At 39.0% G+C, this 1054677-nt stretch overlaps 6 protein-coding genes, 2 long non-coding RNA genes and 3 pseudogenes across 19 annotated transcripts; 7 read left to right on the top strand and 4 right to left on the bottom strand.

The window, feature by feature from the left end:
• Nucleotides 1-97738: 97738 nt before the first annotated feature.
• On the bottom strand, nt 97739-104164 carry DMRTA2 (DMRT like family A2). Of its 2 annotated transcripts, XM_067726078.1 has the most exons (3): nt 103477-104164; nt 101364-101932; nt 97739-99883 (listed from the first exon to the last, which is right to left on the bottom strand). In XM_067726078.1, the coding sequence occupies exons 2-3, from the start codon at nt 101917-101919 to the stop codon at nt 98832-98834; spliced, it is 1608 nt and encodes a 535-aa protein (XP_067582179.1). In that variant the 5' UTR covers nt 101920-101932; nt 103477-104164; the 3' UTR covers nt 97739-98831. The 2 variants fall into 2 exon arrangements, with proteins under 2 accessions (XP_067582179.1, XP_067582178.1); XM_067726077.1 differs by having other exon boundaries at nt 101364-104164.
• Nucleotides 104165-120575: 16411 nt separating this feature from the next.
• FAF1 (Fas associated factor 1) lies at nt 120576-613981 on the bottom strand. Its single transcript, XM_067726079.1, has 19 exons — nt 613510-613981; nt 513000-513068; nt 439940-439986; nt 427927-428138; nt 392107-392198; nt 378560-378651; nt 354336-354450; nt 306946-307032; nt 258461-258556; nt 248150-248276; nt 247144-247207; nt 246121-246202; nt 232343-232497; nt 211963-212099; nt 207246-207334; nt 166930-167010; nt 165783-165860; nt 161827-162042; nt 120576-120835 (listed from the first exon to the last, which is right to left on the bottom strand). Exons 1-19 carry the CDS (start codon nt 613552-613554, stop codon nt 120752-120754), a joined length of 1968 nt encoding a protein of 655 aa, XP_067582180.1. The 5' UTR covers nt 613555-613981; the 3' UTR covers nt 120576-120751.
• LOC137212448 (proline-rich protein 3 pseudogene) lies at nt 513147-514211 on the top strand (annotated as a pseudogene).
• Nucleotides 613982-618572: 4591 nt separating the features above from the next.
• On the bottom strand, nt 618573-620407 carry LOC137218717 (uncharacterized). Its single transcript, XR_010940832.1, has 2 exons — nt 619826-620407; nt 618573-619460 (listed from the first exon to the last, which is right to left on the bottom strand). It is a non-coding gene; the product is annotated as an uncharacterized lncRNA (long non-coding RNA).
• Nucleotides 620408-620518: 111 nt separating this feature from the next.
• On the top strand, nt 620519-626530 carry CDKN2C (cyclin dependent kinase inhibitor 2C). Its single transcript, XM_067726081.1, has 3 exons — nt 620519-621754; nt 622211-622350; nt 625783-626530. Exons 2-3 carry the CDS (start codon nt 622222-622224, stop codon nt 626158-626160), a joined length of 507 nt encoding a protein of 168 aa, XP_067582182.1. The 5' UTR covers nt 620519-621754; nt 622211-622221; the 3' UTR covers nt 626161-626530.
• A 2968-nt stretch (nt 626531-629498) lies between these two features.
• LOC137218719 (uncharacterized) lies at nt 629499-664855 on the top strand. The gene is made up of 2 exons (XR_010940833.1): nt 629499-629967; nt 658479-664855. It is a non-coding gene; the product is annotated as an uncharacterized lncRNA (long non-coding RNA).
• Nucleotides 664856-832209: 167354 nt separating this feature from the next.
• C2H1orf185 (chromosome 2 C1orf185 homolog) lies at nt 832210-864188 on the top strand. The gene is made up of 4 exons (XM_067712370.1): nt 832210-832225; nt 841109-841214; nt 852140-852269; nt 863962-864188. The coding sequence occupies exons 1-4, from the start codon at nt 832210-832212 to the stop codon at nt 864064-864066; spliced, it is 357 nt and encodes a 118-aa protein (XP_067568471.1). The 3' UTR covers nt 864067-864188.
• A 16124-nt stretch (nt 864189-880312) lies between these two features.
• LOC137208829 (ras-related protein R-Ras2 pseudogene) lies at nt 880313-880954 on the top strand (annotated as a pseudogene).
• A 52362-nt stretch (nt 880955-933316) lies between these two features.
• LOC137208832 (serine/threonine-protein phosphatase 1 regulatory subunit 10 pseudogene) lies at nt 933317-935811 on the top strand (annotated as a pseudogene).
• Nucleotides 935812-947287: 11476 nt separating this feature from the next.
• Nucleotides 947288-986444, top strand: RNF11 (ring finger protein 11). The gene is made up of 3 exons (XM_067726093.1): nt 947288-947890; nt 983035-983204; nt 984515-986444. The coding sequence occupies exons 1-3, from the start codon at nt 947768-947770 to the stop codon at nt 984684-984686; spliced, it is 465 nt and encodes a 154-aa protein (XP_067582194.1). The 5' UTR covers nt 947288-947767; the 3' UTR covers nt 984687-986444.
• Nucleotides 986445-995725: 9281 nt separating this feature from the next.
• On the bottom strand, nt 995726-1047568 carry TTC39A (tetratricopeptide repeat domain 39A). Of its 11 annotated transcripts, XM_067726084.1 has the most exons (19): nt 1034433-1034500; nt 1033891-1034037; nt 1027293-1027397; nt 1018906-1019037; nt 1017933-1018009; nt 1016589-1016656; nt 1014134-1014198; nt 1011989-1012088; nt 1010596-1010661; nt 1009143-1009251; nt 1008631-1008698; nt 1008490-1008549; nt 1007403-1007564; nt 1002550-1002641; nt 1000477-1000597; nt 998231-998342; nt 997696-997810; nt 996652-996768; nt 995726-996136 (listed from the first exon to the last, which is right to left on the bottom strand). In XM_067726084.1, exons 3-19 carry the CDS (start codon nt 1027355-1027357, stop codon nt 996013-996015), a joined length of 1653 nt encoding a protein of 550 aa, XP_067582185.1. In that variant the 5' UTR covers nt 1027358-1027397; nt 1033891-1034037; nt 1034433-1034500; the 3' UTR covers nt 995726-996012. The 11 variants fall into 11 exon arrangements, 10 of the variants coding, with proteins under 10 accessions (XP_067582185.1, XP_067582183.1, XP_067582184.1 ...); XM_067726082.1 differs by lacking the exons at nt 1033891-1034037; nt 1034433-1034500 and adding an exon at nt 1047432-1047568; XM_067726083.1 differs by lacking the exon at nt 1033891-1034037 and having other exon boundaries at nt 1034433-1034566.
• Between the last annotated feature and the right edge of the window lie 7109 nt (nt 1047569-1054677).

Consider the following 1054677-nt stretch of genomic DNA (forward strand, 5'->3'; position numbering starts at 1 on the left):
ATAAAGCAATACATGTATTAATGATTTACTGCACCCTCCAGGCTGCCAATGTCACTTTAGGGGCATGTTCTAACCAAGGTGGGTTTTGTGCTCAAGAAAGGGATGGATAATTATAATACTTCTTAAAATTAAAGTCCCTGGTAGAGAGGCCAGGAACCAGGCATGACCCTGTGATACCTTTTAGAACTCATTAGGCTGCAAGAAAGGACTGAGGGATATGGGACTCAAGACAGCCATCCAGAAGTATCCCAGGTCCTAGAGTCATCAGACCCGAGTTCAAATCCTACCTCTTCTTTGTCAGTTCCCATCTGATCTTTGGTTTCCTCATCTAGAGGATAATCCCACCATGAAGTGGTATTAAAAAGAAGGGAAACAAATTCTGTAAAATGCCTGGCATGTAGTGGATACTCAATAAACAGTAGTTAGGGGTGTTTGATTTTGTGAGGGGGAGTCATCAGCTTTCTTGAGGTATACCGACATACATACCATAAAATGCACCAATTTTAAGTGTATAATTCAATGAGTTTGGACAAATGTATCCAGTCATGTAATCACCACCACAGTCATGACATAGAACATTTCCATCACCCTTTCATCACACTTTGCCCCTTCTCCCTTTCAGTCAATACCATCCCCCTACTCATGGCCCCTAGAAACCACTGATCTGATGTCTGTCCTTATAGTTTTCCTTTTCTAGAATTTCATATAAATGGAATAACACGTTATGCCATCTTTCGTGTCTTCCTTTTTTCATTTAGCATAATACTTTTGAGATTCATTGATGTTGTTGAATGTATCAATAGTTCATTCCTTTTTATTGATGAGTAGTTTTCCATTGTATGGGTATACCACAATTTGCTTATTCTTTCCCCAGTTTGATGAACATTTGAGTTGTTTCTATATTTTGGCTCTTATTAATAACTGCTATAAACATTGTCTACAAAAGCCATGGTTATTATTTATTACGGAATCGCAGAAAATCAGAGCTGGACACGTCCTCAGAGATCACCAAGTCTAGTGCCTCAAAGATAAAGAAAATGAGGTTCAAAGGGGAAAGCTCATGCTTTAGCTCCTTACTACTCAAAGTGTGGTCCATGAATCAGAAGCATCAGTGTCACCTTAGAGCTCATTAGAAATGCAGAATCCCAGCCTCCATCCCAGACTTTCTGAATCAGAATCTGGATGTTAGCCAGATTTCCAGGTGCCTCCTAGGCACATTCAAGTTTGAGAGGTATGGACCGGCAAGCGATCCATACAGGACTAGTACTAAGTCATCTGACCCCCAGGCCAGAGCTGTTTTCCCCAAGTTACAATGATTGGGCAGTGGAGTTAGTGGGTCATGAGGGTCCAAGGCTTCAGGATCTGGAAACCCCTTTGAATCTGGGTCTGGCTGGTCTAGCTAAGGGCAGAACTGCAGCTGCCTCTGTAGCCTCATGGGGCCACAGGGCCTCTCGGTGTCTGGGTCAGCTTGGCTCCCAGAGGTCCTGGGCTCCTTAATTGAAAATCGTAATTATTTATTTAGGTAACACTGCTGTTAGCATGTAGAATTAATGACAGCCATGTGGCCTATGTTGAGGGAGGCAGAAGGCAAGGGCAAAGGAGTCCTGGGTGGGGCTTTCAGAGCCCAGAAGTGTTCAGTAAACTCATCTCCCACAGACACCCCTTAACTGTGTTGTGTCTATTAAACAGATACACGTGAACATAAGCACACTTTCCCCAAACAGCTAAGGAAAATAATAATATTCATTATTATTATTAAATTATATAATAACATTTTTTTTTTTTTTTCGGTACGTGGGCCTCTCACTGTTGTGGCCTCTTCCATTGTGGAGCATAGGCTCTGGACGCGCAGGCTCAGCGGCCATGGCTCACGGGCCCAGCCGCTCCATGGCATGTGGGATCTTCCCGGACCGGGGCACGAACCCGTGTCCCCTGCATCGGCAGGCAGACTCTCAACCACTGTGCCACTAGGGAAGCCCCATTTTATAGTATTTTTAAATAATAACTATGAACTGTTTCCAGTTTTAACAAATTATAAAAGCTCGTTCTCATTAATGGGTGATAATTTCAGGATGGTAAGTTTAGAAGTGAAAATAATATTGCTAATCATGAAATTTTCTTTTATGCTGTGATTGGCTATTACAGTATGTTTCCCAGCTAAGAAACAAGGAACAACCTGGTTCACCCCAAGATGGACAATCAGCTAGTAAACTCAGAGGCTTAGGGCCTCTCTAAGAGAGAGGGTACCACTGATCTTCAGACAACTGCTGAATGTCCATGATGTTCTGCTAACTGAAAGCAGCGGGTAGAGAGACGTGAAAGAATCCTTGCTCTTCAGGAGCTCACGGTCTAATGGGGGAGAGGGGAGCATAAATGTAAGACACAAGTAAATAACTATACAAGGCATTCTGCCCATGACCAGTGAGTAGTACAAAATGTCAGTGCCTCTGTGGCTCAGACGAAAACAAAATCTCTGTGGTTGGAGCAGTTATACAATACTTCCAGGAAGAACTAAGACTGAGCAAGGTCTCAAAAGGAAAAAAAGGAGGGAACGCACCAGAAAGGGAGAACAGCTTGAGCAGAGGGGTGGAGGTGGGAAACACACATGTTGCAGTCTTTGCATGGCTAGCATATGGCGTGGACGAGGACACGATGTGAGATGGTCTCATGGTGTGAGGTGAGTCCAGACACGGAATTGGGGGCCAGCACCCAGCCAGGCTAAGAAAGTACATCTTTATCCCCAAAACAATAGGAGTCACTGAAGAGTTTCACACAGGGGCCAATATGGTCAGATTTGTAACTTAATCTTAAGAAAATTATAGACCCACAATATATTAAATCTAGGAAGAACCAATTTGTTCACATGGAGTGTAGTCCATATGTCACAGTCACCTGGTTTCTTATTAGCAGTGCAGAATCCTGGGCCCCATTGCATGGCCAATTAATTAAAGTCTCTCGGGTGAGGCCTGAGAATCTGCTTGAGTTTAAGAATGCTCACTTTGTTTGAGAATATTGATTTTTAAGTCCCTCATTTTCCAGAAGAGGAAACTGAGGTTTAAATGGCAGATTAATTTTCTAAAGGTCATACAACAAGTAAGTGGCAGGGGCCAAGACTCCAGACTCCAAAGTCCTGGAATGGCCTGCCTCACCAAATTGATTTAGGTTTTATTTTATTTTATTTTAGTTTTATTTTATTTTATTCTATTCTATTCTATTCTAGTTTAGTTTAATTTAGTTTACAAACACTATACAGTACCGGACACTGTGTTCTGTAGACATATCTGGTAGCACTATCCTATCCATAACCTCCCCAAGAGGAAGCATTCTAGTACTGTCTGCTCATCCTTCTCCACTGGCTGCCCTCCAACCTCTCCTCCCACCCAGGCCACTCAATACAGACCAGCCAAGGCCGGTTTGGATCAGCCTTCAGAAGGCCTTCCTATTGCTGTATAGAACGCTAGTGCCTCTCAGCATCCTCTGGACGCAGGTGATGGGTGTCACAGGATCAGATTAAGGGTAGAGAATGGAGTCAATCTAATTGCATTTCATGTCACATAACACAGAGACTTCATTAAGGGTCAAATTTTGCAAAACCAGTTATAAATTCTCCTATGCAATCTTCCTTGCCTGCTCTGCCCTCCAGCCCCAGACACTTGGAAGTCATTCTCACAGCTAAACCTGGCGGAAGGGAGAAATAGAATCATAGTTTCTAATGTAGGTAGACATGTTTTACATAATGCAAAGGCCCAAAGTACCCAAAATAATAACATCCAACCTTTATACAGCACTTACTCCGTGCTAGGCATTGTTTGAAATGCTTTACATTTTTAACTCTTGTAACAACTTATGAGATAATTACCATTATTACTCCCACTTCACAGATGAGGAAATGAAGACCCACAGACATTAAGTGACTGGCCCTGGGTCTTCAGGCTAGTGAGTGGTCAAGCTGGGAATCAAACAACAGGCAGGCTGGCTCCAGAGCCCACACTCCTGATCACAATGCCAAACCCACCATGTTCCAAGCCCTGTGCTGGGAGATGAATACAAAGATGAACCAGCACCAGCAGCAGAGGAGCTCACAGTCTCGTGGAAGGAGAGAGTCACTAACTGTATAACCACACAGTGTGATAAGGGCTGGGACAGAGAGAAGCCCAGGGATCTGGGAGCCTGGAGAAGAACTGCCCCGATGCAGCCTGGAGGTCAGAGATGAATCCTGAAAGAAGGGGTGCCTGGGTTGTCCTTGAAAAATAATCATCTGTCAATAATTGTTCCCCAGGAGGCAGGCATTAGTGTTTCCTGTGCCTGGACCAGCTCTGGTCCTGATAATCCCTTCCCCTCCTAATTGGATCTGTATGCTTCACACCCAGATCCTGCCCTTGATGAGAGAAGACTCAGTAAAGCCCTACTTCCTGGATTCTCAATACTCAGGCCTCATAGGAGGCTCCAGCTTAAGTCTCCCAAAGTTCCATGGCCACAGTGTGAAAGAGATTTTTTGCAGTAAACCTTCTACCAAAACATAATTCAATTATGTCCCCAAAATCCCACAATAGAATAATTCTCCTCTTCTCCCTTCTTTAGGATCTTTATGGAGAAAGGAACACACATGGGGCCTGGCTTAATCCAGCCACTAGAAGGTTTCAGCAAAGGAGGAGCATGAACAGAGATGTAGACAATAACCCTTAGGTTCCTGCCTACATAATGGAGAGGACAGTCCTCAACTGAGATCAGGGACAAAGGAGAGCATGTCTTGGCTAAAACAGCCCAAGAAACTGAAAGCATACTAAGGAGTGTGCCAGCTGTGTCATTCTCCCATCTGGAATCTTTGAACAAAGAAAAAGGTACAGGTGACTTCATTTATTAGTTTGCAAGGGCACCCCATGCAGGTGAGACCTCTAACCAATTTCTGGGAAAGAGATTTTATCAAGCACCCCTAGGGCTAAAAGCTGGATGGGGGCAAAGACCAGTATTGCTCCCCAAGGCAAGGGAGAAGTCCAAAAAGACAAGACTTTGGCCTGTCTTACAAACTGACTTGCATGAAAGCAGAGTTCTGGGCACTAGGAAACTGGGGGTGGGCTGGAAAGGCAGGAGGGGAGGTGATGCTGAGGCTATACTGAGATTCAGCCTCCGGGCTCATTACTTCTGCTGAGTCTCAGTTTTCTCATCTGTGAGATGAGGCTAATAATCTGTGATAGGCTCATCCCTATAGGCTCATCTCACAGAGCTCTTAAGGGAATTGGATGGGATAATGTCTGTGAATGTTCTTTGAAAATGGATTCAAGGTACAAATGTAAGTTTACAGTAGCAATGCCCAGTTTGCTGTCTATTCAGTCACTGATCCCCATCCAGGAATATGGTCATACTTTTTGTTTGTTTACACCTATCATTTTATCATGGGTATTTTTCACTTTATACCATTTCTTTAAGGTAGTTGGGACAGGTATCATCTCATTCCATAGACAAGAAAGCAGGAGACCAGAGAGGTGACTCAACTATGAGAATTAGAAGAATTTTTTCTTCTGCATCAAGCTCTATACAGGAGGAATAATAACAATTAACATATATATTACTTTATCATATATCAAATGATATCAAATATTATATATTTATAATTAACTAAGCACTTACACTTAGGTATTTTCTATGATCATCCCACGACCTTGAAAGGCACAAAGTAGTCCCTCCCTCGATTTTATATTGAAACAACTCACGGTTCTAGAAGTGGAAGTAGCAAGTTCAACGCCACACAGCCAGAAAGAAACAGAACCAAAACTGGAACTCAGCCCTTCAGATTCCAGATTCAGTGTCTGCTTCTCTCCACTGTTCCAGCTTAAGCTACTCCTGGGAAGAAATTCCTTCTAGTCAGTGGTTGCAGAAGTTGGGAGATGGATTTTGGCATTTGCTACCTAACCTTGATTGACCTTGACTAGTTCATGTGAATTCCTTTGAACTTTGAGTGTGCTACTCTATGAGCGTGCTACTCTATGAGTACCCCTTCTTTGCAACTGCACAGGCCCCACATAAACTCTATCCTTACCTCAGTGACACCTGAATGTGCCTACTTGTTTCCATGTCCCTCCTTCTATTAGCCTGGGAACCTTCTGAGAGCATGGACTCTGTCTTACCTTCCCCATGACCCCAGTGTCTACACATAAAAAGCCTGCCTTAAATGACTTCATAATACTGAACAACTCCCTCAACTCTCTCGATTTCAGTTTCCCTGTCTATAAATGAGGGAGCAGGAAATGATCACCTCTAAGTTTCTTCCAGCATTAAAATTGCCTGATTTCACGCGAATGATGTTCTCTCTACCTATCACAATCACATTCACCCTCCAGTGCCAGTTTGGCTCCCACCCGCTCTCTGAGGACTTCTCCAATCTCCCACAGGAATTTGGAGACACTTCCTCTCCTGAAATCCTGGAGCAGTCATTCTCTACACTACTCACCAGCCCTTGGCTGTACTGCCTCATCCATTACCTGTTTCTTGAGTACCTGTACCTTGTTTCCACACATCAGATGGTGTAGATTATCTCCACGATTGGATTGTTTAATAGTTTTCAAGGAGCATCCATGTACCACCCTTCAGTTTTTGTTCCCCAATGTGCTAAGTGCAGCCCTGGGCTCATGACTAGGAGTCAGGAGAGTTGGATGCAACTCCCAGCTTCTTCACTGACTCTCTGTGTGACCTTGAATAAGCCACTAGACCTATGAGCCTCAGTTTCCTTAGTTATAAAATAGAACTAATATTATTGCCTCCAGAATTATTGTGATAATCAAAGTAGATAACAGATAAAAAAGCACTTTGTTAGCCATAATAACCTTACAAATATAAAGAATTATGTTAGTGTAATTGGTATTATGGTATGGTTGCTATTGAATGTATTTGACTAGGGAGGAATAGAAATAACATGCATGTATTCATTTGTTCAAAAAGTTTTCCAGACACTAAGATCAGTGAATAAGACATGGCCCCTGCCCTCAAAGGCCTCTCTGACTACAGGAACATCGTGGAATTTAGTGTCAGAGACTTGGGCTTGAATCTCAGTTCTGTCACTTAGAAGTTGTGTAACCTTGGGTCAAGTCATTTTAACTCTTTGAAGACCAATTTCCTTTATTTATAATGAGGAATTTGGGCCAGTCCATGCCTCCCAGATTTGAGAGTCTAAGATTCCATAAACATAAGAAAATTCACAACATCTTTTCAAACTCTGGAGGATCTGTGGGAGTGGGAAGAACACTGAGTGGCTGCTGTCAAGCATAAGAATAGGAAAATGCACCATGCCTAGAGTGGAAGATGCTGTCCTCAAAAAGTGCATCTCCTAAGCACTACTGGGCCCTGGCCTGCCTATGCTCTTTATCGAGGCCGTGAGGCAGCGGCTGTTTCAGCACCGTGGATAGCTCCATGGCTCTGCCCTCATGGCCTGGAGCCTAAACAGGCCTTTCCACCAACAACCAGATGTTCCTGCTTTCTCAGCCAGCTTAAGGCTAAAACAAACCTTTTCAACCAGGGTTTATCAGAGTTTCTAAATTACATACTGGGAAGAAATTTAATTGCTTTAATTAAGAAAGTTTATTTCATGGTAATTCAGTTTTGTTATGCTGCAAGACTTAATGTGTCCTCTGGTGGGAGAGTCTATTATAAATATTCATTGCCTCACTCAGATACCCTCTTCTGGCCCTAATCGCCTTCCCTTACCCCACAGAGTTTGAAAATGTGTCTGAAGAATATTGAGAAAAGTGAGGCCTTCCTGAGCAAGGACACCAGGCCAGGACAAGGTCAACTGAATTCAGTCAGGAAGACATAGAAGGTAAGACTTTTAGAATTTTTTTTTTTTTTTTTTTTTTTTTGCGGTACATGGGCCTCTCACTGTTGTGGCCTCTCCCGTTGCGGAGCACAGGCTCCGGACGCGCAGGCTCAGCGGCCATGGCTCACGGGCCCAGCCGCTCCGCAACATGTGGGATCTTCCCTGACCGGGGCACGAACCCATGTCCCCTGCATCGGCAGGCAGATTCTCAACCACTGCACCACCAGGGAAGCCCAGGTAAGACTTTTATAGTGTGTTACTCCTGCATTTTACAAATAAGGAAACTGAGGCCTGGAGGGGGAAGGGCAGGTCATATACTTAGCGAATGGAAGAGCTGAAACTATGGACAAAGTCTCCTGATTTCCAATCCATGGATCTCATCTCCCAATTTCTAAATTCAGGCTATTTTCATACTAACTCTAGAGATCGTCTGGTCAACTTTCTTACATACGAAGGGGGAATCCAAGTCCTAGACAGGGCTGACTTGCCCTAAGCCACAAATAGACCCATCTACCTCCCTCCCACTGCAGGATTCCGTAAGTCCTGAGAATCATGCAACTTCTGCTGGATTACCTCCAGTGAAAAACAGCTCAGTGTTACATTTGCACACCTATGCTATTTGTAGTAAGGAGATAAAATTGAGATTTGACATTGCCTTTCCTTGAAGGAGCTGACAGTCCAGTTGGGCAAAGGAAACAAAAAGAAAATAAGAAGCAAAATGGTAATAATGAACATTTGTTATGCATTGCAACACACTCCTCAAAGTTCCCCCTAATGTGCCCCATTATTTCATGCTTTCGTGCCTTTGTCCACAGAGATCCTTCCCCAATGCAGCTGCCTAGTCAACTCCCGTACATTCTTCAAGATACCAGAAAATCTTCCCAACCCCTCCCCTCCCCTCTCTCCTCCATGCCCCACTGCACTCTACCATCCTATCTCATAGCATTTATCACACTGAACAGTTCCTTTTTTACTTGTCTGTCTCCTCACCTTGGAATCACAGTGCCAAGAGCACTGTCTGGCAAAGACTAGAAGCTCAGCAAATCGTAGCTAAATGGATGAGTATGAAACAGATTTACTGTGGAGTTTCAGTTCATTGGGGTATAAACCTGGAATAGTTTTATTTTTTCCAATAACTGCTACCAACTGTGCTTGGATGAACCCTCCTTTTTCCCGCTGGGTAGCAGGCCGCCTAAACAAGCTCTCAATCTGAGGCCACAACTTTTCAGTCACTTTCGGTTATGAGAACAGTCTCATCTGGGTTCTTTAGCACTCAATCCTATTTATTTATTTATTTTTATTCTTATGTTGGGTTCAAATCCCTTCCTACCCAACCCCTGTCGTTCCCCGCCTGCCACCCCTACCATCCCTAACCCAGATCAAGCATCTGACTCTAACTGGGGGTGGGAGGGGCAGGGTCTGCTCTCACTCACCTCCTCCTCCCTCTTCTACTGCTCTGATATTGGGGTGCAAGGAGGGCAGGAAGAGGTAGTGGACTCCTAGTGTGACAGCTCACAGTGAGGGAGTGCTCTCCTAACTATGCCTTAGCCACTGACCTGGTATGTTGCCTCTGGGATCCCTGTGGGTGGTGGGGAGGCTCTCATACACTCAGTGGTGCGGGTCCTCCCTGAGCAGCTTCCTTATGCACTGGTGATCCCCACTGAGATTTGCCTCATCACTGGTTAACACCCTCACATCCTGTCCCACAACTCAGTTCCCTGATACCCCTCACTGTATGAGACCCTTAATCTCATCTAGTCTATGTGGCTCCCACTCAGAGGCCTGTGAGCATCTTTGAGAACTGAATGGGGCAGGGGGGCTGTCCTTGCCCCTTTTGTTAGACCAAACCACCACCTGTCTCTCCTTTGCTCTTCCACTGCTGTACCAGAGCCAGGCCAGCTAGTTACATGGAGAAGCAAAAAGTCAGTCTACCCTTTCCTTAGGGCCGTGTCTCAGGGAGGGAAAATCCTTTGTCTCCTCCAGGGCACCGGGATGGGAAAGTAACAGCTTTTCCCCCTCTCAATCCTCCCCTTCTAGAGAGAAGAGGTCAGAGTAGGACTGATTTTCTAAACCAGGAGACTCTCAGCCAGCAGTGGTCATCCTGACTCCTGGTCAGTCTCTTTAAAATGTAGAGACTTGGTGTCTTTTTTCTAAGCTGTAAACACTAGTTGTCAATTCCTGAGGAAGAAAGGATCCACTTTGCACCTCACTCTCTCCTTCACACTATTGCTGGAATTGAGGCTAGCACAAGAGAGGTTCAGAAAAGAGCGATTCCTGGGGGTAATCTGGGGAAACTTCCTGAAGGGAACAGTCTGAAGCTGAACCTTGAAAACTAGACAGCATTAGAATTTCTGGAGAAATAGTAGTCTAGCCATGTGGAAGAGGAAAAAGTGATTATGACATTTTACAGGAGATAGCACAGAGCTCAGCACGGTGTGGGCACTCAATAAATAACACAATTAAACTGATCCACCTGCAGCTGGAAGTTCTCTCTAGAAAAAAGTAAAATTGCAGGGACTGTGCAGCCAGATAGACTGAATTCAGATCACCACCCTCCCATTACTCTGGCATCTTCAATAAGTCATTTGACTTCTCTGAGTCTCTATTTCCTCCTCTGGAAAAAAAAAAGGATAATAAAACCATTTAGAGGATTGTTATAAGCATTAATAAGGTACATGGCCCACTGTTGCTAAGAAAGTGCCATGGGTCCACCAAACAGGTTTATTTTCTTCTTGGACACACAGCTTCATTTCATTTCCCAGTTCCCACAAGGAACCATGGGACTGAATTCTGGCCAATGGAATGTGGACAAAAGTGAGGTGTACCACCTCTAGGCTTGGCCCCAAATCCACCATGCACCTTCCATGCTTCTCTCACCCTTGTCAGTGAGGCTAAAAGGGAAAGACTCCAGGAAAATAAAGTTAGAAAAGAGCTGCTCCCAAGAGCCATCTGGCCAACCTCTGACTCTGAAGGGCAAGAAATAAACCTTTATTGTTTAGTCCACTGAGATTTGAAGGTTGTACGTTCCAGCAGCAAGCGTTAATACCTCAACTAACACACACATAGAAAGTGCTTGGTAAATGTTGGCCATTGTTATTAATAATATTTTTATATCACTCTTTAGTTTATAAGTAGCTGATCCTCACAGCACCCTTGTGAATGGGGTATGGAGAAAGATTACTGCTCAATTTTATAAATGAGGAATCTGAGATCAAAGCGTGCTGGTGAATGGAGGTACCCACTAACCACACACAAGCAAGGAAGTCACACAACCAAGACCAGAAGCATTATATGTGACTCAAGCCCCTCTTACCCTGCATGTGCCTGAATGCTTGTTCTGCTAGGCCACATAAAGCACTAGCCCCCCCTAGTATCCATCCAGGCCAGAGGGAGAGAGTAATCTTTGGGTCAGTGGCAGGACACAAAGGGTTAGTAATTCCTGACAAGCCTTGTACAAGGGCAGGTAGACAGATACTAGAGCCAGGTGAGTTGACATCATCATTGGTTCAGAAGCCCACATGCCACCACAGAAGGAACAAGGAGATGCGGATTCTAGTTCTGGCTCTGCCACCATCTTTCTGAGTGACTCTGGGCAAGTCACTGTGATCTCAGGACCACAGTTCTGAGTCAAAGTGTATAGGGTAACATCAGGACAGAGGGTGTAGCCTTCCCCCAGAAGTCTGGGGCCCCCATGGTTATAGGGTGGGCGGAGAGTTCCCCACCTCCAGGAGAGCTTGAGAATCCCCTTAGAGGCCCTCTGAGAGTGGGCCAGCTCCAGGCCCACCCCTACCCCGCACAGCTTCTCACGCTCCAAAACCCCAGTCAAAAGGCGTCTGTCACCAAAACAAGTGGCCCACCATTCTAGCAAGCAGCAAGAGCTGGAAACAAATGGTGTTTTGTCTAAATAATTGTTTCTAACAGCAATTCCCTTTCCAGGATGACTTTTATTATTTATTATTATTATCATTATCATTATTATTATTATTATGCTTGTTCACTAAGTGGGTTGAGACACATAAATATTTCCAATGTACAGATAACAAATGCCTCCATCTGAGGGAATCAGCTGCCCTCAGACTGCCAACACTGGTGAATTACCACCTGCCAGGGGAGGGACCTGAGAACCAGAGACTGCAACGTGAGATCCCAAGAGGGGAGGGCCTTGCAAAAGGTCACACATAGATCAGAGGCAGGGCCAAGATGAGAATGTAGGTTACCTTGACCCTGACAGCAGTGTCTAGCTGGTAACTGTTACTAATATTGATATTATCATATTGTCATTACCACTGTTATTATTTTAGAACAGATAGACCTAGGTTTAAATCCTGACTCTCCACTCACTAGCCACATGCCCCTCTTTAAGTCTTAGTTTTCTCATCTGCAAAATGGGTAATTTCCATCATCTCAGGAAGATCAAATAAAAAAAACATACTTAAAGTCCCTAGCCTGATCATTCTTAACTAACATTTAAGCATAAGTGGGAAAGGTCCCAGAAGAAAAAAATAGCATTGTGGTTAAGAGCACAGATGGAGAGCTGGATTGCCAGGGTTTGAGCCTAGCTCTACCATTTATTAGTGGTGTGCCCTTAGGCAAGCTACTTAACTCCTGGAGCCTTGGTTTCCTTCATCTTCCAAATGGGGAAGATGATGGTGGTAGTGGTAGTATATACAGTATAGAGTTACAGCTGCACACAGTAAGTACTATAAAAGTGCTACCAATCGCTATTTCCAATTTACCTCACTCCTGTTCAACTTTTAAAGAATTTTCACATTAACCTCTCTTTGTGGCCTGGAAGGTGGGAGGGCAAAAATTATTTTACCCATTTCACAGAAGAGACAAGGAGACTCAGAGAAGCCTAGAGACTTTCCCAGGTCACACAGGAGGTGGCAGAGCTAGGACTTGAATTCAGTGCTCCAGCTATGAGTCCTGAGATCGTCCTGGCCTCTGACAACAGCTGGCCTAGGCCATAGGGCAGAGCGAGGAGAGAGAGGCTCCTGCCCCTTTCTACCAACTCCAGCCCAGTTCTGTGCCAGGCACCCAGTGGTTGAAAGTGGACCTAGGGGACACATGAAGTGAGGAGATGAGTGAGAGCAGATAATGCTGCATGGCTAACTCCTAAAGTGGGCAGGGGGAAGGAGAAGGCAATAATTCTAACTGGATTGATTTCACTTGTAGAACCATGAACTTAATGCTTCCCACTTGGTTAGGAGCAAAGCCAAGTGCAGCTTCAGGTCCTTGCAGCCTGCTGCCTCTGCCCAGGTTAGATAGAAGAAAGGGGTCGCCACCAAGGAGGAGGCCAGACTGGGCTAGAACAAGGGTGAGACAAGAAAAGAGGCGCTCACCCTCAGGATTTTTCAAGTGCCTTCCTAAATTTGGCACCCTAAGCACCTCACTTACCTTACCCCACTCCTGACCCTGAGCAGAGAAAAGGCCCCACCCAGACTGGGGATGGGGACCCCTGATTCCAAGTCCTGACTCTGCTGCTCGCCAGACTATTAAACTAGGCAAATGGTTTTACCACTTCCCAGAAATGGGGGTGTGCATCCCTATAATGAAGGACTGAAGAGCGGCATTGAAGCCTAGACGGGAGAGTTCAGCTCTCACAGCGGATGGCAGCCTTTAGTTACTACCTGCTCTACAAACAAAGAGTCCTGCTCTTTGCTCCCTCCCAAGGTCAAGGCAGGTTGAGGTCACCATCCCCCTCCTTACCCACTCCCCTCCATTGCCCAGCCTGCATATTCACACTTAGTCCAGCCCCCACAACCTTGCCCAGGTTGCTCTCCCTCCTTGCCTTCACTCTAGGCCACTAAAACCCTACTCTTCTGGTCCCTGACCATCCCGGTCTTCTGTCTCTCCTCTAAACACCCCATCTTGCACCCTTTGGCTCCACAGGACACACAGGAGTGAGCATGCGTAGAGAGAAGGCCATGTGAGGGCACAGCAAGAACGTGGCCACCTACAAGCCAGGAAAAGAGGCCTCATCAGAAACCAACCTTGCCAGCACATTGACCTTGGACTTGCAGCCTCCAGAACTGTGCGAAAATAAATATCTGTTGTTTAAGCCACCCAGTCTGTGTGTTCTGTGACAGCCCTAGCAGACTGATATAGAGGGCCTGTGTCACAGTTCATTTGTGACCTTTGACGATCACTTCCCTTCTCCAGTGCTATCTCTACAGCTGATAAGAGAAGAAAGCTCTGCTGAGGGAAACTCAGGAATGTCTTCACAGAGAAGATGATAGTCAAAATGGAGTATGTACTGGCAGGAAGGGTGAAAGCCAGCAGAGGGAGGGTGCCCAGCAAAGCCATGGAGTCTTGAAACAGCCCATCCTGAACCACCAGGTGAGGTTTGGTCTGAAAGCCTCATGCTCAATGAAGCTGGAGCAGGCAGGGCTAGGCATGGGGAGCCCTGCTGAGCCATTACAAAGGGCCATGTTCTTTCTGCAGAGGGCAAAAGAAACCCATTGAATCTTGAGCAGGGCAGTGGCATGGTTTATGTTTTATTTTATTTTTTTTGTTTGTCTGTTTGTTTGTTTTGCGATACGCGGGCCTCTCACTGCTGTGGCCTCTCCCGTTGCGGAGCACAGGCTCCGGACGCGCAGGCTCAGCAGCCATGGCTCATGGGCCCAGCCGCTCCGCGGCATGTGGGATCCTCCCGGACCGGGGCACGAACCCGTGTCCCCTGCATTGGCAGGCGGACTCTCAACCACTGCGCCACCAGGGAAGCCCTGGTTTATGTTTTTTTATATATATATATATATAACATCTTTATTGGGGTATAATTGCTTTACAATGGTGTGTTAGTTTCTGCTTTATAACAAAGTGAATCATTATACATATACATATGTTCCCATATCTCTTCCCTCTTGTGTCTCCCTCCCTCCCACCCTCCCTATCCCACCCCTCCAGGTGGTCACAAAGTACCGAGCCGATATCCCTGTGCCATGCGGCTGCTTCTCACTAGCTATCTACCTTACATTTGGTAGTGTATATATGTCCATGCCTCTCTCTTGCCCTGTAACAGCTCACCCTTCCCCCTCCCCATATCCTCAAGTCCGTTCTCCAGTAGGTCTGTGTCTTTATTCCTGTCTTACCCCTAGGTTCTTCATGACAATTTTTTTCTTAAATTCCATATATATGTGTTAGCATACGGTATTTGTCTTTCTCTTTCTGACTTACTTCACTCTGTATGACAGACTCTAGGTCTATCCACCTCATTACAAATAGCTCAATTTCGTTTCTTTTTATGGCTGAGTAATATTCCATTGTATATATGTGCCACATCTTCTTTATCCATTCATCCAATGATGGGCACTTAGGCTGTTTCCATCTCCAGGCTATTGTAAATAGAGCTGCAATGAACATTTTGGTACATGACTCTTTTTGAATTTTGGTTTTCTCAGGGTATATGCCCAGTAGTGGGATTGCTGGGTCATATGGTAGTTCTATTTGTAGTTTTTTAAGGAACATCCATACTGTTCTCCATAGTGGCTGAACCAATTCACATTCCCACCAGCAGTGCAAGAGGTTTCCCTTTTCTCCACACCCTCTCCAGCATTTATTGTTTCTAGATTTTTTGATGATGGCCATTCTGACTGGTGTGAGATGATATCTCATTGTAGTTTTAATTTGCATTTCTCTAATGATTAATGATGTTGAGCATTCTTTCATGTGTTTGTTGGCAGTCTGTATATCTTCTTTGGAGAAATGTCTATTTAGGTCTTCTGCCCATTTTTGGATTGGGTTGTTTGTTTTTTTGTTATTGAGCTGCATGAGCTGCTTGTAAATTTTGGAGATTAATCCTTTGTCAGTTGCTTCGTTTGCAAATATTTTCTCCCATTCTGAGGGTTGTCTTTTGGTCTTGTTTATGGTTTCCTTTGCTGTGCAAAAGCTTTGAAGTTTCATTAGGTCCCATTTGTTTATTTTTGTTTTTATTTCCATTTCTCTAGAAGGTGGGTCAAAAAGGATCTTGCTGTGATTTATGTCATAGAGTGTTCTGCCTATGTTTTCCTCTAAGAGTTTGATAGTTTCTGGCCTTACATTTAGGTCTTTAATCCATTTTGAGCTTATTTTTGTGTATGGTGTTAGGGAGTGATCTAATCTCATACTTTTACATGTACCTGTCCAGTTTTCCCAGCACCACTTATTGAAGAGGCTGTCCTTTCTCCACTGTACATTCCTGCCTCCTTTAGCAAAGATAAGGTGACCATACGTGAGTGGGTTTATCTCTGGGTTTTCTACCCTGTTCCATTGATCTATCTTTCTGTTTTTGTGCCAGTACCGTACTGTCTTGATTACTGTAGCTTTGTAGTATAGTCTGAAGTCAGGGAGCCTGATTCCTCCAGCTCCATTTTTCGTTCTCAAGATTGCTTTGGCTATTCAGGGTCTTTTGTGTTTCCATACAAATTGTGAAATTTTTTGTTCTAGTTCTGTGAAAAATGCCAGTGGTAGTTTGATAGGGATTGCATTGAATCTATAGATTGCTTTGGGTAGTAGAGTCATTTTCACAATGTTGATTCTTCCAATCCAAGAACATGGTATATCTCTCCATCTATTTGTATCATCTTTAATTTCTTTCATCAGTGTCTTATAATTTTCTGCATACAGGTCTTTTGTCTCCTTAGGTAGATTTATTCCTAGATATTTTATTCTTTTTGTTGCAATGGTAAATGGGAGTGTTTTCTTGATTTCACTTTCATATTTTTCATCATTAGTGTATAGGAATGCCAGAGATTTCTGTGCATTAATTTTGTATCCTGCTACTTTACCTAATTCTGGTTTATGTTTTAAAAGTGTTGCTCTGGCTGATATGTGGAACCTGGATTGCATCTGCAGGTAGGAGGCTAATATGGGCTCCCTGACATGGGGTGGTGGTCTGGACTAGTGCAGCAGGAGGAGGAACAGGGTGAACGACAGCAGGAGAATGCCTGGACCACATATGGTGTTTATCTGGATGCAGAGGGATGCACTTCTCCACTTGGGCAGCTGCTGCATGGGACTGGCACAGGGTGGAGGGGAGCCTGTGGATGTGGAGGTGCTTTTACACATTGAGGGTGGGGCTGTTGTCCACCCCAGCACCAGCAAAAATAGGTACATGATGTGTGTTCAATAAATACTGGCTCAGGGCTTCCCTGGTGGCGCAGTGGTTGAGAGTCCGCCTGCCAATGCAGGGGACACGGGTTCGTGTCCCAGTCCGGGACTTATTTGCACTTCTCATTAATAATATTCATTCATTCATGGGGGAGAGGCCACAATGGTGAGAGGCCCGCGTACCGCAAACAAAAATAAATAAAATAATAATATTCATTCATCATATCACATCCAGGGCCCACTTATCCTCCCCGAAACGTATAATTAGAATAAAATTGGAATTTCAGAGTATCAGAACTTCCTCTGGCCTGACCCTTATGGTCCGATGGGGAAACTGAGGGGAAGGGACTGGCCCAGAGTCACACGGCCACTCAGAGGCAGAGCTGGGATTTGAACCCCAGTCTTCTGGCTCCACATTCAGTTTTCTTCCCACAGCCCTTGCATACTCTCAGTGAAGCCAGAAACCAGCAGGTCACTCTCGTGGGTCAGCTCACTGCCTCCTTTGAGACAGATTTTCTGTGGCTTGATTCCTGAGGTTCTGAGCTGTCCACTGAACTCTCCCCTTACTCGCTTCTGAAAAGAAGAACTATGCAGCAGAGCCACATGCTGACACCATGGTATGAAGAGCCCAAGGAACAAGAAAAGGTGAGTGGAAAGGGAGTTGGGGCAGCTGGAAAAAAAGGCAAGACCCAAAGATCAAAGAAACAAATGAACCCACATTTTTGAACATCTGCTCTTGCCAGGCACTGTGCTAGACAAGGTGCATTCATTTCCTCATTTAATCCTCATGTCAACCCTATGGGGTGAAGATTATTAATATCCCCATCTTAAAAATGAGGCACAGAGAGATTAAAGTAACTTGTCCAAGGTCACTGTGCTGCCAGTGGTGGAAAGGATCCCAACCTGTCTGACCCCAAGCCCAGTGCTCAGTCTACATACCTGGCTCTCCCGCAGGCACAGGATGAGTGGGTCCTCACCCTCTGTGGGCCTCGTGGCCCCATATGAAAATGAAACAGGTGTAGCGAGAGATCTAAGGGGAACAGAACAACAAGAGGAACAACCGCAAGGAAGCAAGGGAGCGCTGAGCCCCTCTGCCCACTGCTGCCATCAACAGAAAACTCTGCTACTCAGAGCAGAGCAGGATTTTGCACATTTCCACCTCCACCCCCTCCCCAACCTCCACTTGAACCTGTCTCAAGCCCTCCCAGATTGCTCTTTGGCTCTTTGGAATGTCCCTCCAAGAATGGGACCTCTGATGGGCTTCCCCTCCCCTGAACTTGGCCCCCAGAATTTTTAGGCCCTTGCTGCCAGGCCAGCAACAGACTCACAGCCTCTCTTCCTGCCAGGGAGGCCAGGAAAGGGAAGGAAAGGGGCTGGGAAGCCTGGGCCTCTCCCACACACCCTGTGAGCAGGGCCAAGTCACCACTATTCCAAGTACTACAATTTCACAGTCATTCACGTGTCTGTCCTGTGTGAGGCCCTGTGTAGGGACAGAAATGCACAAAGCTGCAAACAAAGAAAGTTAATCTAGTTGAGCCTGTTTCCTCAACTGTATAAAATGGGGACAAACCTCCTCATTTAATCTACACACAACCCCATGAAGTAAATATAATTGTTTACCCCATGGAAATTCTGCCCAGTTCATAGGAAATGCTCAGTAGACTAGAACTATTATAGTACACAAAAGCACAGTCCCTGCCCTCAAAGAGCTCCCAGCTTAGTGAGAGAGGCCCATATACCCAAGCAATAATATTTGCTACCATTCACTGAGCAACTTCTCTTTTCCAGGCACCATGTCTACAGTATCTCTAACTTTCACAGAATCCTACACGACAAGCCCTGGCATCCCCCCATTTGACACCCAAGGAAACTAAGAACCCCCAAAAAGAGAGACAACTTGCTAGGAATTTGACCCCAAGATTCCAAGTGTCTCCTCTCAGCTCACTCTGTTACAAAGCAGGCTTCAAGATGCTCTGGAGTTGAGATCCAAGCCAGAGGCTATGTCATCCATCACTAGCCCTTTTGGAGGACTGAGATTAAAGACAGGAAGAATCCAAGAGGAAACCCCAACTAGCCCCACTGAGGACTGACGCAGAACTCCTGAGCAATAGAGGCCCAGATGCAAGTGGTTGGCCCAAACAGAGTGTCTGGGAAATCACGTGGAGTTTTTAGAAGGAGCCATTGAGAAGAACCAGGCTTCCTCCCTGCATGAGCTCTGGGAAGGACAGGCAAGACCCAGAAGGAGGCTGGGCCACAGCCCAGGGGGCAGAGAATGAGGCCCCACCTGATGGCTGTGGAGATGGAGAGGAGGGGAGGGCCTGTCAGCAAGCATCCACAGGACACCATTTGCATCTTCATCCTTTGGGGGAACAAGGGAAATGTTTGAAGCCCTGCCCTCCTAGAGGCTTCACTCTCCTATGTGGGCAGAGGCCTAAACACTGGAGAAGGGAATAAATTCTTCATAACAACCCTGTAGGCCGAAGTTATCATCAGTCCTGATTGACAGATGAGGAAACAAAGCTCAAAGAGAGGAAGCAATTTGCCCCCAAGTCAATTTACCCCCAAGCTGAGCCCTTCTCTTGCCCCTGTGAGTCTTATGCCTTGGTCCCTCATCCAGTTTCTCTTGTCTTTAGAACAGGAGAGGAAGGAACACATGGGTCTCCACCACAGAGGCCTAGGGATTGACTGCATGAGATACACTTCTGAAGTTCTTGAAAATACTGATCCCCAGGTCCTGCCCCTAAAGATTCTGATTTGAATGGTTTGAGCAGGGACCCAGGACTCTATTTTTAAATAAATGCTGAAACTGATTCCAATTTGCAGTGGTGGCTAAAAGCGAGAGGACCCCTTTGAAATATCCATTGACTCCCACCTCCATCCCAAATCCCAGTGAGGAGTGTGGAAGTGTCACCCCCATGGTATGAGTTGGGAGGGCTTTAGGGAAAACAAGTGTTTTCCCTAAAGTCTGTGAGAATTCAGGTTTAATTATTCTTTAGCTCTAAGAGACTAAGATTCTATGATTCTGTGATTTTGCCCAGAGGTCTGGCTAAGCAGGGGATGGAGGTGGACTCTGCAGTTTCCTGCTAAGGAGTAAAGAGAAGGCAGGCAGAATGGGCTTGGGGGTAGTGAAACAGCCTTACCAATCTTTTATACCATTTGACTAGCAACTAGCTCAGTGGCTAACATAGCATAGGTGTTTAATAAATACTTGTTCAGTGAATAAAATATTTGTCAGGGTTACAAGTGTTGGAAACCCAGTTGAAATTTGCCAAGATAAAAAAGGGAAGGATACAGGGTATCCCTTATGACTGAGGTATAGTTGGGCCTCAGGAACCACAGGAGTCAGGGCCTCAAATGCTGCCAGGTCTCTCTGTCACCCATCTCATCCTCTCTCTGCATATCAGCTTCATTCCATCCAAGAAAGGCATGCTTTCCCCCATCTGGCATGAAATGTGACAACCTACACCTCCCAAGCCTCACAACCAACAACTCCCACTCTCACAAAGAACCTAAGATTCCCCTCCTTTCATTCCAGTTTGAAAAATCCCAGAGAAGCCCTCCAACTGGCCCAGCTGAGTTAGGGATGCATCTCTGACAAGGTGGGTGGGATTACATAGTACAGACACTATTCCTAGAAAAAGGAATTGCTATGAATCAGGCAGTTACTCCTACTGGTGACTATTACCAAAAAAAAAAAAAAAAATTATATGAGTGCTTTCCATTGTATAGCACAGTATAGTCAATTTTCCATTTTCACATTATCCTATTTGGTCTTCAAAACAGCCATGGGGACTTCCCTGGTGGAGCAGTGGTTAGGAATCTGCCTGCCAATGCAGGGGACACAGGTTCACACGCTGTGGAGCAACTAAGCATGTGCACCACAACTACTAAGCCTGCACTCTAGAGCCTACATGCCACAACTACTGAGCCTGCGTGCTGCAACTACTGAGCCTACTGAAGCCCGTGTGCCTAGAGCCCATGCTCTGCAAGAAGAGAAGCCACTGCAATGAGAAGCCCGCGCACCGTAACGAAGAGTAGCCCCCGCTCACCGCAACTAGAGAAAGCCCGCATGCAGCAACGAAGACCCAACACAGCCATAAATAAATAAATAAATTTATTCAAAAAAAACAACCATGATTGGATGATTGGGAGTGGTAAGAGGAAGCATCCTTTACTGTTTGACAGATAAAAACCCTGAGGCTCAAAGAGGTTAAGTGGGGCCCAAGGTCACACAGGTAGGTTCCAGGGCTGGGACTAGACATCATGTCTTCTGACTCCTAGTCACATATTGGATGAGCAAATGGATAAATAAAAAACAACAGTAATAGCTGTCATGTACTAAGTGCCAGGCCCTTTACATAAACTATTACATTTAACTCCAACTACCCTATAGGTATTATTTTCACTCCCATTTTATAGATGAGAAATTTGAAACTCAGAGTGATTATGTGACATGCTAAAAATTAGCTCAGAAAGGACAGAGCCAGGATTGGATCCATGCTGTCTCCAATGTGAAAACCTGAGCTCTTTCTCCTGCCACATGCTGCTAAAAGGTCATAATATCAGAACCATGTAATTTTGGAAATGCCAGAAATTTCCTCCTCTCCAACCCCTCTCCCCCATTTGCTAATTACAAATGTTCAGCGTTCCTACTACTGTAGAGCACAGGGAACTATATTCAGTAGCCTATGATAAACCATAATGGAAAAGAATATTGTAAATAGAATGTATAAAAAATAAATAAATAAATAAAAATTGCCCTATTAAAAAAAAGAATGTATATACATGTATAACTGAAGCACTTTGTTGTATAGCAGAAATTAACACAACATTGTAAATCAACTATACTTCAATAAAATAAAATAATAAATTCAAATTGAAGGGAAAAAAAAATGTTCAGCATTCCTTCCAATTAATATTATAATCCTTTGAGCCCAAGTCTGCTCCTGTTCAGGTGCATATATACCAGAAAGAGGGGTAACCACTCCAAGCCAGTGGTTCTCCAAGTATGGTCCCCGGACTGACATCACCTGGGAACTTGTTAGAAATGCACATTCTAGGGCCTCACCCCAGGCCTACTGTTATGGGTTGAATTGTGTCCCCCTCAATTTCACATGTTGAAGTCCTAACTCTTCAGTATCTAGAAAGTGATTATATTTGGAGATAGGTCTTTAAAGAGGTAATTGACGTTAAGTGAAGTCATTAGAGTGGACCCAGATCTGACATGCCTGGTGTCCTTAGAAGAGGAAATTAGGACACAGACACACACAAGGGGAGGACCACGTGAGGACACCAGAAGAAGATGGCCATCTATGAACAAAGGAGATAGGCTTTCAGAAGAAACCAACCCTGTCAACACCTTGATCTCACACTTCTAGCCTCCAGAAGTGTTAAATTTCTGTTGTTTAAGCTACCCCAGTCTGTGGTACTTTCTTATCTCAGCCCTAGCTAACTAATACACCTACTAAATCAGAAATTCTGGGACCTAGCAGTTTGTGTTTTAACAAGCCTTCTAGGTGATTCTGATGCACAGTAAGTGTGAGAGCCACTGCTCTAAGCCGTAATCAGACATGTACCTCATTGTTGCTAGGATGTGTGAATATAAGCCTGCACCTGGCTTCAGCTGTGGTTCTAGCCTGGTGGGGGCTACCTGTTTGAGAGAATGAAGTCAGAAGCAGAGGGAAGCAAAGATGAAAGATGGAAAGGGAGAGAGAGAGAGCAACAGTGAGCAGAGAAGGAAGAAGCAGATGACTGTTCAAGTCCATAGGAGGCCACTCTGGGATAAGTCTGGCCTGCTTACACCAAAGTTTTGACACTTAAAAGACATCTTTGTCAATTTTGTGTCTGTAAATAGAGTATAGGTTCCCAACAGATAAGGCCTGGTTCATTTCCCTTATATTCTCCATAGCTCTGAGCACTAGGATCATAGAATAACAGGTGTCTTCTAAGTAACAATTGCCTGGTGAACTCTTGCAGAGCCACCCCTCCTTCCCATCCCCTTGGCCATGGCTGAGTGCTGGCCTCATCGACTCCTGCCTAGATCCCTGCAACAGCCCCTAACTGGTCTTCTACATTGAACCTGTCCTCCTCAGCCTCCCACATCCTTCCACGTTGCAGTGGAGTGAGCCAAGTAATCCTCTGGCACTTTCTGACCACATTGCTGCCCTGATGACCTCCCTCCAATGGCTCCCCACTTTCTTCAACTCAAGCTCCATCTCACTGGCTCCTCACCTAAGTCCTCACCATTGACCCCTGCTCATCTGGGTGGGGTCACCTCTTAACACCCAGAACCTGGAGCAGAGACCAGATAGCAAGTCACCAAATCCATTTTGCCTTCCTTCTGGGAACACATCTAGACTATATTACTCAAACTCCCTTGCAGCTAGATGTGTCCGTGTGTTAAGTTCTAGCCAATGAAATGTAAGAGGAAGTGATGTGTGCCACTTCCAAGCTTGGCCCATAAAAACTTCCTGTATGATCCTCTACACACTTTTCCCCCACCTGCCAGCTGCGGGTAAATGCCCAGGGTGACCTTGGAAGCCACAGGGAAGATTGTAGAGCCTCAGGGAAAGTTGTTAGCCTGGATTAATAATGGTGAGGCTCAGAGTACCCTTACTCTCCCATTGTCACTGACTGAACTTTATGTGAGAAAGAAATTAATACCTATTATGTTAAGCCATTTACTTTTTTTTTAACATCTTTATTGGAGTATAATTGCTTTACAATGGTGTGTTAGTTTCTGCTGCATAACAAAGTGAATCAGCTATACACATACATACATCCCCATATCTCCTCCCTCTTGCCATTGACTTTTTAGAGTTTTGTCTGTTACCGCAGCTGGTGTTAGGCAGAAACCATGGCCTCGATCATTCCAGACTTGTTTGGGGGCCTCAGAAGAGCCTTGCTGTGTCTTTCTGTTCCCTCCGCCTTATCCTCCTGTCCAATCCCATTCACCCTTCAAGTCTAGCTCCAGTCTCCCCTCCTTCACAGCGACTTCCCTCACCCCCGATGCCCACACCCGGGTTCAGTGGACCCCCCACTCTCTGCACTATGAACTAGCTAACATTTATTGAGCACTCACTATGTGCGAGGCTCTGTGCTAAGGCTTCACAATCATTATCTCTTTGAATCCTCGTGACCACATGAAGTAGAAGCAACGATTCTCCCCATTTCAGAGATGAAGCACAGAGAACTAAGTGACTTGCCCAAGGTCACACAGCTCATAAGTGGCAAAGTTAGGATTTCAACTCACAAAGAATGGCTCCAGAGGCCCTACTCTTAATGGTGACATGACACTGCCTCTACATAGCCCCATCACTATTCTTACACAGGGTAAGAATGTCTCCTATGGTGAGATTTTTAAAATGCAAATTAAATATAATGTGATCCTTTAATTAGAGAGCACAATTTACACTGAGCAGATCACGGTTGGTTATAACACAGTGGAGAGGAAGAATCTGCTACAGGGGAAATAGTGGAGGAGGCGGGTGGGGGGATGGCAGTGCCCTGATGTCTCTAGGATGCTTCCTTAGAGGGGCTTGGCCCTTCGTTGCTCCAGCAGTGGATGGTCAAGGTAAAGGAAAGAGAGAGATATTTGCCCTAGGACAGTGCTGGGGTGTCAGAAAAAGAAAGGCTGTTCCTCTTAAGCAAAAGCATGGGGAATTTCTAAGGCTGGATTTGCTTGGTGATGTTCAGGTTTAACAGCCATACACTTATAGCTGTAAAAGCACCTTTATTATTGACATTTCTGAAGGAAAAATAACTTTGTTATGGCGAGTCTGAAACTACCTAGGCCTTAACCTCTTTCTCCCCATTGAAGCAATTGTCTCTGTAATTCCATTTTTTATAACACAAGATTTCTTTGGAATGCAACCTCTGCATCCTGATAGAACACAGCACACTACTGGTGTCTGTTGGGATGTATGTTCCCCTAGTTGAGTGCCCTGAGGGTGAGACCAAGTCAGCTCCATTGTTGGGACCTCAAAGGTTGTCCCAGAGCCTGGAATGGAGCAAGTGCCCAATGGCTATTGGCTGTGCATTGCCTCTGCCACCACCCAACATCCCTCTTGAGAACCCACTCTTCTTTACTCTTCTCTGTCATATCTTTTGGCAAATGAAACATCACCAGCTGGTCTGACCCACCCTGGTCTGTCTCCTGTACACAGCCTGGCTCATTGCAAACCAGTATTGCCCAGAGCCCATATTCATGTGAAATCACACCCCACGTTATCACACGCTGCACCATTACTATTACGAAACTCACAGCAGCCCAAACAGACCTGGGTTCAAACCCCAGCTCCACTACTTCCTAGATCAAAGATTTTGGGCAAGTCATGCAGACTCTCTAAGCCTCCGTTTCTTCATCTGTAAAATGGAGATAATAAAATACCTAGTGCTCAGGGTTGCTGTGAAGATTAAATGAGATAATGTATAGAGCCTGGCATAACACTTGACATATAGGCATCAAATGAATTGTTGTTTAGCACTGTTTCTTCCTCACAAAAGTCCTGAGAAAGCAGCAGAGTTGGTCCTGGTATTAGTTTTGGAAGAGGAAACTGAGGCACAGATGCCTAGGTGCTGAGCCCTGGATCACACAGGTCCTGCAGACTCTACTTCCTCCCTTCCTGCTTCAGTATCCAGTGGGCCCCAGAAGGCCACTCAAGGAAGCAGACAGGGGAGGGCAAGTAGTTTTGTGGTGGCTGAGGGTCTGGATGAGCCAGCTAAACCTATAAACTTTGGCCCTGTGAGCTGGACCTGCCCTTTGTCTCAATATCTCTCAAAAAGCCCAGGACCACGGGCTTCCCTGGTGGCGCAGTGGTTGAGAGTCCGCCTGCCAATGCAGGGGACACGGGTTCGTGCCCCGGTCCAGGAAGATCCCACATGCCGCAGAGCGGCTGGGCCCATGAGCCATGGCCGCTGAGCCTGCGCGTCCGGAGCCTATGCTCCGCAACGGGAGAGGCCACAGCAGTGAGAGGCCCGCGTACTGCAAAAAAAAAAAAAAAGCCCAGGACCACATGAGCCATGGGATAGTGACCCCCTGCTCTGGCCACTAGCAGGCCTGCACCAAGAGGAGGGAGCACTAGCTTCTACCTTCTACCCCACAAGGCAGCAGGTGTGTGACTTTAGGAAAGTCACTTCCCCACTCTAAGCCTCCATTTCCTGACCTATCTCTCTCCAGGAGTAATAATATCTGCTCTGTAAAGTTATGCAAAAATCCAGTAAACTATGGCACATAAGGTACCTAACAGGACACAAAGCCTGGTCCACACAGGCGTGCTCTGTAAGCAGAAGCTGTTTGACGATGGTGGTGGTGGTAATGGTGGTGCTGATGACGATGATACAAAATCTCTTCTCAGCAGAGTGGGACCAAGGCCTCAGAGAGATTTGGGGACCCCTGGATAAGCACCTAACATGTTTATCCTGCTGGGTCAGGGGACACTATTAGAAACCAGGGTGAATCCAAGTGCCACTGGCTATTACTGTGCCCAAACCCTGCCCTGCCTCCACCCATCTCCTACAAGTCCCTGAATGAAGAAAGAACCCAGACAACAGCTAGAAAAGGAATGGCTTTGTTACACTGATTTTTAAATGCAGACTTGGCCCCAAACCCAGTGCTGAGAACGGGTCTGGGCTATGGGAAGTCTCCTTCATGTGACTGAGCTGGAACAGGACCTAGGCAGGCCCCTGACTAGTTATTCCAGCCCATGACCAAACCCAAGTCCCAGCAAACAGCCCCTCTGTACCTGGGTAAACATGGGAGGAGACCAAGGGCGGAGGAGAGAGGCTGCCTGATACCCCGAGCAGTGTGGATGCCCTGGGGGAGAAAGCGAGCTGCCAAGGAACGAGGGAGCGAAGGAACTCCAAGATCAAGAGATGGAGGAGGACTGCAGCAGGGAAGAAAGTGCAGCTACACCCATGGGTTGACCTCGATCACCTCTGAAAACTCCAAAACTCCCCAGACCCAGAAAGGACCCCGCAGATCAGCTATCCTCTAAAGGCCGAGTTACCCCCATACTCCACCAGAGCCTCTGGGGATCCAGTCCTTTGCAGCTGGTGTGAGAGCTGCAATGCACCCCAGTTGTTGAGCCCACATTTCATCTCCTGCTGTCCCCAGGTCTCTGCTCCATCCAGGCCATCCCCTTGCCGGACAGACAACAGTGAGAACTGGTTCCAAGATGCACAGCTTCTGTGCATTGGAATCTGTCCCAAATCCTTTAGCCTTGTGCTCTAGGCCCACATCTCTCCTCCCCCCGGCCCCAGGCCCAGTGTGTCTCCACTTCACTCATCCACAGCCCCATCTTCCCAAGCCCACTCCAAGCCCTGCTGGCTCCAGGAAGCCCTCCCCGTCCACCCTAGGCCCCTCCCTCTTCTGAGCTCCCACAGCCCTTTCTCTCTGCTTCCTCATTTAATAGATTGGCCATAAAAAAAAAACAAAAACAAAAAAAAACACCTTAACAGAAAGCACCTTGTATTGTCAGCAAACAGACTTTTAGCACCTATTTTATGTTAGAGGTGCGGGGAATACAAAGACAAAAGTCCATGGTCTCTGACTTCAAGTCAGAGTGTGGGCAGCAAACACATTCACTCCTAACTAGAATCCGTGATGGCATGGTAAAAGGGTAAGAGACAGACAAGCCTGTGTGGCAGGGGTTCAGAAGAGAGAAGGATGTGGGCAGGCTTCTTGGGAGAAGCAGCATTTCAGCTATGTCATCAGAGATGATTGGATTCCAGCAGGCAGATGGAATAGAGAGAACATTCGAGGCAGAAGGATATTGTGGGCAAAAACTTGGAGGGGGAAATTTCCTATTTGAGAACAGCAAGTATTTCCATTTGCCTGGAATGTATGGTACTAGTAACGATGTAGAAGATTCAGCTGATTGAGTCAGCCTTTGGTGAAAGAGCCTTGAATAGAGGAATGATACACTTGTTCCTAGTTCTTCTGAGGAAAAAAACAAGAAAGAGAAGGAAAAGCCTTTGAAACATTTTGAGGAGGAACAAACATGACATGATCAAAATATCATCACAGAAATATTAATCCAGCAGTGTGAGGAGGATGGATTAAAATGAGAAGAAACCGGGCACAGATAAACCACAATGAAATACCATTTCACATTCATTAGATGGGTAAAAATAGAATGCCTGATAACATCAAGTGTTGGGGAAAATATGAATCTATGCAAATTCTCAGATGCTAGTGGTGGAAGTGTTCATGGTCACAACCATTTTGGAAAACAATCTGGCATTAATTTATACAGCTGAACATTTGCATACGTTCATATGCAACCCTATGACTCAGCAATTTCACTCTTAGACCAATATTCCCTAGAGCAGCAATTCTCAAAGTGTAGTCCAGGGACCCTGAGACTTTTTCAGGGGAATCCATGAGGTCAAAACCATTTTCATAATATATTTGAAAGACATTATTTGACTTTTTCTCTATTGTCTCACAAATATACAGAGGAGTTTTTGAGAGGCTGCATGATGTATGATACCACAACAGACAGGACACGGAAGACCCCACACATGATGTATGATATCACAACAGACTGAACACGGAGAATTCAGCTGTCTTCTATTAAGCCAGACACTAAAGAGATTGGCAAAAATTTAAACAATGCTACTCCTCTTACTTAATTTGTCTTAGAAAATGTAGTGATTTTTCATTTAAAATATATGACCAGGCTTCCCTGGTGGTGCAGTGGTTGAGAGTCTGCCTGCCGATGCAGGGGACACGGGTTCGTGCCCCGGTCCGGGAAGATCCCACATGCCGCAGAGCGGCTGGGCCCGTGAGCCATGGCCACTGAGCCTGTGCGTCCGGAGCCTGTGCTCCGCAACGGGAGAGGCCACAACAGTGAGAGGCCCATGTACCGCAAAAAAAATAAAATAAAATAAATAAAATAAAATAAAATATATGACCTATGCTAACATGTAATGAGTTTGTTATTGCCATTTTTAAATGAATTAATAAATAATACAGTTATATTTTTCTGTTTTAATTTCTAATATAGTAAAATCTATAGCTATAACTCACATAAACAAAAGTTCTTTGGGATACTGAAACTAAAATGTTTGATAACCACTGCCTTAGGCAAACTCTTGCCCACGTGTACCAGAGACATGAACAAGAATACCTGTAACAGCATTATCTTCACAAAATATTTGTAGTAGCAAAAACTGGAGACAACTGAAATGTCCACAAACAGGAGAATTGATAAAATTATTATGGTATAGTCACACAGTGGAATATTATACAACAATGAAAATAAATGAACTACAGCTAAAAAACCAACAGGATATTTCTCAGATTTATTCTGATTTACATTGAGTAAAATCAAAGCAGATCACAGAAGAACATACTTTGCAATATCATTCTTATAAAGTTCAAAAAATATCTATAAAATAAACATGCATATTTAAGGACACATACATATGTGATAAAACTTTTTTTAAGCAAGAGAATGACAAATACACAATCCACCCTCTTAGAGGGAAACTGAAGTCTAAGATAAAGGAGGGGGACCTACACAACGGACTGTTGTTGATAAGGTTCCATTTCCTAAAATGGGCAGTAGCTGATGAGTAGCCATTTTATTATGATGCTTCATAATTTTATATATGGTATATATCCTTTCTGTAGGTATCAAATATAATATTAAAAAATAATGTAACCCCTAGTACCCAGACTCTGGTCTCTAAATACCATTTCCCACAATAGGGAGACAATAGATAAGTAGCATTTTAAACTAGGAGCCTACTGAAGCCCCTTTTCACCCCAAGCCCTTGGAGAAATGGCTGATTGCAGGTGTGAGGCAGGAAATGCACAAAATGGAACATCTTGTCATTCTAGAAAGCAGGGAAGCTAGCAGAGACTACTGAGGTCAAAATCAAAAGGACCTGGGAGCCCAACTGAAGAGGTTCCCATTAACCAAAGATGGGACCGTTTGAGCATCAATAAAGATAAAAACTGAAATGGATTGAAACACATCACATTTATTTAAATCCATGAGTTCATAATGATACAATATCATCTCATTAGTCACCTTTGGATAATGCTAGGGAACTAACTCATTATTTTTAAAATTGAAAATAAATGGAAAGAATCAAGCACTTATCCTGCCTTTCCTATACGAACTGTACCTCAGGGTATCCAAATAGTTTGAGAGGATGTTACTCTTTAAACGAGTCCAGCTAAAGAGCAAAGGAAAAAACTGGCACTGTGGTGGTTATCATTCCCCTTGAGCCTATAAATACCTAGATGTCTAACATATCACTTGGCAATGCCTCTTAGGTTATCCACCTGTGCCCCCAAACTGCCCATAACCAAACTGAAACACCTCGTTGGTCAACTCCCCTGAATTTATATCATCGCGTTAGAGGGGTCCTACCAGAAGGCATTCATGATTCAGGATTCGCTTCCTTGGGCAGGTCCCTACTTCCCCGCTTAGGAGAGAGTGGGAATGAGGCTATAATCAGGAAACTCTCCTCAACTCGTGAAGATATTGCAAAATCCACTGCTAAAGCGATAGCTGCCAAACAAAAATCCTAAGCCTCTTTGGCCGCAGTTGTTCTTGATAATAGGCTAGTCCTTGATTACCTTTCAGCTGAGCGGGGAGGCTAATATTTCTGGGGAAGATGAAGGCTAATATTTCTGGGGAAGATGAAGCTCAGCTACTTAAGATTACTGACCAAGTCACTTGGCTTAAGAAAGCGATTCCTTCAACGGGGTCTCTCTTTGACTTATTTGATGTTGACTGGTTTGGTTCTTGGGGACTGTGGCTCTGAAGTGCACTCCAGATATTAGGAATTATCCTGTTTATAACAATCATAACAGTCTCCCTGGAGCACTATATTCTCTCAAGACCTTTAAACGCATGTTTGCAGCCACTAGCCACCAAGCAAATGATTTTCCTAAGACTGGAACATCAGAAAAAGAATGAAGAAAATGACCAAAAATATGAACTATGAATACCACAGAGATTCTGCAAAAAGACCTCATGACCTGTGAACCCCACACAAGATTAGCAAAAACAGCAAGAACTTCAGAGCAGTAGCAGGGAGTGGTGCTGAGGCCCTAAATTTTGATCAGATCTCTGTCAGGCTCTCTCAGTTAAGACAACCTCCCAAAATGGAGTCACTTACACTAAGCCCCACGTCACCAAACTAAGACTTAATTACAGTTTCAGCCTCTCCCAAGAATGGAATCTTCAACCAGTCAGTCAGGAACTACCTGGTCAGAACTAGTGAGGCAATCTGCCTGATAGACCCCTGCCATCCCCTAAAGGAAGGTGACCTTGCCAGAGCCAGTTCACTCCCTTCTGCCTGTAAATGCTTTCTGTTCTGTTCAGCTCTGCAGAGCTCCTTTCTATCTGCTAGATAAGATCCTGCCCAATTCATGAATTGTTGAATAATGCCAATAAGGTCCTCAAAAAACTATTTTATGATAGAATATCATTATTGTGCAAACGCTGACGAAATAATGGATCAATGGCAGCAAATAACAAAAAGAAACATGACAATTAGACAATTCTGTGCCTCATGATAAAAGTTCACCCCACCTCCTCTAAAGTATTCTTAAAATACTCAAAAATCAAATCTGATGAAGCCTCTAGATTGAACTAATAATATACAGGAAGCACAGGGGACAAATAAACATATCAAATGATACCATGGGATGCAATCAGCAAAGTCCAGATGTGGGAAACAGGATGAACAACCCAGTTTCTTCAACAAATATAGACCTGGGGATAAATAAGAGGGGGGTGTAACCTACAGATTAAAAAAGACTTAAAAGACACTATAACCCAATTGTAACATATAGAACTTATTTGGACTCTGAATCAAATAAAATTTAAAAGAAATAAAATTATGAATTAACTCAGGAAATTTGAACACTAACTGCATATTTGATGATATTAAGGATTTTTTTATTTTTAGGTATGGTAATGACTTCATATATTTTTTCCAATTTTTTATTGCAGTAAAATATACAAAATATAAAATTCACCATCTTAACTATTTTTAAAGTTCAGTGGTATTAAATATATTCATAACGTTGTGCTACCATCACCACCATCCATCTCCGTAACTCTCTTCATCTTGTAAAACTGAAACTCTGTACCCCCTAAACACTAACTCCCCATTCTCCCCTCCTGCCAGCCCCTGGCAACCACCATTCTACTTTCTGTCTCTATGATTCTGAGTACTCTAAGTACCTCCTATAAGTGGAATCATACAGTGTTTGTCTCTTTGTGACGGGTTAATGTCTACAGTTATGTATTTTAATGCATCCTTATATTTATAGGCATGATGATATGCTATCTAGTCTAGACTTTGCTTTAAAATAATCTGGGCGCATGGTAGGGTGGGGAGAGTGGGCAGGAGTAGATGAAACAAGGCAGGCCATGGATTGATAATTGTGAAGTTGGGTGACAGGGGTTCATTATTCTCTCTACTTTTGTATGAGTTTGGATTTTCCATAATAAATCTTTTTGTAAAGAGCAAAGGCAAAATAAAGATATTTCCAAGTGACAGCTGCAACAGAAGAAAGAATACGGAAGCAGGAGGGGATTACAATCATGCAGATGTAAGACAGTGAAGCCATCGAGAGAGGGAGAGAGAGAGAGAGAGAGAGAGGTTTGGGAGGAGCAGTGACTAGTTGGGTTTTGCACATGTTGACTCTTGCATTTAAGCATCCGAGCAGAAATCAATGCATCTTGGAAAGATCGTTTCCAGGTCATTTAAGGAAAATTTCAAAGCCATACAAGTTCCAACACCACCATGGAAGAAAGCTCAATCCTCTATGCTTCCTATCTGGGAAAGCAGTTGTTTATTTCTGCCCTGTGTTTCCTATCCATAAGCCAGTTCCGTATCCGTGACAAACAACTTCCGCAGTCCCATGGTGACTCAGATGTGATGCAGTAACGTTCGGTACCTTGGAAACCATGAAAGAAGGGAGGAAACATTGACAGGGGTCCAGGAGCGCTTCTCAGAGAAAAGACTTCACCTCACCTGACAGGGAAACTGAGGCTCAGAGAGCTGAAGTAGCCCACCAAGCACAGAGCTCATCCCTGGCAGAGCCACCAGCAGAGCTCAGGGCTCAGGGTTCTCAGCTGAGAGGGACTGGGACAAGGAGGCAAAAGAAAAGTGGCGGGCTTCCCTGGTGGCACAGTGATTGAGAGACCGCCTGCCGATGCAGGAGACACGGGTTCGTGCCCCGGTCCGGGAAGATCCCACATGCCGCAGAGCGGCTGGGCCCGTGAGCCATGGCTGCTGAGCCTGCACCTCCGGAGCCTGTGCTCCGCAACGGGAGAGGCCACAACAGTGAGAGGCCCCCGTACCACAAAAAAAAAAAAAGAAGAAGAAGAAAAGTGGCATTTTAAACTACAAATGGAGGACCCTTTTCATGCCAAGCCCTCTGGTCACCCTACAGACAACCCAGCACTCCCAGCAACACTGAAAAATTCAAGTTTACAGGGACTGAGACCCGCTGGACATCAGCAGTGGGGACTCCCCCCACCTCCCACGCCCTGCCCCTCAGCTCCTGCAAAATGGAGCCCCTCCTCCCAACGTCGTATCAGGGAGGCCCCACCATCCACCCAGGCACCCAGGCAGAAGCCAAAGGACCAAGCCTTATGTCATGTCCCAGTCCCTCACACCTCACAAGGATCCATCCATCCATCCTCCATCCATTATTATTTTCTGAGCACCTGCCATGTGCCAGATACGCTTTTATGGTTGACAATGTGTCAATGAACAAAACAGAGAAAAATCCCTGCCTCTGTGGAACTTACACTGCAGTGGAGGGAGACAGACAATAACCATAACAAGGAAGTTAATTACGCAGCACGTTTAAAAGTACGGAAAAGGAGCAGGGTAGTAGAGATTGGGGTTCGGGTGGACAGCGGTCAGTTACTGAGGACCCCCTCTGCACCCTCACTGCCCTGAACCAGGCCTCATCCTATCCATCTTGCAGTCAAGTTCATCTTGTTCAATCTCAGATCGGATCATGTCACTCCTTATGTAAAACCCTCTTAAGACTCCCCACTGACTGTAAATCCCTCCAGGACCTCCCCGCGTAGCACCTGCCTGCTCAGCTCATCGCCCACCACACACTCCACACACAGCCCTGCCCTCCAACCACACCAAGGAATGTGGCATCCCTGCCCCTCCTGTATGGACGTCAGCCCCTGCTGGATCCTGAGTTCTGCAACAACCACCCTCAGCCCAGCTTTCCTCACCCTGCTGATGAATCCTGCCCCAGTATAGCCTGGGAGCTCAGGATCTCCACTACCTGACAAGGCAGCAAAAAATCAAGGACCATGGCTTCTGCCTTACCTTGGGCTTCCTAGAAACAGACTCTCAAGTGAGGAGTCGTGTACAGAAAGGAGTCCTCTCTGGAGTCACACCTGTAACCGCGCAGAGGGACAGCTGACCCACAATGAATTGCAACTGATATCTCAGCAGATCCCACAACAAGCCCTGGAGCTGCGATGGCCCCTCAGAATTATCCCAAATGAGGGAAGAGGGCTGGGCTCTTATACCCCAACATGGGCCAGTTCCTGGCCACGGTGATCCCCTGAGGTGAGGCGCATGCAAGGGTGAGGCAGTTCCTACAGCCAAGGGCAATTTCCAGCAAGCCACCAGCAACCAATATCCCCAGCAGCTGGAGGATGGTGTGCTGACCCTGGAGAGGGTATCTGGCCAAAGCACCACAGTATCCACTACCGCCTCTGACAGATCTGAGTTTGAAACTTGCTTCTGTCACTTACAGCTGTGTGACGTTTTGTGGAGGTAATAATAGTCTCTGCCGCTCACTGGATGTTGGGAGTCTTAAATAAGAGAGAATTGTCTGGATAAAAATGGCAGCTTGAACTTCAATGCTTACCTTTTTTCCCTCTCTACACCCCCTCCCTTAAAATGACAATAAGGAAAAGAGAAGATATAAAACCAGAGGACAGGAAGAAAAGAAGAGGAGTCATAATGGTTGAGAAAGTTCAACAAATTTCTATAAGATTGAAAGCGGCTGAAGGAGTGAGTGGTACTTATTTTGCAGAGTGATGGAACCTAAGCTCTCACGCTCCACCACCGCTGAATGAGTGCTCTCAGAATAGCCACACTTGCCTTCTCTCTACAAACTCTAGGGGCTGAAAACCCCTGTCTGGTAGGATGTTCCTTAGAGCGCCTATATATATCTCTTCCAGTTAACTCATCTGCTTTCCCAGAAACAATTGCTTATTCCCAAACCTGTTTATGCCAGTTATACTTGCTTTTGTAATTATGTGATTCAATTTAATATTAATAAACCAATATGATTGTGAAAGGAAGTTGTTTTATGAAACTAAGTTGAATGCCTTGAAAAACTCAGTGAAGACAGATTGCTATTAAAAAAAAATGTTCAGATGAGTTACAGACAAGCCATTGTAACAGATTGGGAGGAAATTATATAAATCTAGAAGGAATCTGCGTTCAGATTGTTCCTTAAGTTCCTTTATGTTTAGCTGCACTATAAAGAAACAGACCAGGATCTGGTAGACAATGCTTTTAGCTCTGGAGTTTGTTCAAGAAAGACCTTACAGAGTTCCTGCGAACAGACCCATACTCAAATAAAAGGGAATAGGCATTTATATGTTTCAGGTTAAAATAAAATGTTTACAATGTGTGTTTCATTTTTTAATGATTTCTTGCTTGGAACAATTTTTTGATGAACTAAACGTGCACTAGTTTCTACTGAGTCAGATAAGACCTGCAGAAGGTATACCACTGAGAAGAAAGAAAGCCAACAGCTTTGCTGAGCCGGGAAGGGGGCAGGGAGTAGGAGATACGATTTTGAGACCAGAAAGGTCAGAAAACAGGAGGATTAGCTGAGGATCTGCCCAGGGGAACAGTCAGACGCCACAGCACTCTCCCCTACTCTGTAGAGAATGAGGCTGAGTGCAGTGACCCCAAAGACCCATCACTATGTACCAGGCTAATAGCTTTATGAACCCAACAAGCCATGGGGTAATATTCTTATTAGGTCTAATTTACAAATAGGAAACTGAGGCACAGGGAGATTAAGTGACGTGTCCGAAGTCACACAGCTAGTAAGTGGCAGAGCTGGGACTCAAACCCAGGTATTCTGGCTCCAGAATCCATACTTTTAACCACATCCATCCTGCCTTACAGAGCTGTCCCAGAGAAAAGAACTCCCCTTGCTGATATTTATCTCTCTCCTAACCAAAAGGCCAGGCCCTGCCTCGTCCACCTAAAGGGAAAGTGGTACAACTGCCTTCACAGGACATCCAATGCCAGTCAACTTCTTGGACCCTCATCCCAACTATGTACAAAAACCTAGGACCACTAAACATCTGAGCAATCTCCAACATGAGGAGGGACATGGAGCCAGAGAGAGACCACAATAAACCAAACAAAACAGGTAAACTAGAGGCAGAGAATAGGAGGGGGAAATCGTCAAGTAATACCCTCAGAGAGATAAAGAGGTTATATCTATTGTTTTATTTGGGGGGGGGGGGGTCATGGCAGGGGGAGAACAGGGAACAAATAAGAACTCTTGGAAATTAAAAATATAATAGCTGAAATTTAAAATTCAATAGAAGGATTAGGACAAAAATTTAAGGAAATAATCTAGAGAGTAGAGCAGAAAGACAAGGACAAGGGAAATAGGAGAAAAGAGACCTAGAAGATCAGGTCCAGGATCCAACTCATAGGAGTTCCAGAGAGGAAACAGGGAGAAGAAAATTATTAAAGAAAAAAATGTTTTAATTCCATGGAACTGAAGGACATGAGTCTCTAGATTGAAAAGGGCCACCCAAGGACCAGCACAATGAATGACAAAGTCACCAACATGTCACATGCATTGTGAAATTCCAGAATTCCAAGGATAAAGAGAAAAATCCTGAAAAAACAGAGAGGGGAAGGAAGAGAGAAAGAGAAAAGTTACACATAAAAAGGAATTGGAAAGCATGAAGCTTCTGAACAGTAATGCTAGGTGCAGAAGACAATGGAGCAGAGTGTGGAAATTCTGAAGGAGAATAATTTCCAACCCAGAGTTCTATGTTTAGCTAAATTATCGATCAAGTACAAGGGTAGAATATAGATTAAGACCACATATATGAAAATTTCCCACCCCTACCCAATTTCTTAGGAAGCAAATGGAGTTTCCAAAAGAAGGCAGTAAACCAACACAGACAGAGGACCAAGAAACAGGGACATGGGGAGAAAGCCTTGGGGAAGACAGCCCCTGCAGATGGCTGGACAGCGCAGTCTGGGAGGGAACATCCCTGGGAAAAGGAAGCCCAAGTCCGAATATGGAACGTGACAGAGCTTTTGTGACGGAAGATATGCGTTGATAGGTGGAAGGAAGTTCTGATAGAGCTTTTGGGGAAATGAAAAGCCACATTTTCTTAACAGGAATGTTGATCACCTAGTTACCTGAAAACAGTGTTCCAGATATACTGGGTAGATAGATGGGGTTGGAACACAGCTAATTCCTTATTTAGTCCAACAGGAAGACAATAGATAATGTCTGAAGTTGGTAAATGGAGAAACAGCAGTATAAGCATATTACTTCAAAATATATAGGTAAACAGTAGAAAACACAAGTTAAAAGGCCTCAAACAGCTGCTACCCCGGTGCGGAACTGGGTGAGCAGGGTATAGCTATTTTTCAATAAAAGCATCTGGCCCGGCCCTCAGATTTCCTAAAGCACTTTCACATGCAATATCTCATCGGCTTCTTAGAAACTCCCTGGCAGAGACAGGAAACCCAGGCTCAGACAGGGGCGGTGACCTCTCAAGGTCAAAGAGCGAGTGAAACCTGACCTCCCAGAGCTGGTTCGTTGCCCCCTGCCCCCACCCACACACCGAGCTCCAGAAACCGGCGGAGGGCCAGGGGGTGCGCCGGGTGGCTCGCCCCCAATCCCGACGCCCCGGACGGTGTCTCGGAACTACCGCAGCAGCAGCGTGGGCGCGGCAGGATTCAACCAGCCACTGCCCCTGCGCCGCCCGCCGCGTCCACACTGTCCTTGGGAAGACGCACGGGGAGCCGCGCACAGTGCGGCAGCGACCCCTACCGGACGCCGGGCGCTCCGCTCCCAACCAGCCCCGCGCTGTACTCCGGGAAAAGGGATGGGACCCCTACTCGCGTGGCACTCACGGGTAGGCTCAGGCCCCGGCTGGGCCGAGTCTGGACCGTCCATGGCCGAGGGATGCGGTAATGACAGAGGGACCCTCGCTAGAATTAGAGGACCCCTTCCTTGGACGGACACTGGACTGGAGAGGGTGACGACCTGCCCAAGGTCACACAGCATGCCCATGGTACAACTGGGACTAGGACCAAGACCTCCGGTGGAACCTTCCAGGGACCCAAACCTCCTGGTTTCCAGAGCCCCCTCGAACTGGCCTCTTGGGCTTTGGGGAAGAGCCAGGGATGAAGGGAGTTGAGGTCCCGCCCTCTTAGCACGGACTCCTGGGTGACCTTGGGCGGGACCTCCCCGCACCCGGGGGCCTCGGTGGGCGCATGACCTCTAAGGGTCTTTCCCGCGCCGAGCCGGGCTGTGTTCCGCGCTTGGCAGCCGCTCACCGCTCACCGGAGACGCCAACAGCGGCCGGGGCTGACCCCTGCTGGCTGAGGGAAGAGTCGCTGCACCGGGGACTGGCGGCGAGGCGACCCCCCCACTGACCGCGCCCGCTCAGAGTGGGTGGGACCCCTCCCGCCCAGCGTGAGCATCCGCAGGCAGGAGTACATCGGGCTGCGCTCACGGCGAGCAAACAGGCTCAGACACGGGCCTGGGCCGGCATAAGACGCCTTAACACCCTTCCCAGCTGCAGGTTTTAGATGAGGAGAGACCTCCACAGTGTTCCCACGAGGGAGCCAGGTCTTCAAATTCGTCTTCAGTAAGAGCAACACAATAAGGTGGTTAAGAGCCTTGACTCTAGAGCCCAAACAACTGGGTTTGAGTCATACCTTTTTCCCTTCTCAGCTGTGTGACCTTGGGCAAGTTACCAAAACTCCGTGTCTCAATTTTTGCCACCACAAAGTGAGGATAATATCTAATATGTAACACTTTACGTATGTGAACTCATTTAACCACATTGCAACCCTGTTGTGAAGTAGGTACAGTTATTATCCCCATTTAACAGTGAGGCACAGAAAGGTTAAGCAACTTAACTAAGGTCACACAGGAAATAAGTGGTAGAGTTAGAACAGAAACCCAGGTAATCCAGCTCCAGGATCACTGCTGGCAATCGTCATACGGGGATGATAACAGTACCCACATTATAGGATTGTTGTGAAGATTTTATGAACTGATAATATGTAAAGTGCTCAAAACAGTACGTGGCAGTAAGCATTGGGTCAGTGTTACTATGATTGTTCACTGAGCACCTACTGTGTGCCAGAAACTGTACTAAACCTCGGAGTCACTGCCCTTGTGAAGCTGACAGCCTAGAGAACAGACATCGAACAGGCCTGAGAAACATACAGGGTCCTCTGAGAGTCTGGATCCCAGACCAGAGAGAGGGTGGCCCAGACCCATACATGGCCAATGATCCAAGGGTGACTGAGAAAAGTGTAAAACAGATGCAGGAATCCAGTACAGAGAGGTCCCAGAGTAGGAAACAAATACAAGCTAGGGCCGAGGAAGGCACTCAAACAGGGTAGCTTCTGGGCTGAGCCAGGGAGGTGAGGTATTTGCCAGGCAGAGGTGAGACCAGGTAAGGGAGCCCTGTGGCAGCCGTCCTCTCCATCCCCACCTGGAAGTGCTCAAGTCCCCCATCTAAAGCTGGGAATCACCTGCAGGTTGGCGTGGATGCACAAGTTATCTTGGTTTAAAAAACCACCCCCATAACCCAGAGGAAATACCGGGCTGGCCAAAAAGTTCGTTTTGGGTTTTTCCGTAAGCTGTTATGGGAAAATCACAACGAACATTTTGGCCAACTCGATATTTGTTGTGTGAGAGCTGGGGGCCCAGCTTGAGGCCTGAGGGAGGGAAGCTCTAAACGCCTCCCTTTGGAAGCAAACAACTCAACCCCATCAGAGGTGAGCAAGAGGCTGGAAAGCCACCAGCGGGAGCTTGTGTGTGGAGAGGGTGATGGGACAGTCTGACTTTCCTGGTTCCTTCCACTGATAAAAAGGTTGCTCTTTTAAAATGTCCTTGTTGATGCCTCTCAAAGGGCTAAAGGGACGCCCATCCCTCTCCCCTAGTGCCAACCAGTTTAATCAGATTGCTTTCCTAGTGGCTCCTGATCGCAGCCAGAGCTTGTAGGAGGAGAGGCATGTTAACCAGGTAAGGAGTGGTTTTAGGACTTCAGGGCCCTCTTAGGGAGAACAGACAGGAGAACTTTCAGAGGGAAGGAAAAGGAGCAAACATTTGTTGAGCCCTCTTTTGTGCCAGCCCCTTAGTAGTTGCTTTACCTCTATGGTTGTTTTATTTTTAATCCTCATAGCAGTCATATGGAGGTTAGAGGTAGCATTTGTTATTCCCCATTTTATATGTAGTGGAACCAAGACTCCATTAGTGGCTTAACTTTCCCAAGGTCACAGAGCTGGAAAGCTGGAGGGGAAAGATTTGAACCCAAATCCAGGTGACGTTGGAATGGGAACCTTTCCCACCACATTCCATTGCTTTCTTAGAGAAGCCCAGTGGCAGGTAGGGACGATGGGGGACAGGAAGGAAGAAAGGATAGAAGAGGGGTTTTTGCCAGGTCAGCAAAGGCAGAGAAAGGCAGGTTAGAAGGAGTCAACATCTTCACCAAGGTCTTCATTTCCTTGCCGGGCCACATGAAATCAGCAAGGCTGGGGCCTCCTGCCTCTGCATGGTATTTTTTAAACGATCCACCTCTAAAACTCCTCTGTTCCCATGCTTTAAAGTTCCTCTGAAAAGTTGGAATAAATTTGCCTGTCTTTTCTCCCAAACAAATGCAGAGGAGGAAAACAAAAAGAGCACATATTTTATGATGGCAAATTTGGGACAGTGACACCTCCAATCATCATTTTACGGCACAATGATATACAGTAATTAGGTGTCAAGAGTAATCTATGGCCGTAAGAAGAGAGTCATCTCTGTGAGAGAAAAACCTTTTTTCTTCCCAGAAGGAAATCTGAGCATCAGGGAGAGGGAGAGGGTGGGAACCACAGCCTGCAGAAGGCAGGGCACAGCTGTCCATGGGGCACAGGGTAGCTCAGGTGGCGCCCATGAAGTAGAGAGGAGAGGGGTCACAAGGAAGACTGGATTTGAGTCCGGCCTCCTGGCTGCGATCTTTTGCAGGTGGTGATCCTGGGCAAAACTGTTTCCCTCTCTGGAAGGCGTTTCCTGGGTATGCCGGGGCCCGGAGCCCTCCTGGAGGGTTTCCTGAGGGGTGAAGGAGTGGAGCTAGAGACTGGCCCTGAGAGATGGGAGAATATGATTGTCCCAGTGAAGCAGGAAAGACTTCCAGACTGAGAAGCTGGCCCAGGCAAAGATGTGGAAGGGGGAAATCTGCCTTGGGGACCCTCTTAAGGGGAGAATTGTTTTTAAGGCTGCATCGTTCACAAGCATTGCCAGTGTAATCCTTCATGAGATAAAATTCTGGGCTTTTGCCTTTATTTTCTTCACAAAAACACCCCCCAAGGGCATTTTGTCCCTGATAACTTGGGCTCAGTTTGTCTCTACCACTTCCTCAAGTAAGTCGCCACTCAGCCTCAGTTTTCTGATCTATAACAGAGGGATATTGAATCTGAGGCTATTGTGAGGATTACATGAGATAATATAAACCCACGCATATAGTCATAATTTTCGAGAAAGGAGCTAAGAATAAACAATGGGCAAAGGACAGGCTCTTTAATAAAGGTGTTGGGAAAACTGGACAGCCACGTACAAAAGAATGAAACCAGACCACTATCTTATACCATACACAAAATCAACTCAAAATGGATTAAAAACTTGAATGTAAGACCTGAAGCCATAAAATTCCTAGAAGGAAACAGGGGGAAAGCTCCTTGACATTGGCAATGAGTTTTTGGATTTGACACCAAAAGCAAAGGTAACAAAAGCAAAAATAAACAAGTGGGACTACATCAAACTAAAAAGCTTATGCAGAGCAAAGGAAATGACCAACAAAATGAAAAGGAAACCTATAGAATAGGAGAAAATATCTGTAAACCACATATCTGATAAGGGGTTAATATCCAAAATATACAAGGAACTCATACAACTCAGTAGCAAAAAAAAAAACAAACAAAAAAAACCCAAATAACCAATTTTAAAATGGGCAAAGGATCTGAATAGACATTTTTCCAAAGAAGACATACAGATGGCCAACAGGTACATGAAAAAGTGCTCAACATCGCCAATCATCAGGGAAATGCAAGTCAAAACCACAATGAGATATCACCTCACAACTATTAGAAAGACTATTATCAAAAAAGATAAGAAATAACAAGTGTTGGCAAGGATGTGGAGAAAAGGAAACCCTTGTGCATTGTTGGTAGGAATGTAAATTGGTACAGCCACTATGGAAAACAACCAAGATTCCTCAAGAAATTAATAACAGAACTACCATATGATCCAGCAATCCCATTTCTCAGTATATATCCAAAGGATACAAATTATTATCTCAAAGAGATATCTGCACTCCCATGTTCACTGTAGCTTGGGCCTGTTATATATGATCTTTATTATGTTGAGGCCATTCCATCTATACCTAATTTGTTGATAGTTTTTATGAGATGATCATATGATTTTTGTTAATATGGTATATGACATTTATTGATTTGAGTATGTTGAACCATCCTTGCATTCCTGAAATAAATCCCATTTGATCATGGTGTATGATCCTTTTGATGTATTAATGAATTCAATCTGGCAATATTTTGTTGAGAATTTTTGCATCTATGCTCGTTAAGGATATTGGCCTGTAATTGTCTTCTTGTCTGGTTTTGGTATCAGGGTAATGCTAGCCTTGTAAAATGAGTTTGGAAGTGTTCCCTCCTGTTCAACTTCTGGAAGATTTTGAGAAGAATTGATACTAATTCTTCTTTAAATGTTTAGTAGTGAAGCTATCTAGTCCTAGCCCTTTCTTTGTTGGGAAATATTTGATTATTGATTTAACCTCCTTACTGGTAATCTGTTGAGATTTTGTTTCTTCATGATTCAGTCATGAGAGGTTGTACAATTCTAGGAATTTATCCATTTCTCCTAGATGATCTAATTTGTTGACATGTAGTTGTTCATAGTAGTTTCTTAAAATCCTTAGTATTTCTGTGTTATCAGTTCTGATGTATCCTATTTCATTTCTGATTTTATTTATTTGACTCTTCTCTCCTTTTTTCTTAGTCTAGCTAAAGGTTTGCCAATTTTGTTTTTCTTTTTAAAAAACCAGTGTTGGTTTCATTGATCTTTTCTGTTATCTTTCTAGTCTCTATTTATTTCAACTCTAATCTTTGTTATTTCCTTCCTTCTATTAACTCTGGGCTTAATTTGTTCTTTTTCTAGTCCCTTGAGGTGTAAAGTTAAGTTGTTCATTTGAGATTTTCATTTTTATAATATAGGAATTTGCTGCTATAAACGTCACTGTCAGAACTGCCTTTGCTGCATTCCAAAAGTTTTGGCATGTTGTGTTTCCATTTTCATTTGTCTTAAGATAATTCTTATTTCCCTTCTGATTTCTGCTTTGACTCATTGGTTCAGAAGCATGTTGTTTAATCTACAAATATTTGTGAATTCTCCACTTTTTCTCTTGTAATTGATTTTTACTTTTATACTAATATGGTTGGAAAAGATGCTTAATATGATTTCAATCTTTTTAAATTTATTAAGACTCATTTTTGTGGCCTAACATATGGTCTATCTTGGAGAATGTTCCATGTGCACTTGAGAAGAATGTGTATTCTGTTGCTTTTGGATGGAATGTTCTATATATGTTTGTAGGTCCATCTGGTCTAATATGTAGCTTAAATCCAATGTAACCTTATTGATTTTCTGTCTAGATGATCTATCCAATGTTGAAAGTGGGGCATATATGTATTGTTCCTTTTAGTGATCACAACAATTCGAAGAAGTAGGCATTATCTTCTTTTTTACAGTTGGGGGAAACTGAGGCTACAAGTCAGTAGAAAAACCTACACACAGAGCCTCACTTACTATCAGCATCCTGAGCCAGAGTGGTACATTTGTTACAATCAATGAACTTACATTGACACATCATTATTGTTCAAAGTCCATAGTTTACATTAGGGTTCACTCTTGGCGTTGTACTTTCTATGGATTTTGCTACTAATCCCTAGCAATCACTGACCCTTTTACTCTCTATATATTTTTGCCTTTTCCAGAATGTCATATATTGAAATTATGTGGTATGTAGCCTTTTCAGATAGGTTTCTTTCACTAGCAATATGCACTTAAGGTTTCTCCCTGTCTTTTTATGGCTTGATAGCTCATCTCATTTTCTTTTTAGTGCAGAGTAATACTCCATTGTCTGAATGTCCCACAGTTTATTTATCCATTCACCTACTGAAGGATATCTTGGTTGCTTCCAGGTTTTGACAATTGTGAATAAAGCTCCTACAAACATCCATGTACAGGTTTTGTGTGGATATAACTTTTCAGCTCATTTGGGTAAATAGCAAAGAGTGAAATTGCTGGATCATATGGTGAGAGTATGGTTAGTTTATTAAGAAACTGCCAAACTGTCTTCCACAGTGACTGTATCATTCTGCATTCCCACCAGCAATGAATGAGAGTTCCTGTTTATCCAAATCCTCGCCAGCATTTGATGTTGTCAGTGTTCTGGATTTAGGCCATTCTAATAGGTGTGCAGTGGTATCTAACCGTTGTTTTAATTTTCAATTCCCTAATAACAATAGGATGTTTATTATCTTTGCAGGATATTTGTATATCTTCTTTGATGTGGTGTCTGTTTAGGCCTTTTGCCCATTTTCGATTAGGTTGTTTGTTCATTTTCTTATTTTTGAGTTTAAAGAGTTATTTGTATATTTTGGATAACGGTCCTTTGTCAGATGTGAATTCTGCAAATATTTTCTCCCAGACTTGTCTTCTCATTCTCTTCACAGCATTTTTCGCTGGCAGAAATTTTTAATTTTAATAAAGTCCAGCTTATCAATTATTTCTTTTGTGGATCGTGCCTTTGATGTTGTATCTAAAAAATCATCACCAAACCCAAGGTCATCTAGATTTTCTCCTTTGTTTCCTTCTAGGAGTTTTATAGTTTTGCACTTTGCATTTAGGTGTATTAGCCATTTTGAGTTAATTTTTGTGAGGGGTATAAAGTCTGCATCTAGATTCTTTTTTTTTTTTTTTTTTGGTATGTGGAAGTCCAGTTGTTCCAGCACCATTTGTTGAAGAGACTATCTTTTCTCCATTGTAATGCCTTGGCTCCTTTGTCAAAGATCAATTGACTATATTTAAGTGAGTCTATTTTTGGACTCTCTATTCTATTTCATTTATCTATTTGTCTATTCTTTTGCCAATGCCATACTATTTGGATACTGTAACTTTATAATAAGTCATGAATTTGGGTAGTGTCAGTCCTCCAACTTTGTTCTTCTCCTTCAATATTTTGTTGGCTATTCAGGTTCTTTTTGCCTTTCCATATAAACTTTAGAATCAGTTTATTGGTATCTATAAAATAAATTGGCATATTCATTGAGATTGAATTGAATCTATAGATCAAGTTAGGAAGAACTGACAATATTGAGTCTTCCTATTCATGACTATGGAATATCTCTCCATTTAATAGTTTCCTCTTTGATTTCTTTTCAGAGGTTTATAGTTTTTCTCACATAGATCTTGTACATATTTTGTTATATTTATATCTGAGTATTTCATTTTGGGGATTGCTAATGTAAATGATAATGTGTTTTTAATTTCAAATTCCACTTGTTAATTACTGGTATATAGGAAAGTGATTGACTTTTGTATACTAACCTTGTATCCTGCAACCTTGCTAAAACTGCTTAGTTCCAAAAGCTTTTTTGTAGATTCTTTCAGATTTTCTACATAGATGATCATGTCATCTGTGAACAAAGACAGTTTTGTGTCTTCCTTCGAAAAATATGTTAACTTTTATTTCCTTTATTGTCTTATTGAATTAGTTAGGACTTCCACTGTGATGTTGAAGAGGAGTGGTGAGAGGGACATCGTTGCCTTGTTCCTGATCTTAGCAAGAAACGTAATAGTTTCTAACCATTATGTATGTTAGCTGTAGGTTTCTTGTAGATGTTCTTTATTGAGTTGAGGAAGTTCCCTCTATTCCTAGTTTGCTGAGATTTTTAAAAAATTTTATTGAAGTACAGTTGATTTACAATATATTAGTTTCAGGTGTACAACATAGTGATTCAATATTTTTATAGATTATATGCTTAGAGTTTTTATCATGAATGGGTTTTGGATTTTGTCAAATGATCTTTCTTTCTTTCTTTCTTCTTTCTTTCTTTCTTCCTTCCTTCCTCCCTCCCTCCCTCCCTCCCTCCCTTTCTTTCTTTCTTTCTTTCTTTCTTTCTTTCTTTCTTTCGGCCGCACCAGGTATTAGTTGTGGCACCAGGATCTTTGTTGCAGCATGCAGATTCCTTAGTTGCAGCATGCGGACCTCTCAGCCGTGGCATGTGGACTCTTAGCTGCAGACTCCTAGTTTTGGCATGCATGCAGCATCTAGTTCCCCGACCAGGGATCGAACCCGGGCCCCTTGCATTGGGAGCGTGGAGTCCCACCCACTGGACCACCAGGGAAGTCCCTGTCAAATGTTTTTTCTTCATCTGTTGATATGATCATGTGATTTTTCTTCTTTGGTCTGTTGATGTGATGGATTACATTAATTAATTTTCAAGTGTTGAATCAGCCTTGCATGCCTGGGACAAATACCACTTGGTCACAGCGTATACAAACCTCTCAATATTATAAAAACATTTTTACTGTGGACATTTTTTTAAATATACAGAAGTAGGGAGTATAGTAAACCTGCATGAACCCATGTCCCAGCTTCATCAGCTGTCAACCCCTGGCCTGTCTTGATTCATCTACATTTCTACCCACTCCCCCTCCCCACCAGCCCCTGGTTGTTGGTTTTTTTTTTAAATCAAATTCCATTCACTTCATCCCTAAACATTTCAACAGGTACCTAAAAAAATAAGAATTCTTTCTGTTTTAAAAAAATACCCTTAGCCTACCTTAAAATTTTAACAATTATTAGTATCATTAAAAATGCAATCAGCACACACAAATATTTTTAAGTAAACTGTTTTGTTGATGTATAAAATAGATACAGAAAGTGCACTAATCATAAGTACGCAGCTTGATGAATTTTCACAAAGCCCACTGCCTGTCTAACTAGCTCTCAGATCAAAATACAGAGCATGACAACACCCCAGAAGCCTCCCTTGCCACAGAGTAATTCCACTGTTCTTTAAACCCTAAGGTTTTCAGGGACACAGTCAAGCAAGAGTAGGCCCAGCCCTATGGCTCTACGACCCCAGCACTGAGAACAACGATTTCAGATAGAAGCAACACAACCAATATCTCAATTACTTCTCCTATCAGTCAGCTCTTTGAAGTTTTTAAAGATAGATTTTTTTTTTTATTTATTTTTTGTGTGTGTGGTACGCGGGCCTCTCACTGTTGTGGCCTCTCCCGTTGCGGAGCACAGGCTCCGGACGTGCAGGCTCAGCGGCCATGGTTCACGGGCCTAGCAGCTCCACGGCATGTGGTATCCTCCCGGACCGGGGCACGAACCCGTGTCCCCTGCATCGGCAGGCGGACTCTCAACCACTGCACCACCAGGGAAGCCCAAAGATAGATTTTTAAGTACTCCTTACGTCATTTCATCCTTGCACTGACCTAGTGAGGAAGGCACAAGAGGTTGTCCATTATTTCTCCCATTTTATCAAGAAATTGAGATTTGGAGAAGTGGCATGATATGCCCAGAGTCACACAAGTAGAGAGAAAGGAAGGAACTCATATGTGCCAGGTTATTTGTATAATTTATGTCATGTAAACCTCACAACAGCCCTAAAGGAAGCTGAGGTCCAGAGAGGTTTGGAATCTTGCCCAGGCCACACAGGTGGTAAGTGGTAGAAGCTGGGATTTGAATACAGGTTTACTAGAGTCTAAAACCCAGCGTCACCCACCCCACCCCCAGGGCGATCCCTCCTCTGGATTCTGAGACTGAGCCTCACCCACAGTTGCTGACCACCACCCCAGCCCCTTCCAGTGAATGCATCCATTCTGTTCACTTCAACACAGTCACTGAGCAGCTACAACTCTGCTCAGACCCACACATGTTGCCTCCTTGTGTCCAACACCAGGCCTTTCCCGGGGCACTGAGATTCGTGGACGCAAAGGACAATTCCCACCTTCTGAACCCCAGAGGCAGGCAGAAAGGCAGGGAGAAGAGGATCCCCAGAGCACCACCCATCTTACACCCTCCCTCAGCCCCTTCCTGCCTCCTCCCCAGCCCCTCCCGCCCCTTCCCTCCTCTTTCCCTTCTCCCTCCCCCCATTCCCCCTCCCCCCTTCCCTCCTCTTTCCCTTCTCCCTCCCCTGCCCCTCCCGCCCCTTCCCTCCTCTTTCCCTTCTCCCCCCCACCATTCCCTCCTCCCTTCCTGCTCAGTTCTCTCCTCTTGGGCTCCCCCACCTATTTCTTTCCCCTCCCTCCCCCTCCATTCCACAGCCACCACCCCCATCCACCACCACCCCTCCTGACAAACTTCCTGACCCCCAGTGCCTTCAACAAGCAAGGGGAAATGTTTTCATTCAGAGCTGAGCCTGAGAAGGGAAAGACCAAGGAGGAGGGGAATTAAAGCGGCTCTTGCACCTGGGTTGGTGCTGCCTCACGGAGCAGTGCCAGCAGGAGGCCACTCCGGACACTGCAATTCCCTCGGTTTCTCATCACCATCGACCTGTGACCAGCCCTTCTCAAAACCCAAGGGGGAAAGAAGGAAGAAAACCAGGTGTGGGAGTAGGTCTGTGGCATGTGAGTAATATCACTTAATTTTAGCCACCTCTAATTTTCCATCTTGTCATCACATGCGATTTCTTCTTCCGTCCCCATTCCCAGCTGAACAATGACTTCCAAATTAGTGGCTCATTCTGGCCTTATCATAGAACAAATCTGTGGGCCGACTCCAAATAAGGCAGTGCACTGAAATGAAGGATGGGGAGAGAGGGGCGCTTATCACCCATGGCTACCTGACCTTCAGTAAGTTATTTAGCCCCCGTGGCCATCAATTTCCTCATCTCTAAAGTGGGGATAGATAGCAGCTACCTCATAAACTTGATGGAGATTAAAGGAGTTAATATGTGTAAAGTACCTCCACTGCCAGGGACATACTCAGTGCTCAAATGCTAACAAATATCATGATGAGTCGCATCCCAAGCTGCAGCTCCGTGGGGGAACTCTGTCCACCTCTGAAGCACCGGCCGCCCCTGGGGGGTGCAGAGCTGCTATCTCAACACTCCTAGGTTCCACTTAGGTAAGGACTGCAGCTCACCTTTCATGCCTCTGGGTTTTTCATGTGCTATTTGCCTGGGCAATCTTTACCTCTTTCTCTTTTTTATTTTTATTTTTTTACATCTTTATTGGAGTATAATTGCTTTACATTTTGTGTTAGTTGATGCTGCATAACAAAGTGAATCAGCTACACGTATACATATATCCCCATATCCCCTCCCTCTTATGTCTCCCTCCCACCCTCCCTATCCCACCCTTCTAGGTGGTCACAAAGCACTGAGCTGATCTCCCTGTGCTATGCAGCTGCTTCCCACTAGCTATCTATTGGACATTTGGTAGTGTATATATATGTCAATGCCACTCTCTCACTTCGTCTCAGCTTACCCTTCCACCTCCCTGTGTCCTCAAGTCCATTCTCTACGTCTATGTCTTTATTCTTCTCCTGCCCCTAGGTTCTTCAGAACCTTTTTTATTTTTTTAAGATTCCATATATATGTGTTAGCATACGATATCTGTTTTTCTCTTTCTGACTTACTTCACTCTGTATGACAGACTCTAGGTCCATCCACCTCACTACAAATAACTCAATTTCATTTCTTTTTATAGCTAATATTCCACTTTATGTATGCGCCACATCTTCTTTGTTCATTCATCTGTCGATGGACACTTTGGTTGCTTCCATGTCCTGGCTATTGTAAATAGTGCTGCAATGAACATTGTGGTACATGACTCTTTTTGAATTATGGTTTTCTCAGTAGTGGGATTGCTGGGTCATATGGTAATTCTATTTTTAGTTTTTTAAGAAACCTCCATACTGTTCTCCATAGTGGCTGTATCAATTTACATTCCCACCAACAGTACAAGAGGGTTCCCTTTTCTCCACACCCTCTCCAGCATTCACTGCTTGCAGATTTTTTGATGATGGCCATTCTGACCAGTGTGAGGTGATACCTCCTTGTAGTTTTGACTTGCATTTCTCTAACGATTAGTGATGTTGAGCATGCTTTCATGTGTCTGTTGGCAATCTGTACATCCTCTTTGGAGAGATGTTTATTTAGGTCTTCTGCCCATTTTTGGATTGGGTTGTGTGTTTTTTTTGATATTGAGCTGCATGAGCTGCTTGTATATTTTGGAGACTAATCCTTTGTCAGTTGCTTCATTTGCAAATATTTTCTCCCATTCTGAGGGTTGTCTTTTCATCTTATGGTTTCCTTTGCTGTGCAAAAGCTTTTAAGTTTCATTAGGTCCCATTTTTGTTTTTATTTCCATTTCTCTAGGAGGTGGGTCAAAAAGGATCTTGCTGTGATTTATGTCATAGAGTGTTCTGCCTATGTTTTCCTCTAAGAGTTTTATAGTGTCTGGCCTTACATTTAGGTCTTTAATCCATTTTGAGTTTATTTTTGTATACGGTGTTAGGGAGTGCTCTAGTTTCATTCTTTTACATGTAGCTGTCCAGTTTTCCCAGCACCACTTATTGAAGAGGCTGTCTTTTCTCCATTGTATATTCTTGCCTCCTTTATCAAAGATAAGGTGACCATATGTGTGTGGGCTTATCTCTGGGCTTTCTATCCTGTTCCATTGATCTATATTTCTGTTTTTGTGCCAGTACCATACTGTCTTGATTACTGTAGCTTTGTAATATAGTCTGAAGTCAGGGAGCCTGATTCCTCCGTTTTTCTTTCTCAAGATTGCTTTGGCTATTCGGGGTCTTCTGTGTTTCCATACAAATTGTGAAATTTTTTGTTCTAGTTCTGTGAAAAATGCCATTGGTAGTTTGATAGGGATTGTATTGAATATGTAGATTGCTTTGGGTAGTTTAGTCATTTTCACAATGTTGATTCTTCCAATCCAAGAACACGGTATGTCTCTCCATCTGTTTGTATCATATTTAATTTCTTTCATCAGTGTCTTATAGTTTTCTGCATACTACCTCTTTCTCTTTTTGGAGAACTCCTGTGCATCTTCAAGACCCAGCTCATGTCACTTCCTCTATGAAGCCTTCCTGACTCCCCAGACCATTAGTGCCTCTCTGCTCAGTGTATCCCTGACATGCTGTGCAGAACCTCAGTTAAGGAAACTAAAGACCAATCCAAGTCCAAAGTGTTTTATAATAGTATCTGCTTGGCCTCTTCCAGGGCCTTGCGGTCAATACGTGTTTCCTGTGTGATATGACGTCCTGGAGGATGGGGCCTTGACTGTCAACATTCCATCCCAGATAGTTACTGAGGACCCGCTGTGAGCCAAGGACCACAGACTGAGTCTTTTAAGTTTTAATCTACAGCTGAGGAATTACTTATGACAAGAAATAATCTGTACCACAACATCCCAAACTTCGAAAATGTAAGATGTTTGGTAGAAAACAGGAGTCACAATATCTTCACCCCCAGCGTCTTTGTTCTGCTTAGCTCAGCTTCTATGTCAGTAGTACACAGAGAGAGAAAGAAAATAGAGAAATACAGCAAACCCAAACTAGAGCAAACCCAGCTGTCACCGGAGGGAATGGAAACCAGCACTGTCACACATCCATTGGTTGCTGGGACTTTACATTCCTTATTTCATGTCATCCCTGTAAGGTAGGAACTATTATCTACTCCCTGATAAGAAAACTGAAGCTCTGAGGGGTGAAGTGACTTTCCCAGCCTCACGGGCAAAAGTGGCAGATCTGAGACCGCAGCCCAGTGTGTCTCAGGGGAAAACATGATTGGGGCCATCCCATAATCTCCCCTCCCTGGGTTGACTTGCCTTCCCCCTGACTTCCTTCCCTGTTCTCAGGACACATCCCTCTTCTGAGGTTATTTATGAGCTCCCCATTAATCAGAGATCGATTTCCACATATCTTTTGACTTTGCAGCAACTACAAGGGAAACAAACAAACAAACCGGGCCTTCCATATACTCAAAGCTCTGTGTCACTTAGGGCACCTCTCACACACAGGTGATCGAGCGAATTGCCAGACATACTAGTCAGGGATTCGGTGAGATTCCGGAGAGGACTCCTGTGAACAGGAGAATTAAGTGTCTGCTGCGCATCACAGCAGCTGTGACTGGGCGCTGCCATAAGGTTAACAACATCTAATGGAAGATAGATACTACATTTCATCCCTATAAAACTCAGGTTAAAAAGGTGACATAAATATTTTAGCCTTTTATCTCTGGCTCAACCATTAGAGAATCACCACCTCTTTCAGCCTCTTTCCATTTTTTGAAATTATATCTAAACTGAAAAACTTCTCTCAAATCTCTAAGGCCTTCCCCTGTGTTCTAAAAATAACAGCTTGTAAAGTCCACCTCCGCCCAGCTCGCCGTCTGTCCCCTGCCACCCATCTGAAATGGGGAAGCTTTTATGCAGCTGCAAAGATGTTTGCTGTTTAGAAGGCAACTCAAGTAGAATCCATTAGTATCTAAACATCTTTCAGTTGGAAGCCTTCTGCTCCAAGGGACAGCGAAATTGCCCAGGGACTGCAGAGCTGCACGATGACAGAGCCTGCCTTTTTATTTCATTATTTACACAGGACAAATGCTCAGTGTACGTGGCCCTTGCAAACAAGCGCTAATCTGTAGGGAGCAGACATCACATGTAATGCTGCTGACTTCTCGGCCATGCCAGCTGGAGGGGAAGGCCATCCTGGGGACAGGGAATGATGAGTCCAGGAGGCCTCAGCCTCCGTCTGTTGGTCCCTGGGGAGGCTCATGATTTCTGTTTGGTGGCATCCAGAGCTTTCCAGCTGCCTGTACCAGCACTGCCATCTGGGAGTTCTCCACCCCTGCATCTGCTGCCCTCCTCCATGTAGGCCCTGCACCAAACTGAGGGAAAGACCTGGAGACTGCTGTTCCAACCCCAGCTCTGCCAGTTAATGGCTGTGTGACTTCGGGGAGGTAACTTACCCTCTCTGAACTTCAGCTTCTTTAGGTATAAACTGTCTGGGCCCAGTTTATAAAACCAGATTGCCCCAGTTCTCATTTCTGGATTTCCACTAAGCACCCTTGCCATTCCCTTTAGGAACCCAGGACTAGTGTTTGCTGGACAGCTGGCTTGGAAGCCACTTCAGGGTCCCTGCTCAGAAATGCTTCCCTCCACTGAAGAAAGACGGCTGACTGAGCCCAGCTGCTGCCTCTCCTGGACACCCTTCCCAGAGTCCCCTTTTCTTTGACTCAAGTCCTTAATATTAGTGTCTGCTAAAGTTTTCATTCCTGGTCTTTTTCCCAGAAAGTTAGTGCATCTCCACGAAGACTGGAATCCTAGCGAGCCACCCTGATACCAACACCAACACCCAACCCAAGAGCCACAGCTGATAGAATGGGATGCTCACTGAGATCAGGCCCAGGTCCGAGCATGTTATGTGTAGCATCTCACTAATCCTTAGTGTGCCCCTTTTACAGATGAGGCAACTGAGGCATAGAGGAAGGAGTGGCTAACTCTGGAGGAATGAAGGAAGGCATGCTGGAGGAGGTGGCTTGGGAGTTCTAGTTGCCAGATAGAGAAGAAAAGGAGGGTCTTCCATGTAGAAAAGACAGGGTTCCACTTGCCCCTCTCCCCTGACCTCCACTACCTTTGTAGCCTAGTGGTGAAGTTCATACAGTTATTTTTAAAGTTCGGATCCCAGGGTGTGAGCCACACCCTGGCAGAAGCAAAGGTTCTTATCCACGTGCCCATTTACTTGTCCAGCTAGTGCAAGCTGAAAACACAATCTCTCCCAGAGCAGTTGAAGCATAAATTACAAAAAGTTTCCTTCCACAAGGAACAGACTGTATTCCTCATTCTGTTGAAGTGATTTCTGCCCTCTCCTGAGGGCTGCCCTGGGTCCTCAGGCCCCAGTTCCAGCTGAGCTGGAGGCGACTTTATCCAAGAGGAAGAGGCAGCCTGTTCCACCTGGCAGGCACACTCAGAGTAGAGGGGGAGGGTCGTGCAGGTGCAGGCAACAGGGGAGATATAGAGGAGCACACAGGCAGGCACCCCACTCCCCGCCAACCCCCCTGCCAAGGGAAAGAGCTGGGCCCAGCTCATTCCAACAGAGAAAGAGAAGTGGGGAGAGGCCTGGGCCCACCCTCAGGATGGGGTCCTCAGCCCCACAGTCAGAGCAGTGACAACATCAACTCCAGCCAAGGTTTTCCTATTTGTTACAGGGTTTGAAAAGGCAGGGACTCAGCCACAGAGGTGTGACCATAGCAGACAGTCTTAAGCCCCTCCTGCCAAAAGCTGAGTTTGGGGCTCAGGATGGGGAGGGCCTGGACCTGCATGTTGGGGGCATCATGAGCCAGCTGCAGGGCTGTTGAAGGTGATGAGAGAGAAATGCCGAAGGTGGGAGATCATAGGGAAAGGATGGGAAGGAGGCTCTATCAGGAAAGTTTCCCATCTGCCTTCTCTTCTGCCCCAAATTACCAGCTGCCAAGTTAGATAAATCCTGAAATATCAGTGGCTTAACACAATAAAAGTTCAGTTCCTACTCACGTTCCTGGCTGGACAACCTTCCACATGCTCATCTAGGGACCTAGGCTCCTTCTATATTGTTGCTCTGCCCACTGATAGGTCCTTGGTATGCTCTCCATTCAGTCAAGAGATGGAAAAAAGCAAGGGCATGCAGGAGTCATGGGAGGTTCCTGGGGCAGGCCTGGCAGTGGCCACATCACTTCCACGCTCCTTCCTTGGCCAGAACTCAGCCCATGGTCACACCTAACTATGAGGGAGGCTGGAGAAACAGTCTGTGTGCTCAGGAGGAGAGGGAAACAGGTTTGGTGAACAACAAGCCAGTGTTTGTCACTTCAGATCACCTCTCAGCACTTTAGAATCACAGAACCTTAGAATCATAAACCCATAGAATGTTAGGGCCATGAATTTAGAGAATCTTAAAAATATGAAATCCTAGAACTTCCAAGTCCCTTAATCAAAGAATTTTGAAATAATAAAATCCTGAACTCTGAAGAGTTGGTTATAGATACATCCACCTCCTCCATCAGATTATAAGTTATGTGAGGGATGGGGTGTATCTCCCACAACGGCATATCTCCTCAGCAGCCACCACACTAATCACACAATAGGAAAGCTCATAGAGGCGGCAGGAAGGGACACAGTGCCTCCTATGTGCCTGGCACTATTCTAAGCACTTTGAATGTTTAAATTCATTTACTTCTCACAACAACCCGGGGGGGTGGGGGGGTTATTATTACCCCAATTAACAGATGAGAAAACTGAGGCAGAGAGGTTAAGGAATTACCCTGGAGTCAGACAGCTAGTAAGCATTCAATAAATATTATTGATGTGTAAATGTTGAACTAATACGAATGGCTATCCAAATGTGGATCGTTTTCCTTTCACTTTATCTCTCTATTGTAAAGGAGAAAGACAGTGACTTGTCAGGGAATAATTGAAATATAAAAGAGGCCCACCGATGGAGAACAGCTCATGTCGTTTTCTCCCCAAACTTCTGAAATGAATTCCCCATCACAATGGGAAAACTGGCTGGGCCTCATTAACTTCTGGGAGGGGGTTTGAAGCGGGAGCTATGGAAGGGCTTATCCACCCGCTTCCTGAGGTTCCATCTAATTAACAATAAACCAGACGCCAACGCAATCCACTTCTACATCTGTAACACGCTGACAGTCTAAAAATGCCAGCCTCCTCCTTGTGTGTCAGCTAAATGTCACTGGCGACATCTGATGCAATTCAGAGATGAAAGTAAATCCAATATTATCGCTGACTAAATAACCACAGGCCCAGTCGGGGGCCTCAGGCCCCAGAGCAGGAGGCAGTGCAGCAGGAACGAGGGGGAGATAGCTCCTTCCGAGATGAGCCAGCCCCCAGTTGGCCACCCGCAGGAAACTCCAACTTGCTGGCCCACTCTGCTTAGGAAGATCAGGACTTCAAACACCCAGAGCCACCTGGTTAGCCACAGGAGGTTGTTTCCCCTCTCCCAGCCTTAGTTTCTTCACCTGTTAAGGGAGCAGAGCAAAACACTGCCTCTAGGGAAAGGTTGACGCAGCTCTGCTGTTCAGCAATTCATTCAGTCAACCCCTGCTTACTATGTGACAGGCACTGGTCTAGATGCTGGGGACGCAGCAATCTTTTCATCAGTCATCCTCTCCGCTAGACTGTAAGCATCATGAAGGTAAGCACCAGCTCTCTCTTGCTCACCTTTGTAGCCCAGCCCCAGCCCACGTAGGTGCTCAGTAAATGTGTGTGGAATGAATGCATGAATAAATGAATGAATGCGTCTACTTGTTTCTCCACCCACTCGCCTGGGAGCTTCTTGGGAGGCTGTGTAGTCCTCAAGGGCAGGCATTAAGTTATCACTTGTCTCCTCATGCCCAGTTCCCAGCAGAGCGATGACCACCTTGATGCAAATTCCCAGTTCCCCCCACATGGGCCCCTTCTCGGTGGCATCCAGCATCAAAAGTTAACATCACCAATGATGGACATCGAGTGCCTCCTGATGTTACCCTGAGAAGGACACAACATCACATATGCAGTGTTCCAGCCACAGGGGTAGTACCTGAATCTAATCACAAGGAAACATCAGACAAACACAAAAGGAGAAACATTCCGTTGAAAAAGGAGCAGGGAGCGGGCAGACTGGATCTTCAAAAATGTCATTGTCATAAAACACAAAGAAGTGCTGAGGAACTGTTCCAAGTTATAGAAGACTAAAGAGATATGACAACTAAGCACAATGTGTGACCATAGACTACAGGGGGAAAGTGCTATAAGGCAGCAGTCTCCAATCTTTTGGGCCCCAGGGACCAATTTCGTGGAAGACAATTTTTCCATGGAAGGGAGTCGGGGGTCGGGGAATGGTTTGGGGATGATTCAAGCGCATTATTTTTTTTTTTTTTGCGGTACGCGGACCTCTCACTGTTGTGGCCTCTCCCGCTGCGGAGCACAGGCTCCGGACGTGCAGGCTCAGCGGCCATGGCTCATGGGCCCAGCCGTTCCGCGGCATGTGGGATCCTCCCAGGCCGGAGCACGAACCCGTGTCCCCTGCATCGGCAGGTGGACCCTCAACCACCGTGCCACCAGGGAAGCCCAAGCGCATTACATTTATCGTGCACTTTATTTCTATTATTATTACATTGTAATATATAATGAAATAATTATACAGCTCACCATAATGCAGACAGGAGGTGGAGCTCAGGTGGTAATACGAACAATGGGAAGCGGCAGTAAATACAGATGAAGCTTTGCTGGCTTGCCTGCCACTCAATTCCTGTTGTACGGCCCATTCCTAACAGGCCACGGACCAGTACTAGTCCGCGGCCCGGGGGTTGGGGACCCCTGCTATCAGGGACATTACAGGGTCAATTGACAAAATTGGAATACAGTCAGAATTGATGAAAGCATTAATATTAGTTTCTTTGCTGCCATAACAAATTATCACAAATTTAGTGGCTTAAAACAACACAAATTTATTTAGGACATGGACATCTTTGGGGGCCATTATTCTGCCAACTCAGTCAATAATTGATAAAAGGATGACATTGATGATAAATTTACTGAAGTTGATAACTTTTTATCAGTTATGTTTATGTAATAAGATATCCTTCTCCTTCAAAAATATACACTAAAATATTTAGAGGCAAAGGATCACGATGTATGCTACTGTCAAATGGTTCAGGAACAATAAATAACATACAGAGAGACAGGGGGAATAGGAAATGATAAAGCCAATGTGACAATTTACAACAGGTGATTCAAGATGAAAAGGATATGGTATTCTTTTGACTATATTGAAACTCTTCTGTAAATTTGAAATAATTTCCAGATTAAGTGTGTGTGCATGTGTGTGTGTGTGTGTGTGTATGTACTGGATTCTCAATGTGAGATCTCCAAAGAGCTGAGATAAGAGGTTTCCTGGGTCTTAGTTCCGTCTCACCAAGTAGATGGAGAACTCCTCAGGGGCTCCTCATTGTAGAGAGAAGAAAATCCTGTGTCCTCAACATGACATTCAGGCTCATTCCCTGACAATCACATCTTCCATCTCCCACCTATTCCTTTATCCACGCCCAATTACTCATCATCCCTCAAAACTGCATCATAATAATTTCTCCCTTTATTAAGAAACTAGTATGCACTTCGTCCAACCCCATGTCATTTCGTTTAATCCTCAAACAGCCCTTCAAGTTAGGTACCAGTATTTTTCTCTTACAGATGGCAAATCAAAGGCTCAGAGAGTCTAAGTAAGTTGTTTCAGGTCATATAGCTAGAGCCAGAGTTGAAATCATGTCTATCTGATTCTAAAGCCAGGCTCTTTCCCACATACTGCACTGTCCCACCCTTCAAGTACTGATTCAATAAACATTTCCTAAGCACCCACTCAGTGCTGGGCTCTGTGACAGGCACTGGGAGTACAGATGCAATCCACTCCACCCCCAACCTCCAGGAACGTATGATTTAACCAGGCAGACGGGGCCAGGGCTGAGACTGGGGTTAGGTAGGGTCAGGATCAGTCAGGTTTCCAGAGTTTGGCTCCCTGACCCTAGGAGCAGAGCCTCAGCCAGAAGGCTGTGCCTGGAACCGTGGTAGTCGTGCAAGTAGAGGGGGAATCCTTCTGCCCACCCTCAGGTCCCATGGTCAAGCCTGGCAGCAGGCTTCAGCCACTGGTCCCTGGGCGAAGGTTTTACTGACATTTTCCTTTTTAGCCAAGTCTCTGCTGCCCTCTAGTGGGAAATGTGGAGATGACAGGAGGAGAGGCTTCACCCGGAAGACAGGGAAAATCCATAGTAACTGGGCCTCTGCTCAGCCTGGGGTCTGCTAGGTGGTTCCCAGGCTTGTAAATGGAGAGGCCTGGGGTTGAGACTCCAGTCGTGCAGGGGTCAGTCTGCTGCACCAGCAGAAATGCTCAACTTTTCTCAGGTCATATGTCAAGCCCCAAAATTAACCCCAGATGGAGCCCTGCAATAGACTGGGCCACGATGAAGGTCACAGCCTAAGCCTGGCCTTATCCACAGACTGAGTTCTGACCTTAATTAGAGACTACAGCCACCCTCGGAGCCCACCAGACCCTGGCCTCCTCCCCAGTTGTTAAATACAGACATTATTAAAAACTAACTTCTACATATTTACAATTAAATAAGCTGTATAGAAAAACAAAGGTGATACATATTCAAAATGTATTACTGCTGAATTATTTTATTATATTTTACTCTTCTCCATGCTCTTGAGGATATTTAAATCTACTGTCTCTGTATGGCCCAAATACTGCAAAATGGTGAGCTGCCATGCTTCTCTCCCCATCTCTGTCTCCAGGGACATCACACTGGTAGCTTGAAATCACCATGATGAGAGTATTTACACCACAGAAATCAGTAAACACTACAAAGTCAGGCTTGAGTTATTGTTTTGTTGATTGTCTAGACCAAACCACAGCCAACATGCTATTTTTGTATGGTGACCTGAGAATGATTTTTACATGTTTAAAAATGCTAAAAGAACCATATCAAAAGGAGACTATGCAACAGAGACCATAGGAGGTTCACAAAGCCCTAAAATATTTACTCTCGGGCCCTTTACAGAAAGAATTTGCTGACCTCTGGTCCAGACGAAGAAAGTGATGGAGAAAATGCTAATACTGTGGATTATTCACATGTTGGGTCTATAGCTGTTACATCGTAAATCACACAAAATACTGAAGCAATATTTTTCCAGCATTTGAAAGCTATTATCTAATGCAGAAAAAAAAAGTCATTCACATCTTTCACAAACAGGTGAAATTCCAAAATGTATAGTACTGAAGCCAAAAGAGGTTTAAATTTAATGACTACCATTTGTATGAGGTTTAGGAAATGATTTCACAGCACATATATCTGATTTAATGACAATAAATTTATATGGAAAAAGAGCAGATTGGAATGCAACTCTGTCAAATTATGGTTGAATCACAACCATCAATTAGCTACAGGTGAAAGAATTGGGCAAAAATCAGTGAAAGTATTCTGTAAGAATCAGTCAGCTAGATAGAATTTACAACAAAGAATATTGTCTATTTTATTATTGTAAATTTTGTGTTACTCATATCAGTAAAATTTATAATAAACTTATGGATGCATACACATGCCCGCATTTTTGGAGAGCTGGCTGTTAAAAAAACTTTTCAGCACACCCCTACCCAACAACTCTCAAATACTGTACCTGAAAACTGCAGTTCTACCCCTCATTTGGTAAAAGACCAGGTTTGCCCATGTCTACCAACACACTGCCTCTCTTACCATGGACCTCAACACCATTTTCTCTCTTCTCTTTTTCTAGAACTCCTACCTTTCAGAATTTGGACCTCTGTTTTATTTTTGCTCATATATTTTCCATCTCTGTCTTTTTGCTTCCATTTTCGGATATCTCCTCATCTTTATCTCATAGCCCCTCAATTGAGGTTTTCACTTATGCTTTCAAATACTTAACATCCAATAGTTGTTTCTCCACTAATCACTCTTTTTATAGCATCCTGTTTTTCTTTACTGGATGCAATGGCTTCTCTTGATTCCTTGAAAATATTCATGATAGTGTGTTGAATATTTTTTAAGTGTTTATCTCCCTACATAACCTCTGTTTCTGCCAAGTAGCTTTTATCTGTTTGTGTTTGATTGATTGATTTTGTCTTGTCTCTATCTTTTCTACTAGACACTTTCCTTGGCTCTCTGGCAGTCCTTTGTTGTCTTCATCTGAAACATTACTAAAAGAATGAAGTCTCCTTGAAGAAACGTCTGATTCCTGAACTAGGGGAGAGAAAGTAGTAGATGAGGCCAGAATATGTTTGTGACAGATGTGCTCAAAGAATGACATCATGATGACATAAGAACCAGCTTGAAGGAGCTCTCACAGGATAAATCTGGAATAGAGTAGATATAGATGTAGACTGATAGACATCTCAATAGTAACAGACTATATAACTCATTGACTGAAATGAAATCCATGAGTCCACACTGATATAACTTTATAAATAAATATACGGGAAGAAGAGGAAGCTCTTCCTCATCCTAGAAAACCAACTAATAAATGTAAAAGGAATGGTGAAATTAGCAAATTATCACCAGATAACATCTGATAACAAGTGATTCAAACAAGAATCAGTGATGCTGAAACTAGTGAGTGATCAATACTTATTAATTATAAAGGGAAAAACAATAACAACACTGGAGAAATCTGACATACACCTCCTTAAACAGGTGATTGAAGTTAACATCACTGACAGTGGGATAAAGAGATGCCATGTGCCTCCTGAATGATATAACGAGAACACATTTCCGTGATGTTCATGCCAGCAGTGCATAAATCAGGAGGAAACAGCAGAGAAATCCAATCTGAGGGACATTCTGATAAATACCTGTCCTGAACTCTTGAAAAAAATGTCAGTGTCATGAAGGCAAAGAAATACTGAGGAACTGCTTCAGATGAAAAGACACTAAAGAGGCATGATAACTAAATGCAGCACACGATCTGGAATTTTCTGGTCTGAAGGATATTATTGGCACACTTGGTGAAATCTGAATAAGGTCTGTAGATAAGATGATAGTCCTGAATCAATGTTATTACCAATGGTAAAAAGAACAAAAGAACGTCCTTGATTTTGAGAAACACTCACTGAATTATTCAGGGATAAAGGGATAATGTTCAGTAAAAAAATAATAATAATAGTACATATTAGGGGAATTTGGTGAAGCGTAGACAGGAATTCTTGCGATTTTTCTCTGCCTGAAATTAGGCAGAAGAAAAAGAAACAGTTAAAAGAAAAAATTAAAAAGCTGACTGGGAATTGTGTGCACATCCGTGGGGCTTACTGACAGTCGGCAGCCCTGGGGTGGAGGCCGTGGGCTGCCCCTCTTCCTGGGATCAGATTCCAATCTCCTGTATCTATCAAGGTGTCTGCCTGGCTGCCAGGTGCCAGGAGCTGAGGCGAGCAGAGAAAGGGGTGTTATCGTGGGGACTCAACATTCAGCATGTAAACATTCACTGAATCTCCTGTTTTCCCACCTTCAAGTCTCCCCTCTCCCCAGGTCGGAAACCCTCTGTTTTACCTTTTCTAAAGAATAAACCTCTCATTTTCTGCCCACTTGGGGAGGGGCGTCATCTGGCCCCGGAGGAATGAATCAGGGAGGCTAACTGCTCTTTGTTTTCAGCCCACCTACTTCTAGAAGTGCCTGAGCCTTGGGAGGGTTCCCAGTGTAAATCCAGTTGCTTGTATAGACCCACTAGGGTGTAAGATGCAGCCTTCTGAAGTCTTGGGACTCAAACGTGCTCTCTCTGCTCCCAGCTTGCAAAATGCTGCTGCTGGCATCCCCTCTCCTGTTCTCTCTGTCCTTGTGGCTTTAAATATATTAATCAAATCTCCTTGCTGTCATTTTAGTGGAGTTTCAGGAAAGTGCTTAGGTTTCCAACCTGTCATCTTTAGTTAGCAGCCCTTTGCTGGGTTTTCTAATGTTTCTGCGACGACCACACATTGCTCGTGCAATTTTAAAATATATTTAAGCACTTGAGTTAAATGTTGTGAAACCATATAAAACAATTTAAGAAGAGGGTGTTCATCAGGTTTCCGACGGGAGAATACCTCAGCTTTGTGAAGGGTCTGGTTAGTGTAAGAAAAGTATTTATTTCGAGATGCCAGCGCTCTGAGTCCGTGCGCTGTCGCTCATTGGCCCTGTGCCACGAAGGCGAATAAATTCCTCTGCGTATGCACGGTGACCACTGTGACCTTCAGTTACGTCAGCAGCATTTAAAAGGGAGACCACTGGGTGTGGCGGGGAGAGCGGTCCTTGGGCGGAATGAGGCTAGCGAAAGACCATCATAGTTCCTGAGTTCAAATTTCACCGAATTCTAGAGGCGGCAGCACGCTCGCGCACCCAGGCCGAAGCCTTCCTTCAGGCTGAAGCTCAGGAAGGAGCCGGGCAGCGACCACAGCTGCTCCGGGTGGGGGGAATGGGAGAGACGGGGTTCACACAGAACCGAGGTTCGAGCCCGGCCTCTGGCCCCCGACCCTAGACGAGATCACATAGTTCCGCGGGTGAGCCAAGTCCAAGGCTGGGTTCCAAACCCACTCGCTCGTCCGAAGCGGGCAGACGGCGAGCTTCCAGCGCGGTTCCACATCTGGCTCCACCAGCGCTCGCCCCCAACTGCGTCCTCCGGAGCGCAGCGCCCTAGACGGGTGGGGTCCGCGAGGAGCGACATTTCCACCTTGGGCCACAAGAGGGCAGCAGAGGACCGGCGGAGAAAACTGAGAGGTTCTTGGGGATGGGGGTGGGAGAGGGTAGGAGACTGAGAAAGAAAAGACCTAGAGAGAGTTAGAAAATACACCAAAAAAAAAAAAAAGAATGAAAGTGAAGGCAGTAAAATGAAAGGAGGGGTGAATGAAAGGACAGACACTCAGTGAGGGCAAGCCTGGAAGCCCCAGGGGCATAGGGGGACCAAGCACTACTAAAGGTAACAGTGATCCCTCGAGGTGCTGTTGGTGCATGTTATTGAGTATTGTGAACCCATTTCATAGACGAAGAAACAGGAAGAGAGAGGACGTGGTCAGCTGTAAAGACACGGAATTGGCACTAGATCGTTTACTGGCTAGGTTATTTAACTTCTCTGCCTCGCTTTCCTTACCTACCTCACAGAGTTGTTATGAGGATTAAATGAAGTAACATATGTAAAGTGCGAGACTAGCCCTCAGTACATAGTAAGCACTCCATAAACACCAACTATTATTACTGTGGTTTTGTACGTTGTGCCAACAGGTTAGAACAGTAACTTATCCATTTAAAAACTTAATTATCTTTTTTTTTACTTTAAGTTTTTTCTGTGAAATAATTTTACGGACGTCTTCCTCTTCCCTTACCCCTTCTAACACTTACACATATCACAGAATCAACCAGACTGTTTGCCTACTCTGAAATCTGAATCCTAATTAGTGATAAAAATGTTAACATTGTTGGCACATCACATCTTAAAAGTATTTGTATTATTTTGTAACTTAATTTCTAAATATACCACATGAATTTATAATTTAATGTCTTAATTGTAATGCTCGAATAAAAAAACTAGAATGGTTCCTTTGAAAACTAAAAGTAGAACTACCATATGACCCAGCAATCCCACTACTGGGCACATACCGAGAAAACCATAATTCAAAAAGAGTCATGTACCACAATGTTCATTGCAGCTCTATCTACAATAGCCAGGACATGGAAGCAACCTAAGTGTCCATCAACAGATGAATGGATAAAGAAGATGTGGCACATGTATACAATGGAATATTACTCAGCCATAAAAAGAAACGAAATTGAGCTATTTGTAGTGAGGTGGATGGACCTAGAGTCTGTAATACAGAGTGAAGTAAGTCAGAAAGAGAAAAACAAATACCATATGCTAACACATATATATGGAATCTAAGGGGGAAAAAATGGTTCTGAAGAACCTAGGGGCAGGACAGACCTACTAGAGAATGGACTTGAGGATATGGGGAGGGGGAAGGGTAAGCTGGGACGAAGTGAGAGAGTGGCATGGACATATATACACTACCAAACGTAAGGTAGATAGCTAGTGGGAAGCAGCCACACAACACAGGGAGATTAGCTCGGTGCTATGTGACCACCTAGAGGGGTGGGATAGGGAGGGTGGGAGGGAGACGCAAGAGGGAGGAAATATGGGGATATGTGTATAGCTGATTCACTTTGTTATAAAGCAGAAACTAACACACCATGGTAAAGCAATTATACTCCAATAAAGGTGTTAAAAAAAAAAACTAGGATGAATTATAACATGAAGGGATTTTCATCTTAGTGTTTTTGCTGTATGAAAGATAATTTTTATATCACATTTTGGGAGTAATAACAGCTTTTTTGCACTATGTAAATACTAGTGGAGATTCTTCTGTAACTACCAAAACGATTATTGAAAAATAATCATCTCAAAACATGGAGCGGGGGCCTTGGTTTCCAGGTTTGCGCGGTGCTGCTGAAAATATTCCCTCCATCCTATAGATGGGGAAACTGAGGCTCAGAGGAATTCAGTGACTTTAGCATATGGATCTAGAGCCAGGACTTAAAATGAGGTCCTTTGACCTTTTCTTCCACAGCTGGCTGACTCAGCAGGGGACAGGAAGTGCCTGCTCAGCCCAAGTGGCTGAAATTTGGTTCCACCGTCTTGCTGAGCACAGCCTGACGCCAGGCCCCAGCTGGGCCTCCGCGGCGGCCAGCACGGTATTTTACTCTCAAGAGGCTTGCTGACAGGCTTGAAAGGACAGCGCTGGACAGCGGTGGGAAGTCTTTTGGACGTGCTCACCATCCCCGTCGGGGGCGAACGTCTGGACAGTGAACACACCGAACGGGTAGCATGGGAGGGGCACACGCTGGAGCAGAAGGAGGGCTGCACCTGGTCTCCAAAAGCTGGGCCCCGGGTGCAGCTGGGCGCCCGGGCTCAGGTACTTAAATTCCCTCCCCCGCCCTGCCCTCTTCATCTGCAACATGGGGTAACGATGATCTTTTCTTCCTCCACAGGGCAGGCAGGAGGGTGGAATGAGGTAAGGTGACAAATGCAAAGGGCCAACCTGGTGCACAGGATGCTCCAAGCAAGGAGTTCCATGATTATTCCTAAAAAAGGACTTGTAAACTCTCACAGGATTATTTCAAAGAGGAAAACAAATGAAGATGTTCCAGTGCCTCAGACACAGCAGATGCTCAGAGGAGTCTTCAGCTGCACCTGCCGCCATGCCTTGGAGCGCTGGAGACCCCCAGGGGGATGCACGCCTCCACACAGGTCAGTCTTTTCAGCCGACAGCTGTAACTTATGGACAGAGCCCCTGGCACCCCCCAACCAGGCACTTCAAGAAGAATGTGTGCACGGAACAGTGAGGCCTTTGTAGGAGAGTGAGCTTTGGGGCTCCCTCAAGGAGGCCCTGGTCAGCCCCTGCTGTGCCCACTGGTGGTAAATGGTGCTCTCTCCTTGTGCACCACCCTCACCCCCCAGCCCTCACTCTCAGCAGGTGACCCCAGACCCTGCCTCACAGTCAGCTGTGGCCCCAAACAGATGACCCCTCCCCAGCTCTCCCCTTCACCGGTTGTCAGCTTCCTCTGCCATCCTTGCCCCTGTCCTCCTGTCCCTCTGAAAATCAGGATCCTTCCTCCTGCCCAAAGCCACCCCGAAACCCCTGCACCCCTTCCAACAGCTCCTCCTTCTCTGGACACCTCCTCACCTGCATTTAAACCTGCCCCCCAACACCAGCAGGTGGCCCTCCCACACTCGTTGCTTCCTCTGCTGCAGCCCACATGTGCCTCTTTCTGCCCCCCCAGCTTCCATCCCCAGTCCACTCAACAAGAGTCCTTGTACCCTCCTGTCTCTGACCCTCTCTGAAAAGCTTTGTCAGTTTTTCAAACAAGCAAATGAAAGAAAACCTTCTTTCTATTTGCTAAAGCACCCCCTTGGCAGCCTGTGGCAGTGTTGACCTCCCTCCTTCAAGAAGGTCCCATGCCCCCTTGATGTGGTCACTCCAGTTTCCCTCCTACCTCTCTGGCTACAGTCCTTCCCTGCTGACAATTCCCAAAATCTCTGTCTCCAGCCCAGAGACCTCTCCTAAGCATGGACCCACATGCCCAGATGCCCCATCCGTCTCCACTTGCATGTCCCACAGAAACCTCCAACTCAAGAGGTTAAAACCTGAGCTGACTTCCACTCAAACTGCTTGTCCTCCCCACCTTGGACACTGCCGTCTCCACACCCTCTGTCAACCAAGCCCAAAACCTCAGCCTAACCCAGCACTTCCTTCTTTCACCCACCAGCAACCAATTCACCTTTGCCTCCTCAGTCAAGCGGGACACATTCCTCCAACCCACCGCCCCTGGGAAGCCTTCCCTGCTGCCCCAGGCACCACCAGCAGCTCCTCCTTAGCTCCCCTGCCCTCTGTCACAGCAGGTCCCAAAGCCAAGGGTGTAAACTGGCAACTCAGGGACCAGCCTCCAGAGGTGTTTTACCCCCTACCATGGGGGCAGCACAAAGCATTTAAAAATGAGTCACTGCCAACTGTATTAGTGTCCTAGGGCTGCCATAACAGAGTACTGCAGACTGGTTGGTTTGAAACAATAGCCCGGAGGTGGAAGCAACCTAAGTGCCCATCATCAGATGAATGGATAGAGAAGATGTGGCACATACATACAATGGAATATTACTCAGCCATAAAAAAGGAATGAAATTGAGTTGTTTGTAGTGAGGTGGGTGGACCTAGAGTCTGTCCTACAGAGTGAAGTAAGTCAGAAAGAGAAAGACAAATACCGTATGCTAACACATATATATGGAATTTAAGAAAAAAAATGTCATGAAGGACCTAGGGGTAAGACAGGAATAAAGACACAGACCTACTAGAGGATGGACTTGAGGATATGGGGAGGGGGAAGGGTAAACTGTGACAAAGTGAGAGGGTGGCACGGACATATATACACTCCCAAATGTAAAACAGATAGCTAATGGGAAGCAGCCGCATAGCACAGGGAGATCAGCTCGGTGGTTTGTGACCACCTAGAGGGGTGGGATAGGGAGGGTGGGAGGGAGGCTCAAGAGGGAGGGGATATGGGGATATATGTATACATATAGCTGATTCACTTTGTTATAAAGCAGAAACTAACACACCATTGTAAAGCAATTATACTCCAGTAAAACTGTTAAAAAAAAAAAAAAGACAGAAATTTATTCTCTCGCAGTTCTGGAGGCTAAAAGTTCAAAATCAAGGTGTCAGTAGGGCCTTCCCCTCCCCCAACCCCTGCCTAAGGCTCTAGGGAAGAATCCTCGCTGAATTCTTCTAGCTTCTGGTGGATGCAGCAATCCTTGGCACTCCCTGGCTTGAGGCAGCACAAGTCCAATCTCTGCCTCTGTCTTCACATGGCCATCTTCCCTCTGCATATCTAAGTCCCTGTTTTCTCTTCATATAAGGACACAGTCATTGGATTAGGGTCCACTCTAAACCATAGGACCCCATCTTACATCTGCAAAGACGCTATTTCCAAATAAGATCACGTTGCGAGGTTCCAGATGAACTTGAATCTGGGGGGTGGGGGTGGTGAGGACACTATTCAATCCAGTACATTTAAAATCAGGAGATTATACATAAATATCGAGATTACCACTTTTCTTTAAAAAACAAGAATCTGACCCCACATCATCTTGCAACCCAGACTCCCACGTGGTGACGAGTGGCTGGAGCAGAAAAGCCTTCTCATTCCCACTTATACTGGGCACACACTGTCCACCCATCACAGTCCCTGCCCCAAGGGGTCTAACAACTCTGACAGCAGCCCAGGATCAAAGACAGCCTCCACCCACATGCATCCTCCTTAAAACTAGCAGTGACTTTCTGTCAGAGTAAGAGGGACTGGCAAAGCAGAGGGTAGGCAACTTTTAAGAGGCAACTGCTCTCCACCCAAGCGTTTCTCTCTTTTACATCACCTATCTGGTCCTTGGAATTTTCACCTGGAGGCTGGCCGTACAGTGACGACATGTGCATGTGACTGCCACTGGCTGGATGTACAGTGATGACATGTATATGTGACTGTCACTGGCTGGATGTAGCAATCACTCTCCACTCTCCACCCACAGCCCTTGTCCTTACCACTCCACAGCCAGCATCTGCACTGCTTTCCCTAAGGGCCTCCTCTGGCTACCAGAGCCCGTTTTCCCCACCCTCGTGACCACCCTCAACCGCTGACTGTCAGAGTCCCTGTATAAACAGCCCAGCTCCCTCACCCTCAGCATGAGAGCTCTAAGGCATGTGTTCTGCACAGGAGTTCCCAGGGTTTCCCAGCGCGATGAACCTCCAGCTGCTCACTGTGGGGACGTGAGCTTCAATGACACAGCCTCAGGTGGCTCTCTGCCTGCCTGCCTCAGTTCCTCTCTGTCCTGGGAAAGTGCTTTCTGGGATCACCTCTCAGATAACCTATTTGCACAAGAGCCATTTTCTCAGGGTCAGCTGCCAGAGGACCCCAGATTTGAGGACAGAGACGTGGTATGTCTGCCTTGTTCATTTCCACAGCACACAGCACGTGAATGGGCACATCATGAAGAACGCTTATTAGTCATTCATTTATTCAGCTGTGTGTGTCGAGCTCCGCCATCTCCTCTTGGGCCAGGCCTGGCTTAGGTGCTGGGAGACAGTGATGAGAAGTCTACTATGTTTCCTGCCCTCCAGGAGCTTCCAATCCAGGCAAGAGAGCAGAGATGGCTGCCTCCCTAGAGGCCTACAGCTTGGCCTTGGAAAAACTTAGGAATGTGAAAAAGTAGGGAAACAGCGCAAGCTAGCAGAGTGAGAACTAAAATAAATGGGCTAATCCTTCATTCACCTGGCAAATATCCACTGAGTGTTCCTTCAGCTCTCCTGGCAGGGGCACAAACACGTAAACAGGCAAACAGAACACCAAGGGGGCAGTGGTCTGATAGAGAGCCCAGAGACTGTGGCAGCACCAAGGAGGGGCTAACTCGGCCTGGCAGGGCAGGAGGACTCCCTGGAGGAGGTGTCACCTAAGCTGAGTCTTGAAGGACAGGAAGGCATTTGTAAGATAGTGAAAGGAAAAAGCTTTTTAGACAAAGAAATCTGCACAGAGAAAAGTAGGAAGGTATGAAGATGGGTCTGTTTAGGGAACTGCAAGTGGCTTGGTATGGCTGAGACAAAGGAGAGGGCTCAGAGTGAGGAAGAGCAGGCAGGGGCAGCATTATGAAGGGTGTCTCTGTGCCAGTCAGAGGTATTCAAACCTCTTTGGGACTCAGTTTTCTCCTCAGTGGAATGAACATGATGAGGCTCTTATAAAGATAAAACGTACTAATGCAAGAGCAGACCTTTATACAACACCTGGCATTTCACTGGTCCTCAGGGAACTGCAGCTACTCCATCCTGAGAACCACAGGAAGTCATTGTAGGATTTGAAACAGCACAATGGCATGGTCAGCTTGGAGCCTTGGGACACACCACGGAGGAGGTTGTGGGATCAGAAAGGATATGTGGGTTGCCTGGAGCCCCACCCTACCCTGCGGAGTGCCAACAGCTTATGTCTCTGCCTGAGAACTTTCTCTAGTAGTGGAGTCTTCTCAGTCACATGCAGGGCCAGCCAGAAATGCTGAGGAGTTAATACCCCAGAAACAACCTAACCCAAGAAGAGCCTAGAGTTTGGTGGGTAAGACCTCCCACCTCCTAGCCCTTAGAGGGTCCCCAGTTGTACTGAGCTGCAGGTGATGTCAGAGGCAACCCACTCATTAGCATAAATTTTATTAGCTTTTCTCCATTTCCTACCTCATTTTTATACTCCCTCACTGTGCCTCCTAGAATCACCTTCCAAATAAACTACTCACACCCAAATTCTTGCCTCAAGATATACTTTCTGGGAAACCCAAACTGAGTAGCTGGTAACAGAAATGACCCTAGAAAGTAGATGTTAGGAGGAGATTCCAGAATTATATCACTAAACAGTAAGATGGCAAAAAGAATCCCATTTCTAGTGGGAAGTGGGATGATTTTGCAGCATTACAATTCATGGCTCTCACTTGCGATGGACTGGGCAGATATGTAAGTGGAAAGGGAATCAAAGGCTATGTAAAGCTCCAGCACTTGAAAGGTATGGAGGTAGTGACAGCTACAAGGATCATGGAGCTGGTTAGCTTTTGTTATCTGCCTCAGAAGCCTTGAAGACAGAGAATCTGACTGGCTCAGTAAAGTCCACCAGCAACTCAGGGCGCACTGTGAAAACCAGAAGGTCTCCATGGCACAATTTAAAGAGACATTTATCCTTTCCAGCTGGAGGACAGACTGTGCTAAAAATCAGCCCAAGACTTTATTGTAAGCATGGCCGCGTTACCAAAGAGACTGAATCCACAGCCCCAGGAAGTCCTGGGCTAAAGTTAGGGTCCACGGGGCAGAAGATACCCTGAGACTTGGGATCCAGTTTAAGAACTTCAGACCTCCACATTCTCCTGAACCCCGTATGTTGGCAAAAATGCCTCCCTTCTTCCCCTCACAGAGAAGAGAAGCCTCCCATTGCCAAGAGACCATGCAAAGTCCTCACCTAAGACAAATGCCTCCCAAGACAATGATTCTCCTCCTGCCTCCCCCCGCCCCCCACCCCCGCCAACTCCACCCCACTGCCCATAACATGTAGACCAAAAACTATGGTCTGATCTCAGCATGACTTGACGGAGCAGTACCGGCCTTTATATGGAAGATAACAGATTCTTGGGGCTTCCCTGGTGGTGCAGTGGTTGAGAATCTGCCTGCCAATGCAGGGGACACGGGTTCGAGCCCTGGTCTGGGAAGATCCCACATGCCGCAGAGCAACTGGGCCCGTGAGCCACAACTACTGAGCCTGCGCATCTGGAGCCTGTGCTCCGCAACAAGAGAGGCTGCGACAGTGAGAGGCCCGCATACCGCGATGAAGAGTGGCCCCCCCTCGCCGCAACTAGAGAAAGCCCTCGCACAGAAACGAAGACCCAACACAGCCAAATTAATTAATTAATTTTAAAAAAAGATAACAGATTCTTCACCATCAGAGCTACAGGAACTAACTAATAAATAGTTCCAGGAGGAACTGGAAGATTATACATGAGGGTGTTCGACCGTGGTGGAAGAAAACTATAAGGGTAGACAGGAGATAGTTTATTGAAGCGGGTGCTCCTGTCACTCAGGACTTCTCAGCCTGACAAGGATGTTCAAAGTCAACCTTAACACGTTGCTAGGATGGTTCCTTGAAACTTGGAGATGACAATGGCCTACAGTAAATGAGGTGGAAATACCATAGCTGCCTCGGCAGAGTATTGTGGAAGAGGTCAGAGGCTCAGAGCAGTGGGCATGCTAGAATGGATTTATGATGTAAGACCAGACAGCCACCAACTGACTAAGTTCTGTAGGAGGGCTAGAAGACACTCACTTTACTAAGTGGATGTGTGGAATAACAAGGGAGGTTCTAGAAGAAACTCAGTGGTGGCTTCCTCTGTAAGCCAAGTCGATGGTAAAGAGAGAGCTATGGGACTGGGCTACCCAGTGGCGGTAGGAATATAGAAATCTGAACTCTCAGAGGCCAGGTGGTAGCACTTAAAACATCAGAGGCAAGGTGGGTGTTATGGGCAACAAAACTGGAATGGTAACCAGAGACTCTGACGCATAAGTATGTGCGATGATGGCTAACAGACCAGTGTTTCCAGAGATGAGATAGATAGGCAGCCTTCTAGAGTGTAGACTTATAAACCAAAAAGTACCAAAGCATGGAAGCAGGAGACTGATAATCAGTTGCCACAGGGGAAAATGACGGTCCCTTGCCCAGTTTCTGGACTTGAGCCAGTTCTCAGATCCAGAGTCCATTAATTGAAGGAGAGGCCAGGTCCCCTTGAGGAAGGAGCTGGCAGTGTCATAGCAAATATATATAATACATATTACCCCCCTTTCCCCCAAAAGGCCTATAACCAGTTATAAGACTAATTCCATACTGGAGAAAGGGAAACACCCAAGTCCCTTGAGAGCTATTGAATAAAGTGCCTGAACTGGCACTCCTACCAAGAAACCCAATATGCCATCATGGCTCCCTTGCTGGACCGGGATTGTATGAAGGCCAGATGACACAGGGAGTCCTGGTCCAAGTCCATCTTACAGTAATATCACCCTGTGAGAAAAGGTCAAGTGAGAACCCCTGAAACTGTCCCCTGCCCTGCCCAAGAGAAGGAATCAGAAGCAGTGCTACATTGTGGATAGAACGGCAGGAATTAGTTCTACCCTCAGTGATTTAAAGGATGCAGGGGTGGTGATTTTTACCGTAACCCTCTCTAATTCACCATTATATCCCCTGCAAAAAACAGATCATGGTGAACAACAGTGGACTACCAGAAACTTAACCAACCGCAGCCATTGTGCCAGATGTGGTATCTCTGCTAGAATCAATCAGCACTTGGTACGGATCTACTGATTCACAAATGTATTCTTTGTAATCCCCGTCAAAAAGGAAGATCAGCAGTTCACAGTTCTCATTTCACCTTCACCCAGGATGCGCAGCAGTACACACTGACCTTCTTGCCCCAGGGCAACGATAATCCTCCTTTCTGTCTCAGTATAAGTCAAAGGAACATGGATCATCCTGACATTGCCACAGAATATCATCGTAGTGATCCACCGAGCTGATGATATCCTGTTAATCAGGTCTCATGAGCAGAAGTACTCTTGGAAAGAAACTTGTGTGCCAGAGAGCAGATTCACCCTACGTAGATTAAGGGGCCTGCCACATTAACAACACGTTAGTAGTCTAATGGCATAGGGCATCGGAGGACATCCCACCACCCCGAAGTAAAGGTTGTTATTGCACTTTAATCTCCTACAACTAAGAGTCACAGCCCTTAGCAGTCCAGCCTACACTTAGGCATACTGCTCTAATCCATTTTCTGGGTGACTTAAAAGGTTACCTACTTTGAGAGCTCTCTACAGCTGGTTCAGGTTGCTGTGAAAGCTGCCCCGACCCTGGGCTCTATGACCCAGTAGACCCAGTGATGTTAGAGGTGCCCATGGTAGACAAAAAACCATGCGGAATCTCTGACTAGCCTCAAAATAAGGGTTTCAGTGTAGGCTTCTGGGATTCTGGAAGAATGGTATTCATATTTCTACAGCAGAGAAGTCTTCACTCTTCAAAGACAAGTTCCTGGCATGTTACTGGACCTTAGGATATAAACCAAGCACCTGACCTAGAATATCAGATGACTATGAAATCAGAGATGCTTATCAAGAGATAGGTATTATCAGATACACCAGCAATTCTATGATATAATTTAAAGGGTACGCTTGGTACCAGGCTTGAGAAGGTGCAAATAGGACCCAAATTCCATGTCTCCTACCTCTATTGCATTGAGGCCTCTCCATCAGCTTGACCTACGGCTTCAGAGGAGGTTTGCAACAAGCAGCTGATGGGAAGGAGAAAAACCCAGGCCTGGTTCATGGATGGGTAGACTCAATGTATTTGTGCAAGCTGAAAATGGGCTTTTTACACCACAGACCATTCAGGGGTGGCTCCAAGAGAAAGGGGGGAACAGAGTGGAGAATATGCGTATTTTCAAATTGTGAATTTATACTAATATTACTAATTCAAGTTAACATTATAGGAGGTTTACTTAACTCCTTTGATTTCTTAATACTAACTGTATGGACTCATAATTTACATGCAAGAAATTTCACTTGTTTTAAGTATACAACTGTGTAACATCCAACACCCTAAAATATTCCCTCGTGCTCCTCTGCAACTGGTCCCACCTCTTGACCCTTAACCTCTGGCAACACTGATCTGCTTTCTGTCACTTTAGTTTTGCCTTTTGTAGAATTTTATGTAAACGGTATATGATATATAGTCTTTTTTGTTTGACCTCTTAGCATAATGTTTTCGAGATTCATCCATACTTTTGCGTATATTAATATTACATTCACTTTTACTGCTGAATTAGTAAGGATATACCACAATTTGTTTATCCACTCACCAGTTGATAGACATTTGGATTGTTTTCAGTTTGGGGCTATTATGAATAAAGTGGCTATAAACATTCCAGTACAAGTCTCAATGCAGACACGTTTTTATTTCTCTTGAATAAATACTTAAGGGTAGGATTTGGGGGAAATATGATAAGTGTGTGTTTATTAAACACTGCCAAACTGTTTTTCAAAGTAGTTTAGCTATTTTATATTCCCACCAGCAATGTATGAAAGTTTTGATTGTTCCACAAACCTGTCAATGCTTGATATTATCACTTTTTCACCTGAGTCATTCTAGTGGTTGGATAGTGGCATCTCATTATAGTTCTCATTTGCATTTCCCTGGTGATAGTGATATTGAGCATCTCTGCATGTAGAGATTCTCTGATTGTATCATTTTTTATTGCACTGATAATCTTGGTTGCTAACAGCTATTTGTCTGCATTGATGGAATCGTTTCTATCTTTTCCATTGCTCTCAGTGCTGGCTGTAAAATACAATAATTCATGGGAAGCAGAAAAGTGGGAAAGTGAGGGTTTTGGAGTTTGGCAGCCAAGTGGACCCTGAACCATCATTTTCAGGCTGAGTGATCTTGGGCAAGTCCATTAAACTCCCTGAGCTCCAGTCTTTTATTTTCAAAATGGGGATTGTCATCATCAACAACCAGTAATTATTATTATTAGCTACCATTTATCAGCACTTTCTATGTGCCAGAGTGTATTATTTATATACTAAGTATGTGTGCTTATATTATATAAAGTGCTTACAACAGTGCCTAGAACATAGGAAGCTCTACATTAGTATTATATATATATATATATATATTTTTTTTTTTTTTTTTTTTGCTGTACGCGGGCCTCTCACTGTTGTGGCCTCTCCCGTTGCGGAGCACAGGCTCTGGATGCGCAGGCCCAGCGGCCATGGCTCACGGGCCCAGCCGTTCCGCGGCATGTGGGATCTTCCCGGACCGGGGCACGAACCTGCGTCCCCTGCATTGGCAGGTGGACTCTCAACCACTGTGCCACCAGGGAAGCCCCAGTATTATATTTTTTTAATTTATTTTTATTGCAGTAAAATATGCATAAATGTTACCATTTTAACTATTCTTTTCTTTTTATAAATTTATTTATTTATTTATTGTCTGCGTTGGGTCTTCGTTGCTGCACATGGGCTTTTTCTACTTGCGGTGAGCAGGGGCTACTCTTCGTGGCTGTTACTCTTCGTGGCAGTGCACGGGCTTCTCATTGCAGTGGCTTCTCTTGTTGCGGAGCAGGGGCTCTAGGTGTGCAGGTTTCAGTAGTTGTGGTTCGTGGGCTCAGCAGTTGTGGCGGCTCAGCAGTTGTGGCTCATGGGCTCTAGAGCACAGGCTCAGTAGCTGTGGCACACGGGCTTAGTTGTTCCGCGGCATGTGGGATCCTCCCAGACCAGGGCTCAAACCCGTGTCCCCTGCATTGGCAGGCAGACTCTTAACCACTGCGCCACCAGGGAAGCCCCATTTTAAGTATTCTTAAGTGTACAACTCACTCACTCAGTGGCATTAATTACATTCGCATTGCAAACATCTCCATCATCCATCTCCAGGACTTTTTCATCATCCCAAACTGAAATTCTGTACCCATTAAACACTAACTCCCCATTCTCTCTTCCCCTCAGCCCCTGGTAACAACAGTTCTACTTTCTTTTGGTTGTTGTTGTTGTTATTTATTTATTTGGCTGCGTCAGGCCTTAGTTGCAGCACACAGGATCTTCGTTGAGGCACGTGGGATCTTTCGTTGCGGCGTGCAGGTTTTCTCTCTCTAGTTGTGGCGTGCAGGTTTTCTCTCTCTAGTTGTGGCCCGCGGGCTCCAGGGCGTTTGGGCTCTGTAGCTTGCAGCACGCAGGCTCTCTCGTTTAGGCACATGGGCTCAGTAGTTGTGGCCTGCAGGCTTAGTTGCCCCATGGCATGTGGGATCTTAGTTCCCCGACAGGGATCGAACCCACGTCCCCTGCGTTGGAAGCCAGATTCTTTACCACTGGACCACCAGGGAAGTCCCTGTTCTACTTTCTGTTTCTATAAATTTGGCTATTCTAGGTACTTTATATCAGTGGAATCATACAATATTCGTCCTTTCAGGACTGGCTTACTTCACTAAGTACAGTGTCTTCAGGCTTCATCCATGTTGTAGCATGTATCAGAATTTCATTCTTAAGTCTGCTTCCCTTATTTTCTGTCTGGTTTTTCCATCCATTATTGAAAGGGAGATACTGTAGTCTCCAACTATTATTGTAGAACTGTTTCTCCCTTTGATTCTGTCCATTTTTCCTTCAGACATTTTGAGGATCTGTTATTAGGTGCATAAACTTATTATTATTATTATGTCCTCACAGCAAATTCTGAGGTAAGACCACCATCATCCCCATTTTGCAGATGAGGTAAAGAAGGCTTACAGAATTTATCTTGGCTGAGGTCAACATATATCATAATGATCCTCTTTAAAAATGCATTTATCACCATTGGAGATAGCTCTTATACCCACTCCTAATTCTGAATTTTGGCAATTAATGGGAAAATATAAATCATGGAGCCTGCCTTTTCGACTCAAACTGCCTGTCAAATTGCATGTAACCAACCATCTTGGCTAATGAGGAAAGGTCTTTCCTTACAAAATAATTTCAACTAGAAAATATTGATAGAATGATGGAATTAGAAAAACACTTTTTTGCAAGCCCTCATGGAATAATGTTCTAGGTAATGATGATCAATGGATGCAAAACACATTCGATCAAAGTTTGGTGGATGAATTCATTTCCTATTGCTACTGTAACTACACATTTAGTGGCTTAAAGCAACATAAATTTATTATTTTACAGTTCTGGAGGTCAGGAGTCTGAAATGAGCCTCAATGGGCTAAAAATCAGGATGTCGTGAGGGCTGTGTTCCTTAGGAGGCCCTAGGAGAGAATCTGATTCCTGGCCTATCCTAGGTTCTAGAGGCCGCCTGCATTCCTTGCCTAGCTGCCTCCTTCTCCTTCTTCAAAGCCATCAGTGTAGCATCTTCAAATCTCTTTCTGACTTTGACCCCTCCCCCTATGCCTCTCTCTTTAAAGGACCCTCGTGCTTACACTGGGCTCACCTGGATAATCTAAAATAATCTCTTTATCTTAACATCAGTTGATTATCATCCTTAATTCCACCTGCAATCTTTATTCTCTCTTTCTAGGTAACATAACATATTCACAAATTCTGGAGATTAGGACACGGACTTCTTTGGGGGAAAGGTGATATTTTGCTTATCACAATAACGAACTAGAGGCTTGTAAGGTATCAGATTATCCATTTACAGATTACTAAGAGGTTATAAAGGGGGAAAATGCACCTTATCAATCAAGGAGTCAGACTGTCCCCAACTAAACCCACTGATCAATTTTAGCAACACTATTGGTGTGACAACAGATGGATGAAGTATGCATTCTGATGTTGTGTAGTATGAAATAAAAAGTGTGACCTATGAAATACTCTTAACAAGGATGTTTTACCTGACTTTAGATGACCTTTTATAACTAACTTCCAGTTTACCAGAAATACAGGGGGTGAAGAAAAGAATTAAATGACACCATGAAGAAACAGGAAAATTGCCTCAGTTTCTTTAGTAAATCACTGACATTAAAAAAGAAAAAGCCCAATGACTGTTCTAGATTAAATAGTAATGGTTCCCCCAGAAGAAGACTCTAATATACGGCTTTGAGTGTATTTGGGAGGTACTAGAATACCAGTAGGGAAGCAAGGAAGAGATGCAGGGAAGGAAAGGTGCTAATGCAGGGTTTACTGTTAAGCCAGCTACAACAGTGGGCAGCTGGATCTCAATCTCATGAGGAAACTCTTGGAAATGGCACAAAACATAAGACTCAGAATTACCCCCACCCAAAAAGCAAGGGAGCTGGAACAGTTATATACCAACTGGCAAAAATCATTTGTAGAGGACTGATCCCTGGGAGTGTTAATTCCTTGGCATGTGGCAAGCAGGTAAAGCAATCCTGTACAGTGGTATACCTAATATATTTGATACTTGCAATGGGTCATGTTTAACCCCTTTCACTATATGAAAAAATTATTTTCAATAATTAGTATGAAATAAAATGAAAAATAATCAGATAGAAAAGAAATATAGTGAAAAGTTTCTTTTGTTGAACTTTGTATGTATAATCATGCCATTAAAATTTAAAATAATAAAAAATAAAACAAGTATTATAATACCAAAAAGTAAAAAGGAAAGATAAATGATTTCTAAATACATCAATGTGGTTTTTAAAAAAGGGGGGAAACATACCCCCTATTCATCTATTGCAATAATGAATAATAACAATAAAATTTATTTTCAAGCTTTAACTTTTACAAATTTGCAAGTGACTTCATCAAAATTATATTCTTCACGTATGCATGTTAAATAGACAGTATAACCTATCAATCTGTCTTTACTCCTTTCTATCAGTTTCAATTTTGAAAAATCTCTTTTACATGAAGCAACCCATAAATACTTTGATGGAGATTCTTAAAAACCCATTTCACAACAAATTCCAGAAATCATAACGCTGCATATTACTTTGTTTTTGGAGGATGCATGCTAGTGGATTTCAGTTTGTCTCCAGAGTCCAAAATTTCCACTAGAGTATCTTCACCATTCTACTATGCCTGGTAAAAATCTCCATTTTTATTCGGCAAAATAAGATGAAATGGCTGAATGATAGCATATATTGACATTATTTGAGTCATTGCTTTAGAATGAGTGTCCAGTTCTTGGTAGAAATGATCAGAGTATTGAAACATTGCCTTTTTACTTCTTCTGGCACATTTTGTCATTTCTCCTGGAATTCTTCTTCAAAATTTGATTCTTTTTTTCCTTGTAAATGTTCATTCCTTTCATTTTCTGTTATATAGCCAATGACCTTCTCTATGATTTTTATGTGCCAAACTTCAAGCATGAATTTTACTATACATTGTTCAAGGTTGATTCTGGCCCTCTGCAAACATTTGTGTCTTACTAACGTCATCTAAAATTTCACACCAAATAATAAAATATAATTCAGAAAACAAATCACGTGGGGCAAAGGATAAAGTATGAGTTGATCCCCTTATGTCTATGCTTTCTTTTAGATTGCACAGTATTTCAAAAGCTAACATTAACTTTCAAACTTTGTTCTTATTGTGCACACAGTTTCATTTGCCTGGGATAGTCATTTCACTAATATACCTACATCCAGCAGCATTTTTAGTAGACAAGGTGATATTGAAAAGAAAGGATAATTTTTTCCCAAAGTTTAAAAAGAATCACACATTAAAAAGGACTTCCAAAAGTGTGAACTCCATAAAAGTTTGGAGAATATTGTAAAAGGCACAAATAAGGATTTGGAATTAATATCTTTGATTTTTACCTGAACTACAGCATGCTTACCAAACCAAAATATTGCACCTCAAATTTCACTTTGTTTTTCTGTTTTAAATTTCAAACACAAACAAAAATCTCCAAGAGGTCACATACAGTGACAAAATTAACTCAAGTTCTCATTCTTCATCTTTACACTCACTATGCTATTATCACTTATTTCAAATCTGCTGTTTAAACACAGGAATATGTAGTTCCACAGAGGTTGGAATAATGGCATCCTAAGAAAGCTCCAATGATTCCAAACCTTTACTAACTTATTTTTTAAACAAATGCAAGCAGCTGAGTCTGCATATGTTGGGGGCCGACTGTATACCTTGGATTGTCCTGAATTAACTTCCATGCGCTTGTTAAGGTATAAGTAATTAAAAGGTGATCATTTGGCTCTGGTTCCAGTTAAGATGGAGTAAGCACATTCCACCCTATCTCTGCCATTGTATGCAACCAAAAAATCCCAGAAAGAACACATGGAACAGTTATCTGAGGACTGAAAAGTAAAGAATAGCAAGAGGGCTGAGGAAGGAAACCAGAACTTGAAGAACCACTAATCCAGTGGTGAGTCTTCTTGTTTTACTCCTCTAGTATCTCCCAGCCTGGACTCAAAGCTTGCCTGAAACCCAGAACTAATATCATATTTAAGGGTGAAAGACTAAACCTTTCCCCCCTAAGATTAAGACATGGCAAGGATCTCTACTCTCATAACTCCCAATCAGCATTGTAGTGGAAGTAAAACTATCCCTACTTAAAGATGACATGATTATTTATGTAGAAAATCCCAAGGAATATACAAAAAAAAGCTCCTATAACTAGTAAGTGAATTTAGAAAAGTTACAAGATACAATGTCTGCTTATAAATATCAAATGTTATATCTATATAATAGTACTGAACAATTGGAAACCAAATGTTTAAAAGAGCACTTTCAGTGGTTCCCCCCAAAATGAAATAGTTAGGTATAAATCTAACACAAGAAGTTCAGAATCTGTGTGCTGAAAACTATGAAATGCTGATGAAAGAAATGAAAGAAGATCTACATGGAAGGAGAGCCATATCATGTTCATGGGTTGGAATACGCAATATAGTTAAAATTCAGTTCTTCCTTGAAACTGAAATTGAGCTATACATTCAACACAATTCTAATCAAAATCCCAGCAGGAATTTTTGCAGATACAGACAAACATATTTTAAAGTTTATAAGGAGAGCTAAAAGGAACTAGAATAATCAAAGCAAATTTGGAAAAAAAAGAATAAAGTTGGAGGATTCGTGGCACCCAATTTTTTTTTTTAACATCTTTATTGGGGTATAATTGCTTTACAATGGTGTGTTAGTTTCTGCTTTATAACAAAGTGAATCAGTTATACATATACATATGTTCCCATATCTCTTTCCTCTTGGTCTCCCTCCCTCCCACCCTCCCTATCCCACCCCTCCAGGCTGTCACAAAGCACCGAGCCAATATCCCTGTGCCATGCGGCTGCTTCCAACTAGCTATCTACCTTACTACGTTTGTTAGTGTGTATATGTCCATGACTCTCTCTCGCCCTGTCACAGCTCACCCTTCCCCCTCCGCATAACCTCAAGTCCGTTCTCTAGGAGGTCTGCGTCTTTATTCCTGCCTTACCCCTAGGTTCTTCATGACTTACCCCTAGGTTCTTCATGAGTGGCACCCAATTTTAATATTTACTATAAAGCTACAGTGATGAAGACAGTGTGGTATTAACAAAGGGATAGATACATAAATCAGTGGAACAAAATAGAATCCAGAAATAGATGCACACAGACATGGCCAATTATTCCTTCAACACAGGTGCAAAGACAATTCGATAGACAAAGGATAGTCTTTTTAACAAATAATGTTAGAACATTTGGTCATTCTTTTGGTATGCAAAAGAATGAATTTCAACCTAAACTTCATGCCTTATACAAAAATTAACTCAAAATGGAGCATAGGTCAAAACGTAAAATGTAAAGCTATTAAAATATTAAAAGACAGGAGAAAATCTTTATGACTCTGAGTTAAGCAAAGAGTTTGTAGATATGATATTAAAAACATAATTTTTTAAAATTGATAAATTGAACTTAATGAAAATTTAAAACTTTTGCTCTATGGAGGGTATTGTTAAGAGAGTGAGAAGATAAGCTATAGACTGAAAGAAAATGTTTGCAAATTACATATCCAACAAAGGACTTGTATCCAGAATATATAAAAACAAATGCTCAATATTCAATAATAAAAAGAATAAACCAAACCCAAGGAAAATAGATGAAGGAAATAATAAAGATTAGAGTGGAAATTAATGAAATAGAGCATAGAAAAACAATATGCAAAATAAAAAAATAAGGTTTTTTTCTTTAAAGATTAACAGAATTGACAAGTCTTTAGCTAGACTGACCAGGAAAAAAGACTAAAGACTGAGGAAAAAAGACTCAAATTACTAAAATCAGAAATGAAAGAGGGTAATGCCACTACTGGCCTTACAGAAAATTTTTTAAAGGATTATAAGGGAATATTGTAAAAACTATGTACCAACAAATTAGATAACTTCAATGAAATGGACAAATTCCTAGAATGATGTAAACTACTGAAATTGACACAAGAAGTATCAGAAAATTTGAACAGATTTTGAATAGATCAATTACAAGTTAAGAGATCAAATTAGTAATCAAAAAACTGCCCACAAAGAAAAATCCAGGCCCATATTGTTTCACTAGTGAATTCTACCAAACATTTAAGGAAGAATAAATACCAGTTCTTCACAAACTCTTCCCAAAAATAGAAGAGGTGATAATATTTTCCAACTTATTCTAAGAAACTGGTATTACCTTGATACGAAAATCAGACAAAGGCATCACAAGAAAACTACAAACCAATATTCCTTATGAATAGAGATGCAAAATTTCTCAACAAAATGGACTAAATCCATCAACATACAAAAAGTATTATACACCATGACCAAGTGGGATTTACCCCAGGAATATAAGGTTGGTTTAAAATCCAAAAATTGAGTAATATAATACATCATATCAACAGAATAAATGATAAAACCATATGATTATCTCGATGCATAAAAAGCATTTGACAAAATTCACACCCCTTCATGATAAAAACACCCAACAAACTAAGAATAGAAGGGAACATTCTCAACCTAATTAAGGCATCTACAAAAAATGCACAGCTAACATCATACCTAATGGTGAAAGACAGAATGATGCCACCCTAAGATCAGGAACAAAATAAGGATGTCCAGTCTTGTGGCTCTAACCAACATTTTATTGGAGATTCTAACCAGGGAAATTAGGCAACAAAGTGAAATGAAAGGCATCTAGATTAGAAATGAAGAAGTAAAACTAATATCTCTGTTTACAGATGATATAACCTTGTATAAAATACCCTAAGGAACCAACTACTAAAAACTATTAGAACTAATAAATGAGTCAACAAGGGTGCAGGTTAATATACAAAAATCGTATTTCTATACACTTGTAATGAACAATCCAAAAATAAAATTAAGACAGCAATTCTGGGACTTCCCTGGTGGCGCAGTGGTTAAGAATCCGCCTGCCAGTGCAGGGGACATGGGTTTAAGCTCTGGTCCGGGAAGATTCCACATGCCGCGGAGCAACTAAGCCCATGCTCCACGACTACTGAGCCTGTGCTCTAGAGCCTGCGAGCCACAACTACTGAGCCCACGTGCCACAACTACTGAAGCCCGCATGCCTAGAGCCCGTGCTCCACAACAAGAGAAGCCACTGCAATGAGAAGCCAGTGCACCACAACGAAGAGTAGCCCCCACTCAATGCAACTAGAGAAAGCCCGTGCATAGCAACGAAGACCCAATGCAGCCAAAAAATAAATAAATAAATAAATAAAAACAAACCGAAAAAAAAAGACAGCAATTCCATTTACAATAACATCAAAAAGAATAAAATACTTAGGAATACATTTAACAAAATAAGTACAAACTTATTCCTTAGAAACTACAAAACATTGTTGCAAGAAATTTTAAAAGACCCAAATAAACAGGACATCCCATGTTCATCAATCAGAAGACTTAATATTTTTATGATGGGAATGCTCAAATTAATCTACAGATTCAATATAATCCACATCAATTTTCTGACTTCTTTGTAGAAATTGACAAGTTAATCCTAAAATTTATATGGAAATTCAAGGGACACAAAATAGCCAAAACAATCTAGAAAAAGACAAACAAAACTGAAGGACTCACACTTTGCCATTTCAAAACTTAGTACGAAACTACAGTAATCAAGACAGTGTCGTACTGGCATAAAGATAGACATATATCAACAGAATAGAACTGAGAGTCCAAAGTAAGTCCTCACATTTCTGGTTAACTGAGTTTTGACAAGGGTGCCAAGATAATTCAATGGGGGAAAGAACAGTCTTTTCAACAAATGGTTCTGGGACAGTTAGATATCCAAATGCAAAAGAAAGAATTAGGACCATTACCTCACACATATACAAAAATTAACTCAAAATGGATCAAAGACTCAATTTAAGACTTAAAACTATAAAACTTTATTTTGAAGAAAATAGAGGTGTAAATCTTCGTGATCTTAGTTTAGGCACTATTTCTTAAATATAAAACCCAAAACACAAGCAACAAGGAAAAAACAAATGTATTGTTCCTTATCAAAATTTAAAACTTGTGCTGCAAAAGATGCCACCAAGAGTGGTTAAGAATCCGCCTGCCAATGCAGGGGACACGGGTTCGAGCCCTGGTCCGGGAAGATCCCACATGCCACAGAGCAACTAAGCCCGTGCGCCACAACTACTGAGCTTGTGCTCTAGAGCCCGCGAGCGACAACTACTGAGCCTGTGTGCTGCAACTACTGAAGCCGTGAGCCTAGAGTCCGTGCTCCACAACAAGAGAAGCCACCTCAATGAGAAGCCCGCGCACTGCAATGAAGAGTAGCCCCAGCTCGCCGCAACCAGAGAAAGCCTGCGCACAGCAACGAAGACCAAGTGCAGCCAAAAATTAATTAATTAAATTTTTTTTAATTTTTAAAAATTAAGAAAAAAAAGACACCACCAAGAAAGTGAAAAGATAACCCTAGAATGGGAGAAAATACTTGTAAATCATCCAGCTGATAAGGGGCTCTATCTGGGATATATAAAGAATTTTTACAACTCGGACAAATAATCGAATTTTAAAATGGGCAAAGGACTCAGCTTTGAGCAGGCTCTGGCCTCTGGGCCCCGCAGAGGGGAAGGGCTGGCCGATACATACCCAGGCTCTGAGGGCCCTGCAGAGCCGGTGCCCAGGCAGGGTGAGCTCTGGAGGAGAAGGCTTCCACAGTCCGCAACAGTCTCCGCATGGTGCCCCATCCGGTGCCAAACACCTGCCACCCACAGCGAGAAGTCCCAGCCGCTTGAAAGTCCAGAAGGGGTCGGGCTCTGGGGCCCTGCCCTTTGCCCTCGGGCCTGGTTTCTTCACAGGTTGGGCTTGCGTGCGCCCCCTACCCCACCCTGCCCCCCACCCCGCCCGCCCTTTCTCTGTGTACAATGGACATGTCACAAACGCCAGCCTGAGCTGTCCAGCGTCCAGTGTGTGCTAGACCTCGAGAGGAGTTAGAAGCTAGGGAGAAGCTCTCCCAGTTTCACACTCTATTCTGGGATTGCTTGACGCACAACTGGTTCTACACGGGCAATTTACTTTGTAAATTACGTACCTGGCTCCGCCGCTGCCGGCCCCGCCATGGGGCCCCGGTGGGCTGTCACCCGCTGGTTTTTCCCTCCCAGGAGGCTGCCACATCTGACCGGGACCACCCTGCTGCTCCAGCGCCTGCCTTCTGCCCTGGTCGCAGGCTGTCCCACCGGGATCGAGTGCCTTTATCGCCTGGCTTTTACATCGCGCCAAAAACGCAATATCCCATCCAGCAGGCCAGGTACTCCCGGCTGGGGCTGCTTCCCTTGGTGAGCTGGAGGGACGCGCCAAAGAAGCCCGTGCTGTCTGCTCGTAATTCCATGATGTTCGGCCACTCGAGAACCATCAATATTCCTCCACCGGGGCGCAAATTTACCCTCCTGCGTTCACCACCTGAGCAGGTAGTCAAGGTTAGGAAGCCGGTACATCCAGTCACCTCCCACTTCCTTGCCCAAAGGAGAGTGAGGTGAAGGTCCAAGAAGAGCCCTGAAGAGGCATAGCAAAGAAGGAGGATCACACAGAGACGGAAGGAAGGAGAGGACGATCAGAAGAGGGGCCACCATAGCAATGGGGATATACCATTGACATCTAGGCCCCAGGAGACCAGTGGAGTCCTCACTTTCCTCAAGTGCAATCCTGAGCCTCTGGACCTCCTTCCTGAGCACCCAGAAGACAGCTTGAGTGAGAACGCCCAGATATCTCCAGTGAGCTCCTCCTCAGAAAGCCATGTCATCCGCTCAGATGGAGATGCTGGAGATGTCCTGCCTCCTTGGAAGCCTGAATCCCATGCCATGGTGTTCTCTGCCCCAGCTGCACGCTGCTCCCTGCTGCTGGAGAGGCCAAGTGCTGGGTGAAGACCACCAGCCCAGCTCATCAGCTCACTGATGTCTGGGAAGGAGTTGCAGCGTGAAAAATGTTCAGACATCCCACCAAGAAGCTCCCCTTCCCTGGTATCTACCAGCAGTAGGCCCTGCAAGCGGAAGATTCCCCTGCCGCTTTTTCTGCCGCTGTCGGGGCTGAGGTCGCCCCCGCCACTGACATGGCATCGAGGTGATTTGCCCCTCCTCCTAAGCTTCCGTGCTTAGCTCTTGCCGAAAACCCAGGCACCTTGGAGAAGAACACTGAGCGTCAGTGGAACAAGATTCTGAATAATATAAGGAAGGTCAAGGAAGACTGCAGTGCCCCTCAGCCTGCCCCTTCTCTCTCCCTACCTGCCTCACAGACTGCAGACTCCCTGCCCCTGACCACTCACCCCTTGGAGGTCCCTGCTACTACCACTGACTTGGCCGACCTATATTCCGGGTCCCCCAACCTGTCTTTCCCTCCACCTTCCCCAATACCTAATATTGATCAGGAAACAAGATACACAGTTGCTAAGTCCCCTCCTCTTGCTATTGCTGCTGACTCTCTTCCTCCTTCAGCTTCCAATCCCATTTTGGGAATTCCACTTAAGAAGAATGAAGGCCCTTTTCATTCAGTCACGGCCACAAAACCTCTTATTTCTGACCTCCCCACACCTCCTAGCATCCCAGCTTTCTCCTTCCAGCCACCATCCCATGAAAAGGAACCCCCAACACCCATCTGTGTAGATTCTACCCCTCCTTTATACTTACCTACCCCTCTTACAGTCCCTACCATCAATCCCCCTATTTTAACTGGGCAGCCCATGACTCTATGGCAATCCCTTCCACTAGCATGGTCATGGTATCTGGAAGTTTGACCTTCCAGCCTACTGTAGATACCGATGTCACTGACATGGACACTACTGCCCCTTCCCAAGCTGTCATTTTTAGGTCTCCCCCAGGTTTCAGGATGGAGCAGAGGCCCCCTGCAGGGGTACCAGTGTCCATCACACGACCTGTGCCGATGGTCCCCTGCGCCACCCCAATTTTTAACCATCCCTTTGGCCCCAAAACCAACCCTCAGCCCATATTTGGGACCTCTGATGGGCAGCAGAGGCCTCTCTCCCTGGTGCTCCTGTTTTCCCCAGCCCCCCATTAATGGCTTCGGCCGTCATCGCTGCTTCAGTAGGCAGCACCTCTGACACCAAAGCTATGGACACCATACCTCCTTCTTAGGCTGTCATTTTCCAGTCTGCCCCTGTCTCCAGGTAGAACCACTACCCATTTCACATGGCTGTTCCTATTTCTGGGAACACACCACCCAGTGGTAGCAATGCCTCAGCCCATGTCTCAACTCATTTACCTGCAACGTCGGCCAACAGATAGACCAACACTTCAAGCTTCTCTTGGACCCAGGTCTCCTGTCTCAGGCTACATTTGGGGCTAACGATGGGCAGAGGCCTAATGATTATTTTCTATTGGGAAACCCAGCAGCCTCAGCACAAGATAAAGTCCTAGTTGCTCCTGCAGCCCAGCCACCGCGAGTCAGCATCATGCAGTCAGCTTTGCCAGCTCCCCTATTTGCCACCACCAGCAGCACGCAGCCGGCCTTTGGCGACAACCCAGGCATTCTCCCCAGGACTGTGTCCATTGCTACTGGCTTTGGAGTTGCCACCAGGATGCCCAGTACTGGGGACAGTAGCTGGCTGTTTGCCGATACCACACCGGGCCCACTGTTCATGGGACCTGCAGCCCCTATGGCTGGTGGGAGCCTTGGAGTCGGTGTGTCAGCCTCAGGCCTCGCTCATTCAGAGGCATCCAGACCACTTAACTTTGGGGCAGGACTAAGTGGGGCACCCAGCACCGCTTCTGTTCCTACTTTGGGCCAGACAACCTGCCATCTACCTGACCACAGCAAGGCTGCTGCAGTAGGAGGGTCAGGCACCATCCCAGCATTTGGGAACATACCTGATTCCACCTAAATCCAAATACCTGGGGCCTACCTAGGCTGAATACAGGTGGTACGGTGATGGCAGGGGAAAACACCATCCCCACGCTTGGAGGCCACTTTCATTCACTGCACACAGGGCCCATCTGGATGTAAAAAATCTATGTTTAAAAGTTCCATCACCAAGGAGACGAAATCTGTGTCAAGGGACGTGTCAGTTTCCACCTTCCATCAGAGCACACCACATCTGCTGGAGTCGCAAGCGTGGGTACCACCCGTGGGTTTCAACACACTTCTAGTTCTACCTCATTTCCAAACACAAGGGGCCCACCTGCTCACAATCCAGGTGGTGGTCGTCTAGGAGGGAACAACATCATTCCCATGATTGGAGGACCTGGTATTCCCACTTACAACTGGGACCCACCTGGCCAGTACACAGGTGGTGCGGATGGAGGGAACAGCATCTCACGGGTGCTGGGAGGCCCTGTGTATTAACTGCCATCAGACTTGGAACCCATCTGTGCAGAGAACGGGGGGGGGGCCATGGGGGACAGCACCACACCTGCTGTGACTGCATTCATACAAAGCACCTGGGTCCCCCCCGGCCAAAACCCAGGTGGCACCGTGGGGGACAGCCTGTGCTATGGATGTGCCTGTGCTCATAGGAGTCTGGCAGCCTCATAACCTGCCCAGGGCTTCACAGGAGCCATCAGCCAATACCTTTCTTCTGTGAAGAAACTCAACAAATGAAGAGCAGATCTTATTCTGCAAACTGTGTGTAACCATGAATGGACTTTGCCTCACTGGAAAGCGGTTCAGCCCCTTTAAGTGAAACTTAACCTCCTCTCTTCCTACAGCAAGCCGGAGGACCACACCTCAGGGGTGTGCAAGTGTGTGTGTGTGTGTGTGTGTGGTGTGTGTGTGTGTGTGGTGTGTGTGTGTGTGTGTGGTGTGTGTGCGCGCGTGTGTGTGTGTGTGTGTGTGTGTGTGTGTTGGAGGGTGTGGAGCATATGAGCCCACTTCAGAACTACACCAGACTTGAGAAGTTCCAGTTAGGAGAATGGAAGAGAGCTGCCTGTATCATCCACTGTGCCATCCCTGGCTTCACTGTTAACTTGGCCGACCAAAGCTCCCGGCCAGTTTTCCCTAGACTTGGAACTGGCAGGATGCCCACTGCTGTTTTCAGATGCTTTCTCTCCCCCTATGCATTTGCCTCAATGGGTCCTTCTCTTTCCCAGCTTTATGTACATATATATATATAACCTTGTTCATATTAAAATAAATAAATTAATTTAAAAAATAATAAAATTGGCAAAGGACTTGAAAAAACATATCTACAAAGGTGATATACAAATGGCCAAAATGCACATGAAAAGATGCTCAGTATCATTAGTCATCAGTGATATGAAAAACCACAATGTCATACCACTTTCACACACACTAGGATGGCTAGAATAAAAAAGACAGATAATAACAAGTATTGTCAAGGATGCGGAGAAACTGGAACCCTACTGCACTGCTGGTAGGACTGTAAAATGGTGCAGTTGCTGTGGAAAACATTTTGGCAGCTCCTCAAATGGTTAAATATAGGGTTATGATCCAGCAATGCCACTCCTAGGTATATAACCAAGAGAAATCAAAATGTATGTGCACAGAAAACCTTGTACACAAAATGTTCATAGCAGCATTATTCATAATAGCCACAAACTGGAAGCAACTCAAATGTCCATCAACAGATAAGTGGATAAACAAAATGTGGTATATCCATTTTACGGAATATTATTCAGCAATAAAAAGGAATGAAGTACTTATCCATGCTACAATGGATGGACCTCAAAAGCATTATGCTAACTGAAAGAAGCCAGACACAAAAGACTACATGTTTTATGAGTCCATTTACGTGAATTTTCCAGAACAGACAAATTGATAGACCGAAAGTAAATTAGTGGCTAGGTAGAGTTGGAGAGTCTGGGGCCAATGAGTAGTAACTGCTAATGGGCACAGAATTTCTTTTGGGGTGATGAAGATATTCTAAAATTGATTATGGTGATGGTTTCACAACTATGGGAATATATTAGAAACCACTGAATTGTACACTTTAAAAAGTGAATTGTACGGTATATGTATAATTTCTCAAAAAAGCTGTTATTTAAAAATATTCAAGTGTAAGACAACAAACAATTTAACTTTTTAAAAATTGGGCAAAATAGTTGAACAGACAATTCAGCAAAGAAGATATATGATAAAAAATAAATACATGAAAAGGTGCTTAAGGTCACTAGTCATTAAGGAAATGCAAATCAAAACCACCATAAGATACCACTGCACTACTATCAGAATGGCTTTAAAAAAATGCGCCAGACAAACCAGGAGTGATGAAGCAGCAACTCTCATATGTTGCTGGTGGGAATGAAAAATGGTATAACCCCTCTGGAAATATAAAGTTAAACATACACTTAACCATATGAACTGGCAATCATACTCCCAAGTATTTACCCTGGAAAAATGAAAACTTGTGATCACACAAAAGCCTGTTCATGGTTTATAGCAGTTTCATTCATCTATTCACAATCACCCAAAATGAAAACAATCCAAATGTCTTTCAACAGTGAATGGATTAGCAAACTGTGGTATAGCCATACAATTGAATACTATGCAGCAAAAAAGAGGAATGAACTATTGACACATGCAACAACTTGGTTGAATCTTAAAGGCGTTATTCTGAGTGAAAGAAGCCAATCTCAAGAGGCCACATGCTATATGATTCTATCTATATAACATTCTGGAAAAGAAAGAACTGTAAAGACAGAGAACAGATCAGTGGTTGCCAAGGGTTAGAGGTTGGGGAGAAGGTTTGATTATAAAGGAGCAGCAGGGGGAAGTTTTCTGGGGTGATGGAGTTGCTCTGAATTCTGATTTTGATGGTGGTTACGCACATCTATTTGTGTGTTCCAACATTTAGAAATGTACTACGAAACAAATATTTAAAAAATAAATAAAATTTTTAAAATTATAAATCAAAATTTAAAATATATGAATATATTTTACATATGTGTGTATCTATCTGTATACACACACAGTCACTGCAGGGACTGTTTAGAACTTTGACCACCAACAATTTTTTGGAGGTGAGTAATATTTTCTTTCTGAAATTTTTCAGAATTGCTGGGCTATGGTGATAATTTAAAGAGCTGACCAACTTGTAGTCAGTTTTATTATTGTTTTAAATTCTCTACAAGGGACTTCCCTGGTGGCTCAGTGGATAAGACTCTGCGTTCCCAATGCAGGGGGCCTGGGTTCGATCCCTGGTCAGGCAACTAGATCCCACACGCATGCCGCAACTAAGAGTTCAGATGCCACAACTAGGGAGCCCACGTGCTGCAACTAAGGAGCCAGCGAGCCGCAATTAAGAAGCCCGCCTGCCGCAATTAAGACCCAGTGGAACCAAATAAATAAATATTTTTTAAAAAATTCTCTACGAAAAATGCACCCTCTAATTTTCTACTCTGGGGAGCTGGCTCCCACTACCCCAACTCTGGTGTGCCACCTGCTTCTGTGGTTCTGAACTAAAAGACCTTAGACATAGAGAAACTGTTTCTGGAAGCTGGAAATCAGTGAACTAAAAGGTCCAAGGGTATGAGTGGGACTCTGACAGCATCTGCTATAGCTGACCAAATCCTGGTTCGAACAATAAATCGATAAGTTATATGTTATATGTATGTATGTATGTATAAAGAAACAAATAAGTCCATCCTCAGTGAGGGCAATTGGGTAAATCTTAACATGTATTGAGTATTAGATAATATAAAGGAATTATTTTTCCTATTTACAGTGTATTAATGATACTGTGGTTCTGTAAGAAAATGTCTCATGTTTTAGAAATGCATACTGAAGCATTTCACAGTGGAATTTCACTGTGTTGAATTTCACTGTGTTGATTATGTTGATAATTTATTTTTAAATACTTCAAAGAAAAATTTAGGCCAAACAAATATGGCAAATATTAGTAATTGTTAAGGTTATGTGATGAATATGTAAAGGTTTATCATACTCTTCTCTCCACTTTCTTATATGCTTGAAATCGTTCATAATAAAAGGTTTTCAAAATTTTAAAAATGCATTAGAAAATGCCAGAAATTTTGAGTCTCTTAGTGCCTGAGCCAATGAAACCTCATTCCAATAAGACCCCACAGTCCTATCATGATACATCCGAGATGAATTTGAATCAGAGAAAGTTTGGAGTATTTCACTGTCCCTTGAAAAAGAAAATGGAAAAGCATGTAGCATGTTTTATAAAGCTTCCACCCTAAAATGCTAAAACAAAGACTAGTAGGGCTAAAATGGGCAAACATTCAGCTGTCCTGAAAGCTTGGTTTTCCAGAGGCCCTATATCTTGCAGAAGCCTTGGTAACTGAGGACTAGCTTCTGGGAGGATATCAATTACCTCTTTTTAAGTCGGTGTGACTTGGGTGTCAGTCACTTGCGAATAGAAGAGTCTTGTTACATTCCTTGACCTATAAGGCTAGGTCATAAAGGGCCATGTAGCTTTCAGTTTGTTCACTGAATATCTGCCCCTGGAACCCCGACATGTAAGAGATCAGATACCCCGAGGCTACCATGATGAGGGGCTACATGTAGGTGCTCCAATCAATGGTCCAGCTGAGCCCAGCCTTCCTGCCATCTATACAAACGCACCAGACATGTGACTGAAGCTGTTACCCTCCAGACTAACACATCCACCAGCTGAATACCACCCAGAGATCTCCATCAGCACTATATGGAACAGAAGAATGATCCAGCCATGCCCTGTCCAAATTCCTGACCCATGAAATTATGAGATTAAAAAAATGGTTATTGTGTTAAGTCACTAAATTTGGGGCCATTTGCTATGCAGCAACAGTTAACAGAAACAGGAAGCCAGAAGGTGTGACCTATGCTGTGTAGTGGCAGATGCAGTTTTTAATGGAGCCTGAAACTTTTAAGAAAAAGAAGCCACTTGACCATGTGCACAAAATGAAAAGAACCTGTACAGGTGGGGAGTCCTGAAGTTTAAGTTTTAAGTTACATTGGTGTCACAATAGATACATGACTGATTGCCCAGTGTCCTGCCCCAGGACAATGACCTTTAAAGGGTGCAAAGTTTTAGGAGAATGATTTTAATAGGCATGAACAAAAATGATGAGAGGCAGAACTCCAATATCTGGGGTCTCAACACCCTTCCCTGGCCCATGGTCTCCACCAAGAGAGTCCTGTGTCCTATGGGGGGGAAGGGATGGGGCTGACCCATTTCATCCTCCCAAGGCCCTGCTGCCACCCACATGTTGACTCTTTCTACCATTTGGTGTCCATTCCTAGAGGCCCTATGAGCCCTTCTAAGTCTGTATTTTCTTTTCTTCTCTTTTTAAAAATATTTATTTATTTATTTGCCTGCGCCAGGTCTTAGTTGTGGCATGCGGGATCTAGTTCCCAGACTAGGGATCAAATCCAGGCCCCCTGCACTGAGAGCGCAGAGTCTTAACCACTGGGCCATGAGGGAAGTCCCCAACGTCTGTATTTCGAATACTGAGAATTCTTTCCTCACCCTCCAATCTTGCCTCTGTTCCAGGAGCACACGACTCTGAGTGTCGCCCTCAATGAGACATCCAGCCCAGACACCTGAAAATCAGCCATGAGTCCTCCCCCCAGCTTACTCCCCATATTGGATCAACGGTGGAGAGTCTGGCTCCCAGCAGTTCTTGAAGTCAACCTCTTCTCTCCCTGTCCCTACGCCCACTGGTCATTTTTTTGGTGCTGCCATCTCTCACGGCTCCCCCTCGGAGGGGTTCGGCCTTCCTCCTAACAATCTATCCAATCCAAATGCAAATCTCACCAGGCACTGCTATCAATGGCTCCCAGTACCCACACTCTGAAAGCCTTATTCTGGAGTTCAACAATCTCCATGATCTGACCTCTAACCTCTAACATCACAGCCTGCCCCCACCTCCTCCCTCTCCACCTGCTCCTTTAGAGGGACCCCTCACTCCCTCACCCATTTCCTGCCATGAATTGCAATGCTGCCCCTCATCAAGCCCCTCGGAACCCAGCTGCAGCCTCACCCCTTCTCAGAAGCATCTCCAGAACCCACACTCTCCAATGTGATGACCTTTCTCTATGGCCCCTTGCTCTGGGCAGGATGCCTCCCATAACTTGTGACACTTCAGAGGATTTATAAGCTGAACTTGCTCCGAGCTGTTCACTCCTCTGTGAAATGGGACAATATCCACACCAAAGAATCTGAGAATTATAATAATGGAAGCCTAGTGAGTAGGCACTGAGCTAAGAGCTCTTTGCACAATACCTCATTTAATCCTCACGACACTCAAAGTGGCATACACTACTATTAGCCGTATTTAACTGAGAAGGGAACTAAGGTGAAGCACCTTGCCTAACTTGCCTTTCCCTGGCAGACCTCCCTGACCTCCCTGGCAGACCTCCTTGGCCCTGATCAGTGCATCCTCCTTGCCTGTTTAGTTGCCTCCCCCCTCAACTCCCAACACATAGTTTTAATTGGGCAGGGGTGGCACCTGTCTTGTACTGGGTCTGGCATTCAGTAAGTACTTAGCAAATATTTGCTGACTTGAGTAATCTGTGAATGAATAAACCTAGCCAGCGACAGAGCCTGGATCCCAGCTCTTGCCTCTTTCTCACCCACTGAGCAGGATCCTGTGCAGGGAATGTGCTTAGTACAGGACCTGGCACACAGTAGGCACACAGTGCTGCTGTTGGAGGAGGAGGAAGAGGAGAAGATAATTTTAAAAGGACTACTATCTCGATTGAGTGTGTCTCCCCCAAGGCACAGGACTGGGTTGGCTCCAGCCGGCTTAGGGAGAGTTTGGAAATAAACACAGACAGTAGAGATCAGGAAGGGAACTCCTGTCCCATCTTCCCCTCCCAGGAGAAAAGAGGTGATGCTCCACCTTTGTCCTTTCCATCAGGGGTGAGGGCAACGCCCCAAGCAAGAACCCCAAGCTCCTGCCCAATACGGATCCCAGGGGAGCTCAGGCCCCAGCCCCCTCCCGCCCACTACGGAAGCTCCCTGAACCAAAGGTGCCTACTCTTCCGCCCCTGCCACTCCCACCGCTGCAACCTAGCAATCCGGCTTGAGCGTCCTGGGCTCTGATTCTCGCTCCTCAGAGCCTGGATGTGCGACCCTGGGCCGGTCACTGTCAACCTCTGAGCCTTAGTCTTCCTGGCTGCTCCGTGGGCAACGGAGTCCGGGGCCCCGAGGGTGCAGGACTTTGCCAGGCGCCAAGGCTGTGGCTGACCATCCTGGGTTTCTATCGTCGGGCCAGGGAGGGGAGGAACCTTGGAACCCCACTACTCCACCCCGTCTAACTTCCACCGCTGGAGAACCATTCTGAGTTCTACGGAAGACGACGCTTGAAGCCCAAAGCTGAGGCCGCGGCCTCTCTGGGCGCTGCTAGGAGCAAGCCGCCTCTCCTCTCTGGGCCGCACGTGTACACAGGAGGTGGGTTACGGCAGAGGCCCCGCCGTCGGCCAGCCGAGACCGCTTCACGAGAGGAGAGGGAGGAACAAGCCCACTGGGAGAATGGAAAGGAAAAGAGATTCAGGGTCCCCGGATGGTTGGACAAGTCCCTGAACCACTCTGGACCTCAGTTTCCTCCTCTGTAAAATGGAGACGATAATAAACAACTCACTGGATTTCCCCGGGTTTGCCGTGAGGATAAACTAAAATAATGACCTTGAAAGCTATTAAGCTCCAGGTGTTCTGGAGAGTGGGTAACGCGGGCCCACAGGCCGCCTCTCTCCGTCTGGCTTGAGCACCAGCAGGAACCGAGAACTTCAGATGACCCAATATAGATCCCTCCTGAAACCAAGAGACCAAGACAGATCTTAAGCTCACCTAGAGCGGGGAACAGGGCTGATCCCGAGGAGGGGGCAGCTGGAGCGCGGGTTGAGAGAGGATGCGAGGCCTCTGAAAACCTGGAGTGGGAGGAGGGAAAACCTGGAGTGGGAGGCTTGAGAGCGCGCAGCCTTGAAGCGCAAGAAAGTTCACACTTCTAGAAGCTCCCGCGCACTTTCTTCCGCCTTCCTCTCTACTTCCTAGGTAACTCTTCCCTCTTTTCTTTCTCGTCTCTCTCTTCGTTCCTCCCTATCTTCATTGCCTGTCTCGCCCCATCTCTCTGCTCTCGCCCCTTCTCCCCCCACTTCCAGCTCCTCATCACCCTCGCACTTTATAACCAAACAGCCAAACCCCTTTCCAATTAAAGTGGAATTAGGCAACTCAATCAAATTAGTTCCCTATTAAAGCCCTTCTTTATTAAACCGTTTTCTTGTCCCTGCTATTAAGTTTCACCGCCTGGCGGAACTCGAGCCGGCCCCAGAAGTTTACCTTGGGAAGTCGCCGGCCCAGCCTAGGGGAGGGGACACCCTGTTTCTCGGAGAGGGGGGAGTCACCCAGCCAGAAGCGGGAGGGACTTGGGAGGCCGGAGGCGGGTGTCGGCCCCGGAGCCGCCAATTTCTTCAGCTCCGCTTAAGGAGAGAAGGTCAAAAAGGGGCGCGGAGTGAGGTCGGGCTGGAAGGCGCGTCCTCACCGCCGCTCTCAGATTACACTGTCTAGGGCGAAGGCAGCGCCCCACCACCCCAAAAATAACTCCCAGGCCGCTGGCCTCTGTGAGAGAGCGGTCTTAGCCTTCCCTCCCCAGCCGCCGTCTCGGCTGCCGTTCCTTCCAAACCTGAAGAGGGAGGCGCGCGGCGGGCGCCCAAATCTGCGCCCCGGGGAGAACGGGAACCCGGCCAGCGGCCTCGCAGGACTCCGGGAACCGAGAGCACTGGCAAGGCGACCCCTCCGCAACCCGCGCGCCCGAGCGGGGAGTGGGAGGGACACCAGGTTCCACAAGCACGGCGGACGCTGCTCCTCCCGGAGTGCTGAGCGCGCGCCTCTCCCAGGCGCTGCAGGAAGTTTCCTCGCCCCGCACCCCCGAGGGTCGTAAGCACCCTCCGGACCTCGGGCAAGCTTCTCCCTGATACCGCGGCTCCGGCGAGGAATTAAGATTATCAACCCGGCCGCCCGAGAAGCGGGACGGGATTCGTTGCTGTTTTCTTAGAAAATAACATTTATTTCTAGCTCATGTCTAGGCAAAGGAAAGCACAAAGTGAGCCATTCTCTGCAGCAGCGTTTCCCGCTGCCGGCCCTTCGGCCGAGGTGCCTGGCGAGTCCCGCGAGGCGGGGATGGGCCCTCCGGCGGGCGGTTCCGGCTCAGTCACGGGTCACTCTGTTCCTGCTTCAGTGCGCACCTAGGCCGCTCCTTAGGGAGAGACAGGCCGCAGGCAAGAGGGGCGGGTGGGCAGGATTCATCTCGAGTTTACAATATATTTAATCTATAAACCTGATAAGTACAATGCACGCATAGTCTAATTTTTTTCCGTTTTGTCCTTTTTTTGCTTGTTTTTGAATATTTTTCACGTTAATACCGAGGTCACCTACAGATTAATAACTTAGAATTCCATTTTATAACATTATACACTGGCTTGTATATATATGTATAGTTTATATATAGATTTATACATATATAAAAACTCACACTGCACCAAGGAAACCCATGCTTATCGGCATAAGCAACAAAGAGAGCGACAAATACCGCAACGAGGAAAGTGCACCTTAGAACTTGTTTCCTTTTTTTCTTTTTTTACAATTTGATATCGATATATATGTGTGTCCCAAAGACTCGACTCAGTGCCAAGAGATTTATACATCCTAAATTTATATTTGTTAGAGCGAATATTAAAATTTTTTTAAGGGAGGGGGAGACACAGAAGACAGACTCTCGGACTATCCTGCCAACCATTTGGGAGCGCGGGCAGGTGTGACGAGCATAGCGACAGGAGAGGCAGGAGCTTGCGCAGCGGCTGCAGCCTCTGAATTCTCAAGAATTCCCGGCCTTCTGAAGGGATGGGGAGCCTTGATAGGGTCGCGGGACGAGGATGGGGGTCTCACATCCCCTCCGAGAACATCTGAAGCTGCTCCTCTTTGCTCAGCTCTCCCCACCCACCGTCCAAAACAAAACTGAAAACCACCTTGGAGCGAGAGGATCCCAGCCGGGGCGCAGAGAGCGCACCAGGCAAAGACGGGCCGGCAGCCCGCGGGGCAAGCCTGGGGTCGTGTTTGGGGGCCGCCCGACTGCCGGGCCGCTCGCCCTACTGCTTCTCAGGGGCGCCATTGACCATGGGCCCGTACAGGCCGCCGCCGTAGGTCGGCTCCTTGTGCACAGCAGCGGCGGCGGCCGAGCGGTCGCGCATGAGATCACTGAAGGCGTAGTCCATGGGCGGGCGGAAGCCGAGTGTGGGCACCAGGCCGGCGGTGGAGTAGGGAGCCATGAAGGCCAGGCCGCGACTGTGCGCCGCCGCCGCCGAGTAGGCCAGGCGCAGGGGGCTGAGGCCGAGCGGCGCGCCCAGCGGGTAGGCGCCCGCGTCGGCGCCGAAGTGACTGGCGTTGGGCTGCAGTGGCGAGAAGGCCGAGCGGCTGCTCAGCGAGCCCAGCGCCCCGGGCGCCATGGCGCCGGCCAGCAAAGGTCTGTGGTGCGGAGGTGCGGCTGGGCCCGCCTGCAGCGGCGCGGGCAGCCCCGGCCCCCCAGCGGCCGCGGCGTCGACGCGGCCAGGCCACGCGTCATCCGCTGCTACTACTGCCCCCACCGCGGCCTTATCGGGGGGCACGGCGGGGCCGAGGCCGGCCGCCAGGCCCCCGCGGTGGTGGTTCAGCACCTGCTCGATAGCCTGCACCACGTCGCCGCCGCAGCCCTGCAACACTAGCTCCAGGACACCCCGCCGGTGGCCCGGGAAGACGCGCGTCAAGATGTCTAGCGGCGTCCGCTGTCGTGGACCCGGGCCCCCGCCCAGCCCGGGCGCGGGAGCGGCCTCTGCCTCTTCTTTGTCGACCTCAGAACCGGATTCTGAACCCAGAGGGCTGGTGGATCCCGGGCTGTCCTCCTCGCCGCCGCCTCCGGGGCCAGCGCTGCCTGGGCAGCTGCCACCTGCCTCTTTGGAGGCCCGGGCCAGGGGCGACCCAGAAAAGGACTCGCCGTCGCCGTTCTCCGAGCCCGAGCCTGCTCGCACCTCTGGGGACGATGTCCCGGGACCAGAGTCCGCGCCGTCGGGTGATAAGGGCTTTCCCGGCGGCGGCTGCGGGCTGCCTGCGCGGCCTGCCTGAAGCAGCGTCTTGGGGAATACGTCAAACTTCTGTAACTTGGCCTCTAGGAGGGGAGAAAGGGGTATGTAAAGGAGCGGTTAGCAGGGAAGTGACCGCACCCCACAGCACCAGAGCCCTTTGGAGTCCAGCTTCCTTTCCCTCTGAGCCTCACAACCCTCATTCACTGGCTCCAAAACCCTTCTTTCTTTTTCTTCCAGCATTCCTTCCCCTCTGAGCCCCTACAGCCTGGCTCTTTCTCGGCTCCCAGAGCGCATTCTCTTTCTGTACCCAGAACCCCAACCACCTGTGCCCTGTAAACTCAGTGTCCAGTGACCCTCTTCCTACATCTGTGCCCAGTACCTTCACCCTTCCTAGTCTTGGCCTGCTCTGGAGAAGTGGCCTGACCCAGAGGTCAAACAGGAGCCAACACAACTTGCACCTGCACCGCACACTGTATAGAAGACCTCACTCCACCCCTGTGATTCCAAGAGCCAACCCAGCCCTGGGTGCTCTGTGGCCCTGGGCAGCACAGCCTGGAGGGGAATGCACCTTGGGCATTTACAAGATCCCAAGCCTCTCTACAGGCAAAAGTAGAGCCTCTATTTCTAATCCATCCTTTCCAAAATTAAGACCTAAGTGGGACTTCCCTGGCGGTCCAGTGGTTAAGACTTGATCCCTGGTTGGGAGCTAAGATCCCACGTGCCTCCCGCCAAAAAACCAAAACATAAAACAGAAGCAATATTGTAACAAATTCAATAAAAAGACTTTAAAAGTGGTCCACATCAAAAAAAATCTTAAAAAATAATTAAGCCCTAAGAAGTTCTTCCCTCCCAAGCTGGAAGCCTAATTCCGCACCCCCTCCCCCAAAAGCCTAGGGAGTCTCGAAGAAGAGGGTGCGGCCAGAGCAGAACAGGGAGTGCACTGGGAAGAGGAAAGGGGATTGAAAGAAGGGAGAGAGCGCGTACTCTGAGAAAAGGGAGACGAGCAGGGAAGGAAGCTAGAAAGAAGGAGCAGGGCGGTTGACCAGGGAACATTAGGAACGGGAGAAAAGGAATCCTGCGGGGGAGGGGGGGAGTGGGGTTGGGAAGGAATTCGGCGTCCTCAGTACCTAGAGAAAGCGAAGCGGGGCGGAGGAGGGGACTTGGAGAGGGTTGGATTGCTGAAGAGAGTTGGGAAGGAGCGGAGGGATCTGCGGCGTGTGGAGAAGCGCAGAACGAAAGAAAAGATAAGACGCGTGGGTTCTCGCGCTGGGGAGAAGACCCAGCGAAGTGAGCAAGAAAGCTGAGACATGGCTGCCTTTGGGTAGAGGCAATAAGATTAAAGCGTTTACATTTGGGCCTGCGGTGAGAGAAAGGAATAAAGTGCAAATGCTTCAGAAAGGGGAGAAAGGAAAGTTTGTGTGTTTATGCCTCAAATCAGGGGCTTGGTGCGCGGGCACCTCCACCAGGTGGGGCGTTTGGAGAACGGGATTCTACTCTTTCAGTACCGAGACAAGTCCCTGGGCTGCGCGCCCCTGAACCCCGTCCCTGCTCCCCTCTCCTCACCTGAGCTCCCCGCGCCCGCGGCGCCGCCTCCGGTGCCCGCGGGCGCTCCCGCTCCCGGCCCGCCGCCGTCGGCGGCGCACACAGAGCCGAAGACCTCGTAGGCAGGTCGCGGCGGGATGATGCCGTTGGCGGCGGCCAGCGCCAGGCCCTCGGCAGTGCCGTAGAGGAGCTGTAACTCGCGCGCCTCGTTCTCTTCCTGCGCCTGTTGCCTGCGCAGCGCCACCTGCGCCGCCATGACGCGCTGGCGCTCGGCGATGAGCGTGCACTTGGCGCACAGGCAGTCCTTCCAGCGGCAGTAGCGCTTGTGGCCCTTGAGCGCAGACACCACGCCGTGGTTGCGGCAGCGCGCGCACTTGGGGGTCCGCGGGTACTTCTCCGCAGCCCGCAACAACAGCGGCGGCGCTCGTAGCAAGCCGCCCGCCACGCTCACAGGTAGCGAAGCGGCCGCTGCCGCCGCCGCTGCCACCGACGCCACCGAAGCCACGGGCGGGCCCGTCGCTGTCGCAGCCGCCGTCGGCGCGCCGGGTACGCTGGGCAACTCGGAGCGCAGCTCCATGGCAGGACCTGGCGTGGAACACCGTGGGAAGAGGGGAGAAACTTGCGGTGAGGAGCGCATGGTGCGCTAAGCTAAAGCGCACCCTGGAGGAATCCAGGTTTAGAGAGGGGCATTTCGGCAGCGGGAGGTTTAGCTAGCAGTTACGGAATCGCTGGGAGGAGGTACCTTTGGAGTCCACTTGTAAATGCCCAACTCCCCGACCCCACTCCCACCAGAGTTCTTATAACTGATTTATGCACTGGGTGTAAGATTTCATCTGAATCAGTGGTTCCACTGGAAAAAATTAAAAGACATATAAAGTTTGAAAGTCATTGGTTCAGATGAATGTAACAAGGGTTTGAAAAAAAAAGATCCCCCAAAGTTTAGCAGAACTGAAGTTAGACAGGCAGAGAGAAATGTTTGTTTGGTGGGACTCGAATTAGAAAATTTTGACCCAACAGTTAGACTGATGCCAAGAGCAAAACAGGAAAACCCGAGGCGAAACGTTCAGTTTTATAGAAGGGTGAAGAGGAGGGTAATATCAAGGCATAGAGTTCAGCTGGTTGGGCTGGAAGATTTTTTTCTGGTGGGAGCAGGAGAGTTGGAGAGAAAACTCAGGGACGAAAAAAAAAGCTCTAGGAAGTGGAGTGAAGGCTAGGAAACAACTCAGGGGCAAAGTTAGGCCCAGGGGCCCAGGGGCCCAGGGACCCGTGGAAATGTGGGGGTCCAAGTTCCAAGGGGCGGGCCTCCAGGGGGGAAGAGAAAATGGTGTGGAGCTGAGTTCAGGAGGCCTGGGGAGGTGGATTACAGAGGAAATGCAGTGGAGGGATCTTTCTTTCGATAGGCAAACCCAGCCCGAGGATTAGCTTGAGGGGCGAGGAAAACAGCGAGAAACAGGTAATATGGGGGTCTGGGACCCAGGGTCCACGCGGGAGAGAGGGGTGTGCGTGAAAAAAAAAACCCTCAGGCATAGGCTGGGCTTGGAGATGGAGTAAACCTGTGGCACAGTTTTTAGCCTTGTAGTCTGGAGTAGTCGGGGAGGAAAAAGTATCTTGCAAAAGTTAAGCATTGCAGGAGGGAGAGCCTTTTAGCTGACCAACTCACCCGGCCTTCCCCTCCCCTCCCGGTTTAGGGATCCAGTCGTCAGACACGCCCTCTCCATTCTGGGGCACCGCGGGACCCCGCTCGGGAGCAGATTCCCAAATTCTGGTCTCGGAGTTGGGTTCCTGGGATTTGAATGGCCCAGCAGGCACCACCGAGGCGTGGGAGTCGCCTCTGGAACTGGGTCTGAGAGAACGCAGGAGTCCCCCCTGTGCCGTGGCCTCAGGAGGCCCAAGCGGGCCCAACTCTAAGCTTCCGCCGCGGCCTCCTCTGGGTCCCCGGTTCCACTCCTGAGCCCGAATCCTGGTGTCTCCGCCCAAGAATTCTGGACCCCGTCCCTTTGCGCACTGCCTTCTTCCCTCAGGCCCCTCGAGCCGCGCAGTCCCTGAGGCCAGAGTGGCCCGGGCTTCATCAACAGGGGCGGAAGGCCGGGACGCCTCCCCTGCCCTCCCTGCGGCCCTCAACTACCTGCCTTAGGCTCGGGGATCCTCCTCCGCGGGCGCTGCACGCGCCTCCCAGCTCCGCTCGCGACGCTGGCGCTCTCAGCCTCTTCCCCTTGCCCCCGGCCCCTTATCTGACCACGTCACCCTCCTTCAGTCACCATGTCCGAACTTCCGGACCCCCTCAGAACGCTGCGCAGTCCAACCCTTCCGTCGGAAATCGGAGCCGGGCAACCGTTTAGGGATCGACTGGCTGGAACCCACGACCCGGCCCTTTCCGCGCCGCGTCCCCTCGCGGAGCGCGCCGGACGCTGCACACAGTCTGGCCCCAGCTGCCCGGCGCTGCCAGACTCTCAATGAGCAGCTTCCCCGCTCTATTGTTGCTCCTTAGGGCTCCATTAGACAGAATTGGCCAACAATGTGGCGCCTGCCATTGGCCAGGGAGGCAGACGGCGCTCTGATTGGCCGGGCCCGCGCCCGGGGAGCCCCGCACTCTACAGTGTCCGAAAGATTCGAAACTGCAAAAGCTTGTCTGAGGGCCTCGGGGAGGGGAGGGGGCGCTCCAGGGAAGGAGTGGAAAAAAAAGTGGGCAAGGAGGAGCGTTGAAAATACCGTGACAAGTAGTTTCCGTGTGCCCGAGAGCGTGTGAATTGCGCCTAATTACCGTGTCGGGTGCGCCTCTACGTAGACGTGTGTAACCCCTCGGTTTCTGGGGCGCGGGCTCCGCTGCGCCGCTCTCACTGGCCGGGGGCGCTTGGCAAGGCCGACCTCCCCAAGTAGCCCTGGCGGCCCAGGGCGGGATGGGGGCAGGTGACAATTCAATTACCGCGGTCGGGGTGGGGGTGGAATGGGAGCGCGGGGGTGGAGAAGGGAGGGTGTTCATGGCATAAATGCCAGGAAGAGTTTTCCTCCCTCCATCCGGCTCTGTTTCGGCATGCTCCCAAGTCCAACGCGTTTGGGGTAGTGGAGGCTTTTTTTTTTTTTTTCCGCCCCTGCCGCCTTTAAAAGGCAGATCCTTTATTTTAAAAGTCCTGGTACGATAGGCATCACGGAGGGTAAGTGTGGCTTGAGGATTTTCGTTTTTAAGGAGCCGGGATAGGAGAAATGAGATAGCGCTTCCTGTCGGCGCCCGCCGGGGCAGTGCGCTCTGCGCCTTTCCTTTCCCAGCCCCTCTAACCCCGTCCTTCTGCCCATTTTTCTCTTTCCTTTCCTCACTTCTGCAGCATCTAGATATCTTTTCCGTGGTGGTGGGATTCTTTTCGTCGTTGTTTTAAGTTAACAGTTTGATTTTCTTTTTTAAACGAAAGTAAAAAGTGGCTTCTCTCTGTCTCCCCATATCCTCTTGGACGCAGGACGCACATCAGTCTGCCTGTTCTTCCGGTCCAGAGACAAGGTCGCCGCGGGCCCCAGTGAGTAGTTTTAACTTTCGCCTTACCCTCCCGTCCTGACGTCACGGCTCTGAGGAACAGCTCGGTGCGCAGAGGAGGTAACAGTTTCGGATTTTGTTTCCCTCTTGAACGGCAACATCTGGAATTAATGCCGCGGTCCTCGGGCGGGATCGCCTCGGGTTTCCCTCGCTGTGATTCTCTTTCCCTTTACTTTCTGTCTTTTTCCTCGTTCTAATGTTCTCTCACTCATTTTTCTTTTCTACTTTTCTCTCTGTCCTTCAGAGTAAAGAAAATTCGTTTAATTTATGAGAAAAAATGAGTTTTCCAGTCGTTCTCCCTCCACTCCCGACCAAGGGTTGCCGCGTTGCCCTTTCGAACTTCCAGGGCCCCCAGGCTCTGGCCCGCGCTAGCCGGGGCTCGGACGTACTGGGCGTGCAGACTCGGCCGGGGGCCTCGGAACGCAGAACCTTCCACTTGGCAGGTCTACTGCTGCCAGCCCGAACGCCTCTGACGCCGGGGGCTGGGGATTGGGGTAGGAAGGCGAGACGAGCGAGGCCCCACCGCCCAGCGCGGGACCTCGCGCAGGTTCCTCGGCGAAGCCAAACCGAGGACCGGGGCGGGGGAGGGGGTGGTGCGCGCAACAGCCAGGCAGGTTCGGACAGATTGCTTCCAGAAAGTTGACCAGGGCCGCGCGCAGCGTGCTCAGACCTTGACAGTCTGCGATAAGGCTAGAAACCCGGCTGTTCGCTCCTAGCAAATTCCACGCGCTGGAGCCTGAGAATGTGTTTGGGAAGGAGAAAGGGGTCAGCTCCCGCTGGGTCCCCCGCATGGACAGATGGTAAGGGAGTGAGTCTGGGATAAAAATCCTTTAGGAGCGAAGGACCCAGACCCCACCGTCCAACATCTTGAGGTTATGAGGTCAAGGAAATCTATGCGTCAACTGCACCCTGGCAGGGCGGTGGGTGGAGGAGAGACGACAGAATCCGGCGCCTCCTCCCAGAGCTACCTTGGATAAAGTTTTCGAGACATTATTTTAAACCCCAAACGAAATGAACAATAGAAATCTGCCTAGCTTCCGGGGAGGCGTTGGCCCAAACACCCCTCTTCGCACTTGAGGCCAGGCCACTGTGAGATTCCCCCAGTCCGGTCCCAGTGATCCTGCGGCAGCCAAGGGTCAAGCCACAGGATTTGGGATCCCCGCGTTTTCCCGCTGGCGTAGAAGGAATCTTATTTTCTTAAGTTGGGGAGAGGACACATTCTGGAACCCAGCCCAACCAGAGGGAACCTGCCCACCCCTAGAGCAGTCACCTCTCTCCTCGGGTTCACCGCCCAACAGGTCCGGGACCCACAGTCTTTCTTTTGATATCCCCGAGGTTCTGATGTCCCCCCTGCTCATGGGAGTGAATGTGTCATGGAAGGAGTCAGAGTAACCGTCCTTGGTCGAAGTCACTGCACTCACACCTCCATAAGCCACTCTGAGCTAGTCCTGATTTGGCCTGTGCTCTCAGAGGGGAGCAGACCAGAACGGGGTGGCTGGACAGAGCTGCCAGCGGTGGGGAGAGCATGCCCAGACTGAGGCATTAGGGGCTATGCCCCTGACGCACACCAGAGTGTGGCTTCACAGCTGGACACACAGTCTGCACGTGTGACCTCATTCTGCACAAGCCTTGGACACACCTCGTACCTGCACGGAGTGTCTGCGCAGAGGGTGCATGCATCTCTGACGCTGCTCTCCCATCTGAGAGGATCCCTTCGGAAAGTTTGATGGACTTCACAGCACTCTCATAAGCATGTCCTCATTCTGAGACATTCACTCGGTGAGTGACCTCTCATCCAGGTGTTCACAGATTCCCATCTCGGTGGCTGAACACCAGACCCGAGCATATGCTCGTGCACTTGCGCCATCGCTCGTCCACGGACCTAACCCTACCCGAGGGCCTTGCGGGCAGCTGGACCCTGAGCAGAGAAAGCCAGACCTCCGGGACAAATGAAGTGGCTGAGGGCAGAAAGCCCATCTTCACACAGTCACACACATACACACTCACTCATGCACGTCCTCCTGGCTCAAACTCATTTGCTTACGCCTCTGCCATGCCAGGGTGTGAGGGCCCCGGGGGAGCACTTTGAGCAACGAAAATCCACCTCCTTCATGTCTGAGACTGGTCCCCAACTCTCGTCCCTGCCCAGGCAGTGGTGGGGTACAAAGGGATAGCCCTGGTGGAGACCCAGGGTGAGGCCGGGGCTGGGGACTGAGGGTGTGGAGGGGGCTGGAGGCGCGGCGCAGTGGCGTAGAGTAGGAGCAGGGCCGGGGGCGCTGGTGGGGAACCCGGATGGCATTGACTTTTGCGCTGTTTGCCCGCGGCCTCGGAGCAAGCAGACGCCATCTGTTTGCCGGCTGCGGCGCGTCGCGTTTAATTACCCTCCCGGCAGCCTAATAGAGATGATATTAAACTAAATCTTTCTGACATTAAAAGTAATTATCCTCAAACCAGTGGCTCCAGGACGGAATTGCCCCTCCCATCCCTACCCCTCCCCTGGCCGCGCCAGATTCCGTTAGTTTGGCTGAAACTCCTTACCCGGAGGGGGGCGTGGAGAAAAGAGGGAAGGTGCCTTTGGGAGAAGGATTCTACGCGGGCCGCCCCAAGCACGCTGTTTCCTGCACAACCACGGACGCTCTTGTGCATACGACACGCGCGTAGATACTCACACACCTGTACACGCATAGACACACAACGACAACATTTTCCTCCGGATCAACTCCCGAGCCACGTTAAGACTGTCAGCCGCGTGCACCCCCAGATGGACAGTGAGAAGCGAAGCCTGGCTTGCAGTGCAGGTCCCCAGCCCGCTAAAACGGCTTTTGTGTGGTCAAGGCCACAGATCCGGCCTAGGCCAGGACCAAGGACCCAGGTACAACTCTGCAGCCAGAAAGACCCTCTGCCATCCTGGCGCTTGACTTCTCAGGCGCTCTTCCTGGGAGGGACCCTGCGCCTCGCCCTTCCTTCACAGTGTCTTAAGTCACACCAAGCTCTGTCTCTGAGAGGCAATTCCAGTTACGCCACTTGACAGGTGAGAAAACAGACTCAGAGAAGTGAGGCGACTTGACCCACATCTTACAATTAGTACAGGACAGAGCAGAATTCGAACCCAGGCGTACCAGGGGACGCCCCTACCCAAGGCCCAAGTTCTGCCAGGGTCTAGGCGAGGGCTCGGGCTGGATGCGGGGGACGGACGTCTGGCCTGAGGCCCCTCTCGGAACACTTACCTCGCGCCCGCAGGACCAGCCCCTTCCCGCCTCCCCAGGGAAGGAGTGGGCCGGGGCCCTAGCTGAGGGCGGGGGAGCCAGGGCATCCATGCGGGGAGCGCGGCCGGAGCCCCAACGCAGAGCCACAGCAGCAGCCCTCCTTTGGATCCAGCCCCGGTGTCTGCAGGTCACGCGCAGGGGAGGCGGCCGCCCAGTGTCGCCAGGCTTCCTGTCTCCACATCCTTCTCGTTGAGCGCATCTGAGCCTGGGACAAACGCGCAGAGTGGTGTTCATTGCTCAACTACTTGCTTCTAGTTTTGAGCGCCTACTGTGTACCACTACTCTGCTAAACGCTTGGTGTGTGCTGTCTTGCTTGGTAGGCAGTCCTTGGGGGAGGTGTGACTTTGCGCGTTTCAGGGTTGAGTCGGCGAGGTTCCAAGGTTCAGCGAGGCAACGTAACTTGCCGGGGTTGCAGTGCTGCTGAGCGTAGAGGAAGAGAGGCACCCAGATCCGACTCCCACTCTCAGGCATTTTTCTTCTCACCTTTAGTTCTGGGCAGGTAGGAGCAGGCCTGGGGGCTTTCAGCCGATTCGATTCCATTCAACTTGCTGATTATTCATGAAAACGTGAATACTGGTCATTCATTCATTCATTTCACTAATATTGAGCACCTAGTATGTGCCTGGCCCTGAGGACTGGAGATAAATCAATCGTGATGGGCCCTTAAAGAGCTCTTGTTGGCCAGTTGTGGACACAGTCATCTGTCAATGACCTCACAGTGAGAAAAGGGCTGCGGTGGGAGTGGGCAAAGAAGGGTCAAGGGACGCTTCTGAAGAAAGGGACCCCTGATGCAAGACGTCAGGTTTCCCAAATGGAAACATTATTATTGCCTGTTCTGATAAGTAAAACATTATAAAACATTTTACACATTTCAGCAAAGAATATCTGGAATATATATATTTCTGTGTGCCTACATTTACAAAAATATACTTTTTGTTACTTGCCTTGCTTTTTAATTTACAAATATAAGCATTTTTTCTTATCAGTCAATATATCTGCATAATCTTTTAAAAGAATTGCTATGAACTGTAGGTACATTGTATAAATGTACCCTAATTTATTTAGCCAATTCCCTATTAATAGGTATTTAAGTTTGTTTCCAACATTTGCTGTACTGAAAAAATGCTACAATGAACATCCCTTGTGAACTTGCCTAATTATTTTCTTAGGATAAATTCCTAGAAATAAGATTGATGGTCAGAGGGTCAGAGGCTTTTTTTTTTTTTTTTTTTTTTTTTAAGGTTTTGAAAGCTACCTGTCAGCCCTCAGGAAAAGTTGTATCAATGAACACACTCAACAGTAGTGCATCTGCTGATCTTTTTAATCTTTGCCAGTTCAAGCAGGAAAAATGTATCATATTGTCACTGTAATTTTCATTTCCTTAGTGATTCCTTAGTGATTCCTTAGTTTTTCCTATATGTGTTGGTCACTCATGTTTTTAAAAAATCTATGTATATCTTTGCTTATTTTTCTAACGTATAGTTTCTCTTTTTCTTAATTTGTAATAGCTGTTTATATAGTAAAGGCAGCAGTATCCTCTTATCTGGACATATGCTGCATTTCTCCATTTTTGTTTTTGTTGATCCTGTTTTGTTATACCAAAATTAAATTTTTTTATGTAGTCAAATCTGTCATTTTTTCTTTATAGAATCTATTTACAGGTCATACTTAACAAGGGTTTTTCAAATCCAACTTTCTAAAAGCATTCTTATATTTTATATTAGAGCTTTTAAAATTATTTACATTTATATCTTTATTTGAAATTAATTTTGGTGGAAGATGTGAAGTAAGTTTGTGATTTAATTCCGCCCCCCCCCCCAGCAATGATTTGCCAGTTATTACAGCACTACTTAATAACCCACTCTGTCCCCACTGACCAGATACCTACCTACACTGCATTCTCAGGTGAAATTAGGTCCTCTCAGTGCTTTCTCATTTAGGGAGCTATTTCCTTTTGCACTAGTATCACTCTTTTAATTATTGTAGTTCTGTAATACTTGGAAGGGCAAGTCACCTCCTGATTCCTGATTCTTTTTTTATTTTTTTCTCCAAAATTCTCATGGCTGTTTTGGAAAAACAGTCTTCTGAATAAATATTTTAGAATTTTTAAGTCTAGTTCCAGAAAGAAAGTGAAGTTTAAAAAGCCCTTTGGAAAGTTGGTTTAACTGCCTTTAGAAATTAATTTGAGGGAGATTATACATCTTCACAATGTGGTATTTTTCCATCTAGGACCCAGAATGACTTTCACTTATTCACAACTTTTATATCTCTTTGTAAATTTTGTCGTTTTGTTCCTATAGCATCTGTTCCTTAAGCATTCCTTGGCATTTTATGTGGCGATTGTGAATGGAGTCTTTTCACTCATTACGAAGTCTGTCTAACTGGTTATGACAGCAGAAGAAAGTTATGGATTACAGTATACTTATCTTGAAACCGGCCTTTCTGACCCCTCCCCCTTTTAAATTAGTTCTCACAGTTTCCTGGAGCTGAGTTTGGAAGGACCTGGAATTGACCAGGCCGAGGAAGGGAGGGAGAGAGAGGCAATTCTGCCCAGACAAAACGGTGCAAAGGCCCAAGTGATTTGCAGGTCCTCCTGGGACTTTGGGGACGGTGTGTACACGCAGGGTGGTCTTCTTTGGACCTTCCTTCTCCTGGCCTCCATCTCCCAAGAGGGCCTTGGGAAACAGCGATTCCGGGAATTAGCCCTGGGTCCGACCCGCCAACCAGACTCCCCGCCATCTGACTCGCGACTCGGGAGCCACCGCTGCTGTGACTCGCTCTGGGCTTGCCTCCCGGCCACACTGGAATCAGACTGCCTGGAGGATGGCAGCGGCCAGGCTACCGCATTTGGGGGGAAGAAAATGCGAAGAGGAAGGGCATTAGGGCTCGGCTCTCGGGCCGAATCAGCCGGGTTTGAGTCCTGACCCCGCTTCAGAAGTGGAGGGACCATCTGTCAGCAGCCTGTAATCCCCAGGTCACTGACCAAAATGAAGACATGAGAGAGGGGTGTGGCTTGGAGGGAGAGACCTAATCCATCCTCGCTGGCAGCCCCAGACTCCCCCCGCCCCCCGGGCCTATCTCCCTCAGATAAAAGAGCTCTCCTACTCTGACTTCCACCACCACTGCCCCACCTCCTATGCCCTCCACCCCTTCTTTTGCCCTGGGACTGCCCAGTCTTCTTCCATACTGTGTATGGTGGGTGAGTTCCAAGCTGCATGACTGGCTCAGGACCGGATACTGGTTGGCCTGGAGACCAACATGTTCACTCTCTTCCCTGGCCAGAGCGGTGGCAGGGTTGGGGTCGGGAAGCTGGCTCACAAGTAGACCCTTTTGCCCCAGTGGGTGGTTCAGACTCCAGGCTTGGGGTGGCAACGATGTACAGACGCCCCCTTCAGGTTCCCAGGCCCAGGCCAGTCAGTTACCTGGGAAACTCCTACTGGCTCTTTAGCACGCAGCCCCTTGGATGCCCCCTGTACTTGTCAGAGGTACCGTCCGCACAGGCTGACCCTGCAAGCTCTCCGAGTGCCTCTGCATTGCCCCCTCTCTCAAGCCACGCAGCCACCCATCTCCAATTCATACTGGAGGAAACTGAGAGAGGAAGTCACTTTCCCAGGGTCACACAGCTGGGGCGGGGGCAAGGACGAGAACTGTTCTTTGCATCTACAGAAGAGACTGGTTGGAGACTTGGAGGTGGAGTTGAGGCCACTTCCTTCACCCCCATTTCTCTGAACTGATCCCCTGGGGATGGGTAGAGGAGGGGTGGAGGAAGGTGTCTGGAGCCTCTTTTCTTGGGGGTTTCTTCACTCCCTTCTGTGCACCTAGAACCCCCCTTCGCCCCTCAGGAATGACCACACTGTGCCCTCACTGCCGGGCAAGAGTCTGGCACCACCCTTCATGCATCCCCAGTACCTCTGGTCACAGGGCCTGGCTGAGCAGGGCTGCCAGTGTGGGAGCAGACCTGGGCTGGAGTCCTGCATTTGTCACATTTCCTCCTACCTAAGATGGGAGTAAAAACAATGCTTTCATGGGATCATTGTGAGGCTTCAGTAACACAACTGATGTAAAGTCCTCAGTGTCTGACACGTAGCAAACACTCAGGTATATTGGGTATTATTATTTGTTAGCAGTTGTTGGATGAATGATTTCCTCTCTTTGCCTGCATTGAGGAAAACCGTTCCTTTCTCAGTACCTTTTTGCCTCCATTAGAAGGAAGACTGGTGTGCTGGGAGCTGGTGACAGGAAGTGCCTCTGCACTTGAACCATAATCTGAAAACTCCCTCCAGAATCAGAATTCTGATGGATTTGCATGGCTCAGAGATCCTCTGGCGGGCCCGGGGTATCTCCCTCCCTCCCCACTTCACTGAGCACCTTCTCCAGGGGCTCCATTAACCAGAACATGTTTGTCACAAAGCACAAAGTGGTACTGTGTCAGTAAGAAAGGAGCAGCCCAGCCCAGGGCCCACCCCCAGCCTCCGGAAGCATCCCCCACCCATCTCTTCTCTTCCACTATTTGAAGCACACCCTGGCAACTGCTGGTTCTTTGTGGGGCTCCCCAAAGGCAGGGGCTGGGCTCTGTGCCCCCGTGGCACAGTACCACTTTTATTCCAGAGAACCTGTTCTTCTCTCTGTGTTCATGAGCTCCCATAGCATATAAAAAACTTGTAAAATGCACCCCTTTTTTATATGAAGAAACTGAGGCATGTAGGTAACAGCTGTGCAAGCCAGCTCCCCACTGATGCTTGGTGTAGTTGAAGGCATGCCAGAAGGGAGGCCTTGGCCAAGTCACTTCGCTGCTCTGGTCCTCCATTTCTTCATCTGTAGAATGAGAAAAGGTAGACCTGCTGGACTTGGAAATGCTCTGAAATGAGAAAAGGACTATGCAGACCCAGCTAGGAAGAAGAAGACGGTTCCCATGTGGGATGCTCCATCCAGCTGAGGCCCTGGCATCCACCTCTGGAAATAGAGCAAAGTTCCTGGCCTCCACACCTGGTTTCCCTTGCATGTGCTTCCACCCAACTCCCAAAACACAGAAAAATTTCAGTAAGACTCTCTTTGTTGCCAACTCCTCAGGAAAGTCCTATGCAAATGTTACCAGTGTGTGCTCAAGCAAGGCAATAACATTTCCAGGGGCCCGGAGACCCGAGCACAGAGGGGCAGGCTCCAGTCTGATCTTGTAGGCTGCTTACCTTCTCTAACTCTGGGATCTGACTGTTGGGCTTGGGTGGCCCCATTCATTACAGAGCGGACTCTGGCCAGAGCTCCTAGATGGGCTTCACACCTCCCCAGAAGCCCTCTGACTGCCTGGACTAGGGGTCTCCTCTGGTTTCCCACAGCTCCTGGAACTCCTCTAGCATTGACCACACTGCCTTGAGGTTGGTGGTCCCACCCCAGCCTGGGAGTTCTGGGCCAAGGGTAGAGGCTGAGAATCAATTTTTAATGAAAAGCCTAAATGATGAATGGATGGATGAGTCAAAACTGACCCAATCTCCATACGGAAAAGGGAACTTAAAAGTACTTAAATTAAATGCTGGTCTGATGAAAATGCATGGTGGGAAAAAACATTTACCTTGGAGTTAGACAGGGTTATGTTATATAGTAGCTATGAGATTTGGGGCGAGTGATTTAACCTCTCTAAGGCTCAGTTTATTAATGTAAGAGACAGGGATCGTATGTTCCACCTCAGAGGGCAGTTCTGTAGTTCATTCACTCGTATAACATTTACTGTCTGTGCCCTGTTCCAGGCCCAGTGGGGACAGACCTGTCATGGTCTCCAGGGGAGACTTCTGTGCATATAATCACAGTAATGTCATAAGTGTGCTACTAGGGGTAAACACGGGGATTAGAAGGGGCCCTAACTTGTCTTGGGGATTCCATGAGGCTTCCTGGAGGAGAAGTAGTGGAGTGGAGTGATAACTGCCTGAGTTCTGGAGCCAAACTGCCTGTGTTGAATCTGACTTCTTGGTTTACTAGCTGTATGACCTTGGGCAAATTACCTACCTAATCTTTTGTGCCTCAGTTTGCTCACCAATAAAGCGGGGAGAGTAATAGTTCCTACTTCATGGGATTGTTGTGAGGAATAAATGAGTTCCGTAGACATGATATAAATGTTCACTCTCGTACCAACAGCCATTTATCAAGCACCTACACAGTGCCAGGCCCATGCTGAGGGATAAAACAACAAATCAGGCTGACATGGACTCTACCCTCATGGAGTTTATACTTTAGGTAAAATCTGAATTGAGTATCAAAGTACAAATTGCCTCTTATCTAAGGAAAGTTTGGAAGAGCAGAGAGCAGAGGAAGGAACTCAGAGGCTGCTGACATTTCACAGGCAAGCAGAACAGGAAAACTACAGAGGGGACAGAGGGGGAACTTTCAGAAAGGTGGGAGGAAAACTAGAGAAGTGTGGCATCCTGGAAGGCAGAGGGGAGTGTGTGGGAATGTTTATTATACTCTATCATCTGTGGGCTAGAAGTTACAGCTCCTGAAGCAGCTCAGGGAGGGAGCCTCACTGATGAGGGGAGACAGAGCCGGCATGAGGCTTGGGCTCAGATCCAGACTGGAAGGTCAGCTTCTCTCCCTACCACTGCATGTCTCTGGGACGGTGACATAATTGCTCGGAGCCTCAGTTTTGCTAACTGTAAAATGAGGACATTAACCGTAGTGACCTCACAGTGATTCTGAGGCAGCTGTGGGAGGACAGGGCATAAACCCCCAGCACAGTGCAGGGCTTACCTGGGTGCTCAACACCAATTCCCTTACTCTTTGTCTCTCCTCACCAGCTCCAGCTCCAAGCAATTAACCGCTTCAGTAACTACTGGGTGCACGACTGCTACGTGCCAGGCCCTGGGCTGGCTAGGGGAATAAACAGACGACTACGACCTGGCTCTGCCCTCACAATGTTCCCGGATAAGCCGGATGTTAGAGATGGAAGTGACCACCTTATTGGTACATGACCATCATTGTTTCTTTGTTTGAATTCAGTTAATAAGCACAAATTTACTCTGTGCTTACTATGTACTAGTCATTTCACTAGGCCTTAAGGATATGAAGTGACTCAGACTCTTTGGGGAGCTCACAGCCTGGGGGTCGGGGAGGGAGGACATGAGAGCTGAGAGTTATAGATCAGAGCGATCCAGTGCTTCAAGAAAGTCAATACAGGGCTGAAGACTCACAGCACAGGCACCTAACCTGGAGAGTGTGCAGCGGGTGTGGCAATGGTCGGGGAAGCCATCTTGGAGGAAGTGAAGTCTGAACTGAAAGTGAAGGCTGGATGGATGGTGGTAGGAGTCTAATGGTGATGGAAGAGCACTCAGGGCAGAGGGAATAACGTGCAAGGACAGAGGTGATAGAAAGCTGATGCCTTCAGGAAACTGTAAGGTAGTTCAGTATGTGTGTTGAGGGCATGGCTGGAAATACAGATGGGGAGGGAGGTAGGGAACAGATGACAGGAGTTTTAAATCCAAGCTGAGTTTGGATTTTATTTGGAGGGCAATGGGAAGCCTTTGAGGGGATCGAAGCAGGGGTGTAGCATGGTGAGGCAGCTGTTTTAGAAAGCTGTTTCTGACAGCTAAGTGGAGAATGGTCTAGAAGAGAAGGGACTGGAGAAAGGGAGATCAATTAGGATGTGGTTTTATAACCCAGGTGAGAAATGATAAAGGTCTGGAGGGAAGAAATGTCAGTGGGACAAAGGATGAAGGAGTAGGGAGTGGGGTTTGGAGATGTCAGAGGCAGAAGCTATGGGAACCTTCTTAAATCACTGCATGTACTTAAAAATAAAAGGCATTTCTTAAATTCTGGCTCTTGACACACTGGGGAATGAGTCATTTTTGGAAAGCTGAGTTTTCTATAAAACTGACTTTTTATCCCTTTTAGCATCCTCCAACATTTAAAAGATGTTGTTATTGTAATTACTATTTGAAATGCCTTAGTTATGTCATAATTTCCTTGAAGGTAGCACTGCATCGTCATAAACACAGCAGGAGCTTTGGAGTCAAAGGTCTGGGTCCCAGACTCTGCTCTGCTCGTTGCTAGCTGTGAACTTGGGCAAGTCACTTCACCTCTTTGGGCCTGTTGCCTCTTCAAAATGGGGTCAAGATCACCCACCCAGCAGGCTGTTGCGGGGTTACAGGAGGTAACATATGTAATGCCCCGAGCACGGTACAGGGCTTATCCAGAGTGCTCAGTAGGTTAGTCTTCCGCCCCCTTCCTCCTTCCCATGATGCCCCGGGATGATCCTTATGGACACCAGTAATGCAGTGACACTTTGTGCAGGGCTCTTTGACCTTCCCTGAAGGGCCCTAGAGCAGTGCTCCTGGACTTCTTGTAACTGCTTTTCATGTTTTCTGTGTCCTCCCCCATAAACTTCCACTTCTCACTGCTGTCATCACCCATTCTCTTTTCCTTTTGTAATCCCATGAGTTTGCAGACCAGATAGCAGTTGTTCTAACTGCTTTACATGTTAGCTAACAGTTAAGTGTTAATTCATGGAATCTCTACAACTTTATCAACCAGGTACTGTTATTATCCATTTTATAGCTAAAAAGCTGAGGCGCAGGAAGGTGAGGTGACTTCCCAAGGGCACACGAGTAAGTGGTGGGGTGGCTTGAACCCTGGCAATAAGGCCCCAGAGGCTATTCTCTTAACCACACGTTATGTCACCTCTCAAAACCGAGAACCACAACTAATAGACAGTGTGCAAGCTAAGAGTTAATGGACTGAAGACTGGAGAGCAAGTCTCTTTTTTGGTGTTTCCTTTCAGAGCACACTTTCAAAATGCAAGAGCTATATGGCCAGTTGGGCTTGTTAAGGGTTATCTTCCAAAGCAGATTATGTGAGACAAGGGAGGAGCACTAAATGTAGAGAGAGGTTCAAGGCAAGAAAGCCTAGTTGTTGCATCTCACCCTCTTTGTGGCTTTCAGATAAAAAAAAAAAAAAATGGCTTGATGAGAAGAAGAATGGACAAATTCAACTTCCCAAATGGTCTGATGTTGTTTGCATAATGTAAGTGGTGGCTGTTAAGTTTTGGCGGGTCAATTGAACCCACTGAGAATCTGAGAAATACAGACTCCCCTCCTAGAAAAGTACACATCTAACTTTTTGTATACAATTGTAGGGGGTTCTAAGATCCATTCTTGGACATGAAACTTAGAGGTTCTTTATAGTTGTGGCCCTGAAAGTCAGAGCCTGGGGCTTGAGTTCTGATTCTTCTACTGACATTGTGTGACTTCAGGCAAGTACCTACCCTCTGAGCCTCATGTACAAATATGGAATGATCATGCCTGCCCTGCTTCTCTCACTGCAGTGGACTGTGATGTGGGTGTGGAAGGTGTGGTAAACTGCAAAGTGCTGTGTGAATGTTATCAGGGCACTGAGGTTCAGAGAAGTTACTCACCTTAACGTCACACAGCTATTAAGTGGCAGAACCAAGTTTCAAACTGAAAGACACTGAGGTCTCTGGAGTGTGTGTGTGTGTGTGTGTGTGTGTGTGTGTGTGTGTGTGTGTAGATCTGCCTCCAAGAATTTTAAAAAGGATCAAATGGGCTAAGCATGTGGAAGGGTCACTTGGACTATAAAGTGCAGTGCCCATGTGAGTTACTCCTGGACTGAATTCAGGATTCCATGTTCCATCTGCCTGTGGGATCCAGGACTGGTTGGATGAGGGGCTGAGAGGAATGATGGAAGTGTGCCAATCAGAGATGCTTGCTTATGACAATTAAGACCCCTTCTCACAACCAAATGAACAACTTTCATGCTTTTGGGGAAATCTGCCAGAGCTCTGCAACCTCTTTAAAACCCATGTCATTGACCAGCACACTCAACTCAGCATGTCTACTTTGGGAGTAGCAATTTTAATGCAACCACAAACTTATTTTATGTTTTTAATGCCACCAATAAAATCCATAAAAGCCTGATTCCTATTCTCCTACACTGAAAAGGAAAGATTCCATAAAAGAACTCAGACTTCATTCAGATGCTTGCAATTCAAAGACGAACACCTGTATGTCCCATAAAACTAGTGGTGCCAGAGCACGACAACATAGCAGACCAGAAAACTCCTCCAAACGGCACCTTCTGAGAGGCAGTGGGAAATTGGCAATACTTCCTCAAACCTTCAAACTGATGCTCCAAACATACAAGTGATAATCCAAGAAACACAGAGGAGTGAACTGGAATGGGGCAGGGATGACAGCAGCCCTGGAACTTCATTCCAGACAGCTGGGCATAAGAACACAGAGCACACATTCTGATTGACACATTTCTGTGTCTGGAGGCTGGGATATAAAGCCCAAGGAAGTGTAAGGGTAGGAGGAAGAATTACAAAGGACTTTGCTATTTTTGTGGTGATAGAAAGGCACTTAATGCTTTTCTTGGATCCTAACTGTATATAAGTCATTTTAATGTTGTATTTGTAAGAAAGGGCATAAAATTGCTCTGGCCTTCTGTTCTGGAGCTCAGTAGAACAGAATGGTATGAGTGAACAGTGATAATTAGCTGAGGCCTTTCCTAGCAAAGGGGCCCATAGGATAGGATTTCATGGGACTGAGAAAGAACCTTCCAAGGCAGGGTTGAAAAAGGGTGTGTAAACTTCATGCACATTCAAGTAGCGTTTAATAACTTTTATGAAATTGGTTTCAGAGTAAAGTCTGTATTATTGGAATGCAGAAGCGAAGATGATGGGGGAAACAATATGATGACGTCAAACCCAAATTAGATGGAACAGGTTAAACATGAAAGTGAATTCAGAGTTGTGTCTCTCCAGTCCCCACCCACACATTGCTGCTGTTCCTGAGTATGGCCTGAGTTCGGGGTTGTGGCTTCTCTACGGCAGCTACAGAACACGGTCTCCCTGGAAAAAGAAAAGCTGGTGCCCTAGTGTATCCGTAGCATTGGAAATGACTGTCTCGTGGGGCCATTAGTTTAGGAAGGTGGGAGTGGAGCTGGACTGGAAGTGCTCAGGTTGAACTCCCCCACTTTGGGTCTCTTTTCCTTTCAGCCTCCCTGGAGAGACCCCTGGGGCCAGAGAAGGTCTGCACCCAGGCAGATGTAGCACTAGTCGGTTAGAAACACATTCTTTGAAGAGAGTGTTCAGGGGAGGTCCCTGGTTGTAGTGTCAGAGAAAAGACACAAGGTGGAATTTTCCTGGCCAATGTCTACTTCTGGGCAGATGGAAAATGACCAGGCATATCTCAGGCCATGGTTAGAGTCTTCTGAGAACCCCTTGGCTTGGGCCAGGGGGAAAAAGCCCAGCACTCAGACTCTTTTGGACAAGTACAAAATGTTAAATCAGGATCCCAAACCCTAGGATAGAGACCACAGGGGACACAAAAACAGATACGGAGAAACATTTCAAGACTGAAAAGAACTCATTGGCGGTGAAGGTATAAACAGTGCTTCCATGAACTAAACTCTGAAGCCCAAATCCATAGATTAACAAGAATCCACATTTACTAAATCATCCCAAATTATTATATGCAAGTTCAGGCAACACGTGTCTTCTGAGCTAAGCCCCTAAGTTTGCTCTCTTAAATATATGAAGTCAGAATTTTCAGCCATAGAATGAGATCCCTTTCATTTGAGATGGGAGTCTACCATCTAATACTGAAACATTACAAGGATGAAATAGTGGAACCAGTTCCTTATGACAGCTGGGCTGAGTCCATGGGGTGGCTGATCAGATTTTGGTGACAGTCAAGGTGCTTAAAGCACCCAGTGACAAGGTCCAAATGCGTGATGGGAGCAGAAAGCAGGAGAGAGCTGTGTTCAGTGTACACTGATGGACGAGCAACCTGGGAGCTGGTATCCATGAGGTTCTAACTGCCCAAATGCAAACCTAACAGCAGCTTTCTGCAGCTGGGCCAGATACTGAAGTCCTGGTACTGGTCCTCTTCACACTATCTCAACATTCACATTGCAAGCTTAAATAGTTTCTTACACTGTAATGGAACAGCATATACCTCCTGGATGGAACCTGGGGACCCAAGGCAGGAGCAGTAAATGAATATCTTGCATACATGTCAAATGCAGTCCTCAAACACAACCTTACGTCTTAGTAAAGAAGTCAGGAAGTATCAACAAAAATGATATCTTTTTTTCCTACAACAATGTTTAATCTCCATGCCAAGAAGTCCCATTTGACCTTTTCCTCCTGCCTCTTAAAATTAGGTGACAAAGTAGAAATTCAGTCATGAAAAGAAAAAGGCAGAGGTGTAGGAGCCCTGGCTCAATGAGACACATCAAATACAGAGCAGCTTGGTGTCACAGGTCAGACAGAACTGTCCCAGACACTGTGGGGAAGATGGGCACTGGAGAGGTAAAAATCCTACTTCATGATCACTCACACTTCAGCAGCGCATTAGTCACTGAACGAGGGCGAGGTGAAGGGGGTAAGAGAGGCAGAGCTATAGTTCTCTACAATGAGGGTTGGGAACATATACTCGTGGATGGGAAATGTTAAGTAGCTATGTTTATTATTACTTTTTTCCAGCAATCTTGCAAGAGGCAGAAGTGTGACACTGAATTGAGTGAGACGAGCGTGTAGGTGGCTTGGCGAGGTGCCCTTCTCCTGATGCAGGCCTCTGGCTTGTCAAGGAACGGCTGGTTCCACTGCTGGGCCATGTTTACTCTTTTGCTTCAAGGAAAAGGGTTTCTTGAGGGAACAACTTTACCTCCAATAATGATTTATTTGGGTCCAGCTGGGTTACCTAAAAAGAAAGAAAACACATACTCAAAAAGACTGGTAGAAGCACTATTTTCTCTCGTGGCATTCAGATCTTATCCTGCACATTGATTTTGAGCCTACTTTGCACAGGCACGAGCATTTTCACATCTCTTATCTCATTTGATCCTCAAAATAACCTGTGAGGTAGATGTTGTTACTCCCAGTTTTTTAGAAAAATCTTAATTTATATCTTTTTACTGTTTTTTAATAAGCTTTTAAAATTTTTATTTATTTATTTATTTATGGCCGCGTTGGGTCTTCGTTGCTGCACGCCGGCTTTCTCTAGTTGTGGCGAGTGGGGGCTACTCTTTGTTGTGGGGCGCGGGCTTCTCATTGTGGTGGCTTCTCTTGTTGTGGAGCACAGGCTCTAGGTGTGCGGGCTTCAGTAGTGTGGCACTCGGGCTCAGTAGTTGTGGCTCACAGGCTCTAGAGCGCAGGCTCAGTAGTTGTGGTACACAGGCTTAGTTGCTCCGCGGCATGTGGGGTCTTCCCAGACCAGGGCTCGAACCCGTGTCCCTTGCATTGGCAGGCGGATTCTTAACCACTGCGCCACCAAGTCCTGTTACTCTCATTTTATAACCGAGGAAACCAGGGCTCAGAGAGGTCAAGTCTCATAGTTTAGTGGAAGAACTAGCATTTGACCTCAGGGCAGGTGGAGGCCCACTGCTTCCTGTACAGCTCAGCTTGGCCAGCAGAACAGGAGGGTCTTAGGAAAGGGTACTGGTTACCAAACAACTCACTGGCATTGCTGGGGACCCGTGTTTGGTTAACTCCTGACAGCGGGGAGGGCCTTTTCTGCTTGGTGGGAAAGAGCTAAGCTTTGGGGGCTGATCTTCCACTAAACATACCTGTAGTAAACTAGAGAGTGCCCATCCCGCCGTGCCCAAAGATGAGTATCTCCCCTGCTGAGGAGAGGCTCCCTAGGGAGGCATATCACAGTCTCCTTGTTGATGGTGGTGAAGATATTTAGTTCCAAAAAATGAGTCAAGTTCATAATATGACTTTATATTTTAGAAATAGAAAAATGATTATTTTATAATATGAACTATAGAGAGAATAAAGCTAGACAAAATCTTCTTGGCTCATTTGGGATATGTTAATCATATAGGAACCCTACATTAGGTTTATGGCCTCCTAGGTCAGGGGCAAGGATGTGATGTGGAGGTTTTCTAAATCTGAGAGTGAGAGAAAAAAACCCAAAAATTTCCTAAAGGGAACACAAATTTTAAAAAGCTGAGAAATACTAGGACAACGGGCTTTGGAACCAGAAAGATTCTGGTTTAAATCACAGCTGTGCTGGCTATTAGCTTTGTGGCTTTGGAGTTGGTATCAACCTTGTAGGACTGATGTGAGGATTAAGTGAGAAAAAATAAATAATTAGCACAGGGTCTGGCACAGAGTAGGTGTTCAATGAGGGCGCCCGTGTATGTGAGCAACTGTAAGGATGGACAACAGACACACAGATAAATGGACAGCTCCAAGTGTGCATGATGGGAGGCCAGGCAGTCTGCTCTGTCAGACATGTACAGGAGCTCAGGGCCCCTGGGCAGAGACTATAGCACCTGAGATGGACAATCTTGTCCTCTGCTCAACTCAAGCCACACCTAATGAGATGGCTCCACTGTCTTCTCCAGGCGGATGGGGAGGGGCCTGAGTGTCACAGGCAGGCTGGCGAGCTGAAGGAGGAACACTATCTTTGACTGTATCCAGATGGAAACCTGGTATGCCCAGGAGGGTCATTAAGGAGATACATCTGCCTCCAGAAACCTCTGTGCTTATAAGGAACCCATAGCAAGGCTGCTCTCCTGGTATCTCTTGGGCTCTGGGCAGATGGGCAGGCAAGGTGGTGGGGAGGGCCTAGCCTGCTGTCTGTTTTCCAATGCACCCGGGGGCAAGCTGTTGGCAAATGTTTACCCACTTCCCCAATTAACATACAACACTCTGCTGGCTTCTGTCAACAAACAGAGCTACGCTGCCTCTGCTTCTGACTCATTGGCATTTTCTGCCCAGCTGCTTCTGCTATTGTTCTTAATTAACATGCCAGAGCTCTTCCGGCATCTTCTACTTTGTTATTTGTGGTTCGTAAATATGATGTTTGCTGGGAGAAACCAAAATCATACTGCCAGAGCTGTGCATACTGGCAAAAAGATATGATAGGAAGCAAAAGATGTTGGCAGGTTGGAGCCTTGTTGCCATGTTGTCAATATGCAAGGTTAGATGTTCAGAAAACACATCCAGTTTTCACTGTGTCTGAGAAAAGTTAAGTGATTTTCCCCAGTCACTTTAAGTGGGAGAGCTGGGACTTGAGAAGGAGAAAACTAGAATTTCTTGGACACCTATTACATGCCAGGTACTTTAAATATGTTATTTCATTTAATCCCTAAGCAACCATGCAACGTTGACAAAATTGAGGCTCAGCATGGTTGCCACTTGTTTAAGGCCACATAGTTAGTGAGGGTCTGTCTATAAGGTATAATACTGATAGTAAAAAAGAGTGAAGCAACTAAGATTTAAACTCTAGCTCTGTTACTTACTACCTATATGACCTTGATGAGGTAATACAACCTGAGAGCCTCAGTTTTCCCACCTGTAAGATGGGAATAATCAGTTTCTCTTTTAAAGGTTCTGCTAGTTAAATGGAATAATGTTGATGAAGGCTCTGGTACAGAGACTGAACCAGTAAGTGCTCAGCTGGTAGCAGCCATTACTGGCTGGAGTGTTGCCTTGGGCAGGGCCCTAGTCTGTCTAACTTCAGCTGGAGCTCTTTCCTTCCCCAAAGTCTCCGGGAGCCCAGGCCTGCACTAGGCTGTCTCTCCTATTTCCATCTTGCTGCTTAGCAGAAGGGCTCCCTTTTCCCCAATAGGGTAATGTCTCAGTATCTGGAGACCCCCTTCTATAGCTTCAGTGGGGCTGTGCCATCAATGGGCTGCTTCACATTAAAGATGGCTTTGTTGGGGCTGCTCCCTCTGGTGCCTCGTATCACAAGCAATTTTTTTCTTTGAAGGTCATTTCAGACAGAAATTTAAAGTGAACAAGGACAATTTTTGTTTCCATTCTCATCTGCCTGGAGTGAACAGAGAGACTGTAGGGAACCTAGGGAGATGCAGGACACTATATTGTGAGTGGCCATATTGTGAAACGATCCTGCAGTGTTCTGGGCCCCATTTAGGAAGGATGGGGAGTGTGCCAGGAGGGACCTCCTGTTAGGAGGTTAAAAACATGGTTAAAAACCATGTTTTCTAAGACACATCTGAAAAATGGGATATGTCTTCCTGAGAGAGGACACTGCTGCTATAGGGGCAGGGAGAGGGCTGTGTCAGTCCTCTTTGAATGTTTGAAGGGCTGGCAAGTAGGACAGGTAGGCCGAGTCCTGCAGTCCTCTACCTACTGCAGTTCCAGTGGGTAGAGCTGAGACTGGTGAGGTAAAATTGTAGGGGAGCAGAACTCAGCTGGTCAGAAAAAACGTTTTCACAAAGCAGCAGCTGCTGGTGTGGCTACTACTTCTCTTTCTTTTACCTTTCTTCCTTCCCCTCCTGTCTTGTATTTTCTTTTTGTTCTTCTTCGTCATCATCATCATGGTAGCAACCATCAATTACAGTTGACCCATGAACAACCTGGGGGTTAGGGGCACCACCCCTCCAAGCAATTGAAAATCACATATAACTTATAGTCAGCCCTCCATATATGCAGTTCCTCCAAATTGGTGGTTCCTCTGTACGTGGGGTTCCACATCCAAGATTCAACCAACTACGAATGGTGTAGTACTGTAGTATTTATTACTGAAAAAAATCCACATGTAAGCGGACCTGCATAGTTCAAATCCATGTTGTTCAAGGGCCAGTTGTATTTAGTGCCTCCGTGTAGCTGGAACCATGCTAAGTACTTTATATAAAATACCTTAACTAGTCCTCAAAACAGCCGAACAAAGTATGTATTATTGCCATTTTAAAGCTGAAGATACCATGGGTTATCTTGCTCAAGGTTGCAGATAGAATAAGGTTTAAAACTCAAGTCCATCTGATTCCAAAGCTCATGATAACCAGAATGCTTCTGGCCTACATGTTGACAGGCTACCTTGGGCAAATAAAGGGGTAGGGAGGGGAGAGGTGAGGGCACTCTCTGCTGTCCTTAGAAGCATTCAAATAGGGGCTTATTTGTGGAAGATCATGATGATAAAGCTAACATTTATTGAGAATTTAATTTGTACCAGGCATATTCCAAGCACTTAACATTTATAAAAGAATTTAATTTTCATAATAATCCTCTGATGTAGGTATAATTATTATTCCCATTTTATAGATGAGGAAACTGAACCACGGAACAAATTAAAAACTTGCTCAAGGTCTCAAAGTTGTTAAGTGTAGAGCCAGAATGTGAATCATAGCAATCTAGCTTTGGAATCCATGTTTAACTACTGGACTATTTTGCCAGAGGTGCTGCTAAGAGTAGAGTCCACACAGAGAAAGAAGTTGGATGAGATGACCCTGAGGCTGTTTTCTAAGCAAGCTTCTGCGACATAAGATCTTCACTTTAAGAATGGCAAAAGGTCAAGGGTCAAGGAAAAAATCCTGAAATGTTTATAAAATACGAATACAGAAACGCAATCTGAGCTTATGTTCTGCCATTTACTTGGGATTTTACTGAATTATTGACTTTCTAAATCAACAGAGAAACCCACCCTTTGGGACTCCCTGGTGGGGAGGAGGGGCATTCTCAGATAAGAGGTATGGCCTAACTTTGTCTATGTTAGAAAAGGAAAGTCAACCTTCTTGACATTTTATTCGTTATATGATACTTAGGAAACCTAAGTATTTTAGTAAATTGGCTTTGTGAAACTTGTCTGTGTTAACAAAAACGGGACATGTTCTTTGCCAAAGAGAGTTGTTCTTTTCTAGGTCCCTTTTCTCAGCAGTTCGAACTTTTCATGTACATCGTACTTCTATTATTTCCCTGGGCTTCAGTTTTGTTTTTTTCCCTGAAAAAGTATAACATTGCTGCTGAGAAAAATGTTAATCAATGTGACAGATTCTCATTCTTAGGCCACTCACTCTGAGTGAGTCCCAGAATGTTAGGGTGGGAAAGCTCCTTGAATCCCATATAGTCCAACCCCTTCATTTCACAAGTGGGCAACCTGAGGCTCAGAGAGGTCAAGTGACTTGGCCCTGATCACACAGTTGATAAGTTCAGTATTCTACCCGTTTCTGACTTCTGTTTTGGGGTTCCTTCTAGTCACACTATTCTGCTTCTCACTTAAAAAAAAATACCTGAGCATAAATATAACACTACTACTAGGCTGGGAGCTACTTGAGGGCAGGAGCTGAGTAATACTAAAAATAACAGTAGCAGCAATATATGAATAGTACTTTATAGTTCATATTTACACAAACATTAAATCAAAATCTTGTAGGGTCGGTATTATTATCAATCCTTTTTATTTTATTTAATTTTGCTAAGGTAAGCTTTTATTTTGAAATTGAATAAAGGAAAGTCTAGATCTAATATTTTCACATTTAGAAAAAATGCTAGGTTCAACAATTGATTTTGGAATTGAACATCTGCATGCAAAAAAATGAATCTAGATGCGCAGACCTTACAGCCTTCACAAAAATTAACTCGAAATGGATTGTAGACTTAAATGTAAAACACAAATCTATAAAATTCCTAGAAGATAACACAGGAGAAAATATAGATGACCTTGGGTAAGGTGATGGCTTTTTGGATACAACACCAAAGGCACAATTCATGAAAGAAATAATTGATAAGCTAAACTTCATTAAAATTAAAAACTTTGCCAAAGAAACTGTCAGGAGAATGAGAAGACAAGACACAGACCGGGGGAAAATATTTGCAAAAGACACACCTGATAAAGAGCTATTATCCAAAATATACAAAGGGACTTCCCTGGTGGCTCAGTGGTTAAGAATTCACCTGCCAATGCAGGAGACACGGGTTTGATCCCTGGTCTGGGAAGATCCCACATGCTGAGGAGCAACTAAGCCCGTGCGACACAACTACTGAGCCTGCGCTTTAGAGCCCGTGAGCCACAGCTACTGAGCCTATGCTCTAGAGCCCGTGAGCCACAACTACTGAAGCCCTTGTGCCACAACTACTGAAGCCTGCATACCTAGAGCCCATGCTCCGCAACAAGAGAAGCTACCAGAATGAGAAGCCTGCGCACCGCAATGAAGAGTAGCCCCTGCTCGCCACAACTGGAGAAAGCCTGCACGCAGCAACGAAGACCCAACACACCCAGAAATAAATAAATAAATAAATATTGAAAAAAGGAAAAAAATATATATATACACAAAGAACTCTAAAACTCAACAATAAGAAAATGAACAACCCAATTAAAAAATGGGCTGAAGACCTTAAAGACACCTCATTAAAGAGGATCTACAGATGGCAAATGAACATATGAAAAGATGCTCCTCCACATCATATGCCATCAGGGAAATGCAAATTGAAACAACAATGAGATACCACCACACACCTATAAGAATGGCCAAAATCCAGAACACTGACAACACCAAATGCTGACACTCATATATTGCTAGTGGGAATGCAAAATGGCATAGCCACTTTGGAAGACACTTTGGTGGTTTCTTACCAAATTAACCATAATTTTACTACATAATTTGGTAATCGCACTCCTTGGTATTCACCCAAAGAAGCTGAAAATCTAAGGTCCACAACAAAACCTGCACACAGATGTTTAATAAGCACCTTTATTCACAACTGCCAAAACTTGGAAGCGACCAAGATGTCCTGCAGTAAGTGAATGGATAAGTAAACTGGAACATCCAGACAATGAAATATTATTCAGTGCTAACAAGCTTTCAAAGTACTCTCACATATATTATCTAAACCTTAGAGCTATCCTAAGAGATTGGACTAATTGATCCTCATTTCTGCAGATGAGAACACCAAAACTCAAATAGGGCCATTAATCACACGTGGTCATACAGCTAGAAATTGGTGGAGCTCAGGTCTCCTCACTCAAATCCTGAGCTCCTTCTACTCTATGAGGCAGCACAAAGCCTGCATATGTAAATTCCCGTATTATAGTAAAGCTGAATATATCTGCCCTTGGTTTTGTTCAAAATTAGCATTTACTTTAAACTTGGGAGAACAACTAATCTTTTTGGTAAGCTATGAGTAACATATTTTGTTATAAAACATGCATATTAAATATTACAAGTTTAAAAAATAATTGTTAATGTCATCATTACCAAAAAAGTTGCCATTTGTTTGGAATTTTATAAGTGCCAGGAACTATACTAGTTGTTCTATATATTACCTAATTAAATGGTCACAAGAATCCTATGAGATAAGTACTCCTATTATTCTCTTTTTTTTTTTTTTTTTGGCGGTACGCGGGCCTCTTAGTGCTGTGGCCTCTCCCGTTGCGGAGCACAGGCTCCAGACGCGCAGGCTCAGCGGCCATGGCTCACGGGTCCAGCCGCTCCGCGGCATGTGGGATCTTCCCAGACCGGGGCACGAACCCGTGTCCCCTGCATCGGCAGGCGGACTCTCAACCACTGCGCCACCAGGGAAGCCCCTATTCTCATTTTATAGATGAATTTTCTGAGGTCAAAAATGGTTAAGGGACTTGCCCAAGTAGGTAGGTAGGAAAGATAATTCTGGAATTTGCACCCAGGTTTGTAGCGTTTAGCCTGTATCTGATGCACTGCCCTTCACTGCCTCTTAACCTCTGATCCTACTTCTAAACGGGGGACAGTTAATGTGACTAAAAGGCTTTCCCTTGGCCATAAAGAAAGCAGGCATTCTGTGGCTGTCCTGGCTCATGTCCCTGTTGTGGCACAGGATTTGCTGTTCCCCACAGGAACATAGGCTAATTTTCGTTACTGTCAACTTGGTTCTAATAGCTAATTGTCCATTTTCTTTAAACACCTTTTGATGAGCTGGGAATCCTTAAAGAGGGCAGTTACACCCACAAAGTATCAGAGGGAGAACTTAAGAGCCAACCTGCTGGTCGTGTGCTGATCAGGGTGTGAAAAGGCTATGGTAACTGTAAAGTCTTTTGCGAACATAAGGGATTGATCATCATCATTATCCACAACACCAGTTGTAGCTCCTACCAACTTCTCCTCTACATTTGCTTCAGGTGTAATGCAACCCCAAAAAGAACTTCCAATCTGGAAGGGTCCCATTATGGGACTACACTCTGGCTTATTTACATCCCAGCTTCTGGTGCAGTTTCTGGACCAATCTGCCTCATTGGATCACAGACAAGCAGTGGCACTGGGGTGAGGGTTTCCAGGAAACAGTGTCACATGCTATTCTTTCCATTATTGAAGTGTGGTAGAACAGCTAGGGTGCTAGAAAGTGAGGTTGGGTGGGTCTTCTGTGGCTGCAAAGCACAGGATGCCTCTACGACATTTTCTTTCCTTGACTTTTTAATTTTTTTTAATTTTAAAATTGAGTTTATTAATTTAATTAATTTATTTATTGACTGTGTTTGGTCTTCATTGCTGCACATAGGCTCTCTCTAGTTCTGGCGAGCGGGGGCTACTCTTCTTTGCGGTGCGCGGGGTGCTTCTCATGGAGGTGGCTTCTTGTTGCGGAGCTCAGGCTCTAGGTGTGCGGGCTTCAGTAGTTGTGGCTCGCAGGCTCAGTAGCTGTGGTGCATGGGCTTAGTTGCTCTGCAGCATGTGGGATCTTCCCGGACCAGGGATCGAACCCATGTCCCCTGCATTGGCAGGAGGATTCTTAACCACTGCGCCACCAGGAAAATCCCTTTCCTTGACTTTTTTAGTTGGGAAGAAGGGAGAATGAAAGAAAAGTTAAAGGAAGAACAAAGGGAGAGAAAACTAAGGCGTAGGCTGCCCTATCTGTTCTTTGTTTTATCATATTATAATAATGATAACAACAGTTAACATTTACTGGGGGGACTTCCTTGGTGGTCCAGTGGTAAAGAATCCGCCTTCCAATGCAGGGAATGTGGGTTTGATCCCTGGTCAGGGAAGTACGATCCCACACGTCGCGGGGCAACTAAGCCCGTGCGCCACAACTACTGAGCTCGCATGCCTCAATGAAGATCCCGTGTGCCGCAACTAAGACCCTATGCAGCCAGAAAAGTAAAGAAAAAAAAATTGTTACTTTAAAAAAGAACAAACCGACTTCCCTGGTGGTGCAGTGCTTAAGAATCTGCCTGCCAATGCAGGGGACACGGGTTCAAGCCCTGGTCCGGGAAGATCCCACATGCCACGGAGCAACTAAGCCTGTGTGCCAAAACTACTGAGCCTGTGCTCTAGAGCCCGTGAGCCACAACTACTGAGCCCACACACCACAACTACTGAAGTGCGCATACCTAGAGCCTGTGCTCCACAACAAGAGAAGCCACAGCAATGAGAAGCCTGAGCACCACAAAGAAGAGTAGCCCCCGCTCCCACAACTAGAGAAAGACTGCACGCAGCAACAAAGACCCAACACAGCCAAAAATAAATAATTTTTTTTAAAAAACCAAAACATTTATTAGGAGCTTACTAGGTGCTAACTGTTCCAAGTATTTTATAAGTACTACACAACCCTATGAGGGAGGTACTATTACCTCCACTTTAAAAATGAGGACTAGAAGCTCAGAGAGATTATATAACCTGCCTAAGATTGCACAGGCAGGAAGTGACAGAGCAAGGATTTAAAACTAGGTCTGGCTCCAAAGTCTGTTTTCTTAACCACCACACTAGATACTTTTAGTACTGTAGTCATACACTAGACTATTTATTCTAAGTCTCTTGCTTGGAAAGACTATCCCTTCATGTAACTGAAGCATATACCTCCCCACAACAAAGTATATTACTACCTCAGGCATTTGGGGAAATTTCACTCATCTAGCTCTTCAATTATCACAGACCTAGTGATTGTTAGAGCTAGAGGGGTCTTTAGAGGTCATCTCTGTAACAGATGGGGAAAGAAAAGCCCAGTGAGTGGAAAGAACTTACCCAATGTTTCTCAGCACTCATGGCAGATCTGGGACCAAATGTGGAGTCTTCATTCCCAGCCTGTGCCTTTAGATGGGCTGTTAAATGAGGATACCAATTCTAAAGTGTTGCTAATGTCACAATGGCCTCAAACTTGGCACATTGTCAGGGAGATCCTAGGCACCAAACAAAAAATGTGACGCTTTCCTTGCACTGGTATCCCTGATGGTGGTTTTGGTCACTATACGAGTTTTTTTTTTAAAGTGAAAGCAGGTTTATTGAGAGAGACACATATTCCAACGGTAGAATACAGTCCATCTCATAAGGCGAGAGCAGCCTGGTCACTATACTATTAAACTATGTTAGTGGGGAAGGCCCAGAGGGAACAGAGGGACTTCTACCAAGAAGGGTAGGGTCGGGCGGAAAGCCTCTTTAGTCTAGAAACACAAGAAGATCGAAGTCCTGTCCCTCTTGGGCTCTGGAAGACACAATTTCAAGTAACTAAGAGGAAGTCCTGCTTTGCAGAGTGGTTTGCAAGCTCACTGTTTCTGAAAGCTTAATAAACAGGTTATAGGCAAATCATGAGTGAGGATTCTGGAGTGTGGCAACAGAAATCTAGTGCAGATCAGCCCTAGTGGTGTGCCACTTACAGGTGTACCACGATACTGGTCTCATCCCTCAAAGCAGCCAGAATCCTCAGGGCTGAGCTGCCTCTGACCCTGAGCAACCTGGTATGATTACTCCAATGACGCACACAAACATTTTCAGTGTGTGTGATGATCTGACACAGGCTGGGAAGCAATGATCGAGGGGACATGCCTCACTTTCAGAGGCTGGTATCATGGAAGGTAGCTGGGCTCTTGTATAAAAGGCTCTGAGGACACCTCTGTTAAAAGATTGGTCCACAACACTAACCATTGTGTTTGGAACAGGACACTAAGAGACAAATGAAAGGAGAGAAACCTGTTAACCGGTCAGCTTAGAACTGCTACTTCAGCTTAAAAAGCCTCTGAGAAACCCTGATTATTGTTTGCCCCAGATCACCAGTAGACATGGATTAAATGCTAATTAGGGAGGCAGTAAGAAAAAGTTCTGGTGGATTTTGAATCTTGGCTCTGCATGAATACTCCTGAGCAAGTGATTCACCCTCCAGAAGACCCAAATTTCTCATCTGTAATGACAACATCATTCAACACCCAATAAGCTCTAACATCATTTCTCTCTGGGTCTCTCCTGCTACTCGAGAGAGAGTTGAACAAAGTATCTCAGCCTGCCTCTCTCCTACTTAAAACTCTGACATGATTCCTTACTACAACGGGATAATTCCTTTTTGCTTTGACCTCATTTCCCCCAATTTGTAAATGGGTGGTGTTTCTGGCTAGGCTCATAACACATCTGTAGTGGAAGACATGGCCAGAAAGACAGTTTGGAGAGAGATTGTGAAGGGCTAAAATGCCTTATTATGTTTAGTTTAAACTTCTGGAAACAACCTTTCTCCCTGGCTTCAGAGAGATCTGGAATGGCATACTAGATGTACTCTTCAGGCAGAGTAGCTGGGGAGAAAGTAAGCATTTTGAATGCATTTTAATACTCAAGCAGGGCCATGTGAGCTGGTGCGTGCGTAACTCTGAACGTAAACACCGCTCAAGAGCTGGAGCTTTGAACAGGAGTTAAAAGAGCTGAGTCCCTAACGACATACAAAAGACTTGCTGGTGTGATTTATTCTGATGTATTTACTTATCCAATTACCAAAACAGCAGGAGATCATTAAATTTTCTAGTTACCAGATGCAGCACGTTCAATATCTTAAATGTTACCAAGGCTCTCTCTGAGCTATTTTGATATTACATTTCACCCACCCAAAGCTTATGAAACTGGAAGGCAGGAATCATGAACAGAGCAGGTGTTTTCTTTGAAGGTTGGTCCAGTGGACGTCTGTACTATGACAAACTTATACCAGCTCCCAAACTCGTGGATTTAAGGAAAAGTACCGTGATAAGAAACAAAAGTATTTAGGAGGGAAGATGTTAAGAAAGTGGTACTTGAGGGTGGCTGGAGATATGCATTTTACCTGGCCAGAAATTTCTTCATGCTTGTTTCCTATCAGTTCAGTCCTGATGTCCACAGAAGGTCAAGCCTCAGAGTAGAGGAGGAGAGAAGGGAATAAGCACCCTCTGAGCGACCACACATCTGGCTCCTAACCCTAGCATACTATTTCTGACCAACTGTGTGATCATGAAAAAGTCACCTTTCCTCCTCTGAATTTCCTTGTCTGTTAAACAAGGATGTTGACATCTGATGCACCACCTTATTGGCCTGCAATGAGCATCATCACAGCCTGTCATCATGCAAACATCTCCTGGATAAGACTGAATAGCTTAAAGGCAGGACTGTTTCCTGTATCCCCAACATCCAGCAAAGAATCTGGTGCATTATATGCTCTCATAAGTGCTTGTTGAAAAAATGATCAAACCAGAGAATGTACATCATGGAACATCAAAAAATACAGAGCAAGCCTTTATTAACATTTTAGGAGTAAGTCACAAAATAGACATTTATTCTATTTTCTTTTGAAAAAAAAATCAAATAAGTAAAATCTGGGCCTAAACTTGAAAGGGTGGTGGTGGCTTGGCCCCAACATTCTTTACTATTGTGATCTCTAAATACTATCCCCTCAAAGACCTTATGCTCCAGTTGACCAGAGCAGTTTGCTATTCCCCATTTATGTCTTGTGCTTCTCTTCTCTGAACCTTTGCTTATGTTGTTTCCACCACTGGACTGTCCTTTCTGCCCAGTTCTACCTGTTGAAAACTTACACATCCTTCAAAGCTCAGCTCAACTGCTACTTCTCCCGTCAAACCAGGCCTAAGTGACAGAGCATCTTCTCTGATTCACTGGGCCATGGCTCCTGTGACAAAGGGGCCATACATGTTCACTGTGGTCTCTCCATCATATTCCTATTCCACTGCCCTGCATGTGGCCAATTCATATTTGCTTAACTAATACCTTTGCTTCCCCTTATGCTTCTCAGACAAGGTGGCTTAAAGGTCTGCTGGCAGACTCAAGGTCAGTGTTTAAACTGGAAAACAGGCACAGGCAATGCCAACTTTGTCCTTTGTTAAAATAATACTCCTATACTTTGACCAGGCAAGGCAACCCATTTCTGGGGACCTACCCCAAAGGATCAGCTACAGTCTCATACTGAGTTATCTGTCTGTTCTGTCTCTCATGTTATTTTGCAATTGTCTGAGTCTGTCTCTCCAGTTACACTGAATTCCGAGGGCATAAATGAGGTCTTATTGGCTATCTATCCCCAGGGCCTACTATACTGCTGGAAACAGTATGAATTCAACAAATGTTTGCTGAAAGACTGACCTACTGAATGACTGAGTGGAGGCTCCCCACTCCTCCCTAAAGCCTCCACCAACCCAAAGTCAAAAGAAGCCATATCCCCAGACCTCTTCCCGTAGCCTCACTCCTATGGCAGGCAGAGCCTGCCAGTGATACCATCAACACGTCACCCAGGCAAGTCTTCTAGCTCTGGACTCTCTCTGGCCCTTACCTCGGTCAGCCCTGCTGCACAGACATAGGGACTGAAAATAAGTTTGCATCAGTTGCCCTTTCAGAAGGGACAGATTTTTCCCTGTCTATTTAAACTGCTGTCGGAACTGGATAATTAGAAGGGTTTAAAAAATCTTTAATACTCTAAACAGAGAAAACTGGTTCTGAATTATTAAGCAACATTTTCAATGCATTTGAATAACCTTAAGTGACTTAACTGCCACCTGATCCTAAGCTCTGGCTCAGATAAATAAATGTGAAATATTATCAAAGCCCCAGCTTATAGGAGCTGCCAGCTACAGTAAATAAAAGCTTAAGTCCCCATAAACTGCCTGGGACAGAGACATTCTCATATAAAAGGAGTGAGAGAAGATGATCTTAAATAAAGCCAGTAGGACGGGGAAGCCAATGGTTTTGTTTTAGTTTTCAGAAGAGAGCTGTCAATGGAGCAGGTATTATCTATATCCAGGTCATTTAATTATAGAATCACATAGTATCAGAGCTGACAGAAGATTAAGAAAGCACTTATCTTAATCTCTTCATATTTCAGATGAGGAAAACAGGACCCAGAGAAGTATGTACCTTCCTTGAGATCACACAACAAATGGCTGGAAGAGTAAAAATTCTGTCCTAGGCTGCCTGGCTCCCAGCTTAGTCCCCTCTCCACTACATTCTTCTGAGAATGTCCTGCTGGAGATGTCAAAATAAGAGGCTGACAACTGGCTGTTAAGAAACACCTGAAATATCTTTTTCCATCCCCTCACTTTCAACCTATGTGCGTCCTTTGTCCTAAAGTGGGTCTCTTGTAGGCAGCATATTGGAGGCTCTTGTTGGAGGTTCCTTAAAAAGCTAAAAATAAGGTTACCATATGACCCAGCAATCCCACTCCTGAGCATGTATCTGGAAAAGACAAAAACTCTAATTCGAAAAGATACATGCACCCCAATGTTCATATAGCAGCACTATTTACAATAGCAAGACATGGAAGCAACTTAAGTGTCCACTGACAGATGAATGGATAAAGAAGCTGTGGTATACATATACAACAGACTATTACTCAGCCATAAAAAAGAATGAAATATTGCCATTTGCAGCAACATAGATGGACCTAGAGATTATCACACTAGGTGAAGTAAGATAGAGAGACAGTCACATATCATATGATATCACTTATTTGTGGAATCTAAAAAAATGATACAAATGAACTTATTTACAAAACAGAAATAGACTCACAGATGTAGAAAACAATCTTATTGTTACCAAAGGGGAAAGGGGGGCAGGAAGGATAAATCAGGAGTTTGGGACTAACAGATATACACTACTATATATAAAGTAGATAAACAAGAAGGACCTACTGTATAGCACAGGGAATTACATTCAATATCTTGTAATAATCTATAGTGGAAAAGAATCTGAAAAAGAATATATATACATATAGATATATGGTTGCCTTCCTCAACAATCAGGATACCATAAATTATATATGAGTTTCTGTCTGGTGAGATGAGAAATACAAAAACAGTAGATGCACGAATGGGTAGGAATATTTTATTTCTTCTCATTTATTTACTAGACAAATATTTCCTGAGTGTTTACTACAATGTCAGAAACTGTGCTGGGCACTGGGATATAATAGTGAACATGTCACTATCTCTGCCCTCAAGGAGTGTAGAGTCTAGAGCAGGACGCACAAGAAATTGGCCCACTGCAATTCAGAACAGTAAAGGGCTACAATATGGAAGAGGACAGCAGGGGAGCACAAGGAAGGTAAACACCTAACTTGCCCTAGTGTGTCAGTCAACTACATATTGCTCTTTCCTCCTTGTCTCATTCTAATATGCACAGCTGTTTCCTACAATCTAATTAACCATTTTACTGACATACTTTCATATACAATAAACCAGTATTAGTCGCTTAGTTATGTGCCAGGCACTGTACTAGGGAACATTCAGATGAATTAGACATAATCCCAAATAACTTCAGACTTCATGTGTACAATTCTTTTTTTTGTTTAAAAAATGTATATCTTACCCTCATTCTGTGACTATGTAAACTTGGGTCAACCATTTCTGCTTTTGGTGTCTTTGCTTTTTCTATGCCTTGATCAAGTTACTTTCTTTCTCTGCATCTTGGTTTTCTCATCTATAAAATAAGGGTCTTTTCTAGTTCTCACAGTCTAAAATGCGTGCATGGGGAAGGCCTGTTCACGCAAGGCTGTTTTAACCAGAGGACAGAAAGTGAAGTAAGTTTGGAAATATCAAAAGAATCTTCAGGTTTGGGATTCAGCCAAAGACACTAAACCTGAGTCCTTGAGGTCCTGGTTCTGGGTGAAGAGCAGGGTGTGGTCTGGGTGAAGTAGGCAGGGGCTGGAGCTGGAACTGGCATTGCAGTGAGGCCCGGGGGATCTGGCATCATGATGCACATGCTACTGCACTGGAACTCCAGCACTGGCTTTGAAAATTACAAGGAGTGTCTAGAAAACGTTAATCTGTGCATATACACATTTGCAGTTGTTTGTATTTAGAATGGGGTTATTATACAGACTTTAAGCGAGCAACACGTGTCTGCAGAAGCACCTGGAATACTGAGCACAGAACTAATGATTTTTTATTTATGGCCAGATGGAGCCAGATTGGATTGTATGTAGAGCCTTAAAAAGTTTATTTGATTTCGGATAGAGCAATTTCAAATGATACAGTGCTTTATAAGCCCCTTATAAAATTAAATTCTGGGGCAAAGTAAATGACTTTGGAAGGTTTAAATACATCAACATACCTATACACAATCCTAATAGTCACTCCATTTTATTTTCAGCATGGTGTAGGGAAAGAACCTGGGTTTTAGGAATCAAATACTGGTATTGATATTTGTTGTGCAACCTTGAAAATTTAAGCTCTCTAAGTTTCTGTGTCCTCATCTGTAAAATGGGGGTGATATCCATCTTTCAGAAAACTAATATACTTGATTGTGCATATAATAGGCATAAAATAAATGGCTTTAGTCATTGTTATAACCCCCCACTGTTCCAAGTACTTTGTAAATGAGTTAAAAAGGGGCAAAGGTAGATTTTATTAAGGCTCTGAATTCCACTCAGCTTCCATGAAATGCCTGCAATCACCTCAAACATATTTTAAAAACTCCTTTGTGTATTCCTTTGATCTGGTCAGGGGCATACAATGATGAGTTTTCTTATATAATATCACTGGTTCTCTCAATACCTTTGTGGGTTAGCAAGATCCTTTCCTCTCCTTACCATCAACTTCATCACGACGGCTTAGATATACCGAGCTTTTACTGTATACTAGTGCTTTACAAGTATCACTTCATTTTTACAGCAGCCCTGTGAAGTAGGTACTATCATTATCCTTTTCTTATAGATGAGGAAATTGAGCTACATAGAGGCTAAGTAATTTGCCCAAGATTAAAAAGCTAGGAAATGCAGAGTTGAGATTCAGCCTGGGACTCCACAACTCTGTCTTTTAACTACTGCCCTGTACTGTCTCTCTGTCCCTCATCTCCTTCAAATCTACTCCAGTTACTTCCAGGGGCCTTTTTTTTTTTGGTATTAAACTAGTCTCACAGTTTAAATCTCTTTATACTCTTTAGAAAGCACCACCTAGACTTTCTCCTGGCACCTCAGACTTAAGAAATCCAAAAATGAACCTGCGTCTTCATCTGTCTTCTTTGATTTCTGCACATGGTAACTAGCATGTTCCTAGTAATTCAGGCTGGGAACCTCTAAGCACCTTTGAAAACTCCTTCTTCCTACCCTACCCAGCACCCTGACATAGCCAGACAATCACCAGATCTCACTGATTCTTTCTTCTGCATGATTCTGTGCCTCCTCTTCATTCCCCATGCTGTCATCTCAGTTCTGACTCCCATAAGCCTGTTGTCTTGTCTACTTCAAGTCCTATCTGGTTTCCCTTTCCCAGGCTCTCACTACTCTAATCCTTTCTCATAAAAATAATCAACAGGTTTGAGAAAAAAACAGAAACGTGGCATCAAAAGACCTAGCTGGAGCTATTGCTCTGCAACTTATTAGCTACCCAATTTGTTAGACATTTGACAGCTCTAAGTCTAAATTCCTCATCTGTAATACAAGGCTCAACATCTACTTTAACTTAACTAGTTCAAATTTCCACTAGAATTGGTTTCATGAGGGCAAAAACTTTGTTTAGCCTATTCACTACTGTATCCCCAATGTCTTATGCATAAGTGGTACTCAAATATTTGTTGGATTAATGCAAAGAAAACTCTCCAGTATTTTTCATCTCCAATCTCATTTTCCTCCATGCCCAACTTCATATCCTAAATTCAGTCATAGCAAACTGTGTGCAATCCCCAGTCAGTGGCCCCTACGCATAGTGCTGAAGTGCTACCTAGTGTTCCTAAGTGTAAGAAGGCTGTGATGTGCCTTATGGAGACTGTGTGTGTGTTAGATAAGCTTCATTTAGGCATGAGTTGTAGTACTGTTGGCCATGAGTTCAATATTAATTAATCAACATTATATATTAAATAAAGCATCTTTAAATAGAAACACACATAAAATAAGGTTATGCATTGATTGATGAAAATGGAGGCTCATAGTAATTTAACGCTATGTTTCCCCTGAGGCAATGATTGAGTATTTACTAATTTAGTGTTTGTGACACTTTATACAACATAACTGCAGCAAATCACAAAAACTGACTGTAACACTCAGTTCTAAAACCAATAGCTCCCACAGCCTTCAGAATAAAATTGTAATTTCTTAGCTTCAGGTACATTGCCCACTACAATCTGCACCCCTGACACAGACCTTTTTGTTCAGCCAAATCTGTGTATGCTTCATGTCGTGCCTTGTTTGGTGATATGTGCCACTTGCCTGCTAGGGTGATCTCCTGCCTTATTTCCCCTACCAGACTTGGCCTTGTAGACCAAGGCCATGTTATAATTATCATCACATCCTCCACAGTGTGTGCCATCCACCCATCCTCCATCCACCCACAATTCAGGGAACCCCTACTCTGTGACAGGCCTGTGTGCTCCCTGTGTCAGAAACAGGGGGTGCAAAGGCAAATAAGACAGTATAGCTACTGCCCTAACTGAGTTTACAAAGAGCAAGTCCTAGAGGACCCTGACATAAATGAAGTAAGTCTCCATGAGGAAATAAGCCTGTCTTTGACCCTAGGAAAAATATCATAAACTAATTCAGGAATGTTTCCAACTATGAAAGAAATCTGCTGTCTTGGTAAAACAGAATGCAGATATTAAACTCTAGATATTTCTTCCTGAACACCCCCTCAACCTTTTGTTATTGGGCATGTAAGGCAGACTGATATCCTTCCTGCAAAAGCTGGTAGTTTCCAAACAGTTAACAGTGGATAAAGATTCCTTGTCTTCTTGAAACCAAAACACAAGAGAAAAAATAAGGATAGGAAAGATGGAGTGGGAGTGAAGAGAGAAATAATCACCATTACCATCATACCAATTACCATTATTAGATTCTTACTCTGTGTTAAATGCTATATATATTAAACATTTTACATTTATTCTTTCAGTTAATGCTCACAACAACCCTTTAAAGTAGATACTGTTAACTCTCATTTTACCAAGAGATTAAGTATTCACTCTAAGATCACTCAGTGAAAAGTTGATCTAGAATTCGAGGCCAGGTCCATTTGACTCCAGGCCCACGTATACTCTTGTTGCAGGCTACAATGCCTTTGAAATGTGATTGAAAAGAAGAGGTACTGTTAAATAAATCATTCTTACAGTGTTGATTTATATTTGCTTATAAGACAAGCAAGGAAAAATAAATACCAACAACTCCCCCTTTATTTTAAGTAGCCAGTTTGGATAAAGTATTATATCTCTGTGGTGAGGGAAAGTAGCTGCAGCTTCAAGAACAACTGCAGGAGCCCTGAGCAGACCACTACAGATTTGGGGGCAAGTTTACATTGAATATGTTGGTACCCTAGAAAGTAGGAGATGGCTGTCTCCAGGGACTGAGTTTCCCTTGGGTCCTCTTGAAAGTTTCCTTTGAAAATACAGGATTAACTGATGCCTGTTAGTATTCTGAAGCTACTTTTACCCTTCACTACAGTACTAAGTTCCGCTACAAGTGAAGATGAGAGGCAAAGTCAAATGCTTAGAAGCGTCCCAGTTTACAGAGTTCCACCTCCATATCCAGTAGTAAACCCCAGAAGTGAATCTGAGATGTGACTATCTTAAAAAATAAAACTATATGTGCATAGAAGAGGCCTGATGACTATTCTTTTGAAAGGCTTGCTTACAAGGTTGGCATCTGGGAACTTGGTTTTCAGGAGGATTCACACTATTCTGATAATAGTGGTTCACTGTGCCTAAACTGCTTGTGCAAACAACATAGTTTATGCTGAACACCTGCTTTTTTTTCTGGGACTCTGAGATTTTGGTATATACCAGGCAGAGGGTACCTACATGATCAGCCCCCAGTGAAACCCCTGGGCACTGAAGTCCCTAATAAGCTTCCTTGCTTGGCAATATTTCACATGTTGTCTCAAATCATTGCTGGGGAATTAAGTTCATCCTGTGTAATTCCACTGGGAGAGGACCCTTCGAAGCTTTGCCTGGTTTCTCCTAGACAACCCATGTGCCTTTTCTCTTTGCTGATTTTGCTTTGTATCCTTTTGCTGTAATAAATCACAGCTGTGAGTATGACTACATGCTGAGTTTTGCTATGGAATCATGGAACTCTGGAGTGGTCTTGGGACCCCTGCCCAACAGATGGTGTCAGAAGTGGGATTCAAAAGCCTAACCCGGCTCATCAAAATATGGTGGAAGCACTGTTTTTTTGGGGAAAAAAAGGATGAAGAAGCAGGGAATGATGAACCTTTGGTGCCTGGGTGGATACAGAGTCATCTGTCCACGGTATGAAACAGCAGCTTAGCTGATGGTCTGTTTTAAGAGGTAAAATTTACCTCACAGAATTTTAAAATGACAGATCCAATTCCAGGAGAGTTGGTTTATTGGCTCCCCTGACTGCTTTTTGGCTGTACTGGCTAACGTGAGGGGAAAAAGGTACAGCCTTGTAATGCCTTTGGTTTTTGTTCTCTTTTCCAGGTGGCAAGAGATTGGATGGGTCAAAAATGTTAAAAGTTTGTACTGTTCTCCCCTTTAAGTGGGAGGGAAAAAAAAAGTTAAATCAGTTCCCTGGACTGAAGCACAATTTTAGATAAACCAGCGGGAAAATTAAGGGAGAAAAATACTTCAGCCATTTCTTCAGTTGGCTGTTGTTACCCTTGCTGCAGCAGCCTAGTATGGCTCCGTTCCTGACTTCCCTTGCATTCCAGGAGGGATCTTCCCCCAGCAACTTTAATATCATCCTTCTAAATGCTAAATTTACTGCTGGAGGGTTAAGTAAATTTGCAATGAGGAAAAAAAGAGGGGATTAAAAAAATAATTGTTTTGTGGCTACTACATTTGGGTATATGGTAAAAATTGATATAAAACATTATACAGTACTAATTAATTTCATAAATGCTAAAGGAATCATCTCAATCAGGGAAAGCTGCAAAGAAAAAGTGTTAGTAGAACATGATTGCCTTGCTTTTTGCTGCTGGTGAATGGGTTAGAATTTAAACTCTTTGAATAACAGAACAAGTCTCCAGAACTAATGATTTTTGCTTATTGGAAGCTCTGGAAAAAGGGAGACAACACAGACAAGAGAGGCAATCTCCAGATAGAGATACATGTAGGGAGTTTTAAGAAGCAGTTTTTAGTTTGATAATGGTACTTATAAAATCAGATGTCTGATCTTTAGAGGCTAATGACCTTCCAGCATACTGTGCATATTTTTGAGTAGGTAAATTTGGACAAGACCAAAAGGGCTTAGGAAAGCCTGCTTGTCACTTGAACTTGTAACACAGCTGTCTGTCCCTATAGCATCTTGGCTTTGCTGCTGCTGAAGAAAAGTTGTTGACTTCTACTGGAATCCTAACTCCACAAATGCTAACTGTCCAGACCTGACTCTAAACTAAAACCTGATATTGACTGCTGTGAGTGGCTTCAGCATCAGAATGTACTGTGCTGAACTGCAAGCAAGCATAGGCTCAACGAACAAGACTTTGATGCTGGGACCACTGTAGATTTAGGATGCCTCTGGGTGGGGCCTGAAATTGTGAACACATCATGGATGTTGTCTGTATCTTCTGGGTCACATACAAATGCCAACAGGAAAGAGCTTGTTTTTTGATGGGACCATCTAAAATCAAGCTGCTGGGCTTCCCTGTTGGGGCAGTGGTTAAGAATCTGCCTGCTGGGGCTTCCCTGGTGGTGCAGTGGTTGAGAGTCCACCTGCTGATGCAGAGAACATGGGTTCGTGCCCCGGTCTGGGAGGATCCCACATGCCGTGGAGCGGCTGGGCCCATGAGCCATGGCCGCTGAGCCTGCGCGTCCGGAGCCTGTGCTTCGCAACGAGAGAGGCCACAATAGTGAGAGGCCCGCGTACCGCAAAAAAAAAAAAAAAAAAAAAGCATCTGCCTGCCAATGCAAGGGACATGGGTTCAAGCCCTGGTCCAGGAAGATCCCACTTGCCGTGGAGCAACAAAGCCCGTGAGCCACAACTACTGAGCCTGAGCTCTAGAGCCCGCAAGCCACAACTACTGAGCCCCTGTGCCACAACTACTGAAGTCTGCGCGCCTAGAGCCCATGCTCCGCAACGAATGAGACAATGAGAAGCCCGCGCACCGCAACGAAGAGTAGCCCCCGCTTGCCGCAACTAGAGAAAGCCCCCGCACAGCAACGAAGACCCAACACAGCCAAAAATAAAGAAATTTATTTTTAAAAATAAATAAATAAAATCAAGACGCTGACGGGTTTATATTTGATGCAGAGACTGAATGCATTCCTGCAAGTTGGGGGAGAGCATATCACAAGGAGTGTGACCTCCTTGCCCACTCTTGACAGAACGGACTTTCAACTTCCTTTGGGAGATGTCTCACTGCTCATGACTTGTGTTCAACTTCCCAGAATAGTTGCAGTTTCCAACAGTGGACTAATAAATAGCTTGACTCTACTCCTTTCACCTTTCTCTGGGAGCACACACCTTAGAAAGACAGTCTGATTATTAAATGCAACTGTTCTCAAAAAGAGATTGATCTTTTCTAGGCTGCTCACTGGATAAATGAACAGGACAAAAAGGATGGGAGGTTATATAAAGTTGTTTTGAAAATTTTTCATAATTAAGGATTTTGTACTAACCAATTCCTAAACATGATGTGCCTTTCTGGTTAAGCCGTATAAAAATGATTTTCTATAAAACTCTTTGGCCCTGTTGCATATACAGTCCTTCCTGAGGAAAGGTCTGGATGAAAGTAGGGGATAATCATAAAAAAAAAAAAAAGGTAAAATTATGACTGCGGAGACACAACGATTTTGTAAAGAAGAAAAAACAAAACAAATCAAAACCCTGGCCCCTGGCGGGGGAGCGGGGGTGCAAGGGAGGAAGAAAGTGTTAAAATCTTTGCTATTCCAAACTGTTCCTGGAAACGTTCCCCTCTTCCTGAAGGAAAACTCCCCATGCTGCCTTTCCAAGCTGCTGCAAGTGCTTTGAATTCAAACTGACTGCTGAGTCTACAATCACACATGACAGTGGTGACTATGAGACAGCAGGAGGTGGCCTCAGCTCCTTAACTTCCAAACAGAACACCTCCAGATGCCGTCCATATTCATGAGGTGAGTGAACTGGTGTCACGGATAAGCAAAACTGAGACTGCCTTAGGCAGTCCCTCTGAAACCAAGGGCTGAACTAAATTGCTGACTGAGAACCCAATGGTGGGAGGTATCACAGTGGCCCTGACTAATGTATGTCCTGCTTGGGGTGCTCTAACACTTGTAAACTTTGTTTCCAGGGGTACCACGAATGCCCTCTGTGATTGTACTTCTGGTGTGTACCCTGATATCATGACACTGCCTCAGTATTGGAAGACGTTCAGGTCAGCTTCATCTTGGCTAGAATTGTGCTGTACCTGAACCGATGCCTTGGGCAAGGTGAGAAAAAGGGTTAATATAGAAACTCAAAGAGGAAGCCATCTGGCTTTCTAAGACAGACTTTAATGGTTAATGGAATTTGTTTTAACTGGCTGAGTCCAGGATCCCTAAAAGGCATAAATAACTGAGATCAATACTATAGGTTTTTCTCTCTCTGTGTGTAGCTTCCTACTGATCATAATTTTTCTGTAAAGATGCCTCGGTCAAGAGCAAAAGGCATGATGTCTGCAGAAAAGAGTTAACATATAGCAGGCCTGACTGCTATTCTTTGAAAGGCTTGCTTACAAGGTCAGCCTTTGGCTGGTGTCTGGGAACTTGGCTTTTAGGAGGCTTCCCACTATTCTCAGAACCGGTAAGAGTAGCTCACTAACCTTAAATCGTTTGTGCAAACAATATAGTTATGCTGAACACCTGCTTTCCTTCTCGGATTCTGGAATTTGGTATGTACCAGGCAGAGGGTACTTATATAATCAGCCCCCAACTAAGCCCCTGGGCATTAAGTCCCTAAAAAGCTTCCTTGCTTGACAACATTTCGCATGTGTTGTCCCAAACCACTGCTGGGGGAATTAAGCTCATCCTGTGTGACTCCACTAGGAGAGGACCCTTGGAAGCTTTGCCTGGTTTTCCCTAGACTTGGCCCCGTGTGCCTTTTCTCTTTGCTGATTTTGCTTTGTATTCTTTTGCTGTAATAAATCACAGCTGTAAATATGACTGCTCAGTCCTGTGAGTCCTCCTAGAATATCACGGAACCTGGAGGTGGGTCTTGGGGACCCCCCAACACATTATATGAAAAAGTATCCCGTTTAGGATAAACAGCATAGGCTCTGGAGGTTTAAATCACAATTATGTCAGTTACTATGTACGCGACCCTGGAAATGGTACTTAATGTCTCTTAGCCTCAGTTATCTTATTTATAAAATGGGGCTACTATCTATGCTTTAGGGTTTGTATAAAGATTGAGAGAATACTTTCTAAAGCGTCTGGCACAGAGTGGCACATTAATAATTATTATTATCCTTGTCTGACTAAAAGCTGGAAAAGGCTGTGAGAAGCAAAGAGATCACCAAATCAGGCATAAAAATTTCAAAGAAAACTTTCACATCAGCAATCCACTCACTTTTGGAAGGCTTAGACCCAACTCGTCTTGAAACTAAGCAAAAAATTGTACCAACATATTTTACTGAAAACCTCTTTGGTGTTTAGTCACATTTCCATCCAATCCCAACTAAGAGGATTCTGCTTTTATGGAAACAGTGATGTGGAAGGAGGAGGAGAGAATATACTTCCTCACAGGAAAGTCTGACTGAAAGTGAGATGGTGTGGTTTCATCCTACACACAGTGCCCTGCCCAGGGGCATGAGCATGGTGAGCTGTGTTATTCCTTCCCAGCACAAGGTCTACATGTCTTAAAGCCTCACATATCCTGGGTACCTACTACATGTCATATCCTCACTCTCAAATCACCTCACTTAATTCTTACAACCACCCCATATGTGGCTATTATTATCTGCCTTTTTACAGGTGAACCATTTTATAGAGATTATGTGACACATCCAAGGTCCACCTGATAACTCGTTCTTTATACTATAGCATCATGCTCTCTCCCCGATCGTGACTGCCAATGCTCAGAACACATTTTTCCTGCACTAAAGGAACTACAATAAATAGTGGACTTTCTTCCAAGGAAGGGTGTTTTATAATCCAAGTGACAAAGAACAGGTCACCTCACATTAAGAATGAGGAATGTGTCTAAAAACTTATTTTTTAAAGGCAAGAGACAGGTCAAAAGCAGTGACTTCCTGGAGATGGATCAAAGAAACTCAGCATTACCAAATCAAATGGCATGGCCCTCTGCCATTTACCAAGTGTTTTCATTATCACTTTTGATCTTATCATCACAATATATCTGTGAGGATGCTTGATATTATCCTCACTTGAAAGATGAAGTAACTGAAATATAGAAAATAGAAATCATTTACTCAGTGTAACTCAGAAAGTGAACAGAAGTGCCAGCATTAGAATGAAGAGTCGTCTGACTCCAAGTATAGGGAGGGCAGGAAAAGCTATGGAACCATTTATCACAATACTTAGTCCAGGCGTTAGAGTTTACATACAACCATCTCTCTAATCTTCCCCTGCTTGGCTGCATTTTTGTCAGTCTTATTTTTTTTTTTTTTTTTTTGCGGTACGCGGGCCTCTCACTGCTGTGGCCTCTCCCGTTGCGGAGCACAGGCTCCGGACGCACAGGCCCAGCCGCTCCGCGGCACGTGGGATCCTCCCGGAGCGGGGCACGAACCCGCGTCCCCTGCATCAGCAGGCAGACTCTCAACCACTGCGCCACCAGGGAAGCCCTTGTCAGTCTTATTTTAAGTACTGCAACATCCCCCGACTATTCTGGCTTCAGTCTTTTTCCATGTCAATTCATCTTTCCAAACTACCAGTGAGATAGAACAGAAAAAGAATCAGCACCTTCATATTTAATTTCCAGCTCTGCTACTTCCTGGCTAGGTGACCTTGCTCAAAACCCTTAGAGTTTCACTTTCTGTATCTGTAAAATGGAGATAATATTTGCTTGGTATAATAGATTCTTGACCTGGGTTTTAAATCTGTTTTTTTGTGCCTTTAATTTTTTCAATTATGGAGTAAGGATAATACCAATCTCATAGGATTGTTGTAAGGATTCAATTAAATGATACCTGTCTAGTGCATAGCATAGCTGCCCAACACACAGTGGGAACTCACACAGTGGTAGGCAGCATTATTATTACTTCACAGGTTGTCTGCTTCATTCATTCATTCAACAGATATTTACTGATCATCGGTTAAGTTCCAGGTACAGTTCTAGGTGCCAGCTATATAGCAGTGAATAAGTAAAGTTCTCACCTTCAAAAAGCTTTTATTCTAGTAGGGTGTAGATAATAAACAAATATCTATTATTCCCTATGTCAGATGGTGATCAGTTCAGCATAGGGATTGCCAGTCTGGCAGGGTAGGGAAGGTGGCAACAGAGAAGAGGGAAGGAGGACTGCTTTTTTATATAGGTTGGTCAGAAAAGGCCTCAGTGGAAAGGCAATATTTGAGCAGAGCCCTAAAGGAAGTAAGGGCATGAGCAATATGGATATCTAGAGGAAGACAGTACAAGTACAAGGAGCCAAAGTGGGAAAACGTTTCATGGTTTTTAATAAACAACAAGGATGCCAGGGTGACTGAAAAAGATTGAGCGGGGTCAGAGAAATGCCAGGGAGTCACATCAGGGAGGGTCTTTCAAAAACTCAGAACTAGGTGGGGAGCCATGACAGGGTTTTGAGAAGAGAAATGACACGATCTGTTTTATATTAAAAAACCACAAAACTATTTTTTTTGTTTTTTTGTTTTTTTAGAAAAAAAGACTGAAAGGGGGAGGGTACGCAGGTGGAGGGAGGACACCATTACAATAATCTAGACAAGAAACCATAGTGGCTTGGACTAGGGTTTAGTTGTGCAGGCAGTGAGAAGTAGATTCTGGATATACATTTTGAAGGTAAAACCAACAGAATTTGCTTATGAGTTGGATAGAAAAAGAGAGAAAGAGGAGTCAAGGATAAATCAAAGGTTTCTGGCCTGAACAAGAATGAAGCTGTCATTTAATGAGGTGAGGATGACTACAAGAGGAGCAGATTTGGAGGAGGGTAGAAATCAGGAGTTCAGTTTTGACTATGTTTAACTTGAGATGCCAATCAGACGTAAAATGGAGATGTTGAGTAGGCAGTTGTATGTATAAATGTCTGGAGTTCAGGAGAAAGCTTGGGCTGGAGATATACACTTCAGAGCTGCAACTGTATATATGGTAATTGAAGCCACAAGATGAATGAGATCCCCTAGATATTAAGGGTAGAAAGAGATCAGAGAATTAACATTTACTGAGCACCTACTATGTGCCAGGCAATGTGAATTTGTACATTATGGAGTAGTGTAGGGCTAACTGTTCTTATGTTGAAGATAACCATGATGACCATGTCATTCCCTTCCTCAACAAACTACATGGAATAAAGCCAAGCTCCCTTTCCTGATATTCTAGGTTTTATACAATCCCCATTCAGCCTTTTCTCAGAACTTTATGATACAAACTCCATATTTCAATCAATCTGGTCTATGCTCCATTGTCTAGCCATGCCTTGAACTTTCCAACATTAGATTCTTTCTTTAAGCTGGCCCAAGGGCTGGAGAATGTTCTCCCCTATCAGCCCACCAGAAATCCTATCATCTCAAAATTTTGGTCATCTGCTACCTCCTTTACAAAGCTTTTCTTGGTCACACAGGCCAGCTCTGACTTCTTCTGCCCTTTTGGTCTGACTATTCTTAGGACCCACTGCGTGAACTGCACTATGAGGATTATTTATATGAGAGGCCAGAGCATTCTCAAAGGAAGGACTGTGCCTCATTCCTTAGTACTTAGCACAGTGCCTGGATAAACAGAGTATGAAATACAACTTTACCTACATCTGGCTGTGACTTAGGAATAAAAATTACAAGGACAATATAAAGAAATCAGAGATAATGCAATCTTTCCAAATGTATAGAACTGAGCTTCATTTACACATTTAAAGTATTTTTCTAGATGATAAACTACCTCACTAATTTATTCCTTACCTGGCTCAGGAGCATAATGGCATAGGGATTAAGAGCACAGACTCCAGAATCACACACACACAGGTTTGTATCTGGTTCTGATATATACTATGACATTGGGCAAGTTTTGTGCCTGAGTTTCCCCCTCTCAGTGCATACAGTATGAATACTGACCTTTAGAATAGTTTTTAGGATTAAATGAGATAATGCATACAGGACATAGTAAGCCCTCAATAAATACTATTAAAAATTTCTTTTATCCTGCACACTTGGCTATTGGAGAATCATCATGATCATCTTTACTTTTCATATTTGGACAGTATCTCACAGTTTACAAAGCACTCATATACACTGCCTTATTTGAGCCATGCTATGGTCCTGGGAGAAGCAGAATTTATTGCTTCTGTTTTATAGAAAAGAAAACTGGGATACAGAGAGAGGGTGTACCTTGTTGAAGGTTGCACAGCTAATAATCATGTGATTCTCAGTCCAAAGTTCCTTCCTCTATACCATTGTTTTCTCTCTATTCCCCTCTCCTCAATCACTCCAATGATAAAGTAGAGGCCCCCCAAAGCTATGAATTTTCAGATTGATTCTGCATGTAAGGCATTACTAAGGCACAGGATGCTTCATCTCATTATTTAAAAAAATTGAAACTTACAATTTAGAAAATAATAGATTTCTTAAAAAAAATGAATAACCTGAAGAAATATAAACCACCCTTGCTAGAAACAATATTTTTCCCTTTAATTAGACTGCTGTTATGCCAGATAAGAGTTTCATGTATAGACTTATTTAAGAAGCAGCTATATTACTCTTTTAAATCCCTTGCTATTTCGTTTCTTTTGTAAATATTATGTAAACAGTTTACCAAATGACTTCAACCTATAAACTCAAGCGTCCCGTGGTCAAAATACTCCAGGACCATTTTTCCTTACAAAGTTGCTTTTGGAAATAAAGCAATTGAGAAGCCTGGGCTGCAGTCCTGAGTGGTCATTAACTGAATGTGCAGCTCTCAAGCGAGTCGTTTCACCTCAGGCCTGCATATCTGTTGAATGGCACAGACTACCACCTATCTTGCTACTTCCCAAAGCTGGTAAGAAGAGGAGTGCGATAACTGTGAATGTATCTGCATCTTAGTAAGATCTCCTGGTTTCTTTCAGTCAAGAAGTTTATTGTGGCTAAATGGTGGGATGCATGTGGTAGAAAAGTAATGGAGGAAGTGAGAAGAACTGAGGGGTTGGGGAGGGGGGGAGGAGATGGTATGAGATTATGAAGGCTTTTGTATGCTTTGGAAGCAGTTTACAGTTTTTTCCTGTAGGGCATTAGAACCACTAGAGGCTTTTAAGCAGTAGAGAGATGAGATATCACCAAACGTATGTTTCAGAAAAATAACTTGAGAGACAGTAGGAAGGATTGATAGGAGGTGGGGTAGGCAAGATTGGAATCAGCGAGATGAATTAGGATGCTGCAAGGTTTAATCTGGGCCATGAAGATTTGGGCAGTGGTGTGGGGGCAAGGAAAAGAAAAAAACAGATTTGAGAGAAGTTTAGAGTTAGAATTAATATTGTGACCAACTAGATACTAATTGCATTCCATCCCACAATCATAGTTCTTATTCTCTGAATCTCGATTATTTAGGGATACTGGAAAATCTCAGATAATTAGATATGGTGATATACAATATCTGTGGGGAATGGAACAAGCTCAGCAGCAGTAACTTTAACATGTATTTCATTGATTACATGCTTCATCTTGCTTTATCTTGAAATCAAAGCTCTTAAGGTATAGGTAGTTCAATGGCATTAAAGTTTTTCCTTCTTGTTCTTCTTCTTTTTTTTTTTTTTAAATCAAACTCAGTCTAACATAAATTGGAAATCAGTTCCACTGCAATATTAGAGACATTAACATATCAAAGTCACTGAAGTACCGAATATTTTAAAATATTGGTGCTTGGAGCTGCAATTTATTGCATTTACTAGGTGGTCTCTAATGTTGATTTTTCTTTGGCTCTAATTTTAAGGTGAAACTCTATAATCTATTAACAGAGTTTTAAAAGGAGCCAATGATCTTAAACAGTAATGGCCATGAGAAAACTTGGGTTTTAGGGTCAGCTCTGCTATTGTAATTGACCATGTGACTTAAGGAAAGTGTATAATTTTACCATGCTTTGATTCTACCATCTGTAAAGTGACAGTTGGCTTTGATATCTCTGAGATTCTTTTCAAACATGAGATATTATGATTCCAAAGATACATTCTTTTGTCTGGTTTAGAGCATTTGGATATTTTAAATGGAAATATCCATCATTGCTCTAGTGGAAGAATTCACTGCTATCATGCTTTCTTTAGCTGTAAGCCTTTCCCACCTCTTCTGCCTCTCTCCACTTAGGACAATTATAGCAGATACTGTTTATTACATGGCAGGGACATAGTAGTTTACATTCACTTATTTAACTTTTATCACAACTCTCTGAGCTAGATATTATTCTCTTTTAAAGGTGAAGAACTAAAAGTTCAGCAGGGCCAAGTAAGTTGCCCAATGTCATAAAACAAGTATGTGATGAGGTGAGATTCAGATACAGGTCTAAGTACCACTGAAACTTTTACTTTTAACAAAGCTATTCTGTTTCCATTCACCCAACAGCGCTCTGTGAAAGGCTCAGGTCAAATTCATTTCCTTTATAATGTCTTATCACTGCAGGCTGAAATTACCTATCCTTCCAACTGTCGGTATGATATGTAATGCAATTTGCTTTACATGTGTGTTTTTACTAGAATGTGAACCCTTCAAGGCCAGTAACAATTCTTTTTATTTCTATATCATCAGTGTCTGGTATGGAGGTGGGCCATGTGGTTGCTCAGCAAATGTTTTATTCTATGAAAGAATGAATACCAGCATGACATGCAGATTAACCTATTTCTAATTCCTTATGGTGGCAAATAGGATATCCTTGTATTATCAATGAAGTCAAATGTCTTCCAGCAGTAGCTTCTGGAAACAGACTGTAAGTGTGACAAGGGTAATAACTATGTCATTGTTTTTCAACACTGCGTTCCCAGTGCTGAGCACAGTGCTTAGCTTGGTGCTTAGTGTAGCAAAAGTGGATGGGTGACTGAGGAAGGAATCTGTGTACCCTAACTTTGTAAGGCTTTTCTCCCAGTTCTTTCAAAGAAACATTTACTGAAGGTGTACTTTGTAAAAATTCCTGCTAGGAGTTTGTTTATACTCACTCTCCTGTTCCTCTTTGTTCTAGAATATAAAATTTCTGATAATGTATTTCTGCATGCATGTTTGCCTCTTTTGGGGGTTCACAGCTATAGATCTGGAGGAAGAGATGTTCTTGGGGCAAGAATGGGGGCTGTGTGATTATGTAAGTGACAAGGCACACAGGCCACCAGTCCTGAAGCTCACTGCCATCACCATCCATGTTTCCCAGTAGGCTGCACTCCTTTGATAAATAGAAAGACCTCATGTTCCAGTTGCAGGTGGAGCTTCTCTGAATGAGGTAGATATGAGTACAGAAAAGAAGGAAAAGAGAGGAGGCAGGAAGGAGAAGAGTTGTGGGATTAAAAAAACAAAGAAAAAAAAGGAGGGAAGAGTGGAAAGAAGGGGGAGAGGGTTAAAAGGGTGAAATAGAATTGGAAAGAAGATGGAGCGGTGGGAAAGCAAGGAGGAAAGAAAAGGGACGAGGAAGGCTGGGAGATATTGACAACTTCACACTGAGTGGTGCCAGACAGTTGCAGGTCTAGAGGGAAATTTGGGGCTGGAGGGGCCCCTTACTCTGACTCCAAGAAAGGGTAAATAGTAGGGTGGGGGGGTCAGCTTTTAGACTCAATTACCTCACTGCCAGGGCAATGCCGGAGTAAGGCAAATGGGCCAATGATGTTCACATGGCTCTAACATACCCACCAGGTAGGGCTTAATGACGGTAGCTCTGAAATGAATATTACTTCCCCTCTTAGTAACTGTTATTAGCAAAATGGAAAACAATATAACAAAACTAACAAATACCACAGTGCTCTCAGTATCTTGATAATCAGCTTCTCCCAGGAAGGCCTGTGTCTGCTGCTATTTTGGTTGTCCCACAGCGCTCAGTTCAGTGGTATACCCAGCAGACATTTAGTAAATAGTTGGACAGTTGGGAAATCTTAACATGAAGTACTGTTTTGATTTGGGGGTGGGGACACAGAAGAATGTTTAACAGGTCCTTTGGTGAGAAGCTAGTCTCTGCTTTGTGGAAAAAAGGCTAAAGACACAGTAAGACTCCTAGAGCTAAGTCTTATGTTATTTGTTATTAAAAAGGCAAGGTCTTAAGATGTGCTTTTTAACAGTCTTTAGTTTGGCTGTAATTTAAGATGACTTTTACAAATTAGATCCTAATCCCTGCAGACACAGATGGCTGTCACAGAATAGCCTTGCAAAAACACTAGTCATTAGACTTGGAAGAGCATTCAGAGAAGGATGAAGGGCCATTAACTCTCATCCCACCCCTAGGTCTAGGAGGTCTAATGAGTCCTGGGTGGGCTCTCTGGGTTTAGGCCTGGGTCTGGAATCTGGGTGGGCCTAGGGCACTGGTTCTCATTTGGAACAGCCTCTCTAGTTCACTCTGGAATCAGGGATTTAGGATCAGACCTGAGGTCATTAACACTTGACAACAGTAACTTGAATACTTATGTGTGAGGCACCATGATGGGAACTTCAGGGGAGATAGACATGAACATGATATGGACAGTCTCTGTAAATGATTACAGAAAAATAGGACAAGTCCTATAAGAGAGGAATGTATAAACTGCAATGGGTACATAGGTGAGGAGCTTGGGAGATGGGGAGGGCTTCCCAAAGGAGATGACATTTGACTGGGCATTAAAAGACAAGCTCAGGAGATTGGTTCAAGATGGTGGTGTAGAAGGACATGCACTCACTCCTTCTTGCGAGAGCAGCGGAATCACAACTAACTGCTGAACAATCATCAACAGGAAGACCCTGGAACTCACCAAAAAAGATACCCCACATCCAAAGACAAAGGAGAAGCCGCAGTGAGATGGTAGGAGGGATGCAATCACAATAAAATCAAATCCCATAACCGCTGTGTGTCTGACTCACAAACTGGAGAACAATTATACCACAGAAGTCCACCCACTGGTGTGAAGGTTCTGAGCCCCACGTCAGGCTTCCCAACCTGGGGGTCTGGCAACAGCAGGAGGAATTCCCAGAGAATCAGACTTTGAAGGCTAGCGGGATTTGATTGCAGAACTTTGACAGGACTGGGGAAAACAGAGACTCCACTCTTGGAGGGCACACACAAAGTAGTGTGCACATCAGGACCCAGAGGAAGGAGTAGTGACCCCACAGGAGACTGAACCAGACCTACCTGTTAGTGTTGGAGGGTCTCCTGTAGAGGTGGGGGTTGGCTGTGGTTCACCGCGGGGACAAGGACACTGGCAGCAGAAGTTCTGGGAAGTACTCCTTGGCGTGAGCCCTCCTGGAGTCCGCCATTAGCCCCACCAAAGAGCTGGTAGGCTCCAGTGTTGGGTCGCCTCAGGCCAAACAACCAACAGGGAGGGAACTCAGCCCCACCCATCAGCAGACAAGTGGATTAAAGTTTTACTGAGCTCTGCCCAACAGAGCACCACCCAACTCTACCCACCACCAGTCGCTCCCATCAGGAAGTTTGCACAAGCCTCTTAGATCGCCTCATCCACCAGAGGGCAGACAGCAGAAGCAAGAAGAACTACAATCCTCCAGCTTGTGGAATGAAAACCAAATTCACAGAAAGACAGACAAAATGAAAAGGCAGAGGACTATGTACCAAATGAAGAAACAAGACAAAACCCGAGAAAAACAACTAAATGAAGTGGAGATAGGCAACCTTCCAGAAAAAGAATTCAGAATAATGATATTGAGGATGAACCAGGACCTCAGAAAAAGAATGGAGCAAAGATCGAGAAGATGCAAGAAATGGGTAACAAAGACCTAGAAGAATTAAAGAAAAAACACCTAGAAGAATTAAAGAACAAACAAACAGAGATGAACATTACAATAACTGAAATGAAAATGACACTAGAAGGAATCAATGGCAGAATAACTGAGGCAGAAGAATGGATAAGTGACCTGGAAGACAGAATGGCGGAATTCACTGCTGTGGAACAGAATAAGAAAAAAGAATGAAAAGAAATGAAGACAGCCTACGAGACTTCTGGGACAACATTAAACACATCAACATTCACATTATAGGGGTCCCAGAAGGAGAAGAGAGAGAGAAAGGACCTGAGAAAATATGTGAAGAGATTATAGTCGAAAAGTTCCCTAACATGGTAAAGGAAATAGCCACCCAAGACCAGGAAGCACAGAGAGTGCCAGGCAGGATAAACTCAAGGAGAAACATGCTGAGACACATAGTAATCAAACTGACAAAAATTAAAGACGAAGAAAAATTATTAAAAGCAACAAGGGAAAAATGACAAATAACATACAAGGGAACTCCCATAAGGTTAACAGCTGATTTCTCAGCACAAACTCTACAAGCCAGAAGGGAGAGGCATGATATATTTAAAGTGATGAAGGGGAAGAAACTACAACCAAGATTACTCTACCTGGCAAGGATCTCATTCAGATTCGATGGAGAAATCAAAAACTTTACAGACAAGCAAAAGCTAAGAGAATTCAGCACCAACAAACCAGCTCTACAACAAATGCTAAAGGAAATTCTCTAAGTGGGAAGCACAAGAGAAGAAAACGACCTACAAAAACAAACCCAAAACAATTAAGAAAATGGTAATAGGAACATACATATCTATAATTACCTTAAATGTGAATGGATTAAATGCTCCAACCAAAAGACACAGGCTCGCTGAATGGATACAAAAACAAGACCCATATATATGCTGTCTACAAGAGACCCACTTCAGACCTAGGGGTACATACAGACTGAAAGTGAGGGGATGGAAAAAGATATTCCATGTAAATGGAAATCAAAAGAAAGGTGGAGTAGCAGTACTCATATCAGATAAAATAGACTTTAAAATAAAGACTGTTACAAGAGACAAGGAAGGACACTACATAATGATCAAGGGATCAATCCAAGAAGAAGATAAAACAGTTATAAATATATATGCACCCAACACAGAAGCACCTCAAACATAAGGCAAATGCTAATGGCTCTAAAAGAGGAAATTGACAGTAACACAACAATAGTTGGGGACTTAAACACCTCATTTACACCAATGGATAGATCATCCAGACAGAAAATTGACAAGGAAACACAAGCTTTAAATGACACAACAGACCAGATAGATTTAATTGATATTTATAGGACATTCCATCTGAAAACAGCATATTACACTTTCTTCTCAAGTGCACACGGAACATTCTCCAGGATAGATCACATCTTGGGTCTAAAATCAAGCCTTGGTAAATTTAAGAAAATTGAAGTCATATCAAGCATCTTTTTCGACCACAACACTATGAGATTAGAAACAAATTACAAGGAAAAAAATGTAAAAAACACAAACACATGGAGGCTAAACATAACATTACTAAATAACCAAGAGATTACTGAAGAAATCAAACAGGAAATCAAAAAATAACTAGAGACAAATCACAATGAAAACACGACGATCCAAAACAAAACCTATGGGATGCAGCAAAAGCAGTTTTAAGAGGGAAGTTTATAAAGATACAATCCTACCTCAGGAAAAAAGAAAAACCTCAAATAAACAATTTAACCTTACACCTAAAGGAACTAGAGAAAGAAGAACAAACAAAACCCAAAGTTGGTAGAAGGAAAGAAATCATAAAGATCAGAGAAGAAATAAATGAAATAGAAACAAAGAAAACAATAGCAAAGATCAATCACCTAAAAGCTGGTTCCTTGAGAAGATAAACAAAACTGAAAAACCTTTAGCCAGACTCATCAGGAAAAAGAGGGAGAGGACTCAAATCAATAAAATTAGAAATGAAAAAGAAGAAGTTACAACGGACACCACAGAAATACAAAGCATCATAAGAGACTACTACAAGCAACTCTATGCCAATAAAATGGACAACCTGGAAGAAATGGACAAATTCTTAGAGAGGTATAACCTTCCAAGACTGAACCAGGAAGAAACAGAACATGTAAACTGACCAATCACAAGTAATGAAATTGAAACTGTGATTAAAAATCTTCCCACAAACAAAAGTCCAGGACCAGATGGCTTCACAGGTGAATTCTATCAAACATTCAGAGAAGAGCTAACACCCATCCTTCTCAAACTCTTCCAAAAAAATTGCAGAGGAAGGAACACTCCCAAAGTCATTCTATGAGGCCACTATCACCCTGATACCAAAACCAGACAAAGATACTACAAAAAAAAGAAAATTACAGGCCAATATCACTCATGAATATAGATGCAAAAATCCTCAACAAAATACTAGCAACCAGAATCCAACAACACATTAAAGGATCATACACCATGATCAAGTGGGATTCATCCCAGGGATGCAAGGATTCTTTAATATATGCAAATCAATCAATGTGATACACCATATTAACAAACTGAAGAATAAAAACCATATGGTCATCTGAATAGATGCATAAAAAGCTTCTGACAGAATTCAAAACTATTTATGATAAAAACTCTACAGAAAGTGGACACAGAAGGAACCTACCTCAACATAATAAAGGCCATATACAACAAACCCACAGTAAACATCATTCTCAATGGTGAAAAACTGAAAGCATTTCCTCGAAGATCAGGAGCAAGGCAAGGATGTCCACTCTTGCCAGTATTATTCAACATAGTCTTGGAAGTCCTAGCCACAGCAATCAGAAGAAAAATAAATAAAAGGAATACAAATTGGAAAAGAAGAAGTAAAACTGTTTGCAGATGACATGATACTATACATAGATAATCCTAAAGATGCCACCAGAAGACTACTAGAGCTAATCAATAAATTTGGTAAAGTTGCATGATACAAAATTAATGCACAGAAATCTCTTGCATTCCTATACACTAACAATGAAAAATCAGAAAGAGAAATTAAGGAAACACTCCCATTTACCACTGCAACAAAAAAGAATTAAATACCTAGGAATAAACCTATGTAAGGAGGTAAAAGAACTCTACTCAGAAAAGTATAAGACACTGATGAAAGAAATCAAAGATGACACAGACGGATGGAGAGATATACCATGTTCTTGGATTGGAAGAGTCAATACTATGAAAATGACTATACTACCCAAAGCAATCTACAGATTCAGTGCAATCCGTATCAAATTACCAATGGTATTTTTTACAGAAATGATTTTTTATGAACCAAAAAATCTTAAAATTTGTATGGAGACACAAAAGACCCTGAATAGCTGAAGCAAACTTGAGGGAAAACAACGGAGCTGGAGAAATCAGACTCCCTGACTTCAGACTGTATTACAAAGCTACAGTCATCAAGACAATATGGTACTGGCACAAAAACAGAAATAGAGATCAATGGAACAGGATAGAAAGACCAGAGATAAACCCACGCACCTATGGTCAACTAATCTATGACAAAGGAGGCAAGGATATACAATGGAGAAAAGACAGTCTCTTCAATAAGTAGTGCTGGGAAAACTGGACAGCTACATGTAAAGGAACGAAATTAGAACACTCCCTAACACCATACCCAAAAATAAACTAAAAGTGGATTAAAGACCTAAATGTAAGACTGGACACTATAGAACTCTTAGAGGGGGGCTTCCCTGGTGGCACAGTGGTTAAGAATCCACCCGCCAGTGCAGGAGTCATGGGTCGAGCCCTGATATGGGAAGATCCCACATGCCGTGGAGCAACTAAGCCTGTGCGCCACAACTACTGAAGCCCGCGTGCCTAGAGCCAGTGCTCCCAACAAGAGAAGCCACCACAATGAGAAGCCTGCACACCACAACGAAGAGTAGCCCCTGCTCACTGCAACCAGAGAAAAGTCCGTGGGCAGCAATGAAGACCCAATGCAGCCAAAATAAAATAAGTTAAAAAAACAAAACAAAACAAAACTCTTAGAGGAAAACGTAAGAACTCTTTGACATAATTCACAGCAAGATAATTTTTGACCCACCTCTTAGAGTAATGAAAATAAAAACAAAAATAAACAAATGGGACCTAGTGAAACTTAAAAGCTTCTGCACAGTAAAGAAAACCATAAACAAGATGAAAAGACAAGCCTCAGAATGGGCAAAAATATGTGCAAATGAAGCAATTGACAAGGGATTAATCTCCAAAATATACAAACAGCTCATGAAGCTCAATATCAAAAAAACGAACAGCAGAATTAAATAAATGGGCAGAAGACCTAAATAGACATTTCTCCAAAGAAGACATACAGATGGCCAAGAGGCACATGAAAAGATGCTCAACATCACTAATTATTAGAGAAATGCAGATCAAAACTACAATGAAGTATCACCTCACACTGGTCAGAATGGCCATCATCAAAAAATCTACAAACAATAAATGCTGGAGAGGGTGGGGAGAAAGGGAACCCTCTCGCACTGTTGGTGGGGATGTAAATTGATACAGCCCTTATGGAGAACAGTATGGAGGGTTCTTAAAAAACTAAAAATAGAACTACAATACGACCCAGCAATCCCACTACTGGGCATATACCCTGAGAAAACCATAATTCAAAAAGACACATGCACCTCAATGTTCACTGCAGCACTGTTTACAATAGCCAGGACATGGAATCAACCTAAGTGTCCACTGACAGAGGAATGGATAAAGAAGATGTGGCACATATATACAATGGAATATTACTCAGCCATAAAAAGGAATGAAATTGAGTTATTTGTAGTGAGGTGGATGGATCTAGAGTCTGTCATACAGAGTGAAGTAAGTCAGAAAGAGAAAAACAAGTATCGTATATTAACGCATGTATGTGGAATCTAGACAAACGATATCGATGAACCTATTTGCACAGCAGGAATAAAGACAAAGACGTAGGGAGTGGATGTGTGGACATAGGGTGGGTGGGGGGGATGAACTGGGAGATTGGAATTGACATATGTGCACTGCCCTGTGTAAAACAGGTAGCTAGTGGGAACCTGCTATACAACACAGGGAGCCTGCTCGGTGCTCTGTGGTGACCTAGATGGATGGGTTGGGGATGGGGGTGGGAGGGAGGGGATATGTGTACACATGTAGCCGATTCACTTCATTGTACAACAGAAACTAACAGAACATTGTAAAGCAACTATATACCACCCCCCCCCCAAAAAAAATGTATCTTAGAGATAAGCTAGTCTAAGCCCCTTTTCATATAAAGTAGGAACATATAAAGTAGGAACTCCAGGAGTGACTCCTTCTCCCTATTTATCCATTACTATAAAAAAAGTGATAATTCAGTAGTGCTTCGTTATCTCCAAAAATAGAAAAATCACTACCTCACAACACAAAATATTCTTTTCTTAGAAAGTGGCTTTCTTACATTGGGCCAAATTTGCCTCCCAATAACTTTCAACTTATTGGTCCCACTTTATCATTGAAGCTGCACAAAATCAGATCCCTCTTTTTCACTGCAGGCTTTCAAGTAGCTGAAGACAAAAATCACATCTCCCATGGCCGTGCCTTCTCTAGAGGAAAATATTTCCCCAAATGATATGATTTCCACTTCCCTTCCCTTCCTTCCAGCCCTGTTCTAGATAAGCTCCTGTTGCTTTTTTTTTTTTTTGGCCATGCCATGCGGCATGTGGGATCTTAGTTCCCCGGCCAGGGATCGACCCTGTGCATCCTGAACTGGGAGCGTAGAGTCTTAACCACTGGATTGCCAGGGAACTCCCAATCTCCTGTTTCTTCAGGCGACAGCACCGAGTTTCAGCATGGAGTCTAAGGACTACTCAGGGGTCGTTTATCTTTGTAAACAGTTGACTACGACTTGTTATTCTCTTGTTGGGATTATACCTCTAAAAATGCAGCTGGCTTTTTGTTGGGAGTCACAACAGATTATTAATGTATATTCAGCTTAATTCAACCACAATAACCTCTACTAAAGCAGGATTCTTTCATCCCAAACTTGAGCAATTGGTTTTCTAAGCCTATGCAGGCATCTCTTTCTATGTCTATATATTTCTGTAAAATTTTTCTAGGTTCATTTTTGCCTATTATTTCACTATTTTAAGGCTTTCTTGAATCTTATTTTTCATAATCCATAAACCTGATAACGTCTTCATTTAAGTTGCCAATAAGTGTGATGAGTAATAAAGAATTAAATATAGAGCCTCTTGTTTCCCTCCAGGGAGAGGGCAGTCTCTTAGTCAACAGTTTCTGGACACATCCATTTAATCAGCAATGAATCTACCTGTCGATTTACATCTCTCTATTTTTCCCCAGAATACTATGAGAGACTATCAAAAGCCTTGCTGAAATACAGATACACAGTGAATATCGTTCACCCTCCCTGACTTCCCAGGCTAGTAAGAACTGTCAAATCACAAAATACTCTTGGTTTAACATGACTTGTTCACGAACGTATAATCATTGACCCTGATCTGACTGTTAAGCTGTTAAGCACATAATTCTCAGATCTACCCTAAGGTATACAGAGATGAAATCTTGGGAAAGCCTGTATGAGTGCTGGAATAGGGGAAACAACTAGGAAGGAAGACCTAGTACCTAATTTCTTACCTAGGCTACTAGGCACATGTCTGCTGGCCTGGGAAACCATACCTTCTCCAAAGGCTGAGGAGAGAAAGGTGTGCAGAACAAAGAAGGACTCCTGAGTGTGTGGTCTTGCGGTAAGTTGTGCCATGGCACTTTTCTTGGACTACTTTGTCCAGCCCTAATGATGGGCTATCTCCCATCTGGACACACTTCCCGAGATAGGCATGGGAACTTACATCTCTCCTAGGAAAGGTACTCAGTAACTTGAATTCATCCCATGGAAATCCTTTGGAAGCTACAAAATCAAAGACGATCTGGAGCTTATTGCTGGCCAGGAAACGCCGCTCGAGGAACTCGCCACTGGGTGTCCGGATCCGCAGTTTGCTCACAGGCTCAGCATTTTCTTCCTTTGGCTCTGGAGGCAGGGCCTGCTCTAAGGAGAGTCTGATGGCCTAAAGAGGGCAAAAATCAGGTGTTAAACTGTTGATGGATGGAATTGTGGGGGGTGGGGGAGGGAGAGATGAGAAAAAACCTGCTGCTTCCTAGAAACTCATCAAAAGCTATTGCCCATTTATTAACGAAGCCTGATGCTTGGACAACAGAATTATGTGTTTTTCATTTTCTTAATATTAGCCCAATAAGCAATTAATTAAAATAAATCCCACCTTGATGACACATTAAATTGATAGGTAACTACACAGAGAAGAAAGGTAATTTATTTTTTACTGAAGGGCTCAGGTATTTGTGATTCCTTTCTAGGGCATGAATTAAGGCTATTAGAAGCATTTGCAAAAGACGCGTGTGCACGCGAACACACACACACACAGATGGGGGTGGAGAAAGAGAGAGGGAGAGAGAGTGGGAGAGAGAGCGCGAGTGCACAAAAGAGAGAGAGAACATACATTTCCCAAGTAGAAATGACTGAAGATTTTGTAGAATTCTGGATAATATACTAACGACAAAATGGAGGAAAGACTCTGTTTGGGTTGATGAAAATGTTTGGAAATAATGGTCGTGGTTGCAAGACTGTGAATGTAATTCATGCCACTTAACTGTACTTAAGAAGGGTTAAAAAGGCAAATTTTTGTTATATATATTTTGCTACAATAAAAAAATGGAATGGAAAGAAATTAAAATATCAGGCTTATTGGGGGCAGGAGACTATGGTCCTAGTTCCAGCTTTGCCACTAAACTGCTGTGAGATTTGGCCAAGTCCACATTTCTGGACCTAGATGTGGCACAGACTCAAACAGGTGGGGTAAACTGTTGGGAGATCTCATGGCTAGAGTTGGGCTCTAGTTCTCAATCTAGCATTACGTTGTTTCACGTTCAAGATATTCCAGTGGAAGGAGTTTAAAGATCTCTGATGTCCCTGCCTGTGGCAGAAATTCACTAAAACCTTTTTGTTCCTAGAACTGTGGCAGGTTCCTTAGACATGTAAGCCTGGTATTAGCATGTGCAGCTTCACAGTTATATTGTGTTCCTGGTTACTTTCACATTTCCATGTTCCCAATTTTCATCAATAGGGAAAACAAAAATTTCCCCCAATTAACATGAGTGAGAGAAATTGGGATACATGTTCTCTAAAATCTCAACACAATTTTCAAAGTTGGTGTCACTCCCTTTGGAGAAAAAACAACAACAAAAACCCTATTAAACAACTCTCAGGTAAAAGGGGAAATATAATGAAAACTACAGAGTATCTAGAAAACAATTGTTGAAATTTCATATTCATATTGGAATCTCTGGGATTCATTTAAAGCAGTGCTCAGAGGAAATTCATAGCCTTAAAATTCTTATATCATTCAAAAGGAAAATAAAAATAAGTTAATTGGGTCTTCCCTGGTGGCGCAGTGGTTAAGAATCCACCTGCCAATGCAGGGGACACGGGTTTGAGCCCTGGTCCGGGAAGATCCCCCATGCTGCGGAGCAACTAAGCCCCTGCGCCACAACTAGTGAGCCTGCGCTTTAAAGCCCGAGCCACAACTACTGAAGCCCGTGCACCTAGAGCTTGTGCTCCACAACAAGAGAAGCCACAGCAATGAGAAGCCTGCGCACTGCAATGAAGAGTAGCCCCTGCCTGCTGCAACTAGAGAAAGCCCGTGCACAGCAACGAAGACCAAACACAGCCAAAAATAAATAAATAAAAATAATTAAAAAAAAAAAGAGAAATCTCTTCCCTTGTAGCTTGTTTTAATGGTCAATGAGTAAGCATAGGTAAAGCAGGTAGCAGAGTAGTTGATACACAGAAGACGTTCAACAAAATATTTTCTACCTTCCATTACTGAGAGTCCTCAGCATGGACAGATACTAGAGTTTGTCAGGCATAGTATTTCGTACTTGTGTGATAGGCACTTGATAAGTGTTTGAACATGAATAAACTCTGATTTCCAAACAGTGAAATCTTACACATCTCTCAAGACCTGGCTCAAATATCAGTTCTTCTGTAGTGTTGACTGAATTCCAAAAGCTGTGAAAGATTTTTACTTTGCCCCTGAACTCTAAGTATTTTGCTTTTATTTCTGTTATGTTATTTAGCACGTTTTTCCTTGATTTGCTGTTACTTGTAGACATGTTGTATCTTCCCTACAAGATGTAATCTCTCTTTGCAGGCAGAAAATGTCTTACTATCCTTTGTTTCTCTTTCAGTGCCTAGCATAGTTCTTGCTCAAAAATCATTTACTGATATTGGAGAGGGTGTAGAGAAAAGGGAACTCTCCTACACTGGGAGAGTGGGAATGTAAATTGGTGCAGCCATCATGGAGAACAGTATGGAGGTTTCTTAAAAAACTAAAACTAGAACTACCATATGATCTAGCAATCCTACTCCTGGGTATATATCTGGAAAAGACGAAAACTCTAATTTGAAAAGATACATGCACCCCAATGCTCATAGCAGCACTATTTACAACAGCCAAGTCATGGAAGCAACTTAAGTGTCCATCAACAGATGAATGGATAAAAAATATGTGCTACATATATACAATGGAATATTACTCAGCCATGAAAAAGAATGAAATATTGCCATTTGCAGCAACATGGATAGACCTAAAGATGATCATACTAAGTGAAGTAAGTCAGACCAAGAAAGACAAATATTATGGTTACCATAGGGGGTTAGAGGTGGGGAGGGATAAATTAGGAGTATGGGATTAACAGACATACCCTACTATGTATAAAATAAACAACAAGGATTTACTGTATAGCATATATATATATATTTAATATATATATAATATATATAAAATATATATATATATCTGAATAACTTTGCTGTACACCTGAAACTAGCACAACATTGTAAACCAACTATACTTTAATTAAAAAAATTTGTTGAATAAGTTACGAGGTGGCATCCTCTGACCAGGAGTGATGACTAATGGAGTTTTCATCAGCCCAAGTTAGGGCCCTCCAGGTCTTTCTATCACTTGTTAGATGGCTTCCTCTATTTATAAGTGAATTTTGCCATTAATCCTATATCTAGAAAAAAGTTCTAAAAGCCATTTTTTGTGAGTCATCCTAGGAAGTCATTTGACACCCTGTCTCTTTTTTCCCATTGCACTTTAGGTAAATCTCTATAATGACTTTTATATATAGTATGTAATTCTATTTTTACAAGACTATGAACTCCTGGAGCAGAGGGCCCACATCTGTATCCCTACTTCCTAACAGATTTTGGACACACACTAAGTAGTCAAAAAAATATTTGCCAAATGAGTGAATGAAAAAATTCTCTATATTGTCACAGACATGACCTGAACTCAGGGTGGAAAAAAATCAGCCAAGCTAAATGGATTTTTCACATATAGGGGCCCAGTGAAAGATGCTGCAGAAGTAACTCCCAGTGTCTTTTGGTGGGTAAAGTAAAGCCTGAGAAAAGGGGAGAAAATACAGTCTTTGTGTTTTTTGGGTGAGACAATATTTAGGAAGGATGGGAATATTTGTCAGGCAAGAAAGGGGAGAGGAATTGGAAAGAATAGAAAACCATGAATCTAGTACAAGTTTAAGTTTTCTAAGAGTTCAACACAATAGATTGGGAATGATTCTTCTAAAGAAAATTAGTCTTCCATATCAAAATGAATCTGGGAAAAGTGGAAAGAAGTAAGTTGTAGGAAATATTAACATCCTTAGTATCAAATGCAATGGAAATAGACCTAGCATTTGAATAACTTTTCTAAAAATTATGCTCTACCTCACGTTCCTCTTCTTGTTCTTTGCGAATCTGTTCCAAACGAAACTGTTCTGCCATCTCTCTCTCATGAGCTTCCCTCTGTTGATAAAAGAGAAAGGAATCCAACACTTAATAAACACTGGCCTACTTTTTTTTTAAAAAAGAAAAGAAATAAAAGAGAAAGAAAAAGAAAAGAAAAAAAGTTCATTTTCAGCATGGCCCAGAGGTACACTGTGGTAATGAAAGTGTTTCTCTCTGGAACAAGGATGGAAATAAAAGCAACAACAAAGCATACCTCTATGATCATGGTGGGTTCCTATTCAAACATTTAGGTAGCTCTGGGTAGTGTAGCATTCAAGATCCTTCAGACCTTTCTCTGGTCTTCCTTTCTGGTCTTTTCTGCCACCTCCCCTGTACCCAAATATCAAAACTCTATTCACATCAGCCTCTATCTTGAACCCATGCTTTCTGGCTCCTTGTTGCTAGCACACATTACTTCCTCTCCTACCCCCCTTTCTCTATCCAGTTCAAATATACAATCTCTTCTATGAAACCCTGCCTAGTACATTCCCATTTCTTGGCTCTCGAAAAAAGCTGGAAAAAACTTTCCACTGAAAATCCTGTTCATTGAACTCTCACAGAACTCAGTGCTTCCCTTACAACATTTAAGATCCTTGCCTAAGTGTTCCAGCTATCTATGCTCTTGACTGAATCTACTCTGCAGCACAATGTGAGCCTTATTTTGAAGGCAGAAAGAGTGGCTTATTCATTTTCCTCTCCTTCAATGCCCAGTACAGAAGCATTTAATGCTCAAGAAGCATTAAATAAGTCAGTGGTTCTCAACCCTGACTGCACATTAAAATCACCTGAAGAGCTTTTTAAACATTGCTAGATTTTACCACAGACTGATTAAAAACAAATGAAGTAAACACTAGGCCCATTTTTGTTTTCACTTCTCATGATTCCTGAAAAAATTTATCTTGTCAAAATGAACCATGCTTTAAGAACCTGAGGTAGAATTATATTCTTTCTGTTAATTGAAACTAGCTTTCTCCACTGCAAACCCAACTCTCTTAGGTTTCAAAATGATTAAAGGGCTGGCATTTAAATAATGAAAGACTATTTAGGATTGAGTTCTTTATCCCAGAAGTCCCCTGACCAAACCTACCTTTGCTCTGTCAGCCTCAAGTGAAAGGCGATAGGCCTCGTCTTGTTCTCTCTTCACATTTTCTCTGGCTTCTCGTTCGTCCTTAAAAGAAAGGAAAATATTCAAAGGCATTTTACCACATTACTGTTTTTAAAGAAAACAACAATAATAATCCCCTTGTCTTACTCCTGTGTAAATTTATTATAATTAAACAAGACACTTTTAAAGTGTACAATATAAATAAGCTAACAAATAATAAGGTGAGTAGCACAGTAGATAGTGAAAATAAGAATGTTTGAAGCCTAGTCTACCACTTACAAATTGTGTGACCTTGGGCAAGTTATTTAATCTCTTTAGGTCTCAGTTTCCTCAACTGTAAAAAAGAAATAACATTTGTCTCATAGGGTTGTGAGAATTGAATGCAATGATATATAAACTGTCTAGCAAAGTACCTGACATTTAGTTCATTTTCACTGATTAGTTCCCTTCTCCTTTACTCCTGATTTTTCTAAGATAAACTTGGAGATTATCAGCATTGGGACTAAGGACTGGGAGAGAGGAAAGGACTAGGAAGTAATCTGGTCAGCACAGAAAGAGGCTGAAAGCACAATACCCTGCTTAACTTTAGTCCATATCACACCACTAAAGCTTGGTTATCAAATAAGTATATCCCCACAACATTCACACTCATGAAGTGTGGATAATGTAAGTTATCTAAGTTGAAGATCTTTTAGAATATTTTTAGTGTCTGAAGTGATTATGCCATCTGTGTACATTTAAATTGTGATTTCATATAAAATTAAAAGTTAATTCAACTACCAGAATTTCTTATTTGTTAAATTCTGGAGGATAGCCAATATACATGTCCTTAAATTTAATAAATACCCACACCTGTTGACATTAGAGTATAGGTTCCCTCTCTGGTCATTTTTTTTTTTTTTTTTTTTTTTTTTTTTTGCGGTACGCGGGCCTCTCCCTCTTGTGGCCTCTCCCGTTGCGGAGCACAGGCTCCGGACGCACAGGCTCAGCGGCCATGGCTCACGGGCCCAGCCGCTCCGTGGCATGTGGGATCCTCCCGGACCGGGGCATGAACCCGTGTCCCCTGCATCGGCAGGCGGTCTCTCAACCACTGCGCCACCAAGGAAGCCCCCTTTCTGGTCATTTTGCACAGTAGGCTGAATCATACATAAGTTACCGATATCTGACTGGTTTTGACCTATAAAAATGGAAATTTCATATAGTTTAACTTAATTCTTTCTTTTTGTCTCCTCAGTTCAATATATGCTTGCTCAGGCTGAGTGTATGCTCAGCACTGTCTTAGGTACTCCCTCTGATATCTATTCAAGACTGGCCTTCTCCTTGAAGCCTCATACTCCTTTTGGTTTCAATGATTCCATTAAGTCCACAATCTCTGGTATAAATAGTAGCATTTCATTGATTCCTAATCTTTCAAATAAAAAATTAGGAAAAATTAGATGTTGTTGGCCTGAAGCTAATTGCTATACCATCTGTGATAAAAGAGTATGCCAGAGAAATTATATGTTGGGGCAAAATATCAGGAACAATGTTTAACCTGAGAGACCACTTAGGCTGCAAAGTAGTCAGGATAATTTACGTGTCATGTAGTATGACACATGAATAAAAACAGGTTTTAAAAACTCCTACTTGGAGACGTACTTAGCTATTAGTATTTTTATTTTAAAGCAACAGAAGCATCTTCCTTTAAAGATATTTTCACTGATTCCAACTGGGTATTTCCTACTTTGGTCTATATACTACAGTTTTACTATGACCAGATACAATCAGCCTGATAGGACATATTCTGTATGTTTTTCTTTATATTTGCATTTGCATTTACTCTGTAAGCACCTTTGCCCACTCAATATACAAGCTTGTACAGACTGGACACTTAATAGTTCATTTGGCCATGGCTGATCTATAGTTGATGTATAATGTCTTCATTTTTTTATGTCACCAAGGAGAGGTAATGAGGAGATTAGAAGACCTGTGTTCAACTCCTAGCCCTGCTAGTAGCAAGCTGTGTGTTCTTGGGTAAACACTGTCTCCCTTTTCAGTCATTTATTAAATTAAAGAATTGAATTTTTAAGGAAACTGTGCCTCTCTGAACAACTCTATCTTTCCAAATTTAGATATTCCTAATATTATCAACAACCTATGGGAGTAATCTTATCTTTTTACATTTCAAATAGGGAAATATTTAAGATGCTTAGGATTTTAATTGTAACATACTTTCATGACTCCACCTTTTCAAATTAGTTTAGATTTCTCTTGTAGCATTCTGTCCTTTCCCTTTAAAACGTTTATCACAATTGTATCAATTATCATATGATTATTTATTTAATGTGAGAGTCCCCCATGACACTGTAAGCACCATAAAGGCAGGGATCTTGTCTATATTACATACCTCTGTATTCCAAGTGTTTCACACAATGCCTAGCGTTTGGAAGGTATTTAATAAGCATCTGTTGAATAAATGAACCGTCTTTCCAGGCATAAAACATTCATTGTCTAGAGTAAAAATTAAGGAGGAAAATGATATAGCTCATTCATAAAGTGGCCCTATCTGAGTCAATGAAATTGACTGGCTGGGCAGAAATGACCCGTTATGACACTATGTACACACACAAAGGGACCTTCTAAAAGCTACCACAGCTGGAAGCCCTCTCTGAGCACAAATACAGTTTGTAATAAAAGCATTCTAAGTAAACAGCTCTGTTTTAAAACAGACTGTTGCAGATAGGAAAGGCCATTAAATACAGGGATCCCTGCCACAAAATGTGGCACCTGTTGTGAGAGGACTTCTTGAACCAGCTAACTTCCTTCCTTCCCTCCCCACTTCTCTCTCTTCTATTTCTCTTCCCTCCTTTCCTTCTCACAAATATTCAATAAGCACCAATTTTACTTCAGGCATCACACTAATAGTGGGGTTATAGAGGCAGGCCACAGTTTAATAGAGAGAGAGAGAGAGAGAGATGAGCTAATCTGAAAGAACAATATTGTGTAATCTGAGCTATTTGCTGTATTTTCTTTAACTTGTTTTTAAAAAGGCACTCATGCAAAAAATTGTAATGCAAATGTTAAATTATTCTTAAATGTAGCATTGTTAATATTGCTAGATGCTGGCTGCACAACATTGTGAATACACAGAATGTCACTGAATAATGCACATTATAATAATTAACTGTATGCTATGTGAATTCTGCTTCTATTAAAAAAAATTACTAGAATCAAAAAAAATTTGTAAAATTGCTGTATGTCCACACAACAGAGTACTACTCAGCAATTAAAAGGAATGAATTACTGATACATGCCACAGCACAGATTAACCTCAAAATAATTATGCTGAGTGAAAGAAGTCAGACTAAAGAGTATATACTGTATGATTCAATTTTTCATAAAACTTGAGAAAATGCAAATAAATCTATAGTGACAGAAAGATCAGTGGGTGCATGGGACTTGAATGGTTGGGAGGTAGAGGCAGAAGAAAGGGATTACAAGGTTCATGAGGAAACTTTTGAGAGTGATGGATATGTTCACTATTTTGATCGTGGTAAAGATTTTATTAGTGTATACGTATGTCAAAACTTTTTAAAATTGGACAGTTTATATAGGTACAGTTTATATAATTATACTTCAATATAACTTTAGAAAATAAGCGATTAATAATACTGAAAAAATTAATGTATGGATTAAACAGCAGCTTGGACACAGGTGAAGAGAGAATTAATAAAGTGGAAGTAATCTGAAGAAACTACCTAAATTGCAACATGGAGAGACACAGAGAAATAAGGTATAATAGAGAAGTTAAGTGGACATGGAGGATATAATCAGAGTGCCTAACGTGCATCTGCTAGGAACCCTAGAAGGGAATATAAAGAATGGAGCAATACTCAAAGAGATAATGTTTTTGAATTTTCCAGTATGGATGAAAGATAAGAATAAGCGGCCAAGGACCATTTCAAATGGTAACCTCTAGTTCTGTAGAAACTACCAAACTGAATAAACAAACAAATTGACTGAAGTCATCATAGTCAAACACAGCTTTGAATGCCACCTCACCTGAAGAAGACCAGCTCTTGATTCTGTGGATCCAGTGGTAAGACCTTGGATGACTGGGTTGTAATAACAGAAATAGTACTTAGAACCTTGCTAACAAAAGTGTGGTCCAAGAACAAGCAGCACTGAAATCAACTGGAAGCTTGTCAGAAATGTAGAATCTTAGGCTCCACCTGAGACTGACTGAATCAGAATATGAATTTTAATAAATTCTCCAGGTGATTCCTATGCACATTTAATTTAGCAAAGCACTGCTTAAGAAGCTTTGCTTAAAAGTAATGTATACTGCTTAAGTGACAAGTGGTTGGGATGTTATTTTTGCCTGCGGGAAAGCCATAAATGGGGAAAGTTCATCCACTCTGGTGCAGAAAAATAGTTAAATACTAGGACCAGGACCTACCTTTTTACATGGAAAGTCAAGCTAAATGCTCTGGAGATTTTTTTGGGATGTGTGTGTGTGTGTGTGTGTGTGTGTGTGTGTGTGTGTGTGTGTGTACACGCATGCAACAGAGATGATGTAATGGTGTTTGATAGAATCTAAATACTACATTCTGTGGCCACTTCTCCAGTCAGGATTCCTTCCTGAAGATAGACAGATAAGACAGGTGGAGGAAGCTTACTTTCAATCACAGGTCAGCAAACTGTGGTCTTTGGGCCAAAGCTGGCCTGTAGACTATTTTTGTAAATAAAGTTTTACTGGAATATAGCCATGCCTATTTGTTCATGAATTATCTATGGCTACTTCTGTGCCACAATGACATAGTTGAATAGTTGTGACAGAGAGTATATGGCTTCCAAAGTAGAAAGTATTTACTATCTGACACTTCACAGAAAATGTCTGCTGACCCTTTAAAATCATTATAAATGTTGGTTTCAGCCTTTTTAATTTTTAACTTTTAGCAAGTAGAGAATAAAATCCTAATGAGATTTTAAAGTTCATAAGCCTAGGGGGAGCTTCAGTAAAAGCTCAGATGGAAAGAGTAACTGATTTGTTTATTACATACAAAAAAATCAGAAGCCATAAACTAGCTCCGACATCAGTATGAAAGGTTTAAAGTCAAAGGTCTCGTGGCAGCATATTTCAAATTTTACATGGGCTAACAATAAGAGGTCTTGAAAGGGAGTTCATATCATAGATAAAAATAATTTGATTAAATGTAAGAATGCAAGAGAATTACATACTTGGACAGGTTTCCAGGTATCTAGGAAATGTGGAGGAATGATTTCTAACTCTAGACACATGTGAACTAATCATCTGTCTTAGAGGCTTAGGTATAGAACTTTTTGTTCTGCACCACTTGGTACCTTGGCTTAGTTTTAGGCAATGACTCTGTTGAACATCTACTGTGAGTAATCACTGGGCCAGATATTGTAGGAAAGACATATGTTAAACTAGTCCTACTTTAAAGTGTTTTAAATTTCATCTAAAAGAAAGGGACAAATGATTTGGGTGGGGCTATTTTTATGGAGATTTTGTAGTTATATCCTGCTGTTATCAAATTTCTATTGTTAAAAGCATAGTGTCAGGGCTCCCTGGTGGCGCAGTGGTTGAGAGTCCGCCTGCCGATGCAGGGGACACGGGTTTGTGCCCGGGTCTGGGAAGATCCCACATGCCGTGGAGCGGCTGGGCCCGTGAGCCATGGCCGCTGAGCCTGCGCGTCTGGAGGCTGTGCTCCTCAATGGGAGAGGCCACAACAGTGAGAGGCCCACGTACCGCAAAAAAAAAAAAAAAAAAAAAAAAAAGCATAGTGTCAGACTTATTACCTTTCTAAAATGAAAATCACATCATAACACTCCTCTTTCCTAACCTTCAATGATTTCCCCACACCTTCAGGATAAAGTCTAAATTTCCTAGCACAGGTGCCCTCAATTACTTTATCAGCTTCATTACCCACTTCCCCCTTCCATATACGCTATGCTCTAGCCATACAAGCCCTCTCACAGCTCCCTGAACAGACCAGCCTTTGCATGTTTCTCTGCCTTTGCATATCCTTTATCCTTTGCCTGGAAAATTCTTTACCACTCCTCCTTCGGCAAAATCACACTCATCTTTCAGGCTCAACTTAAGTGTCTAGGCATTCACAGGTACCTCACCCTGGGTTGAATGGTTTCACTTCTGTGTTCAATTCACACTGTATTATTTAATCATATATTTACATATTTCTCTCTCAGAGTAGACTGAGCACTGAGGGCAGGAATACTGTTTTATTAATTTTTGAATTTCCAGCATAAGTTAACACTACCAAGTTGGCACTTGATAGATAATAATAGCAGTTAACATTCAGTGAATGCTTCCTATATGCCAGGCATTCTTCTAACTACATTATTATCATATATAATCCTCAGATATATTGAGGGAAGGAGGAAAGAAAAGAGGTGACTATACATAAAAGAAAAAAGAAAGGGAAAGGGAGCTAAGGTATCTGCTCCAGGAACTGTCATGGACCTCAAAAAAGGCCAAAAGCCTTTGCAAGCTAAATGCTCTTGTTTTACTTCCCTCTTGCTACCATTACCCTAATTTGGGTTCTGAGATTTATAACATACCTAGAAGCCTTGAGAGAAATAATAATAGGCAGGACGGGAATAAGAAAATAGCTCTACTGAGGAAAATTATCCTCTTGTGTAGGGTGCTAGATTATTCCATGACTATCTTCTTTCTGTAACATCTGCAAGGGTGACAAATTTCAGGGGACTCTTCATGTGATGACTGGGCACAGTGCCTCGCACATAGTAGGTATTCTACAAATGTGGACTGAATTGAACTGGGAGGACAATTAACTGACTCTTCCTGAGTCACTAAAACAGATAAACCAATCCCTAGCAATTTTGTAGATTCAGTGATGTCAAAAAGAAAAAAGTAAAATAATTCAAATATTTGATCATTTAAAGCCAAGTTTTCAAAGCCTGCCTCTAAAGCTAAATTGATCATTTTATTTTCTAAGTAAATACCTGGTCAGTGTGAGAACAGAGGAAGCAGAGATTTTAGTTATTAAATTATTCTTAAGGGGCTAATTCATTAGGCACCAAAAAGATGTAAGACTGCCTCAATTTCTTCTTTAGTATTTGGGAGGTAAAAAGCACCCCCCCTTTTTTTTTCAAATCTCCACCTTATGGTCTAATTGGGACAGAAGTGGAGTTCAGATATTTAAGATCTTATTTTTGAAAATTCTCAGGCCACAAGATGTTCTGATAATCTTGTTTACAAAACATTTAAATAGTATCTCATATTTTAACGTATCAGAATTAGACACTTCTCCAAAGAAGATATACAAATGGCCAACAAGCACATGAAAAGATGCTCAACAACATTAGTCATTATTAGGGAAATGTAAATCAAAACCACAAGGAAATACCACCTTATCCACTGCGATGGCTATCATTTTTAAAAAGAGAAAAAATGAGTGTTGGCGAGGATGTGGAGAATCCTTGTAACCTGCAGATTGGAATGTAAATGGTACAGACGTTTTGAAAACTGTTCGGTGCTTCCTCAGAAAGTTAAACAGATTTGCCACATGACCCAGTGATCCACTTCTAGTTATATACCCAAAAGAACTGAAAACAGGGACTCAAATAGATACCTGTACACAAATGTTCATTCTATCATTATTCACAACAGCCGAAAAGTGGAAACAGTCCAAATGCCCATTAACAAATGCATGAACAAAATGTGATATATCCATACAATAGAATATATTTCAGTCATAAAAAGAATGAAGTAATGATATATGCTACAATGTGGAGGAACCTAAATGAAAAAACCAGACACAAAAGTCACATATTGTATGACTGCATTTGTATGAAATATCGAGAACAGGCAAATCCACAGAGACAGAAAGCACAGTGGTTGCTAGAGGCTGGTGGGGGGCAGAGGGGGTTGGGGGAGTGACTGCTTAATGGGTTTGGGGGTGATAAAAATATTTTGGAACTAGATAGAGGTAGTAGTTGCACAACACTGTGAATGTACAAAACACCACGTAATTGTAAAATGGTTCATTTTATGTTACCTGGATTTCGCCTAAAAATAAACCAAGTATCAAATTACAGAGCTAAGAACTAAATAAAAACAAAGCACTCTACAGTGTAAAAAGGGAGAAGAATATTTATACTTGAAGTATAAATGATAAGGGCACTGCTTGAAAAAATGTGTTAAATTGGCCTTCAAAAGAAGTACTGCCTGGTAGCATCGCCTCCATGGTGCACTGTGTCCAGGACATTCATCTTCCAGCCAAACAGCTTGGATTCTAGTCCTTGTTCCATCCTGATGGCAAAACAGTACAGGGAAAAAGTACAGCTTCAAACACAAACAACTCAACTTGGTCTGAATTCTAGGTCTGCCGCTTAATTTCTGTGCCCTTGGGCAACTTCTTTGAACTCTTTCAACACTGAACAATTTTATCTCCAAAACAGGAAAACTACCTCCTCGTTGGATTACTGGAAGGATGAAATGAAATGATGAATACATATCACCTAGCACAATGGGCATTTGATAAACGTTACCCTAATAATCATCACCATCATCATCATCCTAGTAATGTTAATCCTCTTCCTTGTAATAACTAGATGTGTAACCTCAGGCCGAACAGTTTAACTTCTCTGAATTTCTTCCAAGGATTGCCTGGGGAGGCCCTGGGGCAAATCATTCCTCATTAACAGCATCATTTTTTGATAGGTAAATTGGCAGTGGTAGAGGAGGGTAAACAGGGGAAGGTTCACGAATAATTATATGGACACGAGTCTCAGGTCTCTGAAGCATCTTCCCATTGTTCCGTAGCTGACTGCTGTACCCTATCAAGTCTATGTACCAGGGTTCTGACAGATGTCCCAGGGCCCAAAAAGAACATTAGAGGTCCTAAGCAGAGATTATGCACCATATGTAATTTAGAAGAAAAGCAATATTAAAGTGTATTCAGAAGTCTGACAAAATTCTAATTTTTCTTAAGACTCCTTTGATTTTTCTGAAATATTAAATTTCATAAAGGTATCTCTCTGTCTACATATATTTTTCCTGTCTATTTATTTGGTGAACCTACTTTGCTTATTCTATAAATGTTTGGTCTGCCTTTACGTAATCACATTCTAAGTTGCAGAGGAGAGAGGCTTTTTAGTATGAGGGCCCAGGACAAACCCTTAAGTTTGCTCTATTTTCGAGTGACCTGGGCTGTGAGAATTAAATAGAAGAACACATGGTGGGATAGTGCTCTGAAATGGACTAAGGTTCCAGACTGAAAGGAATGATCATTTTGTTAATAGAATCAGGAATGACTTAGAAGGCCTCATCTTCTCTGTGGTAAGAACGAATTCCTTGGCCCTAGGCCTAATTTATCACTGTGGTTTCCATGGTGTTAAAAGTGTTCTCACTTCCTTGTTAATCAAAGCTACCACTGGGCTTCCCTGGTGGTGCAGTGGTTAAGAATCTGCCTGCCAATGCAGGGGACATGGGTTCAAGCCCTGGTCTGGGAAGATCCCACATGCCGTGGAGCAACTAAGCCTGTGTGCCACAACTACTGAGCCTGCGCTCTAGAGCCCACAAGCCACAACTACTGAGCCTGCACAGCTACAGCCTGTGCTCCACAACAAGAGAAGCCACCGCAATGAGAAGCCCGCGCACCGCAACGAAGAGTAGCCCCCGCCCGCCGCAACTAGAGAAAGCTCATGTTTACAATGAAGACCCAACGCAGCCAAAAATAAATAAAGAAAAGAAAAATAAAATTTTTAAAAAGCTACCATTAACCAAGTATTTGCAAGAAAAATGTAGTAAGTATTAATGAATATCCTCCTGCCTATATCTTTATCTAAGACTTTTAATCCTTTAAAGTCTTATATTTCAAAGTTTACAAAGCACTTTCACATGTGATACTCACAATAATGAGGTTGGCCAGGAAGAGACTTTGATCCCCATTTAGAGATGAGGAAATTGCGACTGAGAAACTTCAAGTGGTTTTTCCAGGGTCACTCAGCTTGTTAAAATGTAGGCCACCAGTTACCTCATTTAGAGCTCTTTCTGCCATTTCACCTTTCTTCAACCTATACACTTACTGTGTTTCTCCCTCTCTAAATTTTCTTCCTTCCAAACACTGCAAATATAGTCCTTAAATCAGTGCAGGGAATAGTTATGGAATGATTTTCTTGGGACTAAACTGTTTTCACTTGCTGAATGAACTGAGTAGAAAAAACAGATACAGGGTTAGTTTATTTCATTACCAACGGACTCTCCACCTAGAAGAGCAAGATGGTATAGAATGGATAGGTACCTCCAGCTTTGCATTATCCTGTAGAGTTGTCATCATCTATTTACATGTCTGTTTCTCTCTTTAGACCCTAAGCAAATCGAAGAGACTTTTCCTTGTTTATCTCTGTATCCCTAGTTCCAATCCCAAGCAGTGCCTGGTACTTCCTAGATCCTTAAAAACAGAACAGTGAATGAGCATTTTGGCTCCACCAGACATCTGCATTATAAGTTTATATTTGTTAAACTGATTTGCCTGTAAAATCATTAATGACCTGCTAGTGTTCAAAAACGGTGAAATAAGGATTATGGCAAACCTGACACTTGATATTCTTTCAGGTTATATACCTGAAAGAATAGGTTTGATACCTGTTATATCAAGGACAGAGCCTAAATGTTAGACAAACTGGTTATTTTTAAAAATCTAGTTATCAAAAGTTTTAAACAGAGAAATTTCAAGATATTTGTATCTTGTTATCTATCACAGTCCTACTGCAGGACTATGAAAACAGAGAGATGAATTCACATGTAGCAAGTAACTTCCAAGTCCTAACTAAGACTGTCTTGCTTTGCTAGAATGTTAAGTCTCTGGAATTTCCGGTGCAGATGTTTAGAAAAGATTATTTTTCATCTGGATAGAAGTGGTATGTGGGAGTGAGTTGAAAAGCTGGATGTGAGACTGGTTTGCTAATTTCTTTAGTGGCAGGGTTTCAAATGATGAACTGTCATCTCAGTGTCTGCTTTAGAGGGAGTGGGCCAACTTGTGAGAGAGAGTTTATGTTAAGCTAAACCTATCCAGAGAGAATCTACCTATCTGCCTGGTAACGTAGGATGAAATCTGAACGTTTTTCAAGCATGATGTCTCAGTTCAGACCCTGGTCATCTCTCGCTTAGACTATGGCATTGGCCTCTTAGTAGGACTCCTAACTTCCAGTCCCTTCCTATAAAATCCATTCATCCATTCATTCACTTACACATTTACAAGACATTTATGCTCACCTACTATATACGTTAAGCTTTATGTTAGGGAATGGAAACAATGATTAAGAGGTTTGGATGATGGCCATTCTGACTGGTGTGAGGTGACACCTCACTGTGGTTTTGATTTGCATCTCTCTAATGATTAGTGATGTTGAGCATCCTTTCATGTGTTTGTTGGCAATCTGTATACCTTCTTTGGAGAAATGTCAATTTAGGTCTTCTGCCCATTTTTGGATTGGTTTGTTTGTTTTTTTGATATAGGACTGCGTGAGCTGTTTGTATATTTTGGAGATTAATCCTTTGTCAGTTGCTTCATCTGCAAATATTTTCTTCCATTCTGAGGGTTGTCTTTTTGTCTTATTTATGGTTTCCTTTGCTGTGCAAAAGCTTTTAAGTTTCATTAGGTCTCATTTGTTTATTTTTGTTTTTATTTCCATTTCTCTAGGAGGTGGGTCAAAAAGGATCTTGCTGTGATTTATGTCATAGAGTATTCTGCCTATGTTTTCCACAACAAATGCTGGAGAGGGTGTGGAGAAAAGGGAACCCTCTTGCACTGTTGGTGGGAATGTAAATTAATATAGCCACTATGGAGAACAGTATGGAGGTTCCTTAAAAAACTAAAATCAGAACTATCATATGACCCAGCAATCCCACTACTGGGCATATACCCTGAGAAAACCGTAATTCAAAAAAAAAAAATGGACTACAATGTTCACTGCAGCACTATTTACAATAGCTAGGACACGGAAGCAATCTAAGTGTCCATCAACAGATGAATAAAGAAGATGTGGTACATATATACAATGCAATATTACTCAGCCATAAAAAGAAAAGAAATTGAGTTATTTGTAGTGAAGTGGACGGACCTAGAGTCTGTCATACAGAGTGAAGTAGGTCAGAAAGAGAAAAAGAAATACTGTATGCTAACACATATATATGGAATCTAAAAAAAAGGTTCTGATGAACCTAGGGGCAGGACAGGAATAAAGAAGCAGATGTAGAGAATGGACTTGAGGACACGGGGAGGGGGCAGGGTAAGCTGGGACGAAGTGAGAGAGTAGCAATGACACATATACACTACCAAATGTAAAACAGATAGCTAGTGGGAAGCAGCTGCATAGCACAGGGAGATCAGCTCAGTGCTTTGTGACCACCTGGGAGGGGATAGGGGAGGGTGGGAGGGTGGGAGGGAGGTGCAAGAGGGAAGGGATATGGGGATATATGTATACATATAGCTGATTCACTTTGTTATACAACAGAAACTAACACAACATTGTAAAACAATTATACTCCAATAAAGATGTTAAAAAAAAAAGATAAGTAAGATGTGGTTTCCTTCTCTCACTAGTTGTAGGAGATAGATGTATAAAATTGGAAAGGAAGGCAATATGTATGAGGGCCTAATATGGGTTAGTTATTTTACAAGATGCTGTTTCTTTTTTTTTTTTTTGGTACGCGGGCCTCCCACTGTTGTGGCCTCTCCCGTTGCAGAGCACAGGCTCTGGACATGCATGCTCAGCGGCCATGGCTCACGGGCCCAGTCGCTCCGCGGCATGTGGGATCTTCACGGACCGGGGCACGAACCCGTGTCCCCTGCATCGGCAGGCGGACTCTCAACCACTGCGCCACCAGGGAAGCCCAAGATGCTGTTTCTTTTCATCCTCACAAACTGCAATTATTACTTCCACGTCACTAAGGGGAAACTGAGACTCGGACTGGCGACATAATTTGTCCATAGTGTGTAGCTTGTATGGGACTGAATCAGCTTTTATACTTAGGTCTATCTGTTTCTAAAACCTGTGTTCTTTCCACTAAACCAGCGGTTCTCAGATTTTAAAATACAAACGAGTCACTTGTTAGATAGGAGACTTGTGAAGACACAGATTCTCTGGCCCAACTGCAGAGATTCTGATTCAGTAGGTCTAGCAATGGAAGCTCAAAAGTCTGTACTTTTAACAAATATGTGCTCAATGGACCACACTTTGAAAAGCACTGTACCTCAAAAAGAAAAAATAACAGATGATTATACCACCAAAATAAGTACTATCATAAAGATATGAACAAAGTGATGAGCAAATAGCATAACCATCATAATTAGTTTCCTAAATTACAAATCTAATTATGTCAACTTCTTACTTAAAAGATGTGATGAATACTCACTGCCCACAGTCTAAAGTTCAAATTCTATAGCATAGCATAAAAGTACAGTGTGACCCTAATACACATTTTTAGCCTTTTCTCTCCTCCCTTTCTTCTACCAATACCTCTTTCTTGCCTTGCTGAATTACTTCTCATTTCCCACATGTCCCAAGCCATTTCACATCTCCAAGCTTATCACACTTCCACATTTTTTCAATGAACTTCTTCCTTAATCCAAATGATTATTTCCTACTCATTCTTCCAAACTCAGTTTATATGTTATTATTATAGAAAATATTTCGAAAGTACTTAATAGATGCCAAGTACCAATCTAAGCACTTTACATGTATCAACTGATTTAATCCTATCAAGTAACTACTAATTGAGGAAACTGAGGCACAAAGATATTAAGATAGTTTTCTCAAGGTTATAGAGCTGCTAAGTGGCAGAGGTAGGGTTTGAATTCAGGCTATATGGGACCTTGAGCTCTTAACCACTAACTTATAGTTGCCTCTTATGAGACAGCGAGCTATTCTCAAGCAAGGACTCTCTTCCAGATAACCAGGGCCTAACTCAAACTATATTTCTCTTCATGTTCCTCTAGCCCACTCTCATCTCTTAATCTTCTGAACTAACTTCCTTCCATTCCACTTGTGTGAACTATTTCTCCCTGGTTTGAACCTAATTATTCTCTAATTGCTTCATGTACTGAGGTTTCATTTTTAGAGATTAAGTGGCAAGCTCTCTGAGGGCAGAAACTGTCACCCAGTGTAGCTTGGCACATGTCAGGCACTGAAAGAATTATTGTTGGACTGAAAAGCAGAGCAAGCATTTTACCAGCTAAACTACGGTCACTGGTTAAAGAGAAAGCACATGAATGGGGAATGGGTAATTCCTCCAAAGTGGAATGAGGGAGTGAGTGGGCAGGTATTTCTTAGTTCCTTTCTTGACAGAAGGCTGTTATTTTGAAAAGCAAGTAAAAAAGGGCTCTTAAGCATATAAGGGATTGTTATCCATGGCTGGCTGGTCCTGACTTTCAAAGTGAAATTCTGGAGTTCGGACTCCTAGTAAATAGTAGTTAGATAGCTATAGCTATGCATTTAAATTGTTATTTGGATTTAAAAGCCTTATAGAAGCTATCACTTCCTTCCCAGAGAAGAGATGTTCACAAATACTTTGGGTTGGTTGCAAAGCTGAATCTTTCTACTGCTTTGCGTGAATAAACTAGTTCAGGGCTATAAAGTATATGTTCTTTGTCTTAGTCACACCTGCAATATATGCTGTGAACAGATTCCATAGGTTGTATTCTTTCCCTATACACACACACACACACCAGAATATTATTTAGCCATTAAAAATAAGAAAATCCCATCATTGCAACAATATGAATGGAACTTGAGGGCATTATGCTAATGAAATAAGTCAGAAAGAGAAAGACAAATACTGTATGATCTCACTTATATGCAGAATCTAAAACAACAAACAAACAAACTCCAAGCTCATAGATACAGAGAACAGACTGTTGGTTGCTAGAGGCAGCGGGTGGGGAGTGGGCAAACTGAGTGAGGAGAGTCAAAAGACATAAACTTCCAGTTGTAAAATAAATAGGTTATGGAGATACAATGTACAGCGTGGCAACTAATACTGTAGTACATCTGTGAAACTTGCTAAGAGAGTAAATCTTAAATGTTCTCATCAGAAGAAAAAAAATTCTTCAACTATATATAATGATGGACGTTAACCAGACTTATTGTGGGGATCATTTTGTAATATATACAAATACTGAATCATTATATTGTATACCTGAAACGAATATAATGTTGTATGTCAATTACACCTCAATGAAAAAAACAAAAAGGAAAATGTTATTTAAAAACAAAAGGCGAGAATTCACAATCATTTGAAAATACTTCCTCCCAACCCCCCCACACCTACTGGAGGTGCCATTACAAGGGAAATACTTAGTTTCAATTAAGAGAAAATAACACTAAAAGGAGAAACAACAACAAAAGGTCTGACTCAGTAAGTAATCTTGGGCAAATAACTTATATAGCTCTCAGTTTCCTCAACTGCAGAATGAAGTTAAGATTAAATGATCTCTAAAATTCCTTCTAGTTCAGCCTAGGGTAAAAGTAACAATAGATTATATTTATCTATATACTGCTTACTGAATCCTGGGCACTAGTGCATGCTTTATATGTATTATCTTATTTAACCTTCAAGACATGCATATCAAGGGAATTCCCTGGCGGTACAGTGGTTAAGACTCCAAGCTTCCACTGCAGGGGACACGGGTTTGAAGCTCGGACAGGGAACTAAGATCCTGCAGGCCACGTGGCATGGCCAAAAACAAACAAAACCACCACCAACAAAAACATGCATATCAAGTAGGTACTATTATTACCCCCATTTTATACAAGAGGAAACTGGAAACTGTCTCAATACATCAGAAGTCCTGGAACATGCATTTTAAACAAGTTACCCAGGTGATTGTGATGCAAATAGCCACTGCATCACATTTTTGAGTACTGATACTCCAAAGGTTGCATTCCATATTGGTAAAGTTAGTGCAATCCCAACTGCTATGTATAAAATAAGATTTTTTTTTCCCCAATTAGTATCTGACTTGGGAAAGTCATTTAATGCTCTGCCCTCGCCCGTAAAATGGGTATAATTACACCTGTCTTGAAGAATTTATACTAGAAATGTAAATGGCCCAGTCCTATGCCTAAGAGTAGGGATTCAATACATGGTAGCTACTATCACAGGCATCCAAAAAAGGTTAATACAACTAAAAGAGCAATAAAATTTCATTAAAGCCCATTTTATATTTTTTTAATTAAAAAAAATTTTTTTAATTGAAATATAGTTGAGTTACAATGTTGTGTTAATAAAGCCCATTTTAAAGTCAATTCTATGGACTGTTGATTTTCCTAGCTTTTAATCTTATTTTTTAATGTGAATATAAAGTAAAATGGATTATTTTTGATGTACATTTCTATATCTTTAACACATGTATAGATTCATGTAACCACCACCAAAATAGGATACAGAACAGTTTCATCATCTCCAAAATATCCCTGGTGCTATCGCTTTGTTGTCATCCTCTCCTGAATCCTAACTCTCAGCAACAACTGATTGTCTCCCTGTCCCTAGTTTTATCTTTGCAAAAATATGAAATAGAACTGTATAGTACATAACCTTTAGAAACTGACTTTTTTTTTAAAACAAGCATAATGCCTTTGTAATTTATCCAAGTTGCTGTACATATCAATAATGTCTTACTTTTTGATTTCTGAGGATATAATATAGTATATTTATTTATTCACTCACTGAAGGTGAATTGAAGAACAATGAAGGATATTTTTGTTCCAGCTTTGGCAATTATGAATAGAGCTTTTAGGAACGTTCATGTACACTTCTGGTGTTAACATAAATTTTCATTTTTCTAGATTTAATAAATACCTAGGAAAAAAATTGCTGGGTCATGTGTTAAGTGTATGTTTAACTTCCTGAGGAACTGTCAAACTATTTTTCTGAATGGCTGAACCATTTTGTATTCCCAGGAGCAATGAATGAGAGTTATCCTTCGTCAGACACCTTAGCGTTCTCCCTTCTAACTCATGGGTAATGAGCATCCCTAGTCCAAGTCCCCAAAGCTATGCAAAGCTGTGATGAGTATTTTAGCACACAAGCAGTAAATTGCTTCAATAAAACAATGTGCACAGGTGAGAATTCCAGAAGCAAATCCTCTATTAAAATGTTTCTGTGCGACTTCCTTGGTGGCGCAGTAGTTAAAATTGCACCTGCCAACGCAGGGGACATGGGTTCGAGCCCTGGTCCAGGAAGATCCCACATGCTGCGGAGCAACTAAACCTGCGAACCACAACTACTGAGCCAGACTGCCACAACTACTGAAGCCCCCGTGCCTAGAGCCAATGCTCCGCAACAGAGAAGCCACCACAACGAGGAGCCCATGCACCACAATGAAGAGTAGCCCCCGCACAGCAACAAAGACCCAATGCAGCCAAAAATAAATAAATAAATATATTAAAAAAATAATAAAAATAGTTTCTGCTAAGCTGCTGAAAAATTTTTTTAAGGATATTTTCCTGTATCTGGCCAGACATTAAAACACACACACACAGATAGCCTCATCCACCAGAGGGCAGACAGCAGAAGCAAGAAGAACTACAATCCGGCAGCCTGTGAAACAAAAACCACATTCCCAGAAAGATAGACAAGATGAAAAGGAAGAGGGCTATGTACCAGATGAAGGAACAAGATAAAACCCCAGAAAAACAACCAAATGAAATGGAGATAGGCAACCTTCCAGAAAAAGAATTCAGAATAATGATAGTAAAGATGATCCAGTACACTGGAAAAGGAATGCAGGCAAAGATTGAGAAGAGGCAAGAAATGTTTAACAAAGACCTAGAAGAATTAAAGAAAAACAGAGATAAACAATACAATAACTGAAATGAAAATGACACTAGAAGGAATCAATAGCAGAATAACTGAGGCAGAAGGACAGATAACTGACCTGGAAGACAGAATGGTGGAATTCACTGCTGCGGAACACAGTAAAGAAAAAAGAATGAAAAGAAATGAAGACAGCCTAAGAGACCTCTGGGACAATATTAAATGTAACAACATTTGCATTATAGGGGTCCCAGAAGGAGAAGAGAGAGAGAAAGGACCTGAGAAAATATTTGAAGAGATTATAGTCGAAAACTTCCCAAACATGGGAAAGGAAAGAGCCACCCAAGTCGAGGAAGCGCAGAGAGTCCCATACAGGATAAACCCAAGGAGAACACACTGAGACACATAGTAATCAAATTGGCAAAAATTAAAGACAAAGAAAAATTATTGAAAGCAGCAAGGGAAAACCAACAAATAACATACAAGGGAACTCCCATAAGGTTAACAGCTGATTTCTCAGCAGAAACTCTATAAGCCAGAAGGGAGTGGCATGATATATTTAAAGTGATGAAAGGGAAGAACCTACAACCAAGATTACTCTACCCAGCAAGGATCTCATTCAGATTCGATGGAGAAATCAAAAGCTTTACAGACAAGCAAAAGCTAAGAGAATTCAGCACCAACAAACCAGCTCTACAACAAATGCTAAAGGAACTTCTCTAAGTGGGAAACACAAGAGAAGAAAATGACCTACAAAAACAAACCCAAAACAATTAAGAAAATGGTAATAAGAGCATACATATCTATAATTACCTTAAATATGAATGGATTAAATTCTCCAACCAAAAGACACAGGCTTGCTGAATGGATACAAAAACAAGACCCATATATATGCTGTCTACAAGAGACCCACTTCAGACCTAGGGACACATACAGACTGAAAGTGAGGGGATGGAAAAAGATATTCCATGCAAATGGAAATCAAAAGAGAGCTGGAGTAGCAATACTCATATCAGATAAAATAGACTTTAAAATAAAGAATGTTACAAGAGACAAGGAAGGACACTACATAATGATCAAGGGATCAATTCACGAAGAAGATATAACAATTTTAAATATATATGCTCGCAACATAGGAGCACCTCAATACATATGGCAACTGCTAACAGCTATAAAAGAGGAAATCAACAGTAACACAATAATAGTGGGGGACTTTAACACCTCACTTAGACCAACGGACAGATCATCCAAACAGAAAATTACTAAGGAAACACAAGCTTTAAATGACACAATAGACCAGACAGATTTAATTGATATTTATAGGACATTCCATCCCAAAACAGCAGATTACACTTTCTTCTCAAGTGCGCATGGAATATTCTCCAGGACAGATCGCACCTTGGGTCACAAATCAAGCCTCAGTAAATTTAAGAAAACTGAAAGCATATCAAGCATCTTTTCTGACCACAACACTATGAAATTAGAAATCAATTATAGGGAAAAATATCACAAAAAAGGAGAACACACGGAGGCTAAACAATATGTTACTAAATAACCAAGAGATCACTGAAGAAATCAAAGAGGAAATCAAAAAATACCTAGAGACAGATGACAATGAAAACACAACGATCCAAAACCTATGGGATGCAGCAAAATCAGTTCTAAGAGGGAAGTTTATAGCAATACAAGCCTACCTCAAGAAACAAGAAAAATCTCAAATAAACAATCTAACCTTACACCTAAAGGAACTAGAGAAAGAAGAAGAAACAAAACCCAAAGTTAGTAGAAGCAAAGAAATCATAAAGATCAGAGCAGAAATAAACGAAATAGAAACAAAGAAAACAAGAGTAAAGATCAATAAAACTAAAAGCTGGCTCTTTGAGAAGATAAACAAAATTGATAAAACATTAGCCAGACTCATCAAGAAAAAGAGGAAGAGGACTCAAATCAATAAAATTAATGAAAAAGGAGAAGTTACAACAGACAGCGCAGAAGTACATAGCATCCTAAGAGACTACTACAAGCAACTCTATGCCAATAAAATGGACAACCTGGAAGAAATGGACAAATTCTTAGAAAGGCATAACCTTCCAAGACTGAAGCAGGAAGAAATAGAAAATATGAACAGACCAATCACAAGTAATGAAATTGAAACTGTGATTAAAAATCTTCCAACAAACAAAAGTCCAGGACCAGATGGCTTCACAGGTGAATTCTATCAAACATTCAGAGAAGAGCTAACACCCATCCTTCTCAAACTCTTCCAAAAAATTAGAGGAAGGAACACTCCCAAACCCATTCTATGAGGCCACCATCACCCTGATAGAAAAACCAGACAAAGATACTACAAAAAGGAAAATTACACACCAATATCACTGATGAATATAGATGCAAACATCCTCAACAAAATACTAGCAAACAGATTCCAACAACACATTACAAGGATCATACGCTATGATCAAGTGGGATTTATCCCAGGGATGCAAGGATTCTTCAATATACACAAATCAATCAAGGTGATAAACCATATTAACAAATTGAAGAAAAAATACCGTACCATCATCTCAATAGATGCAGAAAAAGTTTTTGACAAAATTCAACACCTATTTTTGATAAAAACTCTCCAGAAAGTGGCATAGAGGGAACATACCTCAACATAATAAAGGACATATACGACAAACCCACAGCAAACGTCATTCTCAATGGTGAAAACTGAAAGCATTTCCTCTAAGATCAGGAACAAGACAAGGATGTGCACTCTCACCACTATTATTCAACATAGCTTTGGAAGTCCTAGCCCGGCAATCAGAGAAGAAACAGAAATAAAAGGAATACAAATTGGAAAAGAAGAAGTAAAACTGTCACTGTTTGCAGATGACATGATACTATACATAGAGAATCCTAAAGATGCCACCAGAAGACTACTAGAGCTAATCAATGAATTTGGTAAAGTTGCAGGCTACAAAATTAATGCACAGAAATGCCTTACATTCCTATACACTAATGATGAAAAATCTGAAAGAGAAAGTAAGGAAACACTCTCATTTACCACTGCAACAAAAAGAATAAAATACCTAGGAATATACCTACCTAGGGAGACAAAAGACCTGTATGCAGAAAACTATAAGACAGATGGAGAGATATACCATGTTCTTGGACTGGAAGAATAAACATTGTGAAAATGACTATACTACCCCAAGCAATCTACAGATTCAATGCAATCCCTATCAAATTACCAATGGCATTTTTTTACAGAACTAGAACAAAAAAATCTTGAAATTTGTATGGAGACACAAAAGACCCAGACTAGCCAAAGCAGTCTTGAGGGAAAAAAAATGGAGCTGGAGGAATCAGACTCCCTAATTTCAGACTATACTACAAAGCTACATCAAGACAATATGGTACTGGCACAAAAACAGAGATATAGATCAACTGAACAGGATAGAAAGCCCAGAGATAAACCCACACACCTATAGTCAACTAATCTATGACAAAGGAGACAAGGATATACAATGGAGAAAAGACAGTCTCTTCAATAAGTGGTGCTGGGAAAACTGGACAGCTACATGTAAAAGAATGAAATTAGAACACTCCCTAACACCATACACAAAAATAAACTCAAAATGGATTAGAGACCTAAATGTAAGACTGGACACTGTAAAACTCTTAGAGGAAAATATAGGAAGAACCTTCTTTGACATAAATCACAGCAAGATCTTTTTTGATCCACCTCCTAGAGTAACGGAAATAAAAACAAAAATAAACAAATGGGACCTAATGAAGCTTAAAATCTTTGGCAAAGCAAAGGAAATGACAAACAAGACGAAAAGACAACCCTCAGGATGGGAGAAAATATTTGCAAACGAATCAACGGACAAAGGATTAATCTCCAAAATATATAAACAGCTCATGAAGCTCAATATCAAAAAAACAAAAACCCCAATCCAAAAATGGGCAGAAGACCTAAGTAGACATTTCTCCAAAGAAGATATACATATGGCCAAGAAGCACATGAGAAGCTGCTCAACATCACTAATTATTAGAGAAATGCAAGTCAAAACTACAATGAGGTATCACCTCACACCAGTTAGAATGGGCATCATCAGAAAAATCTATAAACAACAAATGCTGGAGAGGGTGTGGAGAAAAGGGAACCCTCTTGCACTGTTGGTGGGAATGTAAATTGATACAGCCACTATGGAGAACAGTATGGAGCATCCTTAAAAATCAAAAAATAGAATTACCATATGACCCAGAAACCCCGCTACTGGGCATATACCCAGAGAAAACCATAGTTCAAAAAGACATATGCACCCCAATGTTCATTGCAGCACTATTTACAATAGCCAGGTCATGGAAGCAACCTAAATGCCCATCGACAAACGAACGGATAAAAAGATGTGGTACGTATATACAATGGAATATTACTCAGCCATAAAAAGGAATGAAATTGGGTCATTTGTAGAGATGTGGAGGAATCTAGAGTCTGTCATACAGAGTGAAGTCAGTCAGAAAGAGAAAAACAAATATTGTATATTAACACATATATGTGGAACCTAGAAAAATGGAACAGATGAACCGGTTTGCCGCGCAGAAACGGAGACACAGATGTAGAGAACCAACGTATGGACACCAAGGGGGGAAAGCGGCCGGGGGGTGGTGGTGGTGCTGTGGTGAATTGGGAGATTAGGATTGACATGTATACACTGATGTGTATAAAATGGATAACTAATAGGAACCTGTTGTATAAAAAAATAAAATTCAAAACTCATACACACACACACAACCTCTAACAACAACAAAAATTTAGAAGTGTGGAGTGTGGAGAATCATTTCCTCTTCGCCTTGACTACCTTTAGTGTGCTTTATGGTAAAAATGGTCTGCAAAGAGATAGATGAGTATAATAGGATACGGGAGGTATATATGGCTATCATTGAAGTGAAATATCTAGTCTGAAATTAGAATATTTCTGCCCATTTAACCAAGTAGTCCTCATTTAATTATAATGTGTGTCTCTTCTGGCTGATGATGTAGTCTTCCAAACTAGCCATCTATTAGAAAGTACCTTTTTTTCTTCTGGAAGACACTTGCCTACAAGTCTACCTGCTACAATGTTGCTTTTTAGAAAAGTTTCAACTTAAAAGAAATTTCCCTGATAGGCAGATTTAACACCCTACATCTATCTCCATATTGGAATTACATTATTATACTGAGATCCTTTTGTGTGCATGTCACTGAATATCTAAAGGACTGTGTCATCCTTCTACCTACTAGTGCTTAGCAGAAATGAGGGCATATACCAGGTCCTTAATAAAAATGTGTTGATTTAGGGGCCAAAGAAATGAATTAATGGTGGTTTACTTGGTGAACATCTACATATCATGCTTTAATATTCAAATGTTTCCACCTCTAAGAATTCTTTGTGTCACCTCTGTACTTTGTACTTATTGCCATTGCTGTGTTTTCATACTATATTGCAATTACTGTTTGCTGGCATGATAAGTAACTGAATAGGGTAACTGGAATTAAGGTAAATTTGTAGCTGTAAGAATGGTGCCAAGGGATTCTCACGATCCCCCATGAGAGGCACAAAAATAAGAGAAAAGTAACTTCGTAAGGCAAAGGTGACTTGTTAAAAATACTAATGATAGGCAATTTAATTTCGCTTCCTTCTATTCTTTCTATACAAACTCTCTGTTTTATCTAAACTGGACCAACATGACTTCAACTTTTTTACACTATTCCTTTGGTCATACTTTCTCCACATTGTAATGCTCTCTCCTCTTACCTCTGCACATGCAAACTCTTCTGTTCTTTCCAGTACCAGATCCAATCTTACCTCTTCAGAAAAGTCTCTTCTGACTATTCAAAATGCACTCCTGAATTCTTCTAAGTCATATAACAAACGTCTATTTTTGTAAGGATGTGCTTTAGCTTTCAAAGTATAGATTAAGTTCCTTAAAGAAAAATACTGTCCCTCACACTTTTTTTTTTTAAAACCTCTCCGAAAACAACCAGAGGTAGGCCCTCAAACTGGTAGCATGAAAGTTCAAGGTAAAGGTAGAATGCACATGTACTTCCAGCTCCCAAATTCCTTCTCACTAAGATAGCCATATATTTCCCAGTGGGAAAGAAAAGTTCATCAAGGACATGACTGTCTCCAAAGACAGGAATTTAGGTAGCATTTAAGACATGAACAGTTTGCTCTGAATCTTTTTAAAGGATTTGCCTTAAGAGAGTTTCAGTTAACATTTTCTTTAGGTGCCTTTCAGGTTTATGACATTGGGAAAGTCTCAATAGCCACTTAAGAAGATTTTAGAAGTAGTAGAAGGCTTTAATTTTTTATTTGGAGAACACTAAGATAGCTACTTTTAAAACAATGGTACATAAAAGAAAATACAACTAGATATACTTCCCCCAAAGCTAGCTAAGATTGTATAACTAGAAAAATAAACATACTTTGTTAGACTCTACTGCTACTAAAAACAAAAAGTAGACAGGTTGGGCCAGCTGTTTAAAAATGAGTGCTTTTACAGTAATAAATTTTGACAGCTCAAATAAAAAAAGAATGCATTACTGAGATATCATCAACTGTGGGCTGTCAGTACAAGGCAGCTCCACCCAGTCTAAGCTTGTCAAAAAGTGTTACTGTAATCCATGAAGAAGTCTCCACCTCAGGCAAAGGAAGGAAAAATGGGAGGGCTGGCTCTGAACAGGTGTGTTGAATTGTAATGCCAATGTTGAGTCATAAATCTCTTTACATTAGCTTCACAAATGACAAATTATTAACTTCTACTCTGAGGTGTCAAGCATGAATGAACAGATCCATCAGCAGGCACTTTAAGAGCAACAAATGTAAATAAACAGGGTGTGGATATAATTTTTTAACAGTGAGCATTATTCCATGCTCAAGAGTAGACAGTTATGACAAACTTTTTTACTCTACTCAAGTGAATATGATATTTGGGAATCTGTGAGTGTCTGACCTACTCTTCAGGTCAGTCCACTGACTCTACCTAATCTTGATAAGAGTACTACTTCAGTTTATCCCATGAATCTTTAATGTAAATGTAACTCAGCTTTACAAGGGATGATGATGTATGAAAAGCACGTAAGTATGTATTCTGGTTTTGACACAGCTGTGTGACTCTGGGCAAATTATTTAACTTCTATAAGCCTCACTTTCCTCCTCAATAAAATGGGGATAATAAGTATCCCATAAGATTACCATGAAAGCTAAAAGACAGTATTTAGAGAAAGTAACTAGCATAATGCTTGGCACTAGCAGACACTCAAACACATGCTTGTTCCATTCTTTAAGGTACTTCAACTGACATCCTTGCTTCCCTAAGAGGTAGAAGTTTGGAATTTAATACAGAGTAATAAACTGCTCAGGATTAAAGCTCACGAAGGCAGAGCTGGAATCTTTTCCACTCTACGTCAGTCCCCAGTAGTGTCCAGCAAGTTCTGAGCTCAAGAATAAACAAGATTGCCAGCCCGCAGCAATCTCCCCATTCCCTGCACTCAAAAGTACCAAACACCCATGTGTATTGTGTTGTCCTTTAAAAAAAAATTATTATAGTAAGATATGTGTAGAATACAATTTACTATTTTAACTATACAACTTAGTGGCATTAATTACATTCACAATGTTGTGCAAACCATCACCACTATCTATTTCCATAACTTTCTCATCACCCTAAACAGAAACTCTATACCCATTAAGCAATAACTCCCCAACACACCCCATACCTCCAGTTCCTGGGCTCTAATCTATTTTCTGTTCTTATGAATTTGCCTATTCAAGACATATTAGTGGAATCATAAAATTTGGTCTTTTGTGTCTGGCAGTTTTCATTTCAAGGTTTACAAGGTTCATCCATGTTGCAGCATATATTAAATCTTTATTATGACTGAATAATAATCCATTGCATGCATATACCACCTTTTGTTTATCCATTCATCTGTTAGTAGACATTTGGATTGTTTACACATTTAGGCTATTGTGAATAATGCTGCAATGAACATTCGTGTACAAGTTCTGAGTCCCTGTTTTTGATTCCTAGAAATGGATTTCTGGGTAATGTGATAATTCTGTTTAACTTTCTGAAGAACTGCCAAACTGTTTTCCATATACCATTTTACATTCTAACCAGCAATGTACAAGGGTTCTAATTCTCCACATCCTTGTCAACACATGCTATTTTCCATTCTTTTAGATTAAAGCCATCCTAGTGGATGTGAGATGGTATCTTATTGTGGTTTTGATTTGCATTTCTCTAATGACTAATGATGTTGAGCATCTTTTCCTGTGCTTGTTGGCCATTTGTGTATCGTCTTTGGAGAAATGTCTATTCAAGTCCTTTGTCCATTTTGAATTGTGCTGTTTGGCTTTTTTGTTGTTAAGTTGTGCGAATTCTTTATATATTCTGGATATTAAATCCTGTTATATATGATTTATAAGTATTTTCTTCTATTCCGTAGGTTGTCTTTTCACTCTCTTGATAGTGTTCTTTGATGCACAAAAGTTTTAAATTTTTATGGACTCCAAACTTATCTATTTTTTCTTTTGTTTTCTGTGCTTTTTCATGTCATATTCAAGAAACCATTACCAAATCCAAAGTCATGGTGATTTCCCCCTATGTTTTATTCTAAGAGTTTTATAGTTTTAGGTCTTAAATTTAGGTCTTTGACCCATTTTGAGCTAATTTTTGTATATGCTGTTAGGTAAGGGTTCAACTTCATTCGTTTGCATTTAGGTATCCAGCTTTCCCAGAACCATTTGTTGAAGAGACTGTTCCTTCCCTATTCAATGGTCTTGGCGCCCTTGGTAAAAAACATTTGACCATACATATGAGGGAATATTTCTGGGTTCTCTTTTCTATTCTGTAGGTCCACATATCTATCCTGATGCTAGTGCCACACTGTTCTGATACTGTAGGTTTGTAGTGAGTTTTGAAATCAAGATTGTTTCAGTGATTTTGGGTTTCCTGAAATTCTGTATGAATTTTAGAATGGGTTTTTCTGTTTCTGCAAAAATCACCTTTGGGATTTTGATAAGGATTGCACTGTATCTGTAGATCACTTTGGAAAAGTGTTGTTATCTAAACAACATTAAGTCTTCCAATTCCATGATCAGGGGAGGTATTTCCATTTATCTAGGCCTTCTTAATTTCTTCCAGCAATATTTTTAGTTTTCAGAATACAGGGCATGGGCCTCCTTGGTTAAGTTTATTTCTAAGTATTTCATTATTCTTAATGTTATTGTAAATGGAATTCTTTTCTAAATTTCCTTTTCAGATTCTTCATTGTTAGTATAAATACAACTGATTTTTAATTTTATACCCTGCAACTTTGTCAGATTTGTTTATTAGCTCTAACAGTGTGTGTGTGTAATCTTTAGGGTTTTCTATATATTAGATCATGTCATCTGTGAACAGAGATAATTTTACTTCTTTCCAATTTGAATGCCTCCTATTTATTTTTCTTGCCTAACTGCTCTATATAGAACTTCCACTACTGAATAGCAGCAGTGAAAGTAAACATAGTTGTTTTGTTCCTGATCTTAGGGGAAAAGCTTTCCAGTGTTTAACAATTGGGTATGAATGTCAGCTGTGGTTTCTCAAATATGGCCTTTATCATGTTGAGGAAGTTCCCTTCTGTAACTATTGTTTTGTTTGTTTTCATCATGAAATGGTGTTTGATTTTGTCAAATACTTTTTCCTCATCAAATGAGTCTCATTAATACCAGATTTACAGATTATGCTGTATAATAGTATGAACACACAATATTTGTGAGCATATTCCCAGTTCAGTCTTCATGTTAATTTGTGTACCTCATAATTCATTGGCAAAGAAACAGACTTTAATTCCTTTAAAATAGTGAACTTAATGATACTGGCCCATGTGTAAACCATCAATTTTAGGAAAATTTCTAAGATCTTAATTTTTAGATAACAAAAATAAGCCATAATATATATATATATTTTTTGCGGTACGCGGACCCCTCACCGCTGTGGGCCCTCCTGCTGTGGAGCACAGGCTCCGGATGTGCAGGCCCAGTGCCCATGGCCCACGGGCCCAGCCGCTCCGCGGCATGCGGGATCCTCCCGGACCGGGGCACGAACCCACATCACCCGCATCAGCAGGCAGACTCCCAACCACTGCACCACCAGGGAAGCCCAGCCATGATATTTAATTAATACTAGTAATAGTTTATTATCTTTACCTTTTAACTAAAAGGTAATTGATATTGTTTACAATATTTCACCAAAGTTATTTATATCCAGTTTGATGACTCCTAGTTTCAGCTGTAGGGTAGCTTTCATATCCCATTTTTTTCTTTATTTCTAATAACTTAGAAAATTCCAATTAGAGATTATTAAGAATATAATCTAATGCTTGTTGGCTTTTTCAGTTGTATCTGAATATTTGGATCAAATAAGGACTCAAATTATAAAGACACTTCTCATACAGAGCTACTTTTTTTTTTTTGGCCACACAGAGAGACATGTGGGGTCTTAGTTCCTCAACCAGAGATCGAACCCACGCTCCCCTGCAGTGGAAGTGCGGAGTCTTAACCACTGGACCACCAGGAAAGTCCTCATACAGGGCTACTTTAAGCTATATCAGACTTAAGTCAATGAGTTTATCACACTCAAGAGACAAAGACTTGACCGTTTAACCTTGGGAGATAGTGGTAAGTAGATTCCTAATTCATTTTCGGGGTGCTCTTGCTCTAAAAAATATTTCTTCTTGAAGCCTTAAGGGATTGGAAACATCCTCTATTATATATAATCTATTTCTTTTACTGAGGAATGAAGAAGATTATCAAGTTTTTGGAAAGAATCAAACTCTTGATAATTAAAGCCATGTGCACCACAGTTCATTTTTTCCTAAGAAATCTTGAAATTTTATTCTCAAAATTAAAAACTATGGTATTTTTAGCCCCGAAAAACAGGGTTAGGATGCTCAAGAATATATTACTGAGATATAAAATTTGAACAAGGCCCTTGCATTTTTACCTTTATTATTAGAGTCATAAAAAGTTTTTATCACATGCCTCATTACAAAAACTTATGCTCATACATTTCCCTTAGGGAAGAGGACTGCAAACTTTATTGTGCAGCAGAATCAACTGGGGGGCTTGTTAAAACAGATTACTGGTTCCCACCCTCATAATTCTGATTCAGCAGGTCTGGGGCTGGGGCCTGAAAAATTGCATTTCTAACAAGTTCCCAGGTGACACTCTGAGATCTGACTTAGATAACCAGTATACTTGTTTGAGAAGGAACGCCTTAGACTCCTTTTGCATTATTTAAACGGTTTACCAGAAAGACGTCTACTTGAAGCTGCCGAAGATATTAGCAATTTTCATTATTTTCTTCAATACCATATCAAGATTTGAGGGGAGTATTATTAATTACTAGCTATTCATTTCAGTAAAGCAGTGTTTAGATTGACATTCAGGTGCAATCCTTTTCATCTGAATAGTCATAATCTTTCTTGCTGAACATATAGTTTGTTTTCTTTTTTAAACCAGCTTGATTGAGATATAATGCATTCATAACACACAATTCACATGGTTAAGGTGTACAAGTCAATCAACGGTTTAAAGTGTACATGTCATAGATATATGCAACCATCACCATAGTCAAATTTAGAACATATTCATCACCTCTAAAAGGAACCACACGAACCTCTGGCTATCACCCTCCTATATTCCAAAACCACTTACTCCCCACACCCAACTGTAAGCAAGCACAATTCTACTTTCTGTTTCTATAGAGTTTCCTACTCTGGACTTATTATATGAGTCCAGAACCATATAATATGTGGTCTTCTGTGATGAGCTCATTCCCTTAGCATAATGTTTTCAAAATTTATCTGATATTGTAGCATGTATCAGAATTTCATTCCTTTTTATGGCTGAATAATATTCCATTGTATGTATATACCACATTTTGCTAACTCATTCATACCTTGATGAATATTTGGGTTGTTTCTATCTTTTGGCTACAGTAATGTTGCTATAAACATTCATGTACAAATTTTTGTATGGACATATCTTTTCACTCCTCTTAGGTATATAACTAGAAGTGAAACTGCTGGATCATATGGTAACTATGTTTAATCAATTGAGGAAGTGCCAGACTATTTTCCAAAGCAGTTTCACCATCTTATAGTCCCACCAGCAGTCTACAGTATATAACTAGAAGTGAAACTGCTGGTTCATATGGTAACTATGTTTAATCAATTGAGGAAGTGCCAGACTATTTTCCAAAGCAGTTTCACCATCTTATAGTCCCACCAGCAGTCTACAAGGGTTCAACTTTCTCCATATCCTCACCAACACTTGTTATCTAACTTTTTGATTCTAGCCACTGTAGTTGGTGTGAAGTGGTATCTCACTGTGGTTTTGATTTGCATTTGCCTGATTATCAATGACATGGAACATCTTTTCATGTGCTTATTGGTCATTTGCTTATTTTCCTTGGAGAAATGTCTATTCAGATCCTTTGCACAATTTTTAATGGGAGTAATTTACCTTTTTATTATTGAGTTGTAAGTGGTCTTTATATATTCTAGATACAAGTCCCTTATCAAATATATGATTTGCAAAGATTTTCTCCCAATCTGTGGGTTGTTTTTGCATTTTCTGGATGGTGTTCTTTGAAGTAATTTTGTCATCAGTACTGATTCTACCTTATCTTTTAAAATCTAACTCAGAACTTGCAAAATAATCATTGTTAAAACTTCTCTGGTAATATACATTTCTCATTGATGAACAGAATGAAGAGATGATTCTACCTCATATATATATATACGTATAACAATATACCAAGAACCGATTCTCACTTCGCACACAGTAGTGGCTTTATCTAACCGAAAAGCAAGATAGTGAGCACAGTGTGGTCACTGCTCTTCCACAGACCATCCTATTGCCATTGCATGCCATCCAACAGTGCCATTTGATGAAGTACTTCCCTAGGAACTTATTCTCCTGTCTTGTTTGAGCTTTTTTTTTTTTCTACTGTTAACTTTGTAGTAGCTGGATTTACAAGTTTCTTGTCAGGAGTAATATTTGAATTCATTTTTACCTCAGAGTCCAATTTGTAAGCAATTTCTCCTGGTTTGGTTACTTCTCTGACTTAAGCAATAAAATTTAAAAAATTGTTTTAGTGGTAAGTATTCTTTTTTCTCTTGCTCTGAAAAAATCTATTGATTTAACAGAGAGGTAGGTCATTGGGCTTTACTTACAAATGAAACAAAAATTTTGAAGACCTCATGGTTTTATGATAAATTTTATAACAGAAACAGTGGCACTAAGGGTAAATAGATTGCTTTTCCTATGTAATCAATTTTCATATATTTACTTCTCAGTCAAAATTTTCTTTTATAGAAGCTAGTGTGAAATCATTAAAATCAGAGTCAGCTGCCTTGGCATTTCCTATACTAGCACTATAGTTCTCTGAATTATGTTTACACTGATGTTGAAGTAGTTCCAACTATCTGTACTGATTTACAGTATTTATTATAGTATTTTCATCACTGTTTTTATGCTTCAATGAACCACATGTAAGCCACGATCAATTCTGGTGAACTAAGAATATAATATAACTAATTTACCAAGGAAAAATGAATGTAAACTTAAGAATAACACATGAATGACATGAAAGTTCAGAAGCCAAATCAACTGCCCCAGTTAAATGAGTATTTGTCAAGACTAAGCAACCAATGCAATTCTTGTTGTACATGAGGAGTCTAATAAATTGTAAAAGATACAGTGAATGAAATAGGATTTGGAGGGATACCATAATTTATTTTACATTTCAAAATGTGAAATAAAAGTGAACAAAACTGATTATGTTGCTTGTTCACACCTAACTGCTTGGAATCCTTGATAGCTGAGTACACCAAAAGTCTAGGAAACACACTGAAAAACACTGCCTTAGAGATTAGAACTATACCTGATATATAGGAGGAACTTGAAGAATGACTACAATTATTATCTTATTTCTTACCTGTACTACCTGCCTCATAGCTTGCACTGGCAGAATGCAAGAGCCCTTCTGTGTTCCATGTCAAATTGCTTATATAGCATGTCTAGCTCACCCTAGCTGGGTGCTCCTGGGGCTTCATCAACTTGGAACTGCTGGGTTGTAAGTCCAAGGACCCTGTTTGTCTTGCTCACAACTGTGTTACTGGTGCCCTACATCTGGTGCATAGAAAAAGACCAATAAATATTTATGAAATGAATATATACAAGCAAGATGAGTGAAAACATCATCTTCTGTGATCTGGGCCTAACTATGGAGAAAAATCATTGGATGAAGAACCCTTTTAAAACATTTAGGGACTTCCCTGATGGTCCAGTGGGTAAGACTCCACGCTCTCAATGCAGGGGGCCCAGGTTTGATCCCTGGTTGGGGAGCTAGATCCCACATGCATGCCGCAACTAAGAGTCTGCATGCCACAACTAAACGTGCCACTATGAAGAGCCCACATGCTGCAAGTAAGACCCAGAGCAGCCAAAATGAATGAATGAATAAATATTTTTTTGAAATTAAAAAAAATTTATGCACCCAACATAGGAGCATCTAAATATATAAAATGAATATTAACAGACCTAAAGGAAGAAATAGATAGCAACACAATAATAGTGAGGACTTTAATACACCCCTTTCATAATGGATGGATCATCCAGACAAGAAACCTATAAGGAAACACTGGAGTTAAACAACATGTTAGACAAGATGGAGTTAACAGACATATATAGAACACTCCATCCACAAGCAACAGAATACACATTCTTCCTAAGTGTACATGAAATGTTCTCCAGGATGGATTATATATTAGGTCACAAAACAAGTCTTAACAAATTTAAGAAGAGTTAAATTGTATCAAGCATCTTTTCCAACCAAAGTAATGAAACTAGAAATCAATTACAAGGAGAAAACTGGAAAATTCACAAATATGTAAAGATTAAACAACATGCTAATGAACAACAAATGGGTCAAAGAAGAAATCGAAAGAGGAATCAAAAAAATACCTTGAGACAAATGAAAAGAAATACAACATAACAAAACTTACGGGATGCAGCAAAAGCAGTTCTAAGAGGGAATTTCATATCGACAAATGCCTACATCAAGAAACAAGAAAGGTTGTTGGAGAACAACCTAACTATATCTCAGGAAACTAGAAAAAGAAGAACAAAGTTGTTCTACTAACAAAGTTAGTAGAGGGAAGAAAAATAACAAAAATCAGAGTGGAAAGAAATGAAAGAGAATAAAAAGACCACAGAAAAGATCAATGAAATAAGAACTGGTTTTTTGGAAAGATAAACAAAATTGACAAACCTTCAGCTAGACTCACCAAGAAAAAAAGACAGGAGTCAAAATCAGAAAGAGTATACATTACAACTGATACCACTGAAATACAAAGGATCATAAGAGACTACTATGAACAATTATACACCAACATATTAGATCACCTAGAAGAAATGGATAAATGTATAGACACATACATAATGTACAGACTGAATCATGAAGAAACAGGAAATCTGAAAAGATCGATTTAAGGAGATTAAATCAGTAATCAAAAAATCTCTCAACAAACAAAAGTCCAGGACCAGATGGCTTCACAGGTGAATTCTACCAACATTTAAAGAATTATTAATTCCAATCCTTCTCAAACTCCTCCAAAATATAGAAGAGTAGGAAACACTGCCAAATGCATTTTATAAGGCCAGCATCACTCTGATACCAAAACTGGACAAGGGCACCACAGGATTGGAAAATTACAGGCCAATATTCCTGATGAACATAGATGCAAAAATCCTCAACAAAATATTTCCAAACTGAATTCAATGACACATTAAAAGGATATTACATCATGATCAAGTGGGATTTATTCCAGGGATGCAAGAGTGGATTAATATACGCAAATAACTCAATGTGATATATACCACATTAACAAAACAAAGGATAAAAAACATATGATCATCTCAATAGATGCAGAAGAAGCACTTGACAAAACTCAACATCCATTTGTGATAAAAACTCTCAACAAAGTGGGTATTGAGGGAATGTACCTCAACAAATTAAAGGCCATTTATGACAAGCCCATAGCTAACATCATACTCAACTGTGAAAAGCTAAAAGCTTTTCTTCTAAGATAAGGAACAAGACAAGGATGTTCTTTTCTTTTCATTTTCATTCAATGTAGTATCAGAAGTCCTAGCTAGAGCAATCAGGCAAGAAAAAAAAAAAAAAGCCATCAAAATTAGAAAGGAAGAAGTAAAACTGTCACTATTTGCAGATGTCATGGTATTATATATAGAAAACCCTAAAGGTGCCACCAAAAAACCGTTTTAGAACTAATAAATTCAGTAAAGTTGCAGGATACAAAATCAACATACAAAAATCTGTTATGTTTCTACATGCTAACAACAAACTATCAGAAAGAGAAAACAATCCAATGTACGACTGCATCAAAAAGAATAAAATACTTAGGAATAAAAATGTTCATACTACCCAAAGTAATCTACAGATCCAATGCAATCTCTATCAAAATTCTGAGGACATTTTTCACAAAAATAGAAGAAAGAATCCTAAAATTTGTATAAAACCACAAAAGATTCTGAATACCCAAGTAATCTTAAGAAGAAGAAGAAGAAGAAAAAAAAGTCAACAACAAAGATGGAGGCATCAGGCTTCCTTGATTTCAAACTATATTACAAGGCTATAGTAGTCAAAACAGTATGGTATTGGCATAAAAACAGACACATAGATCAATGGAACAGAACAGAAAGGCCAGAAATAAACCCATGTATAAATTGTCAATTATTTTACGACAAAGGAGCCAAGAATATACAAGGGGGAAAGAACAGTCTCTTCCAAAAATGGTGTTGGGAAAACTGTACAGCTACATGCAAAAGAAAGAAACTTGGCCACTATCTTACACCATACACAAAAATTAGCTAAAATTGGATTCAAGACTTGAATTAAGATCTGAAAGCATAAAACTCCTAGTAGAAAACATAGGTAGTAAGCTCCTTATCATCAGTCTTGGCAATGATTTTTTTGGATCTGACACCAAAAGCAAAGGCAGCAAAAGCAAAAATATACACACAGAAGAGTACATCAAATTAAAAGGCTGTTGCACAGCAAAGGGAACCATCAACAAAATGAAAAGGCAAGCTACTGAATGGGAGAAAATATTTGCAAATCATGTATCTGATAAGGGATTAATATTCAATATATAAATAACTCATACAACTCAATAGCAAAAGAAACAAACAATCTGATTAAAAAATGGGCAGGGATTCTGAATAGACATTTTCCCAAAGAACATACACAGGTGGCCAACAGGTACATGGAAAGGTACTCAACATTACTAAGTATCAGGAAAATGCAAATTAAAACCATGAAATATCACCTCACACCTGTTAGAATGGCTATTATCAAGAAAACAAAAAATAACAAGTGTTGACGAGGATGTGGAGAAAAGGGAACCTTTCTGCACTGTTGGTAGAAATGTAAATTGGTGCAGCCACTATGGAAAACAGTATAGAGCTTCCTCAGAAAAATTAAAAATGGAACTACCATATGATCCAGAGATTCCAATTCTGGGTACTTATCTGAAGGAAACAAAAACACTAACTTGAAAAGATATATGCACCTCCATGTTCACTGCAGTATGATTTATAACATCTCAGACATATAAGCAACCTAAATGTCCATCAGTGAATAAACGGATAAAGAAAATGTGGGGTGTGTGTGTGTGTGTGTGTGTGTGTGTGTGTGTGTGTGTGTGTAATGGAATCTTATTCATTCATAGAAAAGAAGAAAGTCTTGCCATTTCTGACAACATGATGGACCATTGAGAACATTATGCTAAGTGAAATAAGTCAGAGAAAAATACCACATAATCTTACTTATATGTGGAATCTAAAAAAAAAAAAGAAAATCAAGCTCATAGATACAGAGAAAAGATTGATGGTTGGCAGAGATCAGCGTGAGCGGGCTGGAGTGGCTGACTGAGAGGTGGGTAAAATGGATGAAGTTAGTTGAAAGGTACAGACTTCCTGTTATAAAATAATTAAGTCATGGGGGTGTAATGGACAGCATGGTGACTGCAGTTAATAATACTGTTTTGTATATTTGAAAGTTGCTAAGAGTAGATCTTAAAAATTCTCTTCACAAGAAAAAATTATAACTATGTGTGGTGATGGATGTTAACCAGACTTATTGTGGTGATCATTTTGTAATATATACAAATATCAGATCATTAACATTGTACACCTGGGACTAATACAATGTTATATGTCAATGATATCTCAAAAAACAAAACAAAACAAAAAAAAACCACCCTTTTGTGAGCAGAAAGCAACCAACTACAGAAAGCCATCTATGGTATTCTCAGCTATCCATTTAGTGCTCAAATCATTAACAGTTAACTCAATTAGCTCTTCTTCCTTAAAGTTACTTCTGGGTATTAGATCTTCTCTGACTTTTACACTTTCAGTGAAATTCTGATGTTTAAAAATACTGACTTTTGTTTTTGTTTTTAATCTCACATATAGATTTATACATAGCTATATCAGGGAAAACTCTCCTAACAAAACTATTGATACTATTCTTGCTAGCTTCAGGAAGTAGTCCAGATATATTTTTAAAGAAGTCTAATAGTGAAAGATCCTTTTAAAGGTTGGTCTGTTGTATATGTTTTGCTTTAGTTTTTGCACAAAGAAACTGTTTTTATTCTCTATCTTGTGATGACTTACTCCTGTTTTAAAGAAAACATCAACAGAAGCCAGAATCTGTATCCTGTTTATCATTGTTAGTTCTGGAAAGAGAATGGGTATGACAATGGTGAGATTTTAAACAGATGAAAGGAAAAGGAGTTCAGTGCTTCAAACAGTAAGATAAAGACAAAACTTAGGACAAAAAAGTTACACATTCCATGGGGCAAACAAAAAGCCAACAATTTCCTTTGGCAACACAAAAAGCTGCCTTGAGCCAATAAACCTACCCTCTCTGTGCTGTGGCAGTACTGTTTTTAAGTCTCAAATCAGAATCCTTAAAGGGTAAGCCTAAAAAGGCCCCTCTGGCATATGTTGCCCATGTTCCACTAGTATATTCTTACCATTACCAAAGAAATGAGAATGCTGTTCCTGACCTTGAAATCTGCCCTGATCTCCAACATTTGGGTTTTGACAATTACAGAGATATTGTTTAGATACAAATTAATCAGAGTGGTTAGGCTGGAAAGGGGTAATTCTTGCACCTACGATAGAGGATTCTAAGTAAATTAGTGTTGAATGGATGAACGAACAAATGAATGAAACCACAAATAAATCAAGAGCTAAGTATAATAAACTCTTGATAATCAGAGGTTTTGAGATTATTCACGGCTAAAAAAACTAGTGCATATGAAAAAACTGACTCCATTTACATGTTAGAAAGCATCTATTGTTTGGAACCAAGCTGTAATCAAAAACAGATGCTAAAATGTGGCCACTGTCATATAGTGATATTTGCTTTTCTCCTCATCCCTTCTTTGCAAATAGCCCCTCACTAGAGCAAAGCACCTCTCTGTCCCCAGGACCTAGCCCAGTGCTATATTCTTCATAGATGCTCAGTAAACACTTATAAAACCAAACTAATACCATTAATAAAAATGTCTATGAATAAATCTGTATGGAGATAGTTCTGTCAAAACAGAGGCTCATACATAATTTATACTTCCTAGTTAGAGACAGAACAATTAGCGATATAAAGGTTAGCCCATTCTGAGCCATTGAAGAATGACTCAGAGTATGAATATGCTTTGGGCTTGGTTTTATTTAATAAAAGCTTTATGTAATATAGGCATCTCTGGTTGCACTAATACAATGGTATCATTGAAATGACGGACGTAACTGAACCAAAGATAAGTTTAAATAAATTCAGGCCTAGGAAGCCATCCTTCAAACGTGTTCACAATTTAATTTTAACTGTATGCTTAAGTCTTATTTGAAATTTTTTATAAAGTAAAACCAAATTCACAATTACAAGGGACAGTGTTTCTTATCATTTACTCAGCAGATACCAAATCATGATCTGTGCATAGTCTAAAAGAAGTTTTTAAACTTAGAAAAGCTTTTCTTAGGAACTCTACTTATGACCTGAAAGATAACTTTCATAAGACACTCTAAAAACAAAAACAAAGAGAAATCTTTTATCTCTTGCAGTTAAATTTCAATAAAAAATTTCAATTATACGGAGTCTTAGATTTTTCCTGTAACCCTCATATTAAGTTTTGTGCTCAGTATTAAACGAATTAAAGTCAATTTCCTTACCAATGAATTATGAGGAACACAAATTAAAATTAAAGAATGAACTGGGAATATGCATGCAAATATTGTGCATTCATATTATTATACAGCATAATCTGTAAATCGAGAACTAATGAGACTCAAGATTTAAATGGCTGAAGAATGTGTTTAGTGAATTATTGTCAATCAATGCCTCTATTCCAGGATAAATGTAATCTTGAATGGCAACACACCTACTATTATAAATTCCTAACTAAGTACAGTACTTCATTATTTCAAAATGTCAGTGTCAATTTATAAAGTAACAGATAAACACCATTCTACCATATACCCGATTACCTTTCCCTCAGAGTAAATGAAACACTACTAAGAAAAATTACAAACAACATTTTTACAGCAATAAAAGGAATCTACTGAGTATTAAAACTCTAGGTATAGTGCTCAGAATTTTCATATTTGTTAATGTGGATACATCAGGTTTTATATCATTGTAATCAAGTATTATTTTTTCAAGTCATATTATTTCATGTAAATTCTTTCAACTATTCATTTATTCAATCACTTACAAACATTTTTTGAGTGCCTACGTTGTCCTAGGTACACTGTTAGAAGACAGAGTTACAAACATGAATACGATACAACCCTTGCTCTTTAACTCACAGTCTAGTAGAAGACAGAGACAAGTAAATAAAGTTAAGTACAACAGTACAAGGTTAAATGGAAATTGTTTATGTTTTTCCCATTTGTAATAGCTAAAGAGTATTGTATTGAAAACACTCATTATACGCGGAAACTTTTCATCATTGCTCAGAAATCAAACTCTCCTTTATTTGTTCTATGTAAATCTTTCTTTAAAAATTAAAAACAAAGAGAAAATTAAAAAGAATAATTTGATGGATATACAAACTTAGCATCTCAAATTAATAAATGATAAGATTTGTTTCATATTTTATCTTGAGACTGTTTTCCAAATCCAGAAATTTCTTGACTGATAAAGCACTAATAATTACTTGAGATTACTATAGATCCTACTAGCTGTGTGACCCTTGGGTAAATTAACTTAAACTTTTTGATCCTCAGTTTTCTCATCTGAAAAGTAGAGATGACAATACCAATCTGTGTTGGATTATGTTCCATTTGCCCCTCAGTATCCATGCTCTACCTAGCTTTTTGCCCAGGGAGGTTCACTTGCCTGCCTTTCAGTTTCTAGTTGGGTTAGGTCAATAGGAGGTACTAGCAGGAGATCAGAGTATAAAAGGAAAGGGAAGCTATTCCTTAGTTTCTTCCTTACCAGTTCACCAAGGGTTGGCTATAGCTCTCTAATAGAAGTGATCCTCTTCATATACCACCTTCTCCTAGGCCTTTAGGCCTAAGGGTAGTAATGGCTTCCTTTAGCCCTAGAGTGTACTATCCATTGTTGACTCCCATAAACTCTGCCCATATCTTCATAAATAGTTCCCTTATTAAACTCTTTTCAAACAACCCAGTTTGAAAGTGTCATCTGTTTCTAGCCAGAACTCTGACTCATATGCAGCCTCAAGGGATTGTTTTGAGGATCACATGAGATGATAAATGTAAAGTGCTTTGCGTAGTGCCTAGTACATTACAGATATTCAGTAAGTGTTGACTACTATTGTCATTATGAATATTGCTGTTATTATTCTATTTGAGGTTCCATGCTCATCTCATCTATACCATCTAAATATGTTCGGGAGACTGCTAAATTCAGAATTCTGGTGATCTTTTTACTAATTCTCACAGTGCTTCAAAAATATGTTCAAGTGTAAAATGTGTTTATTGCTAATCAATCTCAATACTTAAAAAGAGAAAGAGGACCTTAAAAGTGAGTGAAAAACCCATATAATAGATTGGATTTCCTGAACTGTAGTTTCTTCTGTAAACATGCTTCAGAATTCGTTTCCTGTAAATTGACCTCCTGCCATCAAATCTAGCAAAGTATAAATGTCCATAAAGTTAAACAAATTGTTGGGTCTTGGGTCATGAAAAGAATGGACTGAAAGGTAAATTCAGTGGCATAAAAACCCTTCGTTCATGTGGAAACACATCTTCATCAATGCCTTATTTATCCATCATGACATAGGCAAGCATCACCATTTGACAAATCATCTCAACAAAATCCTATTAAAGGTCTACTTAACCTTTCACCTTACCTCATCCTTTATATCTTCCTGTTGCTGGGCCGTGAAGATCTCCATTGCAGCCATGAGTCTCATCATTAACTCATCCACTGTTGTGTTACCTAGCAACACATGGAGATAGCCAAACTTCACATTAAAATCATTATAAAATGGAAAGTCATTCTAGAATTAATCAGTAAGGAATAACTACAGTCTAAAAAAATTACAGACTGGCATGCTAATAAAAACTTTCATGTTTTCACTGAAAAGTTTCATATTTTCAGAAAGAGAACACTGGCAATTAAAATTTCAGAATACTTAGATTTGAGGGAACAGTCTCTTACTTAATAAGAAGGACTTTCAGCACTACAAGAAGAATATCCAAGTCATGAGGATCAAAGTATCTTTCAAGTTAGGAAAACGTACCTACTTAATAAAGCTAGCAACAACTACCATTTGTTTATATGCCAAACAAATTACATTAAGTGATTAGGTTTATAGATATAAAATCTCATTTAATCTGTACAACAATTCTATGAAGGTGTTATTATGATTTTGAGTGTAACGAGAAGGAAAATGAGGCTTAGAGAGCTCAAGTAACCTGACTAACCAACGTCAAGTTGGTTAAGTTATAGGGCCAGGATTTGAAACCATATGAGTCTGACTCAGAAGCGTGTCTCCTTTGCCATCTTAGCATACTGTTTACTTAGAATTATCTCCTATCACTAAAAATTCTTTGGTGAAACAAGCAGTAATTCAATTTCTGAAAAAAAAAAAAATTTTTTTTCCCAACTGATATTTTTCCCTTTCAGCTGCTTTCAAATGACTATGCTATAAACTTTATGGAGAAGGTATTGTAATGTTTGATTTTCTTGAATGCTATTTTATCCCTGTCCAAGTTTGTAACAAACATATAGCAAATATATGCCATTTCTTGCATGCATTAAGTTCTGTTATTTGCTTTGGATGCATCTACAAGAGAGAAGGAAACTCATGAAGATACATAAAGATATAGCAATTTTTCTCTTCTTTCAAACCTACAGGCAAAAGAGCCTGTCTTCTCCAGGGCCTGAGAAGGTGTCTTCTTGTCCCGTTAATGGAATGGCCACCAACGAGACAACAAATAGTAAGCATCCTTGCTTGTATTCTTCCAGAGTAGGGTTTGACTAACATAATCTTTCAATGGTCCTTTCCCAGTTTCCTTTATGACCACTGGCAACATGCAGTTAGGGAGCAGCTGCGGTCCTTAGCCAAAGAAATAATCTAATTTGGTCACATCAGCACTACTCTCTCAATAAATGAGCTAGAGAACAAGTATTATCTTGGTGTGATATCATGTTACCAAGAAAGCAGAACTGGTTTTGTAGTCAGAGTTCTAACCCTAGTTCTGCTCCTTATAACTACATGATCTGGTACCTACAAATTGCCTAGCACATGACAAGGGCTTAATAAATATTCACTTAGTAAACAAATGAATAAGAGAAGAGGGAGTGACTTTAGCTCTCTAACGATCAATTTCCTTATCTGCAAAATGAAGATAACACTTCCTCTGTAGGGTTCTTAGAAGGATCAGAGATAATGTAAAGTGCCTGGTACATAGCACACACACAATCACTGACAGTTATTATTAACAGATATAACAAATGGCAAAAAGTTTAATAAGAGAAACTTCAACGTAGATTTTGTTACCAGGCAAATCTTTGGGTTTCCATTTCTTATTTGTAAACTGTAGTGACTAACAACGAGTATGGGGCATGAATACTTTGTGGAGGGTACTAGAATCATCAATGGGGAAATAGTATAATTTTACAGGTACTACACACTGGTCATTAATTTTCAGGCTTAAAGCCACTGCTTATCAACTATGCTTCAGCCCTAACTATACAGGCTCATTGCCAAACTGTACTTGAAGGTATTTTATACCTAAGCCCTTAATGATCCAAGGTGGAGAAAGGTTCCAGTTAATGCAGTTCAGGGAAAATTTATTTTTTATAGCCTATTGCAACAGAACCTCTTTATACTCTTAAAAACTATTGAGATCCCTGAGGAATTTTTATGTGGGTTATGGTTACCAACATTTACTGTGTTAGAAATTAAAACTGAAATTTCTAAAACATATTTATCAATTCATTTAAAAGTAACAATAATAAACCCATAATTTGGGGCTTCCCTGGTGGTGCAGTGGTTGAGAATCTGCCCGCTAATGCAGGGGACACGGGTTTGAGCCCTGGTCTGGGAGGATTCCATATGCCACGGAGTGGCTAGGCCCGTGAGCCACAACTACTGAGCCTGTGCATCTGGAGCCTGTGCTCTGCAACAAGAGAGGCCGCGATAGTGAGAGGACTGCGCACCGCGATGAAGAGTGGCCCCCGCTTGCCACAACTAGAGAAAGCCCTCGCACAGAAATGAAGACCCAACACAGCAAAAATAAATAAATAAATTACTAAACTCCTACCCCCAACATCAAAAAAAAAACCACCCATAATTTGTTAATATAAATATCACATTTATGAAAAATAACTATATGTTCCAAACGAAAAAGTTCAGTGAGAAGAATGTACTTTTTTTTAACATTTTTGCAAATTTCTTTAATGTCTGGTTTAATAAAATGCAACTGGATTCTCATATCTATATCTACATTAAACCAGCTATAATGTGTTGTCTTGGTTGAAATTTATGAAGCAATTATGGCCTCACACAGATATATAATTGGAAAAAGGAGGAGTATTTTAATAGATAATTGTAGATATTTTTCTTTAATACACCCAAACTGACAAGTGGAATTTTTTTCAAGGTTAGGTATGTGAGGAATTTGAAACCGTTATCAATGAACTTATTGTACTTTGTTATATTAAAATCCACTGGCCTATTTTGCCCTTTGAATGGATCTTTTACTCATGCATGAGTTTATAACATTATGCATTGGTCATTTGGAAAATATTGGTTCACGGAGTCATGCATTTCTTCTGAATGTTGACACATCTAATTTTATGATATCAAAAAAATCACATTTATTATCATCACCATTGACATCACCAGAAAAGTATTTAAGCTGTCAATCTTAAATGGAGGATATAACTTTTTGCTTAAAAACTCAAATTTTATCATTGGCAACAAATGTTGTCAGTTCTTTTTCTTGAAGTAACAGACTCACTTTGTTCATCCTGGAGAAATGTCTGCCCATTGCGTCACACAAACTGTAAAGACGGTTAAAAATTAATAAAATAATAATTTAAAAAAATGCACATACATGGAGGTGAAAAATATGACTACCAGTACAGTTCTGTGTCATGGCCTTGATTTGTGCTAAGATGCCAGCAGTTTTACACAGCACTGATTTTGTGCCACTTAGTACAAATGTCAATACAGTAAAAAAAAAGAGTCTATCAAAAATAGACCTTGTAGATTCCCTGAAAGGATCTAGGGGACCTCTAGGGCCCATGGACCATGCTTTGAGAACCACTACTGACTGTAATATTGCTGGAAATACTACAGCAAACAGGAATGAAATATTATCTTAATTAATATGAAATTAATTAATATGATTAATTAATATGAAAACAGGAATGAAATATTATCTTCATTATCTATTTACTCTATGCATTTTGTTCCTGCAGCAGGTCTTCTTTAACATTGTTTGTGAAAGTGAATGCTCTAGCTATAGAGAAAACATAAAATACCAGAGGTTTTGTTTTATTTGAGTTTTAAAGGCACTTGAATTTATACCCCTTCCTCCATTACATTATCTGCTAAAGAACTTGTGACTTAAATAGGGGCAGAAATTAAGTATCTCAGACACAAGCTTTAGCTTGGAGCATCTGAAACATCCTTTTCCCTGTGGCATAGAAAAGATACTGTTTTCAATGTAAGCTTTGCCATGTATAAAGGAATTTTTTATACTAATCCTTAGGATACATTAGTAACATAAAAAATATCACTCATTTTTTTGGTAAAGAATGTGTGCACTGTGATTAAATTGACAGGCATCCTATAGCTTCACACCTCAGGGTTGCATTCTAGACGTGGATTCACACAAATGAGGAGAAATGACTGCCACTGTGAACTATTCAATTCACAATATCCAGTCACTGGTTTTTCCAGATAACTAAAGATAAGGATTTCCTTCAACCAATCAACATTACAACAAGAAACATATATGTGTGTGTGTGTGTGTGTGTGTGTGTGTGTGTGTGTGTGTATGAATGAAATATCATATTTGATGACTGATTATGGCTTAATTTCTAGTTTAGAAAATTTAGCAATTCTGAATATTTAACATGATTATCCTATGTCCCAAGGGCTGTGCAGTTTTATTAAGATGTTTCTGTTGGATTTTCATGAAGCATATTTCATAGCACCTATACTTTTTTTTTTTTTTTTTTTTTTTTGCGGTACGAGGGCCTCTCACTGTCGCGGCCTCTCCCATTGCGGAGCACAGGCTCCGGACACGCAGGCCCAGAGGTCACGGCCCACGGCCCACGGGCCCAGCCGCTCCGCGGCACGCGGGATCCTCCCAGACCGGGGCACGAACGCGCGCCCCCTGCATCGGCGGGCGGACTCCCAACCACTGCGCCACCAGGGAAGCCCGCACCTATACTTTTTGAAGATATTCTTTTTCCGGGTGTTCTATATTTTAAAATGCAAAGATATTTACCAATACAGAGAATTACTTTCAGCTTTGATGGTAAATATTACAAGGTTATCACATACATAAGGAGACACTCTACTTCCCTTGTGATATGTACTTTACCTTGTATCACATTTAACACTTCATTAGATGATCGCTTTCCCATAATAATCAGAAAAAGTGGAAACTGATCTGTTTTTTGAGTCCGAATGGTTTGTGCAACAACGCTGCCAAAGTGTCTATTGCACATTGTCAGAAATCTAAAATGATACAAAATCCAAAGTTAGTTTCATTTCAGAGTTTAATAAATTTATCACTACGCTAAGAAAAAATTCATTGTGTTTTATTAGCTATATTAAAATTAGACAGTCTGATATCAATGTGTAAAATATTACTGTATTAAGTTTTCAACTACATCATAAATGGTATAGAAATGATTATCCTACAGAAAAGCAGGCCACACACCCTATATTACCCTAAACTATGAGAAAAACAAACAAAATGAATTTTAAGAGGAAAAATTTCTTAAAGAGGACAAATATCGGGTGGTAAAAGTTAAATTAACCGGCATCATCCTAGTCTAAACAGGATCTAGCAACATTTTCACAAGTCCTTAGAATCAAGAATTGTACTTTAGAATTGTGTTTTCTCCAGTAGTAGGAGGTCTTCTAGTTTCATACTTGGTATGGGATAAAAATAATAATTCTAAGCTTTTGACCAAAAAAAGCTCAGAGATATTAGCATACTGAAGTCTAGCATTAGTATTCTTAACACGATCTGGAATAAATGAAAAAACTGATAAAGCTTTTCTCTTCTATTAGAGGACTGTTTGAAATTAGCATTTCTTTCAAGAGAAAAGGGTAGCTTATGATATGTTTTCAGATCTGATGGTAAAAAGTAAATGTCATAATAATAATGAATTATGAAAGACCAAATGCAAATATAGAATGCTTTAATAAGATCCAATTTAATAAAGTCTGTAAAAATAATGGACTTTTAATAACACAGGTCACAAAAGGCAAAAGAGTGGAAATTCTGGGGACTAGCCACTGGTACTGGCTTATTAATTCTTAATTATGTTCATGAAAGGCAACTTAAATCGTGTGTTTTCTTATGCCTTATGATAATATTTTAGGTAACAACTCCTCTGAAATGTATGTTCTAGCTGATGAGCAAAGTCTTGTCATCACATGCATTAGAAAGCAAATCTATTTGAAAAGACAAACGGCATTAAAATGTCATGTGCTCAGATTCATTTGATATCCATATTCAAAACAGAATCAAACCTCTTAATTTTTAAAGCCAGTATATTTCTTGTCCATAGAAATTCATCCCAGAAGTTTAGGCTGAATCCTCCACAAAACCTGTGCGGTGACTACACACAGGGCCACTAGAACTGTTGGCAAGAGTGTCAAGACAAGTTAGCACCACTGCAATAAGTTCATTGGGAGGCAGGTTCATATACACATTTAGAGCAGCAATAACCGGACCCCATGGCAATCTGAAATGACAAGGCCTTTAAAAAAGCAATTGTTGGCCATGAAATATCAGTGCCCCCATGAAAATTCAGATCTTCACATTCCACAACTATTATGGGATAAAAGGTGCTCAAGCAGCCTAAGTCTTCATACCAAATTTCACACCCATATAGCTTTAATTCATCAATGGAGATGTGTAGATCAGGAGACTAGAAAGTTAGGATCTCATTTTTCTTTCTGCTTCTTACTAAAATATTTGAAGTCAGTCTCGACCCTGATCTGATCATTGGCAACCTCTAAAATTAAAGATGTCAAAAAACAGTTGGAATGCCATTTCCTACAAAAGGGAGAAAATAAGTCCTTGTTGCTTTCACATCAATGGATTAAGTGGATACCACACAGTAGATGGCCATCACAGCACTAGCCTCACAAGTGATATTAAATACTAGCCAAAGAGGAGACCCCCAAAAAAGGAAGGAAGGAAAGAAGTCAGGAAGGAAGGAAGAAAAGAAGGGAGGCAAGCAGGCAGGTTGGCTTAGTGGTTTTAAGAATTTGATTTCAAGACAATTTTGTCTGGCAACTGTGTACATCCCAAATCCCCTTTCTGTGAAAATGAGCTAGAAGAGAAAATAATTATGAAAATGTGGGTATCTTATTTGGTTTAAATTAATATATAACATAAATTTCAAAACTACACGAAACATATTCAAGGGAGGTACAGCTTTCAACATCACATTAACCATTAAGCCATTCAATTACTATAAAAAGCACAGTGATCAGTTTTCTACCAGGTATTAGCAAATCATTCTAATATTTAAGAAGCAGTTGAGAAATATAAAGGGATCACACAGCCGGCTGATGTTTTCTAGTGGCCTTAACTAACAATCTGTTCTAATCGAAGAGAGACTTTGTTAAAAGTTTAATTAATTTGATTAATCTCCTATGATCATGTTTACTTTGAGATTTTCAAATTGCAATCATCGACAGCCTGTAGGGCCAATGGACAGCCCCAAATTAAAAAATTCCTACTTGTCAGTTCCTTCCATTATAATTTACAAGACCTTCACAACACAAATATCAAATCTTTCTCATGGCTGGGAGGTTCTGCTTCTTCCTCTCAAGATCATTCACAACACAAAGTTACCATTCGCAGCACACTACCAGCAGCAAAAATCCAGTTCAAAACATTAGAGCAAAATCAAACATGGGAAAAACAAGTTGTTTTAAGAGAACAAATGTGGTTCTCATATTTGTGGTATTTCTTCCTTGTGAAGATATAAAAGTGTGCCAATGCATCTAGTGGCAGCACCAAACTTGTCAATCGAACTGCATATGGTGTTCATCAGAGTCAGGTGTCATTAAGGGAGAAATGATTTCCACAGCAATTGCATTCCTGCAACTCACTGGTCCCTGGAGGGGTGGGTGGGTAGGTTGTGGTGGAGGTGGTGGGGAGAAGGAGCGGGAAGCCTCACACTCTGGCTTTGGTAAAGAAACAAGATATAGGGAATTCCCTGGAGGTACAATGGTTAGGACGCTGTGTTGCCACTGAAGGGGGTGTGGGTTCAATCCCTGGTAGGGGAGCTAAGACTCTGCATGCCGTCCGGCGTGCCCAAAAGGAAAGAAAAGAAAAAACATAATTAGTAGCTAATATTCACCAATTCTTGCTATTAGAAGGCTAAAATTGGAAAGATAAGATAAAGTGGTTTTAATCTAAAGTTTGGGGAGAAAAATAAACAGAACATCTGATGGCTAGCGTATATTAATCATTAGTAAAATTTTCAGTCTCTGAAGCAGAGATCATTTCTATCTTGCTAATGGAAACGAGGATTACTAATAAATCAGATATACGAAAAAGTAATCTCATTTTAATTCAAAACAGGATATAGTTTAGTTCTTTCAATCAAACTCATAATTACATAAGTCAGTGACTTTTACTAAACTGTACTTCAACATAAAATACATACTAAAAGAAACACAGCAAGGGGCTTCCCTGGTGGCGCAGTGGTTGAGAGTCCGCCTGCCGATGCAGGGGACACGGGTTCGAGCCCTGGCCTGGGAGGATCCCCCATGCCGCGGAGCAACTAGGCCCGTGAGCCACAACTACTGAGCCTGCGTGTCTGGAGCCTGTGCTCCGCAACAAGAGAGGCCACGATGGTGAGAGGCCCGCGCACCGCGATGAAGAGTGGCCCCCCCCGCTTGCCACAACTAGAGAAAGCCCACAGAAACGAAGACGCAACACAGCAAAAATAAATAAATTAAATAATAAACTCCTACCCCCAACATCTTCTTTTTTAAAAAAAAAGAAACACAGCAATTTCGGGGGAGGGTGATGAAATTCCACAAACACTTACTGCCTACCTACTGTATACCAGGTAATGTAAAGAGGCACGTTTGATAAAAAATGGAGGCTACAAAACTGCTAAGCCTCTTAGTGTGAGGCTTCCTGATTATGCATTTCAATGTGACTTCCATAAGTTTAAAGGAACCTCATATATAAACTGGAAATAACACATCTTTAAAATACCTATATTCTTGTAAGTTACAGAAAGTACTCAGAATTGTGCTTAGAATATGGTAGGCCCTTAAAATTGGTAGCTATTTAATCATTATTAAATGCATCATGATATTTCACATTTTTATCATAATTATTTTCAGGATTAAAATGGTAACTTATACCTATGGGCCAACACTGAAAGATTTTTTGCATAGTAAGACATAGCATGAAAGAATTGTTGACTAGACAAATACAGTCATTGGTTTTATTTTCATTCAGAGAATGAAAGGGTAGGTATTGATATTTGAGAAATAAGTAAGTACAATTATAAATGCTGCAATTTATGTTTAGTAATGTTAACTAATTTAAAACCAAGAATCAGTATCACAATTCCTGGCTGCTTACCCTTGAATCATTAAGCACATTAAATGTCTTTCTGATAATGTGTGAACCATTTGTCCAAAACGAAAGGTCATTGAGCAGAAGAAATTCACATTCAACAGTACTATAGGACTTTTCCAATATGGGTTGCCAAGTGTTTTTTGGTTGTTGTTGTTTGTTTTTTATACTACTTCTTTTGAAGTCACTTTGATTTAAGGAGGCTCTTCTCTTTAAAGCAAACCAAGCTTGCAGTTTTTGCTATAGTAATAAGTCTCATTACTTATACATATTCATTCATGTGTTTAGGGTTGGTTCAAAAACATTTATGTACAACAGTAGAATAACCAGAACACAAAATAGAGAAAGGACCTTAGAGATCATACCTATCTAGCCAACACACAATTCTCCTTTCTTCTTCTTTTCCTTTTAATAGGGAAGTTAAAGCCAAGGTCCTTTAACGTGTGAAGTAAGACTTATCAAGGTGCTAGCATTGTCAAGCATACCAAAACCAGCCAAAGGCTTTTGTCTCCTTCCACAACATCATTTCCACAAGTCTGCATGCCTATCCATTGTTCAGCTCATTCCCTGAGATGATCTTCAGCACCACTGGCATATGTGCCTTTGTCCTTTAAGGGTGGCTTTGATTTTTTGAAATAGTCCTAAGTCTTTGGTTCAAAATGAGTTAGGTAAACAAGCTGGAAGACACTGACTATAATGGCAGTGATTTGCAACCTTTAATGGCCTAGGAATCACCTACGAAGTTTATTCAAAAGGCAAGTTCCTCAGCCCCATCCCCCAGAGATTCTGATTCAACAGATGTGGGGTAAGGCCCAGGAAACTGCCTTTTTAATAAGCTCCCAACCCCATGCAAGGTGATTCTGATATAAGTGGTTAATGGAACACACTTTGAGAAATACCGCTTTTAGGACGCAGGACTGCTTTCCTTGAAAGGCTTTAAGCTCTCTCTGAAGGTAGCTTTTAAAGAAGTTGTTCCCTAAATGTTTTGGGCAATGGCATATTCACTGGACCAAGTGTCTAGTCTCCTGAGGTGATGACCACATTGAAGATGATAATTCTCACTTGCTTCATTTGTATAGGTGAGCTGCAATTCGATGTGACACAAAATTACAGTCTGTGAGCTCCGGGTGATGGAGGAAAAACAAGGCCGGGTGGGGGGTGGTTTGCAATATTAAATAGAGAAGTCAGGTCTCACTGAGAAGTTGATATTTGATCAAGGATTCAAAAGAGGTGAAGGAGGAAGCGGAACACATGTCTCTAGGAAGAGAATTCCAGGCAGAGAGAACAGCAAAAACAAAGACCTTAAAGTTGGAGAGTATCTAGCATATTTGAAAGGTGACAAGAAGGTTAGTATAGCTGAAGCAGAGTAAAGCATAAAAGACACAATTGATAATTTCGACTATTTTCACACGGTAACAAACACCATAACTCGGCCAAAAGATAAATGATGAACAGGGGAAAAAATTCTGAATTTCGAACTACAGAAAAAGGGCTAATTTCCTTAATATATAAAGAACTCTTAACAAACAATTAGGAAAAGATCCACAAATAATATATAAAGACAGCTTCAAGAAATGGAAACAGTAATGGCTCATGAACATGTGAAAAAATACTCAAAATAGCTCATAATGAGTAAGTCCTAATTAAAGGTACACTAAGAAACCATTTTTCATCTGTCAGATTAGTAAAGACAAAAAAATTTTGGTAACACCTTGCATTGGCAAGGTTACAGGGAAACAGGCACTACTGTACACTGTTAGTAGGAGTGAAATTGGTACCAACTCCTTTGTGGGCAATTTGCCAGTGTCTATTAAAATTAAATATGCACAAACTCTTAATCTAGCACTCCTACAACTGGGAATTTAATCCACAGATGTAGTTTCAGATGGAAACATATGTGCATAGTTATTTACTGTAAGCTTGTAATAGCAGAATATTGGGCATAACCCAAATGTCAACCACTAGGATCTAGTTAAATAAATTATAGTACCTTATAGAATTCAAAGGAATACTATGTAGCCATAAAATAGAAAGGGTTCTTTATGAACTGATATGAACTATCTTTTAAGATATAATGTTAGTGGGAAAAGCAGGGTGTTAAATAGTGCTTACCATTTGTGTAAAACTGGGGAAAAATAATTATATATTTGTTTGCTTACATATAAAATAATCTCTGGATGGACAAATAAGAAACTTAAAACATTACCTCTAGAAAAGGTAACTTAGAAACAAGGATAAGTAGGAGACTTTTCATTACATACCTTTCTACAACTTTTGAGTTTTGATTAAAGTGAATGTATTGCCCAATCAATAAATAATTTGAAAGTAAGATAGTAACTCTCTTATAAAAATAAAGAAAAATTGCATGAAATCCCAAACTTTTAACACAATGTTAATCACATTTGTCTATTTCTTATCAGTCTTTTTGCTCAAATATATCTTTTCCTTTTTGTGGTAATCAGTGTTTAGTTGGATACAGTTTTTTAGCCTTCTATATGATAGTAATGAACCAGCATGTTAAATGGTTGAATAATATTCCATTGTGTAGATGTATAAGCTGTTATATTCATAGCTATTCACCTACAGCTACATTTTTCTTTCTAGTTTTTTTATCATTATAAAAAATACTTACATAAATTCTTAAAGTATTTCCTTAGGGAAAAAAGCCTGTCTGTGAAGTGGAATTATAGGGTAAAAAGGTATAGAATCATTTAATGATTAGTGGTTCATATTGCCAAATTGTTTTCTAAAAGGATAGTATAATGCCTCTCCGCGCAAATGCAAATATTGTATCCATGTTAGAGAACACAGCCAAACTAAAGGCAAATTTAAGAAAACACAGGATGACACTTTGGGAAGATTTAATCTGAAAAGCATCTCTCACCTGTCTGTGGTTTAAGACTACCCAGTAACAGTAAACTGCTAAATTGTCTTAATAGACTAGTAGTCAGAGTTAAAAAGAAAACACAAATATCTCCTTGTTGTCATCTATAAATCACTCTAGTGGAAAGGCTTTGAGGCACTGACAGTTTAATGACAGGGCTGTAACTAATCTATAGGGACTGATTTATACTAATTTTTTTGGAGGGACAATAATCATAAATAAATAGATAATTGGCTGCCTTCTCACCAAGAGTAAGAACATAAACATGTAAGTACCCCATTTTATTTTAAGTTGGGAGAGATAACAGAGAACATTGAACCCAATGTCAAATGCAGAAATTCTTTCTCTAGCAATGTAAAGAGAAGATTCATTTTCCACGGGCTATACAAGAGGGCAAATTTATGTTAAATGCCAGATAATATTTCTTCTGTGTTCTGCCTTTTACCAATTGATCGTTATTTATGAGGGCCTATGAAATATACAACAAGGTAAGACATGGTTTGTGTCCTTAAGACACTAAGAATATTTAGGGTTATAGCCTCAAACAGGAAACATAATCTGATATATAACTGGGGGCTAGATTTATTAGTTCAGATTAAGTGCTGGAAAAAATCAGAGAACGGAATGGGAGTTTAGAAATCAGGGAGAACTTTCTGTTCCAAGATAGTGCTCCTGGACTGCTATTAGGAGGATTATCTCTTATTCACCTCTGCATTCCTAGCACCTACTGCCAAACAGTATGTATGTGTTACATGAAAGGGCCAGTTCATGCTTTAGTAACCTTTATCTCCACCATGACAATGTTGACCATACAACCTTCCTTTTCCTCTTCCAACTACTTTGCTGAAATCAGTTTAACTAGGACAGTTAGTTGGTATGAATTATCATGGTCTCCCAGGCCTCTTTCACTGTGCTTCTACCTTGATAGGTCACTTGGTCCCATTTCAAAATAGCAGGTATTGTCCACAAGTTCATACTCTAAGCTCCCCTCCTGACTTTTAGCATACTGCAGTTTTTACATAATTTCATCTTGTCACCACCCACTGACTGAAAATGTGACTTAGAAGAGGTGTAAAGTATCCAAATATTAACATATTAGAGAAAGTAGGAATTACTGCAAGCAGCATAATATTGTGGGAAGAACAAAGACTTTGGAGTCAAATAAACCTGATTTTGTCACTTACTAGTTGTTTCTTTTTTTTTTCTTTTTTTTGCGGTACGCGGGCCTCTCACTGTTGTGGCCTCCCCCGTTGCGGAGCACAGGCTCCAGACGCGCAGGCTCAGTGGCCATGGCTCACGGGCCCAGCCGCTCCGTGGCATGTGGGATCTTCCCGGACCGGGGCACAACCCGTGTCCCCTGCATCGGCAGGCGGACTCTCAACCACTGCACCGCCAGGGAAGCCCACTAGTTGTTTCTTTGGATAACTTAATCTTTCTGAGCCTTAGTTTTCTCACATATAAAGTGAAGGTAATGAGGCCTACTTTTGGAATTGGTCTGTGGATTAATCAATACCTCTTCTTCCTTCCTTTTATATGCTTCAGAGTCAAAATTGGCTTTTCTTTTATCTCCCCTTCCCCCAAATTATGGATATGGCAAAATGTTTCCTAAAATAAGTTTTAACAGCAAATCTCAGACTCTTATCACTGAACAAATGTATTATATTGCTGTATAACTTCTACAGAATCATCATAAGATTATTCCCTACTCTAAGGTAGAGACTGAAGATATACACATATATTTTCATGCTATGTTCTCTGTTTTCCTCCTGCAAAATTTGGAGACATTGTGATTTTATTATTATATACAAATTGTTCAGCATTATTATACAAAAATTTTTCAGAGTTGGTTGGCTTCTCTTGAAACCCTGACATTTATACACAATTTCCTTATGTATTTGAAAAGAACTATTATTCTAATGGATAAAAGAAATGTGGGAGAGCATTAGTAGAAATCTTATACATAGGAGAAAAGTCTTTAAAACATAAATGACCAACAGCACAGAGTATTAGCACTTCAGTCACTTATCAAAGCTTTCAAGAAAGAATCAATTACAACCCAGCTCTTGACAAAGGCTCATTTGAGACAGCTGATGTCTGACAGAAAGAGCTGAATGAACAAGTTTACTACGTAGGCTTTTTCTCTAAGCTCTATACCTGTTATGAGTTAGATCACGAAAAAAAGGAATATCTAAGGGCCATATCACCTAAAGAGCTACCTTTACTGAAAAATGATTTAACATGGAGCTCTCTGTTTTTACAGGGGAGTGATATAAGAAACATCTATTTAAAGTGATCTATTTTACACAAAACAACAGTAGAAAAATAACTGTTTATTATATTTCCTAATGATTGTCAAATAAAAAATCATGCAATAAAATTCTTCCTTGAATTCAGTGCCAGGAAATTTTGAGATGAACTATTAGGCTTCCTTTTATCAGACAATGAGAATTTTAAATGGTAATCTGCAAACTCTAAGGCATAGTACCTGGTGCATAATAGAAACTCAATAAATATACATTGTATGGATAGATGAATGAATGAGGATATGCCTATCACATTTCCTTTTTCTCCTTTAGCTGCCAGAATTAGAGTTGAATTCAGTGTTTATATATAAAACTTAGCTTGTGTTTATTTTTTTTAAAAATCAGGTGGAGTGATCATCTCCAGCAATGTTCAACTGCCAGGCACAGGCAAAAGGAAGGTGAATAGTTGGGTTTAACAAATTGAATGCAATGGAGGAAGACAGAGATGAGGGAGTTTAAAGTATTACAAGGAAGTGATCATGATGGACCTTAAAATTTAATTAGGACAAGGAAGGAAATGAAGGTTGGACACAGGAAAGGGTGGATGGAGTGAAGTGGTATGGGTCAATAGGTTGAAGGGCATGATAAGACAAAAAAAATTTTAGCACTGGTGACACTGAGCAAGTGAGTAGAAAAGGAAGTGCTGGTCAGAGCCAGATGTTTGAAATCCAAATATATAAGGTGATACAGTTTCTATTTATGACCACACCTAAGTGTGGTGAATAAAGAGAAGAAAAAAGTTTCTCTGGAGTTGGACAGGTCTGGGAACTGAGAGAAGTATCAAGAATGATAACAGGAGTAGAGATGATAAGAAGTTCAGTTATTGTTTATGAGTGATAAAATTTGGGAGAGTTAATAGAATCCAAACTTCAAAAAATCTTGTCAATGGCAGAGATCTGGTTTAATAACAACTCAGACCCAGCCCATTCTGGACCATCCCATACCTGAAATACTGCTAGGGAATTTTAGTTGACTCCTTCAGTTCAATAGGAGCCAATAATAAAATTACAGACTAGAATTGAGCATAGCATCAGACAAATTTCCTCTGAAGCATTATGCTCGATTCTGGGCCCCTTTAGAATGGACTAGGTCTAGACACCCTACCATACGAGGAACAATGGAAGAAATAAATATATCTTGGTTGGAAAGGTAAGAAAATTAAGACAGACAAGATAGCTGTGGTTAAACTGATAAAAGACTATAATGAAGAAGAGAAGTTAGGCTTATTCCAGGTAATTCCAAGGCCAAAACTAGAACCAAAAGGGAGAAAGTTGCAGAAACTCTCTATGGGAAGAAGCACTATAGCAAAAACCTTTCCCGGCTTTTAGAGCAGCTCAAAGATACACTATCTTTTGAAGCTTTCATTTCTCTGTCCCTAGCAGTATTCAGGTAGAGACTGTAGTAATATCAGTTAGACATAATATAGGGAAAAATGCCTGCACAGTTGCAAACTGGATGTTAACTAAGAATGCTTCTAGCCCACAACTCTAAGATTTGGTGAATTCCATGTTTATTTGTTACCTGAGCAAAAGATCCATGTCTTATACTTCTCTTATATCTCCCACAGGGCTATGCACAGTTATTTAGTACAACTTTGCTGGTAATAATCCAGCTTGACAAGGTCATGGGACAAGAAGCATTATGTAGCAGAAAAGCACAGGTAGATCTGGGATTTATATCTGGTACAATCACTTGCATGACCTTGGGTAAGTTACAGAATTTCTCTGAGCCAAAAATAGTTTCCTCACATGTGAAATTGGACTTTGCCATTTACCTTGCAGAATTGTGGTTAAATGGGGTAATGTATATAGCGTGAGGATTAAATGAGCTCATATATATATATAGTGTCTGACACATAGCTGGGGCTTAATGATTGCAGTTATGTGTGTGTTTTTTTAAAGCAGTGGTGTTAATCTTGATCTTAGCTATTGACACTCTAGAAGCTCCCATCACAAATAGCAAGAGCTTGAAGGACAATTCTAAGGGTAAGGAAGATGCCTTTATTGGTGTAAGAGGTGGAAAATGACTGTGGCTTCCTTAGCTATAGCCCACTAAGGTCACTCTGACTAGATCACAAGCTGGTAAGGGCAGTATGCTACAATCTACTTACAAACTTTACTAACATTCATTTTTAATCTTGCTTATATTGAAAACTATGTGTTCAAGTCATCAGAAAGTCACAGAATTTTAGAGATAAAAAGTTCAAATAGGGTCACCCCTCCCCCATTTTCACAGAAGAAAAAAAATCTAGATATGTTATACCACTTGCCTAATAACCCCTTGTTTTTCATAATCCTAGACTGACTCTTACCTCTTAACTGCCCTACATTTTATGACTGACATATGACTGTCCACATGTAAACAGTGAAGAAACAGTTGTATTGAAAATCAGTCTTTTAAGAATAGCAACTGACATGTTTAAATGTGAATAGGTTTTGCTTTAGGAACTAATAAATAATACTTACATAGCTTTTGTAATGTCCAAATAATAAATTTTTGTTGCTGTGGCTGTTAATTAAGTAACTTATTTGGGAGCAGCTCAGAACCTCCAATACCTTATTTGAAAGTGGGACTGGGAAATATAATTTCTCATATTGAGATATAATAGTCATAGCATCTTTATTGTTCATATAAACTTGCCTCATCCCTTCCTTAGTTGAGATCTGTAGAGAAGTATGTTAAAGAGGACTTTCTTGGTGCTGATCACATATTGAGGAAAGGAAAGATACGCAGAAGACAACAATTTAGGAGGATTTAAAAAATTGTTGCTGTGGCTACAGACTGAGTCAGCCAACAGCAGATAAATTAATGGATGGCTGTTTAAAAATCCCTACAGTTAACTCTTTATTTGTAAATAATATAAAACTGTCACTTTATTACTAGAATGCAATCAAATACAAAGATACAAACATATGCTGAAGGAAAGGATACCAAACCTATTCCCTAACAAATTACCCAAACATGTAAGAAATAGGATTTCACCTCACTCTCCAATTCCAGACTAACAGTTATTTCCCCTTTCAATTTTTGGTGGTATATTTGGCAGATTTGATCATTAAGATTATTGGGCACTAAAACCTTTTTGCGCATCTATGTAGACTGACAGGCAAATACTGGAAAAATGTCAGAGGAACCAGTTTCCATAGGTGGTTTTACATGACTGAACTAACATGTTTCTTTTACAGCTTTCTCACTGTTTTACTACCAGTATTTATGAAAGAGAGAAATGTGCTACCAATTTAAATGGCATAGGTGACATGATGAGTAAAGATTCTTCAGAAACAATCATGAATATAAAAATTATCAACATTGACAAAGCAATTAAGAAAACAAATCTCTTTAGATCTTATCAATTTCAGATAAGAAGAAAAGCAAAAGACATGATGGGGTATATTACTTTAAAAAATATTTTATTTTGGAAATGTCTTATTTTTAGAATTTATTTCATTAGATAACTCATGTTTTGTAATCTATATATATAAACTGGATCGAGTACCTCTGGCAGTCATATTCATTTGAATCTGTATACCCTAAAATACGAGAATAACTAGCTACTGGAAGTGAATATTTGCACATAACTATACATGAGTACACTTCAGGGAGTCACAGAACAGGTAAGGGTTTGGCAACACAGCACAAAGGGGAGAAGTCTTGGTGTGAAGCTCAAACTTTATATATCTTGAAAAGGCAACGATTCTTTCAATTCTATCACTCTCAAAATCAAGATCCCTAGAATACTCAAAGCACAGAGTGTTTAGGAGAAAGGCCAAGAAGAACGCCAAGAGAGTAACAAGAAAAGTCTAGTGCATGAGGAAAATTGGATTTGATAAAAACTTAAATGTTCTTTTGGACTATCTTGTCAACAGTATCACCTTGTATTGTTCTTTCCTAACAACAGTTTTCATGTAGACTGTGAAAACAGACAACTCTATCTGAGTCAAATATATATTTCCCGAATAGCATTAATTCGATTAATGTCAAGGAAATAAATTTTTTTTACACAAATGCTTGATTCAGATACAATGCATGCACCACCAGGCAGTTATGATTATAGTATTAGGTAATAGTGTGGGAAGTATCCAAATCAGAGTTTAAAAAGCTTGTAAACTGGTAATTTAAAGTTATCTCAAAGAACACTTTTAAAAGGATAATTGTCTATTTTAAAAAGAGTAAAGAATATATTATAAACAGTTTAGCCATCATCTATATACAGACTGGCTTCTTCTCAATTGTAAGAGGCCATCACCTTTTATCCTTTCCCTCTTTTCCTTCCTTTCAGTACTATTAGGAAACTATTCACAAGTGCACCCTTGGACAATGCTGAGCAGTAATTATGACTTGCTGACAAAGAGATATGAACAATTACCGAGCCCATTTTGAAACCCTACACTAATAAAGTCATTAGATGCTGCCCTTGCCATGATCCTTCTAAAAGCTTCTGAAGTTACAAGAACACACGGCATTGTTTGCAGGGACAACTGCTGCTGGCAGAACGCAAACCTTGAGTTAAACCATGCTGCAAATTGATCTTGACATTCTGTTAAGACCGCCACTAAAAATCAAAAGCAGAGGAGAAAAGGAGAAAATGAGTGGGTAGGATGTAATCATGGAACAGGAGGGGTTCCTCCTCACCTTCTCTCCTCCCTCTTCACAAAACAAACCAGGGAGAAAATGACAAACTCTCCTAGTGTTTTAGAACCTTTATTTTAAAGCATTAATTAAGCCTTGACCTGGGATGTTTAGGATGGCAATACATTTCCTTTACAAGTATGGGAAGGAAAACGTGTCACAAAGGAAATAAAGAAGTTTGGGCAAAATTATATGGAAACCTGGCATGAAGGCTCTCTGGAAGTCTTAGTACTCTGACCACAACATGTCCATCTGTTTTATCTTTTATTACTTTTGCAGAATCCATATCTCTCCTAGGGTAGCAGCTGGATATTAACACTCCTTGTGTCTCCCATGCAGACCCCACACCTGGGCTATATTTGCTGGATCAAATGGAAGTGTAGGGCTAGAGTAACATGGTCAGCTAGCTTCAGCCAGGCATGAACCAGTGAGTAGTTTGGAATTAAGGGTAAGCCACTGTGATGGCTAGTGCAGGCAAAGACAACCTACTGATAAGAGATTTAAGCCAATTAACTCTTGCCAAAGATTAAGTAATGTGGAAAACTATCACTTGAATATTAAGGCTAACAAGTACCTGTCAGCATAGCAGCAGAAGTCTACAGTGACCTGATATACTGCACCCAAGTGCATTAAATTCAAAAGCTAATATTGATAGGCAATAGAATTCTGTCTTTGAACATCGGTACTGTGTATGCAAAACTTAATACAAAGCTATGTATGTTACATGCAACCTGTGTAACTCAGGCACTGTCAGCAATTCCTAGGGAACACTGCTTAGAAATAGTGTGCAATGCCTGATTTAACACTGTGTATAGCATGTACACTGATGTGCCACACACTTTCAACTCAGGAACTTACATATAAGCAACTTATTTTTCAGCACTCATAGCCAGCTAATTACCCAGTTGGCACTATCCTAGTCAAATTCAATGTTTAGATTTTCTAGAATTAGATAATCTAAAACAATGCCTATATTGGATGTACTAAGTAAGACATTTGCCATGTGGGCCTGTTCAGAACAAGTGATACCCATTAACCCACTTATTACTGGTTAATATTGGTGGTTTATTGTGCCACATATGTTATATGGCTTTCCTTCATGAAGCAGCTTCAGTCAAGAACCTGCAGTTCAGCACCAAGGGCACTCATGTGCCAATGTTCTCATTACCCAGTCCCAAACAGCTCTAATAGAGGTAAGCAAATCAATACTTATTGTGCTAGTTCTCTCTATATGTAATTCTGAAGGTGCCCAAATGGACCTTTGCCTACCTTCTTGGCACAGCTCATCATGAAGCCAGTCCAGTATTCCTATATATCCTACGGGCATATTTACTTTAATCAATGTCACCACCAGTGCAGAAGGCTCAGAGTACCATCTCAAATGGCCCCATTTGAGAGGCCAATTACTTTAGAGATATCATAGAGACTTGGTGAGTCTGGGGAAGAAACTTTGGAACCAATGGATAAACTTGTCTTGGTTGGAATTCAATCCTCTTTCCAGATGGTGGGTGCCTGGGGCACATGAGCATAGGCCACGATAGGCTGGGATGCTATAGTGCCAGCAGAAGACGAGGTACCCAGTCTGGACATTTTTAGTTCTGCAAGGAGAAGGCTTTTGAAGGCTTTGCTTTATTATTCCTATTAATGGCTGTGGGGGGAAAATTGCACAATTAGAGGGATATGGTAGCATTTCCAATGCTCTTTCTACTACCCCAACTGGTCTCTCTTATCCATTATGTTTCAATAAGCCTATGAGAGATTATTGGCTTATTTACCAATATAACACTTATTTTTTAAAAGGCACTTTAATGCATTGAGATTATAGACATAGCTCCCTTGGGGAGCTGACAACCTAGCAGGGAGATAGACAATAAACATTCAGTATAATGAGTGCCATCAATACAAGTTAGTACAGTGATATCATGGGAGCATATAGAATGTGCATTTTTACCCAGACTGAGGCAAGGGAAGAATGGGAAGATGCAAGGCTTGCTAGAAGTGATATGTGTTCTGAATTTTAAGAAATTATTCTTTCATAGACCAAGCATTCATTCACTACATTGTGCTAAAAATACTTTTCTGCTCCACTGTCCGCCTATAAGCATATGCCAGTACCAGGATGAATCATTAACAAAACAACTTTTTGGAATCTGTCCATCCCGGTTGGTTGGCCTTAATCCTCAGTTTGGTTCAGACCACACAGGATTACATTTTTTCTCTATTTTTTTCTCTCTTCCACAATTCAGATAGCTAATTATGAGGTTTAAAATACCAATATCCTTTTATAAGAATAGCAAATACCTGCAACCCAACAAACAAGGAATGCTGCTAATATTAAAAATCTCTGAAAGAGTGAAATTCTATTATCACCTTCTTGTGTCATCTCTTTCAAGTCCTTCCCTGGCTCACTCAGGTAGAGTCACTCAGTATGAAGTTCACCTATACTCCCAAAGCACCTTGTACATATTTCATGTTACATATTAGCTCTTATGTCTGTCTTACTTACTAGACCATGAGTGTTTTAAGCATTAGCACTGTGTCTTTTTCAACTTTTCATCCTCAGTGCATAGCACCAATCCTGGTTCATATTAAACATTCAGTAAATGTTTATTCAATGAATAAACATGGAGGAATATATACCTTTCTTAAGATATTTTAGCCACTTCCAGAAGTGATATGCAAGATCTCTTTGTTTACCATTATCTATCTGTTTTTAGCTTTTTCTTTACCGGCATATCCTACTGTTTCTATCAGGATTGTTGTTCAACTGGATATTTGGGAAATTATACCCTCTAGCACCTCTCAAGACTAACAAGGGCTTTCTGCCTACTGCTTTAAGAAAGAACGGCTCTGAAATGCAACTACACATGGCAGCCAGTAAGACTATAGAGAGTTTTCCAAGAAAGACATCTTATTTAGATATACAATACTGAAATTATAAGCAACATTCTTAAGTGGAATTAGAAGAATACATTCATTTGCCAAATTTTTATTGTTTCTTTCTCCCAGAATTTTGTAAAGTTCCTTGTTTAATGAGACAAATAAAATAAGTCCTTCCAGAAGATCACAATTTAGTGAGGGAGAAAACAGGCAAGTAATCACTACTGCTAAAGTCTGATGTCTCAGTTCACATTTGGAATGTTCCAAGATCAATCTAGAAGTTATTCTAATCCATTATACAGATATAGGTTGGTTAACTTAAGTATTCGACTTAGAAAGTTACTAGAATCATTTTGAAAGTGGGAAATCCAAATCATCAACACTACAGGGGTGTATACTAGTGACATTCTATAGTTCTTTTTTATTCTACTTTGTTAGCGAAATCAGGTATTCTGGTTTGTTAGCAAAATCAGGAAATTTGACTTATAACAGCAATTTACATTCATATTCTGGTAACTTTACCAAAGCATTCACTTAGTTCAATATCCTTCACTTGTCTTCTAGAAACAGGAGAGATTCACAGTAAATTATGGAGGACTAATGTTTCTGGAGGCTTAATCCAAGTATTTCTTAAGCAAAAATAAATCTGCTTGGCAAGTCCCTTCCTGTCTTGGGCATCAATGTCTCCAGCTATCATACCAGAGGACAGTCTCAGAAAACCACTAAGGAAGCATCCAGGCTAAATAGCTTATAGGCTTAGGACTCTTGAAACTTATATGATTAGCCTGAACTAGGATAACTAGATATGGGACCAGACAAGAAATACACCAGGAATTTATTTCTAAACTTTAACATTTGTCATAAAGAAATCACAGTTGAAAGGAAACCCACAGCAACAATCTTATTTGTGATGTCTAGACATCTCTTCTGTATTTCCACATATTAATTTGTCCCATTTTAACTACCTGGTAATAGCAAATGATGGCACAAAAACTTTTGTTATATAGACCACTGACCAATAAACAGTACAGCAGACTTCTATTGAATTGAGAGGGAAAGTTTTAGGTTTTGTTACTGTTAATCGCATCAAATGGATGATGCAATCAATTTTCATGACAAACACTTTTGAATAAATGTGATAAAGATCCAAGAAACATCACAGAGATGGAAACTCAAATAATTGTATTTAGATTAATCTATGGTAGATGGTAAGAAAATTGTGGCTAAAGCTAAACTCTTTTTGGGGGGCAAGAAATCAGCCTAACTTATAATTTTGTATATCAAAAGGTAATTGACTTTTACTCTCTCTTAGGAATATGTCATTCCAGTGAATTTTCATCTTGTGTTTGCAAAATGTGAATTTTACCATAGGCCTTAACTGTAATAATGAGGAGGTGTACATGAACAGTAGCTACATAATTTTACTTATTACTTTACAGAGAGAAATGTAATACCTTAACTTTAAATATCAATAGTTTTTAATTTCTAATATGAATAGAACTTGACTTTGAATAAGGACGTCAAGTATCTTAAATCCCAGAAATTATGTTCTCTTTCTCCCCACTGCCCTGTTTCTTGTTGCTATGTTTATTAAATTCCTAGATGTTTCTATTTAGTTTTTAATATCTTTTTGTTTTCATAACAGTAACCTAATAATGGGATGCCACATTTTAAAAAATGTAGATTGAAATATCCTATCATACTTCACAGTTGGTTTTGCAATTCACTGGGAAATAGCTCTAAAGCCTTAAACAAGGCCTTTATTTTGTGTTTTAAAAAAGTGTCATAAGGAGTTAATAGGACACAGCTGTACTGGTTCTTTCTAATAAGCAGCTTCTGTCGCTTTGGTCACCACAGGTGTCTCTGTAACCTGCAAACTCTTATTACTAGTGTATCAAAGTTGTGCTACTTAACAGACTTCTTTAGTAAAACATAACAAAGCAATTACATGGCTGTTGATTGCCAGTCAAAAAAAAAAACCCTCAAACACTACTTTTCAAAAGAAACTACACTGCAATTTTTTGTCATTGTAAAATAAAAGGAACTAAGGAATTAAATGGAGGATAGAACAAAATAACAGCAGGTAGCCCGCTGAACTTAGCCACTACAGATGGTTTAGAAATAGTGTTTCCTTCTCCATCAAGTTGTGGATAAAAGGAAAGGAGGAGATTCCTTACTGCCAGTGAATGGCAAAAGATTTAGCCAAGTCTCCAGCCTATGTATTTTGCCTCATGAAAGCCCTTCGATGCTGCATTTTTATCTGTTTTTGGCACTGCTTTTCATCACCTTTAACTGAGTGTGAATAATAACCTGATTTAATTTAAACAAATACAGGTGCTAAAGGTTCTTTATTTATGTATAACAGGGAACATTTCCAAGGCAGAACGAAGTCATCCTATGAAATTTCCTAACCATTTACTTAAAGAAATGAAGTATTAGATGAAGAAATTGCTTCAACATTCTTTTGCTTCACATTTAAGAGAAGAATCATCTTTCTTTTCAGATTCAGATTACATAAAACAAAGTCTGAATGATGAGCAAAAATTCAGTGAGCCATAAAATAATAAAAAGACAAACCAGATGATTTCTAATTGTTCTACAGTCATTTAAATTAGGTAACTACAATAGGATTGCCTTGAAATGAATGAATTTAATCTCCCTGTTCATAAACCAGCAGTCTGTGATGATGATTGTGTTAACACACCCAAAGTAGCATCACAGGATGTTACGGCCACATGTGTAATTAAACACGATGAAATGTATTTCAGATGGCAAACTCAAATAGGTAAAATATGAATAATTATTCATCACTTACAGATATTATGATTAACAAACTAAGTAAATTTATCCTGACAGCTAGGAAGGGGATTTTTTTTTGTTTTTCCCATTGAGAATATGGATGTAATGCTGGCTGTGTGCAAAAGAATGTGTGCAATAAAGCGATTACATCAATTAGCATATGCTAGAGTTAAGCTATTACCAACTCCAATGGACTGGTCCAGAATGTCCTGCCTTCATCACTGGAATTATTAAAAACTAAACTTACTAGTAGGATTATATATTAGATTTTCCTTGTCTTTTCTGAATATTATTAGAAACAGATTTTAATATTCAACAACATATTAGAACATAAGAACATACAGTACATAGGAAGGTACTATATTATTATTATTGCAAAAAGACAAGAACAATGTATTTTGGTTTTTGGTTTTCAGGTTATTCTTGAATTTAAGAAATCTTTTATTAGTTAAGGTATTTTTTCACAATTGAAAATAACTGCATGTTAACTACAACAAAGAGCTTTTATCTAATTAAATGTAATAATAGAAAATTTAATGCTGAGGATGAAAATGTTTATGATGATAAGAAACCAAATACAATGATGACTTTTAACAATAAAAAAGCCCAACTTATAACTTGTGAACAACAGTGTTACCTTGCTCTGTTGGCGTCCTTTGTCAGGTCCCAAGCCCAGGTTATAAAATTTTGACTCAGATAAGAGACGATAGATTCAGCACAAAGCATTTGTGAGCAGAACACGTTGGTTAATACACTTTCATCGTGGTGGAGGTAGACAGCAAGAAGCTTTCTCTGAAAAGAGGGGAAAAGACTGATGAATTAAAATATGCACTAATTAAGATTTCTTGAATTCTGGAAAGGCACAGTCAGTCAATATAAACAACAGTAAAAATTAAATGCTATTCCCTAAAAGAGTAACTGACACCTGGACATCTACTAATGTGAATACATTTTGTTTCCTTACACTCTAAAAAGGCTAGGATGATTGTATTGTTTTACAGACTGCTGTCGCAGATTCCTGTTAACATGTGCAAGCCTATCTCAAGTACAAATTGCAACACAATGGCATTTTCTTTAAATAAAATGGAATTACCATTCTTTGTATTTAACACATACTTTATATGTAAAGAGAAAATTAATTCTGAACTATGCAACTATACAGAGAAAAAAATACTGATGAAGATTGGATGCCAAAATCTCTTACATATTTTTTGATTTTAATCTGAGCACTAAATAGTCTCTTCTACTTGAAAGAAAAAGGTCTGAAATAAACTTGTTTTAGTTCCACAGGTAATTTCAAAGCCCTTAATGTGTTCCCATGTCAAAGTCCTTATTTAAGAGCATGTGACATCTAATTGCCGTTTGAAAGGATGATAGAAAAATGTTCACTCCACATGAATTCTTTCTAGTTTATATTTCAGAAGATGTCCAGTGAAGTTTTTCATATGGAAAATTATTCTTTCCCTTTTGCCTGATAAAACTTGCTTTCAAGAAATGACATCTGCTCTCTTAAAAGTATCCTCTGTAATAGTTGGATAATCAATAAAATAACTGAAACTAAAAACTGAAATTGAGCAACATAATTTGCAAATGTCAGCTTTAACCACAACAATGATGATTAAAGAACCTAAATTGTCCTTAACTTTTTGGTGCTACCTTGGAGAAGAGCTGAGTTAAAGAACAGTCAGTTACCAGGACATGGAAAGATAAAATTTTATGGTTAAGGACAATATACACATTTAATCTGTGAAATTCTGGTGAAGGAAAATTTCAAGGAAGCTGTAAGAATGTGATGATGAAGAAATTTGCTGTGTGGGATTCTAAACAAAAGAAGGACATTTACAGAAAAAGGGCTCATGTAGATGAAAGTCTGATGCTTGGAATTATCCTGATAAATAATCCAAATAATAATCCTAATAATCCTCATAATAATAATATTTTCTTCAAAGAGAAATTTTGCACTAGATGAGGGTAGCCAGAGGTACTTTAATCCCCAGAATAAACCTGTAAAATAGTATTCTTAACTTCATTAGCCTATGCGGAAATTGAGCTTTAGAAACCTGATTTACCCTAATTCTAAAGCTAGTAAGTAAGTGGTACATCTGGGATTGGAACCCAGACTGACTGACTCCAAGTCTAGTGTTCTTTATTTGGATACTGAAGCAGGGAACCTAACTGCACTATAGTCAAGACTTGGAGAGCTTGTAGAATATTAAGGCACCAGATGCTCATATATATCAGTGCTTCTGGGGCCTCAGAGACAGCATGTAATGGGAGTAAGGACAAAATGCTTCCATGTGTCCATTCATTCATTCATTCATTCAAGAAGTATTGGTTAAAATATTCCTCATGTCAGGCCCAGCAGGAAGCAGTGGTGATTAAATGCTGAACAAGAAAGATTTAGGGTTTTTTCATCTATGTTGATATATGCAGATACCAGTAGCTGGTATCTAGGAAGTTTGTAATCAGATACATTGTTGGAGAGATACTTATCTAGAAAATTCCTACTCATCCATTAAGGCTCAAAGCAAATGCCTCTGGGAAGCCTTCCCTGATTCCTTCAGGCAGCATTAAGAGTTTCCATTTCTGGGCCTCTATCTCTTCTATTTTAGTATTCCAATTGTTTACCAGTTTCCCCTCTAGACAAAGTTTCTCAAGGGTGAGGACCCGGTCTCTTTCTTTCAGTCTTCTTTGTATCCCTAAGTTAGCACAGGACTCAGCATGTTTGAGGAAAGAAACATGAATGCTGATATCAACCATAGCCCTCTGGCAAAAAAGACACCAAATGGTAGCTGCAATGCCAAATCACTCTTAGTAAACAAATCTAGAAATCTGCTGCTTTAGGGAAAGGAACATGAACCTGGCAGCACTAACAAATTCAGAGCTCCTCTTCTTAGAAGCTCTCTGGCCCAACAGACAGGGGGATGTCAACCTCTAATTCTGCTTGATCGTATCTCAGCAACTACCTTTAATGAGACACTGGGAACAAGAGAGCTGTCCACTTTTGAATCAGCATATTTCTAACCAAACAATAGCAATGGCTAAATCTTTAAAATGCCTATTTCTCTCAAGAACACTGCAATGGAATATTTAGACTTTGGGAAAGAGATTAGCGATTTACATTGCTATCTTACTGATTTAATTTAAATGCTCTTCCAAACCAAACACACATGTGCTGAAGAGGCTACTAGGAAACCCAACATGGAGAGTTCCCTATACGTGCAGCTGACAGTGTTGACTGAAACTAAACTTGGAAATCCAGGGCACTAATGCACAATATCAAGCAATAAAACAGCATCTCTTTGGCAATATTTAATTTAAAAAAGAAGAAAGAGGTGGGCGAAGATCAGGCACTGTTTTGGAGGATCAACCATTCTGCATTTCAAAGCATTGGTCCCTGCAATATCCAGGTTACTGTGCTAGAATCTCGACTATTATATCGCAGTTGTGAGAGGGAGGGCAAAGATGTGTTTACTCAGTGATTAGGCCCTTAGAATAAGCCTCTAGCTCCTAGAGAGACAGCTCACCACTTATTCATTTGGGCCAATTCACAAAGCCTAGGAAGATTAAACATCCATGCTGAGAAGACAAGCGAATGCAGACGGTGAAAAAGAAATAAAAATTCTTTAAAAACTCTGAGATGACTTCATTATTTTTCCACAAGGAAACTTTAGGAAAGTGTTTAGTTAGAGAAAAACCCACATTGACCTCTCTCTAAACCCTTAATCTTTCCTTTGTGGTGGCATTGCTTTGTGGTAAGCGACTGGCTCGCCTCACCCCTCTTTTCACTAGAAGCTGAGAGAAAAAAGGCTCTGGAGAAACAGTTTTCGTTCTAGGGACACAAACCCCTGACACTGTTAAACATGAGATGCCAGGAAAACACACTTAAAAAAAAATTCTCACTTTAAGCTCTAAACTGTGAGAAAGGAGATGATACAAAGATATCAGAAAAGGATCTTCAGGTTGGGGGTACTCCCACAGTAGCTTTCAAAAGAGAAACTGAATAGTCTTCAAATAATCTTTTCTCTCAAACACAGTAAGCTTTCAACAAAAATTTTTCTTCTGCTATTATGACAGTAAAAATAAGCAAAATATAAAGGCTCAATAATATGTAAATGCTACTAAATTTGGGCTACATAAATCTCTGATTAAATTATAGGCACACCTAAATGAACCCCAGACTCAGATTTCTGATTACTTTATTGAGCTCAACTAAACACAGTCCAAAACAGTGAGAACTGCATTCAGCATATCAGAAAATTGTTTTTGTGAAGAAACGGCATCTAGTACATAGAAAAAGCATAGGAAAATGTTTTGTTTTCCATTACTATAACCATTTTTCCCTTTGGCCCATTAATAATTTAGTTCAATAACATTTACAGAGTGCCTATGTGTTAGGCATTGAGAATACAAAGATGAATAAAACAAAGTTCCCTTGCTCTCTAAGAGTTGGGGGTGGGGAGGGGGTGGCGTATGGAGAAAGCAAAGAGTTAACTGCAGTATCATATGAGAAGCAGTAAGATTGGGGCATTAAAAAACCCTACATTTTATTTGTCCTTCCTAATTTGGCAGAGAGGTGTAAGTCTGGCTGACGACAAAGGCAAGCAGCCCAGCTATACTCTCCTCAGACTCCCTCTTTGTGATCTAGGTTTTGGTTAACAGTTAAAGGAAAGTCTCCAAGCATTAAAGTAACAGAAAGCTCTGTGCTAAACCCAGTTTTGCCACTCACCAGCTGTGTGACTGTGGGGGTTAGATGGGTGTTGTAACAATTGTGGATAAAGTAGGTAAAGTGCCTATTTACAATGCCTGGCCCATAGTAGGTGCCAAGTAAAATGCAGCTGTTAGGATCAAGATTCCGGAACTATCCATGCAAAATAAAGGATTTGAAAGCCATTTCAAGAGAAATGATAGCCATGAAAATGTATGAAAGATTATACAGCTCCTTCATTTCTCCTACTGGCCATAGTGTTTGGGATGCTTCATTGTGTCTGTGCCTTCAGGGCCTCACTAATCTTCACATTCAAACCCAGGAGCTAAGGTACTAAGTTGATGCTTAGGAAGTGCCAAGCTGACAGCAACCAGTGTGACTTGGCCTTGAGCTACAGTAGCTATTGTATTTAGACACTTAGCATCACAGAACCACAGAACATTAGAGCTGGAAGAAATGAGCTGGCTATGTCTCAAAATAAGCCAGGCACAGAGCAGACACTTAGAAAATATTTGCTGATGGACTGAAAAGGAAGTTGTCTAGTTTCATTTTAAGTACGAGAACATCCATAATCTGTGTGTTCAATGATTTTGAAGTTGATATGACAAACGATTTCTAGAAATGGTATTTCATAGTTTTTTCAGTATAAGAATTAAAATAAATTAAAAATAATTTCCTTTGTATAAATTGGGAGCTGATTTTATTTCTCCTCTTTCAGTTTCCCTTCTCCTTTTCTATCATCATTATCATCACCATAATAATCAGAATTATCGCTGTTCTTTTCTTTTAAGTTTGGGGGTGGTTTACTGACACAACCAACTGATATACTGATACAACAATAAACACTCTTTTATATTTTACCTAGATTTATCAATTATTAACATTTTGCCATATTTGCTCTATCATTCTTTTTATGCTTCTTTCCCTGAAACATTTAAAGTTGCACATATCATGACACCTCCACCCTACTTTAGTGTCTGTCTCCTAAGAAATAAGGACATTCCCTTACATAACCATAATTTCTTTAATCACACCTAAGACATTTAATATTGTTTACAATATTTACAAGTTAATATTGCTACAATCATCTAATACAGAGTCCATATTCAAAATTCCCCAGTACCTCAAAATGTCCTTTGTAGCTGTCTTACTTATTGTTTTAAATCCAGGCTCTAAATAGGATCATCCTAGTACACTGCCCATTTCCACAATCCTGTTCCTGTATATGGATATTCATAGGTCCAGCCCAGCACCCAACCATGACTCAAGATAAGCACACTGTAAGAATAGAGGCAGGGCAGCATGAAGCTACATTGTCTGGATTCAAATTCCTGCTTTGCCACCACTCAGCTGTGCAACCTTGGGAAAGCTATTCTCTTTTCTGTGCCTTGGGTGACACAGTTCTGGAAGTCCAACACTCTGTCTAGATGGGAGTGATGACATGACTGCTATAATAGAGGTGGTCCTAGGGTCTAGGCATGAACAACAGATTGGCTGCTTCTTTATGAAGGTGATACTTGAGCTGAATTCTAAATTTAGGTGGTAGTGAGGAAAAGAAGAGTGAAAAAGAGGAAAAGCAAAGAGAAAAGGTTGGGAAAGGCCCTGTGCTGTCAATGGCCTGATGTGTTCAAAGAACTCCAAGCTAGTAATTTTTGAAGAGTGAAGAACCAGAGTGCAGACGGATTTTGGAAAGAATTGTGACACTTTGCATTTTTTGTCTCCCAAAGCTGAGTTTAGGGACCAACAGGTAGCAACCAACTAGAGAGGTTCCAAAAGGAAACAGCCAGCTACTGAAGATGAGGAGATGCCAGGATGGTATCTTCTTCCTCTCACTTCCTGAAGCAGATGTTGGAATGGCACTCTTGAGGACACGGATGTACTTGAGTCTCACAAAGGGAGAACTCTCATATGAAAGTCACAGGTTAAACAAGCAAACGAACTGAAAAGCCTAAAGCAAAATCAAACTCTCTTCATAAAATAAGCTGACAAATGTTCATTGGGTATAGAGCTTTATCAGTTTTCATTGTTCAAATGGTAATACTCAGGTTATAAAATACCTTTGAGAAAGACAAACACGTCTAAAGTTTCTATGAATAAGGAAATTGGAAGCTCAAGTGACTGGCTGTTATAGCAAACTGTTTTTACTTTCCTTTTCTGTGAAATATTTACTTATATTGCTTGCCCGTATGGGGTTGTTGTCTTCTTTTTATTGATTTTTAGAGTTCTTCATAAATGTATATACTAGAGAAATTAAGTTTCCAATATCTCTAATAAAGATACTAGGCACTACTTAACATCAGAAATACTTTGATTTTCTTAATACAGTTATTTATAAATGATTGTAAATTACAAAGCAAATATAAAACCAACAGATTCTACTGAAATGCTTCACAGAGGAAAGAAAGGTCAGAACACATTACTGTAGGTCTATGACAAAAACAGTATTATTCTCTGTTTTGTTAGGTACTCCAAGAAGGGTGTGGGAGAAACAGGATACTAGAAGATACACATGTATAAAAAGGTATACAAAAGCTAACAGGCTGTGAAATGTAGGAGGCAAAAAGTTTGTAAACTACACTGTGCTATTATCATACTATGATTTTCTAATCATCGCCTGACACCTCACAATTACACATATACAAACGCACACAGTTGCTCAGTCTCTGCCACCAATTTCTCCCCTCCCAACCATCCTACAAATTGCCACCACATTACTTATTCCTCTGACAGTGTCACCCTCTTCTTCAGAACTTTCAAAAGCTAATCACTACCTAACAATAACAAAAGTCTTTAGCTGGCATTCAGGGATTTCCATGATGAAATCCCAATCTATTTCTCTATTTTAGCCCTATTTCCTGCTGCTCCTTTACATGTACCAATTATGCAGGCCCACTCATCTTCTCTAACATGTACACCTGAATAACTTGGTTACTGTTAAGGTAAGGAGTCATTATTCCAAGGTGGGTTAATTGCCAAGATATTTTAATCTCCATTTCAGAGAAAATAAAATGGAGGCTTATATAGCTAGTCAGTATCAGGGTCCAGTTTCAAATCCAAATCTGCCTGATTTATTCAATGTCCATCTATTATAAGCAAACAATCTTAAAGCTGTTTCACATACATTTTGAAGACATTTTACTTATATTAATTGCTTGTTAATCCTGTGAGGTATGTACTACAATACAAATTTTTAAATTGATGCTCAGAGAGATTGAGTAACCTAGTTTTAATAGCACACAGCAAGTAAATGGGGACTCAGAATTCAAATATAAGAATTCCGATTATTTCTCTTTCTACCATACCTTTTATCTTTAAGTGAAAATGTTTAAGATTAGATATGGAACAAACTTCTTGAATTTACAGATGGAATACTTAAGAGATCCAATTTAGCTTTTTATCCCTTAAAAATAGGTAATATGAATAATAAATACTTTCTAGGGACAGGGAGGGCTCTTTGAGAGAAATGATACAAATATGAATAAAGTCTACTAAAAAAAATCAGCCTTGCTTTTGATATTTTAATAAATTTTACCTATATTGCTTTTCAAATATGGTTATATGGTTCTCAAAAACATGGTGAATAGTAGTAAATTGAGAAGAATGTTTTACACAGCAGCATATCTTAAAACTAACTTAATTATTAACTAATTAAAAATAATTTTATTATAAACACTAAAGATTTTTACAATTTTAATTGGGTAGATCTGATTACTCAGCTGGAGAATTAGAGGCAAATTCTAAATATGATGCTAACAATATACTGTATAGTGGAAATATCTAACTACAGAACAGTATATTTGGTATGGTTGCACTTATATAAAACTTAGCAACTTTTTTACTGATATATATGTTTGGAGACTTTTTCAAAAAATCACATTTAAAAGTAAAAACATTTAATAGTGGTTATTTTCAGGTTTGGGATTATGAGGCAACGCATTTTTCTACTTTAAATGCATCTGTATTCTTTTCAACAAACATTTCATTTGTATAATGAAAACACATTTCAAAACATTATATTAGCATCATAGTTCTTATCTCACACATGTGCAGGATGCTGTCCTAGCTGTCATAAAAAATTACTCTAAAGACACTGTCTGCCTTTAAGGAATTTAAATTGAAAAGACAACAAAGACAAGATGAACAGACTGGGCATATTTTCCAAAGCACAAATAGGTTTGTTTGCCTGATTTTTCTGGATGATGGAGTGCTAGAAACTCAGCAACTGCAGTTGTGGCTTCCGATTTGTATAGAGCTTATTTTGCCTAACAAATATTGACCAGTGATAGTTATTTAGGTTTCTTTTAACCTGAGGAAGTAGAAATAGCACTACTTTAAAACGGGCTGATTTTTAAAAATGAATGTAATAAAACTTGATAATGAACAAGCACTGTTAAAAGCAAAGCATTCATCTTAGTGCTATAAATGCTTAAATGGGTTCTCAAAATTCCTCTGTGGAACTGTTCTTGGAGCTAGTTCATGAACAATCAGTTTTGTTACTTTATAACATTTCTCAAATTTGTCCAAAACTGTTTAAAAAGCACCTTAGCCATGATGCTGGGTGCATTTATTAATAGATCTCATTTACTCCTCAGAACCACCACATAAAGTAGATATGTATTATCATCTTTTTTTTCCCCTAGATTAGAAACAGGCTCATTACTTGTTTGGGAACAGAGTTACTAAGTGGGAAATCAAGACGTAAAGCACTGGTTTCCTTAATTTATGTATAATATTTGGAAACAGCACTGGGTGTGAAGTGAAGATCTAAGGAGGTGTAACAGGATTACTGATATCAAAGCCCATTCTTCCAAAGGGCTGCTGGGAAAGGAACAATCCTTCCCATGGGACATAAACCCTGGCACTGGGATTTTTATTGCTGTTGATTTTCAGTTACTACAAATGTCTAATCATTCTCTAGGGTACTTTTTGTTGTGAAGAGAACTCAGGGACAGCAGAACTGAGAGGTGGGGAGGCTCTAAGGAGAAAAAGAAACTTCTTTAAGAAAGTCCCAGGGAATCATGGTGTGGCCAGTGGTAACTCTTCTGCACATAATTAAGGAAGCTAACCACTGGCTCTTACTTATCTAAAGATAAAATATAAGCTTCATTCAACAAATATTTTTAAATGCCAGGTAATGCCAGGGCATCACAGGCCCCTCCATGCTCCTGTTGCTGTTCCCAGCCTCATCATACCACGCAATCCAACTCTCTGTCTTGCACTTTTTTGCTCTCTGTCTTAATTTTTTTGGTTTTAATTCCCTCAATTGTAATCTTCTGGACTTTGCTTTTGATCTTCCTTCTGTTTAGAATTCTGTTATTTGCCTAAGTTTCATTTATCTTCTAAGATTCAGGTCAGAGATACCTCCACAAGAAATCTCCCTGAATTCTAAGGCAGATGAAGTACCTCTCCTCTTTGCTCCCATAGCATGTTACACTATATGGATCTATTTATATTGTCTTATCTTCCCTACTAGACTGTGAACATGTCAAGGGCAGGAAACCTCTACATCCTAGGTCCTTAATACGCATATGATACATATTCATGGCCTTCAACTCAATGAACATCCCTAATAGTTAAGGGCAAGGGAGAAGATCATAAAACTGATCAACCCACTGTCAGAAGTCAAAACTCTGTCACAATATACTTAAACACAAGAACTTAGGATACCTGCTTCACTGAAGTTGGAGCTCTGCTTTGAACAGTATTGTAAATTCCTCATGAAAAAGGCAGAAAAAACTATGAGTACTCTCACCAAGTGCTCTCAAATGAAATCAGTCTGAAGCAGTTTTCATTAAGATGGATTGAATGTGGCATCGTGAGAAACACTTTATCAAATGTAGTGTTTTACTTAGTGATTAACTATATACCAGTTGATGAAGCTCCCCAAATCCTTTGTAATCCCACCACTCCAATAAACATTTAATGAGTATATAAGTTCAAAAAGCCTAGCAGAGGATTTAAACCTTCAATCTTGTTTTTATTTACTCATGGAACTCAATTTCTCACTTCAAGTGAAGAATGCTGGTGCTCAAGGCTCATCTGTTGCCCTGGTAAAATTAATGTGCCTCCCACAGTTTAAATTAAACATGCGATGTTTAAGATGAAAGAAATTTAGTAACAATGGCAGAGTATCGGTCATTCTTGCCTTAAAATATTTGAACATCAGCAAACTGTTTTCTTAAAAATGATTCATTCAGAAGTTTAAAAAATATATTGAAAACGATTTGTTTTCACTCTCAAATGTACAGTCTGAAAAGGAGAGATGAAGTTTGAGGATTGAATCCTGTAGTATAGCAGTTAGCACTGAAAAGCTTCTGGAAGTAAGGTGATAGTAAAACACACTTACATGTGTTGGAACACCTGTACTCTCATTTGGCCTCCACTACTTACCCTTGATTTGTCTTTGGTTAAGTCATGTAGCTTTTCTGAGCTTCCTCATCTCTACAATGAGAATATTGATATTATATATCCCCATCTCACCAGTTTGCTGTGGGGTTCAAATGAGATATGCATAGGAAGAAGCTTCATAAACCACAGAGCACAATATAAATCTAAAGTAGCAGTGCTATTTCTATTCTTTCTATACAATCCTCTCTAATTTTGAAAGGAGATGTATATAATTTGGTTGATGACTATAATAAATGTCCCTGCTTAGATCTAATTTTGAATAATTTACCCATTCTGTGGATGAATTTTACTTAAGTTTAGGGCAATGTAATAAATGATATATAAACTGCTGTTGATCTTTAACTTGGGAAAGAGAAAAAAGGAAAGAAAAAAGCCCTGGACAAGGGGAAAAAGATAAAGACAGTTTAGGAGTCCAAAGAGGTCAATGGATTTGGGTATCAATCTAATATGAAACAAAACACATGAACCAATGATTTCCAGTTGTTAAAATACCAACACAGTCATCAAAAGCAAACAATCAATTGTTTCATTAGAAATACCCAGAAGTTAATAAGAGTTTACGTTCCTCTGGGAATCATCAGTCTGAATATATCCAAATGCCAATCTACTATACAAAGACACTCAATAAAAAGTTCTTTCATCTATTATATACTGTATATTTAAACAATGTATCGTCACAAAGTTATAATGTTTACAGTAGCTTTTTAAATGGAATTTAAAAGATGTCTATGCTCATTTGGGAGCTATATTTAGGTTATAAAAGGCCCTCACATCTTCCAGTTACTTCAACTGCTTAGCAATCTTATTGGAAAAGCAGAGACAAATTAATCCCAAATACATTCTTATCCAGGAATGAACTGAAAAATAGATTATTTTAAAGCTATAATTACTCTTTCAAACATATTTATGTTCAACAATAAGTGATTGTTTAAATATAATAACATTGCTGTACAATGAGAGACTTAATAACCATTAGAAATCCTGTTATAATAAAGTATTCAGCATTACTTACAAAGCATTCTTGCAACAACAACAACAAAAAAAAATTGACCTGAATCTAACAAAGCTTTTAGACTTAACAGCCATTTCTCAGGAAATAAAGAGATAAAGGAACAAGTTAAATCATATCACAAGGAAACAATCACACAAATCCAGAATCTGGAACAATCTGTAAGTCATCCAGCATGATTTCTTCACAAAGCAAATGTCATAAAAAGGGGTGGGTGGGGGAAAAAAGCAGGTGTCTGCTTAAAAGGGTTTAAGAAATCTAACAACCAAATGTAATTTGTGATCCTTGAGTGGATCACGGTTTCCAAAAAAAGAGTCAACTGGTGAACTTTGAATATCCACTGGATACTAGATGACATTAGGAAATTATTGTTAGTATGTTACATGTGACAATGGTATTGTGATTCTGTAGGGGAATGTCATTATTTTTGGAAAGTGCATGCAGATGTTTTCAGGGGTAAAATATGATGTCTGTGATTCACTTTGAAATGGCTTAGCAAAAAATAATTAATATATAAGAGTATCCTAAATGTTTTATGCAGTTTAAGTTTTAATAATTTCAAAAGTTTAATTGCTAAAGCTCCATTAAAACTTCGGGATGCCCTGTATACAGAAGAAGCAAATATGGCAAAATTTTAGTAATTGTTAAATCTAGGTATAGGGGATTTAAGTGTTTATTGTACTACTCCTTTACTTTTTCTGTATTAAAAATTGTTTTAATAAAAGTTAAAATATTATAAAATATAATTAAGTAAATGATCATATAATATTAAAAGGTGAAGATAAGCTGTTTTAACAGGATTATAACATGACCAATTTTATATTAAATATGCATGTGTGCTGAATGAAATAAATATATGGAAAGAACATATAAAGTTAATCTGTGTTAGAATATATTCTTTTAGCTTTTCAGTATCTTCCATAAACCTGTACTTATGGAAACTATAAACCTGTATTACCATAAATATATATTTCTTCAAAAATAAAATCCATTTAATATAGATTTAATAGTAAAAAATAGATGTTTAAAATTGCCTTTACAACGGGCTATTCCACTATTCTTAGGGTAGAGAACAGTTTATGTTTCTTAATCTACTTCATTGAACTGTCAATGATAGATCTAAGCTTGATCACTAATTATTGTCTTGGAATTCAATTTTTAAAAACTGTTTAAAATGAATGTTTCTTTAGGTCAGAGTTTAACATAAGTAGAAACTAGAAATTTCAGAGGCATCCTTGCACTCTATTCTCAAAATTCTTTGTCCTCTTTAATTCCAATAACTTTCCCTCTAACTCCATCTACACCTTATTCCTTCTTTCTTCTCTCTTTTTTCCTTCATTCATTAAGCATACAGAGTATTTACTATGTGTAGGGATGTAAGGTACATTGTCACTGCCAAAAAGAAAATCAAATCTCTTGAGAAGACATATATATAAAAGAGAGAGAATGGATAATTAAAAGCAATGTGTTATCATTGCAAAGTACTAAAGGGTGGGTGTGGAAGAGTAGGAGTCAACCAGGTAAAGAGCAGGATGAAAGGTATTCCTGACAGTGGGGCAGCATGAAAAAAGAGTTAGATTATAGGGAAGTACAAATTGTACACTACTGCTAGATTTATTAAGTGTAAGGCAGGAAATGGGAAGAGCTGAAGTTGTACAGATAGGCAGGAGCCAGATAACTGGGGTCTCGACTACAGTGTCAACATATAAACAGAGCAACCACACAGAATCTTTGTGCTCAAAATGTAACTTCTGGTTTCTTGTTACATACTTGGATCTACTTGATTTCAAGATCACAAGATCTTGTGATCTACTTGATTTCAAGATCACAAGATCCATTTCTATATTTAAGGAAAAATCTTTTTGTTGTCTAAAATGACTTTTAGGAAAAAATACTACAGTTATAAGATATATACTATTAGATGGAATAATCATTTGGGGAAAAGACTGAAGGACAAATCATTTAGCAAGAAACTGTCGATCACATAACTGAAAAGAATACGAACACGTAGCCTGGTCCCTTCTAAGCATATCCACCCCTTGCTCCCCCTAAAAAAAAAACAAACCCCATTTCAGAGCTTGACAAAGACTTCTGCAGAAGCCAGCAGTACCCTATCATACTACTGCCCCTCTGAAATGGGCATCTTGGTGATGATTAGGTTGGTAGATGAACCAGAAACAAAATCAAGTCTTCAATCTGAAAAAAACAGAAAACATCAAGCATTGCCTCAGGCCTGGTGGTAAACCTATGGGATACACTTTTTAATCAGAAAAGGTGAGATTCCACTTACATCTCGGGCTTTCACATAGAAGGCCTCTTGAAAAGTTGCTTCTAATGAGCCAATAAAAAATACAGGATGGCAGTCACCATATCTATAGGAAAAATTGTGTCTATTAATTAAAATACATTTCAAATTTCACAAGTCTAACCAATGAGTTTTAAGTAAATGTTGGGGCTAATGTCTCTTAAGTATAGACAAAACATTAAAACATTTCTTTAAAGGGTTAGGAATGGGCTTCATTAGTTTTTTGAACTCTTCTTGGCCTATACCGATATATCAGAATACTGGAATTTTAAGTACATCTAGCAAATGGACTTAATGAGTGCTATGATACCATGCCATTTACAAGTAGCAATTGCTGGTTACCCACTTCCCTAAGATTTTCCTAGTTACAATAGCCTTAACTTTCCATTTTAGTTCATTTATTCTCTAACACAGAGGGAAAAAATGGTTCCTTGCTAAGTTTCCAAATTACATTACATCAGAAAATAGAACTAAAGAGAAATATTGTTTACATGAAAATTTAGGTTTAAATAGTTAAATCTTTTTAAACACCTCTAGGCGAATCTCAAATGCATAGAAAATTTTATATTACACTATTAAAAGAAGAAATGCTAAATGATTCCAAAACAAAAATTAAAAGAAAAAATTCACTTATATCTAAAATTTTTAAATTTTTTTTTATTCAATATTACTTTTAAAAGATTTTGTTTGTCCTAGGATATACTAAAACTTAGTATCCTATGACCTAGTCCTTTTGGAAATATAGTCAAGATATTAAATTAGTAATCCATTTATTATGCTTCTATAAAGATATAGAGATAAGATAAATACATCTCTGAAGTGGCACAGTCTACTAGTTATCTGACTTGAATACTCTGTATTCACCATTAGGACTATATATATTGATAAATGTATCCTTTGAATACTTTAAGAAGAAAGTGAAAACAATCTATGATTAAAGTTGCTCCAGAAAAATCACAGTAGCATTAAAAGAACATCAATTTTATATAGTTAATGTCCTAACCCTACCTTGAAGAAAACTCTGCTGTAAATTGTAATAAGGCATCTCCTTCATTTTCTGCGTTTTCTGGCACTAAAAAACAAACAAAAGAAAAAACAAAAACAAAAAAACAAAACAAATAGACACAAAAAACAAACCACATAACATCTAATCCCACATATAAGAAATATATTTAATCAATAAAGAGGAATTAAATTTTAGTTTCTGTGATACATCTGAGGAGACATTTTAACTCGACATACATTAGAAGATTTCATCAAACCTTAAAAAAGAACCTCAAAAAAATTTCAAGCTCATAAATTTTTGAAAACCAACTGATACAATCCTGCTAGGTGTTGAAAATATGTGCCAGTCATCAATTATGCTTGAAATGACATCTTGTGATTAAATTATATAAAAAGTTCTCAAATTATTCTAAAGATCTTATTAATCAGGAAAATAGTCATTTTATGTAAATATCACATCTATTTCTGCCCATGAATGTCGCCTAATTTCACAGAGTAAATGAGCCATTTATGGACTTATTTTAATAGTCATTTTGTATATAGCACCACTTATGATCTTGTCAGGTGCAAGTGAGGGAGATGGCACATTTAGTTTACTTCTTTCCTTCCAAAGATGGGTACCAGTGAATGGAAAAGTAATATAACTACTGATAAAACTGATATCTCCAATAAGATGTGTGGTGACAAGTACAGTCACAAAAAGTACAGCTATTTTGTTTATCAATTTCTGGGTTTAAAGTAAAGAGACAAACTCATAACTAATTATACATGTGAAACAAAAGTTACATTCCCTTGAGTTTTTAATGAATTTTACTAAAGTATTGGGAATGGTTGGGCTTAAGATCAAAATTCAAGAGGCTCTAGTTCCTATGAATAATGTCTACTTCTTATATTTTCTCTCTCCAAACCTGAAAGTCAGTAAGAGATTTTTAAGTTCATTGTTCCTCATAAGTTTCTGCACTAGGAGGGAGAATTACAATGCTGGACCCAAAGAGCTATTAATACTCACTCATTGGAGATTTCCTCAAGGCAGATGAAGCCATGCCGAATACTTCTCCATCATCCACCCCAAATTCGGAAGCATCTTCAAAGTCATCTCCATCACTATCACTAACCATATGAACATCGGTGCTTTGCTATTTAAGGAAAGTCCTATGATTAGTTTCATACTGACTTTAGGAAATCAAATTCCAAAATATAAATTATGTAATTACAATAGGACATTAGCATTATAAAAGTTTTATTAAATAAGAAGCTATTTGCTAGAGTGAAGCTTAATATTTCTCATTTTAAGGCTTACATATATTTCTAATCTTGCTGTGATATCCCTAGACTAAAGGCTAGAGCCTGAGTGAAAAAGAAGAATGCTTACAAACTCAATGAAGACTGGGATTTTTATCTGTTTTACCCCCAGCCTATGGTATACAATTAGGTGCTCAAGAAATATTCGCTCAATAAATGAAGAAATGGGTACAATCTAAGAGGTCAAAGATAAATAAGCTATACGAGTCTTTCAAAAAGCTCATGGTAGTCTAAACTTTTGGGCAGAAGTAATGGTAGCATTTAAAAATTTGCCTCTTCCCTACTGCAATGGTTCTCAAATTTCTCATTAGTGAAATATGGTACACTATCCCCATGTGTTATTGGAAGATAACATGAAATACACTATATACGAAAGCTCTTTGTAAACTGAAGGCCATTACATATGAGATGTAATAATGATGCTTCAATTCAATAAACATTTACTGAGAATTTACTACATGCTGGGCACTAATAAATATGCTCCGTTTATTTTGTTTTCAGCAACATCCGTTGAGATATAAGGTAGTACAATGAAAAACATCAGTTTCAAAATATGAACTTGGCTCCTGATCTCTAAGTTAGAATGGGATCTCAAAAATACTGAGATTTCAAACATTTGAACTGAGTTGTGAATACTGACCAATATTAATGTCTTGGATATGAAGGGGGTCCCAGCAAGGTAACTGGCTAAGTGCCTATCTGTACCACGTTTAATAAATAAAGTCTACAAAGACCATTGAATAAATGAAATTTCTATCTTTCAAAATATGTTGCTATGTACCTAAATTATGAAAATGCATTAAAAGAAACTCAGAATCAAAGACTCATGAAACTTGGCTAGAGGGGATGTTAGAGTTCAGTCAGTCATAGAATCATAGATTTTAAAGCTGGAAGGGATTTTAAAGATCTCTCACTAACGGTTTTCAAATTTCTTTTCACAGAGTTACCTCCCTCCCCTAGCACCAAGCAAAATATTATGTAAAATTATAGTGCCTACAATAGGTAAAAGTAAGGCCACTCTGGCTGATGTAGAGAGAGAGCAACAAGTAGCCTAATGCTCCTGGCCTTGGCCTTTTCTTCCTCACATCCCTTTGATAGCTGGGGTACCTCTGAAGGCTCTCAGGGCACTACGGAACAATTTTTAAAACTACTAATCTAGTGAGTCTAACAGCTCCAAATAAGGAAGGCAAGATATTTACTCCATATGACTCAGCAGGCTTAGCATTTCCTCCTTGGACATAACCAAGCATTAATGTCCATAATTGTTAACATTTTCCCTCTTACCTTAAAGACAGTTTTCCCAATGGTTTGAATAGAGAAGGAAATGTACATATACTTACTGGATGAATAAAAATGAATGGTCCTTGCCCTAAGCATCTATCTGCTATTCTGACTACACCACTATTTCTCACAGAAGCCTTGGTTCTACTTGTACTCCTAATGCTACTTTAGTGTTTTGCTTTATAGAGCCAAGACTTCCTCTTGATTTCAGCAATTCAACAGCATAAAAATTCAAAACCCTTTCTCATTTCAAAACAGTGAAGGAGCCTCCCCTTCAAAATAACACATTTACTAGGACTATAACTGTACTTGAATTCCATCTGTTTCAGGTAGGCAAATATCTGGAGCATGAACTTCCCTTGAATTCTTAAATGGGTAAAGGCTCAGGATCTAAAAGGTATACTACACATTCCTTTAGGGTACTTAGCCAGGTTTGCAGGCAAGTGGAAAGAAACAAAAGTCCAGTATGACAAACTTTCTCACATCTTCTGTCAGCTAGGCTATCATCTCAGCCTTCACTTAGTCTTGCCTAGTACTCACCCTCCCTTCAAGAGGCATTAGATTAAGAAGGAGGTTTGGAGGACACAGGGATGAAAAAGAAAGGAACTGTTCTATATATCATCTTTTTTTTCTCATTGCTTTTACCTTACTCCTCCACATCTATCCTCTTTCTTCTAATCCAGCTTTCAGTCAAATAATAGCCCCTTTCCATAATAAGAGGACTAGGACAGTGATTTTAATTTTGTGCCTATGTAATGCATTATTTTGTCTTCACAAAGTACAGAATTCCCAACTCTCTTAAGATCCCAGAAAACAAAATCCTACAACAATAACATCTTCAAAGGGAGGTATCTAAAAAGCCGATTTTGTTGAAAAAAGTATATTTTGAATATGAATTATTGAAGTATCTGCAAGAATGAGCTACTTAATTATGTATAAGGAACTCCCAATCTCTTTCTTATCAGCCATCTAACAGGTTAGGAAAATCTTTTTCTAAAAAATGAGATAAACAATCTTTTTTCATTAATGTTTGCTGATGAGAATAGATAATCTCTTGGTTCAGTCATGGTTGCTCTAAAATTCTTTGAAACCAGGGAAGCTATTTATTCAAAATTTTTTAAAAAGGTAAAAAAATTAGTGATTCTATTTTGGCTCTCTATTGCATTCATTTATTCCCTTTATCATTTACCATACATTCATAAACCCTACTAAATGCTACATTGCCTGGACTTGAGTGAAAGATATACAGTGTATGTTCTCTCAAGGAATACAATATATATATAGATAATTATAATACCTAACAATAAGTGTTATGACAGGTAAGTTCAGAGGACAGCACCTAAATTATTGGGAGTGGGAGGAATCAGGGCAAACTTCTTAGAAAAGGTGATAACCAAACTGCTTGAGACAAAAATTTAGAACTCATACATGCATAAGACAAGCTTATAATTGAAGCTGATATTTCTTTCACCAACTACTTACCATGTCAAAGAACCAGGTTAAAAGCTTGGGATACAGAGAGAAAACATGGTTCCAAATTTCAAGAAATTCCCATTTTAAAGGAAGCTATATTTAGTTGCAAATATGTCTTTTCCAGTGTGTTAAGAGATACAATAAAAGTATAAGCAAAGACTATTGGAGAATAAAGGAGAGAGTGATTAATTACTTTAGAAGACTGTGCAAGGCCTGACGCAAGTGCTAATATTTAACCCACATCTTTAAAAAAGATATCAGTGTTGTGGAGTGTATGTAATAGAAGATTGGTGGGGAGGGAGTTGTACTCTAGGCAGAGAAAAAACACAAGCAAGAAACTGGATATTTAAAAAATCAATAAAGAATTCCAAAAAACAAACTGAATCATCAGCTCTATGTATGGAAGAGGAATGTGGACTGGCTATAAGGCTAGAAAGTTTTCATGAAACTAGATTGTAGTAGTCCTTAAATTGGTACACTAAGGTATTTGGACTTTACTCTGATGGCAATAGGGAAATCACTAAAGGTTTTTAGGTGGAGGACTGTTCAAGGGAACAATTCTGATGTATGTGTGTGTGTGTGTGTGTGTGTGTGTGTGTGTGTGTGTATCTGCGTGTGCATGTGCACGCATGCGCGTGTGTTTGCAGTGGTTTGGCAGCATATGGCAGATTAGACTTGAAGACATGAGAAGGGATACTTATTTCAATGTTCCAAGTGAAAGAATTTGAGAGCCTATACTTTAGTAGTAGTGGGAATTCAATGAAGGGGACAGACTTAAAATATACTTCAGTAGAACTGATAGGGATTGTTGACCAATTAGATTTGAGGATGAAAAAAATGAAAGAGGCATATGAAACAAAAATTTCTAGTTTGGGTGACTGAGTGGTAGCGAAGGTCAGGTTTGGTGAGGAAGAATACTGAGGCCAGTTCTCAGATAGAATACATTTGAGGAAGCTGTAGGGCATCCAGGTAAAAACATCTAGTAGGCAACTGGAAAAAAAAAATCTTTTTAGGAGCTCAAGAAAGAGACCCAGAAAAGATTTAGATTTCGAAATAATCAACAGATAAATAATAGTAGAGGCTATAGAAATGAATAAGATCATTCAGTTAAAAATTAAAGGAAGAACAGTGATAAGGATAAAAGTTTACAGAATATATATTTCAACTGGTGGAGAAACAGTAAAAGAGATGGAAAGATAACTGTCAAAGATTAGAAAGGCAATTAAGAGGAAGAATCTGAGAAGTAAGGTGTGAGAAAAATCTCAGTGGAGACAAGCAATGTAAACAGATTCAGTAGGATGTGAATTAAGAAAGAGACAGTTATGGCACTATGACAAAAAAAAAACACAGCACAACAAAGAAACCTTGATTTATAATCAAAAGACCTAGTGTTAAAAAAAAAAAAAGACCTAGTGTTGAATACTTTGCCATTCTCTGTATGACTCTGGGCAAGCATCATTGCATCACCACTGTAGAAGGTGACATATTGACCCACAGAGTTGGCTGTGAAAGTGAAAAAAGGTGGCATAGCATGGTATTTTATAAAAACTATTTTCTCCTGTTCCATACTTCTTTTTACTGAAGTATAGTTGATGTACAATATTATATGTTACAGGTGTACAACATAGTGGTTCACAACTTTTAAAGGTTATATTCTATTTATAGTTATTATAAAATATTGCCTATATTCCCTGTGTTGTATAATATATCCTTGTAGCTTTATACATAGTAGTTTGTACCTCTTAATCCCCTACCTCTGTCTTGGCCCTCCCTTCCCTCTTCCCACTGGTAACCCCTAGCTTGTTCTCTATATCTGTGAGTCTGCTTCTTTTTTGTTATATTCAGTAGTTTGTTGTATTTTTTAGATTCCACACATAAGTGATATCATATAGTATTTGTCTTTCTCTGTGTTATTCCATTTAGCATAATACCTTCCAAGGCCATCCATGCTACTGCAAATGGTAAAATTCCATTCCTTTTTATGGCTGAGCAGTATTCCATTGGGCTGGAGAGCTCATCGTGGGGCTCAGAACTTACTCCTGTGGGAGAACCTCTGCAATGTAATTATTCTCCAGTTTGTGAGTCGCCCACCTGGGACTATGGGACTTGGCTATATCATGAGTCTGCCCCTCCTACCCATCTCATTGTAGTTTCTTCTTTATGTCTTTAGTTGGAGGAGATTTTTTCTGGTAGGTTCCAGTCTTCTTCATCGATGGTTATTCTGCAAATAGTTGTGATTCTGGTGTGCTTGTGAGAGAAGGTGAGCTCAGGGTCTTTCTACTCCGTCATCTTAGCCGATCTCCCCAAAACTATTATCTTTCTCTAAAAGTTAAATTCAACTTTAGTAACTCCGTAGAAAGAAGCCACGTTGTAGTGAGTTAAGTAAATAGACAATGAAGAAATAGAGTCAGCCGGTACAGATTACTCTAAGAAGCTTGGCTGTGAAAAAAAGAACAGATGAGCTAACGCTTGAAGGGGAGCTAAGTTTGAAGGAATATATACATATATATATATATATATATATATATATATATATATATATATTTAGGATGAGAAGATCTGAACATATTCTTAAGATGAAGAGAAGGAAACAACAGAGAAGGAGAGGATAAAAATGCAAGAGAGAGCCCTTAGCCCTCCCATGTTGTGGGAGAGGCTAGTGGGGGTAGGATCAAGATAATGGGCAGAACATAAAGTCTAATAGCAAACACCTCAACTAATAAATTAGGGTAAAAAATTTGATGCTGACATAAAAATATTCTAATTTGAACAGTCAAAAAGGAAAGGACCATAAAAATCTTGATATATCAGATCAGTTGGGACAGTTTCAAAGAACAGTAGGTCCCTCTATGACTGGAATGAACAGTTTTTGTCTTGGGTTGACAATGAGCATTAATAAGGGTGAGGAGATGGGTTTTGGGGGAGACATGGTAAGTTCAGTTTTATACAGAGTGAATCTGTAGTGGACATTCAGATGGAGATGCTCAGGAGGAACTGGGTTATTATTTAGCTTGTCTGCCTGTGGTGAGTATGTGGCATTGTACCCATTGGCAAACAAGTTAAATACTTGTCTCAACAAGTTTTAAAAACTGAAACACAGATTTTTGGCAACTATCTGCATTCAATTTCATTTTGATAGGTACAAGCTCCTTTACAGAAAGACTGTAAAGACTTTACAGAAAGGCTTTTTCCACAGCCATATTCCCAGCACTTATGCCAGTGTCAGGTGTACAGTAGGTATGTAATCAGAATTTATTTAATGACTACTGATTGAATCTTTTCTGTCATTTAAGCCAAAACCTACGTATCCTTATCTCCTCCCTCTTACTTCTCCCACAGATCCTATCAGTCACCAATCCTACTGATTTTCCCTCCAAAATATATCCTGATCCACTTCCTTCTCTCTTTTTTTAACTAGTGATGTTCTAGTTGAGGGTCTCATTATCTTCTGCCTGTACTAGCACAATAGATTCATATCTGATTTCTCTGTCTCCAGTCTTGCTTCCTTTACATCTAGCCTCTGCATAGCAAAGTGCTTTTCTCTAAAATGTCCATCTGGGAAAATAAAAAAATCATTCCCCACTTAAAAGCCTTCTGTGCCTGCCCAGAGTTCAAGTTCCCAACTTGACATACAAGACCTATTCACCATTGTCTCATCTTTTATCTTGCTTTGTCTTGCACTTTATTTTTATTTACAAAGTTCTTTTTTTTTTTTAAGTCTTTATTGAATTTGTTGCAATATTGCTTCTGTTTTTTTTTTTAATGTTTTGGTTTTTTGGCCCAGGGCATGTGGAATCTTAACTCCCTGACCAGGGACTGAACCTGCACCCCCTGCATTGGAAGGCGAAGTCTTAACCACTGGACCGCCAGGGAAGTCCCCTCCCACTTTATTTTGCATGAACAAACTGCACTCATGTCGCCCCATATACTACATTATATCATGCTATTTCCTCTGAATGGAATACTATTTCCATGTTTCTTCATTTGTCTGACTGTGACTCATTCTTTTAATTCGATTTGGATGTCAACTGCTGTAGTTCCCTCCTCCCCCCGCTCCTTCTTGTTTTTAAAAAATATTCATTCACAGTTATTTATTCTGTGGCTGGTGTATACCAGGCACTTTATTTCATTTTATTTTGCTTTTTATAAATTTATTTATTTCATTTATTTTATTTTTGGCTACATTGGGTCTTCGTTGCTGCACGAGGACTTTCTCTAGTCGTGGTGAGCGGGGGCTACTCTTCTTTGCGGTGCATGGGCTTCTCATTGTGGTGGCTTCTTTTGTTGTAGAGCATGAGCTCTAGGCACGTGGGCTTCAGTAGTTGTGGCACGCGGACCCAGTAGTTGTGGCTCGCAGACTCTAGAGCGCAGGCTCAGTAGTTGTGGCGCACGGGCTTAGCTGCTCTGCGGCATGTGGGATCTTCCCAGGCCAGGGCTTGAACCTGTGTCCCCTGCATTGGCAGGCATATTATTAAACACTGTGCCGCCAGGGAAGCCCCTCAGGCACTTTACTAGGTGTTAGGGCTACAGAGGTAGATGAGGCAGACAAGTCTTTTGCCTAAAAACATTCTTGAAGGTTATAGAACCCTTCCCCCATACATGTGCTCCCCTAGTATCTTATGCTTATCTCACTTTTCTCATTAGTTATATAATACGAAATTTTCAGTTTATATTCATTTGACTAGCACATAGTTAAGTATTCAATAGACATCTCTGTAACTGAAAATATAAATCAATAGTTTTAACATCAACTGTATTTTAAATTTCTTTTTTTGTTATTCTTGGAATACCCCTCCTGCTCCTCCACTATCAACTGAGGATTGGACGACTCCTAAGGAACCTGGGTCCAGGGGGCCCCTATACTGTCCCACCCAAGCATCCGTGATGCGGAGAGATAGGTACCTAGCTAGGTACCCAGAAATATGGGAAGGTCATTGAAAGGGGACTTAGGAGCAAGGGGAGGATGGGAAGAAAAGAGAAAATATTAAATTGTCATAAGGAAAATGTATTTGCAGGGCTAGAAGGATGTAAGAAACAAAATTCCCCCAGTTAAAGAACACATAACTACAATGCATAAAATTCAAAACCTGAATTTAACTGCCGGTCTCAAGTATCTTCTTCTTAACTCAAGGCTGAAGATAGTCAATGGCAAAATGGTAATTATCTTGAAATACACGAAGTCATATAAGAGAAGGGTTAAAACCAGAAGAAAGAAGCAGAACCACTGGGTGGAAGCTATAAGGTCACAGCTTCCAATTTAATATAAGGTTGATATCAACAGACAGAGATGCTCAACAATGGAACTGGTTGCCTCATGAGGACAGAACCCTGCCATTGGAGATAAAACACAGATACATTTTGAGTGAGCTTCTTTAGCACACAGACTGTGATCCTAATGTTTGGCATGTAGAAGACATTAGAAAAATGTTTAAGTGAATGAGGGAGGAATGGATGGGAGAGTGTAAATCAAATAAAAAAATCCCTTCCAGTTTTATAATTCTATGACAACATAAAAACCAAGTCACAGCTTCTTTCCCATTTCTCACCAGTCCCCTGGAGGAAGTGGTATTTACAGTTAGCCAGGGAAGGAAAAATAATGGACTCATCCCAGATAATCAGATTTAAAGATATTCCCAAGGGTGGCTGTTTTAGTTTTGCAAAGCTCCCTAACCCTATTCTACCTTCTTCCATAATTAATCTAAAGTGTATGCCAGCCTCAAAAACGCTAGTCCTCAATACATGGCATTAACTTCTTTCCACTGAAGGGATTGCCCATATAACACATATAATGGTGAGGGTGAAAAAAGGAAATAAAATGAAGTGAAACAGTTAACTGTCATCTCTCAGAGCATAGAATAATTAAGAATTTTGGGTGGAGCTAGTTGGCTCCCTTTTAATGTTAGCAGATTTATCCATTAAAGAGTTGACGCATAACGTACTTTAGTCATTAAAAATATACTCAAGCACTAGAAGGAAATATTTCAATAAATTATTTCTGGCAACTTCTGCCAAGCAATGAAACCCTATCATTTTTCCTTTCATGAGCAATTAGTGAGATAAAGTGCTGGAAAATACAGTGTGGGCTCTTTAAAGGAAATTATCATTTTTAGAGTCTCGAAGGAAACAGTACAGTAGTATTTGTAGTAGGGAGAAAACCTCCCTTCTTGGTGTATTTCCAAAAACCGAGTAGCAAATTATCATTTTCACAGGATGATCATAGACTAGAACTTCACTTATGCAGTCCCTTTTCTCTTTCACATATTTAAGCGATATAAGTACATATTCAGAGGATGGCTGCAGAAGTCCTGTGGCAGCTTCCATAATGAATGTCTAAAATATATAAGTTTAAATAAATATTTTGCAACCATATTTTGCATAGAATGTAAGTGGGAAAAAGGTTTTACTGGACGAGCTCAAGCTTTTGAATACTTGGATCAGGTACTAGACTAAAAAACACTGGTATAAATAAAGTTTTTTGTACTATTTATTTATGACCTCTGTTGCATGCACTTTTTAAGTCATGATGATGATTTTTCCTAGTACAGAGTAGCAGCTTAATAAATACTTTTAAAACATTTAAACTGTAATGTCCAGGCTCTCTTTCCCATTCCCTTATAACCAAAGTCATGGCTGGACACAGTGCTATTGTAGCCAAGGAAAAGATACTGTCTTTTAATATAGTTCAGACCCACAAAGACACATGCAGGCATATCACATACAGAAACATGTTCAATCTCCTTGCCCCTCTTTGTTTCTACAGCACCTTGTATGCACTGCCATCACTGCATTTATTACATTATGTCATTATTATTGGTTTACTAATTTATCACCTTTGAGCACCTTGATATAGGTACATTGTTATTCACCTTTGTCACCTAGTATTGAGGACAATGCCTGGCTCATAGAAGGTGCTCCAACTCAATGAGTTAAAGGACCTTCAGGATGAATCCTAATAAATGTACTCAACTATATGGTCAGCAGCAAAGAAAATTCCTTGGTTAACCTGACAGTTTTAAGTAAAAATTATTTCAACCAATCCACCCAAATTCTGTCTGTTTGAAACATGAAACTTACGGAACAAGAAGGAGCACATTAGCAATAATCTCGCATGGAAAGTTTCTGCCTTTAAGAATTTACTGAGACTTTATTCACGCTACATTAACTTTATCTATTCACTGCTGTGGCAGATAAAAAAGAATAGGAAGTGGGCATGTGAATGGAGGATAGGCCTTCTGTTCAATGAAAAGCAAGCAAACAGGCTTACCTCTTCGGATTGCTCCCGGGTCTGTGCAGGTGAAGATCTTCTTCCCACTGTAAGTCGATGGCACGGATATGAAAGCCCTGATTCAGCAAGACACATCTGCAAAAAGTAGAATCCATCATTTGTAAACAAAATGAAGTCATATTTCACAAAAAAATTTTACTTTTCAGGTATTTTCTATTTCTGAAGCAAGATTAGAAAGTTCACTCTAGTAGCCTAGGCATTACATTCAAAGGAAGGCTCTGAAAATTTGAAAATTTTTCCATATACGGATGTTACAACAGCAAGGCTATTTTTCATTAGACAATAGACTGGAGCTCCAGGAAACTGTAACAAGCTTAAAGTAAAGCTAATCATATACACCTCCCCACCCCAGCATGTCTGTTACTTTTCTGATTAGTAGAATAACACCTCTATTTCCCAATTCCCAGGGCAATACTTTATAAATCTATTTTGAAGGGTACTTGGAAGAGTGTTTGTCGAAGACATTTAAAAAAAACAAACACATTTCTATACATGGTAACAATGTCATTTATGCTCTACTCAATATTAATCCACAATTTCAGATCATTATAGCTGATGAGTCTATAATATATGTAAAGCTCCTAGCACAGTACCTGGCACACAGACATTCAGTTTTATTACCATTATGATCTAAAACGCTAACCAAATTTAGCCAAAACAATGAAAGTAATATATATTTATTTCTATTGAATTTTATTTTGGGTCTGATATTAAATATTTTGAGATTTAAATTAAATTTAGGAAAATATGAATGCATGTCACTTTTGTCTGCATAAAAGAATTAAAACAATATTAAATAGCCAAAGGATGGTATTTTTCTTTGGTGTTAGTAAAATGACACACATTTAATGTAATGATGATATACAGTGAAGTTCCTTTTATTCTTATTAGAAATAAAATAGGGTATCCACTAGCACACTGAAAGCATTCGTTGTAACTTTGGGGGAGGTGTGAATTAAATTGATATATGAGGAAACCCAAATCTCTGTAAATTCATAGGGACCAGACACAATAATGGGTCAGTCCTAACTACAATTCAAACGTGTTATAGTTAGGCTAATTATCTGAAGACAAATACTGGAATGGAAAATGCAAATGTCACCTAAATATCCAGGTATTTTCAATCGTGTATGGTATGTGCTGTCGTATAGATTCTACAGATAAAAATCATGTGTTTTTTTATTGTTATCTTTCCTTTAGTCTCATTAGAGGTTTTTGTTTGTTTGCTTTTGCACTTAGATATTTTGGCATTGTACTTTACAAATGCTAAAAAGCCTGATTAGTAAAATAAATAAATAAAAGCAAAACTGCAATGACTGTCATTTCTACTCAATTATATCCGTCAAAATAATTGTCATAATTAGCTCAATTTATTTCATTTCAGTACAAATAAAAGCAAAGCTAAGCTGGATAAGAAGCACAGGCAAAATTTCAAGACACGCTGCCTTCATTTTTTCATTTGAAAAAAGTTCTCCTCCCTCACTCTGAAATCCTCTGGTAATGAAATAGTAATGATGGTAAATGTCACTGACAATCAGAAGCAGTGTAGTGTAATGGAAAGAGAACTGGAAGAGCCAGAAAAATCTCAATTTAAGTACCACCTAGCTTCCTGATCTTGGAAAAGTCATTTCTCTGTTCTAAGCTAGAGTTTCCTCTTCTATTAATTGAGGTGAGTAATCCCTGCCCTAACTACCTCAATGGACTTTTGAAAGGGTTAAAAGAATAAAGTAAGAAAAGATGGCTTTGAAACTATACTGAAATAGGCAGAAGAGCTGTTATCACTCCAATGGTCATTATTTTTAGGACCTGGCGAAGAGGAATGGTGATTAACTTCCACTGTCACTACCTTTGCATACAGAGCAATCGTAAATTAAAAGAGGACATATTTTAGGAGGAGCTGGAGGAAGGCGCTCACTAAAAGTACATGGTACTACAAATGGGCTGGCACTTTAATGGGCTTGTCTCCACAGTTATCAATATTAACCTTCCCCATAGCTACTAAAATTCCTGAAGATAAGAGGACAGTGGCCAGCACTTTCTCCTTAGTCCATAGCTGAACAAGTAGGCCTCACTCTACACTGAGGAAATTAAAGGGTCAAGAATTTCTATGTGCCCGGCATTGATTAAATATAAGGCATAGTGTCTGTTTTAAGGGAACAGATATACCAGTCAGGGAGACAAGAGATACACATAGGAACAGAGACAGAAAAAGGAATACAAATGAGGCAAGCTGGGATTATATCACAGTCTCAGTAGAGCTGGGGAACCCTTGGAAGGGACAATAGTTACTTAGAGAGTGATTTCAAGAAGTTAGGGCTACAGTAAAGGTTTGCTGGGACTCATGACCAAAGCTGTAACAGATGTGAAGTCAGAAGGTGGAGGTTCCAGGCTGGCTAAAGCACTCAACGACAATGGGCAAAATCACTTAGAATTTCTGTACTTCAGTTTTCTTACTTAGAAAATGGTGTATTACAATTGTTCTATTTCTCTCACAGAGTTGGTATGAAGATCCAATAAGATAATGTATGTGAAATCAAATGGTTATGTAATTGTAAATAACCAATATTATTATCATTGGAGTATTTATTTTGCAAGAAATTAGAAAAAGAAATTTCTAGGTTTGTTTGACTAGAAATTTGCAGGTTTGTTTGACTTTATAGTTGAAAATTTACATTTAGATTTACATACATCATATTAGTTAATTAACCTCTATATAATGGTAATCTTTCAATCACAAGATTGCTTTAACCTACTTTTTCACTAACCTCTTCCAATCCTTAAGTGTCCAGAAGATTATACCCCTAGGTGTGCGGCAAGTATGTAGAATTAAACAGTAAAATAAAGGAATCTTGACTTTATCCTATACTGAATTTTTGAACCCATTTTGAATCTCTGCATCTGCCATGATGGGAAGTCAGAGAATTAAGTCTAATATAATATAGCCAGAAAAAAACTGAATAAAGAGTTGAAAATAGATTTTGAAATGAGTCACAGTCCTTCACTGTACTAGGTTAAAGCAGTTTTTCCCCAGAAAGTAACACTGTGAGTTATATGCTTTCGTTAACTACTTGAACTTGCATACTTAAACACATTGGTGGGGTGGAAAAATTTGTAAACTGGTAATCTCTAGGAACAGAAATACTCAATAAAGGCTTTCTATATAAAGAACAATGATCCCTACTTGAGCAAATGTCATAAATTTAAGCTTGAAATTATACTGGAAATAAACACAGATCTTGGCTATGTAATGAATAAGAATACAGATAATATTTGTAACTGAAAAGTGGAGAGGACAAAAAAACCTGTAAGTCTAGCTTAACACTGTAGAAGGTTCTATGAGGGCAAGAACGGGGCCTGTCTAGTTCTCTCCTAAGCTTATCATTAAGAAAATTGTTAACAATCCCTACAGTTGAGTGAAAAAAGAAAAATATCTCTGAGATTAAAATAAATGGCTCTAATGTACATGGAAATCAGATATGAGTATTATAAAACCTAAAAAATATAAATTGTAGGAGAGACACAGAATCAAAGAAATTCCATAAGACACTTATATACCTAAAATACCAAAATATAAGATTAGGTCTTATCTAAAATTCTTTCTCCGAAAACGTTGCCTTATATTTGTGTTTACAAAGGTTCTCATATTACAGAATGCTCCCTCAAATACTTTAATTTTAACTACAATAGACTGTTTGGGAAAAACAAATTAGCCTGAAATAACCCTTCCCCTCTCCTGTCAATGATGCTTCAGGTGCTTACAGAGCTCATCTGTCAGAATTGGTTAATAAAGGAGACAAGGATATTTAACACCAATTTCATGATTATTCTTAGAGGTATAATCTCACAACTGCAAGTGTTGGAAGTCCTTATAAATAAGCCTTTAAAAGATATTTTGGAAAATGTCTTGGGAAGATGATGAATATACACCTATAAGACAGATGAAACTAAACAAATAAAAAACAAAAAAACCATCGCTGCCCTAATGATACATAATAGAGATAGTATTAGACCAGTACTTTCTCACAGGGTTGGGATAAGCCTGAGCTAATATGTGTAAAGCATTAAGAACAATGCCTAGCCCACAGCAGATACTCAACAAACGCTCTTTTTGTTATTCTGTGAATGAGTACTTGTGGCTTGGGATAAAATGACCAGTGAGAACATAACACTGATTCAAAATAATGCTAAATTAATGAATTAATATGACAAGTATATATTCTACTACATTAACACAAAAAGCTTATATATTTTAAACTGTTCAACAAACTCCTCTTTACAAAAATAAGCGATTTTACGGTATTTACATTTTAAAAATAAGACCACATTTTAAAACATGATAGCCACTGTAGGCAAGAATTCAAGCTGATTCTTCTTGTCAGCTGATGACTGAAAGTGTAACAGGGAAGAACAAATGTGACTCCATACTGGATCTGTTTCTTTTACTTTAACCTCTGTATTCTAACTGCTTTTTCTACAAGTTAGGAATGTTGCCTATAGCCTGAAAATATACATGATAGCCCATTCTCAAGGCTCTGACCTTCAAAGGTATAAAACTTTTCCATTCATATACAGATAAAAAGCTGCAGAACAGAAAATAACATTTGTCTTGTTGGAGGTTTACAGGAACACTGTGACTGGACCTATCTATGTGGACAGCTGCAAGAACAAAGGATTCCGGCACTAAGAAGTCTGCAACAACCAACAACACCCCTCCCCTTTTAGTATAAAAGAAGTCTGAATTCTAACTCAGGTAAGATGGTTCTTTGGGACACTAGTACACCATCTTCTCGGTCTGCTGGCTTTCCAAATAAAGTCACTATTCCTTGCCTCAACAACTCGATTTATTGGCCTGTCATGTGGTGAGCAGTATGAGGTTGGACTCAGTACCATAAGGATGTCAAATTTGTTTTTAAATTAGACTTGAAGAGGGCTTCCCTGGTGGTGCAGTGGTTAAGAATCCGCCTGCCAATTCAGGGGACATGGGTTCGAGCCCTGGCCCGGGAAGATCCCACATGCCGCGGAGCAACTAAGCCCGTGCACCACAACTACTGAGCCTGAGCTCTAGAGCCCGCAGCCACAACTACTGAGCCCACGTGCCACAACTACTGAAGCCTGCGTGCCTAGAGCCTGTGCTCCGCAACAAGAGAAGCCACCGCAGTGAGAAGCCCACGCACTGCAACAAAGAGTAGCCTCCACTCGCTGCAACTAGAGAAAGCCCGTGTGCAGCAACAAAGACCCAACACAGCCAAAAATAAATAAATAAACAGATAAATTTATTAAAAAAAATTAGACTTGAAGAAAAATGACCAAAATCAAGTAAATCTGCAGTGTTAATAAATAATCTGAGGAAAATGCAGGCACTTAAAAAATTCTTGTGGATTGTTAAAAGCAACTCTTTCTATTTAATAACAGGAGACAGGTGAATGTAGCATGGACCTTTTGAATTAATAATACGTATTTAAAGTTCATCTATGTCTTTTCATGAATTGAGAGCTCATTTCTTTTTAGTGAGGAATAATATCCCATTGTCTGGATGTACCAGTTTATTTCTACATTCACCTACTGAAGGACATCTAGGTTGCTTCCAGGTTATGGTAATTATGAATAAAGCTTCTATAAACATCTGTGTATAGGTTTTTGTGTGGACATACGTTTTCGACTCCCTTGGGTGAATACCAAGGAGCACAATTGCTAGATCATATGGTAAGAGTATATTTATTTTTGTAAGAAACTGCCAAACTGTCTTCTAAGTGGCTGTACCATTTTGCATTCCCACCAGCAACAAATGAGAATTCCTGTTGCTCTACATCCTCACCAGCATTTGCTGTTGTCAGTGTGCTGGATTTTGGCCATTCTAATAAGTGTGTAGTGGTATATCACTGTTATTTTAATTTGCATTTCCTGATGACATGTGGTTTAGCATCTTTTCCTACGGTTTTTTGTCATTTGTGGATATTCTCTGGTGAGGTGTCTCCTAAGGTCTTTGGCCCATATTTTTAACTGAGTTGTTTGTTTTCTTGTTGAGTTTTAAGATTCCTTTGTATATTTTGGATAACAGTCCCTTATCAAATGTATCTTTTGTAGATGTTTTCCCCCAGTTTGTGGCTTGTCTTCTAATTCTATTGAAAGCAAGGACTTTTAAAGTCAGAGTGTCCTGAGTTCAAATTCACTTCTGCTAGTCACTGTTCTACTATTTACTCCAATCAATATTTTATATCTCAAAGCTCAGTTTCTTCATCTATAAAAATGGATAATATTACCTCTCCTAACAGGCTTTCTGTGAGAATGGCTTAAAGAAGAATACATTTGCCACACAGTAGATATTCCAACAGTTAGTGAATACTCTTAAAATCTACTTGAAATTCTTTTCTTTTCTTCTTATAGAAAGTATTTAGTATTTTCTTAGGAAGACATTATGCCAATGATTCTCGAAGTGTGGTCTACAAACACAAGGTTCTTAAGAACCTTTTAGGGGTCCCACAAAGTCAAAATAATTTTCTAAATAAATACTTATATAGTGTTTGACTTTTTCACTATGTTTTTTACACTGATGGTAAAAAAGCAATGGTGGGCAAAACTGCTGGTGCCTTAGCACAAACCAAAGTAGTGACACCATATTGTGTTGAAGTCTCCAGTGCCATGTACTCACTGTAAAAATGCCAATTTCACTTAAGAATGTCGCTGTTGAATGGGCAAAAATTATTACTTTTAATTAAGCTTGACTCTTGAGCACATGCCTTTTAATATTCTATGTGACAACTGGGAAGTATGCATAAAGCACTCACACTGCACAGCAGAGAATTAAGGTTGTGCTGAGGGAAAAGCACTTGTATAACTGAGTTGTGTTCTGAATCAGCTACTTTTTCCATGGAACACTATTATTACTTAAATGACTGGCAGACGAATTATGGTTATTCAGATTTAGGTATTTGACAGGATTCTCCTCCAAAATGAATGAAGCAAGCTTGTTATTTCAAGGAACAAGTCTGGAAGTATTAATTGCCAATGACAAAATTTGAGTTTTCAAAATTCAAAATTAAAATTTTGGAAAATCATCAGCCACCATGGACTCAATAGCTCCCTAATGCTTAAAGACTTTTCTAATGAGATCGGTGGTGATATTAGCAGAAGTGATTTTTTGATATTATATAATGAAATCTTTCAACATTAGAAAATCTGTATAACTCAGAGGACCAATACTCTCCAAATAACAATGAATTCATGACGTTGTAAAATCAGGTATGGATAAAGGATCTACTCAAAGTGCAAGACAGACCAAGGGATATTGCTGTAACAAAGTACAAAAAGTACATTGATATGGCTCCAGATTCCACATTGAAACCAGCCTTTAGAAAACTATCACTTGTCAGTTTTGTATCAAAGAAGAATATTCACAATTATCTGAAAAGACTATTAAAATACTCCTCCCTTTTCCAACTACAGATCAGTGTGAGGATAGAGTTTCTTCATATACGTCAACAAAAACAACATATCAGTACAGGCTGAATTCAGAAGATATGAGAATACAAATTGTCTTCAATTAAGCCGGACGTTAAGGAGATATGTAAAAGTGTAAAACATCACTCTACTCACTAATTTTATTTTTTGGAAAATACAATTACTTTCCATAAAAGAAATGCTATTTATATTAACATATAATCAATTTATTATTGTTATCTTAAACATTTAATTTTTCTCAATATTAATTTTGAATATGACAAATGTCAGTAGATATAATCTACATAAACCAAAGCTCTTTGGCATCTTGATGACTTTTTAAGAGTACAAAAGGATCCTGAGACCAAAAAGTTGTGAACTGCTGGAGTATGTAATGTGCGCAGATGAAACCAATTTTCATAAATAATAATGGCAATTATTTGAAACAATTGAGAAACCTCCAAAGCACATTCTTCTATGAAGTTTGAGAATCTTCTCAATGTTTTCTCTTACATAATTTCCTTATAAACAAATTAAAATGAAATACCAAAACAATGTACAAAAGACAACTCCTGTAAACCATCATAATTGATCACTGGCTATCTCTGACAAGTATTATTATTATTTTAGGCTTGGTCCTCAGGGTGTTTATTAGGCCCTTCTCAGTAATGCTTTCTTTAAACATATGGATTAGCTCTTAAAAGTATTTTTATTTTGTAGCCAAATTTTAGCCTTTTCCCAAATACACACTTGTAGCCTGTCTTTATTCCTCACTGTTAATGACACGTTAAGACATTTAAAAAGTATTGAACAAGAATTTAGGAGACCAGGTTATGGGACCTTGAGCCAGTCATCAGGAGAATTAACATTCTCTTTTGTAATATATGGGAGCAACCCACATGAATGACCTCTGAGATCCCTTCCAACTCTAATGGACTGTGATCTTAATAAGTCACTAAGAAAACTCAGTTCAGCCACCTGCAGGATCCTCACCCTGCATGTGACACACTTAGTAACACAAACTAACAGTTCTGAAAGTATAGCTTTACTATATGTATCTTTAAAAAATCAGTTTGTAAAATACAATTCCCTTGTGTTTCAAAAAGAACATTAATAAAAGAAAGTTTTTTTACAACCATGTTTTCAAGCTTGTCATCATCTTGACACCAGCGTCATTAATTCCATCCAGGTTTGGGAATGCTACTGGGCACCAGCATTAAATACAATCAACACAATATGAAGAATATATAGGGGCTTCCCTGGTGGCGCAGTGGTTAAGAATCTGCCTGCCAGTGCAGGGGACACGGGTTCGATCCCTGATCTGGGAAGATCCCACACGCTGCGGAGGAACTAAGCCTGCGTGCCACAACTACTGAAGCCCGTGTGCTTAGAGCCCGTGCTCCACAACAAGAGAAGACACTGCAATGAAAAGCTCCCGCACTGCAACGAAGAGCAGCCCCCGCTCGCCACAACTAGAGAAAGCCTGCGCACAGCAACAAAGACCCAACGCAGCCAATAAATAAATAAATAAATAATAAAAAAAGAAATAGTGTTTTTAAAAAAAGAATATATATATACATACCACATATACACACAAACACAAACACTAAGTATTGCTTTATTGAGGTATAATTGATCTACAATAACTACACATATTTTGAAGAGTATCATTTGACAAGTTTTGAAATACGTATTTACCCATGAAACCACTCCGTAGTTTTAAAAATATTTTTTAACTAATTGCTATTACTGAGAGTTTAATGTGTATTGGTATTGTGCAAATTGCTTTATATGCATTACTCCACTTAGTTCTCACAATAACCCTGCCAGATAGGTATTATTATAATCCCCTTTTTAAAGATGAGGATACTAAGCCTTACATAGATTAAGAAGCTTGGCCAAGGTCATACAGGTACTGAGTAGCAAACCAAAATTAAACTCAGGCAGTCTTATCTCAGAGCCATTTAAAAAGAATTCAATCAAACAACTATTAAGGCCCAACTATATGTTGTCTCATGGTCTGATAAACAATAATTACTTTCTTTGGCTTAATTAAGACAGCTACTCCTAGATACCGTCAATTTGCCAGGTACTATATATTAAGTGCTTAACATATGTCTACCCTACATGATGATCCTACAAATTAAAGACAATCATGATTGTATAAATCATAAAACAGCCTTAGAGAGGTAGCATAATTTATGTAAGATCAATCAACCACTAAGTGGCAAAGCAGATTTTACTCCAAAGGCCATGGAGTTTTCAACTACATCATGTTTCTGAGCAACACGAAGCCTTTTTACCGAGCCCCGAAGATGACTGCTGGATCAACCCTTTAAAATTTTCAGAAGCTCACTGCTTAGCTAGACAGATTATTAAGGTAGTTTTAAGCAAAACTGAATCATGAGGCTGAAGTTTCATTTACTGCCAACCAGAGTGCAAATCAAAAAAGCTTATTTATTCACAATCCAAGCCTTTTTTTTTTTTTTTTAAATCACTTATGTGCTAGAAAAGTCACAGAGCTTTTAATTTGTGGCAGGTTGAAGCAAGCATATTAAGAATGTTAGTTACCAAGTGCACCTCCACTTGTCTGGACTAGCCCACTGACACATTCTTGTAGCAGGGTTAAATAGCAGTTTAGTCACCTCATAAAAAAACACACTGTTAAAAAGGAAGTGACTAATAATAATCTGGAACCAATAGAATATCATTAGATGTATAAATCAAGATCAATTATCTACAAAACTCCTGTGTAAATAGCTAAAAAACTGTGTCCTCTGTCTGGCCTTGCTGTGTTATAGTGCCCAATTGATTTGGCAAGTTGGTAAGGTTTAATGAAATAAACCAACAGTAACAAATTCTGAGGTTTTTTTGTTATGTACGTAAACATGAATGTTATCATATAAGAAAGCAGAGCTGGAAGAAACAAGGATGGCTTCCTACAGATGGCTTCATTTTAGACTCATAAGATACTAGAATCAGAAGGGTCCTTAGAATTCATCAATTGTGGCATCCCAGGCAGGAGACCACAGATCTTGAAGCCTTAACTGAGTTAAGCATTGCTGCCATACCCTCCCTGTCAAGCATCCCCAGCTCCATTCCAAGCTAGCATTGAGAATCTCCAGAGGGAAAGGTATCAGCAGCCTGTTCTTAAACTTATTCTATCAGGAGTCCCATCATCCTCAACAGATTCCAAATGAAAGGCAGTTTCTTCTCACAAGATCTAGTCTAATCCTCACATTTAACAGGGAGAGAAACTGAGATGTAGAGAGGTAAAATTGTTTTCCCCAAGTCACATATCTGCTTAATGATAGCAAAAACATATTCTCTTGACTCGTATCCTACGTCTTTCTACTAACTAATGTTAACTGTGTTCTTCAGATGTTATAGTTAGTTGTAAAATAATAACTATCTTGATTTAATTACCTCAAATTTCTAAAAAATTTTAGAAAATATACATGAAAATAATCAGAAATGCTTCTGACTTGTTCTTTGTTTCTTTTAATCTGCCTGGGAGCTTCAGAACAAGGAGAATCACCTGATGCTACTTTTCCACATTATGATTGCCCACCTTCATGCTTCTCTGCACTTGGTCCAACATTACCTTGAGTTCTTTCTATCAAAAAAGGATGCTCAACACAAAAGTTTTTTTAAAAAAATCTTCTATTGCATCCTAGCCCCTAAAACCAGATTACACCATAGGGAGATAAAAAGTTGCCCATTGCAACAGAATTAGATGTATTTTTATAAACTAAATATATAGATAATAACAGCATCCTTGAATCCTACTATTTATTGATTCTAATGAGTACACTTAGAAGAGCATCTGACATACTTCAGAATACTAGAATACTACTGAAGAGCATTAAATTATGCAAGAAATACTGCCCTATTAGACCATCCTGATGCTGCCTAGTGGCATAGTCTTTCCCACACCTATTTAGCAAAAATGATCATGTTTACTTGCATAAAGATGGTAGTACAGGCAAGAAGACAAGTTGTTATTTGCAAGGCAACTTTAAACTGAAGAAGCTATTTCAACTGAATCAAGAGTTCTGTTTTAAAGTCAACCATTTTGCACAGAGGCCAATTATCCATGTTGCGAATTAAAATGGTACTGGTTTCTCAATTTCTGTCTCTACTGCTTTATGTTATTTAATTGCTTATGAGCACCCTCTGGTGGAGGGCAGAAGAGAGAAAATAAGATATTAAATATATTGCTTCTAACCCACAAGACTGGTGAGGGGGAGAAAGTAATCTGAAACATGTGCAGATTTCTCTTGACTTTGCCCTTCTTCTTCCCTATAATTACTTCATAATTTAGAGCTATTTGCTGAATAAGCTATACTAACCATATCGTTACTCAGAGTCTATAACTTAGTCATTCAATAAACATTTATTAAGTTCCTATTATATGCCAGGTACTTGGATGCAGATAACCTGGCTTAGGATCCTAGTTTTGATATTTAATGTCATTTCCCAGGTAAGTCGCTTAACCTCGTAAGATTTCAGTTTCGTCATATGAGAAATAAGAATAATATCTTGGTTGACAACATTAAAAGATGATAAATAAAAAGGTGCCTAGAATAGTGGACTTAGTTAATTTTGCAATTTGAAACACACACACACACACACAACTTAATCTTTGGCTCTTTGACAGAAGGAAGGAATATCATATAGGTGTTTCCAGATGCAATGCACAATTATTTGTCTTTTAAGAAATTTAAGCCTACTCACAGATATAGGAAACAAACTAGTGGTTACCAATGAGGAGGGGGAGGGGTGATTTAGGGGTGGGGGAGTGAGAGATACAAACTATTGGGTGTAAGATAGGCTCAAGGATGTACTGGACGATGCATGGAATATAGTCACTATTTTGTTTTGTAATAATTGTGAATGGAAAGTAACCTTTAAAATTGTATAAAAATTTAAAAAATATATTTTTTTAAAGAATTTAAGACTAGATGCCAATACTGGTATTGGTTAAGTGTTTATTGGTATAAGTTAAGTGTTTTATACCTTATTGGTATAATTTAAGTGTTTTACACCTTACGTCAACTACATTTAACTTAGTTAATATGTATTTTGAAACATACACAGAGCAACCAAATACATTACTTAATCTTTTCCACACCAAAAACATCCAGATGTTGACCAATACCTAGTAAAATATTATTTTCCTAGGTCAACAAAGTTTATTGAGATGTTTCTCATCTCTTCTCAAGAGTTTATATGACATTCTTATAAGTGCCACCCAGTGGAGAGTATGTTTATTTAGATATATTTTGGCTCTCAGTTTGTCTAAGAGCTCATCTGACATTCACTCTCTGCTTACCACTGGGATTTTTAAAAGTATATCTTATAAGTGATGTCCAAAAGTGGAACTTTCTACAAGTTTGCCATTTAACTCCTATGAGGTGAACTTAACCGAGACGGAGAGATAGGAAAACAGATTGTTGGGGATACAGAAAAGTCACTGCTGCAGTGATTTTAGGAGACCAGTTAAGCCTACTGAGAACTTTCAGCTTAAATACACTTAACGAGCCTATAAGCTACTTCTCTTCTGTCACCACCATTAAAGCAAAGCAAGTATTGTTCTTTTATGTCTTAAGGCTGCATGGTGCCTTTTTATGACTTTCTCCCATCAATGCTGCCTGTGATATTATTCCACGTGTTTAAAAATATTTGTGGCTAATATATGGAAAGAGCACTGTACATAGATAAAAGGACCTGGGTAAAAATCCTAAATCTGCCTCTTACTAAAGTGATTTCTGGACTTCCCTGGTGACACAGTGGTTAAGAATCCGCCTGCCAATGCTGGGGACATGGGTTCGATCCCTGGTCTGGGAAGATCCCACATGCGGCGGAGCAACTAAGCCCGTGCACCACAACTACTGAGACTGCACTCTAGAGCCCACAAGCCACGACTACTGAGCCCGCATGCCAAAACTACTGAAGCCTGCGCGCCTAGATCCTGTGATCCGCGACAAGAGAAGCCACTGCAGTGAGAAGCCTGCGCACCACAACGAAAAGTAGCCCCTGTTCACCACAACTAGAGAAAACCCGCGCACAGCAACGAAGACCCAATGTAGCCCAAAATAAGTAAATTAAAAAAATAAAGTGATCTCCAAATTCTTTTCTCTCACTCTGAACCAAATTTTCAAGGCTGTAACATGGCCTACCTTTCCAGCTGTTATCCTTCACTAGTTTTTATACTGTATACAGGTTTGTTTGTTCATTGATCCAAAAATATGCCTTGCACTTGTCTACTCCTAGGCTTTTGCTCATGCCACTACTCTCTCCTGGGTTCCTCTCCCCATTCTTCTCCACCCGTCCACATCATAGGTTTGTTAGGATTATTTGAGAAAAGTAAGTAAAAGCACTTCTTTAAAACTCAGCTCAATCTCCTCATGAAAACCTTCTATAACCTCCCCAACCTCAAAATAGTTTCTGTTCTCTAAAACACCTGGTGTCTTTTGGCAATCAGTCATACCTAGTGACACTTTGACAAATCTTCCACAAACAAACATCTTTCAGTCAGCTTGTGACTTGAGGGGCGTACCAGAATCACAGTGAGAGCTGGGTAAAAGGAGACAGTGGAGATCTTAGAGACAGAGGTCTTACATGGGTAGGTCAGGGCCTGGGTTGAAGGCACTGAAGCCTGGTTCAGGAATTGGACTCAACAGAGTGGAAAAGCCCAATATCTAGGGATCAAAACTCTGCCACTCTACATTGGTAGAAGTCTGCCCAGAGCATAGACCTGTGTGATATTTCTGTCACTGGGGAAGAGGTGGTCCCAAGAAAGGCAGTGACACTACTTCAGTGGGTATAATAGATCAGGGAACCTGCTGTTCTAGAAGGTGAGGGAGTAAGGGAATATCCTACTGAATAAGGAAGGAATCTCATCCCCAAAACGTACCCTATGTCTCCTGAATCATTTGTACAGGTGACAAGGAAATTTCTAGAAAAACGTGTGTCACTGTAAGGCGAATTCTTTGGTAATCAGGTGTCACTATACTTGCTTGGTGAGGTATATAAGCAGAGTGATTATGAACTTGACTCCAAAGCTACACTGCCAGTGTCTGAAATCCTAGCTCTGTATGACTCTGGATAACTCTCCTATCTTCTCAGTGCCTCAATTCCCTCCTCTGTAAAGTTTCTAAGTCAAAATACTGTTGTGAGACAAACTAGTGAATATAACAAAAAAAGAAGTAGACTCACAGATACAGAGAACCAGTGGTCACTCGTTGTGGGGGGCAGGGGGAGGAACAAACTATCAGGTGTAAGATGGGCTCAAGAATGTACTGTACAACATGGGGAATATAACCAATATTTTGTAATAACTGTAAATGGAAAGCAACCATGACAAATTATAAAAATTTAAAAATAAAAACATTTAAACAAAGTTGTGAGGATTATCATTTATATGTATATATTATATATATGTAGATAGGTATAGGTAAAGATATATATAGATATATGGTCGATGGTAAGGATTTTGCTATATAATTCTGAGGAAAAGACAAACAGATGGTACTAAATTTGTTTTAAGTAAAGTGCAAAATATACTATTCATTCACTTAAATAATCGTTTCTGAGCATCTACTATGTGTCAAGAACTCAGCTGAGCGCCAAGGACACTGCCAATAGTGAACAGAGTTTCTATTTTAATGAAGTTAATAGCTTTCTAGGCTACAGGTTTGTGAATGAATTGAAGACCATGTTAGCTCTATTCTATTCTGCTATACCTAATCCTTGTTATCCCCTAAATGAGAATGCACTTGGCCTAGTTTGCTACAGTCCCATTCTACAGGGAAGAAAAATGAAGCTCATATTTTCACACAAGATCTCAGAGCTAATAAACACAGCAGTCAGGACTAACATATGTTGACTCCTAGCTTTTTTAAAAAATGACATCACCTCCACCTTAAATGTGAGCCAACCTGGTGATCTTGTTAAGCCTCTGATACATTGGGTGGAGGATAATGGTAAAGGTGAATTATGAAAAAATTTTAAAAGTCTCTAGGTGGGGCTTCCCTGGTGGCGCAGTGGTTGAGAGTCCGCCTGCCGATGCAGGGGATGCGGGTTCGTGCCCCGGTCCGGGAAGATCCCACATGTCGCGGAGCGGCTGGGCCCGTGAGCCATGGCCGCTGAACCTGCGCGTCTGGAGCCTGTGCTCCGCAACGGGAGAGGCCACAACAGTGAGAGGCCCGCGTACAGCAAAAAAAAAAAAAAAAAGTTCTCTAGATGTCATTAGATCACCTGAAATCATAACTCTCGAAAGGCAATGAAAGAAAGATAGCAACTTATGCTGCAAAATCTCATCTGTTTCTTTGCACAGTTAGCTTCTATAGACTGGAAACTTATAAAGAAAAATCATACTATAACTTTTCTATACTTCTTAGGTTAGGTAAACACAGTCATTATGTCATTTGAATTATTTTTTAAGTAAACTGAAGTCTACTTTAAAAATACCACTGTCAAAAGAAATGACAATGGATGGTGCTTGAAGAACAGATTGAAAAAGATTTATCAAATCTTCCTTGGGTCCTACTCCACTCAAGAAGTATAGTGCTGTTATACCTCTCCAAGGAAGCATATGCAGCAGTGTGGATATGATGACTTGCATTTCATTCAGCTCATTCATATATATTAATCTGTTTTATATGGGCAAGTCCAATATACTGAACACCTCTCAAAGTATCTGAAAACCAAGCTTTCAAGCTTTTTTTGTGCTAATTGTGAAAGTATCCTTTCCCAGAAGATAATTTTCTATAGACAATTTGAGATTTCACACCATAATGGCTTACCAAGAAGCATGAAAATAAAAGGTTGTTACCAAAACTACCACTAAAAAAAAAAAACCGCAGAAAGAAACCATGTGTTAACCTAAAAAACAAATGCATGTCTTCCAGAAATTTATATTTCATGATAATAATTATTGTTATTGTTTAATTAGGCTCCATGAAAATACCTCTTGAAAGGTATTCAGCAGTTTATGTTAAATGGGTGAAAAATCTATCTTGGGTCCAGTGTGTTCAGGTTATAAAAGCACCAATGCTTATTTTATCTCCCCACAAAGTGTTGCTGAGATAATTACTGCTGACAGCTTTATTCAAGGTTCATTTCACTTTTTCTGCTATTTTTCTCTGGTTAGAAGTTCAACAGAGCCCATGGGAAGCCACACCCCTCACACCTGTTAGGCTTCTTCATGTTACGGAGGGCCAGTATGGACATGTCACTTCAAATTAGCATTGTACCAGGGCGCTAACTGTGACAATTACTTATCACAGGTTTAACTAAAAAAAAAAAAAGTTTCTAATTCAACCACAAAAACAGTGTCACAGAATGTAATTTAAACCTGTAAAAGCAGGTTGCATAAAAAACGCTCAGAGAGCAGCAGCAAAGGTTCCCAGGGTCGAGCTTTGGGCTATATCTGAATTATGCAGGAATGCTCTGCAACTGAACACTTCCTTTAAAACAAAACCAAACCAAAAAGGTAAACAAGGAAAAGCCAGCAATTATACTTTAACAGCAAGCAATGGTGATGAGTGGGCCTCTCTAAGTTTTCTTCATGTTTCTCTCCCAAGCTTGAATATTTTATTCATTTTGCTAATTCTTTTGTGTCATGTTAACTAAATCAATAATGAAATTTCCAGCTAAAGCAAAGCAGCTACTTCTAGATTTACCAAAGGAAAGACAAAGCTCTAGAACTTGGCAGGAGAGAACACTCTCTCCAAATATTTGTGTTTTTTTTCCACTTGCAAACCAGAAAATTATCATTAGAGAGGGCAGACGTTAACTCAAAAGGAAAAAGGAAAAACCTCACACTTCCTAAATGTGTTTCAAGCTGGTTATTATAAGTCTCTCTGTTCCGAGTGCAAAATAATCTCAGAATTAGGCCACCTCTGAAAGACCTGGGATGGCTGGAGGTGGTTAACACAGACTGCTGTGAGGCTAATTGTGGATCCTGAGTTAATTACTCTCTCCTGACAGGGGATTTTAAAAATAAATAAAATGGTCATTTACTCAGTTTTTACTTCAATTTGGACTTAAGGAAACACCACATGATGATGGCTAAGCTCTGGACACTTCATTATTTGTTGCTGTTATTTAGATGAAGCAAGTCTGGGAAATAAGTATGTCCACATCATAATCAATGCTAACGTGTGCTAACAAAACAACAGCGAATGGCTCTGTACTTGCCACAGCACGTGCACGATTTGATTCACAAATGCCCAGTGTCTGTTACCTGGGCAGAGTTAAAAGGGATTCAGTGTTGCTTCGCACACACATACACGCACCCACACACGCATGCACACACACATATAAACATCAACAACCTGGCTGGAGAATGCAAGTCAAAGCTTGTGGAGACTTCTTTGAAAAAGAATCTGAAAACATTCATGAAAAGCAAAGGACAAAATAATGATGCTGAGCAGGAATTCAACAGAAGAAATCAGTTGCTAATTTTTAGCAAATCACATCTATTGGTGAATCCATAGTACTTCTGGTATGGCAACATAATTTCAATATCTTAACAGTTCCAGAAATTTAAAAACCATCATATACATGAATGATGCAGTAGAAATACAGAATTTTTCTCAATCCGAAATACAGAAGGGGTATCTTATGCAGAAAAAAAAAAAAACTCCTCATATTTTTCTTCATTTTTCTAACATTTGGAAAGTCATTTATTAACAAAAGCATATGAAGTCAACACAGGAAATATTGATCATAAGAACCCAAGATCTTATCAAAACAAGCCCTTTGCCTTATTCTATAATCACAACATATTCACAGAGAATCAAGACAAAATCTTTGGTTAGAAAGGAGTTTTTTACCTCAAGCTGGGTCCTCATTTTAAGTTTGATGAAGAGGTACTATTAGTGGAAAAACCTCATTATTTCAGAGAGCTACTGTATTAATCAATGGTGGCTTCAGCTCATCATAATCACAGAACCTTCAAATCTACAAGGATACATCTCAAGCCTGTTTTGTATGTGTAAAGAGTACCAACCAGCCATTTGGCACATATCTAGTCAAAACTGGGATGCCATTTACCCCACAACACCGTGGAACTCTTTGGACAGCAAACATAGGAGCTCTGAATATTTTTCCAGCAGCATCTAATTCCTTGGCAAACTCAGGCAGTAATGCTAACAGCTTTGGTCTCAGCACATGGACATAATGCTGCTGGGCATCTTGGCATGGGTTTTCCTCCTGGGAAAAATAGAGTTTGAATTAACTACACAAAGTTAGGCACAGCAGCATAAGTGGGTGCTATTTAGAAACTAGAAAGAACTTCACCTTTCTAGTTAATCCATGCCTGGCCCATCCAAGCCAAGTGATTCTTCTCCTTCTGTTCAACTCCTATACCCTTACTGTGAACCTCTAGAATTCCTTTTAACTTTGCTTGTGTCTGTGTTTAGGTCCTAAACTCCTTGAGGACACAGCGTGGATCTTAAATTCTCATTTTCTGCCCCCATAGGGCTTAGTAGGTTGCTTTGATGGGCCAGCCACGTAATAAATGTTACTGCTTTAATTTAAATGGGTACTTTCCCAGACAAAATAAAATACAAAAGATACTTGTAATTTTCTAGAGGAATACATAATCTACCTAGGGAGGGGGTTGTGCCTGGAAATTATTCCAAAGTGAGGTAAGAAATACTAAAAACTATCATCAGAGTACTATTTTATTGACTTCTGGGTTTGAGTGAAAAGTATAAGGCTCAAAAGGATTCTGACATAAGATAGGTTAAATTTAATTCAGTAGTCACTGATGACTTGAAACTAGTCAAAATAAGTAAAATACAGACCACTCAAATTCAACATCAATATAATTTGAACTTACACATTTTCATTTTTTGAAAGGCACATTACTTTCATTTCATATTTAATGTTTCTCTATAATTATCTTTCCATTCTAATATATTTCATCTCTGTGTGCTACACAAGAATTAGGGTAATTCAAATGTCATTTAAAATCTACTTTGTAAGACATGATGGCTCTCAAATTTATGAGGATGCATAACATAGCTAATAAAAATGTTTTCAGATTGGTAGAGAAACTATCCAGCAATGTATACTATACATCAAAATACTCTAACACATTTTAAATAATGTCTCATATAAAAATAATAGTATACCAGCATTATTTTACTATTATATTTTTTAGGACGCACACTCAGATAAATACAAGAACCAATAAGTAATCCCTCTATTATACATGTGTATATGTTTACTTACTGGTTCACTGGTTAAAGATGATACAAATAGATGGAGAGATATACCATGTTCTTGGATTGAAAGAATCAACATTGTGAAAATGACTCTACTACCCAAAGCAATCTACAGATTCAATGCAATCCCTATTAAACTACCACTGGCATTTTTCACAGAACTAGAACAAAAAATTTCACAATTTGTATGGAAACACAAAAGACCCCAAATAGCCAATGCAATCTTGAGAATGAAAAACGGAGGTAGAGGAATGAGGCTCCCTAACTTCAGACTATACTACAAAGCTACAGTAATCAAGACAGTATGGTACTGGCACAAAAACAGAAAGATAGATCAATGGAACACGATAGAAAGTCCAGAGATAAACCCATGCACATATGGTCACCTTATCTTTGATAAAGGAGGCAAGAATATACAATGGAGAAAAGACAGCCTCTTCAATAAGTGGTGCTGGGAAAACTGGACAGTTACATGTAAAAGTATGAGATTAGAACACTCCCTAACACCATACACAAAAATAAGCTCAAAATGGATTAAAGACCTAAATGTAAGGCCAGAAACTATCAAACTCTTAGAGGAAAACATAGGCAGAACACTCTATGACATAAATCACAGCAAGATCCTTTTTGACCCATCTCCTAGAGAAATGGAAATAAAAACAAAAATAAACAAATGGGACCTAATGAAACTTCAAAGCTTTTGCACAGCAAAGGAAACCATAAACAAGACCAAAAGACAACCCTCAGAATGGGAGAAAATATTTGCAAATGAAGCAACTGACAAAGGATTAATCTCCAAAATTTACAAGCAGCTCATGCAGCTCAATAACAAAAAAACAAACAACCCAATCCAAAAATGGGCAGAAGACCTAAATAGACATTTCTCCAAAGAAGATATATAGACTGCCAACAAACACATGAAAGAATGCTCAACATCATTAATCATTAGAGAAATGCAAATCAAAACTACAATGAGATATCATCTCACACCAGTCAGAATGGCCATCATCAAAAAATCTACAAATAATAAATGCTGAAGAGGGTGTGGAGAAAAGGGAACACTCTTGCACTGCTGATGGGAATGTGAATTGGTACAGCCACTATGGAGAACAGTATGGAGGTTCCTTAAAAAACTACAAATAGAACTACCATTTGACCCAGCAATCCCTCTGCTGGGCATTATACCCTGAGAAAACCATAATTCAAAAAGAGTCATGTACCAAAATGTTCATTGCAGCTCTATTTACAATAGCCAGGAGATGGAAATAACCTAAGTGTCCATCATTGGATGAATGGATAAAGAAGATGTGGCACATATATACAATGGAATATTACTCAGCCATAAAAAGAAACGAAATTGAGCTATTTGTAAGGAGGTGGCTGGACCTAGAGTCTGTCATACAGAGTGAAGTAAGTCAGAAAGAGAAAGACAAATACCGTATGCTAACACATATATATGGAATTTAACAAAAAAAAAATGTCATGAAGAACCTAGGGGTAAGACAGGAATAAAGACACAGACCTACTAGAGAATGGACTTGAGGATATGGGGAGGGGGAAGCGTAAGCTGTGACAAAGCGAGAGAGTGGCATGGACATATATAAACTACCAAACGTAAAATAGATAGCTAGTGGGAAGCAGCCATATAGCACAGGGAGATCAGCTCGGTGCTTTGTTACCACCTAGAGGGGTGGGATTGGGAGGGTGGGAGGGAGGGAGACGCAGGAGGGAAGAGATATGGGAACATATGTATATGTATAACTGATTCACTTTGTTATAAAACAGAAACTAACACACCATTGTAAAGCAATTATACTCCAATAAAGATGTAGAAAAAAAAAAAGGACCAATAAGTAATCCCTCTATTATACATGTGTATATCTTTACTTACTGGTTCACTGGTTATTGTACACAAACAAGCTGACACACACGCACACACACCACGAATAATATTTTATATTAAAAAAATAGGAAAATCCTGAAATTCAATAATCTTTTTTTTTTTTTTTTTTTTTTTTTGTGGTATGCGGGCCTCTCACTGCTGTGGCCTCTCCTGTTGCGGAGCACAGGTTCTGTGGCCATGGCTCACGGGCCCAGCCGCTCTGCGGCATGTGGGATCTTCCCAGACCGGGGCACGAACCCGTGTCCCCTGCAACGGCAGGCGGACTCTCAACCACTGCGCCACCAGGCAAGCCCTCAATAATCTTTAAAAAAATATTTGACACATGATAAAATAATGCTCCTTTCCTGAGTCAAGCATGTCTTCTGTGTACAGATTCATACCTGTAGCACTTATTTATATGAATGCCAAAAATATTGTAAAATGAAACTGTGCTAAAGTGTTAATTCTCCAAAACAGGCAGCAATCATTTTTGTGTGCTAATCATAAGTCCTAATTTTCAAAAAAACGAATCAACATGTAACTTTGAGCTAAATAAATTTACTGAAAAGCACTATAGTTTAAAAAAAAAAAAAGAACCTTTAATGTGAGTATAACAAAACTAAAAAGTAAAAATTTTCTCCAGAGGCTAGGAATAAATCTTTTTTTTTTTTTCTTTTGCGGTACGCGGGCCTCTCACCGCTGTGGCCTTTCCCGCTGCGGCCTCTCCCGCTGCGGAGCACAGGCTCCGGACACGCAGGCCCAGCGGCCATGACTCACGGGCCCAGCCGCTCCGCGGCATGTGGGATCCTCCTGGACCGGGGCATGAACCCATGTCCACCGGCAGGCGGACTCTCAACCACTGTGCCACCAGGGAAGCCCAGGAATAAATCATTTTATACAAAATTATTTTGAGCAACATATAGTGAAAATGTTACAAATACTCCCTGAAAAACCAAACAAAACAAAATCTCTAGAGATTGCTCAGCAAAATGAAAGCAAGAAATGATGTGAGAATTAAGGAAAGTTTTATTTTTTAAAGAACACTAGTAAGGTTGTCATTCAGGAGTTTTTTATTATTTGAAATTTACCTACTTTTAGTCGATCCATTTCATTTGATGAAGATTTATGTATTAGAATTGTATATAGTATCGGAAAAGTTTAGAGTTAAGGGAAACCTTTGAGTCGAGGGTAGGGAAGATGATGGAAAGAGAAAGGATTCCAATATTTATTGAGCAACTACTATGCACTAGACACTTTAAATTCATCTCCCCACTCCCCGTTAACATAAGGGCTCTATGAGGTAGGTATTATTAGCCCCGTTTCAGGAAACAGAAGTCCTCAGAGGCTATATGCTCCTGATAGGGTTGAGATTTAATTTTAATTAAAGATGTTCTGATTCTAAAATCTATATCTGTTCACTCATATGAAAGAAACTAACTTTTATTCAGCAAAGCAATCCATATTCATGCACTCATTTAATCCTAAAACTGTTAATATTGCCACATGACAGATGAGGAAAACACAGGCTTAGCAAAATTAGTAAATATGTCTAAAGCTACTTTAAGATCTATTATACATGGTCATATGCATATTTTCTAATATAACTCCTTTGTCTGCTAAGAAAACCAACATTCAGAGGAACTTATATGACTTTTCCAAAGTTAAAAAGGTGGCAAGTTACAGAGGGAAGACTATGAGGGAGGTCTACCGGTTTCTATACACCACACTTTTACCATACACATTTCACCAAAAGATACACATTTCACCAAAACTTAATCCAAGAGCCTCCTAAATGATGTCATATAAACTCTTCTCCAGCAAAAAAGACATTCAAAGCTATGCGACAAGACCAAAATAATGTTACCCAAACTTGATCTTCTCCAATTTCCTAACACTAAAACCTTTACCCAGTTATGGCCTGGGAGAAAATAATACCATGCTGTAGCCAGCCTTTGGTGAAGTCTGCTAGGAAAGAAGGATAATGAAAGTATCTCCTTGCTTTGCTAACTCCAGAGGCATTCACCAAGGTTGGTTTCTTGGAGCTTAATAACGAGTAGGCTGCCACTCTGGACACATACAGGAAGCTAAGGAACAAGTGGAAGTGATCAACTCTCTACTAGAGTTGGATATCTTTGGGGATACCAATGAGAAGAGGGGAATTTGGCTCCCCTGGGGAGCCTTTGATAGTATCGCTGTGTATGTCTGGGAGCAGCGGTAGTCACAATTGGGCAAAACTGGGAGGTAGCCTAGAGCTTCTTCTACACTCTATCCCTGTTCCCCAAATCCTTTTCTAGGATCTGGTTCTCTCCTTCATCATCCTCGACTTGGTAACTCCATACTGTACCTTAGGCTCATTAATATTATCTTCTCCTATACCATGACCCTGCTGCTCTTACCATCTCCCAACTGTACTGAATCTTATCTGTGTTGAGTTTCATCTCCTCAGTGCCTCAAGTATCAACGAACTCAATAGAGGCACCAAGCCTGAACCAGCCCATATCAAGTAAAGAGCACTCGAAGACTTGGCTAGATTTATATTCATTCATTTTAACTGTGTCATTTGAGGGACAATGTTCCACTTTGAATGTAATTTGGAAACTTTCAGAATTTTTGGCTCAGGTTAAAAAATTTCTTACAGATCAAAGCACAAATGGCATTGCACTGGTATAGCCAACCAGAAAGGCCAGGTGGCTCCATGGCAGGCATTCTGGTAGACAAGTCAGTCTAGTCCAGACTCTGTGACTTTCTAACTTTCTAGTGTTCTTGCCGAAGTCCTTTACCTCTCTGACCCTCAGTTTCTTTACTTGTAAGAGAAAACAATAACCCTTCTGCCTGATTAAAAAGGTTATGAAAGAACAATGAGTTAGTTCATGTGAAATGACTTTAGAAACTGAAAAACAGATGATTGATTTTATTCCTTCAAAATTTGCTAGGCTCATCCCATGTACTATATAACATGAGCATTAGCATATCTTTAACTTTTTGTATATGTTCACCTTGGTTACCTTATAAGACCTCAAAGTAAAACTCAAATGCCATATAGTAAGCAGATGTGCAATAAAAACATCGAACTGTTAAGTTGAACCTGATGACACAATAAGAATCCTAACGAGCTAAAGTCAAATGCATTGTAACTCCCCCCTCTATATAGCACCAGGATCCCGCAGCTGACCTCAGTCTTAATAACAATAATAGACGGAATCCACTATACAACATGAATTTGACCCTACGCATCTTCCCATACTTTAAAATCTGACCATTCCTCATTTCTCTTGGTCACTCTTCTCCTCTAATCACCCTGTCAGTAAATCTCAAGTATCTGCTATATGTCTATGGATAGAGAGATTAAAAAGAATAGTATCCCTGCCTTTGAAGGGTTCACAATAAGTAGTGAAATGTACCTGTACATAAGAAGTGTAAATAACTAATTTTACCAATGTGGTTAAGTCCCTTAATATGTGCTTTGGGAAGAAATGTCTAACTTTGCCTGAGGACTTCAAGAGAAAATGTCACAAAGGAGTACTGAATCTAAAAAGGATGATATGATTAAGGAGTAGACCAAGAGGAGTACAAGCACCTTAGAAGAGAAGGAATATGATATCAGCAATGGCAAAATGGCAAGAAAGAATGTAACACATCTAATAAACAAGTGGTTTAGTGTTGCTGGAGGGCAGTAAGGTGGAAAAGAGTGAGGGAGACAGGTAGAAGGGAAAGCATAGGTCAGATCATGCAGAGTCATATAAGCCCCATTATCGAGCTTAGATATCATCCTATAAGCAATGGGAAACCACAGAGTGATTTGAACTAAGGGAGTAATATGATGCAAATGCATTTAATAAAGATAACTACACTGAAGAAGGGAGGATGGACTAAGGGAAGCAAGAGAGGAAGATCTGGAACAGGGAAACCAAGAGAAAAGATGAGAGTCTGAACTACGGCAGAAATGATGGAATGACTGGAACCAGATCAACAAACCAAAAGAATGAGAACTGAAACCACAATAATTTTTGCCATTTGTTTGCATAAGCTTAGTATCACAGCAAAATTTAATAATTTTAATCTTCAGTAGCAAGAATCTATCTGCTTGCGTATAATAATACCAGTTCCTTACATTTCTTTAGTGCGCTGTATTTTAGGTTGTATTTCCACATATATTATCTTATTTGAACCTTACAACAATGTTGAATAGCTGTAAGAATTGGAAAACAACGCTCAGAAAAGTTTATTCATTCAATGAATATTTACTGAGCACCTTCTATCAGAAAGCATTAGTTATGCAAAGGTGAACAAAAATAGACATCTGCCCTTATGGAACTTAAGTTTATGTGGTAAATAATTACTTAAATAAAATACAAAATCACAACTGTGTTAAACACAATGAAAAAAACGGCTTCAATGGAGAAGTGACTGAGTTGGAAGAATGAGTAAGAAATATACAGAAGAGACTGGAGGGAAGATGACTGTTCCAGGTAGCGACAACAGCATTTGCAAAGGCCCAATGATGGTAATTAGAGAGAACTGACAGAAGACCAGTGTAGCTAAAGAAAAACAGGCAGTGTAATATAAACAAACTCTAAAGAAGAAAGCAGGGATCAGACTATACAGTGCCTGGTAGGTTATGTTAAGAATCTTGGTCCTTATTTGGGAAGATTTAAACAGGGACATTACTTGAGTAAATATATATCTTTTTAAAAAAGGATTATCCTGATGTAGTATGAAGAGTGGATTGAAGGGGAGTGAGAGTGGATATGGGAGCCCAGTTTGGAGTCTCTTGCAACAGTCCAGATTCAAAAAGTTGGTAGCTTATATTAGGGTGATGGCAGTGGGGATGGATAGCAGAGAATGAATGTGAGATATATAAGAGATAATATTGACAAGAATTGATGATTTGGATACAGTCAGCAAGGGAGACAGAGGTATCAAGAGTAGCTCCTATCTTGGCTTGTGGACTGGATAGGTGATGATGCCACTCATGGAATTAGGGAACTTCAGAAGCAAAGGTATGGCCAGGGAAGAACATGAATTCAACTTTGGATATGTTGAATTTAAGGTCCTTTGGGACCTCTAAGTGGAGAAGATAAGGCTCTTCTGAAGCTGACATGTCATGACTGGGCTAGAAATACAAATTTGTTAGTCACCATCACATGGGTGATAATTTAAACTACAGGTGTGATGAGAATGCCAAGGAAGAATATATGAAGTAAGACAAAATGAGTAAATGGGGTTGAGCCCTAAGGAACTCCAATATTTAGTGACGGGGTAGAGAAGGATGAGCTTCCAAAGGAGACAGAAAAGGAAGGAGCACCACAAGGGAAGGGGAAAAACCAGGACAGTGTGGTATCCTGGGAGCCAAGGGAAGAGCATTTCAGGGAGGAGTTCTCAACAGGGTCAAATGCTGCTGAAACATATTTAAAATAGCCCAGCAGTAGAAACTACCCAAAGCCCCCATCAACAGTAGAAGAGATGAATAATGTGGAATACCCACATAAAGAAATGAGAATGAATGAACTATAACTACATATAAGAATATGGATCAATCACATAAACATAAGGTTGAAAAAAAAGGAAGGAAGGAGGGAAGAAAGGAAATAAGGAAAGAACTAGACAAAGAATATATACTATATGGTTCCATTTATGTTTGGAACATGCTATATGTTCCATTTATGGTTCCATATGTTTAAAACAAGGCAAAACTAATCTTTGGTCTTATCTCCTAGATAAAGGGGACATGAGAGGGTTTCTGGATGCTGGAAATGTTCTCTTTCTTAGTCTGGATGCTGGTTACCTAAGGGTATTTACTTTATGAGAATTCATCAAGTTGTACGTCTATGATTTGTCCACTTTTATGAATAAATGTATTTCGATAGAAAGGTTTTTTTTTTTAATGCTGCTAAGACGCCAAGTACAATGAGGTTTAGCAGTCATTGGTAACTGAAGAAAAGCTGTTCTGGTGGAGAAATGGATTGAAGGCCAGAGTGGTGTGAGCTGAGGAACTAGTGGAAGAGAAAAAATAAAGATAGTAACTATAGATAACTCTTTTTAAATTTTGGCTGCAAAGAGGAAGAGAAAGTAGCAGCTAAAGTCAGAGAAGATTTTTGTCTTTGTTTTTATTGCATGTATGTGTGTGTTTCTTTTAAGGTAAGAGGCTTTTCATGTTCAAATGTGGATAGAATATCTAGTTACTTTGAGATTAGTAAAAATACTAAAGAAGAGATTATTGATAATGATAACTGATAATTATTAATAGTTCTGAGAATACAGAAGGGGATGGGGTACAGAGTACAGGTAGAGGAATGATCTTACTCAGCTTAGACTAGAAACAAGGTTTTCTGACCCTCAAATCCAGTGCTCTTTTTCTACACACAGTTATCTGATTTGAAAGTGTGGGCTTGGGCTAGTGGCAATATCCTAATGTTCAGTGTAAAGGAGTTTCTAATTTTTAATCCTGTCTCTGTGGCCTTGGACAAGGTTTTAAATAATTAGCCACAGTATTTTCCACGTTTAAAATGAGGATAACATTTAATATCACTTCTGGAGTTTTACGATCAATTAGTAAACTGTCAGCTAATATTGCTTTAGAGATGAAAAAGACTGGAATGATGATACCTTCTTCCTCATGGATGTTAAAAGCTTATGAGTAATTAAACAACTGTCTCCAGACCAATGAAACTAAAAGAAAAATAAAGAGAACTGGCAGACATGGTGCCTACTGTGGTTTTGCTTCACAGCAAATTGTAGAAAGATCCAGTTTCCATTTCATGTTTCATGAAAGTAGAATTATGGCCACAATGAATGTGGCATGTTCATCCTTGAGTTGCTCCACAGTGAACATTACAGCATGGTGAGGAACAAAGATGATGGATAGGCTTTCACAGACGTCCTGTCACTGATCTTCCTCTGCTATTATGAGAGGCACAGGGTAAGGCCATGAACTCTATTCTACTTGGGTTCAAATACTATTGCCACTGATTATGAGGTCATATAAATATGCCTCAGGTTGCTCATGTGTAAAATAAGCAAACAAAAACCTTTACCTCATGGGGTTGTTAGGCAGATTGAGTTATACTATTAAACATATATTGCTAAGACTAGTGCCTTGTATATGATAAGTATATTTTAAGCACTATCTAATTTTATCATTATTTGCAGAGACACAGGTCTAAGTTGAGCTTAAGGCAAAGGGACCAGTCTTATGGGGATAAAACAGATTAAGGAAAATATCTGAATGTTCATAATAGGTAAAACTGGGGAACTATGCTAGGGAAGAAAAAATAAGAACCTGGAGTTTAAGGTCCATAAGGAAATCCCTATGGTACAGTGCAAAGAGGTAGCCTTTAAAGTAAAACCTGGGATAGGATCCCCTTCCCACACTTCTTATCTGCGTGTTGTTGGGCAAGTTACTAAACCACCCTAAGCTTGAGTTCCTTCACGTGCAAATATGGGGATAATAACATCTACCTTTCAGGATTGATTAATGGGAAGACTAGAGATAAAACATATAAAGGTCCAGCAGAGTGCCTAAAAGAAAGTAGATAAACAGATATTATTCCTGTTATTCCTGTTGTTATTAAAACAACCAAAATAATAATTATAGAAGTAAAGAGAAATGGTTAAATTTCATCTAGACTTTTTTTTTTACTTCATAGGGTCAAGTCACAGAAGTATTTCATATTGTGACGTCACATTGCAAAAGGCTAATTTTCATTAAATTATTTTAACTTTACAGTTATCTGAAAATAGATAAACATCAAAGGCAAAAGCTATGATGAACTTTTTGAGTTTCTGAATTCAGGGGATAGGTTGTCGTGTTAGTAAAAAGGAACAATCCCCTTAATATAATAACCATTTTATAGCATGGCATCGCCACAGTTTTTGAGAGACTACATGCCCTTTTCCTCTATCCTATAGGTTTCATTACTTTGGTTTGTTTGCTTGCTTGTTTTGTGTTTTGTTTTAGTAAAATTTATAAACTGATATTTATGAGTTCTAAAATACTGTGGGAATGATATGGTCTTAAAGACCTTTTCAGTGGATGACTAAATTTTGAGACAGACTCCTAAGCGTATAACCACAGCACAGAAAAGCACACGATATAATAATACAACTCTTACAAATTTCTCTATATCAAAACAAATGATTGATGATTAAGTTAAACCATAAGAAGGAATGCAATGAACATCACAGCGTAACACAGTGTTAATAAAGGTCTACTAAATATCATTTGAAAATGTCATATTTGTTTGTCACTAGTCTGAAGGTTTGTCTGACTACAAATATTTGAATTTTATGAGAGTGAGTTTACATTTGCTTGAAATGAGCCTAAAAGGTTAGAAAGTAACAAAAAGTAGAACTCCCGCTTTTCAATTGCACAGCTAATCCAAGATAACCAATTAGATTTTTTAGGCCAAATTTCTCTTCTGAGTCCTCATTCATGGCTATCTGTATGCTTGTTCATCTAGCATGGGTTCACCAGCAATTTTGAAACAAGGGAACACATCTATTCTTTTTCATCTCTTCAGATTCTCAAGTTACTTCTCTATTCAGCTAGTTCTACTTGCTTCCTGTTTAACTGCAAATTACATTTAAATTTTAGGGGTAAGATATTTAAGTGCTTCATAACTCCCTTCAGATTTGCATGGTTTAATTTGGGTTAGTGTTCCTTTTCTTCATGGTATTCTTTTTTTGGTGTCTTTTCAATAACATCAACTACGCAGACAGTGGTTTCTTGCTCTCAAAGTTTCCTATAATTACCCATTGTCACTGGAGTTCTCCTTCTTGCAGAAACGACTATTAACTCTCCTAGCTTTAAGAATCTATGGGAAAAACATGGCTTCTTAAGACATCTATATTTTTTCCAGGTAAGATTCCATTTTCTCCAGTTGTTTCTTGAAATGTACCCCCCCAATCCACCATGCTCCATCATAGTGTTTTCTTCAGAATTGGAGGTACTTTATACAAGCTATTTATAAAATACTCATTTTTAATTATTCCACTGCTGAGAATATGAAAAAGAAATTGTAATAACCCTGACTAAGAATGCTTCCTAATAAAGCTACCTGCCTCTAAAAAACAAAATGTTAAAGCAATAGTTTCAAATGAGAAAATGATATATAGAAATGAAAGATAACTTCTCAACTTTGAGATGGAACAGCTAGCATGGTTCACCAAGCAATTTAGAAGTCAGGTGCATTTACTTATTGAGCAAGTGACTAACTACATCATCACAATAGCTTAAAATGTCCAAATTAATTTGTTACGTATGGTTATGAAACATGCATTGTCTCTTTAAAGTTTTATTTGTAGTATCAGTCCTGTATTTTCTAACCCGTCATAATTAATTCACTCCCCTTGCACTTTGGAATCTCCACAATAATAAGAACTTTATCAGGCTGGTGTTGGTATGAAGTGGCACAGCAAACCGAAATCCCACCGGGAGCAGTCCACAGACTTCTCTTCTAAGCAGCAAAAAGCTGTTATCATTTTCTGAATTACAGGAACTATAAAAGGACACTCTACTCAAGCTGCCGCTGAATGTCACCTGAAAAGCAATCACAAAAGGGCTCTGTCTTGGCTTATCTCTGAGCTCTGTCACTACGGCAACCAGCAGGGAATAAGTATCTGTGGGTCTATGAATTTCAGAATCCCATAAAAGCCAGGGCTAAAAAGGCATGTGCAGCCTCTCAGAGATTGACTGCATTAATACATTAGCAAATACTGTGAAACACTGGATAAATGTCAGCAATTATGGAAAAAGCATCTAATAACGATATTCGTTGCCTGTCAAACCCCCATGAGGTTTGATATGTAACTGCCACTCAAAGTTGTCTGTAATTTTATCTCTTTTATACATCTGAATCCACAGCATTCAAATTTGTACTTTGAAAGTAATAAACTGTAAAGCAGTTCATTCCATGTTGATCACAACTGTCAACAAACATACAATGAAAGAACAAAAAAGACTTTCTTTGGCTGTGGGAACAATCAGTACCAACAATCTCTTGTGGATGTTTATCAAAAAACACCCTTATATATTCTACATGTAGAATATTAAACAAAGTCATGATGTGGGGGCAGCAATTGATTTGACTATTGATTAAGTCACCTGCAGCTCAAAAGGCTACTTATCATGCATACGTTTTCATTTTAAGCCTTTTCTTTGGGTTAGAAAATTCATAAGAATTTAGCCAATTAGACACAGCTGCAAACAACCCTTTTATTTGCACATCAAAAAAATGCCATGGAATTTTTGTTAGCCAAAACAGGCTATCATGCTATCTTTACTACCTTTCTCAAATACAGAATTATGGGCAATTGATTATATCAAAACCCAAGGATCTAAAACACAACTTAACAAGCTGGGAATACTACTCTTCATATTCATATTTCAGTTGCTCAAGAAAATGACTTATTAAGAAAGCTTATCACATATGTTACAGCTGTTCAAATGCAAAAGACAGCATGTTAACTTGAAAACACAAATGCCAGAGGTTAAGCACTATACATATGTATTATAAACAACCTTCCATTTCTCAGTTATAGAATAGGGTTGGGTACAAGAGTTCCAATAAGACCTTTCTCAGCTAACAGAGGAAAAGAGCTTGGTTTCTTGAAAAAGAGCAGGGGTGTCTCTGAAGAAAGCAATGATAGGTATTGGAATACTAGGCCAGCAGTTATTTATAGCAATTTAGTGCCAATCACTTGACGTTTCAGTGTTAAGTTTAATATAAATGCAAGAAACATATACTGAGTGTTTATTGTGTGCCGGGGCTATGCTAGGCACTTGAGACACAAAAATGAGTAAGACATGCTTACTGCCCTCAAGGAGCTCATAGTCTCATAGAGGAAAGTGTATGTAAACAAGTTACCACAAGTACTCTTTCTAAGAGGCAGCTATTAGAAAAATGTGGTTTGAAGAAACTCTGAGGAAAATTTACCATAACAGATAGTAACTGTATTCCACTGTATATTATTTCTATCAAAAATTATTTATTTATAATCTACTACTTGGCTCAAATGAGATCATGTATATGAAATATGCTTTGTAAACTACAAATCACTATATAAATGTCTCTTAATAGATTCACCTACCACTATGTTAAGTAACTATGGGTACCAAAATAGAGTATTGCTGCTCATTCCCTGTCACCTTCATAATATGGCTACTATTCAAAACACACACGCATATAAGCAAAAGTGCTCCAGTGAAAATTTTAAATTCATTTATATTCAAAGACTCCTAAGTGACAACTTAATAAAGGAAAATAAAGGCAAGGTTTGTTTCTCTGTTTCTGCCTCTTACTGAACAACTGTAAAACTTCAAACCAGTCTGAGTACCATTCTGGAAAAAATTAGACTGGATTTTTAAAAATTGGAACTATTTAAGCAACATGGAATACATAAGGACTAGCATGGCACGAGAGAAAGACACTGGCATCAGGGATGGGGGCAGACTGAGAGTTGAATACTGGTTCTGCATTTCACCTTCTCATTTACCAGTTATGGTTTCAGATCAACATATTCATCCTAAACCGCTAGTTAAAATTAATTGAGGTCCAGTTACCTATAATAAAATGCACCCATTTTACATGTGTGCAGTTCAAGGAGTTTTGGCACACACACACACACACATACACACACTCTTTTAACTACCACCACCACAATCAAAATTTCAAGAAGTTCTATCACTCCCCCAACTTCCTTTGTGTTATTATTTAGTTGTAAGACTTCTTTATATAACCTGAATAGAGGCCCTTTGTCAAATATGTTTCGCAGATATTTTCTCCTAGTCTATGGCTTGCTCCCTCCCTTTTTTTCTAAATGGAGTCTTCTGAAGAGCAGAAGTTGCAAATTGTGATGAAGTCCAATTTATCAGGTTTTTTTTTTTTCCTTTTATGGCGAGGGCTTTTAGTATCCTCTCTAAGAAATTTTTCATACTCTAAGGTTGTAGAAGATTTTCTCCTGTATTTTCTTCTACCAGTTTTACAGCTGTAGCTTTTGCATTTAGGTCTATGATCCATTTTGAGATAATTTTTGTGTGTGGCATAAGGTAAAGGTTGAAGTTGTCCTTATTGGTATCCAGTTGATTCATCACCATTTGTTAAAAAAAAAAAAAAGACCATTCTCTCTCTCTGTTGCATTACTTTGGTATCTTTGCAAAAAATCAATTTGACAACATGCATATAAATCTATATTTGAACACTCTGTTTTATCCATTGATCTATATGTCTATCTTTGCACAAATACCACACTACCATGAATAATGCATTATATTTTGAAATCAGGCAGCGTAAGTCTTCCAACTTCGTTCTTTTTCAAAATTGTTTTGGGAATTCTAGGTCCCTTACACATCCATATAAATTTTAGAATTAACCTGTCAATTTCTACCCCAAAAGGGCTTACTAATTTTTTATTGGGATTGCAGTGTGAGAAGAACTACCACCTTAAAAATATTGTGTTCCAATCCATGACCATGATCTATTTCTCCATGTTTAAGGACTTTATTTTTTCATCAGTTATTAGTAGTTTTCCAAAACGAAAAGCCAACCCACAGAATGGGAGAAAATACTTGCAAACGAAGCAACCAACAAGAGATTAATTTCCAAAATATACAAACAGCTCATGCAGCTCAATATCAAAAAAACAAACAACCCAATCAAGCAATCCAATGGGTGGAAGATCTAAATAGACATTTCTCCAAAGAAGACACATGGATGTCCAAAAAGCACATGCAAAGATGTTCAACATCACTAATTATTAGAGAAATGCAAATCAAAACTACAACGAGGTTATCACCTCACATTGGTCAGAATGGCCACCATCAAAAAATCTACAACAATAAATGCTGGAGAGGGTATGGAGAAAAGGGAACCCTCCTACACTGTTGGTAGGAATGTAAATCGGTATGGTCACTATGGAGAATTGTACAGAGGATCCTTAAAAAGCTAAAAATAGAGCTCCCATATGATCCTGCAATCCCACTCCTAGGCATATATCCAGAGAAAACCATAATTCAAAATTGAAACATGCACCCCAATGTTCATTGCAGCACTATTTACAATAGCCAGGATGCGGAAGCAACCTAACTGTCCATCGACAGAGGAATGGATAAAGATGTGGTACATATATACAACTCAGCCATAAAAAAGAACGAAATAATGCCATTTGCAGCAACATGGATGGACCTAGAGATTGTCATATTGAGTGAAGTAAGCCAGACAGAGAAAGACAAATATCATATGCTATCACTTATATGTGGAATCTAAAAAAAAATGATACAAATGAACTTATTTACAGAACAGAAATAGAGGCAGATGTAGAAAACAAACTTACAGTTACCAAGGGGGAAAAGAAGGGGGGAGAGATAAACTGGGAAATGGGGATTGACATATACACACTACTACATATAAAATAGATAACTAATAAGGACCTACTGTATAGCACAGGTAACTCTTCTCAATACTCTGTAATGACCTATATGGGAAAATAATCTAAAAAAAGAGTAGATATATGTATATGTATACCTGTTGCACTTTGCTGTACAGCAGAAACTAACACAACATTGGAAATCAACTATATTCCAATAAAAATTTTAAAAATAAAATAAAATCACTTTCCGTAAAAAAAAAAAAGTAGTTTTCAGTGTACAGATCTTACACATATTTTGTTAGATTTATCCTTAAATATATCATGTTTTTGGATGGAATCATGAATGGTACAATTTTTAAACATTCCATTTTCAAATGTTCTTTGGTGCTATATAGTAACCCCCCCCCCCTTTTTTTCTGTATGACAATCTTGTAACCTGTGACCTTGGTAACTTCACTTGTCACTTTTAGGAGCTTTTTGTTGATTACATTGGATATCCAAAGAAACAAACTACTAAACATTTTTTATAAAAATAAAGGTAACTTATGTAAATTACAAAAATTATAAAATATGTAATTTAATTTTGTTTTGGTCAGAGAGAATACTCTTCATTTCAATCCTCCAAAATTTACTGAGACTTTATGGTCCAGGCTATGGTCTATCTTGGGGAATGTACCATATGCACTTGAAAAGAATGTGTATTCTGCCATTGTTGAATGAAGTGTCTATAAACTTCAAATAGGTCAAGCTGGTTAAGAGTGTTGCTCACATCTATATACTTATCTGTCATTTTCCTGTAAATTGCTGAGACAGGAATGTGAAACCTCTATAATTGTGGATCTGTTTATTCTTTTGGTCCTGTCAGGTTTACTTCACACATTTTGAAACTGTTATTAGGTATATACACATTTAAGATCATTATGTCTTCTTGACGAGCTATCCTAAAATTCTTTTCTTTATAATTTTATTTATTTATTTATTTATTTATTTATTATTTTTGGCTGCGTTGGGTCTTCATTGCTGCGCACGGGCTTTCTCTAGTCGTAGCGAGCCGGGGCTACTCTTCCTTGTGGTGCATGGGCTTCTCATCGCGGTGGCTTCTCTTGTTGTGGTGCATGGGCTCTAGGTGCGCGGGCTTCAGGAGTTGCAGCATGTGGACTCAGTAGTTGTGGCTTGCGGGCTCTAGAGCACAGGCTCAGTAGTTGTGGCACAAGGGCTTAGTTGCTTCGCGGCATGTGGGATCTTCCTGGACCAGGGCTTAAACCCATGTCCGCTGCATTGGCAGGTGGATTCTTAACCACTGAGCCACCAGGGAAGCCCCTGTCCTAAATTTAATTGTCATGGAATGTTTCTCTTTAGTCCTGGTAATATTCCTTGTTCTGTATTTTGTCTGATGTTAATATAGTTGTTAACAGCTTTCTTACATTTAGTGTTTGCCTGGTAAATTTTTCCCACTCATTATTCTAACTTACCATTGTCATTATATTTAAAGTATATTCCTTATAGGCAGCATATAGTTGAGTCCTGCTGTTTAAAATTCATTTCGATAGTCTCTGCCCTTTAATGTGTAGACCATTTATATTTACTGTAATTATCAAAATGGTTGGATTTAAACCTACCACCTTGCTATTTGTTTTGTACATATTTCACCTTTTCATTGCTCCTTTTTTCCATGCCTGATTTTTGAATATTTTTTTAGTATTCTATTACATCTCTTTTAATGGCTTATTATCTATACATTTTTGCGTTTTTTTTTTTTTTTTTTTGCGGTACGCAGGCCTCTCACAGCTGTGGCCTCTCCCGCCACGGAGCACAGGCTCCGGACGCGCAGACCCAGCGGCCACTGCCCACGGGCCCAGCTGCTCCGCGGCACGTGGGACCCCCCCCGGACCGGGGCACGAACCCGCGTCCCCCGCATCAGCAGGTGGACTCCCAACCACTGCGCCACCAGAGAAGCCCGCATGTCTTTTTTTTTTAGTAATTTCTCTAAGGTTTACAGTTTGCATTTTTAATATAATAGACTACCTTAAATTAATATTATACCATTTCATGTATAGGATAAGAACCCTACAACAGTAAAACTCCATTTTGTCTTTTGTGCTATTGTCATGTATTTTACTTCTATATATGTTCAAAACTCCAGATTACTTGTTATTTTATGTTTAAACAGCTATCTTGTAAAGAAAGTAAAAACATAAGGAAAAATGCCTTTTATATTTAACCACATTTTTACCATAACTAGCACTCTTCATTCTTCTGTATAGAGCCAAGTTTATTCTGATATCATTTTCCCTTTGCCTAAAGAACTTCAATACTTCTTGTAGTGCATATTTGCTGGGCCCAAATTCTCTGTTTTTGTTTGTCTGAAAAAGTCTTTATTTTCCTTCAATCTTGAAAGATTATTTTCACCTGATATAGAAGTCTAAGTCGTCATTTTTAAAAACCTTTCAGTAGTTTTAAAATGTCATTCCACTGTTTTTTGGCTTGCATTATTTCTGATGAGAAATATGAAGAGTTTATATTACTTCCCTTGTGTAATGTATATTTTTTTACTCTCTCTGCTTTGAAATTTTTCTTTTTACCACTTGTTTTCAGCAATTATGATACTCCTTAGTGTGGAATTTTTCTTTGTGCTTCCCCTTCATGGCATTCATTGAGCTTCCTGGATCTATAAGTTTTATAGTTTTCATTATATATGGACAAATTGCAGAAATTATTTTTTCAGTTTTTTTGGTCTTTGACCTCCTTCCCCCCATCCTTTCTCTCCTTCTAAGACTCCAACTGTGTGTTAGACTGCTTGATTTTGTACCAGAGGTCACTGATATTTTGTTAATTTGTTCTTTTTTTTTCCTCTGTGCTTCAGTTTTGATAGTTTCTATTGCTATATCTTCAAGCTCACCTTTCTTTTTTTTTTGAAGTTTCTAATCTGCTGTTAAGCTCATCAGTAAAATTATCATTTCAGATATTATATTGTTTATCTATCTTCTTTTATACATTCTATTCTCTCCTCATTAAGTTCATGTTTTCCTTTAAATTCTTGAGTCTATTCATAACATAATAGATGAAGTCCTTATCTGTCAATTTCATTATTTATGTAACTCCTACGTCTATTTCTTTTGACTGATTTCTCTCCTGGTTAGGGGTTAGATTTCCCTGCTCGTTTGTATATATAAAGTAACTTTTACCTGGATGCTGGACTCTGTTCTTAGAGGCGGTTACCTATTAATCAGCTTATTCCTTTTGAAAGTTGTTTTTAAGCTTGTGGAAGGGCAGTCCTAGAGTAGCCTTCACTCTAAGTCTTGTTTATCCACTCCACTAAGGTGTGACTCTCCTTGTGGGTATCTCCTGAATGCTCCATGTATTCACTGAGGTGTCTCTACTATGGCTTGTGGGAACTCAAACTATTCCCAGTTCTGTGTGAGCTCTGAGAATTGCTTGCCTTACAGCTCCCAGTTAATTGTTCTTTTTCCTGGCAGTAGTTCTTTGCCCAATCTCCTGGAATTTCACTCTATGAATGCACAGATTGGTATTCAGCTAAAGACCAGGAGAACCCTATATAGACTTCTGGAGCTTTTTCTCTGCTAGTACTCTGCCTTGCAAAGTCTAGCTGCCTTGACCTCCCTAAACTCTACTCTCTGTCTCTTCAAACACAATAAAATCACCAGATTCTGTTTTGGTTTCCTCTCCCTGTCCTGGGACCCAGAAACTGCCTCCAGGCAGGGCTCATTTGCTTCCTTCTTCACAGTCCTGAACTACCTGTTGTCTAATATCTGAAAACAGTTGTTTCACATATTTTATCCAGTCTTCTAGTTGTTTACAGAGGGAAGAAAATTCCCATAGCAGTTACCCCTTCATGGGCAGAAGCAGTAGTCTTCATGTTTCAGATTTTAATAAACTGAAATCAAGATTAACATCATCAGATCTTAATGCCTGCAAATTTCCTGTTGAGGGCTCACTTTCATGTGTTCTCCCTTATATTTATCGAGTAAATATGTCCCTTGACTGCTTCATCCACCCTCTCGAACTTCTCATTCTCACTGTTCAGGGTATAGCCCATTTCAAAACTTTCCATTCCTTTTAAACTTAAACTTTCTTCTACTGCATTCAAAGCTGTTCTTTCTGTCTGTTTAGTCTTTGCCTGTGTTATTTGTAAAAGACTCTATATGTTGACAAGGGCAGTGAACCCTCTGAAGCTACTGAGTCTCACCACCGTTAGAAGCAACATTATCCATGACCTTGCCAAATAAAGAAAAAGCCAATGAAAATGTCCAAAGATTGCCTGAATCTGTCTGACCTAGGACAGGCTAAGAAAGTAATTTAAATAGCATAAGGTGACCCTGAAGCTACTCAAAGAATGCTTCTGATTCTGCACGCGTAGGTGATATAAAGAAGGTGCTTACACAAGGGAAAAGGAGCCAGTGTTTGTTGAATGCCTACTAAATGCCAGATATTACACCAGGGGTTAGCGAATTTTTTCTGTTAAGGGCCAAAGAGTAGATATTTTAGGCTTTGGGGGCCATGTGGTTTTGTTGCAACTAAACATCCCTGCCATTATAGTTATAGTGTAAAAGCAGCTGTATACAATACATAAGCAAATGGTGTGACTGTGCTCCAATAAAACATTATTTACAACCGTCTTGGTGCTGAATTTTTGGATCTGACTCTAAAAGTAAAAATAAACATGTGGGACTATATCAAACTAAAAAGCTTCTGCATAACAAAGGAAACCATCAACAAAATGAAAAGGCAACCTACTGAATGAGAGAAAATATCTGCAAATCATATATCCTATAAGGACTTAACATCAAAAATATAGTAAGAACTCAAACAACTCAACAGCAAAAAAACAATCTGACTAAAAAATGGGCAGAGGATCCAAATAGACATTTTTCTAAAGAAGACCTACAGATGGCCAACAGGCACATGAAAAGCTGTTCAACATCATTAATCATCAGGGAAATGCAATTCAAAACCACAATGAGATATCACCTTAGATCCTGTTACAATGGAGATTATCAAAAAGGCAAGAAATAACAAGTGTTGGTAAGGATGTGGAGAAAAGGGAACCCTTGTGCACTGTTGATGGGGATGTACATTGGTACAGCCACTACAGAAAACAGTATGGAGGTTCTGCAAAAAATTAAAAACAGAACTACCATATGATCCAGCTATTCCACTTCTGGGTATTTATCCAAAGAAAACAAAAACAGTATTCAAAAAAGACATAAGCACCCCTACATTCATTGCGGCATTATTTACAATAGCCAAAATATGGAAACAACCTAACTGCCCATAGATGGATGCCTGGATAAAGAAGATGTGGGGTGTGTGTGTGTGTGTGTGTGTGTGTCTAATACTACTAAGCCATAAAAAAGAAGGAAATCTTGCCATTTGTGACAATAGGAATGGACCTTAAGGGTAACACGCTAAGTGAAATAAATCAGATAGAGAAAGACAAATACTATATGATTTCAGTTATATGCGGAATCTAAAAAAACAAGTGAACAAGCAAAACAAAATGCATAGTTACAGAGAACAGAGTGGTGGTTACCTGAGGGAAAGGAGTTTGGAGGGTGGGTGAAATGGATGAAGGGGGTCAATTGTATGATAATGGATGGTAACTAGACTTATTGTGGTAATCACTTTGCAGTGTATACAAATATCAAATCATTATGTTGTACACCTGAACTAATATAATGTTATATACCATTTTTACCTGTGTTAAAAAAATCTTTACAGGACTTCCCTGATGGTCCAAAGGTTAAGAATCTGCCTTCTAATGCAGGGGATGTGAGTTCAAGCTCTGCTCGGGGAACTAAGATCCCACATGCCATGGGGCAACTAAGCCTGCACACTCTAGAGCCCGCGCACCACAACTAGAGAGCCTGCACACCACAACTACTGAGCCCGCGCACTCTGGAGTCCAAGCGCCACAACTAGAGAGCCTGGGTGCTGCATCTACTGAGCCTGTGCACCACAACTAGAGAGAAGCCCACACGCTGCAATGAAGAGCCTGCGTACTGCAACTAAAGACCCGATGTGGCCAAATAAATAATAAAAAAATATATTTTAAAAAATATTTACAAAAACAGATGGAGAGTAGGGTTTGGGATGAATTGCCAAACCCTGCACTATGTTATGTGCTTTACATATTAGGTAAAACCATGTGGAAATGCTAATATTCAACCATTTTATCCTTTAAAAATAGAAATTTTATATGGTTCAAACTATTATGTTAATTCATTTAATCTTCAAAATAGACTTTCAAGGGTATTAACATCATCTTCATTTTGCAGATGAGGAAAATGAAATTCATATGATAAGTAACTTATCCAAATGACAGCAATACTGGGATTTGATGAACTTGGATTGTCTGCTTGCTTGTTTCTCTCTCACACACACACAATTAAACATATGCTGATAAAATTCGCTCAGTGTAGTGGCTCCCCCACTCCTAAATTTGTTATTCTACTTACCAATAAAGAAATATCGAGTTTTGATAATTTTTATTAGAAAGAAAATAAACCTGATTCTCAAACGAGTCACTCTCTTCTTTATCAAGTCACTATAATCATACCAATTCATCATTTAGTTGTTTATTGTCATAGATGTCAACTTAATGGAGCTCTGAACAGCTCAGATGAGTGAATGTATAAAACACTATGTTTAAAAAAAAAACAAACTACAGTTGATCCTGCAGAGCATACAAAAATGAGGAAGAGACTTCTTACTCCCAATTTTTAGAATTTACAAAAGGGAGGAACACAAGTATACAAATTAAAATATAATTAGGTTTGTGTAATTTGTTTAACTTAAGGGACATTTGGTTCCTTTCTCTGGGAAGCCATTTTTCCTCCACCCCATCTGTTAGAGAAATTGGTTGTTTCCTCTTCTATGATCCCACTGCATTTACATGAACTTCAATTGCCACTGTTTATATATCTGTCTCACACTATACTTTGCAAAGGAATAGAACCCCATGCTTGCAACTTTAAGGGCCAGTGTGGTTACTGGCCTATAAGACTTGTTACACAAATGTCAAGTGAATGAATAGACGGATGAAAGAAACAGTAATAGCCAAAGGTCAGCCATATATTAGACATTAATCTAGTACAGACTACCTCAATCTTCAAAATAAATGCAGGAGTAACTATATTTGTAACTACTGACTCTTGGTTTTAATGAAACTCTGTGAGTATTATTTGTGTTTTATGGTTACAGAGACTGAGACCCAAAGGGTTTAATCAAGTTATTTGTGGTTAGTCAGGTAAGTAATGGAGCCAGGTGAGAGGAATAAGGAAGGTAAGAACAAAAATAAGGAAAAATAAAAATAATTTAAATAGAAAAACAAATAGAAGATGGTTGAAGAAGGTGGCATGGGAAGAGGGATATAGGCAAAGTTTCTTAAGGAAAGGTCTTGAAGAAAGGAGATAATTGCTATAGGTATTCTAGGTAGAAGGAACAGTATGATTAAATAACAGAGTGGAGCATGAAGTATGTCTGAAGAACAGCAAAAGGAATATTTAGCTAAAGTGGAGATACATGTGGTATCATACTCAATCATTTATTCAAGAAATATTTATTGAGCAATTACTCCAGGTCTGTATGGGAAAATAAACCTAGAAGGGAAGTTTCAGACTAAAGAATGAAGGTTTTAAATGACAGCATAAAAATCTGTACAGACATAAGCACGTATTGGGTTGCCATTGAAGATAAGTAAGGCTGAATGTGACTTGTTCTGCGCTTCAGAAATAGTAACCTTTCAGCAATGGATGGAATGACTATAGTAGAGGTTATGAGTTTACTTAGTAGGTAGGTAACTATAGCTTGGTAGGTATGTGGTAAGAGGGAGAGTCCGTACTGGGACAGCAGCTCCTCTAAAGTGGAGGGTGGGGATTTAGTATCAGGGGAATGTTTATAATTTGACACCTGCCAAACACAAATCATCAGGGAGAAGTTACAGGAGAAAATGGTCTCCATCAGAAGGATCAAAGTAGATGACATTTCCTCATTCATGAATTCTTTTTAATTAAAAAACAAAGGAATAAGTCATGTGTATGATTTTTTATTTTTATTTCATAGAAAAGCCACTGTATAATGATTCTGTTTATAAATGATCTCATTTTCAATGTGAAAATATTTAATATTTAGTAAGTAGCTTTGTGACTCCTAACACATGTCTAAAGACCTTTGGTCCTAAAATTCTTAATTTCTCAAATTCTGAATGAAGATTCCTTAGCCAATGATGGAACCACAGAAGACCATTAGTAATCTCAAAAGAAAAAAGTGGGTGGGGCACAACAAAAAAGTATTAAAAACTGAAGGATTTTTCTTCCATTGTATAAGTATTATTAAAACCTGGAGTTTTAAAAGCTACATATATTCAAATTGTCTGCATTATAATAAGGTGCCTTGACATAACTCACAGTGTTAAAATTATTTCCACTCTCTGGAAACCAAGAGTGTCCTTGTTAAAGTGTAAAAAGATTTCGTCTGCTCGCAACTACTCGTTCTCACAGCTGAACTGTCACAGCATGAAAACATTCCCCCACTGGTGAAGCTTTAGATACCTATTTCCCTGGTGAAAGAGTGCAAAAGGAACTGAAAGAGTTATTGACAATTCATACAGTATCCCATATCCCATTAGAGTACAACTACAAGCAAAGAAAATATTTTAACTCTGAAGACAGATGGGGCAACAATGTTTTAAATGACTGTTAACTTCACTGAGTAGTACTGAAAATGTCAAGATTGTAGTCTATCAGGTCTGAAGGAGACTCAAGATTATACCAGAATCTACTTATAAGAAGTCTATTTCTTTGTCCTGTTTGCTAAGTCAAAGGTTAATGAGAAGTACATTGAAGAAAACACCTTCTGTGTTACTGCAAAGTTATTTCTCATGCAACATAAAAACGTAAATGAAAAAGTATTTTAATCTAGTTCTTCACTAACTTCCTTTAAAAAACAGCTTTATTTATGTATAATTTACATGCCATAAAATTTACTCTTTTTTGTGTGTATTCAATTCAATGATTTTTAGCAAATTTACAGAGTTGTGCAACCATCACCACAATCTAATTTTAGAACATTTCCACCATCCCAAACTACTAACTTTTTTTTTTGCTTGCTCTTATTTTTTTAACATCTTTATTGGAATATAATTGCTTTACAATGTTGTGTTAGTTTCTGCTGTATAACAAAGTGAATCAGCTGTATGTATACCTATATCCCCATATCCCCTCCCTCTTGTGTCTCCCTCTCACCCTCCCTATCCCACCCCTCTAGGTGGTCACAGAGCACTGAGCTGACCTCCCTGTGCTATGTGGTTGCTTCCCACTAGCTATCTGTTTTACATTTGATAGTGTATATATGTCCATGCCACTCTCTCACTTCTTCCCAGCTTACCCTTCACCCTCCCCATGTCCTCAGGTACATTCTCTACATCTGCATCTTTATTCCTATCCTGCCCCTAGGTTCTTCAGAACCTTTTTTTTAAAATTAGATTGCATATATATGTGTTAGCATACGGTATTTGTCTTTCTCTTTCTGACTTACTTCACTCTGTATGACAGACTCTAGGTCCAGCCACCTCATTACAAATAGCTCAATTCGTTTCTTTTCATGGCTGAGTAATATTCCATTGTATATATGTGCCACATCTTCTTTATCCATTCATCCGATGATGGACACTTAGGTTGTTTCCATCTCCTGGCTATTGTAAATAGAGCTGCAATGAACATTTTGGTACATGACTCTTTTTGAATTATGGTTTTCTCAGGGTATATGCCCAGTAGTGGGATTGCTGGGTCAAATGGTAGTTCTATTTTTAGTCTTTCAAGGAACCTCCATACTGTTCTCCACAGTGGCTGTATCAAGTTACATTCCACCAACAGTGCAAGAGTGTTCCCTTTTCTCCACACCCTCTCCAGCATTCACTGCTTGCAGATTTTTTGATGATGGCAATTCTGACCTGTGTGAGGTGACACCTCATTGTAGTTTTGATTTGCATTTCTCTAATGATTAGTGATGTTGAGCATCCTTTCATGTGTCTGTTGGCAATCTGTACATCCTCTTTGGAGAAATGTCTATTTAGGTCTTCTGCCCATTTTTGGATTAGGTTGTTTGTTTTTTTGATATTGAGCTGCATGAGCTGCTTGTATATTTTGGAGATTAATCCTTCATCAGTTGCTTCGTTTGCAAATATTTTCTTCCATTCTGAGGGCTGTCTTTTCGTCTTGTTTATGGTTTCCTTTGCTGTGCAAAAGCTTTTAAGTTTCATTAGGTCCCATCTGTTTATTTTTGTTTTTATTTCCATTTCTCTAGGAGGTGGGTCAAAAAGGATTTTGCTATGATTTATGTCAGAGTGTTCTGCCTATGTTTTCCTCTAAGAGGAAACATAGTGTCTGGCCTTACATTTATAGTGTAAGGCCTTACATTTATAGGCCTTACATTTAGGCCTTTAATCCAACTTGAGTTTATTTTTGTGTATGGTGTTAGGGAATGGTCTAATTTCATTCTTTTACATGTAGCTGTCCAGTTTTCCCAGCACCACTTTTAGTAACTTCTTGATCTAAGATATTTCTATCAATTCATGGAAGCCACTGGTATCTAAAGCTACTATATATTCAAAGCCACACAAATTTCTGCAACTGAGCAGGAAAAGCACAAACTAACCTCACTTTTAATGACCTTTATAACCAATCCTCTATGCTGGCACTGGGAAGAAAATGTTCAGGTGCTTTCTCTGAAAGTTAAACCATCCTAAATATTCAGTTATGGCACATAGTCTTGGAAAGAAATTAATTATATTTTTGTTGGTAACACATTTCAGGCTGTTTACACAGCTGACATTTCTCAGCTGTACCCAATTCATACCCTAAGCTGTGAGGACGATCTTATTTTGTAGCAGATGCCTCCACTTGAGTGATTTAAATAAGTATAAAAACACCATCATTGCCTGCAACAATATAGATTACAAGCACCAGCTTTATGAGTTTTTATAGTCCTAATGAAAGAAAGGTTTCATGACATTTCTTTGGCTAGAAACTCCTTAAAAGACTACAGTTATAAGCAATTTTTGCCAAAACTCAAGCACTGGAGTTAGTGGATCTGCTACGGCACCGATTAAAAGCAGCTTGGCCCTAAACATCTTTGTTGTATCAATCATGAAGCTCAAGGCAACATCCTGCCAATGTGGCAACATATGCTCTGGGGAGGTATAGGCAGGCATCACTTGACAGGTTCTGGGACAAGGTGGAAATATGAAAAATGAGGCAATAAGAATCAAGCTTCTTAATGGAGATTCCCTCTTGTGTCTGCTATGACTTATAGTACCAGGTAGCATCACAGACTTCCATATGGTAAGTTTTAGATGCTTTCCATATTTTCCCATAGTAATGAAATTGCATAGAACTCTTTGGTAAAAAATTAAATAAAGATCATTAAAATGTGAGATCATTAAAATGTGAGACAGTGCCAACTCAAGTCAATGCTTTAACAACTAAAATGTATAAGGTACTATGTTACAGAAGAATTTATTGTATTTCACTGATTTTGCCTATCACTCTTGGAACTTGCTTCTGATAGGCCTATTTCAGCCTGGTTTCTACAGGTGTGGAGCCCAAGAGCAGCTGGCATTTCCAACCCTATTAAGACCCACATCTCTGGACCTTATTACCTTAAACCAGACAATTATTTTTGCTTCAAACTTTTTATTATAGAAATTTTCAAACATACATAAAACTTGAGAGAACAGTACCAAAAAATCAAATATACACATTACCCACCTTCAACAATGATCAACAGACAGCTAATTTGGATTTATCTATATCCCCACTCACTTCCCCAACCCCAGAGGTTATTTTGAAGCAAATCTCAGGTACCATTTCATTTACATAAACCAGTCAATTCCTGCCTGTGATCTCTTTCTGAGTTATGTTAATATTAATTATAATACTGACTCTCATTTACTGAGTGTCTACTATGAGGCAAATACTGTATATATATATATATATATATATATATATTATCGCTAATCCTCATTACAGTTCTTCAGATCAGTGAGGTAACTGAAACTCAGAGAATTTAAGTGACATGCTCAATCTTAATTATTTTCTTCTATTAAAGTTATTATTTATTGTAGCAGGTTATTAGACAATGCTAAGAACATTTCTGGTTTCCTCACGTCTTCTCAGGTAAACAGAAAGCTATCATTTATGTATGTTACTCTCTTAATTTTATAAAAATAAATGTATCACATTTTCTATCAGTCTAATGGGGAAAAAACAAACTAAAAACAACAACCACATCATTACTACTTAGCCATGGACAACCAACCAATAACTCTAATGATATACTATAATGTCAATATTAAAATCAGTTGTTTATAAATAAATGTAACTGCCTATACACAAATAATTTTTTTCTGAAGGGTTCACTTAAAAAACAAATTTTGCTATCTTCTCATTATTTTTAAAGTTTCATAATCCATAAAACATTTTTCAAAGGCACAGTGTTTAGATTGTGGAATAATTAGACTCAAGTGACATCTACATAAACAGATTGTTCAAAAATGTTTCTGTCTTCCACAAAGAATTCCTTTAGATTAAAGTATATGATGGTAGTGCTGAGAGAGGAGTAGTAATTATTATCCAGATAGAAATGTAATATTTACTAGAAAATAAGAAAAAGGTAATTAAACTCTTGGCCATAATCATTACTTGGGTATTTATTGTTAGAAGATGTTTACAAAGTCTTAACATCTTTTTAGCCCTATTTACTTTAAAAATAAGACTTACTTCAAAATTATTGAAACATTCTAATTTTTTACTTTAAAAGAAAAATGGGTATCTGGTTAGAACAACCAAGATTATGATAAAAGTAGCCAAAATGGCCTCCTCAGATGATAAAATTTACTCTCTTGGAAAATAATAATCGCTGGAAACAGGACAGAGATAGGAAACATTTCAAAATTTACAACAGGAAAATTATTATGAGTAGATGTAATAATAGTTAAAACTTACAGACTAGGTCTTTTCTTCCAGTTTTTTATGGTAGTGAAAATTATGAGTGTGTTTAAGAATAGAGTGCTATTAATATTAACTATAAAAAGTAACTTTTTAAAGTACAGGTCTAATTACGGGAGATGCAGTTTTAAAATTAAATAAAATGATTAGGTTGATTTTGAAGTACCTGTAATTTAGGGAAAAAATTTTTGTGTTTGGGACATTTCATTAGTAATATCTGAATATCTGTATTTTTTTAATCAAGGAAAAATTTAAGTCAAATTAAGCAGCATCAAGTTCCTGATATTGATGTTGTAACATTACCAAGAGAATGCTGATATACTTGGCTTATGACACCAGTTCTGCAAGTGAACTCAAATTATTACAATTCGTCTTATCCTCAACATTATTTGATTTATAAAATTCTTCCAATGGATTCAAAGCATTTGATTCTGCTTAATATCAGTGCCAATTAGACTGAAAGTGGCAAAAGAGAGAGGAGGATATTAAACTGCCAACTCAACTGTCACTTACGGAGTCATCTGTGGCAGAAGTTGGCCAGCCCTCCCATAACTGATGGCGAACAGGGATACTCGTAAGGTCATACACATTTCTCTTTACCTATAAAAAGAAAAAGAACAATTAAAATAGGGTTTCCACATGACTTATGTTAGTTGCCAGTCAATTTATGTGATACACTGTGTTTCCTCTGTTTTCGAGATTCAAAACAAGAATCTGAAACTAGAAAAACACAAATCATAAAAATTTTATTAAAAAATCTAAACCAAATTTAAACCAAGGTTAGATGAAATAATAGTTCAAGAAACAACCCCCCACCCCACCCCGCTGATTATTTTTATGTTCCTGGATGGCTTCAAGTTTCTTTTCAGTCAGGAAACTTCAGGTACACAGTTCATGTAGGACAGACTACATGACCTAATTTATAATTATACATTTTTATAATCTATTTAATTTTAACAATGACTCAAGATATGCAATGGTTCAAATAAAAGATACGTTTCTAGTTTCTAAGTGGGACAGAAAAGGATGTTAGTTTTTTTTCCAAGGGGGTGGAAGGAAAAACCTGAAGCTTCCTTCATTGTTTTATGTACGTTTCAAAGATATAACTTATTAATAAAGCAGCAAAGGGTTATTTCTTTGAAATCATTCCAAATTAGAAACTATTTCAATAGAATATTTATTAGCTGAGAGCCATCCATTAATATGCTATTTAGGCCCTTCCCCAAAAGAAAATATAGTAATGATAGTTTTTATTTTAAATACTGGTAAAGTTAAAAAACTGTTTCTCTCAAAAGTAACATTATACCTTTTAACTTTATTTGTTTGTTTGTTTATTTTTGGCCACACCCACACGGCTGGTGGGATCTTAGTTCCCCAACCAGGGATCGAGCCTGCGCCCACAGCAATGAAAGTGCAGAGTCTTAACCACTGGACTGCCAGGGAATTCCCAATACCTTTTAACTTTAAAAGGAGAAGAGGTAAGTAATTTTTCAGAATAAAGTGTTGGAAGGTTAAACTCCTTTACCCAGTAATTATCATATCTTTCTTTAGATTTTTTTTCTAAATAGATTACAAAAATTCTCTTTCATTCCATATTTACAAATAAAATAAATTATCAAATCGTAAGAATGAAGAGATCATCCACCTTAGCTAACTCTTCAGGCTAGTTTTGGGGCTACCCTGCTGTAACAATGAAGCTAATTTTGAAATGCTGCACATAATAAGTTCTATAATGACTTCAATGTGGAAAACAAGCAGCATTCATTCATGTTTTTAAAATGCAGAAGTCTGAAGTATCATGTTGTCCAATTACAGCATTTTGTATCACATTACTGTTTACTATACATAAACACATCTAAGTTACCCTTCCAGTGAAAGAGAGAAATATATTCACTGGGGAAAGAAAGAAACAAAACAAAACCCAGAACTTAATCTATTTTTATCTCTAATGTACACCTGTGAAAAAAGACTTGGTAAATGAGAACTGAGGCGCTTGGGGGCATGGCTTGATCCCCACTCAATTCAAACACACAGCTTTTTTTTCACAGATTCTTAGCAATGGCCAGTCTACCATGCAGTATTTTGTTTATGGTCAGTCACATCAAGTATGGAAATTTTCATTAGTCATTATCAACCCAACAATTTAACCAAATGCAATCTAACCTCTTACCACTTCCACTAGCTAGGACTATTCTGTCACGCTTAAACATTGGTGCTCTAGGGGGAAAGGTGTTCCATACACACAAAATATTATTATTATTGTTTATTAATAAAAAAGTGAGAGGACAGAAGGAGTATGAGGAAATTTTAGGCCTCAAGGCAAAAAATTCCTTTCTTAAAGTTAGTTTTAATTATGTTGTCTAGATAAGCCAAGGGTCAGCAGCTATTTTGAAGGTAGAGGGGAAGGCAGGACAAATATTTACATCTGTTGGAAAGGTGGCAAGGCTACCCTTGCATTGGAGAATATACACAAATACTATGAGTTGAGTATATAAACAAATAACTCTGGAGTGAGATTCTTTAAATTCCACCTTAATTCCAAAACACAACAACACGGTATTATGAAATAAACAGTATTTTTCTCCTTTCATTAACTCATCTGTAACTGCGCTGAATGAATAACATTCCTTTGCTATTCTAAGCCTGAAAAGCATGTTCTGGCTATAGTGTTATGTTGGTATAAAGCACAACGCCAGACTGATGTGCTGAACAAAAGTGATCAAAGTTAGAGTAATGTTAGCCATTGCACAAGTATTTGGCTTCATTGTTCTCCCCAGAATGACATCTGTTAAGCAACTTGTCATAGAATAAACTGGTTAATGCAGAAAGAACTTGGCTGAGAGGGTACAACGTAAACCATATTTGGCTAATGTTTGATTGTTCCGATGCAAAAGCTAAATTCACAGCGTTTCTGAAAGTAAGCCAAAAGAACCTCGTGTTAAACCATAATCACTAAACAACAACATAAGTGAAAACAAATTAGTTTTTCAAAAATAATTCCATGTTTATCAGTGCTGAAACCACAGGCAGATTTTACCATTATATGGAAGAAAGACAAGTGATAAGACAGCAAAAGTACATAATGAATAATGGTCTTATTAACAGAGATTAAAAAATTCTACTGTCTTTATTGATGGTCTTATTTAATTAAAATTTTAAGTGACAATTCTGTAGGGAAGAAAAAAAATCAGAAATGTACACAAAGCAAAAGTAAAAATGATTCTTTTAAAAAATTAGTATTCTAGGAAAGCTGAATGACAAAATATAGCTAAGTATAAAATGATGCAGATGAATTTATGGTCATCATGAATCAAATGAAGGACACAGTTTTCTCAGAGAGAGAAGGATGGAGGAACAGAGGAGGGAGAGAAGAAGGACTAAAGGGAAGGGGAGAAAAGGGGGGCCAGGCGAGGGGGAAGGTTGAGAGACTGAGTGATCTGAGAGATTTAAGAGCACTTGAGAGAGGCAGAAAGAACACACATACAGGCTAGGATGCTGTAGCTGGCATGCCCAGCTGCAATTACTGTGCTACTTCTGATGGAGTTTCATCTTTAGAGATTTGTGTTAAATTCCAGTTAAGGACAAGTGGCACTTCACAGGGTAACATTTCCTAAGGGCCTTTTTGTCTTACATACTTTCTTTGATCAGCATTGGCTCAAGATTATGCTGAATCTTCATAATCTTTTCAATTCTTGTTATGCATTAAGCTCTAAATCTATGAGATTTTAGGCTGCTAAACTATGCAAATGTTTCAATTAGTTCTGAAAAAATTTAATAAATGCTTTGATTACCAGCTGAACATTAAAATTATGTTACAAACTATACTGTATTTGGATTAAGTGTTCTGGATTGACAAAAGATTTTCCAGAGCTTATTTTCCAGATTTTCTAAAAGGACAGTTTCACTTCTCCCCCATTGCTTCATATAAGACAGTTGTTTGTGACTACAAAAAAAATATTTGAATCAGATTACCTTGAAATAGTACAGAATTAATGCAGTATTGATTTATTTCCTTATATTTGTTTTCATTGTTAATAAAACAATGTAAGCAATGATCTCCACTTCATATTTCCTCATTGTGGAAATTTCAATGATAAACACAGCACTGGGAAAAAGATCATTTTTTTATGACCTGCTCGAAATAAAATTATATAAGACATTCATCTCCCACAAAATTTTGAGTTCCATAAATTTTCAAACAGTTTTATATTTCAGTTAAATTTTATCAGAATTTCTTAGAAAAAAAATTCTTAGGAAGTTACTCTGCTAAAGGCCGAATTTTGAGGCTCAGATTAGCCTTAAATGAGCTGTCTGTAGCTATTCAAACTGAAAAATATAAAACTTGGTAGATAACTTTGTCAGCTATATTTTATAGCTAAATGTTGTGAGCTAAACGTTGGTCACACTATTGAAAAACATTTTAGGGAATTTTAAATTTCATTCAGGTATTATCCAAGTGGAAGCAGATTCTGATTATAGAAAAGCCACAAAGTTTGAGGTATTGTGGCATAATGAGAGGCAGAGAACTAGATTTCTAGTCCTAATTCTGCTGTTACTGTGGTGCAAGTTGGTGGAACCTGAGACCTAGTTTATTCAATATTCGAAAAGAATAAAACAAGATCACTACTGATTTTCAAAGCTCTAAAATTCTATGATTTTTTGAAAATATTGGAGTTAATCCCAGATACAGGAAAATAAGAGCTAAATATATTTAAGATAAACAAGTAAAGAGGGAAAGTTTAAAACCGTAAGACTAGAAAATGAAAGAAAAATAGTAAAGAGTGACTAATACAACATATCAAAAAGGAAAATTGCCAATAATTTCAGTTAAGAAATACAGATATAATAAACATTTTAAGTGAATTTTTTTTCTTGGATAAAGAAAAGTCTTAGTTTTTGCTTTTAATTACACTGAAAAGTCTAGTTTTTTTTTTTAAAGAAAAGACTAAATAATACTCTTCTCCCAGGAGATCTCATTTAAAAATAAAACCTGTCATACTGGTTTTCCAAATAACTATTTCATCAACCAAACAGGCTATGGTTTTGCCAGAATACTACAGGCTAAGTGATACAGTTGTAAAGTTCTATTAATTTATTTCAACATCTTTAAAATTTTGAAATCTGGCCTATGACTTTTCACATATCAAATATTTTAATATGGCAAAAAATAGAAACCAAATATTTAATTGCTTAGAACAGTTATCAATTTGTTAGCACTCTAGTTTCTAGATTTTCTGAATTAAGAATACTATGACAGATTACAACCCTTACGAAAAAGCACCCTGAAACTACATATATGTATCTCATTCTCTTATCAGTCTTAGAAGAAAGAGGCCTTTGGTCATATTAGAACCCGAGCTTATCCAAATTTTAGAGTATCAAAATTTGAACTCCAAGTAATTCACAGCATCAAATGATGCTCCAGTTAAGAGTTTGCTAAATAATAACTGCACTGAATAAACAAGTATTTGTGTGTGTGTGTGCGTTTTAAACAAGACATACAGACTAGGCTTAGTTCCAGTTTCTTAGCAATCACTGGTGCTCTGAAAGGCTTATAATAGTTAAGAAACCAATCACTTCTGATACAGACTGGGTATTGAACACATACTTCATATCTAAGGACTTTTCTTTTTCTTCTTTTTTACATATTGTATACTCGTTGCAATTGCACATGGATTTGTTTTACTATGATGCAAGTTAAAACCCTCCTAAAAATCCTTCTTGAACAAAAACACTTGAAACCGGATGGTGCAAGGGGAATGAGAAGGTGGCATCAGTAATCAAATGTTAATTAGCAAGCTTTCTTTTCCCCCTTCCCTCAGGGCTGGCCTGTGTTGGAGAATTCAAATCAGAAATCAATGCTTCAAGTGTTTAACTATTACTTCTTCTCATTAACCATTTAAGAGACTCAGCAATTCTCTCCTCATAAAAACAGTAACTCGAGACATTTCTTTTTCTCAAATACCATCTTTCCAGAAAACAATGAGGATGTTGTTTGAAGAAAACTGTAAAATTGAAGTTGCTTTCAACCAGGCTTTAGGCTGCGTTCTGTTCTATTAAAACATTTTTTGGCTCTAACTGAATTCTTCATTCCAACAACTGTAACTAAGTTTTGCTTTGTACCATACTTTAAAAACTTATTTCACCTCTTACTTGTCTGCAAAGAAATCTGACAACCGGCATCTTAAGAGATTACTGGGAATGATGACAATAAAGCTAAGCAAATACGGAAACTAGTTTGAATGCATATAGTTAGAAATGGATTTTAGCCATCCTGAAAAACTACCAAGGAAAAGATTTAACACTTTCATTAGAAACATGGTTATATTCAGAATTTCCTATCCTAAAAGTTTGGTGTGGGTGCAAATGATATAAAAATTGCAATGTTAGATCATAAAGTAACTGAACTAATGGCCATAAATTTATTAAAATTAATTCATATCTTTAGTTAAAGGTTAAGCCTGGATTTTAAAAGAGAACTCTTAAAGAGTGAAGAAAACGTTTATAAATGAGCAAGGTTGAGTATGTTTCACAAATGGGAACAATTATTTTTCTGCATCTGTGGTTCTCAAAGTGTGGTACCTGGACAAGCAGTATTAGTATCACCTGGAAACTATTAGAAATGAAAATTCAGGGGACCTGTCCCAGGCCTAGTGCACTGGAAACGCTGGGACCCCACAATATGTGTTCTAGCAAGCTCTCTAGGTAATTCTTACCAAGCCAAAGTTTAAGAAGCATTGTGTGAGTTATAGGCTCTCCTAGATAGCCATGTCTTTCTAACTTACTGATTCAAAAGTTCTTTGAACTCTTGCCTAAGGTAGCTAGTCCTTTTGAGAATGAACATGATTAATAATGATTTGTTAGGGAAATTCTAGAAGTGCTGTAATTTTTTCAATGATAAAGTGATTATTTTTAGTCTAAGAAAGTAATGAAAGATAGCACTACTTCACTACAGACTCCATAGCACTGAAATAATTGATGAATAATAATCTTCATCATTGAAAATCTGTGTTAATCTTCAGTTTTTCTGCCTTAAGTTTAAGTGTGATTGCTTTCTGGCTATAATATATATTTGGTATTACAGTAAAACTGCAAATCCACAATAAATGATCTATTGTCACACTAAATAAACTTGGAAGACACCTGTACCTATCAGCTGAATTGAGGAAATGTCCCTAAAGACCAGAGAACTGTTTGAAGCAAAGGAAAGACTAAACAGTTTTTGGTTTGTTTTTTTTGGTCTCTCTCATAGGCTACCTGAAACAAGACCCAAAGGAAAAACAGTGGGAGGTTAACCTCATATCAATCAGTCAAGACCTTATCCTAGAAGGCAATATTTCCTCTCTATACTTTATGGAAACAGTGTAAGAGCAAAGTTTTTCCAACAATGGCCTAATAGATACCATAGAAGCGAATGTTTTTTATTGTCCACAATGAATCAAACATCAGTCACTCAGTCACTCATTAAATGCTCTTAAAACTTCCCCTTTTAGAATCAGGTAAATTAATTTATAAGTCCTTCCACAAAGTAAAACACTAATTAAGTCAAAAGTCGATCCTAGGGACTTCCCTGGTTGGTACAGTGGTTAGGACTCTGTGCTCCCAATGCAGGGGGCCTGGGTTCAATCCCTGGTCAGGGAAACAGATCCTACAGGCATGTCACAACTAAGAGTTTGCATGCCACAACTAAGGAGCCCATGAGCCACAACTAAGAAGCCCATGTGCCACAACTAAGGAGCCCGCCTGCCGCAACTAAGACCCGGAGCAACCAAATAAATAAATAAATATTTTTTAAAAAAGTAAAAAAAGTAAATCCTAGAAATAACTGGAACAATTATAAGAACATTTTTAAGGAGTTTTACTTTAACCTTAAACCATTTTATAAAGTTCAATTTTATGTACAACTTTAAAAATTGGTCACATAAACCAAGAAATACTTGTATACCAGAAGTACTTTGATTTTTAAGTCTGAATTTTAGTAGACAAACCATTTGTTATTATGTCAGAAGCGGTATACAAGTTAATCTTAAGGACATAATAGTACATGTAAGCCAAATATTTAGCTACAAAGATATTCACTGCAGTCTTATCTCTCTCTCTCTCTCTCTCTCACACACACACACAGACACACACACACACAACTGGCACAAATTTAATATCCAGTAATAGGCTAAATCCAGTCTGCTGTCTGTTTCTGTAAATGAAGTTGTATTGGAACACCACTACCTCCATTTGTTTACATACTGTCTGTGGATGCTTTTGTACTACCATGAGGGCACACCTGAGTAGATGCAACAGAGATCACATGCCCTGCAATACCTAAAATATTTATTATCTAGCCCTTTGCAGAAAAAGTTTGCTGACTCCAATGGAGAAGAATATTTAATAATGTAAAAAGTTGTTAAATATTAAAGAAAAACCAAGTTACAAAATTATGCCCATTTCTGTTTATTGTTATACATATATGTATATGTACATATGTATGTACACTAAATATATGCACAGAAAAAAAGATATAGAACAAATGTTAAAATTTGTTCCCTCTGCATCATGGGATTATGACTATTATTTTCTGTGTATCTATCTTTTCTAAGTGTCTATTACTTCTGCGGTAAGAAAATTTTCTTAAAAATTTTATTTTCATTCAAAGTAAAGATATGTACATGGAGTCAGAACAACCTGGTGTTCACTTCAGCTGTGCCACTAACTATCTGAGTGACCCTGAGTAGAGGAAAGGGAAAGGAAAGAGAAAGGCAACTGAACATTTATTGAGCATCTTCTATAGACCAGGAACTAGGTTTTATGTTAACATATCCTCACAATAAACTTTTACATGTACTATTATCTTCGTTTTACAAATAAGGAAACTGAGGCTCAGAGACAATAAATAATTTGCCTAAGGTTTCTCCAGTTAGTAAATGGTGAGATTTGGATTTAATTGAGTTCTACAAGACTCTAAAGTCTAGATTCTTTTATGACTATGACATATCTTCTCTGAGCCTGAATTTCCTCTTCTATAAAATAAACGGTTATTATCTTTAAAATTTTTTTTCACCTGACACTTTTATAATTGTAACGGGTAAGAATTTTCCATAAGACTCATTACCCTTACTCTGAACGGTGAGCATTAACTGGTAACAAGTAAGAGTACGAGTGACCAATTATGGGTGAACACTCTGTCAAGAGAGTAACTGAGCCTCTTCATACCTGTTGTGCTGTAACAGGCAATGAAGAGCAGTTACAGGCTGTCAGTTTTGTACTTTAAGTGCTGTTAGAGGAAGGACAACTGCAAGAATAAACAGCAACTTGTTATTGTTTCAATGACTGAATGCTGCCTTCACAGTAAGAGGGTTCCTGGTGTCACACACAGCTGGGAAAGAAATAGCAAGATAAAAAATTTTCAAGTAAAATAAATCAAGGTAAAAGGAGAAGAACAGTTAAAACAGTAAATAAACTTTATCGTGTGCGGGTTAGCAAAGGCTCTTCCTTGTATATACTTTTGCCCAATGCCGTCTGAGTCTCTACCCAACACTAATGATAAGAGTTTCGTCTGGAATAAAAATATAGGAAGACATTCACACTATGGGCCTGCTGCTTCTACTTTGCCAATATACAGTAAATCAATTTGCCCCATCTTGTTATTCCAGTTTTCCCTCTCTCAACGGTTGGGCACTGTTGCGAACCCCTCTTCTGTGCTTTTGATTTGCACAAGTGAAACCCTGATCATATATCTGTCTTATTTGCAACCTCTTTAAGTTCTAAAATAAAATTGCATCTATAAGGAAGATGATGTAGGGCAATGCCATTAATCTACTCTGCTAATTTGTTTTTCACAGAACTGTATTTTCTTTTAAATTTTACACACACACAGACAAATTAAACTACTTGCCTTGCAAATGTCATTCACTTAGTTAATGCCTAAGTCAGGATGATAATGCAGATTTTAAAAAATTCTTAATCCATTTCTTCTTTCCTCGTAAGAATTTTTTTCTTTCCCTTAAAGGACCATTGCTTCTATAGAAACTTCAAAATTTTTCAGATGCTGGCAGTCTTACTGTTTTTGGTGAAGACCCATCTTTATATTTTGACGAAGACTGTGTGTATCCTTCCCCACTCTGGTAGCACCACAATGATGCTCAGACATAATGTTTATGTTTGCTTTGCTGCTGTCTGTTGCCCATCCAGGCTTTTGCCTTTCTCTGAGATGTTGAAAAAAGTGGTGGGAACCATCAGCAATGGAACCTCAGTCTATAATCAGGTCTCTAATAATTTTATCTTTTCTTGTTAACAAAAAAATGCAAAAAACAAAGACAACAAAGGGACTTAGTGTGGGGGTCTGCCATGAATACTAAAGTGCCTGGGGGTGTGGCTCATCAAGTGAAAATAAACCATTCAAGTCACCCACATCAAGGAGAAAGTTTGGGAACAACTAGGCCAGTGTTTGCATTTGGGGCCCTGGAGTCAGGAGAGTTACATTTCCCTTCCCTCTGCTTGAACAAGGCACCAAAGACAACCTACTTAACCTCTCCTTTTGGAAATATTAAGTAGTCTCCAAAGAAGAGCCCTGAGAGATATTTAAAAGTGTGTCTGGTCAGGTTTTCTGCTTTTAACTTGCTACTTTCCAAGATCAGCTTAATTTTGGCATTACTCTCTCTGAGATAAATGTGGGTGGAAGGGCAGGAAGGATATCTTAAGAAAAGTAGCTGCCTTGGCCAAGAGCAAAGTTATAATAAGAGGATAACCACCAAAATTACGTACCTAGTTAATTTTAGGTGAATGAGGTAGAGTTGGAGACTGGTTCCAAATGACAATTTAATTAAACCTTTCAAAGTGAATTGACACCATGAACGAAAGTCTAATACTGTACACTAAACCCTAACTAAGGACTGATGATGCCAATGCTCAGAAGCTCCACACAACTGGCTTTTAATTGAGGCAGTTAAATCACACCCCAAAGGTTTTACTGTTAGGACTGGCTCTGAAATGAAAATACAGCTGATTTATAAAGAAAATAACAGGAATACCTTAGTATCACCTCTTAATGTATTATTAAGATCAGAAAAAATTTTAATCACATGATTTATCAAATAAGCAGGCATTCTAAATAAACAGCCTGAAGTCTCCTGTTAAAAAAAATTACTCCTATTTATTCATTAACAAAGCTATTCCTTAGCTCATCCCTGCCATAACCTACTCTATTCAAAACCATATGGGAAAGGACATTAAAAAACCGCCACAAACCATGGACTTCTGGTATTAGTGCTACACACTGCATACCCCTATTCATTATTCTACCTCCCTTGTTTAATCTATCATTAAGATTCAGTGACCCTACACTAAATTTAAAGCAGATCCTTCCTTCCTCCCATGCCTAAATTCACATACTTTTCTAGTTGGGGATGCCCTCAAGTATTAACAACTCTACGGGGTTTCTCTAATCTCAGCTCTGAACTATGTCATGCTATAGAACCAAGAAATTGCTGTTTTACATCTCTAACTATGAAGGCTTCCATAAAAAAGGTCCATATAATTTACTTAATAAGATAAAGGGGGGGAAAATCACCATTTAATAAGTATTTTTTTCATTGTATATGGTAAAAAAGGCACATGGAGACATTATCATATGTTGTGTTGTCTTAAAAGTGAATAATACCTAAAGGCATTACTTCAACTGTATTCATCACAGAATTTAGAGTCTTAAATAATGATGAAAATGGCAGGTGTTGACTATCTTAATACATGGAAAATAGAAACATTGTTTTAAATATATAGTTGATAACCATTTTGGGGAAAAGAGATTTCAAGAAGTTAAGCAAAGTAGTATTTCTAAGACATATTAAACTTCATTTTCAAATTACAAACAAAAAAATCTAATGTAAATGTGGCAAAATAAGGGATAAGGAATTGTGTATATGATGGCCTACCAGCTGCTAAAAGAACTTTCTGTGATGACAGAAATGTTCTATATCTGTGCTGTCCAATAGGGTGGCCACTAGTCCCATGTGGCTACTGAGTAATTAAAACACAGCTAGTGTGACTAAGAAAAATGATTTCAAACTTTATTTCACTTTAATTAATTTAAATTGCCACATGTGGCTAGTAGCTACCCTACTGGATAGTGAATTAAAATGAAGAAAGTAGAGAATATACAGCAACACAAAAATATACCACTGCTGTTTACTATACTATATATACACGCTATATATACTATGTATACTATATATACATACTATATACTTAAACATGCTTCAACTCATTATTTCTTTATAGTCCTTGAGACACAAAGAAGAAATATTGTGCTAAATTAATTTTTCATACTTATTCTTTCATCGTTTTTAATAGGAACTATATGCACTAATTCCACATAATTAAAGGAATAATGATAGAATACACGTAATGATACCTTACTTGAAAAAAAAGAAAAAGAGCAATAATGAACTATAACATATTATAATAATTAAATATCCAAGACAGTAGAATATTCTTTAGTTAAAAATGTAAGCTTATAACTTACATAGCTGCCACATTATATGGGTCTAATTATTCATCAATTCATGCATTCATATATAAAATGGTTACCTGGGAATGACTACAATGATTTAGATGTTACTATAATAACATGTTTCCTGTACACCTGGCAGTTTTTTTTTTATTTAAGTGTGTGATGATTCAAAATTAATTCCTTCTTTTGGGCCAAGGTCCCTAAAACAGTCATAGAAGCAGAGCTGGAAAGACAGGTGTAAGGGATGCTACAGCCACTACCAGTCTCATATGCAGTCCCTTATTGATTCAATAAGTTCTTACTGAGCATCTATTACTTAAGTGACTAAAATACAGCAAAGAAAGTGGGGAGTAGACGAGATACAGATTTCTACACTCCCTTAAGGAACCAATCTAGTTGGGAAGAAAATGAATGAATTGTTATTTACAACACACATACACTTGTTATAGGACTTTTATTTTAAAGGTAATGTAAAATTTTTATTTTAAAGGTAAAATGACTGAATAAATGAATGAAAAAATTACAGATAGGACTGAGTTAAGAATTAAATATAGGGCTTCCCTGGTGGCGCAGTGGTTGAGAGTCCGCCTGCCGATGCAGGGGACACGGGTTTCTGCCCCGGTCCGGGAAGATCCCACATGCCGCGGAGCGGCTGGGCACGTGAGCCATGGCCACTGGGCCTGCACGTCTGGAGCCTGTGCTCCGCAATGGGAGAGGCCGCAACAGTGAGAGGCCCGCGTGCCGCAACCAAAAAAAAAAAAAAAAAAAAAAAAGAATTAAATGTAAAACTTTTGCCTCCTTACAAAAGCCATTTCATCTCTTTATTAGTGCTAAAAATTAGGGTGACAGTAAAATATATTTTAAAAGAAATACATAATGTACTGTTAACAAAGTGCTAGAAGAATTTCTCACTGGACTTATCAGTATAAGCAACTAATAAACCTGGTCTAAGTTTAACAAGTACATTCACTGAATGCTAATAATTCATGAGCATTCATTCAGCTGTCCAGCCAGTCAACAAACATTTATTGAGTGTGTCTACTAAAGGAAGGCACTATTTTGTAGTAGTGACTAAAAAGACATGACTAAAAAGACAAAGTCTCTGTCTTCATGGAGCTTACGTTCATTCTACATAGTAGGTGTATGGTGGGGGAAGGGGTGCGAAAAGAGACAAAAAAGAAATATGAATATATAAACAAGATAATTTCAGAATTAGGTTAAGTTCTACTCCTCCCAGTCATTCTCTACTTTGGATGGGTTGAATCCTGAATGAGAAGGTACAAATCCCAGAAAGAGTGTTCCAGGCAAAGAAAACATGAAATGCAAAGGTTCTGTCAGATGTTTTACATACATATATATATTTTCTAATTCTTATTATCAACTTCAATGCAGTTTTTATTCTTTATAGAAAATGCAAATGAGGGTCCAAATTCTCCAAGTACATAGCAGAAGCAGGATTCAAAAAGAAACCTATGGGACCCTGAGGCACTTTCTCTTTTTTACTGTTTATGATACTTCCCCCCAAAACTAAAACTAGTTTTCCAGTAGACCATTACCCCCCCCGAATCCTTACCAAAGAACTGTTACCCATACTTTTCACTTACTTGGCTAACCCCTCCTTCACAGACATGCATCAGTTCAACTAGACTAAATAATCATAAATACCAAATTACTGTCAGGTACAAATTAATAAAGTTTATTATACTAAGAGCTAACTCAAAGGAATATTTCAGAGTTCTGATCAAAGATACCTTGTCTTCAAACACAGTTGGGTGTTGTTTGTATGTTTTGCTTAAGTGAAAAGATATTGTCATGCATTCCAAAATAAATGGCAAGTGCATTTGATCATATTTTATTTTTTTAAAATAAATTCATTTATCTTTTTATTTTTGGCTGTGTTGGGTCTTCATTGCTGCACACGGGCTTTCTCTAGTTGCGGTGAGCGGGGGCTGCTCTTTGTTGTGGTGCGCGGGCTTCTCACTGCAGGTGGCTTCTCTTGTTGCGAAGCACGGGCTCTAGGCGCGTGGGCTTCAGTAGCTGTGGCACGTGGGCTCAGTAGTGTGGCTCACGGGCTCTAGAGCGCAGGCTCAGTAGTTGTGGCACACGGGCTTAGTTACACTGCAGCATGTGGGATCTTCCTGGACCTGGGCTCGAACCCGTGTCTCCTGCATTGGCAGGCGGATTCTTACCCACTGTGACAACAGGGAAGTCCCCATATTTTATTTTTTGTCATGTTTCATTGCATTACACTAGTAGTGAATAAATTTGAGGGTGTCTATTCTTGAAAATGTGGTAGCCTAGTAATCACATCCAATGAAAGCCAGTTATTTCAGAGCATCATTCTCTGACTGCCCCCCAACATAACCATTCCTTCCTCATGCTGTATATTGAAAAAGATGATGGGAATAGCTGTTGCTAAAGTACAGCTAGACCCATATCTCCTTCGACACTTTAAAGTAAATCTGGTAAACCTTCTATACGTGCATGTTTATGGTTCTTTCGTTCATTCATTCATTCATTCAACAAACATTCGTTGAGCACTTCCTAAGTTCCAAACCCTGTCACTAGAGCAAGCTTTCTCATATGCAAGTGTCTAGAGTAGCCAGAGAGGAAACATAAACGAGTGAAATGTGATGGGCAAACGGCATTCAGCCTTAGTTGTTTTTTTTCTTGTTGTTGTTTTTTGCGGTAAGCGGGCCTCTCACTGTCGTGGCCTCTCCCGTTGCGGTGCATAGGCTCCGGACGCGCAGGCTCAGCGGCCATGGCTCACAGGCCCAGTCGCTCCGCGGCATGTGGGATCCTCCCGGACCGGGGCACGAACCCGTGTCCCCTGCATCGGCAGGCAGACTCTCAACCACTGCGCCACCAGGGAAGCCCCTCAGCCTTAGTTTTAAGGAGGTAATATTGGAGTGTTGGGGACTCTGGCAAACCAGACAGCATGCCTCTCGAAGGAGGTAGCTGCTACTCCAGAACAGCTGATTGCTGCTATGGAAAATCTGGGGTTCAGTATTGCTAGAATTTTGATTCTTTGAGAAAAGCCAGAAGCCAGGAATCCTGCATTGCTTTGTTTTGTCTTGAAATGTGAAGCTTTTAAACTTTTAAATGTTGGCAACCAGTTCAAATTTAAAACACTCTGGGACAAAAACTCGTAGCCAGACAAAACGGTCTTGTAGTTGTCAGTGTGCAACCTCTGCAGGAGAGATACAAAGATAGATAGAGATAATATTCTTGCCTTCAAGAAAGTCACAGCCCCGTGAGGGTCACACCCAGAAACAAATATTCATGGTACAATGTGATAATTATAAGGATAAAGATATCAATAAAGTATTAGGAGGGTAGAGAAGAGACAATTATAACAGCTGCAACTACCATTTATTGAATGCCGGGGCACTCATCTACCCACTTTACATGTGTTACTACATTTCGTGCTCACATCAACCCTGTGTATACAGAAATGACTTTATTAAAGTGGCAGACCTGGATTTGAACTCTATCCTTTCCAACTTTAACAATCTGTGTTTTTTCTACCGTATCACACCAGTACCCATTGCACTAAACAAAAGTCTTAGTTTCTAAAGATCAACCATATGAACATTTGAAAATGAAACAAATTACTTTTTTTTACCCATTCCATCTCATTCCAGAAAAAAAGAAAAATTTTTTCTTTTCAATTTAATAATCACACTGGAAGATACTTATAAAACACATATTTAAGATGTGATTTTTAGACATTGACTTGAGTTGTAATATATCTTTGCATCATGAAGTTTTATTGAAAATATTGGGATCCTAGTGGTTAAAGAATTATATGTACTCAATGTGCAGTAAAATACATGAATTTAATTAATTTATTTAGCAGTCATTCAAATAGCACTTACAGGTACTAATCTAAGCACTTTGTAGATATTAATTATTTTCACAATTTTTCTTTTTTTAAAGATTTATCGATTTATTTTATTCATTTTTGGCTGCATCAGGTCTTAGTTGCAGCATGTGGGATCTTCATTGAGGCATGCAGGATCTTTCGTTGTGGCACACAGGCTCCTCTCTAGTTGTGGCATGTGGGTTTTCTCTTCTCTAGTTGTGGCACGCAGGCTGGGCAGGTGGGCTCTGTAGTGTGGTGCGCGGGCACGTGGGCTCTGTAGTTCACGGCACCCAGGCTCTCTGGCTGAGGTGCATGGGCTCGGTAGTTGTGACACGTAGGCTTTAGTTCCCCCGCGGCATGTGGAATCTCAGTTCCCTGACCAGGGATCGAACCCGCGTCCCCTGTATTGCAAGGTGGGCTCTTTACCACTGGACCACCAGGGAAATCCCCACAATTTTTCTTTTTTAAACTACTTTATTGAGGTATGATTAAAATACAAAAAGCTATACATATTTAATGTGTACAATTTGATGAGATGAACCCACGAAATTACCATCCCAATTTATGCCATAAATCCATCCCTCACCTCCAAAAGATTCCTCCTATCCTCTTCATTTATTATCATTACTATTACTTTTATTCTGTGATAAGGACACTTAACATAAGATCCACCCTCTTAGCAAATTTTTAAGTATAAAATACAGTACTGTTAACTATAGACACTGTGTTTTACTGTAGATCTCTAGGAATTATTCATCTTGTATAACTAAAACTTTGTGCCCTTTCACTATTCACTTCCCATTTCCTTCTTCCCCCAACATCTGGCAACCACCATCCTACTTTCTGCTTCTATAAATTTGATTATCTCTGATTCCTCATATAAGTGGTATCATGGAGTATTGTCCTTCTGGTCTGTCTATTTCACTTAGCACAATGTCTTCCAGGTTCATCCATGTTGCTGCAAATGGCAGGATTTCCTTCTTTTTTAAGGATGAATAATATTCCATTATATTTATAAATCATATTTTCTTTATCCATTCATCCAGAGATAAGGCATCTGAGGCATACAGAGGATATGTAACTTAACCATTGTCAAATAACAATAAGTTCTGGAAGCAGTATTCTGATCCAGGCATTCTGGCTCAGTAGTCCATACTTTTAACCACTATGCTATTCTGCCTCTCTATATTTTATTCCAATTATGATATACTAAAAAGAGCAATAAATTACACACTACAACATATAGTTGGTCTACAGTAAAATTGACAATGTGAATCAAGTGTGTCGGTGTCATTATAATTTAACTGTTACTATATGCATGTTAACTAATCACTTTTTAATTCAATAAATGCTAAAATAATCTGGTTTGGAAACTACTATAATATCACTAAGTTAATGATACAGAAAGAAAAGTGTTTAATTTCGAGTAATTAAGGAAATGCATATTAAAACAAAATACCATTTATACCTTTCAATTAGGGAACAACTAAAAATATTGACATAATCCATTGTTTAGTAAGAATACAATGTAACATGCATGCTTCATACTGCTGGTGGGTGAAGAAGTAGGTAAAGATTTTTGAGGGGGGAATTTGGCAATATCTATCAAAATAAAGTGAATGTAACCTTTAACCCAGACATTTCATTTCTAAGTAGCTATCTCAGAGAAACCACCCAATTCACAAAGTAGGACAGTCATGTTTTATTTTTTAGACTCCTGAGTTCCTGAGTCATTTACCATGAAAGTATTATTCATGTACTTTTTTGAGTAATTAAAAAAAAACTATGATGGAAAAATTGTTGTTATACTTTTCAATGTCAACCTGAGCGTATGGGATACTTTCTTCACTTTATTTTACATTAATAAATTTTTAAAAGTATGAATTGTGAAGCAAATCTAGGCCACATATGTAAACTACAAAAGAAAAATAATTAATTTGTATATTTTGGATAACTTAAGACTATTTGAGATAGCCACTATCCATTCAAAAATTAACACTTGGCATCAGGCCCTCCCCCTGCTATATGCAGCTTTAACCAACCCCTAACCCCCCACCTCACCCTTTAAGATATCTCAAAATACAGAATCTAAAAACTGCACAAAAATGGAATTTCTCCAATCTCTCATAAATCCAAATAGCATTAGCCTCATAGACAAGTGTATAGGGACTGAGTAACCAGGCCACTGTATACTATTAAAACCGCAATGTCATTTCTATTTAACTCATGGGTCAGGCAACGTCAAGCATATATCTAAGGGCAAGTTCATTAGTGTTTGACCAGAGTACTAAAGGGAAACCTTTTTTTTTTTTTTTTTTTTTTGGCGGTACGCGGGCCTCTCACTGTTGTGGCCTCTCCCGTTGCAGAGCACAGTCTCCGGACTCGCAGGCTCCGCGGCCATGACTCACGGGCCCAGCCGCTCCGCGGCATGTGGGATCTTCCCGGACTGGGGTACGAACCCGTGTCCCCTGCATCGGCAGGTGGACTCTCAACCACTGCACCACCAGGGAAGCCCTAAAGGGAAACCTTTTTAACTCTAGCCTACACATTTCACAAAACTCACCGATTTTTATGAGTAAAACAGAAGGAAGAGGGCAAGAACTAGACAACCTGATAAAGTAAAATTAGTTGCTCTTTAAAAAACGTCTTCCTATGGCAGAATCTTTATCTATCAAATATGATAAATGAACACAGGGTACATTGTTTTGTAGTTGCTAAATGTGGCAACAAAATTACATAGGGAAAGTAAGCCAGTTCCAATTTTTTAAAGGGTGTAGTTATTAGGTTTTTAAATATCAACTTCATTCATTTATTCCTTTATTCATTCAACTAACTATTAAATGCCACATGCTTTATACATTACCACATCCCTCAGTATCCCTATTAAATATATGGCATTATTTCCACTTTAAAGATGAGAAAAGGACTTGCCCAACTGATACACCTGCTTCTCCACACAGACATTTAATAGACAATGAAAATGTTAACAGCCAAAACTAAATTATCATCACATTCAGTCCTTCCTATTTCAATAAATGACACTACCATTCACTCACTCAAGTCAAGATTTCAGGAATCATTTTTCATTTTCCCCTTAATCTCACCATCCATTCCCTTTTAATCCATAACCCAAACAAGACTATCATAATCTCTCAGCTGGACTATAATAAGAACCACCTTACTAGTCTAGGTGCTTTCACGTTGGCCTTCTGCAATCCACTCTACACACAGAGCAAAAAGAGCATTTTTAAAAATCAAAAACTAGGTCATATAATTTCTCTATTTAAAACCTCTAAAAGCATCCCACTGTTCTTAGAATGATTTGGCTCCCACCTACTTCTCCAAATTAATAACTTATTATTATCCTATTACCCACCAAGTTATTTGTTTAAAGATGAGTATGTGACCCAAGCTGAGTCACTTAAATCAGCAGCAACAATTCTGCTGTAACCATGAGAAAGGCAAATTTCACTAAGGTTACTAAACTGGCAGAATAAACTCAGAGATTTATGTAGTAGCCACTATATCACTACTTGGGAAGTTACTGACGGAGAATAAAGATACTTCAGAAGAAAGTAGATGCAAGAGATGGACATAGAGAACAGTTTATGCTGACTTTTACTAGACTCGTATCACTTCGTTTATTATTCAAACATTAACAACTTTCTATATGTCAAGCACTATGCTGGGTAGACCCTGACAGGATGTGAAGATAAAAGAAACCTTTTTGTCTATGTATACCAGAAAAATAACGCTTCCTTAAAACGCAGTTACTTTCATGCCTCCATGCTTTTTCCTCTTGTCCCTTGGAAAATTCTTTCTCATTTTTTCTTTCAACATCTTTATTGGAGTATAATTGCTTTACAATGGTGTGTTAGTTTCTGCTTTATAACAAAATGAATCAGTTATACATATACATATGTCCCCATATCGCTTCGCTCTTGTGTCTCCCTCCCTCTCACCCTGCCTTTCCCAACCCTCTAGGTGGTAACACTGCACCGAGCTGATCTCCCTGTGGTATGTGGCTGCTTCCCACTAGCTATCTGTTTTACATTTGGTAGTGTATATATGTCCATGCCACTCTCTCACTTCGTCCCAGCTTACCCTTCACCCTCCCCATGTCCTCAGGTCCATTCTCTACATCTGCATCTTTATTCGTGTCCTGCCCCTAGGTTCATCAGAACCATTTTTTTTTTTTTTAGATTCCATATATATGTTTTAGCATACGGTATTTGTCTTTCTCTGACTTACTTCACTCTGTATGACAGTCTCTAGGTCCATCCACCTCACTACAAATAACTCAATTTCATTTCTTTTTATGGCTGAGTAATATTCCATTGTATATATGTGCCACATCTTCTCTATCCATTCATCTGTCGATGGACACTTAGATTGCTTCCATGTCCTGGCTATTGTAAATAGAGCTGCAATGAACATTGTGGTACATGACTCGTTTTGAATTATGGTTCTCTCAGGATATATGCCCAATAGTGGGATTGCTGGGTCGTATGGTAGTTCTATTTTTAGTTTTTTAAGGAACCTCCCTAATGTTCTCCATAGTGGCTGTATCAATTTACATTCCCACCAACAGTGCAAAAGGGTTTCCTTTTCTCCACACCCTCTCCAGCATTTATTGTTTGTAGATTTTTCGATGATGGCCATTCTGACTGGTGTGAGATGATATCTCATTGTAGTTTTGATTTGCATTTCTCTAATGATTAGTGATGTTGAGCATTCTTTCATGTGTTTGTTGGGAATCTGTATATGTTCTTTGGAGAAATGTCTATTTAGGTCTTCTGCCCATTTTTGGATTGGATTTTTTTTTTTTTTTTTTTTTTGCAGTATGTGGGCCTCTTACTGTTGTGGCCTCTTCCGCCACGGAGCACAGGCTCTGGACGCACAGGTCCAGCGGCCACGGCCCACGGGCCCAGCCGCTCCGCAGCACGTGGAAGCCTCCCAGACCGAGGCACAAACCCGTGCCCCCTGCATCAGCAGGCGGACTCCCAACCACTGCGCCACCAGGGAAGCCCCTGTTTGTTTTTTTGATATTGAGCTGCATGAGCTGCCTGTAAATTTTGGAGATTAATCCTTTGTCAGTTGCTTCATTTGCAAATATTTTCTCCCATTCTAAGGGTTGTCTTTTTGTCTTGTTTATGTGTCCTTTGCTGTGCAAAAGCTTTTAAGTTTCATTAGGTCTCACTTGTTTATTTTTGTTTTTATTTCCATTTCTCTAGGAGATGGGTCAAAAAGGATCTTGCTGTGATTTATGTCATAGAGTGTTCTACCTATGTTTTCCTCTAAGAGTTTTAGTCTCTGGCCTTCCATTTAGGTCTTTAATCCATTTTTAAGTTTATTTTTGTGTATGGTGTTAGGGAGTGTTCTAATTTCATTCTTTTACATGTAGCTGTCCAGTTTTCCCAGCACCACTTATTGAAGAGGCTGTCTTTTCTCCACTGTATATTCTTGCCTCCTTTATCAAAGATAAGGTGATCATATGTGCGTGCATTTATCTCTGGGCTTTCTATCCTGTTCCATTGATCTACATTTTCGTTTTTGTGCCAGTACCATACTGTCTTGATTACTGTAGCTCTGCAGTATAGTTTGAAGTCAGGGAGCCTGATTCCTCAAGCTCCACTTTTCTTTCTCAAGATTGCTTTGGGTATTCAGGGTCTTTTGTGTTTCTATACAAATTGTGAAATTTTTTGTTCTAGTTCTGTGGATAATGGCAGTGGTAGTTTGATAGAGATTGTATTGAATCTGTAGATAGCTTTCGGTAGTATAGTCATTTTCACAAAGTTGATTCTTCCAATCCAAGAACATGGTATATCTCTCCATCTGTTTGTATCATCTTTAATTTCTTTCACCAGTGTCTTATAATTTTCTGTATACAGGTATTTTGTCTCCTTAGGTAGGTTTATTCCTAGATGTTTTATTCTTTTTGTTGCAATGGTAAATGAGAGTGTTTTCTTAATTTCACTTTCAGATTTTTCAACATTAGTGTATAGGAATGCAAGAGATTTCTGTGCATTAATTTTGTATCCTGCTACTCTACCAAATTCATTGATTAGCTCTAGTAGTTTTCTGGTAGCATCTTTAGGATTCTCTTTGTATAGTATAATGTCATCTGCACATGGTGACAGCTTTACTTCTTCTTTTCCGATTTGGATTCCTTTTTCTTCTCTGATTGTTGTGGCTAAAACTTCCAAAACTATGTTGAATAATAGTGGTGAGAGTGGGCAACCTTGGCTTCTTCCTGATCTTAGTGGAAATGCTTTCAGTTTTTCACCATTGAGGATGATGTTGGCTCTGTGTTTGTCATATATGGTCTTTATTATGTTGAGGTAATTTCCATCTATGCCTACTTTCTGCAGGGTGTTTATCATAAATCGGTGTTGAATTTTGTCGAAAGCTTTCTCTGCATCTATTGAGATGATCATATGGTTTTTCTCCTTCAATTTGTTAATATGGTGTATCACATTGATTGATTTGCATATATTGAAGAATCCTTGCATTCCTGGGATAAACTCCACTTGGTCATGGTGTATGATCCTTTTAATGTGCTGTTGGATTCTGCTTGCTAGTATTTTGTTGAGGATTTTTGCATCTATGTTCATCAGTGATACTGGCCTGTAATTTTCTTTCTTTGTGACATCTTTGTCTGGTTTTGGTATCAGGGTGATGGTGGTCTCGTTTAATCACAGTTTCAATTTCAGTGCTTGTGATTGGTCTGTTCATATTTTCTATTTCTTCCTGGCTCAGTCTTGGCAGATTGTGCATTTCTAAGAATTTGTCCATTTCTTCCAGGTTGTCCATTTTATTGCCATAGAGTTGCTTGTAGTAATCTCTCATGATCCTTTGTATTTCTGCAGCATCAGTTGTTACTTCTCTTTTTTCATTTCTAATTCTATTGATTTGAGTCTTCTCCCTTTTTTTCTTGATGAGTCTGGCTAATGGTTTATCAATTTTGTTTATCTTCTCAAAGAACCAGCTTTTAGTTTTATTGATTTTTGCTATTGTTTCCTTCATTCCTTTTTCATTTATTTCTGATCTGATCTTTATGATTTCTTTCCTTCTGCTAGCTTTGGGGTTTTTTTCTTCTTCTCTCTCTAATTGCTTTAGGTGTAAGGTTAGGTTGTTTATTTGAGATGTTTCTTGTTTCTTAAGGTAGGAATGTATTGCTATAAACCTACCTCTTAGAACTGCTTTTGTTGCATCCCATAGGTTTTGGGTCATCGTGTTTTCATTGTCATTTTTCTCTAGGTATTTTTTGATATCCTTTTTGATTTCTTCAGTGATGTCTTTATTATTAAGTAGTGTATTGTTTAGCCTCCATGTGTTTGTTTTTTTTACAGATTTCTTCCTGTAATTGATATCTAGTCTCACAGTGTTGTGGTCAGAAAAGATACTTGATAGGATTTCAATTTTCTTAAATTTACCAAGGCTTGATTTGTGACCCAAGATATGATCTATCCTGAAGAATATTCCATGAGCACTTGAGAAGAAAGTGTATTCTGTTGTTTTAGGATGGAATGTCCTGTAAATATCAATTAAGTCCATCTTGTTTAATGTATCATTTAAAGCTTGTGTTTCCTTATTTATTTTCATTTTGGATTATCTGTCCATTGGTGAAAGTGGGGTGTTAAAGTCCCCTACTATGATTGTGTTACTGTCGATTTCCCCTTTAATGGCTGTTAGTATTTGCCTTATGTATTGAGGTGCTCCTATATTGGGTGCATAAATTTTATAATTGTTATATCTTACTCCTTTTTATAAGTCCACCTCAGATACTGCTACCTGAGAAGGCTTTCTTCAACCCTGTAGGTAAAGCTAATCCCAGTCTCTACAATCCTTCAACAGACTTCTGTTACAGCACTTATTAAATCATCTTTAATATGTATGGGTTTACCTTAGATAGAAAGTCCACATGGAAATTATCCTTGTGTTATAGGCTGTTAGAATTGTGCTTAGCAAGTGGTTGGAGCACCAGGAATATTTGTTGAATATAAGAGTATATATAGGGACTTCCCTGGTGGTCCAGTGGGTAAGACTCCATGCTCCCAATGCAGGGTGCCTGGGTTCGATCCCTGGTCAGGGAACTAGATCCCACATGCATGCCACAACTAAGAATCTGCATGTCACAAGTAAGAGTCCACATGCCACAACTAAGAAGCTTGCGTGCCGCAAGTAAAAAGATCTCGTGTGCCGCAATTAAGATCTGGCGTAACCTAAATAAATACATTAATTAATTAATTTTAAAAAATGTTTAAAAAATAAAATCAATGGCTATTAAAAGTACATATATATACACATACATATGTGTATATATGTGTGTGTGTGTGTATATATATATATATATATATATATACACATACATATTTCTTTTACACAGGCAGATCTTTATACAAATATCCCAAACTCAAGATACTACATTATTAAGTATCAAAAGACAGTCATTCTATCCCTATGAAAGATTAGCAAAAGTTTTATGGATGTGGCACTTTTGAGCATGGACCTTAAAAACTTTCTGGATATGGGCATGGAATGTAAAAGCAGTCAGAGCCGAAATAGTATGAATAAACAAAGGTACAAGAAGTTGCAGGAGTGTGTGTCTAAAGAATGCAGAGCAGCCCTGAGTGGTTAGAGCTTCTGGTGAACAAGGGAGAATAAAGGTGAAATTGTTTTTAGCTCACATGAACACTCAGACATGAAGAGAGCAATTATTATTACACTGTAGACATTTAGGGGATAGAATCAAGCATCAAATTGGTGTTGAATTAGACTTCAACTTGCTACAGAACATTGTACTAAATAACAGTAGTATAGACTTATAAATAAGTAAGATACACTCACTATCTTCCTGAAGCTTACAATGAAAAGAGAGTAATGGACACAACAATAAAATAATTTCAAACAATCCAGGCAATAATACACCTTAAAATAACGTAAAAGCATATATTGAGGCTTACTATGTTTTAGTATTGTTAAGAGATTTAGATACACTAATATCTTTGTAACAACCCCCCGAAATATATCATCATCTCAGAGATGAGGAAACTGAGGCAGGAAGAGGTTAAATAACTCTCAAGGTCAGAGAGTTTGTAAGTGGAGGATCTAGTACAATGTTCTATATCAGTGTAGGAGAGGAAGAGAGTGACTTTGACTGGGAATGTTTCTTAAAGGCAGTAAAATTGTGTTGTAGATATTGAACTAGGTGCTTGGGTTATGCCAGGGAATGGAACGACATGGTTTTACTCCCATGAAGCTTACAGTCTAAGAGAAAAGACAAGTAAGCAAATATATAAGTACAACTTATGATCAGTCCTATGAGAGAAGTAAACTAGGTTTAATAATGGAAACTAACAAAGGAGTGGAAACCTACTTAAATTGGGGGGATGGTGGCAGAGAAGGCCAGACGATATTTAAACCAAGACCTGAAGAATGAAGAGCCAATCATGCAAAGAGACAGAAAGGTAAGAGGCAGGCAAGAGCCTTATGTGTTTAAGTAAAGGAGACAATGTGATAATTCTCAGTAAATAATATTTTATTTCTATCAGTTGTATTTCAATTTAGTATTGCTCAAAACATTTTTACTGATTAATAAAATCATAACTCTATGCAATTAAAGTGTAAAGCACACAGTAGGTAAACAGAAAATAAAAATATCTTTCCACGTGCATTTGCATGTCACAGATATTCTAAATGCAAACAGTAAAAAATAGTTTTTGTCTATGCATTTATGTAGAGTCTGAACCACACATCTCGGCAGTTAATACATCTAATAACAATATCACACAGACCAACAAATATATTCAATTTTTGATAAATGACCTAAACAGGAATAAGTTCTAGAGCCTGGAACTTATACCTTTGCTTCAAAATAAGTAATATTTTCCCTTGAGATAATATCTAGCTAAAAAAAGGAAAATCATTTTCACTGTGATATATCTTAGCACTTAGTATGTGCTCAAGAAACAGTTTTGTTTCATACTGAATTAACTATGTTACAGAATTAGGGGGTCTAAAAAGATTAAAATAATGTTTTCCAAGTTGAAGAAATGTTAAGCTCTGATAGTGTATGACAGGGTAATAGGAATATCTAATTAATGCTTTGTAGAACTAGTGTTCAAGTTTTACTGACAGTTAGCTTTACCATTTTAATTATAATTTTTTAGTTTGTTCCCTGCTATACATTATTTAGATAAGATGCATTTTATCAAAAGGATACCTTTGAAACAGAAGTTATAATGCTCTATCATATTATTAAGAAAACACTTTGAAAATCCAACACAGATCCTAAGAACTTTAAAGCTAAAAGTGACCTATGGGATCATCTAGCGAAGACAACTACTCAGTGTGGTGGTCTCCATAACAAAATTCTCTCACAAGTGATCAGAATTTTGAGAGAATTTCTATCCCTCTCCAAGATACTCAGATCAACTTAAAATACTTCTAATTTTCCCTATTTGCAAATGAAGCAACCGACAAAGGATTAATATCCAAAATATACAGGCAGCTCATGCAGCTCAATATCAAAAAAACAAACAATCCAATCCAAAAATGGGCAGAAGACCTAAATAGACATTTCTCCAAAGAATATATACAGATTCCCAACAAACACATGAAAGGATGCTCAACATCACTAATCATTAGAGAAATGCAAATCAAAACTACAATGAGATATCATCTCACACCAGTCAGAATGGCCATCATCGAAAAATCCACAAACAATAAATGCTGGAGACGGTGTGGAGAAAAGGAAACCCTTTTGCACTGTTGGTGGGAATGTAAATTGATACAGCTACTATGGAGAACATTAGGGAGGTCCCTTAAAAAACTAAAAATAGAACTACCATACGACCCAGCAATCCCACTATTGGGCATATATCCTGAGAGAACCATAATTCAAAACGAGTCATGTACCACAATGTTCATTGCAGCTCTATTTACAATAGCCAGGACATGGAAGCAATCTAAGTGTCCATCGACAGATGAATGGATAGAGAAGATGTGGCACATATATACAATGGAATATTACTCAGCCATAAAAAGAAATGAAATTGAGTTATTTGTAGTGAGGTGGATGGACCTAGAGACTGTCATACAGAGTAAAGTCAGTCAGAAAGAGAAAAACAAATACCGTATGCTAACACATATATATGGAATCTAAAAAGAAAAAATGGTTCTGATGAACCTAGGGGCAGGACATGAATAAAGACGCAGACACAGAGAATGGACCTGAGGACATGGGGAGGGGGAAGGGTAAGCTGGGACGAAGTGAGAGAGTGGCATGGACATATATACACTACCAAATGTAAAACAGATAGCTAGTGGGAAGCAGCCACATAGCACAGGGAGATCAGCTCAGTGCTTTGTGTCCACCTAGAGGGGTGGGATAGGGAGGGTGGGAGGGAGATGCAAGAGGGAGGAGATATGGGGATATATGTTTATGTATAGCTGATTCACTTTGTTATACAGCAGAAACTAACACACCACTGTAAAGCAATTATATCGCAATAAAGATGTTGAAAAAATAAAATACTTCTAATTTTCCCATTCTTATAGTTAGAACACTTAAGCACAGAATTTAAGCAAACTAATTATATGCAGAGTCTACAGAAAGCTATTCTGTAATCTGAACAGTTGCTTCTACAGATATAAATTGACCATATATTACAGATCACAGACACATTAAGAATTCTAATTATTTTAACAAAATTCCTTTAAAAAGAAAACTCTCAGTCATATGGTTAATTTGTGATGATCTTGACTTTGTCAGAAAGAAAGTAGTTAATTTTTTATGTTTTGATTTATTATAAATTTTAAATGTTTATTAGTCTCTGGATGTTTCAATAATATTCTCATATTCTCTCACTTGAAAAGAAATTCTAACACACTATAAATTTTTAACCCAAACAAGAATCTCCTGTTTTTCTGAATAGCTTAACTATTCCATAAAAATAGGTAAGGTTTTATTAAAATGTCATCACTCCATTATTATTATCCTTGAATCAAACATCTTTAATATCTGTGGTACATTAATTCCATACAGCACAAAATTTCAATGTGCAACTGAGTAGCTGATGCTGAAAGATGTACCTCCAGAGATTGAGTGCACGTGCACCTAATTAGAACTGTTTGAAATTTTTCGCACTTTCAATAAAACCAACAAATATGCATGTTGTCTAATGTCATTTTCTGTTTGACTCGATTTTAACCAACAAAATATTTAACCTATTGTGTAACGTGAGAGCAGAACTTGAAAAATAAAAAATTATGTTGGTAAGTGATTAGCCTATTTACCTCCTTGATTACAAGTGAATCTGCTACATATTTACTACATACTGCTACTCTCATCAGCCCTTTTAAAAGCAAATTAAAGTACTATAAGTCACATAAAATATGGTGTATGGAACATCAAACTTACTGAGATCTTCAGAGAGTAAGTTGGTATATTTCTATTCTTTTAATAATTAGTGGTGAGATCTGAACATAGTGTTTTCTTCAAATTTTAAAATAAATTAAAAATGGTTTCAAGTTTAGATCGTAATAGCACATGGAATGGTCAGAAAGCTAGCATTATTTAAAAAAAACTTATATGCATCATCACTATGGAGGATGTTTTAGAAAAAATTAAAAAGTCAAATGACTGTTAACATCTTTAAATTTCATTTTTTATGTTACGTTGATAAAATCAATAGGAAAATTAATAGAAAGAACAGTACAAGTTGTTTTAATATAGTAATTTTTAAAGTCATATTTTAAAGTCCTAAGACATTATATTTTCATTTGTTGGTATTTTTAACATCCATGACAAGAGAGAATTAATTGGTTAGCTACCTCTTATAATGTGAAAGAAAATCTTTCAGCTAATTTGAGATGGTTCACACTATTGGCTTCCAACTTGAAAATTAAAAGGTAAGTCAGTCAGTTAAGCAATAGATGCCAAAAACTTAGTAGGCAGCAAAGTCATAGCAGGAGTAGCTTAACAAGGTGATAATGGACAGAAATGCCATCCTTACTGTGCTATTGAAACATGTGTGTATAATAGCCTTATTTTCCAACAGACACTTTTTTTGGTTCAAACTATGAAGCAGAAAGAAAACTGCAGTCCATGACAATGGGTCATTTCAGAACTTGGTCTCAAAAAATACATTAGATTCTAAAATTTAGTTTCTGCCAGCAGAAGTCAGACAGTAGAGGAATAAGACAGTTGATATATTCAATCATTTATTTATTCATTAATTCAGCAAAGAGCTTTCCTATCACATCCAGGCACTGAGGCAAAGATGAATCTGAAGAGTTCACCATCTACTGGGGGTAGAGACACACAACCAGTAGTGTGCTAATAAATTGGCTCTCCGCACAAAAAGCTGTGATTTGAAAAGTTTGCTGATTTCCATGGTGTAAATACTCTCACTGTGGCCGATTTCAAGCTAGCAACAGTTTATCAGGTTCACAAAATGCCTGAATATCTCAGTTAATTTCAACAAATGCCTTTTCTTCTTCTATTCTAAAAGCATTCTGTTCGGTTCTATATAGAGAGAATATAAAGATCAGAAGATGTAGTATAATCCCTCTCTTCTCAAAGAGCATATAGGCTGGACAATGGGCTAAGACAACTACACGTAGAGTGTATGAGGCACATATAACATTTTCTGGCATATGAGGACAAAATCAAGAGATAAGGATAGGTTACATTTATAATAGGACAGAGGATTTTAGGTTTTCTGGAGGATGTATCAGCTAAGTATGGTCTTCCTGAAACATATAGGGGGTCTTTGAACGGTGTGAAGAGAAAGGGTCAAGCAGAAGGAAGAGAGTTAAACGGACCTTTTTAAAAATGGTGGGGTGTGTTCAGAGACAAGTAAGTAATATCATTTAGTAAAATCGAAGGTATGTGGAAAGAAGTGAGAATAATTCCTATAAAAATACTTTAGAGCTAATTAAGTTATACTCACCTATTTGTCTCACTTTCATTCTCACAATTAAATACCTGTCAGGCAAGTAATATTACCACTATGCTAACTTTAAAGATGAGGAAAGAGTCTACGTAGAGACAAAAGGAGGGTGAAGTAGGTTACTCCTCAATATAGACCTCATTAATGGATTAAAGATTTAGGAAATGGAATCGCTGAAGGCACTACAAATCATATAATGGGAAAAAACAGTGATTTTAGTGGAGACTCTTGGAGACCACTTACCTACAATCTGCATCAGTATCTCTGTTTATATAGCAGGAAGAGTTACCATCAAGTCCCACATTCACATGCTCATCAAGACCAAAGCTTTCAGGAGGTGCCATTTTCAACCTGCATAGCCATATGCAGCAGGCCTGACTCTAGTAGAGCCTATAAGAATCAAATGAACTAAGGCAGGGGGAGGGGAATTGAAAAGTATAAAACACTAACCCAATGTGAAGCTTCCTCCTCTTTCTCCTCAATGAAGCTATCAACAACTTTAAGGTTTTAACAGCCAGAATATCACTGACTAGAAAAGTCTCCATAGAAATTCATCCAAGAGTTTGAAAAAGAACAGATACATGAATATGTATAACTGAATCACTTTGCTGTACAACTGAAACTAACAGAACATTGTTAATCAATTCTACTAAGAGTTAATCAACTCTCCAATATAAAATAAAAATTAGAACTAATTACACTACTGAAAAAAAGAAACGAAACACACAAATAAGTCCAAATAAAACTGGGAAAATCTGAATTGAAAAAAAAAAAAGAAATTCATCCAAATTACTGTGAAATAAAAAACATTCCAGTTTTTGGGGGTTTTTTTTGGTACGCGGGCCTCTCACTGTTGTGGCCTCTCCCGTTGCGGAGCACGGGCTCCGGACGCGCAGGCTCAGCAGCCATGACTCACAGGCCCAGCCGCTCCGCAGCATGTGGGATCTTCCCGGACTGGGGCACGAACCCGTGTCCCCTGCAACGGCAGGCGGACTCTCAACCACTGCGCCACCAGGGAAGCCCCCATTCCAGTTTTTAATGAGCCTCTACTAGATTATACATGATAGATAATAACTTCCCACAGAGAATATGTTTTTTAACAGACTAATAATTAATATCTTTATTCTTCATACAAAGTATTCATTCCATGCTCAAATATGCTTCAACAACAATACTGATGAAGAAGCACTATTTTTCTATTTGTAGGTGTAGCACTCTCATTAGCTCTCAGTTCTCCACATCCATTTGTTTGCTTGTTTGTTTAGCTTACATTTTTACTACTTTTAAGTGTACAATTCAGTGATTTTCAATATGTTCACAAACTTGTACAACCATCATCACTAATGAATTCCAGAATATTTTCATCATTGCAAAGGAAACTCCCCCCAAATGGATAAAGGATTTACATGGATATTTCTCCAAAAAAGATACACAATGGCTAATAGGCACGTGAAATGATGCCTGCTCAACATCACCAGTCATTAGGAAAATGAAAACCAAAACCAAAATAAAACACCATTTCACATTTACTAGGATGGCTATTATTAAAAAGACAGGAAATAACAAGTGTTGGTGAGGATCCTGGAATAACCTTGTGCATTGCTGGTAGGAATGTAAAATAGTGCAGCCACAGTGGAAAACAGTATGATAGTTCCTCAAAAAGTTAACACAGAATTACCATATGATTCAAAAATTTCACTTGTGGGTAAATATCCAAGAGAATTGAAAGCCGGGGCTTGAATATTTGTTCACCCATGTTCACAGCAGCATTATTCATTATAGCTAAAAGGTGGAAACAACCCAAATGTCTCATCAGTGGATGAATGGATAAAACAAAATGTGGTACAAAAAATATAATGGAATATTATTCAACCTTAAAATACTCTGACACATGCTATAACATAAATGAACCTTGAAGACATTATGCTAAGTGAAATAAGCCAGTCACAAAAGGGCAAAGAGTATATAATTCCATTTATATGAGGTACCTAGAGTAGACAAATTCATAGAAACAGAAAGTAAATGGCGGCTGCCAGGGGCTACAGGGGAGAGAGGTACGGGGGTTATTTTTAATGGGTATGGGATTTCAATTTGGGAAGATGAAAAAATTTCTGGAGATGGATAGTGGTGATGGTTGCACAACAATGTGAATGTACTTGATTCCACTGAATTATTTGCTCAAAAATGGTTAAAATGATAAATTTTATGTTTTGTAAATTTTACTAAAACCATGGAAAAATCATATATATGGCAAATTCAGATATTTTTTAGAAAGCCAAAAATATTTTAGAACTTTGAAAATTTGCTTAGGTAGTGAGAGATATGCACACAAAAACAAATGTGTACACAAATAAACATGAAGATTTAAACTGACTTTCCTAATTTATTAAACATTCTATGGGTACCCATATGAAAACCACTGTACTGCATTTAAATTACATTATATTTCTCATTATGAAACTGCTGCATGTAAATAAATACACAATTATTTAAATATATCTAGTATTTTCCATGCATTGTGTTGCATACCTAGTGGTTTATTATTAATGAAATGTAAAAAACAAAAACAAACAATAAGACAAAGGAAAACAACAACCAAAAAAACTACATTCATTAGCAGCCATGACCCATTCCCCTTTACTACTCAGCCAGGTGCCCCTGGCAACCATGAATCTACTTAAAAAAATTTTTTTTAATAGGCTTTATTTTTTAGAGAAGCTTTAGGTTCACAACAAAATTGAGCAGAAGGTACAGAGTTCCCATACACCCCTTGCCTCCACATAGCCTTCCCCATTATCAACATACCCTACCAGAGTAGTATATTTATTACAACTGATGAGCCTACACTGACATGTCATTATCACCCAAAGACCATATTTTACATTAGGGTTCTCTCTTGGTGCTGTATCTATGGGGTCTGGACAAATTTATAATGACATGTATCCACCATTATAGTATTATACAGAGTAGTTTCAGCCCTACTAATCTACTTTTTGCCTCTATACATTTTCCTATTCGGGCATTTCATATAAATGTAATCACACAATACAAGGCCTTCCTTGTGTCTGTCTCTTTCACTTAGCGAAATTTTCTCAAGATTCTTCTATTTTTTTAGCATGTATTGGTACTTCATTCCTTTTTATGACTGAATGAATAATATTCCATTTACGATGTACCACATTTTGTGTATCCATTCAACAGTTGATGGATATTTGGATTGTTACCATGTTTTGACTATTAAGAATAATACTGCTATACACAAGGAGATCAGCTCAGTGCTTTGTGACAACCTAGAGGGGTGGGATAGGGAGGGTGGGAGGGAGACGTAAGAGGGAGGGGATATGGGGATATATGTATACACATAGCTGATTCACTTTATTATACAGCAGAAACTAACTCAACATTGTAAAGCAATTATACTCCAATAAAGATATTAAAAAAAGAATAATACTGCTATTAATATTCATGTGTACATTTTTGTGAGGACATATGTTTTCAGTTCTCTTGCTGTGTGTGTGTATGGTGTGTGTATGTGTATCTATCTATCTATCTAGGAGTGGAATTGCTAGGTCATATAGTATACTCAATGTTTAACTTTTTGAGGAACTGCCAAGCTGTTTTCCAAAGCTACTGTATCATTTTACATACCCGCTTGTCTGAGGCTTTCAATTTCTCAACATCCGTGCCAACACTGTTATTGTCATCTGTTTTACTCTAGCCATCCTAGTGGTATGAAGTGGTATCTCATTTTGGTTTGGGTTTACAATTCCCTAATGACTAAAGATGTTGAGCAACTTTTCATGTGTTTACTGACTGCATATCTTCTCTTGAGAACTGTCTATTCAAATCTTTTCCTCATTTTAATATTAGTTTATTTTTCTTTTTGAGTTGTAAGAATTCTTTATATATTCCAAATACAAGTCTCTTACCAATATATGGCTTGGAAATATTTTCTTCCATTCTGTGAGTTGTCTTTTCACTTTATTGATGTTGCTCCTTGAGGCACAGAAGTTTTTAATTTTGATGAAGTCCAATTTACCTACTTTTCCTTTTGTTACTTATGTTTTGGTGTCATATCTAAGCAACCACTGCCTAACCCAAGGTCACAAATTTATTCCTATGTTTTCTTCTGAAAGTTTTATAGTTCTAGCTTTTACATTGAGGTCTTTGATCCAATTGAGTTAATTTTTATATATGATTTAAAGGAATAAGCCAATTTCCTTCTTCTGCATGTAGATATCCAGTTGTCCCAGAACCATATTTTTATTTTTTATTTGTATTTTTTTTTTGTGGTACACGGGCCTCTCACTGTTGTGGCCTCTCCCGTTGTGGAGCACAGGCTCCGGACGCACAGGCTCAGAGGCCATGGTTCATGGGACCAGCCGCTCCACGGCATGTGGGATCTTCCCGGACCGGGGCACGAACCCGTGTCCCCTGCATCGGCAGGCAGACTCTCAACCACTGCGCCACCAGAGAAGCCCCCAGAACCATATTTTTAAAAGACTATTCTTTCCATGTTGAGTTGTCTTGGCAATCCTGCTGAAAGTCAATTGACCTTGAGGGTAAGGAGTTTATTTCTGGACTTCTAATTCTATTCTACTGATCTATATGTCTATCCTTATGGCAGTACCATAGCCTTGATATTCACATAGAATTTTAATTCACTTACCACAACTGAAGTTAATGACATCAAATTAATTAACACTTTTATTGTATCTCAGTATTTTAAAACTCTTCTTATATATTAGAAAGACTTGCTATGTTCGCACAATTCACTTTTAAAGTCTTGTTGCATCATATGTATTTAAAAAGGTAAAAGTCTACTTTAAGATAAAAATAAAACTATTCAGAAAAAAATCTTAATTATAGAAGTTCAAACATCATGGCAACAGAGGCCTCTATTTTAACCTTAAATCTCTTAAATAACACCGTAATGAATAAAGGGATATTTACATTCCACAGTGACAAATATGCATATTTACATACACAGTTATTGCCTACTGACCAGTTTTCTCCTTTGCTCCCTCCCCCTCCCACACACAAGGTTGACTTGAAGCACATATGAAATTTTTAAATTCACATGTAATCACCAAATTTTAGAACTAGAAACATTTTCGGAAATCATTTCCTATTTTTCATCAATGACCCAGACCCAGAGTAGTTAAATGAACTGCCCAAACTCATATAGGTAGAGAGCACAATATCAGATATTAGAATCTAGGTTTCTAAACTTCCTTTCAACCACTGGATGCTGACTCATGTAAATATTTGCTCATTCAACAATCATTTAAAAGGTGCTAGCCACTAGGCTTAGTGCTATAAATATGAAGATTAAATGACTGAGATCCTGCCCTCAAGGAGCCTACCATGATAAGGTAAAGAAACACAAATAAAAAAAAGCAAATAAAAGGACAGAAGTGCTGCAACAGAAGTGCTGCAACAGATGCGCCTAATAGGTTCAATGGGACACAGGGACTTTATGCATATTTTAAGGTTCTAAGACACTTTATATTTTCTCTAGCAAAAACTGAGCTTCTGCAGTTCTACACTATGAAAAAGCCAAACAAATGAAAAAGAAATATCAGGCCACTCAAGGCTAGACAATCATATAGCTTGTTAGTGGCAGGGGGTTAGAACTCAGATTCCCTATACCATAGTGCAATAATCTTTCCACTACCATAAGCTAACTAATTGCCAATTGAGAAGTACTGTTAGTTTGATTAAAATCTGTAACACTGCATCCCTAGATTCAGAAAACATTTTTTAAAAATCAGTTTTTATTGACTTAAAAAAATTTTTTAATCAATTTTTACAATCTCATTTAGAAGGGAAACTACAAAGAAGTTACCTGGCAGACACTACAAATTAAGGATAACATAAATCTACCTTAAAGTAGGAGTTTTATTTTTTACTGTTGTGCAAACTACCTATTCTCAGCCTCATTTTTAACAAATGAGAATTTATGAAGCCAAATCAGAGAGATCCTCTCATAATAATCCCCTTGAGAAAGTACATATTCATGTCAACATTAATACTTGAAATGCTTGAAATATTCAGACATACTTGGATAACTTCACATTTACAAATGCCTCTAAGTTACAAATAATCTCACTGATTTATAGATTCTTCTTTTTTAGTTCAGTCATTCATTAAGCACACACCTACTCTGTGACAAATTCAGTGAAAGGCCTAGAAACAAAGAGATAAATTCAATACTTTTCCTATTCTTAAGGTGCTCTTAGTCTAACAGGAGAAATAAATCAGTTAACAGATAATTGCAAATGAGTGTGGTAAATGCTTTGACAGATACATGTTCACAGGGAGAGGAGCTCAGCAAAGAGACACCAAACCTGAATAACCACAAATTTGACCACTGAGATTAAATAACCACCTGGCTCACAACTTTTGGCTTCAAATTACTTATGGCAGTTTCAACAAATCAGTTTCCCCTCTTCACAGGACAAAGATAGGCCATAAGTGAGGTTATTCCACAAAACAAAACAGAACAAAAAAACCCCACATCATAGTCTCTAGAGCCAGTTCCTGGAAATTCAGAGTAACTGTTGAGCAGAGGGTACGTATTATCAACAACAGAAATGACTGATTTGAAGGAGCAACATTCATTTAAATTTATGACATGTATGCATGTCAATATATCAATCACATTTACTTTAGAGTGATACTTCATACATTGCTCCATTCATTACATACAAAAATGGGTTACGATATTTGAAATTACAATTACCAGTAGAAACTAGGACTCCTAAGACATTTTACTGTATTTCTGAAATTTCTAATTCCAAGCAAATTGATCCATGTGCATACCTGTTATCATCACAAAAATTTTTACCTGTAAGAAAACAGCAGCCTTTAAAAACACCTTATTAAGATTCTCTTGTTTACAAGGTAAAGTATAAGGAAAACATCTCCTAATTCAACAGAAATGAACTGATATTTCACTGATATTCTATAATTATTAGATATCACAAGTATACCTCTTAGGTGAAAATATTTCACATTTTCATCAGGCAAAGGCAGGGGTGTAAATGTAAAGTGCTTTTGATAACAGAACACCAAAAGGACTAGAAACAAATGGCAACCTGCATATTTTGAATTTTACATACATAATCTATAACTCTAATATTTGTTTTTGAAATGGAATTTTTATATAATTATTAACAAGAGAATTAGGAATCTTACTAATTATCTCACAATTTATTTAAATATAATGATGAACTTTTTTCCCTTCATAATGATTACTGGATCTCTTCTATATTTACTTCAGTAACTATCATAATGTGATAACAATACAACCTACAACAAAATAATGACAAGTATTAAATAAAATAGAAAAAAAAAGTCAGCCAAGACAAAGGGAAAGAGGCTAAGAAAGTCGTGTAAAACAAGATTTCAACCCATCTGAAATAAGCTTGACAATATAGAACTTTAACTTTGCTAAATACTTTAAGAGTTTCCATCACTGTACTAACACTTAGAACAGACTTATCTCTATCAGAGAACAAAAAGAGATTTACATAAATGGATACAGACTGGAAATGTGACATATTCAGGAGGTACAGCATGTATGTAAAAATTCAAGAGCTGCTTATCTTTAAAATCTACAAAATGGAAGGTTCAGTCCCCTTTATAATATGGTTTCTCTATTAAGCTACCTGCTTTTCTTTTTTTTAAACTCCCTACTCATAAAGCAAGAAAAATTTTATCAGTATCATTAAATATTCTCTTCATAGACAACTTGAAAGCAATTCAGATTATTTCAGTCAAATAGGAAGTCATGGTTCCTTGATCTCTAACAATGAAAGAGAAATTACACGTGCAAGAGTCTTATTTAGAACATTTTCTTGTCCTCTCGCTCCATAGTTTAATCTTGGACTTCATGTGGAGTATAACTTATGCTGCCCTCCCAAGATACATAAATAAAGTTTGTACTTTCTCAAATAGAGGTTATTTAATCCTAAATATCCCGTCACAAATATAAGTAGGCTTCATCTCCCTTTGTATGGTCTTTGTCTTGGAGAGAGAAAATATTCTCTTGGATGCCTACAGTCATTTCTATTCATTCCTAGGAGTTAACTAGGAGGTTCCTCTCTCACCTTCTTCTGAAATTGTTCCAATCACATTTATTTCTTCACTGTTTTTTTTCCCCCAAAGTCTCTAAATCAACCCCAACAAACATCTGGCTTTTATTCTTGTGCCTTCAGTTACTTCTAATTTGTGGGCATCTGACTTTTCTAGCATAAATTTCTAGCAAATTACTCCATAATCAATGTGTGTAATAGCTGTAGCTAAAAAGGAAAAGATTTCTTCCTTGTGTTCATCCTCATGGATACCATACCTCTAGACACTGAAGACTACAACTCTGCTGGCATTTAAAAATTCTATTTTGCACTCTATGTGCAAATCTAATTTGTTTTCCACTGTCACTCATAGGACTTTTCCGGCATTATTCTTTTCCAAAGTATCTTCTTCCCTCTTGTTTCCTTCATCCTTTTCCATCTAGTGTCCATGTTCAGTATTATTTCTCCCCCTGCTCTCCCTCCACCCCCATGCATTAGCTGTAAAATAGATGTAAAGCTTGGTGTAAGTCCAAAAATTTTATGATCAAAATACATACTTAGCAAATTGTTTGGCTAAATCTTTCATGTATGATGAAAGATTATTACCACAATTCATTAGCAAATTATAGACTTTGAAATGTAGGCAGACAAATATTTGGCCCTGTATCAATCAATTTGGACCAGCTGGGTAGAAATTCACACAATCCTAGGAAACCCAAGAAGTGAGGTGCTCTTTCATTTTTCATTCACTTGAAACATTAAAGAAAAATTACCATTCTACAAAAATGTCCACTTTTCGAGATTTTAGCAGCAGCATTTTAGATTGAGTTTTATTTTCAGTCAATTACTACTTTAGTGACCAATAAACTGATCCTTTTTCTTGCAATTGACTGCAGAAGAATAGTGCCTAATGCACACATAGGCACCTTGCTATCTGACCATTATATTCCAGTTTAAAAGCTAAATATTTAATAATGGTTCTATTGCCCTAAAAAGCAGGCAGGGGGCTACTTCTACATACACTAAATCAGCCTGGAAACTAATTTTGCAGTTATTCATGATAAATAATATTAACATTCTTCCTCTGAGCCTCTCTTGCCTAGTGAGGTGACCCTGTACAAAGATTCTGATTGATCCTATGTCTGTCTGTTTTGGTTAAGCTATCAGGCTGTATATGGGAACAGCTGCACTTTGGGAGCAACTTAAAACAAATTTCATCTTAGTGGCATCTAATCCAGTCCTTGGTACAAGACACATGGAAAAGTCAGTGTCAAAATTAAACAATGCCGTCTTTGCAATGAGCAGATGCTTTTGCCTTGCAGCTGTAAAAACCTTAAAACAATCCAGTACTCTACTGTCTGGTCACGCAATGACCACAAAGCAAGGAATACATTTTGTCATTGAGAGAAAATGTTTACTATGAGCTTTTAAAGTCTTTTTTCTTTAAAAAAAAATGTTTAAGAAAATAATAAAAGGAATACATTGAGTGTAATAATAAGGTAATACAGTCCTAAATTGAGCAATAAAAAAATTTTAAGCATATTCGCCAAAATAAATATGTTTGAAAAAGAATAACTACTTGACTAAATAGTATTAGGCCATACACAAAACACATCAGACAAAAGAAAAATTACCATACATGTGTTTTAACAGGTTATAGACAAATAATCTTTGGTATATAAGGATAAACATGTAAATATTTTCTATATGCAGGCCTTATCTTAATATACCTAGTCTTAGTCTAGCTTATGTTTATGAGCATTTTATATTCATTTACCTACCCATCCTTTGATTTACTTCCTTCTTTGTTTTTGCTTATGTTTTTGCTGGGGGAGGGTGGGGTGGGGAGAAAAATGGGGAGGTTATATAATTCTTATTTTATGGCTAGAGGATAGTTAAATGCTAAAACATTTCTCAGCTTAAGTAATGTGGTACTTATCAAAGTCTATAAAGAAACGGCAGCCTTTTCCAAACTCTACCCTATAGAAGAGAACCTTGCCTCTGACATTCAGGAATCTAGGGGTTAATATTTTAATACTGAAATAAACTCTTCTTCATGAGGAGAAACACTCCAACTACTGTGTGTGGGAAACCAAAGAACTAGCCCCACCTAAACAAATGACTGCATGGTCATGATCAATCCACTTCTGCTAATTGAGGTTCTGGCTTTAAAGGTAGTTTTTTATGGTACCTACAAGAAAGAGAATCTAGTAGTCTTACCTTTATTTTAAATAGTCTACTGCAAAAAATTTTTTTCAGTAAGTTTTTCCTAATCAGATTTTTTTCTTGAAATCCCTTTTTCCCAGAGGATATCAATTCATTAACACCTCATTGCTTACAAATTTCATTGGATATTTTGTTAGTTGAAGGTCTGGGGATTCCCCTTATGTTCCTCCCCACCCCACAACGAATATTTCAATGAACAAGTCCCAAAGTAATGACCACATTAATAGGAAGTTAATTAAATTTAATTTAAATATCAAAGAAGGCATGTTATCCTATCCTCTTCATTAAAATCTTTGAGAAGTAAAACTAAATATTTTTGTGGTTGTCTTTGTATTTCTATATTTTATTTTCTAAAAATGTAATTAAAACATGTTGACGTATAAAGCATATTGATGCATTATGCCAAAAATACAAATTCTAGACATTCATTTTTTGTAAAATGTTTACAATTATCCTTAAGTCATATAATACTATTGGTATGATTTTGTTGTATTCTTTGTTAATGGTTATAATTGAAATAAAGTTGAATTACAGTGTCAATAATACATGTCATCAAACAAAAGTAAACCATGGAACAAAAATATATCACAAGAGAATTATACTTGAAAGTATAAAAACATACAAATACAAAATAACTGACATGTATTCCTAGATATGATCCCTTGTATTTTAACCCACATAAGCTTAGAATAAGAATTAATCATTTTACATAAGCTAATAATAAGAATTGATCATTTTACAGTGTCAGTGTTCCAAATTATATACAAACGGCTTTAAGGATAAGAAATAATTATAAATTTACACAAACTGGATTTGCTTATACTTTCTTGTTATTTTTGTAATAACTTTGGTTAATAATCACAATTATGCTAACAAGAACTGTGCAAAAATATTTTGTTTGGAAGTGCATTTGAACTTGTTATTAATTATGCAATTCCAATTTACATTTAATGGACTTTAATACATTACATATTTTTATGGGAACATGTGGAGATCTGGAAAAATGGTTGGCTCGAATAAGTGGTTCTCTTTTAAGTTCATTTTATCCCTTTGGGTTCACTCAATAACAGCAATATATTTTTAAAGTATATATTTTACTGAAAAAATACATAAGTAAGTCACAAACCAAAAGCTAACAGATGTGTGACTTCTAATTAGTTATAATAATCTCTGCTTCGATGCCATTAGAATGAGCCTTTCTTTTCTTTTGAAAACTAAAAAAGCTTTCCTTTGAATTTTAAACTGTCAGGGTGCTTCAAAGTCAGTGTACAAAATCTGCTTTGATTAAAATTTTAGACATCTACAGTGATAACTTTATGAAAGGAAAATATTAAATTATAATTATCCTAAACAGACACAGTCTTGTGAAACTAACCCTACATTCATGTTAAAACACAAAGAGTTGAATATAATGAATTTGATTCATCCTCGAACACAAAGCTTCACCACAGTAAACTCAGTCAACTGTTGCTCTTGCGCCTATATTCATGGTGCTTAAATAGCTCACTTTAAAACAAAAAAAACTCCAATTGGCTTTTCATATATCCACCCTCCCCAAAAATAACGCACTTGAAAAACTCAAATGATATGAAAGGCTTCAAGGCCTCTTTTCTCCCTTTCATACCCCTTTTTTTTATTTCTGTTTGCAGTAATCTGCCTTTCTCTTTCTCTTTCTCATTGCTACAGAGCAAGCGAGGAGGCTCAGAGCTTTGAAAAGGGGGCTCAATGTGTAATGGGTCCACTAGAATTAATTTACTTGCACCAAATCCATTGAGCACAGAGGGTTTTTTTTCCCCCTCTCTCTCTCTCCCTCTCACTCCTCAAATCATTTGGAGTCGAACGCAGCCCCCAGCCTTTGTAATTCTAGTAAAGCACTTAAAGTGCACAGTAGGTGTTCATGAGGACCATCTGGTCAAAAGCAAAACAAGCTGCTGATTTTGCCTTTGAATAGAATGAAGCAAGTGTGAATTAGTCTCTTCAATTAGCACTATTACAACCTGTCAAGTGCATATTGTAAAACAGGATTATTACAGTATTGGTCACCAGTGCAATTATTTACTCTCTGCCTTTTCTTGCATATAAAAATGTCTTATGTTTATTAGTTTCTGATAACTGAACATAATATCTCTTAACCCAGGCATTTTAAAACTACCAACACACAAATCACAGATTATGAAATACAGTCGGCCAAGAAGCTGTTAGGATACACATATCTTAAGTAACAAAGGTCTAAAGCACCATCGACTCTTAACAAAATTTCATTGTTTCTAACCTTCTTGAATGTAGGTGAAGAAATACTTACATGGCTAAAAAAAGATGTCCAATAGAGATTATTCTAAAATACTTTCGGAGGGAAAGAAAGACTTGTCAGTTCCAAATAGCTGCATTGTAAATATTAAATTTATTTCCTAAGGGGATAATTTATTAAGCATCACAGAAAACCCCAAAGTTTATAAAATGATCATTACTGATTTATTCATTTGAAGTGGTATAACTTCAACAGATCTCAGTAACAAAGTGCAACTTGAAACTTACATACATGCAAAAGAAACTCAGTCTCCTTTTCTGAAAGCTGAAAAAAGGCTCAAATTCATTGCCCAGTTGCTTAAGAAATTATCTCTCTTTCATTCTTCCTAAGACGTCATTTTGATTTCAAATTTTTAAAAATCAAACTATGATACACGCTAATTAAAATGGGTTCATTCTAATTGAGCTTATATATGCCGTTCATCTTACAGTAAAAATAAACCACGTAAACTTTTAATTAAATAAGCACACAATTTAATTTACCCTATTGCATATGCACATTCTTATCTCTCTACTCTTCAGTTCTGTGCCAGCAGCCCCCACCCTCTCCATACTGGAAAACAAACAAACCAAAAAATAAACAAACAAACTATACGTAAAACACATACAGAAAGGACAGGTTAGTTAAGAAGTTTTAGTCAACCCACTACTAGAAAATTGCTCTTTAGTATAATCTGTAAAAGACTACAAATGTACCGTTAACAACGTCCAGCATTAAAGGAGAATAGTTTGAAATATGTATTAGTCAAGCAAGTTGAGTAAGTAGCAAGTGAAAAATAGACACAAAAAACCCAACAGGAGTTTCAAATTTGCAGAATCACAATTAGTCTCATGATTTCACAATTATTTAGCCAACATTATTTTTAAGGACCGGTATGATTTATTTAGTTCACTTCTTGTTGCTAATTCAAAAGTAGTGGCTTCCCACTTAACAATTGCTAGTATTAGTAGTGAAATGTTTTACTATTCCATGCAGGATATATCTTTATAAGTTGTCTATTTTTCCCTTTAATTCCCATTGAGAACTAAATAAACACTAATAAGAACAGTGAGAATTCTAGGGTAAAGTGAAACTCAGAAAAGGATTTAAATAATTCCAACAGCTCTTCATAGTGCTTCTCGATGTAAGAGATAAGGAATACTACATGATTCCGTACCAAAACTACTTTGGTTTTTTATCAGTGTTATTCTGGGTCATGTGTGTATTCCTTAAGTTTGTATGACATCTAAAAGAAAAGTGATATTTTGTCTAATAGGAGCTTTTGCAATAGTAAGATGGACAACAAAGAATTAGTTTCCAAGAAAAGTTGGCTTGATTTCAGGGACTTTATTTCCTTTTCCACACCTGGGTTTAGGATCTGAAGTAGGCAAATCAATCTTTTTTCCCCCTAATTTAACCAATCCCAAGTGCATTTGTAGCCACAGATCTTTAAAAATCAGAATTACTGAAATCTGTACAATTAACTGTTTAAAAATCTAAATTCTCAGTGTAGAAAATTCATTAAAATAAGGTAAGCTTGTTTAAATTTTCAGGGAAATTCACTAATTTAAAGTGTGTCAACTAGGTAATTAAGGATCCAAGAAGGTAGAAAGACAGATTGTCACAAAGTTATTGTTACATTATTTGATAATTTTTATAAACTATTTTGTCATAATGGAAAAAGGGAAAGGATTTTTATTCTTACGACTACTTGCAACCCTCCATTCTGACCTTTTTATACTGTCATTGCCTTTTCCACAAGTAGGAGGATAATGTAAGTGGAAGGATTTGTAAAGAGCTTAAAAAAAAATAACCTCAATATCTAACTAGCTTAAATTAAAGTCTAGAGCACCCAAAGGATATAAGTCATGCATTGTGAGGCAAGAGATCACAGAGACAGAATGAACAAACACTTGTACAACTATCGGTTTATCACCACTAACCTGCATGAACATATGGTCACTGAAGAGTTATTTAAAATTCAAACTGCAGCTAAGTTCTATTTTCTAAGTCAGTATTTTAAAAAATGTATTTTGTTAATTAAAAATTGAAATTATAGTACCTTCGTCAATCCTATTTCATTTAATAGAACTTTCCCTCTGGAGGGAAAATATTACAAGAGATTTCTTTTAGAAATGCAAGGCTTTCAAAAATTAAAAATACTAGAAAATGGTATTTTTTCCCCCACCTACAATAAAAATAATATACAACTACACTGGAAAATAAAATCAGTTGTTTTTTTTTTTATTTCTTCCTTTTCTATGTTGGTCGGAATTCATTGTTGAACCTATCAAACAACACTGAAAAAAGATTTCTGAAACTGGTGACAAAAATTAATTTACAAGTTAGGATATATGGTATCATTAAGCTTCCAAATTAATAGCAAAAATTCTAGCATTTATAAAGTAACACTACAAAATCATTTCAAGACTATATTTTTATTGTGTTGCAACCTGACTTTCAATCATGCAACAACAAAAATACATGTACTTAAGTGTCACTGTGGGTTGCATGGCTGTAGCATAAGAGCATCTTGTCCTCCTTGAACCCCATTCCAGATATTCCACAAGTTGAAGGAGAAAAGTCTTAGGATTAGGCCTACAGAGTGTGATCCTAGGCCTAGAGAGTATAATCCACATTCCATTTCTAAACTGTACAGAATAAAAGAGTTTTTATGTACCTGTCTGCCCACAGAAAAGCAACAGATATTAGAAACAACTGCATTTATTTTTTTCCTGGCAACTAGCATTTCAAATATTATTTTAAATCAACTTTTAAAAGATTAAAAAAAGGAAAAAAGAAAGAAAAAGAAGAAACCAAACTCTTGTTGAGAAATACATAAGGATATTTGTCTGCAAAAATATTTTCAGGACACTTTTCATTTAGAAAATGGTATACTGTTTTCAAGTCCTTGAAGCTTAAAATATATTTGGTAATCTAAATAGCAGGACGCAGAGAACAGTTTCAGCCAACTGTGGCACACAATGGCACATTTACAGAATTTTAAGTATTTCTTTTAATAATTGATGTAGTCATTTTGAATCATTCTGCATAGGATATCAGGTGTGAGCAGATTGCATTAACGCTGCTTAAACATTTCAACTTGTCAGTATGGCCAACTCGATTTCGGAAATATTTGCAGTATTTTCCCATCGAAACAGTAATAAAGGCAAAATAAATATATGCCACTACTTTATAATCACCGAACATTAATGAATATTTTATGTCTTTTTAAATCTCCCTGTTTAATTTAAAAGGGTGAAATTAAGTCTCCTCCCTGCAATATGCCAATTATCTGTAAATCAAACAATAACTTGGCTATTATGCTCCTTTTTGTTAATATAAGAGAAGCTAATTTGAAAACACTGAACGGCATTTTTAGACTATCAGTTTAATAGTCCTCTCTGCCCCCTTGTGGGAGAAAGTTGAAACACACTCAAACTATAGAAACTGGAAATGTTAAAACAAAAATGCAAAAAAACAAAAAAATGTAAAATTCTGGCTGTAAATATTGCAATCAGAAAAAAAAAAATAAGGCAGTCTATATGTACCCTTCATGCGATATACTACTCTTCAACTTAAAAAAGGAAATCAACAACAGAATGAAATTTACCTATTATCTTTGCTGTTCTTGATTAAACTGGGGTTATTTATTTTGAAACTGAATTCCTTATTTAATTTTATTCAATATATAATTTAAATTTCATAATCATGAGGCTCCCAGAATAACTCTGTGATAGGGCCAGAGTTAAACATTATTTTTAATATAAAAACGACAATGATTCTTCAATGAATTAAAATTTTAAATTTAGAGAACAGAACATCCATTATAGAGATTAAAAATGAAATGGCAATTAATATATTTAAAATCCTGAAAAAAATCAAATAATTTAAACCTATGATTCAAATTAGGGACCAAGAAAAATCTTAAAGATCTTAGTTACTAGTCAACAAACTATTCAAGTGATAAACAGAGAAAATAAACTTCAAGTGATGAGTTATTTACGCCAAATTCAGAAGTTGAAATTTACTGATAAAACATGAAAAAAGAAAAACCATTAACAGTCATTAATGAAATAATTCATATACTTCCGAAAAATGATTAGGATGAAAACAACTTGTTCTTTCAATATGACATTAGTAATTAGTTGAAGCAATGTAGTCCAAGAAAAAATTTATGAAATAATCTAAGATTAAACAAGATTAATTTTCTTTATAAAAACATGAGTGGACAATGACTGTTGTCTTCATAATTTACAAGGGGTATTGTGACATAATCATCATTTCACTGTCTCTAAACACAAGTCTTGTCACATAGCCTTATACATTTTCCCCCCCAAAGCAGATAAATTACTAGCTTTTAGGTGGGTGGGGCCACAGACAAGAAGTTACCTCTTCTCTCTTGGGGGAGGTTCTTTTTGAAACAGTGGCCCTGGTTGGTCACATTGATGAAAATATTTACACTATACATAGATTCTTCTTAGATACTCTGAGCTAAATGACTGGGTTCCCTACAGCATCTCACGAATACTGCCCAAGGCTGGAATTCAACTGCTTAAGAAAAGCCTCCTCAATTCCTTTTGGAAATAGGCAGGATACACACTATAAATAATATGTTTGAGAGCAACCTTTCAAATAAAGTATACGCATGTTCGAAAATGCACGCTGTCGATAATCTCCAAATTAATATTCTGAATAACTACTATAGAACTATGAAATATGTAACAATGTGGTTTTTTTTAAGCAGGGTTTTAAAAGTTGACTATTTTAAGAATTATCAAGAGCTTTCATTCACAACATCTATCTTTCTAGGTCAAGTCATTTAATGTATCTATAGTAATCACTGATGCTCAAGTTAATTAAAATTAAAAACCCAATAATGAAACATAAAGAGAGTTTCCAACCAGAACACATAAGCCCTCTTTAACAGGGTCAACATTAGCTATAATGAGCTACCTTTATTCCTTAGCTGTGAGACATAACTCACCTCTTGAATGGTACTGCTTCCTGAGAAGTTCAGGTTGTACTCCCGCTGGACTTCTCGGTGGGTGATGATCAGCATGAAGTTTTGATTTAATGACTCCTGCAGGGCACTGAAAGGGCTGAAAGAGAAACAAGGAACTCTGAGATGAACAAGTTCTAGCTTGCTTTACGGTTAGCTGAAAAAACCCCAGGAGTACCATAACCTCCACACAGGCATGTCCGGGCCCAATGTTATCATCTTTTCAGCTCCTAAAGGCAAGAGAGCAAGCTGAGAACAACCAAGGGGAGTTAACCTGTTAACTCCTTCTCTACCAAGGTGTTTTTAAACTTCAGTTATAAATACTTGGAGTACATAAGAATTTCGACAAGTCATGTGCTGCTGTCTGCATATGTATTTTCTCCAAGAGAAGCAAATTTGTCAATTATATTAAATTCCAAATATGCTACTAAAATGTATACCCAAAAACTCTGGTTCAATTCCAAATGAAACAGCAGTTCTGGAAGAACAGAAATTTGAAACTATTGTTTATACTCATGAGTGTCATATAGGTATACAAATACAGTTTCAGTAAAAATTGAGAAAGTATGGAAATCTACAGAACTTTAATTGCTATACCGAAATTCCTTCAAAATAATTGTGCTTTCACTTACAAGTCAGAAATACCGAGAATTCAGAAACTGGAGAATTCAGAGCAACATTAAACTCTGTGCCAAAGTTCCAAAATGTAAGAAATGTGTCAGAAACATGAAGAATAAATGAATTTAGCCACATCAATTAAGAAAAATAGGCCATGGTTCTATTTGTTTATAATATTAAAAAGCACCATCGGCAATGAAAATAAAAATCTGTCACCATTATGTATGAACAATCTGTATTGCTAGTCTCAAGTGTAGTGCTAGTCTCTCTTCCATGCTATGCTTTAGAAGCAAAAAAAATATACGGTTCTGGCCTTCATCACTCCTCCTTTGCCAATATGTAACTATGTGATAAATATAAATGCAACATAAGATTAGAATTAGGCAGTTAATCTGTGTGTCCCAGTGTCACCCATCGAGTTCACAGGTAAATTACAGATTCAAAATACCTAGGAAACACCTATATACAGCATGAAATATTATTGATCAAAGTCAGGGGAAATAATACCCCACTAAAATAGAGTTTCTTCAGGCAGGGACCTTTGTGTTTGATCCTTACCACTTAAAGCATAATGCCTGGCACACTGCAGATAAATATTTATTTAATAATGAATAAACTGTAAATTTTCAGAAGGCAAGAGTCTTACTCATATCTGTATTTTACACAGTAATGCTGCCTTCTGGAAAACTACCATGGGAATTAAGATTTTGATTTTGATTCACTTATTTATCTACATTAACTGAATGCCTCGCATTATTCCAGATGCTAAGGAAACCAACCCAAAGAATACACAGTTCCTGTCCATGAAAACCTTCACAATCTAATGAGGGTAGACAGACACGTAGACAGTCATAGTATAAAGTGATAGATACAACTGAGAAATTCAAAAAAAATACAATGAAAACCAAGAAGGAAGTGCTTAACTTTGCCTCAGTGAGAGGGGGAAAGGGTTAAGGGAAAGCTTCAGAGGAGAATAAAAATATAAATTGAAATATAAAGGATAAGTAGGACCTTAGAGTTTATTAATTGGAAGGGACTAAATTTTTGTTTTATTTGGGGAAAGGAGATGGGTGGCACTTTTTAGACTAGGAAATAATAAATGGAAGAACGCAGCATGTTCATTCACTCAGTTAACATATATTTATTGAGCACATACCTATGTTTATGACACTGTTCCAGTTGCTAGGGACACAGTTACGACAAAAAAAAAATGGTCCCTGCTTTCATGAAACTTATATTCTAGTAAAAGAAACAATACTCAAGTAAACAAATAAGTAACTTTAGAGAATGCTAAGTGCTATGAAGAAAATAAACAATATTATAAAAGGTATCAGAGGGGTGGGGGGAAGGAAATTATTTTCAACATAATAGTTGGGGAAGACATCTCTGAGGAAATGACATTTAAGTTGAGGCTAGTATAAGAAAGAGAGAGCAGGAATCTGATCATGTAGGTCCTTGTAGACCACGGTAAAGGACTTGGTATTTATAGTAATTGCAAAGGAAAGCCATTGGAAGGTTTTACACTGGGAAATGGTTAAGATCTGATTTACATGTACATTTATACAACATTATTCTGGTTGCTCTGGCTACAGTGCGAAAAGAGTCAAGGCAGGGCTAGTCCCAGCAAGAAGTGATGGTGGCTTACGCTAACTATAGAGGCAGAGAGTGAAGAGTTGTCAGGTTCAGATGTATTTTAGAGGTAGAAGCCAGACAACTTACTGATGGAATGTGAGAGAAAAACAAAACTCTGAGGTGGTCGGAGCAAGTGGAGAGATGGAATTGCATTTAACAAGGAAAACTGGGTTAAGAACAGGTTAGGTAGAAAGTTTGAGAGTGAAGTTATGTATATATCAAAGTTTAAGGTGCCTATTAGAGATCCAAAAAGAGATATCATGTATAGCTGTGTATAAGAGTTGAGGGTCAAGTAAGAGAGCTCGGAGCAGGAGAATCGACAGCACATACAGGAACCTGGCCCCCCACCCCGCCCCCCTTATCTTCAGTTTCCGTTTCTGCAATTTCAGTTACCTGCAGTTAACCAAAGTCTGAAAACATTAAATGGAAAATTACAAAAATAAACAATTCATAAATTTTAAATTGCAGGCTGTTCTGAGTAGAGTGATGAAATCTCACGCCCTCCTGATCCATCCTACCTGGGCCATGAATCATCCCTATGTCCAGAATACCCTGCCCCTTAGTCACTTAGCAGTTATCTTGGTTATCAGATAGACTATCATAGTGCTTGTATTCAAGCAACCCTTATTTTACTTAATAATAGCCCCAAAGCACAAGAGTAGTGATTCTGGCAATTTGGATATGCCAAAGAGGAGCCATAAAGTGCTTCCTTTAAGTGAAAAGGTGAAAGTTAAAAAAAAAATTGTACGCTGAGGTTAAGATCAACAGTAAGAATGAATCTTCTACCAATGAAATTGTGAAGGAAAAAGAATTCTGTGCTAGTTTTGCTGTCTCACCGCTACATGGAAAAGTTATGGCTACAGTGCATGATAAGTGCTTAATTAAGATGGAAAAGGCATCATATTTGTACAATAAGATATTTTGAGAGAGAGAAAGTCTGCATTCACATAATTTTTACTATAGTACGTTGTTATAAATTTTCTATTATTAGTTATTGTTGTTCATCTTTTACTGTGCCTAAGTTATAAATTAAACTTTATCACAGGTATGTATGTATAGGCATACCTCATTATATTGCACTCTGCTTTATTTCGTTTCACAGACTGTGGTTTTTACAAGTTGAAGGTTTGTGGCAACCCTGCACTGAGCAAGACTATTGGCATCATTTTTCCAACAGCATTATTTTTTAATTAAGGTATGTACATTGTTTTTTTTAGACATAACGCTGTTGAACACTTAATGGGCTACAGTATAGTGCAAACATAAGTTTACATGCACTGGGAAACCAAAAATTCATGTGACTAACTTTATTACAATATTTGCTTTATCGCAGTGGTCTGAAATTGAATCCACAATATCTCTGGGGTGTATGCCTGTATAGGGAAAAATATACTATACGTAGAATATGGTACTCTCTGTGGTTTCAGGCTTCCACTGCGGGTCTTGAAATGTATTCCCCATGGATAGGGGGACTACTACAGATAGTATATAGATTTTGTAGCCAAATGAAATCACCTAGGCAAACAGGGCTCTCCTCCCAAATACTGCACAGCTTTCAGACTACCTCATGTCCTACAATTAGTATTATTATAGACTGCCTCTTCTCTGAATTCATGTATCATAGCCCTTATTTAATATTTATTTATAGTGTGTTTTGTATGGTTTGCTTTGTTGCACGTGTGGAAGTCCTGAATTCAAGACTACAAGCCTTTTGAGAGTAAGTATCTTTATTATTCACCTGTATTTCCCTTGACACTTAGCATACTAAAAGGTGATTCAAGGCAATCCTATAAACACTTAAGGAATAGTTCTGCATATTTGGAACTCCATATAAAGAATGACTAATTCTCATTTTTTAAGCCTACCTTTGAAGTGCCATTTTACTCACAAAATTGTAGTTCAGAAAGGTTAAGTAATTTCCCAAGGTTATGCAGCTATAAAAAGATGGAAGCCAGTTTTTAAACTATATTTGATTCTATGTTCTTCAGCACCCTATCTCCCAAATGGCTAGGCTGCTTTAGGGATACAAAGATGAGTAAGACCCTGCCTACTAGGAGTTCACAATTCATCCATTCTTTCTATAATTATTTGATTCTTATTTGTAATAATACAGGAATCAAAGATATAATCACTGACCTCAAGACAGACTATTCTGAGAGTTAAAACAGATGTGAGGATTGTAGAGAAGAAAAAGAGTACTTTGAAGTACTATGAAGAAGAATGGATAGTAAGGGAGGGTGGGAGGGAGGGAGACACAAGAGGGAAGAGATATGGGAACATATGTGTATGTATAACTGATTCACTTTGTTAAAAAGCAGAAATTAACACACCATTGTTAAAGCAATTATACTCCAATAAAGATGTTAAAAAAAAAGAATGGATTGTAATTTGACAAGTATATAATAGAGGTGATTTCAGACATAGACTAGTTTGAGCAGAGATGAGATTGGAGAATACAGGGAAGGGTGGAGAAAGCAATGAGGAAGAAGTATAAGGGGATGTAAAGAAGGGTTTCTGAAAGAGGAAACTTGAAAAATGTTAAAGACCAACATTATGCGGGGTTCAAATGCTGGGCTAAGGAGCTCAGAATTCCAGAAGTCTTGATTATTACATAGATAGATCCTCCTTTATCTTTACATATGAATCTATACAAATGCTTAATACCTTTAGTGCTTTCCTTTATGCAGTTCCTTAGATATGTTTCTTGATGTTGACTGGTAGACTTGTGCAATAACTTTGTAGAAAGGTTTGCCAGGACCAGCACTGACTGCCAAACTACGTTAGAAGAACACCAATTTAGTCTAGTTCTGTAATTTCCCAGGAGCCCTGGGGAAGGGTAAGTTTGGCAAGAAAAAATATTTATGGCTTTAAACTCCTTGGGAGTCACAGAGTCAGATTTGAATTCCTGCTCCACTCCCTACTAGTTGTTTGACCTTTGTCTCCCACCCCCACGATAATAATTCTTTCAATACTATTTATTTGTGTCTACCATATACAGGCCCTTATTTTAGGCACTTAACTACTCTGTAAATTGTTTCCTCTTCAGAAAAAAAAAAATAACCTTTACTTGATAAAACTCTGAATATTAAATTTTACAAAGCCAAGTAGGAATTTTTATTACATGTAAGTTTTAAGGTGGTCTATTATTAAAAATAGAATACTTTTGAGGGGTACCCATACTATAAAATCTTACAATGACAGTAAAACATTAACTAAAGTGTCTGTGGTGGTTTTGTGGCAGTTATTTTTCATGTTTTAGTTTCATTTCTCTGTAGGAGTTGATAAAGGGTAAAATCTTTTTTTTAATTTATTTTTTATTTTATATTGGAATATATTGATTAGCAATGTTCTGTTAGTTTCAGGTGTACAGAAAAGTGATTCAGTTATACATAGACATGTATCTATTCTTTTTCAAATTTTCCCATTTAGGTTGTTACAGTAGGTCCTCCTTGTTGGTTATCTATTTTAAATATAGCAGTGTGTACATGTCAATCCCAAACTCCCAATCTATCCCCCCTCACCCTCCTGGTAACCAAAAGTTTGTTCTTTAAGTCTGTGAGTCTGTTTCTGTTTTGTAAATAAGTTCACTTGTATCATTCTTTTTTAGCTTCCACATATAAGCGATATCATATGATATTTGTCTTTCTCTGACTTATTTCACTTAGTATGATAATCTCCAGGTAAAACCATTTCTGATGCATGGAACATAACTGTACATTATGCCTAATGTTATCCAAGCTCACAGCGTTCTTTTTAACACAGATCTTTTTGGGGGTTGATATACCACATTCATGTTCCTTGTGAGAATGTTTTTTATTATCTGCAACCTCAGACTCCAGCCTGATTCATTCACTTAGCCATTAATAATAATGGCTAGCCTTTAATGAGTGCTACTATGCATCAGGCATTAAGTAAGGGCTTTGGGTCAACTTTATGAAGTTTATTATTATCATTTTCTTGTTACAGATGAGGAAACTGATGTTAAGTTACTTGCTTAATGTCACACACAAAATAAGTAGTAGTAACTCTTCTAAGGTCTAACTCTTATGATTTGTCGTCCAGATACTGGGGAAGAGGACCCAGTAAGATCTTATTTCTGCCTTCATTGAGTTTATTGAGGAATGCACAGACAAGCAAACCTACAACCCACATATGGTACCTTTGGTAAGAGCTCTAATACCACTTTTGCTAAGATGGTATGGAAATACAGAGGAAGAATACCTAAATTAGACCAAGGAGGAGGCAAAGGCTATAAAGGAATTTACTATGGTGATTTGCATAATTTTCAAAGACTTCATTGCTAAAATATTATCTATAGAAATTGATTCTAGCTGCTGCTTAGCAGAATATGTTGAGCCCTTAGTTGCTGCATCTAGGAGCAATTTTCTCCACAATAGTGTCTTCTAATAGTTGGTTAGGATAGTTAGCCACAGTTAATCCACCTTCAAGCAGTCTCTCTTTTACCTTCAAAATGCAAAGTCATTCATTGAGCTCCTTCAACTTTGACCTTCAGAATAGCTGAGGGTAATTACCAAAGTAGGTGGATGAGAAATAATACAAAACAGTTTTTTGTTTCCCTTAATGGCATGTTTTCTCTTCAATAAGAGGGAGAAGGAAAGGTGTAAGCAAATGTAGAAATTTTTTAAAAGCAGTTGAATTTTAACTCAATGCAAGAAATGGTTTTAATAGAACATCTATTCTCTCCTTACCAGTTTTTAATTTTTCATTCTCTATTATGATTTTACTTTCAGTTTGAATATTGGTATTTACCAACAACGAGATGGTTGTTTCCACAAATAGACAACAGTCATTAAAACTTACCGTTGCTGTACCCTCAAATACAAATTGAAATTAATGTTTGAAATGTAATGAAAATCATATACATTGTCCCCAAGCTTTGAACTGGTGGTTATTTGCAAAAAACACAACACAGTGAATGTTAACATTTAAAAGCAGTTAGTGGCAAAGTGCTAGACATTTTCACATATACCCATCTCATAATTCTCCTAGCCAGTTTCTTAATTTTCAAGTTGGGGGAGGGACAGTGGGAGGCATGTGAGAGGGAACTACAAAAAGATAGATAGATAGATAGATAGATAGATAGATAGATAGATAGATAGATAATCTACCTCCTTAAAATTTTCAGTAGTATAACTAAGCATTAATATCTAAGCCACCAACAAAATTCTAGAAATAGTTTTGGCAGAACATCCCTTCTCTACTTTCTTTTCTGTCCACAAGTCTTGGACATTCATTCTGCCAATGAATGTCCACCTATGCCTGAGGGGATCCCATTCCAATTTAACTATGAGCATTCATCAGGAACAGAGAAGTCATCTGTAAAATATCTGTCTTCTAGTGAGTAACAACTTCATTTTAATTCACTGACTTAGTTTAACACATTTTATATTGCCATTCAGTTTTTTTTGGGGGGGGGAAGGACAGTATGGGGAAAATTAGTGTACAGCAAATTTTAACACAGGCTCCAATAAATAAACTTGAAGTTACAGACATTTTTTTATACCTGAGAACATAAAAAGCCATAAATTATTGGCCTCCATATGTCAAGTACTGATGAAAGCAACAACATTAAGAAAATATATATAACAACCTTTACTGTCTTGACTGCTTATTTCACATTGAGAGAGCACTTTAGTGATCCACTTACGCAGAAAGCACATGCATATTTTAATATGTATGACACAGTGATTTTTCAAGGTTAACTTAAGATTGCATTATGGTAGTGAAATGATCATTTGATCATCATGTACCTATATACCTGTCATTAATTCCTGATTAAGAGGAATGGCTTCCTCCTGACAAATAGCAGCAGGCCCATAGGGTAGAACAGTAAAAGGCAGGGTGTCTTGTATCAAGGATAATAACAGCAATTTTAAGGATTTCTTCTTCAGCAATTCCTTGAATCAAGAATTCCCTCTTAAATCTTCAGTGGGCAGAAGATTTGGCCAGGCTAAATCAGAGCCTTCCTATGAAAACAGTAACAGTTCTAGGGGAAGCATTCATTGTTATAAAGTATAAATCCATCAAGATTAAGCAACTAGACTAGGAAAAACAACACATTCAGACTTGGGTTTCAGGGCTGTTATGGACTGAATGTTTGTGAATCCCCTCAAATTCACATGCTGAAAGCCTAACACTCAATGTGATGGTATTTGGAGGTAGGGCCTTTGGAAGATGATTATGTTTATATGAAGTCATGAGGATGGGACTCCCATGATGGGATTACTCTTCTTATAAGAAGAGAGAACAGAGCTTGGGCTCTCCCTCTGTCAAGTGAGGACAATGTGAGAAGGCAGCCATCTATCTGCAAGCCAGGAAAAGGGCTCTCACCAGGAACCAAATCTGTCAGCATCTTGATCTTGGACTTTATAGCCTCAAGAACTGTGAGAAATAAATGTCTGTTGTTTAAGCTACCCAGTCTAGGGTATTTTGTTATTGCAGCCTGAGCTGATTAACATAAGGGCTTTTAAGAGTTCTGAATTCACAGCACTCAAGTAAACAGATACCATCAATTCTGCACAGGCTTCTACTAAATGTCTATCTGTTTGTTAAATGGTATATACACATCCAAATTAAAATTCCACTCATTAAAATCCATTGTAGAAAACAATAAGTGTTTGTCAAAACTCATATAACTGGGGAATACTTAAGAACCCATTTATTATATGTAAATTATATCTCCACAAAAAAATTATAAGTCATAAAAAGTACCTGAACAATTGGATAACCACTATTTTGGCAATTAAATGGGTCCCATATTTTTAACTTCAAAAATACAACACACTTTTTATCAACGTAAATGGAAACCATAGATTTTTTGCCATTGCTACTTAATACTACTATATGACCACTGACATATACGGCTGTTGTCCATGAAATTAAATTTCTCAAATCAATGTTGTATATGTAGTTAAGATGAGTAAAATATTAACATCAATACAGAGATCAAAAAATCCCGTTTCATTCCTGCTGTGTATGTATGCTATTTCTTTTCTTGCACTGGATATTTTAAACAAATATCAATGTAAAATAACATGTTTAGAAGGTTCATTTCCAATAATTTTATTTTTTAAATATGACCTGATATTGAAGCCAAAAAGGTAATTTTTTCAAATTATTGTGACTGTTTCTTATAAAAATATAAATAATAATCTTAGAATGTGCTATTGAATTTTTCATTAATAATTTACAATTTATATATTTCTAAAAGGCCCTATAAAATTTTCTCTCCTTTGTCTCTTTGGGAATATTTTATTATCTACAATGGTCTTTTTATCCTTTCAGATATATCAAGCTTTTAAATTAAAAAGCACGACACATGGCAATTTAAATTTCCATTCTAAACTTACAGAGTCATATGAGCTCTTGTCAACAAAAGACCAAATTTACTATAATTATGGATTATTTACACTAAAACAAAATAAGAAATCAATATGTAAATGTAATGTTTGTAGTAGCTAATGCAGCCAGCAATGACAGATTAGGTTCAAACAGCAATCAGTTTGAAAATCTGGCACATATGTAAATGAGCTAAGGACTTGATGTTTACATTTGACTGTATTTCATTCAGGATTTTTAAATTGTCTCAGGAACAGCACAAAAATAAAATGTTAATCTTTCCACTACAAATATAACTTGAGCCCTCATCATAACTGAAATTAGGTTTTGCTCCTGTCCAGCTAAACTAACATATGATACTAATAATTCTGAGCTGCAGATTACATCATTCTTAATTAACACTCTGCTACAGTTGTTAACATCCTCCAAGACACCATGCTATCATCACCACAAGTTCTGTAACAATCTTAAAACCACGTTTAACAAAGGTTGGCCTCTTACTCTGCAGCTACTTTTAATTGCTTTCTTTGCTAGCAATTAAATATGTCTAGATAAACAAACATTCGGTTTCACATAATTCTTAACAACATTTTCATGAAGATTTCAAAGTTCAGGTGTCCTTATGTCTATAATTACTGTTTATCAATATAGAGATATACTGGATTCAGCTACATGTACTAACCAAAGTATATAAAATTAATCAAAATTTGGTAATTAGCGGTGATAGTGATATATTGTGATCCATCAAGTAGTTCATAGCAAAACTGTCAAAACATAATTCTATTCATCTAGACAAACCACGAAGAAAGAAAAAAAATTTACAGATACAATGGTTTTTGTTTCATTCATGAATTAGTGACCAAGTTTCCGACTGTCCATGAAATCAACCATAGAGAATACCTGCAGTTCTTTTTCGAAGTGTGATGTTAACAAGCTAATCTCAGTACTCACTGACCTATCAATAGGCAGTAAACTATATAAATGGGTTTGCTACATCAATCCAATTAGATGTCTTGTGATCTCCACCAATGCTTTAATTGGGGACAAGTTTCTTTCATCCAGAATGCATAACTATAGGGAAATGTCCTCTTCTTAATATAAGCCACTTTTCAAGTAGCCCCTTATTAAGAAACACTTACCAATCCAATACTTCCTAATTTCACTTTTACAAAATCTAATAATAATGCTCACAAGAATTAAAGTTGAACAGTAATCACCATAATGTACTTGAAACACTGATTATATTAATTTATTCTTAAGAAATTAAGAGTTACTTTAAGAATGATACAGCGAATTGTTATCAACTACTTACAACACTGGTTAAACATTTTCACAGATGAATATCCTTTGTGAAAACAAACAAAAAAGAAGTTGTTTTGTAAAGCATTTTGGAAGAAAAAATTAACCAATCCTTTCAGAACATTTACTTGCATATGTAAAGTTTCCCCTTTCTGTACCTCAGTTCCCCGAGTCATAAAATGGGACTAGATTAGATGATTGCTTTAAATCCTTCCAAAGATGATACTCTAGAGCTTTCTTCTAAGTCAGAGCTCTGATGGATATGACTCTTGCATTAAGGGAGAACACCAAAAATTGAAATAGCAGGATATAGGCTAATAAAAAGTAAAAAATATTATAAGGATTAACATCTGTGCAGAGATTGTGAGGTGCTGAGGAAACAGAAGTAGGATGAGAGCTATCTGAAAGCATCCTTAGAATGTCCTTGTAGTAAGTGAACCCCACAATAGTTCCATGATACTGTTCAGTTATCTTTTTAGTTGGGATAATGGGGGGTGAACAAGTATCCTGAATGGCCTCAGTACAGGGTGGGAGAGATGGAAAAAAAAAACAAAAAAGAAAAAAATAAACTGTTTGTATGAGTAGCAGTACACATACCACCCAGAGGGTGTCACCTCTTAGCTAAGACCGAGGCTAGAAGCACAGCTGGATACCTATTACCACAGCTAGTTATAAGAAGCAGAGATAGAAGAGGAATAGTTCAGTTTTTCCCTTAATTATACCAGGCTTAATGGATTTAGTGAAGTGCATATCCGACGTAGAAGGTTAGAAGAGACCTCAAGGATCATGAGAACAATGTTTCATTTGCTTTTCTTCAAGCTTTTGCCTCTGCTTACAGGGTGAACACTATTTCTGCCCATGCTGCTTCTCCTCACAAAGGAAGTGTTTTAACACTTGTAGCATTTTCTCCCCATTCTAAACCTGCCTCCTCCAGAGAAAAGAAGAGACTATTATAATTATTCACAAGGTCACCTTGTAGTAGGTTAGGTTTCACAGAAGGCAGGGGATGAGACCAGCAGCTTCCTCTTCCATTTCCTATGCCCTAGTGCACTAAATTCCTTTCCACTTTTTATCCTCTGTGGTAAACACCCCTGGATAAGGTTTGCCATGAGCTCTCTAAGCTATGTTTCCTGCTGTGACCAGGTTGGTGAGGCAGGTCTATTGCATCAGTCCTTAAGGCTCTGAAGACCCAGTCATAACTCTTTTTATAGGTCACTTGAGCATGTGGGTCCTAAGATTTAGATCTGGAGTGAAAGGTAAAAGACCTCACTTAGGACTCAAGTCTAAGCCACATGATCCATTTGGTGCTTGTCTGGCTACTAAAGCAGTTTCTTTTTCCAGTCATGGAGCCTCTTTATTTTCTGGTAACATCTGAGGCCCGGAGCAGAGAGGAGTGACCTGCCCTAAGTTAAACAGTGATTCTGTAGGAGAGCTGGGGCTAGAACTCAGATGGGGCTAGGACTCAGATATCTTGACTCACTACTCCTCAATTTCCTTCCACAGTATCCATCAGAAAATATAATACCCTACTCTCACCTAACTCAAGGCTACTGTCACCTGCTTTCCCACCAACGGTTTTCCAAGGACAAAAAAAGGCCATATATTGTAACACCAGTGGTTTACTTAACTATCACAGGAGTCCCAATTAGAATTTACTAATTGAATTTACTAATTGAATTTACTGAATTTACTAATGCTTGCACAAATAGCAACTAATTCAAAGTCAGAATTAAAAGCAACTCCACAACTCAGAAGCCATACAAGAGGACCATATGCTAGACTGCATGACCAGAGCTCAACAATACCCTCATAGAACTCAACAAAATATTAATGGGAACCATCCTCCCAGTATAAAAAGGTCAAAGTTCAAAAGCAAGACTCAATTACTACTTGTAAAAGGGACAGTTACACATAAGGGATACCTTATTTTCTGTCACCCTGCCATAAAAATGAAGACAATCTATATAATTAAAATGGAGCTGGACATTTTTAGCACTTATTAGAATAAGACCAAAGCAAGTTGAAAAGACTGTCTTTTTACCAAGACACCCATTCAGTCCTTTTCTAGCAAGGTGATCATTAGTAATACCAAATCCAGAAATACTAAACCTTCTCCATTTATATTTATACATGGCCTGAGGGCTTTGGCACTAGTTATTTCCCTTGCCTAGAATACTATTCATTCTGCTCTTCACTTTAATGGTTCCTCAATCATTCATGTCTCAGTTGAAACAGTACCACTTTCCTGACCTTACAACTTACAGTAGTCACCCAATTACTTCTTATCATATCATTCTATTTCAGTTTTCTGCAAAGCACTTGTTATCATCTGATAATTTTTCTGGTTTATTTGTAGTTTGTTGCCTGTCCCTCCACCCTACCATGTCTACACATATTATATTGTAAACTCCATGAAAGCAGGTACCTTGTTGTCTCGTTTCTCATTGTATCCCTAACACCTAGAACAAGGACCTAACACATTTTAAGACGGTACTCAATCTATATCTAGTAAATGAGTGAATAACTGACATCCTGCATGAATAAATGAGATGGACTCTCCATTTATCTGAAAAACACTTTATGATGAGTTTGACAAATAGCAAAACAGCCAATGGAGAGACTACACATGCATGGATAAAAAATTAAATCCCTCAATTTGTCATGAAACTTTTCATATTCATTACAACAAATGTTTATTAAGGACCTCTATATAGATGGCACTCTCGTGAACTGAGGGAGATGCTCAGTAAGAATGCTCTTGCTCTTTACAGCTTGGGATCTGGTTGGAGAGAGGACAGCCATATAAGAAATAATACTAGGGAAACTAAGACTCAGAGAAGAAAGATGTTGCCTGAGGCCACAAAACCAGTGTAGGACAGTTATAGGATTAACAGTGTCTCACTATAAAGCCAGAGCTCCTTCCATTACTCCATACTTTGATGAGAAAAATGAAAAGGAACACCGGACAAAAAGGCTAAACTCAGGTCAAGAAGTGGAGATTGCCTAGTTCATTACATTTATGGGACACTTGTAAGATCTTCGGCTCCCCAAGTATTTTATATCTGTTCTGCATGATGCTTGATATCCCTCCATTAGAACTTTACTTCTTACCTTTGGTCTCTCTTAGGAGGCAAACATCCTTAGGCATGTAGCACTTCACAGTATTCATTCCACAAATAGTTCTAAGTACCTACTATATTTCAGGCCCTCTTTTAGCTGTTGAGGATACAACAGTGAACAAAAAAGAAAGCTGCTGATTTCTTACAGCTTTACATTGTGATGAGGGACACAGACAACAAATATGAATATATTACTAATATTACTAATATAATGCATTGTTGTCATAATGTAAGATAAAGGGAGAATGTATAACAGAGGGGCTTTTTTAGCCAGGGGAATCAAGGAAAGCCTATCTGAGGATGTAACATTTGAGTAGAGGCCTGAATAAAGTAAAGGAGTAAGTCAAGTTGATAAGTGGTAGATCATTTAAGGCAGGGGAATAGCAAAGTGCAAATGTCCTGAAGTTGAAGCACACTTAGAATGTTTAAAGAAGAGCAGGGAGGCCAGTGTGGCTGGCAAGATACAAGCCAGAGATGAGAATGATAAAAGATGAAGTTAGAGAGAGTCAGGAACAAGATTATATAAGTCCTTTATATACCTTAGTAAGGAACCTGGATTTTATTCTAAGTGTAAAAACGCAAATGGAAGGGTTTGAGCAGGGGAGAGACATAATCAAGTTATGGTTTTTGGTTCAGTTACATCTTAGACCATTTGAATGCTGGGAGAGGTGCCATTTGAAGTAGTGGAATAAGGACAGGGGAAAGAAGAGGTCATTAAATGGTAAGGCTGAGAGAAGGCAAAGAAAAGTTTACCTACTCATTTTTATTATCTATGGTTATAAGTGAGATTTACACACAATTTTTTCTTACATTATCTTTTTCTAATTTTGGTAACAAGATTACATGAACATTAACTTTTTTAATTTATTAATTTATTTATTTTTGGCTGCGTTGGGTCTTCGTTTCTGTGCGAGGGCTTTCTTGCCCCGTTGTGGCAAGCGGGGGCCACTCTTCATTGTGGCGTGCGGGCCTCTCACTATCACGGCCTCTCTTATTGCGGAGCACAGGCTCCAGACGTGCAGGCTCAGTAGTTGTGGCTCACGGGCCTAGATGCTCCGCGGCATGTGGGATCTTCCCAGACCAGGGCTCAAACCTGTGTCCCCAACATTAGCAGGCAGATTCTCAACCACTGTGCCACCAGGGAAGCCCTACATGAACATTATAAAATAAGATAGGTAGCAGTCTCACTGGGAAGAGTTTGTGTAAAATTTCTTTATGGAAATCCTCTGGGGTGGGGGAGGGTGAAGAAGTGGCATGTGAAATTTTTGACTATAAATTCAATTTCTTTGATGGCTATTATTTTTTCAGGTTACCTATTTCTTGTATTCATTTTAGTACTTGATAGTTTATGCAAAATTTTCCATTTCAACTAAATTTCAGATTTTAATAAGCCATAAAGATATGCTTATTTTATTACTATTCACACACATTTTTGTTTTAAAAGAATTTAATTTATTAATTTCTTATTTGTTTTGTATTAACTTACTTAATAATTATTTTATTAATCAAATAATCTCTTCTGAATCTGTAGTTAAGTCCCCTTTTTCACACCTAATATTTTTGTGCTTACCCTCGTTTTTTCTTGGCTTGGTTTTTCAAGCAGTTATTACTTGTTGATTACTTCTATCATTAATTACTGCTTTTAAATCTTTCTTTCCTTCTATTTTCTTCAGACTTACTCTATTGTTATTTCTCTATTTTCTTAAGTTGAACATACAATGCAATTGTTTTCTATCTTTCTTACCTTCTAATTAGTGGACTTAATATTACAAATTTCCCTCTAAGTACCACTTTTGCTATATTCAAAGTTTTAATATATAGCACTCTTATTTATGTTCACTTCTGAACAGCTAGTGGTTGCTATCATGATCTCATTTTTACTCATAAATTATTGTGAAGTAAATTATTTGTAGTATCCAAATGTATGGAGAATCTCAGAGATACCTTTTTATTATTACTTCACTTCTAATTTTATTGCATAATGGCCAGAGAATGGGTCAGCATGATAGTGATTCTTTGATACTAGCTTTGTGTTCTAATATGTGGTCAATTTTCATAAGTATTCTATATGTGCTTAATTTGGTTATTCAAATAATAAACAGCCTACAAAGACTTATTGCTTAATTCATTAGTTTCCATAAGACATTTGTATATAATTGTGGTTGAACTATTTCCCCTTGTAATTTTGTCAATTTTTGCTGATTTGTGCACACAAGTCTACAATTGTCATATCTTCTTAGTAAACTGTCCCTCAATATTATTTGCCTTAAATTCAATTTTATGTGATATTAATATTGCCACACTACATTATAAAATTAATATTTGGCTTAAATATCATTTCTTATACCCTTTATTTTCTCTTTTCTGTGTCATTTCTTTAAGTGATATTTCTCTGACAAACAACATATAGCTGACTATTCTTTTTTCTTCTAGAAAAGAAAAAAGAATTTTTCTTTAGTGTTTATCCCCTTAAGTTATAACATTTATACCTAGGTTTATACTTTTCTAATACAGACTAATTTAATCAGTAGCTGTAGCTTTCTTCAAACAAGAACCTAAACAAGCTCTCAATAACTACCCTCTCTCTGCCATCACCTAACCACTACCTCTAATTCAGTCTACCCATCTGCAAAATGTGACAAAGAACACCTATCTATGATTTATTGTGAGGATTTAATCAGATAATATATATATAAAGGGCTTGGCAAAAAGCCTGTCTTCATAAATGATAACTGTTGTGTCACTATCACTTACCAAATACTTTAACTTCATATCCTTATTCTTGTAACTATTACCTATCTTCTACTGCAGTATTATCTATAATTTAAACTTTTCAACAACTATTACTTAACAGCACTGAAATCCAGAATCCAGAAATGTTCTTCACTTGCTCCAATCTTCTATTCTTCTGCCTTTTCTACTATCTCTAAACCTGCCAGGTAACTTCAACACTTAACCCCTGGACTCTACCCAGCCTCCCTGCTATAGACTGAACTGCATGCCCCAACCCTAAAAATCTTATATTGAAGCCCTAACCCCCAATATGGCTGTATCTGTAAACAGTCTTTAGGAAGTAATTAAGATTAAATGACGTCATAAGGGTGGGGCCCTAATCCAATAGGATTGGTGTCTTTATAAGAAGAGGAAGAGAGACAAGAGGACTCCAGTACTTGCTTGCTCCCTGCCTCCTCTACTTCCCTTCCCCTACTTCCTTTCCCTCCCTCCTTCCCCCCTACCCCCATCCCCCCATATGAGGACACAGTAAGAAGGCAGCTGTCTGCAAGCCAGGAAGAGAGCTCTCACTAGAAACTAAATCTCACAGGAACCCTGATTAGGCCTTTCAGCCTCAAGAACTGTGAGAAATAAATGTCTATTGTTTGTCACCCAGTCTATGGTATTTTATCATTGCAGCTTAAGTTTAGGTACTCCCATACCCTTTTTGGTTTCACTTTTTCAAATTTTTCCTATTTGCTGTCTCTTCCTCCTCATAATTCTAATAATTCTTCAGTCTCTTGACCCTACTCCTCCCTCAACTTCTCTCTCCCTTCAGAGTTGAATTTTCTGAAAATAACAGTAACTCTAATCCCTCATTTCTCACTTATCCATTAAAATCTACTACAACCTGGTTCTTATTCTCATCTTCCTACCAAAAATAATCTTAATAAATTCATTAATTACTTATAAACCAAACTGATGACCTTTTAAATAATTATCATCCTACTTGGAATACACTGCAACATTTTGTAGCATTGTACATTTGAGACAAAAAATATAGGCAGTAAGTAGTACATATTTTTCTGGATTGTCTCAGTTCTAGACATGTGACTGAATTACATATGGGACACACACCAGTGAAAAGCTCCACTGGCAAGTAGGAAACAGGTGTTTATAAATAGAGACTTGTCATCTATATATGTTTTTGGAAATTGAACTATTGAGAGGAGACATCAGGGAGAATGTACAGTAAGAGGGATTGCTGAAAACAGAATTCTGGGGAACACCAACTTTTAGAGCAGATGAAGAAAAGAGGTGATTACTGGATGAATCAACCTGATTGGCACACAGGACACCAAAACAGTGTTGGAAATTTTCTTTAAAGAGATGAATTAAGGGGACTTCCCTGGTGGCACAGTGGTTAAGAATCCGCCTGGCAATGCAGGGGACATGGATTCAAACCCTGGCCCAGGAAGATCCCACATGCCATGGAGTAACTAAGCCCATGAGCCACAACTACTGAGCCTGCGTGCTTAGAGCCTGTGCTCCACAACAAGAGAAGCCACCGCAATGAGAAGCCTGCACACCACAACGAAGAGTAGCCCCTGCTCACTGCAACTAGAGAAAGGAACGAAGACCCGACACAGCCAAAAATAAATAAATAAATTAATTAAATAAATAAATATATATATATATATAAGCTTATATATACCTTAATGAATAGGTTATAAGCTCCCACAGGACAGAGCTTGTTTTCATCTAGTAGGTAATCAATAAATCTTTGACAGACTGAATTTTTCCTATAATAATATGAAACAGGTATAATTAACAGTCCCCATCCCTTCTGATTTTACCATGATTTACAGTATAACCTGAAGTTGTGCCATAGGGGTACTGCATCACCTTTGAATTAATTAGTGAAATCTGATTTAAAAAGTTTTTAAATGCATTTCAACTGTTATAAAGATTACAATTAAAGAGTTTGCTCTTAAATTCTCAAAAAGCCTGAAATTCTGTTTTCTGAAAAACATTACTTACTTTAAAATAATTCTAAATATAATTCAGTTACAGACACTTATATGGTAATTTTACTGCTCTTAGCTTTAAAAAAAAAAATGTAAATACAAAATAAGACTCAATTAACAGGCACCCCCTAGTGGCAGTAAAATCAAGTTAAGAAAAAAAAATTTTATAAGACGTGGTTTAAGATATAGCTCTCACCAAACCTTGAGAATAATATTGTCAGTAAACAACTTAAAAGCATGTTATTTTATATCTACATTTTACTAAATGATTAATAGTGTACAGTAACTAAAAGTTCATTCACACACCAAAATTTCATTAATATTCTTGAGAACTACAGTAAGTGAAATAATGTATATAAATACCCTTCAACAAGTATATAATGACAATTACAAGATATTTTTAAAAAAATCTCATTATAGAGAACAGCTTCCAAAAAAGAAGGCATCTTTGGAATAAAGCTTTATATATTTGTGTCAAGAAACTGGAAGCTATGGAGGGTCAGATGGAGATTTCAGTATCAGAAGTATTCACTGATGACCTTGAACAATCCACAAAACACTTCTAAACACCTCAATTTCCTAATTTATAAATTAGAGATATCAAAATCAGCCTGTAATCTTGTAGAGTTGTTATAAAAATCAAGTGAGAGTTGAATGAAATAGATTACTATTGGTATTTACTAGCATAAATAATTGTAATAATCATGCTTTGTAATTTGTGATTTCACATATAATGTACCTCTCCTGCTTAATGAATTTTTACAACCACCCTGGCAACTAAAATCAATGCTTCCTATTTTATACATGAAAACTCTAAGACCCTAACCAAGCTGGGAGTGTAATCCAGGATTTTTCTCTCCAGGTCTTGTTATCTATAATTTTATATGACGAGATAGATTATAATTATATTACTTTTCCGATTTGGTCATAATAAATTTTGTTTAGGAGTGATACTATAATACCAGTGTTGCCTAGTCCATTGAGAGAAGACTGATACTCTATAAAGAAAGAACCTATTATTTGCCATTGCATTGGAATTGGAATGATGGAATCCAGCAACAGGACCTCGCCATAGTTCTGCACTGCAATTAACAGGCAGTTTATTATGCAGTTCCCCTCAGTCTTCCAACATCCACTGACTTGTGTCAGAGAAATAAAAGAATAAAACCAATTAAATATCAAACCAACCACCTAAATAAAATACACCTTTAAAAAAAATCCCAAATCTCAGGTGAAGAGAAGACAATTCAGGGAACAGGTCTAGGGTAGAAATATAAATTAGAGATATAAAATTGACAGTGCACACAGATGACACTTAAAAGCCATGACACTGAATTTAGTAATGTGGTCATGAGTGACATTAGCAAGTCCACTAGCAGATCCCTACTTAGACTGGGCTCAAGAGAAACGGGAGGAAAGGAATTAGAGACAACAAATGTAGACAACTCTTTGGGGGAAGTTTTGTTATCAAAGGGACTAGAGAAATGGAGTGATTGCTGGAAGGGGAGGTGGGATCAAGAGAAAAATGGAAGAAATAACATCACGTTTGAATGTTAATGGTAACACTCTACTAGAGGGAAAAACTGATGATGCAGGGAAGAATTAAAGTGAAGGAAGTCCTTGATTTAGGCCAGAGGGAATATAGAATGTAATCTGAAGCAAACATGGAGGTTTGGTGTTAGATAGGAGATTGGTCATGCCATCTAGAGTAACAGGAGAAAAAGAAGAGTATGTGTATAAGATGCAGGTAAGTAAACAGAGACCAAGTTGGAAGCTTGTGGAAATTCTCTTGTGATTGCCTTCATTTAATCAGTGAAACAAAATAGGAAATGAAGTCATCAGCTGAGGGTGAGAATACGGGAGAGGTGTTTTAAAGGTCTGAGGAAAAGATAAGTGTAAAATGGCCATTTAGGAGAGTGTGGATAAACCAGGTAAATATGCTATCACTGCCTAGCAACATTAGGGGGCTCTCTAAGATTATGGTCGTGAATTTAAAGATACACCAATCAGCATGATTTTGTTTGTCTCTAGTCACATTTAGCTCTGAGGCACAGAATAGACAGAGTTGTATTTATCCAAGGTACGGATTTTTGTCAAGCAAGATCCATGAAGCAAGAGTTGAGGCTACATGCAAGAAAGTGATTACAATGAATGACCATGGGATATTGCCCACTCTAAGGAAGAAAGAGAGGACATGAAAGAGGTAATGATCATGAAAAGATGGTAGAAACAATGGATTGGAGGCCTGAATAAGGCTGAAGGATTGTTAGGGTTAGGATACTAAAGAAGTGGGCTAGAAAGACGAGACACGATTAGCAGAAAATGGAAGCTTGAAATTAGTATTTAAGAATTGTTTTAATTAAATAACAAGACCACAGGAAGATATGGCTGACGTAGGACGGGAAAAAAGATCACTGTAGAAAATAAGTTCAAGAAACTAAGAGGCCAAGGTGTTAGAAGAATCTTTCCTATTTTTCTCTACCAATTTCAGATCTCTTCTATTCATTTGCCAATTCTCAAATATAACACGAATAATCAGAATTACCTTTTATTTTCTCTTTTTTAGATTATAAATTAGGTTGCAAATTACAATAAGATTTGTATGAATCCACCAATTACAACAAAATTTTGCAAAAACAAATCAATTTGATTCATTATGGAGTTTAGTGCAGAGAAATTTTATGTCTCCCATATTTGATAATATGATGTACTTTATAACTTAATACTAAATTACTTTTGGACTCTATTATATAGTTGTCAAAATTATTTTTATTTGATAAATACAAAATGAAAATCAGAAATTAAAAATAATTATTACCATTAGCTTATAAAATTCTGTATGGATTTTGTTTTTTTAAATTGTCTCTCATGAAATCAGAATTTAAGATATACATCACACACAAAAAAAGAAAAATAATCTCTAGTTTTATAGAAAGATATATTAACAGGTACCTAAAAGAAACACACCTTGACGTTTTAGTTAGATTTTAATAAAATGTGCCCTAATATAACTTTTTCATCAAATGTGCCCTTTATAACTTTTTCCAGCTTTCAAGCAGGAAAGCTCTAATACCCCTCCTCTCACTAGCCAGATAGACTGTGCTTTGTGTCTTTTATTTGGCTTTGAATTTTTATGTCTTTCTTTTTGTTCCAACATAGGAAAAAGCATTACTGTAACTTGCTAAAAATCCATAAAGCCAACTAGGGAAGATTACTTTAGTGCTATATAAAGTACTCATTCTCCAATAAACACTGTATTTCAGAAGCACTGTAGGCCCCTGCCTGCCTAGGGACTGAGGAAGTGGCAATCAAACTAAGGTCAGCCACAGGGCAATGAAGAACATTTCCATTAGCCCAGGAAGACATGTTGATAAATCCATTTAATCATGTTACTGGAAAGCAATAGATTATAACAAATGATGTCTCTTACCTACTTGTAATTATGTGGATTATATATTGGATGACAGTGATTACACTCTGTTAACTAACTTAAAAAATAATATCCTCCATGACTAGATACAGAACCCATACCTATAATCTCATCTGGTATTTATATCAACATTACTATAAACACGAGGACTACAAGTACTGTTGGCTGTTTGTAGTAGCATGCAAATACAACTTCCCATTAATATATGATATGAACACAGAAGATAAAGAGCAACCCAAGAAATCTTTAAATTCTTAGCCTAAAACAAACCTTTAACAGACTATCAGATACAATTATATTAGATTTAACTTTTTTCAGTTCAGTGATTTCTACTTTGGTAAAGTGAAATTTAATTTTCTTTTTGCTACTATCCACCTGTGATGGTATGATATATAAGAAATATACATTTGGTTTTCTTCCCCACTTAGAGCTCCTAAAATCTTTGGAATTTTTTAAGTGATAAGAGTGATAAAGGTGAAAAAAGAGAGGTCTCTTTTGTTATTCATAATGAGCCACTTTCAACCACACCTGGGTTTGCTAAACAGATGATGTTTGGAAAACCCCTCTAGAGAGAAGCTGGTTGCCAGGGGAGCCAAGCTCATGATTAGAGGACTGGACCTTTTAGCCTGCACCTCCGCCTCCAGGAAGGAGAGAGGAGCTGGAGGTTGGGTTAATTACTAATAGCCAATGACTCAATTAATCATACCTCTGTGGTGAGCCTCCATAAAAAATCCTAGCTGAAGAGCTTTGGAGAGCTTCCAAGTTGGTAAACAAGAATGCATTCGTGTCCTGGGAGGGTGGCACACCCCAAACATTACAGGCACTCCTGTGCTCAAGACCCTTCCAGATCTTATCCTATGTATCTCTTCAGCTGGCTGTTCATTTATATCCTTTAAAATATGCTTTATAATAAATTGGTAATAGCAAGTAGAGCATTTTTCTGAGTTCTGTGAGCCATTCTCTCACAAATTACCGAACTCAGAAGGGAGTGGTGGGAACCTCCAATCTATAGCCACTTGGTCAGAAGCACAGGTGACAACACAGACTTGCAACTGGGTCTGATATAGGGGTAGTCTTGTGGGACTGAGCCCTGAACCTGTGAGATCTAATGCTATCTCCAGGTAGATGGTATCAGAATTTAGTTAATTGTAGAACATCCAGCTGGGAATGAAGAACTGCCTCATGGTGGTGGTGGTGGGGGGGACCCACACATCTGGTGGCCAGAGGCGTTCTATGGGTAGGGCACCAAAGAAAAACAGGACTTTTTTCCTTCTACTACATTAATAATAAAGGCATTTGGTAGGCGGTGGGGAAAAATTGGACAATATTCAAAGTTTAGGAACACCAAGTTGCATTAAATAAAAAGAGAAAATGTGCAAAAAATGGTGAAAATCTAAGAACAACTTAAACATAGTTCTAGAAGGATACTGTACTCATAAAAATTATTACTCTATCACTACCTTAATCATTCACTTTAGATCAGGTTGCTTCATCAGGCAATAATGTAACATACAATTAAACATCAAAATCATCTGATCATTCTATAAATGTACTGAGTTTCACTGTGAATACTGAAAAAAGAATGAGACCCTCTATTCCAAATAGAGAGAAAATCTTAATAAAAATTTTATATCAGTGTTTCTCAAGCTGTATTCTGCAGAGCCCAAGAACCTTCCTCAAAGCTTTGCTTCTTTAGCCATGGGAGACACTGGAGTTCCAGTTACTCAATCTCTTCCCTCCAACTCCAGCTCTTCCCATTCAGAGAAGTGCCATTTTTGACTCTTTTTTACATAATAGAGTTTTGCTAAAGCTTTTCTTTGTAAAAAGATTCCATCACTAAAATCAAACAAATAAACTACCCAAACCAAATAGTTTGAAACTTTATAAAGTTAATAGCTGTTGTTAAGTTAAAGCTTCAACAAGATTTTGATTTGATTTGATAGTTATATACAGTAAAACAACTTAACAATCAAACTTTTTGTTTCAGATTCCCAGGAAAAGTAAACACCTTACCCAGCATGACTAGATGATGAAGGTGGTGGCAAATCTGGTGTAAGAACATAAAGACTGTTGTTTTTTGGCAAGTGTAGTGATTTTAAGACCGTCTGAAAAACAAAAAATAAAAACAAATATAAAATAACTATTGACTGTGCATTTTTAATCTTTTCCTATAATTCTTAGAAAATTATCACTATTGTAGTTTGACTTTGCATCTTTTGACAATTTCCTAAATAGGATAATACAGAAGAACTACTGAATCGCAAAAAATCTCTCTCTCATAAATATCATAAGTTAGCATAAATATGAATATTAAAATAAAATACAAATTCTTTAGCTCATGAAACGATACAAATATATAAGAACACAGTTGAGAATCATTAATTTCTTCATTGAAGAAGCATATCCTTGCAACTAATATCCACTTCATTCAGGATCATTATAGCAAAAATTAGCGATGTAGGTGTTCAGAGATCATTAGACCTAGAAAAGATTATAGAGAGTACCTCAACCTAAAGACTTTATAGATGAGGAGCTGCAGCCTAATAGGTGAAATGACTTGGATGAGGTCTCTTGTAAGTGTTACCTAGGTCACTTAACTGTTAGGCCAGATAATTTTTTTTGTTAAAGCACTTTGTCTGGGGTAAATAAACTACTCTTGGCCTACCTCTGACCTACTATCTTGATAACCACACAAAATTTCACCAAATTTGTTTGCCAGAGAACTCCTACATACCTTTCAAACTCCCAACTTGATGGTAAATACCCGCTAATTCAAAATTTTTTGGACAGCAAGAAACATTAAGAAACACATTTTACATCTTTACATCATAACCCAGGACAAAAATACTTACTCAACAGATATTTATTGAGCCACCAATTCTGTGCCAGGAGTATTCTAAACACTGAAGATATAGCAGTGAACATGATAGTCTAAAACCCCTGATCTTCAGGAGCTTACATTTTAGTAGGAATAAACAAAGTAACCTATATAGTTGACTAGTAGAAGTGATAGTTTTCGTGACTAAACATAAAGCAGAAAAGGGAGGGTGAAGAATATGAGGCTGGGGAATTACATAATTTAAACTTGGTTATCAGGGTGGTTCTCACTTGGCCAATGTGACATTTGAGCAAAAACTTGAAAGTGGTGAGGAAAGAAACCATGAACATATATAGAAAAAGAATATGGCTGGCAAAGGCAATAGCCAGTGCAAAATGCTTACTGAACAACAAGGAGTCCAATGCAGCTGAAGCCAAACGAGTTCTGATAGGAAACAGGTCAGAAAGGTTAACAGTGATGCCAGGAGATAGGTGAGAGGAAATGTGTTGAGACATTTAAGCTAATGTAAGGGCTTTGACTTTTTCTCTGAATGAGATCAGAAGCTACTGGAGTGACATTATCAGATTCATATTATAAAGGATCTCTTTCTCAGCTGTGTTGAAAATGGATGGGAAAAGGTTGACAAAGGAGGGCAGAAGCACAGAGGAGAGTAATAAAATATACTAAGACAAGGATGATAATGGCTTATGTCAGTGTGATGGTAATAGAAGTGATGCAAAATAGGTGAATTCTGGATATATTCTGAAGATCACACCAAAAGGATTTCATGACAGACTGGATATGAGTCAATACTGATCCTAAAGCTTTTAGACAACAAATGGAAGGATAAAGTTGCCGTCAACTGAAATGGAAAGACTGCAAATGAAGACCTCTAGGCATGTAAGTTTGAAATGTGTATTAAACATTCAAGTGGAGAAGACAAGAAAGCAGTCAGATATATCCATCTGGAATTCAGGGAACAGGTCTAGGGTAGAAATATAAATTAGAGATATAAAATTGACAGTGCACACAGATGACACTTAAAAGCCATGACACTGAATTTAGTAATGTGGTCATGAGTGACATTAGCAAGTCCACTAGCAGATCCCTACTTAGACTGGGCTCAAGAGAAACGGGAGGAAAGGAATTAGAGACAACAAATGTAGACAACTCTTTGGGGGAAGTTTTGTTATCAAAGGGACTAGAGAAATGGAGTGATTGCTGGAAGGGGAGGTGGGATCAAGAGAAAAATGGAAGAAATAACATCACGTTTGAATGTTAATGGTAACACTCTACTAGAGGGAAAAACTGATGATGCAGGGAAGAATTAAAGTGAAGGAAGTCCTTGATTTAGGCCAGAGGGAATATAGAATGTAATCTGAAGCAAACATGGAGGTTTGGTGTTAGATAGGAGATTGGTCATGCCATCTAGAGTAACAGGAGAAAAAGAAGAGTATGTGTATAAGATGCAGGTAAGTAAACAGAGACCAAGTTGGAAGCTTGTGGAAATTCTCTTGTGATTGCCTTCATTTAATCAGTGAAACAAAATAGGAAATGAAGTCATCAGCTGAGGGTGAGAATACAGGAGAGGTGTTTTAAAGGTCTGAGGAAAAGATAAGTGTAAAATGGCCATTTAGGAGAGTGTGGATAAACCAGGTAAATATGCTATCACTGCCTAGCAACATTAGGGGGCTCTCTAAAGATTATGGTCGTGAATTTAAAGATACACCAATCAGCATGATTTTGTTTGTCTCTAGTCACATTTAGCTCTGAGGCACAGAATAGACAGAGTTGTATTTATCCAAGGTACGGATTTTTGTCAAGCAAGATCCATGAAGCAAGAGTTGAGGCTACATGCAAGAAAGTGATTACAATGAATGACCATGGGATATTGCCCACTCTAAGGAAGAAAGAGAGGACATGAAAGAGGTAATGATCATGAAAAGATGGTAGAAACAATGGATTGGAGGCCTGAATAAGGCTGAAGGATTGTTAGGGTTAGGATACTAAAGGAAGTGGGCTAGAAAGACAAGAGACGATTAGCAGAAAATGGAAGCTTGAAATTAGTATTTAAGAATTGTTTTAATTAAATGACAAGACCACAGGAAGGTATGGCTGACATAGGACGGGAAAAAAGATCACTGTAGAAAATAAGTTCAAGAAACTAAGAGGCCAAGATGTTAGAAGAATCATTTACAAGGCTATATTACTAAGAATTAACACAGAGAGCAATTATAAACCAGGAACTAAAAATCATCAGAAAATGAGGAAAGATGACCTCAGTAAGTAGGTGATACAATTTTTTTTTACATGAAAGTCAAAGCTGAAGGTTTTTTAGAGAGGAAGGACTGGAAATGGAAATGAGGAACAATGAGAACACACGTTTTACCAGTTAGTCCAGTGGTATGACGGCTACTGGAGCAAAGAAATTAACACTGAGAAGCCTACAGAAAAACAGTGTGATCAGAAAGGCAGATTTCAGTCAGAGGGTAGATGGTGAAGAGAATGTGCAGGGAAGAGGTTGACAATAAGAGGAATTTGGTTAATGATGAATAGTTCCACAGGGCATAGCAAAAAGGTTTCAAGCACTGTAAAGGAAAAAGAATAGAGACAGATATGGGCTGTGCAGAGGCTATGGAGGTTTGAGTGAGGGGTGAAGTGGAAATCTGAGACTCCTTGCAGTGACTTGCATAAACAGGAGGAAAAGGCATAATGAAATTGGTTCTGGTTGAATCAAAGCAAGTAATAATGTCAGGGCTGAAAGTGTTGGAAAGAAAGGTGGAGTAGATATCTAGGATCCCCTTTTAACCCTGCAGATGGAAGTAGGGACACCTGAAAAGGGCTGATCTTACCCAAGCATAGACCATAATGAACTTATTCTTGACCCCTCCATGAGAGGGCCCATCTTACTAAGGGCACAGTCTTCCTTCACAGGCTTTGGGACTTACTCTTGACTCATTAGTTATTTCTTAAATAAAAAGAAATACTTACTCATTATTTGCAATACACTCTGACATCTTTTATCCTATTTCTTTTTCTTTTAATACTGGCTATAACCCACTCAGTTAACTTCAAAACTCACTAATGGCTTGTGACCCATGGTTTGAAAATAAGACACTGTGGTAGGTAATTAATCATAACTTCACAATCATCCAGGAAGCCCTGAAGTTCTGAATCTTTTTGTCAAATATATGAAAGTCCTTTTGAAACTGATCTATGTTACCTTTCAAGAGTTCACGTGCAAACAAAAAAAAAAAAACCACATGCATATACACACAGGAAAGTTATTTTTCATCTTCCATTATTTTACTTTGAGGATTATTGATAACTGCTTGGTCTTACCACTTGATCATTATTGTCAGTTTGCCATGCCATCATCCAAAGATTTTCCACTAAACCTTCCTTCTCAAACCACATATGATATGATGAAATAAATGGATGCTTTCTTTAAGTCATTCAGTCATTCCACAAACATTTATTTGATGCCTGTTATACCAGGCATTGGATATCTAATGGTGAAAGAAACAGACGTGGTCCCTCTACTTATGGTGTTGTGATGGGAAACGCTGGGATGGGAGCCTTTTATACAGAGGTCTGTTACAGAAAAGTAACATTTTAAGCTGAGACTTGAAAGATGAAAAAGAGCCACCCATGTGAAGAATTGGGTGTAAAGCATTCCAGGCAGTTAAATAGCATCTGTCAGGTAAAGTTATAGAGAGCTTGAGCCTATTAGAAGAATTAAAAAGAGGTTTCTATGGCTGCAGCTTGGAAAGAGAGGGTATGAAAGGCTGAAGATGAGGCTGTAGATGTGAATAGAGGGTAAATAATACAATACCTTTTAAACCATGGTGAGTAGCTTGAATTTTATTCAAAGTGCAATAAAAATTTATGCTTTACCAGGAGAGTGATATAATTTGATTTATATTTTTAAAAGCTCATTCTGGCTCCTGTGTTGAGAATGCATTGGGAGAACCCAAGAAAAAAAGCTGGAAAAACAATAATGAAGCTATTACACTGTTCCAGGCAAGATATGCTAACAGCCTGGATTAGGCAGTGCAATAAAAATACTGAAAAGTGGCCATGGTTGAGATATATTTTGGAGATAGATGCTATAGGACTTACCAAAGGATTAGGTGCTTTTGAAATTTTTTAAAAATTTATTTTATTGGGGAATTCCCTGGCAGTCCAGTGGTTAGGACTCAGCTCTTTCACTGCCATGGCCCGGGTTCAATCCCTGGTCAGGGAACTAAGATCCCGCAAGCTGCACAGCATGGCCAATAAATTAATAAATTAATTAATATTTATTTTTATTGAATTATAATTGATTTACAATGTTGTGTCAGTTTCTGAGGATTAGGTGTTTTTCAAATGGGAAAAGATTAATGTCCACATTTTTGGATTTAGCACTGGTGATATAGTTCTGCCATTTATAGGGGAAGACTGGTGGAGAAATGGCATGGGAAGGAAAATCAAGAGTTCCATTTGAAACATGTTAAGTTAAAGATGCCAATAAGGTATGCAAGCATAAAAGTGAACTACCAATTTGGATATGTGAATTCACAGAAGTAGAACCTGGAAATATAAATTTGGAAGCAATCAGAAAATTAATGGCATGGAAATAGCAGAAATCACCTACGGAAAAGAGTACATAGAAATAAGTAACTGAAAATATTATTGATAACAAAGACTAAGTTCAAATACAGTCAGCCCTCCATATCCATGGGTTCCACACACAAGGATGGAAAATACTCAGAAAAATTCCAAAAGTTCCAAAAAGCAAAACTTGAATTTGATGCACATCAGCAACTATTTAAATAGCACTTACATTGTATTAGGTATTATAAGTAATTTAGAGATGACTTTAAGTATACAGAGGATGTGTAGGTTATATGCAAATAAAATGCCATTTTATATAAGAGACTTGAGCATCCACGGATTTTGGTATGGGGTGCGGTCCTGGAACCAATCTCCTATGGTTACTGAGAGACAGCTGTATTAGAACACATAGCTTTAAGAACATTTTCAACATGATTGCCTTTCTCTTCACAAACTAACGAAAATGCCATGTAAGGCTGATTCACATTCACAGGTCTCTCAATAAATGAAGGAATAAATGATATAGCTATGTAAACTAATACATTTTGGTGTTTTACTTCTGCCAAAGTTGCTGATTTACTCAGTCAAGACTTATTTTTATTTTTTAATCCACATTTCAATTAGAGCAACCATAAAGCAGCAGGGATCAGTCAGCTATAGCCTGTGTGACAAATTCAGCCTAGTGCCTGCTTTTGGATGGCCTGTGAGTTGAGCATGGTTTTTACTTTTTTTTTTTTTTTTTTGCGGTACGCAGGCCTCTCACTGCGTTGCGGAGCACAGGCCCTGGACGCACAGGCTCAGCGGCCATGGCTCACGGGCCCAGCCGCTCCGCGGCATGTGGGATCTTCCCAGACCGGGGCACGAACCCGTGTCCCCTGCATCGGCAGGCGGACTCTCAACCACTGCGCCACCAGGAAAGCCCTACATTTTTAAATGTTTGAAAACAAATCAAAAGAAGAGTATTTCATGATATGTGAAATTATATAAAATGCAAATTTCTGTGTCCACAAATATTGATTTATTGGAACAGTCATGCTCACTCTTACACAAATGGTCTGTAATTATTTTCAAGCTATAACAGCAGAATTGAGTAGTTGCAACAGAGACTATATGGCCCAAAAAGCTTAAAACATTAACTACCTGGCTCTGTACAGAAAAAGTTTGCTGATCCCTAATATAGCACATCACTAATTTGTACCTAATTTATAAATATCTTGCCAACCTGTAATTTCTATAAATAACTTACTGAAGTACTCAGAACATCTCTACATATCAAATGAACTCACATATAATTATTTATAAGCATTATGTCTACCAGAAGCAACTGACAAAGAATTGAACCAAAAGATGAAGATTCTAAGTTTCTGCCTGGTACTGAAGTACCAACTCAGTAACTACTGTGAAAAGATTTGATAATTATTTCTACCTCAAACACCTAAAATTCTGGAGTTAACTCATTTCCTTCCATCACTCCCTACTCTCTCTATCAGAAAAAGAGTAAGTGTGTGAAATATTTTATGCCAAAGGCTGCTACTGGGTCCTTGAGAATAGCAACTACTACCTTAAAATTGCAACACTTTGTACAAATTCTTAAAATATAACTCATTCTATGCACCTGACCCTAACCAAGTAAACAAAGAAATAGTCTTACCATTTAAATTTTCCGAGTTAAAAAGATTTCCTATTATCTTCCTTGTTCCATAAACATTACTGGACATAAATGTATATACTGTGTATGACTTCTTTCAGGCCAATAAGTAATTGTTCAATAAATTATTATTCTAGGCTTTCCCGCTTAAGGCGGGAAATGAGCTGCTGACTGGAGTGGTGAGCAGCCTTGCTGACCGTCAGAAGAGTGACCTAGTAGAGCCAATCTGCAAGGAAAGGAAGGGCCAAATACAGCAACTTTTTCATGGCTATAAAAGGGAGAGCTTGACATGCCCACACCACGGGACCTCTAGAAACTTTCCTGAGCCGTGTGGCTGACAAGGTCTTGGTGCTCCGGCCAGGTGTCAGGCCTGAGCCTCTGAGGTGGGAGAGCAGGGTTCAGGACACTGTATCACCAGAGACCTCCCTGACCCACGTAATATAAACCAGTGAGAGCTCTCCCAGAGATCCCATTCTCAACGATAAGACCTGGCTCCATTCAATGGCCAGAAAGCTCCAGCACTGGACACCCCATGCCATACAAGTAGCAAGACAGAAATATAACCCCACCCATTAGCAGAGAGCCTGCCTAAAAATAGTAATAAGTTCACAGACACCCAAAAACATACCGCTGGACGTGGTCCTGCCCACCATAAAGACAAGACCCACCTCATCCATCAAACACAGGCACCAGTCCCCTCACCCAGGAAGCCTACACAAGTCACTGAACAAACTTACCCACTGGCGACAGGCACCAAAAACAATGGGAACTACGAACTGCAGCCTGCGAAAAGGAGACCCCCAAACACAGTCAGTTAAGCAAAATGAGAAGACAGAGAAATACGCAGTAGATGAAGGAGCAAGGTAAAAACCCACCAGTCTAAACAAATGAAGAGGAAATAGGCAGTCTACCTGAAATAGAAGTCAGAGTAATGATAGTAAAGATGATCCTAAATCTTGGAAATAGAATAGAGAAAACACAAGAAACGTTTAACATGGACCTAGAAGAACTAAAGAGCAAACAAACAATGATGAATAACAAAATAAATGAAATTAAAAATTCTCTAGAAGGAATCAATAGCAGAATAACTGAGGCAGAAGAACAGATAAGTGACCTGGAAGATAAAACAGTGAAAATAACTACAACAGAGCAGAATAAAGAAAAAAGAATGAAAAGAATTGAAGACGATCTCAGAGACGTCTGGGAAAACATTAAATGCACCGACATTTAAATTATAGGGGTCCCATAAAAAGAAGACAAAAAGAAAGGAGCTGAGAAAATATCTGAAGAGATTATAGTTGAAAACTTCGCTAATATGGGAAAGGAAATAGTCAATCAACTGCAGGAAGCACAGAGACTCCCACACAGGATAAATCCAAGGAGAAACACTCCAAGACATATATTAATAAAACTATCAAAAATTAAATACAAAGAAAAAATATTAAAAGCAGCAGGGGAAAAGCAACAAATAGCATACAAGGGAATCCCCATAAGGTCAACAGCTGATCTTTCAGCAAAAACTCTGCAAGCCAGAAAGGAGTGGCAGGACATATTTAAAGTGATGAAAGGGAAAAACCTGCAACCAAGATTGCTCCACCCAGCAAGGATCTCATTCAGATTTGATGGAGAAATTAAAACATTTACGGACAAGCAAAAGCTAAGAGAATTCTACACCACCAAACCAGCTTTACAACAAATGCTAAAGGAACTTCTCTAGGCAGGAAACACAAGAGAAGGGAAAGACCTACAGTAAGAAACCCAAAACAATTAAGAAAGTGGTGACAGGAACATGCATACTGATAATTACCTTAAATGTAAATGGACTAAATGCTCCAACCAAAAGACACAGACTGGTTGAATGGATCCAAAAACAAGACTGTATATATGCTGTCTACAAGAGACCCACTTCAGACCTAGGGACACATACAGACTGAAAATGAGGGGATAGAAAAAGATATTCCATGCAAATGGAAATCGAAAGAAAGCTGGAGTAGCAATCCTAATATCAGATAAAATAGACTTTAAAATAAAGACTCTCACAAGAGACAAATAAGAACACTACATAATGATCAAGGGCTCAAACCAAGAAAAAGATATAACAATTGTAAATACTTATGCACCCAACATAGGAGCACTTCAATACATAAGGCAAATGCTGACAGCCATAAAAGAGGAAATCAACAGTAACACAATCATAGTAGGGGACTTTAACAGCCCACTTTCATCAATGAACAGATCATCCAAAATGAAAATAAATAAGGAAACACAAGCTTTAAACAAAATGGACTTAATTGATATTTATAGGACATTCCATCCAAAAACAACAGAATACACTTTCTTCTCAAGTGCTCATGGAATATTTTCCAGGATAGATCATATCTTGGGTCACAAACCAAGCCTTGGTAAATTTAAGAAAACTGAAATCATGTCAAGTATCTTTTCCAACCACAATGCTATGAGACTAGATATGAATTACAGGAAAAAAACTGTAAAATATAAACACATGGAGGCTAAACAATATGCTACTAAATAACCAAGAGATCACTGAAAAAATCAAAGAGGAAATCAAAAAATACCTAGAAACAAATGACAATGAAAACATGATGACCCAAAACCTATGGGATGCAGCAAAAGCAGTTCTAAGAGGGAAGTCTATAGCAATACAATCCTACCTCAAAAACAAGAAAAATCTCAAAATTAACAACCTAACCTTATACCTAAAGCAATTACACAAAGAAGAACAAAAAAACCCCCAAAGTTAGCAAAATGAAAGAAATCATAAAGATCAGATCAGAAATAAATGAAAAAGAAATGAAGGAAACTACAGCAATGATCAATAAAACTAAGAGCTGGTTCTTTGAGAAGATATACAAAATTGATGAACCATTAGGCAGACTCATCAAGAAAAAAAGGGAAAATGACTCAAATCAATAGAATTAGAAATGAAAAAGGAGAAGAAACAACTGACACTGCAGAAATACAAAGGATCATGAGAGATTACTACAAGCAGCTGTATGCCCATAAAATGGAAAACCAGGAAGAAATGGACAAATTCTTAGAAAAGCACAACCTTCCAAGACTGAACCAGGAAGAAATAGAAAATATAAACAGATCAATCAATAGCACTGAAATTGAAATTGTGATTAAAAACTTTCCAACAAACAAAAGCCCAGGACCAGATGGCTTCACAGGCGAATTCTATCAAACATTTACAAAAGAGCTAACACCTATCTTTCTCAAACTCTTCCAAAATATAGCAGAGGGAGGAACACTCCCAAACTCATTCTACAAGGCCCCTACCACCCTGATAAAAAAACCAGACAAAGATGTCACAAGAAAAGAAAACTACAGACCAATAACACTGATGAACATAGATGCAAAAATCCTCAACAAAATACTAGTAAACAGAATCGAACAGCATATTAAAAGGATCATATACCATGATCAAGTGGGGTTTGTCCCAGGGATGTAAAGTATTCTTCAATATATGTAAATCAATCAGTGTGACACTCCATATTAACAAGTTGAAGGAGAAAAACCATATGATCATCTCAATAGATGCAGAGAAAGCTTCTGACAAAATTCAACACCCAGTTATGATAAAAAACCTCCAGAAAGCAGGCATAGAGGGAACTTAGGTCAACATAATAAAGGCCATATATGACAAACCCACAGCCAACGTCGTCCTCAATGGTGAAAAACTGAAACCATTTCCACAAATATCAGGAAAAAGACAAGGTTGCCCACTCTCACCACTATTGTTCAACATAGTTTTGGAAGTTTAAGCCACAGCAATCAGAGAAGATAAAAAGATAAAAGGAATCCAAATCAGAAAAGAAGAAGTAAAACTGTCACTGTTTGCAGAGGACATGATACTATACATAGAGAATCCTAACGATGCTACCAGAAACTACTAAAGCTAATCAATGAATTTGGTAAAGCAGCAGGATACAAAATCAATGCACAGAAATCCCTTGTATTCTTATACACTAATGATGAAAATTCTGAAAGAGAAATTAAGGAAACACTCCCATTTACCATTGCAACAAAAAGAATAAAATACCTAGGAATAAACCTACCTAAGGAGACAAAAGACCTGTATTCAGAAAACTATAAGACACTGATGAAAGAAATTAAAGATGATACAAGCAGATGGAGAGATATACCATGTTCTTGGATTGGAAGAATCAACAGTGTGAAAATGACTCTACTACCCAAAGCAATCTACAAATTCAATGCAATCCCTATCAAGCTACCAATGGCATTTTTCACAGAACCAGAACAAAAAATTTCACAATTTATATGGAGACACAGAAGACCCCGAATAGCCAAAGCAATCTTGAGAAAGAAAAATGGAGCTGGAGGAATCAGGCTCCTTTCCTTCAGACCAACTACAAAGCTACAGTCATCAACGTAGTATGGTACTGGCACAAAAACAGAAATATATATCAATGGAACAGGATAGAAAGCCCAGAGACAGATAGACCCACGCACATATGGTCACCTTATCTTTGATAAAGGAGGCAAGAATATACAATGGAGAAAAGACAGCCTCTTCAATAAGTGGTGTTGGGAAAACTGGACAGCTACGTGTAAAAGAATGAAACTAGAGCACTCCCTAACACCATACACAAAAATAAACTCAAAATGGATTAAAGACCTAAATGGAAGGCCAGACACTTAGAGGAAAACATAGGCAGAACACTCTATGACATAAATAACAGCAAGATCCTTTTTGACCCACCTCATAGAGAAATGGAAATAAAAAGCAAAAATAAATAAATGGGACCTAATCAAACTTAAAAGCTTTTGCACAGCAAAGGAAACCATAAACAAGGCAAAAACATAACCCTAAGAATGGGAGAAAATATTTGCAAATGAAGCAACTGACAAAGGATTAATCTCCAAAATTTACAAGCAGCTCAAGCAGCTCCATATCAAAAAAACAAAAAACCCAATCCAAAAATGGGCATAAGACTTAAATAGGCATTTCTCCAAAGAAGATATACAGATTGCCAACAAACCCATGAAAGGATGCTCAACATCACTAATCATTAGAGAAATGCAAATCAAAACTACAATGAGGTATCACCTCACACCACTCAGAATGGTCATCATTAAAAAATCTACAAACAATAAATGCTGGAGAGGGTGTGGAGAATAAGGAAACCCTCTTGCACTGTTGGTGGGAATGTAAATTGATACAGCCACTATGGAGAACAGTATGGAGGTTCCTTAAAAAACTAAAAATAGAACTACCATTTGACCCAGCAATCCCACTACTGGGCATATACCCTGAGAAAACCGTAATTCAAAAAGAGTCATGTAGGGTTTCCCTGGGCGCAGTAGTTGAGAGTCCGCCTGCCGATGCAGGGGACACGGGTTCATGCCCCAGTCCGGGAAGATCCCACATGCCGCAGAGCGGCTGGGCCTGTGAGCCACGGCCGCCACGGCCGCTGAGCCTGCGTGTCCGGAGCCTGTGCTCCGCAACGGGAGAGGCCACAGCAGTAAGAGGCCCGTGTACCGCAAGAAAAAAAAAACAAAAAACCGAGTCATGTACCACAATGTTCATTGCAGGTCTATTTACAACAGCCTGGACATGGAAGCAACCTAAGTGTCCATCAACAGATGAATGGATAAAGAACATGTGGCACATATATACAATGGAATATTACTCAGCCATAAAAAGAAATGAAATTGAGTTAGCTGGATGGACCTAGAGTCTGTCATACAGAGTGAAGTAAGTAAGTCAAAAAGAGAAAAACAAATACTGTATGCTAACACATATAAACAGAATCTTAAAAAAAAGGTTCTAAAGAACCTAGGGGCAGGATGGGAATAAAGACACAGACATAGAGAATGGACTTGAGAATACAGGGAGGGGGAAGGTAAGCTGGGACAAAGTGAGAGAGTGGCATAGACATATATACATTACCAAATGTAAAACGGATAGCTAGTGGGAAGCAGCTGCATAGCACAGGGAAATCAGCCTGGTGCTTTGTGAACACGTGAAGGGGTGGGATAGGGAGGGTGGGAGGGAGACTCAAAAGAGAGTAGACATGGGGATCTATGTATATGTATAGCTGACTCACTTTGTTATACAGCAGATACTCACACACCATTGTAAAGCAATTATACTCTAATAAAGATGTTAAGAAAAAAATTATTATTCCAAGGCACTTACTGATACTGACATCATATGAGGTTTGAGAAAAATGTAAAAGCTGTCAAAAAAGAATGTCAAATTAACTCCTATAAAATAGTTAGAAGTAGGAAAAACATGCCACTTACATATCTAACTCACTTAAAACTGTTGTTGGTTTACTATGAAAATGTTTTAGCTTGAAAAACATTGTTTGCTGATTCCTTAAACTCAGCTACTATTACCAAACCTACAACTGACATATGTAACAACATTAATAAAAAACAATTTTATACATCATTTAGTCAATAGCATAACTTAATTTTCTTTTATTTTTATGCAGTTACTAAACTCACACTGTCTTCCACATCTCCAGTCTTCCAGCCTTTTAACAGCATTTTAGACACAGGTATCTGAAGTTCATTTTCTAGAATCTGTTTAATTTCTCCTGTACGAAAAAGAGGAGACCAGATATTACTAACAAAAAATGCAATAAATATTTGTTCATATCCAGAGCTAGCATTAATATTAGGCATATGGTCCACAGTCAATGACATCTGTCTGATGAATGCATATGAAAAATTTCAGTAGTCCAAACTTCAAATCTTGATCATACAACATGTTGTGCCTTTGAAGAACTAAGGCTCCACCATTATGATAAAAGACTCCACAATTACTTAAGTACCTTTTTAAAAAGAAACAGATATCAGTGATTGGGGGTTTGAAAGGAAATAATCTATTTTAAACCAACTAATAATATTTATATGTGCTCAGCATATGGTAGGAGTAGTCGGTAAAGTACAAAACTTGAGGCATTATAGTATAGGGAAAGCAAATTGTGGAATGAAGACTTGGGCAGAAGTCTTATCTTGAAGAAATCAAATAACTTACCTGTTTTTCTTTTGGATCTATAAAATGGGGAATAATATTGTTTATCTCATCTACCTCTAAGATAAGATTTTTTGCATCTGTAAAATGGGGAATAATATTGCCTATCTTATCTACCTCTAGGGTTCAAGGGTGAAAGGAGATAACATCCATGAATGTAGCTGGAAAAAAATAATAAAGTCAATGTATATAATCTAGAAGACAATTTAAACTGTGCTGAAGAGAAAAGCAGCAGAATTTCAGAAAAGAAAAAAAATTATGGTGGATCAAATAGAGAAAGTTTTGTAAGACAGATGAGACTTAAACTCAGCTTGAAATACAGCTGCATTTAAACCAAACTTGAAGTACAGCTGGGTTGTGAAGGAGAGCCAAATCAAAGGCCAGGATATTCTATTCAGTGAAGACAAAGACCAAAAGGTAAAAAGGAAAAAATGAAAATGATGCTAATGAGAAACAGGGAGGAATCACAATTTTCCCAGTACTCCACAAATTACTTTTCAGGAATCGAGTCTACTTATAAATTAACCAGCTAATTTCTGGTACTACAGTATAATAAACAGATCATTAAATCAGAATGTACAAATATTTCATATATATGCTTTTATTAGGTTGGTTAGTCTATAATTATAGATTAACACATAATTCAATTTCATTTATATTAAGTGATTGAACACTGCAGAAAATGATTATACTATACATTAAAAGAAAAGTAATTCCATGCCGATAAAGGAAAAGATGGCGGGTGAAGCTTACACTACACAAGTTCTATGGAAGCACAGCTGCCTAAGCAAGCAAAGCTACAATCAAACCCTTCATGGCCTTAGTGACATATTTTTACTTTCCTAAAGAAAATTCCTATCTAGGCACTTTGGATAGCAATTAAACATCATAAAAAGAATTCTGATTCAACATTATATTTTAGAAGCACAAAATTTGTCAACTTTGACCTTCAAAAATATCACTGCTGACAAAGGATTGTTCTGTTCATGGAAATGAGAGAAAGGTGAGCCATACTTCTTTTACCAAATACATATAAACACTGCCTTTTCATTTGTGACTAAGGTTGCTATTTCTAAAGCTGTACCTATCTGGAACTGGGCTTATGCGCTTACAAGCCTGCCCAGTGCTTTCCTCTTAGAAACTTATCTTCACCTGACACTTCCTGCTTAAACTCTTGGAGACACCCTTAGCATTCATAACCTAAAGGAAAGGAAAAACAAAAAGAGACTTTAAGTTAAAGTCCCAGTTAGTCTTTGCAGCAAGCTTGGGTAACATATAATACAAAAAAGTCTTTTGTTCCACAGGTAGAAAAGAATAGAAAACAAACCCAGAGCCATGACAGCAACCTGAGTTCCTCATATTCAAAAAATTCTTCTCTGTTGGTCTCAATTTCTTCTTCTCTAAAGTAGGAATAATAACTATAGTACCAATACTTCATTGGGTTGCTGTATTAAATGACATACGGAATGGAAAATACTTTGTGTTACTATGTGTCCAATACATAAAATGGACTCAAAAAAGGTTGTTAGCTTTAAGTCATATTAATTAAGGTAATACACACATAAGTGTCTAGCATAGTATCTGGCCAGTATAGGTTCTCAATAAATAGTTGTTTCAAGAATATCCAAAATATTTTAGGGCAGTGAAGCGCTAGAATGCAGCAAGTTTCAGAGCCAGTTTTTATATCCAGGTCTGCCTGACTCCAAAGATCTTAACACGAGATGGCACTCCTGTATGTTACTTCGAAAACTGAGAAGATATGCAGATGTCATCAAGGAACAGTCCACTGACTGCAAACCATATATCTGATAAGGGTTTAATACCCCAAATATATAAAGAACTCATATAATTCAATAGCCAAAAAACCGCCAAATACTCCAATTAAAAATGGGCAAAGGACTTGATTAGACATCTTTCCAAAGAAGATATAAAAATGGCCATTAGGGGGCTTCCCTGGTGGCGCATCGGTTGAGAGTCCGCCTGCCGATGCAGGGGACACAGGTTCGTGCCCCGGTCCGGGAGGATCCCACATGCCGCAGAGCGGTTGGGCCCGTGAGTCATGGTTGCTGAGCCTGCTCGTCCGGAGCCTATGCTCCGCAACGGGAGAGGCCACAACAGTGAGAGGCCCGCGTACCGCAAAAAAAAAAAAAAAAAAAATGGCCAATAGGTACATGAAAAGATGCTCAACATCACTAGTCACTAGGGAAATGCAAACCAAAAACCATAATGAGGTATCATCTCATACCTGTTAGAATGGCTACCATCAAAAAGTAAGAGATAAATGGCGGCAAAGATACGGAGAAAAGAGAACTCTCATGGGATTGTTTCCTTCCATTCTTACTTTGCTGCGAGTTTAATTATTTAAAAACAAAAAACATGAAATTTTAAATATTGTTGTTAAGTACTGTGAAATGCTTTTTCCTCCATCTATTGAAATGATCAAATGAATTTTTTCATTCATTGTACTAATATATGGTGAACTACAATAATGGATTATGTACAAATTGTTAAACAAGCCTTATAGTCCTGGGTAAAGCCCACTTGACCGTGAGTTATATTATATACATATGTATATACTTTTATTATATTTAATGAATTCAATTTACAAATATTTGTAAATGATTTCTGCCTCTATGGTTGTAAGAAATAGTCTGTAATAGTTTCCTTTTCCTGTAATGTCTTTGTCTGGTTTTAGTATCAGGGTTAATGCTGGTTTCATAAAATGAATTAGGCAACATTTCATCTTTCTCTATTTGTGAATGACTGCTAACATTTTTTCCTTAAATATTAGACAAACTTTACCAGTGAAGCCATCTGGGCTTGGGTTTTTTTGGGGAAAGGTTTTGATTGTTAACTATCAATAACTTTATATATTAAATGTAGAGTTACTCAGACTTTAAATTTTTGCTTCTGTCAGCTGTAGTAACTTACACCTTTAAAAAGAGTTTTTCTACCTTTCTACCTTTTTCTACCTTTTTAATGTTTCATGTAACTTTAAATTTACCGGCCTAAATTTGCTCTTAATGTTGTCTTATAATCCATTCAATGTCTGTAGGTACCTTTCATTTTCAATATGATTAACTTGTGTTTTCTCTCTTGTTCTTATTCACATTAGCAAGAGAACTATCAATTAACTGATCTCAAAAAACAGCTTTAGGTTTTGTTCATTTTCTCTACTGTTTATCCATTTTCTGCTTTATTGATTTCTGTGTGCATGTGTATGATTTGTTTTCTTTCCATACTTACTTAAGGTTTGATTTGCTCTTTTCAAAAAAATTTAACAGCTTTATTATGATTGATATAAAATACTGCACATATTTAAAATCCACAATTTGTAAGTTTTGACAAATATACCAGTGAAACCACCATCATAATCAAGATTATGAATTTATTCACCTCCCCCTAACACTTTTCTTATGCCCCTTGTTAATTCCTCCACACTTCCCCTACCATATCTCCAGGGAACCAGTGATTTGATTTGTGAATTAGCTTGAATTATACAGAATTTTAGATAGAAGGAATTTCAGAATGTTCTTTTAAAATCTGGCTTCTTGCATTCAAAATATATTGTCTGAGATTCTTCCACATTGTTACACGTAATGATAATCCCTTTCTTATTACTAAGTAGTATTCCATTGTATGGATATACAACAATTTGTTTATCTACCCACTGGTTATGGACATGTTGTGTTTTCCACAGTTTGAGGCTATTACAAATAAGTTGCAATGAACAGTAACATACATGTCTTTGATGGACGTATGATTTCATTTCTCTTGGGTAAATACCTAAGAGAGGGATGGCCAGTGTATTTTTAACTTTGTAGGAAACAGTCAAACTCTTTTCCAAACTGGTTTCTACTGTGATGTCTTCAAGTTCACTAATCTTTTCTTCTTGAAAATCTAATCTTCTATTAATCCCATCTCAAGACATCATGGTCTTAACCTCTAGACATTTGATTTGGGTTATTTTTACTTTTTCAATTACTTATGATTTTAAATCCTTCCTCTCTCTTTTTGAACATAAGTAATATAGCTATAATAACTGTTTTAATGTCCTTAATCTGCGAATTCCAACATCTATGTCAATTCTGGGTTGTTTTTGGTTAATTGATTTCTCTTCTCAGTATGGGCCGGCTTTTCTCCTTCTTTGTATGCTTGGTGATTTTGTACTGGATACGAGACACTGTGAATTTTACCTTGATGGGTGCTGAATGTTTTTTATTCCTATAAATATACTGAGCTTTGCTCTGGGGGGCAGTTAAGTTATCTGGAAACAGTTCAGTGCTTTTGGGTCTTTGCTTTTAAGATGTTGGTACCACCTGTGCAGCATTTAATCTACGGCTTATCTTGACACTACTGAGGCAAGAGCCTTCTGAGTACAGCTGACCCTTGAACAACACAGGTTTGAACTGTGGGGGTCCACTTATACATGGATTTTTTTCAATAGTAAATACTACAGTACTATGCAATTCACAGTTGGTTCAATCAGTGAGTGAGGAAATGCAGGTACAGAGGAATGGAGTACATGGAGGCCTGACTATAAGTTATATGTGGATTTTAAGCTGTGCAAAAGGTTGGTGTCCCTAACCCCAGTGTTGTTCAATGGTCAACTGTATTCTATCCAAAGAATGAGGTCATTGGTCAACTGTACTCTATCCTCTATGAATTATGAGGTTTTCCAATCTAGCTGGTGAAGGTAAATCTGGTTCCTGCAAGCAGAAGGGTGGGCTGGGGTGGGGTAGGGACACTTTTCCTATTTCTTAGCTGGAAGCTTTGATCATTGCCTTTGGAACTACCTTCTTTTGTAATTAAGCATGTGAACCATAAACTTCCATCTCAATACCACTTTGTTAGCATCAAACAAACATTGATATGCCACGTTTCCATCACAATTCAGTTCAAAATATTTTCTAATTTCCTTTGTGATTTCTTCTTTGACCTATGGTTTACTTAGAAGTATGTTGTTTAATTTCCAAATATATCAGGATTTTCCAGATTCCTTTGATTTCTATTTTAATTCCACTGTTGTTAGAGAATATACCTCACATGATTTTTAAGTCACTTTAAGTCACTGTGACTTGTTTAATGGTTGAGCATATTTTCTACCTTAATGAATGTTGCAAATGCATGAGAAAAGAATATGTATTTTCCTATGGTTATGAGAAGCATTTTATACATTTCAAGTAGGTCGAACTGGTTGATATTCTGTTTATATTTTCTGTCTGTTGTTCTGCACATTACTATAAGAAAGGAATGTTATCTCCAATTATGATTGTGGATTTGTTCTTTTCTCACTGCAGTTCTATTGATTAGTTTTGTTTCACATACTTTCAAGCTTTTGTTATTATATACACACATATTTAGGATACTTACGTCTTTGTGATTAATTGACATTTTCATCATTATGAAATGTCCCCATTTATCCCTCATAATATTCTTTGTCCAGAAGTCTACAACACTTAATATTAGCATGATAGCATAATGTTGGTAATATAACATACATATTGATTACTATTTTCTTATATGTATATTTCAATCTTATGCTTTATACTTAAAGTGGGTTTCTTGTACATATATAATTGGTTTTCCTTTGTTATCCAGTCTCACAATCTCTACCTTTCTCATAAGGATGTGAGATCATTTATATTTACTGTAATTATCTATAGTCTTATTTGTTTTCTATTTGTCCTGATTTTTTTTCTTTTATCATCTTTTTCTACCTTCATTTGCATTTATCGAACAGTTTTAGATATTCCATTTCATTTCAAACCTTGACTTAATAACCATTATGTGTGTTTTATTTTTAGTGATTACTCTAGGGCTTAGAATATGCATATTCAACTTCACAGAGTCCACCTTCAAGTAACACAGGACTTGTCTTACAACAGCATACTTCCTTTCCCCTTTCTTATTCTTTGCATTGTTTTCATACATTTATCTCTACATAATTTACAAAACACACAATACATTGCTCTTACTTTTACTTTATAATGTCATTTATCTCTTAAAGAAATTAAAAAGAAAGAAAATATTTTGTATATACCCAAATTGTTACCATTTCTGGTGCTTCTCATTTCTTTGTGTTAATCTAATTTCCCATCTGGTATCATTTTCTTTCGGCCTGAGGAACTTCCTTTAATATTTCTTGTAGTTTTTGTTTGTGTGAAAAAAACATCTTTATTTAGTCTTCATTTCTGAAAGATATTTTTGTTGGATATAGCATTCCAGGTTGACATTTTATTCCTCTGGCACTTAGAAATATCACCAAATTGTTTCCTGGCTTGCACTGCTTCTGATAAGAAGTCTGTAGTCATTATTTTTAAATCTTCTTTTTTTCCCTATGTGGAATGTGTCTTTGTCTCTTCACCTCTGGCTACTTTAAATTTTCTTCTACTACTGATTTTCAGCAGTTTTAATATGATGTGGTTTCCTTTGAGTTACTCCTACTTGGAGTTACTAAGCTTCTTAGATCTGTAAGTTTACGGTTTTCATCAAATTGGGGGTGTTTTCTGTTATTATTTCTCTAAAATTTCCCCCTTTCTATTAGCCCCTCTGTTTGGGGGAATCTAATCACGTATATATTAGGCCACTTTTTATTTCATGACAGGTCACTTAAGCTCCGTCCTTTGCCCTCTCCCCTGTATTTTTGCTGTGTGTACTTCACTGTACACTGTTTTTATTGCCATGTCTTCAAATTCATTGATCTTTGCTTTAATAGCATCTATCTGTTAAATCCTTCAGGGTAAATATTTTATTGCAGATCTTAAATTTTAGCTCTAGAATTTTCCTTTGGTTTTTTTCAATTCTTTTTTTTTTTTTTTGCGGGTTTTTTTCAATTCTTTATTCAAGTTCTTGATTTCTTTTAAATCCTTAAACATATTTATAACAGCTGTTTTAAAATTCTCCTAATTCCATTATTTTTGCCATTTATGAATATGTTTTTATTTTCTAATTTTTATTCAGGCTATGGGTCACATTTTGCTACTTCTCATGTCTCCTAGTTTTTGACTGAATGCAAGACATTATGAAGATTACATTAATGAGGGTCTGCATTTAATGGTTTGACCCTAAGGAGTGTAGAAGTTTATTTTGACAGGTCCTTACATTTCATGCATATAGGCTGAGCCTTTTGAGACATCTTTATGACATTATTTTGGTGCATCTAAAGCAGTGATTCTCAAAAGTATAGTTCAGAAATTTGGGGGATTCCTTGAGACTGACTGTACAAAAGTAATGATCACTAGGTTCAAAAGCATTATCCCAATTCTATCACTAAGTAACTATTAATTACTGAGCCAATTTATAGGCCCTCTCTGGGCCTCAAATTCCACATTAATTTTTTTTAAAAAGCTAAGAATACATTTCATATTAATGACGCCTTGTTCCATTTTTTTTTAATTAAAAAATATCAACACAACATGGCACCAAAAAGTAAGAACCAACCCCAAAGAAAAATGAGACTTAGTCTACCAGTAGACACAAGAAAATCAAACCTGTCACCTAGAAAAAACAAAATGAGAAATAATGTATCATGTGGATTTTTCTCAAGCACAATTCTCAAAAGCGAATTTCTTCCTCCTTTGTTCAAATCACATTTTTTATAATGTCAGAAATCTTCTACTGCCTCCATTCATTTCCTTATTTTAAACATTATAAGCCACCAACCCCTACAAACACTTTTTTCAACTGTGAAACTATTCTTTTGAGAAAAATCAGATTAAGATTCTATAGCAGAAGCAACAACATTAGACTTTCAGGGCTAGAAAGGACCCAGCTCAGAGGCTGTTTAAAACCATTCTGGGATATGACTTACCCAAGAACAAGTAGTAAGTTAATGGCAAAGACTACAAGGCAATGTTCCATTGCTTTTCCCTCTATACCTTCCCATCTCAGATGGTCAAAGATGCAGCCCTTGTATATCTTGCTGCTCAAACATATAAATTTAAACAAAAAGATCATTTCTGTAACACCTATAATTATCAACAAGAATCATAAATATGTGCATATGTAGGCAGTCTGAAACAAAAGGATTCCAGAAAACGCTACTCATTTTTAGGTTATTTACAGTGTGTCAATGGGTCCTACAGGATTTGAGATTATACCCAACAATGCACACAAAACACTCCATCAGATTGCTATAAAGGCTGATGTTTAATTGTGTCTGTAAGATTAAAAGACAGAAGTCTTTTTTTCCTAAATATTAATGTTCCCCTTAATACAGAAAGAAACCTAATGATTATAACTAACATGTAAGGGAAGTATTTAAAATAATTTTACAGGGAGAAAAAGTTCCAGTCATTTATGAGGCATAATGATCAGTAAAGATTATCAAACACTTTTCATTAGAAACTTTGTTTTCTGTTTACCTCTTTGCTTCTTGTATTGTAGAACCTTTACCCAAATAAAGACACTCTGTGCTCACTATCCATACAGCAGAATTGTTTTAGTTCAGTGGATAACAGACTGGGCTAAAAGTCAAAAGACAGTGACTGGCTGTTCTGGAGTCTGCTACTAACTACCATGGCAGGGCAGCCTCCCTGAGTTTTAAGTTTACATACCTGTAAAATAAAGCATTTAGACTAAATGTCCTCTAATGGCTCTTCCAGTTCTAAAACCTCACGTTCACATTCTACCCAATATGTGTACGGCACTAAGTTAAGCACTTTGGAAAATACAGAAAGTGAGTAATATGTCTGAATGGGAAGGGTTTCCTAAGCACAAACAAAGAAAAACTGTGAAGGAAAAGTCCAATACTGTAAAAATAAAAAAAACTTCTGTATATTGAAAAGCACAATAAAATGAAAATATAAATGGGGAAAATATTTGCTAAACAAGTAATGGATGAAAGGATAATCTCATTAATATATAAAAAATTCTTATAAATTTTAAAAAAATTTAAAAGAAAGTCACAATAGAAACATATAAACTTACATACAAAAGAGCCAATAAACCTAGTGTATTAACTGAGTAGTAAAAGAAAACTAAACTGAAAACATAAGATACCATTTATTTCTAAACTGACAAAGCTTTTTTTTCTTTTCCTTTTTATTGTAATAAAAGATACATACCATAAAAATGTGCCACTTTAAAGTGTACAGTTCAGTGACATTAAATACATTCCACATTGTGCAACCACCATCACTATCCATCTACAAAACTTTTCATCAGCCCACAGTGCAACTCTGTATCCATTAAATAACTCCCCATTCCCACCTCCCCCCAGCCCCTGGTAACCACTATCTACTTGCTGGAATCTGACTATTATAGGTATCTCTTGTAAGTGGTATAACACATATTTGTCCTTGTTGCATCTGGCTTATGAAACATTTAGCACAGTGTCTTCAACATTCATCCATGTTGTAGTATATAGCAGAATTCCATTCCTTTTTAAAGCTGAACAATATTCTACTGTATGTACATACCACATTTTGCTTATCCATTCAGCAGTCGATGGTCACTTGGGTTGCTTCTACTTTTTGTTCTGTTTTTCTGTAAAAGTTCCTACTTTCATTTATTTGGGGTATATACTCAAAAGTGAAATTGATGGATCATATGGTAATTCTATGTTTAATTTTTTTAAAGAACTGCCATACTCTTTCTCCAGCAGCTGCACCATTTTACATTCCTACCAGCAATGCACAAGGGTTCGAATTTCTTCATATCCTTGCCAACACTTGTTACTTTTTGTTTGTTTGGTTGTTTTTTAGAACAGTCATTCTAAGGGGTATGAAGTGGTATCTCATTGTGGTTTTGATTTGCATTTTGCTGGTGATTCATGTTGTTCAGCATCTTTCCACGTGTTTACTGGTCACCTGTATATCTTCTCTGGAGAAACAACTATTCAAGTCCTTTGCCCATTTAAAAAAATTTTTTTATTAAGATATCATGGACATATAACCATTGTGTAAGTTTAATGTATACATGGGTTGATTTGATACATTTATACATTGAAATATGATTACCACTGTAGCATTAGCTAACACCTCTATCATATCACATTATTATCATTTCTTTTTTGTAGTGGGAACAATTTTATTTGGGTTGTTTTTTGTTGCTGTTGAATTGTATGAGTTCTTTATATATTCTGGATATTAGTCCCTTATCAGATATATGGTTCAAAAACATCTTCTACCATTCTGTAGGTTGCTTTTTCATTCTATGGATAGCATCTGTGATGCACAACTTCTGAATTCTGATGAGATCTGATTCACTTACTTTTTCTTTTGTTCCTGTATTTTGGTATCATATACAATAAATCGCTGCCAAACCCAATGCCATGAAGCTTTCCCTTATATTTTCTTCTAAGAGTTTTATACTCCGATCTCTTGAGGTCTTTGTTGGTTTTGTTTTTTTAATATCACAAACTACTGGCAAGACTATAAATTAGTATACTGTTGATGGCAATTTAAAATAAGACTTCTCTAAAGAGTAATTTGGTAGAATATATCTAAAACTTTTAAAATGTGCATCCCCTCTCACGCAGAATTGCACCTCTAGGCATCTCTATGTAGAAAAATAATCACTGAGGTTCAACAAACTTCACTGCAGTATGTTATAGTGAGAGATCAGGAATGGAGGGGAGCTCAGAATAACCAGCAAAAGGAAAATGCTACGATAAATCATAGTACAGGCTTTAAAAGCTGTGTGCTTCAAGAGTATTTTAAAATATGGAAAATGATGATATAATACTACAAGTAAAAAAAAGCAGTTTCTAAAGCATCAAATATAACCTCTCTCAATTTTGTAAAACATAGATTTATACAACAGACATAGAATGAAACTGGAAGTAAATGCAGCAAAATGCTAACTGTAGTTAAAAGTAGAATTACTGGTAATTTTTACTTTTTCCACACTTTTGTCCATTTCATAAATTTTCTACAACAAACAATGGAGCAGGAATGCGGTTGGAAATGAATTATTCAAAAACAGAGGAAGGCAATTTCTATCCTAGGACTCAAGAAAGAAAGAGTGAACAAAGCAACTAATACCTGTTGAAAGTCTTTCTTCTAAGTGCCAGATTGCAACCATGTATATTGAGGAACTTGTTATTCATTCATTTTAAGCAAGAAAATCTAGCAGTAGAGCGAAGAATTGAATGGGAAACAGAAAAGAGGAAACCTATTAGCAGAGGGTATTAAAACAGCAAGATAAGAAAAAGTGAAGGAAAGTATAAACTGCTTATGTTGAAAATGGAAAAGGTGATGCACAAGACAGTAATCTGTGAAAAAGACTCTTTAGCAATGTTTCTTAAGACATAGTTCTTCAATTTCATCAGAATCACCTGTACTATTTGTTTTCAAAAATGCAGATTTGTGGGCTCTACCCCATTATAGAATTAGAATCTAAATCTACAGTATTTGGCCCAGGACTTATACATTTAATCAATCCCCCATTCCCTTCCCAAGGTGATTTTTATGCATATAAAATTAGAAACACTCCTATGGAGTTTAATAAATGATAGAATCTGAAGATGAGAGGGATGGAGGAATAGAAGAAACGGCTTAGCTATCAAGCATGTTGGTACCAGCTAGATGTTGCTGTGGACTCTCCATAATCCACAGCTTTGCCACAGAACTACTGCTTCATACTAGTTTACCTTAATAATCACTTCTGTCTAAAGGTGGTGGCTTTCTGTCATACTACCCAACTGCTTAATTTGTCCTTTGGGGACTGTATTTTTTTAACCCCTGAAGCTGCTTACCGTAAGAGCTTAACAAACATTTTAATGTCAAGCCTATCCTTAAATGACTAGAAGAGCACCTGGCACATAGTAGGCATACAATGAAATCAGAACTAGGTACTTACAAGGGAAGGAAAGGAGTAGGGCTAGAAAGGTAGGATAAGACCAGATAAGAAAGGGTATATGTGCTACGGTAATGCACTTGAACTTATCCAAGAGGCAGTTTGATGAGATGGTATCTGACAAATGTATACTCCTGTAAAACCACCACCACAACGAAAATAAAGAACACTGCCAACATGGGCTCTTCAGTGGGGCTAATGAAAGACTCTGGGAGGGCTCACGTCAAGGAGTACGTCCCAGAACTTCTGCTGCCAGTGTCCTTGTCCCCACGGTGAAACAAAGCCACTCCTGGCCTCTGCAGGAGACCCTCCAACACTAGCAGCCATTTCAGGGGAAATGTAAGCAATCTGTCCTGTTCCTCTGATCTTAGCCTGGAGTTCTGGTGTCTGGAAGCACTTCTCAACTCTCAGAAAATACATCAGATATACATCTACACGTGGAACAACTCCTACAGAACACCCACTGAACGCTGGCAGAAGACCTCAGACCTCCCAAAAGGCAAGAAACTCCCCACGTACCTGGGTAGGGCAAAAGAAAAAATAAACAGAGACAAAAGAATAGGGACGGGACATGCACCACTGGGAGGCAGCTGTGAAGGAGGAAAGGTTTCCACACACTAGGAAGCCCCTTCGCGGGTGGAGACTACGGGTGGCGGAGGGGGTAAGCTTCGGAGCCGCGGAGGAGAGCACAGCAACAGGGGTGCTGACGGCAACGCGGAGAGATTCCCGCACAGTGGATCGGTGCCGAACGGCACTCACCAGCCTGAGAGGCTTGTCTGCTCACCTGCGGGGCCGGCGGGAGCTGAGGCTCGGGCTTCGGTCGGAGCGCGGGGAGAGGACTGGGGTTGGCGGCATGAATAGAGCCTGCAGGGGGTTAGTGCACCACGGCTAGCCGGGAGGGAGTCCAGGGAAAACTCTGGACTTGCCAAAGAGGCAAGAGAATTTTTCTTCCCTTTGTTTCCTGGTGCGTGAGGAGAGGGGATTAAAAACACTGCTCAAAGGAGCTCCAGAGACGGGCGCGAGCCGCGGCTACCAGCGCGGACCACAGAGACGGGCGTGAGACGCTAAGGCTGGTGCTGCCGCCACCAAGAAGCCTGTGTGCGAGCACAGGTCACTATCCACACCCCGCTTCCAGGAAGCCTGTGCAGCGCGCCACTGCCAGGGTCCCGGGATCCAGGGACAACTTCTGTAGGAGAACGCACAGCGTGCCTCAGGCTGGTGCAACGTCCTGCCAGCCTGTGCCGCTGCAGGCTCACCCCGGACCATGCCCCTACCTCCCCCTGGCCTGAGTGAGCCAGAGCTACCGAATCAGCTGCTCCTTTAACCCCGTCCTGTCTGAGCAAAAAACAGATGCCCTCCAGCGACCTATACGCAGAGGCGGGGCCAAAATCAAGTGAGCCCCGGGAGCTGTGCGAACAAAGAAGAGAAAGGGAAACCTCTCCCTGCAGCCTCAGAAGCAGCGGATTAAAGCTCCACAATCAACTTGATGTACCCTGCATCCCTGGAATACCTGAATAGACAACGAATCATCCCAACTTGAGGAGGTGGACTTTGAGAGCAAGATTTATTATTTTTTCCCCTTTTCCTCTTTTTGTGAGTGTGTATGTGTATGCTTCTGTGTGAGATTTTGTCTGTATAGCTTTGCTTTCACCATTTGTCCTAGGGTTCTATCCGCCGGTTTTTTTGTTTTGTTTGTTTGTTTGCTTTTACTTTTCTAAAAAAATTTTTCTTAAAAATTATTTTTTATTATAATAACTTTATTTTACTTTATCTTACTTTATTTTATTTTTTTTTATTTTCTTTCTTCCTTCCTTCCTTCCTTTCTTCCTTTCTTCCATTCTTTCTACTTTTTCTCCCTTTTATTCTGAGCTCTGTGGATGAAAGGCTCTTCGTGCTGCGGCCAGGAGTCCGTGCTGTGCCTCTGACGTGGGAGAGCCAACTTCAGGACACTGGTCCACAAGAGACCTCCCAGCTCCATGTAATATCAAACGGCGAAAATCTCCCAGAGATCTCCATCTCAACACCAACACCCAGCTTTACTCAATGACCAGCAAGCTACAGTGCTGGACACCCTATGCCAACAACTAGCAAGACAGGAACACAACCCCACCCATTAGCAGAGAGGCTGCCAAAAATCATAATAAGTACACAGACACCCCAAAACACACCACCAGATGTGGGCCTGCCCACCAGAAAGACAAGATCCAACCTCATCCACCAGAACACAAGCACTAGTCCCCTCCATCAGGAAGCCTACACAACCCACTGAACCAACTTTAGCCACTGGGGACAGGCACCAAAACCAACGGGAACTACGAACCTGCAGCCTGCAAAAAGGAGACCCCAAACACAGTGAGATAAGCAAAATGAGAAGACAGAAAAACACACAGCAGGTGAAGGAGCAAGATAAAAACCCACCAGAACTAACAAATGAGGAGGAAATAGGCAGTCTACCTGAAAAAGAATTCAGAATAATGATAGTAAAGATGATCCAAAATCCTGGAAACAGAATAGAGAAAATGCAAGAAACATTTAACAAGGACCTAGAAGAACTAAAGATGAAACAAGCAACGATGAACAACACAATAAATGAAATTAAAAAATACTCTAGATGGGATCAATAGCAGAATAATTGAGGCAGAGGAACAGATAAGTGACCTGGAAGATAAAACAGTGGAAATAACTACTGCAGAGCAGAATAAAGAAAAAAGAATGAAAAGAACTGAGGACAGTCTCAGAGACCTCTGGAACAACATTAAACGCACCAATATTCGAATTATAAGGGTCCCAGAAGAAGAAGAGAAAAAGAAAGCGACTGAGAAAATATTTGAAGAGATTATAGTTGAAAACATCCCTAATATGGGAAAGGACATAGTTAATCAAGTCCAGAAAGCACAGAGAGTCACATACAGAATAAATCCAAGGAGAAACAGGCCAAGACACATATTAATCAAACTGTCAAAAGTTAAATACAGGGCTTCCCTGGTGGCACAGTGGTTGAGAGTCCGCCTGCCGATGCAGGGGACACGGGTACGTGCCCCGGTCCAGGAAGATACCACATGCCGCGGAGCGGCTGGACCCGTGAGCCATGGTCGCTGAGCCTGCACGTCCGGAGCTTGTGCTCCGCAGTGGGAGAGGCCACAACAGTGAGAGGCCCGCGTACCGTAAAAAAAATAAAAATAAATACAAAGAAAACATATTAAAAGCAGCAAGGGAAAAACAACAAATAACACACAAGGGAATCCCCATAAGGTTAACAGCTGATCTTTCAGCAGAAACTCTGCAAGCCAGAAGGGCCTGGCAGGGCATATTTAAAGTGATGAAGGAGAAAAACCTACAACCAAGATTCTCTACCCAGCAAGGACATCATTCAGATTTGATGGAGAAATTAAAGCCTTTACAGACAAGCAAAAGCTGAGAGAGTTCAGCACCACCAAACCAGCTTTACAACAACTGCTAAAGAAACTTCTCTAGGCAAGAAACACATGAGAAGGAAAAGACCTACAAATAACAAACCCAAAACAATTAAGAAAATGGAAATAGAAACATAAATATCGATAATTACCTTAAATGTAAATGGATTAAATGCTCCCACTGAAAGACACAGACTGGCTGAACGGATACAAAAACAAGACCCATATATATGCTGTCTACAAGAGGCCCACTTCAGACCTAGAGACACAGACAAACTGAAAGTGAGGGGACGGAAAAAGATATTCCATGCAAATGGAAACCAAAAGAAAGCTGGAGTAGCAATTCTCATATCAGACAAAATAGACTTTAAAATAAAGACTATTAGAAGAGACAAAGAAGGACACTACATAATGATCAAGGGACTGATCCCAGAAGAAGATATAACAATTGTAAATATTTATGCACCCAATATAGGAGCACCTCAATACATAAGGCAAATACTAACAGCCATAAAGGGGAAACCGACAGTAACACATTCATAGCAGGGGACTTTAACAACCCACTTTCACCAATGGACAGATCATCCAAAAGGAAAATAAATAAGGAAACACAAGCTTTATGTGATACATTAAACAAGATTTACTTAATTGATATTTATAGGACATTCCATCCCAAAACAACAGAATACACATTTTTCTCAAGTGCTCATGGAACATTCTCCAGGATAGATCATACCTAGGGTCACGAATGAAGCCTTGGTAAATTTAAGAAAATTGAAATTGTATCAAATATCTTTTCCTACCACAACGGTATGAGACTAGATATCAATTACAGGAAAAGATCTGTAAAAAATACAAACACATGGAGGCTATACAATACACTACTTAATAACGAAGTGATCACCTACGAAATCAGAGAGGAAATCAAAAAATACCTAGAAACAAATGACAATGGAGACACGACTACCCAAAACCTATGGGATGCAGCAAAAGCAGTTCTAAGACGGAAGTTTATAGCAATACAATCCTACCTTAAGAAAGAGGAAACATCTCGAATAAACAACCTAACCTTGCACCTAAAGCAATTAGAGAAAGAAGAACAAAAAAACCGCAAAGTTAGCAGAAGGAAAGAAATCATAAAAATCAGATCAGAAATAAATGAAAAAGAAATGAAGGAAACGATAGTAAGGATCAATAAAACTAAAAGCTGGTTCTTTGAGAAGATAAACAAAATTGATAAACCATTAGCCAGACTCATCAAGGAAAAAAGGGAGAAGACTCAAATCAACAGAATTAGAAATGAAAAAGGAGAAGTAACAACTGACACTGCAGAAATACAAAAGATCATGAGAGATTACTACAAGCAACTCTATGCCAATGAAATGGACAACCTGGAAGAAATGGACAAATTCTTAGAAATGCACAAGCTGCCAAGACTGAATCAGGAAGAAATAGAAAATATAAACAGACCAATCAATAGCACTGAAGTTTAAATTGTGATTAAAAATCTTACAACAAACAAAAGCCCAGGACCAGATGGCTTCACAGGCCAATTCTATCAAACATTTACAAAAGAGCTAACACCTTTCCTTCTCAAACTCTTCCAAAATATAGCAGAGGGATGAAACTCCCAAATTCATTCTACGAGGCCACCATCACCTTGATACCAAAACCAGACAAGGATGTCACAAAGAAAGAAAACTACAGGCCAATATCACTGATGAACATAGATGCAAAAATCCTCAACAAAATACTAGCGAACAGAATCCAACAGCACATTAAAAGGATCATACACCATGAACAAGTGGGGTTTATTCCAGGAATGCAAGGATTCTTCAATATATGCAAATCAATAAATGTGATAAACCATATTAACAAATTGAAGGAGAAAAACCATATGATCATCTCAATAAATGCAGAGAAAGCTTTCGACAAAATTCAACACCCATTTATGATAAAAACCCTCCAGAAAGTAGGCACAGAGGGAAATCTCCTCAACATAATAAAGGCCATATATGACAAACCCACAGCCAACATCGTCCTCAATGGTGAAAAACTGAAAGCATTTCCACAAATATCAGGAAAAAGACAAGGTTGCCCACTCTCACCACTCTTATTCAACATAGTTTTGGAAGTTTTAGCCACGGCAATCAGAGAAGAGAAGGAAATAAAAGGAATCCAAATCGGAAAAGAAGAAGTAAAGCTGTCACTGTTTGCAGATGACATGATACTATACATAGAGAATCTTAAAGATGCTACCAGAAAACTACTAGAGCTAATCAATGAATTTGGTAAAGTAGGATACAAAATTAATGCACAGAAATCTCTTGCATTCCTATACATTAATGATGAAAAATCTGAAAGAGAAATCAAGAAAACACTCCCATTTACCATTGCAACAAAAAGAATAAAATATCTAGGAATAAACCTACCTAAGGAGACAAAATACCTGTATGCAGAAAATTATAAGACACTGATGAAAGAAATTAAAGATGATACAAATAGATGGAGAGATATACCATGTTCTTGGATTGGAAGAATCAACATTGTGAAAATGACTCTACTACCCAAAGCAATCTACAGATTCACTGCAATCCCTATCAAACTACCACTGGCATTTTTCACAGAACTAGAACAAAAATTTTCACAATTTGTATGGTAACACAAAAGACTCCGAATAGCCAAAGCAATCTTAAGAACGAAAAACGGAGCTGGAGGAATCAGGCTCCCTGAATTCAGACTATACTACAAAGCTACAGTAATCAAGACAGTATGGTACTGGCACAAAAACAGAAAGATAGATCAATGGAACAGCATAGAAAGCCCAGAGATAAACCCATGCACATATGGTCACCTTTTCTTTGATAAAGGAGGCAGGAATGTACAGTGGAGGAAGGACAGCCTCTTCAATAAGTGGTGCTGGGAAAACTGGACAGGTACATATAAAAGTATGAGATTAGATCACTCCCCAATACCATACACAAAAATAAGCTCAAAATCGATTAAAGACCTAAATGTAAGGCCAGAAACTATCAAACTCTTAGAGGAAAACATAGGCAGAACATTCTATGACATTAATCACAGCAAGATACTTTTTGACCCACCTCCTAGAGAAATGGAAATAAAAACAAAAATAAACAAATGGGACGTAATGAAACTTCAAAGCTTTTGCACAGCAAAGGAAAACTTAAACAAGACCAAAAGACAACCCTCAGTATGGGAGAAAATATTTGCAAACGAAGCAACTGACAAAGGATTAATCTCCAAAATTTATAAGCAGCTCATGCAGCTCAATAACACAAAAACAAACAACCCAATCCAAAAATGGGCAGAAGACCTAAATAGACATTTCTCCAAAGAAGATATACAGACTGCCAACAAACACATGAAAGAATGCTCAATATCATTAATCATTAGAGAAATGCAAATCAAAACTACAATGAATATCACCTCACAACGATCAGAATGGCCATCATCAAAAAACCTACAAATAATAAATGCTGGAGAGGGTGTGGAGAAAAGGGAACACTCTTGCACTGCTGGTGGGAATGTGAATTGGTACAGCCATTCTGGAGAACAGTATGGAGGTTCCTTAAAAAACTACAAAGAGAACTACCGTATGACCCAGCAATCCCTCTACTGGGCATATACCCTGAGAAAACCATAATTCAAAAAGAGTCATGTACCAAAATGTTCATTGCAGCTCTATTTACAATAGCCAGGAGATGGAAACAACCTAAATGTCCATCATCGGATGAATGGATAAAGAAGATGTGGCACATATATACAATGGAATATTATTCAGCCATAAAAAGAAATGAAATTGAGCTATTTGTAATGAGGTGGATAGACCTAGATTCTGTCATACAGAGTGAAGTAAGTCAGAAAGAGAAAGAGAAATACCGTATGCTAACCCATATATATGGAATTTAAGAAAAAAAAATGTCATGAAGAACCTAGGGGTAAGACAGGAATAAAGACACAGACCTACTAGAGAATGGACTTGAGGATATGGGGAAGGGGAAGCTGTGACAAAGCGAGAGAGACGCATGGACATATATACACTACCAAACGTAAGGCAGATTGCTAGTGGGAAGCAGCCGCGTAGCACAGGGAGATCAGCTCGGTGCTTTGTGACCGCCTGGAGGGGTGGGACAGGGAGAGTGGGAGGGAGGGAGACGCAAGAGGGAAGAGATATGGGAACATATGTATATGTATAACTGATTCACTTTGTTATAAAGCAGAAACTAACACACCATTGTAAAGCAATTATACTCCAATAAAGATTAAAAATAAATAAATAAAAATTTAAAAAATTAATACATTTAACGATACCTCTGTTTTGCATGTGGTTGAGGTACAGCGTTTTTATTTATAAAATTTCTGTCAGAGTCACTGAACAATGGAATTATTGCCTTAAAATTAATGAGCATCCCACTGCTAAAAGAATTTAAGCACACACTAGATAACCCTAAGACAAAAATGTGGAAAAGACTGCTTACTTCGTGGTCAGCTCGACTAGTTTTTACAGCTCCCTCCATATCGATTAATCTCCATGAACCAATGAACTCACTTACTTATTCTCTTATGTCAGTTCTCATGTCTATAATATGGGGATACACGTTCTGGCTATGTCAAGGTAATGTGAAAATAAGTAAGTCAATGAGTATAAAAGAGCAGAGGCAGGGACTGCGGTAGGCTCAGGAGAGGGAACTGTAGCATGAAACTGTCACTGATAGAAAAGGAGAAGTTCTATTTAAGTGGACTTTTCAGCTAACTGAAGACCACAACCCCAACTTTATGCTCATGCCTGCATATTCCTCCAGACACACCATTATGATTCCTGCCTCTGTGTTTTTCCTTGCCTAGAATAAACTTCCCCACACTTTGCCCACATGACATACTTTAACTCGTATTTCATAGCCTGGTCCCTCTCTGAAATCTTTCCTCACCAATCTTACAACTGAATTTATTCCCTTCCCGTACTCCCACGTCACCAACTAAAATTGAATTGCTTCCTTTTCAATATTCTCATAGCATTCTGCATGTATTTTCATAATAGACATTATTTTATTGGAAAGATCATGAATTCTAGATACATTTAAGACTGAATTTGTGGTTCAGGAATTCTCTGAGCCTCTGTTTATTCATCTTCGAAAGGCGGATGATAACATCTGCCTCACAGTGTTGTGATAAGCGTCGTACGGAACTAAGGAGAGTGAGCATAGTGGCTGGTGTATGGGAGGTAATGTGTATTATATGTATGTGTGTGTGTGAATGAATGAATGAATGAATGAATGAGTGTCCATTATTTCCATGTCTTCTTGCTCCCTCTATCTAGATAGACCATGGAGTCTTCTGGGATAACGAATGTCTTATTTACACAGAGCCTAAGAACTTAGCATAATATTAAGCCCAAAGTAATCAAAAAACATCTATAATAAAATGACCTATTCTGATTGCACAAAAGTCTTTTGGAATTTACTTCCTAATTTTCAGCAGTAATTGCTAAATATGTGACTTTGGGAAAGTACAGTGTTATTTACTATTACAGGCCTACCTCATTTTATTGCACTTTGCAGATACTGCATTTCTTACAAATTGAAGATCTGTGGCAACCAGAAAGTCTATTGGAGCCATTTTTCCAATAACATTTCCTAATTTCATTCCTCTGTGCCACATTTTGGTAAGTCTCACAAAACTTCAATCTCCATTATTATTATAGCTGTTATGGTGATCCGTGATCAAGTGATCTTTGATGTTACTATTGCAACTGTTTGGGGGCACCATGAACATTGCCCATATAAGACAAGAAACTTGATGTTGTGTTTCTTGTTGTGTGTTTCTTGTTGTGCTCCACCATCTGGCCATTCCACTGTCTCTCCATTTCCTTGGGCCTCCCTAATCCCTGAGACACAACAGTATGGAAATTAGGACAATTAATAACCTTACAATGGCCTCTAAGTGTTCAAGTGAAAGGAAGAGTCATGGTCTCTCACTTTAAAATCAAAAGCTGAAAATGACTAAGCATAGTGAGGAAAGCATGTCAAAAGCCAAGATAGGCCAAAAGCTAGGCCTCTTGCACCAAACATTATCCAAGTTGTGAATGCAAAGGAAAAGTTCTCGAAGAAAATTAAAAGTGCTACTCCAGTGAGTACCCAAATGATAAGACAGTGGCCATGTTGGTGACATGTAGTAAGTTCTAGAGCTCTGCAGAGATCAAACTAACCACAACATTCCCTTATGCCAAAGCCAATTCAGAGCAAGGTCCTACCTCAATTCTATGAAGGCTGAGAGAAGTGAGGAAGCTACAGAAGTATGCAGCTAAGGAAAGAAGCCGTCTCCATGACAAGAAAATGCAAGGTGAAGCAGCAAGTGTTGAGGTAGAAGCTATGGGAAGTCAGCCAGAAGATCTAGTTAAGATAATTAATGAAGGTAAATACAGTATACAACAGATTCTCATATAGATAAAATAGCCTCATATTAGAAGAAGATGCCATTTAGGATTTTCATAGCTAGAGAGAAGTCAATGCCTGACTACAAAGCTTCAAAGGACAGGCTGACTCTCTTGTTAGAGGCTAATGCAGCTAATGCAGCTAGTGAGTTTAAGCTGAAGCCAATATTCATTTACCATTCTGAAAATCCTAGGGCCCTTAAGAATTACAGTAAATCTACTCTGCCTGTGCTCTATAAATGGAAAAACAAAGCCTGGACGACAGCACATCTGACAACAACATGATTTGCTGAATATTTTAAGCCCACTGTTGAAACCTACTGCTCAGAAAAGAAAGACTCCTTCCAAACTACTACTGCTCACTGACACTGCACCTGATCATCCAAGAGCTCTGAAGGAGATGTACAAAGAGATTCATGTTGTTTTAATGCCTGCTAACAGCCCATGATCAAGGAGTCATTTCAACTTTCAAGTCTTATTACTTAAGAAATACATTTCATTTGGCTATAGCTGCCATAGACAGTGATTCCTCTGATGGATCTGAGCAAAGTAAATTGAAACCTTCTGGAAAGGATTCACTATTCTATATGCCATTAAGAAAAGTCATGATTCATGGGAAGAGGTCAAAATACCAACATTAACAGAAGTTTGAAGTGGATTCCAACCCTCATGGATGACTTTGAGGAGTTCAAGACTTCAGTGGAGGAAGTAACTGCCGATGTGGTGCAAATAGCAAGAGAACTAGAATCAGAAGTAGAGCCTGAAGATGTGACTGAATTGCTGTGATCTCGCAATTAAACTTGAACAGATGAGGAGTTGCTTCTAATGGATGAGCAAAGAGAGTGGTTTCTTGGGATAAAATCTGCTACTAGTAGAGATGCTGTGAAGATTGCTGAAATGACAACAAAGGATTTAGAATATTACATAAACTTAGTTGATAAAGCAGTGGCAGGGTTTGACTCCAATTTTGAAAGAAGCTCACTGTGGGTAAAATGCTATCAAACAGCATCACCCACTACAGAGAGCTCATTTGTGAAAGGAAGAGTCAACTGATGTGACAAACCACTGTCTTATTTTAAGAAACTGCCGCAGGCACCCCAGCCCTCAGCAACCACCACCCTCCTTATCAGTCAAGCAGTCATCAACACTGAGGCAAGATCCTCAACCAGCAAAAAGATTCTGACTCGTTGAAGGCTCAGATGATGGTTAGCATTTTTTAGCAATAAAATATTTTTTAATTAAGGCATTTGCATTATTTTCTTAGACACAATGCCACTGCACATTTAATATAGTTGCACATTTAATAAGTTGTATAGTGTAAACAACTTTTTTACACACCGGGAAACCGAAAAATTCATGTAACTTGCTTTACTGTAATAGTCACTTTATCACAGTGGACTTGGAACCGAACCCACAGTATCTCCAAGGTATGCTTGTGTATGTATGTCCGAGCCATTACTATGTATGTTTATTCCTTTAAAAAGGAAAAAAGCTATTTTATAATCTTTCAAAGGAAGATGATAGGGAATTATCAGAGGAAGAGGAGACTGAAAGATGAATGGAAGAAACTAAAGGTGTTAGAAAACATAAGTCTATGCTTCTGATAGTCACTGCCTTGCTTTGCAGACAACAAAAGTGACATAAGGAATAAAAGTAATCGAGTGAACATTACTTTTAAATAAAGTAAAGACATTTTATAAAATGGCAACCTTAAATCACAAACCAAACTGACAATAGCAGGGAGTTAATAAGAATCAGAGAAAGGGAAGGTACTCATTTTGTTCCTTATATACGTCTCCATTTGAAAAATGTTTACTGAAAGTGAAGTACTTAAAAATGTGAAACTAAATCAAACAAAATATTGCTAATGCATATAAAAAATAAACTATGCACAGTAAAACCACACAGTCTGAGATGCTGCTTATTTATATTTTAAAATGACTTTATATGATGTATGTAAGTCAAATCATTATACTGCACACTTAAACTTATACAGTGCTCTATGTCAATTATATCTCAACAAAACTTGAAAAAATGATTTTATAAATAATTTGGGGAGTACATAATTTTTGGCATGGTGACAATAGACATTAGTTTGCAGACGGACCAAAGAATAATGCTACTAATGCACAACATTTGCTACCTTTTCTCCCCAAAGAACAAGCTATGATCAGTTCTGTTGTTATTTCATGCTAACACCATCTATGTGAGACAAATAAGATTGCTACTCTTTTTTTCTTTAACATGCACTAACAGCCAAAAACAGAAAACACTTACATAATGCTTATTATTCATAAAGGGTGGCTAAGGCATAGAGGAGTTAAGGCCTGTGCTAAAAATTACATACTTTATCTGAGTTGCAGAGTCAAGTCCAGAATCCAAGTTTATATATTCAAGACAAAAACTGGTTGTAAATACCCCAAATTATTTTTTCAGCGTCAAAATGCACTTGCTAAATGTTTTCACTCTTTTGATACTCAATCTGATTCTTTTAAACTAAAATGGTATCCAACATAATAAAAGTAGTTTTAAGAAAGTAGATTAAAAACAACAACATATATACAATGGAATATTACTCAGCCATAAAAAGGAATGAAATTGGGCCATTTGTAGAGATGTGGATGGTCTAGAGACTGTCATACAGAGTGAAGTAAGTCAGAAAGAGAAAAACAAATATCGTGTATTAATGCATATATGTGGAACCTAGAAAAGTGGCACAGATGAACCAGTTTGCAGGGCTGAAATAGAGACATAGATGTAGAGAACAAACGTATGGACACCAAGGGGGGAAAGTGGTGGGGGTGATGGTGGAGGTGGTGTGATTAACTGGGAGATTGGGATTGACATGTATACACTGATGTGTATAAAACGGATGACTAATAAGAACCTACTGTATAAAAAAATAAAAATAAAAACAACAGAAAAAGGCAAATGGGGCTTCCCTGGTGGCGCAGTGGTTGGGAGTCCGCCTGCCGATACAGGGGACACGGGTTCGTGCCGCGGTCTGGGAAGGTCCCACATGCCACGGAGCAGCTGGGCCCATGAGCCATGGCCGCTGAGCCTGCGCGTCCGGAGCCTGTGCTCCACAACGGGAGAGGCCGCAGCAGTGGGAGGCCCGTGTACCGCAGGAAAGAAAAAAAAAAGGCAAATGGTTTAACTAACAACGGACCTATTTTTCTGCTACATGCTAGAAACGGAACTAAGGCTATGCTGAACAGGCTCAGCAAAAGTAGGTTTGCTGACAGCATTGATTCAACAAACTTTATTGAACAAATACCTGTATGTTAGGTTAAATCCATTGCTAGATCTTAAACATAATAATACACAATAATTCCTACCCTAACGATGACACTACTTCACACTAGATAGTATTTTATTTTATTTATTTATTTATTTATTTTTTTTTTGCGGTACGCGGGCCTCTCACTGTTGTGGCCTCTTCCATTGTGGAGCACAGGCTCTGGACGTGCAGGCTCAGCGGCCATGGCTCACGGGCCCAGCTCCTCCGCGGCACGTGGGATCTTCCCGGACCAGGGCACAAACCCACGTCCCCTGCATCGGCAGGCAGACTCTCAACCACTGCGCCACCAGGGAAGCCCATACACTAGATAGTATTTTATAGAAGAACTTATGCTTCAAAATAATTCTCTAGGGGCTTGCCTGGTGGTGCAGTGGTTAAGAATCCACCTGCTAATGCAGGGAACACGGGTTCAATACCTGGTCCGGGAAGGTCCCACATGCCGCAGAACAACTAAGCCCGTGTGCCACAGCTACTGAGCCTGTGCTCTAGAGACCATGAGCCACAACTACTGAGCCCATGCGCCACATCTACTGAAGCCCGCGCGCCCTAGAGCCCATGCTCCACAATAAGAGAAGCCACCGCAAAGAGAAGCCCGTGCATGGCAACAAAGAGTAGCCCCCGCTCACCACAACTAGAGAAAGCCAGCGCGCAGCAATGAAGACCCAATGCAACCAAAAATAAATAAATAAAAGAAATAAATTTATTTTAAAAATAAATAAATGAATAATAAAATAATTCTCTAAATTTATTTAAGATAAGAAAATCCAGAAAGATTTTGTAATAAAATGAAACTGCAGTAATAAACAGGACACTAAAAACATTAACAGACCAATACAATTACTACTACGTGTCACTCTGATATAAACTTCTTGGCTGCCCCTAGGCTTACTTTTATACTATGTTGAGTCTCCCTGGTAATAGCATGGGAAGTGGCATTATCTTATTTAGCATCTCTCTGCCTTTTAATATTTATATACATACATACAATTCCTTAATAAGTAACAGAATATAAAAAATAAGGAACCAATGAAGGATATGAGGAAATTTATATTCTAGAAAGATCACTATAGGGAAACTATGTAAAATACAGACTAGAGGAAGAAAGAAACTGAAAGAATGGAAATAGAGGGAGGAATTATTTTAATAACTTATGAAAGAAATTCATTCTTGAACTGTAATGGAGGGGATCCAAATAAAGGAGGAATTCAAATGATACTGTGATAAAACTAACAGAACTTAATCAAAAGCAGTGAAAGAAATGAAAGAAGAAAAAACTTCTAACAATCCCAAATATCCCTGAGTATACCTTCCACAGTGATGCATATCAACAAACCAACAATGAACAAAGAAAAGGTGCATGACGTGATGTGTGACTGGCACATAATTTATAATAAGAGAACAACTATAATCCAGAATAAAAAATTGGAAGAGTTTAGAGAAGCAGGAGAAAGATACATATCATACAATAATAATATTTGGTTTACAATTCATTTGGAATCAAATTTTATTTACAAAACATATGTAACTATTTAAATTGTATTTGTTTTCAAACAGAATAACACAAATGCTTCTAGTCTACCATACTTAGGCACAAGTCTGCTTTTACAGTGAATTAAAAGGCCAAGAGTTTACAAAATGTGATCCCTAGAAATTCTATCATATATTTCTATAACAAAGCTTTAAAATAGTTCATATTCTCCAAACTACAATAGACTTAAAGTGTAATATTAAGATGTATAATCCAGAAGCCAGCATTTTGATCACCATCTTTGAAATGAGCAGCGGATGTCACTCCAATTGAGTGAACCAATGAAAAAGTGGTTCAAGTGATTAAAATATCCATGAACTTTCACTATATGCCAAATATTCCAGCAACAAAAAGAATCAGGTCAATTTGAAAGAGACACTGTTATCTACTCAGTCACATGCCATACAATAGCAGTTAAAATTTATTTAATATAGGACTGCCTTCTAGTTTTCTTAAAACAGATAAAAATCTGAAATAATACTATATAGCACAGGGAATTATACCTAATATCTTGTAATAACCTATAATGGAATATAATCTGCAAAAATACTTAATCACTATGCTGTACACCTGAAATTAACATAATACTATAAATCAACTATAATTCAATTTTTTTAAAAACTCAGAAAAAAGAGCTACAAGAGAGAAAGATATTATATAATGACAAAAGAGTCAACTCACCAGGAAGATGTACCAATTATAAGCATATATGTACCCCAAAACAAAGAACCCAATATATAAAGCAAACAATGGAAGAACAGAGGGGAGAAATATACAACACAATAATAGTAGGGGATTTCGATACCGGATAAAACTTCCACAGAGAATATCAATAAGGACTTGAACAACACTGTAGACGAAATGGAACTAACAGACATGTACAAAACATAACACCCAACAGCACCAGAATACACATTCTTCTCAAGCACACATGGAACATGCTCCAGGATAGATAATAAATTTAAGAAGAAAAGGGTAAAGGAAAAGTACTATTGATTTTTAGTTTCAGTATATTGTGGCTGGAAAACATACTTGGTATGATTTCAATCTTCTTAAATCTGTTGTTTGTAACCTAACATGTCATCTATCCTGGAAAATTCACAAATATATAGAAATTAAACAACTTTTGCTTGAACAACCAATGGGCCAAAGAAGAAATCGTAAGAGAATTAGAAAATATCATGAGACAAATGAAAATAAAACACAAAATACCAAAACTTATGGGATGCAGGGAAAGCAGTACTAAGAGGAAAGTTTATAGTACTAGAGGCCTACATTAAAAAAGTAGAAAGATCTCAAATAAACAACCTACCTTTACACTTCAAGTAACAAGAAAAAGAGGAACAAACTAAGCCCAAACTTAGTAGAAGTGAGGAAGTTAGTCTTCAATAAAGACTAGAAATAAATGAAAAGAGAATAGGAAAACAACAGACAAAATCAATCTAACTAAGAGCTGATGTTTGAAACAATCAACAAAACTGATGAATTTTCAGCCTAAGCCAAGAAAAAATAAGACTCAAATAAAATCAGAAATGAAAAAGGAGATATTACAACTGATGCCACAAAGATAAAAAGAATCACAGAGACTACTATAAACAATTATATACCAACAAATGGGATAACTTAGAAGAAATGGGTAAATTCCTAGAAACATATAATCTACCAAGACTGAATCATAAAGAAAAAGAAAATCTGAACACACTTATAACTAAGTAAGGAGACTGAATCAATAATCAAAACCCTCCCAATAAAAAAAGACCAGCAACAGATGGCTTCATTGGAGAATTCTACCAAACATTTAAAGAAAAGTTAACATCAATCTTTCTCGAAATCTTCCCAAATTTGAAGAGGTAAAACACTTCCATACTCATTTTACGAGGCCAACATTACCCTGTTGCCAAAGCCAGGAAAAAAGCAGTATAAGAAGAAGAACAACAACAACAAAAACCAACAGGCTAATATTCCTGATGAATATAGATGAAAAAATCCTCAGCAAAACACTTAAAAACTGAATTTGACAGCACATTAAAAGGATCATATACCAAGTAGAATTTATCCATGGGATGCAAGCATGGTTCAACATATGAAAATCAATCAATGTGATATACCATATTAACAGAATGAAGGGGAAAATATCACATGGTCATCTCAATAGATACAGAAAAAACATCTGACAAAATACCATTTCATGACAAAAACACTCAACGAACTAGGAACAAAAGGAAATTACCTTAATACAATAAAGGCCATATATGAAAAGATGACAGCTAACATCTTACTCAATAGTGAAAATGAAAAACTTTTCCTCTAAAGATCATGAACAATACAAGGATGCCCACTCTTGCCACTTCTTTTCAGCATAGTATTGGAAATCCTAGCCAGAGCAATTAGGCAACAAAAAGAAATGAAAGGCATCCAAATCAGGAAAAAAGAAATAACATTATCTCTCTTTGTAGATAATATGTCTTATATGTAAAGAACCCTGAAGATTACACACACACACACACACACACACACACACACACACACACATACACAAACCATATTAGCACTAATAAATGAATTCAGCAAAGTTGCAGGATACAAAATAGCTATGTTTCTATATAGTAACAACAAATAATCCCAAAGGGAAACTAAGAAAACAATCCCATTTATAACAGCATCAGAAGAATAAAATACATAGGAATAAACTTAACCAAGAAGGCAAAAGACCTGTTCAATGAAAACTATAAAACACTGCTGAAAGACATTAAAAGATGAAACAGATAAATGGAAAGACATCACATGTTCATGGATTGAGAGACTTAATATTCTTAAAATGTCCATACTACCCAAAGGGACATACAGATTCAATGTGATCCCTACCAAATCCCGATGGCATTTTTTGTAGAAATAGAAAAACCAATACCAAAATTCATATGGAACCACAAAGGACCCTGAATAGCTAAAACAATCTTGAGAAAGAATGAAGCTCGAGGCCTCACACTTACTTAAAAACATTTTACAAAGTAATCAAAACAGTATGGTACTGGTGTAAAGATGGAAATATAGACCAATGGAACAGAACAGAGAGCCCGGAAATAAACCCACACATATAGGTCAAATGATCTTTGACAAGGGTGCCAAGTCTACATGATGGAGAAAGGACAGTCCCTTTAACAAATGGTACGGGCATAACTGGATATCCACATGCAAAAGAATGAAATTAGACCTTTATCTTACATCATACCCAAAAATTAACTCAAAATGAATTACAGATCTCAAAGTATAAAACTACTAGAAGAAAACATACAGAAAAACCTCCATAACATTTATCTTGGCAATGATTTCTTGGATATGACACCAGAAGCATAGACAACAAATGTAAAAATAGACTAGTGGGACTACATTAAACTAAAAAGCTTTTGTGCAGCAAAAGAAACAATCAACAGAGTAAAAAGGCAACCTACAGAATGGGAGGAAATATTTGCAAACCACATATCTGTTAAGGGGTCATATTCAAAACAAATAAATTTAAAAAAAATAAATAAATAAATTCACAATTCAATAGCAAAAAGTTAAATAACCCAATTTTAAAATGGGCAAAGGACTTGATCAGACATTTCTCCAAAAAAGACATATAAATGACCAAAAGGTATATGAAAAGATGCTCAGTATCACCAGTCATCATGAAATGCAAACCAAAACCACGAGATATCAACTCATACATGTTAAGATGGCCATTATAAAAACAAAAACAACAGAAAATAACAAGTGTTGGTAAGGATGTGAAAAAATTGGAACCCTTGTGCATTATTGCTGAAAATGTAAAATGTGCAGCTACTATGATAAAGAGTATGGAAGCTCCTCAAAAATTAAAAATAGAGCTAACATATGATCCAGCAATCTCACTTCTGGGTATTAATCCAAAAGAACTGACCTAAATGTCCATCGACGGAGGAATGGGTAAAGCTGTGGTGGTACCTATATACAAGGGAATATTACTCAGCCATAAAAAAGAATGAAATAATGCCATTTGCAGCAACATGGTTGGACCTAGGGATTATTATACTAAGTGAAGTAAGTCAGAGAAAGAAAGACAAATATCATATGATATCATTCATATGTGGAATCTAATTTAAAAAAAAGAAAGAAAAGAAACAAATGAACTTATTTACAAAACAGAAATGGACTTACAGATAGCGAAAACAAACTTATGGTTACCAAAAGGGAAACATAGGGGGTTGGGAGGGATAAATCAGAAGCCTGGGATGAACACACACATACACTACTACATATAAGATAGATAACCAACAAGGACCTACTGTATAGCACAGGGAATTCTATTCAATATTCTGTGATAACCTATATGAGAAAAGGATCTAAAAAAGCATGAATATATGTACATGTATAATTGAATCAATATTCTGCGATAACCTATATGAGAAAAGGATCTAAAAAAGCATGAATATATGTACATGTATAATTGAATCAATATTCTGCGATAACCTATATGAGAAAAGAATCTAAAAAAGCATGAATATATGTACATGTATAACTGAATCACTTTGCTGTACACCTGAAACTTACACAACATTGTAAATCAACTATATTGCAATAAAATAAAATAAAACAACACACACACACACCAAAAATAAGAATTGAAAGCAGTGTCTCAAGAGATACTTGCAATCCCATGTTCACTGTAGCATTATTCACAATAGCCAAGAGGTGGAAACAACCTAAATGCCCATCAACAGATGAACGGATAAAGAAAACGTGGTGTATACATACAATGGAATATTATTCAGCTTTTTAAAAGGAAGGAAATTCTGTAATATGCTACAACATGGATGAGCCTTTCACTTATCATATGAAGCGAAATAAGCCAGAAAGACAAATGTTGCATGATTCCACTTATATAAGGTATTTAAAGTAGTCAAACTCATAGACGCAGAAAGCAGAATGATGACTGCCAGGGGGCTTGCAGGAGGGGAAAATGGGAAGTTGCTGTTCAGTGGATATAGAGTTTCACTTACTCAAGATGAAACAGTTCTAGAGATCCACTGTACAACAATGTACCCATAGTTAATAAAACTATACTGTATATATCTCATTTTTAAAATAAAAAGGAATGTATAGGAGAATATTTGGGGGCATGGGGATGGGCACAGGGAGAAGGGACTAGACTAGGGGAGGAATCCAGGCAAAAAAAGAAACAAGTACAAAGGCCCTGAGCTAATAATAACCTATTCAAGGAACTGAAAGAGGTCCGTTACAACTCAGGCATGGTGAGTAAGAAGGAGAGTGATAATGGATGAAAACTAGAAATGCAGCAGGGTCTGGTCGAGCAGTACTTACAGGTCATGTTAAAAGATTTGAATTTTATCCCCAAAACAATAGAAAGTTTCTAAATGGTTTTAAGTAAGGGAATAACAATCTGATTCATGTTTGGGAATGATTACTCTTTTAACAGACTTGCTTTTCTCTGTAATGCAGCGGTCCCCAACCTTTTTGGCACTAGGGACTGGTTTCGTGGAAGACAGTTTTTCCACAGACGGGGTGGGGGGATGGTTTCAGGATGATTCAAGCACATTACATTTATTGTGCACTTTATTTCTATTATTATTACATTGTAATATATAATGAAATAATTATACAACTCACCATAATGCAGAATCAGTGGGAGCCCTGAGCTTGTTTTCCTGCAACTAGATGGTCCCATCTAGGGGTGACGGGAGACAGTGACACCTGACGTGTGTTGCTTATGTCCAGTCTACTCCATAATCTCGTTTTGGCTGCTGTCACTGCAGAAAACCCTGCTTCACAAAGATAGGGTGTTGGAAATGGAAGCAGCCTTTTCAGTGCTTTTTGTGGCAATCTCAGGATATTCCGCCTTAGCTTTCATCCAGAACATATGGAGATTTGAAGTTGTCTCAAACATACTTTTAAGGCTACCGTCATTTGTGATCTCAACCAGTTGATCCTCTTCTAGGACGGACAAAGTCGATTCACCTGGCTTATTCACAAATGGGTCACAGATCCATTCCTTCCCAGTTCAGTCTTCTGTGGTTGGGAAGTAATGCTCAAACTCTTTTGAAAGCTGAGATAGGTGATCACGCACCAGCTGGGAGAAAGAAGGCCCTGGCTCGGTCTCTTTCAAAATCTCTGCCAATGTTTGAAACATGTCAAAAATCCCAGTGTTCACTTGTCGCCCCCATAATTCAAGTTTGGCTTTGAATGCAGCCTCTTTTTCTGCCGACTTGAACACAGTTGTCGTTCTTCCCTGAAGTGACAGATTGAGTTCGTTGAGCAGGTTGAATATGTCACACAAGTAAGCAAGTTTTGCGACCCATTCTGTGACACTGAAATGTGCTGCCAGTGGTGACCATTTTTCTAAAAGAAATCTCTGGAGTGGTTCTCATAACTCAAAAACTCTGGCCAGTGATCTACCTTTAGAAAGCCATCTCACTTCTGTGTATAAGAGAAGACGTGTGTGCTCTGCATCCTCCTCCTCACAGAGCTGCGTGAACAGATGTGAGTTAAGGGCATGCACTTTAAATATGACTGATAATTTTAATCACATCCTGCAAAACGCTCTTAAGTTCAGGTGACATTTTTCAGCTAGCCTGCATTTCTCTACGGATGATACAGTGCGTAGACTTACATTTGAGAAACGACCTCTTTGACTCGAGTTGAGAAACCAGAAAGCCGTCCAGTCATGGCAGCTGCTCCGTCCATGCATATACCAACACAAAATGACCCATTCAGTTTTCTTGATATGTAATAATTCAAAGACTTGAATAGTTCTGCCGCTGTAGTGTTGGCTGGCAACAAAAGTGCACATAACATACCCTCATGCACATCCTCCTGAAAAATATATCGCACAAAAACAAGCACTGTTGCCTTGTTGTCAACATCGGTAGATTCGTCAACCAGGGTTGCGTACCACGGTGACTCATTAATCCTCTAACAATTATGCCTCAATATCCTCTGCTATTTCATCAATTCATCTAGTTATGGTGCTAGCTGAAAGAGGAACACGTGCCACCTTCTGAACTGCAGCCTCTCTTAAAAGTTCACACCAAATGTCCTTAGCAGCAGGCAGGATCAACTCTTCACCAATAGTAAAAGGCTTCTTAGCTTTAGCAATGCGGTTAGCCACTAAGAATGATGCTCTCAGTGCAGACACATTCGATGAAGTGGTGGCCTTCAATAATTACTTCTATTCTTGTGTTCACATTTTTTTCTTTTGAAAAACTCCAAAGGCTTGTCTTTAATGTAGGGTGCTTGGTCTCCATGTGGCAAAGCAGTTTTGAAGGCTTCACAGCTGCACTGGATAACCGGTTGCCACATATTATACAAAGCGGGGTTGGAGAATGTCAATCACCTGTTGCAATGAACCTGTAATTGAAGTAGGACTCTTGGTATTTTCTTTTAAATGCAGCTTTCTTTTTGTTGGCAGCCTTAGACTCTTCTGCTGTCTCATCATTGGGTCTTTCCCCCTTTTCAAAGAAGCTCTCCAGCGACGTTTGTTTTTTACTCATTTTGGCTAGGGTTAGCTTGTGGGCTTACCAAAACTTTGAGACAAGTGCGCAGAGTGGGAAAGAGGCGCGGATAGAAGTGGTAAATAAAATAATGGGCAGGCCACTCATGGACTAAAATAAGTGCCGGATTCTGACTTAAAGCCTGCCACCGGATGCAGCTAACAACTGAAGTACATCAACTCACTTGCCACTATAAAGCCTTGCTTAATTGTCACTTGCCACTCACTGACAGGGTTTTGATATGAGTCTGCAAGCAACTGATTTATTACGGTCTCTGGGCAGTCAAACCTCTCTTCTAATGACAATCTGTATTTGCAGCTGCTCCCCAGTGCTAGCATCACTGCCTCAGCTCCACCTCAGATCATCAGGCATTAGATTCTCATAAGGAGTGCGCAACCTAGATCCCTCGCATGCGCCGTTCACAGTATGGTCTGTGCTCCTATGAGAATCTAATGCCACTGGTGATCTCACAGGAGGTGGAGCTCAGGAGGTAATGCAAGCGATGGGGAGTGGCTATAAATACAGATGAAGCTTTGCTCGCTTGCCCGCCGCTCACCTCCTGCTGTGCATCTCAGTTCCTAACAGGCCACAGACTGGTACCTCAATTAATAAAATTAAATAAAATTAGGAAAGGATCTCCCCAAAAAGGAACAAAGGCAAAATTTCAGAAACATCTAAAATTTAAATATAAGGCAAAACCGTATTAAAATAGAAATTAATACAATTTCTAGTTCTGCAACAAACATGGATCAAATAATCTGAATCAAACATGAATTCAACAGTTTCTCTACAGAATTTTGGTAAAGTTTGTCTGAAAATGGCAGGCATACACTATGAGTCTCCTTTGAGAGAACAGTACTACACCATTTATTTAGCTGGCAGGGAGAAGAAGTGATGGAAATGTCTTATTTCTGATTTCTCATTAATCATAGTATTAAAAATGAAGGAGCTTCAGCTATAAAGTCTGATATCAATATACTTAATAATTCTGGTATTTTTTTTAAGCTCTGAGATGTTTGATTTGTATCTGCCCTAAAACAGCTTCATATATCATTCTGCATATGTGGAACAAAAAAAAAATTACTCTCAAACTTACCTCAATCTGAAGACAGTATTTAAAATTAGAACACAATAATCTGTATGAAACAATATCAATTTGTTTTTATTTCCTTCTTGTCAGCAGTCAACTCAAAACAAAAGAATATAAACTGAATGTTTACCTAATGAATTATTTGTGGAGGCTATATGGTAGGAAAAACCTTACCAACGGTACAGCTGTCTTCAAGTACCACATCAACATTTCTGTCTCTGTACTCAACCCTGAAGTCCAGCATCCGAGGTTGCCTTTCTACAATTTGCCTAGATGGCATTACAGGTCGAAATGCTGAAGAAGAAGAGGGAGCAGGAGCAGGAGCTGGAGCTGGGTGACTTGCTGGATCAAATGCAGGTCCTGATATAGGCTCACCCCCATAGTCACTGAAATATTGACATAAAAGAAGAATTATCATCAACCAAATAACTACAGATTACCACTAAGGACCCACTCCATACTGTAAGTCCCATACATACAAACCTTCAAGTTGCGAACTTTCAAAGATGCGAAAGTATTATAAACCTATTACAGCACAATACTATATGGCTGATTGTGTTAGCTGGGTACCTAGGCTAACTTTGTTGAACTTACGAACAAACTGGACTTACGAAAGCACTCTCGAAACAGAACTCATTTGTATAGAGGGGACTTAACTGTACTTGGCTTGTGTTGTTCTTTATATCAAATTTACCTGTGCATCATGGACTAAGTAAATTCTAATTCTTCCATAAAATCTCTCCCAATGACTGAAAGCCACATTACTCTCCCTCCCATCCTTGCCTTTCTATGTCTGTTAGCAGTATCACACATATCCCATTTAATTAGACTTTTGCCTTATGCTGTTATGATGCTGATAAAACATCATTTTAAACTCTGTGAATTACTAACAGTATCTTCTTAACCCACTCGCATTTACTTACCGAATCATTAATTGATTCATTAACTCTACTTTCCACAAAAACTATTCTGAAACTTAACCATCCCTAAACCTCCATTCTCCCTCTCACTCCTCAGTCTTAAAATATATTTTTCCTACCTTTGCAGAGAAAACAGATGCCATCAAGAAGAAATTCCCTTACCCTTCTAACATCAAATCCACAAACTAACCTGCATATGCACTCTCTTTCTCTAAATAGAGAAGACATCGTTCTATCTACGCATCTACTCATTAGCCTTACATTATGGATTATCCCTTTCCCTTCCATTATCTTCAACATCTCCTTCTCTTCTGGATTCTTCTCAGAAACATTTAAACATGGTTGAATCTCTCCCTTCTTAAAGAATAAAAATGAAATTGTGGCTCTGTCCACTTAATAGCTGTCTCATTTGTAAAATAGGAAAATTAATTATATTTGTAAGGATTAGATCAAATAATGTGTATGAAAAGCTTAGCACAATGCCTAGTACTTAGTAAGATCCCAAACCTCAAACCCAGTACAGCCAAAGTTTAAACCATTAATGTTTCCCCAAGCCTGATTTTCCCATTTATTCCACATATTAGCTACCCAAGCTAGAAACCTCTGGCATTATCCTTGCCCTCTTTTTCTCTCTCAACTCCCACATCTAACTAGTCCTTTCAGTTTTACCTCCTAAATATCTTTTAGATAAGTCATCTACCTTTCCCATCCGGAGCTGCCACCCTAGTCCAAGCCACAGTCACCTCTTACACAGATTAATGCAATAGCCTAACTCCATACATACCCTTACCCCCCTGCATTTCATCCCATACCACCGCTAGAGTGAAATTAAAGACAAATGTCTTCATATCATTTTCTTCTATACTCCCCTTTGCTCTTCATATAAATGGTCAAAGTGGCGTACAAAGCCCTATATGATCTGAATCCTGTCTACCTTCCCATCTTCATCTTGTGCTATGCTATCTCCATCTCTCTATGCTAATAGCCAGAACAGCTTTTTGTTTTTTGTCTTACCTTGATCCTTCCTAGTTCATGAGGTAACATAAAAATTATTCCTTCTAAGAATATTCTTTCCTTCCCATCCCATCCCCAAATTCCATCTTTCTTCTAGCTAATTATATTTATCTTTCATATCTCAGATTATTTTTCAACTCAGAGCATGTTTTACTACCTCAGACTAGTTATAACATCTCACTACTATCAATAATTATGAAGCTCACATTTGTGTTTTTAATGGCTGTATCATCTGCTGAGTTCAAGATTTTATACATAGAAGATATACAAATATTTGACAAACTAATGAGTAGAGAAATAATTATGAAGAATTTGGATTTTTTTTTCTTTGATTTAAGTTATCATATATATATTGTCACTGTTTTTCCCCCCTCAGTAGGAAAAGTAGGGAGGGAGGAAACATAAGAAATGCTCCTATTAAATATCATTATTGTATAATTTTTCTCCACCACCAGAACTACAAGCTCAGTTCTAAAATATCTTTCTTCTCACCCTGAATTTAAAGAAAAATAATGTGTTGGGGGCCCGAATAGGAACAACAACAAAAATGACCAAACACTTGCCAAGTTAAGCATTGCTTATACAATTAAGAAGGAGAGAATATTTACATTTACTTCACACTGTTGCTTTGATCAGTGTTTATCAAATTATAGATTACATAATTGATTGAGTTGTGGTAAGTCTTTTAAAGAACACAATCAGAATAAGACTAAGAATAGAAAAGAATAGGATAGGATAGAATAGGATAGAAATTATCAGTATATTTCACTAAATAGGACCAAGTATTATTTCATAAAACTTTTGATTCTGGGACATATTTGTAATATGTGTATTTTGGAATGCAAATATTTCTCATTGTAGGTCTTGTCAAAAAAGTTTGAAAGTGACTAGCTTAGATCTCACCAGAGTTCAGACACTCTAATCACTGATCCAAAGACAAAAACCTATCCATTCTCCCAGTTGTCAGAGTCAAGGAAAGTAATGTGGGAAGGAAAACATGAGAACAGAGAAAATGTCCAAAGCAGGAAGAATGTCACTGTTTGGAAGCCAAAGTGAGCTTCTAGGCATCTATGAACAGAATGTGTGCAATAATACTTCACATATCTAAATGTTGTCACAACTTCTCAGAACCTAAGAAAAACAGCTAATTAGCAGTTTGGTCACTGACATTGTTTTCTTAACTCCAAATTCATCCTTCTATAGTCTATTCTGTAATGCAGGGGCTAGGATTCTGCAAAATTATATTTTTCCTTTGGCATATGGTTTCCTGATAGACCTTTGTCAAATAGAGGATACTAGGTAGAGATTAGTAGTTAGGAGGAGGGGAGGAAAGACTTCCTTCTTCCTGTTTGCATGCATTTCAATCAGCATCACCCTACAGCTTTCAGTCTCCTGCTTTTTTCAGCACTCTTATAACCAGCTTCTTGTCATTCCCTCTGAGATATCACTAATGGCTGGACAGTATACATTCCACAGAGGTCTGATCTTCAGCTTCAAAGAGCTCCTCTGAGTTTCAAAGTTCTATTAATCCCTTTGTTCCCTAGACCTTCAAGCAGTAACTTCCTGAAGCAGTTATTGTATCTAGGTTACTTCAGTTTTACTTTTTTGCTCTTTTAGTCTTCCACACCTGTGTAACCAATCCTACATTAAATTCCCTCTGTTAAAAATACCCTAGTGTGGTTTCATTTTCTTGATAATGGAGGTGCCCCAGGAAACAAAGGATTCAGGAACTGGCTTGATTATGGCCTTGACCTTCAATGCACTGCTGAACTCCTTGCCAATGGAAAATGGGATGCTAGTGATCCAAGCCATGCACTGGCATAATGATTAATTATCATTATTGAAACAAGTGCCAAAGGGAACCAAATGACTATCTAACCTGACCATTATGGTGGTAATAATGACAAGGACTATGAGCAGGCTGCTTCTGACTCTAAAGGAGAGCTTACAGAATAAAATGACACACTTGGGGTTTTTAAATTTCAGTTCAATTCACGATAAGAAAGTTACAGAGTTTCTGAAGTGGCACTTTAAAAAGAGCTTCTTATTTCTTATAACCACAGGTATGATCTTCCTAAGAATTGGACTCAAAATTTAATTTTGCAGCTTGCATATTTACAGTGAAAGTTGAACATACATACTAAGTCACTTTTGTGAAAGTTAAGGCACTGTTGTGGAAGGAGTGAGAACCTAAGATGTGAAATGGGGATACCTGAGCAGATTCAGGTGAATGTCGGAATCCTGAACCCCTGGAGTGTCTCTGAGCCTCTTCTGTAAGCAGAAACAGCTCCTCCTCCCATGACCGAGATTAGCTTCTTGCTTAAAAACTATGAATACTCTTACCTGAGACAGTTGCCTTGAAGGGGGATGTCTATTCTCAAAAGCTACCTCCACCATTCCTTATTACCTATAAAATCAGATGTAGGCATGTTCCAAGAAAATAAGTACAATGTCTTAACTGAGAAAAGACAGCTTATATCCAAAAGTAATTATAATATTTTGATAAATTATATCAGCAAAAACCTAGGGAACAGTTGTAGAAATGAATTTTAAGTGAGTTTGACCAAAAGAGTTTGAATAGGGCCAAATATAATATATTTGCTTAAGCAGTTGTAAGTACTTCTAATAGTTTCCTTGTCAACTGAATGAAACTTGAATCCCAAAGGAGTCTACATTTAATGAGGAGGAAATGCCCAAACTTTCCTGGCAAAATGTAGAAGAAATCCAGATGCTTAGAAAAATATGAATGCTAAAGTGGATTAACCATGTACAACCTGAATATATTATACACATCCTCCTACTACATAATCCATGAGGTCCCAGAGAACACTGCACTAAAGCACTGAAAAATACATTAGTGAGGGAATCTACATCCTCGAAAAACTCTGTAGTGGCTGTCTTCTGTGGGTTGGGAATAACATGGGGAGATGACATCACTGAAAAGGACTCCCTAATAGGCATGATGAGATCCCAGAGTGCATAGGTCAAATGGCAGAGTTTAACAAGAAAAAGGAGGGAGCAATGATGTTACGGACAGCATGGACAAAATGTGGCAATCAGAAGATTTCAACCTGCAGAGACCTTTAGTAGTGCTTTATTGAACATGGTACTTCTAAGAAACAAAATGAAAAGTCAGTTGACTAAAATATTACTTGATCTATAAACAACAGAAACCTAGATCTGGCAGCCTAGATCCTAACTTCCATAACTATAATGGAGGGTCACAGTCACTCCCAGTTGCCAAACACAAAGTCCTTGGTCCCCCAAAGACAATGCAACAGAGCCACATGTGTATTGTAAATTTTCCTCTAAGAATTCCCCTAAGAGACCTGTAGCCATTTACTAGGGGTTTGTGTACTGAAAAAAGGAAAATATCTAGATCTTTAGAGGATTACTAGATGCTAACTCTAATACTAATTCCTGGGGATACAAAAATGGAAGTTACGGTGGTAAATGAGGTTTTGGCCTAAATCCAATCATACAGTGTTCATTCAATCTATTCAACCTACCCTGTAGTTTTTTCCCAGATCCCGATAGATAGCTCATATTGACTTCCTAATTCATGGAATTAGGGTTATTATGTAGGAGGAGACAACAGGAAGCAACTAAACTTGCACAGACTTTTTTTTCCCTCTATTTTAATTTGCAAGCACCATGACAAGCGTTTTGCTTCCTCTCAGCAGGGTAAACAATATACCTTCACTATATTTTCCTGAAGATTATAACAACTCTCTTGCTCTTTGGCATAATAATCTAGCCTGGATAGATCTTGATAACCCAGGTATTCCACAAAACACTATAGTGATGACAATGTAGATTGGTCCTGAAGAGCAAAAGCAGCAAGTACTTGGATGCTTTGCTAAGATACATGCATGCTAGAGATTAGGAGATACACACCACGAAAATGCAGAGGCCTTCACCTTGGTGAAGTTTTGGGGTCCAGGGGTCAGAAGCATATTATGGTACATGGCTGGCTGCTGCACCTTGTACTTTTCATCAGTGCATAAGAGATATCTAAGCTAACTGAGAAAGAAAAAAATTTGGACTGGGAAAGGAAAAAATGGTTATGTATAATATGCTGGTACCAACCAAAAACAGACTGCTGAAACATTACAATCCCAATCAAAGATATCCCTGAAAGACAGTAGTGGAAGAAAAGCCTCCCAGTGGGGAGAACTTAAGGTTGTACCACAGGGTGACCAATTCATTTAGAAGGAGAAATAACCTGAGATACAAATCTACACTGAATCACGGGCAATAGTTAATGGGTTGCCCAGCTGATCAGAACTTGGAAAGAATAAAAAGAAAACTGGCTGACACAGAAGTCTGGGGAAGAGGACTGGAAATGGATCGTTTAGAATGAACACAAAATGTGAATATATGTCATGGGGTAACTGCTATCTACAAGCTATCCACTTAAAAAAAAAAAAAAGGCTCTCAATATGGATAAGATGACATTGTTCTGTTGATGTCAGTCAGCTTATTCCCTTACTACCCCAGGACTACTCAATGCATTAATGTACAATGTGGCCATGTCAATAGGGATAGAGGTTAGGCATAGGCACAACAGCATCAACTTACCCTCACCAAGTCTGAATCTGGCTAAGGAAACTACTGAGTGCCTAAACTGCAAACAACAGAGACCAATATGGAGCCCTCAATACGGCCCCATTCCTCAGGGGTCTGGTAATGGATCATTTCTATAATGGAGGGGGCAGTGATCTGTTCTTACCTAAAAAGACAATTTTCTGAATATGAAATTGACTCACCTGACAGCAATGCTTCTGCCAGCACCACCATTCATGTATTTAGGGAATGCCTTATTGGTCTATGGCTTCCCACACAACACTGGTTCTAACCAAGGAACTCATTTCACAGTAAGAGAAGTGCAGCACTGGTATCACTGGTGTATACCATTACCCAGAAGCAGCTAGCTTGACTGAATAGTGTAATGGTGAAGATAGTTATGCCACAGGTTGGGAGAGAATATCCTCAAAGCTTGGGACTCCACCTTAAAGGATGTGGTATATTCTTTACATCAATGACCAAAACACAGTGATATATCTCATATTGCCAGGAAAAAAAATGAGTATGGGAATTAAGTCGTGGTAAGGGTTCCCCTTATTATGCCTAATAACTTACCAACTTTTTGCTTCCTGCAACTTTGGGCTCTGATGGTTCAGAAATCACAGGATGTAATGTTTCCACAGTACTTCCACTGTATTAGAATTTGAGAATGCCACTTGGCCATTTTATACTCCTCATGCTACTGAATCAACTAGCAAAGGAGGAGGTACTAGCTGGTCTTGATTACCAAGGAAAAAAAACCAGGTTGTTGCTATGCAATGGACTATTTTCTAGGGTATGTCCAAAATTAAGAGTTAATGGGGGGCTTCCCTGGTGGCGCAGTGGTTGAGAATCCGCCTGCCGATGCAGGGGACACGGGTTCGTGCCCCGGTCCGGGAAGATCCCACATGCCGCGGAGCGGCTGGGCCCGTGAACCATGGTCGCTGAGCCTGAGCGTCCGGAGCCCGTGCTCCGCAACGGGAGAGGCCACAGCGGTGAGAGGCCCGCGTACCGCAAAAAAAAAAAAAAAAAAAAAAAAAAGAGTTAATGGGAAACTACAACCAATTTTTTAAAAAGGATAAGACCACTGAGGATTCTAACTCTTCAAGAATGAATGTTTGAGATGTCCCACGAAGTAGAGAACCTTGACTATCTGAGGCACTGGCAGAGGGAATATAGAATAAATAGTGGAAGAAACTGGTAAATATCAACCATGGCTTTATGATCAGTAACAGAAACAAGGACAGTAACAGCACACGTGTACGCACACAGACACAGACAAAATTCTATTCTTACAGTTTACACACTGATCCTATCAACGTTACCCTAGCAGTAACAACACCGTAACAATGACACCCACTTTGTTTCAGCATCAACCACTGAAGTTAGCTTCTATTTTCTTTCAATACTTCGAAACAAGCCTCTGCATCCTGTCAGAAATACCAGTATCAGCTGAGCAGGACTTCTTTCTCATGTGTCTGGGGCCAAGTTCCTAAGGCCCTTCCTCTGAGCTCCAAAGTTCTGCTAACTTCAACCTCTCCCAAGCTCTTTCCTTTTTTCCTCCAGTACCAGGAGTAACTTTGTGCCCTTTGATGGTCAATAGAGGCCTCTTCTGGGCAGGTCTGCCCTAGAGCAGGCTTCCTGGAGTGGGTACCATGGATCTGCCCCATACAGTCCCAGCTCTGCCCACCCTTCTCAGCTTTAAGTCTCCTCCTGCCCTAGGCTCCCTTCCTCATCGACCAGCAGAACCCACCCCCATGTGGGCCTGATGGTCCAGTTGTTTCCTGCAGTCATTATTGCTCTTTCAACCTACTATATATCTGTGTAACTCATTCCCTATATGAAATCCCCTCTTTTGTGAAAGAGGTGCCAGTGTGGTGCTTTTTTTCCCTTTACCAAACCCTAACTCTAGAAGATAGTTTAATATTTCTAATCAGAGCACACTCTTTGGTATGTTTCTCAGCCAGAAAGAGGATTTTTTTAAAGCTATCTCTTGAAATTTTTCTTATTAGCTATGATTACTCTATTTCGAGATCAACAAAAATAATGAATTTACATTAGTTTTTTTTACTAGCAATCAAAAAAAAAGAGAGAGAGAGAGAGAAGAGATTACCAGTTAATGAATGATCTTGTCAGTTGTGACTAATGTTCAGTGATATCCAAAGAGTGCAAAGGCATCCAAAACTGTTAACTCAAAAAAAACTTTTTAAGATTTTTCATCTATGAAGACTACCATCCTATAATTTGACCTTCTCACTATTCTTTTTAAGTTAATAATTTAAAAGAAAGAAAAAAAAGACACTGGGTGGTAAGGCAAACTCTATGGAGAAATCTATTTTAGATCTAAACTTCAATTAAAGGAGTGTTTTTATCCTTGCTCAACTTTCCTCTACAAACCACACAGATCCTTGGAAGACAGTGAACAAAAGCAAAGTAAACAGAAACCCTGCACTTGTTTATTTCAATTTTTAAAAGTCCATCCCATGGTAAAACCTCTAGGTGCAAAAAACATGTGTCTTAAAGATAAATTTGTCTCTAGAAAAAGATCAGATTTTTAAAACGGGTATCTGAAAAGACAATAAATAAAGACTAACTGGCCAAAATGGACATTTTCTAAATCAGAAAACCTCAGCACTTATATATTCTGAAAGCTATTATAATAATGCTCAAGATTTGAAAACAAACCTGTCTTCGCTAGGTTTCCTCAATGAATTAAACAATAGACAAATATACAGTATATCTGTCTGGATCACAAAATAAATGAGTTGACAAATACCACCCACTTAGTCAATGAGTAAAATTACACTATTAATTCATAAAATTTTTATAAAACATAGCATCTACTCTCTACTAATACAAGTAATTCATTAGTGCTCCTTTCTAACAACAGCTTTCTCCAAAAATAATTTTTTAAAAGGCTCTGGACAATATCCTGAATAAATAAAATATTACAACAAGATGTAGTAAATATACATGTACACACTTGATGTTTGTTTATGACTAAATGAATGGTTTAGATTATGACTGCATATTTTTACACTTTATAAATATGCTATATTAGCAATGTATTGTCTAGTGAAATAAGCCTTGGAAGATGAGACGGAAGACTGGCTTACTGACTCATCAACATCATGCTGTATCATCTGAGCCAAGTCACTTCATGCCTTGTTCTCTCTACCTGTAAAATGCCTTTACTTGCTTATTACAAATAATAACTGTTAAAACAAAGCTGTGGAAGAAAGATGTTATATACGTGTATTAAATTTCAACTTCTTTACCCAAAGGAAAAAATCTTAAAAGTTGTGACATGCCTGGGTTACTGACCTTTAAGAGGACAGAGTGACATAAAAGAAAGAGCATGGCTTTTAAAATGAGAAAATCCAGACTTCACCAACTACTATATTTGTGGCCCTCAGTGAATCTATAAATTCTCTAATCTTGAATTTCCTCACCTATGAAATATGAGCATTTATTTCTTAAGGGTTTTAATGGGCATTAATAAAGAAAACTATATCAAATACCTAGCACAGTGCCTTAAGTATTTAAAAAAGTTAGTTTCTTTGCCTTGAACTTATGGGCATGTTAAAAAAACAAATTCCCACTTTTGAATTCACATAAACATCTGATTTCAAGAAAAGCTATAAAGTGCAGAGATTAGGTTCTTCTCCCTCCAAAAATAATTCATATTAAAAAAAAACAACTCTTTTTGGTAGCTCTTTTCTCTGCTAAGGTATAAACTGACAAATTAAGAGTTAGTTGTTTTCACATACTATAATCAACTTACTACAAATATCAAACACACAAAACAAAGATCCTTTTAAACTGCCTACATATACCATTCCTAGCATTGTGTCTTCCACTTTCAGTGTTAAATCTATGAGAAAGTACAAAGAGCCCTCTTTCCTTTCCTCTGGTCAGTAGACATACAAGAGTAATTTTCAGTTCTGTCAAATCCACAGTGATTTCAAAACTAAAGAACAAAGTTAGTAAGGAAATAGTTGAAAACTATTACTTTCTTTTGTGGACATATGGTTCATTCCTTTAACAAGCAAACAAAACAAACAAAAACCCACTCTGATGAAAGTTAAACCCCAAATATCATAGTAACCTTATTAGAAATCAATTCCGTACTGAATCTCTAGCTATAAAATATATTAACCAGAAAGTTATCTTCTGTGACAGGAGAGATGGGATGTTTCCAGGGATGAGGGAATTTCTACAGTTCACCCATAGCAAATACTATTAATTGTAAGATATATCCAATTATGTACTCAGAACCTAGCAGCTGAATCCACAAGGGTTTAGCAAGCAAAAATTTTGGCACAAAAAGTGGAATAACATTTACTCAAGAATAAAACTGGAGCCATATTTAGCAGTCTAAAACCTTCTTAACCAAGGAAAAAAATAATCTTGAAGGAAGTTTCTGTAATCATCTGGTTTGCTTTCTAGACAAGGGCTTCAATAGAATTGAATGCTTCTGAACCAAAAAAAAAAAAAAAGAAACCCGAACAAACCAACGCAGAAAAATTATTTGGTACAGACTCTGGAAATCAGCCACATTTACTCTGGATGAAATTCTGGAAGTTTTCAAAAAAGAAAAAGTGGAGAATAGGCCTGTTTATCATTGCTTTCACCTAAAAACCATTAATCACTAAGGGTGGTATAGGTACCAAACAGAATTTTTCTTCCTTTCTAAATATACACAGTTTCCTACACAGTACAGCACATTTTGCAGTTCATGGTAAATTTTTTGATGTTTTTGCAACAGCACTTTTCGTCCTTTCCAAAACAACCTCATTCGTAGTCTGCTGTTTCTGTTTGCCTCATCTGCACTTAGCAGATCATGCTTCAGTGACTTAGAAATCCCAGCCACCAAAATTCAAGCCAAAGTTTGAACTGCGGGGGGGGGGGAGGGGGGGACGGCAGGGGGGCGCATATCAAGTAATTAAACCACACTTGTAAGGGAGAATGGTTTTTACCTCCTATGACTTTATAATGTGCTCTTTTAATCCAGAACCAGTCTCCAATTTTAAGAAAAGTTATGAATTTATTTTTAATTTAAGGAATTATTTTGTAACTACTATAGTTCTCTTGGCATCATCTTCCAATTTTACCTTCTGGCAATGACACAAAACCAGGAAGACTATTCCACATGTTAACACTGTATACTTCAGGTAAAACAGCTCAGTGCTCTGGGAAGTTTCATTATTAAGGACTTACTCAAATTGTTGCAAATTAACATAAATTTAATTTAGAAACAAAAGGGAGAAAAAAAAAGAATTTTTTAGTAAGGTTGGAGATAAAGCCTGTATAGTTAGATGATAACCATGCTCTGGAGTTACTGAGGCATGTCTCATTTTCTCACTACTAACAGTTTAAAGGATTCAGTTCCTTCCATCTTATGGATTAGAAGATGACCTTGAAAAGTTTCCTTAAAAATAAAATAAAATCACATTTAAAAGTGGTATCACCCAATCTGAAATAACATTATACAGTTAGACACTGGAGACTTTAGGAAATTAATATGAGTAATAAAAATGTCTGAAAGAAGAATAACTGTATTAATGAACTTATATATCAAATATCACCACAAAGTGCTCTATCAAAAAGTGAAACCAAAAAAATTAACAACTGTCTTTTTTGCTTTGCTAAATTCTCATTTTACTACTAAGTACCTTACAACATACCTTCTCAGAATGCCATTTTCCTGGGGTATTACACCATTGATAGCTGCCTGCAAACAAAAAACAGAGAAGACATTTAAAGAAACAGAAAAATGCTCAGGGGTGGAGTGGAGTGGGGTGGAAAACACTGTAAAGGAAAATAAGTATACTCTGAAAATTTAAACAAAATAATAAGTGTCTCCTTAGTGATAAAAAATATTCTCCATTAAATGTTTTTCTCCCTCTCTATAATAAAACTGTGTTTTAGATAATTTAAAAAATATACATTTGGCATCTAATATCCCCAAACCTTGAGTCATAAAAAGCTTAATTCCACAGTCCTCATTCAAGCAAAACACCCACAAAACCAATGTTTAAGGGTGTTAAAACAAGTAAAATCAGTACCTTAAAGTAATCTTTTAACATTATTTCCTTCCTCAGATTGAGAGGAGCAAGATATAAAATCACAAATGAAAAATGCCAATAAGAATTTTTAAATTAGCTCAGGAATTAAATTCATTGTGTTGTGTTAAAATCATTATTCTTAAAGAAAAGAATACTTAGAAGGAAAAAATGTATCAAAAGGTCTTTGATAAACACAGGACAATTACATCAGGTTACAAAAGGAGCAGGAGCATCCCTGGGGGAGTCTCCTTACATAAAACATTCCTGAAATTGGTCTCTAAGCTAACAAGTCACCAATTACCTAGAACATAGGTAAACACATTTGCCATGATTTGGACATTTTTGAAGGCTACTAAGCAAACAGGCTGTTACATCCTGGATTGTGGGTACGTCATTACAGGGTAATAGAGAAGATTCTCTGGAGGAAAAAAATGACTCTTCCAACTTTGCCTTTGCATCATAACAACTTCTTCCCTCCCCCTTCCCATCCACATCCACATCAAAATGGGAGGAGGGGGGAAGCTAACACTTGGATGTTTTATCAGCTGCGTGGAGATCAACTGCAAAAAGGAGTTTGTGTATTTTGTGAAACATTAGCTTAAATATATGCCAGAGGTAGGTCAAGTTTACAAAGTTATACTGTTGAATGGAAACAACGTAGAGTGTAAGACACTTGCTATGAATTTTGAAAGTTTTAACGCTCCACTGGCAAAAATCAAAGAAATCCACAGATTATTAAAGACAGTGGATACCATAGAACCCTGACAACTCTGGAGGCTCATAAATCCTTAGAGTCAAGGAAATGCTAAAATCAGTTTTCAAAGCCACAAATTCAATAGAAGCATCCCTGCCTGGTGCCAGGTCAATTATCCCTTTTCTGTTGACAGCAATGGTTCCACATACAAATATCTTCTTTGTTAAAAAATAGAAAATGGTCAGAGAATATTCTATGATGTTGGAAAAGAAACAAAACACCAGAGTTTGGAAAGATTTTGTTCAAATTTTCACTAGGGAATGCCAAGGTATAATGGAAAGAACACTAAGAATTTATAAAGTCCAAAATTTGAATCTAGATTCTCCCATTTATTACTTTGATGACCTTAGTATATATTCTATACTCATTGAACCTCCCTGAGCCTCAGTTTTCTCATCTGTATGAGTAAATACTACATTTTCAGCCAAAATGGCCCTGCCTTTTTGTTCCTTAAAGGCATCAAGTTTTTTGTTTATTTCTTAGGGCCTTTTAAGATACTATATCTGCATGGAATGCCCTTTTCCCTATCCTTTGTCTGGCTGAATCTCAGTCATCATAATTGATGTTTTTGTTAGATATACTTTTTCCAAAAATTCTTCTCTGATCAACACCCCCCCCCCAATAGGTTTACTCTCACAAAGAACCCTGTACTTTTTCTTCATAGCAATTGATAATTACTTATTTGGTGATTATTTGTTTTATGTCTGTCTTTCTCACTAGACTGTAGGCTCCATGATGGAAGAGATGATAACAATTTTGTTCACCACTTTAATTCCCGCTGCCTGGCACAATGCCAGCACATAAAAGGTACTCAATAATCATTTGCTAAATGAATGATGCTAGAGGAGTACAAAGAAAAGCAGCACAGTGAAGACTTGCTTAAGGCTCACAGAAAGCTTCCTGGATGAAATAATGTCTCAACTAAGACTGAAGGGTAAATGAAAAGTAGCAAGATGGGGAAGGGGGCAATACTATTCAGAAGGTACCATGACACACCTCCACTTTCTTTTTTAAATATTTATTTATTTATTTATTTTGGCTGTGCCATGTCTTAGTTGCGGCATGCAGACGCTTAGTTGTGGACTCCTTAGTTGCAGCACGTGCACTCTTAGTTGCGGCATGCATGCGGGATCTAGTTCCCCGACGAGGGCTCGAACCCGGGCCCCCTGCATTGGGAGCACATAGTCTTACCCACTGGACCACCAGGGAAGTCCCCACGCCTTCACTTTCAACCCTTTTCCTCTTCTAAGATCTTATATTATTTTAAATAATGTATTTGCTTTTGGATAGAATGTTAATCCCTGACCTCAACCTTATGTACATAATAAACTCTGTACATAAATAAGTAAAATGTAATTCAGAATGAAGATACAATAAAAGTATGATTTGCTAAAGAAATATAGGATAGGGAGAGTGCTTTTTGACTGTGAGGATTAAGGAAAGTTTCAGAAAAGGGACAGCATTTGATATGGACACTGAATAATAGGTAGATGTAGAAGCAAAGGAAAATTTCAGATGAATTCAACTTTGAACAATGTTAACTTTGAGGTAATAGTAGGATATCATTTGTTGACTTCACAAATATGTACTGCAGTTGACCCTTTTGACCCTTGAACTACACAGGTTTGAACCGCACACAGGTCCACTAATACTCGGTTTGTTGTTGTTGTTTTCAATAAATACATTCGACAGTACTACACAATCCACAGTTAGCTAAATCCGAGGATACAGAACCACTCGGAGACTTGAGCTTGAGCATCTGTGGATTTTGGTATCCCCAGGGACACCTGGAAGAGATCCCTCATGGATACCGAGGAATGACTGTAAGTGCCAACTATGTACCAGATATACTAATGGACATAACATAGCATGTCTTCTAGCACGGAAAAAAATCCATTCAACAATTAATTTTAGTATGAGAAGTTCAGGTAATATCCAAATGGAGACAAAAAAGTAATTTTAAAAATCAGAGCTAGATTAAGTAAAACACCTGCTTATTTGAAGCCCTAGGAATACTTTAATTCTCTCCCTCCTTTACTCTCTGGTGAAGAAAAGTGAGACAAAGAATCTTGGGGAATTCATATATGTAAAAAAAGAGAAGAGAAAGCTAAAAACAAAACAAAACAAAACAACAAAAATGGAAGGGTTAGATAGGAGGGGAAGGACCAGGAATATGTCACAGAGAGGCAGTGAAAGTACTATAAGGAGGGATCAGACAAAATAAAAAATGTGAAAATAGTCTAATATAATGAGGCCTAAGAAGAGACTGTTAGACATATTTGAAAACGGTTTTAGCAAAAACTATATCACAAAAGGCTAAGAAATACAAGGGAAATAAGAAAGTAAGTAAAACTGATTCTTGAAACAATATGAAAAGTATAAAGATAGGACCTGCAAGAAGAATGGCTACGATAAGTTTTTGTTTGCCTTTTTTTTAAAGAATAGTGATTGCTTGAGTTCAAAGAGAATTCATGGAAAGGGAAACAATAAAGACTCAAGAAATAAAGGGTAAAATTAAAAGTTTGGTTCAACACACTTACCAAAGGCCTATTCATTGCCAGGCACCATGCTAGACTTTGGGTATGCCTGGTACCTGATCTAGGGCTCAGGAGAGCACAGATAGAGGGGATACCTTTAGAAAAGAGATTAGATTTAGAAAAACCTAGATTATAGACTAGAAATGATACTGATCACATAAGAACCACATATCATTTGCTAAATGTAAATAATCCCATTGCTAATTTGTTTTTGTTTTCTTTTCTTTTTTGGCTAGGAAGATATTATATCTCTCATCCTATAAACAGGAATATAATAATAGGGAATGATTAAATATCTGGCCAAAGAACCAGAGAATAAACACAATATTTCTATTTCTGGGACCGACTCAAACACACTACTGTGGATCTTCAGCAGACTGCAACATATTTAAAAAACAGTATCTTGCCTTGACCTAGTTTATGGTAGTATGAAAATCCATTTTGGTATAACTATTATTGCTTTTATGCTAATTATGTCCATGACATTTTTAATCAGTTAATTTACCACAATTAGAATCCCAGCCTCTAAGTTCTCTTTAGCAAAACTTGACAACACCCTCTGAATCGTCATTTCTCAGAGTCCACTGGAAGACATGTGAGGTATGTTTAAAGTATAGTGGAAGTCAAGGTCAGAGGTGGCTGTAAGAAATATTCTTATCTTCAGCCTTAACAGAAGCAGAAAACCATGACACTCATGGTGGGCTTCAGACCTTTTGGGGGAAGGGAAATGGCAAACTGGTAGATTATAAAACTACAGCATCCTAAATAAATAAATAAATAAATAAATTTTGAAAACTACAGCATCTAATATAAATCATCCCCTACACATATAGAAAATCTTGGCTTTGGTCTTTTTATATTTTTAAACAAATGACCCCTGAAGAAAATGCCAATGAGATTTCTTGAGAGGGGAGGGAGATGAGACAGGGATGTACAGACAGCATCCAAAAATTTCAATGATAACTTCTCAGTAAAGGAGTTGTAGTAACAATAAAGGTAGCTAACATTATATAGTTTTTACTAGGTGCTATGATTCTCTAGGTGATTTATTCATATTAGATCATTTAACTCTCATATTACCCCCTCATTTTACAAATGAGGACACCAAGAAAACACAGTGGGAAATCCTGACAACACTGGGTAGGCAAAAGATGAAAGAAAAAAATGATGAATTTCAAAATTTGCTCTTTGAAAGACACCTCTAAGAAAATGAAAAGGTAAGTCACGGACTGGTAAAAGTATGTGCTATGTATAAATATCCAAGAAGGGATTTATATTCAGAATATAAAAAGAATTCTTATAACTCAATAAGATGACAAACAAGTCAGTAAGAAAATGGGCAAAAGATTTGAACAGAAACTTCTCAAAAAAAGATATATGAATAGCCAATAAGCATATAAAAAGCTGTTCACATTAAATAGTCATCATAGAAATGCAAATTAAAACCATGATAAGAGACCACCACATACCTATTAAAATGGCTAAAATTAAATAGGATGATACAAGTTTTGGCAATAACATTGAACAGGAAGTTTCATATATTGTACAATCACTTTCAAAACTGTTTTATATATAAAGGTAAACATATAACCTAGCAATATTACTTTTAAGTATTTATCTAAAAGAAATAAAAACATATTTCCCAAAGACTCGTATACTAATATTCATGGCAGCTTTAATCACAATACCCAATAGCTAGAAGCAGCCCAAATGCCCAACAACAGGTAAATGTTGTTTTGGGTGTACCACACTGTCTGCGTGCACTGGAACTCTACTCAGCAATAAAAAGGAACATACTACAGATACATTCAACTACATGGGTACATCTCAAAAACATTATGCTAAATGAATGAAGTCAGACACGAGAAAATTCTATATGATTTCGGGTATGTGAAACTCTAGGAAAGACCATTTTAATCTCTAGTTAAAGAAGGCAGATAGAGGATTCCTTAGGATTAATGGGGAATGATATGGAAGGGACAATAGGGAAATTTAGGGATAATGACTGTGGTGGTGGTAGTAATGTAGGTACTTACATCTGTCGAAACTCATCAAATTGTACACTTAAAATGGGTTCATTTTATTATCAATACAGTTAATTTTTAAAAAGAGAACCACAAAGAAATCTTCTTCACACACACTAAAATGGCTGAAATTAAAAAGACTAGCACCACCAAATGATGGTGAGGATTTGGAGGACTAGAACTCTCATACATTGCTGATGGGAATGTAAAATGGCACAACTACTTTGGAAACAGTTTGACAGTTTTATATAAAGTTAAACAAACACTTAACATATAGTACCACAATTCCACTCTGAGGAATTTACCCAAGAGAAATAAAAACGTATGTCCACCAAAGACTGGTATACAAATATTCATAGCCACTTTATTCATAATACCAAAACACTAGATACAACCAAAATATCCATCAACCAATGAATAAACAAGACTGTGGCATATTCACACAAAGGACTGTTATTCAATAATAAAAGTGAACTTCTGATACAGGCAACAATATGGATGAACCTCAAATATTATGTTGAGTAAACAATGCCAGACACAAAAGATTGCATAGTATATGATTCCATTTATATGAAGTTTTAGAACAGACAAAACTACCAAAATGTGGCAATATAAATCAGACCAATGATTGCCTGCAGCAGCGTTGAGGGTTACTGACAGGAAAAGAGAACAAATTTTCTAATATGATGGAAATCTTGAAGGGAGGGGGACTGGATACACAATGTATACATACACAATGTGTACACTTATCAAAACTCATAGAGTTGTATACAATTAAAATCTGTATACGTATATAAATTAGTCATTGACAAAGTTGATTTAACAAAATTACATTAAAACTCCGGTTTAATTCAGTTTCATGAAACACTAGAAAAATGCAGTCTCAGATGCATATATTGTCCCATTAGCTATTATTGTGCCCCATCTGTGGTTTGTACCAGCCCATCATCACTTCCCTCTTTCCTTTTGATACAGATCATGTGTTTCTTTTGGAGAACTACTACTCCTGCCTCATCCCATGTGATACTGAAAATATATTAATCATGGTGACTCAATCTAGACCAATCAGGCTCCCCTGGGAATGTGGCTCTTGAACAAGTGACTAGCTAGTTGAAGATGTGTCCTGACAACGGTGCTCAGTGATAAGTTTCTGACAGAGCAACTCGGTTTACTGGTTTTCCTAAGACTTGGTTTGGTTGTTCAAGCTTTCTTTCAAATGTGTGAGCTTCTCAGCAATATTCCAATAAACCCTGCTTCCTATCCTCCCTCCCAAATTCTACTTTGTATTCAAAGACTGATAAACCGAGATTAGATGAGGTTACGTGACAAACTTAATACAATACATGTTAAGTTACTAACAGACCACCATTTTTCCAGTCTTCAACAATTATGTCATAGCATTATCATTAGCTTAATTCTTATAGCAGTCTCCTCAGCTGGTCAATCTCTAAATTAATTACTGATTGCAAATCAGTGAAACTAAACACTTAATACATTTCAAATATAAGAATTTATATACAAGTAGAAAAAGAAAACCTGTTAAATTTTAAAATTTATGAAAATAGAAATGACAAATACATTTTCATTATATATAATCATATATATTTTTATATATATATATATTATTACCAGATAGAATAGTATAGGCAACTCCGCATGTTCCACATGTTTAGAAAGCCTGTGAACCAGAATAATTATGATTATAATATTAGCATTGTTTCTATCTCTTGAAAATATTATAGTATAGAAAAATGCTTTCTAAATTAGTGCACTTTTGTTTAATTTGAAATCATTACTCTATGGTATGTCAGATTTCAAGTATTTTCAAAATATCTAAATAATAGGTGTCAAACCCACAAAGTACTAGTATTTTAGCATTTACAACTCTGATCTTGCCATCAAGTGAATTCTTCCAACAAAACCCAGGCTTTCTCTTCTCCATAATCAAGGCAGTGTTTTAGACACTGGAGGGAATACAAGGATGACAAGACACATTCCTCCCAGGTTGAGCAGTTACAGAAACAATTTCAATCCAGCATGAGAAACAGTATGGGATCACAAAGGAAGGAATGCCTACTGTGGACTAGTGGAGCTCAAGACCCAGACTTGAATCATTTTCTCCAAGAAAATTTAACTGACTCACACCACCCTTTTCTCAATGACTTTTCATTGTGTTGTACTGACACAGCAATCATTCATCTTATTCATGCATTCGAATACTGCATTCATTCATTCATTCTACCATTATAACCCATTCAACAAATATTTAATTACTAACCTGGAACTATTCTAAGTACTGAGGAAAAAACAGTTGTGAATAAGACAGAATCATCCTCCTCTCATGTTTTTGCCATAAATTGGGTCAATGAGAAATTCTGAAAGAGACCATCATCTTACAGCTGTGAATTGTGGAATTTTCACCTTTGACCTTGTATGGGGAAAGAACGCTCCACAGTCTACTACAACTCTACTTCATTTCTGACACCATATGTGTGGGTTTTCCACACATCAAGCAATTCTGTAACAGCAGGTAGGTGTCCTTGTAACTTAACTCAATTCTGACACTATCTTCCTAGAGACAGAATCAGATCCCACATGTTAAGGGCTCAGTCCCACAAGACAGTTCCTACTTCAGATGCTAATTGCAAGTTCAGGCTGTCACCTGTGCTTCTGACCAATCAGCTATAAATCGGAGATTTCCACAACCCGCTCCTCAATTCGATTAATTTGCTAGGGCTCACAGAACTCAGGAAAACATTTTACTTACTAGATTACCAGCTTATTATAAAAGGATATAACTCAAGAGCAGCCAGATGGAAGAGATGAATAGGGCGAGGTATGTGGGAAGGGGCACGGAGCTTCATGCTCTCTCCAGGCATGCCACCCTCCTATGTGTTCACCAGCCCAGAAGCTCCCCCAACCTGTACTACTGGTATTTTTACAAATGCTTCAACATGTAGGCATGATCGATCATTAACTCAATCTCCAGCCCCCTCCCCTTCCTAGAGGATAGGAGGTGGAACTGAAATTTCCAAGCTTCTAATCATGGCTTGGTCTTTCTGGTGGCCCTTTTCTGACTGGCCCCTTTCCTGAAGTTATTCACAAGCCCAAGAGTCTCCTCATTAAAACAAAAGACACACCTATCACCCAGGAAGTTCCAAGGGATCTGGGAGCTCTTTGTCAGGAACCAGGGTCAAAGACCAAATATTAAAACAAAAAAATGCTACTCTTATCACTTAGGAAATTACAAGGGTTTTAGAAGCTCTGTGCCAGGAACCAGGACAGACCAATATAAATCTCTATTATTTCACAAACCTCATTAACATGCTGTTAATGAAGTGAGCTATGAGAAAGAGATCTATTTTGGGATGAAAATTTCCCCAGCTACAGATATGACGGGGCAAAGAAACAATAGATTTAAGTGTCCACACTAAAGAAAGACCATGAGATTATGGCTGGAAGCCAATGAGGCCCCCAAAAGATGCTTAATACCATTTCCCCCTCTTTCTTTCTGGGCAGAAAGGAAAATCATGTTTCATAAATAATTATTTAATTTTTCATATCTGTAACAGACCATTTCTAACAATCTACTATATTTAAATTCTTCTAAATGTACCTTCAAATTCCTATTTTCCAAATACATTAATCACTATGATACTCTTCTCTAAATTTTTCTCAAGTACTCCACTGTGTGACTCCAAAGCTGATGACTCTTTCCTCCATTTATTATGGACTTCAATAGAGAAATATATAAGATACTCTAAAGGCAAAAAAGTGGAAGTAATGTGAATGTTCGGAGAAAAGCTGGGAAGAATGGATTTGAATCAAGTATTAAAACAAGGTTCGGGGGCTTCCCTGGTGGCGCAGTGGTTGAGGGTCCGCCTGCCGATGCAGGGGACACGGGTTCGTGCCCCGGTCCGGGAAGATCCCACATGCTGCGGAGCGGCTGGGCCCGTGAGCCATGGCTGCTGAGCCTGCGCGTCCAGAGCCTGTGCTCCGCAATGGGAGAGGCCACAGCAGTGAGAGGCCCATGTACCGCAAAAAAAAAAAAAACAAGGCTCTTCTACGGAAAAGAAATTTGACTGAGAGCATTCAGAAGAGATTTTGTTTTTAACTGCACTGTATGAATCTACTTAGTCTACACAGGAAGCTAAAAGTAGTCCTGTGTGGCTTCAGCAATGGTTTGCATCAGGAAGCAGTGAGAGGCCGGCTGGAAAATTAAGTAAGAGTTAGATTATGAGAGGCAGGATAAAGGCATTAAAAGTTTTACTTAATCTGAAGATAAAGGGGAGGCAACTGCTGCAACTCAAATTTGCCTTTTAGGAAAATCATTTGGGTAGCACTGCGAGGTGTGAATTGAAAAGGGAAATACTGCTGGAAATGATGTGCAGGCTTCTGACTTGGGTGACTGCTCCTGCCCCAGTCCTCTCAATCATTAAAAATGGTATGCAATTCTAATGATTCCATTGCTCAAGTCAAAAATCATGTAGTCATCCTCAATTCTTTTCTTTCTCACATACTCCACATCCAATCTATGAGGAATTCTTTATTCTATGTCCAAAATGTAGAATCTCACCAACCTTCTCTGCTTCCACCCTGGTCTAAATCATCATCTTTCCTCTGGAGTAGTATTCCAATAGTCTCCAAACATCCTTGCCCCACACACTTGCTGCCTATTCACATAGCAGCCAGCATGATGCTGCTTATAAATGTCAAGTCAAATAAAACCCTTTTCCTACTCAAAATACTCCTATGCCTTCCCATATCATCAGAATCGAAGTCAAAGTCCTTATTCTGACCTTATAAGACTACATATTCTCTCTCTCTCCCTCCCTCCCTCCCTCCCTCCCTCCCTCCCCCCCCCCTCCCTCCCTCCCTCCTCTCTCTCTCTCTCTCTCTCTCTCTCTCTCTCTCTCTCTCTCTCTCTCTCTCTCTCTGACATCATCTTCTACTAACCCCACTGAGTTGTTCTGGTTTCCTTACAATTTCCTGCGCAAGCCAAACATGCTCCCACATTAAACTCCTTAACTTATTCTTCCCTTTGTCTGGAATGCTATTCCTTTAGATATCCACATACCTCACTCTCTCACTTCAGTCAGGTTTCTACTCAACAGTCATCTCAGAAAGGCTTTCCTTAACCCTACTGTCTCCTTGTTTGTTATCTGTCTTCCCTGACCAGAATATAAGTTCCAAATAACTTTATTTTGTTCACTGATGTGCCCTCATCATAAACAAAAGGGCCTAGTACCTAGGTGGTGTGAGTTAATATACACTGAATACACAAGTGAATAAATGAAAATGCCATAGAACATGAGCAAAGGAACAGGCTGAGAAGGATAGGGAGGTTTGAGCCTTCCAGTTTTAGGCATGTTGATTTTAAAGTGCACATGGGACATTCACACAGAGATGTCCAATAGATTGTTAAGAATCTTAAAATGTGTGAGTTCGAGATACAGAGTTTGGAGTCATGAGTCATTCACTTTAAACAAATTTGGGGAAAAACAGAACTACCAAATGATCCAGCAATCTCACTTCTAGTTATATATCTAAAATAATTGAAATCAGGGTCTCAAAAAAGATATTTGTATACTCATATTCACAGCAACATTATTCACAATAACTAAGAGGCAGAAGCAACCCAAATGTCCAGCAATGGTAATGGATTAAAAAAAAAGTGGTACATACAAACAATGGAATATTATGCAGCCTTAAAAAGGAAGGAAATACTGTCACGGGCTACTGTATGGATAAATTGTGAGAACACTGTGCTAAGTGAAATAAGCCAGCCAAAAAATAACAAATACTGTATGATTCCACTTATATAAGGTACCTAGAGTAATCAAATTCATGGAAACTGAAAGTACATAGAATGGTGGCTACCAAGAGCTGGGGGGCACAGGGGGGCTTATAGTTTAATGGGTACAGAGTTTCAGTTTTGCACAATGAAAAAGTTCTAGAGATCTGTTTCTCAACAATGTGTATATATTTAACGCTATTGAACTGCATACTTAAAAGTGGTTAAGATGATATATATTATGTGTCTTATATCTCAATAGTGTTTAAAAAGTATTTGCAAAAGTCTTAGGTGTGGATTGAGTTTACCCAAAATGAGAGGTAGCGTGAACAAAGAAAAGCCTTCACTGATGGAACCTTTGGAATGCCAACATTTATGTAGCATGTAGGAAAAATCAGAGAAAATATAAAACAGAAGTATCAGAGAAGTAGAAGGAGATATATATGGGCACCTGAGCTTCAATACAACCTCAGTTACAGTTACATATATGCAAGGATCACAAACAAAAGTTAAAAGATAAAATAGTTGAAGCAACCAAAGTAAGTTAAGTGTTAATACTGAAATGTTGGCCTTAGAGAATCCACCAGGTATGATAATTTATTGCCATTAATAGAAAATGGATAAAAGGCAGATGGCATGCAAATGCTAATTTTTATATATTCATTTTATTTTATTTTATTTAGTTATTTATTTTTTGGCCGTGTGGCATGTGGGATCTTAGTTCCCAGACCAGGGATCGAAACTGGGCCCCCTGCATTGGAAGCATGAAGTCCTAACCACTAGACCACCAGGGAAGTCCCTATATATTAATTTTATATCTTTGTTTTTAAGCAAAGAAAAAAACTACAGCAACAATTCATATTCAGTATTTAGTTCTCTATGACCTATGATCTACTATAATTTAACTAGGTCAATTAAGGGAATTTCTATGTTCTGTAGTTTAAGTCTGTTTTCAAATCCTGGTTCTATTATATATTTATTACCTGTGTGACTTTCATCATGTTAACTTGACTACTCTAAGATTTAGTTTCCCATCTATAAAGTGGAGGTAATAATACCAACTTATTTCACATGGCTGTTATAAGGATTAAATGAGATAATACAAGAAAAACACTGGGCAAATGTTAGCCACCATAATTACCCATCCCCATTACATGGTGTTTTTGTTTTAATCAGTTTTGTTATGTGCTGTACATTAGTGGTGCATAAATATCTGCCTCACGCTGGGCTAGAAATCCAGATATATAAAGTCCTGCTCCCAATGATCCAAATTCAGATGGTCTGAAATGAGGCCCAGAAATCTTCCCCCACAACACACAAACTCCTCAAGTGATTCTGATGTACAACGAAGTTTGAGAACAACTATAGAGAGTTTATAGCACACATTTTAGAGACCCATATAAAGTCTGTTAGTCTGCCATTACATAGAGAATCTATTATTTCCCCTGAATCCTTTATTATTTTGGAAGTTACTTAATGTCTAAAGGCATAGGTTCTTCATAAACTCACTCACATGTTGTTAAATATGCTAAGTGAGGGCTCTTGAGCCAGAAAGCCGTATATCCCAGCCCCATCATTTACTAGTTGCATAATCTTTAGAAAGTCACTTAACATCTCTCTGTCTCAGTTCTCTCATCAGTAAAATGCAGGGTGATAACAGTACTTGCACATTGGGTTTTTATGAAACTTGTTAACATATATAAAATGCTTAAATGGTATTCGATACATAGTAACATACCCAATAAAGGTGAGCTGCTTTTATTGTAACTGTTGTCATACTGAGATCTACCCTTGTTTGAAATCACAAATAGTTTTTAATCACAAAATTTTGAAGGCAAGGAAAGGACACTACTTAAAAATAGAAAATTTTCCACTCATAACACTTACCAATTGTAGACAACTTATTTCTGGAGATGTTTCCTCTCTCTCTTCACTATTTAAATAATGGTCTACCATCATCAACATACTCTAACAGTTAGAGGTAAGATGATCAGACTAAAGTAGAAGCGAGTACTTTAATATCCCCTACAACTAACCCTAAACTCAAATTTCTTTTTATTAATCTTGCTGTTTACTTTTACAATAGAAAAGAATTCCAATTGGTAATCCTGTAACAGGTCCTAATAGCAAATATTTGGTTTTAATAAGTGCTAATTTGATTTTTTTTTCAGGGGAAGAAAACAGAAAGCAAAACAATTTAAGAAATGTAACCATTCCACAATTTGTTTTTAGTCTAGTGCAAAAAAAGTTCACTGAATCTTTCCAAGCAGATATCACTATCAAAATAGCCCAACATGCAGAATCAAGACTGGTGCAAACCAAATTAAAGACAAAGGAATACGAGACAGATCCTAAGACAACTAATGGTAACTGAGAGCCTCACCCTTGTCAAATAAATATCTACAGATGAAAAAACAAATAGCAAACTGGGAGAACCACATAGCTAAGATCAAAACAAACTGACAACCAAGAGATCTCATTTACTAAAACCAAAATGCAAGAAAGGTAGTTTCTGGTACAGTCACTTACTTTCTTTCCCTGGATTCTTTACTCTTCCTTAGGCAAGTACTTCCTTAGGATGGTACTTAAGACTCTGGTCAGCATCACATAAAGGCCTACACAACCTCTCTCTCTTCTACCTATTATAACTGTCTTCTGCTCTATCCAATAGCTGTGGGAAGAGGAAGGGAGAAATCCACTAATCTGCCTTTTCTAGATTCAACTGGCAAGCTAAAACACAAAAGAAACAGAAATGTCTGAAGGTTAGCCGTTTGAAGGCTTTATGGAGGTAGACATCCTGCAGCATTCAAGGGAAGACTTTTAGTTGGTTGAGCAAAGCCAACAAACCAGATATGCTTTATATTATAAGCAGCAACATAAGGAAAACACTCTTCCTGGTTACCAGCAGTCCTGAATACAGTTACCTCTATTTTGAGACTGATGTTCATCTAAAAATCAATTTAATTCATTTAAGTATATTGCAGTTACTCTGTGCAAAGAATTGTGCTAGATATTGCAGATAACAAACGGGCAAGACAGCCCAAACCTTGGGAAACCAGGAGGAGAAATAAGAATACAGCACTAAGAAGAGTATAAAAAGTGTCACTCGCTTAATAAATGGCAACTCCATTCTTCCAGTTGGTCCAACCAAAAACCTCAGAGTTATCCTTGACTGTCTCTTTCTCTCACTATTCCCTCTTTCAGATTCTGATCACATTTCACTGCTACCACTCTGGTCCAAGTCTCCATCTTCTCTCTCCTCCATTATTGTAACAGCCTCCTAGTTGATTTCCTGGCTTTGCCCTTGCTCACCTTCAGTGTATTCTTATTTAATAGTGAAGTTATTAGATCATGTCAATGCTCTACTCAAAATCTTCCACTGATATTTTCTCTAGTATAAAAAGACAACATCCTTAAGATTCCTTATTCCCTCCCTCACTCCCCTAATCTTTCTAATTTCTCCTCCTCCTCCTTTCCTGAGCCATACTTGTCTCCCTGATGTTCCTGGAAAAATGTCAGGCCTGATTTCTCACGTAAGGATTTTTGTGGTCACTATTTCCCCTGCCTGAAACGTTCTTGCCCCCAGATACATGGCTCACTTGCTAATTCTCTTCCTCCAAGTCTTTATCTGTCACCTGTCCACCTTTTCTAAAAAACTGCAGACCACCACCCAACATACTTCATATCCTTCTTCCCTGTTTTATTTTTTTTCTTAGCATTATCATTTTCTGATACATTATATAATGTTACTTACTTATATTATTTACTGTCTGTCACCCATTATGAAAATATAAGCTCCGTCATGGCAGGGAGTCTTATCTGTTTTGGTTAACTGTTATTTTCCTAGCACTGAGAAGAGAACTTTGTATAGAGTAAATGCTCAATAAATATTTTCTGGTGAATTTCTGAGTGAAAGTGTTAAGTGAATAAATCTGCATTATTAGATGTCTTTTGGGACATTAAGAGGCATGAAGAGGAAAGGGAGCATCTGACATGTGCAAGGCATTATGTAAGGTAATTACACATCATTACCTATCTCATTTAATCCTCACTCTATGAAGCAAGCATGTTAACAGATGAGGAAAATGACATCCTGTAAAATTAAGAGATTGATCTAAAATCACACACAGTAGCATTCAAACTCAGGCCTCTCTGAGTCCAAAAAGTCCTGCTCTTTTCATCATAAAGCAAGGTGGGGTCTATTTCTTGACAACAACATAGAGGAAAGGGTGTACTTTGAGTATCAGATCAACACAATACAAATCTCTGTAATACACTAGCAATACTAATATTTACTATAGTTCCTTGGGTCACTAAGTCTATTTTAGGAACTGAGAAATCAACCCACATCTGATCTGTGTCTATGTGGAGGAAGGGAAGGTGACAGCTGAGTTGGAGGGTGAGGTGGGGGGGGCGGGAGGGGGCTGACTACTACCACCAATATGATTATTCCTAGAAATCTCTGAATTCCTGAGGCTATAAAACATCTTCTAGACTAGTGCTACCCAACAGAACTTTCTGCAGTGATGGAAATATTCCGTATCATCAGCACTGTATGATATTGTAGCCATGAACTAGCCCTACAGAGCTACTGATCACTTGAAGCATGGCCAGTGTGACCAAGGACTGAATTATAATTTAATAATTAACATAATTATTAAATTATTCTTTTAAACTTAAATACCTACATGGGGTTAGTAGCATCTGTATTGAACAGCATTGTACTAGACTCTCCATTCCACTTCAACCACTTCCTTCACCTTACTCACTAGCTCACTTGTAATACTTTGATAAATTTTAGATGATGACACTGAATATAGGGCAAAATTCTTTTCCCAAAACTATCCCAAAGAAAAGAGGAAACTGCCCTATATTTGAATCTTTACAGTATTTTATTTTTGAAGAACAAAAAACTGTTTAGAAACGACACAGAACCTAAAACAACTTCAGACAATACTAGTTTTGGACACTGAAAACAGGTTACCAAATGGAGTCAGTTAAAAAGAATGGCAGAAATTCAACAGATTTCATATTTATTTAGCGGGGGGGCAGGTATTAGCTCACAATTAAAACTTTAGATGTCATTATAAATAAGCCCATTAAAGATTACCTGAAAGGGTTTCATTGTAAAGATCATGAATAGCAAATGAGTTCTTGCGGCTTGAGATTAAAATTCCCAGAAAAAGTACCATATCCAGATTTTTTAAGCACTCTATCTCAAATCACTTAAGCAAAAATTAAGATCACATGCTCTGGAAAACTGAGAGACTATTTCCAGTAATGAGGAAGACACGAACATTTAAAATGCATGTGAAAGGTTTGAATAACGTTTCACTAAATGAGTATTTTTAAAAAGCAATATTTCTAAAGTAATAGTTTATATTATCTAACTTAAAATATGTATGTATAACTTAACAAGCTAAACTTAATGACTATTTCATATACAAGCTTTAAAAAGTTTATATATTCAGGCTAACCAAAATATTTTTATTGGGTCTTCCCTGGTGGCACAGTGGTTAAGAATCTGCCTGCCAATGCAGGGGACACAGGTTCAAGCCCTGGTCCCGAAAATCCCACATACCGCAGAGCAACTAAGCCCATGAGCCACAACTACTGAGCCCGCCTGCTGCAACTACTGAAGCCCATGCACCTGGAGCCCATGCTCCGCAACAAGAGAAGCCACCGCAATGAGAAGCCCACACAACACGATGAAAAGTAGCCCCTGCTTGCTGCAACTGGAGAAAGCCCACGTGCAGCAACGAAGACCCAACGCAGCCATAAATAAATAAATAAAATTTAAAATATTTTTATTATCTTATCATTGGGAAAATGAGAATCATCTCATACTCAGACATACACAATAAACCCTCATGATTTATTTTAAAAGAAGCTAAGCTCATCCACTTCAGTCAATAGCCATGAGGCCCAATGCAAGTCTCTATCCCATACCCTGGGCATTCTCAATCATTCTCACACTCTCTCAATTTTTATTGCCAAAATCTATTTGAAGACAGTTATTTTATGGGCGTTCACTTAGCACATATTATATTTTGCCTTATAATGTTAATCCTTTTTCTCCCAGCTATGTGTTTTGTATCCTCAATTAGAGTCTAAGCTCCCATAGGCAAGAACAATGTATTACTTCTTTGCATTCATCATAGCACTTAGAGCTGATTGATTTTCTAGAAGATAGGAAAGCTGTGTATCCAGTGCTCCAAATATACTAAAGAATGGCCAAACAAAATTGTCTTCAATCTATTATACAACAGATCTGCAGGACAATTACCTCAAGGTCAGTAAATCTGACCAATTTGCACAAGGAAAGCACTACTAAAATCCAGGGTCTTTCCAATCCCAATTCCTAATTGTTGATCCTCTACTGACTGATTACCATCTTATCTGCACACTTTAAATATTAGTACTCAGAAATCAAAGTGCTAAAGGAGTACAAATCATTAAGTTGGTTATATTTTTTCCTTTTTTAGTCCTATAAACTAACAAGTAAGCTCCCTTCATAACTTTATGTAACTGAAAGTAATATGCAACTTAATGCTCTGCTTACTTCCACCTAGATGAAAAACTCTTCTCCACACCACTACCGTCTCCCCCTAGCCCCCTTCCACTGGTACTACACGAAGGGACAGAAGGCAAGAGAAACAGGAAGGTGGAGGAGGGATAATAATAGTTAGTGGCAGCAGAGAATGTACATGTGACCACGGCACATAATTTCATGGTAATGTGTCCACCCTGGGAATGTCTTAGGTAGCAATGGTCAGACAACAGCCCAGACATTTTCATTCAGGAAATAATCAGTATTAACAAAAGATAAGGGCTTATAAATAAGCAATGAAGGGAAAAGGCTCCAGGCTGATGAGAATCAAAAGTTCACTAAATCTAAATCTCTTCTTCATTGCTTAATATCAATAAGGGACACGAATAAAAGAAATTTATACAGAGAATGCAGCATAGTAATTAATCCCAATTCCAGATTTAGAGACCTAAATTCAGATAACAGGTCTATTGTTGACTGTATGTGTCATCTTAGGCAAGTCATTTGCCCTCCAAATATGCAAAATGAAAGACATTCTAATAATAATACTTATTTCCTAGGGCTGTTGTGAAAATTAATGAGAAAGAAGGATACAAACTACTTAGGACAGGACCTGATATATAGAAAGTACTCAATACACTTATTTTTTATTTGAAGTAGGAGAGGGTGAGCTTTTCCATTTGGTTTTATAGCTCTGTGCAAGGTATTATGTCAGGTTAATAAGAGTGTTGAATTGGAAATCAAGAGATGGGTTCATGTCATGGCTTTCTCAATAACTTGATCTTTGACCTTGGCCAATTTCTTTCTCTCTACGAGCCTTTATGTTACCAAATCTGTAAAAACAAAGGGGTTGGGCTAAATGATCTTGTGTTACTCAGAGTTCTCCAGAGAAAGAGAATTAATAGGATGGAGAGAGAGAGAGAGAGAGAGAGATAGGAAGAAAGAAATTAATTTTAAGGAACTGGCTCATGCAATTATGGAGGCTGGCAAGTCTAAAATCTGCAGGGTGGACCAGCAGGCTGGAGACCTAGGGAAAAGCCAGTGTTGCAGTTCAAGTATGAAGGCCATCTACTACAGACTTCCCCTTGCTCAGGAGAGGCCTTCAACTGATTGGATGAGGCCTATCAACATTATAGAGAGCAATCTGCTTTACTATGTTCACCAATTTAAATATAAATCTCAACCAAAAACATTCTCACAGAAACATCCAGAGTAATGTTTGATCAAATATCTAGGCACTGTGGCCCAGCCAAGCTGACACATAATATTAACAATCACAGATCTCTATGGTGCTTTCCAGACCTAAGATTCCATAACCTTTGACCTTTGCACCTGTGAAGGCGCTTACTTCATAAAGTCTACTGATATATCCCTATGGGATTCTTCAGGGAAATTAACCACAACAACAATAAACAAACATATATATATATATATATATATATATATATATATGTGTGTGTGTGTGTGTGTGTATATCAATAAAGTTAAATCCACTTAAATTAGCAGGATAACAGGACAGGAATTGAAGCTGGACTAGATGTAAAATCTCCAATGACTCTTTGTAGGTTTTTAAAACTAGCCACAAATTCTTGGATAATACTCCCATCAAAAAGTGGGCTCTTAAATCTACATAGGCTTGTGACTGCTTTGACCAACAAAGTACAGCAGTAGTACACTACGTGACTTCTCAGACTAGGTAATAAAAGGCTATAGAGCTTCTACGGTTTCCTTAAAAGTTCACGCTTGGGAAACTCCCTTTCAGAACATAGCCCCAGGCTGTGAGAAAAGTGCAAACCACATGGAGAGGTCATGTAGAGACGATTCAGTTTACTGTCCTAGCTGAGCTCAGCCTTGTAGTCATCCCAGCACAGGTTCCAGACACATGAGTGATGAAACCATCTTGGAAGCAGTCTAGCCTCAGATATTCCAGCTCCCAACCATATGAGTCACACTAAACCATTTGACTCATCCCAGCTGAAGCTCTGGACATCATGGAGCAGACATGCTATTCCTAACATAATCTTTTTAAATTTCTGATCCATGGAATCTGTGAACATAATAAGGTGCTTATTTTATGCCACTAAGTTTTGGAGCAGTTTATTATACAGCAACAGTAACTGGAATGCTTTTTCATATCCAGGACTCAATATCAAATTGGATTCAATCTGACAAGCACATTGCTAGGAACTTTCCATATGTAATTTTGTTTAATCTTAATAACCTTGTGAAATAATTATGATTACCTGAGAATTAAAGCAGTTAATTTAACCAATTAGCCATGCTCTTACAGTAAATATTAGAATGGAGCTGTAAATCAGGTCTTTAGGCACCATGTCTAATATTATAGCACCACCATGTTCTCACAGTCATCTCTAAAAGCCACTATTTTATCAAGTCAGGGATCTGTAATAAGTATCAAGAGGGGATCTTTTGATAAGTATGACACTGAGAGAGGAAGTAGGGGTAAGGTACTGAGATGGATATGTGAATAAGAGAAACAGAACCTCAAAAAGTAGGGATTTGGACTTACGGCAACTGTAGACTGAATGACACAATGAACCAACACCCTTCATCTCCGGGGTATTCTCTTTAGTGTTCTAACCAGATGTTGAGAGAAGCTCATAGAAACTGCAAACTTGGCTGGAGGTGAGGCAGGTCTCTGTATCAAGCTCCCCAGGTGATTTTTAGTTCACTGAAGTTTAAGAATCACTGATTCCCAAACTAATTTGACGAATGCCAAGAATCAGTGATATCCTCTTGGTTTCAAATTTTAACAGGGAAATCTACACTCTCCCTGATGTGATTTAACGGCTTACCTAAGAAGTCCTCAAAACAAAATAATACCAAGTATTGGAGCTTAAGGGGTAAAAGTGATGTTTATTTGACTTTCACAAATTAATCATATGGTATATTTCTGCAAGGTTGGAACTATTATTACACTTGGTTGGGATGGGGTTGCAGTGGTTTAAAAATATTTTTTAAATAAATCCTAATAATTAGAACTCTGAAAATCAATATATCTAGCCCAATAGACTGAGCTAAGGCAAATGCTGTCTCTTCCCAACTAAATACATAAAATATAGCAAAATTATTCAACATCTGAAAATATACTGGCCATACAGAATAAATAGCTGCAATTAATAATCCTGAATTGATTTAACTGTAATAACCCAAGATTTTTCTTAATCAATAAGAGTGTAGAGTACAATTCTCTACAGGAATGTGGAATTGCTATAAATGATTCCATGAAACATTCAAATACACTTGTACAGGCCTTAAGAATTTCTGTGATGTTTGTTGAACTACAATCCATACAAAACACCAAAACAAATAATTTTGTTTCATGCACAATCTATCCTTTTAACAATACAAAAAGATGACAAAATATATAAACACACCTTATCTGCCAACTGGTACACAGATGTTAGTCACAACAGCATACCTGAACATTTAACCACAGTCTGAAAATACAAGTAACATAAACTGCAAAATGACCGATTATGCTCCTTGAGCATGCTGAAAAAAGTAGCCACCATCTCCCCTATCTTTGCCACATATTAAAAGATAAAAAATTCAGTCACCTTTTCCTCTAGTTCTTTTTTTTAATTACACTAACAATTTTATGACTTCTCAAGTCTCACATTAAAGCACTGAGATAGCAAAAATCACTTGATTAACATTTGATCTCAAACCCTCTCTAAAGGACCTCCTGCCACATTTTCTGTCTACTTTCCCACATGGTGCCACCTTAACACTGGGCATGACGAGACATAGAAAGCAAATTAATAGATAACCAAAAAGGACCTACTGTAGCACAGAGGACTCTGCTCAATATTCTGTAATAACCTAAATGGGAAAAGACTTTGAAAAAGAATAGACACATGAATATGTATAACTGAATCACTTTGCTGTACACCTGAAACTAACACAACACTGTAAATCAATTATACTCCAACATAAAATTTAAACAATTTTTAAATGTTAATAGTAGAATCTAGGTGGCAGGTATATAAGGTGTTCACTGTAAAATTCTTTTAAATTTTCTGTATGTTCAAACATTTTCATAATAAAATGTTGAAAAATTAAAAAAACAGAAAGCAAATTAAGGTTTAGCAAAAGACACTCCCTTGATTATCTACTGCTGTACACAAGAAGAATAAAAGAGAAGGGATAATTGGAGCACCTCCAGTATACTCTCTTACTATCTGAAAATTGGTTTTCTACCCACAGCACTATTTTCTCTTACATTTGCAGCCATCTTCATTTCTTTTTATATACTTCTATCATTCTCCTACCCCCCAGATCCTTAATAACGCCCTTAATGGCACCACATACATCTTATAACTGCCCCTTTTCCTGTTTCAGGACAACTCTCTTCCTGCAATAAACATACAGTTACTTATATAAAAGACTTATTTCTAAGAATTAGCACATTACTCTACTGCCCCAATCATTTCCGGGATTGTAAATTTGTAAAGTTTCTAGCAATAGTGAAAGAAAAAAGCATATTAGCAACTACGAAAACTAGAAGATTGTCAAACTTATCTAATGAAACATGTTTCCTTCAGCCATTGGCAACAAAAATAGATTCCAGAAAGGTGGAGTGGTTTGCTCCAAGCCTATTATTAGTGACTAAACTCATATCACATCTCCACAGTAAACTTATTTATCAGATATCCAAATATAAAGAGAGAAAAAAGACGCAAACAACAAAGTGTATTGCTGTAGACCGTTTTTGTATAGATATTTAAGAATTGTGTAACTCTTTCATATGAAAAGTTTTTTTTTAATTTTTTTTGGTTAAAAAGAACTTCAGATAATAAAGCACTTTACCAATAATGCCTGAAGACAGAGTTTTAACGAACACTCGTCTTAATCACAGCATGTAAAAGAAAAGATATGACAGGAAATGAGAGACAAAGAATTGAAAGCAGAGTCTTAAAAAAGATATTTGTACACCCATGTTTATAAGCAGCATTCTTCACAATAGCCAAGAGGTGGAAGCAACCCAAATGACTATTGATGAATAAATAAAGAAAATTTGTTATAAACCTACAATGAATGGAATATTATTCAGCCTTAACAAGAAAGGAAATCCTGTCACAGGCTGCAACGGGGAGGCCATTATGCTAACTGAAATAAGCCAGTCACAAAAAGACAAATACTGTATGATGCCACTATGTGAGGTATCTAAAGTAGTCAAATTCACAGAAACCAGAAAGTGGAGTGGTAGTTACCAAGGGTTGGGTGCAGGGGTGAACAGAGAACTTATTGTTTAAACAACAAAGTTTCAGTTTTGCAAGGCAAAAAAGTTCTGGAGATCTGTTTCACAACAACGTGAATATGTTTAACACTATTGAACTGTACACTTTTAAATGGTTAGGATGGTAAATTTCATATTGTGTCTTTTTTTTAACCACAATTTAAAAATACACACACACACACAAAGATTCCTGTAAAGGAAAGAAACGATAAAGAAATAGAAGGGAGGAAAGATTAAAATAAACATTCTCCGAGAGTAGTTTACTTTTTGAAATGCCAGTAATATATAAACTTAAAAATTACTTATATTGGCAGATTCTTATGTTGGTTAATTGATAGTCTCCTGTTTTTAGTAGAGGCTTCTTATCAAAAGCAGGTTAAAACAATTAGTAATTACTCATTATAGACCAATTTACTATAAAGGTTAATAGCTCCTCATTTTGATAACATTGCTAATAATCCTGTAATTTGTGATGTTCCTCAGCATTGTATTAAAATTTCTCTCATACCAAAAAAACAGTACAACAGTAATGGTCTCTGTCCTCATGAAGCTTGGAATTCCTAAAAACTTATAAATAATAAACAAGAAAATAAACATATAAATAAATATTTCATCAGTCAGTGTCCAGTACAGAAAAGGAGCCAATACCAGATAGATCAATAGAGGGACTTCAATAAGGAAAACTTCTTTCAAGAGTGTTGGAAAAATTAAAAAGGTTGAAAACACTACATTAAGTGAAAGAAGCCAGACACAAAAGGCTACATGTTATATAATTCTTTTTGTATGATATATCTACAACAGGCAAATTCACAAAGACAGAAAGCAGGTTAAAGGCTACTAGAGGATAAGGGAAGGTGGACTAAGAAATGGGGAGGAATTGCTTAATGGATACAGGGTGTTTTATGGGGTAATGAAAAAGTTTTGAAACTAAAGAGAGCTGACAGTTGCACAACACTGGCAATACACTAAAGGCCACTGAACTGCACTTTTAAATAGTTAATCATATGTTATGTGAATTTCACTCCAATTTTTTTTAAAGCTTATGTGAGGCAACCTAGCAATTAGCAAGAACACGAAGTCCCTATTACCCCAACTAGGGTGGCGATACCAAGGAAAGGAATATGTTAACAAAGTCCATTAAGCCAAGGCTACCTAACAGGAATGGGGATCATGAAGGAGAGACTGTCCAGCATGAGATGGCACTCTGAAAACAGCTGGAGGCACAAAAGAAATGGAATCACTGGAGACTCTACAGAAATAGGGAGAAAAGGGGAGAATAGCTTAGCTTCTCACTCTCCAATCTCTTGACACTGCCTGTCGTTGGATGATAGCTGAGAGCCAGACAGCAAGAGAGCTTGGGGAATGGAGCTTATGTGAGTCAGCCCTGTAACTTAGAATGGAGAAGGACACGGTTAGAAAACTGGCAAATGATGAGCACAACCATACACTGAACTAAGCACTACAGAGGAGAAGCACTGTCAGGCAGCAAAAGAAGGTTGAATGAGACATCCTTCTCCAAGCAATATTTCTCTACCTCCGGGATAAAGTGGTGGAAAAGCCAGTCCTGGAAAATGGCCTATGTAACCCAGGCTTTGGAGTTACTCTTCCACACAACAGCAAGAGAGCCCTTGGCTATGTTTTTAAAGGCTCTTGGGTTCTCTGAATGATAAACTAAGAAAGGCTTCAGCTTCGTATCACCGGAAGCACTGCAACCAAACAACAGAGTTAGCCTATCCTTTGCTGCTTTATATCCTGGCATCAACTCTTCCTCCTTACTGATGTAACTTCGATCTGGCATCCTCTTCCAGTACAGTCCTGTCTCATCCACATTAAAAACCTGCTCAGGTAAATACACGCTTTCATCAATAATTTCTGGAAGTGTTTCAGGAAATTCCCAGGCAGCTACCGTATCTGTATTTTTACATTGTGAAAGTTAGCTCTAGCCTTGAACCGCTGAAACCAGCCATGGCTTGCATTAAAAGATGCGCCCTCTGATTCTTTGCCATGTTTCTTCTCCAAGTCTTCATAAAGGCTTTTGGCTTTCTCTTGAGTCAGCATTAAGCTGAGTGGGACCCGATGCTGATTCTGATCCTGCATCCACACACTGAGAAGTTTCTCCATCTCCCCCATCACTTTTCCACACTTCTTCGATATTATTGTTGACATCATAGGCACAGCAGACTTCACATGTTCTATGATCCTGTCCTCGTTCTTTAGAATCGTGCCGATGGTTGAATGAGTCATGTTATAAGAACAAGCGACATGTACCATCTTTTCGTCTTGCTCCACTGCCTCAATTATTTTCACTTTTGTTTCCATTGTTATCGCTTGGCACTTCTTAGTAGTACCAGCTACATCACCACTGCTTTTACGCTTGCTTCCAGACGTCCTGGGCTTGAAATAAAGATACTGTACTACTGTACTCTAGATAGTACTGTACAGTAAAGTACACAAAAGCACAACCACTTGTAGAGGATGCAAGCATGTGACAATGTACGCCAGACACATGAACTAATAACTTAAGTGACTGGACATGCGAACAGACGTTCACATCTTTGAAAGTTCACAACTTGAAGGTTCCTATCTAGGGGACTTACTGTAACTGAACTTAAGAACTTTGTAGATGGGTTTAACATCAGAATAGACACAACTAAAGAGATAATTAGTGAATAAAAGGTAAATCAGAAGAAAATACCCAAATGAAGCATGGAGAGACAAAAGAATGAATAGAGTAATGAGTAAAAGAGACATATGGGACACAACGAAAGGTATAACACATATGTAATTGGATTTCAGACCTAGAAGAGAAAGAGAATGGGACAGAAACTTTATTTAAAGGGACAGTACTAATATTTCCTAAAATTGATGGACATCAAGACACATATTAAAGAAACCCTATGAACTCTAGGCAAGATAAATAAAAAGAAAGCCACACCTAGGCATATTAGTTAAATTGCTAAAAACCAAAGACAAAAAACTCTTAAAAGATACTAAAAAGAAAAGAGTATTTACCTTCCAGGAACAAAACTAAATCTAACAGTTGCTTTTTTTCCAGAAACAATGGAAGCCAAAAGAATACTAAATGTTTTCAAAGTAATGAAAAATAAACTTTCCAATCCAGAATTCTATATCCAGCAAAAAATACTCTTCAAAAATGAAGTTAGAAAAAAATAAGACAATAAATACATTTCTGAAAACATTTAATTTTTTGTTAATAGACCCATAATAAAGCAAAAACTAAAAGATGTTCTTCAAGTAGAAGAAAATGGTACCAGATGGAAGGAAATGCAGAAAGAAATAAAAAGCAACAGAAAGAGTAATTAGAATGTAAATCTAAATGCATATTACAGGATAAAACAATAATAATAATGTCTTATAAGACTTTAAATGTACATAGAATTAAAGTATATAATGAAATACATAAAACATAAGAAGCAATAAATGGATGCTGTGTTGTTCTAATGCCCTTGCTTTTTCTGGAAAGAGGTAAAACTCTTCATTTATATTAGGTTTTAAAATATCAGGGGTACAATGCTTAACCTCTATCATAATCAGGTTAAAAAGAATAGAATATATAATAAATAAGAATTTAATATCTTTATAGGATACAAGGTAAATATATAAAAATTAATCTCTTTCCTATATACCAGCAATGAACAATTCAAATTTGAAATTAAAAACATAATATCAGTTTTATTAGCACCCTCAAAATGAAATATTTAGGTCTAAATCTAACAAAATTCCAAGCATAGATAGCTTCACTGATAAATTCTACCAAACATTTAAGGAAAAAAACACCAATCTTACACAAATTCTTCCAGAAAAAGAGAGGCAACATTTCTGAACTTACTTGTGAGTAGTGTTGCCTGATAAAATATAGTACATGAAATTAAATTTGAATTTCAGATAAAAAAATAAATATTTTTAGTAATAAGTATTCATGGGATTTTTATTTGCTATATCTGGCAGGCCTTTACGAAGCCAGATAATGTTAATGTGTTTTGATATCAAAACACATTAACATTACAAGAAAAAAAATCATACACGTTTCCCTCTTGAGCACAGACATAAAATTCCTAAAACACTAGCAAAGTACATCCAGAAGTAAACGAAAAGGAATAATATATAGCATTCAAATATTAATCAACGTAATGCACAACATTAACAGAATAAAGAAGACAATTTCTATGGCTATTTCAACCTATGAAGAAGTAGTTAATAAACCTCAATATCAATTATAATCACTAAAAGATAATTTCTTTAAAAGAACAGGAAAAAATTTCCTTAGCCTCATAAAGCGTAGCTACAGAAAATCTATAATAACAACACTTTTAGTTTAAACACTGAAACCTCTACCTGTAAGAATGGGAATGATTCACGGATGCCCACTAGCATCACACCTTTCAACAGTGTGCAAGAGATCTGAACCAGAACAATACACAAGAAAACGAAATTCAGAATATTGAAAAACAATGAATAAAAATTTTAAAACATAGCATTTACACCACAATCACGGAGGTTTAAGTACCTAGAGACTATATAATGAAAAATGTAAAAGGCAACAACAAAAAGAACCAGAAAAAAGTACTGAGACATTAAAGACAAGTTCAATAAATAGAGTGATATTCTATGTTCATAGATTTGAAGACTTTATGCTGTAGAAACGTTCATTCTCTCCAGTTTAATCTTTAAATTCAACATAATCTCAATTATAATCGTGGCACAATTCTTTGTGGAAACTGATAACCTGATTGTAAATATATATCCAAGAATAGCCACGATAACCATGAAAACAACAAAGTTCGAGAACCTACACTACCAGATCATCAAGATTTTTTTTTAATTTACAGTAAATAAAGGAGTAGTAATGAAGCAAGGAGAGACAAATAGACCAGTGGAACAGAACAGAGAGTTCAGAAACAGATCTACACATACATATAGGAGTACTTGATTTATGACAAAAATGGCACTGCTGGGGCTTCCCTGGTGGCGCAGTGGTTGAGAATCTGCCTGCTAATGCAGGGGACACGGGTTCGAGCCCTGGTCTGGGAGGATTCCACATGCCGCGGAGCAACTAGGCCCGTGAGCCACAACTACTGAGCCTGAGCGTCTGGAGCCTGTGCTCTGCAACAAGAGAGGTCACGATAGTGAGAGGCACGTGCACCGCGATGAAGAGTGGTCCCCGCTTGCTACAACTAGAGAAAGCCCTCGCACAGAAACGAAGACCCAACACAGCAAAAACAAATTAATTAATAAACTCCTACCCCCAACATCTTAAAAAAAAAAAGTAAGATTGATTTAAAAGTAAGATTTTTTTAAAAAATGGTACTGCTGAGAAGTAGGGAAAGAATGGTATTTTTAATAAATGATTGCAAGTCAAATGGATAACCATGAGAAAAATAAAACAAACAAAAAAACTTGACCCTATCTCATACCACACATAAAAATCAACTCCAGATGAATTACAGGTCTAAATGTAAAAGGCAAAAATAAGCTTCTAAAAGAAAACATCTATAAGAACATTTTCATTAATTTAGGATAGGCAGAGATTTCTTTTAAAAAACAGGACCCAAAAAGCAAATTCAGTAAAGGAAAAGATTAATAAACAGAACTATATTAAAATTAGTCATTCCTGCTCATTAAGGACCCCATTAAAAGAGCAAAAAGGCAAGCCACAGAATGGAAGAAGACCTCTACAACACATATAACAAAGAACTTCTAACCAAAAAATATGCACAACTCTTGTAAACCAAGAGGAAAAAGACACAATCCAATAAAAAAATAAATAGGTTTGAATGGGTACTCAGAAGAGAACATACCCAAATGGCCATCAGTAATCAGGGAAGTATAAATTAAAACCACAACCAAATGCCCTTATATGCCTAAGAGAATGGATAAAAATAAAAGCACTGGTAAGACCACGTACTGGCAAGTATGTAGAACAACTGGAACTTTCATACTCTGCCAACTGTAACAAAATTGGTACAAACACTTAAGAGGTAATGTGATACAATCATAATGTGGAGGGGAGTGGGATATGGAGGGGCATTCCTTCAAGGAGCTATATTCTAACATGAAGGTGAAAAATGGAACCAGGCCAGTCACAAGGGTGGGGCAGAATATACAAAAGAAGGTCTTATCCTTAACCACTTGTTCAATAAAGTCTCACAACTTGACTTCCACAGTGTTACCTACTATGAAATGCTAACATCGTGTGCTGTACACCAAGGGTCCCCAACCCCCGGGCCATGGACCGATACCAGGCTGCAGACCGATACCGGGCTGTGGCCTGTTAGGAACCGGGCCGCACAACAGGAGGTGAGTGGAGGGTTAGCAAGGGAAGCTTCATCTGCCACTCCCCATCGCTTGCATTACTGACTGAACCATCCCCCGCCACCCCCAGCAGGGTCCGTGGAAAAACTGTCTTCCACAAAACCGGTCCCTGGTGCCAAAAAGGTTAGGGACCGCTGCTATACACCATAAACTGATTCACCCTCAGCTAAGCAGCCTCTCATTAGAGCCTAACCTCAACAGTGTTGACACCCATCTGTTGCCTTCCTCAACACATTCCAAAAGTGGAAAATAGGCATGTGTGCCAGGGTAGGTAGGAAACTGAGACTGCTGCTCAGGATTAAAGGCAGTCAAAGGAAACGATCCTTCCCAAAAGTCCATGCCACTTTCAGAGCATTTTATACTACTTAGTGGAAACATCAGGAAACCAAGAAACTACCCACACATCCTTCTCTTTTTTCCTATTCCACTTGTTTCTTCTAAACCTGGGCAGCTATATTGCATTCTGTAACTGAGCTGCCAATAATTGACAAACCAAGGGCCAGCATTTCAGTTGTTTAAACCTCATGAACCAAACTGCTTTTGCAAGTGACTAAAATAAGAAAAAAAAAATCATTCTAAATAAAAAAGCATTATTAGTAGCTTGAAAGGAATTGTGAGGTTACAAAAGTAATGATAGTTTGGTCATTAGAATCTGGCATGCACGCACCACCCAAATCTTGGTCCTTCACTATGTCCCTTTTGGGGTCAAGTAGGCTGACAGATGATACCTGCATCCACATCACAGAGATCTAGATTAAACACAACCTGTTTACCCTCCCCTCATGATCCCAAGGGTGTCATTTAAAACCCAGAGACACTTTTTTGAAAAAAGGGTGTTCTTATAAATTTGATTAGATCAATTCAGAACTGCCACTTCAGCAACCATTTTTTATAAAAACATTTCCAAGTTTTACCATCCTACATTTTATAATCCGAATAGAATTTGTTACTAGTTTATCACAAGCTATTCTATATTGTGACTTCCTCCAGGGTTCAATGTCTTGTTTAACCAACTCCAATGGCAACTCCAAGGGCTTCTCATCTCACTTTAAAATAAAAAATAAATACAACTAAAACGTTACTGAAGAAAATAAAAAGAAAATTTGAAGAAGTGGGAAGCTACCCCTGAATGGAAAGACTACTTGCAGTGATGCCAATTCCTCCCAAGTTACCTTACAGGAATAAAGAAATTCCAACAATAATACCAATATTTTCTTTTTGTAAACTAAACAAAATAATTCTAAAACCAATCTAGAAGAAAAAATCTGTTGAAAACAAGCAAAACATTTTTATAAGAGAACTGTAATGAAAATACATTTGTCCATCATATGTAGGTATATATTATAAAGCTACCATAAGGAAAACCACTTGAAGCTAGTTCAAGAATAGATTTTAAAAATTAAAGGGACCACCATATGATCCAGCAATCCCACTCCTGGGCATATATCTGGAGAAAACCATAATTTGAAGATGCATGCACCCCAGGGTTCACTGCAGCACTATTTACAATAGCCAAGACATGGAAGCAAGCTAAATGTCCATCGACAGGTGAGTGGATAAAGATGTGGTACATATACACAATGGAATATTATTCAGCCATGAAAAATAATGCAATAATGCCATTTGCAGCAACATGAATGGAGCTTGAGATTATCATACTAAGTGAGTTAGTCAGAGAAAGATAAATATCATATGACATCACTTATATGTGGAATCTAAAAATAAAATGATACAAATGAACTTCTTTATAAAACAGAAAGAGACTCACAGATGTAAAAATCAAATTTATGATTACCAAAGGGGAAACATGGTGGGGAGGGATAAATTATGAGTTTGGGATTAACATATACACACTACTATATATAAAATAGATAATCAACAAGGACCTACTGTATAGCACAGGGAACTCTACTCAATATTCTGTAATAAACTATACCGGAAAAGAATCTGAAAAAGAATGGATATATGTATATGTATAACTGAATCACTTAGCTGTACACCTGAAACTAACACAACACTAAATCAACTATACTCCAATATAAAATTAAATTAAAAAAATAAATAAAGGAACTTCCCTTCATTAGAGGAAGCATGCCATTGCCAAGAAGAGTTCACACAGGGAGAGGACAGAGCAAGCTCAGATCTGGCCCTGCCTCTGAACAGAGGGAGTACGGCCACTGCTGGTGCACATGGAGGCAGTGGTTTAGCAGCAACCTGGGGCTCTGATAAGCATGCCAGGACCATCCCAGCACCTGCTCCAGTCAATGCGGGGTACTCACTCTGGCCCCTCTTGCTCCGGCACTGCTCCCCACTATGGCAAAGGTGTTGTTGCTAAAGGAGGTATGTGCACTTAGAAGAAGCAGAGGCTGGTGGTAGCTGCCAGCAAACCCTAAGGGAAGACATGATCATGCTCACTTCAGATCCAGTTCTCCTACCAAAGCCACTGAGCACACACAGATGCATAAGGACACCCCCACACAAGGACATACTTTCAAGACTGGGATAGGTAACTGTGTCATTTAATTTCATAGAGACAGAGAAAGTTAAATAAAATGAGAAGACACGAGTTTGTTTCAAATCAAAGAACAAGAAAAAACCCTGACAAAACCTGTAAAGAAACAAAATAAATAAAGTACCAGACAAACAGTTCAGTGCGTAGGTGAAAAGAATGCTAACTGAACTTGGGAAAAGAATAGACGAACACAGTTAGAATTTTAACAAGGAACTAGAAAATATAAAAAAGAACCAATCAGAGCTGAAGAATACAATAACTGAAATGAAAAACACACTAGAAGGAAATAACAGCAGGCTAGGTGATACAGAACACATAAGCAATCTGGAAGACAGAATAATGGAAATCACCCAATCAGAACAGCAAAAAGAAAAACAATTTTTAAAAAATGAGGATAGTTTAAGGAGCCACTGGGACAACATCAAGTGTTCTAACATTTGCATTACAGAGGTCCCAGAAGGATAAGGGAGAGAAAAAGGAGTAGAAAATATATTTGATGAAATTGTGGCTGAAAATTTCCTGAAGTTGAAGAGGGAAACAGATTTCCAAATACATGAATCACAGAGAGTTCCAAACAAAATGAATGCAAAGAGATCCACACCAAGACATTTCATAATTAAAATGGCAGAAGTTAGAGACAGAGAATTTTAAAGGCAGCAAGAGAAAAACAAAGAATCACATACAAGGGAACCCCATAAGGCTGATTTTTCTGCACAAAATGTATAGACCTGAAGGGAGTGGCATGATATATTTAAAGGGCTGATGGGGGAAAACCTAGAACCTAGGATATTCTACCCAGCAAGATTCTTACTCAGAATTGTAGAGATAAAGAACTTCTCAGACAAGCAAAAACTAAAAGAATTAATCAACAGTAAACTGAACCTACATGAAGTATTAAAGGGTTTTCTCTAAGTGGAAAAGAAGGCTACAACAAGAAGTAAGACATTATAGGAATGTAAAAATCCCACTAGTAAAGGCAAATATATAGTAAAAGCTGTGTCTCAACCACTTAAATAACCTAGCATGAAGATGAAAACACAAAAATTATTTAAAAAAAACAAAAACCACTGTAACTACAAAAAACAGTTAAAGGAAAAACATGAAGATGTAAAAATCACAAAACATGGAAGGGGAGTAAAAAATGTAGATCTTTCAGAACGTGTTTAAACTCAAATGACTATCAGTTTCACTTTAAACGTTAATAGACAATGCTCCAATCAAGAGACACAGGGTGGAAAACTGGATTAAAAAAAACAATATACTGTTTACAAGAGACTCACTTCAGAACTAAGGACACATACACACTGAAAGTAAGGGGATGGAAAAAGATATTTCATACAAATGGAAACAATAAGAAAGCTGGGGTAGCAATACTCATATCAGACAAAGTAGACTATAAAACACTATAACAAAACACAAAGAAAGGTATTATATAATGATAAAAAGGTCAATACAAGAATAGAATAGAATATTCATTAACATATATGCACCTATTATACAAGTACCTAACTATATAAAACAAATACTAAGAAAAAAGGGGAGAAACTGACATTAACGCAACAATGGTACGGGACTTTAAAACCCCACTTACATCAATGGACAGATCACCCACACAGAAAATCAGTAACAGTGGTCTTAAATGACAGATTAAACCAGTTGAACTTAATATCCAAAATCAGCAGAATACACATTCTTTTGAAATGCACATGGAATGCTCTCCAGGATAGATGACATGCACAAACCAAGTCTCAACAAATTTAAGAGGACAGAAATTATATAAAGCATTGCTTTCCAACCACAACAGTATGAAACTAGAAATCAATTACAGGAGGAAAAAATGGTAAAAACACTAACACGTGGAAACTAAACATGCTACTAAGAAACCAATGAGTCAATGAAGAAATCAAAAAGGAAATTAGAAAATACCTCGCAACAAATGAAAATAAAAACAAAACTTTATAAACTTATGGGACGCAGCAAAAGCAGTTCTCAGATGTAAGTTTATAGCAATAAAGGCCTACCTCAAGAAAACAGAAAAGTCTCAAATAAACAACGCTACCTACCATTTAAAGGAATTTTAAAAAGAACAAAGCCAAAAGTCAATAGAAGGAAGGAAATAATAAAGATCAGAGAAGAGTTAAATAAAATAGAGACAAAAAAATGGAAAAGATCCATGAAACCAAGAGCAATTTTTTTTTTTTTTGAAAAGATAAAACTTCTGAGGTTTTAGTCAGGTTCATTGAGAAAAAGACAGACAGGACCCAAATAAAATAAGAAATGAAAGAGGACAAATTAAAACCGCTATCCCAGAGATACAAAATATCATAAGAGAATACAGAAACAGTTATATGCCAACAAATTAGACAACTAGAAGAAATGGATAAATTTCTAGAAACATATAATCTTCCAACACTGAATCAGGAAGAAAAAGACATTCTGAACAGACTGATCACTAGTAGTGCAATTGAATTAGTAATCAAAAAACTCAGAGCAAAGAGAAGTCCAAGACTGATGGCTTCACAAGGGAAATCTAACAAACATATAAAGAAGAACTGTCTATCCTTCTCAAACTATTCAAAAAAACGGAAGAGAAAGGAACACTCCTAAATTCATTCTATGAGGCCACCAGCACCCTGATACCAAAACCAGACAAAGACACTACAAAAAAAGAAAAATTACAGGCCAATAATCTCTGATTAATATAGGTGCAAAAATCCTCAATAAAATATTAGCAACCAAATTCAACAATATATAAAGAGAATCATACACCATGATCAAGTAGGATTTACTCTAGGGATGCAAGGATGGTTCTATATCCATAAATGAATCAACATGATACACCACATTAGCAAGAGGGAGGATGAAAATCACATGATAATCTCAATTGATGCAGAAAAGGCATTTGACAAAATTCAACATCCATTAATGGTAAAAACTCTCATCAAAGTTGGTATAGAGGGAGCATATCTCAACATAATAAAGGCCATACATGACAAACACACAGCTAACATTACATTTTCACAACAGTGAAAAGTTGAAAGCATTTCCTCTAAGATCAAGAATAAGATAAGCATGTCCACTCTCGCTACTTCTATTTAGCATAGTATTGGGAGCCCTAGCTACAGCAATCAGATAAGATAAAGAAATAAAACATATCAAAATCAAAAGAGAAGTGAAAGTGCCACTATTTGCAAATGTCATGATACTACACATACAAAATCTAAAGACTCCACCAAAAAAAGTTTTAGAACTAATAAATGAATTAAGTAAAGCTGCAGGATACAAGAATAATGTACAGAAATCTGTTGCTTTTCTAAACACTACTAACAAACTACCACAAAGAGAAATCAAGAAAACAATCCCATTTAAAACCCCTTCAAAAATAATAAGATACCTAGGAATAAACTTTAACCAAGGAGGTAAAAAACCCATACTCTGAAAACAATAAAACACTGATGAAGGAAACTGAAGATGATACAAAGAAGTGGAAAGATATCCCATGTTCATGGATTAGATAAATTAATATTTTTTAAAAGTCCATACTACCCAAAGCAATCTACAAATTTAATGCAATCCCTATCAAAATACTCATGACATTTTTCACAACCAGAAAATATAATCCTAAAATTTATATGGAACCACAAAAGACCCCAAATAACCTAAGAAATCTTAAGAAAAAAGAACAAAGCTGGAGGTATTATGCTCCCTGACTTCAGGCTATACTACAAAGTTATAGTCATCAAAACAGTATGGTATTGGTATGAAAACAGACACATAGATCAATGGAACAGAACAGAGAGCCCAGAAATATACCCATAAACATACAGTCAATTAATCAATGACAAAAAAGGCAAGAATATACCATGGGGAAAAGACAGTCTCTTCAATAAGTGGTGCTGGGAAAACTGGACAGCTACAAGTAAAATAATCAAATTAGAACATTTTCCCACATCAAATATATAAAAATAAATTCAAAATGGATTAAAGACGTAAATGTAAACTAAAAAATCGTAAAACCTCCTAGAAGAAAACAGAGGCAGATACTCTCTGACATAAGCCATATCAATATTTTTTTGGGTTAGTCCTCAGGCAAAGAAAAAAAAAGCAAAAATAAACAAATGGTACCTAATTAAACTTAAAAGCTTTTGCACAGCAAAGGAAACCATCAACAAAACAAAGAGACAACCCACTGAATGGGAGAAAATATTTGCAAATGATATGACCCATAAGGGGTTAATATCCAAAATATATAAACAGCTCATACAAATCTACATCATGAAAAACAAATAATCTGATTAGAAAATGTGCAGAAGACCTGAATAGACAATTTTTCCAAAGAAGATATACATGGCCAAAATGCACACGAAAAGATACTCAATGTCACTAATCATCAGGGAAATGCAAATCAAAATTCCAATGAGATATCACCTCACTCTTGTCAGAATGACTATCATCAAAAATACCACAAATAACAAGTGTTGGCAAGGGTGTGGAGTAAAGGGAACCCTAGTATACTGCTGGTGGGAATGTAAACTGGTACGGCCATTACAGAAAACAATATGGAGACTCCTCAAAAAACTAAAATAGAACTACCATATACCTAGCAATTCTACTCCTGAATACATATCTGACGAAATGAAAACACTAATTCAAAAAGATACATGCACCCCAATGTTCACAGCAGCATTATTTACAATAGCCAAGATATGGATGCAAACTAAGTGTCCATCAACAAATGAATGGATAAAGAAGACGTGGATATATAATATATACAATGGAACATTACTCAGACATAAAAACTAATGAAATTTTGCCATTTGCAATAATGTGGATGAACCTGCAGGGTATTATGCTTAGTGAAATAAGTCAAACAGAGAAAGACAAATACTGTATGTTATCACTTACATGTGGAATCTAAAAATATAAAACAAACGAATATATATGACAAAACAGAAACAGACTGGCGGATACAGAGAACAAACTAGTGGTTACCAGTGGGAAGAGGAATGGGGGAAGGGGAGGGACAAGTTAGGATTAAGGAATAAAGAGGTACAAACTGCCATGTATAAAATGTATAAGATACAAGGATATACTGTACAGCACAGGAAATATAGCCAATATTTTATAATAATTTTAAATGGAATATAATCTATAAAAATATTAACTCACTATGTTGTACACTTGAAACCAATACAATATTGTAAATGAACTATACTTTAATAAAAAAGAGATAACACACATGCTCATCAGACTGGCAAATATATATCAATATATTTACATACATATATATTTTAAATATGTATCTACTTACACACACACAAACACACACAAAAATATGGTGTTCTTAAAGACATAATGAAAAGAATTTCTTTTATATTATTGGTGGAACTGTAAATAATGCAGCTTCTCTGGAGATAAATTTGATATAGTATCAAAACCATTAAAAGGGGTTGGGGGAGCAGAGTCGAGATGGCAGAGTGGGAGGAGGCAGAGTTCGCGTCTCCCCAAAACTAGGGCACCTAGCAGACACTGGTGGGGGAGCTCGACACCCAAGGAGATGGGAGGAACCCCCAAGCGACCGGGTAGGACATGGGGGGAAAGAGCAGGGAGGAGAAGTAGAGGCTGGATGGAACCGGCACCGCTGAGGGGTGGCTGTGTGAAGAGAGGGATACCCATGCCTGGAGGGACCCTCGGGGGCTTGGAGGTTTGGGGGGAGCGCGGCTAGTGTTTCCCCTGCCCATTCAGGCCCCAGGAATTCTGACAGGGTCCCAGGCCGGGTCCTCTGCTTTCTGGGGTCCCCTCTGGTTGCGCTGGTCCTAAGGGCACGTTGGGGGAGAAGAAGGAGGCGGACAGGGAGGGCCCCTCCATGATCAGAGGATGGGGGGTTACGAGCCTAGTGTTTCCCCTGCCCAACTGGGCCCCAGGGAGCCTGCTGGGCTCCTGGACCTGGTCCTCCACCCTCCAAGGCCCCCTCCGGCCACGTGGGTCTTAGGGGCATAGGAGGGAGGAAGGAGGGGGGAAGAGGAGGAGAGGTGGATGGGAGGGGGACACACTGGGACTAGACGATCAGGGAAAGCATGGCAGGTATTTCCCCTGCCCACTTGAGCCCCAGGGAGCCTACTGGGCTCCTGGGCCTGGTTTTCTGCCCTCAGGAGCCCCTTTAAGCCACATGGGTCCTAGGAGCATGGGGTGGGGGGGAGGAAGAGAGGCAAATGGGGAGGGCCCTACAGGAAAGGAGGATTGGGGGGAACACACCTAGCGTTTCCCCCACCCACTTGGGCCCAGGGAGCCTGCTGGGTCTGGTCCCAGCCTGGTCATCTGCCCTCTGAGGCCAGAGGCACTCCTGGGTCCCTCCGGCTACACTGAGTCTAAGCCTTGCCCCCGATGCCCCAGGGACTTCTCGGGTTGCATGGGTCCTATACCTAAACCCCACCCCTGCCTAAGCCTCTCCCCACCACCAACAAGGCCTTTCCTAGCTTGTTTTATTTCTACTTTTTGCTATTGTGGTTCTGTTTTACCTTCCGGTTGTTGTTCATCTATATTTCCTTTTTTCTAACAAATCTGTTAGTTTTCTAACCTCATTTTATTTTTTACTCTTTGTTATGGTTCTGTTCTTTTTTTTTTTTTTTGGTGCCCCATTCCGCTTGCGGGATCTTGGTTCACAATCCATGGTTTGGGCCTGAGCTCCTGTGATGGGAGATCCAAGTCCAAACCACTGGACTAACAGAGAGCCTCAGACCCCAGAGAATATTAATCGGAGTGAGGTCTCCCGGAGGTCCTCATCTCAGCACCAAGACCTGGCTCTACCGAACAGCTTACAACTCCAGTGCTAGAAGCCTCAGGCCAAACAAACAGTAAGAAAGGAACACAATCCCACCGATCAAAAAACAAAAAAACAAAAAATGAGACGACAAAAAAATATATTACAGGTGAAGGAGCAAGGTAAAAACCTACAAGACCAAATAAATGAAAAGGAAATAGGCAAACTACCTGAAAAAGAATTCACGGTAATGATACTAAACATGATACAGAATACTGGAAATAAAATGGAGGCACAGACCAAGAAAATACAAGAAATGTATCACAAAGATCTAGAAGAACTGCAACAAACAAAGATGAACAACACAATAACTGAAATGAAAAATATACTAGATAGAATCAATAATAGAATAACTGAAGCAGAAGAACAAGTAAGTGACCTGGAAGACAGAATGGTGGAAATAACTGTTCAGGAGCAGAATAAAGAAAAAAGAATGAAAAGAACTGAAGAAAATCTCACAGACACTGGGAAAACTCTAAATGCACCAACATTCAAATTATAGGGGTCCCAGAAGAAGAAGAGAAAAAGAAAGGGTCTGAGAAAATATTCAAAAAGATTATACTCAAAAATGTCCTAGGGAGGGAGGGAAACGCAACATGGAAGAGCTATGGGGATATATGTATATATATAGCTGATTCACTTTGTTATGACGCAGAAACTAACAAACCATTGCAAAGCAATTAGACTACAATAAAGATGTTAAAACAAACAAACAAACAAAAAACTTCCCTAACATGGGAAAGGAAATAGCCACCGAAGTCCAAGAAGCAAAGAGAGTCCCATACAGGATAAACCCTAGGAGAAAAACACCAAGACACGTATTAATCAAAGTAACAAAAATTAAATTCAAAGAAAAAATATTAAAAGTAGCAAGGGAAAACCAAAAAATAACATACAAGGGAATCCTCATAAGGTTATCAGCTGATTTTCAGCAGAAACTCTGCAGACCAGAAGGGATTGCAGGATATACTTAAAGTGATGAAAGAGAAAAACCTACAACCAAGGTTACTCTACCTGGCAAGGATTTCATTCAATTCGAAGGAGAAATCAAAAGCTTTACAAACAAGCAAAAGCTAAGAGAACTCAGCATCACCAAACAAGCTTTACAACAAATGCTGAAGGAACTTCTCTAGGCAGGAAACACAAGAGAAGAGAAATACCCACAAAAACAAATCCAAATCAATTAATAAAATGGTAATAGCAACATACATATAAACAATTACCTTAAATGTAAATGGATTAAATGCTCCAACCAAAAGACACAGGCTCGCTGAATGGATACAAAAACAAGACCCACATATATTCTGTGTACAAGAGACCCATTTCAGACCTAGGGACACATACAGAATGAACGTGAAGGCATGAAAAAAGATATTCCAAGTAAATAGAAATCAAAAGAAAGCTGCAGTAGCAATACTCGTATCAGATAAAATAGACTTTAAAATAAAGAATGTTACAAGAGATAAGGAAGGACACTACATAATGATCAAGGGATCAATCCAAGAAGATGATATAATGATTATAAATATTTATGCACCCAACACAGGAGCACCTCAATATATAAGGCAACTGCTAACAGCTCTAAAAGAGGAAATCGAGAGTAACACAATAATAGTAGGGGACTTTAACACCTCACTTACACCAATGGACAGATCATCCAGACAGAAAATTAATAAGGAAACACAAGCTTTAAATGACATAATAGACCAGATAGATTTGATTGATATTTATAGGACATTCCATCCGAAAACAGCAGATTACACTTTCTTCTCAAGTGCACACGGAACACTCTCCAGGACAGATCACATCTTGGGCCACAAATCAAGGCTTGGAAAATTTTACAAAACTGAAATCATATCAAGCATCTTTTCCGACCACAACACTATGAGATTAGAAATAAATTACAGGAAAAAAACTGTAAAAAACACAAACATATGGAGGCTAAACAGTGCGATATTAAATAACTGAGAGATCACTGAAGAAATCAAAGATGAAATAAAAAAATACAGAGGAAAAAATGACAAAAAATACATGATGACCCAAAACCTATGGGACACAGCAAAAGTAGTTCTAAGAGGGCAGTTTATAACAACTCAATCTCACTTCAAGAAACAAGAAAACTCTCAAATAAACAATCTAACCTTACACCTAAAGCAACTACAGGAAGAACTAAGAAAACCCAAAGTCACTAGAAAGAAAGAAAGCATAAAGATCAGAGCAGAAATGAATGAAATAGAAACGAAGAAAACAATAGCAAAGATCAATAAAACTAAAAGCTGGTTCCTTGAGAAGATAAACAAAACTGATAAACCTTTAGCCAGACTCATCAAGAAAAAAGGGAGAGGATGAAAATCAATAAAATCAGAAATGAAAAAGGACAAATCACAACTGACACCACAGAAACACAAAGGATTAGAAGAGACTACTACAAACAACTATATGCCAATAAAATGAACAACCTGAAAGAAATGGACAAATTCTTAGAAATGCACAGCCTTCTGAGACTGAACCAGGAAGAAATAGAAAATATGAACAGACCAATCACAAGCACTGAAATTGAAACTGCGATTAAAAATCTTCCAACAGACAAAAGCCCAGGACCAGATGGCTTCACAGGCGAATTCTATCAAACATTTAGAAAGGAGCTAACACCTATCCTTCTCAAACTTTTCCAAAATATAGCAAAGGGAGAAACACTCCCAAACTCATTCAATGAGGCCACCATCACTCTGATACCAAAACCAGACAAAGATGTCACAAAGAAAGAAAACTACAGGCCAATATCACTGATGAACATAGATGCAAAAATCCTCAACAAAATACTAGTAAACAGAATCCAACAGCACATTAAAATGATCATACACTATGATCAAGTGGTGTTTATCCTAGGAATGCAAGGATTCTTCAAAATATGCAAATCAATCAATGTGATACACCACATTAACAAAGTGAAGAGAAAAACCATATGATCATCTCAATAGATGCAGAGAAAGCTTTCAACAAAATTCAACACCCATTTATGATAAAAACCCTCCAGAAAGTAAGTATAGAGGGAACTTTCCTCAACATCATAAAGGTCATATATGACAAACCCACAGCCAACATCGTCCTCAATAGTGAAAAACAAACCATTTCCACTAAGATCAGGAACAAGACAAGGTTGCCCACTCTCACCACTCTTATTCAACATAGTTTTGGAAGTTTTAGCCACAACAATCAGAGAAGAAAAAGAAATAAAAGGAATCCAAATCGGAAAAGAAAAAGTAAAGCTGTCACTGTTTGCAGATGATATGATACTATACATAGAGAATCCTAAAGATGCTACCAGAAAACTACTAGAGCTAATCAATGAATTTGGTAAAGTTGCAGGATACAAAATTAATGCACAGAAATCTCTTACATTCCTATACACTAATGATGAAAAATCAGAAAGAGAAATTAAGGAAACACTCCCATTTACCATTGCAACAAAAAGAATAAAATACCTAGGAATAAACCTACCTAGGGAGACAAAAGACCTGTATGCAGAAAACTATAACAAACTGCTGTAAGAAATTAAAGATGATACCAACAAATGGAGAGATATACCATGTCCTTGGATTGGAAGAATCAACATTGTGAAAATGACTCTACTACCCAAAGCAATCTACAGATTCAATGCAATCCCTATCAAATTACCAATGGCATTTTTTACGGAGCTGGAACAAAAAATCTTAAAATTTGTATGGAGACACAGAAGACCCGGACTAGCCAAAGCAGTCTTGAGGGGAAAAAATGGAGCTGGAGGAATCAGACTCCCTAACTTCAGACTATACTACAAAGCTACAGTAATCAAGACAATATGGTACTGGCACAAAAACAGAAACATATATCAATGGAACAAGATAGAAAGCCCAGAGATAAACCCACCTTATCTTTGGTCACCTTATCTTTGATAAAGGGAGGCGAGAATGTACAATGGAGAAAACACAGCCTCTTCAATAAGTGGTGCTGGGAAAACTGGACAGCTACATGTAAAAGAATGAAATTAGAACACTCTTTTACACCATACACAAAAATAAACTCAAAATGGATTGAAGACTTAAATGTAAAGCCAGACACCATCAAACTCTTAGAGGAAAATATAAGCAGAACACTCTGTGACATAAATCACAGCAAGATCCTTTTTGACCCACCTCCAAGAGAAATGGAAATAAAAACAAAAATAAACAAATGGGACCTAATGAAACTTAAAAGCTTTTGCACAGCAAAGGAAACCATAAACTAGACGAAAAGACAACCCTCAGAATGGGAGAAAATATTTGCAAATGAAGCAACTGACAAAGGATTAATCTCCAAAATTTACAAGCAGCTCATGCAGCTCAATATTTTAAAAAAAAACGCAATCCAAAAATTGGCAGAAGACCTAAACAGACATTTCTCTGAAGAAGATATACAGATTGCCAATAGACACATGAAAGAATGCTCAACATCATTAATCATTAGAGAAATGCAAATCAAAACTACGATGAGATATCATCTCACACTGGTCATAATGGCCATCAGCAAAAAATCTACAAACAATAAGTGCTGGAGAGGGTGTGGAGAAAAGGGAACCTCTTGCACTGTTGGTGGGAATGTAAATTGATACAGCCACGATGGAGAACAGTATGCATGTTCCTTAAAAAACTAAAAATAGAACTACCATATGACACAGCAATTCCACTACTGGGCATATACCCTGAGAAAATCATAATTCAAAAAGAGTCATATACCAAAATGTTCATTGCAGCTCTATTTACAATAGCCAGGAAATGGAAGCAACCTAAGTATCCATCAACAGATGAATGGACAAAGAAGATGTGGCACATATATACAATGGAATATTACTCAGCCATAAAAAGGAACAAAACTGAGTTATTTGTAGTAAGGTGGATGGACCTAGAGACTGTCATACAGAGTGAAGTAAGTCAGAAAGAGAAAAACAAATACCGTATGTTAACATATATATATATATATATATATATATATATATATATATATATATATGGAACCTAAAAAAAAAAAAAAAGGTCATGAAGAACCTAGGGAAAAGATGGGAATAAAGATGCACTCCTACTAGAAAATGGACTTGAAGATACAGGGAGGGGGAAGGGTAAGCTGGGACAAAATGAGAGCGTGGCATGGACATATATACACTACTACCAAACGTAAAACAAATAGCTAGTGGGAACCAGTTGCATAGCATAGGGAGCTCAGCTCAGTGCTTTGTGACCCCTAGAAGGGTGGGATAGGGAGGGTGGGAAGGAGGGAGATGCAAGAGGAAAGAGATATGGGGACATATGTATATGTATAACTGATTCACACTGTTATAAAGCAGAAACTAACACACCATTGTAAAGCAATTACACTCCAATAAAGATGTTAAAAAAAAAGAAAAGAATTGGCAAAAAAACAGAAATGTAGATCAAGGGAACAGGATAGAAAGCCCAGAGATAGACCCATGCACATATGGTCACCATAATTTATGACAAAGGAGATAAGAATATACAATGGAGAAAAGACAGCCTCTTTAATAACTGGTGCTGGGAAAACTGGACAGCTACGTGTAAAAGAATGAAATTAGAACACTCCCTAACACCATACACAAACTCAAAATGGATTAAAGACCTAAATGTAAGACTGGACACTATAAAACTCTTAGAGGAGAACATAGGAAAAACACTCTTTAGCATAAACCAGAGCAAGATCTTTTTTGACCCACCTCCTAGAGTAATGAAAATAAAAACAAAAATAAACAAATGGGACCTAATGAAACTTAAAAGCTTTTGCACAGCAAACGAAACCACAAATGAGATGAAAAGACAACCCTCAGAATGGGAGAAAATATCTGGAAACGAAGCAACGGACAAAGGATTAATCTCCAAAATATACAAACAGCTCATGGCACGCAATATTAAAAAAAACAACCCAATCAAAAAACGCGCAGAAGATCTAAATAGATACATCAGCAAAGAAGACATATAGATGGTCAAGAGGCACATGAAAAGATGCTCAACATCAGTAATTATTAGAGAAATGCAAATCAAAACTACAGTGAGGTATCACCTCACACTGGTCAGAATGGCCATCATCAAAAAATCTACAAACAGTAAATGCTGGAGTGGGTGTGGAGAAAAGGGAATCCTCTTGCACTTTGGTGGGAATGTACATTGATACAGCCACTGTGCAGAACAGTAGGACAGTTCCTTAAAAAACTAAAAATAGAACTACCATATGATCCAGCAATCCCACTACTGGGCATATACCCTGAGAAAACCATAATTCAAAAGGACACATGTACCCCAATGTTCATCGGAGCACTATTTTCAGTAGCCAGGACATGGAAGCAACCTAAATGCCCATCGACAGACAAATAGATAAAGAAGATGTTGTACATATATACAATGGAATATTACTCAGCCATAAAACGGAATGAAATTGAGTCATTTGTAGAGACGTGGATGGATCTAGAGACTGTCATACTTAGTGAAGTACATCAGAAATAGAAAAACAAATATCATATATTAACGCATATATGTGGAACCTAGAAAAATGGTACAGATGAACTGGTTTGCAGGGCAGAAATTGAGACACAGATGTACAGAACAAACGTATGGACAGCAAGGGTGGAAAGTGGCAGGGAGGTGGTGGTGGTGTGACGATTGGGAGATCATGATTGACATATATACAGTAATATGTTTAAAATGGATAACTACTAAGAACCTGCTGTATAGAAAAATAAATAAAATTCAAAAAAAGAAAAGGGAATCCTCTTGCACTTTTGGTGGGAATGTAGATTGATACAGCCACTGTGCAGAACAGTAGGACAGTTCCTTAAAAAACTAAAAATAGAACTACCATATGGCCCAGCAATCCCACTACTGGGCATACACCCTGAGAACACCATACTTCAAAAGGACACATGTACCCCAATGTTCATCAGAGCACTATTTACAGTAACCAGGATATGGAAACAACCTAAATGTCCAACGACAGATGAATGCATAAAGAAGATGTGGTACATATATACAATGGACTATTACTCAGCCATAAAAAGGAATGAAATTGGGTCATTTGTAGAGATGTGGATGGACCAAGAGTCTGTCATACAGAGTGAAGTAAGCCAGAAAGACAAAAGCAAATATTGTATATTAACACATATACGTGTGATCTAGAAAAATGGTACAGATGAACCTATTTGCTGGGCAGGAATAGAGACACAGATGCAGGGAACGGACATGTGGACACAGTGGGGGAAGTGGGGCGGGACGAATCGGGAGATAAGGATTGACATATATACACTACCATGCTTAAAACAGATAGCTAGTGGGAACATGCTATAAAGCACAGGAAGCTCAGCTTAGTTCTCTGTGATGACTTAGATGGGTAGGATGGGGGGTTGGGTGAGAGGGAGGTCCAAGAGGTAGGGGATATAGGTATACATACAGCTGATTCACTTCATTGTACAGCAGAAACTAACACAGCATTGTAAAGCAATTATACGCCAATAAAATAAATAAATAAATATAAAAATAAATAAAAAGCATTAGGGAGGGAGATCCCTTTAAACCAACAAATCTATCATTAGGTATTCAGTATAAGGAAACAATTAGGAATTTTTTACATGATTTTTCTACATAGATATTCTCTTTGGTGTTTATATTGTAAAAAATTAGAACCAACCAAGTGAACAATAACTGGATGCTGGTTAAAATCTATGTTTCATGATAGGATGTGGTGGGGCCATTGAAAATCACGCTTTATGAAAAATATTTCATGACATCTAAAAAGAAATATTAAAAATAATTTATAAAAGAATCATTTGGGGGAGAGACTTATTTGAGCCAAATTATTTGCAGCATTTATTTATAACTGGGTAGAGAGAAAGCTACTCTATATTTTCTAAATTTCATAAAAATGAATCCATATGACTTTTATAATTATAAAAGGGGTTAAGTTTGAAATACATAATTACATTTGAAATATATTTTCAGCCTAAAATGTAAAAGTAGCAACCAGTTTCCTCTGCCATTTTTAATTTGGGGAGATATCTAAAGGAAATTTTTAAACATTATGCCAGGATAGTATCTGCTGCAATAATAAACAATACCCCATTTCGGTGGTTTAACAAATAAAAGTTTATTTCTCACCCATGCAAAATCTGCTGAAAGTATGGGCAACTCTCCAGTATATCTGTCTTCCATACAGTAACTCAGTCATTCAGGCTGCTCCAGAATTGCTGCACCACCATGTTAAAAGAGTTTCCATCGGCCTTCCCTGGTGGTGCAGTGGTTGAGAGTCCGCCTGCCGATGCGGGGGACACAGGTTCGTGCCCCGGTCCAGGAAGATCCCACATGCCGCGGAGCGGCTAGGCCTGTGAGCCATGGCCGCTGAGCCTGCGCGTCCGGAGCCTGTGCTCCGCAACGGGAGAGGCCACAACAGTGAGAGTACCGAAAAAAAGAAGAGTTTCCATCAATGGCCACAGCTTAGAAGGAAGCAAAAAAGAAGGGAAGGAGAGTAGAAGAAAGCAGCTGTGGGGGGTGGGGGAATGTCCCCATGTAACTTCAAAAGGGCTAGAAAAATCTTTTCTGTTTTCCCAGGAAGGAGTCAAATGAAAAGAGATTTGGAGAAATTTATTATAATATCTTTGCCACAATGTTCATAGGATTACTGCAATCCAGGATCAGGAAGTCAGTGCTGTTAGAAAACAGAAGTTTTATTATTTGTTTTTATTCCTCCATATGCATTCTATGATTCGATGACACCTTAGAACCTATGGTTTCCTAAGCCGCTCTCTTTCAACCTACAGTGGCCTTGTTTACACCTGATATTACCTCTATCTCAGCAACCCCCTTGTCTTCCTTCAAGATTCAAATGTCACCTCTTTTGTTAAATCTTTCCTGACTCTCCTCTTACCTCCTCCCTCCTAGGTCCCTCCGCAGCAAATACAGAATGAATACAAAGATGTATTCAGCATCTGGTATAAGCCTCTATTACCCAGCTTCTCATATTGCACTGCAGATACTGGGGTCTGTAAATGCCTTCCAACTACATGGGAGCTCTTTAAGAGCAAAGAATCTAACTAGTTCCTCTTTCTCTGAACCTATTCCTGGTACAGTGTTAGGGTTCATTAAATGTTTGGTAAGCAAATAAATCAATACGGTCAAAAGGAAACACTGTCTCTACCAAAAAGTCCTCAAATTGCCAGCACTTTACTGTAATGGGTTGAATAGTGTGCTAAAAAAATTTCATTTCTACGTATAACCTAAAAATGTGACCTTATTTGGAAATAGGGTATTGGCAAATGCAATTCGGTTAAGGATTAAAATAATCCTGGAATAGGGTGAGCCCCAATCCAATGAGAGTATTTTTATCAGAGACAAAAAAGAACACAGATAAGAAGGTCATGTGAAAATGGAGGCAGAGATTGGAGTTATGCTGCCACAAGCCAACGAACACCAGGAGCCATTAGAAGCTAGAATAGGCAAGAACGGATTCCCCCCTAGATCCTTCAGAGGGAGTGTGGCCCTGACAACACCTTGACTTTGAGTTTCAGCCCTCCAGAACCGTAAGTGAGTAAATTCCTCTTGCGTTAAGACACGAAGTTTGTGGTAATTTGTTAAGGCAGCCCTAGGAAACTAATTATACTTGCTATCAGAAACATGAATGTGCAGTGTGAAAGGAAAAATATGAAGGATGAAACTGGGAAAAACAACACATTTCCTCTCAAGATATTTGCAAATCCAGTGGAACCATTTTACAGCTTTTAGAGTAGTAGAGACATTAGCAACAGCTACCTCAACAGTTGTTACCATGATCCTATACTGCCACAGAACCCAGCAGTAGTGATAGGTACAGAGTGATCAATCACTCATGGCACTTCTCAGAGTTAGTATCAATTTTGACACCAGAGAGTTTTCTGGATTTCTTGACTGGAGTAATAAGAGCCAGCAGCATCCTTACAGTATAGTAGAGATGTTTTCTAAAGCTTTCTGCTGAACAAGTATGAGAGCTCAACAAATATTAAATTTAAGTGTGCAACTGCAATAATACTAACAAGGAGACCTTCTCCACAGCGTATGTTCCATGAGGAATATCTCAAAACCAAAACTTCATAGCCTTTGAACTCAATGAGCATGTTCAGAGAGTTGTTTCTTTCTGTTTTTTTTTTTAAATTAGTTTTCCCTTTTTTTCCCGTCTTTATGCTGCCTCTGACTAATAATCCTCTCTCTGTGTTCTTAAGGAACTAATTCTTCAGGTGGGAAAAAAATATATTTTCTGTATAAATCTGGAAATGACTATGTCTCTGGTTATGAAATTCCATTTCTTATTCTCTTTTGAAGCTAAGGCTGAAATTAGAAAGAAATTTAAGCTATTTACTCCCCTAGTTATATTTCCCTCAAAATAGAAAATCTAGTTTCCTATAGAAGTCAACATAGGCTTTGAATCTTGGAATCCATTTGGGGCTGGGGTGGGGGCTGGGGGGGTGGAAGACAACTCACCTTAAAAAACTACAAATAGAACTACCATATGACCCAGCAATCCCACTCCTGGGCATATACCCAGAGAAAACCATAACTCAAAAAGACACATGCACACCAATGTTCGTTGCAGCAGTATTTACAATAGCTAGGTCATGGAAGCAACCTAAATGTCCATCAACAGAGGAATGGATAAAGAAGATGTGGTACATATATACAATGGAATATTACTCAGCCATAAAAAGGAACAAAACTGGGTCATTTGTAGAGACATGGATGGACCAAGAGCCTGTCAGAGAGTGAAGTAAGTCAGAAAGAGAAAAACAAATATATATTAACGCTTATATGTGGAATCTGAAAAAATTGGTATAGACGATCTTATTTACAAAGCAGAAATAGAGACACAGACGTAGAGAACAAATGTATGGATACCAAGGGGGAAAGGGAGAAGTGTAGTGAATGGGGAGATTGGGATTGACATATATACACTATTGATACTATGCATAAAATAGATAACTAATGAGAACCTACTGTATAGCAAAGGGAACTCTACTCAATGTTCTGTGGCAACCTAAATGAGAAGGAAATCCAAAAAGATGGGATTATGTATACGTATAGCTGATTCACTTTGCTGTACAGTATAAACTAACACAATATTGTAAAGCAACTATACTCCAATACAAACTATTAAAAAAAAAAAAGTGGAGGAAAAAAAAGGTCAACACAGGCTTCTAATCTTGGAACCTATTTGGGAGTAGGGGGGACAGAAGACAACACTTTACTCTGCACTTACCATTTCAAATTGTAACGCTTCCCTCATAATTATTTCTCTTTTGCCCAGTACTGATCCTATCCCAAATGCTCATCAAACCTCATTAACTGGTCTCTCAGAATCTATGCAGTCTATCTCCTTCTAATTCACCCTACACATTCTGTCAAAGTGGGACTCTTACAACACTACTGTCAATGTGTCACATCTCTGCTCAAAAACCTCCCAGGTGAAATTATAAAATAAATCAGAGTCACTGGGAAAGGTGGATGGGGGTGGGGGGGAGGGAAGGGCAGAGAGCATTTAATTCAACCTGTCATTAACTAGATGAGGTAACTGAGGCCTAGAAAATTAACAGGGACTTGCCTAAGAGAGTGCATCAAATACCAGAAGTCAGGTCCCCAATATACCATTCCAATACCAGGGATGAATAAAATAAATATAAAAGTCACAACAACTCTGTGAAAATCCAATTTATGCCAGCTTCCCTAAGGAAAGGTATTTTTACAGTGTTACTATTAGATGGCAATCCATTAACATTTACTGACCCTAAAGAGTTCAGAGCTGTATAGCAAAAGGCATGAAAACAAATAGTTAAAACGAAGTTCTATAACAGAAATATGCATAGGGCAAAGAAAAAGCACCTAATTTAGCTAGTGAAGCTTTTGTGAAGACTTCCAGTAGGAACATACACTTTAGAATCTTGAGTAGTAACTGTAACAGATAATGTGGCAGAGAGTGAAAGAACTAGGGTAATAACAAATATGAGGGCATGCAGACATAATAGACTATAGCAGTTGCAATTCAGTTTTTCATTGTGGCTGGAGAGTAGGGTAGATGTGAGGAAGCACAGATGAGGAAAGAGAAGCAGGTAGGGACTAGGTCATATGAAGTGCTTTGTTTGCTGTTTTCATGCTATCAATGAAAAGAAGCAATATGACTAGATTTGCTTTTGAAAAAGATCACTCTTCAACAGCTTGGAGGCTTAACTAAAGGAAATGTGGTTGATAGCAGAAATACTGATTAAGTAGGCTCTTTCAGCAATCCAAACTGAGACAAACAATGGTAGTATCATTGAGAGTAAGAGAAAAGTTAAGAAAAATTTGCTTAGGAACACTGGAGAGAATGAAGACTTTAGAAACTGGAAGACCTAAGTTCAAATCTCAGTCACTCCTTACAATTTAAGTCCAATCACTTAACTTCTTTGAGCCTATTTCCTAATTTCTACTATAGAACTGCAAAACTGGAGACACTGTCTAACCACAGGGGTTGCTGAGAGGATTTAATAAGATTTATGAAAATCAGCAAATAGGGTATTGAATAGGTATGTGAAAAATACTAGTTCTCTTTCCCCGTTTCTTCTCCCCCTGAAGGCAATTAGATAAAAGGACAGGAATTGTAGGATGATACCCAGGTGCCTGGCAGATTCATCTGGGTAGATCAAAGTACCACTAATTACAGAATACAAAGAGAAAGGAATAAGTTGGTGGCACTTTGCATTAAGATATCTGTGGGACATCCAGGTGGCTAATGAGTGATTAGTAAGAGAAAGGACCCCAAAGGCTTAGGAGAGAAGTCTGGGCATGAAGGTAGTTGCCTATGACCTTAGGCATGGTTCTCTAAACCTCACAGTATTCGTATGTAAAATGAAGAAAACATCATCTATCTTACCTATTCCACAAAATGGGAATAGAGTGTATATAATCCTTTACCCATGTTCTTTATAGAGTTACCATGTGATCCAGCAATCCCACTCCTGGGCATATATCCAGAGAAAACTCTAATTCGAAAAGATACATGTATCCCAATGTTCATGGCAGCATTACTTACAATAGCCAAGACATGGAAGCAACCTAAATGTCCATCAACAAAGGAATGGGTAAAGAAGATGTGCTATATATACAACAGAATATTACTCAGCCATAAAAAAGAATGAAATAATGCCATTTGCAACAACATGGATGAACCTAGAGATTATCATACTAAGTGAAGTAAGTCAGACAGAAAAAGACAAATATATATCACTTATATGTGGAATCTAAAAAAGTGATACAAATGAATTTATTTACAAAACAGAAATAGACTCACAGACACAGAAACAAACATGGTTACCAAAGGGAATAATGGGGTGAGGGGGATAAATTAAGATTTGGGGATTAACATACACACATCACTATATATAAAACAGGTAAACAACAAGGACCTATATATACAAAGAATATATAAAGAATTCCTATAATTAATAAGAAAAATGATGCAAATATAATGCACAAAAGATCTGAATGGACACTTCACCAAAAATATAAATGACCTATAAACAATGGAGTTTTTCCTGTGTAATCTTTCTGTGACAATGGAAATGTTTTATATATTGACTCGAGGTATTAGTTACACAGGTGTACAGAATTGTCAAAATTCATCTTACTACATACTTAAGATCTATGCATTTCACTTATAAAAATTGTCACTACTAAAAATATTCCATAATGCCTAGTTTTAGCAAAGATAAACTTTGTTATCTGTAAATTGACAACATTTCTCAAGTGCAATCAGGGAATTCATATCAAATTTGAGCAATTTCACTTCTAGGAATATAACACAAGGAAATTGTCAGACAAGTAAATAGGAAGGTATTTAGTGCACAAATGTTTTGTTTATAATAAATAGAGAAAACTTAGGAAAAGCCTAAATGTATGTCAATAGAGGATTAATTATATAAATTATGGTACATCCTACAATGAAATACTACTCAGTTGATAGAAAATTATAACATGGGTTATTAAGGTAAGACTGGTCCTGGCACTACATATAACTGAAACTGAAAGTCTCTCAGGACCCAGTCACTGGGTACATGGGTGTCATACTTTGTCAAAAATATTTAGCTAACAGTGGACATGAACTATGAGAATGGTACATCCTAACTATAGCATTACCATGGCCAAAAGGTATGGAGCAGCAATGGCTCTACTGCAGAAGAACAAGATCTAAAGGAATAAGGTTCAGCAACAACACATGCCGGTAAGTGAAAAAGACCAGTGCTGATATATTAAATCCTGAATTCTCCTGAAGATATATATAAAATTTTGTCTTTTACTTTTAAGTACTTTTCTGTCATACATAAGTTACAAAATATTTTAAGATATTTGTGACTCAAAACAGTTTAAGAACTGATACATAGATATGCATGCTTACACATAAACATAGGAGGGAAAAAAAGACTAGAAAAAATACACCAAAATGTCAAACAAAATTGTAGTGTAAGATCATTAGTGATTTTCTCCTTTGTTACTCTTACATAGTTTTCAATTTTTTCAATAATATCTATGTACTGTTCATGTATTTAAACACAAATATTTATATTGTAAAAATATAATTAGCAGTAAACTCAAAAGAAACAGACTAAACCTAGCTATGTTTTTCATTTGTTTCTTTGCCTTTAAGGTTTTATTAAAAAGGAAGATAAGGGTAAGAACTCTAGGCTTTGGCTAGCAAAGGGGGAAAAAAGAGAAAAGGATATGAAGTTACTTGAAAAGCAACATTTTGAATTAGCCAATCAATTAATATGAGACGGAAATACACGGAGGGAATGAAAGGCCAGATAGTAAAAGATTTTTAAAAAGAAGTAATTAAGGCAAAAAGAAAAACCCAGATATGAGGCATAAAGTTTTAAAGAGATCAATCAAAAGCATGGCTTAAATAAATTAATGATTCTAAAACTTCACTTTGACCATTTATTTCTGTTTCCTTTCCATCAAACCTTCATACCAGTTGCTAAGCAATATCTGGCTAAGTGCTGGACTAGTATACTTTCTGACTAACTAGGAATGCTGGATCATTACATTTCCAGACTAAGTAAGAGATTTGGACTCTATTACATTTCCTGACTGACTAGGAATGCAAGGGCCTCATTATACTTTCTAACTTCCTTGGAATTCTGGACTACATTTCACTTATTGACCAAAAATATAAAATCCTGCTATATTTTGTCTAAGTATATTGAGTTTTGTTACCCTAAAACAAAGTATTGTTACGTTGTTACACTAACATACTATAAGCCTCATTACACTAAGAGTACTTACTTAACCATTTCACACTGACTGACCAGAACCAATACTTTCTTTCTGTTGTGGATTTTTTTTTTTCTGTTGTGGATTTTGAACCCTTAGATCAATGCAGTCCAAAAGGTGAAAGACAGGTAGGTACAAAAAGAGCTGAGGGTCTGAGTAGTGATTTCTTCAGAACAGTAATGAGTTCTTTCATTGTTTCTTCATTGACAGGTATTATAAAACTTGTCATTTGAAGTCTACTGTAAGAGAACACTACTTTGTAATCCAAACCAATATTATTTTCTATCATTCTTAAAGCACGTGTTTAAATGTTTAATGTATTAATGAGAAAATCATTTTTGGATTATGAATTATCAAACTGACTTATTCTTGATACACATAAAATTCTCATCTATAGACTCCTACAAAATCGGGTCCCTATCTCGTTCTGAGTTCTCTTAGCATTCTCTCCCTTTTGCTCACTATAGTCACATTAGGTTTCCATCTCTTCCTCAAACACTTGTTGGCTCTCACCTCAAGGTGTTTACATTTGCTCTTCCCTCTGTCACTGCAATGCTTTTCCTCAGATCTTTACATGGCTAGCTCCTCGTTCCCAGGTGTCAACTAACATGCTACCCCATAAAATAACCTTACCTGAATCCACAATATAAAATAACCCTCTCTATGCCTTCAGTCCTGTTTGGTTTCCTTCATATAATTTCTAAAATTATATTGTGTGTTTATAAATTTATTTGCAGATAATATGGTTCCCACCCAAGACTGTAAGTTCCAATAAGAGTATGGACCTTGCTGGTCTTGTTTACTGCTATATTCCCATTGCCTAGGAAAGTGCTGGCACATAGTAAGGACTCAATATATTTAAATTAATCAATTAATAAGTGAAGGAGATAAACTCATTTTGGAATTATATATTAGCTTCCTAGAACACATCATGGCAGGTGGTGGGAGTAGAGATGCAAGGTCAGTTATCTTTGTCTCAAACCAAAACCTAAAATTGCTTTTTGAACTTCAATGCTAGTGAACACACTTGATTTTTAAGACACTTTGAAACAAACATGGTTGCAAGGAAAAATATATGTCCATGGTAGGTATTCAGAAGCAATTATGTCACTTTTTCCTACTAAATCTGGACATGACCTCATAAACCTTAATGCACTTCTTCAGACAGACACTATCAACTGCCTTTGCACACAGTGAAAAAAAAGAAAAATCAACAGAACTGGCTTACATGTTAAAACCATTTGCCAACTCTAGTATAGTGGAATCTGAATCTACAGTCAGAAGACCTGGACAAAGTTTTGGCCCTCCAGCACTGTCAATATAATGATAGAAGCTAAAATTTTGGTCAAAAAAGGCAGATACACAAGATCGGAAAAATAGTGTAAAGGTGGCAGAATCAATGAACTGATGATTGATCATCCATCAATGATCCTAGTGTGCTTGAAGGATTTTCTAAGTCTGGTTATTAAAGGGTAAGAGATGGGGGTGGGAAAGAGGGATGTTTGAAATTAAGATTACAAAGGATGGGGCAGTGATTGGTAATGAAAAGGTTAAGAAAAAGATTATAACGAGAAGGTGCCTAAGGCAGGATAAATGTTTGACAGGCTGGGAGGAAGGAAAGGTTTGAAGTACCAAGGAATGGCACTGCAAACAAAGAATTTAATAAGAAAAAAGGTACAGATATATAAAATTTGGTGGGACTTGCAGGTAACAAGTCAACAATGGCTGCCTATCTATCATGCAATATTTCTTTCTGTGTCATTTATCAATTTATTGACTCAGGTCTGAATGCACATTTCAATTATGTTCTGGGACAGGGAAGGGAAGGGAAGGGAACAATTCCTTTAAACATTTCTTTTAAAATGAGCACAATCATGGGACTTTCCTGGTGGCTCAGTGGTGAAGAATCCACCTGCCAGTGCAGGGGACACGGGTTCGAACCCTGGTCTGGGAAGATCCCACATATCGCGGAGCAACTAAGCCCGTGCACCACAACTACTGAAGCCCATGCACCTAGAGCCTGTGCTCCTCAACCAGAGAAGCCACCGCAATGAGAAGCCCGCGCACCACAACGAAGAGTAGCCCCTGCTCGCCACAACTAGAGAAAGCCCGCGTGCAGCAACGAAGACCCAAGGCAGCCAAAAATAAATAAATAAATAAATAAAATAAAATGAGCACAATCTTAAATTTTCTCAGTAGAGGGCACTAGAAGGATACTGCAGAGGGAAGAGGCTCTCCTGCAGTTTCTGGCTGCAGCATAGGAGCTAGCAGTGTGTGAGTGAGGACACCCAATGGAGCTCTGTCCCTGTCATGGGCCCAGAACATGGTCTTGCTGCAACCTTGCAGTCTTGGCCTAGTGATAATCTTTTCACGGCCCTTTCAACACAGAAACCAGTGGTCAAAGGTTTCCTGCCCACCCACCAGTACCCTGACTCCCTCTACAAGCCCCTGTGCACAGCCTGCCTGTGGTTAGAGGGTTCACACCATGCTGCCACTCCTTCTGCAAGTCTCCCACCCCCCATATGCAGCCTGCCTGTGCCCAGAGGATCCCCAACTCCATATAAGCCCACTGCACACCCACACTACTGATTGCTGATTTGCTCCTCCATCTGCACACCAGAAGGTGCCAATTACTTGCCCAGTGATTCAAACCATTTCTGGCTTGGCCATACAGTGAACTTTTCTTCTACTGAGTGAGCTGAACCACTTCTCCAACAAGGTCTGAATCTCTTCAAAGTATATCCTTCCTTGGGTACTCTCCCTTAGCCCTACAAGTACAATATACAGTTTCCTCATATCTTATCCTTACTCGTTTATCATAGCTAATAATTCATTATATTAAACTTCACCTGTTTAACCAACTTTGTGATTGTATATATCCTGATTGGACTCAGACTGTTACACTATCCATAACAATACTATTCAACAACAAGGGAAAAATAAAGCTAAACAAAGAGAATATTGAAACTTGAAAATAACTGTGAATAAAAAGAGAAAAATTACCAAATCCTAGTGCATGATCTCTCATATTCCTGGTCCCACCCCTACCCCACAAAGACAGACACAGAAGAAATGAGTGGAAGACAGAAGAGGGAAGCTAGAGAAGGAGATTAAAATTGCTCTAAAACTACTGCCTACAAGCCTAAGTCCAATCTGTCTGAAAACACTAAAAAGTGTATAAACAGATCAGAGCAAAGATTACAAGGAAAGGACTTCAAATAAAGCACAACTTAAAGGGGTAGACATAACCTAAAGGGCAGGTTAAGAAACACATAGCTTCTGCAAGGAGAAAAAAAAGCAAAAAGAAAGTGAAAAGCTCCCTATGGCAATGGAGTGGTAAAAGGGAAAAGAGGCAAAAGAGAATCATAAAACCAAAGCACTTGTTACTCCTCACCACCCCTCCCCGCCAGCCCCCCACACACCAAAACAAACCAACCAAAAAACTGACTAAAGTGTCTGAATTTTGCTAAACTGACAGAAGAGGGCGCCATTAAATAAAAACCTTGTAAATCACACTATTATCTTAAAAATGTGTGCACACACACACACAAACCAACAGATATATGAGGTATTGCAAAAAAAATCAGGAAATGAAATTTCACACATATCTACTAAGGAAAATTCCCTCTCACAAAACAACTATGAAGCAGGAAAAACCTGTCAATCAATGCTTCAAACAGTATATTTAAATATACTTAAATAAGCATCTGAGAATATGAAAAATCACCTTGAATCAGAAAATTCAAAAATTATGAATAACAAAAAAAAGACAGGGAAAAATGAAAGAAAGTTGATGTTACCTAGGAAAGAAAGAAAGAAAATTCTCAGAAATGAAGAGTAAATCACAAGATGCCCAAGGGAAAACAGATGCCGACAAAATTTAATGCGAGGCACTGAAGAAAGGCAAGAAACCAACCAAGAGAATGAAAATAACATAATGATAAAAGTAAAAAGAATCAGAGAGAAAGTAGTGGAAGTGGAAGAGATATAAAGTAATAATATTCACACTGTCAAGTCCCTGAAAAAGAAAAACAAAGCAATGGAACAGACCTAAAATTTAAAACTATAATCTAAGAAAACTTTCCAGAAATACAAAAAGACAAGAATCTATATATCGAACAGCTCACTGGATGCCTCAGAAAAATTAACCCAGAATGACTCTGAGACATATTCTACTAAAACTAAGTTTCAAAAATAAACTCCTCAAGGCCTCCAGGCAAAGATAAATAACTTACAAAGGCAAAAGAATAAGAGTAGCATCAGAGTTTCCAAACCAATACATATAACAAAGGTGGGATGCAGGGTGAAAGATAAATTTTAATGTTCTGAAAAAGTATAAGTAATGCAATTTTTAAGTAAAAGAAGGAGGAGGGAAAGGAAAATAGAATAAGCACATTGATTGCTATATACCCAAAAGGTACGCTTAGAGAGTACAGTACTTGAAAACTGATAAATCATGTAGTATTTCATAGCATAGCAAGTACAACAAAGCATGCATAACTCCAAAATATTATGACAGCATTGACCGAACACATCAATCATATTAGTGAATATGAATGGACTTAACTATTAAAAGAAAAACATTTTCAATTTGGCTCATGAAACAAGACTCAACTTATGCTACATACAAGATATATACCTAAAACAAAGTGATGACTAAAAATAAAATTAAAATATCAGGCTATTGGAAACAAAGAGAGTAGGAGTAGCCTACTGATATTAAACAAAACAGAATTGAAGCCCGAAGAACTAAATGTGATAAAGGTCATTTTTACTGCTTAGATCCATACTTTACAATAAAGGTATAACTCTTATGAATATGTATGCATGAAATAACACAGCAATCAACTTCATGAAGGAAAAACTATAGGAGATTTAAAAAGAAAAAGAAATATACTAAATAATGAGACTAAATACACTATTCTCAATAAAAGACATATCAAACAGACAAAAGATAAGAAAGAAGGTAAAAGATCTTAGGGACATACGTATTGAACTCTACATTTGATAACAGAGAACACACCTTTTCTCAAAAGCCAAAGACACATACACAAAAATCAATCATATGTGAGGTCATAAAGAAACATAACTGCCACAAAATTGAAACATTATAAACAATACTCTCTAAGTGCAACACAAAGGAACTAGAAGTTACTAACAAAACAAGAAAATAGAAGGGACCCTGCATCTGAAAATTTTAAAACCATCTTTTAAACCTTTGTTGGGAAAGAAGTGCAAGGTGAAATTACAGTAGGTTTTTCAAGATAATGACAATGAATTGTTAGAGAACTGGAAAGCATATTGCTTCCAACCTTATAATGAAAGAGCAAGAGCGCAAGTACATGACTTTTCTGAAACCCATTAAAATGCTAAGATCACAGGGCAAACAACTGTCCCAAAATCTCAGACAGGTGTACGCAGAGAGAGGCAAAATGTGAGCACTGGCTTACTAAAGTGAAAGTTACATTAGGGTGGCTGACAAATTGGTAGAGGCTAACAATGCACTGGTGAGAAAGCTAAGGCAAGTACAGGGAAGGGATCTGCAAGTTCTTGCAGGCTTTTACTCCATGAACACCACAAAGTGCTCACAGAAAAAACAAAATTGGCAAAGTCCCAAGAAAGTCCCTACTAGGGTATAGAAGAGAATCAGCAGATACTGTGGGAGGGGCACAAAACTGCCAGGACCCTTGCATCTCCCTCACAAAACAAAAGCATTAATCTGAAGGGAGAAGGGCAACAAACATTATCACCTTGGGGCACATGTGATATCCACTGCAACCAGAAGGAGGAAAGGGGGGAAAATCCTCTGCCCCAGGAAGAGGAGCAGGAAAACACGCTGGGCTGAGAATTATAGCTGGAGAGAGACGAGCTTTGTGAAGGCCACAAACCCAAGGCCCAGGGATTCAATGCCTGCAGAAGACTGAAGTATTATCAGAAACAGAGAATGCCCCCACCTCAGTCCCCATGGCCAGAATAGCAAGCAGAGTAACAAGCAACTTGCAAGAGATACACCCTCTCTGAAGCACAGCTCGGAGAGAAAACCAAAAGCTAAGGAGTGAGCATTAAAAAAAAAAAAAAAAAAATCTCGGAATTCCCTGGTGGTCCAGTGGTTAGGACTCTGCACTCTCACTGCCAAGAACCTGGGTTCAATCCCTGGTTGGGAAACTAAGATTCCACAAGCCATGCGCCCAAAAAAAATCTACCAAACCACTCGACACCCTAAACACCATGTATTAGGAGAGGAATTTGAAGGCTTTGGTAAATTGAACAAGGCCATAGGACAAATAAGTCTCAAGCATGACCCAACTCAAAATTAGATCAACTCAAACACCTGCACTAAAGTCTTAGCATTCACAAAGGCATGCATGTCAATTTCCACACATAAAAATATTTACCTTAGTCTCTACTATTCTACATGAAATGTCCAGCTTTCAACAAAAATTGCAAAGCATACCAAAAGGCCAGGTAAAGTACATTTGCAAGTGACAAGCAATCATCAGAAACAGACTTAGGTAGGATACTAAAAACTGACAGGTAATTTTAAATGACTGTGATTAAAATATTAAATGCTCTAATGGGAAAAATGGCCAACAGATAAGGACAGATGGGTAATTTCAGCAGAGAGAGAGAGAGAGAATACGTTAGAAAAAAAAAAAAAACTACAGCAAAGAGATGAAGAATGTCTTCAATAAGCTTATCAGTAAAACTGACATGGGGAAAGAATCAGTGAACTTGAAGACAGGTCTATAGAAACTACTCAAACTGAAACACATTTAAAAAAAAAAGTGGGGAAATAACAGAACAGAGCATTCAAGAGCTGTAGACAAAATCAAACTTTTTAATATATGAACACAGAAGAAGAGAGAAGGAGCAGGAAAAAATAATAACCAACAATTTTCAAAACCAACTAAAGACAGCTGGTGGTTGCACAACATTGTGAATACACAATGGTATTTATATGCAATGGAATAAAATTCCATGGAATACACAGTGGTATTTACACCACTGAACTATATACTTTAAAATGGTTAGCTATATGTACATGAATTTAGTCCTAATTAAAAAGAAAAAAGAATCTTCAAAGTCACAGATCTAAGAACATCTAAGCTACACATACACATACACATACACACACCTGGGTAGATCACAGCCAAACCGCTGAAAAACAAACACAAAGAGAAAATCTTGAAGACAGCCAGAGGGGAGGAAAAAGACATTACATACAGAAGAATAACTATGAAAATAGCAGCAGACTTCTCTCCAGAGACCATGCAAGCTAGAAAATAACACCATGACATCTTTAAAGTGCTGGAGGAAAAAAAAAACAAAAACAATGTCAATCTGGAATTCCATATCCATTGAAAGCATCTTTCAAAAATGAAGACACAATAAAAACTTTCTCAGACAAACAAAAACTTGTGAGAATATATTGCCAGAAAACCTACTCTACAAGAAATATTAAAGGAAGTAGTTAAGGCAGAAGGAATATGATACCAGAAAAAAACTTAAACCTACACAAAGAAATAAAACAAATGAAAGTAAAATAAAATGAATATAATGATTTCATCTTATATTTTATTGCTTTAAAAGATAACTACCTGAAGAAAAACAGTAGCAACATACTGTGTTTTACAGCATATGGGAAACTAAAATACATGACAATAGTACAAAACATGGGTGAGAAGAATTGGAAATACAATGCTGTAGGGCCATCACACTACATATGAAGCAGTATATTATTATTTAAATGTAGATTTGGATGGTTGAAAAAGTATATTTTAAAACCTAGGACAACTATTAAAAAAAAATTTCAAAAGAGGTATAATGATAAATCAATAGAGGACAAAAAATTAGTGAGCAAAAGTTTAATGAAAAACAGGATATTTGGGGACTTCCCTGGTGGCACAGTGGCTAAGAATCTGCCTGTCAATGCAGGGGACACAGGTTCGAGCCCTGGTCCGGGAAGGTCCCACATGCCACAGAGCAGCTAAGCCCATGCACCACAACTACTAAGCCTGCACTCCAGAGCCTGCAAGCCACAACTACTGAGCCCGTGTGCCACAGTTACTGAAGCCCACATGCCTAGAGCCCGTGCTCTGCAACAAGAAAAGCCACCACAATGAGCAGCCCGTGCACCGCAACAAAGAGCAGCCCCTGCTCGCCACAACTAGAGAAAGCCTGCACGCAGCAACAAAGACCCAACGCTGCCAAAAATTAATTAATTAAAAAAAAAACGGATATTTGTGTTGTCTCAATGTATCTCCTCACAAGATATTTACTAATTACAAAGAGGGAGAAACCAGGGAGACATCATCTTAACCAAGTGTCAAAATTAACATCACGAATAATAAGACATTCATTCATTCATTTATTTATGGCTGCGTTGGGTCTTCATTGCTGCACGCAGGCTTTCTCTAGTTGCGGTGAACAGGGGCTACTCTTCCAGGTGGTGCACGGGCTTCTCATTGCAGTGGCTTCTCTTGTTGCGGAGCACAGGCGCTAAGCGTGTGGGCTTCAGCAGTTGTGGCTCACAGGCTCTACAGCAAGGCTCAGTAGTTGTGGTGCACGGGCTTAGCTGCTCCGTGGCATGTGGGATCTTCCCGGACCAGTACTCAAACCTGTGTCCCCTGCATTGGCAGGCGGATTCTTAACCACTGCGCCACCAGGGAAGCCCAAGACGTATTAACATCATGTACCTCTTGTTATACTGAGAAAGGCACAAAATTACATCTGTGGTAGTCTTGCCAAGAATGCATAAGCTCAGTCTACCATGAGAAAACATCATACAAATCTAAACTCAGGAATGTGCTACACAATACCTGGAGTGTTGTGGTCTCCAAAAGTGTCATGGTCATGAAACAAAGAACAGCTGAGGAATAAAATCACAGACTGGGGACTCTCCCAGTGGCGCAGTGGTTAAGAATCCGCCAGACAATGCAGGGGACACGGGTTTGATCCCTGGTCCGGGAAGATCCCACATGCCATGGAGCAACTAAGCCTATGTACCACAACTACTGAGCCTGTGTTCCAGAACTACTGAAACCCGCGCGCCTAGAGCCCGTGCTCCGCAACAAGAGAAGCCACCACAATGAGAAGCAAGTGCACTGCAGCAAAGAGTAGCCCCCACTCACAGCAACTAGAGAAAGCCCGTACACAACAATGAAGACCCAATGCAGCCAAAAATAAATAAAATATAAATTTTAAAAAAAAATTTTTAAAAATCACAGATTGGAGGAGGCTAGGGAGACATGAAAACTAAATGCATTGTGGATCTGAGATCAGATTTTGAACCCAAAAAAGTACATTAATAGAATATCTAGTGATATCCAAATAAGGTCTGTTGTTTAGTTAATCGTATTGTACCAATAGTACAACAGTATTGTTGTAATAGTATTATACCAAAATTACCAATAGTACTATACCAATTATACTGTAATTATGCAAGATGTTAACATTATAAGTTTGATGAAGTGTATCAAGAACTCTGCATTATTTTGCAACTTTTCTGTAAATGCCTAGCATTTTTAGACATTCTCATATTCTACACACACTGTTATCAGTCATTATACATTTTTAAAAATTTATCCGCTATACATTAAATCAATTACTAAGAAAAAAAATCCCAGAATTCAAGCCTAGAATTTATGAGAGTGCTATTAGATTTGCGGTGTACCTAAAATACAGGCTATATCTCAATTTTGACATTAAGAAAAAAATTATAAACTTCCTGGTTTAAAAATAACAAAGTCAAAATGCTAACACATAGGTAATAATGTGGCAATAAATAAGGACTAAGATATTCTCAAAGACCTCTTCTACATAGCTACTAGCCAAGGATTTATTAAAGGTATCATGTAATATTTTCCCAGCTACATCTATAAAAGTGTATGCTTATCCATATAACTTCCTTACACACCCTAACTGGATGTGTAAATTTTAATTCTTTAAACAATTATTTCACATTCTCTTTCAGTGTGTGTGTGTGCACGCGCCACACGTGAAACATGTGTTGGTGTGAAGGGAAGGGGAATAATACAGTAAAAGCTAAGTGTTATAAGAGTAGTACCACAACAAGGGATACGAAGCTTCAGAGACAGGTGCCCCTACTGAGAGAAGAGGATGTTAGGGAATAGAGGGGATTAGGCTTCAGGTGAGCCTTAAAGGAAGGATAACATCTAGATGGTCGGCAAGGAAGAGGGGAAAAAATTCATGGGAGATCTAGAAGCAAAAGCTTGGCAGTAGGAATACATATGGCACATTATAGGCTAGTTTGGCTGTATTAAGTCATACAGGCTCCAGAGTTATGGAAACTCACTCATAATGAAGAGGCAGTGTTAAATGGTAGAGGGCTTTCAACATTAAGCTAAGAAAGATGGCCCAAATTCTGTAACAGCGGCATTCAAAGAACAACTCCACTGTTCAGTTTCCTGTAACTACAATGGATATAGACAGAGCATAGTTAATCTTAGAGTGCCTTGGTATGTGAAGAACTATGAAACTATGTTTATCACTATTTACCATGGAGAGAGATTTTAAACTTGGCTATGATTTTTTTAAAGACATAGAGCAAGTCTGTGTTTGAGAGAAATCCATCCACAAGAAAGAAAGAAGTATTAGATGAGGACCCCAAAATATATAATTAAAATATTACTAAAACATCAAGTTAAAAAAACCTAAACCAAACAACAAAACACAAAAATAGATTATTAAAAGAGAATGAAGTTGTTAAGAGTAGATCTTAAGCATACCCACCTAGAAAAAAAAAGTTTTAATAAGAAAAATAAATAAGAGGGAATGAAGAAAATGAGAACCTCGGGATATACAGGAAGGAAATATAAATGTTCTTATGTGAACATTTTAAGTACCATTTTACTTAAAGATAGAAATACAACTAAATTTTTGAAAAAATTATATTATCATTAAGTAGCAAATTATTAAAAATTATCAGTATAAAGTTGTAAAAGTAGGAATTTTAAATGCCATATTATTTTTTCTTTTCCAAGCACACATTGGTTTATGTCAGCTGATCCTTGAAACCAGCAGGAAGAACTGCAAGTCATCACATTTACAGGTGTAACCACTAAACCACTGACTTTGCTGCAATGGTATTTTGTTTAAACCACTTCCAGGAATAGAAATAAATTAGTTAAATATCATATCAAGGCAACTTGTTGAAAAAAAAACCCATTTTTAAAATCAAGTTAACTAGTAGGTTAGCAAGCTTTATAAAATATCAAGATCAAACTATATCTGCTTAAACTGAACAATTTTAAAAACAAAACCACTGAAATTTTTATTTTCTTTTAAATGTTCAAATCATAAGTAGCATATACTACTTCTTTCAGAATTAGCATAAAGCCTTAAGTTCAGTTTCATAGCAGTAAGGGGACTCCTTACTACATATTTCATTTAAAAAGTTTAACTGTGCTCTGAAGCACAGGTTAGATAAGTAGTACTAGAAATCAATAAACATTAGCCACATTTCCAAATTTCATTTAACAATGGGCATATCACTTCCTGCTAGGGGATTAACACACCACCTTCCTACTAGGTCTTAAAGCCTCTGAACTATTATCTACCATAGGTTTTATAAAAGAGGAGATGTTTGGTTCATGCAATAAAGTAATTCTAGAACTAGATTATATTCAAAGGAAAAGTAACAACATATGAAGCAAAAACCAATGAAAAAATAAGCAGAAAGTCAAGTTGCAGTCTGGGAAAAAATGTGGACCTCAAAGAGTTTTGATTTGATAATGTGAACCACCAACTGTAAGTTTAGTAAACTGAGAACTTCATGTTTGTAAAAACTTAAGTTTTCCTTTGAAAGGGAGAAAACAATTCTTTCATACCCACTTAATTATACATTAAGCAATAGCATTCTTTTATCACACTTAGTTTTCTCCTGAGAGGCAGAACTGATGAAAAATTTCAAATAGGTTGGATATGATGAGCTTTCTTTAGAGTAGAATGGTACAACCAGAAATAAACAGGGGAGGAAAAATTTTTTTTTGAGATGCCAAGAAAAAAATTGCAAAGAAAAGGATTTATTTGTGAATAATATTTCTCAAAAAGCTACAACAGGAAGAAACCATCTAAATTTTATCCATGAGATAATGAAATCAGCCCAATCCTATTCCTTGCATATCTGGGCCTCCCTCTTTCCTCAAATCTTATGTTTGCCAGATAAGGAAGACTGACAGCAGTAAAAGTCATGAGTCTTAATAGCAAAGACTTTTCAAATATCCAAATAATGGAAATGGAAAATAGATTTAAAAGTAAGTATGCTAATAATAAAATCAGTCAGATATTTTATTAAGCAACTACCATGTGCCAAGACAAAATTAATAAGAAACATAATCCCTTTCCTCTAGAATCTTAGAATCTATTTGAAAGCAAAGCATAAATATATTTAAAGTACCATTATGCAACTATAGCAAAAGCTCTTTCACTTGACAATGTGAAATTAGTTGTGAGTGGTAGAAAGAAAAGTATAGGAATTCAGAAAAGAATAACACACTGGGTATGGAAAATTTAATAACCTTAAACTACAATTTTAAAGCTATTAAAATTTTTATGGAGAGACCTGGGTTCAAAATCACCGTTTTACCCCTTATCAGCTGAGTGAGCATGAACAATTTACTTAAATCACCAGGCCTCAGTTTCTCATCTGTAAAATAAGGATAATATCTACCTAACCACCTTTGGGGACTGCTGTGAAGGTTCAATGAAATAATGTAGGTAAATCATTTGACATGATACCTAGCACAAAGTAGACCCTCAATAAAAAGAGAGATGGTAGAGGAGGATGGATGATGGCCAAACTACAAACTGAGAAACTGAAAACTTCTGTAGAATTTTAAGGGGCTTACAGTTCTTTGAAAACAAGGGAAACAAAGAAGACTATAGCAAAAGAGGAGAAACTGATACGATGAGATACTCCTTCACAGTAACATCTCTTTTGTCACAGCAAAGATCTGTGCAAATATAAGCCAGTGTCTAATGGCCATTGATGAAGGGCAGCACTCAATGTCTGACTGCTTTCTGACGACAGAAACTCATTATGTCACTGGTTAGACTAGTTCATTCATAAAACTGCAGGTGTTCATAACACTATATAAAGTATTGATAGCAAAGCAATGCACATTCGAGGAACTCTATAGCCACATCCTGAGTAGAGTAGTAAAAGAAATTGTTCTAAGGCATTTTAGGGTAAGTATTAAAACACATTTCTTCAAAAGTGAAAACTGGTGGAACGGAAATGTCTCAGACCACCTCAATGAATCTCAAAATGAGACAGATTATGTGCATAATTTTCCTTGGGTTTGACTTTTCAGAGTTACTGACTTTATTATAAGCTTCTATTAATACAAAACTATCTTTGAAGACTAGAAATTCAGTAACAATACAAAATTGGATAGGCTTATTTGTTTCATTTTTGCCCTAAGTTGGGACATGCGGTTAAAGATAAATACAAGCACTCTGAATAGAGTCTTTCTTCAGCAAAGCAGCTATGTCACCTCAGGCAGCAAATCAGAGCAGAAATTGAGTGTAAAGTTCAAAAATCATTTCCCAAGAGCATAGAGTACTTAAAATGTAGAATGGCTAGGTTAATGTTTACTTGTACTTTATTTCACTTAGCACTGGGTTATCAAGTGTACATCAAATAGCCTTCCCTGGATCTCCTAGAGCTTACTGGAAATTTTAATTTATTGAAGGAGTTTCATATATACAGCCCTTCCATGAAACAATTAGCACAGCATCTTGTCTGGCCATTATCTACGTCATAAAGTTGTTCAAAGAATTAATCAAAATGGTATACATACAAGTGTTTCAAAGTTATAAAATTCCATTAAAATGTTTACTTGTATTACTATTCATAATTGACTGCTTTTGTAGAATATTAAAAGAAATTAGGACATAAATAGATTCTTCATAAATATTTCATGTATCAGGGATCTTGAGTATAAACTAGCCCAAACCCCTTATTTTATATGACGTTCAGAGAGAAGTAACTTAGCCTAGGCCATACTCAATAAAATAATGACAAGAGCTTTGATGAGCCAGGGCTCCTGATTCAAGATGAATGCAATGGGTTCACCACTGGAGTTAGCTGCCTCACACTTTGATTCTTCAAAATTAACACGAGCTGTACAGATTTCTATTCTCCACTGGCCCAAATTCTTCTATACTGAAAACAGAAAATGAGCAGTGAGTCAATTCTGGAGCCCAGATTTATAATTTATAATATACAGTGATGATGTAGCATGCTTCCATGTAAGAAAGCAATCCTTTGGTAAAAGATTCTGACTGTTAATAATTCTCCCTCAGGTATTCATCTTTCTGGATGTATATTGAAAATACTTGCCTGCAATGAAGGAATCAACTGCAATGACATTAATCTCCTAACTAAAAGTGCAGGACAATGTGAAAAATGAAAGTCTGAAAAAGATGGGGGTATGGGGAGGATTCATGTCAGGTAAATCAGTATCCCAAGATGCTTACCAATAGTATTAAAGTTCATGTTATTTTGTTTTCAGAATTTAGCATTTATAACCCGAACTGCAGTTGCCCCAAAATAAGTAGTCAATTGTAGGGTACTTAAAACATAGGGTTTGGAAGCACTGCTCTGTGGATAGTTATGTAATGAAAATAATGTACAGTATCACGGAAAGACTAACGACTAAAGTTGCTGGGACTGGGCTATATTTTCATATAGAACACTTTTTTATCTGTGTGTCTAAATCTATAAAACAGCAAAAATATTTGCAATCATTACTTTTTCAGGAAATTATTCCCATTTCTGAGTATAATATCCATGTATAAGAGACCACCTGTCTTATCAATTTTTCAGTACACTTCTCAAAGTCAGACACCATATAGTGTTAACATGTTTTTAAGCTTTCACTGTATCTACCATAAATCTGGGTATACTGTAAGCATTCAGTACTGACAGAATGAGTTTTCTGTTATTGGACTTTTTTTAATTCATCACAATCTGGAATTGTGATGCCTAACTCACATTTCTCTACACATCTGTAGCAAAATATGCACAAAAACACTGCAGAAGTCTAACTGATATGTACAGAAAATTTAAAATACAGACATGTCCTAAGTTAAAAACTCAAAACTATGTAAACTGTTCCACAAGGCCCATAAAATACAAAGCAGTGATAATTATAATTTACAAACACAAAATATAATGCACAGGCAAAATATAAAAAACACCATATAAAAAGTTCCATGATCCTAAGGAAAGTTTGAATTAGTAATGGGTTATTCAAAATACTTGCTTTATTTTTTAAAACCCACAATGTAAAGTGAGTGCTGTATAAGAACAAGGGAAGTGAGAAATTTTATAAAGCAAGATACTTACACGACACAGCAAATGTTTACTGTGGATAAAAGTGCATTCTTTACAAGAAAAGCCAGCTAGGACATATATTTCAAAAGAAAGTTGAAGTTTAAGACTGTGAAAAATAGCCTGATGATTTTACTTGGGCCCAACACAGGATAAGATTGCATTTCTGCAGAGATATAGCACCAGTGTTTTTAGCTCAAGTGCTATTTTAATATTTTTCCAAAATCAAATAACTCAGAAACAGTTGGAGAATACCTGTACCATTCAATTATTTAACACTATCTGGGAAAAATTCTCTTCTTGCAATACTGTAGATAGATTATTGTACTGAAAAAATATCCAGAACCAATAAATGTTTAACCTTCAAAACTAATGAACATGGACCAATAGAAAGCAGATAAGGAAAGAACTTCTATGCATCCCCCCAAAATGGTAATTCTCACTTCAGACACTTGTAGTCCATTACTCCTAGTCTACAACCTCCCTTTACTCCAGCCCATATATCTCTCATCAGCACCATGCAAGAGTGGCTTGGTGGGATTTTTAACCTCAGCCAATAATCTGCATCAGCCTCTCCAAGAGATAGCCTAAGAATATACATACTAAATAAAGTAATGTTCTTGCTATTGCAAAAGAAGTTTCAAGACAAGAAACCTTGTGATATCATTCCAAATAAGTTGCTGCCCCTTCCCCCACACAGAAATCAGGAATATGTCACTACACTGTGCTTTGTTAAGAGAATAACACAGTGATAAAAGGATGGATTTGAAGTCAGGCCATACAAATATTTGTAAATTTTGACAAGTGCCACACCACAAAAAAATAAGATAGCACTGGTTTAATGAAACAGGCAATCTTAAAAATTTATATAGTTGGTAGAAATTTAAATTAGTGCAACCATCCTGGAAGGCGATATAAGTATCCAAAAACCTAAAAATATGTATACAGTTTGACCCAGAAACTCAATTATTAATTGAATTTATTCAATGTCTTCTAGGAAAACAATAGGTTAAGTAAGCAAGGATGAATGTACAAGAATGTCCTCTAATGTGTGTAACTCCAAACTATCACAAAAACTCTAAATGTCTAACAGCATAGGACTGAATGGTAAAATGATTATGCCACAACCATACCATGAAGTACCATCCAAACATTAAACATTAAAAAGAATGATGGGGGGCTTCCCTGGTGGCGCAGTGGTTGAGAGTCCGTCTGCCGATGCAGGGGACACGTGTTCGTGCCCCGGTCCGGGAAGATCCCACATGCCGCGGAGCTGCTGGGCCCGTGAGCCATGGCCGCTGAGCCTGCGCGTCCGAAGCCTGTGCTCCGCAACAGGAGAGGCCACAACAGTGAGAGGCCCGCGTACCAAACAAAAAACAAAAGAATGATGGGGCTTCCCTGGTGGCGCAGTGGTTGAGAGTCCGCCTGCCGATGCAGGGGACACGGGTTCGTGCCCTGGTCTGGGAAGATCCCACATGCCGCGGAGCGGCTGGGCCCGTGAGCCATGGCCGCTGAGCCTGCGCATCCGGAGCCTGTGCTCCGCAACGGGAGAGGCCACAACAGTGAGACGCCCGTGTACCGCAAAAAAAAAAAAAAAAAAAAAGAATGATATATGTCACATTTACTTGGATAGAAAGACATTCATGATAGGTTGTTAAGTGAAAAGGGCAGATTACAAAGGGCAGGAATAGAACAATCTAATTTGTATTTTTTAAATTTTAATCATATAATTAAGAGAAAACATTCTGAAATAATATACCCAAAAATGTTAAACAATAACTATCTCTAAGTGATGGAATTAAAGGTGAATACTAATTTATTCTTTGTAAATTTATACATTTTCTCATTTTTCTATAATGAGTTATTACTTTTACAAGCTGTAAATAGTTTTTTTATATTTTGAATTTAAAAATTAATAGTGGTAAATCTACACGAAACAAATAGCTTATTAACAGTTGATTATGTAAATCCATGTATGGACTTGAATATACCTACACAACTAATCTCAGCTCTATAATTATACACCTTGAGTTGTGACTTTCAAAAATTAGCACTTCTTCAAAATTCTAATTTAGACGTTTTTCGGATTTCAAAGGTATGGAGAGACCTCTGTGTCATCCTAACACAACCAATACTGTTCCTGTACTGTTGTACAATTTATTTTTAGTTTGCTTTGCAATTGTAAATAAATTACAGTTTTATCAATGTGCAGTGCTGTGCTGTGCTGTGCTGGGCCTTGCCTTTTGAGTTACTGCCCAGCCCCCCTTAAAAAAACTAAACCACTTCTATAATAAACTGCCTGAAGTTCATAAGGAAAGCCACAGCAGAATGCCACTTCCGGTACGCGGGCCTCTCACTGTTGTGGCTTCTCCTGTTGCGGAGCACAGGCTCCGGACCCACAGGCTCAGCGGCCATGGCTCACGGGCCCAGCCGCTCCATGGCATGTGGGATCTTCCCGGACCGGGGCACGAACCCATGTCCCCTGCATCGGCAGGCGGACTCTCAACCACTGCGCCACCAGGGAAGCCCAGAATGCCACTTCTTTAACAGCTTTAGAAAGGAGTAATCATCAGTGAGACTCCCCACCCCCACCCCAAGAAATGAAGGAGAAACATCAAGTAGAGTTACGCAGACATTCAAACAAGTCTGATTTTTCTCTCCTTCCAATCTCCACCACAATACTACAGGGGAAGACAAACCTTAATATACATTCAGAGAAGAGAAGTTTAAAAATAACTTAAATTACCTAAGATTTCATAATAATTTATTAATCTAATACTAAACTAAATAGGAACTTCATATTAAAAATACGACATTTAGATTTTAGTCTTTCAGATTAGAATTATAGACGGACTATGTATGGTATACTGAACTACCTATAAGGAATGTTAAAGACATTCAAGAATACATAGAATTTCATTACTTGTCATATAAAGAAAAAAGTACTTGAAATAAGTCAGACAGCGAAAGACAAATACTGCATGATCTGACTTATATGTGTAATCTAAAAGGAAAACCAAATCGTAAGAATCATAAGTTTACCAGAGTAAACTGGTAGCTGGCAGGTGTGGGTGGAGAATGAGTAAAGGTGGTCAAAAGGTACAAACTTCCAGTAATAAGATGAATAAGTTCTGCGGATCCAATGTACAGCATAGTAACTATAGTTAAACAATACCTCATTGTATACTTGAAAGTTGCTAAAAGAGTAATCTTAAAAGTTCCCACCAAAAAAAAAAAAAAAGAACTACGTGAGGTGATGAATGTGCTAACTAACCTTTCTGTGGCTATCAGTTTGCAATACATATGTATATCAAATCATCACGATGTACACCTTAAACTTACACAATCTTATATGTCAAGCACATCTCAATAAAGCTGAAAAAAGAAAGTACTTACCACTAAGTCCCAATTATTTTGTTCTAGCAACGTAATAGCTTCATCAATGTTTTCAATGCCAGTACAAGCCTAAAAACAAAGTAAGAATTTTAGATAGGATTTTGGGAGTGGAGAGGTTAATTAGTGTTAAAAAAAATAAACAGCATAATGTGTAATTTAAGTTTGAATAGGTATATGAATAAAGCCAATACACTAAATGCCTAAAACTTCAAAGCATTTTACACAGACGGTTTGAAAATTGTTAATTACAATGTAAATTTACATTACACTGAAATAAAAGACAATAAAGTAATATAATATGTTTAAATGCTGAGCTCTGGAGCCCAGGATGATCTCTATATCTCTAACTGCCCAGAACAACTTTATTAAGAGCTTCTGATGGACAGCCATGTGTTAAAAATGAACTTCAATCCGTACTTTGTACTTTATACAAAAATTAACTCAAAATAATAACAGACGAAAACCCCGCTGCAGCCATTGCCACAACCACAATGCTGAAGTGCAAGAAGCAGAGTCAGCAGCAGCCCCCACTGCCAGAACAGGAAGACACTGGAGAGGGATGAAAGTCCCATCAGACCACCCAGCCTCCTGGGCCCTCCCATCATGACCAATGGAAACCCTGGTGACCCCAAATCAGCTCTTCACAGAGGTCCTCCAGGGTCAAGGGGACCAATGATTCCACCACTGCTGAGTCTCCCACCTCCTCCCTGGAGCAGAGGCCGAATTTGGGGAGGGCTGAGCTCCAAATCTGGCTCATATGGTCATAGTTGGTGGAGGGGCTAATGCTAAACTTCCTTTTCCTGGACCAGGCCATGGAGATCCCTCCAGGGAGGCTTACACAAAGAGCGGAGAAATCCTCAAAGCCTCAAGAGCTGGTCTCTTATCAAGAATACCTGCCCAGCGCTTCCCAGGTGGCACAGTGGTTGGGAGTCCGCCTGCCGATGCAGGGGACATGGTTTCGTGCCCCGGTTCGGGAGGATCCCAAATGCCGCAGAGCGGTTGGGCCCGTGGGCCATGGTCGCTGGGCCTGCGCGTCCGGAGCCTGTGCTCCAAAGTGGGAAAGGCCGCGACGGTGAGAGGCCCGCATACCGCAAAAAAAAAAAAAATTATACCTGCCCATCCAAGGATGGACCCCAGGTTATGGAAGTCAGATTCAACCACCCTGTCTGCCGGCATTTTGCCAAAAAGGTCCACTGTCCATATGAGGACTGAGCTCTGTGCCTTCTACCACGCAGAGTCCATGGACCTCCTCTGTGAGACTGTGCCTTCCCATCCAGGCTTGAAGGAGGCTGCTGTGACCTAGTGGCAATATACTTCCCTGTGGCCCTGTGATGTCTACTGTGGGGCTGTTCCAACTACCACCCTCAGTCAGTGACACCTATCCCCATGGCCACCTCCCCCATGTGGGGTCCAAAGTTGTGTTCATCACTGGTGCACGGTGTGCACTCTTTCTTCTGATCCAGCCTCCAGAGCCTCATCTTCAGGACCCCATCTTTGCTCCATTCAACTGCCTCCTGGATCCTCTTCCCCCTCGCCAATGGACGGCTGAACAGGAAACCTCTTTAGTGCTGTTTCTTGTTCATCTGTCCACCGAGCCCCCAGTGTTGCCCTTGATTCCTGAGAGCCGTAGAGCAGTTTCCTACCATTCCCTTCTTCTAGCTGCTTGCTTTCAGTCCATTATATGTCACAACCCCTACCCCCAATGTTGTCACCTGCTCTGTGAAACTCATCAGGTTGTCTGACCTGGGGTCAATTTAAATGACTGGTACAGAGTTACTCCCTAAAAGGCTACACTTCCTGTTTTGGGGTTTTGTAATTTGTGTGTCAATAGCATGATCACCACTGCTATGGTCTGTGGTCAGTGCACTTTGTGAAACTGTACGTCCCCTCGTAGCCTTTTTCAGTGTCCACAGCATTTTTGTGACTTCCAACAGTTGAGTACATTCTTCTGCCAAATTGAGTGAGGCCACTGGTACCCTCTAGACTTTCCCCACCTCCCAACATGGGAGAATTATGAAACTTTCCACAAGACTGCCTCCCTGGCCCTCCCCATTCTTCTTCTAGTGTCAGTTTCTCTGGGTTTGACACAGGCCCAAGAGATGTCCTCTAAAGCCTCTGATGGGCCTACCCTATCTCGTCTCCAGCCCGTTTTACTTAGACTACATCACCGTGAGGCCACCAGCCCTTTTGTTTGAACTCTGTGAATCTCCACTTGGCCTACCTTTGGATAGAACCTGGGCAGTACTCTTGCCCACTTCCAACCTTCTTCTCCTACATCCCTGGCACTGGTTGTTTTCTATGAAAATGGCAGTGAACAGGTTCATATTTGAACTGGCCCTGAGGAAATAGGTCAGGAGCTGTGCGGGCAAGAGGGAGGGATGAGAGCCATTGGAGAAATGAGAATGAATTATTTTCTTAAATTTTTTTATATTAGTTACAAACGCAGTGGAAAATAAATACATACATACCTAAATAAATAAATAAATAACCTAAAGTAAAACCCCAAACTACAAAGCCTCTAGATCTGTGCTGTCAGATATGGTAGCTACTAGACAGATATGGCTAATGAGCCCTTGAAATGTGGCTCAACTGAGTTAACGTGTGTTGCATTAAATACATACCAGTGTAGGCCTTAGTACAAAAATAAAAATGTAAAGTATCTCAATAATTTTTCTAGTGAATAAATGTTGAAACGATCATTTAAAATATATTAGCTTAAATACAACATAAATGTTTAAATTAATTTCACCTGTTTCTTTTACATTTTACACGTCTTAATGTGGATACTAAAAAATTTTTAATTACATATATGACATTCAATTTCTAATTCCATTCTAGAAAAAAACATAGAAGGAAATCTTTGTGACATTTAGATTCAACAGCAAAAGTACAATCCAAAAAATGGATAAAGTGGACTTTATTAAGAACTACTACTCAGGGTTTCCCTGGTGCGCAGTGGTTGAGAGTCTGCCTGCCGATGAAGAGGACACGGGTTCATGCCCCAGTCCGGGAAGATCCCACATGCCGCGGAGCGGCTAGGCCCGTGAGCCATGGCCACTGGGCCTGCGCGTCCGGAGCCTGTGCTCCGCAACGGGAGAGGCCACAACAGTGAGAGGCCCGCGTACTGAAAAAAAAAAGATACCGAAAAAAAAAGAACTACTACTCAGAAATTTCCTGGCAGTCCAGTGGTTAGGACTCCGCACTTTCACTGCCAAGGGCCCAGGTTCGATCCCTGGTCAGGAAACTAGGATCCCACAAGCTGCGTGGTGAGGCCAAAAAAGAATTAATAAAGAGAAGCTTTTAAAAAAAAGAACTACTGCTCTTCGAAAGACACTGTTAAGAGAATGAAAAGGCAAGCCACACGCTTGGGAGAAAATATCTGCAAAACACATGTAACAGAGGACTAATAACCAGAATATAAGAATTTTAAATTCTCAAAACTCAGTTTAGATAAATTGTAAGTAGCAAAAGATTTTAACAGAAACTTGACCAAAGACGATATACATATGAGAATAAGGACATGAAAAAACACTCAACATCATTAGTCATTAGGGAAATGCAAAACAAACAGAGAGATACCATTTCCATATGTTAGAGTGACAAAAGCCCAAAATACAAACAATATCAAGTGATGGTAAGGATGCAGAAAAACTGGAACTCTCATATACTGTTGGGGAGGAAGCAAAATGATATAGCCACTCTGAAAACAGTGCTAACAGATTAGCAGTTTCTTAGAAAGTTATGACACAGTAATCCCACTCCTAGGTACTTATCTAAAAGAAATAAAAACTTATGTTCACATGAAAATTATACATGAATGTTTTTAACAGCTTTATTTATAATGGCTGAAAACAGACCACACCCCAAATGGCCTTCAACTGTACATTCATACAATAGAAAACTACTCAGAGACAAAAATGAACAAATTACTAACAACACAAAACAATGTGGATAAACCTCAAATGCTAAGTAAAAGCGAGACTCAAAAGGCTACACACTGTATGATTCCATTTATATGACATTCTAGAAAGACAAAGTTAAAAGAACAGGAGACATATTAATGATTACTAGGGTTATCAGGTGGGAATAGGGGTTGACTACAAACACCAAGAGGGAATTTTGCAGGGTAAAGGAACAGTTTGAACCCTGAATAACATAAAAAAGCAACAAAAGGCAACCAAGTAAGACATTTAAAAATGCAATCTTCATCTTAAGCTACATGAAAAGACAAGGATAAACCAAAGGCTTGAAAGTACTAATAAAAGCTACTGAGAACAGTTAAGGTAAGGGCAGAAGTTACACAGAAGGAAGCAGAAAGAAAAACTACAGGGACTGCAGAGCAAGCCTAACAGCAGCAATTATCAGAAAGCACAAGCAAAAGTACACCTCCTTCAATGACATCACCATTTGTCTTCAAAAAAAACCAAAACACAGTGGAGGACATAGTTCCAAGAGCCCATCCCTCCATAGAAACATGAAAAAATTGAGAAAACTGTCAAAACTGTCAAAAACTGTCAGAATCAAATTTGCCAAAACTCTGGAAAACAGCCAAAGCTATAGGTCAACCAAGCAAATGCTGAAACAAGAAAAAGGTGACTTATTGTAAAAACAGTATGAAAACCCTGAGGCATTTTTATTTCCCCTTCCTCACTCTTGGCTCAAGAGCAGTCTTGAATGCACTAGCCTTCATTCCAATGGTTGGACCCTGGACCCTGGTTCTAGAGGGAGCCAAGAAGACTTTGTTCTCAAAGAATGTTTGTCTCTTGTGACCTATCAGGCTACCTGAAGGACTGACTGAAGGCACTCTCCTTTGTTTCATCGACTTGGATCTCACTTAAGACAGCAAAGTAGCTAGCAGGGGGCAATTCTTCAAAAATACTTTAAGGCTGGGGCTTCCCTGTTGGCACAATGGTTAAGAATCTGCCTGCCAATGCAGGGGACATAGGTTCCATCCCTGGTCTGAGAAGATGCCACATGCCACAGAGCAACTAAGCCCATGCACCACAACTACTGAGCATGGGCTACAGAGCCCGGAAACCACAACCACTGAGCCCACACGCCGCATCTACTGGAGCCTGAGCGCCCTACAGCCCGCGTGCCTCAACTACTGAGCCCACGTGCTGCAACTACCCTAGCCTGTGCACTCTAGGGCCTGCGTGCCACAACTACTGAACACACATGCCACAACTACTGAGCCCGTATGCTGCAACTACTGAAGTCCGTGTGCCTAGAGCCCGTGCTCCGCAACAAAAGAAACCACTGCAATGAGAAGCCCATGCACCACGATGAAGAGTAGCCCCCACTCACCACAACTAGAGAAAGCCCACACACAGCAACAAAGACCCAAAGCAGCCAAAAATAAATAAACTTAAAAGAAAAACACTTTAAGGCAAATGAAAACTCCACTGCCACCTGGGACAAAATATTACAGTTGAGTCAAACAACAGAAATGTCCAAAACCTGGAGGAAAAGCTGCAAAGTGAGTTTCTTTGGGAAATTAGGGCACTGGAAAACATTTGGGCAATTCAGAAGGGCATGCATATGTCCAAGGCAGGACACTTACTCAGAGAAAACTACTGGCTCATCTCTACGCTCAGCAAAAGCAGGAAGTGAAGGCTAACATAGAGTTTTAAACAGCCTAGCTGAGTGTTAGAGTGCCCCAACACAGAGCCAGTCTACAAGGGCTATGAAAGGATTTTCTTCCTTCCTTTCTTTTTCTTTCTTCTTGTTTTCTTTTTTACTCTACGCGTTCAGGAAATCTCTCTCGCAACACTAGCAGACCACAACTAAAGAAAAAGAGATTTCAGACACTGTTACATACTAAATGTTTATGTTCCCCCACCCCCCTCAAATTTATATGTTGAAGCCCTAAGGCCCAGCGTGATGATACATTGAGATGAGCCTTTGGGAGGTAATTAGGTTTAGATGAGGTCATAAAGGCGTGTAACAGCAAAGAGCCAATTTTGACTCCAAGTTGTATCTGTTTCTTTGACTTTAACCTTTGCTTTTCATTGATTTTTTTATTATGATCATACATGATGGCCTGCCTCAGGGAACCCTGCGCCTCTGCCTGAATGTTAAACTAAAGTGCCTTTGTTCAGCTCAAAGGGAGACAATCTGACCCTGCCCACCTGTGAACAGCTGCAGAAAAGAAGAAATTAACACATCCCCTCCTATTCTGCAAGATAAATGGCCTTTTTACTTTACTTCCTCGCGTCCTCTCCCTCTCTCCTTCTTCTATAAAAGAAACTGGCATCTAGACCCCAATAAGATGGTTATTTTGAGACATTATTCTGCCACCTCCTCAGTCTGCCGGGTTTCCGAATAAAGTCGCTATTCCTTGTCTCAACACCTCGTCTCCCAATTTACTGGCCTGTCATGTGGCGAGCAGAGTGAACTTGGACTCAGAGGAGCCCTCAGGATGGGATTAGTGGCCCTTATAAAAAGAGACAAAGAGAGGCTGCTCTTGCTCTCTCATCTCTTTCTCAATGCCATGTGAAAACAAAGAGATAAGTGGCCATCTGCAAGTCAGGAAGAGAGTTCTCACCAGAATCCAACCATGCTTGCACCCTGATCTCAGACTTCCAGCCTTCAGAACTGTGAACAAATAGATTTATGTTCTTTGGTATTTTGTTATGGTAGCCAGAGCAGATTAAGACAGAAACCACTCATGATGAAAAAAATTTACAAATATAGTTTAGAAAAGTCACTAAACAAACAGAAAATAAAAACCCGTAGAGAGAACCAAAAACAAACCATGAGTAATGGAGAAGAATCTGATTTCCAGAGTTATCACACTGCAATATTTTAAATGTCCATTTTTCAAAACCAAATTGTGAGGCATTCAGGGAAACAAAAAGTATGGTCCATTCAAAGGAGAAATTAGTAGAAATTGTCAGTGATGGAAGAACAGACAACAGACTTACTAGACAAAGACTTTCAATCACTATCTTAAATATGCTCAAAGAGCTCAAAGAAACCATGGAAAAATAACTAATGAAAACCAGAAGGATGACATGTCAACAAATAGAGAATATCAATAAAGAGATAAAGATTTTACAAAACAGAAAAAATCTAGAACTGAATAGTACAACAGCTGAAATGAAAAATTAGCTACAGGATTTAAGAGCAACTTTAGGCAGGCAGAAGAAAGATAAGAGCACTTGAGGAGAGGTCAACTAAAATTATCCAGTCTCAGAAGCATGAAGGAAAATGAACAGAGCCTAAGAGATATATGGGACCCCACCAAGTGTACCAACATATGCATAACAGGGAGTCTCAGAAGGAAAAGAAGGAGCAGAAAAAATATTTTAAGAAATAATAGCTGAAAACTTCCCAAATTTGATAAAAGACAAGAAACTACATATTCAAGAAGTTCAATAGGTTCCAAGAAGGATAAATACAAAGACACCCATACCAAAACACATTATGATAAGCTATCAAAAGCCAAAGAGAATCTTGAAAATAGCAAAAGAAAAGTAGTTCATGTACAAGGAATCCTCAATAAGATTAAAAGCTAATTTCTCATAAGAAACTATAAAGGTCATAAGGCAGTGGGATAACATACTTTAAATGAAAAACAAAAACTGTGAACAACAAAAAAAAAAACTGAAGGAGAAATAAAGACACTCCTAGATAAACAAAAGCTGAAGTAGTCTGTCACTACTAGACCTATGCTACAAGAAGTGCTAAATAAGAAATGAAAAGATACTAGACAGTCACTGGAAGCTATACAAAGAAATAAATAACACTGGTAAATGTAAGTACACAGGTAAATATACTGGGTGGGCCGAAAAGTGCCTTTGGTTTTTTAAGTAAAAATAAAAGACACATTTTCACCAAGAACTTTATTGAACAACATATTCATCCTTTTGTTCCACTACCTTCTGCCATTTTTCAGGTAACTCCATAATTTGATCTTCCCAAAACTTTTTATCTTTCTGAGCAAAGAACCATTCCAGGTACTTTTACAGTCTTCCAGGGGATTGAAATTTTTTGCATTAAGAGAATTTTGGAAAGACCGAAATAAATGGAAATCCGAAGGTGCAATGTCTTGTGAATATGGCGGATGAATCAGAACTTCCCAGCCAAGCTGTTACAGTTTTTGCCTGGTCATCAAAGAAACATGCAGTCTTGCATTATCTCATTGGAAGATTAGGTGTTTTTTGTTGACTAATACTGGATGCTTTTAATAGAGTGCCACTTTCAGTTGGTCTAATTGGGAGTAGTACTTGTTGGAATTAATCGTTTGGTTTTCCAGAAGCAGCTCATAATAGAGGACTCCATTCCAATCCCACCATATTCACAGCATCACATTCTTTGGATGAAGACCAGCTTTTGATGTGGTTGGCAGTGGTTCATTTTGCTTGCCCCATGATCTGTTCCATTCCACATTATTGTACAGTACCCACTTTTCATCGCCTGTCACAATTTGTTATAAAAACGGAACACTTTCATTACGTTTCAGTAGAGGATCCCATGCACAAATATGGTCAAGAAAGATTTTTTCACTTAACTTATGTGGAACCCAAACATCAAAGTGATTCACACAACCAAGCTGGTGCAAATGATTTTCAGCATTTGACTTGGATATTTTGAGTATGTTGGCTATGTCCTGCATGGTATATATAACGTTGATTGTTCTCAATTATTGTTTTCATTTGACTGTTATCAACTTCAACTAGTCTACCCAACCATGGAGCATCATCCAGCAAGAAATCTCCATCATGTAACTTCACAAACCACTTTTTACATATTCAATCAGTTGCAGCACCTTCTCCATATACTGCATAAATCTTTTTGTGCATTTCAGTTGCGTTTTTACCTTTCCTGAAATAATAAAGCATAATATGCCGAAAATGTTGCTTTTTTCCCTCCATCTTCAATATTAAAATAGCTACACAAAAATTCACCAATTTTGAAGTCTTTTTTTAAATGCACGCTGATATGACAGCTGTCACATACAATCTAACAAAATTGTTTCAAATGAAATTAAGCCAACTAAGTGCTACTAGAGCCATCTTACAGAACAAAAACGAACGAAACTTTTGGCCCATCCAATAAAAGCCAGTATTATTGTGCTTTCGGTTTGTAACTCCTCCTTTTTTCTGTATGATTTAACAGAAAAATGCATAAAATAGTAATTACAAAATGATGTTAATGGGCATATAATGTATAAAGATGCAAGATGTGATTACAACATAAAGGAAAAAAGAGAGGAGCATAGTTGTATACTCTTGAAGTTGGTATTAATTCAAATTAGATTGTTATAAATAGAAGGGGTTACTTGTAATTCGTAGAGCAACCACTAAAAAAACCCAAAAAATATACATAAAAAGAAATGAGAAAGGAATCAAATCAGTACAACACAAAAAAGTCAAACACAAATGGAGGAAATGAAGGAACTGAGCAGGGAAGAAAGATACAACACATAAAAAACAACCTTTTTGGGTTTCCCTGGTGGCGCAGTGGTTAAGATTCTGCCTGCAGATGCAGGGGACATGGGTTCATGCCCCGGTCCGGGAAGATCCCATATGCCACAGAGCGGCTAGGCCCGTGAGCCATGGCAGCTGAGCCTGCGCGTCCGGAGCCTGTGCTCCGCAACGGGAGAGGCCACAACAGTGAGAGGCCCGCTTACCGCAAAAAAAAAAAAAAAACCTTTTATGATGAAAACACTTAACTATGAATAAAAGGGAACTTCTTTAACATGATAAAACACATTTATGAAAAACCCAGAACATCATACTCAATCATGAAAGAATAAAAGCCTTTATTTACCGTATGATCAGGAACAAGATAAGAATGCCCACTTTTGCCACTTTTATGCAACATTATATTGGAAATTCTAGCCAGATCAATTAGGCAAGAAAAAGGAAATTAAAAACATAGAAACTGGAATAGAAGTAAAATATCCCTATTCCCAGATGACACGATCTTATACAAAATCCTAAGGAATTCACACACACACACACACAAAAAAAAAACAAAAACTATGAGAAATAATAATAAATTCAGCAAAGTTGCAGGATAAAAGATCAAAACTCAGTAATATTTCTATATACTAGCAAAGAACAATCTGAAAAGGATGTTAAGAAAATAATTCTGGGGGTTCCCTGGTGGTGCAGTGGTTCAGAATCCGCCTACCAATGCAGGGAAGACAGTTTTGAGCCCTGGTCCGGGAAGATCCCACATGCCATGAAGCAACTAAGCCCGTGCTCCACAACTACTGAGCCTGCACTCTAGCCTGCAAGCCACAAGTACTGAAGCCCACATGCCTAGAGCCCATGCTCTGCAACAAGAGAAGCCACCACAATGAGATGCCCACACACTGCAACGAAGAGTAGCTCCTGCTCCACACAACTAGAGAAAGCCCGCATGCAGCAACGAAGACCCAACACAGCCAAAAATAAAGAAAGAAAGAAAGAAAATAATTCTGTTTATGATATGGTACAAAAGAATAAAATATCAAGGAATAAGTTTAACCAAGGAAGTGAAAGATTTGTACAGTGAAAACTTCAAAACGTGGCTGACAGAAATTTTAAAAGAACTAAATAAGTGAAAAGACATCAAATGTTCACAGATTCTAAGACTTACTACCATTAAGAGAACACGGACTTCCCTGGTGATGCAGTGATTAAGAATCCACCTGCCAATGCAGGGGACACAGGTTTGATCTGTGGTCTGGGAAGATACCACATGCCGCGGAGCAACTAAACCCGTGCGCCACAACTACTGAGCCTGCGCTCTAGAGCCCGCAAGCCACAACAACTGAGCCCGCGTGCCACAACTACTGAAGCCCGTGTGCCTAGACTCTATGCTACGCAACAAGAGAAGCCACTGCAATGAGTAGCCCATGCACCACAACAAAGAGTCGCCCCCGCTTGCTGCAACTAAAGAAAGCCCACATGCAGCAACAAAGATCAAACACAGCCATAAATAAATAAATAAATTTTTAAAAAAGAGAGAGAGAACAATACTACCCAAAGTAATCTACAGATTCAATGCAATCCCTATCAAAATTCCAACAGCGTTTTTTGTAGAAATGGAAAAAGCTGACCCTCAAATTCATATAGAACTGCAAGGGATCCATAATAGTGAAAACAATCTTTGAAAAAAATATCAAAGTTGAAATACGGAGGGCTTCCCTGGTGGCACACTGGTTAAGAATCTGCCTTCCAATGCAGGGGACAAGGGTTCAAGCCCTGTTCCAGGAAGATCTCACATGCCGCGGAGCAACAAAGCCCATGCACCACAACTACTGAAGTCCACGTGCCTAGAGCCTGTGCTTCGCAACAACAGAAGCCCCTGCAATGAGAAGCCCACACACTGCAATGAAGAGTAGCCCCCACTCACTGCAACTAGAGAAAACCCGTGTTCAGCAAAGAAGACCCAATGCAGCCCAAAATAAAATTAATTAATTAAAAGAAAAAAAAGTTGAAAGACTCACCCTTCCTGATTTCAAAACATACTACAAAGCTACAGTAATCCAAACAGTGTAAAAACAATGTACAACAGATATTAAGACATATAATAGAATTGAAAGTCCATTAAGTAAACCCATACATCTACGGACAACTGACTGTTCAAAACTGTGCCAAAACAATTCAATAAGGAAAGAACAGTCTATTCAACAAATGCTGCTGAGACAACTGGATATCCACATGCAAAATAATGAAGTTGGACGCCTACCTCACACCATATACAACAATTAACTCAAAATGGATTAACAGATAGGAGGGGAAGATGGCGGAAGAGTAAGACGCGGAGATCACCTTCCTCCCCACAGATACATCAGAAATACATCTACACGTGGAACAACTCCTACAGAACACCTACTGAACGCTGGCAGAAGACCTCAGACCTCCCAAACGGCAAGAAAGTCCCCACGTGCCTGGGTAGGGCAAAAGAAAAAAGAATAAACAGAGACAAAAGGATAGGGACGTGACCTGAACCAGTGGGAGCGAGCTGTGAAGGACGAAAGGTTTCCACACACTAGGAAGCCTCTTCGCGGGAGGAGACTGCGGGTGTTGAAAGGGGAAAGCTTCGGAGCCGTGGAGGAGAGCACAGCAACAGGGATGGGGGGGCAAAGCGGAGAGATTCCCGCACAGAGAATCGGTGCCGAACGGCACTCACCAGACCCAGAGGCTTGTCTGCTCACCCACCGGGGTTGGCGGGGCTGGGAGCTGAGGCTCGGGCTTCGATCGGAGCAAAGGGAGAGGACAGGGGGTGTTGGGGTGAACACAGCCTGCCGGGGGTTAGTGCACCACGGCTAGCCGGGAGGGAGTCCGGGGGGAAAAGTCTGGACCTGCCAAAGAGACAATAGAATTTTTCTTCCCTCTTTGTCTCCTGGTGCCTGAGGAGAGGGGATTAAGAGGACCTCTTAAAGGAGCTCCAGAGACGGGCAGGAGCCGCGGCTAACAGCGTGAACCCCAGAGACGGGCATGAGACGCTAAGGCTGCTGCTGCCACCACCAAGAAGTCTGTGTGCGAGCACAGGTCACTATCCACACCCCACTTCCAGGAAGGCTGTGCAGCCCTCCACTGCCAGGGTCCTGGGATCCAGGGACAACTTCCCCGGGAGAAGGCACGGCGCGCCTCAGGTTGCTGCAACATCACGCCGGCGTCTGCCTCCGCAGGCTCGCCCCGCACTCCGTACCCCTCCCTCCCCCGAGGCCTGAGTGAGCCAGAGTCCCCGAAGCAGCTGCTCCTTTAACCCCATCCTGTCTGAGCGAAGAACAGACGCCCTCCGGAGACCTACACGGAGAGGCGGGGCCAAATCCAAAGCTGAGCCCCAGGAGCTGTGAGAACAAAGAAGAAAAAGGGATATCTCTCCCAGCAGCATCAGAAGCAGCGGATTAAAGCTCCACAGTCAATTTGATGTACCCTGCATCTGTGGAATACATGAATAGACAACACATCATCCCAAACTGAGGAGGTGGACTTTGAGAGCAAGATTTATTATTTTTTCCCCTTTTCCTCTTTTTGTGAGTGTGTATGTGTATGCTTCTGTGTGAGATTTTCTCTGTATAGCTTTGCTTCCACCATTTGTCCTAGGGTTCTATCCATCCGTTTTCTTGTTGGCTTTTTTTTCCCTTTTAAAAAAAATTATTTATTCTTAATAATTATTTTTTATTTTAATAACTTTATTTTATTTTATCTTACTTTATTTTATTTTATCTTCTTTCTTTCTTTCCTTCCTTCCCTCCTTCCTTCCTCCCTCCCTCCCTCCCTTCTGTCTTCCTTTCCTTCCTTCCTCCCTCCCTCCCTCCCTCCGTCCCTCCCTTCCTTCCTTCTACTTTTTCTCCCTTTTATTCTGAGCGGTGTGGATGAAAGGCTCTTGGTGCTGCAGCCAGGAGTCAGTGCTGTGCCTCTGACGTGGGAGAGCCAACTTCAGGACATTGGTCCACAAGAGACCTCCCAGCTCCATGTAATATCAAACGGCGAAAATCTCCCAGAGATCTCCATCTCAACACCAACACCCAGCTTTACTCAACGACCAGCAAGCTACAGTGCTGGACACCCTATGCCAAACAACTAGCAAGACAGGAACACAACCCCACCCATTAGCAGAGAGGCTGCCAAAAATCATAATAAGTACACAGACACCCCAAAACACACCACCAGATGTGGGCCTGCCCACCAGAAAGACAAAATCCAGCCTCATCCACCAGAACACAGGCACTACTCCCGTGCACCAGGAAGCCTACACAACCCACTGAACCAACTTTAGCCACTGGGGACAGACACCAAAACCAACGGGAACTGAGAACCTGCAGCCTGCAAAAAGAAGACCCCATACACAGTAAGATAAGCAAAATGAGAAGACAGAAAAACACACAGCAGATGAAGGGGCAAGATAAAAACCCACCTGGCCTAACAAATGAAGAGTAAATAGGCAGTCTACCTGAAAGAGAATTCAGAATAATGATAGTAGAGATGATCCAAAATCTTGGAAATAGAATAGACAAAATGCAAGAAACATTTAACAAGGACCTAGGAGAACTAAAGATGAAACAAGCAACGATGAACAACACAATAAATGAAATTAAAAAATACTCTAGATGGGATCAATAGGAGAATAACTAAGGCAGAAGAACGGATAAGTGACCTGGAAGATAAAATAGTGGAAATAACTACTGCAGAGCAGAATAAAGAAAAAAGAATGAAAAGAACTGAAGGCAGTCTCAGAGACCTCTAGGACAACATTAAGCACACCAACATTCGAATTATAGGGGTTCCAGAAGAAGAAGAGAAAAAGAAAGGGACTGAGAAAATATTTGAAGAGATTATAATGGAAAACTTCCCTAATATGGGAAAGGAAGTAGTTAATCAAGCCCAAGAAGCACAGAGAGTCCCATACAGGATAAATCCAAGGAGAAATACACCAAGACACATATTAATCAAACTGTCAAAAATTAAATACAAAGAAAACATATTAAAAGCAGCAAGGGAAAAACAACAAATAACAAACAAGGGAATCCCCATAAAGTTAACAGCTGATCTTTCAGGAGAAACTGTGCAAGCCAGGAGGGACTGGCAGGACATATTTAAAGTGATGAAGGAGAAAAACCTACAACCAACATTACTCTACGCAGCAAGGATCTCATTCAGATTTGATGGAGAAATTAAAACCTTTACAGACAAGTAAAAGCTGAGGGAGTTCAGCACCACCAAACCAGCTCTACAACAAATGCTAAAGGAACTTCTCTAGGCAAGAAACACAAGAGGATGAAAAGACCTACAATAACGAACCCAAAACAATTAAGAAAATGGGAAAAGAATCATACATATCGATAATTACCTTAAATGTAAATGGACTAAATGCTCCCACCAATGGACACACATTGGCTGAATGGATACAAAAACAAGACCCATATATATGCTGTCTACAAGAGAACCACTTCAGACCTAGAGACACATACAGACTGAAAGTAAGGGGATGGAAAAAGATATTCCATGCAAATGGAAACCAGAAGAAAGCTGGAGTAGCAATTCTCATATCAGACAAAATAGACTTTAAAGTAAAGACTATTAGAAGAGACAATGAAGGACACTACATAATGATCAAGGGATCGATCCAAGAAGAAGATATAACAATTGTAAATATTTATGAACCCAACATAGGAGCACCTCAATACATAAGGCAAATACTAAGTCATAAAAGGGGAAATCGACAGTAACACATTCATAGTAGGGGACTTTAACACCCTATTTTCGCCAATGGACAGATCATCCAAAATGAAAATAAATAAGGAAACACAAGCTTTACATGATACATTAAACAAGATAGACTTAACTGATATTTATAGGACGTTCCATCCAAAAATAACAGAATACACATTTTTCTCAAGTGCTCATGGAACATTCTCCAGGATAGATCATATCTTGGGTCACAACTCAAGCCTTGGTAAATTTAAGAAAATTGAAATTGTATCAAGTATCTTTTCCGACCACGACGCTATGAGATTACATATTACAGGAAAAGATCTGTAAAAAATACAAACACATGGAGGCCATACAATACACTACTTAATAACGAAGTGATCACTGAAGAAATCAAAGAGGAAATTTAAAAACACCTAGAAACAAATGACAATGGAGACACGACGACCCAAACCCTATGGGATGCAGCAAAAGCAGTTCTAAGAGGGAAGTTTATAGCAATACAATCCTACCTTAAGAAACAGGAAACATCTCGAATAAACAACCTAACCTTGCACCTAAAGCAATTAGAGAAAGAAGAACAAAACAAGCCCATGGGCTTCCCTGGTGGCGCAGTGGTTGAGAGTCCACCTGCCAATGCAGGGGACACGGGTTCGTGTCCCGGTCCAGGAAGATAAGGCATGCCGCGGAGTGGCTGAGCCCATGACCCATGGCCACTGGGTCTGCGCATCCAGAGCCTGTGCTCCGCAGAGGGAGAGGCCACAACAGTGAGACGCCCGCGTACCGCAAAAAAAAAAAAAAAAAAAAAAAAGCCCAAAGTTACCAGAAGGAAAGAAATCATAAATATCAGATTAGAAATAAATGTAAAAGAAATGAAGGAAACGATAGCAAGGATCAATAAAACTAAAAGCTGGTTCTTAGAGAAGATAAACAAAATTAATAAACCATTAGCCAGACTCATCAAGAAAAAAAGGGAGAAGACTCAAATCAATAGAATTAGAAATGAAAATCAATAGAATTAGAAATGAAAAAGGAGAGGTAACAACTGACACTGGAGAAATACAAAAGATCATGAGAGATTACTACAAGCAACTCTATGCCAATAAAATGGACAACCTGGAAGAAATGGACAAATTCTTACAAATGTACAATCTGCCAAAACTGAATCAGGAAGAAATAGAAAATATAAACAGACCAATCACAAGCACTGGAATTGAAACTGTGATTAAAAATCTTCCAAAACACAAAAGCCCGGGACCAGATGGCTTCACAGGCGAATTCTATCAAACATTTACAAAAGAGCTAACACCTATCCTTCTCAAACTCTTCAAAATATAGCTGAGGGAGGAACACTCCCAAACTCATTCTACAAGGCCACCATCACCTTGATACCAAAACCAGACAAGGATGTCACAAAGAAAACTACAGGCCAATATCACTGATGAACATAGATGCAAAAATCCTCAACAAAATACTAACAAACAGAATCCAACAGCACATTAAAAGGATCATACACCATGATCAAGTGGGGTTTATTCCAGGAATACAAGGATTCTTCAATATACGCAAATCAATCAATGTGATAAACCATATTAACAAATTGAAGGAGAAAAACCATATGGTCATTTCAATAGATGCAGAGAAAGGTTTTGACAAAATTCAACACCCATTTATGATAAAAACCCTGCAGAAAGTAGGCATAGAGGGAACTTTTCTCAACATAATAAAGGCCATATATGACAAACCCACAGCCAACATCGTTCTCAATGGTGAAAAACTGAAAGCATTTCCACTAAGATCAGGAACAAGACAAGGTTGCCCACTCTCACCACTCTTATTCAACATAGTTTTGGAAGTTTTAGCCACAGCAATCAGAGAAGGAAAGGAAATACAAGGAATCCAAATTGGAAAGGAAGAAGTAAAGCTGTCACCGTGTGCAGATGACATGATACTATACATAGAGAATCCTAAAGATGCTACCAGAAAACTACTAGAGCTAATCAATGAATTTGGTAAAGTAGCAGGATACAAAATTAATGCACAGAAATCTCTTGCATTCCTATACACTCATGATGAAAAATATGAAAGTGAAATCAAGAAAACACTCCCATTTATCATTGCAACAAAAAGAATAAAATATCTAGGAATAAACCTACCTAAGGAGACAAAGGACCTGTATGCAGAAAATTATAAGACAGTGATGAAAGAAACTGAAGATGATACAAATAGATGGAGAGATATACCATGTTCCTGGATTGGAAGAATCAACACTGTGAAAATGACTCTACTACCAAAAGCAATCTACAGATTCAATGCAATCCCCATCAAACTACCACTGGTATTTTTCACAGAACTAGAACAAAAAATTTCACAATTTGTATGGTAACACAAAAGACCCCAAAGAGCCAAAGCAATCTTGAGAACGAAAAACGGAGCTGGAGGAATCAGGCTCCCTGAATTCAGACTATACTACAAAGCTACAGTAATCAAGACAGTATGGTACTGGCACAAAAACAGAAGGATAGATCAATGGAACAGGATAGAAACCCCAAAGATAAACCCACACACATATGGTCATCTTATCTTTGATAAAGGAGGCAGGAACGCACAGTGGAGAAAGGACAGCCTCTTCAATAAGTGGTGCTGGGAAAACTGGACAGGTACATGTAAAAGTATGAGATTAGATCACTCCCTAACACCATACACAAAAATAAGCTCAAAATCGATTAAAGACCTAAATGTAAGGCCAGAAACTATCAAACTCTTAGAGGAAAACATAGGCAGAACACTCTATGACATAAATCACAGCAAGATCCTTTTTGACCCATGTCCTAGAGAAATGGAAATAAAAACAAAAAGAAACAAATTGGACCTAATGAAACTTCAAAGATTTTGCACAGCAAAGGAAACCATAAACAAGACCAAAAGACAACGCTCAGAATGGGAGAAAATATTTGCAAATGAAGCAACTGACAAAGGATTAATCTCCCAAATTTATAAGCAGCTCATGCAGCTCAATAACAAAAAAACAAACAACCCAATCCAAAAATGGGCAGAGGCCCTAAATAGACATTTCTCCAAAGAAGATATACAGACTGCCAACAAACACATGAAAGAATGCTCAACATCATTAATCATTAGAGGAATGCAAATCAAAACTACAATGAGGGGCTTCCCTGGTGGCGCAGTGGTTGAGAGTCCTCCTGCCGATGCAGGGGACACGGGTTCATGCCCCGGTCCTGGAAGATCCCACATGCCGCAGAGCGGCTGGGCCTGTGAGCCATGGCCGCTGAGCCTGCACGTCCAGATCCTGTGCTCGACAACAGGAGAGGCCACAACAGTGAGAGGCCCACGTACCGCAAAAAACAAAAAACAAAAAACTACAATGAGATATCATCTCACACCAGTCAGAATGGCCATCATCAAAAAATCTACAAACAATAAATGCTGGAGAGGGTGTGGAGAAAAGGGAACACTCTTGCACTGCTGGTGGGAATGTGAATTGGTACAGCCACTATGGAGAACAGTATGGAGGTTCCTTAAACAACTACAAAGAGAACTACCATATGACCCAGCAATCCCACTACTGGGCATATACCCTGAGAAAACCATAATTCAAAAAGAGTCATGTACCAAAATATTCATTGCAGCTCTATTTACAATAGCCGGGAGATGGAAACAACCTAAGTGTCCATCATCGGATGAATGGATAAAGAAGATGTGGCACATATATACAATTGAGAATTACTCATCCATAAAAAGAACCGAAATTGAGCTATTTGTAATGAGGTGATGGACCCAGAGTCTGTCATACAGAGTGAAGTAAGTCAGAAAGAGAAAGACAAATACCGTATGCTAACACATATATATGGAATTTAAGGAAAAAAATGTCATGAAGAACCTAGGGGTAAGACAGGAATAAAGACACAGACCTACTAGAGAATGGACTTGAGGATATGGGGAGGGGGAAGGGTAAGCTGTGACAAAGCGAGAGAGTGGCATGGACATATATACACTACCAAATGTAAAATAGATAGCTAGTGGGAAGCAGCCGCATGGCATGGGGAGATGGCTCGGTTCTTTGTGACCGCCTGGAGGGGTGGGATGAGGAGGGTGGGAGGGAGGAGATGCAGGAGGGAGGAGATGTGGGGACGTATGTATATGTATAGCTGATTCACTTTGTTGTGAAGCGGAAACTGGCACACCATTGTGGAGCAATTATACTCCAATAAAGGTGTAAAAGAAAAAAAATGGATTAACAACCTAAATATAAGACCCCAAATCATAAAACTCTTAGAAAAAAATATAAGAATACAGCTTTATGACCCTGGATTTGGTAATGGGTTCTTAGATATGACATAAAAAGCATGAGCAACAAAATTAAAAATGCCTATAACTAGGGCTTCCCTGGTGGCGCAGTGGTTGAGAGTCCACCTGCCGATGCAGGGGACATGGGTTCGTGCCCTGGTCTGGGAAGATCCCACATGCCGCGGAGCGGCTGGGTCCGTGAGCCATGGCCACTGAGCCTGCACGTCCGGAGCCTGTGCTCCGCAATGGGAGAGGCCACAACAGTGAGAGGCCCGTGTACTGCAAAAAAAAAAAAAAAAAAAGCATATAACTAGATTTCGTGAAAAATAAAAATATTTGTGTGGAAAAGAACACTATCAAGAAAATGAAAAGGCAATGTACATAATGGGAGAAAATATTTGCAAATCACATGTCTAATAAGGGTCTAGTACCCAGATTATACAAGGAACTCTTACAACACAACAACAAAAAGAAAGACAACCCAGTTAAAAATAGACAAAGGGTTTGAATAGGTATTTCTCCAAAGATATAAAAATGGCCAACAAGTACATGAAAAGATGCTCGATATCACCAATCATTAAGGAAATGCAAGTCAAAACCGCAATGAAATACCACTTTATCACACTTACCACAGTGGTTGTATTTTTTTAATGGAAAAGAATACACGTTGGCAAGGAGTTGGAGAAATTGGAACTCTTGTACACTGCACGTGGAAAGGTAAAATGATTCAACTGCTGTGTAAAACAGTTTGGTAGTTCCTCAAAGAGTTAAACATAGTTACCATATGACCCAATTCTACTCCTACAGACACAACGGAATTGAAAACATCTATCAAAACAAAAACGTGTACATGAATGCTCATAGCAATATTATTCATAATAGCCAAAATATGGAGACAACCCATCTGTCCATCAATGGATGAATGGATAAATAATGTGCTATATACACACACACAAAAGTAATGAAGTACTGGTATATGCTACAACAACATGGATGACGCCAAAAACATACTAAGTGGAAAAAAACAGACACAAAAGGTCACATATTGTATGATTTCCATTTATATGAAATGTCTAGAAGGGGTAAATCCACAGAAACAGAAAGCACATTGGTGACTGCCAGGAGTTGGGAGGAAGGAAAACATGGAGAGTGACTGTGTAATAGATAGGCACAAGGTTTTCTTTCAGGGTGATGAAAATGTTTTGGAACTTGATAAAGGTGATGGTTGTATAACACTGTGAATTTACTAAATACCACTAAATTGTATGCTTTATTTATTTACTTATTTTATTTTTTGTTAGCCGTGACATGCAGCTTGCAGGATCTCCGTTCCCCGACCAGGGAACTCAACCCAGGCCATGGCAGTGAAAGCCCAGAATCCTAACCACTAGGCCACCAGGGAACCCCCAAATTGTACACTTTAAAACGGTAAATTTTATGTTAGGTGAATTTCACTTCAATTTTTAAAAAATATATTTCTTCAAAGTAAGGGGCTTATCTGGAGCGCAAAATAATATCCCTTGTTTTCAAAAACCAGTAGTCAATCTGGGAAAGCAAGGGCAGGATCAGACAGAAGGTGTGCAGGAAGAGGTGTAAGCAGGAAACTAGGGAAATGAGGAGTCCAGTGGAGGCAGATATCAGAAAATACCAGTCAAAAAAGTAAGTGTACTTTCTAATGGTTAATGGCTGATTATGAACGAGGGAGTTATACACTCATATGCAGTAGCCTAGAATTATAAAAAGAATCATACAGGGCTTCTCTGGTGGCACAGTGGTTGAGAATCCGCCTGCCAATGCAGGGGACATGGGTTCGAGCCCTGGTCCCGGAAGATCTCACATGCCACGGAGCAACTAAGCCCGTGTGCCACAACTACTGAGCCCGCACACCACAACTACTGAGTTTGCATGCCACAACTACCGAAGCCCACGCGCCTAGAGCCCATACTCCACAACAAGAGAAGCCACCGCAATGAGAAGCCCGCGCACCACAATGAAGAGTAGCCCCCACTCGTCGCAGCTAGAGAAAGCCCGCAGCACTGCAGCAAAGACCCAATGCAGCCAAAAATAAATAAAATAAATTTATTTTTTTAAAAAAGAATCATACAAAGGAAATATATTTAAGGAACTGATTGTCTTTGTGTCAGAGAAAGAAATAAACTTTAGTTTGTAGTGCCTAGAGGGATATTCTAGGTCTTTCTCACCACAGAAATCTCAGGGGCAGGGAGGACGGGGGGAGGGCAGGGAGGGCAGACTGATCCAGAAAAACCCAACACATGCAACGATAAGTAATTTTTTTAAAAAGGGACGCTGCATCAATACAAAGATACTAACAGAACAAAAAGGATAACGGGGGCAGAAAAGGGCAGCAAAATATAGCAAGAGAAAAATAATGCTACGAAGCAGATAAAAAATTGTAACCAAACATCCTGCCATAAATGTAGCATATTTAATAAAGCAATGAACTCTATGAAGACCATAAGGACAGACACCAAAATTCAAGGAAGAGAGGATTTAAAAACAGAAAGAGATAAAGCACAAGGTAGCAAAATTGAGGAAAGAAATTGAGGGGAAATAAAAAAGACTAAAGGGGAGAAACAAACGGGAGAATAAACCTTGCAAAACACTGGAGGCACTCTGGAAGAATGAACAAAATGAAATTTAAATTAAAAGATAAAGTAAAAACGCTTGAAACAAAATGATACATTGGCAAAATTCTGCAGGTGTAATGGACACTCTACTGGTGAGGATTTGTAGCAATAGCCAAAATTCTCCATTTATAAGAGAAGTGTAAATTGATATAGCCCTGAAAAAAAAAACTATCTGAAAATATCTATCAAAATTACAAATGTAAATAATCCTTTCACCCAGCAGTCCCACTTCTGGGAACTTATGCATTTGTACACTTGCAAAATGATAAATGTACAGAATTATTCATTGTAGCATTATTTATAATAAGAAAAATTGAAAATGATCTACCAGTGAGGCTTGCAGTTCCTCCAGCTCCCACCAGCTCTCATCCTTTAGCCTCGCTCAATCTCCAGCCATGGAAATGGCAAATAGTACCAGCTTCTTCTATTTATCACCCACATCATCAGGGTTAGAGGTGGTGTCAGACATAGACCTGGCTCCAATTTGTCCTCCTGAATTTAAGCTTTTCTTCCTAGCTTCCTGTTCTACCGACCTATAATGACTTCACCCCCATACACAGAGGCGGCAGCCTTCATTAAACTTCTTCACCAGCTTCCCTTTGTGATACCTGGTGACTTTTCCCTCTTCTTCTGACTTTCCCTATTTGGACCTTTACTTCTCCCCAGCTTTTCCACAACTCTTTAAAGGCTAATCCCTGTAATAAATCCTTTATTCCACACTCATAGTGATCCACCTTCCCTAATCTAACTCTTAACTGATGCAATGAACCAAAAGTGAGAAGACAGAAGAGTTTTATAGGTCTGTTTGCAGATCCTGTTTATGCCTCATTCAAAGTGTCTTTCCCTGGCTGTTGAACCCATTTCACTTGCTACAGGTATCAGCTGTCAAAGGCTCAAACTTGAACTCTTCCCTGGAGGAATATCCTTTGCTGATAGGAGCCATTGAGCAGAGATGCCTGAGAGGTTACATGCTCCTCCCCGGGAGTGGTCCCTGGCCAATTAATTACTGATGCAGAGGTAAAACAGTGCTGGCTCCTTGACCCTGGGTGATTCCATTCTGTAGTACAATTTTAGGTTCCAGAGCTCCCTATGTAAACAGACTGAAGACATACTTCTGAAACCGTATGTCTCCACCTAGTTTCTTCCTCTGCTCTTACTCCAACAGGTTTTTCTGAAGTCATTTCCTCAATAAATTACTTGCGCAAGAAGCCCTGTCTCAGACTTTGATTCTAAGAAATCTAACCTGAGACAGTTCTCCACACTTGAACATATAAGAAAGACTGAATCAATCCATTGTGAATGCTATCAACTGTCTGTAACTATTCCTATTTCCCCAAACTTTGACAATATTAGAATTTTATTACAATTACCAATTTTTGTTAGTTACAGTGGTTTCTGATACATTAAAATTGTTTTAACTAGCAATTAATCGAGTATCAGAATTCCTACTGATTATTATTTCACAATAGAAATATTTACTCCCAGTGAAATATTCCAAATTGTGGTATATACATACAATGGAATATGATTCAGCCCTAAAAAGGAATGAAATTCTAATACATGTTACAACACAGATGAGTGTGGAAAACGTTATGCAAAGTAAAATAAGCCAAACACAAAAGGACAAATACTGTCTGACTCCACTTATATGAGGTACCCAGAATAGGCAAATTCACAGAGCCAAAAAATAGACTAGAGATTACCAGGAGCTAGGCATAAAGGTACAGGAAAAGTATTTTTTGTTTGTTTTTTTGCGGTACGCAGGCCTCTCACCGTTGTGGCCTCTCCCGTTGCCGAGCACAGGCTCCGGACGCGCAGGCTCAGCGGCCATGGCTCACGGGCCCAGCCGCTCCGCGGCATGTGGGATCCTCCCGGACCGGGGCACGAACCCGTGTCCCCTGCATTGGCAGGCGGACTCTCAACCACTGCGCCACCAGGGAAGCCCGAGGAAGTTATTTTTTAATGGGTACAGCACTTCTGTTTGGGATAATGAAAAGTTCTGGAATGAAAGAGTGGTGACGGTTGACACTGTGAATGTACCAAATGCCCCGTAATTGTACACTCAAAATTGGTTTAAATGGTAAATTTTACGTTATGTATATTATACCACAATTTTTTAAAAAAGAAAAAGAAAAAAGAAGTCCTTTCCCCACTGAATCACCTTGGCACCTTTGTAACAAGTCAATTAATTACATATGTGTGAATCTATTTTTGGCCTCTACTCTGTTCCATTAATGTATATGTCTAACCTTCTGCCAATATTCTATATAAGAATACTATATTAAATCTTGAAAAGAAACAGTGTAAGTAATTGAACTTTGTTGTTTTCCAAAACTGTTTTGACTAATTTAAGTCTTTTCTTCTCCATAAAAATTTAGGATCATTATGTCAATTTACACTTAAAAAAGCCAGCTAGGATTTGAATTGGGATTGCAGTAACCCTATAAACAATTTGGGAAGAACTGATATCTTAACAATATTGAGACTTCTGATGAATAAAAACCTGTCCCATTTAATTTACGTTTTATTTTTTCAGAAATGTTTATCTTGCACGTTTTATTGAATTTATCCATAAATGCTGCTTCTCTTTTTTTAATTCTTCTGTAAATGGTATTTCTAAATTTCTATTCTAAATGGCTGGTATACAGAGATACAACTCATTCTTGTATAGTGCCTTTGTATATTGATTTGTTACTTCAAGCAGGTTTTATGTAGATTCCTTATGATTTTAGTACCCTGTCATATAAGAATCAAGATACTTTTTTCTTCCTCATTTTCAATTTTCAAATTGAAGTCTTTCATTTCTTTGTGTTATCGCATTGGTGGTTTCTGATACACTGAAACTGTTTTAACTAGCAATTATTTAATCATGTGTCAGAATTCCTACTGATTATTATTTAACAGTAGAAATATTCACTCCCAGGGAAATATCCCAAAAAGTGTATATACATACAATGGAATATGATTCAGCCCTAAAAAAGAATAATATTCTAATACATGCTACAACATGTATATGAATTCAGATATAATTAGCAATATTGTTCTGTGTTTTTAAAGCCCTATATAAATCTTCTCAATCTGAATCCATTCTTTCATTACAACGGTACTTTTTCAGATATGGATACATTTTGAATATGTAGATCTAGTTCATTTAAACTACAGTAGAGTATTATATTGTATGAGTATCCCACAGTTTATTTTAGTTTTCATAGTAAAGATTGCTTGCAGTAGCAAAAACGGAGACCAGCTGCAGTAAACATCCTTGTTTATGTCCTCTTGTGCACATGTATAAGAGTTTTTCTTGAGCAGACATCTAAAAGTGAATTTAATGGGTTGTAAAATATATACACCTTCAATTTTTCCTGGTTTACCAGATTTTTCTTCCAAATCCTCATATTAATATATATGTGTACCAGATTTCAATGAGAAAGTATCTTTATTTGCTCAGCATGGTGCCTAGCACATAGATGTTTACTAACTTCTTACTAAATAAATGAATAAATTAATGAAGAGAAAAAATTTTGACTACTTTATGGCTACATGTGATTTCACCTTGTTGGTTCCATGTATCTTTTCATTGCATGTACTGTATTGTCATTATATCTATACCATTACATTAGGTCTGATTTGACACAATGAGGTCTATTTCAGAAGATATATGTATAGCCTCCTAGAATGGAAATAAAAATAGACAAATGGAACCTAGTTAAACTTAAAAGCTTTTGCACAGCAAAGGGAACCATACACAATATGAAAAGGCAACCTACAGACTGAGAGAAAACATTTGCAAATGATGCTACTGAGAAGGGATTAATTTCCAAAATACACAGCTCATACACTTGATATCAAAAAAACAAACCACCCAATCAACAAATGGGTAGAAGACCTAAATAGACATTTCTCCAAAGAAGGCATATAGGTGGCCAACAGGCACAGGAAAAGATGCTCAGTATCACTACTTATTAGAGAAATGTGAATCAAAACTACAATGAGGTATTAACTTACACTGGTCAGAATGGCCATCATTAAAAAGTCTACAAATAATAAATGCTGGAGAGGGTATGGAGAACAAGGAACCCTCCTACACTGTTGGTGGGAATGTAAATTGGTGAAGCCACTATGGAAAACATCATGGAGATCCTTAAAAAACTAAAAATAGAGTTACCATATAATCCTGCAATCCCACTCCTGGACATATATCCAGAAAAAACAAAAACTCTAATTCAAAAAAATACACGCACCCCTGGTGGCACAGTGGTTAAGAATCCGCCTGCCAATGCAGGGGACATGGGTTTGAGCCTTGGTCTGGGACGATCCCACGTGCCACGGAGCAACTAAGCCCGTGCTCCACAACTACTGAGCCTGCACCCTAGAGACTGTGAGCCACAACTACTGAGCCCACGTGCCGCAACTACTGAAGCCCATGTGCCTAGAGCCCATGCTCCGCAACAAGAGAAACCACCGCAGTGAGAAGCCCGCGCACCACAATGAAGAGTAGCCCCGCTCGCCGCAACCAGAGAAAGCCCGCACGCAGCAACAAAGACAGAACACAGCCAAAAATAAATAATTTTTTTAAAAACACTTAAAAAAAAAAATACATGCACCCCAATGTTCATAGCGGCCAAAAAGTTCCTTCAGTTTTTAAGTAAAAATAAAATACACACTTTTCATTTTCACCAAGAACTTTACTGAACAACGTATTCACCCTTTTGTTCCACTATCTTCTGCCATTTTTCAGACAACTTCATAATTCCATCTTCCCAAAACTTTTTATCTTTCTGAGCAAAGAACTGTTCCAGGTGCCTTTTACAGTCTTCCAGGGAACTGAAATTTTTTCCATTAAGAGAATTTTGTAAACACCAAAATCATTGGAAATCCGAAGGTGCAATGTCTTGTGAATACGGCGTATGAGTCACAATTTCCCAGCCAAGTTGTAATAGTATTTTCCTGGTCATCAAAGAAACATGAGGTCTTGCATTATCCTGATGGAACAATGTTTCTGTTGACTAATTCTGGATGCTTTTCGCCCAGCGCTGCCTTCAGTTGGTCTAATTGTGAGCAGTACTTGTTGGAATGAATCGTTTGGTTTTCCAGAGGGAGCTCGTAATAGAGGACTCCCTTCCAATCCCACCATATACACAGCATCACTTTCTCTGGATGAAGATCGGCTTTTATTGTGGTTCCTGGTGGTTCATTTCGCTTGCCCCACGGTCTCTTCCATTCCACATAATTGTACAATATCCACTTTTCATTGCCCGTCACAATTTGTTTTAAAAACGGAATGTTTTCATTACGTTTAAATAGAGAATCGCATGCGGAAATATGGTCAAGAAGGTTTTTTCGCTTAACTTATGTGGAACCCAAACAACAAAGCGATTAATATAACCAAGCTGGTGCAAATGATTTTCGGTGCTTGATTTGGATATTCTGAGTATGTCAGCTATCTCCCACATGGTATAACACTGATTGTTCTCAATTATTGTTTTCATTTGATCGCTATCAACTTCAGCTGGTCTACCTGACCGTGGAGTGTCATCCAGCGATCAATCTCCAGCACGAAACTTTGCAAACCACTTTTGACACATTCGATTAGTCACAGCATCTTCTCCATACACTGCATAAATCTTTTTTTACATTTCAGTTGCGTTTTTACTTTTCTTGAAATAATAAAGCGTAATATGCCGAAAATGTTGTTTTCTTCCATCTTCAGTATTAAATGGCTACACAAAAATTCACCAATTTTGATGTTTTTTTTTTTTAAGGCACACTGATACGACAGCTGTCACAGTACAATCTAACAAAATTGTTTCGAATGAAGTTAAACAACTAAGTGCTACTAGAGCCATCTTACAGAAAATATGAACGAACTTTTTGGCCAACCCTTCCTTGCAGCAAAAGATAAAACCTTGAACAGACTGAAGACATAAAATCTGTCATGGCCTCCAAGTGAGCTCTTACAAATCACTGGCTTCAGAACTGCAAATAGCTGAGATCACAGGCAGTAGTTTCCAGCTAGCCCTATAATCACTTATTTCCTGAAAGCAAAGACCTTTCTTCTCTAACCCAGCCAAAGGTTTCATTAGCATCTAATTCTCTTCCTGATTAAAATGCCTAGAGGTCTACTATTTTTGTTTTTTACCGAACTCTGACTGATACAAAATGGTCTTCCTTTACATATGGCCTCCATTGACCTATAATTGTATTAAAAACAAAACAGGTTAGGCATAGTAGTAATATGCAGTCTTTCAGACTCCAGTTTTGATAAAACCATGTCCCCACTTTAAGTATCACTACCACTATCTCTTTTCCTCTCAAAGATGAGTGTTTTCATTTTGTTTGATTTTATTTTTTAACAAAAAAGAATGCCCCAATCACTGCCCTGAAAAAGCTCCATGTCTAGAAGGGTAAATAAACATGTAAACAAACAATACTATATGAGGATATGTGCTATAACAGCATGTAAAATGTACAAAAGGATTAAAAGGAAAAACGAAATGACTCAGAGAAAATTAAGGAATGCATTCCAGCAAAAGAAGTGCTTGAGCAGGCTTCTGAAAGATGAAATGGGAGTTTAACAGGCAGATAAAAGGTGGAGAACATTCCATACAGAGAAAACATCATGGCCAAAGACATGGATGCATGAAATTATGGTTATGTTTTAGAAGAAAACGTAGGTCAAAATCAAGAACACCTAGCAACCAGATCTTGATTTCTAATACCATTCTCCAATGGGGGTTCCTTGGAGAAATGGCTGATTCTAGGACTGGGCAGACAATATACAACATGAACCTGGAACACCTTGTAGTGCCAGAAAGGAAGTAAGTGCTCGAATACAAAACACACACACACACACAAACACACACACACACAACAGGAATATATCAAAGGGATACAACAGCTAACTGAAAGAGCCCCCCAGAGTCAAAGCTGGAACAGCTGAGCAACAAAATACATAAAGCAGTACTGGATTATAACCGAAAGTATACATGTATATATGTATAAAGTACAATATGTGTGTATATATACACACACACAGAAATAAACAAACAAGAGACAAATCTCCCATGTAGAATTGCAAATAATTCATGTAAATAGATAGCCTTCACAAAAGTGGAATATAATTCCCCACTCACTAAGTGTGAGATGCACACAGTGACTTCCTTTCAAACAGTACAATATATGGAGTGGGGGAATAACTTTACAGTGGAGAAACTTAATAAACATTATCTCAACCAGGGGATGAAGGTCAATATCAACAATGCTAAGCCATATAATGATATGATGCGATGTGATGAAAATGGTAATTTACCTCCAGGGTCCGCCTCCCAAAAAATCATAACGCCAGTCTAATCATGAGAAAAACATCAGACATACCCCAACTGAAGAACATTCTACAAAATATCTGACAATGACTCTTGCAAAGTGTCAAAGGAATGTCTGAGAAACTACCACAGCAAGCAGAGGCTAAGGAGACACGACAACAGCTAAATGTGGTATGCTGGATAGAGTCCTGGAACAGAAAAGAATATCAGGTAAAAGCATTATATATTACATATAATGCAAAATATCCAGGTACTAAATGTTCCACTAGTTACACTGTTCCCTCTTTATACTGACATGTAACAATTTGGCTTTAAAAGTACCCTCCTGGCCTGGAAAAAATGCTTCCTCATTCCAATTAGCTGTTTTCTCCCTTCAGTTTACTGCTGACTAACAAAAATGGCTGTGTTCTTTAAGACAAAATGAATTTTATCAAGTATGAAAGCTATTTTGATGAGTTACAGGTGTTGTTTATTAATAGGCAACGCTATCTGCTTCCCTAAGAAGTACTCAGGGAACTAAATTAAGCTGTTACCCAAAAGCCCATTAAACCAATAAAATCCTAGGATTCTAGCAAGAGAACTCATAGCGTTTTGAAACAAACATAGAGGTGTCTGCTCTAGTTGGTTTCTTCTCATTTCATCCTAAGATCTAGAGATAAGATATAAAAGTTAACTATCAGAACTCAGCAATCAACACTCAAGTAACAATAATTCTCAAATGAGGGAAATGAGGAGAATGGAGAACACTCAAAATTGCTTTGTTACTCACAGCATAAGATTCTTACTCATTAGGAGCTAACTAACAATAAGTTATTTATTATAAGCCAAGTAATTTACATTATTGTTTAATCCCCTCAATAACCCTAACATGCTAAATATTCTGTCCACTAATATCCTTAATGATAAAAACCTAAGTTATTTACTATGAGCCACACAATTTACATTATCTCATTTAATACTCTCAACAACCCTATGAGGTAGATACTACTGCTCGGCCCATTTAAGCAATGAGAAACAAAAGTTTCAAGGACGTTAAGTAACTTGTCCAGGATCACACTGCTAATAAATGAAATTAGAATTCAAAAGCCAGTACCTCAGTACTCTTTCCACACTACAACACAGCGTCTCTCAAGTAGTTTTTGCTAAATGAAAACATAAAGAGATTAATGTAATTCACCTGTGACTAAGGTTGACCCTTAAACAATACAGGTTTGAACTGCACAGGTCTACTTACACATGGATTTTTTTCAATAGTAAATACTACACTTTCCAAGAAGGCGGAGAAGTAGGAGGATGTGGAGTTCATCTCTCCCCACAAACACATCAAGAATACATCTACAGGATTGGTTCAAGATGGCAGAGTACAAGGACGTGCTCTCACTCCCTCTTGCGAGAGCACCGGAATCACAACTAAATGCTGAACAATCATCGACATGAAGACACTGGAACTCACCAAAAAACAAACCCCACATCCAAAGACAAAGGAGAAGCCACAGTGAGATGGTAGGAGGGGCGTAACCACAATAAAATCAAATCCCATAACTGCAGGGTGGGTGACTCACAAACTGAAGAAGACTTATACCACAGAAGCCCACCCACTGGAATGAAGGTTCTGAGCCCCACGTCAGGCTTCCCAACCTAGGGGTCCAGCAACGAGAGGAGGTATTCCTAGAGAATCAGACTTTGAAGACTAGCAGCATTTGATTACAGAACTTGGACAGGACCGGGGGAAACAGAGACTCCACTCGTGGAGGGCACACAGAAAGTACTGTGCACATAGGGACCCAGGTGAAGGAACAGTGACCCCAGGGGAGACTGAACTAGACCTACCTGCTAGTATTGGAGGGTCTCCTGCAGAGGCGGGGGGGTGGCTGTGTCTCACCGTGAGGACAAAGACACTGGCAGCACAAGTTCTGGAAAGTACTCCTTGGCATGAGCCCTCCAAGAGTCCACCATTAGTCCCAACAAAGAGCCCAGGTAAGCTCCAGTGCTCGGTCACCTCAGGCCAAACAACCAACAAGGAGGAAACCCAGCCCCACGCATCAGCAAACAAGTGGATTGAAGTTCTACTGAGCTCTGCCCATCAGACCAACAGCCACCTCTACCCACCCACCACTACCCACCCACCAGTCCCTCCCATCAGAAAAGTTGCACAACCCCCTTAGATAGCCTAATCCACCAGAGGGCAGACAGCATTAGCAAGAAGAACTACAATCCTGCAGCCTGTGGAACAAAAAACACATTCACAGAAAGACAGACAAGATGAAAACGCAGAGAGCTATGTACCAGATGAAGGAACAAGATAAAACACTAGAAAAACAACTAAATGGAGATAGGCAAACTTCCAGAAAAAGATTTCAGTATGATGATAGTGAAGATGATTCAGGACCTCAGAAACAGAATGGAGGCAAAGACTGAGAAGTCGCAAAAATTTTTAACAAAGACCTAGAAGAATTAAAGAAAAAACACCTAGAAGAATTAAAGAACAAACAAACAGAGATGAACATTACAATAACTGAAATGAAAAATACACTAGAAGGAATCAATGGCAGAATAACTGAGGCAGAAGAACGGATAACTGACCTGGAAGACAGAATGGTGGAATTCACTGCCGTGGAACAGAATAAAGAAAAAAGAAATGAAGACAGCCTACGAGACTTCTGGGAGAACATTAAACGCACCAACATTCACATTATAGGGGTCCCAGAAGGAGAAGAGAGAAAGGACCCAAGAAAATAAGTGAAGAGATTATAGTCGAAAAGTTCCCTAACATGGTAAAGGAAATAGCCACCCAAGACCAGGAAGCACAGAGAGTCCCATACAGGATAAACTCAAGGAGAAACATGCTGAAACACATAGTAATCAAACTGACAAAAATTAAAGAAAAATCATTAAAGGGAACAAGGGAAAAATGACAAATAACATACAAGGGAACTCCCATAAGGTTAACAGCTGATTTCTCAGCAGAAACTCTACAAGCCAGAAGGGAGAGGCACGATATATTTAAAGTGATGAAAGGGAAGAACCTACAACCAAGATTACTCTACCCGGGAAGGATCTCATTCAGATTCGATGGAGAAATCAAAAACTTTACAGACAAACAAAAGCTAAGAGAATTCAGCACCACCAAACCAGCTCTACAACGAATGCTAAAGGAACTTCCCTAAGTGGGAAACACAAGAGAAGAAAAGGACCTACAAAAACAAACCCAGGGCTTCCCTGGTGGCGCAGTGGCTGAGAGTCCGCCTGCCGATGCAGGGGACACGGGTTCATGCCCCGGTCCGGGAGGATCCCACATGCCGCAGAGCGGCTGGGCCCATGAACCGTGGCCGCTGGGCCTATGCGTCCGGGGCCTGTGCTCCGCAACAGGAGAGGCCGCAACAGTGAGAGGCCCGCATACCGCAAAAAAAAAAAAACAATTAAGAAAATGGTAAAAGGAACATACATATCTATAATTACCTTAAATGTGAATGGATTAAATGCTCCAACCAAAAGATACAGGCTCACTGAATGGATACAAAAACAAGACCCACATATATGCTGTCTACAAGAGACCCACTTCAGACCTAGGGGCACATACAGACTGAAAGTGAGGGGATGGAAAAAGATATTCCATGTAAATGGAAATCAAAAGAAAGGTGGAGTAGCAATACTCATATCAGATAAAATAGACTTTAAAATAAAGAATGTTACAAGAGACAAGGAAGGACACTACATAATGATCAAGGGATCAATCCAAGAAGAAGATAAAACAATTATAAATATATATGCACCCAACACAGAAGTACCTCAATACATGAGGCAAATGCTAAGGGCTCTAAAAGAGGAAATCGACAGTGACACAACAATAGTTGGGGACTTAAACACCTCACTTACACCAATGGACAGATCACCCAGACAGAAAATTAACAAGGAAACACAAGCTTTAAATGACACAACAGACCAGATAGATTTAATTGATATTTATAGGATATTCCATCTGAAAACAGCAGATTACACTTTCTTCTCGAGTGCACACGGAACATTCTCCAGGATAGATCACATCTTGGGTCACAAATCAAGCCTCGGTAAATTTAAGAAAACTGAAGTCATATCAAGCATCTTTTTCAACCACAACACTAAGAGATTAGAAATAAATTACAAGGAAAAGTAAAAAACACAAACACATGGAGGCTAAACGTAACATTACTAAATAACCAAGAGATTGCTGAACAAATCAAACAGGAAATCAAAAGATACCTAGAGACAAATCACAATGACAACACAACGACCCAAAACCTATGGGATGCAGCAAAAGCAGTTCTAAGAGGGAAGTTCATAGAGATACAATCCTACCTCAGGAAACAAGATAAACCTCAAATAAACAATTTAACCTTACACCTAAAGGAACTAGAGAAAGAACAAACAAAACCCAAAGTTGGTAGAAGGAAAGGAATCATAAAGATCAGAGAAGAAATAAATGAAATAGAAACAAAGAAAACAATAGCAAAGATCAATCACCTAAAAGCTGGTTCCTTGAGAAGATAAACAAAACTGGAAAACCTTTAGCCAGACTCATCAGGAAAAATAGGGAGAGGACTCAAATCGATAAAATTAGAAATGAAAAAGAAGTTACAACGGACACCACAGAAATACAAAGCATCATAAGAGACTATTACAAGCAACTCTATGCCAATAAAATGGACAACCTGGAAGAAATGGACAAATTCTTAGAAAGGCATAACCTTCCAAGACTGAACCAGGAAGAAATAGAATATGTAAACTGACCAATGACAAGTAATGAAATTGACAGTGATTAAAAATCTTCCCACAAACAAAAGTCCAGGACCAGATGGCTTCACAGGTGAATTCTATCAAACATTTAGAGAAGAGCTAACACCCATCCTTCTCAAACTCTTGCAAAAAAATTGCAGAGGAAGGAACACTCCCAAGCTCATTCTATGAGGCCACTATCACCCTGACACCAAAACCAGACAAAGATACTACAGAAAAAGAAAATTACAGACCAATATCACTCATGAATATAGATGCAAAAATCCTCAACAAAATACTAGCAGAATCCAACAACACATTAAAACGATCATACACCATGATCAAGTGGGATTCATCCCAGGGATGCAATGATTATTTAATATATGCAAATCAATCAATGTGATACACCATATTAACAAACTGAAGAATAAAAAACATATGGTCATCTGAATAGATGCATACAAAGCTTCTGACAAAATTCAAAACCATTTATGATAAAAACTCTCCAGAAAGTGGGCACAGAAGGAACCTACCTCAACATAATAAAGGCCATATACAACAAACCCACAGCAAACATCATTCTCAATGGTGAAAAACTGAAAGCATTTCCGCTAAGATCAGGAACAAGACAAGGATGTCCACTCTCATCACTATTATTCAACATAGTTTTGGAAGTCCTAGCCACGGCAATCAGAGAAGAAAAAGAAATAAGAGGAATACAAATTGGAAAAGAAGTAAAACTGTCACTGTTTGCAGATGACATCATACTATCCATAGAGAATTCTAAAGATGCCACCAGAAAACTGCTAGACTTAATCAATGAATTTGGTAAAGTTGCAGGATACAAAATTAATGCACAGAAATCTCTTGCATTCCTATACACTAATGATGAAAACTCTGAAAGAGAAATTAAGGAAACACTCCCATTTACCACTGCAACAAAAGGATAAAATACCTAGGAATAAACCTACCTAAAGAGACAAAAGACCTGCACTCAGAAAACTATAAAACACCGATGAAAGAAATCAAAGATGACATAAACAGACAGAGAAATATACCATTTTCTTGGATTGGAAGAATCAATATTTTGAAAATGACTATACTACCCAAAGCCATCTACAGATTCAATGCAATCCCTATCAAATTACCAATGGCATTTTTTACAGAACTAGAACAAAAAACCTTAAAAATTGTATGGAGACACAAAAGACCCCAAATAGCCGAAGTTGTCTTGAGGGAAAAAAAAGGAGCTGGAGGAATCAGGTTCCAGGACTTCAGACTACACTACAAAGCTACAGTAATCAAGACAATATGGTACTGGCACAATAACAGAAATATAGATCAATGGGAAAGGATAGAAAGCCCAGAGTTAAACCCACACTAGTTGACCTATGGTCAACTAATCTAAACCCACTAAACCCACACTAGTTGACCTACGGTCAACTAATCTATGACAAAGGAGGCAAGGATATACAATGGAGAAAAGACACTCTCTTTAATAAGTGGTGCTGGGAAAACTGGACAGCTGCGTGTAAAAGAATGAAATTAGAACACTCCCTAACACCATACACAAAAATAAACTAAAAATGGATTAGAGACATAAATGTAAGACCGGGCACTATAAAAGTCTTAGAGGAAGAACACTCTTTGACATAAATCACAGCAAGATCTTTTTTGATCCATCTCCTAGAGTAACGGAAATAAAAACAAAAATAAACAAATGGGACCTAATGAAACTTAAAAGCTTTTGCACAGCACAAGAAACCATAAACAAGACAAAAAGACAACCCTCAGAGTAGGAGAAAATATTTGCAAACGAATCATCAGACAAAGGATTAATCTCCAAAATACATAAACAGGTCATGCAGCTCAATGTTAAAAAAACAAACAACCCAATCCAAAAATGGGCAGAAAACCTAAATAGACATTTCTCCAAAGAAGACATGCAGATGGCCAAGAAGCACATGAAAAGCTGCTCAACATCACTAATTATTAGAGAAATGCAAATCAAAAGTACAATGAGGTATCACCTCACACCAGTTAGAATGGACATCATCAGAAAATCTACAAACAACAAATGCTGGAGAGGGTGTGGAGAAAAGGGCACCCTATAGTACTGTTGGTGGGAATATAAATTGATACAGCCACCATGGAGAACAGTATGGAGGTTCCTTAAAAAACTAAAAATAGAATTACCATATGATCCAGCAATCCCACTACTGGGCATATACCCAGAGAAAACCATAATTCAAAAAGACACATGCACCCCAATGTTCATTGCAGCACTATTTACAATAGCCAGGTCATGGAAGCAACCTAAATGCCCATTACTAGATGAACGGATAAATAAGATATGGTGCATATATACAGTGGAATATTAGTCAGCCGTAAAAAGGAACGAAACTGGGTCATTTGTAGAGACGTGGATAGATCTAGAGACTCTCATACAGAGTAAAGTAAGTCAGAAAGAGAAAAACAAATATTGTATATTAACGCATATATGTGGAACCTAGAAAAATGGTACAGATGAACCAGTCTGCAGGGCAGATATTGAGACCCAGATGCAGAGAACAAACGTATGGACCCCAAGGGGGAAAGTGGCAGGGGGGTGGTGTGATGTTATGAACTGGCAGATAGGGATTGATATTTATACACTAATATGTATAAAATGGATAATTAATAAGAACCTACTGTATAAAAAATAAATAAAATTTAAAAAAAAAAAAAGAATACATCTACAAATGGGAAACTTCTCACTGCGCACCTGCTGAACATTAGCAGAGGACCCCAGACACCTAAAACAACAAGCAAGATCCCCATGTAACCAGGTAGGATGAAAGAAAGAATTAGGGAAAAAGAAGAGGAGACAAAGCAGGATGGAACCTGCGCCCCTGGAAGAAAGCTAAAGGTGAGGAGAGGTTCCCGCATCTGGGAAAGGCCACTCACCAGCGGGGACATCAGCTGGGACAGAAGGGTAGCTTCGGGGGTTGGCAGGAGAGCCCAGCAACCAGTCTGTGGCAGGCAGGCAGGACAGAGTGAGACGAACAAAGATGGTGCATGCCACAGCCCTGTGTTCCCCAGCCTGAGACAGGTGTCCGCTGGTGTGCACAGGGCTGGGTGCTGGAACACGGGGTTTGGAGAGTAGAGTGAGGGAGGGGACTGCTGTTGGCTGCGAGGAGACAGCCTGAGAGGACAAAAGTCAGGAGCTCCGCAACCAGGAATGCTTGTGGAGGAAGCCTGGACTGCCACAGAGGTGAAGTGCCACACTGAGTGATGCGCAAAGGGCAGGGCCGCCGATGCAGCCTCTCCCGTCACAGACCGGCCGCTACCTCCATGGGTACTAGGGAGGGCTCCCGCCAGAGCCGGCTCTCACACCCCTGCCACTGCCTCCTCCGCCCCCTCCCCCCACCTAGGCAATCCACTCGCCCCAATAGCTGCCTGGCAGGCTCACGTGTTCCAAATATTTGAAGAGACTATAGTTGAAACCTTCCTTAATATGGGAAAGGAAACAGTCACCCCAGTCTAGGAAGCAGAGAGAGTCCCATACAGGATAAATCCAAGGAAGAACACACAAGACACATATTAATCAAACAAACATTAAATACAAAGAAAAAACATTAAAAGCAGCAAGGGAAAAGCAACAAATAACATACAAGGGAATCCCCATAAAGTTATCAGCTGATTTTTCAGCAGATACTCTACAGGCCAGAAGGGAGTGGCATGAAATATTTAAAGTGATGAAAGGGAAAAAACTACAACCAAGAATACTCTACCCAGCAAGGCTCTCATTCAGATTCGATGGTGAAATCAAAAGGTTTACAGACAAGCAAAAGCTAAGAGAATTCAGCACCACCCAAACAGCTTTACAACAAATGCTAAACGAACTTCTTTAGATGGAGCGGCAGTTGGGGGGTGGGGGAGGCACAACTATAAACAAGAAAAATCACAAATGGGAAAGCTCACTGGTAAAGCCAAACATACACTAAAACCAGGAAATCATACATACACAAATATGACATCAAATCCAGCAACTGTGAGGAGAGTATAAATGCAGGAAATGGGAATTGCATTTGAAATTAAGAGACCAGAAACTTAAAACAACCCTGTATATATACAGATTGCTTTATCAAAGCCTCATGGGAAATGCAAACCAAAAAACTACAATGGATACATACACAAAAAAGAAAAAGCAACCCCAAAACAACACTAAAGATGGTCATCAAACCACAAGAGAACAGAACAAAAGAGGAAGGGAAGAAAAAAGACCTACAAAAACAACCCAAAACAATTAAGAAAATGGCAATAAGAACATACACATCAATAATTACCTTAAATGTAAATGGATTAACTGCTCCAACCAAAAGACAAAGGCTGGTTGAACGGATACAAAAACAAGGCCCATATATATGCTGTCTATAAGAGACCCATTTCAGACCTAGGGACACATACAGAATGAAAGTGAGGGAACAGAAAAATATATTCCATTTAAACAGAAGTCAAAAGAAAGCTGGAGTAGCAATACTCTATATATGTAGCCAACATAGGAGCACTTCAAAATATAAGGCAAATCCTAAGAGCCATAGAAGGGGAAATCGAAGGTAACACAGTAATAGTGGGGGACTTTAACACCCCACATACACCAATGGACAGATCATCCAGACAGAAAATAAATAAGGAAACACAAGCCTTAAATGGCACAACAGACCAGATATATTTAATGGATATTTATAGGACATTCCACCCAAAAGCAGAATACGCTTTCTTCTGAAGAGCACATGGAACATTTTCCAGGATAGATCACATCTTGGGTCACAAATCAAGCCTCAGAAAATTAAGAAAATTGAAATCATATCAAGCTTCTTTTCTGACCATGCTATGAGATTAGAAATCAATCACAGGAAGGAAACTGTAAAGAACACAAACATATGGAGGCTAAATAATATGTTACTAAATAACCAATGGATCACTGAAGAAATCAAAAAATGCCTAGAGACAAATGACAATGAAAACACGATGATCCAAACCCTATGGGATGCAGCAAAAGCAGTTCTAAGACGGAACTTTATAGCAATACAGTCTTACCTCAAAACACAAGAAAATTCTCAAATAAACAACTTAACCTTACACCTAAAGCAACTAGAGAAAGAACAAACAAAACCCAAAGTTAGTAGGAAAAAGGAAATCATAAAGATCAGAGCAGAAATAAATGAAATAGAGATGAAGAAAACAATAGCAAAGATCGATGAAACTAAAAGCTGGTTCTTTGAGAAAATAAACAAAATTGATAAACCTTTAGCCAGACTCATCAAGAAAAAGAAGGAGAGGACTCAAATCAATAAAATTAGAAATGAAAAAGGAGAAGTTACAATGGACACCGTAGAAATACAAAGCATCATAGGAGACTACTACAAGGAACTATATGCCAATAAAATGGACAAGCTGGAAGCAATGGACAAATTCTTAGAAAGGTACAACCTTCCACGATTGAACCAGGAAGAAATAGAAAATATGAACAGACCAATCACAAGTAATGAAACTGAAACTGTAATTTAAAATTTTCCAACAAACAGAAGTCCAGGGCCAAATGGCTTCAAAGGTGAATTCTATCAAACATTTAGAGAAGAGTTAACACTTACACTTCTCAAAGTCTTCCAAAAAATTGCAGAGGAAGGAACATTCCAAAGCTTATTTTATGAGGCCACCATCACCCTGATACCAAAACCAGACAAAGATACCACAAAAGTAAAAAAAAGAAAATTACAGGCCAATATCACTGATGAACACAGAGACAAGAATCCTCAACAACATACTAGCAAACAGAATCGAACAACACATTCAAAGAATCATACACCATGATCAAGTGGGATTTATCCAAGAGAAGCAAAGATTTTTCAACATCCATCAATCAATCAGTGTGATACACCACATCTTGAAGAATAAAAACCATATGATCATCTCAATAGATGTAGAAAAACCTTTGGACAGAATTCAACACTCATTTATGATAAAAACTCTCCAGAAAGTGGGCATAGAGGGAATCTACCTCAACATAATAAAGGCCATATACAACAAACCCACAGCAAACATCATTCTCAATGGTGAAAAACTGAAAGCATTTTCTCGAAGTTCAGGAACAAGACCAGGATGTCCACTCTTGCCACTATTATTTAACACAGTTTTGGAAGTCCCAGCCATGGCAATTACAGAAGAAGAAATAAAAGGAATCCAAATGGAAAAGAAGTAAAACTGTCACTGTTTACAGATGACATGATACTATGCGTAGAAAATCCTAAAGATGCTACCAGAAAACTACTACAGCTCATCAATGAATTTGGTAAATTTGCAGGATACAAAATGAGTACACAAAAATCTCTTGCATTCCTATATACTATCAACGAAAGATCAGAAAGAGAAATCAAGAAAACAATCCCATTTACCATTGCAATAAAAAGAATAAAATGCCTAGGAATAAACCTACCTAAGGAGACAAAAGACCTATACTCAGAAAACTATAAAACACTGATGAAAGAAATCAAAATGACATAAACGGATGGAGAAATATACCATGTTCTTGGACTGAAAGAATCAGTATTTTGAAAATGACTATACTACCCAAAGCAATCTACAGATCAATGCAATCCCTATCAAATTACCAATGGCATTCTTCACAGAATTAGAACAAAAATTTTCATTATTTGTATGGCAACACAAAAGACCCCAAATAGCCAAAGCCATCTTGAGAAAGAAAAAGGGAGTTGGAGGAATTAGGCTTGCCAACTTCAGACTACACTACAAATGTACAGTCATCAAAACAGTATGGTACTGGCACAAAAAGAGAAATATAAATCAATGGAACAGGAGAGAAAGCCCAGAGATAAACCCATGCACCTATAGTTACCTAACCTATGACAAAGGAGGCGAGAATATACGATGGAGAAAAGACAGTCTCTTCAATAAGTGGCGCTGGGAAAAATGGACAGCTACATGTAAAAGAATGAAACACCATACACAAAAATAAACCCAAAATGTATTAAAGACCTAAATGTAAGGCCTGATACTATAAAAGTCTTGGAGGAAAACATAGGCAGAACACTCTGACATAAATTACAGCAATTTCTTTTTTGATCCACCTACTAGAGTAATGAAAATAAAAACAAAAATCGACCAATGGGACCTAATTAAATTTAAAAGCTTTTGCTCAGTAAAGGAAACCATAAACAAAATGAAAAGACATAATGAGAGAAAATATTTGCAAACAAAGCAACAACCAACAAGGGATTAATCTCCAAAATTTACAAACAGCTCATGCAGCTCAATATCAAAATATAAACAAGCCAATCAAAAAATGGGCAGAAGATCTAAATAGACATTTCTCCAAAGAAGGCATATGGATGGCTAAAAAGCACATGCAAAGATGCTCAACATCACTAATCATTAGAGAAATGCAGTTGAAAACTACAATGATGTATCACTTCACACTGGTCAGAATGGCCATCATCAAAAAATCTATAAACAATAAACGCTGGAAAGAGTGTGGAGAAAAGGGAACCCTCCTACAATGTTGGTGGGAAAGTCAACTGGTACAGCCACTATTGAGAACAGTATGGAGGCTCTGTAAAAAAACTGAAAATAGAGCTAACATATGATCCAGCAATCCCACTCCTGGAAATATATCCAGAGAAAACCATAATTCAAAAAGATACATGCACCCCAATGTTCACTGCAGCACTATTTACAATAGCCAAGACATGGAAGCAACCTAAATGTCCATGGATGGAGGAACGGATAAAGGGATAAATTGGTAGATTGGGATTGACATAAACACACAATTATATATAAAACAGATAACTAATAAGAACCTACTGTATAGCACAGTAAACTCTACTCAATACTCTGTAATGGCCTATATGGGAAAAGAATCTAAAAAAGAGTGGATATATTATATGTATAACTGATTCACTTTGCTGTACACCTAAAACTAACACAACATTGTAAATCAACTATACTCCAATAAAAATTTTTTAAAAATAAAAAAACTAAAATTTTTTTTAAAAAGTAAATACTACAGTACAACATGATCCTGCGGTTGACTGAATGTATGGATGGGGAACCACGGATGTGGAGGAAACTCGGATAAGGAGAAACGATGTTAATGGAGGGTCAACTATAAATCATACTTGGATTTTCGACTGCTTAGAGGATGTGCGCTTCTAACCCCTTCTTGTTCAAGGGTGAACTATAGTGACCTCAATTCAGGAGAAGCCTACTGGACTTGGTGAGTGCTCTGTAATGAAGAGGGAAGGGATACAAAGATGACTATGATATAGTCCCTGTACTGAGGAATTCACAATTGATTACACATGTGAACCATTAGCTCTACAAACCAGAATGAAATGATTGCTATAATACAGGTTAAAAACTATACCTGACGGAAGAGGAAAGAAAAATTCACTCTAATTGGATGATAGGGAGGCTCCAAAGGGCAGAAAACATTTAAGCTTGATTATGAAGGATGACCAACGTTTCAACAATGGAAAAGGGGGAAACAGGTGGTTCAAAATGCTACAAGTGTATTTACATTGGGATGACAATCTTAAATGTCCTTAAGGCTAGATTAAATTTGTGGTTCTCAAAGGGCTATTCATAGACTAGAAGCATCACCTGAGAACTTGTTTGAAATCTAATTTCTCAGGCCCAACCCCATACTCCAGAATCATAAACTCTGGGGCTAGGGCCCAGCAATCTGTTTTAACAAACCCACAAATGATTCTGATTCATGCTCAAGTTTGAGAACTGCCTCAAATGCCTGAGGCAGCCAGGTGTAGTTAGTTAATAAGAAGTGGAAGGGATTATATAGAGAAACCTGCTTAGGAAATTCAAATTTCTAAAAACACTATGCCAATAACAACAACAAAAACATGGGTCCTGACACAGTTGAGAAAAACACACATCATTTTGTCTTCTCTATTATTCACGATAAAGTGAACATAAAATATAGTCTGGGTTAAACTTCAATTTTGGCCAAGACACAACTGCTGAAAACACACTCCTTTGTAGGTTGCTAACAGTAAGGAATGTTGCTGATTTCCACACAGTGGCCTCTAAGCAGAATGCTTTTCCGAAGAATAAAATGGACCTCAAGCAACAAATAGACCAACCAAGGAGGTGATATTCATGTCATGGATAATGAAGCAATTTTCTTTTCTGTCCAAAAAAAAGGAAAGGACTGTGTAAGAATGCCATGTTTCAACATACGAAGTGTTATAGACTGAATGTTTGCATACACCCAAAATTTGTATGTTAAAGCCCAAACTCTCACTATGGCTTTATTTCGAGTATGGTATTTCGAGTATGGAAGTAATCAGGGTTAAATGAGGTCTTAAGGGAGGAGGCCCTGATTCCATCAGATTAGTGTCCTTATAAAAGGAGACACTAAAGAGTTCACTGGCTCATTCTCTGCACACATGCATGAAAGAAAGGCCATGTGAGCAAACAGCAAGATGGCAGCTGTCTGCAATCCAGGAAGAGAATCCTCATCAGAAACCCAACCAGCCAAACCTCAATCTTGGATTTCCAGCCTCCAGAATTGCAAGAAAATTAATTTCTGTTGTTTAAGCCACCCAAACGATGGTATTTTGTTATGGAAGCCCAGGCTGACTAATACATACTTAGGTACCAAGAAATAAATACCTAAAAATGTGGATGTGGCTTTGGAATTGGGTGATGGATGGAAGCTGAAAGAGTTTTGAGGTGCATGCTACAAAAAAGCTAGATTGCTGAGAAGGGGCTGTTGGTAGAAATATGGATGTTAATGGTGATTCTGGTGAGAATTCAGTAAGCAAAAAGGAGAGATGGAAAGAAAACCTCCATCTTCTTAGAGAATACATAAATAATTATGAACAGAATGTTGGTAATGGATGTTAAAGGCCATTCTGGTGAAGTCTCAGAAAGAACTTAGGAATAGGTTATTAAAACTGGTGTAAAGATAATCCTTATTACAAGTGGCAGAGAACTTGGCAGAACTGTGTTCTAGTGCTTTTTGGAAGACAGAACTTAGGAACAATGAAAATGGGTATTTAGCCAAGAAGATTTCTAGCCAGAGTACTAAAGGTGCAGCTTGGGTCCTCCTCAATACTTATAATAAAATGTGAGAAGAGAGAAATAAATTGAAGAAGGAATTATTAAGCAAAACGGGACCAAAACTTGAAGATTTGGAAAATTCTCCACCTATGTATGTTGCAAAAAATGAAAAAGTTTGCTCTAAAGAGAACAGTGAGGGTGTGGATGAACCAGCATTTGATAAGGAGATTAGTATGGGTGTGAACCACTAATTTAATCAAGAATTTAATCTGCCATTTCAGCAGAAGCCTGAATAGAAATGGGATTATACTGCTAGCTGGAACTAAAGAGAAACTAAAGACAGACACAGAGCTATCTGTCTGCAAAAACTTGATGTCCTTTAAGGAAAAGGAAGCATGACCCCCAGAAAGCAATTCAGAAATCTTCAGGGATGCAACTCCCATCACAGGTTCTGGAAGCAAGGCAGCGTCCGCTTTCATCTACAAGCCAAAAAAAGAGAGCTCTTACCAGAAAGCCTGTTGGCCAAACCTTGAGCTTGGACATCTAGCCTCCAAAACTGTGAGAAAATTAATTTCTGTTGTTTAAGACACCCAGCCTAGGGTATTTTGTTATGGCAGCCCAAATTGACTAACATATGAGGCAAGCTAAAATATGGCATAACTTAAGAACAACTAATGTAGCAGGGAACAAAAAGAGAATAAATTTGATTTGTAAAAATATGATAACTTTCATATGAGTGGTCCAGTTATGAAATTACCATCTTAGAGAAGAACAAAAAGGAAATTCTAGCACACTAATTGGCTCTGCAATCTCAATAAGGGAAATTATATTTATTAGTTTTCAGCTTCAGAATCACCTGGCCCAGTGGTTCTCAATCTGGCTACCTAAGAGAATTATCTAAATACCTATTAAAAAATATCAGTGTCACTATCCCACATACTCAGAGATTGTTTTGACTTAATTAATCTGAGAGTTAACCTTGTTTAAAAAGGTCCCCAGGTGACTCTAAAGTGAAGCCAGAGTGAGAACCACTGCTCTAGACAACATGCAGGTATAATTTTCCTAAAAATTAAAAATGAAAGAAAAATGAAAATTCCTAGACCCCACTCCTAGAGACTCTTTCAGGTAATTTATAGAGGGGCCCAAGAATCTGCATTTTGAAAAGTCCCCTAGGTGACTCTAATGCAGGTGATCCCATCATATAAGAAGTGTTTTGTTCTTGTGCACATGCTGTTTCCTGTTTGGAAATTGCTTCCAAACTTCTCCAGCTGATGAAATCATCTTGGAAGCCTGAGAACTTAAATACTGTCCCAACTTAAGTTTGACAGTAATGCCTGAATTAATTACTCCAAAAATCTGCCTGTCTTCTCTTCCTTCCACTCCCCCACATTTGCCAAACAAAACACTGGAGTTTTGAGTGGATACTACTAGGGCAAATCAAGAAGTTGAAAGCAATACTCTGGAAAATTCTTGGCCACACATGCAGGTACTTGTCCAGACCTGAAGTTGCTCTCCATAAAATAAGTAACAAGCTCATCACTGTTATCGTCTTTTCCAGCTCTACAAGTAGTTTCTAGAAAACTGAATAATTTCATCTACCACAGAGGAAAATATTCAATATCTTAAGAGATTTCAACTTTGAACTGAGGAATTCTTTCATGACTATAGAAAAAGTACATTTATGAAAAGGCAATATTAATATACATGTTGAAAACATATACCAATGAAGCGTAACTTTTAAAGCTATAAACATTGATATTGGTAAAGTTTTTGCTATTCCATTGATCTATTTGGAGACTATGATTTTGTTTTGTTTTGTTTTTTTGCAGTATGCAGGCCTCTCACTGTTGTGGCGTCTCCTGTTGCAGAGCACAGGCTCCAGACGTGCAGGCTCAGCGGCCATGGCTCACAGGCCTAGCCGCTCTGCGGCATGTGGGATCTTCCCGGACTGGGGCACAAACCTGTGTCCCCTGCATCAGCAGGCAGACTCTCAACCACTGCGCCACCAGGGAAGCCTGAGACTATGATTTTAAGTGTATTTTAATGGTGACTTCCCACAAAAGACACTGTTTCAAGAACCATTAGAGATGATAATGCATAAGAAATGGCCTATAAAATTTGCAAGTCATTATACTGAGCAATGATTAATGGACAGAAATAACACACATATTTTTTAAAAGAAATCAAGTCCTATATAATTACACCTGAGTCCTAAATTAAGCCCAAAAAGAATAATATACTGGAAAAAATGTATTTGGCCAACAAAAGAAGAGTGGCTAATTTATATTGTAAAAAGATCTAAAATATAAGATTGAATTCTTGCAACAAAAAAGGAAAGACTAAAATGCTAGACTGACTTTGAAATGCAGTTAGGGGATCTAGAATCAGAATTCATGTAGACCTTAAGTATAAACCTTAGTCTGGTTCCTGGACCAGAGACAGCTTACAACAATTTTAAAAAGTAAACAAAAAGAATTAACAAACAAAACAGCAAACCCTAAAGATGAGGGGGAATTTGATTTCAAGAGTTAGTTACCACATTATTGGATTCAAACGTCCAGTTTTCAACAAAAAAAATCACAAGGCATACAGAGAAATAGGAAAGCAGAGACCCATTCAAAAGGAAAAAATAATCCAGCAGAAACCATACCTGAGCAAGACAAGATGTCAAACCTACTGGACAAAGACTTTAAAACAGCTATCTTAAAGATGCTCAAAGAACTCAAGGAAAATATGGAGAAAGTCAAGAAGATAATGTATTAACAAAATGGAAATTTTTTTATCTCAACAAAGAGATAAAGAAAAATTCTAGAGAAAAAATGATGCTATTAAAAATGAAAAATTCACTAGACAGATTCAAAGGCATATTTGAGTAAGCAGAAGAAAGAATCAGAGAACTTGAAGATAGGACAATGGACATTATCAAGTATGAGAAACAGGAAGAAAAAAGACTGAAGAAAAGTGAACAGAGCCTATGTGACACTACAGACAGACTAATATATGCATGGTATTCAAGTCCCAGAATGATGAGAGAAAGAGAAGGAGGGAAGAGAAATTCTTTGAAGAACTAATGGCCAAAAAGTTTCAAATTTGATGAAACACATATATATAAACATCCAGGAAGCTCAATGAACTCCATGTCAGATGAACTTGAGTAGACCCAAGAAAGACACATTATCATCAAACTGCCTAAACACAAAGATAGAATCTTGAAAGCAAGAAGAAAGAAGCACCTCATCACCTACAAGTGTTCCTCAATAAGATTTTCAGCAGATTTCTCATCAGAAACTTTGGAGGCCAGAAGCAGTGGGCTGGTATGCTCAAGGTGCTGAAAGAAGAAAACAGTCAACCAAGAATCCTATATCCATCAAAACTGTCCTTCAAAACGGAGGGGAATATCAAGACATTCTCAGGAAAACAAAACTGACAGAGTCAATTACCACTAGACCTGCCCTGCAAGAAATGCTAAACGGTGTCCTGCAGATTAAAATGAAAGAACACTAGGCAGTAACATGAAGACACAGGATGAAATAAAGATGACAGTAAAGGTTAATACATGGAGAATTACAAAGACTACTATAATTGTAAGAAAGGTGTGCAACTCCACTTTTTATTTTCTACATGATTTCAAAAACTCATTTTTAAATCATTGTTAGTGTAAAACCTAGAATTATTGTAAATTTGGTTTGTAACTCTAGTTTTCTACATAATTTAAGAGATTAATACATTAAGAACATTATTAGTTTATGGTTTTGGACATACAATGAATTAAGATGTAATTTTGTAATATCAACACCTGAAATGAGCAGGGTTAGAGTTACTAAAGGAGCAGAATTTTGTATGATACTGAAGTTAACCTGGTATAAATCCAAATTAAGAATATTATAACTTTAGGATGTTAAATTTAATCCTCTTGATAACCACAAAGAAAACAGCTAAAGAATATACATAAAAGGAAATGAAAAAGAGATTTTAACATTTCAATACAAAAATTAACTAAACACAAAAAAAGGTAACATGAATAAACACTGAGGACATTATACTGAGTAAAATAAGCCAGACACAAATAAGACAAACACTGTATGGTTCCACTTATATGACAAAATAGTCAAAAATCAAAGAGACAGAAAGTAGAATGGTGATTACCAGGGCCTAGGGTAATGGGGAGTTGTTGCTTAATGCGTACAGAGTTTCAGTCATATATGATGAAAAGAGGTATGAAGTTGGTGGTGAAGTTTGCACAGAAATATGAGTGCACATAATGCCACCAAACTGTGCACTTGAAAATGGTTAAGACAATTTTATGTGTTCTTTACCATGGTTAAAAAAAATTAGGAAAAAAGGATGGTGTCAATGGTGCACAGGTCAGATTTGAGAGAAACTTTTTAGCTATAACTGATACATACTGAATCCAACACTTTCGAGGCATTTGTAGGATTTTCAGAATGAATTGGAAATCCAGATCTGGAACTTTATTTTGGTCAGTGTATGGCTCATAGTTGAAGCCACTGGTATGGATGATATTACCCAGAGAACAGAACTGTATTAGTTTCTATTACTGCTGAAACAAATTACCACAAAACTTAGTGGCTTATAGCAACCCAGATTTATTATCTTACAGTACTGGAGGTCAGATGTCCTAAAATGGGTGTCAACAAGGCTGCTTTACTTCTGGAGGCTCTAGGAGAAAATATTTACTTGCTTCTAAAAGCTTCAGCTTCGGGAGGTTTTCTTCAATATTTGGCTCCTGCCTCACATTACATAACCTTTTGTCTCTCGGGTTCTGATGTCAAATCACCTTCTCTCTAAATTCGACCCTATTGCCAGACTCTCATGAGGACCCTTGTGATTACACTGAGCCCATCTGGATAATCCAGCATAATCTCTCCATCTAAATATGCTTAACTTAAATTAATCATTTTCAAAGTATTTCTTGTCATGTTGGAAACATACTCATAGGTTCTTGAGATTAGGACGTGAACATCTTTAGGGCCCCATTATTCTTCATATCACAAGAACCTCGAGGAAAACTTACGGTGAAAGACCCTTCAAAGGCTTCTTTGTTTATATTAATGAAACTATCATTTTCCCAATCATTCAGATATAAACTTTATTATCTTTGAATCACTCCTTACCTAACTTCTACTCCTATTCCCATTTGGCCACCTAATTTTGCTCACCCTTTCTTAGTGATGTATTAGAAATCCACTCCTATTCCACTCCACATATCACTACATTTGCTTAATTCTCAGTACCAAAAACCTGAAATCTTATGGTAGTGTCACTTCTCTCTGTGTGTTTTCTATTTTTCCTCTTTTGGTCCATTCTGTCTACCAATTTCAGATTAATTTCAGATTAATCTTCGTCAATTACTGCTTTGGCCATTTCACATCTTCTATTTTAAAATATTCTGTGGTATTCAAAGCCCTCTATAGTCTGTCCTCTACAAATTGGTCTCCCAACACATGATACTCACTTGCACACTATGATTCCCATCTTGAATTTCCTATCTGTTCTCTCGTCTACCTCTTCCTTATTAACCTTTCCTTTAAGACTGAGTTATCACTTGTCCATCATTATGCAGCTCTCTTCTTAACTTCTACAGCATTTAGAATATATGTGTCACTACTTGACAATTAGTATTAGAACATTATACACTTTGTTTCTATGTAAATATAGTGTGGTAATTTCAGGTGCTGTTTACCTGAATTGTTTTCGCACCCAGTTCTCTTTCCCCTTTAAATTGCCAGCTGAGATTATCTTGTTTGAATATTACTAAGCCACCCAAGACATTATACTTGATTAACCCCCAGGTGTGGTGCAGCTAAAGAATGGAGAAAGGAGGAAAAAAAAAAAAAAAACATAGTGGAGTTGAAAAAGAACATGGGGATAGCCTGAATCCACATTCTTTAGCATGGCAACAAAATGCAATTTCATGTATATTGAAAGACCATCTCTGTAGATAGCTGAGGTTTTAGCCACCATACTGGAACCCCCTAACTAGAGGACAGCCCACTGAACAGGAATACACTAGATGAACTGCTGATAATGGGACCTGGGCTATAAAAAAACATGGATAATATATAAGGTAACTATAATAATATATATATATTATATATAAGGAAACATATATATATATTATATATAAGTTATATATATATAATATATATATTATATATAATATATAAGGTAATATATAAGGAAACTGTCCTAGTTCCAAAGAAAATCCCAAAAGATGAAATTATAGTCACAGTAGCTATTCAGAGAGGAAAGTTGGCCACACCTTAGGTCCTGTGACACAAAAGAAAGGGAGCACCTAGGAAGTTAATTTGGTTTTTTTAATTATTTATTTATTTATGGCTACGTTGGGTCTCCATTGCTGCGTGCGGGCTTCCTCTAGTTGCAACGAGCAGGGGCTACTCTTCATTGCGGTGCATGGGCTTCTCATTGCAGTGGCTTCTCTCGTTGCGGAGCACTGGCTCTAGGCGCACGGGCTTCAGCAGTTGTGGCTCACAGGCTCTAGAGCACAGGTTCAGTAGTTGTGGTGCATGGGCCCAGCTGCCCTGCGGCATGTGGGATCTTCTCAGACCAGGGCTTTAACCCACATCCCCCACACCGGCAGGCAGATTCTTAACCACTGCGCCACCAGGGAAGCCCAATTAATTTGATTTTGACAAGAAGACTGGATTAAAAGGACTATTCAAGTGTAATCACATCTTGGCTATCCTTTTTCTTTTTCATATATTGTTTCTCTGTTGTTATTGTTGTAGAGGTGTTGATAATTATACTAAATCAATGATTATCAAAAGAATCTTAGTTCTTTTCAGTCACAGAGAAATGAAGTTATCATATTTGCCACATGATATGGGTCTTGTGGGAAGAATCTGACAGGGTGAGGAAACTATAAAGTTAGTCTCCATGTACCTAGTGATTTAGGATTAAGAGATAATGGTGCCACTTGTCAATGAGCTCTTTTTGGTTTCCCCATACTACTCTGATGTGTGTCAGAAGGGAAAAAATAATCACTACACATATGTAACCAAGTAATCGATCCTGAAGAATGTTCCATGTCTACTTGAGAAGAATTATATTCTGTTGCTTTTGGATAAAATGTTCTGTATATGTCTGTTAAATTCATCTGTTCTAAGGTGTTGTTTAAGGCCAACACATTTCCTAATTGGTTTTCTGTCTGGATAATCTATCCATTGATGAAGTGGGGTATTAAAGTGCCCTACTATTATTGTATCACTATTTCTCCTTTTAGGTCTGTTAATATTTGCTTTACATATTTAGGTGCGCCTATGTTGGATACATAAATACTTACAAATGTATCTTCTTGGATTAGTGCCTTTATCATTACATAATCTCATTCTTTGTGTCTGATTGAAGTCTTTGTCTCAGACTCTTTGTTTTGTCTTATATAAGCATAGCTACCCTAGCTTTCTTTTGGTTTCCATTTGCACAGAATACCTTTTTCCATCCCTCCACTTTCAGTCTGTGTGTTTCTACTTAAAGGTGAAGTGAGTCCCTCATAGGCAGCACATAGTTGGGTCTTGTTTTTATATCAATTCAGCCACTTTAGGTCTTTTGATTGGAGAATTTAGTCCATTTACATTAAACGTAATTATTCATTGGAATGGACTTATTACCACTTTGTTAATTATTTTCTGCGTTTTTTGTTGTTCCTTTTTTCTTTTCTTGCTCTCTTCCTTTGTGATTTGATGATTTTCTGTAGTGGTATGCTTTGATTCCTTTCTCTTTATCTTTTGTTATCTACTATAGATTTTTGTTTCCAATTACCCTGAGGCTTATCATAAAAACAGGCTGCTGCAAATAAAAGATGTTTTAAGTCGGTAACAACTTATGTTTGAAGGCATCCTAAAGCTCTACATTTTTACTGTTCCCACACACACACACATTCTGGTTTTGATGTCACAATTTACATCTTTTTATCTTGTGTACCCATTAGCAAACTACTGCAGTTACATAGTTATTTTTACTGCTTTTGTCTTTTAATCCTCATACTAGATTTATAAAAAATTAACCCACCACCATAACATTAGATTATCCTGAATTTAACTATAAATTTCTTTTAACAGTGAGATTTATACTTTCATATGTTTTCCTGTTACTAATTAGCACTATATCATTTCAGCTTAAGGAAGTTCCTTTAATATTTATTAAAGGCAGATCTATTGGTAACAAACTCCTTAAGTTTTTGTTGTCTGGGAAACTCTTCTGCTCCTTCAATTGTGAAGGACAACTTTGCCAAGTAGAGTATTCCTGCTTGGCAATTTTTTTCTTCCAGCATCTTGAATATATCGTGCCACTCCCTTCTGGCCAGCAAAGTGTGTGCTCAAAGATCTTCTTACAGTTCTATGGGGGTTCTCTTATACACAACAATTTGTTTTTCTCTTGCTGCTTTTAAGATTTTCTTTTCTTTGACAATTTAATTATAATATGGCTTGGTTGCATCTCTGGATTATCTTATTTGGAACTCTCTGGGATTGCTGGATCTGGATGTCTCTTTCCTTTCCCACATTAGGGAAGCCTTCAGCCATTATTTATTCAAATAAGTTTTCTGCCCCTTTCTCTCTCTATTCTTCTTCTGGGAAGCCTATAATATGAATATTAATTCGTTTGATGTTATCCCCTAAATTACTCAAGCTATCTTCACTCATTTTCATTCTTTGATGGATGAATCCACTGCCCTGTCTACAAGTTCACTGCTCCTTTCTTCTGCTTCATCTGGTCTGCTTCTGAACCCCTCTATTGAATTTTTCAGTTTGATTATTGTACTCTTTGGCTCTTTGATTTCTCTTTGGTACTTTCTTATATTTTCTATCTCTTTGTTGAAATCTCCACTTTGTTCAATTATTGTTCTCCTGACCTCAGTAAGCATATTCATGACCATGATTTTGAATGCTTTATCAGGTAGATCATTTATCTCTGTTTCATTAAGATCTTTTCCTGAGGTTATACTGTGTTCTTTCATTTGGAATATAATATCAGTATAGTTGATTTACAATATCATGTTAGTTTCAGGTGTACAGCACAGTGATTCAGATAGATAGATAGACAGATAGATTCCTTTTCAGATTCTTATAGGTTATTACAAAATATTGAGTATAGCTCCCTATGCTATATACTAGGTCCTTGTTGGTTACCTACTTTATATATTAGTGTGTATACGTTAATGCCAACCTCCTAATTTATTCCTCCCCCAACCCCATTTCCCCTTTAGTAACCATAAGTTTGTTTTCTATGTCTATGAAGACTGCTTAAATATTTAAAACATTTTCCCAACCTTGGAGCATTTCCAGAGAGCTTATTCTTTCTCCCTACCACAATGCCTCTTACTAAGAACACTTATAAGCTAACTTTCAAAACAAAAGAGCCCTTAACTGGTAAGTTTCGTACATTGCTGGTGGAATTCTAAAACAGTAAACCACTTTGAATAACTGCTGGACACTTTCTTAAACAGTTAATATATTACCTTGTGACCCAGCAATTCCACTCCTACATATTTATTCAAGAGAAATAAAAATCTTCCTAGAATGAAATGTGCACAAAGAGATTTGTATAAGAATGCTTAAATCGGCTTTATCCATGACAGTCAAAAAGTAACCAACAACCCAAATATCCATTAACAAATGAATAGATAAATGAATTGTGAGGTATTTGTACACTATAATACTACTCAGGAATGAATTTCTGATACATGTATCAACACAGATAAATCTCAAAAATATTGAGTGCAAGTAGTAAATACAAAAAAGTATGCTACATGATTCCATATACATGATATTCAAAACAGGAAACACTAATCTATGGTGACAGAAATAAGGACAATAATTGCTTCTGGAGGTGAAGAACTAATGGGAGAGAGACATGAAGAAACTTTTTAGAGTGATAGGTGTGTTCTATATCTTAACTAGAGTTACGGCTTCATGAGTATACTTTTGTTGAAGTTTATCAAACTGTACTCTTAAGATCTATGTATTTTGTTTGCTAAAGGTATAACTCAACAACAACAAAAAAAGATATTGGGGAAAAAACTTAATGAGTGATAGGTCTCCCCAACCCCATCTCACTCCATGCCTTCATTTATTCACTCAACAAATATTTATTGAGCATCAACTACGTTCTAGGCGCTGTTTTAGGGCTGGGGATACAGTGAATAAATACAGAAAATCCTGCTTTCATTACACATACATTGTTATGGGGGGATACAGACAATAAACAAGATAAATAGATTAAATACATATATTTAAGATTGTATTAAATTGAGCATTAAAGCAAAGGCGATAGGCAACATTGGGAAAGGAATGAAATTTCTGATAGGTTGGCCAGTGAAAACCGACACTAGGAAGATAACTTTGGGGCTTATATCTATGACTTCATTCTGTAAATGTAGTATAACTGGATATGGCATTATAGTTTTGAGCCTAAGCCTTTAGAGGTATCTTAAGCTTCTGCTTGTCCTCTTACATCTGTGTCATCACCACAGATGTTAACCCAGAAAATCACTGGGTTGTCTGCAGTCCCTTAAGAGGATATTAGAATGAATATGTATGGAACAAATCTGAGCCCAACTAGCTCAGGAGCCAAGTTCAACTAGATCTGTAACTTGAAGCAGAGCCACCCTGACAAAAAGCCTAGATCAGTCAACTCATAGCAAGTGCCTGAATGAAAATAAATAATTGTTGTTTTAAATTACTGGGCTATAGCGTGGTTTGCTGCTCAGCAGTAGCATTAGTGTGGAGTAAAATACTATGTCTGAGATTTACATTTAAAAAAATACTCTAGCAGTACTATACAATTACAAAAATTGTTCTATATATTACAAAGAAGAGACCTCCAGAATATATCCTTGATTGGAAAAAAAAAGTTATAGAAAAGTTTGTGTAATATGCTATCATTTAAGATTAATAAGAATATGAAAATGTAACACATTCAATTCTACTTTTTTACAATGAGAAAATAAAGACAATGTTTTTAATGTTAAAAAGTGGGGGAATGGGCAAAAGGAAAAATAAAGCTAGACTGCTTTGAATATACGTTGATTTATAGATTTCACTATTATCATGTAAATATTTTACATTATTATTCAACAACAAAAAAGGATTCTCAAAGATAGAATAACTAGATTTACTCTCCTGTCTGAAACAAATTTAAAAATCAAAATATGGACAAAAGAATTCAAGTCAACTCACAGTGATCCAAATAAATTAAACTTTGGCAGTTATTTCTGATAATCTAGGTCCTTCTCCTTACTATTTTCCAATGAAACTTGGGCATTTATCAGACTGTATTATAATTATTTGTTTAAAAATCTCTTTTATCTTCCCTACTAGATTCTGATATCCTGAAATGTGGGAACCACGTCTTAGTAATCTTTTTATCCTAAGTGCACAGCCAAATAATATTTGTTCATATCTAATGCATTTTCAAACTAGCCCCACCATTTGCTCAAGCTATTTCCTATGTTTAAAGCGTCATTAATGTCTTTTCTACCACTCAAGACACCTCATTCTGTAAAGTCTTCCTTTCCTTAAGCACCTCTAGCCTCTATAACCTGAAAGAATTACTTACCTGTGTCTTCTTAGGACTTCGTGTATCTCAAAGTCCCTGAGATATATACACACCCATATATAATAAATAGCACACTACATCCTAATCATTTACTTATTGTCCCCTCAAAGATTTGAACAGTGTCTTACTCATTTTTGTAGCTTCGTCATCTATAACTATGTCTAGGATAATTGGTGATAATAAATGCCTTTCAAAGGAATTAAATAATGCATTTTTAGTATATGCATGAATTAAATCACTGTGCATGCACTAACAAAAATTCTAGTTTCTAAACAAAAAAGTTGGAATATTTGGATGTCTAATACAAATTGCAATAAATAGAGAAGTCTAGGTATAACAGGGGATTTAAAGGGAGGAGGGGAACAGAATAGGAAGGACTCCATTTGCTAACCAACCATGTTATTTATATGGTAATATACCCCTGGAGACAAACCCAGTAGCAGCAATAGATGCTACAAGAGTTTAATTCTCCCTGGCTTCCTAGAACAGGGACTGACTACGGAATAGTCTCTACTACATTCTTTGTAGTCTCTTACTGCCTTTGTTTCCAGTTTGCTCTCTCAAAAGAGTGTAGATATAGGTTACTCCCTCTAAGTTCCTCTTCTGGCATCTCACAGAACTAGCTGTATAAATAAAACCTACATAAAAACTCTGTGCACTCTGGTGCGCCATGTCAGTATATTAGAATCATTCTGTAGACCCTGGTAGACACTGTATTCTACACTATCACACACTTGCAGAGAAAAAAGATGATGCGGTAAAAGTGATCTCTGAAGTAAGACACAAACTCCCGGGTTTTCCACCTTGCCAGCCAATGGTCCTTTGTGGGACCAAGTCCTGAAACCAATTTTAATAGGATCCTTGAAGAAATCAAATATTCTCTGTCAACCAACTCCATTTCCACATTTGGTCTTTTCTATTCTTCCTTAGTTACCTTTCCTCCTGAGATAAGTCTTTTAAATTGTCATTGCCTTAGTATAGGAAACTATAAAACTGTGAGAATAATTTTTCAGATTCTTAATTTTAGCACTTTCAATCTACTTAATTTCTTTTTCAATATATATAATTCTATTGCAGGCTCAGCTTTTGTTGCCATTGTATGAAACTGAGTTCTATATTATTGCATGCAATTATTTATGTAGTTAGTTTTTAAACATCTAGTTTGCATTAATTTAAATCAGGCACTGGTATCATGTTTCTGTACATATTTTCGTTACTTGAGCACTTCCCACCCCCCATTTTGAGAAAATTAATATCACTGCACATTTTCTTTTTTAAAAAAATTCTGTTTAAGTATGGCAGTCCTACGGGGGGTGAAGGGGAAGCTGGAACAAAGTAAGAGAGAGTAGCACTGACATATATACACTACCTAATGTAAAATGGATGGCTAGTGGGAAGTTGCTGCGTAACACAGGGAGATCAGCTCGATGCTGTGACGACCTAGAGGGGTGGGATAGGGAGGGTGGGAGGGAGGCTCAAGAGGGAGGGGATATGAGGATATATGTATACATATAGCTGATTCACTTTGTTGTACAGCAGAAACTAACACAACATTGTAAAGCAATTATACTCCAATAAAGATATTTTTAAAAAGCATGGCAGTTCTCAAAAAATTAAACACACAAGTACCATTTGATCCAGCAATTCTAATTCTGGGCATATACCAAAGAATTGAAAGCAGGGACCTGATTAGATCTTCGTACACTCATGTCCAAATCAGCATTATTCACAACAGCCAAAAGCAACCTAAGTGTCCACTGATGAATGAAGGGATAAACAAAATGGGGTACATACCTATGACAGAATATTATTCAGCCTTAAATAGGAAGGAAATTCTAACACATGCTACAACATGGATGAACTCTGAAGACATTATACTAAGTAAAATAAGTCAGACACAAAAGGACAAATATTCTATGATTCCACTTATAAGAGATAACTAGAGTAGTCAAATTCATAAATACAGAAAGTAAAATGGTTGTGGCCACATGCTGGGGAGATGAGGGAATGGGGAGTTATTGTTTAACGGGTACAGAGTTTCAGTTTGGGAAGATGAAAAAGTTCTGGGGATGGATAGTAGTGATGGTTACACAGCAATATGAATGTACTCTTTGCACAGAACTGTAAACTTTAAAATGATTAAAATGATAAATTTTATGTTATGTATATTTTATTACAATTTTTAAAATCCTGTTTAATTAAGACAAGCCCTTAGCAATGCTTAGTTGTGCTTAGACTTTCCTACCAACCTCATCGAAGCCAAGTGTTCAAACATCTCCTAGTGGTTTTCATTTTGGGGTTTACCATACCAAGTACAGAAACCTTCCCACTTACATTACAAATGGTCCTAATAATAGTCGGTTTATATTTCAGTTTTCCCTATTTTGAGCAAGGATGAACAACCAGTTTCCAAATACCTACTGATACTAATATACTCGCCACCCAACTTAAAAATTACATCATTTTCAGCATCTCTGAAGCCTTCCCAGTGCTACTTCCTAATCGCCTTCCTTTCTCCACTGGTTTAACTACTATCCTGAGTTTTACCTTTATTTTGTCTTGTTTTTCTTAAAGAAGAATCTCCTTCCATGAATGGGTAAAACAACTATGAAACTTATACTTGACTTATAATATTGAGAAAATTCAAAGCATATTATTCACTTATTCATTTTATGTATTAAGCACCTACTCTATTCCAGGCTTAAGAAGCTCATAGTTTGCTCAGAGAAACATAAACAGTAGTGATGAGAGGAAGGAAGAGGTAGAGAAGACAGGAAGTCAAATGAGGAGATAAAGGAAGGGAAAGAGCATTCATGTTAGGAAACTGAAAATAATTTACTTTTATTAAAGCATAAATTTACATCAGAGAAAAATTTTTAAGTTAAGAATTTTGGGGAAAATGAAAGAAAAGAGTGATAGATAACATTCCCCATATTTTGAGAAAATTCAGATATATCCAAGGATAATACTCAAAAGCAGAGCACTTAGACAACCAAAGCATAACAGAGCAGACAATTACTGTCAGTGCTGCAATGGTAAGAACAATATGATTTCAAGAAGGCCACCAACTTCAGAAAGATAGACAGAAGGGCTTGAGCAGCACCAAGACAAGTCACTGTCACAGACAACAGAAGAGGCAGCATTGTGGACTAGAGTATAGTCCTCGTCCTTCCTGTATCAGGTTTACCTGGTATGCTTATTAAAAATACAGTTTTAGACTATGCCTCAGACTACTGAATCAGACTTCTTGGAAGTAGGGCTCTAGAACATATGTTTTACTAAGCAACCCAGGTGATTCTTTCATAGACTAAAGTTTGAGAACCACCAGTACAGTGGGAAGAGAGCCTTGCCTACCTCTTAACCCCCAGCTAGATATTTTCAAGTAAACCATTTTGTTTAACTCAGTACAGAAGCTTTGTTGGTTGTTTAAAAGAACTACTGAATTACACTATTTTAATTTTTACCAAGCATGGTTGTGCTGTTACTGTTCTTTCTTAACATCATTAGTATGGTTTTAACAACCTACATAGTTGCTTCCATTGGCAATGTGACTAGGAAAAGTAAATTATGTCTCTACAATTTCCCAAAATAAGCTGCCATATGATTCTACACTGCTGCAATCTACTCACAAGTTTGTGAATGCTTATAAATGCCAAATAGTGCCACAATGCAGGTGCACACACATTCTGTCAAACAGTAGTTTGATATCAGAAAATACAATGAGTTACTGACGCAAGTTTCAGTTTCTTAAACAACTTGTCTTTAAAAGTTTTTCACAAAACTTTTTCTTTAAAAAAAGAAAGAAAAAAAAAACTTGAAATGTAGAAGCCACACCAGAATTTAATTCTGATTAACTATGCTTCATACAAACATTTCCTTCATGTAAGTCATGCATGTATTCAATTCACAGAAATGAAACAGGCACTGTTACTAAGTTGGGGGACTTAAGCCTTGAAAAGTGTTAAAGATTTTGACACTGCATTTGTTAAGGCACATCTAAAAACACTTATGAATATGCTTTTATCACCTACTATAGCACTTAGCACACAGTATTATAATTGCCTGTTTATGTGCCTCTATCATCCACTAAACTGTAAATGCTATAAGTGAAGAGATCACTATCATGGTCAAGTGTAACCCCATTCATAGCAAATTGCCTGGCACATAAGTAGATCACTCAATTAATACTTATTGAAAGGATAAAGAGATGGGTGATATTTATACAAATACATTTCTTACACACTTTTCAAGTATTTTAGTCACATTAATTCATAACTGTCTCATTATCCTTACAAGATAAAGTATCACGGATGAGTAAACTTAAGCTTAAAGAGATCAAGCCGCATACCCGAGTTGCTCATCTACTTGGTGGCCAAACTAGAATCTGAATCTAGAGCCAGAAAACCAAAGCACCCAATCTTTCCACTACAACCCTGCAAATTTCATCAAGGTGTTTACATCAAAAAAGGAAGAGTATCTGTAGCACAGTCTTGGGTTGTTCCCCAGTTTCATCAAGAGCAAACTGTCGCTTCTTTCTCCTCTTCCGGGGACAGTATCTAGAGGCATTCAGGATGGTCCAGTGTTTGACATACCATTGTAGGCTGTCCTATAATGCAGGCTCTAACAAAACCAAGCTGTCCCAAACCCCTGGTAATAGAATTGTTTACTTTATACCAAGGTTGGAAAAGCACCAAAATCTGCATGTGGCGTGTGCCCAGGCTGACTTCAAGGAGTTCTTACTATGAGACCTAAAGTTCTTAAAGGCTGTCTAAAACGAAAAAACATGTCAGCCGGGACTAACACAACATTGTAAAACAACTATACCCCAATAAAATAAAATTAAATTAAATTAAATTTTAAAAAGTGAAACTTTTTGAGTAATAAAAAAAATCAAAGGGGGGAAAACCGCAGTGGGGTGGAGATGGTGGTGTGCTGAATTGGGCAATTGGGATTGACATGTATACACTGATGTGTATAAAATTGATGACTAATAAGAACATGCAGTATAAAAAACAAACAAAAAAATCAACTAATACTAAACTTTCTTTGGGTTATTTATATGGAAATATGTTAATATAAATGTTTCAGACATTACATGAAATTTCTAAAAATCTTATATGTTCTGGTATAATGTTATAAGTCATAATTCTAGTTATTACTTTAAAATGTATATCTCAAAAGTAACTAAATTTCCTTGTCAATTGCATTATTATGAACTTTCATCAAATCTTTAACCGTGGTCATTTTTAAGTCTTTTGTCATTTACAGACAGTTCTGGGTGTACTCTGATGCTTTTGCAAAAATGTTCCTATAAAAGGGTTTTATCTTCAAGGAATTCATGGAAAAGACTCTGACAAGTACACATTTCTGGTAACTGACTATACTGCTGAACTGAATGAATAAGCATTTTCAGAACTCTAATGGAAAACTAATGAATTCATAAAAGTGTTAACAAAAGATCAAGATGAAAAAATAATTAATTACATGGGACTGAGTGAACTGATGAGGATGATTATAATTTTTGTGACTTTCTGTTTGAATAATAATTAAAAAAAAATCCCACAAGGACTCAGAGGCAAAAAATATACAAATCAATTTTCACTGCAAAGTAAAGGAGCTGTTACAGTGGAGGATTACTGGACTGAATGTCAATATTACAACATAGTAAGTAAGAGTGCGTTTCGTGTTTGGTAATTGCAATCATTGTTGCTTTTGTTGTGGTCATCCATTTACAATGCTTGGTGTCAGTTTATTTATCTCTTGTGAAAATAAAATACAGTGTATGTGTGTGTGTGTGAAAAAAAAAGAACCATCAAAAAAAAAAAGCAAAAAGCAAAAAATAAGAAGAGCAAACTATCAGTGACAGGAGATAAGTATCAATCAAACTAATCATATTAATATATGCCTTAAGTAAATTTCTAACAGAAGGGTACCAATAATATAGGAAAAGAAGAACCAGGAAGTAAGAATTTGTCCATTACTGACCAAAAAAGCTACTATAAAGGTATCTTAAAGATAGTAATCATGGAACTGATGGTCTGAATATCCAAACACTAGAAATGGAACAGGAATAATTCCCTAGACTTAACCATGGCCTGGGTAAACCATCCCCCAAAACAATCCAATTACTCTGTTCTGCTTCATGCTCACCAATCTATGCTCTGATGACCACACTGGTTTCTCAGGCATCCTAATACCAGGAAGAGGATGTTCTGAATAATAACTAAAGGTACTGTGGTCAATGTATTGCACTGGCCAAATAGTTTGTTTTTTTTCCGTAAGATGGCTCCAGCAGCGCTTAGTTGCCTTTAACTTCATTTGAAACAATTTTGTTAAACTGCATTGTGGCAGCTGTCATATCAGCATGCAATTAAAAAAAAACTTACCAAGAGACTTCCCTGGTGGTCCAGTGGTTGAGATTCTGCACTTCCAGTGGAGCAGGTGGGTGCAGGTTAGATCCCTGGATGGGGAACTAAGATCCCACATGCCGCGTGGTGTGGCCAAAAACAACAAACAACAACAACAAAAAAAAAAACTCTCAGAGTCTTGCTTTAAAAAAAATAATTGGGACTTCCCTGGTGGCACAGTGGTTAAGTATCCGCCTGCCAATACAGGGGACACAGATTCGAGCACTGGTCCGGGAAGACCCCACATGCCACAGAGCAACTAAGCCCATGCACCACAACTGCTGAGCCCGTGGGCCACAACTACTGAAGTCCGTGCGCCTAGAGCCCATGCTCCAGAACAAGAGAAGCCATCACAATGAGAAGCCTACGCACAGCGACAAAGACACAAAGCAACCAAAAATTAATTTTTCAAAATCTAGTTTAAAAAAAACGATCAAAATTGGTGAATTTTTGTGTAGCCATTTTAATATTGAAGATGAAGGAGAAAAAGCAACATTTTCGGCATATTATGCTTTATTATTTCAAGAAAGGTACAAATGCAACTGAAATGCAAAAAAAAGATTTGTGCAGTGTATGGAGAAGGTGCTATGACTGATCGAACGTGTCAAAAGTGGTTTGTGAAGTTTCATGCTGGAGTTTTCTCGCTGGACAATGCTCCACGGTCGGGTAGACCAGTTGAAGTTGATAGTGATCAAATCGAAACAATAATCAAAAACAATCAATGTTGTACCACACGGGAGATAGCCAACATACTCTAAATATCCAAATGGAGAACTGAAAATCGGTTGCACCACCTTGGTTACATTAATCACTTTGATGTTTGGGTTCCACGTAAGTTAAGTGAAAAAAACCTTCTTGACCATATTTCCGCATGCGATTCTCCACTGAAACGTAATGAAAACGTTCCATTTTTAAAACAAATTGTGATGGGCGATGGAAAGTAGATACTGTACAATAATGTGGAATGGAAGAGATCGTGGGGCAAGCAAAATGAACCACCAACAACCACATTGATGTTGATGCGTACATGGTAGGATTGGAAGGGGTCCTCTATTGTGAGCTCCTTCCGGAAAACCAAACAATTAATTCCAATAAGTACTGCTCCCAATTAGACCAACTGAAAGCTGCACTCAATCAAAAGCGTCTGGAATTAGTTAACAGAAAACGCATAATCTTCCATCAGGATAATGCAAGACTGCATGTTTCTTTGATGACCAAGTAAAAACTGTGATAGCTTGGCTGGGAAGTTCTGATTCATCCGCCGTATTCATCAGACATCGCACCTTCGGATTTCCATTGATTTCGGTCTTTAATGGAAAAAATTTCAATTCCCTGGAAGACTGTAAAAGGCTCCTGGAACAGTTCTTTGTTCAAAAAGACAAAACGTTTTGGTAAGATGGAATTATGAAGCTGCCTGAAAAAATGGCAGAAGGTAGTGGAACAAAACGGTGAATAGTTGTTCAATAAAGTTCTTGGCGAAAATGAAAAATGTGTCTTTTATTTTTACTTTAAAAACCGAAGGAACATTTTGGCCAACCCAACGAAAGTGTCTATCCTGTTGTAAATTAATATTCTAGTTAACAAATCAGTCTCCTGTGAATCTGTTATTCTGAATCAATTTTCTAGAGCATTATCACTGATGGATAATAAATAAAAATTAAATATATAAATCTGCAAAACATAGAACCAGACCATGGATTCCTTATAAGTCAGCCAACTTCTCTCATTATTTGAGCTACATTTCACAGAAATTCAGAACCTAGCATAAACAACTATGATTCGATCTTAGCTGTCTTTTTCTCCATTCACTTTCAACTACACCAAACAGGGAATTTTGCTTATGACGCCACAGGCATATAAATAAGTGTACAAAATTATACAGGCCAGGGGCTTCCCTGGTGGTGCAGTGGTTGAGAGTCTGCCTGCCGATGCAGGGGACACGGGTTCGTGCCCCGGTCCGGGAAGATCCCACATGCCGCGGAGCGGCTGGGCCCGTGAGCCATGGCCGCTGAGCCTGCGCGTCCAGAGCCTGTGCTCCGCAACGGGAGAGGCCACAACAGTGAGAGGCCCGCGTACAGCAAAAAACGAAAAAAAAAAACTTATACAGGCCAATAAAAACCATTTTTTAATGTAAGCTAAATTTTCCCCTAAATAAGTATATGATAACAAACAGGGTGAATCAATGCTACTCTCTAGTGTCCAGCATCAATCTTCTTCAGACTTAGCCCACTGGGAAACTGCTTTTCCAAAACTACTGTAATTAGAGCATCAAAACAAAAAAATCTGAGTGATTTACTTAGCATTTAATCACATTCCATTTTGAAATGTGAAAGAGAAAAAACCAAAAGATGACTTGGATTCTAAGCCCTAATCCCTCATATACAAGAAGCCCTTGAAAAACACGGTTCTTTCTTTTCTATTTTCTTATGATTCTCTGTAACAATCAGTCTGCATTTAATTCTACTCTGCCTTATACTATTATTTGCCTCATAATGTTATTAATGAAATTTGGGAGTCCTCAAACATAATGCCAGTTTTCTGGTAAGTAACATTTACTAAATTCTAGGCATCTACAGGTGAGAAAGCGAAAAACCTAAGTTAAAAAAAAAACTCTAAAGAAAAGAGCATAATTTTTGGCGGTCTTACCAGAAAAAAATTATACTTCAGAAACAGCAGGGGAGCAAGATCTCAGACAACACACCAGGCTCTAAGGTAAAATAAAAAGGCAAGACACAGACTGGGATAAAATATTCATAATATATGTATCTGATGACCCTCAAAAGCATTAGGTTGAAAACAAAAGTCAGACTTAAAAGACTGCATGCTATGTGATTTTGTTTATATGAAGTTCAATAACAGGCAAAACTAATCTATGGTGATAGAAACCTGTGGTTTCCTATGAGGCATAGGGATTGACTGGAAGAGGCCTTGGGGGAACCTTTCTAGAGCAAGGAAAATATTCTATATCTTTATTAGGAGAATGGAATACTACTCAGCAATAAAAACTACATATACTCATACATGGATGAAACGCAAAAGCATTATGTGGAGGGAAAGAAGCAAGATGCAAAAGACTGTGTGACTTCATTTATATGAAGAACAAAAAAGGGCAAAACTAATTTACCATGATAGAAAGAGAACAGTGGTTTCCTATGAGGCATGGGGACTAACTAGAATAGAACATGAGGAAAACTTTCTGGAACAATGAAATATTATGTATCTTTATTAGGGTGATGGTTAGAGGGGTATATACAGTTATTAAAACTCATCAAATTGTTGATGTAAAATGAGTGCATTTCACTGAATATGCATTTCACATAAATTAAAATTTTTTTAGTTATAAACAGCAAAATAAATTTTACTTACCAAAAGAAAAAAGCAGAGTAATAAAATTATGAAGTAGCAGAGACTTAATTTCCCTAGCGATTTTCTTTAATACTCTTTGCCAAAATGTTTTACACACCCAACACAGTTAAGTTTACCACTGCATCTAACTCCTTAATAAAAAATTAATATATAAATAATTAAAAGGCAAACTAAAGAAATTTTCAGATAAACAAAGGCTGAGAGAATTTCTCACCAACAAATCTTTCTTAGTACAAGAAATAGTTAAATTTTTTATGCTGAAGGGAAATGATACCAGATGGAACTTTACGCAGAGTGCCAAAAATGGTAAATATAAAACATTTTTCTCATTTCTGTATTCTTTAAAAGACAACTCTTTAAAGCAAAAATAATAGCAATGAATTGTGATGTTCATAACATATATAGAAGTAAAAATGTAAGAATAAAACAAAGGCTGGGAAGGGATAAATTGAAGCGTATTCCTATTATAAAGTTCTTTCATTATACATGAAGTGGTATAACATAATTCAAGTCTGACTGTGCTAAGAAAGCTATGTATGCTGTAACAACAAGGGGAAACACAAAGACATGTAGGAGGTATAGCCAAGATGATATCAGCTGACCTCAGACTTACCTAAGTTGAAACTACATTTCTGAAAATTTCTTCCCTCAGTTGTTTCAGGTCAGGAATAGCCATAAGAAAAATGTGTGCAAGATTTAGAAGGCAGAAGAGAAGCAGCAAACAAACTACCCTCAAAAAGTCTAGGTATGGCCCAAGGTGCTATTGTAACTCACACACATTGTCACTGATCCACTGGCTCACCTCACTAACATGGAGCAGAGAGAAGGTCTACAATTTCTCCAGATCTGGACTAATTTTCTTCATGGATATAGATGCAAAAATCCTTAACAAAACCAAATCCAGGAACATATAAAAAGGATAACACATCATGACTAAGTGGGGTTTCTTCCATCAATGCAAAGGTGGTTTAACATGAAAGAAACAAAGATATATTTTATCACAAACAAATAACTATACATAGAAAATCCTCTGCATTCTTTAAAAAGAAAAAGCGGGGCTTCCCTGGTGGCGCAGTGGTTGAGAGTCTGCCTGCCAATGCAGGGGACATGGGTTCGAGCCCTGGTCTGGGAAGATCCCACGTGCCACGGAGCAACTGGGCCCGTGAGCCACAAATACTGAGCTCTGTGCGTCTGGAGCCTGTGCTCCGCAGCAAGAGAGGCCGCGACAGTGAGAGGCCCGCGCACCGCGATGAAGAGTGGCCCCCGCTTGCCACAACTAGAGAAAGCCCTCGCACAGAAACGAAGACCCAACACAGCCAAAAGTAAATAAATGAATAAATAAATTTATAAAAAAAAAAAAAAAAAGAAAAAGCTTCCAGGGTGACAGGTAATTTTTAAGGTCACAGGATACAAAATATATGACAAAAACCCACCATATCCTCAAAAAATTAAACACAGAACTACCATTTCACCCAGCAATTCCACTTCTGGGTATGTACCAAAAAGAATTTAAAGCAGGGACTTAAACAGATATTTGTAGATTCATGTTCATAGCAGCATTGTTCACAATAGTCAAAAGGTGGAATCAACTCAAATGCCCATTGACCAATGAATGGATAAACAAAATGTGGTATATACATACAACAGAATATTATTCAGTCTTAAAAAGGAAGGAAATTCTGACACATGCTATAACAGGGATGAACCATGAGGTCATTATGTCAGAATAAGCCAGACACAAAAGGACAAATGTTGTATGATTCTACTTATATGAGGTACCTAGAAAAGTCAAATCCACAGAGACAGAAAGTAGAATGGTGGTTGCTGGGGGCTGGAGGAAGAGGGGAATGTAGAGTTAATATTTAATTGGTATGGCATTTAGTTTGGGAAGATGAAAAAATTCTGGATAGATGGTAGTGATGGTGCACAACAATGAGAGTGTACTTAATGCCACTGAATTGTACAGTTAAAAATGGTTAAAAAGGTAAATTTTATATTATGCATATTTTACCACACAAAAAGAAAGCCCTATATATGGTTTCACCCAATATAGTGTTTTTTTCAGGCAAAACTAATAAATATAATGTTAGATTCAAAGTATCGGGTTTTCTTAGAGTGTGGGTGGTGCGGGGTACTGACTAGAAGGAGGCTTCTGTAGTTCTACTTATATAGTTTTCTTAACCTGAATGCTTTTTCATGGATGCATTCATTTTGTACAAGTTCATGAAACTATATTCTTATGATCTGTGCTCTTTACTGTATGAATATTATACCACAACAAAGTTTTAGTTTTCTGTTTGCTTTAGTTAATGACAGATAAATCGTGATTTTGCTGAGTTGAAGACTGGATCATGCTTCACAGCTAGACAGGTTTCAGGAGCACACACCTCTCTAGTAAGTGAGCCCGATTAAGAGTCCAACATCTACACTAAAGTGAACATTTATTGCATGCTACTTGTCTTTGGCACATACAGTAGAATTCTTCCCAAGTGGTGAAAATATTGTTTCCATTCCAAAAATAGTCTAAAATGAAAGTCAACTTCTATTAATGACAGAGGTAAATAGAAAATGAAGAGGTCTAACAAAGTAATATGAAAGTCTCTAATTATATAGAGAAAAGAATGTCAAGGATACATGCATGTGTTAAAAAGATTTCTCTACATGTCAAAGCATTCCCAAGGCTCAGTTGCTTATAGTTTCAGTTGGATTAAGTCTTTAGAATAAAAATATTATGCACTGGGCTTCCCTGGTGGTGCAGTGATTAAGAATCCGCCTGCCAAGGCAGGGGACACGGGTTTGAGCCCTGGTCCGGGAAGATCCCACATGCCGCGGAGCAACTAAGCCGGTGTGCCACAGCTACTGAGTCTGTGCTCTACAGCCTGTGAGCCACAGCTACTGAGCCCGTATGCCACAACTACTGAAGCCCGCGTGCCTAGAGCCCGTGCTCCGCAACAAGAGAAGCCACGCAATGAGAAGCCCACGCACCACAACAAAGAGTAGTCCCCACTCGCTGCAACTAAAGAAAGCCCGTGCGCAGCAAACACACAACACAGCCAAAAATAAAATTAATTAATTAATTTTTAAATATATATATATATTATGCATCAGAAAAAACCCGTTTGGACAGGTGTTCTAATATTAAAAGCTGTGGAAGGCAAGCAAATTGATTAAGCTTTTATTTTTACTTTGATCAAGTAATGCTTAACACAATTAGGAAATTATACTCTCAATAATACTCTCACATACATACAAAAATATCTAATGTGGTTCTGGAATTAAAACAAATTAAGTTATTTCACAATTCATGTAATTTATATGCAGAATATTAGAAAGGGTGTGCTCAAAAAGTGCTACTAAGTTCTGGCTTGAATAATAATATACAAATTTTATCTTGGACATTACACAATGATACTTGAGCACGAATTCTGTGTGTTTTAGGAGTGTATGTGGACTAAACATTTTACTGAGTTGATAAAGCTGTACGGATTAATATCCTTCCAAAAAGGGAAAAAATATGGTTCACCTTTTAGAAAGAGAAACAAGAGAACAGACTTATTATAAGAGCTTACATTCTCCTTTATATCCACAAGAGGGAGCAAACACTTAATATATCTTTATGGGAACTGCATTACACCACTAATTTTTACATAATACTTTTAGGAACAATAATCAGAAAAAATAATAATAAAACTACCAAAAAGTATTTAATTGAGTGTCTACCACGTGCCAGCAGTGTCTGGAAATACAGTGGGTAAAAGATATAGTCCTACTCTCAGGCTTCATAGCATTTCAGGCAACAAAGTACATCTGGAAGTTTTTAAAATTCTTTAATAAACACAAACAAATAATACTTAGCTTTTTATAGCATTACTGTAAACTAAAGTTTATAAGTATTCAGTCTGACCAGAAACTACAAACATGATGAAAAAGATTAAACAAGTATCAGTAATGCACAGTCTACAACTTTAAGAGGCAAATAATATACATTACGCAATTTATCATATGAAGAATTCACAGTAGGCGACAAAATGCCAATATCTTTTCCACGTGGACTTCAATGATCTAAAGTACTTTGTCTTTGCGTTTAGCTTAATCAAAATGAAAGCAAATCGACACTGACCTAGGGGAATTTGGGGCTGCATTTAAAGTATTTCAGGAGACGGCATCTTTGAAATGTACTGATTAGTAGTAAAATCATAATGCCAACACTGAAAAGTCTCAATCACAACCTATTAATAACATTTGAATACAACTATTTTTTTTTGACTTAAAGAAGAATGGGTTCCAAAAGGGCATGATTAAATAGGTAGGTAATCCGGGAGAGATCTTCCAATTAGGTGTGTCTATACAGAAGCAAAATATATGGATACAGTCCTTTCCAGGAGGGTATATTGGCAAGAAACAATGTATAGTGAAAAAAAATCAAGTCTGAATCAAAGCAGAACTGGCTTTAAATCCACATTTTGCCACTTACTAGCCCTGTGACTTTAGGAAAGTTACTTACCTCTCTGAACCTCAGTTCTCTCACCCATTCAATGGGAATAACAATCATCTTGCAAGGCTACTACAAGGACTGATGATAATGCAGGTAAAGTGCCTAACATAAAAACTCAAATATTAATTGCAATTTATAGATGAGAAATCAAAAGAAGGCCATATGATTTACCCAGGATTAAAAAGCAGAAAAACAGTAGGCCAGAACTTCCTTATTTCTAGTAATATTCCGTACCTTAAAGTCTACTTGGACTGACAGTAACACATTATTAACCAAGGGGTTTTTGCAGAAACTAATGCCTGTGGCCGTAATATGTCTCTGGTCAAAAATGTGTTAATTAATCACACAACTTTGGTATGATTAGTGTCTACATAACACAGCTTTTTTCATCCTTTTATTTCCAACCTAACTGGGTCTTTATATTTCAAATGCCCCTCTTGTAAACAATACAGATCAGTTTTTCTTTTTTTATCCAATCTGACAGTCTCTACCTTCTGATCACTGTTTAGTCTATTTATATTTAATGTAATTATTAATATGGCTGAGTTTAAGTCTAACATCTTTTTTGTTTGTAATCTGTCCCAATTCTCTTGTTTAGTTATTCTTCTTTATCAGCATTCTTTAAGGTTGAGCCTATTTTTAGTATTCCATTTTATCTCCTCTATTGACTTTTTAACTATATAGTTCTTCTATTTATTATTCTATTTGGTTGTTCTAAAAATTATGATATATATCCATAACTTATCAGTCTACCTTCAGTTAATATTATTATTACATCCCATATAATGTAAGAATCTTACAGGAGAGTTCAGTTACTTCTTTTCTTTCAGCTTCTTGTCATAGAGTTTACCCTTGAACAACATGAGGGTCAGGGTGCCAACCCTCCATGCAGTTGAAAATCTGTGTATAACTTCACAGTGGATTCAACCAACTATGGATCACACAGTACTGTAGTACACATTTATTGAAAAAAAATCCATGTATAAGTGGACTAAGTGGACCCATGCAGTTCAAACAGACGTTGTTCAAGGGTCAACTGTATTTTTTTTTAATTTATTTATTTTGGCTGCATCGGGTCTTAGTTGCAGGCACACGGAAGTTCGCTGAGGCATGCGGGATCTTTTCGTTGTGGTATGTGGGCTCTTCACTGCAGCACTTGGGCTTCTCTCCAGCTGAGGCGTGGGAGCTCAGTAGTTGTGGCGCACGGGCTTAGTTGCCCCATGGCATGTGGGATCTTAGTTCCCCAACCAGGGATCAAACCCATATCCCCTGCATTGGAAGGCATATTCTTTACCACTGGACCACCAGGGAAGTCCTGAGCCAACTGTATTTTAACTTCTACATAAAATATAAAACTCCACAATGTAATGTTTTTGTTTTCTGTATTACTTGTTTTTTAAAGAAAATATGCAAAGAGAAATACAATTTTTTTATATTTAGCCACATACAGGAATACTTCATTTACTGTGCTTCACAGATATTGTACTTTTTTTTTTTTTTTAAAATTAAGCAAGTCTATTGGTGCCATTTTTCCAACAGCATTTGCTCACTTTGTATCTCTGTGTCACATTTTGGTAATCCTTGCAATATTTCAAACCCTCCAACAGCAAAAAGATTACAACTCACTGAAGGCTCAGATGATGGTTAGCATTTTTTAGCAATAAGGTATTTTTTAATTAAGGTATGTACATTGCTTTTGTAGGCATAATGCTACTTCACACTTAACGGACTACAGTATAGTATTACGTAACTTTATATGCACTGGGAAACCAAGAAATTCATGTGACTCACTTTACTGTGATATTCACTTCACTGTGGTGGTCTGGAACAAACTCATAATATCTCCAAAATATGCCTGTATATGCCATTTTCAGTTCTCTTCACTCTTCCATAGATCCACATCCATCTGGTATTGTTTCTCTTCAGCCTAAAGAACTTCCATGAGCACTTCTTATAAAGTGCAGGTCTGTTGGCAACAAATTCTCTCAGGTTTTATTTTCTGAAAATGTATTCACTTTCACTTTTGAAAGATAATTTTGCTAGATATAAAATTCTATTTTGATAATTTTTTTCAGTACTTAAAGATATCATTCCACTGTCCCCTATATTTCATTGTTTCTGATGAGAAGTTAACTAACATTCTTGTCACTGTTCTCTTCATGGAATGTCTTTTTTTTCCTCTGAAAATTTTTAAGACTTTTCTCTTTATCTTTGGTTTTCAGGAGTTTGACTTTTACGTACCTATGTGTCTTTGTATTAATCCTCCTTGGTGTTCTGTTCCTCAAGCTTCTTGAATCTAAATTTATGTCTTGCACCAAGAACCATCAAAGATACTAAGGGATTTTTTTTCAATACAAGGAATGCTAGAAGCACTTCAAAAGAGGAGAAAAATAGAAAAATTAAGACAACTATCACTTTGCTATCAATTCATAACAAATTTTAGAACAAATTCTTGAAGAGATGCTGGCCAATAGATCTAAATTAGAAGGAGAACTGATACCATTATGAATAAACGATGCCCATTTTTTAACAGATGATTTGACTTGCATGTCAGGAATATAACATATATTTCCTACATCTGGATTTCAATAAGGCAAGTGACAAAATTTCTCTGACTTATTCTTAAAGATTAAATACAGAAATAAAGATGAATGTTACCAGTCATACAGAATCATCGCAGCATGAATGCCTTCATCTAATTTCAACTTGACTTGCTTCAGTTCAAAAAACACTGGTAGCCTGACATTTGGCAGGCACTGTGTTAGGTACTAGCAATACAGAAGTGAATATGATACAATTCCAAATCTCAGGACACTCAGAGTGTTAACTAACAGACTGATGTTCATTTACATATACGAACGACACAAAGATAAAGTAGCTAATATTCTGATGATAAAACCAGGATCCAAAAACTCAATCATATCCTTCTCATCATACTTCATCTTATTTCAATAAGCTCAAAACTAGTTAAGTTCAATTTAATACTCAGTGAGAATACACTATGTGCCAGAAAGTGTACTAAGCATTAGGAATACTAAAATGAATAAGATCTAGTTCCTGGCTGTAAAGAACTCACAAATTAGTAAGAAAGACAAACAGATATGTATAAAGTAATGTGACAGCTGCAATAGCAGATATATGTATAAGAATGAGAAATACAGAGGAGGGAGGAGCAAGTAACTGTCAGGGAAGACTTCACAGGAGATAACGCCTATGCAGAAGTCTAAGGGACAAACAGAAGACTAAGAGGCAAGCAACTGAGAGAACTGGCAAAGGCAAAGAGACATGAAATGATGAAGTTCACAAAAATTACAAGCATCAAAGTATCATTATAGTACAAGGTATTGGGAAAGGTGTAGGCTACCTTGGGCCAAATCACAGTGAGCTCTGTTAACCAAGCCAATTAACCTGACTTTCATCCTTTATAAGCAATCAAATATAGATTCAACAGAAGTTAGGAATGAGGCTGCTGCTTTGAAAGTCAATAGCACATATAAAATGGACAGTTAAAACCAAAGAAAAGGTGATTATCCAAAGAGACCATATGTAACAGGGTAGGGTGGAATGGAAAAGAGAACAAGGATAGACCCTTAAGGTACATTAATACTTAAGAGAAATATGGGGGGAATAGAGAGAAATATGGAAGCATTCAGAATAGGACATAGAATCAATAAAGGGTATTTTTAAACTGAGAGAAACTTGGCAAGTCTTTAAATTGGAAATAGGTTGAGAAACGGGAACCAGTAGAAAGGGAGATTCAGAAGCCAAAGGAAATGTAAGGAAAAATTGATGTGGAGCAGATTCCTAGACAGATGATTAAGAGCATGTAGAGGGATGGAAGTTAACAAACTAAAAGTTCTCCACTTAGTTTGAAAAATTCAAATGCTTAAATTTAAAATGAAGGAGATATACCTTATCTACTCATACAGAATTTTAAGTTACTACCCATTGAACATGTGTCAAAAATTTAAGGTAACTGCATTAACAGTAATATAATGTGCAAAATTAGGAGAGAGGCATTCTACTCTACTCCAAGTCTCTCTTGGAATATTGTGTTAACTCCAAAGCTCCTCCTCTGAAGTGTGCCATTAATAAGTAAACACATCCAGAGGAAAGCAACCAAGTGATAAGTAGTAGAAAGAACTGGAAAATTAGGGATCAGATAATAAGCGTTAACAGTAACAGAGCTGCCTTCATGTGGTGGGAAAATAAATTCTGTACAGCTCTAGAGGAAATTACGTAACAATGAAACTTTTATTAGCTATCTTAGCTGCCTTATGAACGTAGTGATCTCTCAATTACCTAGTATAATGCCTGGCACAGAGCAGGTATTCGATTTTGTCAAGTGAGTGAAAATATTCATGAAGACAGTCTCAGATAATATATATTTCTCGGTGTTCTTCATACCCTCACATCATATCCTCACATAACAATATGTGACATATAATATTAAACACTCTATTTATTAATCAAGCACTATCACTAATACTACCAAAACTCCATAATATTCCCACCTCTTTCATCTCACTTATCTGACCACAATAACAACCAGAAGACAGGTATTTCTGAGGAAATGCCGTGTTGGGCAAGTTCAGAGCATCCTATCTGGGATAAGTGAGAAGAGCAACCTAAATACATGACTCTACACTTTCATACTTTCCTCATGGGTAACAAACAGCAGCTGCAACTGCAAGATGTGCCCTGGCCAGCAGGGAATTCCTTGCAGCTATCTTCACGAAGTCTCCTAAAAATTCAGGAGGACTGCATATGGAGCTGAGTCCTAGGACCAGCTATGTATGTTACCACTGCCCTTTAATCAAAGGATGACTCTATATCCATGTTAAGTCAGCATACCTTCAGGATCTATCCCCTGGAAATGCCAAGGCTCTGCTATAATCAATCTCTCTCTCTCTCTCTCTCTCTCTCTCTCTCTCACACACACACACACACACGTACCCATACACAATGCATACACTGAAAAAAGAGTAAAGAAATAAAAATCCTCTAGTAGACATGCCAGGGAAGTATGTGGTTGTTTCTTGGCATATTAATATTTTTATCTTGGCAAATTAAATTACTCCTGGATTAAGGGTAGGGTTTATGATCCAACAAAATCTTTAATCTTAACAATAAAACATACTTCATTTTGTCATAATCTACATTTTAACTTTACATACTCTTCATGCCTGTTTAAGTGGGAAGACAAATAGCTTATGCATTATTTCTCTTTTCTTAAAACAAAGCCATATTAAACATGTTTTATGAGGCCAGCCAAATGTCCATACTACCCTGATAGCAAAACTGGGCAAGGACACCACATACACACACAAAAAAAATTACAGGCCAACATCACTGATGAACATAGATGCAGAAATCCTTAACAAAATATTAGCAAACCAAATTCAACAATATATAAAAAGGATTATACACCATGACGAAGTGGGATTTATTCCAGAGATGCAAGGATGGTTCGATATCTGCCAATTAATCAATGTACACACCACATTAATATAACAAAGGGGAAAAAATCATATGATCACCTCAACAGATGCAAAAAAAGAATGTGATAAAATTCAACTTCCATTTATGATAAAAACTCTCAACAAAGTGGGTATAAAGGGAATGTACCTCAAGTGAAAAGTTGTCAGGAACAAGACAAAGATGCCCACTATTGCCACTTTTATTTAACACAGTATTGGAAGTCCTAGTCACACAGCAATTTGGCAAGAAAAAGAAATAAAAGGAATCCAAACTGGAAAGGAAGAAGTAAGACTGTCATTATTTGCAGGTGACATGATATTATATAGAGGAAACCCTAAGGGTGCCACCAAAAAACTGCTAGAACTAATAAATGAATTCAGTAGCCACAGATACTAAATTAATATACAGAAATCTGTTGCATTTCTATATACTAACAATGAACTATCGTAAAGAGAAATAAAGAAAACAATTCCATTTACAACTTCCTCCAGAATAACAAAATGCCTAAGAAAAAATGTAACCAAGGGAGGTGAAAGACCTGTATACGGAAAACTATAAGATAATGATGAAAGAAATTAAAGAGAACACAAATAAATGAAATGATATTCCATGCTCATGGATTGGAAGAATATTGTTAAAATGTCCATACTACCCAAAACAATCTACAGATTCAACGTAATACTTGTCAAAATTACAATGGCATGTTTTACAGAACTAGAACAAATAATTCTAAAATGTGTACAGAACACAAAAGATCCTGAAGAGCCAAAACTTGAGAAAGAAGAACGAAGCTGGAGGTATCATGCTCCTTGATTTCAAACTATATTACAAGCTATATAGTATGGTACTGGCACAAAACAGATACAGAGATCAATGGAACAGAACTGAGAACCCAGAAATAAACCCACACATATATGGTCAATTAATTTATAACAAAGAAGCCAAGAACAAACAATGGAGAATGAATAGTCCCTTCAATAAATGGTGCTGGGAAAACTGGACAGCCACATGCAAAAGAATGAAACTAGACCACTATCTACACTATACATAAAAATTAACTCAAAATGAGTAAACACTTGGATGTAAGACCTGAAACCATAAAATTCCTAGGAGAAAACATAGGTGATAATGTCATTGACCTTAGCCTTAGCGATGTCTTTGTGGATCTGAGTCCAAAGGCAAAGGAAACAAAAGCAGAAATAAACAAATGGGACTACAGCAAGCTAAAAAGCTTCTGCACAGCAAAGGAAACCATCAAAAAGAAATGGCAACCTGAATGGAAGAAGATATTTGCAAATTATATCTGATAAAAGGTTAATGTCCAAAACATATAAAGGACTCATACAACTCAACAACAAAAAAACCCAAACAACCCAATTAAGAACTGGAGGCACTTCCCTGGTGGTCCAGTGGTTAAGAGCCCACCTCCCAGTGCAGGGGACGTGGGTTCGATCCCTGGTCAGGGAACTAAGATTCCACATGCCTCAGGGCAACTAAGCCCACGCGCTCTAGAGCCCGTGTGCCTCAACTACTGAGCACACACACCCTGGAGCCCGTGTGCCACAAGTAGAGAGAAGCCCATGCACTGCAACGAAGAGCTCGTGGGTCGCAACAAAGATCCCACGTGCCACAACTAAGACCCGATGCAGCCAAATAACTAAATATTTAAGAACTGGGCAGAGGATCTAAAAAGTTATTTTTCTAAAGAAGACATAGAGATGGCCAAACCACACATGAAAAGGTGCTCAACATCTCTAATTATCAAGGAAATACAAATCAAAACTACAATGAGATATCACCCCACAACTGTTAAAATGGCTTTTATCAAAAAGATAAGAAATAAGAAGTGTTGGACAGGCTGTGTAGAAAAGGGAACCCTCATACACTGTTGGTGGTATTGTAAACTGGTGCAGCCACAGTGTAAAACAGTATGGAGATTCCTCAGAAAATTAAGACTAGATCTACCATACGATCCAGCTATCCCACTTCTGGGTATTTATCCAAAGAACACAAAAACACTAATTTGAAAAGATACATGCACCTCTGTGTTCGCTGCAGCATTATCTACAACAGGGAAGATATAGAAACAACCTAAGTTTCCATCAATGAATGAATGGACCAAGAAGATGTGGGGTGCGTGCGTGCATGCGTGTGTGCGTGTGTGTGTGTGTGCGTATAAAACACACAATGGAATACTACTCAGCCATAAAATGAATCTTGCCATTTGTGACAGCATGGATGGACCTTGAGGATATTATGTTAAGTAAACCAGAAGGGAAAACACAAAAACCATACAATTTCACTCATATGTGGAATATAAAACAAAACAAATGAACAAACAAAACAAAAACAATCTCATAGATATAAAGAACAGATCAGTGGTTAGTTACCAGAGGGGAAGGGAGCTGGAGGTGAGTGAAAGGGGTGAAGGAGGTCAAGTATATGGTGATGAATGGTAACTAGACTTTAGGGGGTGATCACTTTGTAGTGCATAAAGATGCCAAATTATAATGTTGTACACCTGAAGCTTATATAATAATAATAAAGCCATATTTAAACATTATCATCATGTGCTGGTCTATTGGGACAATAAAGGCAGAATGAAGAGTAAAAAGTCATTGCAAAAAACAGATTGCATCAATACACACAGAAAATGACACATCATCTAACTGGTCTTTTCTTTTTGCTTAATACATTTTTGGTACATTTTTGGGTTTCTGATTTTGTTTAAATATTGCTTAAAAAAAAGAAAGAAGCTGTTAGCACCTCTTTGCCAAAATGACACTTGTCTTCAGTTATTCAAACTTAGCACACGAAGTTAATTCCTTACAAGTTTATTTTATCTTAGTTAGAAAATTGATTATTTTTAGGAAACCATTATTCCAAGACTTCAGCAAAGGCTTTTAACGAAGAAAACTTAACTAGTAAACTACTTTAAGTTTTAAAATGTAGACAAAAATATAGACAAAAATTTAGCAATTACATTGTAATCCAATTATATTGCATTACATAACATTACGGTGATTGCTGTTACAACTTCCTTGTAATAGTCTCATTCCCACTCCTCTAATCCAATAGTCCATTAGAACATGAAGATACTATCCTAAAGCTTACAATCCCTCCAAGTCACTTTTCTTTTGGCAGAACATTTTTTTACTTTATGAAAAAGTTCAAGCACATACAAGAGTAGAGATAACAGTAAAATGAACAGCCATAAACACAATACCCTCTTCAAAAATTACCAAGTGGTAGCCATTTTTGTTTCACCTCCCATTAACCCACCCCCAAAGCACTCCCAAACTGTTCTGAAGTAAACTCCAGATATCAAATCATTTCATCCATAAATATTTCAGGATATATCTCTAAAGGATAAGGACATTTTTTTTAACATCTTTATTGGAGTATAACTGCTTTACGATGGTGTGTTAGTTTCTGCTTTATAACAAAGTGAATCAGTTATACATATACATATGTTTCCATATCTCTTCCCTCTTGCATCTCCCTCCATCCCACCCTCCCTATCCCACCCCTCTAGGTGGTCACAAAGCACCTAGCTGATCTCCCTGTGCTATGCGGCTGCTTCCCACTAGCTATCTATTTTACGTTTGGTAGTGTATATATGTCCATGCCACTCTCTCACTTTGTCACAGCTTACGCAACCCCTACCCATATCCTCAAGTCCATTCTCTAGTAGGTCTGTGTCTTTATTCCCGTCTTACCCCTAGGTACTAACTTCATAACCTTTTTTTTTTTTTTCTTCCTTAGATTCCATATATATGTGCTGGCATACGGTATTTTTTTTTCTCTTTCTGACTTATTTCACTGTGTATGACAGACTCTAGGTGTATCCACCTCACTACAAATAACTCAATTTCGTTTCTTTTTATGGCTGAGTAATATCCCATTGTATATATGTGCCACATCTTCTTTATCCATTCATCTGTTGATGGACACTTAGGTTGCTTCCATGTCCTGGCTATTGTAAATAGACCTGCAATAAACATTTTGGTACATGACTCTATTTAAATTATGGTTTTCTCAGGGTATATGCCCAGTAGTGGGATTGCTGGGTCATATGGTAGTTCTATTTGTAGCTTTTCAAGGAACCTCCATACTGTTCTCCATAGTGGCTGTATGCATTTACATTCCCAACAACAGTGCAAGAGTGTTCCCTTTTCTCCACACCCTCTAGAGCATTTATTGTTTCTAGATTTTTTGATGATGTCCATTCTTACCGGTGTGAGATGATCTCACTGTAGTTTTGATTTGCATTTCTCTAATGATTACTGATGTTCAGCATACTTTCATGTGTTTGTTGGCAACCTGTATATCTTCTTTGGAGAAATGTCTATTCAGGTCTTCTGCCCATTTTTGGATTGGGTTGTTTTTTTGCTACTGAGCTGCATGAGCTGCTTGTAAATTTTGGAGATTAATCCTTTGTCAGTTGCTTCGTTTCCAAATATTTTCTCCCATCCTGACGGTTGTCTTTTGGTCTTGTTTATGGTTTCTTTTGCTGTGCAAAAGCTTTTAAGTTTCATTAGGTCCCACTTGTTTACTTTTGTTTTTATTTCCATTTCTCTAGGAGGTGGGTCAAAAAGGATCTTGCTGTGATTTATGTCATAGAGCGTTCTGCCTATGTCTTCCTCTAAGAGTTTCATAGTGTGTGGCCTTAACGTTTACGTCTTTCATCCATTTTGAGTTTATTTTTTGTGTATGGTATTAGGGAGTGTTCTAATTTCATACTTTTACATGTACCTGTCCAGTTTCCCAGAACCACTTAATGAAGAGGCTGTCTTTTCTCCACTAGTCTTGCCTCCTTTATCAAAGATAAGGTGAACATATGTGAGTGGGTTTATACTTGGGCTTTCTATCCTGTTCTACTGATCTATATGTCTGTTTTTGTGCCAGTACCATATGGTCTTGATTACCATAGCTTTGTAGCATAGTCTGAACTCAGGGAGCCTGATTCCTCCAGCTGCATTTTTCGTTCTCAAGATTGCTTTGGCTATTCGGGGTCTTTTGTGTCTCCATACAAATTGTGAAATATTTTGTTCTAGTTCTGTGAAAAATACCAGTGGTAGTTTGATAGGGATTGCATTGAATCTGTAGATTGCATTGGGTAGTAGAGTCATTTTCACAATGTTGATTCTTCCAATCCAAGAACATGGTGTATCTCTCCATCTATTTGTATCATCTTTAATTTCTTTCATCAGTGTCTTATAATTTTCTGTATACAGGTCCTTTGTCTCCTTACGTAGGTTTATTCCTAGATATTTTATTCTTCTCGTTGCAATGATAAATGGGAGTGTTTTCTTGATTTCACTTTCAAATTTTTCATCATTAGTGTATAAGAATGCTGGAGATTTCTGTGCATTAATTTTGTATCCTGCCACTTTACCAAATTCATTGATTAGCTCTAGTAGTTTTCTGGTGGCATCTTTAGGATTCTCTATGTATAGTATCATGTCATCTGCAAACAGTGACAGCTTTACTTCTTCTTTTCTGATTTGGATTCCTTTTATTTCTTTTTCTTCTCTGATTGCTGTGGCTAAAACTTCCAAAACTATGTTGAATAAGAGTGGTGAGAGTGGGCAACCTTGTCTTGTTCCTGATCTTAGTGGAAATGCTTTCAGTTTTTCACCATTGAGGATGATGTTGGCTGTGGGTTTGTCATATATGGCCTTTCTTATGTTGAGGCAAGTTCCCTCTGTGCCTACTTTCTGCAGCGTTTTTATCATAAATGGGTGTTGAATTTTGTCGAAAGCTTTCTCTGCATCTATTGAGATGATCATATGGTTTTTCTCCTTCAATTTGTTAATATGGTGTATCACACTGATTGATTTGCGTATACTGAAGAATCCTTTTACATAGATTTTTATATCTAAGTTCATCAGTGATATTGGCCTGTAGTTTTCTTTCATTGTGACATCTTTGTCTGGTTTTGGTATCAGGGTGATGGTGGCTTTGTAGAATGAGTTTGGGAGTGTTGCTCCCTCTGCTATATTTTGGAAGAGTTTGAGAAGGATAGGTGTTACTCTTCTCTAAGTATTTGATAGGATTCGCCTGTGAAGCCATCTTGTCCTGGGCTTTTGTTTGTTGGAAGATTTTTAATCACAGTTGCAATTTCAGTGCTTGTGATTGGTCTGTTTATATTTTCTATTTCTTCCTGGTTCAGTCTCAGCAGGTTGTACATTTCTAAGAATTTGTCCATTTCTTCCAGGTTGTTCATTTTATTGACAGAGTTGCTTGTAGTAATCTCTCATGATCCTTTGTATTTCTGCAGTGTCAGTTGTTACTTCTTTTTCATTTCTAATGCTATTGACTTGAGTCTTCTCCCTCCTTTTCTTGATGAGTCTGGCTAATGGTTTATCAATTTTATCTTCTCAAAGAACCAGCTTTCAGTTTTATTGATCCTTGCTATCATTTCCTTCATTTCTTTTTCACTTATTTCCTATCTGATCTTTATTTCTTTCCTTCTGCTAACTTTGGGGTTTTTTTGTTCTTCTTTCTCGAATTGCTTTAGGTGCACAGTTAGGTTGTTTATTTGAGATGTTTCCTGTTTCTTAAGGTAGCATTGTATTGCTATAAACTTCCCTCTAAGAACTGCTTTTGCTGCATCCCATAGGTTTGGGGTCATCGTGTCTCCCTTGCCATTTGTTTCTAGGTATTTTTTGAGTTCCTCTTTCATTTCTTCAGTGATCACTTCGTTATTAAGTAGTGTATAGTTTAGCCTCCATGTGTTTGTATTTTTTACAGATCTTTTCCTGTAACTGATATCTAGTCTCATAGTGTTGTGGTCAGAAAAGATACTTGATACGATTTCAATTTTCTTAAATTTACCAAGGCTTGATTTGTGACCCAAGATATGATCTATCCTGGAGAATGTTCCATGAGCACTTGAGAAAAATGTGCATTCTGTTGTTTTTGGATGGAATGTCCTATAAATATCAATTAAGTCCACCTTGTTTAATGTATCATTTAAAGCTTGTGCTTATTTATTTTCATTTTGGATGATCTGCCCATTGGTGAAAGTGGGGTGTTAAAGTCCCGTACTATGAATGTGTTACTGTCGATTTCCCCTTACATGGCTGTTAGTATTTGCCTTATGTATAGACGTGCTCCTATCATGGGTGCATAAATATTTACAATTGTTATATCTTCTTCTTGGATCGATCCCTTGATCATCATGTAGTATCCTTCTTTGTCTCTTGTAATAGTCTTTATTTTAAAGTCTATTTTGTCTGATATAAGAATTGCTACTCCCGCTTTCTTTTTCTTTCCATTTGCATGGAATATCTTTTTCCATCCCCTCACTTTCAGTCTGTATGTGTCCCTAGGTCTGAAGTGGGTCACTTGTAGACAGCATATATATGGGTCTTGTTTTTGTATGCATTCAGTCAGTCTATGTCTTGGTGGGAACATTTAATCCATTTACATTTAAGGTAATTATCGATATGTATTTTCCTGTTCCCATTTTCTTAACTGTTCTGGGTTTGTTATTGTAGGTCTTTTCCTTCCCCTGTGTTTCCTGCCTAGAGAAGTTCCTTTAGCATTTGTTTTAAAGTCCGATTGGTGATGCTGAACTCTCTCAGATTTTGCTTGTCTGTAAAGGTTTTAATTTCTCCATCAAATCTGAATGAGATCCTTGCTGGGTAGAGTAATCTTGGTTGTAGGTTTTTCTCCTTCATCACTTTAATATGTCCTGCCAGTCCCTTCTGGCTTGCAGAGTTTCTGCTGAAAGATCAGCTGTTCACCTTATGGGGATTCCCTTGTGTGTTATTTGTTGTTTTTCCCTTGCTGCTTTTAATGTTTTCTTTGTATTTAACTTTTGACAGTTTGATTAGTATGTGCCTTGGCGTGTTTCTCCTTGGATTTATCCTGTATGGAACTCTCTGTGCTTCCTGGACTTGATTAACTACTTCCTTTCCCATATTAGGGAAGTTTTCCATTATAATCTCTTCAAATATTTTCTCAGTCCCTTTCTTTTTCTCTTCTTCTGGGACCCCTATAATTCTAATGTTGGTGCGTTTAATGTTGTCCCAGAGGTCTCTGAGACTGTCCTCCGTTTCTTTCATTCTTTTTCCTTTATTCTGCTCTGCAGTAGTTATTTCCATTATTTCACCTTCCAGCTCACTTATCCGTTCTTCTGCCTCAGTTATTCTGCTACTGATCCCATCTAGAGTATTTTTAATTTCATTTATTGTGTTGTTCATCATGGCTTGCTTCCTCTTTCGTTCTTCTAGGTCCTTGTTAAATGTTTCTTGCAGTTTGTCTATTCTATTTCCAAGATTTTGGATCATCTTTACTATCATTATTCTGAATTCTTTTTCAGGTAGACTGCGTATTTCCTCTTCATTTGTTAGGTCTGGTGGGTTTTAACCTTGCTCCTTCAACTGCTGTGTGTTTTTCTGTCTTCTCATTTTGCTTATCTTACTGTGTTTGGGGTCTCCTTTTTGCAGGCTGCAAGTTCGTAGTTCCCACTGTTTTTGGTGTCTGTCCCCAGTGGCTGAAGTTGGTTCAGTGGGTTGTGTAGGCTTCCTGGTGGAGGGGACTAGTGCCTGTGTTCTGGTGGATGAGGCTGGTTCTTGTCTTTCTGGTAGGAAGGTCCACGTCTGGTGGTGTGCTTTGGGGTGTCTGTGGCCTTATTATGATTTTAGGCAGCCTCTCTGCTAACGGGTGGGGTTGTGTTCCTGTCTTGTTAGTTGTTTGGCATAGGGTGTCCAGCACTGTAGCTTGCTGGTCGCTGAGTGAAGCTGGGTCTTGGTGTTGAGATGGAGATCTCTGGGAGATTTTCGCCATTTGATATTATGTGGAGCTGGACGGTCTCTTGTGGACCAGTGTCCTGAAGTTGGCTCTCCCACCCCAGAGGCAGAGCACTGACTCCTGGCTGCAGCACCAAGAGCCTTTCATCCACACGGCTCAGAATAAAAGGGAGAAAAAGTAGAAAGAAAAGAAAGGAAAAGAAAGAACGAGGATAAAATAAAAATAAAGTAAAATAAAATAAAATAAAGTTATTAAAATGAAAAATAATTATTAAAAAAATTTTTAAGTAAAAAAAAAAAAAAAAAACCAACGGACAGAACCCTAGGACAAATGGTGAAAGCAAAGCTTTAAAGGCAAAATCTCACACAGAAGCATACACACTCACAAAAAGAGGAAAAGGGGAAAATATAATATATCTTGCTCTCCAAGTCCACCTCCTCAATTTGGGATGATTCGTTGTCTATTCAGGTATTCCACACATGCAGGGTACATCAAGTTGATTGTGGAGATTTAATCCGCTGCTCCCGAGGATGCTGGGAGAAATTTCCCTTTCTCTTCTTTGTTCACACAGCTCCCAGGGTTCAGCTTTGGATTTGGTCCCGCCTCTGCATGTAGGTCGCCTAAGGGTGTCTGTTTTTCGCTCAGACAGGACGGTGTTAAAGGAGCAGCTGATTCAGGGGCTCTGGCTCACTCAGGCCAGGTGGGAGGGAGGGGCACGGAGTGTGGGGGGAGCCTGCGGAGGCAGACGCCGGCGTGACGTTGCACCAGTCTAAGGCGCACCGTGCGTTCTCCCGGGTAAATTGTCCCTGGATCACGGGACCCTGGCAGCGGCGGGCTGCACAGGCTCCCGGTAGGGGAGGTGTGGATAGTGACCTGTGCTCGCACACAGGCTTCTTGGTGGCGGCAGCAGCAGCCTTAGCGTCTCATGCCCGTATCTGGGGTCCGCGCTGTTAGCCGCGGCTCGCACCCGTCTCTGGAGCTCCTTTAAGCAGCGTTTTTAATCCCCTCTCCTCGCGCACCAGGAAACAAAGAGGGAAGAAAGTTTCTTGCCTCTTTGGCTGGTTCAGGCTTTTTCCCAGACTCCTTCCCGGCTAGCCGTGTTGCACTAACCCCTTCAGGCTGTGTTCACGCCGCCAACCCCAGTCCTCTCCCTGTGGTCCGACCGAAGCCCGAGCCTCAGCTCCCAGCCCCCGCCCGCCCCGGCGGGTGAGCAGACAAGCCTCTCAGGCTGGTGAGTGCTGGTTGGCACCGATCCTCTGTGCAGGAATCTCTCCGCTTTACCCTCCGCACCTCTGTTGCTGAGCTGTCCTTCGCGGCTTCGAAGCTTCCCCCCTCTGCCACCCACAGTCTCCGCCCGCGAAGGGGCTTCCTAGTGTGTAGAAACCTTTCCTCCTTCACAGCTCCCTCCCACTGGTGCAGGTCCCATCCCTATTCTTTAGTCTCTGTTTTTTTCTTTTTTCTTTTGCCCTACCCAGGTATGTGGGGAGTTTCTTGCCTTTTGGGAGGTCTGAGGTCTTCTGCCAACGTTCTGTGGGTGTTCTATAGGAGCAGTTCCATATGCAGATGTATTTCTGATGTATCTGTGGGGAGGAAGGTGACCTCCACGTCTTACTCTTCCGCCACCTTCCTCAACTCCTGCAGGACATTTTTTTAACATAACCCAATGCATTATCACACTTAAAAACCCTAAGTATTTAATTTCATCAAATATACAGTGAGCCCTGGCAAAATATCTCTTACTACATTATCCCATAATAATCATTAAGTAATGTTTTCCTTTTCTTAAATACAATGCAGTGTAAAACGAAGTTCGTGTGTATCAACTTGGGATCAGCTTGCCTTAACTGGAATCAATTCTATTACTTTTGCCACTATGTCATTACAGTATCCAAGGATGTGAAACCTGCAGATAACGAGAGTCCCCTGTATTCATTGTACTACGCCATCTTACATAAGGGACTTGAGCATCCTCAGATTTCGGTATCTTCAGAGACTTCTGGAACCAACCCCCCATGGATACTGAGGGACAACTATACTTTAGTTTCAAGTCCCACTACTAGGACCTCAGGAAAATATCGAAACTGACAGCTCTCCCCAAAATAATGCAAATTTACTTAGCATAGATATAGATACACAATACTTTATAGATTCTGATAAATGTAAAAGTGAAGTAAAAAAATACCAGTGACAGGATAATCTCTTGTTGAAGTACTAAGTAATCCCAATAGAAACCACTGCCACATACAACTTCAAGATAAGAAGTCAATGAATTCCAGTTTTTTCTTCTTTGATCCCTCTATTAGCCTCAGTAAATCCAGGGACACCAGAAAAACTTTGTTCTACTTTTTTGTGTTTCATAAAGCTACAACAGTATGAAGGAATCAAAAAATAACCGGATGCGTCTTTGATTTGTTTCTTTAAAAGGCAACCTTGTAAAGTGCACTACTTATTAATTTTTTACACTACTGTAGTCAGAATGATACAGGAGGGAAAGCATGTTCCCTCATGGGAGGAGGGGAGGAGATGACCCAAAAAGCAGGCTACATACATGTTTACAATTTCTTTGAAATTTCATTTTCTATTTAAAATTCATGCAAATTTTATATTTACTTCATGATAATTGTTTTTAATTTTTAAAAAGCATATTTCTTTTTAAGTTATTCTAGTAAATTGGTGCTACAAGAAGGTGTGCATATTTATTCTGTAGCTTTGATTACTCCTTAGCACACCCATTTGAGAAATGTGGATATATAAGATCATGGACTTGACTTTGGAGTAAAGCAGACCTGAGTTCCAAACCCAGCCTTGTTATGACTACTTGTCATTAGGTAATTACTTAACCTCTTTACACCTCTACTTTTTCATCTTTAAAATGGGAATACAACAAGAGCTATCACAGATTAGGTCCAAATTCAATCTGTAAAATGGGGGATCATCAACCTTTCACAGTGGTAAGAACTGTGAAAGATCAAATATTCCACCATACTTACTTGCAAGCTAACAATGCAGCTTGTTACAATTTCATGGATGCTGGACGAAGACTCAAGACATCTAGGTCAAGGACAAAGTACTTTATTAATCAGGGCAAGAGCAGCAGCCAGAGTGTCAGCATTTTCTAGCACTGGTTCCCAAGTCCCATTTCCCACAGGGTGACAGAGTGCTCCAGGTGACACCTGCACATGCAGTAGATCTGCATTACGAGAGGAACCTTGAGCTTAAGGAACATGAATCTTTTATAATGGACAGTAAGCACGAGGACGCTTTGCTTTGGAGGATCAAAGTATCTTTATCTTCCAGGCTGTAAGCAAACTTGCCCTTTGGTCTGGAAGGAGAAATTATCTAGGCTGGTAACAGTCCAACACCCTTGAAAAGATAATCTGGAACAATCAATGTCTCTGTTCATAAGATGTGCAGAAATAGAAGAGACACACAGGGAACTATCTCCCAAAAATATCTACCCATTACTCCTAACCGTCTTCACCACTGAACACTCTGGCTTCTCGTAAGTATGCCACTCCAACAGCCACTCTGATTAATCTGACAGAGACTATGACTAAATCCATTTAATTTGTCTCGTACAGCATTTAATTAGGCGACTATCAACAGCCAACAGGATGAGGCCAACCTTCAGAATTTATTTCATCCATGTTTCTCAGGATTCCACACCCAAATAAGATGAAGAAATCTGATAAGTCATGAGGGTTTACCTCAGAAAAGAGAGTCTGACAGCATTCTCCCTAAGTTTCTGTATTAACTTTTCCACTTGGCCAAAAGCATTAATCCAGGAACAACAGAATGAATTAACAATTATACAAACTCTGCCCTGGCCCAGAAGGAAGAAGTGTAGGGCAATTTTATCAACCATAACAACTCTGGTCAGTGACTTGAGGCTGACCTGAATGCTTTCCAGGGCCACTTCAGCTAAAAAGTTAGGAACAAATTTTGAAATACCTATTCTAATTGAATGACCTCCCTCAGAGAGATAACTGTCCACAGGGTGCACATAAATAACAAATCAGAAATCACTCTGGGAAGCTTCCCCAAGGAACCAAGGATAGGCTCTCATTTTTGAGATATCTCCGCAGTCATATGAAGGCTACAAGATCTACTGGTGGTGTTTACTTAACCATTCAAAAGGTGCAAGAGTCCATATTTTTAGGAGGGAGGCAAATTAATGCCTGGTTTCCACGTACGAAATACAGTCCTCAGGGCAGACACAGTGCACCTAGATAGAGTGGGTTGTTTACAATTGTTGGGTCCTTCCAAGTGGGACCTATATCAGTCTGGGAGGCACTGTCAACTTGTGTCCTAACATGGCCTCCCATCCAAGTGGTGGTCCTTAGGGTTCCCAGTTCAATTCCAGCAACTGAGCCTAGTCCTTGTTTTTGAAAGGAATTAATGAAGTTAATCTAAACTGTCCCATTTGTGCAGGCCACCAGTAATCTGCCCTACAGAATCTCTGAGTGAAGGCTGTGGTATGGGGGTGGGGTAGGCATCAGGAAGTGTTGACAGGTGTTTTGCAAGAAGGTAAAAAAGCTGAGGGCCAACCCCTGGTATTTCCAATAGACCTTTCAGTAAGGTTAAGAGGAATGACAATCAAATAGCTATCAGAGCCCTCTAATGGGGTTTGGCAGATCCAGCAGTCGACTGAGTTGAATGTGCCTGCAACAGTTTGGAAGAGCTGTACCAGGCATTTTCCTTCATAAGGAAGGCTTCAAGTTCGGTTCAGAAAAACTAAGAACATTAATGTCTTTCCTTTCCCCGAACTTTCTGGGGTCTAAGGCGATCCTTCCCCAGGCGTGAAGATTGTTGCTTTACCTCCACTGCCACAAAATCATATGTCCCCTTCCAGTAGCTATAATTTCATCTTCTTTCAATCATCTCCTAATTACACGCAGGCCTTTTACCTGGAAATGTCAGGTGCAAGATGGTCAAGGGAATTTTCATAAAATGTACAGAAACCTATTTATGGTCCCTACTGATCCACATAAGCCACCATAGGGAGGCTCAGCAAGCAGTGTACTCAACCAAGTGGTCATTATCCTTATGATCTAGGACCATGTCAACCCAACAAGAAAACCCAGGTAGCTGAACCAGAATTCAGTTTAAATCCCCTACACCACCTTTTCGCAAGCTGCCACACAGAAGGTATATCAACAGGCTGGCAGTGAGTTGCTGCTAGGAGAAATAAAGAAGCATCATGCCCAGAAATGGTCAGGGTGGAATCCTGAATTTTCAAAATAGAGCTACATAACCTCCCACCCCTTCCATTCTGATCATTACCCAGGAAGTAGCCAAGATGAAATGATCCCTTTCTGGAGATAGCTGCATTCAGTGACCAAACTGGCTTACTGAGGAGGAAGTTATTCCAGCAGTCAACATTTGTCCACATACCAAATGCCTGTGAATGGCAGAGGGCATGAAAGGCCCCTCAAATATCTTGACTATCAGCTCACTAATACAATAAAAATGGTGCAATAAAAAGTGCACCACTGCCAGACTGCAAATGGTCCAGAAAGCTGGAAAGCATAACGCAATTAGTTTCAAGGGTCAAAATGGTGTAGCCAGTCAGCTAACTGGACTAAAAACAACAACATTACCAGAAAAAGTGTCAACAGCAGTGAGGCACCACTGATACCTCAGAGAGGGAGGTCAAAGGCCCAATTTATTTAATCTGCCAAAACAGGCAGGGGCCACATCCCATGTAATGTAGCTTCTCTCATTATATGGCAAACAGGTCAACTTTTGGCAGGAGTCACAAGTCTGGCATGCAATGGTACCCCCTGCATCAGAAATATAGTCTTTTACTTTACACACTTTATGACAGTTGATATGCTGTCACATCTGATACAATGACGGATCCTGGCAACAATGATGGCTCTGGGCAGTGCAGGCTCAATCAGAAGCTTGATTCCAGGGGGCTTCATCAGAGAAAAGGCCCTTACTGTGGGCATCTACATGAGTGATCCAGACAGTCTGATCAGCAGCTATAATTTGTTTCCATAGTTCACAGCTTCAAAGAAAGCAGTCTTTAATCTGCCAGTCTATAGTTTCCAAGTGGCAGACCAAATAGCTAGGCCGTTGGCAACATGCCAAGGGTCAGCAAAAATACAAGTTCATGAAGGAGAGTACAGGCCAGACCTATAAGAACAGCCTTGCGTTCTGTCCACTGAACACAGCAATTACAGTCATTACCAGTCTGCATAGCTGGTGCAAAGGCTGAACAGCCACAAAAGATGAGCAGACACAATCAGTTTCAGCTTGGCTGAACCACTGGTGAACCAGGACAAGGTTTAGGGAAACCTCAATAAATTGAGGACCTCATTGAGTCAGTGGCTTTGCTTCAGACAGTGAAGTTGGGAAGGAGGGGCCCCAAAGGAGGGGCTGAGCCACAAGACATTCTGTACCCCCATCCTCTTATCTCTCAGACAAACTAGTGAAAGTTCTAACAACTTTGCTTTCTGCCCACAGCAACTGCAAATTACACACATCTGTAAATGTCTGAAAGGAGGCAGAGCCTTCTGCCCAGCCAGGACAAATCTTAGTGCTAGTTGTTACATTGTGAGGAGTCTGAACTTGAGTCTGACTGACAGACTGGTGAAAAAAATTCCCTCTATCAGAGAGGATATTTGAGGGTTGTTGAGAGTTAGCCTCAACCAGAGGAATGTTCAGGCAGCTGTCTTTGAACCTACTTCCTGGTACTCAGTCTGCAACCACCTCCTTAATTCCTCCTCATTAACAGGCAAGGAAGTAGAGAACCACTTAACAATTTTGTCAACATGTTCACTACTAATTCCCATGGACTTCCCTCAAATTATTAACCAGCCTATAAGGCCCTCACCCTTCCTCTTCCAGAAACCTATGTTTCTGTCAACATCCCATCCTTGTTGCCAGAACTATTAAGAGCAGAGAAGGATCTGAGATTTTTACCCTACTTGCAAACTAAGTTAGAGCCTGTCAGTTTCATAGATGCTGGCAGAAGAGCTAGACTCCTGGGTTGGAGACAATGAACTTTATGACTCGTGGCAATATTTGTAGTCAGAATATCAGAATTTTCTTGCACAGTTTCCCAGTCCCATTTCCCACAGGGTGACACAAAGTAGGCCAAGTGATACCTGCACACACAGTGGACTGTGTTACAGAAGAGGAACCTAGAGCCTAGAGAACCCAAATCTTTTAAAATAGATACTATGCATGCCTGCTCTTTGCTCCAGAGAGAGACATTACCTCTGTCTTCCAAGGCTGCTCACTATACAAATATCCTTGAAAACATAGTCAGGAGCAAAAAGTCAGTGCCTGTGCTCACAAGACATTACAGAAGCCACGGAGAACTGTATCTCTGGATCCTAAGACAGGGTCACTGCAGAATTTAGATGTTAAGAACCTAGCACAGGGACTTCCCTGGCGGTCCAGTGGTTAAGTCTCCCGCGCTTCCACTGTAGGGGGCACAGGTTCGATCCCTAGTCGGGGAACTAAGATCCTGAATGCCTTGTGGCCAAAAAAAAAAAGAAAATTTCTTGAACTGAATAAAATTGAGAATACAACATATCAACTTAAAAAAAAAAAAAAGAACCTAGCACAATATCTGGCACATACAAATCAATCAAAAGCTATATGCTAATATTATTATTCCTTCCTCATTAAACCTAAAATAAAAATGCTCAATTGTGTTTCCATCTCACTTTAACTAGATGCCAAAGAATATCACTAAAATTGGCTTAAAAAAAAAAAAGTTCAACCACTACTTTTCCCTTGGGAGAAAGAGAATGGGGAGCCAGGAGGACACAAGAGACAAAACTTTCCTCTCACTAACACTTTTCAACTTCAGTCATTAAACCAGGTGAACTGCAGAGGGAAAAAAAACAGGTGACTGGAACCTAACTCTAATGCCATTAAGGTACACATAACCTACAAACTTTTCCACTTTTCCTTACCACAACTTGACATCTCATTCTTTCTATCTCAATTATTCCTCTATAACCACAAATAAGTATAAAGACAGGTACAATTATTCTGTTAATTTTGCTTCTTGCAATTATCTCAAACTTACCTAGAAGTCAATGACTAATGATTTAACATGGTAAGCAATTTTTATTTGAAATTAGAATTTCTGCCTTAAAAAACAGTTTGAGAGTGAAAACATAATCAGGAAGAATGGCTAACATGTAGCAATTCAGTAACAGCATTCAAACTTTACAAATGTGGCCTCAGGCCGTATATTTTGTCACATTAACTTACTGAGCACTCTATAAAAGCTAAAACAGAGTGTGGGTGTTTTGTACTTCTCTATAAATGGGTCACCTTGAAGTTATAACCCTCAATTTAATAAACTAGTCTAATTTTTATTCTCACAGTGACAGAGTTTCTTATTCAAAACCATATGTCAGAAAATGGTAGATGCTTAAAAATACATAATTTACAATTCTACTCCATTTACTTGTACCATAACAGCCAATATTCATAATATTTCTTCAAAAAATATTCACGGAGCACCTCTTAATAGATACTATAGGAACAGTGGTTAAGACCCAAGCAGCTGTTCACTCAGAGCTGACAGTAGGGAAAAGAAACATGTTAAGTGATTACTGACAATCTGATATAAGACTCAAAAGAGAAATTTTTGAGAATTTCAGAAACTTTTCAGAATTTTTTGAGAAATTCTCTTATTTCTGATATAAAAGAAATATGTACAAGATATATAAGAAGAAATGATTAACACTAACTGGGCACAGAGTACTGATGTTTTATAAACAAAAGGTAGGCAATAATTTTGAACAATAAATAGAAGTTTTCCAAAGGGACCCGGAAAACTACGGGTTCAAACATGTGGAGCCATGAAACAGCATGTTTTATTATGAGCATCAAGTATATACTGAAACACTCAAATTTTCCTAAGTCAAAAAATGGAAGAGTACTTAAGATCACAAAATCAAACAATCACAGGAATGGATGTAACCTCAAAAATCATCTAGATCAGTTTTTCTCAAGTGTAGTCCTTGGATCCAGCAACATCAGCATAACCTGGAAACCTGGCAGAAATGCAAATTTGCAGGCCCCACCCAAGATCCACTGAATCAAAAATTCTGGGCTCCAGTAATCTGTGATTTAACAAGCCCTCCCACTTATTCTTATGCAAGCTAAAGTTTGAGAACCACTGATTTAGATCAAGGGTTTTCAGAATTACTGAAATTCTTGGGCAGATAATTCTTCATTGTCACAAGATGTCTACTGCATTATACAATGTTTAACAGAACCCCTGGCCTCTACCCACTAAATGCTATTAGCACCCCGCAGTTGTGATAGCCAAAAATTTCTCTAGAAATTGTCTAATGTTCTCTGGGGAACAGAAATCATTCCAAGTTGAAAACCACTTATCTAGACCAGGGATCAGTAAACTTTCCTATATGGGGCAGGGTAAATATACTGGGCTTTGCAGGTCATGCAATCAACTATTCAACTCTGCTAATGAGGGCAAAAGTGGCCAGAGACAGTATGTAAATGAACATGAAAGACTGCCTTCCAGTAAGACTTGCTGACAAAAAATCTGGTGATTTGGCCCTCAGGATGTAGTTTGCTGACCCCTAAGCTAGATAAATTACTTAAATTATAACTGAATGTCCTCAACCCCACTGCTGCCAACTGATTATCCAGACTCTATTTGAACACCTAATCTAGTCTAATCTTCTGTGTTCAAGTAGATATGGGTCTAAGCAGATCTACATTTTATAGACTGAATAACTGACACCCAGAAAGGATAAATGACTTGCTCAGAAAACCACAGCCAAAACAAAGCACAAAAACAAGTGCTCTAGTCTGCCTAAGTGCAATGTTCTAACTGCCTCCTATAGAGAAGTAACCATGTGTACCTGTGAGGCATTCAAATGTTCTAACACTTTGCAGTTACTAAAACCTAGAAAGAAAAGTATTGATTTCAAAAGAAAGTATTGATTTCAGGTGGGTGGGGGACGTAGATAACTTTATCTTAAAAGCTCAAATAGTAAATATTTTAAGCTTGTGGGCCATGAAGTCTCTGTCTCAACTACTCACCTCTGTCACTGCAGCAAGAGAGCAGTCATAGACAATAGGTAAATGAGTGTGCCAATAAATCTTTATGTATAAAAACAGGCAACCAGCTAACAGGCTACAATTTCCTGACCCCTGAACTACAGAGTCCATAAAACCTGTCTGGCAAACAACAGGCATCAACCGAACCATGCTCAACAAATCTGAAGTCTCTCCATTCCATGGCTTCTGATCACCTGTGAGCTTAGAAGCATGGCACTGAACTGGAATGGCAGTTTAGGAACGATCAGTCCCTCCCTTCCTCCCTTCCTCCTTCCCACCTTCCCTCCCTCCTTCCCTTCCTGCTGGCATGTCTGCTATATGCCAGGCACTGTTAATTTATTTTTTATGTAAGTTTTAACAATTTGGACAAATTTCTAAGTGGTGGGTCTCATTTTCCTCTAAACGTCCAAGCTATTTGACAAATTAAGCTAGAAAATGAACACTCTTATGTACACCTGGATAAAATCTTTGTTTCAAACCAGTTCATGACCGTGGACAAGTCACTTCCTTTTTCAGGGTCTCAACATCCACGAAAGGAAAAATGAGAAGCTAGAAATAGATGATCTCTGAAGTCCCCTGCAGAGAACAAGTGCATACTTTAAAACTGTCAACAATGGGGCTTCCCCGGTGGCACAGTGGTTCAGAGTCCGCCTGCCGATGCAGGGGACACGGGTTCGTGCCCCGGTCCGGGAGGATCCCGCGTGCCGCGGAGCAGCTGGGCCCGTGGGCCATGGCCGCTGGGCCTGCACGTCCGGAGCCTGTGCTCCGCAACGGGAGAGGCCACAGCAGTGAGAGGCCCGCGAACCGCAAAAAAAAAAAAAAACTGTCAACAATGAAAATAACAGCTAAAATTTATTAAAACACTTTCTATGTCAGATACCTGTTCTAATCACTTTACATTAACCCTTTTTTCATATGGGAAAACTGAAGCAAAGTGGTGTGAAGTAACTGGTCAAAAATCACAAGATGAGTGAATGGCAGAGCTGTGATTTAAATCTAAGTAATCTGACATCAAAGGCCATGCTCTTAACCACTAACTACTAAACTTTAATCTACATGCCAAAACCTTATTTTCCCAATGACCAACAATCCAGACACAAAACAATATGCTTTGTCCCTCTAAAAATGAAGGGGACAGTGAAGAAAGGAAAGAAAGAATACTAACAAGACTACTTTCTGCCATAGTTCTATCTCCTACCCAAGGTAACATCCCAGGAAATAAAGATGATGTTCCATGAATACTTAGTTTGGTCCCTCATCCACAACATCACCAAGGATACCTATCTGTCTGGATCGATACCATTTCTACTCGCAGTCTGGTATCCTCTTTTGTAGAAAATATCTCTTTGCGTCAAACTAAAAAAGAAAGAAGAGTGATTCACAGCTTCATTTAGAAGGAAAAAATGTAATGTAATGAAAGGGCAGAAATTACCTACAAGTAACTTACCAGTAGTGTCATGGAAGAGTCCATGCTTCAAAGAGGAGTTGATAGGCAAATGAAAACTCACTACATCCCATAGTGATAGTCCAATACATGTAAATGTACAAAGCAATTTAGGCAGCAAAGGTATTACTAGCTGGAAAGACCAGGAGTAGAAAACAAAGCCACAATTGTGTCATCCAGGATATACCACTGAAAGTAACATCAAAATCAGTGCCAAACTAGAGAAGAAATAAAGGTACTCTTAATATGTGACCAATGGAACTAGATTCAGAACGAATACTTTTTTAGAAAGGCAGATAAGTTTTGTTTATGATAAAGTCTGATAGAAAATATTACCACTAGTGAAAGTTATTTTTTCTTCACTTGAGTAGAGCTATGATCTATGTATCTATATTATCAGTAACAAAGAAACATAAATAGAAAAACATGAGACCCACATGTGACACTAATCTAAATGGGTACACCACTCATTTTGTTCCCAAAGGAAAATTATAAGTAAAAAAAAGTATCTTAGAGGAAAAAGAATTTACCATGGCATTAACTGAAAGGTTAAAGGGGTGGGGGAAGGAGAAGACTCATTTTTTTGTTCATCTAGACCCAAAGTAAGAGGTAACTAATTACTGAAATTATTAAATAGCAACCGCAATTTTGTTTGGATAAATGTTTTCACATCTGTAAGCAAATCGAATACAGTCTCAAAAGTTTGTTTGATCAAATGATTTTTGCTCTATACCTCAACCTTAATGAATTATACAATTACAAAAAGAAAAAGATTTGGAACTTGCACCTGAATGCATCTGTTATAAAAAAAACTTTAAGGAAGAAGAAAAAAAAAAACCTCTCTTGATTCATCAGTGTCTGCCTGTTTTTTAAACCCAGGAAATTCCTTTACACCCCCTCCTGGTTCTGGTCAGCCAAAACTGTAGGTGTACTAGTCTAGTCATTCCTTTACCAGTAATATACTATGCTAACACTATTTACATTTATAGCTGATTTCTGTTGGACTATTCCAAGTTCTAAACTCATTTGTTCAGAGTGGAATTTACAAATTAATTAAACACTACACTGTCATTCTCTCCATTCAAACTTTTGGTGGTGCAGCCACTATGTAAAACAGTATGGCGGTTCCTAAAAAAATTAAAAATAGAAATACCATATGATTCAACAATTCTACTTCTGGGTATATACCCCAAAGAATAAAAACAGGGACTTAAAGAGATATTTGTACATCCATGTACAGCATTAATGATTCATGATAGCCAAAACATAGGGAAAAAGTGTCCATTGTCAGATGAACAGATCAACAAAATATGGTAAATACATAAAATGAAATATTATTCAGCCTTAAAAAGGAAGGAAATTCTGACACATGCTACAAAATTGGGGCCATTATTCTAACTGAAATAAGCCAGTCACAAAAGAACACATACTGTATGATTCCACTTATTAGAGGTACCTAGAGCATTCACATTCACAGAGAAAGAATGGTGGTTGCCAGGGGCTGGGGAGAAGGAAGAATGGGAAGTTACTGTTTAATGGGTAGAGAGTTACAGTTTTGCAAGATAAAAAGAGTTCTGAAGATGGCTGGTGGTGATGACTGCACAACAATGTGAATGTACTTAATGTCACTGAACTGGACACGTACTGATAAAAATGGTTAAGATGGCACATTTTATGTTATTGTGTATTTCACCACAATTTAAATTTTTTTCCTACTGGCAGCTGTTCTTACTTGGGGGAAAAAATCTTTTAGAGGACAATTTGGAATATATTTGCTTTGTAATTAGTTCACTCACCTACAAAGTCTCAAATCTATCCCATTAAGTCTGAGCTGAACTCTTCCATCCACTACTTATCTCATTACAAGAAACCAGGCAATTTATTTTTTAAATTATAGCTCAAGACTTGGAATGTAGATGCTTGGATGATACTGGCTTCTTCTATAACTGGGCAAATCAATTTCCCCAGCCAAAAGTGAGCATAGTAAAATTATGTTGTTTACTTCATATGATTGTGAAAATTAATAATAGTTTTGAGAGCTCAGTGCTGCTGTTGTAGAAAGGGACATGATTTTTAAATGTGACTAGATTTTAAACATAAATAAGTTTAAGATTTTGATTATTGCTGGAAAATACAATGTCTAAATATGGGAAAGTTTTTGAGAAGGATTTTGTATTCTCTATTTCCACTCAATAAACAAAGGACTTCTGTTGAAATCAGTGGCGGAGTGGCTAACAATCATATGAGGTAAATAGAACATAATTTTACTATTTTCACTTTTGGGTAGGGAAATTGATTTGACCAGTTATAGAAGAAGCCAGTATCATCCAAGCATCTACATTCCAAGTCTTGAGCTATAATTTAAAAAATAAATTGCCTGGTTTCTGATAACTGGATAAATGCTAATTTTTTTAAAGTCAATTCTAAAAAACTTTTACATAATATTTTTTAAAAGAAAAATCCTTTTTTTAAATTTTTATTTCATATTGGAGTATAGTTGAGTTACAATGTTGTGCTAGTTTCAGGTGTACAGCAAAGTGAAGAATAATCCATTTTAAAACCAAGTCCACAAGAATAAACTCATCTGGAATCATCATTTGTAAGAGGAATACAAGGTTCCTAAAATACACAAAAGGCTAACATGCTTGTGCATAGTTTTCTAAATAACTTTTATTCTACCAGTAATGTTCTCCTGCCTATTTGACAATATGCAATTAACTCTCACCATTTGGAAAACAATTGTTCGCTGCAGATGCCATAAGCTTTTTCCAATTTGTAAACAATTGTTCACAGCATTGCTATTGGTTTGAAGAAAAAAACTTATTAGAATGTTTTCATGCAATCAAAATAAAATCCCAAATGCTTGTCAGAAAATCTTACTTTGCCTCTGAATGCAGGAATCCTAAATTTCCAGACTGGCCGATAAAGCTAAGCATAATAATGGTCACAAATAGGAACTTCCCCAGCAGTCCAGTGGTTAAGACTCCGCGCTTCCACTGCAGGGGGCACGGGTTGGATCCCAGGTCGGGGATCTAAGATCCCATATGACACGCAGCATGGCCAAAAAATAATAATAATAATAATTGTCACAAATAATAAGAGAGCAAACAGCTACAAGTTACTAGAGGAAGTCCAAAGTTTGGTAAATCAAAACAAAGTTACAGTTACCTTAAAGCTTCTAATGAGGTAAACTATACTTTTTGTTGCTTAAAGCCATTCCTACTAGAGCAGAACAATTTTACAAAAGGATAAAATCATTCCTAGACATATAGAGTCCTTTATCACACAACTACATTCCACATTAGATAAAAGACTAACTTGAAGAATGAAAAAAAAGGTGAAAGAATTAGGCAGAAAATCTCAGGCCAATCCTAATCCTACAAAGCACCAAAATCTTGTGGTAAACTTTTATTTTCAGAACTTCTTTCTGTTTGAGTTTGAAAGTTACAGTATAATCAAATGCAGATATATGCATATTCCTAATGTAGCAGATATGACTTGAATAATTAAATGAGCAAACTCTGGAAATGGCCATCAGAATATTTAGTTGTAAAAATAAGTAACTTTAAAAATTAGAGAAAGAAAAAAGCCCAACAAAATATCAGTAAGGAAAAATATTGCCTACTATGCTAGCGTTAGACCATGTGCAATGACGGCAGTGTTAAAGGAGGGAAACGTCTGCCTATACAGAACTATAGCTTCTAAGTTAATGCCAAAATAAATGGTTAAAAATATCTCACTACAATATTTTCTTCCAACATCAAAAGGCAAAAGTGGTGTTTACAGGGTATTAGTTCTAACTCCAACTCTTTCATGAAGCATACAGCTCTACTTTCAAAGGTCCTCCCTAAAATACTTATATGCCAGTGTCACTACAGTTGAGTCAGTAAGAAATAATCTTTGCTCATCCTTAAAATTTCTCCTGGAGAAAGGACACCAACCAAGTAGTTCAAATCTGTAGAGGAAGGGAATCCACAAATATGAATTGGTAATTTATTAAGCTTGTGAACTCACTGCAAAGATACATTGATATATACAGTCTATTTGCCTCCTCCTCTTCCTACACCCCAAAGACTCCAATAAGGCATCAGTCTCAAACGTTTATTTCTCCCTCAAAACCAGCACAATGTCCCGCTACCCTCACCATCATTCTTTTTTACTCTCCCCTTAATACACCACACCCACACTCCATACAGCACACCCTCCTCACAAACCCAAAACTCCTCACCTAAAGCACCTCATACTTAAAAGCCCCACACTTATCCTCGAATTCTACACACTACCTATAATACAGGAAACAATACAATCCACGCACAAAACAACCCGACAGAACACCCACTCACTCGACAAATACCATTCAAGCCGTACATAAGCCATTCTACACACCCCCAACATAACATAGTCCCCCACAGTTCACAACACACACACACACACACACACACACACAGACACACACACACCACACTCACACCACACTCACACACACCTCATGTCAGGTACCGTATAAAAACTCAAACCACACAGCACTGCAGTGCTCAAACAAACGCTGGGAAGAGGCCACCCTTTGGGCACCAGGAACCCACGAGGTTGGAGGTGAAAGGGTAACTGGGCCCGATACTTCACCTGAAAATCTGCCAGGATCATCTCTCGGTCCATGTTGGACGCCATGGCGGCTGCCGAGTTCCGCGCCTCCGGGAGCGAAGCGCGCACCCGGGCGGGAGACTGCGCCTCCTGCGGCCGTCTCCGCCGCCGCCGCCGTCGCCGCCGGGCGCCGAGGGGCTGGCGGGCGAGCCGGCGGGCGGGCCGGCGGGCCGGCGGGCGGGGCAGCGCGGGAGGCTAAGCGCTCATGCACTCGGTAACCTTCAGGCGCCTGGGCCGCTTGCCTGCGCCCCGCGGAGCCCGAGCCGCCTCAACAGGGAGGTTGGTAGGGATGTGGGTTCGGTCTTACTGTCGCCGGCCAGGATGAGGGCTGGTTGCGACAGCGCGCAGCCGGCTCCCTTCAACGGCGACAAGACCGGCGGGGGCGGGGAAAGCGAGCGAAAAAGCAGGCGGGCGAACGCCACGGCCGCCTCCGCCTCCTCCGCTTCCTCCCTGGCCGCCGCCTCCGCCCCTGGTTGGCCAGCGCCGAAGCTGTCGCACATTTTGCCTGTCATCGAGGTCGCAAAGCACCGCTTTGCGGCTACCACGTGACTGCCCTCCTGTCAGGCGCTGGGCGCGCGACTACCGGGCGGAGATCTGCGCGCCGCCGGCGGGGACGCCAACCTGCAACTGCGGCAGCTTGGAGTCCCGCAACAGGTTATTCCGGTTTGAATTAAGCAAAGGCCTCGGGGTACCGCCTCCCCGTGGCTAGGGCGGGGATTAGATTCTGCTCCTTACGTGGTTATATAGTAACACACATACACGTCAAGCCTCACAAACCAACTCAGCACACCGTCACATCCCGTCTAATAAACAACATTTCATAAATGTACATTTTCTCTGTTTCACCAAAATACAACTTCACATAGCCTTTTATGCTCACTTGTCAAAGCCCATTTGCACACTGTCACACTCGATCCCAAGCCCTGACGCTTGCATCCTCAGACATTCAGTAACAAGGAATGGCAAGCAACCAGATTCCCACGGTAGTCATGGGGCAGACATGGAAGCTGAGAAAGGTGAGAATATCGATCTCGAGAAAAAGATGATCAGGCTTTGAGCCAAGAATAGTCGAAGACTATGTACAGTGAAGTGTGATAGTTTGTCATTCCCGCTGGAGGAAGAGTGACAGTAGAATATGTTCAACTTTGACTTGGGAAAATATCATCTTCTGGACTGAAATAGAGCATGAACTTGCGGTGGAAAGTATGTAAAATCCTGAAAGTGTGAAGTAAGTTTGCTGATTTTGTGCTGTACAGTTAAAACAGAAACTAGTGAAATCACCATATAGAATCTTTGTATTCCCTGAACAAAAAGAGCACAATGGTGTTCTAAAGATCTAGGTTTATTCTGCTTTTTTTTCTCTAGACGAAAATATTCTGGCCTACAACTCTCATGTAATAGTCTGTATTTAGACCAGAATGAGGTAGATAAGGAACAGAACCATACATAGTCACATGAATTGAAGGGTTTCTTGGTTAATTGCCACCCCCAAGGAAGTAATTCCAAAATATAGCACGAATATGAATTAAGAGGTAAAACAGAGTACCAGCAATTTAAGTGTGGCAATTCACTTGCCCCATTCATATATGTCATTCTCAGCACAAGGCAGGTGAATGATTGTCTCTAGTTACATGGCCAGGATTAATGCAGCCCTGCAAAGTTGAGATTTTTCTCTGTGATGACATGTGTGTATATCTCGGAGCCCATTCAAATCCAGTACTGCTCCCCTTCTCCCTCCCTCCTCTCCATCTGGAAATTAAAAGAATATGGTAATACAGAAAGAGGGGGAGAATACACTAGACATTCAGGCATATGGTTTCTAGTACTGCTTTCCCAACTAATTAGCTGGGGGAACTTGGATGGGTCACTTAGACTCTTGACTTCAGCTTCTGACATGACTATTTCAGGTGATGAGAAAACAATTATGAAAATGCATGGAAGCATAAAATATTTTTACAAAACAAGCATAGATTTCATAGTCAGCATTACTAGGCTTGAGTTCTAGTTCTGCCACTTGACAAAAACAGACAAGAAACTTCTCTGACTCTAGATTTCTTTACTTCTAAAATGGGGCTTATAAAACTTATTTCACAGAGTGATTGTGATTATTGAGTGATACAATGCTTGTGAAAACTTTTCAAAACCTTAAACCATATTAGTTGCTATTACTTTGTATACCAGTTCCTAAATGCTTTTCTCAGGATCACCTCTTTCATAATATTTAAGCCAACAAGGATTCTTCTCCTTTCTAATCACTGCTGTACTATCTTTACAACACAGTTTAATACTCTGATAAATTCTGCAATTTTTTTCTCTAATTGTTTCATCTCTGCATGTTTTAATCTCTCCTCAAAGGTTGTAAGTTCTTTGAGATTATCAGCCATTTCATTTTATGTGTTTTTATATTCACAATAGTTCATAAATAGCAAACTCTTGGGTACATAACAACCAATGCCTTTGAATTTATTTTTATTGGATGTCTAGTAGGTACAGGTACTTCACACACCTTATCTCATTTAATTTTTACAACAACCATTTTACAGAATAAAAAACTGCTCTGATAGGCTAAGAATTTGCCCAAAGTCATGCTATACAGGGACAGACCTAGTATTCAAGGCTAGGTCAAAACTAGTGCTCTGTCCACTTACCCTGTTGCCTCCCTGCATTTTACCCTCCATAGTGTATAATTCCTGAAGAGACTGATTCTTCCCTATGATGTAACTATTCATGGTTGGATACCCAGAATCCAGAGTAACTTTCCACTACAGAGAAAGGAATGAAAGAAAAATAAATACTGAATTAAGAGAAAATTCGGGACTTCCCTGGCTGTCCAGTGATTAAGAATCTGCCTTCCAATGCAGGGGACACAGGTTTGATCCCTGGTTGGGGAGCTAAGATCCCACATGCCTTGTGGCCAAAACACCAAAACATAAAACAGAAGCAGTATTTTAAGAAATTCAATAACGACTTTAAAAGTGGTCCACATCAAAAACATCTTTTAAAAAAAAGAGAAAATTAATTTCCCCAGAATTCCTTCCTTAAAGGAAACAATTTCATTCCAGTGTCAAAAACTGAGAGAATAAAAATATAGAGAGTCTCTGTCCATAAGCATGAGCAAAGAAAAATAATTTTAATCTATCCATTCTCATAGTTGTTTTACTGCATTAACTCATGGAGCTCAGTCTAATTCAAATATAGATCTTTTTCTAGAATCTCCATGTTCTTTGATCTTACCGTTCTTCTTTTAAAAGGAATTTTATTTCATATTTTTTCAAATATATATAATAAAGTTTACTTTTAGTTATTTTGCTAATTTTTTATTTGAAATAATTTTAGATTTATATAATAGTTGCAAACATAGTACAGAATGCTCCTATTTACCTTTTTCCAGCTTCCTCTGTTACCATCTTGCATGACCATGGTACTGATATCAAAACTAAGAAATTAACACTGGCATTAATACTATTAATTATGTTCTAGAGACTATTTGGATTTTTATATTAATGTACTTTTTCTGTTCCAGGGTCCAAAGCAGCATACCACATTACATTTAGTGGTCATGTTTCCTTAGCCTCTTCCAATCTGTTACCATTGCTCGGTCTTGACTTTTGAAGACTAATGGTCAGGAACTTTATAGAATGTCTCTCAGTTTGGGTTTGTCTAATGTTTTCTCAGAATTATGCTGAGTTTATGGATTCAGGGGAAGGATCCCACAAAGGTGATGTGTCCTCATCACATCATATCAGGGACACATGATATCAACATGACTCATTATTGGGGGTGTTAACCTTGATCCCTTAAGTTAATCAAGCTTTTTAACAATGCTACTCAATTACAATCTAATTCCTGAGAAGATTAATGCTACTACAGTTAGATCCACACTTAAGTAACCCAAAATATATTTCATATAATGATTTAATGTTTGTTAGGACACTAGTGCCTGATCCTGGACTCTTTTTTTTTTTTTTTAGCTTATGGTTACAATTTATTACAGGAAAAGGGGAAAGGATACAGGCCAAAACCAGCCAATGGAAGAAGCACATAGGGAAAAGTCTGGGAGAGTTCCAAACCCAAAGCTTCCAGTGAACTGGACTCTTATGTAATGGAAAAGGCCTAACACCTGGGGATGGATTCTGAGTTCAAATTCCTATATCCACTACTTATTGGCCTTAGTCACATTCTCTATAAGCCTCAATTCCTTCACCTGAAAAATGGGGATAGTTATCATATTTACGTCCCAGAGTTGTAAAGATTAAATAATGTGTGCATGATGTTATAACCAGGAAAAACTATATAAGTATTAATTGTTGCTATTATGTTTAAACTTTTGAGTTGCTTACTGGGCATTTTTTTTCTTACTTTACAAAAAGACTTTTCATAAGTGGTGTGAGAACCCATATGAAAAAGCCTGCTGAATTTCAGAAATAAAATGCCAAAGCCACAATAATGAAATGATAAAAAGGCCCCTTGAGGGTACCAGTCTGTTTTCTACCTCTCTTGGATCTATAAATATAACAAAAGGAAGACTTTGGGACTATGTAAAGAAATTGTAAATACCATATACACATATCCGTAAGTTAATCATTCTGAAACTATGCATACTTAAGTCAATGAGGGAAAAAGCACAAAATAATTTGACTGTAGTATTTCTATAAAGCCTTTAAAATGAGTATAAACTGCTGAAAAAATTTCCATGACTGTTAGTATTTTATATCCAACTAAAAGGCTCTATTTCAGTGTTTGAGAGAGATATCATTACTGTGTTAAAAGACAAACTACTACTTTCAAAATAACAGATGCTTAACTGTCAATCTTTTTTGTACACCATGTTAGAATGTAAGCTTATTGAGGGCAAAGATACTCACCTTTGACTTCAGTGAACTAGCCCTCAATATGAGATTTTCATTGCAGGTCTTTTGTAGTGCTTACTTACGCTTTCTGCACTAAGATTGTAATCTCTTTGCAGTCAGTTCTGGGTTATACAATAAGCAAACGAAGTATATGCTTCAGGACACCAGCTAAGCCAGAGTAAAAAACAAACAAACTTTCTTAAAGAATTTAATATTTCAGCAAAAGCATTGAAGTAGTCAACATGGGAAAAATCAGAACTTTGTTGGACTCCTTTACACTTATTTTTTGGTTTTGTATTATTTTTATTTACATATGAGGTGAGTTGCTGGGACATCAAAATCTTTTCAATGCTTAAGAGCTCCAAAACTATTAATCCAGCTCTGTATGCATCTTAAATTACCATAAGTTTTATTTATCGTTATTCAGCAAAAAGAATTTTATTTCATGAAAATGATAACACATGTATACCTATACTTTACATGAGTACAATATTCTTCCTTATTACAATGTCTTCTCTTAGCAAGAAACCATAATAAATGCTAGAAAGCAACTCTCATAAGTTGGACTAATGCCAGTTCTCTCTTAACAGCCAACAGTGCTACTATATCATCACACCCTCCAGCTGTACTGAAAGATTACATACTAATTTCCCAGAATAATCAAAAGTAAATTATATTATTTATGGTATTTACTGGTATATATGGAATCCTAAATGTTCTATTTGAAATGTCTAAATATATGTAAGAAACGAGAGGAGTTAATTTCTTCTGTTGTAGTTCATGTTTGATTCACATTTCAAGTTTAGTTACCTAAGAAAAGAGCTCTGGTTATTTTCCTCTCAACAATTCAGTTAAAGGAAACACTGCAGGATTCTTTGCAGTTTCAACTCTCTCTCTACCTACCAGGCAATCTGATGCTAGATGATTATCCCAATGTTGTTGGTGTGTTTCGTTGCTAATACTCCCAGTGTACTTCAAGGAGCTGGGTATAGATGTTGCTTGAGGACATGCTTGCTAGAAGTCGGTAATAATTAGACCACCTGTCCTTTTTTGCTTGGTTTCATTTTGACCACTGGGTGCATCCTGCAACCGTGTTGGATATTTTTAAGTGCAAAAAATATAGAAAACAGTAATTAATTAATCTTACATAGCTAAAAGAGGAAGCTAAAAGTACAGAGAACTGGTGTCTCAGATGATTGAAATAAACGATTAGGAAGATACTACTCCTTTACATTTAGACACCCCCTCCCCCCCAAAACAAGTCCCATCTAAGTAGTCAGAGAGAACTTTGACAAGAAAGAAATGGCCTTGTTAGAAAATCCTTCCCAAGACTTTTTTTTTTTTTGCTTTAAAGTTAATTGCTTTTCTCCCTTTCCCCAAAGAAATGGAATATTTCAGTTTCAAGTCCCTGTAACATTAAGGCTTCAGAGTCCGTCGTGATTTCTTACCTATACCATGCCTTTAGTTTTCGTAAAAATCAGTCTATAAAAGACTTTTGCTTTTCCTGAGCACTGGTTTTGCTGTCAGTCAGGTCTCTCCCTCCACCCCCGCGGCCACCTCTGCCCACCGCGGCCCTGGGCGTTGAGCTAGCAGGTGCGAGGCCGAAGCTCTGCACTGAGAAAAGGAGGCCGAGTTTACACAGCGCGCGCCCCAGAGGAAGAGGCGGCAGCCGTAGGCCTGGCCGCCCGAACTTCGAGAGCCTAGCGGGGGAGCGCGGAGGCGGGCCGGGCTGCCCGGCCAGGGCCGGGGAAAGACTCGCTTCGCGCCAGCCTCCTCTCCGCCTTCCAGCAGTCTGCGCCGCCGAGCCTCCAAGGCCCTGCGGCTCTCCGCAGCCTTAATTAACAAGCCTCTTTCCTCCACCTCCGCCCCCGCCGGCCTCGGGGCAGCCCTGGGTTTCACATCGCAGACTCCATTCCGCCCGCCAGCCGGAGGGGGCCGAACCCGGCTCCGCGCGTCCGAAAAAGCCGCTCCGGCTGGGGCTTGGCCGCTGGGCTGGCGGGTGGGAGCCAGCGCAGGAGACTGAGGGAGGAAAGCGGAGAGCGAGGAGGCGGGAGAAAGGGCGCGGGGCGGGGGGCGGGGCGAGCCCGGCAGAGTGCTTGAGTGCCACCAGGGCGGAGGGCGGGGCGTGGGCGGTGCCCAACCTTCCCGCTCCCGCGGCGCTGCAACTCAGCCGAGCCTCCTTAAAACTCTGCCGTTAAAATGGGGGCGGGTTTTTCAACTCAAAAAGCGCTCAATTTTTTTCTTTTCAAAAAAAGCTGATGAGGTCGGAAAAAAGGGAGAAGAAACCGGCACCGTCTCTGCAGCGGCAACAGAAGCAGCAATTGTTTGAGCGAAAAAAGAAGCGAGGGAGGGAGGGAAGGAAAAGACCAGAAAGGGGCACGACGCACAAGTGTCTGTAGGGGTGAAGGGAGCAGGGACCGGCGATTTGGGGGGGACCAGCTACAAAAGAAACTGTCACTGGGAGCGCTGCGGCTCGGGAGGAAGCGGTGCTACCCAGCTCGGCTCCAGGGCACAGCTGGCTGGCGGCCGCTGCCCTATCGGCTGCACAGGCTGGGGGCACAGGCCAGGGGACCGCGAGAGGTTGGCGAAGTGGCACCCGGCGCCGAAGCCGCTGGGCTCTCGCCAAGAGCGGCGGGACTGGCTGCGCCCTGGAATTGTGGCGACTCCCGATACTCAGAGCTTGGCCTGTGACTTCCCAGGACCCTCCCGATCTCCGGAGGCCCTCAGAAAACCGGGAAAGGAAGGAAAAGAGGCGGCGGCAGCTCAATGAGCTTCTACATTAGGAAGTCTGAACTGGCTCGGTCGTAGGCGGGAAGTTACCGGTGGGCTGCCCTGTGCAGCCGCGATGCTGCAGCGCGCTGCTTCAGCAGCCCGGGCCCCATAGACACTTCCCGCATCGCTCTCCCCCTTCCTCACGCTGCTGGGAGTCCCAGGACCCGGTGGGGCCGGCATGACCGGCTTGCCGGGGGCCCGCCGCGCGCCCGGCAGTCTCCGGAGACGCGCGCCGAGCCTGGCTCCCACGGCCTCTGAGGCTCGGTGGGGCTGCGGTAGCCCGGCTGGCGGGCTCCGGAGCCCTCCCGCGCGGCGTTAGCCCGCAGCTCGGCCTGAACGCGAATTAAGGCTCCTCCGGAGAATCCAAGGCCACCGAGGAGTCGTTACGACCTGTAACTTGAGGGCCACGGAACTGCTACTCTCATTTGCTTTTGGCGATCATCTTTAACCCCCGGAGCACCTCAGCATCCAGCCACCGCGGCGCTCTCCCTGCCGCGGAGGACTCAGGACTACCCCTTCGGCGAGACGGATGGAGACCGAGCCCCTTCGAGGACCTGCCCCTGCGGTACTGGCTCGCGCGGCTCAAGTCACCACCGTGAACAAGGGTGGGTTGATGCCTTTTCTTCCCCCCCAAATGTCTCTTTTTTCGCGGTATTTTCTGCCCTGATCTAGTGCCTTAAATCTCCGCACACATTCCTCACGGAGATCTGTAGTGTAGGTACGTGCCAGCTCTGCCTATATTTTACGTCCAGAGTAATTTACCAGAAATATATGTGTGCCTGTATATCTCTCAGTTTAATCACCAGAATTCTTCATAGGGGTTAAGCTAAAAAGCGAGGAGCGGAGCCCCTCTCCAATGGCTCAGTTTTGCTGAATAATCACGTGTGAATCGAGGGGCGGGCTTTTGGCAGGCAGATCTTACTAGTATTTACTACCAAGCTCTACTCCAGATTAACCATCCCAGTCCTTCTGTCAGTCTCCGATGCCATCATGCAGCCTGGTTAGGAGCGAAGGAAAAGGGAAAAAGAAAAACAACTAATTCATCTTTTCCCGATCGTCAGGACCCTAAAGAATGGCCGAGCCTTGGGGGAACGAGTTGGCGTCCGCAGCTGCCAGGGGGGACCTAGAGCAACTTACTAGTTTGTTGCAAAATAATGTAAACGTCAATGCACAAAATGGATTTGGAAGGACTGCGCTGCAGGTTGGTATCCAGAGAGGTGGGGAAAACAGGTCAACAATGTTGCCTACGTGACCCGGGTTTCTAGAATAATAGCTTTTAAGCTTTCAGGGGTACAAAATTTAACTGTTTTAAAAACTAGTTGGTTGCCATATTTTATATCTTTAAGTGGATCCAACTCCCCAAAATGACGTACTTTGAACAAACTCGTCAAATCCAATAACATCCTCGATATCAAGTGGGTTCCAGGTTTGGTATTAATTTTTGGAATGTTTTTGTGACGGTGGGGATTCTGTAGCAGTCGTAGCAGCGCTGAGTTTTTTGGGTTTTCTTTTTTTTAGACAGCTCTGTAAACACGTTATTATGATTATTATTTGAAGTAAATACACTGCTATTAGTGGTTTCCGTACTTTGCTCCAATAATTGACTTTAACGTTAATTTTCTTGACTACTGGCAAGGGTGTTTTTTCTTCAAATGCTTCAGGTTTTGACCAACGACCTTTCCTCGTTTGGAATGGGTGGCCTGGGCACGGGCACAGGATGTACATTTCACAGTTAATGTAATACCATCCACCCATTCAGGATCGAGGAGGAATAAAAAGTTGAATTTTCTAATCAGAGCTCAGTTTATAGTGTTTTTGTCTCTGCGGTCATACCCTGGTATGTTCTAATTTTTAGTAATTAGATTTACAAGCAACAAATGAAACACATCCAGCTGCAAAGTATTGTACCTGATACTTTTTTTTCCTCCTCTGGACGTTATCATGTAACTTAGTTGAAAGGCTCAGAAACAGAAAAATGGCAAAGTAGTCTCAAACAGTTGCTTTATCTGAGTTCTGATGATATTCTTATAAGCTATGCGTATTCGAAATGCAACACTTAAAGCTGTTTTTGAAAATCCACTGGGGAGAGGGTTTTTAGAGTGCTTTGTTTTAATTGCAAGAATTAGAAATTTAAGTGGCAGGAGATGTACTATTGACAGATGAAGTCCATACAGCCTGTATATTTTAAATCAGAATACACTGACCTTGCAAAAATTTCAGTATTAAGGAAGCTTATAGATACTAAATTATCTTGTTATTTCAGGTAGATTAAGTGGGGAAAGGATTTTTTTTCTTTTTCCACCTAGTAGTTTTTAACAGGTTTTGTGATGATAGCAATGCCACAAATTTAATATATTGAAAAGTTTCCTATTGAACATTCAAAATGTTATATAAATATCACAAAGAATGAGCCACTTAACCCTGTAAGAATAGGATCTTGCAGGACTTTTGACGAGCAGGAAGACTGGGAGATTAATACCGCAAAAAAAAAAGTTTTGACAAACATTTTTAAAACAACTCTGCAGTCTCGTTTATATTAAACATACTTATCAAGATATTAACACCCATTTATTGTGGCTTAGTCCTAGTACATATAATGAAACACACACAAACAGGAGTCTCAAGGCTTATTTTCAGTATGTATAATCCTGACTCTGAAGTTGTGTCATAACTCAAGAAAGAACTTTCTTTCAAAACAATTTCCAGCATTACTATTATTTTTGGTGAAATATGGCAAATTTTCTCCTACAATTATGTTTATTAACCCAGTTACAAAAGATTTTTCCCCCTTCCTAGTGTAAGCCTCTCAATCAGGATGATATCAAAGGCCTTAATCGTACATTTGCTTTACAAAGATCCAAGGTGTCTGTCTCTTATTTTTCCCAGTTCAGGTCCTTAGATGTGACTAAATATTTAGAGGCAGTTGTGGTAAAAATTAGATTGTGTTAATTTTTCATAACCAAAAAGTATTTCATTGAAGTTCTTGAAAAATAAATTATGTATCATTTTTAACCACTGCCTCAAAGGAAGGGCTAAAAGTCAACAAGGTTTTATCAACAGGGAAGCTTAACATCTTGGCCATCTATAGAGTTTGCATTTATAAAATATTATTCATTCTAAATATATTTCATCATGCTACTTAATTTGTGATTTTTTAAAACAAACATTCTAAAGAGATAGATCAGCTTTGTATGTATTTTACAGTGTATATTTAATTTCACAAACATTTGAGTGCCTACTGTGTAATGTATTATAAATTTAGGTTATTATGAATATACCTAAATATAAATTAAAACAATTAAAATGCTGAAATATTCTTGCATGTTAATGAGACTATATTTTTCACGGTTAAATTATATGTATTGTACAACTGATTGCTGCTCCACAAAATATTTTATAACTATGAGAGCCTACTAGTGATTTCTTATTAGCGTGAAATATATTTAAACACCAGTAGATAAGTCTTTGTCATGTGAATTATTTGTATGTTGATAGCAAATTTTAATAGCAAATTCTGGCTTTTAAAATACTGGCAGTTTACAAATAGCTATTCCTAAATGCCTGATAATAACTGCGAAAGGAAATAAGATGGATCACCAGTTGATTAATAAATGGGCTGAAACCACAAGACAAAGCTGTCTGTGTCCCAAAATACACATTTAATATCTTATTTTCTCTTCTTTTGCTCACTTGAAAATTAGGAGACTAGTTAGAATTTTAGGAAACAGTAAGTAATATAGTAGGATGACTGTTTCATTCTTTTCAAGAACAGTTTCCATACAGTCATTTCCTATCTAATACAAGACATATCATGAACTTAGTTTTAGATAAATACATTGACAATGTAGAACACTGTTGCTTTTTTTTCACTTTAATAATCAGTAACATTTTTAAATTTCAAGTGAAGGATTCTAAGCACTAAACACACCTAATATCCCATATGAAATAATTGCAAAGAAAAAAAACTATTTAAAAAATACTTGGAAACTTGGGGCTGTATCTATTTGGAGAGAACTTGTGAAAATTAATAATTTAAGAAAATACCAAGTTTGGATTTTTAGGAGATCATTTTCACACTTATAAAATCAGACTAGATGGAGTCTGATGTGTGGAAACACTTCTTTGAGGATTTAAAGAAACTCACTCTCCTTATTTCTTTTCAGCTGTTTAGAAAATAAAATTTACCCACATTTTATTTTACAGAATTAACACCCCAGGCACATCTTATGAGAATGAACAAGCAAACAGAAGGAGACTTACTTAAATCTCAAGTTCCACTTCTTTTATTTTAATAAATTCATGAAATTACACAACTCTTTATGGGAGATAGAGAACCAAGTTGTCAGTGAATTTTATATAAGTCGGACTCATTCTATTTTATTAATCAATTTATCCTACTTTTGGGCCCGTTTAAGATATTCCATCATAGAAGCTCAATTTTTAGAAGTTTTCTTCTACTTTTACCTAATAGTACTCATTTCCTGCAACTGAGTCCTTCAAACCCGATCATACGGGTCTTCCCCAAGCACTCCTTCATCAAAAATAGTTACATACATAAAAAGAGATGGGTATTTTAAAATATTCTTGTAGTAGGAGCACTTGAAGGATTCTACCGTTTTTTCTTCTTTTCTAGGTTATGAAACTTGGAAATCCCGAGATTGCCAGGAGACTACTACTTAGAGGTGCTAATCCCGATTTGAAAGACCGAACTGGTTTCGCTGTCATTCACGATGCAGCCAGAGCAGGTTTCCTGGACACTTTACAGACTTTGCTGGAGTTTCAAGCTGATGTTAACATCGAGGATAATGAAGGGAACCTGCCCTTGCACTTGGCTGCCAAAGAAGGCCACCTCCCCGTGGTGGAGTTCCTTGTGAAGCACACGGCCTGCAAAGTGGGGCATCGGAACCATCAGGGGGACACCGCCTGCGACTTGGCCAGGCTCTACCGGAGAAACGAGGTCGTTAGCCTGATGGAGGGAAACCGGGCGGAGGGAGCTGCGAATCTGCAATGAATGTGGGGAGGGCTCTCCCACACTGCCTTCTATTTTGTCAGTTAATTGATTGGCTGTCCTATTTTAATATCATTTGTTAAAATTCAGTTTTGTCATATTTTAAGCAGCTAGTTAAATCTTCTGAAACTGCTAAGTGGAAATCTTACTACAGGTTTATGAATATATTTAAGCAACATCTTTTTCACCTGCAAAACCCTGAGTTCTAACATGTAATTGCAAATAGCTTTGGCTTTCATCTGAATATTTTATCTTTCCCTGACTTTTCTCCTTGCTTCTCCCTTTGCCAGTCTCAATACCCGACTTGAAGACTTTGTTTTAAAAATGGTTTGTCCTGATGCTTCTTTTGCCTGATTAAAACACTTTTTCAAAACAGGACAGTGTTTTCTGTGGTTTCCACTCCTCTTATAATCCCCACATAATTTGCCTCTTGCTAAGGAGAACTACACTAAAATATCATGGTGTTTTAAGTCTTGACGTTAGAAAAAGTAGACTAATTGAAAACCTAGACATATTCTATTGATGATTCAGTTATTCTTTTCTTTCTCTCCTCATGCTTCCCCTCAAAGATTTTACTTGGTGCCTAGTATGTCTGCTTTAAAACAGAATAAGGACAACATGTTTGGGAAATAAACCTGAAATTATTTCAGTGTGAATTTATCCTTATATATTCGATCTTCCCTTTCTCTCAAAGTTAAATAGTTGAAAAACAGGTTTCAGAAGTAGCGATCTGAAAGCAAATATATGTTAGCTCTAAAAGGCACTTTAAAAAGAAAATGCCATCTAAAAGTGCTTCCCATTAGTTGATTTTTTAAAAATCACAAAATGAAACAATTGGTTAAATAATACGTTTCCCAAAGTTATACCATAAGTATGCTAAGTGTAACACTGACTTTTTCTCCCTGAAATATCAGAAGTGTAAAATTACAAAATGTTTAAATATTAAAATATGCTGCAAATACCAATATTTAGGGGATAAAAAGCTTAGCAAGGACATACACATATTACATATAAGGGTCATAACTTATTTAGGGGCTACAGGATAATAAATATAGAAACTTTTACAATAAATAAATAGGCCACTCCTACATATAGCACTTGATTCCCACGAAGCTTTTTGGTAAAGGCATATAAAATCTTAAGAATATGTTTAGCTAAAAATAAAAAAAATTGAATAAAATGGAAATATCAAATTTCCAAGAGAATTTTCCAGCATCTACTACTTACTCTGTTATTTTAAAGATTTCACCAAAGGATTTCAATGCAGTTTCCATTTATAAATTTATAAATACTTTATTCATCATCTCCCACAAGAACAAAGATGTTTTATGTAAAAGTTCCCTCCTTCTGCTTTATAAGCTCCCTGCCCTCACTCCAAAAAGAACAAAATACCTCAAGGTTTATTGAAGGACATGGTTGTGATGCCTGCCCTAACAAGGATTGGAAGGTGGCAGGCAAGTGGTTTTCAATAATTTATTTTCCATGATAGTATAAAAGAATATAGAAGAAAAAAATCCGAGGAAAAAAATCCTTTTCATTTGGCATTTTAAGTTCACCTTCCCTATGTCAAGTGCAACAAGACTTCAACTTCTGCCACCTCAAACCACAAGTTACTGAGTAAATCTATTTTTGATAGCAACATGAAATTAAATGTAAAACGTTTATTTTAAAGTTTAGAAAAAAGTAGAAATTGAGATGATTTTGAAGGAAAAAGGTGTAATTTGCATTTAAAAACTAGAATCAACACACAAAATACACTGCTTGAGTAAGCTGAATATTTTCTAAACACAAGACTATTACTAAGAAAAATAAACACTTCTTCAATTTGCAACTGTAAAGATGGACGTTTCTTAATTTAAAGTAGAGTTTAATGGACTTTTCAGTATCCATCAAGTATAAGCATTAAAATTGCTCTTTAGATATTTCAAATATAGGATGTTTATTAAAGTTAAAGAGAGGTACTTCTGCAGTTGCTTTATTCTCAGGTGGTCGGAGCACGAAAAGAGGAGAGGCAGCTCTGTCCCTCTTCACCAGCCTGAAACTTGCCTAGGCATTAGAACATCGCCACATTTCTTGGGCTCTTCGCAGGAAATAGCTTAGCTAATCTAAGTATTTTAGAAATGAGTTGTGTGGTCTCCTCTAGGAAATATGAAAAGCCATTATTCAATCTCTCAAAAACCTCGACAATATTCAGTAAGACAAATATACCGAAATGTATAGAATGGAAGAAACAGTACTGCAGAGTCTAACGGGGTCCAGTGTACAGCGAGCTGAGACGGGGAAGGATCTGAACTTTTTCAGATGCAGAGTAGAAAGGCAAGTGCTAATTAATGGAATGGCCAGAGCCCCAGGGGACGACGCCATAGAAAGAATGGAGGATAGTAAGCAGAGATGCGCTCTCAAATTCAGTTATTCACTGCGCCCGCATCCACGTCGGGAAACTCAAGGCTTAGCCTTTGCCCAGTAAGCTGAACCCCCGGCTTACACCTGGGGAAAAGTAGGGCCGGGAGTGGGTGCGGGAGGGAAACACCAACAGGACCTCAGTCCACGTTCTGGTCTCCAAGCCACTAAGCAACTGCATTTTACCATATTTCGGTAGTGAATCAATAGTTTTCTGATAAACAGTGTGCATCTCCTAATGGTGTGATGAGCTCCTACACACACACCACGCTGGGTGACTAATAAATGGATAAAATAATTCTGTCCCAGGAAAGGCATTTCAATTGGTAATATTATAAATGTCCTTGATCGCGTTGATCAAACAAACGTTGTGGAATCCGTGGCCCCGGATTGGTTTCGAAATCTCAGTTCCCAAAAAGGTGCTTTCGGCTTTTGCCGGGGGTTAGAAGTAATAGTCCAGAAGCGCTGGAAGAGTACAGTGCTGGAGCGAAAAAGGGTCGTGCTCGCAGCCTTCCTGACTACCCTAAGCTACCTTCATCAAAAGGCCGGGGGGGGGGGGGAGGGTTGGAGGGGGAAAGTCCGTCTCTTCGTCCCTCGAGACTGCTTTGATTTTACACCACAATTCCAATTCCAAAAAAACAGATCCACGTAGGGACCTAATAAGAGGCTGGAGACAATCTTCCAGCCTGAGACCCGGGGTAAAGCTTTGCGCACAGTCAACCCAAGCCCTCTATGGAGGGTCTGCGAAGTCATCCTTTCTGTCCCTTCGAAATTCTCCAGACTCCAACCGCAGCTCCCGGCTCCCTAGTGAGGAAGCTGGAGCCCAAAGCTCCCTCAGGGCGCGCAGAAAAGCCCGGGGTGGGGGTGGGGGAGTTTCAAAACCGTTAGCTCGCGTTGTGTGTTTTTTTTTTTTCCCCTCCCTCGCTAAGGTTTCTTTTCTTTTCTCTTCCTGTCCAAATATTTCAAATTTCCGCGCCTTAAATAACAGTCTCCTTTTATTTAGTTAGTTTCCTCGGCAGGTTTGGCCGCCCGCTTGTCTCTGCCCCCCAGCGGGCCCGGGGCGCCTCGGACGCCTCGGTGCTGCCTGCAGCCCCTGCGCGCTGCCCCCGGCCCAGCCAGCGCGGCCCAGAGCGCGCCCGCCGGAGCCACAGCCCCCTCTTGCCGCGACCTCGCTTGACCCGACTCTCCCGGCACCCAGAGCCAACTAAGGCCGCCCCCCGCCCGGACGCTTGTCTGCTCCCAGCTCGACTTCCCTCCCCGGACTTTGGAGTCTCTTCTACTTTGGGGTTTGGAACCCGGTCGCCCTGGAGCGGCGGAAGGGCCGCGGCGATAGGAAAGCAGCAGAGGAGGCCAGTGGCCGGAGCCTGCCCCAGCCCCCACCCCGCGGGTAACCTTGGAGGCGCCCTCGGAGTGAGTGTGTGCGCTGCTGCGCCAGCCGGCTGGGGCAAGCGGGCGCACGGCGCAGCAGGCAGGAGGCGGGAGCGGGGGCGGGGAGGGGGAGCGGGCCCCGGTGCCTCACTGCAGCCGCCGCGGCACCCTGGGTGCTACGGGCTGCCGGGGCGGCCAGGGTTCCCCGGCCCTGGCCCTCAGGCAGCGGTCCCCGAGGAGGCGGCGGCCATCCCACTGGATGGTTCCGGCGACCTGTGCCTGAGGACTGGGGCCCGAGGGCGACGTGGGAGCAGGGGCAAGCGGGCCGGTGAGTGCCTAGCTCTCTGCAGAGGTGAGCTGGCGGCGGGACCGGGCGCGGCGGCTGGAGCAACTCCATGCCCAAAGCCAATGCCAGCACTCCCCCTCCCCCCGTGACAGCTGAGGACAGCCGGGCTCCGAGCCTCGCGTCCAACAGCGAGGAGGCAAATGCCTCTCAGGCTTCTCACCCGCTTCGACTGCTCGGAAAGTCCTATGGTGTTGCCTTTCCCCCACAAATTACTAGACGTCCAGAACTGAAAATGCACGTTCATTCGGAAAGACCCTTAGCTTGAAACACTCAGAATTGCAGGCCCGTCGGAACTTTGGGTGGGGCTGGGACGCGCAAAACACCTAGAAGTGGTCGTGTTTTTTGAACCCGGAATAGATCCGACAATCGAGTATGGCTCTTCAGCAGTGCCTGAAAAGAATAAAAACTCCCCAGATCTGAATATTCACTTGGTAAATCAAGGTTCCAGTGAAATGTTTTGCCATCTGCTATAGAAACATTGTGCGAGCTTCAGGTGTTAGGATGTGGGTTTGGAATTTTCTGTGCTGTCTTTAATCCTGAAAGACATTAAATAACAGCATGGTAACACACCCGGCAAGTGAGCAGAGGTTATCCTTGCCACCACAGCACCTGCAAAAGCACAAGTGGAACTCCTTCCTGAGTTCTAAAATGGCTTCTGGACCGTCCAGAGGTACCAGCACATACGAGGAGGGGGACGGGGGAATGAAGGAGTTTGTACATTTTTTAAAACTACACAGATATTATTAGACTTAGAGTGTTCCACCTCACCTCTCCTTTCTCCCAGTCCCCATTGGTCAAGGAAGAATTTTAGTGTAGGCCTATTCAATAATTCTACATTCAGCCTTTTTCTCTTCCCTCCTCCCTCCCCTCCCCCCCAAAAAACCAGTCAGCCAAAAACATCAGCTCTTTTGGGGAGGAAGTAAAAAAACCACCAATCCTTATCCAAACCACCCGTCATTTCTTTTGAGCATAAAGAAGAAATCCTACAGATAACCTATACTATGAAAGAAGAAATAATTTACCAGGACCTCAAATGCATTCAGTTGGTATAATTAAAGTGCTATCAATTAGCTTTTAACATTAAAATAATGGGACAGTTTCTAGAACTGATAGGTGAAAAGCTAAAAAAAAACTCCATTGAAATGTTTGGAGACGGAAGCTTCTGCTCTTCTTTATATTTCATCAGTACAGTAGTTACTTGGAAAAAAACCTCATACTTTATCTTGACCATATAAAGCAGTATCATGCTGACTAATTTTATTTTAGTTATATGCCTTAGTTTTTCAGATTAGTTACAAGAATAGTGAAGGTTCACATATAAAGCAAAACTGACATCTTTTAATGTTAACATTTTAATTTAGAAATGCAACTAAATTATCACAATTATATTAAAGTACAGTCCACTCCCTTGTTTCTTCTAAGTGTACAGTTTGCACAACTTGCTGGTAAAGAAATCTGTCCTGAGTTTAAAATGTATGCCTTGGAAACATGACTTCCTAAAGTAAAAAATAACTCACTGTTCTTTAGGAATAATTATTCTATAATTTGGCTATTCTGTGTATAGCTAATGTAACAGTATCTCCTTTTACATTTTGGATCTATTGTAAAAGCCATTTGGGCCCAAATTGTTCTTGCTCCAAAATTTTCTCCTTCAGATATTTTTACTAAGAAGTGACTGTCCTCAGTGATGAAGCAGCATTCTGCTGCCCATTCTGCTAATTCAAGAACTTGAGACCAGACTTATACACGCCATTTAAAAGGAAACATTCATTTCTTCTTTTGTCCAAGTTCAGAACAGATGTGAATGAACGTTAACATTTGAAAGGCCTAGAATAATTAATTTGCAAATCAGTTATTATAGTTGATGATTCAAGATGAAATTTTTAAAGCCTTATGTATCAGAAGAAAAAGTGGGATCAAATTATTAAGTTAAGCAGCATTTGATGATGATTAATAGTACAATATTCCCTACCTCAGTATTCAAATAAGCAATAGTGTGTATTGTGGTATGATTTTTAACTGTGAAACATAACACTCATCATATATAAAAGGAATTGAAGTCCAGAATATCTTTTTTCAGTATTAAGTAAAATATAATTAAAACACATTAGCTAAAAAAAAAAAAAAAAAAAAAAAAAAAAACCACTACACTATCACCTATATTTTTGGCTGTTCCCATCTTTCTTTCTTTTTTTTCTACTTCTTTTACTTTTTTGCCTCTACATTATAGGTGATGAACAAAAATAGCATGTAGAAAAAGGTTTCCAATCCTCCTTTATTCCTGCTGCCTCAGCCATCTACTTCTCCATTCACAAACATTACTTCAACTTTAAAAACCATGTTTTGTGATGCTAAAAAGTAATTATTCCCATTAATTAAAATGTATCATAGGCCTGTAAGTGAAAAAGCATTGTCTGTATTTTATTTAAAATAAAGTGAAGGAAGTGTGGACATTAGGTTGTAGCAAGTGTGTATTTATGTTTTGAATATTAATTGTCAGAATCTTAAAACACATTTAATATTTTGATATAACATATGCTAAGATTAACAGTTTAGAATCAAGATCTAGAAAATATTAAATTTAATTTCTGGTCTTTCTTTGCAAAATAATTTAATATATTTTAATTTGCCATAGTAAGATAAGGCTAATTGTTTTAAGTAATAAAAAGTTAAAATGTTGATACTTTTAGGAAAATATGAAGAGAGGACTATGATATCAAATCCAAAGCAATGTTTTTTTAAAAATAAATTACTCCTACTGGTAAATTATATACTCTAATTGTAGTGATTATTATTTTATAATTAAATTTTGCACTTGGCACATAGACCAAAGTTCTCTATGTTTATCTGTAAGCATATAGTTGGTTATGCAGGTAATCCAAATAATACTTTGTGGTCCTGCTCTATATGAGTATTTTATGTATATATATGTATATTTAGATATTTCTTACTAACGTTCAGTACTGAATAAATAGATATTTTGAAGAAATACTACCAGTTCACTTCATATTGCTATTTTTAAGATGTTAAATTATGATCTGCTACAGAAATATAGGCTGATAATTTTTTAGATATAGGTAAGATCCAGGGAGGGATAGAAATTAAAATCTTAGAACTGAAAACATTGATGCAGGTCCTAGTTCCACCTAGGTATTGTTTCAAATTTTTATCATGAGGCAAATATACATGAAACCACTTAACATCCACAATTAATGTAATCAAATTTGAAATATTAGAAACAGAACTGTGATAGTGCTAAGAGGAAGAACGGACATTTCAAGTTTTAGATAGCCATGCCTGTGGGTTAATTTAATATCAATTACATGATGGGCAGTTTGCTAAATAATCCAAAAGCAAGGACAAAACAAGACCAGTAAAAGATATTTGCCCAATAATTCAAAAGCAGGGCAAACAAGACCAAAAAAAATTTTTTTTTCCCATTATACCACCATAGGAAATATAAACAAATTAATGTGCTTGGTATGGATAATTTTACAGTTTCCAGTGAAGTGTGCTACTTTTTCACTTGGATAATGCTTTAAAAACACAGCTAGAAAATAACCACTTATTATTTATGGTCATATTTTTAAATTACATATATGTTTTACTTAAATACAAAAATATATATTCTGTCCAAAAGTAGCAAGTTCAACACCATTCTGAAAGGGTGAGTGGATACAGCTGGACATCTGGACTAGACTGAGGGGCTGTTTAATGTGCAGCCCGAGTAGGGCCACTAGGGAGAGAGTACCGAACTGTCTGAATGCTGGCTAATTTGCTTAAGAGTAGTCAAAATGGCTCTGAGGTAGTATAAATTGCCTACAGTTGTTTAAATACACCATGTACCTAATGGAAAAGCAAATAACTTTATATAAAGACAGTTAAAAGAAGGAATATATATATTTTTGCATCCAGAGGGACATCACAAATGTCATGGGGAAATATTAATGTAGCAATATAAAAGAGAACTGTACATAATAACATCAGCTGAAGATAAATGATTGCTTTCATTTCTTTAAAAAGGCTTTTTTATTATGTTTTAAATATTTAAAATGCACAGTTCTTCAAACATATGACTAATATCTGTAAAATATACAACACATACTAATTTATTAATATTCTAATTTTTAAATTTTTCTCAAAAAAGTAATCCAAAGTACCTATTGAAAGATCATGCACCATACCCTAAAATCAGCAAATAAAGTTTGAGGCTTAGCAATATAAAAGAATTGTAAAGATCAGTGCTTTCTAAGGAAAATGTCTGTCTTGAATTATCAAGATAAAGATCTGGGAATTTTCAGCAGCACATTTTGTCTTCTATGAACTAAATATGATTATATTTAGAATCAACATAAGATTTATTTAACATTTCTACAGTAAAGTAATATTTTATATCATCATTTTGAGTTTAAATATATAGGATTTAAACAACAGAACTCTGTATAGACATTGTGAGGTTTCTCCTTACTTAGCAGTAGGACAGACTAAAGAGAAATCAGATCAAAACACAAAATTCAGATGTAAGATTCAAGTTAAAGAACAACAATGATATTAAATCAACCAACAGAAGAATTGTCTCACACGAAAATCTTCCATTACTTTGGGGAAAAGGAGTGATAGGAAAAAATATTTAAATCCTTTTCCATTAGATTAAAAGATTACTGGTTTCTTATTCAATATTGTTGGAAATAAAATCCTAAATATTTAGGAAAGGGATATGAACATGCTGAAAAGCAAGTGAGTCTCTTGCTGTAGGAAGAGTTTAGGAAGTGTGATAGTAATTGATCTGAGAGGATTCTCCGAAGGTATTTTAATATAGGTGTGAACATGTCAGCATATAAAAAGTACTAAATATATTGAATTTTGTCATCATCTAGTAGACTGTTAAATCATGTGTACACAAAGAAAATAGGAGATACTTTAGTAATTGTCTCTTCTTTTGTACTAAGAAGTAATTGTACTTCTTAATTTATACATATATTAATTCAACTTACATTTCAGTAAGAGGAGAGAGAAAAGAAACACAAAATCAAGCAAGTTAATAAATCAATATCTATTAGTTAGTCTCTATATTACCTAACTTAATATTCATAACCCCCTCAGGCATTGGGCTTTATTCTCCCATTTTTACAAATACGAAACTCAGATTTAATGATGTTGAGTAAATTGTCCATGTCACAGGCTGGTAATTTATAGCATAAGGATACAAACTCATTTCTTTTATTACTTCATTATAGCCAGATGGAAAGATCTTTCAGAGAAATTACCACAGATCAGTCAACTCAATAATCACATATTAAGGACCCATCATTATAGTTGCTTAATAGGTTTACAATTTGGGGGCTAATTATATCCAAAGCTTTCCACATCTGCAAAATGGGGGTAATAATACCTAATTTGTCATGTTGTTGTAAAAAATAAATGAAGTATGTGTAAATTTCCTTGCACTCAGCAAGCCTTTAATAAATGGGAACTATTATTATGGGGACTCTAAAGTAACAGAAAATCCATTCTTGACCCCAAGGAACTTAAAAACTATTTGGGTAGATAAAGTTCACATGTGGCATACATATAACAAGTGGAAAGCAAGCAAGGTATAAGCAAGTACATGGTAGTATGTGATATAGATTGCACCAAAAGAGCAAACTTATTACCAAACATCTTATTAGACTTATGATATTGATTTGAATATCCTATAGTGGAAAATTTCCTTTATTGAGAAGTAAAAGGAAAAGCCACCTCAAAATAATTGACTTCTTCTAGCATGTACTCTCTGAAGGTGTTTATCCAACAAATATAGCAGGTGAACAATGGAAAGTGACTGCATGGACAGAAAATATAAAAAACATACATACATAGGTATTTTGAAAGGTATCTTTCATTATTTTTGAATAAGTGACTATGATATTCTGACTCAAATGGGAATAGAAAAATACCTAGGAGTTTCATAATCATTACATAATGGAATCCATAATAAGTAGTAGAGGATAGTGAGTGAATGGCTTCAGGGCCAAATAAACTCTATTTCTAACTCTGGTACTTACTATGTACCTCACCTTGGAACAGGCACTTAACCTTTCTAATCCTCATTTCCTCATTTGTAAAATGGGTATAATAATAATTACTTCACATGGTTGTAATAATTAGGAATAATATTTATTAATAAGTCATTATACTTTAACATAGAAAACTTGGAAGGCTATAAAACAACAGGTTTCCTAGATTTAGATTTAGTTATATTAATAAGAAAGAAAAGAAAATCCCTCTTAGGTGAACATAACCTTGAGTAACACAGACATTTGTGGATTAAGAATAAAAACTTTGAATTTAGACTTAAAGTCATCACTCCAAGCACCTATGCATGTGACCAATATACAAGTACATTCAGTTTAATAACCACACTTATTAAAAACCCATTATATGTGAGGTATTTTTCCATATGCTGAGTATATGAAGGTAAGACATCATCTCAGCCCTCAAGGAACTAGTGAGAGAAACAATATACCTTATATGGAGTATAATAGGATATTAGGCATAATGAAGGTACAAAATAAATAATAAATTAGATTTGGAAAGTAATAAGTACCTTTGAGAAACCAAACTCCATTTTCAGAAAGCTAACTCTAGAAGAGTCAAGTAGACTTTCATTTCCAACAAAATGAAGACTAGATTTCCTTTAAAATCTTACCAAAACAAAACAGATAAACTGATGGATAAAAATTTTTTTAAACATATTTTGGAATTCAGAGTTGCACTGGTAAGAAGGTATGGGAAATTTACAGAGACCAAAAATGAGGGAAAGTGAGTCCTGATGCCAGGTGCTCTGGGGGGCATCCACTGATCTCTAGGGTGTTACTTTGCTGGGGCTGCTATAACAGAGTATCAAAAACTGAGAAGCTTAAACAACAGAAATTTATTGTCTCACACTTTAAAGCCTAGAAGTCTGAAATCAGGTTAGTTTATTCTGAGGGCTGAGGGAAAATCTATTCCATTCCTTTCTCCTAACTTCTTGTAGTCTGAGGCATAACTTGGATAGTAGATGCTGTTCTCCCTGTGTTTTTGCATTGTCTTCCCTCTTTGTGTGTCTGCCTCTGTGTCCAAATTTCCCCTTTTTATAAGAATACCAGCCATAATGAATTAGGGCCCACCCTAATAATCTCATCTTAACCTGATCATCTGATAAGACTCTATTTCCAAACCAGAACACATTCACAGGTACTGGAGGTTAGGACTTCGACATCTTTTAGGGGGGCAAAATTCAACCAGTAACAGCTGGTAACCTCAAGTTTTAGTTTTAAGGAGACTCAAGGAGAAGATAAAAGACAATGCTTAGGGCAATTGTGAGGTGGAAAGACTGACAGAAGCCCCCATTATAAAGCTAGAAGCCCCAAAGGGTAATACACTGAAGGAAAACTCAAAGTAAATGTCAAAATATTTTGCCCGTTTTTATTGTTTGTTTTTTTGTTTTTACTTTCTTATTATTGAGTTTTGAGAGTCCTTTGTATATTCTGGATACAAGTCTTTTATCAGATATGTGCTTTGTAAATATTGTCTGCTAATCTGTGGCCTGTCTTTTCATTTAACCATGTCTTTTGAAGAGAAGTTCATTTAACCATGTCTTTTGAAGAGAAGTTTTTAATTTAATGTAGCACAATTTATCAATTTTTTTCTTTTCTGGTTCATGCTTTGTGCGATCCAAGAAATCTTTGCCTAAACCAGGGAAATAAAGTTTTTCTCTTAGAAGTTTCATAGTTTCAGAATTTACATTTAGATCTGTGATCTATTTTAAGTAAGTTGTTGTATATGGTATGAGGAAAGGGTTAAAGTTTTTTCTTAAAAAAACTTTTTAAGACTGGATATACATATACAAACTGCATATGTATATCCAGTTATTCCAGGATCATTTGTTGAAAATACTATCCATAACCACTGAATTATCTTGACGTCTTTGTGGAAAAATCAATTGACCATCTATATGTAGGTCTAATTCTGACTTTCTATTCTGTACCATTGATCTATATGTCTATCATTATACAAATATTATAGTCTTGATTATTATAGCTTTATAATAAGTCTCAAAATCAAGTAGTGTGAGTTCTGCAAGTGTTCTTTTTCAAAGTTAATTTTGATATTCCAGGTCCTTTGATTTCTATATACATTTTCAAATTTTAGATTTAACATGTCAAATTCTCAAAAAATGATTAGGATTATATTGAATCTATAAATCAATTTGGGGAAAATTGATATCTCAACAATTTTGAGTCTTTTGACCATGAATATCTCACTACTTATTTAAGTTTAAACATTTCTTTCAGTAATATTTTGCCACTTTTAGTATACAGTTTTTATACATTTTACCAGACTTGCTCCTAAGTATTTCACATTTTTTATGCTATTTACATTTCAATTTGCAGTTTTTCATTGCTAGCATATAGAAATATGACTTTTGTATACTAACATTATATCCTGTAATCTTGCTAAACTCACTAATTATTCTAGTTTCTTTTTTTTTGTAGATACTTTTTAATTTTCAACATAGATAATCAAGTGTCTGTAAATAAAGACAGGTTAATTTTTTTTTCCTGTCCAATCTGTATGCCTTTTATTTCTTTTTCTTGCCTTGCTGCAAGGCTATGACCTCCAAAGCAATGTTAAATAGGAGTGGAAAGAGTGCACATTCTGGCTTTATTCCTGATCTTAGAGGGAAAGCACTCAGTCTTTCACTATGATGCTAGCTCTAGATTTTTCACAGATGCTTTTTTATCAGTTTAAGGAAGTTTCCTTCTATTCTTAGTTTGCTTTCAGTTTAAAAAAATCATAAATGAATGTGGAATTTGTCAAATTTTTCCTGCTTTTATTGAGATGATTGTGGTTTTTTTAGCCTGTTTAAAATGTGAATTACACTGATTTTCAAATATTGAATCAACCTTGCATTCCTAGGAGAAATCTCATTTGGTCTTGACGTATTTTACTTCTTACATATTGCTGGTTTTGATTTACAAATATTTTGTTAAATATTTTTATGTTTCTGTTCATGAATGTTATTGGCTTATAGCTTTGTTTCCTCTTGACATCTTGAAATAGATAGAATATTTGTGTCCCCCACTTCCATAAATTCATATGTTGAAACCTGATGCTCAATGTGATGGTAGTAGGAGATGGAGCCTATGGGAAGTGTTTAGATCATGAGAGTAGACCCCTCATGAACAGGATTAGTGTTCTTTTAAAAGAGACATCCCCAGAGCTCCCTAGTCTCTTTCACCTATGAACTAGAAAGCAGGCCTTCACCAGACATTGAATCTGCTAGAACCATGGTCTTGGACTTCCCAGCCTCCAGAACTCTGAGAAGTTTCTGTTGTTGGGAATTCCCCAGCGGTCCAGTGGTTAGGGGACTTTCACTCCTGAGCCAGGTTCAATCCCTGGTCAGGGAACTAAGATCCCACAAGCAGCGCCACACAGCCAAAAGACAAACAAAAACCAACAACAACAACAACAAATTTCTGTTGTTAATAAACCACCCAGTTTATGGTATTTTGTTATAGCAGCCTGAAGAGATAAGACATATCTTTCTCTGGTTTTGGTACTACGGTAATGCTGACCTCATAAAATGAGTTGGGAAGCGCTCCCTCTTATTCTATATTATGAAAGAATTTATATAGAATTGGTATTATAACTTCCTTAAATATCTGGTAGAATTCACTGAGGAAGCCCTCTGGGCCTGGAGTCCTCTTCATGACAAAGTTTTTATCTACAAATTCAAAATTTAAAATAGATACAGGGCTATTCAGGTAATCTGTTATTTAGTAAGCTTTGTTACTTTGTGTTTTTCAAGGAATTTGTCCATTTTATTTTTGTTGTTAAATTTGTTGAAAATACGTTGGTCATAATATTGCCTTATTTTTTATGTCTGTAGTATAGGCAGTTACATCCTCTTACATCCCTAATGTTGGCAATTAATATCTTCTCTCTCTTTCATTCATTTATTTTGATCAATTGAAGATATCATCGTACTGAACTTTTCAAAGAACCAGCTTTTGACTTCATTGATTTTCTTTATTGTTTTTCTGCTTTCGGTTTCAGATTTCTGCTCTTACCTTTATTATTTTCTTCTTTTTGCTTGCTTTCAGTTTAATTTGCTCTTATTTTCTTTTTTTATTTGAAGTTTAGTTGACTTACAGTATTGTGTTAGTTTCAGGTGACAGCACAGTGATTCAGTATTTTTACAGATTATACTACATGATAGGTTATATTAAGATAATGGGTATAATTCCCTGCGCTATACAGTATAGCCTTGTTGCTTACCTATTTCATGTATAGTAGTTTGTATCTGTTAGTCCCATACTCCTAATCTGTCCCTTCCCTGTTCTCGCTCCCATTTTGGTAACCAGAAGTTTGTTTTCTATATCTGTGAGTCTCTTTCTGTTTTGCATATACATTCATTTGTATTATTTTTTTAGATTCCACATATAAGTGATATCATACAGTATTTGTCTTTGTCTAATTTACTTCACTAAACATAATATTCTCTAGGTCCACCCACATTGCTGCAAATGGCAGTATTTAATTCTTTTTTATGGCTGAGTAATATTCCATTTTATATATATACTGAATCTTCTTAATCCAATCATCTGTTGATGAGCACTTGGGTTGCTTCCATGTCTTGGGTATTGTAAATAGTGCTGCTATGAACATAGGGGTGTATGTATCTTTTCAAATTTGCATTTTTATTTTTTCCTGATATATACCCAGGAGTGGAATTGCTGGGTCATATGGTAGTTCTATTTTTAGTTTTTTAAGGAACCTCCATACTGTTTTCCATAGTGGTTGCACCAACTGACATTTCTACCAACAGTATACAAGCATTCCCTTTTCTCCACATCCTCTCCAACATTTGTTATTTGTAGACTTATTGATGATAGACATTCTGACCAGTGTGATGTGACACCTCACTATAGTTTTGATTTGCATTTCTCTAATAATTAGCAATGTTAAGCATCTTTTCATGTGCCTGCTAGCCATCTGTATGTCTTCTTTCCAAAAATGTCTATTCAGGTCTTCTGCCCATTTTTTGATTGGGTTGTTTGTTTTCTTGATATTGAGTTATATGAGCTATTTGTATATTTTGGATATTAACCCCTTGTTTGTCACATCATTTGCATTATTTGCTCTTGTTTTCTTAAAGTGGAAGCTTAGATTATTGATTTGAGATATTTCTTATTTTCTAAAAGAAACAGTTGTTTCTCAAATTACCCTGCATCCAAGAAATTCTGATATGCTCTGTTTTCATTTTCAGTCAATTAAAAATGTTCCTAATTTCCCCTGTGACTTTCTCTTTGATCCATGGGCTATTCCCACTATGGCCAGAAGATATACTTTGTATTATTTAAGTTGAGATCAAATACGTAGGTCATATGAACAAATGTAAATGGGCTTGATTCACCTATTAAAAGAAAAAAATTTTCTGATTTCAGGACAAAAGTCAATCTATGCTTTATTTAAGATACATACCTAAAATTAAGTGAACCAGAAAGCCTAAACATAAAGGGATGGGCAAATATACACCAGGAAAATACAAATAATAAGAAAGTTTATGATCCTAACATCAGACAAATTAGAATTCATGCCAAAAATTATTAAATGAGACAAAGAAGGAAACTTTAATAATGACTAAAGACTACAATGCACAATGAAGTTATAAAAGTTATGAATTATATGAACCAAATAAGACAGCAACTTCATAAATAACTTACCGCCAGCTGCAAGGGGGGGGTGGGTGTCTGCAGTTCTGGCAGTGGTTTCACTAGCCCCGTGCTCTACCAGCCCCACCTACTGTGTGTGTGTGAGAGCGTTTTAAATGTAAAACCCCTTCCAGCGTTGTAGAGGCCATGTCTGTGCTGGTCTTACTGACATACAATTATCACAAATAAATATTTTCATAGTAAAAAAAAAGAAAAAAAAGAACTTACCATCACAAATAAGTACCTATACAAGGTGCAAGGAGAAATAGACAAAAATGCACTAACATATGATTCTTAATCAAACACATGTCAATTTTAATAAAGATGTAAAAATTAAAAAGTCCTAAACAACCTAAAAAATATGGTAGCCCTAATGCATATATCAAACTTTACACTCTGATAATAGAAGATATACCTGCTTCTCAAGTGAACATGAAACATTTATGAAAATTAGTCACATAGTGAGCAAAAAAAAAAAAAACCCTCAACAAATACTATAAAATAGATATATTACAAATAAGATTCTCTTATTCCAATTTAAGAAAACTAAAAATCAATAGTAACATATTTTCTCAGAAAACTTCTTCCAACTACATATATTATAACTCTCTAGCAAACAACTCTTGGCTGAAAAGGAAAATACAAATGAAAATCTCAGAATTTCTCAAAAAATAACAATAATGTCTAGATGTCAGAATCTCAGTCACATAATTAAAGTAGTGGTCAGAGGAAAACATCCTTAAACACTTACATCAATAAAAATGAATATATTTACATGAATTAATTTTTCAACTCAAGTACCTAGAAAAAGAAAATAAATCAAATGAAATCAGAGGGAGGACATAATAAATGTGAAAGCAAATATTACTGAGGTAGAATACAGAGAAACTATATAATAAATAAATTAAAATTTCTGTTTCTTTGGAGAAAGTCAATAAAATAGAAAAACCACTAGCTTAACCTAATCATGTGGGAGAAAGCACAAATACACAAAGTAAGAAATGACAAATGGGAAATAAACATTGATATAGAGAGTATCAAAACAAAAAATGAAAAACTATTTTGCACAATTCTATGCAAACATATTTGAGTGTAGTTAAAAACACATAATTGCTAGTAAAATAAAATTTACTCACATTGACCTCAATGTAGACAAAAAGCTTAAACAAGCCAATTTCCATAGAAAAAAACAGAGAAAATTACCAAAGAAGTATCTCTCAAAAAAGTATCAAGTCATATGTCTGACAGGCAAATTCTTCCAACCTCTCAAACACAAATAATGACAAGCTTACTTAAATTATTCCAGAACATAATAAAAGAAGGAAAATTTTTAAATGTTAAACTTGGTAAAGATAGGAGCAAAGAAAAATACTGTGGTAGGTTGAGTTATAAGACCAATTATTCACTGCTCCCTGTATCTATATCCTTTGCCAGGTAAATTTGTTATTCTTCTCACAAGAGGCAGACTGTACTTTCCAGCCCCTTGTATTTAGGCTCTCATAAGATTTGTGACTAATAGGCTAATAGGATTATATGAGTTAGCTTTTGCTAGTTAACCAACCACCCAAAAACTTAGTGGCTTAAAACAATTAGATTTATTATTGAACATGGTTCTGTGGATTGACTACAGGGTTCTTCTCATCTGGGCCAGTCACATAAGGCTGGAGAGACTAGGATGGTCTTTAAACATCTGAAAAAATATTCAACTTCATTCAAAATTAGATAAATGCAAAGTAAAAGTATAATTCTCACTGATAACTTTGGTAGAAAAAATTTTAATTTGGTAAAAAATGTACAGTGCATTCTGTTGGTGAGGCTATGGGGAAACAGGCACTCTATTCATTGCTGGTGGGAAAAAAATAATGGTACAAATTCTATGAAGTGAATTTGGCAACACGTAACAAAAGTACATATGCGTTTGGGTTTTAACCCTAGAATCTTAATTGTAGGAATTTAACCTGAAACTACACCTTCAAAATAGGAAGAATATATGTAAAGTATTTCATTATGTGTAAGTGTTTGTAACAGCATTACAAACAAACATTATTTGTAATAGCAAAATATTGTTACTATCCTAAATGTTCATCCACAAGAGACTAGTTAGAATAAACTGTAGCACATTTACACAATAGAGAATTATGCAGCCATTTAAAAGTTGGAAAGAGTGGTATAAACTTATTTAGAGTGATGAATGGATAAACAAAATATGATATATTCATAAAATGGAATATTTTCAGACATAAAAAGGAATGAAGTGCTGATATATGGTACAACATTGATGAACCTTGAAAACATTATGCTAAGTGAAAGGACCCAGACATAAAAGACTACGTATTGTATGATTCCATTCATATAAAATGTCCAGAATAGGCTATATACACAGAAAGTAGACTAATTCTTGTCAGGGGCTATTGGAGGGGGAAATAGGGAATGACTATCACAGGGTACAAAGTTCCTTTTAGGAGTGATAAAAATGTTCTTGAACTAAATAGTGGTGATTGCTACACAACTTGCAAATATGCCAAAATCACTGAATTGTTCACTTTATTAAAAGGGTGAATTTTATGATATATGAATTATATATAAAATCTTTTTAAAAAAGAGAAAGAGGGAGGCAAAACAAAAATCAAACAACAAAATACACCAAAACCCAGACATGTGTCTACTGCCCTTTACTTGATATAAAGATGATGATGAGTCCAAGTAGGACATGTTCTTTAGTTAGCTCCTTCTTGGAGTGCTAAGAAGAGGCCATTTCCTTATTTATTTCTCTCCATGAGAATGGGGAAATGTGTTTCTTTTTGTCACCTCACTATCCCCAGTTCCTACCATGGTGCCTAGCACATGGTAGACACCCAGTAAATATGTGTTGAATGAAAAAGGAAAGTAGAATGAAGGAGAGAATTAAGAAATGCTATTTTGTAACCACCAGTGTAATAGTACTTACTTAGAAACCATTGTATGAAAGTTGGCAGGGTAACAAGATATTTATGAAACCGAGCAGGACCCTGTGAGGCTCCTGGGCACGGAAGACCCTCCATGTCCCTTGTTTCTTATAGGGAATAGACTCCAGCCTTCATGACCTTCCTTGAGTTCCAAAGGGCATATTCGAACGGTTGCTAATCAGGGAAGGGAGGGGATGCAGAGACAAGGGAGGAGTAGTCAAGAAATAATGGTACAGACTTGGGGCAGGGTCCTGGTTCCACCTCAAGGGATACCTATAACAATATCTTTGAGCTCTTTACAGAACTAAAACCCCCAACAAATGGAAGATGCTAGCATTCTTCATTCCAGAGAAGACCATGTGAGGTCAGATTAAAGGAACCAGTGAAGCTCATCAGGAGACTACCTGAGACCAGATTAAAGGAGTGCAGGCCCTGCACACACCCTAATCCTTATCAGCAACCCTACCCTTGAACCATTGCTATAAAACTCCTCATCAAATCCTCCTGGGTGTGGGACACACAGTTTTTCAGGGCAGGAGTCTGCTGTGTCACCCTTTGCCTAGCAAAGCAATAAAGCTATTCTTCTCTACTTCACCAAAAACTCTGTCTCCAGGGTTCGATTCGGCACCGGTGCACAGAGGCCGACTTTTCAGCATCATTTACATGAACTCAGAGTATCACCCTTAAGATTACTTATTAATCCTAAAGGGGAAAACGTATTATTACAATGGAGAGACATTTTGGACATCACTTTAATCAAGTGATCAAACTTAGCATGAGTGTAATGGAATGAATTGACATTAAGTACCTCCTGATATGATACAGTGGGAAGAACACAATTTTACTCATGAAATTTCTTGCCAAGAATGTTTAGCCTGAGTCTAATTTTGAAAGCAATCAGACAAAAACAGATTGTGAGATATTCTGTGAGACAATTGGCTAGACCCTTTAAAAATATCAATGTTATCAAAGAAAAAAGCAGACAGGACTGTTACAGATTAAAAGTGATTAAAGAGATGACACATGCAGCAATAATGCATGGCCTTATCTTGGATCCTTGATTGAATAAAAGACAACTTTAAAGGACATTTTTGGACAACTAGGGAAATTTTAATGTGGACTGTATAATGGACAAGATTAACATATCAATGTTAAATTTCCTGGGTGAGATAATGGCATTGTGATTAGGAGAATATCTTTGTTAGAGGATACCAAAAGCTGGTTCTTGAAAAGGTTAAAAATATTTATAAATCTTTTAGCTATGTTGATCAAGAAATAGCAAATACAAAAATTAATCATTACAGATTTTTAAAGGATAACAGAAAAATTATGAACAAATTTATCTCAATAAATTCAACAACCTGAAAGAAAAGGACACATTTCTTCTTGAAGAAAACAGATAAATAAATTAACAAAATTGAATCAAGAAGAAATAAAAATTTGATGAGTTGAATAGCCTTTTAGCTATTAAAGAAATTGAAATCTTAGTTTAAAACACTTATTCAGGGACTTCCCTGGTGGTCCAGTAGTTAAGAATCCATCTTGCAATGCAGGGGATGCTGGTTCGATCCCCAGTCAGGGATCTAAGATCCCACATGCTGTGGGGCAACTAAGCCCATGCGCCACACAATTAGAGAGCCCGTGTGCCGCAACTACAGAGCCCACACGCTCTGGAGCCTGCAGGCCACAACTAGAGAGAGAAGCCCGTGCACCACAACTAGAGAGAAGCCTGTGCACCGCAACGAAAGATCCCGTGCGCTGCAACTAAGACTCAACAAAGCCAAAAGAAATTTTAAAAAAATTTGTGCAAAGGAAACTCCTGGCACAAATGACCTCACTGCTTTGACTTCATCAAGCTATTAAGGAAGAACCAAGGCTAACCTTACACAAACTCTTTCAGAAAATAGAGGAAGTAGAAATACTTTACAATTCATTTTATGACATCAGCATTACCCTGATACCAAAACTGGGTATCAGAAGAAAATAAAACTATAGAATATCTCTCATAAACATGGATAAAACACTTCTTAACAAAATATTAGCAGGTAGAATTCAGCAATATATAATATAGCTTGAGGAAGTAAAGTTTAGCCCAGAAATACAAGGTTGGTTTAACATTCAAAGGTCAATCAATTTAATTCACTATGTTAGCAGAATTCAGGAGAAAACATATAATCATCTCAATAGATGTAGAAAAAACATTTGAGGAACTCAATATCCATACATGATAAAAAGTAAAAAATAATAATAAAATGGGGCTTCTTTAACCTCAACAGGTCATCTATGCAAAAATTACAACTAACCTCATATTTAATTATTAGTCTGAATACTTTCCCCCATCAGATCAACAACACAGCAAGGATGCGCTCTCTCACTGCTTGTATTCAATGTTGTATTTGTTATCCTAACAAGTGAAATAGTTAAGAAAAAGAAATAAAAGGCACAGACATTAGAAAAGAAGTTACTTACTAATAACACAAATTACTTACTGATAAACTTAACAAAATGTGTGCACAACCTATACATTTAAAACCACAAATATTGCCAATAAAATTTAGAAATAAATGGAGAGATATAATAGGCTCATGGATTGGAAAACTCAATACCACTAAGATGTTAATCTTCTCAAATTGATTAATGGATTCAACAGAATCACATTCAAATGCCTAGAGGATACTTTTTGTTAGAAATTGACAACCTGATTCTACAATTTGTATGAAAATGCAAAGTTCCTAGAAGAGTCAAAATAATTTTGAAGAGAAAAATAAAGTTGGAGAACTAACTACCTGATTTCAAGATGTACTATAAAACTTCACAAATATTTTACACAGCACAGGAAACCATATACAAAACAAAAAGATAACATACAGACTAGGAGAAAATATTTGCAAATGATGCAACCAACAAGGGCTTAATTTCCAAAATATTCAAACACCTCATACAACTCAATAACAAAAAAACATACAATCCAATCAAAAAATGAGCAGAAGACTTAAATAGACATTTCTTCAAAGAAGGCATACAGATGGGCAATAGGCACATGAAAAGATGCTCAACATCACTAATTATTAGAGAAATACAAATCAAAACTACAATGAGGTACCACCTCACACTGGTCAGAATGACCATCATCAAAAAGTCTACAAATAACAAAGGCTGGAGAGGGTGTGGAGAAAAGGAAATCCTCATTTACTGTTGGTGAGAATGTAAATTGGTGCAGCCACTATGGAGAACAGTTGGAGGTTACCCAAAAAACTAAAAATAGGTACTTGGTTAAGTCTCCATGCTTCCATGGCAGGGATACGGGTTCGATCCCTGGTTGGGGAACTAAGATCCCACATGCCACGTGGCATGGCCAAAACAAACAAAAAAAACCCAGAAACAACTAAAAATAAAGTTGCCATATGATCCAGCAATCCCACTCTTGGGCATATATCTGGACAAAACTATAATCTGAAAACATACATGCACCCCTATGTCCATAGCAGCACTATTTACAATAGCCAAGACATGGAAACAACCTAAATGTCCATCGACAGATGAATGGATAAAGAGGATGTGATATATATATAATGGAATATTATTCAACCATAAAAAAGAATGAAATAATGCCATTTGCAGCTACATAGATGGACCTAGAGATTATAATACTAAGGGAAGTAAGTCAGAAAGAGAAAAACAAATATCATATGATATCACTTATACGTGGAATCTAAAATATGACACAAATGAACATATCTGTGAAACAGAAACAGACTCACAGACATAGAGAACAGATTTATGGTTGCCAAGGGGAAGGAGGGGGTTGGATTGAGAGCTTGGAAATAGCAGATGCAAACTATTATATATAGAATAGATAAAAAACAAAGTCCTATTGTATAGCAAAGGGAACTATATTCAACATCCTGTAATAAGCCATAATGGAAAAGAATATGAAAAGGAATATATGTATATATGTATAACTGAATCACTTTTCTGTACACCAAAAACTAACACAATGTTGTAAATCAACTATACTTCAATTAAAAAACAACCATAATGGGAAATAATTTTTTTAAAAACTTCAGAAATGAAAGATATACAAATGGAAAAGGAAGAAGTAAAATTATCTCTGTCTGCAGATGATATATTATATGTAGATAACACTAAAAATTCTGCACACACACACACTTTAGAGCTAATAAATCAGTTCAGCAGAGTAGCAAAGTTGCAGGATACAAAATTAACACACAAAAACCAGTTGCATTTTTATACACTATCAATGAACAATTCAAAAAGGAAATCAAAATAATAATTCCACTTACAATAGCATCAAAAAAGAATAAAATACTTAGGAATAAATTTAACTGGTCTTATACACTGAAAAGCAGAAAACACCACTGAAAGGAATTTAAAAAGAAAGGATTAAAGAAGGCATAAATAGATGGAAAGACACCCTATATTCATGGGTTGGAAGACTTAATATTGTTAAAATGACAATACTACCCAGAGTAATCTACCAATTCGATGCAATCTCTATCAAAATCCCAACTACATTTTTTTTTCAGAAATAGAAAAACTCATTCTAAAATCCATATGGAATCTCAGGAGACTCCAAATAGCCCAAACAACCTTGAAAAATAAGAATGAAGCTGGAAGACTCACACTTCCTTATTTTAAAACTTACTACAAAGCTACTGTAATCAAAACAGTGTGGTACTGGCATGAGGATGGACATAAAAACCAATGGAATAGAATAAAGAGTGCCCCCACCAGCAAAAACACACACACACACAAAAAAGAGCCCAGAACTCTATTCTCACATATATGGTCAAATGATTTCAATAATGCTGCCAAGATCGTTAAATGAAAGAATAGTTTTTTCAACAAATTTTACTAGGAAAACTGTATATCCGCATGCAAAAGAATTAATTTGGAGCATTACCCTACACCACATACAAAAATTAACTCAAAATGAATCAAAGACCCAAATGTAAGAGCTAAAACCATAAAACTCCTAAAATAAAACATAGAGTGAAAGCTTCATGACATTGGTTTTGGCAGTGATTTATTTGATACAACATCAAAAGCACAGGCAATAAAAGGAAAAATAAATTGAACTTCATCAAAATTAAAAACTTTTGTGAACCAAAGGACTCTATCGAGAGAATGAAAACACAACCCACAGATGAGAAAATATTTCCAAATCATATATCCAGAATTAATTGATAAGGGATTAATATCCAGAATATATAAAGAACTCCTACAACTCAACAACAACAAAAAATCCAGTTTAAAAATGAGCATAAGGGACATACCTGGTGGTCTAATGGTTAAGAATCTACCTTCCAGTGCAGGGGACGTGGGTTCAATCCCTGGTTGGGGAACTAAGATCCTACATGCTGCGGGACAACTTAGCCCACGCACTTTAGAGCCCACATGCCACAACTACTGAGCATGCATACTCTGGAGCCTGCGCACCACAACAAGAGAGCCCACACACCATAACAAAAGAGCCTACATGCTGCAACAAAGATCCCATGTGCTGCAACTAAGACCCGATGTAGCCAAATAAATAAATAAATAATTTAAAAAATAAAAAATAAAAACGGGCATAGGACTCAAATAGACATTTCTCCAAAGAAGAAATACAAATGGCCAATAAGCACATGAAATGATGCTCAACATCACTGATCATTAGGGAAATGCAAATCAAAACCATGATGAAATGTCACTTTGCACCCATTAGGATGGCTATTATTTTTTTTAAAAAAAGGAAAATGACAAGTGTTGGTGAGGACATGGACAAATTGGAACTTTCATGCATTGTTGGTGGGAATGTAAAATAGTGCAGGTGCTATGGAAAACAGTTTTCATGGTTCCTCAAAAAGTTAAACAGAGAATTACCAGATGACCCAGCAATTCTACTACCAGGTATACACCCAAAAGAATTAAAAGCAGAGACTCAAACAGATACTTGTACCATGTTCACAGTAGCATTGTTTACAATAGCCAGAAGCCACAACCCTTGTCCATCAACAGTTAAATGGATAAGCAGAATGTGGTATATACATACAACAGAATATTATTCAGCCTTAAAAAGGAAAGAAATTCTAATACATGCTACAACAAGAATGAACCTCAGAAACAATATAAGTGAAGTCACCCAGGCACAAAATGATAAATATTGTGCGATTCCACTTATATGAGGTACTTAGCATAGGCAAATTCATAGAGACATAAAGTGGAATAGTGGTTACCAGGGGCTGGAGGGAGAAGGGGATGGGGAATTATTGTTCAATATGTACAGAGTTACTGGAAATAGTGGTGATAGCTGCACAACATTGTGAATGTAACTTAATTCCACTAAATTGTACTTATAAAAATATTTAAATGGTAATTTTTGTTGTATATATTTTACAATAAAAGAACAATCAAAAAATTCACTAATCAAAAAATTGTGATCTTGGTGTAAGGACAGATACATAAATCAATGAATCAGAATCGAATCTGCAGAAATACTCCTACGCAATTATGGCCAAATGATTTTCAACATACCAAGATAATTCAAAAGAGTAAGTTTAATATTTTTAACAAATGATATTTAAATGGGAAAAGTTAATCTTGACCCTTATAGCATACACAAAAGCTCAAAATGGATTTTAGGGAAATATATGCAAATCATATATTTGATAATGGACTTGTATCCAGAATATATAAAGAATTTTTACAACTCAATAATAAAAAGACAAATGACCTAATTTAAAAATGGGCATAAGTATTTTAATAGATATTTCTCTAAAGAAGATATGCTAATGGTTAGTAAGCACATGAAAAGATGCTCAATATCATTAGCAAATCAAAGTCACAGGGAGATACCACTTCACATACAGTAGGATGCTACAATCTAAAAGACTATGGTAAGTGTTGACAAGGATGTGGAGAAATTGAAATCCTCGTTCACTGTTGGTAAGAATGTTAAATAGTAGAGCCACTTTAGAAAACAGTTTGGCAGTTCGTCAAATTGTTAAACATAGAGTTACCATATGATCCAGAAACTCTGCTTGCAGTGTGTGTGTGTGTGTGTGTGTGTGTATATATAAGAAAAGTGAAAACGTATGTTCACAAAAATTATGTACACAAACATTCATAGTAGCATTATTCATAATAGCCGAAATAGTGGATACAACTCACATGTTCATTAACCGAGTGAATAAACAAAATATGGTATATCCTTACAATAAGCAGAAGTTTTAAATTTTGATGAAGCCCTTTTATTATTTTTTTCTGTCATGGTTTTCAGGGTCCTCTCTGCAAAAACTTTGCTTAATTCATGATCATGAAGACATTCTCTTTTTTCTTCTTCTAATAGATTTAGCTCTTATATTTAAATCTGTTATCCAATATATCAGTGGTTGACAGATGGGTATTGAAGTCTCCAGCTATAATTGTGGATTTGTCCTTTCAGTTCTATCAGTTTTTTCTTCACATGTTTTTCAGATCTGTTGTTTGGTGCATATGTATTTAGGATTACTGTGTCTTCTTGGCGGATTGATCATTATATAATGCATTTATCTGTCTCTGGTAATTGTCTTTGCTCTAAACTGTACTTTATCGATATTAATATAGCCATTGCTACTCTCTTTTAATTAATGTTTGTATGATGTCTCTTTCTCTATTCTTTTACTGTCAACCTGCCTAGATCATTATATTTGAAGTTTCTTTTAGACAGCAATATAGTTGGGTTATGTTTTTAAATTCACTCTGCCAAGCTCTGTCTACTAATTAGGTTTTTTAAAAAATATAAACCTAGTTATTTATTTTTGGCTGCATTGGGTCTTTGTTGCTGCATGCAGGCTTTCTTTAGTTGCAGTGAGCAGGGGCTACTCTTTGCTGCAGTGTGCGGGCTTCTCATTGCGGTAGCTTCTCTTATTGCAGAGCATGGGCTCTAGGCATGTGAGCTTCAGTAGTTGTGGCTCATGGGCTTAGTTGCTCCAAGGCATGTGGGATCTTCCTGGACCAGGGCTCGAACCCATGTCCCCTGCATTGGCAGGCAGACCCTTAACCACTGCACAACCAGGGAAGTCCCTACTAACTGGTATTTAGGCCATTCACATTTAAGGTAATTGTTGATCTGTTAAGTTGCCATTTTATTTTTTACCTTCTGTTTGTTCTCTCTGTTTTTCATTTTTCTGTTTTTCTTTCCTGACTTCCTTTGTGTTATTTGAAATTTTTAGAATTCCATTTTGATTTATCTATAGTAGTTTTTTTTTTTGACAGATGTGAAAAGTTTTTATTTTCAGCATAGAACATTATTTGTGGATTCTATCAAGCAATCTCTATACTATACCCTACTAGGAGAGCAAGTCTCTTTTAGAGGATACATACCCTCATGCAGCACGCCTGGGAAAAAGCCAATCTTTGGTTCTCACTTCCCTTTCCTTTTCTCTCTTCCTCTTCCCCCTCATGCACTCAGAAGAGCCCCTTCCTTAAACCCTAACTCCTTTTGTAAGTAGTCTTTGAAACCAACGACTTCAAGCGTGTTTTGTCCTCTTTATAAAATCGTTAGCATTTGCTGGGACTTCTCTGTTTCTTCATAGAGAGTTCTCCAGTTTTTTCCCAGATGGCTCTTTCTATTAATTGTTTTGTGTTAGGGGCAAGTCAGTTCGCTGGGGATAGGAAAATGCTGAAAAACACAGCAAATAAGACGCAAGCTAAATAAGCTGCAATTGCTATCCAAAACCTTGGATCTTTCAGCAGTGCCTTATCAAAGCAGCTGAACATGGTATAACCAATGGACATTCCAGCAAATCCACCTGCAATGTGAGCTGCAAAAGACACCAGGGACCCATTTGCAGGGACAAAGAACCTTCTGTAGAGAGCAAATCCCATGTCCGACACAATTATAAGGACGATGATGAGTAGTCTGATAATTCCAAAGGCAGGAATCATTTCTTGAAAATTCACTAGAACATTCATAAAATAGCCTCCCATCAGAGCATAGACTGCTCCTGAGCACCCACAAGAGATCTGAGTGGGTCAAAGATGAAGCTGGCAAGAGATCCTCAGCGATGCTGATGGAGATGATGAACACAGGAGTGGGAGGCAGTTAGCTCTTTCCAGGTATGTTCTTTGCAACGGTTCAGGAAGCATCCATTTTGAGACAATCCTGTGGACCATTTTAGGCTTGAAGGGATCTTTACCTGCCCTGTCCTCTCTCATTTTCTGCTCTTCCAGCTTTTCTTTCATCTCTCTATCCCTATTCAGATTCACATCCTCCTCCATCTCCAAATTATGAACAGCAGCCATTGTCCTGGGTCCACCCTCCACACTGCCTTAGAAGGAGCCCATGCAAGTAGAAGTCTGAAGCTTAAGCTTTATTAGTTTCACAAGTAATCCAGCCAAAACAATCCTGCTAGTGTTGGAGGGTCTCCTGCAGAAGCGGGGGTGCAGCTGTGTCTCACCGCGAGGACAAGGACACCGGCAGCAGAAGTTCTGGGAAGCACTCCCCGGTGTGAGCCCTCCCAGAATCCGCCACCAGCCCCACCAAAGAGCCCGGGCAGGCTCCAGTGCCGGATCGCCTCAGCTATCTGTAATAGTTTTGAGTGCGTACCTCTTTGTACAGTATTTTTAGGGATTGCTCTAGGTATACCTCATACATATGAAACTTATCATGGTCTACTTGATGTCTTCTTATCAGTTGAGGGGAGTACCTTCCTTTGTGTTTCTTTACACTCCCCCTTTTTATAATATAATTGTTTAAAATATTTCCTCTACAGATATTTATAACCACATCGGTGTAACAATTTTTGTTTCAGCTGTCAAACATGTTTTAGAAACCTCAAAAAAGAAGGAAAATCTATTCTATTAAACCATATATTGCTTACTATATTGTTTCATCCTTTCTGATGCTCTGAGGTTGTTTCTTTTAGTTTCTTCCATTCTGTTTAGAGAATTTCCTTTAACCATTCTTTTAGTGTAGATCTGCTGATAGTAATTTTTTAGCTTTCCTTCATCTGAGAATGTCTTGATTTTCCCTTCATTTCTTAAGGCTATTTTTGCTGGATGTAGGATTCTGGATTCAGAGTTCTTATCTTTGGCATTTGAAAAGTGTTGTACTACTTCTTTCTGGCCTCCGTGGCTTTTCATGAGAAATCCATTGTCATTTGAATTGTTTTTCTCTGATAGGCAAGGTGTTGTTTCTCTCTTTCCTTGCTTTGAAGATTTTTAATGTCTTTAGTTTTCAAAATTTTAACTATGATGTGTTTTGGTTTGGATTTCTTTAGGTTTACTTTGATACTTGAATATGTAGGTTTATGTTATTTGCCACATTTGGTAAGTTTTAAGCAATTATTTCTTCAAGTATTTTTTCAGCCATGTCTTTTTTCTCTTTTCTTTCTGGGACTCTAATGACATAAATATTAGATCTTTTGTTATAGTCCCACGTATTCCTGAGGCTCTGTTCATTTTTTTAAGTCTATTTTCTCTTTGTTGTTCAGACTGAGTAATTTCTATTGTTCTATCTTGCAGTTTACTGATTCTTTCCTCTGATCCCTCTCTTCTGCTGTTGAACACATCCATTGAGTTTTTTTTTTTAACATCTGTATTGGAGTATAATTGCTTTACAATGGTGTGTTACTTTCTGCTTTATAACAAAGTGAATCAGCTATACATATACATATATCCCCATATCCCCTCCATTTTGTGTCTCCCTCCCATCCTCCCTATCCCACCCCTCTAGGTGGTCACAAAGCACAGAGCTGATCTCCCTGTGCTATACGTCTGCTTCCCACTAGCTATCTGTTTTACATTGGGTAGTGTATGTATGTCAATACCACTCTCTTACTGCGTCCCAGCTTACTCTTCCCCCCTCCCCATGTCCTCAAGTCCATTCTCTATGTCTGCATCTTTATTCCTGCCCTTCCCCTAGGTTCTTCAGAACCATTTTTTTTTATTCCATATATATGTGTTAGCATATGGTATTTGTTTTTCTCTTTGTGACTTACTTCACTCTGTATGACAGGCTCTAGGTCCATCTACCTCACTACAAATAACCCAATTTTGTTTCTTTTTATGGCTGAGTAATATTCCATTGTATATATGTGCCACATGTTCTTTATCCATTCATCTGTTGATGGACGCTTAAGATGCTTTCATGTCCTGGCTATTGTAAATAGAACTGCAATGAACATTGTGGTACATGACTCTTTTTGAATTATGGTTTTCTCAGTAGTGGGATTGCTGGGTCATATGGTAGTTCTATTTTTAGTTTTCTAAGGAACCTCTATACTGTTCTCCATGGTGGCAGTTTAAGTCCTTTTGAGCATGCCATCCATTTAGTGCAAGGACTTTGATTAATGTCAATGATTTCAACATGGATTCTGAATGAAGGTTGATGTTAGAAATATTCAGATTCCGGTTAACTGTTGACTTGTTTGCGTAAATGCTTTGAAGGGCTAGCTGCTTATCTTCTAGTGTACCATTCCTGTCTCCTCCTTTATTCTCCATCTCAACATTGTTATTATTTCCATAATAACTTTTATCTAAAATTTAATTCTTTTTACTTGCTTATTTACAATCTTCTCTGGTAAACTGTAAGTTACATAGGGCAGAAACCATGTTTATTTTTCCACCATTGTATTGCTTGTGACTGGCATATAGCAGATGCTTAATAAACATTTGCTCATCCACTTATTTAACAAACATTAATTGAGGACCTATTATGTGCCAGGCCCTATTTTGAATTCTGAAAACAGAAAAAATAAACAAGGTTCTTTCTCTTATGAAATGAATAAATAATTGTGTTCCAAATATTGATCTATGGGATATTAATAGCCCTTACATGAAAAAAGCAGTTTATGGACAAATAAATTTAGGAAGCAGTTACTCAAAAGTTGAAGTAATTTTTTTATTGCAGGCTTTATCACTTACTTTAGTAAGCAAACATGAATTTGCAAAAGGGGATTGATATATATTCACTGTTTCTTAAGCTCTTCTATCACAGAGCTCCCTTTTCAATAAGCAGTCAAAGATAAAGATTTTAAAGTAAGCCATAATTTGTGGGGGGGGCATGGTTGTTGTTTTAAGTTTTTAAGTGGGGCAGGAAAATTTGACTAGAGGTGCAATTACCCTATCTAATCCACTCCTATTTATTATCCTTTAATCAACTGATTTAAAATGTATAACACAAAATGATCTTTATAATTTAAGAGCAAATCATGCCTCTTTTAGAAGATATAAAATTTAAATAGTCTTTCAGGTGATTCATGGAGTGGCATATAATTAATAACAAATTTTCAGTATAATAGTTTGCTCCTGAAAGAGGTACACACAACATTGAAACAATCCATGTTTAATTCAGGGCCATGCCAACAGAGCCTTAATCCACTTTACCAATTCACAGGATCACGTACTAAAAAACCAAGTACCTTCTCATTTACATCTCTTAAATGTTCTTTTTCTTCCAGGAGAAGTCCTAGTTCTACCTCTTAATCCCTGTGTCTTTGAAAAAAAATGTATCATCTCTGAACCTCAATTTCCTCAACTATAAAATGACATAATAATTGCTATTCTTACAGGAATAAATAAGATCAAATATATATACATTTCCTCTTATTACTGGGAGGTTACAGAGAAGAAGAGCCAGGGAATAGACTAGAATTATGAATGTGGTAATGGATTCAAGTTGAAGACATCAGTAAGAATGCATGTTTGATTAATATAGATACGGATGGGTAAATATAGCTTGGATCATCTTGTGGCACCAGAAAGTAAGGAATTATTCAAAACACACACACACACACACACACACACACACACACACACACATATTAGTGGGACATGTCAATAGGCCACAGGAGCCAACTGAAAGAACTCCCAATGGCCAGAGCTGGAACAATTTGAGCATTGTTCAAATTAAAGCAGCATCTGATTATAACCAAAAGTATAATGTAAATATTCATGAGTCCATATTGATACAAATAAATGACTGAATAAATTCATAAATGGGGGCGAACAGATAAATCTCCCATGCAGAAGAATTCCAAACAAATTATGTAGCTACTCCAACTTAAAGGAAGGGGAGATAAGTTCCCACTTCCTGAGTGTGGGCTGTACACAGAAAATTTCTTCCAAAGAGTACAATATGGAAAGCGGGGAAGAAAGAAGAGCCTTACAGTAGAGAAGCCTGACAAACACTCCCTCAGTCAGGGGAGCAAAGTCAACATCAACAGTCATAAGTCATGTTGGTGGTATGTAACCTTGATATGATATAATAAAAATGGCACTTTACATTTGTAATCTTCCTCCAAAAACCCTGTAACTCATACCATTACACACCTATGAGAGTGGCCAAAATCCAGAACTCAGACAACATCAAATTCTGGCAAGGATATGGATCAACAGGGACTCTCATTCATTGCTGGTGTGAATGCAAAATGGTACAACCACCTTGGAAGTTTGGCAGTTTCTTACAAAACTAATACACTCGTACTATGTGGGGTTTTTTTTCTTTCTTTTTGCTACTTTTGTTTTCTTTCTTTTTAGCTGCACCGCGGCGCATGTGGAATCTTAGTTTCCTGACCAGCGATCGAACCCACACCCGCTGCAGTGGAAGAGCAGAGTCTTAACCACTGGACCGCCAGGGAAGTCCTACACTTACTATTTGATCCAGCAACTGTATTGCTTGGTATTTACCCCAAAAGTTGAAAACTTATGTTCACACAAAAAGCTGAACACGGATGTTTACAGCACCTTTATTCATAAATGCCAAAACTTGAAAGCAACCAAGATATCCTTTACTAGGTGAATGGATAAATAAAGTGTGGTACACCCAGACAAGGGAATATTATTCACTGCTAAAAAGAAATGTGTTATCAAGCCACGAAAAGACATGGAGGAATCTTAAATACATGTTACTAAGTGAAAGAAGCTGATCTGAAAATGCTACATATTGTATGATTCCAACTGTGTGGCATGCTGGAAAAGCCAAAACTATGGAAACAGTAAAAAGATCAGTGGTTTCCGGGGGTTGGGTGTTTGGAGAGATGAATAGACAGAGCAGAGGATTGTTAGGGAAGTGAAAATACTCTGTATGACACTAAAATGATGGATGTATATTATTATATATTTGTCCAAACTCATAGAATGTGCAACATCAAGAGTTAACCATAAGGTAAACTATGGGTTTTGGGTGGTTGTGATGTGTTGGTGTAGGTTTATCAATTGCAACAAATGTACCACTCAAGTAAGGGATGTTGACAACGGGGGAGACTATGCATGTGTAAGGGGCAAGGAGTATGTGAGAAATCTCTGTCCCTCCCTCTCAGCTTTTCTGTGAATCTAAAACTGCTCTAAAGAAATAAAGATTTTTCTAAAAATTAACAAAATAAACCATAACTAATCTAATCATGTGAAAACCATTAGACAAATTCCAATAAGGGAACAACCTTACAATATACCTGACCACTACTCCTCAACATTGTCAAGGCTTTCAAAGAAAGCAAAGAAAGTCTGAGAAAATGTCACAGCCAAGAGGAGCCTAAAGAGATAAGACAAGTAACTTGGGATCCTGGGTGGGATCCTGGAACAGAATAAGGATATTAGGTAAAAACTAAGAAAATATGAATAAACTGTGGACTTTAGTTAAAAATAATACAACTATTGGTTCATTAATTATAACAATGTACCATACTAATAACAAAAGATGTTTATAATAGGGGAAACTGTGTGGATAAGGAGGTAAATGGGAACTCTCTATACTATCTGTTCAATTTTTCTGTAAATCTAAAACTGTTCTAAATGATAAAGTCTATTACTAAAACAGAAAAGGCCTCTCATGATGCTTGGTATGTGAAAGGTGTCCAGTAAGGGCTCTGTGTAATCACTGTTATCATCATTGTAATAATAATGTAGCTGATGCTTCCAGTTTGCACTAGTTTATGGTCACAAATACAATCTTATTTATGATAATCATCCTTGTTTTGATAGAAGCCGTTTAGAGCATAGAGGGGAAGCATTTGAGCTTTAGAGAAAAGCAGACTGAGATTAAAAACCTGGCTCTGAAATTTTATATTCTTTACATTCTTTATTATTTACTTTGCTTCTCTAATATATTTGCTCCTTACTTTGCCTTCCTCATTTTTAAGATGGGGCTGAAAATAGCACCTACAATAATTGTCAGAATGAAATGAGGCAATGTAAATATTCATTCATTAATTAATTCATTCATTCTACTAATTTATACTGAGTGCCTACTATGAGGAAAACCAAGAAAGAACAGGGTTTTGGGGGAAGGAGAGTCAGGGAATAGCAGAAGTTCAGTTTTAGATCTGTTCAACTTGAGATGATTATTTGAGATATACAGTGGAAAAATCAAATAAATGGTTATATATGAGTGTCTTAAACACAGAAAAGAGGTCAAAGCTGGGTATGAAATTTAGCCTTACAGTTTTGGGACTGAATAAATTGACTTGAGGAACACTCCAACACTTCGTGCTCAAGTACAAGAAGAATCTGAAAAAAACAAACAAACAAAAAAAAGCCTGAGCAGGAGGAACCAGAGAGGTAGGGGGAAAAATCAGGATACAGTGATGTCAAAAGATTAAAAAAAAAAAGTTCAAGAAGAAAAGTGTTGAATACTGCATAGAGGTCAAGTAAAATGAGGAAAGAGAACTATTCATTGCAGTTGGTAATACTAAGGTTGTTGATAACTTTGACAAGAGTAGTTTCAGTGAAGTGATAAGGGCAGAAGCTGGAATGAATTGGGAAGAAGAATAAATGGGAGATGAGGAAGAATGGACAGTAGGTTTGACAACTTAAGAGAATTTTGCTGTGAAAGGGAGGAAAGAAATGAGGTGGTGACTGAAGGTGAATTTAGTGTCAAGGGAGGGTTTTTAAAGATGGAACACTAGAGCATGTTTGTAGCATTGGAATGATCCCATGAGAAGAAAGAAATTTTGCATATACCTAGGTACTCGAAATGGCTTTTTGTTGTTTTATTTATTATTATTATTATTATAGGATATCTAATCTCTCACCTCCAAAATCTCACCCAGTTATGTCTGGAAGTCTGAGAGTATCTCATGTAACATCATGAATAGTCCTTCTGCTACCACCTGTCATGTCATACTCTCCTGCCAAACTCCCTTCAGTGAAATCTCCTGACCTCCAACTGCCCATGAAATTATTTAATGATGCCTCTTCACTGACACTAGTCCTGAGGCTCATCTTGAATATTTTGATGTCTATTTCAAAGGCACTGCTTCCTGATGCTCCCAAGGCTGCTAGTACAAATATGCTAAAATCCTTTAGCTGCTAAAATCCTTTAGCTGCCAAAATACTGTTGGATTTCTTAGAGTTTCAATAGGCAATATTTAGGGCAGAAGAGAAGAGAATGCTCCTCTTCCACACTTTATAAACCTGGGAATGAAGCAGTGCTGATTGTGACCCAAATTCTCCCAGAGTATTTTCTAAAAATAGCCTGTTCCATATCTTGTTAGAGTACCCACGGGCTTCAAACCTAAGTCCATTAGTTGGACCCATTCTCTAAGACAAACTACATGTTGTATTCCCAATTTTTCTTTTCACCCTACTGATTTTATGACTTCTTTCCCCAACTTTTATGCAAAACAATTCATGCAAATTCCTAGTTGGCATAATACACTGGTCTTCTAAGTCTAAATCTCAGAAATAAGGATATAGTTTAGGATAAAGTTTAAAACCTATCTAGAGTTAGTGGTATACCAAGGATGGGACAGTGGGAGTAGTTTGCTCTGAATGAAGGCAATAAGGAGGTGAACTAAGTGTAGAGAATTAAAAACAATAATTAAAAACTGACTAAAGGTAGATCTGCCTTTTATTATCATCATATATCAGCACTTCTAAACCATATCAATGATAAAATATCCTGTCCCCCAAATCTTTTGTTAGTCTAAGTTCTAAATAATTGTGTTTGAATAATATATACATAAGCTTCCAATTAGCACATTTTTTGTATTCTTCTTTTTTTTTTCGTTGTTTCTATTTATTTATTTATTTTTACAGTAGGTCCTTGTTGGTTATCTATTTTAAATACAGCAGTGTGTACATGTCAATCCCAAGCTCCCAAACTACCCCTCCCCTCAATTAGCACATTTTAAAATCATTTAAACATTGTATTCTACATGGGAGTTAACTTGGAATCAGCTTCAAACACACTCAGACTCAGCTACACATTTATTTTTAGAGTAGGTTCATAATGGTTCAGAATTACTTGAGTTCACTACATATGTTGTTCTTGTCTCCAACCCCTGTGCTACTACATATTTCTGCATTTAGACAGTAAATTTGATATAAATAATAAGACAGAGATTGTAAAGATGAAGAAAGGAAATTGATTTCTTCAATTCTGTCATTTTACATCATTATATGGAGTTTTTATTTGTGTTTACTATTTCAAATTTAAATGCAGAAACATTTGAAAGCTGCTAAAATCAATCCTGAAGAAGCAAAGATGTATAATTTCAAAAAATTATTGTAAAATGGGATTTCTTAAAATCTCTGTCAAGCTTATCCTTTTTGTTTAACCTTTTTCCTAACTTTTTGTAGATATGTTGCTTCACTTGAAAGAAACTTTTCTAAATTAAAGTCAATAAAAAGATTTCTTCAATCAGTGAGTAAAAATAGATTGACAAATCTTTATACATTCTCTACTAAATATGAGTATGTGAAGAAGGTCAATTTTGATGAAGTCATGGGCAAATATGCAAACATGAAGGCTTAAAAACAAAATGTTATTCATTATTGCAAAATGTATTACAAAACATGATGTAAGTATAAGTTTCTTTCCCCTTTAAAACTAAATTAATTAGGGACTTCCCTGGTGGCTCAGTGGTTAAGAATCAGGCTGTCAATGCAGGGGACATGGGTTTGAGCCCTGGTCCAGGAAGATCCCACATGCCACGGAGCAACTAAGCCTGTGCGCCACAAGTAATGAGACTGTGTGCCACAACTACTGAAGCCTGTGCACCTAGAGCCCGTGCTCTGCAACAAGAGAAGACACTGCAATGAGAAACCCACGCACCACAACAAAGAGTAGCCCCCGTTCACTGCAACTAGAGAAAGCCCGCATGCAGCAATAAAGACCCAACGCAGCCAAAAATAAATAAGTAAATTAATAAATTAAAATAAAAAGTATTAATATTTTATTTTTCTTTTTCTGTGCTATAATATTTACCTTTTTATTTTCAATAAAAGAAGATTTTCAATCCATGCATATATGGTCAATTAATTTACAAATAAAGGATCCAAGGATATACAATGGGAAAAGGACAGTCTCTTCAACAAATGGTGTTGAGAAAACTGGACAGCCACATGCAAAAGAATGAAACTAGACCACTGCTTTATATCATACCAAAAATCAACTAAAATGGATTAAAGACTTGAACATAATACCTGAAACCATAAAACTCCTAGAAGAATACATAGGCAGTGAACTCCTTGACATCTGTCTTGGCAATGATTTTTTTGGATCTGATACCAAAAGCAAAGGCAACAAAAGCAAAAATAAACAAGTGAGACTACATCAAACAAAAAAGCTTCTACACAGCAAATGAAACCATCGGCAAAAAGAAAAGGCAACCTATGGAATGGGAGAAAATATTTGCAAATCTTATATCTGATAAGGAGTTAACATCCAAAACATATAAAGAACCCATACAACTCAACAGCAAAAAATCAACAATCCAAATAAAATATGGACAGAGGATTTGAATAGACATTTTTCTAAAGAAGACATACAGATGGCCAACAGGTACATGAAAATGTGCTCAACATCTCTAATCATCAGGGAAATGCAAATCAAAACCACAATGAGATATCACCTCACTCCTGTTAGAATGGCTACTATCAAAAAGACAAGAAATGACAAGTACTGGTGAGGATGTGGAGAAAAGGGAATCCTGTGCACTTTTGTTGGGAATGTAAACTGGTGCAGCCACTATGGAAAACAGTATGGAGCGTCCTCAAAATATTAAAAATAGAACTACCATATGATTCAGCAATTCCACTTCTGGGTATTTATCTGCAGGAAACAAAAAATACTAACTCAAAAAGACTATATGCACCTTATGTTTTTTGCAGCATTATTTACAATAGCCATAATATTGAAACAACCCTAGTGTCCACTGATGGATGACTGTATAAAGAAAATGCGATATATATACACAATGGAATATTATTCAGCCATAAAAAGGAAATCTTGCCAATTGCAACAACATATATAGACCTTGAGGGCATTATGCTGACTGAAATAAGTCAGACAGAGAAAGACAAATACCATATGGTCTCACTTATATGGGGAATCTAAACAAACAAACAAATCCACAAAAAAATGAACTCATAGATACAGAGAACAGATTGGCGATTGCCATAAGTAGGGGATGGGGGGTATGAAAAATAGGTGAAAGTGGTCAAAATGTAACCTTAAACTTCCAGTTATAAAATAAATAAGTCATGGGGACGTAATGTACAGCATGATGACTACAGTTAATACTGCATTGTATATTAGAAAGTTGCTAAGAGAGTAGATCTTAAAAGTTCTCATCACAAGAAAAATCTCTCACTGTTGCGGCCTCTCCCATTGCGGAGCACAGGCTCCGGACGCACAGGCTCAGCGGCCATGGCTCACGGGCCTAGCCGCTCCGTGGCATGTGGGATCTTCCCGGACCGGAGCACGAACCCGTGTGCCCTGCATCAGCAGGCGGACTCTCAACCACTGCGCCACCAGGGAGTACCGAAAAATTTTTTTTAACTATATGTGATGATGGATGTTAATGAGACTTATTGCAGTAATCATTTCACAATATATACAAATATTGAATCATTATGTTATATACCTGATACTAATATAATGTTAGATGTCAATTATATCTCAACAAAAAAGATTTTCACTGTCTTTTTTTTTTCTGGCCATTATGATTATTCATTTTATTTTCTGATTTTCACTAAAAATAATTTTGTCATCTAGAGGAGGAATATGTTAGCAAAATGATCCATTTCTGGTGTCAAATACACAAAGTACCCCACTTCCTATAGTAATAACAATTTAATATTTTAAGAATGAGGTTAGGAATATTTTACCTTCTTGAACACTCCATGTCTCTAAATTTGAGGCACTTTATTTTTTATATTTTATTCTGAGTCATTCACCAATTTGTACATCTTACAAAATTGTCTTATCTCCCCAAATAAACTATAAATTCCATGAGAGCAGTTCATGTAATAGGAAGTCAACAAATATAAATGTAATAAATATTCTCACTGCATCCTAACTAGACCAAAAACTGAATTTGATTTTGAGAAGGAAAGAAGTTAAGCACTGAAATACAATGATTCCAAATTTAGCTGTTCTTGTTCTGAGGCAACTCCATTCTTAATTTAAAATAGTAATTATTATAGCAATGGCACTCTCCCCTTTTGTAGCAGATATCTCTGGTACCACCCATATCACATATTCAGAACGTAGCTCTGATTTTAGCTATATCTGTGTTACATCATTCCAGTTCACTTCATATTGCCAGTGTCCTACTCAAATAAGTCTGCATTCTATCCTCAGGCCTTCTCCAGACACCATGGAAGCTTGCTCAGCACATTTGGCAAGCACAGTACAGATGAGTGGGGGATTTAACCTCTATCTGGGGCAACTCTCAATTGATAAGGTGTGGGGTTGTGGATAAATGCTCAAGTCTCTTTAAAGTGGATTACAAAAAAACTCAATAACACATCCTTATATTTGATTTCCTCTTTCGCTATTTCACTCTACTCACTCCTTCCTTTCTGGTTCCTGGGATAACCTCCTAAATAAACTACCTGCCTCCCAAATAAACTACCTGCATCCAAGACTGTGTCTCTGACTCTGCTTTCAGAGAAACACAAATTGAAAATACTCTCAACCACTATATTCCAGTAACATTAGGGATTTTGTAGTTCTGTGAAGAGGGCAAGCTGTTTCTTCCTTCGGGGCTTTTGTATATGCTATTCCTTCTATTTGTTATGCTTTGTTATCTCATCAGTCAGGTATCAACTTAAATATCATTTCATAAGGGAAAACCTTCCTGACTCCTTAGAGCAGGTTGGATGGCCCCTTGTTTAATGACCTTGTATCAACCAGTACTTTTGTTTAATGGTACTTACGTAGTTGAATATTTATTTGGATAATTTTGTGTTTAAAGTTGGTTTCCTGAATTAGGCCATAAGTTCCTCGAGGATAGGAATGATGGTCTGTTCACTGTAATATGCTCAACAACTAGTAAAAGTCTGGCATCCCGTGGGTAGTCAACAAATATGTACTTGGTGCCTATCCTTTTTTCAGCACTTTTCTAGACTCTAGGGATACAGTAAAGAACAAATCAGACAAAACTTCTACCCTAATAGATCTTACATTCTAGTAGAGAGAATGAAGACAAAACACAAAATCTACAAATAAAATATGTGGTATGCTATAAGATGGCAAGTGCTATGAGGAAAATAAAATAGCAAAGGGAAAAAGAGTGTTGAAGGAGTTGCAAATTTAAATAGGGTGATTATGGAAGGTCTTAATGAGGTGAAATTTAAGAAAACACCTAAAAATATGAACCAATATTAATATATGGGTTAAGGCAAAGGGAAAAATAAGTGCAAAGACCCTCAGGCAGGAGGATGCCTGTCATAGGCATATTCAAAGAAAAGCAATGGGACTTCCCTGGTGGCACAGTGGTTAAGAATTTGCCTGCCAATGCAGGGGACACGGGTTCAAGCCCTGGTCTGAGAAGATCCCACATGCCGCGGAGCCACTAAGCCCATGTGCCACAACTACTGAGCCTGCACTCTAGAGCCCGTGAGCCACAACTACTGAGCCCATGTGCCACAACTACTGAAGCCCACGCGCCGAGAGCCTGTGCTCTGCAACAAGAGAAACCACCACAATGAGAAGCCCGCGCACCACAACGAGGAGTAGCCGCCACTTGCCACAACTAGAGGAAGCCTGCATGCAGCAATGAAGACCCAATGCAGCCAAAAATAAATAAATTAATTAATTTTTAAAAAAGAAAAGCAATGAAGCTAATATGGTAGGATTAGTAGAGTGAGTGAGGAGAAAATAGGAGGAGATGACATCAGAAGGGAGATAGTAAAACAGATAATGGATAGCCTTGGAGAGTATTGTTAGGACTCTTACTTTTACCCTAACTGAGACAAGAAGAAGCCATTGGAGTTTTGAGGAGAAAAGTAATATGATCTGACTTCTATTTTAACACTATGACTGTGGCTGCTATGCTGACAAGGATGACAAAGACAAGGACAGAAACACAGAGACCAGTTAGGATGCCATTGCAATAATCTGGGCAGGAGATTAAGGTAACTTGGACCAGGATGGTAGCAGTGGAAGTAGTGATAAATAATCAGATTCTAGATATGTTTTATAGAGAGAGCCGGTAGGATTTGCCTCCAAGGTTTTAGGTTTGAACAAATAGAACTGAGATTGGAAAGACTGTAGTAGAAGCAGGTTTGGGGGTAAGATATAAAATATGAGATGCCTATCATATATCCAGATGGAGATGATGGGTAGGCAGTTGGATATACATTAGTCTGGAGTTCAGGGGAGAAAGCCTGGCTGGAGATATAAATTTGGAGGTTGTCATCATATACATGATATTTAAAAGATATTAGATTGGGGCTTCCCTGGTGGCGCAGTGGTTGAGAGTCCACCTGCCAATTCAGGGGACACGGGTTCGTGCCCTGGTCCGGGAAGATCCCACATGCCGCGGAGCGGCTGGGCCCGTGAGCCATGGCCGCTGAGCCTGCGCATCTGGAGCCTATGCTCCGCAACGGGAGAGCCCACAACAGTGAGAGGCCCGCGTACCGAAAAAAATAAATAAATAATAAATAAATAAATAAAAGATATTAGATTGGATGAGATACCTGAAAGTATAAGGTTAGAGAGTAAAATAGAGGAAGTAAAATGTTTCTGCACTGAGACCTTCCAATATTTGAGGTCAGGGAAATGAAGAGGAATCAGCAAAAGAGAAGGAGAAGGAATAGTCAGAGAGAAACAAGGAGAGTGTGCTGGGAGTTGTGGAAGGTCTGTTCTGATTGCTTCAAATTTTTCAGTAAAATAAGAAGTAGAATTATTACATGAAAAGTGCAAAAGGGGGAGGAGTAGTTGGAGGTCTGAGGAAACAGAAGGTGTGAATAGTTTTCTAGGAGAGTAGAAGAGCAAAAACTTTTCTACTACCCATACTAGAATAATATAGTATGATTTCTGAATAGCATTGAGGGTCCCTTGAGATTAGTGATTATGTATTTAAAGTGAGAGCAGTCAGTATAAGTTATGTGTTTTTCTCGAGTCATATTTAGTGATGTGAGTGTAGTCAAAGGGTAAAAAGAGAGTTGAATTTAACCAGTTTTACCAAGGGAATATGAGTGAGAGAGAAGCAATTGGGTTGAAGAAAATAATTATAATCATTGGCTATGGAGTTTAAATTAGGTAAGAATGGTTTGTCCATAACGAAGGACAATTAAAAGGTCATAGGAACAATAGGTTATAATTCTCAGGGGGCTTTGAGAATTACCAGAGTTAGGATCCCAGAAGGAGTGAGTAGAAAGACAGATGATGGTTGGAGAGTAGAATGCTTGAAACCAGCATTATAGGAAGTTTATAGTTATAGGTAAGACAAAGTCTAGGGTGTCATTATGGTAGTCAGTAACAGAGCTAGGTTGGAAAGAAGTCAGGTAATGACATGTACATAGTCCAATGGAGATTATACTCAGAGGTAAGAGGGATGACATAAGAGACCTGGGCTCTTTGTAGTGATTGATATAAACAGGGACAAATGGCATCACAAGATTACTTCTGATGGTCCCAAAGAAGATGTTTGTGGTAAAATAGTATTGCAAGAGAGAGGAACTCTTCCCAAAAGCTGAGAGTTTTGTGTCACACCTTGAATTCTGCTGGAGGCACTGAGGAATTCAGAAGGTCCCTGAATAACATAATTTAACATTTATTGAATGTCAAGGCACTAAACTCAGAATCACTGTAAGAAATCTTGTGGCCAACTTACTGAAGTCTTGCTTCAGTCCTTACCACTGTACTAGAAGGGTGCCAGTGAGCCTGATTAGGTCTTCTTTAGAGGGACTCCATACAAAAGGACTGCTTTGAGGGTGAGGTGACCTCAACAGATGGGTGGACTGCCAGAAACTAAGGTTCAGGGAAGTTGTAATCAATAAAATGAAAGAGACATTGAGTATTATAGAGAGATTCCCCAGGAATTGGAAAGAAGTGTCCATGAAAAAGCCCACAAAAGCACTCTGTGAAAGACAGCCAATGATTGTGTAACTGCCATAAAGAAGACCCTGAAGGAAGATTATAACTATATTAGTTTAGTGAGAATTTTCTGCCTCTTACCTGTCCTCTCTCTGCCTTGTTCCAGTCTAGATATAGTCTAGTGAATGGGGGAGAAGGAGTGAAAGTGCAAAATGGTAAAGTAGAAGTCAATTATGTTACTCTTTCCATCACAGGATTTTACATCTGACAGAGGTCAAGCTGGGTAAAGGAGTTTAAATTGTATGAGAGTTTGAAGTAGGAGAGTTTGGACATTTTTAGTTTCAAAAAAGAGACTTCACTTATTTGACTGGGGGATTTTTTTAAAAAATTACTGCAAAGTGACCTGCAAAGCCACAGGACCTCCTGAGGTATCATCCAGGGATGGGGAAGAAAAAGTTGAGAGAGCAGTCTTGAAGGAATCAGTGGGAAAGAAAAAAGTTACTTTCTGTTAGCACTGTACCAGGTTCAGCTTGTTTAGTAAAAAGGTTACCATTATATTACAAGGTAGAAGATGGTAAGTATCATAGTAAAGGAAGGTGAAAAGTTCTTTGAGAGTTGAGTGAAAAAAAAAATAAATAAAAAGAATCCAGGAAGTAAAATAGAAGAGGCAGCATTTTAACAGGACCTGAAAATAACATTGGATACTTCAGAGTAGATAGAATTTACAGGTGAGAAGGAAAGGCTGCTAACTAACAGGCTGTATTAACCTGGGTTCCCTAGAAAACAAATTGTGAGGCAAAGCTGAAGCGCTCGTGTAAGAGTGAGGAAAAGGGCAGTGAGGTAGGGGAAAGTTGGTAGCAAATATAATGTGGTATATTACTAAACTGGCCATTACTTCTCAAAGTTACACAAACAGAAACTTACCAAACAGGACATCTCCAGGCAGGTATTACAGAAACACTATGCCCTAGAAAAATCTATTGAAAAAGAATGAAGAGAGAATTTACTGGCTGGCCACTCCTGTGTCCACTCCCCCATTGTCAAAGTTTCCCCTCACAGAGTTAATTACCCTATACTTTCCAGTCCCTTGGCCTCTCCTGTACTTTTTGTATAAGCAAGATATCATACCCTGTGCCATAATCCTTCATCTGAGTCTGGAATTTGTGGCAGGAGTCAGAGACTTCAAGATTCAGTTGTGAGACCACTTGGATCATTGGAGTCTGTAGAACTGGTCATGGAGGCAGTAGCTGGGGCTGAGCAAGCAGCTGAGGGCCAGGAAGACTAGTGGAAAATCTGATGCAATGCATAAAAAACATCAAATATACTCCCCAATCCATAACCATGGCCTAGACAGTCCCACTTTTATGGTCCACAGGAATCTTAATTTCAACATTTCCAATATGTTTTCAAACCTTTTTTATTATGATATATTACATATCCACAGAAAAGGGAAAAAAAGCCACAGACGAAGGGAATATATTTGCAACACATAAAACTCACAAAGGACTCATTATAGAAAAAATATATATAAAAATCTCCTTCAAACCATCAAAAAGTAGACAACCTAGTAGAAAAAACAGGTAAAAGACTTATATACCTCACAAAAAAGGAAAATCCCATGCCCATAAATACATGAAAGCAGCTCAATTTAATTAGTAATCAGGAAAATTCACTTTAAATGAAAAAGATAATTCCACTTGTAGATAGGATATAGTGGGAAGGATAGACCAATGTTCTGCTGCAACAACTAGAAAAAAATGGATAAATTACAAAAAATCATATTTTAAAATACATCGATATTTATTTAGATGAATTAAAATTTCAGAAGGCAGAGCCCTCTCCAGGCAAGCTGACAATAGGCAACTGTTTTCTTTCCTCATTGTACTTGCTAATTCCAGGCACAGACTGAGGAATTGGGCTTGGCCTAGTCAGAGGGACTCCCTTGGGAGAAAAAGAAACAGAAAGCCATTTGACAGCTGGCATAATGGATTGGAATTTAGAGGTACCCCAAATGTGCAACCAGTTTATCACATGGGATTTTTTGAAAGAGTGAAGCAGGAAGCTCGTGGGCCTGGGTCAGGGAGGCAGAGTAAAATTTCATGGTGTTTAGGAGACAAAGAGCCTTGCTAAAGTGAATGGGCCTGAAACAAACACAACGGATATCCCTCTCAAGAAATTTGCTAGATTTAAAACATGCATGTGAAGAGAAACAAAAGAATTAAGTTCAAAACTACAAAGTTTTCAAAGAAATTTCCAAAGAAAATTCAGGACTGCGGAGACAGAAACTCACTTGGCTTTCAATCAACAACGTGGGAAGGTCACACTTGAGGATGGGGTTAAATTGAAAAGGTAGAGTAAAATCTTTTGTGGTTTCATGATATCCAAACTTCTGGATGAATCTCCAATGGTGTTTCAGGCTTTTCCCACAGTAAGTGAGTACTGAAGACCTACCTAGCTTTCAATTGAAAGCTCAAAAGGGCCACCTCAGAGGTGGATTGAGTTTCATTAAAACTGAAACTCAGCTCCAACCTAGCTCAATCCAGATTTTACTGAGGTAATCTTCACCTTACTCCTTTATTTAGCAGAGAAAAGAGTGAACTATCTCTGGAAAATAACATCACCAGTATTCTCTATGGTCTATTAAGACAATGTCTGCATATAATTAAAAATTACAATACATATAAAGAGAAAAAAAGAGACACCAATAATCAAGATAACAAATAGAGTCAGAACCAGAAATGATCCACATGTTGAAAGCAGACAAGGAGTTTAAAATCACTATTACAAATATGTTTTTAAAACTTAAAGATGAGGTTTTTAAAAAGTGGTTGAAATTGTGGAGAACTTCGAGTGAGTTAAAATTCATAAAAAAGATCATCAAATGGATAATCCAGAAATGAAAAATACAATAACTGAAATAATGAACTCATTAAATGCATTTAAAAGCAGACTAGAAAGACTAGTGAATTCAAAAACAGGTCCAATGAAAATATCTATACTGAAGCACAGAAAGAAAAAAGACTGAGAAAAACAGAAGAGTAATAAAAGATGTGTATACACAGTCAAGTAGTCTAACACACATATAATTGGAGTCATGAATGGAGAAGAGAAAAAAATGGGGCTGAAGCAATATTTGAAGAGATAATGATCAGGACTTTCCAAAATTGATTAAAAGATAGCAATACACAGATTCAAGAGCTTCAGGGTAGATGCAAAGATAATCATTCCCAGATACAATTTAGTAAAATTGCTGAAATCAGAGGAAGGAAACTTAAAATCTTAAAAGCATCCAGAGAAAAGGAGGCATTCCCTTTAAAAGAGCAACAATAAGATTTCTAATTGACTTTCAGCAGAAGGTGAAAATATCACGGAATGGCAATAATTAAATTGCTAAAAGAAAATAACTCCCAACCTAGAATTCTGTACCCAACAAAAATATTCTTCAAAATGAAGTAAAATAAAGACAGAAAGCAAGCTAAATGAATTTGTTGCCAGGAGACTCACACAACAATAAATCCTAAAAGATCTTCAGGCTGAAGGAAAATTATCCCAGAAGAAATACAGAGCTGCAGAATGGAGTGAAGTGTAAATATATGGGTTAGTGCAAAAGCATACCGATTTTTTTCAAAAGACAACACTAACAATATATTGTCTTGTGGGGTTTATTACATATATAGAAATAAAATACATGATAACAATGCCACATGGGGAAGATGGGAGATAGATGGAGTTAAACTATTGTAAGGTTCTTCTATTGTGCTAGAAGTTTTGATTTACTTTTGACTGTATTTATTGACTTACCTACTAATGATTATAAGTCAAGGATAAATACGGAGGTCTCTAGAGTATTGTCCATTTGGTAGCTACTAGCCATATGTTGCTATTAAGTACCTGATGTGGCCAGTTCAAGTTGAGATGTACTGTAAGAGTAAAACACAGATTTGGAAGACATAGTTTGAAAAAAGAATGTAGCATATCTCTAACAATTTTTTTATTGATTATATTATGAAATGATAATACCTTGGGTATATTTTGTTAAATAAAAATATTCTTTAAAGAAATTTCACTTCTCTCTGTTTGCTTTGTTAATGTGGCTACTAGAAAATTTTAAATTACATCTGTGGCTTGTATTATATTTCTATTGGACAGCACTAATCTAGAACAGTGGTTCTCAACCGGGGTTGATTTGGCTACCCCAGGGAATATTTGGTAATGTCTTGAACTTTTTTGGATGTCACAACTTGTGGGGAGAAAGGTGCTGCCACTGGGTACAGGTTAGAGATGTTGCTGAATGTCATTTAATGCACAAGACAGCCTCCATAAGAAAGAATTATCTGGTCCAAAATGTCAATAGTGCTGAGATTGGGGAAACCCTGTTCCAAAGTGATCCTTAATACAATAGTATCATAAAATGTGTAAGTAAAAATTCACTGGTCCAAAAGAAGAAGAAGATGATGATGAATACCATAGGAAAGGAGAAGTAAGAAAACAAAGACTGGATGAGACAAATAGGAAACAAAAAATACGATAGCTTTAAATCTAAATATATCAGTACTTAAATGTACAGGGAGATTCTGATTAAAAGATAAATATTGTCAGAATGACTGAAAAAACAGCACCCCAATATTTACTGTTTATAGGAGACATGCTGTAAAGATAAGAACAGATAAAGGTTGAAAATAAACCCTAGCCAAAAGAAAACTATCACAGCTATATTAATGTGAGAAAAAGTAAACTTTAAGGCAAGATGTATTGCTAGATATAAAGGGAGACATTTGATAATGTTTAAAGTATTGATTCAAAGGAACACACAACAATCCTAAATATAAGCACCTAAAAACATAACTTCAAAATATATAAAGGAAAGAAAAAAGAAGGAAGGAAGAAAGGGAACAAAATCGGAATGGTCTTATATCTGTTAAAGAAATTGTGCTCAAAATTAAAACTCTTTCCACAAAGAAAGTTCTAGGCATATATGGCTTCATTGGTAAATTATTCCTAACATTTAATGAAAGAAATAATACCAATATTAACAAACTCTTTCAGACTATAGTGGAAGAGTAAATACTCACCAACTTGTTTTATGTTGCCAGCTTGAAGGTAACCCTGCCTTGTCAGATGATTGTTAGTATTTTTTAAACAATAAAGTATTTTTAAATTAAGGTATCCATATAGGTTTTTTTTAGACATAATGCTCTTTCACACATAATAGATTACACTATAGTGTAAACATAACTTTTATATGTACTGGGAAACCAAAATATTTATGTGACTTGCTTTATTGAGATATTTGCTTTATTGTGGTAGTTTGAAACCAAACCTGCAATATTTCCAATGTATGTCTGTATTATACTAGAGGTTCTAGCCAGTACTAAAAAAAAATTTAATGTATGAAATTGGAAAGGAAATAAAAGTTGCATTATTTGCAGATAATATGATTATATATATAGAAAACCCATGAAAATCTACAAAAATAACTGAATTTAGCAAGGTAGTTAGATACAAGGTTAATATATAAAAATTAATTGTATTTCTATATGCTAGCTACAAATAATGGAAAGTGAAATTTATGAAGTTATACCATTGACAATAACGTGAAAAAACTCAATTCCTAGGAATAAATCTAACAAAAGTTGTGAAAGACCTCTACACTGAAAAGTCCAAGACACTGCCTACAGAAATTAAAAAAAAGACCTTCATAAAAAGAGAGATAATCCATGTTCATGAAGAAAAAAACCTTACTATTATTAAGATGTCAATTCCCCACAGTTTTATCTATATATTAAATTCAGCCCCGATCAAAATCCCAGAAGGCCTCAATTTTGTAGTAATTGACAAACTGATTCTAAAATTTATATGGAAAAGCAAAGGACTTGGGATAGCCAAGATAATCCTGAATAAGAACAACAAGATTTGAAGACTTACTATGAAGGTAAAGTAATTACTACACTTTGGTATTGGCAAAAGAATAGATATTTGTGTCCCCCCAAAATTTATATGTTGAAATCTGAACTCCCAATGTGATATTATTAGGAGGTAGGGCCCTTGGGGTAGTTAGATCTTGAGGATGGAGCCTTCAGGGATGGGATTAGTGCCCTTACTAAAAGAGACAGAAGAGCTTGCTCTCTCTCTCTCTGCTCTCCACCATGTGAAGATACAATGAGAAGACAGCCAACTGCAAACTAGGAAGTGGGCTCTCACCAGACACTGGATCTGTAGGCATGTTGATCTTGAACTTCCCAGCCTCCAGAACTGTGAGAAATAAATATCTGTCTTTTAAGCCATGCATCAATGGTAATTTGTTATGGCAGTCTGAACTAAGACAATAGACATACAGACCAATATTGGTACAGAGTAGAGAGTTCAGAAATAGAGTCACATATATACAGTCACCTGATTTACAATGAAGGTGTAACTGCAGTTAAGTGGGGGGAGATTTTTTAAACAATGATGGTAGATAAAGTGGATATCTGAGAAACAATGAAACTTTAACCCCTAATTCCTACCATCCATAAGAATTAGTTGAGATGAATTGTGAATCTAAATGTGAAGGCTAAAACAATTAAGTTTATAGAGGAAAACATAGGATAATATCTTTATGACTTTGTGATAGGCAAAGATTTAAACAGGACACAAAGAAACACTAACTCTAAAATCTCTAAAATAAAAATTAATAAATTGAACTTTGTTAAAAACTTCAGTTCATCAAAAACACTGAAAAAGAAGGTTACAGTCCAGAGAAGATATTCACAAGAAATACATCTAACAAAGTACTTGTATCCTGAGTTTACAAAAAGCTCCTACAAATAAGAGAGAGGGAAAAAATAATTTTAACTTAAAAATTGACCAAAGAATTGAACAAGTGTTTCTAAAAGAAGATATCCAAATAGCCAATAAGGATCAATATCATTACTGTCAGGGAAATGCAATTTAAAACTACAATGAAATATCACTTTGCATCCACCAGAATAGCTAGTAATGAAAAAAGACTAGGGAATTCCCTTGTGGTCCTGTGATTAGGGCCCCGCGCTTCCTTTGCAAGGGACATGGGTTTGATCCCTGGTTCGGATTCCCACAAGCTGTGCGGGTGGAGCCAAAAAAAAAAAAAAAAGAAAGAGAGAAAACAACTAAAAATAATCAGGTACTGGGGCTTCCCTGGTGGCACAGTGGTTAAGAATCCTCCTGCCAATGCAGGGCACATGGGTTTGATCCCTGGTCTGGGAAAATCCCACATGCCATGGAGCAACTAAGGCCGTGTGCCCCAACTACTGAAGCCCACACGCCTAGAGCCCGTGCTCCACAACAAGAGAAGCCACCACGATGAGAAGCTCGTGAACCGCAACAAAGGCCCAACGCAGCCAAAAAAATAATAATAATCAGGTACTGACGAAGATGTGGATCAACTTACTCATACATGGCTAGTGAGCATGTACATTTACACCACTGTAGAAAAGCTTCTTGGCATTATCTACTAAACCTAGACATTCAATTTCACTCCAAGAGAATCCTCCCAAAAGAATAGAATGCGTACATCTATCAAAGAATGCAAGCAGCATATCAACATATGCAAAGAATGTTTATAGTACTTCCATTTTATTGTAGCAAAAAATTGGAAACAATGTAAATGTTAGTGAGCAGAAGAATGGATAAGCAACTGTGATAAAATCGTACAAGAGACTACACAGCAATGAGAAAATAAACAGTACTACATGCATTAACATGGGTGAATCTCACAAATGTTATGTGGAGTGAAAGAAGAGAGTCTAAAAAGAGTACAAGAACAGGCAAAACTAATTCATGATAATATAAATTAGGATACTCATTACCTGGGTGAGGGGTGGTTATAGAAAGAGAAGGGGTGTGAGAGAACCTGGAATGCTGGAAATGATTTATATCTTAATCTGGGTGATAGTTAAAAAGGTGTTTATATATTAAAATTTTGTAGAGTTGTACACAATGCATTTTGCTATATGTATGTTACAGCTTAATGAAAATGGTAGTATGGCTACCATTAAACAGCCTGACCATGTGTCATATTCAGAATAAAATTTTAAGTTATAGGATTTTATTGAAGACCCTTCTTGACCTGGACCTTGCCTTTCCAGAAATATTTCTTCATTCTATCAATAGGCTCCTGTTTACTTGCCATGCCTAAATATTCAGTTTTTTAAATTATTATAATATACCACACACTCTTGAAACTCCTTTGCAAATGCTGTTTTCTGCCTCAAATATCCTTTTTATCTTCTTGTCCTGCCCCAAGTTTTCCCTAATAATTTACACAAAATTTTAAGTCTTAATTCAATCAGTATCTTATCCAAAAAACCTTCCCAAGCCATCTCAGGCACAATTAGGTACCTCTTTGCTATGTTCTTTTGGTACTCTACCATAGCATTTTCAAACAAACTGTATTTCAAATCTCACTAAACTGTAAAGTCCTTGAAAACAAACTTTTTGTTTTTTTAAAAAATTATTAATACATAGTATAGAGTCTGACATAAATTAGGCACAATAAAAGTTTTTGTAGTGATTGGACAAGAGAACAATGAAGGAAAATGCTTGTAGGCTACAGTATTGAGTTTATTCTACATGTTTAGTAATAGAGTTTGGGGCTTATTTATGGTCTACAGGCTCAAATGACACAACTCTATAATTTCTGACTTGAACACTACAAGGATGGTACTAAATTTACTTCCTTCAAGGAGACATTAAAATATAGAAAGTTGTTCATATTCCGAGAAACAATTTTAGTAGCTAAGTGATTTGAGTAGTGGACAGATGATTTTCCCCAAGACAGGCCCAGCAATCAGTAGATCTACAATCCTTCCTTAAGAGTAACCATGAGAGGAGGACTTCCCTGGCGGTCCAGTGGGTAAGACTCCATGCTTCCAACGCACGGGGCCTGTTTCAATCCCTGGTTGGGGAACTAGATCCCACATGCATGCTGAAACTAAGAAGTCTGCATGCAACTAAGTCTGCATGCCGCAAGGAAGACCCGGTGCAGCCTAAACAAATAAATAAATATATTTTTAAAAAAGAGTAACCATGAGATAAATAAAAATGGGCAAATCAGGCTACCATAGCTCATTCTTATGCTCATTCATCGGGAATACAATGACATTAAACATTAGAAAGTATAGAAACGACTGTCTTCATAGCATTTTTAAAGTTATTGTATTTAAAATTTTGAAAATAACCATCTTCATTTAATCGTTAACAAACAGTATATTCCTAAAATATCACAGAATTATACAGGATTAATTATCTTGTACCAAAATGATGGGCTTTCAGTTGACAATCTGTGCAGGTATACCTAAAATTCAGCTTAGCAGTATTAATGCAGTACAAAACACTCTTTATCTTTAAATCAACAAAAGATGTTTTCAGTATCACACCAAAGCTTACTGGAAACCATGTTTTTCGTCTCTGTATTAATTTTTAAAGTAACTTCTAAATTGTAAAACATTAATTTAGCAAAAGTATAGTCAAACGCATTTTCAAGACATGGTATTGTATTTATTTCATTGTAAACCTTTTCTTTTTAAATTAGAAATTGAAGCTAAAATTCTCAAAAGATATAAATTGGCTGCCACCCTCTCAAATAACAATGTAACGTCACATATCAAAATCTATAAAGTTGTATATTTTAATTTATATTTGAGATTGCCTCATCCATTACATTCATATTGGTTTTGATAGTGATCTGATGTACATTTTTTAGCAGACAATTCCTAGAACATGTTGTAAAATATGGTACAGTTTAGTCTAAATAACTTATGATTTAATAGCAGGAAATCCTGTTGCTAAATTTGTTAATATTCATCTACTTCTACAAGGATTTTTATGGTAATTTGCTCTTATAAACATAAGGTCAAAAGTATTATTTGGGAATGTGTATGCAAAACCAAGTTTGGAAGAAAATGTACCACAGTAAACTTTTAACAGAAATGCAGTTTAAGGATTTAGAAATGCAGTTTAAGGATTCAGAAATTTATCATTTTAATGACACTAGAAATAAGCATTTCTCTTAAGAAGCCACCTGTAACACATTAAGTATAAATCATAGTTTTTCAAGTGCTGTTTTGGGACCTTTATGTTGCAATTCCAGATGCATAAGTTAAGTTGATTAAGCAAGGGTATTGCTGTATTTGGGATGAGCAAAAAGAAAGTGATGAAAGGCAGGCCTTAAAATAAGTTAGGCGAGAAACACTTTGGAATTTAAACTTGATATAGAGTAAATGTGGGGGAAAATAATATAGCATAAAGTAAGTAAGCTTTTAATGTAAATATAAACATTTACATAGCAGAGGACCATTGGTTTACTGATCTTATTCGACTTATTATTTTTAAATTGTAGCTTGAAAAGATTCCCTCTTATTTAACAATATAACAAAACAGGACCAAAAGGTCTAAATCAGAAGAAAAACTGTATTTAAGATGTAAATGTACCATATAAAATACAGAGTTCAGTCTTAACCCTAGAGCCTCTTAAAACTTTCACTAAAAATCCTCATTATTTTTGAACACTTTTATAATACTTACAAAGTACCAGTTATTTTTCTAAACACTTTACAAATATGAAATAATTAAATCCTTATAATAATCTCATGAGATAAGTACTACTATTCTCATCTTACAAACGAGGAAACACATTGCTTTTGGCTGGGTAAAACCTCCAACACATTGAAGTTAAGCAACTTGCTCAAGGTCACAAAGCTAGTGAATGGTGGAACCAGACCTAAACTCCGACAATTGCTCCGAAGATTATGTATAATCTTATCCACTATATGCTATGCTGCTTCCTCAGTGCCTAATATGAAGTCTTTAGAAGAGTAACTGGCATCAGAAAATAATAGTGTATTTTGAAATTTTTTAATTGAATGAAATGTCAAAAAATATAAAGGCTAAGTGTGTATTAACTACTTTCTACTGAAACTCCAAATAAATACTTGAATTCCTGATGAAGTTCTTCAACAAATCTCTATTATCATAGAGATTTTACCTAAATACCTCCAATGACAGGGAACCCATATTGAGATAGACAATTTTATTTTCAGAAATTAAATTTTTCTTGAAATGTTTCTCCTTCAAGCTTTTATCCTATATATATCTTATCTTCTGAAGTCATATAAAATTAATCTTTAGTACTGCTGCTCTTCAAATATGTGAAAAAACTGATTATATTCTAATTTCCCCTGACCCAAGCTAAACATTCCATTTCCTTCAAAATTTCTTCACATGTAAAGTGGAGTTTCCTCACATTTCTCCTTTTTCTCCTTTGGACATGCTCCAATCTGTCTTGTATCATTTAAAGTGCAAATTCCATATTCAAGAAGTATTTGGGGGCTTCCTTGGTGGAACAGTGGTTAAGAATCCGCCTGCCAATGCAGGGGACATGGGTTTGAGCCCTGGTCCGGGAAGATCCCACATGCCGCGGAGCAACTAAGCCCGTGCACCACAACATCTGAGCCTGTGCTCTAGAACCCATGAGTCACAACTGCTGAGCCTGTGTGCCACAACTACTGAAGCCTGCGTGCCTAGAGCCCGTGCTCTGCAACAAGAGAAGCAACCGCAATGAGAAGCCCACGCACTGCAACGAAGAGTAGCCCCTGCTCGCCACAACTAGAGAAAGCCCACACGCAGCAATGCACAGCCAAAAATAAATAAATAAATTTATTTAAAAAATTAAAAAAAAAGCATCCACCTGCCAATGCAGGGGACACAGGTTAGAGCCCTGGTCCAGGAAGATCCCACATGCTGTGGAGCAACTAAGCCCGTGTGCCACAGCTACTGAGCCTGTACTCTAGAACCCGCGAGCCACAACTACTGAGCCCACGTGCTACAACTACTGAAGCCCACGCACCTAGAGCCCGTGCTCCGCAACAAGAGGAGCCACAGCAATGAGAAGCCCACGCACCGCAACCAAGAGTAGTTTTGGCTTGCCGCAACTAGAGAAAGCCTGCGCAGCAATGAAGACCCAATGCTGCCAAAAAAAAAAAGTAGTATTTTGGCCATACCAGAGTAGCAACATTACCTTTCATTGTAAATACTATTTATGTAGATGAATATTGACTTTTTTAGACAGCAAAAATTTATAGACTTTACACCAAGTTCATCATAAAATAAAGCCTCTAAGATTTTTTTTGCACATATGCTGCAGCTGACAAACATAATTTACTCGTGCAATTGATTTTTGGACATAAATTCAAAATAATTTAACTTTATGAAATGTATCCTATTGGAGATCAGTCTGTCATTCCAGTCTGTTGAGATCTTTTAAAATCTCGATTACCTTTTTAAACTAATGAGCTATCTCTTCTCATTTTTCTCTATCAAACTTGATTGGGACACTATCAGTGTTTATTCAACATCGTCATTTATATACCAAACTTGAAAGAAACAAGCCCTACTACCAGCTTTTTAGAAACTTATTTATTAAATAAACTGTTCATTTTATAACAGTTTTAGATATACTGAATTATGACAATGATAGTACAGAGAGATATATCCCACTCCCAGTTTCCTCTATTATTAACATCTTAAATTGTTAGTATGGTACATTTGTCACAATTAATGAGACAATACTGATACATTATTATTAAGTAAAGGCCATAGTTTACTCAGATTTCCTGCATTTTCCCCTAATGTCCTCTTTCTGATCCAGGATCTCATTCAGGATACCACATTGTATTTAGTTGTCATGTCTCCTTAGGCTCCTCTTGGTTGTGATAGTTTCTCAGAATTTGCTTGTTTTTTATGACCTTGACCATTTTGAAAAGTACTGCCAGGTATTTTGTGGAATTTGTCTGATATTTTTCTCATGAACAGACTGAGGTTATGGGTTTTGGGGAGGAAGACCACACAGGTAAAGTGCCATGCTCATCATATCATATCCAATATGACTACTATCAATACTATCAATATGACTTATCACTGTTGATGCCAGCATTGGTCACTTGGCTTGAGATGTTTGTCAGGATTCTCCACTGTAAAATCACTCTCTCTCCTTTAAAAAAAAATCTATTTCCATAATTTATTCTTTGGAAGAAAGTCACTATGTGCAGCCTACACTTATGAAGTGGGGATTTATGCTTCATCTCTTTAAAGGTGAATTATCTACCTAAATTATTTGGAATTCTTCATGAGATAATTGTCTATTCTCCCCCCATGTATTCATTTATTCAAACATTTATTTATATCAGTATGGGCTTATATATATTTATTTTAGGCTTTGGGTTATAATCCAATGCTACTTCATTAATTTTGTTATTCAAATTGTTTCAGCTATTGGGAACTCTTTCAGGTAGCTACTGCGTCCTTTTGATATACTCCCATTATTCTGGGTGTTTGAGTACTTTCTTACTTTCCAGCGCTACTTTCTTACTTTCTGGTTCATGTTGTAAATTTCTTGCCTCAGTAATAGAATTAGCCATTTCTCTAGGGCCTACCACTAATTTTTTTAAAAATTAATTAATTAAATTTATTTATTTTTGGCTGTGTTGGGTCTTCGTTGCTGTGTGCGGGCTTTCTCTAGTTGTGGCCAGCGGGGGCTACTCCTCGCTGCTGTGCACATGCTTCTCTTTGTGGTGGCTTCTCTTGTTGTGGAGCATGGGTTCTAGACGTGCAGGCTTCAGTAGTTATGGCATGTGGGCTCAGTAGTTGTGGTACGCAGGCTCTAGAGCACAGGCTCAGTAGTTGTGGTGCACAGGCTTAGTGGTTCTGTGGCATGTGGGATCTTCCCGGACCAGGGTTTGAACCCGTGTCCCCTGCATTGGCAGGCAGATTCTTAACCACTGCACCACCAGGGAAGACCGCTACCACTAACTTTTAATGACCAAAGACTGCCTCTAGTTTAAAACACACCTATGATTCTTATTATTGTCTTTAATAAATATTCATTTTTAATAAACACTCATTTTATTGCTTAATTATCAAGTCAACATGTCTATGTTATCCACTATCTATTGTCAAAAGAGATTAGGTGCAGAGAGTGTTAGCTGAATTCCAGACACAATGTATAATGGTTTCCTTCTTCTAATAAAGGTCAATTAATTCTTTCTAATGACATTGTCCAAAGAAAAGAACAGGTTCTTCTTATTGAACACAGGCTATGTGCAAGTATGACTGAAAAAGATTAAAGAACAAAGTATCACAACATGAAAATGAGTAATTAATTAAAGCTGTTAAAAACGCAAATAAAATCTCAGCATCCAGAGGGTAGGATAATATGTGGCAAACAATCTATAATTATTCCTCTTTACACTGGATACTTATTAGACCATTGTGAGCTAACAATACGTTCTATAACCTCAGAAAAATAGGGCTTTTAGAGATAGTAATGAAAATGATGAAAGGGTTGAGAAATAGGAATTACTAATAAAGGTTAAAGAACACTATATTGCTGTGGAGAAAAGAAACATACAGGGTTATTTAATAGTGCTCTTGAAGATTAAGACAATCCTCTTTCTCTAGTTGCTTTAGGTGTAAGGATAGGTTGTTTATTTGTGATTTTTCTTGTTTCTTAAGGAAAGATTGTATTGCTATGAAATTCCCTCTTAGAGATGCTATTGCCATGTCCCATAGGTTTTGGATCTTCGTGCTTTAATTTTCATTTGACTCTAGGTAGTTTTTTGATTTCCTCTTTGATTTATACAGTGATCCATTGGTTGTTTATTAGTCTATTGTTTAGTCTCCACGTGTTTGTGATTTTTTACAGTTTTTTTCTTGTAGCTGATTTCTAATCTCATAGAGTTGTGATCAGAAAAGATGCTCGATATTATTTCTATTTTCTTAAATTTACCAAGGCTTGATTTGTGGCCCAAGATGTGATCTATCCTGGAGAATGTTCCATGTGCACTTGGAAGAAGAAAGTATATTCTGCTGTTTTATGGGTGGAATGCTCTATAAATATCAATTAAGTCTCTCTGGTCTAATGTGTCATTTAAGGCCCATGTTTGCATATTTTTCTGTCTGGATGAACTGTCCATTGATAAAAGTGGTGTGTTAAAGTCCCCCACTATTATTGTATTACTGTCAATTTCTCCTTTTATGGTTGTTGGTATATGTCTTATTGAGGTGCTCCTATGTGGGGATGCATATATATTTACAACTGTTACATCTTCTTGGATTGATCCCTTGATCATTATGTAGTGTTCTTCTTTGTCTCTTGTAACAGTCTTTATTTTAAAGTCCACTTTGTCTGATATGAGTATTGCTACTGCAGCTTTCTTGTGATTTCCATTTGCATGGAATAACTCTTTCCATCCCCTCACTTTCAGTGTGTGTGTGTCCTAGGTCTGAAGTGGGTCTTTTGTTGACAGCATATATATGGGTCATATTTTTGTATCCATTCAGCCAGTCTATGTCTTTTGGTTGGAGCATTTAATCCATTTACATTTAAGGTAATTATCGATATGTATTTTCTTAATTGTCTTGGATTTGCTTTTGTAGATCTTTTTTCTTCCCTTCGTCTTTTGTTCTCTTCTCTTGTCATTTGATGACTAATTTAAGTGTTGTGTTTGGATTCCTTTTTCTTTTTCGTGTGTGTATCTATTGTAGATTTTCAGTTTGCAGTCACCATGAGGATTTCATATAGTAGTCTATATATAAACAAGATTTTTTTAAGTTGCTAGTCTTTTTTTTTTTTTCGGTATGCGGGCCTCTCACTGCTGTGGCCTCTCCCGTTGTGGAGCATAGGCTCCGGACGCGCAGACTTAGTGGCTATGGCTCACAGGCCTAGCTGCTCTGCGGCACATGGGATCTTCCCGGACCGGGGCACAAACCCGTGTTCCCTGCATTGGCAAGCGGACTCTCAACCACTGCGCCACCAGGGAAGCCGTAAGTTGCTAGTCTTTTAATTTCAAATGTATTTCCAATATCCTGCATTTGTGCTCTCTTCTCACAATTGCTGGGTTTGATGTCATATTTGTGTGCAGATGATTTCCTACCTTTATTTTATGTTTGCCTATACTGGTGAGCTTTTCCATTCATAATTTTCTTGTTTCTAGCCTTTCCTTTTCCACCTAGAGAAGTTCCTTTAACATTTGTTGAAAGCTCGTCTGGTGGAGCGGAATTCTCTTAGTTTTTGCTTGTCTGTAAGGATTTTGATTTCTCTGTCAAATCTGAATGAGAGCCTTGCTGGGTAGAGTATTCTTGGTTGTATGTTTTCCCCTTTCATCACTTTAAATATATCATGCCACTCCCTTCTGGCCTGCAGAGTTTCTGCTGAGAAGTCAGCTGATAACTTTATGGGAGTTCCCTTGTATGTTATTTGTTACGTTTCTCTTATTGCTTTTAATGTTTTTTCTTTGTCTTTAATTTTTGTCAGTTTGATTACTATGTGTCTCAGCATGTTCCTCCTTGGGTTTATCCTGCCTGGGACTCTCTATGCTTCCTGGACTTGGGTGACTGTTTCCTTTCCCATGTTAAGGAATTTTTCAGCTAGTATCTCTTCAAATAGTTCCTCAGGTTCTTTCTCTCTTCTCCTTCTGGGACCCGTATAATGTGAATATTTGTGTATTTCACATTGTCCCAGAGTTCTCTTAGACTGTCTTCATTACTTTTCATTCTTTTTTCTTTATTCTGTTTCATGGCAGTGATTTCCACCATTCTGTCTTCCAGGTCACTTATCCATTCTTCTGCCTCAGTTATTCTGCTATTGATTCCTTCTAGTGTAGATTTCATTTCAGTTATTGTATTGTTCATCTCTGTTTGTTTGTTCTTTAATTCTTCTAGGTCTTTGTTAAACATTTCTTGCATCTTCTCGATCTTTGCCTCCATTGTTTTTCTGAGGTCCTGGATTATCTTCACTATCATTACTCTGAATTCTTCTTCTGGTAGATTTCCTATCTCCACATCACTTAATTGTTCTTCTGGGGTTTTATTTTGTTCTTTCATCTGGGATATATTCCTCTGCTATATCACCTTGTCAAACTTTCTGTGATTGCAGTTTCCATTCCACAGGCTGCAGGGTTGTAGTTCTTCTTGCTTCTGTTGTCTGCCCTCTGGTGGGTCTGGCTGTCTAAGAGGCTTGTGCAGGCTTCCTGATGGGAGGGCCTGGTTCCTGCCTGCTGGTGGGTGGAGCTGGGTCTTGTGCCTCTGGTGGGCAGGGCTGTGCTCAGGAAGAGTTTAAGTAGCCTGTCTGACATTGGGTGGGGCTCTGTTTGTTGTTTGGCCTGAGGCATCCCAGCACTGAAGCCTACAGGCTGTTGGGTGGGGCTAGATCTTGGGAGGGCAATGGTGGCCTCTAGGAGGGCTTCTGCCAAAGAGTATTCATAAGAGCTGCCACTGCCAGTGTCTTCCCCACCCCCCTCTGAGCCACAGCCATCCCCCACCTCCCCAGGAGACCCTTCAATACTAGGAGGTAGGTCTGGCCCAATCTCTCATGAGGTCACTGCTTTCTTTCCCTCAGTCCTTGTGCATACCAGACCTGTGTGCACCCTCCAAGAGTGGAGATTCTGTTTCTCCCAGTCCTGTGGAATTCCTGTGATCGAACCCCTCCGGCCTTCAAAGCCAGATTTTCTGAGGGTTTCTCCTCCCATTGCCAGACCCCCATGCTGGGAAGCCTCACATGAGGCTCAGGACTTTCACTCCTGTGGGAACTTCTGTGGTATAATTATTTTACAGTTTGTGGGTTGTCCACCTGGCGGGTATGGGATTTGATTTTATCGTGATTGCACCCCTCCTACCATCTCGTTGTCTCATTGGGGCTTCTTCTTTGTCTTTGGTTGTAGGCTATCTTTTTTGGTAGGTTCCAGTGGTTTTTTGTTTGTTTTTTGTAAATCGTTGCTCAGAAGTTAATTGTGATTTCAGTGTTTTTGTAAGAAGGGGTGAGCTCATTTCCTTCTACTTTGCCATCTTGCCAGCAAGTCCTCTAAGATATTCCTTTTGGTGCCTGAAAGCAATTTAGACATTACTGAAAACATTAAAATCATTTGATATAGTGCATTTAACAAATTTTTATTTTATATTGGAGTATAGTTGATTTACAATGTTGTGTTAGTTTCAGGCATACAGCAAAGTGATTTAGTTATACATATTCATATATCTACAGCAAAGTGATTTAGTTATACATATTCATATATCTATTCTTTTTCAGATTCTTTTCCCATATAGGTTATTACAGAGTATTGTTCCCTGTGCTACACAGTAGGTCCTTGTTGATTACCTATGTTATATATAGTAGTGCGTGTATGTTAGTCCCAACCTCCTAATTTATCCCTCCCCACCACCTTTGCCCTTTGGTGACCATAAGTTTGTTTTCTAACTCTGTGAGTCTGTTTTGGTTTTGTAAATAAGTTCATTTGTATCATTTTTTTAGATTCCACGTATAAATGATATCATATTTGTCTTTCTCTGTCTGACTTACTTCACTTAGTATGGTAATCTCTAGGTCCATCCATGTTGCTGCAAATGGCATTATTTCATTCTTTGTTTATGGCTGAATAATATTCCATTGTATATATGTACCATATCTTCTTTGTCCATTCCTCTGTCAATGGACATTTAGGTGGCTTTTGTGTCTTGGCTATTGTAAACAGTACTGCAATGAACTTTGGGGTGCATATATCTTTTCAAATTATGGTTTTCTACAGATATACACCCAGGAGTGGGATTGATGGATCAAATGATAGATTTATTTTTAGTTTTTAAAGGAACATTTATACCATTCTCCATAGTGACTGTACCAATATACATTCCCACCAATGGTGTAGGAGGGTTATCTTTTCTCCACACAATATGGTACTTTTTTTTTTTTTTGCGGTACGCAGGCCTTTCACTGTTGTGGCCTCTCCTGTTGCAGAGCACAGGCTCCGGACACACAGGCTCAGCGGCCATGGCTCACGGGCCCAGCCGCTCCGCGGCATGTGGGATCTTACCCGACTGGGGCACGAACCCGTGTCCCCTGCATCAGCAGGCAGACTCTCAACCACTGTGCCACCAGGGAAGCCCTATATGGTATATTTTTGAGGAGAGCAGATGATACTTTTTTGTGATTCCAACCCATGAGTCTCTCTAGAGATCAAATTCAGGATGCAATTAATTTAATCACTTGGAAGCTGGGGCCAAAAATAAAACAAATGTAAAAACAACTTATTGTTGGTATAACATGCCCCTTTAATACTATGCAAAGGACTAAAATATCCACTTATAGATAATTTTAGTCAATTGTTTTATTCCAAGTTTAAATATATACTACAAAGGTATCATAGCTTTGAAAGTTTTGGTGCAAGAACATGAAGGTTTGTGATAGTCATAGCTAAAGCATAGAGACAAAAGTACAAAATAAAAGGTACTAATTTGGAAAGGAAGAGGCAAAAGTATTATTATTTGCAGATGATATGATAGAATACCTAAAGAATGTAAGAGAATAGACTAAAGATTTTTAGAAACATGAACAACTTTACTAAGTTAGTTGGTTACAAAATAAATATGCAAAATTACAAAGTTTTACCATATATGATAATGAAACCATTATGATGACAACCATCACAAAAAATATATTTTTTAAACAAACAAACCTGAAGAATTTCTAGTTATGAACTTGATAAGAAACGTAAGAATTATGTTGAAAAGCATAAGCCTGATGGATATAAAAGACACTAATTCAATGGAAAATATATCTTACCTAAGCATAGAAAAATACTATTTATCCTTTTATTAATTTGTACATTTAATATACTCACAATCAAAATTAATTTTTTTGGAGTGAAATACATCATTCAATTCTTCTGAAAAAATTAATATATGAAAGGTCTGTTTCCAGAAAAATGTTGGATTATACACTCTAAAGAGTTTTCCTATTACATTATAATGGCATCCTGGATAAAATACAACAAGTTTTTTTTAAAAAGCTTTGCTGGGCATTCAATAAAGTGAAAGAAATTTCCAAGAGCCAAAATAAAGACACAGTAATATGAAATGTGAATTGTGAGAGGTTAGGAGGTTCCTTCGGAGTTAAATGCCAATGACAACACTAATATTGGGAGGCAAACTATGGACCCTGCTCCAAAGTAAAAGAGCTGAACTTGAGACTCCAATAATTAACTAGAGTTCATGAATGGGGTAAAGTGGTCCTATATTTATAGCATCCCTGGTTATTATTAGAAGCAAGCATAATAACATGCTTTCCTCTTTGGAAATTCTAATTTAGACTTTCATGATTCTATGTATTGAATTCAATAAATTATATGAACTCAAAATACCAAACACACAAGGAAAAAGTTACCGTGAGTAAGAGTCAGCAAAATAACAAGAAATTTAGACCTTCAGGAACTTTATATATTAGAAGATCTGATAAAGAATATAAAATAAGGAAATTATTGATATGATATTTCTAAAATGTCAATAAACAAGAGAAAATCAAAATGATTGGGCAAATTTGAAAGTAAATAAAACTTCTAGAAATGAAAAATAAAAGAAATTAAAAAAATTAGTTGATGAGTTAAGTGACAGACTAGCTACAGAAAAATGTAGATAATAGACATGAAATAGAAAGGAAGATGTATATAAGGCAATTTCCAAGAATGAGTCACAAAGACAAAGAGTAAAAAGGAAAATAGGAAGAAGAATTTAAGAACTAAAATATGTCTAAGGAGATTCCAAAAAAGACTGGAGGAGATGTAACATTTAAAGAGATTACAGCTTGGAATTTTCCAGAATTAATAAAATACATGATTATCCAGATATAAGAACAATAACATGCACCACACAGGATAAGCAAAAACAAAAACAATCCACTCCTAGATATATTACTGAGAAACTTGGAAAAAACCAACATAGATAAAAAAGATAAATCTTAAAAGTAGCCAGAAATAAAAACGGACAGGTCACTTATAAAGCAGTAATACATAGGGCCAGAAAGAAGACCTCTCAGAAGCAATCATGGAAGAGAAGAAATGGAATAATATCTTCAAAGTGCTTAGAAAAAAATAACCTTCTAAAGTTGTATAGCAAAATTTTATTTCAAGAATAATGGTTTTCTTTAAAACATGCTTTTAGATTGGCAACATTTATAAGAGTTACCTACCAAGAAACCTAAACGAAAAATCTTCTAGAGGGTTCATTTTAGAAATAGGAAAAATGACCCCAGCAGGGTAGTCTACAATACATAAAGAAACAGTGAATATATATAAACATGTAGAGAAATCTAAATGAAAATTGCCTGATAGCAACAGTAACAACAACTTTTATTTCGTGGTGTGTAGTAGAATTCAGAGGGAAAGACTTCTAGCTATAGCAGAATGAAAAGTTGGACAAACGTTTTCACCACAAAACAACTTAAAACTGGACAAAATTGCAAAAAAAACAGAAACAAAAACAATCTTCACAGACCAGAGGGAATCAACAAAGTGAGAAATGTTTGTGAAAACCTGCTGAATAGTAGGGAGAATGTGGAATTCCTGCATGGGGCTGCTTGCATTCTCACACAAACAGGAAAATATGACCCGTTCTCAGGAAAGATGCAGCCTACAAAAACTGATTTTAGGTGTGTTATAATGTTGCATTTAGCACGAAATGATTTCAAGGTAGTTATGAATTCAAAGAATTAAAGGGACCCCCATTTAAAGATTAAAGGAAAATAGAATGACAATTACTGAACAAATAGGGAATATCAATATAAGCAGGAATTATTTAAAAGAAGCAAATGGTAATTTTAGAATTGAAAAGTAAAATAATCAAATGAAAAATTCATTTTGTTCAGCTGCATATTTAAGTGCCGAAAAAATAAAATCAGTGAACATCAGCTAGATCCATAGAAATAATACAAATTTAAGAACACAGTAAAACATTGAATAAAGATTAACAGGGCCTCAGAGACCTGTGGAACAATATCAAGTGTACCAACATACATATAGTGGAAGTCTCAGAGGAGAAGAGAGGGAGAAAGGGGCAGAACAATTATTTGAAAAATAATGGCTGAAACCTTCGCAAATTTGATTAAAAGAAGAAAACATTGATTTAGACTTTCAAGAAGCTCGAAAAGCTAGAGGTACTAAGAGAAAATCTTGAAAGTAGCAAGAGAAAAAAGATTCATCAAGTATGGGTACACTTAAGCAATATTGTGGGTTCAGTTCCAGACCACTACAATAAAGCAAATATTGCAATAAAGCAAGTCACACAATTTTTTTGGTTCCCATTCCACATAAAAGTTATGTTTATACTATGCCATAGTTTATTAAGTGTGCAACAGCATTATGTTTAAAACAACAATGCACCTACCTTAATTTAAAAATAGGTTATCACTAAAAAATGCCAACCATCATCTGAGCCTTCAGCGAGTTGTAATCTTTTTGCTGGCAGAGGGTCTTGCTTTGATGCTGATGGCCGCTGACTGATCAAGGAGATGGCTGCTGAAAGTTGGGATGCCTGTGGCAATTTCTTAAAGTAAGACAACAGTGAAGTTTCCTGTATATATTGACTCTTGTTTTCACAGACAATTTCTCTGTAGAATGCAATGCTATTTGACAACGTTTTATCCACAGTAGAACTTCTTACAAAATTGGGGTCAGTCCTCTCAAACCCTGCTGCTGCTTTATCAACTAAGTTTATGCAATATCCTAAATCGATTGTTGAAATGACAACTCCTTGGCCACAAGCCAAGGAGTGAGGGAAGCTTGGAGAAGACAGAAAAGGCAAGGGACAGATTCTCCCTTGGAACCTGCAGAAGGAATGCAGCTCTGCCCATACATTGACTTTGACCCATTTCAGACTTCTGACCAGGACTGTAAGATAACAAATTTCTGTTGTCTTAAACCACTAAGTTGGTGGCAATTTGTTAGGAAATTGCCTAACAAATAGGTGATAGGAAACTCACACAGGCAGAGCACCCTGCTCTCTTGGGGGTTAATTCCAGGCAGCTTTGCTAAATTAGTGTTGAGAGAACAGTAAGTGCTAGGAGCTCAAGGAAGAGGGATCCCTGAGGGCCAGGGTGTAAGGGCCTGAAGAACTTGGCTGGAAAGATGAATGGATGCAAACAGAGATGAAGCTCACAAGGGAAGGTGTGACAGTTGGAGGCATTTGTGGCAGGGTTAGCCAGAGGTGGGGGATGGATGAGTTGACCTCTGCCTGCCTGGGGAGTAAGTTCTCCAGGGTGGAGCTAGCACAAATGCAAAATAACTTCAAGGGAGGAGAGATTTCTTAGCAGGGTTCATCTTTGCCTTTTCTTTGTATCTTTGTAGCATCTCTTCTCCTATGTCAACTCCACAGGAAAGAGAACTTTCTTGGCAATTTATGCTAAATAAACAAACACACCAGATTTCTCAAGCCAGGCCACCAGCTCCCAGCATATACAGCCAGCAGCTCAGCTAAAGGGAAGCCGTCCTCATCCACTTCTCATCCAGGGATATCTGTGGGTGAAATAGTATCTTCACCTCCTGCCTTCATGATGACCATCAGAGTAATGAAGTGCCAACTATCAAAATGATGCACAACTTCAGACTAATCTTCTCATGTTCTCAGTAGCTATGACACCACATTATTTTTTGCCACAAAGTTAGGGAGGGCTTAAACCACTACATCTCATGGAGTTTCGGTCCTAGTAACCCAGTAGGATTCCTGAACCACTATCTCAGGAGCTGGGGTTCTAATTTTATAGATAGAAAGTTAAGATTCTATTTTTTCATTGCAGTATAATTGATCCACAATGCTGTGTTAGTTTCTGCCGCACAATGAAGTGAATCGGCCATATGTACACATATATCCCCTCCCTCTTGGACATTCCCCCCCCCATCCCACCCATATAGGTCAACATAGAGCACCGAGCTGAGCTCCTTGTGCTATAGAGGAGGTTCCCACTAGCTACCTATTTTACACATGATAGTGTATTTATGTCAAAACTAATCTTCCAATTCATCCCACCCTCGCTGTTTCCACCTGTCTATTCTCTACGTCTGCATCTCTATTCCTGCCCTGCAAATAGGTTCATCTGTACTATTTTTCTAGATTCCATGCATATGCGTTAATATACGATATTTGTTTTTCTCTTTCTGACCCACTTCACTTTGTATGATAGACTCTTGGTCCATTCACATTTCTACAAATGACCCAATTTCATTCCTTTTTATGGCTGGGTAATATTCCATTGTATATATGTACAACATCTTCTTTATCCATTCAGCTGTTGATGGACATTTAGGTTGTTTCCATGTCCTGGCTATTATAAATAGTGCTTCAATGAACACTGGGGTACATGTGTCCTTTTGAATTATGGTTTTCTCAGGGTATATGACCAGCAATGGGATTGCTGGGTCATATGGTAGTTCTATTTTTAGTTTTGAAAGGAACATCCATACTGTTCTCCATAGTGGCTGTATCAGTTTACATTCCCATCAACAGTGCAAGAGGGTTCCCTTTCTCCACACCCTCTGCAGCATTTACTGTATGTAGATTTTTTTTGATGATAGTCATTCTGACCGGTGTGAGGTGATACCTCATTGTAGTTTTGATTTGCATTTCTCTAAGGATTAGTGATGTTCAGCATCTTTTCATGTGCCTCTTGGCATCTGTATACCTTATTTGGAGAAATGTCTATTTAGGTCTTCCACCCATTTTTTGATTAGGTTGTTTGTTTTTTTGGTATTGAGCTGCATGAGCTGTTTGTGTATTTTGGAAATTAATCCTTTGTCAGTTGCTTCATTTGCAAACATTTTCTCCCATTCTGAGGGTTGACTTTTCATCTTGTTTATGGTCTCCTTTGCTGTGAAAAGGCTTTTAAGTTTCATTAGGTCCCAATTGCTTATTTTTGTTTTTATTTTCATTACTCTAGGAGGTGGGTCAGAGAAGATCTTGCTATGAATTATGTCAAAGAGTGTTTTTCCTATGTTTTGCTCTAAGAGTTTTATAGTGTCTGGCTTTACATTTAGGTCTTTAATCCATTTTGAGTTTATTTTTGTGTATGGTGTTAGGGAGTGTTCTAATTTCATTCTTTTTCATGTAGCTGTCATTTTTCCCAGCACCACTTATTGAAGATGCTGTCTTTTCTCCATTGTATACTCTTGCCTTCTTTGTCATAGATTAGGTAACTATAGGTGCATGGGTTTATCTCTGGGCTTTCTATCCTGTACCATTGATCTATATTTCTGTTTTTGTGCCAGTACCATACTATTTTGATTACTGTAGCTTTGTAGTATAGTCTGAAGTCAGGGAGCCTGATTCTTCCAGTTCTGTTTTTCTTTCTCAAGATTTCTTTGACAATTTAGGGTCTTTTGTGTTTCCATACAAATTGTAAACATTTTTGTTCTAATTATATGAAAAATGCCATTGGTAATTTGATTGATAGGGATTGCATTGAATCTGTAGATTGCCTTGGATAGTATAGTAATTTTCACAATATTGATTCTTCCAATCCAAGAACATGGTATACTTCTCCTTCTGTTTATGTCATCTTTGATTTCTTTCATCAGTGTTCTATAGTTTTCTGAGTAGAGGTCTTTTACCTCCTTCGGTAGATTTATTCCTAAGTATTTTATTCTTTTTGTTGCAATGGTAAATGTGATTGTTTGCTTAATTTCTCCTTCTGACCTTTCGTTGTTAGTGTATAGGAATGCAAGAGATTTCTATGCATTAATTTTCTATCCCACAACTTTACCAAATTCATTGATTTGTAATAGTTTTCTGGTGGCATCTTTAGGATTTTCTATGTATACTATAATGTCATCTGCAAACAATGACAGTTTTACTTCTTCTTTTCCAATTTGTAGTCATTTTAGTTCTTTTCCTTCTCTGATTGCTGTGGCTAGGACTTCCAAAACTATGTTGAATAAGAGTGGCGAGAGTAAACATCCTTGTCTCGTTCCTGATCTTTGAGGAAGTGCTTTCAGTTTTTCACCATTGAGAATGATGTTTGCTGTAGGTTTGTCATATATGGCCTTTATTATGTTGAGGTAGGTTCCCTCTATGCCTGCTTTCTGGAGAGCTTTTATCATAAATCAGTGTTGAATTTTGTCAAAAGCTTTTTCTGCATCTATTGAGATGATCATATAGTTTTATTCTTTAATTTGTTAATATGGTGTATCACATTGATTGATTTGCATATATTGAAGAATCCTTGCATCCCTGGGATAAATCCCACTTGAGCATGGTGTATGATCCTTTGAATGTGTTGTTTGATTCTGTTTCCTAGTACTTCATTGAGGATTTTTGTGTCTACGTTCATTAGTGGTATTGGTCTGTAATTTTCTTTGTCTGTTTTTGGTATCAGGGTGATGGTGGCCTTGTGGAACGAGTTTAGGAGTGTTCCTCCCTCTACAGGTTTTTGGAAGAGTTTGAGAAGGATAGGTGTTAGCTCTTCTTTAAATGTTTGATAGAATTCACCTGTGAAGCCATCCGGTCCTGCACTTTTGTTTGTTGGAAGATCTTTAATTACAGTTCAATTTCATTACTTGTTATAGGTCTGTTTATATTTTCTAATTTTTCCTGGTTCAATCTTGGAAAGTTGTACCTTTCCAAGAATTTGTCCATTTCTTCCAGGTTGTCCATTTTATTGGCATATAGTTGCTTATAGTAGTCTCTTATGATCTTTTGTATTTCTGCGTTGTGAGTTGTAATCTCTCTTTTTTTATTTCTAGTTTTATTGATTTGCATCCTCTTGCTTTTTAAAAAATTTTATTTATTTATTATTTTAGGATACACTGTGTCTTTGTTGCTGTGCACAGGCCTTCTCTAGTTGTGTTGAGTGGGGGCTACTCTTCATTGCAGTGCACGGGCTTCTTACTGCAGTGCCTTCTCTTGATGTGGAGCATGGGATCTAGGTGCATGGGCTTCAGTAGTTGTGGCACAAGGGCTCAGTAGTTGTGGCTTGAGGGCTCTAGAGCGCAGGCTCAGCAGTTGTGGTGCACAAGCTTAGTTGCTCTGTGGCATGTGGGATCTTCCCAGACCAGGGCTCAAACCCATGTCCCCTGAATTGGCAGTGAGATTCTTAACCACTGCACCACCAGAGAAGTCTCTCCTCTCCCTTTTTTTCTTGATAATTCTGGCTAAAGTTTTATCAATTTTGTTTATCTTCTCAAAGAACCAGCTTTTAGTTTTATTGATCTTTGCTATCATTCCCTTCATTTCTTTTTCCTTTATTTCTTATCTGATCTTTATGATTTCTTTCCTACTACTAACTTTGGGATTTCTTAGTTCTTTTTCCTTTAGTTGCTTTCAGTGTAAGGTTAGATTGTTTATTTGAGATTTTCTTGTTTCCTTTATTTGAGATTTTTCTTGTTTCCTTCTGGGACCCTGCTATAACTTTCCCCCTACGAACTGCTTTTGCTGCATCCCATAGGTTTTGGATCATCGTGTTTTTGTTCTCATTTGTTTCTATGTATTTTTAAATTTCCTTTTTGATTTCTTCAGTGATCTCTTGGTTATTTAGTAATGCACTGTTTAGCCTCCATGTATTTTTTTTTTTACAGTTTTCTTCCTGTAGTTGATTTCTAATCTCATAGTGTTGTGGTCAGAAAAGATACTTGATACGATTTCAGTTTTCTTAAAGTTACCAAGGCTTGATTTGCGACCCAAGATGTGATCTATACTGGAGAATGTTCCTTGTTCACTTGAGAAGAAAGTGTACTCTGCCACTTTCAGGTGGAATGTCTTATAAATAGCAGTTAAATCTATTTGGTCTATTGTGTCATTTAAATCTGTGTTTCCTTATTTATTTTCTTTCTTTATGATCTGTCCATTGGTGTAAGTGGGGTGTTAAAGTTCCCCACTATTATTGTGTTACTGTCAATTTCCCCTTTTATGGCTGTTAGCATTTGCCTATGTATTGAGGTGCTCCTATGTTGGGTGCATAAATATTTACAATTATTATATCTTCTTTTGGATTGATCCCTTGATTATTACGTAGTGTCCTTCCTTATCTCTTGTAACAGTCTTTATTTTAAAGTTTATTTTATCTAATATGAGTATTGCTACTCCAGCTTTCTTTGATTTCTATTTGCATGGAATACCTTTTTCCATCCCCTCACTTTCAGTATGTATGTGCCCCTAGGTCTGAAGTGAGGGACACATAGGCAGCATATATATGGGTCTTGTTTTTGTATCCATTCAGCCAGTCTTTGTCTTTTGGTTGGAGCATTTAGTCCATTTACATTCAAGGTAATTGTCAATATGTATGTTCCTATTACCATATTCTTGATTGTTTTGTGTTTTTGTGGGTCTTTTTCTTCTCTTTTGCTTCCTGCCTAGGTAAGTTCCTTTAACATTTGTTGTAAAGCTAGTTTGGTGGTGCTGAATTCTCTTAGCTTTTGCTTGTCTGTAAACCTTTTGATTTCTCCATCGAATATGAACGAGATCCTTGTTGGGAAGAGTAATCTTGGTTATAGGCTTTTCCCTTTCATCACTTTAAATATATCCTGCCACTCCCTTCTGGCCTTCAGAGTTTCTGCTGAAAAATAAGCTGATAACCTTATGGGGATTCCCTTGTATGTTATTGGTTGCTTTTCCCTTGCTGTTTTTAATATTTTTTCTTTGAATTTAATTTTTGTTAGTTTGATTAATATGTGTCTTGGTGTGTTTCTCCAGGGCTTATCCTGTATGGGACTCTGTGCTTCCTTGCCTTGGGTGGCTATTTCCTTTCCCATGTTAGGGAAGTTTTCAACTATAATCTCTTGAAATGTTTTCTCAGACACTTTCTCTTTCTCTTCTTCTTCTGGGACCCTTATAATTGAAATGTTTGTACATTTAATGTTGTCCCAGAGGTCTCTGAGACTGTCCTCAATTCTTTTCATTCTCTTCTCTTTTTCTGATCCTCAGCAGTTATTTCCACCATTCTATCTTACAGCTCACTTATTCATTCTTCTGCCTCAGTTATTCTGATATTGATTTCTTCTAGTGTATTTTTCATTTCAGTTATTGTGTTGTTCATCACTGTTTGCTTGTTCTTTAGTTCTTCCAGGTCTTTGTTAAATGTTTCTTATATTTTCTCTATCCATATCTCCATTCTATTTCTGAGAGTTTGGATCATCTTTACTATCATTACTCTGAATTCTTTTTCAGGTAGGTTGCCTATTTTCTCTTCATTTATTTGGTCTTGTATGTTTTTACCTTGCTCCTTCTTCTGTGACATATTATTTTGTCATCTAATTTCTTTGATGGATGGGGCTGTGTTCCTCTCTTACTGGTTGTTTTTCCTGAGGCATCCAGCACTGGAGCTTGCTGGCAGTTGGGTAGAGCTAGGTCTTGGTGCCAAGATGAGGACCTCCAGGAGACCTCACTCTGATCAATATTCCCTGGGGTCTGAGGTTCTCAGTTAGTCTAGTGGTTTGGACTTTGTGCACCCACCACAGGAGCTCAGGCCCAACTCCCAGCCTGGGAACCAAGATTCTGCAAGCCATGTGGTGCAGCAATAGAAAAAAAAGGGAGCAGTACAATTACAGGAATAAAAAATAAAAGATAATTAGAAAAATAAAAATTATATTAGAAAAAATAAAAATATAAGTGAAACAAAAACAACAAGGTCAAACAGAACCACAACAGAAAGAAAACAGGGTGGTGGTGGGGAACAAACCAAAAGGAGCAGAACAATAACAAAGAATAAAAAATGAAATTAGAAAAATAAAAAAATTATTAGAAAAAATATATATAAATGAAACAACAAGTTAAATAGAACCACAACCTCAAAAAAAAAAAAGAAAAGAAAAGAAAGAAAAAAAGGCCAGAAAATGCTTTGGCTGTGGGGGTAGAGCTTAGGCAGGGTGTGGGGCTTAGGTGGTGGGGGTGCTTAGGGTGGGGGCAGAGCCTAGGCTCAGGACCTGTGTAGCCGGGAAAGTCAGCATGGACAGAGGGGCCTCTGAGTGAAGAGTTCAGAGGTAAGGCCCTGGGTGGGGATGCAGGAATGGGGTTTATGGGGTCTTGGAGGGCAGAGGATCTGGCCTGGGACCTCAGCTGGCTCCCTGGGGTCCAAGTGGGTGGGGGAAATGATGGCCGTGTTCCCTTCTGATCCTCCAATCTCCTGAGGATCTCTCCCCATCCCTGTTGCTCCCCTCACCGTGGGTGAGCCCCTCTGTGTATGGAAACCCCTCCCATCCCCCAGCCTCCCCTCAACAGTGTAAGTCCCATCCTGGCTCCACTTCTTCTTCCCCCTCCCTCCCCCCACGTCCTGCTCAGTCACTCAGGGGCTCCTCCTTTCCCCTTAGGTGTCCACGGTTCTCCATCTGTGCCTGGTAGGTGTCCTAGTTGTGAGGAACTATGACCTCCGTGTCCTCCTACTTCACCATCTTAACTCTGCCCCTCAGTTATCCATTTTAAATATAGCAGTGTATACACGTCAATCCCAAACTCCCTAACTACCCCTTCCCCCTGGTAACCATAAGTTCATTCTCTAAGTCTCTGAGTCTGTTTCTGTTTTGTAAATAAGTTCATTTGTATCTTTTCTTTTCAGATTCCACATATAAGCAATATCATATATTTCTCTTTCTCTGTCTGACTTACTTCAGTCAGTATGACAATCTCTAGGTCTGTCCATGTTACTGCAAATGGCATTACTTCATTCTTTTTTTTTTTTAACATCTTTATTGGGGTACAGTTGCTTTACGATGGTGTGTTAGTTTCTGCTTTATAACAAAGTGAATCAGTTATACATATACATATGTTCCCATATCTCTTCCCTCTTGCGTCTCCCTCCCTCCCACCCTCCCTATCCCACCCCTCCAGGCGGTCACAAAGCACCGAGCCGATATCCCTGTGCCATGTGGCTGCTTCCCACTAGCTATCTACCTTATGTTTGTTAGTGTGTATATGTCCATGACTCTCTCTCGCCCTGTCACAGCTCACCCTTCCCCCTCCCCATATCCTCAAGTCTGTTCTCCAGTAGGTCTGTGTCTTTATTCCTGTCTTACCCCTAGGTTCTCCATGACATTTTTTTTCTTAAATTCCATATACATGTGTTAGCATACAGTATTCGTCTTTTTCTTTCTGACTTACTTCACTCTGTATGACAGACTCTAGGTCTATCCACCTCATTACAAACAGCTCAATTTCGTTTCTTTTTATGGCTGAGTAATATTCCATTGTATATATGTGCCAAATCTTCTTTATCCATTCATCTGATGATGGGCACTTAGGTTGTTTACATCTCCAGGCTATTGTAAATAGAGCTGCAATGAATATTTTGGTACATGACTCCTTTTGAATTTTGGTTTTCTCAGGGTATATGCTCAGTAGTGGGATTGCTGGGTCATATGGTAGTTCTATTTGTAGTTTTTTAAGGAACCTCCATACTGTTCTCCATAGTGGCTGAACAAATTCACATTCCCACCAGCAGTGCAAGAGTGTTCCCTTTTCTCCACATCCTCTCCAGCATTTATTGTTTCTAGATTTTTTGATGATGGCCATTCTGACTGGTGTGAGATGATATCTCATTGTAGTTTTGATTTGCATTTCTCTAATGATTACTGATGTTGAGCATCCTTTCATGTGTTTGTTGGCAGTCTGTGTATCTTCTTTGGAGAAATGTCTATTTAGGTCTTCTGCCCATTTTTGGATTGGGTTGTTTGTTTTTTTGTTATTGAGCTGCTTATAAATTTTGGAGATTAATCCTTTGTCAGTTGCTTCATTTGCAAATATTTTCTCCCATTCTGAGGGTTGTCTTTTGGTCTTGTTTATGGTTTCCTTTGCTGTGCAAAAGCTTTGAAGTTTCATTAGGTCCCATTTGTTTATTTTTGCTTTTATTTCCATTTCTCTAGGAGGTGGGTCAGAAAGGATCTTGCTGTGATTTATGTCATAGAGTGTTCTGCCTATGTTTTCCTCTAAGAGTTTGATAATTTCTGGCCTTACATTTAGGTCTTTAATCGATTTTGAGCTTATTTTTGTGTATGGTGTTAGGGAGTGATCTAATCTCATACTTTTACATGTACCTGTCCAGTTTTCCCAGCACCACTTATTGAAGAGGTTGTCCTTTCTCCACTGTACATTCCTGCCACCTTTATCAAAGATAAGTTTACTTCATTCTTTTTAATGGCCGAGTAATAGTCCATTGTATATATGTACCACATCTTCTTTATCCATTCCTCTGTCAATGGACATTTAGGTTGCTTCCATGTCTTGGCTATTGTAAACTGTACTGCAATGAACATTGGGGTGCATGTATCCTTTTGGACCAGGTTTTTCTCTGGATATATGCCCAGGAGTGGTATTGCAGGATCATATGGTAGCTCTATTTTTTGCTTTTTAAGGAACCTCCATACTGTTCTTCATAGTGGCTGTACCAATTTACATTCCCACCAACAGTGTAGGACAGTTCCCTTTTATCCACAACCTCTCCAGCATTCACTCTTTGTGGATTTTTTGATGATAGCCATTTTGACTGGCATGAGGTAATATCTCATTGTAGTTTTGATTTGCATTTCTCTAATAATTAGCAGTGTTGGACATCTTTTCGTGTGTCTCTTGGCCACCTGTATGTCTTTGGAGAAATGTCTATTTAGGTCTTCTGCCCATTTTTTGATTGGGTTGTTTGTTTTGATGATATTAAGCCAGAAATGCCACAGATTTTTGTATATTATACTTGTATCTTTCTACCTTGCTGAGTTCATTTATTAGTGTAATAGTTTTTGTGAGGAGACTTTAGGGTTCACTCTATAGAGTATCATTTCATCTGCAAACAGTGACAGTTTTCCCTCTTCCTTTTCAATTTGGATACACCTTATTTCTTTTTCTTGTCTGATTACTGTGGCTAGGACTTTCAATACTGTATTGAATAGAAGTGATGAGAGTGGGCATTCTTTTCTTGTTCCTGAATTTAGTGGGAAGGTTTTCACCTTTTCACTTTTGAGCATTACGTTGGCTGTGGGTTAGTCATAAATGGCTTTTATTATGTTGAGATATGTTTTCTCTATACCCACTTTGGTGAAAGTTTTTATCATGAGTGGATGGTGAATTTTGTCAAATGCTTTTTCTTCATGTACTGAGATGGCCATGTGGTTTTGTCTTTCCTTTTGTTAATTTGGTGTATCACACTGATTGATTTTTATATGTTGAACCATCCCTGAGACCCTGGAATGAGTCTAACTTGATCATGGTGTATGATCCTTTTTATGTGTTGTTGGATTTGGTTTGCTAATATTTTTTGAGGATTTTTGCATCTATATTCATCAAAGATATTGACCTGTAATTTCCTTTTTTTGTAGTGTCTTTGTATGGTGTTGGCATCAGGGTGATGGTGGCTTCATAAAATGAATTTGGGAGTGAACTGCCTTCTTCAACCTTTTAGAATAGTTTGAGAAAGACAGGTATAAGTTCTTTGTATGTTTGGTAGAATTACTCAGTGAAGCTGTTCAGTCCTGGACTTTTGTTTGCAGGGAGTTTTTTTTTTTTCTTATTACAGGTTTTATTTTACTTCTAGTGATTTGTCTGTTCAAATTATCTGTTTCTTCTTGATTCAACTTTGATTGGGTGTATATTTCTAGAAACCTGTCCATTTTTTTCTATGTTGTCCAATTTGTTGGCATATAACTGTTCATAGTATTCTCTTATGACTTTCTGTATTTCTGTGGTGTTGGTTGTATACTTCCCTTCCCAACATTTCATCTAACCTCCCTTCCCTATCTCCAAATGCCTATGTCAAAGAGTAGAATTTTTTGAAAGTATCAGAGAATAGAATATAGAAAAAGAGAGAACATGAATTATTTTTATGAGGCAAGGATAACCTTGACAGAGCATCCAAAAAGGATAGTACAAGAAACTTGCAAGCATATTTCATTTATGAAAAAATACCTGTAAAAATCTTAAATATTAGCTAACTGAATTCAACAGTGTATTTTTAAAATGTGATATGATATAATGGAACTTAGTAATGTAAAAAAACATTATTGAAATTAGTCACATTAATGGACTATGGTAGATATTTTGGATAGTTTGCTCAACCTCAATTTCTCTCTTTATGAATTTGTAGAGTTTGGAAAGCTATAAAAACTACATTTCTCAGACTCCTTTGCAGCTAGGTTTCTGGTTATGAGTCAGGTTCTACCAATAGAATATACTCAAAAGAGATTTACAAGATAAAAGTGAGATAGATGCCATTTAGCTGTAGTTCTGGTCTGTTGCTGCTAGAAAGCAAGTTTTGTAAATGTGCAGCCCTCTGAAAAAGCATTCCAGTGTCCATTACCCTGTGAGTAAAGAAACAATAGTCATGGCAATGTCTCTGCATCTGAATTTATACTTGGTAATCTCTAGTTTGCTGTCTTAGACACTCATTCTTTGCCTTGTTGGGTGCAAGAGACCACTGTGGCAGCAGCTTCTTAAAGCATAAATGCTGTGGCCTCAGTGGTAGTTGTCCCCTAGTGTATCACTTCAGACTTACTCTGGCAGTAGTCCCAGATTGCTTATTCAAGAAGCCACTCCTTTAACTCTCCAAAGATTTTGTAAGCACCTAATTCCCTGTATTAAATTCCTTCCTGCTTGAAATAAATTCCTTCCTGCTTGAAATATCTAGCCTTTTTTCTCCTATCTGGAGCAAACCCAGATTGATAGAGTATTTGGTATCAGTAATGGATGATGCTATAAGCAAAATTACTCAAATGTGCAGCATCTGCATTTGTTTAGTAGATGGAAAGGAAACAACTGCATGCTGGAAATTTAATTATTTTCATATACTGTGGAAAGACATTTGGTAAAATTATTGTCTCTGATATCTTGGAAGTAAAATTATGTACTAACAGAACCTGGAGCTCTAGATGAATAAGTTACAAAATACTAGCATATAGTGTGTATTTCTTGATGCTTACAGCAAGATATTACAAGAAAGAAATCTCTTCAGACAAGAATTGGCCAATTTTCAAGCATAGACGAAAAACAATTCAGTTCTCTTAAGGGAGATCCTCCCTGCCTGTGGCCTACAATCTAGGATGACTCATACCCAGCAGGGTTGGAAAACTCCAACTACTTATGTTCCTCCAAACATGAGTATTTGGCTCCAGATTTTTCTCAAGCTTCTTCCATTAATACTTCTCTTCTACAAAATGGCAGTTAGAGCAACTGCAAAGATTAGATTAAGGGTGAAGTCTTCCCACCCAAGACTGTTATTAACTTAATTGGACTCAAAATAACTGCCATTAAATGAGGAAGAGACAGATCTTGCCCAGACACCACCCCCCCAAAAAAGGAAAATAAGTCTCAAAAAAAACCCAACTTACACTGTGATTATTAGCACATAGAACTGTCTGGAAGTATATCAGAAACCTACTAAATATTTTAGGAAATTGTGTTGCCAAAGAAACAATAATCCTAGTTTATAGAAACCAGTGATTATGTCTGGGTGTGGATATCTTTGAATTTATCCTAAACTGGAGTTTGTTTAGTTTTTCTGAGGTGTTGATTAATGTTTTTCACCCAATTTAGGAAATCTTTGGCCAAAATTTCTTCAAGTATTTTTTTCTGCTCCTTTCTTTCTCTCCTTGCCTTCTTGGACTACCCTTATGCATTATGCATTATACATATATACCAGTATGCATATGAGAATGCATAATTGAGATTATCCAGTCTAAGGAACAGAAAGAAAAAAGAATGAACAAAAATGAACAGAGTCTCAGAGACATGTGGAATACTATCAGGCATATCAACATATGCATAATTGAAGTTCCACAAGAAAAAGCAAGAGAGAAAGAGCATAAGGAATATTTGAAGAAATAATGCCCCAAATCATCCCAAACTTGATGAAAAACATTAATCTACACATCCACACAGCAGAATAGATTCCAGGTAGAATAAACTCAAAGAGATCTACACCCAGACAGTTCAAAATCAAACTGTTGAAAGACAAAGAGAATCTTGAAAGCAGCAAGGGAGATGTAACTCATCAGGTAAAAATATCCTAAATAAGATAAATTGCTAATTTCTAATCAGAAGTCAAGGAAGCCAGAAGTCATGAGGCAACATATTCAAAGCACTCAAAAAAAAAAAAAAAAAAAGACTGTCAAACAAAAATTCTATACCCTGTGAAACCATTCTTCAAAATTGAAGAACTTAAGACACTCCCAGATAAACAAAAACTGAGAGAATTCATCACTAGCAGACCTGTACTCCAAGCAATACTAAAAGGAGTCCTTCAGGCTAAAAACTACACTGTGATACCATTTCTCACCTACCAGATTCGCCAAACCTCACAAGCTTTTCAACACACTGTATTGGTGAGGCTTTGAGGAAAGAAGCACTTTCATACATTGCTGATGAGAATGAAAAATAATGCATTCTCTATAGAGGTGAATATGGCAATATCTAACAAGTTACATATATGTATATCTTCTATAATTTGACCAGCAACCCCATGTGTAAAAATTTACTCTTAAAATACAGCTCCAAAAATATGAAAATACGTAAGCCCTAGGCTATTTATTTCTCCATTATTTGTAATTACAGAATACTGAAAAAACTTAAATGCTCATACATAGGAGATTGGTTAAATAAATTATAGTATATTCACACAATAGAGTATGAGGAAGATCTGTTTAAACTGAAAGGCAAGGATTTTCAGGATGTACTATAAAGTGAAAAAAAGCAAACTGTAAGAAGAGCAAACATAATATGCTATCTTTTATGAAAGAAATAAGAGGAAATGAGAGAATATATATATATCTTCTGATCTGTACCGAAAAAAAGTAGCATAGGAAAAACAAACAAATAACCAATTTAATTGACAATGTAACAAATGTAATGTAATGGGACAAGCTGACATCATCATTATACAGTATATGACTAAAATGAATAACCTGAATTTAATGGTGAGGAAAACTTAAAAAAATCTTAAGGATATTGTGCAAAACAACTAGCCTGTCCCCTTCAAAAATATCAATATCATGAAAGACAAAGAAAATTTGAAAAACCATTCTATATTAAAGGAGACTAAATGGACATAGCAACAAAATGCCATGTGTAATCCTGGACTGGATCCTGAACCATAGGGAAAATGCAAAATGACATTGCTGAGATAATTGCCAAAAATTGAATATGGACACTACATTAGATAATACTAATGTATCAGTGTAAAATTTCCCAAATTTTGTAATTGGATATATAATCATATATTTTCTTGTTCTTAGGAAAAACACACAGAAGTATTTAGGGGCATTATGTTTATAACTCCCACTCTCGAATGACTCAAGAAATTATATATATACAAATACATATGTATTTATGATCTAGCAATTTCACTTTGGGCAAATAACCAAAAGAATTGAAAGCAGGGTCTTGAAGAGTTATTTGTACACCCATGTTCATAGCATTGTTATTCACATTAGCTAAAATGTGGAAGCAACCCAAGTGTCCATCAATTGATAAATGGATAAACAAAATGTGGTACTTACATACTGTGGAATATTAATCAGCCTTAAAAAGTAAAAAATTTCTGAAATTTGCTACAACATGGATGAACCTTGAGAACATCATGCTAATTGAAATGCTAGTCACAAAAAGATAAACATTGTATGATTATACTTATATGAGATACTTAGAGTAGTGAAAATTACAGAGACAGAAGGAATGGTGGTTTCCAGGTGCTAGGAGGAGGGTAGAATGGGGAGTTATTGTTTAATAGTTATAGTGATTCAATCTTACAAGATGAAAAGAGCTATGGAGATGGGGCTCCCCATCTCCATAGCTCCATCTCCATAGCATGTGATGGTTGCACAACATTATGAATTATTTAATACCCCTAAACTATACACCTAAAAATGGTTAAGATTGGTAAATTTTATGTCAAGTGCATTTTACCACAACAGAAAATTGAAAAATGCATATATGTGTGTATGTAGAGAGAGTGAAAGAAAAGAGTGATAATTTAAAAACTAGGAAAACAGTAAAAATTAGTGAATTTGATGCAAGGATATACAAAACTTTGTACTATTTTTGCTACTCTTTTTTAGGCTTGAAAGTATTTCAAAATAAGTTTTTAAAAAAGATAACAGAGACTTCCCTGGTGGCCCAGTGGGTTAGACGCCGTGCTCCCAATGCAGGGGGCCCGGATTTGATCCCTGGTCAGGGAACTAGATCCCTCATGCATGCCACAACTAAGAGTCCACATTACTCAACTAAGAGGCCTGCATGCTGCAACTAAGAAGCCATCAGCCAAAAGAAAGAAAGGAAGGAAGGAAGGAAGAGAAAGAGTGAAAAGAAAGGGAAGAGGTTAAGTAAAAAAAAGATATCGATTACTCATACTCATCAAATGTTTTTTTTTTTTAACCAGTGTCTGCATTAGATGAACGTATGATTTGATGATGAATAATGAGAAATGACTATTGGAAGACAGGAGGAAAGAGGCAGTAATTGAAGGGTTGCAAAATTCAGAATAAGTCCAAAAGAAAACAAGATTTTTGAATAGTTACATCACCAAAACAGAATTTATGAAAGGCAATTCTTAAGCAACAGATTATGTTGGAAGTAGGCTACTAGATTAAAATCTGGGAGAGTATATAAGTTTTTAAAATAAGTAATTAAGGTTCTTTTTATAGGTTTTTTTGATAAGTAATTCAGAAATCAGGTAGAAAATATATTAAACCTATTAAACAGATAGAGGAATGGCAAAATCTTGTGACGGATAAGTCATGTAAAATAACTAGGGAAATCAAAGAAGACTTCAAGTTTCAAGCAGAGCTAACTAATAATAATTGCACACCATAATAGAAAAATGCAAAGAGATAAGAGTTCAGTGATAATTTTTTAAAATAATGACTTTTAGGTGTTTGTAGGAAATCCAGTCATAGTATTTTCACAAAATTTTCACTTCACTTTTTCCCATTTCCTAGCTTCCCTCTTGAGCTGCTTTCTTAAATTTCCCTGTATTCCTGCTGTATAACTGCCCATTTTGGCAAATTCTCCCCACCCACTCATCAAATTCTCCCTTAGGCTTTCCTTCAAAATACATCCTTAAAATGATTATATTAGATATTTCATAAACAAAGTCATTATTACTACAGCTATGGTGAACTCAAATTGGAAGAGCCTTAAATATTGTTAACAATTATAGGGACTTCCCTGGTGGTGGGTGGTTAAGACTCTGCCTGCCAATGCAGGGGACATGGGTTCGATCCCTGGTCCGGGAAGATCCCACATGCCGCAGAGCAACTAAGCTTGTGCATCACAACTACTGAGCCTGCGCTCTAGAGCCCTCAAGCCATAACCACTGAGCCCACTCACCACAACTACTGAGCCCATGCGCCGCAACTACTGAAGCCCACGTGCTCTAGGGCCTATATGCTGTAACTACTGAGCCCGTGTGCTGCAACTACTGAAGCCTGCATGCCTAGAGCCTACACTCCGCAACAAAAGAAGTCACCACAATGAGAAGCCTGTGCACTGCAACTAAGAGTAGCCTGCACTCGCCACAGCTAGAGGAAGCCTGCTCACAGCAATGAAGACCCAACGCAGCCAAAAAAACAAAAAACAATTATATATGTTTAACTATAAATAATAGTTAATTGTTATAAACTATATGAGTTTCCATCAACTGTGCAAACACGCTTTATTTTTTAATAAATTTTTTCTGCAGTTTTGGTAATTTTTGTTGTTTAAGACTGTTTTAGTCTGCTCAAGCTGTCTTAACAAAGTACCGTAGACTGAGTAGCTTAAACAACAGACATTTATTTTATCACAGTTCTAGAGGCTTGAAGTCCAAAATCAGGGTGTTAGTATAATCAGTTTCTGGTGAGAATTATTCCTGGCTTACAGAAGGCCACCTTCTGGCTGTGTCCTCACATTGTGGAGAGAGAGAACAAGCTCTCTGGTGTCTCTTCTTATAAGGGCATTTATCCCATCATGAGGGCCCCCTTTATGATCTCATCAAAACCTAATTATCTCCGTAAAGCCCCATCATCAAATACCATCACACTGTGGGGTTAAACCTTCAACATATGAATTCTGGGGGGACACAATTCAGTTCATAGCGAAGACCTAGTCTATATATAAGATTAACTGATGCTAATTAATTGGACACCATTTGGATATTATTCTTAATTTTGGCAGTAAAGATGGAACAAGAGATCATTAAAAACATATCCATTAATTTGTAAAATATAAAAGGTCTAATTTATGTCTCTTTTAGCAACTTTGAATAGCATTTCATCATTTAATATTCCCTTTGAAGAAATATATGTTTACAAAGAATAAACATTTTAATACTAAAATATAATAATTTGAACATGTGAAATGTATAAATGAGTATTATTATGGACAACAAATGAATATTTGGTGGTAATTTTGTCATATACAATAGTGTGTCAAACACTTTTCTCCCTTCCTATTTTCAAATTTCCATGTTAACATGTTAACCACGGCACCATCTTGTGGATATTTATCAAATAGCTGAGCTGTACAAACATTTATTTGAAGGTATTGAAAATGAAAGTATTCATGAAAAAAATGAAAGTTTTAAAATGCAGTTTAGGTTAATGAAGTAAAACATTGACAAGTAATCTTCCTCAGTCTCTTTCAAAGTGCTTCAAGTATATAAATAAACCCTGGAACCAACTCCAGCATTTTTACTTTTTCTTTTTAAAGCATTTACTTCATTAAATGTTTGTATAAAATTTCAAAATGGCCAGTTTGTTCTAAATACACCAAATAGATTATATTTTAGTGTGTATGGTATGTGTATGTATGTTTACATATATAAATATAAATGTGTATGCTACTAAAATTTTATATTGATTTAAGATCAGGATCTGTTAAAATATGGGAACTGATACAGAGTAGGTTTTAAAAAATGAAAAAATGTTCTGTAAATTTAAGTTTAATCACTCACTGACTATGAACCACTTATTTTAAAATTTATTTTTCTGAGGTAGAATGAAAAATACTGGTAATTGTCAAATATTAGAGGAGACATACCAAAACGCATCAAGCTCTGACAATATCAAATCAAAAAGTATATATTATTTTCATAGGAAGGATTTAAATAGTTATTGACTAATAGGAAATTATACTACATATGGTGGTATTTTAATTAGAAAAGTCTTAATCATGAAATGTTTTAGTGACTTCTTCAGAGAGTATACAGAAAAATCATTGGTGTAAATAATGTGATTTTTCAAAAAGATTACTGAAAGTGTTTTTCTGTAATATTTTCTTTTTAAGGTTTGGAATTTAGAGTTCACAATTACATTTAATGGTAGATCTCACTATAGGCTAGGCATTTAGGTACATTATCTAATATAATCCTTCCAACAATCTTTTGATTTGGTCTTATTATTTCTACTTTGCACATAGGGAAAATCAAGACTGAGCAATTATATAAGTCACCAAGGTCACACAGCTAATAAGAAGTCATAATTATAACCTAAGTCTTAAAAGCCCGAATTCTTGTCACAACACAAACCTGCTTCTTAGAAATTCAGATAAATATCAGAGATTATAATCAAGAGATTAAAATGGAATTTAAAAATCTGTTTACTGAAAGTTCAAAGGTATGCCAAATTAAAACTGTTAAATTTTTTTTCAAATTTTTAGTGGAGTATAGTTGATTTACAATGTTGTGTTAAAAAACTTTAACTTTTTTATATGCAATTTTTAGTGCACTAGGTTTAAGATTATTGTAGTTTGAGACAAAATTCTTCCAGCTATATAATACTGTAAAAGTATAGGAATGCAAGATATATTAATCCTAGATAGCTATAACTAAGAATAGAACATAAATAGAAAGCAAATTTCCTTAATGGTAACTCTCTTAAGCATTAATATCCTCTTTTTTAAAATAAATTTATTTATTTATTTGTTTATTTTTGGCTGTGCTGGGTTTTGGTTGCTGCACATGGCTTTCTCTAGTTGCAGCGAGCGGGGGCTACTCCTTGTTGCGGTGCGCAGGATTCTCATTGTGGTGGCTTCCCTTGTTGCGGAGCACGGGCTTTAGTAGTTGTGGCTTGTGGGCTCTAGAGCGCAGGCTCGGTAGTTGTGGCTCACGGGCTTAGTTGCTCCGTGGCATGTGGGATCTTCCTGGACCAGGGCTCAAACCCATGTCCCCTGCATTAGCAGGTGGATTCTTAACCACTGTGCCACCAGGGAAGCCCAAGCGTTAATATCCTCTTAATCATTATTTTCTTTTATTAAATACTATAGCTTAAAACTCTTTACAAGTCTTTTAAAATTAAAAAAAATTATGGTAGGGACACAATATGAGATCTACCCTGTTACCAAATTTTGAAGTGCATATACAGTATTGTTAACTATAGGCACAATGTTGGACAATAGATCTCTAGAATGTATTCATCTTGTGTAACTGAAGCTTGATACCCGCTGAACAACAATTTCCCATTTCCCCTCCTTTCTGTCCCTGGTAACCACCTTTGTACTCTCTGTTTCTATGAGTTTTACTATTTTAGATAGCTCATAAAAGTGGAATCATTCTGTATTTGTCTTTCTGTGACTGGCTTATTTCACTTGCATAATGCCCTCCAGGTTTATCCATGTTGTTCCAGGATTCTCTTCCTGTTTTAAGGTTGAATAATATTCCATTGTATGTATATAACACATTTTCTTTATCCATTCATGTGTTTACGGACATTTAGGTTTTTCCCACATCTTGACTATTGTGAATAGTGCTGTAATGAACACTGGAGTGTTCATCTGAGAGCCAGATTTCAATTCTCTTTGATATATACCCAGAAGTAGGATTGCTAGATCATATAGTAATTCTATTTTTATTTTTTTGAGGAATCTCCATACTTTTTTGCACAGTGGTTGCACCAGTTTACATTACCACCAACAGTATATAGGTGTTCCAATTTCTTGATGATAGCCATCCTAACAAGTGAGAGGTGATATCTCATTGTGATACTGATTTGCATTTTCCTGATGATTAGTAATATTAAGCACCTTTCCATATACCTGTTGGCCATTTGTATGTCTTCTTTGGAGAAATATCTATTCAAGTCCTTTGCCCATTTAAGAAATATGTTATTTGCTTTTTTTTGCTGTTATGTTATAAAAGTTCCTTGTATATTTTAGATATGAATCTCCTACCAGATACATGGTTTGCAAATATTTTATATTCTGTAGGTTGCCTTGTCACTCTGTAGATTGTTTTTTGGTTTTGGGGTTGTTTTTTTGTTTGTTTTTGTTTGCTTTTGCTGTGCAGAAGCTTTTTAGTTTTATGTAGTCCCACTTGGCTTTTTTCATTTGTGTTGCTTGTGCTTTCTGATGTTATATCCATATCAGTATCATATATCAATCATTGCCAAGCTCACTGTTATAAAGCTTTTCTCCTATTCTTTCTTCTAGGAGTTTTACATTTCCAGGTCTTAACATTTAAGTCATTAATCCACTTTGAGTTGATTTTTGAATATGGTATAAGAGTTCAATTTTGTTCTTTTGCATGTGGATATCTAGTTTTCCCAACATTATTTGTTGATGAGACTGTTCTTTTCCCATTGTATGTTCTTGGCTCCCTTGTCAAAGATCAATTCATCATATATCCATGGGTTTATTTCTAGACTCTATTATGTTCCATTGTTCCATATATATGTCTGTTATTATGCCAGTCATACTGTTTTAATTACTATTGCTTTGTAATATATTTTAACAGTGATGCTCCAGCTTTGTTCTTTTTCCTCAAGATTATTTTGGCAATTGGAATCTTTTGTGGATCCATATGAATTTCAGGATTGTTTTTTCTCTTTTTTAGAAAACTGTCTTTGGGATTTTTTTGTGTGTGTGTGGTACGGGGGCCTCTCACTGTTGTGGCCGCTCCCGTTGCAGAGCACAGGCTCCGGACGCACAGGCTCAGCGGCCATGGCTCACGGGCCCAGCCGCTCCGCAGCATGTGGGATCTTCCCAGACTGGGGCACGAACCCGTGTCCCCTGCATCGGCAGGCGGACTCTCAACCACTGCACCACCAGGGAAGCCCTGTACAAATCTTTTTGTGGACATTTCATTTTATGAAAATTTTCATTTCTCTTGAGTAAATACTTAGGAGTGGAATTGCTGAGTCATAAGGTAATGTATTAATTATTTAAGAAAGTGACAGTTTTACAAAATGGTTTACCATTCTAGAATTCACTAAGCAATGCATGAAACTTGCCAGTGAAGCTTCTTTTAATTTTGTTTTGTTTTCATAGTTTTATAATATTCTCAGTAAGAAGCAATGTGGCAAGAAGAAAGAATGAGGACTCTGGAATTAGTCCAAGTTTGGAAATTTTTTAAAATATTAGAGCAATCTTGTTGTCTGTTTGAAAACCAGGGCCCAAAATATATTAATTTTATATATATATATAATTATAAAAAATACTATATAATTATTATTTACATAATATATAAATATATGTTTTATATTGAAATAAATATTAATCACATATAATATGCACATATATTATATATTAATATAATACATGTTATTATAGTTAATATGATATACATATATTTAGAAAGAATATAGATATATGTATAAGGTTTAGATATATGAACTTTATAATATATAGATATATATACAAATAAAGATAAAAGCCTCAGTACTGAGGACAGCCTGCAGATGGAGTTTATTCCTATGTCAAATACCTAACTATTTTATGAAGATTAGAATTAGTATGTATAGTTTCTAGAAATGTTTCTGGTGATAGAGGTTCATCAATAAAGGTATTGGATGAATGAATACAAATTTATTCCAGTCTAGTTCAGATTTATACTGCATAAGCTGATGTGTAAGACTGGTTGTTAGCCAGAAAATTCAGATAGCACAAAGAGCTACTTCAGAGAGGTCATTTATTTGCTAGTAAGTTGAAGGAAAATGGATTATTAATTATTTTCCTTTCAATCACTGAAACTAATAATTTAACTAAATAATTAATATTCAGGGTTAGGATTCTTTCAAAATATTAATTGGAATCACAAGTAACTAACATTAAAATTGTAGACTCAAGAAAAAATATAGAATTCTATTATATTCATTATTTTCCTATTAGCAATCATCTAAAGAATTTTATTTTGGTCCCTGCTCAGTGTGGTGAGAACAATTTTCTTTGCAGCTCAGGAGCCGATGTGGTGTGTTTTCACTTTGTGTGCCAGGAGACTCAATGACTCGGAAAGAGATAAATTTAAAGACCAAAAAGAATTTTATTTTGATATTTGAGAAAGTTACTCTCATTCTGCCAATGAGTCAAGTTAGATTAAATGAGATGAAGTTTCATATCAAAGTTAGGACATCTTAGCTGCTAGTAGTAGGACAACATTTAGTTTAGTGTGTGGCCTATCATAAATACTTAACTAACACTTGTTGAACTGGGAATAGCACCAATTCTTCTGACTTGTAGTTTGGCACTCTTTTTACTATATCACACCACCCCTCATAATTCCCAAATTTGCAAAGAAACTGTTAGATTTTCAGAAAAAAAGCCTCAAACATTTTGGATCTAAAAATTAAACAATGATTACTTTTTATGTAATTTCAGTTCTTTTCTTAGAAACTTAATTTCAAATACAATAAAAGTCAATGATAATGAGGCCCACAATAAGATAAATTTGAATATAATACAATTGGGAATTGGCTCCAGTCTTCTCCCAGCCCCTGTTCTCAAACATGGACAAGCTAAAATATATATATATATATATATATATATACACATATATTGGCAGTTCTGTGTGGCATGCAGGATCTCAGTTCCCCAACCAGGGATTGAACCCGGGCCGAGGCAGTGAAAGCCCAGAATCATAACCACTAGGCTGGCAGGGAAATTAAAATTCTTATTGTTGTTTATGTGTGGGAGGGAGGGTGGTAGAGGGGTAAAGGAAGGGAATATGGACCGAAGGCAGAAGCCATAAAAGGAAAAAGCAGTCGATATCATTAGAGAGATCAGTAGGGGGGAGTGTGGGTCTCCAAAGCCCCATATTCTCCTGGCCCTATCTCCCCAGATCAGTGTAAAAACTCGGTGTCAACTAAAGAAGAGATTACTGGAATCACTGCAGCTGTCCAAAAGTTCCAAATAAACACAGAACCCATAATTATTTCTGTCAATATTTCAGCCAGAATAAACAACTGCCAGTACCACACCAGTATCTGGATGGATTTGAATGGTGTAAACAGACCTGTATCTATGAGACATTAGCTGCACAAGCTCGCCTCTATTTCATTTCAGAAGTCTCACAATATTATGACCTTGTATTTTATGCAATTAAAAAATTTGAAACCTACTAGTTTCACATCAAAATAGGGTTTTGCCATACTCAAAATAGTCCTATTATAGGACTGTCCAGAAAGTTTATCACTTGCCCTTTGGTTACACATGTGGTAATCTTTTTTCCTTCTGACACACTCATCCAAGTAACAGGAGTATACCAAAAAGAGCTCCATTTACAAGTGGCACTGCTTTTTCCTAATTTGAAATCACAAGGTAAATAAAGACTAACTTTATAGGCTTCTCACCTTGTCAGATTCTTCCCATGACACATCATGTGGCAGACATGAGTGACATTTCTATGAGTGACAAATACTAAGACTCTATTGACAATCATTGGTTTAGTATAATTACCAACACCTCTATCAACAACAACAGAAAAACAGTGTATGAAAAAGAAATAGAAAAATGTGATTACATTTGTATAGGCCTTTTATTTTATTTTATTTTTCGTCAACATGCAAAAATCAGTTAGTGTGTATTTCTACACACTAATAATGGACAATCTGAAAAGGAAATTCCATTTACAATAGGCTTTAAAATATAGAAATTAACTTATCAAGAAACTTGTACAATGAAAAATCTAAAACATTGCTGAGAGAAATTAAAGAAGACATCAATAAATAGAAATGAATTCCATCTTCATGAATTGGAAGACAATATTGTTCAGAGGTCAATACTACCCAAAGCAATCTACAGACTCAGTGTAACCTCTATTAAAATGAAATTTAAAATTTTCTATTTTTTACAGAAATAGAAAAACACACCCTAAAACTCATATGGAATCTCAAGGAACCCTGAGTAGCCAAAAAAGTCTTGCAAAAGAAGAACAAAGCTGGAGAACTTAATATTACTTGATATCAAAACTTCCTACAAAGCTACAATAATGAAAACAGTATTTGCTAACATTTTACTAGCATATTGACAGACATATAGACCAATGAAATAGACTAGAAAGACCTGAAATAACCCATGAATATATGGTCAAATGATTTTTGTATTCATTTAGCCAGTCTATGTCTTTTGGTTGGAACATTTAACCCATTTACATTTAAAGTAATTACTGATATATATGTTCTTATTGCCATTTTGTTAATTGTTTTGGGTTTGTTTGTGTAGGACTTTTTTCTTCCCTTCCTCTTTTGTTCTTTTCTCTTGTGATTTGATGACTATTTTTAGTGTTGTGTTTGGATTCCTTTTTCTTTTTTGTGTGTATATCTATTGTAGATTTTTGATTTGCAGTTACCATGAGATTTTGATATAGCAGTCTATATATATACAAGTTTGTTTAAGTTTCTGGTCTCTTAATTTCAAATGCATTTTCAGTATCCTGCATTTGTACTCTCCTCTTCTCATTATTGCTGGTTTTGATATCATGTTTGTGTGTGGATAATTTCCTGCCTATACTGTATGTTTGCCTTTACTGGTGAGCTTTCCCATGCATAATTTTCTTGTTTCTAGTTGTGGCATTTTCTTTTCCACTTAGAGAAGTTCCTTTAGCATTTGTTGTAAAGCTGGTTTGGTGGCACTGAATTCTCTTAGCTTTTGCTTGTCTGAAAAGCTTTTGATTTCTCCATCAACTCTAAATGAGAGCCTTGCTGGGCAGAGTATTCTTGGTTGTAGGTTTTTTCCTTTCATCACTTTAAATATATTGTGCCACTCCCTTCTGGCCTGCAGAGTTTCTCCTGAGAAGTCAGCTAATAACTCTATGGGAGTTCCCTGGTATGTTGTTTGTTGCTTTTCCCTTGTTGCTTTTAATATTTTCTCTTTCTCTTTAATTTTTGTCAATTTGATTACTATGTATCTCGGCATGTCCCTCCTTGGGTTTATCCTGTGTGGGACTCTCTGCACTTCCTGGACTTGGATGACTGTTTTCTTTCCCACGTTAGGGAAGTTTTCAGCTATTATCTCTTCAAATATTTTCTCAGGCCCTTTCTCTCTCTCCTCTCCTTCTGGGACCCCTATAATGCAAATGCTGGTACATTTACTGTTGTCCAGAGGTCTCTTTAAACTGTCCCATTTCTTTTCATTCTTTCTTCTTTCTTCTGTTCTGTAGCAGTGATTTCCACCATTCTGTCTTCCAGCTCACTTTTCTGTTCTTCTGCCTCATTTATTCTGCTATTGATTCTTTCTAGTGTATTTTTCCTTTCAGTTATTGTATTGTTCAAATCTGTTTGTTTGTTATTTATATCTTCTAGCTCTTCGTTAATCATTTCTTGAATCTTCTTGGTCTGTGCCTCCATTCTTTTTCTGAGATCTTGGATCATCTTTACTATCATTACTCTGAATTCTTCTTCAGGTATATTTCCTATCTCCACTTCACTTAGTTGTTCTTCTGGGGTTTGATCTTGTTCCTTTTTATGTAACATTCCTCTGCCACCTCATTTTGTTTAACTTTTTGTGTTTGCAGTCCCACAGCCTGCAGGATGTAGCTCCTCTTGCTTCTGGTGTCTGCCCCCTGGTGGATAAGGCTGGTATAAGAGGCTTTTGAAGGCTTCCTGATGGGAGGCACTGGTGCCTGCCCACTGGTAGGTGGAGTGGGCAGGGCTGTGTCAAGTGGTGTGTTTAGAGCTGTGGGCTCAGGAATACTTTAAGCAGCCTGTCTACTGATGGGTGGGGCTGTGTTCCTGCCCTGTTGGTTGTTTGGTCTGAGGTGTCCCAGCCCTGGAGCCTACAGGCAATTGGGTGGGGCTAGGTGTTGGGGGGGAAATGGTGGCCTCCAGGACAGCTCATGCCAATGAGTACTCCCCAGTACCTATGCCATCAGTGTCCTTGTCCCCACAGTGAGCCACAGCTGCACCCCACCTCCACAGGAGACTGTCTAACACCAGCAGGTAGGTCTGGCCCAGGCTCCTATGAAGTCACTGCTGTTTCCCCTGGGTCCCAGTGCACATGAGACTTTGTGTGTGCCCTCCAAGATTCAAGTTTCTGTTTCCCACTCCTGTGGAGTTCCTGCGATTAAGCCCTGCTGGCCTTCAAAGCCAAGTGCTCTGTGGGCTCCTCCTCCCAATGTCAGACCCCCAGACTGGGGAGTCCATCATGGGACTCAGAGCTCTCACTCCTGTGATGTAATTATTTTCCAGTTTGTGGGTCACCCACCCAACAGGTATTGGATTTGACTGTATTGCAAATGTGCCTTTCCTACGATCTTGCTGTGACTTCTTCTTTGTCTTTGGAAGTAGAATATCTTTTTTAGTAGATTCCAGTCTTTTTTGCTGATTATTTTTCAGCAGTTAGTTGTGATTTTGCAGTTTTCATGAGAGGAGGTGAGCTCAGGTCCTTCTATTCTGCCATCTTGTCCAAGCCCCCTATGGTCAAAATAGGCGTTTTAGTTTACAGTTTCTTTGTCAAAACCAAATGAACACCCTAGTTCTCCCTCTTCTTGGTGTCACAGGTCCTAAGGTACACAACAGTCTTCTCCTCTGAGTAGTAGCTATGACTACAATCTCATCTCTTAGGATTTTCCTCAGAAGTAGCATAGTGTCCTCAGTTAACTTATATATTATCCACTTCTTTTTACATCCATAGGCCCCACTACCAACAGTCCACCTGAATCCTCTTGAGGCTAGAGTACTGTTGTTCAATGATGTCCTCTAGGAAGGGGATTCCAGCAGGATGACTGAATCCCCACCTTTTAAAGATCCTACCATCATTCTCCTACTCCTTTTTCCATTCCTTAGCTATATCAGACCAGGGGCCAATCAGGATCTCAATTGCTTGAGTGGCTCATCAATTTTCAAATAAGATAATCTCCAGTTCACAACTTAAGGGGGAAAGAGAAAAGTCTGGGCAAATATATCATTTATTATTTTTTCGCTGCACTGGGTCTTCATTGCTGTGTGTAGGCTTTCGCTAGTTGTGGTGAGTGGGGGGCTACTCTTCATTGTAGTGCACAGGCTTCTCACTGCAGTGGCTTCTCTTGTTGCGGAGCATGGGCTCTAGGCAAATGGTCTTCAGTAGTTGCAGCATGCAGGCTCAGTAGTTGCGGCCCGTGGGTCCTACAGCATGTGGGCTTCTGTAGTTGTGCTGCATGGGCTCAGTAGTTGTGGCACTTAGGCTCAGTAGTTGTGGCTTGGGGGCTCTAGAGCGCAGGCTCAGTAGTTGTGGTGCACAGGCTTAATTCCTCCACGGCATGTGGGATCTTCCTGGACCAGGGATCGAACCTGTGTCCCCTGCATTGGCAGGTGGATTCTTAACCACTGCACCACCAGGGAAATCCCTTGGCAAATTTAATTCAGGAAAATAGCATTCTAAATCATCATGTTATATACATAAAAACAAAGTTTATAATATAATGTTGTATATACATTGTCAAGTAGTGACATGTATACTATAAATGCTATAGAACTTAAGATGAGGGCTAATTAGTAATGAATGATAGTTCAATCTTAAAGGAAGGGTTGATAAGGAAGGACAGACAGACAAGAGTACAGATAGGAAAATCAAGGTGGGACTCATAGTGTGCACGTGCATGTCATATGTTGGGAGCCAAATTTAACTGTAGTTGAGTGGAATAGTTTTGTAGAGGCTGGACTATAGAGGCTTTGAATACCATGGAATACTTTTAAATAGCAGAGGTAAAATGGCCAAAGCAATGTTTTATGAAGATTATTCTGACATTGGTGGTTAGAAGGCACCAAAAGGGGAAACGAAAAAACACACAGAGAGCAATAACACTATCACAGTATTTCAGGCATAAGGTACTTAAGATCTGAACAACTGTAGTGACATCTGGAATAAAAAATGAGTGGATTTCAAATACATCACTAAAAAATAATGAACAAAACTCGTCACTGAATGGGAATGAGAGTAGAAGATAAGGTGAAGGATGGAGTCAAAGATAACTAAGGTTTATATCTGGATAACTGGTAGAGTGATAGTTCCATTAAAACAAAAAAGCCTTTGTGGGCTCTTTAATCTTAAATTTTCTTCAGTTTCCTAGTGATAGACAAGAAAAATGACCTCCCTCAAAGATGTTCATGTCTTAATCCTTAGAATCTATTAATATACTGCCTTGCATGGCAAAAGAGACTTTGCAATATGATTAAATTAAGGATATTGTGATGTGTATATTATGCTGGATTATCCTGATGGGCCCAATATACTCACAAGGGTCCATATAAGTGTGAGGCAAGAGAGAAAAGTTGGAGAAACTGCCATGTGATGACAAAGGCAAAGGGACACAGCCATGTAATGTGGGGCCAGGAGCCAAAGAATGATGGTAGCCTTCAGAAGCTAAAAACAAACAAATTCTCTTCTAAAGCCTCCAGAAGTAACACAGCCCTACTGGCATCCATTTTAGGAGTTAAGATCATAAATTTATGTTGCCATAAGTCAATAAATTTTGTTATAGCAGTAATAGGAAACTAATACAGTTCTATTCTCAGTCTTCTTCTTGCTCTCCTTGAGTGATATCATCCATACCAGTGGTTTCAAATATAACCCATACACTGATGACTGCCCAAAATAAATTTCCAGACAAGCATTTCCAAATCATGGACTACACATCCTGAAAATCCTACAGATATCTCAAAAACATTAAACTCAATTTATATAAATCTTAACTCAATAATTTCTCTCAAATCTGACTCTTCTGTGCACCACTGCTACTGCCTTAGGTTTGGTGCTCATTTATCCTAGTTTTGCTAATTGTAGTAGCCTCTTAACTGATTTTTCTGCCATTACTTTCTAATTCCATCTATCTTCAACTGTGCCATCAGATACATTCGTTAAAAAATGAGATTATGTCACTTCTCTGTTTGAAAACCTTCAACAGACCCACCTGTTGTAGGGTGTATAAAGGCTACAACCTACTTCTCTAGTCTCATCTCCATCACAGCACCATGTTCCAAAATCACATGCCAATTGAGGCACCACAATTGCTGTTATATTCTGAACGCTTTTTCAGTTATCACAAGGCCTTTCTCTATGACTACAGGGAATGCTTCCTTATTTCCACGCATATCCTCAATATAAACTCTTAATGGTGATACTTGAAAAAAATTAATTTTCAGAAAGATAATCAGAGTTTAAAAAATCAGGGCAACTGGCTTGATTTGTAATATCTTGGACAAATTACTTATTTTCTGTAGTTTTACAATGATATTTGTTTTCCATTTTCCAAAGAGAAGAAAATTCTATTGGTGAACGTGTGGAGAGAGCATCCCAAACTGAGATAATGAAGGCCACGTGGAATGAGGAGGGTATCCTTATAGAAGATCTGTTAGGTGTAGAATGTCAGACCTTGAAAAGAATAACAAAAAAGAAGAGGCTGACAAGGGATGTAAGACCTCAAGCAGGGTGAGGACTTCTATGCAGGTGAGGGGTCCAGCATGAGGCATCCGAATCTGAGCACAGTGAGAATATCTTCAGAGAGCTGACTCCCCAACAGAGGGTGTTAAAGCCCAAGTAGGGTGGGAAGTATGTTCCTGTGCAAGGACAGCCCTATGAAGAATGTCAGATCCTGAGTGGAGTGAAAAAGGCATTTTCATGGAAGGGTGGCTTGGCTTAGGATGTTGGAATCTGAGTGGAATGAAGATGGATCATTACAGGAGAAAGTAGCAAGAATGGGAGACTGGAGTCATGTCTTTTCCAGAATGTCACATCAATAAAATCATACAGTAGTATGATTTTGCATTTGGATTCTTTCTCTTAACATGATGCTTTAGTGATTCATCCATATTGTTGCATAAATTAGTGGTTCATTCCTTTTTATTGCAGGGTAGCATTTCATGACATGGATACAGACAGCATGATTTGATTATACATTCACTGCTGATGTACACTGAATTATTTCTAGTTTTATCTATAATGAGTAAAACTGCTACATGAACATTTCTTTGGGTACACCTGTATTTGTGTTTCTCTTAAGACCTATAAAAAGCATTGCTAGTAAGCCTATATTTAACTCTCTAAGAAACTGCCAAACTATTTTCCAAAATGAATGTACTATTCTCTATTGCCATTGGTAAGTAGAATTCTGTACCCTTGCCATTACTTGGTATTTGTAGGTTTTGTTTTGTTTTGTTTTATGTTTTTTAGCCATTTTAATGTAGATGGATAGTGGTATCTCATTGAGGCTTCAATTTGCATTTCCCTAATGACTATGGATTTTAAGCAAATTTTTATGTGCTCATTTGCCACTTATATATCCTCTGTAATATTTGTATAAAACTTTTGCCTATATTTAAAAATTGGATTTTGCATCTTATTATTGGATGGGCACAAGTTCTTTATCAGACATGTGTTTTACGAATATTTTTCTCAGCATCTGTGGCTTGTCTTTCCATTTTCTTAATATTATTTTTCAATGAGCAAAAGTTTTTTAATTTGAAATAGTCTAATATATCTATTTTTCTTTTATGGTTTATGCTTTTGTTTCCTAAGAAATATTTGCCTAATCTAAATTCATGAAGGTTTCATTCTAGAATTTTTGGAATAGTTTTAGCTGTTACAGTTTGATCTATGATTCATTTTATGTAAAATTTTGTATATGGTATGAATTAAAGTTTGAAATCAATTCTTGGGACTTCTCTGGTGGCACAGTGGTTAAGAATACGCCTGCCAATGCAGTGGACACAAGTTCGATCCCTGATAAGGAAAGATCCCACATGCTGCGGAGCAATTAAGCCCATGTGCCACAACTACTGAGCCTGTGCTCTAGGCCCACAAGCCACAACTGCTGAGCCTGCATGCCACAACTACTGAAGCCTGCGTGCCCAGAGCCCTTGCGCCGCAACAAGAGAAGCCACTGTAATGAGAAGGCCGTGCTTGGCAATGAAGAGTAGCCCCCGCTCGCCGCAACTAGAGAAAGCCCGCGTGCAGCAACAAAGACCCAATGCAGCCAAAAATAAATAAATAAATAAATTTATTTTTAAAAATCAATTCTCTTGCACACAGATATTCAATTGTGCCAACATTTATTGAAAAGTTTATCTTCTCCCACTGAATTACCTTGGCACTTTTCTTGATATAACCATATATATGTGTCTATTCCTGAAATATTCATTCTATTCCCTTGATCTATATCTATTCTTAGGTCAATACCACACTGTTTTAATTACTGTAGCTTTACTGTAAGTCAAGAAATCAGAGACTGTGAGTCCTTCTCTTTGTTCTTCTTTTTCAAAATCATGTAGTATACAAACTTTTGTACCTGGATCTTTTCCCTTACTTAGCATGATTTTTTAGAGATTCATCCATATTGTTACAAAAAGTAGTGGTTTGTTCCTTTTTATAACTGGGTAGAATTCCATGATAGGGATGTGGTATCATTTGTTTATCTATTCACGGATGAGCAATTCACCAGCTGTTTCCAATTTTTACCTGTAGTGAATGAAGCTGCTATGCATACTTACATACAGATCTTTGTTTAAAACTATGTTTACATTTCTCTTCTATATAAATTTTAGGATCAGCTTGTCAATATCTTTTTAGAAATTTTACTGAGATTTTGGTTGAGATTACTTTGAATCTACACCAATTTCAGGAAGACTGGCATTTTAACTATGCTGAGTCTTATGATTCATGAAAATGTCATCTCTCCATTTAGTTGATATTTTAAATTTTCTATCAATATCTTGCACATTTTAGCTTATAAATCTTGCACATATTTTGTTAGATTTATCCCTATTTATTTTTATACTATTATACATTGTGTTTTTAAAGTTTCAATTTCAAACTCTTCATTGATAATATATATAAATAAAATTAAGTTTTGTATGTTGGTCTTGTATCCTTTGACCTTACTGTATTCATTTATTAGTTTTAGTAGCTTTCTATAGATTCTTTGAGATTTTCTACATAGACTATCCCTCCATCTGTAATAGGTTAATTTCTTTCTTTCCAATCTGCATGCCTTTTGTTTCCATTTATTACCTTATTGAATTGAATAGGACTTCCAGTGCAACGTTGAACAGAAGTAATAAGAATGGGTATCCTTGCCTTGTTCCTAATCTTAGGGTGAAAGCATCCAGTATGTTAGCTGTAGATTTTTCACAGGTATCTATCAAGGAATAGGAAATTTTAACAAAGGCTTTAATTACTCTGTTAAAATGATTGTTTACTTAAAACTTTTCTCTCCTGATATCCTGAATAAAAATGATTGTTTTTTAAAAAATTGAAGTAGTTTATTTACAATGTTGTGTTAGTTTCGGGTGTATAGCAAAGAGATCGTCATATATATATATATATATATATAAAAATCTTTTTCAGATACTTTTCCATTACAGGTTATTACAAGATATTGAATATAGTTCCCTGTGCTATACAGTTTGTCCTTGCTGTTTATCTATGTTATATATAGTAGTGTGTACCTGTTAATCCCAAACTCCTAATTTATCCCTCCCTCCCTTCTCCTGTGGTAACCATAAATTTGTTTTCTATGTCCATGAATCTACTTCTGTTTTGTACATAAGTTAGTTTGTATCATTTTTTTAGATCCCACATATAAGTGATGTCATATGATATTTGTCTTTCTCTGACTTACTTCACTTAGTATGATAATCTCTAGGTCCATCCATGTTGCTGAAAATGGCATTATTTCATTCTTCTTATGGCTGAGTAATATTCCATTATATATACATACCACATCTTTTTTATCCATTCATCTACTGATGGACATTTAGGTTGCTTCCCTGTCTTGGCTATTGTAAATAGGGCTGCAATGGTCATTGGGTGCATGCATCTTTTTTCAAATTATGGCTTTCATCTTTTCTGGATATATGGCCAGGAATGGGATTGCTGGATCATATGGTAACTCTATTTTTAGTTTTTTATGGAACCTCCATACTGTTCTCCATAGTGGCCATATCAATTTCCATTCCCACCAACAGAATACGATGGATCCCTTTTCTCCACACCCTCTCCAGCATTTACTATATGTAGACTTTTTATGATAGCCATTCTTACTGGTGTGAGGTCATACCTCATTGTAGTTTTGATTTGCATTTCTCTAATAATTAGCGATGCTGAGCATCTTTTCATGTACCTGTTGGTCATTTGTATGTCTTCCTTGAAAAAATGTCTATTTAGGTCTTCTGCCCATTTTTGGATTGGGTTGTTTTTTTGATATTGAGCTATATGAGTTGTTTGTATACTTTGGAAATTAATCCTTTGCTGATTGCATTGTTTGCAAATATTTCCTCTCATTCTGTAGGTTGTTTTTTGTTTTGTTTATGGTTTCCTTTGTTGTGCAAAAGCTCTTAAGTTTGATTGGGCCCCATTTGTTTATTTTTGTTTTTAAAGGAGATGGATTTTAAAAAATTGTTGCGACTTATGTCAAAGAGTGTTCTGTTTATGTTTTCCTCTAGGAGTTTTATAGTATATGGCCTTACACTTAGGTCGTTAATCCATTTCAAGTTTATTTTTGTATATGGTTTTAGAGAATGTTCTAATTTCATTCTTGTACATGTAGCTGTCCAATTTTGCCATCACCACTTACTGAAGAGACTGTCTTTTCTCCATTGTATAATTCTTGCCTCCTTTGTTGTAGATTAATTGACCATTGATGCATGGGTTTATTTCTGGGCTCTATATCCTGTTCCATTGATCTATGTGTCTCTTTTTGTTCCAGTAGGATACTGTTTCTTTTTAAAATTGAAGTATAGTTGATTTACAATGTTGTGTTAGTTTCAGTTGTACAGCACAGTGGCTCAGTGATTCAGTTATATAAATATACATATATATTTATATATATTCTTTTCACATTCTTTTCCTTTATAGGTTATTATAAAATATTGAGTATAGTTCCCTGTACTACACAGTAGGTCCTTGTTGGTTACCTATTTTTTAAATAGTAGTGTGTATATTTTAATCCCATACTCCCAATTTATCCTTCCTTTGTTTCCCCTTTTGTAACCATAAGTTTGTTTTCTATGACTGTGAGAGTACCATAATGTTTTGATGAGTGTAGCTTTAATAGTATAGACTGAAATCAGGGACCACGATTCCTCCAGCTCCATTCTTTTTACTCAGATTTTTTGGCTATTTGGGGTCTTTTGTATGTCCATACAAATTTTAAAATTATCTGTTCTACTTCTGTGAAAAATACCATTGGTAATTTGATAGGGATTACACTGAATCTGTAGCTTGCCTTGGGTAGTATGGTCATTTTAACAATATTGATTCTTCAATCCAAGAACACAGTATATCTTTCCATCTGTTTATGTCATCTTCAATTTCTTTCATCAGGGTATTATAGTTTTCAGAGTACAGGCCTTTTTCTTCCTTAGGTAGGTTTATTCCTAGGTATTTTATTCTTTTGATGTGATGGTAAATGGGATTGTTTCCTTAATTTCTCTTTCTGATATTTTGCCATTAGTGTATAGAAATGCAACAGATTTATGTATATTAATTTTGTATCCTGCAACTTTACTGAATTTATTGATTAGCTCTAGTAATTTTCTGATGGTGTCTTTAGGATTTCCTGTGTATAGTATCATGCCATCTGCAAACAGTGACAGTTTTACTTCCTCCTTTTCAATTTGGATTCCTTTTATTTCTTTTTCTTCTCTGATTGCTGTGAATGACTGATTTTCAAATGTTTAACCAATCTTGCATTCTTGAGATAAACCTTGCTTATTTATGATGCAATACCCTTGGTATATAACACTGGATTATATTTGCTATTAATATGTTAAGGATTTTTGCAACTGTGTTCATGAGGAATACTGGTCTGTAGTTTTCTTCTAACATGTTTTACTGGTTTTGGTTTCAGGGTATGCTGATCTCATAAAATGAATTAGGGGACTTCCCTAGTGGTCCAGTAGTTAAGATTCCATGCTCCCAATGCAGGGGGCCCGGTTTTGATCCTTGATCTGGGAACTAGGTCCCACATGCCGCCACTAAAAAAAAAAAAAAAAAGATCCTGCATGCCGCAACAAAGATCTCGCATGCAGCAAAGAAGATCCTGTGTGCCACAAATAAGACCCGGCACAGCCAAATTAGTTAATTAATTAATTTTAAAAACTTGTTGGGAAGTTACCTCCTCTTCTGCATTCTGAAAGAATTTGTGAAGAATTGGCATTATTTCCTCTTTAAATGATTGATAGAATTCACCAGTAGAGTCATCTGAGCCTATAGTTTTCTTTGTGGAACATTTTTAATTAAAAATTAAAATTTATTTGATAGATACATGGCTATTCATATTATATATTTATTCCTGAGTGAGCTTTGTTAGTTCCTTTCAAGAAATTTGTCAATTTGACCTAAGTTTTCAAGTTTATTGTCATAAAGCTGTTCATTATATTCTCCTTTAAGGTCTGTAGTATTTTTCTCTCTTCATTCTGAATATTGGTAATTTATGTCTTCTTTCTGTTTGTTCTTGATCAATCTTGTTAGAGGTTTATACATCCTATTGATTCTTTCAAAGTACCTGCTTTTGTTTTCACTGACTTTTCCATGTTTTCCTCTTAGCAATTTCATTCATTATTCTCTTTTCTTTATTTCCTCATTCTTCTTGCTTTGGGTAAAATTTGCTTTTTCTTACATTGGAGTCAAACATGTATTTAAGACATTTCTTATTTCCAAATTTCCCTCTAACCACTGCTTTAGCTGCATTTCTCAAATTCTAATACGTGCATTTTCTTTCTTTTCTTTTTCTCCTCAGGTTGCTTAAAAAGTTTTTTTTGAAATATAATATATACATGATTCAATTCACCTATTTAAAGTATACAATTCAATAGATTTTAATGTATTCATAGACTTGATAACTATCATAACAATCTAAGTTTAGAATATTTCATCACCCTCAAAAGAAATCTTGAACCAATTAGCAGTCATTCCCCACACCACCTAGGCAACCACTAATCAAATTTCTGTCTATAGATTTGCCTTTTCCAGATATTTCACATAAATTTAATCATACAATATGTAGCTTTTCATGTTTGGATTCTTTTGCGTAATAATGTTTTTAAGGTTCATCCATGTTGTGGCATGTATCTCTACTCCATTCCTTTTTCTGGCTGAATAATATTCCATTGTTTGCATATAATACATTTCGTTTATTCATGTGTTATTCATCAGTATAACATCAGTTATACAGCTCTTCTCAAGTTTTTAATGGTGGCATAGTATTCCATTGTACCACAGTTTATTCCAACCAGTTACCTGTGAAAGGGGAGTAAGTTTTTAAATTGAGAAGAGCAAGTACTTGAACTTTGTTCCTGTTTTTCAAGATTGCTTTGATTATTCTGAGTTCTCTGCATTTGTAAATGAATTTTAGTTATCTACTTATCAATTTCTGCAAAAAAGGAAACTTGGATTTTGTTAGAGATTGCTCTTCATCTGTAGACCAATTTGAAGAGTATAAACATCTAACAATGTTAAATATTCCAATCCAAACATATGGGAGGTTTTTCATTTAGTTATTTTATTCTGTTTGATGTCATTGTAAATGAAATTTTCTTAATTTTCAGACTGTTCATTGCTGGAGTATAGAAATACAATTGATTTTTGTATATTGATCTTGTGTCTGCAACCTTGCTAAACTATTTTATTAGCTCTAATAGCTTTTTCATGTGTGTTCAAAAATTTTAGGATTTTCTATATATAAGGCCATTTCATATTCAAATAGATATGGTGTTACTTCTTTTCCAATGTGAATACCTTTTTTTAAATTAAATTAAATTAATTTTTTTATACAGCATTTTCTTATTAGTCATCCGTTTTATACACATCAGTGTATACATGTCAATCCCAATCTCCCAATTCATCATACCACCACTGACCCTCCGCCGCTCTCCCCCCTTGGTGTCCATACGTTTTTTCTCTACTTCTGTGTTTCAATTTCTGCTCTGCACCAGTTCATCTGTACCATTTTCTACATTCCACATATATGTGTTAATATACGATATTTGTTTTTCTCTTTCTGACTTACTTCACTCTGCATGACAGTCTCTAGATCCATCCACGACTCTATAAATGACCCAATTTCATTCCTTTTTATGGCTGAGTAATATTCTATTGTACATATGTACCACATCTCCTTTATCCATTTGTCTGTCGATGGGCATTTAGGTTGCTTCCATGACCTGGCTATTGTAAATAGTGCTGCAATGAACACTGGGGTGCATGTGTCTTTTTGATTTATGGTTCTCTCTGGGTATATCCCGAGTAGTGGGATTGCTGGGTCATATGGTAATTCTATTTTTAGTTTTTTAAGGAACCTCCATACTGTTCCCCATAGTGGATGTATCAACTTACATTCCCACCAACAGTGCAAGAGGGTTCCCTTTTCTGCACACCCTCTCCAGCATTTGTTGTTTGTACATTTTCTGATGATGCCCGTTCTAACTGGTGTGAGGTGATACCTCATTGTAGTTTTGATTTGCATTTCTCTAATAATTAGTGATGTTGAGCAGCTTTTCAGGTGCTTCTTGGCCATCTGTATGTCTTCTTTGGAGAAATGTCTATTTAGGTTTTCTGCCCCTTTTTGGATTGTATTGTTTGTTTTCTTAATATTTAGCTGCACGAGCTGTTTATATATTTTGGAGATTAATCTTTCTCCGATGATTCATTTGCAAATATTTTCTCCCACTCTGAGGGTTGTCTTTTCGTCTTGTTTATGGTTTCTTTTGCTGTGCAAAAGTTTTAAATTTCATTAGGTCCCATTTTTTAATTTTTGTTTTTATTTCCATAACTCTAGGAGATGGATCAAAAAATATCTTGCTGTGATTTATGTCAAAGAGTGCTTTTCCTCTAAGACTTTTATAGTGCCCAGTCTTACATGTAGGTCTCTAATCCATTTTTAGTTTATTTTTGTGTATGGTGTTAGGGAGTGTTCTAATTTCATTCTTTTACATGTAGCTGTCCAGTTTCCCCAGCACCACTTATTAAAGAGACTGTCTTTTCTCCATTGTATATCCTTGCCTCCTTTTTCATAGATTAGTTGACCATAGGTGCGTGGGTTTATCTCTGGGCTTTCTATCCTATTCCATTGATCTATATTTGTGTTTCTGTGCCAGTACCATATTGTCTTCATTACTGTAGTTTTGTACTATAGTCTGAAGTCAGGGAGTCTGATTCCTCCAGCTCCGTTTTATTTTCCCTCAAGACTGCTGTGGCTATTCGGGGTCTTTTGTGTCTCCATACAAATTTTAACATTTTTTTGTTCTAGTTCTGTAAAAAAAAAAAAAGCCATTGGTAATTTGATAGGGATTGCACTGAATCTGTAGATTGCTTTGGGTAGTAGAGTCATTTTCACAATATTGATTCTTCTAATCCAAAAACATGGCATATCTCTCCATCTGTTGGCATCATCTTTAATTTCTTTTATCAGTGTCTTATAGTTTTCTTCATACAGGTCTTTTGTCTCCCTAGGTAGGTTTATTCCTAGGTATTTTATTCTTTTTGTTGCAATGGTAAATGGGAGTGTTTCCTTAATTTCTCTTTCAGATTTTTCATCATTCGTGTATAGGAATGCAAGAGATTTCAGTGCATTAATTTTGTATCCTGCAACATTACCAAATTCATTGATTAGCTCTAGTAGTTTTCTGGTGGCATCTTTAGGATTCTCTATGTATAGTATCATGTCATCTGCAAACAGTGACAGCTTTACTTCTTCTTTTCCGATTTGGATTCCTTGTATTTCTTTTTCTTCCCTAATTGCTGTGGCTAAAACTTTGAAAACTATGTTGAATAATAGTGGTGAGAATGGACATCCTTGTCTTTTTCCTGATCTTAGAGGAAATGCTTTCAGTTTTTCACCATTGAGAATGATGTTTGCTGTAGGTTTGTCATATATGGCCTTTATTATGTTGAGGTAGGTTCCCTCTATGCCCGCTTTCTGGAGGGTTTTTATCATAAATGGGTGTTGAATTTTGTCAAAAGCTTTTTCTGCATCTATTGAGATGATCCTATGGTTTTTATTCTTTAATTTGTTAATATGGTGCATCACATTGATTGATTAGCATATATGAAGAATACTTGCATCCCTGGGATAAATCCCACTTGAGCATGGTGTATGATCCTACGAATGTGTTGTTGGATTCTGTTTGCTAGTACTTCATTGTGGATTTTTGTGTCTATGTTCATTAGTGTTATTGGTCTGTAATTTTCTTTGCCTGATTCTGGTATCAGGGTGATTGTGCCCTCATAGAATGAGTTTGGGAGTTTTCCTTTGTCTGCAATCTTTTGGAAGAGTTTGAGAAGGATTGGTGTTAGCTGTTCTGTAAATGTTTGATAGAATTCACCTGTGAAGCCATCTGGTCCTGGACTTTTGTTTGTTGGAAGACTTTTAATCACATTTTCAATTTCATTACTTGTGATTGGTCTGTTCATATTTTTTATTTCTTCCTGTTTCAGTCTTGGAAGATTTTACCTTTCTAAGAATTTGTCCATTTCTTCCATGTTGTCCATTTTATTTATTTTTCTGTTATTTATTTTTTTTGCGGTACGCGGGCTTCTCACTGTTGTGGCCTCTCCCATTGCGGAGCACAGGCTCCGGACGCACAGGCTCAGCGGCCATGGCTCACGGGCCCAGCCACTCCATGGCATGTGGGATCTTCCCGGACCACGGCACAAACCCGCGTCCCCTGCATTGCCAGGTGGACTCTCAACTACTGCGCCACCAGGGAAGCCCCATTTTATTGGCATAGAGTTACTTGTAGTAGTCTCTTAGGATGCTTTGTATTTCTGCAGTGTCTGTTGTAACTTCTTTCTCATTTCTAATTTTATTGATTTGAGTCCTCTCCATCTTTTCCTTGATGAATCTGGATAATGGTTTATCAATTTTGTTTGTCTTCTCAAAGAACCAGCTTTTAGTTTTATTGATCTTTGCTATTGTTTTCTTTGTTTCTATTAAATTTATTTTTTTTCTGATTTTTATGATTTCTTTCCTTCTGCTAATTTCGGGTTTTGTTTGTTCTTCTTTCTCTAGTTCCTTTAGGTGTAACGTTGGATTGTTTATTTGAGATTTTTCTTGCTTCTTGTGGTAGGCTTGTATAGCTATAAACTTCCCTCTTGGAACTACTTTTGCTGCATCTCATAGGTTTTGGATCGTCATGTTTTCATGGTCATTTGTCTCTAGGTATTTTTTTAATTTCTTCAGTGATCTCTTGGTTGTTTAGTAGTGTATTGTTTAGCCTCCATGTGTTTTTGTTTTTCACTTTTTTCCCCCTGAAATTGATTTCTAATCTCATAGCATTGTGGAGAAAATATGCTTGATATGATTTCAATTTTCTTAAATTTACTGAGCCTTGATTTGTGACACAAGATAGGATCTATCCTGGAGAATGTTCCGTGTGCACCTGAGAAAGTATAATCTGCTGTTTTTGAATGGAATGTCCTATAAATATCAATCTATTAAATCTATTAAATCTATCTGGTCTATTGTGTCATTTAAAGCTTGTGTTTCCTTTTTAATTTTCTGTTTGGATGATCTGTCCATTGGTGGAAGTGAGGTTTTAAAGTCTCCCACTATTATTGTGTTACTGTCGATTTCCTGTTTTAGAGCTGTTAGCAGTTGCCTTATGTATTGAGGTGCTCCTATGTTGGGTGCATATATAATTGTTATATCTTCTTCGTGGATTGATCTGATCATTATGTAGTGTCCTTCCTTGTCTCTTGTAACATTCTTTATTTTAAAGCCTATTTTTTCTGATATGAGTATTGCTACTCCAGCTTTCTTTTGATTTCCATTTGCATGGAATGTCTTTTTGCATTCTCACTTTCAGTCTGTAGTTGTCCCTAGGTCTGAAGTGGGTGTCTTGTAGACAGCATATATATGGGTCTTGTTTTTGTATCCATTCAGCAAGCCTGTGTCTTTTGATTGGAACATTTAATCCATTCTCGTTTAAGGTAATTGTCAATATGTATGTTCCTATTACCATTTTCTTAATTGTTTTGGGTTTGTTTCTGTAGGTCCTTTTCTTCTCTTGTGTTTCCCATTTAGAGAAGTTCCTTTAGCATTTGTTGTAGAGCTGGTTTGGTGGTGCTGAATTCTCTTAGCTTTTGCTTGTCTGTAAAGCTTTTGATTTTTCCATCGAATCTGAATGAGATCCTTTCCGGGTAGAATTATCTTGGCTGTAGGTTCTTCCCTTTCATTACTTTAAGTATATCATGCCATTCCCTTCTGGCTTGTAGAGTTTCTGCTGAGAAATCAGCTGTTAGCCTTATGGGCGTTCCCTTGTATGTTATTTGTCCTTTTTCCCTTGCTGCTTTCAGTAATTTTTCTTTGTCTTTAATTTTTGCCAATTTGATTACTATGTGTCTCAGCATGTTTCTCCTTGGCTTTATCCTGTATGGGACTCTCTGCACTTCGTGGACTTGGGTGGCCATTTCCTTTTCCATGTTAGGGAAGTTTTCGACTATAATCTCTTCAGATATTTTCTCAGATCCTTTCTCTCTCTCTTCTTCTGCGACCCCTATCATGCGAATGTTGTTGCGTTTATTGTTGTCCCAGAGGTCTCTTAGGGTGTCCGCATTTCTTTTAATTCTTTTTTCTTTATTTTGTTCCACAGTAGTGAATGCCACCATTCTGTCTTCGAGGTCACTTATCCGTTCTTCTGCCTCAGTTATTCTGCTATTGATTCCTTCTAGTGTAGTTTTCATTTCAGTTATTGTATTGTTCATCTCTGTTTGTTTGTTCTTTAATTCTTCTAGGTCTTTGTTAAACATTTCTTGCATGTCCTCGATCTTTGCCTCCATTCTTTTTCCCGAGGTCCTGCATCATCTTCACTATCATTATTCTGAATTCTTTTTCTGGAAGATTGCCTATCTCCGTTTCATTTAGTTGTTTTTCTGGGGTTTTATCTCGTTCCTTCATCTGTTACATAGCCCTCTGCCTTTTCATCTTGTGTATGTTTCTGTGAATGTGGTTTTTGTTCCACAGGATTGTAGTTCTTCCTGTTTCTGCTGTCTGCCCTCTGGTGGATGAGGCTTGTGGAAGTTTCCTGATGGGGGGGTCTGCTGGTGGATACAGCTGGCTGTTGCTCTGGTGGGCAGAGATCAGTAAAACTTTAATCTGCTTGTCTGCTGGTGGGTGGGGCTGGGTTCCTTCCCTTTTAGTTGTTTGGCCTGAGGTGACCCAACCCTGGATCCTAGCCATGCTCTTTGGTGGGGCTAATGGCGGGCTCTGGGAGGGCTCATGCCAAGGAGTATTTTCCAGAACTTCTGCTGCCAGTGTCCTTGTCCTCACGGTGAGGCACAGCCAGCCCCTGCCTCTGCAGGAGACCCTCCAACACTAGCAGGTACGTCTGGTTCAGTCTCCTATGGGGTCACTGCTCCTTCCCCTGTGTCCCAATGCACACACTACTTTGTGTGTGCCCTCCAAGAGCAGAATCTCTGTTTCCCCCCATCCTGTCGAAGTCCTGCAATCAAATCCCACTAGACTTCAAAGTCTGATTCTCTAGCAATTCCTACTCCCGCTGCCGGACCCCCAGGTTTGGAAGCCTGATGTGGGGCTCAGAACCTTCACTCCAGTGGGTGGACTTCTGTGGTATAAGTTGAATACCTTTTTATTAAATTAAAATATGGTTGACATATAATATTATGCTAGTTTCAGATATACTACATAGTGATTTGACATTTGTATACATTATGAAATGACCACATCTATAAGTCTAGTAACCATCTGTCCCCATACAAAGTTATTACAATATTACCATATTCCTTATGCTGTATATATTACATCCCCATGGCTTATTTTATAACTGGAGATCTGTACTTCTTAGTCCCCTTCACCTATTTCAGCTCTCCCCATTCCCCTCCCCTCTGGCAACCACCCATCTATATCTATCAGTCTGTTTTCATTTTGTTTTGTTTGTTTGTTTTGGTTTTTAATTCCATATATGTGAGATCATAAGGTATTTGACTTTGCAGGTCTGACTTATTCATTTAGTGTAATACCCTATAGATCCATCCATGTTGCTGCAAATGGCAGGATTTCTCTTTTTTATGGCTGAGTAGTATTCCATTGTGTTTCTGTGTATATATATATATATATATGTATATATATATTCTTCTTTATTCATTAATCTATCATTGGACACTTATGTTGTTTCCATATCTTGGCTATTTTAAATAATGTTGTAATGAACATTGATGTGCATATATCTTTTCAAATTAGTGTTTTTGTTTTCTTTGGGTAAATACCCAGAAGTGAACATGCTGGATCCTACTGCAGATTTATTTTTAATTTTTGAGAAACCTCCATATTGTGTTCCGTAGTGACTATACCAATTTATAATCCTACAAACAATGCACAAGGGTTCCCACTTCTTCATATCTTTGCCAACACTTGTTATTTGTTGGTTTTTGTTGATAGCCATTTTGACAGGTGTGAGGTGGTATCTTGTGGTTTTGATTTTCATTGCTCTGATTATTAGTAAGATTTAGCATGTTTTCATATGCCTGTTGGCCATCTGTATTTTTCTTGTTCAGAAAAATGTCTATTCTGCTGTTGTGCCCATTTTTTAATCAGCGGTTTGGGTTTTTTTTGTTTGTTTGATGTTGCGATGTATGAGCTTTTTGTATATTTTGGATATTGACCCCTTATTACGTATATCATTTGCAAATATCTTCCCCATTTAGTAGGCTGCCTTTTTTGTTGATAGTCTCCTTTGTTGTTCAAAACCTTTTTAGTTGTATGTAGTCCCATTTGTTTAATTTTGCTTTTGTTTCTTTGCCTGATGAGATAGATCTTCCAAAATACTGCTGTGCTTGATGTCAAAGAGTGTCCTGCCTATGTTTATTTCTAGGAGTTTTATGGTTTCAGGACTTACACTTAAGTGTTTAATCCATTTTAAGTTTACTTTTGTATATGGTGTAAGTAGTCCAGTTTGATTCTTCAGCATCTAGCTGTCTTGTTTTCCCAACCCTATTTATTCAAGGGGCTGTCTTTTCCCTATTGTATATTCCTGCCTCTTTTGTCATAGAGTAATTGACCATATAAGCATGGGTTTATTTCTGTGTCCCAGAAATAAACTCTTCTTTAAATGTTTAGTAGAATTCACTTGTGAAGCTGTTTAATCCAGGACTTCTGTTTTTTTAGGAGTTTTAAAAATTACTGATTCAATTTCATTACCGGTAATTGGTCTGTTCATATTATCTATTTCTTCTTGATTTTGTCTTGGGAGACTTCACATTTCTAGGAATTTATCCATTCTTTCTAGGTGTCTGTTTTACACATAAAATTGTTCATAGTAATCTCTTATGAACTTTGTATTTCTGTGGTGTTGGTTTGTAACTTCTTTCATTTCTGACTTTATTTATTTAGGTCCTCTTTTTTTTCTTTACAAGACTAGTTAAAGGTCAGTTATCAATCTTGTTTATTTTTTCAAAGAACTAGCTTTTAGCTTTATTTATCTTTTGTATGTTTTTTAGTCTCTATTTCATTTATTTCTGCTCTGATCTTTCTTTCTTTCCTTTTACTAAGTTTGGGTTTTGTTTGTTCTTCTTTTTCTAGCTCTTTTAGGGGTAAGGTTAGATTGTTTATTTAAGATCTTTCTTGCTTCGTGAGGTAGGCATTTATAAACTTCCCTCTTAGAACTCTTTTTTCTGTGTCCCATAAATTTTATATCATTATGTTCCAGTTTAATTTGTTTCCAAGTAGTTTTTAATTTCCTCTGATTTCTTTAGTGACCCCTTGGTTGTTTAGTGACATATTGTTTAGCCTCCATGTGTTTGTGTTCTTTGCAGTTTTTTTCCCCTTATACTTGATTTCTAGTCTCATATCATTGTGTTCAGGAAAAGTGCTTGATATGATTTGTCTTCTTAAATGTGAGACTTGTTATGTGCCCTAGCATGTGATCTATCCTGGAGAATGTTCCATGTGCACTAGAAAAGAATCTGTATTCTGCTGCTTTTGGATGAAAAGTTCCATATATATTAAGTCCATGTGGGCTAATGTGTCATTTAAGGTCAGTGTTTCCTTATTGATTTTCTGTCTGGATTATCTGTCCATTGATGTAAGTGGAGTGTTAAAGTACATTACGATTATTGTATGTTGGGAACAGATGAGGACACCCCAGATCCTGCCCTGAGAGGGAAGCCCATCTGCTGGACACAGGACCACACACACATGTGCACACACAGGCCAGCCCTGTCGGGTCCTCCCCTGGGCGACTTGGAGGTTTTCTGAGAATCATCTGGGAGAGTGGCCCTCAGCTGCTGACCCCAAATAGCTGATTCCTGAGGAGGCCACTGTGAATGGTTAAGAGCTGCCAGGGCCAGCTCAGGGGATGGGGGGAGGCCAGGGCACTGACCAGGGGACAGTGATGGCAGCCTGGGGCCCTGTGGAGGTCAGAGATAGAAGGGTCTGGGTGCTCAGCCCCACCATGCTCCGGGGACTCAGAGTAAAGGATCAGAGCTGGGGGAAGGGGAGCCCCATCCCAGACCCTCTGCCGAGTCAGGGGCTGCAGGCTTCCCACGGCAGGTCACAAGAGTCCTGTGGGAAGCTCCATCTCCAGGCACAAGATGGCCCTGAAACTCCATGGTGGCCCTCAGGCAGCAGAAACAGGGGGCTCAGACAGGGGGGCTCTGACACCTGATCATCTCCCACACCTCACCCCAGTCTGCAAGGGGGCAGGTGGAAGGCAGCCTTCAGTTGCAGCCCTGGGTCGTGTTCCACAGCTGAGGTATCTGGTGCCCGGCCCAGGGCAGGAGGTGGAGGAGGGGCCGGGTATGCAGCTGCAGGCATGCCTAGGTCTGTGTGCGTGTGTATGTGTGTGTGTTCATGTGTTCATGTTCATGCATGTGTGGTAGCAAGTGTGTGTGTGTTTACTCCCATTGAGGGTGAGGTCCAGGAAGCACCTGTGTGGGTCCAGCCCCGCACTGTCCTGCACCCTAGGCAACCCCATAACACCCTCTGGTGTCTCCCTGAGCCTCAGCGTCCCCTCCATAACCTAAGGGGGTGGGTCCCATGCCTGACCCCTTGCAGACTGGGGTGAGGTGTGGGAGATGATCAGGTATTAGACTCCCCCTGTCTGAGCCCCTTGAGTCTGCTGCCTGAGGGCTCCCATGGAGTTTCACGGCCGTCTTGTGCCTGGAGATGGGGCTTCCCACAGGACTCCTGTGACCTGCTGTGGGAAGCCTGCAGTCCCTGACTCGGTGGGGGGGATAGGGCTCCCCCCTCCCCCAGCTCTGATCCTTTGTTCTGTGCCCCTGGAGCACGGTGGAGCTGAGCGCCTGGACCCTGCTATCTCTGACCTCCACAGGGCAATTTCCCTATTTATGTCTGTTAGTATTTGCTTTATATATTAGGTGCTCCTATGTTGGTTGCATACATATTTACACTTGTTATAAATTCTTCTTGGATTGATCCCTTGATCATTATGTAATGTCCTTCTTTGTTTCTTGTTATAGTTTTTGTTTTAAAGTCTATTCTTCCTGATATAAGTATTGCTACCCGAATTTCTTTTGATTTCCATTTGCATGGAATACCTTTTTCCATCAGCTCACTTTCTGTCTGTAAATGACTTTAGATCTGAAGTTACTCTCTTATAGGCAGCATATATATGGATCTTGTTTTTGTATCCATTCAGCCAAACTATGTGTTTTGATTGGAGCATTTAGATCATCTACATTTAAAGCAATTACTGATAGGTATTGACATTTTGTTCATTGCTTTGGGCTTGTTTCTGTAGTTCATTTTTGTTCCTTTCTTTTTTTGTGTGTTATCTATTACAGATTTTTTTGTAGGAGACATGCTGTGCACCCCAGCAGCACATTCCCCTCTGGTCATCAGAGCCATATGCTCTAGGGGTGCTCCCTATGTGGGCTATATGGGTCCTTCTGTTGTGGTGTGCTGACTACTGTGAGTGGTCTCGTAGGTGTGGCTGTCCCCTGGTCTTGTTGGTTGCCAGGCCCTGTCTTGCATGGAGCCTGCCAGATGCTGGTTGGCAGGGCCACATCACAAGGCAGCTGGCTGCAGAAACCTTGTGGATCCCAGGGCTAGTTCTGGCTCACTGGTGGGCAGAGCCAGGTTCTGAGGTAGGTGGTTGCGTGGCCAGTGTTCCCAGATCTAGTGTTGGCCTTCTGGTGGTTGGGGCTAGTTCCTGACATGGTTAGCTGTGGGTTTCAGGGTATGCCAAAGTTGATGTTAGCCTAATGATGAGTGGGGTTGGATCCTGGGTCAGCTGGCTGAGTCCAAAGTATCTCAGAGTCGGTGTTAACCTGCTGGTGGACAGGCTGGGTCCTGGGTTCTCTGGCTGCAGTCACCTGGGGGTCCCAGTGCTAGTGCCTTCACACTTTGAGGCAGGGTCCTGGTCCTCTGGTGGACAGGGATGTGCCCCAGGGTGGCTATGGGCTCAGAAGGTCTTAAGGTAGCCTGCCTGCTCATGGTTGTGGCTGTGTCCCTGCCCAACTAGTTGCCTGGCCTGAGGCATCCCAGTACTGGTGCTAATAGGCTGATGGATGGGGACAGGTCCTGGTGCTGATAAGCTAGATGGAGGATTCCAGAATTGTGCTTGTCAGTACCAGTGCCTACATGGTAGAATGAGCTCCTAAAAATGGCTGCCGCCAGTGTCTACGTCACCAGGATGTGCTCCAGTTCACTCTTGCCTCTTCAGAGACTCCTCAAGATCAGCAGGTGGGTCTGACCCAGGCTCCTTTCAAATTTTTGCTTCTGCCCTGGGTCTTGGAGTGTGTGATTTTGTGGGCACAGAGTGGAGTCTCTATTTCCCATAGCCTGAAAGTAAGCCCTGCTGGCCTTCTAAGCCAAATGCTCTTGGGGATTGTCTTCCCAGTGAAAGACCCCTGGGCTGGGGAGCTGGCATGGGGCTCAGACCCATTGCTCTGTGGGAAGAACCTCTGTTGTTGTAATTAACCTCCTGTTTGTGGGTCACCTACCTGGGGGTATGGATCTTGACAATACCGTGACTCTGCCCCTCTTACCCATCTTGTCGATCCTTTTTTGTATCTTTAGTTGTAGAAGATCTTTTCTGCTAGATTTTGCTCTTTCTCATAAATAGTTGCTTTGTAAATAGTTGTAATTTTGGTGTACCCATGAGAGGAGGTGAGCTCAGGGTCTTCCTACTCTGCCATACTGACCAAGCCCCAACCCCTGTTTAGTATAATTAAAAAAAAAAATAAGGGATCCAGAATATGGATAAAGAGCAAAAGAATATTTTTTAAAACAACAAACATAACATGGAAAAAACAGATTTCTAGAAATGGAAAATGTTAACTCAAAATGAAGACTAGGAAGATGAATTTGAAGGAATTATTTTAAATTTAGCAGGGGAAGAAGTGAAATTGATTAAGACAAATGAAGGATAGATTGAGAAGACCTAATGTGCATCTAGTTTCAGGAGGACAGGATAGGGAGAATGGAGAAACACCAATGTTTTAAAAGATAATGCCTTAGAATTTTCCAGAACTTATAAAATATGTCAATTCAGGAATCCCATCAAATACCAAGCATGATAAATAGAAAATCTTTACTTAGGTACCTTACAGTGAAACTGTAGAATAGAAAATCCTGAATGTAGCTAGAGGAAAAAAACATACTGCCTACAAAAGAACTGCTATTATACTGACAGATGATTTCTTAACAGTAACAACAAAAGCTGAACGAGAATAGAGAAAAGAAGTTTCAACCTAAAACTGCCATCTTGGTGAAAATATCATTTAAGAACAAATTCAAACTAAAGATAATTTCAAACATATAAGAATTGAGAGAATTTGTCACCAACAGATCCTCAGTAAAAGAAATTCTAAAGAAGAAACTTCAAGTAGAAAGTATTCACAGATGGAAGGTCTCTGAAATGTGAGATGAATTATATGTAATAAGGGATAAATAATTCTAAATCTAAAAAGAGTAATAAATTATCCTTACCTTAAAAGGTAAGTCTAAACACATATTGATATTATAAAATAATAACATCATTAAGGATTTAAAAAGCAGAACTAAAGTACAGGAAAAAATTATATTTAATCAGGAGGTTTTGATCTGAATTCAAGTATTCTAGCATTGCTGTGTTGTTTGGGAAAAGGATAAGAATACCGAATAATTTTAGTCTTTGATATGTTAAGTATAAATATTAAAATATAAGAAGTAATCCCTAAAATACTAGAAATAGAGTATATACTTTTGAAAATAGTAGTGGGCAATAAAATAAAATGAAAAAAACCCAAAAGTTGCCAAGAAAGCAGAAAAAGAAAACACTAAGAAATAGGATCATAGATAACACAAAATAAGCTGGTAAGACAAATCCAAATATATCAGTAATCACAGTACATAAAGGTGTATAAAACATCAGTTAAAAAACAAAGATTGACAGACTGGATGGAAAACAAAATGTAGCAATATCTGGCTTACTAGAGACACATCTAAAACAAAGTAATACAGTAAGGTTAAAAACTAAATGGATGGATAAAGATATAACAGGAAAATATTAACAACAAGAAAGCTGGTATCATTATATTAATATAAAAATAGACTTCAAGGGAAAAAAAACATTAACAACATAGAGAATCATAACACAATTTACCAGAAGATTTAATAATTCTAAACTTGTATGTTGGGACTTCCCTGGTGGTCCAGTGGCTAAGACTCCATGCTCCCAATGCCGGGGGCCCGGGTTTGAACTAGATCCCGCATGAGGCAACAAAGATCCTACGTGCTGCAACTAAGATCCAGCGCAGACAAATAAATTAAAAAAAAAAATCTTGTATGTTCCTAATAAATTGCCCTCTTCCCCCACACCCCCTTAGCTCTTTCTCTCTATACACATGTATCTATCTATCTATTTATTTATTTATTATTTATATATGACAAAACTGAGAGAACTACAAGGAAGAACAAGCAATTCTATGAAGCATAGTGAGAGATCTTTTAAATTTTTTTCCCCTGTAAAATAAAACACAGATCAAGAATAATACATGAATGTGTAGCTTACTGAATTATTTTAAGGTGAGCACCCTTGAAACTGGTTCAGAGGAACACGCAACTCAGTGTTCCTCTGACTCTTGTATTTCCTTCAAGTTGGCAGCTGGATCCTGAGGCTTGAACAGACCCAGGTTTATTCATGTTGGCAAGACCACAGGTAGTGCTGTGGTCTTTCATTAAGAGGCGCATCATGTCTGACTGTGATTTATCAACTATTGCTGCTGAATGCTTTTAGCCACGAATTCACTGAGCCTTCCAAAATGCTGATATTCTAATTCTAACATTTTCTTTTTTATTAGTTCATTAAAGTGACGCTTCTCTTTGTCTATTATTTGGTTACCAAATGATACAGTTCATGTAGTAAAGGCAGGATAAATTATCTTTCCCTTTGCCAGTTTCCAAGTAACAAATTTGTTTCCTATCATTCTCTCAAAGTGACTAATATTTTTTATCACTATGAACCCATGGATTCTATGAGTTTAAATCTATTGTGATCATGACCCTTACTGAAGCTCAGTTTGTCCCATATCTGGCCAGTGAGAGCCTCTTCAAGTTTAGGCCTGTTATCTTTTTCATTTAATCTTAGTAGTCTTTGATAGCTTCCTTGCTATCTAGTAATGATAAGATATTCCAGATTCATCTTGCACATTTCTGGAATAAACCATTTTTCTAAAATGCCCTGGTTTCTTTGAATGGCAAATATTAATTCTAGACTACAATCTGGGAATGTGGGTGCTAGGATTGCTCATTATTATTGGGTTGGACATTTTCTACTCCTTTTTGGTGGATAGAGCTAAGACACATACAGATATGTATATGTACACACACATACATATATACACACACACATACACCTCACAAGTTCATATGAATACTTCCAATTCAAATTTAATACTACAGTGTTTTTATGTGACCTCTTCTATTTTCTATATTACTTCTCTATTTCCTCTCTTCCATACTGAGAATCCCAGTTCTTAAAGACACAGGGTATGATAGTAATAATGGGAGATTTAAACATAGTTCTGTCAGTAACTAATAGATCATAGATTTTTTAATGCAGTAATATAAAATATTTGGACATAATTAACAAGCTTGATTTAATGTGAATACTTAAAATATTGTATCCCAAACTGAAGAATTCATGTATCAATTAGGGTCTCAACAAGAAACAAATGGCGCACTTCAAAAAGATAATTCAATGAAGGTTTATTTATAAAGGAATATTTATAAGATGTAGATATAGGAAAAGCACAAAGGATAGTTCATTAATCCCAAATTTAATAGTAGCCAAGCTATCATCACCCAAAGAGAAAAGGGAAAAGAAAAAACTATAGAATTACCTATCTTGAAAAGGACAATGGCCGTTAGTCAAGAGACACAGCCAGGTGACCTGGCAGGAAGTAATCCCTTTACAGGGGAGTAATTATCCTTGCCTTAGTCTTATACCTACTCTGATCTCCTGCTGAGGATCTTTTATCTGGATTACTTACCTCATAACTGGTATCCATGCTTCCTCCTTGCTCCGGTTCAGTATATTCTCAGCAGAGCAGCCAAAATGATCCTGTTAAAACATAATAGAAAGAGGATTCTGGGAAGATGGCAGAGTATGAAGCACCAGGAATCTGCATCTCCACCCAAACGGCAATTGCACTGCCAGAATCTAATATAACTCTTTTGAAACCCTGGAGTCTTAAAGGCTTGCACCTTCCAGGGCAAGGCTTGGCCAGTAAAATGTGATTAATTTCAGTCGATTTCAGCTCTTAACAGAGTAGCAGCTACCTTTTCCTCACCCCCAGACACATGGCAGGCAGCTGTGCAGGAGTTCCTGGAGCAGCTTGCACATAGCATGTGGGAGGTAGAATGGGTAAAAAGAACTCTGTTCTCCAAATATTGGGGATCTGTGTTCTTATTTCTGCTCTCCATTTTTTGCTTTCCCCTTTTCAGGAGCCAGGCATTAAAGATTAAACATTCAAAAACAATTGCATATATGGGGAAAATTACAACATGACAATGAATGCACAGGGAAAGGCTCAGAAAAGACCTAGGAACATACTAAGTTTACATGTCAGGCTGCTCCTTGGCATAGAAACAGCTTACAACAACAAAACAAAACAAAACAAAAAAACCCCCAGCAAACACTGGGAAAGGGGGAGAATCTGATTACCAGTGTTACCACATTTTTTGGATTCAAATGTCCAATGTTGAACAAAAAAATCACAAAACATACAAACAAACAGGAATCTGTGGTCCATTAAAAGGAAAAAAATGAACCAACAGAATCTGTCCCTGAATAAGACTTAATGGCAGATATATTAGACAAAGATTTTTAAACATCTGTCTAACAGATGCTCATAGAACTAAAGGAAGATGTGGAAAGTCAAGAAAACAACATGTGATAAAAATGGAAATATCAGGACTTCCCCGGTGGCACAGTGCTTAAGAATCTGCCTGCCAATGCAGGGGACACGGGTTCAATCCCTGGTCTGGGAAGATCCCACATGCTGTGGAGCAACTGAACCCGTGCGCCACAACTACTGAGCCTGTGCTCTAGAACCCGCGAGCCGTAACTACTGAGCCTGCAAGCTAAAACTACTGAGCCCGCATGCCACAACTACTGAAGCCTGTGAGCCTAGAGCCTGTGCTCTGCAACAAGAAGCCCCCGCAATGAGAAGCCTGCGCACTGCAACGAAGAGTAGCCCCCACTCACCGCAACTAGAGAAAGCCCGTGCACAGCAACAAAGATCCAACACAGTGAAAAATAAATAAATAAAAGAAAATTATAAAAGAAAAAGGAAATATCAATAAAAAGATAGAGGTCAAGATGGCAGATGAGGAGGATGCGGAGTTTGTGTCTCCACACAACTAGGGCACCTATCAGGCACTGGTGGGGACCATGGACACCTAAGGGGACAGGAGGAACCCCCAGTGGCCGAGTAGGATGTGGTGGGTAGAGAGGGGGGAGGAGAAGTGGAGGTCAGATGCGATCAGCACCCCTGAGGGGTGGTTGGGGGAGGGGAAGGGATCCCACGCCCAGAGTGGGAAAGGAGGTGCCGCTGGGAGGGCAGAGGATCAGAAGGGAGCATGGCCAGCATTTCCCTTGCCCACTTGGGCCCTGGGGAGTCTGCTGAGATCCAGGCCCGATCCTCTGCCCACTGAGGCCCCCTCCAGCTGTGTGGGTCCTGAGGGAGTGGGAGGGAGGGCAGGGGGAGCAAAAGTAAAGGCGGGAGTGATGGGACCAACCAGCACCCTTGAGGGGTGGCTGGGGGAACGGAGGAGTTCTCACACCTGGTGGGGCCCATCCACGGTTAGGGGTTCAGCAGCGATGGGGGAGACACTCAGGGGAGTGGAGGAATGGAAGGGAGCATGGCCAGTGCTTTCCCTGCCCACTTGGGCACCGGGGAGCCTGTTGGGCTCCTGGGCCTAATCTTCAGCCTGCGGAGGCTACCTCCAGCAGTGCAGAGCCTAAGACCCGCTTCTACATGCCCACTCAGGGCCCTACCTCTACACTCAGCACTCTGAGACTCCCTCTGAGACTCCTTCAACTGCGCTGGGCCTAAATCCTGCCCACACACCCTCACCCAGAGCCTTACCTCCAAACTCTGGAACTCCACGCTCCAAGGCTCCCCTCAGGCTGTGCTGCCTACCCCCCCCCCCCCCCCGCCACGCAGGTACTCAGCCTAGGCCCCACTCCACCCTAAACCCCACCCCTGCCTACATTCTACCCCCCACTAAGGCTCCTCCCCCACAGCCAAGGCCTTTTCCAGCCTTTTTTTTTCTTTTTTCCTCTGTTTTTTTTTTCTTCTTCTTTTAGGGTGTGGTTCTGTTTTACCTTTTACTGCTGATTCATTTATATTTTTATTTTTTTCTAATTAATCCTTTATTTATCTGATTTTATTTTATTCTTTATACCTTGTTATTGTTCTGCTCCTTTTGGCTTGTTCCCTTTTTCTTTTTTTTCTTTCTTTTTCTGTTGTGGTTCTGTTTTACCTTGTAGTTGTTTTAATTATAGTTTTATTTTTCCCAACATTTTTTAATCTTTCTAATTTTATTTTATTTTTTGTGCTTTGTTATTGTACTGCTTTTGTTTTTTCTTTTCTTTTGCCATGCTGCGTGGCTTGCAAGATCTTGGTTCCCAGGCTGGGGGTCAGGCCTGCGCTCCTGTGGTGGGAGTGCCGAGTCCAAACAGTGGGACTAACAGAGAAACTCAGACTGCAGGGAATATTAATCAGAGTGACTCTTACGGGGGTCCTCATCTCTGCACCAAGACCCAGCTCTACCCAACTGCCTGCAAACTCCAGTGCTGGATGCCTCAGGCCAAAAAACCAGTAAGAGAGGAATACAGCCCCACCCATAAAAAAATGAGATGACAAAAAAATATGTTACAGACAAAGGAGCAAGGTAAAAACCTACAAGGCCAAATAAATGAAGAGGAAATAGGCAACCTACCTGAAAAAGAATTCAGAGTAATGATAGTAAAGATGATGCAAAATCTCAGAAACAGAATGGAGAAAATACAAGAGACCTTTAACAAGGACCTAGAAGAACTAAAGAGCAAACAAACAGTGATAATCAACAAAATAACTGAAATTAAAAATACTCTAGAAGGAATCAATAGCAGAATAACTGAGGCAGACGAACGAATAAGTGAGCTGGGAGATAAAATGGTGGAAATAAATGCTGGAGAGCAGAATAAAGAAAAAAGAATGAAAAGAACTGAGGACAGTCTCAGAGACCTCTGGGACAACATTAAACGCACCAACATTCGAATTATAGGGGTCCCAGAAGAAGAAGAGAAAAAGAAAGAGACTGAGAAAATATTTGAAGAGATTATAGTTGAAAACTTCCCTAACATGGGAAAGGAAAGAGCCACCCAAGTCCAGGAAGCACAGAAAGTCCTGTACAGGATAAACCCTAGGAGAAGCACACCAAGACACATATTAATAAAACTAACAAAAATTAAATTCAAAGAAAAAATATTAAAAGCAGCAAGGGAAAAGCAAAAAATAACATACAAGGGAATCCCCATAAGGTTATCAGCTGATTTTTCAGCAGAAACTCTGCAGGCCAGAAGGGAGTGGCAGGATATATTTAAAGTGATGAAAGGGAAGAGCCTACAACCAAGATTACTCTACCCAACAAGGATCTCATTCAGATTTGATGGAGAAATCAAAAGCTTTACAGACAAGCAAAAGCTAAGAGAATTCAGCACCACCAAACTAGCTTTACAACAAATGCTAAAGGAACTTCTCTAGGCAGGAAACACAAGAGGAGAAAAAGACCCACAAAAACAAACCCAAAACAATTAATAAAATGGTAATAGGAGCATGCATATCAATAATGACCTTGAATGTAAATGGATTAAATGTTCCAACCAAAAGACACAAACTGGCTGAATGGATACAAAAACAGGACCCATATATATGCTGCCTATAAGAGACCCACTTTAGACCTAGGGATACATACAGACTGAAAGTGAGGGGATGGAAAAAGATATTCCATGTAAATAGAAATCACAAGCTGGAGTAGCAATAATCATATCAGATAAAATAGACTTTAAAATAAAGACTGTTACAAGAGATAAGGAAGGATACTACATAATGATCAAGGGATCGATCCAAGAAGAAAACACAGCAATTATAAATATTTATGCACCCAACATAGGAGCACCTCAATACATAAGGCAAATGCTAACCACCATAAAAGGGAAATCGACAGTAACACAATAATAGTGGGGGACTTTAACACCCCATTTACAGTAAAAGATAGATCATCCAGACAGAAAATAAATAAGGAAACACAAGCTTTAAATAACACAGCAGACCAGACAGACTCAATTGATATTTATAGGACATCCTACCTGAAAGCAGAAGAATACACCTTCTTCTCAAGTGCACATGGAACGTACTCTATTTTGGGTCACAAATCAAGCCTTGGAAAATTTAAGAATATTGAAATCATATCAGCCACCTTTTCCAACCAGAACGCTATGAAATTAGAAATCAATTACAGGAAAAAAAACCTGTAAAAAACACAAACACATGGAGGCTAAACAGTGCTCTGCTAAATACTCAAGAGATCACAGAATAAATCAAAGAAGAAATAAAAAAATACCTAGAAACAAACGACAACAAAAACATGATGATCCAAAAACCTATGGATTGCAGCAAAAGCAGTTCTAAGAGTGAAGTTTATAGCAATTCAAGCTCACCACAAGAAACAAGAAAAATCTCAAATAAACCATCTAACCTTACATCTAAAGAAACAAGAAAAAGAAGAACAAAGAAGACCCAAAGTTAATAGAACGAAAGAAATCATAAAGATCAGAGCAGAAATAAATGAAATAGAAACAAAGAAAACAATAGTAAAGATCAATAAAACTAAAAGCTGGTTCTTTGAGAAAATAAACAAAATTGATAAACCTTTAGCCAGACTCATCAAGAAAAAGAGGAAGAGGATGCATATCAGTAAAATCAGAAATGAAAAAGTATATTAGAATTGACACTGCAGAAATACAAAAAATCGTAATAGACTACTACAAGCAACTACATGCCAATAAAATGGACAACCTGGAAGAAATGAACAAATTCTTGGAAAGGTACAACTTTCCAAGACTGAACCAGAAAGAATTAGAAAATATAAATAGACCAATCACAAGCAGTGAAATTGAAACTGTAATTAAAAATCTTCCAACAAACAAAAGCCCAGGACCAGATGGCTTAACAGGCAAATTCTATCAAACATTTAGAGAAGAGCTAACACAAATCTTTCTCAAACTCTTCCAAAAAATTGCAGAGGGAGGAACACTCCTAAACTCGTTCTATGAGGCCAGCATCACCCTGATACCAAAACCAGACAGAGATATCACAAGAAAAGAAAATTACAGTCCAATATCACTGATGAACATAGATGCAAAAATCCTCAACAAAATACTAGCAAACAGAATCCAACAACACATTAAAAGGATTATACCCCATGATCAAGTGGGATTTATCCCAGTGATACAAGGATTCTTCAATATATGCAAAACAATTAATGTGATACACCATATTAACAAATTAAAGAATAAAAACCATATGACCATCTCAATAGATGCAGAAAAAGCTTTTGACAAAATTCAATACTCATTTATGATAAAAACTCTCCAGAAAATGGGCATAGAGGGAACCTACCTCAACACAATAAAGGCCGTATATGACAAACCCACAGCAAACATCATTCTCAATAGTGAAAAAACGAAAGCATTTCCTCTAAGATCAGGAACAAGACAAGGATATCCACTCTCACCACTATTACTCAGCACAGTATAGGAAGTCTTAATCATGGCAATCAGAGAAGAAAAAGAAATAAAATGGCTACAAATTGGAAAGGAAGAAGTAAAACTGTCACTGTTTGCAGGTGACATAACACTATACATAGAAAATCCTAAAGATCCCACCAGAAAACTACTAGAACTAATCAATGAATCTGGTAAGGTTCCAGGATACAAAATTAATGCTCAGAATTCTCTTGCATTCCTATATACTAACAATGAAAGATCAAAAAGAGAATTTAAAGAACAATCCCATTTACCATCACAACAAAAAGAATCAAATAGCTAGGTATAAACCTACCTAAGGAGGCAAAAGATCTGTACACAGAAAAACGATAAAACACTGATGAAAGAAACCAAAGATGACACAGACAGATGAAGAGATATACCATGCTCCTGGACTGGAAGAATGAATATTGCGAAAATGACTATACTACCCAAAGCAATCTACAGGTTCAATGCAATCTCTATCAAATCACCAATGGCATTTTTCAGAGAATTAGAACAAAAAAATTATACAATTCGTATGGAAACACAAAAGACCCCAAATAGTCAAAACAATCTTGAGAAAGAGAAACAGAGCTGGAGGAATCTGGCTCCCCTGATTTCAGACTATACTTCAAAGCTACCGTAATCAAGAAAGTGTGATACTGGCACAAAAACAGAAATATAGATCAATGGTACAGGATACAAAGCCCAGAGATAAAACCACTCACCTATGGTCACCTAATCTATGACAAAGGAGGCAAGAATATACAATGGAGAAAAGACAGCTCTTAAAAAAATGGTGCTGGAAAAACTGGACAACTACATGTAAAAGAATGAAATTAGAACACTACCTAACAGCATACACACAAATAAACTCAAAATGGATTAAAGACCTAAATGTAAGACCAACCAGACTGTATAAAACTCTTAGAGGAAATATAGGAAAAACACTCTTTGGCATAAATCACAGAAAGATCTTTTATGACCCACCTCCTAGAGTAATGAAAATAAAAACAAAAATAAATGAATGGGACCTAATTAAACTTAAAAGCTCTTGCACAGCAAAGGAAACCATAAATAAGACAAAAAGATAACCCACAGAATGGGAGAAAATATTTGCTAATGAAGCAGCAGACATAGGATTCATCTCCAAAATATACAAACAGCCCATACAGCTCAATATCAAAAAAACCCGAACAACCCAATCAAAAAATGGGTGGAAGTCCTAAATAGACATTTCTCCAAAGAAGTCATACCAATGGCCAACAAACACATGAAAAGATGCTCAGCATCACTAATTATTAGAGAAATGCAAATCAAAACTACAATGAGGTATCACCTCACACTGGTCAGAATGACCATCATCAGAAAATCTACAAGTAATAAATGCTGGAGAGGGTGTGGAGAAAAGGGAATCCTCTTGCACTGCTGGTGGGAATGTAAACTGATACAGCCACTATGGAGAACAGTATGGAGGTTCCTTAAAAAACTAAAAATAGAACTACCATATGACCCAGCAATCCCATTACTGGGCATATACCCTGAGAAAACCATAATTCAAAAGGACACATGTACCCCCATGTTCACTGCAGCACTATTTACAATAGCCAGGATATGGAAACCACCTAAATGTCCATCAACAGATGAATGGATAAAGAAGATGTGGTATATATATATAATGGAATATTACTCAGCCATGAAAAGAAATGATATGGGTCATTTGTAGAGACGTGGATGGACCTAGAGTCTGTAATACAGAGTGAAGTGGGTCAGAAAGAGAAAAACAAATATTGTATATTAATGCATATATGTGGAATCTAGAAAGATGGTACAGATTAACCTATTTTCAAGGTAGGAATAGAAAGGCAGATGTAGAGAATGGACATGTGGACACAGGTGGGAAGGGAAGGGTGGGATGAATTGGGAGATTAGGTTTGACATAAATACACTACCATGTGTAAAACAGATAACTAGTGGGAACCTGCTGTATAGCACTGGGAGCACAGCCTGGTGTTCTGTGATGGTCTAGTTGCATGGGATGGAGGCAGAGGGAGTTCCAAGAGGGAGGGGATGTTTGTATGCATATGGCTGATTCACTTCACTGTGCAGCAGAAACTAACACAAGATTGTAAAGCAATTATACTGCAATAAAAAATAAATAAATAAAAGCAATGGAAATTTTTTTTAAAAAAAATAAAGAGAAAACCTAAAAAAAAGCTAAAATAAATAAATTCTGAGGCTGAAAAGCACAATAACTAAAATGAAGCATTCATTAGAGAGACTCAAAGGCAGATTTGATTGAGCAAGCAGAAAGAAAAAAAATCAGTGAACTTGAAGATAGGACAATAGAAATTACTGAGTTTAAGGAACAGAAAGAATGAAAACTGAAGAACAGTAAACAGAGCCTAAGGGACCTGTGAGACATCAACAAGCAAACCAACACACCCATCATGAGAGTCCCAAAAGGAGAAGAGGGATAGAAAATGGCAGAGAGAATATTTGAAGAAATAATGGCTGAAATCCAAATTTGAGGAAAGACATGAATATAAACATCCAAGAAGCTCAACGAACCCCAGTAAGATGAACTCAAAGAGACCCACATCAAGACACATCATAATCAAATTTTCAAAAGATAGAGTGAATCTTCAAAGCAGCAAATCATAAGCAAATTATCACATACAAGGAAGACTCAATAAGATAACAAGAATATTCTCATCAGAAACTTTGGAGACCAGAGGCAGTGAGCCAGTATATTCAAAGCACTAAAAGAAAAAAAAAAAGTCAATGAAGAATCCTACAGCTGTCAAAACTGTCCTTTAAAAGTGAAGTAGAGGGACTTCCTTGGCAGTCCAGCAGTTAGGACTCCACACTTCCAATGCAGGGGGCATGGGTTCGATCCCTGGCTGGGGAACTAAGATCCCACATTCTGTGTGGCATGGCCAAGAAATTAAAAAAAAAAAGAATAAAATAAAAATGAAAAGTGAAGTAGAAATCAAGACATTTCCAGATTAACCAAAGCTGAGCTAGTTCAGGATCACTAGACTTGCCAGCAAGAAATGCTCAGGGAATCCTGCAAGGTGCAATGAAAGGACACTAGACAGTACCTTGAAGCTGTGAGGAGAAATTAAGATATCAATAAAAACAAATACATGGGCAATTTAAGCTAGTATTATTGTAACAATGGTCTGTAACTGCACTTTTTGTTTTCTACATAATTTAAGAAACAAATACCTTGAAAGATAAAAAAACAATTAGTGTAAAAGCTAGTATTACTGTAACTTTGGTTTGTATCTCTACATTTTGCTATCTACATAACTTAGGAGACTAATGCATTTAAAAGAATTATTAGTTTATGTTTTGGGGCACACAATGTATAAAGATGGAATTTTGTGACATTAACAACCAAAAGGAGTGGGGATGAAGATGTAAGAAAGCAGAGTTTTCGTACGTTACTGAAGTTAAGCTGCTATAAATTCAAATTAGAAGTTTATAACATTAGGATGTTAAATGTGATCTCCACAGTATCAACAAAGAAAATAGCTATAGAATATATCCAAAAGGAAATTAAGAAGTAATTTTACCATTTCACTACAAAAATCAACTAAACACTAAAAAGACAGGAATGTAGAAAATGTGGGAGATAAAAACTATAGGGCATATAGAAAACAAATAGCCCAGAGACAGAAGTAAATCCCTCCTTATTAGTAATTACTTTAAATGTAAATGGATTAAACTCTCTAATCAAAAGACAAAGAATGGTAGAATGGATTAAAAATACATGACACAACTATATGCTGTTTAAAAGAGACTCCAGATCCAAAGACACAAACAGGTTGAAAGTGAAAGTAGGGAAGAATATATTCCATGCAAATATTAACTAAAAGAGAGCAGGAGTGGCTGTACTAATAACAGACAAAATAGACTTCAAATCAAAAAAGTTTATGAGACAAAAAGGAAATTATGTATTAATAAAAGGTTCAAAACAGCAAGAAAATATAACAAGTATAAACATTTATGCACCTAATGACAGACCATCAAAATATATGAGGCAAAAACTGACAGAACTGAAGGGAGAAATATACATGTGTACAATGATAGTTGGAGACTTCAATACCTCTCTCACAATAATGGGTAGAACAACCAGACAGAATATAAATAAGGAAACAGAGGATATAACCAACACAATAACTCAACTAGATCTAACAGATGTATATAGAACAGTTCATACATCAACAACAACATACTCAATCTTCTCAAGTGCACATAGAACATTTTTCCAGCATCGACTATATGTTAAAGCCACAAAATGAGTCTCAATAGATTTTAAAAGATAGACATCATACAAAGCATCTTCTCTGTCCAACAGCATGAAATAAAAATCAATAATATAACGAAAACTGAAAAATTCACAAAACTGTGGAAATCAAACAACACACTTTTAAACAACCAATGGATCAAAGAAGAAATCACAAAGGAATTTGAAAATACTTAGAGACAAATGAAAACAAAACCACAACATACCGAAACTTATGGGATGCAGAGAAAGCAGTGTTAAGCAGGAAATTTAGTTATAAATACTTACATTAAAAAGCAAGAAAGATCTGAAATCAACAACCTAACTTTAAAGCTTAAGGAACTAGATAAGGAACAAAAAACCCAAAAGCTAGCTGAAGGAAGGAAATAATAAAGATGAGAGCAGAGATAAACAAAATAGAGAATATAAAAACAATAGAGAAATCAATGAAACCAAAGGTTAATTCTTCAAAAAGATCAACAAAATTGACAAACCTTTAGGTAGATGAACTAAGAAAAAAGAGAGAAGACTCAAATTGCTAAAATCAGAAATAGAAGTGGGACATTATTACAGTTTCTTCAGAAATAAAAATATTATAAGAGAGTACTATAAAAAATTGTATGGCAAAAATTTGGATAACCTAGATGAAGTGGATGAATTTCTAGAAACACAAAACCTACCAGACTAAAACACAAAGAAACAGAAAATCTGAACAGACTTATAACTAGTAAGGAGATTGAAACCATAATCAAAAATCTCCCAACAAAGAAAAGCCCTGGACCTGATGGCTCCACTGGTGAATTCCACCAAACATTTAAAGGAGAACTAATACCAATCTTTTTGCACATCAAATCCTTTTATACATCAAAAGATACTATCCAGGAAGTAAAAAACAACCCACAAAATGGGAGAAAATATTTGCAAATCATCTATCTGATAAACCAGTGGTCCCCAAACTTTTTGGCACCAGGGACCGGTTTCATGGAAGAGAATTTTTCCATGGACCAGTGTGGGTTGGGGGGCAGTAGGGATGGTTCAGGTGGTAATGCGAGTGAGCGATGGGGAGCAATGGGGAGCAGCAGATGAAGCTTTACTCGCTCACCCGCCACTCACCTCCTGCTGTGTGGCCTGGTTCCTAACAGGTGGTTGGGGACCCCTGTGATAAAGGATTTATATCCAGATTAGAGAACTCCTTAAACTCAACAACAAAAAAACAAACAATCCAGTTCAAAAATGGGCAAAAGACTTGAATATCAACATTTCTGCAAAGAAGATATACAAATGACCAAAATGTATATGAAAAGATCTCAACATCACTGACCATTAGGGAAATGCAAATCAAAACTACAATGAGATACTACCTCACACCAGCAGGATGGCTAATTAAAAACAAACAAACAAACAAAAAACCACCAGAAAACAAGTGCTGGCGAGGATGTGGAGAAATTGGTACCCTTGTGCACTGTTGCTGGGAATACAAAATGGCTCAGCCACTGTGGAAAACGGTATGACGGGTCCTTAAAAAGTTAAAAATAGAATTACCATATGATTCAGCAATTCCCCTTCTGGGTATATATCCAAAGGAAATGAAAGAAGGATCTCAAAGAGATATTTGTACACCAATGTTCATGGTACCATTATTCTCAGTAGCTAAGATCCAGAAACAACCTAAACGTCTATCAACATATGACTAGATAAAGAAATGTGGTATATACATACAATGGAGTATTTTTCAACCTTAAAAAGGAAGGAAATTCTACCATATATTACAACAAGGTTAAACCTTGGAGACATTATGCCAAATGAAACAAGCCAGTCACACACAAAAAATACTATATGATTCCACTTATATGAGGTACTTAGTCAAAATCACAAAGACAGAAAGTGTAATAGTGGTTGGCAGGGCCTAAGGGGAGAGAATGGGAAGTTATTGTTTAATAGGTATAAAGTGTCAGTTTTACAAGATGAAAAGAGTTATGGGGATGGATGATGGTGATAGCTGCACAACAATGTTAATGTATTTAATACTACTGAACTGCACACTTAAAAGCCGGTAAGATGGTAAATTTTATGTCATGTGTATTTTACAATGACAACAAAATGAGGCAAATCAGGTTACTCATCAGTTCAATATCCTTTAACAGTTTTGTCTCAGAATAAAAGTCAAAGTCCTCATTATGACCCACAAGGCCCTTCATGATCTGAACCCCCTCTCTTTATCACTCCAACCTCATCTTACTATCTACCTCTCCCATACTCTGTTCCTGCCACACTGGGCTCAGGGCCACTGCACTTGATAGTCCATCTCTTGGAATGTACTTCCCATAGATATCAGCTTGACTCCTTCTCTTATCTCCTTCAGGTAAGGTCCTCCTTGGCCACCCTACCTAAAAATGAAACAAACCCTACCACATACATCCTATCTCCATTCACTACTTCATTTTTCTATTTAACACTGAACATCTAACAGACAACATACTTTCCTGATTTATATTTATCTTGTTTATTGCCTGCATCTCCAACCAGAATGTAAACTCCATGAAGATAGGGATTTTTCTCTGATTGATCCTGTCTCACATGAAGTAAGAGATCAATGAAATTTATTGGATTAATGAATTAAAGAACGTGAAAAAATATGAATGAAAGAAGCAGTAAAGAAGTAAATCTATATTTTATATATATTAAAAATGGTTCATTTATTTTCACCAGTATATATAATGTTTTTCTAACTGTTTACAGGTACTAAATGCCAGCCTGGGCTTGTTAGTTATAACTTAGAACACTGCCTATTTCACTAGATGTTCTCTTCTTTTCCTCCATGCCATAAATGGGGCTAAATGAACTTGGAAGCAAAGGCCAAAAATATATAGAAGTACACAGGCATAGGCTTTGGAATCAGACAGACCTGGATTTATATCCCAGATACTCCACTTGGTAGGGTAGGGGTTTTAACCTCTATGTGCCTCCATTGCTGTAAAGACAGTGTGAAATAGTGGAAAGAGTACATTGGCTTAGGAATCTGAGAGTCTTGGATTCTCATGTATTTGTAACTTTGGGCAAGTTATTTACTATATTGCCCAGTCTCAATTTCCACATCTACAAAGTGGGGATAATATCTCTTTCATAGGGTCCTTGTAAAAATGTAAAGCACCTGACACAGAAGGTAACCAGTAAATGTTCATTTCTGTTACTAATACAGGATAGTCATTAATTTTCTGCCCAACATAACTTTGTTCATTGGTAAGAAGGCATCCACCCTAGAAGTAAGTTTTTGTTTTTTCATGACTACTACTCTTGTAATGAGCTATGCTGATTGTTTTTCAATATTACTAATAACCCCTACGGCTAGACACTAAAGCCAGAAGCATATTCCAATTAGCAATACTTTACCCACAAACATACATTCCTAAGGGAATGGAGGGCAAGAGCAAGCTCTGCCAGCTTACATTTCTTTTGCATCCACTTTCTGTTTTCTATTACAGGTGGGATCTCATTTTAATGAATACCATTTTAAACATCTGTTTCTACATGGTAAGACTAGTTTTGTGTTCTAGGATAAAGGCCACAGGAACTGTGCTTTGTTGACTTGGCTAAAACAAATTCTACAAAAATAAAGAGAAAGAAAATTCTTTCTTTACAAGGACTGTCTATGCAGAAATAAGTATTTTAATAAGAGGTAAGTATCGTTTGTAAGTGAAATACCTGGCTTGGCTACTTCCAAGAAAACAGAACATGAGCTGGTGGGTAGAAGGCAAAGTGCACTGGAAAGCAAGAGAAAATAAGAGAAAATGGAGCAAAGCCCTCAAGTGAGATCTGTTAGAAAGTTCAAACCTTAAGCCAGAACGCCACTTGGAAACAACCCCTCCTCTTCCAGGGCATACTTCACAAGTTACTTCCTCTACAAAGCTTTTTCCAATTCCCTCTAGACATATAATTCAATTCTCTGTTTCCTGTATTCCCACTTGTTCTGAATCTGTGAGTAGCATTTACCAGTATTCATCTTATACCTTTAATAATTGTTTTGTGCTCTGTCCCTTTCCCTCACCTAGACTGTAAGCTCAGATCTCTAAGACAAAGATTGATTCAACTTCCTAAGACCAAAACCTAGCACAGAACTTAATACATAATACCTATTTAATAAATTCTCATTGAATTTGATACATATGAAGAAGTATTAATATGCTGAATCCAGTATTTTTACCTATCTTGGATGCTCCTAGATAGCAAAAAACATGCTTCATTTCCACAGGATTTGACAGACTGATGTTCAGTGCCAGGTGCTGGTTGAAAAATATTACTGAAATTAATATGCCAAAGTTGGCAAAAACCAAAATCAACCTTTTGACCTTTAATTTCTTTCAGGACTTGGATGCACAAAAATCTACTACATGCTCCTGAATTAAACACTAACAGTAAGTGACTAAAATATACTGAGTGCTCTGGGAAGACCCAGCTTAAGGCTCTTCATCCTCGCTATGGGAGGGGGTGAGTGTGTTGTGGGGTGGGGTCGGTAATAGGTAGGTGTGGGGTGGCGGGGAAAGGCGAACCTCCCAGGATAGGGACTTGGAAGGGCTGGACAGACCATTGGCGCTTGGCAGGCGGCAGGGGCGAGTTACCTCAAAGCAACCAAAGGCCAGAACGTCGACTGTGAAAATGCACTCGAAGGAGCCGTCTGCGAGCACATTAGAATGCTTGATCCCGTTCCTTCGGATAACAACAGCCCAGGTGCTGGTGCCAACTTGAGCCAACCATTCTGAATGAGCCAACCACTCCAGCTTCCAAACTCCCAGCCGCACGTTCCTCGCCATCACGGTTTGTCTTGGCGCTGCCTGCTGGTCTCAGGCTTCCGACTGGTCGGACTCCTATTTCCGGCTGCGAGGCTCCAGCTTCCCGCCGGCCGTGGAGGCACCGCCCAGTCCCCAAAAGTGACGGTGGATGCGGTTGTGCGTCTTACTACTCCTCTCTTGTCCTAGAGGATCTCCTCTTTTTCTCCCTTTCTGCCGTCCCAGCAAGCTGCAAACCCTCTGAAAAAAATGCCTCTGCACCTCTAGCTCTTGCGGAGATTGGCGTCTTCAGTGGAGTCTCCTATTGCAGGTGTGAGTTAACTACCCGGCACCCATTTTCGCCCGTATTTTCTTTTGCTCCCTTTGTTTGGCAGCCACTGGGCTTTAGAATTTTGGAGTTGACTCACCTTTCTGACCTAGAGTTCCTGAAAGAGCCTGTGCTTTAGTTGACTCCTCTGGTTTGTGATGAGGAGCCCCTTGCCATGTTTGTAAGGGAAAGGTGAGAATGTTCTTAAAATGATAAGCAAAGTACTAACTCTGAATTTAAAAAGTTGCTCTATTCTGACCGTTCCAGAATGGTCTTTGGAATAGTGAGATAACCCTCTTTTCCTCTTACTTACATCTGAACACTCTCTGGAAAGAAGCTAATTTCCTACCACGTGCTAATTAAAGTGGTGGTCGAGAACCTCTCCTTCATGTGTGACCTTACTTTAGCAGGGGCTGTAATGGAAATGAAGTGTAAACTTTCAGGGTATAAAGTAATATCTATGACTGACGTATTCTGAAATTAAAGTTTGCTGACCCTTAGGACATGATACAAGGTATACCTCTGAGATATTGCAGGTTCAGTTTCAGACCAGTGCAATAAGTGAATATGGCAATAAAGTGAGTAACACGAATTTTTGGCTTCCCAGTGCATATAAAAGCTATGTTTACACTATTCTGTATTCTGTTAAGTGTGCAATAGCATTATGTCTAAGAAAACAATGTACATAACCTAATTAAAAAATACTTTATTGCTAAAAACGCTGGACTTCCCTGGTGGTTCAGTGGTTAAGAATCCGTGCTTCCATGGCAGGGGGCACAGGTCTGATTCCTGGTTGGGGGGGCTAGGATCCCACGTGCTGTGCGGTGTGGCCAAAATAAAGTAAGATAAAATAAAAATAAAACAGCTTTAAAAATGCTGACCATCACCTGACAATGCAGGGTTGCCACAAACCTTCAATTTGTAAAAAAAGTGCAGTATCTGTGAAGCACAATAAAATGGGGTATGCCTGTATACCCCATTTTATAGATAGAAAATGCATAGAAAATGAAAATGAATAGAAAATGCATAGAAAATAAAAACTGCATAGAAAATGAAAAAAGCAACCAATTCTACTTGAATATATTATAATCCATCAAATATGTTTTTCAAAATGTTCATTTTATTCACTGTCAAGAATGTGTTTTCAAAACTAGTATTCTACTCTTGAACTTTTATAGCCCCACTTTTCTCTGAGTTTATGCCACATATAAATTTAATTGTGGGCCTGACCAGCAGGAAAAAGAAAGTTCAAAACAAGTTAACAGGTGATATAAATATTGTAGAGTGTGGGTTGTGTAGAGTCAGATGGACTTACACTCACTATTTATTAGCTATGTATGAATTTAACCAACTTTTTTATCTTAGGTTGGGTTCTCCTACAACTAAGACCCTGAGATAAGGATCAGGGTACTAATTCCCTTCCCTCAGTGGTTGAGTGTTACTCTTGGGATTGTTAATTCTCTGGTACTTCCCTAGGCAGCCTTCTTTTGAGTAGCATGTGCCTGCTGCTAGAGAAAACCCTCAGGCAGAAAGACAAATAGTTGAGATAGGAAGCCATTGGCATAGCCTTAATGGAAATTGACATATAAAGCTGCAGGTAGCCTCCAGGGTGGCAAAGGGGGATATGAGCTGGGCACTGATGATGTCTCAAACATTCATTAAGCCTTAATTTCTTTCTCTGTAATCTAGAGATAATAATTAGAGATTATAAGTAGAGTGATGTTAAGACTCTAGATCATAAAAAATACTTTAAATTTTTGAATATGTTAATATAATAATGTTGTATCATAATAATTAGGCACCTCTTTTTAAGATTTTATTATTTATTTATTTATTTTATACAGCAGGTTCTTATTAGTCATCCATTTTATACACATCAGTGTATACATGTCAATTCCAATCGCCCTATTCATCACACCATCACCCCCACCCCCCTGCGGCTTTCTCCCCTTGGTGTCCATACATTTGTTCTCTACATCTGTGTCTCAATTTCTGCCCTGCAAACCGGTTCATCTGTACCATTTTTCTAGGTTACACATATAGGCGTTAATATACGGTATTTGTTTTTCTCTTTCTGACTTACTTCACTCTGTATGACAGTCTAGATCCATCCACATCTCAACAAATGACCCAATTTCGTTCCTTTTAATGGCTGAGTAATATTCCATTGTATATATGTACCACATCTTCTTTATCCATTCGTCTGTCGATGGGCATTTAGGTTGCTTCCATGACCTGGCTATTATAAACAGTGCTGCAGTGAACATTGGGGTGCCTGTGTCTTTTTGAATTTTCATTTTTTCTGGGTATATGCCTAGTAGTGGGATTGCTGGATCATATGGTAATTCTATTTTTAGTTTTTTAAGGAACCTCCATACTGTTCTCCATAGTGGCTGTATCAATTTACATGCCCACCAAGACGGTTCCCTTTTCTCCACACCCTCTCCAGCATTTGTTGTTGTAGATTTTCTGATGTTGCCCATTCTAACTGGTGTGAGGTGATACCTCATTGTAGTTTTGATTTGCATTTCTCTAATAATGAGTGATGTTGAGCAGCTTTTCATGTGCTTCTTGGCCATCTGTATGTCTTCTTTGGAGAAGTGTCTATTTAGATCTTCTGCCCATTTTTGGATTGGGTTTTTGTTTTTTTAATATTGAGCTGCATGAGCTGTTTATATATTTTGGAGATTAATCCTTTGTCCATTGATTAATTTGAAAATATTTTCTCCCATTCTGAGGGTTGTCTTTACGCCTTGTTTATGGTTTCCTTTGCTGTGCAAAAGCTTTTAAGTTTCATTAGGTCCCGTTTGATTATTTTTGTTTTTATTTCCATTACTCTAGGAGGTGGATCAAAAAAGATCTTGCTGTGATTTATGTAAAAGGATGTTCTTCCTATGTTTTCCTCTAAGAGTTTTATAGTGTCTGCTCTTACATTTAGGTCTCCAATCCATTTTGAGTTTATATCTGTGTATGGTGTTAGGGAGTGTTCTAATTTCATTCTTTTACATGTAGCTGTCCAGTTTTCCTAGCACCACTTATTGAAGAGACTGTATTGTCTCCACTGCATATCCTTGCCTCCTTTGTCATAGATTAGTTGACCATAGGTATGTGGATTTACCTCAGGGCTTTCTATCTTGTTCCATTGATATATGTTTGTGTTTTTGTGCCAGTACCATATTGTCTTGATTACTGTAGCTTTGTAGTATAGTCTTAAGTTAGGGAGTCTGATTCCTCCAGCTCCATTTTTCCCCCTCAAGACTGCTTTGGCTAGTCTGGGTCTTTTGTGTCTCCATATAAATTTTAAGATTTTTTGTTCCAGTTACGTAAAAAATGCCATTGGTAATTTGATACGGATTGCATTGAATCTGTAGATTGCTTTGGGTAGTAGACTCATTTTCACAATATTGATTCTTCCAATCCAAGAACATGGTATATCTCTCCAACTGTTGGTATCATCTTTAATTTCTTACAGCAGTTTGTTACAGTTTTTTGCATACAGGTCTTTTGTCTCCCTAGGTAGGTTTATTCCTAGGTATTTTATTCTTTTTGTTGCAATGGTAAATGGGAGTGTTTCCTTAATTTCTCTTTCAGATATTTCATCATTAGTGTATAGGAATGCAAGAAATTTCTGTGCATTAATTTTGTATCCTGCAACTTTACCAAATTCATTGATTAGCTCTAGTAGTTTTCTGGTGTCATCTCTAGGATTCTCTATGTATAGTATCATGTCATCTGCAAACAGTGACAGTTTTACTTCTTCATTTCCAATTTGTATTCCTTTTATTTATTTTTCTTCTCTGACTGCTGTGGCTAGGACTTCCAAAACTATGTTGAATAATAGTGCTGAGAGTGGACATCCTTGTCTTGTTCCTGATCTTCAAAGAAATACTTTCAGTTTTTCACCATTGAGAATGATGTTTGCTGTGGGTTTGTCGTATATGGCCTTTATTATGTTGAGGTAGGTTCCCTCTATGCCCATTTTCTGGAGAGTTTTTATCATAAATCAGTGTTGAATTTTGTCAAAAGCTTTTTCTGCATCCATTGAGATGATCATATCGTTTCTCTTCTTCAATTTGTTAATATGGTGTATCACATTGATTAATTTACATATATTGAAGAATCCTTGCATCCCTGGGATAAATTCCACTTGATATGGTGTATGATCCTCTTAATGTGTTGTTGGATTCTGTTTGCTAGTATTTTGTTGAGGATTTTTGCCTCTATGTTCATCAGTGATATTGGTCTGTAATTTTCTTTTTTTATAGTAAGTTTGTCTGTTTTTGGTATCAGGGTGTTGGTGGCCTCATAGAATGAATTTGGGAGTGTTCCTTCCTCTGCAATTTTTTGTAAGAATTTGAGAAGGATGGGTGTTAGCTCTTCTCTAAATGTTTGATAGAACTCACCTGTGAAGCCATCTGGTCCTGGACTTTTGTTTGTTGAAAGATATATATATATATTTTTTTGTGGTATGCAGGCTTCTCACTGTTGTGGCCGCTCCCGTTGTGGAGCACAGGCTCTGGACGTGCAGGCTCAGTGGCCGTGGTTCACAGGCCCAGCTGCTCTGCAGCATGTGGGATCTTCCCGGACTGGGACACGAACCCGTGTCCCCTGCATCGGCAGGCAGACTCTCAACCACTGCGCCACCAGGGAAGCTCTGTTTGAATATTTTTAATCACAGTTTCAATTTCATTACTTGTGATTGGTCTGTTCATATTTTCTGTTTCTTCCTGGTTCAGTCTTGGAAGGTTATACCTTTCTAAGAATTTGTCCATTTCTTCCAGGTTGCCCATTTTATTGGCATAGAGTTGCTTGTAGTAGTCTCTTAGGATGCTTTGTATTTCTGCGGTGTCTGTTGTAACGTCTCCTTTTTCATTTCTAGTTTTATTGATTTCAGTCCTTTCCCTCTTTTTCTTGATGAGTCTGGCTAATGGTTTATCAATTTTGTTTATCTTCTCAAAGAACCATCTTTTAGTTTTATTGATCTTTGCTATTGTTTTCTTTGTTTCTATTTCTTTTATTTCTGCTCTGATCTGTATGATTTCTTTCCTTCTGCTAACTTTGGGTTTTGTTTGTTCTTCTTTCTCTAGTTCCTTTAGGTGTAAGGTTAGATTGTTTATTTGAGATTTTTCTTATTTCTTGTGATAGGCTTGTATAGCTATAAACTTCCCTCTTAGAACTGCTTTTGCTGCATCCCATAGGTGTTGGCTAGACGTGTTTTCATGGTCATTTGTGTCTAGGTATTTTTTGATTTCCTCTTTGACTTCTTCAGTGATCTCTTGGTTATTTAATAACGTATTATTTAGCCTACATGCGTCTGTGTTTTTTACGTTTTTTCCCCCTGTAATTCATTTCTAATCTCATAGTGTTGTGGTCAGAAAAGATACTTGATACGATTTCAATTTTCTTAAATTTACTGAGGCTTGATTTGTGACCCAAGATGTGATCTATCCTGGAAAATGTTCCGTGCACACTTGAGAAGAAATTGTAATCTGCTGTTTTTGGATGGAATGTCCTATAAATATCAATTAAATCTACCTGGTCTATTGTGTCATTTAAAGCTTCTGTTTCCTTATTTATTTTCATTTTGGATGATACGTCCATTGGTGTGAGTTGTTAAAAGTCCCCCACTATTATTGTGTTACTTTCAATTTCCTCTTTTATAGCTGTTAGCAGTTGCCTTATGTATTGAGGCGCTCCTATGTTAGATGCGTATATATATATATATATATATTTTAACATCTTTGTTGGAGTATAATTGCTTTACAATGGTGTGTTAGTTTCTGCTTTATTACAAAGTGAATCAGTTATACATATACATATGTTCCCATATCTCTTCCCTCTTGCATCTACCTCCCTCCAACACTTCCTATCCCACCCCTCTAGGTGGTCACAAAACACCGAGCTGATCTCCCTGTGCTATGCAGCTGCTTCCCACTAGCTATCTATTTTACGTTTGGTAGTGTATATATGTCCATGCCACTCTCTCACGTTGTCACAGCTTACCCTTCCCCCTCCCCATATCCTCAAGTCCATTCTCTAGTAGGTCTGTGTCTTTATTCCCATCTTACCCCTAGGTTCTTCATGACATTTTTTTTCCCTTAGATTCCATATATATGTGTTACCATATGGTATTTGTCTTTCTCTTTCTGACTTACTTCACTCTGTATGACAGACTCTAGGTCTATCCACCTAACTACAAATAACTCAATTTCGTTTCTTTTTATGGCTAATATTCCATTGTATATATGTGGCACATCTTCTTTATCCATATACCCTGAGAAAACCATAATTCTAAAAGAGTCATGTACTAAAATGTTCATTGCAGCTCTATTTACAATAGGCAGGAGATGGAAGCAACCTAAGTGTCCATCATCAGATGAATGGATAAAGGTGCATATATTTTTATAATTGTTATATCTTCTTCTTGGATTGATCCCTTGATCATTATGTAGTGTCCTTCCTTGTCTCTTGTAACATTCTTTATTTTAAAGTCTATTTTATCTTATATGAGTATTGCTACTCCAGCTTTCCTTTGATTTCCATTTGCATGGAATATCTTTTTCCATCCCCTCACTTTCAGTTTGTATGTGTCCCTAGGTCTGAAGTGGGTCTCTTGTAGACAGCATATATATGGGTCTTGTTTTTGTATCCATTCATCAAGCCTGTGTCTTTTGGTTGGAGCATTTAATCCATTCACGTTTAAGGTAATTATTGATATGTATGTTCCTATGACCATTTTCTTAATTGTTTTGGGTTTGTTTTTGTAGGTCCTTTTCTTCTCTTGTATTTCCCACTTAGAGAAGTTCCTTTAGCACTTGTTGTAGAGCTGGTTTGGTGGTGCTGAATTCTCTTAGCTTTTGCTTGTCTGTAAAACTTTTGATTTCTCCATCAAATCTGAATGAGATCCTTGCCAGGTAGAGTAATCTTGGTTGTAGGTTCTTCCCTTTCATCACTTTAAGTATATCATGCCATTCCCTTCTGGCTTGTAGAGTTTCTGCTGAGAAATCAGCTGTTAACCTTATGGGAGTTCCCTTGTATGTTATTTGTCATTTTTCCCTTGCTGCTTTCAATAATTTTTCTTTGTCTTTAATTTTTGCCCATTTGTTTACTGTGTCTTGGCATGTTTCTCCTTGGGTTTATCCTGTATGGGACTCGCTGCGCTTCCTGGACTTGGGTGGCTATTTCCTTTCCCGTGTTAGGGAAGTTTTTGACTATAATCTCTTCAAATATTTTCTCTGGTCCTTTCTCTCTCTCTTTTCCTTCTGGGACCCCTATAATGCAAATGGTGTTGCATTTAATGTTGTCCCAGATGTCTTTTAGGGTGTCTTCATTTCTTTTCATTCTTTTTTCTTTATTCTGTTCTGCAGCAGTGAATTCCACCATTCTGTCTTCGAGGTCACTTATCCATTCTTCTGCCTCAGTTATTCTGCTATTGATTCCTTCTAGTGTAGTTTTCATTTTAGTTACTGTATTGTTCATCTCTGTTTTTTTTTCTTTAATTCCTCTAGATCCTTGTTGAACATTTCTTGCATGTTCTCAATGTTTGCCCCCATTTTTTTCCCCGAGGTCCTGGATCAACTTCACTATCATTATTCTGAATTTTTTTTCTGTAAGGTTGCCTATCTCCACTTCATTTAGTTGTTTTTCTAGGGTTCTACCTTGTTCCTTCATCTGTTACATAGCCCTCTGCCTTTTCATCTTGTCTGTCTTTCTGTGAATGTGGTTTTTGTTCCACAGGCTGCAGGATTGTAGTTCTTGCTTCTGCTGTCTGCCCTCTGGTGTCTGTTTCAGATTTTAAGCACACATTAATATTTGTTGTGTCGCTCTATTTGTGGAACACATTCCCATTTCTTCTAGTCTACTTCTGTTCACACTTATAAGAGTCACACATTACCTGGAAGATCTTCCTAAACCTGATATCTTAATACACTACTCCCCCCCCCCCCGTAGAATGATTTTGTCTCCCCACTAGACCATAGTGAGAACAAAGACTGTGTAATTTATACTTCAACAAAAATGTATGAAGCACTGTGACAAACTGGAGAACATAAAGACCAAAAAGAAAGCCCTACTCTCAGGATTTTACAGTTCAGGCTGGGTATAAACAAAAACTTAAACAACTAAAGTACATCATAATACTCAGATAAAGGCAAATGCGTGGTTTTAAAGAAGCAAATAGGAGGAGTTAATTCACTTTGTCTTTGAAAGTCAGAGCTTCAGAAAGAAATTACTTCAGCTTAAAGTTAATGAATAAATAGAATTTAGTCTGGAAGCATACAAACCAGACTGTTAATAACAGTTACCTGTTGAGTGGGAAGTGTGTGTGTGTGTGTGTGTGTTTAATTTGGAGGAGACAGGGCAAGATAAAGAAATACTTAACTTTTTACTCTGTATATTTTTGTGTTATTTGAATCCTTTATACAGAATGTGTACTCATCATTCTCTTGTGTAATTAAAGAAAAAAATATTAGCTTGATTGAAGGGATACCAGAGAGGAAACAGTGAAGGCAGAGACTTTAGCTCAGGAGACTGCATCATATTCAGGGAGGTACATGTAGCATAGTATGGCTGTTGCATAATGAGCCTAAAGGAAAGTGTCAGGAAATCAAATTAGAGAGTTAGATTTGGGCCAAACTAGATTTGTAGGCTATTGTAGCAGTCAAATGGAAAAGCATGAGAGCATAAACTAACAAAAGTGAGAGAAGGAGGAGTGGAGGATACCAGAGATAGAGGTAAAAGCTACATAATTTGGTGCATAGATAATAGAAAGTAAATGAGCACCTATCTCAACTGAGTTCTATGAGAGAATTAAGCCCTTGTGTCCTAAGGTATTTATTTTATGCAATGAATTAATTTCCTATGCATCTGGAGTAGTATTAATTATGTACTGATCCTTGGAAAAATTGAGAAAATAGTCACTTAAATAATTTTCTGTGCTCAGATAAAGAACATGGATTGAGAAAGACCTTGGTGATTGTGTGGAAGATGGCTGCTTATTATTGGCTAAAATGTGTCCTATATGTGAAGAAGTAAATTTGAGTTCAGTTTTCAATACATTGAATTTGAGGTGTTTATGGGACATTTAGGAGGAGAGATGTGATAGTTGAGCAAAAAATTCTGGAGCTTGTACTAGATATCTAAACTGGAAAGAAAGTGTAATAAGTCCTCAGCATATAAGTAATATAGTTACAGCCATAGATTTAGTTGGATCACCCAACTAATGTGAGAAAAAACACAAAGATTTAAAATAGAATCTTAGGGAACTATGACATTTGGGAGGTAGACATTAGAAGATGAGCCTGACAAGAAGACTAAAGCAAGAACTGGAAACCTGAAGAAAATTATGGCATAGAAGTCAAGGAAGAGAAGGATTACAAGAATGATGGAAGTCAACAGTGTCATTACTGCAGAAATGTGTCTATTGGTCATGGTAATATGGAGATCAATGTTGACCTTAGTGAGAGCAGCTTTGGAAGAACTTTATGGGCAAAAGTAATATTAGAGTGAGTTGGGAAGTGAGAAAGCCAAATAGTGAGAGTTAACATCTCTTCCAAGATGCTTGGTTATGAAGAATGATAAAGGGTTTATTTGTCTTGAAGATGGAAGGGACTTGTATAGTATATTTATATGTTAAGGGAAAAGATCAATAGAGGGGTAGCAAAGGAATAGTACAGAAGGAAGAGAGAAGTGATGATTAATGATTTCTGAGCTCAGGTGGAACCTTAAGTCATAGATAGAAGGGGGAGTCTCCACTGAGCCTGGAAAGAATGAGATAAAGATGAGTACTGATGCAGATTAATTTATAAATGGTATGGAAGAAATGAAAGGAGTTTCAGCCTAATGGCTCCAATTTTCTCTATGAAATAGGAAATTAGATCATCTGCTGGGGTAGTGCGAGGAAACAATTAAATGAGAATTTGAATAAAGAGCTGAAATTTTGGAAGATTTACTGAAAAGAATGAGGAAAAGGAACTAAGATTTATCAAAAGTCTAATATGATAGCCTGTATGGTAAATGCTTTATATACATTATTGCATTTAATTCTAACAATCATCATTATATATATCATATCAAGAGAGACTCATTTCAACAGTGTATGTGAAAGTGCTTTGTACATTGTAAAGTCCTAGGTAAATGTAAGGTATAATTGTAATAATAGTAATGAATTCAAGGCACTTTTATTATAACCTTGTCAATAGTTATGGCAATTTAACCCAAATATAGGTATATCATGCTCTGTGTAATAAAAGGTTTTCTGAAAAATTTTTAAAAAAGAAAGAGGCTCATCTTTTACAGATAGTAAATAACGGTCAGAATTTGAACCCAAAGTTTTTCTGGCTTCAGATCCTGTGACAGATACACTTCTAGGGTTTAACAAAACCCAAGGGAGTGCAGTTAGACTTGTGGACTATGGGGACTTACATTGGACAGGGAAAGAAGTAGGACTGGAAGTAAAGCCAAGGAGTGGTAATAAATTTGGGGAAAATGATAAGATCAAGGGTTTGGAAATATCAATGAAGTAAAATTAAAATTACAGTGATATTAAGCAAGTAAAGGCTGAGATAGTGATCAGAGAAAAGCGTATTATGGCCAAAGAGTAGAATATAGGAGTTAAAATTTCAGAGGTGAAGCAGTTTGGGACTGAGCTGGGATGGAGGTGGAGGAGGGCATGGAGAATGATTATAGCTAGCATTTATTAAACTTTTAGAATGCTAGATACTGTACTAAGCACTTTATATGCATTATCTTATTCTCACAATCCTTAATGAGGTAAATACTATCATTATTTCCATTTGATAGATGAGGTGATTTTGATTGTTACTTTCCTAAATTAAGCTCATAGAATCAGATTTTATAAGGCAGCTTCATTCAAAAAATTTTTTAGTTTATATTGGAGTATAGTTGGTATACAATGTTGTGTTAGTTTCAGGTGTACAGCAAAGTGATTCAGCTATACATATGCATATATCTATTCTTTTTAAGATTCTTTTCCCATATAGATTATTATAGAATATTGAGTAGAGTTCCCTGTGCTATACAGTAGGTCCTTGTTGATTATCTATTTTATTTATAGTAGTATGTATATATTAATCCTAAACCTCTGATTTACCCTCCCCCCACACCTTTCCCCTTTGGTAACCGTAAGTTTGTTTTCTATGTCTGTAAGTCTGTTCATGTTTTATAAATAAGTTCATTTGTATCATTTTTTTAGATTCCACATATAAGTGATATCATGTGATATTTGTCTTTCTCTATCTGACTTACTTCAGTTAGTATGATAATCTCTAGGTCTATCCATGGTGCTGCAAATGGCATACCTTTTGTGTTTACATTTTTTATGGCTGAGTTATATTCCATTGTATATATGTACCACATCTTCTTCTTCTCTTTTCTTTTTAATTGGAGTATAGTTGCTTTACAATGTTGTGTTAGTTTCTGTTAGTTTCTGCTGTACAGCAAAGTGAATCAGCTATATGTATACATATATCCCATCTTTTTTGGTTTTCCTTCCCATTTAGGTCAGAGCATTGAGTTCCCTGTGCTCTACAGTAGGTTCTCATTATTTATCTATTTGATACATAGTAGTGTATATATGTCAATCCCAATCTCCCAATTCATCCTACCCTCCCTTCGCCCCCCTTGGGATCCATATGTTTGTTCTCTACATCTGTGTCTTTATTTCTGCTTTGCAAATAAGTTCAACTGTATCATTTTTCTAGATTCTGCATATAAGCGACTTATACGATATTTGTTTTTCTCTTTCTGACTGACTTCACTCTGTATGACAGTCTCTAGTACATCCATGTTTCTGCAAATGACACAGTTTTGTTCCATTTTATGGCTGAGTAATATTCCATTGTATATATGTACCACATCTTCTTTATCCATGTTGATGGGCATTTAGGTTGTGTCCATGTCCTGGCTATTGTAGACAGTGCTGCAATGAACACTGGGTTGCATGTATCTTTTTGAATTATGGTTTTCTCTGGGTATATGCCCAGTAGTGGTATTGGTGTGTCATATGGTAGTTCTATTTTTAGTCTTTTAAGGAAACTCCATACTCTTCTACATAGTGGCTGTATCAATTTACATTCCCACCAACAGTGTAAGAGGATTCCCTTTTCTCCACACCCTCTCCAGCATTTACTGTTTGTAGATTTTTTTATGACAGCCATTCTGATCAGTGTGAGGTGATACCTCATTGTAGTTTTGATTTGCATGTCTCTAATAATTAGTGATGTTGAACATCTTTTCATGTGTTTGTTGGCCATCTGTATGTCTTCTTTGGAGAAATTTCTATTTAGGTCTTCCACCCTTTTTTTTTTTTTAACATCTTTATTGGGGTATAATTGCTTTACAATGGTGTGTTAGCTTCTGCTCTATACAAAACGAATCAGCCATACACACACATATGTTCCCATATGTCTTGCATCTCCCTCCCTCCCACCCTCCCTATTCCACCCCTCCAGGCTGTCACAAAGCACCGAGCCAATATCCCTGTGCCATGCGGCTGCTTCCCACCAGCCATCTACCTTACGTTTGTTAGTGTGTATATGTCCATGACTCTCTCTCGCCCTGTCACAGCTCACCCTTCCCCCTCCCCATATCCTCAAGTCCGTTCTCCAGTAGGTCTGCGTCTTTATTCCTGTCTTACCCCTAGGTTCTTCATGACATTATTTTTTCTTAAATTCCATATATATGTGTTAGCATACGGTATTTGTCTTTTTCTTTCTGACTTACTTCACTCTGTATGACAGACTCTAGGTCTATCCACCTCATTACAAATAGCTCAATTTCATTTCTTTTTTTGGCTGAGTAATACTCCTTGTATATATGTGCCACATCTTCTTTATCCATTCATCCGATGATGGGCACTTAGGTTGTTTCCATCTCCAGGCTATTGTAAATAGAGATGCAATGAACATTTTGGTACATGACTCTTTTTGAATTTTGGTTTTCTCAGGGTATATGCCCAGTAGTGGGATTGCTGGGTCATATGGTAGTTCTATTTGTAGTTTTTTAAGGAACCTCCATACTGTTCTCCATAGTGGCTGAACCAATTCACATTCCCACCAGCAGTGCAAGAGTGTTCCCTTTTCTCCACATCCTCTCCAGCATTTACTGTTTCTAGATTTTTTGATGATGGCCATTCTGACTGGTGTGAGATGATATCTCATTGTAGTTTTCATTTGCATTTCTCTAATGATTAATGATGTTGAGCATTCTTTCATGTGTTTGTTGGCAGTCTGTATATCTTCTTTGGAGAAATGTCTATTTAGGTCTTCTGCCCATTTTTGGATTGGGTTGTTTGTTTTTTTGTTATTGAGCTGCATGAGCTGCTTGTAAATTTTGGAGATTAATCCATTGTCAGTTGCTTCATTTGCAAATATTTTCTCCCATTCTGAGAGTTGTCTTTTGGTGTTGTTTATGGTTTCCTTTGCTGTGCAAAAGCTTTGAAGTTTCATTAGGTCCCGTTTTTTTTTTTTTTTTTTTTTTTTTCCATTACTCTAGGAGGTGGGTCAGAAAGGATCTTGCTGTGATTTATGTCATAGAGTGTTCTGCCTATGTTTTCCTCTAAGAGTTTGATAGTTTCTGGCCTTACATTTAGGTCTTTAATCCATTTTGAGCTTATTTTTGTATATGGTGTTAGGGAGTGATCTAATCTCATACTTTTACATATACCTGTCCAGTTTTCCCAGCACCACTTATTGAAGAGGCTGTCCTTTCTCCACTGTACATTCCTGCCACCTTTATCAAAGATAAGTTCCACCCATTTTTTGATTGGGTTGTTTGTTTGGTTGTTTTTTTTGATATTGAGCTGTATGGGCTGTTTGTATATTTTGGAGATTAGTTATTGTTGGTTGCATCATTTGCAAATATTTTCTCCCATTCTGTGGGTTGACTTTTCATTTTGTTTATGGTTTCCTTTGCTGTGCAAAAGCTTTTAAGTTTAAGTAGGTCCATTTGTTTATTTTTATTTTTGTTACTCTAAGAGATGGATCCAAAAAGATATGGCTGCGATTTATGTCAGAGAGTGTTCTGCGTATGTTTTTCTCTAAGAGTTTTATAGTATCCAGTCTTACATTTAAGTCTTTAATCCATTTTGAGTTTATTTTTGTGTACGGTTTTAGAGAATGTTCTAATTTCATTCTTTTACATGTAGCTGTCCAATTTTCCAAGCACCACTTATTGAAGAGACCATCTTTTCCCCATTGTATGTTCTTGCTTCCTTTGACATAGATTAATTGACCATAGGTGCGTGTGTTTACTTCTGGACTTTCTGTCCTGTTCCATTGATCTATAAGTCTGTCTTTGTGCCAGTACCATACCGTTTTGATTACTGTAGCTTTATATTATAGTTTGAAGTCAGGAAGCCTGATTCCTCCAGCTCTGTTTTTTGTTCTCAAGATTGCTTTGGCTATTCAGGGATTTTTGTGTTTCCATACAAAATTCAAGATTTGTTGTTCTAGATCTGCAAAAAATGCCATTGGTAATTTGATAGGGATTTCATTGAATCTGTAGATTGTCTTGGGTAGTATAGTTATTTCACATTACTGAGGCAGTTTCATTTTATGATTAATTTTCTTACTACATTCTTCAGCAGATTCTTTCTAATGGGATTTTTTACTAATTCTTAGAATTTTTCAAAGTAATTTTAATCATCATAATAAATGATTTAATATTGAATAACAAAGTGATTTAAAACATCTGCTTAATTATGGTTGTATTTTACTATGATTTTCAGGTCAAATAAAAGGGAATCAATATCAGTGCTGAACTAAACTACTTACATTGGACAGCTACCATCTTCAAATTCAGAGCAGGCCACACTTCAAATTCAGAGCAGGCCACACTTAAATAAATAATTAATTTATTAAAGGGCTGGGAAGAAAAATTTTTTTATGGATGTTAGAAAAGCAGAGTTTCAACAGAAAATATGAAAGAAAGGCAAGAATTGGCAACAAAAACTTTTAATTGAAAATATTTAAGAATAATATGGTAAAAAGAATATCAGTGAAATTAAAATATGTATTTAAAAAAGCTAAAAAGAAAAAAAGAAAGTTCTGCTTTAACAGCAAAAAAAAATATTGTTTAGAATTATAAGAAGTTTGAAGAAATACATATAAGATGTATCAGATTACATATTATGAAGGAATTTTAAATTACTTTACCTAAGTAGGCAGTTGAATAGAATACCAATTCAACTAACTTTCATAAATATTAACTATGTGCTCTGACATATGGTTGGTAAATACATTAAGAAAATCTTGTGGGAATAAAGCATCTCAGTATTAAATTTAACCAACTCTTTTCAGGACAACGAAAACAATCATTTCAAACTAAAAATGAAAAAGATATTATGTTTTTACTGAATTGCTAACATTTCTTAACTCAAAGATAATTCATCAGAAGTTTCAGATCATAGAAACCATATGATCCGTTTAAATCACTGCACTTAAAAAATGTTTTATGTGTTAAACAGGAAAATAAAGGTAAAAACCCCACAGTGTTTTATTTAAAGCATGTCATGGAGGATTATGGTTTTAAAGTAGTTTAATAAATGGTTGAAACTCCTGGCAAGTATTCTCAGAATTTACCAAATTTACCCTAAAGGGAGAGTAAAGATTCTTCATCCTTACTAACCTCTGTTAAACAAAAATCAACCTAAGTGCAAAAGAGTCACCAAGTTATAGAAAATGTAGGTTTGATTGTAATCGAACAAGCATACACAAGGTAATTCAAGAACCTTTGTAATAAAGTGAGTAACAGATTTTCAGTTACTCAGTCTATTTTAAAATGCAAAAGTAGAGCAGCAGCTTGAGAATTTGTTCAAGAAATAATTCCTATGTTCATTTAAATTGGCAAAGATTATGAGATTTAAATATAGTCATACGATAGAATCTTTAGAACATTTTGAAAGAATTTCACCCAGATCTACAAAATAATGTTTTTAAGGCCAAATGGAAAATGTCACAAAAGAATCAGAAGTTTTATATGATATATTTAAATTGATAAGTGACAGGAATGAATCACAAAAGAGACAGGTATCTAAGATAAAAAATATTCTTGTAAAGAAGCAACATGCAAATCTAGAAATGTGATCTAATGTCAACATCGCATTTCTTACTAGATCACATTCAAATAATGCAAACATATCAAACAGAGTAACCAGTACATTTATGGGAGAATTAATGACAGTCTTCTAAAAGTTGAATATATTACTTAAGGCTAGAAAATTGTAGTCTTCTCATAAATATATTATTTTCTTTTAAACTACAGAATTTCAGCTTCAGTGGGAAACACAAATTTCTTATTACACAGTTATGGTAAGTCAGAACTCTGGGCCTAGATTAGCTAGATTCTCTGCTTAGGGTCCCACAAGTCTGAAATCAGTCTTGGGTGGGGCTGTTGCCTCATTCAAGCCTTGGGGTCCTCTTCCACATTTATTGGTTCTTGGCAGAATTCAGTCCCTTACAGTTGTAGGATTTAAATCCCTATTTTCATGCTGTCTGTCAACAAGGGCCATTCTCAACTCCTAGTGGTTGACTACTATTCCATGCTACATGGCCCTCTCTACGATATGGCAAATTGCTCCTTCAAGGCTAACAGGAGACTCTCTCTAACTTATTCCAACTGTGACCTCTAAATCCTCTTTAGAGTTCACCTGATTAGGTTGGGATCACTCAAGATAATCTCCTTTTTGATTAACTTAAAGTCAACTAATAATAAATCTTATTATATCTGCAAGGTCTCTTGACCTGTGCCATATAATATAAACTAACCAACCACGGAATTAGTATCCCATCATATTTACAGGTCCCACCTGCATCCGAGGAGAGAGGATTATACAGGGCATGCACACCAGACGAAAGGAATCTTAGGGACCATCTCAGAATTCTAACAGAGTTAGGATGAAGATATATGAATGTTAACTTGCAGCAGATTAATAGAATATTGAAAAGGAGTGTTCTGAGTTTGTTTTTTTTTTTCTGTTGATCACCAAGAGAAAAACATTGGATTATAAATTCCTGAGTTCAAAGGGCACTGTACTATGCACGAGATAAAAACAAATGGGAGGGACTTCCCTAACGTTCCAGTGGGTGGGACTCCACACTCCCAGTGTGGGGGGCCTGGGTTCCATCCCTGGTCAGGGAACTAGATCCTGCATGCATGACACAGCTAAGAGTTTGCATGCTGCAATTAATAATTCTGCGTGTGCCACAACTAAGACCCAGGGCAGCCAAAATAAATAAATAAATATTTTTAAAAAACAAAAACAAATGGGAGCAAAAAGAGAGTATAAGAACTGGTTTGTCTTAAAGCTGCTGGAGAATTTTAAAGTGGAGTGAAGAGAAAAGAAAGAGTTTGGAAGAAGGTAAAGAGTTATACAGAGTTCCCCTTTCACCCTGCTTCAAGGAATAGTGTAAATTGTGTGTGTGCACACGTGCGTGCATGCGTGTGTGTGTGAATTGAGGAATCACAAAGGAGTGCAGTTACATACTCTTGTTTTGGCTAGGTTTCTAATAGGTAGTGGACTAAGAGCAGCATCCAGCATTATTTAGAAAATGAGGAACCAGAAAAATGGTGGAGTGGCACCTCTCAGTGGGAAAGAGTAGGGTACAGTTTGAGTCCCTGGCTTGATGAGGAGGAAATGTAAAACTCCCATAGGTAAAGAGAGGAAGGGAAATGAGAATTGAAGGAGAAAGATGGTAATGACCAAGGGATCTTAATCATGAGAGAGAGGCAAAGTGATCCTGTAGTATAGGACTTTAGGGTGGACTACTAGGTGGAGAGTAAGACTGAACCTTCAACATCAGACACTGCCTATACAGAAAGAAGATACTATAAGGACATGAGTTATTGTACCAACAGCCTAGGTGAAACCAAGATGGACCACATCCATAGTAGTGAGGGCTTGGATGGCATGTGTGAATTAGACTACAACTGAGTAAATAATGCTGAATTTATTTTTAAAACATCATAGAATTGAAATAAAATTACTAGAAAGCATCTAGGTTAAAGTTTTTTTGCCACCAGTAGTCAAACTATTAAAATAACTAAGACTTCGATTTTTGCCCCTCTGAATTTTGTGGATTTTTGCATGCCTATTAAATATTATACTGTTTACATAGAAACTCATGTAACAGAGTTCTACTATAAAGAACTCTTACTGTGTAAGATAACTCATCCTTGGACAAGTTTATTATTAGTCATCACTTTCCCGAATTCTGAAGGGAAAGTAAAGCACTAGATTTCAGTAGTAAAGTTACATCCATGTTGCTTAATTCTGACCATCAAAGATTCACTTGTGCTTTGTAAATGAAGATTTAAGTGATCTGTTTATTATTAGCTTTTTAATCCTACTGGTATTAGATCCATCTTCATAGTCATTAGGCCAATTATAGCAAAGAAATCCATCATATATCAATATCTCCTTTCTACACACTCTGTAAGAGAAAATTCTTGAGAGATTTCAATCTATAGATGGGGATTAAGTCTTTTAGGATGGCAGAGGACTAAGACATGGAGATAACCTTCCTCCCCACAAATACATCAAAAATACATTTACATGCGGAACACCTCCTACAGAACGTTGGCAGAAGACCTCAGACTTCCCAAAAGGCAAGAAAATCCTCAAGTACCTGGGTAGGGCTAAAGAAAAAACAGAGATAAAAGAATAGGGATGGGACCTGCACCTTTTGGAGGGAGCTGTGAAGGAGGAAAAGTTTCCACACACTAGGAAGCCCCTTCACTAGCAGAGAAGGCGTGGTGGGCGGGGGGGGCGGGATAGCTTCAGAGCCACGGAAGAGAGCTCAGCAACAGGGGTGCAGAGGGCAAAATGGATACATTCCCACACAGAGGATTGGTGCCGACCAGTACTCACCAGCCTGAGAGGCTTGTGTGCTCACCTGCCTGGGTGGTTGGGGGCTGGGAGCTGAGGCTCGGGCTTTGGAGGTCAGATCCCAGGGAGAGGACTGGGGTTGACTGTGTGAACACAGCCTGAAGGGGGCTAGTGTGCCAGAGGTGGCCAGGAGGGAATCCAGGACAAATCTGGAACTGCCTAAGAGTCAAGAACCGTTGTTTCAGGGTGCGCGAGGAGAGAGGATTCCTTCCCTGTCTGCCCACAGAAGACAGAGCACTGACTAAACAAGCTCCAGAGATGGGCGCGAGCCACGGCGATCAGCTCGGACACTAGAGACGGGCATGAAATGCTAACACTGCTGCTTCAACCACCAAGGACCCTGTGTGCAAGCGCAGGTCACTATCCACACAGCCCTGGGAGCCTGTGCAGCATGCAGGGGCCTGTGATCCAGGGACAATTTCCCTGGGAGAACACACAGTGTGCCTCAGGCTGTTGCAACATCATGCCAGCCTCTGCCGCTACAGGCTCACCCCACATTCCAATTATAACTACCTTACTGCTCCCTCCCCCCAGCATGAGTGAGCAAGAGCCCCCTAATGAGCTGGTGCTTTAACCACCTCCTGTCTGGGTGGGGAATAAATGCCTGAGGGCAACCTACATGCAGAGGTGGGGCCAAAACCAAAGCTGAACCCCAGGAGCTGTGCAAACAAAGAAGAGAAAGAGAAATTTCTCCATGCAGCCTCAGGAGCAGTGGATTAAAACCCCACAATCAACTTGATGTACCCTGCATCTGTGGAATACCTGAATAGATAACAAATCATCCCAAAATTGAGGTGGTGCACTTTGGGAGCAACTGTAGACTTGGGGTTTGCTGTCTGTGACTGACTTGATTCTGATTTTTATGTTTATCTTAGTATAGTTTTTGGCGCTTGTTATCAGTGGTGGATTTCTTTTTTGGTTTGGTTGCTCTCTTTTTTCTTTTTTTATTATAATTACTTTTTTATTTTCATAATTTTTAAGTTTTAATTATTTTATTTTTTCTTTGCTTTTTCTCACTTTTCTTCTGAGCCATGTGGCTGAGAGGGTCTTTGTGCTCCAGCCGGGTGTCAGGCCTGAGCCTCTGAGGTGGGAGAACCGAGTACAGGACATTTGACCACCAGAGACCTCCCGGCCCTATGTAATATCAATTGGCGAGACCTCTCCCAGAGATCTCCATCTCAATGCTAAAACCCAGCTCCACCCAACAGACAGCAAGCGCCAGTGCTGGACGCCCCATGCCAAACAAATAGCAAAAGAGGAACACAACCCCGCCCATTAGCAGAGCGGCTGCCTAAAAATAATAAGTTCACAGACACCCCAAAACATACCGCTGGACGTGGTCCTGCCCACCAGAAAGACAAGACCCAACTCATCCAGCAAACAGTCACCAGTCGCCTCCACCAGGAAGACTACACAACCCCCTGAACAAAACTTACACACTGGGGACAGACACGAAAAACAACAGGAAATACGAACCTGCATCCTGTGAAAAAGAGACCCCAAACACAGTAAGTTAAGCAAAATGAGAAGACAGAGAAATACGCAACAGATGAAAAGCAAGGTAAAAGCCCAGCAGACCAAACAAATGAAGAGGAAATAGGCAGTCTACCTAAAAAAGAAGTCAGAGTAATGATAGTAAAGATGATCCGGAATCTTGGAAATAGAATGAAGAAAATACAAGAAATGTTTAACAAGGAACTAGAAGAACTAAAGAGCAAACAAACAATGAGGAACAACACAATAAATGAAATTAAAAACTCTCTAGAAGGAATCAATAGCAGAATTACTAAGGCAGAAGAACGGATAAGTGACCTGGAAGATAAAATAGTGGAAATAACTACTGCAGAGCAGAATGAAGAAAAAGGAATGAAAAGAACTGAGGGCAGTCTCAGAGACCACTGGGACAACATTAAATGCACCAACATTTGAATTAAAGGGATCCCAGAAGAAGAAGAGAAAATGATAGGGTCTGAGAAAACATTTGAAGAGATTATAGTTGAAAACTTCCCTAACATGGGAAAGGAAATAGTCAGTCAAGTCCAGGAAGTGCAGAGAGTCCCATACAGGATAAATCCAAGGCAAAACATGCAAAGACACATATAAATCAAACTATCAAAACATAAATACAAAGAAAAAATATTAAAAGTAGCAAGGGAAAAGCAAAAAATAACATATGCGGGAATCCCCATAAGAGTAACAGGTGATCTTTCAGCAGAAACTCTGCAAAGCAGAAGGGAGTGGCAGGGCATATTTAAAGTCATGAAAGGGAAAAACCTAAAACCAAGATTACTCTACCCAGCAAGGATCTCATTCAGATTTGATGGAGAAATTAAAGCCTTTACAGACAAGCAAAAGTTAAGAGAATTCAGCACCACCAAGCCAGCTTTACAACAAATGCTAAAGGAACTTCTCTAGGCAGGAAACAAAAGAGAAGGAAAAGACTTACAATAACAACCCAAAACAATTGAGAAAATGGTAATAGGAACATACATATCGATAATTACCTTAAATGTAAATTAATTAAATGCTCCAACCAAAAGACATAGACTGACTGAATGAATACAAAAACAAGACCCGTATATATGCTGTCTACAAGAGACACACTTCAGACCCAGGGACACATACAGACTGAAAGTGAGGGGATTGAAAAAGATATTCCATGCAAATGGAAATCAAAAGAAAGCTGTAGTAGCAATTCTCATATCAGATAAAATAGACTTTAAAATAAAGACTATTACAAGAGACAAAGAAGGACACTACATAATGATCAAGGGATCAGTCCAAGAAGATGATGTAACAATTGTAAATATTTAGGCAGCCAACATAGGAGCACCTCAATACATAAGGCAAGTGCTAACAGACATAAAAGGGGAAATCAACAGTAACACAATAATAGTAAGGGACTTTAACACCCCACTTTCATCAATAGGCAGATCATCCAAAATGAAAATAAATAAGGAAACACAAGCTTTAAATGATACATTAATCAAGATGGACTTAACTGATATTTATAGGATATTCCATCCAAAAACAATAGAATACACTTTCTTCTCAAGTGCTCATGGAACATTCTGCTGGATAGATCATATCTTGGGACAAAAATCAAGCCTTGGTAAACTTAAGAAAATTGAAATCATATCATGCATCTTTTCCAACCACAACTCTATGAGACTGGATATCAATTATAGGAAAAAAACTGTTAAAAACACAAACACATGGAGGCTAAACAATATGATACTAAATAACCAAGAGGTCACTGAAGAAATCAGAAAGGAAACTAAAAAAAAACTTAAAAAAATGACAATGAAAACATGATGACCCAAAACTTATGGGGTGCAGCAAAAGCAGTTCTAAGAGGGAAGTTTATAGTGACACAAGCCTACATCAAGAAACAAGAAAAATCTCAAATAAACAACCTAAGCTTACACCTAAAGCAATTAAAGAAAGAAGAGCAAACAAACAAAACCAAAGTTAGCAGAAGGAAAGAAACCATAAATATCAGATCAGAAATAAATGAAACAGAAATGAAGGAAACAATAGCAAAGATCAATAAACTAAAGCTCGTTCTTTGAGGAGATAAACAAAACTAATAAACCATTAGCCAGACTCATCAAGAAAGAAAGGGAGAAGACTAAAATCAATAGGATTAGAAACGAAAAAGAAGTAACAACTGACACTGCAGAAATACAAAGTATCATGAGAGATTATTAGAAGCCATATATGCCCATTGGAAGAAATGGACAAATTCTTAGAAAAGCACAACCTTCCAAGACTGAACCAGCAAGAAATAGAATATATAAAAAGACCAATCAAAAACACGGAAATTGAAACTGTGATTGAAAATCTTCCAACAAACAAAGGCTCAGGACGAGATGGCTTCACAGGCGAATTCTATCAAACATTTAGAGACAAGTTAGCACCTATCCTTCTTAAACTCTTCCAAAATACAACAGCGGGAGGAATACTCCCAAAGTCATTGTACGAGGCCACCATCACCCTGATACCAAATCCAGACAATGATGTCACAAAAAAAGAAAACTGGAGGCCAATATCACTGATGAACATAGATGCAAAAATCCTCTACAAAATAGTAGCAAACAGAATCCAGCAGCACATTAAAAGGATCATACACCATGATCAAGTGGGATTTATCCCAGGAATGCAATGATTCTTCAATACACACAAATAAATCAATGTGATACACCATATTAACATATTGAAGGATAAAATCCATATGATAATCGCAATAGATGCAGAAAAAGCTTTTGACAAAATTCAACACCCATTTGTGATAAAAACTCTCCAGAAAGTAGGCACAGAGGGAACATACCTCAACATAATAGAGCCCATATATGACAAAGCCACAGCCAACATCGTTCTCAATGGTAAAAAACTGAGATAGTTTCCTCTAAGATCAGGAACAAGACAAAGTTGCCCACTCTCACCACTATTATTCAACATAGTGTTCAAAGTTTTAGCCACAGCAATCAGAAGAAATACAAGGAATCCAAATCGGAAAAGAAGAATTAAAGCTGTTACTGTTTGCAGATGACATGATACTATACATAGAGAATCCTAAAGATGCCACTAGAAAACTACTATAACCAATCAATGAATTTGGTAAAGTAGTAGGATACAAGATTAATGCACAGAAATCTCTTGCATTCCTATACACGAATGATGAAAAATCTGAAAGAGAAATTAAGGAAACACTCCCATTTACCATTACAACAAAAAGAATAAAATACCTAGGAATAAACCTGCCTAAGGAGACAAAAGATTTGTATGCAGAAAACTATAAAGCACTGATGAAAGAAATTAAAGATGAAACAAACGAGGGAGAGATATATCATGTTCTTGGATTGGAAAAATCAACATTGTGAAAATGACTATACCATACAAAGCAATCTAAAGAATCAATGCAATCCCTATCAAACTACCAATGGCATTTTTCACAGAGGTAGGACAAAAAAGTTCACAATTTGTATGGAAACACAAAAGACCCTGCATAGCCTAAGCAATCTTGAGAAAGAAAAATGGAGCTGGAGGAATCAGGCTTCCTGACTTCAGACTATACTACAAAGCTACAGTAATCAAGGCAGTATGGTACTGGCACAAAAACAGAAATAGATGAATGGAACAGGATAGAAAGCCCAGAGATAAACCCACACACATATGGTCACTTTATCTATGATAAAGGAGGCAAGAATATAAAATGGAGAAAAAAGAACCTCTTCAATAAGTGGTGCTGGGAAAACTGGAGAGCTACACATAAAAGAATGAAATCAGAACACTCCCTAACACCATACACAAAAGTAAACTCAAAATGGATTAAAGACCTAAAGCCAGTGTCTGTAAAGCCAGACACTATAAAACTGTTAGAGCAAAACAGAGGAAGAACACTCTTTGACATATATCACAGTAAGATCCTTTTTGACCCACCTCCTAGGAAATGGAAATAAAAACAAAAATAAATGGGGCCTAATGAAACTTAAAAGCTTTTGCACAGCAAAGGAAACCATAAACAGGACCAAAAGACAACCCTCAAAATTGGAAAAAATATTTGCAAACGAATCAACTGACAAAGGATTAATCTCCAAAATATACAAGCAACTCATGCAGCTCAATATCAAAAAAACTAACAACCCAATCATAAAATGGGCAGTAGACCTAAATAGACATTTCTCCAAAGAAGACATACAGATGACCAAGAGGCACATGAAAGGATGCTCAATGTCACTAATTATTAGAGAAATGCAAATCAAAACTACAGTGAGGTACCATGTCACACTGGTCAGAGTGGCTATCATCAGAACACCTACAAACAATAAATGCTGGAGAGGGTGTGGAGAAAAGGGAACCCTCTTGCACTGTTGGTGGGAATGTAAATTGCTACAGCCACTTTGGAGAACAGTATGGAGGTTCCTTATAACACTAAAAATAGAACTACCACTTGACCCAGCAGTACCACTACTGGACATATACTCTGAGAAAACCATAATTCAAAGAGAGACATGTACCACAATGTTCATTGCAGCACTATTTACAATAGCGAGGACATGGAAGCAACCTAAGTGTCCATCAAGAGATGAATGGGTAAAGAAGATGTGACACATATATACAATGGAATATTACTAAGCCATAAAAAGAAATGAAATTGAATTATTTGTAGTGAGGTGGATGGACCTAGAGTCTGTCATACAGAGTGAAGTAAGTCAGAAAGAGAAAAACAAATACCATATGCTAACACATATATAGAAGCCTAGATGAATAGGACAGGAATAAGGAAGCAGCTGTAGAGAATGGATTTGAGGATACGTGGAGGGAAAGGGTAAGCTGGGACGAAGTGAAAGAAGTAGAATTGACATATATACACTACCAAATGTAAAATAGATGGCGAGTGGGAAGAAGCTGCATAAGCACAGGGAGATCAGCTCAGTGCTTTGTGATCACCTAGAGGGGTGGGATAGGGAGGATTGGAGGGAGACGCAAGATGGAGGGGATATGGGGATATATGTATACATATAGATGATTTACTTTGTTATGCAGCAGAAACTAACACAACATTGTAAAGCAATTATACCCCAATAAAGATGTTAAATTTTTAAAAAATGTCTTTTATATTTGGTTTATTGAGATACAATTGACATATAATATTATGTAAACTTAAGGTATACAAACATGATGACTGATACATGTATGTATTGTGAAATGACTACCACAGTACAGTTAGTCAACACTTCTGTCACCTCACATAATATACTTTTTGGTGTGTGGTCAGAATATTTACAATCTATTCTGTTAGCAACCTTCAAATATTTAACACTATTGTTAACTCTGATCATCATGTTGTACGTTAGATCCCCGGACTTATTCATCTTATAACTGAAAATTTGTAGCCTTGACCAGCATATCCCCATCTCCTCCAGCCACCAGCCCCTGTCAACCACTATTCTACTCTGTTTCTATGAGACTGGCATTTCTAGATTCCACGTATAAGTGAAATCATACAGTATTCTCTTTCTCTGACTGATTTACTTCCCATAGCATAATGCCCTCAAGATCTATCTTTGTTGTCGCAAATGTCAAGATTTCCTTTTTTTATAGCTGAATAATACTCCATTGTGTATATATACAACATTTCCTTTATCCATTATTCCATTGATGAGTGCTTCAGTTGTTCCCACCTCGTGGATATTGTAAATAATGCTGCGATGAACATGGGGGATGCAGATATTTCTTCAAGATAGTGATTTCATTTCCTTCAGTTAAATACCAAGAAGTGGGATTGCTGGATCATATGATAGATCTCTTTTTAATTTTTTAAGGAACTTCTATACTGTTTTCCAGTGGATATACCAATTTACATTCCCACTAAGAATGCACAAGGGTAAGCTTTTCTCTACATCCTCACCAACACTTGTTATTTCTTGTCTTTTTGGTAATACGCATTCTGCAGGTGTATTGTGTTTTTAATTTTCCTTTCCCTTATGATTAGTGATTTTGAGCATCTTTTCATGTACTTGTTGGCCACTTGTATACCTTCTCTGGCAAAATGTTTATTCAGATCCTCTGCCACTTTAAAAATCAGATTATTTGTTTTATGCTATTGAGTTCTATGGGTTCCTTATATATTTTGGATATTAATCTCATATCATGTAAGTGGTAAGAAAATATTTTCTCTCATTGTAGGTTGCCTTTTCATTTTGTTCGTTGTTTCTCTTGCTATGCAGAAGGTTTTTTAGTATGATGTGGTCCCACTTGTTTATTTTTGCTTTTGATAATAATCAAGGTCAATTTTAGGGAGGTTTTCCCCTGTTTTCTTCTAGTAATTTTATGGCTTCAGGTCTTACATTTAAGTTTTTAATCCATTTCAAGCTAATTTTTGTAAGAGGTATAAGATAGGGATCCAATTTCTTTTCTTTCCATGTGAATATCCAGCTTTCCAACACTATTTATTGATGAGACTGTCTTTTCCTCTTTGAGTATTTTTGGCTCATTTGTCAAATATTTGTTCACCATATATGCATGGATTTATTTCTGGGCTCTCAATTCCATTCCATTGGTCTATGTGTCTGTTTTTATGCCAGTACTATACTGTTTTTTTTATTTGAAGTATAGTTGATTTACAATATTATATTAGTTTCAGATGTACACCAGTAATTCAATATTTTTGTAGATTATACTCCATTTAAAGTTATTACAAAATAAGGGCTATATTTCCCTGTGCTGTGCAATATATCCTTGTTGCTTATCTATTTTATACATAATAGTTTGTACCTCTTAATCTCATACCCCTATCTTTCCCCTCCCCTCTTCCCTCTCCCTACTGGTAACTTGTAGTTTGTCTCTGTATCTGTGAGTCTGTTTCTGTTTTGTTATATACTTTTATTTGTTTTATTATTTGGATTCCATATATAACTGATAACATAAAGTATTTGTCTCATCTGACTTATTTCACTAAGCATAATACCCTCTAGGTCCATCCCCATTGTTTCAAATGGATAGATTTCATTCTTTCTTATGGCTGAATATTATTCCATTGTATGACTATATCACATCTTCTTTTTGCATTCCCCTGTTGATGGACACTTAGGTTGCATCCATACCTCAGTTATTGTAAATAATACTGAATATAAGGGTGCATATATTTTTTTGAATTATTGTTTTTGTTTTCTTTGGATATATATTCAGGGTTGGAATTTCTGGATCATATGGTAGTTCTAGTTTTAGTTTTTTTGAGGAACCTCCATAATGTTTTCCATAGTAGCTGCACCAATTTACATTCTACCAACAGTGTATAAGGGTTGCCTTTTCTCAAAATCCTCACCAGCATTTGTTATTTGTTGTCTTTAATGATAGCCATTCAGATAGGTGTGAGATGATATCTCACTGTGGTTTTGGTTTGCATTTCACTATCAATTAGCAATGTTGAGCAACTTTTCATGTGCTTATTGGCCATTTGTATGTCTTCATTGGAAAAATCTCTATTCAGGTCTTCTGCCCATTTTTTAATTGGGTTTTTTTTAATATTGAGTTGTGTGAGCTGTTTATATATTTTGGATATTAATCTCTTATCGGCCGTATCATTTGCAAATATTTTCTCCATTCTGTAGGTTGTTGTTTCATTCGTTGATGGTTTGCTTTGCTGTGCAAAAGCTTTGGAGTTTAATTAGGTCCCATTTATTTATTTTTGCTTTTATTTCTTTTGCCTTAGGAGACAGGTCCTAAAAAATACTGCTACAATTTATATTAAAGAGTGTTCTGTGTTCTCTTCTAGGAGTTTTATGGTTTCAGGTCTTATGTTTAGGTCTTAATCCATTTTGAGTTTATTTTTGTATATGGTATGAGAAAACGTCTAATCTCATTCTTTAACATGTAGCTGTCCAATTTTCCCAGCACCACTTATTGAAGAGGCTGTCTTTTGTCCATTGTATATCCTTGCCTCCTTTGTCATAGATTAATTGACCATAGGTGTGTGTGTTTATTTCTGGGCTCTCTATTCTGTTCCATTCATCTATATGTCAGTTATTGTGCCAGTATCATGCTGGCACAATAGCATGATATTTTGATGACTGTAGCTTTGCAGTGCCTGAAGTATGAAGTCTGGGAGCATGATACCTCCATCTTTGTTCTTTTCTCTCAAGATTGTTTTGGTAATTTGAGTCTTTTGTGGTTCAGTATAAATTTTAGGATTATTTGTTCTAGTTCTGTGAAAAATGTCATGGGTATTTTGATAGGGATTGCATTAAACCTGCAGATTGCTTTGGGCAATATGGCCACTTTAACAATATTAATTCTTCCAGTCCATGAACACGGGATATCTTTACATTTCTTTGTATCATCTTCAGTTTCCTTCATCAGTGTTTTAAAGTATATGTTTTTCACATTTTTGGCTAATTTTATTCCTAGATATTTTATTCTTTTGTTGAGATTTTAAACAAGATTGTTTTCTTGCTTTCTCTTTCTGATAGTTCATTATTAGTGCATAGAAAAGCAAAAGATTTATGATATTAATCTTGTATCCTGCCACTTTAATGAATTCGTTTATTAGTTCAAATAGATTCTGTGTGGAGACTTTAGGTTTTTGTGTATATAGTATCTTGTCATCTTCAAATAGTGACAGTTTTACTTCTTCCCTTATAACTTGAATGCCTTTTATTTCTTGTCTTATTGCTGTGGCTAGAACTTCTAATACTATGTTAAATAGAAGTGGTGAGAGTGGGCATCCTTGTCTTCTTCTGGATTTTAAAGGAAAGACTCAGCTTTTCACCATTGAATATGATGTTAGCTGTGGCTTTGTCATAAATGGCCTTTATTACGTTGACATATATTTCCTCTGTACCAACTTAAATGAGAATTTTTATCATGAATGGATGTTGAATTTTGTCAGATGCTTTGTCTATGTCTATTGAGATGATCATGTGATTTTTATTTTTTATTTCATTGGTGTGGTATATCTCAATTGATTTGCAAATATAGAACCATCCTTGCATCTCTGGAATAAATCCCACTTCATCATGGTGTATGATCCTTTTTATATATTGTTGAATTCAGTTTGTTAATATTTTGTTGAGGATTTTTGCATCTATATTCATCAGAGATATTGGCTTATAATTTTCTTTTTTCTTTTTTTTTTTTCTAATGTGTTTGTCTGACTTCGGTATCAGGGTGATAGTGGCCTCATAGAATGAACTTGGGAGGAGAATTCCCTCTACTTCAATATTTTGGAATACCTTGAGAAGGATAGGTATTAGCTTTTCTTTATATGTTTGGTAGAACCCCACTGTGAAGCTGTCTGGTTTTGGACTTTTATTTGCTGGGAGTTTTTTTTTTTAATTACATATTCAATTTCACTACTAGTGATTGGTCTCTTCAGATCATCTATTTCTTCTTTTCCTTTTTTTATTTTTACATCTTTATTGGAGTATAATTACTTTACAATGGTGTGTTAGTTTCTGCTTTATAACAAAGTGAATCCGTTATACATATACATATGTTCCCATATCTCTTCCCTCTTGCGTCTCCCTCCCTCCCACCCTCCCTATCCCACCCATCCAGGTGGTCACAAAGCATCGAGCTGATCTCCCTGTGCTATGCGGCTGCTTCCCACTAGCTATCTATTTTACGTTTGGTAGTAGTGTATATATGTCCATGGCACTCTCTCACGTTGTCACAGCTTACCCTTCCCCCTCCCCATATCCTCAAGTCCATTCTCTAGTAGGTCTGTGTCTTTATTCCCGTCTTACCCCTAGGTTCTTCATGACATTTTTTTTTCTTAGATTCCATATATATGTGTTAGCATACGGTATTTGTCTTTCTCTTTCTGACTTACATCACTCTGTATGACAGACTCTAGGTCCATCCACCTCATTACAAATAGCTCAATTTCATTTCTTTTTATGGCTGAGTAATATTCCATTGTATATATGTGCCACATCTTCTTTATCCATTCATCCGATGATGGACACTTAGGTTGTTTCCATCTCCTGGCTATTGTAAATAGAGCTGCAATGAACATTTTGGTACATGACTCTTCTTGAATTATGGTTTTCTCAGGGTATATGCCCACTAGTAGGATTGCTGGGTCATATGGTAGTTCTATTTGTACGTTTTTAAGGAACCACCATACTGTTCTCCATAGTGGCTGAACCAATTCACATTCCCACCAGCAGTGCAAGAGTGTTCCCTTTTCTCCACACCCTCTCCAGCATTTATTGTTTCTAGATTTTTTGATGATGGCCATTCTGACTGGTGTGAGATGATATCTCATTGTAGTTTTGATTTGCATTTCTCTAATTATTAATGATGTTGAGCATTCTTTCATGTGTTTGTTGGCAATCTGTATATCTTCTTTGGAGAAATGTCTATTTAGGTCTTCTGCCCATTTTTTGGATTGGGTTGTTCATTGTTTTGTTATTGAGCTGCATGAGCTGCCTGTAAATTTTGGAGATTAATCCTTTGTCAGTTGCTTCGTTTGCAAATATTTTCTTCCATTCTGAGGGTTGTCTTTTGGTCCTGTTTATGGTTTCCTGTGCTGTGCAAAAGATTTGCAGGTTCATTAGGTCCCATTTGTTTATTTTTATTTCCACTTCCTTAGGAGGTGGGTCAAAAATGATCTTGCTGTGGTTTATGTCATAGAGTGTTCTGCCTGTGTTTTCCTCTAAGAGTTTGATAGTTTCTGGCCTTACATTTAGGTCTTTAATCCATTTTGAGCTTATTTTTGTGTATGCTGTTAGGGATTTTTCTAATCTCATACTTTTACAGGTACCTGTCCAGTTTTCCCAGCACCACTTATTGAAGAGGCTGTCCTTTCTCCACTGTACATTCCTGCCTCCTTTATCAAAGATAAGGTGACCATATGTGCATGGGTTTATCTCTGTGCTTTCTATCCTGTTCCATTGATCTATATTTCTGTTTTTGTGCCAGTACCATATTGTCTTGATTACTGTAGCTTTGTAGTATAGTCTGAAGTCAGGGAGCCTGATTCCTCCAGCTCCGTTTTTCATTCTCAAGATTGCTTTGGCTATGCGGGGTCTTTTGTGTTTCCATACAAATTGTGAAATTTTTTGTTCTAGTTCTGTGAAAAATACCAGTGGTAGTTTGACAGAGATTGCATTGAATCTGTAGATTGCTTTGGGTAGTAGTGTCATTTTCACAATGTTGATTCTTCCAATCCAAGAACATGGTATATCTCTCCATCTATTTGTACCATGTTTAATTTCTTTCATCAGTATCTTATAATTTTCTGCATACAGGTCTTTTGTCTCCTTAGGTAGGTTTATTCCTAGATATTTTATTCTTTTTGTTGCAATGGTAAATGGGAGTGTTTTCTTGATTTCACTTTCAGATTTTTCATCATTAGTGTATAGGAATGCTAGAGATTTCTGTGCATTAATTTTATATCCTGCTACTTTACCAAATTCATTGATTAGTGCTAGTCATTTTCTGGTAGCACCTTTAGGACTCTCTATGTATAGTATCATGTCATCTGCAAACAGTGACAGCTTTACTTCTTCTTTTCTGATTTGGATTCCTTGTATTTCTTTTTCTTCCCTGATTGCTGTGGCTAAAACTTTGAAAACTATGTTGAATAATAATGGTGAGAGTGGGCAACCTTGTCTTCTTCCTGATCTTAGTGGAAATGGTTTCAATATTTCACCATTGAGAATGATGTTGGCTGTGGGTTTGTCATATATGGCCTTTATGATGTTGGGGAAAATTCCCTCTATGCCTACTTTCTGCAGGGCTTTTTATCATAAATGGATGTTGAATTTTATGGAAAGCTTTTTCTGCATCGATTGAGATGATCATATGGTTTTTCTCCTTCACTTTGTTAATATGGTGTATCACATTGATTGATTTGCGTATTTTGAAGAATCCTTGCATTCCTGGGATAAAACCCACTTGATAATGGTGCGTGATCCTTTTAATGTGCTGTTGGATTGTGTTTTCTAGTATTTTGTTGAGGATTTTTGCATCTATGTTCATCAGTGATATTGGCCTCTCGTTTTCTTTCTTTGTGACATCTTTGTCTGGTTTTGGCATCAGGGTTATTGTGGCCTCATAGAATGAGTTTGGGAGTGTTCCTCCCTCTGCCATTTTTTGGGAACATTTGAGAAGGATAGGTGTTAGCTCTTCTCTAAATGTTTGATAGAATTCGCCTGTGAAGCCATCTGTTCCTGGGCTTTTCTTTGTTGGAAGATTTTTATTCACAGTTTCAATTTCACTGCTTGTGATTGGTCTGTTCATATTTTCTATTTCTTGCTGGTTCAGTCTCGGAAGGTGGTGCATTTCTAAGAATTTGTCCATTTCTTCCAGGTTTTCCATTTTATTGGCATAGATTTTCTCGTAGTAATCTCTCATGACCCTTTGTATTTCTGCAGTGTCAGTTGTTACTTTTCCTTTTTCATTTCTAATTCTATTGATTTGAGTCTTCCCCTTTTTTTCTTGATGAGTCTGGTAATGCTTTATCAATTTTTTTTTGTCTTCTCAAAGAACCAGCTTTTAGTTTTGTTGACCTTTGCTATGGTTTCCTTCATTTCTTTTTCATTTATTTCTGATCTGATCTTTATGATTTCTTTCCTTCTGCTAACTTTGGGGTTTTTTTGTTCTTCTTTCTCTAATTGATTTAGATGTAAGGTTAGGTTGTTTATTTGAGTTGCTTCTTGTTTCTTAAGGCAGGAATGTATTGCTATAAGCATCCCTCTTAGAACTGCTTTTGCTGTGTCCCATAGGTTTTGGTCATCGTGTTTTCATTGTCATTTTTTCCTAGGTACTTTTTGAATCCTCTTTGATTTCTTCAGTGATCTCATAGTTATTAAGTATTGTATTGTTTAGCCTCCATGTGCTTGTAGTTTTTACAGATTTTTTCCTGTAATTGATATCTAGTCTCATAGCATGTGGTCAGAAAAGACACTTGATACAATTTCAATTTTCTTAAATTTACCAAGGCTCGTTTTGTGACCCAAGATATAATCCATCCTGCAGAATGTTCCATGAGCACTTGAGAAAAATGTGTATTCTGTTGTTTTTGGATGAATGTCCTATAAATACCAATTAAGTCCATCTTGTTTAATGTATTATTTAAAGCTTGTGTTTCCTTATTTATTTTCATTTTGGAAGATCTGTCCATTGGTGAAAGTGGGGTGTTACAGGCCCCTACTATGATTGTGTTATTGTTGATTTTCCCTTTTATGACTGTTAGTGTTTGCCTTATGTATTGAGGTGCTCCTATGTTGGGTGCATAAATATTTACAATTGTTATATCTTCTTCTTGGATCAGTCCCTTGATCATTATGTAGTGTCCTTCTTTGTCTCTTGTAATAGTCTTTATTTTAAAGTCTATTTTATCTGATATGAGAATTGCTACTCCAGCTTTCTCTTGATTTCCATTTGCATGGAATGTCTTTTTCCATCCCCTTACTTTCAGTGTGTGTGTGTCCCTAGGTCTGAAGTGGGTCTCTTGTAGACAGCATATATACAGGTCTTGTTTTTGTATCCATTCAGCCAGACTATGTCTTTTGGTTGGACCATTTAATCCATTTACATTTAAGGTAATTATCAATATGTATGTTCCTATTCCCATTTTCTTAATTCTTTTGGGTTTGTCATTGTAGGTGATTTCCTCCTCTTGTGTTTCCTGCCTAGAGAAGTCCCTTTAGCATTTGTTGTAAGGCTGGTTTGGTGGTGCTGAATTCTGTTAGCTTTTGCTTGTCTGTCAAGGTTTTAATTTCTCCATCAAATCTGCATGAGATCCTTGCTGCATAGAGTAATCTTGGTTGTAGGTTTTTCTCCTTCATCACTTTAAATATGTCCTGCCACTCCCTACTGCGTTGCAGAGTTTCTGCTGAAAGATCACCTGCTAACCTTATGGGGATTCCCTTGTGTGTTATTTGTTGGTTTTTCCCTTGCTGCTTTCATATTTTTTCTTTGTATTTAATTTTTTATAGTTTGTTTAATATGTGTTTTGGCGTGTTTCTGCTTGGGTTTATGGGACTCTCTGTGCTTCCTGGACTTAACTATTTCCTTTCCCATATTAGGGAAGTTTTCAACTATAATGTCTTCCAATATTTTCTCAGTCCCTTTCTTTTTCTCTTCTTCTTCTGGGACCCCTATAATTCGAATGTTAGTGTGTTTAATGTTGTCCCAGATGTCTCTGAGACTGTCCTCTGTTCTTTTCATTCTAATTTCTTTATTTTGCTCTGCAGTAGTTATTTCCAGTATTTTATCTTCCAGGTCACTTATCCGTTCTTCTGCCTCAGTTATTATGCTATTGATCATTTCTAGAGAATTTTTAATTTCGTTTATTGTGTTGTTCATCATTGTTTGTTTGCTCTTTAGTTCGTTTAGGTCCTTGTTAAACGTTTTTGTATTTTCTCTATTCTATTTCCAAGATTTTGGATCATCTTTACTATCATTATTCTGAATTCTTTTTCGGGTAGACTGCCTATTTCCTCTTTATTTGTTAAGTCTGGTGGGTTTTTACCTTGCTTCTTCATCCGCTGTGTTTTTCTGTCTTCTCATTTTGCTTAACTTACTGTGTTTGGGGTCTCCTTTTTGCAGGCTGCAGGTGTGTAGTTCCCATTGTTTTTGGTGTGTATCCCCAGTGGCTAAGGTTTGTTCACTGGGTTGTGTAGTCTTCCTGGTGGAGGGGACTAGTGCCTGTGTTCTGGTGGATGAGGCTGGATCTTATCTTTCTGTTGGGCAGGTCCACTTCTGGTGGTGTGTTTTGGGGGTCAGTGGCCTTATTATGATTTTAGGTAGCCTCTCTGCTAATGGGTCGGGTTGTGTTCCTGTCTTGCTAGTTGTTTGGCATAGGGTGTCCAGCACTGTAGCTTGCTGGTCGTTGAGTGAAGCTGGGTCTTGGCATTGAGAAGGAGATCTCTGGTAGATTTTTGCCATTTGATATTACGTGGAGCTGGGAGGTCTCTTGTGGACCAGTGTCCTAAAGTTTGCTCTCCCACCTCAGAGGCACAGCCCTGATGCCTGGCTGGAGCACTAAGAGCCTTTCATCCACATGGCCAGACCAAGGTCAACCAAAGTTGTGGTACTTATTTCCCTTGTAGGCGTCCACATGATATTACGAGGCACCATGGGAAGAGTATAGTAGTAGCTACCATGTCTTAGGTCCTGTGGATTACATTGCTAAGTGAAAGAATCCAGTCTGAAGTGCTGCACACTGTATGACCTCATTTATATGACATTCTTTTCCATCAGCCACACCACCTCCCAGCAGGTCCTGAGGAGATGGGGCTCCCGTCAGCGTGAACTGGACTCCACAACGTCCCAAAGCTGAAGCCTCAGCAACTCCTGAGGAGACTTGGCTCCCATTAGCATGGACTTGACCCTGTGTTGTTCCAAAGCCCCTATGCTGTCAGCATGGACTCAGCCCCATGTGTTCCAGAAGCCAAAGCCCCAGTGGGTCCTGAGGAGACCAGGTTCGCGTCAGCTGCCTGGAGGCGCCAGGTCTGTGGGCAGATCCTGCCATACTGTTATTAATACTATAGTTTTGTAGTATAGTTTGACATCAGGATGTGTGATGCTTCCTGTTTTGTCCTCTTTTTCAGGATAACTTAGATTATTCAGGGTCCTTGTGGTTCCACACAAATTTTAGGATTTTTTTTCTATTTCTGTAAAAAATTCCTCTGGAATCTTGATAGGTATTACATTAATTTTGTGGAGTATGAACAGTTTAACATTAATTTTTCTAATTTATACAGAATATCTTTCCATTTATTTATGTCTTATCCAGTTTCTTTCATCAGTGTTTTGCACTTTTCAGTGTACAGATCTTTCACCTCCTTGGTTAAATTTATTCATAAGTATTTTATTGTTTTTGATGCTATTGTAAATGGGGTTATTATGTTTATTTCTTTTTTCAGGAAGTTTGTTGTTAGTGTATCAAATTCAAAATGTTTTGTATCCTGAAACTTTACTGAATTTTTGTGTTATTTCTAATGGGGTTTTTTGTGGGGTTTTTTGGCATGGAATTTCAGCACTTTCTAACAAATAAGATAATATTTTCACACAGAGACTACTTTACTTTTTCCTTTCAGATTTGGATGTGTTTTATTTCTTTTTCTTCCATAATTGCTTTTGCTACAACTTCCAGTACTATGTTGAATAGGAGTGATGAGAGTGGGCACCCTTGTCTTGTTTCTGGTCTTAGAGGAAGAGCTTTCAACCTTACACCACTGAGTAAGATGTTAGCTGTGGGCTAGTCGTATATAGTCTTTATTATGTTGAGGTTCATTTCTTCTATAACCAATCTGTTGAGAGTTATTATCATGAAAAGACACTGAGTTTGTCGAATGCTTTTTCTGCATCTATGGAGATGATCACATTTTTTTTTTTAGGTGAAATTAATTCTATTACTTAAATAAACAGGTAATATGTTTTATTTAAACCTATGTATCCAAAGTATGTAATCAATCTAAAAATTAATAAGAAATTCTACTTTTTTGACAGTATTCTTTTCTTTATTGAAGTATAGTTGATTTACAATATTATATTAGTTTCAGGTGTATAGCTTAGTGCTTTAATATTTTTATACATTATACTCCATTTACTGTTACTACAAAATAATGGCTGTAATTCCCTGTGCTGTATAATATATCCTTGTTGTTTATCTATTTTATACATAGTAGTCTGTTTCTCTTAATCTCCTACTCCTATCTTGCCCCTTCCCTCTTTTTTTCTCTCTGCTGGTAACCACTAGTTTGTTCTCTATATCTGTAAGTCTGTTTCTGTTTTGTTATGTTCATTCATTTATTTTTTAGATTCTGTATATAAGTTAGAGAATAGAACATTTGTCATTCTCTGTTTCATTAAGCATAATACCCTCTAGGTCCATCCATGCTGTTGTAAATGGCAGGAGAGAAATTCTGCTTTTTTTAACCTTTTGACCTCCTTCACCCAGCATATGATTTTTATCTTTCATTCTATTAATGTGGTATATCACATTTATTGACTTGCGTATTTTGAGCCATCCTTGCATCCCAGAGGTAAATCTCACTTGATTATGGTTTATGATCCTTTTAACATGCTGAATTCAGTTTGCTGGTATTTCATTGAGAATTTTAAAATCATTCATCTGATATATTGGCCTGTAATTTTCTTTTCTTGTAGGGTCCTTATCTGGATTTGGTATCAGGGTAATAATGCTGGTCTCATAAAGAGAGTTTGGGAGTGTTTCCTTCTCTTTTGGGTGTTTTTTTGAGTTTGAGAAGGACTGGCATTAATTCTTCAGTAAATCTTTGTTGGAACTCACTAGGGAAATTATCTGGTCCTTGGGCTTTTCTTTGTTGGATGAGTTTTGATTACTGATTCAACTCCTTACTCATTCTTGGTCTGTTCAGATTTTCTGTTTCTTCATGTTTCAGTCTTGGTAGGTTGTATGTGTCTAGGAACTTATCCATTTCTTCTTGTCTATCTAATTTCTTGGTGTATAATTGTTCATAGTAGTCTCTTATGATCCTTAGTATTTCTGTGTCTTGTTTTTCATTTCTGATTTTATTTGAGTACTCTCTCTTTTTTTTCTTAGTCTACCTAAAAGTTTGTTAATTTTATTTATCCTAAAATAATCCAGTTCTTAGTTTTTTGGGTCTTTTCTATTGTGTTTCTCATCTTTATTTCATTTATTTCTGCTCTGATCTTTGTTATCGCCTCCCTTCTGCTAACTTTGGCTCTAGTTTTTCCTTCTTTTTCTAGTTCCATTCATTATAAACTTAGGCTGTTTATTTGAGGTCTTTCTTTTTTTTTCTTAATGTAGTCATTTATCACTATAAACTTGCCTCTTAGAGTTGCTTTTGCTGCATTCCATAAGTTTTGATATGTTATGTTTCCATTTCATTTGTTTCAAGATATTTTTTATTTCCCCTTTTTATTTCTTCTTTGACCCATTTGTTGTTCAGGTTTGTGCTGTTTAATTTCCATGTATTTGTGAATTTTCCAGTTTTCTTCCTCTTACTGATTTCTAGTTTCATGCTCTTATAGTTGGATAAGATACTTGGTATGATTTTAATATTAAATTCATTAAGATCTGTTTGTGACCTAATATATTTTTTATCCTGGGGAATGTTCCATGTGCTATTTGGAAAAATATGTCTTTTGCTGTAGTTGGATGAAATGTTATTTCTATGTCTGTCAGGTTTATTTGGTCTAATGTACAGTTCATGTTCCATGTTTTTGAAATTGTTTTTTAGTTTGGATGATCTATCCATTGTTGGAAATGGGGTTTTGATGTCCCTTAACTATTATTGTATTGTTGTCTATTTCTCCCTTAGTATTTGCTTAATATATTTAGGTGCTGCCATGTTGAGTGCATGCATGTATACAATTGTTATATCCTCTTGATGAACTGATCATTTTATCATTATATAATGACTTATTTTGTCTCTTGTTACAGTTTTTGACTTAAAGTCTATTTTGTCTGGTGTAAGTGTAGCTTGCAAAAGAGAGCAAGGGTTATCTCTTTTGGTTTCCATTTGCTTGGAATATATTTTTCTATCCCTTCACTTTGATGAATGTCATTGAAGCTGAAGTGTTTCTTTTTCCTTATTATTTTTTCTTTTTGGCTGCACCATGTGGCATGCAGGATCCTAGTTCCCTGACCAGGGATCAAACCTGTGCCCCCTCCACTGGAAGTGTGGAGTCCCAACCACTGGACTGCCAGGGAAGTCCTGAAGTGTTTCTTTTAGGTAGCATATAATTGGGTCTTTTTTTTTTTTAATCCATTGAGTCATGCTTTGCCTTTTGAATGGGGAAATTAATCCATTTACTTTAAAGTAATTACTGACTGGTATGGATTTACAAATGTCATCTTATTGTTTTCTGGCTAATTTTTAGTTCCCTTGTTCCTTTCTTCTTCTCTTGCTACTACTGTAGGTTTTTCCTTTGTGGTTACCATGTGACTTACATAAAACATGTTAAAGATATAACAATTTATTTTAAGTTGATATGAACTTAACTTCAGTTGTGTACAACAACTCTACACTTTTTCTCCCCCCCCACATTTTATGTTCTTGTTGTCACAACTTATGTCTTTTTATATTGTGTATTCATTAAGCATTATTAATTATTTTTAGTACTTTTGTTTTAACCTTTATGCTAGAGTTGAATGATTAACACACCACTATATTACAGTATTGGAATATTCTGATTGTGACTATATACTTACATTTACCATTGTGTTTTATATATTCATATGTTTTCATGTTATTCTATAGTGTCCTTTCATTTCAGCTTGAACTCCTTTCAGCATTACTTGTAAGTCAGGTCTAGTGGTGATGAATTCCCTCAGCTTTTGTTTGTCTGATAAAGTTTTTATTTGTTCTTTATTTCTGAAAGACAATTTTGTCAAGTAAATTATTCTTGGTAGGTAGTTTTTTCTTTCAGTACTTTGAATATATCATCCCACTCTCTCCTAGCTTGCAAAGTTTCTGCTGGGAAATTCACTGATAGCTTTATGGGCCCTTGTAGGTGAGAAATTTTTTCTCTTGCTGCTTCTAAAATTCTCTCACCTATTTTTGATTGCAGACAGTTTAATTATAATGTGACTTGGAGAAAATATTTTTGAGTTGAGTTGATTTCAGTTTGGGACCTATAAGCTTCGTGAACTTGGATATCTGAGTCTCTCCCCAGATATGGGAAGCTCTCATCCATTATTTCTTTAAATAAGCTTCCTACCCCTTTTTCCCTATCTTCTCTTTCTGAGAATCCTCTAATTCATAGATTGTTTCTCTTAATGGTATCTCAAGTTCATGTAGGCTACCTTCACTCCTTTTCATTTTTTTTCTTTGTTATTTTCTGACTGGATAATTTCAAATGACCTGTATTCTACTTCATATATTCTTTCTTCTGCTTGATCAAGTATGCCCTTAATGTTCTCTAGTGCATTTTGCATTTCACTCATTGTGTTCTTCAACTCCAGAGTTCTTGGATTTGTTTTATGATTTCTATCTCTCTGTTAAACTTCCCATTTTGTTTATGTATTGTTTTCCTGATTTCATTGAATTGTCTTTCTGTGTTTTTTGTAACTCATTGAACTTCCTTAAAACAACATTTTGAATTCTTTATAATGCAAATCGCATAGCTCCATTTCTTTGGTGTGGTTACTAGAAATTATTGTGTTCTTTTGATGGTGTCATGTTTTCTTTATTCTTTCATGTTCCTTGAAGTTTTGTGTTGCTGTTTTTGCATTTTAAGAAACAATTGCCTCTTCTAGTTTTTTTATTATTATTATTGAAGTATAATTGCTTTACAATATTCTGTTAGTTTCTGCTGTACAATGAAGTAAATCAGCTATATATATATACCAATATCCCCGCCGCTTGGATCTCCCTCCCATGACTCACATCCCACCTGTCTAGGCTGTCACAGAGCATGGAGCTGAGCTTCCTGTGCTTTATAGCATGTTCCCACTAGCTGTCTATTTTATGCATGGTAGTGTATATATTTCCACCATAATCTTCCAGTTCATCCCACCCTCCCCTTCCCCCCTGGTGTTGACATGTCCGTTCTCTACGTCTGCATCTGGATTTCTGCCCTGCAAATAGGTTCATCTGTACCATTTCTCTAGATTCCACATATATGTGTTATAATACAATATTTGTTTTTCTCCTTCTGGCTTACTTCACTCTGTATGACAGACTATAGGTCCATCCACATCTCTACAAATGACCCAATTTTGTTCCTTGTTATGGCTGGGTAATATTCCACTGTATATATGTACCACATCTTTTTTATTACATCTTTTTTAGAGTATAATTGCTTTACAATGTTGTGTTAGTTTATGCTGTACAACAAACTGAATCAGCTATATGTATACATATATCCCCATATCCCCTCCCTCTGAGCCTCCCTCCCATCCTTCCTATACCACCCTTCTAGGTCATCACAAAGCATTGAGCTGATCCCCCTGTTCTATGCAGCATCTTCCCACTAGCTATCTATTTTACATTTGTTAGTGTATATATGTCAATGCTAATCTCTCACTTGGTTCCAGCTTCCCCCTCCCCCACACACAGACTGCGTGTCCTCAAGTCTGTTCTTTATATCTGCATCTTTATTCCTGCCCTGCCACTAGGTTCATCAGTACCATTTTTTTTCTTTCTTTTTTTTTAGATTCCATATATATACATTAGCATACAGTATTTGTTTTTCTTTTTCTGACTTACTTCACACTGTATGACAGTCCATCCACCTCACTACAAATAACTCAATTTCATTCCTTTTTATGGCTGAGTAATATTCCATATTATATATGTGCCACATCTTCTTTATCCATTCATCTGTCAATGGACATTTAGGCTGCTTCCATGCCCTGCTATGGTAAATAGTGCTGCAATGAACATTGGGGTACATGTAACTTTTTGAATTATGGTTTTCTCAGGATATATGCCCAGTAGTGGGATTGCTGGGTCATGCGGTAGTTCTATTTTTAGTTTTTTAAGAAAGCTCCATACTGTTCTCCATAATGGCTGTATCAGTTTACATTCCCACCAACAGTGCAAGAGGGTTCCCTTTTCTCCATACCCTCTCCAGCATTTATTGTTTGTAGATTTTTTGATGGTGGCCATTCTGACTGGTGTGAGGTGATACCTCATTGTAGTTTTGATTTGCATTTCTCTAATAATTAGTCATGTTGAGCATCTTTCTATGTGCCTCTTGGCCATCTGTATGTCTTCTCTGGAGAAATGTCTGTTTAGGTCTTCTGCCCATTTTTTGATTGGGTTGTTTGTTTTTTTGATATTGAGCTACATGAGCTGTTTGTATATTTTGGAGATTAATCCTTTGTCCATTGCTTTGTTTGCAAATATTTTCTCCCATTCTGTGGGCTGCCTTTTCATTATGTTTACAGTTTTCTTTGCTGTACAAAAGCTTTTAAGTTTAATGAGGTCCCATTTGTATTTTTGTTTTTATTTCCATTACTCTAGGAGACAGATCCAAAAAAATATTGTTGCAATTTATGTCAAAGAGTGTTCTCCCTGTGTTTTCCTCTAAGAGTTTTATAGTGTCTGGTTGGTCTTACATTTAGGTATTTAATCCATTTTGAGTTTATTTTTTTGTATGGTGTTAGGTAGTGTTCTAATTTCATTTTTTTACATGTAGCCATCCTGTTTTCCCAGCACCACTTATTGAAGAGGCTGTCATTTCACCATTGTATATTCTTGTCTCCTTTGTCATAGATTAGGTGACCATAGGTGTGTGGGTTTATCTCTGTGGTTTCTATCCTGTACTATTGATCTATATTTCTGTTTTTGTGCCAGTACTATACTGTCTTGATTACTAAAGCTTTGTAGTACAGTCTGAAGTCAGGGAGTCTGATTCCTCCAGCTCCGTTTTTCTTTCTCAAAATTGCTTTGGCTCTTCAGGGTCTTTTGTGTTTCCATACAAATTGTAATATTTTTTGTCCTAATTCTGTGAAGATCACCATTGATAATTTGATAGTGATTGCACTGAATCTGTAGATTGCTTTGGGTAGTCATTTTCACAATATTGATTCTTCCAATCGAAGAACATGGTATATTTCTCCATCTGATTCTGTCCTCTTTGATTTTTTTCATCAGTGTTTTATCATTTTCTGCATACAGGTCTTTTGACTCCTTAAGTAGGTTTATTCCTAGGTATTTTATTCTTTTTGTTGCAGTGGTAAATAGGATTGCTTCCTTAAATTCTCCTTGTGATCTTTCATTGTTAGTGTATAGGAATGCAAGAAATTTCTGTGCATTAATTTTGTATCTTGCAACCTTACCAAATTCATTGATTAGTTCTAGCACTTTTCTGGTGGCATCTTTAGGATTTTCTATGTATAGTATCATTGTCATCTGCAAACAGTGACAGTTTTACTTCTTCTTTTCCAATTTGTAGTCCTTTTATTTCTTTTCTTCTCTGATTGCCGTGGCTAAAACTTCCAAAACTATGTTGCGTAAGAGTGGTGAGAGTGGACATCCTTGTCTTGTTCCTGATCTTAGAGGAAATGCTTTCAGTTCTTCACCATTGAGAATGATGTTTGCTGTGAGTTTGTCATATACAGCCTTTATTACGTTGATGTAGGTTCCCTCTAGGCCCATTTTCTGGAGAGTTTTTATCATAAATGGGTGTTGAATTTTTCAAAAGCTTTTTCTGCATCTATTGAGATGATGATATAGTTTTTATTCTTTAATTTGTTAAGTGGTGTATCACATTGATTGATTTGCATATATTGAAGAATCCTTGCACCCCTGGGATAAATCCCACTTGAGCATGGTGTATGATCCTTTGAATGTGTTGTTGGATTCTGTTTGCTAGTAATTTGTTGAGAATTTTTGCATCTATGTTCATCAGTGATATTGATCTATAATTTTCTTTTTTTTTTAATATCTTTGATTTTGGTATCAGGGTGATGGTGGCCTCATAGAATGAATTTGGGAGTGTTCCTCCCTCTGCAGTTTTTTGGAAGAGCCTGAAAAGTATGGGTGTTAGCTCTTCTGTAAATGTTTGATAGAATTCACCTGTGAAGCCATCTGGTCCTGGACATTTATTTGTTGGAAGATTTTAAATTACAGTTTCAATTTCATTACTTGTGATTGCTCTGTTTATGTTTTCTAATTCTTCCTGGTTCAGTTTTGGAAAATTGTACCATTCTAAGAACTTGTCCATTTTTTCCAGGGTGTCCATTTTATTGGCATATAGTCGTTTGTAGTAGTCGCTTATAATCCTTTGTATTTCTGTGGTGTCAGTTGTGATTTATCCTTTTGCTTTTCTAATTTTATTGATTTGTGTCCCTCCCTTTTTTTCTTGATGAGTCTGGCTAAACTTTTTTCAATTTTGTTTATTTTCTTGAAGAAATAACTTTTAATTTTATTGATCTTCGCTATTGTTTTCTTCATTTCTATTTCATTTATTTCTTATCTGATCTTTATGATTTCTTTCCTTCTACTGACTTTGGGTTTTCTTAGTTCTTCTTTCTCTTGTTGCTTTAGGTGTAAGTTTAGATTGTTTATTTGAGATTTTTCTTGTTTCTTGAGGTGAGATTGAATTGCTATAAACTTCCCTCTCGCAACTGCTTTTGTTTCATCCCATAGGTTTTGGGTCATCGTGTTTTCATTGTCATTTGTTTCTGTGTATTTTCTGAGTTCCTTTTTGATTTTTTCAGTGATCTCTTGGTTATTTAGTAGTGCACTGTTTAGCCTCCATGTGTTTGTGTTTTTACAGTTTGTTTCCTGCGTTTGATTTTTAATCTCATAGCATTGTGGTCAGAAAAGATGCTTGATACAATTTTAATTTTCTTAAATTTTCCAAGGCTTGATTTGTGACCCAAGATGTGATGTATCCTGGAGAATATTCCACGTGCACTTGAGAAGAAAGTGTATTCTGCCACTTTCGGATGGAACGTCCTATAAATATCAATGAAAATATCTTATCTATTGTGTCATTTACAGCTTTATTTCCTTATTTATTTTCTGTCTGTATGATCTGTCCATTGGTGTAAGTGGGTGTTAGAATTTTGGATCCTTTCTCATGCAAATTGCATAGTTCCATTTCTTTGGGTTGGTTACTAGAAATTATTGCATTCTTTTGATGGTGTCACGTTTTCTTCATTTTTTCTTATTCCTGGAAGTTTTGTGTTGCTGTCTTAACATTTGAAGAAACAATTGCGTCTTCTAGTCTTAACTGACTGGCCTCAAGAGATAAATACCTTCTGTCTGACCTATTAGGGATTCTGAGGCTTTCTCAGTCCTTCTCTATGTCCCACACTTCTTTTTCCCTTCTAGTGGGGAATTCTTAAGTCTGTGTGTATTTTCTTTTTCCTAAAAAGTCAGGTCGGGTACTGACAACTTTCCATTTTCTTTCCTTAGGGCAATGTTGAATGCTTGTTTGTGTGCTTTCTTTCAATCCTCCAGAGTCAGGCCAGCATTCTGCATGTGCTCACTAGCCATCTGCAAAGACCTGCTCTCACTTCTGAGGGCATGCACAGGGAACCGGCTTTGGGGTGTCAGGGTGTGGGTGAGGCCTGCAGAGTATTTGGGCTGTCCATGGGCCAGCTGTTGTATCCTCAGAAATGGCATCACCAGTGGATTGTGTGCGGGCTTCCTGATGGAGTTCATGAAGTGGTTAGTAGGATCTGTGTCCCTTTGTTATGGTGTATTCTGAGCCCTGGGTGCCATTCTTTCAGCCCCTCTCTGACCCTCTATTGTACCGTTCATGACAGTATTCAAGGGAGAAGTGGGCCTCTTTGGCAGCATCCTGAACAATTAGGGAAATCTGGGTGCTTACTCATATGCTCTCACTTTTTCCCATGGGAGAAATCATGGACTAAGAAGATCTCTCTTGGCACTGAACTGTGTCGCCTTGGGGGTAAAGTAAAACTGTTCCTTTTACCTTCTTCAATGCATCCAATCTCAGATTTTTTTTTTTCCCTCCAACGACGTGCTGGAACTTCTCAACTGGACTTCCAGACTTCCACAAAGGCATTCTCATCCATGGGTGGTTGTCAAAATTGGTGTTCTTTGAGGGGAAGATGGTAGAAAACTCTTATTTCACCATTTTGTTGGCATCACCCCCCAGCCAATAAAGTCCTTTATTTTAACTTCAAGGTAGGAATGTAATCAGAATGTAATCTAATCTTCTAATCAGTTAGAAGAAGATGAGTAAAAGTATATTTAATAAGATGAAAGTCATTCACAATTATACATTGTGTAAGCTGTGAGAGTCATGATGAAATTTATGAAATAGCAGTTTTGTGATGTAGTACAAGAAGTAAGAAACTTCTTAAACCATTTAATTATCTTTAGCAGTTTTTAGTTGATGATCTGTGGACATTATTGGTCGTTATTTTTAACCCACCCAGATCTGGGCAGGACAACTAAGAATTTTAGTGGAATTTATAACTAAAGTATAAAAAACTAGAAAACTGGGAGATTTAACATTTTGACTGAATTTTAAGTCCTTCAAATTAACACAATTTTAAAAATTTAGTGTTACTAAGAATTTTTGCTATCTATAATTTCTATCTTTTCTCAGACAAGGTAGACATCTATTTTTTTTTAATATTGGCTTTAGTTTATAATGTTTAAGAAACAGCATTTAATTTCTATATCTGGAAAACTTCAAAAATGAAAGAGATTAATAAGGTGACAAAAACTAACAGTCAGAATGTAATGAATGAGGCTGGGGGCTTTGGAGTATAGATCAAAGTCAATGAAAAAAATTATCTATGCCTAAAAAACTGGTGAAGGGAGGGGAAAAAAGAAGTATGTGTGGCAAGCAGAAGCTTTTTCTTGTTTTCTCTAAAACTATTTATTTTAAAAATTAATTTTTATTGGAGTATAGTTCCTTTACAGTTTTGTTTAGTTTCTGCTGTACAGCAAAGTGAATCAGTTATATATATACATATATCCCCCTTTTTTTAGATTTCCTTCCCATTTAAGTCACCACAGAGCACTGAATAGAGTTCCCTGTGCTATACAGTAGGTTCTCATTAGTTATCTATTTTATACATAGTAGTGTATATATGTAAATCCCAGTATCCCAATTCATTCCACCACCCTGCCCCGCTTGGTGTCCATAAGTTTCTTCTCTACATCTGCGTCTCTATTCTGCTTTGCAAATAAGTTCATCTGTACCATTTTTCTAGATTCCACATATAAGCAACATTATATGATATTTGTTTTTCTCTTTCTGACTTACTTCACTCTGTATGACAGTCTCTAGGTCTATCCACGTCTCTGCAAATGGCACTATTTTGCTCCTTTTTTATGGCTAATATTCCATTGTATATATGTACCACATCTTCTTTATCCATTCCTCTGTTGATGGACATAAAACTATTCTATGATGAAAACTTAGTCTGGTTGTAGACACTTACAACTCTGAGTAGGAAGTAAACCACAACTTTCTGTCAATCTTTTATTTACTTTACATCTAGATAAGGTAGAATGGCACTGGAATATTATTAACAGGAACACTAAAAAGATAATGGCTAAAGTCTCTTCCCTTTCAAGTTGTAATTATTTTAGAGATCTTTTTTGGGGATGAGATGAAGAACATCAACAAAGCAAAGTGAAATACATTAAGTGAGTGTGTGACCAACCCTACTTAGTATTTCCCAGACTGTTTTTGTTATTCTACACCTAGATTTACTTCTAGTACACGTAATAGTATACCTGTGAAAATAGCATATTTAAAAAGTAACTTCAGTTCTAGCAGCCCAGCTCATTAGCTATTACATCTCCTGATGGGGATCATAGGATAACTGGAAAAAAAAAAAGATCAAGTATTATAACTATGCTGGCTGTTCAATTTATTAAATTGTTTAGTTTAACATTTCCTGGCTTGATGTATGCAATGTTTCAAGTTTTCTTGCATATAGGTCAATTTCTGCATAATGTCTATACAGTCATCTCTCAATACCAAAAGATTTTGTTCCAGTGCAAGGGATGGTAGGAAGTTTTTCTTCATTTGTGCTTACTTTTATGTTAGATTTCGGTTAGTCCTTCTACCTTGTTGCCTTGCTTATCCAACATGGTTATTTCTTTGTAACAATTTCTTCAAAAGATAGTTTAAATTGTTTGAAAGATTTTTCTATGTTTATTAATATTGTCATTTTAAAAATCAACCTTAAGAATAGAATTTTTGATAATAAAAGATCAAATGGTAAAGTTTCAGGTTCAGCATTATTAGGTTAATACATGCATCACTGGAACTGTGCTAAAATAAAACAGTAGTTACTGGGGTAACATACAGTCACTTTCGCTGATTTGTGGCAGCTCCCAAGTAACAGGACATAGTTGTCTATGATAGAGCTATAGACCCTATTGACAGCTATTACTGACACTTGTTTTTTGTTTGTTTGGCCACGCCGTGCAGCCGGCTTGTGGAATCTTAGTTCCCTGACCAGGGGTTGAACCCAGGCCCAGCAGTGAAAGCGCTAAGTCCTAACCACTGGACTGCCAGGGAATTCCCTATTGACACTTGTTTTATCCATATTACCTCGAATGAGGTATGTGAGGCCAGATTCAGATCAAAAGAGAGAAACCAGAAAGACTTTTACAGTTTATTATACTCACAGCTCCCTAGAAAGAAGCAGTATGCCACACAGGCCCACTCAGGGGAAGTACCAGGGTAGATCACAAGGCAAAGGGAGAGTCGGGGACAGTAGGCAAGTGCCTCTGTTTTGATTTCTGTGAGAAGGAATAGGGTGAGACAGGGTAAAGAGGCTTAAGGTGGGCTGGGCTGTTCTTGGTTGTCTGTTACCTGGCCTTGGAGCAGTTAGGGTGAGTGTACAGTGATTTGAAGTGTGAGAGCTCTGTAACGGAGGTTGTTGGGGGTATGAATTTCATTGGCTCCTCAAGAAAGGGAACTGACCAGCCTCTAGCCAGGGCTGCAAAACTGAGTTAAAATAGTCTTTATAAAAACTATATTACCACAGTGACTATAAGGAAATCTTTCACATACGTACTTTCATGAATGGAATTATATAAAACATATTTAATATAAACAGTTATATCTATAAGGTTGCTTGCAATAAGATTTGCTGATTGTATTGACCTGATTCTCTAAGGCTTGGAAGTTTCTGTTGTAGAAAAGATTAGTCTACTTTACTTTTTCCTTTTTATTCTTTTGCAGTTTTGAGGAGGTTAAATTAATAGTCATATATTTGATCATTTCATAATGTATAATGAGCTTAACATATATGCTTATTTTATTTCACAGTTTCTTATCAGGATTAGAAAGGAATGGGGGAAAAAGTAGTAGTACTTTCAGTGATAAAATTTCATGGAGTTATGAAAGTGGAGTTCAGTCAGTTCAGTAACAGTTTAGAATAGAAACTTCAGGAAAGTAAACAGTCATATTTTAGGTGGCAATCAGAGCACCAATCTTAGATAAAGTGTCAGCTTAGGACAGCAGAGATTTATAAACTTGAAAATGCCAAACACTAGCAGCCATTCTAGAGATCTTAAAAGTAACATAAGAATGCCCTGGTTAAGAAAATGAAAACCCAGTTCAAAAAATATATGTACCTCTATATTCATTGCAGCATTATTTATAATAGCCAAGATATGGAAGCAACCTAAGATCCCATTAATAAATGAATGGATAAGATGTGGGGTGTGTGTGTGTGTGTGTGTGTGTGTGTGTGTGTGTGTATAATACATTATATATATTATATATAATATATATTATATGTAATATATATTATATATATGTATATATATAAAGTGGAATGTATATATATAGTGGAATATTACTCAACCATAAAAAAGAGTGAAATCTTGTCATTTGCAACAACATGGATGGATCTAGAGGGTATTATGCTAAGTGATATATATAAGTCAGATAGAAAGACAAATACCATATGATTTCACTTACATGTGGAATCTAAAGAAAAGAAATGAACACACAAAACAAGACAGAAACAGACATAAATACAGAGAACAAATTGGTGGTCCCCAGAGGGGATTGGGGGGAGGTGATTGGGTGAAATAGGTGAAGGGGATTAAGAGGTACAAACTTCTGGGCTTCCCTGGTGGCGCAGTGGTTGAGAGTCTGCCTGCCAATGCAGGCCACACAGGTTCGTGCCCCGGTCCGGGAAGATCCCACATGCCGCGGAGTGGCTAGGCCCGTGAGCCATGGCCGCTGAGCCTGTGCGTCCGGAGTCTGTGCTCCGCAACGGGAGAGGCCACAACAGTGAGAGGCCCGCGTACCGCAAAAAAAAAAAGGTACAAACTTCTAGTTATAAAATAAGTCACAGAGATGTAATGTACAGCATAGGGAATATAGTCAATAATATTGCAATGACTTTGTATGGTGACAGATGGATACCAGAGTTATTGTGATGATAAATTCATACTGTATAAATGTTGACTCACTCTGTTGTATACCTGAGACTAACATGATATTCTATGTCAACTATACTTCAATTAAAGAAATAAAAATGCCCTAGTGACTCTTCTAGGCTGGCTAACTGCTTATCTTATACTCGTGGTTTTGTTCTCTGTAATTGCACCTCTGGTTAGAATTTGGCAACTCTAGAGTACCCCTCTTGATTCATAAGCATTTGAGTCTCTCTTTCTTTTATACTTACTCTTAGCTTATGCATCCATTAAGTTCTGACTTAAGTCCCACCTTCTCTTCAGTTATTTGTTATAATAAGCATTTATGATGTGTTAGCCACACATAATTTACTCTCCTGGCATTCTATCCCTATCTCTGATATTGGAATCTCAGGGCTCTGGGATGGGTTTCCAACTAATCCCACTATCACGACTTTGTCTTTGTTCTCTTGAGACCATTTTCCTTATTACAGGTTCTCCTTGGAAAGCAGCAACATCTATAACTAGAAGGAAATAGATTACAGAAAGGAAAAAGCACTAATCTCCAACTTTTTTTATATGTTCTATTATAGATTATCAGTACCTATTTATGAGATTGAGTTGTAAATCATTCTATAAAAACGAAGAATCTTTGCTATTTTATAAATTATGCTGTTTTATTTCATTGATTTTGTATTACTCATTAGAAACAAATAAATTTTTGTCCCATTGGATAAAAAATTATATTAAATAACTTATTTTACCTTTTTCAGTTGTGCTTTTTAGTTTTTCTGAGTAGCTAATAAATGTACCATGGGATAGAAGTCAAAATATGTAAAAGGATAGGGCACAATTAGAGAATTTAAATCTCATGATAAATTTTTGTTTTCCCCTCAAAATTCAACTGAAGATTTTCCAGAATAATGTATTACCATTTATCTGTAGTAGTGTCATTATTATTTGTACTTATGTAATTGCATATCTCTCAGATGCTTATTTAAATTTGATGCTAAGCACTAACATAATACTTTGTGAAGTTGGTAACTTAGTGAAAATAATGAAGCACTATAATATTTTATTTCTGTGCTAAATGTCGTAAAAGCTGTTTCTCAAAAGCTGTAAAAGCTTTTCTCAAAAGCTATTAAATAAAATAATGCCCACCAGAGGATGCTGCAATTGCATGAAAAAGAGAAAACAATGGTCTCAATGATATTATACCTATCTAATTCACATCAGGGAAACTAAAACTTATGTACTTATCCTAGCCGGTGTTACATGTTTATCTTTCAGCTTATGATCCACTCATCTTTTGGAAGAAAGGTTACAGTGAAGAGAACCTAAGAAAATGCAGAGGAAACTTAAGAGATAAAAATAGAAGACTGCCTTAGTGAAAGTCAACAGACTGTTCTGTTGTTTGTATAATGAGCTTAAATAACATAATTGCTTGTGTTATTTTGATGCTCTAATGATACAATGTTCAACATCTTCTACTTCTAAATCCTTAAATGAGACTCCTTAGCATTGTTTAAAAAAAAGTGCCCCCAAAGATTGAACTGGTGATACAGGCAGTATCCCTTTCAAATTGACAATTCAGATCTTTTCATGTATGGTAGTATGAAAATACACATTATCTTGAGGTATCCTTTCCAACTTCCACCAGGTTCTCAGGTGATTTCTTCAAGATCTTTATTACTCTCTGAAAGTAGCTTATTTGCTTATGTGTTTATTATTTGTCCTCTCCTACTAAAATATGAGTCCCAGGACCCTCATCTTGTTCATCACCGTATCATTGGCTTCAAAATGGTGTCTGGCACATGGCAGGTGCTCAGTAAATAATTATGGAATTAATGAATTCCATTCCCATTGTGTAGCAATTCTTCAAATGATAATATGAACCATTCATAGTTCAATCTCTGTTGTGTACTATGCTGCAAGCAAAATTTAAGGATAAATTTTAAAGTGCCCAGGGACACAAAAGTGAATAGTATGGGGCCCTTTTCTTTGAAGTACTAACAAAGTTCCAACATTTTTAAGAAATGTATAACTTTCTTACTTTCAGAAAGGATTTAAAGTAGCTTTCAGTAAAAGTTATATAGTAGAACTGATTAAGATATAAAAGTTAAAAATGGAAGGAGAAATAGAAGAGTCATAATTTTAAAATTTTAGTTAACATAATTCCCATAATCAGGCATAAATTTTAGTTTGAACTTTCTTGTATTCAAGGCAAGGAAACACTGGGTATATAATTCTTATATCTGACAAATGAACACATTGTCAGTTGGTCTAAAAAGACTGTTTCTTGATATTGAATTCTAAAAGAAGTAAAGAGAAGAAGAGAGAGGACCCAAATAAACAAAATAAGAAATGAAAGAGAAGAAATAACAACCAATACCACAGAAATACAAAAAATCATAAGAGAGTACTATGAACAATTATATGCCAACAAATTGGGCAACCTAGAAAAAATGGACAAATTTCTAGAAACATACAGCCTGCCAAAATTGAGTCAAGAAGAAACACTAGAAGTGAAATAGAATCTGTAAAAAAACAAAAATTCCCTGAAAACAAAGTCCAGGACTGGATGGCTTCACTGGGGAATTCTACCAAACATAAAAAGAATTGATACCTGACCTTCTCAAACTATTCCAAAAGACTGAAGAGGAGGGAACACTCCCAAATTCATTCTATGAAGCCACAACCACCCTGATAACAAAACCATACAAAGACACTACAAAAAAGGAAATTACAAGCCAATATCTCTGATGAATATAGATGCAAAAGTTTTCCAAAAAATGTTAGCCAACTGAATCCAATGATACACAAAAAGGATCATACACCATGATCAAGTTGGATTCATTCCAGAGTCTCAAGGATGGTTCAACATAACACAAATCAATTAGTATGATACGCCACATTAACAAAAGGAAAGACAAAAACCACTAGATCATCTCAATAGACAAAAAAGGTGACAAAATTCAACATCCATTCATGATAAAAACTTTTACCAAGGGACTTCCCTGGTGGCGCAGTTGTTAAGAATTCACCTGCCAATGCAGGGGACACCAGGTTCGATCCCTGGTCCAGGAAGATGCCACAGAGCAACTAAGCCCATGCACCACAACTACTGAGCCCACATGCCACAACTACTGAAGCCTGTGTAACTAGAGCCTGTGCTCCACAACAAGAGAAGGCACTGCAATGAGAAGCCCATGCACCACAACAAATATTAGCCCCCACTCGCTGCAATTAGAGAAAGCCTGCACGCAACAATGAAGACTCAATGCAGCCAAATAAATAAATAAATAAATAATAAAACCCTTCCTCCGAAAGCCATGAGGTAGTTTGGGTCTTTACAAAAAACAAGCAAAAACTCTTACCAAAGTGGGTATAAGGGAACATATCTCAACACATTAAAAGCCATTTATGACAAACCCACAGTCAACATAATACTCAACAGCAAAAAGCTGAAAGCCTTTCCTTTAAAATCAGGAGCTAGACAAGGATGCCCACTCTTATGAATTCTATTCAACATAGTATTGGAAGTCCTAGCCACAGCAATCAGACAAGAAAAAGAAATAAAAGGTATCCAAATTGGAAGGGAAGAGGTAAAACTGTCACTCTTTGCAGATGACATGATACTCTATAGAGAGAACCCTAAATTCTCCCCACAAAAACTATTACAACTAATAAATTAATTGAGCAAGGTAGCAGGCTACAATAATAATATACAGAAATCTGTGGCATTTCTTTACACTAACAATGAAATATCAGAAGGAGAAAGCAAAAAAACCAACCCCACTTAAAATTGCATCAAAGGGCTTCCCTGGTAGTGCAGTGGTTAACAGTCTGCCTGCTAATGCAGGGGACACGGGTTCGAGCCCTGGTCTAGGACGATCCCACATGCCGTGGAGCAACTAAGCCCGTGAACCACAACTGCTGAGCCTGCCCTCTAGAGCCTGCAAGCCATAACTACTGAAACCTGTGTGCCACAACTACTGAAGCCTGCGCGCCTAGAGCCTGTGCTCTGCAACAAGAGAAGCCACTGCAATAAGAAGCCCTCGCACCGCAATGAAGAGTAGTCCCTGCTCACTGCAACTAGAGAAATCCCACGCACAGCAATGGAAGACCCAATGCAGCCAAAAAAAAAAAAAAAAAGCATCAATAAAATAAAATACCTAGGAAGAAAGTTAATCAAGGAGGTGAAAGATCTATATGCTGAAAACTATAAAAACATGATAAGGAAATTGACGGTGATTCAAAGAAATGGAAAGATATCCCATGCTTATGGATTAGAAAATCAACATTGTTAAAATGGCAAGACTTCCCAAAGCAATCTACAGATTTAACATGATCTCTATCAAAATACCTATGACATTTTTTCACAGAACTAGAACAAATAATCCTAAAATTTATATGGAACAAAAGACCCAGAATTGCCAAAGCAATCCTGGGGGAAAAAGAACAAAGCTGGAGGCATAACTCTTCCACACTTAATACTACAAAGTTGCATAATCAAAACAGCTTGTTATTGGCACAAAAACAGACATACAGCTCAATGGAACAGAATAGAAAGCCCCAAAATAAACCCACACACCTAAGGTCAATCAGTCTATGACAAAGGAGGCAAAAATATACAATGGAGAAAAGACAGTCTCTTCAGCAAGTGGTGTTGGGAAAGCTGGACAGCCACATGTAAATCAATGAAGTTAGAACACTCCCTCACACCATACACAAAAATAAACTCAAAGTGGCTTAAAGACTTAAATATAAGACATGACACCATTAAACTTCTAGAAGAGAACATGGGCAAAACATTCTTTGACATAAACCATAGCAATATTTTCTTACATCAGCGTCCCAAGGCAAAAGAAATAAAAACAAAAATAAACAAATGGGACCTAATGAAACTTAAAAGCCTTTGCACAGCAAAGGAAACTATCAACAAAACAAAGACAACCTATAGAATGGGAAAAAATCAATTGCAAATGATGTGACAGACAGGGGGGTTAATATCCAAAATATACAAACAGCTCATTCAACTCAATAGACAAACTATCCAAGTAAAAAACAGGTAGAAGACCTAAATAGACATCTCTCCAAAGAAGACATACAGATGGCCAATGGCACATGAAAAAATGCTCAACATCACTAATTATTAGAGAGATGAAAATCAAAACCACAATGAGGTATCACCTCCCATCTGTCAGAATGCCTATCATCAAAAAGTCTACAAATGATGTAAGCTGGAGAGGGTATGGATAAAAGGGAACCCTCCTATACTATTGATGGGAATGTAGATTGGTGCAACCACTGTGGAAAACAGTATGGAGTTTCCTTAAAAAACTAAAGTAGATCCAGCAATCTCACTCCTGGGCAGAGTGAAAAGATGAAAACTCTAGTTCGAAAAGATACATGCATCCGAATGCTCATAGCAGCACTATATACGATAGCCAAGACATGGAAACAACCCAAGTGCCCATCAGCAGATGATTGGTTTAAGTAGAAATGGTATATATATATATATATATATATATATATATATATATATATACACACATACATAATAGAGTATTACTCAGACATAAAAAAGAATATTGCCACTTGCAACAACATGGATGGACCTAGAGAATATCATACTGAAGTGAAGTAAGTCTGAAAATATGTTTTTAATTTTATTAGCTAATTTAATCTTTCCAGCCGTTCCCCCAGCCCCACCCAAAGTAGACATCAAGAAGCAGAATCAGAATTTAGCTCAGAATTTCTGCTTTGAAATCTGATACTTTTCCCCCTAGGGCTAGCCCATCTTCAAAAACAGATGAGTCCCAAGAGTATCTACAATTATGACTACACTTCCTTTATTTAAGTATCAAGAGGTTTTTATTTGTATTTTTTGTTTGCTTGTTACTGTTGTTTTGTTATTGAACATGGAATAGATTGTTTTGGGCTGAACTCTTTTCTGAAAGAATTGTTGTTATAATTGGCATCAGTCATTAAAGACTTGCTTATAATTTCTGCCCATCTGATTTTTAATATTATGTCCAGGTAAACCTTCAGGATGAGCTAGCTGTAAAACTTACCCACCCAATGCAAAAGTTACAGATCTAATGAATAAAATTAGTTAGTATTATCCATTGGAAAGTGGAAAGCATTTTCCCTAAGTAGAAATATTGATTTTGGCATATTTGATATTAAACTGTTCTTCCTGGTTTGTGATGGTAAGGCTAGGGCATTAGCTTTAAGTCATGTACTGGCCTTTTTATTTCTCTTAATTTTTAAATTTTATTTATTTATTTTTGGCTGCACTGGGTCTTTGTTGCTGCTCGTGGGCCTTCTCTAGTTGTGGTGAGTGGGGGCTACTCTTTGTTGCCGTGTCAGGCTTCTCATTGCGGTGGCTTCTCTTGTTGCAGATCACAGGCCCTAGGTGCTCGGGCTTCAGTTGTTGTGGCTCACGGGCTCTAGAACGCAGGCTCAGTAGTTGTGGCACACGGGTTTAGTTATTCCACGGCATGTGAGATCTTCCTGGACCAGGGCTCAAACCAGTGTCCCCTGTGGTGACAGGTGGATTCTTAACCACTGTGCCACCAGGGAAGCCCAAAGTCATGTACTGGTCTTTTATGTCAAGAATGCAACACAACTTACCACAAGGTCTTATAGCAAGAACACATTCAATAACATAATAGAAATAAGGAGTAAAGATTCAGAATTGGCAAAATAGTTTTTTGAAATAGAAAGTCTTCATATTAACTATATTTAATGTAAAATTTAACTCTGAGCTTCCTAGAAGGCAAACTGTAAAAGGAAACATGGTCAACTACATTATTCTCCTTGAAAAAAAGAAAAATAATTTTTTTTAGGCACAGATTTTTTTCTTATGATGAGAACTTTTTAAGATTTACTCTTAGTAACTTTCAAATATACAAGACAGTATAATTAACTATAGTTACCATGCTATATATTACATCCCCAGGACTTATTTATTTTATAACTGGAAGTTTGTACCTTATGACCACCTTCATCCATTTCACCCACCCTCCACCCCACCCCCCACCCCACCCCCCACCTCTGGCAATCACCAATCTGTTCTCTGTGTCTATGAGTTCTGGTTTTTGCTTTTGTTTGTTTTGTTTAGATTTTACATGTAAGTGATATTATATGGTATTTGTCTTTGACTTATCTCACTTCACATAATACCCTCAACCCTCAAGTCCTGTCCATGTTGTCACAAATGGAAAGATTTCCTTCTTTTTATGGCTGAGTAATATTCCACTGTGTGTGTGTGTGTGCATGTGTGTGTGCGTGTGTGTGTGTGTGTGTGTGTGTATATGCAGTATTTTCTTTATCCATTTATTCATTAATGGATACTTAGGTTACTTCCATGTCTTGGCTATTGTAAATAATGCTGCAATGAGCAGAGAGGTGCATATATGTTTTTGAGTTATTGTTTTTGTTTCCTTTGGATAATACCCAGAAGTGGAATAGCTGGACCATATGACAGTTCTATTTTTAATTTTTTGAGGAAACTCCATACTGTTTTTCATACTGGCTGCACCAATTTACACTCCCCAAAACTGTGCACAAGGGTTACCTTTTCTCCACATCCTCACCAACACTTGTTATTTCTTGTCTTTTTGATAATAGCCATTCTGACAGGTGTGAGGTGATATCCCCATTGTGGTTTTGATTTGCATTTCCTTGACGATTAGTGATGTTGAACACTTTTTCACGTGGCCATCATTCAGATCATCTGCCCATTATTTGATCAAATTGTGTTTTTTTGCTGTTGAGTTGTATGAGTTCTTTATATATTTTGGATATTAACCCCTTATCGTATTTGCAAATATTTTCTCCCAATTTTTACAAGCCTTTTCATTTTGTTGATGGTTTCCTTTGCTGTGCAGAAGCTTTTTGGTTTGATGTAGTCCCACTTGTTTATTTTTGCTTTTGTTGCCTTTGAAAATCCTATTTCTCACATAGGATTTTTATTAAGAGTCTATTTGGTGATATGGCAAAATGCATCTCCAATAAAAATTTTATAACAAATACAATAACGTTTCTTGTCAATTCATGTAAAAACTGATTCAAGTTATTTAAAAGTAAATTTAAGAAGGAAAGTTGGAATATCATATTGTTTTATATAAGGAAGGAGTTTTATGCAATTCCTGTAACTATAAGGTTTATAACTTTTTTATGTTTAAAAAAAGATTTTCTCTTTTTTTTTTACATCTTTATTGGAGTATAATTGCTTTACAATGGTGTGTTAGTTTCTGCTATAACAAAGTGAATCAGTTATATATATACATATGTTCCCATACCTCTTCCCTCTTGCGTCTCCCTCCCTCCCACCCTCCCTATCCCACCACTCTAGGTGGTCATAAAGCACCGAGCTGATCTCCCTGTGCTATGCGGCTGCTTCCCACTAGCTATATATTTTACGTTTGGTAGTGTATATATGTCGATGCCACTCTCTCACTTTCTCACAGCTTACCCTTCCCCCTCCCCATATCCTCAAGTCCATTCTCTAGTAGGTCTGTGTCTTTATTCCCATCTTACCCCTAGGTTCTTCATGACCTTTTTTTTTCTTAAATTCCATATATATGTGTAAGCATATGGTATTTGTCTTTCTCTTTCTGACTTACTTCACTCTGTATGACAGACTCTAGGTCCATCCACCTCATTACAAATAGCTCAATTTCATTTCTTTTTATGGCTGAGTAATATTCCATTGTATATGTGTGCCACATCTTCTTTATCCATTCATCCGATGATGGACATTTAGGTTGTTTCCATCTCCTGGCTATTGTAAATAGAGCTGCAATGAACATTTTGGTACATGACTCTTTTTGAATTATGGTTTTCTCAGGGTATATGCCCAGTAGTGGGATTGCTGGGTCATATGGTAGTTCTATTTGTACTTTTTAAAGGAACCTCCATACTGTTCTCCATAGTGCCTGTACTAATTCACATTCCCACCAGCAGTGCAAGAGTGTTCCCTTTTCTCCACACCCTCTCCAGCATTTATTGTTTCTAGATTTTTTGATGATGGCCATTCTGACTGGTGTGAGATGATATCTCATTGTAGTTTTGATTTGCATTTCTCTAATGATTAATGATGTTGAGCATTCTTTCATGTGTTTGTTGGCAGTCTGTGTATCTTCTTTGGAGAGATGTCTATTTAGGTCTTCTGCCCATTTTTGGATTGGGTTGTTTGTTTTTTTGTTATTGAGCTGCTTGTAAATTTTGGAGATTAATCCATTGTCAGTTGCTTCATTTGCAAATATTTTCTCCCATTCTGAGGGTTGTCTTTTGGTCTTGTTTATGGTTTCCTTTGCTGTGCAAAAGCTTTGCAGTGTCATTAGGTCTCATTTGTTTATTTTTGTTTTTATTTCCATTTCTCTAGGAGGTGGGTCAGAAAGGATCTTGCTGTGATTTATTTCATGACTCTACTACCCAAAGCAATCTATAGATTCAATGCAATCCCTATCAAGCTACCACTGGCATTTTTCACAGAACTAGAACAAAAAATTTCACAATCTGTATGGAAACACAAAAGACCCCGAATAGCCAAAGCAATCTTGAGAACGAAAAACTGAGCTGGAGGAATCAGGCTCCCTGAATTCAGACTATACTACAAAGCTACGGTAATCAAGACAGTATGGTACTGGCACAAAAACAGAAATATAGATCAATGGAACAGGATAGAAAGCACAGAGATAAACCCACACACATATGGTCACCTTATCTTTGATAAAGGAGGCAGGAATGTACAGTGGAGAAAGGACAGCCTCTTCAATAAGTGGTGCTGGGAAAACTGGACAGGTAAATTTAAAAGTATGAGATTAGATCACTCCCTAACACCATACACAAAAATAAGCTCAAAATGGATTAAAGACCTAAATGTAATGCCAGAAACTATCAAACTCTTAGAGGAAAACATAGGCAGGTTTATAACATTTTAAAATGCTTTTAAGTAAGAGGAAATTCATGTTTTAAAGCATAAAATGGACAGAGGTCATCTGAAATTAAGGATAGTAGATAGGATTGAAAACTTGAGTGTAAAGGAGGAAAATTAGAGTATCTACAGTGGAGAATAAGTGGAAAAAACTATATAATTTATTGTATTTAATTTACTTAAATAAAAAATAGGCAAAGCAGAAGTTATCAGAGAAATAATTATTTCTAAAGCCTATGACTACCCATATAAGCCTAGATTATAGATCTATAGTTCATTGAAAACAAAATTCTCCTTATTCATGGTAGTTAAGTTCTATAAAGTTGCTGTGAAAACTGAATTAACAAATACTTAAACATTACTCCTAGGGGAAAATACAGGGTTAGGTTCATGCAAGCCTCTGATTACAACATTTTCATCAAACAATGAATGTATTATATTATTCTGTGTGTGCTTTTGTTTAAAGACACTTCATAAGGTATAGTGCTGATTCATTAACATTGAACTCACAGCCGACAGCCCCAATATAACTCATAGCTGAGCAAAATTTATCTAGCAACACATTTTCTCTTTAAGGCATATCACAGCCATCTTGCACTTAGGAACACTAGACAGTGTTCTGCATTATGCTTGGGGACCATTTTAAATAGCGAACTCACCAACAAAAATTGCAAAAATGCAAAAACCATGGCACTAAATAAATCACAAAAAGAACTATTGTTTATAGTATGAGAGCTGCAGCAAAAAGGCAGACTGTTGCCTTGTTTGAGCTCAGTTAAAAACATGCACTTCAACTCAAAATTTTCACCACTGCCCATACGCACATCTGTAAACAACCACAAAAGCACTGTGAGTGTTGATTTTTGGATTACAAATAAATGTTAGTGTGTAATGAATTCACAAATACAGAATCCACAAATAATTAATATCCACTATAATTACTTTAGCAAGGTTTCAGATCCGTCTTTCATTGTAGAATTTAAATGGTTCTAAAAACAAGCAAAAAGAAAGTTCCCAGAGACTCTTCTATTTATTTATTTTTTAACATGTAGCATTTAATTTCATTTTCATTGTGTTCAAATTTTCTTTCATCTCTTCTTTTAAAATATTATAATTTAATTTTTACTTTAAAAAATTGCTTCTTGAGGAATAATTGAAACACATTTTTGACACTTTTGACAAAGTTTTGACATATGTGTAAATATACATCATCACAATCAAGATAATGAGCCTATTCATTGCCCCAAAAGTATCTGTGTACCCTTTTGTAATCCCCCCTTCCCACCCTTCTCTGTCCCCCATCTCCAAGCAATCTCTCATCTGCTTTCTGTCACTGTACATTAGTTTGCATTTTTTAAAGTTTTATGAAAATGGTATCATATAATATGTAGACTTTTTTTGGCTTTTGTCTCTCAGCAGAATTTTAAAATTTATTCATGTTGCTTGTATCAATAGTTTATTTCTCTTTATTGATGAGAGTTTTACATTGTATGAATATATTACAACTTGTTTATTCATTTATCTGTTGATTGTCACTTGAGTTGTTTCTAGTTTGTAGTAGTTTTCTATTGCTGCATAACAAGTTACTACAATCTTAGCTGCTTAAAACAACACCCATTTATTGGTTTTTAGTTATGTAGGGCAAAAGTCCAGGCACACTGTAGCCAAATTTCTCTGCTTACGGTATTATAAGGCTGAAATCAAGGTGTCTGCCAGGCTGCATTTCTTTTTTGTGGCTCTGGGGAAAAAGCCACTTCCGAGCTCATTTATGTTGTTCACTAAATTTAGTTTCTTCTAGCTGTAGAACTGTGGTCCCCATTTTCTTGCTGTCTGTCAGTTAGGGGTCTCTCTCAGCTGCTAGATGCTGTCTTCATTCTTTGCCACATGGCTCCCTCCATCTTCAAACCAGTAGCAGAGAGCTCAGGTGATTAGGTCAGGCCCCTCAGGCCATCTCCCTATCTTAAACTCAACTGATTTGGGACCTTAATAACATCTGCACAATCTTTTCAAAGTAGTACCTAGATTAGTACTTTTTTAATAACTGGGAGAAGGTAGGTGCATGTATACCAGGGGAATACATGCAGGAATCTTGGTACCAACTTAGAATTCTGCCTAACACACAGTTTTTGACTGTTACAAATAAAGCTGCTATGAAAATTGTATGGATGTATATTTCTTTTTCTCTTGGATAAATATATAGGAATAGAATGGCTGAGTCACATGGTAGGCATATGTTTAACTTTTCATGAAACTGTCAAACTATTTTCCAAAGTGATTGTACCATTGTACATTCCCACCAGCAAGGTATGAGAGTTCCAATTCCATTCCAATCTTTGGTATGGTCAATCCTTAATTTTAGCTGTCCCAATTATGTGGGGAATCTTCTCATACACTTATTTGTTGTATATATATATCTTGTTTGGTAAAGGGTATGTTCATAGAATTTGCTTATTTTTATTGGGTTGTTCATTTTGTCACTGTTGAGTTTTTCTTTTTTTTTACTGTTGAGTTTTGAGATTTCTTTATATATTCTGGGTGCAAATTCTTTTTTAAATTTAATTTTTATTGATTTATGCCTGATATACAATGTTGTGTTAGTTTCTGCCGTACAGCAAAGTGAATCAGTTATACATATACATGTATCCACTCCTTTTTGGATTCTTTTCCCATATAGGTCATTACAGAGTATTGAGTAGAGATCCCTGTGCTATACAGTAGATTCTTATTAGCTATCTATTTGATATATAGTAGTGTGTATATGTTAATCCCAATCACCCAATTATGGATGCAACTTCTTAATCAGATATATGCTTTACTAAGATTATCTCCCAGTCTGTGGATTGTCTTTTCATTCTCTTAGTAATGTCTTGTGAAGAGCAGATGTTTTAAAATTTGATTTGTCCATCTGTTCTTTTTGAATTGTGCTTTTGGTGTCATATCTAAGAAATCTTTACCTAGCTCTATGTCACAAAGATATTTCCCCTATGTTTTCTACTAGAAATTTATAGTTTTAGGTATGTTTAGGTTTTGATTAATTTTGAGTTAAAATTTATATGAGATTTTTGTGAGATATAGTTCTAAGTTTATTTTTTGCAAATGGTTATCCAGTTGTTCCAGCACTACTGTATTGTCTTTGACACTTGGTCAAAACTCAGTTGTCTTCTTATATGTGGGTTTATTTCTGCAATCTCTATTTTGTACCATTGATATATTTGTCTATCTTCATGCCAACACCATGCTGTTGTGTTGCTGTTGTCGTGTTGTTTTGTTTTTTAAATTGGAGTATAATTGCTTTACAATATTGTGTTAGATTCTGCTGTACAACAAAGTCAATCAGCTGTATGTATTCAGATATACCCTCTCTCATTGACCATCCCACCCTTCTAGGTCATCACAGAGCACCGAGCTGAGCTCCCTGTGCTATACAGCAGGTGCCACTAGCTACCTATTTTACACATGGTAGTGTATATATGTCAATCCCAATCTCTCATTTCATCCACGTTCCCCTTCCCCCTGTGTCCACCCGTCTCTTTTCTGTGTCTGCATCTCTATTCCTGCCCTAAAAATAGGTTCATCTATACGATTTTTCTAGATTCAACACACATGCGTTAATATACGATATTTCTTTTTTCTCTTTCTGACCCACTTCACACTGTATGACAGACTCTAGGTCCTTCCACACCTCTTCAAATGACTCACTTTCATTCCTTTTTATGACTGAGTAATATTACATTGTATATATGTACCACATCTTCTTTATCCATTCATCTGTCAAGGACATTTAGGTTGTTTCCATCTCCTGGCTATTGTAAATAGTGCTCCAATGAACACGGGGGTACATGTGTCCTTTTGAATTATGGTTTACTCAGGGTATGTCCCAGTAGTGGGATTGCTGGGTCATATGGTAGTTCCATTTTTAGTTTTTAAAGGAACCATCATACTGTTCTCCACAGTGGCTGTATCAATTTACATTCCCACCAGCAGTGCAAGAGGGTTCCCTTTTCTCCACGCCCTCTCCAACATTTATTGTTTGTAGATTTTTTGATGATGGCCATTCTGACCAGTGTGAGGTGATACCTCATTGTAGTTTTGATTTGCATTTCTCTAATAATTAGTGATGTTGAGTATCTTTTCATATGCCCCTTGGCCATCTGTATGTCTTCTTTGGAGAGATGTCTATTTAGGTCTTCTGCCCATTTTTTGATTGAGTTGTTTGTGTTTTTGATATTGAGCTGCATGAGCTGTTGTATATTTTGGAGATTAATCCTTTGCCCGTTGATTCATTTGCAAATGTTTTCTCCCATTCTGAGTGTTGTCTTTTCGTATTGTTTATAGTTTCCTTTGCTATTAAGTTTAATTAGGTCCCATTTATTTATTTGTGTTTTTATTTTTATTACTCTAGGAGGTGGTTCAAAAACGATCTTGCTGTGATTTATTTCGAAGTGTGTTTCTCCTATATTTTCTCTAAGAGTTTTATAGTGTCTAATCTTACATTTAGGTGTTTTCAATCCATTTTGAGTTTATTTTTGTGTATGGTGTTAGGGAGTGTTCTAATTTCATACTTTTACATGTACCTGTCCATTTTTCCCAGCACCACTTATTGAAGTGACTGTCTTTTCTCCATTGTATATTCCTCTCTCCTTTGTCACAGATCAGGTGACCGTAGGTGCGTGGGTTTATCTCTGAACTTTCTATCCTGTACCATTGATCTATATTTCTATTTTTGTGCCAGTACTATACTGTCTTGATTACTGTAGCTTTGTAGTATAGTCTGAATTCAAGGAGCCTGATTCCTCCAGCTCTGTTTTTCTTTCTCAAAATTGCTTTGGCTATTCAGGATCTTTTGTGTTTCCATACAAATTGTAATATTTTTTGTTCTAATTCTGTGAAGAATGCCCTTGGTAATTTTATAGGGATTGCATTGAATCTGTAGATTGCTTTGGGTAGTATAGTCATTTTCAAAATATTGATTCTTCCAATCCAAGAACATGGTATATTTCTCCACCCGCTTGTGTCATCTTTGATTTCTTTCATCAGTGTTTTATAGTTTTCTGCATACAGGTCTTTTGACTCCTTAGGTAGGTTTATTCCTAGGTATTTTATTCTTTTTATTGCGATGATAAGTGGGATTGCTTCCTTAAATTCTCTTTGTGATCTTTTGTTGTTAGTGTATAGGAATGCAAGAGGTTTCTGTGCATTAATTTTGTATCCTGCAACCTTACCAAATTCATTGATTAGTTCTAGTAGTTTTCTGGTGACATCTTTAGGATTTTCTATGTGTAGTATCATTGTCATCTGCAAACAGTGACAGTCTTACTTCTTCTTTTCCAATTTGTAGTCCTTTTATTTCTTTTCTTCTCTGATTGCCGTGGCTGACTTCCAAAACTATGTTCAGTGAGAGTGGTGAGAGTGGACATCCTTGTCTTGTTCCTGATCTTTGAAGAAATGCTTTCAGTTCTTCACCATTGAGAATGATGTTTGCTGTGGGTTTGTCGTATACAGCCTTTAAAACATTAACGTGGTTCCCTCTATGCCCACTTTCAGGAGAGTTTTTATTATAAATGGGTGTTGAATTTTGCCAAAGCTTTTTCTGCATCTATTGAGATGATCATATTGTTTTTATTCTTTAATTTGTTAATATGGTTATCACATTGGTTGATTTGCATATATTGAAGAATCCTTGCATCCCTAGGATAAATCCCACTTGAGCATGGTGTATCATCCTTTGAATGTTTTGTTGGATTCTGTTTGCTAATATTTTATTGAGGATTTTTAGGTCTATGTTGATCAGAGATATAGATCTGTAATTTTATTTTTTTGTGATATCTTTGTCTGGTTTTGGTATCAGGGTGATGGTGGCCTTGTAGAATGAACTTGGGAGTGCTCCACCCTCTGCAATTTTTTGGAAGAATTTGAGAAGGATAGGTGTAAGCTCTTCTCTAAATGTTTGATAGAATTCACCTGTGAAGCCATCTGGTCCTGCACTTTTGTTTGTTGGAAGATCTTTAATTATGGTTTCAATTTCATTACTTGTGATTGGTCTGTTTATATTTTCTAATTCTTCCTGGTTCAGTCTTGGAAAGTTGTACCTTTCCAAGAATTTGTCCATTTCTTTCAGGGTGTCCATTTTATTGGCATATAGTTGCTTGTAGTAGTCTGTTATGATCCTTTGTATTTCAGTGCTGTCAGGTATAATTTCTCCTTTTTCATTTCTAATTTCATTGATATGAGTCCTCTCCCTTTTTTTCTTGATGAGTCTAGCTAAATATTTATCAGTTTTTTTATCTTCTCAAAGAACCAACTTTTAGTTTTAGTGTTCTTTGCTATTGTTTTCTTCATTTCTATTTCATTTATTTCTGCTCTAATCTTTATGATATCTTTCCTTCTACTGACTTTGGGTTTTATGTTTGTTCTTTTTTCTCTAGTTTCTTTAGGTGTAAGGTTATATTTTTTATTTGAGATTGTTCTTGTTTCTTGAGGAGAGATTGAATTACTATAAACTTAGTACTGCTTTTGCTGAGTCCCATAGGTTTGGGTCATCATGTTTTCGTTATCATTCATGTCTGTGTATTTTTAAAATTTCCTGATTTCTTCAGTGCTCTTTTTTTTATTTAGCACTGTTTAGCCTCCATTTGTTTGTGTTTTTACAGTTTTTTTTCCTGTAATCGATTTCTAATCTCATAGCACTCTGGTTGGAACAGATGCTTGATATGATTTCAATTTTCTTAAATTTTCCAAGGCTTGATTTGTGACCCAAGATGTGATCTATCCTGGAGAATGTTCCATGTGCACTTGAGAAGAAAGGTATTCTGCCACTTTTAGGTGGAATGTCCTATAAATATCAATTAAATCTATCTGGTCTATTGTGTTATTTAAAGCTTGTGTTTCCTTATTTATTTTCTTTCTGGATGATCTGTCCACTGGTGTAAGTGGGGTGTTAAAGTTCCCCACTGTTGATTTCCCCTTTTATGGCTGTTCACATTTGCCTTATGTATTGAGGTGCTCCTATGTTGGGTGCATAAATATTTATACTTGTTATATCTTCTTGGATTGATCCCTTGATCATTATGTAGCGTCCTTCCTTGTCTCTTGTAGCAGTCTTTATTTTAAAGTGTATTTTATCTGATATGAGTATTGCTACTCTAGCTTTCTTGTGATTTCCATTTGCATTGAATATCTTTTCCATCCCCTCACTTTCAGTCTGTATATGTCCCTAGGGCTGAAGTGGATCTCTTATATGTTGCATAAATATGGGTCTTGTTTTTGTATCCATTCAGCCAGTCTGTGCCTTTTGGTTGGAGCATTTAATCCATTGACATTTAAGGTAATTAGCAACATGTATGTTCCCATTACCATTTCCTTAATTGTTTTGGGTTTGTTTTTGAGGGTCTTTTACTTCTCTTGTGTTTCCTGCCTAGAGAAATTCCTTTAGTGTTTGTTGTAAAGCTGGTTTGGTGGTGCTGTATTTTCTTAGCTTTTGCTTGTCTGTAAAGCTTTTGATTTTTCTGTCAAATTTGAATGAGATCCTTGTTGGGTAGAGTAATCTTGGTTGTAGCTTTTCCCCTTTCATCACTTTAAATATATCCTGCCACTCCCTTCTGGCCTGCAGAGTTCCTACTGAAAAATCAGCTGATAACCTTATGGGGATTCCCTTCTATGTTATTCGTTGCTTTTCGCTTGCTGCTTTTAATATTTTTTCTTTTAATTTAATTTTTGTTAGTTTGGTTAATATGCATCTTGGTTTGTCTCCTGTGGTTTATCCTGTATGGGACTCTCTGTGTTTCCTGGACTTGGGCAGCTATTTCCTTTCCCATGTTAGGGAAGTTTTCAACTATAATCTCTTCATATGTTTTCTCAGACCCTTTCTCTTTCTCTTCTGGGACCCCTATAATTCGAATGTTGGTGCATTTAGTGTTGTCCCAGTGGTCTGAGATTGTCTTCAATTTTTTTCATTCTTTTTTCTTTATTCTGCTCCTTGGCAGTTATTTCCATGATTCTATCTTCCAGCTCACTTTTCGTTCTTCTGCTTCAGTTATTCTGCTATTGATTCCTTCTAGTGTATTTTTCATTTCGGTTATTGTGTTGTTCATCACTGTTTGTTTGTTCTTTAGTTCTTCTAACTCCTTGTTAAACATCTCTTGTATTTTCTCAATCTGTGCCTCAATTCTATTTCTGAGATTTTGGATTGTCTTTATTATCATTACTCTGAATTCTGTTTAAGGTAGGTTGCCTATTTCCTTTTCATTTATTTGATCTTGTAGGTTTTTACCTTGCTCCTTTGTCTGTAACATATTTTTTTGTTTTGATGGGTAGAGCTGTGTTCTTGTCTTGTTGGTTGTTTGGCCTGAGGTGTCCAGCACTGGAGTTTGCAGGCAGTGGGATAGAGCTGCGTCTTGGTGCTGAGATGAGGACCTCCAGGAGACCTCATTCCAATTAATATTCCCTGGGGTCTGACTTTTTTTGTAGTCCACCAGTTTGGACTTCTTGCTCCCACCAGAGGAGCTCTGGCCTGTCCCCCAGCCTGGGAGCCAAGACCCACAAGTCATGCAGCACTGCAAAAAAAAAAAAGTAACAAGGAAAAAGGAGCAGAAAAATAACATAGAATAAAAAATAAATTAAATTAGAGAAATAAAAAATATATTAGAAAAAATAAAAATGAATGAACAACAAAGCAAACAAGAACAAAGGAAAATAGAACCACAACAGAAAAAAAAAAGAAAAAGCCTTGATGGGGGGAGTTGGTGGGCACGGGCTTAGGCTCAGGAGCTGCATGGCTGTAAAAGGCCTTGGGTGGCCATGCTTAGTCTCAGGACCTGTGTGGGTTGATGGGTCCCCAGAGGGCAGAGGTTCAGGCCCAGGACCTCAGCAGTCTGGCCGGGGCCTGAGCTGGCATGGGAAATGCTGACCACATTCCCCTCCAATCCCCCAATCTCCCAAAGGTCTCTCTCTGTCCCAGCTGATTCCCTTGCTGTGAGTTGGAACCCCTCCTCTTCCCCAGCTGCCCCTCAGTGGCACCAGTCCCATCCTGCCTCCACTTTTCCTTCCCCCCTCCTTCCCCCAACATCCCACCCAGTTGCATGGGGTTTACTCCCATCACTTTAGGTCTCCAAGGTCCCCCACCAGTGCCTGGTAGGTGCCCTGGTTGTCAATACCATGCTGTTTTGATTACTATTTTAATTATAATAAGTCTTTAAATCATGTAGTTATCCCTCCAACTTTTTCTTCTTTTTTTAGAGGTGTTTTAACTATTCTTGGTCTTTTGCATTTCCATCTGAATTTTAGAATCACCTTGTCAATTTTTATAAAAAAGCCTACTGGAATTTTGATTGGGATTGCATTGAAACTATAGATCAATTTAGGGAGAATTAATATCAGAACAGTAGTATGTCTCTCAACCCATGAGCAAGGTATGTGTCTCTTTTTATTTAGGTCATCCCTAATTCCACTTAGCAATATTTTGTAGTTGCTTATGTACAGGCTTTTCACATCTTTTATCAGATTTATCCCTAAGTATTTCATATTTTTATGCTGTTGCAAATGGTAATTTTTGAACATTTCAGTTTCCAATTGTTTTTTTGTTTTTTTCTTATCCTAAACAGAAGGAAGGCAAACATTATGGCACTTTTTTTTGAATTTTATTTTATTTATTTTTTATACAGCAGGTTCTTATTAGTCATCAGTTTTATACACATCAGTGGATACATGTCAATCCCAGTTGCCCAATTCATCACATCACCATCCCCACCCACCTGCGGCTTTCCCCCCTTGGTGTCCATACATTTGTTCTCTACCTCTGTGTCTCAACTTCTGCCCTTCTAATTGTTTTTGATAGTATATAGAAAGACTTTTCTTTTTGTTTTGTCTTTTTAAAAATTTTTATTTTATTGTGGTAAGAACACTTAAAAAATTATGAAATGTACCCTCATAAATTTTTAAGTGTGTAATACAGTACTGTTAACTATAGGCACAGTGTTGTACAGCAGATCTCTAGAACTTATCCATCTTGCATAGTTAAGACTTTATGCCCATTGATTAGCAACTCTTCATTTCCTTCCTTCCTCCAGCCCCTGGCAATCACCACTCTATGCTTCTATGAGTTTGATTGTGCCTCATATAAAGGGAATTACACAGTATTTGTCCTAATGTGACTGACTTATTTCACTTAGGATAATGTCCTTCAGGTTCATCCATGTTGTCATATTTTGCAGGATTTCATTCTTTTTTAAGGCTGTATGTATATACTACATTTTCTTTATCCATTTATACACTGGTGGATGTTTAGTTTTTTTACACATTTTAGCTATTGTGAATAGTGCTATACTGAACATTGGAGTGCTAACGTGTCTTTGAGATCTTGTTTTTATTTCTTTTGGATAAATACCCATAGTGGGATTGCTGAATCATATGGTAGTTCTAATTTTAATTTTTTGAGGAATCTCAATACTGTTTTCCATAGGAGCTGCACCACTTTGCATTTCCACCAACACTGTACAAGGGTTCCAATTTCTCTGTATCCTCTTTTGTGTTGTTGTTGTTGTTGAAAATAGTCATTCTAACTGGTGTGAGGTTATATCTCATTATGGTTTTGATTTACATTTCCCTAAGTGTTAGAGATGTTGAACATCTTTTCATATGCCTATTGGCCATTTATGTGTTTTCTTTGGAGAAATGTCTATTCAAGTCTTTAGCCCATTTTTAAGTTGGGTTATTAGTTTTTTTGCCATTGAGTTGTAGCTTTTATATTTTGGAAATTGACCTCTTATGGTTTGTAAATATTTTTTCCATTCTGTTTGTTGCCTTATCACTCTGTTGATTGTTTCCTTTGCTGTGCAGAACGTTTTTAGTTTGATATAGTCCCACTTGTCTATTTTTGCTTTTTTAATCTATGCTTTTGGTGTCATATTCATGAAATAATTTCAAAGACTAATGTCATGAAACAATTTTTCTGTTTTCTTCTAGGAGTTAACAGTACCAGAAGACAATTTTTTTTGTACATTGTTCTTGTATCCTGCAATCTTATTTAACTCACTTAATTTTTGTACTAGTTTATTTAAAATGCCACAGGATTTTCTACATAGATGATCATGTTCTCTGTGTGTCTTAGTCAATTCGAGCTGCTATAACATAATACCACAAACTGGATGTATTATAAACAACAGAAATTTATTTCTCACAGTTCTGGAAGCTTTAAATCTGATATATGGAGGCCAAAATGATCAAGTTTTGTGTCTGGTAAGAGCCCTCTTCTTGCTTCTTGATGTGTTCTCAAGTGGTGGAAGGAGCTAGGGAGCTCTGTGGGATCTTTTTCATAAGAGCACTAATCCCTTTCACAAGGTCTCCACTCTCATGACCTAACCACTTCTTGAAGGCCCCACTTCCTAAAACCATCACATTGGGCATTAGCATTTCAACATATGAATTTGGGGGGCACAGAAACATTCAGACCAAAGCACTGAGAGTATAACTCTTATTTTTTCCATTTTACTCTAGGTGTCTTTTATTTCTTTTTCATACCTGGTTGCACTGGCTAGACCCTTCAGTGCAGTGTTGAACAGAAGTTGTAAGAGTGGATATCCCTGTATTGTTACTGATTTTAGGAGGAAAGCATTCAATCTTTCACCATTAAGTCTGATGTTTTCAATAAATGACTTTTCTCAGGTTGGGGAATCTGATAACTAGGATAGAGATTCCCTTCTATCCTAGTTTCTGAGAGCTTTTTTTTTTTTAAAATCAGGAATGGATGTTACAAAATTTTTCATGTCTATTGACACAGATCCATATTGATCACGTGGATTTTCTTTTCTAACTTCTTAATATGGTGAATTGCATTGATTGTTTTTTTCATGGTAAACCAACCTTGTTTTCTTGTGATAAACCCCACTTGGTCATGATGTATTATCCTTTTAATATAATGTTGGACTTAATTTGCTAAAATATTGTTTAGAATTTTGCGTCTGTGTCCATAGATGCATTTTGCATATCTGTTCAGTTTGTAATTTCCTCTCTTTCTCTCTCCCTCTTTTTTTCCCTGGCTTTGGTATCAGGGTAATGTCAGCCTCATAGGATAAATCAAAAAAGAATTCTCTTGTCTTCAAATTTTTGGAAGCATTTGTATAGAATTAATACTATTTTTTCCCTTAAAGTGTTTGGTAGAATTTAGCAGTGAAGCACCTGGACATGGAGTTTCTTTTTAAGAATTTTAACTACAATTTCAATTTATTTAATAGATGTGTGTATATCTATGTTATCTATTTCTTCTTGAGTGAACTTTGAAAATTATATATTTTAAGGAATTTTCCCTTTCATCTAAGTTGTTAGATTTATTAGCATAAAATTGTTCATAATATTGCCTTATTATTATTTTAATATCTGTAAAATCTGTAGTAATGTCACATCTTTCATTTCTTTTTTTTAATAAATTTATTTATTTATTTTTGGCTGCATTGAGTCTCTGTTGCTGGGCTCGGGCTTTCTTTAGTTGTGGCAAGCAGGGGCTACTGTTCGTTGTGGTGCATGGACTTCTCATTGCAGTGGCTTCTCTTGCTGCAGAACACAGGCTCTAGGCGTGTGGGCTTCAGTGGTTGTGGCATGCAGGCTCAGTAGTTGTGGCTTGTGGGCTCTAGAGTGCAGGCTCAGTAGTTGTGGAACATGGACTTAGTTGCTCTACAGCATGTGGGATCTTCCTGGACCAGGGCTCAAACCCATGTCCCGTGCATTGGCAGGCAGATTCTTAACCACTGCACCACCATGGAAGCCCTCTCATTTCTGATATTGATAATTTGTGCCTTTTTTCTTTTTATTGGTCAATCTAGCTAGAAGTTTATCAATTATATAGATATCAGAGAATCAGGTTTTTGTTTCATTGATTTTCTTTATTGTTTTTCTGTTTTCTATTTCATTGGTTTTCACTTGGTCTTTAGATTTTTTTCTTTTCTTTACTTTGGACTTAATTTGCTCTACTTATTTTAGTTTTTAAGGTTATTCACACATTTTTTCCCTAATACTGCAGTTTTTTGGTATTGATTTTCCCCTACATACTGCTTTGGTGGCATCCCACAAATCCTGATATGTTGTGTTTCATTTCATTTAGGTTGAGTGTTCTGTAAATGTCAGTTACATCCATGATGATACATGGCTTCCAAAGTTCCCTGAGGTTCATCTCCATCCCAGTCAAGCCTAAAGGGAGAAAGAACATGGAGAAAGGTGCTTAGGAGGTTTTTATGACATCACTTCCATTTAAATTCCATTGGTTAGAACTCAGTTGCATGGCTTCACCTAATGGTATGGGAAGCTGGGACATGTAGTCTATCTTTTTGCCTGGGAAGAAGAGGAAAATACATTTGGATAAACAGCCAGAAACCTCTTTCTATTCTCTGGAAGGGCTTGTATAAGATAAGAAATACTTGAATCATGGGTATACAGTAGAAATTGTAAAGTTATTGGGGCCTGCTGCTTTCTTTGGGGGAAATTTTGTAACTGTTGATTCAGTTTAATGGATACATGTTCATTTAAGTTTTCTATTCTTGAGTCACTTTTTGTAAGTCACTTTTTAGGTATATATAATTTAGTATAAGTTTTAGAATATACTAGCATAAATTTGTTGGAAGTATTTTCTTATTTTAATATCTGCTGTAACTGTAATTATTTTCTTTCTTCATCTTTGAAATTGTTTACCTGTGCCTTCTTTTTTAAAATTTGGTTACTCTTACTAGAGATTTGTTAATCTTGTTAGTGTTTACCTAAAATCTTAATATTTTTTCACTAATTTCTGTTCTTTTTTATTTCCTTCCTCCACATTATTTGGACTCAATTTGCCTGTCTTTTTCAACTTGCAATTTGAATGCTAAGCTCATTTTATTTTCAGCTTTTTTTTCCCCCTTGAATTTGTCTTCAGCTTTGTTGCTGCAAGCATTTATACATAGTGCTTCTTTATTGATTAGTTTTATGTAATTTCCAAATTTCCATTGATTTCTTCTTTAATGCAAGAGTTATTTACAGTGTGATTAAAAATTTCCAAGTATGGAAGCTTTTCCTAGAGTATGTATTAGGTTACTAATTTAAAATTAATTGTATTATTGTCAGAGAATGTGGTATCTGTAATAATCCTATAAAACTGTTGAGTCTTGCTTTATGGCCTGGTATATGCATGCTGTTTGAGATGTCGTCTTCTTTACTATGTTAGTAATTCCTTGCAACATTATCTTATTTATTCCTTATTCTAATTATATGAAACAGGTAATATGAGTCCCATTTTTCAAATAATAACATTAAAATCCAACCAGCATAATAAGTATCTCTTCCAAGTACAAGTTCTTCCTAGTTAGCTTTGTATTCAATCAGAGCAGCCAACAACTAAAAAAAAATCAGTGTGGTCAACTTTTTATACCAGTTGCATATGAGCCCTGCTTATATTTTATTATAGATTTTTAAACCTCAGGGTAAGGAGTCATTCTTACTTCAATGGCCTTTTATCCCTCCCTTGGTGTCTCAAACAGTATCTCACACATATTTGGTGTTCAATAAGCATTTGTTGAACTGGAGTAAAACTGAGACGAAATCTGGCAAAACCCTAGGAAAGTATAATAAAAACGTATTGAATACTCAAAAAATAAAACCGAACATGCAGTTCTGGAATCACTACAAAAGACAATCTGAAACTACTCCTGACACAAATATATAGTAATTCTGGTTAAAGATATAGGCATAGATACAGATAAGTAACACCTATATCCGTGTCTATATTTATCTATATCCTTTATATATCTATATATATCCATATGTAGATATGTTAAAGGATATGTATATATCCAGCTATAGATAGATAGGTTAAAGGATAGACAGACTGGGGAAGAGGAACCTATAAAGGCAATAACATTATAGACAGAGAAATGGGAAAAACGAAATGAATTTATTTTACTTATGCCAAGGTAAGAGAGAGAGAGAATGGTCAATAGTGACCTTTCAATTTTGTGTTAATGAAGTTATTAATGACCTTGGGAATAGAAGTTGTGAAGTAGAAATTCTCATTTTAAGAGTTTTGGCTGCAAATGGTAAGAAAAGGATCAACTGTAAGCTGGAGGTTACTGTGCATAGAGAGAAAGTTTTATCTTAAGGTGAAAGGGTCATACCCTGGTTTAGGATTTAATATCTTTGGCTAGCTATCTCTTACTCATTCTGTAAGATTTAGCTTAGGTGTTCCCTAAGAAACTGTTCCTCCACTTAGTCAAAGTGCCTCTGTTGTCTTAGTGCTGTCAACAGGTCATTATCATAATAATTAGAATATTGTAATGAATATTCTGTTTAAATGTTGTACCCCCCAGATTTTAAACTCTATGACCATGTGTTATTTATCTTTTAGTCACCAATTCTTTTTTTTTGTTCGTTTATTTATTTATTTATTGGCTGTGTTGGGTCTTCATTGCTGTATGTGGGCTTTCTCTAGTTGTGACGAGCAGGGACTACTCTTTGTTACGGTGTGCGGGCTTCTCATTGCAGTGGCTTCTCTTGTTGCAAAGCACAGGCTCTAGGGCATGTGGGCTTCAGTAGTTGTGGTGCATGGGCTCAGTAGTTGTGGCTCATGGGCTCTAGAGCGCAGGCTCAGTAGTTGTGTCGCATGGGCTTAGTTGCTCTGCAGCATGTGGTATCCTCCCGGAACAGGGATCGAACCTGTGTCCCCTGCATTGGCAGGCGGACTCTTAAACACTGTGCCACCAAAGAAGTCCTCAGTCACCAATTCTTGACAAGGGTGTGGCAATAGAAAGTTCTCAAACCATGTTTAACTAGACTATGGAATTAAAAAAAATTTTTCCCCTATCTTTCTACAGATCTTCCTGTATCTGTATTTTGTATTTATTTCTTCCATTATAATGCCTATAATACCTTTTTAATTGCACTTATTCTTTTCCACATATATGAACTTCCTACTAAACCACATACCTAGGGACTTCCCTGGCGGTCCAGTGGTTAAGACTCCACACTTCTACAGCTGGGGGTGCAAATTTGATCTCTGGTCGGGGAACTAAGATCCTGCATGCTGAGTGGCACAGCCAAAAAACAAACAAACAAACAAAAAAACAAGAAAAACCCACATACCTTTATTATTCATTTTTCTAATACTAACATCTAGCACAGTGCCTATCGTTTATTCATTGAATTGTCAATCATTTTTGAGTAACCAGTCATTATTCTAAACTCTAAGAATACCAGAGTGAAAAAGATTTATCTTCTAGTAGAAGAAGACAGACAGTAGACAGTAAACCAATAAGTAAAAAAGACTATTTGTTATAGCAATTATTAAAGACGAAGAAACAGGGTCATATAATAAAGTGACTGTTGAAAGTGAGGAGTCATTACTTTAGATAGCATACTTAAGGGCAGAGTCAAGAAAGTAAAACTCCTACCTCTGTATATAGTGTTTCTTTAACTTATATATTGACTAAATCTTCAAAGTGAGAGGGGATCTTAATGATCATAGAGTCAAGCCTTTTCATTTTACAGATTGATTTATAGATAAAGTGTGATTTGTTGGAGGTATTAGAAAATATGTAATTTGTCTTTCTCTTGGTAAAGTGGTTTGGGAACTTTCATATTCTCTATAGCTCACTGGAATTCCCCTGAGATATAAATGGCCCATTTAAACCAGGGACTAGAATGGTGTTTTACTAGTCACACCTATTTTCTTCCCTAATGGAGAATTACAAAAAGGATAAAGAGGAGGGCAGAGATCTTAAGGAGGAGGAAGCTAAGTAGGCTGTAAACACAGTGATAACAATAGAGAAGTTGCTGCAATGAGACTTGTATTAAGTAAAGGAGTCAAGAATCACATATTAAGATTAAAAATTTTTGTTCCTGATTTTTCTAAGATTCTCATGCTAGAAAATCTGAATGTACAGAAAAGTCTGGAGTGGAAAATTATAACTAAGCCCTTACCCCAGGAGTAGCCAATATTGATTATTTTCCTTATAAAAGTATGTTTCTCCCTTTTTCTTTTCTTTCTTTCTTTTTTTTACAAAATTGAGATCCTATTGTTTTTATATTTTTTATACTTGAGAAAACCAGAAAAGTAAAAAGAAAAGGACAAAGAATAACAAACATTCATGTAATCTTCTACTAAATAAATATTTTTTGGTCATATAAACTTCAGATTTTTAATTTTTTAAAGAAAACATTACAGGTAAAGTCTTAAATTCATATTCAATCCATAGTCCCATTCCCCTCATTTCCTCCCCAGACACAACCAATATCATGAGTATGGTGTATTTTAATACTTCTGTCACATTGTTTTTTAAAAAGTATTATTTTGTGTTTTCTTTTAATGTGCATAAATGGAATCAGTATGTGATTAGAATAATGAATATAAATTTATGGAAATCGCTTTATTCACTGAACACTAGGTTTTTCAGTTCTATTTATGATGATACATATAGATCTAGTTTATTCATAAGTCATAAGTGTTAAGCTTGAATTTTCACTGAACACATGTCTATAACCAGCACCCTGTTCAAGAAACAGTACGTTAATTACCAGCATCCCTGAACTCCCCCCTGATGTCTTTGTTTGCCTTCTTTTGCCCAACATTATTTATGAAATTTATCCACTTTGTTGTGCATAGTTGTACTCTATTCTTTCCCATTGTTATAGAACATTTTGCTTCCTTAAATCAATAAAACTTTTAAAATTTATCTGTTTAACTATCAGTGGGCCTTTGGGTAGTTTCCAGTTTGTGTCTCTATCAACATACACACGTAAAAGTGATGCTATCAACATTCTAGCGTATATTTTTAAGAAAATATATATGTACTTCAGTTTGGTATATGTCTAAGAGTTGCTGGGTCATAGGGTATGTATATGTTCAGCTTTAATAATAGTGCCAAACAGTTTTCCAAAGTATTATAGAAAATTACATTCCCACCAACAGTGAGTGAGAATTCATGTTACTCTGCCACCTTGACAGCACTTGATATTTTCCATCTTTTTCATTTTAGGCATTGTACAGGGTTGTCGTATTGACTCGTTGTGGTTTAATTTGCATTTCTGTGATTATTAATGAAGTTTTCATATATTTATTGGCCATTTAGATATCCTCTTTTATGATACCCTTAAATATTTAGCATTTATACCTAGCTGTTTTTCTAACAAAATCTAAAGTTATTCATTGTCTATACTAGGTAAAGAAGGACTTTAGCAATTTTTTAATTACTATTGTTCTCTCATTTATTGGTTGTATGCCTTTGAGCAAGTTACTTAACCTCATTTTTGCCTCATCTGTTTCCTCATCTGTAAAGTGGGGAAATAATAATACTTAGCTTATACAGTTGTGAGAATTAAATGAGCGAACATCTTTGAATTTAAATGAGTGAATCACTTTGAACGTGCCTGGCATATAGTATTTGCTGTATAAATATTAGATTATTATTATTGTTGTTATTGGTGAAAGAATAGACAAAGTATACCAAGGGGACAGAATAGAGATTCCAGAAATAGACTGACACAAATATAGCTAATTGATTTTTGACAAGGGTGCAACAGGAACTCTATGAAGAAAGGATGGTATTTTCATCAAATAGTGTTGGAACTACTGAATACACATATCCCAAAACAAAAAAACCCAAAAAACTTGACCCCTACCTCTCACCTTATGCAAAAATTAATTCAAAATGAATCATGAATTAAATGTAAAACATAAAACTAGAAATATTTTATAGGAAAACATAGAAGAAAATCTTTGTGACCTGCAAAGAGTTCTTAGATACAGCCCATAGCACAAACCATAAAAGAAAAAAGTTGATAAATTGGATATCACTAAAATTAAAAAATTTTGCTCTGTGAAAGACACTATTAAGAGAATTGAAAAGACAAGCCACAGATGGGAGAAAATATTTCCAAATCATGTATCTGACCAAGGATTTGTATCCAGAATATATAAAGAATTCTAAAAAATCAGCAAAGATTTGAACAAATACTTCACTGAATAAGATATATGGATGGCAAATAAGCATGTGGAAAGACACTCAACATAATTATTCACTAAAGAAATGTAAATTAAAACAGGGGTCCCAAAAGAGAGAATAGAGAAGTAGCAGAGAAGCAATATTAAGAGATGCAGCTTAAAAGGGTTTTTTCCTTTCCTTTTTTTTAAGGAAGATACCACTGTATCTCCACAGTAAGATACCACTGTGCATCTATTAGGATGGCCGAAATGAAACTGACAATATCAAGTGGTAGCCATGATACAGAGCAACTGAAACTGTTGTATTTGCTGGTGGGAAAGCAAGACAGAACAGCCACTTTGGAAAGCAGTTTGGTAGTTTCTCATAAATTTGAATATATACTTGTTATATGAGCCTACTGAAATAAAAATTTATGTTCAAATAAGCAACTGTATGCAAATGTATAGTATGCCTTATTCCTAACAACCCCAAACTGGAAACAACCAAACGTCTCTTAGCTGGGGAATAAACTGTGGTCCATCTATAAAGTGGAATGTTACTCAGCAATAAAAAGAAACAAACTACTGATACATGCAACAACATGGCTGAATCTCAGATGCATTATGCTAAGTTAAAAAAGCCAGACTCAAAAGACAACATGCTGTGTTACTCTATTTATACGAAATTCTGGAAGAGGCAAAAATATAAGGATAGAGAATAGGAATGGAAAATAATCAGTGGTTGCCAGCAGTTAGTACTTGACTACTAAGAGGCTGTACAAGGAAATGTTTTGGGGTGATGGAAGTTTTCTGTAACTTGGTTGTGGTGGTGATTAAATACTTTTTATATTTGTCAAAACTTACAGAACTGCACACACACACACACACACACACACACACACAAGTGAATTTTAGTATGTGTAAATTGAAAAAAAGTTTTTTAAAGAAAAAACCTTCTGGGCTTCCCTGGTGGTGCAGTGGTTAAGAATCCACCTGTCAATGCAGGGGACATGGGTTCAATCTCTGGTCCGGGAAGATCCCACATGCTGCAGAGCAACTAAGCCCATGCGCCACAACTACTGAGCCTGCGTGCTACAACTACTGAAGCCTGCATGCCTAGAACCCGTGTTTCGCAACAAGAGAAGCCACTGCAATAAGCCCGTGCACCGCAACAAAGAGTAGCCCCCACTCACCGCAACTAGAGAAAGCCCGCATGCAGCAATGAAGACCCAACGCAGCCAAAAATAAATTAATTAATTTTAAAAAAGGAAAAGAAAAAACCTTTTTAGGCTGTATCTCTTAATATTGCTTCTCTGCTACTTCTCTATTCTCTCTTTTGGGACCCCTATTAGTTTTATGCTATATGCTCTTAATCTTTTCCAAGTCTCATAATTTATCATATTTTTCACTTTTTTATGTAATTGGGTGAATCTCTCAGTATTATCTTTCATTTCATTAATTCTTTGTATTTAAAGAAGCATGTACTCCATCTTAAAATTTTTTAATTTATAATTTCCAAGATTCCTCCTTGGTCCTCTTTTGAGTTGGTCATTTACCACGCCAGAGGATGGCTTGGTCTGGGAATTCTCTCACTGATATTCTCTGCTTCTAGTTAATTCCTGCTTCCAGATCTCGGTGCCTAGCATGCTTGTGGTTTTAGCTCCTACTTATTTCTTTGTGTTGCTTTTCTACTTTCATCCACAGAAATATATATCTTATATTTGAGCACAACTATATCTTTAAATTTTTAAAAAATATATGTTTTATCTATCTTGCTTTTATCATTTAATCCTATCTGATATTTCCTTATACCACTATGCCTGTGAACCTCAACTGAGGGCAGTTCTGCCCATCAGAATGCATTTGGTAATGCTTGGAGATACCTTTGGCACAATGCACAGGACAGCCCCTCACAACAAATTATCTGGTCCATGATATCTATATTTTTTCATATATAAAAATGAAAATTGGAGGTGTTTTTTCATATTGTTTCACTTTGATAAATAGCCTTATGTAACTTTTTTGTACCATTAATTAATTTCCAAATGTAGATATTTCTGAACCCAAAGAAAACTAAGATTTGAGAAGCACTGTCTAGAAAGTTGGAAATTACTTAGAAAACAACAAAAGTATGGGAACAACAAAGTCTTTATCACCTCATACCCTTACTGGAACTTACAATATGTTCACACATAAAGATCTTCTATTAGATTTATACGTTTAAAACCACTTTTTCCCAAAATAATATACTCCTAAGTTGTCTTAAGGCCCTTCAAATTCTATACAGCCTTCTGTGAAAGCTTTCTACAGCTTGCTTTATGCTTAGGTAGCAGATTTCAGAATCTTAATGAATACTTGACCAGCCTAACTATAAATATCTCATGCTTTCTTTATTCTTAATTCTTTTTAATACATACCAGTATTAAGATGTTTGGTAGCAGGGATACGATAATAGAAAAAAACAGAGGACTGCCCTTAATTTGCTGCATGACCTTACTTCACTTACTGCTTTCACCTGGGCCTCAGTTTTATCATCTGGAAAATGAAGGAGTTATACCATATAATTCCTGTAGGCTTTTCCAGTTATAAACCTGTGATATATCATTATTTACATTGTTTTTATTTAGCTTTTGGCTATGATCTTTTACTGTTCCTGAGAAAAAGTAGAGATAAAATGTTTAAAGATTTCTAAGGTCTTTAAAAATTCCTCGTATTTGTTCTTTACAACCCTCACCTACCTCCTTGTAGTGATTGATAATAAAAATCATAAAATGGAAATCCTCTTATGTTGAAGGACTGCAAAGAATGATACTGGAAAAGTAGCATAAAAATTCACAGCTGGTCTGGAAAGGGAGACAACTAGATAAGAAGAAAGGAGGTGACAGCTGTATAAAAACAAGCAAAACCTAGGTCTCAAATTTTGGTAGGGTCAAAGAAATGTGCCCTGGGCCCTAATGAGGATGAGGCCCCAAGTAATTCTCAAACTCAGGATCTTGAAATTTATTAGAATTGCAAAGGACCAGAAGTCAGGTCTCCCAACCTCCTCATTAATGTCTTAAACACTACATTATGTGTTATTAATGCACATTATGTGTGTTTTTATGGGTGTTACTGTGTATTAACACACATTATGTGTTATTAACACTACATTATGTGTTAAGCTATTATGTCATTTAATTTTACATAGAGAATGAAGGTATATGCCTGAAATAATCTTTTATAATTTATTTGTATAGGTTTTTCTAACCACTTAACCTATTTTCTGGCTGCTGGTGCTGTTATTTTGGGAATTGGTTTCTTTGCTTTGGCATCAGCTTTGTGGTTCCTGATTTGCAAACGAAGGTAAGATTTATTAGAATATTTGACTTTTTTTCTTTTAAAAATTCAGTGAAAGAGTTTCTCAAATGGTATTAAATTTAAATAACTATAATGATACTGATTCTGTAATTTGATTGGGGAGAGAAAACTTTACATGTTTAGAGTAGCCTGAAAAGAGAAGTCCTAGTAGTATAATAGTCTGAGCAGTATAATAGCAATCTTCATGCATTAAAATTTTAAGAAATAACGAGATCTATTTTATTCTGTAGAAGACATGGGTTTGAATTATAATAGAAGGCTAGAAAACTTTTAAAATTTTGACTACTAATTTAGAGGTTAAAAACATTACTGAGAGAAAAAGACTTTCTTTAGGAGATATTTAAGAAGAGAGCTGACAGAATCTCTGGTATGGTCTAAATGTAGTCTTTTGCCGGAGATGGAAAAAAGATACTTGATACCTCAGTTCCTTTCAACCCTAAAATTTGGTGTTTTTTTATTATTTAATTGGTTCAGTATTTGCTTTGGCTCATGTTAAAAAATTTAAATTGTAATACGATCTTCCCACACACTCTTCCAGTATTCCCTGTTTCAGCAAATGAATACATACTATCTATCCACTTGCACAAGTCAGAAAACCAGAAATTATTCACTAATTCATTCTTTCACAGACTTGCAGTGCCACTGGGAGGAGACAGATAATTAACAAATAAAGTGGTCAGGGAATGTCTCTTCAAGTGGGTAGTATTTAATCTGAGACTTAGATTAAAAAAAGAAGCCAGACATGTGACGACCCTGTGGAAGAGCTTTTTTCTAAGCTAATGTGATAGCAAGTACAGAAACTCCAAGTAGGAATGATCTTGGTATTGTTCAGTAAACAGAAAGTCAGTGTGAGTAGACTGAAGTGAGACGGAAATAATGATGAGATTAAAGAGGGAGATAAGGGTCAAATCACACAGGAATTTGTAGGCTAAAACATGGAATTTACATTTTATTATTTCTGCCATCAGAAGGTTTTAAGCAAGGGAAGGATATTATCATCATAATAATAGCTAAAATCAAGGGTTTACTGCATACTGTTCTAAGTGCTTTATATGTAGTTATCTCATTTAGACCTCATAACCGCCCCATGAAGTTGCAGTAATATTATTCCCATTTTGAAGACTACAATGCCACCTATAGATGATTTACATTTTAATAACACTTAAAAATTTGAGATATAGATTTTAAATATATGATGTTGAATTTCAACAAATATATTCCCATGTAATCACAACCCCAGTCAAGATATAGAAATTTTCCATCATCCTGTAAGGATCCCTCATCCTGCTTTCCAGGAATTTCTCCCCACCTCCTACCCAGAGGCAGTCATTATTCTGATTTTTATCACCATAGATTAATTTGGCCTATTCTTGAACTTCATATAAATGGACTTTTTATGTCTGCTTTTTTCACTTAATGTAATATTTTTGAGATTCATTTATGCTGTTGCATTTATCTGTTCATTCTTTTGATTAATGAGTAGTATTACATTGTATGAATTTACCTCAGTTTGTTTATCCATTTTTCTGTTAATGGACATTTAGGTCATTTCCAACATCTAGCCCTTAGGAAATAAGTCTGCTGTGAACATTCTAATCTTTTTGTACATGTGCTTTCACTCCCCTTGGGTAAGAGTAGAATTGGTGGATAGTATGATTAGCTTTAAAAGAAACTGCTAAACAGTTTTCCAAGATGGATGTACGTTCCCGTCAGCAATGTAGGAGAGTTCTGATTCATATTTTTTTTTTTTTTTTTTTTTGCGGTACGCGGGCCTCTCCCTGTTGTGGCCTCTCCCGTTGCGGAGCACAGGCTCCGGACGCGCAGGCTCAGCAGCCATGGCTCACAGGCCCAGCCGCTCCGCGGCATGTGGGATCTTCCCGGACCGGGGCACGAACCCGCGTCTCCTGCATCGGCAGGCGGACTCTCAACCACTGCGCCACCAGGGAAGCCCTGATTCATATTTTTAAAAGATTTTTCTTATGTGTCTATGAATCCTGTATGTTAATGGAACAAGGGTAAAAGCGGAGAGGCAAGTTAGGATGCTACTGCACAGTCCATGTTAAGGATGATTGTGTCTTAGACTAATATGGAAGTAGAGGAGATGAAGAGAAGGGGCTGGACTTGGGGTAGTTTTGCAGGTAAAGTTAGCAGGTCTTATTGATGGATTGGATGAGATAAGGAAAGATAAGTGAAATGGCAGAGTTAATGCTAATACCTACATTTTTATCATGAGCAACTGAGTAATTAATCATGCCATTTACTGAGATGAGGAGGTGATTGGGAGGGAAACAAGTTGAGGGAGTGGTGGTAAACTAGGAGTTGTATTTTGGATGTAAGTTTGAAAGCCTATGAAACATCCAAGTAAAAATGTTAGACAGTCAGATATACATGTGTGAATTTCAGGGGAGAAATCAGGGCTGAAGATTTAGGTTATCAATGTATAGAGGGTATATAAAATCATACAACTGGGGGGCATGGAGTCAAGATGGTGGAGTAGGAGGACATGGAGTTTGCATCTCCTCACAACTAGGGCAGCTGCCAGATGCTGGTGGGTGGCCTTGACACCCAAGGGGATGGGAGGAACCCCCAAGTGACTAGGTAGGACGTTGGAAGGAGCAAGGGAGGAAGAGAAGTGGAGGTGAGATGGTACTGGCACCCCTGAGGGGTGACTGGGAGAGGGAAGGGGTTCCCATGCCTGGAGAGACCCATTCACCACAAGGAGATTAACAGGGACAGGGAGAGACCCTCAGGGGTTTGGAGGATCAGAGGGGAATGCGGCCAGCGTTTCCCCTGCCCACTCAGGCCCCGGGGAGCATGCTGGGGCCTCAGGTCTTGTCCTCCACCTTCTGAGGACCCTCCATCCACATGGGTCCTGGGGACGTGGGAACAAGAGAAGGGGGAAGAGTAGAGGTGAACAGGGAGGGACCCTAGGGGATGTGAAGATCGGGGGAATGGGACTAGTGTTCCCTGCCACCACTCGGGACCCTGCAAGCCTGCTGGGGTCCCGGGCATGATCCTCCACATTCTGAGGTCAGAGGCAATCTGAGCCCCCTCCAGCCATGCTGAGCCCTGCCCCCCATTCCCACCAGGGCCTTTTCCAGCCATGTGCGTACTGAGCCCAGACACCACCCACTGCCTAAACCCTGCCCCTGCTTAAGCCTCGCCGCACACAGCCAAGGTCTTTTCTGGCCCTTTTTTTTTTTCCCTACTATTGTGGTTCCGTTTTACCTTTCAGTTGTTGTTTCATTTATATTTTTATTTTTTCTAATATATCTGTTAGTGTTCTAAATTTATTTAATTTTTATTCCTTCTTATTGTTCTTCTCTCTTTTTTTTTTTTTTTTTTTTTTGCCATACCATGTGGCTTCCAGGATCTTGGTTCATGGGCTGGGGGGGTCGGGTCTGAGCTCCTGTGGTGGGAGCACCAAGTCTGAACCACTGGACTAACAGAGAACCTCAGACCCCAGGGAATATTAATCAGAGTGAGGTCTCCCAGGGGTCCTCATCTCACCACCAAGACCCAGCTCTACCCAACTGTCTGCAAACTCCAATGTTGGAAGCGTCAGACCAAACAACCAGTAAGACAGGAGCACAGTCCCACACATCAAAAAAAAATGATAAGACAAAAAAAAATATTACATATGGAGGAGCAAGGTAAAAACCTAAAAGGCCAAACAAATGAAGAGGAAATAGGCACCTACCTGAAAAAGAATTCAGAGTAATGATAATAAAGATGATCCAAAATGTTGGAAGTAGAATGGAGGCAAAGATCAAGAAAATACAAGAAATGTTTAACAAAAACCTAGAAGAACTAAAGAACAAACAGTGGTGAACAACACAATAACTAAAATGAAAAATACACTAGTAGGAACCAATAGCAGAATAACCGAGGCAGAAGAACGAATAAGTGAGCTGGAAAATAGAATGGTGGAAATAACTGCCAAGGAGTGAATAAAGAAAAAAGAATGAAAAGAATTGAAGACAATCTTAGAGACCACTGGGACAACACTAAATGCACCAACATTCGAATTATAGGGGTCCCAGAAGAAGAATAGAAAGAGAAAGGTCTGAGAAAACATTTGAAGAGACTATACTCAAAAACTTCCCTAACATGGAAAAGGAATTAGCCACTCAAGCCCAGGAAGTGCAGAGAGTCCCAGGCAGGATATACCCAAGGAGAAACATGCCAAGACACATAGTAATCAAATTAACAAATATTAAAGACAAAGAAAAATTATTAAAAGCAACAAGGGAAAAATGACAAATAACATACAAGGGAACTCCCAAAAGGTTAACAGCTGATTTCTCCGCAGAAACTCTACAAGCCAGAAGGGAGTGGCACGATATATTTAAAGTGATGAAAGGGAATAACCTACAACCAAGATTACTCTACCCAACAAGGATCTCATTCAGATTCGATGGAGAAATTAAAACCTTTTTAGACAAGCAAAAGCTAAGAGAGCTCAGCACCACCAAACCAGCTTTATAACAAATGCTAAAGGAACTTCTCTAAGTGGGAAACACAAGAGAAGAAAAGGAACTACAAAAACAAACCCAAAACAATTAAGAAAATGGTCATAGGAACATACATATCAATAATTACCTTAAATGTGAATGGATTAAATGCTACAACCAAAAGACACAGACTGGCTGCATGGATACAAAAACAAGACCCATTTATATGCTGTCTACAAGAGACTCACTTCACACCTAGGGACACATACAGACTGAAAGTGACGGGATGGAAAAAGATATTCCATGCAAAAGGAAATCACAAGAAAGCTGGAGTAGCAATATTGATATAAAATAAAATAGACTTTAAAATAAAGACTGTTACAAGCAATAAGGAAGGACACTACATAATGATAAAGGGATCAATCCAAGAAGAAGATATAACAATTATAAATATTTATGCACCCAACATAGGAGCACCTCAATACATAAGGCAAATGCTAACAGCCATAAAAGGGGAAACTGACAGTAACACAACAATAGTGTGGGACTTTAACACCCCACTTAAACCAAAAGACAGATCATCCAGACGGAAAACAAGGAAATACAAGTTTTAAATGACACAATAGACCAGATAGATTTAATTGAAATTTATAGGACATTCCACACGAAAGTGGCAGAATACACTTTTGTCTCAAGTGCACATGGAACATTCTCCAGATAGATCACATTTTCCAAGGTCACAAATCAAGCCTCAGTAAATTTAAGAAAATTGAAATCATATCAAGCATCTTTTCTGACCACAATGCTATGAGATTAGAAATCAATTACAGGGAAAAATACTGTAAAAACACAAATACATGGAGACTAATCAGTGAACTGCTAAATAAGCAAGAGATCACTGAAGAAATCAAAGAGGAAATAAAAAAATACATAGAAACAGATGACAATGACAAAAAGCAGTTCTAAGAGGAAGTCTATAGCAATTCAATCTCACCTCAAGAAACAAGAAAAATCTCAAATAAATAATCTAACCTTAAACCTATAGCAACTAGAGAAAAAAGAACAAACAAACAGACAAACAAAACCAAAGTCAGTAGAAGGAAAGAAATCATAAAGATCAGAACAGAAATAAATGACATACTAACAAAGAAAACAGTAGCAAAGATCAACAAAACTAAAAGCTGGTTCTTTGAGAAGATAAACAAAATTGATAAATCTTTAGCCAGACTCATCCAAAAAAAAGGGAGAGGACTCAATAAAATTACAAATGAAAAAGGAGAAATTACAACTGACACCACAGAAATACAAAGGATCATAAGAGACTACTGCAAGCAACTGTATGCCAATAAAATGGACAACCTGAAAGAAATGGACAAATTCTTGGAAAGGTACAACTTTCCAAGACTGAACCAGGAAGAATTAGAAAATATAAACAGACCAATCACAAGTAATGAAATTGAAACTGTAACTAAAGATCTTCCAACAAACAAAAGTGCAGGACCAGATGGCTTCACAGGTGAATTCTATCAAACATTTAGAGAAGAGCTAACACCTATCCTTCTCAAACTCTTCCAAAAAATTGCAGAACGAGGAGCACTCCCAAGCTCATTCTACGAGGCCACCATCACCCTAATACCAAAACTAAAAATATCACAAAGAAAGAAAATTACAGGCCAATATCACTGATGAATATAGATGCAAAATTCCTCAACAAAATATTAGCAAACAGAATCCAACAACACATTCAAAGGATGATACACCATTCTCAAGTGGGATTTATCTCAGGGATGCAAGGATTCTTCAATATATGCAAATCAACCAATATGATACACCATATTAACAAATTAAAGAATAAAAACCATATGATCATCTCAATAGATGTAGAAAAAGCTTTTGACAAAATTCAACACCCATTTATGATAAAAACTCTCCAGAAAGTTGACATAGAGGGAACCTATCTCAAAGTAATAAAGGCTGTATATGACAAACCCACAGCAAACATCATTCTCAATGGTGAAAAACTGAAAGCATTTCCTCGAAGATCAGGAACAAGACAAGGATGTCCACTCTCGCCACTCTTATTCAACATAGTTTTGGAAGTCTTAGACATGGCAATCAGAAAAGAAATAAAAGGACTACAAATTGGAAAAAAAGAAGTTAAACTGTCATTGTTTGCAAATGACATGATACCATACATAGAATATCCTAAAGATGCCACCAGAAAGCTGCTAGAGCTAATCAATGAATTTGGTAAAGTAGCAGCATACAAAATTAATGCACAGGAATCTCTTCCATTCCTCTACACTAACAACAAAATATCACAAAGAGAATTTAAGGAAACAATCCCATTTACCATCACAATAAAAACAATAAAATACCTAGGGATAAACCTACCTAAGGAGGCAAAAGCCCTGTACACAGAAAACTATAAAACACTGATAAAAGAAATCAAAGATGACATAAACAGATGGAGAAATATACCATGTTCTTGGATTGGAAGAATCAATATTTTGAAAATGACTATACTACCCAAAGGAATCTACAGATTCAATGCAATCCCTATCAAATTACCAATGGCATTCTTCACAGAATTAGAACAAAAAAATTACAGTTTGTATGGAAACACAAAAGACCCCAAATAGGCAAAGAAATCTTGAGAAAGAAAAGTGGAGCTGGAGGAATCAGGCTACCTGACTTCAAATTATACTACAGAGCTACAGTAATCAAAACAGTACGGTACTGGCACAAAAACAGAAATAGAGATCAAATGTACAGGATAGGAAGCCCAGAGAATAACCCACGCACCTGTGGTCACCTAATCTATGACAAAAGAGATAAGAGTATACAATGGAGAAAAGACAGTCTCTTCAATAAATGGTGCTGGGAAAACTGGACAGCCACATGTAAAAGAATGAAATTATAACACTCCCTAACACCATACACAAAAATAAACTCAAAATTGATTAAACACCTAAATGTAAGATTGGACACTTTAAAACTATTAGAGGGAAACATAAGAAAAACACTCTTTGACAAAAATCACAGCAAGATCTTTTTTGACCCACCTCCTAGAGTAATGAAAATAAAAACAAAAATAAACAAATGTGACTTAATTAAACTTAAAAGCAAAGGAAACCATAAACGAGACGAAAAGACAACCCTCAGAGTGGGAGAAAATATTTGTAAATGAAGCAATGGGCAAAGGATTAATCTCCAAAATATACAAACAGCTCATGCAGCTCAATATCAAAAAAACAAACAACCCAATCAAAAATGGGCAGAAGACCTAAATAGACATCTCTCCAAAGAAGACATACAGATGGCCAAGAGGCACATGAAAAGATGCTCAACATCACTAATTATTAGAGAAATGCAAATCAAAACTACAATGAGGTATCACCTCACACTGGTCAGAATAACCATCATCAAAAAATCTACAAACAATAAATGCTGGAGAGGGTGTGGGGAAAAGGGAACCCTCTTGTACTGTTGGTGGGAATGTAAATTGATACAGCCACTGTGGAGAACAGTATGATGGTTCCTTTAAAAACTAAAAATAGAACTACCATATGACCCAGCAATCCCACTACTGGGACATACCCTGAGTAAACCATAATTCAAAAGGACACATGTTCATTGGAGCACTATTTACAATAGCCAGGAGATGGAAACAACCTAAATGTCCATTGACAGATGAATGGATAAAGAAGACGTGGTACATATATACAATGTAATATTACTCAGTCATACATAAAAAGGAACGAAATTGGGTCATTTGTAGAGGTGTGGATGGACCTAGAGTCTGTCACAGAGTGAAGTGGGTCAGAAAGAGAAAAACAAACATTGTATATTAACTAATATATGTAGAATCTAGAAAAATGGTACAGATGAACCTATTTGTGGTCAAGAATAGAGATGCAGACACAAGAACCGATGGGTGGACATGGGGGGAAGGGGAGTGTGGGATGAACTGGCAGATTAGGATTGACATATATACACTACCATGTGTAAAATAGATAGCTAATGGGAACCTGCTGTAAAGCACAGGAAGCTCAGCTCGGTGTTCTGTGATGACCTAGATGGGTAGGATGGTGGTGGGAGGGAGGTCCAAGAGGGAAGGGATATATGTATACATATAGCTGATTCACTTCATTGTACAGCAGAAACTAACACAACATTGTAAGGCAGTTATACTCCAATTAAAAAAAAAGTCATACAACTGGATGAGACTAACCAGGGAGTGATTGTTTAAAGAGAAGAACATAGGACTGGTCTTCAGCTCACCAATATTAGACATATAGAAAAAGAGTAGGAAGAATCTACAACATCTGAAAAGGAAAAGCAGAAAGATGTGTGGTGTCAAGCAAGTCAAAATTAGAAAATGTTTGAGCTTCCCTGGTGGCGCAGTGGTTGAGAGTCCGCCTGCCGATGCAGGGGACACGGGTTCGTGCCCCGGTCCGGAAAGATCCCACGTGCCGCGGAGCGGCTGGGCCCGTGAGCCATGGCCGCTGAGCCTGCGCGTCCGGAGCCTGTGCTCCGCAATGGGAGAGTCCACAACGGTGAGAGGCTCGCGTACCGCAAAAAAAAAAAAAAAAAAAAAAAAAAGGTTGAAAAAGATGAGGATAGAGAAATAAGTTTTGGAATAGCGACATGGAAGTTATTGGTAGCCTTGAACAGTTTTGGTGGAGTGATGTGTTCAGAAGCTGACTTTTGTGTAAAGTACAAGAGAAAATTCAGACAAGTATATACATCCTTTTAAGAAGCTTTTTTTTTTTTTTTTTTTTTTTTGATGTTGGGGAGTTGCTGAAAGGGGCAGAAACTGGAAGAAACTGTGAGGTCAAGGAAGGATTGTTTTGTTTTGGTTTTTTTCCCTTGAAAGATGGTAGACATGCTTGATATCTCCCTCTGTCTTTCCCACCCCTACTAAATTCGAACCATCACCGAGTTCTATTTATTTTACTTCATTAATTGCCCAAATCTATCCATTTCTCTCCATTATCGTTGACACTACCTTATCCAACTTATCATTATCCCCCACATAGTCCTACAGAGTTATAACTGACCCTTTACCTTCACTATACTCCTCATTTAATCTCTTCTTCGCACTTCAGCCAGATATTTTCCAAATGCAGATCTGATCAAGTCACCCCACCCTTCCACCCCATTCCCACTACATTATAAAGGACTTGCTATTGCTTTTAGGATGAAGACAAAGTCACATGACTTTTAAGGCCCTGCATGTCTGCCCATGCACACTCTCCAGTTTCATCTCCACCTTTCCCTCTTGCTTTCTGTGCTTCTGCTACACTGTCCTAATCTGGCCACTAGGTCTTTGCGCTTGATATCCTCTCTGACTAGAATATTCTTACTCCTACAACTCCCCTCCTCCACTACACTCTATCTAATAACTACTCCCATTTCTTCAGATGCCTAATTCAATCATCTCATCCTCAGAAAAGCCTTCCCTGACCTCTCTAACCAAGTTAATTCCCTTTCTTATATACTCATAGAGTAGCAGGTAGCTTTCCTTGATAACACTTTCCACAGTTGTAATTTTTCATTTTCTTGTGATTGTTTTATTAATACCTGTCTTCCTTGCTAGTGTTTAAGCTCCATGAGAGCAATGACAGTTCCATGAGTATAGTGGCTGTGCTTTTTTTCCCCTGCCACTGTATATACAACATCCAGTTTAATGCATGGCGCATAGTAAGTACTCGGTAAATATTTGTTAAGTCAATTGAATTCAATAAATGAATGAATTTTAATTGTTAATACTGCAATAAGTAACATAATATGATCTCTTGAATTAATTTGGAAAATTTCTAGTACCTCGGAAAGAAGAAAAGGCAATCAGCATTATTTTTTAAATTGTTAAGTTTAGAATTACTATTAGAAACTACATTCCTTTATACTTAACTATCTTTGATCCGCTTTGATCAGTTTACTTGCTGCTTCATTATTTCTAACCTTCTCTCAAAATTTCTTGTGACTGCATGCATAAAGATCACAGGTACTCTTCCCTTGTAAGTCATTAGTTTCAATTCAGTTTCCTTCTACTTACTTTTGCCAGAGACATTATTAAATATAAAATTGGCCACTGAGTTCCATTTCATTTAATTTCCTTTGCCATTAAAGGCAAATCTATGAAAAGACTAATTGACATTAAATCGATTAATTATCTCACAACCAGAGAGAAGGTTATCAAAAACTGATGGTTAATCTTCAAACTGGAAATATTAACCCTGCGAAGAAGTAGCTTAATTTATGTTCTATGGACAAAATAGGTGTAATGAAATCAGTAACATATGAAAAGGGAATATATAAGTTGATTTGTGCTTTTAAAAATAAATATATAATATATTCTGATTTTAAAACGTTTATGTAGAACTGTTGGAAACAGAATAATTTTGTTTTATAATTCATGTTTAATAATATTCTCTATAAAATATTTTTCAGAGAAATATTTCAAGATTGCAAGTTTAAAACAATTGATGAGAGATGCAGACAAAGACCATCAAAGGCAAAGATTAAATCTCAGTGTGTTTTTATTTCTCAAAATTTTCATACTGGAAATTTCCAATTACAGGTAGTGTGTAATATTTTATAGCAATGTTTTCAAATAATTTCTTTTGACACCATGTCATTAGCGTTGTTGTCTTTAAATTATTTAAATTATCCACTATTATTTTTAAATTTGAGGAACAATAACAAGGAGCTAAATTTAAATTACCCAAACTAGTTAGAGTTTATATTACAGGAAACTGAAAGATTAAATGAAAATGTCTCCTTCTACAGTTGCTTCTCTGTATCTCTAGCCTGAGAACCTGTATTCCCCATATAGGAATTGTTACAGGGATGAAGATAAATGGCATAAAAAAACAAAGCAAAAATTGCCAAGCCTATCAGAAGAAAGAGATTTGGAGATAAGAGGATACTCAGATAACCAAATAACCTAACCAAACCAACTAATTGAAATTAAATACAAAATGCTAATTGAAATTAATAAGGCTTTATTAAGGCTTCATTACATTCTGAGCTCTGGGCCCTACCTATTGAGGATAGTAAGATACAAACCCTACCTTAAAAGTGCTAGTGTAGTACAAGTGGGAAAGGCAGACACATAATTAACTTTCTGTTATATGGCATCAAAATAGTTGTATGGACAATGTAAAACAAGGGAGACACCAGTAGAAATTTAAAACTATGATATAGCTAATCAATGCATTATTAAATTTTATATGTTTTGGACTCCACATCTAATATAGTCTTCCCTTTTTCTATTACATTTCTGAGACTCATCCAGGTTGGTGCATATACCCATCATTCGTCATTTTTTATTGTTATATCATATTCCATTGTATTAATATATCAAATTTTATGTTATGGACATTTGAGTTGTTTTCAGTTGGTTTTTTTAAAGGAAATTTCCACAGGGAATGTACCTAACAGTAGAATCACTGACTCATGGGGTTTGTGCATGTTTAATATTATTAGATAACTTCAAATTATTTTCCAAAGTAGTTTTGTCAATATACATTCCCCTCAGGCATGCATAATTGCTAGGATTGCTCCATATCAACAAATACTGATGTTTTTAAGCTCCTAAATTTTTAACAATCTGATGGATGTGTAATAGTATCTCACTGTAGTTTTTTCTTAATAGACTTAATTTTTTCAAGAAGTTTTAGGTTCACAACAAAATTGAGAAAAAAATAGAGTTCTCATATACTCCTTGCCCCCATACAAGTGCAGCCTCCTCCACTATCAACATCGTGCACCAGAGTGGTACATTTGTTACAACTAATGAACCTACACTGACACAACATCACCTAAAGTCCATTGTTTACATTAGTATTCACTCTTGAATCCTACATTCTATGGGTTTTGACATATCTATATATATAGAGAGAGAGACAGACAGACAGACAGACAGGCACACACACACATGCACACAGAGATAAACAGGAACAAAGAGACAGAAAGACAGAGAAACAGAGATGTATGTACCATCATAGTATCAGACACAATAGTTTTACTACCCTAAAAATCTTCTTGTTCCATCCCTGTTCATCCTTCCCTCCAGCCAGTGATTGTTCAGCTGTTTCCATAGTTTTGCCTTTTCCAGAATGTCATATAGTTGGAATCATACAGTATGTAGCCTTTTTGGATTTCTTTCTCTTATTAATATGCATTTAAAGTTCTCTCTGTCTTTTTATGGCTTGATAGCACATTTCTTTTTGTTGCTGAATAATATTCCATTGTATGGATCTACTTCAATTTATTTATCCACTCAGTTACTGAAGGACATCTTGGTTGCTTTCAAGTTTTGGCAATTATGAGTAAAGCTGCTATAAACATTCATGGGCAGGTTTTTGTGTGGACATATATTTTCAACTCATTTGGGTAACTACCAACAGCATGATTGCTGGATCAAATGGTAAGAGGTGTTTAATTCTGTTGCCAAACTGTCAAAGTTTTTTTTGGCTGCATTGGGTCTTCATTGCTGCGCACGGGCTTTCTCTAGTTGTAGCGAGTGGGGACTATGCTTCATTGCAGTGCATGGGCTTCTCTTGTTGTGGAACACGGGCTCTAGGCGTGTGGGCTCAGTAGTTGTGGCATGTGGCCTCTAGAGCACACGGGCTTCAGTAGTTGTGGCACGTGGACTCAGTAGTTGCAGCTCGCAGGCTGTAGAGCGCAGGCTCAGTAGTTGTGGCACACAGGCTTAGTTGCTCCACAGCATGTGGGATCTTCCCGGACAAGGGATCAAACCCGTGTCCCCTGCATTGGCAGGCAGATTCTTAACCACTGTGCCCCAGGAAAGTCCCACTCTACTTTTATTGACTTCTTTAATTTATATGTATTAATTTAATTTGTTGAGGTGTTCTTTTATTTTAGTTCGTGGTTTTCAGTGTAGAAGTCCTTCACATTTGTTTTAGTTTTATTTATAGTTATTTTTATGCTATGGTAAATAGTATTGATTTAAAAATTTTATTTCCCAACTGTTTGTTGTTAGTAAATATAAATACAATATATTTATCTTATCTTATTCTGAATTACAGACCAAAAAGTTGCAGAAAAATTACAAAGATGTCCTGTATACCCATCACCCACTTCCCCCAATGACATCTTATATAAGTATACTTTATGAAAAGTATACTTTATTATAAGTATACATTATCAGAACCAGGAAATTTAGGCTACAGACCTAACTCAAAGATTACCAGTTTATGCATGTACTCACTTTTTGTTGTTTTTATATATAATTCTATGACATTTTATCATATGTATAGGTTTGTATAACCACCACGACAACCAACATACAGAAGAATTGTTCCATCACCATAAAGGAACTCCCTCATACTACCCTTTATAGTCACTCCCCCACTCCCTTTCCCTAACCTCTGGCAACCACTGATCTTTTCTCCATCACTGTAATTTCTTCATTTCTAGAATGTTATATAAATGGAATCTTATAGCATATGGCCTTTTGAGCTTGGCCTTTTTTCACTTAGCATAATGCCCGTAAGATCCCTCCATATCATTGCATGTATCAATAGTTTTTTCCTTTTTTATTGCTAGTAGTGTAACATTGTGTGGAGATATCACAGTTTGTTTAACCATTTATCCATTGAGGAGTATTGGGTTGTTTCCATTTAGGAGCTATTACAAAATAAGGATGCCATGATCGTTTGTGTATAGGCTTTTTGGAAAACATTAGTTTTAGTTTCTCTAAAATAAATGCCCAGAAATGCAGTTCCTGGATCATGTGGTAAATATGTTTAATTTTTCAAGAAATTTCCAGATTGATTTCCAGATTGTACTATATTACATATCCACCAGTAACGTATAAGATAATCATGTTTTTGCATCCTCTTTATCATTTGGTACTTAGCAGCATTTTAAAGTTTAGCCATTTAAATGTGTTTAGTGATTTTAATTTGCATTTCTTTAACGGGTAGTGATGTTGAACAGCTTTTCATATTTTTAATTTTCTGCCATCCATATATCTTCTTTGGTGAAGAGTCTCTTCAAGTCTCTTGTGCATTTTCTAACTGGATTATCTTTCTGTTTAAGTTAGAGAGTATATTCTGGATACAAGTCTTTTTGTCAGATATGTGATTTACTAATATTTTCTCCCATTTGATGACTTGTGTTTTCATCCTCTCAAAATGAAAAACAGCATAAGTTTTAATTTGGTGAAGTCCAATTTATCCATTTTACCTTTTTGTTTTGTTTTGTTTTTATTGAAGATGGTTGAGTTACAATGTTGTATTAATCTGCTGTACAGCAAACTGATTCATTTATACATATATAGACATTTTTTTAATATTCTTTTCCGTTACAGTTTACCATAGCATATTGAATATAGTTCTCTGTGCTGTACAGTAGGACCTTGTTGTTAATCCATTCTGCATATGAAAGCTTACATCTGCTAACCTCAACCTCTCACTCCCCCCTCCCCCAACCCCCTCCCCCTTGGTAACCACTAGTCTGTTCTCTATGTCTGTGATTCTGTTTCTGTTTCATAGATAGGTTCATTTGTGTCATATTTTAGATTCCACATATAAGTGATATCATATGGTATTTGTCTTTCTCTTTCTGACTACTTCACTTAGTATGATAACCTATAGTTGCATCCGTGTTGCTGTAAATGGCTTTATATTTTGTTCTTTTTTATGGCTGAGTAGTATTCCATTGTATATATATATATATATATATATATATATCACATTTTCTTTATCTATTCATCTGTCAATGGACATTTAGGTTGTTTCCATGTCTTGGCTATTGTGAATAGTACTGCTATGAACATAGGGGTGCATGTATTTTTTTGAATCATAGTTTTGCCCAGATACATGCCCAGGAGTGGGATTGCTGGATCATATGGTAATTCTATTTTTAGTTTTCTGAGGAACCTCCATACTGTTCTCCATAGTGGCTGTACCGACTTACATTCCCACCAACAGTGTAGGAAGGTTCCCTTTTCTCCATACGCTCTCCAGCATTTGTTATTTGTAGACTTTTAAATGATGGCCATTCTGACTGGTGAGAGGTGGTACCTCAATGTAATTGATTTGCATTTCTCTAATATTAGCACTGTTGAGCATCTTTCATGTTCCTATTAGCCATCTGTATTTCTTCTTTGGAGAAATGTCTGTTTAGGCCTTCTGCCCATTTTTCATTGGGTTGTTTGCTTCCTTGTTGTTGAGTTGTATATTTTTCCTTTTTGAATCATACTTTAAGTGTCATGTCCAATAACTCTTAGTCTAACCCTAGGTCACAAGGATTTGTTTCTAAGTTCTCTTCTAAAAGTTTCTTAGTTTTAGGTTGCTTTGTTTTATATTTAATAGCTTTATTGAGGTATAGTTCACATACCATACAATTTGCCTTTTTAAAGTGTCTAATTCAGTAGTTTTTAGATAGATATTCACAGAGTTATAGAACCATCTTCACAAGCAGTTTAGGACACCTTTATCACCTCAAAAAGAAACCCTGTACCTTTAGCAATCACTGCCCCTCCATTTTCCTCCAATCCTCCTAGGCCTAGACAACCACTAATCTATACTTTCTGTACCTATAGATTTGCCTATTCTGGAATTTCTTATAAATAGATACATACAATATAAGGTCTCTTGTATCTGCCTTTTCATTTAGCATAATGTTTTCAAGGTCCCTCTGTGTTATTGCATATATCAATATTTTATTCTTTTTCATGGCTGAATAATATTCCATTGTGTGTGGATATATCACATTTTGTTTATCCATTTATCAGTTGAAGGACATTTGAGTTGTTTCCACTTCATGACTATTATGAATAATGTCACTATGTATATTCGTATACAAGTTTTTGTGCAGGTATATGTTTTCATTTCTCTTGGGTATATACCAAGGAATGGAAATGCTGTGTCATATGGTAACTCTATGTTTAATTTTTGAAGAATTGCCAGACTTTTTTCCAAAGTGACTGCACCGTTTTATATCCCCACAGGTAGTATATGAAGATTATATTTTGTGGCACCCTTGTTAACCCTTGTTTTTAACCTGTCTTTTTATTATAGTTATCCTAGTGGGCATCAAGTGGTATCTTGTCATCGTTTTGATATGCATTTCCTTAAAACCTAATGACGTTGAAAATACTTTCATGTGCTTATTGGATATTTGTATATCTTCTTTAGAGAAATATCTATTCAAAGCTTTGTCCATTTTTAAAATTTGGGCTATTTGTCTTTTTGTTGTTGAGTTTTAAGTATTCTTTATATATTCTAGATACATATCCTATATTAGATATATGATTTGTAAAAATTTTCTCCCATTTCATGGGTTGTCTTTTCTTCTTATGGTGTTGTTTGAAGAACCAATGGTTTTAATTTTCTTGAGTCCAGTTTACCTAATTTTTTCTTTTGTTGCTTGTGTCTTTGGTGTCATATCTATAATCATTCCTTAATTGAGGTCATAAAGATTTATACCTCTGTTTTCTTCTAAGAATTTAATAGTTTTAGCTATTATATTTAAGTATTTGATCCATTTTGAGTTAGTTTTTTGTATATAGTATGAGGTATTGATCCAACTTCACTTATTTGCATGTATAAACCTAGTTGTCCCAACACCATTTGTTGAAAAGAGTATTATTTTCCTATGAAATTGTCTTAGCACTCGTGTCAAAAATCAACTGATTGTAAATATGAGCATTTATTTCTGGAATCTCAGTTCTATTCCATTGATCTATATATCTGTCCTTATACCAATACCACACTGTCTTCATTGCTATAGCTTTGTAGTAAGTTTTGATATCAGTAAGTTCTCCAACTTTGTTCTTCTTTTTCAAGATTGTTTTGGCTATTACCATTTTACATTTTATATTTCTATCTCTGATCCATTTTTAGTTAATTTTTGTATAAAGTGTGAGGTTTAAATCAAAGTTCATTTTGGGGGGCTATTAATGTCATATTATTCCAGCACTAATTTTTGAAAAGGCTATCCTCTTCCATTGAATTGTTTGTGCAAATTTTATGAAAAATCTGTTGGGCATATATGTGTTAGTCTGTTTCTGCATTCTCTATCTGGTTTATTGACCTGTGTGTCTATCTCTACCAATACGACACTCTAGCTGTATAGTAAATTATAAAATTGAGCAGTACGATTTCTCCAATTTCATTCTTCTTTTTCAACATTGTTTTAGGTTTTCTTATTCTTTTGCATGTCCATATACATTTTAAGGTGAACTTTAGCTAGAAAAAAATCTTGTTGAGATCATGATAAAAATTACCTTTTTTTTTTTCTTTCTTGGCTGCACCACGCAGCATACCCCACACCACATGGGGGTCTTAGTTTCCCGACCAAGGATCGAACCCATGGCCCCTGCAGTGGAAGTGTGGAGTCTTAACCACTGGAATGCCAGGGAAGTCCCAAGAGTTACATTTAGTTTATACATTAGTTTATAATGAATTGCCATCTTTACTACAGTTGACCTGTGTTCTATGACCTTTATAAATAAATTTATTTATTACTTCTAGTAGTTTTTTTGAGGACCACAAAAGGTTTTCTTCATGTACAAGCATGAGATCTGTAAAAAACATCAGTTTTATTTCTTTTCCAATGTTTATGCTTTTATTTTATTTTCGCATCTTATTGCATTGGATGGGACCTCCAGTATAATGATGAACAGAAGTACTGAGAACAGATATCCTTTTTATATTCTGATCTTAGAATACATTCAGCTTTTCATCATTAAATAGGAAATTAGCTATAGATTTTTTGTAGATGCATATAGTCAGATTGAGGAAATTCCCTTCTATTCCTTTTTTCCTGAGAGGTTTGTCTGTTTGTTTTGCCATGAAGGGTTGCTGATATTGCCAAATGCTTTTCCTGCACCTTTTAAAATTGTTCACATGAGTTTTCTCTTTTATTTTGTTAATGTGAATTACATTGAATTTCAAATGTTAAATCAACCCTATATTCCTGGAATAAACCCCACTGGATTTGATTTACCAATATATTTTAAATAATTTTTGCATCTATGTTAACGAGGGATATTATTTTATAATTTTCTTATCTTGTAATATCTGGTTAGATTTCGGTATCACAGTTTTATTCTCGTCACAAAACAATAGGGAAATGGTTCCTCCTCCTCTACTTTCTGAAAAATTTTTGTGTAGAATTGGCTATATTGCCTTCTCAAACTTTTTTCTAGAATTCACCAATGAAGTCATCAAGGTCGGGAATTTTCTTCAAGAGAAATTTTTTTTTTTTTTTTTTTGGTGGTACACGGGCCTCTCACTGTTGTGGCCTCTCCCGTTGCGGAGCACAGGCTCCAGATGCACAGGCTCAGCGGCCATGGCTCACGGGCCCAGCCACTCCGTGGCATGTGGGATCTCCCCGGACTGGGGCACGAACCCATGTCCCCTGCATCGGCAGGTGGACTCTCAACCACTGCACTACCAGGGAAGTCCGAGAAAATTTTTGGCTATGAATTTAGCTCCTTTAACAGATGTGGAACATACAAAATATTTCTATTTTGTATGTTTTAGAAATTTTTTTCAGTAAATTTGTCCATTGTACCTAAGTTGTTAAGTTTATTGGCAGAAAGTTTTTAGTAGTTTCTTCTTATTATGCTTCTAAAATCTATAGAATCTTTAGTGATGGTACTCTTCTTATTCCTGATATTTCTCTTTTCCTAAATCAGTCTTGCCTGGAGTTTTATGCTTTATTATTCTTAGACTTTTGTTCTTTTATAATATAAACATTTAATATTTAAATTTTCCTCTAAGGCCTTCTTTTGTTGCATCTCACAAATTTTATGTTTTGTTTTCATAATTATTTAGTTCAAAATATTTTAAAATTTCCATTCTTTGTCTTTCAATGATATTGACATTTTTGAAGAATACAAGCCAGTTATTTTATAGATCATAGACTGTTCCTCAGTGTGACTTTTCCTTGCAGTTTATCACATCTGAAGGCGTACAGTGTACATCTGCTCTTCACTGGTGATTTTAGTTGATCACATAATCAAGATGATGTCTGTTCTTTCCTCACTGAATTATTTCTGTTTTTACCCTTACAGTTAATAAACAAGCTGTGTGGTGACACTTTGAAAACATGTAAATATCCTCCTCTTCATCAAACTCTACTTACTAGCTATATAAATTATTATTACTTGAGCTAATCTTTACAAAACTGTAACAATATGATGATTTTCTAATTCTGCCACTCCCATCCATATTTGTCATTTGGCTTTCTACTGTGAGAAAGAAGCCCTACCCTCTTCCTTATTTTATTTATTATTAATATAGACTCATGGATTTCTATTTTATTCAGCAGATTATAATCCATTACTATCACTATTTTGATGCTCAAATTTTCCTAAATTTAACCAGTGAGCCACTTGTTTAAGATTATTCCTCTTTTTTATACGTCCCCATCATTTTTTTGAGTCTTTACTTACTTCTGATACTATAGTATCATTTTGAAAGAATACTCATTGTATTAATATCCACATATCCTAACATATTTAAAGATTTCCTTACTTTTAGAATTTTAAATTGTAGGTTTTAAAAATGCTAAACAGTGTTGTGATGAACATTCTGGTAACTGAATATTTATACAAATCCAAAATTATTTACCTGGCATAATAAATTTCTAGAAATGGATTTGTTAAATTGCCCTCCAGAAAAATTATACCTATTTATATATAACAATATATAAGAATGCCCATTTTGTCATTCCCTTAGTTGGGGTAGAATTTTAATCAGTCTAGGACCTTACTCTGTGGTTTCCAGACCAACAATATCAGCATTACCTGGGAGCCTGTTAGAAATGCAAAATCTCAGACCCTATCCCAAACCTATTGAGTTAGAATATGCATTTTAACAAGCTCCCCCAGGTGATACATAGGCACGTGAAAGTGTGAGAAGCAATGTTCTAATATAATTTGTACAGGAGTCACAAATTGAATTGGTCCTAAATCCAGGCAAGGTAAGTCAGGAGCCTATACTGGCATTTATATTAATAAAAGTTGAAAATGACCAAAAAGTAAAGTAAGTTGTAAAAAAAAAAAGTACTTATGTGTTATCCTATATATCCTATATACATATATATATCCTATATACAAAGTAAGTTGTAAAAAAAAAAAAGTACTTATGTGTTATCCTATATATATGACCAAAAAGTAAAGTAAGTTGTAAAAAAAAAAAGTACTTATGTGTTATCCTATATATATGTATACCCTATATATATGTATATCCTAAGCAAGCCTTTTTCGGTGAACAAGACAATGAAAATCAGCATAGAATACCCACACTCTTCCCCTGTAACACGAGACAATATTATCTCTCTGTCTTCACCCACTGCATACCAAACACCCTATGCACAAACTCATTGTTTATCTAGTGGTCTAAGGAAAAACTGAATCAGAACTGCTTGAGGAGTGTGTTACACTGCATACTCCTAAACCCTACTGCCAGAAAATCTGTTTTAGTAGGGTCTGATATTATGTCCAAGAATCAGCATTTTAATAAACACACCAGGTGATTCTGATGCCCTGTTTGAGAACTACTACACCACCACACTTCCCAGAACACATCTGGAATGTATTGTTTGATCAAATGTTCTACTTGCTTCAAAAGAATAGTCGCATTTTTATAAAAGCCTTCTGCCAGAATTCACTTTCTTGTTGTTATTAGTTAATAGAATGAGCAAGTCTAGGAATTGTAATTACTTTTTTAGCCCTCTCTAGTTTTAACCAAGTGACTCTAAGTTAGTGAGAATGGAGAGAAATAATCCTGTTGAACTCTATTTCACCCTTCATTCCCTATCCTGGAGACTGCCTTCTTGAACCAATTCACATTCTTTTCAGATGATACCTCAACACTTTTTCTTTCCTGTCAATATAGTTTGGTAAAATAAATTCATATCGTGGAAAATATGATTCTGTCAAAAATTTATTATGATGTTAAAATATATTATTCTTATATAAATATATATCAAATTGTTTAAAAACTATTAATTTTTAAAACACAAATAACATTTTTTTATGTAGGAGGAGCAAAGAAAAAAGGAAAGAGCACATAAAAAAGGTACTTTCTCTCAACAATTTATTAGAATAAATTATAATCAACTTCCAGCAATTCACATTTTAAAGAATCAAGAGGCTATCCTAAATATATCCTAAGTATCTAAATATTTTTTTAAATCATAAAAACTCAAGGGAAACTTTTATTAGTATATGAATGGGCATATATTTTTTAGAAAACAAGATTTATAATGTCTTGTCTTAAATTAAAATGTGAAATTTTAATTTTTGTCCCTTCTTTAAATCCAAAGGTATCACAGTCAATGCCATATAGTAATGATGGAGAGTTAAAAGACATGAGTGTTTTGTAACCCTTTAGATATTGACTTAGTACCTCAAATCATTACCCTCCTACATAATTTTAGAAATGCTGAATATAAAATGTAATAAGGTATTTAAAACAGCATTAACAATGTTATATATTCATATCAAAAATTAACATGTAAAATATTATAAAAGATATTTTAGGATATTGTGTAAATGTGATCTTTTCTAAAACTTAACAATTTTTATTTACAACTGTGCAGCATAAATAATGTAGTGGGAGAAGCACGGGACTTAGAGTAACACAAATCTAGATTGAAGTCCATTTTATATCTGATTTTGGTGACATTCCTTTAAGTCTCAGTCTCAGTCATATCTTTTGTGAAGTAGGGCTAATAACTACCTTGAAGAATAACTGAGAGGATAAATGAGATCTGGAAGTATATTGAACTGCTTTGTAAATTGTAAGGCACTATATGAATGTTAGTTGTTACTTTACTTGGTATAAAGCCAACTCATAGGCCCTTCCCACTGTGGATCAAACATTTTGTAATCTACCTGCTTAAGGAGGCATTTTAAAATTTATTTTTTAAATAAGACAATATTTAGCTATAAATAGTTAAGAAACTGTCTGCCATCTCTAATTTTAAGGAACATTCCAGAACTGAGCTTTCTAGCCTGTTTAGAATCTTCTCCTGTTAAAACAGGTTGATTTTATTTAGAATAGATTTTTGTACTCTTGATTATCATGAAAATATTGCTGATTCCCCATTACATACTTAACATTGTATGGATGATGATAGCAACTTAGCATTTTCACTGTTGCATCATCCTGTTCATTAAAACCCTAAGAAGAGTTTGAATTTTAGAAAGTAACATTATCCTTATAATTAAGATTTGGCTCATAAATATGTAATATTCATAGTAAATCTAATTTTTTTTACAGCAATTAAAGATTATTCTAAAGATGAATTCTGCCTTGCAACAAAAATGGTCATTTGTGACTCCTCAGAGACTAGCTTGGCAACAAATCCCGGCAGTGTTACCTTAAGCTTATCAACGTTACCATCTGATTCTTATTACAGCCAAAGTATAGAAGTAACTGATGACTGGTTTTCTGATGATTCCCTAGTGAAAAAGAGCCCTCCAATGCCTTTTCTCAGGGAGCCTGTAATGGAGAAAGTATTTTCATACTTGTCAACCATTCCATTAGAAGAATGTACTGGAAATGTACTAAATATGACACTTTATGATGGTCAAAAAGATGACAACATTAAGGGAATATTTACACGAAGAAATACAGAGGTTGAAATACAAAACCTTCAACATAATATTGAATGACTTTTTTCTTTTGAAACTTTGTGTACACTGAAATCATGTAAAGTTAAAACTGAATTACCAGCTTCTGAGTCTCTTAACATGTCCATGCTAGTATTGCTTTTCTTGATCTTTACCATAGAGTGGTCCTACTTCCCTTGCCAATTATTTCTAGAAACAAAATTACAGGAAGAACTAGAGCAATATCATAAACATTAAGTTTAACTCCTTGTATCTCATCAAAGGGCATAATAAATAATAGGAGTATTTCAACACATAGGAGAAATACTTTAAGAAATCTTCAGCACAAATACATTTTTAATAAAACATTTGCAGCATTTCTTTATACTTTGACATTTTCAGTTTTATTTCAATGTGGGTAAGGCTGGGCAGAATACTTCCGTCAGCTATTCTGAATTTTAAATACATAAATCACCTACCATTTAAATCTTATTATGCCATGACTTTCGTAAGCAATATAACTTTGCTCCTCTAGAGGAGCCTGGAACACTGTGAAGAATACAGAAAATAATTTTCTTTGCCCTTTCCTATGTCTGTTTCTCAGAATAGCCCTCCAGCCCTTACCCCACTATGATGAAGATGTGAGCAACTATGTTCATAGACATGTGACTCAAGCTAGATGAACCAGAATTCCTCTCTAATTTGAGAGACCCTTGGTCAAATTTCTATTTATGGCGCTGAGGGATTTCTGACACCCACCCTGTAATTGATCTCTTTTAATCTCTTTCTCACAAATACCCTTCATGTAATTAGTCTCTGTTTTTCTTTCTCTTGGGAAAAACAATTAACAAAATATAATATTACCTTTTGTGCTTAAAATACTCATACCAGGACCTGTGCATATCTTCCTAAGAGATAAATCATGCCTATTACAATAAATGAAAAGAAACTTGTCTCAAATATGGTAGTAGCATTATCCAGGCTGATCACTTCCCTCCTAGGGGGAATATTAAAAAGTATTAGAACACCTCTCTCTGTTGAAGCACCTGGTCATTTCTACTGGTTATAGTTGTGAGAAAATCTCATGGGTTGTGAGAACATCTCTCTATATCCATCCCTAAATCAAAATAAGCTATTTCAGCTCAAGGTTTGTAAGGAGTGGTAAAAAGTATTTTGAATTGGTCTCTGTCTCTTGGTGTTCTACCAACTTCTATCTTACTGTCTGAGAGAAGAAAGTCATCTCTAAATCTGGTAAGATTCTAAAGCTTCCCTAGGAATTTGGGGTTGAAGAGAAGAGATTCTAGCCTTAGTCTGACTAATCTCTGGAATAGAGGAAACATAAATTAGGTAGCTATGAGTTGCCATGTCCCACCCTGTGGTTTAGAAAGAAAAAAAACAGGAAATCTGCAGTGAGAGAGCAGTGAAATATTTGCAAAGTGAAGAATAGAAATGAGAGATGAGGAGAATGTGATTCCTGGCTTTCTAACGGTGCTCCATTCCCTTGTTCCAGCCCTTCGTGTTTCCCGCCCTTGGCTTAGTAAGGCAACCTTGTATCCTAATTATAAATTCCCCTTTTTGCTTAAGCTAACAAGATTTGATTTCTGTTACTAGCCGCCATCCCTGAGCCCTGTTTTTAACTGTTTTTCTTAGCTTTGGTAAGGTACCCTTGTAATTTTTAAATAAATTACCTTTTTTGCATAAAGTAGAATTTTGTTTCTGTTACTATAACCAAAGCATCCTAGCCAAATTCTTGTCATTACAAATGAGAAATAAAGAGATCTATGCACTTAAAGTAATTGTCACACTGTAGTGATAAAATAAACTGAGTTTATTTCTTCAAAACCTAATACATTTACTTGTTTATTAAAATGTTACTTTGTATCATAGGTATATACATTGTTCTATTCGAAAAGCCTAATGAGCAGTTCATATGAAATTACACCAGTCTAAAATAATCTTATTTTCAAGAACTGTGAAGGATCTGAGATTTCACCATCCATACCAGCTGACAAGTTAACCTGCAACAGTTTCATGTCTCTTAGGTCAGTGACAAAGGACAGTCATAGCAATAGCAATAGCAATAGCCAAAGTAACATCATTTTTGCCTCATTTCCTGAGCCCCAGTTCCCACGGGGCAGTAGGAAGAGGCCCAAATAATACCTGCACAGTGGATTGCATAACGGGAAAGGAACACTGAATGAGGGAAACAGATATTTTATAATGGGCAGTAAGCACACGTGCCCTTTGTACCATAGGAAGCCACAATATATTCCAAGACTCTTTGCTACATAAACGTCCTTGAAAAGAGTTTGGCAGTCTGTGTCTCTGCTCACAGGCATGAAGAAATACAAGAGATCCATAATTAACATTGCCATAGGGTGTTGGTTACAGTTTTTTTTTTTAATCACAAATACCTGGAAACCAATGCAAATTAGCTTAGGAAAAATTTTTTATTTTGTAAATAGAATCAAATAATGGTTAAGCAACTAAATACAGGAAACACAAGGTTGTAACTGGGCCTCAGGAACAGACAGAACAGGCTCAAAGTCCATCAGGTATTTCTCTATTCATACCAGTCAAGTTTTGATTGGGGAAAATGAACCACTATCATGTATGAGAAAAGGAATTTATTACAGGAATTATATCTTACATGTTGTAGGAGAAGCTGGGGAAGTGAAGTAAGTTTAGGAGAGAAGTCAGAGAATCAGAGAAGTCACCAGTCAGATAATCTGAGAAGCCACCTTGTCCAACTGCCACAGTGAGACTGTGGAGTGGGGGGAGAGGGGTGGGGGAAAGGCTTGTGAGAATATCTACAGGAAGGTGTGCCTCTGAGTAGCTACTGCCTTGACAGTATTTTGCTCTCTGGTGGTGACCCTGGGCCCTGGGGCCATTGTTTGTCAATAGGGTCAGCAGTTAGGAGGAAAAGCTGGACATTGGGAAGAAGGACTGGAAACACGACAGAGGAGAGTGAGGGCAATTTGGAACCCACTGTCCTCTCTGCTGTTACCACATCTAAGCATGATGACCTTCACAGAGAAATGGCTTCTGCTTAAATTCTGCCTTCCAAATGTTGCACATATTCCTCTCTTGGCCAACTCTAGCCCGGAATCATACAGGGGAAAGGATACTGGGAAACATAATTCGAGCTTAATGAGTTAACAGAGTACAAATCACCTCAGTCCACTCATCAGTTTGGCATTCATTTACACTTTAACAATATTTAAAACTTCTGTATAACAAAATAGCAATCATGTTCTTACATTCCATGATGCAAGATCCCTCCTATAATAAACAATACACCAACACTCTCCCCAGTGGAGGATACAAAGTCCCTAAGGTTAGCCACTATTCACATGTGCTAGTAGGGGAATGAGATAGGGGAAGAAAAGTAGGAAGTGAAATGCCTGTAACTACTACCATCATTTTTGTAACTTGTCACATGGTCACAGCTGAGACAGAAAGTAAAGGATTCACTACTGGATTACCAGGAGTAATAGAAGAGTCACTCTCATTTTCACCCTTTCTCTCTTGGACCTGAGAATCCTAGCCAAGAGACAAACAGCACCGTATCTTAGTACCTGAACATATACCACATCCTGGAGGATATTATCTGTCTGGGCCATGAAAATTATTGCCACTAAAACTGGGTCTTCAAAAAGTGCCCCCCACCAACCTCCACACCATTCTATCAGTTCTTGCTTTGGGTAATGGGGAAAATGGTAAGAAGAGTTAATTCCATGAGCATGACCCTACTGACATACCTCATTTCATGTTAAGTAAAATTATTTTCTGGTCAGAAACAATCTTTTCAGATACCATGATGGTGAATGTGGTACCCTGAAATCCAGGGATGGTGGTAATGGGAGAAGCACGGTGGTCTAGAAAGGCAAATCCATATCCAAAGTGAGTGTATATTCCAGTGAGAACACAGGCGATGTCTATCTCTTGGTAGAAGTGGTCTGATGTAATCCACCTGTTACCAAGTGGCTGACTTATACTCCCCCCAGGGAATGGGAAATCAGTGTTAGTCTCTGCTTTTGGCAGATGGGGCTCTCAGAAGTGGCTATAGTCATGTCAGCCTTAGTGAGTGGAAGTCCATGTTCCTAAGCCCATGAGTAACTTTCATCCCTTCCAACATGGCAAGTTTGTTCATGAGTCCACTGGGCAAGGTCAAGGGTAACTGTTGGAAGAGGCTGACTAACATCCATGGAACAGATCATCTTGTCCACTTGATTATTAACGTCTTTTTCTGATATTGCCCTTTGGGGAGCATTTACAAGGGACTCAAATTTATCTTCACATTCTGTGCCCATTCAGAGTAATTTACCTACATATATCTTCCTTAGACTCCTTGTACTCCTTACAAGTCTGCAACCATCCAGCCAAATCCTTAGCCACTGCCAATGAATCAGTGAAAATCTATACAGTCTGAACATTTGTTCTTCCAGGCTATACAGATAGGTCACTGCTCAGTTATGCCTACTGAGACTGTCTTTCACTACTGCCCATCAGAGCCATACATGAGCAGGGCTATGGTACTCCAGCTGTGAATTTTTAGCTGATGCTGGCATACCATGCAGAACTATCTGTGAACCAGGGGCAAGGATTTTCTTCCTCAGTCAACTGGTGACAAGTCATAGATATATGTTGAAAGAGAGAAGACCATGCAGCAGCAGTAAGAGCCACAAGTATATTAACCATTTCCTCATACAATTCCTTTGTGCCTTCAGAATCCACTCAAATTCAATTTTATATGTTTTAATGCCATTTTTGATCTAGTGTAGATCTGTATGCCTAACTTTACGTATTAGTGAATCAGAGAACATCCAGTTCATGGTGAGCAGCTCAACTCAAAGGTAACTTGGTGGCCATGGTCACATGGTAAGTCTCTACTAGTCTACTGGCAAGCTAGGTGGTGTTTCCAAAAGGAGAATAATTATTGGCAGGTGATAACATAGCTTTGTTTGGAATCCTATAAACTCTGATCAACCTATATTTGCCTGCTAAAGTCTTCATACAGTATCCCTATCTGCCAGAAACTTCAAATAATATGGATCTGCTGGACCATATGGCCCAAGGGACAGAAAAACTAACTTGGTAACCTGTACCTGCTGTAGAGCCTTCTATTCTTCTGGGCACTACTCAGAATTGGAACTCTTCCAAGTTATTCAGTGAGTCAAAGTAGCACCCCCAAATGAGGTTTATGTTGCCTCCAATATCCATTGTGCCTCTTTCTTAGTGGTTGGAGGAGTCAGATGCAGCAACTAGTTTTTCATCTTGGAGCATCTGGACATGCTCCAGACCACTGGATGCCTAGAATTTACTGAGGCAACAGGCCCTTGAATTTTGTGGAACTTATTTCCACCCTCTGACGTGCATATATCTTATCAAACTATCTAGGATAGTTATTAATTCTCACTCACTATGTCAAGTCAGCATGGTACCACAAATATCCTGTGGTGTCCATTCTTGTGTAATGAAGAAGATCAAGACCCATTTGGGCTAGATTATGACAGGGGGTTAGAAAAATAATATAACCCTGGGGTGGAACAGTGAAGGTGTAGTGCTGATCCTTCCAGATGAAACAAAACTGCATCGTGTGGTCAACTGCATGTTGTGGTCAAAGTGTTGATTTTTTGCTGCAATGAAACAACACCCAAACAGAACCTGTAATTAGAGGGACTACATGAATAAGTCATTTGGAACAATCCACTTTCATTTTCTAGGATCTATCTGTCTTCTGCACAGGCCAAATAGGCAAGCTGAAAGAAGATGTGGCAAGAATCACCATCCCTGCATCCTTCAACATTAATCTCTCCAATGTCTCTATGTGCTGTTGCTTTTGGTTTGTTATTTTGGTATGGGGAAGCACTTCTAGTGCCTTCCACTTGGCTTTTGCTACCATAATAGCTCTCATTCCATGGGTTAGAGAACCTATATGGAGATTTTGTTAGGTATGTCTATTCCAATTATGCTTTCTGGAACTGGAGACAGAACCATGGATTTGGTTTGGAATTTACTGGTCCATCATTGAGATGGACCCAAACCACCACTACATTAGTGACCTGAGCTCCATAAACCCCTATTTGACTAGTGGACTACCGTGACATTTTAGAACTCCAGTAATTAGTGTCAGTTCACAAAAATTATCTAGTAATCCATTTTTAAAATCTGGTTATTTCCCTTAGCCTAATGCACCATCACACTGGCAAATGGTTGCAAATATCTGGGGGGGAAGCCTAGGAGGAAGATTTACAGTGTCAATTTTTAGGAGAGCAGCAGGGTCCTTCATCAAAGGCCATCTTTTATCCAAAGGGCTCTGGGTCTGAGAACAAGCTTAAATCTGGGATGTGGTTGAGCAGCCACCACTCAATTATATTGTAGTGATTCAAATTAGACCTATTTTTTGAGCTAGAGCTTTTCCTCTTATTCAGATCAAGTTAGTCTTTATAGGTTAAATCTGTCTCCACTGTGGTAGACAACAGCTGAAGTGTCTGTTTGGCTCTTTCAGCTCTTGTTTTGCCCCTGGATAACTTGGATTTTCACCTATGTAACAGTTCAAGAGTGAGCCGTGGCAGAGGACCAGAACAAATATTTTCCCAAAGAAGACATACAAATGGCCAACAGACACATGGATAGTTCCTCAGTATAACTGATCATCAGAGAAACTGAAATCAAAACCACAATGAGATGTTACCTCACACCTTTTAGAATGGTTGTCATCAAAAAAACAAGAGATAACAGGTGTTAGCAAGGATGTGGAGAAAATGGAACACTTGTGCACTGTTGGAGGGAATGTAAATAGGTGCAGCCATTATGGAAAACAGTATGGAGATTCCTCAAAAAATTAGAAGTAGAACTACCATGTGGTCCAGGAATTCTTCTGGGTACATATCCAAAGGAAATGAAAACACTATCTCAAAGAGGCATTTGCATCCTTATATTCATTGTAGCATTATTTACAATAGCTAAGACACTGAAACAAGTGTCCATCAACAGATGAATGGAAAAGGAAAATTTGGTATATATACACAGTGGAATAGTGTATAGAACTATATAGTGGACATCTTGCCGTTTGTGACAACATAGATGGACCTCAAGAGCATCACGCTAAGAGAAATAAGTCAGAGAAAGGCAAATACTGTATGATCTCACTTATATGTGGAATTTCAAAAAGCAAAACTCATAGAAACAAAGGACAGATGAGTGGTTGCCAGAGGCTAGGGATGAGGGGTGGAGGAAATGGGTGAAGTTGGTCAAAAGGTACAAACTTCCACTTATGAGATAATTTCTGGGATATAGTGTACAACATGGTGACTTTAGTTAACAACACTGTATTATATATTTGAATGTTGCTAAGAGAGTAGACCTTAAAAGTTCCTATCATAAGAAAAAAAAAAATGCAACACTGTGTGCTGATGGATGTTACTTATTGTGACAACCGTCTTGCAATACATACATGTATGAAATCATTATGCTGTACACCTTAAACTAATATGTCAATTACATCTCAATAAAACTGGAAAAAATTTTAAATAAATAAAAATAAATTTTAAAAAATATTGTGCCCTGGATTGCAGGGGCATTTATATGCAGATTTGGGGCTCCACATCAATTTAAGCAATCACCCACAGATGAAGGTACTTTGCGAGAGTCCATTAATCCAGTGAAGTTCCAAAACACCATCGAAGAAAAGAAAATCTGAAAATAAATATATTGAAGAGGGTTAGAGAAAGAGTTTCACTTTGCCCATGTCACCTCGACCTCAAGGTGGCAGGACTTGGTGCCAGGAAGACCCCCACAGCCTGTAATTTTTCCCGCACGAGAAAGGGAGAGCATGTGAGTGAGTGCCTGCCTCTCCCAGCTGTGCTCGATGCTGCCCAAGAGGTCCACTTCCTTCTTGCCTAACTCAGGTTACTGAGGTGATCTGCGAGGCTGTGCAATTGGGAGAGGTGGGGAGCACAGGGACACAGTTGTGTCCCTTTGATGTACTTGGAATATATCAAAGGGACACAGCTTCACGCTTCTTCCTACCAACTGATCTGTGGATTCTATCTAAAAGGCCAACCATGAGACACTGGGAATGCCTTATCTTAACTGGCTCATGAGAACCCTCAACTCTCTGTGCATCTCCCCTATATTCACAACCTCCCCATGGCTGGTTCCCAGCATAAGCTCCTATGGACAGTGAGAGCTAGCCCTTGCAGATGTCTAGCAAACAAGCACAGAAAGTGATCCCAACTCTGTAGGACTGGGAGAATGCTCATAAACTTGAGTATTTCAGGGTACTGCCCAAGGGGGGAAAAGAGGAGGCCTTCAGCACCTAGCCTATCTTCGCAGGATTGAGAAAAGGCATGCAATCTTAAGAATTCTCCCCTAAGAGAGAGCGAGAAGTGTAGACTGGGCACATGCATAGAAAAGATCTGTAAAAGCCTCAGAATTCCTTGCTGGACTAACAAATGAAGGTATCTCTCTCCTGAAGCCAGTCAGTAAATATTGGAGGAGCTGACTTCTTCAAATGTGATGAAAACAATGCAAGACTTCAAGAAATATGAAAAAATCAAAGAAATAGTATACCACCAAAGGAACACAATAATTTTCTAGTAACCAGCCCCAAAGAAATGGAGATCAACAACTTGCCTGGCAAAGAATTCAAAATAATTTGTTTATTTTTGTTTTTTGGCCAAGCTGCATGGCATGTAGAATCTTAATTCCCTGACCAGGGATCAAACCTGTGCCCCCTGAAGTGGAAGAATGGAGTCTTAACAACTGGACCTCCAGGGAAGTTCCTCAAAATAATTGTTGTAAGGAAACTCAGCTACAAGAGATCACACAACTCAATGAAATCAGGAAAACAGTATGTGAACAAAATAAGAGGTTTAGCAAAGAAAAAGAAATTATTTTTTAAATTCTGCAGCTGAAGAATAGAATGAATAAAATAAAAAATGTGATAGCATCAACAATAGACTTAATCAAGCTGAAAAACAATCTGTGAATTCAAAGACGTCATTTGAAATTATCCATCCATCATCAGAGGAATACATATTTTAGTTTATTTAGCTAATTTTACACCTCAAGGAACTAGAAAAAGAACAAACTAAGGCCAAAGATAGCAGAAGAAAGAAAATAACAAAGATCAGAGCAGAAAAAGTATCAATATATGGACCAGAAAAATAGTAGGGAAGAAAATCAATGAAACTGAGCTGTTTTAAAGAAAAACAAACAATACTGACAAATTTTCCTCTTGACTAAGAAAAAAGAGAAGATTCAAATCAATAAAATCAGAAATGAAAGAGAAGACATTACAACTGATACTGCAGAAACACAAAGGAGCATAAAAGACCATTATGAACAATTATATGACAACAAATTGGACAACCTAACAGAAACAGATAAATTCCTAGAAATATAATCTGCCAATATCAAACAGATAAAAATTTTGAATCACTATGTTGTACACCTGAAACTAATAATATTATAAATCAACTATACCTCAATAAAAATTTTTAAATAAAATAAAATTTTATTTAATTTTTGAAAAGACTGAATCATGAAGAAATAGAAAGTATGAATAGACCTATAACTAGTAAGAAGATTAAATTAGTAATCAAAAATCTCTCAAAAAAGGAAAAGTCCAGGACAAGTTGGTATACCTGGTAAATTGTACCAAATATTTACAGAGAAATTAATGCCAATCCTTCTCAAACTCTTCCAAAAAATTTAAAGTAGATGGAACACTTCCATACTCCAGCATCACCCGGTTAACAAAGCCAGACAAGGATATTGCAAGAAAAGAAAATTACAGACCAACATCCCTGATGCACATAGATGCAAAAATCCTCAGCAAAATATTAGCCAACCAAATTCAACAATACATTAAAATAATCAGAAACCATAATCAAGTGGAATTTATTCTGGGGATGCAAAGATGATTCAATATCCACAAATCAGTAAACGTGATACATCACATTAACAAAATTAAAGATAAAAATCATATGATCATCTCAATCGATGCAGAAGAAGCATCTGATAAAATTCAACATCCATTCATGATAAAAACTGTCACCAAAGTGAGTATTGAGGGAATGTACCTCAACATAATAAAGACCATACACTACAAGCTCACAGCTAACATCATACTCAATGGTGAAAAGCTGAAAGCTTTTACTGTAAGATCAGGAATAACACAATGATGCCCACTCTCACCACTTTTATTCAGCATAGGTCTAGAAGTCCTGGCCAGAGAAATGAGGCAAGAAAAAGAAATAAAGTTATCCAAATGGGAAAGGAAGAGTGAAATTGTCTCTATTTTTAGATGACATGATATTATATATAGAAAACCCTAAAGACTACCAAAAAAACTGTTAGAACTAATTAAAAGATTCAGTAAAGTTGCAGGATACAAAATCAACATACAAAAATCACTTGCATTTTGATATGCTAACGATAAACTATCTGAAAGAGACATTAAGAAAGCAGTTCCATTTACAGTCACATTAAAGACAATAAAATACTTAGGAATAAACGTGACCAAGGAGGTGAAAGACTTGTACACTGAAAACTGTAAGACGCTGATGAAAAAAACTGAACAAGACACAAATGGATTGGAAGAATTAATATCAATAAAACACCCATGCTCCCCAAAGTGATCTACAGATTCAATGTAATCTTTATTAAAATTCCAATGGCATTTTTCACAGACAGAGAAAAAAACCCCTAAAATTTATATGGAACCACAAAAGACTCTAAATAGCTAAAGCAATCTTAAGAAAGAAGAACAAAGGTGGAGGTATCACTTCCTGATGTCAAATTATATTACAAAGCTATAGTAATCAAGTAATCAATAATCAATCAATCAAGTAATCAAGTAATCAATAAAATATAGTAATCAAGACACTATGGTACTGGCATAAAAACAGACACTTAGAACAATGGAATGAATTAGAGAAGCCACAAATGAGCCCACCAACTAATCATTGACAAAGGCACAAAGAACATAAAATGGGGAAAGGATAGTCTCTTTAATGAATACTGTTGGGAAAACTGGATATTCACATGCTAAAGAATGAAACCAGACCTCTATCTTACACCACTCACACAGATTAAAGACTTAATGTAAGACTGGAAACTGTCAAAACTCCTAGAAGAAAACACAGGGAAAAAATTCCTTGATGTTGGTCTTGGCAATGGTATTTTGTATTTGGCACCAAAAGCACAGGCAACAAAAGCAAAAGCAAACAAGTGACACTACATCAAATGAAAAGGATTTTGCACAGCAAAAGAAACCAATAACAAAATGAAAAGGCAACCTGTGGAATGGGAGAAAATATTTGCAAACCATATATCTAATAAGAGATAAATATCTAAATATATATAAGGAACTAATATAACTCAATAGCAAAAAACAAATAATCAGAATTTAAAAATTAGCAAAGGACCTGAATAGGCATTTTTCCAAAGAAGACACACAAATGGCCAATGGTACATGAAAAGATGCTCAGCATCACTAATCATCAGGAAAATGCAAGTCAAAACCACAGTGAGATATCACCTCACTCCTATTAGAAGGGCTATTATCAAAAAAACAACACAAAACAAATGTTGGTGAAGATATGGAGAATAGAGAACTCGTGTGCTATTGGTGGAGTAATAATAATGTAAATTATTACAGCCATTATGGAAAACAGCATGTAGTTTCCTCAAAAAATTAAAAGTAGAACTACCACATGATCCAACAATCCCAATTCTGGATATATATCCAAAAATAAATGTCTTGAAGAGCTATCTGTGCCTCCATGTTCATTGCAGCATTATTTACAATAGCCAAGATATGGAAACAACCTAAGTACTCATTAATGAATGAATGGACAAAGAAAATATGGTGTATATACACATATATATATATATACACACACACAATAATGGAATATTATTCAGTTACAAAAAATAATAAAATCTTGCCATTTGCCACAACATGGATGAACCTGGAGGCCATTATGCTAAGTGAAATAGGCCAGGTAGAGAAATCCAATTACTGTGTGGTATCACTTATACTTGGACTCTATAAAGAAAAAAAGTCACATTTATAGAAAGAGAGAGTAGAATGGCAGTTGCCAAGGATTGGGGAAATGGTGAGATGTTGGTCAAAAGGTACAAACTTTCAGTTATAAGGTGAATAAGCTCTAAAAATCTAATGTACAGCATGGTGACTGTAGTTAATAATACTGCATTGTATACTTGAAATTTGCTAAGAGAGTAGATCTTAAGCTTTCTCACCATACACACTCAAAAAAGGGTAACTATTAAGGTGATGGACATGTTGATTAAATTAATTGTGGTAAATATTTCACAATGTATCAATATTTATATGTCAAATCTACCATATACACTTTAAATATATACAGTTTTCAATAGATCTTTATTGGAGTATAATTGCTTCACAATACTATGTTAGTTTCCACAACGAAGTGAATCAACCATATGCATACATATATCCCCATATCCCCTCCCTCTTGAGCCTCCCTCTCTCCCTCCCTATCCCACCCCTCTAGGCGGTCACAAAGCACCAAGCTGATCTCCCCGTGCTATGCTGCTGCTTCCCACGAGCTATTTTACATTTGGTAGTGTATATATGTCGATGCTACTCTCACTTCACCCCACCTTCCCCCTCCCCACCCTGTGTCCTCAAGTCCATTCTCTATGTCTACGTCTTTATTCCTGCCCTGCCACTAGGTTCATCAGTACCATTTTTTTTTTTTAGATTCCATATATATGTGTTAGCATATGGTATTTGTTTTTCTCTTTCTGACTTACTTCACTCTGTATGACAGACTCTAGGTCCATCCATCTCCCTGCAAATAACTCAGTTTCGTTTCTTTTTATGGCTGAGTAATATTCCATTGTATATATGTGCCACATCTACTTTATCCATTCATCTGTCGATGGACATTTAAGTTGCTTCCATGTCCTGGCTATTGTAATAGTGCTGCAATGAACATTGTGGTACATGTCTCTCTTTTAGAATTATGGTTTTCTCAGGGTATATGCACAGTAGTGAGATTGCTGGTTCATATGGTAGTTCTATTTTTAAATTTTTAAGGAACCTCCATACTGTTCTCCATAGTGGTTGTATCAATTTACATTCCCACCAACAGTGCAGGAGGGTTCCCTTTTCACCACACCCTTTCCAGCATTTACTGTTTCTAGATTTTTTGATAATGGCCATTCTGACCGGTGTTAGGTGATACCTCATTGTAGTTTTGATTTTCATTTCTCTAATAATTGGTGATGTTGAGCATCTTTTCATGTGTTTGTTGGCCATCTGTATGTCTTCTTTGGCGATATGTCTATTTAGGTCTTCCGCCCATTTTTTAGTTGGGAGTGCTTGTTTTTTTGATATTGAGCTCCATAAGCTGTTTGTTAAATACATGCAATTTTATTCTATTAAAATTGTTCTCAATAATTATATTCAATAATTATTCAATTATAATATATTCTATTATATTTGAATATGATATATAATATATATTACATATATATGATATATATATTATATAATATATTCAATTCAATAAAGCTGGAAACTAAACAAAACATCTCCCAAAGCTGTTCCATTAAATTCTATGGCTTCAAGAAACTGTTAGATGCTCATTGAATATCATGATAATATCTTCATCAGCAACCTATAGATTTAAAAAAATAAAAAAGATAACAAACTTGTGCTCTTTGGGAAAAACAATCTCATCTGGTTTGCTTGTTTTTGTGTTTTAAAATACAGAAAAATACCATAAAAATTATAATAAAAAGTCATATGTGAATTCCCAGAGTAAACAAATATTGATATTTTCTCAAAAAAAAAAAGATTTGTTAGGTTGCATCCAGATGAGCCTTTGCTCTAGTCCTAATAAAGCTCCACAACTAAGACATTCCTCTTCTGAGAACTCTATCTGATGCCTTGTGTTTTATGATGCCTCCCCACTCCAGCTTTGCACACAAAATATTCCCAGCCCTAGGTGAATGTGGGAATTGTTTGGCCTACTGCTTTCTAACAGACTTTCCCCAGCATCAAATAGTGTCCTCATTTGCGATCACAAATTAATGCTTATCAAAAGACTCAGGGGGAAGGCTCTGCAGATCTCCAAAGCTCTTTCTTTGTGCAGTTCCCTCCTCTCTGGCACTCTGCTTGGCTAATAATAGCTGCCTTCCCCTCCAAAAACTCCAGTATCTATCTCCTCAACCCAGCAAGACCACCAGACTCTGAATTTCCCTTCCCTCCACTATAATGTAGAAACTTCCTCCAGGGAATAAGTTGAGGAAATCAAGGGGTTTGCTTCATTAATTTCCCATTTCTCAGGGTTCACAGTCTTGCAAGGCCTGTTGCCCAATGTCTGAAACATTGTTTCACTTATTTTGTCTGGTTTTCTAGTTAAGTGGAAAGGTAAATCTAGTCCCTGTTACTACCTCATGGCTGAAAGTGTTAAGTCCCTCCTAACTCTGGTTTTGCATTCCTCAAATCTATCTTCTTCCTTATAAAGCCAGAGTGATATTTCATAAATGCAAGTATAACATTATCTCTCCTCACTTAAAACCCCTCAATTGCTTCCACCTGACACTAATCCCATTCTTAAACTCTAGGTTCCTGTCATGCTAAGCAGTCCTGGAATTCATCAGGCTGTTTCATGCACCTATGCTTATTTTACTCCCCACTCCTTTAGCCTTTAAAAGATAGCTCTTGGGCTTCCCTGGTGGCGCAGTGGTTGAGAGTCCGCCTGCTGATGCAGGGGACACAGTTTCGTTCCCCGGTGCGGGAAGATCCCACATGCCGCAGAGTGGATAGGCCCGTGAGCCATGGCCGCTGAGCCTGCGCATCCGGAGCCTGTGCTCCGCAATGGGAGAGGCCACAACAGTGAGAGGCCCGCGTACCACAAAAAAAAAAAAAAAAAAAAAAGATAGCTCTCTGTGGTCAGAGGGTAAAAACTTCCAGTTAAAAGAAGAATAAGTTTGGGGGATCTAATGTACAGCATGGTGATTATAGTTAATAATTTGTATTACATACTTGAAAGTTGCTAAGAGAGATTGTCAACATTCTCACCATAAAAAAGAAATGGTAGGGACTCCCCTGGTGACGCAGTGGTTAAGAATCCGCCTGCCAATGCAGGGGACACGGGTTTGATCCCTGGTCCAGGAAGATCCCACATGCCGCAGACCAACTAAGCCAGTGCACCACAACTACTGAACCTGCACTCTAGAGCCTGCGAGCCACAACTACTGAAGTCCAAGTGCCACAACTACTGAAGCCTGCGCGCCTAGAGCCCAAGCTCCACAACAGGAAAAGCCATGGCAATGAGAAGCCCACGCACCACAACAAAGAGCAGTCCCCGCTCCCCGCAAGAAGAGAAAACCCGTGTGCAGCAACAAAGACCCAATGCAGCCAAAAATAAACAAATTTTAAAAAAAAAGAAATGGTAGTATGTGAGATGACAGAGGTATTAGCTAATGCCATGGTGGTAATCATTTTGCAATATAGAAGTGTATCAAGTCAACATGTTGTACACCTTAATATTACACAATGTAACATGTCAATTATATCTCAATGGGAAAAAGAAAGGCACAGCTCTCTGTATCCTTTATGAATACTTCAATAACCACTCACTGCATCTGGCACAGTCAATTCCTTCTTCCTTTGTACTGACATTTTATCTAGTACTGAATTCAGTTGTTGTTATTATTGTTAACCATATTATTATCTGTTCATCACACATATATTGAAATTAGTTGTGGGCAGGTGCTACAGAGAGGTGTAGAGGAGCGAGACCCTGGCCCCTGACGCTCCTGGCCCCTGAGTTCATCCCGCTTCTCCACCCCTTGGGCCTGACCGGCCAGCCCCAAGAGTGCTGCGAAGCCACCAGACCCTGGACGCCTGCGGGCCCCACATGTCCCCAGAGCTAGACCTAGGTCAGGTGGCAGCTCAGTGGCCAGACTGGACTCTGAACATCCTGGTGGTGGTGGCGCACTGACCTAACGGCTCTGGCCAGAAGTACCAGTTGGTGGTGGATGGTGGGGTGGCTTGGGCAAGTTGGCGCTCCCCATCCGACTCATACAGTCGTCTTTTGTAACAGATTGTGAGCCAACCAGCTGCTTTGTGTGTGTGTGATAGATGACAGAGCAGCCCAGTTAGATGTTCTGGATACAATAGGACAAGAAGTTTGGAGCTATAAGAGAACAGTTCCTGAGAACTGATGAGGGCTTCCTATTGCTCTTTTCAGACATACATAGAAGCAGTTTTGAAGAAATCTGTGAGTTTCAAAGACAGACTCTCAGAGTAAAGGATCATGATGAGTTCCAATGATTTTAATTGGTAATAAAGCAGACCTGGATCATCATAGACAGGTAATGTAGGCAGAATAGCAGTTAACCCACAACTTAAGGTAACATACTGTGGGGGTGTCAGCAAAGATTAGGATGAACGTAGATCAAGGTTTCCATGAACTTGTCTGGGTTATAAGGAAATTTCAAGAGTGGGAATGTCTTTCTTCACCAACGAGGAAAGAAAAAGACAAGAAAAGCTGCCATTGTGTCATTTTCTAAGAATTATTTGAGTTCTAGCTACCCACTGCCAGGAAAAGCCTGCATCTTCTCCTTCTCTCCTTACAGTTTACATCATGTTGGTACCTTTCTAGCCTTAGACAAATGATCCTGGTAGCCTTAGACCAAGAACCTGGTTAATCCTTTCCATGAAGCTAACCTTATGGTCATTTCAAGACAGATTTAAAGGAAACACTAAGGATGCTTCAAAAATTAGCTGATTCCATATACAAAATGAACTCAAATGAATTGAAGACTTAAATGTAAGACCTGAAACCATAAAAGTCCTAGAAGAAAATATAGGTGGTACACTCTTTGACATCAGTCTTCGCAAAGTTTTTTTTGGATATGTCTCCTTAGGCAAGGGAAACAAAAGCAAAAATAAACAAGTGGGACTACATCAAACTAAAAAGCTTTTGCATATCAAAGGAAACCACCAACAAAGTGAAAAGGCAACCTAATGAACGGGAGAAGATATTTTCAAAAGATACGTTCCATAAGGGGTTGATATGCAAAGAGCTCATGCAACTCAATATCAAAAAAGCTCAAACAGTTTGATTAAAAAATGGGCAGAAGACCTGAATAGGAATTTTTCAAAGGAGACATACAGAAGGCCAACAAGCACCTGAAAAGGTGGTAAACATAACTAATCATCCAGGAAATGCAAATCAAAACCACAATGAGACACCACCTCACACCTATCAGAATGGCTGTTATCAAAAGGACAAGAGGGCTTCCCTGGTGGCGCAGTGGTTGGGAGTCCGCCTGCCGATGCAGGGGACACGGGTTCGTGCCCCGGTCCAGGAGGGTCCCACGTGCTGCGGAGCGGCTGGGCCCGTGGGCCATGACCGCTGGGCCTGCACGTCCAGGGCCTGTGCTCTGCGGCGGGAGAGGCCGCGGCGGGAGAGGCCTGCGTACCACGAAAAAAAAAAAAAGGACAAGAAACAACAAGTGTTGGTGAGGATGTGGAGAAAAGGGCACCCTCATGCAAGGTTGGTAGGAATGTAAATTGGAGTAACCACTATGGAAAACAGAGTGGGGGATTCTCAAAAAACGAAGAAAAGAACCACCATATGATCCAGTAATTCCACTCCTGGATATATATCTGAAGAAAACAAAAACACCAATTCAAAAAGATACATGCACTGCAGTGCTCATTGCAGCATTATTTACAATAGCGAAGATATAGAAGAAACTTAAGTGCACATCAATAGATGAATAGATAAAGAAGATATGGCATGCATATATATATATGTATGTATGTAATAGAATACTACTCAGCCATAAAAAAGAATGAAATCTTGCCAGTTGTGACAATATGGTTGGACCTAGAGGGTATTATGTTTAGTGAAATAAGTCAGAGAAAGACAGATACTGTATGATTTCACTCATATGTGGAATCTAAAAAATGAAACAGGTGAACAAACAAAACAAAACAGAAACAGACTCATAGATACAGAGGAAAAACTGGTGGTTGCCAGAGGGGGAGGGAGTGGAAGGATGGGTGAAATAGGTGAAGGAGATTAAGAGGTACAAAATTCCAGCTATAAAATAAATAAGTCACAGTATGTAATGTACACATAGGGAATATAGGTAATAATATTGTAACAACTTTGCATGGTGACAAATGGTAACTGGGCTTATTGTGGTGATTATTTCATAATGTATAAAAATATTGAAACACTTATATCTGAAACTAATATATTATTTCATGTCACATATAACTTGATTAAAATAAATAAATATATATATACAATATTTTAAAAGTTATCTGATTCCTTTTAAATATGTTTCAATATACACAAACATATTCTTTTGTAAGGGCTTTTATTTTAGTAGAAATGGATCCGTTTTGGAACCTATGCTGTTTGCCAAGCTGAAGTCATAGGTTGTGAAATAACTTTTATCTTCTAAAATCATTGCCTACTGTTATTCTAAATAGAATCATAGGGAGTTTATTTAAAATGTGAATTTTTGTAAGTCAGAAAGAGAAAAACAAATATCGTATATTAACGCATATATGTGGAATCTAGAAAAATGGTACAGGTGAACCGGTTTGCAAGGCAGAAATAGAGACACAGATGTAGAGAACAAACATATGGACACTAAGTGGGGAAAGTGGGGGGTGGGATGAATTGGGAGATTGGGATTGATATATATACACAAATATGTATAAAATAGATAACTAATGAGAACCTGCTGTATAGCAGAGGGAACTCCACTTCTCTGTACAGTAGAAACTAACACAACATTGTAAAACAACCATACCCCAATAAAAAAATAAAATATGAATTTTTGCCTGTCTGAAAGCTTTTTTTTTTTTTTTTTTTTTTGCGGTACGCGGACCTCTCACTGTTGTGGCCTCTCCCGTTGCAAAGCACAGGCTCCGGACGCGCAGGCTCAGCGGCCATGGCTCACAGGCCCAGCCGCTCCGCGGCATGTGGGATCCTCCCAGACCGGGGCACGAACCCGTGTCCCCTGCATCGGCAGGCGGACTCTCAACAACTGAGCCACCAGGGAAGCCCTGTCTGAAAGTTTTGATGTCAACTTTAGTTAACCTTAAATACACTGAATTGAATCCACAAAAGTGAGGCAACTCAAAACTTTGCTGATGCTACAGCCTTTGTTTGCCAGTGGCCAAAATACCAAAATGTCTACTGTATTTGCAGATGAAAAACTGCTTGTAAGGCCTTTATTATTACTCCTACTCCTAAAGATGATAATATTCTGTGTGGTCAAGTATTTGGACTCATTCTGGACTTGGGTGTTTCAATGTTCTTGTTTTTTTTTTAATAAATTTATTTATTTATTTATTTATTTTTGGCTGCGTTGGGTCTTAGTTGCTGCACACAGGCTTTCTCTAGTTGCGGCGTGCAGGGGCCACTCTTCATTGCGGTGTGCAGGCTTCTCGCTGCAGTGGCTTCTCTTGTTGCAGACCACGGGCTCTAGGCACACGGGCTTCAGTAGTTGTGGCACATGGACTTAGTTGCTCTGCGACATGTGGGATCTTCCCAGACTAGGGATCAAACCTGTGTCCCCTGCATTAGCAGGCATATTCTTAACCACTGCGCCACCAGGGAAGTCCCGTTCTTGTTTTCTTAATTTAATCTTTTCAAAGTCATGTTGAGACTAAAAATAATTTTTTCTGCCTTTCTTTTCAATCATTTCTAGATAAGGAATTCAAAAAACCCAAAACTGGTTTTGTTTGTAATATTAAATATAGAATTGATCTTTCCAGGGTCAGAGATTATTAATATTTTTGCTATATACTTTTATAGATTATTTTCTTATCAAACTAGTTAACAAGTATTTTTATGTTTGTAAGCAAACATGTTTTCACAGCATACCTTGTGTATATGTAAATATAAATATTTAATTCCCACTGTTCATTTTTAACTGACAAAGACAAAAAAGTGAAAACTATAGAAACTGTGATAGAACTTTACTTGTTATTCTGGTCCTGGTTGTACCTACCTTTGGCCAGTCACCTACTACTCAAGAAACCTCCCCAATAGAGTACAATAGGATGAGAATCTGAAATCACTTTCAATATCCTATTCTAGATATTTACTGTTGTATCAAGTAGTAAGTGTAAAACTTTTATTTGACAATATAACTGTGGATGGCTTATTATTTTGTTTTTAATTCTACAGATTGTATTTAGGCAATTCAAAAGTATGTTCCTGATTTGAGATACTAAGTGGTATTGCACACTGTCACTTTACTGAACATGTACAACAGTCCCATGACATTTATAAAGTGTACCCTTGTATGGCTTCGGGTTCTAGAACTAAAATTGATCTCTTATCACACATACAAACAATTTATTTGTGTATCTATCCCCACTGCTAAATTATGAGCTCATTAAAAGTAGGGCTTATCTCTTTTTAGTGTTTCTATCCCCAGGACTTAGCACAATGCATAGCACATAGTAGATGTGTAATAACCATTTGAGAATACAGAATTAGTCCAATTAGTTCTACCTTCAAAGTTTATCTCAAGATATTCTCTTCTATCTCATCTGTTGCTACTCTAATTCATCATTTCATCTTGCCTACATTACTGCAAGTCTTATAAATATCTCCCTGCTTTATTTCCCTTGTCCTTGAACAATTTATTCTCTATACAACATCCAGAGTAATATTTTGAAACATAAATCAGATTATCGCAATCACCTTCTAAAAAACTTTCAGTGTCTTTCTATTGTGCTGAAATTAATTCCCAACTCCTTACCATATCCTTTACAGCTTTATATGAAGCAACTATTACTGCCTACCTCATTGACTTCATTTCAAACCACCTTCCTGTAGCTTAGTATGTTCCAGCCAGTCTGGCTATTCTGCTTCTCAAATATATCACACTTATTTCTGCCTCAGGCCTCTGTGTTTTTCCCTCTGCTTTTAATGATCTGCTTCTAGAGTTTTGCATGGCTGGCTTCTAAATATTATTCTGATTTCATTTCAAATGTCACTTCTTTAGTGGGACCTTAGCTAATCTTCATGCAGATTAGGACCACAGAAGAAAATTAAAAAAACATGTTGTGTGGTATTGGGTTGGAATTAGAGGTATCCATATGTATGCATACGTATTGTGTGTTCGTGTGGATATTTATTTATTTACACTGATACCGCTAATACTATTATTAGTATTAGCATATTCATACTATATATATTCATACTGTATATGTTAATACTGATACCTCTTTCCAAGCACAGCAAGCACAGTTAACACCCAGATATTGGTTTCTAAAAACTATTCCTCACTCAATGGAAACAACATTCCTTGAAGAAGTGGCTAATTCTAGGGCTGGGGCAAGGAAAGTAAAAACTGAACCTGGAACATTTTCTTGTGCCTAAAGTAATGAAGTACTCTTAAATTGATGGGACCAGGACAAATGGATACCTGAGCCAACTTGTAGGGGCTCCCGCTGGTCAAATTCGGGAAAATTTGAAATCAAAATGAATACTAATAGGCTATAACATATTGAATAAAAAAGAATTCATGAGTTCATACTGATAACTTTTTAAAAATTTAAAGGAGATCATGACAGAAAGCCAAGTAATAAATGCAGAAAGAATGATAAACTTAGGACATCACCATTTTGCAAACTTTTTAGCAATAATTGATTTATGCAACAAGTCAATTACACTAAAACATTAGGTTTAAGATCGTTGAGAACATGAGATTCGCAGTCTCAAAGAATCACTCACAGATTATGTATAAAAAGGGAAGAAGTACTTTTACAATGAAAAAAATCTAAAAATGAGCAAACCAAGTGATCAAAATTACATCACCCCAAATGGGACCAATTGACATTGTTTGCCTCCAGATAGGTTTGTACAGAGGAGGACACAGCAATTCCTATATAGTATTCTTGATGCCCCTCCAAAATAATCTGAGTGTAATCATGAGAAGACAATAAAATAAATCCAAATTAAAGGATAGTCTATAATACAATTGGTCTGGATTCTTCAAGAATGGCAATGTCGTGAAAGACTAGTGAAAGGCTAGGGAATTGTTCTTTATTAAATAAGAATAAAGAAACATGTCAACTAACGTGATACTTGATTGGATCCTGGATCTCCCTCCCTCTCTCTCTCTCTCTCTGTCACACACACACACACACACACACACACACACACACACACACATGCACATCACACACACATAAACAGAGCTATAAAGAATATTATCAGGACAGTTGGGGAAATTTGAATATAAACTATAATAATGTTGTATCAATGTTAAATTTCATGTGTGATAATTTTATTGTGATAATGTAAGAGAATATTCTCATGCTTAAAAGTCACATGTTGAAGTATTTAGGAATGCTGTATTTCTCACATCTATAACATAATTGTTTAGTTTACCATCTTGAACTAGAAGCCCCAGTTGGTAGCTGATAATAAAAGGATAAAACAATAGTTTTAATAAGATTGGCTTAGAAGTGATATGCAAGATGGACTGCAGGGAAATCGTTTAAGAACTTGCTCCAGTATAATAGAAGCAATCTGAGCTGAATCTTGATCTATGACCAGTGTTTTACTTGGCAGTGAAGTAGGAGAAGAGCAACACAGGCAGAAGAGTCAACATTACGCAGCAAAGGGAACAGGAAGCTTGTTTGAAGATTAAGTTGTAGTCTAATGTGGCATGAGCCGGAGTATGGTAAGGGAGAGAATGATGGGAGATAAGACTGGAAAAATAGATTGCAGCCACACTGTGGAGAGCTTTGAATGCTAAGATTCTATAGGCAATAGGTGACATAAAATATTTTTTAAAAAAGAAAGATGTTTTGGAATGAAAACAATAGAAGAGTATTGAAATGTTTTTCTATACCCAAAGTCAAAATTGAAATTTTTAAAATTCAAGATATAGAAAGTTTTCATTTTAAAGGATAAATACTATTTCCCTTTCACTTTTCCTAAATTTAGATTGTCATAAATGACATTGTGTGCTTTAACAAAACAAAGTGACAAAGAAAATCCCAGGAAACCAATATTCTTACGGAGATCTAAACTTGCCCGCTGGTTTATGTCTCCTCAGATAGGTATATCAAGTATTAAAATATTTTGTTCTTTTCCTGGAAACTGCTAAAGATGTATTTTTAAGTGTTAAGTCTGATTATTTTTGTAACTCCTGCATTTTTAGAATTATGCTTCATTTGCAGGGTTTCTAATTTCCGAGGGAAAATAATTATTGTTTTAGATTCTTATTTTTTAGCTCTTCTATTCAAAAACACAAAAGGGTCTTTGTTTCAGTTTTGGCAACACTATTCTTATTAGGATTTTACCAACATGCTTCTCTCTTTGCTGGTGTTATTCTTACACACACACATACAAAAGCTAGACCAACAAAATTGAAAGTGGCATTTAACTTACTAAATTAAGCAAACGAGATTTTGAAACGTAACAAAACAAATTTTTTCATAGAAATCAAACAAAATAGTAGCATACGCAGTTGCATTGAAAATAAGTTGTGGGCTTCCCTGGCGGCGCAGTGGTTAAGAATCCGCATGCCAATGCAGGGGACACGGGTTCGAGCCCTGGTCCGGGAAGATCCCACATGCCGCGGAGCAACTAAGCTTGTGCGCCACAACTCCTGAGCCTGTGTTCTGGAGCCCACGAGCCACAACTACTGAGCCCGTGTGCCACAACTACTGAAGCCCACATGCCTAGAGCCCATGTTCCACAACAAGAGAAGCCACTGCAATGAGAAGCCTACGCACCACAACAAAGTGTAGGCCCCGCTCGCCGCAACCAGAGAAAAGCCTGCGCGCAGCAACAAAGACCCAACGCAGCCAAAAATAACATAATTTTTTTAAAAAAGAGAAGAAAATAAGCTGTATGCTTTCCTGGATGATGAAAAGAGGAACTGATAAAATAAGTTATAGGAAGAACAACAAGTTGGAATCTTCACTAACTTGCAGTCTTCCAAACAGTGGAGTACCTAAATTTTTTAATTTCCAAGTCCTGTTGGAATTATATTCTTCATATTTGATATGTGTCTTATACATTGATATTCTATAGGATTGTATACAAAAAAAGAGTGGTGTATACAGTACTTGACTTAGCATTTTAAATGGTAATTTTGAGTACATTCAATTTTTGGCTTAGGCTTAACCTTAAATACAATTATTCCTTCTCCACATCTACCATTAAGATAGGATTCAATTGTACATTTACCTCTTTCTTCCTAAAAGAGTTTCATTTGTTAATTTTTTGTGTGAAACATTTATTTCCTGAGACATTTATTTTCTAAGAGAAATGTCAGTTTTTCTTTATTAAAGTAACAGTGATACTGTTTAAAGTGTTTACCTATTGGAACTAGAAATGTATTATTACTTTTCAGATGCTTGTTGGGTTGAATTTGACATTACTTTGGCAGGATGTAGATGCTATCTTCACTCTCAGAAATATGAATAATAATGAACAAAAGAATGTTTGTTAAAATAATACTCATCTTAAATAATACAAATCAAAATGCTTCCATATGAAAGAGTATGAGACATGATAGCAATACCTGAAATACTTAGAAGTAATATTTATAATGATTGTGCCCAAGCAAATAAACTTCTGCAAAAGAAAGCACCATTATTGTTGTTGTTATTGTTGTCATCAAGGGGGAAAGGTACAACCTAACATTTTATATTCACCAGGATTATCATTATACAAAATCATAGCATATAAAGCCTTGAAAAGATTGGGAAGAAAAGGAAAATGCTTGCTGAATTAGGATTTAGAGATCGTTTTTATTTCTAAAAACATTTTAGAGTTTAATTAGAAATAACCATTATTAACATTCTATTTATAAGGCAAGTTAAAGATCAATCTTTATTTTGCCATGTTAAAGACAGAAAATATTTTAAAACTTTTAAGAATACTGAAAATAACAGAAAGTAAAATCTTAAAAATATTCTTTTAAAAAACACTTCAATCAATTCTTTTAATCAAAGAAACTGTCGATCTTTCAGGGTGGGAAGAAAACAAAGGATTGAGATGAAAGCACTCTTTGATTTGTCCAGAAAGGATTTAGGCATTTAAAAATTCCATATGCTACTATAACCTTTTGATTTATTTAGTCTTATGTTTCTAGTTTCATAGTTCAAACTTCCATAGCTGGTCTTCATAAGAGGTGTGTGTCTACATTAACAGAAGAAAGGAACATGTGTTAAAGAACTGCCACATTAATTTTCCATTTTGAATACTTTTTAAGAAGGCTGATAACGGTTATTTTCTTTAACCAACAACTTTTGAGAGAAATTTTGCGATTTTTCATTTTTCAAAAGGTTAAAATAGTGTCTTGGATACAAAGTTTGGATGATGTAGTCAACAGTATCAACTTTTCAGAATCTTAGGCAAAAACCTGCTGCTGGGATCCAGGTTTGAAGGGGACAACAGTGACAATCTCAAACATGGAGAGGAATCAGCTACTGTTGAATTATCCTAAGATATTTATTGACCCAGAAAGTCAATCACTGTCCTCAGTCACAAAGACTGAAGAAGATGCCCTTTTCATTTTGACATTCTCATTTGCCTCAGGTGAGAACTTTCAGGATTATCCCTGCTGTGATGGGGAGGTGAAGAGGGCAGACATTTGGCAGGAGGTTGTGAGATGGCAGAGACATGGATTATAGTGGTATGGTACTGCAGTGAGGACCTTTCTGGGGAGGGAGACAGAAAATCCCCCTTCTCAAAGGAGGAGAAATGCCAGTACAGTAAATGTGTTTCTATGTGACTGCCAAGCCCTTTGCCCCTTCTTTGAAATTTCACCCAGCTTCAGCCCTTTCTTTAGGGGTTTGTTGGCAATGGCTGTATTAGGTGACCCCTCCTCAGCATCCTTTTGACTGCAGCAGAACAGATCAGAGTTCACACCTGGTCCAAGTTGAGTCAAATTCTTTTTCTCATAGAAATTTCAAATTGGTATTCAAAGGTGATAGGATTCAACTGGGGAAACCTGAGGTTATCTGAATGTACTCCCAAATTAGAGGGTTGCTGGGCTTTTTCAGAATGTCTGTGTGAGGATGAGGGCAGGTCAGGGCCACGTAAGGCCAGGCATTCTGAATTTGAATTCCACCTCTGCCATATACCCGATGCATAACGTTGGGCACAGTAAGTTTCCAGATAAAGAAATATGCAGTGAAGGGTGCTTACCTTACAGCACTGATGTGAGGATTAAATGAGATAAATGATGTGAAATCAATGTAGTTGGTCATGGGCAATGTTTTAGTAATGAAATTGAATAAAATATAAAATATCAGGCTATATAACACGTAGTAAGGGTTAGTATTATTTTATGAAATTTTGTTTCAGATATATATGTATATAAATGTGTGTGTGAACTAAATCATGCTGTAAAGTGTATTTCTTACTATAGGTTGTAGTATTTTGTTCCTTAAGTTTAAAACTGGTGCTGCTTAACATATTGTCCAGAGACATTTACATTAGAATCATCTGGATGCCTGTTAAAAATGCAGACTCTTCAATTCCACTGCCCAGAATCAGAATTTCTGAGGATACAGTTCAGGAATCTACATTTCAGCTACTTCTCCAGATAAGTCTCACACACACTGAAACTTGAGAACCAGTGCTTTAAACCTACAGAAGGTACTCAAATGTTAGCTATTATTATACACTTAAACTCATTTCTGCCTTCAAACGCAACTGTACTAGGAGCTCCATGAGGGACATAGAGGAGGGGGCAGTTAATCTATTTTGAATAATGTAGCATCTATCAACATAGTGCTCTGGTATTTTGGTTGGTCTGATATGTTTTGCTGCATTTGACTTCTTCTTTACAAAAGACAACTCTCAGGCTGGAATTCCCAACCACTATACTGTACTTCAGAGAGTTCACAGAGGTTCCCAAAGTATTGATTTCCCCAGTTCTCGAAAGTTGAATTAGGAGAAGTCTTCTATATTTACCCCAGTGTGTCATTTTGGGAAGAACTACCAAAGGCACAGGATGGTAAAAATTTTGTAATTAATGGTCAAATGTGGATTAGAATTCATGTACACTAGAGCCTGCTACTGAAAATGTGGTCCACAGACCAGAAGCGCTGGCATCGTCTGGAAGTTTGTTAGAAATGCAGAATTGCAGATCCATCCCAGACCTACATTAAGGTTTGAGAAGCACTGTCCTAAAGAAATCATGTAATCAGTTACCTAACTTTTGCCAACAACTTCACGCAAAGGTAACAATTTTCTGAAAAATAATTATTTAAAGTATACCCACTGCCCCATCAGCAAAAACACCGGTGTTTTGTAGGTACTGTTTGCTGACTGTAGAATCAAATGATCATTGTAGAGATGTTTGAAAATTCAAAAAGTATGAAAAATTTTCCACAATAAAAAATGCATTCATAATTCTCTTCCCTTTTCTTCTCTAAAACATAAAAATATACACATTTTACAAAATTGGGATCACACCATGTATAAAACATACATATCTTACTCTTTTCATTTAATTTATCATGAGTATTTTCAGCAGTGCTTTAAAAAAAAAATAGAGGGTACCTAGTTAATACTTCCTTAGTATTGTAAATAACGGAAAATGATGAAGGTAGGCAGGCCATAAATGTGACATACAATTCTAAAATGTCAGAGTTTAAAAGGGCCTTAAATATTATTTTGTTTAAACTTTTTAGTTATATTTGGAGAAATTTAAGCCCATGACTCATGGGCTTAAAGTGACTCATCAAAGATAATTGCTTAGGTAAACAAATTTATTGATTGAATATCATTATGTTTCAGGACCTGTGGCAAAGTGACTAATTGTTCAGTTTGCCTGGACGTGTGGGGTTCCGCAGACATGGGGCTTTCAGTGCTAAAACTGGAGCAGTCCCAGGGAAACCTAGAATGTTGGACACCTTATTGCTAGGCATTAGAGACAGAACAATTTATGAGATCTGGCCTCCGCTCTCAAGTCAGAAAGACACCTTTGTGAACAGGTTACTACAATATGGTGTGATAAGTAACAGAAGAGCATTCAGACTGTGAATGAGGCAAGACTACTGGGATCCTGAAACCTATAGGATAAGAAGGGAGTTGACAAGACAAAATCTAGAGTAGGAATAGGACAGTTCAGAAAACATTCTAGTCTGAAGGATCACTACAATAAAAGACACAGTAGTGAAAAACAATACCAAGAATTTAATGAGAATTTATTGTACCAGGCACTATGCTATTTATCATCTCCTTTAATCTTCACAATCCCATAAGGTTAGATTTGTCAAAGGAATGATAAAGATGCCATTGGAGTGTTTTAAGCAGGAGAGTAATATAATTGTGTACTTTAAAGATAAAGGATCACTCTGGCAGTATATAAACTGCTTTTTTAAAAAAAACTGCTACAGGAGAGGGGGAAGATGGCGGAAGAGTAAGACGTGGAGATCACCTTCCTCCCCACAGATACAACAGAAATACATCTACACGTGGAACAACTCCTACAGAACACCTACTGAACGCTGGCAGAAGACATCAGACCTCCCAAAAGGCAAGAAACTCCCCCACGTACCTGGGTAGGGCAAAAGAAAAAAGAATAAACAGAGACAAAAGGATAGGGACGTGACCTGAACCAGTGGGAGTGAGCTGTGAAGGACGAAAGGTTTCCACACACTAGGAAGCCTCTTCGTGGGCGGAGACTGCGGGTGTTGAAAGGGGAAAGCTTCGGAGCCGCGGAGGAGAGCACAGCAACAGGGATGCGGGGGTCAAAGCGGAGAGATTCCCGCACAGAGGATCGGTGCCGAACGGCACTCACCAGACCCAGAGGCTTGTCTGCTCACCCACTGGGGTTGGCGGGGCTGGGAGCTGAGGCTCGGGCTACGGTCGGAGCGCAGGGAGAGGACTGGGGTTGGAGGCATGAACACAGCCTAAAGGGGGCTAGTGCACCACGGCCGGGAGTGAGTCTGGGGAAAAGTCTGGAGCTGCCGAAGAGGCAAGAGACGTTTTCTTCCCTCTTTGTTTCCTGGTGCGCGAGGAGAGGGGATTAAGAGTGCTGCTTAAAGGAGCTCCAGAGATGGGTGCGAGGCGCAGCTAACAGCGCGGACCCCAGAGACGTGCATGAGACGCTACGGCCGCTGCTGCCGCCACCAAGAAGCCTGTGTGCGAGCACAGTTCCCTATCCACACCTCCCTTCCGGGGAGCCTGCGCAGCCCGCCACTGCCAGGGTCCCGGGATCCAGGGACAACTTCCCTGGGAGAAGGCATGGCGCGCCTCAGGCTGGTGCAACATCCCGCTGGCCTCTGCTGACGCAGGCTCGCCCCTCATCCGCACCCCTCCCTCCCCCCGGCCTGAGTGAGCCAGAGCCCCCGAAGCAGCTGCTCCTTTAACACCATCCTATCTGAGCAAAAAACAGACGCCCTCCGGCGACCTACAGGCAGAGGCGGGGCCAAATCCAAAGTTGAGCCCTGGGAGAAAGAGAAAGGGAAACCTCTCCCAGCAGCCTCAGAAGCAGCGGATTAAAGCTCCATAATCAGCTTGATGTACCCTCAACTTGATGTACCCTGCATCTGTGGAATACATGAATAGACAACGAATCATCCCAAATTGAGGAGGTGGACTTTGAGAGCAAGATTTATTATGATTTTGTCTGTAGGGCTTTGCTTTCACCATTTGTCCTAGAGTTCTATCCATCTGGTTTTTGTTTTTTTTTCTTTAAAAAATTTTTTTTCTTAATAATTATTTTTTACTTTAATAACTTTATTTTATTTTATCTTCTTCCTTCCTTCCTTTCTTCCTTCCTTTCTTCCTTCCTTCCTTCCTTCCTTTCTTTCTTTCTTTCTTTCTTTCTTTCCTTCTTTCTTTCTTTCTTTCTTTCTTTCTACTTCTTCTCCCTTTTATTCTCAGCCATGTGGATAAAAGGCTCTTGGTGCTGCAGCCAGGAGTCAGTGCTGTACCTCTGACGTGGGAGAGCCAACTTCAGGACACTGGTCCACAAGAGACCTCCTAACTCCACATAATATCAAATGGCGAAAATCTCCCAGAGATCTCCATCTCAACACCAGCACCCAGCTCCACTCAACGCCCAGCAAGCTACAGTGCTGGACACGCTATGCCAACAACTAGCAAAACAGGAACACAACCCCACCCATTAGCAGAGAGGCTGCCTAAAATCATAATAAGTCCACAGACACCCCAAAACACACCACCAGACATGGACCTGCCCACCAGAAAGACAAGATCCAACCTCATCCACCAGAACACAAGCACTAGTCCCCTCCATCAGGAAGCCTACACAACCCATTGAACCAACCTTAGCCACTGGGGACACACACCAAAAACAACGGGAACTATGAACCTGCAGACTGCAAAAAGGAGACCCCAAACACAGTAAGATAAGCAAAATGAGAAGACAGAAAAACACACAGCAGATGAAGGAGCAAGATAAAAACTCACCAGACCTAACAAATGAAGAGGAAATAGGCAGTCTACCTGAAAAAGAATTCAGAATAATGATAGTAAAGATGATCCAAAATCTTGGAAATAGAATAGAGAAAATGCAAGAAACGTTTAACAAGGACCTAGAAGAACTAAAGATGAAACAAGCAACGATGAACAACACAATAAATGAAATTAAGAATACTCTAGATGGGATCAATAGCAGAATAACTGAGGCAGAAGAACGGATAAGTGATCTGGAAGATAAAACAGTGGAAATAACTACTGCAGAGCAGAATAAAGAAAAAAGAATGAAAAGAACTGAGGACAGTCTGAGAGACCTCTGGAACAACGTTAAATACACCAACATTCGAATTATAGGGGTCCCAGAAGAAGAAGAGAAAAAGAAAGGGACTGAGAAAATATTTGAAGAGAATATAGTTGAAAACTTCCCTAATATGGGAAAGGAAATAGTTAATCAAGTTCAGAAAAAACAGAGAGTCCCATACAAGATAAATCCAAGGAGAAACACACCAGGACACATATTAATCAAACTGTCAAAAATTAAATACAGGGCTTCCCTGGTGGCCCAGTGGTTGAGAGTCTGCCTGACAATGCAGGGGACATGGATTTGTGTCCTGGTCTGGGAAGATCCCACATGCCACAGAGCGGCTGAGCCTGTGAACCATGGCCACTGAGCCTGTGCGTCTGGAGCCTGTGCTCTGCAACAGGAAAGGCCACAACAGTGAGAGGCCCGCATATCGCAAAAAAAAAAAAAATTAAATACAAAGAAAACATATTAAAAGCAACAAGGGAAAAACTACAAATAACACACAAGGGAATCCCCATAAGGTTAACAGCTGATCTTTCAGCAGAAACTCTGCAAGCCAGAAGGGCCTGACAGGACATAGTTAAGGTGATGAAGGAGAAAAACCAAGATTACTCTACCCAGGATATCATTCAAATTTGATGGACAAATTAAACACTTTACAGACAAGCAAAAGCTGAGAGAGTTCAGCACCACCAAACCAGCTTTACAACAAATGCTAAAGGAATTTCTCTAGGCAAGAAACACAAGAGAATGAAAAGACCTACAATAACAAACCCAAAACAGTTAAGAAAATGGGAATAGGAACATACATATCAATAACTACCTTAAATGTAAATGGATTAAATGATCCCACCAAAAGACATAGACTGGCTGAATGGATACAAAAACAAGACCCATATATATGCTGTCTACAAGAGACCCACTTCAGACCTAGAGACACATACAGACTGAAAGTAAGGGGATGGAAAAAGATATTCCATGCAAATGGAAACCAAAAGAAAGCTGGAGTAGCAATTCTCATATCAGGCAAAAGACACTTTAAAATAAAGGATACTACATAATGATCAAGGGATTGATCCAAGAAGAAGATATAACAATTGTATATATTTATGCATCCAACATAGGAGCACCTCAATACATAAGGCAAATACTAACAGCCATAAAAGGGGAAATCGACGGTAACACATTCATAGTAGAGGACTTTAACACCCCACTTTCACCCACGGACAGATCATCCAAAATGAAAATAAATAAGGAAACACAAGCTTTAAATGATACATTAAACAAGATGAACTTAATTGATATTTATAGGACATTCCATCCAAAAATAACAGAATACACATTTTTCTCAAGTGCTCATGGAACACTCTCCAGGATAGATCATATCTTGGGTCACAACTCAAGCCTTGGTAAATGTAAGAAAATTGAAATTGTATCAAGTATCTTTTCCAACCACAACCCTATGAGACTAGATATCAATAAGAGGAAAAGATCTGTAAAAAATACAAACACATGGAGGCTAAACAATACACTACTTAATAATGAAGTGATCACTGAAGAAATCAAAGAGGAAATCAAAAAATACCTAGAAATAAATGACAATGGAGACAAGACAACCCCAAACCTCTGGGATGCAGCAAAAGCAGTTCTAAGAGGGAAGTTTATAGCAATACAATCCTACCTTAAGGAACAGGAAACATCTCGAATAAACAACCTAACCTTGCACCTAAAGCAATTAGAGAAAGAAGAACAAAAAAGCCCCAAAGTTAGCAGAAGGAAAGAAATAATAAAAATCAGATCAGAAACAAATGAAAAAAATGAAGGAAATGATAGCAAAGATCAATAAAACTAAAAGCTGGTTCTTTGACAAGATAAAATTGATAAACCATTAGCCAGACTCATCAAGAAAAAAAGGGAGAAGACTCAAATCAATAGCATTAGAAATGAAAAAGGAGAAGTAACAACTGACACTGCAGAAATACAAAGGATCATGAGAGATTACTACAAGCAACTCTATGCCAATAACATGGACAACCTGGAAGAAATGGACAAATTCTTAGAAATGCACAACCTGCCAAGACTGAATCAGGAAGAAATAGAAAATATGAACAGACCAATCACAAGCACTGAAATTGAAACTGTGATTAAAAATATTCCAACATACAAAAGCCCAGGACCAGATGGCTTCACAAGCGAATTCTATCAAACATTCAGAGAAGAGCTAACACCTATCCTTCTCAAACTCTTCCAAAATATAGCAGAGGGAGGAACACTCCCAAACTCATTCTACGAGGCCACCATCACCCTGATACCAAAGGATGACAAGGATGTCACAAAGAAAGAAAACTACAGGCCAATATCACTGATGAACATAGATGCAAAAATCCTCAACAAAATACTAGCAAACAGAATCCAACAGCACATTAAAAGGATCATACACCATGATAAAGTGAGGTTTATTTCAGGAATGCAAGGATTCTTCTATATACGAAAATCAATCAATGTGATACACCATATTAACAAAGTGAAGGAGAAAAACCATATGATCATCTCAATAGATGCAGAGAAAGCTTTCAACAAAATTCAACACCCATTTATGATAAAAAACCTTGCAGAAAGTAGACATAGAGGGAACTTTCCTCAACATAATAAAGGCCATATATGACAAATCCACAGCCAACATCATCCTCAATGGTGAAAACCTGAAACCATTTCCACTAAGATCAGGAACAAGACAAGGTTGCCCACTCCTACCACTCTTATTCAAAATAGTTTTGGAAGTTATAGCCACAACAATCAGAGAAGAAAAGGAAATAAAAGGAATCCAAATCAGAAAAGAAGAAGTAAAGCTGTCACTGTTTGCAGATGACATGGTACTATACACAGAGAATCCTAAAGATGCTACCAGAAAACTACTAGAGCTAATCAATGAATTTCGTAAAGTAGCAGGATACAAAATTAATGCACAGAAATCTCTGGCATTCCTATACACCAATGATGAAAAATCTGAAACTGAAATCAAGAAAACACTCCCATTTACCATTGCAACAAAAAGAATAAAATATCTAGGAATAAACCTACCTAAGGAGACAAAAGACCTGTATGCAGAAAATTATAAGACACTGATGAAAGAAATTAAAGATGATACAAATAGATGGAGAGATATACCATGTCCTTGGATTGGAAGAATCAATATTGTGAAAATGATTCTACTACCCAAAGCAATCTACAGATTCAATGCAATCCCTATCAAACTACCACTGGAATTTTTCACAGAACTAAAACAAAAAATTTCACAATTTGTATGGAAACACAAAAGACCCTGAATAGCCAAAGCAATCTTGAGAATGAAAAATGGAGCTGGAGGAATCAGGCTCCCTGACTTCAGGCTATACTACAAAGCTACAGTAATCAAGACAGTATGGTACTGGCACAAAAACAGAAATATAGATCAATGGAACAGGATAAAAAGCCCAGAGGTAAGCCCACGAACATATGGTCACCTTATGTTTGATAAAGGAGGCAGGAATGTACAGTGGAGAAAGGACAGCCTCTTCAATAAGTGGTGCTGGGAAAACTGGACAGGTACATGTAAAAGTATGAGATTAGAACCCTCCCTATCACCATACACAAAAATAAGCTCAAAATGGATTAAAGACGTAAATGTAAGGCCAGAAACAATCAAACTCTTAGAGGAAAACATAGGAAGATCAGTCTATGATATAAATCACAGCAAAATCTTTTGTGACCCCCCTCCTAGAGAAATGGAAATAAAAACAAAAATAAACAAATGGGGCCTAATGAAACTTCAAAGCTTTTGCACAGCAAAGGAAACCATAAACAAGACCAAAAGACAACCCTCAGTAAGGGAGAAAATATTTGCAAATGAAGCAACTGACAAAGGATTAATCTCCAAAATTTATAAGCAGCGCATGCAGCTCAATAACAAAAAAAAACCAAAAACCCAATCCAAAAATGGGCAGAAGACCTAAATAGACATTTCTCCAAAGAATATATACAGATTGCCAATAAACACATGAAAGAATGCTCAGCATCATTAATCGTTAGAGAAGTGCAAATCAAAACTACAATGAGATATCATCTCACACCAGTCAGAATGGCCATCATCAAAAAATCTAGAAACAATAAATGCTGGAGAGGGTGTGGAGAAAAGGGAACCCTCTTGCACTGCTGGTAGGAATGTGAATTGGTACAGCCACTATGGAGAACAGTATGGATGTTCTTTAAAAAAGTACAAATAGAACTACCATATGACCCAGCAATCCCACTACTGGGCATATACCCTGAGAAAACCATAATTCAAAAAGAGTCATGTACCAAAATGTTCATTGCAGCTCTATTTACAATAGCCCAGAGATGGAAACAACCTAAGTGTCCATCATCGGATGAATGGATATAGAAGATGTGGCACATATATACAATGGAATATTACTCAGCCATAAAAAGAAACGAAATTGAGTTATTTGTAGTGAGGTGGATAGACCTAGAATCTGTCATACAGAGTGAAGTAAATCAGAAATAGTAAGACAAATGCCATATGCTAACACATATATATGGAATCTAAGGGGGAAAAAATGTCATGAAGAACCTAGGGGTAAGAGGGGAATAAAGATACAGACCTACGAGAGAATGGACTTGAGGATATGGGGAAGGGGAAGGGGAAGCTGTGACAAAGTGAGACAGTGGCATGGACATATATACACTGCCAAACGTAAAATAGATGGCCAGTGAGAAGCAGCCGCATAGCACAGGGAGATCAGCTCGGTGCTTTGTGACCACCTGGATGGGTGGGATAGGAAGCGGGGAAGGGATGAAGACGCAAGAGGGAGGAGATATGGGAACATATGTATATGTATAACTGATTCACTTTGTTATAAAGCAGAAACTAACACACCATTGTAAACAATTATACTCCAATAAAGATGTAAAAAACACACACAAAAAACTACTACATATATGCTATTTTGAAATACCTGTAATTAACATCATTCCCCAAACTCAGTTTTGTAAGAGAGATTCCAGATTCCCGTTAAAGTTTAAAACCATGTTGTCTAATACCTTAACTCCTCTATTATATTTCTTCTTTTTCTTTCTGTTTCTTCTATTGGCTTTCTAAAACATTCTATAAAGAAATTATGTTATTAGGTTTTGTAACATGGGCTCCCTCTGTTGACTGTGTAGCAATAAACAGCAACTGTTTCACATCCAGCAGAAATAATTGCTTTGCATCTTTACAGTAATTCTTTTTTTTGTTTGTTTTTAGGAAAATCAGAGGTCTTTGCCCCTAAATTACAAAAATTTATAAAGTATTCAAGTGCATATATGACCCAGTTATTGGGTCTTTTAAGTTTTTATTTATTTATATTTTATACAGCAGGTTCTTTTTAGTTATCTGTTTTATACATATTAGTGTATATTATGTCAAATCCAATCTCCCATTTCATCCCATCACTACCCCTCCCCACTTTCCCAGTGTCCATACATTTGTTCTCTACGTCTGTGTCTCTATTTCTGCCTTGCAAACTGGTTCATCTGTACCATTTTTCTAGATGCCACATATATGTGTTATATACGATACTTGTTTTTCCCTTTCTGACTTATTTCACTCTGTATGACAGTCTCTAGGTCCACCCAGGTCTCCATAAATGACCCAATTTCACTCCTTTTTATGGCTGAGTAATATTCCATTGTATGTATGTACCACATCTTCTATATCCATTCATCTGTCGATGGGCATTTAGGTTGCTTCCATGACCTGGCTATTGTAAATAGTGCTGCAATGAATACTGGGGTGCATGTGTCTTTTTGAATTATGGTTTTCTCTGCGTATATGCCCAGTAGTGGGATTGCTGGTTCATATGGTAATTCTATTTTTAGTTTTTTAAGGAACCTCCATACTGTTCTCCATAGTGGCTGTATCAATTTACATTCCCACCAACAGTGCAAGAGGGTTCCCTTTTCTCCACACCCTCGCCAGCATTTGTTGTTTGTAGATTTTCTGATGATGCCCATTCTAACAGGTGTGAGTTGATACCTTATTGTAATTTTGATTTGCATTTCTCTAGTAATTAGTGATGTTGAGCAGCTTTTGATGTGCCTCTTGGCCATCTGTATGTCTTCTTTGGAGAAATGTCTATTTAGGTCTTCTGCCCATTTTTGGATTGGGTTGTTTGTTTTTTTAATACTGAGCTGCATGAGCTGTTTATATATTTTGGAGATTAATCCTTTGTCCATTGATTCATTTGCAAATATTTTCTCCCATTGTGAGGCTTGTCTTTTTGTCTTGTTTATGGTTTCCTTTGTTATGAAAAAGCTTTTAAGTTTCATTAGGTCCCATTTGTTTATTTTTGTTTTTATTTCCATTTTCTAGGAGGTGGGTCAAAAAAGATCTTTCTGTGATTTATGTCAAAGAGTGTTCTTTCTATGTTTTCCTCTAAGAGTTTTATAGTGTCCGGCCTTACATTTAGGTCTTTAATCCATTTTGAGTTTATTTTTGTGTATGGTATTAGGGAGTGTTCTAATTTCATTCTTTTACATGTAGCTGTCCAGTTTTCCCAGCACCACTTATTGAAGAGACTGTCTTTTCTCCACTGTATATCATTGCCTCCTTTGTCATAAATTAGTTGACCATAGTTGTGTGGGTTTATCTCTGACTTTTCTATCCTGTCCCATTGATTGATATTTCTGTTTTTGTACCAGTATCATATTGTCTTGATGACTGTAGCTTTGTAGTATAGTCTGAAGTCAGGGAGTCTGATTCCTCCAGCTCCATTTCTTCCCTCAAGATTGCTTTGGCAATTTGGGGTCTTCTGTGTCTCCATACAAATTTTAAGATTTTTTGTTCTAGTTCTGTGAAAACTGCCATTGGTAATTTGAAAGCAATTGCATTGAATCTGCAGATTGCTTTGGGTACTATAGTCATTTTCACAGTATGGATTCTTCCAATCCAAGAACATGATATATCTCACCATCTGTTTGTGTCATCTTTAATTTCTTTCATCAGTGTCTTATAGTCTTCTGAGTACAGGTCTTCTACCTCCTTAAGTAGGTGTATTCCTAGGTATTTTTTCTTTTTGTTGCAATGGCGAATGGGATTGTTTCCTTAATTTCTCTTTCTGATCTTTCATTGTTAGTGTATAAGAATGCAAGAGATTTCTGTGCATTAATTTTGTATACTACAACTTTACCAAATTCATTGATTAGCTCTAGTAGTTTTCTGGTAGCAACTTTAGGATTATCTATGTATAGTATCATTGTCATCTGCAAACAGTGACAGTTTCACTTCTTTTCCAATGTGTAGTCCTTTTATTCCTTTTCTTCTCTGATTGCCATGGCTAAGACTGCAAAACTATGTTGCCTAAGAATGGTGAGAGTGGACATCCTTCTCCTGTTCCTGATCTTTGAGGAAATGCTTTCAGTTTTTCACCATTGAGAATGATGTTTGCTGTGGGTTTGTCATAAATGGCATTTATTATGTTGAGATAGTTTCCCTCTATGCCCCCTTTCTGGAGAGTTTTTATCATAAATGGGTGTTGAATTTTGTCAAAAGCTTTTTCTGCGTCTATTGAGATTATTGTATGGTTTTTATCCTTCAGTTTGTTAATATCGTGTATCACATCGCTTGATTTGCATATATTGAAGAATCCATGCATCCCTGGCATAAATCCCACTTGATCATGGTGTATGATCCTTTGAATGTGTTGTTGGATTCTATTTGCTATTTTTTTTTTGAGGTTTTTTGCATCTATATTCATCAGTGATATTGGTCTGTAATTTTCTTTACTTGTAGTAAATTTGTCTCGTTTTCATATCAAGGTGATGGTGGCCTCATAGAATGAGTTTGGGAGTGCTCCTCCCTCTGCAATTTTATGGAAGAGTTTGAGAAGGATGGGTGTTAGCTCTTCTCTAAATGTTTGATAGAATTCACCTGTGAAGCCATTTGGTCCGCACTTTTGTTTATTGGAATATTTTTAATCACAGTTTCAATTTCATTGCTTGTGATTGGTCTGTTCATATTTTCTGTTTCTTCCTGGTTCAGTCTTGGAGGGTTATACTTTTCTAAGAATTCGTCCATTTCTTCCAGGTTGTCCATTTTATTGGCATAGAGTCACTTGTAGTAGTCTCTTAGGATGCTTTATATTTCTGTGGTGTCCATTGTAACTTCTTTTTCATTTCTAATTTTATTGATTTGAGTCCTCTCCCTCTTTTTCTTGATGAGCCTGGCTTAAGGTTTATCAATTTTGTTTATCTTCTCAAAGAACCAGCTTTTACTTTTATTGATCTTTGCTACAGTTTTCTTTGTTACTATGTCATTTATTTCTGCTCTGATCTTTATGATTTCTTTCCTTCTACTGACTTTGCGTTTTCTTACTTCTTCTTTCTCTAGTTGCTTTAGGTATAAGGTTAGATTGTTTATTTGAGGTTTTTCTTGTTTCTTGAAGTAGGACTGTATTGCTATAAACTTCTCTCTTAGAACTGCTTTTGCTGCATCCCATAGGTTTTGGATTGTTGTGTTTTCATTGTCATTTGTCCCCAGGTATTTTTTAATTTCCTCTTTGATTTCTTCAGTGATCTCTTGGTTATTTAGTCTTATACTGTTTAGCCTCCATGTGTTTGTGTTTTTTATGTTTTTTTCCCCCTATAATTTATTTCTGATCTCATAGTGTTGTGGTCAGAAAAGATGCTTGGTATGATTTCAATTTTCTTAAATTTACCAAGGTTTGTTTTGTGACCCAAGATGTGAACTATCCTGGAGAATGTTCCATGTGCACTTGAGAAGAAAATGTAATCTGTTGGTTTTGGGTAGAATGTCCTATATATATCAATTAAATCTGTCTGGTCTATTGTGTCATTTAAAGCTTGTATTTCCTTATTTTTCATCTGGATGATCTGTCTTTTGGTGCAAGTGGGGTGTTAAAGTCATCCACTGTTATTGTGTTACTGTTGGTTTCCCCTTTTATGGCTGTTAGCATTTGCCTTATGTATTGAGGTGCTCCTATGTTGTGTGCATAAATATTTATAATTGTTATATCTTCTTCTTGGATTGATCCCTTGATCATTATGTAGTGTCCTTCCTTATCTCTTATAACAGTCTTTATTTTAAAGTCTATTTTATCTGATATGAGCATTACTACTCCAGCTTTCTTGTGATTTCCTTTTGCATGGAATATCTTTTCCCATCCCATCACTTTCAGTCTGTATGTGTCTCTGTGAAGTGGGTTTCTTGTAGACAGCATATATACGGGTCTTGTTTTTGTATCCATTCAGCAAACTGTGTATTTTGGTTGTAGCATTTAATCCATTCACATTTAAGGTAATTATTGATATGTATGTTCCTATGACCATTTTCTTAATTGTTTTGGGTTTGTTTTTGTAGTTCCTTTTCTTCTCTTGTGTTTCCCACTTAGAGAAGTTCCTTTAGCATTTGTTTTAGGGCTGGTTTGGTGGTGCTGAATTCTCTTAGCTTTTGCTTGTCTGTAAAGGTTTTAATTTCTCCATCAAATCTGAATGAGATCCTTGCCAGGTAGAGTAAGCTTGGTTGTAGGTTCTTCCCTTTCATCACTTTAAATATATCATGCCACTCCCTTCTGGCTTGTAGCATTTCTGCTAAGAAATCAGCTGTTAACCTTATGGGAGTTCCCTTGTATGTTATTTGTTATTTTTCCCTTGTTGCTTTTAATAATTTTTCTTTGTTTTTAATTTTTGTCAGTTTGATTACTATGTGTCTCAGCATGTTTCTCCTTGGGTTTATCCCACCTGGGACTCTCTGTGCTTCCTGGACTTGGGTGGCTATTTCCTTTTCCATATTAGGGAAGTTTTCGACTATAATTTCTTCAAATACTTTCTCGGGTCCTTTCTCTGTCTCTTCTCCTTCTGGGACCCCAATAGGACGGATGTTGGTACATTTAATTTTGTCCCAGAGGTCTCTTAGGCTGTCTTCATTTCTCTTCATTCTTTTTTCTTTATTCTGTTCTGCAGCAGTGAATTCCACCATTCTGTCTTCCAGGTCACCTATCCGTTCTTCTACCTCAGTTATTCTGCTATTGATTTCTTCCAGTGTATTTTTCATTTCAGTTATTGTATTGTTCATCTCTGTTTGTTTGTTCTTTAATTCTTCTAGGTGTTTGTTCTCTAATTCTTCTAGGTCTTTGTTAAATATTTCTTGCATCTTCTCGATCTTTGCCTCCATTCTTTTCCAAGGTCCTGGATCATCTTCACTATCATTATTCTTAATTCTTTTTCTGGAATGTTGCCTATCTCCACTTCATTTAATTGTTTTCCTGGGGTTTTATCTTGTTCCTTCATCTGGTACATAGACCTCTGCCTTTACATGCTGTCTATCTTTCTGTGAATGTGGTTTTCATTTCATAGGCTGCAGGATTGTAGTTCTTGCTTCTGCTGTCTGCCCTCTGGTGGATGAGGCTCTCTAAGAGGCCTGTGCAGGCTTCTAGATGGGAGGGACTGGTGGTAGGTAGAACTGGGTGTTGCTCTGGTGGTCAGAGCACAGTAAAACTTTAATCCACTCGTCTGCTGATGTGTGGGGCTGAGTTCCCTCCCTGTTGGTTGTTTGGCCTGAGGCAACCCAGCCCTGGAGACTACAGGCCCTTTGGCTGGTCTAATGGCAGACTCTGGGAGGGCTCACACCAAGGAGTATTTCCCAGAACTTGTTCTGCCAGTGTCCTTGTCCCTGTGGTGAGCCACAGCTGCCCCCCCCGCCTCTGTAGGAGACCCTCCAACACTAGCAGGTAGGTCTGGTTCAGTCTCCTATGGGGTCACTGCTCCTTCCCCCTGGGTCCTGAAGCATTGTGTGTGCCCTCCAAGAGTGGGGTCTCTGTTTCCCCCAGCCCTGTTGAAGTTCTGCAATCAAATCCCAGTAGACTTCAAAGTTTGATTCTCTGAGAATTCCCCCTCTCATTGCCAGACCCCCAGGTTGGGAAGCCTGACGTGGGGCTCAGAACCTTCACTCCAGTGGGTGGACTTCTGTGGTATAATTGTTCTCCAGTTTGTGAGTCACCCATCCAGCAGTTATGGGATTTGATTTTATTGTGATTGCACCCCTCCTACCATATCATTGTGACTTCTCCTTTGTATTTGGATGTGGGGTATCTTTTTTGTTGAGTTCCAGTGTCTTCCTGTCAATGATTGTTCAACAGTTAGTTGTGATTCTGGTGCTCTCTCAATAGGGAGTAAGCGCACGTCCTTCTACTCTGCCATCTTGAACCAATCCAGGGTTGTTTAAGTTTTAACCAAAGAAATATTTTCATACTTGTACTCACTGTTTTCACTGCCATTGTTCCACTTTTTCATCAAAGAGCCATTTACACTTATTAAGCTGGACAGCTATTTGAATTTCTTTGTTTTTTAAAGATATTTCTTTTTTTTAATTAATTAAATAACATTTATTTTTGGCTGCACTGGGTCTTCATTGCTGCGCAAGGGCTTCTCATTGTCGTGGCTTCTCCTGTTGTGGAGCATGGGCTTTAGGCATGTGGGCTTCGGTAGTTGCTGCATGAGGGCTTCAGTTGTTGTGGCTCATGGTCTCTAGAGCGCAGGCTCAGTAGAGGGCCCATGGGCTTAGTCGCTCTGCAGCATGAGGGATCTTCCCAGACCAGGGATCAAACCCATGTCCCCTGCATCGGCAGGTGAATTCTTAACCATTGTGCTACCAGGAAAGTCCCAGCTATTTGAATTTCATAATAGAATTATCTAGACTTTCATTTCCTATTATGCCCATAGCCATACAAATGAACTTTATTATTATCACTTATCAGTAATAATCACTCATTAATAAAGTCATTTCTATACAACTCCCAGATCGACTAAGCCCAGCAGTTCCAAATACCTGGCAGAGGCTGCAGTGAGAGATGCACCATGTGGGCTGCCCCTATAGGACTATAGACAGAGTTATTTAACAAATACCCAGTGGCACTTGCTCTGAACCAGCTCTGTGCTTGGGAGACAGATTATAACATAGACCCTGATTCCAAGATTCCCTTGGTCTAGGGAGGGAGATATTTGATATCTGAAAAATACCTCTACCTTGCAGCAGAACTTAAGTGTAATTACAGTGGTACAACATGCCATAAAAGCAGAAGGAGATATTAATTATGATTTAGAAAATTCAGGCAGACATCTTAGAGAGGATACCATTTGGCCTGAAAAGGACATAAGCTCCGTGATGGCAGAGTTATTTTTCTGTTTTGTTCACTGTTATATCCTAAGTTCCTACAACTGTGACTGGCACATAGTAAATGCTTAATAAATAGCTATTGAATGAATGGATTGATCTTGAAATCAATAAGAATTTTAATGACAAAAAAAGCAAGGAAAAAGAATTTCCCTTTTGAAAAGGCTTATCTTCAAAACCATGATTACTACCTTTTGTTTACTCTTGACTCTCCTTTATCTTTAGGATAAAATACTGTCTCCTGTCCTCTTCTCCAGAGTTATATCCATGTATCCCATTCCAAGCCATTAGGGTCTGCAGACGTCTGATGTGGAACTGGACATCCTGTATTTCATGTATCTGTCTGAGAAATAAAAAATACAAAATATATTATGGTATGAATTATTCATGTAACAGCTAACATAAAATATAATGTAAGTTATAAATGAACACACTGATTCTGTGTATATGTGTTTCAAATTGAAATCAATTCAGTTTCAAGTAATAGAAAATCCAATTCAAATTGGCTTAACCTAGTGAAAAGATTTATTGGCAAATGTAACTGAAAGTCGAACAATAGGGTGGACTCCAGGGCAGTTCAGTCACGGCTTTTCCTCAATTGCTCTTCAGTTGTCTCATCTCTGACCTCCATGCATGTAGCCTGTAATCCTTTCTTGCTCACATGCAGAAGGAGAGAATATTGCTTCTCAAAACTAATGAATAAAAGTCCCAAACTACAGTTTCTGTAGCCAGAAACTGCCAAATTTGACTGATTTATACCTGATTTACCAGAACAAATCACTGTGTCAAGGGGTTTAAGATTAATCTACTTGGCTTCTGTCAGTCAGAGTCACCTCTAGAGCTGGGATTTAAGTTAACCACACAAGGAGGAAGAATTAGCTCCCAGAGGAAAATATGAGTATGATTAGGAAGAGGAGAGGGAAGGTAGATGCTGAATAGGCAACTAATGAACCTCTAACGTGTTACCTTTTTGATTGGTAAGTATGTATCAACTATTACTAGTATTTTTGTTGAGGTCAACTGGAATTTCTGCTGGTTGTAAAACTACAAACAGGTCTGAGCTTTCTTTTATCATTGCCCCATCACATATTCAGCTCTCTCTCCTCAGGAACCCCCTTTTGCCCAGAAAACTCTTATTGACCTTTAAGAACTACTCTTCCTTGGAAAGGTTTCTCTGACTCTCAATCTGGTTAGGCACTGACACAAGGCTCTCACGATCCCTGGTTTTCCTCCAGGGCAGCACTTGACATACTGAGATGTGTTTGTTTGTTTCTATGCCTGGCTCTCCCACAGGCAGGGTTCTCCTCAAGGATAGTGTTGTCAGATGCTTTGGCTGCAAATAAGAGAAACCTAATGAAAACTGACTTAAACCATAAGAGAATTTATTATTTCTCGAAATAGAAAGTCTTTGGGTAGGGCAGGCTCCCGGATTGGTTAATATAGTGGTTCAATGGTATCATCAAGAACCCATGCTCTTTCCCTCCCTCTGCCATCTTCAGTGTTAACTTCATCCTCGGGCTGCTAACAGGATGGTTAAAAAGTTTCAGGCATCACATAATCTAGAGAAAGAAGAGGAACTTTCTATTTCTTCAGAATAAGGAAACATCCCAGAGACTTCCCTCGTGGTCCAGTGGTAAAGAATCTGCCTTTCAATGCAGGAGACATGGGTTCAATCCCTAGTCAGGGAACTAAGATCCCACATGCCACGGGGCGACTAAGCCTGCATGCCACAACTACTGAGCTCGTGTGCCTCAGCTAGAGAGCCTGCATGCCGCAAACTACAGAGCCCACGCGCTCTGGAGCCTGTTTACCACAGCTAGAGAAGAGAAAACCAGCACGCCACACTAGAGAGAAGCCCGTGCTCCAAAACGAAAGATCCCACATGACTCAACAAAGATCCCACGTGCCACAGCTAAGACCCGACGCAGCCAAAAAAAATTTTTTTTAATTAAAAATAAATAAACAAATATTAAAAAAAAAACTTGAAATAAAGAAAGGAAACATATCCCAGACTTGCCCTCATCTTCTCAGACACCCCTAAATCAGCCACTGAGAAGGGAAGTAATGTTATCACAAAGAGTGTAAGCTAATCATCCAAGGCAGGGTGGAAATTGGTAAATGTTTATGTTAATTACTACAGTAAGGTCTTGTTGTCACTCCTCATCTCCTGAACTCTGATACTCTATGGCTCTGTGCATCTGCCTTTGTGACTCCGTTTTCCACCCCAACCCAAATCTCACCAACATGGTCATACCCTAGACCCTATCCTTACCAATAAATACACTCCTCCATAATTTCACTTTCAAGCATCTCAATCTCTGACTGACTATATTTCCAGCTCATTTTCTTTAATACTCCAACTCCAGCAATCTTTCAGTCCCACTTACATTCCGCTGATGACTGACATATTCCACTGATGTTCCTACCACCTTTTCACTGTCCCTCACCCCTTTCATGTCCTCATTTCCCTCCCTACCCAGCTTAAATTTCATGGTCCATGATTATAATCACTCCCTTGCATATTCTATCAACTCCCTTGCCCCACTTCATTTCATGATACTTTTTTGGTAAGGCTACAACCGTGCCCATACCCAACTCAGCTTATTTTGTGCATCAAGGCCTTTAAGTGTGGCTGGAGAAAAGAACACAAAAAAGTCAACCAGCCCTATTCTATTCTTAATGGGTTTTTACTGCTGAACAGTAAAGCTGCTCAGCAATCACAATACATTTCACTAGTCTGTTTTGTCTTTCATTCTCCTAGATGATCTTCCATCTCTTAAAACCTCCAACACCTTTTATGTGCTCAATTTTAGCTGCCTACTCTGCTGCTTATTTTATTGACAAAGAGCAAAGGTGACTAGAAGAGAACCTCCTTAGATTTCTACCACCACATCTAGCCACCCAGCTGCATCTGTGCCCATAACCTCTGCTTTCTCTGTTGTGGATTCACAGTCTATAAAACTAGTGGGCCCATCCCTCTTCTTGTGCCATAGGTCCCATACCTTCTCATTAACTCAAGGATATTGCCCCAGCAATTCTCCAATTTTCTATCCAGCATCACCAATATTTTTATTTTCTACTAAGTCAGTGGTTCTCAGCCGCGGGTGATTTTGTCCATTTCCTTCCCTCCATCTCTCAGGGAACATTTGGCAATGCATAGAGACCCTTATGGTTATCACAACTGGGGAGATTGGGGGATGCTACTGGCATCAAGTGGATAGAATGTCAGGGATGTTATACTTAGAATCTTACAATGCAAAAGACAGCCCTCCACAACAAAAAATTATTCAGCCCAAAATGTCAGTAGTGCCAAAGTTGAGAAACCCTAAACTAGAACATTTCTATAAGCACACACACAAATGTTGATATTTCTCCCATATTAAACTCCTATCCCTGCCCCAACTCCATATCCCCTTCCAACTTCAACCCTATTTGCTGCTTTACTGAGAGAGTCCTCAAAAGTCTTATCTAATCTCACTGTGTCTCTTCTTTTCCTCTAAATCTCACTTAAACTTTCCAGTCTGGCTATGCCCCCAACATTCCATAGGAATTTCTCATCAAGATCACCAATGACCTCCATATTGTTAAGCCCAACAGTCAATTCTCAGCAGCACATAACTGAGTTGATCACTCCCTTTCCCAGAAACATTGCCTTCTTTTGATTCTTAAAATCTACCCTCTCCTGGTTTTCTTTCTAATTTTAATAATTCTTCCTCAGTCTTCTATTCTGGTTTCTTATGTCCTGACCTCTAAATCTTGGAGTGCCCAGAGCTCAGTCCTTTTTTGTTTTTCTTGTATACACTCCCTTGGTGACTTCATGTAGCTTCAAATAATCATCTACATGCTGATGAATCCCAGATTTTTATCTCTAGCCTGGAACTCTCCCCTGAACTCCAGACCCATACAATCCAATTGCTTACTCATCATCTCCACCTGAATATTTAATATACATGTCAAAACTAAGCTCCAGATCTTTCCCTTAAAACCTGCTTCTTCCTCAGTCTTATTCACCAAAGTAAATTACAATTCCACCTTTACATTTCCTTAGGGTAAAATCTTGGTGTCATCCTTGACTCCACTCTTTCACACCTCAATTTTATCCATCAGCAAACTTTACAAGCTCTTCCTTTAAAATACAGTATATTCAGAATTAATACCTCTACTGCTATCATTCTGATCCTAGCCACCATCATCTCTCCCCTACAATACCACCTAACTGGTTTCCCTACCTCCACCCTTATCCTTCTTCAGTCTATTATCAACACAGCAACCAGAATAAAAATGTGACATCATAAAGCAGATCATAACACTTCTTGGTTCAAAAACCATCCAATGGCTACCCATCTCTCTCAGAATAAGAGTCAAAATTCTTATAATACTTAATCTTTCCCAGTTACACTGGCCCTTTTGCTGTTTTTGGATCACACCAAGCACACTTCAGACTCAGGCCCTTTGTACTTGCTCTTTCCTCTACCTAGAATGCTCTCCTTTTTGTGAAAATGCAAGGTCTTTGCTCAAATATCACCTTCCTAGAGGGGCCTTTCCTGATCTTGCTATCTCATTGATACTTCCTGTCCCCCTTTTCTTCTTTAGTTTTCTTCCTGACTCTCATCACCTTCTAAAATACTATATATTTTACATATTTATTTGTCTGTCTCTCCCTAATAGAACATAAGCTCCATGAAGGAATGTCTGTTTTGTTTACTGTTGTATCCCCAGTGCCTAGAACAAAGCCTCAAACATAGTATCTTCTCCATACTTATTTGTAGAAAGAATGAGCCAACCCCAATGACCACTACTGGGAGGGACTGTGTCTGACTCTAATCCGAATCCCTGGTGACCAGTAGAGGCAACAACAGGAACTAGTAAAATAAATAACTCTTCGTTGTTGTTTTAAACAGTTGTGCCTGTCACGTGTTTCATTATTGTTTTAAACAGTTGTGCCTGTCATGTGTTTCAGATCTCTCTGGGCACTTCTTCCCAGATTCCCTGGTATCTGGGGAGCTCTCTATTTCCTCTCTCCTCTTCCTGGAGCTTTCACCCCATGACTCTGTACCCCAGCCAAGCCCTGGGCATATATGACACCAGCACTTCTTTGGGCTCCATTTCTGGAACCACCTGAATTTTCCACCTAATTTTGGGTTTTTAACACCCTTATTAAACTGATTTCTCCTTCAGGGCAAAGATGATATTTGACTTTTTTATGTCCCTAGTACTTAGGATAGGGCCCAGAACATACTAGGCCTTCTATAAATGGTACTTGGACTAAACCTTTGCCTATTTCTACTTTATTTACTGCCATTTTATAGACCTCATTCTCTCCATACTACCACACAGCCACAATACCTTAGTAAATTTATTAGTAAACATGTCTCAGTGGTGTTGTGATTAAGAGCAAAAACTTTGGAATCCAATAGACTGAGTCCTGGCTCTGTAATTTACTGGTTATATAATTTGGGGCAAGATCCTTAACCTCTGTAGCTTCTCTTTCTCTACTGGTAAAATGGAAATAATGCCACAGAAAGTTATGGTGAAGGTTAAACTCAATATTGTATACTAAGCCCTAGCACTCTGGAGCATAATAGCTCAATGAATGTTCTCTAGCCAAATGTTCTCTAGCCAAAGATAATAATAATAATACAAATATGAGTATCTTGAGGGTCAGGGTCTATATCGCTAGCATCTAGAGCACATAGACCTTGTGAGGGAAGGAAATGATGAGAGATGGGGCTGGTGATGCCAGTTGGGGCCACATTATGAAGCCTTTATTCCTTAGACAATGAAGAATAATCAGAGTTATATAACACCTTAAAGCAAAGAGCAAGTTAAAGATGGTATTTGTGAGTACCAAATGAGGAAGGCCAGGAGAGCTGCATGGGGCCATGTTAACAACTCATTGAACTTTATGGTGACTGACAACAGTAATGCACTCAGGCTATCGTTACATGATGTCAGCCTTCAGATGAAAATAGAAAACTTCAGTCAAACATCTGGTTGTTTAGTCTACCCAACATCAAAGACCTGGCTGTTCTGAAACTTTCAGATGTTTGGCTGAATGGTTTAGTTTTCATCTTCATCTAAGGGTCTGGTAGACACAATCACTATGATTTTTGTCAGCTTTAGGCTTGAGAGGTTTTTTTTTTAATTATAAAAACATTTTTATTGCAACATAAAAGGAATTTTTTAAAAAGAAAAACAAAACCTTCCTAATTCTACCTTGCTAAAACAACTGGTTCTATTTTTGTATATTCCCTTTATAGCATATAAAGTTTACATTGCTTACCCACAGTGAACATATGTTTGTATTTTCTTTGCACTTAGTGTTTATTATAATATTTAACTGTTAATGTAATCCATGTTGGAAAATAATTACTATACAATATTAGCATCTCAAACTAGACATCTACTGAATTTTAACATCTTGAGATTGTTAGAAATTTTCATTGCCTTTAATTTTTCATTAAAATTGATAATATTTTTGTTGATTAAATTTTTCCCCTAAAAAATTTCATAGGATAATCAGTTAAAGGTCAAAGTATTTTTATGAATCAATATGTAGATTTCTATATTCCAAAGGAATTATATTAATTTATGTTGATAACAGTAATGAATGAGGGGGACCTTCAAGATGGCAGAGGAGTGAGACGTGGAGATCACCTTCCTCTCCACAAAGACATCAGAAATACATCTACTTGTGGAACAACTCCTATAGAACACCTACTGAACACTGGCAGAAGACCTCAGACTTCCCAAAAGGCAAGAAACTCCCCTCGTACCTGGCAAGGGCAAAAGAAAAAAGAAAAAACAGAGACAAAAGAATAGGGACAGGACCTGCACCTCAGGGAGGGAGCTGTGAAGGAGGAAGAGTTTCCACCCACTAGGAAGACCCTTCACTGGTGGAGATGGGGGTGGGTGGGGGCGGCGGGGGGGAAGCTTCGGAGCCACGGAGGAGAGCACAGCAACGGAGATGCAGAGGGCAAAGCAGAGAGATTCCGCCACAGAGGATCGGTGCCAACCAGCACTCACTGGCCGGAGAGGCTTGTCTGCTCACGCGCTGGGACAGGTGGGGGCTGGGAGCTGAGGCTCAGGCTTCGGAGGACAGATCTCAGGGAGAGGACTGGGGTTGGCTGCGTGAACACAGCCTGAAGGAGGCTGGTGCACCTCAGCTAGCCGAGAAGGAGTACGGGAAAATGGCTGGACCTGCCTAAGAGGCAAGAGACCATTGCTTCCGGGTAAACGAGGAGAGGGGATTCAGAGCACCACTTAAACGAGCTCCAGAGACAGGCACGAGCTGCAGCTATCAGCACGGACACCAGAGATGGGTATGAAATGCTAAGGCTGCTGCTGTAGCCACCAAGAAGCCTGTGTGCAAGGCACAGGTCACTATCCACACCTCCCCTCCCAGGAGCCTGTGCAGCCCACCACTGCAGGGTCCCATGATCCAGGGACAACATCCCCGGAAGAATACATTGCATGCCTCAGGCTGTTGTAACGTCATATTGGTCTCTGCCACCGCAGGCTCACCCCGCATTCCGTACCCCTCCCTCCCCCCGGCCCGAGTGAGCCAGAGCCCCCGAATCAGCTGATATTTTAACCCCATTCTGTCTGAGCAAAGGACAGACATCCTCAGGTGACCTACACACAGGGGTGGGGCCAAATCCAAAGCTGAACCCCAGGAGCTGTGCGAACAAAGAAGATAAAGGGAAATCTCTTCCAGCAGCCTCAGGAGCAGCGGATTAAATCTCCACAATCACCTTGATGTACCCTGCATCTCTGGAATACCTGTATAGACAATGAATCATCCCAATATTGAGGCGGTGGACTTCGAGAGCAACTGTAGACTTGGGGTTTGCTTTCTGTGTTTAATTTGTTTCTGGTATTATGTTGATCTTAATTTAGTATTTAGAGCTTATTATCACTGGTAGATTTCTTTATTGATTTGGTTGCTCTCTTCCTTTTTTTTAATATATATATTTTTTCCTTTTTCTCTTTTTGTGAGTTTGTATGTGTATGCTTCTTTATGTGATTTTGTCTGTATAGCTTTGCTTTTACCATTTGTCCTAGGGTTCTATCTGTCTGGTTTTTTTTGTTTTGTTTTCTGGGGGGGGGGGGTTTAGTATAGTTTTTAGCGCTTGTTATCATTGGTGGATTTGGTTTTTGGTTTCATTGCTCTCTTCTTTCTTTCTTTTTTAAATTACTTTTTAATTTTTTTATTTTTAATAATTTTTAAAAATTTTTTATTCTATTAACGTTATTTTATTTTATTCTTTCTTTCTTTCTTTTTTCCTCCCTTTTCTTTTGAGCTGTGTGGCTGACAGAATCTTGGTGGTTCAGTCAGGTGTCAGGCCTGAGCCTCTGAGGTGGGAGAGCCGAGTTCAGGACATTGGTCCACCAGAGACCTCCCAGCTCCACGTAACATCAAATGGCGAAAGCTCTCCCAGAGATCTCCATCTCAATGCTAAGACATAACTCCACTCAATGACCAGCAAGCTACAGTGCTGGATGCCCCATGACAAACAACTAGCAAGACAGGAACACAACCCCACCCATTAGCAGAAAGGCTGCCTAAAATCATAATAAGGTCAGAGACATCCCAAAACACCACCAGATGTTGTCCTGCCCACCAGAAAGACAAGATCCAGCCTCATCGACCAGAACACAGGCACCAGTCCCCCCCACCAGGAAGCTTACACAACCCACTGAACAAGTCTTACCCACTGGGGACAGACACCAAAAACAACAGGAACTACAAACCTGCAGCCTGTGAAAAAGAGACCCCAAACACAGTAAGTTAAGCAAAATGAGAAGACAGAGAAATATGCAGTAGATGAAGGAGCAAGGTAATGACCAGACCAGAAATTTCAAACAAATGAAGAGGAGATAGGCAGCCTACCTGAAAAAGAATTCAGAGTAGTGATGGTGAGGGTGGTCCAAAATCTTGGAAATAAAATGGAGAAAATACAAGAAACATTTAGGCAGGACTTAGAAGAATGAAAGAGCAAACAAACCATGATGAACAACACAATAAATGAAGTTAAAAATTCTCTGGAAGGAATCAATAGCAGAGTAACTGAGGCAGAAGAACAGATAAGTGACCTGGAAGATAAAATAGTGGAAATAACTACTACAAAGCAGAATAAAGAAAAAAAAATGAAAAGAATTGAAGAAGGTCTCAGAGACCTCTGGGACAACATTAAATGCACCAACATTTGACTTATGGGGGTCCCAGAGGAAGAAGAGAAAAAAAAGGTACTAGAAAATATTTGAGGAGATTATAGTTGAAAGCTTCCTAATATGAGAAAGGAAATAGTCAATCAGGTCCAGGAAGCACAGAGTCCCATGCAGGATAAATCCAAGGAGAAACGTGCCAAGACACATATTAATCAAACTATAAAAACTGAATACAGAGAAAGAATATTGAAAGCAACAAGGGAAAAGCAACAAATAACATACCAGGGAATACCCATGGGGTTGACAGCTGGTTTTTTGGTGGGGACTCTGCAGGCCAGAGAGGAGTGGCAGGACATATTTAAAGTGATGAAGGAGAAAAACCTACAACCAAGATTACTCTACCCAGCAAGGATCTCATTCAGATTCGACAGAAAAATTAAAACCTTTACAGACAAGCAAAAGCTAAGAGAATTTAGCACCACCAAACCAGCTTTACAACAAATGCTAAAGGGGCTTCTCTAGGCAGGAGACACACGAGAAGGAAAAGACCTACAATAAAAAACCCAAAACATTAAGAAAATGGTAATAGGAACATACATATAGATAACTACCTTAAATGTAAATGGATTAAATGCTCCAACCAAGAGACATAGACTGACTGAATGGATACAAGAATAAGACCCATGTATATGCTGTCTACAAGACACTCACTTTACACCTGGGGACACATGCAGACTGAAAGTGAGGGGATGGAAAAAGATATTCCATGCAAATGGAAATCAAAGGTAAGTTGGAGTAGCAATTCTTATATCAGAAAAAATAGACTTTAAAACAAAGACTACCACAAGAGACAAGGAAGTACACTACATGATGATCAAGGGATCAGTCCCAGAAGAAGATATAACAATTGTAAATATTTATGCACCCAACATAGGAGCACCTCAATACATAAGGCAAATACTAACAGTCATAAAAGGGGAAATCAACAGTAACACATTCATAGTAGGGGACTTTAACACCCCACTTTCGCCAATGGACAGATCATCCAAAATGAAAATAAATAAGGAAACACAAGCTTTACGTGATACATTAAACAAGATGGACTTAACAGATATTTATAGGACGTTCCATCCAAAAATAACAGAATACACATTTTTCTCAAGTGCTCATGGAACATTCTCCAGGATAGATCATATCTTGGGTCACAACTCAAGCCTTGGTAAATTTAAGAAAATTGAAATTGTATCAAGTATCTTTTCTGACCACAACGCTATGAGATTAGATATCAATTACAGGAAAAGATCTGTAAAAAATACAAACACATGGAGGCCATACAATACACTACTTAATAACGAAGTGATCAATGGAGAAATCAAAGAGGAAGTTAAAAAATACCTAGAAACAAATGACAATGGAGACGCGACGACCCAAAACCTATGGGATGCAGCAAAAGCAGTTCTAAGAGGGAAGTTTATAGCAATACAATCCTACCTTAAGGAACAGGAAACATCTCGAATAAACAACCTAACCTTGCACCTAAAGCAATTAGAGAAAGAAGAAAAACAACACCCAAAGTTAGCAGAAAGAAAGAAATAATAAAGATCAGATCAGAAATAAATGAAAAAAATGAAGGAAATGTTAGCAAAGATAAATAAAACTAAAAGCTGGTTCTTTGAGAAGATAAACAAAATTGATAAACCTTTAGCCAGACTCATCAAGAAAAAAAGGGAGAAGACTCAAATCAATAGAATTAGAAATGAAAAAGGAGAAGTAACAACTGACACTACAGAAATACAAAAGATCATGAGAGATTACTACAAGCAACTCTATGCCAATAAAATGGACAACCTGGAAGAAATGGACAAATTCTTAGAAATGCACAACCTGCCAAGACTGAATCAGGAAGAAATAGAAAATATGAACAGACCAATCACAAGCACTGAAATTGAAACTGATTAAAAATATTCCAACAAACAAAAGCCCAGGACCAGATGGCTTCACAGGCGAATTCTATCAAACATTTAGAGAAGAGCTAACACCTATCCTTCTCAAACTCTTCCAAAATATAGCAGAGGGAGGAACACTCCCAAACTCATTCTGCGAGGCCACCATCACCGTGATACGAAAACCAGACAAAGATGTCACAAAGAAAGAAAACTACAGGCCAATATCACTGATGAACATAGATGCAAAAATCCTCAACAAAATACTAGCAAACAGAATCCAACAGCACGTTAAAAGGATCATACACCATGATCAAGTGGGGTTTAATCCAGGAATGCAAGGATTCTTCAATATACACCAATCAGTCAATGTGATACACCATATTAACAAACTGAAGGAGAAAAACCTTATGATCATCTCAATAGATGCAGAGAAAGCTTTCAACAAAATTCAACACTCATTTATGATAAAAACCCTGCAGAAAGTAGGCATAGATGGAACTTTCCTCAACATAATAAAGGCCATATATGACAAATCCACAGCCAACATCATCCTCAATTGTCGTCCTCATTTTCATCGTCCTCAATGAAAAACTGAAAGCATTTCCACCAAAATCAGGAACAAGACAAGATTGCCCACTCTCAGCACTCTTATTCAACATAGTTTTGGAAGTTTTAGCCACAGCAATCAGAGAAGAAAAGGAAATAAAAGGAATCCAAATCGGAAAAGAAGAAGTAAAGCTGTCACTGTTTGCAGATGACATGATACTATACATAGAGAATCCTAAAGATGCTACAAGAGAATTACTAGAGCTAATCAATGAATTTCATAAAGTAGCAGGATACAAAATTAATGCACAGAAATATCTAGCATTCCTATACACTAATGATGAAAAATCTGAAAGTTAATATAAGAAAACACTCCCATTTACCATTACAACAAAAAGAATAAAATATCTAGGAATAAACCTACCTAAGGAGACAAAAGACCTGTATACAGAAAATTATAAGACACTGATGAAAGAAATTAAAGATGATACAAATAGATGGAGAGATATACCATGTTCTTGGATTGGAAGAATCAACATTGTGAAAATGACTCTACTATCCAAAGCAATCTACAGATTCAGTGCAATCCCTGTCAAACTACCACTGGCATTATCCACAGAACTAGAGCAAAAAATTTCACAATTTGTATAGAAACACAAAAGACCCCGAATAGCCAAAGCAATCTTGAGAACGAAAAATGCAGCTGGAGGAATCAGGCTCCCTGAGTTCAGACTATACTACAAAGCTACAGTAATCAAGATAGTATGATACTGGCACAAAAACAGAAATATAGATCAATGGAACAGGATAAAAAGCCCAGAGATAAACCCACGCACATATGTTCACCTTATCTTTGATAAAGGAGGCAGGAATGTACAGTGGAGAAAGGACAGCCTCTTCAATAAGTGGTGCTGGGAAAACTGGACAGTTACTTGTAAAAGTATGAGATTAGATCACTCCCTAACACCATACACAAAAATAAGCTCAAAATGGATTAAAGACGTAAATGTAAGGCCAGAAACTATCAAACTCTTAGAGGAAAACATAGACAGAACACTCTATGACATAAATCACAGCAAGATCCTTTTTGACCCACCTCCTAGAGAAATGGAAATAAAAAATAAATAAATAAACAAATGGAACCTAATGAAACTGCAAAGCTTTTGCACAGCAAAGGAAACCATAAACAAGACCAAAAGACAACCCTCAGTAAGGGAGAAAATATTTGCAAATGAACCAACTGACAAAGGATTAATCTCCAATACTTACAAGCAGCTCATGCAGCTCAACAACAAAAAAACAAAAAACCCAATCCAAAAATGGGCAGAAGACCTAAATAGACATTTCTCCAAAGAAGATATACAGATTACCAAGAAACACATGAAAGAATGCTCAACATCATTAATCATTAGAGAAATGCAAATGAAAACTACAATGAGATATCATCTCACACCAGTCAGAATGGACATCATCAAAAACTCTAGAAACAATAAATGCTGGAGAGGGTGTGGAGAAAAGGGAACACTCTTGCACTGCTGGTGGGAATGTGAATTGGTTCAGCCACTATGGAGTACAGTTTGGATGTTCCTTAAAAAACTACAAATAGAACTACCATATGACCCAGCAATCCCACTACTGGGCATGTACCCTGAGAAAACCATAATTCAAAAGGAGTCATGTACCAAAATGTTCATTGCAGCTATATTTACAATAACCAGGAGATGGAAACAACCTAAGTGTCCATCATCAGATGAATTCATAAAGAAGATTTGTCACATATATACAATGGAATATTACTCAGCCATAAAAAGAAACGAAATTGTAGTGAGGTGGATGGACCTAGAGTCTGTCATACAGAGTGAAGTAAGTCAGAAAGAGAAAGACAAATGCCGTATGCCAACACATATATATATGGAATCTAAGAAAAAAAAATGTCATGAAGAACCTAAGGGTAAGATGGGAATAAAGATACAGACATACTAGAGAATGGACTTGAGGATATGGGGAGGAGGAAAGGTAAGCTGTGACAAAGTGAGAGAGTGGCATCCACATATATACACTACCAAACATAAAATATATAGGTAATGGGAAGCAGCCGCATAGCACAGGGAGATGCTATGTTCTTTGTGACCAGCTCTAAGGGTGGGATAGGGAGGGTGGGAGGGAGGGAGACGCAAGAGGGAAGAGATATGGGAACATATTTATATGTATAACTGATTCACTTTGTTATAAAGCAGAAACTAACACACCATTGTAAAACAATTATACTCCAATAAAGATGTTTTAAAAAAAATAAAAGAAAAATTATTAAAGAAAGAATACAGGAAAAAATTTCCAGACTAGAGAATACATATTTCCAGTTTGTAAAGGCTTATCAAGGGCTGAGCACAATAGTTTTAAATAACAAAAACTATATTAAGGTGCAACATTAAGAAATTTCAGAACACTAGGAGATTAAAAAAAATATGCTCAGACTTCCAGGGGAAAATAATGGCATCATGCAAGGGACTGAGAGAGATTGAAATGACATTAAATTTCTCAACAACAAATACTAGAAACTAGGATACAAAGCAGCAATGCCTTGGGCTTCCCTGGTGGCACAGTGGTTGAGAGTCTGCCTGCTGATGCAGGGGACACGGGTTCATGCCCCAGTCCGGGAAGATCCCACATGCCACGGAGCGGCTGGGCCCGTGAGCCGTGGCCGCTGAGCCTGCGCGTCTGGAGCCTGTGCTCCGCAACGGGAGAGGCCACAACAGTGAGAGGCCTGCATACCGCAAAACAAACAAACAAACGAACAAACAAAAAAAAGTAGCAATGCCTTAAAAGTTCTGTGCAAAAATTTTTTTCAACCTAGAATTCTATATCCAGAGAACTACCAATCAAGTGTGAAGGTAAAATTAAGGCACATTGAGACTTGCAAAGTCTTAAAAAAAATTACTTCCCATACCTCTTTTCCAGAAAGCTACTACAGGATATGCACCACCAAAATGAGGAAGTTTAAAAATAAAAGAGAGAGAGAGAGAGAGAGAAACATGGGATTTGTAAAAATAAGAAATAGGAAATATAACACAGGAGAGAGGCAAAGAGAATCCCCATGATGATTTTAAAAGGGAATCCTAGGATAACCACTGTTTAGTATGTAAAAAGATTGGAACAGGAGAATAGAGGGCTCCAGGACTTATGTCTTCAGGAAAATAAATGGAACAGATACATTATCTGATATATTTGATAATGTAGAAAATAGTGACATAGAGAGCTAAGCAAATGAAAAAATAAAATTATTAATGTCTCCAGTAAGAAAAGTATGTACAAGAAAGGAAATATATAGTACAGAACTTAGCTTAGCAGCAACCAATGCTTAACACTAATTCAAAAAATGAATTTTGAATTAGTCAAAAGTTTTATTTTAACTACATAAGGGAGAGGAAATAGGGGCCTACGGTGATGGAAGAGATGAATCCTCATCTTCCAAAATAGGAATTCAAAAGATAATGTCTAAAACTGATAAATCAAAAAGAATCAGTATAACTATATTATTTTTTAATGGAAGTAAATACTAGAAGAAATAGCTAAAAGAGTTTGGGCAGGGGGTTTGAGGTTAAGAATGGGTGGAGCTGGAGATTAGGAGTTTTCATAATAAGCATTATAGCATTTTTTGACCTTATAAACAATGTGAATATATTATTTTTATTACTTTTTAAAAATTTTAAATATTTTTTACACATATCATTTTCATTTCCTTAACTGAAGTCTTTTTATTTAAATTTCCTTAACTGAAGTCTTTTTATCATGTGTTTATGTGCTGACTGCAAGTTACTTAACAAACATTTATGTATATATTTGGTGTCTTACCTGGCACTGGAGATAAATACATGAGGAAAGTTAAAGATTTACCTTTAAAGAAATAGCTCACAGCACAGGTGAGGGAGAAAGATAAATAACCAAGTAGCTATCAAACAGATGACAAGTGCTATAACAGAGAAATATGAAGGGCACTAGCAGAAAGCAGTGCACATCTAGCTTTGCCTTGGGAGAGGTGGATCTGAGCTGCTTCACAGAGGAGGATAATGGAAGGGGGAGCTTTCCAGGCAAATGGAATTCATGTGAAAAGGGTTGGAGGTGTCAGCAAGTTTCCTTTGTCATGTTTGTTAAGACTAGAAGGTAAGACATGCAGAATGTGAGCTTGCCTCAGCTTTTGTTTAGTTTTATTTGGATCAGGTCAAGTTTTGTGGCCTTCTGTGGACATTTTCAAATCTCAGAAAGGTACCTGTTATTAAAATGCAGCTGGCATCCTGTCTTTGATGTAGAAACAAGGCACACAGCTATAGATGGAATAGTTTCACAAATGGGAAGGCCAGGAAAACACTAAAGTGTCTGAACTTTTTTGGTATGTGTATCCTCTTATGGTCTCAATGTGTCTGATTTGCCCTGTGTGGAAGACCACTGAGTTGTAAGCAGAGTTCCTGACTTTCCAAATACTCTCTCCAAGCAAAACCAGCAGCATTTAATCATCTTTCAAAATATTATGCCCAAAGGGAAATAGACATCAGCTATGAAAATAAGCAATAGTCCACATGTTCCTCAGTTCCCTTTCCTCCATCCTCGCTACCATCATCCTAGTTCAGACCTTGATATCAGACATTGCAACTGAGTCCTGACTCCCTTCTGTATGCCTCCAGCCTCTTCCATTCAGTCCATTTTTCCTTGCCATCAGATTACGCCTTCTAAAACACAGACATAATCATGGCATTCCTTTGATTAAAAAAGAACAAAAGAGGGCTTCCCTGGTGGCGCTGTAGTTAAGAATCTGCCTGCCAGTGCAGGGGACACGGGTTCCATCTCTGGTCCGGGAAGATCCTGCATTTTGCAGAGCAACTAAGCCCATGCACCACAACTGCTGGGCCTGCGCTCTAGAGCCCACGAGCCACAACTGCTGAGCCCACGTGCCACAACTACTGAAGCTCACATGCCTCGAGCCCATGCTCCACAACAAGAGAGGCCACTGCAGTGAGAAGCCCATGCACCATAACGAAGAGTAGCCCCTGCTCACCGCAACTAGAGAAAGCCACATACAGCAACGAAGATCCAACTCAGCCAAAAATAAATAAATAAAATTTATTAAAAAAAAAAAAGAAGAAGAAAAGCAACTTCAATGCCTCCGCATAGCCTACAAGATCAAGTCCAAACTCTTTTGTCTAGCATCCAGGCCTTCTTATCTGGCCACAAACTACTGGGTTGGCCAAAAGTTTCATTCGGTTTTTTCCATAAGATGGCTCTAGTAACACTTACTTGTCTTTAACTTCATTCTAAACAATTTTGTTAGATAGTATTGTGACATCTGTCATATCAGCATGCATTTTGAAAAAACTTATCAAAATTGGTGAATTTTTGTGTAGCCATTTAAATATTGAAGCTGGAGGGAGAAAAGCAACATTTCAGCATTTTATGCTTTACTATTTCAAGAAAGGTAAAAACACAACTGAAACGCAAAAAAAGATTTATGCAGTGTATGGAGAAGGTGCTGTGACTTATTGAACGTGTCAAAAGTGGTTTGCAAAGTTTCATGCCGGAGATTTCTCGCTGGACGATGCTCCACAGTCATGTAGACCAGTCGAAGTTGATAGTGATCAAATCGAGACATTAGTTGAGAACAATCAACATTATACCACGCGGGAGATAGCCGACATACTCAAAATATCCAAATTAAGCAGTGAAAATAATTTGCACCAGCTTGGTTACGTTAAGCACTTTGAGGTTTGGGTTCCACGTAAGTTAAGCGACAAAAACCTTCTTGACCGTATTTCCGCATGCGATTCTCTACTTAAATGTAATAAAAATATTCCATTTTTAAAACAAATTGTGACGGATAATGAAAAGTGGATATTGTACAATAATATGGAATGGAAGAGATCATGGGGCAAGCAAAATGAACCACCCCCCAACCACACCAAAGGCTGGTCTTCATCCAAAGAAGGTGATGTTGTATATATGGTGGGATTGGAAGGGAGTCCTCTATGAACTCCTTCTGGAAAACCAAACGATTAATTCCAACAAGTACTGCTCCCAATTAGACTAACTGAAAGCAGCGCTCGACGAAAAGTGTCCGGAATTAGTCAACAGAAAACGCATAATCTTCCATCAGGATAATGCAAGCCTACGTGTTTCTTTGATGACCAGGCAAAAACTGTTACAGGTTGGCTGGGAAGTTCTGATTCATCCGCCGTATTCACCAGACATTGCACCTTCAGATTTCCATTTATTTCGGTCTTTACAAAATTTTCTTAATGAAAAAAATTTCAATTCCCTGGAAACTGTAAAAGGCACCTGGAACAGTTCTTTGCTCAAAAAGATAACAAGTTTTGGGAAGATGGAATTATGAAGTTGCCTGGAAAATGGCAGAAGGTAGTGGAACAAAATGGTGAATATGTTGTTCAATAAAGTTCTTGGTGAAAATGAAAAATGTGTCTTTTATTTTAAAACCAAAGGAACTTTTTGGGCAACCCAATACATTTCTAGCACCCTCTTCTATCATTCTTCTGTAACCCTCTCTCTCCACTTCCTACCACACACACACACACACACAATGTTCTTTCTCTAAATGTCCCTAAACTTCCCTGAAATCCTATTCTTAGAACACAGTGAACTTTCATACCATCAAGTATTTGCATTTGTTTTTCTCTCTTAAATGCCCTTTGGTCCACAAATCTCCCTGTCTTAAGGTCCAGTTTAAATGTCCCTACTTATGGCTAAAACATGAGGTCTGACTCACCAGGATCCAACCCAGGATTACTAATGTGTGACTTGAACATGTTACCTAAGCTCTCTTTGCTTTAGAAATAGAAGTAGAAAATAACAGTACCTGTTTCACAGGATTGTTGTGAGATATCAATAACATGTGTAAAATGCTTAGAACAATGGCAGGTACATGGTTTGAGCTCAGTGAATGTTAGCTCTGGTTTAAAATAATAATAAACGAATAATGAATAAACAAATGTCCTCTTTTCTAGGAAGCTTTATTCACTTCTCCAAGGAAAATTAATCATTCCTTCTATTTCCCACAAGGAAAATTAATCATAAGTAATTCATATTGCTTGTGACATTTACTTTCACATTTCTTCTACTTTACACAATTTCAGTCATGTAGAATATGTTCAAAATAATTTTTAAAATAAAGTTATATTAACTTCTGAAGTCTTTAAAAGTATCGTTTCAAAGCTGTTAGACATGGATTCACATCCTGGGTCAACCACCTATTAATAATGTGATCTTCAGCAAGTGACAAAACCTCAGTTTCTATATGTATAAAAAGAAGAAAAACATCATTTATCTGACTGAGGATTCAGTGATACTTTTCCTTCAGAGGTCTCCCTGGGTCTGTAGAAAAGCCTAAAACACTTGGCCAGGCACACAAGTCCCTCCATTATCTGTCCCTTTTCTATCTTTCCAGCTTCATCTACCCCATTCTCCCTTGTACTTGCTACTTCAACAATTCTGAAATGCTTTCAGTTTCCTAAGCTGTCCAGGTTTTTGCATTTTTGTACATGCTGTTCATTCTGCCTGAAACGTCCCTCCTTTCACTTCTACTTACCCAGTTCTTCATCCTTCAAAACTCATTAAAATGTTTATTGAATACCTAATAATATATGTTCTATGTCCCGCTGGTCATTCAACAGCTGTCCAAATGTCATCTGGTGTAGCTCACCTGCCTTCAACTGCATGGGAACTGAAAATCAGAGCTATTAAGAGCCTTATGGTTCACCTAACCTAGCCCAACACTGCCCAAGTTGAAGAAGTAGTTCTAGAGAGAAGAGACTAACCCAAGGTCATGGAGATCTCAGTTATCTACTGTTGTGTAACAAAGTACCCCAAAGTTCAGCAGCTTAGATCAACAACCATTATATTATTTCTCACAATTTTATGAGTCAGGAATCTAGTCAAGGCTAGGCTAGTTGCTTCTTCTGCTCCACATGGAGTCAAATGAAATCTCTCCATGGTATTCGTTTGGCTTCACCCAACATCTTGAGCCTTGGCTTCATTTGGCCCCCTCTCTCCTTCCAGAGTGTCTCAGTGTGATATCTCCAGCAGAGTATATGGTATCTCAGGGCTCAAAGAGAAAATGTTCCCAGGAGACAGGAAGTGGAAGTTACCAGTCTCTTAAGACCTGGGCTTGGAAACTAGTACAGTGTCACCTCTGCAGTATTCTATTGGTCAAAACAATCATAGAGCCCATCCAGACTCCAGAGGAGGAGACACTGTCAATGGGAGAAGGATCCAACAATTTACAGCCATCTTTAATCTGTCACCATCTGCCCTCTGGCCACAAATTGTTTACATTCTTCCCACAGCAAAATACATTCACTTCCTCAAAGGACCTACCCCTCCAAACTCAACCTATTACGGTGTTACGCTCAGGATCAAGGTCCATGATCTCATCATCTGAATAAGTTCCAGATGTGGATGAGTTTCCTCAGATGTAGTTCCTAGGGTATAGTTTCTTGAGCACTGTTCCTTTCCATTGAAAATCTCTGAACAAAAGAGAAAAGTTATCTTCCCCATATATACCCAACTACAATGGTGAGACAGGCATAAGGTAACTGCTGTAGACACTCTTGTTCAAAAGACGGTGGGGTGGTGGTGGTGGGTAGAAGGAATGGAAGCACAGAGGAGTCACTGGTGCTTAGAAATTCTGAAATCTAGCCAAACACATGATGCCAGTGCTTTAATTAAGGCCTAGTTCTGCTCCCTGGGAATGAGTCTCTGTGACTTTTGGTTCTGCCCTCTGAGTCACCATTCTTTTCCCATAAGAAATAGCCCATTTTTATAGTTCAGTAGTTTTCTCAGCCTGCTCTCTGCCCATAGTAGACTGGGAGTCCAAAGACCTCTTTTCATTTCGTACTGTCTCTGTGAGCTTCAGGCCAAGCTAACGTAATTCTTTTAAAATTGGGGGGGGGGGGGTTCCTGTGTATCAAATTATGCTCTACGCCATTATCCAAAAAGACACACCCACAAATCTTTCAGGTAGCCTTTCTTGACCTTGGGCCCCCTGTGAACCTGTTGTGGAAAAACACCCTTAACACTCTTAGAAATCCTGTTGTTTAACATAGAGGGTCCATGAGGCACAGCATTAAGTTCCGCAGAAAGAATTTTTTTCCACTAGGAATAATTTTGAAAGCATCTATGAGACACTGCCTTAAATCTTTCTGACCTACACTGCTGGTGGAATGTAAACTGGTACAGCCATATGGAAAACAGTATTGAGCTTCCTCAAAAAATTAAGGATATAACTATGATATGATCCAGCTATTCTACTACTGGGTATTTATCCAAAGAATATGAAAACACTAATTAGAAAAGATACACGTACCCCTATGTTCGTTACAGCATTATGTATGATAGCTAAGATATGGAAACAACCTAAGTGCCCATCAACAGAAGAATGGATAAAGAAGATGTGGTATACATACACACACACACACACACACACACACACACACACCAGTGGAATACTACTTAGTCATAAAAAAGATGAAATCTTGCCATTTGCCACAACATGCATGGACGTTGAGGGTATTAGGCTAAGTGAAATAAGTCAGAGAGAAAGACAAACAACTTATGATTTCATTCATATGTGGAATATTTTTAAAAAGTAAAATAAAAACAAGCACATAGATACAGAGAACAAAGTAGTGGTTTCCAGAGGGGAAGAGGTATGGGGGGAGGGTAAAATGAGTAAAGGGGATCAACTGTATGTGGTGAATTGAAACTAAACTTTTGGTGGTAAGTATGCTGTAGTGTATATACAAGTCTAAATATAATGTTATACACATGACTGTTATCAACCAATGTTACCTCAATTAAAAAAATCTTTCTGAGGTCTTAACAAAGGATTTTACAGTTGCATCCTCGACTTGTCTTTACCCTGTGATCTCATTTTGCTAGCAACACCTTAGAGCTGATCTTTATTATAAGGCCATTTTTTTCCATTGAGATTCTTGTGCTGTCTGGAAATACTATCCTAGGTCCTCTTTTAGTTTACCTCTCTCTTCTCATATTTCATTATAAATAGCTAGAAAAAGCCAGCTGACACTTTGGACTTTCTGCCTGGAAACTCGCCAAACAGATCCTCAAATTCATTAGGTACCTTTCTATTTTCCGTGTTACCACAAGTAACCTTGCTGCCAAACCTTTGTCTAGCTTCCAGTAACAATTCCTTTACTGTTTTGAAAGTGATCACCAACACCTCCTCCAAGTCTTTCTAGCTTTCACTGACAGACGCCTCAAGGCCCTTTAAGTCCCCACACATTGCCCGGTCTCAAAGCCAATGTCACATGTTTGGGGGTTTGGGTTATAGAAGTGCCCAATTCCCAGTTATCAACTTCTGTTGTGGTTATCAGTTGTTGCCTAACAAACCACCCCCAAACTTAGTAGCTTTAAAAAAAAAAATCATTATATGTCTCGATTTTGTGTGTCAATATTTGAGGTAAGCCTCGAATGACCAGCTCTTCAGCTCCACATGAAGTGAACTGGGGTCAGTTGATATTCAGCTGGCAGTTGGGCTGGTCTGAAGGATCCAAGATAGCTTCACTCACATGACTGAGACATTGGCAAAGACAACTGCAAGGCTAGATTCAGCCTTCTCTTGAAGGCCTTCTCTTTGTCCCTCTCTTGAAGGCTGGGCTCAGTCAGGCCCTTCTCTTCTGCATGTAGTCTCAAAGCCTGTTCATGAAGTGTGTGCAGAAGGGATGTCAAACATCTTACGTGACACCCAAGGGATCCAAGAGGCAGTGTTCCAAGAGATAGGAAATGGAAGCTTCCAGTTTTTTAAGTCCTGGGCTTGGAAACTGGCAATGTCATTTCTGTCATATTTTATTTATGAGCTAAAGCAGTTACAGACTCTGCTCAGATTCAAGGGGAAAGTATATGGACATCATCTCTTAATAGAAGGAGCATCAAAGAATTTGTGGCCATATTTAATCTGCCACATAAAGAAAGTTAGCAGTAAAACAAAGAGTTGAACCCAGATCTTCTGCCTTCAGATGCATGCATGGGTCATAGCACTCATTCATTCTTTCATTCATTCATGATGCAAGAAACATTTCTGAAATGCCGCTGTCTGTTAGGTACCATGTTAGATGCTGAGCAGGATATAAACATTATCTTCTATTCTAGGATAGCCCACAGTCTAATGAGGTTAGTAGATGTGTTCACAGATAATGCTAGATACTAATAGAAAGTTACGCCAAATGCTGGGGGAACACCGAAGATGGAGGGAATATCTACAATGGGAAAGAGGGAATATCGGGAAGGCTTGCTAGAGAAATGACCTTAGAGCTGAGATTTAAAAGTTGAAGAGAATTTGCTGAGAAGAGAAGACACTGAAAGACTTTCTAGGCATGGGCCAAGAAGAGGCGGGGTGAGAGAGCATGGTATGTTTGGGAAACATTGAGGAGTTCACATGACTGATGTGGAGAATGTGAGGGGTACAAGCCTGAAATTATTTTAATGTTTTTTTCCTGAGGTAGTCAGAGAGGTATAGGGAGAAGGTGATTGGAGACTTCATTTCAACCTAATGCTTTTCCTATTGATTCTAAGAGTTGTGACTCCAAAGCTTTTCCTTCTTTGTTTCTATTTGCAACCCTCCCACCCTGTTTCTTCATTAAATCATGGCAATAGGCTCAGAGGAAGATAAGGTCATTTAATGTTCTATATTTACATCCAGCATATAAACTTCGGTTTTCCAACAAGTGTGCAGGTCTGGGTAACAGACTGTGTGTCATAAATATTCATTCTGCCTTTTCATATGGTTATTTGAAGGCTACACATTAAGCCTGACATTAGTCCTTAGTGGAGTGGAGATTGATGTGGTTCAACAAAGAGGTATTTTACTCAGCAACAGACTCCAACATGCTAAGTCAAAGACCCATTTCAATACCTGTCCCCTGCAATGCCTGTGTGAAAATTAGAAAAATGTACATCCTCTGGGCAGATACAGGCTCACACCAGGTTTCAGTGGCTTGGAGAGCAGAGTAGGATCTGAATATCAGCTGCCACTTGTTTCCTGCCTCTGGCACCTTTGTGACATGTACAGAATGTGTGACTCTGTGTTCTGGCTTTGGCTAGTTATTGGTGTTCTATTGTTAAATGTAGAATAGAGCCTGTGGAAACAGACCAGAGAAGCTAGTTTCTGTCCCCTGCTCCCCACATCCTTTAATTATATTCTGTGACTTACTGTTCAAACAGTAAGCAAATCATTCTCCTTCTTTATTATCCTCTCTCTGAAAGCTCCAGGGACCGTTCCTTCCTACCTGGAATATAGAGCCCAATTTGTCAGGAATAAGTTTGGTAAGCATAATATTCTATCCATACTTTCATCTGCCTCAGGAAAATGACTTTTTAAAAAAGCTGTTTGTCTTCAGTGTACAGACTATTTTGAAACACTAATACCAGGAATAAAGAGAAAGAGGGGGAGAAAACATTGCCGACAATCCTGTCTCGTATCGTATAAACTATTTTCATTTCTCCACTTAACCTTGGTGACCATTGTCTCCAAGTTCCTAAATTCCAAACTCTGTCAATGTGTGTCATTTTTTATTGTTTTAATGGAAGAATACATTTCATTTTATTTTCTGCACTTTTTACTAAATAGTATGTCCCCCCAAAATTTCATGTTTCCTTCATGCATATACCCAACAAATATTTACTTAGTTCTTATAATTTGCCAGGTTCTATTTTAGATGACAAGGATTCAGTAATGAATATGCCAAAGCTCTTACCCTGAGGACTTAATGCCAGTGAGAGACACATACAACAAACAATGCAAATGTCAAGTGCTATAAAGTAAATTAAAGCAAGGCAATGGAACAGAAGTAATGTAGAGAGTGACCATTTTAGAAAATACCTCTTGGAGTAAATACACAATTACTTAATATTTCCCTATGATCAAACATTTAGATCATTGTTTTTGAGATTATCTACCAGTGAAATATATATATATAGAATATATATATAGAATATATATATTTATTTATTTATTTATATTCTTGGCTGCGTTGGGTCTTCATTGCTGCTCAGGCTTTCTCTAAGCTGTGGTGAGCGGGGATTACTCTTTGTTGCAGTGCACGGGCTTCTCATTGCAGTGGCTTCTCTTGTAGAGCACCGGCTCTAGGTGCGCGGGCTTCAGTAGTTGTGGCATGAGGGCTCAGTAGTTGTGGCTCACGGGCTCTAGGAGTGCAGGCTCAGTAGTTGTGGCACATGGGCTTAGTTGCTCCGCGGCATGTGGGATCTTCCCGGGCCAGGGCTCGAACCCGTGTCCTCTGCATTGGGAGGTGGATTCTTACCCACTGCACCACCAGGGAAGCCCTATGTATTTATTTTTTATTTAAAATTCTCCTTTAGAATGAAACTCCAGAAGAGGACTACTGGCAGTTTTAGCTCCTGGTTTTACTGTAAAGATTGTAATCACCACAATTCATGCTTCAGAGGACAAAATGTTAGCAAGAGAGGATTCTGGGAAGACGGCAAAGTAGAAAGCACCAGGATGCTATCTCCCCACCTAGACAACAACTTCAGTAGCAGAATCTGCCTCATGTAACTGTTTGGAATTCCAGAGTCTATTGAAGGCTTGCTTACAACTTCCAGGGGAAGACTTGCTTCTGATCAACGAGGTGCAGACAAAGAGGCAGGCAGTTGTTGCTGCACATCCCACCCTGTTGCAAGCTCCTACCCATATAGCTAAATTCCCGGGGATTTAAAGGGCTGGCACCCCTATTCCCCCCCCCCTCATTTTTCTCTTTTCCTTCTGATGGAATTGAAGGGAGAAATAGAAGGCTCGATTCTGGGGTTCTTTTAGAGGTTTGAATTTTCTCAGAGAAAGACAGGACGGTCATGAGGAAAAAAGAAACAAACCGCAGCAACATCAAAGAACTTGAAAGGAACCTGAGGGTGTCAGAGGAGGGAAAACAGCAGCCACAAGCCCAAGCACTTGTGTCTTCTGCCTCTTGCCACCTACCTTGCCCACCCCACCAGCCCACTCTGCCTGGGACTTGAAATCTGTGGCTGAAGGACCATCACCACGTAGCTTCAAAAATAATTAACAACCCTCCCTTCACAAACACACCCAAATTCACTTATCCAGCATTTACTTTTTTGAATCCACTCAGAACTTTTTTTCTACAACCCCCCTCCCTAAATGGAGTTGGTGGCGGTGGGGGGATGAATACTGAGCTGGCCTTAGTTTTTTTTAAAGAGAATTTTCGATCCAATGAGGCCCCCCAAATAATTGAGTTTTGGGTTCTGGTTGGTTGTTTTATTTTTTTCCCCCAAATTTTAACCCCTTCCACCCCAAGTCCGATAAAAACTTGATCATGGGTTCAGGTCTCATAGACCCCAAAGGGCCTCCTTAAGCTTAAGGAAGCTGGATAGCTTCCTTAACTGAGATGGGGAAGTCACAAGTGTGGATGGGATTTCGAAGATCTTCAGTATGATAAAGGAAGCACGAAAGACAGTAAGTCGATGTATTTACTTGAACACTCTCCTGCAGACCTGTTCAACTAGAAATATTGGTCAAGTTTACTGATGTTGGTAGTTACAAGTTTCTTAACAATTGGCTGACGTATTCAAAGACAACAAGCAACATTCTCCTCTAGCAGCAAATTCTGCTGCCACTGCAGCATCTACCACTCACTGTTGACCATCTCAAGCAGCACAGCACAGCCAAACTGGTGAAGCAACTTCAAGTAAGGATGAAGAGCTCTGGAAATTGGCCTCAGTCCTTATCAGCGACTGAATGACTGTCATCCACTCCCAGAGCAGTACCCAGCCTGCTGAGAAAGATAAGAAGAAATGGAAAGAAGAGGGAAAGAGTTGAACCACCCCTCCTGAGTGACCTTTGACTGAGGTGGAGGCTGAGACTCAGACTGAGGAGGCCCCAGAGGAGAAGAGGGAGAAGCCCAGGTCTCTCTGAACCGTGGTGCCCAGTCTCGTCACATTCCTTTCCACTAGGCTAGAGCTGGAGACCCCGTCTTCGGTGCCTGTAAAGAAGAATGCCAGTGCAGTGGTGGTTTCTGATAAGTACAACCTTAAACCCATCTCCCTCAAGTGTCAGAGTTCCACAGCTGCCCCAGGAGATGCTGCACCCCCCGCAGAGAAGAAATACAAGCCACTCAACACGACACCCAATGCCACCAAAGAGATCAAAGTGAAGATCATCCCACCATAGCCTATGGAGGGCCTGGGCTTTTTGGATGCACTAAATTCAGCACCTGTTGCAGGCAACAAAATTAAGAAGAAGAAGGTGCTGTCACCCACAGCTGCCAAGTCAAGCCCATTTGAATGGAAAACGAGCACAGAACCAAGCACAGCAAACCTTCTTCCCCAGAGCCAGCACCTCCTTCTGCGGCTATGGACACAGAACGTCCAGGGACCCCAGTCCCCACTGTTGAAGTCCCAGAACTCATGGATACCGCCTCTTTGGAACCAGGAGCTTGGGATGCAAAGCCAGTGGAGATCCTAGCCAGCTGACCCGGAAGGGCAGGAAGAGGAAAACTGACGTGACCTGAGGAGGGCAAACAGAGAGTATTTCTATTTTGAACTGAATGAAACTGAACGAGTAAATGTGAATAAAATCAAGGATTTTGGTGAGTCAGCTAAGTGAGAGATACTGTCAGGCCGACACGCATTTGAGGTAGCCTGGCGTCTGAGCCACGACAGCATGGAGGAGAATGTGCCCTGGGTGTGCCCCCAGCTCCTGGTGCTGCTCTCGCCTCTCATCACCCCTGGAAGCAGTAGCCAGGATCAGTACATCCAGGCTGAGCAGGAGAAGGGGATCCTTCAGGAGCTCTTCCTGAGCAAGGAAAGTCCTCACAATCCTGATCCTGAGCCCTATTCATCCCCCTAGATGAGGAATGTTCCATGGATAAAGCCCCATATGTTGAGACCCTGGAGCCTATTAGGTTGGTTGGGCTGTGGTTCACCCGATGGGGTAAGTGTTTCCAAGTTGCCTTCTGTTTTGGACGATCTTATGGAAAACGTGGGTGCCAGGAAGAGCCCCCTGCATTCTGGAAGAGGAGGCATCGATGTGCAAGAGATCCTCCCTCCATTGTGGGTAGCCCTAACAGTCATCCCGCAGAGGAGCTGCTGAAACAAACAGACTATCCAGACAAGGTCAAGCAGATGCCAGTGCCACACAGACTCTTAGGCCCTGATCTGATAGCCAATGGTTTTCTACAGGGAGGCCCCGGGAGCCCCCAAGGGCATAGAGCACTTCCCCCCTGGACCTAGGGGACCAATGCCAGGTCCCCATGTAGGCCCTGGGTGCCCTGGTGGTCCAGTGGTCCACGTCTCCTGGGTCCCCCACCCCCTCCCTGGGGGCAGTGCAATCCCTTCTAGAATGACCCAGTTTTCCCCATTCAGGGTGGCCTGACGCTGGGGGTATCAGGACCAGGTCCTGGACCATCCCATAGAGGCCGTGGTGGCCAAGGAGGAAATGAACCTCTTCCTCCTCTTCCATTCTGAGGGACCAGAGGAGGTTGCTCTGGAGGAGGACCCCCAAATGGACAAGGGGGCCCTGGTGGGGGCATGGTTGGAGGCGGTGGGCATGGTCTCCATGAAGGCCCTGGTGGAGGAATGGGTGCTTGTGATGGACATCAGCCCCATGAAGGCCCTGGTTATGGGGGGCCCCATGGCCACCGGCCTCATTATGTCCCTGGTCACTGAGGCCATGACCATCGAAGGCCACCCCCTCGTAAGTACCGTGGCTATGATGGCTCTGGCCATGGAGAAGGGGGTCACCAAGGGCCTGATGGAGGCCACAGCCATGGAGGAGACATGTCAAACTGCCTTGTTTGTTGACATATCATGATGTTCTCATAGCAACTGATGCCTATGAGAACAACTGTGCCTTCTACCACCCAAGTGTCAATGGCCCCTCCTGCCCTAGGGAATCACCTGCCCGCCCCATCCACACACACCCCTATGTACTGTAGCCTTGCTCCTTTCACACTTTTATGGCTTCTGTGAGGCCCATTTTCCCCTTTCCCCAGCTGATGAGCTGGCCCCCTCACGGCCCACCTGCCTGAGTTCCTGTGGGTTTTCTGATCACTGGTGCACATTGATGTACATATTTTCCTCCAGTCTGGGGAGGAGAGAGACTGGACACATTCTTTACCTTGGACTGCTTAAGAGGAGACCAAGTTGCCTTCACTTTTTGAGATTTGCCCTGTATCCCAAGCCCCTTTCTGGTATTACCCTTTATGCCTGAGAACCTAAAGCTGGTTATCCTAGAGAATACCTCTACCCTCCTATTGTGGATCCTCCTCATGCACACACAACTCTGATGTAGGATCAGCTGCACTTATGAAATCATCCCAGTCAAGTTCATTCTTCCTTATGGGGTGAGGAGATGGCAAAAGGGGTATTATGTATCCTACTGCACTGAGAAGGCTCAATCCAGTTGGATTTGAGTTCTAGAGTACACATCATGTCCACTCCTCCTCTCACACAAGCTTTACATTCTGAGTCCTTTCTCAAGTAAGACTTTGCAATCTTCTGTGAATACCCAAGTTTGCATTATGGGTCTGCTAGGTTCAGTGATGGCAAATTCATACTGACATCCAGTGAAAGTTTCAGCTTGCATAGGTGAGGCCATTGATGGTGGTCTACAGCTCATTCCAGAAACTGTAAAACACTTCAGTGAGACCAGCTTTCTATCAGCTGAAGCCCAGTGTGCTGGGCCTGACAGTCACACTACTTGCACTCCTCTGGGAATTAGCTTGCTCCTGGCCTCCACCTGGAACCTTGTCAGTGTGAGGCCTCCAGCTCCCTTGCCCTGTCAGCCACCTCTGAATCCCCACCACGTGCTTTCCTGGGTGGATTCAATAAGATGACTTGCCCTCTCACAGCCCTCTCCTTCACTTGTCTCAGCATCAGTTGTTTTCTAAGAAAACAGTGCATTGGTTGGATTTTGTGCACAGACTTGGGTTAGAGCCACAATGGATTTGAGGATGAGTATTTTCTTTTTCTTTTGGTTTTGTATATTTTGTAAATTCATAATCAACAATGGAAAGAGAAACAGCTTATTAAAAAAAAATAGTACGCTCTACAACAATAGTTGACAAAACACACATACCAAAACTTATAGGGCTCAGTGAAATCAGTTTCAAGGGGAAAATTTATAGCTATAAACACATGAAAAAAAAATCTCAAATCAACAATTTAACTGTACAACTTAAGGAACTAGAAAAAGAAGAACAAATTAAACCCAAAGCTAGCAGAAAAAAAAGGAGATAATAAAGATAAAGCAGAGATAAATGAAACAGAATATACAAACAATGGGAAAAAAATCAATGAAACAAAAAGTTGCTTCTTCAAAAAAATCAACAAAATTGACAAACCTCTAGCTAGAGAGACCAAAAAGGAAGAGAAAAGACTCGAATTACTAAAATCAGAAATGAAAGTGGGAACATAACTACAGAATCTACAGAAATAACAAGGATTATAAGAGATTACTATCAACAAGTATATAGCAACAAATTGGATTACCAAGATGAAATGGTCAAATTACTAGAAAAATAACCCAAGACTAAATCACAAAGAAACAGAAAACCTGAATAGACGTATAACGAGTAAAGAGATTGAATTCACAATCAAAAAATCTCCCTACAAAGGAAAACTCCCTTCCTAATGCCTTCATTGGTGAATTCTACCAAACATTTTAAAAAGAAAAAACACCAATCCTTCCCAAACTTTTGCAAAAAGTTGAAGAGGAGGGAACACTTCTTAACTCATTCTGTGAGGCCAGCATTACCCTGATGCCAGAGCCAGACAAAGATACTATTAGAAAACTAAAGATCAATATCCCTTACGAACATTGATGCAAAAATCCTCAACAAAACACTGGCAAAGCAAATTCAGCAACATATTAAAAGGATTATACACCATGACCAGGTGCAATTTATTCCTGGAATGCAAGGATGTTTCATTATATGAAAATCAATCAATACAATACATCACATTAACAGAATGAAGGGGGAGAAACCCACATGATCATATCAAGTGGCACAGAAAAAGCATTTGTCAAATTCAACACCCTTTCAAGATAAAGAACACTCAAACTTAAGAATATAAGGAAATGACCCCAATATAACAAAAGCTGTGTATGAAAACCCACAGCTAACATCATATTCAATGGTGAAAAACTGAAAGCTTTTCATCTAAGATCAGGAACAAGGTAAGGATGGATGCCCACTTTCACCACTTCTATTCAACATAGTACTGGAAGTGGTAGCCAGAGCAATTAGGCAAGGAAAAATAAATAGAAGCATCCAAATTGGAAAGAATGCAGTAAAAGTATCTCTATTTGCAGATGGTATAATCTTATATGTAGAAAATCCTAAAGATTCCCGCCCCCCCAAAAAAACCTGTTAGAACTAATTAATTAATTCAGCAAAAAAACAGGATATGAAGTCAACACAAAAATCAGTTGCATTTCTACATACTAAGAATGAAAAATTTGAAAAGGAAGTTACAAACAAAATCCTCTTACAAACAAATCCTTCTTACAAAAGGAAGTTACAAACAAAATCCTCATCAAAAAGAGTAAATTACTTAAGAGTTAACCAAGGAGGTTAAGTATAATGAAAACTATAAAACATTGCTGAAAGAAATTAATAAGACATAAATAAATGGAAACACATCTCGTATTTATGGAATGGAAGATTTAATATTGTTTAAATGTCAATATTACCCAAAGCAATTTACAGATTCAATGTAATCCCTACCAAAATACCAACTACTTTTTTTTGGTAAAAATAGATAAAAAGCATATTAAAATTCACATGACATCTCAAGAGACCACAAATAGTCAAAACAATCTTGAAAAAGAAGAACAAAACTGGAGGATTCACACTTCTTGATTTCAAAACTTACTAAAAAGCTACAGTAACCAAAACAGTGTGGTACTGTCATAAATTTATGACATAAATGTCATAAATACATAAATAAATACAGACATATAGACCAATGGACTAGAATAGAGAGCCCAGAAATAAACTATCACATATATGGTCAAATGATTTTTGACAAGAGTCCCTAGATCATTCAATGGGGAAAGAACAGTCTTTTCAACAAATAATTCTGGGGAAAATTGATATATATATGCAAAATAATGAAGTTGGATTTTAGCTAACATAATATAAAAAAATTCCAAATGGATCATGGACCTAAATGTGAAACCTAAAAGAATAAAACTCTTAGAAGAAAACATAGGAGAAAAGCTTCACAACATTGAACTTGGAAATGATTTCTTAGCTATGAATTAAGAACATAAATAACAAAAGAAAAATCAGACAAATTGTACTTTATGAAAAATTTAAAATTTTGTGCATCAAAAGGCACAAAACAGAGTGAAAAGGAAAACAACAGAATGGGAGAAAATATCTCCAAATCATTTATCTGATAAGGCATTAATATATAGAATATATAGAGAACTTCTTAAACTCAACAATAAAAAAGCAACCTGATTCAAAAATGGGCAAAGTACTTGAATAGACATTTCTCCAAAGAAGATATACAAATAGCCAAGAAGCACACACAAAGATGCTCAGCATTGCTGATCATTAGGAAAAGGTAAATCAAAACTATAATGTGGGGACCTCCTTGGTGGCACAGGGATTAAGACTCTATGCTCCCAATGCAGGGGGGCTGGGTTCAATCCCTGGTCAGGGAACTAGATCCCACACGCATGCCACAACTAAGGAGCTGGCGAACTGCAGCTAAGGAGCCTGCAAGCCGCAACTAAGGAGCCCAGGTACTGCAATTAAAGAAGCCAGCCGGGGGTGGTGGTGAGGGGTTGTGGGATGAATTGGGAGGTTGTGATTGACATATATACACTAATATGTATAAAATAGATAACTAATAAGAACCTGCTGTATAAAAAAATAAAATTCAAAAAAAAAAGAAAAAGCGAATATAAAAACAAGTTGCCAGCAAGCCGCAACTAAGGTCCGGTGCAACCAAATAAATAAATAAAAATAAATATTTAAAAAAAAAATATTTAAAAAAACCTATAATGTGATATGACCTCACACTAGTTAGGATGGCTTCTATCAAAAAAACAGAAAACAACAAGTGTTGACAAGGATGTGGAGAAATTGGAATGCTTGTGCACAGTGATAACTGGAGAGTTATTTTTTTTAATAGGTATCACTACACCTATTAAGTTTCAGTTTTACAAGATGAAAAGAGGTATGGGAATGGATGGTGGTGATGGCTGTACAACATTGTGAAGGTATTTAAAACCACTGAACTGTACACTTAAAAATGGTTAAGAGGCTTCCCTGGTGGTGCAGTGGTTAAGAATCTGCCTGCCAATGGAGGGAACAGGGGTTCGAGCCCTGCTCTGGGAAGATCCCACATGCCGCGGAGCAACTAAGCCCGTGTGCCACAACTACTGAGCCTGCGCTCTAGACCCTGTGAGCCACAACTACTGAGCCCGCACGCCACAACTACTGAAGCCTGCACGCCTAGAGCCTGTGCTCTGCAACAAGAGAAGCCACCACAATGAGAGGCCCACGCACTGCAACCAAGAGTAGCCCCTGCTCGCGCCGCAACTAGAGAGGGCCCATGAGCAGCAACAAAGACCCAATGCAGCCAAAAATAAAAATAAATAAATAAATTTGAAAAAATAAAATAAAATAAACATTTAAGTAAGAAACTGTGCCAATTCTCTCAGTGTTTTTTAGAAGATAGAGCAGCAGGTATAGTTTCTAACTCATCCTATGAGGCCAGCATTACTATAATTACCAAATCCAGAGAAAGACATTACAAGAAAAGAAAACTGACTAGTCTCTCATGAGCATAGATGTAAAACGTCCTCAACAAAATATTAGTAAATAGACTCTAACAATGTATAAAAAGAATTATATACCAAGTGACATTTACCCCAGGTATACGAGGCTTGTTCAACATTTGAAAATCAATTAATATAATCCATTACATCACAACCTTAACAGTCTCAAGAAGAAAAATCACATGATTATATTAATAGATGTAGGAAAAGCATTTGACAAAATCCAACACCCATACATGATAAATACTCCCAGTAAACTAGGACTAGAGGGGAACTTCCTCAATGGCATAAAGAATATCTACCAAAAAACCTGCAGTAGCATTATACTGAATGGTGAGATTCCAACATTAGTGAGAAGATTTTCCACTGAGATAAAGAACAAGGAAAGGATGTACCCTCTCACCACTGCTTTTTAGCATTGTCCTGGAAGTCCTAGTTAATACAATAAGACAAGAAAAAAAAATAATTAGGGGAGAATGGACACACATATATGTATGGCTGAGTCCCTTTGCTGTGCACCTGAAACTATCACAACATTGTTAATCAGCTATACTCCAATATAAAATAAAAAGTTAAAAAAAAAGAAAAGGAAATCAAAATTATACAGATTGAGAAGGAGGAAATCAAACTGATTTTGTTAATAGAAGACATGATTATCTCTATAGAAAATTCAAAAGAATCAACAAAAAAACCCTCCTGGAACTAATAAGTGATTATAGTAAGATTGGAGGTGTTAACATACAGTGTTAACATACAAAAGTCGACTGCTTTCCTATATAACCAGCAATGAACAAGTGGAATTTGAAATTAAAAACACACTATCACTTAACATTAGCACTCCTCAAAATGAAATACTTAGATACATACCTAATAAAATATGTATAAGAACTATATGAGAAAAACTACAAAATTTTGATTAATGAAATCTAAGAAGAACTAAGTGAATGGAGAGATAGTCCATATTCATGGATAGGAAGACTCAATATTGTCAAGATGTCAGTTTTTCCCAACTTGATCTATAGATTCAATGCAATCCCAATGAAAATCCCAGCAAGTTATTTAGAGGTTATCAACAAACTGATTCTAACGTTTATATGGAGAGGCAAAAAGACCCAGAATAGCCAATAGATTATTGAAAAAGAAGAACAAGTTGGAGGATTGATGCTACCCAACTTCAAGACTTACTATAAAGTTGCAATAATGAAGACAGTATGTTATTGGTGAAAGAATAGACAAACAGATTAATGGAACATAATAAAAGCCCAGATAGTCCCACATAAATATACTCAACTGATCTTTAACAAAGGAGCAAAGGCAATACAATGGAGAAAAGATAATCTTTTCAACAAATAGTACTAGAACAACTGGACACCCACATGTGAAAAAATGGATCTAGACACAGGCCTTACACACTTCACAAAAATTAACTCAAAATGGATCACATCTAAATGTAAAATACAAATATATAAAACTCCTAAAAGATAACATAGGAGAAAAATCTAGATTATTTTGGGTTTGGTGATGATATTTTAGATACAATCCATGAAAGAAAGAATTGATAAGCTGGACTTCATTAAAATTAAAAATTTCTGCTGGGCGGAAGATGCTTTCAAAAGAATGAAAATACAAGCTTCAGACTGAGAAGAAATATTTGCAAAAGACATATCTGATAATGGACTGTCCTCTAAAATATATAAAGAACTCTTACAACTCAACAACAAGAAAATAAACAACTCTTTTAAAAAATAGGCCAAAACCTCAACAGACACCTCACCAATTAAAATATACAGATGGCAAATAAGCATATGAAAGGAAAATTTAAGGGAAATGGAAATCAAATAACAATGAGATACTACTATGTACCTATTAGAATAGCCAAAACCCAAACACTGACAACATCAAAAGCTGGTGAGAATATGGAGCTACAGGAACACTCATTCATAGCTGGTGGGGATGCAAAATGGTACAGCCACTTTGGAAGACAGTTTAGTAGTTTCTTACAAAACTAAGCACACTTTTACCATACAATCCAGCAATTGTGTTCCTTGGTACTATCCAAATTAGTTGAAACTTATGCTCACATAAAAGCCTGCAAACATACTGTTTGAGGGAATGTAAAATGGTACAGCTACCTTGAAAAAACAGTATGACAGTTCCTCAAAAAATTAAACATAGAATTACCATATAATACAGCAATTCCACTCTGGGTATATAATCAAAGAATTGAAATTAGGGTCTTGAAGAGATATTTGTACATCCATGTTCATAGCAGCATGATAGTAGCTAAAATGTGGAAGCCACCCAAGTGTCCATCAATGAATGAATGGATAAGCAAAATGTGGTATATACATATAATGGAATATTACAGCAGTCAGCCTTAAAAAGGAAGGAAATTCTGCAATATACTATACCATGGATGAACCTTGAAGACATTATGCTAAATGAAATAAGCCAGTCACAAAAGGACAAATGTTGTATGATTATACTTATATAAGATACTTCGAGTGGTAAAAATCATAGAGACAGAAAGTAGGATGATGATTACCAGGAGCTGAGGGGAGGGGAAAAAGGATAGTTATTGTTTAATGGGTAGTTTTGGTTTTACAAGATTAAAAGCATTCTGGAGACGAACGGTGGTAATGGCTGCAAAATATTATGAACGTATTAAATACTGAACTGTACACTTAAAAATGGTTAAGGTGGTAAGTTTTATGTTAAGTGTATTTTACTACAATAAAAAAATTGGGAAAAACCCTATACGTACATATTTATAGCAGCTTTATTCATAATTGCCAAAACTTGGAAGCAACTAAAACGTCCTTCAGTAGATAAATGAATAAATCAACTGTGGGACATCTAGAGAGTGGAATATTATTCAGTGCTAAAAAGAAATTAGTTATCAAGCCATGGATAGAAACGGAGGAACCTTAGTTTTCATTTAAGTGAAAGAAGCCAATGTGAAAAGACTACATGCTGTATGATTCTAAATATATGACATTTTGGAAAAGGTAAAACTATGGAGTCTGTTAAGAAATAAGTGGTTGCCAGGGGTTAGGAGCAAGAGAAGGATGAATAGGCTGAGCACAGAAGATTTTTAGGGCAGTGTAACTATTCTGTATGACACTATAATGGTAGATACACATCGTTATACATTTGTCTAAACCCATAGAATGTACAACACCAAGAGTGAACTCTAACTTAAGCAAGGATTTTGTGTGATAGCTTATCAATGTAACAAATGTACCACTCAGGTGCAGGGTGTTGATAATGGGAGAGGCTATGCATGTACAGGGGCAGGGGTATATGGTAAATCTCTGTACCTTCTGCTCAATTTTGAAGTGAACCTAAAACTGGTCTAAAAAGATAAAGACTATTTTAAAAAATCTGGCTCAACAGAGGGTACTAGATTTTCATATCGGCTTCTGCATTACATCTCCTGCTGTCAGAGAAAACCAGAACCAGACAAGTTAAAGCAGTGAAAGCAAATTTTATTCAGGACCTATTGCAAAAGGGGAAGAGAAACCTCAGTATAGAACTGGACTTCACTCTGTATTATACAAAAAGGACAAGTGGGGATTTATGGGCAAGGACTAGGGTGGGAGAAAGTGGATGGAAAATTACAAAAAGGAAACATCAGAGTTAAAAGGGAATTCTGGCTAAACCCATCGATAAGATTTCTGCTGAAGGCAGGCCAAGGTGGTCAGATACTGAGGGAGGGGGATTCTGGCTAAACTAACTCAGCTAGAATCTTGCTAAAACTGGAATAAGTGGGCTAAGCACAGAACCCAAGGTTAAGGCCTTGAGGGCTTAGAGGAGCTTGACTAGAGTTGGGTCTAGGAGAGTCTTTGTCACTTCAATAGTCTTGGTTACTTTTTTTATTTAAAATTATGTTTTGTGATTAGATCACACTCTCTGGTCTACAAGGACACTTCCCAAGGGTTCTTTTCTAAATCTGGATTAGGAAGAAAGATCATTGAATAACTACTTCCTTACAAAGATACATGTAGATGCTAAAGGCATTCAAGGTAAGTCTTCCCCCATTTTCTTGTTTTTATACACTGAGAAAGGAATATCAGGCTGAAAAAACGTTGTAGTTCCCTCCCACAACCTAATAAATGCAACTGGTATATAATTCAAATCTTGGCTTTACCCCTGAATAGCCATGTTTCTATTCCTATAAAACAGGAATGTCAACATTAACCTTTCAAGGCTCAGGCTGATAAATGGAAGTTATGATTTTATACATATATATATGTATATATATATATACACACATATCTGTTTATATATATGAATTATGTTAAAATATTCACATATGTTATATAGATATACACAATATAATACAATAATAGATCCCGTTTATTTTACATATATATATTCCAACTAAGTGAAATAGAGGTCAGCTACATGAAGAAGGTAGTATTTAAGGAGGGTCTTAAAGATAGTTGGATTTCAACAGAAGGGAACAGCATGGCAAAAGATCAGAAGTGGAAAAGCACAGTGAAAACTGAGGGCATGGTAAGTAGTGTGATATGGCTGGAATATAGGATGCCTGGTTTGAGTCAGAGTCATATGGGAGATTAGGATGGGACCAAATGGTTCAAGGCCTTAGTGCCATGCTAAATTTCTGAACCACAAGTCTATGAATGCTCTCTGATTACATTTTTCATGGTAGTAGTGTGGAGAATGGATTGACGGTGCAGAGGCAAGGGCTTCATTAAGAAGTTCAGAGGGGACAAGGAAAATGGCAATAGGAGAAAAGAGGCAAATGCCTGAAAATTTCCTCCCAAATAATTTTATTTGTCCAAGCCAGAGAATTAAGTAATGATTCTTGGGGATGTGTGAAAGATTCTGATAAAAAACATGGCATTAGGGATACACCTATTTAGGTGGGAGCCATTAATAGGAAGGAAGGCAAGTCTTGGAAAAGAGGGTAAATAGCAAACTGGTTATATTTAATATGAGATATGAGTGCATTTAAATAAAATATGTGATTTTATAGAATAGGGACTCCAAAGTTAGAGCACTTAGGCCCATGCCAGTTTGACACTGTTCTGCTTCCAAGAATCCTTTCTGATCCTCACCCAATGGTCTAATCACTCCCTTCTGTGCCCTCTAAAAACCTTTGGTAGTGGGTGACAGAAGAACTCATCTGTTTACTTGTCTTCCCATCTGGATTCTGGGCTCCATCAGGAACTAGCCAGGTTTCCCTAGTGCCTAGCATAGGGTCTAGAGAAAAAATTAAAAAATCAGTAAATGATGAATGAAAGAAATGGAGTCAAGACCCAATTTTAGTCTCTTGTTGAATGAATGACTATTAGGAGCATTCTCATCTTTCTTTCCTTCCTTTACATACATTGCTTCTTGAGCTCTTTGTTCATTCAACCAAGAATAAAGCCTACACTGCCTTAGGCAATGTGCCAGGCCTTGCACAGAGGAGGTACAGATGATTCAGCTTGATCAGCCTGTGACAGAGAGAAGCTCAGGGACTGAGAGCACAGAGGAGGCAACTAACCCAGACTGGAGGGTTAGGAGAGGCTTCCCAGTGGCACCAAAGTTGAGTCCAGGAAGACAAGTGGGGATAAAGTTTAGCTTAATGGGAGGTATAAGGTCAGGAGTGGGAAGAAGTGAGTTTCTGTCAGAGAAAAAATATGGGTAAAGGCCTCAGCCAGAGGGAATAGTCCTCTAGATAACTGAAACTACTTTATTTAGACATCCTAGAGTTTAGAATATGCAGGGAACAATGTTGCTAATGAGATAGGAGAGGTAGCCAGATTTGTAAACAATTTAACAATTAATACTTAGTCATAACAGCATTGGGAAGCCATTGAAGGTTTTAAAAGGCTTAAATTCCCCCTAGGGGAATGACATGATCATATTTACATTTAAAAAAGGTAACTCAACTGTACAAATAGTGGATTGAATGGGAGCAATGGTGAATGCAGGGGAAAGAGTTCAATGTATTACAGTAGAGAAGTGATGGTAACTTGTACTATGGTGGTGGGAATGGAAAGAAATAGAACAATTGGTAGAAGAATCTTTCTGGCTGTGATGTAGGAGGTTTAGGAAGTGACTGGGGAAGTAGGGAAGGTTCATTAGTGAGTTTGGACTCTATTCTGAAGGGATAAATGGTAAACCTTTTAACATTTTAATCATGGGAGTGATCCATTCATACACGGGTTTAAAAATAGATCCCTTGGCTGAAGGTGGTGAGAAGACTGTCAAAACAGCGCACAGGTAAGAGCTGAGACAAGCGAGGTGGGCGCAGTGCGTCTGGGGAGGCACGGGAGACGCAGGATTGGTTTCGGAGTCACGTCTCAGACTGTCAGAGAAGCAGAAACTGACGCAGGCCCAGGAACAGCTGCTTAGGACTGGAGAAGGCGAGAGAGGCGGGGTGGGGGGGGGACGCGCAGCTGAGAGCCGCCCACGCCTCCCAGCGCCGGGGGCGGGACCAGAGCACGCACGGCGGCGTGACGCAGGCCGCAGCTGGCCTCGTTCTGGCCGTCGCCGCCGCTTTGAGGCGGAGTAGGATGAGGCCCGCGGCTGCAGCTCCGGCGTCGGCGGGGGCAGCAGCAGCTGAGGCAGCAGCTGAGGGAGCCTCGACGGCCGCGCCCCCCCCTCCTGACCTGGATTAGGCCCAGCAGCTCCGTGGCCGCCGCCGCCCCGCGGGGGGGCGGGGTGGGGAAGTGTTTCGTCTCCCCGCCCCCCCCCCCCCCACCGCCGCCGCCGCCGCCTCGTAGGAGGCTACCGCCGCGACCCCAGGGAACCCGCGGCCCAGCCTTAAGCCCCCAACCCCGGGGGCTAGCATGAGCGGCTCTTCGGCGGCGCCGGGGGGCGGGTTAGCCGTCGCCGCCTGAGCCCCGGCCTGCCGCCCGACCCCACCTCGCTGACCGAGGCTGACGGCGGAGCGTGCGAACGACCCCGCTACTGCTTTCTTCCTCCCCTAGATCACACACCCCAGCCCCGGAAGATGGGGAACTGCCTGAAGTCCCCCACTTCGGATGACATCTCCCTGCTTCACGAGTCTCAGTCCGACCGGGCTAGCTTTGGCGAGGGGACGGAGCCGGATCAGGAGCCGCCGCCGCCATATCAGGTAGGGGAGGGTGTGTGTTGGGCAACAGGGGTGCGAGGAGTAGAGGCAGCTCTGGCTGAGATTGTGGGATCTTCGGGGCTGTCACTGCCCCTGGCCTGAGGAGCACTGACCCCCTTAGGGCTGGATGTGAGGGTGATTGCTTCCCACCCTCAGGATAGGGGGAATCCTTCACCTCCCCTCAAGCACTGCGTGGGGATGGTACTTGTCCTTGAGTTCTGGGATTCGAGTATGTGTGATATCCCCTTGGCCTGTGGCTGGTGGTTAGATGGTGGAGTTTGGAAGTGATATTTTCCTGCCTTTATGCCTGAACTGTGAGGTTTGGAGGTGATTTCCTCATCGCATCGCCAGCTGGATTTTGGGTTCTGGATAGGTCGTTACCCCCTCCCCCCCCCCCCGTTTATACTTTCAAGTGTGATCATCCTCTCCTCCCTCATGTCTGTCTGTATTCATTGGATCTGGTAGGCGTTCATTTCTCCCTCTGCTTGGGAGATTTCCAAGTAGTGATTTTGGTTCTAGCAACATCGAGTTACTTGTTTTTATATATGTTTATATTAATTTTTAATCCCTCCTTTTGCTCCACCCCTATGACACACCTTTTAAACACGCTGACTTAAGAGAACTTGCTTATCTTGAACTTTGGAAACCTTCAAACCTTACCTGAGAAATAGCTTATGTTACTCGTGGTTCTCCCTTTGTATCAAAGACTTGTCTTCTAAATAGCTTCACTGCTTTTTGTACAGCAATCAGCAGTTCCAGATATCTTTACACAATTAATAAAGAGCTAAAGACTGCTTTAGAAAACTCAAAATAGATATGCAGCTGTTATAATCCGTAATATATATAAACCTTTCCTCTACTTTTTCAATTTTAAATAATGGTGATTAAAAACTTTTTCCCCAGAAGGGCTTGGATAGTTGTGGCTTAATTTTTTTCATGAATGGGGTTTAATTTTCAAACTGGGCAGTCTCCTTTGTTGTTTCATGTGGTGACATCATTATCTAGTGTTATTCTTTTCTCATTCCTATGTAAATCAGTGTCTCACCACACCAGAAAAACCTGATCACATATGCTGGTTTTCTGGATAAAACCCTTCAGGGGCCTTTCATATATGCCAATAAAGTCCAGTCTTTTAATTGTGGCATAGAGAAGTCTCCATGATTTCTCTTTCACATTCATATTCCAGGCCTATCAAATACAACAGCCTGTTCACACATCTCTGCCTTAGCTCCATTTGCCCCCTCTGGAGCCCTTCCCCCAAGGTCAGCAGGTGAACAGCGTAATCCTCTTTGAGGACTCAACTGTATCTGAAGTCCCTACATTCCCCTCCCTCTCACCATGAATCCATTACTTCCTTCTTTGTGTCCCCCCTGAAGGAAGTGTCCACACTTTCATAAGCAGCCCATTTAACACTTGAATGTTATCCTTGTTTAGTTAGATGTGTGTCTCATTCTTGAGGCATTTCCCTCCTTCTCCAGTATAAGCTGTATGCAGGTAGGGACCCTGTGTTTCCTGTTTGTTGTATACGCAGCATCTGGCTCATAGTAGATGCTTAGTAACTGGAGTGAGTGAAGACTGTAAGCCCTTGAGAACAGGGACTATGTCCCCCTTGCTTAGTGCCATTTCTGGCACATAAGCACTTAAATGTTGAGTGAATTAATGAATTTGAATTCAGTTTTGTAAATTTACACACCCGTTTCTTCCAAAGAATTGTCACAAGGGAAGTCTCTTAAAAAATCCAAGCTAAGTCTAGATGTTTTTCTGAGTCTTTGAAGCAAGTAAATAGTTTATATTTCACTCTTGGTTTCCTTCATAAATGCTATAGGACAGTGTGCTTATTTCAGTTTCATAAGCAAATTCTTTTAGAAGTATGAGTTTTTATTTCAAAATCTCCTTCCATGTTCCCTAGCCCCCTTCTAGGCAAGTCAAATATCTTTGACTTTCTACACTCTTTCTCTTATATCCTTATGATAAATACAGTGTTAAGAATAACTTCTTTAGAATTTATGGGAATTGTATTTGCCTTTTCCAGCAGGATAAGATGATAAGAGAGTTTTTTTGGTGTCATGAAGGAACGTTTTTTGAAACATGTTTGTGACAGCGGGAGTTTTTTGTGGTTGCCATTTCCTGAAATGAACGACCCAGATACTGATATGCAAATTTGGCATCAATTTGAAAGAAGTAATTTCTTTAAAGATAGAAGCATAAAAAGAGAAACTTTTGTAGAAATTTGTCTTACCTGAAGGAATTGAAGTTTTTAGGAATGTAAATCAGGTGATCTGAGAAACACTAATCCAAGGTAAATGATTTATATTTTCAGTGGATAGAAGTGACTTATTTTTTTCTTCAAAAATAGTGTATAATTGACAGAGCTACAGAAATATTGGCTTATTTCCTTAAAGAATAGTCTCAGTTACAGTAGGATTTTTAAAAAATTCATGGAGGGAATAACTGATTATAAAGGGACACACTTGGTATTTCTCTGTAGTGAATGGTTAAAAGAAAAGATGTACAATGTATCTATATGCCAAGAGCTCTATATAAAAAACTTCTGTAACATCCAGTTATTTCTTATTAACAGGATCTGAAATTTGTTTTATCTATTTATGCTTAAATGTAAGCACTGCACTACTGTGGTCAAAGTTGATGGGAAGTACATATTTCTCTCCTGGGTTTCTTTTGTAGCCTCCTAACTGGTCTCTCTGCTTTCACCCTTACCCTCCCTTTAGTCTATGCTTAACCCATCATCCAGAGTGATTATGGTAAAACAGATCATGACACTCTACTCAACTTTCTGTGGATCCTCATTTCGTTCAAAGCAAAAGCCAAATTCCTTAGTGTCCCATAAACCCTACATGATCTATACCCTCTGCTCCCATACAGAGCTCTTATGACACCTCTTACTACTCTGCCCTTTGCTGGCTTCCTCTGGCCTCCTTGTTTCTAGGATACTCCAGGACCTTTACTCTGGTTTTTTCTGTGCCTTGAGTACTCTTCCCCCAGGTATCATCATGGCTGACTCCCTTACCTTCAAGTTTTTAGTCAAATGACACATTCTTACACCCTCTCTGACCACCCTATTTAAAAGTGCACTTGCCTTGGCACCCTGGAATTCTCGCTTACCTTGTTCTATTTTTTTCCATAGCGTTTATCACTTTCTAACACATTGTCTTTACTTATGATATTTATTGTTTATTATCTGTCTCCTCCTGCTAGGTGGTAAACTCCCTGAGGAAAGGGAAGTTTTTAAAAAATTGTTGTTTCCCAAGTGCCTAAATAGTGCCTGGCACACATTAGGCAGTCAGTTGTTGGTTGAATGACTGGATTTCTTTTAAATGATTTAATATATTTATTTTGAGGCAAGTGCAGTAGAATGTTTTGTAAGAATTATGCACATTCCTAGTGCCTTTTTCCTTTATAATGGATCATTTTTAAGGAATCAATCCTAAAAATCAAATCCCAATAATATTAAATATAGGCATTGGTTTAAAATAATTATTGATAAAATAGGTTTTTTCCATCTTGTTTATATTCTATAACAAAATGTTTATTTTGTGAGAAAGAACTTAAATCTTTGTCCTTAAAGAAATTGGAGGGAAGAGGTTAGAGCTTTTCTTGAATTAGAAGGTAAAAAACAAATTTGGCACGTCGTCTACTCTTTCCTTCCTGAATGTTTAAAAAGAATACAGAGGAAATCTGCCCATCAAGGGCAGTCTTAGAAGGGTTGTGAGAGGGAGGATAAGTCATGAAAGGCTGAGGAATGAAGGTTGATAAGAGGAAAGGGCCAGGTAGGTAGCCCAGCTTTGAAAGGTGTAAGTGAACAGATTGAGAAACCACTAACTAGTCACTCTAAAACCCCCATTTCTCATGACTAATTTGGGAGTGGCACTCTGTTAAATTAATATTCATCGACAACAAAAAAGCACTTTACAGTACTTTAATCTGAAAATATATATATACATATATAAATAAAGTGGTATCTCTCACTTTTGCAGTACTTATATAGTTTGAGATTTACTCATCTCTTCCTTCTGCTGTGCACTTTGTGATTAATACATTTGAGATTTTAAAATGAGAAGAAAAATTATTGGTAATACAGCGCTGAGTGCAAGTATAGCTCTGGTTTTGGAGTCAGATGGGTCTGAGTTCATATCCTGGTTCATATCACGTGTAAAATATGAAGAGAGTTTATCAGATTATGTTGTGTCTTGAGGAACTTCTTTCACAAATAACAAAACATAACATTCTGGATATTTCAAACTGACTGAAGGTTACTTTTTTTTTTTAAGGCTTGGTCTCTCCTATAGAACTCATTAAAAGTAACCCCTCTCATTTAAAGATCTAGAATATAAGAAGATACTCATTTTTAAGCATTCAGAGCTTTAATAGTAATAATAACTTGTTTTTCTGGTATCTTTATGAAGTTAAGTTCAGGTAGTTAATTTTTTTTTTTTATGTATTAGTGTTTTGTTTACTATTTTGTTGGAAATTACCTCAGTGTATCTCACCTATCTTGCTCTTATTAAACAAATTATTTAACTTAAAAAAACTCCCTTTGTGTGAAATTTTATCCCTCCCCTGTTGAAATCTTACCTTTTCATTGAGGTGCAGATCAACTCCAACCTCTTTAATAAATCCTCCACTGACCATTTTTTTCCCCTCTCCTGATTTCTTCAAGTGTAGTATTTTCTGTTTGTAATATTTATCTGGAAATCATGTATTATCTTATTAGCTCTCGGTGCTTTAACATTTATTATTTTTCCAGATTACCGTTTCCTTAAAAGTGAGAATGATGTGTTAAGATTTTAAAAGTTTCTCAGTGGAGTGGAATGGTACCTTACACATTGTAGACACCCGGTGTCTAACTTAGAACTCTGCCTTCTCCCTCTTACACTGTCACCACTGGAACTGAGGTCTTCATGACCTCTCACAATTACCTATTTGATGTCTCCTCTTCCATGCATTTCATCCCCAACCATTTATTGTTCAGTAAATTCTATCCAAATCAGATTCCCTTGCCTCTTAATCCTTAATGATTCTTCCCGACTCATCACTGAAGATCTGTCCTAGCATTCAGAGTTATGATCTGGCTTCTTTTATACTTTTCCAGCTTTTCGTAGTCTTATATAAAACCTATACTCTAGTCAGACTGAAGTTTGCTATGTTCTGTATATGCCTTCTGCTTTCCAGCCTCTGCCTTTGCTCATTCTATTCCTGTTGCCCAGAATACTCCTCTTTATACACTTCTTTACCCTTCCTATTTGATTTTAATTACTCCTCTTTATACACTTCTTTACCCTGCCTATTTGATTTTAATTATTTATAACAATGTTGCCTGTACCCTACTAGAATCCAAGTCTGATGATTCATCTTTGCATTGCTAGAACTGTGCTTTTCACATAGCAGGCACTCAAATACTTGAGTAAATGTGAAAATCAGTTATTGTGTTTTTCTGTGAGTGTGAAGTCTTAACGGTTGTTCGATTCTTTATAAATTGTTCCCAGAATCCTGTGCTTTAGTGTTTGGCTTTTGTACTTTAAAGGGTTCTGCTATTTTTCTCTCCCACATTAACTATGTTATCTGACTATATTCAGTTTTGTCCTGTCACTTCTAATTTATAATGTGCATAAGCTTTGGGAAAGTTAATCTGTTTACCTTGTTTTCATTTGAGTTTGGTCTGTGTTCTGTGTAGCTCAGCTTGCCTCTTCTTTTTTTTAATAACTAAGCAAATATCTTTGCTTATTTATTTGTAACCATTGTTACAAGGGTTTTGTTTGTTTATGCATGATCTACCCCTCTGGATGTCCTTTAATTAAGGCTGATTCTTTGCCATTAAGAATGTATGAGCACCTTTAAGAGTAGGACAGTCTGTGTGTCAGTTTAATTCTAGAGCCAATTATAGGGTAACTTGAGAAGATAGGGGTAATGAGTACTTGGTACATAAGGTCTGAGAACTTGACTTTCTTAAAATATTTTTTAGTTATTACTTTCTAGGATATATTTTTGTAAAATTTAGATCTTTTAAAAATCATAATATAATACTTTAGGTAGGAGGGGATTTTTTTTAAAGATCTTAATTTTATTTGGTTCCTTCTACATAGAAAAATTGTCACAGAATGGCTACTATAGGTTTTCCCTGACTTCTTTTTCTTCAACTTGTACCACTTCTTTCTGTCTTTACTGTCTCAGCCAAGTTCAAAATTTCTAGAAATGAGGAAGGAAGTGAAAAGAGGATGATTGTAAATACAGTTGGAATTAGATGTTGTATTTCTTTGTCATCTTGCCTCAAGCCATTTCTGAATGTAATTATCTTCTGTGTATTACCTTTTTTCAAGCAAAGAGTTAGGGATTATGTGTTTCTGTCCTGTATCAACAGATTATTAAAAAATAGGCTGTAACAAATTTCCAGAAGTTGATTCCTTGTCAGTAACTTTTAATATAGAATTTAACAAATATTTATGATATTGTTAACCTGTTCAGTATTCAGGATTTTTGCAGTTGTGATGTAAATGAAATCAAGAGTGAGGTGGTAAAGATACTAAAGACTCAGTGGAAATGTGAGTGAAAGATGTGAGGAAAAGCTAGCGCATAGATAGCCAAAGTGTGTGTGTTTTTAATGGCAGAAGAAATTGCTACATGCTGTTGAAAAGTAAAGTGATAAGGGAGAACTAAATATATTTTCTGCTCTTGGAGAATCTGCCTGACCTTTTGGTTTTGATATTCAATTTGACTTTATGGTATGTTGCTTTTCAAGTCTTAGAAGAGTTCCTTATTGTAACCAATTAAAAATACTTTGAGTTCATTTTAATATGAATGCACATATACCTATCTTTTAATTAAATAGCCAACATGGAGTGTGCTCCCAGGGGCAGTTGAGTAATTATCTTGTTACTTAATCCAGAGAGCATACAGTAAGGTAAGTAAGGGATATGAAGATGTGGGAATGAAGAAAGCAATCCTCCAGATATATTAGTTCCTAAATTTATTAAAACTTTATGAATTCTTATGAAGCTGAATGGCTTTAAGAAGAATGAGACTTTTATAATTGATCCAATTAGTTAAAATTACATGTAATTTTGTATAACAATTTAATTCTTACATATGTGGCAAAAAAAAGCAGTTTACCATAAACTGAATGGCAAGGCTTTAAGGATAAAAACCAGGACACTTGATACTTCATTTCTTCTATCGGTCAGCAGGTATGTGTTGGGCACCAAGGTGAAAGGAGAAATGAGTCCTTTACCCTTAAGGATCTACCACTTTAAGGAGGCAAGATTAATGTATATACATGAAGCATTTATTCAGTGTGAAACAGTATAATCAAGTATTAAACTCAAGTTGGAGGATCAATTTATGATAGGGCAGTGGATCACAAAATAACTCTTTAGCTTCTGAAGACATCAAATGATGAACGTAAATGTAAAAAATAATAAAAGCAAAAGAGCTGCCCTGATTAAACTATGAGTTAGGGAGCTTGGAGCTGGAAGAATAATCAGTAGGTGGTGAGCATGAATTTAGAGGAAGTTGTATAATGTTGTACAGTTAAAGTATAATATGTGTGTGTGTGTGTAAAACCTTTATATTGCTTATATACAATAAAGAGTATATATTTAATAGTATAAATAACATCTTAACTATATAGTCCGGTGACCTTTTACATATTATAACCACCATCGAGATATAGCCAATATCCAACCCCCCAAAAGGCTCCCTCATATCTCCTCTAACAGTCAATACCCCTTCCCCAAAGGTAACTACTGTTCTGACCTCTTACCACCTTCTGTTTGTTTTGCCCAGTTTTGAACTTAAATAATTTGTTCAGCATTGTTTGTGAAATTCGGTTATGATGTTCCATATTGTGGCAGTAGCTCATATTATTTTTCATTGCTGTAGAGGATTCAGTTGTATAAATATACTTTTAAAACCCATTTTACTATTAATACATATTTGGGTTGTGTTAGTTTTTGACTGTATGAATGTGCTGTGAACATTTTTTAAAATATACGTAAATACCTATTTGGTTTATATTCAGGAGTGGAAATGCTGGGTAATGGAACAGGTATATATTTAGTTTTTCCCACAATATTTTATTATGGAAATTTCAAAAACAAAGAGAAGTTGACAGAATTGTTTGAATACCCATATTCCTACCACTTAGACTGTAGTTAACATTTTGCTATATTTGTTTTAACACATACCCTGTCCCTTTATCAATCCATCCTATTTTTGGATGCATTTCAAAATAAGTTGCCAAAGTGGTTTCACCAGTTTACACTCCTATCAGCTATATACGAGAGTTCTGTTTGCTCTACATCCTTACCAGCACCTGGTATTGTCAGTCTTTTATTTTAGGCACTCTGATAAGTGTGTAGAAGTGTTTCATTGTGGTTTTAATTTGCATTTCCCCAATGAGAAGTGCATACCAGTATGCATACTAATATGTGGTCTTTTGTCGCTGGTCTCTTACTGTTTTCAAGATTCATCTATGTTGTAGCATGTATCAGGACTTCATTTCTTTTATTGTGAAGCATTTCATTGTGTGGATCAGCCACATTTTGTTTAGCCATTCTTCATTGATGAACATTTGGGCTTCCATTTTTTGGCTCTTATGAATGCTTTTATAAACATTTGTGTGCAAGTTTTTGTACAGATATGTTTTCATATCGCTTGGTTATACACTTCCTAGTAGAATTGCTGTGTCACATAATTCCATGTTTAACCTTTTGAGGGACTGCCAAACTGTTTTCCAAAACACTTGTAGTATGGTTTTACATTCCCACTAGCAGTGCACAAGGGTTCCAATTTCTGCACATCATCACCAAAACTTATTATCTTTTTTTTTTTAATTATAGCCATTCTAGTGCCTATGAAGTGGTATCTCATTGCGGTTTGGGTTTTTTTTTTTAATTAATTAATTAGCTTATTTGTTTATTTTTGGCTGCGTTGGGTCTTCGTTGCTGCACGCGGGCTCTCTCTAGTTGCGGCGAGTGGGGGCTACTCTTCATTGCAGTGCATGGGCTTCTCATTGCGGTGGCTTCTCGTTGCAGAGCACGGCCTCTAGGCGAGTGGGCTTCAGTAGTTGTGGCACGCGGGCTCAGTAGTTGTGGCTGGCAGGCTCTAGAGCGCAGGCTCTAGAGCGCGGGCTCAGCGCACAGGCTTAGTTGCTCCGTGGCATGTGGGATCTTCCCAGACCAGGGCTCGAATCCCCTGCATTGGCAGGCAGATTCTTAACACCGTGCCACCAGGGAAGTCCTCATTGTGGTTTTGATTGCATTTCCGTAAAGGCTCATGTTGAGCATCTTTTCACATGCTTCTTGGCCATTTGTACATCTTTGGAGAAATGTCTATTCAGATCCTTATTGAGTTGTAAGAGTTCATTATATATTCTGATCCCTTGTCAGATATGAGATTTGCAAGTTTTCTCCTGTTTTGTGGACTGTCTTTTCACTTTTGAAAAATTAATTTTTATTGGAGTATAGTTGATTAACAATGTTGTGTTAGTTCCTGCTATACAGCAAAGTGAATCAGTTATACATATATCCACTCTTCTTAAAATTCTTTTCCCATATGGGTCATTACAGAGTGTTGAGTAGAGTTCCCTGTGTTATACAGTAGGTCCTTATTAGTTATCTGTTGTCAATCCCAATCTCCTAATTTATCCCCTCCCCCGTTCCTCCTTGGTAACCATGAGTTTACCTTCCTTTAAATCTTTATGTCCCTTCCTCTTAGTTAATTACAGACAGAGAACATATATGACATGAATAATCCTTCCATTGAAAGCGCTCAGAGAAAGGGTATGAAGTGGTATTTTTCAGAAGAACATAACATTATTGGGAGCAGACTGACAGCTGTTTTGGTGATGAGAATTTCAGAATTTTTGGACGAATGAAGACAGTGATAGTCATCTACTCTGAGACTGTTTTAAGACTGTTGTCAGAATCTTTGGAAGCGAATGCAAACAAAAAGCCAGTAGATTTTGTAATTATACCCTATAAAGCTGTTTTCTGCTTCTAGAGACCCTAACAAGCATACCCTGTTAAATTTCATATTTTATTTGTACTTTTCCATCATTTCTGCAAAGAAACCTTCAAATATTATTAGATCTTTGTGAGCGATCTCTCCTGCTTGTTCCTACAGATAGACTAGTTTGGGGGGGGTGGTTTAATTTTTATGGGAGTATAGTTGATTTACAATGTTGTGTTAGTTTCTGCTGTAGAGCAAAGTGTATCAGTTATACATATACATATATCCATTCTTTTTCCATATAGGTCATTACAGAGTATTGAGTAGAGTTCCGTTTGCTATACAGTGTCCCTATTAGTTATCTATTTTATATATATGTGTATATGTCAATCCCAATCTCCCAATTTATCCCTCCCCCCTTTTCCCCCCTGGTAACCATAAATTTGTTTTTTATATCTGTGACTCTGTTTCTGTTTGTAAATAAGTTCATTTGTAACATTTTTTTAGTTTCCACGTATAAACGCTATCATATGATATTTGTCGTTCTCTGTCTGACTTACATCACTCAGTGTGACAATCTCTAGGTCCATCCATGTTGCAGATGGCATTATTTCATTCTTTTTTATGCCTGAGTAATATTCCATTGTATATATGTACCACATTTTCTTTATCCATTCCTCTGTTCATGGACATTTAGGTTGCTTCCATGTCTTGGCAGTTGTAAATAGTGCTGCAGTGAACATTGGGGTGCATGTATCTTTTCCAGTTATGGTTTTCTCCGGATATATGGCCAGGAGAAGGATTGCTTATCATATGGTAGCTCTATTTTTACTTTTTTAAGGAACTGCCATACTGAATCTAAAAAAAAAAAAATGGCTCTGACAAACCTAGGGGCAGTACAGGAATAAAGACACGGATGTAGAGAATGGACTTGAGGACATGGGGAGGGGGAAGGGTAAGCTGGGACGAAGTGAGAGAGTAGCATTGACATATATACACTACCAAATGTAAAATAGGTAGCTAGTGGGAAGCAGCTGCATAGCACAGGGAGATCAGCTCAGTGTTTTGTGACCACCTAGAGGAGTCGGATGGGGAGGGTGGGAGGGAGATGCAAGAGGGAGGGCATATGGGGATACATGTATACATATAGCTGATTCACTTTGTGATGCAGCAGAAACTAACACAACATTGTAAAGCCATTATACTCCAATAAAGATGTTTAAAAAAAAAAAAAGGAACTGCCATATGTTCTCCATAGTGGCTGTACCAATTTACATTCCCACCAACAGTGTAGGAGGATTCCCTTTTCTCCACACCCTCTCCAGCATTTATTGTTTGTCGATTTTTTGGTGGTGGCCATTCTGACCGGTGTGAGGTGATACCTCATTGTAGTTTTGAGTTTCATCTCTCTAATAATTAGTGATGTTGAGCATCTTTTTTTTTTAATTAATTAATTTATTTATTTATTTTTGGCTGCATTGGGTCTTTGTTGCGCATGGGCTTTCTCTAGTCGTGGTCTTCATTGCGGTGTGTAGACTTCTCATTGCGGTGGCTTCTCTTGTTTCGGAGCACGGCCTCTAGGCGTGCTGGCTTCAGTAATTGTGGCTTGCAGGCTCTAGAGCGCAGGCTCAGTAGTTGTGGTGAACGGGCTTAGTTGCTCTGTGGCATGTGGGATCTTCCTGGACCAGGGCTCGAACCCACGTCCCCTGCATTGGCAGGCGGATTCTTAACCACTGCGCCACCAAGGAAGCCCTGTTGAGCATCTTTTCGTGTGCTTTTTGGCCATCTGTATATCTTCTTTGGAGAAATGTCTATTTAGATCTTCCAACAACCATTTTTCGATTGGGTTGCTTTTTTTTGATATTGAGCTGCATGAGCTGTTTGTATATTTTGGAGATTAATCCCTGTTGGTCACTTTCTTTACAAATATTTTCTCCCATTCTGTGGGTTGTCTTTTTGTTTTGTTTATGGTTTCCTTTGCTATGGTCTTTTCACTTTCTTGATGGTGTTACTTGAGCACAAAAATTGCTAATTCTGGTGGATCCAGTTTATTTTTTCTTTTGTCACTTGAGCTTTTGGTGTTGTGTCTAAGAAAATTTTGCCTAACCCACATTCACAAAGATTTACTCCTGTGTTTTCTTTTAAGAGTTAATTTTTGTGTGTAGTGTAAGGAAGGCCCCAGATTTATTATTTTGAATGTGACTATCCTATCAGAGCACCATTTGTTCAATATTTCCCCATTGTTGTGCCCCAAATCAATTGTCCATTAAGTGTTAAGTATTTCTGGACTCTTCAGTTATGTTCCATTGATCTACATGTCTACTCTTGGCTTCTCTTGTTGTGGAGCACTGGCTATAGGCATGTGGGCTTCAGTAGTTGTGGTGTGCGAGCTTTAGAGTGCAGGCTCAATAGTTGTGGCACACGGGCTTAGTTGCTCCGCGGCATGTGGGATCTTCCCAGACCAGGGATCAAACCCGTGTCCCCTGCATTGGCAGGCAGATTCCTAACCACCGTGCCACCAGGGAAGTCCCTACATGTCTATTCTTTTTTTTTTTAATTTAAATTTTATTTGTTTATTTTTGTCTGTGTTGGGTCTTCCTTGCTGTGTGCGGGCTTTCTCTATTTGCGGTGAGTGGGGGCTACTCTTTGTTGCAGTGCATGGGCTTCTCATTGCAGTAGCTTCTCTTGTTGTGGAGCATGTGCTCTAGACACCTGGGCTTCAGTAGTTGTGGCACACAGGCTCAGTAGCTGTGGCACATGGGCTTAGTTGCTCTGCAGCATGTGGGATCTTCCCGGAGCAGGGATTGAACCCGTGTCCCCTGCATTGGCAGGTGGATTCTTAACCACTGCACCAGCAGGGAAGTCCCTACATGTCTTTTTTTTTTTTTGCGGTACGCGGGCCTCTCACTGTTGTGGCCTCTCCCGTTGCGGAGCACAGGCTCCGGACGCGCAGGCTCAGCGGCCATGGCTCGTGGACCCAGCCGCTCCGCGGCATGTGGGATCTTCCCGGACCGGGGCACAAACCCGTGTCCCCTGCATCAGCAGGCGGACTCTCAACCACTGCACCACCCGGGAAGCCCTACATGTCTATTCTTAATGCTAGTCCTACACTAGTTTTGCAGTAAGTTTTGAAATCAGGAGGTGTGAATCTTCAGACTTTGTTCTTATTATTCAACATTATTTTGGCTATTCTTAGTCCCTTATAATTCCATATGAATTTTGGGATCAATTGTCAATTTCTGAAAATAAACCAGCTGGGATTTTGATAGGGCCACATTTAATTTTTTTTTAATGAATCTACACTAAAATATTATTATCCAAAATCCATAGCTTGGTGTTGTATACTCTGTGAGTTTGGACGGATGTACAATGACATGGATTCTCCGTTATGTATAGTATCATACAGAATATTTTGCCTGCCTAAAAAATCCTGTGTGCTCCACATGTTCATCCCTTCCTCCTAACCCCTGGCAACCACTGATCTTTTACTGTCTCCACAGTTTTTCTTTTCCAGAATGTCATATATTTAGAAGCAAACAGCATGTAGCCTTTTCACATTGGCTTCTTTCACTTAGTAACGTGCAATGAAGTTTCTTCCATGTTTATCCATGGCTTAATAGCTCATTTCTTTTTAGCACTGAATAGTATTCCGTTGTCTTGATGCACCACAAGTTTATCCATTTACCTACTAAAGCATATCTTGGTTGCTTCCAAGTTTTGGGAATTATGATTGAAGCTGCTGTTAACATCCATGTGCAGGTTTTTGGGTGGATATAAGTTTTCAACTCCTTTAGGTAAATACCAAGGAGCGTAATTGCTGGATTGTATATGGTAAGAGTATGTTTGGTTTTGTAAGAAACCGCCAAACCGTCTTTCAAAGTGGCTGTGCCATTTGCATTCCCACCAGCAGTAAGGGAGAGCTCCTGTTGCTCCATCCACATCCTCACCAGCATTTGATACTGTCAAGTGTTTTCAGTTTTCACTGTTCTAATAGGTGTAAGTGGTGTTTTTGTTTGCTTGTTTTAATTTGCAATTCCCAGTGCTTCTCAGTGTCCGCCTCTACCCCCTTAGGTGAAGAAGAATAGAATGCTCTGGCATATATCAAAATGGTTCCTTTCCCACTCCTCCTCTTGGGAGCATGAGGGGAATTTTTCTCTGATACTCACTGGGAGGACCTGGCAAAGCTCATGGAAATAAAACTTACGAATTGACTGTGGGGTCCCCCTGGAGTTTTTAACTCAGACTTGTTCACACTGAACCCCCCTAGTAATCATACAGTCCCCAGCAGAATTACAGTTCAGGTTTTCCTACCCCAGCACTGGTTCTGCTGACAGGTTTCTGCTCTCGTAAGTTGTGATTTTCTGTATCCGTCTGTCTCTCAAGTTCTGGGGTCAGCAGTTTGCTCTCTGACCTCACATCTCTGACCGATCTAAGAAGAGTTGTTGATTTTTTTGTTAGGGTGGTGTGGTGACTTCTAAGCTTACATGCTAGATCAGAAACTGGAAATTCTTAATTTTCATAATAATTATATGAAAGTGAATGTTATTCTCATCTTATAGATGAAGAAATAGGGTTAGCAGTAGAGCTAGTCAGCTATGAGAATTGAGTTTTAGATGGTAGAGGTAATTGCACAGTGTGGCAGAGGACTAGTAGAAGAATCAAAATAGATATGGTAACACTGGATTTGACTCAAAGGCAGTCATGGGGACCTGGGAATCCTTTTCCAGTAGAGTGAATCTGTCAGAAGAATGGAATATTGGAATGAAGTGGTTTATATGTAATAATTGAGGTAATGAGACTCCTTTATAATAAAGTGGGTCTTCTAAAAATATCTCCTAAATCATATAAAGGTAAGTTTCATATAGCACAGCAGTGTTCTGCTAAATTGATAGAAACGTCCCTGTGTATAACATCTATTTTGTCATTTGAAAATACACACCACTGTCACTCAGTAAAATGCTAAAATTAACAAAGTGTGTTTTTGGTGTTCCAGTGTCCTCTTTTCTGTCCTCAATTGGTGATTCCCCTTTCACCTTTCTTTTCTCCCTTAGGTGATCAGGGCTCCCTGTCTAACCTTTCTCTCTCAAATCAAACATTGTACATTTGCCATTAATTGATATTAAGGCACCAATTCCTGCTTGAGGCTAATTTATAGTATAGTGTGAATGTGTTTTATTTAGCATTATCTCCACTAGTCATTTGTATCCTAGTTTCTTGCCTTTTACTGTGATTTTTTTAAAAATTTATTTATTTATTTTTGGCTGCACTGGGTCTTCATTGCTGCACGCAGGCTTTCTTTAGTTGTGTCCAGCAGGGGCTACTCTTCGTTGTGGTGTGCTGGCTTCTCATCGCGGTGGCTTCTCTTGTTGCGGAGCATGGGCTCTAGGCACAAGGCTTCAGTAGTTGTGGCTCGTAGGCTCTAGAGCGCAGGCTCTGTAGTTGTGGCACACAGGGCTTAGTTGCTCCGCAGCATGTGGGATCTTCCCAGACCAGGGCTCGAACCTGTGTCTCCTGCATTGGCAGGCGGATTCTCCACTGTGCCACCAGGGAAGCCCTGTGATATTTTTTTAAACATAGAAGTAATAGAAGTAGATTTGAAGCTTAAGAGGGCCCTGAAGCCATAGGTACTGATAAGTAGTCTGTTCAGGGTAATGAAGGAGCAAGGAGACTTAAAAAACAAGACTTAAAAAGATGGGTTATTGAAATCACACAGGAGAATTGAATGGATCCAGTTGTAGAAAGTATAACTGCAATTAAATTTAAGTGAAATTTTCCAATTCAAACAGTTTATTTTGGATAGATAAGTTTTGGATAGAGACCTTCTAAAATATGTTTTACATTTTTAACTTTTTTTTTATTCCAGAACACTGTCTTTGGTAACAGTGTCTTACTAAGACTGATTCGCAGCTGGGTCTTTTCAAACTTCACAATGCTCCCTTTTCATTCTCACTCCTTCCCCCATAAATCACTGAAATACTGACTTATAAGCAGATTTTCATCTCATTTTACTGATTCAAAACATACTAGAAGGATTAGTTTATTATTCTCTGTAGGTGATAGAATGGTGCCCCAGAGTCTTATTATGTAGGAATATTTGTGTTACTGAATGAAATCTGTTCTGCTTTTAATTCTTTTCTTTTTTTTTTTTTAATTTATTTGGTTGCAGCAGGTCTTAGTTGCAGCTCGCCGGATCCTTAGTTTCGGCTCTCAGGTTCCATAGTTGTGGCTCAGCAGCTCCTTAATTGCGGCACTCAAGCTCCTTAGTTGTGTCATGTGAACTCTTAGTTGAGGCATGCATGTAGGATCTAGTTCCCTGCCCAGGGATCGAACCCGGGGCCCCTGCATTGGGAGTGTGGAGTTTTATCTACTGCACCACCAGGGAAGTCCTTCTGCTTTTAATTCTTGTACCAGCATTTTATAATTTTTTTTCTCATTGTCTTCCCACTGTCTGATGGTTCTTCATCTGCTGTTAATGCAGCTCCCCTTATAGTAACTCTTCTAGTATTCTGCATATTGGAAAATCAGATAATTAGGCTTGTCATAATATTTCCTAGCAGCTGCCAGTAGAAGAGAGCCCAGAGGTAGTACCTATGAGTAGAGCAGCATTTTTGTTTGTGAATAAACTGTTTGGGGATTTGTATATATGGGCACCTTGTACTTTTTTTAAGGTTCAAAAAATTAGTTTTAGAGTTTCCATTGCAGAAATTTGTTTAAGTAAATAAAGTTGATTTTAGCAGGAAGTCCATATATACATGAGTGTAGAGAAATAGAGAAAGGGAAGAAACCTTCCTTAATATTGAGGTAAGCTTATCAGTATTTCATTTTTCACATACACCTCCCATCCCCCACTGTGTTTCATTATCTGGAATTCTCTCTTGTTCCTAGATATTGTTTCTCAAAATGCTTTATATTTCTTAAAATGTGCTTTAGTTACCTAGGACTTCTTACATATAAATTTTTAAACTCGGTGTAATCTTTATATTGATGAATACTTACGCTTAGGTCCACAGATCCTTATAGGGTCAAGAATAGAACTGTATTTCAGTGTAACTAATTTCCTTGGTAATCTTATGTATCCATTCAAAAGCACTATCTGAGAAGGAATCCATGACTTTTCATCAGATTGGTAAAGGTTTCCATGCCACAAAGAAGGTTAAGAATCCCTGAGAGGCAGTCTCTGAGTTGCAGGTAATGAGCTCATATCTCTGCAGCCAGAAACCGCAAAGCCTTTGGGGTTTGAGCCACAGAGTTCTGATAGGTGTGTGGTATAGGTATTCAGTTAAATTTTGCTGTTGCAACACTGTTAGGTAAATTATCAGACCTCATTTAAGATTAGGTAGTGTGAAATAGAGCCATTTTAAAATGGCTGAAATTCTGAAACCTATTGAAAGTTAACTTGAAGTATAATTTCTTAGTCATAGATGAAAAAAATTGAATCATAGGAAAACAGTAGTATCATAGTCTCAAATAGCTTAGACCATGGGTTCAGATATATTTTTGGCAACTCAAAATAGAAAAAATACATTTTATACCATGTTTCAGTTTGTAAAAACGGAAACAAGTTTCATAAAACAGTGTTGACCCTTACTATTATATATTCTGTATATTCTATTTCATTTTCTAAAAAGTCCTAGCTTTGACCCTCTAAAACTTATTTTACAATCCACAATGGTCATGACCTGCAGTCCAGAAAAAGACTCCAAGATATTGTACCAAAAAGATAAGATTATGAAATACATTTAAAATATTTTTTATGTCTGGCATTTCAAACAAAATCCCTTAGGAATTCAAACTTGCCTCTCTAAAAAAGAGCATTTTGGAGAAGTGGGTACATGTTTGTACCCTGGGAATAGTCATTAAGATGCTTGTGCCAGGTTCTTTACATTTATTATCTTTATTAAGGATTTTGGACTTTATCCTAGAACAGAGGAAAGCTAGCCAGTGAAGGATTTTAGGTGGGGTTGGGAGGGGGGTATTTTTAAAGAAGGACTCTGAGAACAAAGAGTATATATACTATTTAGGAAGCCACTGCATTAGCAGATATTGTTAGCTAGGGTGTTGGCAATAGAGATGAAGAGTTATAGATGAATTCTATTGATATTTGAGAGACAAAAACAGCAGAACTTAGTAGTGGATTGTATGGTAAGAATTTTTCCAGGAGATTGAGATATAGAAACATCAGGAACAGATTATTTTGGGAGAAGATCGGCTGTGAAGCAGGGGAGGGGTATAGGAATAGGGCAATAATTAGATGTGGAATCGATGGTGGATTAGTTTGTTTTAATGAGAAAGACTTATATTTATAAGCTGATGGGAAGGATGCAGTGAAAAGAAGTTGAATATGGAGAGCAGCAAAAATCTGTAGTATAAGGTTTCTGAGAAGGTGGAAGCACATGGAATCCAAACAGAGGTAGTAGGGTTGGCCTACACAAAAGAAAACAATCTTCAAATTTATTTTTTAATGATTTTAAATAATATATTCATATGGTCAAATTCTAGAAAAGTATGGACGAGACATCTTATTTGTTCTGTAGCCACTCAGTTCCACATCTAATAGGCAACTGAAGTTAATGTTTTTTGTATATCCTTCAAGAGATTTTATACACATGCAAACAAATACAAGTAGTCCTCCTTGACCCCTTTACACAAAAAGTAGCCCGCTGCACAGAACAATTCTGCATGTTGCTTTTTTTTCCACACTGTATCTTGAAGCTGTTTCCCTATCAGTACATAAAAAGCTTCTTTCTTCTCTAGGGCTGCATAGTATTAATTGTGTGTACTGTTATTTATTTAATCAGTTCCCTGTTTGATGGACATTTAGGTCATTACCATTCTTTTGATAGAACCTCTATTTTAACAAGATGAAAACACTAACTGGAGATAGGTGCACATGTGAGCAGGACTGTATGTTTGACTCTAAAAGTTAAGTGGTCCAAATGATCTGGATACAGAGAGCTAGGTGGTCCATTTTTGGGCCAGCAGACTGAACTTTAATATTCAGGTTAAAGAGCTGATGTGTGGAGACTCACTTGCTCAAATAAGCAGGAATTAAAATACCACATCTAGGGAACTCTTGCCAGGTCAATAAACTAGATGGAGGTAAGGGAGTCACTAGACCAAAGTTGGAGACAATAGCCAGGAAAACTCTTTAAACTACATGTTTGTCAGTCAAAAGTCATTTTCAGAAATCACCTTTTGATAGTGAAGAATTAAGACTATTTTTTGGTAGCCTCAAATTAGGACCCTCCATTCAAGGTTAAATAGATCTAGCCCATCTGAAGTGAAGGGCAAGGAGTCCTTTTTAGGGCAAATACTGCGTTTTGGGTTCAGAAGCTCTATGAGAAGGCATTACTGCCTAATTTCCAAAGAATTTCAGTTTTCTACTGTTGTTTTTTATTTATAGAATGTGTAATTTTAACGTAAAATAGAAAAATGCATAAGTCTAAATTATAAATTTGTTTGCACTGACTTAAGGCACCTGAAAGTGGTTATAATTTTTTCAGTTAACTTTCGTGGGTTAACTTTCTGGGAGGTCACTCTCACTGTTAGGTACCATGGGCCAAGTATAAGATCAAACATGAAACAGTACAAAGTCATACGGGTGACAGGTGCTAGAGGAGGCTTGAAGTGAGACAGCTAACTTTTGGTTACAGTTTTGTGAGATGGCTTCTTGAAGGACTGGGTGTTCAGGTGTGAAAAACCAAGATTTCTTTTATCTCTTTGTTTGAAATGTTTCCTTATATTCCTTCAACTGGTTTTTCTGTTTCTGTGGCAGCCATCCAAGTTCACAGAAGTGTCTCTTAACCCTTTTGTTATTTAATAACTCTTGGGAAGCTGAAAACCATAAGTCCTCTTCCTGGGAAGGTACACAGAATTTTGCATGCAATTTCAAGGAATTTATATACCCCACTTAAGCCCAGATCTCAATTAACAACCTCTCGTCTATCATCTCAAACTTCTGTTCTTACTTTCTTTCATTGCCTTCTTCATTATATCTTGTCTACTGCTGCCAGGTCTCCTATTAAACAGTGATCCCTCAGTGCCAGCTATTTAATATAAAGAACAAAAATTTAAGGACATTTGATGTCCTATACTCTTAGATATTTGACTGAATGGGTGTGACAGGGTCACACAGCTATTTTGTAACACCACACTGAGCCATGTTTTCCTGACTTATGGTACACAGCGTGTATCATTGGATTTCATTACATAATTCTAAACTAGAAGTGGTTTGTATACTTTAAAAAGATATTGTGAAATTTAACAATCCTTTTTCTTTGTAGTTTTACATTTTAAGTATAAAAAACAGTTAATTTCCACTGATTTGTATACCTTTGCACTCCAAGTTGCATTGTTGAAACCAAATATTGTTTAGCTAATAGTACCCTACATGCAAGAAACTCAAAAGAATTATGTATGACTGGTTCACTATATCTTAAAATTGGACTTAACACATACTACAGCATGGACGAAGCTCAAATATACCTCAGTGAAAGAAGCTAGACACCAAAAAAAAGTCATGTAATGTAGTCTGTGATTCTGTTTATATGAAATATCTAGAATAGGTAAGTCCATAGAAACAGGCTGGGGAAAAGGAGGAATGGGTGATAACTGCCTAAAGGGTACTGAGTTTTATGCTTTTTTCCCAAATGCAAATATTTAAAAATATGTATAATATTACTCTCTTATATTTTTTTGCATACTTTTAGTTTTTACTCAGTGTCATTTTACAAGCATTTTCTCATGTTACTGTAGTTTTGAAAGCTCCAATTTTTAAAAACCATTAAATTTATAAATCTATTAAGTCCATATTACTCTCCTATACATTCAGGTTATTTCTTGATATTCCAGGATAAGTTTCTTGATTCTTGATGGTAGTAGGGGTAGAGGAGATATTGAGATGTGTTTCTCATCTAGAAATTGAACCAGGGGAGCTTTTATGAAAAAGTAGTGTGTTGACAGTTTCAGTTTGAAAATAAGTTGTAAATAGCTGGCTGATGGGTAAATAGCTGGCTGATGGGTAGATAGCCTTGCTTAGGGCAACTTTACATTTGGGAACATTAGTATCTCTCTAGTAATCTTAACTTTCGTTTTACTTATATTTGTATTAGGAAGGCTTTTTTTTTTTTTTTTTTTGAGGTTCATTAGCAAAAGGACTTAAGCACTCTGTATTCCATATTCTGCTTACTAGTTAGAGATTTCCTGATGACCTGACCCCTGGAATTCAGCTTGAGGAAGAATCTAAAGATTAAACCTGATTTTCTAGTTTAAGATTTGTAGGTGCTGATACTCAGCATAATCTGAGCAGTCTAGTGGACAAGTATCAGCATCTCAGTATTTATTTAGTACAGTCTCAATGTTGAGATCTGAGGTGTGTGTCTTAAAGAGGATCACTGTAAGACAATTATAATTTTTCTTTGTTTTCTATGTTTGGGTATGTTACATGAAACAACATGAACAATTAGAAGGCAAGTATTAGGGATATGGTATTTTTTTTTAATTTTCATTAAGACTGGTTGAGCAGTATTTTTTTATGGATCATGCTTTTTAAAAAATATATTTATTTATTTATTTACTTACTTATTTAGTCTGTGCCAGGTCTTAGTTGTGGCACACAGGATCTTTAGTTGTGGCATGTGGACTCTTAGTTGCGGCATGCATGTAGGATCTAGTTCCCTGGCCAGGGATCGAACCCAGGTCCTCTGCACTGGGAGTGTGGAGTTTTACTCACTGGACCACCAGGGAAGTCCCAGGGATATGGTATTGAATGCATAGTCCATTAGAAAATAAGAACCAGCTATGTAGAAGCTTCAGCAGCTGATTTGACTAGAGGACATAGAAAACATAATTGGTCAGACTAATTTTTTTACACCTCCTGAAGAGATACCATTTGCTTAAAATAAGCAGTCTTATAAAATCCTTACTCCTTTAACCTCCTCCCTGAAATATTTCACTAGGCTTCTGGGAAAACTCACATTAAAATGTAGGCCTTTTCAAAACAATTTTCAACAGTTGGTGCTGGGACACCTGCATATTCACAAAGAATGAGGTTGGACCCCTTCACACCATATACAAAAATAAACTCAATGGTTCATATACTATAGTTTTAGTAAGAGCTAAAACTATGAAACTCTTAAATATAGATGTCTTCTTGACCTTGGATTAGGTAAAGCCTTCTTAGATATGATACAAAAAGCACAACTGACCAAAAAATAAATTAGGTGGATATCATGAAATTAAAAACTTGTGCTTCAAAGGACACCAGCAAAGTGAAAAGACAATCCATAGAATGCAAGAAAGTATTTGCAAATCATCTATCTGATAAGAAACTTATGTTCAGGATATATACAGAACTCTTTACAACTCAGTGAAGATAAAAATCCCAGTTTTAAAAAGGAGTGACAGGGCTTCCCTGGTGGCGCAGTGGTTGAGAGTCCGCCTGCCGATGCAGGGGACACGGGTTCGTGCCCCGGTCCGGGAAGATCCCACATGCCGCGGAGCGGCTGGGCCCGTGAGCCATGGCCGCTGAGCCTGCGCGTCCGGAGCCTGTGCTCTGCAACGGGAGAGGCCGGGGCAGTGAGAGGCCCGCGTATCGCAAAAAAAAAAAAAAAAAAAAAAAAAAGGAGTAACAGATCTGGATAGAAGTTTCTCCAAAGAAGATATACAAATGGCCACCAGCACATGAAAAGTTGTTTAACACCATTTGCCATCAGGGAAATGCAAATCAAAACCACTAGGGTGGCTATAATTTAAAACAAACAAAAAACAGAAACAAAATAAGATTTGGCAATGATGTGGAGAAATTGGAAATAACCATCATACATATAATTTAAAACAAACAAAAAACAGAAACAAAATAAGATTTGGCAATGATGTGGAGAAATTGGAAATAACCATCATACATTCCCACTGGTGGGAATGTACAATGGTACAAGCACTTTGGAAAACAGTTGGGCAGTTGCTCAAAAGATTGAAATAGACTTATCATATGACCCAGCAATTCTGCTCCTAGGTGTATACCCAAGATTGAAAACATGCCCACACAAACTTGTACACAAATGCTCATAGCAGTGTATTCATAATAGCCAAGAAGTGGAAACAGCCCAAATGTCCATCAACTAATGAATGACTAAACAAAATGTGGTATATACGTACAATGCAGTATTATTCAGCAATAAAAAGGAATGAGGTTTTGATAAATGCTACAACATGGGTAAAACATGCTAGGTTGTAAGTCGCCAAAGAACTACTATTGTATAAAATAAACAACAAGGATATATTGTACAGCACAGGGAAATATAGTCATTGTTTTGTAATAAGGTTAAATGGAGTATAATCTATAAAAATATTGAATGACTCTGCTGTACACTTGAACCTAATATAATATTGTAAATCAACTACACTTCAACAATAGCAGCAAGAAGCTGTTAGAATCCAAGAAATACACCTTCTAAAGAGTTTTGCAGGGGCTTCCCTCGTGGCGCAGTGGTTGAGAGTCCGCCTGCTGATGCAGGGGACACGGGTTTGTGCCCCGGTCCGGGAAGATCCCACATGCCGCGGAGCGGCTCGGCCCGTGAGCCATGGCCGCTGAGCCTGCGCGTCCGGAGCCTGTGCTCCGCAATGGGAGAGGCCACAACAGTGAGAGGCCTGCGTACCGCAAAAAAAAAAAAAAAGAATCCACCTGCCAATGCAGGGGACACGGGTTCGAGCCCTGGTCCAGAAGGATCCCACATGCTGCAGAGCAACTAAGCCCGTGCGCCACAACTACTGAGCCTGCACTCTAGAGCTCGTGAGCCACAACAACTGAAGCCTGTGCGCCTAGAGCCCGTGCTCCACAACAAGAGAAGCCACCACAATGAGAGACCTGCACACTACAACGAAGAGTAGCCCTTGCTTGCCACAACTAGAGAAAACCCACACATAGCAACAAAGACCCAATGCAGCCAAAAATAAAATAAAATTTAAAAATTAAAAAAATAAGTTTTGCAGAATTCTTACAACTGAAGTTCACCAGTTTTCAGAGGGAATTAATATTTTTTGATGATGTTAGCCCTTCAAAAAATAACCCTTAAAAAGAGAGGGGAAGGTATCTGTTAGAGAACTTAGTACAGTAAATGCAATAACAGACTTCCTGAGCTCCAAAGACAACGCTTGGCTGCTACAAACATATTCTTTTTGGAATTAACACCTTTTTAAGCTTTCATCTTTTAACTCCTTAAAGGCTGTGTATATTCTGACTCTGGTTTTGCAAAGAATTCTTGGGCTTATTACTGTTAGCTTTCAAGTAGTCATATATTTGAATCTTCCATTTAAGGATGAAAGATAGTTATTGAAATGTATATTCTTATTCTTTGAACTGGTAAAATTCAAAGATAGGATGCTTAAATGAGAAAAATTCCAGTATGTTTTGGCTGTAGCAAAGAAGTAGTTCCAACAATAACTCATGCACTAACTCCGATGGGATATCTCTAGGCCCACAACTACCCTGGAGATCTGCCCCACTGGTAAGCACTTCTTTGTTAGTAAGTGGGTACCATTTTCCCTCTGGAAACCAGTTTGCTTGATGAGAAGGAAAAGGTGGTCTAATTTAGGTCTCATTCAGTAAAGAAAATAGTGGTGGTGCTTAGGAGACCCTTATTTTAGACAAAATTAACTCAGAGGAAACGTGCTTTATTTTAACGATATACACATGGATTAGAATCAGACAGCTGTCAAGGAACCAAGGCAGCCACTTTCTCCCATTTTTCTTACCCAGAGGCTTCAGGATTTTTCATTTGTGGGCTTTCCTAATGTCTGCTTCACTCAGCATTTCTAATCTGTCTTTAATACAAACAGTTTCCTCAAACCTCAGTTTATACATCTTGTATTTGCTGCTCAATGACCTTTCAGGTCAGTTAATTCAGTTTTCCAATTCTAATTCTAAGAGAAGACAGTCTGTTGATTCATCCTCTCTTCACCAGTCAGGAGGTTGCAAGTCATCAAATGTTGACTAGCCTATGGATCCACTGGAATGTATGCCTGTCCCAGGAATTGCCAGGTCATGGGCAATTTAGGGATAGTAGGAGCCATGGGTGAGGTAATCATCTTGTCTTGTTTGCTATATCTCTGTATCCCCCTACTGTAGGAGATTTAGGCTTTGTAAGGACAGTCTTGGTCACCACTGTATCTCCTTTGCCTAAAGCAGCATCTGAAATATGGTTGAGTATTCAAGAAATATTGTAATTTGTGCCTAGGCTCAAAATGTGACCTTGATTTTCAGTTGTCTTGACCCTTAGATGGATTTATGACTTGCTAATGCTGAGTGCCTATGGTGATGATGCCTACCAGGTCTCCACCAATTAGGATACTGTATATAACCCTGTATGACAAGTGCTCAGTGAATATTTATGTAATGAATAAAAGAAGCCAACTTTTTCATTTCTTTAAAAAATAAGCAAACAAATAAATGCCAAAACGCCTCCCTGGAAGCAGTGCTCTTTTTCCATGCAGATCACTTCGGTTTGATCTCATTAAATAAAACATATCATTTGTCAGTATCATTGATGGGATGCTGGCTTTTTTCCCCTCTATGTATAATTGTTATCCTTTATGGTTCAGGAATTTCATTAATGCTAATCTTTGGGGTTTTGTTTGGTTTGGGGGTTTTTGTTCAAGATTCACTGAACATCAGAGTTAGAATATGCATTGAGATCATTTATTCCAAATCCTCCATTTTATGGCCTTAGGTTTCAGTCTGGCAAAATTCAGAAAAAAACATTCCCAGTAGGAAACTGCAGCTGGGGAGGGGGTGGTGCCAGCAGCAGTTTGTAAGGCTGTAAGGAGAAAATCAGAAGAGCTGACTCTTCTGGAGGAAAGGATACAGCTTTTGGTGACAAGCTGCATTCTTTGGCAGTGACTTTATTTTTCCTTCACCACAAACCAGACTTGTACTATTTCCAGCCTCAGCACATTATTTAGGCACTTCCCCACTGCATTGTTTTATTTAGTTTCTGAAATTATATCATATTCCCTAACCTGGGTCCAACTTTTAGCCTTTCAGATAGACAAGTTCACACTTTGATCTGTTTCTTTCTTGACTTGTAAACTCTGAGATTCGGGCCCATTTTATTTTTCACAACATTCATCATTTTATAGATGATACATTATTTATTAACAAACAATTGGAGCACTTCAGAGATTTTCCTCATCAGGTCAAACCTTGCTTTTTTGTGTGACTGACCCTGTCTTTGCTCTTTGCTCTGCCTCAGCACATTTTGTAAACCTTTGTTCCTTGTCTATTCTACCCCTTTCCATGATGCTGCATTTCTTTTCCTAACACATTTTAATTTAAATTTTTCCCTTTCTTTAAGGCAGATGCTTTTGCTTGGATTCTCTTTGGGGTTTTTTGTTTTTTGCATGAAGACGTAGAGAAGTAAAGCATTAAAGAGGAAAAAAAATGTTTAAATTTACTTGAAATATATCTGCTTCTCTTACTGTGAATTCCCTCTTTCTCAAAATTTAAACTCACAGGGCAGTTACATGTATGTCTCCGATCAACATTGAGAAAATGGTAGTTAGGTAAGCCATTTAAGTAGATGCTGGGGATAAAGGGAAAGGGGGAAGAGATGTGTACTTTGGATGACTAATGATGTCATTATAGGAAGGCCCAGATATTTGAGCCCCTATCGTGGTTGGTACATTTTCTTAGTTATTCCTTACAACATTCTTTTTTTTTTTTGCGGTACGCGGGCCTCTCACCGTTGTGGCCTCTCCCGTTGCGGAGTACAGGCTCCGGACGCGCAGGCTCAGCGGCCATGGCTCACGGGCCCAGCCGCTCTGCGGCACGTGGGATCTTCCCGGACCGGGGCACGAACCCATGTCCCCTGCATCGGCAGGCGGACTCTCAACCACTGCGCCACCAGGGAAGCCCTTACAACATTCTTTTAAGATGGGTATTCTATTCATTTTTCTGATGAGGAACCTTAGGCTTAGAGGTATTAAGTAACTTGCCTATGGTCACATACCTGATAAGTGCCAGAGGATGAAATTCTATGATATGTCTGTGTTCCTTCCACTATACTTTTCTATTATTAACGTAGATAGTGGGCATAGAAATTCTGAGCTTGAGAAGGATTGTGGAAGTAGAAGGAGATAATTAGTTTGATTTTGGACAAATTGAAGTTACTGTGGGATAGAAAGGTAGGTTGAAATTTCAAAGAGGCAACAAACCAGGTTATCACTTGGAGAAGGAATGTTGGTTGTAATTTATATCAGGTTTTCCTTTTTGGTTTTATTGTGGCATAATCCAAATCCTTAGCAAAATTTTCATAGCATGTTTATAAAATCCTGATAAGAATATATGACATGGATTACAGGAACATGAGTGCTTTGATTTAAATCATTCAGTTATCCAGTAATGTTTGAATCCCTACTATGTGAAAGATACTGTGCTAGGTAAATAGTATATATTGGTGGGCAAAACAGACATAATCCCTACCTTTATCAAGCTTATAGTCTAGTGGTGAAGGAATACACTAATAAAATAGTCACGCAATCACCTTTTTAGCCCAGAGACAAAATACTTCGTGAATCATATTCATAGACATAGATAGAGGTGAGGGCAGCCAACTGAACCACCCTTGAAGGTTGCCAGCATTTATATTAATTAGCAATTTACTGTATTGGTGATTTAGATTTTCATAAACCCATTCATTTTGTACGAAGTGCCCTTGTACATTGTAAATGATTAATTTGTAAATGTTATTTTCCACAGGTCTTCAAAATCGTATTTAGGATTCACTTTTGGAGGGATTGGTGGAGATACTATTATTATCAGTCATTCTTTTTTCTTTTTGCGGTACGCGGGCCTCTCACTGTTGTGGCCTCTCCCATTGCGGAGCACAGGCTCTGGATGCGCAGGCTCAGCGGTCATGGCTCACGGGCCCAGCCGCTCCGCGGCATGTGGGATCTTCCCGGACCGGGGCACGAACCCGTGTCCCCTGCATCGGCAGGCGGACTCTCAACCACTGCGCCACCAGGGAAGCCCCTATCAGTCATTCTTAAAGAATATACTTAGCAAAGCAAAACCAACTCTGTAATCCCAGTGTTATAGCATGTATACTAACTTTAATAAGTATAGAAACACTGAAATGAGAAGGAACACGGGAGTAAGTTAATGGGTGACTATTTTTAGCTATTAGTAGATAACATTTTTAGTAGGTCATTTATTCATCTATCCATTCAGTAAGGAGCAAAACCAGACACAATTCTTATCATTGATCTTACAGTCTGGTGGGAAAGACAACATTTAAATTACTATAACTAAATATAAAATTACAAATATGACAAATGCCATGGAGGAAAGTTACTTGTTATATAAGAGCCTATAATAGAGGAGAATGGTTAGTTAGGGAAGATTTCTGAAAAAATAGAAGTTGAACTGAGCTCAGAAGGAAGGAAAAAAAGAGGTATTTAAGCAGAGTGATGGTGGAGGAGAGTGTTTCATGCAGAGAATACAGCAGGTGCTATGACTTCACATAAGAGAGATCATGCTTCTTTAAAGATCTGAAAGAAGGCCAGTGGGGCTAGAAAGCAGTGAGTGAGTTGTTAGATGAGGAAGGAGAGGGTGAGTGGTAGGTAGGTAGGTAACCAGACTATGCAGGGCTTTGGAGGTCTTATTAAGGACTTTGGACTTCATCCAAAGAGCAGTGGGAAGCTATTGAAGGAGTTTTAAAGTATGTTGAGGAGGGCATAGGGTTGGATTTGTTTTGGAAAAATTGCTGTAACTTCTGGGTAGAAAACAAATTGAGATTTTCCTAGCTAATATTGTACACCAGGAAAGAAATGGGAACTTAGACTGGAGTATTGGCAATAGACATGGAAAGAAATGAACAGATTCTATCAGCATTTCAATAGAAAATAAATTCACTAGAACCCGGTGATGTATTAAATATGGGAAGGTAAAGGGAAGGGAGGTACCAAGGATGTTTCTGTCTTCCAGAACTAGAAAGGTGGTTGTGTCATTTACTGAGATAGGGAAGAGGACCAGGTTTTGGAGGGGAGTTCATTTTTGGACATCGAATTAGAACTGTCAAAGTAGAGCCTGGAGTTTAAAAGCGAGATCTAGACTGGAATATAAATTTGTGAATCATTTATATCTAGGTGGTAGTTTTAGCTGTCAACATGGACATAGTTTTGGTGAAGAGTATAGGGCAGGAGAAGAGACCAGGACAAAAATAGTCACACACTCCAAATACCGTCACATCATGAGGTTCTGGGGATTAGAATTTCAGCATAAGAATTTTGGGGGACACAGTTCAGCATATAACCCTTCTATGTCAAAGGTGTTTTTCTCTGTGCTAAATAATAAATGTTCAAAATATTAGTTCCTTCAAACTTGCTTTGAAAAAAGGAATAAAACAGAAGTACTGTGTAACTGCCATTGTCAAAACACACATTTTTCACAAAGGAGCATTTCTTTTTTTTTTTTTTTTTTTTTGGTGGCCATGCCACACAGCATGCGGGATCTTAGTTCCCCGACCAGGGATCAAACCCATGCCTTCTGCAGTGGAAGTGCGGAGTCTTAACCACTGGACCTCCAAGGAAGTCCACAAAGGAGCATTTCTAATGAACATCACCAAATAAACTGCTTGAAAACAAAGGAGTCAATGCAGGCACTATCCATCACTCTTTTTTGGGGTGGGGGAGGTGGGTAAGTGCCAAACCCGAGCCCCCTGCAGTGGAAGTGCAGAGCCCTAACCACTGGACTGCCAGGGAATTCCCCCTATCACTCTTAACATTATCTAGAATGATCTTCAGTTCCATTGGAGGACTCATAGTTCTTAGCATATAATTGTAATCACAGCTATGATTTATTACTGCACAAGATCGCAAATCAAAATTGGTAAAGGGAAAAGATGCAAAGGTCCATAGGAAAGGCACAGGCTTCTAAGAGTTCTCTCCTAGTGGAGTCACACGGAATGTGCTTAATTCTCCAGCACTGAATTGTGCCAACATGTTTGAAGTGTTATCTACCAGGGAAGCCCAAAGTACTGAGCCACTGCCTAACATATACCAAAATTCTAGACTCCCAGAGGGAAAGCAGGTGTTCAGCATAAATCGCACTGTTCACACAAAGAGTTTAGGCACAGTGAGCCATTAGTTAGGGAATGTTGAGAACTGTCCCAGAGTCCAAATCTTTTAAACAGTGCTGTTTTTATATCCCCATCCAATCTTCCATTCAGTGTCTTCTAGCTGACAGGAGAAACAAGTTTACATTTTGCCACCTAGAAAATACCATTGGATCTCTAGTTACTAAATAGTAATTCATACTTAAGGTCATTTTTAATAAGTATGATGGGACTTAAAACTAGGTGTGTGTGGTAAGAAGGGTGAGGCTATCTTTAAAATATCAGGAGCTCTTAGTCATTTTCTTCCCTATAGAGGGTTTCTGAAAAGTTGCATATAAACTGAAATTAGAATGGTGAATCACTTAAAATATCTAGAGGGTTTCTTTCGTTTAACAAAAATACCAAAGAGGAAAATACATCCATAATGTGAATAAGAGATAGGCGTTTTGTTTTTCTATCTATTAATATGCTTCTTTGTAAGGTAGAGCTTTCCTTTTCTGTTCTGCTTTCTGTGTTCTCTGTACCCATATGTGAACCACAAGACCAAAGAAATCTAGCCTCTTAAAAAGCACGTGCTTAGAGACAGTTAAAGTCTTTTTGTTTGTAGTATAGGTCTTTTTGTTTGTAGTAGGTATGTTCAAGGATTAAGGAGTACCTCATTACCCATAGTCTTATACTAATTGTTTCACTGACTTCCGTATGAGTCATATCTTGATGTGGATGGCAGCTCATCAAGACTGGTCAGTTGGTCTGGGACTGAGAATAATGAAAGGTAGTCTAGACTGGAAATCATAATTCAAGGGTTGAAAATCTGAGCTGGCAGGGGTTACAACAGAGGCTGAAGAGTTTCTTGTATTCAGAGACAAGCCAGAAAGATAGGACCAAAGCCAGGGGCAATAGTAGTTAGCTTCAAGTCTGCAAACAAGAGTCATTTGATGTTGAGAGAAAGCAGAGGGTTAGAATAACTTACTACAGGAAGTATCAGAGACTCAAATCTTATAATTTAATTTTTCAGACTGAAAATCCCATATTCATAAATAGCAGTGTTTTAAAAACGGTATTCTATTGATTCCTAGGATTCTGCGAAGGTACCCCAGCTGGAGTGGGGGTGTGGGATTCTATTTTTCTATCAGCAATAGAGTATATTTTACAGGGCAGTTTCAAAATGGATTTGATGTTCTTTGAAATTCTTAAATTTTAGAAGTTGCTGAAATTATGAAACCTTTATTGCAGATGAAAAACCTTTATAACTTTATTAGAAATTCTTTATTTTGATGGCTTTCTTAAAATGTCATTTCAGTATAATATAAATGGACAAAGTCCAAATCGTTTTACTTGGAGAATCTCCTTCCTATCCAGCAACCAAGCATGATGTAGTGGAAATTACCAGCTTAAAAGGGAGACCAGAATTCTAATTCCAACATTGTCAGTAATTTTGTGACTGTAGGTAAGCTTGGGCCTATAAAATGAGAGAGTTGTTCTTAAGTGAATTTCTAAGATTCTTTTTGACAAGTTTTACTTACCTCTGTCATAGTCTAGTCCATTTCTTCTTTTTTAAAAAAAATTGTTTTATTTCAGCTTTACTGAGTTATAATTGACATACAAAATTGAAAATTCAGTCCATTTCTTAAACGTTGCAGTGCTTTTCTATAGTCACATACTAGTAGAGACAGAATAATATTGTAGTAGCTAACATTTATTTAGCTAACATTTATTTAATGAGCTTTTGTATGTGTGTCTCATGCTGTACCGGGACAGCAGTTACAAGTCTCTTTTAATTCTTACACTAGTCCTGGTACTTTACACATAGAGAAACTGAGTCTAATAGAGGTTAAGTAAATAACTTGGTCAAGGTCTTATGACTGATAAGTAGCAGAGCAGGGACAGCCTTTTTGACTCTGAACTATGAAACTTTTCTGCATCGAAAGTTAGCCTGCTAGGTATAAAACCTTAAAGAGGAGAATTTCTAAACCAGAGGTGAAACAGCCATTTTTATGATCTGTAACAACAGAAGGGTCATGTAACTTTTATATGCACTATAAAGCCTGGTCAGCAAAGTTATTTTTCTAGTGCATAAAAGATTCTCTGAGTTTGACCTACAAACTGAAATTTTTTGTATATATACAGACTTGTTTAAAAGGAAATATTGGTTAAAAAAATAACTGTTTATAAAGCAAAAAATTGCCTGTAGTCACAGTGGTGTAGATATATAGGGCTGAAAGAAAGTTTTCATACTGTGCTAAAGAAATGCAGTTTTTAATTAGTTAATTAATTTTTGGCTGCATTGGGTCTTTGTCGCTGCGCACGGGCTATCTCTAGTTGCAGTGAGCGGGGGCTACTCTTCGTTGTGGTGCACGGGCTTCTAATTGCAGTGGCTTCTCTTGTTGCGGAGCATGGGCTCTAGGTGTGCGGGCTTCAGTAGTTGTGGCACACGGGCTCAGTAGTTGTGGCTCTCAGGCTCTAGAGCACAGGCTCAGTAGTTGTGGCGCATGGGCTTAGTTGCTCCGCGGCATGTGGGATCTTCCCAGACCAGAGCTCGAACCCATGTCCCCTGCATTGGCAGGCGGATTCTTAGCCACTGCACCACCAGGGAAGTCCTGAAATGCAGTCAGTTTTGTACTTCACTTCCTCTTTGAAAGCTAGAAGAATTGACAGTCTCTTCTCACTTGATGACTGCACTTGTGAAAGCTTTACTGTATTCTGTATAATCGTCCTAATTCTTTTATAGGTAGACACCTATGTAATTAAGCTGAGGCTAGAGGCAGAGTCTGTCAATATTGGGTGGTAGGGAGGAGGATTGGGGAAAGCTTTAGGTCAACAAGCTGCTAGACGAGGTAGGATTTGGACCAAGGGACCTGCAGGGGATACTAGAGGGGATAGCAAGAACAAAGCCAGTAAGATGGACAAGCATGAAACATACGAAACAGCTAATTGGACTGCAGTAATAAACATAGCTCTTCGAATGCAGTGTTAATAGTTATAATAGCTACCATTTATTGAGTTCCTGCCATTCCAAGGTTCACCATCTTTCTCATTTAAGTCTTATAGCAACCATATAAGGTAGGGTAACCCAGATAGGTTAAATCACTTCAACACGGTCACTCTGTTAAGTGGCAGAGAAGTGACTTTAACCCAAGGTTATCTGGATCCAAGAACCATACTTAATAATAAATCTTCTTTGCATGTAATATGAACTAAATAAATATTTGGATGAAGAATATAGGTCTGATAAGCACTCACATGCTTGGTTATTATTTCCTAAATCATGAGCTAGAAGTATGAAAGTAACCATTAATGATTTTATGTGGAAATTCATAAAACATGAAACTTTGAACTACTGACATTTTACCAGAGAATGTAATCTTAATTATTTGATAAAGGATTTACTGTGTTTTGAGACCTTTAATTACAGATTTGTTCTGAATCTCAGAGAAAAGAAATATTTAAAGTCTTAAGTTGAACTGCCTTTGATAAGAAACTCAGTAACAACTACTGTCAGAAAAGGGGTTTATAAGAATAAGGCTAATTTTAAAGGTACATAATGGTATCTTTAAGAGACATTGTAGTGAAGTGCCTTTTTCCTTGAATTAGATATTTCAGTATTTGAGCCTACTTTATATGTATCTGAGACTTTCCCCTAAAATTTCTCTTTGAAAAGGATATTTATACTTGAGTCCTTATGAAGTCTCTAATTATGGGTACATTCTTAATTATTTTATTTTGAACCCCAGAAGCCATTGGCTCAAAACAGCTTCAACTGATGCTAGTTCTGAATGCTTATGGAGGTTATTTCACAGAATTTTTTTTTTTAAAGCTTAACACAAATTTAGCAATTATTCCTGGAGGCATAATCTCATACTTGCAAATGTTGGCTGTCATTGTAAATGAGTGCTTAAATTGTAGAAATCATGAGTGATCCTACAGGATGAATGAAAATAACATTTTCTAATGTAATGTGAGTAGGTAGTTGTGATTTAACGTAAATTTTCCCATGAAAACATCATACATGGATTGAAAGTGTTATGGCTCAGTTTATACAGTAGAGATGTTGTCTGAAACACCGTATTAGGTGGCTCAAAAATGGTTTTAGCCACAATGAAATCATTAGGTCAGAGATGCACTGTTTCCCTCGTATTCATTGAGGTCTCTTCCCAAATGTCTCATCAGAGAGATTTTTTCTGAGTATCTTACCTAAAGTAGCATTCTCCATCAATCTAGGAACTTTATTTTGTTTACTCTGCACTCCCCATCACCTAGCACATAATAGATACTCAAGTATCTGTTGAAAGACTGTATAGAGTGTGAATAAAATTATCTCATAAATGTGAGTAGGAAATAAAAGCAATACAGTTGACCCTTGAACAACACAGGTTTGGACTGCACGGGTCCACTTATATACAGATTTTTTTTTTCAACAAATACATACTACAGTACTGCATGATCCATGGTTGGTTGAGTCCTTGGATATGTATTCCATTTGGAAGGAAGGTGGCCTTATTTGGCTCACTGGATTATCATATCTAAATATGTATCCAAAAGCCTAAAAGAAGTTTTACAGAAGTTTATTGCAATAATGTCCAGTCTTTCCAAATAAATAATAAATTAATTTTAAGATTGTTGTCTGTATGGAAAGAAAGAATAAGTTTGCAAATAAGAGGAATCTACAGTGGCCAATTCTAATGTAAATAATGATATACTGAGGCCACAGAACTCCATTGTGGCCTACAGAATATTGAATACCGTCCATTTGGTTAATTAATTGGTTACATTGATTTATCTTTTTGTGTATCAGGAATGAATATGTCTGTGTTATATGGTTTTCCTGTAGAAATACTTGAAGTAACATTCCATTCCAGTTTTTCTGTAAAGCTGTGTTTCAGTATCCTTTAAACATAGGTCAGATATGCTAAAGTTAAGGCAGGGTAAAAGAGAATCTCATGCTACTGCATACTTGTCCAGTCTCCTTCTCCCCAAGGCCCCCTCCCCCAGCCAAAAAAGGAAGAAACAAAAGGAAAACACTACCCCAGAAAACAAATTTTTAAAAAATAATTCTTTTCTCCATTAAAAAAAATTTAGGAACAAGTTCCAGTTCCGGTCTATCATCCAACACCTAGCCAGACTCGCCTAGCAACTCAGCTGACTGAAGAGGAACAAATTAGGATAGCTCAAAGAATAGGCCTTATACAGCATCTGCCTAAAGGAGTTTATGACCCTGGAAGAGATGGATCAGAAAAAAAGATCCGGGAGTAAGTTTTAATTTATACATATTTCAAAGATCTATCTTCAGAGATCTGATTTTTAAAAATACTCTCCTGCATTTTGGAAGTCAGATGTTTAATCATTTCTTACAAGGAAATGTTTAGATGTAGCAATTAAGAAGAATTTTCATATAAAAATAGCTAAGAAATAAATGATGGTGTGAATTCTGACCATTTTATATGTTGCCTCTGTCCATTTGGATGACAGTTAATGTCAGTTAAAAATGATTTACCTGTGTAATAACTGTGAACTAGTACCAGCATTGCTGGTGGCCTAATCAGTTGGGAAAGTCATTTGGCAGGATGTCAAGGACCTTTAGATCGAAATCCTTTGAAACAGTTAATTCTAGAGATTTATCCTAAAATATGTGCCTCACTTCAATCCCTAGAGTTTTATGCATAAAGATAGTCACCATAGTTTTATTTAGTGAAAAATAACAGTAGAGGAATACTTTGGTAGGTTATGTAGCCATTAAAATGGTTTGCTAAGGGTTTTAGTGATATGAGGAAAATCTTATCCATTTCTTAACTTGTAGAATAATTTTACTAAGCCTGATGAGTTAAATATAAGGGAGATTTTGTCCTCAGAGCTCATTATTGTCTGAGAATCCCTAATGAGGACAGCCATTCTCCTTTTAGGTTGAGAATGGTCGTTACCAACACAGACATAAAGTAATTTACTATGTTGTGTTTGGCTGTTTGAGCTGTAGCACCATTTAGGGCTAGTACTTAAGATTATAACCTATCTAGAATATTGACTGCCGAATTGGGTTGCTTCTTGAACCTGTAGAAGAGTGCAGTGAGCTTGAAACTGGGGTTGTTGAAGAGAACTTTAGCCTGTAGCAGCCCAGTAAGTAGGCTGAAATTAGTGGTCTGTATTTACATACACTTATTAAAGTGAAAACTATATGGGCTTACACTAAAAAAGCAGTTCAAATAAAATTAACATGGTTTCCTACGTACTAAAGCTTCACATTCTTCTTAAGGTTTCTTCTGTAATAGCTGTTTTACAAGTAAAATTCTAGCAGTGGACTTGATCCCTATGTGATACCTTTCTCTTTGCCCTGTTGATTGCTCTCAAACTCTTCAAATTCCCAGGTGATTGAAATAAGAGATTGTGGCTGTATAACACTTATTAAGAAAAAATTCAATCTGGATGCTTAGGTGGTAGGATGACAGGCAAGCCATTTTCATCTGTTCGTATTAACACTGTCTTTGTAATGGGGATTTTAAAGAGTATTCTAGATGGATCACTTCTCTAAAAATGCTTTCTTATTTCTCTCCCTCACCCTCAACAGGTGTGTGATCTGTATGATGGACTTTGTTTATGGGGACCCAATTCGATTTCTGCCGTGCATGCACATCTATCACCTGGACTGTATAGATGACTGGTTGATGAGATCCTTCACGTGCCCCTCCTGCATGGAGCCAGTTGATGCAGCACTGCTTTCATCCTACGAGACTAATTGAGCCAGGGTCTCTCATCTGACTTCAAGTGAACCATCATTTTTGGTGGTTTTGATCTTTTGTCACTGAGCCCAAAGAGCCAGGGATTAGGAATTAAGATCATGCACAAAAGTTTCCTAAAAATTCCTGCATGGCTGCAGGAATTCCTGAATGGCTGCAGATGTTGGGGGAAAAAAGTATGTGATATTTTAGAAACTTAGGGGGAAAAGTAGGAAGGTATTTTTATGTAAAGCCTTGACCCAGTGTTCAAAAATATAATTGTATTTAGATCTTGTTATTGCTCCAGTACATAGGAATTGTGTAAAGTGTTATACAGCAGCTGTATATGTTTAAATTGTGTCTGTTGAAGATTAGGAAAAAGATAGTGGTTGTTTTTCCTAAATGAAATAACTTTCTTCTTCCCCCCCACCCAAATTCTTTTCTCAAGTTGCTGGCATTTGGGTCAAGGTTTTATTAAAAGCTACATTTTATAACACTGGCACAAAAAAAGTAGTTTTAAGCTTGTTTGCACAGTTCTTTTTTTCCATTGGAAATGGAATTCATTGCCTTAGGTCTTTTTAAATAGTGTATTATTATCGTTGGGGCTGGCTCTATGCTTGAAAACCAGTTTATTTATAACCTGTTATAAGTGCTATATCTGTTTGCAGTTAGGAAATGCAGAATTCAAAGTGATCTCCTAGCTTGTAAGCAAACTGAGATGCACTATCCCTTTTCTATAAAAAAATGAGTTAATGTGTCAAGAAACCAACTCTAGTAAAGTGGGGTTTAATATTACCCTTTCTTATGTGTTTCACCTAATTATTTTGGTTGTTAATATGGTGATAATTAAAAGTCAAGGTAAATTTTAAATATTAAGAATTCTGATTTATTGAGCTTGAATTATGCCACCATGCTTATGTAAAAATGAAAGTGGCACCATGGTTAAACTGAGAAAAGTTTCTCAGTTGCAACAATTTTGATTTATTCTTTCCTGTGACCTCCTTCCCTGTTGTCTTGAACATAGCAAAAGGATACTGCATCTCTTCTTATTGTAGTGCTGAGGTTACTGAAGTTATATAAAAACACATCTCTGTTTCTGTTGGAAGGACAGTCCTGCTAGTTGACTGACAATTCTAAGCAGGGAGAATTAAGATAAATGTGTTTCATGTTTTGCACACAAATGCAGAATTTGTATAACCACATGACTTCATAGTTGTGATCTCAAAAAAGAAGGAATTTCTCTTTTATCTTTTTCTTGCAGTTAATATAAGAACACTGAATCTCTAAGCTTCTGAAGTGTTAGAGGTAGAGATGGTCTAGTAAAGATGTAGTTGTAATGTTTTATCCATTTAGCATGTGTTTATTTTTCTTTATGTACTCGAAGGTGACATATTTGTACAACTCAGTGATATTACAGCTAAAAAATCATTCATTAGCAAAAGGAGAAGCAATCTCAACCCAACAAATCAGAAATGTTTCTTTTTATTTTATATTGAGTTGAATATTTGACTTTAACACTTTTCTACATACAAAACACAAGTCTCTTGAAGGGTTCTTCATAATTGCATTATAGAAGAATTTAGTATGTCATAAGCACTTAAAGATTTGACATTCAACTGTAGCAGTATCCATGTTGGTTAATTTTCTTATGAGCCCCATGATGAGTTCGAGAAAAATTGAAAGAAATTAGATTATCAAGTTCTGTTAAATTGTTACATGTATCTTGCTTAAGTTTTTGTTCATTAATTTATATCCAATTACATAAAGCAAATTTGGAGGAAACACCTGAAGTTGTGCAATATTTTCAGCGGTATTACTTTTTTTATCTTTGTGTTTTCTACTTAAACATGATGTCTGTCATCAAGTATTATAGTCACTTTCTTTTTTTCTAGATTGTTAAAATTGGTAAATGAACTTTTTTTTTTAATCATCTTCTATGTTGCTGTTAGTCTTTATTACAAGGCTTCTTTCACAGAAGTTTGGCAGTAATATTGAAGGAACCAGGATTGAGCTGAATGCTTTTTTTTTTTAAAGGTATTTTGTATTCTTTAATTTTGATTTCCACATACCATGTTAAGAACCATCAGTTTTGGCTTTTACCAAGTTAAATAAAGTTATAATACAGTTGTAAAGGGCTAAAGTTAGAATTGATTACATAAGAATATTCTAATCCTTTCTTTAAAACACACATGTATAAATTTAATTACTTAAAAATTTCTAGGTATATATACTTTTGGGGAAGTATTTTTTATGGCTTGGCATTTAATACCATCTAATCATAAATTTAGAAGCTTGATAGCTTCTAAATTTTCTTAAGCCAAATAATAGGTACAACATATTTGAATTTGGGCAAGATATGTTCAGGCTTGGCTGTAGGATTTGAGATGTCTGGAAAGCCTGACCAGGAAAAAATAAAAGAATCTTACTCTTTTAAATGTAAACCGAACAATTTGAAATACTTTCAGATACTTGTAGTTTGGTTCACACAAACCTTTTAAATGCTATGAGTGTTCTTTATAAGACATCTCAGGTATTAGAAGACTCTCCAACTACTTTCGGTTGTCTGTGTAATATAAAACAGAATATAGTGAGCATTGAGGTAACAAATTTTCTGTGAACAAAGCTCCTTCTTAAGGAAGCATGCATTTTAAAAAAGGAATAACAATAAAGGAGTCCAAAGCAGAACTGCCTATGGTCCTGAGACTGAAAATGGCAAACAGGAAAGAAGGTAAGTTTCTTTGGCATAGTTCGGAAATGTAGGCAATTGGTGGCCATGTTTGCTTACAAAGGCATTGGCTAGCAATCAGTTTCTCAGAGTCAGCTGATGACACTTGCATGTTAAACGCATCAGAGCTAATCAGCTAATTTTTTAAGCCTTTAATTTTGAAATTGGTGGACATGAGAAAAGGTTGATTTTGGTTAGTATCTCCTGAAGTAATACTAAATTTACCCACCTGAATTTAAAGATCATCTATTCTTTTACTGGGTATGGAAAAAGTTAGTGAAGATAGTTTGTAACCCCTCCTTCTCTACCCTATCTAGCTCCCCTGTTCTAGTCTTACACTCAACTAGACTTCCCTAAGACACAGGCCTGGTTCAGATGTCCCCATCATGTGAGGCATGGGAATGAGAGCCATCAGCGTCCTATGCAGTCTTATTCTGACTGCATTATATTATTCCTTTTGAGAACATAGCTGAATTCCTTATCATTTCTTCCCCCTTGGTCCCACTTTCTAAGTATTTTGCCATTATTAAATTAAAAAGTGTGGAGTAAAAATGTCCAACTATGAAAATTTCCATCTTTGCATTTAATGTCATTACTGATTGACCCACTGTGAGGTGATTTACCTAAGAGCTACCAAGAAGTGGTCTCTGAAAGAATTTTTTCTCAGTTCTGTATTGTCAGAATAGGTGTTTGCTTATGGCCAGGCAGTGAGTGGTTTAATGCTCATAATTCAGATTTAGAGAGGACTTTAGTTTGTAGTAATTCAAGTGAAACATAAGGGTTTAATGGGAGGAGTAACTGTAAATGCTTGATTACATTATATAAAACACCTTAAAACAGTACTTTTTCTGAGTGGTTTGAAAGATGTAGTAAGTTCATTTTATATATTTAGAGAAAGTTAGCTGGACTATTTGTTAGTTCTCTCTTCACATAAAGTACTGTTTTTAACTAGAGAAAAATAACATCTTTTTTTTTAAGCTCCTAAGAGTTACATTGTAACACATTAACGTTTATATTAAAATGACATATAGAAGTTAGTAAATGGATGAGGCACATGTATCTGGGGAATATTAATTTAAATATACTTTGTAATCCTTTTTCTGAGAGCCTCTGGTTCTAAAAACAGCAGTGCTGGGTGATTATTTATTCAGCTATTGATTGTCCTGATACAAGTATCCAGACTTTGCTTTTCCATTTATCCTTTGGCTGTTTCCTTGCTCTTTAGCATGGATGAAAATCCAGATGAATCCCTTTACAGCCCATTTCCTGATCCATAAAATTTTTGTTAGAGGCTTCAGTAAAATTTTACAAAAGGGGTTTGGATTTATCTGCACATCTTAATTGTTCACATTGTTCTTGTTTGCCTTATCACGCTAAGCAATGGTCATTAGCCCAGGATAATAACTGGATCCATCTAATTAATGTTACTGATAGACTGAAACCATCTACCATCTCATACATTTTTTATGGAAACTTTAAGAGATACTAACTTTCTTTTACATTTTTGTTTTTTGAGAAAACTAACTGTCCACTGGAAGATTTAGTCATCTTTGGATGCTTTCCACAGCAAGTTTGGTTTTCTCTGCGTATGAATGAAGCAGCATTATCAATAAGGTACAGATTTTAGGCATTTAAAACTGATTGTGATCAAAGGATGAGCAGTGCCTGTTTACTTTGAATACATTCTTATCAGTGTGTAACAGCAGTGCTTATCGACTAGATTTCTTCATGCGGAGAAAATGAAGTTGAAAAAGGTAACTGAGGGTTTACTTCAAGAGTCTGGTCATAGTGATGAATGCTTATGAGAAGATGTGGTTGGCTAAGCAAGTGATGGGCCCAGCTTTTCTCTGGGGGGCCATATAATAGTTAATCTAGTCATTCAGGATCCAAAAGCAAGTCTTAGGTGTTGTGTGAATTGGGAAGCCTGGACTGTGCTATCAGATTGGCTTCCAGCACTATCCATACCAGAGGTATGGGGATAAGCTACATTCTGCCAATTCCGGGATCACAGCCTGTCTTCGGCTTTGAGCTAGTGCAGAATAATGATCTTCTTTCCATGACGGTAGCTGAACTCAAGCAGACAGGTAAGTTAATGGCTACAATTTTAGGGTATGCAATGAAGGGAAGTTGTTTTTCACAAACCATTTGTCCTCATGGCCCTTGACAATCACTGTCCATGATGTTATTTTGATATGAGGAATAATAACCATTCTTCTTTTCAGTAGTGAGATGGGTGCTAATGGCGCTGTCAGGTTGGTCATTTTTGCAAGCCTTGTTCTCAGGATTATTTATTTCTGAAACTTTGCGTTAATGGCATTGAAGATACCTTTGAAGTAAGAGATCATGTTTATGGGTTTGGATTTTTGATAAACTGGGTTGCTGATTTCTCATGAAGAGTAAAGAACAAGAAATGCCAACTCACATTGACTCTTAGAGCCTGATTATCACTTAGCAGCATATTGAAAGTTTTTTTTCCCCGTAAGTGTGGTAGCTGGTGCAGGGAAGAGGAGGTATTTTAATGGCAATTCTCATGAAGCAGAAGCAATTGGTGCTGTTGGCCTTTGGCATGGCACTGGCCTCCCAGCTTCCATGTTTAACCCTGTATAGTACATTCTTCACACAGCAGTTAAAATAGTTTTGAGTAAACTGGATGATGTCTTTCATCTGCGTAGAACTTTTAATTGCTTCCCATTGTGTGGAGAATAAAATCCAAGCTTCTTAATGGAGACAGCAGACTTTCTGCCTCTCTCCTTTCATAGTACTCTACTTTCTAGACTTTTTTGTGTGTGCTTTCTAAAATGGCAAGCTCTTTCCTGTCTCAGATCTTTTGTAGTTCCATCCTGTAGTTCACTTCCCCAGATTGTTTGATGGCTGGTTTCTTACCCTCTGGACCAACAGCCCCTGTTTATTTACTCCATGGCTCTAATTTGTTTACTTTCATGAGAGCAGGACATTTAGGTGCTCAACAGATATTTATTAAGTGAAGGGAAGGAGAAAGCAGGGAGGAAGAGAAGCCCTAAGGAATCTGAGCATTTCTGATGGAGTGGGAGCCACCATCAAGGAGGTTCCCATGGAGAATTGGGGCCTTATAAAGATCGCTGAGGGTTGCAAGGAGAAGGACAAAGGCAAAGCTCTTCCTGAATGGGCAGCTTTCTAATAAGCCTTGTCTATAACCAGTACTGCCCTCATCCTCCCCTTCACCTGAGAATGTTGGCAGGTCATAGTTCCTGTATGTCAACTTTTGAAAGAAAGGACATATTGGATACATGTTTTTGTTTGCCCAGTACCCCATCTTTTTTAGTAATAACTCCCAACCGAGCATGTAATCCAAGATAGACCCATTGTAGTACCTCACTCCCTTTCCAAGGCAGTGGTTCTCAGGCTTCAGTGTGCATCAGATCCACTTGGAGGACTTGTTCAGGTGGTTCGGCCTCACCCCTGCATCAGGGGGAGGGGGGGCTGATAATTTGCATTTCCAACAAATTCCCTGATATCTAATGCTGATCTGGGGAACCATTGGCCTAAGGGATGGACATTCAAGCCAAGTCAGACTAATCAGAGTCCTTATCTGGGGATTTTTCATACTGGAGGTAGGAAAAGGAGCCCTTTTCTTGTCACAGAGCTGTAAGGACGTAAGGTCTGAACTGCCACGCAGAGAAGTCAGTCCAAGAGAATAAATCTAACACAAGAGCAAAGCCAAGAGATGGAGAAGGCCTGATGGATGCACTAGAGCCATTGATTCAGTCATCCCCTAGGCCAAATTCACCACTGCCTTCCCACAGTATGTGTGGGCCAATACATTTACCTTCTTAATATACTGAGGACTGTGCGAGGCTGCTTAGTTGATTTCTTTTTATTCTCAGCAGTCCTGTGAAGCAGTTGGCATTGGCCCCATTTTACAGAAGAGTAAACTGATTCTCAAAGCAGAATAATTTGAATTCAGTCTGTACTTTTATCCACTATTATCCCATGTAATTAATATAATTTAAAGTTGCTATTTTTAGTAGATCAGGCTTTTCTCTTATGAATTTGCTCACCACCTCTTTTCCATAGATAGTTGTCTGAAAGTCACCTTTAGCCCAAGGGTGACAGATTTCTGGCCCATGGACCACTTTGACCCACAGGTGTGATATGTTTGGCCAGCCAGCACTCTTAGGTGCTTAAACTTAAAATTCTAAGAGTGCCTTCAGCATCGTATGCTTCCTAGTTTGTCAGTGTTCCCACCTCTTACTGCCTTACACCAAACCTCTTCTAGCATATGGTTTGGACTCAAGCCTCAGTCCAGGCCTGAGCCTCTGCATCTGTTCACTACCCATCTCTGGAGTAGCTGACTGGAACTCTACCTATCCAGCTGGGGATTAGATCGTGCCTTTTCCTTCAACATCCTGATGATTTTATGAGCAATATGGTGCTTAAGGATTGCCTTTGTCCAAGATAGACCCTGTCCCTGCCTCATGATGCCAAGTGCCACAGGGGAACCGTGCCACACAGGCATATGCTCCATGTGCTCCACGCCAGGGATTTCTAGTGTTTGAGTTACCAGCCAGTACCTTTTCCATACTTAACAGTGGCCCAAGAGTCAATGTAAGTCAGATCCAACTTTAAGCTGATAATTTGAAAGCTTGACCAGCAGTTCAGGAAAGCATGAGCTTTAGAGTTCAGCTGCCTGACTTCAAATATTTCTGATGCATAATAGCTGTGTAGTCTTAAGGCAAGTTATTTAACCTATGTCTCAGTTTTCTCATCTGTAAAATGGCAATAATAGCTCCACTTCAAATGTAAAGTACTTAGAATCACAACTGGTAAATAGCACTTAATATTAGCTAGTATTATTCCACCGAGGGCATATGGTATCTGGTGTTATGAAGTGTTCAGGACATGAAGAAAAACAAAACCATCCTATCCAGTCATCTGTGAGGTGTTAGCTGTGATGTGTCCGATTAAACTTGAACGTCAGCTTTTAGAAGTCCATAGTGACCTTCTGTAATTGCATGTCTTACCAAAGTAAGGGCTCTATTATATTTTGTCACTTGAGAGCTGACTAGACAGTAGAAGCAACTCATAGATTGCTTACTTCGAAATGGATTTTTCAGATCCCTAAATGAGGCTCCTTGTTTGTGGACTGACTTACCCTGTTGGACAGTGATGAACTTTGTACCAGATTTCCACAGAGCTGTGCTAATCCAAGAAGAAAGGCACTTTCCAACCTTGGAAAGCTGCATCTGAGGGCGAGGGTGAGAAGTTCCCATTTGCTGCTTGGTTTTCAGAATCCAGACACCTCTCACTTATTACTGAATTAGTGTGATGGTGCTAAGGACATAAGAAAACTGTTAAAAAGGCACACTGTTGGGCTTTAAATTTGAAGCAGAGAAGAAGACTGTTGTCCACTCCCTATCATCTTAGAAGAGATAAACTTGGGAGTAACTCCAGAGAAAAGTGTCTTTGGATTTTATTCCCTCATCGAATGATTGCAGCACTCAGCAGGCTGGGGCTTTTTAAAATCCTCCTGATGCTCCCTTCAGTTGCTGGGAATCTCCCACCTGGACCTCAGCCTAGTGTTTGGTTGGCGTTGGCCTTTTAGGGTCCTGGCTTTGCTGTCAGGTCGTGGCTTTTTTTGCTGTGAATGACGACAGCTGTCTTGGAAACACTCCCATTCTGACTTGAGAGATAAGGAATAGGGAATCCTGCCAACATATGGGAGAGCTGATAGGGACCAGCACAGTGCTGGAAGCTACCCTGCCAGTCCAAGGCCTGGGACCAGTGAGAGGCAGAGGTAGCCTTTCTGTTGCCAAGAGCCTATTCAGAGCATGTTACACAGTTGCTGCTTCCTAACAACTGAGTTCCTCTGTGTGGCACAGGATTCAGACTTTCCCCAAATGAGGATTATTTGCTCTCTGGGTGTCCTGGGAGGAAGGCTATCATCACTTCTGGTAAGCAGCCTGGTGGCACAAGGCTTTGACAAAAGGTAGGAAGGTATATATCTTGCCTCTTTTTGGAGATGAAAGCCCAGAAACAGACTTGACCAGACAGAATCAGAACTGTTGACAGCAGCAAAGAGCCTTAATCTAGTCCAAATTACTAATTTTTAGAGGGTCCATGACTTTCCCAAGGTCACTCTGAAAGGCAGTAGCAAAACAAGGACTAGAATTCAGGTCTCCTTATTTCTAGGCCAAGACTCTCCTCACCTGATCAGGTGCCTCTCCAGGGCAGATGTGCTGGAAAGGTCTGCAGTGTTAGAGAAGCAGTGACCAGAAGCGGCTCAAGACGCAATGAGAAGCCCATGACAGAATTTTCACCTTCAGAGGCCTCTGCACAAGGATATGGTGGTGTCAGACACCCAGCATTTTCACCTTCACATACATTTTTTGTTTGTTTTTGGCCACGCCACTCGGCTTGTGGGATCTTAGTTCCCCCACCAGGGACTGAACCTGGGCCACGGCAGTAAAAGCACTGAGTCCTAACCACTGGACCACCAGGGAACTCCCTCACATACATGTTTTTGATGGACTAACTCAAGCTGCAGGTAGGAATAAAGGAGACAGAACTCATAGCCAGACTGCAGCCAGAGGTAAAGGTGACAGAGGCTAATTAATGAAGCCCAGCAGGAAACAGCAACAACTAGGAAACCATCCTGGCATAAAAATTTAAAAATAAAAGCACCTAAGATGAACATTGAGATGAAAGTGTTTTGCAAACGGCAGTTTTGCGAATTATATGTTTGGTATCCTGTGACCGGCGCTGCTTTTATACTGTAATAGGTAGCATTCTAATATGTGAGGGAGGACAACAGGCCACCTTCATTCAGCAGCCTGGCTCTAGTTCACCCCTTTCACCTGCCCTGTCCAACAACCTGGAAGTAGGCTGGGCTCCCAGCATTCAGGCTGTGGAGGAGAGAGAGCTTGCAAAGGACTTGCCCTCTGTGGAAAGCACTCTTTTGTCTAGTTCTAACAAAATAAACAAGGAGTCTTCCTTTCATAGCATTTCTGCTGTGACAGTACAGTAAGTGCAAAAGGGGACTTGGATGAGGGTTTTCGGCTTTGCTTTCCTAATGAGAATATGCTTTACCTAAAACCCATAACTTCATTCAGCATCAGCCGCAGGAAGCTTGGTTGTGTATTTATTAATAGATTAAACCACCTAGCTTCTGGCAAATGCTCAGAAGTGTTTGCTAAATACAGCAGGCTGGAAGACTGGAAAAGTTGTCTTGTGGTTCTTCCTTTACAGAAACTGCATTCAGTGTTTGAGGAATCACATTTCCACAGATGAATATTTTTACCAGGAAAATGGTTAAGTTGAAGTATGCTGTTGTTAGAGTGTGAATGGTAAAACTTGGTGTTTGTTGGTCACTGAACTTGAGTCCTCACTTTAACAGTCCCACTGGGTGCAAATTCAGATGCTTTTAGGCACCAGAAAGATTATAAGAAGTGTTGAAAAGAGCCTCTACTCAGCTCCAACTGATTGTTGCCTTGTGGGAATGAGGCCCAATATTGCCAGATTATTAAAATAAGATGCCAGAAACCAGATTTATTTGTGAAATCTCCCCATTTTAAAATGTTAGTAACTTATTCTAAAAATTTTAAAACATCATGTTGGCTAAATAAAACATGCCTGAGCCATATATGACTTCTGATTCAAACTTTCTGCCCAGCCTAAGAATTCAAGCAACAACATATTTTACTGAAATAGATGTTGCATGATCTCTTAAAGTGTATAAGTTTTATTACTTAAATATATCTTTTCTCTTAACTGAAAAATCTGAAACACACAAACAGGCCAAGAATAACCATTCTGTTTCTAAGAAAAACGCTGTCGGTAAATAAGTGTACCTCGAAGGGAAATACAGAAGATTTTTATGTTTCATAAATCATTCCCAGTGGTTTCAATTTGGCATATAGCAGACTGGTGTCTGAGAAACTTTACCTGCCACAGAAAGGGCCACAGGGCTCCCCCTTCCTTCAGGCCTCGGTATCGCTATTCCTTAGTGGCGAAGATTGATTTTTTTTTTTCTACAGATGATGGACTCAAAATTATCTCACTAAAAAGATGTGTTTGATTTTTTTTAAATTGGAAAGTTGTTACAAAGGGAGTGTAAGAAGGAAGGTAGTGGGAGTGTGTGAAACCTCTATGTCCAACCCCCAGAAACCTCAAAGCCTGCAGTGCAGATCCTCCTTTGGGTCCTGCCAGCCCTGGAAGCTGAGACCTCGCTCAAATCTGAAAAGCACTTGGCCCTTGGCATCATAGATTTGCCTCCACATCAGTAGGGGTAAAAACAGTGATTTACAGGTGGTTGGTTGGTAGTTTTTTCCAAAGCTTTGATCCCATCAATGTATTTCTAAGGAAAATGTAAACTGTTTATACATTCTCTTAAACATCACAGTGAAAAACAAGTACCCGTATATGTGATAGGGTAGGCAGAGGGCTCCAGCAACTCTGTCCTTGGCAGAGGCCCTTGGCCACACTGGTGAAAATGCCAGCTTCGCTTCTGCACAGATACCTATGTCGTGTCATCGCACTGGAGCACTGGTGGACCCCAACGGCAGGGCAGGGGGAGGGGATCTTTTTGAAATGTTTCCAGGAGCTCTGTCCAGCTGACTCTGTCTTCCAGCCTGGGAATGCTGCACAAAACTACAAGGGCATTGATGAAACCATGGATCTGTTGCCATTCTCTAGGGAAGACTTGGCTTGGAGTGTGGCTGCCTGGATTCGAAAATGTGTCCTTGATTCCATGGAATAATTCTTATAATTTTGCCTGGAAGAAGCCAGAGAATCAGACACATGAGGCTGCTCCAGGAAGTGCTTTTCCTTTAGTCTGAACTGTGGGAGCCCACTAGCCAAGCAATATTTTTAGAGGCTTAGATCCCTACCTCTGTCTAAAGAAAGAGTTGGGCCCTGACTAATAGAGATTACCTGTTACCATGCCCTCTGGTGCCACTGTTGGTCCCTGAGCTTGAAGGAGTGGTTTCAAGAGGTAGATCCAAGGGCTGGAAGGCAGGAGACCTGCATCTTCACACCAGCCCTGCAGCTGGCTTGTGGTGTGACCCTCAGTCCCTGATGCTGGGATATCAATTCCTCATTGGTAAATTGAGGAAGAGACCTCCCCTATGCCAGGTGAGAGCTGCGTTCCCCAGGGCCATGGGCCCAGCCTCTGGGCTGCCTATACTGCCTCTGCCTGCACCCTTCTCCCTCACTGCTGCCTGGCCTCTTCTGCCCATACCCTGCACTCCATGGGGAACAAAGGACAGACCAAGGGCAATCATGCCTTACTTGGCAGTTTCCAAGAGTTTGACAGCCTCTTCATTTCTGCCTTGCTCCATAAACAGCAGGGCCAGCTCCAGCAGGGCATTTGGGATCAAGTAGTGGTCATATTTAATCCTCTTTTCACTGCAGGACAGAGGAAAACATGGCTTACAGGCTCTGCTCTTGAGACATCCTTCAGGCACGTCCTTCAGACTCCTCCTGAGCCTCTCCCCAGTGGCAGGATCCAACTCATGGTCTTGTGGGGTTTTCTGATCTGAATTCCAGTTTGGGAGGGTTCCCACTACCTAGCCCTAGAAAGGCTTAAGATTCCACAGCAAAGCCTTCCGATCCTCTGCACCTGGGGCCCCAAGTCCCTGACAGCCTATGGCTCATGTCATGTCCTTAGTTAGCCCACCCCCACCTCAGTCCCCAACCCCCCCTTTATTTCATCTGCAACCCTTTCCCTCTACAACCTCGCCCAGGCAGGGAAGGACCTGACCACTGTCACCCAACCTCAGGTGTCTTTCCTGTGTCCAGGCATTTGCACATGCTCTACCTACTCCACTTAAAACTCCTCCTTCCTTGCTTTCTCTGCCTGGTAAACTTCCCAATTTAAGTGGCATCCCTGGAAAGCCTTTCCTGGTATCTAGCATTATTAGGTTTAGGTCCCTCCTCCTGGCACCTGCTGTCCTCTGCTTTCCTCTAGCACAGCCCCTCACCATACCAGATTGAGTTGCCTGTAGCTGTCTGTCTCTCTAACATCTGCACTCCCCAAGGGCAGAGTTGATAAATTACAAACTCCAGGGGGCACCATTCACACGAAACTCATTACGGATGGCCTCCTGTAGTTGGGCAATCTGGTGGCCCTAGAGGACAACGTGGGAATGATCTGTGCCCAGCAAGGGTCCTGGCACAGGATAGACACTAGTACATGTGGAGCGAGTAGGGGTAGTCCAGAGTCAGGCATTGTGCATGTGTGCATGAGGAAAGAGAAGCCCAGAAAATGCTGCCCTGGAGCCACGGGCCCAGCAGCAGGCCATCTGGAGTGGGAGTGGCCACAGAGGCACTTACTTGGCAGAGATGCTCCTGAAATTCTCCTCGGCCTCCTGGACACGGCCCAGATATTTCAGACACAGGCCTTTCAGAAGCTTCACCAAGCACTCATCATCCACTGAGTACTCATTCTCTGAGAATAGGGGAGTGAGGGAAGACGACAGGTTTGTTCATTTTTTCAGCAGTTACTCATGGAGCCCCTACTCTGTGCTGGGCCCTGGGGAGACAGAGGCGGCTCACACATGGTCCCCATCCTCAGGGAGCTCACATCTGGGGAGGAAAGACAGATACTGAGACGATGACAATACAGTGATACCAGGACTGATTGAAGGAAGCCCGGGGGTTGTGGGAGCCCAGAAGAGGCCCTGACCCTACCTGGGGGACAAGGGACAGCTTCTTGGAGGAGCTGCCACTGAAGCTCAGTCTGGAAAGGCAAAGGACAATTACCAGGGTAGAGAAGTGAGGAAGGACGTTTTTGGTAGAGGGAATCTTCAACTGTAAAGACCTGTGGTCTGACCCAGCCTGGCAGGTTCAAGGGCCTGGGGGTAGTCACCTGGGCCCTTTTCCAGCAACTCTTCAGTCTTGGTGATAATCTCAAGTATCCCGTCTGTGAGTTCCGGCTGCTTCCCAATCACAGCGTAGCCATTCCAAATGTACATCATTTCCTGGGGGCAGGGGAGCAAGTCAGTCCCAGCTTTCCTCCCCATTGGGGCCTCAAGTTTCCCCATCTGTAAAATGGGTAGCTCAGATCAGAGGATCACTAAAGGCCCTTCTAACTCTAGAAGTCTCAGCCCAGCCTTTGAAGCTGTGGACTTGAGGGAGTTATGGGGAGTCTTATCTCTTACTTACTATTGAGATCTCCCCTTACCCCAGTGAGAATTTAAGATGGACCTATATTCTCACTCTTCTGCTCATAGCTGCTGATAGTTTTCAGTTACTTTTCTGCTCATGGCTTCCTGGGGCACTACTCTGCTCTCTCCCAATCTCTCTGTGCCCACACTCTTCCCATTCTTTGAGGACCAGGTCATGCCCCACACTCTCCAGGGAGTCCTCCTCCTTGCTCCAGCTAATAGGGCCTCCTATATTGGAGGAACCGTAATTTACTTAAGCACTTCAGGAGCTTAAGACCATGTTACCTTCTCTCCTATTTCGCCAAGGCACTGAGCGTGAGTATCCATCTATGAAACATACCTGATGCCTTTTTTTGCCTTAACTGCCAGGAAGTTCAGAATACTAAATCAAATTTTCATTCTAGTAATTGTGTTAGCTTAGATTAGCATTTCCTAAACTATCAAACCAGGCAATGGATGTGAAAGTGACTTGTATACATAAAGTTCTAGAAAGACTTTTGTTATGTTCCAGGGAGGGATTTTAAGTTTAGACAAGGTTTTATCAAGTTGTTATATGGTCTCAAGTTAGCAAGTGTTCCATTAAAAGATTGTTCTGTGGCCAAATAAGTTAGGGAAAAACTGCATCTTCAAGCTTCTCCTTGGAGACCTACCATACAGATTAGCATATAAAGGCTCCAAGGTCTACGGTATATAAACTTTGTTTAGGCCAGTCTTTCCCAAATGTATTTAATCACAGAAATCATTTTATGCACAAATAACATTTTTCAGATTATAGTTTTGGAAATTCTCCCCTAAATTTCTCGTATAGTTGCTTCCCCTGCCCCCATTTGATAATTGCTTTGTTGTATATTTTAACCTGTAAAATAGCTCAGATTTTATTTAAAGATATTCAGGATACGAGCTCTAAATAAATTCTACATAAATATTGAACTTTTTGATTTCTAAAGTGTTTAACATGTTTTATCAGCTGATTCTCATAACTGCCCTATGAAATGGGCAAGGAATATATTATTATTTACATTAAGGGAAAGGGGGCCCTACACAGGGTCACACAATTAGTGAATAGCAGAGCCAGGTCTCTGAAGCAGCACCCTTTCTACCTTTCTGGCTGCCTTATTATTTGAATAACAAGGACTCTTAACAAACTAGAAACTTCTCTGATGCCTGCTCAAATCATGCATGGAATTAGCATCAAAACCATGGTTCAGAATATGGGCTCTGGAACCAGACTACCTGGGTTCAAAGTCTGGCTAACTCACTAGCTATGGGACTTGGACAAGTTATTTCATTTTTCTACTTACATCTTATCTACTTAGTAGATATTTTATCTTCCTCCTTATCTATTAGGCCTTATTATCCCCTTCTGTAAAATGGAGATGCCACTGGCACCTACTAAGAGGGTTGTTGTGAGGATCAAATGAGGCCATAGGCAATGGGTATAAGGAGCCTTGAACACAGCAAGTGCCCAATAACGATGCCAGCAATTGCTGTTATTTCAGAGTTGACTGTAATATAACATGGTCCCAGCCTCAGAAAATCTTGGTCCAGTGAGGGCGGGACACTGTAAACAACAATTCTAATCGTGTGACAAGACAGAAACAGGGTGGAAACACAAACAGCCAGGGGATGCCTCTGCCCGGGGACAGGGGTGTGGGGCTGTCTGGGGGGGCTGCTCTTTCTGCCTTGAGGTGCCTGCAGCCTACTCACCTGTCTCTCCACCCCCATCCCTAGTAGACCAGTGCTTTCTCAGAGGTTGAGGCAGGCTCCAGCTCATCTGTGTCCCCCACCCAGTACCAGGTGAATTGTGAAATCCTCTCCAGGCCCCTGAGGCATGAGGTCTTCTTCCCTCATCCACTTCCCCCGGGGCCAGTGGCTATATCCCTGGCTCTCAGCTCATCCCCACAATCCCAAACTGGAGTTCAGAGCCAGTCAAGACCCTCCTACCCACCAGAGCAGGGATGGGCAATGAGATAGGTTTGCGGGAGAGGTAGCGTCTGGACTTCCGGATGGCAAACTTCTCTGTAGGTAGAGATTTCCCAGCAATCTTGAGTTTCAGGCCCGGCACAGCTCTGTGGAAGAGATGAGGAGGGTGGGGAGAGGGCGAGAAAGTGCTAGGAAGGACAGAGTCCCCAGCCTCTGCTTGGCCCCTCTCTGGGCCTCAGTTTCACCATCTATATGATGAGAGTGTTGGACTCATAGCCTGTGGCTATGGCCTTATTTCACAGGCCCTGCCCCAAGACCCGAGCACTTCCTAGGGCTAGGCAAGGGGCTCCTCCGCAGCAGCGGGCGGAGGTGAGAATGTACACAAACCCCCCAGGCCTGCTCTGCCTTTTAGTTGTCCCTCTCTACTCCCAGCCCCCATTTCCTAAGGGCCCAGTGGAAGTCTGACCCTACTTTCACAGAGGAGATTAAAACTCATAAAGGGAAGGACCTGCCCAAGACCACACAGCACAAACCTTTCATTAACTTTGGCCACGTGAGTTGTGGCCTCCTCAGCTGTTCCCAAGGGTACGGTAAAATGTGGTATGCAGCTGGGCAAGCCTCCACATCTGGGGCCTCACCCACCCAGCTCCGCCTTACCCTCGATCCCTGCCATAATCGTGGGGGTATGGCTGTGACCTTCAGAACCTGAGCTGTCCAGGCCCAGCAAACAGCTGGACCTAGTTGTGAGGTCCCCCACCAAACACCTCCCCTGCTTATTCACTGTGGAACCTCTCTGGGCCTGCTTTCTCATCCCTAAAATGGAGACAATGATATGAAAGGGAGAAGTTGTTACCCCCAAATATGCTTCTTAGGCATAAAGATTATTTTAGGCTGATTCTTTTTAAGAAACAGCAGACACACAAAAAGCTCTGAAAACCTAGTAGAAGTTACCTTTTTGTACGAGACATTTACATTTATAAGGGAAATCTCCATTTGTAAGGTTATCTCTCTCTGTACCAGGAAGAGGAGGATAACTAAATCTCTAGAAACTTATCAGTGGAGAAGGCAGAGACTTAAATCTGCGTAACAACCACATACCCTCTTTTACCTGAAAACCTCCCACAACTGGCTCCCTATGCCCCCAGATCTTTTGTCCTTTAGCTGGAGATGCACTTAAGGTAATGGCTCGGGCCATTTCAGAGGGTTAGTTAGCTCAGTCTTCCTGAGTCTCTCCCACGTATACAGGAGTTAGTAAACTTCTGTTTGCTTTTCTCCTGTTAATCTTATTATGAGGGTCTCAGCCAAGAACCTAGAAGGATGGAGAAAAAATTACTCTTCCTCCCCCACAGATTCTTACCCTCACAGATCTTCTAGAAGAGTTACATTAAGATGGAGACACAAAGTTACTCAGTAAATGATAAACGCTCTGTGACTGTGACAGCCCAGGAAGCTAGGGTTACCTAGCATGTTGCATGTTGGGGCCAACCCTCACCATGACTGGAGGAAAGCCCTAGGCTCCATCCTCAGCCTGCCATGGCTGAGCCCTGCTCTAGGCCCTTTGCAGAAGGCAAACACAGTAGTGCAGATAAGAATAAAAACAGCCGCCATTTATTGGCTCCAGGCCCTACCCCAGGCTCTTTAAATCTGTCCTCTTTGATTCGCAGAACAACACTGCAGAGGCAGAGGTTGTTATTCCCATTTTACAGATCCTGAAATTGTCCAAGGTGACACAGCTAACAAATGGCAGAGGCTAGATTTTATCCTGTTTATGTAATTCCAACTCTGCTTTTCTGAGTGGATCAGGTTAACTCAGCAGAAGGAACCTCTCTGGACCTCAGTGTCCACATCTGTCCTACTCTGCAGGTGAAAGAGGTTCAGTGGAAAGAATGTTGACAAAACCACTTTTGTGAAAGAAAACCTCTGAATGGATTCAAAGGGCTCTCACCAGTGGCAGCAGGAGGCCCCCGGCTATGGGAGGGAAGGACAGGCACGTGGGGTGACTTTGGGGGAGTGTCAGGGAGACGACAACTCCACCACCTCCCTCAGCTCAGGCTGGCTGTGGGTAGGGCCTACGACGGGTTGCAACGGTCGGACCCACCTGAACAGCTCCACTTCGTCATCCCCGAACGGCTTGTAGTCCTCCTTCCCAAACATGCTGAGGTAGGCGGCCTTCATGTAGATGTAGGTGGCCTGTGTGAGGCAGAGCAACAGTCAGGTGTGAGCAGCCTGCCCTCCAATCGCAGTCCTGAACTGGCACCAGTACCTTACTGGAACCTCACTATGGCCCAGCATAGTAGCTGACATTATATTATCCCCAAGCCCCAGGGGAGAAACTGGGCGAGGAAGCCGAAGCAGCTTGAGGATTTGAGCTAGGAGTTAACTCCACGATGGGCCATGTCTAAGCAGCTGCCCTCTCCACTCTGAAGTAGCAGGGCAGACTCAAGCAACTAGAGGATGCACGGGGTGGTGCTGAGGATAGGATGGAGACACAAAGACGGGGCAGCACGGGCTGCAGGGAAGCAGCCACTTCAGACTGGGCCCTTGAACGCCGATGGGAAGACTCACAGAGACAGAAGAAGGACCTTCCAGGCAAGGGGAACAGCCTGATCAAAGCCGGGGAGGGCAGAGATGTGTGTACGTAGGATACAAATCACTAGCATAAAGCATGGGATGTTATACAAGAAGAGGTGTGAGGCCAGAAGAATAAACAGGGCCCTGGGTCAGGGCTCAGCTCAGGGCCCCTTGGTGATACTGCCTTGCTGTGTGCCAGGCACTCTACATACATCACCTCACTTGATCCCAAAGACAATGCCAGAAAGGAATCTGTACCCCACCTCTACTTCCTGGGACAGCAGAGCTGCTAGGAGCAGAGCTGGGAGTGACCCCAGGTTTGTGTGGCTTCAAGGGTCTGCCCACTGGATCCACAGCTGCCACTGACAGCTGCCACAACCACCCCCCCACCCCCGGCCAAAGATCCATCCCCGAAAGCCGCTCCCCTTTGCCTGAAGTCCAGTGCCAGGGGAGTCTGGCTCTGTGCTGCCCTCCAGTGGCCAAGTCTTGAACCACAGCTCCTGCCACCTGGGGCAGCTACCCAGCCAACAAGTGTAGCGGATGGAGGAGGAAACGGAGCAGGACATCCTGGAATCTAGTCTTAGGAGAGAGAAGGTGGGAAGCAACCTCCACCTGGGAGCCCCACCCTGCTGAAGCCCAGGGCTACTCCCAGTTCCAGTCTGCCCTCAGCACCGCAGTCTGCCCTTCACAACATGAGGAAAAGCTGGTCTTTGTGGGAAGAAGCTCCCCTCTGTGAAATCTGTTCCCCATCCCATCTGTAATCTCCCAGTGTCATCTGTGCCTTCTCCCTCTCCCCGGCCCTGGTAGTGAGCCACCAAGCCCTCATGATTTTACCTCCCATATAGCTCCGAAATCCCACTGGCCTTGCCCTAGCCCTCACCTCAATTATTGAACCAGCCTCCACAGCATCTCCCTGCTCCGGGCCACCAGGGATGTCTTTCTGCTGTCCTAGTTCACATGGTTTCCTAACTGATCTCCTGCTCCCCTCCTGGCCCTGCAAGCCATTTTCCACACCACCTGCCACTCTGACCTTTTAGAAGCAGATCACATCAGTCCCTCCTAGACATCGTCTCACGGTATCCCATCGCACTTAGGAGAACATCCAAATGCCCTGTCATGGCCTGCGAGACCCTGTGTGGTCCGCCCCGTTTCCTCTCCAGTTCCCCTCCACTGTTGCCCCCTCACTCATTATCACTCTAGCCACACTGGCCTCCGGGCTGCTTCCAGAACACATCAACTCACGGCTTCAGCTTCCTCCCCCTCTTGCCCTAATATCTACCAACGCCCTCTGCCTGGAATGTTCTTCACGGAGATGTCCACATGGCTTGCTCCTTCACTTCATTATGGTGTCTTCTCATAAAAACCTCCCCTGACCACCACACTGTTCATCACGCCCTGCACCCGTACCTTACCCGATTTTTCTTCATCGCACTTGCTGGAACCTGACGTTATCTTACACTGTGCATCATCTATTTGTGTGTTTCTTGTCTCTCTCTCTTCCCACTAGAACATGAGCCTTGAGGGGACCTTTGCTTGGTTCATTTGTGTATGTCCTGCCCTAGAACAGGACCTGGCGTGTGAGCGTGCCCAGCGACTGCAGGAGGGATTTCTTAAAAGCACAAATCTAAGCCACAAGCATGGGCTCCCCCACTGTCAGACTGAAGCCCAAACAGCCACTCAGGGCCCTTGTGACCGGCTTTTCTGGCTCCTCCTCTTCTGGCCACTCTTCCCCATCACTCCTGGAACTCACCTCAGGCCTTTGCCTGTGCTGTCCCTCTGCCTGGGATGCCATTGTCCTTTCTCTGCCAGGCTCGTCTGCTGGCTTCCTCTAAGAGCCTTCTCCTACTCCCCCGGGACAGCGCACCCTCACTGAGTCCACAGGAATTAGGATGGACGCAGTGACCTAGAGTTGTGAGACCCATGGACATCCAAGTTACCAGGGGATGTTATGGGGCCACACTGACAGAAAACTGCAGTCACCTTCCCTGACGGGACTCCTGTCTCCCAGAGTTATCTGTTTGCCTATTGAGTCCACATATTTATTTTGCTGGATTATTCTACCAGGCTCTGTGATGTCAGACAGTCCTTGTCCTCAAGAAGCTTACAACGAGTGGCTTAGAGGGGGACGGTCCCTCCACAGTCCCTCTGCACTCCCACCCACAAACCCTACGCCCCTGCAGTTCTCTCGGTTTGGGGAGAGAACTTCCACTTTCTCCCCTCTGCCACCCTAATTCCTCCTCCTTCAAGGTTCAGTTCAGACATCTCCTTTTCCAGAAGCCTTCCTTGTCCCCTTGGCTGGGCTGCCCAGGGATGCCTCTGAGCTCCCCTCGGATTCCCCCGTTACAGCACTGAGCACACAGTTGTCACCATCTGGTTTCTGGTCACCCAAGCTGCGAGTACTGCGGGAAACGTGACGGGCCCAAAGGGACGACTCGGCATAGTACAGGCAGGGAAGAATGCTGAGCAGAGGGATTGGCACGTATGGCAGTGGCCACAGGCCAACTTCCTAGAGCTGGAAGTTGGTGGACTCCGGTGGCCAAGTGCTGGAGATTAGGGATGAATGAAGCCCCAGAACTCGGGGTGCCACAACCCCTACTTTCACAGGAAACCCTTCTGAGGAAAGTGTTGCAGAGAAAGAGGGGCTGACCTCCTCAAAGTCACAGAGCTGGAGACTGAGCCAAGTCAGGAAGCCAGACTCCCTGACACCTGGAGGCCTCATCCTCCCTCTGCTCCTCACAGCAGCTGTGTGGCCCAGCAATGTCACACACCCTCTCTAAGCCTCAGTGCCCCTCCTGGGCCTGACGGAGATAATGCCTGGGCACACAGAGCTCCGTGAAAGCCCACTCCTCCTGCGGGCCCCACCTGCCCACACCCAGAGAGCTCCCTTTCAGCTTGGGCCCCAGGTAGGGGGACTGAAAAGGGACTTTCATGCAGAGGTGGGGGAGAGATGAGAAATAGGGATTTAAGGTCATTGAGACACAAGTGCTATGGCTCTGACACTACCAGATGCTCTGTGATGATCTAGATGACTCTAAGACCCTTGGTTCGGAAGTCTGTGCTATGGTTACTATGATGATAACGCCTGATACTTATTTCATCACTTACCATGATGTTATAAGCTATAAGATGCTGCGCTGAGCATCTGTTTTGTTTCGTTTTGCCTACATGGCATCTCTTTAATGCCCACCCCCATCCACACTTATTCTGGGGCATCACCTCATTTTTCTTCTGGGGAACCACCCATCTTCTACTCCCAATCCATGAGGGGTCCTCCCACCCCTGTTTCCAGGCATTGACTTGTGATCTATGCCAGACCAATGAGGCTCTATCCAGGGACTCTGGTTGAAACCAAAGGGAAGATGTGAGTTAGGGGCAGGCAGCCCATAGCCACCCTGCTGGCAAATGGAGGGAACCTGCCTGTACGACAAAGATGTCATAGAAGAGAGCACAGTCCCAGGTGGAAAAAACAAGCCCAGACGACATAATATGAATTCCTGAATTCAGCCATACCTGAAGTCAGATGTGCCTAGAATTTTCGGTTATATGAACCAATGAGCCTCTTATGTTTACACCCGCATAGTCAGGTACTATGTCCACTAGCTCCATGTGACTTTTTACATTTAAGTTAGTTAAAATGGAATAAAATTGAAGACATCCAGTTTCCCAATTGCAGTAGGCACATTTCGAGTGCTCGGTGTGCACGTATGCCTAGGGGCTACCACATTGGACAGTACAGAAATAGAGCATTTCCGGGACTTCCCTGGCGGCGCAGTGGTTAAGAATCCGCCTGCCAATGCAGGGGACACGGGTTCGAGCCCTGGTCCGGGAAGATCCCACATGCCATGGAGCAACTAAGCCTGTGCACTACAACTACTGAGCCTGTGTGCCACAACTACTGAGCCCACATGCCACAACTACTGAAGCCCGCGCACCTAGAGCCCGTGCTCCGCAACAAGAGAAGCCCGCACACCACAACGAAGAGTAGCCCCCGCTCGCCGCAGCTAGAGAAAGACCACGCACAGCAACGAAGAACCAACGCAGCCAAAAATAAATCAATAAATTAATTACAAAAAAAGAAATAGAGCATTTCCACGGTAATGGAAATTTCTGTTGGGCGACACTCATATAGACCATGTGAGTCACAACACACTTTTGTCCCTTGTGACTAAAAATCTCGACACTCTCTAGTTTTAAAGGTCATCTGTTCCTCATGGTCTTTAGTTTTTTCCAACCCTGGGGCCTGGTAGAATTTGTGGTTTTGGTTAAATTCCAGCTGAGACATCTGCGTTCAGTTAGGGGTTTGGCCCTTGCTCTGGGGGCTCATGGCCAGTGTGGGTTGGCCTGGTCCCCCTGTGCCCCCAGCACATGGTGTCAGCCCACCTTGGACCAGGAGTTCTCCTTGCTGAGCAGGTCTGCGTAGAAGTAGGCCATCTTCCACTGGCCCTTGTAGGTGAAGCACCACATCAGCTCCCAGTAGCACATGTGGTGGAACTGCTTCCAGTGCTGCTGGGCCTCGCAGCACTCCTCGAACCGCCGGATGGCCTGTGGGAACCTTCCGGTCAGCCTCGGTGGGTGTCCTCTGGCCCGCCCCCGCCCCGCTCTCTGCACCCTCTGTCCCCGTCCAGCTCCACAGTAGCCCCAGCCTCCTGCCGTGCACAGCGGCCCAGCCCTGTGCCAGGCTCAGGGAGGGGGCGAGGGGCAGCATCAGGGAGACAGGAGTTGTGGCCTCCAGTCCTGGTTCTACCGCCTAAGTCTTACACGACCTTGGGCCCAGTTACTGCCCCTCCTGGGGACTCTGGTCTTGCAGCACAAAATGAAAGGGTGGGACAGAGCTATAATAGAGGGATAACAGGCAGTGGAAAGTAGTAATCTTACAGTGATATAACGTCTATGCCTCAGAGCAAATTCCAAAGGTTTCAGAAGCCCCCACGAAGTGACCTGGACCTGGGGCATCTGTCCTGTTGCCTGAGGAACCACAGCCAGGACCAGCGGGAGACGCCAGAACTCCAGGTCACGGAGTCCGTCCTGGGCCTTGGTTTAATGCTGGGGATTCTGCCCGGACGGTGACCCGCCCCTCTCTCACCCCTTCGACGGCTCCCTCCCACCTACAGAGCCCAGACTCCTTAGCCAGACCCTCAAGGTGCCCGCTTCAGCCCCTGGCACCAGGTTCCAGCCTGTCGCCCTGCCCTGGACAGCGGGTCTTCCCACCTTTCTGCCTTACTCAAGGATGCAGTAGCCTTCCATCTCCCGTTCAAATTCTACTCACCACAAATGCCAACTCCTCCCTTGTCTTCCCAGACTGCCTCAGTTGGAAGTGCCTCTCCTGCCCCCGCTCTCCCGTAAGTCCTCTCTCGGGGCCCTCCTCCCAGTCTGCCCTGTCCCTGAGTTCGTCTGTGTGTATCTGTCTTCCTACTGGCCTGGGAGACCCGAGGGCCCTCCAGCACCAGCTCCGACCCCCATTACTCACCGCGTCAACATTGCCTTTAATGGCTTCAATCCGCCCCGCAAAGAACAGGAAGATGGCGCCCTGCAACAACACGCATGTGGGTCCGTGTGGGTCCACAAGGCACACGTGGGCTGGGAGTATCTGCCAGGAGGTAGGGCTCACCTTAGGGTATCGCTTCAGGTAGGGTCTCAAGAGCTTCTCTGCCTCCGCGATGTTGACGTTCCCAGTGCCTGAAGGAGGTGGGGGGACAATAGGACACGTCACCATCCTCCCTGGTGATCCGCCTCCCAGCAACCTACCAGGGGCTTCTCAGGGTCTCCGTTTCCCCTCTGTGAAATGGGGATGATAACTCTTCTATCTCCAGGGTGATGTGAGGATTGAATTAGACAGTACAGCCTACAGCATCCTCACACCCTCTCTGAGGTGGGCATGACCCACCCCCATTTCACAGATGAGAAAACTGGGGCTGGAACCCAGTCACACTGTGAGGAAGCGAGTAGTCAGCAGGCCAGGCCCCAGGACAGTTGACTCGGCTCTGCTGTTTCTGGTTTCAGTGCCCCATCCCCAGTCCTGGGGGCCCGAGCAGGGTCTGCAGCCCCTTGCCCTCTCACCCCCTGCCCTTAGAGCCCACCAAAGCCCAGAGGCCCCAGCACTCGCCCCAAGCTCACTCCTACCGAGCACAAAGGTGAGGAAGGTGTGGTAGCACAGCAGCAGCATGACACAGAGCACGGCGCGGAAGCTGTGCCCCGATGCCCCCTCCTCCAGCTGCCGCAGCCCGTAGTCCTGGAGGAAAGATGGGGACTGGCTGAGGCCAGCAAGGCCTGAGCTCCCCAGGGTCCTCCGTGGGACCCAGGGAGGGGGGGAGGGGCCTGGGAGGTCACTGGACAGGTGTGAGGGCAACGCTGCCACAGAAGAGACCAGAGAGTGCTGGACTCCGAGTCTGGAGCCCTGGAGGCCGGGTCAGCTGCTCCCAGGCTGTGCAACCTCGAACAAGGGGCTGCCCCTCTCAGTGCCTCAGCCATCTTCCTGAGGGCAGGGGACACCGCTGCCACAGCCAGGGCAAAGGCGTGGGTGTCCCCTGCCTCCTCAGTAGCCCCTTCCCCATTCCCCCCTTTATTCACTTGCTCAGTCCCCATAGTGGGCACGAAAGCCCTGAGTAGCCCCACGTCTGGTGGGGGAGTAGGAATGACAAGGAGGCAGATAATCCTAACCACAGGCTCAGGGCACAGACAGGGCTTTCGTGAGATTGCTCAGTTCTTGTATTAATTGTTATGATTATGTTCTGATCGTGCCACATAATTCGGGTTTTCTGTGTAGTAATGTTTCCTTTAAATAAATTTAAGTAAAAAATATGAATCACATTTGAGAAAAATGATACATAAGTAATAATACAGAGGTGTGTGGACATGGCAAAAATCAGGAAGGGCTGGAGAAAGTCCAAGTTGGAGAAACAGTGACCTGATGTAAAAAAAAAAAAAAAAAAGCCCCTTGTTTTACAAAACAAAGAGGCCCAGAGGAGGGCGGGCCTTGCTCAGACTCACAGGGAGAAGGGGATGAGGCTGGACTGACCCAGGGCCCCTGACTTCCAGGTTAATGCTTCTTGTACCACATCAGGCCTCCTCCACCAGGGAGCCCTCCCTGATCTGCTACCTGGCACTCAGATTCCTGCCCTCAGTAAAGCCTCTGGGTGCTTGAGTCCTCTGGTTTCCACCTCAAGGCCCAATGCACAGTAGGGCTTCCCTTGGGCATCTCCCAGACCAGAAAATGGTCCCAAGGGAAGGGACTTGCTCAAGGTCTTCTGAGGGGAGAAGGACCAGTTTCCTGCCACCTGCCAGGCTCAGAGAATATGGTCCCAGGCCCCTGAAGGACCCCAGGAGCTGCTGTTCACACCCACCCTTACCCGAGAGCCTCTCTACCCTGGGAAGGGCCTGGCAGGGATCAATGGCCTCATTTGCAGGAGAGGAGACTGAGGTCCAGAGAGGTCTGAGCCTTGTCCAGGGCCACACACTGAGGGGGGCTGAGCCAGGACTGGCACTCAGGCCCCGCAGCCCCTCAGCCTCACCCTGTTCAGCTGAGCTCCAGCCCTGGGGCTGAGCAGGTTGAGATCCCCAGAAGGAAGGTGGTTACCTTGTTTCCTGAAAACCCCACGAACTCTAGCAGCCGCAGGATCCTGGTAGGAAGCATGGACAGCGTCTGCAGGAAGAGGCAGGTGGACACGTGAAGGGGTGGGGGCTGACCCTCCCAATCTCCAAGTCTCCAGAGTCCTGGGGGTAATCCCAGAGGTGCAGGCCCTGTCTCTGGAATGCCCATGAGGAGGCCCTAGGTTTCTGAAAGCCAGCTTCCCCAGATAGAGGCACTACAGAGTGACAATTAGGAGCCGACTGCGTCTAAATCCTAGTCTCACCACTCCCAGCTCGGGCAGCTACATTTCCTCTCTCTGCCTCAGTTTCCTCATCTGTAAAATGGGAATAATAATAGCCCCTACCAGATGGATCAAAATAATATATGTGAAGCACATAATAGGGCCTGCACCTAGCAGTTAGCTATTGTTATTACACTGAATCCCTACTTTGTAACAGGGGCTCTGTCATTGCATTTGATCCTCAGAACAGTCCTGCAAAGAAGGGATCACTAACCCCTTTCAACAGACGGAGAAACAAGGCACAGATAAGTGACAGGATATGTCCGAGGCACCACAGCTCATCAGAGGTGGAGCCGGTTCTCGAACCGCAGCCAGTCCAGCTACAACCTGCTGAAGTACCTGATGCACTTGGCAGCTGGTATCTCCCAGCACTTGGGCCGGGATCACTGCTCCCATTTTACACAGGGGAAATCTGGAACCCAGAGAGGGGTAGGGACCCCCATCAGAACAGGCTTTGCCTAGAGGGGAGAGAGCCACCCCCTGCCACACTCACACTTTTGGGTAAGTCCCTGGCCACCCAGGGCCAGAAGTCTGAATCGTCAGAGAGCAGCTCCTCCTTCCAGGAGCAGGCACAATTCTTTCTTCTGAGCCTCCCTGCCTCAGCTCACTGTTCCCTCTGCCTAGAATGCCCTTCCTGCCTGGAAAACGTCCTCCGCTTATGGATCCTTCCAGATCCAGCTCAAATATTATCCCCTCTGTGAAACCTTCCCGGGCTCCCCCAGGAAGGCGTCCTGGCTCTCTGTTCCCTGTGGGTCGTCAGCTGTTTCCAGGCCTGTCTCCCTCCCTGCCACTGGTCAATGTTTAACCAGCAGCCCTCCGGGGAGGAAAAAGCCCTGATGTATTGTGTTTGTCAGTTTCTGGTGCTGTAAACGCTGCCACTGTAGTGGATTTCAAGCTTTCAACTTGCCTTGGGAAGAAACGCCACGGCCAGCCCCCATCTCCACCCCAGCTGTGAGCCCGCAGGCTGGCCACGTGTCTGCTTCATCACTGGGGCGTGGGATAGTAGCTCGGCAGAGACCATGGGTAGGGCAGGGATGTGCAGGGGAGATTAATCTTGAACCCAGACACTGTGGATGTGGGAAGGGCATGCCCACTCACCAGGTTGAAGGCTCCCACACCGAGCTTCACTCCTCCTTCAAAGTGCCTGTGGTTCTCTCCCTTGCAGTACTGTGAGGACTGCACGAGGCTGTCTAGCTCCCTGCGGAGGGATGCAAAGTCTGTTTCAGCCACATGTGGGGGCCTGGGTCCTCTTCCAGCTGGGCCCAAGTTGCCCCTATACTCCTAGCTGATCTCAGAACTCCCTGGCGGTGGTAACCGTCTGGCAATCCGGAGAGCTGATATTCGAGGAATTTCTAGCCCCATCTCCCATCGTAATGACACACCACTTGCTCTTGAATTTCAGCTATATCAGCCCTAGCACACCCGCCTTGTCCAACATCTAGGCATTTGCTCGTGCTCTGCATTCTGTCTAGAACAGTTTCTCAACCTCGGCACTACTAGTATTTTAGGCTGGATAACCGGATAATTTCTTTGTTCAGGTGGGGGCGGGAGGCCGTCCTGTGCATCCTGGGGTGCTCAGCAGCAGCCCTGGCCTCTACCCACTAGATGCCAGCAGCAACCTCCCCCAGTATGACAATCAAAATGTCTCCAGACACAGCCAAACATCTCGTGGGAGGAAAAACCGCCCCCAGTTGGGAACCACTGGGTTAACTCCAACACCGCCTCCTTGAGGAAGTCTTCCTGGAGTCTCTTGGTTGGAATCCAACCCTCTTTCTTCTGGTCACCAATAGCTCAGAGTCCATATCCCAGTCTGTCTGGGGCAGGACAGGGGCTTTAAAGATGTACCTGCCTCCCTTCCAGGCCACGAGCATCTTGAGGGCATTTGCTCAGCAAACACGGACTAAGGTTTCTCTGTGCCAAGCACCGGAGGACAGCAGGGAGCAAAGCCATCAAGCTGCTGTCCTCACAACTCTCCCGCTCTTAGAGACAGACCCCTATCGAGTCACTGTGAGGATGAAGAGGAACCCTGGAGCCTGGCCTAGTTTGGGGTTCTGGGAAGGTTTCCTCAAGGAGCTGACATTTGAGCTGAAAACTGAGTGATGAAGAGTTAGCCTGGCACAAAGTGTCCCTGGCAGAGAAGACAGTGTGTCCCAGGGCCCTCAGGTAGAAATCTGGCATGTTTGAAAACCTGAGGGAAGGCCCAAATGTCTGAGGCACAGTGGGACGGGAGCTACGGCTAGGAGGACAGGGGGACCTCCCAGGAATGATTCGGCAGGACCCAGGAATTTATTCTAAGAGCAAGAAGGGGTCTCAGGAGTTGGCAGGGACTGACTGACCTGACAAGGTTTGTGCTTTGAAAACATCACTCTGGCAGCTGGTAGGGAGACTACAAGGGCCAGAACACAGTCTGGTTTCCCTGAACAATTCCAGCAGGACCCACAAAGCAGTGTGGTGTCCATATACTGCATGGTGTGCTATACCCCAGTAGTACCTGGAAATCAAACTCACCATCTCTCTGCAGGGAAATAGTCACATTAAGTGGGGAAAATAAAGATGATAGTCTCAAGTCAATTCAAGTCAACTTTTAATGGAAAAGGAGTTTCAATGCCAAAATTGGGGCAGTGGGGAGGGTTAATTATTTTCAGAGCTTTTCTGATTTTGGAATTGTAGGTAAGGATTGCGGGACCACATTGGGCAGAAGTGCTCTGGACTGAGTCTTCAGTCTTTGCTCCATAAACACGGCCTACGTGTGGCCCAGTGCTGAGATGGCATGGAAATAATCTGGCTCTCGAGGAGCTCCCAGTTTGGAGAGGTGGTGTGTATTATGTAAGCATCATCCCTGTGTACTGGAGGGTTCAAGGAAGGCTTCATGGGGAAAGCGGCATTTGGACGGGGCCTTTACGGATGTGTAGGAGTCCTGCTGCTATTCTCAAAATGACTGTTCCTGTGTCTTTCTCCCACCCCCACCAGACCGAGCTGTTTGTACAGAACATGTGCCTTGTTTTCCCCTAGCTCAGGGTCAGGCACAGAGTCTGCTCTCAGGGGGACCAAATGAACGGATACACCCAGGAGAATAATATTCCAGAAAACTGAAGTCCTGAGGGTACAGAAATCTATCTGAGGTCACATAGCATTCTAGGTTTCCTGCCTCCAGCCAGTGCCCTCTACCTCCCACAAAGCAGCCTGAGGGACACAGGGCAGTAGATGCTGTGGCCTCAGGCCCCCCAGGCCAGCCCCACTCACTTGTAGGTCTGGTAGCTGTTTCGAACTTTGATGCCACCCTTGATGAAGCTCACCATGTTCTCGTCCTGCAGGGGGGAGAGATGCTAAGAGCCGGGCCTGGGTGGGTAGCCACAGGCTTGAGAGGGATCATACAAGGCTCTGGATACTGCCTGGTCCTCCCTGGGCCCAGCTTTATGAGAGGCCCCACGTGGGTGGGGTCAGAGGCCTCCCCACTCTACCCCTGGTACTTGAGATAAGGGTCTTGCTTGCCAAACAAGACCTCCACAATGCCCAGGGCTCAACCACAACCTCCTGTAGCAGGCTCATATGTACATATACTATGTGTGTGGAGAGAGGCCTGGAGGAGATGCTCCCACCGGTTAACAGGGGCGGAACTGTGGGGAAGGAAGGGAGACGTTCATTTTTTGATTGCTTGTGTTTTTTTACAACAAGCAGGTATTTATCACATTTGTAATTTAAAGCGCCAGTACCTGGGGACTTCCCTGGCGGTCCAGTGATTATGACTCCGTGCTTCCACTAGAGGGGGCACAGGTTCGAACCCTGGTTGGGGAACTAAGATCCTGCATGCCACACAGTACAGCCAAAAAAAAAAAAGCACCAATACCTACAGTCCACCTGACAGTTCCACTCCCAGGTATACACCCAAGAGAAATGGATGAACATCTTCAAGAATGCTCACAGAATCACGGTTCATAGCAGCCAAGAACCGGAAACAACCCAGATATCCTTCAGCAGGATAATGGATAAACAAACTGGTATATTCATAGAAGGCAGTATTACACTGCCACGTACAGTTGGGTGAAGAAAGCAAGTCCCACACAGCTTGAGGCCTTAAGAAGCTCAAAGGCAACTAAAACATAACAATATGCTGTTCAGACATGAATAGGAAGCCGAGAAAACCATTTTTAAAAAATAGGGCGGGGGGGCTTCCCTGGTGGTGCAGTAGTTGAGAGTCCGCCTGCCGATGCAGGGGACACGGGTTCGTGCCCCGGTCCGGGAAGATCCCACATGCCGCGGAGCGGCTGGGCCCGTGAGCCGTGGCCGCTGAGCCTGCGCGTCCGGAGTCTGTGCTCCGCAACGGGAGAGGCCACAACAGTGAGAGGCCCGTGTACCGGAAAAAAAAAAAAAAAATAGGGCGGGTGATGATAAATACAAACTCTAGGTAGTGGTTTCCCCTGGAGGAAGGGAGGCAGAGGGCAAGGAGATGTGCCAGCAGGGTTCTGTTCTCCAGTTGGGTGGGGGGTTCGTGGGTGATTATTAAGTGTAATAATAGGGTAAACAAACAACGGAAATAAAAGGCCAGTCATGGTGCAATTATTACAGTGATCCTAACGAAGAATTCAGATTAATCCAATTCTAATCATCTGAGGTCCAAAAAGACAGAAAAATCACTAACAAAAATAAACAGTACCCCAACAATAAAATTTATATGTGCCTCTCCACCCCAGTACACCTATTTACATGACGATTATATTTTATAATTATAATCCAGGCTTTTTGGTAAAATCATGACGTGATGGTTCTCATAATTTCCACTGTGGTGAGGAGCATAGGCTCTGAGTTGGCCAGACCTGGTTCAAATCCCAGCTCCGCCATTTGCTAACCATGTGACCCTGAGAAAGCGGTTCCTCCCCCACTAATCCTCCCCATCATAGGCCTGGGAGGTGCTGATTAAATAATACATAGAAATGTAGGTAAAAACAAACATGCAGGGGCTTCCCTGGTGGCGCAGTGGTTGAGAATCTGCCTGCTAATGCAGGGGACACGGGTTCAAGCCCTGGTCTGGGAGGATCCCACATGCCGCGGAGCAACTAGGCCTGTGAGCCACAACTACTGAGCCTGCACGTCTGGAGCCTGTGCTCCGCAACAAGAGAGGCCGCGATAGTGAGAGGCCCGCGCACCGCGATGAAGAGTGGCCCCCGCTTGCCACAACTAGAGAAAGCCCTCACACAGAAACGAAGACCCAACACAGCAAAAATAAATTAATAAACTCCTACCCCTAACATCTTAAAAAAAAAAAAACACGCAATGTGTATACGGTATGTAAAAACAACATGCCTGTAATGTACATACAAAGCCTGGTATGTTGCAGGTTCTACAAGTCAAGTTTTTGAATAAATCACGTTTGATTCATTCAGACTAGTGTGCTGAATGAATCAAACGTAAAGCAGGCTCTGTCACCCCTGTGACATGAAAACAGCAGGGAAGCAGCAGTCACGAGGTGGAAGCACATCCTGGTAGTGGGTGGGAATGCGTGTGCTCCGTGTGGAGGGGTAAGGCCCATCACCTCTGCCACTGAGCCTGCCCAGGGCCAGGAGTGTTGGGGTGACGGAGCCTCAGTCCTCGCCTCAACCCCAAGGGGGCTGGGCATGGCTGCTCTAGACCCTTCAGGCTAAGACGTGGTGACCCATCTTCTGAAACCCCCAGGCTGCTTGTACAAGAAGAGGGTTCCTACCTGCAGGAAGGTCAGGGCTGCTCTCTGCAGCAGGCACTCTGCGTAGCAGACCTCAGCGTGGATTTCCACTGCAGGGAGAAAACCAAAGCCCTGCAGCCTCCTGGGACTCTTGGCAGGAGGCTTGGGCCAAATCCTCCTCACCCCACTTCCCAAAAGGCAAAGGGAGCCTGAGTCAGCACCTGCCTGCCACCTCCCGAATCCCCATCACCAGGTTACCTGGTGGCAGGCACCATTGCCCTGAATTAGCTCACACCCCCGACCCCACCCCCGAGAATGTCAGCACAGGGCCCTGGGCCTTGTTCTCTTGTCCTCCGGGCGTCACTGCAGGTGCTGTGCACCAACACCCCTACAGTGCTGGGATGAATGGATAAACCCAGGGAAGCCGCAGGCTGCAGGAGTAAGGAAGGAGAACGAACACAACCCGAGGAGTCAGGAAAGACTTCCAGAAGAAGACACCTGAGTTGGGCTATTTGAGTTGAACATGGGATGGAAGGATGAGGCAGGAAGAGCTTTCTCGGCAGAGGCCCAGGAAAGCCAAACAACTCAGGTGCCTGGGGGACAGCTGAGCCACAGAAGGTTAAAATGGGGTGGAGCAGGGAGAGATTTAGGGGACAGGGAAAGATGAGGGGCAGAAGTCTGGCTGTAAAGGGTCTTAAACACTGGTGGAGGCCTGCAGATTTGGTCCTGTGGGCAGCAGGGAGCCATGGAAGGTAGGAAGGAGAGAGTGGCACCATCACAAGCACTGTTTTGCACTGGAACCTTCAAAGGGCTCTCGAGGTGGGGAGGGCCATTTGCCCCTGCACTAAAGGGCCCCAAATTGCTTATGGTTGGCTGCTGCTGTCTCCAGGACTGCCACATGTGGTCACGGCACAAAGACGCCACATGGCTCTGGCGGCCCAGACCTTCTCTTCCACGGCCCCCAGCTGTTTCATCTCAGTGTGTCAGCCTCTAGGACCACATTCCCCGCAGGAGCACGTGAGATCACTAAGATAATTAAACCAGTAGACCTAACTGCACACACAGTCCTAAGCCCACACTGGCCTGAGGAGCAAAGTGCATGGACCTTGTGACAGCATTTTCTTACCCAATTTCCAGCAGGTAATACTGTCAGGTAAGTGAATCTCACCTGCTCCCCCGCCCTCACCACCCCACCCCCACCCCCGCCACCTGAGACCAGTCCTCAAAAGGCCCCAGGTCTGACCCATCTGTGTCCCAGTGTCTAGGGCAGGGCCCGGCCCCCTGGGTGACAACTGGGAGGACACCTGTCCCTTCCCACCCCTTCCTGGGCCTGGAACCGGGCTGCCTGGCGTCAGCAGAGTTGAGAGCACATCCCAGATGCCACACCTTCCGTGAATTGGTCCATAGTGGGGCGGTGCAACAGGTTGTTGAAGGAATCTGTTACAGAGGACTTCCTCCGGTGCCTGAAGAGGAAAATGTGATCTCAGGTCATTCAGGGAGGGTGAGCGAGGGGCCCGTGTGCCTCCAACAGCATCTCCTGCCCCTCCCGTAGGACTCCACACACTAAACTCCTGGCAACTCCCCCCAGTCCAGGCCTTCTCACACCCTTGCCCCTGCTGTTGCCTCTGCATGGAGCCCCCTCCCCCGCCCGCTCTACCCTGGCCAGTTCCTAGTCACCCTACAGGACCCAGCTCTGGCATCACCTCCTCCAAGATGCCTTTCCTGCTCCTCCGGCTGGACCCCCACGACCCCATGAGCCTCCCTGCATCGGGCTGGGATGTTACTGTCTGTGCCTGTCTCCCCGATCAGGCAGTTCAGGCGTCAGAGGGGCCGGGGTCTGATGATTCCCTGGGTGGCTAGTGCCCAGCACAGGGCCTGGCCTAGGGCAGGCAGGGCTGTGTCCCAGTGAATGACGACTCCACCTGTGCACGAACCCTGAGGGTCTATTCATTCACGCATACAGGCAGTTAACGTGTACTGAACACAAACTATGCACCAGGTCCCGTAACCGAAGTCTTCATTCAGTCCCCACAACAACCCTGTCATCACACCCATTTCACAGATGAGGAAAGTTCAGACCAGAAAGGGGCTTGCCCAAGGTCAGCGAGTTATTACGTGACAGAGCCAGGATTTGTCTCCTCCCAAGCCAGCCTGGCCCCTGGAAGCCCTCCGTGACTGGCTCAGACAACACAGCTCCTGAGGCAGTGCTAACAGGGATGGGTTTTAGCACTTGGGGACACCTTTTTTTTAGCCAAAAGGAGTAGGACTAATAGTGGCATGTTAGGCACTGGGATAGGCCAAGGTGACAGAAGGATGGGCCTCACAACCCCTCATCCCTGTCCACACCCCCGGCCGCGACCTCTGACAGAGCGACTGGGCCTCCTTCAACATGTTGCCAGCAAGTAGGATGTCCTGGGGGTCAAAGGTCATCATGGCCTGCATCTCCAGGATGGTGGCATACGTCAGTGAGTGGTACATGCTCTCCTTGGTTCTGCCAGAGAGAAGGGACACGAGAGCATAAACTCCTAGAACTCCAAGGTAGCTGACCCTGTGTCATCACCCACCGTTCCCTCCCCCATCCCGCATGGGAGGAAACACAGGTCCAGAGAGGGGAAGGGACTCGCCAAGGGCTGACCCTTCCATTGCTGCTCAGGCGGCCTCGGATCCCAGCATCTCTTCTTCCTGCTGAGTGGCTCTACGTGACTCCAGATCTGAGCCTCGGTTTCTCACCCATTCCATATGGACGGCAGCAGCAAGGCTGCCGTGAGGACTCCGAAAGAGCTCAGCAGTGTGTTGGCCTGAGGTGGTACTCCCCTGCGCCAGGGCCTGCCTCTCACCTGCTGCCCCATCTACCACAGGTCCTGTCTGTGGGGTCTCTTCTCTCCTCAAGCCCCACCTCGGGCTTGCCCATCCTTGTTTCCTGGACCTCACTGACCTCGCCACCTCCTGCCTCTCCCCACCCCATCATCTGATCCTGTTGCTCTCTGCCTGAGCCCTCCCGTGACTTCCACATCCCATGAGACAATGCTGGGGGCCCGAGGCACCACACATCACAGGCCCTGCCCACCTCTCCAGCCCAGCCCTCGTATCACTTATGCTTCTGACCCACCATCTGGTCACATTCAAGACTATACCACACTGAACCACACACACTCTCCTCGAGAAAAGCCCACATCTTCCCTCCTGCAGGCCTTTGTCCTTGCTGTTCCCTCAGCCTGAAATGCCCATCCCCTACCCCCGCATCCCCTGACTCATCTGTGAAGGCCCTCAAATGCCTCAAAGGCCACTGGGAATCCAGGGCTCCCTCCCAAAGGGAGCATGTGTCTATAACTGAGGCACAGGTCACACTGAACTTATATCAGCCGAGGCTCAGCTCTCTCCCAGACTGTGGGCTCCTCAAGGACAGCGCTTGTGTGAGATTTATCTCTGACTCAGCACCAACGTGACAGGGCTGAGAGAGCCGGTCTCAGGAAGACTCCCCGTCCTGTCTCCCGGCTCTGCCACAGCCCCAGACCTCGCATCTAAAGGGTGTTGGGGGGAAGAGGGGTGGCATTTAGTCTAACACACGCAGAGAGCAACAGGCAAGGAAGGATGGGACCAATGCCAGTCCTCCTCTGTACGTGGGAAAGTCACAATGTATCTGGGCCTTGATTTATGCTTCTGCAAAATGGGGACAATAATGCTGGCCCACCCGAGTCCATGTGGGTCTGGCTGGGGATTACCCTTGCCTGGCACACAGTAGATGCTGCAGTGATTTTTTGCTCCCTTCCCTACACCCCCTTATTAATTATTTTCCAAACTCCTCAGTGCCAGGCTTATGCTGGGAACTTCAGGGGAGAGAGAAGATGACTAAGGTTTATAGACCATCTATTCTATCATAAGACTTCACCTGTTCCTCATTCATAAAGCACCTCTGTAAATTAAGTTGCTTTTTTACTTCTGGGTGATTCTCAGGTGATATTATCCTTGGAAGTCAAAGGTTCATGAAGGAGACCAGTCCTGGCAGCTGTTGGGACACCTCCCAGGTCTCTGCTAGAACCGCTTATCTGAGGGCAGTGGCTTGTGGAAAGGAGGCCACAGTCTGCAGTGGGGTTACAGAACTCAGGCTTCAGAGTCTCTCAGACACAGGTTGGAATCCTGGCCTCGCTAGTCACCAGCTGTGTGATCCTCGTGAGTCTTGCAGTCTCTCTGAGCCTCAGGCTTTTCCTCTGTAAAATGGATACAATAACCCTTCTCTCCCAGGACTTTGGGTGGCTTAAGTAGGGTGCCCAGGCCAGGGCCATAACACCGATGTTCAATGAATGTGAGTCTGAGTCCCTCTGTGTCCTGCCAGGGTCAAGTGTCACTGCCCTACATAAAAACTTTCTCCCTGAGGAAGGGTTTCCCGGGCAGCACACAGACCCACCTCCCAGATAATCCCCTTCCCCCAGGCCTCTCCAACTCTCACCCTCCTCGCCCCCAGGTCCCAGGCCCAGACTCAGCCACACCTGCGCAGCCCAGTAGGAGGGAGAGCCCCTCCTGGGCAGCTGGCAGGCGAAATGGAATTTCTAGTCTGAGGCCCAAGGCCCCGACAGGCACCTGCAGCTGGGAATCCTAGCCCCTCCCCAGCCCATGACGTGGAAGCCCCCAACTCTGGTCTGGACTGGGATTCAGGGCACAGAGGTATAACAACCCCCCAGACCTCAGGCACCCCAAGTTTAGTCTGTACTCCACAAAGTCCTTGTTGTACATATGGCGACCAGACCCCTAGAAGCAACGATCCCCTCACCTCTGAGCTAGACCCACCTCTAGGACATGATGCCCAATGGGGTCTCACCTGCCAGGCCTAGACAAGCTGTCAAGATGGGGAGGGCACTGGAAGAGCCATCGGAAGAGCAGGGTGTTGGGACTGGGGACTCCTTGGCCACCTGGAGGTCTGCTAAGCCCAGCGGCCTCCAGCCCTTCCCTCCTCTGCCAGTAGCCAGGGCTCAGGCCCTTGTCAGCTACTCATCAGCCATCCTGTCCTCACCATCAGGACGACTGACTCTGACCCAAACCCCACTGCTGTTTCCTGGGGACACCCCTGCAGTCACAGCCTAAGGCCTTACTTCCCGAGGACCTCTCTGGGCGAGGATGCCCCCCTGCAGCCTGTCTCAGAGACAGACCCCCTGCCTCCAAGCCACTTTCCTTCACCCTCATGAAATCCCCCCACGCCTCTCAGACCTACCTCGCCACCCTCCTCTCCAGCCCAACCACCTTCTGGGGGACTCATATCCCCAGTCCACCTTCCATCACCCTGCCCTCTCCCTTCTGGGACCGTCCCCAGCTCTCCCCACCCCAGCCAGGCTGACTATCTGTCTTCCTCAAATACACTAGACCCTTGTTCACTGCCAGGCCTTGGCACCGGCTGTTCCTCTGCCTGGAAATGCCCTCTCCATCTGGCTGACTCCTTCTCATCCAACCTCTCTCAACTTAAATGTCACTTCCTCCAGGAAGACTTCCGGGGCTGGCTGAACACAGGTGTGCGATCTGTGCAGTCACACGGGGCTCCATGCTTGGTTTAATGCTCTGCTGTCACCGTCTTGAAACCCTTAATAATTTTTGAACAAAGAATTCCACATTTTCACGTTGCAGTGCACCCCGGAAGGTATGTGGCTGGTCTTAAAGCCATTATTACTTGTTTCACTTGGTGCCGTGAGGAACCCTGAGAAGGGCCCACGCTCCGCTCAGTACTGCAGCCCCAGCACCCGGCCCACCGCCGGCCACAAGAGGGCACTCCTGAGGTGCTGCTGAGTGAACGGGCCCCAGGCGCCCAACTGCCCCATCCCATGGGTCACACCTTGACCTTCCCGTCAGCCCAGAGGCCAGCTCTGCTTCTGGAGTCCTGCACGATACCACCCACCCTCCCAGCCACAGATTCCCCGCCTGCCGCCTGTGCACTCTCTCCAGTCACTCCCACTGCACCATCCCCCCACCTCCAGCCTGTCCTCTCTCCCTGACCCCCTAGCTGAGCTTCCTCATACCAGCCACTCTCTTGTCAAAACCCTCACTGCTGGCCTGCCAACTCCCGCTGCCCTGGTTAGGAGCCGCGCGACCGCCTAGTTTCTCCGCGGCGCTGCCACTGAGCAAGGCAGGAAGAAGCCGCCAGCCACACGGACAGGCACGCTCTGAGCGGGGCCCCCAGCCTCGGCCCATCGTGCCACTCATGAACTTCTGCCCAGTCCCTGCCACCTCCCCAGCCCAGCACCAGCCTGGTCCCTTCCTCTCAGCAGGGGACTTTGCTTCCTCCCCCAGAGGGATCCGGGACAGTGCAGGGGCACACCACCCTCCCTGGGCCCCACACACCTGTTCTACCTCCTTCCCTCCCTCCTGGAAGACGCGGCACGTGTGAGGCCTCCTGTGCCAGGGAAACTCCACCTGCCTGAGATCCAGGATGGCCCAGGAGGCAAAGTGTGGGTTGTGGAGCTGAATGGGGCTGGATGTGCATCCTGGTCCTGCTGCTTATCAACCATGACCATTTTTTTCATCAAATGAGTAGTGTAGCTATCATGTTCCAGAGACAGTGCTCAGGGACACACACAGCGTGAAGTAAAATAAACCAGAAGCTACTCAAAGAAGTGAAAAAGGGAAAGCAAATGGTGTATATATGGTGACATATATACACCAATCTGTATAAAACAGATAACTAATAAGAACCTGCTGTAAAACAAACAAACAAACAACAAAGTAGTATAACATGCAGGTTCTGGTGTTAGTTTGGGGGAAAGAAAAAAGAAAGAAGTGAAAAAGGGAAAGCAGAAGCTGGGGCGGGGGGAGGCTTGGAGAGCCCAGTTACTCCCCGAGGGCAAAGTGTGGGTGACAGTGAAACGAGACACCACGCGTGCTATGGGGAGCAGTGGATGACACTGACCCCCAGCATCTTTCACAGCTTCAGTGGCTGTGAATGGGGAGAGGAGACCATTTTTGAGCAAGAATTATTTTATCTAGACCAGTGGTTCTTAACAGAGATGGGGAGGTATTTTTACTGAATCTGCCCACCCCTCCCCTGACAGCTAGCAATTTCTGGAAACATTATTTGGTTGTCACAAGAAGGGACGGGGAGTGTGCTCATGACATCCACTGTTTGGGGAGGAAGCGCTTCAACTCAAAAGAAAGCAAAGACCCTTTTCCGGAATGGGGCAGGAGTCAAGAGAAAGAGAGGTTACAGTGCCTCACGTGTGAGATGACAGGTGGCCTCACAGGAAGCCTGTTCTCTCTGTGGTGCTTCCTTCAGGGCAGGCGTTGCCTCTCGGGAGCCTGAGTTGCAGGACCCCTAGTAGAGGGCCCTCCTGAGGTGAGGGAAGGTGAGGCAGCCCCTCAGCGAGGAGGGGGCCGAGGGCGGGAGGAGGGCATTGAGGGGGCAGTGGCAGAGAGGAGCCACTTCGGGACGGTAGTGACCAGGAGGGAAGGGGAGCCGGGGAGCCTCCCTAAAGCACTGGGAGGGGAGCCTGGATGTTCGGTGATGGGGCAAGATGGGGCCTGGCCTGCCTCAGGCAGCGGCCCCACTCCCGAGCTGACCCGGCCCTGCCGTACCTCAAGCCGGATCCCCCCAGAGGGTGGGGATGAGGTGTGAGGACCGCTCGCAGAGGGACTACCGTACGACTCAGGACCACCAAGCCCTGGAGCTGCCCCGCTCAGAAGCTGGGCCACTGACCCCAGACAGGAGATCAATGGGTCAGTCAGGTCTAGAGAAACTGAACAGGCCTGGCTTGAGGCTTGGGGAAAGCCGTCCCCCTACCCCAGCACTTGCTTTCCCTGGGGACCTGGGGGAACCAGTTGTGGCAGAGGACAACCTAGAGCTGCAAAGAGGGGATCGGGCAAGCAGGCAGCAGACATGATTAGACCCCTGGCCCCTCACCCCTATCCCAGTCCCGGAACTCAGGCAGCCAGGGGCTCTCTGTCCAGACTGAGGAATGGAGGATTCTTCTCTGGAAAAGCTAACATCTGGGGCCCGCTCTCTGCCAGATCATCCAAAAGCTGATCCCACCAATTACAAGGCTTCTTGGCCCAGACCTTCCAGTTGGCCTTTGAGTGAATGTGCTCTTAAATACGACCAGACAGCCAGCCAGGGACCATCGGGCATTTCAGGGTAGCGCCCCCCGCCCTACCATGAGGAGAGTACTCCCCCCATTACACAGAAAAAGGAAACCTGGAGAAAGCCAAGATTATGCAGGGAAAGAATAAAATACTTTTAAAAGAGATAATATTCTGTGCTAATAGTAATAACAACAATAAATACTTATTAGAGGGCTTGCTACATGCCAGGTCCTATCCTCAGGACACTCATATTTTTAAATATACATATAAAGAACACAGTGCACTCATAAACAAAGAATAAGATGTTTTAGGAAAAAAAGAACATTCAGAGAACACTGAAGAGTACTAGGGAATTAATCATATGATTACACACAAGAAAGAAAAGTCAGTGGATTTAATGATAAGGTTGAGGAACTCTCCCATAAATCAGAGGAAAAAAGATAAAGAAATGCGAGGGGGGTGGTGTGCGGATAAATATCTTAGAAGAGGACTGATCCAGGAAGTCCAATACCTGCCTTAAACAAAGCCCAGGAAAGGGAAACAGAACGTGGAAGGATCATACGAGAGAATTTCCTAGAACTCAGTTTCCGAATAAAAAAATACGAAGAGGACTTCCCCGTTGACGCAGTGGTTGGGAATCCGCCTGCTAACCTGGGGACATGGGTTCGAGCCCTGGTCTGGGAAGATCCCACATGCCACGGAGTAACTAAGCCCGTGTGCCACAATACTGAGCCTGTGGTCTAGGGTCTACAAGCCACAACTACTGAGTCCGTGTGCTGCAACTACTGAAGCCCACGCGCCTAGAGCCTGTGCTCGGCAACAAGAGAAGCCACTGCAATGAGAAGCCCGCACACCATAATGAAGAGTAGCCCCCGCTCGCTGCAACTAGAGGAAGCCTGTGTGCAGCAACGAAGACCCAACACAGCCAAAACAAACAAAGAAAAAAAAATGCCAAGTAAAAAGACCTACATTCTGGCACATCATTGTGAAATTTCAGATTTGCAGGAATAAAAGAGAAGATCCTAAACATCTCTGGAGAAGGAAAAAAGACCCCATGCCATGTAAGAAGAATCAGGATTCTCCCGGCTACAGTACATGCCAGAAAACAGGGCAGAAAACAACGTCTTCAAAATTCTGAGGGGGAAAGATCATATTCATGCAACTCTCTCTTTGGAAATTTCTAGAGGACATGCTCTAGTAAAATGAGGGAGGATACAGATATGAGAGAGAAAAAGTCAGGCCAAGCAAACAGGGGAGAAGCAAAGGGGATTCCAGGAGCCGGCTGGAAGGTGGCCAGTAAACAGGCCTGTCCTCCAGGGGAGAGGTTTCCAGGAAAAAGAGGGACTGAGGGCTTACCTGATATGTCTGAGTATTTACGGAAAGCCTCATGACTTGATGGAGTAGTTACAAAGAGTTCAGGATAAACGTATAGCGAATCAGGCAAATGAAAAAAACAAGACAATTATTAACTCCAGAAAGAAAATGTAATCTTATAATGTAAGACTTGTCTCTGCAATGAGCATAATTACATAGTTATAATAATGAAAATACTGATTACTGATTTAGCCAGATATTGTGATATAATGATAGGAGGAGGGAAGGGAGGTGAGGCAGGGGTATAAGAAAGCTAAATTCTTGTCAACCATCAGGTGATGTGTAAAAGCAAAAAGTAACAAGAGTGAATTTTATGGTATGTGAATTATATCTTAACTTAATTTCAGTTTTTAAAAAATTGAAAAAAGTGGTAAGTAAAGAAAGAGCACTCTAAGCATATTATTTAGAAATAAGGCAGGGAATTCCCTGGTGGTGCAGTGGTTAAGAATCTGCCTGCCAATGCAGGGGACCCAGGTTCAATCCCTGGTCGGGGAAGGTCCCACATACCACAGAGTAACTAAGCCCGTGTGCCACAACTACTGAGCCTGCGCTCTAGAGCCCCAAGCCACAACTACTGAGCCCACACGCCACAACTACTGAAGCCTGTGCACCCTAGAGCCCACGCGCCGCAACTACTGAAGACTGCACACTGTAGGGGCCGAGTGCCACAACCACTGAGCCCGCGTGCTGCAACTACTGAAGCCCACGTGCCTAGAGCCTGTGCTCCGCAACAAGAGAAGCCACCGCAATGAGAAGCCCGCACACCGCAACTAGAGAAAGCCTGCGCGCAATGCAGCCAAAAAAAGAAATAAGGCAGTCAACACTAGAAGAAATGGCTAAACTACTGTCATCATTGCCCTAAAGCCTTGAGTAAAAGCAACTCAAGTCTTCAGTGCTTTGGAGGAAAATAACAAAAAGGGACTGTTTTAGAGCTGGATTCAGTGGGAACAAGAAATCAAAGTGGAAGAAGCTGCAAGACCTGAGGGGAAGGAAGTCACAGTGACCTTGGGGAGGGCCTGGCTGTTCCTGGCTGTGGAATGGGGACCCTGAGCCATTTTTATGGGATTCTCAGGGGTCACAGTGACCCAGAAGGCTGAAGGCATTGAGTTACACAGGGTTCCTCTCACATAAAACCTCTGGTTCTCCATCTGGCATCCCCATCCCTACACTTACATGTGTGTGCGCGCGCGCGCGCGCGCACACACACACACACACACACACACACACACACACACACACACACACACACACACACACACACACACACACACACACACACACACACCCCTCCATCCCCAACCTGGGCTTAAGCCTCACCTGGGCTTGAGGTAGCTGAGTGCTTCTGAGAACTGGTTGGTGAGGAAGAGGTCCAGGGCGGTCATGCACTGGTCCAGGGACTCATGGAGGCTGCTCACAGGAGTCCTGATGGGAGAGACACAGGCATGACCTGGGAGCTCTCAACAGAGCCTCAGTTGAGAGGCTCGACTGTCCTGGCTGGAACAGAGCTGCCCAAGGCCCACTCGAACTCCCTGGTGGTCCTTGGATGCCTGTCATGAGCTCCTCCAGGCTGCCCACTCTGTACTAAGACACAGGACAATGTGGACTTACCTCTAAGTGTTCCTAAAGGTGGGAGGGGGAGCAGAGGGGGGTGGTGTCATCTGAGATCGTGGGGAGGGGCTGAGGATGGGATGTGGTGGGTTGGTGCAAGGAAACCTCAGGAATAAATTTATCTTACCTCTCACAAGGGTAAAAGGAGTCTTTGTGGCCCTTCCGACCCATTGGACTTTTCTGCCCCCACTGGGGGGCACAGCCTACCCACTAAATCCCACTTCAGCTCTTTTCTTCCTGCCCCTTCTCTAGGCCTTCTCCTGGCCTCCTCAGGCCTGCATTCTAGAACCCCACAGGCGCTGTCACAATGGGCCATAGTGGGCAGCCACCCTGTAAGAGCTGTCAGGGCCTTTTATGTTCAAGGGCCACCTTCCCAATGGCACCTCCAGTACACCCGACCTCCTTCCAGTCCTTACACTTCTTGATAGCTCTTACCACCCTCTGACATATATATTTTTTTACTTATTTTTGTGTTTATTGTCTGTCTCCCTCCACTAAAATATAAGCTTCCTGAGGGCAGGAATCTTTGTTTTGTTCACTGCTGTATCACCGGCACCTAGTATCTGGTACAAAATGGGCTTTTGATAAATATAGGTTAAGTCAGTGAATGAATGAATGGATGGATGGATGGAGAGTCTTGGGCTAGGAGGGCAAATCCATGATCTTTCTGAGCCTCAGCTTCCCATCTGAAAGATGAGAGATGATCCCAAAAGTCCTGTCTGATGGTCTTATGAATGTCTCTTCTCAAGGGGTCGCTTTTAAGTAGAGAAGGCTCTAAAAAGTGTCTCGATGATCGTACTGAAAGGAGATCCTTTTCCCCCAAAGTTAATAAAGTTCTTTCTCCACCAGGTAAACTTCTACACCTATCTTAAGGCCCAGCTCTAATATCTCCTCCTCTGTGATGCATCAGCAGAACTTCCCAGGCAAAATGAAACATGCTTTGGTCAGAACTGAACTCTTGTTTGTTCTCCCAAATCTGTTCTCCAGATTTGCCGTCTCAATAAATAGTACCCCTCGACCAAGTTTCTCAAGTCAGAAATAGTCATCCTTGACACATCCTCCCCCTGGCCTCCGTCATCTACTCCATCAATAAGCCCTATCAGTTCTACCTCCTGAACATCTCTTAATCCACTTCCTTCTACACCCAGTGCCCCCCAGTCCAGGCCACTACCATCTGTACCCACGTCTGATGGAAGACCCCTCCTCTACTCCTGTCCATTCCTAACTCTTCTCTCTCTCTGTTATCCCATTTTATTGTTTTTCATGCCTCTTCTCTCTCTTCTTTGCCATCTCGTTCACTCTCTCTGTTAGATTCTAAGTAATTTCTCTAGATCTTTCATTTCGCTAATTCTCTTTAAGTGGGTCTCATCTGCTACTTATCCTCTACTGAGTTTTTAATTTCAGTGATTTTATTTTTCATCTCAGAAATTCCACTTGGTTCTTTTTCAAATCTGCTTGGTCATTTTGGGCAGTATTTTGTTCCCTGCGTATTGTTGCAAGTCTATCTTTGATTTCTTTATACATTTTAAACACAATCAGTTATAATCAATATCTTAACACTCTAGGATCTTAGACTCTTAATTCTGCTATTTCTTGCTTCTGGTATCTATTGCTCACAGCGACTTGTTTCTTTGTGTGTTTTGTAATTTTACCATGAGCTCCTATTTGACTGATCCCGAAGGGATCTTGAAATGAGAATCCATTCCTCCAGAGAGGATTTTCATTTACTTCAGCCAGCTTCCCTGGGGTGCTACCAACCCCCAAGACCATTTATGTTACTTTTTTTAGTTTAGCATACCCAGGACCACAGAGGTAGTGTATATTCAAACCTGAAATTTGTGTGAGGGCAGACCAACATGTATAATTGTCTAGGGAGCCTCTTTGTCCCCACAAGAACTGCCGCCTCCCTTCGTGGTGGGTGGGTGTTTTTTCTAGTCAATGCCCCTATTGGCTGAGGACGCCCTTTGAAGGTGGCAGATTCACGTGAGGTGGTAGGGAGGCTAAGTTCCAACTCTTCACACTGTCGTTGGGTAGCCCCGAGTCCTTATTTCCCATTCCTTAAGTGTCATTAAAACTCAAGATTCTAGGTTTCTGGAATTTGTAAATCCCTCAGGCTGCTGTGGCCTCATCTAATTTTCCAGCCTGATTTCCGCTCTCTCTTAATTCTTGGCCTGAGAGGATCCGTTACTTCTGTGGGCACTCAGGAATGTATTTTAAAGGATGTATGTTGTAACTCATCCAGCCTCTAGGTAGTTTTTTTAAGGGATAATGTAGGAAGCATTATTCCCTTTACTCTGTCCCTCTCATAATAGCCAAAATTATCTTTTTAAAACCGAAATCTGACCATGTCACTTCTGGATTTGAAATCCTTCCCTGTCCTACTCTTAGGATAAAGATCAAGTTCCTTTCCAGGGCCCAAAAGGCCCCACTGGAAGCAGCCTCTGCCCGCCTCTTCATGAGGCAGGGACAATCTTCCTTGGCACCCAGGGCTTAGCCTAGTGAGTGGTGTTCATTCCACTGTCTCTGTTGCATGAATCAATGAAAAGGCAGTGAGTACCTACTGCCCCAGGCATTTAACTGGCGTGCTCTCCGTGAGCCCTCACAAAGCCTTGTGGAGTGGGGTTATTACCTCCACTGCAGATGAGGAGACTGAGGCACAGAAGAGAGGTGACTTGGCCAAGGTCACACGCCTAAGCGTGGGTTCTAACCCGTTTCTGCCTGAGCCAGTGCCCACCAGCTCAGCCCCAGGAAGTCAAGTCCATTGTCCTGGCTTCTGCCCATCTCTAAACAATTCCAGAGTCGAGAGCCTACCTCCCACTTCTGCGCACACCCCGCTCCCACCCCCACCTCCAACCCCGTCAAGAGGTTCTGCCTCCTTGGTCTACCTGGAGAGAAAGATGCACAGACAGCACAGAGACGCATAGTCCCTCCCCTGGCAGCCCCAGCACCACTTCCCCTTAACTGTCATGAGGTGGGTCTGCGGTGACCTCTCCAGATGGGCAGCTGCTTTGGGGCAGCCCTGGAGCTGATTTCTTCCCTGCCACAAACATCCACCCATCTCTGGCTCTGGGCCAGGCCTGGGGCTGGACTCTGGGGAAAGAAACTGGACCCAGACGTGGGCCTGCCCTTGAGGGCTACAGTGACGGCCAGAGCCATCAGGGCCGTGATCATGGGGGTCACTGGGGGCTGGGGAGGCCCGGAAGTGAGGGGGGTGCCGTCAAGGAAGCTTTCTGGATAAGATGGCCCTGAATTGAGGACAAGATGGAGAAGGAAGTCCCAGAAGAGGAAAAGAGTGTGAGCAAAGGGCTGGAGGCATGATACCATAGTGAGGAGGGGGCACAGGCCATCATGGGGCAGGTGGAGAAGACAGAGGCTCTGGAAGGCCTGTAAGTGTACGGGTGGGATGGGGGCATCCCAGCTGGCTGGGGAGCTCAGGCAGGCTGGGGACATTGGCCCCATTTGACCTAATAATAGCATGAACAAACACCTATCACCACTACCAGAATATCACTTCAAGTTATCTAAATTGATGATTGCATTATTTCACTCAGTCCTCCCACCAGCCCCAAGAGCCAGATGTTCTTATCTGCATTTGATAGATAAGTGAAGACAGTGAAGACAGGAACCTGATGTCCTCCTCCCAGGAACCTGGGAGAAGACAGAAATACTTTCTGCAAAAGCAACCTGCCAAACCATTACCCTCCTCTGGCTGTGACTGAGGTCCCCACTTCTCTGCAGGCTGTCCCCACGTCTTTAAGGCCTTTCTGCTCCAAGCCACCCTGCCGGGGCCCAGGCCAAAATATTCCTGGGCTCCCAAGTGGTGATGGTGGCCTCTTTGCTGTGCCGGGTGGAAACTCTGGTATGGGGAGGATGCTGAGCAGGGTGGAGCGTGGAGCATGGCTGGTGACGACTAACACCAGGAACTTTAGTGTAGTGGGGGAGGGGGCTTGAAGCCAAAGTGAGAAGAGGGCCACCCCACTCCCCTTTCCTCCCACCTCCCCACGGTGGTCTGCCTGTAAACCACTACCTCAGTGTCTGATGGGCAGAGCTGGGGGACCCTCTTCTCCGCTGGAGACAGGAAGCCCTCTTACCTGGATCCCAGTCAGGGTGAGATGGGTGGGGCAGTGGAGGCAGGGCGAGGCAGTCACTCAGAGAGCTGACTGGAATCAGAGCTGGCTTTTACTTCCTTCCAGCATTCAGGGGGAACTTCTGGCTCAGGGGGTAAGGCAACCTGTCCATGGGGATCTGTCACATCCACAGTGACCTTTCTAAATTGCAAATACGATTGTGACTCTGCTCCCAGAGTCCCGCTTAGCTGTGCATAACGCGAGTACCACGTGGCAGGGAGTGATGTGGTGTGGCCTAGGTAGCGCGGAGTTTTGAAAGCAGACAACCCTGGACTCAAGCTGCAGCTCAGCAATCACTTGTTGGAGAAACGTGGGAAGGTTCTTTAACCTCTATGAGCCTCAGTTTCCTCATCAATGAAATGGGAATGACCTACCTCCCAGGGTTGCTGGGAAGAATGACTGAGACAGTGGAAAGCACAATAGGAAGTATTCGGGAAACATTAGCAAATTTTTTTCCCTAAGATTATGTATTTCCATCATTTCTTTTACCGAGCGGCACCACTTTTATAATGAAACTAAGTAACTTTAAAAGATTGAGCGCACATATCCTGTAAAATCCCAGCAATTCCACTCCTACCTGGCAACATGGAAGAACGCTCACATATGTGCAAAGGACAATCATTCAAGAATATTCAATGTTTGAATAACAAGACACTGGGAACCACCTCAGTGTTCACCAAGAAGGCTGGATAAATAAATAAATGATGGTCTCTACATCAGGTGGCATATCATACTTCAAGGCAAGTGGGGACCAGGGCTTCAAGGATCAAGAGAGCTAAATCTCAGTAACCTGAAGCTGAGTGAGAAAAGGCAAGCTGCAGAATGATTGGTGCTATATGACTCCATTTACAGAAAAAATTTAAAGAGCTGCGTATTTTTTAGGCTTATACATACTCAGCAAAAGAATAAAAACAGACAGAGAAATGATAAAACCAAAATTCAGGATGGTGACTATCTCTGTAGAGGGAAGGGTGGGCTGGTCCACAGGGATGCTTTATGTCTTACAAAGAGTATGAAATAAACAGGGCACAATGTTAACATCTGAAAAAGCTTGCTGGCAAGGGCATGGAGTTCATTTTATTATTTGTGATATTCTTCTGAAGGCTGAAAATATTTCATAATTTTTAAAGTGGAGGAGATTTAAATGCTGGTCTTTTCACCACTGAGCCTCACACATGGGGCTGGGCCCAGAGCAGGCCTGGGAGTGTTTGTTGACTGACTGAATGAGTGTCTATGGTGAAGGTGGAACTGCTTTGCTCCTGCTCTGCTCAGACCCCACCAGAATGGCACTGAACAGGGCCAGGGCCAGATGGACCTGGAGGGCACGCAGGTGGGTAGGTATGGTTTAGTGTGAGGATGACCTGCCAGTGCTAGAAGGGCAGGCTCATTGCCCTGGAGGCCCAAGGAGGGGCCAGAGGAGCCCTGGGTTGTAGAGAGGACTCAGTCAGGGATGTGAGTGTGCAAGGAAGAAGGATGAATGAGGGGTCTAGTCTGGGAGTTCAGGATTCTTTAATAGGTGCCCTGCTCCATGCCTGCCTTCTCTCCTGGAAACCATTTTTCTGGGCCCAATGGGGTGGTGCTCAGGACTGGGCAGAAGGGATTTAACCAGCTTCCAGATTTACAAAGACCAGCCCAGAGAAGGAAGGGAGCAGCCAGCCCAGCCTCCCTGTATTTTCCAAAGGAGGGACCAGAAGTCTAGGGAGGATAAAGGACTTGGTCGATGTCATACAAAACACTGCCTGACTCACCAGGCAACCCTCCCCCAGGCCAGGGTGTCCACCGGCCACCCAACTTCCAAGCCCTCAGCCTGGGACACACACAGGCCCTGTGGAGGCCTCCAGCTGACAGCTGGCACCAGCCGAGTCACCTCCCTGTTCATGTGTTAGCCCTGAGGCCCTAGGCAAATATTGTCCCTGGTGGTGAGGCTCCAGGCAGAACGGCAGCCCTCCCAGCTCACCTGCGCAGGATCTCCACCCAGCAACCTCCTAGCAGTGCCCGCTCCCAGCAGCAGGGCTCCCAGCCCCTATCCACGGGGGTCCAGGAATGGCAGAGTTGCTCCAGGTCTCCCAGCAGCTGGCAGCTGTCACTGCTACAGGGGCGGTGTAGGGGTCCTACAGGGTTCCTCAACGGGGTGGGGTGAGGATGAGCAGAAGTGCCACGTTGAAAGTGACAACACCCACCTTTACTACCCCTGTTCCGGTTGTGCCCGGTGGGCCGGGCCAGTTCCTATCTTAGTCTTTTAAGTCCTCCGAATATCCCCGAACATGAAGAACTGTCTGGCATCGCTGGGTTCAAATCCCAGGCCCACTTCTCACCTCCTGGGAGACCTAAGACAAGTCATTTAAGAGCTACTGCTCAGTTTCCTCACCTGTAACGGAAGTGACAATAAGAGCCCACCCACAGGTGTGGAGATGTAAACGCCACGAGCGGAGGAAGGAGGCTCTGACCCGGCTGTGGCCACAGCTTCCTAACAAAGTTGGGACCCAGCGGGGAGTGACCGACCGACCCAGGGTGCCCAGGGCCTCCACCGTCCCCGCGCAGCCCCCTCCCCGCTCTCCGAAGGTGGCGGCGGCAGCACCCGGAGGCCGGGAGGGGCGGGGGTCGCAGTGCCGCCCCGCAGAGGCTGGAAGCCGCAGTGCGGGCCTCGCGGGAGGCCAGGCCCGGCGCCGCCCCCCGCCCCGCCCCGCCCGCGCCCTCCGGGGCCGCTCCGCAGCGTACTTACCCTGCCGGCACGGCGCCCGGGGAGCCGGCCGTGGTCATCGCCGAGGGGGGCGAACAGCGTGCCCCCGCGGACGCCAGCCGCGGCCCAGGTGCTGCCGCCGGAACCCCGAGCGGGCGCTGTGCCGCCGAGCCGCGGACGCGCCGGCCGGGGAGGGGAGCGCCGGGGGCGGGGAAGGCGGCGGGGCAGGGCCGGGCCTCGGTCTGCCCACCTGCGCAGTGGGGCCAGGCCGCCGCCCGCCCGAGGCCGACCGCAGACGCGGGCCCAGCAGCGGGCGGGGGCTGCTTGGGGCCTGCCCGCCAGCGGACGGCGCCCCCGCCCCACCTCCGCTTTGACGGGTAAGACCCCTGGGCGCCCAAGGTCTGCCCAGCCCATGCCCCCGAGAGCGGGGGCTCGCTCCTTCCTAAGGAGCCCCACCAGTGTGGTCCCGGGAAGTTCTCCTAGGCCTGAGGTCCACCTTCCTGCCACTCTCACCGCCCCCGACCCAAGCCCTTCATCATCCTACTGTATCGGTCGGGGCATTCATGCAAAGAAAGACATGGCCTCCAGAGTCAGGCTTGGATTTTAATCCCACCCACTTGTCCACAGCTTGACTGTGTTTGCAGGAGACCAGAAGGCAGAAAATAACGCGGTTTAGCACTCGCTGCTAGCCAGCAGTTCACACTCGCCTCCTCAAATAGTCCCCATAGCTGCCATTTTACAGATGGGGAAACTAAGGTACAGAGTTCACGTGACTTGCCCAAGGCCACTCACCTAAAAAACGGCAAGTCGTGATTGGAACTCAACCCTCCTGACTCCAAAGTGCACACCCTTGCCTTCTGGGTCCCCTCTCCCCTGAATCCCCAGGGCCTATGTGGGGTCACCCATAACACTCCTCAGATGCCTACTGTGTGCCCAGCCCTAAGGTATATGTCTAGGACCAGGGTTGAAGCCGACCTGGTCTCCTGGCAGAAGAGCCACTGGCCCATGAAGAGTTAACCAGCTACCATGTCCAGGCCCCAGATGCTCTTAATCATGACTCATCAGAGCACTCTTAATCATGACTCATCAGAGCACGTGGCTGCCATTAGAGCTGTCCCTTCACAAAGGCAGGGGACAGAAGGAGGAGGGACTCCAGCACCCCTGGATCTGCCCTGAGCTCCAGGATGTTAGAAAAGGAAACAGGAGGAGTCTGTAGAAGCAGCCATGATAGAAAGAAGGCTTGGACTAGGTCCTGGGAGAGCCAGGCAGATTGGGCCTGGTGGCAGAGGGGAGAGGTTTAGAGGTTTTTACTGTTTAAATCTAAACAGGTTGTCTAGAAAGGTAGTGAGTTCTTATGCTGTCCATATGTGAGCAGAGCCAGGTGCTCACTAGCAAGGGTTATCCCACCTCTGGGATTCTGACATAAGCATGGCAAAGATAATTAACTACAAGGAGTGGGCTATGATAACATCCACTGTCATCTACAGAAGTCCAGATAAGGGAGAGTGCTATATAGGCTGGGGGCTTCCTGGAGAAGGTGGACAGAGTTGAACCTTGAAGTTTGTATTATTTATACACAATGAAGTTGTAGAAAGGATGTACCAGATGGGTACATGGATGAAAAAGCATGGAAGTGGGCAAAGGTACACTGAGGACAGCTGGAGTTTGTGAAGCTGGTGAGAAGACCAGCACTGTGTGTAAAGAGGAGCCTGGGTGAGGAGGCTGGCGGTGGGGGGCTGGGGGGTCTTATCACATGCCAGGCACTTTCAGGTCTCTAGGCATTTGCACATACTGTTCCCTCTGCCTGGAACACACCTTCTTCCTTGTCACATATTATTCATTCATTTAACCAAGGGATGATCCAAAATCGTACAATTGAAAGGCTTCTTTTTTAAAAAAAAAATACAAATTTACCAAAATAAAATTGCCAGGGTCCTCCCAGAGCCTTGGGAGGGGCCAGGTGAGTAAGGAGTTCTGAAGGTTTATGCTACATTAGCTTCAAAGTAAATCTTTACTGTATTTGACCAACATTTATTAAAATCCTGCCCTGTGCGAAAGCTCCTACTCACCCTGCAGGTTTCAGTTCAGATGCCTCCTCTTCCAGGAAGCCCTTCCTCCCTAGATGGGTCAGGGGCTTCCTGGGCACACACTGCTCTAACCCACTTTGACCTCCCCTATCACCCTGGGTGAACACCATCTGTGTATGGTGGGGGTGGAGTGAGGTTTGTATGTGACTGTCTCTGCCATCAGACTGGGACCTTCTGGAGGGTAGGGCCTGGTCTGACATCTCTGTATAAGTGCCTAACTAATCACCAAAAACTTTAACACTGAGCCTAGCACTTTACCATTTTCCTCTGAGGTAATGATTATAATAATGACTGATATTCATCGAAGGCTTATTATGTGCCACACGTGTTAAGTATGTAACGTGGATTATCTCGTTTAATGCACACTTTTAACCACCTCTCTGAGGCTCAGTTTCCTCATCAGTAAGATGGAAGTACTGCCTGCTTCAAAGGGTCATTGTGAGGATTCAGCATTATGTGTAAAACGCCCAGAATGGTGCCTAGCATGCGCTTATGGTGTTACATAAGTGCCCTGACGATGGTGGTGACAGTGCCAAGGTAGATGCTATTATTCTCCCCCTTCTACAGAGGAAAACTGAGGCTCCGCTTTGCCTTCAGAGCTGGAACTCTGCCCATGCCACAACGGTGGCAGTGATGCTGGGGCCACTCGCCTGGTGAGTCAGAGCATCAGAGTGGCCCACCCCTCCTGAGGGTTCCACCTGGGTAGTTCCTGGCTCCCAAGAGCTCCTTCCTAGCCCCAACCCTGGGGAGCCTGTGAGTCACCATTATTTCTGCCTCCCAACCCCAGTGACCCTGCTCAGGTCACCTGCTCATTCCCAGGGGACCAGGAGAGCATCCTGAGTCCTGGGTTCCCTCCTCCCCTGCCAGGGGACCTTTTTTTCTGGTGCTTGGTGCCTGGGAGATGCGAGGCCTGTTTTCCTCTCTCATCTTCTCCCCAGCCTGTAAGAACAAACCACTGGGCTCACTGCACTTCTCAGTGGCCCTGAGACGTCTCAATATAGACTGTTTTCACTAATACCATCTCTCAGCTTAAAAAGGCCTTCAGGAAATTCCCTGGTGGTCCAGTGGTTAAGACTTGGTGCTTTCACTGTCGGGGCCCGGGTTTGATCTCTGGTCAGGGAACTAAGATCCCGAAAGCTGCATAGCGTGGCCAAATTTAAAAAAATTAAAAAAAAAAGAAGAAGGTCTTCAATAAGTATCTGTTTAGTGAAACCTCCTCAGAATGCTCCAGAAAGCTCCATAGTAGCTTTATCTCCCATCCTACAGATGAGAAGACTGAGGCTTGGACCAAGTGTGACTTGGACTCAGGTCTAGCCATATCTTAAACCAGGTCTCAATTCTATCCTGTAGAGAAAATGTGTGGAAACGTGTGTGTGTGTGTCACAGAAATAGGGGTGTGAGCATGTGAAAAGTGATGCCATCGTAGAAGGAGCTTAAGCTGTGAAGTCAGTTCTCTCTGAATCTCAGTCTTCCATCTGTAAACCTGGGATAATAGTGCCAACCTCTCAGGGGTGCTGGTAGTAATGCTTACTGAGCATTACTTGGGTGACCCCTTGTCCCCTTCCCTATTCTCAGTGCCTTTCTCCAGACCTCTCCCTGGAGAAAGCCTCCACCCCCCAGCCCCACCCCCACTGTCTCTAAAGCCCAGAACTATCCACCTCAGACCCTAGAGCCCTCCCAGTGGCTGTAAAGCAGGTTTTCTTAAAGTGAGTGAGCCCCACCCAGCAGGCTACAGGCTTGGGCTCGTTAATAATTCACAAGTAAACAGGCCCATCCACAAAGGGCCCTGGAAGAGGGCTGAACCAGTCACAGTTCTTCAATATTCCCTGGAGAGAGGCCCTTAGGGAGCACGAGGCCTGCTCCTTGGGCCGGCCCCCTTCCTCCTCAAGGACTCTGGCCCCTACTAGCTGTGAACCTCAGACAAGTTACTGCCTCACTCTGGCCCTTAGTTTCTCTCTCCCTACCAAATATAAAAGGGAGAGAAGATTGCACCAGGAAGTCAAGGACCCTCCCTGCTCTGATGTTCTCAGTTCTGGGATCTGAGCTCTTTTATGAAAGTCTGGTCTCCAGGAGCTGCCAAGGGTGGGTCTAAGAAAGGAGCCTCCAGTCAGGCACAAAGGACCAAGAACAATTCTGAGTGAAAAGAAGATACAGAATGCTAACGAAGGGTTTCTGGCATCGAGTGGCATCCCGTCAGAGGTTAGAACTTGGGCTGCAGGACCAGGAAGATCTGGCTGGACTCCTGCCCCACCATGTCCTTGCTCCGCAGCCCCAAGCAAGTCAGTCATCCTACTAGCTCGAGGCAGGGCAGGGAACGGTTCAGAGAGCAGGTTTGCAAGCCAGGGCTTATACCCCACCTCTGACACCCTGCACTGCAGCTCTGAAATGGGGATGTTGATCGCACCAACCTCACTGGGTTGCTGTAAGGATTAAACGAGATAAAATACATAAAGCTCTGGGAATGGGACCTTATCATTATTCTTTGAGCTTTAGTTTCCTCACCCATAAAGCAGGGATAACAAGACTGTCGTGAGCATTAAATAAGCAAATGAACCCAAAAGAGCTTTGGAACTATGCAAGGCTGTCCAGAGAAGAGGCATTTCCCCTATGATGTGCACCCAGACCTGGCCAGGTCCAGAAGGACAGAGCAGCATCCATTGGACACCTACTACATGCCCTCAGGGCAAATGTGCTACTTCACTCACTGCTGGTGGGAGTAGAAAGTGGCACTGGCTTTCTGAAGGGCAACTGGAATTAGGGGCTGAAAGCCTCAGAAAGATGACCAGTAACACCTGGGTAGCAAACATGTCTTAAGAAATAATCAGACACAAAGATTTATTGTACATTGATGTTCATCATAGTGTTTCCTATAATATACAGCTGGAAATAACCTAAATGCCCATCAATGAGGAATTAGTTCAGGGACTTGCCTGGTGGCGCAGTGGTTGAGAATCCGCCTGCCAGTGCAGGGGACACAGGTTCGAGCCCTGGTCCCCGTGTGCCACAACTACTGAGCCTGCACTCTAGAGCCCGTGAGCCACAACTACTGAAGCCCGTGCACCTAGAGCCTGTGCTCCGTAACAAGAGAAGCCACTGCAATGAGAAGCCTGTGCACCACAATGACGAGTAGCCCCCGCTCACCGCAACTAGAGAAAGCCCGTGTGCAGCAACAAAGACCCAACGCAGCCAAAAATAAATAAATAAATATATATTTAAAAAAATAAGGAATTAGTTCAGTGAATTATAGTGAATTTGTAGGGTGAACTATTCTGCAGATATTAAATTTATAGAGAAGTTATTTGCCTGGATTACTGCATTGTCTCCTAATTGTTTTCTCTGCTCTTACCCTTGTCCCCTTATTGTCTACTCTCTACACAGCACCAGACCCACTTGATCAGATCATGTCATGCTCCTGTTCACACCTCTGCACTGGCTTCCCATCGTGCTCAGTGCAAAAGTTAAAGTCTTCGCTTGGCCACCAGGCCTGGATGCCCTACACCCCCATCTCTCTCTCTGATATCATCTCCCTTTACTCTCTTATTCAGCCACACTGGCCTCCTTGCTCTTCTCCAAATATGTCAGGCACGCTCCCACCTCAGGAGCGTGCCTTTGCACTTCCTGTTCCCTGTGCCTGGAATGCTCTTCCTGCAGATATTCACATGATTAGTCCCTCACCTCCTTCAGGACAGCTCAAATGTTACCTTCTCTGTGAGGCCTTCCCTGACCATTCTGTTTAAAATGGAACCATCACACTCATTCTCCCAATTCCTTTGCCCTGCATTATTTTTTCCATAGCACTTGTTATCTGACATCCTGTATATTTTGCTTATTCGTTTAGTCTCTGTCTCTCCCTACTAAATTCTACACTCCACAAGAGAAGAGTTTGTTTTTTTTTCCAGCTTTGTTCTCTAACATATTTTCAGTGCCCAGAACAGTGCCTGGCACACAGTAGGTGCTCAATAAATATTTATTGCATGAATGAATTTTTGAAAAGGTGGAAAAATATGAGAAAAGCAGAATACAAAATTACACATCCAGTACTAAAAAGAAAACCCCAATGTCTATGCATTTGAGAAAGTATGAGGAGGCTTCAATTTCCTCATCTATTAGAATTGGAGACAACAGGGCCCCCGGTCAGAGTTGTGGTGCATCGAAGATGATGATGCATGTCAAGTCAGGGCACAGCCAAGGGCAGATCTCGCTGTTATTACAGATCACTGAGGCAGCAGAGTTGAAGGGCACAGGGTCTTCTGGAGGCAGGGGCCTAGTTAAGAGGGTGTCGGGGAGAGAAGCTGTGGCTGGAGGGAGCAGGAGCAAGTGCAGGTGGAGAACGGTGACGATTTGAGTGCAGTGCTCAGAGCCTGGGGAGCCGCCATCCCCCTTTGAGTGGCCTGGCCTGCACTCAGGGACAGTGCTTGGGTGTGCCCTTCAGTCACTGATATAAAGGAAGTACCCACCCACCAATTTTCTTGGAAAGAAAGCAGAGTTACTTCAATCTGACACTTGGATGCTCTATCTGGGGGAGGCTGTTTCTTAGCTGGAGATGAATTTTTACAGGGGGTGGGTATTGTAGGGCAACTCTGCGAGGGGGTAAGGGGAACACCTGAGGCTGTGGGAGGGAACATGCACGGACAAACTTTGTCTGATGGGGGAAAAAGGAAATCAAAAGGAATAGACCAGGGCTTCTCTGGTGGCGCAGTGGTTGAGAATCTGCCTGCTAATGCAGGGAACACGGGTTCGAGCCCTGGTCTGGGAGGATCCCACATGCCGCGGAGCAACTAGGCCCGTGAGCCACAACTACTGAGCCTGCGCGTCTGGAGCCTGTGCTCCGCAACAAGAGAGGCCGCGACAGTGAGAGGCTCGCGCACCGCGATGAAGAGTGACCCCCACTTGCCACAACTAGAGAAAGCCCTCGCACAGAAATGAAGATGCAACACAGCAAAAATAAATAAATAAATTAATAAACTCCTACCCCCAACATCTAAAAAAAAAAAAAAGAGGAATAGACCAGACCCAGGTCTACCTGGATGGGTGCCTGATGTCCCACCCACTGTCATAATTCCTAATATAATTGTCTGGGTTATAATATAACCAGCCAGTTAGTAGGCTGGGCAAAGGATTTTACCTGAAAGCAGTAGATTTCTGCACTGCTGTTCACCTGGGAAAGGGCTGATCTTGAGAAAGGAAAGGAAGGCTTGGTTGTCTTGGTTAAGGCAGAAATTTCCTCCTCTCTCGGGAGGGAAGATGCTGGAAGACATACATTGGGCCCTCCCAGAAGTGGAAGTTCTGCAGGAAGGCTCCTTCCAGGATGGTTGAGGGGCTTGGAGAGGAGCCATAGAATCATAAAACTCAGTTGCTCATTCCTTGCATCCCAAGGTGGCCTTAAAAGTTACAGCCTGGTCCTAGTCAAGTGGTAGGGAATTAGGGGAAAGGTCTGTCCCACCCTTGGGATGGCGTGATAAAGCAAAGAGCCTACACCCTCTCCAGGCCAGGGAGGTGGTGGTAGTCATGGAGAGAATGGGACTAGGGCTGGCAAAGCCACAATCGCAGGGGGTGGTGCGTGGCACAGGTCCCAAGCGGGGTTCATAAGGGACTAGTTCCCAGCTCCCAGGGGGTCAACAACAGCTGGAAGACTGAGACAGATGGTCAGCGGTGCTCCAAGGAAATCATAATTTGGGTACTTCATGAAACTATGGCTTTATTTTAAGGCCTGCCATGTGGCCACATGGATGCTACAACCCTCCCCGCCCTGAACCCTTCCCTGCCACCCACTTGTTTTTAGAGAACTGTTTCTCCTCCTCTCCTCTCCTGCCCCAGTGGCTGAACGGGAGGTGCGTTCTCTTCCTTGACCCCACCTCTCAGGACACAGTGGTTGGTTAAAGAAGAGCCAATTGGAATACTTCCCTGAGCTTTTTCATATTAGAGCTGGTGGAGAAGCCCCTTTCTCTCCTGGCCTGGGGAGACTAATCATAATAATCAGTAACACTCTTGGGTATAGCACCGACTATGTGTCAAGGACGGTCCTCTGTGCTTTGCATAAACTAATTCATGCAGTCCTCACAACAACCCTGTGAGGCAAGTCCTACCATTACCCTCACTTTACAGATGAAGAAACTGAGGTGCAGAGAACTTAAACAACCTGTCCAAGGTCACACTGGTAGAAAGGCCCGGAGTCAGGATTCAAAATCAACCTGTGTGGCTCCAGAGGACTTTCCACTGCTTTGTCTTACTGTCTCAGGACGTGAGCTTGGAAACGGCTGGCATCCCTGTCTTGCATTGAGTAGAGAAGTAGGTGAGCATTAGGAGAGAATGGAGCTGACCACAGACAGAAACTGAGCTGAGAGGCAGAAATTTTCAGGGGAAGGACAAAGCAACTCAAGCAACTAGAGTTACAGATTGAAGAGATTTCAGGAAATGTGGCATGCTGGCAGAACTGAAATTGCACCCTAAATAATCTATTTTCCATTGACCTCAAGAAAGGACCAAAAATACCCCAAGTCAGAATCCCTCCATAACTGACAAAGGGGGACAAAGGTTACTTGGAGTTTTCCCATGGTATCCTCACCAGGGGTTGAGGATCTGAGGGACCACATTGTGCCTCCCACACCAGAGCCCTCTCCTACTCCATGCAGCTGCCCTCAGCAACAGGGGGTAAATCAGAATCCTGGGGTCAGTAGCTTCAACATCATAGACATTTGGAATTTTAAATCATGAGTCTGGTGATCACAGATGCCTCAGCTCACAGGATCTGAGGTGAAAACTCAGCACTGGCCTTGAGTCCACATCCAGTCCCGAGGAAGGGACCCCATAGCTGCCCAAGGATTCCAGTCACCAAATTCGAAACTCCCTACCTGGAGGCATCTGAGAGCTCCTTGAGCTCAGACTCAAACCAAGAGCAAGAAATCTTCCAACAACAGCCCAGCAGGCCCCCAGCCTCTTCAGCAGGGCCCCTCCCTCCTACAAGCTCTACCACTGAATCACTCTCTCAAAAGCGTTCTGCCTGGACTTCCCTGGTGGTGCAGTGGTTGAGAATCCACCTGCCAACGCAGGGGACATGGGTTCCAGCCCCGGTCTGGGAAGATCCCACATGCCGCGGAGCAACTAAGCCCGTGCGCCACAACTACTGAGCCTGCGCTCTAGAGCCTGCGAGCCACAACTACTGAGACTGCGTGCCACAGATACTGAAGCCCACTCACTTAGAGCCTGTGCTCGGCAACAAGAGAAGCCACCACAGTGAGAAGCCCGCGCACCGCAACGAAGAGCAGCCCCCGCTCACCGCAACTAGAGAAAGCCTGCGCGCAGCAACGAAGACCCAACACAGCCAAAATAAATAAAGAAATGAATTAATTTATTTTAAAAAAGCGTTCTGCCTGCCTACACTTGCCCCTCTGATCCTGGTGCTGTCTCTTATGGGAGCAGCCATGGGGTAGGGGCAGGGGCTACTGGTATGACTGGGAAGGGACCCTGTTTGTAGGCCGAGTAGGTGGCCATCCCCATCTTAAGATGCACAGGCATCATTTCCCTCTCCTAACAGTCCCTGGCTACCCAGTCCTGGTGCCTGGAATCCCACCATTGGCTCCCAAACCATTCTGAATCCCCTCTGTTCAATGCAAATACCTCAGAAGGAAGATTCCCTCGTACCAGTGAATTCACATTTACTGGTCACTGAATATGCTCGGTGGCTTTTTGTTAGGTCCTTTACCAGTGTGGCTTCACCAGGTCTTCCGCCACTTGGTAAGTAGCTACTATTTTATAGCTGAGTAAACTAAGGCTCACATGGGTCAGGCGACTGAATCAGGGTCATAGAGCCAGTATGTAAGTGGCAGAGCAGGGGCCGAGCACCCTCCCAAGCCCTTCACCCCTCAGCCAGGCTTTGGGAGACAGGCAGCGTGGTGGGTGAGGCCTGAGGGTGGAGAAGTCACAGGTCCCGAGCTGAGAGAAAGGAGACCTGGTTTGTTGCCCCAGGTGTGAGATCTTGTGAGGGCGACTGGGAGTCAGAATTCTCTGAGTATTTGTGTCCAGCAAGGTCCAGCTGAAGTAGAAAGGTACATGTGTTCAGGCCCTCAACTACACTGCAGCACGCAGGGTGCCTGCAGGACAGAGCACAGCTGGGTTCTTACAGGAGGGCAGGCAGGCAAGAAATCCATGTAAACCCAGCCGCTCCTCAGCACCCCAACTGTGATCTCACCCTCCTCAGAAATCATCCCCCCAGGTTCTCATCAAAACCGAAGCATTCTGTGCTGGGCTTCGGGGACATGGGGGCAGATGAACCCCATCCCCTCTCCATATGTGGTGGGGAGACAGAAAGGGGTGACCACGCCCCAGCGTTAAAATCCTTTCTCCATGGGGTAGCTGGATCATCTTTAAATATGAGTCCCCTCTTTAACGCCCTCTAGTGGCTCCCAACACACAATGAAATCCAAACTCGGCCCTCTTCTCGGCAGCCTGCCCCCTGGATCCCAACAGGCAGGGATCCTCAACAACACACACACCTTTCTGCTCCTCAGACACATCTCAGGCTTTGACAGGAGCTATCCTCACTGCAGGGAATGCTCTGGGAAAGATGGATTTTACTGTCTATCACATGGCTCTATTTTAAGCCTTACACAGCATCTGTTTCTGGTGTTTACTCATTTATTTGCCTAGTTGTTTAATCTGTCTTTCCCACTAGAACGTGGTCTCCTGAGAGCAGGGGCTTGTATGTCATAAGTAACACCATATCCACACTACCTAGTACGATGCCTGGAACATGGTACGTGCCCAAGAATGTTTGCTGAAAAACTGAATGAGAGCCATGAGAGGGAAGCAAAGATGCTGGAGCCCAGAAAGCCTCTGAGCCTGACTCAGGGTGGGCTCAGAAAGTTTCTCTAAAAGAGGTCACCTAAAGTAAGACAGAGAAAGACAAATACCATATAATATCACTTATATGTGGAATCTAAACTATGATACAATGAACTTATTTACAAAACAGAAATAGATTCACAGACATAGAAAACAAACTTATGGTTACCAAAGGGGAAAGGGGGTGGGGGAAGGATAAATTCAGAGTTTGGGATTAGCAGATACAAACTACTGTATATAAAATAAACAAGGTCCTATTGTATAGCATAGGAAACTATATTCAGTATCTTATAATAACCTATAATGGAAAAGAATCTGAAAAAGAATATATATATATATATATATACACACACACACACATATGGATAACTGAATCACTTTGCTGATTCAACATTGTAAATCAACTATACTTCAATTAAAACAAACACACAAACAAAAACCCCACAAAAACAAAAAACCCCAGACAAATCAAACCTATGGTATTAGAAGTCAGGATAGTATCAATAGTTACCTTTGGGGGCTTGCAGCTGGGTGGGGCACAAGGGAGACTCTGGGGGCTGGTAATAGTCTGTGTCTTAATCTGGGTGCTGGTTACATGGGTACTGGTTACTTTGTGAAGAGTCATTGAGCTGTACACTTACAATGTGTGCACTTTTCTCTATATGTGCTACCCTTGAATTAAAAGTTTATTTTAAAAGTCAAAACAAAATTTTTTTAATAACAAAAGATGTCACCTAAAGTTGAATCTTATAGGGTGAATGTCAGGAGTAGAGGATGGCATTCCAGGCAGAAGTAGCCCTGAGCAGCCCAGCACAGTTGTGAGAGCCCTACAAAGCCAGACCAGAGTGAGGGTCAGAGAGTGATGGGAAGCGGGGCTGGGCAGGTCACAGCTCCTCCCCTGGAGAGCCTTGACCTTTCACCTCTATGATAGAGAGCCATAGAAGAACTTTAAAGCAGAAAAATGACATGGTCTGGTTTGTGCTTTAGAAAAGACAAGTCTGAAGGATGCATGGAAAGGGGAAGACTGGAGGAAATGGAAAAGTTAGGGGCTATTACAATAGTCCAGGGGGAATGAACAGCTTTGAGAGACATCAAAAAGATAAAATCAGCAGAACTTGGAGACCAGGGTGGAGGAGAGGGAGGGAGGTGAGAGGGATGACTCCCAGGTTCCAGGCTTGGGCAACTGGGTGGATGACTATGCCATGGGGACACAGGAGGAGGAACAGGTTTGGGGGTGAAGATGTGAAGTTTGATTTGGGGCTTGCCGAGTTTGATGTGCCCATGTGACAGTCAGATGGAGGTGTTGGGAAGGCAGTTAGATTGCCCTTCTCCAGGGAGTAGCAGAGTGAACTTTAAATATATAAAGGAAAGAAATTGGGGGTCACAGCTCAGAAGAGAGGTCAGGGCTGTCCCCTCTCCCCTTTCTCATGAGAACACATCTGGAGAAACCAACTCACCCAGGAGGTGGGGACAGCTGGGAGTTGGAGGTGACACACAGGAGGCAATGACACATCCCTGAAGGGTTGACCTTGGAGAAGCTGTGGTGCACACAGTTCCACCATGGACAGGCACTGGGACGCAGGATTTCCCTCCACACTGCTGCCCCCAGATGTGGACAACCCCTGGCGGGGGATAGTGTATCTGCTCTCACCTGTCCGGGCACACGTACCCCTATCTCTGCTCATGCAACGCTGGGGAGGATCAGGTGCGTGAGCAACACTGCTAAGGCGAGACGGAGACGTAGCTGCCCAAACCTGACTCCCAGCCCGCCCGAGGTCCAGCTCACCTGAGTTGCCCTCACAGGTGGCTCACAGGTTGTGGCACCGGAAGCGGGGCTCGGGTGGGACCGGGGTGTTGGGGGCGTATCTCTTCACCCCCAGGCCCAGCCCTGCTGGGGGCCATAACACGCGAGCAAGGGATACGTGGGGGGGCTGGGGTGAGAGGGGCTGGGCTGCCTCTCTCCCCGGGCCCTTCGGCCGTTACCCCGCGGCCAGCAGCCCGCACACTGCTGTCTCGGGCTGTGTTCCGTCAGCTGCCCCTCCCGTCGGCTGTTCTCCAGACGCCCCTCAGTCCCATCAGTGCCTCCCGCCGAGTCCCCGCCCCCGCCCGGTACCTGCGGTCGCTTTCCCCGGAGACCGCCCGCTTCCAGGCGGTCAGAAAGGCCATGGACACGGGCCGGACTTGGATGGAGGCGCGGGCGGCCCCTCGTGGCGGCTGTGGCGGTAGCGGCGGCTCCGGCGGCAGCACGTGGACGGGTTGGGCGGGGCGGGACCCGTGGCTCCTCCCCGCCGCGGCCGGGCGCCTCCCTGCCTGGCAATGACGTCGGTGTCCCGGGAGCGGACCTGGGGAACCAGAGCAAGACCACTACCGTCCAGAGCCGTCGAGGCGCATCAGTATACACAAGGAGAAACTGAGGCCCACCCAGGAAGGCCAGGGATTTGTCCAAGGTCACACAGAGGGCCAGTGGCAGCATCAGGACCGACCCCAGGCCCCTCCACTTCCCGTATAGAGCCCGTCCTCCGTATCGATGGGTGATGATGTCACCAATGCCTTTCTCACCTGCCTAAGTGCGGAGCCTGCCTTGCCAGGGCTGTACCTGGATAGGCTCAGGGGCTTGGGACTGCCCCCAAGTGCAGGGCACAGAGCAGGAGGGGCAGGCAAGGGGGAGGACAGACAGGAAGGAGCTGATTGGGCCTGGCAGTGGAGGCTGCTGACCAGGCGAGGCACTGAGACGTGGCCCTGTCCACAGACCTCTGATTCCCAGAGGAGAACGGGAGACAGAGGAGGATGAGCCTGTCTCCAGTTCACACTTTCTTTGAAACCCCGTATTTTGCCTTAGGTCATGTACATTTTTACTTTTTATTTTTTAACAAGTAGAAGAATCAGCTCTGGAGCAAGGTTAGCCCCTGGCAGTGCAGTCTAGCAGGCTTCCATGGGAGGCTCAACTAAAGGCAAAGAACAAGGGAGCACCTTGAGGAGGTATTTGAGAAGGATCGCTCTGAGGTCCAGTGTGTAGGATGGATTCAGGGGTCCCTGGAGACTTCTCTCTGTGAGGGAGTATGGGGGTTGAACACAGATCAGGGACGGGTGGCAATGGGACCATTGCTGTCTCCTTTTGGGCTGGGTCTGTATCCTAGGTCTTGTGCAACACAAATCACGTGTCAATAAATGGTGACTAATTGTAATGTGCCAAGCCCTAAGCCAGGTGCTTTACACAAATTCTCATTTAATTTCACCTTATTAAATACTCACCCCCATTTCACAGTGGATGAAACTGAGGTTCAGAGGGGTTAACTGACTTCCCCGAGATCAAGCCTCACACCCAGATCTGTCTGCCCCATCTGCGGCTCCCTCCCAACCCTGCCTGTAGTTTGCAGGTGGGCGGGGCATGGAGTGGGAGGCCTGGGCAAAGCAGAGGGCAGAAGCCTCAAGGATCATCTGGGCAGTTTCTCTCACTTTTCCTTGGTAAGCAGCAGAGAAAATACAACCTTTCCCCCTCTCTCTGAGCACTCATGTCATGCTCTAGGCAGATCAACAAGGGCCCGCAAATGCTGCCTATCTGACCACAAGGCTGGAGCTTCCAGATCTGGAAATTCCAGTTACAGTGCACCCATGGGCCCAAACTCCTCAGCTCACAGAGCTTTGCCCAGTTTGTCAGCACTGGGCACTGCAGATAGCCAACTTCCTCCTAGGCTCACAGGCATGAATACCACAGGGCCTCAGAAGCCTGGTCTCCTATAGGCCCCGAGCCCAGTCTAATCCTGGGTGGAATTAAAGTCCCACCCAGCCTCCAAGCCCACAACCAACACCACTTCCTACAGAAAGCCCTCCTGTATCTCCCCAGTGGAGGACTACCTCCTTCTTCAGAGATTACATTTTTCTCTCAGAGCATTTAGCACTATATATTTTTTAATCCTTATATTGGTTATCAATGACCATATTAGTCTCACTCTTCAGATTTCTATCTGAAGGTACAGAGAATGTCTCACATTTGTGTCTTCCACGGAGCCTAGCACCACTGTTACACATAGTAGATGTTCAGTGTTGAGAGAATGAAGAAGGACCTAATATTTATCAAGTTTCTACTCAGTGGCAGGCACCATGCTGAGGGCTTTTACATACACTACCTCTAATCTGGGAAACTCTTGTTTTGAGAATATTTGAGTCAGAAGTTTAGAAATGTTCCTGAGATCAAATTAGGAACTGGGGGCAATTCTCTGGCGGTTCAGTGGTTAGGACTTGGTGCTTTCACTGCTGGGGGGTTCAGGTTCAATCCCTGGTCAGGGAACTAAGATTCCCGCAAGCTAAGCGGCATGGCCAAAAAAAAAAAAAAAAAAAAAAAAAATTAGGGACTGGGATTCAACCCAAGGGTTCTCAAACTTCAAGGCTTCTTTCCTGTTCTTTTTCTTTGACATCTGGACATCTTCATCATCATGTTCTTCTTTATCTTCATCACCATCATTTGCTTAGAACTTTGTTAAGCATTATTCTAAACCCTTCACATGTACCAACTCATTTCATCCTCAAAATAATCCTATCAGGTATGTCCTTTTACAAGCCCAATTTTTCTAGTTGAGAAAGTGAAGCAGAGGATTAAGCAATCTGCTCAAAATAACAAAGGCTAGTTAAGTGGCAGGAGCTAGAACTCAACCCAAGCAGCCAGACTAGCATCTGTATCTTAACCCCAGCCCCAGTCTGCCTGCTACACAAGCTCTTAGAATGCACACAGCATTTATGAGTCCCTTTCCCAAAGCTTAGCTTATTTTGAATCTCACAACAATCCCAAGGTACAGCAGGTTTTATTCTTTCCCTTGCTCTGGAGCCAGTCTGCCTGGGTTAGAATCTTGGCCTCACCACTTGATAGCTGCCTGTGACTTCAGGCAAGTTACTTAACCTCTCTGTGCTTCAGCTTTCTCATCTGTATAAAGAGGATAATAATAACACCTATCACAAAGGTTGTCGTGAGGACTAAATGAGTTAATGCAAACAAAAGAGAATAGTGGACACACAGTGTGTGTGAAAATTTTATCCAGAATCAGTGGGGAACATTTAGTATCAATAAACTTTCAAGATAACTGAAGTTTATTCCCTTAATCTTATATAGACATTTTCCTAAAATATTTTCCTTTTTTGTGTACTTAAACACAGACATGACAGCTCTTACTTGGTGAGTATCTGCCATGTAACAGGAATGAAGACTTTATATCCATCATCTTTAATCCTCACAACCACCCTGCCTGGCAAGGACGTCAGTGTCCCACAAGCAGACCTGAGTAATCAGGGCAAGACCACTACCGTCCAGAGCCGTCGAGACTCATCAGTATTCACAGGGAGAAACTGAGGCCCACCCAGGACAGCCAGGGATTTGTCCAAGGTCACACAGAGGGCCAGTGGCAGCACCAGGACCGCAACCTGTGAGCCACCTGTGAGGGCAACTCAGGTGAGCTGGACCTCAGGTGGGCTGGGAGTCAGGTTTGGGCAGCTACGTCTCCCCTCAGTAGTGCTGTTCACGCACCTGATGCTCCCCAACGCTGGTCCACTGAGGATCAGAGAGGTTAAGAGATTTACCCAGAGTCACACAGCTAGCAAACAGTAAGGCCAGGAACCTTCTCAGGAAGCTGCGATGCATCAGGGTTTTCTTTGAGAACATTAGTTCTTGCTTAGGGCCCGGGGTTGCTCTGTTTGATCTCTGTTGATGCTTAGGCTCAAAGGGCTGCTTTTAAGGCCATGGATGCAAAAGGCAGCCTGGTGTGCTGGAAGAGTAGGTCTCAGAGCCAAGGCACCTGGGCTGGGGTCTTGGCCAAGTCACTTGCATCTCTATATACCTCATGTTTTCTATCTGTTATAGTGCTGTGAGCGTTAAGTAGGGTAATGTATACTAAGCGCCTTAGTGCCAGGCTCAGAGAAGGTCCTCAGCAAGTGTCAGCTATTTTTCCTTGTCTCTTTTCCTTTTTACAAAATAACTCAGTCCTCTCAAGTTTTGACTCCAGAGGAAACAGAAAGGAGAGGCTGAAACTAAGCCCTTAGCTCTTGGGCAACTAAACACATTCTATACACTTATTGCAGTGGGGAAGAAAACTAGGTGGGGTCTTCCAGCAAAGACACACCTTCCCTCCACGAGATAATCCTTTACATTAATAACCCGTATACACAACAGTAGGACCGACATTTCTTACTTGAAAAGAGATAATTTAAAATATCAGTGGCTTTCTTTTATCTTGTGGCCCAGTATGTATTCAATAACAAATTCTATTTCATAATTTTTAAAATGCTGATCAGTAACTTACTGAAAAATCTACAAATGAAATATAAGGTTTGCTTCAACATGACATGAAAGCGAAGTGTGTAGGAATATAGATAAAATAAGATTGGATGTGAACTGGTATTTATTGAAGCTGATTATTGGTATATGAGTGTTCATTCTGCTTTACAGGCATAGCTCATTTTATTGTGTTTTACTTCACTGTGCTTTGCAGATATTGCATTTTTTACAAATTAAAGGTTTGTGGCAACCCTGCATTGAGCAAGTCTATTGGCACAATTTTTCTACAGCATTTGCTCACTTTATGTCTCTGTGTCACAATTTGGTAATTCTTTTTTTTTTTTGAATTTTATTTTTTTACACAGCAGGCTCTTGTTAGCTATCCATTTTAGACATATTAGTATATATGGTAATTCTTGGAATATCAAACGTTTCATTATTATTACACTTGTTATGGTGGTGATCTGTGATCAGGGATCTTCAATGTAACTACTGTCATTATTTTGGCATTTTTTAAGCAATAAAGTATTTTTAAATTAAAGTAGGTACATTGTTTTCTTAGACATAATGCTACTGCACACTTAATAGACTACAATGTAGTATAAACACAACTTTTATATGCACTGGGAAATGTGTGACTCACTTTATTGTGATATTCACTTTACTGCGATGGTCTGGAACTGAACACGCACTATCTCCAAGGTATGCCTGTACTACTCTGGTTACATTTTTTCCATGTTGCTCGATTTAATAAACTGATTTCACAACCCAACTAAGGAATTACAACCTGCCTATTGAAAAACATCAAGTTAGAGAGTAAAATTATGCACATCCCCAAAGAATTCCATATGCTACAATAATATTAGAGTGCCTTTATTTCCTTAAGGTAGCATTTTCTCAAGATTTGTTTAAAGAGGAAAAAAAAAACCCAGCTTACATGTTCAAGCCATTACTGATTAAATATCAATCAGAAATTAAGGTTATGAAGGAAGAGCTTTCTAAGGGGTTAGGATTTTAACCTGAATGTGATGGGAATCAGTGGCATGTTTTATTACAGGAGTGACAGGGCAGATTTCGATTCTAGAAGAATCTGACTGCAACACGGAGGATGGTCTGGAAGCAGAGAGAAAAACAAGAGATTGGCGGCAAGGAGATTAGGAAGCTTTGGCAAAAGCCTGAAGAGAGATGATGAAGACCTGAATTGGGGGAGTGGCACTAGGGATGGAGAGGACAGATTTGAGAGATACTTAAAAGGCAGAATTGTTAGGTCATGTTGACAGTTTGGAGGAGAATGAGTCAGGGAGAAGGCCTGGCACATATACACTCAATAAATGACATGATCAATGAAAGGGTGAAGTCAGAGCCCAGGGAGTGAGATGTTTCACTAAGAACTCATAAACTGGGGAAAGTCTGCCTTAGAAGGAGTTAAATACAGAGTCTACATGAAAGCAAAGATACGCAAAGTCACCCTAAGAGACTTTATAAGCTACCCAACCAGCCAAACCAGACTGTAACCTGATCAAACGTATTAGTCTAAAAAAATGTGTTCATCAGAGGGGCCAGGCAGCCCTGGCTGCAGAGAGTGAGGAACCTTACAGGTAGGACGCATCCAAGCACTGGCAGGGAGAAGGAATCTTCATTCAACCAACTGTGAGCACTTCAAGCCCTATAGCAACTTCTACTGGAAACTGACATTTTGTTCTTTACATCAGTCCCTGTGAACTTCCTTAATGGGAGCTTTGTCTGTCTTCTACTGATGAAAATCAGGTTTCTAAACTTGAAGGTCAGACCTTGGATAAGGTTGATTTCACTAAGTAATGAGTATCACTTAAATGAGGCTTCCTGGGAGACTGTCTGGCAGCCTTCGTCAGTCAACAGAGCTCTGACATCAAATGATGTGGCCTTGTGAAAGCTGTGTTTTTATGGTTGTTGTTTTGTTTTAATTTTGACAGTTGCCGTCTACACTTTTACTAATGCTAGGAGCAGAATACTGTGTCCTAGGGACACCTCGTCTGGGAAGCCTTCCCCAGTCCTCTCAGCCAGAACTATTCTCTCCTTCCTCTGGGTGTCCCAGCACTCCTATCATAATCTTCAATGTGCAGTGTTGTGAAATTAACTGTAAGTAATGTCTATCTCCCCCACTATACCACTGATGGCCTCATATGAGTTTTCTCTGTCTCTGACCCAGCACAGTACCCAGAACACAATACACCTTAGCAAAGGGGAACAAAATGACAATGATCTTCTCTGTGCATTCCCAAAACTCAGATGATAAAGGGCTTTCTGGCAGTAAGAGGTACAATATTGAGCCATACATCAAAAGTATTTTAATATAAGTTTTCTTCAGTAGAGCAGAGTGATTGAGCATGGGTTCTGGATCTAGACTGCCTGGGTTTGAATCCTGGTTCTGACACTTTTTAGCTCTGTGATTTGGGCAAGTTGTTTAGCCTTTTTGTACCTCAACTTCCTCATCTGTAAACTGCAAATAACAGTAACTAACTTAAAGGATTGTTATGGACATTAAAATGAATCAGCATATAGATCTTCCTTGACTTACGATGGGGTTATATCCCCATAAACCCGTCACAAATTGAAAATATCATAAGTCAGAAATGCATTTAATACAGCTAAGCTATCACATCAGAGCTTAGCCTACTCTACCTTACACATACTCAGAACACTTAACATTAACCTACAGGTGGGCAAAATCACCTAATGCAAAGCCTATTTTATAATAACGTGTTGACTATCTCATGTAACTTACTGACTATTGTAGTAAAAGTGAAAAACAGAACAGTTGTCTGGGTACTGGGTGGCTGTAAGTGTACTGGATGTCCACCCTTGTGATCGTGCAGCTGACTGGGAGCTGCGGCCACTGCCCAGCATCGTGAGAGAGGATTGTACAGCACATTGCTGGCCTGGGAAAAGAGCAAAATTCAAAAGTCAAGGTATGTTTCCTACTAAATATGTATTACTTTTGCACCATCATAAAGTAAAAAAATCATAAGTCAAATCATCATTAAGTTGGCGACCATATATTAAAGTGTTTCAAATAGTACTGGCACATAGTAAGTGCTGTTAGCCTGCAATTATTATT

The sequence above is a fragment of the Pseudorca crassidens genome, chromosome 2, assembly GCF_039906515.1.
Source record: "Pseudorca crassidens isolate mPseCra1 chromosome 2, mPseCra1.hap1, whole genome shotgun sequence".
NCBI classification, from domain to species: Eukaryota; Metazoa; Chordata; class Mammalia; order Artiodactyla; family Delphinidae; genus Pseudorca; species Pseudorca crassidens.

Excerpts from the sequence above, each read along its gene's own strand:
- TTC39A (XM_067726082.1), bottom strand. The coding sequence starts at position 1,047,484 with ATGGCCTTTCTGACCGCCTGGAAGCGGGCGGTCTCCGGGGAAAGCGAC. Across the intron at positions 1,008,699-1,009,142 it reads CTTCCTCACCTTTGTGCTCG|GCACTGGGAACGTCAACATC; the intron begins GTAGGAGTGAGC and ends CACCTCCTTCAG. Across the intron at positions 997,811-998,230 it reads GTTGCTGGAAAAGGGCCCAG|AGAATGAGTACTCAGTGGAT; the intron begins GTGACTACCCCC and ends CCCTATTCTCAG.
- CDKN2C (XM_067726081.1), top strand. The coding sequence starts at position 622,222 with ATGGCCGAGCCTTGGGGGAACGAGTTGGCGTCCGCAGCTGCCAGGGGG. Across the intron at positions 622,351-625,782 it reads TTGGAAGGACTGCGCTGCAG|GTTATGAAACTTGGAAATCC; the intron begins GTTGGTATCCAG and ends CTTCTTTTCTAG.
- DMRTA2 (XM_067726077.1), bottom strand. The coding sequence starts at position 101,979 with ATGCGCTCCTCACCGCAAGTTTCTCCCCTCTTCCCACGGTGTTCCACG. Across the intron at positions 99,884-101,363 it reads CGCGGGCGCGGGGAGCTCAG|AGGCCAAGTTACAGAAGTTT; the intron begins GTGAGGAGAGGG and ends CTCCCCTCCTAG.
- RNF11 (XM_067726093.1), top strand. The coding sequence starts at position 947,768 with ATGGGGAACTGCCTGAAGTCCCCCACTTCGGATGACATCTCCCTGCTT. Across the intron at positions 947,891-983,034 it reads AGCCGCCGCCGCCATATCAG|GAACAAGTTCCAGTTCCGGT; the intron begins GTAGGGGAGGGT and ends AAAAAAATTTAG. Across the intron at positions 983,205-984,514 it reads TCAGAAAAAAAGATCCGGGA|GTGTGTGATCTGTATGATGG; the intron begins GTAAGTTTTAAT and ends CACCCTCAACAG.
- C2H1orf185 (XM_067712370.1), top strand. Across the intron at positions 841,215-852,139 it reads TTCCTGATTTGCAAACGAAG|AGAAATATTTCAAGATTGCA; the intron begins GTAAGATTTATT and ends AATATTTTTCAG. Across the intron at positions 852,270-863,961 it reads CTGGAAATTTCCAATTACAG|CAATTAAAGATTATTCTAAA; the intron begins GTAGTGTGTAAT and ends TTTTTTTTACAG.
- FAF1 (XM_067726079.1), bottom strand. The coding sequence starts at position 613,554 with ATGGCGTCCAACATGGACCGAGAGATGATCCTGGCAGATTTTCAG. Across the intron at positions 247,208-248,149 it reads CTTGAGGAAATCTCCAATGA|TGCCAGAAAACGCAGAAAAT; the intron begins GTGAGTATTAAT and ends TTTGTTTTTTAG. Across the intron at positions 162,043-165,782 it reads AACAAGAAGAGGAACGTGAG|GCCATCAGACTCTCCTTAGA; the intron begins GTAGAGCATAAT and ends TGCCCTCTTTAG.